The sequence below is a fragment of the Sorex fumeus genome, unplaced genomic scaffold, assembly GCF_029834395.1.
Source record: "Sorex fumeus unplaced genomic scaffold, SorFum_2.1 ptg000007l, whole genome shotgun sequence".
Classification (NCBI taxonomy): Eukaryota; Metazoa; Chordata; class Mammalia; order Eulipotyphla; family Soricidae; genus Sorex; species Sorex fumeus.
Genome location: NW_026606064.1, coordinates 54,278,575 through 55,432,007, shown reverse-complemented (window position 1 = coordinate 55,432,007; position 1,153,433 = coordinate 54,278,575). Strand labels below are relative to the sequence as shown.

The 1,153,433-nt window shown below is 39.2% G+C and overlaps 1 protein-coding gene across 18 annotated transcripts; it reads right to left on the bottom strand.

The window, feature by feature from the left end:
• Positions 1-454,707: 454,707 nt before the first annotated feature.
• Positions 454,708-1,123,340, bottom strand: PARD3 (par-3 family cell polarity regulator). Of its 18 annotated transcripts, none has more exons than XM_056131187.1 (25): positions 1,123,322-1,123,340; positions 1,007,245-1,007,346; positions 865,583-865,763; positions 824,837-825,015; positions 802,207-802,338; positions 759,942-760,033; positions 757,443-757,526; positions 744,290-744,415; positions 742,762-743,147; positions 738,384-738,523; positions 735,312-735,440; positions 733,022-733,060; positions 720,305-720,493; positions 718,814-718,984; positions 709,201-709,360; positions 702,297-702,486; positions 695,581-695,732; positions 694,522-694,566; positions 688,319-688,546; positions 671,771-672,002; positions 628,751-628,861; positions 610,229-610,471; positions 473,624-473,744; positions 462,835-462,962; positions 454,708-456,758 (listed from the first exon to the last, which is right to left on the bottom strand). In XM_056131187.1, exons 4-25 carry the CDS (start codon positions 825,011-825,013, stop codon positions 456,362-456,364), a joined length of 3,672 nt encoding a protein of 1,223 aa, XP_055987162.1. In that variant the 5' UTR covers positions 825,014-825,015; positions 865,583-865,763; positions 1,007,245-1,007,346; positions 1,123,322-1,123,340; the 3' UTR covers positions 454,708-456,361. The 18 variants fall into 18 exon arrangements, with proteins under 18 accessions (XP_055987162.1, XP_055987062.1, XP_055987066.1 ...); XM_056131087.1 differs by lacking the exon at positions 1,123,322-1,123,340 and adding an exon at positions 1,122,174-1,122,386; XM_056131091.1 differs by lacking the exon at positions 1,123,322-1,123,340 and adding an exon at positions 1,122,174-1,122,386 and having other exon boundaries at positions 695,584-695,732.
• Between the last annotated feature and the right edge of the window lie 30,093 nt (positions 1,123,341-1,153,433).

Below are 1,153,433 nucleotides of genomic sequence, written 5' to 3'. Positions count from 1 at the left end.
CCAAAAATCTGATTATATCAACATAACATTTTCTAGTTGTTCTAGAACTTCATATAAGAAAATTTTTTCAATAATTACTATTTAGTATATCATCTTTTAGTTAGCTTATTCTTGAGGCCATTCATGTTGTGATATCTTATTACTTCTTATTGTTGAGCAGTACAAAAGTATTTCATTGTAAAATGATACCTATGATTACTCTTCTATTCTTTTGACTGTCATCTGTTCTCCTCCTAGGTTTTATGTTGATGATATTTTTTGAATATTATTATCATGAATGCTATTGAATAAGACATATTTTAACTTCTGCTATGGAGATAAACATGAAGGAGTAAAATTGTAGAGTCAAAATAGATGCAAAAATTTTTTTAAAAAAACTATTATTTTCCAAAGCAATCTTAACGTTTTATGTACCTACCAGCAATGTCTGAAAGTGCTAGTATCTCCAAATCCACACCAACAATTGGTGTTGTCAGCATTTTTCACTTTAGTCATGCCAATAGGTATGTGTCCTCACCTTGTATTCACCTGACTTTTCCCTTGTGATTCACAATATTTAACACCTTCTTCTGTATTTTCTGGGCTTTGTGCAGAATCTGTAAAATTTCTTTCATGAAACATCCAATCAAACATTTGCCCATGATTTTAAAATAAGAATTTCATCCTTTGGTTATTGATCTGTAAGAATGCTTTCCAGCCTGCCTCAAGTGCTGGGAAAGAAGGCAGTTGGAATAGAGAAGGGATCACTACATCAGTGATGATTGGAGGGATTGCTCAGGATAGGAGATATACACTGAAAGTAGACAAAGGATGAAACATGATGGCCTCTCAGGATCTGCATTGCAAACAATAATACCCCAAAATAGAGAAAGACTAAGAAGGAAAGTGTTTCCATAAAGGCAGGGGTGGGGACATATGGTGGGGTTTGCAAAAGGAATAGTGGCGATGTGGGTGGTGAGAAATGTACATGGGTGGAGGGATGGGTGTTCGATCATTGTATGACTGAAACGCAATCATAAAAGCTTTGTAACTGTATTTCATGGTGATTCAATAATTTTTTTAAATAATGTTTTTCATGGGGTTCAAATATGGTTTTAACCATGGGAACACCTGCAAGGGCAATTAGAGGCCACCCTAAAAGCCTCTATCCCTCTCCGAGAGCCTGGCAAGCTACCGAGAGTTTCCTCGCCCACACGGCAGAGCCTGGCAAGATATCCCTGGCATTTTGATGTGCCAAAAACAGTAAATACAATGGGTCTCATTTCCCTGACCTTAAGAGAGCCACAAATAAAGCAACAATAAGAAAGATGAGGAAAACAAAAGAAAAATGAGAAAAGAGATGCTGATAAAATCTCAAGGCCGAACTAGGCTGCCAAAATGAAGAAAGACAAAAATGACTGTCTGTACTTTCAATGCACCCACGCTGGCATCAGATGTATCCATCGAGGACCTGATGGTGCAAGCCCGAAAGATCAAGTATGACATCATTGGTCTGACTGAGACCAAAAGGGATCAGCCACATCACGCCATTTTCGACACACTAGAAGAACTTTTCCTCTGAACATGCGACAAAAGAGGCATTGGTGGGGTCGGAGTCCTTGTCAACACAAACTTGGCCATGAGCATTGATTCATTCGAATGCCTAACAACCTGAATCAGATGATTACACTAAAATAGATGTGGCTTACTGTCAGCAGTTTCTGTCTTCGTTGTCTATGCATCAACATCCAATTATGATGAAGGAAAAATTGAGAAGTTCTACATGGAGCTGAAAAAGTTCTATAAAGATGACCACACCTTCTACAAGATCATTGTTGATGATTTTAATGCCAAGATAGACCAAAGAGATCAGCTGAAGAACTCCACATCGAGACCCATGGCCTAGAATGGAACGAACAGGGTGAGAGACTATCTGAGTTCATCATGTTGTCCAAGACCATTCATGGAACTCACAATTCCAGAAGGCCGAATCTAAACGTTGGATATGGGAAGTCTCCCAGTTGACAGTTCCACAACAAAATTGTCCACATCATAGTCAATCGATGGTTTGGCCTGATCAATGTCACTGTTGTCTCAAAATTCCAAACTGGATGGGACCACTGTCTCCTTCATACATAATTCCACTTCACAGAGTGAGGAGAAAGGGCTGCAAGGTTTAAGAAGAGAACTCCCAGAATGACCACCAACTGGGAGCTCTGGCACTATTGTGGCAACATGGGAAGATGCCATCATAGACAACATTGACGAAGAATGTGATTGACTGGTTCAGCACCTCCATAATTCTGCGAGGAACACCGAGAGAGAGATAGCCACAAAAAGATGCCTGTCTTTGAAAACTCTTGAGCTCATTCGCCAACTTGGCTTGGCGCAAGTCTCAGGCAACCGCAAGCGAATGTCCAAGCTTGCGAAGCAGTGCACAGAAGCGATAAAGGTAGACCTCAGAGAGAGAAGAGCAGCAGTGCTGGCAGATGCAGCAGAAGCCAGGAAAAGCATTCACAATGCCCGCCTGCCTTCGCCAATTACAAGATCAAGATGACTGCCCTCCAACATCCTGATGGATCTATCACATCTTCCAAAAGGGCAATGGGGAAGACTATCTATGCCTTCTACTCAGATCTCTTCAATAGCCACGTCCACCTGCCCACATCCACAGGATGGATATGTCGTTCCCAATGTTCTCCCTTCCGAAATCCAACACTCCATTTCATCGGTAAAGAATCAAACAACACCCAGCCCAGACAAGATCAGACCCAAACACCTGAGGAACCTGCCATTAGTGCTCATCAATACACTGGCTCAGCTCTTCACACGCTACCTGTCTAAATGTAAGATTCCCTCCCAATGGAAAACCAGCAGGACTGTTCTACTGTACAAAAAGGGAGACATCCATGACATTGGCAACTATCGCCTGATCTGCCTGTTGTCTGTTGTCTACAAGCTGTTCACTCGAGTCATCCTGAATAGGATTGGCAGAACACTAGATAAGGGGCAACTATACGAGCAAGCCGGGTTCCAAAAAGAATTCAGCACGATCGACTATATCCACCCGGTAACCAAGCTCATTGAGGTTTCTCGGGAGTTCAAGATGCTGCTCCGTCTAATGATCGTTGATTTAAAGAAGGCCTTTGATTCTGTTGAGAATGAAGCAGTCATCGAAGCCCTAGCCAAACAGGGCACTCAAACTCAATACATCAGGATCTTCTGTGAGCTGTATTGCAGATTCACTACCAGGATCTCACCATTCTACAAGGAAGTGATCATTGACATAAAGAGAGGGATTTGGCAAGGTGATACCATTTCACCAAAACTCTTCAGTGTCACCCTCAACAACATCATGCAATGACTGGAATGGGAAGCAATGGGAGTGAAGATAGACGATCGGCAGCTACACCACCTCACCTTCGGTAATGACATCATTCTAATAACACCAAACATTAGCCAAGCAGCACATATCCTGGCCGACTTCAACAGTGAGTGTGAAAAGGTCGAACTACAGCTGAATCTCATGAAGACAATGTTTCTGAGAAACAGTCTTGTTCCTGATGTTCCATTTGCTCTCAATGGAACGACCATCTCCAAATGCAACAGTTATGTATACCTAGGTCGAGAAGTCAATATGAAATGATCTGGCACCTGAGTAGAGCAGGAAGAAGAGAGCTGCTTGGAATGCCTTCAAGAGCATCAAGGAAATAGGTAAGAGGACAAAGAACCTCCAGTTCCGGGTACATCTCTTCAATTCCACTGTACTTCCTGCATTAACATATGCCTCAGTGACCTGGGCCCTATGAAAACAGGATGAGAACGCTATTCGGCTCCCCCAAAGAGGAATTGAAAGAGCTATGTTTGGAGTATCATGCTTCACCCAAATGAGAAAAAGAATCTGGAGTTCTGACCTCCATCACTGATCAAGAATCAGGGACGCTGTCTTGTTTTGCCAAGGCATCGAAGATCAGATAGGCTGGATTTGGAGATGACTGCTGGACTAGAGTCATTAGCGACTGGATTCCACAGGACATCAAAAGATTGTGTCAGACTTCTTCAAGAACCTGAACAATCAGTTTGAGGCTCTTTGTGTTCCTGGAGTGAGCAGACACCATTCATTGGGCTACACTAGCACACGACAAGAACAAATGGAGACATTACTGGCTCTGCTCGAGCAAATCGATGAGTAACGGGATGTCAATTGATCAAGTGAATGTTTTTCATATTTGCCATTCTAGTCATTTGTGAGGTGTAAGATAGCAAATCCCAGTTGTATACTTGATTTAGAGTGGAATTAACATCAAGAACAATTTGGAAGCTAGTGATAATTGACCTACTGAGCATTTCCATCTCTACTATAATATTCTGCCTAAATCTGGGCTTCTCTGAGAGAGAGAGGGGGATCAGAGGCAGAGACAGACAGACAGAGACAGAGAGACAAAGAGAAACAAGGAACAGGGTTCACCTGATAATGCTCATCAGGACACTGCGTTTGAAGAGCATTCCAGTGTAAAATCAAGGGGGAGTTTGCTAAGGAACTGACTCCCTGAGAAAGTGCAGGTGTAACTGTCTCAGTTCCCTCCCAAAGCTGTCTCATAATGCTGGCTCTCAAGCCAGCTTTCTTTTTTTTTTTTCTTCTTTTTTTTTTCTCTTTTTTTCCCTTTATTTTATTTTATTGTTTTTTACAGTTGTAGATTTACAATTTTTTGTGCTTTGGTTTCAATTATACAGTGATCAGATACCCATTCCTCCACCAGTGCCCATTTTCCACCACCATGGATAATATCCCTCCCACCCCCATCCCCCCATCCCCCCTGTCTTTGTGGCAGGGCAATCCCCTGTGTTCTCTCTCTCCTTTTGGGTGTTGTGGTCTGCAAAAGAGACAAGCCAGCTTTCTTCTCTTCTCATATTATTCCTTCTAGAGAACTTTCCAGATCATACTAGCTTTGACCACACACCACTTACTTCCTCTAAATTGACATTCAACCTGCGTTTTTCTTTAGAAGAATCCGATCATAGGTTAGAATTTCCAAGGAGAATTTTCAAAATTAAATGTAATAGAAAGTACAAAAAAACTAAAAACAAATGTCCTTGGGGTGAGAGCTTTCCCTAGACTAAGCCCAATGTACTGTCTTTAGGTTTCAGCAGTTTCCTCTGCCTCCTGGACAAGTCCTAGGAATTCAGGTACAGGCACATCCTACTCTAGTTCCTGGTTTATTCTTCCTTCCTCTGTCAGTCCCTGCCCACACATGTGAAATAGTTCCTTCACGCTTGCTTCTGGCACCAGCTCTGCTGCTTCTTACCATGAGTGCTGGGCATCTGTAATTTGGTCAGAAGAGCAAGAAGCTGAATATAAATCTGCCTTCTAAAACCCAGCTGCTTGACCATCTTCTCTCACGTTAACAGATCCACAGGCATCCTCCTTCCACGGAAGGTTTTCAATTGCTGAGACAATTAGGAAGATATTTATTAAAGAGGTCTGCAGTGTCAAGATTCAAGTTATTGTTTTCTAAACAACGGCTACTAAATGAGCAGCTGTGCGTTCTTGCCTGGGTCTGATTGCTCTACACATTTCCTATTCTATTCATTAAAGGGTGAATCATGTGTCTATTAGTTGAAGCACACTCCCCTGAAGGGTGTTCTACTTTTAGTGCCATCCTAAGAGAAAGAAAACTGACAGTTTATTGAAAGAGTTTCAAAACAATGCTTCTGTTTTTTTCACAGTAGCTTTCACATCATTGGATGTTGATGCAGACCCTATCTTCTCAGTGAGTATCTTGCTCTTCCTTTGCTACAAAGAGAAAAGGTTCAGACTGAGTAATTTCCTCACAAGGTCCCATGGAAGGTCAGCTGCAGATTGTGAACCAGTGGACTCCTGCTTCCTGGCTTGGCCTTCTCTCTACCCACACACACTATTAAACGATAGTCAGTGGGATGACAGGAGAGGAACAGTGATTGGACAGAAGACAAGTAGGCACTGACATCAGTGGATGGAGAGCAAGCCAAAGGCAGACACATCCTAACTGCCCAGGAGATGAGAATCTTCCAGGCAGGAGGCACGCCTCTCACTCTGGAAGGATGTCTTTCAGGTCTGGGTAGATCAGGGGTCTCCATTCACTAACCCAGAAGCATCTCTAGACCCTAACATCCTGCCTCCCTGTTTCTTCGTTCTAACTGCTGAGCTCGCCTAGGCATGAAGAACAATACTAGCAAGCCAGACTACATTGGGGAAATGAAATTCCCTCTTACGCTTTTTTACATACTGGGGGTTTCTATAGTGTCATTTGCTGATGAGAAAAAAAGAAAGCTGTTTTTTTTCTTTAATACTTTTTCTAAGCACTTAGCAAAAACTGTTTCTCTAGAGTGGGAAAGGGTAATTATGAGTAAGAAGAAATAGGTAGTAAAGGAGCAAGTCCAAGCCTGTCCTGGTGGAATCTGGCTCAGTGCTTTCCCTTGTTTGCTTCAGTGAAAAGAAAATGCCAAAGGTATTTTCAGGGGGCAGCAACTGACAACTTCTACTCTACTTTGAGTGAGTTTTTTTTTCAGTTCTGCTTGCATTTGCATTAAAACCAAAAAAGAAAATTGACATTTGAAACTGACATGAAAGAAATAACATTTGGAGGCCCTTGTTGATATTTTAGCTTTAGGACTAAAATACAAACATGAAGAGATTCCAATAATGTCATGTTTATAAGGATAATTATTATTAAAGAAGTCACTATAAACTAAATGTTCTACCATAACATTAATGTGAATATTCTCAATAATCCATTAAGTAGGCATGAATATTCTCCTTTTATAAATTAAAACAAAACCTGAAGATAATTGCTTAAACTCAACAAGGCAAAATGGCTTGCCCAAGGCCCAAACATTATAAGTAGAAAAACTGGAATTTGGAATTGGTCCATCTGTCTCCCCAGTTCATAAGCTTTGGTAATTGTTTACATTTTTAGTGCTGTGCTCAAAATCCTAGACTCTGGTGGTACAATATCAAGGAACTGGTATCCTAGATGGCGTCTCATATGGCTATTGAATCTCAACGAGATTTCCATCTATTGCAAACAATGAAGGTTCAGAAACTCAGGTATATTCATTCACTAAAGGGTGATATAGCACAGAAGAACTATTTCTGCAACAGCTAAATCTATAAAAGCTTATTTTTTCATAAAATAATACAGATTGCTTTGTTTTAGTAGATAATTTTTCCTTTCTGAACATTTTTAGATGAATTCATTAAAAAGATTAATCTTGCAGTTGTAGGTAAGTAGGATTGGAACAAATAAGAATGGAAAATGAAGAGAGCAGTCTGGGATTAATGAGTATAATAACTAGGATTTTGAAAGTAGAAATGTAAATAATACATTGATACCAGTCATACTCTACAAATGAACAATCCACAACATTCAGCAGTTATTGACCTTAGGGAAAGAAAGAGGAATAAAAAATTTAATCGGAGCCAGAAAGATTGTACCAGAAAGAGGCATATTAAAATATAGGTCCGGCACATGGCCAGTTCTGGTGTGATCTCCAACACCTCACGGTACCCCAAGCATTGCTAAGTATGGACCTGGAAGCCCCATAAGTACCCCTGGGGTGGCTAGGGTAATCCCCAACTCACAGGATCTGAGCATTACCACAAACCTTGGGCTTCACAGTGAACCCCTGACCTGGTTGGCCAAGAATTCTGTGTCGGGCCACGAAATGATCCTGAGCACTGCTTTTGGAGACCTTGACTCCTAAAAAGCATATTTCTGAGATTCTCAGACAGATCATAACCAAAGACCAGTGATTCTACTTTAAAGAAGTAACAAATTGGAACAGATGTGTACTTAAAGTTGAACATGGAGACTTTAAAGTAGAAGGCCAAAAGAAGATACTCATTTAAAACCTAAAATGACAGACTTATTTAGGATAAAAAAATATTTTTTAGGGTTTTCAGGACTCCCTAGATTTTACAAAGTGTGTGTTGATTCTGTATGTGTGTGTGTGTGTGTGTGTGTGTGTGTGTGAAGAGCAAAGATTATACTAGTAGATATTTTTGTCTTTCTATAAAATATCTCCTATTATTTAGGAATAGTAAACCAGTCTCAATGTCAACCCAATTTCTCAGCTCTCTAATAGTCTGCTATGACTTCATGTGTTGGAACTTCGGCAAACATTGGTGAGTCTATCCTCTTTAAATTCAACTATCAGAAACATCTTGGATTATTTATTTCTTGGAGTGTAAGACATATCTCCTCAACTGTGTAATGATACCTTTCATCCTGAAATCCACATGATTATTAGAATCCTTTTCATCCATGTAAAAATCCAACATTTATGTATTCTCATTAATCATTCCCAGCACACACACAAGCCTATTGATTGTGCTCCCTTCTCAATGTTTCAGAAGAATTGCCTGCTATTTAGGAATTTTGTCATTCTTTTTGGAAATCTTCCCAGTACTCATTTTGCTTGCTGAATGTTACTGTAAGACCCACTTAGAGGTTTCCAATAAAAATCTAGAAAAGGAAGAGTCAGTTGGTAGCTCTATGTGGTTGGTATTCTAGGAACTATATCTATAGGTAGGAGAAACAAGTTTTAACTGCTGTAGAAAGGGGAGGCAGCTTCTTTCCCACAACGAAGCCTCAGAACAACCTGGGAAAGTTCACAGTCAGGCATCTTGCCACACAGATAGAATGAGTCAGGCTCCCAAAGGCTCTCAGATTAGACCTTCAAAAATCCTCTTTGGCCCATTCTCCTCCTTAGCGTATTTGAAATTTATATGAGCTTTGCTTAGGAACGTAGATGCTTCTAGTTAGAGGAGAGCTAAAAAGCCTTTCTCATGACCAGTGTTTTGCAGCGTGAGGATACTCCCAAACAATGCCATGGCCTGAATCAGGGTCAGCAGTGGGATCTATCTAACCCTCAGGATGAGCATAATTTATAAATGCCATTACTTAGTAGTGTTTTCAGGAATGCCAAACCTAGTATTATTTCTCCTTGCAGAAAGATTAGTTTAATGATTTATAATATAATTATTATATACTCTGAATCCCTTTTAATAATAGAAATATTTCACATTACGTGAGTGGTTTTGTGCCAAGAACTTTTAAATCATTATCAGATTTGACCTTCAAAGCATTTTTTAGTAATTATTTTAGTTAGGTTTTTTTAAACCCCCATTTTGTTTAATGTTTTGTAATCCAACTTCTCAGAATGAAGCGCTATTTAGAGACTATTCTGGCCAGAGTTAGTCGTGATCTTGGCTGTCCCTGTCATCTAAGAATAGAGTTGTCTAATGTTTTTTTCTATCCTCCTTAAACTCACCTATCAGAGACATCTTGGATTACTTATTTCTTGGAGTGTAAGAAATATCTCCTCAACTGTGTAATGATACCTTTCATCCTGAAACCCACATGATTATGAGAATCCTTTTCATCCATGAAAGAATCCAACATTTATGTATTCCCATTAATCATATTCAGCACACACTGTTTATTTTTTGGATATTTGTCTTTATTCAAAAAATTACTCTAAGAACCAATGAATTAAATTAGTTTTGAATTAAAACTAATCTAGTATACTCAGATAAGTACATTTTTTGGTAATCTCTTGATAATATATAATTTTTTGAATTATCTGCCACAAAAATAGCAAATGAACTCATTGAAAGTATACTTCATGAAGGAAGTATCTAGATTTAGCACCTCTTCTTTAAAGTAATGTGCTACATAGCATAAGAAAAAACTATTTGAAATTTTATCTCACAAATTTTTGCTTAGCACCTATCTCTGAAATTCTTAATACACGCAGAACTGCTGATTCTAGGTTATGAGTTTAATGTGATTCAGGTGGGTTTTTACCTACAAATGCTTTGCCCATAAGCAGCTGGGTGTTGGCTCCTGTAATATGAATAAATAACCAATATAAAATTACTAATTGGAAGGTGGCACAAGTAACCTCTGACCTCAACAGAGGGTATCTCTGTAGGAATACTCAAGATGGAATACAAAAACTAAATCTACAGGAACATGGGCCAAGTACCTTTCTTTATAAGTCAACACAAAAGAAGCTGTTGTGCCATTCTTAATGTTTTAGCTCTTCACCTACACTGAGATCATTAGAATGTTACAAATCCATTAATTTCCATTTATGAATTAATAAATTCAAAGGATCTGATGGGCATTCCATACACCTTCCAAATTCCCAAACCAGTTTGGTCTATGGAACCAAAGTGCTTTATTTGATATTCAATTCTTTTTGTACTAGCCTGATGAAACTTATGATAAAGGTAATTAGTCGATGATGTGACTTAATTTTATGTTGGTTGTGGTTATTTTAATTGAAGAAATATGGCATTCAATTGCAGATGATATATTGTTTGCTTGGAAATCGCTAGATTACATTATTATGCAAATCATAATGGCTAACTTTGTGTCTTAAAGTACTGAAATCTACAATAGCCAACTATCCAGTTGTAAATTTTTTTTAAATTTGTATTTATTTATTTATTGCTTTTTTTGAGTCACACCCGGCAATGCAAAGGGGTTACTCCTGCCTCTGCACTCAGGAATTACTCCTGGCGGTGCTCAGGAGACCATATAGAAAGGTGGGGATTGAACCCAGATTGACTGCATGCAAGGCAAACGTCCTACCCACTGTACTAATGCTCCAGCCCCACTAGTCCTAATTTTTAAGTAGTGGTAACTTTTTTTCACCATAGAACCTGAGGTCTGGGAATGGTCTTGGGTGACCCGCTTTCTGTAAAACTTTTGTCCCTGTCTGGAAACAAGATTCACTTATGCTTATGTTATTTACATCTGAGTTCTATTTTTCCCCTAAGAATCCCTAATTAAACTACTTTCAAGGACATGATTCAAATATTTTCAATTTATGATAGTTTTGTGTTTTTCATTTCCACTTTGCCCATTTTTTTCCATGGCATAAGAAAGATAGACTAGAAGGGAGACAGATGGGACAAACATGTGGAAGGTGGGGGCTGCTTTTCAGCTTTGGAAAAGACAAAAATGGGCTCTCATGTACATGGAACATTAAATATGAAGAAGTCAAGCTGCTTTAGAACCTAAATACCTATGATAGCCCATGTTATTGAGAGAAAATGTTAACAAGACTAGGTTAGGTAAGAAAAGCGTCCAAGATCAACACATTCAAGGCCAGTGTAAATACTAGCATATACATTCAGTCATGCAATTACACCATCCACGCATGAATATACAAAAAAAAGAAAATTGCAATTTGCATTGCTGTGAGGTTTCTTTTGGTTGCCAGCAATTTTGACAGTATATTGAAATTTTCAAATTAACTGGGGACATTTTACTCAATTTTATCTCTCAATGCTTTTGTGTCACACTTTTTCAAGGTCTGTGCCTTTTACTGATTGAAATGCTCAAACATTTATTCATTTCAAAGGAACAGGTCATCATTATAATATTTTCTGGAAGAATAGTGTCAGACTTACAAAAATTCTTACTTCTCTTTCGATACTTTTCCTTCTCTTTGCCCTTCAGATCCTTTACCTCCATTGTCTTCCCTAAGGCTATTTCCTTCCACTTTCACGGCAACTTATTTTAATACCTGGTTTTAAAAAAGGGACCCTTCTTAATCCTAAAGCATGTTATGCGGGAGAGAGAGAGAGAGAGAGAGAGAGAGAGAGAGAGAGAGAGAGAGAGAGAGAGAGAGAGAATCGGCTTTCTAAAATCAAAAGAAAAAAATTGGTACCTACCTGGGTCTAGAACAGGGTGTAAAAGAAAGAAAAAAATAAAGGAAATAGGAATGCTGGTATTTAATCTTAAAATTCAAATTCTGTTCAGTAGTACCATACCATCTGAGCTCCCTGAAAATGGTAAATAAACCCAGCTTGTAACTTAATGATCCTTGTGTTTGTGTGTCTGTGAATACATTAAGAGCTCTCAAAGAAAAAATTGTGTAATCATAAATAAAAGATAGCAGTGCATCATACGCAGTCACACAGAAACAGGACTCAATTCCCCTGATCTGTCACTGTGGTTTTTTTTTTTTTTATCATGTATTCCTGTTCTTTCTTCACCCTTTCAGTTTGCTGTGGCACCAAGACCGCCACTTTAGATGCAGTTGCACGTGGCGTTGTTTGAGAGTCTTCCTTACCTTGTGACTGCCCTATAAAAGTCATCTGCTATACTTGGAATTGATTTCAAAACCAGATTCATGTGGTGCCTGCTCTATGACAATAAACAAATAAATTAACTGCTGTGATATGGAAATTTACATGATTCAGTGTACTTAAAAACTGTTAACTGTGAACTTATTAATTGAAAACCGCAGGACAATAATCAACATGTCCTTCAGTGGAAAAACGAATCTTTTGTTAAAATGAATTTGTATGGCTCTAAAGATGTATTTTTCCAAATAACCTATGCCTTAGGCCATCTGATACAATATTTCTAACTTTATCTTTCAGTAGCTTATGCTTTGTTTGTGGACTATGTATTGATTTGTTTTCCGAAAATGTGAAGCACAACTCTACATCCCCAAGTGGGTTTTTTATATTTTCCCCCCACTGCTCTGTGCAGGTTATATTCATTTCAGTCCATCTTGTTTTTCAGCCTCCTGTCTAGAGAGAACTTTAATTAAAATGGTCTGCTAAAGCTTGAATCTCTTAAAGGGAGTACTTGGAATCCTAAACTGCTCTTTCATCACAGAACTCCCAAGAAACATACGCCATCCCCCTTAAGCATATGTTCCAAGGGGAATGTTTGTCTAGAAGCTACTAGGTTGTACTGCAGATAGAAATATAAATTCTGAGAGTAAAATGACAATGATTTGTACACTCAGACAATTAAACAAGCATTTGTCTTAGGTTTGACCAGTCAGAGCAACTATGGTCTGTTATTAATTTCTGTTTGATCCCCCAAAACAGGTCAGTATAAGATGATGCTTTCTGTTCACTGTATCATCAGATGAATCTAACAGCTTCTTCCTAGAGCTCATCTAAAACTCATACTGATGTTGCCAGTGCTGCTGTTAGGTGGGGGATGAATCTTCCTTGAGATTAAAGGTATTGAACAGTAATATCATGTGTTGAAAAAAATGTGAAATCTGGATAATTCTGTATACAGAAGAATTTCATTTTAAGATTTAAAAAATATCATTTTATTATTTTACTTACCAATGCTATGGTATCTATAAATTTCATGTGGAACTTTTCCTCCTTAATCCATCATCTTATTTGCCTGTATACTATTTTAATGGTTGGATTATAATGTACTATTGGTGAAGTGTAGCAGTTATCCCTTGCTTTTGATATGCTTCTTCCCTCTGAAAGAATCCAGAGAATTTATGGGTGTTTCCAAAGAAGCTATAGTGCTCTGAGTCCTTAGCACTTTCCTGTGGAGAGCATATATTCCACTTGTACTTCTATTAGGTAGAATGCCTGACTTCAGAAGCCACTCTGCTTGGATGGTGGTGTTCAGGGCTGAGAAGTTAGCCACATATGAAGAAGGCATGACTGAAATATGGATAACATATGCATGAATAATCAGGACTTCATATTTCACGTGCCACTATAAAACTCTCAACTCATTCAATAAAATGCTTTTAATTATTCCACTGCTCATTAAGTATGCCTCCAAAATTGAAGTGCTAGAACCAACAGACCAAAACTCCACTTGGGTTGAGCATAACAATGAAATAATTCTTAGTGCTTATTCTTGCCTTTCCTCACTGAAGACAACTTTAACAAAGGTGCAAACTCATACTAGAGACTCAATATATTTGAAAACTTGTCAGTCAGAACTCAATCTGCAGTGTGTGTGTGTGTGTGTGTGTGTCTGTGTGTGTGTGCAGTGTTTCGCATTCTTTTTCCCACCATAGCCTTCTCCAACCTAGTTCCCCTCCTATGACTCTACACTTGACCCCCTAATCATGTACTGTGACACCCTTATCATGTTGTTCATATTCTAGGGGCCCAATGGAAGCCATAATGTTCCAGTTGAGAAACACTGTTTTAAATGATCCCAATTTCATTCTACTGAAAGACTGGTTACAGGTTATCTTCCCTTGAATTAGAACAGACTTGCAAGTACTTCAACCACAGAATAAAATAAATGGTATATTGTGACTTTTAACACTAGTATGGAAAAGACTATGCAGATCCATGCCCATTTTTCTCTTGGCATGTTCTCTTTTTCTTGGACCCAGCACCAAGTCGAAGCCAAATGACAATGCCAAGTGCCAGTGCTCTGGGCACAGCCCAGCTGAGCCCATGTACCACATGTGAGAGTGAGAAGGCCTCCAGATGATTTCAGCCACCCTGCTTTGTGACTTCTGTCAACCACTGCCAGATGAGACCTCAGACATCAGAGACAAGAAACCCTATGGTGCCCTGTCTAAATTCCTCAGTCATCATTAGTGTACATCAACACAACATTTGCTGCTTGAGATCACCATTTATGGTTAATTAGAGCATAAGAAATTACAAAGGAGCACACCATAAAAATATTTAATACATTCCATGAAATGACTTAAAGTGAAAAAAGTACTTAAAAATCCATTGTCATGTCCTGGACAGTGGACTCATGCATTGACTTCGATGAAAGCATGGAAGGTGGCTTTATTTGGTCTGAAGTTCCCAAAAGGTTTAGAGGGAGAGAAAAGCATAGGATTATAAAGTAAGCCTGATAAGTTTTTGACAGACTACTATGATGAACTGAATTTCACACAATGAAAAAAAAAAAGGATAAAATGCAAAGTCTTTCATCTGTGTTAAAAAGTAATAAAGTGAGCAATTTGGTATAGGGAAGATGTGACTTAATGTCGGTCAAAAACAACAACACCAAAAAGATGTTTGTCAATTTAGAGTGAATTTTATAAGAGCCAACAGGATAGAGATGTTGTCTTTAAAAATAGTAATTGGTGACGAAGAGATAGTACAGCTGGTAGAGTATTTTCCTTTCTTGCATCTGACCATGGTTCAATATCCAGCACCACATATGGTTCTCTGAGCCCTGCCAGGAGTGATCCCTGAGTGTAGATCTAGGAGTAAACCTGAGCAACACCTGTGTGGCCAAAACAATGACAGAAAAAACAACAGCAAAATACTGTGATTAAAGGTGGTTTAAGGAAAGGGAACAAACTGAATAAGAAATTACATGGGGTACCTGATTATCTGCCTTGTATTCTTAAATTCTGGTCTTGATTCTGGCCATTTTTCCTCAAAATAACTCTACCAGTAGTATAATACTTTGTGGTATAATGAGATTACTTTTGAACTCATGTCCCCTAGAGAATCTGGAGTATTTACTTGGAAAAGGGAGGTTACATACATTTCATAATAACTGTTTATTATATAAAGGCAAGGAGAGTCACAGATAATGTATAGCCCGAGGATATAACCATGAACACTATGAGTAGGAACTCCAGGGAACTACCTGGAACCAATATAAAGAATAACTACACATGGTCAAAGTCATTCATAGATGAAATGATAGCAGTGGTACGTATCTAAAAAGAACTGACCAGAGGTGTCATATACGGGTTTTTTTTTTTTCCCTCCCGTTGATCATCAATTTGCTCGAGTGGGTCCAGTAACGTCTCCATTGGAGACTTTGTTGTTACTGTTGTTACTGTGCCTGGCATATCGAATACGTCACGGGGAGCTTGCCAGGCTCTGCCGTGCGGGCGAGATACTCTCGGTAGCTTGCCAGGCTCTCCGAGAGGGGCGGAGGAATCGAACTTGGGTCGGCCATGTTGGCTGCGTGTAAGGCAAACGCCCTACCGCTGTGCTATCGTTCCAGCCCCAAATTACCTCTACGTTCAGTTAACCACCAAGTTTCTCAGATTTTTTTAAAATTGTGTTCAGATTTGTGTGTTAACTAATTTGAATAAAATGTCATCCATGTGATCCAATTTTTTTTTAATTTTATTGAATCACCGTGAGATAGTTACAAGCTTTCATGTTTGGGTTACAATCACATAATAATCAAACACCTATCCCTCCACCAGTGCACATTCCCCACCACCAATATCTCGGTATAGCCCCCCTTATTCACCCTCCCTCTGCCTCCATAGCAGACATGATTCCCCATAATCTCTCTCTACTTTTGGGCATTATGGTTTGCAATACAGACCCTGAGAGATTATCATGTTTGATTCTTTATCCACTTTCTGCACACATCTCCCATCCTGACCTATTCTTCCAGCCATCTTTTTCTTAGCAAACCCTTCTCTATTCAAACTGCCTTCTCCCCTTTGCTCATGAGGTAGGCTTCCAGCTATGGAGCAATCTATATGTCCTGTGCATCTACTGTCCTTAGGTGTCAGCCTCATGTTATGTTGTTTTATACTCCACAAATGAGTGCAGTCATTCTTTGTCTGTCCCTCTCTTTCTGACTCATTTCACTTATCATGATACTCTCCATGTCTAATCCATTTATAAGCAAGGTTTATGACTTCATCTCTCCTGACAGCTGCATAGTATTCCATTGTGCAGATGTACCAAAGTTGTTTAACCAGTCATCCGTTCTAGAGCACTTGGGTTGTTTCCAGATTTTGGCTATTGTGAACAGTGCTGCAATGAACATGTAGGTACATATGGTGACCCACTTTTCAATAATCACTAAGTGCTTATGCTGGGTACTGTAGAGGAATAACTAAAAACATTAACCACAACCTCCAGAATTCCAGAGGATGGTTAAGTAAGTTGCAGGCCAATATTAAAGTCAAACATTGAAAAGGAAAATCTACCAAGGAGAGTTTTTGATCTGCTTTTAATCACATATGTTGTATAACAATATTAAAAGTCTCACTGCTGCATTTTAATGGTATGCTGAGATAGACACTGATACATGATATAAATATGAATCTCACATCATTACCTTATTTGCATCAGCATCAAGCTCAATGTTTGGGTTCTGTTTGAGAAATATATGAAATATGTGTTGACATTTTGTTTTAAAAACACTCATTCAGAATTCTCCAATTCCCATATTTTTTGATTTTGATTCCCATAGAAGGAGACCTTAGCAATAGGACATAGTAATGAATTGAGAAGGTTATTTATTTTCTATGAATAGAAAAGTAGGACAGCCCAGAGGGCATTCAAACCAAACACCAAGACAATATTTACCACTACACTAATAATGTGCCATTAATTGTAACTATCACCTTAATGGTAATTATATTGGTTTGCCCAGGAGAACTCTCATATCATAAAAATGTAGGTAGGAATTTTTTTTAAGGATAGCTTAGTTTCAAACATATCATCTGCTATCAGGGCTCCAATGAAATTTCCTTTCCCTTGATTGCAAATGAGTCTATTGGGGTCTTTGACAGCTGACATCAGGACTCTTCCTAGGCCAGCTGTCAGAGGTGTCTCTCCCCTGGAGGCAGCATGCATTATGGAAGTAGCACGTATGTCTGCTCCTCATAGCACATCAGCCAAAGCAAGAAAATCTGCCAGTTGGAAGCTCTGGCTTTCCAGTGTAACCAGCTGCTGCACACTTAGCACATTAGCTCTTCAGAAAGAAGAACAAAGAGTGACACTGAGGAATCTAGGATTCTGTTGGTTTGGGATTCGAGAGATTTGTTAAAGATTTCTCATTTCATTTCTCATTTGTTCTTGGAACAATCTACTCGATCTTGCTAAAAGGTGGCATTTTAGATCAGAGGGAGGACAGTACTTTGGGGAGACTCCTCATTCTTTTTCTGATGAAGTTCTCTGTGTATAAAAGTAAGACTGGAATCCCTAAAAGTGCTCTTATGTCCATTATACACAGACCTCTGTAGCTCTTCTCAATGGAAAGTAAAATGAATGTCTGTTCTTTCACATCCAGTCTTCTCCATCCTAGTTAAACAGCCCTAATCCCTTTTATTCTACATGACCTAATTCCATCTTCTCATGTTCACCCTTGTCCACTGAGAACTTCCTAGCTTGCTGATGTTCTTTTTCTTGTGACTTTTGGATTTACTTGCAATACTGTATTCCTATTAACATTCTCAGGAAATTGTGTAGATACTGATGCCTTAAATTAAAACTCTTCCTCAGTGCATCCTTCCTCAGTTTACCATATCTATCTTCTGTGACCACTTCAAGTCCATTTCAAGTCAAAATCTAGGTGCATAGGGAACTGAGTCAGAAATGGCTGAGATCTTTCTTCTATATACTACAAATACATTGTGGAAATTGCATACTATAACCTAACTTTATTTGTTATCTAAATGATGCTGTTAATTTTTCCTAAGTAAGCTTATTGATGCATCAATTCAATAAATATTAACTGAGCATCTATTCTCTGTTAATCACTGTGTCTCATAAAACTCTTTGTTGTAACCTACTTTTGTTACCTTGTAGCATAGTTTTCCTTAAAAGGCATGGGAAAATAAGCTAGGTTTTATCTGAATAAAAACTTGAAGCTCTTAACAGTAGTCCACTCAAAAACTTATCCCCAAATCATTTGGGGATTTGGAGAATTGCTGTGAATCTGTGTTAAGCTTATCAAACTACAGTTGCTGTTTCTCTGTTTTCTGAAAATCAGGGTGCTTGTCAAAGTGTTTCCTTAGTTTTATTCTATAAATTCTTTAACTGCTAGGATGTAATTTCACCTAAGACTGAAGGTCTTGGATTCTATTAAAGATTAAATCACCCAAGGCTGGAGAGAGAATAGAGCAGGAACGGTTAGCAATTGCCTTGCACACGGTTCACCAGGGTATGGTCCAGCACCCCATCTGATCCCCCAAGCACTGTCAGACATGATCTCTTTGTATAGAGCCAGGAGTAAACCCTGAGCACCACTGGTTGGGCCCCAAAGCAAACAAACAAAATGATTAAATCAATCCTTTTGCCTACCTAAGTTTCTACCTTCCAAGTACTTGAAGAGAAATATGGAAGCAAATTGAGGCTGGGGAGGTTGTTCCCTCTGACAGCTATTAACTTCACACCATCTGCTCTAATCACAGGACCTGGTTCCTCTTTGCCTCTTCAATGAACAGAAGGAAAGTTACTTCGGCAGCCTTTGTTTCAGCTTTTCCTGACACATGATGCTCTTTGATTTGATAATTTGATTGAGTGTATCCTGGCTTCCATATCTTGTGCATGCCCTTTTATCAGAGAAACTGGAAACAGCAGCAAAAAATTCTTTGGGCACTGACTCCCTCCTTTTCTTCCTCAATACAATTGTGCATGATTTTATTGGCAGAATTTTCTTCCTCTTAGATCTTTTCCTCCATAATGAGCCACTTTCACATTTACAGTTTGTAACCAGGAGGCTATAACATATTTTTTTGAAGTCTTTGAAATCTGTTTTCCTAAAATCTAATGTTTATGCCTACTTTACAGAAAATTTTATTTCCTTGCTCCTAGAACTTCTCAGTGATTTCTTAATTTCTATGTCTCTGTTATGTTTTTATCTTCAATAAGATCAGATGAAATCTAAAATAGATTATTTTCTTTTTATTCTGTTTTTGGTTTTGGAGACCACACCCAGCACTGCTCAGAGTTTATTTCTGGCTCTGTGCTTAGGGATTACTTTTGGAGGCACTCGGTGTACAATTGAGGTGCTGGGAATTGAACCTAGGTTGATTACATGCAAAGCAAACACCCAATTTGCTGTGTGATCTCTCAGGCACCAAATAGATTTTTTTCTTTTTCTTTCTTTCTTCTTCTTTTCTCTTTCTTTCTTTTTAATAGATTATTTTCGGTGGCAGGAAATTACTAGCTAGGAAAATCCAGATTATCAAGTCCACATTAGAGTAATAATACCACATGATTAATTCTAACAGCCTCCTCGTGAAAATAGAAGTATTCCCATTTTACAGATGAGGAAACTGAAGTTAGCAAGATTAACTACTTTCATGAAATCAGGCAGCTAATTTGTTGGAGACCTGTTTATCAGACCAGCTTCCCTTTTTTTTCAAGCCTCCCTTAGAGTTTAAGTCAATGGAATATAGATGGAAAAATGCATGCCATTCTAAGTCTGAGCCATTACAAAATCCCACACAATCCCCATGTTCTTTCTTCTTTCACTGTGTGGTGCAGATGAATACTGATTCTGGAGACCAAATGTTATAGTATGGAAGAAGTGCAGGAATAAAGGAAGTGCAACCCTGCTTCAGAAGGAGCCATCCCTTTATCAGGTCTTTAGGAATATGACATTAGAATGATATCTTTTATTATAGCTATCTGCAATGAAAATCTATGTTAAGTTATTTCTCCGTCCATAAATTAGGGATATTAATAAAATTTACCTAATTGGATTACTATGGACATTATTTGAGATGATGCTGGTAAAGAGTCTAGCCAACTGACATTTAGAATTTACTCAGTAAACATACTGCTATGACTTGTATTGTGTTCATTACTTGTATGTGTTCATTACTGCATTGTGCTTCCACGGGGCCATATCTGCCTCTGTGGTACTTCCTTAGCTAGGTTATGTGATCTGGCTCTATATCCACAATTTTTATATTGGCACTTGCAGTCCCCTACGAAGTCAGGTAACTGAATGCAGGGCCTTCACAAAATTTGTTTTAAAACAAATTTACAGGGTCCAGAGAAAGAGTATAATGGTTAAGTCACCAAGTTTTCATGAGCTCAACCCGGTTCAATCCTCAGGCTTCAGAATTTCCCTAAGTTCCTCTAGGTATGATTGCTGAGCACAGCACCGGGAGTAAACCCCGAGCACATCTCGATGTGTCCCACATTGCCCCCCTTAAATATCTGTCACTGTCACTGTCCTCCCATCGTTTACAGATTTGTTCAAGGGGGCCCAGTAACATTGTGGACTTGTTGTTACTGTGTTTGACATATATCGAATACGTCATGGGGCACTTGCCAGGCTTTGCCGTGCAGGCGAGATACTCTCGATAGCTTGCCGGGCTTTCCAAGAGGGGTAGAGGAATCGAAGGCAGAGGAATCGAACTCTGGTCGGCCTGGTCATCAACGTGCAAGGCAAACGCCCTACCTGCTGTGCCAGCCCGTTTAAATATAAATGTATAATTTACTATCACTAAGTGTTTAGCTTATACACTGTTTTATATACACAGGGTTGCATAAAAATTTCTCTGGTGAAAAGGGACCATGGGTGGAAAAAGTTTAAACCTTGAAAATCTTGACCAATTCTATCAAATTAGCTTTCTTTGCCTATGCCTTTATGTGCCTCTTTGTGAATCTGTCCTTAGATTAAAACAGTCCTATAAAGAAGAGTATAAACCATTTCTATCACTACATGTATAATTCATTTTGGACAAAGTGTGCTATTCCTTCTTTGTCATTATCATAAGACTCACATTACCTAATATAATGATATTATTACCTTGGAGATAAAGTTGGACTGCTTGGCCACAATTTTCAAATAACATTATTTCAACTTTTGAAGCAATCATTCCATTTAAGATGTGAGGTACTCTTTCAGAGCAGAAAAAAATTAAAATTTAATTTGTTGATTCATCACCTGAAGACCTTTTAGAAGGGTGGATTCCCAGTTGATGGAATGAGGAGGAGACAAAAGTTTTGCAGAGCCAGCCACTTCTCAATCATAGAGCTGCTTGCTGCTGAAGCAAAATCACGGTTGATACAAAAACACTTCTTTAGTTACATTTCATCTAATGAATGCCAGTTAATTCTGTGAGAAAGCCAGAAAACAAAAATTCTAAGTTATTCAATATATATGAGAAATGTGTGTGTGCGCACGTGTGTATGTTTTACAGAGCTTTGCCATGAAAAAACATATCAAGGTAAAAGTCCATTTTCAAAAGTTTCAAGGAGATGCACACATAGTATTACATACAGAAATAAGAGAGTGAAGCATAAGTGAATAAAAGATAGTATAGGGGTTAAGGCATTTGCCTTGTGTCCCACCAACCCTAGTTTAAAGCCCTGGCACCACATATGGCCAGGAGTCACTCCTAAGCACAGTACCAGAAATATCACAGGAATGACTCGCACCTCACCCCAAATATGTAAAAGGTGTGTACTAATTGCTCTTAAAAAAAGAATGAGAAGGATGATAGAAACTGTTTTCACATCAGTACTTTTCAAATCCTCAAGTGCCACTATCTGTATATAATTAGGGTCAACTTATTAGAACACAGACTGATACTACTGTGGCCTGGGACTGCCTAATAATTTGCTTTATAACAAGCTCTTTGGTAATGCTTAAGTTTTGTATTTCTCATGTAGAAGAGATAAATGTTCACTAGTGGCACCCCAGTACTTTTTTTCACTCTGTATGCAAAAGAAACCAATAATGAAAGAAAGAAAAAGGGAAGCAAAATAAGAGAAACAGTAAAAATCCATTCCAAGTCCTGACAACTGAACTACAAACACTTAAGAATGTCCAAAGTAATTTCAAGATCACCAACTATCATTTTAATTTTTTTTCCTTTTTGGAAGGGTAAATGATTTGACCAAAGCAAAGATGAAATGACTTAGTTTATTTCTCTAAATGGGAAAAGGAATGACTCTGAAAAAAAGCTGGGTTTCTAAGTTTAACTTTTCTACATGGGAAGTTGGGGGAAAAAGACAGAGGAAATAATCACAACATCTATTGTCAAGCACCTTGAAAAGAACAGGTCATTGAGGAACAACAAGTCTATCTTTCCAAAGAAAACGTTCTTTCATACAGTTTTAGATCTGGAAAGGATCTAGGGTCAGATGACTCAAGAGGCTTATTTTAAAGATATGAATACAGATGGACAAAGAGATTCTTTTTGTGCCCAAGGTCATATAGCTAGTTAACTGTACACATGGTCATACAGGAGAGGACCCAGTCTCCCTCAGCATTCTGAAGCAGCCAGAGTCTGTATAACCTTTAATTGGTAGGCATAACTGCACTTAGTTCAATCTGATGAAGAAAGGTCCATACTAGGAACCATGACATATACCACGACCATGTTCGTTTGAGTTACTGCAAGCTGAGTCCTGATCCTAAGCTTTCTCCTGTGTGCCACATAATGACTCAGACTTTTCTAGTCATGAGACAGATGTGGCAGAGAGCCAAACTGGCTAGTTGTTTCAGAGAAACACTATATTTAACTTCCTCATGATAATAATTCTTAGTTTATCTATAAAATTAACTCATTGTCACTCTGGTCGAGAATCTAAAGTACACATTCAATTATTAATAGTGAGTTTCTACTATGCTCAAGAAGGTATTGCACTGGAACATATAGAGCTTCAAAGGAAAAAAGGTCTTTTTATCCTCAGATGTTTAGTGGTCACACAGTCCCATTATAGAGGTATATCCTTTGCACAATCATGAATGTAGTTCAATCTTGGCAAACAGTGTATAAAGAGAGAGCTCTTCACATCTAACTACCCCTAGGATACAGGTAAGGGAGGAATGACAGTTTAGAGAGGTAAATACTTGCAAATAGTTGCATAATTTATCTTTTTGGTGACAAGATTAGAGTGAACTCTGATACCCTGACTCCTAAATCATATTTCTTTCAATATTATTGCTTTGTGATAAAAAATAGACCATCCTGATAGTCAAAAGACAATGTAGCGTGTCTTTTAACATTTACTGCTATCCATGCAGCCAAGCCAGGTTGATCCCTGGTACCATATTTTGGTTCCCTGAACCTTGCCATGAATAATTCTTGAGCACAGAGCCAGGAGTAATCCCTGAGCACCATCAGGTATGGTATCCCAAATGAAAATTAAAAAAAAAAGATAAATAATTTTACTATAAATCAAAGGCCTCCATACTATTGTTAAACAGAGAGAAGAAAAGGTTATATGATTAGGATACATATTTAGCTCGCTCTGGTGAATTTTCTACAGCAAATACAAACTACCACCTTTGCTACACATTAGAATCAACTAGGAACTATAATATAACACCAATGTGTACCTAAGAACTTTGAATTTATTTAATCTAGGGTGCAGTCTATGCATCAGAAGCATTCAAGGATCCTATATAATTTTAATGTATGATCAAGTAGAAAAAATGCTGCCTTGTAGCCTAGTTTAGCAGACCATGTGTCGCAACCCTGTATAAGGTTGCTTAACTTAGTGTGGGGAATAACAAAATAATTGCCAACAATAAAATATTGCTGACACAACATTCAAAAATTACATAAAAATCAAAAACATAATGATGCCAAGTTCATGTTAGTATATGTCGCATTACATGTTGAGAAAGGACCACTAGTAGAAAAATTCTAGGACACTCTACTCTATAGGAATTCCCCTTATTGTTTTCGCTTTATGAAACCAAAGCGTTTTGGGGATTCTGGCAATATGAATTATTGCAAAGAGAACACATATCTCTGACTCCACTCTTAAAAGGGGATATACTTCCAGAAGGGCATAGACCAAGGGAAGAATCTTCATTTACTTCTAATATGTTTTGATTCTCCTTGGAGGTGGGGGGTCCCTTTTGAGTTTAGGGGTTGTTTCTCTTCTTACTCTCCTTTATCGTCCCCCACTTCTTCCTTTCCACTACAAAGGCTCAGATCCAACTGTGACCCAAAGCTGTTTTTCTTTCTTGGTTGCTCTTTATGTGACTAAGAAAGACTCTAACTTCTTAACATACATTAGTAATATTACAGGAAGTAGAAATGCAGAAGAACCAGAGTGCATGAGATATATATAACTGGCATCCAAAGTTCAATATTCAGAGTCTACCAAGAAAGCTTGCCCTCTGTGGTTTATAGAAGTTTTGCAATTCAAGTCAAATTTCAAGCCGTTTTGAAAGCATAATGCTCTGCCTCTTCTTCTCAATTGAGATTGAGGTCTACAAATTGCTTTCCAGTAGACTTTCTGTGAGAATGAAAATGTCCTGTAGCTGCCTTGTCCAATACAGGTGTTACTCATAAGACGAGTGCAGCAATGAAATAAATTATTTTATTTTACTTTATATTTAAGTAGTTGGCTTAGTAAGTGGCTATAGAAAATCATTCCTCTAACAAACACTCTAAGGTCAGGACGGTCCCCTGGGCAAAACTGTTTAGGCCTTAATTGGGAGTGCAAACATGTACTAGGAAAGGATAGAATAAGACATTTAGATGTAGAGGGCAACATAGGCAAATACTGAATAGAGAGTTGTCACAACTTTAAACTTTAAGAGCGCCTGCTGATTGGCTGTATGAAATATTCCAACCTCTGCTCTTAATATACCCATTGAGTTTGGATGTGCTTACTAACTGTTCTTTTTTTTTTTTTAACCAAACTTATTTATTTATTTATTTATTTATTTTTTAATTTTGAAATGAATCACCATGAGGTACAGTTACGGGCTTACAAGTTTTTGTGCTCACATTTCAGTCATACAATCGAGTACCCATCCCTCCACCAGTTCCCATTCTCCACCACCAAAGATCTCAGTATCCCTCCCACCACCCCCAACTTATCTCCCCACCCCACCCCGCCTCTGTGGCAGGGCATTCCCTTTTGTTCTCTCTCTCTCTCTCTCTCTCTCTCTCTCTCTCTCTCTCTCTCTCTCTCTCTCTCTCTCTCTCCTTTTGGGTGTACTAACTGTTCTTAATGTCTCTGTTAACTTAAGCAATAGCTCATGTGTTGGGTGGGGGAGTGATAGTGTATTGAATTAATGAGCAGCCAGTGGAGATGGCACAGCACAAGAATGTCATTTATGATAGTAATCTATTATATAATATCATAAGGCACTGTCAATAACATAAAAAAAATTCACAGTCTGAAATGAGATAAACCATGCCCTTCTGTTGAGCTGAATCAGAAAATGTGGGCAGCAAAATGCAACTAGTGGTCTCAGCATGAAAAGGGGATGCTACTGTCAGGCAAAGCCACTACCCAGTCAAAGTTAAAATGTGTTGTTAGTTTCATCACTTACCAAAACCCTCTCAAAGTAAATCCACACTTTACTGGACTGGGGAAGTGCTGGGAGGTTGGGAGGGTCAAGCAGAAATGTTGCAACAACTATCATTTTTCAACAGTTTTCATGACTTGGTGATATTTTTTGTATCCAATTACTGGGCCCATCACATTGCTGTTATTTTAGGCATTCCTGATTCCATAAAAAACTTGAATAGACATTCGGAATCCCCAAAAGCAAACAAAGCAGAACACAGAAGATTTGTTTTTAGTAACTTAACCTTTTGAACTTCCTTTAGTATTTATTCATTGTATAACAAGGACTAGACTTAAATTTTCAAATAGACTGAAAAATAAGGTTACAGAGTTAAATCCTAAGAGATGAGTTTAAATGTGGAATTAACACTGGAATTCATTAAGCAATTAATTTAACCATGATAAATATGTGAAGGATAAGCTCCCTAACCCTAACTGACTTGTCTCTACTATTCCATGTTCCTTTATTTGTCTCCCTTCTCTTGGTCTGGGCCCTAAGGCACCAGGCAGAAGTGACTAAAAGTTTGGCTTCTGGACTCAGATTACCTGGAGTTGGAAATTCACTTCACCACTATCTGTGACACTTGGGACAAGTTACTTGCTTCTAGGGCTAACGTTTCTTAGTAAATGGGAAGAATACAATTTGATTTATAGAGTATTTGAGAAATGGAACAATGAAGGTTTATGATTCTTATATAAATGCCTAGAACATATTCTTTCTAAATACATTGAAATGTATTTTGTCAGAAGGCCTGACGTTAAGATCCTTCTCAGCAAATCACTAGTTATATAACCTTAGTTTGTCTACCGGATAAGAATCTAATCATAATTCTTGGAGGGTTGTTCTGAAGGTGGAATGAGAAAATATTTATGAAAGAAACCTAAGACAAAACATAAAATGAAAGCTTACCAAATGATAGAGTTAGTGACGCTCCTAATATCCCCAGGGAGATGGCTGTTCAGTGCCTCAAGAGCTTTTGTGACTTCTAAGCCCTCAGCTTCATAGACTAAATCTAAATGGTTAGCACATGAGAGCAAATTCAGCTTGCTCTGACTACAAACTCTGTCCACAGGACTAGAGAATGCAAGCAGAACACTAATTCACTCATTTGTCACAGAATTATAATCATCCACTCTTTAGACAAAAGAGGGCCCCTAGATCATTGTCATTTTATTCCCACACTATAGATAAAACCAGATCAGAATGAGTGTTACTCAAGATTGCGTGCTCATGGGGGCTGGAATGATAGCACAGCGGGTAGGGGGTTTGCCTTGCACGCGGCTGACCCAGGTTCGATTCCCAGCATCCTATATGGTACCCCAGCACCGCAAGGAGTAATTCCTGAGTGCGTGAGCCAGGAGTAACCCCTGTGCATCATCAGGTGTGAGCCAAAAAAAAAAAAAGAAAAGAAAAAGAAAAAAGAAAAAAAAGAGGGAAAAAAAAAGGATTGTGTGCTCAGGACTAAAGTTTTTTGTGGAAGTATCAGATGATCCCAGGTATGTCCCTGTATACATTAGGAAGCCAAGAAGGAAGTCAAGTTCATTCCTGTTTTCAGGGCTAATAATTCTCTTTCCCATTTTCTGCTGAAACAAGTACAGCCAAAATTTTCCCTCCAAACCCTGCTCTTTGCCCTATGTTTCTAGAATTCAACACTGATTGCTGACTTGCATGCCTCCATCCATATGTAAATGATATTTTGGGGGGTCCTGATGACCAGAAAAACATTTCTTTTGCTCCTATAAGCTTTTTACCTCTCTAAGTCATTAAATGTTAATGTTATTGCTTAACGCTCCTAGGATCATATCTTGGCCCTGATTCTCAGGTGCTGTTTCCCAAATCCACATAACAAAAGGCTAAAAAAGTTCATTATTATTTTGCTGTGACTAGTGATTTAAGGTTATAGTTACATAATGAAATAATTTGAAACTATTTTGTTCCTAAGTTGTGTTTGTTTCTTCTGTGTGTGCGCACAGGACAGCTTCTCTTTGATCCCCCAGATCCTCTCTCCTTCCTATCTCAAAGGCTGATGTATATGGATTTAGTCAGTGGACCTGTCTACTTGGGTTCCAGTTGGGTTTAGCCATGGGAGAGCCTTGGCAGGAGATAAGAGGGAGGGAGGAGAGAGTCGGTTCAGGCTATTTATTCCCCTTGGCTCTCTTTCTGAGATATTGCCTTGACTATTTGTGTTGCTCAAACAAATGTCATTGCTCTTCTCCAGAACATCTCATTTATAAGAGTCCTAAGAATGCCAGGCACTATTCCCTTCCCTTCTCTTCTCAGCCTTTGTCATGGTAGATAATCTGCTGCTATTAACCCCAGGTTACTGAAATATTCCACACATTTTCATAAAGAGTTCCTTTGTAAATAAACCTTCTTTGAAATTTCCTAATTTGTGCGAGCCATCTGTTCCTTGTTGGTATCCTGAATGATACCCTTTGTTTCACTTTTCAGTATTTGTGATTTTTCTTGTAGTTGCATGGAATGTTCACATTTTAAGTGGTAAATGAATGACCTCATGGAAAATGTACTTCAATGGCATGGGAAGTACAGACTCTCCATTCCCAGACTTGAACCTTGGTGATCTACTACCCAGAAGTTCCAGCTAACAGCCCTATTACTTTCTATGTGCCCAGGCATCAAGTGCATGTGCATGAGGTGGAAGTAGAAGAGATATGAGAAAAGGCTCATTAGTGTGTATAACCCTTATATTGTCCAAGGAAAACAATGTCAGGATCATGCTCAACAGCTATTAAAATTTCACATCCAGGTCCCGAGATACAGTACAGGGTATAAGGCACTTGTTTTGTATCTAACTACCCAGGTTTGATATCCAGTACTGCACAGTCTCCTGAGCACTACCGGAATGATCCATTCACACAGGGCAAGGAGTAAATCCTAAGAACTGCCTGGTGTGTTCCCCAAAAGGAAACAAAATAAAATTGCACACCCAGTTCGTTGGGTGTTGGACTACGCTAGGCAATAGTCCAGTGAAACTCCTGACTCTGTGCTCAGGGATTACTTTTGCTGGTGCTTGGGATACTCTGTGGTACTGGATTGAACCTGGACTTCCATCACATAAAGTATGTGCTCCAGCTCACTTATCTATCTTCCTGGCCAGTATTTTTCATACATTGCATATTCATAACTTTTGAGCGATAAAACTCATTAAAACTGTAATAGTACTTTGTTGAATAATTCAACCTTTCATTTTCTTTGTGAGAAAACAAAACCAACTCTATAAAGCCACTGAGCTAACATGTTTTAGAGAATTTTGTCAACTCAACTTCTTCATTTCCAGTCCATTTACTTCCAGGATAAGGCAGCTACTTCCTAAAGTTAAAGGGGCAAGAGTTCCCTCAGGGGGTTTTAAACATTTAAGAGATTTTATTAACTTAATGCAGAAGTTCTATCAACTTGCTTACAGTTTCAGTTCCATTAAAATTTTTCCAAATAAAAACCCATGGAAATAATACTTTATTCATATTATGTAACACGTACATGTGCATGTATATACATATACAGTATATGGATATACAAGCATGTTCGTATATTCCCTTTTTTAGCTGTATACTTGGTCCTCATTAGTTTAAGTTGCTTCCTTTAGCTCCAGGCATGTGTTCTTCTTCATGGCTCGTTTAACATTAACATTTTGGCAATTGCTACAGACTCTTTCAAACTATTAGGAGAGAACTGGGTATTTGATAGACAAATAACCCAATCAAATCACCTGTTTCTCATTTGACTTAACTTACACAAAAGTTTAAAAGTCATTTTTTAAACTTTCTCAGAATAAAAATGAACTAAGTCAATGCCAATGTTTGTTTATTTATTTATTTATGTAATGCCAGAATATTTAAATTCAGGTAAAATAAGGTTTAAGATAACCAAGGCCTTCTCCTATGTACTTTGATTTTTTTATTGTAATTCTGCAAGGAGTGGTTTTTATAAATTTGAAAGTTTCATTTCGTCACTTTGGGAATATCAAAAGCAAACATTTCCCATTTTGATATTATTTTCCTATTTGGACAAAATCAAGTTTAAAAGGCCAGAGTATGTCTACAAAGGAATATTGTGCTTCAAAATCCAGGACTTTAGTTAAACTCAAACTAAGCCACCTGGGTCCCAGCCGTCACATGAGTGTATGAGGTTTCTTTCTGGACTGTCATTGCTATGGTGACAGTAAAGACACAACCCTGCCCCAACAGGGAGAAGTTGACTGACAATAGGAAAAATGCCTCTTAAGGAAAAGGACTGGGAGAGGAACTTCACTGCAAGGATGGTGGTCCTGGAGGGTCTGACAGCATTGCCAGGAGAGATGGGAACTCTGACAGCTCACGTAAACATGAAGCAGGAAGCAAGAGAAGGATGCAATAGCTGAAACAGTCTAAGAAATCATCACTGCTGTTCTTCTTATTGCACAATAGCTGCTACCTACCCTTTTTCTTATGCCACTGGCTTTATATTAAGTCCTCAGGCAAGAAACTTGAACTGACCAGTGCATTGCTACTTGTCTTGAAACCGGCCTTCTCGACTGTTCTCATTTGTGGAATATAAAATAACATAATATAAGACTGACACCCAAGGACAGTAGATACAAGGGCCAGGACTACTGCCCCATAGTTGGAAGCCTGTTTCATGAGCTGAGGGAGAAGGCAGCTGGAATAGAGAGTAGATCACTAGGACGATGATGGTTGGAGGAATTGTTCGGGATGGGAGATGTGTGCTGAAAATAGATAAAGGACCAAACGTGATAACCTCTCAGTATCTCAGTATTGCAAACCATAATGCCCAAAAGTAGAGAAAGAGCATGGGGGAAATTGTGTGCCATGGAGGCAGGGGGAGGGCTGGAAAGGGGACGTATACTGGGGATATTGGTGGTGGAGAATGTGCACTGGTGGAGGGATGGCTGTTTGATCATTGCGTGATTGAAACTCAAACATGAAAACTTTGTAACTGTATCTCACGGTGATTTGATAAAAAAATAGAAAGAAAAAGAAAGAAAGAGAAAGAAAAAAACTGGCCTTCTCTGCTCTCCAGTCACCATATTCTAGTCAAAATGCTCACAAGGGAGGATTTCCTTGAACATATAGACAGAGAGACTGAGTTCTTAGTAACAAAAACCTTCAAAACTGAAACAACCAGTGACTTTACTTCCTAAGGGACAAGCACTAGATTCAGTGTTCTCCACCCAAGACAAAATCAAGAAGACCTCATGATGACATATTCCTTCATCCTTCCATCTGAGTGAGAGTTTTTAGTCTTCTACACAAAACTAGAATTGGAGTCTGAACAGGTTTCTAGCCCCAGTGAGAGACAGGGAGAGAACATAAACTTTGAAGCATAAATAAACAGGCCCCGTTATAAATCAGCTCTATCACCAGAAACAACTCATTTCACTCAGTGGATCCCGGTATCCTTTGTGTACATTGCTGGCAAATACTGCTCACCTGTGAATTGGGTGTGAGTCTGACATGAGATGATGTCCAACTATTCTTAGCTTCATTGTTGCAGTTCTTTGTATCAACCTGAGTCTCCATAGGAGGATATATATGCACTAAGTTCTGAATCCCCTTAAGCAAACTTCTATTACATCACGTGGCCACCTTCCTAGACAAGTCCGTTAAAAATGTTTAGTTGTCCCCACGTGTAAGCCTGCTCCCTGAAATCACCGAATAATATTGGACGCTGAACATCTCTTATTAATTCTCTTCCCTACTATGTTTTCCACATTAGTTTCCAATAGAATCTCTGTGTCTCTTCTTATACAATTACAACAGAATAAATCCCAATGCTCCACTAAATTTCATACATTTTTTGATAACTCACTTGAAGCTTAAATATATAATGACATCAGTTTAAACTATAGTGTTTTTACTCATGAAATCTAAAATGACTTACACTTGAGTTGGTGAGCCTCGATTTGAGGTTTTGGGGAGCACCTTTACAAAATGTTTTGGTTGTCCTCAGCTGTGTTTAGGCATAAGCAGGAGAGTGCAAATGTTGAGCCCAATGACATGCATAACCAGTGTCAACGGTGGGGAAAACAATGAAGAAATCACCCAACAACAGGAATATGCAGCGAGTTAGTGTGTGAAACACAGCAGAGGCTACTAGAAGTCAAAACAGCTTTAAACAATACTTTGGCCTTCCATCAATGATTTCAGAGCAATTTCCAGCAGCTTCTTCCTGTTGATAAATGAGTCTTGGTTTATATAAAGAAAATGAAATCTGAACTTCGTGGCATTTTTCCAGCTACCACCAACTTCTACCTCTAGTTGTTGCTGGGCTAAGATCTTAGGGCCTGGACTCCAGGGGTAGAAAAACATTGGAAGATAGTATTAAGATTGATTCAGAAATAGCATCCAGGTCCAAGCCGCAGCTGAAATTCAGCTGAGATACCCAGAAGAAGCATCAAGCTGACATTACCATTAAAAATGGGTCCAAGTGAAAAACTACAGGACACAAGCCATGTGGAGGAAGGAGGCAGACCTAAGCCACTGAAATACAAGGAAATTTTGTGGAATGCCTAGTGTTGGGGCTGCTGAAAGGCCCACCGGGCTCAGAGACAGAAAATCCTCCCTATTATAAGTCCTGTTTTTTTCTGCTTGACAATTTGCTTCTCTCTGCTTTAACTTGAGAATCTACTTAGAAAGCCAAACCAAAATAAAACAAAAACCCAAATGAAAAATTTTCTCATTAAAGTAGTACCAATGCTTTTATTCCTCTAAAGGCCAGCAGATAAATGCTATCCTCTAAAAATTTAAAAATACCATCTTTTTGTATATGAAAGCATGAATTAGCAGGTTTTGCAAGACTGAAGCTTTCACATGTTATTGTTTTGTGAATGTCCTGTTGGCATGTGAAACAAGAAGATGATGGACATCGTGGCATTGCTCCTAGTGCCATCTCCTGATCAGCTCATTCTTACTGAAATGTACATTATTTTCTCCCATTGAGTTCAGGGCAGGACCAAATGAATTGCAGTGGCCTCAGATAATTATATAGCTAGCATGGTTTGCAACCCTTAAAAATCCAGGCTTTGTCCAGTGACAGGAGGAATATATGCCTTAAGCTTAAAAAATAGACGACCTCTCCTTCACCATTCACCACACTGGAGGACCACCTTGGCAAGGAAGAAAGGATAGGTAAAGTCCCTTTCCTCACTGAAGAAAGTATCCTATATAGGTTATATCCTATATAGTTATATCCTCTATTACACTATCTATTAACATATTAACACTCAGATGCACTGTAGGATAAAGAAAAAGAAAAAAATTTGTCACTTTTCTCAATTCATAGTCTCTGATTTTATTTACCCTAGAATAACTTCTTAAAAATGGAACATTTAAACATGTGCTGACCCTGATATACTGGTAACTACCATGAATATAACATGTACATACTGACACATCTATGATTGAAAACACCTCAGTCTACCATCTTCCATATACCTCTTTCCATCTTTATGTGCATTTATTATGCATCCACTGTGTTGTTGCACTTTCAATAGATAAAGTTCTATCAGCTTGAGATTTTTCATCTTCTCAAATAATATAATTTTAGAGAAGACAGATCAGAAGTTTATTTTAAATTGAGCCCCTCCTGGATAAGAGCTAGAGATGTTAAAATAGTAGTAGGTACCAGCTCCTGGCTCAGCTCACAAAACTTGCCCTGCTGGATTTTTGTTCTAGTCCACTACTGACTAGCCATGAGAATATTCCACTTGTTACAAAAATCTCTGGAAACCTTTGTTTATGTTTCTACACAATGGGTATGTTCCTAATTCTATAAACTGCTAGAGTCTGGAGGTTGTTGGGAAGAATAACAGTGTTTATATCTGTTAAAACCCAGAATAGAGCCTAGCAGAGAGCAAGCTTAAGCTGCTGGGATGAAGACAGTTATTCTACCTCTGTGTTCAGGAACAATGAATTATGAAACCAAATAGCCAATAAATGAAAGAAACATTTTTTCTAACAGTGGGAAGGCCCTCTTGATGCATATATTACTTTCAAGCTTGTCTTACCAGTAGACCAACATATACTAAAGACTTGCAAACAAATACACATGGCAGTTTAGGGCCTATTCAACTAGCCTCTTGGTTTCCTAGGGATTGTGTTGAGAATCAACAATGCCTCCTCACTTACGTGCTGACATTTTTCACTGAGATGTTGAGCCCCCTTACTGAATAGACTGGCATGTAATCACCAAGGATTCTTTCAGGAACCTGTGTTTATTAATGCACCTTCGTCTTTAGTTCAGAATGTTTTTAATCTTGTAAATCAGTAACCAACCAAGGTGATTGCTGCTGATTTTAAATACCTCATGTTGTTTTTAATGGGTTTTACAGAACTAGGATCTGATGAGCATACATGTAATAAAAACACATCCTTCTATCATTCTATCATTTTTTTCCTTATACACATTTTCCTTGTACGATTTGGCAAAAAGACAGATACTTATAGAGTAAGTTCTTTTGCTGTTTATATTTCTTCTGGCACAGCTCCAAAGAGCATTTAGCAGTGTATTAATCAGCCAGAATGTGAGCTCAACAGACCACTGCATTTTCCTACTGCACCTGAGAACTCTAGTGGAATACTCAGCACTCCTGTTGAGCCAGAAAGATATTTTCAATGTATATTGAATTTTTAGATTGTTTATTACCACTTTCTCTTCCAGGGGAAAGCGGAGATTGCTAGCAGGATTTCTTGCCCTGGCAATGTGGGGAAAAGAGAGCCATTTTGTCCCTGACATCAGGGGGAAAATAGTATGTTCTCTCTTACTCATATTTCATCTTAGAAATAATGCCCAATAGAATTGCCAATACATTTGTAATGTGAGTATAACAATGACAGTGGTTAAGTTACCGTGATTAGTTATCTTCTTATTGATGATAAATTTAGACAAAGGTGGTAGGGGCAAGCTAGAATAGAATGAAAACAAACTGCTTAGCTTTAAAAAAAATTAAAAAAAGTAAAACTAAAATAAAAGGATTAAATGGATTTTGGATATTGTTGTGCAAGAATTCCAGAGTCAATATATTTTTCCTTATGAGGCTTGATGCAGATCTGGGAAATATGTATTTTTTAATTTAAAGAAACCTAGTTAATTTTCTTACCATGCAGATGCTGTGTTTTCAGGTCTTCCAAGAAATGGGTTTCTCTCATCTTGCTGGTCTTTTCACAGACTCTTTATGTAATAAACCAAACTTGTGAGATACCAGTTCTCAGTTTCATGAAAGGAAGAGAATGTTGATCTCAGAATTTCTGAGGCTAAAGCAATTGCTTCAAGAAATATGCAGTCAACAGCTTTGCCTTCAGGAGGGCACTTATCTACCATAGTGTCTGGGGAAGCCCTGCTCTGATATGTATAATTCCAACTTTTGACAGCCATAACATATCAGCAAAATTAAAGCTCTTAAATGAGCATTTTAAATTGGCATCATTGCCTCTACTTACAGTGCATGTGTGTGTATGTGTATGTGCATACATATATGTGTATGTGTGCAAAGGGTATTTGCATGCTGACCATGCTATGTAGTGAAAATCTGATTTGGTTAACAAACTGTCTCCAAACTTTTTATTATTTCCTTGAAGGTATGTTTTGCATACAAGAAAGGCTCATAGATTTGTATATTTTATCTGACTTTGTTTTATTCTCAGAAATATGAGGAATTTATTCCCTGGAGCCTATTTATAATGATGCTTCAGGTTCAGCTGTGTGTCCTCTTTGGCTTTCCTCCTGAAGCGAAGAAGCATTTGCACAGAGCACACCAGGTGTTACTTTCATATTCCCAGACACACTAGAATATATTAACACAAACACTAAATCAAAACATAGCAAAATTAATGATCATTGCCAGGGTATCTAGACCAAACTCCTTATTACTGTACGCAATTTGTATTCATGGTGTCTCTGTTCACATTGTCCACATCATTAGACAATTGATACTAATATTAATCAGTGTTTTAACTGGTAGTTTATGTTCACATAAATTATATATACCAAAATTCATCTCATTTAGTCAGTATCATGTCATCCATTTCCTTTGGCTTGTTAGATAATGACAAATCCAAAGACTGTGTTCTTGGGGTTTCATTTTGCTGGCTTGGATCCAAACAAAACTCATTCTTGCTGGCCTGCGCCCCAATTTCATGCTTGGGAGCTAAAACACATGACAACTGTTCGTCATTCTCATTTCTTCACCTTCCTCCCCCTCATACTATCTGGAAACTAATTCACCAAAGGAAACTGGCAAAACTCTTTTGTGAAACATTAAAGAAACTAAAGTATGTAGGTGTAGCTTTCCTAAAGATGTCAAACTGCTGAAAGGCATAGGGTTCCTGGACATTTCTATACACTTTTAATAGTCTCCACAGCAGTCAAGCATACACTCACATACAAACACACACACACATAGGACTCTGTAATACCATCCTATCCTATGCTGCTAAAGGAAAAAAATCATTCCCTTTCACTTTTCTATTCTTTTATTTGGTTTAGCATTCTTTCATTAGGCACAAATGCAGATGCTTCCATATAAAATATTATTTTTCTAATTAAACTTTACAACTTCAACAAGTGGCTCTCTGGCATGGCCATGGTACCAGAGCACATGGACCTAATCCAGAGCCCAGCAGCTTGCAGCAGAAATGCGTTAAACAATACTATGAGTTAAACTCCGGTTCCATGCTCCCCCAGGAAGGAAAGGGTGTCTGTCTCTTCCATCTTTTTCCCCACTAGCAGCATGGTGCTGCCACCTCAGAGCTTATTGGAAAGCCAGGTATGAGCCGGCAGTGACGGAGCAACTGCAGCCTCTTGAGAAGGTGGGCTTGTCCTTCACACCCAACCAAGGCCATGAGTTGCCCCCCACAAGTGGCTCTCTGGCATAGCCATGGCACCAGACTCACAGAAACCAATCTCGTAATTATTCGGCTCTTGGCAGAAATCCCTCCAGACTTAATAAAATATCAGAAATCCAAAGTTGCGTGGCCACAATAGCAGCCGCACAACATCATATGTTTTTCATAACCAGCAATAGAAAACAAATTATTTCATAATGCCTTTTCAGCAGTTCTAATTTTGGGGGGAAATTCCAAACAATAATGGTTCATCTTTTGTTGAAATAATGAATGTATTCAAAGTAGAGAGAGAATTAAGTAGAAATCATCTGCCTCACAGGCATGGGGAAGGGTGAGGGGGTATATTATGGTTCTTATTGGTGAAAAATAATTACTGGTGAGGGGAGAGGTGTCTTGTCATTGTATGATAGAGACTTAAACCTAAATCTCCTTTCTCACGGGGATTCAATAAATAAATTAAAAAAAAAACTTTACAAGTTTAAGCATGGTAACCAAGTGAAAGAGAATGTGCAGTTTTCTAAAACAGTATAGATTAGGAAAATAATAGAGATTTAGATAAGTTGAGTATCTTTATATAAAAATACTCAAATTGTCCTGCTTACAAAAACAGCAAAAAAAATGAATATGGTTACTTGTCTTAAAGAATGGAGTAGAAATAAATGATTCTCATTTAAATTTCTTAGTGAATGAGTGTCTTTACCTTCTTTACAAAGAGATCGCAAGTTTTCCTGTTACAGTGGTAATTGTAACAAGAGTGAGGAGTATTCTATTTATCCATTGGAAAAAATATTGGGAAATTATTTGATTTGCAGAATATTTGGGTAACCAAATCCAAGATGACATTCTTGATAAAGTTCTAAAATAAAAAGAGCATAATATTGAATAATCACTACTCAAAGGAAATAGGGAGTGTTCCCAAAAGAATTCAGAAGCTTTATTAATCAAAAGGGAAGTACATATTGCTATTTTTTTATAGTTAGAATCTTGCCCTTTAGTTCACAAAGGAAGCTAAGGGAGATATCAGAAGCAGATGGTAATATTCCCATATCGGTTTGGGAAAAACTGGGTAAAGAGATAGCAAATGTTGTCATGTAATCTGTCAAGGACTCAGAACTCTGTTGCGATTTTTCATTTTAACTGCCCCATAGGTCCGTCTCTACGTTCAAAATTTAAAAATTGGATGAAATAAAAATGAATTTAAGCTCTAATGAGTAACTACAGATTGAGAAAATATTTTTCTGGTCTAAATAATGTAGAACTGTAGCACTGTCCTACCATTGTTCATCAATTTGCTCGAATGTACGCCAGTGATGTCTCTATTGTGAGACTTGCTGTTACTGTTTTGGGCACATTGAAAACATCACGGGTATCTTACCAGACTTTGCCATACAGGTGAGATATTCTTGGCAGCTTGCCGGGCTCTCTGAGAGGGACGGAGGAATCCAACCTGGGTGACATGTAAGGCAATCACTTTGCCCACTGTGCTATCACTCCAGCCTGGTCTAATACAACTCAGTGGTCTAAATAATAGGACAAGATATTAGATAGCACATAATATTATTTGGGGGTTAGTAAGTAGGGATCACATATGGCTGTTGATTCAATCTCCAAAATAATTTTCCTCTGTTTATTATTTTTCCAAAGATATAACTATATAACTATAACTATATAAAACTATGTAAAACTATAACTATATAAATATATATATAAAACTATATAAAGATATAACTATACAGGAGTGAATGTTGGGTCACTTTTATAAATATCCAGAACGCTAACAATAAAAGGAAGCCTACAACAAACCTAAGTGCATAAGAAATTGCTGCAGAAAATGTTCCTATTCTTTCAGTGACATTTATCCCAACCAAATAGAAACTTGTATGAGTCTCATGGGTGTGAGCCTTTAGCTGGACACAGAATGGGCAGAACCAAGTCCTGACCACAAGATTTCTCAGATTGTAGTGGGCATTGCTGGCTTTTCTACAAGTGGGAGAAAGATCCTTGAGTATGATAAGATCCAGAAGGTGGACCTGCTGCTTTCTCTAATGAAAATATCGCTTTCGATTGAGGGATAGAGACCGAGGGTGAAAGAGAGGTCATAGAATGTTTGTATGTGAACAGCAAATATTTGCATTTACAGAAACTTATGAAGAGAGCACAGGAGAAACAAAACACACAAAATAGGTTTTGTTATAGAAGCTACAGGAGGTTTGATGTGGGTAAATATATGTCCATGAGGAAAGAAGGGCAAGAAGAGACTGTCCAGAAAGGCAGAGCATGTAGCAGGCCAGGATTCACAGCAATGTATAAGGACCTTACATGTTTCTATAGATGATAGAGAACTATTAAAGTATTGTAAACAGATGAACAGCATAGTCAGTTCTGTGTACCAACATGTGAGTCAACTGGAATGACCAACACAGACTCATTCCAAACCAGAAACAAAGCTTTAAACTGATCAATCACCAAAAGTCTTTCTGTTGACGCCTACCAGAATGGAAGGAATCTGTTTTTTTGACTTATGCCATATCCTACTTTCTTCCTTCCTGAAAGTATTCTGGTTCTCCAGACTTACACAGGTTGTGGAGCATCTTGAAATGTGGAAGAGAATAAAAATTATCTCATGTGTCAGCAAATGGGAGAAGAGACAGAAGCTGGAGTGTCATTCTCATTAATGGTCATTTCCATATAGTTCTATTAGTGACCAGGGTCTCAGAACAGGGGCTCAAGCCCAAAACTTGTCACTTTAGCGGGCCAGTGACTCATCCCCACATCCTGCTGGAACATTAGCTTGAGCAATGTTCATCTTTCAGGACCATGAAATACAGAAATTTGAGCGCTGACCAATTTAAATCTATAACTCAACTAAAATGTGACAAAAGTTATCTTCTTTCAATTTTCTTTTAATATGATTTCCCAAGAATCATAATCTTTCAGGCTTTCATTTTTTTTGTATTTTGGAGTGTCCATACCTGGCAGTTCTCAGGGGCTACTTCTACCTCTGTGCATAGGGTTTTCACACTCTTAACAGTGCTCAGGGGAACAGGCTACACCAGGGGATCAAATCCTGACCTTCTGCATAAGAAATGTATTCAATCTATTCACTTATTTCTCTACTCCTCTTTCCCCAAGCTTCTTACCTGTCAACTTCACCACCAAAATTTAGTGTTCTAATAGAAAACATTTAAAAGTTCAGTATTCCTGATTCTTTGATATTGTCCACACAGGAATGTGCTACCACTTCTATTCAAAATTTAGAGCTTGAATTCATCTCAAGATCATTAAAATAAGCAGATTTTATCAGTTAGTAAGTTTGTTAACATTTATGTTGTGGCTCCTGGGTAAGGATGCCCTTCATGAAAAACGAAGACCCAATACAGAGGCTTAAGCAGGGACTAAAAATGTAGCTAAGTAACAGAGTGCATGCTTCACATAAATGAGGCCCCACGTTTGATCCAGAGCACCACAGATAAATAGGGCTGGCTCAAACAAATATTTAAATATCAATACATAACCATACAGTATTTATATATTATATGTAAGTATATAAGAAATCTCTGCCTTCTTATATAATTTACTTATAAATATAAATGACATCTTATTATAAATGACATCTTATTATGACATCTTATTATCTCATTCCTACTTTGGACAAACTAGGAGGCTACCGAATGTAGCGTGCCCACATGGCAGAGTCTGGCAAACTCCCTGTGGCGTACCCAATATGCCAAATACCAGTAACAATGATGGGTCTCATTCTCCTAAAAGAACCTTGAATATAATCTCAGGGCTAGGATGAAGGAGACGTTACTGGGGCCTGCTCGAGGCAATCGACGATTAACAGGATGATTTGTGATTTTTGTGATTTGTGATAAATATAAATATACATTATATATAAGTATATAAGAAGTCTTTGGCTGGTTGTTCCAATGTCAGTTAATCTTAGTAGCTCAATTATGGCCCTAAGTTAAGGCCCTAAGTTTCTGTTGTTCCTGCTATGCCAGCATTAGGGTGTTAGCTTGTCTTGAGCTGCTTGTTTTGAGCTGACTCCCCTCATGATGCCAAGATGACTGCTACAGACCCAGACATCAGATTGCTCACATTAGATGACAATCAATGTACAAGCAGAGAAAAGGCCCATTCTGAAACTAATCCCTAGCAATAATAATAGAACAATTTAGGATTGACTCAGAATGCTTATAATGTAACATTTGGCTCAGTGCCCAACCCTTTCTGAAGCACATTTCTATAAGATATTACACAAGGACCCTGAAGGATGCTATGGTGACTAAAAGTCCTTGCCTTGCAAGTTTGAAACCATGAGTTCAATCCCTGGTGCTGTCTCTGACACTGAGTGTGATCCCCACAGCAATGTTGTGTGGGATCCATGTTTTCCAGTCAGAATATCTAGTTTCTGACACACAGCTAAGTGTGTGAGAACACCCCAGCTGGAAAAAATATATAAGCATGAGCACTACTGACGGAAGTTTGACATCTGGCAAACACTATGTGAGCACTAGTAACCTCCCCCGTGACCGCCCCCCCCCCCCACACACACACTCTTCCAACAAGCACTACAACCAGAATGTGTGATAGCAGCACGGCTAACTGAGCACAACTCCTGTCAAGCAACTTTGTGACCTCTGGTTAGGAAAATAATAGTAATAAAAAGTATTGCTGTATCACTGTCATCCCATTGTTCATCAATGTACTCGAGTGGGTGCCAGTAACATCTCCATTTGTCCCAGCCCTGAGATTTCAGCAGCCTCTCCTTACTCGTCTTTTGCAATGCTGCCATATTGGAAGCTCTTTAAGGGTCAGGGGAATGAGACCTGTTATTGTTTCTGTTTTGACATAAAGAATAAATCACGGGTAGCTTGCCAGGCTCTCCCATGCAGGCGGGATACTTGGTAGCTTGCTGGGCTCTCTGAGAAGCATATATATATATATATATATATATATATATATATATATATATATATATTCCCTCTATAATTTGTTGCATACTATATGAACCCCACCAAATATGGTGCGCTAATTTTGAAAACTGAGTAGAGAGTCTCTTATGATGTGGGCCACATGGTTCAGGAATATGTTCACTCATATGTGAAGCTCGGCCTGAACATGTGAAAAGCAGCCTGAAGTGTGGCAGTATTTGGGTAGTGGAGGTCAGCTGCCTGGGCTGGGTCCCTTCAGGCAGGGAGGGCTCTCACCTGCCCCCCTCTGGGGCACCCGGAGTGAAAACAGCCTGGAATAGAGTTCAGTGGCATGGTTATGGGGGCCTGATTTTATGCTCCCTTCTGGGAGAAGCAGCCGTGAGTTCTGGAGGGTGGCCGATAAGATAATCTGGGAAAAAAGCAAACTTAATAAAAATACAGGACAAAATGAGGATTGTATTATCAAGGAATCAAACATAGTGGCTTATATATAGATAAAAAAACTCTCTACCCCTCCATTGCCAGAGCTATAAAAGAATACAAGCTCCATAAGATTCTGATTTTTAAGAGGCTTGCCCTCTACTTAACAAACAAGAATGCCAGCAGAGGGTTCAGAAGGAGAATAGAATTTAGCTATCCTGGTGCTCAGCCCTGAAAAATAAAGTAATATGTTGCATCTATTTCTCTGTGGGTGAATTTTGATATTACTCAGTGTAGCACTGTAGCACTGTCATTCTGTTGTTCATCAATTTGCTCCAGTGGGCACCAGTAACATCTCCATTATGAGACTTGTTGTCACTGTTTTTGGCATATCAAATACGCCACAAGGAGCTTGCCAGGCTCTGCTGTGCAGGCGGGATACTCTCAGTAGCTTGCTGGGCTCTCTGAGAGGAATCGAACCTTGGTCAGCCATGTGCAAGGCAAACGCTCTATCCACTGTGCTGTCACTCCAGCCCAAATAGTGATGTAATATATGAAAATAGTTAACAGAAAAAAATGGCTTATAGTCCTAGAGAGATAGTACAGCAAGTTGGGTGCTTGCCTTGCATGTAGCCGACCTGTGTATGATCCCTGGCACCCCATAAGGTCCCTCCAGCCCTTCTAGGAGGGATCCTTGAATGCAAGTAGAACTGTATCTGAGCACTGCCAGGTGGTTCCAGGTGTGTATTAAATATATTAAATATCAGTAGAATTGAATAGGCAATAGGGAGAGGTAAGAATTTCAGGCATGGGCTTAAAATGTGCTACTTTTTAGTATGGGAGCAAATCAATCTCTCCTTAATCTTTGTATATTAATTGTATGCAAAGCATTTACAAGACTCTGAAAAGGTCTAAAATAAACCTTGGTCCCATAATGTCAAATAGTAAGCTAATGATGCCTATATGATGAATATGAAGAGGAATAGGAGTTCCAAAGAAGACAAGAGGAGTCTAGGGAGATAGCTGAAGGACTGGCATTTGTGCTTTGCATTTTTGAGGCCCAAGTTCTGAAGCTGTTTCCCTAGAAACTTTTGTGGCCCCTGAGCTATGAAAGCGGCCCTCATGACTCTCAGCACTCCTGGGTCCAAATAGCATCACATAACTGGGCATTGAATAGGGCATTAAACAGCCTGGCCCAGTTTGTTATTACAGACTTTGTGCCTCAGGCCATTTGAACCTTTTTGAGGGATACTTCTCACATACAAAGAGAGAGAAAAATAGGAAACAGAGAGAGAGGGAGAGAGAACAATAGATATCAGGATACATCTTGTCAACTTTGTATTGAAAATAATTCAGAGGGAAACAATTTTAAAAAGTTTTTTTATTTGATTTTGTTTTGGGGCCATACCTAGCGTTGCTCATGGATTAGTCCTGGCACTGTATTCAGATGTCACTTCTGGTGAGGTCTATGCTCAGGTATCACTCCTGGCAGGCTTCGGAGACTATGTGGGATGCCTGGGACTGAAACTGAGTTGGTTACGTACAAGACAAGCTCTGAATCTGCTGTAACATTGCTTCAGCACCCAAAAGGAAGCAATTTTCAGTTATATCAATTGAGTAATTGAAGGAAGAGGACAAAATTAAAATTGAAAGGGCCAAGAGTAAGAAAGTAAGCTTGTAAATAATCCCAGCGCATGTTTTGAGTAGTATATACGTGGGAAAATCAGCAACATAATAAAATGTGCTTCATATATTAACCAAGATTCAGTTCTTCAGTAACTACTGATTCAATAGTACCTGACAATGATAATAACAACAACATAAACATAGCACTTACCAGACACTGTAATAAACAGTTTGCCTATGAAAAGGTACGATTTTTTCCCCTCTGTAACAGATGAGGTGAACACCAGAGATTAGGAATAAAGCAAATTTGCAAGGTGTGATAATCATTTAGTAGCAGGGCCAAATTCAAACCCAGGTCATTGATCTGAGTCTCTCATGTCAACCACTGTATTAAGTAGGATTAAAGCAAACCCTGAAAATAATGTGTATCTGGGCAATTTTCCTCTCAAGATTTAGAAGTCAGAGAATACCTGAAGAACTGTATTTGTGAAATGTGGATACCTAGGACAAATATGTTTTGAACATGAGTTGCTCAAAGAGGAGTGTTAAAGGACTGTCAGAGATGAATCTTGAGGGAGTGTCTTTGTCAGCAAAAGATTTAGTGAGACAATGGAGAAAGCAATAGAGGATCCTAAACAATGAACAGAGAGGGTAAAATACTGAGGGTAGGTGGAGGGGGACATTTTCCCTGGGAGTTTGCAGGTAAGGAAGGAAAGAATACATACTTAAATAAGCCATCAAACAGTAGGGAAAGAGAGATAGTACAGTGGATAGGGTCCTTGCCTTGCTCTCATCCAACCCAGTTTCAATCCCTGGCATCACAGATGGATTCCCAGGCCCTGCCAGGAGTAAGCCCTGAGCAGTGCCTGGTGTATCCCCCAAACAAATAAAAACTCTTTCATTAGACCTTAAAAGTTGTTACTGCTACCACTTACCTCTTACGGAGTGTCAGAGACTAATGTGTTTACTAATACCTGCAGTTCCTCCTGGTTTTTCAGTTCAGCCCACCATTTGGCTGACACAGGAAGACATATTGGAATGATGGTTGACTCTTTTGTGCAGTGGTTATTTTATTTTACCCTCCATATCATAAAATGATTCCATTAAGTGTTTTCATATATCTCTCTAGGAACATGACTGGTGGCAACCTACCATCATGTAAATGCTAAAAGACAAAACACAGAAGTAACTTAAAATGCTGCCAACTCAGCATAGTCCTTTGACTTAATCCCCTTAAAGATACTTTTGCATCAGGAAAAGCATGCTGGAATAGGTTTCAAAAGGCCCAGAGTATAAACACTCAGGGTGATTTCAGATACATTACATAAATTGCACAATCTTTTTTAATACCTCAGTTTCATCAGCTGTAAAATGGCAATAGGAAGATTGCACTCCTACAAAGGGACATACTAGTATGATGAAAACTAAATGAATATTATGCTAGAAAACCATTTGGAAGGGACACATCACTGTTCATGAATAAGAGGCAATTATTACTTTTTCTTCACTTATTAGGGTAGTGGCATGAGAAAAATCTAAATGCCTACAGTAAGGACTAGAACTATTTCTTCCATCAACTCCTTATCTCATACACACACACACACACACACACACACACACACACAGCTAAACAGTTTTAGTCAGCTTAGGATGTCATAACAAACCACCACAGACTGGGTGGTGGGAACAACTAAAATATATTTTCTCATGGTTCTGGAGGCTGGAAGCCTAAAGCCAACGTGTCAGCAGCTTTGGTGTTTGGTGAGATCTTTCTTTCTGCTTCATCTCATGGCTTTACCCCTTTTGTAAGATGGAATAAGATTCACTTGTGGTGCTCCTTTCCCTTATAAGAACATTAGTTCTTGGTGCTTGAATATTAAATGTAATCATCAAATATTGTGGACTACCTTATAAAATAAAAAAAATAAAAAAGAACCTTAGTTCTATCAGATTAGTGCCCACTCTTATTATTCTTTCACTGAATCTCAATGAGCTCTTATATCCCAATAGAGACATATGAGAGGGTCAGATTCATGAACATATGAATTTGGAGGGACAAAATTTACTTCATAGCAAAAACCCAGAGCAATGGGTCAACGCAACCAAGCAATGTTCAGGGGCCTAAAGGACACATCTAGAAATTCTCAGTCAACTGAGCCAGTGATTCCTATGGTGACAGAGACCACCAGGACCATCACTGCAGATCTCGAGGATACCCACAACTATATCCGATGGTTCGCATGGCAGAGCCTGGCAAGCTTCCCATGCCGTACTCGATACGCCCAAAACAGTAACAATAAGTCTCACCATGGAGACATTACTGGTGCCTGCTCAAGCAAATAGGTGCACAATGAGACAACAGTGCTACAGTGATACCTGATGCTTGGGTGATCATATGATGCCATGGATCGACTCAGGGCATGTCCCCCCAACTCATATACTTTATTCTAGGCCTAAGTTCAGTGTTTTTTAAATAATTTGAGGCCCTCTACCCTATGCTAGTGTCTCCTAGCTAACTTCAAGGTTAAGATTCTCAGAACCTTTGCAGGTTTTAATTTACATAGGTCAATATGCAGATGGATGGTGTACTTTTTGATACTATCAATCCTGAGCATCACAAGTGCTTTAGCAAGAGTAGTCATTTCCTAGTATGATTCACCTATTTATGCAATCTCTATCTGAACAAGCCCATAGACTCATTGCAAAGCTAAGCACCAAGAACAAAACAGTGTAGGTGCCGGGTGGGTCCTCAGGAATAGAACTGTGTCATAGGCTCAGCATCTCCCTTGGCATGACGCTGTCACCAAAGGAAAAATCCTGAGTGTTCAATGACTTAATTATCATTGAGTACTCTAGCCAACAGGGCAGGTGGGAGGATGTTTGGAAGTTGACATTGGGAAAAGCTGGAGAGAATAAGCATCCACCTCCAGATTTCTAGATGATCTTAAACAGACAGGCTGGGAAGCTGGACCCTGAGTGATGCTCATAATTTCAAAAGAAACAGATCTCCATTAAGATCTCATCCTCGAAATCTTTGAATGAGTTAAGATTTATTTCAAGAACACATTTTCCCCCAGTCCTGGAATAAGTGTGAAAGGAACTGTGAAAAACAGACCTTGTCCATATTGTTGTCACTACAAATTCACAGCAACAATCTTCAGTTTTCAATTATCACTCTCTTTTCTTTCTCTCTCTTTTTTGCATAGAAGGATTTGTAAATTTAAAAATATTTGAGCCAAGATGACTCAAAAAATTCCAGTTTTGAAATCTTGATCATTCTCCTCACAGTCTACAGATGTGCAGTGCATCAACACCCCCATCTCTGGTGCTCACTGAGATGTGCCTAATGAGAGGATGTCTTCCCCTGGGTTTCTAGAGAGGTCTTTGCAACATAACTGTGCCCTACATAATGAGAGAGAACTACCTAGGGAATTCTAGTCCTTAGCAAACCTCAAGTACAAACCAAGCTTGTTCTTTTCCATCATGTTCTAAGTCAATCTGAATGCATTACAAACCACACAGTTGCAAATTGCATTTGATTATTTATAACCATAAAATAAATGGAATAATGTAGGACTTCTGGATTTTTTTCAATGACGGATAAGGCAAGGAACAGAAAATTCCCTGGTGGGGCTAAATGATTAATGTCTGATGAATTCATAACATTCTTGCATCTGACAATCTTTCTTAAAGGCATGGAAACCAGTTTTCTGGCAAAGATACTTACAGTTTGCCCAACTTTATATAATTCCCAGTCCTGAGTTTTTCCACAAAACCACTGGATTTCAGAGAAATAAATACATTTTTTTAAGAAGATACTTATTTCTTTACTCTGGGCAGCTCATCTTCGTATGGCAGAGGCCACAAAATAGCACCTGCATCTGATTTGGTATAACGGCAAAAAAAATATATGCCTGGATATTTACTTCTAAAATCATACTATAAGCATACTTTGAGATGAAAGAGACTCTTGTGAGTTACTATCTGTCATTGGCTTTTCATGATTAAAGATAGGGTGCCCATACAACCTGGACAAACCACTTCAAAGACTTCATTAGGCCAGCAGGTAGAGTGCCTTGCGGCTGGCAATAGTGGTGCTCTGAAGTTAATATGCTTTCCTTTGATTAAAGTCTGGATTTCTAAGAAAACAGCAATACAGAGAGAGCAATGTTATTTCTCTGTATCCTCCTTTGGACATCTCTCTTCTTTGTGAAGTGCTTGATAACTCAGCAACAAATCTCCCTTTATTGTTGTCCATGTTGCTAATAATGGCTAGCATTTCTTAACTATGTGCTCAGTGGTGCAACAAGTTCTTCAGATACATTGCCTTATTTAATCTTCACATTGAGACTCTGAGATAAATTTATAGGTAAGGAAGGACCAATGTCCCACAAGAAAGAAGGTCACAGCCAGCATCCACAGGTCCCAGACAGCAAGACTCCTATTTCCTTCCTGATTCAATTTCTACTGTCCACTAAGTAAGGAGAAAATTACCAGTCTAAGTGGTCAATGAGTTCATTTCAGATGACCATCTTCAAAACCCCTCATCATCCAGAAGATAGGAAAAAGCTATTTAATTTGACAAAATAGTAACTGCTAAAATTTAGAAAAAAACATCTAAGACAAAATATGAACGACACATTTCTTTACATTTCAAAAACTTCAAATCTTTACAAAACAATTTAAGTGTGTTCAAGACCTGTCCTTTCCATCCCACCCCAAGCACTCATAATCCTCTGCAGTTCTCTTAGAGATTACAACCAATATCTTACAGGAGAATGAGAAGTTTACACCAAAGAGTCTAAGAAACTTGTTTGAGAACACCTGGATTTCCAAGGGCAGACATTAGGAGCTGAAGCAAGTCCCCATAACATGCACATTAAAGCTGTGAGTCCTGTCAACTCTTCCATCTAACATGTGCAAACAAAGTTACACAGAGGATATACGGGAATGTTCCATCAAGCGAAATCTGTTATATCTGTCCTACATGTATGTACAGCCCAGCATATCTCAAACTCTAAGCTTCATTATTGTTAGTAATTACCCTTCTTTTGAAAAGAGGAGTTATAAACTTTGGGTCTCCGCCATCCCCAGAGAATTTTGGAAGTGCTGGTCAACTTTTCATCAGGTCTGCACCAATAGCTTTGTAGTTGGGGCTCAGAGAGTAAATGGACCTGGTGTTGCTACTGAAATAAGTATGGTCACCATAGAGAATGACTGTGCCCACAAGACTCTTTTTTTAAGTCAAAGCAAAACTCCAGTTTTCCACTCAGATATGCACCATTTATTTGATCCCATCTGCACCATCATGTTTCATGGGATTCCCTAACATTGATCTTGAATAAACTAGAACCCACATTTTAATGTTTTATAATCATGCATTTGTTTTTTGAAGTTGGTATCAAGATTGTCATTTTTGTCTAAGATAAAGTGAAATTTACGGATATTTTGGCCTCTCTGTGCTTTCTTTCACACACTTTTTGTGTGAAAGAAAGAGAGAGGTCTGGCCAGGAAAGCAAGGATGCTGATGTCTCTGAAATGTGGACTTTTTCTCTTCCTTTATTGCTAACTTTCAGAAGTAATTAGGGCACTCATTTCTAAGCTAATGCCTTCTAATGGTCACTTAATTCTGGACAAACTGCAGAGTAGAATGCTTTTGAAACTAGAATTAATTGTTTAAAAGACATTATTGGGATTAGTCTGGTAAATGTAGAGAGGAAAAAAGATCTTTTAGTGAGACATTAAAAATAATGAAGTTCCCTCCAGTCCCAGACCTAATACATTTTGTTGGTTTCTTTCTTTTTTCTGAAAGTAATAGGCCAAGACCATGAAAGAATACCAGAGACCTTTACACCTGTTTATCAGCATTCAGCATTTCCCATCATCAGATCAGTCTAAATAGGGAAAACATATAGTCAGAATATGCTATGCTACAGTTCTTTGGCTTTGTCATTAAAAATAATCTAACTTTTTTAAACTGTCCTCAGAATCTTGAGAAAAACAGTATAAACTGCAAAAAATAATACATTTAAATAAGTCTAGGGGCCTGGAATAGGACTCAGTCTGTTACTGAAAGGGCTCGGCCAGAAAGTCTAAAGCTAGGTATCCAAACCCCCATGCCAACCTGACAGCTCTGTTCTTTGGGGTTCCTAGTGAGAAAAGTTCAGAAGATGTCTCAGCAAATTCTCCAAGGCATGCATGAAGTCTTGAGCTCAATCCCTAGTATCACTGTATGTGTCACGTAAATGCTTATAGCCTGGCAAAGGAACAAATAAAAAATAAAGTTACCATCTATTCTGAGTTCCCTAAGAACCCTATGGTCAAGGCTATAATAGAAATAGGAGCCTCTTATAATTATTTCACAGTCTGTGTAAAGCAATCATGCGCAAATATCTACAGTGATAAATGCCTATTATTTCTCAACAAAACTTGAGAAAAGTTCTTCTTTTAAAAAAATAGAGATAAGATTCTGTAAGGTTTAATCAAGATGGATTCAGAAAGGGAGCATGCACGGGAAGTAAGGGGCTTGCCTTGTGTGCAGTCAGCCCCTGTTTGATGCAAGCCACAGCATATGATTTCTCCAGTACCATCCAGGTGATCCTTGAACACAAAGCTAAGAGTAAGCCCTGAATATTGCTGAGTGTGGCCAAAAAATCTAAAATAAAGTAGTTAACTGGAGGACTGGAATGTAGCTTAAGGTGGTGGAGCAAATGCCTTGCATGCAAAGACCCTAGTTTCGGTGCCCAATACACATGGTCCTTATAGCATGTCATGGCCCTGGTGAGCTCTAAACACCACTAGTCCCTGTTACACAAATAAAAAAAGAAGAATTTTAAAAAGTAGAATTATTATCACAAGGGATTGTGAGTATGAAAGAACTGGGAAAATATCAACCCTTTCCTATGTGCATTACCACCCAATGATTAGAGCTGGAAAACAGGGTACTACCAGTCCCAAGAAGCAGTTGCTACAAAGGTACCAGAAGGTGATGTGAGCATGGAGCACAAGCACAGAAGAGGAAAGGCCAGTGGACATAAAACTAGATTTGGGCTCTGTCGAGAAAACCCCTGCATGAATATCAGGAGTCAGAGCACGGATGTATAGACAAGCATAAATAATTCTTAACTTTTCAGTAAGAAACCACCATAATCACAGTGGGTATATGGAATTCTTTTTCTTCCAACAAAAGACGAAACAGTTATAATTGAACCCTATTGAGAAAAAAATAAAGGCCCTTAGGGATGGAAGCGGAGTAGACAGAGAAGCATAATCAGCAGGAACATCGATGACAAGTTCTCCTGTTGAAATCCTACATATCTTTCAAATTCTCACTCAGAAATCTCCCTTTCCACAAAATTGTAATTTCTCACTTGAGGAAAATAAACAGGTATTGCCTCTATAGCACACACACCATTCTTCAAGTGTCTTATTTCTACTATTTATTATTTTCTGCAGGTTTTCTCTGGTACTTGTGAGTCCCTTATACAGATTCATGTTACACTCATCAATATATTTCCTACTGTCTAGTTCAGTGTTCTGCAAGTAGCAGATTCGAAGAGATGCATATTTGATTTCATCTTAAATTTGCTCCCAGGTATTAAAGATTATAGCAATGGAAATTTCCTGGGCAGAAATAAAATAAACTTATCAAAACAGAGAATTGTGGAAACAGCCAGACCAGATTCATTTCCTGGCATTGCATATGATTCCCCAAAACACTCTCAGAATTAATTACCAGGAATAAGCAAACTCTGAGCACTCCTGGGTGGGCCTCCCACCAGATACAATAAAAATAAAATAAAGGGAATTGTCTCCTGAATCGTTTTTGAAGTGATTTGGGTCTGAAGTTTCAACTGACATTGGTCTTAGCAATTGATTCTAGTAATTTATTAATTAGCTAACTGAATTAAACACTTATTTTACTCAAAAGTCTGTTTTAGATGCTAAAACAGCAATGGTGATACATAACAAAGGAATTGTTCAATTTTGTCTAGTTTGTATTTTAATGGGAAATGATTTTTTAAATTAATAAGTCAGAAGCTGGATAAAAATGCATGATAGGGTCAGATAGTACAGGATGTAGGACACTTGCCTTGTATGCTCTCCACCTGGGTTTGATCCCTGACACCCCATATGATCCTCTGGACCCTACCAGGAGTGATTCCTGAGCACAGAACCAGGAGTAATCCCTGAGTACTGGGTGTGACCCACAAAATAAATATGTTCCCCTCCCTCCACACACACAAGTGCATATTTGGATGAAGATAGTCCAATGTAATGGATAGTTACTTAGGCAATTGCTTCCCTAAGGGATGACATTTGAGATGACAGAACCTGTCTCTGTGAGAAAAAGATTCCATAAAGCCAAATTTTTGTTGGTAGTAGGGATATATGGTTGAACTGGGTAATGGAAAACATTGGTCTTTTGAGAGGAGAGGTTTTCTATATATATATATAATTAACTGGATTAGAAGCAATGTCAGATTACAATATATGATGATTCTTCTTCAAAATAAAAGACTTATAACCAGATTATTATTGTCTGCTTACAACCCCGCATCAGATATCTAATACTAACTAACCACATGAGAGTTTCAGGATGCTCACTTACATTAATTTGGATCTAGTTAATGCAGTATTCTTACAACATTTATTGACAAAACTTTTAAGTTTTGGACATATGCGATGCCATCATTCGTACCTCATGGTCTCTTTGGCCATAAGCCTATGGAGAAACCTGAAATAGCTGGGAAATAACATGAACCAATCTTCACAAAGATACACATCTTCACAAATTAACAATTGAAATTTATTTCTGACATAGAATTCTTTTGGTGAGAATTTGTATGAGAAATAAATACCTCCTTCTCTACCTATGCATATAAGTTCATCTATAGGTTGTCCTCAAAACCTCATTGTCACTAAGCCCTTCAATAGTCTCCTTAAAGTAGGCAAAACACGTATCCCACCACTAATGTCCCCTTACCTCCTCCGATATCCCGGGTGCTTTGCCACCCCCTAGTCTGACCCCTTAGCAGGCACATAACAAATTTGTTTTATATTACCTCTTCAACAAAATTTAAAGAAATAGAAAGTGAGAGTATCATAAAATAAATCAACAAAAGTAAATTGGTAGTGATTGATTGTCTATTCTCATTTACATAACTAAGTTTTCAACTCTAGCATCTAAAATAAATTGCATTAAATTTTATTTTGTATTTGGACATTATTGCAGTAATTATCATATCTTCTCTTTCATAAATGAAACTCCACCCCACTACTTGACAGGCTTATAGCAAATTTATTTCATATTATTCAGTACAAAAGAACTTAAAAGAACAGCAAATAGAATTATCAAAAAATAAATCAATAAAAGTCAATTTGTGATGATGAATTGTGATGTATTTCTAACCTTCCTTAATCTAGTAGTAGAGAACAACCATATGCACCATTAGTGAGTGCCATACTCAATACCACATGATGGGAAGCTCCTATTCTTTAAAGGAGATCTTTTAATGCTTCTTGCAAAACTGGTTTCCAGGCTATGAATTCCTTAAGCTGTTGCCCACCCAAGAAGCTCTGTCTAGTTCCTTAAAATCTGCATAATAATCTAACTGGATAGATTATTTTTAGTGATGTATTAATTTTGTTAAGTTTTATACTGTATACATCCACATTGTTCTGGCTTATAGAGTTTCATTTGATAGATCTGCTTATAGGCTTTCCTTTGTATGTACATTCCTTTTTTGACCTTGCTGTCCTCAATATCCTGTCTCTATCTTTAGATTTTGTCATTTTGCATAAAATGTCTCTTGTTTTCCTAATTACATCTATTTTTACTGGGACCCTTTGGATCTCTTGGATCTCTGTTTCTGTTAATCCTTAACTCAATGTTTTAGTTAACTATTGTTTCTTCATCACATTGCTTTCCTGTTCTTCAAAGACTCAAATAAGTCTTACATTGCTCTCATTAAAATGAATCCATAGTTCTCTGGCATGCTGTATATTTCTTCAGACTATTTTCTACTTTCTGCTGTTTCCTAGTGGTTTCCTTCTTGTCTTGGAGTTCTTCAATCTTTTTTGCTAAGTCTCTGTTATCCTGTGGTTCAGAACTTTTATTGACTTTTTAAATATCACTTACTATGTTCTTCATTTCTGTCATTTCTGACTGTAGTTTTTTTTTATTTCAATGACTACATTTCTTTATGCTTTGCTGTGCTATAATTTCTTTGAATTCATTGAACATTCTCATCTTAGTGTCACTACAGCCACTGTGTGAGGATTTACTGGTAATTTAAAGTGTTTGACAATATTATTTTCACTCATTGAACTTGATGAGTTTCAACATGTTTTCTAGTTTTCTTGCTATGCTTTGTTTTCTTTTCTAGTGTTCTTGATATGCTGGTTAGCAAGTCTTTGTAGTTAACAACCCATGGAAGGTGTAAGAGGATGAAGCTAGCAGTTGATCTCTGTCTTCTCTTCCCATCGTCAAAGAATGAGAGGAAGAATAATTCTGAACTCTTTTTATTTAAATTTTTAATTTATTTTTGAATTTTATTGAATCACCGTGAGATAGGTATAAGCTTTCATGTTTGGCTTACAATCACACAATGATCAAACACCCAACCCTCCACCAGTGCACATTTCCCACCACCAATATCCCCAGTATAACCCCCTTTCCCACACTCCCTCTGCCTCCATGGCAGACATGATTCCCCATAATCTCTCTCTACATTTGGGCATTATGGTTTGCAATACAGACCCTGAGAGGTTATCATGCTTGGTCCTTTATCTACTTTCTGTACACATCTCCCATCCCGACCTATTTTTCCAGCCATCTTTTTCTTAGTGATCCCCTCTCTATTCCAGCTACCTTCTCCTCTTTGCTCATGAGGCAGGCTTCCAGCTGTGGAGCAATCTATCTGTCCCTTGTTTCTACTGTCCTTAGATATCAGCCTCATGTTATGTTGTTTTATACTCCGCAAATGAGTGCAGTCATTCTATGTCTGTCCCTCTCTTTCTGACTCATTTCACTTAGCATGATACTCTCCATGTCTATCCATTTATAAGCAAGGTTTATGACTTCATCTCTCCTGACAGCTGCATCGTATTCCATTGTGTAGATGTACCAAAGTTTGTTTAACCAGTCATCTGTTCTAGGGCACTGGGGTTGTTTCCAGATTTTGACTATTGTGAACAGTGCTGCAATGAACATATAGGTACATATGTCATTTCTACTGCGCTTTTTTACATTTTTGCGATATATTCCCAGAAGTGGTATTGCAGGGTCATATGGAAGCTCGATTTCTAGTTTTTGAAATACTGTCCATATTGTTTTCCAGAAAGACTGGACTAGTGGTCATTCCCACCAACAGTGAAAGAGTGTCCCTTTTCCCCCACATCCATGCCAGCACTGGTTGATTTTGTTCTTTTGAATGTGTGCCAGTCTCTGTGGTGTGAGATGATATCTCATTGATTTGCATCTCCATGATGGCTAGCAATGTGGAACATTTTTTATGTGTCTTTTGGACATTTTTATTTCTTTTTTGAAGAAACTTCTGTTCATTTCTTCTCCCCATTTTTTGATGGGGTTGGAGGTTTCTTTCTTGTACAATTCTACTAGTGTCTTGTATATCCTGGATATTAATACCTCATCAGATGAGTATTGGGTAAATATTCTTTCCCATTCTGTAGGCTCTTTCTGTATTTTGGTCACTGTTTCTTTTGAAGTGCAGAAGCTTCTTAGTTTGATGTAGTCCTATTTGTTTATGTTTGCTTTCACTTGCATGGTCAGTGCTGTTTCATACTTAAAGATGTTTCAGCATCAATGTCGCGGAGAGCTCTGCCTACACTTTCCTCTATGTACCTTATGGATTCATGTCTGATATGGAGGTATTAAATTCACTTTGATCTGACTTTTGTGCCTGGCATTAGACAGAGGTCAGAGTTCATTTTTTTTTTTTTGCAGGTAGCTATCCAGTTTTCCCAGCACCACTTGTTGAAGAGGCTTTCCTTGTTCCACTTCACATTTCTTGCTCCTTTGTCAAAGAGTAAGTGGTCATAAATTTGGGGGTCTGGGACAGAATATTCAACTCTGTTCCATTGGCCTGCAGGTCTGTTTCTAGCCCAGTACCATGCTATCTTAATTACTACCGCTTTGTAGTACAGTTTGAAGTTGGGGAGGGTGATGCCACCCATCTTCTTTTTTCCCAAGGATTGTTTTAGCTATTTGTGGGGGTTTATTGTTCCATATGAGTTTCAGGAGTGTTTTGTCTATTTCTTTGAAAAATTTCTTGGATATCCTGATTGGGACTGCATTGAATTTGTATAGTGCTTTGGACAGTATTGCCATTTTGATAATTTTAATCCTCCCTATCCATGAACAGGGGAAGTGTTTTCATTTCGTAGTGTCCTCTTTTATTTCTTAAAGTAGTGTTTTGTAATTTTCCTTGTATAGGTCCTTCACTTCTTTGGTTAAGCTGATTCCGAGGTACTTGATTTTCTGAGGTACTATTGTGAACAGGATTGTTTTTTAATGTCTCTTTGTTCTCTTTCATTATTTGTATATAAGAAAGCCATGGACTTTTGGGTGTTGATTTTGTAGCCTACCACTTTACAAAACTATTGTTTCTAGGAGCTTTTCTTTAGAGTCTTTAGGGTTTTCTAAGTATAGTATCATAACGTCTGTAAATAGTGACAGTTTGACCTCTTCCTTTCCAATCTGTATTCCCTTGATAACTTTCTCTTGCCTAATTGCAATGGCCAGGACTTCCAGTACTATATTGAATAGAAGTGGCGAAAGTGGGCAACCTTGTCTTGTGCCTGATCTTAGAGGGAAGGCTTTTAAGTTTTCCCCATTGAGAATGATACTTGTCGTGGGCTTGTGGTAGATGGCTTTGACTATATTGAGGAAAGTTCCTTCAATGCATATTTTGCTGATAGTTTTCATGATAAACGGGTGCTGGATCTTGTCAAATGCTTTCTCTGCATCTATTGATATGATCAAATTGTTTTTATCATTTCTTGTGTTGATATGATGGATTATGTTGATAGATTTCCGAATGCTAAACCATCCTTGCATCCCTGTGATGAATCCCACTTGGTCATAGTGTATGATCTTTTAGATGAGTCGTTGGATTCTATTTGCTAATAGTTGGTTGGGATCTTTGCGTCTGTGTTCATAAGGGATATCAGCTTGTAATTCTCTTTCTTTGTTGTATCTCTGTCTGCTTTTGGTATCAGGGTGATATTTGCTTCATAGAAACTGTTCGGAAGTGGTTTTGATATTTCAATTTCATGGAAAAGCTTAAAGAGTAAGTCCTCGTTAAAGATTTGGAAAGTAAGTCCTCGTTAAAGATTTGGAAAAATTCACTAGTGAATCCATCTGGGCCAGGACTTTTGTGCTTGGGGAGGCTTTTTATTACCATTTCAATTTCCTTGATGGTGATAGATCTATTTAGGTATTCCAGGTCTTCATGGTTCAGCCTTGGAAGGCTATAGGAATCTAGGAATTTATCCATTTCCTCAAGGTTTTCATGTTCTGCGGCATAAAGCTTCTCAAAGTACTCCCTGAGGATCCTTTGAATTTCTGTAGTTTCTGTTGTAATGACCCCCTGGTCATTTCTGATTTGGTTTATTAGGGTTTTCTCTCTCCCTTTCTTGGGTGAGTTTTTCTAGAGGCTTATCGATCTTATTTATTTTCTCTAAGAACCAGTTCTTGGTTTCATTTATCTTTTGGATTGTTTGGGGCGTTTTCATCTCGTTAATCTCTGCTCTGAGTTTTATTATTTCCTTCCTTCTGTTTAGATTGGACTTCTTTTGTTGGTCATTCTCCAAGCTCTTAAGCTGTGAGGTTAGTTAACTTATGTGGGCTTGTTTCTCCTTCCTAAGGAATGCTTGTAGAGCTATAAACTTTCCTCTTAACACAGCTTTTGCTGTGTCCCATAAGTTTTGGTAAATCGTGTCCTCATTTTAGCTCGTTTCCAGGAATCTTTTGATTTCCTCTAGAAGTCACTCATTGTCCAATAGTGAGCTGTTTACTTTCCAGGTTTTGATTTAGTTTTCTGTTTGTGTGGGATTTACTTCTAATTTCAGTGCATTGTGTTCTGAGAAAATTGTCTATACAATCTCTATGTTCTTAATTTTATGGAGGTATGTTTTGTGGCTCAGCATGTGGTCTATCTTGGAGAATGTTTCATGAACACTTGAGAAGAATGTGTTCTCAGCTTTTTGAGGATGAAGTGTCCTGTATATATCTACTAAGTCCCTTTCTTCTATTTTTTCCTCTCAATGAAGTATGTCCTTGCTAAGCTTGAGTTTGGTTGATCTATCAAGAGGTGATAAAGCAGTGTTGAAGTCTCGAACAAGTATTGTGTTGCTATTGATGTCTTCCTCCAAGTCTATGAGTAGTTGTTTTAAGTACTTTGCTGGTCCCTCTTTAGGTGCATATACATTGAGTATTGTAAGTTCTTCCTGTTGTACAGATCCCTTGATCAATAATAAATGGCCTTCACTGTGTCTTGTGACCTTCTTCAATCTGAAATCAATGTGGTCTGATACTAGGATGGCTACTCCAGCTTTTTTATGGGAGTTGCTTGCCTGTAGGATTGTTTTCCAGCCTTTGATTCTGAGCCTGTTTGCTTTGACTATTGAGATGTGTTTCTTGCAGGCAGCAGAATGTTGGGTTCAATTTTTTAATATATCCTGCTACTCTGTGTCTTTTAATTGGTGCCCATTGATAAAGGTAAAGGTAAAGGCCCTCCCGTTGATCGTCGATTTGCTCGAGCAGGCCCAGTAACGTCTCCATTGGAGACTTTGTTGTTACTGTGTTTTGCATATCGAATACTCTCGGTAGCTTGCCAGGCTCTCCGAGAGGGGCGGAGGAATCAAACTCGGGTTGGCAATGTTGGCCACCTGTAAGGCGAACACCCTACCGCTGTGCTATCGCTCCTGGGGTTCGTCCCATTTTTCTGTTGAAATTTGGTGAATTTAAGTGGCCTGTCTTGTCTTAAAATAGCCCATTTAGTTGTTCTTATAACCATGGTTTTGAGCCTATGAAGTTCCTGAGCTGTTGCTTGTCTGTGAAAATGTGTGTTGTTCCTTCTGTTATGAATGAGAGTCTCGCTGGGTCAAGTATTTTTGGTGAGGTATTTATTTTATTGAGTTTTTTCACTATATCCCACCACTGTTTTCGGGCCATGAGTGTTTCATCAGACAAATCAGCTGTGAATCTTAAGGATGTTCCTTTATAGGAAATTTCTTTCTTTGAACTTGCTGCTTTCAGAATTTTCACTCTATCTAAGGTTTTTGTCATTTTAATCAGGATGTGTCTTGGGGTATTTTTATTTGGATTTCTTCTAGCTGGTACCCTTCGGGCCTCCTGAATGTGGTCGCATGTTTTCTTCAGCTCTAGAAATGTCATAACTATGATGTCTTTGACAGTTTCTTCTTCATCAGGGTTTTCTTGCTGACCCTCTGGGACTCCAATAATTCTTATGTTACACCTCTCGGCATCATCACAATCTTCTCTTGCCATCTGTTCCCAAATTGTGAGTCTCTTTTTCATTTTCTGCTCTTTTCTGGAGAGTCTCTGGACTTCATCTTTGAGCTCACTAATTCAGTCCTCAGCAGCTCTTACTCTGCTGCTTAGGCCTTCCATGGAGTTTTTCAATTCACTTACCATGTTTTTTAGGTCTGACATTTCCATTTGTAAATTTGTTTGCATTTTCCTCCTTTCTACCTTCAAATCCTCTTGTCTTTTATCAGCATTGCTTTCTATTGTTTCCTTTAGCTCCCTGAGCATCCTCAGTAGCTCCCTTCTAAATTCCTTGTCAGAGAGGTTGTCTAGCACTTCATTACTGTTGGTGTCATCTGGGCTAGCCTCTTCCATAAGTAAGCTTGGCGAGCTTCTGCATTGCTTTACCTTTGTGACCTCGATGAGTGAGCAGAGGGTGCCCGGAACGGCTCAGCATTGGGTTTGCACAGTGTGCCTCAATTCCCATCCCCCACAGACCAAGGATGAAAATCAGCCATTTTTAGGGGATATAGTTAGATGTACAGTCCCGGGAAGAGGCCCTGCCACCAGGTGGGTACCTGAATGAGTGAGCAGAGGGTGCCCAGAACAGTTCCTAATTCTGAACTCAACATGACACAGGTGAGATGTAGAGGCTGCTGGGTCCCACCTAGGAGGAAGGAGCTCTGCCTCCTGTTTGAGCGTGGCCTTTAGTTCAGAATAATGAATCAGTGATGTCAGCTGAAGTCAGGTCTCACCTGTGATGGTGGATAAGCAAGCATGAAGCTCAGGCAAATAAGCATTTTTAAACTAATTAAAGAGAGTAGTTGTTTTCTCTCCCTACTTGATAAACACAATCTTTCTAAAGCAAGGTTTCAACCATCAACCTAATTCCTTAGACTACCTAGCTTGATGTTATTTTTTTAAAGTTTTATTCCCATACACACATTTCATATATAAGTAAGCTCTATCTACAAAATATTCCTAAGTCTGTTCCACAATCAATGCTGTTATTAAACTTCTCTTTGTCACAATCGTATTTTCCTTAACCAGTGTAGCAGGTTCTGAAGTTGTTTTCATCATCTCCACTTCTGTGTCCCTAGAATCAAATGTGATTTTTCCAAACATCAATCAAATCATGTCACACTCACGTTTAAAATTCTCAAATGGTTTTACACTTCAAATTCCTCAGTAGCTTTTAAATAAACATGGACTATGCAATCAGATACAAGCTTCTATTCATAGCCTATATGTTTCTTTAGGCTCTGACCTAATCGTCTCCTATCAATTCTTTCCATTCTCATCCATCTATTGCCATTTACATGAATTGCTGGAGTATATTTATTCTTTTCATCTATCCTAATTTTTCCCCTTTGAGAGGGTCTAGAACCCATTCATGAATGATAGCTTAGTAAGCACTATTGCCTTTGAAACATACTAGAACCTTATTATCTATGACTCTTATGGTTATGCCATTATTTCAATGTAGCTAAAAGAATCCTGAGGTGTCAATGAAGTAACAATTAATAACACCCAAAATCTAAGTAGGGAAGGTGACGATGATTGGCTGCAGATCTTTCCTGTAAGAGGATTGTTTGACCAACTGGGATATGAAATAGCAGTTACTTTTTTCCCTAGAGAAAATGACATTCTTGTTCCCTCTTAGGACCTTTGATCAAAATTATCTTTGTGACTTCTTTATAATTTAAGTTATGACTGAAATACTTCTACTCACCTATTGCCCCAAACCACTGTTTAGTATCTATCCTCTTACATACTTTTCAGAGTTTGTATTAATTCCTGAAACTAACATATTTACTTTTTATCTCTTTCCTCTATTATAATACTCTTTAAGATTCATTTAGCTTACCCCTCTATTCCTCCCTTTAGAACAATGTTTATCTCACAGTAAATATTCAATAAATATTTGTTGATTGAATTAGTACCCCTCTTACGATTTATCTTTGCTTTTTCAATTGCTGTGGGTACTTTTTATCACCATAATTAATGTTAGCTCAATTTAAGCTCTGTTGATCATAAGAAATTAGTGTTAGCCCAATGAAACTTCTAATAACCCCTGGAAGGACAATGTATGGTGCTCAGTGCCTCTTAGGGAAAAGTTAGAAGACTTCTATTGTCTCTACTTATTTACTGTGCATTTATTGCACAGTCAAAAAGGCTTTGGGTATTTTCTGAACTTAAGGCCCCCAGCAGTGGCATAGCTCTGAGAATAGTAACAGGGTTTTTCATTCTCTTGTTGTGCCTCATCTTGGAACTTTGTGAGTTATAATGTTTTATTTTCTATTTAATATGAGTAGCAATGTAGCACTGTCCTCCCGTTGTTCATCGATTTGCTTGAGCAGACCCAGTAACATCTCCATTGTGATACTTCTTGTTACTGTGTTTGGCATATCGAATACATCACGGGGAGCTTGCCAGGCTTTGCTGTGCGAGCGAGGTACTTTCCGTAGCTTGCTGGGCTCTCCAAAAGGGGCAGAGGAATCAAACACTGGTCAGCTGAGCCAGTTGCATACAAGGCAAACACCCTACCGCTATTCTATAATACCTTAAATATGAAGTGGGACCTTAAAATACATTTATTTTTCCATCATCAATTAACTGCTATTTCATATCCCAGTTGGTCAAACAATCCTCTTACAGGAAAGATCTGCAGCCAATCATCGTCACTTTCCCTACTTAGATTTTGGGTGTTATTAATTGTTACTTCATTGACACCTCAGGATTCTTTTAGCTACATTGAAATAATGGCATAACCATAAGAGTCATAGATAATAAGGTTCTAGTATGTTTCAAAGGCAATAGTGCTTACTAAGCTATCATTCATGAATGGGTTCTAGACCCTCTCAAAGGGGAAAAATTAGGATAGATGAAAAGAATAAATATACTCCAGCAATTCTAACTTTGATTAGTTTGAGTTATGAAGAAATTCAATTTCTAAGTTTTTATTTTACCACATCTCATTAAACATAGTCAACTGTTGAATGTGGGTTACATCATCTAATAAGAAAGCAACTAAGACATGGTTCTCAAACTTAACAGAGGAGTCAAGGTGTTGTGTCTCTCTAGGTGTCAGAGTGGCAGTCTCACCTATGTACAAAGAGAGATTTAGATTTTCAGCAGCAAAAGTAGACTATAGATCAAACAAGATTGCCACTCAATGTCTCTTTTGCAAACCACAGCACCCAAAAGGAGAGAGAGAACAAAAGGAAATGTCCTGCCACAGAGGCAGGGTGGGATTGGGGGGATGGGGGGTGGGAGGGATACTGGGATCGGTGGTGGTGGAAAATGGGCCCTGGTGGAGGGATAGGTACTCGATCATTGTATAACTAAAACTCAAGCACAAAAGTTCATAAGTCTACAACCGTACCTCATGGTGTTTCACTAATAAAAATTAAAAAATAATAAAAAATAAAAATAGATTCTCAGCAGCTAAAAAGCGTCAACTTTAGGATTTTATGTGAGCTGTAATGAAAAACTCTTGGGGAGTATTGAGAAAAGATTTCACTGTGTGGAAGCTTTATCATTGAAGGAGAAGGTTAAAAGCAGGTACCAGAGGTAATGACAGCTGTTTAGGTAAGATATGATAGTGACTTAGTCTATAGTGACTTAGTCTAGTGACACAGTGTAATAGCAGAAAGCGATCAAATTTGAAGTCATTTAGTCACAGAGCTTACTGGATAAAGACCAAGAATGGTGTGGGGGTTGGAGAGATAGTACATTGAGTAAGCCATTTGCTTTACATACAGCTGACCTTCATTCAAGTCTAGGCACCACCAATGGTCCCACAAGCACTGGGTCAGAAGCCCTGAATACCTAGTATGTCCACAAAACAAAACAAAACAAAATTGATGTGTGTGATGTGTATGGACTTGTGATATGGCTCACATGGTAGAACTTATGTCTTTCATGTCCAAGACCTTGGATTTGATCCCCGGCACTGCATAACTATCTCCCACCCTAGCACCACAGGGTGTGACCTTAGAGTCCCCTGAATATCTTTGACCATACAAGCACCACCAGTTATAGCCCTCAGAATAATAATTTTAAAAGATTTATGTGTAGATTTGTAGATTTTGACTAGGTTCCAGTGACTAATGTAGGTAACATTTGTGTATTATTGGAAATTGAAAAGAACATTCCAGTTTTGCCTTGATGTCTTTTGAACAGTCTATCACTCTCTCCAGATACGGGGGGCAAAAATAAAACACAGTCTATGACATAGGAGTATATGAGATCATCCCAAATGGAAGAAAAGAGTTGTGCTAGGTTTGTTATGAGTGATTTTTATAAGAGTTGAAACTCAAGATTAAGTAGGACTTCAACTGAGAAGGGTAGGAAGAAGGCACCTGACAGGGAGATGACAGCATAAGACTACTGTGTTCAGTAGGCATTACACACCTCCAGGAATGCTAGTCAGCCAGTTGCAAGTGAGAAAATGTCAAGTGCAATGTGGGGATGGTAAGTAAAACAGTGAGACTGAAGCAAAGGGAAGAGCTTTAAGGTAGGTAGTTGGCGTTCAAAAATTTAAATGAATCCACAATTCACTATTACAGAGTTCATTTATAAACATTTTCAAATCATCTTAATTCCACAGCATCTAACAGACATGGGAAATGTTAGTAGGCAATCTAAGTTTCCCAATCCCCTGTTAACTAATTATCAAATATTTGCTTATCCAAGTTCCAGTAGCAGAGGAGCCATAAACATTTTTTTATGACAAGTTTTTCTTTCATCCGTTAAGGTGAGACAGATGAATCTTCTAGTTTCTTGTTCCAAGAAAGCACTCTAACTGCTGATACTAGACTTGATTTCATCAATAAATGAGCTGTTAAAATTGATTTCTTCTCATTGAAAGGCACTTCATTCACAAATATACTCTGCCACATGGAGCCCATTTTAGTCCACAATCTGGGCTGTTCCAAATGGAACTTTTTCATTACTAACATGCCTTTCAGAACCCTTATTGGTGTTGTCACTGTGTAAAATCCTATTTTTCCACATATTCACAGTACCTCCTAGTTGAATGTCAGTCAGGGTTTTAGGCTTTTGCATCCTTTGAAACAATGCTTTTGTATATAGGAAGCATTTTATTCCTGTCACGGACCCCAGTGAACTATTTGGAAGGATAAATATCACTTAAGGAAAGATGACTTGTGATTGCCTCCTCTATAGCTTGTAATAGCATTATTCCTTGTGGCACATGGGCAAGAGAACATTTACTCTATAACTGCCATTTTCAGGGGGAAAATATCTCTGCTACAATAACATTGGTCATATATATTCTTTAGAATCATAGAAGCATAAAAACATTACTTTAAAAATCTATGTGGGCTTTATTGTTTGACAGACATGTGATAACAATAAATTAACCAACTCAGGATGGGGAAGTCTCTGAAGTGGCAAATGTCTTGTGCTTCATGTGTCCATGTCCCAGTTTTCACTGCCTATTTTGTTTCACTCTTGAGATGTAAAGAGGAACCATCCAACAGTACACAAGTTCACTGGCAAGCACATTGAAAGCTCTGATATTTGGCATCAATATATTGTGAAATAAATATAATGATATTGCGTGAAATTGCCAAACAAGAATTTACTTAATCATTGAGTTAAAGTTGTTAGTGCTATTTCACTCAACAAGACATGAGTCTTCACATACTCAATCCTGAAATCCAGACCCACATTGGGGATAGTTTGCTCTCCCCAGTGTATTAAGGTGGACACTCCCAGGGCTCTCCACACATACAAAAACTGTTTTCTGTTTGTTTGTAGTGAGTTCCATATGCTTCTTGTGACATCTGCTAGTATTCCCATTTAAAATTTAAAAAAAGGATTGTTTTAATTTCCAATCATATCTGTTCTCATTTTGGAATGTAAGCCATTTTGCAATGCCTTTTCCTTGAAGATTGTGATTTGTTTGGGTTTCACATACAACATCTTGTTTTTTTTCTTTAAATGCCTTTTTTTTTTGCAGAAATATTTGAAAACAGTCAGGGATGAGGGAACAGCTGCAGTTCAAGCATAGGCGTAGACATTAAACAAAGCAAGGAACTCTTACTCGTCACCTTTTCTTTTTCTCAAAAAGCCTGCAGTAAAGAAGAGTGTATCTTTTTGTTCCTTAGAAAATAGAGGAGGAAAGAAAAATTGATTGTCCTTTACACATAATGGGTGGTCAGAAATTACATAAAAATGGAACAAACATTCAGAAGTTCCAAGCTATTCTATCAGCACAGTTGCACAATGACAACCATATGCTCTGGCCTGAGGGGTGAACTATTACAGTGAAACTGATTAGAGTAGTTTATCTTCACCAAAACCAACTCCATTTGTACTGATCATTACCAGCAATAGGTTAACATCAATAAATTCAGAGTTTACATACTTCAGCACTTTCAGAAAAATATTCCAGCTTAAAAATATATTGTTTAATCAGACCTACCTTTATATGCTGATCTTAAACATGAGTGCTAATAGCCTGAAGTTCTGGGCAACTAAAAAAATTTAGGAAAAATCAGAAGGCAGAGACTATCCACAAAGGTTCCCATTTTTTGAACACCATGTTGAAGAGATAGAACCCTTTTCAATGTAGACTAGTGGTTTTAAGTGAGTGGAGAAAATTAATAGAATTATTTGGATAATTTTTTCAAAATCTATCATAAATATCTCACACTTGCACTCTTCAATTCTGATATCTTTATAAGATGAGGTTAAGCTGTATGAGTGCCACTTCTTCCTCTAGTTTAATTTTTTCTCCACTTAATAATCACTTAATCACTTAACTTCCCGTTAGTCGTCGATTTGCTCGAGCGGGCGCCAGTAACGACTCCATTTGTCCCTGTCGCGTGCTAGTGTAGCCCAATGGCATCTCTTCGCTCCAGAGTTACAAAATAGCTGTGTGGGTAAAAGTGAAACGTTTCCTGCTTTCTCAGGGTTTAATTTATTAATTCATTCATTCATGTATTTGATAATATTTATTGAGACATGATTTTATTTATTGGCCTATTGCAGTATTATTGGACATAGAAAAGAAATAAGTAGAAGAGAAAAATATATATGTAAATGTGTACTGAATCTAATCTAGGACATAAAGAAAAATAACTTCTAAAATAATCTTTATGAAGGTGAAATGGTAATTAATAATAACATCTTATGCTTGTGTAGTAATTTAATGTCTACCAGGTTTCTATTGTTTTGAATTATTATCATGACGTACACCATCTGCTTACATTATGTGCATCGGTTTCAGAATATTGCCTCTTATTTATGCCAATCTTGATAGTTTTCAAATATTTTTTATAGATTATCTCATTTCATTTTTATAATATCTTGTTTATGGATTTTAATGATGAGAAATGAGAGGTACAAAGAGCATACATTATTTATTCACTCAATATAACATCATTAGTTAAGCAAAGTCCTAAATTACTTTGCTATATTTTTTGTCTAATTCTCTTTTCCTCTTACCATGTGACTTCTCATGTGCCCTGTGTATGAGATTTTGCAGGCAGATGATATGTCAGATATATATCAAATATCTATGTATATACTTAAGGAATGAACTCATTCTGGGGAATTAGGAATTTACACAGATTAGATTGTTTGATATACATTTCAGGCTGCTTATCTTTAGGTAACCAAGATAGTTTTAAAGTTATGTGAGGGGAGTCAGAGAAGTGTGAGGAAGGAATATCTCCCCTACTTGTTTTTCTCTTTCTTTCTTTTTTTTTTACTTCTGCAGTCTTTGATCTAGCAATGAAATTGGCACAAAGCATATTAATGAAATGAAAATAAATATAATTATGTATGGTTAAGAGTTTTAAACATATGAAACCCAAGGGGGAGGGGCAAAACCCAAACAGACAGCTTTTATACATTTTAAACAAAAAAGAATTGACAACAAGCAGAGTTTGAGCTTAGGGTAAATTAGTGAAGTTGCAAGGGTCATGTCCACAACCTTCCCAGCTCTTGGTTCCCTATCTCTGGTGATGATAAGGGTGCCTTCCATCTTTCTGTTACCGGAAATTTATCATTCACAAAAGAATTTTATCTCCTGCTTTCCAAGGGTACAAAGAGGGTCAGAGAGTTCTTCATAAACAAGTTGTCTCTTTAGTCACTTTCATTCAAAGTAAGAAGGCAGCCTGTTTTGATGTGACCTCTTTTTCTGTCCTTCCTAATGTCTCTCTTCCAGCTGATATTCAGATGGCCCAATGCAATGATGGCACCCCTAGAATAAGTCATGGAAGAGGAAGTTCTCTCATCCATGAAAGCCTCTAAGGGGGTGGCAGCAAACAAAGTGCCATGGTAAACGATAACAGAACTGAAGTAGAGAGGTTACCCCAGCCTATATCCCCTCCACGCTTTTTAGGCCTTCTTCCTGCTCTTCTAGAAATAAAATGTCAGTGCCATTCTAAGGCTTTCTTCGTTCACATTGAAATCCCCCAAGGCTTGACACAGAATGTCAGTAATTTTACCGAACATGTAGTTTGTGTCTGATTATCAAGCAAGAGATGTAAAAACAGTTAAAGGTACCACCAGCCCTAGAACTCACAATGGGGCCAGCACACAGACTGATTCTGTTTCTGCTGTTTCTGAACACCACACGGTTCCAGCCAGACTCAGCCTTATTTGTTGGCAAAAGCACGTACAGGAAATCACTCAGGGATTCATGTCTTGCTTTTCTACATTTGACAGCAAGCATCAAACAGCAACAATGTCAGCCATGGGACATAACTTTTAAGCCAATTTTAGCTATGCCCTATTGAGATCTTTTTCTCGGATCCATAAGGTCACAAAGACCTTCTCCTTCAATAGCATGGCTCAGATGTATGAATTAAAATTCCATTTCCTATATATCCTTCATTCATAAGAAGCAATTAAAGTTGAGAATCTAATATACTCTAAGATCCTGGCAAGAGCACTAGTTTTCCTCTGCTTCAATCGGCTATGCCAAAATATCTCTTTCATTTATTAAAGCCATTTGCGATTGCCACAAACTTTGAGCTAAATGGCATCCCAAGGCCAAATTCATTCATTCTTCCTGTTGTTTAAAGAAATAAAATCCACTATAAGAGCTATTAATTGATTAACCTGTAGCAGTTCCTTACATTAAGCATCTTTGTCTGTCCATAGATACAAAATATATAGTAAGCCTCTATAGATTATAACAAAGCTGAGTCAGCAGTTGCAGGGACATTATTCTATGGTTTTAGTTTCATGTAACAAGATAGTCAGATTTTTATCTACCTATGGCCATACATCGATTGGTTTCTCTTGATATCATCAAGATGGGCCATTTAGGAGACAACAGGAGTCCAGTGCCTACCTCCTGGGTCTGTTTATCATTGCAGGATACAAGAGAGGTTCTCTATGTTAGAACAGATCCAGGGAGGAATGTGGGTGGTTTTAACATTGTGGGTGGTAACAAATTGTATACCAACTTTCTATTAGTAGTCAAATGTTTCTCATCTATTATCTCATTGTTCCCATAATAACCATGTGTATTAGGTATTATTTCACAGATGAAAGAAAACAAGCTTAGAAAATATTTTTCCCGAAGTCATAGAACTAATAGGTTACAAAGACTGACTTTTAGTATAAGTCTAGTTTGTGCCAGAGTCCCTTTCTATTGTAACAGTTCTTATTTAAACACATAAGATATCTGGGTCATAGGAAAACACTTACACACATAGTGTTGAAGGAGCATAACAACAACTCTAAAATAACAACTATAATTTAAAATGCAAAAATGTGATTAATGCAATGGAGAAATATACTTGTATTATGTTATTTTTAATAGGTAAAGAAAAAATTTTCTGTATCACTCTTAACTCCAAGTGAGAGGTTTGATGGATGATAGTAAAAACTGCTCTTTTAAGGGTAGAAATTGAGAAATACATTCAATCAAAATCCTGTACTTGAAGATGGATGTTGGAAGTAGATCTGCTTGTTGAATCCAAGTAACAAGTGAATAGTTTTGCAGAATCCTCAACCGAATCTAGCAATTGTTGTTTTAAAATATTTTCCTAACAGAAATCCCCTTACATAGGAATCATACAGAAAATCTATTAGATTCTATGTTTTTAAAACAGGGACTGGAGCATTAGTATAGCGGGTAGGGCATTGCCTTGCACATGGCTGACCCAAGTTTGATTCCCGGCAGCCCATATGGTCCCCTGAGCACCGCCAGGAGTAATTCCTGAGTGCAAAGCCAAGAGTAACCCCTGTGAATCCCTGGGTGTGACCCAAAAAGGAAAAAAAAAGTGGGCATATCTATCTTTGACTACTCAATATTGGGTGTGTCTTTTGACTTACAGAAGTTGTTTATATTGAGTTAAGTTTAGGGAAGGAATATTACCCATGTAAAACTTCACTTTCAAGAGTTGGCATTAGTGAACTAATATAGCACAGTGTGTAGGGTGTTTGCCTTGCATGTGACCGACCTCTGATCTGGGTTCGATTTCTCCATCCCTCTCGGAAAGCTCAGCAAGCTACTGAGAGTATCTTGCCTGCACAGCAGATCCTGGCAAGCACCCCATGGTAAATTGATATGCCAAAAACAGTCACAACAAGTCTCATGATGGATACATTACTGGTGCCAGCTCGAGCAAATCGATGAACATTGGTAGGACAGTGCTACAGTGCTACAACATGGATAGTCAATCCTCCATTGTCAATATACTGGTTAAGTTAAATAACAAGAGGAAGGATGCAGAGTCCCATTTAATCATGAAAGAGCTTAACATTATAGCTCAAAAAAAAAAAAAAAGAACAAGCAATAACAAAACAGGACTCGTGTGTGTGTGTGTGTGTGTGTGTGTGTGTGTGTGTGTGTGTGTGTAAAAGACCCATTGGAGTTGAATTATGTTTGTGGTATCTCCTCAGCTTATAATAATTTTTCTTTCTTAGGAAAATGAATCTGACTCCCAGAGCTTTCCCTAGAAAAAAAGAAATAAGCACACATATCTCTTCAATATGCCATGTCCTCTTGACTCTATCATGCAGTATTGGGAAGTTGGGTAACCAAAATTAAAGTGGATCAACTGGGTAATTTTCCATGTAAAAATTAGAATTTTCAACCATTCTGGGATAAGGAATCTTTGCAGTTGATTAATATTAGTGACTATACCCTAGAAAAACTGGTCCTTTTTGGCACCAATAACTCTCCAAAGGGAAACTTCCTCTTTATCGATAAGCAACTTATTGTCGGAATTATCAAAAATAATTGATTACTCTGCCCCTCTCGGAGAGGCTGGCAAGCTACCAAGAGTATCTTGCCCCCATGGCAAAGCCTGGCAAGCTACCTGTGGTGTATTCGATATGCCAAACACAGTAACAGGTGTTAGTTACAATGGAGACATTACTGGGCCCGCTGCAGCAAATCGATGAAGAATGGGAGGACAGTGACAGTGACAGTGAATCTCCACAAAAGCAGAAATAATACGAGGACCAATTCCCTCATGCAACAAAGCCAATCGTTGTTCTGGATGAAGATGAGTAAACTCATCACTGAGAACAAATTTAATTGTGTCAAAAAAGTTACTTTTTCCAGATCCATTTCTGCCACGATCATGTTGTGCTTGGAACTGAAGGGATTCACGATGGTCTGGTCCCAGTTGCTCCAGAAGCCCTGGATGATGACCTGCTTGATTACAAGGTGATGCGCCCCTGGCCACCTCGTGCCCCCCAGGACAAGCACCCACGCTGCCACAAGGTCAGGTTCAGGCGCTCCCGGACCCGTCCCCACTCCATTCTGAATAGGCCCTAGAGTTCTCAGCCTGGTCCAGTCTACTTACTCAGCAGTAACATTTTCTTTTGGAGCAGTTATGTCGTGCCATTTCTCTGCCTGTAAGATGGAAGGTGTGGGTGGGTGTTGCTGGTTTTTCTTGTGTCATGGGGTGTTAGGGGGTGTAGTCACCCCCATTCTGAGAATACTTCAGAGTTTTCAGCCCAAAGACTCGTCCCAACTGGAAAGAGTCAAATGCTCATCATTCTTTTGAAATTAGATGTGAAGGTGAGCTGATTCTAAGTCAGAGGGTGTAAGATATAGCTGGGGGCTGCTGGACCTTCAGGAAGACAGGGAATCAAGTTTCCAGGAATCTTTTGATTTCCTCTCTGACCCATTGGTTGTTCAGTGGTGAGCTATTTAATTTTCAGGTGTTAGAGTTATTTCTACTGCTTGTTATTGTTGATAGTTATTTCTATTAGTGATTAACTTCTATTTTCAATGCATCATGTTCTAAGAAGTTAGTTGATACACTTTATTATCTTGATTTTATGGAGATGTGTTTTGTGACCCAGGACTCCATGCCAGGCTGTTTTCACTCAGAGTGCCCCAGAGGGGGGTGGGTGAGAGACCACCCCGCCCTAAGGGACCCAGCCCCAGCAGCTGACCTCCACTACCCAACTGCCCCCACGCTCCAAGCCACTTTCCGAACACATCATAAGACACTTCCTACCCACTTTTCATAATTTCCACAACATATTTTATGGGGGTTCAGACAGTAGGCAACAAATCATAGAGATAAATATATATATACATATATATATATATATATATATATATCAGAGGGTCCAGCAGCTATTGAGAGTATCTCTCCCACACAGGCAGAGTCTGACAAGCTCCCCAAGGCATAATCAATATGCCGAAAACAGTAACTAAAACAGGTCTCATTCCCCTGACCCTAAAAGGGTCTCCAAACATTGGGAAAGATGAGTAAGGAGAGACTGCTAAAATCTCAGGACTGGGACAAATAGGGACATTACTGGAACCCACTCCAGTAAATCAATGAACAATGGGATGACAGTGATACAGTGACACTCTAGAAAGGAATATTGTATTGTTGCTGAAGTCACATGAGCTCCTGTGCTTTGGAGTTTTCTTTGTTCATTTCTTCCTGGAAGTCTATTATATAGCCCACTAATTTTCCAATTAATTCCCTCTCTTCCTTGAGTTAAGCAAAAGTGGTTTCTGTCAATTGCATCCAAAATGTACTAAACTATTTGTAAGTACAGATGATAACTCTAAGACTTAATGAAGTCCCACCTAAGTGAATTGAAAATGGAAAGAAAACAAATAGGCAAAGTTTGGCTTCAGGAGAAACATTTTTAGTGTACAAGAGAGTACAGAAAGCAACCTAAAATGAAGAAGCTGACCTAGTAAGATATAAAACAGAATCAATCAAAAGTGAAGAACAGTGCCTTTGCCAAACAAACATTCAAAGGAAGGTAATACTGATGAGGAAGGCTTGACATATATTGGGGACAAATATAAGGGAATGGTTTGTGTTTGTTTTGGTTTTGTTTCAGATTTGTAAATGAACAGTACATTTCTATTATGGAGACCACAGTAACTCTGTTATGTGTTGGCATATCAAAACGTTGCTGGTTTTGTTCATTTACTGTGGGATACGTAGTTTTCAAGCAGAGTTTTTTCCTTGCACATGTGAGACCCTGGGTTTGATCCCTGGTACCACAAAAGAAAAAAATGGAAAATTTAAATAGGAAAGCCTTAAAGAGAACTTTAATTCATAGGGATGATGCTGAGGTTATCACTAAGCCTCTAAAGCCCATCTGTAACAGGTATGACCTGCTTTTCAAGCAAATTCTTTCATGCCCAAAACCTCAAGACTCTCTAAATCCATTTTCATGGACAAAGTTAGTATATAACATAAGCAAGAAATCTGAATAGTATGAATTTTTCTGCATCTATTACTATCCATCTTCTATTCAATAAAGTCTTCTATTATGTCTATAAATTCTTCTAGTAAACTCTTTAATGTAATGAATTTGGACAGAGGTGATTTTGAACTTGATGGCTGAATATATTTAACTCGTTATCTCATGCAATTAAAAATTGAAGATGACAGAGAATATTGCTTTCCACATTAAAAGTATTTAAAGAAATAGGAAAGGATAATTCTTAAAATGATGAGCAATTATTTTCCTTTCTGTGGTGTCTATGAACATAATTTTCACCAAAGATTAAACATTTTTGTGTAAATTTAAGAGATGGATAAATCAAATACTCTAAACTTAAATTCAGGCTCTGTTCTAGCCAAATGTATTTTGATAAATAATTTTTTTTAACTCTTTACTCTTTTTTTTTGTCAGAACTAAAAGTAGACTGCAGAAACATCCACAGAAAACCAATTCTACTTGTATTTGCATTGTATTTGCAAACTGTGGAAAGCTCTGAAAAGCTCCTAAGATAAACTTAGATGATTTTCTTGAAATTTCTAGTTTACTGTGATACACACACACACACACACACACACACACACACACATCCCAAACAAAATCATATATGAAAAATGATTCATTTATTCCTAGCCACAAGTTTCACACTGAATTTTCTATTGACCACAGAAATGTAGTGATATTTGTCTAAGTCTCTGAAAAAAATATTAGGCATCTGAAGCAGAATCATGAATAATAATAGCTTTAAAGCATCTAATTTATCTTAATAACATATCTTCCTCCCCATCAGCTTTCCAAAATCATTCCAGGGCATTTGGAGATTGTCTTTTAATATTGTTGCTTTGAGAATCGAAATTTCTCTGAGTTCTTCTTGTAAGATTAATTAAAACGGACATACTTGGAAGCACATAGAAGGCCAGAATTCTTTTAATATAAATGCTCATCATGACACATTTTCTATAATGTCACTGTGACATCTTGCTTTATTTCTTTAAATATTAAAAAATAAATTATGGAACTGGGTTTTAGTAGGGGAAAAAGTTATACCAGCTCTATTACTTCTCACTTAGTGAACAAATAGTGAACTAACACTTTCACACCTCTCTCTGGTAGAATAGCCCCAACTAGAAAAAAAATAGATCAATGGATAAGTAGTATAGGAGGTAAGGCACTTACCCTAGTTCAATTCCCAGCACCACATATGATCCCCTGAGAACCACTGTGAGTGATCTCTAAGGCAGCTAAGTCCCTGAGTACCACTGAGTATGGCCTAAGAAAAGGGGATGGGGATAAAGAAAAAAGTATTTTCTGAAGATTAATATTTATCAAATTGCTGTGAATAATACAGAAAGCTCTTAAAAACTATAGAAATTGCCTTTAAGTGGTACAAATAAGCAATATGAAATAACTTTCTTGGCGAGTAAGAGCTAAGAATATGAGAAGCAATGGCTTTGAAGTAAATAACATGGAAGTACTTTGTGAAAATGGACTTGATTCTCTAAATTAGACTTGTTGGGAAGGGCTTAAGAAAGTTTTAAATATTTATATGCAAAGTCAGAGAGAAATGAGGACATTCAAGAAATGTGCAGGTAGTGAATAAACCATATGAATTTAACTGTTTACTCAATGAATATTTATATAACTGCCATTTTCCTGTCAGTACTGAGCTAAGCATACAGAAAGGAGGACAGTCTTAAGCCTCAAGTAGCTCCCAGTCTAAAAGTGGGAGCACTTATGTACAGAAAAATTATAGAGTAAACTAGAAATTCTATTGTAACTGAGGCATAGCTAGGGCTCTGGGAAGGGAGGTAAAGGAGAATAGTAAACATGGTTATTTTTGACAGAGAAAACCACAGTGCAAATGTGTGACAATGTAGGGTCAATTTACGAACTTAAAGTAATTCCATCATCTGCAGTCTGGGGCAGATTTGGAGAAAAAAAAAACAGTTCTAATCACAAAAGACTTTCTAGGTCATGCTAATAGCATTAGACTTTGTCCTATAGGCTATGATGACACACAAAAAAACGTGTGAGAAACATAGGTGGCCTGGATATGTCTCACCTTACTAAGTCAAGGTTGGGAAGTCTGATCAGTGTACTGCATAGGACCCATGAAATCTTGTAGTCAGGCCCTGGTACATGGCAGATCAGACAAATAGACTTCTTTTTGACTGCTCAAGGCCCATCTGTCTGTTTTGTGTAATCTTGAATGATAGAAACAGTTTAATGGTCCTTGTCAGAAATTTCTACGTTCCTACAACAGAATGAAAGGGCCCAGCTATGGGCAATCTTTCTCAAAACAGTGAACTAACAGGAGACTTTCAGAGTAGTAAGTGTGTTCAGCACTTGTAATGGATAAGAAGTGAGAGTTCAGAGAAATTTATTTAGAAGAGTTGAAAGGCTTTGATCACTTTCCTGATATGTGTGAAAGGTCAGGGAGAGTGAGGACTCTGAGTGCTGCCATGTGTCCAGCTTGAGCAAATAAGCACCCTTGACACCACTTAGAAGACATGGAATAATGTCTGCTTGGTGGGAGAAGATGATGAATCCAAGTTAAGGTGTGTTGGGATGAGTGTGATTGAGACTCAGAAGTGGCAAGGAATTAGTGGAGTTATAAATGTCAAGGGTAATAATGTAGGAGGTAGTGGTTGCTTCTGGGAGGTGATGCAGAGTGCAGAGATCAGTTTAGGATATTAAATGAAGGTGAGAGTACAGTTGAGTTCATCGAGGAGACTGAAAGATGGGATTGCTGACAATATTCAAGGATCGAAAAAGCATATATATATTTATATTATGCATTTTATATGCATAATATAAATATATAATTAAAAGCTACAGCAATATCATAATGGGTAGGCTGTTTGCCTTGCATGCAGCCAACCCGAGATCAATTCTTCCATCCCTCCCGGAGAGCCCAGCAAGCTACGGAGGGTATCTAGCCTGCACTGCAGAGCCTGGCAAGCTCCCCATGGCGTATTTATTCGATATGCCAAAACAGTAACAAGTCTCACAATGGAGATCACTCACAGTGGTGCCTACTCAGGCAAATCAATGAGCCAGGGAGGACAGTGCTACAGTGCTAAAATCTACACTGAAAAGAAACATTAGAGCAATAAAAAGAAAGGTATGAGGAAGAAACAATATTATAAAAGCCAGGAGGGATAAAGATATTCAGAAAGGGTATCAACAGTGTAAAGTGCCATGCAGAAGCCAGGGTCTCAAGTAGGATCTTACAAATCAAGTAACCTTGCTGCTTCAGTGTGTTTTGGAGGAAACAAGGGTAAGAGAACTTAAGGTACTTGCTTACAAAGATAATTACAAAGCTGAGGACTTAGTGTCTAGCTCCTCCCTTTGCTGATCTATCAAGTGCCACTTTTGATTTTGAGTCCAGTTTTCCTCTAAGAAGAGTAGTAAGAGAGAAGGTTTGCGCAGGTGTCAGTACTTTGCTGGAAAGATATTAAAGTAGAGGGTTAAATATTATTCTGAGGATTGGGGATACCTAAAAGGCTTTGGGCTAGGGTAGACTATGGAATCAAAGAAGTATTGGGGGAACTTTGTGTAGCATTTTTCAGGTATATAACAACACTTTGCTCAGAGAAGTGGCACACTAATTATGAAATAATTGCCCCCCAATATATATTAGTTGTTTTAAATAGAATTTCTTAAATAGTAAACAGTCAATAAGTAAACCAAACATTAATAAATAATTGCCAGATATTGCATAGATATATTGTACCACTTAAAAACAATCTGCATATATATAGAAGTGTCCAATAATTTTTGGAAGCATCACAGACTTCAAATTTGCCCTGGTTTTGTCTTATACTATAATCCCCTACAAGATCCCTCCCCTAAATTCTACTTTCATTAACCTTAATAGGACCGATGATTTGGGCATATATAAAGTCTTCAGTCCTTCATTTCCTCTTCGCATACCCATTTGTCAGATGACTAGAGACATGTTTGTGCACTTGGGGGAAAATGCCATAAAAGAATGGCTTCACCTGGGGCAGGCTAAGGGAGTGGCCATTTCACACATCAGATACATTCAGACCAGCGAAAGTCACAGGGCAAGTTCTCAGGATCTGCTGAATAGTAAAGAAACCCAGAAACACAATTTCCAATCTCTTGTGGCTCAGCTTTTGGTCCATAATGGTATGCCTCCTAGGTGACAGTACACTGGTGGGTGGGAATTGACCTGACACAACTGAAACCCCGTGGTCCCATGATCCACGAAGTCTGATTAGTTGGTTCATTGCAAGACTAACATCAAGTGAGAGAACACAGAAAAATGTCACAAATAGTGCTTGAAATTGATTTTAGGGTCACAGCAACCTGCACTCCTGACCCTGACTTTTAACCTCTTCACAGCTTTCTCTCCATCTCTGCTCTTATTATGATTGCACACACTCTGAGCAAAAGAAACGGCTCTGCTTTCCCTGTGCCCAGGCTGAATACTACAGTGGAATTGTTGCTGGGCAACAGCAGCCAGAACAATTCGTTTGGGGAGCATTTTGAGAATGATTACACTTGCAGGGTTGGGGTGGGTTGGTGGTGTGTTGGTTTTTTTTTTTTCTTCCTGTGGTACCTATTCCTGGATGTTGTAAATATTCATCTGAATTTTGCATATATGAGGGGGAAACGTTATTTAAATGAGTTTGGGAAGATAATTTGCTTGGGTGCTTCGCTGCACTCCTTTATGTTTTGTAGGCAGTCTGCTGCAGAAAGAGAAAAAGAGATTTTGTGACCATTATTGACATCAATGACAATGCAATGCTGGCTTCTTTCAATGACTTAGAACAATGGGGGCAGAAAAAGAGGCAGTTTAGCAAAGGCATTTAGTAAATTGTTGGTAAATGATGAGGATCCAAGAGCCCAGCAAAGTCAGGAGGGACATTTCCTCTCTAATGCAGCAGCAGTTACTCTCCTGGCCTCTCCCCTAGCCCCCCACCCCCCACTCAGAAGGGATACTTCCCCTTCCTCTACTTAGTGATATCAACACATTGAAACATAGCACTTGGCTAAACCCAGGAGAGATGACTTTGAAAGGTAGTAGGAAGAACATTTCCTTTCAAAAGGAATCTGGCAGCCTTTAAGTATTTGCAGCATACCAATACCATATGAGTCAGAGTTGGGCAGGAACTGCAAATACTTAAAAAAAAAAAAACAATCAGAGTCAATATTGCCCATGCCCCTGGAATATTATTATGCATATACCCTCATATACTTCACCTCTGGAGATATGTTTACTTCATAATTCACAAATGGCAAAAAGACCTTTTCTGAATTTTTCTGGGGGCTTTGGTGAGCCAGCATTAAAATTGTACTCCTCCAACTGCTTTCCCATATGCCTGAAATATTCCCATGAAAATCAGTTTCCTCAGTCCACACGCATTCTGTGTGTCTCAGTGACCACCTCCCTGCCTCATTAAAGGGAATCTTTTCTTGAAGCTGCTGCGTCTTCTCTTGGCTGTGACTTGGTCAGGAGCCTTTGGTACCATATGGCAGAATTTGAGGCTATGTTGCCAGCCAAACACAACAGTTGTTCATAGGACACAGTCAGTTATGGACTCTATCTCTTTACCCTCAGGGAGATGTCTATGGATATAAAATATGCCTCTGGGCCATCTGACAATATGAGCCCAAAGCTGTTGGGCTTCTAGTCCAAATTGCATTCAAATAGATATCCTATCTAAAAGATTCCCAGCTCTGGTTGATAATCCCAGATCCTCAGGCTAATTTTGTAGACTGTCTTGCACATGAGGCAGCTTTTGGCAAAGAATCTGGTTAAAAGGATCATGGATCTTGGCTTTACACAGAAACAGAGTTAGCTGCAAGGTTTCCTTTTTAAGGGAGCTCACTTAAATATCTTGGTTAACTGGGGATAGAAGGACCAATGGTATAGAGAGCAGAGACATAGAGAAGAATGGATTCAAATATGAACTTATCCTTTACCTTTAAAATGTGGAGTTGGAGGCTAGGTCATTCAACAGATACAGTCAAAACATACCCTTCAGAAAAGTCTAGATTCTTTCCATCAAACCAGTTTATGTTTATTGAGAATCTGCTTTATGCCAGGCACTCTTCACTAGTATTGAATAGGCTGTTCAGAGTATAAAATCTGACTGGTGGGGCCAGAAAAAAATAGTACAGGAACAAAGATACCTGCTTTTGCATGCAGTCACTTCTGTCAACTCTCTTTCAAACCCTGGTACCACACACAGTCCACTAAGCCCTGACAGGTATCACTCCTATACACAAAGCCAGGAATAACCCCTGAGAAAATCTCAAAAGGTGTGACCCTCAAAACAAACAAAATAACAAACAACAACAAAATACTGATTCTTTGCTCAAGATTGTAGCACAGGAATCTTTTCTTGGCTTAGGAAGCAGTTAACCTCAGGCAATTGTACCTCCCCTCAACAGAACACTTCAAGGGCTTGTACTATGTAAAAACTCACTTCAACCTTGGAGAAAATATCTGAATTCACTGAAAACATGCAGCCCCATTTGCTTTTCTTTGAAAAGAGATCTGATAAGTTTGCATCCAGGAACAACCCTTTTCTTTTGCTGCACCTCTAGGCGAAGAACATATGTCACAAATGCCATCACCATATTTAGATGTTGTCTGTTGTTCAGCTTCACTGAGTCTGCCGCCAAGTTACCTTTTACATGGCAATTACTCATGAAATCTGAACACTCCTGCAAATTAGCGTTAAGTTGCTTTCATTTCCCAATTAACTGCCCACCTGCTATTATAAGATTCAAGTTAGTCATAGTCAGCCTTTTCCCCTTTCAGCCTTTAGGAAGAAAAACAAAAGTACCCAATTTCTTTATGCAGAGAATAATTAATGTGTGAAATGGCTTACCAAAAGCAACAATGAAACATGCAACTGTGTGAGTATATTCAAAGAAGAGCCAGACAAGAAAGAAAAAAAATTCCATGATACAAACATTAGACAGACAGGTGGATGGGTTTGGATAGACCATATGGCCTCCTTCTGTCTTCAAATGTACTGTGAGATTATATTTTGCAAAATCCCTCCAAGAACCAAGTTGATTTTTAAACATTAAATTATGGCAAAGAAAATGCTTATGACACCTTAGCTCTGTCCATTATTTCAATGTCAATTTTGTATTTTGGGGAAATATTTTCAAGACTGAACACACTTGACATCCCATAAATGAAGTGGCAGAAGGCAAGGTAGAAACACAGGAAAGAAGACTTGAGTCTTGTTTTCCTTTCTCAGGAGAAATGGAGATGTATTTTTCCAAACTTACGGCAGAGGTAAACATTAGTGCCTCACTATAGAACTTGGAAACATTCTCTGTGATGAGAATGCAACATTTTGAGCAGAACGACAGACATGAAATGCACCAAATAATGAAAAACAGTGTCATTTCTGGAAAACATTACAGAATATTTTTCTCTCCCTCAGGAAGGCAGAGCATATGATTCCCATTCTCACATTATGACAGAACCGCAGCGTGCACTCTATGTGGAGGATTGCTGCCTGAAATTCAAGAGACCATACATGATGGGGAACTAGAAACATGCTTCTTCAAGCCCAGTTTAATTGACACCCTGGTTGACAAGATAACACAGTTTTGGCAGCAACTCAGCACTACAAGTTTCTCATATGATTTTTCAAAGAGTAATACTTCCCAACAGGTTGGGATGTGGTAAATTCACAACTCAGTTTTTGAAACACAGTCCATAGCCCACGACATAATATCAAGCCTGGAACAACAATGATTGTGATGAAATGGCTTTCTCTCTCCTCTCCTCTGCATAACTTAGTCTCATGTCCCCTCACCGTGGAGTTAAAAGATTTTTCGTAGTTGATTTGCCATCTTAAGGTACTATATGAGCCTTGTCTTTGTCATTTGATCTTGCTTTTTGCTGAGATGCCACTGGCTGCTTAAGAGCAGAAATGTTGATAAGGCTACAGTGATGTTAATAGGGCTGCATTTTCATCAGTACCCAAAGGCATCCTACCATCATGACTACTTGAGATGCTACCAAAGTCTACAATAGTTAACGGAAATGCATATGAATGAAGATTCCTGTATCATGCTGTAGGAAATGTGAAGTTAAAGCCCTTTGGTTAGGGGCTGGAGTGATAGCGCAGCAGGTAGGGTGTTTGCCTTGGATTCGGCAGATCTGGGTTCAATTCCCAGCATCCCATCACGATAACGATCATCCTGTTGTTCGTTGATTGCCACAAGCAGGCACCAGTAACGTCTCCTTCTTCCTAGCCCTGAGATTTTAAAAGAGCCATATTCAATGCTCTTTCAGGGTTAAGAGAATGAGACCCATCAGTGTTACTGGTATTTGGCATAATGAGTATGACACGGGAAGTTTGCCAGACTCTGCCATGTGGGTAGGATACTTTCGGTAGCCTGCCGGGTTCTCCAAAGGAAAAATGAGATAATAAGATGTCGTGTGGTCACAAATGTGGCCGCGCACTTCCGGGAGCTGAGTTTTATAGTCTCTGCATCTTGGCCATTGATGGGACCAAACTGGCGCTGGAAGCAGCTGGTGGGTGTGACGCGTACCCACTGGAAGGTGGGGGATCTGGGTGGAGAAGGCCCAGGCTTGGCGATCTCAGCCCTGGACCCGCATGCCTGCATTCCTCTGCCAGTTCCTTCATGCATGAGGCTTCTCCGGACGTGTGGAGAGTGGTCTCAGCATGGCTGTGGGTGGTTCTGGAGGTCTTCGGCTGCTGGGACTCTGCTTGGGGGTGGGGGGCAGGGAAACTCAAGGGGCCCCAGTGAGGACAGCCAGGCACGGGGACAGGAGACTCAGCATCCCATATGGTCCCCCAAGCACCGCCAGGAGTAATTCCTGAGTGAAGAGCCAGGAGTAACCTCTATGCATTGCTGGGTGTGACCCAAAAAGAAAAACAAAAAAAAAAATTGGTTAGGGCTGTGGTGTGACCCAACAAGAAATTTAAAAACAGAAGTGCCCTTCATCCACCCTAGTACTTTGCTATCATGTAGAGATTCCTATCCTATGTTATGATATGGGGTTCTTAGAGAAATATATGGTCCCCTGAGCAATGACAATAGCAATGCCAATACCAAACTGAGCACAGTTAGTTGTGATCAAGAAACAAAAATAAAATTTCTTTCAGGGAACTGCACAATAGTATAGTAGTTGAGGTGCAGACCTGGCATGTGTCTGACCTGGGTATGACTCTAGCACCATACAGTCCCCTGTGTACTTCCAGGTGCAGTCCTGGAGAACCCTCAGATATCTGGGGGTCAGCACTGCATGGCATAAAAAGCACACCCTTCTTGGACCCTTGTGTTAAACCAATCACCCCATTGGATCTGAAGTGGGCCTCTCCAATTTCCTGAACATCACTCAAAAGTCCCCCATTCCACAAAAAGCAAACAAAAAAGCAAACAAACAAAAATGTTCTTCTTTGATCCTGTAAACATACTTTCCTTAAGCAGAGACTTTCTTTAGGAAGTTTCCTGATCCTCAACAGCTAGAAACCCTTGAAATGTCAGTCAAGAGCCCTAGGAATATAGTCATTAATTGGACAAAACTGGGGTCTCTTAGCACTTCTGTGATTATTTTTTTCTGATTTTTTATTTTTTTGCAGGGGCTGGGAGGTAGCGGAATTTCACTTTGAAGTTCTTGGCTTACTCCTGACTGTACTCCAATGAGGATCAGCATATGTGATGCTGGAAGATTGAACCTGGGTCAGATGTATGTAAGGCAAGTGCGCTAAGCACTATACTATCTTTTCACTCCTGCCTCCCACCTGCCCTTAGCACTTCAAGAATGGAAAAGAAGGGAATAAAGAGGTTGTATATCAAATACAGCACCTGCCTTGCATGGGTCTAAACCAGGTCTGATTCCAGGCACTGCGTTGGGTACCCTAGCAAAAAGCCAGAAGCAAGTCCTAAGCACTGCTGGGGTGTGACCCCATAATTTAAAAATGAACAAACAAACAAACAAAAAATTCAAGCAAACAAAAAGGAATGAAACAAAATTGGATTTTTATATTCCATTGAATTTCAGTTTTCTATGACAATACAAAATATTCAACATCAAAATTTAGCAATTTAGTAAAAGCAGAATTCATGGATCTATTATTTTTCTATTTTTTTTCTTTTTTCATCTTGTGAATAAGACATTGGGATGATGTTGGTAGATAATTCATTTGGCCTGTACTTGGAAAATCACACTGTCCTTAAAAGAGAGAAAATCAAATAATACTGCAATAAAAATAGAAAAATGAAGGAGCAAGAATAAGGTGATCCTTTCAATCTCATTTACTTCTTAACCCCCAAACTAATTTGAACTATTGTTATAAGGCACCATGTCATCTTGGCTAGCAAAAATTTCAGTAATTTAGCTAATCATTTTAGCTTTATTAGACCAAGCAATTGGTTTGAGCTAGTTTCCTTCTCAGTAAAATGACTGATTCATACATTTTCTTGGTTGGTTGGCATTTAATAAATATACATTAACAGTAGATTCCAGAAGGAAATCATTAGTAGGCTCAATTTTAAGTATCCCTTTTCCTTTTCTAATGCATCGAATGCAATAAAAATAACTTTATAGACATAGTTACATGTTTTATCAGCTCATTTAATCATTTATTCTATATGCACTGTACTAAAGAGCAATAGTACAATAGGTAGGGTGCTTTCCTTGCATGAGACTCACCTGACTTCAATCCGCATATAGTCTTCTGAGCACTGCCAGGAATGATTCCTGAATGCAGAGCCAGGAGTAACCCCTGAGCACTGCTGGGTATAATCCAAAAACAAACTAAAAAGAAATGGAAGTTATGTTTACAATCCTTCAGTGAATATGATATTATTTTAAACTTATTTTTAAAACTGAAAAATCAATCTTAAAGTTCAAATCTGGATAAAAAATGTTTTTTTAAATATTATTTTCCATTATAAAAATGTCACAGTATAAACCTTTTATTTTGAAATTTAGGTTTGCTGATGCTACCTCACAGGGTTATAAACAATAAGTGCTAAAACACTGACTTAGGAAATTCATCTTTCAGACCCTACAAGCTGAAAAATGGTGCCATGTGCACCCCACCCCCAAGAGAAAGCCAACGTGTTGCACATCTGGGTTCATCCTGAGTTTAGAGACTTGCTAGTTTCAGAGGGAGGTAAATGACGCTTTTCAATTATTTATAAACTTTTCAACATTTTCTTGCATCACCATACAAAACAAATGCAATGCAAAATACAAAAACTAATATACCCCAGAAAGAACATCAGTGTGGATGGAGGATGTGACTCAGTGGTAGAGAACATTGGGTTCGATCCCTGGCAAATGAAAAAAAAAAGAAAAAAAAGAACCAAAAGAATATCAATATTATTGCTTTTCCAGTTTCTTGTGAATTCTGGGCAATTAAAGATATAATTAAAATACTTTCACGAACAGAAACCCATACTGAGGTTTTCTCCTCAGTATTATGCCTCAGCACTTGTCTCCTCAGAACCTATTGCTACTCTGTTTAGCTTTGTGCATTAGATAGCAGTTGCTGTTATTTGGAGATTCCTCTGTTTTGTGTGTACAAAGAAGCACCTGTGTTTAACAATACCCAGTTTGCAGAAAGGCAAAAGAATGGCACCTCAGCACTTTGCCACCTTGACGTAGTCAGTCCCAGGATGGTGGATCCCAGTGACTGTCACACAGATAGATCCACATTTTAAAAATTACCTTGAGACAATAATAATCGCCATTCTCTTGACATTCAAACTCCTGGGTTGAAAATAGAAGCTTTTAGAAGACAGGATGAGTTAGAACAGCCCTGACAATAAAGAGTGGAAATCCTCAAAAGTGACTTCTCAGCTTTTCCATCGTTGTTTAGGATTTGCCTGGAGATACAGCTAGCACTGAAAAAGGAAGTATCTTTCAACTCTCTCTGCCAGGTAGCTAGTGAAGTCCAAAGGTTGTGGGGATAGATTGCACAGAGAGATCCCTTTGTGTGCATCCTGATAAAGCAAAAGTGTTGGAGCAGAAAAGATCTTACTGAAATACAAGCACTTGTATGCATCCAGTCCCCTTACAACATTCAAAGCACCAAGTAAACGCTCTGAACGGAAGCACTGTTATAGACACTTGAGATGAGAAGACTTCAAATGTGCATTACAACCGTGGCTGGCACATATCCATTATTGGTTGAATCTTTCATTTCTCAGCTACTCTCTGATGCCTAAGTGTGAAAGAGTCAGTATGCCTGAATTGAATTTTTAGATTGCTTTACGTCAATACACATTTGTTTGTTTTCAAAATCAACAACAAATGCAACACTAAATACTTTTGGCTGCTCTGTTGTACAGTCTTTCCTACTGCCTTGTGCTGGAAAACGGTTCACTCCCCTGGGCCCAGGCCACTTTGGAATTGAGTCAATGGTGCATACAGAATCATAATTTAAGGAAGTGAATGACATGGTAATATATACCTGCCCTCCAGTTACTTATTTCCTTAAAGAAAATTCAACAGCAATGTTTTCACATGCCTCTGTGTGTATGTGTGTTTGTGTGTGTATATGTAGACAATTGTTTCCACATTGCTCAGAAATAGACAATGAGATCACCAAGAAAAAGGGGTGCTTGCAAAAAAGGTGTGCTTCATTTTAGTCAGGGCTGCCGGATCAAATCAGAGCCCAATGCTTAATTCTGATTTTGCAATGAAGCTTCAGTTAGAACTATCCACAAAACTGGAGAAAGTTCTAACCCCTCTGAAGTCCAGATGTGGGGACAGGCTGATATATTGAGTATCAGAAATTTTGTTTCCGATTAGTTCCACAAATTTCATGGAAATTGCCTAGAGTTAAAAAATAGAAATTTGCAAGTATAAAATAAATCTGTAACTTAATGAAAACAAACCCCATCAAAACTTCTGAAAATAGTGTCCCTCTAACTGAACAATGGAAGGACCAGCTGTTCTTATGGAGTGGAGCAGAGTTGCCTTCCTCAGAGCAGAGGGACCACACCCTCTCCCAGGCAAGCATCACCTGCCAAGCTGCATTCTCTTCTCTCGTGCTGGGGAGGATATCAGAGTGAGAAGCTGCAGCATATTAATTTACAGTCCCAGGCCTCCATTCACTCATTCATTTATAAATTCATCCATTCAACCCTACATTAGTATTTCTTTCTGCAGAGGCCTGCTGCATGCTACTAATAATACACATATGGGAGAGAGGGCAGAAAACTTTAGAAAATACACTGCATACATTGAATTAAGTTCAGAGAAAGTTACTATCCATTGATAGTTGATGGAAGCAGAGGAAAGAAGATAAAGCATGAGTGGGAATGATTCCATTGCCTGTAGTTCTCTTGCAATTAATGAAAGTTAACTTTCAAGTTAGATGTCATTTTGTACCATGGACTTGGTCATGGGTTACAGTGGCAGAACGGAGATCTTGGCATCAGTTCCTTATGGCTTGGATGGAGATGATTCTATATTTATACAAGTGAACTAGAAACAGGATTTCTCTAAGCACACCCTTTGGAGGAAAGTTGCTGTATGCAACCTTAAACCCCCTTCATTTCCTCTGCATTCTGTATTGACCAGGAAGATTTAAATTCCATGGGGAAGATTGTACAAATGTCATGCCAGATAATCTGCACTTGTCTGTTTTAGTATTAGCTTAATTTCTACATAAGTACTTTATCTGACCAACTAAGATTCTCCATCTGAGGAACAGACACCTTATTATCAGGGATACTATGATCTGAATGAATTTGAGTGTCTTTGTGCCCTGGTGCATAGATTCTCTACAGTATCTACAATTGGACTCTAAAGATGCAACAACATGTGGTGAAACCCTGGCAACTAAAGAACACTCCGGTGCTTGCAGGATAATGAAACATCTGCAGTGGTGGGTTCCTGAAGGGAAGCAGGGCGGATGTGTGGCTGGGTGGTATTTAGGTATCATAGGTTGACTGTAACAACTTACCACATACTTGACTGAAATATGTGTCCAGAGATATAATACAGGGCTTAAGGTGCTTACCACGAACACAGCTGAGCCTGGTTCAAATCCCAGCATCCCGAGATATAGTCCAGCTGAGCACTGCCAGGAATAAGCCCTGAGCACTGCCAAGTATAGACCTCCCACCACCCCCTTCCCCACAGACCCAAAAGATGTGGGTCCCATGTTTATGGAAATCAAAAAATCCCCAAAGAAGGTGTGAGATGATTTTGTTTCTTCTGAGTCTCTGAGAAAAAAATATATTTGGTTTGTTGTACCCGAGTTTTAGATCCCCAGTTGCAGAAAGACCAAGTCTACACATGATCATGCAAAAGCAAAGGAACTTTATTACTAGCCCGACCCAGTGCTAGCTCGAGCTAGGGGCCAAGTCTCATCCAACACAGTGGAGTCTTGACAAGAACCCCGATTCCAAATCACAATCAGTTTATTGTTAAGAAGTTAAGAGTTAAGAAGCAATTTATATACTGGTCTATTTTTAGCATCGGCCCTATTACAATGGTGGTCAGCAATTAGGCAATGGTTAGTTTCTAAGGAGGGTGCAGTGACCCTTCATGACTGACCAGACTCAACTGCCCAATTCTTTAGCTCAGAAAATTACTCATCTGGGAATCTACCAGAAACTGCAAGTCCTGCTTGGGGAAACAGAAACTGAGACCTAGTTGAGACTTAATGTTAGCTGCAGCTTGTCATGGCATCAATTTTGTCCTCACAGGTGCTTGTCCTCTTGCTTCTAGGGGTTCCTGGTGGCTTTGAGTTCTTTTCAGGGTTCCTTATCTTTTATCTGTAACACCCCAACATCTTCTCTATAGCAGAAAGCATCCCTTCCTCTGATATGTCTATGTCTCCTCTCACTTTTGATAAAGACTCTAGTGCTGTTGAACCAGGGCTTTTCTAAACCCAAGAGAAGCTCATCTCAACTAATGGCAACTTACAAAGACCCTTTTCACAAAATAAGTCCGATTCATCTGTTTCTGGAATAACATTAAATAAGTTTGGGAGGATACAACTCAGTCCACCATTGATCTTCAAGGGAGATGGCATTGAGGTTCTCTCTGTACTAAAATCAAGTATAATGTTAATATTATTGAGTAGGGAGTCTAAGAGAACTGAGGGAAGGCAGTGAGGCAGTCAAAAGAGAAAGCAGGAGATGTAGGTGCAGTTGCAGAGACGTGAGAGCTTGAGCAGTGGTTGAGTGGGCAGATAGGAGAGGCCATTGTCGCCACAGCCCCTGTTTCTGGCTCTGCTAACAGGTTCTGTGTTACTCTGTTATTGATGTCAGGCAGAACACAGAGACATAAAACATTTGGCCCTAGTTGCCTATTTATCTGGATTCTAAAGTTTCCCTAAATGCCTATCAACAGATGACTGGTTAAGGAAAGTGTGTGCTTGGTATATAAATACACCAGCAATTCTCAAAACATGAAATCATGTTTTTTTGTTCAAAATGGTTGGAACTTGAGGTGATTATGCTAAGTGAAGTAAGTAATGACTGGAGAGCTTCACTTATATATGGAATATGAATGACTGAAGCTATCTGGCAAGAAACAACGAAACTAACTCTCAGATTTTTAAAAACTGGTATTTACCAGAGGGAAAGAGAATTTTGGGAGAGGGATGATCAGGGAAGGAGGGGCAAAATTTGTTGTTGGTAGTGGTATGGTGCTGAAATTTTGGTGATGGAGTGATAACACACACATAGAGATGGTCTGAAGCTAAATTCCTGAAATTCCGTAATATTTCAAACCAGTGATATTTGTAAATAATTAAAAGTAAAAAATACACATCATGGAAATAAGCTACACAAGAGGTAAACAAAATTCTTATAAATTAAAATTTAAAATTTATAAAATAAAAAAATTTAACTTAATAAAATGAAATGCTTTGAATCTTTCAACTTTTTCTTAAATTTACAGCTTTAGTGACTACTGCTAAATGTTGAACCTACAATTGTTCTCTTGTAAGTATTTTTTAGGGCTATAGTCCGGTGTGTAATGTGCTTGCCATGCACACAGCTGACCCGTATTCAAGCCCCAGCATCACATACAGTCCGTGGTCCACTGAACCTGCCATGGTGATCCCTGAATGCAAAAAGAGGAATAAATCCTGAGTACCAAGTGTTGTGTTCCCCAAAACACAAAACAAACAAGCAAACAAATATCTTTTAAGGCATTATCTTAAAAGACACAGGTAAAAGGCCCAGAGGATAACTCAGCAAGCACTAACCTAGTACTGTCTGGTCCCCAGAATAAAACCAGAACAATTTTGGAGTACTGAGCAGGACATAGCCTCAGGCAGTATTGCATGTGCCTCCAAAATCACATATAAAAAAAAGATGTAGACAAAATAAAAATATCCCCAACTCTACAAGGGTGGAAGTTGAGTGTTATTAATTCTAGGGTCCTCAAAAAGTCGTGGGAAAGGAATCCTTCAGTACTCACAGAAACCTGCCATGGAATGAGGTAGGTTGTGTCTTCCCCAGGCTCTCTGGGGATGGAGGAAGATGAGAGAGTAGAAGCAATGCCCACCTGAGAAATCCTCTCTCTAGACTTGAGAGAGTAGTTATAATAGTCAACTCAAAGGGGTCTTGTTCTCAGAGCAGGAAAAAGGTAACAAGCTTTCAGCCAAGGTTGTCTGAGGCTGGAACTTCCACTGTAGGCTTAAGAAACTACAGTTGGTGAAGAAACCAACAATAGAAGCAGATCTTGCAGGCAGGAAGCAGAGGGGCAAGAAGAGTGAATTATTTATTCACAAGAAGTCATGTTTCTTCTCTTATTCTCTGGTATTGCATTCTATTCAGCATATGCTTTTCATCACTTTTGGGGGATGAAAACCACCTATGAAAGATATTTTTTAAATGTTAGAAAATTACCCAAGAAGGGGAAACGCCTAGAACTTGTCAGTACTTGCTATCATTTAAATATCATTATGGGGTTCAATTGGTGGGGACAGGAGCATGATCTGAGCAACCTAACTCAGCCAAATAGTGAAATTAAAAACTGGGCACCTCGCTTCCTCTGAATAGCTTCCTCTGGATTGGTTCTGCTCCCCACTGCCCTCTTGCCACCAGCCAGAGATGGAATCTTCTATTTGTCTCTCATCATAAAACTCATCACTTTTTATTAATTGTGTTAAATTTTACTCAGGTAATAGAATTCTGCAGACTGCTGACTTGTGAGAAAAGTAAGACAGCTGTTCTTATGTGCTAAAAAGAACTTGGATCGACAGTTAACATAATCTACTGCGAACATGTTTCCTCACTGTGGCTAGATAAGCATGTTTGGCTTGGGTTGCTAACATTTGCACATATGTATCGATATGCAATGAGCTGCAGAGAACTAATTGTCCACAGAATAGTCTGACAGCTTATATTCGCTTTGGGCGCTCTTCTCTGAGCCAATTGCTTTCAAAAAGAAAATAAAAACTTTCTATTTTTCTTCTCAGGCCACAGCAAACACAAACACTCGTATGTAGTATTGATAAGATATAGACAGAGACTGTCCATGAGAGTTCATTATAAGACTGAGCAGGAGTACACACACATATTCACCAGTGAGTACAACTGTGATCCAATAAGCAGAAACATCCAGATCAGGAAGCTTCTCTCCTCCCAGGAAGAAAGGGGAACTGGCAGACCAACAAGTCACTGTGTCCTGAGGCAGTGCAGTCCTTTACAAATTTTCAAACTATTCTGCAGGAGGGCAAAATGACCACCAGTTCAAGTTAAAATGGTAAAGATTGCAGCTTGACAAAAGAAAGGCCTGTGATCAACAGCAAATTTGGTATTTGGCAAGACAAGCCCTGATCCATTCAGCAATAGCTGTACCAACATATATTGAGGGCTTGCTTTAATCTTTGCTCTGGACAGTTTATCTTTCAACTTTTAATAATACATAACTAATAAATACCATGATGAAATAATAAAGTCATAGAGTAAATAAAGAGTAATCCATAGAATGTATAAATACTAGATATAACAAATGAAAGTATTGAAAATGAAGCTAAAGTTACCCAAGACTGGAGCTGCAGAGATAGTTCAGAGAATAGGGCATTCTCCTGCCATGCTGCTGACCAATATATCCCCCCTGAGTACTGCCAGGAGTTAATTCCTGAGTACAGAGCAAGAAGTAAGTCCTTGCATCACTGGGTACAGCCCCCAAATATAAGAAAAATCCTAAAACAAAAACAAAAATGTAAACTTACCTTAGGAATTCTCCTGCCCCACTACACTAATTTTTGAAACAAACAAAAAAATAAAACAACAACAAAAACAACAAAACAGAGAAACACTAGGACTGGGAGATAGTACAGCAGGTAAGGCTTTTGCTTCGCAAGCAGCCAACTCACTCATGTACAATCCCCGGTAACCAGATGGTTTCATAAGCCATGCCAGAAGTTATCCGTAAACACAGACCCAGAAATAAGCCCCAAGTGTGGCCCCAAACAAATAAAAAGTGAGAGACACACTAATCACTTGATCACTTGATCACTTGACATCCTGTTACTCATAGATTTGCTCAAGTGGATGCCAGTAACGTTCTCCATGCATGCTTATTGTGTGTTAGTGTAGCCGAATGATGTCTGCTCAATCTAAGAACACGAAGACCTCAAACCGATCATTCAGGGTCTTGAGGAAGAAGTCCGACCATCTCGAATAGGTGGGCGGCCATGTGATCTTTTGACATCCCATGGAATCCAGTCGGTACTAACTCTAGTCCAGCAGTCATCTCCAAATCGCATTACGTGTCCAGCCTATATGATCTTCGATGCCTTGGCAAAAAAGACAGCATCCCTGATTCTTGATCGTCGAAAGAGTTCAGAACTCCATATTCTTTCTTTCATTTGAGTGAAGCGTAATACTCCAAGCATAGCTCCTTCAATTCCTCTTTGGGAGACCCGAATAGCATTCTCATACTGTTTTCATAGGGCCCAGGTTTCTGAGGCGTATGTTAATGTAGGAAGACCAGTGGAAACAAAAAGATGTGCTCGGAGCTGGAGGTTCTTCGTCCTCTTAGTTATTTCTTCGACGCTCTTGAAGGCTTTCCAACCCACTCTATTCCTCCTGCACAACTCAGGTGCCAGGTAAATCAACATGTTGACTTCTCAACCTAGGTACACATAACTGTTGCATTTGGAGATGGTCATTTCATTGAGAGGGAATAGAACAACAGGAATGAGACTGCTTCTCATAAACATTGTCTTTGTGAGATTCAGCTGTAGTCCGACCTTTCAACAATCATGGTCAAAGTTGGCCAGAATTTGTGCCCCTTGGCTAATGTTTGGTGTTATGAGAATTATGTCATCAATGAAGCGGAGGTAATGTAGTTGCCAAGCGTCTATCTTCAATCCCTTTCCTTCTCATTCCAGTCGCCACATGACATTCTCGAGGGGGCACTTAAGAGTTTCGGTGAAATGGAATCACCCTGCTGAACCCCTCTCTTGACATCGATGATCACTTACTTGTAGAATGGTGAGATCCTGGTAGTGAATCCGTAATACAGCTCATGGAGGATCCTGATGTATTGAGTTTGAACGCCCTATTTGGCTAGGGTTTCAATGACCGCTTCTGTCTCAACAGAATCAAAGGCCTTCTTTAAATCAATTAACGTTAGACAGAGTAGCATCTTGAACTCCCTAGAAGCCTCAATGAGCTTGGTTATCATGTGGATATGGTCGATTGTGCTGAATCCTTTGAGGAATCCGGATTGCTCACCTGGTTATCCTTCCTCTAGTGTTCTGCCAATCCTATTCAGGGTGACTCAAGTGAACAGCTTGTAGGCAAAAGACAACAGGCAGATTGAGCAATAGTTGCCAATGTCACGGATGTCTCCCTTCTTGTACAGTAGTACAGTCCTGCTGGTTTTCCACTAGGAGTGAACCTTACATTTAGACAGGTAGTGTGTGAAGAGCAGAGCCAGTGTATTGATGAGCAGGTGTTTGGGTCTCACCTTGTTTGGGATGGGTGCTGTTCGATTCTTTACTGATGAAATGGAGTGTCGGATTTCGGAAGGGAGAACATTGGGAATGACATATCCATCCTGAGGATGTGGGCATGTGGACATGGCTATTGAAGAGATCCAAGTAGTAGAACGCATAGATAATCTTCTCCATTGCCTTTTGGAAGATGTGATAGATCCATCAGGACATTGAAGGGTCGTCATCTTAGTCTTGTAGTTGGCGAAGGACAGGTGGGTGTTGTGAATGCTTCTCCTGGCTTCTGCCGCATCTGCCAGCACTGCTGCTCTTCTATGAGGTCTTCCTTTATTGCTTCTCTGCACTGCTTTGCAATCTCAGATGTTTGCTTGTGGTTGCCTGAGGCTTGCACCAAGCCATGTTGGTGAATGAGCTTGAGAGTTTTCAAAGACAGGCATCTTTTTGTGGTTATCTCTCTCTCGGCATTCCTCACACAATCATGGAGGTGCTGAACCAGTCAATTGTATTCCTCGTCAATGTTGTCAATGACGGCATCTTCCCATGTTGCCACAATAGTGCCAAAGAGCTCCCAGTTGGTGGTTTTTCTGGAAGTTCTCTTCTTAAACTTTGCAGCCCTTTCTCCCCACTCTGTGAAGTAGAATTTTGCACGAAGGAGATGGTGGTCCAATCCCGTTTGAATGTTTGGGATAACAGCGACATTGGTCAGGCAAAACCATCAATTGAATATGATGTGGTCAGTTTCGTTGTGGAACCGTCCACCAGGAAATTCCCATGTCCAACGTTTAGATTTGGCCTTCTGGAATTGTGAATTACTATGGATGGTCTTGGTCAACATGATGAACTCAGACAGTCTCTCATCCTGTTCATTCCATTCTAGGCCACGGGTCATGATGTGGAGCTCTTTGGCTAATCTTCTCAGTCCTATCTTGGCATTAAAATTACTGACAAAGATCTTGTAGAAGGTGTGGTCTTCTTTATAGAAATTCTTCAGCTCCATGTGGAACTTCTCAATTTCTTCTTCATCGTAATTGGATGATGGTGCGTAGACAACAAAGATAGAAACTGATGGCAGTGAACCACATCTATTCGAGTTTAATCGTCCAATTCAGGTTGTTAGGCATTCGAATGAATCAATGCTTATGGCAAAGTTTATGTTGACAAGGACACCAACGCCACTGACATCAACTCCACTACCTCTGTTACTCAGCCGCCACACTCAAGGACATTTTCCGGGCGCTCTGGCCAACACTCACGCACAAGCGAAGACCCACAGAACCAGGTAAACAGAACTCTGTGACCTTGGACTCTAGGCCCAATGGACCTGGGAACAAAGATCTTCTGCCTGCTCCTAATAATCTCATATGACACTTAATACAAGATTACCACACCATATTTGATAGAGTTCAAATATGGTTTGAACCATGGCAACACCTGCAAGGGCAATTAGAGGCCACCCTAAGAGCCTCTATCCCTCTCGGAGAGCTTGGTAAGCTACCTACTGAGAGTTTCCCACCCACTCAGCAGAGCCTGACAAGCTATTCATGGCATATTCGATATGCCAAAACCAGTAAATACATTGGGTATGACCCTGAAAGAGCCACCAATATAGCAGCGTTTAGAAGGTTGAGGAAGGGGAGGCTGATAAAATCAAGGCCGAACTAGGCTGCCAAAATAAAGAAGGACAAAAATGATTGTCTGTACTTTCAATGCACATATGCTAGCATCGGATGCATCCATCAAGGACCTGATGGTACAAGCACGAAAGGTCAGACATCATTGTTCTGACCTAGATGAGAAGGCATCAATCACATCACACCGTTTTTGACACTGGAGAACTGTTCCTTGGAATATGCGACACACTAATCAGTTTGTGCAAATCTTCCAGAACTTTTGCACAGGCATTGCACCATTGCCCCACCCAATCAGAGTACATATTCTGGTTTGTAACATTCTTTCTATACACTGCCAAGAACCTTAACAAAGAAGGCATAATTTTGAAATATGTCCTTAGAAGATTTTGTCAAAGAGTGAGTGTCATAGAGTGAGCTTATGCATAGCTGATGGTGTGAACTTACCACTCACCTAGACTACATGCAGAACCTATTGGAACCATCCTCTTATGTATGGTAAGTCATTGACTAAAATGCTGTGATGTGTAACTGTGATAGATACTATCCTACTACGTTTATTATTCTATATATCACATTTTTCACTGCAAAAGAAATTCTTACTTTTTCTTATCTTGTACTTTTTCTTGAAAAGTATGTCATATTCTAACTAGATTGTCTAACTTTTTCCTTACTGTAGACAATTAGACAGCTTTTAAGTTTTATCTATTATTGACAATGCTAACAATATCAACTTAAACCTGCTGTATATCAGAGAACCTATTACCTCTATTCTTGCCAATATTTGATATTACCATGGTTTTTCTTAAGAACAAAGATCCAGGGTAATTTTTCTTTCCTCATTCCAAAGTCATAACAGAAAAGAAAATCTCTCTAGGTGTATGGCAATGACTTGGTTCAATAACAAAGGGTAAGAGCATATTATGGGTGTTTTGTAGAAAGATTTCCCAGAGCGGGCACATTTTTAGAACGTATGTTTCTGTTCTATATTTCATACATATACTCACAAGAGGGGAAAAAATTTACCAGCGGGATCAGTAAGGGATCTATTTCAAAATAACTCGGCAGAAATATCATTCACCAAAATTGTTTTTCCCGGAGTACAAATATGAGTGCCATCAAAAAATATATATTAAGACTCTTTACCACACAGTTCTAATTACAGTGTGAACTTTGACAATAGATACAAGAGACACTGACTACCCCTTCAGGGAGTGAACAGCCAGAACCCATTACTTCCCAACACAGCTGCAGAGAGACACAGTAGAGTTGGTCTTGCTGAGGCAAAATTATGCTGCTTAAACCAGGTGGGGTCTCTGCTTCCATGCAAATTGAGTAAAATTGTAATTCTTAAAATGCCTGCCTTTTACTCGCCCCTGACTTTGTCAACAGGATCACCACTAACAACTCTTTTTCCTAGTCTTGTTGCCAAGTTTACCCACATTCACATTGGTTGCTACTACAGAGCTGCTGTGTGTAGGCAGCCTGGAGAACCAACCTCTGCTGGACCAGCATCTCCCTCCAGCCCTGAGAACTATGTCATAACTGAGACAGTATGACTACATTCATTTGTTTTCCCTGCAGAAAGCAGATACATGCAAAATGACAAGCAAACCTAGCCTTCCTTTAAACTTTAAAATAGCCTAAAGTAAGATACCTATATTTTAAACTGAAAATTACAAGAAAACCAACCATCCCGTATAGCAAGGATAAATCACAGACAACTTTATAAATGAGCATATTACCTAAATTGGTACTTAGGTATTGACTCAATTAAATTCACAGGTGGTAAAATCTGGATGAGCTGTAGACAGAGCAATTTATCTATAGATGCTCACGTTTTGCTAAAAATAGAATGCAGCATCTTCTACAGACGTTCTTTCCACATTAGTTCTTATTTTTCTAAAGATTAATTGCTTCATCGAGTAGACATTTGTTATCCTTCTCCCCCTCTTCCATTCAGATAAGAAGGACATTTGAGGGGTGAGCAGTTCACTTGGATCTCCAGGGGCAGCTGGTGAACTGCATGAGAGAAAGCCAGCCTGTCTGCATAAAGTTGACATATCCAGCCAGCATCTCAATGGCCACTATTGTTCTCCCTGCCCAGTAGGAGCTCATTGAGGATGGATGGGCCTTTTTCCAGGGTCCATAATGAACTCTGGGCAGGTGGAGGTAAAATAAGCCCTGGATGGAACCCTTTGCTGCCAAACTCACAGAGTTTGTATCTGCCAATTGGGATGATACCCATCATAAATTGGAATTGCCCATTATGATGACCCACCCTCGCCAAAAGAAACTGGCTACAAATCAACAACTTCTGGAACAAATGACTTTGAAAAAACTGACCTGGGTTCCAAACTTGAATTGCAAAATGCTCATAATTTTTAACCTAGTAATTCTTATTAAATATTATTCTAAGGAAATCATCTCCTCTCTAAGAATTATCTGAACTTTTATACAAACTAACACAGAAACACAAATATTATTAAGGGAAATACTATTAAGGGTTATTAAATACTATAATAGAAAAGCTTAAGTGGCATACAAAGAGAGACTGGTAATATTCATTTTTGGATATTCACAACTAGGAATCTGTACATTCTTTCAAAATTGTGTATACAGTCAAATGAATGCATAGTTAATGCGGTGGTAAATTCTTCAGGTTAAGTAGAAAGAGATGGGCATGTAATTGTACATTTAATAAGATGCCAATAGAATTTTTTTTCTTTTCTCACTATCTCATCACTTTTAAATATTTTTAAATACTTTTTTAAAATACTTATTTCAAGCTAGCCTAAGTCTCTAAGTATTTTTACTTAAAAATGGTAGGATTAGAAATAATCCTTCACAAGCACTTTTTATATTCTTCTGATTCTTCTGTCTCTACAATTACAATTAGAAATCACATAAAATAAATATGCATTTAAAACTTTTTCATTTACAGATAAAATCACTAAGCATCTCCTAAAGACATTTACTTGGTTCCTAATTGGATTATTTTAAATGATCCAAATTCCAATTGTTTCAAACTAGTTTAAGTCTTTTGTGACTATCTGAAGATAACTTTGGACTTGTGGAATTTAAAATTTCAGCTTATTGGTCTCTTAATATATCCTGAGGACTGGAGAGGACTGTGCTGAGTGCTGAGCAATGTGCTGAGTGTGTATTTTATAGACAGAAAGCACAGTTCAAGCTCCAGCAACACCCGGTCCCATAAACACTGCTGAAAACAACCCCCAAGAGCACAGAGCGAGGAGTACTCCCCATGTACCACTGGGTATAGACTAAAAACAAACAAAAATTCTACCATTAAGTAACCAGAAATATGGCATAGGCAATAAGGTACTTGCCTTGCATATGGCCCACCCAAATTTGATCCCTTATATGGCACTGCATATGGTACTCCGAGCACCACTAGAAATGACTCCTGAATGTTGAGTCAGGAATAAGCACTGAACAACACTGGGTTATAACTCAAAACCAAAAAGAAAAATGCTACTCTACAACATTCATAAGTTTCAAGTATTCATCTACCTAGAAAGTTAGAAAATCTGAAACAGACTATTCCTTCAAGTTCAGATACTAAAGGTAGTAATCTCAATGGTTACAGTTTTTAAATGTTTTACTGTATTCATTTGTTTGCATTCTTCATGCAAATACCTGCAAATCTATTGTTGGTTTTGTTTGGTTGCTCAATACATACCTTGGTATGATTGTTGGTTTTGTTCCTTGCTCAATACATACCTTGGTTTTGTTCATAATTTTAAAAAATAGTGTCACTTTTGTCTCAATTTAGGATCTTTAATCCTTATAACTTTACAACCTATGCCTGACCCGGCTTCCTTTCTGCTCTGCATGTAGATATTATGGGTTAGATTATTTTTTCAAATCATATTTAATTCTCTTTGAATTCTTTGTACCTTATAGGGGGGTTGTAGCTTGAAGTAAGGACAGGTCTTTCCTCAGTTTATGATAGTAGTACATTCTGGAAAATCCATTGTAAGTTGAAAATGTCCTAAGTGAAATTGCACTTAGTACACTGGACTTAGAACACTTCTATAATTATTTTATTGGGAAAAAACATGTAAAATAAATGTTATTTTATAACAAAGTGTTCAATAGCTCAGACTATTTATTGAGTTATGCACAGGAAACTAGTACAGTGTAGAATATTGATCATTTACCACTGTGATCACATGGATATTTGCAGTTTTCTGCCCATTCCCATAGAAGATTAAAATTAAGAATCTGGGGCTGGAGAGAGAATACAGGAGGTAAGTTTCTTGTCTTGCATGTAGCTGGCTCTGATATTATCCCAGGCACGACAGGTGGTACTCTGACTACACACCACCCTGGGTCACTCCTGAGTATAAAGCCAGGTCACTGGATGTATCCCAAACCTCCCTTTCTCCACCCAATAAAATAAATTTTTAAAATATAAAATACATTTTCTATTGAATGCATGTTAATTTGTTAAGTAAAAAATAAGTAAATAAATTGTAAATGAGAAGGTAATAATGGATAAAGAAAATGATAAAAATTAAAGTGATGAGTGGCTTTTGACAACATTCATTGAGCTTTCTTGTTGTTAAACCCTTAAAAGATGACAGTGTTACGAAATTACTTCCCTAAATTCCATCTACATCAGGTAACACTGGAAGCCTATAATAATTTCATTGCAGTTCCTCTTTTACGCAGACTAGGTGGGAGGAGGTACAATTGGATGTGCCTTTCATCTTTAACTTGTCTTTTACAGTTGCTGAGCCCCCTTAGCACAAACACTGCTTCCCAGAGCCTAGGACAGATGAACTCATGTTCGACAGGCCGTTTACTCTGGGGTTAATATTGCATTTGCTGCAACGCAAGACATTTACAATGAGCTGGAGGCCTTCATAAAGAGCACCTTGTCATTTTTATGGTCTCTCCTTAAAGAAATATTTGCACCACAATTTTTGGTTTATTAATAGATATATTTTTCTTATAGCAAAGAAGGATTATTTGCAGACACTGAAGTAGTTATTTTTCCCATAACCTCCAGAGGATTGGCCTCGGGTTTGGAATTCACTTTCCCTATCAGGAAAGTAGAATAGAGAGAATTCCTCAAACGTGACCCATGAAGATAAACAGGCTGGTTTGGGAGCTTGTTCTAAGCACTCCTGTCTTGCTAACATCTTCGTCTTTCCAGAATAAAAAGGCTTGTTCTGACTTGCTTGATTTTACCCTCTCTTATTATGCTGCCCTTCTAAATATACCAGGATCCCTACATATTCTGATAGTCAGAAAGAATTTGAAAAGCAAAAAAAAAAAAATCTCTAAGTTGATGAAAAAAGATAAGGCAAATCAAAAAGAATCAAAAAGCCAAGCATGCTACTGTTAAATTAGACTTTTAAATGTGTCATTGATAGCACAGGGGCTTTCTTGCAATTGTCTCCTTAAATTTGGCAGGGAAATGATTAATCATTTGATGTTAAATTTATACAGATTGTTGAATAAATGAGAGGGACTAGGCTTGTATAGTCGTGAACCAAAAGGAAAAGAGAGAGAGAGACAGAGACAGAGACAGAGATACAGAGACACAGACACAGAGACAGAGACAGAGACTAGAGGAATAAAAATGAAAAGAGGAAGTTTCCATTTTTCAGGCTACCAAAAAACAAATCCAACAGTCATGCTTTGAAATTTCAAGCCTCAGACTCTGGATTCTTGCCTACCTTAATGGCAAATCGTTTTAAGAGCTTAAAAAAGACTTGCTAGGTCTAAAGATAGAATTTACTCTAGTATCAAGCAGCTTTTCATATATGTAAACTCAGAGCAGTTAGAAGTGTTGCCTAACTTTTCGAGCTTCTGGTATCCACTTGGTTGTCATTTGAAGAGCTACCAGGTTTCCCTTGTCATCACAGGCACAAGTGAGTACAATCCAGATGCAGAATGGCCTTCAGGAGACATGATTGTTCTGCTTTAGTGGAGCTTCATGAGTGTAACTTTACAATTTTCAAGCCGTGTGACTGCTCAGTGAAATGATTTTTCCCTTACCTCATAACACAGCAAAACCAATCCTGGCTCATCGAATGCTACATTCTACTTTTCCATGCTTTTCTCTTTGCAGTACATACATACAGAGAGGTAAGCCATAGAAATTGAAATATAGCACAGGAAAAACAATCCTTGAAATATACTGCTTTTGTTGGGGCTGGAGCGATAGCACAGCAGTTAGGACGTTTGCCTTCCACATGGCCAACCTAGGCCCGATTCCCAGCATTCCAAATAGTCCCCTGAGCACCACCAGGAGTAATTCCTGAGTGCAGAGCCAGGAGTAACTCCTGTGCATCACTGGGTGTGACCCAAAAACCAAAAATATAAATAAAAAAATACTGCTTTTGCATATCATCTATGAACTGTGAAATGAAGCATCTCCGATAACTCAAGTCATAAAAAACAGAACTTTTTCATAATAAAATTCTGTACCCAAACCAACAATAACTAATGATTATGTTTTTCAAGCACTTCCTTGTAAACCATCCACTACTTGTTTTCAGGGGTTGGGTGACAACTCCTAGGTTAAGGGTTCAGAGATAGGATCTGAGGATGCAGTACTGATTGGCCCAGTGTGGAGATAAGGTTCGTGATTTTTCAGGTCTACACCAGACAATGTTTGGACGGTTATGTGGTACCAGGGATCAAATTGGATTGGGGTGCATTCCTTGCACTGTTCTATACTGTCACCACCACTACTCATCTTCCAAATTTTCTGTTGAGCATCTTTAAATTAAGGTCAACTTTATAAAATTATATAAGAAACACAATAATGGATGAAATCAAAGACTATGTTCTTAACAAAGTTATTGTTTATCTCTTAGCAGGAATTGTTAAACCATCACTTCTTCATCCAGTCAAGGACCACTTAAACTATTTCCATAGGCAATTTGAGACTTTTACTTTTATCTCAGTCAGCACGAATATTGAACCTCACTAAATAACTTTATCTATAACACCATTCTCTAGCTCTGCTACCTGTCCAGATTTTATCCATTAACCCAACTCATTCAATCTGTGCTTAAACATTATTAGCTACCTCATGCCTGTCAGACCGCAGGTGCTACCAATACTCAGGCCATAGAAATTCAGTTTGTCTCAGAATGGTTTCACTAATCTTTGGTATATAAAATATTAGATGAGGAAATGTGCTATAGTAAAGGTGGGTTGCCTAGATTACTCTGGACGCCAGTATTTAGAGAGGAGGACAGAGAAGGAAAGAAATCAGGGGTGGGGGAATAAGAGAGCAGGAAGTAATGAATAAATAGACATATCAGAGCTTCAGTTATTTGGGGATGATAATATGGGTGAGTGGGATAGCCATATATCCAAAATACAGTCTCAAAAACACTGAAAAGATGAGATCTAAGCTGTAACCAGTGGAACTTTGTAACGTGCCTGTCAAGTTGACAGGTAGTGATGGGGCCGGGTTTGGGGGTGGGAAATGATAATTGGAACACTGGTGGAGGGAAGTTGACACTGGTTGTGGGATTGATGTTGAAATATTATATACCTAAAACTCAATTTTGTCAATAACTTTGTAAATCACAGTTCTTTGATAAAAAGGGTGGGGGGTGGGAGGAAGAAACTCAGTTTGCAAAGATTCCAAGTCTAGCCTATCACGTGTTCGAAGAACTCATCAAGGCTCTCTGCTTCATAAAAGATCAAATCTAGATTTCTCAATGGGCATTCAGAACAGGACACTAATATAAATTAAGAGATGTGGCATAACTAAAATAATTTAACCAGTTGGAGTTCGCAGCCAGGTCTGAATACGTTAAGTGAGAATCACATTTGAACTGGCCTCACCTGCGGTATTTCAAGCTGCATTAATTTTTGTGAGTGGCAGCCCACCTTTGTGCATATAAATTGGGTAATTACAGTAGTAAATTGGAATTTTTGCATTTAGAATCAGCACCTGTAAATAACAGGAGGCCAGGGAAAGAAGGCCAATTGAAACTTTGGCCCTTAATATCTGAGAGCAGCATTTTCTAGACAGCTTGAGACTGAGAGGTTTCAAGAGATCTCACAGAAAAAGAGTGGAAATTAAAAAAGTGGCTAACCATTTGTTTGTACATTATTTTCTATTTAAGGATAATAATGTGGTGCAGAAAAGTTGAAACATGAAAATTATATATTTGGTCTTCTCATCTCAACTTCCTGCAGAGTAACAATTGCCACAAAATTACCATACTTGTGTCAGACATAATTTGTTAGAAGTTGAAGGCCTGAAAGCTCATATCTGGGCTGTGACCTGAGAAGAAGGTGCCAGAAGGTGAATCATGTCCCCTGTCTTTTTATAAAGAACACAGAAGGTAAATGGACTTGTTGAGTATTACCTCTGCCAATCAGGCATAATTGGTGCAAAATGCTGTTAACTGATACATAGAAATATCTTTGTATTGATCTGGAGTCAATCACTTAACCTCCAAAAGCCGTATTTCTGTCACAGTGCAATCAGCCATGTGGACAACGACACTAATGTTGTAGGAAGAGCTACAAAATACCAGACAATTTACCTCTGTGATGTCTTGATTCTTAATAGCACTGTGAGTTGGATGTTGCATTTCCTGTCTAAAAGAGTAGTTAAATAAGACAAGTAAACTCACTTAAAGCCAGTTGGTCTAGAATAGTTTATCCAGATATGGAGCTGGAAGGAGGCCTGTTATCTCCAAATCATTCCTCTGGGTTAAATGTTGGATCAGGACTGCATAGTCGCTGTTGCTGTTGGAATATATCATAATCTTTAATAAAGTCAGTGCACACAATAAAGATTGGAAACCCTTAAAACATCTGTTATTGGGTATCTTCCGGTCATCCTTAAGGTCTCTTCCAGCAAAAAGCAATTGAAATATCTTAAATGAATGGCTTTTGAAGTTAGATCACTCCAGGACCTTTGAGATTAATATGCACAGGAATTGAGTTCTATTACTATTTTCAAAGCCAGAGTCATATTCAAAGTACTCATAGAAATGTCACATTACTAGAGCACAGAAATTACTTCTTTGCTAAGTCTAACTGCTGATTTTGGTAACACTCCTGTGAACTCTTTCTGAATTAAGACACCTTCAACATTTGCTACAATGTGAATTAAATCAGGGAATTTTTCTCAACCATTAGCATTCTTCAATCTCTGTATTTGAACTCCTTCTATGCACACACAGGCACAGACATACAGGCACACTCATTAAACATAGTTCAACACACCGTACACATTTGCACTCGGAAACATACATACATACATTCACACAGATATATGCGCATTCTACATGGGCAAGAGAAATTATATTTACTTTATCATATTATTTCTATGCAATTGAAGTCTTGAGGGGCAGTCAGAGAGGCAAGTAGATTTTGATGGAAAATGAGATTGGAAGTGACAGACCCTTGGCCACTTAACAGGGACAATTGGGTGGAGGCTGCAGGCTGAACTACCAAGAGAAGGAGAGAGACTGGAGATAGGGTAACCTGAGAAGAGATAGCCAACCCTCTACTTCCCATTCTTTCTTAGGGATAATTCTGATCACCTATGCTATGACTTGACAGATTTGGCTTTCAGAAATTGGACTATTAGAGTCCATTCTCTGCAAAGAGGATCTTTGCCAAGAAAAGAAGAAATGTGGTCACCAAAGTATTGAAAGAGAGAGAAGCAGATGCACTCTTGGTGGCTTCTGACATAATAGCTCTATAGGTTGCTTAGGAGACTATTGCAGCTACTCAGACTATTTTACACATGACAGTGGTGCTGAAAGTGTTTGGGCAAAAGCCAAGTTTAACTTAGCTATGGTTTCTCAATGACATCCTCATTAATGACACTGACAAGCAGAGGGAACTTTAATAAACTACTTATTGGAATAGTTAATGCTACACATGAAATAAATTAGTGGCTATTTGTTGTTTTAGACATTATTTTAAATTTCAATGACAATACTTATGTTTTGCACAACCCATACACCCATGGAAAACTAAGGGAAAAATAATCCACGAAGGTCTTTGATAACAAAAGACCAGAAGACATGTTTTAAGTATAAGCTGGTAATCTTATGAGATACTAATAATTGTTAGAATGATGGCATTGTCAGCAGCAAACTCAGCCACATGTATTCTAGTGACTCAATTGCTGAAATGTCAATTGCTGCATTCTCCAACAACAGTAGAGGAGAGACACTATTATTCATGCTTCATGGATGTGGACCCTCAAGTACAGGAAGGCTAAACTGACTACAGTAACACATTGAGTCTGAGAAAGAATTTAGGCAGCTGACTACAAGTGATACCCATTGATTCTGGACTAAATCATCTTGGGGGAGTCTCTCCACTCTGCTATTCCACAAAAGAGCAACTAATCCAGAGATACGAAGAAGGAAAATACAAATAATTAGCAGATAATGCACATGGACCCATATCTGTATTATCATAAGCTTAATTTAGGAGCTGAAGACTTCCAGAAAATCTAATGTCTCACTTTCCCTCTACTTATTTAAAATTTTGTTTCAAAGAATGCTTAAATCGTGGACTAAAGAATAACAGGAACTCTGTTTGTTACAAATAACCAGTACCCACAACAAAAAGAGATTAGAAATGAAAAAAGCAACATATGGTTTTAAGATTTACCTCTGGACACTTAATTTTGACATATGCAGTTCTCTCCTTACCATAGTTTTGTAAAAATAAGCACGAGGTCTCCTCCCCTCTGAAACGAAGTCTCAAATGAAGACTTGGAAGTTCAAGTTGTTTGGGAAGAGTTTTGTTTTGTCTGTCGACATTGTTTTATGACTTTGTACTAGAATCAATTTTCCTATCAAAATGAGTTCACTGTGGCTTGAAACACCATTTTTATTGTTGAATGTCCAGGAAGGCTTTTGAGATAGATCATATGTATTGCTAATATAGAATTGTAGGTAGGACATGACTTGGGGAAGATGAAAAGAAAAAGTGATTCAAAGAGAGAGGTTTGATTAATATCTGAAAGCTTTTTTTAAAGGGTGTGTGTGTGTGATAGTTTACAAAAGCATAATCCCAGAATTCTCTCCCCAAATAGAATATGCCCACCACATGTCTCCATGCCCAGAACCTCAGATTTGATCCTGGTATCCCGCAGCACCTGCACCTCTAGGCCAAGCACCAAAATATCAGGGTCACACCATGAGGCAGATTACTATTAGAAATAACTACCAAGTCCCCCCAAAATTAACAAAATATATAAAGCTTTCTTTATTATCATATGGTACTCTTTCTAAAGAAATTTGGGAATGATAATCTTTTATTTTATATATATGCATTTATATATTTGATTTCATGCTCAAAAATAACCATAGCATTTGGATACAGTTTTTGCTAAATTGAATCTAAGTTTGACAATACCATTACTGCAACAGTGACTTTTCCATAAGTCACGAAAACTGCCCCAGGTTTTCAAGGCCTACAAGGCATCATTTGTTCTTAGAAGTATGGCACTTTGCCATCTTTTCTCTCTCAAACTTTGCATTCACATGGGTATCTGGTGATGAGCCTTCCTATTTTATCTCATTGTTCCAGAAGACATGACCTCTCTTATGGTAAACATTTTAAAACTGATGCTCAGATGACCTTTTAGGTAGTTCATACAATGAGATCCTGCATCTCTACATGTGACCTCCAATGCTCATAGTTCCACATAAACACTGAGACAGTTTTGGAAGAACAGAGTGTGTGTGTGTGTGTGTGTGTGTGTGTGTGTGTGTGTGTGTGCGCGCGCACGCGCACGCACACTCATGCTTATCCATGTGTGAGAAAGGAGGGTATAGGCAGAGTGCATACTCACAACAGATGCCTCAAGTGACATCCAGAGACCTTGTATTCCCCAGGCCCTGACAAACTCAGGTAATGTTTCCTATTAAGGATTGATTTTCTCCTAAGAAGTGAGATTTTTGGCCCCAGAAGAAGGTTCTATTCCCATTTAATGCCTCCTAGAATTGTCTGAAATCAGATTGAGCAGGTGGTCTCCAAATACAGGTTTCAGTGTACATTATTCATAGAGAAAATAAGATCAGGCCTGAGTAAATCCAGTTTTTGAGAAAGGTGAAAAGGAGTCATATTGTCATTCTTGTTTCACCTTAGGCTATTCATTTAACCTGTTTCTTCACTCTGTAGATAATATAATAAAATTGTTCTTGCATCCTCTTACCTCATTAGAGCATTTTATAGGCAACTATATAAGGTTTTTGAAGTCCTTTTGTGAATTTGCCTGGGAAATGTAAAAAAAATCAACGTTATTGTGATTCAAAACTTACCATGGCCCAGTGTTTTCTGGGCATATTCTGACTAATATTCATAGGAAAATGGATGTAATCAGTTGTTGCTGCACCAAGTCACAATCTCTTGATAGAAAGATTCAACTCACATACAAGCTGTCCTTGGGTAAAACATGGATACCACCCCATTTTTAGTTCATATAGCTGTCCTGAAAATATATCACCAAGTATACACTTCTTACAAGCATTCTCACTCACAGCTTAGTCCTGATAACTTGCAATAGCGAGAGAGTAAGAAGGTCTCCTCAAGTCAGGGAGAGTTATAAAAATATATATATAATAAAATAAATTAAAGGAAGCCCATGTGCTAAGCCATAAATTCAAAGTCAATGTTTCCCTCTGGGTAGTAATTTGTCTAACTGTCTTTCTGTTCTTCTCACCAAGAGGTCTGAGCAGTTGCTGAAAGATAACATGAGGAATACTGAGCTCACCCTTCTTTCTAAGCACACCACTTCCCCCATCCAGGCTCACATGCAGTTTGAAGCAATTACTGGCAATTTCACTTTCTTTAGCAAATTGTCTCAATTTGGTTGTTTCATCCTTCCTGCCACGGCCAGACTCCAGCGTATTGACTCTGATGTGCCTTATACAGATTCTCATTTTCATCTCTGTCACTAGAGTCCAAATGCCAACATGCTGATTATCCGTGCTGTGACAAATACTGTATCTCTTTAGCAATCTCTTCAGGTCTAAGCCTTCCTGAAAAAAAAAAAAAACACATTTTTTTCCCATCCCCACCCCAACCATAGGCTTTTTCTATATATGGCACACTCAAATCACCCCTGTTTTCCCATTTTTTCACAAGCCCATCCTGGATAATTTTCCTATCAGTCCTGAAATGACAGCTTTTGTTAAGGTCTGCTTCACCTGCTTCTTGCCTGTCTGTGTGTCTTTGGACAATCTCTTGGAAAAATCCTTATGCCCTTGTAGGCTATTGCCCAGCTTAATTTTAGCACTCTACAAATGACAGTAAGTCCCACTAATCAGATCAAAGCATTCATCCCTGCATGCAGATCAAATTTGAGATGATTCTTCATGACATAGCAAACAACCTCGAAAATTTCTTATGAGTCAGCTAAGGAGTACTCAGGCATGTGAAATCACAGGACAAGTTCACACACTCAAATGTAATGGCTTGGTCAGGATCGTTTAACATGAAAGTCATACTCATTCTCTGACAGCCACATTGGGCTCAGCTGAAGGACATTTTTTTGTCTGGGATGCCTTTTAGGGCAGAGAGGTGGTGAAGAGGATCACTTTTAGGTCTTCATAAAACATCCTCGCATGGACAAATATGGCCTTTATCATATTAATCATCTGATATCTATTTCATAAAAAAAAACATTGCCCCTCCAAAGCCCAGAATGTCCCCCAAATCACTTCCTTCCATCTGTGTCTACAGAAATTCTTTTGTTTGGGATTAAAAAACAACTAATTATTTTTTTGTAATGTAAGGTAAATATTATACATCTTGCTTCTTTCATTTTACACATGCACATTAAGCCCTATAGGAACAAAATAATTTCTGATTCCTCTCATCTATTTATTGGCTGGGAAGACGTCTCCTTGTCTCTTCCCAATGACACTTGAGAGAGTAACATAAGTACACAGTCAATTCTGTCTTAGATTGTCTCTGATATCCCAAGAGTTTGAACGTTAAAGATGTTGACAAGGCAGGCTGACAGTTCCCTTCTGAAATTTGGAAGGAGATCAGTCCTGAGAAGTGGACAGGCTGATGTTGAAATAGAATTCATTGCAGTATGACTAAGGGACCATTTCAGAGGCCAAGAGTTATCAGGTAACAGAGCTGAAAGCAATGCCCAAAATGTGCACATGAAAGAAAAACAAGGAGCTGGAGAGATAGTACAGAGGTAGGGTGTGTTCTTTGCATGTGACTGGCCTGGATTCGATCCCTGGCACCCCCATATGGTCCTCCTAGTTCTGCCAGAAGTAATTCTGGAGTGCAAAGCCAGGCGTAAGCCCTGATATGGCCCCCAAACAAAGAAAGATCAAGATATGTTTAAGTAAAATATATCTATAATTATTAAAATTATAAGTTGTATATTCCTGACACGTGTGAGATCCCAAATTCAATCTTCTGGCTTCCACAATATAAAATTATACATATAATTTTCTAAAAAAAATAGGCTGTTATAATTAAGTCTAATATATTCCATTTTAAAAAATAATGGGGCCAGTGAGATAGAATAGGACTTACACTCCCTGGCATTACATCCTCAGGCTGAGTATTGGCCTTCCCAGAATTATTGTATAGAATTATGAGGTCCACTGAGCATGACTTAGTGTGACTCTGGAAGTCTCTTAGCCTCCTTTGAAGCATTATGAAGTGGCCCGTGAGGTACAGAGCACCGCATCCTTAGACCTTAACATTGAAGCACAGTCCAGTTGGCCAAAAATTACCTGGATTAGCCTCTGGGTCCCCTGGAATAGCCCTCCACTCTCACCCCCCACGAAAAGAATTATATGAGATGATGGTTCCAGGCAGAGTATGTAATACTTTCTCCTCCCTTTCTTGCTACAAAATGCTAGAAAAATTTCTTCATTCTATATTACTAGTTATTTTTCAAGAACAGCAGGTGAATCATTACTTCACCAGTCCAACAAAAATTATCCAGGTAAGCAAACCAGACCCAAAGTCAATGAAGAGAGTTGGAATTGAGGTGACAAAATTAGGTACAGCTTCATATCACTTTACCATCAAAACTACCCTGAATGGTCTAAGAAAATATCTCCCCAAGAAAAAATATGTTCAAGAAAGGGCTTTTTATGGAATGGTGAGTGCTCAAAGCTAACCCTGCCTCATTTACCCTGCACGTGGCTAAAAACCGAACCCAGTTCAGATTCACTTGCTCAGCAATAAAGCTGATCAAGAAAGGGAGAGAAGATAATTTCAAGTTTTACTAAGTTTTAAATTTTATCTACATGACATCTTCCTTATGCATAAATCTTACCAAAGATAAGGCAGCCAATTTTGAACCTCTTAAGTTTTTTTTATATTCTTAGAAATCTTAAAAAAAAAAAACTTAAAAAAAAATATTCACATGGTGACCTAAAAATATGTTTAAAAGGACTTACTTCATTCTTAAACTGAATCACTTTCTTTTCTGGTGAGGCACAGATTATTATCTGGCCAACAGAAACAGTGGTTGAATTAATTTTTACTCTTCCAAAAATTCTCTGAACAATTTCAATCACTCATAATTTTCTGCAAATAAGATATAAAGACCAACTAACTTTAAAGTAAGTACTTGCAAGTTTATTAAAAAGAAATCATAACAGATGATAATATTTTAATGCAACATTAGAACAACATTTGCACTATATGTTAGCGAAAAGTGAGACTATTAAATATTTATATTTTTATAAAATTTCATTGAGAGATTATTTTTTAATTCACATTCACATATATGTATAAAACCCATTTTATGTACAAGGTTGTGTGATCTTTCTATCATTGAAAACTTTTTTGATTTTTTTCCTGTCACCAAGCGTATTGTGTAAACTAATAATTTGTTATTATTATTTTTTACCATGAGATACACAGTTACAAGTTGTTATGATTGGGTTTCAGTCATACAATGTTCCAAATGGTTATCAATTTTTGGTGTCCTAGAAATTATATATAATTTCCCTCTATAAAAAAGTAAACTATCCTTACTTCAGATACCAATCACAAATATTCCCCTCAGGCAACCTGCACTTTTATTCAATGGCTGCAAACTTCTATGATCTCCGTCAGATTTGATAATTCACTTAAACAACACACAGAATTTTTTAAGTGTGATTACAGTTTTATAACAAAGGATACAGATCAGGATCAGCCAAGCAAAGAATCCCACAGGGCAAGATATCTGAGAGGGTCTCAGCACAAAGCTCTCTCTCTCTCCCTCTTTCTCTCTCTCTGTCTGTCTCTTTCTGTGTCTCTGTGTCTCTCTGTCTCTGTGTCTCTCTCTCTCTCTCTCTCTCTCGATCTCTCCACACCAGTATGTTCACCAACCAGGAACTTCTGTAAACTTCAATTTCCTTAGTTTTATTGATGTTTTACTATATAATTATAATTGATATCAACCACTTGCCCTTGCCCTTCCTAACCATCAGAGTGGCTCTAAGTCCCAAACCCATCCCTGTAGTGACATGGCTCATCTTTCTGTTCACCTCTCCTCTATCTGATGATCTCATCGACATAAATTCAGGTGTGATCTCACAGAGTCATGAGAAATAAAGATGTTTCTATACCTTGAGTAATTAAAATAGTTTTAGCAGTACCAGGTCAGGAGCTCAGGACAAAGATCACACAAATTCCAAAATTACACAGTGCAATAACAACAAAAGTAGTAGGTAAAGGAATTCTATACCCAGCCAGTTAGTTGGGATTTTTGGTGTTTTTATTTTTTTGGTAAAGGCCAATAGATTTTTTTCAGGTCTGGCTTAAAGCAATTATCAATTTTTGGGCTTTAGGTCAATGAAGTAAACTGCCTATCTTCCAAGCTATCCTCTGTTATTGATTTTCTCTGTAGTATCTTTAAAATTTACATTATCTAAATACAAACAAATCCAACAGTATCTCCACAATCCAAGAACCAATTTCATATCACCAATAGTGAACAATGGCTAAATATGAGCCTCCTCATGCTGTAGACACCCTCATTTCTGTATTATTCCTACCCCAAAATTCTGTACTATTCCTACCCCAAAATTCAAAATTCTTTTCCCATATTGAATTTCTGTTTTCTTCACTATTTCTGAACTGGAGAGGATTTTTCTTTGTGTGTGTGTGTGTGTGTGTGTGTGTGTGTGTGTGTGTGTGTGTGTTGTTTGTTTGTTTGTCTGTTTGTTTTTAGTAATCTTATGCTGACACTCTAGGAACCAACAATGAAATAAGTATGTCTTAGACTCGATGATAGGTTTAGAGTATGATGAGTTCATGAAACTTCTCCTGTAAAAATGTTTCCATGTCATAGCGCTGTAGCACTGTCCTCCCGTTGTTCATCAATTTGCTCGAGCGGGCCCAGTAACGTCTCCATTGTGAGACTTGCTGTTACCGTGTTTGGCATATTGAATACGTCACAAGTTGCTTGCCAGGCTTTGCCAGGCAGGCAAAATACTCTCAGTAGCTTGCTGGGCTCTCTGAGAGGGGCGGAGGAATTGAACCCAGATCGACCATGTTGGCCACTTGTAAGGCAAATGCCCTACCTGCTGTGCTATCCCCCCAGCCCATTTCCATGTCATAAGTATTGAAAAACTGAAATGAAAATATGAACTGCTGTAAAAACATAAAAGATCATTGGTCCTTATGAACTTTGAAATGAGAAGACAATACGGAAAAATTCCAAGGTATTTGGTATTCCCCGTCCCAGGGCTGGTGTGTCAAACCCTGCCTGAGCCCTTTCCTAGAAAGGAATGCTTACATGTTTCTTCAACACTTTTAGAACTACCTATTGATTACTTAAAGTTGAAAGTTTATTATCATTTTCCATTTCCCTTTTCTGTTCTTCTTTCCTTGCTGCACCTCCCCCTCCCCATTTCTCCCCAGGGGTAAATTTGTGTCTCATTATTGAATTAACTACCCATAGGCAAAATATCAGAACCTCATTTCTGGAGCGATAGCACAGCGGTAGGGCATTTGCCTTGCATGCAGCCAACATGGCTGACCCGAGTTCGATTCCTCCACCCCTCTCGGAGAGCCCGGCAAGCTACCGAGAGTATCTCGCCCACACGGCAGAGCCTGGCAAGCTCCCCGTGACGTATTCGATATGCCAGACACAGTAACAACAAAGTCTCCAATGGAGACGTTACTGGGCCCGCTCGAGCAAATCGATGATCAAAGGGAGGGCCTTTACTTTTATTTTACTTACATTTCTACCACTGATGTGCCTGGGTATCACAATCCAGGTTTCAATAAGCAACTCCTGGGTCATGTAGAATGGAGTTGGGTGAAAGACCTTTTGATAAAAATCAATAGATGGTGACTCTAGACTTGTTTGGTTGCAGAAATTTTCACACCTTGAAAGTGAATACTATCTATTATCTTTCTTTGTTCCTAGCAGAGGCATTTGGAAAACACTGAGAAGACATTGACGTCAGAGTAATTCTGGGTATAAACTTCAATTATATAAAATATCTGATTTGTAAGAAAATGTTGCATTTGCTGTATCAAGTTTAAATAGAGACTACAAATGGATTCATTTAATTTATAGTTTATTTTGTTCATCATATTCTAAGAGCTTGAGTGTCCAAATACTTTTTGGTAGCAGGTGAAATCATTAGAGATCTTGGTGCCGTTGAATGAGTTTTTCCACACCATTGAGAAAGTTCTGACCAACTGATATAGATAGTTTCTAGGTACACAAAAGAAGTAGATGTAGCACCTCTATCTTGTCAAAATGGATAAAACTCATTCTCCTTCTTGCTTTTGATACTATTATAACACTAAGAAAATAATTTCAACCTCACAATACTGTAGAAAGATATGTCTGAAACACTATTTTCCCTCCCTTGGACAAAAACATTTGGCATTATTGAATAAAATATATATAGTTAAAAATCCAATTATTTCTAGGCAAAAAATTTTTGTAATTCTAAAAGTTTTGTCCAGTTGATTGGAGAAAGCAATTTAGTTTAAATTTATATGTTAATATACATAATATAATTATACATTTAATAGATTATATTTATAAATATATTTAATATGATTATACATTTTTATATATTAGAGAGAAATGTGGGGAGAAAAAAATTGAAAGAGACGAGAATGAGATTTGTTAGATTTGTAATTTAACTAATGTAATTGGGGTTTAAAGCACATTATTTTACATTTTCCAGTATTTTCTTTGAGCAGTTAAAAATAATAATTTCTAATCATAAATCCTTGCAAAGATCCAGTTAGGTTTAGGTCACTCAGAAATGGTGCATTTACAACCATCCAAGAAAAACCTCTAAAGTTGATACCACTGTGTGACTCTGAATTTGTTTGCATTTAAAATGACCAGAAAAATTGAGGTGAGATATTAATCACACCACTTTCATCACAGGGAAAATTTAATTACATATAGATAACATTTAAGAGATTAATTCTACTAGTTATGGGCCTAAATATATTCGTTTTTCATGATGCTCTTCAAAGGATACTCATTATTTTCACTCTTGGAATATCTCCTTTCACTATCCTCACTTTCCCTTCCTTAATTTAAAGCTAAATTTATAAAGCAGATGAAGAAAGTTAAAGCCCTCCAAGCAATGAAAGAAATTATTAAGCAAAAAATAAACTCTTTGAGACTCTCCTGAAGATTCCAGTGAAGTGTAGAAGTTAAAGTAAATAAGAATTTACATTTCTGGACTTAAGTCTTCACCTGAATAATACCCATGTCCACCATAAGCTACCTGCCACCTCTATTGTTTCCTGCCATGTCTATTTTTAAGTGTATGTAAGAAAAATGTTCTCCCTGCTGTACTATCTGTATGTATCCTGCATTTAATCTTGAAATGGCTGTTTTGGGTTGGAGCGAAAGCACAGCGGTAGGGCGTTTGCCTTGCACGCAGCCAACATGGCTGACCCGAGTTCGATTCCTCCGCCCCTCTCGGAGAGCCTGGCAAGCTACTGAGAGTATCTCGCCCGCACAGCAGAGCCTGGCAAGCTCCCTGTGACGTATTCGATATGCCAAACACAGTAACAACAAAAATCTCCAATGGAGACGTTACTGGGCCCGCTCAAGCAAATCGATGATCAACGGGAGGGCCTTTACCTTACCTTACCTTACCTTTTGGATGCCTTGCTCTGTTACTCTACCCACAAAATAATCTTGCTGCTACCTAATAAGTTGAGAAGTATTTCTCGTTCTCCTATGGATTGCATACTGATTGCTTTTGACCCTGTTTCATCTTTGGTTTAAAAGTTTCCTCTATCTCCACTATTTTCGCCCTCACCTCTTAAGACTACATCATTTCAGGACACTGTCAACTCTTACATACAACTCTTATACCTTCTTAGACTATTTGCTTGCAAATCCATTATCTGTCTTGACTTTTCTTAATTGGATTTGACTATACTTATTTACATGTCATTGTGTCCATCTCTGAATCCTATTTCTATTTCTCTCTTTCTTTTAATCTTCTATGACCTATGCCGTTGCTATATTTAAATGCCACAACCAGTCATATGTAGTGTGATACCCAACAGAAAGTTTCTCAGTCTTGTTGAAGAAGCATCTGCTTTCATAATTTTTATTCTCCCATGTTTGCTTTGAAAAAGCAGAGTGTTTCTATCATTTTACCTGATTGATTTAGTTTATTCTCAGGCAAAGCCATAGAGTTAGTTAGACAAACACCTGAAATTTTTTTATTAAAATGAAAAATAAATCTTGTACTTTTAGAGTTGTAAGAAATATAAGTGAGAATATATCAAACCTTTAACTGAAGGCCAGGAAATAAATTATTTCTCTGATTAAGCCAATTGGCACCGCCTATTCTTGGCAAAATCATTCTTTGGGTGCCAACTTTAATAGTATTATATATGACAGCCAAATGAAGAACCCACCCCCCCATTCCCCCCAAGCTGAAAGCAACAAGAATACATTTCGTTAGTAGAACTTATAAGTTACTACCAAAGGGAGAAACTTTTTGGAAGTTTGTCATGGTAAATCAATGTATTTGTCATGGGTTAAAGAATGGCAGAAGATACATGAAAACCTGATGCTGATCACTTGGTTACAAATGACTTACAGATGTTAAAATGTGTTTCCCAATAAAAAATAAGACAAACTGCCAGATTGCCTGGCAAGAAGGGGCCGAACACCTGCTTGAAAACAATGAGGATCAAAATAAGCAGCAACAACCTCGATATTCCTGAAACTTCCTTCCTAAATGCTAACAATAGTCTCTTCAATATTCTTTTTTCACGTGAATTACAGATTCCCAGACTCAACACATAAAAAGGGTCGACTTGTCATTTCTTGCTCAGCACACATGAGATGTACTCGCTTTTGCAACTTTTGTGACAAGTGTGATTTATAAGAGGCCTGGCTCTAATTCTGTCATTTCTGTACCAATTGCAGAAAACTCTTTGAGAGCAGCCACGCAGGGCCTGGCATCAGGCTCCAAATGACTTGCAGCTGCCTGCTTGCTCTTCAAGTTCATCCTAGAGATTCAGGAGAATTTTCATAATGTGTGGAGTGGTGTTGAAATAGACCTCTCTGGTTATCTGACTGGTCTGAGAGAGAGACAAACTCTTCAGTCAATTCATTTCTCAAAACCAGACCATACAGATCCCTATGAAGCTTCTACTTTGAGATTAAGGAGGTACAGGTCACCCTCTTCAAAAAAGCAACTTTATTTCTCAGATTAAGAAGCAAATGCCCAATTACCTTCAAGAATAATCAGACATCACAGAGACCCAAGTTTCATATTTATAGGCAAGTCTGATGAAGAGATTAGTCAAAGGATTTGCAGATTCTGAGAGTTACATGCAGAAGAGAAAAAGTTTATGTAATTCCACAAGGATTAACCAATATTCTGAATTTAATGGGAATGTTGTAAAGACATCACTGGAACACTGTTCAGAGTGCACTATAGTTAGATGAGGAGATTGTAGTTTTAACTCAAAAACCAAAATAAGGAACCTTTTGAAAAATAAATCTGGAAAATTTTAAGCCCTCTTCCAGGAGAGGAAGCTAGCGCTACTTAAAAGAAAAAATAGTGACAACTACCCCCAGTTCTTTTATTCCCTGCAAATAATGGGAAGTGTTGTTTCTTTATTCACAAGTAAACACTTCATTGGTGCCTCGAGGGATTTCAATTTCTAGTAGCAATTGGTGTGGGGACATTTTGGACATTGGGTTTATGTTTATTATTAAAACATTTGTTTTAATTAAATGTGCGCTAGCTGCACTTAAGCCTATTTATGAGGTATAATTAAAATGGGATATTAAGGTCAAACATTTGACAGTTTTACTTTATGCAAAAAATATTTTTTACAACAATGAAAACCACTTAAATGAATACCCATTTAAGAATAGCCATACAGAAAACATTGTATCTGAAATCAACAAACAACAGTTCAAAACCAGGCTACACAAAGATACATAATTACTCTTGGCATGCCTATAATCAAATAATGAATATTTATAAAATATAATGACAAAATCACATGGACATTTTATTCCAGATTCAATCATGTCTTTCATAGTAAAACAATTTTCAGGTAATACTGGGCCCGCTCGAGCAAATCGATGAACAATGAGAGGACAGTGACAGTGATTATCAACAGATATTAAAAGAACATTAAAAGTAAGCATTCATTTAGTTTAACTATGTTCTCATATAAGATACAGGCATAATAAGTGTGCACATATGAAAATAAAATCAACAACTAAAATTATTAGAATTTAGTTTCATTAAAATTATATTATTTCATTAAAATTATTCAGTAATATTATTTTGGGGGCTGAAATGATGGTAAAGTGGGTTGGGCACTTGCCTTGCACACAGCTGACCCAGGTTTGATCCCCATATGATCTGAGGGCCCACCAAGAGTGATTCCTGAGCAAAGAGACAGGAGTAACCCTTGAGAGCTTCCAGGTCTCTTCCCAAACTCCTTAAAAATAAACTTACTCTATCACTATCAATTTAATATTCTACTAAAGGTAAAATATTTTTGTGTAGTATTACTATAGGATTTTATAAATAACATTTACTTCCCTGAATTAAAAAATTCAGAAAAGATAAGGCTTATCTTATATTATTTAGCCATGGTTCTTCAAATCTCATTAATAGCTTTTGAAAATATTTTCTTTCAAAGATTATACTTTATATATTATTTTGCATGGCAGAAGATTATGACATATTAAGGTGCTGTGATAAGATTTCTCTTTAAGTGTGATGACTAAACAAAATTTTAACTAATCAAGATAATATAAAAATTCTTTGGGTAAAGTTTATGCATGAGATTGATATTTATTTCATTACATATTTTTATTCTGATATGAGACATGAAAGCCAAACCATTGTTTCATGGCACTGACTCTATTCTGTTTTCAGTTTTTACTAGAAGATTCCTGAAAAGGTCATCCAAGTTGATGTCTATATCACATGAAACTATGGAAGTATGCTGACAGCATTTTCAGGAATCCTATCCGCCATGATTTGGACACAATCATCTCATTAGTAAACATGCTTTCAGAATTTCTGCATGCTTAGAGCTGCACCACACTGAAACATTTGAAGAGTTCCTATCCCAATCTCACCAAAGAGGAAGTCTTGATAAGATTTTGATATTTGCAAGGAACAAAGAGCAGAACAGGCTTTTCCTGTGATTAGTACAATGAAAACATATGAACTTTTTATTTATTCCTTTGTGTTAACAAAGACTTGAAAACCTTTGTGAAGTCCAATTCTCTTAGACAAACTTTGGAATTGATAGGGAATTTTATTAGGTTTGATAAATACTGAAATTGAAGTGGAATGTTTGGCCCAGAGGCTCCACTTATAGTTAAAGGATTCTCATGAACAAGAGCCCAGGAGACTTTAAGTAACACAGTAGTTACCTTTCCCAGAAACATTAAGCAGAGGAAGAGCAGCATATGAGTCATAGACAGTAGCTTTTCAAGTCATTTGTGCAATTCCTTGGTACTGGACAGAAGCAAATCTTCATAGAGAATAAGGGCTATATCATACAGGGTTGGATAAAATGGCATGAGAGATGCAGAATAAGCAAACAGTATTATCTCTTTGGACACTGATAGTCTCCACTCTTGGTTTGATGGTGCATCCCCTTCCTTGTTACTAGTGATAATTCTTAACCCAAGAAGTTTTCTCTATCAAACCTTCAATAGTGGCTATTGTGTTACTGTATATCAATGAAATTATTTTGTAGAAGTAATAACTATCTGTGTTTAAAAGCTATCAATGGTCAGGGGGCACATATTCTCTTGCATAAACTTTATAATATGATTGCTCTGAACTGCACTGTCTTCCCATTGTTCATTGATTTGCTCAAGCAGTCCAAGTAACGTCTCCATTGTGAGATTTGTTGCTACTGTGTTTGGCATTGCTCTCTGAGAGGGACGGAGGAATTGAACCTGGGTTGACCGGGATGGCTGCGTGCCAGGCAAACGCCCTACCACTGTGCTATTGCTCCAGCCCATGATATGATTGAATAGGAGTTATTCTTAAACATTCCAAATGACAGTTTAGACTACTATGGATGTGTTCAAAGTTATATTGCTGATTAGTGACAAATTTAAGATTTGTAATTAGGCAGATGCCAACTTCAACATTCATTTTGCTTTTCCAGGTAAGTTAGCTATAAACTTTCAGAATACATATTATGTGTTGGTGAGTGCATTTTTATAAGATATCCTTTTATTTATTTCTTTTCCTTTTTAAAAAATTATCCTTTTATGATCTGTAATACACTGCAAATTCTATCACATCTACTCACACAACTGACTCCAAGGTCAAAAATTTTCTAAGCATTGCTTAGCCTGTTTTCATATTCTTTGCCAAATCCTAGTAGAGTCTACTAAACCATATGTGGCCTAGATCATATCGTTGGATAAAAACAACTTTATAAATCACCACTAGATTAGGGTGGGAGTTTATGTTACTCAAGTGGCCCCAGACAGGGGATTTATTTCATGTTTGGGATCAATTTAACAATTCAGAGAATTGCTGCACTACAACAACCTCTAAGTCTTCTGGCCTGGATCAGCTATGACCAGAGAAGCCATTTATGGCTTTTCTCCATGCAGTTTGCTGTATGAGAAACTTCTCCCATGCAAGATAAGCTTTGTCTCACTTTCTAGTTATTGTGTTTAGTGGATTGTCAAAGCTTCCATCCCCTCTGTTTCTAATATATCCCATCTCTCCATCATTACCTTCATCTTCTGATTATCTGTGCTGACTCAGAATGCTCCTTTGTGTTCATTCATTCATTCAGTCAGTTAGTCAATGAGTGTTTTCTGCTAAATTCTCAGCACCAGTGATACAATGATGAAGATCTGATCTTAAGCTGAGGTGTTCTCTTTTCTCATTTCTGATCATCTTGGATGGTCAGATCTGACATCACAGACATTTTACATAATGTCCATGGATTTTTACTTAGAGGTTGCTAAGTTTATGAAAGGTTCATGATCATTTCCCTTAAAGAAAGTTATAGTCTACCTAGAGGAGAAGGGTCATTATCTCCTACAGAGCGTGGTTCCCTCTAAAGAACTGGGTTTAGATGATTAAAAACTTTCCTAACTTTGGTAAATTGCCTAGGTCCTGGATATTCTGTTCTCAGGCTTGGTAACATCGTTTTTATATGACAGCAGTGGATTTTCTGATCCAGAGTGACTTCAATTTACATGGTGGCTGATTTTGTCTGGAAAAGAAGAAAAGTGATCAGCTTGGTTTCCTTTGATCCGTCTGAGAAAGATAGATGACTATCCTGGATCTTGGGTACAGGGACATGCCCTCCTTTGTAGAAAGGAGTTTTCTTTTTTCCAAGGTCTTTCATAAATGATGTTTTATCCTTAAGTTCCATTTTTAATTTGACATCACTTGTTAATGAGGTGAATAAACCTATGACTTTTGATCCTCTTGGCTTCTTCAATATTGAAATGAGTTATTAGGTAACCTTTGTTACCTAATAATTTGCACTAATTACAAAGCATCTGAAATTCTAACCTGGACAATCACCAATCTAATTATTTCCACTTCTTTATCACATTGAACCCAAAGCAGAAGGAAAGATGGCGTGCATACGGGTTTGCATAGCAGGTATTTTAGGCCAAGAAATGATTTTGAGGTGACTTTTTTTATTGCAGTGGAGTCATAGCTTTCAGCAATATTAGATATTAATTTGTATAAAAGTTATAATACTATTTTTATGAAGATATAGAACAGCCTTTAATTGTGTCCCTGCTTATTTTACTCTCTTGTCCTACAGTCTACATTGTCATTCCTGCATTATATGCGACACCTACAAGGGTGTGTGTGATAACAAGAAGAATTTGAAAATGGTAAAATCAGATTATCTGTCTATTCAGTAGATTCTAACTCTAACATGATTTCTATAACAACCAGAGCCTTATTACATTAATATATTTCTAATACTGATATTGCAAAATACTGGAATCTGAATTTGTATGTGCATAATGGTTACCATTCCTTTCATAAAGTCATATTTTCTTTTAGTGATCATATAAAGAATTCTGTTCCCTAACTTGATGTTTCTCAACTTTTTTCTTGACCGTGGCCCTCTTCTGACCTTGTATTCTTCCTGTTTTCCCATCCTACCAGTTGACCCTTAGTCTTGTGTTGTGCCACCCTCACATTTATATAATTTTCACTCCACCCCCCTTTCAAATATACTTTATAGCACTATAGCTCCTGGTTAAGAAATGCTGCCTACTTAACTCTAAAAATATTTCTTTCACAGAACCAAGAAAAGCATTGTATAAAATTATATGAAATATTTTTAAGGTCTTTTCAGGGAAGAAACCATGTATGCCTCACTTTTTTAGACCCAGTGGTATATAGTAAATGCTTAGTTAAATGTTTATTAAATAAAATTAATATACTAAAATGTCAATTTATCATTATTTTTTAATTTATGTTACTTGGTGTTCTAGTATTTCATCTGTAAAACATTAGATAGCATAGTTGGTGCTCAGTGTTTGTTAATATGTGAAGAATTTTGTCTTTTATGCATAGGCTAATTGTTTGGATTTACTGAATACTCCATTTGCTTTATTATCTTAAAAAGGGAAGTGTTTTGACCTGACAGCTAGAATAATGAGGAAATAATAATAAATTTGTCTTTTATATAATTCTAAGTGACAGGGAGGTATCTGTGGGATGACTTTAATTTGTTGGGTATCTTTTCAAAGATTACAAAACATTTTACAGTGAAAATATCCTCTTTATTTAATTCACAAATAAGTTAGAAACAGCTGTAGGCAGTCTTTTTCTTAGGTTCCAAAATGAAAAAAAAATTGGCTTCAAAATAAGCGAGGAAAATTTTGACCCCAAAGAATAATGTTTTGGAAAGTTAAAATGGAGTGAAACTTGGGGTTACAATAGAAATGTCTTACAATCCTAACTACAGCTTATGCTAGAATGAATAACTTAATGTGTAGTGTGGTACCCAACTAAAGTTACTCTATAATTGTACCAGACAGAAAACAGGATGCAAACAAAAAGAATAGTGATTCCTTTCATGGAAATGTGAATAGATGGCAGGAGAATATTGACAAAGAGTATTTGTCAGCAAAAAACAGAAGTGGAACCTATATGTATCTAGGCCCATTCCTCTATTCCTTTACAAGGTATTCATTTAAAAGGAATTCGCTATTCTCTAATGTAGTTTACTTGTCAGATGGTACAATTACAGTTATTTTGCAGAGTCAATTTTCTATTACATAATCACATAGACTTGTGTCTAATGCAACAGAAAATTGCCTGGGTGGAATAACTTTCAGGTGTTGGTTTGACTCCAGGGGTTTTTCTTTTTCTCTTTGGTCACAGGGTTTTATATTTGTTCAAATTTCTCCCAGAAGTCTTAGTCCTAACATCACTCTAAATGTAGCTAAATGCTAAATGTAGCTTTTAAGAGAGTAGGCACTGAGTCTCTTAAAGCTGGTGTAAAATTCCACCTGCACCACTTACCTGCTATTTATCTGTGTAAGTAGCCCCTGTTGCTACGGTGTCTTTTGTATGAGGCAAAACTGAATTTATTGCCTACTGTGATGAGGTATAGAACCAACTCCAAAGAGTTCTGGTTGTGTCTTAAGAGAAAACAGCAAGTTTGGATCTCACTGAGCTCTTTAGGTTAAAGGTGGATTTTTCTAGACCAAAGCAATAGTACAGCAGATAGGGCAATTGCCTTGTATGCTGTAGATCTGGGTTGGATTTCTGGCACCACATATGATCACCCAAGCCCCAGGAGGAGTGATCCCTGAGCACACATCTATGACTAAGGCCTGAATACCCTGGGTGTTGCCCAAAAACACAATAATAATTGTAATGATAATAATAACAAAGGTTTTTTTTAAAAAAAAATAGGGGATTGATTAAAATTGGTCAAGGGTCACTACGTCATAGTCCAAAATTTGTGATAAATATGAAGTAAGGGTTTCTTTTTTTTTTTGCTTTTTCGGTCACACCTGGCGATGCTCAGGGGTTACTCCTGGCTTTGCACTCAGGAATCATTCCTGGTGGTGCATGGAGGACCATATGGGATGCTGGGAATCGAACCCAGGTCAGTCGCGTGCAAGGGAAATGCCCTACCTGCTGTGTTATTGCTCCAGCCCCGAAGTAAGGGTTTTAATAATTTTAGACCACCCTTTGCTTGATACTTCCTAGAGGAAAGCTAATGGACTTGGTTGAGAAATTTTCATGAGGAACAATCCAGGTATTTCCAGGTATTTGCCTGGCAAGAAACTCCCTGGGAAAGAAAGTGCCAATTCACACTGTTATACATATGGAAATAGGCATCAGGCATCCATAATAAACCATGCCAAAGAATCAAATGCATATCATCAATTCAAGGAGGTGCTGATTCAAAAAGACTTCCTTCATCCCCTGGCCAACCATCCTTTTTATTCTCAGAGAGAATAGTTGCAACTTAGAAGATACCGTGTTTCCAATGACACTAGAGAAAAGGTAGAAAGTGTATCTTTTGACATTTAAACAATTTAGTCAATTTCGATCTAAAATTGAATCAGTCCAGATGTCCTTAATTGAGAAGACGGTGCTTTGGCCTTCTAACAATATGGCTTTGGGAAATATGCCTTCAAGACTTTCCTTCTTCCTTCAGTCAACTAAAAGGTATGATTGGTTGAGTACTTGATGGGAGGGGTGGGGGGGGGGCATTACAGTTAACACTGTAATCAGGAGGCTGAGTTTTCTTACTCAGAAACAGATACTTATATAGATCTCAGGTATTTCTGCTGGAGTCCATTGACTGCACATTAGGTTTATTTGCAAAAGATTTTCTGTCATTACCTGTTCTCTCTGAAAGTCACATTCTTGACTGAGCATTCGTGTGAACAGGATAACGTTATTCTCTACCACTATAAAGTCTCAAATATCCTGGAAGCAAAAGGTGTGTTATGTCCAACACACCTTTGTGCTATTTGATCTCTGCTCATTTCTATTAATTTGGTTTTCTATGCTTTCTCGTTCTTTGTTTGAGTCACACGGGAGTTATTTCAGCCCTTAGTAGCTCATTTTCTGATGTTTTCCAAACAAAGCATTCTTTGTGTCAGCTGTCAAATACTTACATTCTACTTTGCTTTTTGGGAAAATATGAAGAGACTGAAAATTTTTAGTTCTCTTCATTACTTTATAACAGCAATTAAGACACCAACCAGAACTCTCTTGTGCTCTATTGGAAACAAACCCATCATACTCAGCCTTCCCTATAATTGAATCACTGAAGCTTGATGTCATTTTGGTTTCCATGCAGTACAACCTCTTAAGAGCAATTTTGTTGTTTCTTAGGCCTGATAACCCATCTGAGTGCCAATTCTCTAAGGTGCCTGAGATCGAATCTTACAAGACCATAATTTCATTTTCCTTATCTGTATTATATCATTTCTTGCCACATAACTACCCTTAACATTGTTAGTATTGTCCTTATTACATCTGTGAATAAAGTTAATAAGCCTCATGCCACTTTAAATACCTGCAAGATTTTAAAATTACTTTTATAAAATTATTTTTGCATATCCAGTGGAGTTGGCTGGACTTGCCCAAAAGATACTATGTAACCACATCATTCAAATGCATAAGATGAATTCTTAATTTTTTCTTATCAATTAGTTTGGTAATCAATTTTGTTAGTTGCTCTATAAATGACTTTGAAATCTGAGATTATTAGTCACTGTTTTATGTGTTTTCTGCACTACTGATTTTTAGATAACCTCAGGATTAAAAATTCAGTCTGTTTTCTTTTAGGTAACCAATTTTTATTATAATGGAAATATAATCATCATTTTAATTGTACTAGTCCTTTGGTGGAAATACCAATCTTTGTTTCTGGAATGAGTCTGACCTTCTTGGCCACATTGAAATAGCATGATTCTTAGGGAAGAAAAGAACCTGGACTATCATTTTAACTCATTTCAAAAGGCGGGAAAATGTTCTACAAATTATTATCACAGAATTGAAGATTGAACTGCTCTATAACTAGTTTCCAGGAAACCAAGATCCACATCTGGTCTTAAAGGTTTGCTCTTCAACTTTTGCAGAGCATTTACAAGCCCCTGAGGTGACAGCAAGGCCAGGACCTACTCATTATTCACAAGCTGCCTCTCTTATCTGACACTGGATTAGCATGCAAGGGAGTAGATGAAGAGGCCCATTGAGATATGGAAAATTATTTAATGAACTCTGCTATAACCAGAGGTGTTTTATGAATTCAATTCAGGCAATATGCTGTGATCTGAGTTTGTGAGAGATGAGCTAGGCCATTCTTCAAACTAATTGTTTAATAGCAGAATTAGTATAATATGGGGCATTTAAATGCCTTGCAAATTAAAGGACAGCACTCTCTCTATTTGGCATCTAATAGAAAATATTCCAATCCTTTCTTCGAAATTCCCTCAACACTTTTCATATAACAAATTAGCCTTCTTTATCTCTGAAACAGTCACTGTCACTGTCCTCTCGTTGTTCATCGATTTGCTCAAGCGGGCCCAGTAACGTCTCCATTGTGACAATTGTTACCTTGTTTTGCATATCAAATACATCACGGGTAGCTTTCCAGGCTTTGCCATGTGGGAGGGCAAGATACTCTCAGTAGCTTGCTGGGCTCTCCGAGAGGGGCGGAGGAATCGAACTTGGGTCGGCCATGTTGGCTGCTTGTAAGGCAAACGCCCTACTGCTGTGCTATCCCTCCAGCCCATCTCTGAAACAATCTATTTCAAATATTTCAAGATTTATCTCCTGTTTGTAATATTTTGGAGGGAAGATATGATTTCAAAAATGCCCTGCCCGGCCCTGCCCTCCCATTGTTCATCGATTTGCTCCAGCGGGCCCAGTAACGTCTCCATTGTGAGACTTCTTGTTACTATGTTTGGCATATTGAATACTCTTGGTAGCTTGCCAGGCTCTCCAAGAGGGGCGGAGGAATCGAACCTGGCTCAGCCGGGCTGGCTGCGCACAAGACAAATACCCTACCGCCAATATTTCAACAGAATGGAAATCTTTAGATTATTTAAAAAGTGGGTTCTCATCAGTTTTTAAAAATGCATTAAGTACTGACTCTCAAAATATCAGCAGTATCAATCTGATAAGTTGAGTATATTGCTTTGGAGAAAGGTCTGCCCTCAACAGAGTTTTGATGGGAAGGACAAGAATAAATTTTTAATAAAAATATAGATTTTATTATTATTATATTATTATTATTATTGAATCATCATGAGATATGCAGTTACAAAGTTGTGCATGGTTGGGTTTCAGTCATACAATGTTCCATTACCCATCCCTTCACCAGTGAACAATTCCCACCACCAATGTCCCAAATCTCCCTCCACCACCCTTCCTGCAACCTAACTCTATGGCAGCACTTTGTTTTTGCCTCTCTCTTTGTCTCTTTCTCTAACTCTCTGTATCTTTCTCTCTCTCCTTTTGATCATTATGATTTGCAATATGGGTACTGAAAGGTTTATCATGTTTGTTGCTTTACCTATTTTCAGCACTCAGTTTTTGTCCAGAGTGATCATTTCTGACTTATCTTAGACCTAGTGATCTCTTCTCTAGCCCTGCTGCCCTCCCAACTAGGGCAAGCTTCCAACCGTGGACCATTCCTCCTAGCTCTGGTTTCCATTGTTCTTGGGTATTAGTCTCATACTGTTGATGTATTTGAGTTTGGTTCACCAGGGAGGAAATACTTTTAACCTTTTAGGCTTATATTTAAAGGTATGCAAGTTACAAAATTAAAAAGAAAGGCATTAGCAAGACAGTTTTCTACACAAGTTTGTGGAAGTTCATAGAAAATTGGGACTCAAATAGGACTTGGTACAGACCAACTTAGTAGCTAAGTAAGAGGGGAGAAATGGTACTTATGGTAAAATAAATAACTTTAAGGAAAGACAAATGGGACTTTATGATTCATAGATGGGAGAATGATATACTATGATTGTTTAAGTAATTTCTTATCCCAGAGATGATTTCTTGTCTCCAGTGATAGGAGTCAAACTTCCTTGCTTGCAAATCTCCCTGGGTTGAGATCTATGACAAATCCATTATTTTGAGAGGCTCTGCTTTTAAATAGACAAGAGTCCAAGAAAACAAAAACAAACTAACAAGCACACATAAAAATTCTTTCCCAATGATATAGCCTATATTTATTTAGGTATAGAATAGGTTTTTCTAAGAGGTGACAAGAGAGAGGGATGCTTGATTGAGTAAATCCTAAAATTCAGTCAAGTTTATGATTCAAATGTGAGTACAAATGGAGTGCATTATGTTATGAAAAGGGAGAAGGACAAAGAGATGGTCTTGCTCATTTGTGGTATATATATAGAGAGAGACCAAACAACGGAATAAAAAATATCAAACAATGTAGTAATGTCAAACACTCGCCCAGGACTACAAAACCAATTACCAAGCAGGAGTGGAAGTAGAGCTGATGAAGGACGACCAAACTAAATGACAGTGGTGAAACATTTTATTGGTGTTGGGGTGCAGTAATGACCTAAATTGTAAACAAAAATAGAAGGTAAAGAAAAGAATGCATTATAATGTAAATTAAAATTACTGGACATATAAGGAAAGGAATTTTAGGTAAAGCTTGCCATAAAAAGTATTGAAAAACTCATAGATCCCATAAATTGCCCTGATAAAGAGCAATTGAGTTATCTGGTAGAGTCTCTTGATAGAGTCTCCTGGGTCAGTAAGAATTTTTCTAGTAACTACAATGGAATGTTAGACTCAAGTTAATGAGAACTATAGGCTGCGTGGAGTAAGCGGAGCCTGTGCTGGGCAATCAATATACTGCATCCTGGCTACTTATATAGTTTGCATACAAAAGTATATACTTTAGCTCTGTCAACTTTTAACGGTATCCTCTCAGTCAATATCAACTTTTATAATAATTTCATCTATACTTCGAAAAAGTTGATTTTTATTCCTTAATTCTGAGTTTGAAATGTTCTAAAACCCAAGTCACTTAAACATTTTTTACAAAAAAAAACTCATATGCAACACAATAACATCTTAACATGTGCAATCATTTCTGTCACATATAACAAACTCATATTCAACTCCCCAAGCCCCATAAATAACACAAAAGATAAAATAAAAGATATGAAAAACCTTCTTCAAGACTTGCCTGCCTCACCTTCTGGGAATCCCAGCATGGGGATATACCCGTGTCTCTTCTCATCTGGGATTCCTTTTCAGTCTGTCAACATTTTTTGTGATCACAATGTACAGTGAACCCCTACCCCCAGATATTCTCTGCTGAGTAGGGACCCCCTCTCCCATATTATTGTGCCATAAAGATGTCTTGGCTTCTTAGTATGGATTACAAAGAAGGTCAAACTCAGGTCAGACTTCAAGGCTTTCTGATGCTAATGATTAACATCAAATTAGCCTGCTCATTGAGTGAGACTATCAAAAACATTTAGTAATCTCTCACTGAAAAATCAGATTCTGATATTTTAAACTATCACTCCTGGACTGTCACATAGTAGGTAGCCCCCCAAAATATTTTAATAACGTTCACTTCCTAACTTTGAAAGTCGCAGAGTTTTTTCTCTTTTCAGTCTATAAAACAAGATCCATATCAACATTCCATCAAAAAGATCTCTAATGAGGTCCAGTCCTTTGGAAAGAGCAAAGAACAAGTTAGACAGGACAGACTCCTCAATCCAAGCCAAATTCTAAAAGAAAGGTCAATTCTAACTGAAATATCTTTTTCTTGCTCCCCTTTGCTCCTCTCTCTTCTAGTGCAATCTATGGGATCCTTTGTCTTAAGGTTTTTCAGCATGAGCCAGATTTGGGTCTGCCCTTCTCTGCTTGATTTTACTTCCTTCAAAAGTAAATTTAACTTATCCCCATATACTATTATTTAGGACATTTTTCTAAAATGACAGTTAACATATTATTCCTCCTAGGTAATACATTCATAGGTTATTGGAAAATAACACCCCTCTCCCTGCCTTTATTTTCCCTTAATATCATGTTCACAGCACAGAAGAACAGAAGATGAGAAGGTGGAGGGAGGATTGAGGATTACTTTACACCAATAATTGAGAGATCCACTGGGTGTCCTACAATTTAACTTAATTCTGACATTATTTGCCTCAAAATGAACTCAATTTGCACAACACACACACGCACACACACGATGCCAGTCACAAGTCCTAGGTTATCCACACCTGGTCTCTGACTGCTACAATTTGGGGTCTCCCAGGTCACAATTCTTAGATTCATTAACTTGCTAAAAAAAACTCCAAGAATTCCTGAAAACTTTTCTATCTGCCAGTTAGAGCATATGTTAAAGGATACACACAAAACGTCAGATACAGAGATATATAGGTCAAGTTCTGCGGGAGTCTCTTGCAGGACCTTTGTTCTCATGAAGTTCTAATGTATCGCCTCCTGATGGTATTCAATAACCTAGAAACACTTTCAAAAACCATGCTACTGGGATTTTATGGATCTTCCATCAGTAGGAATAACTGATAATTAACATCATTTCCAGCCCTGCTTCTCTCTCTGGAGATGGGTTAAAAATTCTGGGGGATGGGTTAAAAATTCTAAGTTTCTGATAATGACTTGGTCTTTCTTGTCATCAGCCCCTATCTGTAGCCATTCAGATGTCCAGTCAGAGGTTTCTTATTAGAATAAAGGACATTCCTATCACTTCATAAATTCCAAGGAGTTTAGAAGGTTGATATCAGGATCTTGGGTCAAAAATCAAATATTAGGATAAAAATGCTCCTAATGCTCTTATAACTTAGGACACGAAAAGATTTTGAGACCTCTGGTCTAGGAAATGGGTCAGAGACCAATTTTCATATTTCATATTATTTTACACACATAAAAATATCATCAATAATTTTATCACAAAGAACAGAAGGTCAGATAGAGACTACCAGAGATCTGAGCTACAACTAAAATTCACACAGTCATGACTACTAAATACAGTTCTATATATTATGTACAACATAAATTGAGTGAGAGTTCCTAGCGTTGTACCAAGCAACTTCTTGGTGGTCCCCCATATTACGTTATACAGATGCCACCATGCATCCTGATATTTTTTCATAAAAAATAGAATAGGATTTGTTGCTTACATAGTGATGCTGAATACATCACTATTTACACTGATCTACACTCCCTTCATCGCTTTGAAATTTAGACATTTGGGACAAATTTAGACTTTTAGGGTTCAGAACAAAAAACAAAATAAATTTTAAATTATATGAATTCTCAAATGGCAGAGCCTGGCAAGCTACACATGGCATATTCAATATGCCAAAAAAAGTAACACTAATGGTCTCTTTCCCCTGACCCTGAAAGAGCCTCCAATACGGCAGTATTGGGAAAGACGAGTAAGGGGAGTTTGCTAAAATCTCAGGGCTGGGATGAATGTAGATGTTACTGGCACCCACTCTAGTAAATCGATGAACAACGGGATGACAGTAATATAGTAACAGTGATGAATACTCAGGTATTGGAGAATATTTTTTAATTTTATATTTCTTTTATAACATACTATCAATAATATGTCAATATAAAAACAATGTCAGGTTAAAAACATTGTGTCTTATACTTATCAGAATTCTCTCTGGGACTGGGAATTATGTGCCATTTCAAAAGTCTATAAAATAATTATATATTCAGAAGGAAAGTGTCTTGGGTAATAAAAACTGACAAAAGTTAAGGTTAACAAAAATCTTGCTGAGGGTAAGAAGTAGTTCTTAGACAGGCAGAATATAGTCCTTCCAATATCCTATTGGAACTTCTTCCAGGGAAAGGGTCATCAGTTTGTTTTTTCCTTTTAAGTATTTTGAGCAAAATGGAGTGTATGTTCCAAAAGAAACTCCCTGAATACTACCACATGTAAATTAACCTTTAGCAGAACTATTTTTCATATTTTCAAACATGTAAATTATACATATTCCATTTAAAAATAGGAAAGAAACTAGACTTGCCTTTAGACATATGTTTGACTCATTGTTTAGCTGTGTGATCTTGAAGAAATTATCCCACCTCTTTGAGTCTCAGGGTTAACATTATAAACATGAATTAATAGTCACAGTCTCATGGCACTTCTTATAATATGAGAGAAAAATTTTGCCCTGTTAAAAGCTAGTTGCAGAAATCACACAATATATAGTAGTATCGTTATACCCATCCCAACCACATCTTAACATTGTTTATTAAATTTCATACATTACCCAAAGAGTGGAGTGATTTGCCAGGCACGTATCCAGCCTGGCAGAGCCAGGTTCGATTCCTCTGCCCCTCTCGAGAACTCGGCAAGCTACTGAGAGTATCTCTCCCGTGCAGCAAAGCCTGGAAAACTACCCTTGAAGTATTTAATATGCCAAACACAGTAACAACAAATCTCAAAATGGAGACGTTACTGGGCCCGCTCGAAAAAAATCGATGAACAATGGGAGGACAGTGACAATGACCCAAACTGTTCCCATTTTAAGAGCAATTAGAGATCTTAAATCAGTTTTTGGATGAAATTTAACTTATGGCTTAGCCTATCACAAAACCAGTCAAGAGAGACAAGAAAGAATCTTTATGGCCGTTGTAGGCAAGAGAGCAAATTTCCTAGAAAGAGAAATCACTGGGAGCCCTGGAGTAAAGAATCACTAATCAGAAAAGCCAGTGACTTACACCTAGATTCACATTCAAGCATGCCATTTGCAGAACACTGATCTGGATCACTTTCTAAATCCAGACAAAAGGGGAAATATATACTAAGCCAGCTTGGGCTTTCTCTATTTGACTCAAAACACCCAACTATATTCACAGACAGCCAAAAGCCTGGGTGTTTGGGAACCACATTGATAAAGTACTCGTTTTTATATTAAATGTGTCACATTTTATTTGAATGTTTAACAGTATGTATTTATTGATGTACGTATGTCCTCCCTTGTTTGTTCCCTAAAAGGTATGAAATGGCACAATCGTAAAGATAGTCTTAGCATATAATGTGCTCTGAAAAATCTAACATAATGCCTTACAAACCTAAGCATGCTTAAAGAGAAGGAGTTATGGGTGGATACAACCTAACACCATTAATTTAAGTAGCAAACTAAAATCATAAGCAATATACTAGGCATAAAATCAAATTAACAATTGGATCTTAAAGTACCAGAATGAAAACAATCATTTTAACCAGATGAGAACACTCTTTGTAATAAAATTAACCCACAAAAGTCCATATGCAGTGTTATGTATGTCTGACTTCAATAAAATTGAGAAGTTAAAACTGAGGTTGTTATACCATTCAGATCAAATTTGATCTGATTGAAAAGTCTGTTCATTGTTTGGTGAGAAAAGAAAGAGTATGGGTTTTTTTTTTTTTGTGGTTTTATGCCACATCAGAACTGAGACTTGACTTTGTCACTTTATCCAGATAAAACAGCCACTAGGGGAAATCAAAGAATTATAAACAGTAACCACAGCAATGACTTATTATTTTTGTAATATATTCCAAGTACCTTAAATATGTAAAATAATTATGTATTAAATAAAGACCTGTCTCTAGCTTGAGTATATAGTGTTATTAAATTTTCTTCATCATCATTATGTGCTGTTAATAATAAACTTTATTATTAGGTTTGTGTGCTAGCGCTATTCTTTACAAATTTTATAAGCATTAAAATTCTAGTCTTTAGCCTAAGTAAAACTGCAAAGTTATCTTCTCAATATAATATATATATACATATATATATATATATATATATATATATATATTCCTCTGAGCATGTATTTGTAAATAATGGCTTCCTCCAGTCAAGATTTTATCAGACCCTATCCAGGCTCACATGTCCAGAGCTGTCTTTATTGAACACTTCTCATTATTTACCAGGCATGAGACTCACAGAACTTCAGGATAATTCAGGGAGGAAGATCTTGGTTAGTATGCTTGTTTTACAGCAGGATAATCAAAGGTTTAGAAGCACAAAGAATAAAATTGGAGTTCTCTGCATGGCCCCAAATATTGTGCTTATATCTTCCACAGTCTCTCTCTACCTTCACAGTCTTATCTAATCTTCAATTCTGTTTATTTCTGGGAACCACCAGCGCCATACATGGAAGGTCATTTGGTGCTGATTGAGTTTGGCACTTTGAGCCTGCAAGAGATGTTTCTCATCCCTCTGAGGTGTCTTTTGGTTCTTACTCCCAATTAAGCTTCTTACTCCCAAAACCAAGAGTATGTCATTGAGTAAAGCTCATGGTCAGGTCTTATTACTTTTATTACATGTCTTATGAATAAAAACACTATAATCATGAGCTGCAGTTTAATTCTCTGGTCTACATTCCTTCCTGGGGAGATGACCATGCCCAAGGAAGCTAAACAAGTGATTGTCCAAATGATTCTGGAGAATAATCTGTTGACTGTCACCACAGCTTCTGGTGACCAGAATGTAAAGACTTTCCTAATGTTCAGAAAATCAGACACATCTGGCTTAAGTGAGAAGTTGTAAATTCATTGAGAATAAAAATAGGGCCTTTTGTTGAATTTCTCCTCACAAATGCAAAACTGCACAGGATATTGCTGTGTTTTGAAAAGAAGTAATAGTCTATTATTATGTAACAATTTCAATAAATACAAACTGAATTAACTCTATATTAATTACATAAAACAATGAGAATCTGTTTACTCTGTCCCCATCCAGTTTAGCTTTTAATGACAACCAATAAAAATCTCAACGTCACTTGAATCTAACCTCTACTATACTTTGAAAGTCCATTGTCATCACTAAGTCATCTTTTTTGAATAAAATACTACTCTCCGTCAGTACTCAGCAACCTCCAGATCTTCCTATTATCTGTCTAAATTCCTTTTTATTAATGTAGTCAATCATTTAGCAAAACTATAAGACTTTGCTAATGCTTTGGTCCAAAGAGAAAATAAAGAGATGACAACTCTGCTGACAATCAGGGATCATACTAATCTAGTGGGGGAAAGACAGGGAAACATCCATTACAAACCAATGAGGAATGAAGCAGGGGCCTTCCTGGAAAAGTCAAAGAAAAACCATCAACAATCTGAGACACCCCAATCATCTGCTTTCTACTCTTTCTGTATTGTGTGCAAAACCAAGGGACTGTATCCTAATCCACCCAACACACACACACACACACACACACACACACACACACACACACACACACTTAGCACATAACCCAGACACTTGATTGACCAGAGATAAGGCAGAAATATAATCTTATATCCTGAAAATATGTTTGTTACTTCATTCATATGTGAATGAAGTCCCACGGAACCTAGATAATGCAGAACTTCGTGACCTTGGACTTTGGACTCAATGGGACCCCAGAATAGAGATCCTCTGCCTGCTTCCCTCTGTCTCCAGTGACTCAGGGATTATGCCCATGAGCCACACCCTGCTGGCACCAGATAATCTCCTCTTCAGTGCTCCTCCCAGACGGGAGTATAAAATGAGGCTCCCAGAATCATGCCACTGGACTCTGCACCAGACTGTGGAGCGGATGAGAGCCCTCCCCATCCCAAGGGACCCAGCCTGGCCGCCGACCTCCACTACCCATCCACTGGCATGGTCCAGGTCACTTTCTGGGCGCTTTCTGGACATATTATAAGACACTTCCTACCCTTTTTTCACTATTACTATACCATATCTGATGGGGTTCAGACAGTAGGTAACAAATCATAGAGAAAAATATATATATATGCCTCTCGGAGAGCCCAGCAAGCTACTGAGAGTATCCCACCCACAAGGGCAGAGCCTGGGAAGCTCCCTGTGGCGTATTCAATATGTCACATACAGTAATGACAACAGGTCTCATTCCCCTGGCCCTGAAAGAACCTCCAATCATTGGGAAAAGACGAATATGAAGAGACTGCTAAAATCTCAGGACTGGGAGGAATAGAGATGTTACTGGTGCTCGCTTGAGTAACTCAACAATCAACGGGATGACAGTGATACAGTGATGTTTGTTACAGTGGATTCTGCTCTCCTCTTAGATATCTATGTGGAAGTTTGGCTAGCACTCTTCCTTCTTTCCTTGGGGCAAGTTTTGCATGATTAATACTCCATTCTGTCACACACCTTCAAGATCCTTTTTTTTTTTAACTGCCCCCCCCCATTGAATCAATTGCATTGTTTAATTAAGTTCACCTTTTGCAAAAAACAATTAAATAAATCAGTACATAAATGAATAAATGAGTCCCTTAAATGCCTTTTAAAATGGTCCTGTATCTCCAAAAGAATAAATGATTCATGGGAATCAGATCAAGTGATTTCCCTCCTTAAAATGTTGCAGGGACTTCCCTTGCTTGGAGATTAATATCCAAGGCTCTGGACCATTTGACCCAGCTTTCTTTCATATCACTTTCTTTTCCAAAAGTTATATATGAAACCCCCAAAGGCCTTATAATTCTTTAGACATGTCATGGTTTTACATTCCAGTGGCTTTGTTAAACTTTTTATCTGGAACTTACGAGGTCCTTTCCTCTCCCTAATCACCAAGTCCTGTTAATTCCATTTCTTAAATTGCCCTTTTCTAGGGTACTTTTGAGTTGAGCTAAGTTCTACTTGCCTGCAAATTTTTTCTGAGGTCACCTGCTCCTCGGAGAACTCTTCCTTGGAAACTCATTAATAATGGCTGCCTTTTATGCTTCTTTCTGTCATGGTTTCTCCCTTTTAAGTTAGGTGGGTAATCTCCTGCAGGATATGCTAACCCTTTTTGTATGCAACTTGAATGCCTTCTTGTGATGTCTAGAACACACCAAATTTTTAAACTGTTGCAGAATTAATAAATGGGGACTATTTCAGGAGAGGGGTTGAAGTTAAGTGGAAAATATTTGACTCTTTTTTTCTGTGTGCTGACCAACTCTTGGACTCTTACTTTCATGTACTGCAAATGGTCAATATTTATCCTGGATCTCATCCAATGTCTCCTATCCTCTATTGTATTTTTCATGTATATATGCCACACTGACCACTGAAATATCACATAAAGGAATAAATTGAGGGAGGAAAACAAACTATATAGTTGAGAAAATTAGCATATTTTTCACATATTCAATATGATAATTTCATGCTTAAAATAACTAAGCTATTTACCTCCTATAGCCAGAATTTTCATGGGCTGGAGCGATAGCACAGCCGGTAGGGTGTTTGCCTTGCATGCAGCCGACTCGGGTTCAATTCCTCTGCCCCTCTCGGAGAACTCAGCAAGCTATCAAGAGTATCCTGCCCACACGGACAGAGCCTGGCAAGCTCCCCGTGACATAGTCAATATGCCAAAAACAGTAACAACAAGTCTCACGATGTTACTGGTGCTCACTCGAGCAAATCGATGAACAAAAGGAGGACAGTGCTACATTGCTACAGTGCTACAGCCAGTGTCTTTATTTCTCCTAAGTCTTGAGGCTAGTCAGGCAGAATACTCAAACCTCTGTTTCCTGCTTCTGCAAGCAAGTTTACTTCAATTTCTCCCATTTATAACATTTTCACCTAAGACTAATCCTTATGATTTCATTTCACAATTCTTTTCATTCCAATGCCTTTCTTCCTGTTATTTATTTTTCCCTTGCAGGTCCTGGATAGAGAGCCATATTCTTATTAATGATCCCTTTTATTTTTTTCTTAACTATTTTTATTGAGGTTACATTGATTTACTAACCTATTAATTATACTTTTCATGCGTACATTGTTCCAACATCCCACCCACCACCAGATGCCTGCTTTCCTCCACCAATGTCCCGATGACCTTCTCCTTCACACCACCCACCCACACGCCCTCCCCAGGGAAGCTCAATTCTGTGGATAAGTCTTTAGTTCTGATGCTCTTGGCCAATCTTTCCTTAATATGTTTCTTTATATTCTATTTATTTGAGAGATAGTTTTTTGATTGTGATTGTAGTGACACCTTAACATACTTAACATATATATACAAATAAAACTAAATTCATGATATTCCACAAAATTGGAAATCAATGATAAGTTGATTTTTTCCAAGAAAATGCATATCTTTTGTTTAGGTATATAAATTAAGATTTAATAGTATGAATAATTTTATACTAATAAATTTTAAAATTTATATAAAATAAATCCAACAAATATACAATTTAGTAAGAGTGAAGAGTAATCTAAATATTCCTATAAAAGTATAAAAGTGTAGTTTATCCTAAAAAAGTTAATACTTCTTTATGTTAGAAAATGGTATATTATAGATCATGCTTATGTGTCTACATTAGTATAGAAAATATATAGATGTAAATAATCACCTGGATAGTAATAGAAAGAACTCTAAAAATAAACAAAACTTTATTTAAAAGTATTAAACTTTTTTCTAGGAATAAACAAATGTTTTTTAATTTAGCAGAATACAACCATATATCTATTAGTGAGTGTCCTAACTTGATGGCAAAGTGTTATAAAGTTCATCTTCTCTCCTCAGGAAACTGAAGTTTTCTCATATCTACTCTTTTTTTGTGCTTTTTTTGACTCTTTATCATTGCTTCTTGGAACTAAAAATCCCCATCACAGTGTCTCTAAAGTTATTATCCGAAAGTTTACAGAGATGGTTGTTACTGGTAGAACATTCTGTGATATTATTTTCACTCATTGAACGGGCTTCTTTCTCATTGTGTTTGCTGTCCTCTGATTGTAAATCTTTGCAGTCTGGCCCTCTGGAAGCCTTTGAGACATTAGGCTATTGTTCTTTTTCTTTCATACCAGTGAAAAGGAAGTATAAAAGTGTGCAGTGCAAGATGCAGTGAATGGAGTGATGGCATGGCCATATAAGTAGCTGAACAATTGAGGGCACAAGCAATGGTAAGTGGAGTTATGTTTCAAGGTTTGGATAGAGGCCGATTGAGAGAGTGAGGTTAGGCATGGAGGCTGCTGATACCCAGGCAGAAGAAAAGGATTGCATTTCTGGTACCAACAAGGCCAAACACATAATAACCAACTAACCAACTCTAGACTAGTAAGATCAACAGTATTTTATGTATTCACATGTATTCATATATTCACATGTATTCATCTTCCAGAGAGCACACAGAACACCTTAAAGGAACATATAAATTTTCACTTGCAAATTGAGTGAACAACTGGGGTGTTCTGGGATAAAGGCCTTTTTAGCATCAGAAAGGTGAAGTGTCACTGACTCAGGAGAAAAGTCGTTATTGGTTTGTTTGAATAGTTTCTTAAACTGTTCAGGAACTTAATTTTGCTACTGAATCTATACATCCTCATGATAAGCCTGAGAAGCAAGGGAGAGGAAATAGCAGCCAAGTCATTAAGAGCCCTCCTGATTTTTCCAGATGGCATGGTACACAAAATATTGGGTCTTAATTTTAGCCCTGATAGTAGGAGAATGAAACTGTCACCTAAGGAGTAGGGGAAGTTTTCCTTTTTAGACTCAATAGGATACAATAATATATTGTGAAAATAGAATTGACCATTGTTCATAAAGAATGGTGGGGGGTCCAGAGGATACCTGTACTTGACAATTGAATGCAAGTGTGCAAGGACAAAGGGCTCATAAAATCTTTTATAGTCGGGTGTTCCCAGGATCTTTCTTCTGGGCACATGTAGGGGTGGTGATTGAGGGTGCCAGGAAAACATGCAACCATTTCACTTTATTTTTCCCCCAGACTTACTAGAAGAGTACGATATAGAGTAAATCTCTATTACTGATTCTGAAATGTCTAGCTATGAAATATTCACTATCCTCATTTTCAAAATATTCCATGTTATTTTTACCCAAATAATCAAAATGACATGGGAAATTTGCAATATTTCACTCCAAATGGAGCAATTTTTTCCTAAAAGTGCTCTAGAAGTTATTTTTCAGATCATTTTGTTGAATGGAAAATACAAGATATTTCAGATTAAGCATGAACTTCCTCTTAGCTTTCTTGCCTTTTCTTATCTTAAATGTGGTAGTTATGCCTTTGCGAACAGTGTGTGAGATGGTACTTAGTGTACAAATACAGATTGGGCAGTGGGTTCCATTCAAAGGAATTGATTTATGTTATGATATGTTTTAACAAATTTGCCAAATAGAGAAGTTTTTTCTTTCAGAACATCTATCTTTTCCCTTGGATTTTTCTTTGAGAATCTTGAAAAGACAATGCGTCCGCTGCTAAACTGTGGGAACATGTAGATAATCCCATATAAGCATTTGCTATTTCCTTCCTGCAAATTTCTTCCTCTTCTAAAGAATAGCAGGGACTTTTATTATTGTTTCTGAACATGGTCTAAAGGATTACCCTGAAGTAACATTTATGGTGGCCTCATAGCCAAAAGCTTATAGTAACCACTATTCTTACAAGCTATATCCTGCCATTGATTTTTACATAGAACTCCCCATTGATTTCAATAGGGACTTTTCCCCTTAGATCGATGGCAGGATATAGCTAGCGACATTAAGCATAGATAAAAGACACTTGAGTTAACTGTCAACATAACTAAAATTTAGATGTAAACTCATTTAACAAAAATTGACTTTCAAAGGTTCATTAAAAAAGAAAGCATTTCAAAATGTCTTTTCCTCCCATAAGGTCAATGTAAATAAGATTTCTTGTTCCCAAATCATTATTTCCGTAGAGTTTTCATTTTTATCAAAATTGCATTCTCATTAGTACTTCTCATAGATTCAGTGACTTATTTTTAAGAAGTTTTTATTTTGCAAACAGTGTAATATCTAATAGGAAGCAAAGATGGTAAGAAATATATCTATAGAATAGTAAAGGAGGAAAAAAAGAACAGAAAAGTAGAGTGTTTCAAATTCTGTGGTGTTTAAAATCTCTATAGTATGTACATGGGTTCTTAAGTAGTGAAATAAAATATTAAAATTTAAACCACTCAAATTTTCTGAAAGCATATGATACCACAAAATTTAATAGCTCTATCGATGTTAGGTACACCTCAAGCCAAAAGCAGGAAATGACCTACAGGAAAAAAAACAGATTAATAGTAAACAAGCTGGACTGCAATATTTTCTGGAAAATTTCAGTCTGTACTTGATGTTCCAGAGTAATTACTGAAGTCTTAAATGTAATCCCATTTAGTTGAATTCCCCAGTCAGACTTTGAAAAGCCGATATCAATATCTATCTCAGATACGGTGATTCAATAAATGAGAAAAAGAAGAAAGGCATCTGGAGCATAGTGATGTATTATTAGTTTGGAATTCAAGTTTTGGAGATCAGGGTTCGAAGTTTAGACAAGCTGATAGGTGGCAGTGTTACTCCCAAAGAGTCCAAAGGCACTAGAGGCTATAGAAATTAGTGGGGGTAAGTGACAGGAAGTCTCTTCAATGCTCTCAGGTCTTGGGTCTTTTTAACTCCTAATGGTTCTTTCATTTTGTTTCTCACTCTCCTTTTCCCATTCTGTTTCCTTTAGTCTCAGAGTCATCACATGCTGGATGCTTTTTTTTTTGTTCTTTTTGGGTCACACCAGCGATGCACAGGGGTTATTCCTGGCTTATGCACTTAGGAATCACTCCTGGTGGTGCTTGGGAGACCATATGGGAAGTTGGAAATCAAACACAGGTCAGCCGCATGCAAGGCAAATTCCCTACCCACTGTACTATTGCTCCAGTCCCAGGGATGCTTATTCTTTATTTAGGTCATCTCCTTTACTAGCCTAACCAAAGCATCTAGAATCTTTTCTTGACCATTGAAAAGTCATTCTTTTCCCTCTGCCAGTCATTCAGCAGATGTTTGTGGAGCTAATCTTTTGTGCTAAAATGCTATTATGTGCAGAGAAAATGGTAAAAAAAATCAATAAGTACTGCGGTCATTTACATATTTAGATTTTCACATGTGTTCACAATTTGGATATGTACTACATAACTGATTTCAAATTTGCTGAAAAAACGTCTTACACACCAATTTGGCATGTAAGAAACAGAAATTTTACCTTCATATGTTTTTTATTATTATTATTATTTTAAATTTTTATTAGTGAACCACCATGAGGTACATTTGTAGACTTACAAATTTTTGTGCTTGGATTTCAGTTATACAATGATTGACTACCCATCCCTCCACCAGTGCCCATTCTCCACCACCACTAATCCCAGTATCCCTCCCACCCCCATTCCCCAATCCCACCCTGCCTCTATAGCGGGGCATTCCCTTTTGTTCTCTCTCTCCTTTTGGGTGCTGTGGATTGCAAAAGAGGCATTGAATGGCAATCATGTTCAGTCTATAGTCTACTTTCAGCATGTGTCTCCCATCCTGGGCGGATCTTCCCAACACCCTTTATTTGATGCTCCCTTCTCTATCTGAGCTGCCTTTACCCCTAGAGTGTGAGGTTGGCCTCCAAGTCATGGAGTAAACCTCCTGGTACTTATCTTGGCTATTTTTGGGTGTTAGTCTCCTATTTTGTTACTTTATGTTCCCCAGATGAATGCAATCTTTCTATGTCTGTCCCTCTCTTTCTAACTCATTTCTCTTAGCATGATCCTTTCCATGTAGTAACACTTGTATGTAAATTTCATGACTTCATCCTTTCTAACAGCTACATAGTACTCCATTGCGTAGATATACCAAAGTTTCTTTAACCAGTCATCTGTTCTTGGGCACTCAGGTTTTTTCCAGATTCTAGCTATTGTAAACAGTACTGCAATGAACAAACAAGCGTAGATGTCACTTTGACTATACTTTTTTGCCTCTCTGGGATGTATTCCCAGGAGTGGTATTGCTGGATCAAATGGGAGCTGAATTTCTAATTTTTGGAGAATCGTCCATACTGTTTTCCAAAAGGGCTGAACCAGTTGGCATTCTCACCAGCAGTCAAGGAGGATCCCTTTCTTGCCACATCTGCACCAACACCAGTTGCTTTTGTTCTTTTGGATGTGGGCCAGTCTCTGTGGTGTGAAATGATATCACAATGTTGTTTTGATCTGCATCTCTCTGATGATTAATGATCTAGAGCAATTTCTCATGTGCCTTTCAGCCATTCGGATTTCTTCTTTGAGAAAGTTTCTGTTCATTTTGTTGCCCCATTTTTTAATGGGGTTGGATGTTTTCTTCTTGTGGAGTTCAACCAGAACTTTGTATATCCTTGATATCAACCCCTTGTTGGATGGGTGTTGGGCGAATATCCTTTCCCATTCTGTAGACCGTCTTTGTATTTTGGTCACTGTTTCTTTTGAGGTGCACAAGCTTCTTAGTTTAATATCTCTCAATGTCAACGGTAGAAATTCACCAATTAAGAGATGACACAGAGTGGCAAAATGGATTCAGACACAGAACCCAACATTCTGCTGCCTACAAGAAACTCATCTCAACAATCAAATCAAACTCAGACTCAAAGTTAAAGGATGGAAAACAATCCTGCAAACAAACAGGTCCCTCAAAAAAGCTGGGGTGACCATAGTAGTATCAGGTAACATTAATTTCAGGTTGAAAAAGATTAGAAGGGACAGTGAAGGCTATTTTCTCTTCATCGAGGGATACATACAACAGGAAGAAATCACACTCTTAAATGTATACGCACCTAATGAGGAAACAGCTAAATATTTCAAACAACTGCTAACATATTTTAAGGAGGACATTGCTAGCAAGGCAATAGTAAATTGAAACTTCAACATCACCTTATTTCCTCTGGATAGATAAACAAGAACAAAACTCAGCAAGGAAACAATGGCTTTAAAAGAAGAAATAGAAGAGAAAGGGTTTATAAACCTATACAGGGATTTACACCCCCAAAAGAAATAATACACATTCTTCTTCAGTGCGCACGGGACATTTTCCAAAATAGACCATGTGCTAGGCCACAAAACATACCTCAATAGAATCAGGAAAATAGAAATAGTATCAACAATCTTTTCAGACCACGATGGACTGAGAATAGAAGTGAATCACACATAGACATGGGGAATCAAATCAAACACCTGGAAATTAAACAACTCAATGGTGAACAATGAGTGGGTCAGGAAGGAAGTCAAAAGATACCTGGAAAAAATGAGAATGAAGACACAAGCTACCAGAACCTATGGGATGCAGCTGAAGCCGTGTTAAGGGGAAAATTTATAGTTCTGCAAGCACATCTCAGGACAGAAGAAAGGGCCCACATAAACAACTTGACTTCAAAGCTCAAAATCTTAGAAAAGGATCAACAGAAGGAGCCCAAATCAGGCAGAAGGAAAGAGATCATAAAACTTAGAGCAGAAATCAACGAAATGTAAACCAAAGAAACAATTCGAAAGATCACTGAAACCAAGAGCTGGTTCTACAAGAAAATAAATAAGATAGATAAACCACTAGCAACACTCACAAAGAAACAGAGAGAGAGAGAGAGAGAGAGAGAACCCTAATAAAACGAATCAGAAATGAGAAGGGGGATATCACAACAGAAACCAAAGAAATCCAAAAGATCATCAGAGACTACTTTGAAAGGCTGTATGTCATGAAACAAGAGAACCTAGAAGAAATGGATAAATTCCTGGATTCCTATAATCTCCCAAGGCAGAATCAAGAAGATCTAGAGTACCTGAATAGACCTATTAACATCAAGGAAATTGAAACTGTAATCAAAAGTCTTCCCAAAAACAAAAGCCCAGGTCCAGATGGATTCACTAGCTAATTTTTCCAAACATTTAAAGAGGACCTATTACAGTTCTTCTCAAGCTATTCCAGGAAATTGAAGAAACAGAAACTCTCCCAAACAGTTTCTATGTAGCCCATATCTCTCTAATACCAAAAGGAAACAAAGATACCACAGGAAAAGAAACCTACAGGCTGATATCCCTGATGAACACAGATGTGAAGATTCTCAACAAAATACTAGCAAATAAAATTCAACAACTCATCAAAAAAATCGCACACCATGGCCAAGTGGGATTCATCCCAGGGATGCAAGGATGGTTTAACATTCGGAAATCAATTACCTTCATCTTAATGAGTAAAAAAATGGACATTCCTAAAATATATTTGGAAATATATATTTCTCCACCTTTAGGAGAAAAAATGTTTGACCACTCTTCCATCATCAAGTTCCTTCTGCTCACTGGGTGAGTCATGAAGAAGAGAACAGACAAAAGCACATTTGTGTTGATTGTGGAGGTCAAGACTAACAGTACCAGATCAAGCAGCCGGTGAGGAAGCTCTATGTTCTGATTTGGCCAAGGTCAACCCCTGATCAGACTTGATGGAATGAAGACATACATTCAACTGGCTTCTAACTATGATGCCTTGGATATGGCTGATAAAATTGAGATCACTTAAACTGTGAACAGCAAGATAACTCCAAATAAGTATTGTTTTTCTCTATAAAAAGCTGAATAAAGTCAATCTTTCCCTGTACATATGAAGGAAATTGAATAGATTAACAGGCAAGTATAGAGAATCTCCATATCCTGGAATAGAAATTGATAAGGAGTAACCTCCAGGAGAACCAGCATTGGGGTTAGGAAAACCTTCACTATGATTCAGTGGATATGAATTAGATACTTAGAGATGTGCATTGAATAAGTCTGAAAGTTAAGAATTCAAAGGAAGCCCAATGATGAGGGATTCCCACACTTTGGTGAGTTTGACCAGGTTTTTACAGTGGTGATCAGTCAATGAAGAGAAATGGGATGATTAAAAAACATGCTAGATATTCCTAATCCTAACAATGCCTACCATCAGGGGAAACTAGTGTCCCAGAATATAACATTCTGACATGCCGGATTTTATCATAGTCTAACTAACCTGGTTGATGTGAAATGTGACCTGAAGTCTACCATCTTATCCCATACAAGGGACAAAAGGGGTTTGAGATGCACTTGTCAAATTCATGGTCCAAAGTCAAAGACTCATGTAGGACTTAGTCTACATGTTTATAGAAAGCTTGTCTTATTCACACCACTTATCTCCATTTTACTAAAGGCTTACTTACAGTAGTTCGTTTGACCCAGTACATCATGTCTTGCTACCACAAAAAGATTACAAATTTATGAATGTAATGATACAGAATTTTCATGATGGTTTAATTAGTCTGAATAACTTAGGTTGTAACCAGTAACTATGAAACATTTTCTAATTAGTGGGTTATCATGCAGGGTTGATTCATGTATATTTGAAACTGACATTAATCTCATTCAAATATGTTTAATGAATAATCATTAAAATTTGATATAAGTAGACTTCAAAGATCTGCTCCATTTTTAACAAATAAATTGTATGAGCAAAATGAAAGAATGGCTTTGTTCTTTGGACATAAAAATATCTGATTGATAGATCACAAAGGTCCTATTAACTTAATTTTAAACATTTTAAAGTTATAGTTTTTTTTTCTTTTTTCCTCATGCTCATACATCCAGATAATCTCAGGTGTTACATGAAGTAGTTGTATGTTTTGACTTTCTTGAAGGTGAAATTAGAGAAAATTACTATAAAAACAGGCAATCTCACGGTTAACATATCTCAGATATTGTCTTCAGAAATGTCAGTTAGCACAGGGAAGTTCATCTAGCCCTTGAAGCTATTTTATAGGAAACTGAATTGTACAGCTCCTCCATCTCATTAAACTCTCCATCCCTGCCCACAAATTCCCTTTTTCACTATGCCTGGCAATTAAAAATTGGTCTGGATGTGGGCTCTCGGATGCAAGTGTGGCATTTGGATTTAGCCTTATTTGTAAACAGCATGATTCACAAAAACCCATGTGAATAACAAAAGGAAGAGGACAGTGTAGTGTGAAGCTTTAATTAATGTGAAGCCTACCCAGGATGTGCAAACTGTCAATTTCTTCCTGGCTGCTTGAGAAGCAGCGACTGATGTGTCAGTCCCAATTCAGGAAGAATCTGCAATCTCAATAAAGCAATAATCACGCAAAAGACTGGTAGATCTCTGATGATGTATCAAAGATAACTCTTTTCTTAAAGATTACCCTCTAGGTAAAAAGTGAATAAAATATACTCATTTTCCCCAATTCCTTCTGTGCCATGTAAAATCATTACAGAAGATTAGAAGCCCAGAGGGTGGGAATTGCTTCTCTACCAGAAAAACCTTTCCATTTCTCTCCTTGTCACCAGGCTTCCTGCTGGTGTGTTGAGTGGACAGCTCGCTGCCTTCTTGCCTCTTTGAATGAGACAGCTCAATTCCTCTCTCCTTTCTGGCTCAGAAAAGATATTTCATCTCTCTAGAAACTCTCCCAGCTTGTTTTCTGTCCAACTGACAGGGTTCTTAGAACATAAATTTTAAACAGTTCTATTGTAGTTAAGCACTTGGATGCATTAGAGGTTTATTGAGAAGATGGGGGTCAGGAAGATATAATTTATTTATCTTTCTCTAGAGTTGTCTATATTCAATGCTAGCTTTATAGTCAACCTTAGTTCTTCTCTTTCAAATGCATTCACACACACAACACATGCATGCACGAGAAATTTTAAAAAGGCTCCCTGGAATTTTGCCATTACCTCATCTGACTGTCCATAGTAAACGCACATACATTATTTATTGCTGTGAAAGTCACCTGTGCTATCTAGCATCATCCTGGATTTCTTCTGAGCATGGCATCATTGCAACTCTTTGCCCTTCCACTTAAATGTGGCCCTATGGTTTGCCTATAAAGGGAATGAGTGACATACTTTCCACTGGACAGAAATTTTAAAAGCCAGAGTGGTGCAAATTGACATTCTGTTCTTCTACCATCTGCCACCATGGTCAGCAATATTTTAACTTGTGACTGTTCCATTAGCCTTAATTCTAGACAGAGGATGGTACAGCAAAGAAAATAGACATAGACAGAAAATACTCCATTTTTTTTTAGATTGCTGAATTTTAGGAGTTGCTTGTCACCCTAGTTAAGTCCATATTCTACAACATAGACATTAGCCTCAAAACTTTCTTAGGTAGGGTCAGAGAGATTGTCTAGTGAATCGGATGCTTGCCTTGCACATAGATGACTGGGTTCAATCCCCAGCACCCCATATGGTCCCCCAAGCACCACCAGGTATGTTCAGTGAACATAAAAGTCCTGTGTAAGCCCTGAGCACATTGATTGTAGCCTAAATACAAAACAAAACAAAAAAAAAAATCTCATGGATTCGTGTTTTAATTTTTTCTTCTTTACTGCCCCCCCCCACATTTTATTTAAACACTGTTGTTTACAAAGTTATTCCTAGTGATTTGTTATAGGCACCCAATATTCTAACACCAATTCCATCACCTTCCTTCCACCATTATCTCCATTTTCCCAACCATTCCTGAAGGCTACCCCTATAGAAGGCCCATGATAATTTATTTTATATTGTTTGTAACCGGTTAATACAGCCATGTGCAGAGATCCCGCGCAGCCCTCCCGCGCACTCACCTGCGCTGGGCTCAGGACGCAGAAGGCAGATTGTGCGACGACCTGCTCAGCTGGACTGGCTGAAGGGGCGTGTCGAGGTTCGGCTCCTGCTGCTGCCATGGGCACCTTCGGAAGAAGGAACCCAACATCCCACCATTTCCTGTTTGCCTGTGTTGGTGGCAATAGCATCTTGAGTGAGACGCGACTTCAGTAACTAGGTGCCATTTGACATCTGGCCAACTAGTCAGGAAAATAAGCCCAGGGCTTGGATTTGGAATGTTTGGATTTACGTGGGTTCCCAGAGGGGTCCCAGATTGTCAGAGTGATCCTGGGTTCAGAGTATATTTTGGTTGTGAGAATATATCCGTTGGTACTCAGAGCTCTTTCTGACTTGGTGCTCCATGCAGTGCTGGGAATCGAACCCAAGGCTCCTGCATACCAAGCATGTCCTCTACACTGTCTCCCTCGGCCTCTGACATTAGGGTTCTGGTGGGGGTGGGGGGATTTCCAGAGGCTCCTCTCCTGTTTTAACACAATCTTTGATTTTCTTGGAGTGTGTGTGTGTGTGTGTGTGTGTGTGTGTGTGTGTGTGTGTGTGTGTGATTTACCTTGTTTCTGCTTTGTTTTGTTTATGGTCATGTCCACCAGTGCTCAGGGCATACTCCTGGCTTTTCACTCAGGAATTATTCCTGGCAAGGCTCAAGAAACCATATGGGGGTTCCCTGGATTGAACCTGTGTTGACTGCACGTAAGGCAAATGCCTTATCTGCTGTACCCTTGCTCCAGCCCCTGTGAGTTACCTTAAATATTTAATAAATAAACATAAACAATAGATAATTTTTTAATTGTTCACCGCCAAGCTAATAAATTTGTTTGGGTGGCTTTCACTTCCTTTTAATTTTTTCGGGGGGGGGGGGCAGTGTGATTAGCTCTATTCAATTAGTTTTATTTTGTACATTTCAGTAAAATAGCTAAAATAAAATACAAATTTAGTAAATAGCTTTTTTATTATCTCCTTTTATTCCTCTTCCCCTCTTGGAGAGCCTGGCAAGCTACCGAGAGTATCTGGCCCACACGGCAAAGCCTGGCAAGTTACCCGTGACGTATTTGATATGCCAAGAACAATAACAAGTCTCAAAATTTGTTGTGAGACGTTACTGGTGCCTGTTTGAGCAAATGAATGAACAATGGGAGGACAGTGCAGACAGTTTGAAACCAATAAATGGCTAATGATCAAAAAATACTTCAGTAAAAGAGAATATGTGAAAATAGTTGTATCTCACCATGAGGACATTAAATCCTTGTCTGAGGGTTTACAAGCTTTTGTTGCTGGTTGAGCCTTCTGTGTTAATGTTCTTGTTTGTTGACCTTACTTGGCTTCTGCATTACGTTCCCTCCCAATCTGTATGCTCCTACTGGCATATTACTATTGTAGATTTTGAAGGTATTGGCATCCCAGAAAATCCAAAATATTTAACTGGGCAATGATCTTACAAGGAGGGGGTGATGGGATGTGGGTGTGGCTGTCAGTACTCTGGAAGTACCAGGAAGTAGGGGGAGATTGATCCCTCCCTTCAACTCCAAGAAGGCCTGGAGTTTTTAGCCAAAAATATCTGGTGTCAGATATTTTTAACCTGAAATTTTCAGCAGTTTAGCATCTTTGTGGAACTCAGTTTTGAGGTAAGTGGAATCTATTCAGAGGCATGGTGGCTGTTGTTGTGGTGTTAGTACAGCTGTGGGAATTTTGGTAGGGCAGAAACTCAGCTAGTCCCTGTTCCAAGACCGTCCTGGAGGTCACAACCAGTCAGGATGAGTATTTCTTCTTCTCATAAGTTCTTGTGTTTACATAGCACATATTTGGGATTTGTTTTGTTTTTGTTTAGGGAACACACACAGGGCTTCTCAGGGCTTCTTCATGCCTCTGCAGTCAGGGATCACTCCTGACAGTGCTCGGGGATCATATGGAAGCCAGGAATTGAACCCGGCCTGCAAGGCAAATGACCCACTCTCTGTATATCACACTGGCTCTTATATCTTAGAACAGAGTCTCAGATATCAATACTTTTGTTCAACAACACCAATGCAAATATTGAGTATGCTTGAACCAGCAAAGTGCTTTGAAAAAGCTGCACAAAGCTCTTGGTATCTGACCTGGTCTCTGTAGCTCTGCAAATACAAAAGACTTCTTGGGACTGGACAGAAAGGAAAGTGTGTAGGGGACTTGCCTTGGATGCAAATGACTTGGGCTCAATCCCCAGAACTGTCTGAGCCCCACCAGGAGTAAGCCCTGAGTACCTCTGGGCTCAAAATCAAAAAAAAAAAGAAAGAAAGAAAGAAAGAAAGAAAGAAAGAAAGAAAGAAAGAAATAAGGTTGTTCTAATATCTCATGCCTTTCAGTTTTTATCCGTTTCCTACCTGACTCAACTTTCATAAATTCAAACAAGATAACCGGCCCATCAGACATTAATAAAGACCTAGGGTAGTTTATCCATTTTGAAAAATATATACTTAGTCATCCATTTCTTCACCTAACTATTCATCTACCCCCACTTCCAGGAAATATTTCTGTTGAGAACAGCATTATTCATACTCCATCCCCCATCGTCTTTGGCTGAGATATCTTTCAACTCATAATAGGGCAATTTGAAATACAAACCAACTCAGGTAAGTGGAGTGTCTCCGAGCACATGTGTTACTGTCTTGGTTTCTTCTCTGTGTCCCTCTGCTGGGGCTGCCCTGTCAGCAGCCTCGGCTGCTGGCTTAAGAATCTTGCCTTCCATCAGCACTCACATAATAAGGATAGAGTCTCCACATGCAGCTTTCTGCAAACTTTAGATTTATTAACCTAAAGTTAAAGAAAAACCAATGGATGATATCAAAATGTACACTCTCCAATAGGCCTGAAAGAAATGAAAAGAGAAAAGCACAGTGACACTGTAATATTTAAATACAGGATTTACATGATAATGGGGGCGAAGATTACATTTTCCACCATTCTACCTGCAAATGATTACAGAGGAGTATAATTGTTTGCACAGCAAAAGCAAATCATATTTAGATTAAACTTAGAAGTTCCAAAGATTGACAGAAATCTTTTGCTCATTTCCCAAACAAAGGCAAGCAAAAGACACCAGCATATATCTCAGATAACTCATTTGGCTTTCCGACCTGAATAACTTAGCTTTGCATCTGAAGTCAAAACTTTCCCTTGCTGAGACAATCTGTAATGTGAATTAGATAATGTGATGTTTGTTGTTCTGACGATACTTCTGTGCTGGAAAATCCATGTCTCCCTTTGAGTTAGGTACCTCATCTTTGTACATCTCCAATACTCACCACAGTCATCTCTTATGTACCAGTTCGAACTGTGTGGGGCCTGTCTGACACCCTCAACAGACTGTACATTCCTGAGGGGAGCGACCATGTCTCGTTTCATTGTGTCCTTGGCAGCAAAACACTATGCCTGGCACAGTCCAGATAAGCAATTAATATTGAATGTTGAGGGTTTTTAATGATCCCACTCTTGAGCTTGCCAGATTTTCCTCCAAGTCATAACTGGAGTCAGGACAGACCTGTAGGTCCTCTCTAAGCAATTCTCACAGAAGAAACACGTTAGGAATTGGGGAAAGCTTCAGTCCCTTCACTCAAGATTCCTATGACTTAGGGGAATTTCTGGAGAATTACCTATCTGCTAATCACCTTAAAGGTCTATAGTAACCATGAAGAAGAGTATTCCTTTATTTTAAAAACTTAATCGCTATTAAAAATATAAACTATAAACATTTGTTTCTGCGTTAAGTAGACAAGAGTCTTAAATGGATTAGCCTTTAATAGACACTTCCAAAACAGACACTCATCAACCAAAGAATTCTGTTAAAAATCCAAATTCCTTCCACAAGTGATAAGGATCTTGGGATCTGAGCCTTAGAGTCAAACTCTCTGAACCCTATCCCAGCTTAATATTTTTTCCTTTTCATTCTAGGAATTTAGTCTTCTTTCTATTTTTGCATCACATCAAATGTATTCCCACTCCAGGGCCTGAATTTTCAGCATATTTCATCTTGCTTCAAACACTCTTCCTCTAGATCTTTCTCTAGAATACCCACTGCATGGTACATACCTTCCCCAGCTTCCTTTTTGCTTTCCTCAGAGGACCTTTCCAAATGAGCCCATCTTCTTTCTTTTCTTTTTGATCACCTCTGTCTTTTGTTTTCACTAACTATACTTGCTGCCGGATGTGTGTTCCTCCCCTCACTCCAACTTATCCTCCAACTCTTCAGCTCCTACTAGACATTGATAATTCAATACAATTCTGACACATTTAACTCAGCATGAATATTGGATTCTGGAAAATTTTAAAGTTCAGGTCCACAGGTCTGTCTCACTTCCAGAATACTCAAGTTACACACACTTCTGTCCAACTTGTCTGCAAAGTTGAAGGGTACTCACGTAATTACCCTCATTCTTTCACATTTGATAACTTACTGGAGTGGCTCATATAACTTGAGAAGGCATTGTCCTTCCTATGATCGATTTCTTAGGAAGGATATAACTAAGAAACAGCTAAATGGAAAAGGCGCATAGGGCAGGGTATGGGATTGACATGTCACACTTCCACACTGACCACTTTTGCATCTCAATGCGTCCTAAATGAAATATTTAGGAAATATTTCATTTCCTAAATGAAAATATAGGCATTTTCCTGGGAGCTTTAATATATAAACATGAAATATTATTAAATAATTGGTTTGTTTGTGATTAACCAAAAAGTTTTCTCTTCCCTGATGAGTATAGATGATGATCAGGGTTGGGGGTAAAATTTACAGCCTGAAATTTACTTGACTTGGTCATTCTGGTCACCCTGGAGCTATTCAGGTATTTTCTGTCACTTCTGTATCAGCACAGAAAATATTTTTACACACTGGAGAGTCCCAGGTTATTAGGAGCTATACCAAGAACCCAGGAGATAGTTTTCTCTCTGACAGTGAACGCCATCTGCAATGACATCACTCTTCTCCACCTGCTTCCCTGTTTATTGTCTGTCTTCCCTTATTAGTATTAGAGTGTAAAATGGGACAATATTTTATCCAAAGAATGTTGGCATAATCAACAGAAACTTTTTAGGAGAGTCCATCAGTGGGTGAGGCTTGCAGGGAAATGCTTTTTGAGTCATCAAGCATGGAAAGTTTGACTCTTTGTTCCATGTTTTTTTTCTAATACCAGGAGGGAGACAACCAGGAATTATTTGTTATTTGGTTAGTCTGAGAATATTAAAAATTTCTTTTAAGCACTGTATTAGGTTGCAGACTATTGTATTCCATCTGCAACGTAATATATCCTAACTTTATAGTTTAAAACAACAAAAAGGGGGCCACAGAGAAAGTTTACAGAGGTTAAGGCACTTGCCTTGCATATGATCCCTCCCTGGATGTGGGCACAACAACAATAACAAAACCAACAAAGACTTAAATCTCTTGTAGTTTTCATGGCTGGAAGTATATAATAGAGGTGTTAATAGAACATCACTTCTTATAGAGAATCTATAGAAGAAGCTCACCTGGACTTCTTAGCTTCTGATATCTGCTAGAGTCTCAGTATTCCTTGGCTTGTAAATACACATTTTAGTCTTCACCTCCAGCATCACAGGTCATCTCCCCTATGTGTCCTATGTATGTCTTTTCTTCTTATAATGACTCCAGTCATTGGATTAGTGTACAACCTAATACAGCATGACTTTGTCTTACTTTTTATGTCTCTATTTTCAAATGAAAGCATATTCACAAATACTGGAGTCAACATTTCACTTTGGGAAAGAAAATTCAACACAAAAGTGTTGACTATGTTTTTCAAATGGAACACATGGGAGTCAATTTAAGAATAAGCCAATTCTTTCAACTTATTAGTGTTTTCAGGCCACACAGTGTCTTCTAAAACATGGGTAGTAGAACTATTGAAAAACATCTTTTTATCAAGAAATTCATCAAGTCTCAAACCAAACATATGGATTTTGTAAGGAACTACAGTAGAGTCTCCGAAATCTTTATTAAGTGCCAGGGAAAGGATAAATAGAATATAAAGGAAATATTTATATGGTAGAAAATTGTAAATATTAACAAAGAGAAGAAACCATGGTAGTGTTTTCAAGAAATTTGAGGTTATAGAAAAGAGATCTAAATTGTTAACAGAAAAGCAAGTTTAGTCTTAGCAATAAAAATACATTTATCAAGTGTACACATTTCTAGAACTGAAAAGTGAAAAATGACCCTAGGAACCCAGACAGCAAGTGCCTATTCTCTCCCATGAGAAAAACTAAAACTGAATTCCTGTACTGCCAAATATTACCAGATGATAGTATAAAAGTTCAGGGAACAGATATTTATTCTGTATAATATCAAATGTCCAAATGCCTTGTTTTGCTCTTGTTGTTTTTTCTATAGAACTAATAGTTTGACCTGGTAACTTGTAGAGTGTATGAGAAATTAGGGTTGTGGCCATGCTTTCTGGGCTGTCATAAGGTGACCAAGATCATCCCTGCCAGCACATCAAGTTTTGAAGTTTTGATCTTCCTCTGGCTTAGAAATACAGAAAGCTTAATGCTTTCTTTCCTGGTCATGATTGCCTTAGCAGTCATGTGAATAACACAAAGGAAACCAGCCAATTACAGAAAGAATCATGAATCTCTAGAAAAATCTAATTCATCAGAGGGCACTGAGTCCAAGATTGCTAAATGTGAATTTATTCCACTCCTAAGCAAACTGACATCTTGATTTGGGGTTCATGAAAAGTTACTATAGGAGGATATGCCATCTATCTCTAAGATTCATATAATTGGAAAACTTGAAGAAGAGAAATGCATTACATTTACTTCAATCAATAATGCACTTTACCCAAATAAAATACACTTTCTCATGATGTAATAGGTGCCTAAGTTTTGAAAATACACAAGCAGAAACTTACTTGTATACTAAAAAACTGTAATTTCTACAAAATTGTGGGGAAATAATCTCTCATCTTCCTTAAAACTCTAAAAATTATATTATTTTAAATAAAATTATTTTACTTTCAGAAAACTACACATTATAGATATTTCACATTTACTGAAAAAGACATCAGAAAATAATATAAATGATATAGAAGAAATAAACAGCTGACACTCCATAGTTAATATCTAAAAAAATAAGTATCAATTATCTTCACTTTCAGAGGCTGATCTATTCAAACAAGATGAGGCTCCTAGGACAAAGTTTCAAAGTGATATAGGACAGGATGTCAGAGAAAATTAAGCAATTATCTATTTAAAGATCCAATAGAAACATATGTACATGTAACATACATATGCATGTATATATACATATATATTTCCAAGATACATATATGCCTAAATATATATTTTTTAATTGAAATGATATTGCCATTGTATAAGTTTCATGTGTGCTTTTTTATGCTTATCTCCAAAATGCTCACCACTGTCTATTGTCATCCCTTCCATCTTTATGTCCCCTATGGTCCTCTCTGCTCTGGTGACCAGAGATCTGCATCCTTATTACAAAGATTCATTTTTAAATTGTTTCTATTCATTAGCTTAATTTATATGCCACATATGTATGAGATCATATCAATATTTTTTCTCAGTTGTATGACTTAGCATAGTATTTCCTGGAGTCCCAAAAGCCTCTGCCCCCCTCGGAGAGCCTGGTGAGCTGCCGAGAGTATTCAGCCCGCACGACAGAGGCCGGCAAGCTACCTGTGGCGTACTCGTATGCCAAAAACAGTAACAAATGATGGTCCTCATTCCCCTAACCCTGAAAAAAACCCCAATGTGCCATCGAACTACACTGGCACAGGACAGGGATGAATGGAGACTTTACTGGCGCCTGCTCTAGCAAATCGATGAACAATGGAATGACAGTGATGCAGTGATACAGTGATCACTTAACATAAAAATCTCCTAACATTTCATCATTTCATCTTTTTAAAAATGTAAATACTATCCCATTGTGTTTGTTTGTAGAGGTATGTGTGTATATGTACATATACATGTTTGTGTATGTGTGTTTGTGTGTATATATATTATATATATTATATATATATTTATATATATTTTATATATATAAATATATATTATATATATATTTATATATATATAGCCTTCCACATCCACTTATCCATCAGTGAGTATTTGGGCTGTTTTCATATCTTAACTATATAAAGAATTCAGGGGGAGATATATGTTTTTTAGAGATAGCATTTTTATATTATTTAGATGGATATTTATATGGATATTTAAAAGTGAAACTGCTAGATCCTTTAGTACATCTATTTTTACTATGTTGAGAAATATTCCTATAGATTTCTATTGGATCTGACTAGCTTAACTTCTATCAATAATGTATGAAGATTCCTTCATCTATAACTTGTGAATATTTGTGAATTTGGTGAAACAAGTTGAAACATCACTCTTAAAGTTGTGACAAGATGTCTCATCATTATTTTGATTTCATTTCTTTAATAATTAGTGGTCATAAGTATTTTTCATGTACCAACTGGCCATTTGTACATCTTTGGAGAAGTGGCTAGTCATTTCTTCTGCCCAGATTTTATGAAGTCATTTGTTGTCTTATTATTTAATTTTTTATAAATTTTATTTTATTCATTGTTATTTGCAATACTGTCAATGATAGGGTTTCATACAGACATTACACACATACCCCTCTACACACACACACACACACACACACACACACACCAGACTGTACATTTCCTTCAACCTTTCTTTTTTTTCCAGTCTTGGTGCCACATCTAGTGGTTCTTGGGGCTTACTTTTGACTCTGTGCTCAAGGATCAATACCGGCAGGGTTGGAAACACCTTCTGGGGTTCTGGGGAGCAAAGCCAGGTCACTTCATTTAAGGCAAGAATCTTACTCACTGTATTATCTCTTGGGTCCAATTTCCTTTCCCTCCACTTTTGTCTCAGGGTTCCCCTCTCAACCTTCACTTTCTGCTCTCTCAGTGCAGTGATAAATTCATTTCCATAGACCAATTCTCAGATTCTGTTGCTTTGATCATTTGTTATTCTCTTACTACGCTTATTAATATCCCACATGACAAAAATCATTGTCCCTATTTCTGACTGGTTTTGTTCATAATTATACCTTCCAACTCCATTCATTTAAGGGTAAATGGCATTATTTGCTCTTTTATTATAGCTTAACTAATATTTTCATTGTATATATATAATATATAATAGATTTTTAATTCAGTCATCTGTTATTGGGCTTTTGAATTGTTTCCTGATTTTGGCTGTTGTGAAGTATAATGTATTTTCTAAAGATTTTAGGCCTTTAAGATGTCCAGAAGTGGAATTTCTGGATCATATGGAAACTTAACTCATGGAACTATAAATAGTCGCTTTAAATGTTTAGATATTATTAGGTGAATAACTATTTAAAAGAGTGAGTTCTTTCTTCCTTGTAGAATGGTGAGATCCTAGTAGTGAATCCGTAATAAGCTCACGGAGGATCCTGATGTATTGAGTTTGAACGCCCTGTTTGGCTAGGGCTTCAATGATTGCTTCAGTCTCAAGAGAATCAAAGGCCTTCTTTAATTCAATGAACGTTAGACAGAGCGGCATCTTGAACTCCCGAGAAACCTCAATGAGCTTGGTTATCATGTGGGCATGATCGATTGTGCTGAATCCTTTTAGGAACCCAGCTTGCTCACATGGTTGTCCTTCATCTAGTGTTCTGCCAATCCAATTCAGAATGACTCCCATGAATAGCTTGTAGATGACAGACAACAGGCAGATCAGGCGGTAGTTACCAACATTGTGGAAATCTCCCTTCTTGTACAGTAGTTTTCCGCTTGGTTTTCCATTCGGACAGAACCTTGCATTCAGACAGGTAGCGTGTGAAGAGCCGAGCCAATGTATTGATGAGTAATGACAGCAGTTTCTTCAGGTGTTTGGCTCTGACCTTGTCTGGGCCAGGTGGTTTTTGCGTCTTTACCAACTAAATGAGTGAAGATGGATGGTCGGCAACTGCACCACCTCCACTTCGCTAATGACATTGTTCTAATAACATCAAACATTAGCTAAGTGGCACAAATGCCGGCCGACTTCTACCATGAGTGTGGAAAGGTCAGACTACAACTGAATCTCACGAAGACAATGTTTATGAGAAACATACTCGTTACTGACGTTCCATTCACTCTCAATGGAATGACCATCTCCAAATGCAACAGTTATGTGTACCTAGGTCGAGAAGTCAACATGACGAATGACCTGGCACCTGAAGAAGGAAGAGAGTGGCTTGGAACATTTTCAAGAGCATCAAAGAAATAGCTAAGAGGATGAAGAACCTCCGGCTCCAAGCACATCTCTGATTCCACTGTTCTTCCTGCTTTAACATATGCCTCAGAGACCTGGGCCCTATGAAAACAGGATGAGAATGCTATTCGGGTCTCTCAAAGAGGAATCAAAAGAGCTATGCTTGGAGTATCATGCTTTACTCAAATGAGAGAAAGGTGTCAAAAATCAGATGGGCTGGACACATAATGAGATTTAAAGATGACAGCTGGACTAGAGCCATTATCAACTGGATTCCACAGGATGTAAAAAGATCGCATGGGTGCCCACATACGAGATGGTCAGACTTCTTCATCAAGACCCTGAATGATCAGTTTGAGGCTATTTGTGTTTCTGGGGTGAGCAGATGCCATTGGGTTATACTAGCATGCGACAGGAACAAATGGAGACGTTACTGGCACCTGCTTGAGCAAATCGATGAGTAACAGGATGTCAAGTGATCAAGTGATCAAGTGAGTTCTTTAGGCCCTTTGGTTTTAAAAATGTATTGAATCAGCAGGAGATACAGTTACAAAGCTTTCATGATTGAGTTTCAGTCATAAGGTAAAGGCCCTCCCGTTGATCGTCGATTTGCTCGAGCGGGCCCAGTAACGTCTCCATTGGAGACTTTGTTGTTACTGTGTCTGGCATATCGAATACTCTCGGTAGCTTGCCGGGCTCTCCGAGAGGGGCGGAGGAATCGAACTCGGGTCGGCCATGTTGGCTGCTTGTAAGGTGAACGCCCTACCCGCTGTGCTATTCAAACACTCATCCCTCCACCAGTGCACATTTTTTACCCACCAATGTTTCCGGTAACCCTCCTGCCATCCCCCACCCCATACCACACCCTGACTCCATGGCAGGCACCTTCCTTCTTACCCTCTCTCTTTTGGGCATTATGGTTTGCAATGCAGATAGTGAGAGGTCATCATGTTTAGTCCTTAGTCTACTTTCAGCACACATCTCCCATGCTGAGTGATCCCTCCAAGCATCATTGACTTAGTGGTCCCTTCTCCACCCCAACTTCCTTTTCTCCCAGCATATGGGGCAGGCTTCCAAACTGCAGAGTGATTCTCCTGGCTCTTGTCTCTACTGTCCTTGGGTATCAGTCACATATTATGTTATTTTATATTCCACAAATGAGTGCAGTCATTCTATGTCTGTCTCTCTATTTCTGACTCATTTCACTTAGCATGATACTCTCCATGTCCATCCACTTATAAGCAAATTTCATGACTTCATCTTTTCTAAAAGCTGCATAATATTCCACTGTGTAGATGTACCAAATTTTTTTTAATCAGTTGTCTGTTCTCAGGAGCTTAAGTGTCTTCAGATTCTGGCTATCGTAAACAGTGCTGCAATAAATAGAAGTACAGATGTCATTTCTACTGTGCTTTTTTGCATCCTCAGAATATTTTCCCAATGATATATATATATATATATATATATATATATTTGCTGGATATATATATATATATCATCTTGTTCCTCGTTGTTCATCGATTTGCTCTAGCAGGCCCCAGTAACGTCTTCACTCGTCCCTGTCACGTGCTAGTGAAGCCCGATGACATATTGGGCGCTCTTTCAGGGTCAGGGGAATGAGGGCCATCATTGTTACTGTTTTTGGCATATTGAGTACACCATGGGTAGCTTGCCAGGCTCTGCCATGCAGGCGGGATACTCTGGGTAGCTTGCCTGGCTCTCTGAGAGGTATGGAGGTTTTGGGGGCAGCCTCTAATCACCTTTACAGGTATTCCCAGTCAGGCATATATGCTGGCATGATACTCTCAGTAGCCTGCCGTGTTCTCTGAGAGCGAAAACTAGACAACAGGAGGTCTTCTGGGAGCTTGTTTTTATAGTGTCTAGATCCTGGTCGTTGACAGGGTTACACGGCAGTTGGTAGGTGTTACGTCTAGCTACTGGAAGAAGGGGGATCTGGGTGGAAGAGGCCCAGTCCTGAACCAAGCAGGCTTGGAGATCTCAGCCCTGGGTCCTGCACACGTGGGTTCCTCTGTCGGTTTCTTCATGCATGAGGCTCGTTCAAGCATGTGGAGAGTGGTCTCAGCATGGCTGTGGCTGGGTCCCGGAGGTCTTCAGCTGTAGGGGCTCTACTCAGGGTGGAGAGGCAAACTCAACCCGCCCTCCTCCAAGGGACCCTGATGAGAAGACCCCTGAGGATACATACATATATATATATATGTAAATGGGTATATATATATATATACACAGAAAGTATATATAATTGCTGGGTCATATGGGAACTCAATTTCTAGTTTTTGAAGAAATGTCTACACTGTTTTCCAAAAAAACTGGACCAGTTGGTATTCCCACCAACATTGAATGAGAGTCCCTTTCTCCCCACATCTGCACCAGCATTGGTTATTGTTGTGCTTTTTGATGTGTGCCAGTTTCTTTGGTATAAGATGATATCTGTTGTTGTTTTTATTTGCATCTCCCTGATAATTAGGAATTTAGAGAATTTTTTCATGTTCCTTTTGGCCATTTGTATTTTTCTTTTTGAGAAATTTTCTGTTCATTTCTTCTCTTCATTTTTTGATGGGCTTGGAGTTTTTTTCTTGTAAAGTCCTACCAGTGTCTTACATATTCTGGATATTAAGCCCCTGTCAGATTCTAAAAAGGGTAATGGGTGAATATCCTTTCCCATTCGGTAGATTATCTTTGTATTTTGGTCACTGTATATTTTGTGGTGCAGAAGCTTCTTAGTTTAAGATAGTCTGATTTGTTTATCTCTTTTTCCACTTGGTTGGTCAGTAGAGTGTTGTCTTTGAAGATACCGTTAGCCTCAATATCGTGGAGGGTTTTGCCGACCTTGTCTCCAATGTACCTTATGAATTCTGGCCTGATGTTGAGATCTTTAATCCATTTTGATCTAACTTTTGTGCATAGTGTTAGGTCAAGGTCTAAGCCCATTTTTTGCATGTGGTTGTCCAGTTATGCCAACACCATTTGTTAAAGAGGTTTTCCTTGCTACACTTCACGTTTCTTGCTCCCTTATCAAAGATAGATGTTCATATATTTGGGGTTGTGTGTAAGGATATTCCACCCTGTCCCATGGTCTGTGGCTCTGGCTCTTTTCCGCTACCATGATGTTTTAAATATTACTGCTTTGTAGTAGAGTTTGAGGTTAGGGAGGGTAATGCTTCCCAACATCTTTTTCCCAAGAATTGCTTTACCTATTCGTAGGCATGAATTTCAGTAGTGCTTGACCATTTCTTTGGAGAATTTCATGGGTATCCTTATAGGAATCTCATTGAATATGAATAATGCTTTGGGGAGTATTGTCATTTTGACAATGTTAATTCCTCCTGGGATGGAGCGATAGCACATTGGTAGGACATTTGCCTAGCATGCAGCCAGCCCAACTGAGCCAGATTCGGTTTCTTCGCCCCTCTCAAAGAGCCCGGCAAGCTAGCCAGAGTATTTCGCCCGCAAGGGGCAAAGGCTGGCAAGCTCACAGTGACGTATTTGATATGCCAAACACAGTAACAAGTCTCACAATGGGGATGTTACTGGGCCCACTCAAGCAACTCGATGAACAACGTGAGGACAGTGCTAAAGTGCTAATTCTTTCTGTCCATGAGCAGGGGTTATGTTTGCATTTCCTCATATCCTCTTTTATTTCATGGAGTACCGTTTTGTAGGTTTTGTTGTAGAGGTTCTTTTCCTCTTTAGTTAGGCTGATTCCAAGGTACTTGATTTTTTTCTGGGCCATTGTTAAATGCTTTCTCTGCATCTTTTGAAATGATCATATGGTTTTTATCTTTACTTTTGTTTATATGATGGGTTACATTGATTGATTTCCAAATGTTAAACCATCCTTGCATCCTCGGGATGAATTCCACTGGTCGTGGTCTATTATCTTTTTGATGAGCTGTTGGATTCTATTTGCTAATATTTTGTTGAGGATCTTCGCATCTGTGTTCATCAGGGATACTAGCCTATAGTTTTCTTTGTTGGTGGTGTCTTTTTTTTCTTTTGGTATGAGGGAGATATGTGCCTCATAGAAACTGTTTGGGAGAGTTCCTGTCTTTTCAATTTCCTGGAAAAGCTTGAGGAGAACTGGCAACAAGTCCTCTTTAAATGGAAGAATTTGCTAGTGACTCCATCTGGGCCTGGTATTTTGGTTTGGGGAAGAATTTTGAATACAGTTTCAATTTCCTTGCTATGAATGGGTCTATTCAGGTATTCCAAGTCTTTTTGGTTCAATCTTGGGAGATTATAGGAATCCAGGAATTTATACATTTCTTCTAGGTTCTCTTGTTTCATGGCATACAGACTCTCAAAGTAGTCTCTGATGATCTTCAGAATTTCATTGGTTTCTGTTGTGATGTCTGCTTTTTCACTTCTGTTTCAGTATATTAGGGTTCTCTCTCTCTTTCTCTCTCTCTCTTTCTCTCTCTCTCTGTCTCTCTCTCTCTTTGTGAGTCCTGCTAGTGCTTTATCAATCCTGTTTATTGTCTCAAAGAACCGGCTCTTGGTTTCATTGACCTTTTGTAAATTTTCTTGGGTTTCCATGTCATTAATTTCTGCTCTACGTTTTATTATTTGTTTCCTTTGGCCGGATTTTGGGTTCCCTTTGTTGTTGTTTTTTTCTAAGATCTTGAAATGTGAAGTCAGGTTATCTATGTAGGACCTTTCTTCCTTCCTTTGGAATGCTTGAAAAGGTATAAATTTTCCTATTAACACTGCTTTAGCTGCATCCCATAGGTTTGGTCGTTTGTGTTCATTTTCATTTCATTTCATCATCCTGTTATTCGTCGATTGCCTCGAGCAGGCTCCAGTAACGTCTCTTTCATCCTTGCCCTGAGATTATATTCAAGGCTCTTTAGGGGAAAGAGACCCATCATTGTTACTGGTATTTGGCATATTTGGTACGCCACGGGGAGTTTGCCAGACTCTGCCCTGTGGGCAGGCTACATTCGATAGCCTGCAAGTTTGTCCAAAGTAGGAATGAGACAATAAGATGTCATTAAAAATAGTTCTAATAAGATGTCGCGCAGCCGCAAATGCGGCCGCGCGGTTCTGGGATCTGGATTTTATAGTCTCTGAGTCTTGGCCGCTGATGGGATTACACGGCGCCAGGGGGCCAGGTGGTGGGTCTGACCCCCGCCTACTGGAATTTGGAGGATCTGGGTGGAAGATGCTCAACTCCAATCCGAGTAGGCTTCGAGGTCTCGGCCCCGGAACCCGCGTGGCTTTGTCCCTCTGCCAGTACCTTCATGTGTGCGGAGAGTGGTCTCAGCATGGTGGTGGCTGGTCCTGGAGGTCTTCGGCTGCTGGAGCCCTGGTCGGGGCGGAGAGGAAAGCTCAACCCGCTCCCCTTCAAGGGGCCCCGGGAAGGAACACCCAGGCGCGGGGGCAGAAGACTGCACTGTTCTCGTCCGGGATCTGGATTTTATAGTCTCTGAGTCTTGGCTGCTGATGGGATTACACGGTGCCAGGGGGCCAGGTGGTGGGTGTGACCCCCGCCTACTGGAATTTGGAGGATCTGGGTGGAAGATGCTCGACTCCAATCCGAGTAGGCTTCGAGGTCTCTGCCCCGGAACCCGCGTGGCTTTGTCCCTCTGCCAGTACCTTCATGTGTGCGGAGAGTGGTCTCAGCATGGTGGTGGCTGGTCCGGGAGGTCTTCGGCTGCTGGAGCCCTGGTCGGGGCAGAGAGAAAACTCAACCCGCTCCCCTCCAAGGGGCCCCGGGAAGGAACACCCAGGCGCGGGGGCAGAAGACTGCCGGTAGTTTGTGTATTCACTCTCATTTGTTTCCAGGTATCTTTTGATTTCGTCCTTGAATTCCTTCCTGACCCACTCATTGTTTAACATTGAGTTGTTTAATTTCCAGGTGTTTGATTTGGTTCTCCGTGTCTGTGTGTGATTTGCTTCTATCTTCAGTGCATTGTGGTCTGAAAATATTGTTGATGCTATTTCTATCTTCCTGATTCTATTGAGGTATGTTTTGTGATGAGCACATGGTCTATTTTGGAAAATGTCCCATGCGCACTGGAGAAGAATGTGTATTCTTTCTTTTTGGGGTATAAAGCCTGTATATTGGGGTCTATTAGTCCTCTCTTTTCTATTTCTTTCTTCAAAATCAGTATTTCCTTGCTGGGTTTTGTTCTTGTTGAACTATCCAGAGGTGATAAGGTAGTGTTGAAGTCTCTGACTATTGTTTTTCTCACAATGTCCTCCTTAAAATCTGTTAGCAGTTGTTTTAAGTATGTAGCTGGTCCCTCATTAGGTGGGTATACATTTAAGAGTGTGATTTCTTCCTGTTGTATATACCCCCTTGATAAATGTATAATGTCTGGATACTAGTATGGCCACCCCAGCTTTTTTGAGGGAGCTGTTTGCTTGCAGGATTCTTTTCCATCCTTTAACTTTGAGTCTGTGTTTACTCTGACTGTTCATATGTGTTTCTTGTAGGCAGCAGAATGTTGGTTTCAGTTTCTGGAATCATTTTGCCACTCTGTGTCTCTTGATTGGTGCATTTAGACCATTGACATTGAGAGAGATTATTGTCATGGGGTTTTGCGCCATCTTTCTGTAGGGGTTGGTTGTGCTTATAGGTGTTTTCCTTCTTGTCTTACAGGAGCCCCTTTAGTCCTTCTTTTAGGTTTGGTTTTGAGTCTATGAAATTCCTGAGCTTGTGTTTATCTATAAAATGGTGTATTGTTCCATCGAGTTTGAATGAGAGTTTAGCTGGATAGAGTATTCTTGGTGAGGCATTCATTTCATTGAGTTTTTTCCCTGAGTTTATCCCACCATTGTCTTCGGGCTTGGAGGGTTTCCTCTGATAGGTCTGCTGTAAACCTAAGGCTGCTCATTTGTATGTGATTTCCTTCTTTGACCTTGCTGCTTGCAGTATTGTGTCTCTATCCATGGCATCCATCATTCTGACTATGATATGCCTTGGAGTGTTTTTATTCGGGTCTCTTTTAGGTGGCACTCTTCTGGCTCCTTTGATATGGATGTCTGCATTCTTTAACTCTGGAAACTTTTCAGCAATGATTTCTTTCACTGTGGCTTTTTCATTGGGAGTGCTCCCTGTCCTTCTGGTACTCTGATGATTCTAATGTTGTTCCTCTTGGCATCATTCCCAAGGTCTCTGATTTGCCTTAGAGCTATATTGAGGTCTTTTCCCATTTTTTGTTGTTGCCTATATGATTTCTGCTGCTCATCTTCAAGATCAATGATCTTGTCTTTGGTTGTAATCATTCTACTGTTGAGCACACCTGCCGAGTTTTTAATTTCATCTACAGAATCCCTATTTGTGACACTTCTTTTTGTAGCTCTTTTTATTTCTGCTCTCATTTCTTTCTGTATTTTCTGACTATCTGATCCACTGCTATTTTCATTTCTTCAATTTTCTGGATGTCTGCTCCATTGATTCTTTGAGTTCCTTGACCATCCTCAGTATTTCATCTCGGAATTTGTTATCAGAGAGATCGTATTTGTGGATAACCCCTGCTGAGGATTCAGAACTCATTTCTTTGTTCTCTCCTTGTAGTGGATATTTACACTGTTTCTTCATGTTGTTGTGGTTGTTAAGAAGTAGAACCTTCAAATTCACTAGCACTGTTCCCTCTTATTGTGGGAAAGTATTCTGAATGAGCTTGGTCGATGGCGGTCACCCTTCTCCCCTTCTAGAATATGTCCTTCCTCGCAAACATTATTCTGACTTATGATAGGCATCTAGTGAAGCACTTGAGGATGTGCTCTTTTATATAGGGCTTGTACAAATTTTTGCATACGTTGTTCTTTTCATGGAGTTAGTGTATGTCAGTGGATTGTTGTTGTATTGCGTTTGAGGCAGCCAGGATGTTTTGCACAGAATTAGGTGATATAGGTTGGGATATGAGTTGATAGTGCTGGAAATGGGGAAAATAACTGCGGCCAGGTAAGCGATCTCTGGCCTTACAAAAGGTCACACCTACCTTTGAGGAGGCCACGCCCCCTAAGTGTAGGCCACACCCCCCGCATGTCTTTATGCTGGTACCGGGATCCAAGCTCTTGTGCAGAAGCAAGGCAGGGACTAGTTGGGCGGGCACATGCAGGACTCCATCAGGTGCTCTCAGTGATTTCTGTGGGTGGCAGGCAATTGGGCGCGTGGAGTTCTTTAAATTTTTAATTCTTTACATATCTTGGTTACTACCCTTGTCAGACTTGAGATATAAAAATATTTTTTTCCATTCAGTCATAGGCTTTTTGTTTTATTTATAGTTTCTTTCACTATGCAGAATATTTTTAGTTTAACATAGTTCCACTTGTTTATCTTTCCTTTTGTTTCACCTTTTTTAAGAGTTAAGTTCTTAATGGCATAGCAAGCCAACATAATGAAATGTTTTATCTATTTTCCTCTGTTAATTTTATGATTTCGCATCTTATACTCAAGTCTTTAATCCATTTTTGAATTAATGTTTATGCATGGTATGAGACATAAGTCTAGTTTCATTCTTTTGCAAGTGGATATTTAGTTTTTCTAGAAGCATTTACTGGAGAGGCTATCTTTTCTCCATTTTATGCTCTTAGTTCTGCTGATATAAATTAAGTGGTTTGGGCTGGAACAATAGCGCAGCAGGTAGTGTGTTTGCTGTGCACGTGGCTGACCCAGATTCGATTCCCCCATCCCTCTTGGAGAGCCCAGCAAGCTACCAAGAGTATCCTGCCTGCACGGAAGAGCCTGTCAAGCTCCCCATGACATATTCAATATGCCAGAAACAGTAACAACAAGTCTCACAATGGAGACGTTACTGGTGCCCGCTCAATCAAATCGATGAACAACAGGAAGACAGTACTACAGTGCTTTATATGGGTTTATTTTATTTTATTTTTTTTTAGTTACAAAGTTGTTCACAATTGGGTTTCAGTCACATAATGTTCCAATATCTGCTCCTTCACCAGTGTGTTTCCCACCACCAATGTCCCCAGTTTCCTTTCTGCTCCCACCTCTATGCCTCTATGATAGGCACTTTCTCTCTCTCTCTCTCTTTCTCTCTCTCTCTCTCTCTCTCTTTCTCTCCCAAACCTCCCCCTTTCCTCTTTTGGGCATTTTGGTTTGCAATTCTGATACTGAAAGATATATCAGATATATCTTGAGTTATCAGATATATCCCTTTCCCTACTTTCAACACACAGTTCCTGTCCAAAGTGATCATTTCCAACTATAATTGTCATACCAGTCTAGTTTATTTCTTATCGCTCAATTCTAGTTTCCTGATCTTTGAAACCATTTCTGTACTTATAACACGCAGTGTTTGATTACAATAGCTTTGCATTATACCTTAAAGTTGGGGAACTTGTTATTTCTCATATTTTTTCTTAGAATTGCTTTATTTATTTAGAGTCTTTTGTCATTTCATACATAGTTATATTCACTCTATTTTCTAAAAAATATCTATTGTAATTTTGAAAGAGATTGCATTGAATCAATAAATTGCCTTGAGCATGGTAGTAATTTTAACATTAATTCTCCTAATCCAGCAGCTCAGTATATTTTCCTGTTTGGTGTGCCATTGTATGTTTCTTTTGACAACATCTTGTCACTGTTGTTACACAGATTTTTTATATATTCCTAAGTTTATTTCTCAGCGTTTGCTTCTCTTTTTTAAACAAATATAAATGAAATATTTATCTTGAATTCTTTCTTCTCTTGAGTTTTTTGTATAGAAATGCAACATTTTTGGCCATAGATTTTGTAGGCTGTCACTTTACTACATTACTTATTACTTCTCTACTAGGTTTTATTGATAGTCTCTAGGGTTTTCTATGCATGTTTTCTATGCATTTACAAGTCATCTGAAAATAGTGGCAACTTTACTTCTTTTTCAAATTGGATTCATTTTATTTATTTTTTTCCTGAATGTTATAGCTAGGACATGAAATATTGTGCATAAATTAATGTTTATTGTTGTCAATTGTTTTCTATATGTCCATTGATATGACCATAGAGTTATAGTGGAGAGTTTCAAGCACTTCAGTGGGGATAAAAATGAAACAATCTTACATAACAAAATCAAAAAAGGTATCACTACTGTAACCATATTATCTAAACTATAACAAAAATTTAGTTATATAGTTTGATATTTCATTTTTCTTACTAAGTTTATTTTTATTTATTAACATCATTTGTGTGCTGGAGCGATAGCACAGCGGTAGAGCATTTGCCTTGCGCACAGCCAGCCTGGCCGAGCCAGGTTCAATTCCGCCACCCCTCTCGGAGAGCCCGGCAGGCTACGGAGAGTATCTCACCCGCACGGCAAAGCCTGGCAAGCTACCCACGACATATTCAATATTCCAAACACAGTAACAACAAGTCTCAAAAAAATGGAGACGTTACTGGGCCCGCTTGAGCAAATCAATGGACAATGGGAGGACAACATCATTTGCATGTTTTATCAAATTATAACAGAACCATCCTTGCACTTCTGATTTAAAGCCCAGACAACTAGTTCAGTGCAAAAATGGTGTATGATTACTTCTATGTATTTCTGAAATTAGTTTGCTAAGTTTCTGTTGAGAAGTTTTGATCTGTACTAATCAGAAAGCTATAGCTTTCTTTTTGTATGATGTCCTTCTTTGCCTTTAGTTTTAAGGTTATATTGGCCTGAAACGTGCTTTGAATCTCAACTTTTCTTCAATTTAAGCACTTATATTTCATATCACTGGTTTACCAATAAAAAAAAGGAGTGCCTGGTTTGAAAAAGAGAGAACACACTGAATTTAACTGAAGAGACTTGTCAAACTATAGTCGCTTATCCTTTAGAAGAAGATAAGGAAAGCAGGAGACTAGGAGGGATAACTAGACCATAACATTTTAAAAGAATCTTAAGGAAACTTTCAGTGTTCCTATTTAGATATATTCTTTTCGATACACTATCAATGACCTTTCCTTTGTCCAGAATTAGGAAGATATTTCATATAGTCTCACTTCTTCACAGCAGGCTGTTACAGAAATCACTATTACAACTTACTTAGCAAAGCTGTCTGAGCCAAGTAAAAAAGATTTCCCCCCTCAGTTTTAAAAACTCTATTTAACTTGTGATAGTCTACATCTGAGAGATTGGAGAAAAATTAAAAATAAACATTTTTCAGAAAATGTGATAAGTTCCCTTTTGTGTTTCTGTATGAGTATGAATTTATCCCAACCAGACCTCCCATGCTTAGGGACTTTTTTCAAACCCCTTGACTTTTTGAGATTATGAAACGTGCTCTGGGTACAACTCCCCTAAGTGTCCACACCCTCCCACTCCATGAAAGAAACAGAACATCTGCTCCTCAGCTCTCTGGGAAAGTATATTTAATTATTGGATGCTTTCCTTTTCAAAATGTTTCTGGCTTTTTTTTTAGCCTTCAGGGCATGAACAAAATAAAATAATCCCTTCAATGTTTAAATCAGATAACAGCATCTGCATCAACAAGAATAACAGTTAATAGCATAACATCATGTCTTCTACCCTTTCTAAGAAGCAACATATTCATAACCAGCAATAGAACACAAATTATCTACTGTTGCCTTTTCAGCAGATCTGAGTGTTGGGGTAAAATCTCAAATAATAATGGTGGGTCTGGTGTCAAAATATTGAATGTGATCAAAGTAGAGAGAGAGTAATGTGGAAATCATCTGCCCCACAGGTAGGGGGAGGGTGTGGAATGGGGGTATACTGGGGTTTTTGGTGGTGGAGAACAGGCACTAGTGAAGGTATGGGTGTTTCGTTGTATGAACAAGACTTAGACCCGAAAGCTTTGTAACTGCTCTCATGGTGATTCAATAAATAAAATTATAAAAAATGGAAAAAGTAAGGTGGAGTTCATGCACAATTCAATCAACTAATCAGTGGCTGAATAAATAGCAGTACTACTACATTAAAAAAAAGATCTAGAGAGATATCCTGCAATATAGATCTTTGAAGACTTCTCTGGAAATGTTGAACAGATGAGTTTGGAAATGATACACAAATATCACTTATCTGGAATTCTCTAACCTGACCACTCCAACTCTGAGTTGGGCCCTCAAAAATGTACTTTAGTATCTTTAATTATATATGTACCCAATAAATGTCCACTACACTAGGCCAAGTAGTGCATTTAACTTAGAGGTAGTTCACAAAATATTCTTTGAGTTAAGTTGAACTGAATTCTTTCATTTTGGCAGCCTAGTTCGGACTTGAGATTTTATCAGTCTCTCCTTCCTCATCCTTCTTAATGCTGCCATACTGGTGCCTCTTTCAGGGTCAGGGGAATGAAACCCATTGTATTTACTGTTTGGGGCATATCGAATACACCATGGATAGATTGCCAGGCTCTGCCGTGCGGGCAGGATACTCTTGGTAGCTTGCTAAGCTCTCCGAGAGGGATAGAGGCTTTTAGGGTGGCCTCTAATCACCCTTGCAGGTGTTCCCATAGTTAAAACCATATTTGAACCCCATCAAATATGATGCGGTAATCTTGGAAGATGGGTATTAAGATTCTTATGATGTGACTGGAAAGCGGCCTGGAGCATGGCGGCGGCTGGGTAGTGGAGGCAGTGGTTTGAGGCTCTTTGTGTTCCTGGAATGAACAGACACCATTGGACTACACTAACATGAGACAGGAATGAATGGAGATGTTACTGGCACCCACTCCAGCAAATCGATGAGTAATGGAGTGTCAAGTTGAACTGAAACTGAAAAATATTGTATAATTAGTCATCTTCTTTTCCTAACAAAAAACTTTTTGTTACATTTTGGTTTCTTTTTAAAAAGAAACAGAACTTAAATAAGACAATTAGCTTGCCCTGAAAATGAATGAATAGGGTTTGGTCCATGGCACCCCATATGGTCCCCAAGACATGTCAGGAGTGATCCCTCAGCATAGAACCAGAGCCAAGAGTTTAAAAAAAAATAAAAAGACAATTGGAAAAAATGAAAATATGCAAAAACATCTTATAAATTATTAATTTTGGTCTGTTACTGGTATTTAAGTATGAATGAGTTTAGGCTCAAACTTACTTAAACTGTTTTGGGGGTAATAATTTGCTTCAGCAGAATATCTGTTTCTCATTTTTTCAGTTTTATACCTTAATTTGGAAGCTATCTTTTTGGTTTGGAAGCCACACTCAGTGGTTCTCAGGGCTTATTCCTGGCTGTGCACTCAGGAATCACTCCTGGTAGTGCTCAGGGAACCATGTATGGTGGCAGAGATTGAAGCTAAATTCTCAGCATCCAAGGCAAGCATCCAAGCATCCTACTCTCTCTCTCTCTCTCTCTCTCTCTCTCTCTCTCTCTCTCTCTCTCTCTCCCCCTCCCTCCCTCCCTGTCTCATGTTAATGTAGTACAATGGTGTCTGTTCACTCCAGGAACACAAAGAGCCTCAAACCACTGCCTCCACTACCCAGCCGCCGCCATGCTCCAGGCCGCTTTCCAGTCACATCATAAGAATCTTAATACCCATCTTCCAAGATTACCGCATCATATTTGATGGGGTTCAAATATGGTTTTTAACTATGGGAACACCTGCAAGGGTGATTAGAGGCCACCCTAAAAGCCTCTATCCCTCTCGGAGAGCTTGGCAAGCTACCGAGAATATCCTGCCCGCACGGCAGAGCCTGGCAATCTATCCATGGTGTATTCGATATGCCCCAAACAGTAAATACAATGGGTTTCATTCCCCTGACCCTGAAAGAGGCACCAGTATGGCAGCGTTAAGAAGGATGAGGAAGGAGAGACTGATAAAATCTCAAGTCCGAACTAGGCTGCCAAAATGAAAGAATTCAGTTCAACTTAACTCAAAGAATATTTTGTGAACTACCTCTAAGTTAAATGCACTACTTGGCCTAGTGTAGTGGACATTTATTGGGTACATATATAATTAAATAGCACAGCAGGTAGGGCGTTCGCCTTACAAGCGGCCAACATGGCCGACCCGAGTTTGATTCCTCCGCCCCTCTCGGAGAGCCCGGCAAGCTACCGAGAGTATTCGATATGCCAGACACAGTTACAACAAAGTCTCCAATGGAGACGTTACTGGGCCCGCTCGAGCAAATCGACGATCAACGGGAGGGCCTTTAATTTAATTTAATTTTAAAAAGTACATTTTTGAGGGCCCAACTCAGAGTTGGAGTGGTCAGGTTAGAGAAACTTCCAGATAAGTGATATTTGTGTATCATTTCCAAACTCATCTGTTCAACATTTCCAGAGAAGTCTTCAAAGATCTATATTGCAGGATATCTCTCTAGATCTTTTTTTTTAATGTAGTAGTACTGCTATTTATTCAGCCACTGATTAGCTGATTGAATTGTGCATGAACTCCACCTTACTTTTTTTTTCCATTTTTTATAATTTTATTTATTGAATCACCATGAGAGCAGTTACAAAGCTTTCGGGTCTAAGTCTTGTTCATACAAAGAAACACCCATACCTTCACTAGTGCCCGTTCTCCACCACCAAAAACCCCAGTATACCCCCATTCCACACCCTCCCCCTACCTGTGGGGCAGATGATTTCCACATTATTCTCTCTCTACTTTGATCACATTCAATATTTTGACACCAGACCCACCATTATTATTTGAGATTTTACCCCAACACTCAGATCTGCTGAAAAGGCAACAGTAGACAATTTGTGTTCTATTGCTGGTCATGAATAACATATGATGTCATGTGGCTGTAGGGCCATGTGATTTTGAAATTCTGAAATGTTAACACTTAAGTCTGGAGGAATTTCTGCCAAAAGCCACTAGGTTTCGAGACTGGCTCCTGAGTGTCTGGGATCATGGTCATTGAGCAGCTTAATCAGGAGCCAAAGAGGCCATTCATGGGCAATGACTTGTGGTGTCGTTGGGTTGGAAAGGACAGGCCTGGCTCCACCCCCATCCCATGAGGCCCAACAAGTTTCATCACTTAGGGCCCAGACCTGACTGTCCAGTGGCCTCTGGAGGATGACGACCACCGAGCCGCCAGGGGGAAGCAGGCAGAGGGACAACACCCTTTCCCCCCTGGGGTGGCCCAGAGACAGTAACCTACTGCGGGGTGCAGAAGCATTTCTGTCAAAAGCCACTGGGTTTCGAGATTTGTTTCTGAGTCTCTTGGATCAAGGCTCTTAAGCAGCTTGATCAGGAGTCAGAGAGGCCGTTCGTGGGGGATGACTTGGGGTCTTATTGGGGTGGGGAGGACAGGCCTGGCTCCCCCCCATCCCATGAGGCCCAACAAGTTTCGTCACTGCGGGCCCAAGCCTGACTGTCCAATAGCCTCTGGAGGATGATGGCCACTGGGCCGCCGGGGGGAACAGGTCAAGGCACGAAACCTGTTCCCACCTGGGTAGTCCAGCACCGCTAACCTACTGCAGGCACAGGATGCATTTCTGCCAAAAGTCGCTGGGTTTCGAGATTTATTTCTAAGTCTCTGGGATCATGGCCATTAAGCAGTTCAATCAGGAACCAGAGAGGCCATGCCTCCAATTATATAGCAGAGCCGGAGGTAGTTTGTGGGTGTGTTTCCCACATACCTAACTTTTGGTCGTTTACTTTCTTGCCGTAAACTTTGCCCCAAGTTTTTGGGGTCTGGCCAAAGGCACAGCAGCAATTTTGGGGTATCTGGAAGTCTGAAGGTACCATCAGGCTGCTGATGCACTCGCCTCACAGGTACAGATTGACCTGCTAGCGGCACCATACCCCCTCTCTAGATCTTTTGAACCAGAGAAGTTTAAATGTTTACAAGTTCCCAGATGAAACATAAAGAGGGGGCTCTGAAAGACTAGTGAAGAAAGCATAGGAAGTTAGAGGTGAGAAAATGTCCCTTAAAAAAATTGGTGAAAAGTAATTGGCATGATTTTTACTGAGAATGTTATGTGAGGCTAACTGCTGACAAATATGGAGATGAAAGTGTCAAATCAATAAACATTGTGCATATGATTAAGGAATTTTTACTTTATCCTAAGTACAACACAACTGGATGAATGGGAGATGGTACTGGAAAGGGGCAAATGTAGCCCTGACATCTGTTGGAATGAATACAAATAAAAGTATCTAGGGAGTCATACATAATCTCCTTCATGGGTTTTAAATAGTAAAGAGCTGTTCCATGTTGTTGTTGCTGCTGTTTTTGTTATTGTTGTTGTTTTATTAAATCATAGTGAGATACAGTTACAAAGCTTTCATGATCAGGTTTCAATCATACAATATCCCAACATCCATCCCTCAACCAGTGTACATTTACCACCAATATCCCCAGTATCCCCCAATATAACCACTATTGTCATACTAGTCCCTTCTCTATCCCAACTGCCCCCTCCCCTATTCCTTGAGGCAGGCTTCCTAGAGTGGACCAGTCCTCCTGGCCCGTGCTTCTACTACCTTGGGTGTTAGTCTTATACTGTTTTTTTTTTAATCCCACAAATGGGTCCCGTCATTCTATATCTGTCCCTCTCCTTCTGAGGGTGTCATGCTGAGTGAAGTTCCACTGTTTTTTCTGCATATTTTTAATCTTCCCTTCTCACTTCACTTTTATCTACATTCATCCCACTTACCACCGAGGAAAGAGAAAAGGAGGAAATACAGATGTTGTTTAGAATTAGCTAGAATAGTTTCACTTTTTCACTTAGATATATATGTAACTCAACAAAGAATAAACTGAGAAAACCGTAGCCCTTTTCAACTTACCTATCTATGACCACTCTGTATGACTTCTTTCTTTATCCAGAACTTCTGTCAATGCTTGTCTTAAGCAATATGACTAGTAAATAAATATTATGGTTTGTCTGAGGTCTCTCCCTTTGACAGTGGTACTAGTCTCATGTTGCTAAAACCTGTCATCTGATGATAATCACACTGTCTGTCCAGGCTTCATTATAGTCATAATGTCAAACGAATCTGAGTGGACTCAGCAATAAAGAATAATTGTATCACTGGAAGGTAATCTTTAGTCTTATTGCTATCATTGGCTCATCTTTCCTCAAAAGCATGTTGAAATTAGCTCAACTAGTGAAACTGGAAATCGGGAACAAATATTAGTGGCAAGATTTTAACAAAAAACATGGAGTGGTAACGGTCCAAGAAAGGAATCTCTGAAAACAGCAAATTTCTCCCCAACCTTTCTTTTTAAGTGAATATACTTTCACTAGAAAGAAGTAAGTTTCCCTTAAATGGAATAAGTAGGTAAGTGAGGAGTCACAGAGATAGTACAGCTGATAGGGCATTGACCTTGCATGTGGTTGATCTGGTTTGATCCTGGCATTCCATATGGTCCCCAAACACCTTAAAGAGTAATCCCTGAACCCAGAGCCAGTAGTAATCACTGAGCATTGCTGGGTGTGGCCCAAAGGACAAATAACAAGAAGGTAGATAAATAAAACAAAACCAATCCTTGGTTAACAAAGGCTGTTTCTGTCGTTGTCTTTACCCATAACCCTGTATAAAGTAAATGATACTATTTTCTTTAATTTAATGAGCTTTTAACAGGACTATTCTGAAAAAAGTCATCCACTGTGGAGAAACTGAACAAATCCATCAATACCACATCCTCTATACAGATTCTTGTCCTGCTTCAGGTCATCTGGTTTTCATGGGCCTTCACAGGTTTTCGTAGAGTTAGTGGGGGAACCAAAATGAGGAAGAGAGTTAATGAATTAGTGATCCCAAACCTAGTTTTCTACTTAGAGTCTAACCAAAATAAACCATTTAAACTTCAAATCAAAACATGGACTATGCATCAACTTCAAAAAATTTTCTCTTATAACTATATCAATATGTTGTAAGAGCTGTTTACAGATTGAAAGCACCTAAAAATTTATTATTAAGAACTAGAAGTCAATTTTGTTGAAAGAAAACTCTTATCATTAATACCACAAATGATCCTGAGCAGTTTGTAGAAGTGTTTTTCTTTTGTTTTGGGGTGAAAATACTTAAATGTGAATTAAATTACTGTTCTAATACTATTGTTTAATTTTCTGAAGGTTCACATTGAAAGTAAAATAATTTAAAATTAAATTCAAATAAATGAGCTCATAACTAAGCTCTTTTAAAGAGAGGAAAAACAATACTACAAAACCATCAGAGCTTTGAGTTATTCTTCCCAGGAGAGGGGAAGAAAAATGGAGCAATAAACAGAAACAGAAATAGGGGAGAGATATGGAAGAATATTCTGTTTTCCATGGGCAGGTAGCTTGTCTATGTCTCACAGTTCAACTGAACTAAAATTCTGAATGTATAAATAAGATAGAATAATAACTCTTTCCTTGGGTGTTTGACATAGTCTAAGGCTTGTGAATATGGATTCAGAAACATCTGTCTTCCACATCATCTGTCTCTGGCTTGCCTTAGACTAAAATCTTGGGTGGAACTAATAGCCCTAGTCATGCAAGCTAATGCCTCCAGGGAAAGGAGGTGAGAACACAGAAATATTAATACAGCCATCAGAGAAACAACGCAAAGCCAGCAGCTGACACTGTTTAGTCTCATTGACTTACAAGGACTGGATAGTTTTAAAAGTGAATTATGAAAGTGGTTAAGGGCTTGCTTGAGGAAAATGTTGGCAGGTATCAAAACCAGACTGCTTGTGGCCACTTCTAAGCTTTCACTTGACATGACTTTGTGGTTGAGAAGTCAAGAGAGTTCCCCAGAGCGAGAGTTCAACCCTTCGTACTCTGGTGCCAAATTCAAGCAGGGCATGAAAACCAATTTTTATAGAGTCAAAGGCACCGACAGTACATAAAGTTTTATAATCTGATATATACAACACAATCTTTGCTGTTTAAATTTCCATCCTTCTGAGAATTGAGAACGGAAGGCAGAGAATGTAGTATGGTGTGAGGGTTGGAGAAAAGGCAAGTCCAGACATGCTCAGGACCCCAAAGGTGAAAAAACTTTATACCAGTAATGACTTAGGTTTTAAGCCTGCAGAACTCAATATCAAATCATGGCTTGTCCTAAAGTAATAACACAGGCACTAGAAAGTCTGGACAGAGAGCAAGGCACGCAGCAATTGCCTGGTCTACAGCATTTAATTGCTATGGACCAAACTAACTTTTCTTTTGAAAATCAAAGGCAAGAAAGATACACAAGCTCTTTCCCTCCATGTTTTCCAAAGAGCAAACTTCCTGCAATATCAAGCAATAATCTTCCCATTTAAAAAAAAAAATCACTAAGAGCAAATTAAGTAAATGTGGCTGTGGCTAACATCAAAAAATTCAGCCTCACTGATGAATCCTAGCCCAAATAATCTTTCAATTTATGTAAATAAATAATGAGATATTATGACTGACTCTTCACTTAGGATACACCTTGCATTAGCACTGTGCTTTATGTCTATTTTGTTCATAATTATTCAAAATCTTCAAAAAAGTCATGGACGAATTTCTTTTTTTTTTAATTAGGTTTCAGTCATACAATGTTCCAACATCTCTCCCTTCACTATTGTACATTTCCCAGCACTGATATTGTTTCCCTCCTGCCACTCCCTCCCTGCCAACATTCCTGTATGGAAGATACTCCAGGCACCTCTCTCTCTCTTTCTCTCTCTCTCTCTCTCTCTCTCTCTCTCTCTCTTTCTCTCTTTTCTCTTAGGAATTATAGTTTGTAAAGGTAAAGGTAAAGGCCCTCCCGTTGATCGTCGATTTGCTCGAGTGGGACCAGTAACGTCTCCATTGGAGACTTTGTTGTTACTGTGTTTGGCATATCGAATACTCTCGGTAGCTTGCCGGGCTCTCCGAGAGGGGCAGAGAAATCGAACTCGGGTCGGCCATGTTGGCCGCTTGTAAGGCGAACGCCCTACCACTGTGCTATCGCTCTAGCCCATAGTTTTTAATACAGGAACTAAAAGGTTATCATGTTTTTCCCTTTACCTACTTTCAGCACTAAGTTCTTGTCCAAAGTTATCATTTCCAGCTATCATTGTCATAGTGGTCCCTTCTTTATCCTAACATCCCATCATCATTTATGCCAAGGTTCCAGCCATGAACCAGTCCTCCTGACCCTTGTTTCTACTGTCCTTAGATATTAGTCTCATACTATTTTTTTATATCCCACAAATGACTAGTTATTCTGTCTGTCCCTCTCCTTCTGACTCATTTCACTCAGCATGATACTCTCCAGAGCCATTCATTTATAAATGAATTTCATGACTTCATTTTACCTGGTGACTGCATAGTATTCCTTGTGTAGATGGAATACCATAATTTCTTTAACATGGAGTAATTTCTAGGCCAGTTTTATGGTACTGACTATTAAAGAAGTCATTTTTCCAGATTTTTTCTGCAGAGAAGTTAACAAAGATCAGAGACTTGTTTATTTCTAATTCAAGTCATGAGCAGTCTTCAGATGATTCTGGAACATAGAATGAGCACCTCATTTTGAAGTGTGAAGCTGATCTGGGGTCCTAATTCTACCACATTGTGCCCTAGTGACATTAGACTACAATGGTCCATAATTTTTATTTTGTTTTTTGTTTGGGGGCCAAACTTAGTGATGCTCAGGACTTACTCTTAGATCTGTGCTCAAGAATCACTTCTAGCCATCATAGGAGACTGTATGGGGTACCAGGTATCTAACCCTGGATTGACCACATGCGAGGCAAACTCCCTATCTTTCAGTATTTGTATTTCAAGTCATAATTCCCAAAAGGAAAGAGAGATCAAGAGAGCGAGAGAGAGAGAGAGAGAGAGAGAGAGAGAGAGAGAGAGAGAATAAAATTGTCTGCCGCAGAGGAGACTGGGGTGAAAAATAGTGGAAGAGAAACTGGGAACACTGGTGGTGGGAAATGTACTCTGGTGAAGGGATGGGTGTTGGATCATTGTGTGACTGAAACCCAATCATGAACAACTTTGTAACAGTGTAACTCATGGTGATTAAAAAAAATATTTTTTATTTTAAATAAGGTGAAGGTTTTTGTCTGCAAGTTGCCAGCTGCACAGATGATGCCCTGAGGAGCACCTCTGAATGTGGGCCCCATCATTATATTTCTATTAGTTCAATTCTCAAGCCCTTTAACTTTTGCCATTAATAGTCTTGCGATATAAATTAGAATCAGTCTTTTATAAAACATTGATATATGAAAGTATGCAATTTCAAACTGTTTGCCTTTGCATGAAAAAGGTGTGAGTAGACTACTGGAGTTGTTAAAAGACTTGAAGCTAGATTTGCTGCCTGAGTTTGTAGGCTGTTTATGAAACTTGTGAGTTATGTGTCCTTCAGAGTTTCTTAGTCTAAAGTCTTTCTATATCTACTTTATCCTGAAATGAAGCAAGTAAAGTACCTACCTCATGCAATACTTATGTGAGAATTAATAGCAATAATTCATGTGATGTTATTAAAGAGTACCTAATGCATAGTACAATAGCAGATGGTCTGTTTTTATAAAATCAATATCTGTACATAATTTAGAAAGTAAAGTGGAACTATAGACTCTATCATCAATGACAGTGATTTTCCTCTCACCTGTTTCTACCCTTTGAGTTCTAGTCCAGAAAAACAATAACTTTCATCATTATAGTTTAGTTCTTTGGAAACTGATTCCATTTTCCTAAATATTATGATGAAATTTAGATATGATATTAATGTCCTGTAAAAGCAAGTGAGAATTTAGCTCTCAACTGTCTCTCTCTATCTCTCCTGTAGTGTGCCTGTGTGTGTGTATTTCCAGCCATATTTCCATAATGTTTAAAAGTCTATAGCAACTACTTAGGGTCATATGCAGTTATTGTTCAAGCAACCACAGATTGAAGGATGAAAATATTTCCTTCCTTGTATATTTCTCAATTTGGTTTGTTTGATTAGCTTTTTACGCTGCATCATTAAATCATTCGTTGACAGAGATAGTGGTGGTGCCTCATCATATGACCACATCAAGACTATTAGAATATTTCTTCGTTTCTCCTGGATTTCTCTGTTTTCACTTTAATGTTTTCTTAATACACGACTTAAACTTTGTGCCTTAATTTTATCAACCTCTCATAACTTCCATAGCAAAAAATACAAGGGTGGGGAGCAGGGGCATGAGGAGGTTGTCACTGTTTCTTAAAAATCTTCTTTTATTACCAATTTTTCAAATTGGAAAACATTTCTTTCAGAATTTTAAACACATTATTTCAATGCTTCCTCGGTTTTAAATACTGTTACTCAGAAATCTTCTTCAACTTTAAAACTGAAAGGGATGTGTTGTGTGTCTGTTTGTGTGTGAGAGATGTTTATTTGTTTATTTATTTATTTATTTATTTATATTAGTGAAACACCATGAGGTACAGTTGTAGACTTATAAACTTTCATGCTTGGGTTTCAGTTATGATGAGCAAGTACCCATCAAACACCAGTGCCCATTCCCCACCACAAATGATTCCAGTAGCCCTCCCACTCCACCCCACCCGTCCCCCCCCCAACCCCACCTCTGTGGCAGGCATTCCCTTTTGCTCACTCTTTCCTGCAGGGTCTTATAGTTTGCAATAGAGGTATTGAGTGGCCATCTTGTTTGGTCTATAGTCTACTTTCAGCATGCTTCTTACATCCCGAGCGAGTTCTCCAAACATCCTTTACTTGGTGTTCCCTTCTCTACTTGAGCTGCCTTTTCCCCCAGCATGTGCTGCCAGCTTCCAAGCCTTGGAGCAGACCAGGGGGTACTTATCTCAACTATTCTTAGGTGTTCAACTCCCATTCTGTTACTTTATATTCCTCACATAAGTGCAGGCTTTCTATGTCTGTTTCTATCTTTCTGGCTCATTTCACTTAGCATGATACTTTCCATGTAGAACCAATTGTATGTAAATTTCATTACTTCATCTTTTCTAACAGCTGTGTAGTATTACATTGTGTAGATGTACCAAAGTTTCTTTAACCAGTCATCTGTTCTCAGGCACTCGGGTTTTGCCAAATTTTGGCTATTGTGAACAGTGAAGCAATGAACATAGAAGTGCAGATGCCATTTTGACTCTACTTTTTTGCCTCTCAGGGATATATTCCCAGGAGTGGTATTGCTGGGTCAAATGGGAGATCAATTTCTAACTTTTTGAAAATCATCCATACTGCTTTCCAAAAGGGCTAAACCAGTTGGCATTCCCACCAGCAGTGAAGGAGGGTCCCTTTCTTGACACATCCACGCCAATGCCAATTGCTTTTGTTCTTTTGGATGTGGGCCAGTCTCTGTAGTGTGATATGATATCTCATTGTTATTTTGATCTGCATCTCCCTGATGATTAGTAATGTAGAGCATTTTCACATGTGCCTTTTTGCCATTTGGATTTCTTCTTTGTGAAAATTTCTGTTCTTTTTGTCGTCCCATTTTTTGATGGGGTTGGATGTTTTCTTGTGGAGTTCAACCAGTGCTTTGTATATCCTTGATATCAACCCCTTGCTGGATGGGTGTTGGGCGAATATCCTTTCCCATTTCGTATACTTTCTTTGTATTTTGGTCACTGTTCCTTTTGAGGTGCAGAAGTTTCTTAGTTTAAGATAGTCCCATTTGTCTATCTCTGTTTTCATTTGCTTGGCCAGTGATATGTCATCTTTGAAGATACTGTTCGCTTCAATGTCGTGGAGGGTTATGCCAGCCTTGTCTTCAATGTACCTTATGGATCCCGGTCTGATGTTGAGGTCTTTAATCCATTTTGATCTTACTTTCGTGCATGGTGTTAGGTAGAGATCTGAGCCCATGTTTTTTCATTTAGCTATCCAGTTTTGTCAGCACAATTTGTTAAAGAGGCTTTCTTTGCTGCATTTCACCTTTCTTGCTCCCTTATCAAAGATTAGATAATCGTATGTTTGGGGGGAACCCTGTTCCATTGATCTGCAGCTCTGCCTTTGTTCCAGTATCATGCTGTTTTAAGTATTACTTCTTTGTAGTAGAGTTTGATAACACAGAATCAAGCTCTACTACAAAGTAGAGCCCCGGCAGCTGAAGACATCCAGTTCCAGCCACAGCCATGCTTAAGACCACTCTCCACACATTTGGACGAACCTCACACATGAAGGAACTGGCAGAAGAACCCAGGTGTGGGGAACCCAGGGCATAGATCTCAAAGCCTGCTCAGATTGGGACTGGGCCTCCTCCACCCAGATCCCCCATCTTCCAGTATGTAGGCATTACACCCACCAACTTCCCCTGGTGCTGTGTAATCCCATCAACAGCCCAGACCCAGAGACTATAAAACCCAGCTCCCAGACATCTTATTATCTAATTCTTACTCTGGAGAACCTGGCAGGCTACCAAAAGTATCCTGCCCAACGGCAGAATCTGGCAAAAACCCCGGGGTGTATTCAATATGCCAAAAACCAGTAACAATGATGGGTCTCATTCTCCTGACCCTGAAAGAGCCTCATATATGGCTCTTCTTAAAATCTTAGGGCTACGACGAAGGAGACGTTACTGGTTCATCGAGGAAATCGATGAACAACAGGATGACAACAGTGATATAGTGATACAGTAGAGTTTGAGGATGGGGAGGTTGATTCCTCCCATTTTCTTTTTCCCAAGAATTGCTTTAGCTATTGTGGGAGCTTATTGTTCCATATGAATTTCAGGAGTGTTTGCTCCATTCCTTTGAAGAATGTCATCACTTATCACTTATCACTTAATCCCTGTTATTCATCGATTTACTCAAGCGGGTGCCAGTAACCTCTCCATTCATCCCGGTTGAGTGCTAGCATAGCCCAATGGTATCTGTTCATTCTAGGAACATGCAGAACCTCAAACCAATCATTCAGGGTCTTGACAAAGAAGTCTGACCATCTTGTAGGTGGGCGTCCATGTGATCTTTTAATGTCATAGAATGTCATAGGTATCGTTATAAGGATCACATTGAATTTGTACAATGCTTTGCGGAGTATTGCCATTTTGACAATGTTAATTATCCTGATCCATGAGCAGGGGATATCTTTCTATTTTATCGTTTCCTCTTTTATTTTCTGAAGTAACATCTTGTAGTTTTCTTTGTACAGGCCTTTTATGTCCTTAGTTAAGCTGATTCTTAGGTTCTTGATTTTCTGGGGCTCAATTGTGAACAGGATAGTTTTTTTCATGTCACTTTCTTCTCTCTTATTATTTGCATAGGAAAGTCATGGACTTTTGGGTATTGATTTTATAGCCAGCCACTTTACCATAACAAGTCTATTGTTTCTAGGAGTTCTTGGTAGAGGATTAAGGGCTCTCTAAGTATAGTATCATATAATCTACAAATAGTGAGAACTTGATTTCTTCCTTTCCTACCTGAATGCCCTTAATATCTTTTTCTTGCCTAACCGCTATTGTACTTCCAATAAAATACTGAACAGGAGTGGAGAGAGTGGGTATCCTTGTCTCATCCCTGATCTTAGAGGAAAGGCTCTTAGTTTTTCCCCGTTGAGGATGATGCGTGCCATAGGCTTGTGGTAGATGGCTTTAACTGTATTGAGGAAAGTCCCTTCTATGTGCATTTTGGCAAGGGTTTTCATCATAAACAGGTGCTGGATCTTTTCAAATGCTTTCTCTCCATCTATTGATATGATCATATGGTTTTTATCTTTTCTTTTGTTGATATAATGGATTATGTTGATTGATTTCTGAATGTTAAACCATCCTTGCATCCCCAGGATGAATCCCACTTAGTCATGGTGTATGATCTTTTTGATGAGTTATTAAATTCTATTTGCTAGTAATTTGTTAGACTGGAGTGATAGCACAGCAGGTAAGGTGTTTGCCTTGCAAGCAGCCAACATGGCCGACCCAACTTCGATTCCTCTGCCCCTCTCAAAGCGCCTGGCAAGCTACCGAGAGTATCTTGCCTTCACAGCAAAGCCTGGCAAGCTACCCGTGACATATTCTATATGCTAAACACAGTAACAATTGTCACAATGGAGACATTACTGGGCCTGCTCAAGCAAATCGATGAAAAACGGGAGGACAGTGACAGTGACAGTGTTTTGTTGAGAATCTTCGGATCCGTATTCATCAGGGTTATTGGCCTGTAGTTTTCTTTTCTTGTGATGTCTTTTTTCCTTTTGATATTAGAGAGATATGAGCTTCATAAAAACTGTTTGGGAGAGTTTCTGTTTCTTCAGTTTCCTGGAAAAGCTTGAGAAGAACTGGCTCTAGGTCCTATTTAAATGTTTGGACAGTGACCAAAAAACAAAGACAATCTACAGAATGGAAAAGGATATTCGCCGAATACACATCCAACAAGGGGTTGATATTAAGGATATACAAAGTACTGGTTGAACTCCACAAGAAGAAAACATCCAACCCCATCCAAAAATGGGGCAAGGAAATGAACAGAAACTTTCTCAAAGAAGAAATCTGAATGGCTAAAAGGCACAAGAGAAAATGTTCTACATCATTAATCATCAGGGAGATGCAGATCAAAACCACAATGATATATCATTTCACACCACAGAGACTGGCCCACATCCAAAAGAACAAAAGCAACCGGTGATGGCGTGAATGTGGTTAGAAAGGGACCCTCCTTGACTGCTGGTGAGAATGCCAACTGGTTCAGCCCTTTTGGAAAAGAGTATGGACGATTCTCCAAAAATTAGAAATTGAGCTCCCATTTGACCCAGCAATACCACTCCTAGGAATATATCTCAGAGAGGCAGAAAAGTATAGTCCAAGTGACATCTGCAACTTGTTTGTTCATTGCAGCACTCTTTACAATAGCCAGAATCTGGAAAAAACCTGAGTGCCCAAGAACAGATGACTGGTTAAAGAAACTTTGGTACATCTACACAATGGAGTACTATGTAGCTGTTAGAAAAGATGAAGTCATGAAATTTACATACAAGTGGTACTACATGGAAAGTATCATGCTAAGGGAAATGAGTCAGAAAGAGAGGGCCAGACATAGAAAGATTGCATTCATCTGGGGAGAACATAAAGTAACAAAATAGGAGAGTAACACCCAAGAGTGGCCAGGATTAGTACCAGGAATTTTGCTCCATGGCTTGGAGGCCAACCACACATGCTAAGGGAAAAGGGAGCCCAGACAGAAAAGGGAGCACAAAATAAAGTGTGTTGGGAGAATCCTCCCAGGAAGGGAGAAGCATGCTGAAAGTAAACTATAGACCAAACATAATTGCTACGCAATGCCTCTTTTGCAAACCACAACACCCAAAAGGAGAGAGAGAACAGAGGGGAATGCCCTGCCACAGAGGCAGGGTGGGATGGGGGGGATGAGGGTGGGAGGGATACTGGGACACGTGGTGCTGTAAAATGGGCACTGGTGGAGGGATGGGTATTTGATCGTTGTATAATTGAAACCCAAGCACAACAATTTGTAAGTCTACAACTGTACCTCATGGTGTTTCACTAATAAAAATTTTTAAAAAATAAATGAATGTTTGGAAAAAAATTTTTTGTTATACCGTCTGGACCTGGGCTTTTGGTTTTGGGAAGACTTTTGATTTCAATTTCAAATTCCTTGATATTAATAGGTCTATTCATGTATTATAGATCTTCTTGATTCAGCCTTGGGAGGTTATAGGAATCCAGGAATTTATTCATTTCTTCTAGGTTCTCTTGTTTTGTGGCATACAGACTATCAATGTAGTCTCTGATGACCTTTTGAATTTCTTTGGTTACTGTTGTGATGTCTGCTTTTTCATTTCTGATTCGGTTTAGTAGGGTTCTCTCTCTCTGTTTCTTTGTAAGTGTTGCTAGTGGTTTATCTATCTTGTTTATTTTCTCAAAGAACCTTCTCTTGGTTTCATTGATCATTCAAATTGTTTTTTGAGTTTCCATTTCGTTGATTTCTGCTCTAATTTTTTTTTAAATTTTTTATTAGTGAAACACCATGAGGTACAGTTGTAGATTTACAATTTTTGTGCTTGGGTTTCGATTATGCAATGATCAGATACCCATCCCTCCACCAGTGCCCATTTTCCACAACCATGGATAATATCCCCCCCACCCCCATCCCCCCTGCCTCTGTGGCAGGGCAATCCCCTGTGTTCTCTCTCTCCTTTTGGGTGTTGTGGTCTGCAAAAGAGGCATTGAGTGGCAAACATGTTCAGTCCATAGTGTACTTTCGACATGCATCTCCCCTCCTGGGAGGGTCCTCCAAACAGCCTTTATTTGGTGCTTCCTTCTCTATCTGAGCTGCCCTTTCCTCTAGAATGCCTGGCTCGCCACTAAGCCATGGAGTAATCCTCCTGGTGCTGATCTCAGCAATTCTTGGGTATTAATCTCATATTTTGTTACTTTATATCCCCCAGATGAATGCAATCTTTCTATGTCTATCCCTCTCTTTCTGACTCATTTCACTTAGCATGATACTTTCCATGTTGTACCACTTGTATGTAAATTACATGACTTCATCTTTTCTAACAGCTACATAGTACTCCATTGTGTAGATGTACCAAAGTTTCTTTAACCAGTCATCTGTTCTTGGGCATTCAGGTTTCTTCCAGTTTCTGGCTATTGTAAAGAGTGCTGCAATGAACAAACAAGTGCAGATGTCACTTCTACTATACATTTTTGCCTCTCTGGGATATATTCCCAGGAGTGGTATTGCTGGGTCAAATGGGAGCTCAATTTCTAATTTTTTGAGAATCGTCCATAATGTTTTCCAGAAGGGCTGAACCAGTCGACATTCCCACCAACAGTGAAGGAGTGTCCCTTTCTCACCACATCCATGCCAGCATCGGTTGCTTATGTTCTTTTGAATGTGGGCCAGTCTCTGAGGTGTGAGATGGTATCTCATTGTGGTTTTGATCTGCATCTCCCTGATGATTAATGATGTAGAGCATTTTCTCATGTGCTTTTTTGCCATTCGGATTTCTTCTTTGAGAAAGTTTCTGTTCATTTCATTGCCCCATTTTTGGATGGGGTTGGATGTTTTCTTCTTGTGGAGTTTAACCAGTATTTTGTATATCCTGGATATCAACCCCTTGTCAGATGTCTATTCGGAGAATATCCTTTCCCATTCTGTAGACTGTCTTTGTATTTTGGTCACTGTTTCTTTGGAGGTGCAGAAGCTTCTTAGTTTAAGATAGTCCCATTTATCTATCTCTGTTTTCACTTGCTCGGCCAGTGGCATGGCATCTTTGAAGATACCATTAGCTTCAATGTCATGGAGAGTTTTGCCAACTTTGTCTTCAATGTACCTTATGGTTTCTGGTCTGATGTTGAGGTCTTTAATCCATTTTGATCTTACTTTTGTACATGGTGTTAGGCAGAGTTCTGAGCCCATTTTTTTGCATGTAGCCGTCCAGTGATGCCAGCACAATTTGTTAAAGAGGCTTTCCTTACTCCACTTCACATTACTTGCACCTTTATCAAAGATTAGATGAGCATATGATTGAGGGGAGATGTCAGTGTATTCAACCCTGTTCCATTGGTCTGCAGTTCTGCCTTTGTTCCAGTACCATGCTGTTTTAATTATTACTCTTTTGTAGTACAGTTTGAAGTTCGGGAGGTTGATTCCTCCCATTTTCTTTTTCCCAAGAATTGCTTTAGCTATTTGTGGGGGCTTATTGTTCCATATAAATTTCAGGAGTGTTTGCTCCATTTCTTTGAAGAATGTCATGGGTATCCTTATAGGGATTGCATTAAATTTATACAATGCTTTCAGTAGTATTGCCATTTTGACAATGTTAAGTCTACCGACCAATGAGCAGGGGATATCTTTCCATTTCCTCATGTCCTCTTTTTTTCCTGAAGTAGCGTTTTGTAGTTTTCTTTGTACAGGTCCTTTACTTCCTTATTTAAGCTGATTCCTAGGTACTTGATTTTTGGGGGCACAATTGTGAACGGGATTGTTTTTTCATGTAGCTTTCTTCTCTCTCACTGTTTGCGTATAGGAAAGCCATGAACTTTTTGGTATTGATTTTATAGCCTGCAACTTTACTGTACGAGTCTATTGTTTCTAGGAGTTTTTTGGTGGAGGTTATTGGGTTCTCTAAGTATAGTATCATATCATCTGCGAATAGTGAGAGCTTGATTTCTTCCTTTCCTACCTGAATGCCCTTAATATCTTTTTCTTGCCTAGTCGCTATTGCAAGTACTTCCAGTACTATATTGAACAGCAGTGGAGAGAGTGGGCATCCTTGTCTCGTCCCTGATCTTAGAGTAAGGCTCTCAGTTTTTCCCCATTGAGGATGATGCTTGCTGTAGGCTTGTGGTAGATGGCTTTAATTTTGTTGAGGGAGGTCCCCTCTATAACCATTTTGGCTAGGGTTTTCATCATAAAGGGGTGCTGGATCTTGTCAAATACTTTCTCTGCATCTATTGATATAATCATATGCTTTTTATCTTTTCTTTTGTTGATATGATGGATTATGTTGATTGATTTCCGAATTTGAAACCATCCTTGCATCCCTGGGATGAATCCTACTTGGTCATGGTGTACGATCTTTTTGATGAGTAGTTGGATTCTATTTGCTAGTAGTTTGTTGAGGATCTTTGCATCTGTGTTCATCAGGGATATCGGCCTGTAATTCTCTTTCTTTGTGGTATCTCTGTCTGCTTTTGGTATCAGTGTGATATTTGCTTCGTATAAACTGTTCGGAAGTGTTTTTGATATTTCAATTTCGTGGAAAAGCTTAAAGAGCATTGGGAGTAAGTCCTCTTTAAAGATTTGGAAGAATTCACTAGTGAATCCATCCGGGCCAGGACTTTTGTGCTTGGGGAGACTTTTTATTACCATTTCAATTTCCTTGATGGTGATAGGTCTGTTCAGGTATTCCAGGTCTTCTTGGTTCAGCCTTGGGAGTCTGTAGGAGTCTAGGAATTTATCCATTTCCTCGAGGTTTTGATGTTCCGTGGCATAAAGCTTCTCAAAGTACTCCCTGAGGATCCTCTGAATTTCTGTGGTTTCTGTTGTAATGACCCCCTTTTCATTTCTGATTCGGTTTATTAGGGTTTTCTCTCTCCCTTTCTTTGTGAGTTTTGCTAGAGGCTTATCGATCTTGTTAATTTTCTCAAAGAACCAGCTTTTGGTTTCATTGATCTTTTGGATTGTTTTTTGGGTTTCCATCTCGTTAATCTCTGCTCTGAGTTTTATTATTTCCTTTCTCCTGTTCGGGTTGTGCTCCTTTTTTTGGTCCTTCTCCAAGCTCTTAAGCTGTGAGGTTAGGTTACTTATGTGTGCTCGCTCCTCCTTCCTGAGGAATGCTTGTAGAGCTATAAACTTTCCTCTTAACACAGCTTTTGCTGTGTCCCGTAAGTTTTGGTAACTCGTGTTCTCATTTATATTCGTTTCTAGGAATCTTTTGATTTCCTCTTTGATTTCCTGTCTAATCCACTCGTTGTTCAATAGTGCACTGTTTAATTTCCAGGTGTTTGATTTAGTTTTCTGTTTTGGTGTGTGATTTACTTCTAATTTCAGCGCATTATGGTCTGAGAAGATTGTTGATACAATCTCTATCTTCTTAATTTTATGGAGGCATGTTTTATGGCTCAGCATGTGGTCTATCTTGGAGAATGTTCCATGTACGCTTGAGAAGAATGTGTATTCAGCTTTTTGTGGATGAAGTGTCCTGTATATATCAACTAAGTCCCTTTCTTCCATTGTTTCCCTCAGATGAAGTATGTCCTTGCTAAGTTTGAGTCTGGTTGATCTATCAAGAGGTGACAAAGCGGTGTTGAAGTCTCCCACTAGTATTGTGTTGCTATTGATGTCTTTTTCCAAATCTATGAGTAGTTGTTTTAAGTACTTTGCTGGTCTCTCATTAGGTGCATATACATTTATTATTATAAGCTCTTCCTGTTGTACAGATACTTTGATCAATAAGAAATGGCCTTCACTGTCTCTTATGACCTTCTTCACTCTGAAATCGATGTGGTCTGATATTAGGATGGCTACCCCAACTTTTTTATGGGAGCTGTTTGCCTGTAGGATTGGTTTCCAGCCTTTGACTCTGAGTCTGTGTTTGCTTTGACTATTGAGATGTGTTTCTTGCAGGCAGCAGAATGTTGGGTTCAATTTTCTAATCCATCCTGCCACTCTATGTCTTTTAATTGGTGCGTTTAGCCCATTGAAATTGAGAGAGATTATTGTTATGGGATTTTGTCCCATTGTTCTGTTGAAATTTGGTGTATTTGAGGGGCCTTTCTTGCCTTAAAGTAGCCCATTTAGTTGTTCTTGTAACCATGGTTTTGAGTCTATGAAGTTCCTGAGCTGTTGTTTGTCTGTGAAACTGTGTGTTGTTACTTCTATTATGAATGAGAGTCTCACTGGGTAAAGTATTTTTGGAGAGGCATTTATTTCACTGAGTTTTTTCACTATGTCCCACCACTGTTTGCTGGCCATGAGGGTTTCATCAGAAAAATCAGCTGTGAATTTTAAGGATGCTTCTTTGTAAGAGATTTCTTTCTTCGATCTTGCTGCTTTCAGAATTTTGTCTCTGTCTAAGATTTTGGTCATTTTGATCAGAATGTGTCTTGGGGTATTTTTATTCGGATTTCGTCTAGCTGGTACCCTTCGGGCCTCCTGAATGTGGTCACAAGTTTTCTTCAGCTCTGGAAACGTTGTAGCAATGATGTCTTTGACAGTTTCTTCTTCATCAAGATTTTCTTACTGTACCTCTGGGACTCCAATGATTCTTATGTTACCCCTCTTGGCTTCATCACGATCTCTTGTGATCTGTTCCTGAATTGTGAGTCTCTTTTCCATTTTCTGCTCTTTTCTTGAGAGTCTCTGAACTTCATCTTCGAGCTCACTGATTCTGTTCTCAGCCGCTCTTACTCTGCTGCTGAGGCCTTCCACTGAGTTTTTCAATTCGCCTACGAGATTTTTCAGGTCTGACATTTCCGATTGCATTTTCCTCATTTCTGCCTTCAAATCCTCTTGTCTTCTATTGGCGTTGCTTTCCGTTGTGTCTTTTAGTTCCCTAAGCATCCTAAGTAGCTCCCTTCTGAATTCCTTGTCAGAGAGGTTGTCTAACACTACAGTACTTTTGGTGTCATCTGGGCTAGACTCTTCAATAAGAAAGTTTGGTGGGCTTTTGCGTTGCTTTACCATTGTGACAAGTGTGGTTTAGTCCTTCACGTTCACTGTTACTATTCTGCTTGATATGCAGTGTGAGTTAAGATAGGCTTATGAGTTATTGGCTACTGTGTTTCTAGTGGCTGAGCTAAACTAGAGAAGTTTCCATCTAAGAAGGTAGCTTATGGTTCTATGGCATATGTAGTGGGAAAATATTTCGCGGCCACATTAGTGGCCACGGCTCCGGAAAGGGTCCCTGGCACTGGGCGAGGAGTTGGGAACGTCTCCTGGTTGGAATGAGGAGACGCTCAGCTTTGTTGCCCAGAGCTGGGCCTCCATGCCTGTCCCGTGCAGATCAGGGGAGAAAACCGGCTTTCTAGGAGATGGGGCTAGCTGCGCATGCCCAGAGAGGGTCCCAGGCCTTTGGGGGCAGGCTGTACCTGGTTGGAATAGGAGCCGTTCAGCTTTGTTGCCCAGAGCTGGGCCTCCGTGCCCATCCTGCGCAGATCAGCTGCTCTAAGTTTTATGATCTCTTTCCTTCTGCCTGGTTTGGGCTCCTTTTGTTAGTCCTTTTATAAGATTTTGAGCTGTTTAGTCAAGTTGTTCATGTGGGCCCTTTCTTCCTTCCTGATAAATACTTGCAGAGCTATAAATTTTTCCCTTAACATGGCTTTAACTCCAACCCATAGGTTCTGGTAGTTCGTGTCTTCATTCTAATTTGTTTCCAGGTATCTTTTGATTTCTTCCTCGATTTTTTTTCTGACACTCTCTTGTTCAACATTGAATTATTTAATTTCCAGACGTTTGATTTGGTTTTCTGCATCTGTATATGTTTAACTTCTATCTTCAGTACATCATTTTCTGAGAAGATAGTTGATACAATGTTTATCTTCCTGATTCTGTTGAGGTATGCTTTGTGGCCCATCACATGGTGTATTCTGGAAAATGTTCTATGTGCACTGGAAAAGAATGTGTATTCTTTTTTTTTTTTGAGGGGGGTATAAAGTCCTACATATATATATATATATCTATTAGCCCTCTGTCTTCTATTTCTTCCTTCAGAGCCATTATTTCATTGCTGAATTTTAATCTTCTTGATCTATCTAGGAGTGATAAGGTGGTGTTGAAATCTCCAACTACTAATGTGTTGCTTGTAATGTCCTTGTTTAGGTCTGTTAGCAGTTGTTGTAGGTATTTGGCTGGTCGCTCATTGGGTGCCTGTATATTTAAAAGTGTGATTTCTTCCTGCTGTACATATCCCTTGTTTAATTAAAAATGGCCTTCACTGTTCCTTCTAATCTTTTTCAACCTGAAATCTATGTTGTCCGATACTAGTAAGGCCACTCTAGCTTTTCTGAGGGGGTTGTTTCTTGTAGGGTTGTTTTCATCCTTTGACTTTGAGTCTGTGTTTGTTCTGATTGTTCAGATGTGTTTCTTGGGTTCTGTCTCTGTGTCTCTTAATTGGTGAATTTAGACCATTGACGTTGAGAGAGATTATTGTCATTGGGTTTTGTGTCATCCTTCTGTAAATGTTTGTTGTGCTTGTAGGCGTTTTTCTTGTTTTACAGTAGTCCCTTTAGTCCTTCTTTTATGTTTGGTTTTGAGTCTATGAAGTTCCTGAGCTATTGTTTATCCAGAAAATAGTGTACCGTTCCTTCAAGTTTGAGTGAGAGTTTAGCTGGATAAAGTATTCTTGGTGAAGCATTCATTTCAGTGAGTTTTTTCACTATATCCCACCATTGCCTTTGGGCTTGGATGGTTTCCTTTGATAGGTCTGCTGTGAATCTAAAGGGTTCTCCTTTACATGTGATTTCCTTCTTTGACATTGTTTCTTACAGTATTGTGTCTCTATCCGTGGTATCTGTCATTCTAACTATATATGTCTTGGAGTATTTTTGTTAGGGTCTCTTTTTAGCTGGCACCCTTCGGGCTCCTTGAATCTGGATGCCTGCATTTCCAGCTCTGGGAACTTTTCAGCAATGATTTGTTTAACCGTGGCTTTTTCATTGGGACTGTTTCCCTGATCTTCTGGTACTCCAATGATTCTAATGTTATTCCTCTTGGAATCATCCCCTAGGACTCTGATTCGCTCTCGAGCTATTTTGAGGTCTCTTGCCATTGTTTGTTGTTGCCTGTAGGTTTTGTGCAGCTCATCTTCCAGCTCACTGATTCTGTCTTCAGCTGTAGCCATTCTACTGTTGAGGGCACACAATGAGTTTTTTATTTCATCTACCAAATCTTTTATTCGTGACATTTCTGTGCATAGCTTTCTGATTTCTGCTCTCATTTCTTCCTGTATTTTCTCAATTGTTTTTTTCATATCCTCCTTTAATTTCCTGGATATCTGACTCACTGTTTCATTAAGTTCATTGAACATCTTCATTACTTCATATCTGAATTCTTTCTCAGAGAGCTCCCTTATGTGTGTAACACCTGAAGAGGCTTCTGGCTCTTTTCATCGTCCTCTCCTCCTGTTGGAGATTTGCATTGTTTCTTCATGTTGGTGTGGTGATATGGAGACTGAGATGTCACACGAGATTGTTGGGTATGAGTAATTTACCTGCTGTGCAAACGCAGGGAAAGCAGAATCCCGGGTTCGAATAATGACTGACCTGGAGGAGCAGAAGACCAGGCACAGCATTGGGGCTGAACAGGAAGAGGCTCAGGGTGTGGTATTTTTAGTATGTAGAAAGTTCTAGATTTTCTCTTTATTTATGTCATTTTGAAAGTTCATACTAATGAGCTCTGTGTGTTGTTTTATTTTGGTTGGTTGTTTTGTGCTTTTAATTTATTATTTAGAATCCTAGCATAGAAACATCAGCTTTAAACCTTTTCTTAAATTATAGCTTTGATAATTTCCCTGCTTTCTCACAGCCACTCTGGAATAACCATTTATTAAATATTTTGTTTACTGGATTAAGTCTTTACTTTTATCTTTTGCTCCTTTTGTAAGGCTAAAAGTCATTTTTATTTTCCTTCTACTTTTTTAATCGTTTCCAACTTTATTTTTTTTCTGTTAAATACTAAATTTTAACTTCTAATTCTTAATTTTAAACAGTTTTTTCTTGTTTATTCACAGCATATTCTTGTTCCATAAGTGTATAATCTCCCTTTATCAAAGTATAGTATTTGCTATCTAAAAATTAGCACTGTAGCACTCTTCTCCCATTGTTCATTGATTTGCTCAAGTGGGCCCAATAACGTCTTCATGAGACTTGTTGTCACTGTATTTGGCATATCCAATATGTCATGGGTAGCTTGCCAGGCTTTGCCCTGCAGGCGAGATACTCTTGGTAGCTTGCCGGGCTCTCTGAGAGGGGCAGAGGAATTGAATCCGGGTCAGCAGGGCCAGCCACATGCAAGGCAAATGCCCTACCACTGTGCTATCGCTCCAGCCCTAAAAATTAATAGGACCCTAAAAATTAATAGAGCTTTAATTTTATTTTCTTCCTTTTTCCATTTTCTTTCTTGCTTTGAGTGTTTCTTTTTTTAAATTTTTATTAGTGAAACAATAAATAAATAATAAATAAATAATAAATAGAGTCTCCTGCCCCCGCTCCTGGCTGTCCTCATCGGGGCCCTTGGAGGGGGGAGGGTTGAGTTTCTCCCCCACCCCACCCCAAGCAGAGCCCCAGCAGCTGAGGACCTCTGGAGCCAGCCACGGCCATGCTGGGACCACTCTCCACACATCCAGATGGGCCTCATGCATGAAAGAACTGGCAGAGGAACCCAGGCATGCGGGTCCCAGGGCGGAGGTCTCCAAACCTACTCGGATTGGGACTGGGCCTTCTCAACCTGGACCCTCCATCTTCCAGTAGGTAGGCGTCACACCCACCAGCTGCCACCAGCACCAGGTTGGTCCCATCAATGGCCAAGACGCAGAGACTATAAAACCCAGCTCCCAGAAGCACGCAGCCGCATTCATGGCCATGCAACATCTTATTATTTTTCCTTTGGAGAACCTGGCAGGCAACCAAAAGGATACTGCCTGCACAGCAGAGTCTGGCAAACTTCCCGTGTCATATTCAGTATACCAAATACCAGTAACAATGATGGGTCTCATTCTCCTAATCCTGAAAGAGCATTGAAATGGATCTTTTAAAATCTCAGGGCTAGGAAGAAGGAGACGTTACTGGTGCCTGCTCGAGGAAATCGACAAACAACAGGATGATCGTGATCGTGATTAGTGAAACACCATGAGGTACAGTTGTACACTTACAGATTTTTGTGCTTGGGTTTCAGTTATACAATGATCCAGTACCCATCCCTCCACCAGTGCCTATTCTCTATTATTTACATTTTTAAAAAAATTTTTGTTAGTGACTTCTTCCCTCTGGAAAGAAAGATGGCAGCCACTTCGGAACTTTATGAAAAGTCATGTATGAGCCGGTTGTGAAGGGGTGACCTCATGGGAAGGGGGGCATTCCTGGCTCATTCTTCACACCCTACCGAGGTCATGAGTTGCCCCCAACTAGCGGCTCTCTGGCACGGCCATGGCTCCAGAAGCACAAGGACTTAATGCAGAGCCCGGCAGCTTGCAGCAGAAAAGTGAAGACTATGCGTTAATCCATGTCACCATGACTGCCCAGAGGGAAAAGGGTGTTGGTCCCTTCCGCCTTCTTCCCTCTGGAAAGAAATATGGCAGCCACTTCTGATCTTTATGGAAAGCCAGGTATGAGCCAGTTGTGATGGGGCAACCAAAACCTCATGGGAAGGGGGGCGTTCCCAGCTCGTCCTTCATGCCCTACCGAGGTCACAAGTTGCCCCCCACAAGTGGCTCTCTGGCACGGCCATGGCTCCAGAGCACAGAAAACAATCTCATAATTATCTGACTCTCAGCAGAAATACTTCCAGGCTTAATCACTTCACTTAACTTCCCGTTAGTCGTCGATTTGCTCGAGCGGGCGCCAGTAACGTCTCCATTTGTCCCTGTCGCATGCTAGTGTAGCCCAATGGCATCTGTTCGCTCTGGGAACATGAAGAGCCTCAAACCGATCGTTCATAATCTTCACGAAGAAGTCTGACCATCTGGTAGGTGGGCAGTCATGCGGTCTTTTGACATCCCGTGGAATCAAGTCAGTAACAGCTCTAGTCCGGCGGTCGTCTTTAAATCTCATTACGTGACCAGCCCATCTGATTTTTGACACCTTGGCGAATGAGACAGCGTCCCTGATTCTTGATCGTCGATGGATGTCGGAACTCCGGATTTTTTATTTCATTTGAGTGAAACGTGATATTCCAAGCATAGCTCTTTCTATTCTTCTTTGGGAGACCTGAATAGCGTTCTCATCCTGTTTGCATAGGGCCCAGGTCTCTGAGGCATATGTTAATGCAGGAAGAACAGTGGAATCAAAGAGATGTGCCCGGAGCCGGAGGTTCTTCGTACTCTTAGCTATTTCTTCGACACTCTTGAAGGCGTTCCAAGCTGCTCTCTTCCTCCTGCGTAGCTCGGGTGCCAGGTCATTTGTCATGTTGACTTCTGGACCTAGGTACACATAGCTGTTGCATTCGGAGATGGTCGTTCCATTGAGAGCGAATGGGGCATCAGGAACGAGGCTATTTTTCATAAACATTGTCTTCATAAGATTCAGCTGTAGTCCTACCTTTCCACACTCACGGTCAAAGTCGGCCAGCATTTGTGCCGCTTGACTGATGTTTGGTGTTATTAAAACAATGTCATCAGCAAAGCGGAGGTGGTGTAATTACCGACCATCTGTCTTCACTCCCATTCCTTCCCATTCCAGTCTTCGCATGATGTTCTCGAGGGTGGCACTGAAGAGTTTCGGTGGGATGGTATCACCCTGCCGAACCCCTCTCTTGACATTAACGATCACTTCTTTGTAGAATGGTGAGATCCTGGTAGTGAATCCGCAATACAGCTCACGGAGGATCCTGATGTATTGGGCTTGAATGCCCTGATTGGCTAGGGCTTCAATGACTGCTTCCGTCTCAACAGAATCAAAGGCCTTCTTTAAATCAATGAACGTTAAACAGAGCGGCATCTTGAACTCCCGAGAAACCTCAATGAGTTTGGTTATTGTGTGGATATGGTCGATGGTGCTGAATCCTTTGCCGAACCTGGCTTGCTCGCATGGTTGTCCTTCATCTAGTGTTCTGCCAATCCTATTTAGGATGACTCGAGTGAACAACTTGTAGATGACAGACAATAGGCAGATCGGGCGATAGTTGCCAATGTCATGGATGTCTCCCTTCTTGAACAGTAGTACGGTCCTGCTGGTTTTCCATTGGGACAGAACCTTGCATTCAGACAGGTAGCGAGTGAAGAGCCGAGCCAGTGTATTGATGAGTACTGACGGCAGGTTCTTCAGGTGTTCAGGTCTGACCTTGTCTGGGCTGGGTGCTGTTTGTTTCTTTACCGACGAAATGGCGTGTCGGATTTCGGAAGGGAGAACTTTGGGAACGACATATCCATCCTGTGGAATTTGGTATGTCGGCAAGTGGACATGGGTATCGAAGAGATTTGAGTAGGAGTCATGGATAATCTTCTCCATTGCCATTCTGGAGGATGTGATAGATCCATTAGGACGTCAGAGGGCGGTCATCTTGGTCTTGTAGTTGGCGAAGGACAGGCGGGCATAACAAATACTTTTCCCAGCTTCTGCCGCATCTACCAGTACTTCTGCTCTTCTCTCTTTGAGGTCTTCCTTGATCGCATCTCTGCACTGCTTTGCGAGCTCAGACATTAGCTTGCAGTTGCCTGAGGCATGCGCCAAACCACGCTGGCAAATTAGCTCAAGAGTTTTCGAAGACAGGCATTTTTTTGTGGCTCTCTCTCTCTTGGCGTTCCTCGCACATTCATGGAGGTGCTAAACCAGTCCATCTTATTCCTCGTCAATGTTGTCAACAATGGCATCTTCCCATGTTGCCACAATAGTGCCAGAGTTCCCAGTTGGTGGTCGTTCTGGGAGAGTTCTCTTTTTAAACTTTGCAGCCCTTTCTCCCTGCTCTGTGAAGTAGAATTTTGCACGAAGGAGACGGTGGTCCAAACCCGTTCGAAATTTTGGGACAACAGCGACATCAGTCATGCAAAACCGTCGATTGAATATGATGTGGTCTATTTCTTTGTGGAATCATCCACCGGGAGACTCCCATGTCCAGGCTTAATAAATAAAATACCAGAAATCCAAAATCATGCGGCCATGACATCAGTTGATTCTTGTGACCAGCTGTAGAAAACAAATTATTTCACAATGCCTATTCAGCATGTCTGATTTGGGGGTGTAAACTCTAAATAATATTGGTGCATCTTTTGTCGGAACAATGAATCTAATCAAAGTAGATCGATTTCATCTGCCTCACAGGTATTGGGAGGATTGGGAGGGGAGGGGTTTATTGGGGTTCTTCGTGGTGAAAAATAAGTATTGGTAAAGGGAAATGTGTTTGATATTTGCATGACCGAGACTTAAACCTGAAAGCTTTGTAACTTTTCCCACAGTGATTCAATAAATAAATAAATAAAATTTTTAAAAAATTAAAAAAAATTTTATTAGTGAGGTACAGTTGTACCTCACAGTTAGTGAGGGCTGGAGCAATAGCACAGCGGTAGGGTGTTTGCCTTGCATGCAGCCTACATGGCCAACCCGAGTTTGATTCCTCCGCCTCAGAGAGCCCAGCAAGCTACTGAGAGTATCTCGCCCGCACGGCAGGGCCTGGCAAGCTCCCCATAACGTATTCAATATGCCAAACACAGTAACAACAAAGTCTCCAATGGAGACGTTACTGGGCCCGCTTGAGCAGTAACAGTTTTAGATTTACAAATTTTTGTGCTTGGGTTTCAATTGTACAATGATCAAACTTATTTGTGTAACACCTAATGAGGCATTTCTTTGAGTGTTTCTTTCTTTTCTTGTTTTCCTTTTGGGTTAGTACTACCTTTCTTATGGGAATGTCTTCCACAAACCTGGATTTCATAGTTATCACTCATAGATCATGGAGATGAAATGTCTTGTGAAGAGTCTAAATTTTACATTAAGGTGCAAAAGCTCTCTAATTTCACTTGATAATCTCAAATACCAATAGCAAATAGTTTGTTTGTTTTTTCCTTTACTGTTGGGTCAGTTCATTTCTTTAGTGAGAAATCTCTATTTCCAGCTATAGAGTGCTGGAAACTTTACCATAGGAGGAAATAGGAACTTATATCTCTCAATGAAACATTTCATGAAATCTCTTGTCATCCCTACCTTTTTGTTGCCTTGGCGTGCCAGAATCCAGTTTCTCCACACCAGCTTCTATAGCTTCTAATATTGTGTTCTGTTCATTCTGAGAGGCAGGTATGGTCACCTAGCTAAGTGGGTAAAAATTAAGATAGCAGTCTAATGCCACAGTAAGCAAAATTTTCACCCCATTAAATTATATCTTCTGCGAATTTTTGATTCTTACTCAGAGTCTATAAAATAATAAAAAAAACCCTCTGAATTTTGATTTTCATTTGACTTTTTTTAAAAAAAAATCCGCATATCATTTCTACTTGAAGCTACAGATAATTGTCTATCCAACCACTTTTCTCCTTTCTATCTTCAAACACTAGGATAATGTTGGAAGGGAACAGTGCCTGCCACAGAGGCAAGTTGGAGGGTGGGAAGAAAACTGGATACATTGGTGGAGTATAGTGGTGAAGGGATTGGTGTTGGAATAATATATGCCTGAAATTCAATCATAAATATCTTTGTAATTCACAGTTATCCAATTAAACAAAAAATTCATTGATACTTATGGTCATCTCTGTGCTTACTCTCAACCTCTTTGTCCTTTGGTACTAAACCTTTTTATTTTTGGTCTTAGGATCACATCTGGCAGTGCTCAAGGGCTACTCAGGGCTGAGTGATCCAGGGTTGTTCCTGTTGCGTGAGGAACCATGCAGAGCTAGAGCGGAACTCAGACCTCCTTGCATGCCTGCACGCAAAGCATGCACTCTAGTTCATTTATCAATCTCTCTAGCCCTGAGTTTAAACCTTCTGAAAGTATTTACTGTCAGTTAGAAGTTCTTAGGAGAGAATAGAGGCTACATGTGTGTTTAGTCCACAGTAATGGTTGATAATATTGTATATGATTATTATTAAACTAATAATAGCATACTAATATAATTATCTGATTTCACTATTACAATAGTCAGCATTGGTGCCCTCTGATCACTATGAATATAATTAAGTTCAAGTATTGATGAAAAGTCAGAAAAAGAACATGTCTTTTGTATCCAAGTGTGGCTCTGAGGAGTTTAGCAGTGGAAAATTCTTTCTCCTCCCTCTCAACTAAATTGAACTGCTTTAGTGGTTTTCCCAAAACTTTCTGGGTTCCTTCCCTCAAGTAACTTTTTAATAGGTCCCCAGACTATATTTTGCCCTCCTGGTGACCCTTTGGCTGCTCATAAGCCCTTCTCTCCCAAACCCATCTTAGTATTTCCACTATGTCTTCCCTTCTTAATGTTTCCAATTGCCCCGGTTGGCCTTTCCTTTGTCAGGTCATCAACAGGTCTCAATAATTTGACTCACAGATCACTGACCCAGCAAGGCATAATTGAACTTCAAATTAAATCCTTTAGTTGTGGCATATGGTCCTGGGCTCCTCAGAGGAAGAGCTCTGTGTGGGGGTGGAAATGAGGAAATAAGAACAAACAATTCCTTCTCAGAACATTTACAACAATCCCACAAATTAAAAAAACAAGGAAAAAATCAGTGAAGGCAAAATGAACAGATCAAAACCAGAGTACCCAAATCAGAATGTCCTGTATACAATCAATGGTAAGACTGAACAGAGATCAGCATAGTCTTCATGTTTGAGCTGGATTGTGCAAACAGAACAGTAAGGATGACTTTTCATTCTCCACTTGGAGTTGTTCAACATGACAAGCCAAAATCTTTTCTTTGTCTGGAATACGAATTACTGGCAATTTCCCCATAGAACTTTGGATACAAGGATTCATTTTGCTGAAGAATGTTTTTTTCCATGCCTGTTTCTTTCCATCTTTCCCCTAAATATGGCATAACCATCATAGAGAGACTTGAATTCTGGTTATAAATGAGATTTCTGCCTCTTGAATGTTTCTCTAGACTCTAGGTTTCCCTAGCTGCTTATTTATTGGATTAGTATTGAAAATATCCTAAAAATAATAGTCAGGCACTGAAATCTCTGGCATCCGGCAGAGATTTTTAGCTTTAGGGTGATAAAGCATGTAAGGAAATAGCAAAGATACAGTACCATAACAAGAGCAAAAATGAAGAGCCTTGAGGTGACATGAACAAAGGGCAAGTGTTTATCAACTTTCTCTCTATCAAGAAATTATATAAAAGGACCAGCCTATAAAAAATTATATCATTAATCGTGTAGAATGTAAGGTTAAATAATGGAATTATTTAGGGAAAAAAGTAATAGTTGGCTAAAAAAATAGTAATTGGGTTTAAAACCCTGAAATAGCAATTGCTCAATACAATAGACATGGGACAGAGCCTATCTGCCACCCACCCAGCCCACTGGGGCTCATACAGCTGTCAGCAGTGCTCCAGAGCAGTCTGACTCCCCAATGCTCCTGCCCTGGCCACCAGAATCCAACAGTGGCCACCAGAAGCCAACTGTGAACTTAGTGCCCCATCTGACCCCTTAAGGTGCCAGTGGGGGAAGGTGCAGCCTAAGCCTTTCAGAGATGCAACAGCTGAAGGAAAAGACTGGAGGATGGGAGCTTATCAGTTGGTGGTGCTCAGTGTGTACAAATGCACTAGATGAATGAATAGACCCCGTCTGTCCAACTGAAGTTTTCCTTCAGGACTTGAAGATTTTCAGAGGTATCCTGTGTTCTTTTTCACCCTAAAGCTAAGAGTCCAAATTTCTAGATGATTAGCAAGACAAGTTTTATGAAGTAAGACTATGAAGGAACTGCATTTTCTGGGTGGAGTGTCCCCTAAATTTGTTCTTTGAAAACTAAGAGCAAACATCCTTGTAATAATCCGAAACACTACATTTTTAGCTAGAGATGTTCAATGAAGTATATAAAAGAGACTTTATTTTTTGTGTGGGATGTTCCAAACCTTTGTTTTTTAAAAAATAAGGACTTACATTCCTGTACTATGTCCCCCATTCAGTACTTAAAGAATATGCAGAAGTATTCCTCTAAAAGTCCAAAATTCTAGATTTTTAGAAAGAAAAATATTATGAAGGAAGACTATAAAGGAGCGTCATTTTCTGAGTGGAGTGTCCCAAAATCTTGATCTTTGAAATATAAGAGTTTACATTTCTGTAACAATCCAAAATACTACATGTTTAGCAAGAGAAGTTCTTTCAAGAATATGAAGAAATTTCATTTTTTCTAGTGGATTTTTTCAAAAGTTTGTTCTTGGAAACATAGATACTCACATTCCTGTAAGAATCCAAAATATTATACTTTTAGCACGAGATGCAAGAGTATGAAAGAGCTTTATTTTCTGAGTGGAGTGTCCTGAAATCTTGTTATTTAACAAATAAAATCTTACATTCCTAAAAAAATCAAATATATGTTTTAAACAAGAGAAGTACTATGAGGTAGGAGTATAAAGAGGACTTTTCATGTCTACTTTTTGTGAGTAGACATAAAACCTTGTTCTTATGAAAATAATAACTCACATTTCTATACTCATTTTTTCATTTAGGACTTGAAGAATATGGCAGAAATCATATCACTGTCCAAATTGTAATTTTAAGTAAGAGACATAATATGAAGTAAATGTATAAAGGAATTTAATTTTATGAGTTTTGTGTCCCAAAACTGTTCTTTAATAAACAAGTGCTCACATTCATGTAATAATCCAAACAATACATTTTTAGCAGGAGACATATTATGAAGTACAAGTATGAAAAGTCCCAACACTTGTTCTTTGAAAAATAAGAGCTCACATTCTTGCAACAGTCCAAAATACTATATTTTAACATGAGAAGTACTATGAAGCAATAACATGAAGGAAAGCTATTTTCTGAGTGAAGTGTCCCAGAGACTTAATTTTTAAAAATTGAGAGCTCATTTTTCTCTAACAATCCAAAGAGCTACATTTTTAGCAAGTGATTTTCTGTGAAGAGTATGAAGGAACTTCATTTTCTGAGTAGAGTGTCTCAAAAAATAATTATTCTTTGAAAAACAAGAGTGGACCCTTCCTATAGTTATCCAAAATGCTAAATTTTTATCAAGAGAAGTACTATGAAGGAAACATATAAAAGAACTTCATTTTCTGAGTGGAGTGTCCCAAAAGTTTTTTGAAAATGAGTTTACTTCTAACAATCCAAAATGCTACTTTTTTAACAAGAGAAATACTCGGAAATTAGAGTATGAAGAGAATTAATTTTCAGGGTGGAGATATTCGAAATCATGTTCTTTGAAAATTAAGAGCTCACTTATGATGAATAAGGCATTTATCTGATATTCAGTTTATAAGCTAATTGTTGAGAAATCAGATTTAAAGAACGGTATTTGTTTGTGGAAAACAGTCACAAGTACTTTTCATGTTATTATAAAGTTATACGTGATTTTAACAATTCAAACCAGGTCATGGTTACACAAGTAGATGATCCTAAGATGCAGGCTCTGATGATTTCAAAGGACTGCAAGTGAAACCACTAAATTCCTTCAGAATGGGCTTAGCAGCCATCACGCCTGACCTCCTGCACCATCTAAATGGGCACCGTTTCACAGCTGAACTACACACTGCCATACTGCACCAGATATATTGATCTCTTGGCTGAAAATTCTAGCCTTTTTGGAATGAAGGCAGGAAGATTCTTCTCCCTTTGGGTTGGGCCCAGCTGCCCCCTCACACAACCTCCTCTTCCTTATAAATGGTGCTAATTTCACAGCTGAACGTCAACAAGCTGCCAAACTTTCAAATCGTTTGAAGGACAGTTCCTCCAAATTTCACTGTACTTATAGATCATTAGGAGCACAGAAAATTTGATGGGAAAGTTGCACAGAAGCTCAATGAATGAAAACTATAGCACAGAATGCTCAACAGGCACCAAACACCTTAGTAAATCCTCAGACAATGACTTTAGGAACACCATTGTGAGATCTAACAATGAAACTCATAAACTGACTTTTAAAATACATTTCATGGGGCTGGAGTGATAGCACAGAGGGTAAGGCGTTTGCCTTGCATGCGGACGACCTGGGTTCTATTCCAAGCATCCCATATGGTCCCCTGTGTACTGCCAGGAGTAATTCCTGAGTGCATGAGCCAGGAGTAAGCCCCGTGCATCGCCCAGTGTGACCCAAAAAGCCAAAAATAAATAAATAAATAAATAAAATACATTTAATGATAATTCTATCTGCCATTTTGTCATAGCTGTCACTGTCACTGTCCTCCCATTGTTCATCGATTTGTTCAAGTGGGCCCAGTAACATCTCCATTTTTTTTAGACTTGTTACTGTGTTTGGTGTATTGCATACATCGCAGGTAGCTTGCCAGGCTTTGCCACGCGGGAGAGATATCATAGCGAATAATATAAAATAAATTTCTCATGTGCCTGCTAAGGAGGCAATCTTGGTGTGTGGGAAAGAAACTGTAGACATTAAGAAAAGGAAGTTCATACCAATGGTTGGATTGGTGTATGTACCACTCTATGCCAGAAAAAAACTATATTATGAATCACTTAATCACTTAATCACTTAACTTGCTGTTAGTCGTCGATTTGCTCGAGCGGGCGCCAGTAACGTCTCCATTTGTCCCTGTCGCGTGCTAGTGTAGCCCAATGGCATCTGTTCGCTCCAGGAACATGAAAGGCCTCAAACCGATCATTCATGATCTTGACGAAGAAGTCTGACCATCTGGTAGGAGGGCGGCCACGCGGTCTTTTGACATCCCGTGGAATCAAGTCAGTAACAGCTCTAGTCCAGTGGTCGTCTTTAAATCTCATTACGTGACCAGCCCATCTGATTTTTTGACACCTTGGCAAATGAGACAGCATCCCTGATTCTCGATCATCGATGGATGTCGGAACTCCGGATTTTTTCTTTCATTTGAGTGAAACGTGATATTCCAAGCATAGCTCTTTCTATTCTTCTTTGGGAGACCTGAATAGCGTTCTCATCCTGTTTGCGTAGGGCCCAGGTCTCTGAGGCATATATTAATGCAGGAAGAACAGTGGAATCAAAGAGATGTGCTCGGAGCCGGAGGTTCTTCGTCCTCTTAGCTATTTCTTCGACACTCTTGAAGGCGTTCCAAGCCGCTCTCTTCCTCCTGCGCAGCTCGGGTGCCAGGTCATTTGTCATGTTGACTTCTGGACCTAGGTACACATAGCTGTTGCATTCGGAGATGGTCGTTCCGTTGAGAGCAAATGGGGCATCAGGAATGAGGCTGTTTTTCATAAACATTGTCTTCATAAGATTCAGCTGTAGTCCTACCTTTCCACACTCACGGTCAAAGTCTGCCAGCATTTGTGCCACTTGGCTGATGTTTGGTGTTATTAAAACAATGTCATCAGCAAAGCGGAGGTGGTGTAGTTGCCGACCATCTATCTTCACTCCCATTCCTTCCCATTCCAGTCTTCGCATGATGTTCTCGAGGGTGGCACTGAAGAGTTTCGGTGGGATGGTATCACCCTGCCGAACCCCTCTCTTGACATTAACGATCACTTCTTTGTAGAATGGTGAGATCCTGGTAGTGAATCCGCAATACAGCTCACGGAGGATCCTGATGTATTGGGCTTGAATGCCCTGATTGGCTAGGGCTTCAAGGACCATTTCCGTCTCAACAGAATCAAAGGCCTTCTTTAAATCAATGAACGTTAAACAGAGCGGCATCTTGAACTCCCGAGAAACCTCAATGAGTTTGGTTATTGTGTGGATATGGTCGATGGTGCTGAATCCTTTGCGGAACCTGGCTTGCTCGCATGGTTGTCCTTCATCTAGTGTTCTGCCAATTCTATTTAGGATGACTCGAGTGAACAACTTGTAGATGACAGACAATAGGCAGATCGGGTGATAGTTGCCAATGTCATGGATGTCTCCCTTCTTGAACAGTAGTACGGTCCTGCTGATTTTCCATTGGGACGGAACCTTGCATTCAGACAGGTAGCGAGTGAAGAGCCAAGCCAGTGTATTGATGAGTACTGACGGCAGGTTCTTCAGGTATTCAGGTCTGACCTTGTCTGGGCCGGCCGGGTGCTGTTTGTTTCTTTACCGACGAAATGGCGTGTCAAATTTCGGAAGGGAGAATGTTGGGAACGACATATCCATCCTGTGGAATTTGGTATATTGGCAAGTGGACATAGCTATCGAAGAGAGTAACTACAACTGGTCTCATATTATGAATGACTTTGTAAATCAGGATGTTATAATAAAATTAAATAAATAAAAATAAATAAAATAAGTAGAATAAAAGCTATGGCAAAATCTCAAGTTAGAAATGCCTGGATGATTTAATTTCCATTCCCACCGTCCCTTAGTAAGCCCTCACATAACCTGAGGAGAATTGCAAGCACCATAAAGTATTTTGGTTTAAAATAAGATTGTTTATCTTGGCTGCTAAAATCCCACAAGTAACCCCCTATAGTCTTTTAAGTTGAAAAAGACTGAATTTACAAACAAGATAAGAGAATTTGTCCCTTGGAAAAGAAGAAAACATGTTAATTTGTCAAATACTTTATGGAATGTGTGAAGACACACATGTTCTTTGAATGTGGCCTACCATCTGCTCCCTTCCCCCACATTGTTTCACTCCAATAAAAAAAAATAAGTAAATAAAAATTTAAATCAGTCTCAAACCATTCAGAATGTGACCTTTACAAAAAACACATCTTAGACTAACACCCAAGAATGGCCAAGATTAGTACCAGGAATTTTACTCCGTGGTTTGGAGGCCAACCACACATGCTAGGGGAAAAGGGAGCTCAGATAGAGAAGGAAGCACCAAACAAAGGGTGTTGGGAGGATCCTCCCAGAATGGGAGAAGCATGCTGAAAGTAGACTATAGACCAAACATGATTGCCACCCATTGCCTCTTTTGCAAGCCACAACACCCAAAAGGAGAGAGAGAACAAAAGGGAATGCCCTGCCACAGAGGCAGGGTGGGATGGGGGGGGATGGAGGGTGGGAGGGATACTGGGATCCGTGGTGGTGGAAAATGGGCACTGGTGAAGGGATGGGTATTTGATCACTGTATAATTGAAACCCAAGCACAGCGGGTAGGGCGTTCGCCTTACAAGTGGCCAACATGGCTGACCCGAGTTCGATTCCTCCGCCCCTCTCGGAGAGCCCGGCAAGCTACCGAGAGTATTCGATATGCCAGACACAGTAACAACAAAGTCTCCAATGGAGACGTTACTGGGCCCGCTCGAGCAAATCGACGATCAACGGGAGGACCTTTTTACAACTGTACCTCATGATGTCAAAAGGGGGCATGGCACACAGAGGCGGTGGCTCTATCTCTCCCGCCACCCGCGTTCGGTAGTCTTACCCTTCTTCCCCCCGGGAGGTCGATGGCGATAGGCAGAGGAAGCAAACGAGGGCCAGGCTGGTTGGTATTAGTAGCAGTTTATTTCATTCCTCTCTCCATCTACACCAGTCTCTCTTGTCTGTCTCTGCTTCTGTCTCTGCTCCCCTCTGCCCAATCTACAGTCTCATTATATCTCTCTCCAAGAGGAAATGGGGAAACAATTACACATAGGTTCGGTCACAATCAATAGGGGTAGAGATCAATAGGGGTAGAAATCTTAGCCTCAGGGAAAGCTCCTCCTAGGACAGATCCTTTCTCAGGAGGACACACCCTAGACCGGAATCCCAAGGGTGTGTCTCTCCTCTCCTTGTCAACAAGCATATAAGAATATATAATATAAATCATTTTGTATGGATACAGTAAGAAATATCTTAAACTTATAGAATTGCTCTCCTAGGGCCATCTCGATCTCAGACTACAGTGCTCAGGCCAGATAGTCTTTCCCACCCCTAGCAGGATCCTAGTCTCGTTGTTACCTTTGGATCATGACAGCATTTGTCTATGATCAAACTCTTAACTTATAGTTAAGAATCGTGGCACTTTGGCCTGGCCCATTTCACTGCCAGGGTAGCTCACTGCTTGCCCTGGGTCCATTCAGTCCCTCGTCGGGACCCTGTTTTTGGGGTGTTAGGAACTAAGGGCAACTGAGGCTTAAGTCGAGAAATCAGATGCCCGGGAGTGAATAATGTTCAAAGCCAATCAAATCCTAAGTTACAAAGCATAATGTTAACGATCTTCCTGTATCTATACAAAAAGGATATTACTTTAAGGTAAACTGTTCATAAGACATAAGGAGAGGAGAAAGGCAATATTTCACTCATACATATAAAATCATAGATTTCTGGGAAACTGATCTTACAAATTAACAAAGTCTGATTAAGGGGAAAGCTGATTAACTGGGTGGGAAGGAGAGCATAGGGAAGACTGCTTACAGATAAACACAATGGAAGTGGAAGTGCTTCAGGAGCACTGTGATGGGTGTAACCAGATAAACATAAGCTCCTTGTACTCCAACAAGTCTACAACTGTACCTCATGATGTCTCACTAATAAAAATTAAAAAAAACACACACACATCTTGTTGAATTACAACTTTGAGCTAATTGTAATCTCTACCCTTCAAAAGTTTATTTGATTAAAATAACAATATTATTTTACCAGAAAAGTGACCCTCAAATAATCCTTTGTTCACTTTTTATTCTAGTAGATAATGGATTTTTTTATTTATTCAGGAAAATTGTATGAATTTATTGATAAGAAATGTTTAGGAATTTTAAAATTGGATGAACCATGGTCAATGGAATTAAGATCTATAAAACTCATTGATAAACATCAATATGTCAAAATGTTTTTATCTTTTTAATTATTTTAAGATAATATTTTAAAATCTGCACCATACTAGCAAAGATGCAGCTGTTATGTTGTTTTTCTTGGCAAGCATCAAGATCCTTGGTGGGCATTGAATAAACTCAAGCCTCAGAGCCAAGCAACTCTAGAACCAGAGTGTTGGATGGTTCTCCTGAGAATTCAAGTATTTGAGTGAAAAGATATGCATAAAACTCACTTCTTGTTTGGATGCTAAGAAATATGGACACTTAACCAGGTGTGAAAACATGACTGAGCTTTTGTAAATGTGGTGTTGGGTATCATGAGTCTCAAGAGAAGACTTAGAAAGACTTAGGAATGAGTTTTCCTAGGCCACAGACTCAACAGAAATACTGTTCCTCAACTTGCACTAAGATGTGTTCATTTCTACTTTGCTAACCCAGTTTCCTTGGGGCTTTCAATTAGGTGCACATTCCTTTTCTCCGCCTTTGCTCTTTTCCAGTTTAGTACAGGTCAATAAGCACCTGAAGCTTTTTGGACAGCAAATAATAAGCTTAATCAGCCTCCTGGTGAGTGAAAATGTTCTCTGGGTCTTACTGAACTTGAATCTTGGGCATTTTTCTATTCCAGATGAGTTTAGATAATATCTGGGATCAAATGTAGTTGATGAGGTTTGGAGTGCCCAGCTGCTTCAGTCTTGCTTCAAAAAAGAGAACACAGACTTATTATACTAATAAAAAAAAAGAGAGAGAAATTTCAATACAAAGTTTCTTCACCAAAAAATTCCATTTTTTAAAAGTTCTTTTAAAAGAGCCAAAATATAAAACTGGCAAGAAATTTCTGCAGCAAAATTATTTGCACATGGAATGCTAAGAGGCCAAAGAAGAGAATGTTTCAACTTGGCAAGCAACTGAAAAACACAATCCTAATATCTGTAGCAATTACTAAAGTCTTTAATTTGAGGAGGGCTGGTAGTTAATTAAAGAATGACTTAATAAAAATAAACAGTCTGTAAACAATGCATGGTGGCCCTTTAAGAAGCCCAATACCCATGACTTTCCTTGGTAAATTAGTTTAATTCAAATTACTATTTATAAACACAGGAATAACTTCACCATTTTATTTGCACCAATTGTTGGCAAAATTAAATCCATATTTCTAGGGTTCCCTGACCCCATATGTCCATGGGTACAAATTAGTAGGGAGGCCACACTGAATAAGTCTGCATGAAGGTCACTTGGAGGAGATAATCACTTTTCCTGATTATTAGGGTATTATGGTATCATTCAGTATCATAGTCATTTCAAGATGTATTTTAATACATTACTCATCAGAAACTAATAGATGAGAACACGCATGAACCAAAGATACTCCTCATTAAATAATAGCACCTCCTTTTCAACAGGCTCTCCAAGCCCCTAAATTGTCTTAATAGGCAGATTTGAGTTAGCACATATATAGGAAATTTATTTGAGTGAACCTGGTAACAAAGCCCATCTGCCCAGCAGAAATATTTCTGATGACACCTGACTCTCATTGTCTTTGACCAACTATCACTTAAAACTTCTGCTTAAAAGTATCCAGGCAACATTTCCTCTGAGTCCCTCTCCTCTGGCTGCCTCTGCTCTACTTAAACATCGCTCATATCCCCCCAACCCCTGCCCCACATCCAAAGTCTGCTCTGCACATGGTTGAAGCTGGTGTGGCAATGTGCCTGAGAATGGTTGTCTCAAAAGTACTTCATAATGATGGCGAAAGCACACTGCGTAATGTGCCATAATGTTCACACAATGAAGTGAACATCATCTCAGTGGCACAGTGGGGGAACCAAGGAAAGACACATCTCCTTGTCAAAATGTACTGGACCTTGGAAGCAAATGGATAATGAGGCTTAGAGAAATGGGGTTAAGGCAAAGAAAGGGAGTGATGACTTCTGAGAAACAGTACCCTGTCATTAATGTTTTAATTCAAAAAAGTTCAGTGTAGTCAATCTTGTATGTTACAGAAACCTAAAGGTAAAAAGGTAAAAAAAGATCACTTCAAAAGCAATCATGAGAAGGAGCTATATGAAAAAGATAGCACCAGAGTAATATTTTAAAGATGAGCCCAACTGTGTTTTCATTACAGAGGGTTAAGGAAGAATTTGTGCAATAGAAGAGATACTAGAAACAACAGAATGTGCACAAGACTTGACGATGAGATGGAACTGAGGATGGAGGAAACTGGAAGGTAAACTATAAGCTTCTGCACTCAATTGACCAGAATGACCATGTCTCTAAAAATGAACATAGAGAACCTGTCTTATATATATTTCATTTATAGTCACAGCCAGGAATTTAAGTTAAGTCCTAAAGACAAGAGTAAAGCAAGATGAAATAAAGTCAAGAGCCAGAAATGATGGCATGAATGGGGCGAGGGAAAACTTGATTTAGTATTTTAAGGCAACAGGCTAGTCATTTACTTTTAATTAATAAATATCCATAAGTTAAGTGAATAAGAGTAGAGAGAGGAAAATAATAACATATATGCATTAGTCCTATTTGCAGCAAAGATTGAACTCAATGAAATTCAGATACAAATAAATGTAAAGTAGAAAAGACCTGGGGAAGGAGTGCTCTAAAAGGTTTAGCTAAATTGAAATCATTCCTGCATCAAAAATTTACCTAATAAAATGGGTAAAGCATGATATAATTATATCTTAGAACAAAACTTGTATTAACAAACTACAGCAACCACTTACAAAATCCGAGAATACTTTTCAAAGAACCAAGAGTACTGCTGTGCTCAATAACTTATGTAATCAAAATGAACCTATGGCATTCTTCTAGAACAGTAGAATATGAATTCAGGAATGCAGGAATCCAAGAATTCCATTGTCAGAAGTGGCTTATTACACAGGATGTCCAAAAGTTTGACTCTTTTGTGAGTGAAGTGCTTCAGTTCACCACCTATGGCTAATAGTTTTTCTTTCTTCCTGAAACTAGCACTGTATTATGTCAGTTAACTTAAAGACAATGGTGATTTCTCAAAAAAGCTGATTTTTTTTTTTGCTTTTCATTTTTTGAAAGGTGCTTGTGGAAGATAAGTGTGTGTACTTGTCCTAGAAATTGTCAATGGCAGAAAAGAAATGGGGAACTTTAAACATATTAACAATTTGTATTTACATAATAGTCTTTCTTGAAAAATTGAAATTATTTTTAACTATTTCATTACACCAGTGAACATAGAAAATACATGGTATTCATGTCATTTACTTTGGTTTGCTCGGTCAATAAAACTTTTTGTGTTTTAAAAATAAATACTATTATTAAGATGCCTATTTTAAGCTGAGGTCCTCTTTTAATAAATGGTCAGTTCTTTCTTATGCAATATCAAATACAATAAGCACTGTCATCCCATTGTTCATCGATTTACTAGAGCAGGCACCAGTAGTGTCTCCATTGTTACTGTTCTTGGCATATCAAATACAATATGGCTAGCTTGCCAGGCTCCGCTATGTGGGCGGGATACTCTTGGTAGCTTGCTGGTCTCGCTGAGAGGGACAAAGGAATCTCACCCAGGTTGGCCACTTGCAAGGCAAACGCCCTACCCACTGTGCTATTGCTCCAGCCATCAAATGCAATACAATATCACAATACAATATTAAAATTATTTTCACTAAAATCCTCAGCTAGAGCTAAGTAGGATGAATAATTTGAAGAACTATGGATTTTCAAAGAAAATAATTTTACGACAGAGTGATAGTTGCTGTATGGAGGTGGAAAGAGGAGGGTAGTTGAACAAGTAGAGAGTGAGTTACATAGAGGAACTGTCATATGCAAAATATAGCCTATAACTAGGATTGAATAAACAAATGCATGAATGCATAAATACACATAATAAAAAGGATTCTCCAAATCCCTTAACTGACTTCAAAATCTGAGTACCTCCTTGCCCTTTTGAATTTCACTGCTAAGAATCAAGTAAAATGGGTCCAACCGATGAAATTTATAATCATTTGTTAAAGTCTCATCATGTTCCAATTTCAACATTCCTTTTTGTGGTTCTCAAGTTAGCATTTAAAATATCTTCATTCTTTTCTCCCAACTACCAAGGAAGATGTGGGGGGGCTTGCCATCCTGCCTTCCAGACCTCCCAACTGATCTCTCCAAAGGCAGATGGGAACAAGAACAGGAACAGCTATCAGAAGGGAATTAGCAAAGATGGAAAAGCACAGTGGGGACGTCCTTCCACTTAGTCCTAGAATATTCATGGAGAGGTTATTGGGACTTGATCTTGGAAGGGTTCAAAAATAAATAAAAATGCAACCCTTGCCCTGAAAAGAATACATTAAGGGAAGAACATAAATTTGTTCCCACTACTGGAAGTGGTCGGGCCAAGGAACATTCGCTCTAGTCCCCTTGGGTTATTCGCAATCCTCTTAATATATCCTCCTCTCAGTCTAGCGGAAGTGACAGGGCAGAAGTATGAATTATTTGGTTTGTCTTGGCCCCACTCTTCCTTATCCTTCATGATGTTGCTTCCTGTCCCCCTTCATTGACCATTTAAGAAGCAAAATCATCTGGCTCACACCTCCTTCCTCTCTCTCAGGACAGGGTCTGAAATCAGTCATTAAACAAAACCTGCTTTGTGTTTGTCTTAGGATCAGAACACAGCAATGTGTCTTTAACAAGGAAGAGTCATTCTTAAGTGAGGTGGTTGACTTTCTTGCATGACTTATGGGAACCTGCGGCTTCCTTCACTTTAGAACAATCAACTCCCACAGTTTAGGAAGAATTTAAGTCCTAGTGTAATTTTCATTTAGTAGCTGTTTGTTTTTTTCATTGTCAACACAGGTAGCTATGAAAATGATTAAAGATGCAGTGACTGCAACAGTCAACATTCATTTCCCATGGTTCTGGATGCTGGCACATTTATGATGAGGATGCTGGCATAGTTAGTTGGGTTCTGATGAAAGTCCACTTCCTATTTTGCAAATGGCCACTTTCTTGCTATATCTTTATATGGCAGAGCTGAGAGGAAATAGCAAGTCTTTCTTGTCGCTTCTGAAAAGAAATTTATCCCAGTCAAAAGAGATGCTTGTGACCTAATCACCTCTCCAAACAACATGTTTGCATACTATCAGATTTGGAGGAGAGGACCCCAACTTATGAAACTGCTGGAGCATGTACATCCAATTCATAAGTTTCTATTTGTTGTTGTTTATCTCAAGAACTACGATTTGGTGGATGAGACAGTATTTGTAGAATGGAGGCGCTTCCTAACATTTCTGAAGTCACTCCATTCACAATTTTTGTCATTGTTCATTTACTTGGCTACCTCTGGCCTTGTACTATCCATTAAGTAACTAGTTGTTATAAGTGGCTGCTTAAATTGTAATAAAAATATGTGAAATTGAGAAGTCAAAAATCTCAATTTATTTACCTTACTTTAGGGCTAAATCATCATATGTGGTTTGTTACCCCTATTGTGAGCAAAGAATATTTCCGTGCTCACATAAATTTCTATTAAACAGCATTGTCCTGAAATTATATTCAAATAAAAGTTGTGGATCACTTTTAGATGTGATATTTCCACAACAGGAATTTAACTGTCTACATAGAAAGTTATTTATGATAAAAAAAAATTATGCAGGTGATTTATTCTCTTATGCATAAAAAGACCAAGGAAAACATTTTTCATTATGCACCAAAGAAAGAACATAACAAAGGCTTTCTAGATGAAGGAGGAAAATAAAGAACAGCGGCTTATCTTTTTAGAGGCTTAGTCTTTGGAGATCTATGTAAAGAGGTACTTCATAATTATAATAATCCTCACACAATACACTAAAATTTACATAAATATTTTTATCTTTATATTGGCCCTTAACTGTCTAACAGAAAGAATTGTAAAGCTGGGAGTGTTAAAATTTGATATAGCATACGTAAAGCACAAGGTAATCAGCTACGAATCAGATATTAAACTTTATAGAAATCAGGAGCAAAGGTGCTCAATATAAAGACAAGGAATATGACAGCTATTCATAAAGTCCTCCTGGTCTTCCAGAATCCTCTTAAAGACCTGGTTGCTACTCTCTTTCTCACTGGCCAGAGTAGTTGCTTTTCCCCACTTGGCCCTTAGCTTTCTGCTGGTCTCCAGTGCAGTTTTCTGGCAACCTTCTCAAGGTGTGCTAGTAAAACTATAAAGGAAAAACAGCCTGATAGAGCTGCAAATTGCAATCCAATGAGATTGTGCATAGTTAAGCTGGTGCCTGAACTTCATGGAAGAAGCATCATCCTGGTCTTCAGATCCTGACCCCCATCCCTTGATCTTTATTCCCAAATCATTATTTAAAAAATACAGAAGGGCAGAAAGGAGAGTCAAGAATGGATTCTATAGGATTTTCTTCGCCTTTGGACTCCTTTACTTACTCTCCTTTCCCAGAATGGCTTGCCCTAAGGGAAACTTACCACTCATAAACACAGAGAATCAACTTCTTCAAGTTGAGTATGAGCTAAAATGCATTCCTTGTTGCACATTAGATCCTTAGTCTTCCCTACCTCTATCCCAGCATTTCACTAACTCTCCTAGTGGTCCATCGTGAGAACCAAAGAGCAATGATTCACCACTGTAGCAACTGATCACACATGCTTACTAGCACCCTCTCTGAATTTAAGCTCTCACCTCAGTTAAAATGAGAAAAAAAAATTGTTACAAAGAATTTTACAAAAAAATAGTTACAAAAAAGTAACAAAGAATCATTGAAATTCTAGTGTCTGAGCATATGAACAAACATGAATGAAAAATGGAACAGGCTAAAGGGCACAGCCACAGTGGAGTGAATTGCCAAAGTGTTAGAGGTTCAAAGGAACCTTCATAGAAGGCTCATGAATGTTAACCTTGACACCATCATAAAGTTTAGCTTTTAAACCACATCCACTTCACCATAAAGGAACTTCTGACTGTTAGTTACCAGCATCTTTTCTTACCTTCGTCTTTTTAGGTTTTGTTGCTGCTATTTTCTCTAATATTCACACCTATTTTTACTGAAATGCTTAGTAAAAATTCTTCAAAATATACAGATTAAGGGCCAATGATTTGACTTAGTGATAGAGTACATACTTTGCATATCAAGGACCTGGTTTTGGTTTTGATTCCTGATACTACTCCCCCATTGCCTATTTGTTAGTATTCAATTGTTAAAAATAGAATATCCCTCCCAAATTCACAGGTTAAAACATGACCTCCATTGTATTAGAGAGATGGAACCTCCCTCAGCTCCAATGAATTATGGGAAATAAAGTAGGTCAGAGGGGTAAAATTCTCATGAATAAAAATTATGCTCTTATTAAAAAAAAAAAAGACCTCAGGTAACCCCTCCGTTATGTGAGGGCACAGAAAAAAAGACGAACTTCTGTGAAACAGGAAGCAGGCCCTCACCAGACATCACATGTCAACACCTTAATCTTGGACTTTAAATCCTCCAGAACTGTGAAAAATATATTTCTGTTGTTTATGAGCCACCTAGCTCATGGTGTTCTGTTATTACAGCCAAACTGACTTAGACTACAACCCTAAAACACTAAACCTTTCTCTTTATAGCATTTAACCATTGAATATAAGTTGCACGTGATCTGTGGGACCAGCTTTATGGGAGCTCTTCTGCTTGCAGGAAGAGGTGACAGAACAAAGTGAATTGGTTAGGAGCAACCAGTAAGCATTTTCTTGTCTTTCAAGCTGTATAGGATATTGTACTGAAAAGACGAACAGGACTAAGCATGTTTAAGAACTTGCAAAAATTGGTAGGGAGGTTCATTTACTCTGAATCCACCAAGATGATAGTTTTAATTGCAATTGGAAGATGAGCTAATTATGGTCAGAGAAAGTTAATGCTGAATTTGCAAATAATGAATGCCACTTTTTTTTTCAGTGCACAGGTGACATCCTTATGCAATTGAAGTATTTCTTCAAGAGTATGGAAAGATATTGAAACCAAAAGAGTTCAAGATAAAGGGGAGGAAAAAAAAGAGAATCTGTGTGTGACTGTGAAGGTTGAGTGGTGAGCAGGAAGTAGAGTTCAAAAGAGGTAGAATAATAGCTCACAAAAGGCAGCAATAAGTGGGAAGGAGCAATTAATTGGATCAGTCTGTTAAGGCTCAAAACAGCCTGATAGAGAGACGACGACGTAATATCCTGATTCCCCAGTTAGGATTCCAAATCTTCCATATGACTAATAATTAAAGCCAGCTCTTGGGAAATAAATTCTTTAATTTGTACATTAAAACGGGGGAATTCAGTAAGCCCTTTGACCTTTCTCCAAACTTTCTTTTGGGGAGATAAATTTTTTTAGATCTTCAAAAAATGTTCGGAAGCATCCTATGTAAGCATGACAAATTTGAGGTCCAAATGAAAGGATTAGAAAGAAGCCTTCACTTCCAAATGCTTGGCCACATCCTAAACAGCCCCTATGTTTGCTTTAGAAGACCTAACTGCTTGCCTTAGCATATGCTTTAGGGAGGATTACTAATTATGTGATTGTTTTTTCTATTTCTTTTTCATTTTGTTAGTTCACTTTTATACTTGCAGGAATATATGCACTAACCTCAGCAGGAAATTTATCAGGAACAAGACAACTGGTTCTACTGCAGTAATCAAGGGTAAAAAAAATTGGTTAGTTGTTAAAGTTTCTGAATCATATTTCACTTTGCCAGTTCTCATCTGAAGAGAACCCTGAATTCCAGAGAGAGAACAACACAAGACTTTCTCAAAGAAGTTGCTAACCCAACCATGTCAAAGATAATTTGAATTTTTTGTTCAAATCATTTTAAAAGTGGAGAACAGATAACTCCACATCTCTCAGTTCAAGGACAGAGAGAGTGAAAGAGGGAGAGGAAAAGAGAAAAAAAGAAGGAGAAGGGGAAGGAGGAGGAGGAAAAGGAGGAGAAGGAGGAGAAGAAGAAGGAGGAGGAGAAGAAGAAGAAGGAGGAGGAGGAGGAGGAGGAGAAGAAGAAGGAGGAGGAGGAGGAGGAGGAGGAGGAGGAGGAGGAGGAGGAGGAGGAGGAGGAGAAGGAGAAGGAGAAGGAGAAGGAGAAGACGAAGACGAAGAAGAAGAAGAAGAAGAAGAAGAAGAAGAAGAAGAAGAAGAAGAAGAAGAAGAAGAAGAAGAAATAGCCAGTTAAGAAATAAAAAGAAAAGGGGATAGTGCCATATTGTCTGCTTTCAGGAGTAGTTGAAGATTCTTCTCTCCCATTATAGAAGGAAGGGAAACATACAGTGACCTGATTTTTTTTAAAGAAATGGTTAAAAGTATGTTGCATTGGTAATGAACTGGAGCAAATATGCCAGCTGGGCGCAAACATCTGTGTTAAGGCATTTTTCTTTTTTGGTGTTTGGATCACACCCATCAGAGCTGAAGTCTTATTTCTGGGTCTTCATTCCAGAATCACTCCTGATGGTGCTCAGATTGAACCTGACAAGGCTGCATACAAGTCAAGTGCCTTACCCACTGTACTTTCAACCCTCATGGCTCTGTTGACTTGCTTTCATTTGAGAATCATCCATTGGTCCAGCGGAAACTCCTCTTTCCAGAAGCAGCGAATATTGGTTTCTGGGAACAGGTTAAATATTGGTTAATTATTGGCTCTTTGTTTCAAAATAATCTCCCTTGTTGGGAAAAACTTGTTTCAGAAACACACAGAGCATTGTTTTTTATTGTTTGTTTTTTTTTTTTGTTTTGGGGGGGGGGTTTGGGTTTGTTTTTTTTGTTTGTTTGGTTTGCTTTTTGAGTCACGCCCAGCGATGCACAGGGGTTACTCCTGGCTCTGCCCTCAGGAGTTACTCCTGGCAGTGCTCAGGGGACCATATGGGATACTGGGAATTGAACCTGGGTTGGCCGCGTGAAGGCAAACGCCCTACCCGCTGTGCTATCACTCCATCCCCCGACACAGAGCATTTTGAAGTCTGCTTTATATTAATGAAAAACTTTGTCATTCTCTTATTTCATTTAGTTATGTTCTCAGTGTTTAAGACATGGCTCTACATTTCCCTACATATTTTACTAGACTTTATTTATCTTTCACAATAAATTGTTTCTATCTAGGCTTATTAAAAGACCTTAGCACTTTTAAACACTTGTCATGAAAACTGAGAATCACATTAGCTTAAGAAAGAGAACTGAGATTGTCCAACACCATTGGCTTTGTTTGGTGTTTAACATGATTTGGTGCCGATGAGACTACAGATTCTCAAAGAGAAATGTCAAGTACTTGCACAATAATTTTAACTCAAAAAGTTAATGACTCCAGGGACAGGTATATTTTGTTTGGAAAACTAAAAATAATTATATTTTCACGTGTTCTGAATGAGGTATAGTCACTTTAGCTATAGGTTAAAAAGTTTCACTTCCACTATAAAACCATTTCAGTGCTCGTTCATTAAATTTAAAACATCAAAGAAGATTTTGCAAATCTGGAAAACATTTATGAAAAATTTAAATGGGGTGTCACTTTGGCAGTGTAAGTGGCATGAACTGTTTGATTTTCAACTATTTACAGATGTATTTGACTCTGGGATGAATGCATACATTTCCTAGGAGAAATCATTTATGCAAAATTTTGATCAAATTTTCCCAAAAAGGGAAAAATTAGTTTAAATATTCAAAGGGTGAAACCATTCTCCGGTACAAAAATGTTTGTGTCTCTCTTTGTATATATGAGAATAGAGAAATCTTTTATTTTCAAAATGGTTTTTTATAGCTATTGTTATCAGAAACACTACATCAGTAAATTAAAGAATTTGTGTTCTATCCTCATTTTTTTTCAATTTCTGAGTTCCAATATTGCCAAACCCTTTTTTTCCCCAGTTCATATTTATGCTTGAGATCCCTCTTTAAATAACTATCTGGAAGCTGGTCACATAAGACCAAGCCAAAAGACATGAATTGGAACATATTTGGCCCTCTACAAGTCTAGAAATTTTCTCAAATGATGTTTTTCTTCTGTAGATTCCAGTAAATGAATGGTACCATGACTCAGAACTTCAACCCTTAGGGAAAAATAGGGAGTTAGTTCAAATTTCATCCTACAATATTGTGAAAGATAAGTGTTTGTTGTAACTCAAATTTTATTACATTTGTCACTCTTTACTCCTAACTGACCTGATGTGATTTACATGAATACATATAATATTTTAACTAGCAAGCCAAAAACTTGGGGAAAAGAAAACATCACCACTGTAAGTACATGTCACAAAAAGACAGGACAGCTGCAAATTGGACCTGCATTTTCAAGAAGCCACGCCAGAAAATACACACTCTTTTAAAAACTACTAGGGAAAAAGAATCAATTGCTCAAGAAAATATAATAAGTTCTTGTACTAATACTGAGACAGTTTGAAGAGAACATAATATTCTCAAAGGCTTTCCTACCTGATGTAACAATGACTTTTAAAAGACTTTGGTTCTAAACACCCCTTAATGTAAGCCAATGGCTCAACCCAGAATAGAGTTCATGTGAAGGATGCTATGAGAGGGCAGAGAGACGTACTATAGAAAGTCAGCTTTCCTATTCAAGAAGAAAATGTGGTATGTCTAGTGAAATGGTTGGATTGAATATCCTTTGGGCAATCCTCTATAGATACTATTACCTTAAACTCAAGCTTTGAAAAATGATGAACAGTGTTCCGCAATCTTTCTCATACATATTACTCAGGGAGATTTTTAAATTACTCTCTTCTTAATAGTATCTCTGAACTCTCAATCCCATATGTCAATTTTCATCGTCTTGGGTCAGCTTATCATTTCACTTCCCCTGGAATTATGAAAACTCTCATTTCTTTCAGTCTAGTCATTCAGAATGTCAATTGGTATAATTTAGATAGAATTAAAGTTTAGATATCTAAAATACACTTCTGACTCTAAAAGAGCCTTTTTGCTCCAGTATTTTACTGGAATAATTTCTGACAGCTTTAGATCTTAACTTGCCTTTCCAAACATTCTTTTCCCATGCAGAATCTGCATTTTGCTAACTCTGCCAATACTCAGTTTTTGTTTGATGGAAGTATGTCTCTTTGCTACCCGGAGTGATGTTCTGACCTTATCACCTCTTGAAGGCCTGTCAACTTCTGTATACCACATATAAGTTAGAATAATGTCTTTCCCAAAGTTAGAGTCCAATTACTACGGAATACATAAATTAATAAATGTTCATCTCAAAATATTTTCTTGAAGCTTTATGCAAGGAAGTAAGCATTTTTAAGATTATTTTTTATTTACTTAACCCAATCCTTCTGGGAGAAAACAAGTCTTCTTGGCCTACTTTGGCACTCCTTAAAATCTGAATAGAAAAGCTTTCATATGTGACCCTGAACAGGAAGCAGAACACTTTCAAGTGAACCACACATGGATATCCTCTTCAGGAGGTCTTGGTTCACACCAAGAATCAGAGCATTTGTGAAGGGCAAGTCTAGGCATGACTCAGGAAAAGCCATAGCATAGAAATTTTCTCTAGATCTTGAGACCAGGCACCTTAGCCACAGAGTTTAGACACGGAGCTCCGTTAGGAAAGAAGCCTGCACATTCCAGAGCATCATTCGCTTTTCACCTGCCTGCTATTACAGGTGCAATGACACCACAGGACACTGTGATTTATCAGAGGAAAATGGCCTGGTAATAAGAGTAGAACTAGACCTCATTAAGATGAAACAGTGTCTGATATCCTTGAGTCAGACAAAAGAGAGTATGAAATTGATGTGGTCAGCATTACTGCCAAGCTGCATTTGAAAAGAATCAGGCACAGTGACAATTGACATTGCTTCAGGAGAAGAATACCCACATATGAAACAGAAGCATGTTGACGGTAAACCTCTGTTCTTAAATACATTAAAATATGACTTTGCATTTGATTTCCTTCCACAGTGAGATCATCCCAAACAAATCTATGATAGGAACAAGATGCATACATTTAATAAGCTCTTGCCAGAGCCTTACAGCAAAGGGTGGTAGTGGGATTAATTCAATTACCAAAATCTCATTCTCCTGAAATAAGTATGGGCATGTTTGTAGTGATGAAAAGACAAAAAGTGCTTCATGAAAGAGGGATGAGGAACAACTGTTGACTGTTGAAATAGAGAACTTAACTGTTACTGGCCACAGCCCTAAAATAGGCCAAGAATCCTAAAACATCAAGTAAAGAAAATGCCAGGGGCTAGAGTGATCATACAGCGGGTAAGGCATTTGCCTTGCACACAGTCGACGGGGGTTCAATTCCCAGCATTCCATATGGTCCTACCAGTACCGCCAGGAGTACCAGGAGTAATTCCTGAGTGCAGAGCCAGGAGTAGCCCCTGAGCATTGCTGGGTGTGACCCAAAAGGAAAAAAAAAGAAAGAAAAGAAAAAAGAAAATGCCAGTTATTTGACATTACTTTGCATTCTGCTACATTCTGAAACTGTAGGTAAGATGGAGACATTTGTTTAGAGTGTTTCTTAGCCAGTGAGCCTTAGAATCTGTAAATATGAAATCAGCATCCATCAGAAGAAAGTTTGCATTCTTGGGTTGCTTCAAAAAAAAGTTTGCCAAGATTTCTTGTCTGTGGAGCAAACTTTTTGTCTGCTGGTGATCTGATATGTCTCCTCAACTTTGCTTACTCTTGTTGAGTACCATGATTAACAGTAGAAAAGTTGGCTAATGAGCATTTCCTCCCCTGAAAAATATTTGTTCTTCCATACAAATCTTTCAGAGACATTATACCACAACTCCTACCCAGGGCAACATCTCCAAACTTTAATCAGTCTTTGATGTTCCTCCAGACCCCCACCTTTCTGAAAAATGCAGCGTACAAAAATGTTAGGGTAAGGAATGCATGTTTAAGATTCTGAGGTTGGGGGGCGGGAGAGATGAAGAGTGATAGTACAGCAGAGAGGGCTTTTGCCTTGCACGCACCCCGCCCAGGCTCAGTCATAGGTAACCCATATGGTCTCCCAAGCATCGCCAGGAGTAATTCCTGAGTGTAGAGCCAGGAGTAACCCCTGAGCATAGCCGATGTGAACCAAAAAGACAAAAAATAAAAGGATCCCTGGAGGGTACAATGGGGAACAGAGGGAAGCATGGAGGCTGTAAAACTCTGGAGCTCTACCTTGAGATACTGCCCTGGGAAAGGGGAAATTCCACTCCAGCCCCAAGGTTACGGTGCTCCTTCTGCCTTCTCCTGCATGCTAATTCCCTTAAAATGAAAATCAATAGATGTAAGTAATAGGTGACCGCAGTGTTTTGAAAGCATGAACACAGTAACTTCATAGTTTTAAAAAATAAGAAATCTTAAACTAAGAAGATTCTGCACCTCAAAAGAAACAGTGACCAAAATACAAAGTCTACAAAATGGGAAAGGATATTCACCCAATACCCATCCAACAAGGGATTGGTATCAAGAATATACAAAGCACTGGTTGAACTCCACAAGAAGAAAACATCCAACCCCATCAAAAATGGTGTGACAAAATGAACAGAAACTTTCACAAAGAAGAAATCCGAATGGCAAAAAGGCACATGAGAAAATGCTCTACATCACTGATCATCAGGGAGATGCAGATCAGAACAACAATGAGATATCATCTCACACCACAGAGAATGGCCCTCATCCAAAAGAACAAAAGCAATTGGTGTTGGCACGGATGCGGTGAGAACGGGACCCTCCTTCACTGCTGGTGGGAATGCTGACTGGTTCAGCCCTTTTGGAAAGTAGTATGGACAATTCTCAAAAGATTAGAAATTGAGCTCCCATTTGACCCAGCAATACCACTCCTGGGAATACATCCCTGAGAAGCAAAAAAGTAAAGTCAAATTGACATCCGCACTTCTATACTTCTATGTTCATTGCTGCACTGTTCACAATAGCCAAAATTTGGAAAAAATCTGAGTGCCTGAGAATAGATGACTGGTTAAAGAAACTTTGGTACATCTACACAATGTAATACTATGCAGCTCTTAGAAAAGATGAAGTCATGAAATTTACATACAAATGGTACTACATGGAAAGTATCATGCTAAGTGAAATGAGTCAGATAGAGAGGGACATGAAAAGATTGCTTTCTTATGGGGAATATAAAGTAACAAAATAGGAGACTAACACCCAAGAATAGCCAAGATAAGTACCAGGAGGTTTATTCCATGGCTTGGAGGCCAGCTGCACATGCTGTGTGTGTGTGTGTGGGGGGGGGGGGGGGAGGAGGCAGCTCAGATAGAGAAGGGAGCACCAAGTAAAGGATGTTGGGAGGATCCTCCCAGGATGGGAGATGCATGCTGAAAGTAGACTATAGACTGAACATGATTGCCACTCAATGCCTCTTTTGCAAACCACGACACCCAAAAGGAGAGAGAGAACAAAAGGGAATTCCCTGCCACAGAGGTGGGGGTTGGATGGGGGGATGGCAGAGTGGGAGTGATACTGGGATCATTGGTGGTGGAGAAAGGGCACTGGTGGAGGGATGGGTACTCAATCATTGTATAACTGAAACCCAAGCACAAAAATCTGTAAGTCTACAACTGTACCTCATGGTGTTTTCACTAATAAAAATTTTTAAAAAGTAAGAATTATAAATAAATAAATAAATAAAAACAAGAAAGAGGTCAAGATAGATTCATGTCTACATTGTAGATTATCATTTCTGTTGCTTTTGAGTCATGCCTGGCAATGTTCCAGGGTGAATCCTGGAACTGTGTTCAGAGGATACTCCTGGTGGCACCCAGGGAATCCTGAGAGGCTGCGGACTAAACCTGGGCTTCCAGCATGCAAAATATGTGCTCATCCTTTGATGCCATCTCTTTGGCTTCAATATCACAATTTTTAAATAACAAATTTCTGTAGACCAAAATGCTTGTTGTATACAAAAACATCTTGGGAGTGCATTGTCTTAATGGCCATCTAGCCCTTCAGCCAACTGTGACAGCAATAATAAAGGGTGCAGTTCTCTGCTGTGGGAAAAGACAAAGTAAATACAAAAGTGCAATGTTCCTAACAGGGGTTTCCTTTGAAACATGACCCATAATAATTGCAAAAGAAGAAACTATTTACCTGCCATTCTTTAGAAACCTACCTCATCTGAACAGTTTATTTAAGACTAAGAAAAAAAAGCTTTTCTACTTTTAAACTTACTTCTTAAAAAATAAAATTCTTCCAATAAGCTAAATGAATGTGATTCAGGAATAGTGAATTGGCATTTCAGTCTCCTGCCTCTGGGTGACCAGGAAGGACTCTGTGAGCTGTCACTGATGTTTTCTAATCCAGCCACCCCTCCTGCAAAGTGAGAATCAACAACTGACTCCTCACAGACTAAGAGAAATTCATAGTAACAATAATGAGAAGAACATTTCTGTTGATGATCCTGTACTTTGTAAATCATTCAAATCACAGCATTTATACTTTTTTTAAGGAAACTTTCTTAATTTTTACTTTTGATGGGCGGTTCACCCAGTGGTGCTCAGGGATCACTGATTTCTCCTGGCTCCTTGCTCAGGAATTAGGATTTAGGGGATCATTGTGGTGTAAGAATGGACCCTGGGTTGTCCATGAGCAAAACAAGCACCCTACCTGCTGTACCATCGCTCTATTTCAAGGAGCTTTTGGAAACTGATTCATCTTTTAACTTTGACACTGCTGGTGAATTTTTCCTAAGGAACTGGAATGAGCAGTACAATTACAAAGAATTTTTTTTTCCCGAATCCAAGAGACAAAATAAACATAGTGTATGTTATGTATGGTAAAATGAGAAGGAAAGAGAGGAACTTCATATTGACCTGTTCCAGTCCCTCTACCAAGATACCCTATAAGATTAATTTTTACTAACAGAAAAAAATGGAATAATTTAGTCCGAAAGAAATGCTGGTCATAAAACAAGCTATATGATCCTTTAATTTAATAATGATGCTTTAATTTTTACTATAAACTTTGAGCATTTCTTAGTTCTATATTTAGCATGCAGCAAGCAAAAAAAATTATTAATGAATTCTATATTTGTTGAAGACTTTGTATGCGATTTAGATATAAAAAAGTAAAAACTCCACAATTAGGAAAGCCATTCTTTCAACATTAATATAATTCTCTTTGTCATCTATTTTTCACAATCATGTACTCTTTGAGATGTTTAATCTTGCACACTGGTTCCCATAGCAACTCCTCTGGATAGTGGCAGGGCTGGAGGCTACTAGAATCGAAATTCAGCCCTGCCCTGGGCAGAATTTTGCTTCTCCTATTCCCCTCTCTCTATTTATTTGCTTACATCAAGCCTTAGCTATCGTTGAAGTGTCCTTTCACTGACCATCAGAATCCTGCCAGAAATGAGAATATGTGATTCTTTGAACAACAGTAGATGTATTATTTTTGTTTGTTCTCATCTTTGGTTTTCAAACATTGATTGATTTCAATGCACTGCCCATCATCACTTACAACTTACAACTTTCTTTACAGCACTTATTAACATGATAAAGTGCAACTAAAGAGGATATTAGTTAAAAATTTGTCTCTGAGGAATTAAAATGTCACCTCTGCTCTGTCCTCAATTCTTGTATAATCAGGAAATCACATATCAAGAATCTCGTTGTAAAAACTCTTGGGGCAACACGGTTAAGGTTTGAGATGGCAGCTTTGGGAGGGTGCAGTGCTTAAGAATTCAAGTGGTAGAACATACTTCTCATTTTCTTCCCTGCAATTTGTTTCTCTGCCCCCCAGATAATACCAGCCCTGAGGAGTGGGCTAAGGGACTAGAAAATCAAATATTATTATTAATCACTGTAATTACTTTTCTTGGCCCAACTGTGGAGCTGGGAAGCAAACCAAATTCTCTTGAGTGCAGTCTTAACTAAAACATGTTTCTGAGCCTCCATTACCTCATTCTTAGTCATTCTAAACTAGAAAGAATATTAGTGCAGTTTTTTTCTAAATTTTAATTGCATGTGTAATTTGCACACATTCAACTCATAAACAAAAGGTTTGATTCTTCTCTTGTTTGGCTCAGGGGTCACTTCTTGAGGTGCTCAGGAGAACCTTGTGTCTCTAAGGATCAAATATGGGACTCCAGCATGCAAAGTATGTGCTCAGACCCCTTGGATGAGCTCAGTGGCCCTAAAAGACCCTTAAATCACTTATTCCTAGAAAATGTACATAAGTCATATATCTAATTCCCAAATGTCCAAAATTTACATAAACAAAATTAGTTCAAAATTTACTTATGTACATATGAGGATGCACTTCTTACCAGTAAGATGAAAGCTTCAGGGTTAATAATACTTAAATGCCTTATTTGAAATTTTAGCATACACATTTGCGATCATTTTTTAATGCACTCTCTTTTCTAAGAAATACATGCAATGGCCTCTACTCTTGCAATACTCTATAGGATGCTATTCACACCGAAAATAAAACTAATAGATGTGGATTTATCAAGAGCCACTCCCAGGCAATAAACTTAAAGTCTTTTGCTCTTAAATGAATAAAAGAAAGGCATACTATGACAATTTTCTGAGAGAGTAAAGTATCTTGAGGAAAGTGTGCACTTTAGAATTTGTTCAAAAGTAAGTGTATTAAAAGTATTCTATTTCAAGCCATAAATATAGTCTGTAGATTATATCAAAATAGTTTAGTTAAGATTGAAATGGAACTCTTGATTGTTTTGTGATATGCTCAATAACCATCAAAAAGATGGCTTGAATTTTTGAATCAGTAGATTTACTATGAGGCAAATCTGAGACCACATGGACTCATGATTTTGATCATTTTTATTAAGTATCTCTGTAGTTTAGCTTCATGAGTACTAGGTAACTGTCACTGTCACTGTCCTCCCGTTGTTCATTGATTTGCTCAGGCAGGCCCAGTAACATTGTGAGACTTGTTACTGTGTTTGGCATATCGAATACATCACGGATAGCTTGCCAGGCTTTGCCATGCAGGCGAGATACTCTCAGTAGCTTGCTGGGCTCTCCAAGAGGGGCGGAGGAATTGTACTCGGGTTGGCCTTGTCAGCCACATGCAAGGCAAACACCTACCACTGTGTTATAGCTCCAGCCCACTAGGTAACTAAAAACTATTATTTTCATGAGCTACTTTAGACATACTGCATTGTTATATAATTTAAGGAATAGCAATTTACCTATCCAATATATTTTTCTCATTTTAATAAATTATTACAGAATATGTCCTTAGGTCTGTATTGTATGAGATTATAAAGTTAATCCATTGGTTCTCTCTGGGATATATCATTGCACTGCAGTCAAGAATGAGAGCTTTTTGGTTTTGTTTTTGTTTGGGGCAATACCCAGAAGAATTTAATGGCTACAGTTCATTCAGGGCTTATGGTTCTAAATTTAAAACTATGCAGCCTACAAAGTTTCCCAATCCATTGAACTGTCTCTCTGGTTTCAGACAGGTTTTTTGTTTTGTTTGGTGGGACACACCTGCCAATGCTGAAGGACTACTCTTCGTCTGTGCTCGGGGATCACTCCTGGCATTCATTGCACAAAGGATTGTGAGGTGCTGGGATTCAAACCGGGTTCCGCTGCATCTAGACAAGTACCTTAGCCCCTGTGCTATACTACTATATTATCTCCTACTCTTCCAAAAGGGAGTTTCAAGAAAGTATCTCATGAATCAAATGACAGCATATAAAACAAATGGGACAACATTTTTTTATTTTTTAGGGGGGGCAGGCTTTCGCTTGTCTTTGGTAATTTTTATTGAGTGGTACTTAGACCTCACTCCTGACTGTTCAGAGGTCACTGCTGGTGGTATTTGAAGAACGCACGAGCTGTGCCATGGGTCAAACCAGAGCTGATGATGTTCAAGGCAAATACCTAAATTGCTGTACTGTTTATGAGGTCCTGTTCTTTGTTTTTAAAAAACTCTTTGAGGAAATCACCAATATATGATAAACAGCACATAAGTGTACAACATTATATGTTTCAATTTGTGTATGTGCCCACTCATCAAAATCAAGACCTTGAACATATTCCTACCTAGAAAAATTGCTCATAGTCAGCAAAAATGGATTTGGAACACAGCCTTCCAGCCATTTCTGTCGATTAGTCCAGACCTCCAAGAGAAGCCAGAATAGTGGGACAATTCACATGCCTTTTTTGCTGGCTATCAGCCAGGTTCCGGAACCAAAGGGAGCCCACATCTCTTCTTAAAATTGAGGGTTTTTCTGCTCGGGATGAAAGTATGCTGTGCTTCATGTACATCTAAGCTTCGTGTAAAGCTAAAAACAACACAGTGACTCCTGGTGGCAAACCTAACAAAACCAAAGTGATCTGGGGAAAGATAACCCATGCCCATGGAAACAGTGGCATAGTTCAAGCTAAATTCCAAAGCAACCTTCCTGCTAAGGCAGTTGATCAAGGGAGTCGTGTGATGCTGCACCCCTCAGAATTTAAACTTACAGGAAAGTAAATAAATAAATAAATAAATAAAGTATATATTTTAAAGAAAGAAAGAAAGAAAGAAAGAAAGAAAGAAAGAAAGAAAGAAAGAAAGAAAGAAAGAAAGAAAGAAAGACACAGCAACGAAGAAACCTGGCTGGCGGGCTCCACAACTCCTAAAGAATTCTTCAGGCCCCATACTGAGCTTATATCACCGGGAGGTCCCAGATGGGGTAGGTGCTGTCTCCCCGTCTTCTCCAGATGGAATCCCGGCGACCATGAGCTTCTACAAGCATTGCTCCGGTATGCGGGCACAAGGACTTTCTTCCAAACTTTTCCTGATATGCAAAGTGAACAATGGAAAGTAAATGATCTAGCATCTGTCCCTGGAAGGCAGGCTTGAATGGTGGTGGGAAATCTGAGCAAAATATATTGCCCAACCGAAATGCATCTGGACTGTGCATTAAACTACGGTGCTATGCCACCCTGGGAAGGGAAGGGAAGGGTGTTTGTCCCTCTGCCTGTCCCCCCCTTGTGGTAGCAGCATGGTGGCCTCCATCTTTTAGAGCCTAGTGGACAGCCAGGTAGGAGACTGCATTGACAAGGAATGCAGGGCCTTGTGGGATGGGTGGTGGAACCAGCCCTGCTCCCCACCCTAACAAAGTCCTGGGTTGCCACCCACAAATGCCTACTCTGGCTCCTGAATGACCATGATTCCAGAGGCATACAAACCAATCTCAGAACCCAGGGGCTTTTGGCAGTAATCCCTCTAGGCTTATTACTAAAATATCAGAAATCCAAAATCGCATGACTGCTATTGTGGCCACAAGACATCATATGCTCTTCATAATCAACAATAGAAAACAAATTATCTAATGATGTATTTTTGGCAGGTCTGAATGGTGGGAAAAATTCCAAATGATAAATGTTGGTTCTTTTGTTGTAATATTGAATGTGATCAACGTAGAGAGAGAGTAAAGTGGAAATTTGCCACATAAGGTGAGGGTGGGAGGGGGGTTTATTGGGGCTTTGGTGGTGGAAAATGTGCACTGGTGAAGGGATGGGTGTTTGATCATTGTATGACCAACTGAGACTTAAACTGAAAGGCTTTGTGACTGTTCTCACAGTGATTCAATAAATAAAACTTGAAAGAAAGAAAGAAAGAAAGAAAGAAAGAAAGAAAGAAAGAAAGAAAGAAAGAACGCTCATTTTTTTAATCTCTCCTTTCTGCCACCCCACCCTTCCTCCTATGTCATTCCAATCTTTAGGAAACTTGTTCTATTTCATTATAGCTTACATAGACTTTTTTAAAATTTTACAGAAATAGAATTATATAGTTTGATTTTGTGGGAGCAAGGGTAAGGGTCTCTCTCATTTCATTTAGCATAATTATTTTAAAAGATTTAACATTCCATATTGCACTGAACGATATTCTATTAAAGGGAAAGACCATTTGATAAGTAATGCAGTTGTCTACCATTTTAAATGGCTAGAGTTGGGTCTGGAGATATCGCATGAAGTTTAGGCATTTACCTGAGTTCTATTCCTCGTACCCCATATGATCCCTGCTGCCTCCTCCGCCTTCACCCACTATCCAGCCTCAATCCTCTCCAGGAATAGTCTTTTAGTGTAGACCCAGGAGTAATTCCTGCGCATTGACAAGTGTAAGGAAGAAAGAAAGAGAGAGGGAAAGAGGGAGGGAGGGACGGTAGGAGGGAGGGAAGGAAAGAAGAAGGAAGGAAGGAAGGAAGGAAGGAAAGAAGGAAGGAAGGAAGGAAGGAAGGAAGGAAGGAAGGAAGGAAGGAAGGAAGGAAGGAAGGAAGGAAGGAAGAGGAAGGAAGGAAATGACTAAAGATAAATATCTGTGGTTAATCTTTAGCTAAATATTTTCATTTCTACTAGTAGAGTGATTGGATCACATAAATATGTATATGATCCTTAACTTCTTAAGAAATTGACAGATTGTTTCCAAAGACAATGTACACCTGTGCATTCTTACCAGTGGAGTAGGATCCTTATCCTTGCTCCATATCCTTGCCAACATTTGTATCATTAGTCTTTTTAATTTTGTACTTCTAGTACATTTGTAATGATATGAAAATGTGGTCTTAATTTTCATTTCTCTTTGAGATCTTTCCATATGGATACCTTCTATTTGTATGTCTTCTGTGGTGAAATGTATATTTCAATGTTTTGCCCATTTTAGTTTTAGCTGTTTATCATCTTATTACTGAATCTTGGAATTCTTTTATATATTCTGAATACAAATTCCTTAGCTGAAATGCAATTTTCAAATATTTTTACCCTTTGAGTGGCTATCATTTCCTTTTTCTTAGAGTACCTTAAAGGAGCAGTTTAATTTTTTTTTCTTTATTTGTTTTGGGGAAACACACCTAGTGGCACTCAGGGCTTACATCTGGTTCTGTGTTCAGGGATCACTCCAAGCCAAGGGCTTGGAGACCTTATGCAGTGCTAGGGGTTGAACCCAAATCAACTGCATGCAATGCAAGTGCCTTACCCACTGTACCATCTCTCTGGCCCATGAAAAAGAGTAGTTTTCTTAAATGAGAAAATCAGATCTCTTTTTTATATTATGATCTTGAATTTGTAACAAGAATACTTTGCTAACCAAACAAATATTTTTCTTTTTGCCTAGAATATATATCATTATATGTTTTATATTTAAGTCTGTGATCTACTTAGAATTAATTTTTAAAGATGCTGTTGGTGTTGCCTTGTGTTAACTTTTATATATATGGCTATTCAATTGCCCAGAGAAATTTTTTTAAAGAATACCTATTCTTTAAATAGAATAGGTATTCTTTAAAGAAAATTTTAAAGAATAAAAATTCTTTATTTTTATACAAATATTTATAAAAATAAATATTCTTTATTTTTATCTATTTCTGTCTACTAAATTGCTTTGTATGTTTGTCAAGAATTCATTAACCATATTCATCTTGGTCTATTATTGATTGTCTTCAATAGTAGTCCATTTATTCATGTAATCTTACTAATTCTTTATTTCTCTTTTTTGAAGTTGCACTAACATGTATGATGAAGATACTCTATGGTAAATAGTTCCCTTTTTCATTATGACATAATATTCTTTTTCACTTTAATAACTTTGTTTTGAAAACTGCTTTATCTGTGATTAATATAACCACTAAAGCTTTCTCATTATTATTAAACTTAGCTGATACATTTTTCCTATACTTTTAACCTAATTGTGTTTTTTAAGCTAAACTTCTTGCAATCCACATATAATAGTACTCGCTTCTCTTTTTATCTTATAATTTCTGCATTTTATTTAAAGTGTGAGGTCATTTTGAATTAATGTAATTAATAAGTGACTGAGTTACACTTTTCATCTTCTATTTAGTTTCATTTATCCCATCAATTTCTTGTTAAGTGATTGAAACATATCTAATGACTATTTCTTTACATTTTCTCCCTCTGCTTCTTGTTCCCTTTTCCTGTATTCTTTGCCTTCTTTTGGACTTTGTACTTTTATATTCATTTGTTTATAAACTAATAATTGACATCTATTGTGTGTCAGACAGTGATCAAGACACTGAAAATACAACACTAACTAGAATAGACTTGCCTTTTGACACTCATCCGGTAATTGGAGCAATATATAGGAGACCAATATTCAGAGCAGAATATGTAAAGAGAATATGGACAGGGCTCAAGGAAGGGATTCCAGATTATAGAAGGCCTTGTAAATCATGGTAAGGTGTTTGGGCTTTATTCTCAATGTAGTGAGAAGTTACCAGTAATTCCTGAACCAAAAAGTAAGATGATCTGGCATACATTTTGAAAGCAGTATTCAGGCTGTTATGTGGCAAAGCTAAGGTCAAAGCAGAAAGTGCAACTAGGATATTGTTTCTAAGAGAGTGAACAGTGGTTTTAGAGCAGAACAAAAATAATTTCTTGATCAGGTCCTGATTGGGGTGGCTCCTCTTTTTATAAGTAGACTCGTTTAGTGGGAAACAAAAGAAGCCTACCCAAATGCGACCTTCTATTTAATTTTAGGGTCAGAAAATGCCACCTTCTCTTTTGCTTGGTGATGCTTTAAGACACAGTGATGCTGTTTCTAGTCCTAATGTCCCTAACTAGTTTGGCTTCTTGCTATTAAATTAGTTCTAGAGTTTAAGTGCTTAGTAGATAAATGAATATATACTTTCTCACCTGGACTAGAAGTCCTTGAATATTTTTAATGATTCTATTTACCTCCCCTGCTTTCTTATTAATTACATGGAATTAAGAATTCATCATTTTTATTAATTATAGCTTTCTGTGGCCTTATTTTAGTAATTGTTTTAGGGTTTATAGTATGCAGCTTAATCTTATCATAGTCTGCCTTCAACTTTTTGCTCACAAATTATGTGAACTCACATATAAGAATCTTTCAGCTGTATACTTCCACATCTCCTTCCAAGTCTCACATTGTTGTCCTTTATTTACTTTCCACATATGAGAGTACTCTGTAATGTGTCCTTACTTTAAACAGTTAATTAGCTAGCTCATCAAGAGAAAAATAATAAGAAAAATGCTTCATGTGATCCACATTGTTACCATTTTCTAACCTCTTCATTCCTTTGTGTAGATACATATTTCCATCTGGAATCATTTTCTCTACTTAAAGAACTTCCTTAATATTTCTTGTAGTGAAGATAGTTGCTAATAGCTTTCTGGCTTTCTTTATCTGAAATAAGTCTTTATACTGCTGTTATATTTCCAAGATATTTTCATTGGTGAAGATTATAAATCGATAGCTTTTGTCTTTAGATACTTTAAAGCTGTTGTTCCACTATCTTCTTATGCTTGTGGTTTCTGGAGGGGGGTGAAATATTTTTCTTTATTCTTTTGCATCTAATGTGTTCTTCTTTTTTCTTGGTATTTATAACATGCTATTCACTACTTATCTTCAATGATTCTGTTATGGTTGGACTTAGTATAGTTTCCAGACACTGATGAGTCTCATTCTCCTAACCCTGAAAGAGTCTTGAATATGACACTTTTTAAAATCTCAGGGCTAGGACGAAGGAGACATTACTGGTGCCTGCTCGAGGCAATCGATGACCAGCAGTTTCCTTCATATTTCTTGTTTTTAAGACATCCTGAATGTGTTGGTTTATAATTCTCACCAAATTTGAAAATGTTTCGATGATTATTTTTTCAAATATTTTTGTCCTAACCTAATTTCTGCATTTTATGCAATATCAGTCTTAATAAAGTTGCCCCAGAATTCACTGATAAATTTTGAAACTATTTTCTTTGTTTTGTTTTGTATAGTTTTTGTTGCTGTGTCTTATACTCACTCGTCTTTTATAAGCAATATCTGATCTGTGTATTTATATCTGAAATCACATTCAATATATTTCTCTTTACAGATTTTGTGACTTCAACTCTTCAAGTTTAATCTTAATCTTTCTGCTTAACGTATTCAATCTTTCCTCTATCTTTGATCATGCTGCATAGAGCTACAAAAATTATTTTAATATACTTGTCCGCTAATTCTGTCATTTTTGTTTATTTTGAATAAGTTTTAATTTTTACTTTTGTGGTGTATTATTCCTTTATATTTTAAGACTTGTTAATATTTTGGGATATTAAGTGGGTGTAAAGTCACACCAAATAGTAACCAGGGACTATTTCTGACCCATACTCACTCATAAGTCATCCCTGGCAGAACTTGGCTGACAGATCATATGTGGTAGCAAGTTCTCAAACAATAATTACCAAGATGCAAAGCAAGTGCTCTGTATCTTTCTAACTCAAATACCTGGTAATATGTATTGGTAACAGAATGTAATTCTTAACTTATCAGTAGTTGAAATTTTTCTATAAATTTTTTCTTGATTTTTCTGGGATATAGTCAAACAGTTTGGAAGAGTTTAATGCTCTTATGTCTTTTATTTAAATATTTAGGGTAGAACCATTGTATTGCTTATAGAGAATTTTCCTCCATACTTAGAATTTTTTTTTCTGAGTCCTGTAATCAATAAAGTATAAACCATGAGGTTTTACACTTTGACAGGTAAGAATGATATAACTGAGCACTGGGTAGTTTTCACTCTAATTTATTTGATTACATTTTCTTCAACCAAGGGTAGTTTCCTCAAAGACATATACTGATTTTCATCCTGCTGAATACATGAAAAGATATGCTGAGATCACTAAAGTCTTCTCTCTATAGCTCTCTCCTTTAGCTCTCTTCTGCGAAAATCTAGCTACCTGATCATCTTGTTCTTCCAGCTGCTACTCCCTAACTAGAAAAACTATTTACTCCATGTGTTTCCCTCCACGTGTTTTCCCTGTATACTGTTCTGGAAACTTCCTCCACATAAAAAGTCAAGAGATTCATTTGATTTGTTTTGTTTTCATTGTTAAACTATTTCTCTCTTACTGTTTTGTAAACTGATATCAAGTATCTTAAAAACTTTTGTTTCTTATATTTTCTCCTAGTTTTTTTTTTCAGTTTTTATATGACAGGACAGATATGACCACATTAACTTATCTTGACCTAAAATAGAAATCTTATTTCTATATAATTTATTTAGAGAAGTCATCTGGAAGCTATAAGACTATGTCTTGGGGTTACCAGTTAGTTGGCTATATCCAGGTAAGCAGAGTTAAGTACAGTAGGGTATATTAATTATAGTAGAGATATTTGAAATTAGAGTAAGTACACTTGAGATATATGAAAGTAGTCCATTTGATACTCTTAGAAGTAGAATTAAGCTCATTTTATGACATGTACTGTGCAAAAAAACTAAAGGTGACATAGTAAGGTGTTAACAAGAGCTAGTAAGATGTTGGTGACACTACAGAGAAATTTGGAGGTACTGGGTTAGAATGAATTTAATCTGAAATACGTCAAACGTGATCTTAATGGTCAGAGCTATTAGGTAATGAGTGTTTTATTAAAAGGTAAGACTAAGACAAGATAGTCACCTGATCACTTGATCCCCCATTATTCATCGATTTACTCGAGGGGGTGCCAGTAACGTCTCCATTCATCCCTGTTGCGTGCTAGCGTAGCCCAATGGCATCTGTTCATTTTAGGAACATGCAGAGCCTCAAACTGATCATTCAGGGTCTTGACGAAGAAGTCTGACCATCTTGTAGGTGGGCGTTCACGGGATCTTTTGACGCCCCGTAGAATCCAGTCAGTAATGGCTCTAGTCCAGCGGTTGTCTGTAACCCTCATTATGTGTCCAGCCCATCTGATTTTTGATGCCTTGGCAAATGAGACAGCGTCCCTGATTCTTGAGCATTAACGGAGATCAGAACTCCACATTCTATCTCTCATTTGAGTGAAGCGTGATACTCCAAGCATAGCTCTTTCAATTCCTCTTTGGGAGACCCAAATAGCATTCTCATCCTGTTTTCTCATCTATTTTTTAGACAAGATAGTAAGAAAGATAAATTGATTGTGAACGATATCACTGTCACTATGATCCTGCTCATAAATTTGCTCAAGTGGGCACCAGTAACGTCTCCATTCATCCCTGTCATGTGCTGATGTAGCTCGATGGCATACTGGGGCCTCTTTCAGGATCAGGGGAATGAGGACCATCATTGTTACTGATTTTTGCATATTGAGTATGCCACAGAGAACTTGACAGGCTCTGCCATGCAAGTGGGATACTCTCAGTAGCTTCCCAGGCTCTCTGAGAGGGATGGAGGCTTTTGGGGCAGCCTCTAATCACCTTTACAGGTGTTCCCAGTCAGGCATATATTTGGACAGGATACTCTCGGTAGCCTGCCGAGTTCTCTGAGAGCAAGAACTAGACAACAAGAGGTCTTCTGGTAGCTTGGTTTTATAGTCTCTAGATCTTGTCCATTGATGGGGTTACACGGCAGTTTCTGGGTGTAACTGTCTAGCTACTGGAAGATGGGGGATCTGGGTGGAGGAGGCCCAGCCCCGAACCAAGCAGGCTTGGAGCTCTCAGGCCTGGGTCCTGTGCACCTGGATTCCTCTGCCGGTTCCTTCATGTGTGAGGCTCCTCTGAGCATGTGGAGAGTGGTTTTAGCATGGTTGTGGCTGGGTCCCGGAGATCCTCAGCTGACAGGACTCTGCTGGGGGTGGAGAGGGAAACTCATTTTTTATGAAAGATATAAATAGAATTGTGAATATAGCCTTCTGTGTGGTCTTTTTAGGATTATTACTACTCAAAATTTTAAGGGGTACCAATTTGATATTTAGAAATAAAATTGTGTGGCCAATACATTTTTATAATTGAATCACTGTGAAGTACAGTTAGAAAGTTTTCATGCTTGGGTTTCAGTCATACAATATTCCAGCACCCATCTTTCCACCAATGTACATTTCCCACCACCATATTCCCAGTACCACCACCACCACCCTGCCCACCCAGCCTGCCTTTATGGCAGGAACTTTTTCTTCTTTGTCTCTTTCTCTCTTTGAGGAATCGTGGTTTGCAATACAGATACTGAGAGTCCATCATGTTTGGTCCTTTACCCACTTTCAGCACGCATCTCCCATCCAGAAAAATTCCTTCCAACCATCATAACGGTCCCTTCTCTGTCCCAACTTCCTCTTTACAGGTCTTGAAGCAGGCTTCCTACTTGGCCTTGGTCCTTGTTTTTACTGTCCTTCGGTATTTGTCTCATAATAGGGCTTTTTGTAACCCACAAATTAGAACAATCTTCTGTATTTGTCCCTCTCCTTCTGATTTATTTCACCCATAATGATATTCTCCAGTTCTATCCATTTATAATCAAATGTCATGATTTGATTTTTTTATCTAACAGATGCATAGTATTCTACTATGTAGATGTACCATCATTTCTTTACCCAATTTTCTGTTCTCAGGAACTTAGGTGTTTCCAGATTCTGGCTATTGTGAACAGTGATGCAATAAACATAAAAGTACAGATATCATTTCTCCTGTGTTTTTTTGCATCCTCAAGATATATTCCCATAAGTGGTACTGCTGGGTAATATGGGAGCTCAAGTTCTAGTTTTTGGAGAAATGTCCATATTGTTTTCCAAAAAACGCTGGATCAGTTGGCATTCGCACCAACAATGAATGAGAATCCCTTTCTCCCTACATCCGCACCAGCGCTGGCTGCTGTTTTTCTTTTTGATGTGTGCCAGTTTCTGTGGTGTGAGATGATATCTATTGTTGTTTTGATTTGCAACTCCCTGATAATTAAAAATGTAGAACATTTTTTCACATGCCTTTTGGCCATTTGTATTTATTTTTTAAGGAAGTTTCTGTTCATTTCTTCTCCCCATTTTTTCTTTCGAAGTTCTACTAGTGCCTTATATATCTTGGATACTAACCCCCTATCTGAAGGGTGTTGGGTAAATAATTTTTCCCATTATGTGGGCTGTCTCTTAGTCACTGTTTCTTTTGAGGTGCAGAAGCTTCTTAGCTTAAAGGTAAAGGTAAAGGCCCTCCCGTTGTTCGTCGATTTGCTCGAGCAGGCCCAGTAATGTCTCCATTGGAGACTTTGTTGTTACTGTGTTTGGCATATCGAATACGTCACGGGGAGCTTGCCAGGCTCTGCAGTGAGCTTAATGTAGACCATTTTTTATTGGACCATCATTTTTGCACTTACCAAGTCAATAGAAAACAAAAATGAATTCAAGTCTTTAATTTATAATTAAGAATATTAGCTATTTCAGGGCTGGAGCGATGGCACAGTGGGAAGGACATTTGCCTTGCACGTGGCCAAGCCAGGTTCGATTCCCAGCACCCCATATGGTTCCCTGAGGCACCATTAGGTGTAATTACTGAGTGCAAGAGCCAGGAGTAACCCCTGTGCATTTCCAGGTGTGCCCCAAAAAGAAAAAAAAACAATGTTAGCTATTTTTATCAATGGATTTAATATTGTATAATGAATGATAGCACAGCGGTAGGGCATTTGCCTTGTGTGCAGCCAGCCCAGCCGAGCCAGGTTCGATTCCTCCGCCCCTCTCAGAGAGCCTGGCAAGCTACTGAGAGTATTCAATATGCCAAACACAGTAACAAAAAGTCTCACAATGGAGACATTACTGGGCCCACTCGAACAAATCGATGAACAACGGGAGGACAGTGGGTGTGTTAATGAATTATCTAGAGTTTTTACTTAAATGAAAATTGTTGATTTGCATTAAGCTCTTGTTTTGTAAGCAGTTCCATCTAATCAAGAGAAGACGTACTCAGCTGTAGATGGAAGTTACATGCAGAGAGGTCAAAGCACTGGGCAAGGAAAATACAGAGCAAAAATACTGAACAAAGAAGATCTAAAATTTCAGAGAAGATGGTGGGAATGGTTATAATATATCAAAAAGTAAAAACAGACTTCATAGTATAATTGTATTTTCCAAATATGTAAAAATAATTACATATAGTAATTCATAATAAAATATAAAAGTCAGTAATAATAATCTTCCTAACTCTAAATTCGGAAGTTGAAACCATTTTTATTGGCATGTTAAAAGTAAAGAGAATTGTTTCAGGCTGAGTCTAAACGATCTGATTATGAGCCAACATCAAAAGTGTAGACAGTTTGAAGCAGCAATAGCAAACACCTGCTGAACTCACCATCATGGTTAATATTGTGCTGAATTTTGAGATATAAGATCACAGTTTAAGTACTTGTCTAGCAAAACAGCATCACACTTAAGACATTGACCTTTATTTGTCTAAAACACACAGAACACCTTCTCTCCTGTCAATGAGCATAGCTGTCAAATGCTCTGTGTGCAGCCACTAAATACTCTCAAGATTGCAAGTTAAGGCATTGATATTAAGTACACATTTAATCAGCTGAGAAAGGTGAGAAGGAGCATTACCCTGACTAATTTCAATAGTAACTGTAATAGGCTCTTAATTATATTTAGTGTCTGGAAGATTCATTTGGCTCCTGATTACAAGATGTATTGAGCAGGTTTACCTCTCTTTATAGATGGTGCACTTTTTTTTTCTTTTTAAAAAGCCCATATTCTCAAATAACATTATTGTGTCTTTGAGAAAACATCTTTAGAGGGTAATTTGGAAATCTTTATAAAAATTGAAATGTATTTTTATTCTCTTTCACCAAACAACTTGAGTCTAGTCCTTTATCCTACAAATTGTTTCACATGTGTACACAAAGACATACGAACAAAGATAGTCATTGCAGAATTGAGAGAAAGATGAAAATATTGGGCACAGGCTAAATGGTTATCAATATAAAATAGGTTAGTGTCTTTCATACAGTAGGGTAAAGTACAGCTATGAAAATAATGATACAGATTAAGAGAGATCGCCCAAGAATTAAGGTACTTCCCTTTCTTCTGGCCAATTCTGGTTAGATCTCTAACATCATAAATGGTTCTCCAAGCACAATCAAGAGCCAGGAGTAGGCCCTGAGCTCAGGTGTGGTCCAAATCCTCCTACCCCCAAAATGATACAATTATTTTGCATATGCTGATTGAAACATTTTCTGAGCTATGTAGCTAAGTAAGGAAAACAAAAGCTAGAACAGTGTGTACTATACTTCTATTTGTGTAAAGCAGGAAAGGTGTGTATAAAGACTATACATATATAATGCATGTTTGTCTGAAAGAATACAAAAGAACTGAGTAAGCATAGTTGTCTCTGGAAAGGAGAACTTGAAATAAGAACCAGGGGACAGGGAATGAGGAAAGGTTTATTTTTCATATATAACTTTTATATGCTTTGAATATTTTATTATATAATATATAAACTATTCAAAAAATTAAAAATTTAAAATTCATCAAATATTTAAAATTCTATCAAATTCCATTACAAATTTTGACGTGGCTTCAGGAAAAAAAATACTTGCTAAAAGATAGAATAGAAATACTTAAGAATGTACTGAATCTTGCTAAAATTGCATATTTAAAGGAAATTAGAAGTTTCTGATTAAACTGATGATCATTCTAAAGAAGTAGGAAGTAATGAAACAAAGGAATTAGATCTCTCCTTGCTGGACACATTCACTTCAAATTCTGAGAGAGAAGTCATGAGAGCTTTTCTGAACAGAGACAAACCTTAGAGCTACTTAGTTAATCCCTCATTCTTCTCTTAGGCAGTTCTTAACCTTCAGCACTTGTTACATTTTCTCAAATAAATGGACATTTCTGGCCAATAGAGAAAGGGGAGTCAAGGGGATAAGAGGAAAAACCCTTAGATATAAAACTGTGCTTACAGAGAAGGAGCATGTTCACTGGGGCAAATTCTTTTACTGGAATAAAAATTAAAATTTAAAAAAAATGTCAAATTTCTATGTGGTAGATGTTATATACCTAGCTATAAAAATTGCCTTAATTTGTTTTACCTGTAAGTTTGTGGGAAAAAGAAGACTATAAACAAGTACATATAATAAAACAGGCTATAGATAGAGTCATGCCCTGTAAAGCCCCCCAAACCTTTGCTTATTTACAAATTTTTTGTGAGTATAACATCCAAACTTACAGTTATTATTTTTCATTTATGAAGCAAAATTCATTAACACATTACTAAAATAAACAGTATTATTTTAAGGACCCTAGTACAAGACAGAAATGTATTAATGGAGTTTTTAATGTTATTTTAAATAAGACACAAAAAATGGGTGTTCTTTGCCTTCTCTTTGCGGTGAATTTTAATAACTATAAACTAGGTTATGATCTAAGAGAGGCAACAGTCATCAGATGACAAAGTATCATGAGGTTCAGGACTAACTCAGTATACATTTGTTCTGGTCGTTAATGAGAAAAGTTGGTTTTGGCATCACACCCAGCATTTTTCTGGACTTACTCTTGACTCAGCACTCAAAGATCACCTGTTTTGTGGTTCAGGGGGCAGTGTGTGGTGCTGGGGATTCGGCCTGGATCATCCACATGCAAGAGAAGGGTGTTAACTGTGGTACTATCTCTCAGGCCCCAGTAAAGTAATTAGCTTAACAATTAGCTTCATCAAAGTTTAACCAATTCTACAAGTTGTTAGATGTTTTCTTCAGCAGATTCTACTTGGGTAGAACTTAAGTGACTCTAAATACAAGTTATGAGAAGATCAAAAGCATATGCTCCCTAGCACTCGCAGGTGGCTGCACTTTAAAGTACTGAACAGATGCCAGAGACAAATAGCAATTTCTATGGAAGAAACACAAGGAAAGCATAAAAGGAAAAGCAAGAGATAATGAAAAGAGGATACATCAGAGGATTTTAAAAATTCATTTCCTCTAGAGGAACAAACTCCTTTCCTTCCTGCCTGAGTCACCTTCTGACTGAGGTACTGAATACCAGTCTCAAATCTATGTCCATTCACCTAATAAAAACCATGTTCTACCACATTTCTCTACACTTGACCACATCTCAGGCAATCTACCCTAATCTTGAATATTTCTTTTACCCCATCTTGTAGCAATTTAATGAACATTTCCGTATACATAGGGTTATAAAACTGAAGATGTGTAAGGCATAATTTATCAACAAACTCACAATTGATTAAATGTTTAATATCTCAACTGTCATTTTAAAACCAACAAGGTGAAACAGAATTATACTTCTCCTACTTTGGTTGTTGTTTATGCTTTTCTGCATCTTCATCACTAGGAATGTGGTATTTGTATTTTCTATACTCCTACTAGGAAATGCCTTATGTGACACACAGTTAAGGATGGTGTTGTACTACAGTTGTACCAGAGGTGGAAGTGGTATTGAACGACAGTTATATTGACTCTGTGTATTGGGTTCCAAAGTTCAGAGTGGTATCTAAGTAAATTAATCATACATTGAGTCTACAACTTATTTTCTAACTGTTTACTACATGTCAGATACTGTTTAAGGCCCTAAGAATAAAAAGGTATTAATAAGATGTAAATCTGTAAAAAATGTAAAGAACTACTCCAAGAAATAAAAGAGGATACAAGAAAATGTAAAGGTACCCTCTGTAAATTAATTCAAAGGATTTTCATTGTCAAGATGACAATCTTCCCCAAAGCATAATACAGATTCAAAGCAGTCCTTACAAACATTACTGGTGATACTTTTTTAAAGACATAGAACAAAAACTATTAAGATTTATATAAAGTAAACACACAAATACACAAACACACACACTGAATAACCAAAGCAATCTGAGGAAATGAGAGGCTTCTCTTTCTAAAACTAAGAACTATACTATAAAGATGTAAAAATCAAAACAGTATGGTGCCGAAATAATGATAGACTCTAAAACCAATAGCATAGAATTGAGAGTTTGAGAGGTAGATCCTAAGATATATAGACAGTAATCTTGAATAAAGAAACAAAAGGTGATGGGAGTTCCGACATGCGCACCCTGCCCAACTAGACCCCGCCTTTCCTCTGCACAGGTGGTACCGTCTGTGCACCCTGTCCCTGCCCGCTCCATGGCCCTGATCCTCTGCCGCCAAGACAGAGGGCACTCACTAGAGTTCCGCCACGTGCAGGCCCACCAAGCCCCCGGCTTTCATCTACACAAGCTCTTGGGCCCAGGTACCAGCATCCAAAAGGTTCAGGGTGTGACTTCCACTGTACAGAGCATGGCCTTCTCAAAGGTGGGCGTGGCCTTTTGTGAGACCAGAGGCCACTCACATGGCCGCAGTAATTTTCCCCATTCCCACACTCTCAACTCATATCCCAACCTATATCACCTAATTCTGTGCCAAACGTCCTGGCTGCCACAAATGCAATACAACAACAATCCACTGACCTACACCAACTCCATGAAAAGAACATGTATGCAAAAAGCTGTAAAAGCCCTATAAAAAGAGCACATCCTCAAGTGCTTCACTAGATATCTACCACAAGTCACAATAATGTTTGAGAGGAAGGACGTATTCTAGAAGGGAGAAGGGTAACTTCCATCAACCAAGCTCATTCAGAATACTTTCTCACAGTAAGAGGGAACAGTGCTAGTGAATTTGAAGGTTCTACATCTATACAACCACAACAACATGAAGAAACAGTGCAAATCTCCACTACAAGGAGAGAACAAAGAAAAGAGTTCTGAATCCTCAACAGGGGTTACTCACAAATACGATCTCTCTGGTAACAAATTCCAAGATGAAATACTGAGGATGGTCAAGGAACTCAAAGAATCAATGGAGCAGACATCCAGAAAATTGAAGAAATGAAAAAAGCAGTGGATCAGATAGTCGAGAAAATACAGAAAGAAATGATAGCAGAAATTAAAAAAAAAACTACAAAAAGAAGTGTCACAAATAGGAATTCTGTAGATGAAATTAAAAACTCGGTGGGTGTGCTCAAGAGTAGACTGATTTCTGCCAAAGACAAGATCATTGATCTTGAAGATGAGCAGCAGAAATCATATAGGCAACAACAAAGAATGGGAAAAGACCTCAATATAGCTCTAAGGCAAATCAGAGACCTAGGGGATGATGCCAAGAGGAACAACATTAGAATCATGAGAGTACCAGAAGGACAGGGAGGCACTCCCAGTGAAAAAGCCACAGTGAAAGTAATCATTGCTGAAAAATTCTCAGAATTAAAGAATGCAGACATCCAGATCCAAGGAGTCAGAGGGTGTCAGCTAAAAGAGACCCGAATAAAAACACTCCAGGTCATATCATATTCAGAATGATGGATCCCGTGGATATAGACACAATACTGCAAGCAGCAAGGTCAAAGAAGGAAAGGAGCAAATAAAGGAGCACCCCTTTTATTTACAGCAGACCTATCAGAGGAAACCCTCCAAGCCTGAAGACAATGGTGGGATATAGTGAAAAAACTCAATGAAATGAATGCCTCACCAAGAATACTCTATCCAGCTAAACTCTCATTCAAACTCGATGGAACAATACACCATTTTATAGATAAACACCAGCTCAGGAACTTCATAGACTCAAAACCAAACCTAAAAGAAGGACTAAAGGGGCTCCTGTAAGACAAGAAGGAAAACACCTATAAGCACAACCAATTCCTACAGAAAGATGGCACAAAATCCCATGACAATAATCTCTCTCAATGTCAATGGTCTAAATGCACCAATCAAGAGACACGGAGTGGCAAAATTATTCCAGAAACTGAAACCAACATTCTGCTGCCTACAAGAAACACATCCGAACAATCAGAGCAAACAGACTCAAAGTTAAAGTATGGGAAACAATCCTGCAAGCAAACAGCTCACTCAAAGAAGCTGGGGTGGCCATACTAGTATCCGGTCATTTTTATTTATCAAGGGATATGTACAACAGGAAGAAATTACACTCTTAAATGTATACCCACCTAATGAAGGACAGGCTACATACTTAAAACAACTGCTAACAGATTTTAAGGAGGAATGCGAGCAAAACAATAGTAGTCACAGGCTTCAACACGGTCTTATCACCTCTCGATAGATCAACAAGAACAAAACCCAGAAAGGAAACACTGGCTTTGAAGGAAGAAATAGAAGAGAGAGGGCTAATATACCCAATATACAGGGCTTTACACCCCAAAAAGAAAGAATACACATTCTTATCCAGTGCACACGAAACATTTTCCAAAATAGACCACGTGCTAGTCACAAAATATACCTCAATAGAATCAGGAAGATAGAAATAGTATCAACAATCCTTTCAGACCACAATGCACTGGAGATAGAAGCTAATCACATACAGACACGGAGAACCAAATCAAACACCTGGAAATTAAGCAACTCAATGTTGAACAATGAGTGGGTCAGGAAGAAAGTCAAGGACGAAATCAAATGATGCCTGAAAACATATGAGAGTGAATACACAAGCTACCAAACCTATGGGATGCAGCTAAAGCAGTGTTAAGAGGGAAATTTAGCTTTGCAAGCATTCCTAAGGAAGGAAGAAAAGGCCTACATAGAGAACCTGACTTCACAGTTCAATATCTTAAAAAAAGACCAACAAAGGAACCCAAAATTCGGCTGAAGGAAAGAAATAATAATACAATGAGTGGGTCATTGTTAACATGTAAAACAATGAGTGGGTTATAGAGCAGAAATTAATGACTAGAAACCCAAAAAAACAACATGAGAGGTCAATGAAACCAAGAGATGGTTCTTTGAGAAAATAAACAAGATTGGTAAACCACTAGCAAGACTCACAAAGAAAGAGAGAGAGAGAACCCTAATAAACCAAATCATAAGTGAAAAAGTGAACATCACAACAGAAACCAATGAAATTCTGGAGATCATCAGAGACTACTTTGAGAGTCAGTATGCCACGAAACAAGAGAATCTAGAAGAAATGAATAAATTCCTGAATTCCTATAATCTCCCAAGACTGAACCAAGAAGACTTGGAATACCTTGAATAGACCCATTCATAGCAAGGAAATTGAAACTGTATTCAAAAGTCTCCCAAAATCAAAATACCAGGCCCAGAGAGAGTCACTAACAAATTCTTACAAATATTTAAAGAGGACCTGTTGGCAGTTCTCCTAAAGCTTTCCCAGGAAATTGAAAAAACAGGAACTCTCCCAAACAGTTTCTATGAGGCACATATCTCCCTAATACCAAAAGAAAACAAGGACACCACCAACAAATAAAACTATAGGCCAGTATCCCAGATGAACACAAATGCGAAGATCTTCAACAAAATATTAGCAAATAGAATCCAATAACTCATCAAAAATCAAGTACTCATCAAAAAGATCATATACCACAACCAGGTGGGATTCATCCCAGGGATGCAAGGATGGTTTAACATTTGAAAATCTATCAACGTAATCCATCATATCAACAAAAGTAAAGATAAAAAACCATATGATCATATCAATAGATGCAGAGAAAGCATTTGACACCTGTTTCTGATGAAAACTCTCACCAAAATGGGTTTAGAAGGAAACTTCCTCAAGATAGTCAAAGCCATTTACAACAAATCTATGGCAAGCAGTATCCTCAATGGGGAAAAATTAAAGGCTTTCGCTCTAAGATCGGGGACAAGACAAGGATGCCCACTCTCTCCACTTCTGATAATATAGTACTGGAAGTACTTGCAACAGCGGTTAGGCAAGAAAAAGATAATAAGGGAATCTGGATAGGAAAGGAAGAAATAAAAATCTCACTGTTTACAGATGATATGATACCTGTATCTAGAGAACCCTAAATCCTCTACCAAGAAACTCCTAGAAACAATAGGCTTGTACAGTAAAATTGCAGGGTATAAAATTAATACCCCAAAATCCGGGGCCTTCCTATATGCAAATAATGAGACAGAGGAACGTGACATGAAAAAAACAATCCCATTCACAATCGTGTCCCAGAAAATCAAGTACCTCGGAATCAGCCTAACTAAAGAGGTAAAGGACCTCTACAATGAAAACTACTAAATGCTCATTTTTTCATTTTCATCTTCCTGTTATTTGTCGAATGCCTCGAGCAGGCCCCAGTAACGTCTCTTTCATCCTAACCCTGAGATTATATTCAAGGCTCTTTAGGAGAATGAGACCCATCATTGTTACTGGTATTTGGCATATTTGGTAGGCCACGGGGAGTTTGCCAGACTCTGCCCTGTGGGCAGGCTACATTCGATAGCCTGCAAGTTTGTCCAAAGTAGGTATGAGATGATAAGATGTCATAAAAGATGTCCTGATAAGATGTCGCGCGGCCGTGAATGCGGCCGTGCGGTTCCGGGAGCTGGATTTTATAGTCTCTGAGTCTTGGCCGTTGATGGGATTACACGGCGCCAGGGGGCCAGGTGGTGGGTGTGACCCCCGCCTACTGGAATTTGGAGGATCTGGGTGGAGGATGCTCGACTCCAATACGAGTAGGCTGGGAGATCTCGGCCCCGGAACCCGCGTGGATTTGTCCCTCTGCCAGTACCTTCAGGTGTGCGGAGAGTGGTCTCAGCATGGTGGTGGCTGGTCCTGGAGGTCTTCGGCTGCCGGAGCCCTGGTCGGGGTGGGGAGGAAAGCTCAACCCGCTCCCCTCCAACGGGTCCCGGCGAGGAACAGCCAGGCGCGGGGGCAGACTGCACTGTTCTCATCCAGGAACTGGATTTTATAGTCTCTGAGTCTTGGCCGTTGATGGGATTACACGCCGAGATCTCCCAGCCTACTCGGATTGGAGTCGAGCATCCTCCACCCAGATCCTCCAAATTCCAGTAGGCGGGGGTCACACCCACCACCTGGCCCCCTGGCGCCGTGTAATCCCATCAACTAAATGCTACTTTATGAAATAAAAGAGGACATGAGGAAATGCAAACATAACCCCTGCTCATGGATAGGAAGAATTAGCACTGTAGCACTGTCCTCCCGTTGTTCACCAAGTTGCTCGACCGGGCCCAGTAACATCACCATTGTGAGACTTTGGCATATCGAATACGTCATGGGGAGCTTGCCAGGCTTTGCTGTGTGGGCAAGATACTCTCGGTACCTTGCTGGGCTCTCTGAGGCAGGCGGAGGTATTGAACCCGGCTCTGCAGGGCCGACCGTGCACAAGGGAAACGCCCTACCGCTGTGCTATTGCTGCAGCCCGGAAAGAATTAACATTGTCAAAATGACAATACTCCCCAAAGCATTATACAGATTCAATGAGATTCCTATAAGAATACCCATGAAATTCTTCAAAGAAATGGAACAAGCACTCCTGAAATTCATGCCTACGAATAGCTAAAGGAATTCTTGGGAATAAGACATTGGGAAGCATTTCCCTCGCCAACCTCAAACTCTACTACAAAGCAGTAATAATTAAAATAGCATGGTACTGGAACAAAGCCAGAGCCACAGACCAATGGAACAGGGTGGAATATCCTTACACACAACCCCAAATGTATGAACATCCAACCTTTAAAGCCTCTAACCTTGAAAGACTCTTCAACAAATGGTGCTGGCACAACTGGACAACCACATGCAAAAAAATGGGCTTAAACCTCGACCTAACACCATCCACAAAAGTCAGATCAAAATGGATTAAAGATCGCAACATCAGGCCAGAATCCATAAGGTACATTGGAGACAGGGTCGAAAAAACCCTCCACGATATTGATGCTAACGGTATCTACAAAGATGACACTCCACGGATCAACCAAGTGGAAACAAAGATAAACAAATGGGTCTATCTTAAACTAAGAAGCTTCTGCACCGCAAAAGAAACAGTGACCAAAATACAAAGAAAGTATACAGAATGGGAAAGGATATTTGCCAAATACACATCCAACAAGGGGTTGATATCAAGGATATACAAAGTACTGGTTGAACTCCACAAGAAGAAAACATTCAACCCCATCAAAAAATGGGGCAAGGAAATGAACAGAAAATTTCACAAGGAAGAAATCCAAATGACAAAAAGGCACATGAGAAAATGCTCTACATCACTGATCATCAGGGAGATGCAGATCAAAACAACAATGAGATATCATCTCACGCCACATAGACTGGCTCACATCCAAAAGAACAAAAGCAATGGGTGTTGGTGAAGATGTGGCGAGAAAGGGACCCTCTTTCACTGCTGCTGGGAATGCCGACTGGTTCCGCCCTGTTGGAAAGCAGTATAGACTATTCTCCAAAAATTAAAAATTGAGTTCCCATTTGACCCAGCAATACCACTCCTGGGAATATATCCCTGAAAGGCAAAAATGTATAGTCGAAGTGACATCTGTACTTGTTTGTTCATTGCAGCATTGTTTACAATAGCCAGAATCTGGAAAAAACCCAAGTGCCCTAGAACAGATGACTGGTTAAAGAAACTTTGGTACATTGATACAATGGAATACAATGCAGCTGTTAGAAAAGATGAAGTCATGACATTTACATACAAGTTGTTCTACATAGAAAGTATCATGCTAAGTGAAATGAGTCAGAAAGAGAGGAACAGGCATAGAAAGATTGCATTCATCTGGGGAACATAAAGTAACAAAATAGGAGACTAACACCCAAGAGTAGTTGAGATAAGTACCAGGAGGTCTACTCCAGGGCTTAGAAGCCAGCAGCATGTGCTGAGGGGAAAGGTAGCTCAGATAGAAAAGGGAACACCAAGTAAAGGATGTTCTGAGGACTTGCTCGGGATGCGAGGTGCGTGCTGAAAGTAAACTAGACCAAACACGATGGCCTCAAAACCTCTATTGCAAACTACAAGACCCTGAAGGAAAGAGTGAGCATAAGAGAATGCCCTGTTACAGAGGCGGGGTGGGATGAGAGGGGATTTGGGGTGGGGGTGGGAAGGCTACTAGGATCATTGGTGGTAGAGCATGAGGAGTGGTAGAGGGATGGGCACTCGATCATTGTATAACTGAAACCCAAGCATGAAAGTTTGTAAATCTAGAACTGTACCTCATGGTGTTTCACGAATAAAATAAATAAATAAATAAAAGAAAAAAGAAAAAGACCATAATAAAGGCACTCCCCTCCATTCCCCTCCATATACTGGAAGAGAACTTGCCCACCACTCATCTGATAAAAAAAAAAGGCTCATATCCAAAATATATAAAACACAGGTAGAACTTTAGAAGAAAAAAAAATCAAAAATGGGGAGGGTGGAAATGAACAGAAATGTTTTATAGTAGATATACAGATAACCAAAAAGTCACTGTCACTCTCCTCCCATTGTTCATCGATTTGCTTGAGCAGGCCCTGTAACGTCTCCATTGGAGAGTTTGTTGTTACTGTGTCTGGCATATCGAATACGTCACGGGGAGCTTGCCAGGCTCTGCCATGAGGGCGAGATACTCTCGGTAGTTTGCTGGGCTCTCGAGAGGGGCGGAGGAATCGAACTCGGGTCGGCCATGTTGGCTGCATGCAAGGCAAATGCCCTACCGCTGTGCTATCGCTCCCTGAATCACATCACCAATTATAATCAAATCAAAACAATGATATTTTATCTCACATAAGTGAAACTGAAACACATCACAAAAGACAAAGCAAACTGTGTTGGTTGTGTATGTTGAGAAAAAGGGTCCGTCTTTCACTGTTCTTGTGATTGTTGACTAATCCAGCTTTTTTGTAAAACAATATGATCATTTGTCAAAAAAAAACTTGAAATTGAGGAGCCAGAAAGGTAATACAGCATATAAGGTATTTCCCTTGCTTGTGACTGACCAGGTTCAATCTTCAGCATCCCATATGGTATTCTGAGTACCACCAGTGATAATTCCTGATTGCTGAGCCAAGAGTTACTCCTGATTATCACCAGGTGCCCCCGCGCCTGGCTGTCCTCGCCGGGGCCCCTTGGAGGGGAGCAGTTTGAGTTTCCCTCCCCGCCCCGACCAGGGCTCCGGCAGTCGAAGACCTCCAGAACCAGCCACCATCGTGCTGAGACAACTCTGCGCACACATGAAGGTACCGGCAAAGGAACAAAGGCATGCGGGTCCCAGGACTGAGATCTCCAAGCCTACTTGGATCAGAGCTGAGCATCCTCCACCAGGATCCTCAAAATTCCAGTAGGCGGGGGTCACACCCACCAACTGGCCCTCTGGTGCCATGTAATCCCATTAACGGCCAAGACTCAGAGACTATAAAACCCAGATCCCGGACATCTTATTATCTCATTCCTACTTTGGACAAACTGGCAGGCTACGGAATGTAACCTGCCCACACGGCAGAGTCTGGCAAACTCCCCGTGGCGTACCTATGCCAAATACCAGTAACAGTGATGGGTCTCATTCTCCTAACTCTGAAAGAGCCTTGAATATGGCACTTTTTAAAATATCTCAGGGCTAGAACTAAGGAGATGTTACTGGGGCCTGCTCGAGGCAATCTACGAATAACAGGATGGTTGTGATCATGATCATGATCACCAGGTGTGACCCAAAAACCAAAAGAAGAACAACTAAACAACTTGAAATTGAGCTTCCATCTGACCCATTAATTTCACTGCTTGATATTTTCCCCAAGTATCTAAGTATTCTATTTAAAAACATTTGCACTCCTATGTTTATTGCAGTATTATTCACAATAGCAAAAATCTAGAATAAAAAACTCAGTTATTTAAGAACGGATAATTTATTTATGAGCAGACACAAAATGATCGCTCTCATAGCTAGAATATAAAGAAATATAATACGGAAATAAAAAGATGCACAACGACTACAGAATGTGAAAACTGGTCTTCAGTAGGAACTTTCCATGGTGATGGGGGTGGGAAGTGGAGGCTGGTGGAGGAAACTGGTCATCAGGATGTGATGCTGAAACGTTTTATGCATGAAATGCTACCATTAAGAGTTTTATAAACCATGGCCCCAAAACATTTTTTTAAAATAATTCCCCAAAACATTAGACATGGTTTCTCTCTCTCCAAGAGCGATAGCACAGTGGCAGGGCATTTGCCTTGTGCACAGCCAGGCTGGCTGAGCCGGGTTCGATTCCTCCGAACCTCTCGGAGAGCCCAGCAAGCTACAGAGAGTATCTCGCCCACGCGGCAAAGCCTGGCAAGCTACCCATTATGTATTCAATATGCCAAACACAGTAACAAGTCTCAAGATGCAGATGTTACTGGGCCCACTCGAGCAAATCGATGAACAACGAGAGGACAGTGCTACAGTGCATTAAACATGAGTTGGGTTTTGGGTGGGTGTATCCAGTACCCTAAGTAAACAATTGAACTACAATAAGGTGTCTATTGCTATGGCAAAGATTTGCTTTTAGTGGAAATGGGCATAAAGGAATAAAAAATACCTTAAGACACAGAGTCAGGGAATATTTCCGAGAGCAGATAGATTCTAAGTGAAATCATGGAGAATATACATGAACTTTCATTAATAAGAGAATAAAAATACATAGCATTCAGAAAGAATCTGTCTTTTCTAGGGAGAAAAAAATAATTTGTGTACTCTATTAACCTTATTATAACATAAAAGTTTCTACATCATATACCAATAGATAATAATAATTGAATGAATCAGTGCGAGTGCATTTGTAATGGAGTAAGGTAAAGAGGATTATCAAGATAGAAGGTTTTAATAATGGGAAGCTCACAAACTTATGCCTCTTTGTAAAGAAATTTTTAGAACATTATATAAGGCAAAAATAATCGATATACATAAATAATCTATATGCAGAAATAATCTATTTGCCTATATCTATCGGCGAAAACAATCTATATCTATATGCAAATATTATTATTTGCCTTTTAGATTCTACAGATTCCAATGCATCAGACCTAAGAACACTGAAGAGCACCTGAGTAAGTTTTGATCATGATTGTGTGGTATGCCCTTCTTTGATGGAATTGTTCCAGCAAGGACTACAAAAGAATGAGGATCAAGTCTTATGGCTTGATATCTAGTATATTTTTATATAACCCTAACATTTTTAGAAAAGAGAAAGCGATTATTCTGGGACTTTTCACCATATTGAGCTAATAAACCATCTTAAAATCATATCATTGATATCGACAGACCGTTTATCTTTCCAGAGTTATAATAGATAATTATTTACAACATAGCAAGAGTCATTGATACCGCATGTTGTCACTGATTCTTCAGCCCCTCTAAGTTCCAAGTGCATGAAGCTCTGTGAACCCTGATAGGTAGCATGGAAAAGTGAAGTTGTTTAACACTAAATCACACTAAATCGCCAACTGTTTTCATAGTTAACCAGACTATACCATCAGTTTTAAGCATACCCTGTGAATTGGCCTGAGTAATTAACTCACATGAAGTGAGATGTGTAAGAACTCAAGAGACCCATGAATGGTGAGTGTTTTGTAACCAAAGGAATATTTCATATCCGGGAGGAGATGAAAACACTTTAATTAATATTTCAGGATCTTACTGTATTTTCTTTCATATGACATTTTTCTATTTCCTCGATTCAATTAATCAAATTTAGCTAAAATAGAATTTCAGAGAAAATCTGAGGAAACTATACATTCTGATATAACATTTTGTGTTTCTTGACACAGGAATGGTTTGGACAAAATACACATTATATTCTAGCTATTGAGCACTGTGCTTTACGTGCATCATTACATTTAATCTTCACAATTTCATTTTGTAGGATCTATTTATTAGTATTCACATTTTTTAGGTTATGCAAGTGGGTTACAGAAAAGTTAAGTATTTGTCTAAGGTTCATTACACAACAAAGCTGAATTACTGATACATATCTAACTTCAGAGCCCATCTAGTGTTAGGAAAAAAGTTCTACAAATAGCAAATTTAGGCCCATGAGCACATGCTTGTTCTCATATTTTAATAAATTGTATACTCTAAACAACTAGTTTCTGTTTTCCACACTAACATTATTACCAGATTGCCATGTTGGAAGATTCTGAGAAGGTAAGTGGGATAGCGATTGTCAGAGTGGAGAAGTGTAAGTCCCCAGAAGATAAGAAACTATAAGGTTTCTCAGTCTGAAAATGAAAGACACTAGAGATGAAATTCAAAGAATTGATTGGAACATCACACAATAAGAAAGGACAAGACTAGACCCATATGTCTTACTCTCCCTGAGAATAGGGCTGGGAATAGGGAGTGTTTAGAGTCTCTGGAATTCCTATGGAGGTTGGTCACTGATAAGAGAATTCTACCTCTGTTAATGGGAGACATTTCTCAAATGACTTCACATTTAATCATTTAGACAAGAAATCAGGTACATGATCAGAAAATGGAATCTATATAAAAAAGAAAAAATAAAGTAGTACTTTTTGTTTATATCTGGAAGGTTTAAGTGAGGCATTACAAGGAGATTTGGGGACCAGATCTATAGTACAGCAGGTAGGGCATTTGCTTTGCATGCAGCTGACCCAGGTTTAATCCTCGGCAACCTGTAGCACCGCCAGGATTGATTTCCTGAGTACAAAGTCAGAAGTAACCCTTGAGCATCTCTCAGTATGTCCCCTCACACCTCCTCCCTTCCCCCTCTCACCCCACCAAAATACAAGGAGATTCAGGATTAGCAACAGAACAAGATAAAATAAAATGTATGTATGTATGTATGTATGTGGGCAGGGGATACTTGTCAGAATCTATGTCCCTATATGTTAGGTATCTATTCAAGAGCAGTCTTCCTTTCTATTTTGTAGGTGGGTAAAATCCAGAAACACAGTTGACAAAATAGGAAAGTCCCAAACAGAAGAACACTCGATGAACAGAAAGTGTGAGGAAATAGACGTAGAGGACAGACTACATGGTAATGTTCTTCATTTCTATACACAGTGAACAGATTTATCTTTTTACAGCCTATTTAATGATGTATAAGTGCATTTGGAAGGAAGTAAAGGGACAACTCATAAATAAATCTCAAAGAAGATCAAGAAGCTTCAGAGATGCCTCCAGACCCCGTACCAGGCTGAATCTCATCTGGGACACCACAAAGGATTGGGGGGAGGTGAGCCCACCACCTACCCAAAAAGAGTCTTGGCAGCCAAAAACATCTAAAATCCAGTCACCATCATGCTCACAGCCAGACTCTACAGGTTCAGGACAAGCCTCATCCAGGAACAAAACTGTTGGAAAAACACAGATATACAGGTTTTGTAACTGAAATCTCTAGACTGTCATGGGGTTAGGGATGGTCCGCCTGTTCTTCCAGAAGCCTAACAGTCATGCTCATTAATTGTCTCTAGTGCCATGTAAGCTCATTAACTGCCCATGATCTAGACACTCATAAATAAATCTTAAAGATCAACAAGCTGCAGAGATGCATCCTGAAACCAAAGTCACCACCCAGTTAAAAAATTAACTTCAGCTGTATCATCCTATCCAAAATTTTAGAATTCCTGGAAAGGGCAACATCTCATACTTTATACCACTGGTACACCAGGAGTAGCACACCACATTGGATGAGATGTGAGGTAGAAGGCAACCAATCTCAATTAAGAAAATATTAACACACAAGACTTAACCTGTAACAATGTGTTAGTAATCTCTTATATGAGGAACTAATTGCTCCAGAGTGAGATACAACAATGTTCACACATTTTCTTCTGAGGAAATCTTATTTAATCATTTTTAGTAAATTATTCATAATAAGCAATACAAAACAAATTATTTAGAGCCTGCTATTGGGGCAAGTTTGGATGGTGTTTGGGGAAATTGTAAATAATGGTGATGGGAAGGTGTGGTGGTGGGATTGATGTTGGAATATTGAATGTAATAAATCATCACGAAAAACTCTATAAAAAATAGAAGAAACAACAGGGATGTGCCGTGGAAGTAGGGATAATGCCCACACACCAATAAATACTTGAAGAAGCAATGCTCAGTGGCAAGGATATAATTCCAACCGAGGAACTGGCTTCTAAGAAAGAGCTGGAGTAAAATCAACTTTATACAAGTATACAGCTATTTAGGCATTGAGACACATGAAGGTGCAAAATGACTTACATCCATTTAGTAACAGCTGTCCAATCATGAAAAATCTCTAGAAGCAGTTTCCTCATCCCTGCTGAGATCATCATGCTATCCTATCACTTCTTTCTCACTCCAATATGACTGTAGAACAGCTTTATTTTATCTGTACTATAACCCTCTTGCTTCTTAGATAAAGGGCATTACCAATATCCAATGCCTTAGAAATAGCACTTCATTATTACCTACAACAAAAGTAGAGTATGAAGTCACATAGATTTGAGGAAAAATTTTTTACTTCTTTCTTTAATATTTTTTTACATTTTCTCACAGGATCAATAATAGGTTCTTAGTTTCTGGTCATAAAACAAAAATATAAGATAAGTACCTTTTCTCATCTTTATTTTGTCTCACTGCCATTTGTGGGTAATACTTGAGGGTCAAGAGTCCATATATTGTATAATTGTCTCCCTAGAAAAGCTTTTGCATGGTTAAGAGGGCTCTCGATATATGGAACACTGTATTTTTTAGAAGTCTGTTCTCACATGCACATGTCAATGAGAAAAGCAATGACTGCATAAAATGCCACGGGGCAGCTCAAGGGCAAATTATAAACAGTAACAGGGGCCCATGGATTTACCACCAAGGCCTGTCACCCTAATGTTAGTCATACATGCTGCTGTCTACTATAGGATCTACTTAAAACACTTAATTCCAAATTCCAAATTATAATTAGCCAATTATTTATTGCCAGTTCAGGGACCCTAGGTAAAACACTATGGATGATTAAATAATGTCTATAACATCTGTCTTAAAATTTTACTTTATTTTTCTAAAAAGAAAAATGCCTTAAATTATGAAGAGGAGAAACCCCAGAAGATGTTAATGACTGTGGCTTCCAAGTCAAATCATTTAATTTGGTGTTATGTGCTATGTTAATTTCCGTTTTTGCTGCAGAAGAGTAAGGCTAATTGAAGGTTTATCTGACATTTCTTCTTTCAGTGCTGTGAGTTCTCTCCCTTGCCATTTCTCCCTGGCAAATTGATGCACACCATTACTTCCTGAGCACACTTGCAGAGAGTTGCTTTAGCAGGAGTTCCTTTGTGCTGGATTCCGCGGGCTTAATCAGTGATCCATTAGAGAAGGCAGTGGGGGCCTGAGATCAGGAAAGAGGCTTCTCGTCTTAGCTCCTCTGCCAGCTTGCTGTGTGTCCCCGAAGAAAAGGCTAACATCTTTGCAACCTGATTCTTATCTAATTTAAAACTACATAGGATGATCTCAAGGGTCTCTACCCAGCCAGCTCTAATATTTTAGTCTGAAATTATAGGAAAATCCCAGTCACAGTGAAAACAGAGGACAAAGATAAGAGACTATGACCTGACCAGAAAGGAAACGAGTTGAAAATAAAAATCCAGCCTAGCAAATTATTCCCTTACACTCTGCCTCTCCCAAATGACAGGTATAGGTGGTCGGATTGAAAAAGCAACTTATCCAATATTTTAGTCCCATTTCCATCTTGGAAAATGAATGTCTTCAGTCTCGGTTCCATGTTGGTGTCTTCTGGCTCCAAATTAGTCCTAAGACCAGTCATTCATTCACTGTGCATTTAACAAGACATAAAAAAAACTTTTTTCAATGGGTCAATGTTCCTACTTGCTCATATCAATACATTGATAGTATGGCTAATAAAGAGACTGATCTAAAATGAAGATAATATGCAGGGACAAAATAATGACAGGGAGACCACACATGTCATAAAAGAAGGCAATGCAAGAAAAGTTGAGTACATGGAGGAAGAACATGACATAGAAGCTGCCTTCATTTACCTGATGGGTAAATATCAGAAAATATCATAAGGAGATAGCATGAGCATGTCATCATCTAAGAGCCAGCTTGGACATTCTCAGAAATGATTGAATAAATCAAGAAATAGTGTTGAAGTTAATAAGAGAATGTATTATCAGCTCCCAAGGGAAGAACTCGAAGCCTTGTTGCTGGCGTTATTCAAATCCAGGCGAGTCAGGGCATCAGAAAGACACACCAGAGGGAATAACCCCCAGGATCAGATGACCAGGCTACGTGACTTAACATGTCCTTTCTCACTTATCTATTTTGGTGCCTGGAAAGTCACAGCAAGGACCCCAGGGCATGGGGAACAAGAACAAGAACAACATCAGGGTAATGATCTGAGTTGATTATGATTTAACCTTGGTTTATGAGGCTAGGGTAGTGATTTTCTAATTTGTGCAAACAGAATTGTGACATACAAGTATGTTATCTCTGCTGACATTTGAATTCATCACTGCCACAGAAACAAAGAGCTTCTTAACAGTAAACATACATTTCATAAGATCAGGTGTGTCCTTCTTTGCAGGTGAGAGTCCTGGGTTCAATCCCCAAGGACTGTGCAGGGAGTAGTCCTTGGGTAAGAAGTTTGTTTTGTGAAAGGGAGGCATTTTCCATTTTTTTCTAGTCAAACATAAAAATATAAGTCTGACCTACATAACAAAGATGTCTGTGCAGTGGGCAGTTTTTAGTTCCCTCCGTTGTGTACAGCTCCTGGGAGTGCTCTGTTAAGAAAAAGGGCACTGGGAGCTTCCTTCCTGGTATCAAAGCACAGAGATGCAGGCTGGAGCTTGTCCAATGTAAATCTTTTGCTCCCAATGGACAGTACCCTGTAACAGGACAGTCTCTACTTTTAGAGACAAGGAACTCCCACAGCGACACAAGAACAGGCTTTGCAAGTGAATTCTGCCCTGAGACTGCCAGCACCAAAGAAAACAGTCACTGAAGCAAGACTAGCAGGAGGTAGCCCGGAGCCTCGGGTCACTGGCTCCTTACTTCCTACAACGGATTTTTCCGCTGCTCTTGTGAAGCAAGGTAGTTCCCACTTAATAAGAACTCAGCATTCATTTTCCCTGCAGGTTCTGACCAGCTCCACCTGATGGAATTCTAAAATTGTCATTTCCCAAACTTTATTGAGAAACATCTGAACAGACACCACTCTATGTGTTTAGGTTGTACAGCATGATGGTTTGATTTAAATAAATTGTCAAATTCTAAGTTAGCCAACACCTATTTTTTTCCCATACATCTAATTTTTTTTTTCTTTTTGGGTCACATCTGGCGATGCACAGGGGTTACTCCTGGCTCATGCACTCAGGAATTACTCCTGGAAGTTCTCAGGGGACCATATGGGGTGCTGGGAATTGAACCCGGGCCGGCTGTGTGCAAGGAAAACGCCCTACCTGCTGTACTATCACTCCAGCCCAATCCACACATATAATTTAAAGAAAAGAAAGCAGAAAGGAAATGAAGGGGAAAATATCCTTGGAATGAGAACTCTTAGGATTTTCCCCTCTTACCAACTTTTTTATATATCATGTACTAATGGGAACTATACCCATGAAATCCCTAATAATTTTAAGTACAAGTTTGTGCCTTTTGACCCCTGCCTCCAATTTCCCCTCCTTCTCCCCTCTGTTAGCCATCAGTCTGATCTCCTTTTTTAAATCAACCATTTGTTTATTTTATGGAGCGATAGCACAGCGGTAGGGCGTTTGCCCTAGAAGTGGCCAACACGGCCAGCCCGAGTTCGATTCCTCCGCCCCTCTCGGAGAGCCCGGCAAGCTACCGAGAGTATCTCGCCCGCACGGCAGAACCTGGCAAGCTACCCATGACGTATTCAATATGCCAAACACAGTAACAACAAGTCTCGTGAAGGAGACATTACTGGGCCCGCTCGAGAAAATCGATGACCAACGGGAGGACCGTGACCGTGACCGTGACCATATTCCACATATAATATTTGCTTTATCTGACGTTGCATTTAGCATAAAGCTATCTTGAACAACCTTTCTACAGATGGGTATCTCAAGGACCTGAAACAGAAAAACCTCCTGAAACAGTTTGGGTTCTAATGAAAGGTTTTAAAACAGAAACTATTAAAAAAATTAAAACGCTCCCTCCCTAAACATTCAAACTTTTTGCCTAGTGCAATACAATCAAAAGAATTTATACCGGCTATTTCAAGTTATCCCTGGGTTTATTAGAGCTTCAATATCATACCTACTGCCGAGCTGATGACAGGTAGGGATTTTACAGAAATCAGTGGATCCAATTAGCACCAGGGGTCCACAAGTCAAGCACTTCCATGCTACAAATTATTGGTGACATTTCTAAACAAAGTTTGGCAGTTGGAGGCAGAACAAACTTTTCTATACATTTGGAGCAGGATCAAAGTGCAAAGTCCCTATCTAACGTCGAATCTACTACACAATGAAAGAGCCTAAGAATTTTGTCACCACACTGACTCACAGGCTTAGAAGACAGATATGTGCTTACTCTAATGAACCCTAAACAAATATGGTGCTGTTATTTACATTTAGCTCTTTCTTGTTACCCTGGCTATATAAAATTTACTATTATGATCATATTGTATACTTGCTTGTTGATAATGTCATCACTTTATTTTTTGTTCATTAATATTTTTTTGGTTTTTGGATTATACCCTGAGGTGTTCAGGGATTACCCCTGACTCTGTGTTCAGAAATCACACCTGTCAGTTCTCAGAGTACCATATGGGGTGTCAGGAATTCCACCTAGGTCCACTGCATGCAAGACAAGGGCCCCACATCACATAAGACTCTATTATCCCTGTAAAGTTTCAGACAATTGTATTGCCATAAAAGAGGCAGAGACTAATTCCTGTGTAAAATGAGTCATTTTCAAAATGTGTCCATAAAGTAATAGCACTACTTAAGCTGGATTAAAATATTGAACTAGTAAAATTCAATAACATCAGGTTCAAACAATTCCTAAAAAAAAGTAGAACATTAGTGATTCTCAATCGGTTCTCTTGACACATATTCTTCTTAAAACCTTGATGTTTGCTCCCCAAGTATCATTAGATTACGTTGGCAGATGACAAAACGGATGAACAAATAGCACATAGTTGGAGAGAGGCTCAGTAACAGCTGATCCTGCTGTTCAACAGCTTGTTTCTTTCCCCATGTTTACGTGTACTCGTTGTTGTGGTTATATATCACAAATATATAACATACTCCTGTTAAGCTTTTCAACTTTCACGAGAGAGGGGATATCTCTACCTACAGCTTAACTGACTTTAAAAAAATGTGTCTGGTGTAATAGAAAGAAAATAGTATACACACATTCTACACACTCAACAGGAACTGTAGCTTTTAACTCCTTGCCTCTCTGTAGTGAGCAAAACTCAGTTGAGAAAAACAAAATTAATGTCTATTTAGCCCATCTTCTCTCAGAAATCTAAAGCAGGGACAATCTTCCTCTGTAAACGATGAGTTAGGAACTATTTAAGATTTTGTGGGCCATATGGTCTCTGTCAAACTGTGTAACTCCTCTATTGTATCACAAAAGCAGGCACAGAAAATATGTAAATAAATAAGAATGATGTATTCCAATAAAAGTTTATTGACGGACCCTGAAATTTAAATTGTAGATAATTTTCACATGTCAAGAAACATTCTTTTCTTTAACTACTTATAAATATAAAAGACACTGACATTTGATCCACAGGCCATAGTTTACCAACCAGGCCCTAAAAGCTGGAATACTTGAAAATGCATTTTAAACAATGACCATTGGAAAATGAAGCACCTGACTTCCTCAATTGAACCTTGGTTAGATTACCTGGACTAAATTGGCTTTGCCACTAACCATTAAACTCCACATAGGGTCATGTAAGAAATATCAATTTAACTTAATAACTTTGTTGTCTATAAAGATGCCACTCAGAGCCCAATAGAATATTACAATGGGACAATTTCTCTGGGTTCCTGATCATAGGCCTGGTTGTGCTCCTTCTGGCTAAGACCCTTATTATAATGAATCATAACACTAACAAATTTTTCTCTTCTTTTAAGTGCTAAAAATTTTGCTTAGTCCTAGTTGCACTATAGCACTTTCCTCCCATTGTTCATTGATTTGCTTGAGTGGGCACCAGTAACGTCTCACAACAAATTTTGAGACTTGTTGTTACTGTTTTTGGCATATTGAATACATCATGGGTAGTTTGCCAGGTTTTGCCATGCAGGAGAGATACTTTCAGTAGCTTACTGGGCTCTCCGGGAGGGGAGGAAGAATCAAACCTGGGTCGGCCATGTTGGCTATGTCGGCCACATGCAAGGCAATGCCTTACTCACTGTGCTATTACTCCAGCCAATAAATTGCATAGCAAATATTTTATGTAAATGCATCCACCTTCATTTGGTTTTTCTAACTATTGTTTACCTTTAAAATTTATTGCCAATATTTTTGTATTGCATAGATTTGGATAATTAGTCCAAGATGGCAGGATACAAACACACCTCTCTCTCTCTCTCATATATATATATATATATATATATATAATACTCATATTTTATACTTCAGTTTGTTGGTAATTTATTAATTAAAAATTATTTTTTATAATGTGCGGCTGTAATGTCCTGTCCTTGAGAGAAATCTAAGCAGAAGTCCAACAGACAATTTGGCATTGCTCTAAATGGTTGTAAGACCAAGTGAGGAGGAAGAAGGTACACAGGACACAAAATGGGCAGCCACTAAGAGTGTTTATTAAAATAACAAACTTCTGTGTTCCACTTAAGACTTCTGTAATTTGCTTTTTCAAGCTCAGAGCATAAGAATCTGCGTTTTAAATGAGTCTTGGGGAACTGTTCCAGGCAATAACACCAACTACAGGAGAATCCAGAGAGGAGAAAGGGATCATTTGGGAAACATAGACTGGTTTTATGTTTGTGTAAAGTCAGAGGATATTTGATGAGGAGAAAAGACTTCAGGACAAGTTTGAGTTCCACTTCTACAGGTTACTAGTTGGGCAACCGTGAGCTAATCATTAAATACATTTTGCAGTACCTTTTAATGTTCTAAAAGTGCCTTTTACAAACCAATATCCTCTATTTTAAAATTAAAATGCTAATAAGCAAAACTTTTGATGGGAAAATATTGAGTATCTTTAAGATTTCAAAAACAATTTCCAAATTATTTCCCTTATTTCAGTTCACCTTATATTTTATATAAGGTTTTTCCTAAAATCTCCTCCAATATTTTTTCTCCTCCTTTCTTTTACATATTTGCTCTCTTTGATGTCACAACTCAAGATCATTGCACAGAGATGGAGAAAGGACAGAGAGTTTTATGTGCCAATGTTAAGATCATGCTGAAGATTGGAAAGAAAACTAGGAGAGACAAAGACTCTATAATATTGAACACATAGTAGAAATCCCATAATACAGTACAATGTGTATTCATTTCTATTATGAACTTAACTAAATTCTGATGATATTGAAAGATGAAGCCTCAGTTTCCCATTGCCAGCTGCTGTGAGAAGTTCCATTTTTTGACTGTTTCTATTCTACATTTTAAACACTCTGTAGAATTCCTGGGCTCTTTCTGATAAAGGAAATTAACAATTCCCCAAGATCATAGATTCTGCCCTAGTCCAGGAGATTAGAAGACAATGGATGCTACCTAAAGCCAATGGCCAAATAGATGGCTGAAAAGCCCACGGCCAAACAGATCATTGAAAAGGCCCAAACCAGGCAGACCACCCACTACAATCCTGCATTTTTATGTAAACATTCTTGTTACTTGTTAAATAATACAAAGACCTAGTTAAAAACACAAACTGCTTGTCTCCCACTGGGGACATTGATAGGGGGAACCTTACACTGGTGAAGGGATGGGTGTTGGAACATTATATGACATTATATGACTGAAACCCAATTATTAACAACTTTGTAACTGTATCTTGCTATGATTGAATTAAAAATAAATAAATTTAAATTTAAAATATGGTTTGGAAGAGCTCCCTAATAAATCCATCTAGGATGGAAAAAAATGAAATAAAAAACACAAACTGAGCCATATTTAACTTAGTTTCTTCCAAACTGGGAAGTTTCTTTCCCTTTAACTTTACATTACACTTTTCTATTTTCTAACTCTGAGTCTGAGCATCTTTTTGACTCAATATTCTGGTTCTTGAAAACATAGACCCTGGGATCCAAAGATAGAACACAGATACTCACAGTCACCATTCCTGTATCAATATTCCTATAGGCTGAGAGCAAGTTTCTGATATCCAACTTGAGTTTAGTCATTTCTCTAAAGCTCAGGAAGAGGTAGACACACAATGTAAATCTTTTCATGTGAATAAACTTTAAGCTTATTTCGATCAGAAGTCAATCATCCCAAAAGGCTTCATTATGTACAGTGTCGGGAATGAAACTGGGCCAAAGTTCAATATTAGACAAAGACAATTGCTTTTACCCCAAAGCCTAAATACTAGGACAATATATTCTCAGGATACCCTTTCCCCAAAGCCTATTTCTTGCCTTTTTTTTTTGGTTTGTTGATTAGAGTGTGCCTTAGAGACCAGCTCTGGAGTGAACATTAGTATTCTCTCTGGCAGGCACTGGTCTGGAATTCATCCTTTATAAAAAAAAAAAGGGGGGGGGGTGCTTCTATATTCTCTTTCTTGACATAAATCTCTTTTAAACAAACTAATAAACAAAATTCAAGATAAAAAAAATACTTTCTTGTGTCTGTGCAGACAAGGTGATTGCTTTGAGGACCAGAGGTTTATGGTTCTAAAGCTCTTTCAGAGGTTGGCAATAAAGCTCTTACTTGACCTGCTACCACCATGTCTCTTTTGACTCACCCTTGACTAAAATAAAATCTTCATGGTGATTCTTTAGTATTAAAATATGGTGGCTGCTATTATTCTAGATCTTAGGGGAAGGATCGACATCGTAAAAAATTAATTTGTTCTTAGAAGAAAAAAATAATTTTGAGATATGACAATAGTCTGTGGTCATGTGAAGGTGTTAAATTTTCCTGAGAAAAAAGGACCATTCAGAAAAATATGGTTAAAAAGACATAAATAGTGTGGCTGGGTAGGGTGCTTGCTTGCACGTGTAGACTGAATTCTATCCCCAGCACCCCACATGGTCCACCAAGCACTGCCAGGAGTAGGGTGCAGAGCCAGGAGTAACCCTTAGCTTCATCAGGTCTGGCCGAAAAACCAAAAAAATAAGAAAATAAAGACAGACATGAAGAAGAGGATATTAATGAGGAAATGTTGAGAAAAACAGTTTTAGTAGATAAATCAAAGCAAAGTTGGTTAAAGGAAAATAAGCACAGGGTGCTCAGATAAAAATGTGACTGGAACAATCCTAAATTTTGGGGGGAAATCTAAGAGGACTTAGAACTTCTGGAAGACATCAGAATCAGCAAAAGTTTTAAAGGCAGAACTGCAGACCAATGGAACAGGGTTGAATACACTGACATCTCTCCTCAATCATATGCTCATCTAATCTTTGATAAAGGTGCAAGTAATGTGAAGTGGAGTAAGGAAAGCCTCTTTAATAAATTGTGTTGGCATCACTGGACGGCTACATGCAAAAAAATAGGCTCAGAACTCTGCCTAACACCATGTACAAAAGTAAGATCAAAATGGATTAAAGACCTCAACATCAGACCAGAAACCATAAGGTACATTGAAGATAAAGTTGGCAAAACCCTCCATGACATTGAAGCTAATGGTAACTTCAAAGATGCCACGCCACTGGCCAAGCAAGTGAAAACAGAGATAGATAAATGGGACTATCTTAAACTAAGAAGCTTCTGCACCTCCAAAGAAACAGTGACCAAAATACAAAGACAGTCTACAGAATGGGAAAGGATATTCACCGAATACACATCTGACAAGGGGTTGATATCCAGGATATACAAAATACTGGTTAAACTCCACAAGAAGAAAACATCCAAACCCATCCAAAAATGGGGCAATGAAATGAACAGAAACTTTCTCAAAGAAGAAATCCGAATGGCAAAAAAGCACATGAGAAAATGCTCTACATCATTAATCATCAGGGAGATGCAGATCAAAACCACAATGAGATACCATCTCACACCTCAGAGACTGGCCCACATTCAAAAGAACAAAAGCAACCGATGCTGGCGTGGATGTGGCGAGAAAGGGACACTCCTTCACTGTTGGTGGGAATGTCCACTGGTTCAGCCCTTCTGGAAAACAGTATGGACGATTCTCAAAAAATTAGAAATTGAGCTCCCATTTGACCCAGCAATACCACTCCTGGGAATATATCCCAGAGAGGCAAAAATGTATAGTCGAAGTGACATCTGCACTTTTTTGTTCATTGCAGCACTCTTTACAATAGCCAGAAACTGGAAGAAACCTGAATGCCCAAGAACAGATGACTGGTTAAAGAAACTTTGGTACATCTACACAATGGAGTACTATGTAGCTCTTAGAAAAGATGAAGTCATGAAATTTACATACAAGTGGTACAATATGGAAAGTATCATGCTAAGCGAAATGAGTCAGAAAGAGAGGGATAGACATAGAAAGATTGCATTCATCTGGGGGATATAAAGTAACAAAGTATAAGATTAATACCCAAGAATAGCTGATATCAGCACCAGGAGGATTACTCCATAACTTAGAGGCCAGCCGGGTATCCTAGAGGAAAGGGCTGTTCAGATAGAGAAGGGAGCACCAAATAAAGGATGTTTGGAGGATCCTCCCAGGAGGGGAGATGCATGTCGAAAGTAGACTATGGACTGAACATGTTTGCCACTCAATGCCTCTTTTGCAGACCACAACACCCAAAAGGAGAGAGAGAACACAGGGGATTGCCCTGCCACAGAGACAGGGGGGATGGGGGGATGGGGGTGGGAGGGATATTATCCATGGTGGTGGAAAATGGGCACTGGTGGAGGGATGGGTATCTGACCATTGTATAATTGAAACCAAAGCACAAAAAATTGTAAATCTACAACTTTAAAAAAAATAAAATAAAATAAAAAAAAATAATAAAAAAAAAAGAATCAGCAAAAGTTTTAAGACTGGCTGCCAGAGAGGGTTAAATTAAATCACCACATAGGAAAGTATATTGCATTGTGTTCTCAGATCATGGCCTGATTCTAAAAAGTTTTATCACTGAAAATAGAGAAATAATATTTGCAAGAGAGAAAAATCCCACTTTGGATTCTTGAATTAAAAATTATGCCCTGTGAGTTCTACACTGACTGTAACAATAATGACAATAAAATGATTGAGACACCCAAATTCAACTAATCACACATTCTGTTTGGCCTATTCAAGCACATACACATACAAAAGAGAGTCACAGCCTGAATTTGCCCTGCTCTCTGTAAATAGGAAAGGAGGTATAAAAGATTGTGATCAAGTTTTGTCATAAATGCTCATATCTTCACAAAATGTAGATTGCATTAGAGAGAAGATCAGTTTTAAATTTAGTCTATTAAAGGAGGGTGAAAAAACCAGAAGTTTAAAAGAACAGTTTTAATATTCTGTTCAAATCGTCTCTTGATTTCTATTTTGAAGGGCACCATGAGACAGCTTGATTTTTATTACAGTGAAGAAAAATAAAACGGCTCCTTTCCATTAATCAAAAAGAACCATAAAAACAGGTTTCACTAAAAGCTAAACCTGACAAGTCCAAATGGAAAGTTTGATTTTGTGAAAAGATAAAGAATAGCTTTAGAAATATTGCAATCAATTCTGAAAAACTTAATTTTTTTTCTTCCCTAGATTTTCAGCCATTGTGATCTCCAATCTCAAATGTCTCTTGAGTGATTTTATTCTAGCCAATGGAAGAAAATGAAGTATTTAGCTCCACACTTAATGGCAAACCCCATTTTAGCTTCCGCATTAAGACCAGACTCCAGCAGGCCCTGATCAATACATTTGGTTATGAACCAGAGGCCGTTGGCACAGTTAGAGGTCTTCACTAGTCATAAAGGACTGAGAGCTGTCACTGATTGATGCTCTCTCAGCGGTACACTGACAAGCAGCGGCCCCGGGAAACAGAGCAGAAAACCATATGAAGGCAACCAACCAGTCCTTGGGGGAAAGGCAGACCAGCACTGCGAAGTCTAAAGAGTCAAGCCCCGCTATTGCTCATGGTGCTTCCTGACTCAGTTTACCTCTTGTGGATAAAGTTTATTGAATTTGAATGTTTTGCTTGGACTCAGGCTGAGTGAGGTGACTAAGGTGCTAGCTAAGTCAACTGGTCGCATTGCCTCTTTTGACTCACTCTGCAGTGTTCTTTGCCTGGAGGCTCTCATTGGAACAGGTCCTGCAGCTACATCCTCTCCAGGATTTCTGCAGAATCAGAAGTACCCTACACATCAAATATACATCAGGACAAGTGACAACAGAGAGAGATTTGGTGGCAGATTCTTTGTCACAAGCAGCCCTCCAATGTGGCCTTTCTGCTGACCAAGACCCAGATCATTTCACTTGACTGGTGTATTAACAATGAAATGATTCCTTTTTCTGAAGGGCAAAATACATCAGGGCTGGCAAACTGAGGGTTTGGTGGAGCAATTTGAAGCTCTGGGAGTTGGGGACGGAGAGATTGTATAGTTGGTAAGATGCTTGCTTGCCCACAGTTGACTCTATTTGATCCCTGGCACCTGATATGATCCCCATAATATGACAGGAAAGATCCCTGAGCACAGAGTCAGGAGTAAATCCTGAGCACTACCAAGTGTAGTCCTAAAGCAAAAAAACAAATTTTTGAGAGTTTTATTATCAGAACAGCCAGACATGTGTGTTGTAGGCTATAGTAAGGAACAAAGAGAAAGCAGTAGTCAGTACTGCTTTAATAGTCATTGATTGGGGCTGGAGTGATAGCACAGCAGGTAGGGCATTTGCCTTGTGTGCAGCCAACTTGGGTTCGATTCCCAGCATCCCATATGATCCCCCAAGCACTGCCAAGAGTATTTCCTGAATGCATGAGCCAGGAGTAACCCCTGTGCAATGCCTGGTGTGACCCAAAAAGAAAAAAAATATATAGTCATTGATAGCCTGCACAGACCTACAGGATAAAGAAACACCTGAACTTTCTACCTTGCTATCTTTTAAATGTTATTGTTTCTTTATCTGTTTATTTTTGTTTGGGGGCCACAACTTCTGTGCTCAGGACTTATTCTTACTCTATACTCAGGGATTCCTCCTAGCAGTCACAAGGGACCTTTTCCAGTGCTACGGACTGACCCCTACTCAAATTTGTGTAAGTCAAGTGCATATCTGCTGTACTATCTCTCTGACCAGGATAGTTTTTGGTTTTGTTTTGTTTTCTTTGACATCTTCACTTGCATGTTTATTGCAGCACTGTTTGTAATGGCCAGTATCTGGAAACAACTGGAGTGTCTGAGAACAGACAACTGGTTAAAGAAACTTTGGTATATCTATACAATGGAATACTATGAAGCTATTAGAGAAGATGAAGTCATGAAATTTGCTTATAAGTGGATGAACATAGAGAGTATAATGCTAAGTGAAATGAGTCAGAAAAAGAGGGACAGACATTGTATGACTGGAATAAAATTGTGGAATTATTTTATTTTGGAATTATTTTATTGTGGAATAAAATAACATAGTATGAGACTAACACTTAAGGACAGTAGAGACAAGGACCAGGAGGATTGTTCTGTTGTTTGGAAGCCTGCCTCATGTGCTGGGGGCAAAAGCAGTTAGGATAGAGAAGGGATCTTTAAGTCAATGGTGGTTGGAGGGATGGCTTCGTATGTGATATATGTGCTTAATTTGCACATATGTGCAACACTTTCCTGAAATGTTTGGAACAGGAAAGTCAAATGTTCAAGTCTTTAAAATTGGGGTTGAAGTGATAGTACAGGGGGTAGAATGTTTGCCTTGCATGCGGCCGACCCGGGTTCAATTCCCAGCATCCCATATCATCCCCCAAGCACTTCCAGGAGTAATTCCTGAGTGCAAAGGCCAGGAGTAATCCCTGTGTATTGCCAGGTGTGACCTAAAAAGCAAAACCAAGAAAAAAAACAAAATTCTTTAAAATTAATACTTTATGGTTAGATTGGGGAAAATAATCAAGTGGCTAGCAAGTTTTAGAAAACACTAACCTGAAAAACTGACATTTGGGGTTGAAAATCTCTCTGTGGACAAACTTGCACTTCTGGCACATGATATTACTAAAATCCAACTATACATTAGTTCTAAATAGAAGCACAAAGAATCAATATTTTCTCTCATCAATCTTATACGGAATAAATTCTCAGGAAAGAAAATATTGTTTCAATCAAGTAACATGTGAAAATGTACTGTCCATAGATTAGAAGGCAATAGATCAAAAACAGTTTTCTTCTAAATATTTGATAGGTCAACCCTCCTTTTTTTAGAGGATACTGACTTAGTGAAGGCACAGGCAGCTTTCTATAGAAAAAGAAAAGGCCAACAACTTCTCCCAGAAGACCTCTAATTATTCCAACAGAGTGGCCAAACATTGCCCCACCAGTTTTAAGGTGAATTCTGATAAGAAACATTATTCATTCACAATGACATATTCAGAGTTTTTCTGCTCCCTTTCTTGTTTTGTCTTGTGTTTTGCTTTTAATAACAGCAGCTGTACCCTGAATCAGCTTCCTTTGGTTCCTTTGAAAGTGGCTGGAATCTGGGGGTTTTGAAAGATGCTGCTTCATACCATTGATCAAAGATTCTTTTCCCTGAGAACTGATTCACTCCCTAGCTGTACATTAATCAAATCCTTCCCCTTTTCTCAAGCGCCAAAAGTGTTTTCCTGCCCTCCCTCAAGCTGTAAGTCTAATTCCACATTAGGAAAGTTGATAAAGTGACTTTGTTGTGAGGGAGACCCAGAGGGGCTTTCATCTCAAAGACCCTAGATTCCATTTCCCTGAGTCAGACCCGTTTACTAACTGTAGGTCTGGGTCTTATCTGACCCTTTGGAACCCTCCCATTGTGGGCTCGGAGTTAACACCTGAGAATTGGCAGCAACCAATCTTGCATGTTTGTTAAACGATGACCTACAAGGGACAGTCTCCTGTGGGATGTGACCCTTGAATGACATCCAGGATCCATTTCCAAAGGACAACTCTTCTCTCTCTTTGCTGTCAACCTCTTAGCCATTTGTCTTTTCTGAGTCATTTTATCTTTTGCCGTAAAGTTTTATTGGTCATATATAATTCTCTTAGAACTGAAGCTCTAATTGGGAATCATCTTGGTCACATAAAACTTTGTGTGTGCCTGAATAGCATTATTTCACTTCATAGCAAATGCCTTATCACAAACCCAACTTTTGACTTCCTAATCCTATTCTAATTGTCTGCATTTGTGCTCTTCCTGGCTTATCCAGCATTACTCTGAGAATAGTCATTCTAATTCTCAATGAATAAGTAAATAAACAGCGAGTATTTACAAAACCAAAACACTGCACCAGTCCTTTAAGAAATGAGAACTCAGATTAGAAATCTGTTGCCTAGCAACCCAGCAGTAACTTTGCTCTCCATTTTCCAAACCAGTTGATAACCTCCTGTTGGTTTGTCAGCATTCCAAAGTAAAAATTCCCCTACCCCACCTTTTGAGATTAGAAATGTGTGTTTGGATTTTTGAGTTTTAGAAAATTCACATGAACCATCCTCACATTTTTTTCCCTCTCCCAAATGTCAACATAATACTGTTTTTCTGGTCCTTAGTAAGTACTAATTTGTTTTCCTCCCATAAGAGTAATTACTTTTATCCTCCAACTAATACTATACCTATGAACATATTTCTCATATAAAGACACAAGCTGCAAATAAAATTTGATTGATTTTAACTAATAATAACACCAATCTAGTGAATGGCATTTTAACTCTGTTAAGTTCTTTCATGTTCACTAATTCATTTAAATTAAAATTTGAGATGCTTACCAAACTTTTTTGGCTTCTGACACCATATTCAACATTTTTTGCACTATGAAAAAGAAGTCTGTGGTGGTGTCTTTTGTCATTTTGTTTTAAATTAGGAGACAGTATCCAGTGACTAGGCTTTCACATGGTAATTTTGGCATTTCAGTCCCCAGTCTGGTCAGAAATCTAGAGGAAAATCAAAATAAAATCTTTCATCTGCTCCTATTTTTTTCCCCTCCCCTTCAACACTGAGCTGCATTTTTTTAGTGATAAGCCTTGCTTGGAGGTGGTTAACCACTGCAGGGCTGATTTCTCTTCATGCAGCCCCGTCCTCTGAGCCTTTGCCTGGCAACAGTCTCAGAGCAACAGCGAAGGCAGCAGAATCAAGAGGTGCCTGTGCTCTCGCTTATCTTGATGCCTTTTTCTGGCTATTCAAGATCTTTGAAATTTTCTCCCGACACAAAGTAAAAAGACTGTGACAAAGCGGCTCCTTATATTTTATAGAATGACTGCTTTCAATGACTCTGGGAACATCGCCATCAGCTGTATTTAATGTTCTTGAATCTTGTCTAAATTCTGATATTTCCTTGAGCAATTTTCACTTCTGTCTTCCATACTGCCTCCCAAACCATGGACTAGGGAGTTAGGGAGGGGGATGGGACATGGTCTAGAGGGTACAGATAGTGGCATCAGAGTGACCTTTGTTCATGGCATCTCTTAAGTCAAAGTAGGGAACAGTTTCCTAGGAAGCTGAATAAAGATTAAGTAATATAGAAAATGAATGACCTGAGATACTAAAATCACCCACAATTCTTCAATAAAAACATTCCATATAACCTGTCCTTTGCTTTCAGAGTGGAAACAAAATGTCAGCATAATCTGTAGTAAGCAAATACCTAGATACTCATCAAAAAAATACAAATGAATTAAATTAGATGAATTTTTACTTTGAGTGACTGTGTTTAGACATCAACAAAATGAAGAGAAATAAGTATATCTTAAAATATCTAAATCCTTTGGCAGCTATATTATTTAGTTTGCATTTAAGAATATGTAAATATGTGTACTTTGAGGTTCTAAATGCATAACCAAAGAAATAGAGAAGAAATATATTTAAATATTCATCCTGATATACCACAATACTTTCACTGACCAAGTGAATCTTAGTAGAAGGTATGTTTCTTTCATTCCTTTTTTTTTAAATGCATTCTCACACCAGAAGGAAAAAAATCCTGAATCTTTTTTTATGTCCCTTTCTCATTTTCCCTTGCGGCAGAAAATTGGCTTTGTTGTCAACTACAGGTGGCTTGAAAAGAGGAGTGGAAGAGGAGAAAATTTCCTAAGACTATTTAGACTATAGGACTGATTCCAGGGGTAGAGACAGAGGGGAGGGTGGATAATCAACTTGGCCCCATTGGTCATTTTAAATTTAGCTTATGTTGGGTACAGCAGTCAAAAAGTGAAAACTGCTAAGTGCTGGAATAAGAAAGATATAAAACATGAGACCCTGGATAGGGTTTTCCCTTTTACTCTCAAACAGGTACTGGAGGGAAAAATGACAAGAAGAAGCCAGCAGGGTAAGTAAGAAGCATCTACAGGCAGGCTGGGGATGGGTCGCTGAGCCCTTGTAGCCTGAGCAGGCCAGAGAACCGACATCAGATCTGACTGCGCTGATACTAGACAGTGTGGAACTGGATGGTGTGGACCTGGATAGTGAAGAAAGAGGCAAGGAGAAAAGATAATCAGTGCTGCCACCCCAAACATGGAAATTTCTATTTCCATGGCTGCTGCAGCCCACAGAAGTATACCTGTTTAAGCTGTTAAATAGAGCTGATAAATAAATAGCACTCATACCAAAGACATCTGGTGATAATCATGCACACATCCACAAGGAACCAAAGCTAGCCAGCATCCCCTGCAACAGGGACTATACCACTGGGCGAATATCCTTAAACTAGGACTTAATTTTTGGAGCTGAAATGCAAAGAAAACAGCAAAACCCTGTTTCAAAAGATGATTAAGAATTCCCAGTGGTTGGTTGGGCTGGAGCGATAGCACAGCAGGTAGGGCATTTGCCTTGCACATGATCCACCCAGGTTCGATTCCCAGTATCCCATATATATGGTCCCCTGAGCATCGCCAAGAATAATTCCTGAGTGCATAAGCCAGAAGTAACTCCTGTGCATTGCTGGGTGTGAACCAAAAAGAAAAAAAAAATCCCAGTGGTGATAGTAACACACAAAAAAGTAGTCCTTGTGTGGCCCAGGGTCTCTGTTTGGATCCCGTGGAAGCCTTCTTTACCTCTGAAAGAGACATCCTTCTCAAATGAGGCTAGAACCTCCAGAAACACACAGATGAAACAATTTTCATGGGAAGAAGAGAGAGAGGAGTAATGGGGCTTTTCCTCCTCTAGGCACTCTCACTGTCCCCTGTGTAAGTAGGAATGGTGATTTGGGTGGAGAGAAAAAATAAGAACACATAATGTGGATTATTATGCAAGATGTTTGTGTTGAATACCTGTATGGCATCTAACTCCTACAACAGCATTCTAAGGAAGGTCTGTCAATTTTATAGATAAAAGAAACTGAAAAATATGGTAAGAACACTCAGATTTTATAACTTAAAAGTGATAGTCATAGCATTTGAATCTGATCTGGCTCTTTCCAAAGCTTACCACTATTTGCCTTTGTTCTGTTTCTGCATCCCCCTACCCTGCATAAGTTTAAGCATATATTCATACTAGCATCCTTCTTAGCATTATGGGTAAACCTTTTTGTCCCATTAAAGGATGAACCTCTAAAGGGAATAGGGGAAATAACTAACTGCATGTGCTGTTTGAAGGAGTATGCACTGTGATCCCCTAACTTTTTGGACCCCCACTAAGATGCTCCCAACTCTGAGCCTCTCTCCAGGGCCCCATGTTCTTACCAGTTCCCCCACAGCAAACCCTTTAGTACTCACAGCTTACACTACCATACAGTATCCCACACCTTAACTCTTTCCTAGACTTCCCATCATAATATCCCTTTCCCAAACTTCCAAGTGAATTAGTTTTATCACTGAAGTAGCTATATATTGGGCTATAATACCTTAACTTGGCCCCAAAATGTAAATAACATGAATTTCAAGGTTTAAAAAAGTGAGTAAGGTGACTTCCTCCACTGACCACTTTAGGTATGCTTTTCTAAATCCCTCAAATGACAGCCTCTGGTCGTATCAGGACTGTCATTCAACAGCATTTTTAAATCAATATAAAACAAGTAAATGATTGAGTTATGATTATCAGATTTAAAGGTAGGTACCAGGTTGTGGAAAATAGCCTCAGGTACACAGAGCTTAGACAGCAGCAATAAAAAAAACTTTACATCTGATCTGTAATATCCTGTACTCTGTTAGTGATAGCCCTGCAGTGAACAAAATAGCTACTTCTGCCAAATTTCATGGTCAGTGATTCTGTGATATAGAGAAATGTCCGGTATAGATTAAAATAAAATCATCAATGGCCTTATACTGACAACCTATAACAGACTTGAACCATCTCTCCCAAAAGTGTATTCATATCTCAAGCCTTTACACTAAGGAATCTACTAAAACAGCTTAATAATATTTGAGGAAGTGCTCATATAAAAACAGTATGCTCAAAAATCACAATATTGTCCTTTTTGTATACAATATACATTCTCATTTTCCCTGATTATAATATTTAAATATTCATCTTGGACAAGAAAGAAGCTATCATGTATTTTGAATGTTATACATGTACAAGATTCAAAAAATGTGGGAATAATAATCCATTTATATTTGGACTTGGAATATGATCTTATCCTTATACATAAGTATGGTTTGTTTCTGATGTTCTAAGAAGTGGCTTCCAACAAAACTGAGTCACTACTATGAAGACTTGATCCCACATTATTTGGTTATTTCAAATCTCTAGTTTCTTGATATTCAAAATACTGTACTACAGTTTTTGAAAAAAAATTAACTTTTTTGATAAACAATTCAGGAGTCTAGCTTTATTCATATATGTGTACAGTTGTAACCACAATGAATAAAGAATTTTATTTTTGAGATAGAAAGAAACATAGTAAAGAAACAACAAATGGCCAAAGACATCAGAACTGGAGATTTTGTCTACATAACTAAGCTTACCTGAGGGTGGGAGGTTAATAAGAGGAGTCCTTGGGAACTTGGTAGAAAAAAAATGAGCACTCTGGTAGTGAGATGTTGGAATGATATAATGCATGAAAGGTAAAGGTAAGGTAAAGGCCCTCCCATTGATTATTGATTTGCTAGAGCGATAGCACAGCGGGTAGGGCGTTCGTCTTACAAGCGGCCAACATGGCCGACCCGAGTTTGATTCCTCCGCCCCTCTCGGAGAGCCCGGCAAGCTACCAAGAGTATCTCGCCCGCACGGCAGAGCCTGGCAAGCTCCCCGTGATGTATTCGATATGCCAGACACAGTAACAACAAAGTCTCCAATGGAGACGTTACTGGGCCCGCTTGAGCAAATGCATGAAAGTACCACTAATAATTTTTTAAATCACAGTACCACAATATAAATGGTAAAAAAAAAATACACTATACTATGTATAACTAATATGTTCCTATCTCATCTCTTTTCCCTTTCCTCTCTCTTATTTTCCCAAATCCAGTCATGACTTCCTGTTCATTCTTTCTCTCTACCCACCAGAGATACTTCTTCTACTCATCATAATATCAGCTCATCTCTTTGGCTTCCAGCCCTTATCTCTCTACTGACTAAAAGTTCCACATTTCCAATAATCTGAGAGACTTTCTTCACCAGAGACTCACAGACCAATGAAACTGTATAGGTATAGAGATAGAACTTTTCCTGTTGTTGATGTTTACCCTACTTTGAACATACCTTTGGCAGGATGACACAAAGAGGTTCTGAACACAGGAGTTAATGATGGACTAAACAAACACAAGTTCCAATCAACAATGAGACTCCAAAATATCTTACTTCTTTTCCAAACTGGTTTTGCCCTGAATTTTTCTATACCCCAGAATAAAAATTATGGGTTCAACATTTTCTTATAATCAAGTAATCATTTTTGATTATCATTCCCTGCAAAATTTAGGACTATTTAATTCAGAAAACTGAAATAGATGATTGTAAAATTTTAACACTTTTAATAATTGAGTTTCTGTGATTTACATGGTGGTTTCCTACACCATCCATCACCTCTGTACCCACTTCTCTCCCCCAAGAAATCCAACATTTCAAACAGCCCCCAACATCACCAACTCAATTATGTTGGTCAGTTCACTCATTGTATTGACTTTGGCCTTGTATTGTTAACTTGTTGTGTATTTTTAAGCCCCACATATGAGGGAAATCATTCTATGTCTATCCCTTTCCTTCTGCTAAGTCTTTCGATTTGGAGTATGTGACAACTTACAAGACTTTGACTTATCTGGAAGAAGTCACCTTACTATATTCTTTTCACTTGTTTTGGCCAAGAAAGAAGCTTATGATAAAACTTTTGCCACAAGGTTCCCAGTTGAACAATAGTGATCAATAAAAATAGTTCTATGGAAGCTTCCTCAATATGTAGTCATTTTTAACCTCACTGTCATACAGAAAATCATATTTCTCATGTTCCACAGCCTCACATACCCATCATTCTGCCTCATAATTGTACATAAGTTTCCTAAAATACTCCAAATATGAATAAATTTCTATGTCACCCTTAAATAACAACCCCTTGACTTTCTTTCTTTAAAACTGGATCTATAGCCTATACTGGTAGACTTCCCTCCTAACTTGACTTGCTTTCTTACCAGTAAAGTCCCTCTTTTCTATTACTATTTCTGTGCTCTTGGGGACCACAATCTCTTATTTTATCTTTCCTTCTATATCAAATTAGTTGCCAACTTGTGTTGATTGCCCTGTGCAATTTTTATTTTTTCTCTCCTACTCTCCTACTCGCCATTCTCAGTAAATGCTCCACTTCCATCCCAGGTTCACAGGGGTCCAAAAGTAAGCTGAGGCAGCTGATGCCTTTGTACTTTTTTGGAATGACCATACTTGAGCAAATTTCTCATCATCTGGTAACATTTTTCAGAGGATAAAACTGAAACAAAATGAACCAAGGAAATGAGGAAAAAGATTGAGGAAGAGAATCTGGGGGAAGAAGTCACAGCCTCTCCATGATTGGTTTTTGGTCATCAAGGCAGGCTGCTGTACACTCCACTCCCTCTGGCTAGATATTCAGAGCCTGCTTTGATAAGTTTGTCCACAAATTCCTCCAAACTTCCTAATAGCCATATTAACTGGACTCAATTTTCTTTCTTACTAAAGAAAGAGACAGACAGAGAGAGAACATCACAGACTCTATCAGGTTAAATTTCACTAATTATCTCCTTAGACTGTTGATTTCATTCTCAGGATACTGAAACTGGCCTCCAGTCTCTTGAATTTCCTATCTATTTAATTCACTTATACAAGATAAATCTTTGTAAAATATTGATTTATTTGTGTTAATTTCCTACTCAGATGCTTAGTGAACAACTGTTCTTTTGCATTTTGGTAGAATTTAAAACCAAATCCATGTAGTTTAAACCAAAGCCTTGTATTTAAAATTCTCCAAGATTTCTTCAACTGATCTTCAATAAACCCACTTCACAGTTAAAATTTTTTCCTATTTTCTGACATTAGTATTTTACTCAATTGAATTTGGCCACCATTCCTCATAACAAATGGGAGACGTCTGCTTATCCTTTAATTATCAGGATTTTGTACGTTCTTAAAAACTCAACAAAATACATCATTATTATTGTTTAAGACTCTTCCCAATTTCATTAATAAATAACCACTTCTTTATCTTCTAATTTTGAATATCCAAAATAATAGTCATGCACAAAATATTATGATAGTCATGCACAAACTATTATACTTATCATATTTGCATTGTAATTTTTGTACATCTTAACTTTTTCTGTGTACTTCCTGGAACTTTGACTAATATTTATTTTGTACATCATTCTACTAAATATAGAAACTCATAAGCAGTAGGCATGTGAAAAGTTTTCATTGGCCAACTAAATGCATGAATGAATAAATCTTCCCTAGCAACAACTCTTACAATAGATTATTCTCTCTTAAGCAACTATAAGTTTTGTTCTTTCAATATCCCTTGAGGGAGACAAGTCTTTTGGTTGCAAAAGATCTCTATAGATTAAAAAATAGAGTTGAAATATGAGACAAACTATATAATTAATGTTTGTTATTATGAATAGTGAGTGCATGGTTTTTTAAGTATAGTGCTTAGGTACAGTGGTTAAAAGTAAGGTTTTCTTTAGCTAAATTAATAATTATATGGAGCTATATGTGTACACTCCTCCCATGTCTAGATGCAATTAGCAAGCTTCTCTTGAAATACATTACTCGTTCAGATCATCTAGATCTAGTCAAAACAAGACACAGAAAAACACAAAATATGTAAATGAGATAAGTCCTCTGTAATAAACTCTAAAAATGTTCATATAAGATTTATTTACACCACACTCAAAAGATTTGCTCTTCGTGGTCTAGGCTACTGATAAATAAAAAGATTTTCTAGCTAAGAAAAGACTAGACTTCCCTCTCAAAAACATAAAAATTTGCCCCATGTGGCAATAACCATTTGAATTGACATTTTATTAAGTATTGCTTGTGCTCTATAAGAATCATCTGGCACTAAAGTAGTCATGTCCAAAATATCACACTATTTCTATACACTTAAGATCTGAAAGTTAAAAATCAATAGTGCTACCTGAAATTTTAGAATAGTGGTATAGGCAATGCTTTGCAATAGCACTCTATGAGAGATCTGCATTTCTACTGTCTATGGTATAATGCCAGTTATTGTCTAAGAATTGTGTTATGTAGTTATTGAATAAGAGGAAAGGAAAAGGTGAACAAAACATGACTTTGGAGAAATTTCCTCCTAGTCTAAGAAACTACTTTGTAAATAAACATTTACCATGAGGTTGAAGCTCAACTGAGCTATGCTCCAGGTATCCTGAAAGAAGCAAAGTCCCAAACTGCTAGAGAAGCAGGAAAAAGGAGGTAAAGGAAGGAGAGAAGGTAGAGATGACTTGATGATTTCTTTGACTTGGGTATTAAAAAAATGAGTAAGAAAAGGGAGGTTGTAATCAAACAGAAATAAACCCCTGGGCTCTAAACCAGAACTGAGATTATTAGAGAAGAAGGAAGGAGAGGAATTAAATGGTGTCCAGCAGACTGTGGTAGAAGGACATTGGTATTTTGGTGGTTGCAGTATAGTAACATATTTTGAAGAGGTGTGAATTTGTAACCAAAAACATATGTTGTCGTATGTAAACCACTATACTGTTAATTTTAAAAATTGTGGGGCAGGGGTATTGTATAAGTGTTAAGGTGCTTGTTTTGCATTTCTCTGATGCTGGTTCAAAAACTCAGCACTACATATGATTCCCCAAGCACCACCAGGGATTATTCATGAGTGAAAATTAAGGAAAAGCCTATAGGGAAAAAGAAATGAAGTGGGGGTGTGGTGCCGGCAGCAGGGCAATCTGTACCTGTGAGGTGAGTGCATCAGCAGCCTGATGGCGCCTTCAGACTTCCAGATACCCCAAAATTGCTGCTGTGCCTTTGGCCAGACCCCAAAAACTTGGGGGAAAGTTTGCCAAGAAAGTAAACGGCCAAAAGTTAGGTATGTGGGAAACACACCCACAAACCACATATGGCTCAGCTATATAATTGGAGGCATGGCCTCTCTGGTTCCTGATTGAACTGCTTAATGGCCATGATCCCAGAGACTCAGAAACAAATCTCGAAACTCAGCGGCTTTTGGCAGAAATGCGTCCGGTCCCTGCAGTAGGTTACCGGTGCTGGGCCAACCCAGGTGGGAATAGGTTTTGTGCCTTGGCCTGTCCCCCTGGTGGCCTGGTGGCCGCCATCCTCCAGAGGCCACTGGACAGTCAGGTTTGGGCCCGCAGTGATGAGACACGCAGGACCTCATGGGATGGAGGTGGAGCCAGTCCAGTCCTCCCCACCCCAACGAGACCCCAAGTCATCATCCATGAACAGCCTCTCTGGCTCCTGATCAAGCTGCTTAACGGCCATGATCTCAGAGACTCAGAAACAAATCTTAAAACCCAGTGGCTTTTGGCAGATATACGTCGAACCCCACAGTAGGTTACTGTTGCTGGGCCAGCCCAGGGGGGTAAGGGTGTTGTCACTCCGCCTGCTCCCCCTTGGCGGCTCAGTGGCCATCATGCTCCAGAGGCCATTGAACAGTCAGGCTTGGGCCCACAGTGACGAAACTTGCTGGGCCTCATAGGATGGGGGTGGAGCCGGTTCTATCCTCCCCATCCAAACGAGACCCCAAGTCATCTTCCAAGAACGGTCTCTCTGGCTCCTGATTAAGCTGCTTAACAGCCATGATCCCAGAGACTCAGAAACAAATCTCAAAACCCAGCGGCTTTTGGCAGAAATGCGTTCGGACCCTGCAGTAGGTTAGTGTCGCCGGGCCACCCAGAGGGGAAGGGGTGTTGTCCCTCTGCCTGCTTCGTCCTGGCAGCTTGGTGGCAGTCATCCTCCAGAGGCCATTGGACAGTCAGGTTTGGACCTGCAGTGACGAGACATTTTGGGCCTTACGGGATGAGGGTGAAGCCAGTCCTGTCCTCCCCACCCCAACGACATCCCAAGTCATAGCCCATGAATGGCCTCTCTGGCTTCTGATAAAGCTACTTAACGGCCATGATCCCAGAGACTCAGAAATAAATCTCGAAACCCAGCGGCTTTTGGCAGAAATGCGTCCGGATCCTGCAGTAGTTTACTGTCACTGGGCCACCCCAGGGGGGAAAGGGTGCTGTCCTTCTGCCTGCTCCCCCTTGGTGGCTCGGTGGCTGTCATCCTCCAGAGACCATTGTACAGTCAGGCTTGGGCCCACAGTGATGAGACATTTTGGGCCTCATGGGATGGGGGTGGAGCCGGTCCTGTCCTCTCCACCCCAACGAGACCCCAAATCATCACCCACGAATGGCTCCTGATTAAGCTGCTTAATGGCCATGATCCCAGAGACTCAGAAACAAATCTCGAAACCCAACGGTCTTTGGCAGAAATGCGTCTGGACCCCGCAGTAGGTTACTGTCACTGGGCCACCCCAGGGGGGAAAGGGTGTTGTCCCTCCGCCTACTTCCCCCTGGTGGCTCTGTGGCGGTCATCCTCCAGAGGCCATTGGACAGTCAGGTTTGGGCCCACAGTGATGAGACATTTTGGGCCTCATGGAATGCGGTGGAGCCGGTCCTGTCTTCCCCACTCCAATGAGACCCCAATCATCACCCACGAACGGCCTCTCTGGCTCCTGAACAAGTTGCTTAATTGCCATGATCCCAGAGACTCAGAAATAAATCTCAAAACCCAGCGGCTTTTGGCAGAAATGCGTCTAGGCCCCGCAGTAGGTTACTGTCGCTGGGCCTTCCCGGGGGGAAAGGGTGTTGTCACTCCACCTGCTCCCCCTTGGTGGCTCCGTGGCCATCATCCTCCAGAGGCCATTGTACAGTCAGGTTTGGGCCCACAGTGACGAGACATTTTGGGTCTCACAGGATTTGGGTAGAGCCGGTCCTGTCCTCTCCACCCCAATGAAACCCCACGTCATCACTTACAAATGGCCTTTCTGGCTCCTGATCAAGCTGCTTAACGACCATGATCCCAGAGATTCAGGAGCAAACCTTGGAACCCAGCAGGTTTTGGCAGAAATCCCTCTAGATTTAAGTGTTAAAATTTTGGAATTTCAAAATCGTGCAGCCACTACTGAATCCATGCAACATCATATGTTATTCATAACCAGCAATAGAAAACAAATTGTCTACTGTCGCCTTTTCAGCAGATCTGAGTGTTGGGGTAAAATATCAAATAATAATGGTGGGTCTGGTGCCAAAATATTGAATGTGATCAAATTAGAGAGAGAGTAATGTGTAAATCATCTGCCCAACAGGTAGGGGGAGGGTTGGGGGCATACTGGGGTTTTGGGAGTGGAGATGGGCACTGGTGAAGGTACGGGTGTTTCATTGTATGACCGAGACTTAGACCCGAAAGCTTTGTAACTGCTCTCATGGTGATTCAATAAATAAAATTATAAAAAATTTAAAAAAAAACTAAGGTGGAGTTCATGCACAATTCAATCAGCTAACCAGTGACGAATAAATAGCAGTACTCCTACATTAAAAAAAAATGAAGTAAGAAAGAAAAGGGACAAGGGACAGGAGAAGTTAAGAGATGGGAAAGGAAAGGGGAAAGGAGGGAAAGGGAGGAAAAGGGAAGGGATGAGAAGGGAAGGGAAGGGAACAGAGGGAAAGCGGGGAAGGGAGAAGAGGGGAAGGCAGGGGAGGGGAGAGGAGGATAATGGAGAACAGAGAAAGAAAAAGCAAAGACAAAAAAAAGGGAAAGAAAAGAAGGCACTCAACTATCTCCACTACCCAGCCGCCGCCACAACCTGGCTGCTTTCTGGATGCTCCGGCTGAGACTCACGTGCGAGTGAAGCCCCACAGAACCAGATAAGCGGAACTCTCTGATCTTGGACTCCAGGCTCAATGGGGCCCGGGAACAGAGATCCAATGCCTGCTCCCACCAATCTCCAGCGACCCAGGGATTACACCCAGAAGCCCCACCCTACCAGTACCAAATAAATACCTCATCCGCAGACCTCTACTACCTCCACTACCTCCACTACCCAGCCACCACCATGTTCCAGGCCACTTTCTGGACCCCACGGCCACTTTGCTGCCGCGCGACACATAAGACACTTAATAGCCATCTTCCAAGATTACCATACCATATTTGATAGGGTTCAAATATGGTTTGAACCATGGAAATGCCTGCAAGGACGATTAGAGGTCACCCCAAAAGCCTCTCCCTCTCAGAGAGTCTGGCAAGCTGCTGAGAGTATCTTGCTCACACAGCAGAGCCTGGAAAGCTATCCGTGGCGTATTCAGAATGCCAAAACCAGCAAATACAATGGGTCTTATTCCCCTAACCCTGAAAGAGCCAGTAAGAAGGCATTATTACATATAGAGTAAATTACATATATAAAGTATGGAATCTAAATGTTGGACATGGGAGTCTCCCAATGGACAGTTCCACAACGAAATTGACCATATCATATTCAATCGATGGTTTTGCCTGACCGATGTCGCTGTTGTCCCAAAATTCCAAACAGGATCCGACCACTGTCTCCTTCATGCAAAATACTACTTCACAGAGTGGAGAGAAAAGGCTGCAAAGTTTAAGAAGAGAACTCCCAGAATGACCACCAACTGGGAGCTCTTTGGCACTATTGCAGCAAGATGGGAAGATGCCATCATTGACAACATTGATGAAGAATACGATCAACTGGTTCAGCCCCTCCATTATTGTGTGAGGAACACTGAGAGAGAGACAGCCACAAAGAGACACCTGTCTTTGAAAACTTTTGCGCTCATTCGCCAATGTGTCTTGGCACAAGCTTCAGGCAACTGCAAGTGAACATCTGAGCTCACAAAGCAGTGCAGAGAAGCTTGATAAAGGAAGACCTTGAAGAGAGAAGAGCAGCAGTGCTGGCAGATGCAGCAGAAGCTGGGAAAAGCATTCGCAATGCCCGCCTGTCCTTTGCCAACTACAAGAACAAGATGACTGCTCTCCGACATCCTGATGGATCTTTCACATCTTTCAGAAGGGCAATGGAAAAGATTATCCATGACTTCTACTCGGATCTCTTCAATAGCCATATCCACCTGCTCACATACCAAAATCTGCAGGATGGATATGTCATTCCCATTGTTCTCCCTTCTGAAATTCAACACACCATTTCGTCAGTAAAGAAGTGAATAGCACCTGGCCCAGACAAGGTCAGAACCAAACACCTGAGGAATCTGTCATCAGTACTCATCAATACACTGGCTCTGCTCTTCACACGCTACCTGTCTGAATGCAAGGTTCCATCATAATGGAAAACAGCAGGACTGTTCTACCGTACAAGAAGGGAGACATCCAAGACATTGGCAACTATCACCAGATCTGCCTGTTGTCTTTCGTTTACAAACTGTTCACTCAAGTCATCCTGAAAGGATTAACAGAACACTAGATAAAGAACAACCATGTGAGCAAGCTGGGTTCTGAAAAGGATTCAGCACCATCGACCTTATCCACATGATAACCAAGCTCATTGAGGTTTCTAGGGAGTTCAAGATGCTGCTCTGTCTGATGTTCATTGATTTAAAGAAGGCCTTTGATTCTGTTGAGACTGACGCTGTAATCAAAGCCCTAGACAAACAGGGTGTTCAAACTCAATACATCAGGACACTCCATGAGCTGTATTATGGATTCACTACCCGGATCTCACCATTCTACAAGGAAGTGATCATCGACATCAAGAGAGGGGTTCAGCAGGGTGATACCATTTTACCAAAACTCTTCAGTGCCACCCTCGAGAACTTCATGCAATGACTAGAATGGGAAGGAAAGGGAGTGAAGATAAATAGTCAGCAACTACACCACCTTCCCTTCGCTGATGACATCGTTCTAATAACACCAAACATTAGCAAAGTGGCACAAATGCTGGCCAACTTTGAGCATGAGTGTGGAAAGGTTAGACTGCAGCTGAATCTCGCGAAGACAATGTTTATGAGAAACGGTCTCGTTCCTGACGTTCCATTTGTTCTCAACGAAACAAACATCTCTGAATGCAACAGTTATGTGTACCTAGGTCAAGAAGTCAACATGATGAATGACCTGGCACCTGAGTTGCACAGGAGGAAGGGAGCGGCTTGGAGCACCTTCAAGAATATCGAAGAAATAGCTAAAAGGTTGAGGAACCTCCAGCTGCTGGCACATCTCTTCGATTCCACTGTTATTCCTGCATTAATATACACCTTAGCAACCTGGGCCCTACAAGAACAGGATGAGAATGCTATTTGTGTCTCCCAAAGAGGAATAGAAAGTGCTACGTGTGGAATATCATACCTCTCTCAAGTGAGAGAAAGAATCCTGAGTTCCAACCTCCATCGACGATCAAGAATCAGGGATGCTGTCTCATTTGCCAAGGCATTGAAAATCAGATGGGCTGGACGTGTAATGCTATTTGGAGACAACTGCTGGACTAGAGCCATTACCAACTGGATTCCACGGGATGTCAAAAGATCATGTGGCCATCCACTTACGAGATGGTCAGACTTCTTGTCAAGATCCTGAATCATAGGTTTGAGACTCTTCGTGTTCCTGGAGCAAGCAGATGCCATTGGGCTAAACTAGCACGCAATAGGGACAAATGGAAATGTTACTGGCGCCCGCTTGAGCAAACTGATGAGTAACAGGATGTCAATTGATCAAGTGAAAGTATGGAAAACAAAAGAACATTTTAATAAGAACCTTGTAAATCACCCAAAATTACATTATGCTTTGTATATTAAACATTAAATGAGATGCATTTTGATTATTTTGAATTTTAAAATATCCTAAGTAGTAGTAATATTTTTATGAAAAATATTTTTATTTATTGTTTTATTTTTGAAACAGAAAGCTTTAGCAGTTGCAAAGACATAGATTCATCACTAAGGCACACTTCCTGACCTGACATGTCACCAGTGTAATCTTATTTATTCAAATATGCAGTAATACAAGATTTCTGGTAAAAAAGTGAACAAATGTCCACATATCCCAAAGAAAAAACACGTGTGAATCAAGTGAAGGCTCTGTCAGTATAGATGCTTGGATGCTATGCCTATAGCAAAGAACTGTAACTGCATTTGCCCTGGGGAAAAAAAATATTGTGGCATTAGTCACTCTGAAAATTGCTTCAAAGAATACATCTATGTATAGCCTCTCAGGACAGACATCTGGCAAGGTATGTCAGAAGCCTTGAAAGGGTGACTCATCTCTTTTGACCCAATAAAGACTTGTAGTCTCAAAATGATTGAAAATGTTGAGTAAAAAGTCAACAAAAAGATTACTAATAACGCATTATTATAACAAAATAATATGAAATAATTCGAAGCAACCCTCTGGTCCAACAACTAGGTTATTAATCTTTAAGTTATAAAATGTCCATAGGATAAAAACAATATATAGCAATGTACAACAAAACTTATGACATGCTTAAGACATGATAAAATATTTGTGATTTCATGCAGAATGATGATCAGAAATAAATCCTTAGTTAGATATATAACATATGCTCAATTGGTGAATAATATCTTCCTCTGACTTTTCAATTTCCCTTTTTTCCTATGCTTGCTGCAATCCAAGCTGCTCAGGTTGTGAAGTCTTGTCTATGTGTCAATAACTAGTAACTGACATAGACTAAGCACTGAATGAGTATCTTTCTTTGAATAAATTAACTTTGTAAGAAATATATATATATATATATATATATATATATATGGGCCTGGAGTGATAGCACAATAGGTAGGGTGTTTGTCTTGCATGCGGCCAACCCGGGTTCGATCCCCAGCCTCCCCTACGTTTCCCTGAGCACCGTCAAGGGTAATTACTGAGTGAAGAGCCAGGAGTAAACCCTGTTCATCGCCAGGTGTGACCTAAAAAGAAAAAAAAATGCATATGGAAGCTTATAGCACCTGCATGAACTATAAGTATTAATAGAATAATGGGATGGCCAGTTTTTTAAACATATATTAAAGCTCAGAGAATAAAGAAAGCCTGCTTTCCAGGAGTCCCTACAAAGGATTCCTAGCAGCAAAAATTGTGTGACTGTGCCCCAGTCCTCTCCCTCCTCACCCCAAACCTCTGACTCCTTGAATGATATTTCTTCCATAGTCCTCTCTTAAACTGGATTTTTCCCATTTACAATGGAAATAAAATGACGTGTTACAATTTGGACCATCTTTTAGCATAACTCCCAAATACTAAAACAATTACTTATTTTTCTCAGTCTTATGAAGATCTCTTTTTATTGTGCAACTGTTAACTTAGAAGGGCTATTTCTATAAAGAATTTGGTATATAAAAAAAGAAAATCCTCCATTTTCATGACTCAAATATTTTGCAAAATGGCTAGCTATAAAGCTATATATATAATATATAAATATTAGGGTTGGAGAGATAGTACAGTGATAGGGCGTTTGCCTTGCACACAGCCGGCTCGGCAGAGCCGGGTTCGATTCCTCACCCTTCTCAGAGAGCCTGGCAAGCTACCGAGAGTATCTCCCCCGCACCGAAAAGCCTGGCAAACTACCCATGATGTATTTAATATGTCAAACGCAGTAACAACAAGTCTCACAATGGAGATGTTACCGGGCCCACTCAAACAAATCGATGAACAACGGGAGGACTGTGATACAAACATTAAAATAATAAAGGTATTTTTCTCCCAGAAGTGACATTGCAAATAATTTTATGTAGTAACTCCACATTCATACTTTATCTAATGGAATATATGAAATTTTAATGAATATTTTAAAGCTAGTTGACTATGTTCACGAATTTTCAATATCTATCCATGTTGATTCTCAAGTATATTAAATAAAACCATAATTTCAAAATGATAGTTAGATGACAAGATGTCATCTACACTACAGAGCAATGTTTTCTTTGACACTGTATTGAATTGGAATAGAATATCACATCACATCTCGATATGTTTTATATTATTCCACCCAATACAATTTGTACATATTGGTTATCAAATTTGCTCTCTAAAGATCCATCTTAATTTCTTTTGATTTCCTACAGTTCAAGGGCTGGAGCGATAGCACAGCGGGTAGGGCGTTTGCCTTGCACGCAGCCAACATGGCCAACCCGAGTTCGATTCCTCCGCCCCTCTTGGAGAGCCCGGCAAGCTACCGAGAGTATTCGATATGCCAGACACAGTAACAACAAAGTCTCCAATGGAGACGTTACTGGGCCCGCTCGAGCAAATCGATGATCAACGGGAGGGCCTTTACTTACTTTTTGCTGGAGCGATAGCACAGCGGGTAGGGCGTTCGCCTTACAAGCGGCCAACATGGCCGACCCGAGTTCGATTCCTCTGCCCCTCTCGGAGAGCCTGGCAAGCTACCTAGAGTATTCGATATGCCAGACACAGTAACAACAAAGTCTCCAATGGAGACGTTACTGGGCCCGCTCGAGCAAATAGACGAACAACGGGAGGGCCTTTACCTTTACCTTTACAGTTCAAGTCTTTGGATCAGTCTAAAAGCATACCTCCTCGTTAAAATTCCAGTTTAGTGTTTATTATAATATTTAGATCTCCACACAAGCAGGAAAATCTGAATCTCAGTCTCAGTAATGGAAATGATTATTTCTATGGAAGCAAGCCTAAATCTCTATGCATTTTGTTGGATTTGCTAGTCACTGAATACACACCATCTCTGGAAAGCAGAATTTGATATGGTATGAACATACTAACTTAATAACTTAACATAATACCTTAGTTGTTAATTATACAAAGTAGAAATCAGTTAAGTGTCAATCATGTTGCTATGAACAAGTAACTTCAAAAGTGAGTGAATATATATTCTGTGAGCATATAGTTCTTTGCATCATTTACAGAGCCATTGTATATTATTTGTCAATTGAAGCCAGCTTCCTTAGTTTCTCCCACATCTCCAGAAACACACTTCACAATTCTCACACTCTCTTATTCCTGAGAACAGACTAATTGAGCGAGTGCTGCTGTATTATCAAGTACTATTTGCCTAAAAAGGAGATTGCCATCTCTCTCATTAATTTTACATTACCATACTGTGCTTCTATTGATGTTATCACAATGCTTTCTACAACTACTTACTGCGATTGCAAAAATACAGATTGTTCTGTCATTAAGAAAAGTAAATGATTTTTTTAGTGATGCAAGGCAAGGAAAAACTTTTATGATATTTCTCTCTAGCTGTAGTAAACTGTTCTACAATTACAGTATGTGTTTATATAAAAGCAATGATGTGCAATATACATTGATGTGATAGAGTTACTTTATTGCTCTTGTACTATTGAACTGTTTAAGATGTCTTACCCTCCCACAGAATGTTGACTTAATGGTACATAAACAAAAGAGGCTGTTGGTATTGTTAAACATGTAACTCCATCAGTTTTCTCCCTTATTTCGAAATCACTGACAAATAAATGATCAATGCCAATCATGTTAGAACTACAACTATTTTATTGACGTTGGACATGTCTGCACATGTGAACATACATACCTGTATATATTTACACAAACACATATGTGCACGCACACACAGGCACACACACACGGGAAATAAACTTCAGAATATGTAGGAATATATACAGAGATATTTAAGCATATATAGGATTTATGTTTAAATACACAAAAAGTATTTTGAAACCAAATGTAGTAATTTTCTCTGGAAAAAAGCATTGTACTGAGAATCAGAAAACAATGTCAGGTCCCAGTCTGCCACTTACTTATGAAATTTTATGAATAAGCATGGCAACTTCTCTGTTAGGAGTCTGGTCTCAATAAGTAATACAGATCTTAGTTTGACCAGAAGCTCCACTACTTAATCTGTGAGACCATAAGAAAATTATTGTCTGAGCTTCAAAATATTGTCTGAGCTAACAAAATAATGTTAACCTCTATTTTAGAAAACTAATGTGAGGTAAAGATTTGATACAAGGGATACTGTGCAGGAATTGATGTCGTGTTTCTCTATACTTAATAGTTTTCTTTATCTATAAAAGTAAGATAATAGTAGTATCCAACTCATGAGTCTGTTGTAAATTAAATTAAATAAACTGTCAAGAAATTGCCAGAGTGCATAATAGATGATAACATCTGTGCATAACAGGAATCATTAATACTATGAATACTTTATTTGGATAAGGTAAATCTTTAGCTGTATAAGAAACTCATATAAGGCAATATAAGAGCATTTATTAAAGAGAGTCTATGCTTGAACTAGAAAATAGTTTTATTTTATAAGAAATTTCTCACAAAGAGTAAAATGGCAAACAATGCCAATCCATTCACAAAATAATGTTAACCTCTACTTTAGAAAAGTTATGTGAGGTAAAGATTTGATACAAGGAATACTGTGTGGGAATTGGTGTCATTGGTGTCATGTTTCTCTATACTTAATAGCTTACCTTCAACAATCGACTACAAAGTCATTAGAGGTTTTATTTATTTTTGCTCAGCATTCAACTTATGAAATGATTTAAAACAAATATATGAATGGATAAATGCATGATGGGACTAATAGCCCCTAATCTCTGCCTATTTGGAGAATGCAGTTAAATGATAAAAAGTATTTTTAAAAAATAAGAGTGAAGAGTGTACAAGAAACCGTGGACTAAAGTTTCTGATTTTAGTTAAGACAAAGAAATCTCAATACGGAAGTGACATATGAGTAATGAAAAGAATGTGAGGCAGTTAGCCACTGTGATATTTGAGGGAAGAAAGGTCCAGATGGATCCTTCCAGGTGCAAAGAGTCTGATCAGAGGTTTGATAAGTGTGTTATGGAGAAGGAAGGAAACAGCAGGAAGAGTGGTAAGAGATGCAGTTTGAGATAAAGAGGAGCGGGAATTGATAGTGTTGAGTCTTATGGATTTTTCAAAGACTTTGGCTTGAGTCAACAGAGATTATTTTAGAGTTTAAGTAGAGAGGTGTCAGGAGCAGAATTGTTTATAACTGTGATTGAGCACAGTTGCAAGTAGAGTAAGAAAGGATATCAATTGTAAATAAAGAAATAATGGTGGTTTGGGCTTTTATAGTAGAATGAATGAAAACTTTCAGATTCAAGATAAGTTATAAGCTAGAGATGTAGGGATGTGTTACAGACAAAATTTGCAATAAGAGAAAAGGGGATTTAAAAAAATATAAGGAGGAAATTCCAATGACTAAGATATTAAGATGGGGATAAACAGGCTTGAGGAAAATTAATAAGATCTCAGCTTTTTTACATTTCCATTTTAATTGTATGGTGGACATCTAAGAAGAGTTTCAAATAGAGTCTAGAATTCAAGGCAGAGGTTATATCCAAAGGTATAAAATGAAAATGATCAATTAATAGTTCCATTCAATTACAGAACTAAATAAGATTATAAAAGCAAATTTAAAAACAAAAAAAAAATAGTTCAATGACTGAGTCTAGGAATATTTGCATATTTAGTGCTTGACCCCTAAAGAAATAGCAGTGAAAGAAGCTAAAGATTGGTTAGGGATGAAGAAGATAAAATAACCTTGCCGCCAGACCTTAAGCCAAGCTGTTTCATTCAGGGTGTCCCAGAGAGAGGCAGGTGAGACCTCTCCTCAACCCAAGGAACCCAGCCTTGGCAGCTGAAACTCTCCAGAACTCAATCACCGCCACTCTCAAGGTTGCTCTCCACACGTTCAGGACGAGCCTCATCCATGAGTGAACCTATTTCTGGACCCCGAGACCACATACATGGTTGCACAGCACTTCATACCATACACCACTCATACTCCAAGAGTACCACACCACAGTTGATGGGGTTCAAAGTAGGAGACAACCAATTTTAGAGGGAAATATTTCTTTTTTACAAAGATAGATAGATAGATGATAGATAGATAGATAGATAGATAGATAGATAGATAGATAGATAGATAGATGTAGGTATAGATGTAGACTAGCACACAAGGCTTAACCTTTAGCACAGCGGTAGGGCGTTTGCCTTGCACACAGCCAACATGTCCCACCCGAGTTCGATTCCTCTGCCCCTCTCGGAGAGCCTGGCAAGCTGCCGAGAGTATCTCGCCCGCATGGCAGAGCCTGGCAAGCCACCCGTGATGTATTCGATATGCCAAACACAGTAACAACAAAATCTCCAATGGAGACATTACTGGGCCCGCTTGAGCAAATCGAGCATTTAATTTTTTATTAGTCAATCACCGTGAGGAACATTTACAGACTTACAAACTTTCATGCTTGCGTATCAGTCATAAAATTATCAAGTACCCATCCCTCCATCAGTGCCCATTCTCCACCACCAATGGTCCCAGCATCCCTCCCACCACCCCCACCCCATCCCCTCCACCCTACCCCACCTCTGTAGCAGGGCATTCTCTTTTGCTCTCTCTCTTTCTTTTTGGGTGTTGTAGTTTGCAATCACGATCACGATCACGACCATCCTGTTATTCGCCGATTGCCTCGAGCAGGCCCCAGTAAAGTCTCCTTTGTCCTAGCCCTGAGATTTTTTAAAAAGTCCCATATTCAAGGCTCTTTTAGGGTTAGAAGAATGAGACTCATCCTTGTTACTGGTATTTGGCATATTGGGTACGCCACGGGGAGTTTGTCAGACTCTGTCACGTGGTCACATTCGAATGTGCAGGTCACATTCGGTAGACTGCCAGTTTGTCCAAAGTAGGAATGAGATAATAAGCTGTTGCACAGCCGCATTTGCGGCTGCACGCTTCCGGGAGCTGGGTTTTATAGTCTCTGAGTCTTGGCCGTTGATGGGATTACACAGCACCAGGGCACCAGTTGGTGGGTGTGACCCCTGCCTACTGGAATTTGGAGGATCTGGGTGAAGGATGCTCAGCCCCAATCTGAGCAGGCTTGGAGGACTCAGCCCCGGGACCCGCATGCCTTTGTTCCTCTGCCGGTACCTTCATGCATATGGAGAGTGGTCTCAGCATGGTGGTGGCTGGTTCTGGAGGTCTTCGGCTGCCAGAGCCCTGGTCAGGGTAGTTTGCAATAGAGGTATTAAGTGGCCATCATTTTCAGTCTATAGTCTACTTTCAGCTGCATCTCCCATCTCTAGCAGGCTCTCCTAGCACCCTTTACTTGGTGGTCCCTTCTCTATCTGTGCTGCCTTTCCCCCCAGCATGTGAGGTCAGCTTCCAAGCCATGGAGCAATCCTCCTGGTACTTATCTCTACTATTCTTGGAAGTTAGTCTCCCATTCTGTTACTTATTCCACAAATGAGTGCAATCTTTCTATGTCTTTCTCTTTCTCACTCATTTCACTTAACATGATACTTTCCATTTTGATCCACCTATATTGAAATTTCATGATTTCATCTTTTAACAGCTGCATAGTATTCCATTGTGTAGATGTACCAAATTTCTTTAGCCAGTCAGTCACCTTTAACAAAAAGTTAGTGATCTCTTATAGAAGGGCTTATGGCCCCTGGGTGAAATACAACAATCTTCAAATTCTTTCCTCTAAGGAAACTTTTTTGTCGTGTTTTTAGCGGTTTTTCTTAACAAATAATACAAAATATATTATTTCATTTCTACTTTGGGGCATCGGTTGGGGTTTGGGGATGGAAACATCAGAAATATGGTAGTGGAAAGGTATGATGGTGGTGGGATTGTTATTTTAATATTAAATGTAATCAAATACTGTGAACTACTTTATAGAATAAAAAATTTTAAAGAAAAAAATGTATCAAGGACGCGTAAACAACTCCAATTGTTATGTACTACTTGTAGATAGTATGAAATGGTAATAAGATTATGAAATCTGCAACATAATTATCTTATTGGTAATACTGAAAGTTTTGGGATAGCTTTATGGAAAAAAAACCTGATGAAGAGGAGAGACAAATGAATGGAAGAAATTTTGAGAAATCACATATGGTTGTATCAGTTTTTAATTTTTGTTTGCGTGGTATAGGGGGGAAACCTAGATGCGCTCGGGGCCCATTCCTGGCTATGTGCTCAGGGATCACTCCAGGTAGTCCTTGGAGGACCATCAGTTATGCAGGAGATCAAACCTGGGTCAACTGGGTGCAAGACAAGTGCCTTCTTACATGCTGTATTATCTCTCCCAACCCTCAGTTTTCATTTTCTTTTATAAAGAAAAGAAATAGTGGTGCAACAGAAGTGCACTCTAGAGAGGTTTTTGTTTTGTTTTTTTCTAAGATGAGAGAAATAACTACATGTTTTTGTACTGATGAAAATAATCCCCTGGAGAAGGAGGGGAGTAAATAATGATGTAGGAGAAAGAAGAAAATTGATTAGACTATTTCCTGCTTTGAGAGAGAATAAGAGCCAGTGGGCAGCTGGAGCAACCGACTTTAACTAAAGATTCGGGACAATTCCTCCACAATCTTCAGCAATAAAGATGAAGGAGAAAAAGAAAAGCTTAATCACGTGGTTCTTTATTCTCATTATTTTCTAATGATGAAAATAGGTAAGTTTCTTTCTTAAATTCACCTGTGATTACTAGAACAGCTCCGAAGTTATTTCTAAACTACAGATGTTATAGAAATAAGTTTAATTAAGCAAGTAACATACTTGACTTTTCAGGAATCTATTTTCAGGTTTCTATTGCCTGAAGTAAATTACTGTTAAACAATATAACCCACTTCTGAAACAAACCATGCAATCAAGTTTTTTAAGAACAAACTTTTAATTATAGATTTTCTCTATAGTTTATACACTTCTAATAATAGAAGTCTGTAGTATCTGAGTAAAATTTCTATATTATAAAGCTTAAAATAGTCTTAAAAGTTTTCTTTTGGCTACTCTTTATGCCTCATAATGCTACTAGTTCTATTAAACATACAATTTGTTTTGTACTTTATCAACTGGACATCTGTACTGTCTCATGTATGTGAGATATATCTAAATGCGTTTACATGAATCAATGAACATATTATTGTAATTATAACTATAGACTATGGGATGCTGGGGATTGACGTGGGTCAGCTGTGTGCAAAGCATGTGCCCTACACATTGTACTATCTCTTCAGTCTCAAATTTAGATAATTTTGTAAACAATATTTTTGTTTTAAAAATTGCAGGGTTTGGGGGGCTGGAGTGATAGCACAGTGGGTAGGGCATTTGCCTTGCACGTGGCCGACCTGGGTTCAATTCCCAACATCCCATATGGTCCCCTTAGCACCGCCAGGAGTATTTCCTGAGTGCAGAGCAGGAGTAACCCCTGTGCGTCACCAGGTGTGACCCAAAAAGAAAAATAATAATAATAATAAAAATAAATTTTTTTAAATTGCGTTTTTTTCTCCTAAGCGTGAGGACTCTTAAAAATAAAATTGCTAGGACAATAGATCTTTAATCATAAAGGTTATGTAGGTTACTCATCCAGGTATGCAGACATTAAAGTTTAAATGTGATTCCCACAGTGGGAGTTAGAATCTTAAAGTCAAACTTTTATCAACTATTATTTCCCTTGTATGGTTTGTCTTCCTTTGTATGGTAGGGCTTACCTTCCTGCTAGAGATTTCTTGAAGTAAAATCTTACAGTATTCTCTATAGTGTTGTCAGGCACATTATGCACTTAATGACATTTATCTGTGCTATAGAGGGAATGGAGTAAAGATAGGGGCTGGAGTAATAAGAACAGCGGGTAGAACATTTGCCTTGCATGTGGCTGACCTGGTTCAATTCCCAGCATCCCATATGGTCCTCTGAGCACCACCAAGGAGTGATTCCTGAGTGCAGAGCCAGGAGTAACCCCTAAGCATTGCCGGGTGTGACACAAAAAGCAAAAAAAAAAAAAGAAGAAAGATAATATCAATTAATAACAAACTCTAGATACTGGAATACAAATTGAGAGCACTGGAGTAGTGGGGGAGCAGAAGTAATGCAGAGGTATGGATGAGCTACTTGGACACTTCATTGGTAGTGAGGTGAGATAATTGTGTACCCCACGACCATAAATATAAGCACCATTGTAAACACAGTGATATGTTGTTTTCATTTTTTAAAAAATTCGGAGTTCCTCTAAAAGTACAAACAAAACACTTAATATAGTATTACCAAACTTAATTTTATCAAAGAAAAACTAGTGATAACAAATACTTATGTAGATTGCAGTACCTAATTACCAGGGAGTTATTTTTTAATTAATTAATTAATTTTGGTTTTGGGGCTATACTCAAAGCTACTCAGAGCTTACTCCTGGCTCTGCACTCAGGGCTCACTCCTGGCAGTGCTCAGAAAACCATATAACCATGCAAGGCAAGCTCCTTTACACGTGTACTATCTCTCTGGTTTTAGAGAGTTCATTTTAACATAAAATAGAGCCAACATGGGGCTGAAGCAATAGCACAATGGGTAGGGCATTTGCCTTGCACGCAGCCGACCTAGGTTCGATTCCCAGCATCTCATATGGTCCCCTGAGCACTGCCAGGAGTATTTCCTGAGTGCAGAGCCAGGAGTAACCCCTGTGCATCGCCAGTTGTGACCCAAAACCAAAAAGCAAATAAAATAAAATAAAGCCAATATTACTTAGTGAAAATTACCATATTAAGCAATCACTTTGTAAACTTTTTCTCAAGGTATAATTTTTAAACATCTATTAGTCTATATTTTGTTGGCAAAGATATTTCCTTAAGAAACTGTTGAGAAATCTCAAAATCATGAATTTTTTGCCATTATCCAAGGTATACATTTCAAATAAATTCATTAACATTTTATCATCTCAATAATTATTTTGGATTTCATTGAAATTTCCTAGAATCAATTTAGCAGTGTATTTTTCTATAATTAGTAACATAGTACTCATAGTCTTTCATATCATTTATTAGCTGCCTAAAGCATTATTCAAAAGACCTGATTCAGTTATATAGATGTGCCATATTTTAATTGTGAAGTTCCCTTTCATTGGATATTGTTATTTCTAAAAATACTTTTTCCCCTGTAATCTGATGTTAGTCTGAGCAAGCTTCCTCCTCCATTATAAAATGAATATTAATTCTTAAAAATCTGACAGCTGAAAAATATCTCATTGTTTATTGTTGCAGTTCTTTGAATGTTGGTGAGTTGCTTTTTTCAAATCCCCTGGCTATTTATACTTCATGTTTTAAATTTATATGAGTTTTGCATTGTATTATTTCTTTCTATTGATATAGACTTACTTTTTGTTTTTATATTTACTTATCTGGAACTTTTGACCAAACCCAGTAGAGCTTAGGAGCTATACATGGCTCTATGCTCAGAAATGACCTCTGGTGATGCTCAGGGGACTTTATGTGGTACAGAAGAATTAGAACTGAGATTGGTGGGATGCAAGGATGCTAGTACCTTAATCCCTATAGGTATCTCTGACCCTCATTTGCATATTGATAAATTTGGGACATCAGTACTTTACTCTCACACACCATAAATCTTTGTAATTGTTATTTTTCAATGTATTTTTTAACTTTCAATGTATTGAAAAAAATTTATTTTATTCATTTACTTTTTTTTAATTTTTTTTAATTAGTGAAACACCATGAGGTACAGTTGTAGATTTACAATTTTTTGTGCTTGGGTTTGATTATACAATGATCAGATACCGATCCCTCCACCAGTGCCCATTTTCCACCACCATGGATAATATCCCCCCACCCCCATCCCCTCATCCCCCCCTGCCTCTGTGGCAAGGCAATCCCCTGTGTTCTCTCTCTCCTTTTGGGTGTTGTGGTCTGCAAAAGAGGCATTGAGTGGCAAACATGTTCAGTCCATAGTCCACTCTCGACATGCATCTCCCCTCCTGGGAGGGTCCTCCAAACATCCTTTATTTGGTGTTCCCTTCTCTGTCTGAGCTGCCCTTTCCTCTAGAATGCCCGACTGGCCACTAAGCTATGGAGTAATCCTCCTGGTGCTGATCTCAGCTATTCTTGGGTCATTTACTTTTTTAATGACGCTCTTCGTGTTCCTGGAGTGAGCAGACACCATTGGGCTACACTAGCATGCAACAGAGACAAATGGAGACATTACTGGTGCCTGCTCCAGGAAATCAATGAGCAATGGATGACAAGCGACAAGTGAATTTTTAGTAGGTTTTTATTTATTTATTTATTTATTTATTTATTTATTTTACTTTTTGGGTCACACCTGGCAATACTCAGGGGTTACTCCTGTCTCTGTTCTCAGGAGTTACTCCCGGCATAACATATGGCTCAGGGGACCATATGGGATGCTGGGAATCAAATCCGGGACGGCTGCATGCAAGGCAAATGCCCTACCCACTGTACTATCGCTCCAGCCCCTATGCATTTAATTTTTAATAGTCAAATATTTTGGTTTAGGAAGTAAATATTTGTATCATGGCTTCCTAGCATCTATATTATATTTTAAATTGAAATAGCATTGCACATAATGCATATATAATTCTAACATTAGGGTTCAGGTGTAATTCATCCTGACCAAATTCTATATTAAGTTCACCACTGGAAGGCCAATTCTATTTTTCAACTTACAATTATTGCCTTTGTCTGATTTACATGCATGCTCTTTCCTTTTTCCATCTGATAACTACTAAGTAGCCTTACAGTATGAGTTTGTTATTACTTTATTTAGTTTATATGTTCATTTTTTCTACCAGATAAGAGTGAGATCATATAGTATTTGTCTTTGGCTTATTTCACTAATAATGAGAACCTCTAGATGTATCTCTATTATAGCAAATGGCAAGATTTCAGCTTTCTTTATAGCCAGATTGTATTCCATTGCTTTATCCAATATCACTTAGTTGAGCACTTAGGTTGATTTCAGTTTTGAGCTAATGTAATTATTGTAGCAATAGACATTCAAGTAGATACATCTCTTTAAATTTGTGACTGTATGTGTTTTAGGTAAATACTCAAAAGTGGGATATGAAATTTCCAGTGGATCATATCGGATTTCTGTTTCTAATACTCTGAGAAAGTTCCATAGGATTTTTCCACAATATTTGTACTGATATACATTCCCACTAACAGTATATAAGGGTTTTTTTCTTTCCAATTACTTCCCCACTAGTTCTTTGACTTTTGGTTAATAGCCATTCTCATAACCATGAGGTAATATTTCACTTTTTTTATATTTCCCTAATTAAAGAGGTGATGAACATCCTTTCATAGGCCCATTGTCCATCCTGCATGCCTTCTTTGAAAATGTCTGTTCAGATCCATTGCCCATTTTTAATTTTTTTTATTATTTTCATTGAGTTTTATGAGTTGTTTACTTTGGAATATTAACTTCTAGTCTGATGTATGAAATGCAAATTTCTTCTCTCTTTGAGCAGAATATCTTTTGGTTTTGAATAAAATTTATTTCATGGTTAAGAAACTTTTTAGTTTGATGTAAACCATTTGTTTATTTTTTGCTTTTTTTCCTCCTTGCCATTCAGTTCAGTTACCAGACCCATTTCAAAGTGTGATGTGAAGTAGTGCCTTTGTTTGTCTACGTATTTTACTATTTTAGATTTTATATCCAAGTCTTTAAATCAATTTTGATTTGTAGTGGTCTAGTGGTCTCAGGGTACCTCACAGGGAATCTTGGCCTCTAGGGTCTGATAAGTTGTGTTTGCTTTTTCATTCATCTAGAGGTATTTTAAAAATTTTACCCAATAATCATTCAGTCACATGTTGTTTATTCTCCACAAATTTGTGGTTTTCTATTATTTATTCTTTTGATTTATTTCTTATTTCATACCTTGGGGATCTGAAAACGATTCCTTTTTTTAAAAAAAAGATTCTTGATAAAAGTAAGTTTATGGAAATTTCTTTTATGTCCCAATATGTGATCTCTATGTTGAGAATATTCCAGGAACACTAGAATAGAATGGTATTCTGGAGTCTTAGTGTGGAATGTTCTATAAATATGTATTAAATCATCTTATCCACTTTGTCATTTAAGGTCTTTGTTTCCTTAGTAACTTTCAGCTGGAATAATATGCCCATTGCTGTTAAGTTGGGGTGTTAGAGACCCCTGTTTTTATTACAGTGCTATAAATATGTCCATTTCAATCACTATTTATATATTTCAGTGTTTTTATATTGCTGTTATATTAAAAATTGTTATGTCTAGTTGTATTGAACACTTTATAATTATGTAACATCATCTTTGACTTTTGCTGTCTTATTTGACTGAAAGTTTATTTTATCTGATTTAAGTATAATGATCAGATATTTTTGTTGTTATTGTTGTTGGCTTGATATATCGGTTTGTATCTGTTCAAGTCAGAGTTTGTCTTTAGAGCTTTAGTGAAACTCTTTTAAACTGTATATAGTTGAGCTTTATGTTTTTATTGGTGAGTTCAATACATTTATATATTAAAGAATATTATTTATATATGAAGATTTGGTTCTACCACTGTGTTTTAGCATTCTGTTTCTGTCTATGCATTTATTTCCTTGTTCATTTTTATGGGATTTCTCTTTTTAGTTTTAGAAGAACTTCTTTCAACATTTTTTTTGGTAGGCAGTATCTAGTACTGGAAACTTCCCTCAGTTTGCCTGTGAAGACCTTAATTTCTTTTATTCAAACAAGGATCTGGCAGTATATTATATTCTTGGCTGGTAGTTTTTTATCTTTGAGTAATTTGAATATGTCATTCTATTATCTCCTGACTTGTAGAGTTTCTGCTGAAAAATTTGATGAAAACCTGATGGGTGTATAGTTTTTAAGTTACCAGTGTGGCTTTTGTTTGTTTGTTTTGCTAGCTGTCAAAAGTATTCTTTTTTTTTTTTGTCTTGAACTCTTGATAATTTCAATTCTACACAAAGACATAGGCCATTTTGCATTTAACTAATATCCCCAGATTTGGAGAGGCATTTATTCTCTATTGCTTCTTTGAGTAAGCTTCTCTTCAAAACATTATTCTGATTTTTTTTCTTAATAAAGTCAAATATCATAGAGTTTAAATTTTTATATCTTATATAACTCTTTTCTTCCACCTGAATCAGTTTTGCATTACTATCTTCAAGCTCACTGACTCAATTCTTCATATGACCTACCCCATTTCCATAACTTCCTCCAGAATTCTTTCTCATAATGAGCTCTGTGTGTCCTGAATCTGTTTTTGCTTTATTTTTTTAAATTAACTTTTCTATCTATCCCTTATGTGTGATTATTTTACTGCTGTCCTCCCGTTGTTCATCGATTTGCTCGAGCAGGCTCAGGGTCGTCTCCATTGTGAGACTTCTGTTATTGTGTTTGGCATATTGAATACGTCATGGGTAGCTTGCCAGGCTTTGCCATGTGGGCGGGATACTCTCAGTAACTTGCCAGGCTCTCCAAGAGGGGCACAGGAATCGAACCTGGCTCGGCTGGGCCGGCCGCATGCAAGGCAAACGCCCTGCTGCTGTGCTATTGCTCCAGCCCATTTTACTGTTAATACAACTAATTTGGTTTTTTGAGGGTTATCTCTTGAATTAGTTTTTCTGAATTTATCAGTTTAATCTGCCTTTCTGTTCTCAGCTACTTCTTAAAGTTTAACAGCTTTTAACTCTGATAAAGATACAGTCTCTCAACTGTGTTCTATGACATAAGATTTTCTTGATGTCCCAAATTGTCATATTTTCTTATTTTCAGTCAGCCTATTTTGCTGCTTTAAGTTTCCGGAGTTTTTTAATTTAAATTTTATTAGAGTTATCATATGTAAATCAGTAATTTAGAGACATAAACTACTTTTCTAGAAAGGAGTACTGTATTTTATTAGATTCAACTTGATTAAATTTGTTTGGTTTTTACTGATTTCCATAGATAGTGGTATATGTATGGATATATATGCATATATATATCAATACACACATATATCACTGTACATATCACATATAGTTGCCGGGTCAGCAGATTGAAGAAGACCCTAGAGGAGTTCAGCCTGTGTTGACAGTGTCCTGAGGTAGTTGAAGTTGGGAAGGGCTGGTTTGTTGTGTCAAGGCATCATTGCTATGTTTTCTCTATGGATTTCCCAGATTTAGAAGTTTGCAGTCCGTCTTTTATTCTGTTCTGGGAGATGAAGAGAGGTAGTAGAGCAGTATGATTGCTTTCTCTGTCGTTCTCTTCATCTGTGTGTAGAAAGCCAGAACTTCTAGATGAGTGTCATTTGTTATGGGTGTCTAATTCAACACAATTTCTGCTCTCCCCTCTGCAGATTCCCTGGCTTATCTGGCTGCCCTGTTTTCTGTATCCATAGCTCTCACTTATCTCTATTTCCTTTCTGTCCAGTGACGTGTGAATACTCTTGGTTTCCTCTTTATTTCAGTATGTGTTTGTGAGATATAAGGGTTGCCTCTATTTTACCTCAAACTGTGGGCAACTATCAATAACCTATCCTCATAGTTGATGTCTAGTTGATTTGGGGGGAAGAATAAAATTTTGTGTAGACTATATATTCCCTTCTTAACAGCAATCCAATTTTCTTTTCTTCTTTCCTATTGGAGAAAATCTAATGAGGCTATAATCAGAAGCCTGATACCCCTATACAGAGAGTGAGTATCACAAATCACAAATCATGTGATAAAATATTTGGTTGTAGGATGTGCTTTCATTTCTACTTAAATTCTTAACTGAGAAACAAATAAATTAGGAATGTTTACAGTTCATCCAATACCTGTTAAAGTGCTCTCACTAGCTTCTTGCTATGGAAGAATTTCTTTAATATATACAGAATGAGTTCTCTCATATTCGGGACTTACTGGTATGCAAAAAGTAACAATAAAGGTGGAAAGGCAACATAGTGGGAGAACTGAGCCACACAATTGAGTTGGTGTATGTGTGGAATGTGGGATGATAGAGAGAGTTAGTAGAGTCTTTGGGGGAGGAACACTGGTGATGGGAGAGCATTGGAATTACTAAATCAGGAAAAAATAGCAACATTAATACAAATCACAATATCTCAATCTATCAATCAATCAAAATAATAACAATAAATAGTCATTCCTGTAATTTTGATTTTTGAGGCTCAGAGGTAACCATTATTTTCTAAGCCTGCTTATTTCTAACCATGAGATCTTAATATGAATTCATTGATTATCTGTTCTTTAATAAATTAGTAAACCAAGGCTATAAGAAAATAACAAAGGTAACCAGCCTCACCAAACTTCATTTCTCACTCAAGTTTTATTCTGACAAGAAAGTTCTCCTAAAAGTTATTAAGGACTTCAGCTGATGAACTGTTGATATTAATAGGCTAAAATCAACATACTTTTGTTATTACATGGATAAGAAAACAGTAAATTAAGTGACTCTGAACTTCTGTCCCTAAAGTCTTACACCATCATTTCTGTTTATTTTCATTGGTCAAAGCTAGTCATGTGACAAAACCACGTGATTTTTTATTGAATTTTTCGACTTTACCACAAAACCAATGTTACAAAACAAAGAATTATACCCCCTGCCCAAGGAAGAGAGCAAATGTTTGAAAACACTTATCAAAATCATTTTTCTCAGTTATCAGAAATAAAAAATATTTTATTGCTTACAATTGAATAATCCTTAATGGCCATATTCCTTCTTGAGTTTCACTTTTGTGTTGTATGTAGAAAGGTTTTCCTAAGTCAAGAATTTTTTCTTGAAATTGTTTCTTTTTGTAATTGTTCTTTAGAGTTCTTTCTACTTAGTCCAAATTTCTGAAATTTGCTTTATTAATAATTGTATGTAATAATGCCAAAAGCTTTAACATTATGCAGCTTTGGAATCCACAATGGAACTTAACCTCATTTTTACATTTCTGAAGTAAAAAACAGAGTTTAATTTAGTTAAATACAATACTTACCAAACTTATGTATCCATACAAGTAATTTTTCAAATTAACCCTATTAAAGCCTCCAAGTTAGAGTTCCTTTGAATACATATTGGAAATTTACTTTTCCTTATTTAGAATTTATGTTGCTAACCCAGAATTAGAGTTCTACATTTGTTGTCCAAAGAGTTAACCAACAGTTTTAGCAAATATACATACTAAATAAATTTTACTTACTCAGTTTTATTATCTTCATCAGATACCAATTTATAGGATAGTTTGTTTTAAAGGTTTATATTCTGTTTTAAAGATCTTTCCATTCTGATACAAGCAGTATATTGCTTTAACCATTGCAGTTTTATTGTGTTTACCTGCTACCGCAGCTCTTCTGCTACTCTTTAATATTTTCCTTATTTTTATTCAATATTCCATTATATTAGAGTACCTGCTTATGCAAGAAATTGTGATAGTTAAAGGAGTTTACAGGTTACGAGTAAGACCAGAGTCTCTCTCTATGTGGCACTTAAATTACTATAAGGTGTGAAGTAATTAACAGTTAATTACAGAAATTATTAATTAGAATTTCTAAGTATTCTATAATGAAGTATGACCATAAAATTAAGAGAGGATATACTAAGCATTCCTTGAAACTCATGATAGTGAACTGGTTCTTAAAGAAATACCCAGTGCTCAGTGCCTACTCCAGCTCTGTACCAGATATGCTATCTCTCTATCCCATACTTGAAATTTTATACAGAATCCAACTTCTTTAGCAAGGAATGTGGCTTGTTTTCACATTTATTTAGTCTTTCCATTATGCCCTCTCAACAATTTTTACTTATATTCTTCATGTACATCACATGTTTCTTAGAAGGCTTTTAGGAGTTGTGCTCTATTGCAGATGCTGTGAATTCAAGTATTTTTATGAATGCTTTTTACCTTATTGTAACTTAGTATTCACAACAGTGCTTAGCTTTGGCAGTTATTTTTGACTCACTCTTATAATCGTATTCAACATAATAATTTTTCTGGTTATTTGGAGGCTTTGGTGGATAATGATTTCTTAATTTCTCCTCTCTTGTGCTATTCTTCTTTCTGCCAAATTCCTCCAATTTATTACATAGCTAAGAAACACTACAGATTACAGCAAATACCCTTATTCATTCCTGTTAAATAAAATGCTAAGTACCATACTTTCCAATGAACATTCCATGGGCTTCTAATAATACAATTGCATAAATAAAAGTTTCTACAATTAAATATTCTATGAAAAATATATCAAGCAAAGCAAAATTAATTTCTCTATTGCCTTACTTTATAAGAACTTTTCATGCATTTTAAATACTGTTACTGTTACTGTTACTGTTTTTGGCATATCGAGTATGCCATGGGTAGCTTGCCAGGCTCTGCCTTGAGGGTAGGATACTCTCTGTAGCTTGCTGGGCTCTCCAAGAGGGATGGAGGCTTTTGGGGCAGCCTCTAATCACCTTTACAGGTTTTCCCAGTCAAGATATTCTCAGTAGTCTGACGGGTTCTCTGAGAGCGAGAATTAGACAATAACAGGTCTAGTTATTTGCGGCTGAATGCTTCTGGGAGCTTGTTTTTATACTTTTATATAGTTTGATAATCTCTAGATCTTGGCCATTGATGGGGTTACATGGCAGTTGGTGGGTGTAATTGTCTAGATACTGGAAGGTGAAGGATCTGGACCTGACCCTGAAAGAGCCCCCAATATGCCATCAGGCTACATTAGCACATGACAGGGATGAATGGAGACATTACTGGTGCCCGCTTGAGCAAATCCATGAACAATGGGGTGATAGTGATAGAATTTTAAATACTGATTTATAGAAAAGAGACATGATATACAATATTTTCAATTTTATTCTAATACCTGTTAACCTACTTATTTTTCTCTCTTCCTTGGTACTTTCAGATGTTATATTTTTATGGAGCTCAGATTTGTAAATTGTTACCCAACTATTTTACCATGATTTTTTCTAGACACTTTGATAATAAGCAAGAATTATTCAAAGAAACCAGTTTTCCCATCCCAGCCCCAATTTTCTGGAATTCAGAAATACATTGAACAAGACAAGGCCAGGAATTCTCCTCATCTTCATGCCTGGAACAAGTCCTACAGAAATGCTCCCTGGGATTCTTCAGATTGATAAAGGCTAATTCTCAGCTTTTCTAATTCTTTGAAGTCATATCACTAGGCAAATCCTTTATATCTTTCCACCCTGGGTTTATGAGAATTACTCAAGAGATAACAATGAAAAACACCAGTGGAGTGTCTGATCTGTCCGTGGATAGTTCAAAACTATCATACACCCTTAAAAAAAAAAACTACTAAGTCTTCAGTAATTTCCGCTCTATTTTACTCAGTTATCTATGCTTCTGGTGTTCTCTGTTTGGTCTATGGCTCAGGCTGTATAAAGAGTGCATACGTGAGAATAAATAATGGTCTTTTTTAGCACTGTAGCACTATCCTCCTGTTGTTCATTGATTTGCTCAAGCAGGCCCAGTAACGTCTCCATTGTGAGACTTCTTGTTACCATGTTTGGCAAATTGAATACGTTGCAGGTAGTTTTCTTTAGTGACGGTACAATTCCAGTAGAGCCTTTGTTTATATATTATGATTTCCAAAAATCTAGCCTACTCTTTTAGCATTGAATAAAAACACATATTTTTCATCTAATATTGTATTGTTTTAAAAATCTCACTGCAAAGCAATCTGTTCACAGTACAAACTATAAGATATGTTGAATAGATGTTTTGTTCATAAAGAACACACCTGCACTACTGCCTGATGAAGAAATCTACAGGTAAGTGTCTGGACTGTCCTCTTGGTGCCTAAAAATTGCAACCTTTATGTACAAAGGGATGTTTAAAAAAAAGAAACATTAGCCATCTGTAGCAATGATACCACAGCAGCACCAGTCTTTTTTTCTTAACAACTTCCCCCATGGTGCATGTTCCTGTAATTACACTCAGAACTTCAATTGTTTCATTTCCAGAAAGCCACAGAATATGAACATATAAATATACATACATATATATGTACATATATGGTATCTGAATTACCAAAGACATTACTTAAAGATATTTTTATTGACACTCATTAAATTTCTATGTTTGAAATGTCTCAAACAAATGCTTTGGAACAGTGTCATGGCAAATGTACCCACACAAACAGAAAGGCAACTCAGCTTAAAAAAACAAAGTGCTAACAGCCACCAAGCTCTGATTGGAGCCACATGGTATTCTGGGATGCCATGTGCTGCCTTTTCCACCCAAATTAACTTGGAATATTTCCTCCTGAGGGCCCGTCTCTCCCATTTCCTTCCCCCTTCTGATTTATAACACATTACAAGAAACGTCAATGCTTTTTTATATTTTCGCCAAGGATAAAGAACAACATAATGTGACCATAAAAATTAAACTAGAGTGGGTATATTTCTAAAATCCTTGAGCTACCAAGACTTTTTGATCAGTTGAGATATAGCTTTTTGACGAGAAAGACTATTTGGTCAGTTGACATATATCCCATGATCGGAGCCTAAAGCCCTGGGCTTGGGATTAGAGCTTCCTGTGTTAATGAACTGGCAACAGAAGGCTGAAGATTAGAGAAGCCCTGGTTTCTTCTCACTGAAAACACAAGTACTGTACAACTCTGGACCAGGACAAATAAATAAATACCTGATGAAAATACATTTAGAGAAGAAGGCATGGCATAAAGTTTACTTAGCTTGTCCAATGTCAACCTGAGAGAATGATCAAACTGTAATATATAAGCAAAAGCAAATTTTTATTGAAGAAGAATAAAAATCCATCCTGCTGCACATAGCAGTTAAGAAACCTGGCTGGCAGGCACCACAACACCTGGAGAATTCTCCAGGCCCCATACTGAGCTGATATCGCTGGAAGGTCCCAGATGGGGCAGGTGCAGTCTCCCCGCCTTCTCCAGATGGAATCCTGGAAACCATGAGCTTCTACAAGATGGCTCCAGTATGTGTGCACCAGGACTATTCTTCTGAACCACATGACCACTTGCGACCTTTCTTGATATGCAAAGTGAGCAATGGAAAGTGAACAATCTAGCATCTGTCCTTGGAAGGCAGGCTTGAATGGTGGTAGGAAAATTCAATCAAAATGTAATGCCCAACAGAAATGCACCTTGACCGTGCATTAAACTATGGTGCCATGCTGCCCAGGGAGGGGAAGGGTGTTTGTTCCTCCTATTTTTACCCCCTGGAGACAGTGGCATGGTGGCCACCATCTTTCAGAGCTTAATGAACAGCCAGGTATGAGAATGGAGTGACGAGCACATGGGGCCTCATGGGATGGGGGGGGGGGGGAGGCGTGGAACCGGCCCTGCTCCTCTCCCTAACAAGGCCCCAAGTTGCTGCCCATGAATGCCTCCTCTGGCTCCTGAATGACCATGATCCTAGAGGCACACAAACTAATCTCAGAACCCAGAGGCTTTTGTCAGTAATCTCTCCAGACTTATTACTAAAATATCAGAAATCCAAAATCGCATGGCCGTGATAGCGGCCATGCAACATCATATGCTCTTCATAATCAGCAATAGAAAACAAATTATCTAATGATGTCTTTTTGTCAGGTCTGATTGTTGGGAAAAATTCCAAATAATAATGGTGGGTCTTTTGTCATAATATTGAATGTGATCAACGTAGAGAGAGAGTAAAGTGGAAATCTGCCACAAAGGCAGGGGGAGGGGAGTGAGGGGGATATACTGGGGTTCTTGGTGGTGGAAAAAGTGCACTGGTGAAGGGATGGGTGTTTGATCATTGTATGGCCAACCAATACTTAAACTGAAAGGCTTTGTGACTGTTCTCATGGTGATTCGACGAAAAAAAAAAAGAATAAAAATCCAAGTTTATGAATAGTCCCAAGATATGTCCCTTGAAAGTTAGAGCATATGGATGTTTTAAAGGATCAGACTGGGTGATGGTATGAAGCTAGGAAGTTCGTGATAAAATTTTATATTGGTTCTAAAGTCCATCAGCATATCTCTGATTAATGGGCAAAAATTTTCGTACAGAAGGGTAGAGTGTATGAGATCTGTTTTCACGACCAGCAGGTGATCTGGTGTATTCCCCTGTCAATAAACAGCTGAAACCAAACATTGGATTCTTACCTAGAAGCTTCAGTGGCAGCTTGGAGACAAGATGAAGTTGATTCAAAACAGATCCAACACCAAGATTGCACAGCTTCTAAGAGATAGAAGAAAGGTAAGATTGCGTACAATAAATGCCACCCAAACTGTGTCTAACAGTGACTGTTCATGTAAGCATAAGAAAGAGCATATTTCAATCATAAGACATGCAGGTTTATTTCATTGAATATGGAATTTTTAATATTTAGTAACACTATAGCACTGTCCTTCCGTTGTTCATCAATTTTTCTAGCAGGTCCAGTAACGTCTCCATTGTGAGACTTGTTGTTACTGTGTTTGGCATAATGAATACATCACAGGTAGCTTGCCAGGCTTTGCCATGCAGGTGAGATACCCTCAGTAGCTTGCCAGGTTCTCCGAGAGGGGCGGAGGAATCGAACCTGGGTCAGCTGGGCCGCTGCATGCAAGGCAAACGCCCTACCGCTGTGCGGTTTCAAATTTTTCTTAACCCATTGCTTTGACTTGACGTTCGGTCAAAGACAGATGTCTCCTAAATCACTATCTGGACTCTCTTAGTTCCCTTCTATAAGACATTTTCCCCATGATATCTGAGAAAACACATCTTTCTGGGGAGAACAGAGTATCCTTTGAAATGCCCTATGGTTTGGCAATACTTGCTGCAAATGAAAATTTCTTAAAGATTGTGTTCTATTTCAGCCACTCATGAATGTAAATCATAATATCCAAAAATGCAATATACAAACATCATGTATGAAGCCCTGACAGGAGCTCTCATTCCATTTGCACTCCATTCTCACATTGCCTCCCTGCCCCCTCACCCCAATAAATGTCTGGACCTTTGCTACATTTCAAGGGCAGTTAGTAGCTGTTCATCTGTTGCAAAAAAAAGAACTCAAGGATAGCTGCTTCAGGCCAAAAAACATGTGGTCCAATTTCCTGAAATAGAGAATGGAAGGAAAGGGTTCAAAGGGTGCTGAATTTATTTTTAGAGGAAAAAGGTATTGAACAGGGCAGTGAGTTGGCTAAATTGTCTTAAAGAATAATCTTAAAAGACCAGGTGCAATTTTCCTGAAACCAGATAACGTTAAAAAATACCTCATAAAGGAAATGCATATCATTGTGTCATTCCCTTGACACTAGAAGTGATAAGGTTAACCATTCACCCTATCACCTCCTTTTCATCACCTGCCTTCATCCACCACTGCTATAGCCAGGCAAGATGTAGAGAATAGATTTTCCAGACCAATATTGTTTCTCCCCATTGCTAGATACTTTTTTACTTTGACCTAGTCAGGTGTTTACTCATTTACTCAGAGAAAAACGTTTTCAAGACCCTCCCATTACAAAATCATAACCAAACCAAAACAAAACAAACAAACAAACAAACAAAAAACATCAAGTCTGGGCTGGAGAGACAGTATAACAAGTAAGGCATTTGTCTTACTTGCAGCAAATCCAGCCAACCATGGCACTACATATGGTCACCTGAGTACCCTAAGAGTTATCCCTGTGCAGAAAGGGGGAATATAACTTGAGCACAAGAAAGGGGAAAGACAAGAAAGAGAGGAAAGAAAAAAGGGAAAGAAAGAAAGAAAGAAAGAAAGAAAGAAAGAAAGGAAGGAAGGAAGGAAGGAAGGAAGGAAGAAAGAAAGAAAGAAAGAAAGAAAGAAAGAAAGAAAGAAAGAAAGAAAGAAAGAAAGAAAGAAAGAAAGAAAGAAAGATGTTAAGAGGGAAGGAATGAGAAAGGGAGGAAGGGAGGGAGGGAGGGAGGGAGGGAGGGAGGGAGGGAGGGTAAGAAAGAACCAAAACTGTGAGGAAATGCTTAGAGAATATTCAGAAAAATAAAGTGGAAAGATAAATCAAATACAGAAAGAAATTTTTCCTGGGCATTTAAGTACTATATGGGGAACCAAGGTTTGACCACTGACAGTACCACATATGGTCCCCTAAGCCTCTCCAGGAGTGATGGCTGAGGGCAGAGCTAGGAGTAAGCCCTGAAAACTGCCAGGTGTGGCTCAAAACAAATAATACATGGGAAAATCAAAATGTCACCCTTAGAATGTTAATGGTCTAGTTTTTAGGGTGAACTTGGAGCAAAGAACAGAGTCAGAAAATGAGGATGTTTCTAGCTAGTTCTAAGGACCCAGTTACAGATGCATGCATGGAAAACCGAAGGCAGAATTGTGAGAGGTTCTCAGAAAAACAAATCAGGTGGTTTCCCCCCAAAAAAGAAGAAACACGGCATGAATCTAACAAAACCTGTTCTATCCAAACTAGCCTCAACTTCTTATCAATTCAAAATAAGAACAAATTAGATTGAGCCTGTGGAGGGGAGGGGGGCTATTTTAATAAATGGTACCAGGATTGGAAAACAGACTAATTCATTTGTTGCATGGCAACATTTTATCAGAAAATGCATAAAATCCTCATTCCATTAGTGGGATCGGCCATTTGTTAATTGTGGTGGTGGTGATGGTTGTCATGGTCATCAGCATCGTCTTCATCATCATAGTTTTTGACTGGCATCAAGATGGCTCATTACTTGGAACAGTTGATGGCCTGGCCCCAGGAAGGAAAGCAGGTAGAGAACTGCTGGTGAAGACCTCACGCTGACTTCAGCCTGCCTCTGTGACTCCTGGCATCCAGACAGATGGGAAGCTTAAATCACATTTGAATTACATTTGACACAACCTTAGTTCATGTCCTTTCTGTCTTCCCACAAGAGCCTGAAACCCATTTCTGTGACCATAACCTCCCAAGCATTGTCCTGAGAGAGAAAAACCTCTCTGGGGATAAGAACCATGGCTTATTCATTTTTGTACCTCGTTCCCTCCCACCTCATCCTGCCCGAGTCTCCGCTCCACCCCAATTCTCAGAACAGAGGCTTATATACAACCCACACTCAATAAATATTTATTGAAGTCAATCTGCTGTAACCTTTTTCATGCTAGCATTTTGACAGTGCTAAACATCTAAGCCAGTCATTTTGAGAATAATAAAACTGTTTTCCTGAAAAGGAAGCATATTTTCAAATGACACTTGTGAGTTTTTCTCTGATTACAAAAAGTAATACATATTCATTATAAAAATTTGGAAAATATAGAAAAGCATAAAGAGTAAAATAATTAATAATCCCCTCATCTACAAAAGAACTACTTTAATCTTTTGATGGTTATTTTTTCATGTTTCTTTTCATGCCTTTTTGCACACATATTACAAAACTGGCATTATATGATTACTACTCTTAATCTTTTTAACGTAATGAGAAATTTACCATATATATCCTTTAATATTCTTGAGAAATATAATTTCTAATAGTTACACTGTATTCTAGCACGTGGGTGTTTCAGTATTCTATGATTTAACCAACTTCCTTTGTTGAGTACTTTGGTTTTTTAATTGTCCACTATCATAAGTGAAGTTTCGGCAAAAATCCTAGAACGTACACTTTTTACCCACTTAAATAATTTTCATGTATGAAATTTCTAGAAGAAGAATAGCTCAAAGAAATTTTGAAAATGAATACTGTTATGTGGGAAGAATCTAACTTTATTCATTTGAGGATATGATAACCATGTTCTCAACATCGTTTGTTCATTTGGAGAGATAACTTCTTTGACATCAAGACAATATCTTGAACCCTGACATTTTATAGTTCATACTGTCCTACATTCTATAAGGAAACTACTATTTGTTGAGAATTATACCACCTTCACAAAAGACTTGACTGTGAAACCAGAAAAACCTGGGTTCTGATTTTTATTTTTATGAGCTAAACTAATTCACTAAGCCCTACTTCCTAAAATGCAAGACAGTGAAGTGTCAATTAATAGCCAACATGTTTGTTCCCTTTGTTCTTATAACGAGAATTCTATTTTTCAATTGGGGAGGCATTATACATAGTGAATTTACCACAATGGCACTTTTACCCTACTAGCTTATGTATTCAAATTTAATCATAAAATGGAGGAATAATTTTCTCTGACCCAGCCCAAATCGGAGATAAAATTAACACGTAACCCGGTGTAAATTTACTATAAAATGTGATAATTTGATATACTTGTATAATACAAAGTAGTTATGTCAAAATAAGATTATATTACCTAACACATTTGTCATTTTACAAAAGCACCATTTTGGCATCATGGCAAGAATGTTTAAGATTTGCTCTCAGAGGCAGGGGAAAAAGTCCAAAAGAGTATAGCAGGAACTTTATATGCATGAGGCCCAAAACTCAGTCCCTGATACCACCTGACCCCGGGAGCAGCACCAGAGAGGCCCTGGCTCTCTCTGCCCCAGAAACTCTAGGAAGGCCCCAAATTGAAACATAGATCACTTTAAAGTAAGTTTTATGAAGGTATAAAAATAGATTTACTCTCAGCCACAATAGAATATTGTTAGCTATAGTTACCAAGTTAAATATTCTATCCTCTTTTGACCAAGATCCAATCCCTTACAATGACCAAGATCCATGACCCTGTCAATCACCAATATTTTTTATGATTATGGGAGTTGATTTTTCAAAGATTTCACATTGTCTTTCTCTGTCCAATTAACTATGCTTAGTATAATGCTCTTAAGTCCCATACATGTTGCAAATAAGATTTTCTTCTGAGCAATAGTACAGCGACTAGGGTGTTTGCCTTGCATGCAGCTGACCCGGGTTCAATTCCTCCATCCCTCTCAGAGAGCCCGGCAAGCTACCGAGAGTATCCCACCCGCGTGGCAGAGCCTGGCAAGCTCCCTGTGGCGTATTTGATATGCCAAAAACAGTAACAACAAGGCTCACAATGGAGATGTTACTGGTTCCCACTCAAACAAATCGATGAACAACAGGAGGACAGTGCTACAGGACAGTGCTACAGCACTAATGTGAAGTGGAACAAGAAAAGCCTGTTCAACAAGTGGTGCTGGGAAAACTGGAAGCAATGAACTCAGACCTCTTTCTAATACCAGGCACAAAAGTCAGATCAAAATGGATTGAAGACCTCAATATCAGACCTGAATCCACAAGGTACATGAAGAAAAACATAGACAAAACCCTCCATGACACTGAAGCTAAAGGCATCTTCAAAGATGTAATACCAATGACCAAGCAAACAGAAGCAAAGATAAGCAAATAGGACCACAATAAGCTAAGAAGTCTCCGCACATCAAAAGAAACAGTGATCAAGATACAGAGACAGTCCAGCCACTTGATCACTTGATCATTTGACTTCCCATTAATCATCGATTTGCTAGAATGGGCACCAGTAATGTCTCCATTTGTCCCAGTCCTGTGCTAGTGTTGCCCAATGGCAACTGTTCATTCTAGGAACACGAAGAGCCTCAAACCGATCATTCAGGATATTGACAAAGAAGTCTGACAATCTGATAGGTGGCTGCCACATGGTCTTTTGGCATCCCGTGGAATCCAGTCAGTAACAGCTCTAGTCCAACGGTGGTCTCCAAATTGCATTACGTGTCTAGCCCATCTGATTTTCGATGGCTTTGCAAACGAGACAGCATCCCTGATTCTTTTTTTATTATTATTTTTGTTAATGAGACACCATGAGGTACAACTGTAGACTTACAAATTTTTGTGCTTGGGTTTCAATTATACAATGATCAAATACACATCGGAACTCGGATTCTTTCTCTCATTTGAGTGAAACGTGATACTCCAAGCATAGCTCTTTCAATTCCTCTTTGGGAGACCCAAATAGTGTTCTCATCCTCTTTTTGTAGGGCCTGAGTCTCTGAGGCGTTAATGCAGTGGAATCGAAGAGATATGCTCAGAGCTGGAGGTTCTTCATCCTCTTAATTATTTCTTCGACACTCTTGAAGGTGTTCCAAGCCGCTCTCTTCCTCCTGCTCAACTCAGGTGCCAGGTCATTCATCATGTTGACTTCTCGACCTGGGTACACATAACTGTTGCATTCAGAGATGGTCATTCCGTTGAGACCAAATGGAGCGTCTGGAATGAGGCTGTTTCTCATAAACATTGTCTTTATGAGATTCAGCTATAGTCCGACCTTTCCACACTCACAGTCGAAGTCGGCCAGCATTTGTGCTGCTTGGCTAGCACTTGGTGTTATTAGAATGATGTCATCAGCAAAGCGAAGGTGGTGTAGTTGCCGACCATCTATCTTCACTCCCATTCCTTTCCATTTCAGTCATCGCATGATGTTCTCGAGGGTGGCACTGAAGAGTTTCGGTGAAATGGTATCACCTTGCCGAATCCCTCTCTTGACATTGATGATCACTTCTTTGTAGAATGGTGAGATCCTGGTAGTGAATCCGTAATACAGCTCAAGAGGATCCTGATGTATTGAGTTTGAATGCCCTGATTGGCTAGGGCTTCAATGACCGCTTCCATCTCAACAGAATCAAAGGCCTTCTTTAAGTCAATGAACGTTAGACAGAGTGGCATCTTGAACTCTTGAGAAACCCCAATAAGTTTGGTTATCATGTGGATATGGTCGATGGTGCTGAATCCTTTTCGGAACCCAGCTTGCTTGCATGGTTGTCCTTCATCACTAATAAGCAGGGAGATGTAAATGAAAACAACAATGAGATATCACCTTACACCACAGAGACTGGCACACATCATAAAAGAATAAGAACAACCAATGCTGGCATGGACGAGGGGAGAAAGGGACTCTCATTCATTGTTGGTGGGAATGCTGACTAGTCCAGTCTTTTTGGAAAACAATCTGGTCATTCCTCAAAAAACTAGAAATTGAGCTTCCATATGACCTAGCAATACATTTTTCTAGATGTATGCCCCCAGGCTTCAAAAATACATAGCAGAAATGACACCTGCACTTGTATTTTCATTGAGCACTGTTCACAATAGCCAGAATCTGGAAACAACCTGAGTGCTTAAGAACATGCAACTGGTTAAAGAAACTATGTTGCATGCAAACAATGGAATACTACACAGCCATTAGGAAAATGAAGTCATGAAATTCACTTATAAATGTATGGACATGGAAAATATCATGCTAAGTGAAATAAATCAGAAGGAGGACAGACATAGAATAACTGCACTCATTTGTGGGATATAAATAAACAAACAAAATATAGTAAGAGACTAACACTGAATGACAGTAGAAACAAGGGTCAGGACAAATGGTCCATGGTTGGAAGCCTGCCTCAAGGACTGCGGGGAGAGGGCAGTTGAGACAAAGACGGAACCATTATGACAATAATGGTTAGAAGGAATTGTTCTGGATGGGAGATGTGCGCTGAAAGTGGGCAAATGACCAAATATGATGGCCTCTCAATATCAGTATTTCAAAGGATAATGCCCAAAAGGAAGAGAGAAAGGGAGAGAGAGAAGAAAAGTGCCTATTACAGCTACAGAGACAGAGAGACAGACTGGGGGCAGGCAGAAAGGATACGGGGGATATTGGTGGTGTAAAATGGACACTGGTGGAGGAATGGGTGTTGGAACATTGTATGACTGAAACTTAATCGTGAAAGCTTTGTGACTGTATCTCACAGTGATACAGTGAATTGATGAAAGAAAGAAAGAAAGAAAGAAAGAAAGAAAGAAAGAAAGAAAGAAAGGAAGGAAGGAAGGAAGGAAGGAAGGAAGGAAAGAAAGAAAGAAAGAAAGAAAGAAAGAAAGAAAGAAAGAAAGAAAGAAAGAAAGGATAAAAATTTAAAAATAAAAATCCTTATACAAAGCACTGGTTGAACTCTACAAGAAGAAAACATCTAACCCCATAAAAAAATGGGGTGATGAAATGAACAGAAACTTTCACAAAGAAGAAATCCGAATGGCTAAAAAGCACATGATAAAATGCTCTACATCACTAATCATCATGGAAATGCAGATCAAAACAACAATGAGATATCATCTCACACCACAGAGACTGGCCCACATCCAAAAGAACAAAAGCAATTGGTGTTGGCATGGATGTGGAGAGAAAGGGACTCTCCTTCACTACTGGTGGGAATGCCAACTGATTCAGCCCTTTTGGAAAACAGTATGGAAGATTCTCCAAAAATTAGAAATTGAGCTCCCATTTGACCCAGCAATACCACTCCTGAGAATATATTCCGGAAAGGCAAAAAGTACAGTCGAAATGACATCTGCACTTCTATGTGCATTGCTGCACTATTCACAATAGCCAAAATTGGAAAAAACCCGAGTGCCCAAGAACAGATAACTGGTTAAAGAAACTTTCGTACATCTACACAATGGAGTACTATGCGGCTGTTAGAAAAGATGAAGTCATGAAATTTACATACATGTGGTACTACATGGAAAGTATCATGCTAAATGAAATGAGTCAGAAAGAGAGGAACAGACATAGAAAGATTGCATTCATATGGGGATTATAAAGTAACAAAATAGGAGACTAACACCCAAGAATAGCCAAGATAAGTACCAGGAGAATCACTCCATGGCTTGGAGGCCAGCTGCTCATGCTAGGGGGAAAGGCATCTCAGATAGAGAAGGGAGTACCAAATAAAGGGTGTTGGGAGGATCTTTCCAAGATGGGAGATGCATGCTGAAAGTAGACTATAGACTACACATGATTGCCACTCAATGCCTTTTGCAAACCACAGCACCCAAAAGGAGAGAGAACAAAAGGGAATGCCCTGCCACAGGGGTGGGGTGAAATGGGTGGGGGGAGTTAGGGGGGATTCCGGGAACATTGGAAGTGGGGAATGGGAACTGGTGGAGGATGGGTACTCAACCATTGTATAACTGAAACCCAAGCACAAAAGTCTGTAAGTCTACAACTGTACCTCATGGTGTTTCACTAATAAAAAAAAATAATAAAATAATAATAAAAAATAAAAATCCTTACATATACTTAAAAACTTAAGCTATGAAGAAAAGCACCAATTTTTTTAATGTAGGAGTACTGCTATTTATTCAGCCACTTATTAGCTGGTTGAATTGTGCATAAACTCCACCTTACTTTTTTTTACATTTTTTATAATTTTATTTATTGAATCACCATGAGAGCAGTTACAAAGCTTTCGGATCTAAGTCTCGCTCATACAGTGAAATACCCGTACCTTCATCAGTGCCCATTCTCCACCTCCAACAACCCCAGTATACCCCCATTCCACACCCTCCCCCTACCTGTGGGGCTGATGATTTCCACATTACTCTCTCTCTATTTTGATCGCATTCAATATTTTGACACCAATCCCACCATTATTATTTGAGATTTTACCCCAACACTCAGATCTGCTGAAAAGGCAACAGTAGACAATTGTTTTCTATTGCTGGTTATGAATAACATATGATGTTGCATGGCTGCAATAGTGGCCATGTGATTTTGAAATTTCGAAATTTTACCACTTAAATCTGGAGGGATTTCTGCCAAAACCTGCTGGGTTTTGCTCCTGAGTCTCTTGGATCATGGCCGTTAAGCAGCTTGATCAGGAGCCAGAGAGGCCATTCATGGGCAATGACTTGGGGTCTCATTGGGGTGGGGAGGACAGAACCAGCTCCACCCCCATCCCATGAGGCCCAACAAGTTTCATCACTGTGGGCCCAACCCTGACTGTCCAGTGGCCTCTGGAGGATGGCGGCCACTGAGCCACCAAGGGGGAGCAGGCCCCTGGGGTGGCCCAGCGACAGTAAACTACTGCAGGATCCGGACGCATTTCTGCCAAAAGCCGCTGGGCTTCAATATTTGTTTCTGAGTCTCTGGGATCATGGCCATTAAGCAGCTTGATCAGAAGCCAGAGAGGCCGCTTGTGGGCGATGATTTGGGGTCTCGTTGGGGTGGAGAGGACAGGACCGGCTTCACCCCCATCCATGAGGCCCAACAAGTTTTGTCCCTGTGGGCCCAAGCCTGACTGTACAATGGCCTCTGGAGGATGATGGCCACCAAGCCACCAAGGGGGAGCAGTTGGAGTGACAACACCCTTTCCCCCCTGGGGAGGCCCAGCGACAGTAACCTACTGCAGGGCCTAGACGCATTTCTGCCAAAAGCCACTGGGTTTCGAGATTTATTTCTGAGTCTCTGGGATCATGGCCGTTAAGCAGCTTTATCAGAAGCCAGAGAGACCATTCATGGGCTATGACTTGGGGTGTCGTCGGGGTGGGGAGGACAGGACCGGCTCCACCCTCATCCCGTAAGGCCCAAAATGTCTCGTCACTACAGGTCCAAACCTGACTTTCCAATGCCACCAAGCCCCCAGGGGGAAGCAGGAGGAGGTACAACACCCTTTCCCCCTGGGGTGGCCCAGCGACACTAACCTACTGCGGGGTCTGGATGCATTTCTGCCAAAAGCCACTGGGTTTCGAGATTTGTTTCTGAGTCTCTGGGATCACAGCCATTAAGCAGTTCAATCAGGATCCAGAGAGGCCATGCCTCCAATTATATAGCTGAGCTGGAGGTGGTTTATGGGTGTTTTTCCCACATACCTAACTTTTGGCCGTTTACTTTCTTGGCAAACTTTTCCCGAAGTTTTTGGGGTCTGACCAAATGCACAACAGCAATTTGGGGGTATCTGGAAGTGTGAAGGCGCCATCAGGCTGTTGATGCACTCACCTCACAGGTACAGATTGACCTGCTGGCGGCACCATACCCCCGAAAAGCACCAATTTTTAAATACCTTAAATTTGCTTGAAATTTAGTGTCCTTGGGTTGTTCCTTTTAGTTCCACATGAATAGATAGTATACATGTCAGAATTTTTTCTTTTCTACATATTGTGACATTTCTTCATCTTAACTGTCAATTGTGAAATTGCTACCACATGCAAAAGTCTATTCTATATGTTACTGTCTAATTTCTCTCTATTAAAACATATATTCTCTAAAAAAAGATTTCTTTCATTTATGGATGATTAATATTTTATTATGTTATCACAAATGTGAGATTCATATAATGTGGTATATGCATCATATATATGCATACAGAGCAAGTTTCTTTATATGTGTGTCAATAGATGATGGGCCCAATTTGCTGTTTATTCATTTGTTTTTGGTTTGGGAGCCACACCCAGCCGTGTTCAGGGGTTACTACTGGCTCTCCACTCAGGAATTACTCCTGGAGGTACTCAAGGGTCCATATGGTATGCCAGGGATTGACCCTGGGTCATCTGTAGGCAAGGCAAGAGCCCTACCCACTATCACTCTGGCCCGTATAGGCTGTTTAAGTCTAAGCTATTGTAAATAATTCTGCAATAAACATGAAGGTACAGATATAACTTTTAGGGAATTATTTCTCATGTATTAGATATATGTTCAAAAGTAGAATTACTACATCATATTTAATTCTCCTTTTAATTTTCTGAGGAATGGCCATAATATTTTGGACAGTAATTGTATCAATTTGCATCCTGAGAAGACATTTGTAAGAAACAGGATGAGTTGAATAAAAACACTTGTGTTGTCCTTCCTTTCTGATGCTTGGAACTCGAACGCGATGGCTAGTGTTCTAGCAGTCATTCTGAAATCTTAAAAATGAAGCCACACTCTAAAAATATTAGAAAGGAAAACTTAGTCTCTCTCCCTAGTGACTTTATGGAGTTGCCCTTTCTTCTCTAAACTGATACATTTAGAATGCTTTAGCCAGGAGAATAAACCCTATTTGGGAAGTTAGCATTGTTACAAATTTTCTCTTATAGGGAGTCAAACCTAATTCTAGTAGACAAGATTACTTTTCCTGCCCAGTCATTAGGGGGAAATATAAACATTTTATTAAAATGCCCCATGTATATCAGGCTTTCAGAAAAAGGTTAGATTCTTCCCTATATAGTTATATCCAGTTTTTAGTCTGCAAACAGGCTAACCTTCTCCTGACCCTCTTCTTTCCCTCAATTTCCCCTAACGTAAAACCACAAAAATACTTCTTCCTTTGACTTTGGTAAAGGATTTCTTCTTGGTAGTCTTCCAGAGTATATATCTTCTAATATAAATTTTTTCCTTCTCTCATGACTCTTTGCTTCCCCTCTTGAAACTTCAGTTTCCATCAATTTATTGAGATTTCTGGACTCTTTTAGGGCTGCAGAACCAATTCTGATTTTCTAATAGTTAACTCAGAAATTTAGTTATAGTATTTCTCATCAAGACATAAACATTAATCATGCCTTGCTCCAAATAGCTATCACCTATTTATTTGTGCCTGAAGTTCAGATTTATAGTTTGGATTGCCTCACAGATTAGATCAAGGAGATTCCATGGACTCCAGTCAGAAAACTTTCTTCTCTATTTGGAAACTAGAAAAACACTTTAGTGCCCGGCTTTACTGCTGAGAGCATGGTCACCTATCTGTCTATAGACACATTCTCAGTAAATGGAGAACTTGAAATTCAACCAGCATTGAGTCAACTTCTTTAAAAACTTGGAATTAAATTAATTTATCCAGTCAACATAGAAATGTGGCCCAGTTTAACCAATGTTAAGTGAAAGGAAAACCAACTGCTTGAATCTAAAAACTTTCTCCAATTAGAAAAAACACTAAATTCTATTCACCATAGCATTAGCTTTAATTATGAAAAATTGAAACTAATTTCTATGCTGCCAGAGATACAGATATCATGTTGTAACCAAATATATAAGCATGAGGTATAAAAGTTATGTCGTGAAGTAGATAATTTCAAGGAAAATGTTTGTGATTCAAGGAGGGAATGAATGACACAGATGGCACAAACAACTTGACTGTCCTGTCATTTCTAATCACTGTTAGCTGCTGAAACTTCCGTTTCTGCCGCATACTCATGGAATGTTTTGGCACTTTCTTCATCATTTCTTTTTGCTCTAATTCTGTCCAGTCTCTTAGGATTGCAAGAATTCCTCATGTAACACATCTACACACCTGCTTTATGGTTCCTTGTTTTCTGAAATGCCAACATCACTCCTTGATCACTCTGGATCTCAATAAACCAGGGGTGGTGGGCATGTGTCTTCTAAGTCTTAAAATGCAATACCTCAGTTACCAACTAAAATCTTCCAGTATTACAGTTCCCTTATGTTCATATTAACACCTGTTTTTTCATTTTTATTGAATCACCATGAGATAGAGCATTACAAAATTGTTCATGATTGTGTTTCAGTCATACAATATTTCAACACACATCCCTCCACCAGTGTATTCCCAGCATGTGTCCCAAATTTCCCTCCCACCTCTTCAAACCAACCCCCTACCCCAACCTGCCTCTATGGTAGACACGACCTCTCTCTCTCTCTCTCTCTCTCTCTCTCCCTCTCTCTGTTTCTCTCTCTCTCCTTCTCTGTCTCTGTCTCTCTCTGTCTCTGTCTCTGTCTCTCTCTCTCCATCTTAGTCATTATGGTTTGAGATACAGATGCTGAAAGCACACCTATTCTTAAACTCATTTTTATACCAGTCCATTACCATTCCATTCTACCCTCATCAATTGCTCCTCGAATCTCCCTTTTCCTTTACCCTCCATTCTCTGGTGGTCTTCAATTTTGAGCCCCCTGTGCTCTGTTCCTCCTGCCCTGTAAAACTCCAACTGTGGACTAACCTAAATATTAGAGCTCATGGATTCTGCTCCAGGACTGTGAAACTCAACTAGGAAGATCTGCCAAATCTCATAGAGTTGAAATGACTCTTTGGTCTCAAGGACCTCATTCTAGTCTTTCTAGTCTATCTTGTCCCATCTTTATCTTGTCTCTTTGTAGTTACCATCAACCTTTTTAGCTTCAACCTTTGTTGCAGGCAGTAAAGTATCACATTCTTCCTTCTCCAGACTGATGTTTACTATCTTATGTCCATGCCAGCTGCTATTCCTTCCTTTTAGAACCAAGCTATCCATAGTAATTGTTTTAAATGAGTCAGAAATTCCTTCTACAATTTTTTTCTTAATCAGTATGTCAAATCTATTTTTTTCTCTTCCCAAACTTGCTCTTCTCAAAATTCTAAGTGACTGCCTTTTGATAAACTCAATGGGAAAATATTAATCTTTGTTTCTGACTACCATGTAGACACTAATGATCTAGTTTGGTTGGTTTTGTTTTCTTTTTTATAGCATTTTCCAGATAAGTTTGCATACTTTACAATTCAACTATTTCAAGTAAACAGTGTCATGGTATATGTAGAATTGTATAACCAACACCTCAATGGATTTTAGTATATTTTTATCACCCCCAAAAGGAAGTACATCTCCTTTAGCATTTAATCCCATTCCTTTTATGCTTCTTCTTGGTTCATGGTAAGCATTAATCACTGTTCGTCTCTATAGATTTACCTTTTTGTCAGACACTTCACATATTTAGAATTATGAATCGTACAGTGTGTGTTTTCTTGTGACTAACTACTTTCACTTGTCACAATATTTTCTACATTCATTTGGGTTGTACTGTGGATCAATACTTTTTTCTTTTTATGGAAAATGACATTTTATTATGTGACTATATGAATAGACTATATTTACTTATCCATTCACCAATTGATGACCATTTAAATTATTTCAACTTTGGGGCTGATGTTCTATGAACACTTTTGTACAAATTTTTTCTCTTATCATGGGCACATATGTGGGAGCTACTTGCTAGATCACATGATTACCACACATGCAGCTTTTGAAAAACTATTTCCCGCAGCTATTGTAATGTTTTCTATTCCAGCATTGTGTGGAAGATACCAATTTCTCCACATCCTCATCATGTTATTATCCATCTTATTTATTACTGCCATCCTAGAGAGTATGAAGTGGGATCTCATTGTGGCTGTGATTTGCATTTCCCCAGTGTGTAATAATGCTGAACACCTTTTTTGCATATTTATTATTATTACATTGCAGGATGTTTTCTGTGTTCTAGATACAAATCTTGCATCAAATATATCCTGTTTGTTATATTCTGTGAGTTCTATTTTCACTTCCTTCATGTCCTTTCAGAAACAAAAGCATTTAGGATTGATAACATCTACTGTACCTTTATTTTTTCTTCTATTGTTTATGCTTTGGTAAAATATCAAAGGAACAATGACATAATCCCAGATGATAAAGAATTATCCCTTAACTTGAGAGGTGGGGAGGTGAGGAGCTACTCCTGGCAGTGCTCAGGGACTGCTCCTGAATCTGGGCTGAGAATTCAGTTCTGGCAGTGGTCGGTCAGGTGCTGAGAATTGAACCTGGATCTCCCACATGCCAATCATGTACTCAGAGCATTGTACTCTCTTAGTCCCTGAGAGTATAGTTTTAGGTTTTATATTTAAATATTTGGTTCCATTTGAGTTCATTTTTGTCCATGTTATGTGATGGGATTGACCTAGATCGTCCCAGTAAGCTTCATCTTCATGTCAAGTTTTTCCCTAGTTCTTATCTGTCTCCACAGTTACTTTGTTTCTAAAAAAAAAAAAATTATTGTTTATTTCTCTCGGGCTTCTATTAGAATTATTGGCTCAATTTCAACTCCCTTGTGTGACTGTAAGTTTGAAAACAAATTTTCTTATTTTACTTTATATTTACAAAAAACCTCTGATTAAACCTGGAATTCTATAAGAATTAATGCATGTTTAAGTTAAAAACAAAGCCAGCATTAAGACAAAGACCTATATAATGTGTTACGTGTGTTGCATGCATGTACATATATATATGCACACACACAAATCTATAAATACCAATATTTCTGTTTTTATATTCCTGTTTTCTGTAATAAATACAAGGAAAGCAAGTAAATTGAAACAAAAAAAGAAAAGGACTCGAATGTTTGGTAAACCTGAAGAGTAAGTCCCTGCATTGAAGACCTACTTAGATTAATCACACTTAATCACTTAACTTCCCGTTAGTCGTCGATTTGCTCGAGCGGGCGCCAGTAACGTCTCCATTTGTCCCTGTCGCGTGCTAGTGTAGCCCAATGGCATCTCTTCGCTCCGGGAACATGGAGGGCCTCAAACCGATCGTTCATGATCTTGACAAAGAAGTCTGACCATCTGGTAGGTGGGCGGCCACGTGGTCTCTTGACATCCCGTGGAATCCAATCAGTAACAGCTCTAGTCCAACGGTCGTCTTTAAATCTCATTACGTGACCAGCCCATCTGATTTTTGACACCTTGGCATATGAGACAGCGTCCCTGATCCTTGATCGTCGACGGATGTCAGAACTCCGGATTCGTTCTCTCATTTGAGTGAAACGTGTTATTCCAAGCATAGCTCTTTCTATTCTTCTTTGGGAGACCTGAATGGCGTTCTCATCTTGTTTGCGTAGGGCCCAGGTCTCTGAGGCATATGTTAATGCAGGAAGAACAGTGGAATCAAAGATGTGCCCGGAGCCGGAGGTTCTTCGTCCTCTTAGCTATTTCTTCGACATTCTTGAAGGCATTCCAAGCCGCTCTCTTCCTCCTGCGCAGCTCGGGTGCCAGGTCATTTCTCATGTTGACCTCTCGACCTAGGTACACATAGCTGTTGCATTCGGAGATGGTCGTTCCATTGAGAGCGAATGGGGCGTCAGGAACAAGGCTGTTTCTCATAAACATTGTCTTCGTAAGATTCAGCTGTAGTCCTACCTTTCCACACTCACGGTCAAAGTCGGCCAGCATTTGTGCCGCTTGGCTGATGTTTGGTGTTATTAAAACAATGTCATCAGCAAAGCGGAGGTGGTGTAGTTGCCGACCATCTATCTTCACTCCCATTCCTTCCCATTCCAGTCGTTGCATGATGTTCTCGAGGGTGGCACTGAAGAGTTTCGGTGAAATGGTATCACCCTGCCGCACCCCTCTCTTGACATCAACGATCACTTCTTTGTAGAATGGTGAGATCCTGGTAGTGAATCCGCAATACAGCTCACGGAGGATCCTGATGTATTGGGCTTGAATGCCCTGATTGGCTAGGGCTTCAATGACCGCTTCCGTCTCAACAGAATCAAAGGCCTTCTTTAAATCAATGAACGTTAAGCAGAGCGGCATCTTGAACTCCCGAGAAACCTCAATGAGCTTGGTTACCGTGTGGATATGGTCGATGGTGCTGAATCCTTTGCGGAACCTGGCTTGCTCGCATGGTTGTCCTTCATCTAGTGTTCTGCCAATCCTATTCAGGATGACTCGAGTGAACAGCTTGTAGATGACAGACAATAGGCAGATCGGGCGATAGTTGCCAATGTCATGGATGTCTCCCTTCTTGAACAGTAGTACGGTCCTGCTGGTTTTCCATTGGGACGGAACCTTGCATTCAGACAGGTAGCGAGTGAAGAGCCAAGCCAGTGTATTGATGAGTACTGACGGCAGGTTCTTCAGGTGTTCAGGTCTGACCTTGTCTGGGCCTGGTGCTGTTTGCTTCTTTACCAACGAAATGGCGTGTCGGATTTCGGAAGGGAGAACGTTAGGAACGACATACCCATCCTGTGGAATTTGGTATGTCGGCAAGTGGACATGGCTATCGAAGAGATTTGAGTAGAAGTCATGGATAATCTTCTCCATTGCCGTTCTGGAGGATGTGATGGATCCATCAGGACGTCGGAGGGCAGTCATCTTGGTCTTATAGTTGGCGAAGGACAGGCGGGCGTTACGAATACTTTTCCCGGCTTCTGCCGCATCTATCAGTACTTCTGCTCTTCTCTCTTTGAGGTCTTCCTTGATCGCATCTCTGCACTGCTTTGCAAGCTCGGACGTTAGCTTGCGGTTGCCTGAGGCATGCACCAAACCACGCTGGCGAATTAGCTCAAGAGTTTTCGAAGATAGGCGACTTTTTGTGGCTATCTCTCTCTTGGCGTTCCTCGCACATTCATGAAAGGAGAGGCCGACAAAATCTCAAGGCCGACCTAGGCTGCCACAACGAAGGAAGACAAAAATGATCGTCTGTACTTTCAATGCACGTACGCTAGCATCAGATGCATCCATCGAGGACCTGATGGTACAAGCGCGAATGATCAAGTACGACATCATTGGTCTGACCGAGACAAGAAGGCACGAATCTCACCATGCTGTTTTCGACACCGGAGAAGAATTGTTCCTCGGAACATGCGATAAAAGAGGTGTTGGAGGCGTCGGTGTCCTTGTCAACACAAATTTGGCCAAGAGCATTGATTCATTCGAATGCCTAACAACCCGAATCGGACGTTTACATTTGAATAGATGTGGCTCACTGCCTGCAGTTTCTATCTTCGTTGTCTACGCACCAACATCTCATTATAATGAAAGAGAAATCGAGAAGTTCTACATGGAGCTAGAGAAGTTCTATAAAGAAGACCACACCTTCTACAAGATCATTGTGGGTCATTTTAATGCCAAGATAGGACCGAGAAGATCAGCTGAAGAACTTCACATCGGGACCCATGGCCTAGAATGGAATGAACAGGGTGAGAGACTGTCTGAGTTCATCATGTCGACCAAGACCATTCATGGTAACTCACAGTTCCAGAAGGCAGAATCTAAACGATGGACATGGGAGTCTCCCGGTGGATGATTCCACAACGAAATAGACCACATCATATTCAATCGACGGTTTTGCCTGACTGATGTCGCTGTTGTCCCAAAATTTCGAACGGGATCGGACCACCGTCTCCTTCGTGCAAAATTCTACTTCACAGAGCGGGGAGAAAGGGCTGCAAAGTTCAAAAAGAGAACTCCCAGAATGACCACCAACTGGGAACTCTTTGGTACTATTGCGGCAACATGGGAAGATGCCATTGTTGACAACATTGACGAGGAATACGATCGACTGGTTCAGCACTTAGATTACAAGATTAAATTAAACAGGTAACTGAAAGCAATTGCTTCTAAAGTATGATACAAAGATAAGGTAAAGTGCTAAAGAAAACTGAGATTTGGATGCTCTTATTATCATCAACTAGTAAACACTGATTTCTTTTAGGACAAGACCCATTATATATGAGTATATATAAAAATATAAAAATATAGGCAATGTGTTTCTATACCCTAACACAATCCTGATATATCATCTCAAATTTTCTTTATCTATTCAACTAATATATCTTTAGTAGCAATTATATGGGAGAAACTGCAATGAACTGGAGAATATAAAGAAAAAAAAGCATAATCTCTACTGCCAGGTCCTACTGTGTGGTTGAACAGATACATGCTGAGCAAAATTCAATCTGCCTGTCCTCTTGACGTACTGTCTTTTCTATAACTTCAATTACAATGATAATACTATACATTTCAAATCATCTTTTGAAGGAAGACTAGGAAATATTAGCAAAACTAAAACCTATTAGCTATTTACAGAGTATCTACTCTAGGGGAACTTTCCTAGAATCTCTAAAGAATAAAGAGACATTGAGCCTTTCCTCCTTTCCTATGCAAAGGTTGATAGAGACAGAGGGAGGCGAGGCGAGGGAAAGAGGGTTGAGAGACGGTTGGGAAAAAGGGGAGAAGGAGGAAGAGGGGGAAACTTCAAGCTACACAGGCTAGGAAAAATGCAGAAAGGAGGTTCGAACAAAACACTGGGGAGTTCTGGTCAAAACAGCATGAGAAATCCACCATGCCACTTTAGCAAAGTTTCTGCTCAGGACTGCCTCTCTGGTGACTCAGGCTGGCACAGCATTACAAATAGACATGACTATTCCCCCTCCCCTGGTCCCCTCCCCCTTCTCAGTGTTTCATCCTTTCTGCACACACTTAGGGGAAAAATGGTCACGCTAGGAGTGATCAGTGAATGCTGGGCTTCCAAGACAGTGCAGAGTGAGCCCTGAACATGGATAGGGGTTTTATTTGCTTATTCTGGGTCATTGTTGGTCCGCACAACAGGATGGAAGAGGCCATAGGAATTCTCTTCCATTCTATCCTCCTTGGAATATCATTATGTGTTGGTTTATTCTTTTCAATCCTGAACCTGTTACTTGCTCAATGGCAAGTAACATCTTGACTCCATCTCCTAAAGGACCAACGGATTTTTTTGAAGATGCCCACATGTAAAAGAAAACCAGAAGAAATGAGTGTTCAATTAAATATAGCTAAAACAATCTGCAAGTTGATCATAAATCAGAAGAGTAGGTTCGGTCTAAATTACATAAACGAGACAGGAACTTGGCAATGGCCTCGTCTTGGCAAGCTGTCGTCCCAGATCCCCACAAGGTCAAAATGGCAATTTATTTACTGAAATTACTTAATTCTGCTGCCTGTAACCAAACAGTTATTTATTTTCAAGCATAGAAGCATGTCATTTCAGGTAAAATTGATATTTGGAAATCCAAGTTCCCACATGATTAAATTGTTACTATACCATTGGACTGAACTTCTTCACAGAGAAACATTTCCTAAACACTGAAATTGTATTCCATTTGTAAAATGCAAATATAGAAAGTCTTGCACAGCTTAAGGAGATGACTCAAGTGATACAGTGCAGGCGTGACACAATCAATCCACTGCACCACGGGCTCTATTGAGCACTGCTGGATACAGAGATGTAGCTCCCAGGAGCATCATTAGCCTGAGTACTACTGACCTGGGGTCTGCTAAGAGTGAACTCTAGTCCCCAGCACTGTTGGGTATGATCCCAATTTTAAAAATGTTTTTATACCACGTTTTCAGGAACCTGGTCATTGCAAAGAACTGGTCATATCTCTACCAAAAACTTCTCAATAATGTTCAGCAAACATTATACAAAATAAGTTCCAAAATTTGAGTGTTAAGTTTTTGTGTTGCCAGGATAGATTGCTGATTGCTGGGGATGAGTCTTAACCTCCTTTCAAATTATAGTAATTAATAACAGGATGTTTCTCCCCCTGTTATTGACCCAGACATAAATGCAGTCTTGAAAAATATCCAAAACAGATCTACATGATGTCCTAAAAGAAATTTTTTTCTTCTACAGAACAAATATAAACTTTATTCCAGATTTCTGGCAAAGCTTGTCTCAGTTGCCTTTCTCCAGCAAAGTGGGCCTACGCACACTGTAAAATAAACTCAGAGAATGTTCAGCAATCTGCTGGTGGAGGTGCTTGCTAAGTGAGCATCTCTCCCCTCCATCAGCTGAAATGTGATCATTTGCAGGATCTTTAAAAAAGTATACAAATTTGGACTATTCTAAGCCATACATTATTAGAGCTTTACAATAAGAAGACAGCCATCTTCACTGCACACATGTTAAATGAAACTACAGCATTGAACAAGTGAGAACATGATTTACCTCTTTGTAAAGCACATGCATTTATTCAGTAAACATTTAACAAACACTCAGAAATTAAGAACTTCACAATTTGGTAGAAAGAGATCAATTTGATGTAGAATAGAGTTGGACATACTCTAAGAGAAATGGATGGTTCCTGGGGAAAAGGTTGATTCTATCATGGGTCAGAGAATAGACTGTCGGTGTATTTACTGTATAAAAGAGGTTGGACAAAGAATTTAACTGGGGCGGGGGGAGGGTTCTATGAACACTATGGCTGTTCCATTTAAACATAAAAGCTTTCAAATGATGGTGTGATTAACAAAGGTACAAATCTGGTTGGTGGGTTGGCTTCTAAAATTTAAAGGAGGTTTGGAAAAACCAAGCAATAAGTTACACTGAGAACATTTTTCTCTGAAAAGAAAAGGAAATTTTGTTTTATGCAGATGTGATTACATCAGACAAAATTCTTTTGCTCTGTGAATGCTCACCTTTTGTCATGTAAGTTATATGCAGCAGGTGAGCTCATGGTACATTTTCACCCTCTCTTTGGAGGATGAAAATGACAGCTGTACCTAGCACAAGGCATAGCCATCTGTATGCATTAGACTAAGCCAATTTAATTTTTAGAATAATAGGCCTTTCTACATCTTCAAAGCTAACAGCAAAAGAGGGAGAAAGAAGATCTTTGTTTGATTCTGAAGTGATTTTTCTCTCAAGCTATTAAAATAATGGAAACTATAAACATCACTCTATTTACTCTAAAAGATCTTGTTTTCTCCTGAAATCTGAATGTACATGATAACAAAGAAATGATGAAAGGTCAGGTGAATGATGTGCCAGTGTTAGAATTAAAGAGAACATTTCATTGCAAACTAGGCTTCTTTGTGGAGGGTTGTGAATATCAGAACATATCCTGGGATTCCGAAGGAGTCAGCAAATCCAACATGTTATGAATCTGGGAAGTTGTTCTATAGCTCCTATGGAAAAGCACATCAGAACCAATCAAATTGGGCTTTAATTAGGACACGAGTCAATCAGAAGATGAAATTCCAAGGCTAATTCTAGCACTGTCCCAAACAAAAACAAAAAGAAAGCTCAATTAGGTATTGTCTTCTGGTCCTTAGCTAAAATGGAAGCATCTGTCTAATTAGAAAAAGACATCATTCATCCAACACAAATTAGAGGACTCGTCCATGGAGGTTGCATACAAAATTACGTGAGGATGGGTAAGAATTTCTATAACTCCCAAGAACATGTTTACAGAATTACATAGCCTTTGATGAAATTCTCCTAGCATCCTGCTCAGCAGGCTGGTAGGAAGTTATCCTTATCTATAAATGAACAAATGCCAAGAATATCCCTCCCCAATAGCCTCTCTCAGCAGAGCAAGAAAATGTGTCATATTTTTTGACTGAGTGCACATTCAGCTTTCTTTTCCTCTGTTGATTATATTTCCTAGATTCATTTTTATTGAATTGGTCCAGTTTAAAATTTAATTGGCTTCATAGATGACAAAAATAGGTCTTATAACAGTTGTCCTGAATTTTAAAAATGCAAAATAGAAAAATAAAATAATGCAAGAATATTTATTCAAGGCTGTCAATTAATGCCACATCCCCATATATGTATCTCAACCTCGATTGAGCTCCTATCATTTTACATTACATAGAAAAATATTTCACCTGTGTCAGTATAAAACAACTTATTGGTTGGTTTAGAGAGAATAAGATCACCTACATTATAACACAGCATTTTAATGTAAGAAAATCCAGTGCATGCAATCACATTTTTGGCAGAAGTTTCTCATCTAAGAATATCTATTGAGAACCCACCTGCTCATATGACTATATAGAGTACTGAACAGAGCTCACCTGTGTCTGATGAAGCTGAAATGTCATTGTCTGCAAATAGTATATCGTGTAAAGATCATGTTTTGTTCTCATGGAATTCAGTTTTTGTGTGCATTCTAAATTTTTAATGAAATATTTTCTTTTCTGCACCAAAATACCATTCCCTGAATATCCTAAAGAGGCAAAAAACATAGTAGAATATTCAGAATTATCTCTTATATTTTTCAGTTCAAGTTATAGTCATTAATATCTTAGGGCTTTCTGGCAACAAAACAACAATGTGCAGTAACATCTCTTGCTACCTTGTATTTCTTCACTATGAAAAAAATTCCTTATTTGAGAGCAAGTCATGGTAACTTGTTCAGCCCCAAAAAAGAAAAGAATGCAATAATAGTCCTTGACCCCAAAAGCTGCTGCCCCACCTCCCACACCATCCCTATGAAAATCTCCCACACCCATTTCCCAGTTGGCCTTACAGAATACAGTTCTGGGCTTTTAAGATACTTGGAGAAGAAAATATATTCTCTCTCCAATATTTCTGTGGAAAACCACTGTAGTACAAAAAGAAATCCCCTGCCCCTGTAAGAATTCATGGCAGAGAATTCATGTGTTCCCTGAAAAGGAGACAGAGCAAATGCATCCTCCTTGGCTTATGCTCTGCTCACCTCTCACTTGGGGCCTCTCTTGCTTTGAATTCCAAGACATACTTTTAATTATCCTAACGATGGATACTCCCTTTCTCCTAATCTAGAAGGTGATTCAACCATTTCCCCCAACTACCATTTCCCCTTCCAAAGTGCAATTTAACAAAGTGCCTAAGTCTCCATGTATGCTCCTTTGACAAATAATTTTTTAAAAGCACTCAACCTTGTAATCTTTACATAATTACTAAATTCTTCATTATATTTAATATATTGGATATCAGCACTAAATTGAACAACATTGGGATATTGATAGAGACCACCACAGCTTTATTCCACCTGCAGCTGAATATCCTGCCCAGCAACACAGTTCTCAGGCTATTCTATTTGCAGAGGGCCAGTGATAATACAAATGGAAATATTCCACACACAGTTAAACTAGAATGCAGCTTTGTGTCGTGGATAGCCCTGACCTACTTGGTCACTGATAAATAGCTAACTAGACAGGTTTTCTGGAATTTACATTGTATACACAAAGAATGGTCATTTGGTATTGGTAGCAGACCAAATTAAAGACAAGCAGACACATCATGACAAAGAAATTGTACAGATCTTTTAAAAAAAGGATTGTAATCAGACCCCAATCCACCTCTATTTCATGTCTTCAATACTGGGTCTGTTGCTTAAAATAGAAAATGCCTAATTGAATATGTACAACTCATTCGTTTTCTTCCCATACTTTACCTCTTTGCCCTTCCTCCACATCTAAGAATCCCAACTCTGTTGCCAATAATTCTATATTCTTCTCACCCTTCCTCTACACCTGTTTCGTTAGCACAACATTTCCTTCTCCACAAACCATGGAGGTTGTCAGAAACAACGTAAGGCAACAGTACTCTGCCATCTGTTGAACTCATGACAAATGTTCTTAAGACATAGTGGTTACAAAAGCATTGGCTGGCTGAATGTTTGTGACATAGTTTGGGAAAGAAATGTATAAATATAGAGAAATAGCTGTCTCTGGAGATGGGACCTAGACATGAAACGCAGACCAGAAAAAGTGATTGTGTATTAATCTAATCAGTTTCAACAGGTAGATTAAGCAAAAGAATAAGATTGGGAATGAAAAAAAAAATTAAAGTATGAGTCAAAGAATTCCTTGTAGGTCTCTGAGAGATTAAACTGAAAACCCAAGTATCACTGTATCATTGTCATCCTATTGTTCATCGACTTCCTTGAGCAGGCACCAGTAACGTCTCCATTCATCCTAGCCCTGAGATTTTAGTGAGTGCCACATTGGAGGCTCCTTCAGCATCAAGGGAATGAGACACATCATTGTTGCTGGGTTTTGGCATATCGAATATGCCAGGGAAGCTTGCCAGACTCTGCCGTGTGGGTAGGATACACTCTGTAGCCTGTCGGGTTCTCCAAGAGTGAGAACTAGACAATATGAGACATTCGCAGTGGCCGTGTGCTTCCAGGAGCTGGGTTTTATAGTCCCTGGGTTTTGGCCGTTGATGGGATAACATGGCATGGGGGCAGTTGGTGGATATAACACCTAGCTACTGGAAAATGAGGGATCTGGGGGAAGAAGGCTCAGTCTGAATCCGAGCAGGCTTGGAGATCTTAGCCCTTGGTCCTACACACCTGGATTCCTCTGCCGGTTCCTTCATGTGTGAGGCTCGTCAGAACATGTGGAGAGTGGTCTTAACTAGCTCCCGGAAGAGAATCCAACTCCCAGAAGAGAACAGTGCAGAGTCTTCTTCCCCCATGCCTGGCTGTCCCCACTGGGCCCCTTAGAGGGGGGCGGGTTGATTTTCCCTCCCCACCCAGAGCAGAGCCCCCGCAGCTGAAGACCTCTGGAACCAGCCACCGCCATGCTTAATACCACTCTCCACACATTCGGACCAGCCTCACACATGAAGGATCCGGCAGAGGAACCCGCGTGTGTGGGACATAGGGCAGAGATCTCCAAGCCTGCTGGGATCGGAACTGGGCCTCCTCCACCCAGATTACCCATCTTCCAGAAAACCCAAGTACCACTTGAAAAATAGGATGTGTAAGAGAAAATGGCTGTACTTTAGGTGGGAACCATTTTCATCTTGCTGAGTAGTTTTTTCTTTTGACAGATTCATTTTTTTTCTTAAGACATTTTTTACATTGTTCTTGGGTTTTGATGTCTTACTGAAAGTAGTACATAGTGCTTAGCACTAAACTAGCCTATGAATTATTATCTGGTTCAGCTTTACCACACCAGTGACAGAAATGTAACCTGCTTTGTGTTACATTGCTGTTTGGTTCATTTTGATAATGGTAGAGTTTATAAAGGTCTCAAAAAACTTAATTTTCTTCAATAGTAAAATTAATGCTTTTTTTTAAGAGACAGTTTTTCACAAAAACCATTTCATGTGATTCAACTGTGAAAATTTATCTCCATCTTCCAGTAGGCAGGGGTCACACCCACCAACTGGCCCCCTGGTGCCGTGTAATCCCATCAACGGCCAAGACCCAGAGACTATAACTCAGCTCTCGGAAGAGAACAGCACAGAGTCTCCTGCCCCCACGCCTGGCTGTCCTCGCCAGGGCCCCTTGGAAGGAGGCGGGTTGAGTTTCCCTCCCCACCCTGAGCAGAGCTCCGGCAGCCAAAGACCTCCAGAACCAGCCACAACCATGCTGAGACCACTCTCCACATTCATGAACGTACCGGCAGAGGAACAAAGGCATGCGGGTCCTGGGGCTGAGATCTCCAAGCCTGCTCGGATCGGGGCTGAGCATCCTCCACTCAGATCCTCCATCTTCCAGTAGGCAGGGGTCACACCCACCAACTGGCTCCCTGGTGCCGTGTAATCCCATCAATGGCCAAGACCTAGAGACTATAAAACCCGTCTCCCGAAAGTGCTGGGTTATTATTATCGCACATCTTATTATCTCATTCTTACTTTGGACAACCTGGCAGGCTACTGAATGTAACCTGCCCACATGACAGAGTCTCACAAACTCCCCGTGGCATACCCAATATGCCAAATACCAGTAACAATGATGGGTCTCATTCTCCTAACCCTGAAAGAGCCTTGAATATGGCACTTTTTAAAATCTCAGGGCTAGGACAAAGGAGACGTTACTGGGGTCTGCTCGAGGCAATCTACAAACAACAGGACGATCGTGATCATGATCGTGATAGACATTTTAATGTTTCAACTCTAGTTTTTATTTTCTGTGTACTAGCAAGTCCCCTCCCAAAAGCATGAGACATCTCTTTATTTTTTTCCAGTTGTAATATAGTGTATTGCCAACTGCTTTCAAGCAATTCATTGTCAGCAAATTCACAAATACCAAAGGGAGCATATAAATTAAGATCTCATTCTCCATAGAACGCAAATATTTTAATTCAAGGAAGAAAGTAGATTATGCATTAAAATTCCCATAAAGGAGAAACTATCTACTTTTATTTATTTTGAAATAGAAAACACCCCGTTAAGGGACTGGAAAGATAGTACAGTAAGGCACATGTCTTGCATGCATCCAACCCAGGTTCAATCCCTGGCACCATATAAAGTATCCTAAAGCACTACCAAAAGTTGTTTCTGAATAGAGAGAAGGAGTAAGCCTTGAACACAGTTATGTGTGGCCCAAATAGAAGGCAGGAGAAGGGAAAGAAATGGGAGGAGGAGGAGGAGGAGGAGGAGGAGTAAGGAGAAGCAGGAGGAGGATCAGTAAGAAGGGACGGAGGAGGTGAAGGAGGAGAAGGAAGAGAAGAAGAAGAAGAAGAAGAAGAAGAAGAAGAAGAAGGAGGAGGAGGAGGAGGAGGAGGAGGAGGAGGAGGAGGAGGAGGAGGAGGAGGAGGAGGAATAAAAATTTTTTAAAAACTTCTTAAAATTTTATCAACCACAATCAAGATATCAAGATATTCTTGACAAAGAATGAACTGAATAAAAAAAAACCCTTGGGTCTGTTTTACTCTTGTAACTATCTCAAATTTTACAGGAAAAAGTTAATTTTGATTTGTTGGTGGTGCGCGCGCGCACATGTGTGTGTGTGTGTGTGTGTGTGTGTGAGTATACATATATAGGTTTCACAAAATTTCAGAAGAAAATAGAGTGACCTAAAAAAGCACCTTGAAACAAAATATGAGAAAATTAAAATACTGCAGATGGCTGGACTCAACAATGCACAAATCTTTGTCCTTATTTTAAGTGGGTTTTTTTTTAAGTAGCACTTTTTTTAAGTGCTACTCTATGCATCTAACACCCAGTTCTTGTCTTTCTCAGTGTGAGGACTGTGTGTGCTTAACACGGTACACTCAATATGAAATAGAGCAAAACAAGATGCAGATCACTCTGCCTCTCAAGATTGCTGCTAGCACAGGCCTTTAGGGTCAATGGCTGGCCAAGAGGGAGGGGTCTTGTCAGGCTCAGACATCAGGCCACAGCAGGTAGCCCGGCTGCCTCCCTGGCCATCCTACAATCCCTCTGAAATAGAGTTATCCTGTAGAGTGACAGATTACTAGCCCTGGAGGCTACAGCCTGATGCTGCCTCCAAGAGACAGCTGGGTCCGATGCCACATTCACCTAATCTGTGACCCAGAAGAGTTACTCTGAGGGGAAGGAGCAACCAAATTTCAATTGGGTCAATATTTGGTCTTTGTTTTCAAAGGTGCCCTCAGGCTGCAACGTTTTTTACTCATCTTTGCTTTTGTGTGGGCTTTGTGGAATAACAAGCATGCCCATTTCCTACAAACCGGCTTAAAAATGACAGGCAGTTTCAAACCATCTCAGGCAACCTGAGCTGAATTAAGTATTTCTCTCATAAAAAACGTTTGCCTTCCCATTCCACACAATGAGTTGTGTTCACTCTTGTGTAATCTCTTGTAAGGAATACATTATCTGTTCTTGGCACCATTTACCCTGACAGAATAGGAGAATGCTAATAAGATCTATGATTAATAATAGAGTATATTATCCTTCTCCACTCCATTCATGTTTTGAGGTCTCTTAGGTATGATGTGTTCTGATATCTGATACATTATAATGATGATTTATAAGATGAATTGAATCTAGCCCCTAGATACAGGTAGCATATGTAAAATTAGTTGCCTTTATCAGCTATTTATATCTAGAATCAACAGCTGTCCCAGTTGCCTTTCCCTAATCTAACTAACTATATGACCTGTTAAGTGACAAACACACTCGTCATTAACATCTCTGTGCATCTTGTCTTCAACATGCAAGATGAAACAAAGTGGTCTCATCTAATTCTCACTTATCTAAGGTGATCCATGAACTTGTGCCTTTGCTAAGACTATCTTCCAAACACTCATTTAAAGAATCTCCTTCTCCCTTCGGCCCTATTATGTTAAAAATATAAAATCAAAATCTCATATCAAATATTTTCCTGAATTTAGCTATGAGAACCAGTGATGCATAACATTATGCATTATTCATCTATTTCTTGCAACTTGGGAGAGGTCTAAATGACACAAAAATTGTCAGTATTATTTAAAATTTAAAAATGATATGCTATCTAAATATTTAGGACCAAAGTAATTACTTTATGCAATGTTCCTTTATATTCCAATTTCTCCTCTAATTTAATCCGTTAAAACTGATGTACTGAGCAAAAAACAAAGTAACTCACTGTCTTCCTTTTCTACAACGGATATACACAAGTCTCAGAAAATTACCTTATGGTTTTCAAGTTTTGTACATTTTGGAAAATTGATCTCAGCAAGACTTTATGATATTTTAAAGATATTTAATAGGTATTCTGTATCCAATACACATTGCTTTGTTTCATAAACATGAATTGAATAATAGAAAAAGCACTACATTTTTTCTTTTGATTTTAGTACTTTTTTCTGAGCTAGAAAATTCACTGCAGAATTTTAGGGAAATTCATTATCATATTAATCATTCATTTTGCTGATATTGAGAACCTACTCTCTCCTAGGCACCAAGAAGGAAAGAAGCAAAAACTATGGTCTTTGCTTTTACCATACTACATACTACATACAGCTAAACATGTCTCCTTTCTTTTCCTATATCCAGATTACTAATGATGGGGTTTTTGTAGGAAAGAAAACATTGAGACAGAAGTCATGAAAATGGGGGCCGGAGTAATAGTACAGTGGTTAGGGCATTTGCCTTGCATGCCGCCAACCTGAGTTCAATCTCTGGTATCCCATATGGTCCCCCAAACACCCGTAGGAGTAATTCCTGAGTGCAGAGGTAGGAGTAACCCCTAAGCATCACTGGACGTGACCCAAAAAGCAAAAAAGAAGAAGAAGAAGTCATGACAGGGAGAATATTTGGCCATCTGCCTGTTGAATTGCATTACACCTGACTAAAAAGAAAAGGGGGAAAAAGACTGCAATAAGGAGAGACAGAAAAGAAAAGAAAGAGAAGCACCTTTGAATGAAATAATCCACTTCCAATATATCAAACAAACATAATGCATTTTGTTCACACCTTTTATTATAACAGGTTTCTTTCAAAGGTAGGGTATATTTTTATACTAGCAATCTTTTTAAGATCAGTAAATGCAACATTTTTTTTTAAAAATTCTGCAAAGTTCTCAGTTCACATATGGACATTTAAGGAGAGAAGTCAGTTATACTCTGAAGACATTCAGCATTTTCTCAATGCATGCCAGTTCATCACTTTCCTAGGGAGAAAAGGCAAAAGCTGGCTTGCATCTTCCCTTGCTGTAAACATTGGTATATTCATTTTTTAAAAATAAAATATAATGATTTATAATAGCATCATCTTCTGGTGTAAAATCTGTTGGCTAGAATCATGTTACTAATGGAATTAAAGCTATTTTCACTTATTATTCATAGTTATGCCCAGGTTCAGCTCTATGCAAAACTTATCTTAGATGCCTTCTCCTTTGTAAAATTTCCCTTGGTGGGGAAAGTTAGGCCCATACTTACAAAGGTGTTTGTAGCTAATGCAGCAAAAATATTCAGTACTACCTCTTCCAAGGATATTTGCACAATAATAAGGTGTTTTTAACATTCCAGGGGGGAAGTGCTTCCAAATTTGTGATTTCAGCCAGAGAAGGAGTGTTTGGTTCAGAAGAGCTCTATATAACACTCTTTATTGTTTATCTTGCTTTTCTGGTAGTAGAGAGGCTGGAAACTGGCTCTTAAAATAATAGAAAAGCACTCAACTTGAAACATAAATCTAGCTATTTCTTATAAGTTTATATTAGGTTAAGTATTTCAAGTTAATGTTGTAGAATAGCACTCTAAAAAAATTACATAATTCTAGTATGAATGTAGAATGCCTGTTTTCTATGCTTTTCAGAATATATGAATGTACTTGACACATTTTGTTCTTTGTTTATACCAAAGGAAATTCTTTGCACCAAGGAAGAGAGGAAAGTGTTGATAAATGGCAAGCAAGCATGCAAATACACTTATCTTACTGAAGAGAAAGAATAATGAAAACTCTTGGATTCTATTGCCAAGTCAATTCTCCATTTTCAGAAACATTTTTGGAGAAAGGGGAGAATAGAACTGAATAACATTTGGACTAAGAACCAAAGCTCCAAGCTCCAGTAACTGCTTCTGTGGGACCTTCAGTGAGTATCATCTTCTAGGATTTGATTCCCATGTAGCTAGAGAACCAGATTTCAAAAACCCTTGCCAGTACTAACAGCATCATGAATTTATGAACACATTAATAGACAAACTGAATAATAGTCTGATTGAAGCCCCAATTTGCTGTGATAAAGTGTGGTTTTAAATATTTGAATTACTTGAAATAATGAATGGCATTCTTATTTCCTCTTTCCCATATTCACACTTGCATCTATTATAGCCTTCCAATTATGATTCATTAAGAAGGAAAAAAATCTTTCTTCCTGATTTAGTCAAAGGTTCATTTTAAATGTAATTCAGGTCAAAGTTTCCTTTTCTGTGGCCAATGAAATTATATAACTAGCTCCAGAAATAGGATTACAAAATGAGTAAGATAATAGCATTTCCAATAATTAATGAGTCTGGTTGTCTTGGTCTACACAGTGAAAGCTTTATACAAATCTGTATTAATTCTGTAAGTCAAATATAGGCCAAAATGAGACAGATAGCTGAACAACAATTTTGGTTAGCAGATCATAGTCAGGGGAAAAATCTTGCCAATAGCACTGCTTAGCCTTCTTGCCATGAATTGCTTAATAACAGTTAAGTGGTTTTTGAGAAATTGGATTTCCCCACTTCTCCTCAGGCAGGAAGCAGAAACAGGAAATGCTCTAAACATGGTTAACAGAACCCTTTACTCTTAACTATTTCCTGAAGCTGAAGATCATGGGCCAGATCAGTTCCTTTCTTTTTATTTCACATCATCTTCAGATGAACACTTTTTAATAATGGACTACTCTTTGAGTCTCTGATTTAAGTAGTGACTATTGATTGACTAGTTAGAACTTCCATGCTTTATGAATTGTTCTCCAGAGGTGATAAAATGAAGAAATCAATGCTCTTATTTGTTTTCAGAGTCAGTCTACAGAGTGGGTTGGATTTTTCAAACACCAGAAACAAAAGGATATCTTAGAATGCCATTAGTTAAAGGAACAAAAATTTTAAAGGGCTAATCTTATGGCAAATGTTACTCAAAATATTTCAAAATGTTCTGAGAGATGAGTGAGAAATGAAAAGAATATGAAAAGAGTCAATCCTCAGCAACTAGATAGGGCTTTCTAAAACAGAAATTATTGCGTTCATCATGGTTCCCTTGCCACCTAACCTGTGCAAAGCAAAGTCATATGAGATAAAAGTATGTCTTGGGCTAATTTTAAAAAATGGAAAAAAATAGCTTAATACTGACTGAGTGGACTTCAGCAGGTGGCTTCATTTATTCAAACTTGGCCTCGTTTCCATAAAATAAAAAGTGCATAGTTTTTCCTCTAAGATGGTAAGGAGACCCAAATAAGGTTTTGTATATTAACATGATGCCTGGCTTATGGAAAGCAACATAAGAATAAATAAAGGTAGCTAAGGGGCGAAAGAGATAGTACAGCAGGCAAAGTGCTTGCATTGCATATGGTCCCCTGAGAGTGACCTGAGGGTCACCATGAGTGATCCCTGAGCTCAGAGCCAGGACTAGAGCACTACCAGATGTGGCTCCCAGAAAAAAAAAAAAACTGATAGCCACTCTCCATGCACTTCTATTATTATTAATACTGCATACTAGCAATAAAAACAAGTTGGAATTTGATAAACTGATACTGAGTGTTAAGAAATAAAATTTGTGAACAATTTTTCTAAGATCTGCCATCCCCTGACCTGCTACTGCTACTTATCTTCCCCGGTACTCATCTTCACCTCTTCTATTTTCAGAACTTAGAACTTGCAGTTCAGACTACAGCCCCCATTTCTTTCACTTGGACCTTTGTTGTTAACTACATACACATTCATCTATCTATAGATGAATAGATTTCAACTACCTAGCCCTTCTCCATACTTTCCCAGATAGCTAACACTTCCCAGCTGACATCATTTCTGGCCTCCTAACCAAGTCCCTAGTATTAAATTCTACTTTGATGTGAACTTTTTTGTGCTTAAACCTGAACACTTTCAGCTTTAATCCTCCAGGCTTACTCTGTCCATATTGGCTAAGCCTCGGACTCTTGGCTAAACCCTGGAACCTGACCTTTGGTTTCACAATCTCCTCTGTCTCTTCAACATACACTGACATCTTCATACAGTTCTTAACTATTCTAATCTCCTAGTATTTGTTTGCACCCCCACTATCTAGATTAGGACCACATCAACACTTTAAACTACTCATTTCTACATGTCTCAAATTATGAAATCCATGGCTTATCTATCTCTCCTTATTCCTTTACTTACACTAAATCTACACTTTGCTGGGGATCTAGTTTCTTTCCTTTTCTTCCAGACCATTCACCCCTCCTAATCTCTCTTATCTCTCTTTTCTCATCACTAGCATTTCAGAATTCCCTTACAAATTCTTCAACTCCCTTATTCATTTGTCCTTTCTTCTCATACTAAAATTCTTAACTGCCTGTATACTCAATTATTCTGCCCCTTTTTCTTAATTGCTGTAATTTCACATCAGAGGATTGTGTTGTGAGGTTGTTGAAAAAATGCACATGATTACCCTTTATCTGGTGCTCTGCTGCACTCTGAATTGTGTGTGTGTGTGTGTGTGTGTGTGTGTGTGTGTGTGTGTGTGGCTGGTGGAGGGGAGTTGGTTGAGGCTACACTCTGTTGGAGCTCAGGGCATATTCCTGGCTCTACACTCAGTGGTCAATCCTGGGTGGAATTGGGAGACCATTGGAGTACCAAGGATTGAACCTGCATTGGTCATGTGCAAGGCAAGTGCCCTACCACTGTACCACTTCTCTGTCCCAGCTTGGCACTGTAAAATTATTTCTCTTAAATTTATCTTTTTATTACCTTTCCCAAAGTTGAAATTTTCTACCAGTCCTGATTTCTTTAGCAATAACCAGGCCTCTGCTCAACACTCGTGTGCCAACACACACACCCACACACACACACACACACACACACGTATATCTTTTTTTCACCCTTTTATCATCTTCTCATACATTCTTCAGTGCTCTCATTTGAAAATAAATATCACACCCAAATTCTACTCGATTAATGAGTGAAGATGTTTTTCCCAATTTAATGAGACAAAAATATATCCCAAACTGACAAAAGAAGTAGTAGTTCCATCTTTTAGAAAGATTTGATGCAGAGGCTCATACAATATCATCAGATATCATTTACTGGGCCCCCAACTCTATTTTGTAACAACATTCTTTGAACCTATGTCTTTTATAATACCAAAGCTGGAGAGAAAGTTGGAGATTCTTTTCCCAAAACCTAAAAAACTAATATATTTACTTTAATTAGATCATAATATCTACTAGGTCAAATTGGAGCAAATCCTATCTAAGAAAATGTAGAACTGAAAAACCAAGACTTCCTTTACATGATCCTTCTGTAAAGCAGGAGGTAGAGAGTATGCCTCAATGATCAAAAGTTGAAAAAAGACTAGATATCCCAAGTAAACAGGTATTAAAGAGAAAGAAAAAAATAGACAATGGACAATAGTACAATAAATATTCTCCATGTTATCTATCAAGATTAAGCCTAAATTTCACTTCCTTAATATATAATTAAATCATTCTTCATTGAAAATAATTTCTCTTCTAAATGCCTGCTATTATTTTGTGTGTACCTTTTTGATAACACTTATCACATCATACCTTGTAATAGGGTCATTCCTATAAACTCCCCATTACATTATCTTTGCTTTTGTCACTAGTGCCACAGTTAAAATAGTGTTTATAGGGATTTATTGAAGAAATAAATTAATAAACTACAAAAACAATATTAAAATCAATAATCATTTTATTATAATAACTAGCTATTCTATTTTCATTCCTATCACTTTTACTACATATTCAACTTTTCTATTATCTCTCTCTTTCTCTCTGGGGAAAGAATAGCTTTAAGTAATCATCTGCAAAATCTTTAATGGCTAAATTAAAATGCAGGTAAGATTTATAATACTTCCCCCTGAGGGTATACATTAAATTAGAGTTTGTTTTCTTTCTCTGTTCCTACTGCATTCTCCAAAGTAAAATGGAGTAATTTCAATATATCTATTACTAAGTTAAGGAGTACTGCTGCTGCTGCCTTACAATGAAATAAAAAGGAGTTCAATATATATATATTTTTAAATTCTCTGGCTCACTGAAGTTAGTAATTCAGGAGCAGTGACAGTGGGTCTCGGTGTTGTCCATGTTTCTTCAATGTTTTCAAGAAAAAAAAATGAATAATAAATGTGCTCAGACTCAAAGTTTGAAATAGAAAGATTTATTGGAAAGTAAAAGGGAAAGATAAACTTTCAAGTCTGGAAGGAACTTAGTGTAGGACTAAGTTGATTCTTGCTTTTTTTGTGGGCTTTACATATGAGAACTGTGTTTTTTTTTTTTTATCTTTCTTATAGAATAGTAAAATGTTTCCAGAAAATGCAAGGATTACACAGGGTGGTCTGGCTAGTTTGAGACCTTTTAGATGACCTATTTGTTTGACCTGGGCCTTTTATATTATCTACTGGTTTTGACCTTAGGTATTACACACTGTCTCTCAGTTTAACTGAGCCTAAGGTCTCAGGCAGAAGTTATGATCTTTTATGGAAAACGTTAACTTCCTGTTTATCAGAAAGAGTCCCCAAATTCACAGGAATATTTAAAATGTAGTATGGGGATAGCAAACTGGAGCCGCTAGGCAGTAACTGGCAAAGGGAAACTGAGGGTTTCCTCTTTTATTAGTGAAATTGATAGTTAAAGACAAATCATCAATGGAATAGTTGTCATAGACAAAAATCTCTCCTACACTTCAGTGTCCTCTGATTGTGGGGCCAACATGTGAGAGCCCTTACCAAATATGGATGGAGAGACTCCAAGGCCACCAAGAAACTGAGGCTCTAGGCACTACCTCCCAAATTTGTTGCTCTTCTTTCTTGCCTTAGGAACAGATAAAATGTCCCAAAGGACAAGGACAATGAGAATTACAACCAAGAGAAGATTAGATAGATTAAGGAGAAAACAAAAGAAGTGAATTTTCCTAAAAGAAAGGCTAGCTGCATTAATTACCATTAGAATTACAGATCTAAAATACGCTAAATTGGAGCTCAAATGGTGCCCTCGCTCAGCACCACCAGGTAACCCCCTAGCACACTGGCCCCAAATACCTAACCTTCCAGAGAGACATTGCCAAGCCAAGTATCGCAGGGAGTGGCCCCTGAGCTCCCAAACATGCTGGAGATATAACACATCCTTGAGTAAACAATGTTAAATGCCCAGCTGTATATTGTTTGCAGAACTAAGGTTACCTGAAGCAAAAAGTAGGGAGAGGGAGATAAACTGGAAGTTAGATTTTCTAACTCAGGTAATTTTTTTTAACTCATTACAAAAACGACGAGAGCAGTGCAGTCTCTGCCCCCGCGCCTCGGTGTTCCTTCCCGGAGTCCCTTGGAGGGGAGCGGGTTGAGCTTTCCTCCCCACCCCGGCCAGGGCTACGGCAGCCGGAGACCTCCAGGACCAGCCACCACCATGCTGAGACCACTCTCCGCACACCTGAAGGTACTGGCAGAGGGACAAAGCCACGCGGGTTCCGGGGCCGAGACCTCCGAGCCTACTCGAATTGGAGTCGAGCATCTTCCACCCAGATCCTCCAAATTCCAGTAGGCGGGGGTCACACCCACCACCTGGCCCCCTGGCGCCGTGTAATCCCATCAGCGGCCAAGACTCAGAGACTATAAAATCCAGATCCCGGACGAGAGCAGTGCAGTCTCTGCCCCCGCGCCTCGGTGTTCCTTCCCGGAGTCCCTTGGAGGGGAGCGGGTTGAGCTTTCCTCCCCACCCCGGCCAGGGCTACGGCAGCCGGAGACCTCCAGGACCAGCCACCACCATGCTGAGACCACTCTCCGCACACCTGAAGGTACTGGCAGAGGGACAAAGCCACGCGGGTTCCGGGGCCGAGACCTCCGAGCCTACTCGAATTGGAGTCGAGCATCTTCCACCCAGATCCTCCAAATTCCAGTAGGCGGGGGTCACACCCACCACCTGGCCCCCTGGCGCCGTGTAATCCCATCAGCGGCCAAGACTCAGAGACTATAAAATCCAGATCCTGGAACCGCGCGGCCGCATTCGCGGCCGCGCGACATCTTATTATCTCATTCCTACTTTGGACAAACTCGCAGGCTGTCGAATGTAGCCTGCCCACAGGGCAGAGTCTGGCAAACTCCCCGTGGCCTACCAAATATGCCAAATACCAGTAACAATGATGGGTCTCATTCTCCTAAAGAGCCCTGAATATAATCTCAGGGCTAGGATGAAAGAGACGTTACTGGGGCCTGCTCGAGGCAATCGACGATTAACAGGATGATGAAATGAAATGAAAATGAAAATTACAAAAAAAGCTTCCCATTGCTTTTGTTTTTTGTTTTGTTTTGTTTTGTTTTGTTTTGTTTTACTATGCTTTAGGAGAAAAGGCAGTCTTGGTGATGTAGGCAGGCAGATAGGGAAAGGCCCTTTGCAATGAAACAAAGTTTCATGGAAGAATTCTAGGACTGACCCACCTTATGGATACAGAAAACAAAGATCTGATAAGACCATCTGTAGACGCTGAGGATATAGGCCTCCTCCCCTTGAAGTTCCTCTTTTTTGACCTCCCTTTTAATCCAATTAACTTTAGTGATTCAGCCCAAACAAGACTGTCACTGCTCCCAACCTCCCTGGTAAAGTCCTTAGCAACGGACTTTTACCTGGGAAGAAGCTACCTGGGGGCAGGCTGGAGAAACCCTATAAAGGCCACCTTGAACAAAGTGTAGGTGCACATATGCTGCCTCAGCGCATGTGTGCTTATGCCCATGAGACCGAGCACATGTGGTGCCCGAGAATATGTGTCGCCCGCATCTCCCCTCTTGAGATGTGTACTTTCATGCTTTCATGTCTAATGCTAGGATGTGTGTAGGGGCTCTCTCTCCGTCCTTGGAGAAGCCTGTGTTCTCTCTTGAGTTCTCTCTCTGTCTCTCTCTCTTTCTCTCTCTCTCTCTCTCTCTCTCTCTCTCTCTCTCTCTCTCTCTCTCCCCCCCCCCCCGACCCCACCCCTCTACACCTTAAAAATCCTACAAATAAAATCTATTTGTTTCACTGCTTGTCTACTCCTAAAATTCCTTTCTGCGAGGCAAGACAAGAACCCAGTAACCCTGGGTCCCGGGTGGCAGAGGTGGTTGGGGGGAAAGTGACCTGTCTTTCTCCCCGCTTCACATAAGTCCACCTGTGGGGTGCACCGACATCACTGGGAGTAACGGATGCTACCTATCACCCCTGTGATCTTGGAAGGCGATTTTCTTTCTTGCCTGCCCTTGCCCTATGATTCTTCTTAAAGAATCCTCGATGGATCTGGAGAATATCATGGTAAGTTAGTCAGAAGAAGAGGGACTTGTACAGAATGACCTCCCTCGCATGTATAAAATAGCAGAGGGCTGGAACGATAGCACAGCGGTAGGGCGTTTGCCTTACAAGCGGCCAACATGGCTGACCCAAGTTCGATTCCTCCGCCCCTGTCAGAGAGCCCAGCAAGCTACGGAGAGTATCTCACCCGCACGCAGAGCCTGGCAAGCTACCCGTCACATATTCATATGCCAAACACAGTAACAACAAGTCTCAAAATGGAGACATTACTGGGCCCGCTTGAGCAAAATCGATGAACAACAGGAGGACCGTAAAAGAACCAACAAATATAATAGAAACTGAGAACTGGTCATCACTAGGCAGCTCATCACTGGAGGGGTGAAAGGGGTGATAGAGTGTGGGGGCAGGACGCACTGGGACATGGTGGTGGGAAACTGACACTCTGGTAAAGGGTGTGGAGTTTGAATGCTTTTTGCCTGAACCCCTGCCAGTATCGATTTTCTAAATCATGGTGCCTAAAAATACAATTTTATTTTATTTTGAGAGACAAAATTTTTTTGTCCCAAACCTCACCAAGTCAGGTCTCCAGCTAGCTCCACTTACATGGCAGAAATTGTGTAAATCATGCAATCCAACTTCACCCTGTGACTTGCTGGGAAATGAGTAAATATAGTCTTGCAGCCAATATAAAAAGCATTGGACTGGCACTGTTCATGGGGTGCAGGAGCTCCAGGTGAGAGTTGACTAGAGAGGCAATGGGAAGCCTTGGGTGTAATTGTGAGTAAAGAGAAATATAGCACTATAAAATTGTTCTCCCATTGTTCATCTATTTGCTTGAGCAGGCACCAGTAACGTCTCCATTGTGAGACTCATTGTTACTGGTTTTTGGCATATTGAACAAGCCACAGGGAGCTTGCCAGGTTTTGCTGTGCACGCAAGATACTCTTGGTAGCTTGCCGGGCTCTCCGAGAGGGGTGAAGGAATCAAACTCGGGTCAGCCATGTGCAAAGCAAACACCCTACCCGCTGTGCTATCGCTCCAGCCCAAAGAGAAATATAAAAATATAATATCTCTAACCAAATTATAAAATATCAGAAAGAAATAAGAACTCAATTTCCTCCACCCAATACTGAAATAATCACAATATCTTTATTGTTTGGGCTGGAGTGATAGCACAGCGGTAGGGCATTTGCCTTGTGCGCAGCCAGCCCGGCCAAGCTGGATTTGATTCCTCCGCCCTTCTCCGAGAGCCGGGCAAGCTACCGAGAGTATCTCGCCCGCACAGCAAAGCCTGGTAAGCTATCCATGTGGTATTCATATGCCAAACACAGTAACAATAAGTCTCAAGATGGAGACATTACTGGGCCCGCTTGAGCAAATCGATGAACAACAGGAGGACAGTGTTTGTTTGTTTGTTATCTTTATTGTTTAAAATAAATGTCATGTCCATCTTTTAAATGAGACCGTTAGGGTTTATTTTTTTCCTTAATTTTTTTCGGGGGAGGGTGCTTTTTTCTTTCTTTTTTTTTCTTTTTGGGTCACACTTACAAGTCTCAAAATGGAGACTTTACTGGGCCCGCTCAAGCAAATCGATGAACAATGGGAGGAGAGTGGACAGTGGGTCACACTCGGCTATGCTCATGATTCGGCACTCAGAAATTACTCCTGGAAGTGCTCAGGGGACGATATGGGATGCTGGGAATTGAACCTGGAGTGGCAGCGCGTGGTCAGCCACGTGCAAGGCAAAGCCCTACCCACTAAACTATGGCTCCGGGCAACCTTCAGCTTTTGAGATAAACAAGCACAGAGGAGTGTTTTCCATTCTAACTTACCTTCAATATCTGGAGCAGAGTAGCACCATCGAGAAATATGCTTGAATGAATTCTTGACCATTAACACCCTTGAACACATTTCCAAAGTTTCATCATGATATCATAAGAAAGAGTTTGAAGGACATAGTGTTACAATCTTAAAATATACTCAGTATTTTTTTTTTTTGCTTTTTTTTGGGGGGGTTCCACCCAGCAATGCTCAAGGGTTGCTCCTGGCTCTGCACTCAGGAATTACTCCTGATGGTGCTCAGGGGATCATATGGGATGCCAGGGATTGAACCCAGGTTGGCTGCGTGCAAGATAAACGCCCTCCCTGCTGTGCTATCCTTCAGGCCCCTATACCCAGTATTTTTACAGGAACTTCCCACATATCTGCTAGCCTTGGAATTCACCATACACAGTGAGCAAGAACCTGGAATCTAGAAAAATTCAGTAATCCCTTTTAACGTAGGTTATCAGCACACAGGGGCTGGAGCGATAACACAGCGGGTAGGGCGTTCGCCTTACAAGCGGCCAACATGGCCGACCCGAGTTCGATTCCTCCGCCCCTCTCGGAGAGCCCGGCAAGCTACCGAGAGTATTCGATATGCCAGACACAGTAACAACAAAGTCTCCAATGGAGACGTTACTGGGCCCGCTCGAGCAAATCGACGATCAACGGGAGGGCCTTTGCCTTTCTTACCTTTTATCAGCACACAATGTTCTAGGTTCTTAGAATGCGTTTTTCCATCATATATTATTAGAAATAAAAGATAGAATCCTATTAATATTCTTTGTTAACTATTTCAGTATCCCAAATGTTTGTCAGCTTAAGTTACTGAGTAAATTCCAGCAAAAAGAAAAGAATTCTATGGACAGTTTGGGGCATTACTTTTTTTAATTATTTATAAGCCTAGTAAAATACATGCTCAATGTTTTGATTTTCATCAGAAACAGTTTCTCTCATCATGGCTTGTCAGTATTTCTTAGCATAGTCAGATTTTCAGGATTTTGTTTCATTTAAAATTATGTTAGAAGTAAAAGTGACAGCTCTGAGTAAAATAAAGACTTTCTTGAGTAGAAGCAGTAATTATTTCTATTTTTCATTAAAGCAACTCATTCAGTAGTAATGAGCAGAGAAAATTTAAATTATGAAATAAAATTGCTATTAAAGCAGAAATAAGCTAATGGAATAAAATTCATAAACAAGATGAATATGAATGTTTTTGAAAATTATAAAACAAGTAATGATAAACATTAGTAACAAATACTTTGCATTTCTAAACCCTTATATCTAGACACACTAAGAATCAAAGGCAAATGAGCAAATAATTACAATGTGCAGGAAGAAAGGTAGAAGAAAACATTCTCTTTAATGTTCAGCAAAGGGAAATAGAATCCAAAAGAAAAACAAAAGTTAAGGACTTTTTTTAAATGTCCCATTCTTCACCCTTTAACATTCTTCTAAGAAATGAATTTTCTTTGAAGATAGTTTTCTCTCAGTTGGTTTCCTTTACTCAGTGAGCTCCATTGTATCATACTAAGATAGACTTGGCATTTTAAGGGCAAGATGGTAATGTGTGCATATTTTGGAAGCAGTACACTCCTTTCTGCTAAGCTTCACTTCTCTTACACTATTAGAGCCTTTAAGCAGAAGATCTAGACAAATGGAAAAGTATAAACAAAGATCCCTCCAATTTATTTCTGCGTCCTTAGCAAGTCTCCTTTGAGTGACCAGGCTGAGTACAAATAAAAGATTTGGAATCTCCAGTACTTATTGGCTGTTTGAGGCAGCAGCTCTATTATCATTCAATCTCATGTGGTATTTTATACATATATATACATATATATATACACACACATATGTATGTGTACGTCACATACATATGTGTCACATACATATATGTATATATACATATATATACACACACACATATGTGTGTGTACGTCAAGACATATCTGCATTACTACAATAAATTGTTAGTGTTCTTATCCCGCCCAAATTATAAATTATTGAAAAATCTTAATCCAAATTTAATTTAAAAAAGGACTCTCGTGGCTAGAAAGATAGAATAGCAGGTAGGATGCTTGCCTTGCACACAGCTGACCCGGGTTCAATCTCTGACACCCCATATGTCGCTCAGGCAGACCAGAAATGATTTTTGAGTGCAAAACAAAGTAAGTCCTGAGCATCACTACCATGTGTGTTCTCACCTGACCCCCCCCCCAAAATCCTGGAAACAAATTTGGATTTAAAGACAGGAATCATCATTTTAATCTCAAATTCTTAGTGTCAAGATTATAAAAAAAGAAAAAAAACTAAAGAAAACAGTTTTTCACACAAAGGTCAATACTGATGTTGAACATTTCAACTACAAATTACACACACACATACACACACACACACACACACACACACACACCCCATTATCATCATAAAGTACATGCATAGTATTTGTACTTCCTTATGACTAGGAGAACACTAGAGTTACAAGGCCCTATGTCAGAGACTGTACCAGTTAAATGTTTTATATGCAGGCATAGGAAAGTCACAACTCCTCGAGGCTTCAATTTCCTCATCTTAAATATAAGAATTCAATTATATAATAGAACTTGCCACATAGGGCTGAATAGCTACTCTATATTAATTATTAATTATAACCAGTGATCATTAAGAAAAATGGAGTAGAAAGAGGCACATTAGTTTTAAGAGACAAGTCTGCTTCAGAAGTAATTTTTAGTCTACAACAAGCTTTCATGTCGAAATAAATAGTTGATATTCTTCAGTTCAAAGGGAAACTAAATATAATCATTCTATTGAAGGATCATGTAGAAGGGCACATGAGAACCAGAATATGATAGACCATGTCTTGACTTCAAGAATTTACCCCAGATTCTCAGAAACATATAAGTCTTCTATAGCAAAAGAAATAATCATCAAAATAAAAGGGAAGTCTATGAAAAAGGAGGAATTCTTATAAGTCATATATCAGATAAGGTTTTTGTCATCTCAAATATATAAAGAACTCAAAAATCAATTACAAAATTAATAGAATAATTGAATAAACGTTGTTCCTGAAAAAAAAACAGTCAACAGGTACATGAAAAAACAGAATTGCTATCATCAGGGAAGTGCCAATCAAAGCTTCAATGTGAATCAATCCATAACTGTTGAATGGCTACCATCAAGAATACAAGAGACCACACATGTTGGAAGAAATCTGGAAAAGAGGAATCCTTTTAGCACTCTTGCTAGGAACATACATTGGCACAGTCGATTTGAAAAACAATGCAAAGATTCCTCAAAAAAATTCTAAGTAGAACTACCACATGATATAGCAATTCTGCTTTGAAGATATATCCAAAGGAGAAAAAAACAGATAACACAAAAATCAAAGCTATAACTGGTCTTTAATATTCACTGTGGCATTATTCATAACACTCAAGATATGAAACAAGCTGCATGCTTGTTGATGAATGGATGGATAAAGAAACTGTGATGCACATGCGGGCAATAGAATATTATTCAGCCATGAGTAAAAGGGGAAGTTCTATCATTTTTAACCATCTGGACAAATCCTAAGTGAAATGTAATTGTAATTGAAAACAGCTAACCTCAAAGAAATAAACTGTACAGGGGAGTTTGCAGTGGCTAGAAGAGAGGAAGGAAAAATAAGATGTTGGTCAAAGGGTATAAACTCCCAGTACCTAGATAAGTTATAAGAATTTCTTACATAGCATGGTGTTTTTAGTTAATAATAGTGAGCTATATACTTGGAAGTTGTTCTTAAATGCTAAATTTTCAGAACACAAAGAAGAAATGGTAATTATGTGCAATAATGAAGGCGTTAACTAAACCTATGGTGGTAATGATTTTACAATAATATATCAAATCAACATGTTGTGTGCTATATATAAAACACCTTAAGCTCACACAGCTTTATATGTCAATTATATCTTAATAAAGCTGAAAAAATCCATATGAGTCAATCTTTTAGATTTCTTCAAGCATCCTCACCCCCCACCCCACACCAAGGAAATCTGTGCCTAAAAGCAATATCATCTGTTCTGAATGAGAAAAAGAGACACAAGAGAAATTTTACTGAGAAAAACATCAGACTTACATGCATCCAACTTATCTTCTCAAACATTTAAGCAACTTTGAGGATGTCACTTAATCTTTCAAAGTAAGCCCCATTTGTAAAACGGTGACCTGAGCAAGATATATTTTATTGGTTGTTAACAAAAATATAAATAAAAATTCGCCATTATTTATCAATAGCAGTGTTGTTTCTTTAAAAAATTAAGTTAATCATACTTTGAAATGACTTCCTAAGTGAGGTCAGTTCAAAGATCTAACTCTTCACCCCGTGCCTACCCATTTTTATGCCTTCTACAGAATAATCTCTAGAGTGACTACATTTAGTAAAACTCTACATTCTTTTTTTTTTTAGTGAATAACTGTGAGGTGCAGTTACATACTTATAAACTTTCGTGTTTGTGTTTGAGTCATAAAATGATCGAGTATCCATCCCTCCACCAGTGCCCATTCTCCAATGATCCCAGTATCCCTCCCACCTCTCCCACCCCCATCCCCACCCCCACCCCGCCTCTGTGGCAGGGCATTCCCTTTTGTTCTCTCTCTCCTTTTTGGGTGTTGTGGTTTGCAATAGAGGTATTGAGTGGCCATCATGTTCTACTTTCTATGGTCTACTTTCTGCACACCTCTCCCAACCCGAGCGGGTCCTTCTAACACCCTTTACTTGGTGACAAAACTCTACTTTCAATTGCTTTCTCTGAAATCTGAACAAGCAGTGAACTCTAGGTTTCTAGTTATAAAAACAGTATGCACCCTTTTTTTTCTTTAAATCCTAATCTGACTGTCCCCCTCCCCAATCACATCTTCTAGCTAGCCCAGTGACTAGGAAGTCCCACTGAATGGTTATGTGTAGAATCTCCATGACTTCAAAGTGATGAGGGAAGTGTTATGACCAGAAGCTGTGTTCTCTTCTAGATGATGACTGAAGTCCAGAGGCCATAAACATTTTAAGTTAGCCAAAACAGGGAGAAGGAGAGAATTATAATAATGTTAGTCAGGTAGTGCTTCTACCTTATCAGCCTCAGCAGATGCAAACATGCACTGACAAATACTACACCAGAGGGTAGGATAAAAGTGGAATTATAAAATAACTACCTTCAGGAGATACTAGGCTTCCAAATTCGATATGCAATTGTAATATAGATAACATAGGAAAACAGATAATAAATACAGCCTTTAATTCAAACATGACCTTCACAGGGCTTTTTTTCCCTTTAGAAACACAAATGAAAAGCCCTAACCCTTTGAAAGAGAAGATTCAAACAATAAGAATCCTCCTGTGTTCCTCCACCTCTGAGTTCAGGGCACATCACAGACTGCTCTTCTCAATAATGGCCTTGTAGCATGCTTTTATCACATTTTATCAGATATTCCAGAGTTCTTTATCACATTAGAAAGATATGCTTCCTTTACCACATTTTATCTTATTCCAAAGGTATCTTATCAATATTCACAGGGTGAGCCTATGGCTATTTCTAAATGACAGTGCAAAACAGTATATGATAAACGGGAACATTGCTGTCACTCTGATCAACAGGCGAGATAAAGAGAATGTGGCCAGCCAGAAAAAAATTAGCTGGGCTTGGCTAAAATGTCAGGATCATCTGTAATGTGGCAGGGAATGATGCATCACTCAGCCCAGGTACCCTTCAAAGATGAAGGGGACCAAGCCATTGCAAGGTCAGATTGACCAAAGTTCCTTGCAGAATTGGCCTCCAATCACAGCCAAGTATAGTGCACCCATTGTCCTTGAAGGGTAGTGGAGGCTTTGTGTTAAACTATTCTCTTCTAACACAAAATTTTATGGATCCCAGAGCCAGAGCACTTTAATGCAGTTAAATACATTCCTGGATCTTTTTCAAATCACACAAGCTCTTCCCACCATGACACTGAAACAGATACTGTTTCTGGTGCTTCACAGTTCGTTGATCATAAAGAAAAGCCTGAAAGGATAGTGTCCTTTCTAATGGCCTTGATGCCTGCTTAGCTCCCTTTTTGATGCCTGCCTTATCTCTGATTTCCATTCTTAAGTGGATCATTTGTGTCTCGTGTAGAAAGCTTTCCATGGAATAGGGGAGAAAAATACTCAGTTTACTTTCCCCAAACAAGTCTTCAAACATCTACTTCTTTATCTACACCCAGCAGTACAGAGAAATGTATTTTTATTATACAGATGGTCTGATTAAGAAAAACGGTTACAAAAGGAATTAAATTTCACCAAATATAATAAGACAGAGACATTCTTATCGCTGATGTAATGCCTGAAAAGCATTTTTCAGATTAATGGAATCAAGAAGCATAAATTTGTGAGCAAAAAGTAATAGAAATTTGATTCTAATAGTGAATCTATAAACTGATTCAAAATAATGCTCAAAATATTTTCTAATCTCCATCAAGAGACTGTGTACCAGGTGCAAAATCAGTTGAAAAGTTGTAATGTTACAGATGACCTGTTTGGAAGGTCAGTGACCCCAACAGACACCATGATTCCTTTCTTTGGACAGTGGAATTGCAATTCACAAGCAATTGAGCGGAAATTATTTCCTCTCAGGGGCAGTTGAACTAGCATAACAAAATCTGAATGCTCTGATTGGGTTAACTTAGTTGCTTCAAAAACAATGCTAATGATGTGAAGGTTTCAGGGTCAAACCCCATATGGGCTCATTGTCTATGCAGAAGGAAGAATGGTGTGCCATGGCCAAAGTGCCTCAGGATGAATAGAGATCCAACACCAAGTCTTCACCCAAAATTCACTGGTCTCCTGGAAAAAGCACTTCAAAGGGCAACTTCTTGCTGCCTAATTAATGATAGTATGATCCTTGAAAGAAAGACTACATATCAGGATAGAATCTCTTCAGTGACAAATTCAAATGAACAAAGATCTGATTTTACCACAAGATGTCAAAGAGATCAGAGAAAAGAAAGTTAAAAAAATCTGAGCCAGAAACATGGATTGATTTTGGAAGAAGAGATATTCTCTTGAAACGAGAAATCAAGGGGCTGGAGCTATAGCACAGAGGGTAGGGTGTTAGCCTTGCACTCGGCCGACCCAGGCTCGATTCCGAGAATCCCATATGGACCCCGAGCACTGCCAGGAGAAATTCTTGAGTGCATGAGCCAGGAGTAACCCCTGTGCATTGCCAGGTGTTACCCAAAATGAAAAAAGAAAAGAAAAGAAAGAAAAGAGAAACAATCTGAACAGTCACAGATAATCTTAACACTGCACTGTAGTACTGTCCTCCCATCGTTCATCAATTTGCTCGAGTGGGCACCAGTAACGTCTCCATTGTGAGACTTGTTGTTACTGTTTTTGGCATATTGAGTACGCCAAAGAAGCTTGCCAGGCTCTGCAGTGCAGGCAGGATACTCTTGGTAGCTTGTCGGGCTCTCCGAGAGAGACAGAGGAATCAAACCCTGGTTTTTAAAGGGAAGAAAAAAAAGAACAATGTAAAAATGGCCAGTGATGCACAGGATCTCCAAAGAGTCTCTCAGATCTGCTTTCAACACTCAGTAAAATGCTTATTCTATGGAACACTTCTCCCTCACCTTAAAGCTAGAACAATGTCGCCAATCATTATTAAATTGTTCACATGGTGTTTTCCCAATTAAAACAGTTTTAAAACATATGATTTTACCCCCCTTTTTCACATGATTCATTCTAAATTAGTATTCAAAACACAATTAGTATTCAGCATACAACTTAACATGCTGAGTTTTAAAGTAACATATTTTTCAAATTTTTGCTTTTGAATCACTAATAACGAAAAACTAGCTAAATTTCTATATATGAGTTTGATGAACCAGCTCCTAGAAAACAATTTATTTCTATAGCAGCAACATCAAAGATCTGACAGATAAGAAATACTACCATTTCAGACTTCAATTCATTTCTATAAATATGTTCAGTTTCTACCTTTTTTTTTTTCAGGTGGCTGAGTATGCCAAAAAAGCAACCCTCAATTCCACTGAATAAATAAGAATAGGGAAAGGAGCGAGTTAGCTGGTCAATCATCAAGAAGTTAGGCTGCAACCTGAATGCAAACTAACATGGCTCTAATACATTATGAGCAGAATACCATTATTAAAATTATATGCTACAACCCACATAGATGTAAGCAACTACAACTAATAGAGATGCAAACAAGCAGTGCACAAAGATGTAGAATTTATAAAGAATTGATATTTAGTCTCTGTACATAAGAAATGGGCCGGAGCTATAGCACAGGGCTGGAGTGATAGCACAGCGGTAGGGTGTTTGCCTTGAGCTCAGCCAGCCCGGCCAAGCTGGATTCGATTCCTCAACGCCTCTCAGAGAGCCTGGCAAGCTACTGAGAGTATCTCGTCCTCATGGCAAAGCCTGGCAAGCTACCCGTGATGTATTTTATATGCCAAACACAGTAACAAGTCTCACAATGGTGACATTACTAGGCCAGCTCGAGCAAATCGATGAACAATGGGAGGACAGTAACAGTGACCGTGACATAAGAAATCGGTGAATCCTATTGATGAACAAGTCAATAATTCAAACCTCAGTTTCTCCTGAAGGAGTGTGCCTATCTTCACACCTGCTAATACAGGACCCAACTCATATTTTCCATGGATTGTACAATCAATGTAAAGGACTATGGAAAGCAATACAATCATTTATTTTCTAATCCTAGGCCATCTGATGGTCTCGAACTCAGAGACAATATGAGAAACTCTATTTTTAAATGATTTATCCATTTATTTTTTATTTATTTATTTTTTTTGCTTTTTTTGGGTCTCACCTGGCGATGCACAGGGGTTACTCCTGGCTATGCACTCAGGAGTTACTCCTGGCGGTGCTCAGGGGACCTTATGGGATGCTGAAAATCGAACCCGGGTCGGCCGCGTGCAAGGCAAACGCCCTACCCGCTGTGCTATTGCTCCAGCCCCTGATTTATCCATTTAGAGCATCATTCCAGAAAGCAAAATTAATAGAAGAACCCAGACAAGTACTGCTATAAATTGAAACCATAATGTGGAATACTCTCTAATTTTTTTTCTTAAAAATATTTTTTTACTTCTAAATGGAGAAAAGAAAGTAGGAGAAAAAGTCACCAGTCCAAAAATATCCAGCACTGGTATGTCAAAAAATAAAAATAAAGAACTTTTTTTTAGAAAAAAAAAAGACCTTCATTTAATAAGAAAAATGAGAAAAATAACTAAATATTTTTCTGTTCTGTTATAAACAGGAGAATTTGCTCTCTCAGCATCTTAGTGGCTGCCTGCTATGAAATTGACAGAGTGAAGCTTTGTACAAAGTACTCAACCTAGTAGAAATCTGGTAGAAATATCACCTGTGCACATTAAATTATCTTGCCCATCAGGCCTATCTTCTTCTGACTCACTGTGTCACAGCTGAATTCTATGTCAGCATTATTCCAGTCCTTCCTGAAAACTAGTGATTGTTTACTTGATGTTCAGGGGAAGCAGATAAGGAGCAGGGGATTGGATTCTGAAGCCGGCATTCTATATAGTGAATTCTCCTAAGAATGCCCATGTCTGTTCCTGACCAGGCTAACAAGGAGTCACAGCTCTCTTCCTTCCTTCCCAGGAGCTCTTATCTCTAACACTTTGACACTTTCCCTAACTGGTAGAGGTAGTTTATGGTAGTTTATGGTCTGTTTATGGAAACTTACCTGTGCTTTCAAAGTAGATGGTAAGCTAATTAACACAGAAGTCATTAAATGGAGATACCATATGTGATTACTGTCATGTATTCCTGGTTTTCCTCCATCTTTACCTAGACAATTATTTGTATGGTAAGTAATCAATTTATATTTGTTGGTTAAATACTGGTATTAAGATATTACATAGATACAATTCTACTACTCAGTCATTTAGATAAAGGATTTAAATGATAATCTTTAAATTATTTTAAATCTTTAGTATTCTATGTTTCTTGTTCATTAACTTGCAAATGTTATATTGAGATTTATCTTTGCCTATAAGAAAAAAAGTTTCTGCTGACATAATAGAGACTGAGAAACCCCACTCAAAGTAAATAATGAATGCTTTATTTTTTACTTCAGGCGCATTTATTTGATGCAAATTGATAAGTTAATTGTAATAAGAATTATACAAGACAATAAGCTTGCATAACTCCTTCTTAGGCATTTTGCTTTAAAACAAAATTATATTTCTTTAAAATTTTGCTTCACCAAATTAATAAGTAAGGCAGGCCTTAGATAAATCTATTTTCTCACAATCTATAACTTGTTAAAAAGAAAAAAATTACAAGTATGTAGTATACAATTCATCCAGTTGAACTGAATATTTAAATCACCACCTATTATCTACCAAATCAAATAACTCACGTACAACCAATTCAACAAATACCCAGAGATTATTATATATAAGGTGATATACTACATACCATATTCAAGAAAAATGACAAACTATATCTATTTCAGGAGAGTCAAGGAGAATTATACAAGCCATCAGGACTCACTGGTCACATGAAAGAGAGGAGAGCGTGCTTCCCTGATCTTAGGATATTTTAAAAAGAACTTTCTTGACTGACATCCAAATGAGGACAAGCAACAGCAAGGAGTAATAATTTTGTAGTTTGTTTGTTTGTTTGCTCTGTGGGTTGCCCTCAGTGGTACTCAGCAGTTACTCCTGGTTCTGCACTCAGGAATCATTCCTCACAGTTCTCAAGGGACCATATGGGGTGCCGGGGATTGAGCCCCAGTTGGCCATGTATAAGGTAAGTGCCCTATAGGCTGTTCTGTCACTGAGGCCCCAGCAAGCCTGTTAAGGGGTACTTTCAGGCAGAAGGCTTATTCACATAAAAGTGGTTTGTGACTCAAGTGGTAGAACATATGGACTGTCTGGGCAAGGCTGTCCAAAGCCCATGAGAATCCCTTCTGAGGTATCAGGGTTTGATGTTGATACCACAAGATCTGAGCACCTCTAGGTACAGCCCTGGTAACTTCTCAGCACTGCAGAGAGTGATCCTACAATAAGAGCTATACATCAGAAAGTAATGAGACTGTTGTTAGAGGAACAATTAAAAGTTGAACTGAAATACAAAGACTGCAGAGGAGACAAGGGGGGTTGTCTCCTCCCAAACCCAACCCCCCATACTTCCAGAAGCCCTGGCAGCCACACCTACTTCCCACTGTCACCACCATGCCAAGTCATTGGCCCAGAACTCTCTGGAAACAAGGAGTCTTGACACCTTCTAAAGCAACAAAAAAATTGATAAATTCCTAGACAATGACTAGCAAGACAATAAACTTGCAATCAGATATTATTCACAAAATCGATAAATTGATTTTTATATCTATTGAATTTGGGCTGGAGCGATAGCACAGCTGTAGGGCGTTTGCCTTGCACTCAGCCAACATGGTCGACCCGAGTTCGATTCCTCCGCCCCTCGGAGAGCCCAGCAAGCTACCGAGAGTATCTCACCCGCACGGCAGAGCCTGGCAAGCTCCCCATGACGTGTTCGATATGCCAAACACAGTAACAACAAAGTCTCCTGATGGAGACGTTACTGGGCCCGCTCGAGCAAATCGACGAACAATGGGAGGGCCTTTACCTTTACCTTTACCTTTATCTATTGAATTTAATATTGGAGCTTTGTTATCTAATTAATTTTAATTCTATAATTGCATCAACAGTTTTTCACATTAAAATAAATTTAAACTATGTTAAAAATACAGAGACTAGAAAAGAAGGAATTTGTGAAAAAAAAAAGTAGGAAAAAATAGGGGAAGAAAGAAAGGGTGGAGAAAAAGAGAAAAAAACAAGAGAGAAGAGAGGAAGTAAAACATAGTAAAATAGGTAGGGGACTTGACTTGCAATTTGCTGACCCAAGTTCAATTCCATGAGCTACATGTGGTCCCCTGATCCCTTCCAGGAATTATTCCTTAATGCAGAACCAGTAGAAAGCCCTGAATACAGCTGGGTATGGCCCAAAAAGCAAAAGAGAAAGAAAGGAAGAAAAAGGAATGGGATGGGATAGAAGAAAAAGATAAGAGAAAAGGAGAAAGAAGAAAGGGAAAAAAGGTGAGAGGATAGGAGAAATGAAAAGAGAGAAAGAGGAAGGGGAAGGAGAAACCAGAGAAATTACAGTGACATTATTTAAGATCATAAGAAGAAACTTTTAAGTGGTGGATAAAAACATTGAAGTATCCTATAATACAGTGCTAAAATATGAATGATGGAGGCCAGATTGATAGTATAGGCTTGTCTGCATGCAGAGGGCAAGGGTTTGACCCCTAGCATCCATAATGATACCCTGAGCCTACTAGGAGTAATTCCTGAGCACAGAGCCAGGAGTAACTCCTGAGCACCACAAGGGGTGGCCCCCTAAAACAATGAATGATATAAAGCTATAGTATATAAAAGAAATGAAAATAGTCAAGATGTGTTAGAAGGAGAATATTTAGGAGTCTGAGGCCGACATTGCTAAGGGAAAAGGCAGCTCAGATGGAGAATGTGCCTCGTATGCACCAAGTAAAGGGTGTTTAGAGGGCCCACTCGGGATGGGAGATGTGTGCCGAAAGTAGACTATAGACTGAACTTGATGGCCACTTAATACCTGCATTGCAAACCACAACACCCTAAAGGAGAGAGAGAGAGTAAAAGGGAATATGCCTATCACAGAGGCTGAGGGGGGTGGGGGGAGGGCAGGGGGATGGGGGGAAGGGAGAGATACTGGGAACATTGGTGGTGGAGAACAGGCACTGTTGGAGGGATGGGCATTCAGTCATTGTATGACTGAAATGTAAGCATGAAAATTTGTAAGTCTGTAACTGTACCCCATAGTGATCATTAACTGTCACTGTCACTGTCCTGTTGTTCATCGATTTGCTCTAGCAGGCCCAGTAATGTCTCCATTAGAGACTTTGTTGTTACTGTGTTTAGCATATCAAATACATCACGGGGGTAGTTTGCCGGGCTCTCAGAGAGGGGCGGAGGAATCGAACTCGGGTCGGCCATGTTGGCTGCATGCAAGGCAAACGCCCTACTACTGTGCTTGAGGCCATGATGATCTAGGTTCAGTAGTTGCTGTGGAGTTAGAGAAAAGTGATAAGTTTCTCTAAACATTAGTAAAAATTCAATGGAAATCAATATTTTGTAGAATATGGGAGTAAACCGTATCCGGAAGTTTAGGATATGCCCATGGTTCTGTATAGGATAGTTGTGTAATGATATTCATTGCAATTGAGAACAAAAAGAGGTATCAGTTTTGTGGGGTAAAGAAGACCAATAATGGAGAAATAAAGGAGATGATAAGTTTTTATGGTGTTGAGTTTAATATACTTGTGAAACAGCCAATTGGAGATGTCCAGTTGGCAGCTGGTTTCCTGAGGCTTGCAGATGAGACTGGAGCTCTCACTCCAAGATAGAATCTGGAAGTCATTAACATACAAATGGTGAGTGAAATCTTTGGAGGGCAAAGACAGGAAATAAAGTGAACTAATTCAAAAACCTAATTAACAGTAATATTTAACAATGGTTACAGGAAAGGGAAACCAGAGAGAGAACTGAATTGGAGAACTCTGAAGTAGAAGAAAAGTTGGGTGTAGTCTGAGAACAGCAAATCCGGAGAATATTTCAAGAAATAAGAGGTTGATAGTGCTGAGTGCTACTGCTAGAAGATGGTTAAAATGCTGTTATTGAGGACAAAAATTTATTAGATGCCTAATTGAGGTTAATTTGGTGATAGTTAAAAGGATTGTAGAGTTTACCTTCCAGATTACTTCCATGCTACCAGAAACTGCCAACCACCGTATCTCTCACAAGTTTCCATTTGCATCTGGTTTCTGGCATTCTGCTGGTTTTCTTCTTGCATTTTAAGAGTGATCATGCCCTCAGTTCTTTTTGCTCATGCTCACATCCTGGGTATGAGCACTATGCAGAATCTAGCCCACTTATTCTTTTGCTTTTCTCCCACACATGCTACCCCCTTTTCTTCAACCTCCCTGAAGGACTCCATCCTCACACCTTCAACACATTCACAGCTAAACTTTCTGTATGTAGTTGTGTCCTTCAAGAACCTGGCTATCCCTAGATCCCTTACTTTCTTTATCTCTACCTCAACCTCTATCTCTAACACCATCTTTATATCTCTATGTCTCTATCAGTCATCCTTCCTTCCCTTTCTCTTCCCTAAAGGTAATATCTATACCTCCTGCCAGACAAGACTTTTACTTCTGCTTCTGTAATTTCAACATATCAAAGTTTAGATTGAGGTTAACTCTTCTTTAACTCTTCACTGACATTCTCCTTTCCCATGTTTAACTTTTTCTATTTCTCCATTTAAACATTTTAAATGAGGGGAATCATTTTTCATTTCCCTTTTGCATCCAATTTGTTAAAAAAAAATCTGCATCTACCTTATCTCCCCAGTATTCCTCATATCTTTTCCCACCTTCCATTATACATCTGTTATTCTGCTTTAGACCATTCTTTCCCCCACACTAGTGCAGATGTCCAATGACTCTTTCTACATCTGCCTCTCAAACATGTTGTACATTTAGGCTCGAGGTCCTGCTCCAATTATGTTTTTCTTGCATAGAAATCTCCCCATCGCCTGCTGAATTTAATACAATAGATTTAGTACAATCTCCAATAGATTTTCAGAGACCTCCAAAACTTGATGTTTTATATCTTACCTACCTATTTGGTAAGTAGAAAGCAAACTAGATGGCTCACTTTATAAATTAAACCCATATTTCTCATCTGGTTTCTATCCATCATGGTTCCTCTTTGGAAATCCTCCAATTCCGTACGACAAATCTCCAATGCTATCACCACCCACTAGCCACTCCTCTTTACTCACCCCCTCTCAACAAATAAAATTTTCTTATAGCATTTTTATCCTACTTCTCTATGGATTACACTATTTCTAGCTGATTTATAAGCATTTGTATCATGAAATTATAACCTTTTCAGCAATCCAAGATTCCTATAGATTGCATTCAAATCTTCCAACCTGGGACTTTCGTGGGAAGTAATTGTCTGCTGACTCAAATTAATGAGATTCCTCTGTACATATGTAAGCATTAGTTAAAAAGAGTTAATTTTTCCTTTCTTAATAGCATCTAGAAGAGAAATTCCAATTTGGCAGCTGGAGGCTGAATCTGGACCACAGATGTGTTTTGTTGAATCCACATTTTTTAATTGGGTCAACACTTTAAAATGGAATCTTTTACATATAATGTCAGATTTCTAACTTTTCTAAAAGTAGAGTATTCTGGCAGCCATGTGCCCATATTCACTTCTGATAGCAAGTGATTAAAGTAGGGACCTGGATCCTCCCACTATATGGATCATATGCTCTTTAGTTCATCCCTCTCCTCAGTCTTCCATGCCACCTCCCTTGTCTAGATCCTCATGATTAATATTAAAAATGCATCCCAGTAGCCATTAGTGTTTGCAATCTTTAGACTGAAGTCCTGACAGGGCCATCTGTGAACCTATGGTTATGTATGTTTTTAGTCTAGGACTGTTTTCCAGAATCAAAATGAGAGGCACCTGTGGTCAGAAAGATAGTACAATAGGTAGGGCACTTGCCTTGCATGCAGCCAACCCAGGTTTGATCCCCAGCATTTCATATGGTCCCCTGAGCACCACCAGGAGTGACTTCTGAGCACAGAGACATAAGTAAGCCCTAAGCACTGTCAGGTATGCCCTTCCCACCCACCCCCACCTCCTGCAAAAAAAAAAAAAATTGAAAGGCACCTGAATTAAATCATGTAATTTCTTTTACTCTTTTAAGCAATGACTGTCACCATCACCTCTACCCCTACAAATATGCTCAGGACTCCAGCTAGAAAACGCTTCCATATAATTATACTACACTCCTTTCTTATGTACCTTTCCTAATGTACCTCCCCTCTAATTTAAGTCGGATGATTAATGTGATATCCATACTTACATGATATGCCAGACAATATATCTGACATATCATGTAAGTATGGATATTGTGTAAGTATGACCATCTTCATCAAGAGCAAAGTCATGTGTGTGCATGTACACACTCTCAGATATCTCTAATAAATTAGTAAATCATTGTTGTCTTACCATCTAGATCCTCAAGAGTGATCTTGATACTTTTGAATCAAAAGCACTTTGGAAAGTCACCCCAATTACTTGGCACCATCAATAAAGCTGGCAGTCTGTGTAAGCTCTTTCCTCAGCAGCGGGATGAATGGTGAGCAGAAAAAAGAATCATCATTATGGAGAGGAAAAAACAAATTCCAAAACTTTTGATTACCTTCTTTTATTATGGGAGATAAAGGTATTGGATGTAAATTTTAAATCCTGCCCTCAGGGTCAAAACCCATTCCCCTAAATAAAAGAGAGAAATAGCTCATCCCAGAAGAAACTAGTTAGGGCATCTGGCTGATTGGCACTTAAAAGGGATCAAAATATGATTTGGTTCCCCAAAAGTTCAAGCAAACTTGGACTCTCATATATCAAGGGAGGCAGTGCTCCTGCCCTGTTTCTGGGGAACAGTGAGCAGCCTGGTTGTTTTCATTCAACAGGAACAACATGTGGGGATAAAAGCAGAGCTTGAGAAGAAACATTAAAGGGAATGCAGATGTCCCAGTCAGAAAAAAGAGGTGGCAGCCATATAAAAAAGTATCCCCCAAACTGACTTAGGTTCAAGAAAGGAAGACATAAATGAATACTGTTTGCTCCTTTTGTGTTCAATCATGAGAAACATTCAAGGAGGTTTGAAGGGAATTTCATTCATATGCTGAGTAGGGAGAATCACTACGTACATTACATCTAAAATTCCTTTCATGGAAAATATTCGTGCTTCTATATAAACGCCACTTAGCTAGGAAAAACTGGTCAGATTTGATGATACGTGGTCGGGCATAGTTTAAAGTCCATACTTTAAACTCTCATAGATAATCTACTTGTATTTTAATCGAGAATACCAGAGCCTTCGAGCGAAAGGTTGTATAAAGGGTGAGTTTGAACAACATGAAGAGGTGCATCAGTTTTGCCTGCTTATTATATTTGCTACCATTAGTCCTAATCCTCATGCTCCATAGCATTGTCTTTTTTTCCTGTAAATAAATTCAATACTACCAAGAAAACTATAAAATGTCAAGGGATACTTGCTTTCTGAAAGAACTATGAAGAATAGGAGAAATTCCAGTTAACAATTTGTAGGAACTGCAAACATTGTCAGGGGTTCAGGGAGAATTAGGTTGCAGATACTAATTAGAGAGAGTGATTCCAAGTCATGGCGTGAGATAAGGTCTCTCAGTAGCCAGATAGGCATAGACCTGAGAAGAGTTGTGTCCCAGGGGACTCAGAAAAGCAGGTCACCAAATACAGATAAAAATGTAAAGTTGTGAAGGCTTGAGATAGTACAGTGGGCAGAGCACTCGCCTTCTACGGGGCCAGCCTGGGTTCAATCCCTAGCATCTCATGTAGTAGTCTGTGTACTAACAGGAGTTAATTCCTGAGTGCAGAACCAAAAGTAACCCCTGAGCTTCAACAAGAGTGGCAACAAAACAATCACTTAATCACTTAATCACTTAACTTCCCGTTAGTCGTCGGTTTGCTCGAGCGGGCGCCAGTAACATCTCCATTTGTCCCTGTCGCGTGCTAGTGTAGCCCAATGGCATCTGTTCTCTCCAGGAACATGAAGGGCCTCAAACTGATCGTTCATGATCTTGACGAAGAAGTCTGACCATCTGGTAGGTGGGCGGCCACGCGGTCTTTTGACATCCCATGGAATCCAGTCAGTAACAGCTCTAGTCCAATGATCGTCTTTAAATCTCATTACGTGACCAGCCCATCTGATTTTCGACACCTTGGCAGCACTAGATGCAACACTGGAGGCTGCCAGGCACCATTTCAAGAACGTCGAAGAAATAGCTAAGAGGATGAAGAACCTCCGGCTCCGGCTCCGGGCACATCTCTTTGATTCCACTGTTCTTCCTGCATTAACAAAACAATAACAAAGTAGAATTGGAAGGTCAGGGACTGGTCCTCCCACTGAGGCCTCATGCTCAACCCCCACTACATGCACCACCCAGCAGCTCTGGCCTCTGGGGTGTCTGGTGTCAGGTCCTGAGCATCACCGAAACTGAGCACCAAGCCAACAAACCCACATTACTAGGCACAGAGTAGACCCCAGGCCCTGAAAATTACTGGGAGAAAAAATACAGAATTATTTGTTAATTATGTCTTCCTGTTTTATTGAGATATGATGCACATATAACATTATGTCTGTTTAGCTGCACACCAGAACAGTTTGATATGTGTATGTTACAAAATGATTACCCAATAAGTTTGACTAATATCATCACCTCCCATAATTATTCATTTCTATCTATGATGAGTCCTTTGAAGTCACTCTTATGGATGGAGAAATAGTAAAGAGGCCAAAGTGCATGCATTGCATGCTGCCAACCCCAGTTCAACCCCCAGCAAAAAAAAAGTTCCCCAAACAGCACTAGATGCAACACTGGAGGCTGCCAGGTGCCACCCGGGTAATCCCTGGCACCACAGGGCCTGAGCAGCATGGCATCCTTGGACTCTTGCTTTGAGTCGCTGGTCAAGTTGGGCATCCTTGGACTCTTGCATTGAGCCATTGGTCAAGTTGGCAGAAGAATACAGGGGAGGAGGACCTCAGATCTCCTGAGCATTGTGTGGAAGGGCCCCCCAAATTAAATCGCATATATTTTCAGAGGGATGTGGTAGTCTACAATAGAGGTATTGAGTGGCCATCATGTTTGGTCTATAGTCTGCTTTCAGCACATATCTCCCATCCTGAATGGGTCCTCAGAACACCCTTTACCTGGTGTTCCCTTCTCTATCTAAGCTGCCCTCTCCCCCAGCATGTGAGGCCTGTTTCCAAACCGTGGAGCTAACCTCCTGGTACTTATCTCTACTATTCTTGGGTGTTAGTCTCCCATTCTGTTACTTTATATTCCACAAATGAATGCAATCTTTCTATGTCTGTTCCTCACTTTCTGACTCATTTCACTGAGTATGATACTTTCCATATTGATCCACTTATATGCGAATTTCATTACTTCATCTTTTCTAACAGCTGCATAGTATTCCATTGTGTAGATGTACCAAAGTTTCTTTAACCAGTCATCTGTTCTTGGGCACTCGGGTTTTTTCCAGATTCTGGCTATTGTGAACAGTGCTGCAATGAACATATGAGTGCAGATGTCATTTCTACTATACTTTATTGCCACTCTGGGATATATTCTCAGAAGTGGTATTGCCAGGTCAAATGGGAGCTCAATTTCTAATTTTTTCAGAAGCGTCCATACTGTTTTCCAAAAGCGTTTATAATTTTAGAAAATATTTTTACATTGGCTGGAACAACAGAAAAGTGGGTAGAGTGTTTACCTTGCACGCGGCCAACCCAGGTTCTATTCCTCAGTCCCTCTCAGAGAGTCTGGCAAGCTCCCTGTGGCAGATTTTGATATGCCAAAAACAGTAACAACAAGTCTCACAATGGAGACGTTACTGGTGCCCATTCGAGCAAATCGATGAACAATGAAAGGACAGTGACAGTTGCAGTGCTACATTTTCAGAAAGTTTCAAACTTTCAAATTTTCAAATAACTTATTTGCTACAGATCTTATGTCATACAGAATATCCCTAGAACTTATTTTCTTGTATCTGAAAAGTTTTTAATGTTTTTTTTTTGTTTTGTTTTGCAAGGGCCACATCTGACTTGCTTAGGGCTTACTCTTGGCTCTGTACCTAGAGATCACTCTTGGTGGGGCTCAGGGGCTACATGGGGTGCTGGGAATTGAACCTGGGTCAGGCACGTGCAAAGCAAGCACCTTAACCCCTGTACTATCTTCTGGCACCACATTTTTAACTTTAATCACCTTTGTCTGTCTTGATTTCTTTAGGAAAAAAGTGTATATTTCATTCTCATGCCCATTTTTAAGTAAGATTTCTTTTGGTTTGTTTTGGAGTTCTTTGTATGTTTTGGATCATAACTCCTCTTCAGGTATAGAATTTTAAATGTTTTCATGAATTCTATGTATTATGTCTTTATTTGCTGATTTTTTGTTCTTGTGGCTTTTTGATGAATTCGTTTCACTCATTTGTTTTTGCTTTTGTTGCCTTTGGTTTTGGTGTCAAATCTAAAACATTATTGTTAAAGTCAGTGTCAAAAACCTTAATTCTATATTTTATTCAAGCATTTTGGCACTTTTTTAAATATATTTTTTATTTATTTGTTGAATCATAGTGAGAACAGTAACAAAACCTTTCAATTCAAGTCTCGGTCAGTCATACAATGATCAAACACCTGTCACTACACTAGTGCACATTTTCCACCACCAAGAACCCCAGTATAACCCCCCTCCAACCCACCCCCAACCTGTGTGACAGATTTCCATCTCTCTCTCTCTCTCTCTCTCGATTACATTCAACATAATGACAAAAGATCCACCATTGTTATTTGGAATTTTCCCCAACATTCAGATCTGCCACAAAGACATCATTAAAAAATTTGTTTTCTAATGTTAATTATGAAGAGCATATGATGTTGTGTGGCCTCAATAGCGGCCACTCGAATTTGGATTTCTAATATTTTAGTAATAAACCTAGAGGAATTACTGCCAGAAGCCCCTGGGTTCTGAGATTGGTATGTGTGCCTCCAGAGGCACACGGTCGGTCAGAAGCCGGAGGAGGCGTTTGAGGGTGGCAACCTGGAACATTGTCATGGCGGGAGCAGGGCTGATTCCACCCCCCATCCCATGAAGCCCCACGTGCCTTGCCAATGCAGTCACATACTTGGCTGTTCATTAGACTCTAAAAAATCACCATGTCGCCACCGCAGAGGAGAACAGGTGGAGGGACAGACACCCTTCTCCTCCCAGGGAGGCATAGCACCATAGTTATATACACAGTCTGGATGTATTACGGTTGGGCATTATCTTTTGCTCAGATTTTCCAAAAACCATCGAGCCTGATTTTCAGGGAGAAATGCTGGATAATATATTTTCCATTGATCACTTTGCATATCAGAAAATGTTGTGCGGCCACATAAGCAGCTGCATGGTTCAGAAAAATTGTCCTGGTACCTGCATGCCAGAGCCATGCTTGTAGAAGCTCATGGTCACCAGGATTCCATATGGAGAATGTGGGGAATCAGCACCTACCCCATCTGGGACCTCCCAGTTATATCAGCTCTGTTTTGAGGCCCGGAACATTCTCCGGGAGCTGTGGGGCCCTCCAGCTGGTTTTCTTCTTTGCTGCTGTGTGCTGTAAGATGGTGCTGGGGGGCGAGTTGTGGGCATGACTTCTGGAATCAGAGGTTGCCTGGGAGCCAGGGCGGCCCCATTGCAGTTTGAAAAAATTGTCCTGGTACCCGCATGCCAGAGCCATGCTTATAGAAGCTCATGGTCACCAGTATTCCATCTGGAGAAGGCAGGGAGATAGCACCTACCCCATCTGGGACCTCCCGGTGATATTGGCTCTGTTTGGGGCCCGGAGCATTCTCTGGGAGTTGTGGGACCCTCCAGCCAGTTTCCATCTTTGCTGCTGTGTCCATTTTGGCACTTTTAGGCTGACATTTAATTCTTTAATACATGTGGATTTGATAATTTGGTGTGACGTAGAAAGCCGTAAATTTCATTGTTTTGCTTGTGGTTGTCCTGTTTCCCCATCATTATTTAAATGCTGTTTTCCTATGTATAGTCCTGGTTCATTCAACATAAATTCACTAGCCATATACTTGTGAAGATTTATTTATGACCTCCCTATTCTGTTCCATTGATCTATGTCTCTGCTTATCACCAATGCTGCACTATTTTGATCTTCATAGCTTTATAACATAGTTTGAAATAGGTGTGACATTTCCTACTTTGCTCTTCTTTCTCAAGATTGCTTTGTCTATTCAGTCTTTTGATTTTTCTGTACAATGTTTATATTCATTTCCCTTTAAACTTGAAGAAAGGTTTTTTGCTTTTTGATTATCATGAGTCATAAAAGATATCACAGGCTAGAGCTACAACACAAAGATTAGGGCAATTGCCTCACATACCTGGGTTTGATTTCTGACATTTCTTATGGTCCCTCAATCCCACCAGTAGTGATCTCTGAGCACAGAGCCAGAAATAAGCCTTGGGCACTAAAAGGTGTGGCCCCCAAACCAAAAAACAAAACTCAACATCATAAAATATCACAGCAGGTAGGGTGTTTGCCTTGCACGCAGCCAACATGGCCGACCCGAGTTTGCTTCCTCTGCCTCTCTCGGAGAGCCCGGCAAGCTACTGAGAGTATCTCGCCCTCACAGCAAAGACTGTTAAGCTGCCCATGATGTATTAGATATGCCAAACACAGTAACAACAAAGTCTCACAATGGAAATGTTGCTGGGCCCGCTCGAGAAAATCAATGAACAACGGGAGGACAGTGACAGTGACATAAAATATCATACATTTTAATAATCTCTTTTACGTTAATGACAACTTCAATTTGAATGCATACTGAAACCTTATATATATTTTCTTTTATTATGTTTTGACGTCATAATTTGTACTTTCATTTTGTGTATCTGTTAAAGATTACTATAGGCATTGTTAATTTATTACTTACATTTTAATCCTTATTCTAAGTTTATAAATGATTTCCCTATCACGACTACATCAGGGTATTATAAATTTAATTAGGCATCTACCCTTACTAGCTAAACTGTATATAGCTCAAAAGAGTCTTGTCACCACATTTACATCTTCAGCTTGGGATGATACTTTAACATAAAATACTATGACTGAGTGTCACTTAGTAAGACCCCCACAGAAAAAGATATTTTGAAAAAAGCAAGATAACTACTATACATTAAGAGTAAAAGCATTAGATTAAAGAAATAAAGCCTTTGAGAAGCAAGGCTGAACACAGAGAAGGAAACATAAACTCTATATTTTGGTCTTTCTATCATCATCAGGGGTAGGATTGAGGGGATGGTCAAAGTAGAGTTTCCTGAGGTTAAGATATGGCAGGGAGGGGTCAGTTAGATAACACAGGAGTTAGGGGGTGCATACCTTTCATAGATCTGACTCCAGATAAGTCACCAGTGACGTGACCCCCAAACATGACCATTTATTGCAAAAGTGGCCCCTGGGACCACAGAACCCAGAAAAAACATATCCTCATGTCCTCACATTGAACCACCAGCCTGTTGAGTCAAGAATCACTTGGATTGAATTCAGGGTCCTAGTACTACTCAAGATTCCTAGTCATACTGTGTGTCGTCTAACGTAATCCAGAATTTAGGAGTAAGGCAATTACATTACATCTTTATAGAACTAATAAGTATTAGGCACATTATATTAATGCATTATTTTAGTTTTACACTAAGCACATTATATTAGTGCATAGTGTATACATGCTTTTGTGAGTTCACATATGCATACACATACACATACACACACGCACATGCACATGCACACATTTTTACTTCTCAGGATATGAGCCAAATTATGGCTCAACTACGTAGTTCCACAAGAACACAGATGGAGGAAAACAGAAACAGAATATCCCTGCAGAACATGGTCTGGCAATACTAATCTTACTCCAGTCTACCTCCCCAGTGAAGTATAAACCTCACCTTCTGCTGATTTTCAAAAGTGGTAAAACAAAGTATACATTCCAGAGAGCAAATTCCTCTCTGCCCCCTATGTAGCCATGTCATCTGAAACACTTTAGATAGGTGGTTGCTTATTAAAAACATTTTAAGGATTCTGGTGAGATACAAAGAATCACACAATCAATGCAGGGATAATTGTTTTCTAGCCTGTGTGTTGATGTGCTGAATTCTTTTTGTGGAGTAGAGGTGGGAGGTTGGAGCCAGACTCAGTCAGGGGAAACTCCTGATTCTGTACTTAGTGGTCTCTTCTGATGGAACTCGGAACCATATGCAGTACCCAAGATCAAATTGGAGTTGGCCACATAAACACTTTACCTCATGTATTATCTCTTGGGCCTGATAGACTAAGCTCTTTTTATCACAGTCCAGGTCCACAGTACAGAAAGGGTTAATGGCATTTACTTTCACTTAAATAGTTAACCAAATAGTTTTGCTCCAAGGCAAAATATAACGAGAGAGAGAGAGAGAGAGAGAGAGAGAGAGAGAGAGAGAGAGAATGTTGCTTGTGGAAAAAAATCTAAAAATAGTGATTAATGGATATACTTAGCAGGGTATTGCTTACATTCATCTCTGTCATAAGTTGCCTTGATAGCTTTTGGAGACCTTTATCTGTGTTAATTTTGAAAGAGATTATCACGAGAAGTTTATTTCAAGACTGTCGCCTTTCATTTCTTAGGACTGGGAGGTAGGGTCTTTAGGAATGTAGCTTAGAGCTTAATGAGTGCGTTGGGAGGGAGTGGGGGTAAGGCAGGAGCACATTTGTGCCACTGAGTTACACAGAACGAGAGTGCCTGTTATTCTCTCAACAGAAAACTACTGTTTCTTCCAGTGCCACGTTCAGAAATAGGATCAATGTCTATTTCTAAAAGCCAGGCTTGGGTAATAACTCAATATTAAATGCTTGACTGAATGGGGTTCTTTCTAATCAGCTGTAGTATATAATCAAAATCCTTTTCTAGGAATACAGACAGAAAAAAAGAACAAGACTCCAAGCATTCAGATACCAGACAAGAAAGGAAAGTGAGGTAGTCCTTCTTTGAATATAGTTGGATTATCTTGGCATGACACTACAGAATCTAGCCCTAATGAACCTCTGTTATAACTGGGGAAATAACTATTGGATGACACAGAAAGTTTCAAACCTGTAAACCTTGATTTTTTTTTCTTTTCACGTGTCTTCTGAAATAATAGAGGTTTGGGTATGTCACAATTTGACTCTCTGATAGGACTGATCTTATTGAATAATCTTATTGAATAAGTGCTCAAGCGAGATTAATTGACCCACTTACAATCTATGAGGAATTTACAAGGACCAAAAAAACAGTTTTTAAAGAAAGAACTGAAAAGAAATGCCAACTATATCCGATACCATCCTGAAATTAGCCTCATCGTGCTCTACAGCTTATGGACCAACAGCCAATAGTGCACTGTTTTTATTGTTGTTGTTGTTCCGTAAAAGAGAATTTATTTATTTACTATTTTTTATTGAATCACCATGAGATACAGTTACAAAGTTTTCATGTTTGAGCTTCAGTCATACAATGATCAAACACCATCCCTCCACCAGTGCACATTTTCCACCACCAATGTGCCCAGTACCCCTCCCATCCCAATCCTCCCCCTGCCTCTATGGCAGACAATTTCCCCAATACTCTATCTCTTCTTTTCAATGGTGCACTGTTGATCACTGCATTCCTGGATCAGAGTTTAAGGTTGGCCTTGTAGAAACAAATATACTCCCTCTAAATAGAACACTCAAGAATTGGTAGGAAACTGGCATGTTGTTTCATGCAAATAGCAAAGAATGATTAGGAAATTCTTACTTAGTTTGGATGGTATCACAACTACCTTTTCACTATTGGCTCATAGGTTCAACCTTGCTATGGTATTTAATCAATTATTGATCCAATCCCCTGACATTGAAGCATGGTTCTTATGCTGCTGACCACAAGCCAGAGGCACTATAAAAACTATGAGAGAACTAAGTTCGGGGTGACTTTACCTGTGATAGAAATGTTTCTCAAAGGGGCTAAGTCAGCCGAATAGTGCACCTGGGCAGGTAGTTGACAGAGCAGTAGTTCAAAGCTAAGCCTACAAAGCTCACTCTTCACACACAATACTTGTCATGTTTCAACTGATTCACTCCCACCTACACTTTCTAAATGAAAAAGGTTTGGGAAAAGAGATTAGGAAAGGGGGAGGAGAATCTGGCTCAGGTGTAGTATTAGTGAAAATTCAAAATGACTATTAGAAATTCAAGTCAAGGCTGAAAATCCAGGGAGTAAATAAACACTGCCTGGGGCTTGAGTGATAGCACAGTGGATAGGGTGTTTGCCTTGCACACGCCCAACCAGGGTTCAATTCCTAGAATCCCATATTATCCTCTGAGCACCACCAGGAGTAATTCCTGAGTGCAGAGCCAGGAGAAAACCCTGAGCATCGCCAGGTGTGAAGCAAAAAAAAAAAAAAAAGGAAGAAAGGAAGAAAGAAACACTGCCAGGAATTGCACCAGTACCTCAGGACAGAGCACAAGTAAATAATGTGCCAGCAGTCCCCCATCTCAATAAGGGAGAGTGAGGGCAGAATTAGTTGGACACAAAACACAAGGGCATGAGACATAATCCTGATGCCTAGACAACCAGCTGCACCCAAGACCAGATGTTTTATTATCTTCTCACCTTTGTTGCACCAGTCCTTAGTCAGTCTGGCCTAAAGCCTCATAGGTGAGGAAAATGGGAAGCAACTGGCAGTCTAGTGCATGGGGGAGCAGAGAGCAGATCCTGTTCTCTGGCAAAGGCATTCCCCTGACAGGTGGCAAGAGAAGAGTCTGTTCCCAATCAAACCGAGTTGGATGGGAAAAGCTAAGATGAAAAACAAACTCGATGCCATCTCTTCAACATCTCTGTGTGCAATGGGAAGCGGCAGCTGAGTCGGACCTTGCCTGGGGAGAAGGAAACCTTCTCAACCAAGAACTGACACGTAAATGTCTACGGGCAACAAACTTGGACATCCAAATGAGGTTCTAACTCAAAAGAACAGACGTGATGATAATAGTAACAGCAATGCTTGCTGAAAACTCACGGACAGACACTTGACTTTCATTTCTTGGTCTTATCATCCCAACAGTTCTGGGACTTCCTGTTCTACAGCTCAGAATCTGGGGGGCTCACAATGAGCACACACTTCTGTAGAAGAATGTCCGAAAGCCTGAATGAAATACAAGATCCCCAAACCTGTGCCTTTTTATTGAAACCTATGAAGGGCAGGAGAGAGGGATGGATTAGGTATTATCTGTCTATTCACTGGGAAAGAACATGCAGAAGCATGTGTGTGGCATGCACACACACACACACACACACACACACACACACACACACAACTTCCTACATTAAACAGTGCAGTTTTCAAAGACATTCCTGTCTTTCTTTTATCTTTAAAATGACCATACACACCCGTTACTGTGCACAAATATATCTTAAAACACATTTGAAGGAAAACAAAAATTTTAAGCAGAAATAAAATCATTTTTCATATCCCTCTTTAAAGCAGCTTGCTTAATAATATTCCCTAGAGCTTGACTTTATTCAAAACGTAGCACTGTAGCACTGTCCTCCCATTGTTCATCAATTTGCTCAAGAGGGCCCAGGAACGTCTCCATTGTGAGACTTGTTGTTACTGTGTTTGGCATAGTGAATATGTCACAGGTAGCTTGCCAGGCTTTGCCCTGCGTACGAGATACTCTCGGTAGCTTGCCAGGCTCTCCAAGAGGGGCGGAGGAATCAAACCCAGGTCAGCCACACCGGCCACATGCAATGCAAAGGCCGTATGGCTGTTTTTCCTCAAAATGATTTTACTTTTTACATTGTTGACATTTCCCAAGTGCTGTTTCTGTGATCCAATTATGGAATCTACCAGTCAAAATTAGCTATCTCTAAACATAAAAGAAAATCTAAAAGACATTTTCTTACCATTAACTAAAATGTAGACTATTTAGCACTTCTGACCTATTAATGGAACAAGTAGAGAGCTTCACATTAAAAAAAAAACAACAACAAAAAAACCCCACCATTTTTCTTGTCTATCTGAAAGCATTATTTTTAATTTTAAACACACTGCATCTTTAGTAAACCCTTTTAGTGGAAGTTTACTTAAGGCTACATACACATTTTTATTGGGTTGTTCTTACGTGTTATTATACTACCAATACCAGCAAGACTCTTCAAAGAAACTTCCAGGGACTGCTATGCCTAAAAGAGTTTATTTAGCTCCATTCTGCTGTCCTTGTTCACAAATGGGCTCTTCCTAAGAAGAATTGGGACAGAAACGGAAACTAACACCAGAAATGTATCCTGGAAAATGGTTCACAACATTCTAATGGGATACAGATGGGTTGGGAGCCTTCCTGCCATTTTTATTGTTTGCAAGCTTCCTTTCTTCTGTTTGGGGTTTTATTGCTTACTTTCCTTGTCAGCTCCCTGGATGCTTGAATTAATCCACATAGAATCTTTCTATGTGCGTGGTCAAGTTCAACTGTCCCTTGACATGAAAGGGCTCAGTTTCATAGTCAGGTGATGAGAGGGGTATTTCCACTGAGTCTGTTAACAGAGGATGATCATATTAGTCAGGTTCAGCAAAGAAGTTGGAAAGTATAGCTCTGTAAAGATATTAAACTTATTTCAACACAAAATTTTTTTTAATCCCCACAGTTAGAATGACATCCTTGGAGACCATAGAAGCTGATCCAGATCAGCTTTATTAGGTCGAATATCAATCAGTCCAGCTCAAGCAGCCAGAAGATTATTATGTTAGGAAAGTAAGTCAGCATATTAATGGTTCTGCCCGTTAGCAGTGTTAACTGGTTCACAAGACTGAGAAGGATTACTACCTGACACTTGTGTATCCTTGCTGAACTCAAAATGCGACAGCTTAAATCCAACCAAAATTAACTACATCAGATGTCACTGCCTGCAAATAAAAATTGACTAAGCCAAATCACAGGGAAAAAAAATTGATTCTGAAGCATACTGGATCCGGCATCAGAAGTTATCACTGATCTTCAAGGATGCAGGAGGCAATATGCTGTGTTTGCTTCTCCAGGGAAATGCTTTTCCTTCCGATGTACTACCTTCAAGCTCTTCTCATTGGTTATCACTTGAAGTCCTCACTGCACAAGATCCAAGCTAGCTCACCACAACCCTACTCTAAGAATTACTCATCTAAGAGAAAATGACCTCTATGCTCCGTTGTACAATATGGGAACTTCCAGAGAATCTGTTTCTCACTACATAGAACGAATAGATCTATAGTGGTTAAATGGGATATTGTCACATGGTGAGCAGGAGAAAGAAAGGAAAGAAGAGTCAATGATGGTTCAACTCCTTTACTCCAAGATCTTCCCTTTCCAGAGTGTCAATCCCATGAATCACTATTTCCCCCTCACACGTCAGCATATTTGATCGCCCTTTTACTCAAAACTTTAAAAAGTCTTCATAAATGAGGATGCTTGAGAACACTTTGCTCTGGTTATCAGTGCCTTTGAAAACAATTTTATTCCAAAAAAACCCTTAAATACACTATAGTTCCTAGGAGGTAGGTTTTTCTGCTGTCAAAGAGAACTGAAAAAAAAAATGTATCTTATTCATGGGTAAAATTTCAAAGCTGGTTTCCTGCTTTGTTCTCTGGATTTGTCAGGGACTATAGTTCCTTATCCCAGAGGACTATCAGTAATGCTACATAGAAAATTACTGTGTAGCCAAGATGGGGTTAGTCATAATTATTTCCATCTGATGGGATTTGGTCATTGTTGTGGACTAATGCGTGTTTCCCATTCTTAACTTTCTCCATTGGGAGCTTTATTTTTGTCTTTGTGTGTATCATTAAATATATAAATATAATATCTATATATTATAGGTAATGATATATCTGTATATTGAGTGAAGATAAAGCAGTTTACTTGTTTCTGCAATGCCCAGAATGCTCATCTGGATGTGGTTATACATCTCCAAGAGATCCTAGACTCTGAGTTGGATGTAGTGGCTTGATAGGACTTTAGAATTATCTCTCTTGGGGTGAGGTCTGTGATTTAGAAGGGAAGAAAAATATGAATTAATGACTGAATGTATGTGTGATTGGCTAAAATAGTATTTTAGTTGCTAGGTGTCCCAAAATATCTCCTTTAATTAATAGAATACAGTCTTTAGCTGGATTGACCATTGAGAATACACATATCCCAACCACCTTGCGGCCATATGACTAACTGTTGGGTTCTGTGAAGTAATGTGTTAATCCGTGCATTATGCCCTAAAATGGAGAAGAAGACCCTCTTCTCCCTCAATACCCACTCCACAATAGCTGATGTGCAGATTGGGAATAAACCCTTCTAGAGAATGTAGATGAGGGAAGTCCTTTCAGGGTAGCAGAGCAACTCAGTAGGAGGATCCTGGTACTAAAATAATGAAGTAGGTGTAGCAGTGCTGAACTGTTAGAGAGATGGGCAGAAATGTCAGAACTTTAGTATAAGCCACATTGTATTTATCTCTGTGAGCTGAGGACACCTAGACATTATTTATGTGGACATCTAGACATTATTTGCTATCCCAAGCACTATGTCAATCACTTAATCACTTAATCACTTAACTTCCCGTTAGTCGTCGATTTGCTCGAGCGGGCGCCAGTAACGTCTCCATTTGTCCCTGTCGCGTGCTAGTGTAGCCCAATGGCATCTGTTCGCTCCGGGAACATGAAGGGCCTCAAACCAATCGTTCATGATCTTCAGGAAGAAGTCTGACCATCTGGTAGGTGGGCGGCCACGCGGTCTCTTGACATCCCGTGGAATCCAATCAGTAACAGCTCTAGTCCAACGGTCGTCTTTAAATCTCATTACGTGACCAGCCCATCTGATTTTCAACACCTTGGCAAATGAGACAGCGTCCCTGATCCTTGATCGTCGACGGATGTCAGAACTCCGGATTCTTTCTCTCATTTGAGTGAAACGTGATATTCCAAGCATAGCTCTTTCTATTCTTCTTTGGGAGACCTGAATGGCGTTCTCATCTTGTTTGCGTAGGGCCCAGGTCTCTGAGGCATATGTTAATGCAGGAAGAACAGTGGAATCAAAGAGATGTGCCCGGAGCCGGAGGTTCTTCGTCCTCTTAGCTATTTCTTCGACGTTCTTGAAGGCGTTCCAAGCCGCTCTCTTCCTCCTGCGCAGCTCGGGTGCCAGGTCATTTCTCATGTTGACCTCTCGACCTAGGTACACATAGCTGTTGCATTCAGAGATGGTCGTTCCATTGAGAGCGAATGGGGCGTCAGGAACAAGGCTGTTTCTCATAAACATTATCTTCGTAAGATTCAGCTGTAGTCCTACCTTTCCACACTCACGGTCAAAGTCGGCCAGCATTTGTGCCGCTTGGCTGATGTTTGGTGTTATTAAAACAATATCATCAGCAAAGCGGAGGTGGTGTAATTGCCGACCATCTATCTTCACTCCCATTCCTTCCCATTCCAGTCGTCGCATGATGTTCTCGAGGGTGGCACTGAAGAGTTTCGGTGAAATGGTATCACCCTGCCGCACCCCTCTCTTGACATCAACGATCACTTCTTTGTAGAATGGTGAGATCCTGGTAGTGAATCCGCAATACAGCTCACGGAGGATCCTGATGTATTGGGCTTGAATGCCCTGATTGGCTAGGGCTTCAGTGACCGCTTCCGTCTCAACAGAATCAAAGGCCTTCTTTAAATCAATGAACGTTAAGCAGAGCGGCATCTTGAACTCCCGAGAAACCTCAATGAGCTTGGTTATTGTGTGGATATGGTCGATGGTGCTGAATCCTTTGCGGAACCCTGCTTGCTCGCATGGTTGTCCTTCATCTAATGTTCTGCCAATCCTATTCAGGATGACTCGAGTGAACAACTTGTAGATGACAGACAATAGGCAGATCGGGCGATAGTTGCCAATGTCATGGATGTCTCCCTTCTTGAACAGTAGTACGGTCCTGCTGGTTTTCCATTGGGACGGAACCTTGCATTCAGACAGGTAGCGAGTGAAGAGCCGAGCCAGTGTATTGATGAGTACTGACGGCAGGTTCTTCAGGTGTTCAGTCAATGAAGATCAAAATATGTGCCCATTTTGGAGTTGAAATCTCTAGAAGTCACAATTTCCCATGTGAATGTCAAACTGTACTATATTCTAGAGGTAAATATGTCAAGTGATTAAGCGAGCAACAATGCTCACTTGTCCAACCCTCATGTCCTGGTGTGTTTGACTTTCTTTTGGAAGCACACTCCAACCAAGCCTTTTCCTCAGTTTTGCCAGAGAATGAAAGGTACTGATTGCCATTGTCTAAAATAAGGTGGGAAGAGTTTTAAATGTTGTTTCCTTATGGGACTGGTATTATTTAGAACAATGGCATAACTGCTGAAACCTGAAAGATAGAGTCTCTGGGCCACTATAGGAGGGTGCTCTTGAAACAGGTCCTGAGCAAGATTGATTTTGATGCCTCAACATCCCATAATTAGTGCATTCCATCAAGGACAGAGTTATCGTCTCATTTGTCTGGTTAGCAAGGCTCATCATCAACTTTGCTCAAGGCTGAATCTAATGTCCACTTTGATTTATTGGGCCCCCAAGTATGTGAGTAATAAAATATTTTTAATCAACTTTGCTCACAAGTAACACAGACTATATTTTTTCTATCCAACTACATAACCATAGAAGTTAAATGAGTACCCTCTACTGTGTGTCTTTATTCCCACACCTGCTATTCAGGATCGATCTTTGGAACTAGAGTCCTAGCTTCATATTCTTACAAGTAGTCTTTCATATTCTTATAAATTCTCTTCCTCTTGGGGACTGGTTGGGTTCTCCTAGGAATAAAAGAGGTCTTTAATGCCATTTCCTTACCAACCACCTTAACTCCTATGCCGTGGATAGCCTATCACTTGAGAAATTCTTCATAATACCTACCTAAACATATACCTACCTCCAAGAGATACTATGTAGATTGCCTTTTAAAATTTTAAAATATTAAAAACACCTAGGCAGAAATCATAGTTCTTTCATTTAAGGTAATTAGTAAAGGCTGGAGTGATAGCACAATGGGTAAGGCGTTTGCTTTGCACACGGCCAACCTGGGTTCTATTCATCCAACCCTCTTGGTGAGCCTGGCAAGCTACCAAGAGTATCCTACTCACATAGCAGAGCCTAGCAAGCTACCCATGGCATATTCGTATGTTAAAAACAGTAACAACAAGTCTCACAATGGAGACATTACTGCTTGAGCAAATTGATGAAAAACAGGACAACAGTACAACAGAAAAGATTTTATAAATTCTAATAGTTTCCTTGTCAAAAAGAAGATAATAACGTTTACCTATTGGCTGAGAGATAAACATTATTTGGCTGAGAACTGAATGGCTCATAGTAACTATTCAGAAAATAATAGCTGACCTCCGCCATGATAGCTGAGCTCACCATCCAGCTGGCCATTGCCCTTTAGTTTCCAAACTAACTCTCAGCTGCTAGTCTCCATCACCAGAATTGTCTTCTAGATCAATAATAAAGTCTTAACATTTGTCCCTACTCTACCTGATAGTTCTACTAATACCAGGTGAGGATGTTCAGTTTCACCCAAAGCATGATGATCTTGTGCATAGTAGGACCTCAGTACATATCTATGGAATAAAGAAATAAATTAATACAAGCTAATCAAGGAGTTGGTGGGAGTTGGAGAGAGCACACAGAATTTTTGGTGCTTTTCTTGCATGTAGCCAACTCTGTTTGAATCCCTAGAACCTCATGTGGTCCCCTGACCCCCACCAGGAGTTATTTCTAACTATAGGCCCAGGTTTAATCTTTAAATACTGTTCAAAAGCAAAAATTTAAAAAGAAATAGAACAAGGCAACAGAAACTGAAAACTGGTCTTCGGAAGGAAACTTTTGGGGGTGGGAGGAGAAGGGAATTGTGGTAAGTTGATGCCTCCATCACTGTTGACACTCTGTGGAGGGTGCGGTGAAATGCTTTATGCGTGAAACCTTACTGATAACAGTTTTGTAAACCACAGTGCCTAAATTTTTCAAATATGTATATATATATAGATTTTAAATATGAAGCTGATATCCATCACTGTATCACTGTCACTATCATCCGGTTGTTGATTGATTTACTCGAGCGGCATCAGTAATGTTTCCATTTGTTCCAGCCCAGTGATTTTAGCAGCCTCTCTTTACTCATTTTTCCCAACGATACTGCCATATTAGAAGCTCTTTCAGGGTCAGGCGAATGAGACCCCTTATTGTTACTGTTTTTGGCATATCGAATATGCCACGGGTAGCTTGCCAGGCTGTGCTGTGCAGCTGATATCCATAGTTTTCTAAAAAGTCACTAAACATCTACCTTAAGCAAGACCTATCCCAATTGTTATAGAATGTATGCAAAGTTGAGAAGCATGGAAGCTTTTACCAAAGGTCCCACCACCATCCTCTGTCCTACAATGTTATCACCAGAAAGAACAATGGAAAGTAAGTATGAGACAGTTCATACATCATTCTTCTTTCTGCACATGACCAATAACATCTAGAGTTTATAGAAAGAAAATTGCCTTCTGCTCCCAAGTTCTTGTGATTGACCCAAATTAAACACTTTGGTGGTCTCTATGGTAGGCATGAGTCAGTGGAAAAAATTTGTGTTCTTTCTCCCTCACAGGTATACCTGTGGAGACCTGTCCCACTGAGGGGCCAAACAGAAGGAGACAAAGGAGGTATCATGGATGTGAGTGCCATCATGAATCCCCACAAGGAAAGACTTTCCAGGCTCTGGCATAGAACTCGGGAGCAGCTGCTTCTTCCCTAGGAATGGCTCAGGCATCTGATAGCAGTTAAAACTGAAAGAAAAATTGCCGTAAAATGGAAAACTTGTTTGTCTATTAGCCTTACAAGTATGCCTTCTATTACATTAACTAGGACAGACACTCTCTGTCCTAGGACAGGTACCTGCTCAATCTCTTTAGATCTTCACCCTTTAGCACTGTATTGGGGTTTAACCCAAAGAAAAATGTCTATTTGACTTACAGCCAATGAAGAAACCAAATCTGACTTATGGAGGTATCTGTATATGTAGGTTGATGCTATTTCTTCTCCCCTCATTCTTTATTTTCAAGTGCAAGTATCAAACACATCAAATTTCCATGCTCTAAAAGGTGGTGGAAGTGAAGCAATTTGGGGACAAACTGGAACAATAAGGGATAACTAACCAATTTGAGGAAAGAAGATTAAAGACTAGGAAGAAAGAAATAAGGGAATAATTAATCCTGAAAAAGGCAGTCGGTAGTTTTGTATGAGGAATACAAGGATGACAGCCTTAATACAAGGATGAGGAATACAAGGATGACAGCTTAGAGTTAAAGAACACAGCCACCGGGCAAGAGACACAAATGATTGAGTTTGTAATGTGAGTACATCATGGCAAAGTCAGAAATTTTATCAAAATCTTCCACAGTGATTTTCCTCTTATAGTGCATTATTCTGCTGAGCTAGTGGCTACACACACAAGCAATGTCCATGGAGGGGTTCCAACCGTCATGTCTGTGACTACCAGGTTGAATACATTCCCTATGGACACATTTTCCCTTCTGCCCTCTCACACAGCCTCTATTCACCGGGCTTTGCTCTAGGCAGAGCAGATGTTTCCATAGCAAAATGTCCAGCAATATGACCCTGGCAATATGGCCCAGAGGAAAGTCATGGCTAGTTGATAGGCAAATGGATTCATTGTGGAAAAAAAAGGCTTTTCTTGGAGTTCTGTTCACTTTGGGCTCAGACTTATATTTCAGTATATTCCACAATTCACAAGCCAAGCTGTTGATAGGATAGAGGAAGGGGCGATTGTTTATTTTGGCACTTAGTTTTCTTCTTTGTAGTAGTTGATTAATTACTCGTGCATTTCAGCCCTTTTCTCTACATCAATTATGCAGACTCTTGAAGGCTAAGGACCATGTCCCAGTCATGGTGATATTCTGCATAGTGCTAAGCAGAATGTCAGCTAAGTATTGGAATAGAGAGAATTTGGAGGACACACACTTCAAGACTTTTTCAACCTTGTTCACCACCCAAATAGTCTTTATCCTCTAACTATGGAAATATGACTTTCATTTGTGGCAAAAGAGCATGAAATTTTGCCAACATTTTTCTTGATGCAGAGCTTCTCTCTGGCCAAAAATGACTCAATCTGGTCTTAAGCAAAAGACCTGGAACGCTTGTCCCTTCTAGAGGCTTCATGCCAAGCACAGGATGTAGAAGCTCACTCTCCTTCACTCTGCCTGCCCACTTCTTATTCTGTGCAATATAAATCTCTTCCCCCCCCCCACTCTCAGTTGACCTTCCCCTCAAAATCACAAAGACACAATCAACTTTGCCAATAGACAGATTTCTGCACCCATGGTGGCTTCTCTCTCTTTCCCGGGAGCATCCCAGACTTCCCTTCACCTTGAAATACTGTGGGGCTCTGGGAAGAGAGCAGGATGGTTTAATAAAGGACTCAAAGTAGCTGAGATTCAGACATCTATTTCTTGTACATTCTTGCTACCACCTAGCCTTTCCTTGGTGCAATGAACAAAGGTTCATGATGGGTAGCACTGGGCACATGGAAAATGTTCTATAAGAGATTGTTGAAATATTTGGAACAAAAACATAAATTGTGATGGATTTTAAGGGATCACTGAAAGACTGTTAGGGAACTACCTTCTCCATAGGATACCATCTGGAGTCTCATTAATTAAATTATTCATGTACCTTGTGAGATAATACAAGAAATATCCGTATACAAACATAAAAGTGAGTTATCATCAAAGTTTTTTTTATTGAATCACTGTGAGATAGATCATTACAATGCTGTTCATGATTGGGTTTCAATCATATAGTATTCCAACACCCATCCCTCCACCAGTGTAAATTTCCCAGCACCAGTATCTCCAGATTCCCTCCAATCACTCCCCACTCCCTATGTCGGGTGCTTTTCTTCTCTCTCTCTCTCTCTCTCTCTCTCTCTCTCTCTCTCTCTCTCTCCCTTTCTCTTTCTGTCTCTCTCTGTCTCTCTCTCCTTTTGGACTTTGTTGTTTGTTATATTGATAATGAAAGGTTATCAAGAATATCCCTTACCAACTTTTAACCCTCAGATCTTGTCCAGTGTGATCATTCCTAGCTATTATTGTCATAGTGGTCTCTTCTTTATCTTACCTACCCTCAACCCCACATGCACTTGCGGTTAGTTCCAAGCACTAATAAGTCCTCCTAATCCCTTTTTTCCCTGATCATAGATATTCTTTATATATATATATATATATATATATATATATATATAGTATCACTTGATCACTTGACTTCCCGTTAATCATCGATTTGTGGGGGCTGGAGAGATAGCACAGCGGGTAGGGTGTTTGCCTTGCATGTGGCCAACCCGGGTTCGATTCCCAGCATTCCATATGGTCCCCTGAGAACCGGCAGGAGTAACTCCTGAGTGCAGAACCAGAGTAACCCCTATGCACCGTCAGGTGTGACCCAAAAAAGCAAAAAAAAAAAAAGAAATCATCGATTTGCTCGAGTGGGCGCCAGTAACATCTCCATTTGTCCCTGTTGCATGCTAGTGTAGCCCATTGGCGTCTATTCATTCTAGGAACACAAAGAGCCTCAAACTGATCATTCAGGGTCTTGATGAAGAAGTGTGACCAACTGGTAGGTGGGCGGCCACGCGGTCTTTTGTTGTCCCATGGAATCCAGTCGATAACAGCTCTAGTCCAGTGATCGTCTCCAAATCTCATTACGTGTCCAGCCCATCTGATTTTTGACACCTCGGCAAAAGAGACAGCGTCCCTCATTCTTAATCATCGACAGAGGACGGAACTCCGGAATCTTTCTCTCATTTGAGTGAAACGTGATACTCCAAGCATAGCTCTTTTGATTCCTCTTTGGGAGACCCGAATAGCGTTCTCATCCTGTTTGCGAAGGGCCCAGGTCTCTGAGGCATATGTAAATGCAGGAAGAACAGTGGAATCGAAGAGATGTGCTCGGAACTGCAGGTTCTTCATCCTCTTAGCTATTTCTTCGATGCTCTTGAAGGCATTCCAAGCCACTCTCTTCCTCCTGCACAACTCAGATGCCAGGTCATTTGTCATGTTGACTTCTCGACCTAGGTACACATAACTATTGCATTCGGAGATAGTCGTTCCATTGAGAGTGAATGGAGCGTCAGGAACATGGCTGTTTCTCATAAACATTGTGTTCATAAGATTCAGCTGTAGTCCGACTTTTCCACACTCATGGTCGAAGTTGGCCAGCATTTGTGCTGCTTGGCTAATGTTTGGTGTTATTAGAATGATGTCATTAGCAAAGCAGAGGTGGTGTAGTTGCCAACCATCTATCTTCACTCCCATTCCTTCCCATTCCAGTCATTGCATGATGTTCTCGAGGGTGGCACTGAAGAGCTTTGGTGAAGTGGTATCACCCTGCCAAACCCCTCTCTTGACATCGATGATCACTTCTGTGTAGAATGGTGAGATCCTGGTAGTGAATGTGAATCCATAATAGAGCTCACGGAGGATCCTGATATATTGAGTTTGAATGCCCTGATTTGCTAGGGCTTCAATGACTGCTTCCGTCTTAAAAGAATCAAAGGACTTCTTTAAATCAATGAACGTTAGACAGACTGGCATCTTGAACTCCCAAGAAAACTCAATGAGCTTGGTTATCGTGTGGATATGGTTGATGGTGTTGAATCCTTTGCGGAACCCGACTTGCTCGCATGGTTGTCCTTCATCTAGTGCTCTGCCAATCCTATTCAGGATGACTCGAGTGAACAGCTTGTAGATGACAGACAATAGGCAGATTGGGCGATAGTTGCCAATGTCATGGATGTCTCCCATCTTGTACAATAGTACAGGCCTGCTGGTTTTCCATTGGGATGGAACCTTGCATTCAGACAGGTAGCGCATGAAGAGCCAAGCCAGCATATTGATGAGTACTGATGTCAGGTTCTTCAGGTGTTCAGGTCTAACCTTGTCTGGGCCGGGTGCTGTTCATTTCTTAACTGACGAAATGGCGTGTTGGATTTCGGAAGGGAGAACACTGGGAACAACATATCCATCCTGTGGAATTTGGTATGTGGGCAGGTGGACGTGGCTATTGAAGAGATCTGAGTAGAAGTCATGGATAATCTTCTCCATTGCCCTTCTGGAAGATGTGATAGATCATCAATCAGGATGTCGGAGGGCAGTCATCTTGGTCTTTTAGTTAGCGAATGACAGGTGGGCATTACGAATGCTTTTCCCGGCATCTGCCGCATCTACCAGCACTTCTGCTCTTCTCTCTTTGAGATCTTCCTTTATCGAATCTCTGAACTGCTTTGTGAGCTCGGACGTTCGCTTGTGGTTGCCTGAGGCATGCGCCAAACCACGTTGGCAAATAAGCTCAAGAGTTTTCAAAGACAGGCGTTTTTTTTGTGGCTATCTCTTTCTTGGCATTCCTCACACAATCATAGAGGTGCTGAACCAGTCGATCGCATTCCTGTCAATGTTGTCAACAATGGCATCTTCCCATGTTGCAGCAATAGTGCCAAAGAGCTCCCAGTTGGTGGTCGTTCTGGGAGTTTTCTTCTTAAACTTTACAGTCCTTACTCCCCGCTCTGTGAAGTAGAATTTTGTGCAAAGGAGATGGTGGTCTGATACCGTTTGGAATTTTGGGACAACAGTGACATTGGTCAGGCAAAACTGTTGATTGAATATGACGTGGTCTGTTTCGCTGTGGAACCGTCCACCGGGAGACTCCCATGTTCAACGTTTTGATTCGGCCTTCTGGAACTGTGAGTTACCATGGATGGTCTTGGTCAACATGATAAATTCAGACAGTCTGTCACCCAGTTCGTTCTATTCTAGGCCATGGGTCCCAATGTGGAGTTCTTCAGGTGATCTTCTCAGTCCTATCTTGGCATTAAAATCACCAACAATGATCTTGTAGAAGGTGTGGTCTTCTTTATAGAACTTCTCCAGCTCCATGTAGAACTTCTCAATTTCTCCTTCATCATAATTGGATGTTGGTACGTAGACAATGAAGATAGAAACTGTTGGCAGTGAGCCACATCTATTCAAGTGTAATTGTCCAATTTGGGTTGTTAGGCATTCGAATGAATCAATGCTCATGGCTAAGTTCGTGTTGACAAGGACACCAATGCCTCCAATGCCTCTTTTATCACATGTTCCAAGGAACAGTTCTTCTCCAGCGTTGAAAATGGGGTGATGTGATTGATGCCTTCTTGTCTCAGTCAGACCAATGATGTCATACTTGATCTCTCATGCTTCTACCATCAGGTCCTTGATGGATGCATCTGATGCTAGCGTATGTGCATTTAAAATACAGACAATCATTTTTGTCTTTCTTCGTTTTGACAGCCTAGTTCGGTCTTGAGATTGTATCAGCCTCTCCTTCCTCATCCTTCTCAACGCTGCCATATTAGTGACGCCTTCAGGGTCAGGGGAATGAGACCCATTGTAATTACTGGTTTTGGCATATTGAATACACAATGGATAGCTTGCCAGCCTCTGCCATGTGGGCGGAATACTCTCGGTGGCTTGCGAGGCTCTCCAAGAGGGATAGACACTTTTGGGGTGGCCTCTAATCGCCCTTGTAGGTATTCCCATGGTTCAAACCATATTTGAACCCTATCAAATATGGTGCAGCAATTCTGGAAGATGGGTATTAAGTGTCTTATAATGTGTTGTGTGGCCGCTTTGCAGCCACGTGGTCTGAAAGCGTCCTGGGGCGTGGCAGTTTTGTTGAGGTATTTATATTTGTCCTTCTCAGAGAGCCTGGCAAGCTACCAAGAGTATTCTGCCTGCACGCCAGAGCCTGGCAAGCTATCCGTGGCATATTCAATATGCCAAAAACAGTAACAACAAGTCTCACAATGGAGATATTACTGGTGCCCACTTAAGCAAATTGATGATCAATGGAACGACAGTGTTACAGTGCTATATTTTACATACCACAAATGAATGCAGTCTTTCTATATCTGTCCCTTTCCTTCTATCTCATTTCATTCAGCATGATACTCTCCATGTCCATTCATCTATAGGCAAATTTCATGACTTCATTTTTCCTGACAGCTGCATAGTATTCCACTGTGTGTATGTGTTAAGGTTTCTTTATCCATTTGTCTATTCTTGGCCACTCAGGTTTTTCTCAGATTCTGGCTATGGTGCATAGTGCTGCAATGAACATAGGAGTGCAGATGGTGTTTCTGCTATGTATTTTTGGGCCCCCAGGGTATATTCCCAGAAGTGGTTTCTGGGTTAAATGGAAGTCAATTTCTAGTTTTTCATAAAAGATTTTTAGATTTACATTAAACTTATCAAATATCAATTTAATGACTACTCTGTGCTAAGCACAAAACCAGAATGAGAGGAAAACAAGGGCTTTTCTCCAGGAGCACAACTCTACTATTGTAATAAAAGATTTATAGTCTTATAAAGCTGTGTTAAGAACTAACACCCACTAGCATGGTTTGCTCAAAAGATGAGGTTTGTATGTGGAAGTAAATCTAGGTTGATTTTGAAAGTGAAGTTTAACAGGGCTTTGTTTGAGGGCTAATATTTTCTAATCAGGGGGATGTGTGTCTGGTTTGGTTTTCAGCAAGGGGATTGTGTTGGGTAAGGACTGACTAGGATAAGGAAGAATCAGTATTTCTGTCAGAGAAAGAACATGAGCAAAGGCATGATGGGATGGAGATTCAGAGGCTTCTTGGCAGCAGTGGCTAACTTAATATGCCTCTGCAGAGGGTGTGGAGATAGTGAGAAAGAAAGAAAGAAAGAAAGAAAGAAAGAAAGAAAGAAAGAAAGAAAGAAAGAAAGAAAGGAAGGAAGGAAGGAAGGAAGAAAGAAAGAAAGAAAGAGAGAAGGGAAGAGAATAGGAAAGGGAAGAGAGTAGGAAAGGGAAGAGAATAGGGAAGAGAAGGTAAGAAGAGGGGATGGTAAGGAAGAGGAAGGGGGGAAGGGAGGGGGAAGGGAAGGGAAGGGAAGGGAAGGGAAGGGAAGGGAAGGGAAGGGAAGGGAAGGGAAGGGAAGGCAGGGAAGGGCAGGGCAGGGCAGGGCAGGGCAGGGCAGGGCAGGGCAGGGCCAAAAGGTCTACAATGATACAGTGGATTCAATTTTCATGCTCCACACTTTGGAGAGATCCCAGAGGCCTCTAAACAGTTTTATGTTGAAATTACATGATCACATCTGTGTTTTAGAAGTTATCTAAGAAAGGAATTAATCTTACCTATACATGAAATGGAGGACCATAAGCATTCTCTCTCACCTGTGAAACCAACATACAGATAAAAAAAATCGCACCATGAAAAAGGAAATTGAAGGGGTGATCCTCATGTCTTGGTAAAGCACTAAGTTTTTATTGATGAACTCAGCTTGATTCTAAGCAGTCAATTACAAGAGCACTGAGGGCCTTCTCCCCTTTAGGATGCCAAAGCCTCTTCACTTTTTCTTAGATAACTTCTGGAACAGTTCAAGGGAAGCTTTCCATCTGGGGTACTTAAGAATTGAAGAGATGAGTTTGGAGATTGTTCCCCGGATGAGAAGCTGCAGGAAAGGTGCTAGCTGTGACCTCGCCCAGAGGAGACCAGGTGGCTCATGCACTGCTTCTCTGCTGTCCTCTTGGTCACTTGTTCCCAAGGGTTCCCAGTCTCATTCCATTTACCCTCACTCTAAATTAGCAGAGAGGATGAAGAGAGGAAACTTGATCTTACTCATGAAGTTCACTCACAAATTTTGCCAATGTTGAGTAATTGTCTTTTCCATAAAAAGGAAGATTAATTCAGAAAAAAAGTTTCTTTTTCCATTTTTCCACCTTCTTTCATCTTCAAGAGCTGATGGTTTCAGAACAGCGCAACAGCTTGAATGGAAGAAATCATGAAATGGAAAAAGGAGAGATGGGGCAAGTTTTTTTCCTATCTCAAAAAAAAACTCTCTTCTGCCAAAGAGAATCTTTTAGTTTGGCTGATACTTATTAAATAAATCATCTAGCTATTTTATACATGAAATGTAAAATTCTTCATCAACTACTTTCTTAGAGGTGTTTAAAAGGACATGCCAAAGCCATGCCTCCAGACCCAGCCAGACTGTTTGACTTGAGGTGCCCTGGGGGGTGGCAGGTGAAGCCCCTCCCTGCCCCAAGGGACCCAGCCCTGGCAGTCAAAAGCCTTTAGAACTCAACCACTGCTATGCTCACAGCTGTTCTCCACATGTTCGGGCCAAGACTTACCCATAAGTGAACCTATTCCTGGATCATGCGGCAGCAACATCTCATACCTCACACCACTCATGCTCCAAGAGTAGTGCACTACATTTGATGGGGTTTAAAGTAGAAAGCACTGAATCTTAGAGGGAATAGATAGATAGATAGATAGATAGATAGATGATAGATAGATGATAGATAGATAGATAGATAGATAGATAGATAGATAGATATGGGCTGGAGTGATAGCACAGCAGGTAGGGTGTTTGTCTTGCACACAGCCAACAGGGCTGATCCGAGTACAATTCTTCCGCCCCTCTCGGAGAGCTGGGCAAGCTACCAAGAGTATCCCACCCACACGGCAAAGCCTGGCAAGCTACCCGTGACATATTCGATATGCCAAACACAGTAACAACAATTCTCACAATGTTACTGGGACCGCTTGAATAAATCAATGAACAATGGGAGGACAGTGACAGTGACAAATATATATATATATATGTATATATATATACATATATATATATATGCACACAAGACTCAACCCTTAACAACACATTAGTGATCTCTTATAAAAGGGCTTAATGGCCCCTGGGTGAAATACAACAATCTTCACACACTCTGTAAGGAAAGTTTTCTAATGTATTTTCAGCAGTTTATTCATAACAAACAATGCAAAATAAATTATTTCAGTTCTGCTTTGGGGCAAGGGTTGGGGTTCGGGATGGAGGCATCCAAAATTTGGTGGTGGAAAGACATCCCAAAAATGGTGGTTGGGATTGGTGCTCGAATATTAAATGTAATCAAATGTTGTGAACTACTTTATAAAAGTAAAATAAAATTTAAAATAAATAAATAAATAAAATGACCAGCCAGAATCACCAGAACACAGGTATTTTTAGAGCAGTATAAACTATTAAATTTATTTGAATCATAACAGCTATATTTCTAATAGACACAATTTCAGGGTGCTTATTACAATCATTAACAATAGTAGGTTGGTTCATTCCTCTGATAGCATCACTGTTCACATAGCTATACATAAAAGCTATTTTTAAAAATATTTTAAAGGAACCCAATACAAATAAAATTCACTTTATCCTTTAATCCTAATCTACAAGTGTATTTATATTTCTTTTAAATAGTCTCTCTAGACCTCTTCAGCTATGCCTTATCATTTAAAACATTGCTCAGTTCTGCAACATGACCCTCTTGGATTCATACTCCTGTAAATTCTGTCCTGACACCTACAAATTCTGAAGATCCTACCTCCAAAAGTCATGTCCCTAAAGTGCCAAACCTGTGGGTAAAATCTCTGGGATTCCTTAATATTGTTCTCATATCATATTTTTACCCCTTCTGTAGCATGCATCACAATTTTATTTTTGTTCTTCTTATGAGAGAGTCAAAAGTTTTTGAGTAGGAGTACCTTAAGTGTGTTCCACTTAGGAACCCCTCAGTCACACAAAAATGGTACTATTTCAAATTACCCTCAAAACATGGTAAGAACAGTTGTCTTTATCTTTTGATAGATCATTTTTACAGAAACATTGATTCCCTCATTACTGCCAGAAGGAGCCAGTTAAGAAGCTCATTAAAGATTCTTACACTGGATTTATTTTTCTGGACCTAATCTATTCTTTAAAATAATATTTAGACAACCTTCTGCCTGGTTATCTAATGCAGAGCTGGTTTTTTTTTTTCTGATGATAAGAAGAGAAAGGTCTGGAACAGATGTCCTAAACGTGGGTTTCTTCATTTTCCTTACATTAACTAAAACTAAATAATATCTAATTATAGCCATTACTGAAAATTAGGATGCCTAATTTTCAGCTGACTGTGATATTTTCAAAATTCTATGTAAGGAAAGAATTCGCCTGAATAGTGATAGGTAGGAGAGCCTCAATTACTCCAAAACGCCACCTCTGTGGATGGAGGGAGGAAGTACATGCACATGTGTGTATAAAAGAGGGTGAAGGAGATTATTTGAGGAGGAGAGAAGGAAACAAACCAAGCCCACATCTGTTATTGTCAGGAAGAGGAACATGTCCTCATACTTTAATGAGGCCACCCTAAAAGGTAAAGGCCCTCCCGTTGATCGTTGATTTGCTCGAGCGGGCCCAGTAACGTCTCCATTGGAGACTTTGTTGTTACTGTGTCTGGCATATCGAATACTCTCGGTAGCTTGCCGGGCTCTCCGAGAGGGGCGGAGGAATCGAACTCGGGTCGGCCATGTTGGCCGCTTGTAAGGCGAACGCCCTACCCGCTGTGCTATCGCTCCAGCCCCAGGGGGGAGCACAGCGGGTAGGGCGTTCGCCTTACAAGCGGCCAACATGGGCCGACCCGAGTTCGATTCCTCCGCCCCTCTCGGAGAGCCCGGCAAGCTACCGAGAGTATTCGATATGCCAGACACAGTAACAACAAAGTCTCCAATGGAGACGTTACTGGGCCCGCTCGAGCAAATCGAGGCCACCCTAGTTTACCAAATATGACACCAATCTCTGGATTTCTAGGCTCCTTGGACTCCCCTGGAATCCTGCACATGTCAATTTCTGTCAGTTTTTCTGGTCTTCCATCTCTACTGTCTTGATAGTTGATTTGATGCATTGATGTTTGCAGGATACCAGCTTCCTGAAGTATGGGGGATGATTCATGTTGGGCAGGAGAAAAAGGCACTTTGCTCAACCCAAACCCACCTTTTTCTTGAGAAAAGTATGTCTGAGTTGACAAGACAAGAGCTGAAACGATATTTATGGTACGAAGTAAGTAAGTAGGCTATCATAACCAGTTCACAGACAAATGAAAGACATCAGTCTAGCTCCCCAAAGAGGGCCATTGTGATTTATGTGGGCCCTAGAGATGAGCATGGCTATGACAGATGGTAAAGGGACAAGGGAGGGACAGAGACATCTGGGACCTTATTAGATGAGGAAATTATAGGTGGAACTGAATGTTACAATCACCGTGCTTATGCCCTCTTCCCTCTAAATTCAAACCATAACACTCTCAAGAGAGTTCTTATTCCTTATGACCAGAACAGGACATTGACAAGGGCAGAGCATTTTAACCAATGTTTCAATCTCCCTTTTCTTTCCCAAGATATAGCCACAAAATTTTGGAGTTGGTCTTTTATTTTGTTAGTTTGGGGACCACACCCAGCAATGCTCTCAAGTTACCCCTGACTCTGCAATTACTCCTCTCAGTTCTCAGAGAACCATATGGGATTCTGGGAATTGACTGAATCTGTATTAGTCTTGTGAAAGGCGTGCACCTTACCTGAGGTACTATTGCTCTGGCACCCTGATTTTTTCATTTCTGAGAGGAATCATTTGAGCCACATCTCTTACTTGAACTATTATAAATCCTGTAGGTGCCTACTAGCACAAGAAAAATCCAGGAAACACATCTGTGGCTGGAGGCAACCTCTTCGGGAATCCCAGAAGTACTTTTCTGCAAAGCAGGTTTCAGGGAAAACCTAGTCTCTTCTTTCTCAATTCTATGGCCTAATGGTCAATGATTGTCATCTATGTGTAGGGAATAAACAGAAAGAAATAGAAAATTCCCAAGTAGAAATGGGGTGGTGTTTTCTCTGTGTGCCCCAAATCCAACCAATAGTCAGTGTTCATAATACAGGACTGGCTCTAGCAAAGCAAGAACCTGATGCCAAGGCAACAGCAGACCCACTAGACTAATCCAGTGCAGCACTTGGGAACAAATGCCTGGAAATATAAGTGTGAGGTCTAAGGGCAGGAATCTTGGAGCCCATTAGATATTGGATATACTGGTGAAGCATAATCTGAGGATCCCATTGGAGAAGACACTCCTCCATTAGGGCGGGAGCAATAGCACAGCGGGTAGGGCGTTTGCCTTGCATGTGGACAACTCGGCTGACCCAAGTTCGATTCCTCCACCCCTCTCAGAGAGCCCGGCAAGCTACCAAGAGTATCTCACCTGCACAGCAAAGCCTGGCAAGCTACCCATGACGTATTCAATATGCCAAACACAGTAACATCAAAGTCTCACAATGGAGATGTTACTGGGCCCGCTTGAGCAAATCGATGAACAATGGGAGAACAGTACTACAGAGTTACCCCTCCATTAAAGGAGATGTGTCCATCGGACACTTCAGGTCCAATCTTGAGGATGGCAACTACACCATTCTAAGAATAGAAGCAGCTGTGCCAGTCAACATGGAGAGAAAGACAGGTGTGTAAGACATTAGTTCCAGCTGGCCAAAAGGGGTCCTACCTTCCCCCAAGGTATTGTTCCTTTACACATTCCAGTATGCCGCTATTTATGTGCATATCTGTATCAATGTCATCACTTTCACGGTGAATTCCTAGCAGGGTCTCTGGCCATTAAGCTTGCACATTTCACCGAGAAGGCTGGCAGTCACCCTGTCTCTGGAATGCTTTTTGATGAGGACACTGATGAGAAGGTACTTGTTAAACATCTTTAAAATCTTCCGTATAACAGGCTCTTTGTAGATTATATTAAATTCATAAGTAAAACCCTTGTCAATGTGTCTCATTTATATTCAATCCTAGATAAAGATCCCTTTTCTCTACAGCTTCCTGTCACGTATTATTTTTTAATCAGATAATTTAACATCAAACTACACTGGTGTGGAAGAAAGCAGATGAATGTAAGGGAGATGGGCTAATTTCAGCAGGTCTTCTGAAGTTCGGATCAGGTGCTGTTCGGAGCATCTGAGTACATTCTCCAGAGTCTCGACTTCACTGAGATCAATAACCCCACTCTCTCACTAACCCACTGTATCTCCAATCTGCCTCTCCAACTGCCCCATTCAGGGGGATCAAAGAGTGAAAGACAGCTTCACAGACCCAGTAAGTCAGAATAAAGTCTATAAAGAGTCAGACCTCATGGGACTTTTACCTTGAATATTGCCGACAGAAGGCAGGGGAGCAATGACAATGGCCTGGGGCTGGTGACCTTGAGTCCTGGTCTTCCATTTTGCCATGGATTCATAAGGGCACACAGCTGCTCTTGGTATGTTTGTGTATATGTAAATATCCATCTCCTCACTCAGAACTCAGAGCAGCCTGACCATCTGCCACAAATTGAGTGTGCACCTCTACCAACAATCAGCATTTCGGATAGACATGTGGAAGCACCAAGCATCTCTACCGAGTTTTAGATTCAAGCATGCAGAAAATCCTAGGCAAGAATGTCTGTACCATGGATATTTTTCCATCACACTATTGGAACAAATAGGGATTAAAATTTGAATAAAATTGCTCATTGTTCCATTGTTCTAAGTGGAGTAGAGGTATACTAAAGCATTATTAAGAAGACAAGGTTGAAAATGCCATTAGGATATACGGATATCTTTTCTTCCCTCCTGTGTTAGGTGTTCTTTGAATACAACCACTAATTTTCCCTCTTAGATCCAAATCAACAGTCCATTGAAAAAGGTCCTACTTTATATCCCAGAAATAAAAGTGAAGAGTCAAATAGAGTTCCCAATAAATCCTGTTATGCATCCTCCTGGTCTCCCTCCCTTCCCCCAACCTCAGAGTTTTTGCAATCTTAGCTAGTCTGTAGTTCAGTGGATTCTCAGCAACTGCTACCTTGTTTCCATAGAATCACAGAAGTTAAAGCTAGAAGACTTTGCAAGATATTTTCCCTTCACACAAACCCCCAAGGGGAAAATGTTACCAAACTCCCACTCTTAGATGCACAACACACTTTTCTTCTGGGAATTGGACCTGATTGCAGAGTCACACCTGATTACTGAGTCCAGTGATACACCAAGTCGAAGCAAGGCACAGGGCTTGGCAAGTGTAAGATGGCTGCAGAAATATCTTCTCCTTCCAAAAGAGCTTTCATCCCTCTGCTCTGCTCTCATTTCCTGTTCAGGATTAGAAACCCCCAAGCTCACATCTAGTGTTAAGCACTTTCGTAATATACTCTATCTATCCCTGAGTGCACTGCACATTTTGTGCCAAGGTGCACTCAGACAGATGGATGGGCAGAAGACAAGAAAGCAGACAAATGCTATGAAACTTGGTCCTGCTTGCCCCATGGTGTGGTTTTTGGAACAGGTCTCTTGCGCAGGTCAATGAATTAGGAGATGACCATACTTCAGTTTCTGTCTTGGAGGCTTGACCTCCTGTGACACACTCATATGTTCCTTTCCTTTTCTCAGACCAAAAAGTATCTTTCCCTGTGTCATTCTTTCAGTGTTAGCCCTTGACTGGCAAAAGTGATATATTAACTATAAAGCAGTATTTGCAAAATACCGAGATTTTGTAATATGACCCAGGTTGCATTGTAACAGCTTAACACTCAAAGTGCTGTCTAATAATAAAAATAAAGTATTTTTAGAGAGAGCCAGTTACAAAAAAAATACTTAATAACCCAAAAGAGTGGTTCCAGATGGCCATAACCTTGGTTCTTGTTGTGTCCTTGTGTTTATTCATTAGCAATAGAGTTGGCAATATTAAACTGATTTTCTATATTACTTCGCAGTACATTAAAGGTAAAGGTAAAGGCCCTCCCGTTGATCATCGATTTTCTCGAGCGGGCCCAGTAACGTCTCCACTGGAGACTTTGTTGTTACTGTGTCTGGCATATCGAATACTCTCGGTAGCTTGCCGGGCTCTCCAAGAGGGGCGGAGGAATCGAACTCGGGTCGGCCATGTTGGCCGCTTGTAAGGCAAACGCCCGACCCGCTGTGCTATCGCTCCAGCCCATTATTTTCTCAAAAAAATATTTTCTCAAATGAGAGAAAGAATCCGGAGTTCCGACATCCGTCGACGATCAAGAATCAGGGACGCTGTCTCATTTGCCAAGGTGTCAAAAATCAGATGGGCTGGTCATGTAATGAGATTTAAAGACGACCGCTGGACTAGAGCTGTTACCGACTGGATTCCACGGGATGTCAAAAGACCACGTGGCCGCCCACCTACCAGATGGTTAGACTTCTTCATCAAGATCATGAACGATTGGTTTGAGGCTCTTCATGTTCCTAGAGCGAACAGACGCCATTGGGCTGCACTAGCACGCGACAGGGATAAATGGAGACATTACTGGCGCCCGCTCGAGCAAATCGACGATTAATGGGAAGTCAAGTGATCAAGTGATTTTCTCATCAGAGATGGAATGGTAAAGCTCTAGAAAGTGTATCAAATAAGTAGAGAAGTAGTGAAAGAAAACGCCCTCAGTCTTTTCAGCTTTTCTATCTGGTAATGTAGGCATATTATATGGCCAATACCAGGTCACTAGGTCATCTTGACCTATTGCCTCTGTCCACAACAGAGGGCAGGTTTCCACACAGAAACTGCACACTTCACCATGAATTTTTCATCTTCAATAGCCAGGAGGTCGTCCTCCACATTCATCTGAAAAAAGAGCCCTGCCTGCTAAAGAATCAGATCAGATTATAGTGATCCCTTCTTGAAGCATCTCTTCTACTGAATCTCTTGACAGAGCTGGTTTTAATTTAAGCTCTTTGCTATCTGTAAATTCTATCAGTTTAGCTGGATGAAAAATCATGCCATCAAGGACCCCTTTTCCCTAAGGATCCCAGGTATTCATGTTGTCCTGCATTTCCCCAGCTTGAGGGGGAATTTAAATAACTTTGCCTGGTGTCTTGCATGCAGCGTACCCAGGTTTGATTCCTCTGCCCGTCTCCGAGAGCCTGGCAAGCTACTGAGAGTATCTCATCCGCATAACAAAGACTGGCAAGCTACCCGTGATGTATTTGATATGCACAAAACAGTAACAACAAGTCTCACAATTTGTTGTGACACGTTACTGGTGCCTGCTCGAACAAATCAATGAACAATGGGAGGACAGTGCTACACAGTGCTCCTTCCCAGTGAATCCTTGATTACCATCACCTTCCTTGCACTACTGCTTATTCTGTCTTGCAACCCAGATTTCACTTCCTGGTTAACAGTTTACAGAGTGACTATGAATACCTCATATCTGACACTAAAACATCTGTATGACTCTAAAAAGCAACTTTACACAGTCCACAGTGGGAGAATGAAGCAGCTTAAAGGAGCCACATGCCTTTCCTACTATGTTTTTTTTTTTAATCATCTTTGACACCTCCAGAGAAGGTCATTCCAGCTAACATCTGCTGGCTTGATTCTTTGATTCGCTGACATTGGGGCAGAGTGGGAATTACGGATGTGCAGAGGAGATAGATTCTCAACTCTTTTATTTTCTTGAAACCATCTCCTTGCATAGTGTGAATGGAATTTTTAAAATGATATCTAAAGCACAGCAGGAAAATAATGTAAATCTAGTGCTGGGAAATTCTTCCCTCCAGGCACCATTCGAAAGCCAAACTCATTTGAGAGAAGTTGCAGGGGTTCGGAACAGTTGAGAGGGCACTTGCTTTGCCTTGTCCGATTAGAGCCAGGAAAGAGAAAAAATTGTGAGAGGAATAAGCACCCACCGAGGCCATGAGCTCAGAGCAAGGAGCCGTGAGTCAGCTCAGGAGGCACCCACTGAAAACACCACTCAGACTTGAGATGCTGTATGGAGGCGTGTGTAGGTGGAGCTCGTGTTTCAGATGCTTTCAGAGTATTTTGTCATGTCATTTGTTCCATTAAGATTTGTTTAAAAGGAAAAAAAAAAAAGCAGGAAGCGGACGTCAACAACTAAGAGGATTTTGTAAATACCATTCCTCCCACTTCAAGCGGCGTTGCCTACATCAACACTTACTCATACATCAGTAATGCTTTTGAAAGAAATTATGCAAAAATGACAGTCAAAAGTTCCTATTATTTCAGGAAGCTTTTACCAAACATCTACTTTGATTTCACACTTCCAATCACAAGTAGCCATGACCATACTTTTAAGTGCATGCCCTGTTCTGGAATGAATGAGTAATGATTGTTACCAAAAAGTAAGATGCTGGTGAGCAACAAAACAGAAATATAACCCGGGAGTGGGACTTCTGTTAGAGAAGCAATCTTCACCTGCTGATTGGCAACTGTCCTACATACTGGTCTAACCAGCAGTTGTTACCAAGGAGATAGGCAGTGGTTTTCAACTTTTCTACACCTGTACATCGGCACCAATCCATGCTCTGGCAATTGAAGACTTCCATGGTAGAAGCTAACTTCACATTCTAAGTATGTATTAAGGGACAAGCCAATGCAGTGAATAATTTACTTTTGAAAAATAGCAGGAGGTCCAATTTCCCTTTGGGATGGAATTGTTGAAACAGAAAACAACTGAAGATGTGAATGAGAATCAGTGTAATCGTTTTGTGAATTATAGATTGAAAATATTTTTGGTTTTCTTTTTTCAACTAAAATCAAAGTTATTACCTTCAATTTTATAGCTATAGTTCTAATCTTTCCCTACATTAGCAAAAGGTAGGGAAAGAGTGTGAAAGCTTTGTTGGATTTGGGAAGCTTGTGAAAAGAGAGCTGTAACAAAATAAATCACTTGATCACTTGATCACTTGATACACCATTACTCATCGATTTAATCGAGCGGGTGCTAGTAACGTCTCCATTCATCCCTGTTGTGTGCTAGCATAGCCCAATGGCATCTGCTCATTCTAGGAATATGCAGAGCCTCAAACCGATCATTCAGGGTCTTGACAAAGAAGTCTGACCATCTCGTAGGTGGGCATCCACGCAATCTTTTGACATCCAGCGGAATCCAGTCAGTAATGGCTCTAGTCCAGCGGTCATCTCTAAACCTCATTACGTGTCCAGCCCATCTGATTTTTGATGCGTTGGCAAATGACACAGCATCCCCGATTCTTGAGAGGTGATGGAGATCAGAACTCCGGATTCTATCTCTCATTTGAGTGAAGCATGATACTCCAAGCATAGCTCTTTCGATTCCTCTTTGAGAGACCCAAATAGTGTTCTCATCCTGTGTTCGTAGGGCCCATGTCTCTGAAGCATAGTTAATGCAGGAAGAACAGTGGAATCAAAGAGATGTGCTCAGAGCTGGAGGTTCTTTGTCTTCTTAGTTATTTCTTCAACACTCTTGAAGGCATTCCAAGCCACTCTTTTCCTCCTGCGTAACTCAGGTGCCAGATCATTCATCATGTTGATTTCTCGACCTAGGTATATATAACTGTTGCATTCGAAGATGGTGGTTCCATTGAAAGTGAATGGAACATCAGAAACAAGACTGTTTCTCATTAACATTGTCTTTGTGAGATTCAGTTGTAATCCGACCTTTCCACACTCACAGTTGAAGCTGGTCAGCATTTGTGCCGCTTGGCTGATTAGAACGATGTCATCAGCAAAGCAGAGGTGGTGTAGTTGCCAACCATCTATCTTCACTCCCATTCCTTCCCATTCCAGTCATCGCATGATGTTCTCGAGGGTGGCACTGAAGAGTTTTGGTGAAATGGTATCACCCTGAAGAACCCCTCTCTTGACATCAATGACTATTTCTTTGTAGAATGGTGAGATCCTGGTAGTGAATCCGTAATAGAGCTCACGGAGGATCCTGATGTATTGAGTTTGTATGGCCTGATTGGCTAGGGCTTCGATGACCACTTCCATCTCAACAGAATCAAAGGCCTTCTTTAAATCAATGAACGTTAGACAGAGTGACATCTTGAACTCCTGAGAAACCTCAATGAGCTTGGTTATCGTGTGGATATGGTTGATGGTGCTGAATCCTTTTCGGAACCCAGCTTGTTCACATGGTTGTCCTTCATCTAGTGTTCTGCCAATCCTATTCAGGATGACTCGAGTGAACAGTTTGTAGATGACAGACAATAGGCAGATTGGGCAATAGTTGCCAATGTCGTGGATGTCTCCCTTTTTGTATAGTAGTACAGTCCTGCTGGTTTTCCATTGGGATGGAATCTTGCATTCAGACAGGTAGTGTGTGAAGAGCCGAGCCAATGTATTGATGAGTACTGACAGTAAGTTCTTCAGGTGTTCAGGTCTGACCTTGTCTGGGCCAGGTGCTCTTTGTTTCTTTACCAACGAGATGGCGTGTTGGATTTTGGAAGGGAGAACATTGGGAACGACATATCCATCCTGCGAAATTTGGTATGTGGGCAAGTGGACGTGACTATTAAAGAGATCTGAGTAGAAGTCATGAATAATCTTCTCCATTGCCCTTCTGGAAGATGTGATAGATCCATCAGGGCATCGGAGGGCAGCCATCTTGGTCTTGTAGTTGGTGAAGGATAGGCGGGCATTACGAATGCTTTTCCCAGCTTCGGCTGCATCTACCAGCATTGCTGCTCTCCTGTCTTTAAGGTCATCCTTGATCGCTTCTCTGCACTGTTTTGCCAGCTCGGATGTTTGCTTGCGGTTGCCTGAGGCATGTGCCAAGCCACGTTGGCGAATAAGTTCAAGAGTGTTCAAAGAAAGGCGTTTTTTTGTGGTTATCTCTCTCTTGGCATTCCTCGCACAATCATGGAGGTGCTGAATCATTCGATCGTATTCCTCATCAATGTTGTCAGTGATGGCATCTTCCCATGTTGCCGCAACAGAGCCAAAGAGCTCCCAGTTGGTGGTCATTCTGGGAGTTCTCTTCTTAAACTTTGCATTCTTTACTCCTCGTTCTGTGAGGTAGAATTTTGTACAAAGGAGATGGTGGTCCGATACCATTTGGAATTTTGGGACAACAGCAACATCAGTTAGGCAAAACCGCCAATTGAATATGATATGGTCTATTTCATTGTGGAACTGTCCACTGGGAGACTCCCATGTCCAACGTTTTGATTCGGCCTTTTATAACTGTGAGTTTCCATGGATGGTCTTGGTTGATATGATGAACTCAGACAGTCTGTCACCCTGTTCGTTCCATTCTAGGCCATGGGTCCCAATTTGGAGTTCATCGGCTGATCTTTTTGGTCCTATCATGACATTAAAATCACCGACAATGATCTTGGAGAAGGTGTGGTCTTCTTTATAGAACTTCTCCAGCTCCATGTAGAACTTCTCAATTTCTCCTTCAACATAATTGGATGTTGGTGCATAGACAACAAAGATAGAAACTGCCGGCAGTGAGCCACATCTATTTAAGTGTAAGTGTCCAATTTGGGTTGTTAGGCATTCGAATGAATCAATGCTCATGGCTAAGTTCGTGTTGACAAGGATACCGACACCTCCGATTCCTCTTTTGTCACATGCTCCAAGGAACAGTTCTTCTCCAGTGTCGAAAACGGCATGATGTGATTGATGTCTTATTGTTTCGGTCAGACCAATGATGTTGTACTTGATCTTTCGCGCTTGTACCATCAGATCCTCGATGGATGCATCAGATGCCAGCGTCCGTGCATTGAAAGTACAGACAATCATTTTTGTCTTTCTTCGTTTGGGCAGCCTAGTTCGACCTTGAGATTTTATCAGCCTCTCCTTCCACATCCTTCTCGACTCTCCCGTATTCAGGGTCAGGGGAATGAGATCCTTTTTTTTTTTTTACTGGATTTGGCATATCGTATATACCACGGATAGCTTGCCAGGCTCTGCCGTGTGCGTGGGATACTCAAAGTAGCCTGAAAAAATAAATAAATATAAATAAAAAGTCCTGGGAGCTTGGTGTGATAATCTCTGGATCCTGGCCGTTGTTGGGGTTACACGGCAGTTGGTGGGTGTAACTGACTATTTACTGGAAGGTGCAGTCCCAAGCCGTGCAGGCTTGGAGATCTCAGCCCCGGGTCCCGCACACCTGGGTTCCTCTGCCAGTTCCTTTATGCGTGACGCTCATCCAAGCATGTGGAGAGTGGTCTCAGCATGACATTGGCTGGGTCCCAGAGGTCTTCAGCTGTCGGGCCCTGATGAGGACAGTCAGGCACGGGGTAGGGGACTCTGTCTTGTTCTCTCCTGGGAGCTTGGTGTGATCATCTCTGGATCCTGGCCATTGTTGGGAGTACACGGCAGTTAGTGGGTGTAACTGTCTAGCTACTGGAAGGTCCAGTCCCAAACCGTGCAGGCTTGGAGATCTCAGCCCTGGGTCCCGCACACCTGGGTTCCTCTGCCAGTTCCTTTACGCGTGACACTCATCCAAGCATGTGGAGAGTGGTCTCAGCATGACTTTTGCTACTTACAAAATAAATAGCATGCAATTAATGAGCAAAACAGTGCTGGGGGTGAAAAACCTTCGCTCCTGGTGGTCAACTCAGAGAACATGCAGAGGGTCTATTAGTATCAAAGCAAGAGAGAGTGTACTAATATAGTGTCTTTTCCAGGACATGTGGATTAATCCAGCTCAATCTGGGGGTAATTCAAACTAGTTGGGACATTCATTCTAAATAATAAAGGCTTACAATTCAAATCACAAAACCTGGTATGTTTTTTCCTCTTCCCTTCCCTTTCTGAACTGATATTTCTAGGACTTATAAGTCTTAAAGCTACTAAGCAAGGCAGGGGTAGGGATAGGTGGACAAATGGGGGAAATATGCATAGAAAATCACCAGCAACACAACAATACAATCTCAACCAGAGTAGAGATTGCTGTCAAAGGGGGAAAGAGAAATTGGAGCCAGTGTGGGATCAGAGAGAAACTATCTCTATATGAGAATGGATTCAATAGAGCCTGGTATATACAAGAAAATTGATCAAAAATGCAATGTGCTAAGGACAACAAAATTCTCATTTATTCATTTTTTTCACAGTCACAGAAGGTAATTACACGTAGGGAAAGAAAGGAAGCTAGAATAAAACCAATAGTATTAGATTTAAATTGGAAGCACAGTAGGTCCTTGAAAATGTTATTTTGTTCAATATTACTTAACTGTAACATTGATGAGAAAAAATTATCCCAGACAATCTTGATCAAGGATCTGCTTCTATTACAGTCCTCTGCTTAAAGTCACATTTATAAGAAGCTACAAACGATACCTATCTGTGCACATGTACAAATATACCTATAAATATCTATATGTAAAATTTAAATACACATGTATGTGTGTGCTTTTTTCTATATATAGTCCCTACAGGTAGTTATATCTATCTCTATCTCTGCTGAGAAGGCAACATTCCACTAATAAGGTTACTTCTAGAAACCAGAAATAAATCTTAAATACCCTTCTCCATTGAAAGAAATAAAGAATCCTTGGAGAAAGGAGTTATTTCATAACTATAACATGAAAGATAGTAATAAGTCAGGAACATTCAGTTATGCAAGAAAATGTAGAAGTGTTCAAATACTGATAGGGACACGTCAAAGTGTCAAAGAAATTTATTGCTGGACAAATCTATGGTAATTAGAGGATCAAAATAAATAAGGTTAGTAACTGATGGAATTGATTATAACTCATTAAATAAAAAAGAAAAATATGAGTCCTTATTTATACAAATATGCATAACTGGGAATGGAGTAATTGGATATTCATACCATTTCTCAATGCTTATTTGAAAAAAAGGATAAAGAAATAAATGTAGTGTACAGAAGGTTGGCAGACACCATAATCAAATACTATGTGGTTCTTACTAATAATAAGATAAATTACTATTGTGTACCATCTGGTAAAAAGAATAGAGAAGAAGCATTCTAACATTTGTGTAAAATACATGACCAAAATCTAGCCACGAGGATACACCAGACAACCTCAAATTGAGGGACATTCTTCATTCTATTGGGTTTCAGTTTTCAAATAGTCAGGGTACTGAAATTTGAGCACAGTTTGAGAAACTGTTTCAGGCTGAGAGACTAATGCTATGTGACCACTAAATGCACAGAGTGTTTGCAGATTGGATCTTTTCACTGCATAGCCATTACTGGACAATTGGTGCAACTAGAATGAGATTAGAGTATTGGACTATAAAAATATATGATTGTTAATATCCTCATTTAATGATTGCATTGTGGTCATATAAGAGATCATCCTTGTTTGTAGAAAACACACTAAAGTATTCAGACTATATCTGGTCGCAACTTAATCTCAAATAGCTCCTTAAAAAAACTGTATTTGCGACTTTTCTCTGAGCTAAGTTTCTTGTATATATTTTTAAAAGAATTTTGTAGAGAAGGTCTATGAGGACTTTGCATAAATTAATATAGCAGTGTGACTTTCTGAATAGCAATTCTCAGCCAAGCATAACAGAATTATCAAGGGAAATTTTCAAACACAAATGTATGCATATACACACATATGTGAACACTAAGAGGCATCCCAATTTAGCCATTGTTCCTAGCTGCGTTAGTCTTAGTAAGGAGGCACTGATGCTGAACCACAGGACTGGCATGTTATAATGTGTGCCTATTGTTATAGCGCAAATGAAAGATTCCTTCCAATTCTGTTCATTCAAAGTAGCATTTGTTGTCTCTCCCTGTAATGATACAGCAGGCACTTTAAAATATAAGCTAGTAAGCACCTTTGTAATCTTTATGGTTATTTCTCAAAGTTTAGATTAGAATCAGAATGTAGATGTTCAGGAAAAGGCAGTAAGAAGTTGTTGCTGGAGCCAGAGCAGGAATAAATCAGGTGGGGTGATTGCCTTGCATGTGGTTGGCTTGGGTTTGATCCCCATATGCAATCCTGAGCCCACCAGTGTGATCCTGGGCACAGAGCCAAGGGTAAGCCCTGAGAACCACTGAATATGGTTCCAAAACAAAAAACAAAAGAAATTGTTGCACCCCCCAGTTTTCAGAACATAAGCCATATAATTACCCTTGAAGTAATAATATTTACCCTTCACCTGAGGCCCAAAGAGCCTGAGGTTCTTGATTAATATGGCACAGATAGAGTGGCCAGAGAGAGCTAGGACAAGGCGTCAGGCACTTAACTTACATACAATCGGCCTTGGTTTGGTGCCCAGCACCACAAATGGTGTGTTGAGTCCTGCCAGTAGTGATCCTTGACAACAGAGCCAGGAGTAATCTCTGAGCATAACTAGAAGTGCCCTATCACCCCACCCCGAAAAAGAATGATGACACAGATACAAATAGTGTTAGTACTTCCTCTTCCAGACCATCCATAGATTCCAGATCACCCTTGTCAGGCACAATTCCACCCAGACAAGACTTATTCCCTGGATATAAAAGATCTTCAGGAAAGATATGGCCAGCTGGTCTGTTTCCAACAAGTCAAAAAATCTTTTTCCCAATAGAGCACATTTGAATTGAGCAGTCTCTTCTGTATCATGAGAGATCATTGATGGGTAGAAAACTGCTGTTACTCCTTTCCGTAAAAATAGATCACAGCAAGCACTGGGTAGAAACTGAGACCTCTCTGCTTTTCAACCTATGTACAGTGGGAAGGGACACATTTGTCCCTGTTGTCTAATCTGGACATTCTAACTCTTGCCATTGGTCCCTGTCACTATCTCATTTTCACAGTAAATGTTATTGGGCAGAATTTAAGGACCTAACTCTCATATGACTTATTTCAGCAATTCTAAGCCCTCAACTCATTATGTCTTTATACAGCACCTGAATGGTGATGAATAGCTAAACTAAAGTGTTTGTGATTTTGTGAGATTTACTTATACTTATATTAGCTCTCAGTAAATTTCCAAAAGAAAATTACTGAGTGTTGGTTTTTTTTTTTTTTTGAGTGTTGGTTTTAAGAAGTCTGTAAACCTGATACAATTGGATTTCAATCCCTCTCCTCATGTTCAGACTTGGCAAATAAGCAATTATCTTTAACAAAACAATAATTCTAGTATCCACTTAGATACTGGAAGATCTTATTTAGTAAAAGGGGAAAGTATAGGTAGCTTGTAAGCAATGTACATTGAGAAAGAGAGAGAGATTTTTTTTTAAAAAAAAAGCTAAAATTGAAACAAAGCAAAAATGACGCTTTAACATTTCTCATAGAGATGAATGGTCCAACCCATTTATACGATCAATATTTATCAACAATCTACTATATATCAGGCATTGCATGGACAGAGATAAATAAGATAAAATTCTGTCCTTTTGGAAATTGGTCACTTATTTATTCACTCAACAAATCACTACTTACAGATGATCCAAAGCACCAGGCTGATATAATTCCCTTTGGCTTGAATTTCAGATTTTGTTTCAACTAGTTATTTAGCTTTCAAGCTCTGGAAGCCATGATCAGCTCCTCCAGTGTACTAAAACACAAAAGTATAAAACTGCCTTCTTTTTTTTCAATAATACATCACAATAAATTTCTTTATCTCGGATAGAAGCCCAGTGATACCAGATTCTAGCTTCCAAGCCTGGTTAAGCTTTGTAGAAAGTTTCTCATGAAGAGCAACTACAGAGTAGTTCTCAGGATCATTAATTAAAATCAGACAATCTAGTTTACTGTAGATGAACACTGGCATGATCTAAATGTAAAGCTTTAAATGCTCTGGAAAACAATGCCAGGATCAGTTTCCCCTTTAGTTTGAATAGTGAAACCCATCACCAGCTGGTTCCCATGGCCAATTGACTAGGCTGCCCGTATATCCTGTCTGGGTACAGTGAGAGAGCTCTCAATGAATTCACTGTTTTTATGTAAAGACAAACTTTGAGAGTTGTCTGGGATTTATTTCAGGCCCTTCTTATGATGGAAAAGCAAAGCCTCCTTATTTGTACAAGCCACTACATGTTTACAAAGAGATTCTAAACATACTGCCAACTGGATAGCATGGGGCTGGCCTAGTTTTGAAGAGACTTTTAATTAGTAACACCAGCAAAAATCCCATTTGGATCAAAAATTTGTGTTCCAAAGTTTCTATCTCCACTCCCCTAAGGCTTATGGATGACTATTTCTGGAACAGTCTACTGTAGTGCAAAGGGAGTAAGAGAATCTAAACACCGTATATTTTTTTCATTCTATCAAAGTAAAAAAAACCCTTGGGAAACTCCAAATGTATCCATTGGAACAGCAAAATGAGTCCATATACTCATCTTTATTTAGAGCCTTAGATTTTCTTGAAAGGTCCTTCTATCTTAGCAAAGAGTTTACCAAAATTATTCTGTGTTTCTGGGCCAAGGTCACAAGGTCAGTTCTCCAGATTTGTCCAAAACACAGCATCTTCACAGTCCCTGTTTCCTAAGTCAATATTTCTCAAACATTAATGGACTGATGAAGCAATAGAGGGTCCTGTTCAATTTTTTAATTTTGGTTCAGAAATTCTAGAGTGAGACCTGAACACCAACATTTCAAACTAAGCCCTAGATTTCAAAGATCAGGTTCATGTTGTTGGTCTGTAGACACTTACAACAGCCACTTCCTTTCCAGATGATGACAGTGAATGTGCACAGTTATCACCAGTTCACTCTGATGTAGTCCCCAACTCAGTTGGGAGGGTGTTGGAGAACAGAATGATTAAACTGAGCAGCTTAAAGGAAGTATTCTAGTTCTAAGTAACAAGGGTACTTAGCTGAGTTATGGCCTCTTCCAGCTCCTCATGAGCAATTTGCCTCAAGAAAATGCTTTCTAAACCTCAGCAGCACCACTTCCAGTGACTTTACCCCATGACCATCTAGCATGGCTCAGACTTTATGCAACTAGAGAATGGAGAATCCCATGCATAACTTAGCTTTACTGTTAGCTTATTTATTTTAGGCATCCTGACTTACAATACTGGTAACGATAGGATTTCATGCATACAATGTGCCAGCACCACACTCTCTTCCAGAGTTTCCCCACATTCCTCAACGTCCCCACCTGTCCCATTTTCTTAGCTTCAATATTTAGAGTCTGACTTTTTATTAGGGCGGGAGTGATGGCACAGCAGGTAGGCGTTTGCCTTGCATGCAGCCAACATGGCCGACCCGGGTTGGATTCCTCCGCCCTTCTTGGAGAGCCCGGCAAGCTACCTAGAGTATCTCGCATGCATGGCAAAGCCTGGCAAGCTCCCCATGACGTATTCAATATGCCAAAAACAGTAACAACAAAGTCTCACAATGGAGATGTTACTGGGCCTGCTCGAGAAAATCGATGAACAACGGGAGGACAGTGACAGTGACCCTGGAGACTCTTAACTAATACAAATGGACTGAGTTGACTGACTGCCCATCTGAGCTGAACTTTGAGGAGGAAACCCCCTCGATCTTTAGTGTAGATGATCCAATTATGAATCCGCAGCTAGGACTTGGTACCACTGGTATCTGTGGTTCTAAAATGTCTAGTCTACTTCCCATTCCTCGTGCCAATGACCTGCAGGTTTCTGCTTGATGGGTATTGTGAAAGGTACATCTAACTTTGAACAGAAACATTCTTTAGCTCCATCCTTCATTCCCCGGCCTACATATTTGCCTGACTAAAAAGACAAAGCTATTCAAATAAAGTATTTTTTGATACTTTATTTGATAGGAAGCCAGAATTTAAATGGAGAGAACCAATTAAAATAAAGCAAAATTAACTGGGGTTTAAAACCAACTATCTTTTAATAAAAGTAAAGTGTGGAACTGCTGACTGATTTTGGTTCAGGGGTCTCCTTCTAGAGAAGTTTATGATGCATATCTACTTAGCCCACATTTTGAAGCCCCAGTTGTAGGACTTGAAACAGTCCCAGTTGTGAAGAGAATTGTTCTAGCTAAAACCATGTGTTTGCATTGCTAATTGCGTTATTTCCTTTCTCTTTTTACTTTCAACAGCTCTCTGAGATCCTTGATCCCAGAGCTGGAAGTAAGCCCTGAGCACAACCAGGTTTGGCTCATTAAGGAAAAGAGAGAGAAAAGGAGAGGGAGGAAGGGAAGGAAGGAAGGAAGGAAGGAAGGAAGGAAGGAAGGAAGGAAGGAAGGAAGGAAGGAAGGAAGGAAGGAAGGAAGGAGTTCCAAAGTAAACTTCACTAATTCTCTGGAGGGCATTGTTTAGCTATTGGTTCATTTTCAATATGTCTTGGATTGAACTTTTGACTTTTCAACCAAACACTGTTCATGCCCTTGAATATTGCAGCAATGTCAAATTGCCATGTACACTTTAGTCTACCTTCCTACATTTATTGTATGGAAAACTAGTAATCAATGATTTGCTGACAGGAGAGCATTCTATGAACCACCATTTAGTAGCACAGTTTTAGACAAAGCACTTTAGAAAAAAAGAACGGCCATGTGAGATACAGGAAGAAACAGATTCAAGAGAATGATTGATGGTGTTGAGGACACACAACTAAGCAACCTGAGTGTCAGGTTTTATATGGGAAACATTTCACCCCTCCTTCACATTAAGAGAAGCTGAGTTATCTGGGGAGACTCATTAAAAGAATTTTACAACTCATCTTTTTGATATTTCAAGAAAAAATAAATCTAAGAGTTTTTCCCCTTTTTAAAAAATGAAATGCATTGTGTAATGATATACAGTCTCTTACAGATTACAACCTTTTCATGTGATGATATAGATAATTATGGAAAACCACTTGAGAAAATTTCCCCAGATAATTCTACTAAAATAAATTTTTAAATCAATTATAATTTCTCACAGTACCACAAATAGCAAGCTAAAACAAAATGTGGCTAAAATAATGGATGTAAGTTATGGAATCCTCAGGTAGAGATCCAGTAGGAAAACGGCAGTATCAGATTTACATCCCAAGTCAAGTATTCTTAATAATAATGATAGCTTAAAATTTTTTTTACTTATGACTACTAAAAAGTGTTTTCTACCAACTAAATTAAAGACTGACATTCCATTATTTTTATGAGTACCAAAAATATATTTGTTGCTCATCTTTTTCTATTCCTTATTTCAACTAGCTAACTTATTTATTTTCTTTCATCCTCACATACCAATCTCCAATTTCCCACCTCTAATTGACGATATAACTCTGTATACATTTTTAAAGACACTTACGCTAATAAAATACATTGTTTGCATCATGCAGGTATTTTTGTTATATGCTAAGAGTGCTATGTTATAATAGGAGACTAATACCCAAAGACAGTGGAAACAAGGACCAGGAGGATTATTCCACTGTTGAAAGATTGCCTCAAGTACTGGGGAAGAAAGCAGTTAGAAGTTAGAAGGGAGAGAGAAGGAACCACTACAGTAAAGATAGTTAGAAATGATGACTCTGGAAAAGGATTGTGTGCTGAAAATAGGTAAAGGGAAAAAAATGCGGTAACTTCTCAGTGTCTATATTGCAAACCCAAAAGGAGAGAGAGAGGGAGAGAGAGAGAAAGTGTCTGCCGTAGAGATAGGCAAGAGTGGGGGAGGAAAGGTGTGGACACTGGTGCTGAGAAATGGGCACTGGTGGAGGAATGGGTGTTGGAACACTGTATGACTGAAACTTGACTATGAATAGCTTTGAAACTGTGTATCTCACTCAATTAAAAAAATTTTTTTTAAAAAAAAGAGTGCTATATTGAATACTTTAAATATCTTGGTGACTCAGGGAATGATAGTACAGAGGGCAGGGCACTTTCCTGAACCCTAAATTCAATCCCTGGCACCCCACTTGGTCCCCTAAACCTTGGCCAGAATTGATCCCTGAGTGCCACCAGGGAGGCCAAAAAAACAAAATAAATAAATAAATGCCTGGGAAGTTCTTTATGATTTACAGAATTCAAATTGCTCCCATAGATTAATAGAAGTTAAATTGACCTTTGCAGTCAAATCCATCCTTCCTTTCATTTGACCTTACATCATCTAGATGACAGGCCAGCTGTCAGGTTGGTTTAAACAGTCTGAGTAAAGGAAATCTCAGCACCCAGTTCCATGGTGGCAGAAAAAATTACATAGGAATTTTCTTTCTTCTCCTGGACTCACTATCACCCTAAATGCCAGCCATCGCTAAAGCATTGTGGCACAGTACCTGTGTTGTCCAAATGACATCCTGTCAACTAGTTTCCCTTCCTGGTATTTGGAAATTAAATTATTAAAGACTTAACTGATTCTTATTAGTTTTATTTCCCTCAGGTTACTTTCCTATTCAGAAGCTCTCAGTTTCTGCCACCTTGATACTGTCATTTCTCTCCAGGACATACCCCCTTCACCCCATCTGTCTCCCAAATTCATACCTGATGCTAGAATAGTGCACTGTCTTCACTGTCTCACATGCACAATTTGCTTATTCCTTCCATCAGAATTTTTCCTCACTACCTTTTGTCTCCTTGCACCTTTACCTCTCTCTCCTCCAAGACCAAGGAAACTTTCACTTTCTAAGTAAAGTATTTAAGACATATAAAAGAAGAAAAATATTCATGGTGGAAAATAGTTAAAGAAAAAGTCCCAAAATAAGAAGTATATCATGTGTGGTTATGGTCATTCTTGCTATGAGTTACTCTTAATAACCTCACTTAATCTCAGACTTAATCTCAGTAAAGTAAGTAAGTAAAGTAAAGTAAAGGCCCTCCCGTTGATCATCGATTTGCTCGAGCTGGTCCAGTAACGTCTCCATTGGAGACTTTGTTGTTACTGTGTCTGGCATATCGAATACCTCACAGGGAGCTTGCCAGGCTCTGCTGTGCGGGCGAGATACTCTCGGTAGCTTGCTGGGCTCTCCAAGAGGGGCAGAGGAATCGAACTCGGGTCGGCCATGTTGGCTGCGTGCAAGGCAAATGCACTACCGCTGTGCTATTGCTCCAGCCCCTCCTCTTAACTCTATTTCTGCCTTTGCCTGTAATAGGTAAAGGTAAAGGTAAAGGCCCTCCCGTTGATCGTCGATTTGCTCGAGCGGGCCCAGTAACGTCTCCATTGGAGACTTTGTTGTTACTGTGTCTGGCATATCCAATACTCTCGGTAGCTTGCCGGGCTCTCCGAGAGGGGCGGAGGAATCGAACTCGGGTCGGCCATGTTGGCTGCGTGCAAGGCAAATGCACTACCGCTGTGCTATCGCTCCAGCCCAAATCTCAGCAGTATACAAAATTAATATCCTTATCAAACTGCTCAGAGGATATGTGATCAAAACTGGAGAACAAGATTTGGCAAATGAACTAGAAATGGGGTTGGTAAAAACAGAGCTGAAACATACCACAGAATTAGTCAGTTGGAATGTTCCCATCACCACCACCTGTTTGTTGGCTGGTCCAATGATTGCTGGCTTCAAATGAGGCCAGAGTCCTGAGCACTGACCAACAGATATACAAGTACCCCTGCTTTTCAAAAGTTTATTTAATGCCCCCTTTCACTTTTATGAAAGACCCATATTACTAAATCTTTTCTCTATCCCAAAATAAATTCCACAATAAATTTTAATTGTAAATATAAATTTTAATAAGTATCTTTCCACCAAAAGGTGAAAAGCAGGCATAGTATTCAGTGTTGATTTAGAAGCAGTTGTTGTAGAGAAAGTGGTACCTCAAGTATTAAAATTGGGTCCACAAAATTTCCCTGGAAACTACTTTATACAGACTATAATTTATCATGGAATTCTTGCTTTTACTGAATAGTCATGTAATCTTAGATTTTATGTATTTAGCATTTAATTTGTAGGATTTGGGTGGGATTTTTTGAATGCACAAAACTGTTTTTATATAAATTAATGATAATCATTTACTTCCATTACAGTTTCATCTTACAAAAGGTTTTATAGGAATGACATACTTTCATACATAAAGGTTCAGCTATACCTTTTCAACTGTCTTCCTTGTCATTAAAAATTTGGGGTTCAGGTAAGAGTATCTGGTTCCCAGGTTCAGGTCCTTCACATTTATTCCACTTGTCAGAAAGAGGGAAGAGAGAACAAATGCCCCCAAGAATTGTTTTTCAGTGGAAAGTGAGACCCAACTTCTCACCTAACCTAATATAACTGGATGTTTGATACTCTGCACAAAAATTAAATCTTCGGTTCATGTAAATGTAAAATGAACTCATTCTTTGACCAGTGGGAGGTTGAAGGGGTTACACATATCATTGCTCAGGGATTACTCCTGATTCTGCTCAAGGATCACTCCATCACTCCTGGTGGGTTGGGGGGACCATATGTGGGGCCAGAGATTGAATCTGAGTCAACCGTGTAAAAGGTAAGCACCCTTCCAACAGTACTATCACTTTCACCCAACTCATTCTTTTTTGAAGTCCACATTTCTAGCCACTCAGTGAAATATGCTTTTTGGAAAATAAGTAAATAATATTTCTTAGTAATAGAAGAACAGTCTAGCTGCTTGAAAACATTTTCGTTCAAAAATGACCTGACAATATTATTAAGATTTGGCAATAAATAACAAAAAGTATCAGTAGCTGTGTAAGAATAATGAATGGTGGTTGTTGTACTTCTCTTGTGTGTTAATGTCAGATTAGAGTGGAAAACAGGAAGAGTTAATAAATGGAGCAACTTTGAAAATCTGAATTCCTTCATCAGTTTACTTTCCAGTTTAACCACATAAAAATCAGTTACTTTAGACCTTTTTCCTGATCTTCCCAGGAAAGCTTGGTAGTTAAGATCATTTTTCCATGTCCAACAAGTTCAAGATTCAAGGTCATCCTCTCATGAGTTAAATACTATTATCATGAGCACACCCAGACATACCTGCAGCTGATGGTTACACATTTGATGCTCATAGGATCACGGATGCTCAGAGTGTTGTCCCAATAGCCAGGTGCCACCTAATGAGCATAATAGAAGATAGAATTCAGAAGAGTGAATCCTGGAATTAGAATGCTGTGAAACAGACTCAGGGGGACAGATAATAATCAGGAAGGATGAAGGAGGAAAAAAACATACAAGCTTGCACCCAAGAAAACACAAATAACTTCCCAACTAAGGGTTGACATCACTATCAACAGATAAGAAAAGGGAGATACTGTGAAACATGGATGTTTAAACTTTACTCCTCCCCCCTTCCTTGGTTGGAATATGGATGTAATGACTGGAGTTCCTGAAACAATTTTTATAAAACTGTAGAGTTCTAACATCCTTTAAAAAGCCAGAAAAGACTCTAGGTTCTCATTGCTTTGGCAGCTCCAGATTGCTCTCATCATGTTTTTGTTTTGCTTAGTTTTTGTGGGAGTGAATGAACTCCTCATGTATTAGCAGGGGAGAGGATTTAAAACAATTAGAAAATTATCACTCAAATTCTGGACAAAAATGAGTACAGGGTAAAATAAAGCTCTCAGAAGAGAGCAACACAGAACGACATGCCTCAGAAATGCCTCCAGATCCCGCACCAGGCTGTCTCATCCTGGCAACCTGAAGGGGGTGGGTGAGCTCCCTTCCCCATCCCAACAGAGCCCCTGCAGCTAAAAAGCTCCAAAACTCAATCACCATCATGCTCACAGCCACTATCCACAGGCTTGGACAATCCTCTTCACCCATGAGTGAATCTGCTGTATAACTGTATTTTAAAGTTTAGAATTCCTGAAAAAACATCTCATACTTCTCATACTTTACAGCACTGACGTACTAAGAGTAGCTTACTACATTTGATGGGGGTTAAAGTAGAAGACAACCAATCTCAGGGGTGAAAAAAAATACACACACACACACACACACACACACACACACACACACACACACTGCTGAACCTTTAACAACATGTTAGTAATGTCTTATAGAAAGGCTTAATGGCTCCAGGGTAAAATGCAACAATCTTCACACACTTTTCTCTAAGGAAACTTTTTTGGATCATTTTTAGCAGATTATTCATAACAAGCAAAACAAATTATTTCGGTTCTGCTTTGGGGAAAGGGTTTGGGATTTGGGGGTGGAAACATTCTAAATACAATGGTGGGAAGTTGAAATTGTGATGGGATTGGTGTTCAAATATTAAATGTAATAAATTATTGCAAAGAACTTTATAAGAACTAAAAATAAAAATAAATAAATAAATAAATAAAATAGAGAGACAAGAGAAGTTCAGAAATCCATGCAGTGGGTTGGTTACAGTTGTCAGAGGAAAAGGGCAATAAGGGGCAGGGTTTTAATCACAACCCTATATACAAGGCAGGGATTTGGCTCCAGACTCCCAGGGATATGAGCTATGGATCATGTTGCCCAAATGGAACTTAGCATAGGGGACTAGAAAGCATCTAGTTTCCAAAATGAGTATACACAACTAGAATTGAGTTCCAGGAACAAATAAAAACATCATTATCAAGACCAGATGTGGCCCAAGGTCAAAGCTGAGTGAGTAGCAGCAAAGATTTGATGCCAAGTTCTTAAACCTCTCCTGTCTAGAGTGAGAACTGGTCCAGAGATCAGGGTAAGAATCAGCATGAGACAGATGATTCATGGTCTCTGTCCCAGTGAGAGGTAAGACAAGACGCTGAGGCTAAATATCAAGCAAGACAAAACAGCAGCCATCCCCTCACCCCTCAGAGTCAGTGAAGAGCACAGCACAGGACCCACCCAGATTGTCTCCTCTCATTGAAAAGTTCTCCCAATCTCCATTGCTGGCTGACTCCTCACAGCAGAAAGGAGGGAGGCAATGAAGAGCTGTCCCTGGCTCAGGGAGAGAGTCAGAGAAAGGATGTTGGGGACAGGGAGACTTCTGAGTATTCCTGTACCTTCTCTTAGGAATCTATGGAAGGTCTTTCATGTGTATGTCTGTGTGGTCCTTCACCTATAAGAGTCTCGAGTCCTTGATTTCTCTGAGGACCAGTCCCCAAGAGAAGAGCTGAGTATCTTCTCATTATGTGAGTTAGGATGCTCCTGTATGTGAGTCAGGATGCTCCAATATGTGAATTGGGATAGACATAACACTCTGTCCTGCTGAAAAGGCTTAAATGTTAAGGGCACTTATTATTTTACTGAGCAAGATCCCTAGAAATAGTTTATTATAGGTCTAGTTAATTCCTTGGGGCTGGAGCGATAGCACAGCGGTAGGGCGTTTGCCTTGCACGCAGCCAACATGGCCAACCCGAGTTTGATTCCTCCGCCCCTCTCAGAGAGCCCGGCAAGCTACTGAGAGTATCTCGCCTGCACGGCAGAGCCTGGCAAGCTCCCTGTGACGTATTCAATATGCCAAACACAGTAACAACAAAGTCTCCAATGGAGACGTTACTGGGCCCGCTCGAGCAAATCGATGAACAACGGGAGGGCCTTTTATTATAATTCCTTGGAACAATTAATCCCAAGGACTTAAATTAAAGCTTGTCATGCTCAGCTCACTAACTCGCCACCCTGGCCTTGTCACCAGGGTCTCCAGTAGACTGCCACACTTTCCAATATCTTATTCATATGGAAGTTAAGAATTTCTCAGCATATCTTTTGCATCTAAGTGGTCATATCTAGGATGTACAGACAAGAAAGTCAAAATAAATATTTGATACTTCTGGAATCTTTTGTGAGAAATGGCTTTGTCAGCAAAGAGAGAGGTTAGAGAATAATATGGAGTAGCAAACTATGGCATTTCTATAGAAGCAACAGTTACTGCTCTAGAAAGAAGAAACTTCTATAATCTGAGGCCCTAGAAACTGTGTAGAGACAAAAATGACAAGAATTTATCAACACATTATTTTAAATATGTGTAATTTAGGGTTGGAGAGATAGTACAGGGGTAAGGCACTTGCTTTGCACATGGTTGACCCTGGTTCCATCCCTGGCACCATGTATTGTCACCTGAGCACCACCAGGAGTGATTCTCTGATCACAGAGTCAGGAGTAAGTCCTGAGCACCACTGGGTGTGGCCCAGAAGAAACCTCCCAAAACGTATAATTAAAAAATTTCTTAAATGTGGGATACGATCTGTTTTCCTTTAGTCAGTCCTGAAAGAATAACCTGTCAAGAACATCATGCTAACATTAAACATTTTTGGTGTAGTCTTGGCACTAAAAAGTAAATTCAGGTGTTATAAGTCATTCAAAAAAGTTTCCATTAACCCCATTGAACTTCACTCCACAAAATGAACATAAGCAACATGTTTGCCACAGGACATTCTGAACAAGTCAATCCACAAGACTCTCCTGCACAGAAATTCTAGAGCTTTCACTTGAGGACAATTGAACAAATTACTCTCTCTTGATATTCGAATCCCAAAGTAATTAAATATAGGAGCCAGATGAAGTAACTATACTCTTACTGGGGCATTCTTTAGGCACCCTAGGACAGTTTCTTCTGGATCTTTGGTTGTTCAAATGTTATATAGATATATGAGTCTCTCTATATCATTTTAACCAACTCTAGCCCTCAGCTAAAGGTCCACTGAGTTGCTATTGCTTATTGCAGGGCAGAGAGAGGTTCTAATCCCCATTTTAAAATCAATTCTAATTCTATCTACTAAAATAATTTAAAAGACCAATTTTTGAACAGTTTTCATGTTTCTCGGGCCACATTTTAACACCAAAGTGAGTCTGTCAAGGTGAGAAACAAAATGTCTACTTAAGGGTTTGTCCTAATCGACATCCTGAGCTTCACCTATGCTTATGTCTGATTTCCTAGCCAGGAGATATGAACCCAGTCTTGCAGTCCTCTATATCTGTGCACTAGAAAACCGCCTGGCAAACAATGCATGAACCTCCTTCTGTCTCTAAAGTGAAAGAACACATTAATTTTATCAGTGCGTTCGGAGCTGGGATTATTTGCCTTCTTCTCTCACCTCCCCCTAGAGACTTCTCCAAATGACTCTCAGTTGTGAAAAACAAAATGGAAAGCAATTCCTATTAGGAATATTAAACTTTAATCTTAGCTTTTTAAATGACACTGAAGTCCTTTCTTCAAAGAGATCTTCAATCAGCAACTCATTCTTTACTACAAAAGAAACCAAGGATGCCTCTGTTAAGCAGGGATTATGAGATAAGGTCCATATGAGACAGCCTGCCTTATTGAGGTAACAATATTTCATTACCTTGCATCAAACTAATGCGCCATTATAATGATCTGATCATTAGAATAGTGTTTCATTCAGACTAATAGCCCACAAAATATCAGCCTCTAAAGCAAAGTTGGGTGTGCTGCCAAGCACAGAAAGCATGATGCTGGGCCATGTCACAGGTCCAGGGAGGGAGTCTTGCATTTACAATCACAAATCAACACCACAGTACCCGTGAAGAAAATCTGGAAAGGCACTTGTGTATTATGACATGCCCATTGTGAGAAATGGCCTCATTGTCACTTGAGCACTGTGCTATTCTCCTGACATCTGCATGGTATATTGTTGTACTATCGCCACTCAACCCAGTGTTCAATTAAAAGAGGGTTTCTTAGCAACCAAAACAATATTATTGTGCAGTCAGAGGAAAAGCATCAGATGAACAGAAAATGCAGTGTCCAAGTTCTGAATGAGAATGTCCCACCAAAGACATGACCTGCCCTTCACATGAGAGAGGTCTTTAAAGCCAAGACTCCACAGGGAGCTTTCCTCACTGACTATAGCACAACTGGCACTCCAGGGTAGATGATGCCAGGTGAAGTACCAGCACTGATACTGCATAAGAGTCAAGGTCAGTAAGAGGCTCGGGCCAGGAGAGAGGAGTGGCCCAGGAGACATTGTCTTAAAAAGACCTACTATACCTTCACTGCCACCAAGCAACTTCGTGGGTCCAAATTGCCCTGATTTACTTCCAGGCTGCCTGTACTCTTTTCTTTTCTGAAGCCACTTCCCTTTTGTGCTTTTTGACCCAGTTTTAGTGTTTGTAACATGATGTCCTCAGAGCTCTGCTCTTTCCACAGCTTGAATCCCTCCCCCAGAGATCTGTCAGCTGCCCGTGTTCTGAGGGAATCTTGCCGGGACTGAATTTGAGAATGTCTCTATCTGGGCGGAAGAACAGAGCAGACTGGCATTCTTCTGCACCAGGATCTGTGGAGGCTCAGGGTGGGCTCTGGGTGTACACAAAAGATGGGGATGAGTCTTTGTTTCCTCCCTTCCGTCTGTTCCTTAAGACTCTGGAGACCAGAACAAACCCAAGGCATTTGTCCCAAGATCTTTTCCTCAACCCCAACTTGGGTAAGATATTGTTCCCATATGTTTTCAGACCTACCTCTGCTTATTTTTTATTGTTTATTACCTTGGCAAAGATGGGTGACATCTCTGTGTATGAGAAGTGCCCAAAACCTCTACTTTATAGAGAACTTACCTTAGTCACTGATTATATCTTCATGCAAAACAATGTTAGGGTTTGGAGAGATAGTGCAGTGGGCAATGCACTTAGCTTGCATGCTTCTGACCTAGTGAGATCCCTGGCACACAGTTCCTCAGTGCACTGTGGGGAGAGATCCCTGAGCACAGTCAGGAGGAAGCCCTGAGCACAGTTAGGTGTGACCAAAAAAGTTATATATGTCTGGAAAGGAAAAAAGGTAAAATTCAAGCTAATTCTCCCATGCTCTCTCTCTCTTGCTGTCTCTCTTTTTCTCTCTCTCTCTCAAACACACACACACACACACACACACACACACACACACACACACACACACCACCACCACCACCACCACCACCACCACCACCACCAAAACTGAATTACAAGGACAACAATGAGATTATCTCTCTCCCATAGCTAGCAATCTAGGAGAAAGTGCATCTTGCCTGAGGGGGATTTGGGGCTCAGGCACTCACAGTGGGGTGCCAAGATACTGCAATGGGGAAAGGTTTGCCAGAGATGTAGTAGATATTTGCATGTGAGAGACATGCAGAAAAAACCTCCAACCTCCAACAGAGAAGCAAAGCATTCTTCTCTTCCCTTCAGAGGAACTGCATTAACTCTAAGGCTTAAATGTTCACATTTGACACTTGTGAATGTGTGGTGGTGGATTGGAGAAGGGTTACTGAGGCCACACCTGGCAGTGCTCAGGGCCTCTTCCTAGCTAAGTACTCAGAAGTGACCCATGGCAGGGATCAGGGGACCTTATGTGGTGTTAGGGATCAAAGTGGCCACATGCAATGCCAGTGCCTTTCTCCTGTGCTAAGTCTCTGGTGCGCTTCTGACATTTTAAGTGTCTCTCCTTTGGAAGGTTTTGAAAGGTTCCACTCAAATGAAGTTAACAAGTGAAGATAGTTATCAACTACTTGGTGGCAGGAAGAACCATGAAGGGACCTCCTCGAGTCTCCAGGTATTTGGGTCAGTTCCTCCGCTGCTCAGCCCAACTCCTAGCTTTATTAGATTCATCTTTGCACTGCACCAGTCAGCTGTGTCATGCCAGACAACAGGCCTCAAAAACTCACAGGTTAGGGGTCTAACTGCCAGCCTCGCAGAGTGGCTGCTTTTGGAGTTGGAGTCTTTAAAGAAGTAGCTTAGGGAAAACAATGCCATTGACAAATCAGATTTGTGTCCTATAAAAAGACAAAATTGGGATACAAATACAAAGAAAAATGATGACACAGATAAAGCAGCCAGCTGGAAGCCTAAGAAAAAGGCCTCTAAATGAAGCATTCAAGACAAATCTTTGATCTTGGACTTCTAACCTTCAGAGTTGTGCAGCAATATCTGTCTGTTGTTTAAGTCACTTAGTCTAGAGCTTTTTTAGGACAACCTGAACAGACTAATATACAAGGCTACATTCTGAGACACAAAGGTCACACGTTCTCTTCCTTGGAGTGGTTTCTACTCTCCACAGGCATTTCTTTATGTTTCAATGATCAGGATAATACCCCACAGTACTTCTTGGTCAACCTGGCAAGCCTAACAAAACTGTCAAACTCTTCATGTTACATGGATGGATGTGGGGGTGAAAATCCTGTGGTCACCACATAACCTCAGGAAAAACAATCCTCTGTTTTTCCTTTCTTTACCGCTCAGACTAAAGACACAGGATAAGAAAACACCAAATATGGAAAATGGAGAATAATATTTATGATAACTGATTGTATCTTAATTTGTATTCTTAAAGTATGTTTATTTGATCTGTATCCCTTGTATCACTTGTCATCCCATTGGTCTTTGATTTGCTCGAGCAGGTGCCAGTAACATCTACCTTCGTCCCTGTCATGTGCTAGTGTAGCCCAATGGCATCTGCTCACTCCAGGAACACAAAGAGCCTCAAACCATCTGTTCAGGGTTTTGACGAAGAAGCCTGACCATCTCGTAGGTGGGCGGCCACGCATCCTTTTGATGTCCCATGGAATCCAGTCTATAATAGCTCTAGTCCAGCGGTCATCTTTAAATCGCATTACATGTCCATATGATTTTCGAGACCTTGGCAAATGAGACAGCGGCCCTGATTCTTGATCATCGATGGAGGTCAGAACTCCAGATTCCTACTCTCATTTGAGTGAAATGTGATATTCCAAGCATAGCTCTTTCGACTCCTCTTGGGATACTCGAATAGCATTCTCATCCTGTTTTCATAGGGCCCAGGTCTCTGAGGCATATGTTAGTGCAGTAAGAATGGTGAAGTCGAAAAGATGTGCCTGGAGCCAGAGGTTCTTTGTCATTTTAACAATTTCTTCCATGCTCTTGTAGGCATTCTATGCCGCTCTCTTCCTTCTGCGCAGTTCTGGCGCCAAGTTGTTCCTCATGTTGAGTTCTTGACCCAGGTACACATAGCTGCTGCATTTGGAGATATTTGTTTCATTGAGAGCAAATGGAACACCAGGGACTAGTTTATTTTTCATGAACATTGTCTTTGTGAGATTTAGCTGCAGTCTGACCTTTCCATACTCATGCTCGAAGTCAGCCAGCACTTGTGCCGCTTGGCTAATGTTTGGTTGTTATTAGAACAATGTCATCAGAGAAGTGGAGGTGGTGTAATTGCTGACCGTCTATCTTCACTCCCATTTCTTCCCATTCCAGTTTCATATGATGTTCTCAAATCAAAATTCATTTACCTTTAGAAATCAAATGATCTGGGGACAGAGAGGTAGTTCAATGGACCGGGCATAGGCTTTGTATGCAGGAGACAATGATTTGATTCCTAATATCTCATGGTCCCCTGAGTACTTCTGGGAGTTATCCCCATGCACAGAAATGGGAGCAGTCTTTGAGCACAGCTGAGTGTTGCCCCAAGACCACAAATATCAATCAATCAAATGTTATTTGTAAAGTGAGAATTAGATTTTGAAAAAAAATAACTCAATATTTAATATTTGCCCTTCAAGGTCACAAAGAAAAATGTTCTTTGCCATTTATTAAGGACCATCTTAGTGCCACACACATCTGTTAATCAATATAGTTGAATAAGGATTTATAATCACTTTTTAAGAACATGTATTTTAAGAGAAAAAGAAGAAAACAATATGGAAATCTGGACAATGTTTGGGAACTATATAGAAAGACAAAAACTAGCCAACAGATTAAAACATTATCAGTTTTCCTTCAACAATAGCTATATTTGTGCTTTGATTGGACTATACCAAGAAGTGACTAGACAGCTTCTTTCAAGACAGGTGGGAATTTTATACATCCAGGGAAAGACTTGGCTATATAGCCCTACCCTCCGCACTTAATATTCCCTGTCGGTCCCAGTAACTCCCATCCATGATATCCACGAAAGAAAACTCTTTACACACACACACACACACACACACACACACACACACGTTTTAAAAAACACAATCCTTCTCCCCAGCCTTGTCATATTGGATTGCCAGTGGATAATCAGTCCACGGGCAAGACACTATCTCTGTTTGTCATTAACATCTGTGGGTTTTTTTTAAAAAATAGTATGTGCTCCTTGTTTGTTCATTGCAGCACTCTTTACAATAGCCAGAAACTGGAAGAAACTTGAATGCCCAAGAACAGATGACTGGTTAAAGAAACTTTGGTACATCTACACAATGGAGTACTATGTAGCTGTTAGAAAAGATGAAGTCATGAAATTTACATACAAGTGGTACAATATGGAAAGTATCATGCTAAGCGAAATGAGTCAGAAAGAGAGGGATAGACATAGAAAGATTGCATTCATCTGGGGGATATAAAGTAACAAAGTATGAGATTAATACCCAAGAATAGCTGAGATCAGCACCAGGAGGATTACTCCATAACTTAGAGGCCAGCGGGTATCCTAGAGGAAAGGGCAGTTCAGATAGAGAAGGGAGCACCAAATAAAGGGTGTTTGGAGGATCCTCCCAGGAGGGGAGATGCATGTCGAAAGTAGACTATGGACTGAACATGTTTGCCACTCAATGCCTCTTTTGCAGACCACAACACCCAAAAGGAGAGAGAGAACACAGGGGATTGCCCTGCCACAGAGGCAGGAGGGTATGGGGGGATGGGGGTGGGGGGATATTATCCATGGTGGTGGAAAATGGGCACTGGTGGAGGGATGGGTATCTGATCATTGTATAATCGAAACCCAAGCACAAAAAATTGTAAATCTACAACTGTAAAAAAAAAAAAAGAAAGAAACAAAAAAAAATTTTTTTAAAAATAGTATGTGCTCATCAAATTCTTTAAGAACTCTGACCTGCGAGTTAGCAACAAGAACAATATCTCAACGAATGCAAAGATTTTCCCCTGAACTACCGGAGCTCTACATATTAATGGAACTGATGAACAAAGCCGGGAAGTAAAGATGATATTTTGACAGTGAGGATAAAGAAGTGAGGATTAAAGGGACAGAGCAAGTGGACAACATGGCAGCTCTATTCCAAAGTCAACCTACAATACTGCATTCTTATTTCAGATGTTGCTGCTGCTACTCTATTGACAGGGTTTTTCTTTAGGAGAGTTCTCTGCTGGGTGTCCCCAAATATGACAAGCTTTTCTGTGATGGTGGGTTTCAGCGTTATTTATGATTAAGTCTGACGAATGCTGTTTGTGAATCAACCACCTATAGACAATGAATCAGCCTGTCACTGCGTTCCCATTTATAGATCAGGGGTATGGACAAGAATTTTGGACAAGGATCTTAGTGGTCTCTTCAAATGCAAGCAGTCTGTCACCCCAATATCTACCAGTGCCTTCTCTTTAATGTAGCATCTAGACAGAGTTACAGGAAAACGTACCAGGATGATGAGGGCATCTTAAATGTAAAACTTATACATAGCTGGCAATGGACAAAGAGACACATCATTGGTGGGTAGCTTTTATATCAGCCAGAGGGAAAGCATACGTTCCAGCCCTCTGTTCAGCTTAGTTTGATGCCTGTTTTTGTGGTCAGGGCTCTTTCATGCTTGTGGGACATTAAGTCCTAACATTGAATTATTTTTTTTTTCTTTTCTTGGTCTTGAAGAAGAAAGGATCGGCTGGAACAATAGCACAGCAGGTAGGAAGTTTGCCTTGCATAGGCCAATCCGGGTTCAGTTCCCAGCATCCCATATGGTCCCCTGAGGGATAGTACCACCAGGGATAGTTCCTGAGTACAGAGCCAGGAATAACCCCTGTGTATCGCTGGGTGTGACCGAAAAAGAAAAAAAAAAGAAGAAAGGATCAAACATAGGTCTCCTAAGTAGATTATGCTATTCATGAGCCTCCAGGGATATAATTTTAAATGTTGTATAGAGACGTGACAATTCTGTGCTAATTTCTAAGAGTGGGTATGGCTACCTAGCATAGGTTCTATGGCAGGAATGTAACAGAACTAGGGTATATGTCATCTTTAGATAAAGCTGGTTGTTGTTATGTCAAATAAATGGGGCAGGATTTGTTTTGTTTTGTTTCAAAAGAAGTGAAGCATGGGAAAACATGACCAAAACCCCCATAAATTTGAAAATCATTGCTATCACTCTTGATGATTTCATTCATTTTCTGTTTTGTCCATTGCCTTCTCTGACCCACCTCCAAAATTCTGGCCTTGTTCCTGGAATTGCAGCTCACCCTTCCTCTCATATATCTAACTTTTTTTTTGGGCAAGGGGTGACAAGAGTCACTTTCCCCAACATCTCCAACATGGGGTGTGGAACCAACATACCAAAGTTGAAAATGATACTTCACCGTGGGAATGTGTGATTACAAACATCAACTTTCAATTTTCTGATTTTCAGTGTTAGCATATTTCCCAAAAGCTTAATCCCTGGGGGCCCACGAGTCCAAATACAAAAACACAGTTGAACCAAAATTCCCCCAAAGAAGGAAGCCAGGGAACTGTGGAGAGAAAGCCAAAGAAAGTGATTCCAGTTCATCTGGGTAGTTGGGAAAAGAGAAAGTAGAACGTGGCTCTGGGTTCAAGGCTTGGCCAACAACATGTGCCCAGTTCATTGACAAATCAGACCACTGCATTTTCTGGAACAGCCGCGACCAGCTTTCCTTTGTTTTCTTCTTCCTTTTCTTTAGTGTTTGCTGCTTCCACATTCAGGTCTGAGGCAGAGGGTGGAGATTTGATGTAATAATCTCCCCTGTTTGGAAGGCATGTTGTGAAGCACCAATCACCACATTTTCAAATGCCCATAGAAAATGTCAGAAAAAATTAGGTTAAAAAGGTTTCTGAAGTAAAGGCCAGTCAAAGGGAAATAGCAGGAGTCTTTTGTTTGCCTGTCTGCTCTGACGGGCCTCTGGAGTGTGATTATGCAGGCGGAATCAGGACAAAGCAAGGTGGGTGGCTGGCCAGCTTTTAAAAAGGGAAATGTATGCAAGGCAGGCTTTGGGACACTTGTGAGCTGGTTTCCCTAATCCTCCTCACTGACAGAGGCAGACATTTGGGATGGATTTGGATCCTATGAGGAAGACAGAATTGAAACCTCTTGGGGAGGGGAGTGGGGGGGGCTGGGAAATGATAAAGGAGTCCTGTTTAGAACAGTTGGACTTTTCTAGGAGGAACTGTTGGAACAAAAGCCTCAGCCTGGGCTGTGCAGTGTGTGACTACATCATCCTCTGTGAGCTCAAAGGGGCTTCCCAGCATAGGGCACCTAAGCAGAGCACTGGCAGGCTGAGGGCAAGACAGTGGCCTGGTATACCAGCAGTAAAGGATGGTCAGGGGCTTTGGCCTATGTCACTCCGCCCTGAAATCATGATTTCCTTCCTGTTCGGTGGCAGACAAAGAAATATCTGCTTTTCATGATGATATAGAAATGAAATTCCTCTCCACTGCTGCCAGGGGCATGAAAAGATACAATCACTTTGGAAACATCTTGGCAGTTACTTAAATGTTAAACATACACTTACTATAAAACCCAGCCATCTCATGTCTCGATATTTACCCGGGAGAAAAGAAAGCAAGCTACTCCCATACAAAGACTTATACACAAAGACTCACAGTAGTTTTATTTTTATAGGCCAGACATGGAAACCTCTAAAGTGACCACCAACAGGTGAGTAAACAAATGTTGGACCAGCCATTCAATGGCACAGTTCTCTGCTACAAAAGGAGTCAGCCATTGGTACATGGAGTCTCAAAATAAGCATGCTGAGTGAAAGAAGGCAGAAAAAGTATATATATACTAAATCATTGCTTTCGCTTACATGAAATTCTATATAACATAGTAGTTATATGAGAGAAAATATTTAGTCTTTGTTTGTTTGGGGGCCAAACCTGGCTGTATTCAAGGCTTACTCCTGACTCTGTGCTCAAGAATCACTCCTTGCAGGCTATGGGGACCATATGATGTATGGAATTGAATCAGGTCAGCTGCCTGCAAGGCAAATGCCCCACCAGTTATGCCATCACTCTGGCCTAAGACTTAGTCTTCACTGATATAAAGTACAGCAGTGGTTACCTGAAGATGGACTGAATGACAAGAGGAAACTTTTTAAGGGCAAGAGGAAACTTTTTGGGTGATGGGGATAGCCAATACCTTAAGGGGAAGATTTCACACATAACAAAAGTTACTAGATACATTCTTTAACCGACTTTATATCAGTTATGCCTCAATAAAACTGTTTTAAAACATGCATGACTGCCACTCATCCTGGAACAGTATCCTGTTTCTCCTTGAAGACATAGCTGAAGAATCTAGTACTTTCTCTACAAGGATTGTTTGACCATGCCCTTCTCTCTACCTCACAGAGACTCATTATAGGCCTAATCTGTGCACAACAACATAACAACAACACTTAACAGGACGCTTTGTCCTGCATAACAACACTTAACAGGACGCTTTGTAGTACTTTACTCGGTTGTAAGAAAGTCAGAATTCTATCTCTAAAATTTGTATTATTAGTCCTATAACAATACTAGGCATATCATTCACTCACTGAATATCTGTTGTTGAGTGATTGAATGGATAAAATAAAACATTTAGTTTTTAATTTTGTAAATCAGTAGATAGTAGTGTGGAGACATAATATAAACGTAACATCCAATAAAGAATGGGTGTGTGGGTGGGTGGGTGGAGTTTATTGACTTGACCAAAACTGAGCTTATTACAACTGAAGCTACGTTTCCTGATGATCTTATGAAATCTCCCTTGAACTCTTCTAAAAGCCACCAATGCCCATTAGCCCATACTCCTTACTTCCCTCCATAACAGGCATCACTAGTTCAATCTACTTCCAAAGCACTGGTTTCATCTCTTTTGTGAGAGCAGGACTTTTTTCCAGGTCTTTCCAAATCAAAACTTTACCTGGAGAATATTTTACTTTGTCATGGTGTTGAGTGGGAAAAAATGGAATAAATTATTCCAGTCTGATGCTTTCTTTTCTTTCTAATAAACCTCAATCTCCTGAATTATAATTAAAAAGGAAAATATTAGAGTACAAATAACATTATAACTTTGAATTGCTATATTTGGTGAAGTTTCCTCACTAAATCCACATCAATAAGCAATTTCACAATAGGAGAAATCTCAATGGGAGTTCAACGGATGAAATTAACACAGCACACAGTTCTGGACGAAAATATTTCTTTGCCCATGTAATTGCTTGCAACCACCCTTGTGTAAAAGCCCCCATCAGATTACAGGATTTGTTGTATGTAAATTGAAGACTAAATGGTTGGTAGCACCTTTCAGCTCTGCAATGCTGGAAATGAGTTTTTTAATAGGAAATTAGATTAGTAATATTTTAGTCAACAAAAATGTGGAAAAATTCTTCGTGAAGATGAGAAAACTCATTCATGCAAAGAGACTTTCAGAATCAAGAGTGAACAATTGTTGAAATTTGTGAATGGTTATTCTCAAAAGAACTTCTTCATTTCTTCTGGTCAATGTCCAGTTCAGAAAAAAAATATTTCCTTTATACTTTATCACAAATGTTCTAGATAATGACAACACTCTTTATGGCAATTCTTCCACATACTTCTACTGTTGGTGTAAGTTTAAGTCGGTGCAGGGCAATTAATGTGCCTTCTGCAACTAACACCTGGGATGTTGACAGGGACTCATCCTCAAAATGTTAACATGTAGTGCTGAAAGGACGGTGGTGGGGATCCAGGGTGGGGGAAAGTAACTGGAAGAGGGAGGAAGCAATTTGGGTTTGAATGTCCAGCAAATAGGCCCGGCTTGCTTCCATACAGACTTTACATGGTGTTCTGAGACATACATAAAGGCAATTTGTTATCCATGTTGCTAGACTCACCCAAGGAAAAGTCTGCTCAGGAATACAGGATAGAGCACACAGTCCCAGAGAGAAGAGAATCAAAGGAAATAGGCTAAGGAAGATACTTCCTGGGGCCCTAAGTGTCAGAAGGAGGAAGACTAGAGCTTCTATTTTTAGAGACAGCTTAGATGGATCCCCTTCACGGGGGCAAATATGGGTTTGTGGAATGCAAAATTCACACAATTTAATGGTGATTATTTTTATGCAAAAAACAGAAAATTATATTGACTGCCCCATTCAGATCTTGAAAAGGAACCTGAGAAGACAAGGACAAGAGAAGGACTCCGGAACTTAAGCTTCAAGTACTGCCCATGAATTTGCCTTCCTGCAAAAGAAAAGCATAAGTGCAAAAGACGGGGGAATTGTTTGTGAGCCTTTGACCCATGTTGAGGAAAACTACAGATTAAGAGACCAATTGTTGGGGCTGGAGTGATAGCGCAGCGGGTAGGGACTTTGCCTTGCACACAGCTGACCCAGGTTCGATTCCCAGCATCCTATATGTATCCCCGAGCACCACCAGCAGTAATTCCTGAAAGCCAGGAGTAACCCATGTGCAATGCTGGGTGTGACCCAAAAAGATAAAAAAAGAGAGACCAGTTGTTCTGGCCCACATCCCAACACCAATGCCATGTAAGCTCTTCTACTGGTCTGTTCCAGAGACTTACAAATAAGTCTCGAAAGAGATCAACTAGCCACAAAAATTTCTTAGACACCCTATTTCCAGCTGGCACTCTGAGAGGGATGGGCTAATTCCCACCCAAAGGCCCAGCTCCCACCAAGCCTCCAATTGAACTGTCCAGTTAAATATTCTGGGTTCTTTGAACTACAACACCAACATCCTAGTAGTAGCACACCAGATTGGATTGGATGCAATGCAGATACCAACCATTCTCGACTAACAAAAATATTAACACAGAAGGCTTAATTTTGCAACAATCACTTGTATCACTTGTCATCCCATTGCTCATTGATTTGCTCGAGCAGGCACCAGTAACATCTACATTCGTCCCTGTCACATGCTAGTGTAGCCCAATGGTGTCTGCTCGCTCCAGGAACACGAAAAACCTCAAACTGTTCATTCAGGATCTTGACGAAGCAGTCTGACCATCTCATAGCTGGGCAGTCACGCATCCTTTTGACGTCCCCTGGAATCCGTCTGTAACAGCTCTAGTCCAGCGATCATCTCTAAATCGCATTACGTGTCCAGGCCATAAGATTTTTGAGACCTTGGCAAATGAGACAGCGTCCCTGATTCTTTTTTTTTTTTAATTTTTATTAGTGAGACAACATGAGGTACAGTTGTAGACTTACAAATTTTGTGCTTGGGTTTCAATTATACAATGATCAAATACCCATCCCTCCAGCAGTGCTCATTTCCCACCACCACGGATCCCAGTATCCCTCCCACCCCCCTTCCCCTCATCCCACCCTGCCTCTGTGGCAGAGCATTCCCCTTTGTTCTCTCTCTCCTTTGGGGTGTTGTGGTTTGCAAAAGAGTCAAGCCTGATTTTCAGGGAGAAATGTTGGATGATTTATTTTCCATTGATCACTTTGCATATAAGGAAATGTCGTGCGGCCGCATGAGCAGCCATGCAGTTGGGAAAATAGTCCTGGTACCCGCATGCCAGAGCCATGCTTGTAGAAGCTCATGGTCACCAGGATTCCATCTGGAGAAGGCGGAGAGACAGCACCTACCCCATCTGGGACCTCCCAGTGATATCTGCTCTGTTTGGGGCCCGGAGCATTTTCCAGGAGCTGTGGGGCCCTGCAGCTGGTTTTCTTCTTTGTTGCTGTGTGCTGTAAGATGGCGCTGGGGGGCAGGTTGTGGGCATGACTTCCGTAATCAGAGGTTGCCTGGGAGCCAGGGCGGCCCCATTGAAGTTCGGAAAAAAATCTCCTGGTACCTGCATGCCAGAGCTATGCTTGTAGAAGCTCATGGTCACTGGGATTCCATCTGGAGAAGGCGGTGTCCCTGATTCTTGATGGTTGATGGAGGTCAGAACTCCAGATTCCTTCTCTCACTTGAGTGAAATGTGATATTCCAAGCATAGCTCTTTCGATTCTTCTTTGGGATACTCGAATAGCATTCTTGTCTTGTTTCCATAGGGCCCAGGTCTCTGAGGCATATGTTAGTGCAGTAAGAATGATGAAGTCGAAAAGATGTGCTTGGAGCCGGAGTTTCTTCGTCATCTTAACAATTTCTTCCATGCTCTTGTAGGCATTCCATGCCGCTCTCTTCCTCCTGCGCAGTTCTGGCGCCAAGTCATTCCTCATGTTGAGTTCTTGACCTAGGTACACATAGCTGCTGCATTTGGAGATGTTTGTTTCGTTGTGAGCAAATGGAACGTCAGGGACTAGTTTATTTTTCATGAACATTGTCTTTGTGAGATTCAGCTGCAGTCTGACTTTTCCACACTCACGGTCGAAGTTTTGTGATAGATCATTTGATAGCTCTGCTATAAATCTAATGGGCCTCCCTTTGTTTATAGTTCTTTTTTTAAAAAAAAAATTTGCTGCATTAAACATTCTGTCTCTAATTTTTAATTTTGTTATTTTGAGTATATGTGTTTTGGAGTTTTCCTAATTTGTTCTGTTTTCACTGGGACGCTTTGGGCCTCTTGGATCTCGGTGTTGAGAATTATGAAATTCTCGACTCTGAGAGAGTTTTTTGATGATAAGATGATAAGAGCTTTAGGAGCTTTGGTGTGGGTTCTTATATTGGCACAGATTAGGTATGGAGACTGCTGGGATCCACACAGTAGAAAGGGATTCTGCCTCCCATTCTGGAATAGGTCTAGGGATTTCAAGTCTTACTTGTGATGGTGGAGCAGCAAGCAGAAGGTCAGGCAGGGGCTGTATAATATAATATGGGTGTGGAGGCTGCTGGGACCCACCTCGTGTGTGTGTGGGATGGGGGAGTTCTGCCTCCTATTTGGGAATAGGCCCAGACATATCAGCCAGAGGCAAGCCTCACCTGGGATGGTGGAGCAGCAAGCAGAAGGGCTATTGATAGTGGTTTTTTTTAAAAAAAATTTTTTATTTTATAAAGTAGTTCAAAATATTTGATTACATTTAATATTCAAACACCAATTCCACCACCATTGTACCTTCCCACGACCATATTTCAGGAGTTTCCATCCTGAAGCCCAATCTCTGCCCCAAAGCAGAACCGAAATAATGTAATATTTCTGTCTAAGATTGTTTTGCTTCTCCTTTGAATCCCATCAAATGTGGTTCAGCACTCTTGGAGTATGGGTAGGGTGTGTTCTATGAAGTGTAGACGTTACTGGGCCCGCTCGAGCAAATTGATGAACAGCATCTGTGCTGCTTCTAAATTGGTTCCCATCCTGATATTCACTCCTTGAGTTACCCCCTCTTTTTGTCTTTGGGCTGCTACCAGTAGCCCACTGCTAGTGAATAAATTAAATCAAAAGTAGTGGATATCTCTTCTATAATCGGATCCTAAGGTGACCCATGTCTCAATTTCCACCTTAAGAAACTGAAAATAAAATGAACATTAAACCTGTAATAAATAAATCCAGAGCAAAATGAATATGATAATAATAATAATTAATTAATTATTAAATTATAAATGAATAAAAATGGGCTGGAGTGATAGCACAGCAGGTAGGGCATTCGCCTTACAAGCGGCCAACATGGCCGACCCGAGTTCGATTCCTCCGCCCCTCTCGGAGAGCCTGGCAAGCTACCGAGAGTATTCGATATGCCAAACACAGTAACAACAAAGTCTCCAATGGAGACGTTACTGGGCCCGCTCGAGCAAATCGACAATCAACGGGAGGGCCTTTACCTTTACCTTTACCTAATAACATACTATTTCTATTCATCCTTCATTCCCCATTCTCTTTTTACTACCCCTAATTATGTCCATGTTGTTAGGCCTGCTGTTCCATTGATTTTCCAAGTTGGAAGCAAATTTTCTATTTCTCCTGTACCTATAAAAATACTTGCTTTATCCATTCACTTTGTTATTCTAATTAAAATTTTCTGTCTGAGAATTTTAAAAAAAAGTAGCACAGAACAGGCCTCTTTCCTCAATTAATTTACCCCATTTGAACAGCAATTTTTTTTTCTTTTTAGGTTACACCCAGCGTTGCTCAGGGGTTACTCCTGACTCTGCACTCAGGAATTACTCCAAGAGGTGCTTGGGGGACCATATGGGATGCTGAGGATTGAACCCAGGTCAGCCACATGCAAGGCAAACACCCTACTCGCTATACTATTGCTCTAGCCCTGTACAGGGATCTTAAGAGAAAAGAAAAAGAGCCAATACATCATGGATGTTCTGATGTGTCTGTTTCTCACACATTCAGTACAACAGCGGGCCTGGTGAGAATGGAGCCCAGGCTAGACTTGGAACCTGGACTACCAGGGTATTACCTGTGTGTTGGGGAATTTAGTGAATATTAGTGACTGCTCCTGGTGGAGAAAAATAAGGAAGCCTTCATAGGGACTTTGAGAACTAAATGACTTGGTATCCATTTAGCTCTTATTCAATAACTCCTATCCAATAATTTTATTTCCTTATCTCATATTTTGAAGTATTTGCTGTCCCGCTGACAGGAAGTACTTCCCACCTGATCATCATCCCTAAAACTTCTCCAGGAGCCTGAGACTTTTCTGTCTCCCCCTCTTATCATGATGCCCTCCCCAAATGCTACTGGGAACCTAAATGCTAGTTAAGAGCTATTCTATACACCTGGACTTAGGGGTTCAATGATTACTTCAATGGATAGGACCAAAATTGCTTGCAGTTTCTTTCATGTCCTCTTAAACAATTGGCATTTTTAGAAATCTGATATTGCGTGTGAGTGTGTGTGTGTGTGTGTGTGTGTGTGTGTGTGTGTGTGTGTGTCGGAGGGGGAGTGGTGTCTTGTGGATCAAACTCAGGGCTCAATTATTCACATGTGCAAGGCAAATGCTCTTCTGTTGAGCCTCATCCCTGGCAAGGGTTGCCATTTTGAGGGTAAGAGCTGTGCCAGACACCTTTATTTTTCACATGTGACAGTGTTCAGTCCAGAGGACCTGTTCAATACTTGCCGAATTGATTTGAACTAGTTCTTATCCCTCAATCAGGATGAAATTGATTCGATCATGTTGCCTTTCTGCACTGCTGTTAGGCAGGGAATTTACAGGATTGACAAGCTGACAGGTTCCCAAAGAGCCAGGACTTGCTTTAAATTAATCAATGAATCAAGCCTGTTTCAGGGTAGCCTCTGAAAGAAAAGCACCATGGGGATACAAAGAAACACAAATATAGTCTTTGTCCCCAGGAAGCTGACAGACCAGTGAGACCAATATGATGTGAGCACACATATATTACCGAATAATAAAAACCGAACCTAAGAAGTGATCAATGAGTAAAAGAGGTTTCTGTGGGCGGAGGGAGGTGGTGGTGGAATAAATCATTAGGTTAGCACAGCCAGGGAAAGTTTAATAGTCAGGAGTTAAGAGTTTTGTTGCATTTCAAAGAGTAAGTAGAATTCAGACGAACAGAATGGTTGTTGGTGAGGCAACAGGGATATGAGACCTTTGAGTTCAGACTAATGTCATGGATCCAGAAATGCAGGATGTGATTTAATGGGGGAAAGGTTTAAAGATGAGCTACATTAGAAAAAAAGGAAGTTAAGTCTGAGTTTTGAGAGCCTCAAAGATAAACTAAAGGAGTTTGCCATTTTGGTAGCAGATGGTTGTACTATAGAATGACTTGATAATGCTGGCACTGAGGAAGTTTGGTCTGACTTAAGGGTACAATCCAAAGTGGAAACTTTATTTATTTGTTTATGTATTAGATCACTGTGAGAACAGTCACAAAGTCTTTCAGTTCAAGTCTCAGTCGGTCATATAATGATAATGAAACACCCGTCCTTTCACCAGTGCACACTTTCCACCACCAAGAACCCCAGTATACCCCTCCCCCCCGCCTGTGTGGCAGATTTCCACTTTACTCTCTCTCTCCAAACTGGAAATTTTAAACAGCATTTCTCAACCAGGAGCCTAGGGTATGCTAAGGAGGTCTCAAGTAAAAATTTTTAAAAATTCACAAAAATCAGGAACATGAGATTAGGGAGCCGACCACTAGGATAAAAGTCCAGAGGAAGGAAACAAGTTTGGAAGGGCAAGCATGGTCTGAAAAGGATTGAGAAATACTGATCTGGACTATCATCAGTGGTCTAGAAAGTCACCTTGGTCATAGGGTACCACCTGTGCTACCACCCCAAAACATCTGGGGTCAGAATGACTGTGTCCTCTGATGCCTGTGTTGAACACTTCTTCCTCACCATTGGATATAGCTGCCTGTCTGCTTTCATGGATGGGGCACTTCTTATTGCAAAAAGAAAGAAAACAAAAGCAAAAGTAGGAAGGAGTCATTTGAGAATTCTTACAACATCTGTGCAAGCTGGGTAATGGACAAATATTCTCTTACCTGGGACTGTCTCCTCACTGAGCTGCAGAATCAGGAAAATTAAAGAATGCATAGACTTAATAGGTTTTTTTAGTGTGTCTCCCCAGACAGTTCCCAATTGTTCCCCACAGTATAGAATTAAATTACTCTAAAACACAACTGCTTCCCAGGAAACCAGCTTATCTTAATAATTTAAGGAACTTAAGGAGAATAATAAGCTTCCCAAACAAATTATGATTTTGAAGTTATTTATGTTATGGCTATAGAAACATATTGAGAAATTCCCTCAGATGCATAACAAACCTATAAAAGGAGTCAAAGTAAATATCCTGAATGCATTCACCTGGTGCTCAAGAAGCAACAGAGCCCTCCATCATCACAGGCCTGCCAAAGAGAGCAGACTCTTTAGGGAACAGGAGCAATGGTCTGCATATGGAGTAAGAGTCGATCCATGACACTGGAAAGATTGGTGAGTCTAAGGTCCCAGTCTGGGTTCAGGAGCTCTGAGCATATGATAAATTAGAGACTAAAACACCTAACATTTAGTGTACATAAAAGCCGCTGTTGGAGAACAGGAGGGGAAGAAGAGAGAATGGTGGAAAATGAAGGAAGAATAGCTGTTCAGGCATAGTTTTCTGAACAACCCTACAAATGCTTCTCTAGCCTCTGGTATAGGGTGAGGGGCTGTTAGGAATAATTGAAGGAGATACTTTCAGAGAGACATCTGTGAATAATACAACATTTAGTGGGGTGTACCTATGATTCTCAGCATGGAACAAAGTAGTTACATTATCATCTAATCTTTTGTAGCAGTCCTATCCCTAGTTCTATTTTTGTTATTGCACAGATCAGCCTATTGAGGCTTGGCGGAGTTAAAATCCAAGAACCAAGTAATAAGCAAAGCTGGCATTCAAACCCAAGTTAGATAGTTTGTATCCATGTTCCTCAACACTAAAATAAATGGTGTCACAGTCCAGTACAACCCAGGGCAAGGGAAGAGGCACAGCGAGTCCCAAGCAAGAACAAGACTCTCAGGCAGATACACTGGTGATTTCACAGAGGGCACCACCAGTAGGAGTATTGTCTCCTTGGACTTCAGACAGGAACAAAGCAGATCAGAATAAAAGCCAAGAGAGACCTGAGGGTTTCAGAGACACACTTTTTTATCTGTAACTCACAGACAGTGGTGATTAGAGAGACTATGCGGGAAGGTGACTGAGTTAGAGAAGAGAGCCAGGACAGATCCTGAAGGAAATCCTACCTGCAGGGGTGCATCAGGAATCTCAAAGTCAAAACAGAGGAGAAGGAGGTCAATATTTCATCAGTCAAATTTTATTAAACAAAATTAAAAATTTATTATTTCATTGATAACTCCCCAAATCTGTCCCTCAGGAGGCTAGGAGATTTTGTCTTTTTGAATTCCCCTACTTCCGACTTACATAAATCTTTTTCTTTTTCTTTTCATTTTTTTTCTTTTTTGGTCACACCCAGTGGTACACAGGTGTTACTCCTGGCTTTGCACTCAGGAATTACTCCTGGTGGTGCTCAGAGGACCATATGGGATGCTGGGTATCGAACCCGGGTCGGCCACGTGCAAGGCAAACACCCTACCCGCTGTACTATCTCTTCAGCCCGAAATCTTTTTTTCTTTGGGGAAACATTTACTTCTTAAAATTGGGGCCAACTCATACCATGTTAAATCCAGTGTTGTGGGTCTGACAGTGCAGTAATCACACTAGTAATGCAACGTTGCTCAGCTCCAGTGTGTCTCAGCGGACCCCAGGTTTCCCCCTGGTAGTGCTGGGGAAATGGCATGTAGTACTTGATCAAACTCAGGACCTTGTGCATGTTAGGCATGTGCTCTACCACTTGAGCTTTTTCCATATCCTAATATCTATTTTCTTTTAACTTTCTTTTCCTCTCTATTACTACTCCAGAAATATTGCAGATAGCTTTAATTGCAAAAGAAGAAAATTCAAAAGATGTGTAGTATATAATATAGTAATTCCTTTAAATAAAGTTGTATGCAAAGCATTCACTCAACAAACATTAATTGAATGCTTACTATGAGAAAAAAATCCGGAAGAGCCAGTTTAATTTCATGGTCAATTAATTTCACAAAGTTCATCTATCATAAGTGATGGATGTAGAGTCCCTAGGTGCCATCTGGGAACAGTAGAATGAGATCCAAGAAAAGAGTACCAGCAGCACGACTGGTTTTGTGATGCCATCAGAAGTGGAGCTAGGGTCACCAAAGGGTTTACATGGGCTAAAAATAAAAAGGAAGCAGGAAAAAGTCCTAATAACAGTGCTGGAGTTACACAAACCCGGAGGTCAAGTGGTTACAAAAATCAATATGGAGATTTAAGCATCAAAATCATGCCTCAGAGCTAGCTAAAGATCAAGGATTTGGAATAAACTAATGGGATAGCAAAGGACTCCAATAATTTCCTGTAGATGAAATATTTTATAATGTCTTATAGTCTCTCTTTGGGAATATTATCTTCAGATTCACCAAAACAGTATTAGTATGTATATCTCTAAGAATCCATCCCAGCATTCCCTGATTCCCTGTCCCCCCGCCCCCCCGCCAGCTGATGGTCACATTTTCACAGGAAAAAAGCATATATCTTAGCAAAGGAATATTCATAAAGAAAATAGGAAAAGAAAAGATGCAATATGGTTGAGTCAGACAAAATGAAGCAGCATATGGGAGGAAGTAAAAAAAAATGGATTCATTAAAGGTACACTGTGGCAGCATTCAGAATGTACATCCTGGCAACATATACTCCTTAATGTAGAGATATCTTTAATGTAGGCTATTAACCATGCCTACCACCTTAGGCCTTTGTTCTCTCCTTTGTAAGAAACTTTTAATCAGAGAGGGAGTAGCAATTCCTAGCCTTCAAGGGTGATCAATAATGCCACCCGTGCCAACAGACCATCTGCCAAAGCCAGCGTTTTGCCATCCCCTCCAAGACTCAAAAGGAAGTTGGCACTCTTGAGGAAAGCATGAATCTTTGACAGTCTCCTAATGGCCAATGTTATTAAATTGTAATCATATAACTATAGACTTCTCAGCTTCTTGTCATCTCAGGATTCAAAGGGCTGCAGGAGTGCCAAGCACCCATCCCTTGTCCTATCTTACTACCTTTCCAAGTATGAACTGAAAACCTGTACTCTAATTTTCTAGCATATCACACAAGTTCTCTATGTCTTTGACTCACTTTCATTTGAGCTCTTGTGAAAAATAGTCATACTATGGATGCATTCTAGTAAAAGTTGTGATTTGGGCTATGAGTGGGAAAAGAGTGACCCTGTGGTGTTTTATTCCATGGAGAACACTCATACCACAGAAGCCCTGGTGCATTTCCCTCTGGTACGTTTCTCACTCTCCCCTTTGGAGATCAATCAGCAGCTATGAAAGAACTCTGATTTCTAGGATTTGTAAAAGTTGAGCTTTAGGCAATTCTTCTTCTGGTTGAACTTGAAAATCTTTTGACAAAGGTCAGTCAGAAAAGATCAGGCTAAGACTTCATCACTGTAAGAGAACTTTCCCTTTCAGTAGTTACTGAACTGATGATTAAGAAAAGGGGCAGAGAAGGTAGAAGGCTTTGTTTCTGAACCAACCTGAGGTTAGGAAACTTCTGGGGCTCCTCTACATTGTACTGAACTATTCTTGTCTTTATAAAAAAATGAATGTCTTACAACATCAAAGAATTTCAGAAATATAGCTTGCCACCTCTATAGGTATAGAGGATTCATCCCACCCACCACCAAAGTCTCAGTATTATCGAGAGAGAGAGAAAGAGAGAGAGAGAGGAGAGCAGGAGGAGGAGGAAGAGGAGGAGGAGGAAATAAGAAGGAGAAGGAGAAGGAGGAGAAGGAAGAGGGGGAGAAGAAGAAGGAGGAGAAGAAGGAGAAGGAGGATGATGAGGATGATGATGATGATGATAAGGAGGAGGAGGAGAGTAAAATTTAAAAAAAAAAAGCTACCAAATTTAAAAAGAGATATACACAGAGAGGTAGCAACAAAGGCCGAAAGCAACACAATGGGAGAACTAAACTGTAAAATTGAGTTGGTATGGGGAAAAGGGTTCTAAAGGGAAGGGCTTTGGGTTGTTATAGGAAAGATGTGAGTATACTGGTGATGGGTATGGTATTGAAATTATTTATATGAGAAATTATCATTAACAGTATCATAAATCACAGAACTTCCTTAATCAATAAAAAAATAAAAACAACAACAAAATTCCAGAGTCAGCGTATTGTTAAAAAAATTAAAAATCCTCTACCAGTTATTCTCATGTCTTTCCTCCAGTAACCACCACAAGTGTTATTGAATTTAGAAGTTTATTATATGGAAAAATTTAACTACAAAAACTTTTCTCACATATGCTGAGTTTCTATATTATTTTCTCCAGTTTGAGTCATTGTCGATATAACCAATTACCACTGAGCAAGAAGATTTTTGATAGCCATCAAAATAATTTTGTTTTACTCATATAACATTGAATGGTTAATACATAGAAAAGTCATTCCTAGATAGGAACCAATCTAAACATTCAAGGACCTAAAATTGGCAACAGTGTTGAGGTGGGGAGAGCAATGAAGAATCTGTTTCAGGGTGAAGGACAGAGTATATAACATTATAGACTACTCCCAATTTATAAGTAATAAATTTCAAATTTTTGTCAAAATTCCTTTAATTAAAAACAATATTAAAAGAAAACACTATTGGTGGACAAGGTTTTAATTATGTGTATGTGTGTACATATATGTATATATATACACACAGATGTATATATTTTTTGTCAAAATTCCTTGAATTAAATATACACAGGTGTGTGTGTGTGTGTGTGTGTGTGTGTGTGTGTGTGTGTGTGTGTATCCCTGGTTTTCATGCTTAGTACTACTTGACTCCCTGAGTACCAGTCTGGTGGCCCTGAGTGCTATCAGACATTGCTACCATAACAATTCTGTGAAAAAAACTAGCAAGCCCATTCAACTGGAGAAACTATTAAGGATTCATCTTTTTATCTCTGAGACTCCATGTACCATGGCACAATCACAGCAAAGTAATCCCAATGAAAAGAGACTAAAATCTGGGGATTTTTATCCTTCTGCATCAACTTTGGCTATTCCAACATTGGCTATAATTCTCACTATTAAATGACAAACTTTACCATGTTCTAAGATGTCTAAGCTGGGTATGAAGACATCCCAGTCAAGAAGGAGGGCCTAGATCAACACAAAGACTACTAAGTGAAAGTTAGGATACAGATGGTTCAGGAGATTAAACTGTACGAAGAATAAGCCCAACACCAACTAACAAGGAAGATGAGTCGCTAGGAATGTCTACTAGAGTGAGTAGTTAATGGTCATAGTTGCTGCCCTCTGAAATCTCTCCCTTTGTGTCAAGGTCAAGTTTTCTGTGACTTCCTAACAGCTAGCAATATGGCAGGGATACTAAGGCAAATTGTTCCATAATTCCTCTGAGAGGTGATTTTAGTTCAAACACTCTCCATCCTTTCTTAGACCTTTGCCATAGTTTATGATCTCGCTTCCATTCTTCTCCTTTTCACAGCAGTTGGGATTACATCATGGTTGATAGTTCTCCCAGGCTCCTCTGGGCCCTTCCTTATTAACTAGCACTCCCTGTTATTAACCTATCTGATCCAACCTCATCTTGATGTCTACGTCTACTTCCCAGTTACTTTTTTCACTGAGAATGGGATATTTGATGCATATTTCCAAGATGAATTACACAGATATCATCACCATCCTGAAGCAGCTTGAGTGTGCAATTAATTAAAGATAAAATCATTAGTTGTCCTTAAGAAATCAAGTTGCATTTCTCTAGGCTGCTACCTTTACTGATATCGCATTGCTTCCATCTTTTATCCACTCTGTTTGTTATACAGTAAAATTTTCTGAAATGTTCCTTTCATCCTATTTCTCCCTTATTTGCACCTCAGGGTGGCTTGACTAGATGTCCTCATATAAAGTGGTGGGAGTGATGTGGAGCTGTGAACACCCCTTATAAGAGCCAAAAGGGTATCCAGGGGCCAAAGAGATGGTGCAGGAGATAAGACACTGGCCTTGCAAACTACCAACCCCAGTTCAATTCTCCAGCACTACATATGGTCCTCTGAGCACAGAAACAGGAGTAGCCCCTGAGCATTTCTGGGTAGAGTTCAACATTCTTACCCTCCAGCATTTTGTTTTGGTTTTTATTTGATTGAGCTGTTTGCTCACTACCTGTCTGTCTCCTACAGGTCCACACCACAAATCCAATATAAGCTGGTACTGGGCATTTCCTAGACCCTCCATCTCTGTGCTGCACATAGGCCTCACCCAAACTCTCAAGTCCCATTTCTGTACCTTTCATGCTCTGGGATAGCTTCATAGTGAGGACTTCTCCCTTCATCACTCCCTTCTCCCCCACAAGGTGGTCCTAAATCATCAACACTGGGGTGATCTTCCTCTTTCTGACCCAAGATGCTCTCCCAAAGGTCCTGCAGTGTGGTGCCTTGGGAGTTTAGAAACAACTGTTGATTGAATCCTGTCATCGCTAGTGACAGCTCAAATGGCAAACTGTGACTGAAAGCATTTAAGGGAACTAAGAAGTTTTTGTCCTGTGCAGAATTTAAAACTGCATTTACTACTTTTATTTTAGTGGAGACATGGATGAAAAAGGAAAAACATATCCTAGTCTAAACATTCATCTATAATTCTTATTAATTTGGGGGGTAGGTCTTCCTTTTATTCTTATGTATATATGTACACATATCAATCATGTGAGTCAATCATGGCAATCAATCATGATGTCAGTCAAGCATGATGTGGGCATGATTTGGTATCTGATTTCTGCTTTCTAAAAATTATACCTTGAATTGTATTTCTAAGCTGGTAAAATATATTCATAAACACTTAAGTTATTTATTATTTACCATGTACTAAATTATATAATTAACTTATGAAATTAATAACCATTAATACATTTGATAGCACTCTACTATATTTAAACCATTTGTAACTTACTTTGCTATTCCATTTTTTGCTTGCTAAAGTAGGCTTTTTTTCTTTCATGACATTTGAAGTACATCTAGGTGTGTCACTAGATTCTGGAAAGAGCTTTTACTCTAGTGTCAAGTTCTAGGTTTTCAAGCACCATTGAAATATCAGCATACAAGGAGATCCTCCACAGGCAGCCTACGCAGCCCTCATCTTAATTATGCCCTATCTTGCTATTCTCTCCTGTTATTTGTCTTGCAGACTCTTCTCATAGTGAAACAGTATCTACTAGAGTGGTTTGCTTTGCATTTTAATTTTTGTTTCTTTCTCTTCGCCTTTTTATTTTGGGAGAGACAGTGCAGTGGGGGTGATTTCCAAGCTGTACTCAGGAGTCCTACTAGCACCTCACACCCATTCTAAGTTGACTTGGCCAAAGACATCTTTCAGGCTGCCAATGGGGCCCCATGGAGGTGCTAGGGGCCATACCTCACAGTGTTTAGTAGACAATGTGGTGCCAGGAATCAAACAGGGCTCAGCTGCATTCAAGGCAGTGCCATTATCCCTGTGCTAACCCTCTGGTTCTGGCCTATAAATTTTATGAAAACATCAATGCCTCTTATTTTGAGTGGCCGCTCCTGACCATGCTCTGGGTGGTTGAACCCAGTGCAGGGATTGAACCCGGGACTCCATATACAGAGCATGTGCTCTAGTCCTTTGAATTATCTCCTCAGTTCCATCATCTTTTTATTATTGTTTTTGGGGGGTCACACCCAGCGATACATGGTTACTCCTGGCTATGCACTCAAGAATTATTCCTGGTGGTGCTCAGGGTACCATAAGGGATGCTGGGAATGGAACCAGGGTCAGCAGCATGCAAGGCAAATTTACTATCGCTCCAGCCCCATCAATGTCTCTTTAGCTCACCATTGAATGCAGGGTGACAGAACATTGTCCATTGTCTGCTGTTATTAGCCTCTAAATAAATGACTGAGTGAACAAATGAATGATTGAGACACATGTTAACATCAGGACATCTGCACGTGGCACAAAGTATATTAGGAAACTTTGCTGTAATGCAGAAAGCATAGCAGCCACCCCTAGACAAACAGGCCTCAAATGCTAAGACTTCTGCCTCTCTGCAGGTGAGAAGCAAACAGGCCACAGTGAGAACCAGCTTTCAACTGGCCCCTCAGAGACCACAGAGGGGTCTCACTCCACATCCTTTTCCATGGGGTCTCAGAAACTAGCCCAAGTCTCTCATTTGATGATGTGAGTCCCCTAAGGGATATGTTTACTCCTCACCCACTTTTTGCTCTAATTGACACCAGCAATCTTCCCAGGGGCTCTGTGTGTGTGTGTGTGTGTGTGTGTGTGTGTGTGTGTGTGTTGTTTTCTGCTCATACAGAGCATATTTCGAGCATGGAAATGGAATTAGGTGTCTCCTTATTAACTCTTTCAGGTCATTTTTTCTGCTTCTCCCTAACTCCTTTCTCACCCCTCTCCTTTGTAGCTCTGAATTAGCTCTGTGTCATTTCATTTTGTTGCAATCTAATGCATGTTTGCATCTTGGACTTGAAACTATATTTAATTGTTGATCTTTGTACCCACATCAAAATCGTGGTATCACAGGATTCTCTGTTCTCAACTGTCTCAACTCTGTTGATCTTGTATTTTGCCTTAATGCCCGTCCCCTTCTCCGGGGGTTATATCCATCCACCTCCTCTCCTTAACTTTTCCTTAAAGCACCCCTCTCACTGACAACTCAAATTACCCAACTCCAACTATTTTAGGCCCTGCTACTGATCAACATTGTTTTGTGTCATTAGCTCCTTCTTGTCTTCACTTTTATCCTTATCCGGCTCTGATATTATAAAAAAAAAAAACTTCCTAGTATCTCCTTCTCAACCATACTCACCAGACAAAGGGCTCAACCTGACTCCTCCCTATTATTTGAGTGCACCAGGCCAAAGAGCCCTCAGACTCTTGCACCTGTTTCTTTTCTTCTTGGATAGCTATACGCCTCCCTTGCCTACTTCAGATCTTTGTTCAACAGTGATCTCTAGCTACTCTTCCTGACATTACAGCTTCCTTGCTCTTTCTTATTTTCTATCCCTTATCCTATTTTCTTTATGTTAAGTATCATCATCTGAATGCTACAGAGCAGTGTATGACTCATTAGAATAAGACTCTATTATTCACTGATGTGTTTCCAGGGTCTAGAGCACATGGCATACTGTGAATCGATGGACATTTTTTTTCCTAAACAGACTCCACATTCCACATTCCACATTTCAGATCATGTAAAGTGGCATCTTCTTTAAAAAATCAATATTGCTCTCTTCATGACTTGACAATTACCTTGAGCAAATCACACAAACAGGATATCCACGATTTTCAATTAATCCAGAGGGAACACCTAAAAGGACTTAAGACAGGCAGCAGAAGATACTAGCACAGTATATGAAGCAACCAATCAGAGATTAGAAGTCCCTGATGACCCATCCCCTAATGAACGGAGAGAACATTTCCTGGCTTACGGGAAGAAGCTCTGGAGCCAAGGGAAGTGTCTTGTTCAGCTGGATTCGTTATTGGAAACTTGTTTCCTGAGGCCAGTCAGTTTTTTTAGACGCTGGGTCTGTGGCTGTCTGCATTTCTTCTCTAGGGGCACAGAATCAGAGGAGAGGGGCTTGAAGCATCAGTTACTGGCTCCTGCCTCAAACTCCACAGTCCTTCGAAAGGAGCGTGTGTCTTTGCTAGCAAAGGATGGAGATAACCTTTACCAAAAAGCAACAGCGTGTGAATGCAGAGAGTTTTCTGACTTACTGCGTTCCTGAATAAACTCTGAAACTCAGTAATTGCTGGGTTTCTCTCTGAGACTCGGTAACAGTGTTTGATTAGGATCTTGAGTGAAATAAGTCACTCATTTATTTCAATGGGAATGTCTCGGAGCTAAAAGTTTCTTTGCATAATTAATATTCTAACACTTTGAAGATAAATTTTATCTCTCCAACTCTGTAAATGGATCATTTCCCCTTGGCTATTAATATGCCATCTCCTTACCAAAAATAAAATACAATGCAAGGGAAAAATGATAGGAAAAGAAAAAATCCTCACTAAATATGATTTACAGTTTAATTCCCAATGTGAGAAGCTTAAGAATGGTTTAAAAGTATGTCCAGCTTGAAATCCATTGCAAATGTCTTACAACATTTTGTAACAGCCTTTCCCATCTGTGCTGAAAACAGCTGATGATTTAATGCAAATTGTTATTGTTTCACAATCTCCCAGTGATCTTTTCTATTTTGTATTAACATTTAGGGTCTTTTCTGCATCTGCTTAGGGAATTCGATTGCTAGGATTGGCTTATAGTTGTGACCACACGTACCAGTACATCCTACTTTTGTCTCCTTTAAGTTCTTATTCAATGTTTTTCTTTTTCCAGTCTCACCATCTTCAGTCTCATCTTCAGTCTCAGATACTTGTTTTCTTCCTCAACATTTAAAATAAAAACAAACACCTTCTTGTCTATAAGATTTATTTCTGTTGATTAGGGGAGATGAATGGGCCACATCCAGCAGTGCTTGGGGATTATTCCTAACTCTCTACTCAGAAAGAGACTCTGGAAGTGCTTGGGGGTATCATATGTGAAGCTGGAGATTGAACTGGGCTCAGCTGCATGACCATGAACTTAAAATGGTGAAGCAAAAGAGTTAAAACATGGGATGACAGTTTCTTATAAGCAATGACCCGTTGGGTCTGAAGTCTGCATGGAAAACTGGCACTATTTCAATCAACATTTTATAATATGTAGCACACTGGGCCAAAAATGTAAACAAGCAATGGTATTTGTATAATATAATGTGTCTATAATATGTAATATACATAATATGCATCAGTCCCCCTTCTCCATGTGGGATATGATCCAAGACACTCCCCACTAGTGCATGCCTATAATAATCAAACATATAATTTTTTCCATGTACATACCCATGATAAAGTTTAATTTACAAATTAGGTACAGTAAAATATTAGCAACAGTAATAAAGAAAAGCAAATAGTTCAGTATAGCATAAAAAATCACCATGGAGTTTTTAATGAGATTGCGGTCTCTCAAATATGTTATACCTAACATTTTTGGAATGTGACTGACTTCATTCATTTCAGGTAACTGAAATCTTGGGAAATGAAAGAGCAGATAGGAGAGACTATACAAATGCAATTTTTTAATATATGCAAATACTATTGTGGTCAATGAAATTTATTTTCAAGGCATTACCAATTTTGTAACTATATAGATTATACTTTACAATAGGTTGGAGTGATAGCACAGCGGGTAGGGCATTTGCTTTGCAGGCAGCCAACATGGCCGACCCGAGTTCAATTTCTCCACACCTCTCGGAGAGCCTGACAAGCTACCAAGAGTATCTCGCCTGCACGACGAAGCCTGGCAAGCAACCCGTGATGTATTCGATATGCCAAACACAGTAACAATTGTCACAATGGAGACGTTACTGGGCCCAATCGAGCAAATTGATGAACAACAGGAGGACAGTGACAGTGACAGTGATAGATTATACTGTTTCTTTGCCTGATCAATGCATAACCATCAAGTAGCACTGTCCCCCTGTTGTTCATCGATTTGCTCGAGCAGGCACCAGTAACGTCTCCATTGTGAGACTTGTTATTACTGTTTTTGGCATAACAAATATGCCACAGGGAGCTTGCCAGGTTCTACCTTACGGGAGGGATACTCTCAATAGTTTGCTGGGATCTCTGAGAGGGTCGGAGGAATCAAACCCGGGTCGGCCACATGCAAGGCAAACGCCCTACCCACTGTGCTATGGCTCCAGCCCAACCATCAGGTAGGCCCCTCGAGTGGACCCAGTAACGTCTCCATTGGAGACTTTGTTGTTACTGTGTCTGGCATATCTAATACTCTCGGTAGCTTGCCGGGCTCTCTGAGAGGGGCGGAGGAATCGAACTCGGGTCGGCCATGTTGGCTGCGTGCAAGGCAAACGCCCTACCACTGTGCTATCGCTTCAGGGCTGGAGCGATAGCACAGCGGGTAGGGCATTTGCCTTGCACGCGTCCGACCCGGGTTTGATTCCCAGCATCCCATATGGTCCCCTGAGCACCGCCAGGGGTAATTCCTGAGCACAGAGCCAGGAGTGACCCCTGTGCATTGCCGGGTGTGACTCAAAAAGAAAAAAAAAGAAAAGAAAAACCATCAGGTAAGAATTTAAAAACTTGAAACAAAAAAAAGGTTGGTGCTGGAACAAAAATACAGTGGGTAGGGCACTTGCCTTGCACAGGACCAACTTGGGTTTGATCCCTGGCATCCGAATATGGACCCTCAGTACCCCCAGGAGTGATCTCTGAGTGCAGAGCCAGAAGGACTCTTGAGCATCACTGGGTGTGACCACTAAACAAACAAGAAAACAATAAAAAGAAAAACAACTCCCAAAACTTTTCTTTTGATCAAAACTTTGCACCATCAAGAGAAGCTGCTGCTGGAACGCAGGTTTGGTGTTTCCTGGGAGCTGCTCGGAATCTTGGCTTCCTCCTGTGTAAAATTAGGCTATCATTTCTTTAACCTGCTTCACAGCAGATGGGGACTGCAAAAGGAAGATGAGAACATTGTGTAAATAGCAAAGTGTTACATGCCTACATCAACCATATGAAGGGAGTCAGGGCTGATTGCAGGTATAGATTCTGGGACAAAGCTTTGGCTTTGGAACATGAAGGCCGGGGACCCGTGGGTGATCTGGGAGTCAAGTGAAGCAGATGAAATGAAGAAAAGTTTGGATGCAGAGCTGCCCACTAGGGTATGTGTCAGACCAATCCATGCTTAGGCTTTCCAAAAGGAGTTCAGAGGTTTGCATCATATACCAAACAGTCCAGTGTATTATTGGCGAGCCTCCACACCGCCTGTCTCTGGGTTGTCAGGCTCATGTACGCAACCATTTCATCCCAACAAAAACAATTGGGAGAAGTATGTTGCTGCTGACAGCCGGAGCTGCATGAAAGCAAGTCAGATAGGAGCTGAACCCTGCAACCAGATCATCGGCCAAGGTCAGGACTGGTTTAGAAAGTTGTGTTGTTTTTCCTTCCTGCCACTTTCCAGCAATACAAGGCACTTCCCCCTGTAGTCTGTTGTCAGCTGGGCCCTGAGCCATGTGAAACTATTTTTAATGGCAAAATCTTCAAAGTTGTACTGAAAATATTTGCATCAGAAAAATCCCTACTCAAAGCCAAACTTCCGTGCCACAAGAGCCCTGGAGCAAGCAGCAAACCTGCCTTCAGAGACAGGAGCAAGCCCCCTGCCACCAGTCCTATCCTTCAGCAATTGGTTCATGGTGGCTGGGGACCCCCGAGGAGGGGTCTGGGATCCTCAGGAGACTTCCTGCGTGTCTAGGAACAATCTCTCTATGGCTTTGCTGAACCAACAACAGTGTGAGGTGACTCAGCAGTTAATTGAGCAATTCAGAGAAGTGCGGTTTTTTTTTTTCACACATTTAATTGATCCTGTGAGCAAAAAAGTGCTAAGGATGAAACAAGAAAAATGGTTCCTCTCACAGTGGGAGGACTTAGTTCTAAAGTTTCTTGTACTTTTCTCCTGTGTTCTAGAGATATACTTCATTAAAAAAAATGATAAAATAGGGGCTGAAGAGCTAGTACAGGGGTTAATGCACTCTTGCCTTACATACAGCTGACCCGGATACCATCTCTGGCACCAGCATATGGTCTTCCAAGCACCACCAGAATGATTCCAAAGGAAAAATAAACTGAAGAGGAAACATAATTCTCAGTCAGTAGGAAGCGTAATGGGATGATCCATCAATTATAAAAGCCTCAGGCCAGAAGCTTTGAGCCAGTTAAATAGTACAATCCCCTGACCACATGGTCCCCCCAAAGCATGACCAGGGATCACTCCTTAGCACAGAGTCAGGAAAAGCCCTTGAGCATTGGTGGATGAGATCCAAGAGTCAGACACACCACTAAATAAATTTTTAACCTGTGGATGTGAAATTTGGTTTGGGGGGGGGGGCACCCAGGCAATGCTTAGATGGCCAATTATTGCAACTCCCAGCAGTACTTGGCCAACCAAGCAGGGCACACCACGCCATCCTGGCAATGACTGGGGCATCTAGGGTTATACCTGGGTGTGTTCAGGGATTCATGGAGTACTTGGCATCAAACCAGATTCCCTAACACTTATGCTATCCTCTCTGCCCTTGGAAACTAAATTAATGGAGCAACACAAACTTTTATTTTGCTGAATGGGCTATGGAAGATGAGGAAAGAAGATGAGGAGGAGAGAACAATGGTGGTTGGGATGATGGACTTTGAAAGAAACCATCTGAGAGGGAAAGAAGTTCCTTCTATGTTGAATGCAGGGACAGTGCTGCCCTTTCCTCATGAGGTCTAAAGTATAATATCAGCTTTTTGTTTTAAACAAAGCTGATATTCAGAATTCCAACCCTCATCTGCCACACATTTTTTTAAAAAAGTCAATTTAATTCAACCAGCTCTGTGATCTAATCATTAATCAGAGATGAAGGTAGTTTTCCATTAAAGCATCCCGTCACTCTTACTCTCTGACCTGTGAACGTTCTTATTAGCTGCCTTATTAAAATGATATCCTGTCTCTGATGTAAGGAAAGATTATCTCCTTACCTGACATGTTATCAGCGGAGTAATCTTTGTTTAAAAAAAAGAAGAACTGTTAAATAGACATTTAAATGTATGTCACTGTACACTATCCAAAGGAAGACACATCCTTAATGGAATTTCCTTAGAGGTAGTTAGTTGAGTCTTAGTGACTTATTTTCGCATGATGAGATGACAATGCTGGAAATGGTTCCACCTTCATCTGAAGGTGCTTTTGACTGGGGGCAAGACCTGGGTATTGACTCATAGAATGAAACCAGGAACACATTACAGAAGACAAATAGAGAATTGCATACTTATTTTGCAAGTGCTATAGATGCCTGTTTTGTGTATATGAAAACGTGTCCTTTCTAATGAAAACTACTATGGGAATAGAGCAGTCTGGAAGGTTAGCGTCACATCTGGGTAAATCACCAGCACAGATGAGGACAGAGAAACCAAGTTACTCAGCAATGATTTCGTTTCTTACACTCACACTGGTGGAGGATCACAAAGTAAAATGGTGACAAAGTGCAGCTCTGTTTGCTTATTTTCTGCCCCTTTTAAAAACATTTAATTTTTTAATTAAATCATCATGAGATAAACAGTTTACCATTCAGTTATACAATGTTCCAACATCCAATCCCTTCACCAGTGTGCATTTTCCACTACCAATGTCTCTAATTTCCCTTCTTTCACCCCCAACCCCACCACCAATCTGCCTCTACAGAAAACCTTTCCTCTCTTCTCTCTCCCTCTCTTCCTTTCTCTCTTCAAAAGGGGCTTGTGATCAAATCAATTGACTGACTCAAACAAAAATGTCATTTGGATCATTGTCGCTGATTTGAAATATCTCACCTTGGCAGAAAACCCGAGTAATCCAACTTCCACTCATCCTTCTAGAGTAGGCCAGGCTTGTCAAACACAGTAGGATTTAACCTGTGAACTGTCAATGGTTTCAAACTAATGTCAAGAGAGGTAGGAGGTGGAGCTTAAATCACAAATGGTATGTATCACTGCATTATTACTTACATTTATAAAACTATGCACTCAGAGTGGTGATAGATTATAAGACTATTTTTTCTGCGGGACAGCTAACTCACTTCACTTCCATTCTGAGTTGGGGTGTCCCCAGTGCCCTTTTGTGAGACAGAACATCTCCCTGAGGGTGCTGGACCAAGCACAGGGCTCATGCTGACCTGTCTGACCTGACTCTTTGTGCAAACCTGTCCTTCCAGTGACTCCCACGTAAGCTTATGAAAAGTTCTGGAACCAGAGGTCAGATGATTGAGACAAGGCTGCGCCATGGTGCACATTCTCACTTTTCTGCTGACCCCTGTTGATCCCTACTTCTCAGTGTGGCTTGAGTCATCAATTTTAATCCATGAATCCTTGTGTGATATGGGTCTCCAGAACATTCAATATTACCTCTCCTGTTCTACTTCTCACTGTCAGCTGAGATAAATAACCTGTGAGTTTGGGCATTTGCCATGGGCCTCCTGGCCAGTGAGAAAATTAACACATCTGTCTATCTTCTCCTCCCTACTTTCCCACACCTTGCGCGCATGCAAGAGAAGGATGTGTTATTTCCTTGGCTTGTTATAGCCCTTTCATTACTGATCCTGAGGTGACAGAATTTGGATTTAGTGAAAGGATGAAGGCTGCCATGACAACCAAGTCGAGCTAGGCACTCCAGACAGAGGGCATTTGCAGAGGCCTTTGCAAAGCTTGCTCTTTGGGTAGGAACTACATCTAGATCTGTGCATAAGACATACAGGGGGATGTAATGCTCTCAAAACACCGTGTGAATATTAATGAGTGTTCTCTAAAAGGAACAGTGAAGTCTAATTTTGTAATTTAGAAATGGACTAGAATTTAGATCTTTCTCTGAGATCATGGCACCCCAGACTGGCACCTAATCAAGACATTTAGAGAGCTGCAATGATCCAAAAGTGGCAAAAGATAATACGGAAAATGGTGCACAGATTTCTGTGTGATTTTGTATTATTTAGATCTAGCATATTGATACCTCCAATTCAGAATTCCCAAGCTTCTTCAGGTAAGATAGTAGTCCTCAGACATTCTTCCTTTCTTTCCTTTTCCTCTATCATCGGGAGTTATATCAACCATTTTCATGCTTGCACACACACAGGTATAAGGACCTTTCAACTGTCTTAAAATATAAAAAAAATACTTAAAAAAGCAAAACAAAACCAGCTAAGAGAGTTTCCAGAAGAATACTATAGACACCATCAAGAACAGAAAGAAATATGCCTTTTATTAGAAGTCTCCATATGTACAGGGAAAGCTGTTTCTTACAGCCCAGGAAAAGACGTGAGAAAGCGCCATGATCAACCACGGTCACAACACTTGCACTGTGAACACCATTTAAACACCACTGCACTATAGGAACAAGTAGAACCATTACACAGAAATGCCAAGACACAGGGATGTGTATGGACACATCACATATTTTTAAAAAACAAGGACACAAAAATACGATGTGCCAGTACAAAAAAAAAAGGCATTATTATTACAGATCAATTTTTTTTCCTGTTTTGTCAATACACGGTATGCTTGCATCTCAAGCTTCTTCACATCAGGATTTGCAGGCACTTTAGCAATCCGCCATGGTTTAGAATACATGACATTCAGAGTCACAGATGGAAACATGGGCACAACCTAGAGGGCACAAACAATCAAGTAGCAATGCAGGGGGCTTCTTTTGTCCCCATGTTTGGGGAGATAAGAATGGTCTCTGTATGATGTATCACGGCTTTTCCCTTCTTCGGCATTTTGTGGCAGAATTATTTAGTAGCCTGGAGAGCATCACCCGGCAAAAGACTGAGCACGTGGAGGTACTAAGAAAAATGTCAGCCTGGAAAACTGTAGAAAGCAGATGAGTTTTAGACTCCAAATGTTCAGGTCTGATTTTTCTCTGTCCCATGCAACAACACCCCTCCTGCTAACCTGCCAAATAAAAACTAATGAAGATAATTCCTGGGATGCACAGCGCCTGAAGCTTATCCAGGGAGAATTCTTCTCTTAGCTGCCATCTCCCACATGACCACACACACATAGGGCTTATGGACAGGCTGGGTCCTTTCCCCACCAGGGGTCACCTGCATCTACCATGCTCTCCAAGCAGAGCAGGGCAATTCCATGTGAGTTGGGAATACAACCAGACAAGTGTATTTATAAATATAGGTGAAAATGATCACTTCCTTGGTAATGTTGATCTATAAGGCAGTTACACAAAGGACCCCCATGATAACCAGACCAGTGGAGTATGGCTTCACTTCTTTAATAGGATGCAGGAAATTTCCTTTTACAAGGAGCTCAGTAAGAAGAGGAAAAACCATATTGAATATAAAGCATTATAAAGGGCTATGAGTGTAATTTCCATAAAACCCCAATTTCTGGTCAATGCCACACTTCCATCCACCAGAGATTGAGATGTTATCAGAACATCTAAAAAAACTTGCAAGAAAAAAAAATATCAGGAGGGATTGGAGGATCGCATCATGGTCAACTTCAAGGAATTCATCACGATTTGTATGTGGGGTTGTATCACAAAATCAGGGGTAACTCATGAATGGGGCCGAGATTCCTGGTTCCCCGGAGAAAGAGAGTCTAAGAAAGCCTCGAACAGATGATTGTCGGAGGGTGAAAAATCCTTCTATGAAATAGACACTTGCGACATAGTGGCAAAGACGTTAAGGCCTTCCATTTCTTTGCCTATACTGCTTAAAGGCACTGATACCAACAACAGAAATATTCCATAGTACCATCGAGGGTTTTTGTTGTTGTTGCTGTTTAAAAAAAAAACAAACAAACAAACTCCCAAAGTACAAGTCTTCATAAGAAAATGTCCTTTATTGCATGGCAAGAAGTGTCCGTTCTTCTCTGACTCAGGAGTAGAAGTGTCTCCCTTTCTCAGGGGTCTGGAGTCTGTTTAGCCTGGCAACCTGAGAAGGCGATGGGGGTACATCCTGCCGGAAGGGTCCTTTGGGAGGGGTGTAACTGGGGTCCTGGCCTTTCTTATAGGAGTCATAGTTGCTGAGGCCCTCTGGAGGAGGAGGTTGCTTCTTCATCTGTTGCTCTTTCCGCCTCTGTTCCTGGCGAAGAAGTTCTTGGGTCTCCAGCATCACCCTGGCGTTGAAGCCGTGCCCACCCAGGTAGCCATTTCTGGAGCCTTGGTAGCTGGAGTATCTGGGGTTCTCCTTGGCACTCTGAAAACCTTCTCCTGGGGAGTAGTTCTGCTCCCATGAATCCTGGGAGATGGAACTGGCATTTTTCCTACTTTGCCTGGAAAGCAAAACCCAAAGGTCAGTGTGATGGTTAAGAGAAGGAGGAGGAAGAAGAGGAGAGAAAGATGGGGTTAGAGGGAGAGGAGAAGGGAAAGAAAAGGGGGAAAAGGAAACAATTATCTCAACAATTCAATCAATACCACTGAAGTCCAAGCTTATGCTGAGCACTGGGACAAGGGCCTAAGAACTAAAACACAACTGTTCCCAGCAACTGTTCTCAGCAAACTTCCAGACGAGTACAATGATGAGGGAACATGTAAAACTGGAGAGAACAAATGGATTCAGCTGCAACTCTGAAGGAGGGGCCTCCTTCTGTGGCTGGGTAGGTACTGTGTGTTCTGCTGAGGGTAACAATATCCTCTGCAATTTAGATGCATTGGCGAGATGCTATAGAGGAGTATTAGAGATTTGGCAGCTTCCACCCGGGCAATAAGTGCTTGCTTTAGAACGTTACAATTCAATTCTAAACAAGCACAACAAATATTTTACACAGCTGCCACCATAAAGCCAGAGACGCTAGCTAATATGAAGTACATGTAATGGATGATAATATGAGTTCAGTTATGAAAGATTTAAGTCTAGACTCCTTTATGATTAAAAATGCAGCAGGCAGTCCCATGAAACCCCAGCTTTTGAGTTGTGGATGAGCAGCTGATGCTCTTGAGAAGACGTACCCGGCACGGTGGAAGAAAGTGGACGGCTGCGCAGAAAGCACTAGTTCCCTGCACACTATACTCTCACCAAAGGCCAGGATTATCTCACTATCATTACAGAATAGGAAAATAAATCAGAGTCATCGAGAAATTTCAAATTCGTATCACTTCTGCAATAAAGTTGCACATCATTTTCAGGAAACATTATTGTTTTGAAACATCTTTAATTTACTATCAAGTCTCTAGATGCTTTTATGAATTTACAATAAGATTGGCTATGATAAAGTAAAACAATTTTGTGCCAGAAAGGAAGCCATGGCCTAATTTTTTTTTTTTTTGGCCTGGAAAATGGAAGAGAGGGAAAGAGAATTGAGTAATAAAACAAAATATATTGCACCATTTATCAATAAGAAAATCATTTGGCGACAGTATGTATTGCTCAGCCTTTCACATCAACACACACAACATGACTGACTGTCAGAAAGATTCTTGAGGAGGGAAAATAAGCTCTATGCAGCCATTGGGTCTCCCTGAGGAATTATGTAATTTACATTTTTGAACATTCAAAAGAGTCATCAATATGGCTTGAATGAAATCTGCCCATTTTCCATATGGCCTAAATGTAGCCAGAGATATCTTCAAGAAGGAAAACAAATTAATGTCCAGTGTAATCTCTGACTATGACTATGATTAATTGAAGACTCGATAGTATATCTCTCCGCTTCTTTTTTAATGGGAATCAGACCATTTGTACAATCAGCCCAGGCAAAAATCCTTAGATTTGATGGAATAGTTTATTTGCCTAAAGCACTGATTATCTTCACTTAAAAAGTCATAAATTAATCTGCCCAGAGACATGAATGATGGAAATTGCCAGCACGAAACCAGGGATTTGACATTAATCATGAAACTTTAATTAAAACAACGAACTTGTTACTGATGTTACAGCAACAAAAGTGGGATTTTTCCTTCATGGGTTGGCTATCAATTTAAAGATAAGCAGAAATAAGCTGCAGAAATGTCACCTTTTTTTATCCTTGGCCTATAGAGATCTACTACCACTCCCCCTCCTTCCCACTCCCCAATTCTATAAAGCCTGGGGCTTCTCTTTACCACAGCCATGCTCCATAAGTTGAATTTTGAATCATTCCAGGAAGACAGAGTCTATATTTAAACATATTGGGAATTCACTAAAGGTTTGTTAGGGATGAAAATTATGATTATGTGGGAGGAAGAATTTCTGGGAGCTAACTTTTTCTTCAAATTAAGCAGTATAGAGAGAAAGAAGCAGAACTCCCTGAGATTTGAAATAATATACATGTTTTCATGTACACACACACACACACACACACACACACACACACACACACACACACACTCACACGCACTGTATATGTCTCCCTGGTAAAAACTTTTAGTGGCATCAATAAGATCCTTAACCTGATGAAGGCCCAAAGTCAGCAGATAGATTAGAGAAGAGATAACTAAGAAAATGATTATTGGAAAAATCGGTCAGGATGGGAGATATGTACTGAAAGTAGATAAAGGACCAAAAGTGATGGCTTCTTGGTATCTGTGTTGCAAACCACAATGCCCCAAAGTAGAGAGAGAGTATGAGGGAAATTGTCTGCTAGGGAGGCAGGGGGAGGGTGGGAAAGGGGAGATATGCTGGGGAGACTGGTATTGGGGGACGTGTACTGGTGGAGGGGTGGGTGTTTGAACATTGTATGAAAGAAAGAAACAGCAGAAAGCAGCAAAGAAAGACTACAAGGCTAGTCACCAGGTATGACACACACTGGGAGAATGGCTCAAGATCCATTCACACACTAACCAACTGTGTGAAGGTAAGAAGCTTAGAGACCCTTGATTAAAGCTGTCTCATCTATGAAATAGGCATAAAATCTAACTTCCTAGCCTCATGGAGGGTGGGGGAGAGAAGGGGAGAATAAGACTAGTAAAATGCCTAGAAAGTGTGGCACAGAGTAAATGGTTGGCTACTGGGTATTAGAGGAGTAGTTTTAAGACCAAGGCACAAAGTTAGGTTCTGGATTTGAGGCAGTGTCTTTCTGAGCAATGAAGCTGACTCAACAAAAAGAAGTTGCTTTCCGTTCTTAGTCAGAGGAATTGGGTAGAAATCAAGGAGAAGAGAAAGACAGCAAAGAAGTCAAGAGCTCTCACTAAGTGAGGGCAACTCACAAGTGTTTTCTCAAGGACTAGAAGGAAGCCCAGGTTTTGAAACCAAATTTGTTTAAAAAATCTACTGATTGCTCCAAAGTCACAAGGAACAGCAATAGCAGCAGCAAAGGGCCCATTTCTCTTCATTGAATATCTCCAGAGCCAACAGCATAACTGGTTGGGGCCAGGAACAAGTCCACTTGATTTCTTGCCCCACTCATAGCATGTATGCTAGTGGGCAGCACCTTAATCACCACAACAATCTTCAGTATGGCTTGAAGACTATGTGGAGGGTATATACCAGAGATCCACAGCCTAAGGAAAGTCAGTTGATCCTGCAGAGGGTGGAAAGTGGACGAATAAAGACAGATACCAAGACCAAAGCTGTCAAGTCAACAGACTTAGAGACTAACTGAATAAACGTTCCTGGAGGGGAGACTCTATCAAGGTGGGGAAAGAGAAGGGGCTAACAGATGGGCAGTCAAAAGCAGGAGGGTGATGAAAAACAGAGAGAAAGCAGGAAAGAATAAAAAACAGGTCATCTTAAATGGTCCTGTCAATGACTGGGGAGCTGGAGAGTTGTCTTTTAGAATACCAAGTGAAGGAACTAATTTATGATTATTTTTCAAAAGTCACTAAGAAAAGAGAAAACTTTGGAATAAAATTTATTTTAAAAGAAACCCTAATCTGAGAATTTTCTCTGTGTGTGTGTATGTGTGTGTGTGTGTGTGTGTGTGTGTGTGCGTGCGCGCACATGTACGTGTGTGTATGTGTGTGGTGGGGGTGCAGTCCCTCCCTTCCCCGTCTAGTGCTACCACCTGGCTAGTGTTTCTCACTGACATTTGAAAATGTAACTTGAATTGTGCCTACAGGGTTCCTTAATTACAGTTAGAATTTACAAACCACTCTGGCTCCCATACATCTCTCTAATTCAAACCACCTTATCTAACATGACTGATACGAAGTCCTGACATTTGTTTTATTTTATGCTTCACTTTGCAAGTGAACTCTGTGTGTGTGTGTGTGTGTGTGTGTGTGTGTGTGTGTGTGTGTGTGTGTGAAACCTGTTGGTATCAAATGCCATGCCAATTGGGTATGTTTAGACAAAACTCTAATTGTCAACATCCGAAAATCAGAGGTCAAGTGTCTTTTGAAGACTATTACATGGAGACTTAGATTTGTCTCTAGCACCTGAAGGTTGCTTCGGGCCTCCTCTGAACCCCCATGGGTTTTGTTTTTTTTTAAAAACTTCCTTCTGGTTTTTGCATCTAGCTTGTGGCAGAGTGGGCTGAGCTGCTAGGAATCAAGCTGGGTGCAAGTTCCCACATCCCTCATCTCCCTCACACATACAGAGATGCACATTGAGGATTTGATTCTGAAAAAGAGAATGTGATATAGAGGCCGCCCAGCTCTACTTGCTTAAACTCCAACAGTGCTTTAACCTTAGAATGTCTGCTTTACTCACATCGGCACAGGATAAAATGGTTAATAATAAGGGATACGCAATCAGCCCACAGTAAATATTGAACTTGCTTAGGGAAATACTAAACGATAACTGTAGGACCAGTGACAGTAGTCTTATTCTCCATGTGAATATAGATACTTGTATCAGATGCTTCAGAGGAGGAGAGGAAAGAAGCTTGGAGGAAGTGGTGAAAAGAAGGGGTTCAGAGTGAAGATGGGAGGGAGGTCAGAATAAAAGACTTTTAGCTAGCGGGTGGAATACTGAACTACTTTGGAAAGTGATGAAAGTAGAGAGGAGGAGAAATTCATGCATCTATCTTTGTTCTCTGCCCAAGGAGAGAAGTCTTAGCAGCTCTTCTCCAATCAGGCTGTCTGTCCTTCCATGTCACACATGACTGTCTCTCCTCTTTCTCTTTCTAGCCTTTTGCTTTTTCTACCTCACTCCTCTTCTTATGCATACTCCATGTATTTCCTGTGGCTCCCAGGCCTTTGGTGGCTGGACTCCAGGTTGACCAGATGTCTCCCCCATTCTCCTATTCTCAAAAATTCACTTGCCTCACCCAGTCGAAGTTGTTCTGCTATCATCAAAAAACTGTACCTCATGGTGTTTCACTAACAAAAATTTTTTTAAAAATGCATATAAATGGAGAATGGGCACTGGTGGAGGGATGGGTACTGGATCACTGTATAACTGAAACCCAAGCACACAAATTTGTAAGTCTACAACTGTATCTCATTGTGCTTCACTAATAAAAATTAAAAAAAAAACAGTTTATTTGATATTAAAATAGTAAGGAGATTTTTCCTTCCATTTTACATGTTTTGGTACCTGGCTTTGAAATAGAATAACAAACACACATGAGAATCATGACTATAAGGGGCCAGAGAGTTAGTATAGGTTGTATAGTTAGTAGTATAATTAGTATAGGTACAGGTTGCCTTGCACACAGCTGACACAGGTTCAATCCCCAGCACTGTATTTGCTTTCCTGAACACCTCAAGGGGTCTTTCCTAAGCACAGAGCTAAGAAAAGCCCTTTAAGCATCTACTGGTATGACCTCCAAACCCCTCCAATAAAAACAGTGACTTATGAGAATAACTAGTATGGAAAACTGAATTTTAAAAAAATACTTCCAAGAGAAAATAACCATATTTCAATGTACATGAGGTCACTGAGACATAATGTATGTCCTGACAGAAAACCTCGGAACAGAGGAACCTCCATGTGGGGAACCCAGCAGACAAACCCTTCAGATCAGGTCTGCCAGCTTATAAGTTGGGCACCCTCCAAGGATTTGTGGTTCAACATATCACAGCAGATGAGGCAATGGGGCAGCAAAAGAGGGAGGTCTGGGGCTCCAAAGCTCACTTTAACCCAGTACCTAGAACATTCACTCCTATCCTTTCAGGCAGAGGATTTATGAAGTCTCACTTGTACTAGTGGTCCTAGGAGCTAAGCAAAACAAGAGTTTATCTTTCTCACTGTCTGATGCAGAAACGGTTCTCTTCTCCCTCCACCTGGAAGGGAACAGAAGCAACGCCCAGCTGTGATCACTGAGTGCAGGACTCAGGTGTCGGGTCATTTTTCTGTGGGGTGGGGAGCTCTGGGTACGTATGGTGAACATCTCTTGACGTCCCCATGAGAGAACCCTCTGAACTGAGCAAAAATCCTCATTACCCATCCTCTATGTCACTGGGTATAAGTTGGAGACGCCATTGCAACTGGAAAAGAGGGTTTCCCCAAGGGCAGGGAGGACGTGAACACTGAGGAGAGTGGGGTACCTGGGCAAGGAGCTGTACTGGCGCTGGGCCTGCTGGAAGCTCTCGCGCTCCTCCTGTCGCTGCCGTTGCATCTGCATCTCCACTGACACCGAGTGCCTGCCACTGGGTGCTGCTGCTCTCGAGTTGGGCTGTTGGGAGGAAAAAAAGGAATGAGAAAAAGGTTACGTCTCTCACACAGGGGATTGCCCTGCCACAGAGGCAGGGGGGGATGGGAGGATGGGAGTGGGGGTGGGGATATTATCCATGGTGGTGGAAAATGGGCACTGGTGGAGGGATGGGTATCTGATCATTGTATAATCAAACCCAAGCACAAAAAATTGTAAATCTACAACTGTAAAAAAAAAAAAAAGGTTACGTCTCTCACATCACCGCTGGGCTTAATTCTGAGTCTTACAGACTGACTTAGAAATGTTTTGCAAATTCTGCAATTTGAAAAAAAAAATCAAGTGCAATTTTCTCAAGTGTCTTAGCAAAAAGAAAGCTCTAATTGCTCTGAGGCACCCCCAATGCACAATCTTCTTACATTTTGATTATGGTTTTCAAATGGTTTGAAATGAAGAGGTCAACCTTTCCAGTCTTTCTAAAGTGGTTTGGTAAATACTGACATGACATACCGGTTTACTCTCTTACATACATGGCAAATACAGGGGAGAAAAACTGTTGAGGAAATGAGAAAGTCAAAGGTTAAAAAAAAAAAATTTTTTTTTTTACAAATAAGTATTTGCTGTAATAATTCAGAGAAGTGGGGTAGTCCATGAAATACCCTTCCAAGTTGGCAAAGCTGGCAACGTTTTTCAGGAGCTATATATTTTAGCCTTGTAGTAAGATATAATATAGCTGAATCCCCTTTAATAAGAGATGACAGTTCAATTCTGAACCAAGATTAGTTGAAACAAAGCCCCACTAACCATGTACAGGTCTCCTGCCGTCTATGGATGGCAGCCAAATGGGGAATAGACATGCTTATCAAAAGAGTAAACCCAAAAGCTAATAGCTACTTGAATTGGTTATTAGGTAATACATTTTGCATTAGTTATTAGGAAATGGCATTTTTACCTAGGTTAATTATATCCCACGAAGAAATTTTCAATTCTTCTAGCTAAATAGTTTGGTCAGCAGGTCATCTGCTTACTGTTGCCTGCTCACTGAAATCAGATACTGCATTTGTATCCTGTGCCACACACGTCAAGCAGGACACATCTGCTTCTCGGTGACAGTTTGCAGCTTACTTGCTGTATCTGGCCTTTTGAAACTACCCCAACAGACAACAATGCCTCTAACTTTATAAAACACAACAACGGCGTAGCATAGTAGTATGTGCTCATCAGCAATCCTATTTGGTACTTGCTAACATCTATTCCCTCTGTGTTATACAACACTATGTAAGAGGTACATTGTGATTCTAAGAGAAGATGGCCTGTTAACCACAATTTATTGATTTTCTTTAGAGTTGAAAGTCAATGGCAGATTTTGACTCCATCACAATTTTCAAAAATAACAGCCTTAACATTCATTTGGAGAGTTGAATGATAACAACTGGGCATGTTACTTAGGAAGGACTCCTATGGCAGGCTTTTGTCTGCACAGAAAGAAGGCACCATCTATTGTTCTCATTCTGCCTGGCCAGCATTATCGTATTTGTTGGTAAGCATAATGAAGCAATATACAGGATAAAATTTTCAAAGCATATGGGCATAGGCAGTGAGCATATTAAAAATATCCCGATACAAAAATAATATGGGAAGAGATTAGGCTTTACAATACCCTTGTCTCTACTAGTGGATGTTTATAACCACACTCATTGGAACAAATGTGTGTTTAGAGACCCACTCCACAACTCCACTCAAATAACATATCAGTGGTGCCTTCAGCAAAGAAAACACTTCACTGAGTGGGTTCTGCTTATGTAAACAAAGCATCAACCAAATTGTTCCTCAATTCCATTAAAAAGATAGACATATTCTTCAATCACCCTTGATGAACCCAGTCACAGGGAAAACTGAGTTGTTCTATGGTCCATCATGAAACACAGAAGCTCGAGAAAAGCCACTGGACAAAGAAGAACAAAGCAAGAAAAAATACCACACAATTTCCTTTGCACCTTAGAAGAACCATATTTTTCTCTCCTTTACACAGTATAAGCTATATACATGTGTCAAGCAGTCTTGAAAGATCTGGCATTCTGAAGCAGGATTTAGTAACCAGCTTTTTAAGCTCATGCTGTTCCGTGACACACTGCTTGTGGAGATGTGAAAAGAAAATGCAAGGTCTTGTAGAAATTTCAGGTGTATTTTTAAGCTTTTTCTCCCAGAGACCTGAACATTTTATTCTGACAGAGAAAAATATAAGTCAAAGGGCTTTTGTTTCCTCAACTCTGTGTTTTCTGACACTGTACATCTCAAAACTTATCAGTGGCAAGCTTCTGGTTGGATTTTGATGAACTCAAATAATGAAATGATCAAGATGGGATCTGAAAACTTAAAATGAATGAGTCTGGTATGAGCACATTGACATATTTCATACTATTATGTTCATGTGGTAAAATATAATTTGACTTTCCAGTAACATTTTATTCCAATTCTTTTTGCGGGACGTGCAAAAGTGGGGTGTTATTAAAAAGAATCACCCTTATTTTACCTTTTTTTTAAAAAAAAATGGAATGTTACTGGATCATGGATTTCAAAGATGTCAGATGAGACCACTGGGTTCACTGTGGATATTTTTATACTTGGCCTTAGTAAAAAATAATCTGATACCTCATTTCAACGAAGATCTCATAAAAATGCAAATGGTGGGAGAAGTATTACAACAGACAATTTTGACTTGTAAATACCTTGGTTTCCCAACAACAGAAAAGTGGACAAAGAAAATGTGATAGATATACACAATGAAACATTACTCAGCTATAAGGGGAAAAAATTGTGCTTCTTTGCTACATCGTGGATGTATCTGGAGGGGGTCATGTTAAACAAAATAAGTCACAGGGAGTAGGACAAATGCCAAATGATTTCAACTGTGGAATATGAAGAAACCAAGCAAGGGAATGGACAATATTGCTGACGCTGACCATAGAACTGGGGGTGACACTTGGTGAGGGGTGGAAGGGTAGAGGAAAAGGGATGAGGGCAAAGGGGGGCAGAGGAGAATGAGCAGAGGAGTGTGACATGAGCAGAAGTGGAGGGCTTGGGACACTTTGGTGGTCATTGAGGAGCAATAATTTTGTACACCAAAACATCAATGTTATTGGAAATCATATTCCCTCAACAATACCAAGAATATGTAATAAAACAAATGAACCTAAAAGCAAAAAAGGAAAAAAATACCTTGGTTTCTTTCTGTACAGCAGAAACACAAAAATATGTAGAACCCAAATCACAAAAATAAATTAAGAGATCATTTGTAACCCAGGGAGAAGTATTTGTTTTCAAGTAAAACACCATCAAAAATGTCAAAAATAAAAGCAACATCTGGACATGGAAACACACAAATAAGCATAGTTGCAATAATTCCGGAGAGTCACCAGATAACAAGGCAATAGTTCTACTTTTAGCATGCAAATTACTATAAACTCAGGTTTATTTCTCACAAAATTGGTGACAAACAATGACCTTTTAAGCACAAAAATAGCCAAGGTTTCCAGGGCCATAATTATGATAGAGGTTGTTAGACAGAAAAGAATATATGATTATCTATCATACTGTAAAACAGGGTGGTGCATAATACGTGAAGCCCTTTCTGGCTTATGTTTAAAGCCACAAGAAAACAATTTGCATTAATTTCATAGTGGAGCTGCAATGTATTTATCTGTATCATGACTTAAAAAGGATTTTTAAAAGCCAATTTCGGGCTGGAGAGATAGTACAAGGATTAAGGGGCATACCTTGAGCACTGCCGAATGTGTTTCCTCCAGACACTACTCATAATTGACAAAAATTATATGTAAAATTTGCTAGAATAAAAACCATAAATACAAAATTTTACACTAAACAATATACAATATATTAAATTATATAAAGCTTGGAAAAGATATACAATTTGGGCTATCACTCGTATAAAACGAAATATTTTAAATAACTTTGAAGGGGCTAGAGTGATAGAACAGCAGGTGGGGTGTTTCCCTTGCACGCGGCAGACCTGGGTTTGGTTCCCAGCATCCCATATGGTCCTCTGAGCACCACCAGGAGTAATTCCTGGGTGCAGAGCCAGGAGTAGCTCCTGTGCATTGCCAGGTGTGACCCAAGAAGCAAAAATAAGTAAATAAATTTAAAAATAAATAAATAACTTTGAAGTGTTTCACTAAATTATCTTTAAGCATTTCAATGAAATGTTACTCTTCTCAAAATAAAAGATATGATCTAATATGTATTCATGTGCACATATGCAATTTTTAAAAACATTTTGTTAGGTGGGTTTTCTATATAACTGATGAAGAGTAAGAGTTTCTAATTCAATCTTTCACTACTTCTGTTTGAGGGTATGCAGAAAAAACAAAAGTAAGAAGTGAGAAGTTGGTGCGCTGTCAATGAAAGTGATGATGAGGATGATGATGATGAGAGGGAGGGTGAGGGAGGGACAGAGAGGGAGGGAGAAAGGGGGGAGAGATAATATGATGATAATGCGATTTGTAACAAAGGGACCAAGATATCTCTTTGAGGCTCAGAATTTGTATTTTTAGTAATTCATATGGGTTGGCCTTACTATGAAGTCTGTCCATATCTTGATAAAAATGACAATTTAAAGATTTGGAAGAGAGCAGAAATAATTTTATGCTATTAAATCATGTAGAGAATATACTCTGTTTACTTGCTTTAAAGTGGGTGTTGCTAACTTTGGCAATTATTTACAATAGACTTATTTACAACTTTTAATACAAAAATTTTAAACTAGAGTAATACTGCTTGCAAAGCATTCAATCAAGAAAGCATTTCTTTTCTTTTCTTTTTTTGAGTCAAGGCAGAAGAGCCCACTATGAGGAAGTGACAGCAGACACCACTTAAATCTTCAGAAAAAGGAAAACGAAAAGAAAATCATTATTTTCTCCAATTCCCCAGGTGCACGTTAGGCAGCCAGGAAATCTCTGGGTGCAGGGCAGCTGTGTACTAGAGTCAGGCTTGCCAGTGAAGGCAGGTAAAATCCTAAAAGAGTTAGCGGAGCCATAAAAAAGTCCAACTTGTGAAAATGGAGAGACGGACAGATTCTTTTTTTTTCTTTTCCCATTTGTTTAAAGACAGCTAAGAAGAAAGCTTGGGGGAGAAAGGGATATTCACATTTCAGAGGATCAATTTTCTATCTGAAGGACTAAACTACTTTCAGTCACTACCAACCTGGTATAGAAAGAACTTAGCAATACAGCTATTAAAGGCTCCATTATCCCATCTATCAATCGTCTCAGCCAGCAAGTCTCCTTGTGGGCAACACTCAGGTAGCTGCAAAGTTTTAACAGCGTACTGTACTTATGTCTGCAGCCTGCAATTTAATTCTTTTAAAAGCAACACTAAAGTCCTGTCCACATCAGAGCTCTGTGATAATAACCCCAACCTCAGCTATTGTTCCATTATCTTACGGAAGATTTAAAGCAACTTGCTGCTTTATTTATGTTGCACCTGGCAGTGTGTGGGGGAAGAAGTAGCTTTCTTCTTCTTCTTCTTCCTCTTCTCTTTCTCAACTTGGGAAAGAATTCACTTCAATTACAGAACTAAGGAAATTTTCTGAGCCTCTGCTCATCTAAAGACCTTTTGTACCTCAAATCAGCTCCCTCAGGCCTAAAACAATATTTTGAACAAAAGCCCAGAAACAGGTGCATTTCAAACTGCTAGAGTTTAGAGAGAACATTCTGAAAATGGATAAACTGAAAGGGGCTGCTTGGCTGAATTTTCTGCAGCATCCCCGTTTGTATGTAAGGTAATTGACTTGGATATCTGGTTGCATTCTGTATGTGGGCATCACTAACAAGCACTGCAGTTTCAACTAATATGGTTTATATTGTATACATAGCCTGAAGATGAGGTTATGGTTCCTTACAATTAAAACAACTACCAATCATTCCAATGAGTGATATGAGGGTCTCATCTTTCTCAAACATAGTGACCTTTTAAGTTCAGAAACCACAGAGATAAAGAAAAAGACATTTCAAGATGCTCCTTTAAAAATGATAATAATCTAAAAAATAAAAAAAAATCTGGATGATAAAAGCTATAGCTAAATTTAAACAATTGAGCAGCTCTTATGCAGACAAAAATGAGAGTCGGTAAGAAAATTAACATGCTATGTAGAATTATAGTCACTTTCAGACCATTTACATGATCAGTAGAATGGACAATACTCAGCAAGATTCCAATCATTTGGAAGTGAAGAAATAAATAAATAGAAAGAATAGATAAGGTCAACTTGTGACCCACAATTTAGGAAATTATTCCATTCCTAAGCTAATTAGCCTGTCATCCAAATAATTCTCTTCTCACTCATAGGAAATAATACACAAACCAAGTTGCGGGCCTGAAAGTAGAATGACATTTTGAAACACAATAATTTGGTCTATAACCTTCAGTGGTTGAGTTTTTAAATACACAAGATTTGCTCAAATGTTTTTCCTAACATGATTGTGCAGAATAAGTGGACAACACAGAAACATTAGCCAATATATTCACAATCCTCACATGTATTTTAATGCTATCAGATCAAATCTTCTATATATCTTGTAAAAAAAATATCAAATCATTTCTACATCTCCCGGTGAAAAACCTCTAGAGTTAAGAAGTAGAAAAAACTCTTCTGGCCTCAAACACACTTGGATATTTTTGCATGTAGTAAGACTGGTCACCAACCAGAAATAAATGGAATCAAAGTTCTCCACCATAGGGTTCTCTTTTTTCAAAGTTAGATATTTAAAATATATTCTGGGTTGATGGTGAGAGCTCAAAAGACTGGGGCTGGCATGCATGTTTGGCATGCAGAGGTTCCAATGCAATACCAGTTCAGTCCTTGGGCACTACCAGGTGGAGTCCCAGTGACCCATAAGCGCCAATTCTTCTAGATCTAAGGTTCCCCCAAGAGCACTCTGAACCTGCAGAGCAGGGCACTGCCAGTCCCGAGTACTGAATCGTCACGCCCTTTCACCTGCACCCAGGATCAATGAGAATGACCCAAGGGCCCTGAACACTGCTTGGGAGGAAAGTCCCCTTCACAAAATAGAATCCAAAAATCACTGTCACTGTCATCCTGTTGTTCATCGATTTGCTCGAGTGGGCGCCAGTAACATCTCCATCCACCTCTGTCACATGCTAGTGTAGCTCGATGGCATACTGGGGACTCTTTCAGGGTCAGGGGAATGAGGACCACCATTGTTACTGTTTTTGGCATATCGAGTACTCCACAGGGAGCTTGCCAGGCTCTGCCATGTGGGCGGGATACTCTCAGTAGATTGCCAGACTCTCCGAGAGGGATGGAGGCTTTTGGGGCAGTCTCTAATCACCTTTATAGGTGTTCCAGTCAGGCATAGATGCGGGCAGGATGCTTTTGGTAACCTGCCAGGTTCTCTGAGAGGGAAGACTGGACAATAAGAGGTCCTCTGGGAGCTTGGTTTTATATTCTCTGGATCTTGGCCATTGGTGGGATTACACAGCAGTTGGTGGGTGTAACACCTAGCTACTGGAAGATGGGGGATCTGGGTGGAGGAGGTTCAGTCCCAATCTGAGCAGGCTTGGAGATCTCAGATCCAGGCCCCGCATATCTGGAATCCAAAAATAAACTCCAAAAAAGTGGATTTTTTGTGGGGAGGGACTGGGGAAAGTAGTGAGGGGTGGCTGGGTCATGATCAGTGGTGCCCAGGAATCACTCCTAACTCTGCTCAGGAATCACTCCTGGGGGTGCTCTGGATACCATATATGGTACTGGGGATTGAACCCGGGTTGCTCGTGCATAAGGCAAGTGCCTTACTGTGTTCTCTCTCTGGCCTCCAAAAATGTATTCTTTCAAGTCTCTCCTCACCACCAACAACTAGTTTGGGTCCTCTGTGCTATAACATTCCCTGTCTATCCCATCATAACTTATACAAAGTATTTTCCCCCCATGTATGTTCTTCTGAACCACACAATAACTGGGACATGGTATGAACTTAATACATTTCATGACTTAATAACTTAAAAGAATAAATATTGTAAACACACAAGTTTCAAAGTCACATTCCCTGGCAAAGTTAAACAATATAACACTGCCCTTAAATCTGTAAAGCTGTATCTTGTGGGGAATGAGAAAGTATTGGAGGGTTTTTCTGGGTCATAACTCTGCATGTGAGAACTACTTCTGTATGTAGCTGATATTTCTAATTCATTATACTCATTACTCTTTCAAGGCCCTTGTTCAAATATACACACATATGTAGTTAAGGATGTTTACCACACATGACAAAAGAATTCTGCCTTTAGAATCCAAGTAGGAATAACTCGTGTTAATTATGCCAAATAATACGAGTAAATTAACATAATTCTGTCATGTTGCTACATAGAATGATTCAATTAACTTGATGGTCTTAGGAAAAAACCTAAATACTTTAAAATATCATTAATAGTAATATTTTTGCAGACAACAATTAGAGATTTTTTTTCTTAGATATTAAATCTGCTGAGCTTGTTTAAAAGGCTCTTAAAGTCAAGTTAGGATGGATTTCAGGGAGAGCTTTCATTGTTGGATGCTGGTTTCTTGTCATTTGTCCATCTCAAACACCTGAATTAAGGTGAAGCCCTTCTGGTTCATACTGCTTATCTCATTTTCCCTTCTTCACCTTTCATTCACAAAATTCATCTTCCACAAATTCCAATTTTATTACTAAGATCCAGGATCAAAAACCTTTCTAGGCTTCTGTTTTTGTGGAGCGTATATTGAGGCTATTTGGATTTTAAGGCTAGGAAGGCAGTCAGCATTGATCCAAAAATCGAGAGCAGAGCTTCTCAGTGTTAGCATGTTGTGGAATGACCTGGAGGAGGGTTGCTACACACAACTTTCTGGGTCCCACCCACAGAGGACACTGCATGTGAGGCAGAGACCAGGAAGAAGTGTGTAACTGGTTCCAGGTAATGCTGAAGGTGATGCCTGGGGTTGACAGTGAAAGGAAGCACCAATCTACAAATATCTGTATCTATTCCACTGGAGGAGTTGTTATGCCTTCATTTGTTTCACTTTGTACCCAACTTTCTCTTACATTTGACTTTCCTAGAAGAGCTTACTAATTGATATGCAAACAACCATTCTAAAATCCTTACCTCTGGAGTTTTCACAGAAAACCAAGCCAAGTCACCTATTATTCAAGCCACAGAGATTCCAAGAGGCCAGTCCTGGTAACATCCTTCTTCAGGCTTTCACGCTAAAACTTAAGTTACTACAAACAGCGCTTTCTCTCTCTCTCTCTCTCTCTCTCTCTCTCTCTCTCTCTCTCTCTCTCTCTCTTCCTCTCCCTCTCCCTCTCCCTCTCTCCTTCCATGCAACATAACCCATAACCCAATCCTATGCCAACTGCATAATTTACCCACATAAAGCAGGACCATTTTGCTACTTCCAACCTTTTCTAATGCCATTATTCCTTCTGTTTCTATTCTCAAATAACCACTACCTTTAGATTCTTAAGCTCTTGAACAAGTTTTGGAGCCTAATGTCTCCCCTACTTCAGTCACATGCATGAATGACATACCTTAGACTGCTATCTTAGCTATTTTCTCCAAGAGACTGGACTAAAAAAATATATTGTTGTGATCAAAAACTTCTAGTCAGTAAAATCTGCATACAGTTGGGAAAAGCTGAGAAATACTGCTCTAGATTACTGCGTTCTCTTGCTCCCTCTCAGGCAACCAGGGTAATGCTGTCTTGGGTTACACTTCTAGAAGCTACAGACCCACGGTATCTACCACCTTACCAATACTGGACAACACATTACCAGGAGTCTGGAGTGTTTCCCTTCACTTTCTTCTTTATTCATCCAATCCCCAATACAGAATCAGTTCCCCCTTCCCCTCCCCTCCTCCACTTCTAAGGGACAATCCTTGTCCTCTAAGTACATTGGCTACAGTCACACTTCCAGTTGATTTTTCTATCTCCAACAGCCTATTTATCTGTTCCTAATTGATGTCTCTGAAGGTTCCAAAAATATTCTTTCAATTTCTCATCATCTTGCACCCCTGCATTTACTCTATTATCTCCTATTCCCAGAGGCCCATCAGAGCACAAATCCAGGGTGGTTGGAGGATTCGCATACCACAGTGTGAAATTTAGACTTTATCATGTGGAGACTGAGAAGCTATTCAAAATTCTGTAGAAGTTCCCTTGGGTGACTGTGCAGTGGGTGGGTGTAAGTAGAGATATATGCAGATAAATGAGAGGGATTCAACAAATATTAAGTCACTGAAGAAGAATCCTGACTCAGGAATTACTAAATACTGTACTTTGTATATAGCAGATACATAACAATTAGTTAAACTAATTCTGGTTCTGACTCTGAGAAAACTGTATACAGAAAAATACTGTACTTAAATGCATATTTGAGAGGAAGAATACTTTGGCTATGTCTTTTCATCAGGCAAAATGAAATCTATTATGCAACGGACAGATGGTGCTATAAGATATAAAATGAAATTAGCAATGATGAAATCCAGATGGAAATAAGGGAAAGGTCAATATGTTAAAGGTCAAAGGAATTTGGCTCCATCTTGTCTCATTTTATAAAAAACTGAGGTCATAGCTTAGTGGGTTTTACTGCAGGGAAGGCCTTTCTATTCACTGTGCCAAAGAACCAAATACTTACCCAGGGTTGTTCAAAGCTATAAGTACGCCGCCTGTCTTCTACATCTTCATCCTGCTTTGCTTGCTGAAATTCTTGCCGTAGACGCTGTATCCGATCATGGTTGCTAGGAGTTGATCTGTTGCTAAAAGAGAAAAGGGGCAACAATGAACACCCTTCAGAAATACAATCTGTGAATTGCAGTTGCTAGGAGGAAAATGGCAGCTTGCTGTGAAATGACGCTATTTAAAAGGAAGTGAATTTTAACAACAATATCTGAGTATTTAAAATGCATTTTCATTTTTGTTCTTATGATTAAGCCGTATTTAAGTTACTTCAGACAGATATTCAGGAGGGTGAGTAGTATTTTTAGACATTCCTTTTTATGCAGTTCTTTAAAAGTCTCATTTCCTTTCTTTAAGTTGGCAAGGTGTTGGCAGCAAAAAAAAAATTTTTTTTTGAAAGGACACTGCATTAAAAGTGAGAAAGAACATGGTCCCATCTGAACTCCTCCACCTTCTCACTTAGGCCACTGAACTTCAATTTCTTAGTATTTATGCAAGGGCATAATAATTATTACTCTACATAGCATGGTAGTAACAATCAAGTGAGATATCAGTATATATTAGTCTCACAAATGAGTTATTTTATAATGTCATTACATAAAGTTTTTGAGTTTTCAGTTATATAACACACAAAATACAACTCTCACAGCATCAATAAAATTATTTAAAAAATAATTTCAGTTGACAGCATGATATAACAAGTTAGTTAATAATAATGCTGTTTTTTTGGTTTGTTTGTTTTGGAGTGGAGCCACACCCAGTAGTACTCAAACCACAGGTTCAAGTTTCAAGTCTAGCGGTGGTGGTGTGCTCATTTTGGAGTGAAAATGGGAGAAGAGTTCTGATTTTTCTTCTTTCTAGTTTAGTCATTTCACTATCACATGTTGTATTTTTTTTAGTAAAATTCTTGTCAGATTCCAAAGCCCTCCCATCTGTGAAATCATATAAAAACAAAACAAAACAAAACATAGTACTTTGCCAAATGACAGAGGTGACCATGATCAAGCCAATCTTCAATGTCATGGCATTTTGGACTACTATATCCCCTGAGTACTGATTTACAGCCTATGAGAAAACCATTCAAGCATTTTAGACATATAGTTTCTCCTGCAAAGGCAAAACCAAAACTTCAGATATCTTTAGGACAAGGGTCTAGTCTTACAGTTGTCATATACACATTCCAAGCTGCCAGTAGAAGGGGAAGCTGTAAACTAAAGGAGATCTGCTCTTTATTGACTAAGCAATACCTTGCTTACTCCATGTGTATCTAAGTTTTTTTGGTGCACACCCTCCGGGTCATCTGATTTGTGAAAGATGTCTTGGAAAGAGAATGTCTATCACAGTAGAACACACACAGTTCTCAAACAGGTATGGCTTTGAATAATTCCACACATGTTGAAGTACTCCAAAGGTGAAAAATCTCAAATAGGATATGTTTGGGTATAAAATCATCATTAACATCTTTCAAGAAAATCGAATGGTCTTTCATCACTTAATGTACTTCGTGGGTCACTATCACCTTGGCTTTCCTATTTATTTCATCAGAGCTTCTATAATATCCTGTCAGTCCTTTCAATTTCATTATCTTCCTAGACACTAAGAGCTTGTCTCTCCTTTTTTCTTCTTCTGACAAATCTTTTGAACACTTCCACCTGGGAACATTACAGGTTAATGGATCTCAAATATGCTACTTGACAATATGTACTTTAGTCCATATTTGGGTATACTTCAAGGCTTCCCCTCCATATTCTTGAGCCAGGCAGGCTGTTATCCCCACTGGCTTAAAGACAGATCCATAGCATCTTCTACTTTCAAACACATAAATGTTTAATTATGACTTCCAACTAATATCTCCTTGCTGTCTACTTGAAACTGTGACGGTGAGGATATGAGGGTAGATTTATAAGGCAGAGACAGGAAAGCGAACATTCTGAATCTCACTGACATCTTTCCAGCAGTGCCTCTTTTGTTTCTATCAAATTTCATAGTTTTTCATAGGAAAACCATAGAAGGCTTGAGTGACAAAGTATTTTACAAGTTTAACTGGAAATATTTTTCTATAATTTTCCTGTAGCATAGGTAGCTTAAGGCTCATAATTATTAGGTTCATGATATCCAAACCATCGATGAAAATTGTGATTTCATCGATATGATTGGAAGTGAAATCTCCCAATGAAGAAAATTGGCCCAGTGTCCCTAATTTTAAATTCTGGGGGACTTGAAGATTTCTGTAGCATGGGACCAGTTCTGGAAGTTACTTTAGTTCTGATTTTTAAATCTGAGCAGATGGTAAGATGACTATTTCACTTTCCCCAACTTGCTTGCTTTCTTCTTCACTCTAGAAAACACTGACCAACTTGCTTAAAACTAACAAAGCCACTCTATGGTTGATATTGGAAAACAGGCTGCAACAGTTTTCATGATTGATGATGACTTCCGAAGACTGGAAGACTGTCAAGCATCCTTGGGGAACAACAGTTGGCAGTGTGAAGGTGAAATCCTGGCTTCAGGAGATGAAACCATCATAACTACACATTTCTGTTTCTCAGGCCAGTCTACAATGGGCTAATAATTTACATTTGGATTTCTGAAGTTCTCAGTTTGCTCTTCTGCCAAGAAAGCAAAAAGAAATTTTAAATATTCATTAGCATTAGTGGCTAATCCCTATGCACCCTAATCAACTTATATTTATGTGCAATGCCAAGTTAAGTTGCTCATTATTTGGGAGAATATCATACAGATACCACCTAAGTTGATCATATAGGTGCGTGAGACAATAAGACTGTTAACCAGGACTTAATGAATCATAGTTTACCAACAGACCACAAAAAGGAGGAATGAGAAGGAGAATTATAGATGGTTTTTATATTTAAAAAATCCGCAGAGACAAAAGGTAGTTTAACTGCAACACTATCACTCAGGCTTTCATTTATAGATTGGCATTTTTGGCCTACCTAAAACTTAATTTTATACAACATACACACACACACACACACACACACACTGTGCTTGCGCATGTATGAGCACGTGAATGTACATTTTTTAAAAACTAAAGGGAGGGGGTTGGTTTTTAGATCAGTAATGACTGTAAGTGGATTCGGGGTGGGGGTTGTTTTTTAAGTATGGGGCCGCACCTGGTGGTGCTCAAGAATTACTTCTGACTCTGTGCTCAAGTCACTCCTGGCAGTGCTGGGGGATGCCCATATGGGGTCTAGGGATCAAATCACAGACTATTGCATGTAAGGCAAGCAGCGTACTCCCTGTACTATTTCTCTTTAGCCGATAAGTTTTTATTTTTCTTGCAGGGTTAAGGAGAGGTATATTGATTTACACACTATGGAGGTTCCTAGCCCTACATATACAACAGGAGTCTGAGTTTTCTGGAATTCTAATTTTTTCTAACTAAAATACCACTGGGGATTGTGCTCTTTCAGGTCAGAGGTGAACTAGACTTCAGAGACCATTCAGATTGGACCATGGTATCTTGTTTTGCAAAGCAGTTGCAGACAACAATTCATGTAGACTGTAGTAATGATCCTGTCTGTGGGGCAAGCAGGGAAGTCTGTTCTGCAGCTGTGTGCCTCAGGCATGCCAATTCAACCCCCTCCTTAGGTACAGGGGCTGAAAAAGAAACTTTACAACAACATTCATTCTCACAAATGCATATTGTATTATAAGGGCACCATCCAAGAGGTTTTTTAAAAATAGGAATTGACTGAAACTCCCCTTGAGATTTTCTGATTCATTTTGTCTTGTGCAGGGCCAGGGAATCTGCATGTATCAAAAGTAATAGGAATGCTAGATAAATATTGAAAATAATGCCTGTAGCCTCATATTTGGGACAAATTTCAATGCCTTTGGGACAATTAACTAAAGAGTGTTCTAAAAGGTGGGGGAGTTAGATGGTTCCCCCTGAACAGGCTAATTTCTCTTCCCCTCCCCTCCTCTCTCCTCACATCTCCCTTTCCCTTTCCTGTCATCTCATTTCCCCTCCCCTCCCCTCTACTCTCTATTCTTCTCTCTTTCCCTTCTCTCCTTCTCTTTCCCAAAGTTTTCCCTTTACTTCCCTCCCTGCTCTTCCCTTCCTTTCCTCTCCCTTACATCAGAAGTACAGATCCCTTCCATTCCAAATTTAAAAGTTCGCTTATTTTATTTTTTGATCTTAGGTGGTCCCTCCCCTACCCCTCCCCCCCCAAGTCTATAACCTGCTAATTTGCAACCCTCTTCTATATTCTGAAAATGCTGCCAATTTTGCACATTGTTTTGCTAGGCTATTTATTTTTCCTATGAAAGATAAAGCAAGTGATTCTCTAGTAACAGTCTCAAGAAACAAACATTTAAAAACCTGATGACTTAGCATTGTCAATATAGCCTTGTCTTCTAAATTATCTATTTCTTATTATCTTTCTAACCCTGGGAATACTGGCCTACAGGTTTGAGCTGAGAATTATCTTTTTTGCACAAACAGAGGTTTATAGAAGTTTGTTATGTAACTGATGAATACTTTTGCAGTTTTTACTCAGGTAAAGAAAGTCTAGAATACTGAAGCAGAGAGTACAACTTGAAGACCGAGAATTCAATAGACGGAAGAGCAGCCATCTTTTTTTCATAAGGAGGCATCACTCTGGTCTGGTAGCCTTCCTCTGGAAAAAAAAAATTATGAAAGGGAAGGGAAGAGGTAGACACAACGAAGGGTGAATCATGGCATACTTCCCAAAATTCTCAGAATGGGACAATGATTATGATCTCTAGTACAAGATAAGGGAGACTTCCAGGAGAGGAAGAAATATTTACCCCTATCTTTCTGGAACACCACCTTTCTTTCTTTCTTTCTTTCTTTCTTTCTTTCTTTCTTTGTTTCCTTTGTTCCAGTTCTACCATTAAGTCAAGAAATCAAACTCTACTTCCTTGAATTCTTTTCCAACTAATCCATTCATTTCCTATAATAACTATTATTTCATCCAAATATTGTTTTACAATAGCCACCACAACTTTCATTTAAGTGTTTTCCTTTTTTGAGTTAGGGCCTATATATAACTATGGACAAACTTCGTATATCACATCCGGTGGCATGACCCACTACTCAGCAAATATTTTTAAGACAGATTCTAAGGTGCTCCCAATGACCAGCAGCTTTCATGCTGTGTATAATTCCTCAAGTCTTGAGTTTGGTAAGGGCCTGGGACATGTTTCTAACCAAAAATATGGCATAAAAATCACGAATGTAGATAATAAGAATGCCATATTGATCCTGACAGTCTGTCTCCTTTCTGGGTTTGAAGAATACCATACATCTTAGAGCTGCAAAGAGCAAAATGCTGCCTAACAATTCCAGGAGCAAGGAAGTAAGGGATTTCCTAGTAGACTCTCCAAGTGAGAAAACCCAAACTGGCTGGTACCTTGATGACACACCTGGACAAGACCCAAAAGAGAGGATTCAGCTAAGTTGTTTGCAGACTTTAGATACTCTTCATGATATACTAAAGGTATGCTGCTATAAACTGCTCAACCTGCATTACTTTCTTTATGTAGCACTGAAAAGAAATAACCATCAATGCTGGCCCTGGTCATGTGACTTGGTTTCGTGAAATGATAGTGATAGGTATGATAAAAGTAGGAGTTTGAAATGTGGATTGCATGATGGGTCTGCTGTCCGTGTCTCATTAACTGTAGATGCCACATCAACTACCTGAACCTTCTAATAAACACCCACCCACCACCACTATCACAGCTCCATAAATAATGTTTGGCAAGCTGGATAGTACTTCCCTCCCACCCCCTTATCAAGATCAAGAGTTTTGCTTTTGTTTCTTTGTAAATGCCCTAGGAATGCACAGAACATGTCCAGAGTTGGAAACTAATAATGCCTTTCGCAAATTGTTTAGAAGAGCAGAATAAAAAAGAACCAGGTTATGAACAAGTTTTATCAATCATCATTTATATGGTTTATTACATCAAAAGTTTACACTCTAAGAAAAACTACACAAAGTAAATACAACTGCAATAGACATGACTGAAAAATGGTGACTACCAGGTCTTATCACAAAGAACCATCAGATTGTGCTTTCTTCTGAGTGCCAAGATATAGTCAAAATTGTCCATAAATCTGTTCAATTGTTCTGGGACTTTCCTTTTGTCAACCTTCCAATCAATTCACCCAACATACCTCATTCTGTCTCTACGATCCCTAAAAATCAACACTTGTGAGAGCAAAGGAACAACTGGGTATTACTAGAGAGGATGGCAAAATACACTTGTCTACCCAATCCTTCAGTGAAATGGGACTCACAGGCTCATTCTTTAGTTTCTCTCTCTGGCAGATTGGTGATATGTCAGGATTTGGGTTAACAAGCAACTCACAGCAGATACTCTGGTAATACTGGTTTAGCTTGGTTTGCCAAGAGTCCAGGAATTAAAGATTTTTCTTAAAACCTCCATTTCATTTGAAAAAAAAAAGAGTTATAGAGTAAAGATTCTGGTTACCTTATTGGCTTCTATCACTAGTGTTTTCACGTCTGCTATTTATTTCTCGGGCTAAGCAATGTGCAGAATTCTAATCCCAAACACAAAATTCTATCCCAAGTGCTAGTGAATTTCACATCTGCACTTGGGCATCCAATCACTGGGAATGCAAAAGGACATGATTCTCTTCCCAATTAAAAAATACAAAAAGTTCTTTTCTAAATCTTACCTGATATTCTGGAAATAAGCCAACACGACACTAGAAGCTTCTTTTTTTTTTCTATAGATGTATTTTTGTCACGCCCAGATGTTTCAAACCCATACCAGAGGGGAAACATTCTAGATTTCTACTGATGGCCAACTCTCTATTTATGTAACTCCTTTGCTACTCTTTTCTGAATTCTGGAATCCTATAGTCAAGACTTGTGAACTGTCATTAAGCTCTGTATGTCAACACACTTACAAAGGAAAAGATATAGTATAATAAAGCTTCCAGGACCCATTCATTCACAGTCAAAGGTGCCATTGGGGGAGAATTAGTCTGTAATTGAAGAGAATTATTCATGGCCCAAAGTCCATCTCCCCAAATTCTAGGAAATGGAAAACATGAAGGAGTTGCTTTATTTGCACCAAGTCTAAATTTCAACCCTTTCTTGAAGTCACTTAAAATAGTCACCAAGATTGGAATAGGGAAAAAAAATGACACTGGATAAAACATGTGTAGGGCAGACCTGTCAAAGAGTATAGAAGCAAGCAGGCAGCAATGACCACAAGCGTCTCAGATCATTAAGCAATGTCTTACTGTGATGTCATGCAAGGATGTACAGAACTGTAATCCTTTCAAAACAGACAGATTGTCAGCATGATAAAGTGGATACAAACAAGTTCTTGAGCAGGCATGACTAAAGCGTTGGGAGGAGGAATGGCACAGAACAAAATGGGAAGGCTAGCATAGCGTTCAGGTGCTGTTGCCCCTCTGAGTCTACACGTAAACATTTTTTTCACCTCCATCTTCTTTTCTACACTGATTAGCAACTCCATAAAATATTCTGTTGCATGTAATCGCCAGACAAATAGTTCTAATCTACAGATGTCAGAACTGAGTTCTTAATTGCTGTAAATTAGTGAGCAAACACAGGTTTCTCATTAAACCCATTACACCCCGTATGTTAAAATGGAGCACTTGTCATGTGTTCTCTCTCCTGGCACTCAAATCAGGAGAATTCTTTGTAGAATCTGAGGTACAGGCAGAAGCATAGAGGAATTGTTAGTATGTGTGTGTATGTTTGTATGTATGTGTGTGTGTGTGTTTTCTATTGTTGATCTATTTTTATTATTGGATAGCAAACCATATAATGGCAGGCAGTGTCTGGTTGCTTTAATGTTGAGGAAGGTCCTCCTAAGCAGTGCTCAGGAGATCTGGGAGTCCCAGTGGAGATTCTTGACTAATGGGCTAGGGGTACAACGCAAGGACCCAAGTAAGCAATCAATGTTATACTACTCAGGTGCTGTGGTGCTGGACTTACCTGCACCACAACTGGCAGTAATTGGGGGTCAGGGCACATCTGGTGATACTTAGGGAACCATGTAATGCGAGGAATTAAACCTGGGTTGGACAACTTCTAGGCATGTGACCTAAGTGTGGTACTATCTCTTGGCCCCTAATTTTAATGAAGAAGAAAACTGGAAGAGTTCCAATGTACCTCCATCTCTACTTTTCCTCAGTTACAATGGTATCACCTCTTATGTCACCTTTTGCTGATCCTAGAGGGACATCAAGCGCTTCATCCACTGGCACTAAGGTTTGTCTCATCACCTCTATAAGTGAAGAAGCATAAAATGCTAAATTAATGAGGAAGAAAAGGAAAAATGAAAGTGTCCCTGAAAACTGAACTCTAGCTTCTGACCTATCTAAGAAATAGGGGCTTTCTCTTCTAACTCAATCTTTGGGGCTGGGAGATTTATGAAGGATGGGGGGAAAGGGTAGCAGGGTTAAACCAAAAAATGTATCAATTACCAATCTATAAATAAAAATAGCTCCTATGCACAAGCTTCATTAAGTTTTATCAGCAAGCATCTTGGGGTTTTACACTCAAACCACAGGTCATAAATTCACAGTGAATCCCCCATATGTTCACCAAACACCTGAATTCAATTTCTCTTCTGGTTGTGAAGCAGGAATATGATGCTTAAATTAATTATGCATGCAAAGTTAGTCTCTAACAAGGGCAGTTTTTTTTGCTATGCTAAAGGGTATTTATAACATCCAAAAATTGGGAATAGATCTTTCTTCTATCTTGGCATTTTTGTATTGCCATGATGGTGTAAATTCTCTCCTCCAAATCTGAACAATGACAAAACTAAGTTGGTAAATGCCTTGCAATAAAATTTGTGTTTTTTCTATAGATAATTCCAGATATCTTAGATATGTAACAAAGAGTTTTTAATATTTATTTACAGGTATTTAGACAAATATTTCTATAGATATGAACAAATCATCTTGCCTGATAAATGTCCCAAATGAGGCTAACCAGCTATATTTATGTGTCTATGTGTTCGTGCAAAATTAGCGACTTAGGAAATGTCATTTTCAGTTTATTTTTACAATTTTGCTCATCATCTGTAATACGAAAAGAATTATGAGAAACTTATGCAAATCCCAAAGGCACTCACTTTCTTTAGCTGATAAAATTCATTTTCAGATTCTGACACCCATGATTTGTTGTCCATTTCACACCAATTTCAGTGTAATAAATCATAACAAATTAAAAACATACAGCTATGTTCTTTGGGTTAAAAAGGTGGTCACCAAAGCTGTTAATACTGTGTTTGTTTCTCATGTGATGGGTGAGAGGGACACTTCCTTGTCTCCATCAGGAGCACTCTGGGCTAGATCTCACACTGAGTCCCTCTGTGGTCATTGTGTAATAGGGCTATCATTTTATAAGCAGCAAAAGCTCAGGAATGTACCCTTCGTCTCATTTTATTACTATCATCACTCTTTCTTATTAGCCTGTCACTGGGCCCAGGCCACAGTGAGAAAAATTTAGTTTTACTTTTTTGAGGGGAATTCCTCCAGCTACGAGGAACATACACATGTACAAACATACATAATCAGGGACCAACAATACATATGCTATATGCAATACAACTCAGGGACCAACAATACATATGCTATATGCAATACAACTCAGGGACTAACAATACATATGCTAAAAAGATATTCTGTTGAGAGCCCGAGGTAGCTTTTCCTGAGGGGGGTGGGGTACGCATTTCACAGAGACAATCCAAGTTGATGCTACCCCAAAAGATTACTCCAGCGTAGCAGCCATGCTGTCAATAAAGTGGCCACTTAAACCCCAGCCTCAAAGTAGTATTAATAAGCACTGACAAACAAACACTGTCCTCCTGTTGTTCATCCATTCGCTCGAGTGGGCCCAGTAATGACAATTGTTACTGTGTTTGGCATATGGAATATGTCACGGGTAGCTTGCCAGGCTTTGCCCTGCGGGTGAGATACTCTCAGCAGCTTGCTGGGCTCTCCAAGAGAGGCAGAGGAATTGAACCCAGCTCAGCGGGCTGGCTGCTCGCAAGGCAAATGCGCTATCGCTGTGCTATCACTCCAGCCCTTACTAATAAACACGCTTTGAAAAATCCCATCACTATAAAAGTAATCAAAGTTTTGTTTAGACAACATACATCCTGTAATAAGTGAATTTTAAACAAATGACCTCTGAATATTGTTTCAGTGAACCACACAGCCCAAAGTCTCAAGACAGTGGAAAAATTCAGATTGAACTGGGCAAAGGACAATGGACAGAGAAGCTTCTTCATTGCTCTTGAGTTCCCAAGTAGGTAACTTTGTGCTGCTTCAAACAACAGGAGAAAAAAACTGTTTCCCAGGTATTTCTGTGAATTTAAATGTACCCTTGAACATAAAAACTTACTGCATGGGGACCAGAGTGACTGTACATCAGGTAGGGTGCTTGCCTTGCAAGGGTTCAATCTCCAGCACCTCATATGATTACCCAAGCCCCACAGGGAGTGATCCCTGAGTACAGAGCAAGGAGTGAGCCCTGAGCACAGCCAGGTGTGGCCCCAAAGGAAACAAATGAAAAGTTACTGTCAGGAAGAAAGCACATATGCCATTCTGCTTTGCACAATTTAAGATGCTATTGTAAATGTAGGGTTCATGTTCAAAGTGCACTTTTTTATAGGTTGTATGATTTCCAAGGACTCTGTAATCAGTGGTAAGGACATGTAATGTATTCCACTAGGTTAGAGAATTGAAGAAAGTTTATGTTTTAGACTCTTCATTTGAGGAACCATTAGGGATTCAAAGGTTAGACAGAGTGACCCTCAGTTCAAGTCTGAGCTTCAAATTAAACTATGCATTTGGGTGTCTGAATAAAAAGTAAATGGAATTCAATATTATAGATTAATATCTTAAAGAACTAAAAAAAAATCAGAACTACACTATGAAATTCTGGAAGCAAAAAGGGCAGTGAGTGGAAATTTTATGATAAGACCTGATGAATGATGATGACAAAATAAAACTACTATCAGTTTTAGGTTTTTCACATTAGAGAGGTTTTGTCATACACATATAGAAACTAATTACAGAACCATAATTTTAATTAATCATGAAATGATTGCATAGAATCCATGGCTAATATTTTGGGTTTTTAATTTTGTCTCTCATGAGAACTAATTGCAAGCACTGTAGCACTGTCCTCCCGTTGTTCATCGATTTGTTCGAGCGGGCCCAGTAACATCTCCATTGTGAGACTTGCTGTTACTGTGTTTGGCATATGGAATATGTCACGGGTAGCTTGCCAGGCTTTGCCATGCAGGCGAGATACTCTCGGTAGCTTTCTGGGCTCTTCAAGAGGGGTGGAGGACTTGAACTCGGGTTGGCCGGGTTGGCCCCGTGCAAGGCAAATGCCCTACCCGCTGTGCTATTGCTTCCACCTGGTTTCTCTTCTGATCTATATTAAATTTTACATATTCTATAAAATTATGCTGTGTTTTTAAGAGAAAAAATACATTGCAGTATAGTACTTGATATTACTATTATAATTCTAAATTATGGCAATATTCTACTTAGATTTTCTGATGTGAGTTCAAATGGAGAATAATGTAACAGGAAATAGTGACTTCATTTAGTGATTAACTCTGAAATGTTTTTTGAGACCTACATTAAAAATAGAAATATACCTTTATTAGCTGTTGTTGCTGTTGGTGTTACTTTGTTTATGGGACACACCCAGCAGTGCTCAGGGCTTATTTGTGGTTCAATGCTCAGGGACCACTCCTGATAGTGTTCATGGGAACTATACCTGGTATCATGGAATGAACTGGGCTTGGATGCATGGAAGGCAAATGCCTTAACCTAAACTATTTCCTATACTATTTCCTGGTCTAGTTGTTGTTGTTTTAAGAAAACCTTAAATATGCCCAAATAAAGTTAGCACATAGTCTTGATTTAAATATCTGAGAATCATTAGAATAGATTTCTTAAATTAATAGCATTTTAGCTTCTATTTTTGCTCTTAATTTCATAATTATTAGTCAATGATTTTTTTTAGGTTTTTCTTCTATACACAACTTAAGTCATTTTCCAAATTAAAATTATTTACTAGACAGAATGAATAGATGAGACAGAAATACAAATTTAACTTCACATTTCATATTTTGTTGAATTATGATGAAAGAACATTAGAGTGTGGCCATATTGGCTTAGAGTCACTGATTTGTCTTTAAAATGACTGACACATTTTTTTTTATAAATCACAAATTTTCAAATACCTGTAAGTCTAATTTCAAATGCTAATTAAATGCAAAGAAATTACATTTCCTGTTTCCCATTTCTTCTCTGACTATCCAGTCCCAAAAATGCACTTAAAAGACTTTTTGATCTTTTCTATTTTTTTAACTGAACCAGAGATATATAGAATGGATAAATTATAATTGCTGCTATGTGACATACTTCTGTTCATGCTTCTCATATGGCTCACTCTCTTTCATTATGTTTTGACTGTCCTAACATTAAACACTATTCTGAACTATTATTCCTGGAATTTGTTTTTTATTTAAATTGAAGTACAAATAACATTTAATATGTAATTACTTGTAGTTGTGCAACATAATGATATGCTATCAGTAAATATTGTGAAATGACCACAATAAAACCACAATAAGTCAAGATAACACCTTCCTCAGTTTATGCTTCTTGTGTGTAATGAGAACTTTTAAGATCTACTCTTATGAAATTTCAAATATTCCAGGCAATATTTTGAATCATAGTCATCCTGGTGTACCTTACATTGCCCAGGATTTAACTATTTAATAATTAGAAACTAGTACTTTCAGATCCACTTCACCCATTCGGCACTCTCCCTACCTTTGGCCCCAACAAATCTTTTGTCATATAAAGTAGCTTATTTTTCAGATTTTTTAATTTCACATTTAAATGAGATTATATTGTATTTGTCTTTTGCTGTCTTATTTCCTTAGCATCATTCTCTCAGGGATTATTAATATTGTAGCAAATAGGAGATTTCATCTTTTTATGACTGAATGATATATCACTGTCACTGTCCTCCCATTGTTCTCTGATTTGCTAAAGTGGGCCCAATAACACTGTGAGACTTGTTACTGTCTTTGGCATATTGATACGTCATGGGGAGCTTGCCAGGCTTTACCGTGCAGGCATGATACTCTCAATAGCTTGCCGGGTTCCCCAAGAGGGGCGGAGGAATGGAACTCTGGTCGGCTGGGTCAGCCGCGTGCAAGGCAAATGCCCTACCTGCTGTGCTATTGCTCCAAATACATATAATTATTGTATAAAAATAAACTTTAACAAAGGATATATATCACATTTAAAAATCCATATACACATATCTATCTATCTATCTATCTATCTATCTATCTATCTATCTATCATCTCAGTGAACACTTAGGTTATCTCAATACCTTGTCATAAGATCACAAGGTAGGTAGTTCTACTTTAAATATGGGGGGAATCACCACTTTTTTTCATAGTGGTTATACTAATTTACAGTAATACTATACTTAACTACTGTTAAAGATGTGTTATCAATATGATCCATCATAAATAGATATTTACCAATACTTTATAACTAAATACTTGCAGCATTTCACTGCACATTCCTGAGTAATTCACTGAGAGTGCTGACTCCTGATTCATTCTTGTCAAACTTTGTCAACTTCTGATATGGGTAAATAAAGCATTGCCTCCTCACACCCTATAATGCGAATTCCCAGTCCCAGTTTCAACTCCCATGTTCCCTATCAAGTGAAAGCACAAATTTTAAGAATTTTTTTGTGATTTCATTATTTATTTAAAATACGGTGCGTTGCTAACTCAGAGCGCTCTGACTACTGTTTTGTTTTGTTTTTGGAATTCTTGGTTTTCATGTGCTTAACTTTTCTTGCCTTCACCCTCAACAAACTTTTAAAAGTTAACTTTACTTTTTATTTACTCATTTCATTCAAGAGTTTTTGAGGGAAAGCCTTATATATTACTTTGGTGTTTATCCATAATTCACAATTTTCATAGCTACATTACCTAGATTTTATTTTTTGCCAGTAATTCTCAGTCCAGCTGTGAGGTCCGAGGGCCTGACAGGTGCTCAGTCTGTCTTGATTTTCTTACTTTATTTATAGAAGTTTATGTTCACAGCAAAATTGTAAGACTGTACAGATTTCCCATATGCTCCTCCCAACTTTCCTAACAAAATTCAGAGCGTTTCCTCACAATCAACGTCTCCTACTAGAATGGTATATTTGTTACAACTCATGGACCTTCACCGGTAAATCATTATTAGTCAAAGTTCACAGTTTACATGGAGACTTACTCCTGGCAGTACCATTCAATGATTCTGTACAAATGTATAATGACATGAATTTTTCATTATCAGTAATTTCACTGTCCTAAAATTCTTCTTTGCTGCATTTATCTCTCTCCTTTACAACTGATCATTTGTCTCTACAGTTTTGTTTTCTTAAGTATGTCATATAGTTGAAATCATACAATATTTTTTTACTTAGAAATATGCATTGTTTCTTCCATGTCTTTTTGTGACTTCATAGCTCATTTCTTTTGTGCTATGAATAATATTTCATTGTCTAGGTGTGTAGGATACTACAGTATATTTTTACATTTATCTGAAGGAATATCTTGGTTGCTTGGAATATCCTGGAAAGAAATCTTGGTTGCTTCCAAATTTTGGCCCATTATGAAAACTTGCAATACTCATTCAAGTTTTTGTGTGGATTTAGAAACATAATACCTGAGTCATATGGTAAAAGTATGTTGTGTTTCATAAGAAACGGGCAAACTTTCTTCCAAAGTATCTGTACCATTTTGCACTGCCATGAGCAATGAATAAAACTAACCACTGCTCAAGATCTTCTCCAGCATTGGGTACTGTCAAAGTTCTCATTTTCTGACTATTATAGCAGGTACATACTGGTGTCTCATTGTTTTAATTGTAGTTCTCTGATGGCAAATGATGTGGGGCATAAATTCAACTATTTATTTGCCATCTGTAGAGCATTTTCAGGAAGTGCCTATTAAGGTCTTTAAGTTTAAGGCCTTATTAAGTTTCTTATTGCTGAATTTTCTGGGTTTGTTGTTTGTTTTATTGCTGAGTTCTTTTTGTTCTTTTTATTGAATCACTGTAAGATACAGTTTCAAAGTTGTTTATGATGGCATCTCAGTCATACAATGTTCAAGCACTCGTCACTTCACCAGTGCACATTTCCCATCAATGTCCCCAGTTTCCCTCCTGCCTGCCTTCCATCATGCCCTCCCCCACAGCCGGCCTCTATGGCAGATACTACTCTCTCTGTAACACTCTCTGTCTCTGTCTGTCTGTCTGTCTGTCTGTCTCATTTTCCTTTTAGGAAAAATAGTGGTTTGCAATATATTACTGAAAGGATATCTCATGCATATCACTTTACCTCCTTTCAGAAGTCAGTTTGTGTCCAGGTTAACCCTAAGAGTTTTCTATATATACTGGATAGAAATTATTTATCAGACTACTTTTGAAAATATTTTTCCTTTTTTTAGATACAGTTCTACACAATCAAACCTATCATAGCTGTTCAACTCCAATATTTCTTCTCAGAGCTTCCTAGTCCCAAGCACAATTTGACAGGCTGCAGTCCGCACGGATTCTTTAGCAACTCCTGAAGCCTACCTTCATCATTGTCCTGAGATATATTACAGTATATATTCTGTAACTTCCTAAAAGGAGATGTGTTAAAAGTTTTTTTTTTTTGCTTTTTTTAAAAAAAGTGCTTAAAAATAGTAACTTTCCCTCCACCTGACCCCTAGGAATCCTGACGGCTGCCATCTTCCAGAACTCAAATAAAGCCCAGGTGTGTAGGAGCAGTAACAGCAAATGCTAGGCCTCACGGGATGGGGATGATCCGGTTCCTCTCATCCTCCCTTTCTGATGGAACCCTAAGATGATGCCCACCAACTGCTTCTGGTTACTATTTAAGCTCCTTAACAGCGTGATCCAGAGACACACAAAAAAATCTTGGAACCAAGCAGCTGGCTGCAGAGATCTCTCCAGACCCTAATTATTAAAATTTTAGAATTTCAGGAGTGCGGCCGCATGGTATCATATGCTATTCATAACAAGCAATATAAAATGAATTGTCTAGCATTGCCATTTCAGCAGGTTTGAGTGGTGATGGGAAAATTCCAAATGTTAATGGCGGAACTGGTGTCAAAATATTGAATGTAATCAAAGTAGAGAGAGAGTGTATTGTGGAAATTGTCTGCCACACAGACAGGGGAAGGTCTGGGATGGGGGTGGGGGGATACTGGGGACTTTGGTGGTGGAAAATGTGCACTGGTGAAGGGATGGGTATTTAATCATTGTATGACTGAAACTCAAACATGAAAGCTTGTAACTGTATCTCACAGTGATTCAATTGGAAAAAAAAATGGACTTTTTTCTACTCCTACCATTCATTGAAAACTTGGATAGGTTAAAAAAAATGCAGGTTAGAAAACAGTATGCTTCAATATTTACATGTATAGCTCCATTGTCTTTTTTTTTTTTTTTTTTTTTTTGCTTTTTGGGTCACACCTGGCGATGCACAGGGGTTACTCCTGGCTCATGTACTCAGGAATTACTCCTGGCACTACTTGGGGGACCCTATGGGATGCTGGGAATTGAACCTGAGTTTGGTCATGTGCAAGGCAAACATCCTACCCGCTGTGCTATCACTCCAGCCCCCTCCATTGTCTTTTAGCTTCCAAAGTTGCTATTGAGAAATCGGGTTCCCAGCTGTTTACTATATACATTTTTTGTAAGATCACTCTATTATTTCTGGCATCCTGAAACTTCACTATGCTGTTATCTTTTAAAACTGGATTTTTTTCAGGGCTGGAGCGATAGCACAGTGGGTAGGACGTTTGCCTTGCAAGCGGCCGACCGGGGTTCAATTCCCAGCATTCTATATGGTTCCCTGAGCACCGCCAGGAGTGAGTCCTGAGTGCAGAGCCAGGAGTGACCCCTGTGCATTGCCGGGTGTGATCCAAAAAAAAAAGAAAAACTGGATTTTTTTTCTGGGCAGTAGATATGTCTAGAAACTTAAGCTTTTACTTCTGTTTAAATTTCTAACTGTTTTTCTGCAATAATTTCTCCATTATTATCTTGATTCTTTCTTTCTAGAAGGCGTATTAGCATGTGCTGAATGTCCTTTAATAAACTTCTAATTTCTGTTTTGTTTTAAACTTTATTTCCCTTTGCCTGTATGAAGTTATACTGATATATATTTTCAGACACACTATATATAAAATTTAATAATTTTAAAAACACTGAACTTACAACGTACAAAGATTCAAATACATATAAAGCCAAATTTCATGATTTAGTCAAGTCCTGCAAATTTCCCTTCCAAAAACACATCCTGTCATTATACAAAAAATATCTTTTGTCTTTGAGATGCCAGGAAACTCATTTTGGTTTTAGATATATGCTTATTTTCCTTGATCATGAAGCGATTTTCATTAATAATGTTTAATCTTCTGTTATGATCGTTCCCAATCACCAATTCTAATTCTTCTGACAAATAGCAACCCGTTTGACCCATGTTTTACAATGATTGGATTGGTGGCTACAGTAAGGAATGCTGGTGAATTGTGCTGTTCTACATAGCTTTGTGAACATGATTTGGGAATTTGATTCTAATCTTTGACACATTTCTACTACCAACAATGCTGATGTCATTTCCCAGGAAATATAGTTTGAGCCTAGTCTAAGAGAACTGAATTAAGCAAATTGAACCATGTTTGATACACTGAATAATCATAGCCATAGGAGAACCAGTTGATACTTGGTCTAACTGACATTTTACCAAAAGCCCCTTTTTGTTTCAATCCTTGTATTTTGAAAATATTCTTAGAAAGCACTAAGTATCTCTTCCCCCTTGGGAAGAAAGAATAATAAATATCAGTAAACTATTTTTAAAAGGTTTAAGAGATCCTTGACCTTTAGTATACACTATTAGGAACTTCAATTAGAAAAATGGAAGGATTCTAGCTGAATATTAATTAATTGACTACAGGATTTTTCCCTCCCCAGTCCTTCTTGTTATTATTGTATTAATAATAAAAATTAAAAAATATTTTTATTTAAAATATTTTATTAGACATTAACTACTCTTACTTCCCTAAAAGTTATCCTTATTTCTCATTATTATTATGACTATTAGTATCACAAATTTCCAATAGCTATACTTTTGTAGGCATTTACCTCTTTCTTCTAAAAGTTTAATTTGAAAACAGATTGACTGGCTTCTGGTTAATCAAGACTTTATTGTATCACAGTGCTTAAATATGGATTTCAAAATTATACTCTAGCTGAATAAAATGTGGAGGAAAAAACCTACCGAGGACACATTATTCATAGAAGAGATTCTCTTTCCTAGTTTGACTTGTTCTTGCTCAATTTTAGGGATTTTTCAAATTACTTTTAAAAATCACCACTATTGAATTCCAGACACAGATTGTTTAAGATGAACATTAAGTAAAACATATGACCTTATAAGTTGATTAATATAATCAAGTATCTATTTCTCTGTTTAAAATGCTATTCTAAGACTTTAATTTGGCAAGTTACTAATGTATCATAATTCTTTTTGGAAAAAAAAAATTCCAAATTAACATGATTAGAGATTTTAATGATAATGTTTTTCTACAATAAATTTTAATGTTTTATCTTTCAATTACTAGCAAAGACCTAGAAAAGAATTAGAGAAACAACAGAGTGAAGATGCTACTAAATCATGAGTGGAAGGGGCAAAGGTTGCAGGGATTCAGGTGCATTTCTTTCAAAATTAGCCTACACGCCTGAAGGCTTACTAAGGCAGGAGCAGTGCCAGCATATACCTGAGGACAGACTACAAAGGAATGGAGCAAAGCATCTGTTAAAACTCAGCGTGATTCTTTACAAGCAGATTGTAACACTGCTTTTTCTGTATTTTTACCTTCAACTGATGTCCAAGCACTACTGCGTAGAGGAGCTAAGCCAAGATTAAGTAGAACTAATTACGTGTGCAATAGCAATAACAGCCGAGAATGAAAATAAACAGATACAAAGACAAACATAAATTTGTATATAAATATCAGCAATTTCCTAACAAAGGCACATATATTCCAAGAAGCATTTTCAGGTATTTTTGGAGTTTCAAAAGAAAGCTTTAGAAAATGTATGCTAAAATATGACCCCTTTTTTCATAAGCCAATTATCTGACATGAAGCTATGTTGAAATTCAGAAGTTACAGACCTCTACAGATAGCATTTTGTTTTCTTTCTCATATTGCAAAGTCTCTATAGACTGGCACTGATATTGTTTCATTTTGATATCATAATGGTGTCTCCATGGATTTTGGCTGACATTTTGTTTTGACATTATGCTACAATAGACCTCCACTGACATTTCATTTTGTCACTGCAACATTGTTTCTATAGGTTCTGCACGTTATTTTGTTTTGACATCAAAATGTCATCTCCATGTTCCTGGCATGACATTATCTACAGAACTTTATGAAGAGGTCTAGAGTCCATAACACTGATGGGTAACATGTGAAACACTTAATATACTGGAACTTGCTTTGTCAAACTCACATTTATATGATACTTAATGCAAAATTTGCAAAATTGCTTTCATCAAGTCACTAGGGTTTATTGCAAAATAGATTCCATTAAGAGGTTGATTTCCATCTTTCTAATAATATAAAACCCTGTCAACCCTCTACATATGAATTTTGTTGTAAAGATTAAGTTGTTGATTTTTCAAAAAAAAATTGAGTCTTTTTGGTACTTCTTACTACATTAAAATACAAAGAGTAAAAATAAGGTATTTGATTATTTTATTAAATTAAAAAACATTGATCATAACACATTTTTATATATCCTTAAATGAAAAGAAAAGCTGCCAATTAAACTGACATTGATGGCAAGAAATAGTTTACCATCAGAAGTCTTAAACTGGGACAAATTATAAATCTTATAATTGAAAGTGACAGTATGAGATTCAATAAAGTCATCACGACCAATGAAATATAGCAATAAAAATAAAAGATGATAGTTTGAGCGTTTTTCTTTAAAATGATGGGACAAAAACATAAATCTCAAGCTGATTTTTCACTTTTTCCATGTCAGAAAGACATTGTTGGTGGATTTTCTGAGAAGGCATCTGAAATAGTTCCCCACAGATTTTCTAGCTTTTGAATTTATGAAATTCTCTATGAACATTCGCTCTTAATAATAAAATCAAATGTACTGATGCCCAAACCAAATATTTACCTGTTACATTAATTTAATCCCCAGGAAATTATCTTTGTAATATGAATGTTTTTAATATCAAAAATCAACATGACATATGGTACTAAAGTGAATGCTTCTATGTTTCTGCAATCCTATTTTGATGAACATTATGAAGTTTGTTACAAATTTTTTTTAGAAAGTATGTATGTGTCTATATATTATGTGTGTATACATATATATGAATTTTACCCCTAGCAAACAATGTTAGAAAAGTCATTTCTATAGATGGTGTCATACGTTTCATATATCACAAACAAAAATTATAATATTAACATTTATGGATATTAAATGTATACTAATATATACTAACCATTTTGTTATGCAATTTTTCTTCTTTAACTTGAAGAAATTACCATCCCTGAAGTAGCCCTAAGGTATGAAGAACACATCCCTTTGAGTTGCAAATCCCGAGCTCTTTTGGACTTAAAGAAAACTGGGCACCACTCAGAGAAAGTAGACCACCTCAGAAAAGGAAAAGTTTTAGGAGAATCAAGGGTCCGTGGATTCCCCTATGAAAACTCCCAGACTAATTTTTATGCATGCAGAGAGTTCCAGTCAAGTCAGTCTGAAAAAATTATATTTAACCTCCTAAAAGTCATTCTCTGCTTTTTTCCTCTCTGGAGAAGCCAGTGTTCTCTTTTGAGCATCTCTCTCTCTCTCTCTTATTCACACACACACACATGCACTTACTTCTCTCAATTTCTTTCAGTAAGTGTTTTGCTTCAAAATCTTTCTTTTTCTTTAAGTACAAATGTTAAATATAATCCCATGGGATTGGTGCTAATAAAAGCATTTCTTTAGATTAACTCATTTTATCTGTCACAGAGTAAGAATTATGTTGTCCTTTTTGCCTCAGCTATTAGAAAACTCTGAGATGATTGTAAATATCCAATTATAATTATTCATACCTGTCCTCTATATGCCTTTTATTTTTTGTGTGTCTATTTAAAATTTTTTAAAAAATGCTAATTTGATAGAATGTTTTAAATAATTCTGGAAATTAGGTGATCAGACTCTTACAGAATCAATTTTGTATGACTGAAAAGAGTTCTTATAAGATTACAATGACCACTTTATTGGGCATATTTATATATGTATATATATATATATCACTTAATCGTGGATTTGCTCGAGCGGGCGCCAGTAACGTCTCCATTTGTCCCTGTTGCGTGCTAGTGTAGCCCAATGGCATCTGTTCGCTCTGGGAACATGAAGAGCCTCAAACCGATTGTTCATGATCTTGATGAAGAAGTCTGACCATCTGGTAGGTGGGCGGCCACACGGTCTTTTGACATCCCGTGGAATCCAGTCGGTAACAACTCTAGTCCAGCGGTAATCTTTAAATCTCATTACGTGACCAGCCCATCTGATTTTTTGACACCTTGGCAAATGAGACAGCGTCCCTGATTCTTGATCGTCGACGGATGTCGGAACTCTGGATTCTTTCTCTCATTTGAGTGAAACATGATATTCCAAGCATAGCTCTTTCAGTTCTTCTTTGGGAGACCTGAATAGCGTTCTCATCCTGTTTGCGTAGGGCCCAGGTCTCTGAGGCATATGTTAATGCAGGAAGAACAGTGGAATCAAAGAGATGTGCCCGGAGCCGGAGGTTCTTCGTCCTCTTAGCTATTTCTTCGACGTTCTTGAAGGCGTTTCAAGCCGCTCTCTTCCTCCTGCGCAGCTCGGGTGCCAAGTCATTTGTCATGTTGACTTCTCGACCTAGGTACACATAACTGTTGCATTCGGAGATGGTCGTTCCGTTGAGAGCGAATGGGGCATCAGGAACAAGGCTGTTTCTCTTAAACATTGTCTTCGTAAGATTCAGCTGTAGTCCTACCTTTCCACACTCCCGGTCAAAGTCGGCCAGCATTTGTGCCGCTTGGCTGATGTTTGGTGTTATTAAAACAATGTCATCAGCAAAGCGGAGGTGGTGTAGTTGCCGAGCATCTATCTTCACTCCCATTCCTTCCCATTCCAGTCATCGCATGATGTTCTCGAGGGTGGCACTGAAGAGTTTCGGTGAAATGGCATATATACGCTCTAGAATTTTAATCCCTATTTTGATTAGCTATTTCTTCTGATTCTCTTAATAGAAATAACAATGTTTGACTTATGTGTGTGAATAATTGAAGATGAAGTATAAAGAAGCATCTAGCCTACATTGTCTGTGGAAAAGATACTTCATAAACTCCAAATACAAAGAAGAAAAATCGATATGCAAACAGACACAGAATAAGTCATAACTGATAAACCCAGGCACCAGCAGTTGTGGACAGAAGTGATAATGAAGTACGGCTTTGGTGGTCGTCAACATATACTGGCATTTAAGCCATGGGAGTGGACTGGATTCCAAAGAGAGGATATACAGAAAGAGAAGAGAAATGAATATATATAGGATAAATTAAACCAAAACTCTTAGGACTGTGTTTCTATTCACAATGTTTGTGGACACCACCACCATCACCAACAGCAACAACAACAAAACCAGAAAAGTACACTGGGCTGTTTATAAAGTGGGGATCCCAGGAGACAGAAAAATGTGCTCTGTCTGAGAACATTTTTGAGCATGAATCTCTGCTCCCTCCAGGCTGGACCTCGGGTTTAAAATACGTGGGGTCCTGGCAGGTGACATCTGCTTTGCTGGTGACAAAGACGAGGCTCCTCAGAGGCCGTTGATCTAATCCCTTTCATAACTGCCAAGGTTTCACTAATTGCAATAAGCTTTAAGGAAAATTAAAAATTTACTTAATTTAAGCAACACTGACAGCTATGATGTATTGCTGTCATGATTATCCTTTCTAAATCCAAGGCTCTGAGATTAACCTTCCTATTTCCTTGATGTTAGATCAATGTCTGTGATCAAATATGCATCTTCCCCATCTACAGTTTGGCTAACTCCTCTCATGAAAACAATTTAAAACAATAGGACACTCCACTCTCTTAGTTCACAGGTAAGCTATTTATTGTATGAGGTTCCTAACTCTCAAAGACTCTCAATGAAAGAGAAACCTTAAAAACTACTGGACGTTTTCAATTTACTTAAAAACTTTGCCTGCAAGATAAATTATAGGATAAACTTTGGGGGGGGGGGCAGGGAGAGGAGGTTGGGACCACACCTGACTATGCTCAGGGCTTACAACTGGCTCTGAGCTCAAGGATTACTCCTGGATCTGTGTTCAGGAACCACTCCTGGCTCCACTTGAGGGACTACATGCAATACTGCGGACTGAACTGGGGTTGATTGTATGCCTTATCCATTATACTATTTCTCTACCCTAGGATAAACCTTCTTTATTTTTCACCCTAGTAAGTTATAGACATGATTCTCCTCTGGATCTTCAAAGTAATAATAAAAATTACAGATTTTTCCAAAATCGTAAGACTGATTCATGACAAAAATATAAAAGCCAGAATGGATCAATGGCTAATATTGTAGTCTATCTTTAGAAAGTCAAGATATTTGGTATTGTAATTATTTCAAAAGAGATCTTTTATCTTAATGGAACTTAAAATAACCCCATTCCAAAACAATGCATGTATATTTGTAGATAATACTTTCTAATTAAATTTTATGTGTTTAAAATCCATTTATATGTACACACATATATATGTACATACATATATATAGTTTCTAATATATATGTGTATATACATATACATATACATATGATATCGCTTTTCTATAGACTTAAAAAAGGGGCTCTAAGATAACATTCACATATAATCCAAGAATGACCTTCAATCTAAGATATCTTACTCACATATTCCCAAATCATGCTCGAGCGGGCCCAGTAACGTCTCCATCATGAGACTTGTTGTTACTGTGTTTGGCATATCGAATACGTCACAGGGAGCTTGCCAGGCTCTGCTGTGCGGGCAAGATACTCTCGGTAGCTTGCCCGGCTCTCTGAGAGGGGCGGAGGAATCAAACTCGGGTTGGCCATGTTGGCTGTGTGCAAGGCAAACGCCCTACCACTGTGCTATAGCTCCAGCCCCTATCATTACTAATGACATAAATGGTTAAAAGCTTTATTTTTAAAAAAATGCAGGCATTCTCTACATTTTTTATCACAATGTGTTTCTAAAAATCATATCATAAAGTACATCTAATTTTTCCTACAAGAACAATACTAGAACCAAAGATTAAGTTTCTAACCAAGAAGTTGTCTCCAGATAAATACACGTTATAGTAACAATGGATCACATAAGAAAGATGTAATAGTTAAATTTATATAGTAATTCTAATAGCAGAAGTTGACTACAAATACCATAAAACTTGTTATTATGATAGTCTATGTATTACTTGTAAAAATGCAATTTTAATAAATATATAATTTACATTTAGGACTAAGAAATTTACAGAAATTTGGTGTGAAATGAATATGCTAACTAAGTATCACTAAACTTTTTTTCTTTAAAAAATCTTATATGGCATTGCAAAGGAAAAAAATATTTAAAGAGGAAAGATTAGCATCTCATAATCAAACCCCTTAATTTCACCCTGAAAACCCAATAAAATATTTTCTTGATTTTTCTCAGGATCATTCTCATACTTTGTAAAATTTTCTTGAAAACTGGCAGAAATTTTTCCCAAAGATACCCAACTGGCTTCATAACTATTCCAAACTGTGAGAGCCATGACATCACAAAATGTTCAATTAGGTATTTAAGTGTATGTTTAGCTCTCTTAGGATGTTTAATATTTTATTCAATTATCAACATTTTTTGGCTTAAAGTGAAAAATTCAATAATTTCCCAGAACTTGTACTATTTGCTTCCCTGACCTAGTTCACAGACCACTGTGAAAAATAGAGTGGAAGATTAAAGGCAAAGAAAAGGGAAGGGTTAATTACGCTCTACGGAATAAATGACCACATAAAATTATTTCTTGGAGACTATATTCCATGATCATAGGATCACTTTGTTTAGAATTAAGGAACATTCATATTGTAAAGTAGCTCTGATATTAGATCCACTCCATCTTTCACTTTGTTGGTGATAGAGAGGCACAGAGAAGCAAGATGATATGTCAATGGTAACAAACTAGATTATGGTAGGATTAGAGTAATGCGGTGATGTGGGTACTTAGCCCAGGGCACTTCCACGATGGATCATGGTTCAACATCATATTGCTAAAGTCTTCCTGATGCATAGAAATTGGAGGAAAAGATTTCAAATATGTGCTATGGCTGAATTAGATCTTTCTCTCTCTTTTGTCCCAACACACTCACATACATTAAAATAAACCTTTAAACTTTAATATAAGTTTAAATTAAGCATGTTCTTTTAAAAAAATTTATTCCGCATGGGTTCAATCAATTTAAGTCTTTAACATATAATGTTCCTGAAAGAGGACTATATCTGACAAAAAATAAACAAAAAAGAAGAAAATCAGCCTCGGGTTACATTAAGGTCCTCAAAGAATAAGTCAAATGTATTTAATTTCTTTTTTTATTAATAGTTTAATTCAAACTCCTGTCAAAATGATGAATTAAATATTAATGAAAAGTACTGAGCATTTTAAGTTTATTCCATTATCTTAAATGCAACTGCAGACAAAGTATCAAAGCAACGCCTTTTTCCCCCTTACTCCTCAACATAAATAAGTCTTTTAGACTTTTCCCTTATGCTGTAATTCAAATCAAATGATGACGCTCTTTACAGTATCTCCTTTAAAAGGGCAAAACTTCCATTTCTATTTCAATTAAAGCCACTGTGCAATTATGTTTTCAAGAAACAATTAACAGAGGAAAGCACCATTTCCCTTGCTCCAGCCTTTTTAGAATGGGTAGTAAGTACCCTTTCTTACCACTAGTGGTATCAAAGTAATTATTTAATGTTAAGGTTCACTTCCTTGGGTGTAAATTTTGGCTTTAGTTGACACTAAAAAGAAACATCAATTTATTAGGATATAAAACTTGTTCTCCAGTAATGGAGCAGCTGCGTACATAAATTTATTGCAGTTTAATGTTCTCACACATAAAGCAATTAGGGTTTTCTGACATACAGTCACTGCAAAGACAGTATTGTCATGATAGAGGAGGTGTCAGAGATAGGAAACGGTCATGCGGGGGGCTTTAGTGAAATGTTTTAAATTCCCAGGGGAATGTAAAATCGTAAGATATGCAGGGGGAAAGCAAGGGAAAGACTCTGCTCAGTGACTCTGAGTGTAAGGAAATGAGGGAGATTTTCTAGTGAAGCTCCTTAGCACCCCTTCTAGCCCTTACTGGCACTGGAATTGAGCTGCCAGGAGCTGAGCTGGGATGGGAGAGATCATCCCAGATGGGCTGTGCCAGCCTTCCCTCATCCATAAGGAACAGTAGACAGGTGAGTGGTTTCAGTGTTGCTCAAGTGCCACATACCTGAGTTTCAGTAACCTTGATTAAAAGGACTTTTGCTCAGCAGTGTGCTTCTATCCACCCCGAGCCCCTAATTTTTCTGGGACACCCCTTATTTGTACAGTGAGACAGAGAGTAACAGAGACAGAGGATCAATATAATTGATTGCTTTGTGCACTCCCTCAGTTCCCAATACCTCCACCCCTGCCACGGACACATATACTTCCTGCTGGTATAAAGGTACCTGCAGTACCACTACAAGTATTGTTACTCAATGGTTTGGGGTGGGAATAAGTTTCCCAGGTAATCTGGGAATATTAGTTGAGATGAAAAATGGTTATAATTTCAGTAATTCATAGCAACAATTTTGTCACTATGTAAAAGGTGATATGCCACCTTTGCTACATCCCTCTCCTTTACCTTTGCTATTTTTCAAGAATCCTATCAAATGCCAAGTAATATACATGTTGGGAATATAAAGATATACAAAAAAATGAATCTTGTACTCACAAGACAGGTAACATAATGAGGTCTTCAGTGAGAAAGAAAATATAGAAAGTGTTTTTGTGAAAATAAAATGATGGAATGTGTTTCTGGGGGCAGGTACAGCCTGGGCCAGTTGCATTTTCAGCTTCTCTGATTTTTGGATCAGGGTGGAGTAAAGAACAGATATGAGCCAGGCCAGAGGATGGAACCACACGAGGAGAAAGAAGGCTTGAGAAACAGCAAGACTGCTTGACATCAAAGGTGACAATTTGAACATATAAGTGAGCTCAGTACTCTTCCAAAAGCCCACTCTGTGGCAACAAAGAAATTGTTTAATGTCCAAATACCACCAGGAAAAAGAGAATGACAGCAGAGGAGACCACAACAAATAAAAGAAGATTCTAGAGCCAGAGGGCTAAGGAGACAGACTTAGCATCTTGAAACTGCCAGGAGGAGCCTAAGTGTGCATGAGGAAATGATACGAGGAGACAGTGCTGATTCTGCAGGACCCCCAAAAAACTTGGGAACTGAGGAAGCAGGAACCAAGGGAGATAGCAGCAGGCTGAGCAGACTGTCCTTAGGCATTTTTGCTTTCCATCTTCCCCCCTTCTCCACCCTCAGATACCACAACCCCTGAAAGAACAAAAAGGTGTGTGGTACTCTATATGTGGTTCCCTTCTCAGCACTATGTCATCTGCCAAACACAGCTAAGAATGAGACCTGAGCTCTGAGCCAAGAGTCCCCAGCTATCACCTAGTGAGCCCCCTCCAAGGGGGTATGTGTTTGTAGTAATATTTTTGGCTCCAATGGAGCAGCACCTGGATTAAAGAGAAGGTCTGAATGAAGAAGTACCGGGCACTGGTGGACATGCCCTCCTCTGGAAACTGCTGACGATGCAGCAATCTATACTGACCATCCTACTCAGAAGTAGGAGGGTAGGAGGCACATGAAAGTATGCTCATTCACAGTGCAGAGTCAAGAGCCTAAGCAGCTTTACTAAGTCAGTGTGACAAACACCTGTTTGATAAAGTCCAGCTGGATCCTGGCTCACACGTCTGAGCTGGAAGCTTCTTCCAGGCTGGATGACAGAGCAGGAAGAGGGCAAGGGCATAAAAGGCACATGACCCAGAGGGATAAAGGAGGTGTCAAACCAAATCATTGGATTTCCTGTCTTTAAAGAGTAGCCAGCTGCCTGGGAACATTCTGCTGAACACCTATGGTTTCAAAAATCTTTGCCTATAGAGATGGCTCATGAACCCTGATTTTTTTTTAAGGTTGAACAAGACCATCGGGACGGAGTAGATAGTTAAATGGGAAGGGTCTCCATTACAGTGCTCCCTTCAGAATACTCAAAATGCCTGATGATAGTTGCTGGTCAAGGTCCTTTCTGAGAAGGTCCTATTTCTAGTTCCCACAAAAGTTCTTGGCAGAGGTGCAGTTGCTGGATTAGCCATTTCTACTGCTTTGAGTTTCAATCCCTGGAGCTGTGACTGCCCAGTTCTCCTAGGCTCCAGCTCACCTGGATGCCAGTTCAGTTCTCTTCTCATTGGAACAAACCACCACCAGATCCTTATTTAATCCCTAATATCTTTCATTTTATATGAATGGGAAGAATAGCTCCTGTACATTTAATCTTCTTACTATAAATACCAATGTGAAGGAAAAGGTGACAATGAACACTCCACTCATCCCACTCAATTTATTCCTGTTAACATTATTTCAGTAGAAAGGGAGAGAAAGAAAAAAAAATCCCTGGAGTATGAATACAACATGAACAAATAGATCTGTGCTGAATCATGAACACAACTATTATATAAAAAGATTCAAACTGCATTTGAGGATCTCATTTTATAGCTACTTATAAATCCTATGAATGGCTGTGCATTGATCTCAGTGAACTTAAAACAAGAAGATGCATTGTCAAAGGTAAAAATTTTCAGTGTGGTGGGAAAACGGGTTCTGGTTTGGACAGAGAAGCCCCCAGGGATAAAAATACCCTCCTGCTGGCTGGGTAAGACTCTACACCCACTAGCCTATCTAATAGTCAACTTGAACTGTAGTCATGGGGGCTTGTTTACAGGGCAGGATCGGAAAGTAGGCAGCAAGGGTGTTACAGACCGTGTCACTTTCATCTTTGCCTCCTTAGCCATAATCCCAGTGCCAGCCTCCCAAATCACTGCTGAACAATGAGAAACTCAGATTTATGCTTTCAGAGATATTCTTTATCTTTCCTAATAATCTTTTAAAAAGTATTTAGATACTGTCAGTACCTCCCAGAATAAGTGCATGCACAAACGTACATACGCGCGTGTGTATGCGTGCACACGCACGCGCGCGCACGCACACACACACACACACACACACACACACAAAGTATCCCCCCCACCATAAAACCAAGCAGAAAGGATTCCAGTCCCTCTCTTCAAATCTGCAATGTTTTATAATGTAACTCTATTATATATTGCAAGATTTCCAAGCTTGTGACTCATAATTAAAGACCATCATCTGCTTTCCATGCAGGGTTGCCCACTCCTAACCACGAATACCCCAAATGAAGCATTTATTTTTCATGGTTCTGATACCCATAAAAGGACAACATAAACCAGATGATAAAGCAAATGTAATGGAAAAAGACATGGAAAAATTAGAAAAAAAAATCTATTGATTGTGTTAACTACACTCTAATGCAGCATTATTCAGACTGTGACCACATTCCACAAAGCATGTTTTACATAGTAACATGTATAAATGCACATAAATATATAACTTAAAATATATAATAGAGGGGGCTGGAGTGATAGCACAGCGGGTAGGGGTTTGCCTTGCACGTGCCCAACACAGGTTCGATTCCCAGCATAGCATATGGTCCACCGAGCACTGCCAGGAGTAACCCCTGTGCATCACCGGGTGTGACCCAAAAAGCAAAAAAATAAAAAATGATAGATGATAGAGTAAGACTATTTCTATTTCTAATATATTAATATGTTCTATTCTACTTCATCTTCTTTAAAAATTAATGATGTCTGTCACCTACTATGATGATTTCATATCCTGACAATGGTAGTCGACTCATGGTTGGATATGTAAACATGTTCCTCTCTCATTTCAAGACAGAAGCTACAATAAGACTAAAAGGTAAAAATAGAGTCAATAAGCCCCATATGAGAAGAAAATACCTCGTGGAAGAAGTTTCACAAACTAAAATCTTCCTGAAAAATATCTTTCATTTGCAGTAAAATGCAAGGCACAAAAAAAGTTTGTGTGAAGTAGAAAGATGGTTTGGCCAATGTGGAATATATGGAAACAAAACAAATGAGCAGACAAAAAGGAAAGGTAAAATAGTGAATCTGAAGGCAGAATTCTGGTGTCATAGGGGAAAGGAGATGGGAGAAGGATGAAGAGGGCCCAATGGATGATGGTGGTTTGGTTAAAATAGAAAATCAGATTGTTGTTAGGATTAAAGGAACTAATATTTGGCAATTACTTAGCCAATTAGTGTTTAAAGTATAGACGGCTGCCAATGAATTGGAGCTCTTCTTCTCTGGTATGTATTTATCTATTAGTTATATATAATTTCTAAAATACATCAGAAGATACAATTATTTTACCAGTATGGACTTTTTGAAATCTCAAGTAGCAGATAAATGTGAAATTGCGGAGATATAAGAAATTTCAAAATGTTTGTTGGTCTTGGTTATGTTTAAGAAATAGAACTTCTCTGGGGCTGGAGTGATAGCACAGCGGGTAGGGCATTTGCCTTGCACGCAGCTAAACTGGGTTCAATTCCCAGCATTTCATATGGTCCCCTGAGCACTGCCAGGAGTAATTCTTGAGTACAGAGCCAGGAGTAACCCCTGAGCATTGCTGGGTGTGACCCAAAAGGAAAAAAAAAAGAAATAGAATTTCTCTACCAATACCTTTCCCCAAATAAAAGATATACAAATTGCAGGAGATAGGCTATTTTATTATTAAATACCAAGCCTAGAATATGGTGAGCTAAAATCAGAAGGTTTCTGTTATCTTATCCATAAGTATCCATTATCCATAACAACAAAAGTTAATACAGCCATTTAGTTCTTCCCATATATTAGGCACTGTCCTATCCTCGGTACCTAATCCTCACAATTTTAGAAAGTGAGTACTACTAGGGCTATTTAGTAGATGATGTACCATTAGGAGAGAAATGAAACTATTAAGTCATTTGCCTGAAATCATCAGTTACCTGGTAGCTGAGATAAGATTAAAGTGGAGTATACATTTTAATCACTAAATAACACTGCCTTTACTTAAGGTGTGGATCTGATATGGAGTACTGTCACCTTAACATGACATGTCCACCCTAGAACTTGTCTTTAAAATGATACAGCATTTTTATGATAGACAGAAATATCATAAAACTTATTGAATAACTTACTGAAATTACTGAATAAATTCAGTGTTACTGAATAACACTGAAGCTATTCAATAAATGTAGAATTCTTTTTATATATATATTAATAATCAATGAAACAGAAAACCACCAAATTTGGTTTAATTATCATTTGGATGCACTGCTAAAATTGCACTGCTAAAATTGTCAAGGATTTGATCAATTTCAAATACTTAAAAAGAATTTTCATTGAAAATACTAAAAATTTGGGCCAGAGCAATGGCACGGCATGAAATTGACCTGGGTTCGATCCTGATTGCAGAGCCAGGAGTAACCCCTGAGCATTGCCAGGTGTGACTCAAAAGGCAATAAAGGAAGGAAGGAAGGAAGGAAGGAAGGAAGGAAGGAAGGAAGGAAGGAAGGAAAGAAGGAAGGAAGGGAGAGAGGGAGAGGGGGAGAGAGGGTAAAGAAAATATTGAAAGTAATAAAGAGAATTTTTTCCCTCAAAAGTATGTTCTGGTTACTTGGAAAAGTCACTATATTAACCTCATGACAAAATTATGCCAAATCCACAAGTCTTTAATAAAGAAACAAATAAACAAAATCAGTTGAGCTGAGTGTCCTCTACATGTTTATACTCACACAAAAAAGTACATAACTCAATGTAATCACTAGGCACCAACACCACAACTTCAAGACAACTGCAGTCTCAACATTGTTGTTAGGTGCATTTTTTAAAATGTGCTAAAATAATGGGCAATTGAGACATTCTGAAATTAGATCTAACAAGGTGAATAACTGCTGCGCAAGTCACACCACATTTTACAGACTGTGTTTCACACTGAACAAGATGCAGAGATTGCCTTTAAAAGGTATAATCTTCTGTAATGGTTTTCTGGTGTTCAAAGAAATTGCTTTCCAACAGAAAAAGAAAGCAAGAGAACAATGCTGCACATCCCCAGACTTTTGGCCAAGGTGTAAACTTTGACCATTCACAGTGTGCAGTTATTGACCAACTGGACAAAGGACAGTGTAGTCATTTACTTACTGTAACACATCTGGGGTAAAAAGCAAAGCACCTTTGAGGCCTGTTTCTAATACATGGGTTCAGATGAGGAAGTATGGGGACAAAGACTTACTCAGTTCATGTGAGAGGTTCATTTTTAGGCCAGTGTAAACAAGGACAAAGCATCAGAGAAGAGAGAGTCAGTTAACATAAATGGGAAATGGGGGTGGAGGGACAACTGAAATTTAAAGCAAATGAGTAAGGAATGGACTCATTCAAATACTGGACAGTGCTTAGCAAACAAAAGGCACTAAGTCTTACCTCTAGGGAATAAGCTAAGATATAATCACTGGCATATGAAAGATAAGACTCACATATGCAAAAGTAAATAAATGTGTGTAATGCAATTGTTGTTACATGGTTTTTTGGTAGTACCTATTATGCTATGTACTGGGCAAAAAGCAATAACTAATGGGTATATGGTTATATCTCCTATCATGGAACCAGTAATCCATTTGAACTAGACTTATGCTATATGTTGGGAAGGAAAGAATGAGGTATACCTAGTTTGAGCTCTGCTTGTAACACTCATCCAAATTCTGACTTCATGGGGGCTGGAGAGATAGTATAGCGGGTAAGGTGCTTGCCTCCCATGTGGCTGAGCTGAATTGATTTTCTGCACACCATGGTTCCCTGATTACCACCAGGAATGATTCCCAAGCACAGAGCAATAGGTAGCCCTGAGCAGAATCATAAAAAATTTAAAGTAAATTGAAAATTAAAAACAAACCATGAACTGATACCCTTGTAGGCTAGGGATCCTCTAGGCAATGACAGTGTTTTCTGATAGGGCACATGAGATGAAAAAGTCTTTCCACATATTTTTGACATGCCTGTGAGGATTCAGACCCATTTCCTTGAATCTGGGGTGAGCGATTCAAATTGAGGCTACCACCCATGAAATTCGAAAATGCCATTATTCTAAAGCTGGAAACAACATTCCTAAATAGGCAAGTCTAGTTCTGTAGGAATGTATGGCTTATGGATACTATCTTTAAATAAATTGCTAGAAATCATTAAACCATCAGTGTAGAATGAGCTGCTTCTGTTACTAATGCACAAGAAGGGTCCTTTAAACATCAGTGTAGATTAATTGATTGATTTTTAGGGAGATGGGGGTATTAACAGCCATACCTGGTGCTGCTCATGGGCTACTTCTGGCTTGATGCCCAGGGGTCACTTTTGGCAGTGCTGGGGAGGCAGTGGGGGTGGGGGGGTATATAAAATGTGCATTGAACCCAGGTCTTCTACATACTTCAGCCTAATAAGCTATCTTTCCATTCTTATAGGTGAATTTAGATACTCTTGTAATTACCAGAGAATTTATTTGTTTTAATGCCAATAACAAGTGTGATCTCCCATCCTCTAGATTGATGACTATAAGAATTTAACCCAACAATCATGCCAGAAATCAAAACACCCTCTCCATGCCCCGGCTAAAGAGCTGAGCCCCTACCAGGAAATTAAATGTGGAGAGGAGGGCTGTGGTTCTGAACACTTTATGGACAGAGATAGGAAACATCTGAAAAATATCAGCTAGAAAAGCAGACTGAAAGTAGAATAATTCATGTTGACTGAATCGAAGAAGACTCCCTGAGTGATATTATCAGTGATATTGTCAATGATATTGTCAGTGATATTGTCAAAAGTAAAGTGAGGGAGTGAAGTGGAGAACTCAAAGGGCTACAGAACATACCTTGAATGCCTGTGGTCTCAAGTTTGATTCCTGACCAGGGCACCTGATCACAGCCTGGGTGGTCCCAGGTTCAGGCCTCCAGCACTAATGAGTCCAGACATTGGACCCATCAGAGTAGTTAGTTCAAGATCACGTGGAGAGCTAGTTGGGAGGCCCTGTCCCTAACCCCACCGCCAAACTAAAGCAGAATTAGAAAAGGTGAGGAAAAGTCATAAATGAAAAGATAACACAGGCTGGGACTGGAGAGATGTTACAGTGGCTTATATGTGGCTGACCTGGGTTTGATCCCTGGCAGTCCATATGGGCACCGAAGGCCTGCCAGGATATCACGCTCAGAATCAGTAGTAACCCCTGAGTAGCACCAGGTGGTCCAAACTCCTTTATCACAACCCAAAATAAAAAGAAAACATAGACAAGAGGTTGTTGATAGCAGGAAGTGTGCTTGCCTTGCATGTGGAAGACCAGACATTGATCCCTGGCACCACTTATGGTGTCCCGAGTCTGCCAGGAGTGACCCCTGAGCACAAAGCCAGGAGCAAACCCTGAGCACCACCAGGTGTAGCCCAAACATCAAAAACCAACCAAGCAAAAAAACCCATAGAAACATATAGCACTATAGCACTGTCTTCTAGTTGTTCATGGATTTGCTCAAGCAGGCACCAGTAACGTCTCCATTGTGAGACTTGTTACTGTTTTTGGCATATTGAATACACCATGGGGAGCTTGCCAGGCAGTACCGTGTGGGCGGAATACTCTTAGTAGCTTTCTGGGCTCTCCAAGAGGGATGGAGGAATCGAACCCGGGTCGGCTGTGTGCAACACAAACCTGCTGTGTTATTGCTCCAGCCCCTAAAAACATATAAGGACCAAATAATTTAAACCAGAATTGAAAACCACTAGCAAACTTTCTCTATAAAAGAGCAAAGAGCAAAAATGTTCAGCTTCATGCACTGTCTGCTTGGACTATTCTGCCTTTGTAGTTCAAAAACAGTCACAGAGAGAACTTGTGGGAGATTTGGTATGTGGGTCATGGTTGCAAAGACCTGATTTAGATGGTTTCAGGAAGACAGGATGTTTGTAAGCACTGCTGCGGGAGGGCTACTGAGATGCCTGAATCAAACTCAGGGAAATACAGAAGCAAGAGCTGGAGAGGACCCATGAGTAGTATCTGCAGTAAAGCAATGGACTTTTGAAACTCATGCCAAAGCTGTGAAGCCAGTGGAGACTGGAGAAAGAAGCAACAAGGAGCAAAGCAACTAAACTGAATAATTAGTGCTGTTGTTACACTCTGCAAAATCATTATTTTCTCAAGACATAGAGTAACAAATGAATATGGTCATTTCAAATACCACATACCTTGGTCAACTTGTAAAAAAAATGAATAACAAATCATTAAGATAATTTCTGCCTAAAGCAGAACAGCAAAAACTTCATAGACGGTTAGAAATTCAAAACAAAGAGTTGACAGATAATGAAGAAAAAGAAGGAATGGCTAGGAAGGGAAAAATTAAAGAAAAAAAAACCTTAAAAAACAAAAAGCACTTTTTCTGACCTTGATTAATGTATAAAAGACTAGCAAAAATTTCCAGTTTATTTCAAATACAAACTTTTCTATGAACCGTTAACATTGTTAAATATGTGGAAATTGATCAGTTTACTGTTGTAGTAAGCAGGTACTTATGCCTTCTGTCATGATTCCTATAATTTCAGAGAAGTAACCCAAAGTGAAAAATTTAGGTCCTGAAACTCCATAAAAATACATGTATGACCAATATATTCTATAACATAGCTGCATATTTTAGAAAGAAAACTCTGAAGTTTTCAAAGAAGAATAAAACTTGTTGCCTTACTCTCACTAGATTATAAGATATCTGAATCATCGTCAAAAGCAAATGAATATACTAGAGACCCTATTATTTCTTTTTTTTCTCAGCAGAAACATTTAAGCCAATTTCTATATCTTTTTCAAATCTGTTTTATAATCACTGCAAAACTGATAATGTTCTACTGCATGTAAATAATCTCAAACCAATTTTTGTGTACAGATGTTATTTTCTCCCCATAAATTTAGAGAGTACTAGTTTTTAGTTTATTTGGTTCTACACTGCACTGCACTGCACTGTCCTCCTGTTGTTTATCGATTTGCTCAAGCGGGCCCAGTAACATTGTGAGACCTGTTGTTACTGTTCTTGGCATATCGAATATATCACGGGTAACAAAAATCAAGTGATAGTATTTCTAAAGCAGGTAGATAGAATTCATCCATAGGTATCACTAACTTTACAAGAAATCACCTTGAATTATCAAGAAATCGTCTTGATCCTTGACTTCAGACACGTGAATGAAAATAATTTAAAACAAAAAGTCCTCTTTTCAATTCTAATTCTTTGTAGCCCTTATTAGAATCCAACTCTACTCTCTCATCATGTTCTTTTGAAGATATGGATGCTCCCTCAAAAAAAATTGTCCTTTAATTTAAAATTGCTTCCCTTTTTGACTCTAGAAGAGTAAGGAAAACTGAATACACTCATAAAACTATTCATGCTCTCATGACAATAAGAAACTGATCTCTTCTTGATAAAAAATATATACATATGTATATGTGTATATACATACATAATATATATATATGCACACAAGGTTCAACCTGTAACAACATGTTAGTGATCTCTCATACAGGGGCTTAATGACTCCAAGGTGTGATAATTTTCACACACTTGCCTTCTAAGGAAATTTTTGGATCATTTTTAGTCGATTATTCATAACAAGCATACAAAATATTTAGATCTGCCTTTAGGGCAGGCTTGGGTGATGGAGGGAAAATTTGAAATAATAGTGGAGGGAAGGTGTAATGGTGGTAGGATTGTTTTTGAGATATTGAATGTTATAAATTATTGTGAACAACTTTATAAAAATAAAATTAAAAAGAAAAGAAACCGATCTCTGTCCCAGTTCTCTGAATAAACTAAATAAATCTTCATTTATACATGGAACCTCTCTTCCATCCTTCAGAATTGCATGTTTTGTTTGCCAGTTTCTTTAAAGACAAAATTTTATTTAGGCCTTCATCATATCTCTCTTAATATTCTCTTAGTAACATTCTCTTCTTAATATCTAGGCAACCAGAAATTTAAAATCTATACTGATTTTCACCAGAAACGTACTGAATAGGTGGCATTTTGCAAAGCACTGAGGACAAAACTTCATCATGACTCAAGAAGAAAGATAGCCTTTGTTCTTTCACAGAGATAACTCTTATCTTAAGTGTCTCTCATTTTATGACCTCCTCTTCCTACCTGCCTTGCAACTCCTGCTCACTCTGGATGAGTAATTAGAACTTCATTGCCTATGTTATCTTCCTCTTAGATCATCATTGCCTCCTTCCTAGCTGGTTGATTTATCTCAGTACAAGAACCTTTCCTTGACCTTCCTATTCCACTGAGTTGTAAATACCAAGTTCTATCTCTACTGTTCTCTGACCAGCATTCATGTGACTCATTGGCAGCCCACTCCCATACATCACACTGTCTTCTTAATATCCAACAATTTGGATTCATTTGCTCTCAGTATACCCTCTAGTGGGTGATTTCTTTTTTTTAAGTAGCTTAAAGCAGTAAATAACCATTAGGTGAACTTTCTACTTCTTGTACTTCTTGTAAAAGTTGACCCTGCTGACTCCATCCCTTGGCTAAAATGTGAATTCTCTATATTTGTTGATGAGTTCTCCAATTATCACTCATCTTTTATCTCTGGTTGTTGCATTCATAAACAGGTCCAAACAATGGCATCGATAATCACTTTCACGTGGCAGACTCCATCACTTCAGTCTGATGGCCTTCTAAAAACCACATTGGTTATTTTTACTACCTGCTGAACATTCATCTAGTAGGCTAAGAACATGCTGAACCTGATAAATACAAGTATTTTCTCTTCAAACCTTCCTCTGCTTCTATAACCCCTACGTATATTCCATCCTTCAAATCAGCTCTTATATTCCATGCTTCAAATTAGCTAGTTAAAAATTTTCATTTCCTACCCCCTTCCTCAAATAAACTAGATAAAATATATATATACATATATATCTCAATGTATCACTGTCATCCCGTTTTTCATCATATATATGATATATCTATATAGATAGATAGATAGATAGATAGATAGATAGATAGATAGATAGGCTGGAGCAATAGCACAGCGGTAGGGCGTTTCCCTTATAAGTGGCCAACATGGCCGACCCAAGTTCAATTCCTCCGCCCCTCTCGGAGAGCCCGGCAAGTTACCGAGAGTATCTTGCCCGCAGGGCCGAGCCTGGCAAGCTACCCGTGACGTATTCAACATGCCAAACACAGTAACAAGAAGTCTCATGATGGAGACGATACTGGGCCCACTCGAGCAAATCGATGAACAATGGGAGGACCATGACCATGATATATATATATATATACATATATATTTATATTTATATATATATATACTTAAAAAAGAGTAGGAGGCTTTACTTTATTGTTGGAAAAAATTAAGTTCTAAAAAATATTTTATTGGACAAAATTAATTCAAAAAACAAAATTATGTTTAGGAATAAAGCTAGGTACCTTCCAAAACATGAACTTAGCTCTGTTTTTAAGACAAATTTATGATTGGTAATTCTCTGTGAGTCTCAGAGTAAAATGTCATGTTGACTCTGACACATAGTCACTTGCATTAAAAATTGCTCAGATATCAGAAAATTTCAGGGACTTCTAAGTCTGAAAATGGGGCAGTTTGAGGCCCCTTATTCTTCTGAAAGAGGGACCCTTATGATACACTATAATTGTAAAACAACAAAACAACTCAAAAACCAAACAAATAAACAATACACATTACAATATCCTCTCCCCTGCCTCACCCCCAGGCTGTGGAGATAACCTCAAAGTGGTAGAAAAGACACGTCATGTAAAGGGCTCCCCAGAACAGCTGGGGATAGCTCTGGCGGCCCCTGGGCCATGAGCATCACAGGGATGTTGTTTATAATAAAATAGTCCTCGTATGAATATTCAAAACCCAAACTATAATTATTCTTAAAATCTTTTTAGAAACACATACATGCACACACAAACTGGAAACAAATCTTTAAAAAATCTTCGAAATGGATGGGATCTCTCGCCCACTTTTCTGGTTAAGGAAGAGTAGTTGGTATTATAATTCAGTATCAACATTTCCAATAGTCTACCTAAAACTCGACACTCTGTCAGAGTCACCATTTGATGATTTGCAAAACCAAACTATCAAGTTAATTAAGAGAGTGATTTGTGAGAACACACACACACACACACACACACACACACACACACACACACACACACGCACACAAGAAGCATGACCAATTTGTCTGGGCAGTAATAATGTAAACCTGGTGTGCCACTATAAATTATGCTCGAAGTCAGCTCTGTTTTCCTGCTTTCTTTATATGTGCTGTGAGCAGGCCAATGACCATGCGTGTTTTGAGGTGATAAAATTAGGCCAGAGAACAGCTGAGCTGGGCTATAGAATATCCCATTTATCTATGATGACCAGTTAAATATTGTTCATGAATGATTATTTATGTACATCTTATGTACAACTTCAAAGCCCAACTGTAATTAAGTGCATATCCTCAACGCCAAAATATACTGGACACCTCGGGATCACTGTGAACACCAACCCTCACTGTTAGATTCTGTCAGCACATGAACTTTGGTGTGTGATAGGCCAGTGCGCCAGACTGCATGCTGGGTCATGCACAATTAGGCTCCCAGGAATGCCTTTTCATTATAACAGGCTACAGTAGGAACAGTATTGAGTGGTTTCATAAAAGGTCCTTTATAAGTGACAAGACTAGTTCACTCTAAAAAATATAAGAAATATTGCAATGCTAAGAAATTATTCTTTAGGCTAGTAATAGAAAATGGAAAAAAGTAATATCCAGGTGAATGAAAAGAAGACAATATTTGTTAAAAAATAATAATAATAGAAAGCACATATAAAGCAGAACTAACATAGAAAAATAAGACTCACAATGGAGATGGTACTGGGCCCGTTCGAGCAAATCGATGAAAAATGGGAGGACAGTGCAACATAGAAAAATGTCTTTCTTCAGGATATTTCCTCCTTAATATATTCTAAACTCTACCAACTTCAAACCAAGGACAATGTTTATGCTTGCAGGTGTCTTCAGCCTAGCCAGAGAAGGTAGCTTCATAAAGCTAATTTCTAATTTGTTTTCAAATTTAGTTTATTGGATAGCAACTTATTTGTGTCTTTTGGCACAATGATAGACTCTTGGACTAAATGAAATACCCACTGACCCTGCGTCCTAAAGTCATGTACCACCATTAAGAGAAAACGCTGCCCTTTGACCTGGTGGCTCTCTGGGGTGCAGCAGTGTTATGTTGAAACATGGATCTTTCAGAGCAAAGGTCTTGCCACTAGTGATGACTTGATGCAGGGTTCTCCTTTCCTTCTTTTTTCCTTAATGAAAAGGCTGAATATTTGACACAGCTATAACATATGAGACATCTTCATTCTAGAGCTTGGGTATCCATTGCTAAAAAAGACTTCTGAGATGTGTAGCTTAAGTACTTCATGAAAAATCCCTATCTTAAGAGAAAAGTTAATAATTTAACATGATTATATACCACTATATCATATCACATATAAGGCTACCACGTATATTACCAGGTAATATTTTTGTTTTAGCATGGAAGCTCCTTTCTGCATACTTTGATGTCAAAATGGTGCTTTTCTATAGTGTTAGCATAAAACATATTGATATAAACATAAGTTGTAAAATAATTGTTTGACTATTGATGATTCTTTTTCTCCAATCTGGAAAACCAAAAACAGGTTTGGGGGTTTGCCTGAGTTTGGTTTTGATGTTAGGTAGTCAAGTCCACACATTGCTCTATGATTCTATTTAGACATATGCTTCTTAAAACATCAGGGGAAATCTCCAAGACAAACACAAGTTTTGGTAAGTTACTGCCAGGCTAATGTACTTCTCTTGGATTGTTCTGATAGGCTCTCCCTACACGGGTTCATTGGCTCTGAGGTAGTTGCTGAAAAGAGTATCTAAAATCAACAGCTGTGTCCTGATGTTTTGCCAATATGTGCTCATAAAATATGATGTTTGGTAACATATTTCAAACAGAGTTTGCTTTTGTCTTTTCAACACCAAAACTCCCACTTCTGAATCTTCTTTCATCCAAGAATGTTGAAATAGTTTAAGGGCATTAATTATGCCATACAAAATCCTCTCACAGTAATTATTGATGTTACTATTATCCTAATTATCTGTAACATTAACAAATCTACTTTCTTCACTGGATTGCACCATGGAAATGTGCTTAATGGAACATGCTTTAATGCTACCTAAGAACATTTGCTGTCTTGCTGATGAATAAAGAACTTTGAAATCTACCCTGTTTCACACTGTGCCTTTCACGTAAAATTCAGGAAACTTCTTTTCCCAAAATGCTTCTTCCAAATACAGATTTCCTCTTGTGAATACATACTAAGTTTACCAGCGACATTTCTTGATCAAACTGGGACTATGTCCAACAAAGGGGTGCTGCTGGAAATTCATTTCTATGTCCAATATATGGAGAAAAATGCAAATTAGAGTCATACAATATTTGCTTTCAAGAAGTTTACAACTGCAGAGCAATAAGAAATTTCAGAAGAGCAGAAAAGAGAATGTTCCATTTCCTACAACAGTGACAAAAGCAAAACAGACACCAGCCCAGGAGAAGATGCAGCAGTAAGGGGCAGGTGTCAGAGAAAGTGGAATATAAGCTGATGATAAACTTGGAGTTGAAAGTTCAACCTTTACTTTTACTTACATATATAACAAAAAACTTTTGATAACTCTAAGGAGATGATACATGATCCAAAGGATGAATAGAGAAGAACACTTTGAGGTGGCCAGCTGTTTCTCCTCTTGACTGGACCAAAGGGAGGAAAATGGGCATTTGGGGAATTAGATTTGAGAAAAAGAACACATTTCTGACAGAGAGACTTATTAAACAAATAATGGAATAGGTTACAGAAGGAAACTGTGAAAATGTCATCTGTGAAAGTCTTTAAAACTGGGATATATTTTCAACATCCTCAAGAATGGAGCTAGTGAGGGATGGAGCCTAGGAGTCTAATAGAAACCACCCCCACATCCACTTCCCATGACTGTGAGAGGTCTCCTTGGATATGCCTGCTTGGGGTTCTTTTTCTAGCCATGATGTTTCTAGTGCATCATCATAGTCCTTTACACATCATGCTCCCTGCCCCCATCAGTACTGAGTGCATATTTGTAAGGTGACCTTTGCAGATAAGTCCAGACTATATGAAAAGAAGCAAGGTCCAAATTCCCTGTGACATGTAACAACCACACTGATTCATTTGTAGAATTCTCAGCAAACTCAGAAACTCAGTCTGCAAGGTCAAGTGTTAAGCATGGCATCATGAGATGTTGACCAGCTCTGAAGAGTCCGTTTAGACTATTACTGCAATCCCCAGTTTATTCACACAAGGACTTTGCTTCTTGAGCAATTTCTGTGCATTAGGTGCTAGGCAGAGCGCTCACACCCTGGGGCAGAGAGGCACATAAACAGTTAATTATGCAGCAGAGCACAAATGTTGGGACAGAGGTGAGGCCAGAATATGTGGAAAGCACAGATGGTGGTCACTGACCCTAGACAGAGGGCACTGGGGAGGTGCACACACTGACATCGACCATCCTGGAAGGAAAGAGCCAGGCAGCTGATGAAGTGTGTGTGTGTGGGGGGAGCTTTCTCTGTAGATAGCGTAGGGCATGTTTAAAGGCATTACATGCCACAACAAAGGATGATCAGTTCTCGCTAGGGGAGAACTGGCAAACACACAGTTTCAGCGAGTGTTCCATTTGCCTCTAGCGACAAGGTTGCTTTTTAAAATATTTAAGCAAGACCTTCAGCCTTGATTAGAGCATCTGTCATATGAATATGTATTTGCTGGCTCCCTCATAGAATGTGTAAGACATAGAATTCAAATGCCCTTTCGTTCATCAATGGCTACTAAGAACCGTAATCAAGCCAAGTCCTCTTACCTAAACAAACTTACTAAGTGTAGCAATAGAAGTCTAAATAGAAAACATGATTAATTTGATCATTGTTTTCTTCCACCACAAACATTCACTTTTTATTTGTGACATAGATTCTCATACGTATGCACATGTGTTTATTCAGACTATCCATGAGTCAAATATAAGAAGGGCACTACATTGAATGTGTGATTCATTACACTAGCTTGAACTCATGCTAGAACTATGAGGCAAAAAGAAGCCTAGTGAATTTTCGTGATTCTGTTTCTTTTAGATATATATTTATACATATAGACATACATGTACCAGCTCAAATTATAACAGTCAGAGTAAGGTAATCAAGGTGCTTTTTTTTTTTAAAGCTCATCACTCAATTGAGACTTTGCCAGCAGCCACATAAAGCACTTTATCTCTGCATCTTCTGTCAGCATTGCTAAGACATTGTCTAATACTAAGTTTGAATAAGCTCTCCAGGGGGCTCAAAACACAGCTCAAAATCTTATAAATTAATAGGAATGCAGTTCAAAAAAAATGAGAGAAATGCTCTTGCGTGATTAATTGAAAATACGGATTTTACATGACCAACAAATGTCTTTAATTCCTTTGAGTATGAGACCTTGCAGTTATCCCACCCACCCCTGACAAAGATGTTCAAAGAGAAGCCTTCTATATACGGAGGCCCCACAGGTCTCCAGGTTCAGAGTCCTGAATCTAAAACCCCAACTTGTGAGGGGTCTTTCCAAAGACATCGCCCTTCCACCCTCTCACTCTTTACCCTAAAAGACATTTGTTGGTTTTGCCAGACAGGCAACTGCTGTTGTAACACAACCTTCTCAAGGGTTAAGTGTAAATGAATCAGAAACATGTGGCTTAAATTTCCCACAAAATTGAATTCATATGGACTTACGATATAAAAGGGAAAATACTGTTTTCCAAAACATGGTTTGAGTTTTGAATAACTCCAAGTGCTGGGAAAATAGTTTAGGTATTCACTTCACTTTTAACTATAGCCAGAATCATTCATCCATAATGCTACAAAACTTCATTCTATTACATAATGTGTCATGCTCAGAGAAAATTACTTCTATAGTGATTAAGCACCTATCCTCACAATTTTGTAAAGAACTCCAACAGGACCAGATGAGAAAGCAACATTAAATACTTTTCTGTGTCTAACTGTGAACCCTCTCACTGAACGTGCCTGTATATTATTTGGGGATTTTGTGAAAATGCAGGTTCTCATTCAGAATGTCTCAGTAGAACCTGATTCTGTGTTTATAACAAGGTCCCAGGTGATGCTTCTGTTGCTGCTGCTCGTTCACAGACTCCACTGGAGAAGCAAGGATTCAGATCACCCATGCTACATGTCACCACTCACCACACAAGCCATCTTATACTCTAATACCTCTCAGAGCTCTCTGAGATTCTGTCTTGTGGCACTCCCCCTCCCCACTGACCCCCATATCCAAATGAAATTACATAAATGGGAATGAAAATACCCTGCTAAAATGGTATAGATAATTGCTATAAAATTTACATAACTATACCCACTGATTAGAAGTAATGAGTAATGTATTCATTATTACACATGAACAATGATAAAACAAATAAGAAACAGTAAATACGCATCATTACCAGCTCTGCTACTACTGTATATCTACTCCAACTGGGAATCTTCTAATAAAATCCTCCAAATCACTTCAAACATCAGATATGGCCTGTTTTAAATTCACCCACATTTTTGTACACCACATGACTAATTAGTCAGGAAGCATTTGGCCCTAGTGCATGTACTAGTTTTACACACATGGCTGCCTTTCACAAACTAACTTTTTATCTCCATAGGGTGTGGATTATGTCTATTCCCTAACGATCCCAGCATCCTCAATTTTCTTAGTTGACCATGAAATAAGAAGAAAATAAGAAATAAGAAGCACATTCTGCATGAGCATATAAAAGTTTGGCAAGACCTAGCTTACATTCTTGGGGGGCCAGAGAGATAGTAAAGCAATAGGGTGCTTACCTTGCATGAGGCAGACTCAGGTTCAAGTGAAGAGCCAGGTGTAACCCCTGACCACTGCCAGGTGTGGCCCCAAAACAAAACAAAAAATAACTAGCTTACAAGTTTTCAAGGACCATGCATATTTCCAGAACGTTAGAATTCACACTGTCTGGGATGTAATAAATACAGCTCTGTTTGTCAACTGGAGGTAAGGGTTAAGAGCAAGGAAAGGAGATTGAAGTTGGATAAGGAAATTTGGATGTTCTGAGAAAATATTCAGTACTTAGCCACTTAACCATTTAATATTCATGCAGTCTGGATGAAAACTTTGTAACTTCTTTTCTCCCTCAGGCACTAAAGGGGCCTGTTTTTCATATATGCAACTTTATAGGAAACTCATTAAGATGAAGAATGCTCTCATTTTCCTCTTGGGTAAAGTAAACAGGGAAGCAAGTTACTTTTACTTACTTTTACATATACCACACACACACACACACACACACACACACACACACACACACCCCTACACATACACACACACACACACACACACACACAGAGTCACCATGGCAAAGCTAGGAAAAGTGTTTCTCAAATTTGATTGCCTCTGGGAGAGCCAGATCATTCCCGGTTTCTGGAAAACTCACCATCTACCTCACCACCAGGGGTGCTCCTAACCCTACCCTTCTTTTTCCACACTGGAACTTCTGGCCAAGCAGCTACAGAAAGTGGTCTCCTCCAGCAAACAAAGGTCAACAAGTGTATGTAGCCCCAAGGATCCAATCAACTGCTACCCCTGTTCTTACTTTTTTTGATAGCTACGCTCCATACCCCTGAGCCACATCATGGTGGAACTCTGCAGAGATTCTGCTGTACTCATCAGGGAAGGACAGGAAGTGTCACACCCCCACCCACATATATAAGGTTGCCTGTGAGAACAAGGGCCCATGGACAATTTGGCTGGGCTGACTTCTAGATCTGTGCATCAGGTATATCACTGAGTGTAATAATAATCTCTAGGAAAACATATTCTGAATTACTGAGGATCAAATGCAAATGGATAGTAGCTTAGTAGGAGTGTTTTTTTCTTTGGTTTTTGAGCCACACTTGGTGGTGCTCAAGGTTACTCCTGGATCTGTGTTCAGGAACTAATCCTGACAGTGTTTGGGGGACCATATGGGATGCTGGGGATCGAACACATGCAAGGCAGGTGCCCTATCCACTGTACTATTGCTCTGCACCCTGCCACCCCCTCACCCCAATTTTTTTTTTAAAGATAAAATGGTCAAAATGTATCTTGAAAGTATTACTTGAGCAGCTATGTCCTGAAAACCAGGGGGTGGCAGGGATGTATTAAAGACAGGCGAAGGGAGCAGCATTCCAGATGGGAGATATTTTGTCATGATACTCAGGGCAACAAGACTCAGCCTTCTAGGTGGTGAAAAAGGGGAAACAGCAGTAGAAACTTAATTTGGGATAAGTAAGAAGTCATAATATTAAGGACGCTGGATGGATACTTTCAAACAGCTTTTCATGGGGGGAGGGAGGGGAATCTTAAAACTCTACACAGGTTCCTTAGAATTCTCAATGATAAATATTAAGAATAAATATAATGATAGCAAAATAAAATTGTTTCCATTAGCTTTCTATTCTCTGGCATTGTGTGCCATTTTATTATCAAGAGAAAAATGGCACTGATAGTGGAGATCTTATCTTTTTAGGGGGGAAGCACTAGATATAGTATTTAAGTTATAGTACAAATTTACTTCGAAGTTCAATTTTAAATTCATTGTATTTTTAAACACAGTATTTTTATTTTGACACTTGGAGTTTCTAGTGTTTATGGCATTGTTAATAGGATCTTTAGCACTGAACTATCCTCCCGTTGTTCATCGATTTGCTTGAGCGGGCACCAGTAATGTCTCCATTGTGAGACTTGTTGTTACTGTTTTTGGCATATCGAATACACCACGGGGAGCTTGCCAGGCTTTAACGTGTTTAATAGGAACACAATCATTATTTATATCATCTGACTGCATCATTCTATATGCTGAAAAAATATAGGATCTTGTACCAGAATGGGATTTAACAACACATAGTTAAAAAGAAGTACCTGCTTCCCTTGATGATGTGTCCTTATATCTAAAAAATTCACATTAGCTTCATGTAGAGGCAAGCATCAAGGAGACCTGGTAGCTGATGGGGTTTTGTCCTTGATGATTCCAAAGATTCATTTCAGTTTTGAAGCTCATTCAGAAAATTGCCTTGATAACATGGAAAGACTGTATTTATGCTTTCTGCTAGTGTGTTGTGTTTATACATGTGAGTGAGTGTGCAAGTGACTGAACCGAAAGAAACCATGCCAACCATCAAGGAAACTAAAAATAAACTCCAATATGCTTCCATATGCCAGATCAGGGACCCCAGTGACTAGATCATAAACTTGCACATTTAAATTGTCTACATGGATTTTTAATTCAAAAAGTGTTCTAAGCAGTTTCATCATCACAATCACATAAAATAAAATGTATTTTCAGTTGGGGAAAAGTATTTCTCTGGCAAGCAATGGAATATTTTATTTAGACATTCAAGTATCAGGCAATTTATAAGGAAATGTTCCGCATTTTAAGAAGTCTAATACAGCCACTATTTTCCCTTGTATTGGAAGGTAATATGGAGTGAATAATACAGAATATGTTTAAGAAAGGGAACTTAAAACAATCAATTTTATGGGATGATTGAGAATCTTAAAGTAAAATCATATTAACATTATAAGTATTAAATCCCCGTGTGCAACTAATTTAAATCCCTTAATATTGCTAAATAGAAAACAGATGTTTAAGTTCTTATACAATATTTTTTATACAGAGTATATTATATTGAGAAAATTTTCAAATAATGAGTGCAGTTACTGAGTAGCCTTCCTACATTCATTGAAAACAATCTACAAGTTAATAATAGCTAATTCAAATAAGAAATGGAGCTGGAGCGATAGTATAGTTGGCAAGGTGCTTGCCTTGCATGTGACCAAACCAGGTTCGATCACTGGCACCACACGTGATCCACTGAGCCTTGCCAGAAGTGTTCCCTGAGACAGAACCAGGAATAATCCCTGAACATCTCTGGGTGTGCCCCCCACAAACAAATAAACCAAAAACAACTGAGCAAGCAAACAAAAGAAATATTTCCCTAAAACTTTAATTCCTATTTTTAAACAAAAGCAACAGTTCTAAGTTGCCATGGGCGTTAAAATAAGTATTATTTCTTTTTTTAAAAAGAGACTGTTTACATGTCCCTAAAATGACTAGGTTTTGGATGCATATGGCCTGCTATGGCTGCAACTTTCCTTTTTAGGTTTTCCTTGAATTTCAAGAAAGTAAAAAAGTTGAATGAATCTCACTTGAATTCCATTAAAAAACATATCAGGAACCAGCAGTCAAATCATAGCTGAAAACTTCTAAGCCAAAGCAGCGCAAAAATGTAGACATTAAGTATTACTGACAAGTAATGTTACCGAGAAAAAAACGTTAGGGGGAAGGGTAGAAAGAAAGCAGTGGAGATTAAACTCATAAAAGTGCTTGTTAGCAGAGAAGCCACTTGTTTATTGAGAGACAGCCTTAATTAGCTGATTGTGGAAGTGGATAATTTGTTTATTGTTTCCACTTTGAGGAAAGGTTTCCTTACGTATTTCCAACATAATAATGGGCCCATGGGTGTTGTGTTTTGTCTCTTGGGTGACTCCTGACACCTGTACCAGTCACTGCAATCCCCACCCCCACCCCAGACTTGCCAATCACTCTTTCTACCACCAGCAGAGGAAGAGGTCTAGAATTCAGGAAAAGGTATTCAGGCACTGCAAAGTCTGGCACAATCACATCTGAAATGACTACAATTAAAACAAAACAAAACAAAAAACCACCAGGCTTGCAAAGGCAGAAGCCCTTCAATACCGTGCAAGTCAGCCAATCATAAAGCCTTAAGTGACAAAGCAGCAGAATTCACAGGCCTTTCCTTGGTTGTCAGTGGGGAGTGGTTTGCAATTGGGCACAATCAAGGTTTGTTCTCTTTAAAAACACTTCTGGGAGGAGGAGGAATAAGAGTAGGAGGAGGAATAGGAGGAGTGTGTGTGTGTGTGTGTGTGTGTGTGTGTGTGTGTGTGTGCGTGTGTGTGTGTGTGTGTGTTGGCAATTTACCCTCTCATTGAAGGAAACTACACCATTTGCTTTGATTATAAATATCTTCATTTTCAATCTAAGACTCTTGTCCATAGGCACACTGTTTTTTTTTTTAATTTTTATTAGTGAAACACCATGAGGTACAGTTGTAGATTTACAATTTTTTGTGCTTGGGTTTCGATTATACAATGATCAAATACCCATCCCTCCATCAGTGCCCACGTTCCACCACCATGGATAATATCCCTCCCCCCCCCCCCCTCGTCCCACCCTGCCTCTGTGGCAGAGCATTCCCTTTTGTTCTCTCTCTCCTTTTGGGTGTTGTGGTCTGCAAAAGAGGCACTGAGTGGCAAACATATTCAGTCCATAGTCTACTTTCAACATGCATCTCCCCTCCTGGGAGGATCCTCCAAACACCCTTTATTTGGTGCTCCCTTCTCTATCTGAGCTGCCCTGTTCCCTAGAAAGGCACACTGTTTTCTAAAAGCAAGAATGTAGCAAAAGGATAGTATTTTTTTCAAGTCAAATATTTTAATTGGCAACCTATCCAGTAGATATTAAAGGTAATAGCAGGAAATAATGCAAGGAGGTGAAGTTCACATCTTCACTCCTATCTCCTTTCGTGGAGCCCCTGTGTGATTATCCCTTTTGTGGTAGCACATTTGGTCTAAACTGCTTTCAGAGCTGTATACGATCGAATGAAATAAGATTGCATTCATGATCGAATAAAACAAGATGAAAGTTAAGACAAAAACCCTCTTTGACAAGTACTCATCAACCAGATATCAAAATCTCTCCCCGTCACAAGATGGGGAGCAAGGAAAGTAAACCTCTCTGAGAGGCACAACTGTTTTGAAAGCCCAGCCATCCTTCATTCATGCTGACTTGGTCAGCACCTGGGGTGGTCAGCTATACTGCCTGACCCTTCCTTGATACCTAGTTATTGTCCCCAAGCCTCAACCCACTGGGCAATTAGAACACAGAGACTGCTTCCCAAAGCCAGGTTTGAGTTGAATGTTTGATCAAGGAGTTCCCTTGAAAGGGCAGGAAGCTGCAGTCTAGGTACTTCCCAGCTGCTTTCAAGACCATGTAACATCCGCCCTCAGAGTTAACAGCAGCACCAGAAAGAGGGAGTCCTCACTTCATTTGCCCTGAGTCTGTTGCACGGAGCATATTTCTTTTCCTTCCTGAGGATTCTAGCCCTTTGCCTCCCTAATGTCTTCAAGTGCTTCTGACCTTGTAAACTTATTTACACAAATCACTATCAATGGTCCTGGACTACGCAATTCTAATAAAATCTAAAGTTTACATATCAATGCCTGTATCATATTTTCCACTGATTTTGCTATAAAAATGACATTTGTTTTTTACACTTGAAAAAAATTATCTCGTTAGAACAATACATTTTTGCCTGGGAATCCATGAATTGTGCCTTTATAAAGCCAAGGGAATAAAAGCTGCTTCGTGAGTAAACTGAGCCTTGGCTAATAAAATGAACAGCGACACCACTAAACTTTCTTCTAACCTAATTACTTATATTCAGGTTAGTTTCTTTGATTCAAAAATTCCAGTTCTGCAACTGGAAATTTGAAGATTTCCACAGCCACAGAAGACAATTAATGCAGGTGCAGGCATTTCAGGAAACACATATACACAGCCTGGTCCATATACACAGCCCACTAAGAGGTGGGTGCCAATTTTTTTTTTTCAAGAGAAGATGCTGAATTTTAATGTAGCTGTGAGAAAAAGAAGCAGCAGCAGTCCCCAAGAGATGGCATGCTTCACCAACACTGACCTTTATGGTGAGAATTTCTAAGGAAAAAACAGGGAGAGTGGGGAAAAAATGAAAGCTCATGAGTCCGTACTAAAGGACTTCATCTGAACTGCCTAGAGAAACAATTCCATGACAGCACTCAGGGCCTTGAGGGGTGGGTGCTCTGCGGAACTGAACACTTGCCAATTCAAAAAAAAAATCCCCAACATTTTGTGGTTGAATGAGAGAAAGAAATGAATTGGTGATTGTGGATATAACTCTAAATTCCCATAATCTGTGGAAGGGTCAGCTTTAGTAATTTTAACAAGGTCTTCATGTATTCCTGTGACTCTTTCACTGATAATGGCATTGAGGTTCGGAGACGATATATGATGATTTATTTGATAGGTAGCAGTGGGGACTCCAGGCTAGGTTCCCTCCCACAGCCAGGCAGCAATGCCTGACTGGGTTTCCCAGCCAGACAGGCAAACACAGGGATGCTGCTTGAAATACCTTGCCTCCCACAGGCACTGGGCTAGGAACCAGGCGACTAAAGCCAGGCAAAGCAGCACGAGGGGAAGAAACACTGTTGATAATTCTCTCTGCCCTTCTAACACAGAAAAAACTCAGAGGAAATTCATTCGCAGCTCGTGTGCACATGTGGGCATGGGCATGCACACTCATACACACACATGCACACATGCACCACACATGCACGCACACACACATTTACAAACACACATATAAAGTTTAGAGACTGTAGTTTTAGATTTATTGTGGGTCAAGGAGGCCCTAAGTAGAGGTTTCTATAAATAGGATGGGATCTGGAAGGATAGCCCTCTGGTGGAACATTTGGGCTATGTGGCTGCTGTTGTTTCATGAAATACATGAGGCTACTCCTGGCATTTTTCAACTTATGAAAGCTTTTGAGTGCAAAAGGCATGGAGCGGAGAGAATGGTTTCTCTCACAGCGGTAACATGAGAAACCTGAGTGTTTTGGTGGAGGAGAGGCGCGGTTTCAACTCAAAATGTAAACATACCACTTAAATATTAATCAAGGCAATTATATTAAAATCGTCCAGAAAATTTCTGTAACAATCAAACATAAATAAATGTCCCTAGACTGAGTAGAAATTCTGAACTCATTCTGTTCATAATATAACTTGATGCTCTTCACATCACTTAGACCAAATATGATAAACTTACCCTTCTCTATCTTAACTGAAATTATCATCTAATTGTTACCAAATTCTAATGCAGCAAACCTACCAAAACACATATTCAGACATTTGAAAAGGGGAGAGTAATTACAAAGTGAAAACAATGGAGAGAATATTCATTCACAATACAGAATCGCACTAGATTGTTTAACAGCCCAACATTTTTTGGGGGGAAGGACAGAGTGGGGAGACAATCAGCAGTGCTCAGGAGCTATTCCTGGCTCTGTGCTTAGGATGCAGCTCAGGGGAACATATGTGCAGTCAGGATATAAACTAAGATAGAGGGAAACAGGGCAAGCACCTTCATCCTGAATGATCTCTCTGGCCTTCTCAACTGTTTCCTTGAGGACCATGGTTGAGAGGAGAAGAGTACATGTCCCCAGGCCTGACAGTGATTACAGTTTCCTAATAACTAGACACAAATAACTTAGAGAAATAAGAGAAGCAGCTACAGGGACAGGGAGGGCAGTGTTTCTTGAATTGTCTGAAGTACAATTTGATTGAGGCACTTTGGGTTTTCCCAAGACTTGGAGTTGAATTTTAAATGGAAACACACACACACACACACACACACACACACACACACACACACACACACACAAAACCCCAAACAACAACACATCCCAGATCTATGGCCTATGGTGATCTGTAGCATCTGAGTTGCAGACCAAAGAAAGAGCAAGCGCAAACAAACAAATAAACAAAAACAAAAAGAAAACACTGTATCAACAAAGGAGCAGGTAGAGACACAGAGGAAAAGGTTTCAGTGTCAGTCAGAAGTGTTGTGAAAAATAGGGTGGAGCTCAGAGTTTGGCCAATATGTTAAGATTCAAAGAATATTCGTTTCCTTTCACTCTTCTGAATTCTTTAAAATAGTGGAAGGGCTAGATCATAGAGATAGTAAGGTGGGTAGGGATCCCCAGCACCCCATGTGGCTTCCCAGGCCTCTTTAGGAGTGATCCCTGAGCTTGGAGCCAGGAGTAAGCCCTGAGAAAGCTGTGTGTGGCCCCCAAATTAAAATAAAAATTAATAATAATAATAATAATAATAATAATGGGCTGTAGTGATAGCACAGTGGTAGGGTGTTTGCCTTGCACACAGACAGCCCGGCAGAGCCGGGTTTGATTCCTCCACCCTCTCGAAGAGCCTGGCCAGCTACCGAGAGTATCTCGCCCACACAGCAAAGCCTGGCAAGCTACCTGTGATGTATTCAAAATGCCAAACACAGTAACAAGTCTCAAAATGGAGATGTTACTGGGCCTGCTCGAGCAAATCGATGAACAACCGGAGGACAGTGTTTGTTTGTTTTTGTTGAATAATAATGATAAAATAGTGGAAGTGCTAGGCTAAGTATCTCAAGATTATCATATGGTCTCATAATTTTGATCACCAGAACAGTAATCAATATGAGGGCTTACTAGCAGTGTGACCTGAGGCCAGCTACTTAACTTCTCTGGGTATCATATGAAGCAGCATCAGTAATAGCGTTGGAATTGTATTGTCAGGTTGATAAATAACTCGCCTGTTATAGATGTACAACACTGCCGCTCACATTATATAAATATTTCTGGCTTCCACTTGGTCTTCCAAGAATAGTCTCCAGTGGATTTTGCCTTCACTTCTTGAGAAACTTGAAACTAAAATGTGAAGACCAATGTCAACAGATAGCCAATTATAAGCACTGATCAGGCAGCTCTGATTAGTGGGAAGCTATATTCTAATGAAGTTAGTGGGAAGCTATATTCTAATGAATCAATATCTGGTTTGTATAGTCCTGTTGAAAGATATTCATCTGTATAATGTTCATTTTGTAAAAAATGTTAAAAAAAAACATATATGTGGGGCTGAAGCATAGCGGGTAGGGTGTTTGCTTTGCACATGGCCAACCAGGGTTCTATTCCCAACATCCCATATGGTCCCCTGAAGTACCACCAGGAGTGATTCCTGAGTGCAGAGCCAGGAGTAATTCCTGAGCGTTGCTGAGTGTGATCCAAAAAACAAAACAAACAAAAATATGTGCTAAATAAGTTCTGAGAGAAAACTAGATCAAACCTTAATTTCAAAAGTGGGGACTCAGGGCTGGAGAGATAATACAGGGGTAAGGGCCTTGCCTCACATGTGGTCAACTCTTGTTAGATTCCCAATATTGGTTATGGTCCTCTGAGCATCACCAGGGGTTACTTCTGAGCAAAGAGTCAGGAGCATTCTCTGAGTACAGCTAGGTATGACCCCAACCTCTTCTCTCCCTAAAAATATCCCCCACAACACACTCTGTAAAGTGCTACAGATATAAGCCACAAAATCACAAAGGATTTCCAAAAGACACATATCCCCAACATTTCCATCTCTAGAATTGACATTTGTTTCTCCATGGGTGTCTAGAGATGAACAGAAATATTTACACTAATTACAATTTTCTTTCATTTCCTCAGAATCAATCAACACCAGAACTTCACTGCCTTTAATAGCAACAGGTACCAGGTCATCGTTTGGGAACCTGCTGACATCTGGTCACATGGGATTACTCTGAAACTTCATAATTGGGCAAGTTCCCTGCAGGAAACACCGAGTTGGACCTTTATGCAAATGCTTCTTGGCACTTTCCAAAAACACCAGTGATGTTGCATTTGGTGATCCCAAATAAACATGCAGGCCCACAATTCAAAATTCTCCCCCTAAAGCAGGGTGATGATAGAAGAGTTCCATTGTTGGAAACGGAATTTATCCTCAAAATTGCCTCAACTTATCACATTAGGGCTAGCTAAATGTGTCAGATAAGAATTTGGTGTATTTACTTGGGCTAACACTGCTCTCCTTCTGAGTATACACGACTGATGAAAAGCCAGATGTTTTCAATCTGTAAAGCTTAGCACTACTGCACAGCAAAACCAGCTGGCAAAAGCACCGAAGAAAGTGTGTCTTGCTGCGAGGAGTCCCAGGCGTGGGTGTTTGATTTTTCACACACCCTGAGCAGGACTCTCCTTTCCGGAGTCCATGCCTGAACAGTCCTGATTGCTCACCTGAGCACAAGCTTCGGCAGGAATAGCAAAAGGCCCTTCTTTTCCTACCAAGTTCAAACTATTTGAAAGGAACAATATATTTTATCACAGATATCTCTTTGCATATTAGTGAACTTGCAAGTCACATAAAAATTATTTAAAACTGCTCCCCAAGGATTTAAGCAGTTCTCCTGGCTAAACTCCTGGTAGAGGCACAATACGGAATACATCTCAAGGACTGCGATGTATATCACTAATTACTACACTTGGAGAAAACACTAGGTAGAAGTAAGTTTTTGTGCAAATTAAAAAAAAAATCTAGGGGCTGGAGCTATACCACAGCCGGTAGGGCATTTGCCTTGCATACAGCCTACCCAGGTTTGACCCCCAGCATGCCATATGGTTCCTGAGCACTGCCAGGAGTAATTCTGAGTGCAGAACCAGGAGTAACCCCTGTGCATTGCCGGCTGTGACCCAAAAAGAAAAAAAAATAGCATAATTGCCATATTCTAGAAAACCATTGCTATGGCCAATGTTGTGCCACTCCAAAAAGTCCCCCCCACCCCCACCTACTCCACTTTGTATTAGTAAGAAAGCCATGAATACAGGGGCTGGAGAGATAGTATAGTGGGTAGAGTCTTGCCTAACTCCAGTACCCCATATGGACCCCGGGCCCACACCAGGAATGATCCCCGAGTCTGGTGTAAGCCCTAAGTACTGCTGGGTGTGGTCACAACATACAAAAAACACAAACAAAAAAGAAAACCACAAATACACCTTATCAATTCAGTACTAGCAAATTTACCAAATAACATCAATAAACAAGACTTAGTTGGTCCAGTTTCAAACTACACTTTTTACAAGAAGAAATATAGTGTCTGGGTATTTTAAAGGTTAAAATGTGAGTTTTCACAAATTCCAATAAGCCATTTAGCAGGCCATAATGGGAAGGTTTAACTCTATACAAAAAGTTTTTTTTTTAAATGCACATCATTTCTATCTTCTATGCAGAGTGTGTCTTTCTCATAAGAAATTCAAGTACATAATGTTTATTGGTAAATTACATCCTAATTACAAAAACATTCCAATGATCCTAACGTCTATAACAGAGAAGCAAACTGGCTAAATGAAAATATTCATATGCCACGGAAAGAATAAAGAGAATAGCACCCAGCCTTAGACCATGAATAGAGGTTTGCTTTTCTCACATGCAAGTCCTTGGGGGGATTATGCTGATGTCAAACAGGGAACAAAAACTCATGTTTGTGTGACTGAATGATTGAGGGAATAGATCAATGAATGAGTAAATCTTTGACCTTATTAAACAACTACAGACAGACTGATTTCCAGTGTGGTCTGGGGTCTGGTGCTTCATGTCCTCTTATACCAGACAGAGGTTACAGAGCCCAGATCTTTACACTTGGGTTCCAAATAAGCACAACCAGAACTTTGGAAATGAAGAGCGAGTGGCAAGAGGTAAAATATCATAATATCATAGTGTGTTCCACAACAAAAGTCTGGAATCAAAAAAGAAAAAAAAGAAAAACCAAACACCTAAACAGTGAGCTGATAGACCTTCATCCATGATCATAATATCCAGCTTTATTTCTCACACAGGCTGATCAATATTCTACCTTTGTTGTTCTTTCTCATAAAAATTCCACTCAACCTCCTCAGCTCCCAAGCCTGCAGTGTTCTCTAACTTGCATATCCACTCTGGCAAGAATCACTGGCCCTCCTTCATGATTAGTTACCAATGGTACCCCCTGGCTCACAGGGGGGTTAGAGAATTAATTAATGTTTGCAAAGTGCTTGTAGATCCACAAGCCAAGGGGCATTATATAAATGCAAATTATTAGCATTATTCTGCTTTCCAATGGGGCAGACTGCCCAGAGCACTTATTCATGCCTTATAAGACCAGTCTCCTTAACTAGGTCTTCCTCTGTTAGAGGATTGTCGATTTACAACCCAAGATCACCAACGCCTGCATCAGCCTTTAGTCCAGGCACTAGGATTTTTTTTCCCCCTCAAGGAGCTATTTTTGAAGCCTTGGTTCTTATATTCCAAGTCTGCAAAAAAGATCACAAACGATCATTGAAAACAAATCCCAACTCCAGAAAGGAGTTTCACATCTCACTTTCTCATCTTGGACAGGAGATAAGACACAGGTCCTGACTTTTTAGAAAGTTCACCATGTCCCTTGATGGGACTCGGGAGACCCTTGGCCAAATTCCTCTCTGAATGATTACATTCTGCTCACCTCAAGGTCTCCTGCTGTTTCAACTGTGTGTATATTTATTGCCACTTCCTGTCTTGAATGCTTTGCAGTTTTCCTCTGTTCTGTTTAAACAAATGCTGTGTTTTACCTGTCATAACTCCCTCCTTTGGAATAAAGGGGAAGAGGACATTTGACACCATGGTTATCACTTTTAGGACCTAGATCCCTGGTTTATTTTGCTATGTAGATGGGAGAAGCTATTCATATATCATGTTTATACATGTTGTCTCTGCCTTTATCTCTGCTCTTTTCACTGCAGACCCAGGAAAACAGTGGGGAGGTTATGTAAGCATCATCTTGGGTCCTGATCTGCAAATACCTTTGGCAACTTTTATTAGTCTTTGGGAATTCCATTCTGCTGTGCTAATGGACATTGTCCTTCACATGGTGTCATTCATGTCATGACATGTTAGGAGCAAAGATGGTGCATGGAAACAAAGAAAGGAGAAGAAAACATGTAAGAAATTTATTCACTGGATGGTTAATGAACTTTTCCAAGCAACACAGACAGAGCATTTATTTCTCAAATATTTTTACTTTGCCATGGCAGCTCCTGGACATGAAACATCTTCTGGATGAAGAGAACAGAGCTACAGTGCCTTCTTGGGTTTTAGGTTTTATTACTAAACTACCACAGATACATGGAAGAACACCGGCAGATCCCAGAGCAGACAGCAGATAAGAAAGAATCATAAAGTAGAAATGTAAAACAAGACCTTCCCTATTATACTGTACATATCAATATATGTATATATAGTCTATGTTCCATTGTGTAGTCTTGCAGTTTAGAAAGTCTTTCACATTTGCCTCACTTTGTTCTCACTGTACCCAAACAGAGCAAAGCATCATATTTATTTTACAATAGGACAACTTGGCCTAAGAGGAACAGAGCCATGTGACCAAGATCACACAGTTAATCCAGGTGCCTAACTTGAGCTCAAGGTCCTGTCTAGATCTGGAGAAGAGCTGGCACTCAAATAATGAGGAAGGAGAGCAACGTCTTGTGAGTGAAGAACTTTAAAACAAGTGGAAGGGGAAGAATGTTAAAATCAAGAAGACATAACTGAGGAGCTTCTGAAAGGTCCCCCAGTTGAAAACAGTTCCAAACACCACCATTCATATAGACAAGTTGGAATGTGAGTGGTCAACTCACTGTGCTCATGGTCAGTAATGCCTGGACTCCACCATCAATTCTGAGTCTTTCTAGAAGTCATCACAAGGACCATGGTTGGTCCTGGATTTCAGGTCTCACTTTCATTCTGATCCATTTAGAAAGAGTTACTGCTCTCTGAAAGATTGCATAGAGCAGTTGGGGAGGGGACAAGAAGGCGTGGGAACTCCTATAATCCATCATACACTGATACAATCCATGGTATCAGTGACCCACCAGCCTCTCCTTCCTGGATACCAAAGACAGACTTGTTCTGTCTTTGCATTACCATGTCCACTTCCCTATGCTCTCCAGCCCTTTTCTCCTGTATTCTTAATATCTGATGTCCCAACTCTTCATTCCAGTAATGCCCAACAGGACTCTGACCTCTAACTTCCTGTGGTTGGAAAAAGATTTCATTTTTTTTTGGTCCCACTGTAGTATTAGTTCCAAGGAAGGCACCCCAAAACTGTCTACTGAATTGACTCCTGAAACAATCCCCTACCCCCAAGTCCCTTTAGAATCAACCTTCCTGCTGCTCTCTGTTTAACTGACAGTGGGAATTCTACTCATGCTTAAGACTATTTCCTGCTGGAGACATGACTCCTGGCCAGCTGTGGCTACTGATCTGCAGTGTGAGTTCAGAGGTATGTGAGGTGCATTCAGAGTCCTTGGCGTGCATGCAGGAGGTGGGGGCAGGTAACAGTAATCGGAGGGCTTTGAGTGTTGCAGAGCACCTAAGTATTTACCTTTTAGATATGCTGCCACAGCAGCCAGTGGTGTTGGGCAAGAAGCAAAATAGAACATCTCAATGCTACTTGAAGGGCTTCAACTGACAATTTGGGAACTGCCGTTTCCAATTCCCATCTGTTATAATCATGTCTAAAGTCCCAGGCCAAAGCCCACACATTCCTGTACCCTCCACAAGTACAACAAAAACAGATGCTTGGAAACTCCACTCTGAAACAAAGGCAGACTCGCTCCTGGGGCTGATTATTTTCTTCTGCATCTCTTCTCATGGTGGGGGTGGTGGTGGGGAAGCAAACCACAACATTCATCAGATCATTGCCCGAAAGGGCAAAACAACAAAATGGAAAGCCTGAGCATTAGAAGACCATGAAGCATTATCAACAACAGTGACAATTTGGGGAATAATATAAGCCTAGTTATCAAAATGCTTCACACCTTCAGCTCCTTTCTCTGATTCTAATCTTCCCCTATTTTCAGGGTAAACTGACTTTTTCAGGGTAAATTGACACTCACTATCCACAAATAGTAAACCATTCTCCAACTGAATGTAAATTCATGATCTGCTCTTTCTTTTTTCAGGGGCAATGCTAAAAATATTCTCCAAAGCAGAGCCACACTGCTTTATTTTTAAGACATCTAACTAAAATCACTTTACATACACTGAGTCAATCAAAGAGGCACCATATGATATCTTTCTACTATGGCAATGAAATACTTCCTATCACCGTTGCCAAAACAGGACAGACAGCAAGTTACCCGGGTAAATATGACTGAGAAAGGAACATGAAGCTGAAGATAATTAAAGTGCTTTAGACCACTCGCCAATTGATTTTCCTCTTGTAAAGGTAGCTCAATTGAAATGTCCAGAATAAATCATGTGTTAGAATTATCTTCAGAAGTAAGAGCTGAGAGCATATTGATTAATAATTATTTGCACTAACAGACTCAACTAAAGGCAATATCATCAATTATCTTAAAAATTGGCTCCGATCAATCACAATGGAATCAGCTGAGTTTGAAGATTCATTGTCTTTTGCTTAGTATTTTAAAAAGATCAACAGAGAAACAGAGCTCTGAGTGGAGTTCTAAGCAAGCAGTGTTAGCCTGGTTAGAATGGTTTGTGATTTCTTCTGAATATCAGATTGGCCTAGACCTTTTAACTGAGTAACACTTCTACTAAGGGGGTAGTCTCCATGGCAAACAAATATTTTCCACGTATGATTCAGGATGATGTGTACAGTCCAAGAAATATATTGCTGGTTAGAAAACAAACACAAAGACTGTCAGGAGGCAACAATATCCTCACTTTTCAGTTATATTAGCCCAATTCACCCAATGAATCACACCCACAAAGTAGAAATAACAGACCTCAGAAATACATTCTACTTCATATATTCATGCAGTTCTACATGATTTGCATACAGCCAATGCTCCAAAAAGTGTTTTTATTTGTTTCATTTTTGGACCATACCCAGAGGTTCTCAGGGCTTACTTCCAGCTCTGTGCTTAGGGATCACTCTTGGTGATGCTCAGACGATTTACTCAGGTTGGCAACATGTAAGGCAAACGTCCTTCCTGCTGTACTAGCTCTTGCCCCATGACCCAGAAGTGTTAAGAATTTGGTACTTAATTACATATATTCATCTGGCAACTTCAAAAATCATGGCTAGTTTTGGACAAAGACATTCACTTCTAATTTCCCAACTATTACTCAGGACTCAAAAAGCATTTTCGTGAAAATGAACAAGGAGGTCATTCCTTTGAGAAAACCACTGATAGTATTTCTGCCATGATGGAATCTGAGCTTTCAAATAAGAATAAGAACTTTGGGGACTTGTAGCTACAGCCATGAATTCAAAATTTTCTTAGCACTAAAGATTTGTGTTTTGTTAATGTGGAAAAAAAATAATAACTCAACGGAGCCATATATATGCAAGTGACTGAGGCATGGTAACTAAATTATGGTCTGCTGAAGAGCTTTTCAAGGTTCTTGAAAGGAAGAGAGAACAGTAGTTATAAGGGAAAAATAGAGGAAGTTTATCCCTGTGGTTTTAGGTTTCGTATTACAATAGCATGCAAGAAACTACCACTTAAGTTTTGGTATAGAAATGTATCCACAATTAAAGTGAATTTACTTAATAAGTAAACATCATTTACTTAAAAAAATCCACGGAATCAGTTTGTATGTAGACTCAGCATTAAGAGTTATATTTTGTTAATAAGCCAGACTGAAAGAGATTTCAAAAAAAAAAGTCATGCTTAACTCTTATTTCATCTGAATAAGCTATTTTATATAAAAGATATCACTTATAGATCCATGCAATTAGTTTACTATTGCCAAATTTAAAGGACTGTCTACAACAGCCAAGATCTGGAAATAACCCTCTGTAGCACTGTAGCACTGTCCTCCCATTGTTCATCCACTTACTCGAGCGGGCCCAGTAATGTCTCACAACAAATTGTTGTTACTGTGTTTGGCATATGGAATACGTCACGGGTAGCTTGCCAGGCTTTGCTGTGTGGGCGAGATATTCTCAGTAGCTTGCCGGGCTCTCCGAGAAGATTTAATACTTAAGTTTATTACAATACAAAAGTAATTAAAGGGTGCCATGCTAAATAGATAAGTCAGAAGAAGAAAGACAAATACCAGATGATTTCAATCATATATGGTATGTAAAGAAACAAAGCAAGTTAACAGACAGTGATCAAAGAAAGCAAGTCCTTGGATTCTAGGGGCAAAAATAGGTGACGGGGAGTCACTATGAAGGGTCCTGTGGATTGTAGTAAATAAATAATGGCACTTTAGGAATGAGTGTGGTACAATAGGTAATACTATACCCCTAAAACATATAAGTACCTACATTCTTATAAACTGATGCCTTCTTAATTAAAAGACTATGGCAAATATCCTAATATATTCCATATATATGTACCTATATTCCCTTGCTTTTTGCTTTGGTAAAATGATGGCTTCTAACTGGGGATTAAGTTCTTTCCTATTCTGTCCACAGCAGAGTTGGTCCTGAGAGAGTAATGTTGTCCACTTGGATGTAATAGAGTGGAATGTAAATGGGCCAGGCCTGTCAGGGGTGTAGGCTGATGTCCTTCATCTCTTGCACAGAAAACCTTCTTAGAATCCCAGCAAAGTTGTCAGTGGTCTGTGTGCCTCAAAGCTGTACATACACATTACATGCAGAACACCAGTTTTCTCTAATATGATCACTCTGAGTCAGAGGGACAGTGCAAGGTAGTTTGAGGCACATGTCTTGCATGCAGCCAAACTTTGTTGGGTCCTTCGTGCCACAAATGGTCCCGCAGCACTGCATATGGTACCCCAAGCATCACCAGGGAGAACTGCTGAGCATAAAGCAAGGAAGGAGTAGACCCAGAGAACTGCTGAAGTGCTAAAAATCTGCCTCTCCCCATTCTAGAAATAAATGATCACTTTGTCTCTCTAGTCTGCATTCAAGGTAAAGGCATTCAAACTAGATTGTTTTCATGGCATTTGAATTTTTAGGTTACACCCAAATTCAAAGTTTAACTGAGTCAGCACTAGGTCCTAAAACTGACTTGTGAAGGAAAAGGGAACATATTAAGGACAAGTCATCCCTGAATTATACAAAACACCTTTTGAATTAAATAAGTAATTCTTTCCACTGAAGTATCTAATTTGAATTTAAACATTTCTTTACATGCTACCTTAATTAGATGCACGTTCCTCTCAGCATCTTAATTTTATGCATTTTACACTTCTAAGCAGCTTGCTAGTGAGGATTGCTTATTTGCATTCATTTACATACAATTTGCAAGAAATGTTGAAAAACCTAGAAAGGGAGAGATTGTAAATTCATGGATTTTCCCCCCCCTAAATAAAAATGTCAATTCTATGAGGAAACAAACAGTGCATTTGTTCCTTGCTTACCTATAGTACTAGCAGGACAACTTTTAATATTTGCACACACAAAGAGATCATTTAATGAATACTGGAACAGGATGATTTCCCCCTGCATGTTAATAACGACCAAAAAAAAAGGCTTCAAACTTCTAATAGCCTTCTTAACAAGAACATGAAACATCCTCAAGCAGATGATGCCTCCTAAAAAAAATGATTTGCAAAGTGCATCTTCTCACACAATAAGGACATATTTTATCAATTCGACTCTAAAGATTCATCCAATTTAAAAAAATATCATTTTTAGCGAGGGGTAGTTTATTCTGTATGATTTCCACTCTAGTTAATTGGATTTTCTCCACATCTCTCTCTTCTCTGGAGCTTGAATTGTAGATTCACAATAATTCTACCCTCCTTAGCATAGCACCAGGGAAAGCTGGAGGACCAGTCTTGGTCCCTCTTTATGTGAGTAAATTCAGTTGATTATTTTGCAGATGGAAGCTGTTGATACCCCCACCCCGGTTTTCAATGTTGCATCCTTCCACTGGCAACACAAAATACAGTGCTCTTCTCTTTCTGACCTTTTTCTCCAGCAGTCATTTCTTCAAGGACTGCAGAGGGAGCAAAATGGGAGAAAACACTTAAAATACAAGTGCCTTCCACATGAAAATTTTATCTCTCTGATTTCATTGGAACCCAAGCTTCATAAATAACCGCTGCATTTGCAGAAGGCACTTGCCCCTCTTGATTTAAAGTAATTTTAGGTTCCAGCTTGGAGCTTTGGAGGAGAAAAGCTGCCTTCCCAGGAATCAGACACACCTAAGCAAAATAAGAGTTTTGACATTCTTCCATTTGTGAAATAATGCTATCTGGCAGACGGCACTTTTCCTTAAAGAGCTGGGTGTGTAGACAGCCTCGGTGGCACAGTTAGAAGGCAGGGAAGGGGTGGGCTGTGTGGAGAAGTTTCTGACACAGCAGGCTCCTGGAGCTTCCTGTGTGGGCTCTGGCAGGTCACGTGACTTCCCTGGGCCTCAGCCCTCCTGATGTAAAACCAAGATCTCACAGAAAAAAGCAAAAACAGATGCTGCACTTGGGATGGTCTCTCTAAAATAAACAAATTAGGGAATTTATGCATCAACTCGGGTCTCTGGAAATCAGTGAGAACCGAGTTTCCTAAAATAATTCAAGAAATCACTCTGAATATCCTGTGACATGCCAAAGCTATGCTGCTTTTTTTCCTTTCATCTTTTCCTATACTTTCTTTTCTTTTTTCTTTTCTTTATAATAAAAAACAAAAGGAAACAAAAACAAAACCAAGAAAACCAAGCACTCCTGTCCTTCCACTGTCAAGATATTGTTAGGTAGATGGTAGGAAACAAATTGTGGCTTAAAGATAAACACCTCAAAATTAGCACATTGTTGGTCCCTGAAGACTATCAGTGGAATTGTAGCAAAAGGAAAAAGAAACACTATTTTATCTCAGTCCCTTAGAGAAAACTATCTTTGTAGATTTCTATTTTGTATTAGGTTGGATTTTATATATTAAAGACGTGTGGTCTGATAAGCTTATTTATTAAACTAAGATATCAATGTATGCTCATTTATAAAACAAACAAATAAACAAAAGACCAGAGAGAGAGTGCAGGAGTAAAGAGCTTGACTTACACATGCTGACCCCGGTTACATCCCTGGCACAACATATAATTCCCTGAGCTCTGCCAACACTGATTCCTGAGCACAGAACCAGGATTAAGCCCTGAGGACAGCCAGTATGAATCACCCCAACAGAAATTTTCTACTTTTAGTCTAGCAGAATCAACATCAACCCTAATTTCTTAATTCCCTAACTTGCCTTCAAATATCCCAACATAAGCCAAAGCAATTTCTTTGTGCTGAGTAAATGAACTGATTCAGATCGCTTTATTTTACAACTAAATATGATAAAGAGTGTCTCTGAAAGAAAAACATACCCATCACTCACTCACTGAAGAATTTGAAAAAAAAAGTTTAACACCACTGATCTAAGGTTTGGTTCTCTTCTTTATATGTTCAACCTCTCTAAGATCAACCTTAAAATAGTTAATTTTTAATGGTCAGTGACAGACTGAAAAAAGTAGTAAGATTCTCAGTGTTAACAATGAACTTTCTTTACCAGCCTAAGGTAAATGTTTTGCTTTTTGTTGTTTGAGCAGTAACTGGCACTTAGAACAGGCATTGTGACTATGAGATGTCATTTATATATATGACTGCTCATTAAATGAAAAGAACCACACACAAAACTAGAGTTCTAAAATGAACATCAACTTGCCGTACAGAGCAACAATGCTGAGAGTGTGTGAGAGGAGAACTTTAAAACAGACAAATTATAAATATACATGTCAAAACCAAACATTTACAGAGTATTTATATATTGGAACAGGAATCACGTTTACCATCCTAAAGAAATTATTCCCATTTAGGAGACAAGCTATATTTATATAACCAAGAATATAAGGCATCAATGTTACATAAAAAATAAGAAGGGACAGAAGGTGCTATACAAAGCAGAATAAAAAATAATTGCACTTAGGAATCATGTAGATATGTACAAAGACTTCAAAAAAACATTTAGGAAGAGTTGTATGAAGTTGCTAGTAGAATAGGAGGGTGTAGCATAAACCTGCAAACATATTTCATCCACAAACAAGAAAGCTTTCTCACTAGCCTAGATTTTGAGACAAATGCATTATCAAGAAATATTAGCTATAGCAGAACCAAGATGTAACTGAAATTTACTTCGCCCCTTCTTAGGCCAATTATTCATTCTTATTCCACTTAATCTGTATTCATAATGAGTCTTTCCATCCTCTTAATCAGTCTGTTTGCTGGTCTGGGATGCCCCTTGTCTATACTTTCTAGAAATAAAGTGACCCATGTGCTGAACCCAGTTAGTTCAGTGCCACAGTGCTCTGTGGGGTCAGGTGGCTAACAATGACCACCTCCAGTTCTGTGACTCAGTGTTTGAGTATAGAACATTGTACTGGCTCTATCTGTCACAGTTAATCAAAGAGCACCACAGTTTGAATGTCACTTACTAACTTTTTATTTTACTGTTTTGCTTTTGGTTCAAGAATTGAAGCTGATGCCTCTGAGTTACTTTCCTGGAAAGAGTTCCTTTTGTCCTCACCTTCACTTCTAATAACTGAATCTCTTTGTATCACGGAATGAGTTCCTGTGTTTATGACAATTTTTGATACAATGCAGGAGTGTTTTTTACATCCTATCTTTGAACAATGTATGAAATAAACAGTTTCTCCAGGGAAGCCTAGAAATCGTAGCTGTCACATAAGTTTTCATTTCTTGCTACATTCTGTTCATCTGTAGTGTCTTTTAAATTACAAGTACTTTCTTTTCTGATTATTAATGACATTTAGAGACAGGTCAGCAGGAAGGCCAATCTGTATATGCCATCTTATGTGTTGCCTCTTCCAGCTAATTCTTTTTATTTTGCATGTGCTGGTGCGGGAGTTAGAGTGGAATCCCAGAACTTACAAGTGAGAAACACACATTTTACCACTGACCCTATTCTTTCATTGTTACCTAAGTAACACATGCTATACACATCATCTTATGAAATGGGTGGCTGTGTTTGGAAGCAGGTAGGCATTATACTTTATCACCTTGTGCTACCCCATCTGTACTAAGAAGAGCAGAAAAATACTCAGTTCCAAACTAATTTGAATTAATTTGAATAGTGCAATGTCTTAAAAACAATGCATTCTAGTTTGAATTTAAACCATGTGTGTGTGGCATGCACACATACATATAAACACATCTAGATCATAATCTTGAACAATTTATTGCGATAACCAAATATGATGAGTGTATTCTTGGGAAAAACACTTGTTTTTAAGATTCAGTTGGCTTCTGAGTATTCACAGATGGTTATAATGCTTTAATTACTCAGTCTGTGGGACTGATTGGACCAAACTGGAATTAAACCTTCAACCTCCTGGTTTTTGTCCCATCAACACTCAATTCAGACTGAAGAGGACAATATACTGTTTTCCTCTAAGAAAAAATACAGAACACTTGCCCATCACAAGCAACAAAAAAATACTCTACCAACCTGCAAGTGCCGAGCATGTGTTTTTTGCCAAACCTTCAACAATGTAAACATCATTAAGTTTGCATTTAATTAGTTTAGGACATAAAAATCACCATAGCCCTTCTCATTCTCTTGGGTCAGGTGTATGCTGAGTTAGCAAAACCACATCTCCAGGTTAACATGTCAAACTAGTAACTAATTATTATGTGGAATTCTCCACTGTAGTTTACTGTGTAACCTTAGCTCTGACTACAGAAGAATCTCAACCTGCTATTCAATGAGTGAGAAATGCTCTTGGACACAGACATTCATAATGCATTTCTTACCATTAATAACGACAGCAGCAAGTTTCAGAAGATGACACAGTAAATTCAAGCATATGTGTAATTTCTAGCCAACTTAATTTTTAGGCATGTTAATTTTGATTATTCAAGAACCCTAAGGCTGGAACAATGCACAGCAGTAGGATGTTTGCCTTAACACAAGGCCGGCCCAACGGAGCCGGGTTTGATTCTTCCGCCCCTCTCGGAGAGCCCAGCAAACTACCGAGAGTATCTCGCCCGCAAGGCAAAGCCTGGCAAGCTACCTGTGATGTATTCGATATGCCAAACACAGTAACAACAAGTCTCATAATGTAGACGTTACTGGACCCACTCAAGCAAATCGATGAACGGGAGAGTGCTACAGTGCTAAGAACTCTAATAAGTTTAAAACATACAGTATTTAGATATAAGTAAATGAAAAATTACTAAAACTTCTCAAGTTTTTATTTGAAAATTTCCTCCTAAGAGTCAAAAGTCAGTTAGTGACTCAGTGAAATGCTTATCATATTTTAATCCCAACTGGATATCAATTTTTAACTACAGTCCATTTAAAAATGATTGTTTTAAAGTGAGAAAAAAATGCTCATTTTATTGCCAACCATGACTGCATGTATAGGTAGATGTATATTAAGAAGGTATCCTGACAGGAAGCCCAGGATCGTTTTTTTTTTTTTTTCCTTTTTGGGTCATACCTGGCGATGCACAGGGGTTAGTCCTGGCTTGGCACTCAGGAATTACTCCTGGTAGTGCTCAGGGGACCATATGGGATGCTGGGAATCGAACCCGGGTCGGCCTTTTGCAAGGCAAATGCCCTACCCGCTATACTATCACTCCAGCCCCCAGGGTTGATGTTTTGAAGGGTGTGAATCAACTTTATATTTTATTGATATTTTCTAAATTTTAATTTTTTTAAAAAAATTTTTATTAGTGAAACACCATGAGGTACAGTTGTAGACTTACAAATTTTGTGCTTGGATTTCAGTTATACAATGAGTGAGTACTCATCCCTCCACCAGTGCCCATTCCCCACCTCCAATGCTCCCACTATCCCTCCCATCCCCCACACCGAACCATCTCACCCCAACCCTGTGGCAGGGCATTCCCTTTTGTTCTCTCTCTCCTTTTGGGTGCTGTGGTTTGCAAAAGAGGCATTGAGTGGCAATCATGTTCGGTCTATAGTCTATTTTCAGTTTGTATCGCTCATCCTGGGAGGATCCTTCAATACCCTTTACTTGGTGCTCCCCTCTCTATCTGAGCTGCCTTCTCCCCCGCACGTGCGGCTGGCCTCCAAGCCATGGAGTAAACCTCCTGGTACTTATCTCGGCTATTCTTGGGTGCTAGTCTCCCAATTTGTTTATTTATATACCCCAGATGAATGTAATCTTTCTATGTCTGTCCCTGTCTTTCTGACTCATTTCATTTCAAACTTAATATTTTATTGATATTTTCTGAATTTTAATTTTTAAAAAAATATGTGGGGGCACACCCAGCTCTGCTACTGACTTACATCCTGCTCTGTGCTCAGGCATCGGTCCTGACAGTGCTCAAGGGAATCTTTGTGGTGCTGGGGATCAAACTCAGATTGGCCACATGCAGGGCAAGTGCCTTACCGCTATGCTATTTCTTTGGCCCACTTTAAAAATTTTTGATAAAGGGTATCGTTCCTATTATTTTCTAAGAATTGAAATGATTCCATTTGGGTGGGAAATTTTCACTGGCTGCCATTTTATTTTTGCAACAGTCAATTGAAGCACAAATGTAAACCCCTGACACCCTTTTACAGACTACAAATTTGTCAAAAGCAATTAATTCCTTCAAAGGGTGGCACTAAAATAGGCAAATTCAAAGGGACAGCTGAGGTGTCAAATTGAATTCCAGACCCCTAATTTATTTGGGCAGTAACTTGATAGCTCAGTGCTCATGCCAATGTGTACTATGTGAAATTGGGGTGTGTGGGGGATGGCGTTAAAGAAAGCAGCAGCTTTCCATCTAAAAAAGACCCCAGAGCTGAGAGAGCACCTCCCCAGAAGCAGTGGCGTGAGGACCACAAAGCAATAATGAATGCTCTAAAATTGACACTCCCCTGTGGCCCGTTAGCAAAGGCATAGCCTAGAATTAACTCAAGCTAAAGCCAAAGCTTCTGCTTTCTTACTCTGCTTTCCAAACACTAAGGGCACCCCAAACTCCAATGCCCTATCATCAAAGCCTGGCCTGTTTAGGAAAAGAAACCTGGGAAAGGACATAAAGAGAAGAAAGAATATTAAAAATTGACACCCACTAGGTACATTAGCACCTTCCTCCTACTGCTGAATATAGAGATTTTCTTGTCTGAGTAGCTAATCAGAGCAGGTGAATGAGTTACTATGCTGAGAGAAAGGTGTGCGTTCCTAGTTTCAGTCCCTGTTTCACCTGAAAATCTTCTAGTCCTTTCAGCGATAGGCAATTCTTCAAATGTGAGTAGTAGCGTTCAATAAAAAAGCAGAATATTATGTCCATGAAAAATGGGTTTTCAAGGACATTATGTGTACATCCTGGAAGTATTTTGACTCAAGAAAATGATCAAGACCGCTATGAAACAGGATCAGTAAGTAAAGTCCTGCTCCAAAAAAGTAGACTTTGAGGCTAGGATTACACAAATCTTTGTTACAGAGAGTGACTATAACAATAATGAATTGTTATAGATTGATCTTATCTCTAGCTAGAACTACCTAACATTCATTATCTCACTGACTTTACAAAACAAGCTCAGGATATACGGTGCTTTTTTGATGTGCCCTTCCTTAGAAACTGAATTTAAGTAAGAAGTCAAATGTCTCTTTTTGAGTTATAAGCAGGAAGGGCTAGATTTAGGGTGTTGACTTTAACACCTCTTAACCAAAAACAGGAAAAGCCCTTCCCAGATTCCCACAGTTAACTGCTCCAAGGAAGGACTTCATTTGCTCTTAGGAAGAGTTTGGAAGATCACAACTAAGCCCTGGGCCATTCTTCCCCCAAACAGCTTTTTGGGGAAAAAATCCTCACAAAAAGAAATGCACCAGAAGAGATTTGTCACAGGGTGGAATCTCCCTACTTACTCATCTCCCTTCTAGAGTCTTGATCTGCATTAGAAAAAAAGGGAAGCTGCTAACAGTCTCTGTGCATTCACAAGGCTTAGTGCTCACTGAACCCAGATAAGGTCATGAGTAGTTCCTGTGTGCTAGCTGAAGACCTGAGACAATGAGCAAAGAGCTGGAGTGATAATAAAGCAGGAAGGGCACTTGCCTTGTGTTTGACAGATCCTGGTTTGATCCCCAGCACCCCAAGCACCAACAGGAATAATCCCTGAGCACAGAGCCAGGAGTAAGTCCTGAGCACCTTTAAAGGATGGCTCAGATACAAAACAGAGAGGTACAGCAATGACAGCAGGAAAGTAGGGGGCACCAGTTACTGGGCTGCTGATTCCTTCCCATCAATACAGTGACTGTTGCATCATGAAACAAATGTGCTCATGCAGAAACCAGCGCTGCAAGAGCAGCTGGCTTTGCCTCTGCCTGGCAGGTTCAGCATCCAGAACACAGGCAGCTGGAGCAGTGGTTTCAAGTTCTTAAACCCCTGCAGACCGGCTGAATCTGGACTGTGGACCTGCAGTTCAAAACCATCAAGAGGACGCCAGGCAGCCAGAGGCTGGCCTGGCAATGGTCTCTGCTATTTCAGAAACAGAGATGGCAACAAGCTCTGGCAGCTTCTCGGCGATCCTGCCTCCCATGGCTGTGAGTGTCTGTGTGTGCGTGCAGACATTTGTCTGCCAATTCTCTTCACACACGGTATCTATTCCCAGGAAGGCAAGCTGGGAAGGGACTGGCGCGTTTGGAAAGAGCTGGGTTTCGATCCTGTCTGTACTCTCACATACTAAGTGGCTGCTTGGAGTCCCCTTTCTTATCCGCTGAAGAGACACGGTCAGCTGCTCCGAGGTAGCTCTGAAGATGAAGTACAGGAACCTCAGATACATGGCAGCAGCTCAGAGTTTGGTCTGCTGTACATTCAGTGGCTGATACTAACACTATTGTTCACAGCTGCTTCTCAGGAAATGCTGATAATTGTATTTCAATTCCATTGTCAGATGCTACCAGGCATTCTCTCCTTATTTTAAACAGTCTTTTACAACAAAGGCAGATCCTTATCTCATATAAATAAAAGTATGTTTAAAAAACTCTTGGAAAGCCAAAGAGAAATATTAAAGTGAGAAAGCAGTGGAAAATCCACTTGTGTATTCTAGGGAGGGACATTCAGCTGTGGCTTCATGTCGACACTGTGGACAGTGACTCTTTCCAAAGGTGACACTCTTTAACATTTTCATTTTAAACCAACAGAGTCAAACCGACTTTTTATGTTTCTATCTGTTAAAACAATAAAAAACCATATAACCCAAAAGTCAACTCTTCAATTTAAAAGACTGAAAATTTATTTTAGTATGTCAAGAGATAAAATTAAAATAAGACTAAACATAAAAACAGAAGAGCACTCTAGCACTGTCCCCCCATTGGTCATCGATTTGTTCAATTGGGCACCAGTAACGTCTCACAACAAATTGTGAGACTTGTTATTGTTTTTGGCATATGGGATACGTCCCAGGTAGCTTGCCAGGCTTTGCCGTGCGGGCGAGATATTCTCAGTAGCTTTTTGGGCTCTCCGTGAAGGAAAAACAGAATGAATTTTAAAAATGAATTAAAAAAATAGAATTAAAAAATTTGAAACAATGAATTAAAATTGTTAAATAAAGTGAATTAAATGAAAATACCTCTGTGTTCACTGACATCATATTTATAAAAGCCACAGTAAGGAAACAAACTCCTTGATAGATGACAGGATAAAGAGAGTGGATATGTACACAACAAAATATTACTCAGCTATTAAAAAAGATGAACTGAGGCTGGAGTGATAGCACAGAGGGTAGGGCATTTGCCTTGCAACCAGCCAACATGGCCGACACAGGTTCGATTCCCAGCACCCCATAAGGTCCCCTGAGCACCGCCAGGAGCAATTCCTGAGTGCATGTAAAGTAAGTAAAGTAAAGGCCCTCCCGTTGATCGTCGATTTGCTCGAGCGGGCCCAGTAACGTCTCCATTGGAGACTTTATTGTTACTGTGTCTGGCATATCGAATACTCTCGGTAGCTTGCCGGGCTCTCCGAGAGGGGCAGAGGGTAGGCCATGTTGGCCGCTTGTAAGGCAAACACCCTACCACTGTGCTATCGCTCCAGCCCCCTGAGTGCATGAGCCAGGAGTAACCCCTGAGCATCGCTGGGTGTGACCCAAAAAGCAAAAAAAAAAAAAAGATGAACTACTAAGATTTGTGACAAGAGTAGACCTTAAGACTTTTTTTTTCTTTTTTGGTTCACACCTGGTGATACACAGGGGTTACTCCTGGCTCTGCACTCAGGAATTACTCCTGGCGGTGCTCAGGGGACCATATGGGATGCTGGGAATCAAACCTGGGTTGAACGCGTGCAAGGCAAACGCCCTACCCGCTGTGCTATTGCTCCAGCCCCATAGACCTTAAGACTTTAGACATTTTCAACAAATTCATTATATACCCCATCCTTCCCCATAGCATTTTACAGATGAGAAATCTGAGTGAGCCACTGAGACTGAAATCTGTTCTCTGGAAGATGAATCATTGCCTGTCCAAATACTGCAATGTATAACTGAAGAATGAAAGAGGTACAGAGCAATGAAGTGACTCCCCTGCACCATTCAACGAATCCCAAACCAAAGGACCCCAAATTATTTACCAGTCTCTTTGGAAACTTACTAAGACAAACTTTTGCTTCCATTCATTCCAAGTGATATTTGTCCATATGGTGGTATTCCTCTCTATGCGTTGGTACAATTAACTTACACTGCAGAATTCCTCCTTTTAATGAGTTTATCTCTAATTTAACAACAAACAGCAGGGAAAAAAGGAAGGTAGATCTAAATATGTGTTCAATATGTTACTCTCCCAGAGATATTTAAGGCACAAAGCAAGGATTCATTTCTCTTCTTGTGAGGCGCACACCGCATACAAGTAAATGCATTTGAGAACAACGGTCTTCCTGAGCTTGCTACAACTGAGAAAGTCTGGCATCCTAAAGGAGTAAGAACTTGGATCCTCTGAGATCTGATCTTGAACACAACTAAGGGGAACAACTCCCTTTTCCTGCCATCCCCTTCCTCGCTACCCAGGTCTTGCTGCCAGCTACAAGCCTGGTGTACATAGTTTCTCCCCCTGTCTGCAGCCAAATCATGACTAGCAAATTCTGAAGGTCATTTTTCTGAAATTTTTGGGTGAAGAAGTAGTGTAAAAAAACTATTTCTCTCTGTCTCTATGATGGGATACAACAGCAAAGCTTTTTAATGCAAAAGCCGAGCAAAGAGTAGAGGTAGGATGGATCAGTGATCAATAGCTCCTACAGAGAAACTTGGCGTTCCAGACACAGAGCAAATGAAAGGTGATTCTGAAGCTAGCAATGCTTCCGCTGCCTTCCGGTCTGTATTGTTTACAAAATGGACACAAACATTCCCAAAGATAGAAAAATCATTGTCTGAAATCCACACACTGGAATTTTACTGATAAAGTAATAACTGGTTTTGTTACATTAGGAACTACCCTTGTTATAAACAGCGATGGTGGGTTAGTATATTGTTCAAATGCAAAAGAAGGGAGGGATATGTTTGCTCTCTTGAAGAAAGCTCTGAATGAGTCGATGATGCCTCTCATGTTAGGGCTAACAATCAACAGAGCTATTCAACAGAATATTGAAGTTAGAATATTCATGAATCAGAGTTCTATTCTAACCCTTGATTGAAGTTTCTGAATAATAAATGCATTGACTAAGCCTTGATCTCACTTAGAAAACGGAAGGCACATGGCAAGTAGGATGTATCAAATATTTATTGACAGCACTTATTTCAATGATGCGATGTTATCTTTTCAATGACATAAGAGGATCTTATTAAGCTTCCAAATTACCCTCCTCAATATGGGCATTAGCCAGCATAAAATTTTTCAACTCATACTATCTATGTTTTATGTTTAGACAAAGGCTTTATGTTTAGAATGGTGTAACTTTGTGAGACATTTGTTTGACAAACTTTGGATTAGATTTTCTTATATCTAATTACAAGCCCATTAATTTTTATAATCATATTAAAGAAGTCCAATAAAACTTGCAATGACTCAAGGGAAAGGTAGTTTTAGATAGTCAACCATAATTAAGCAAAACGATTGTACCAGCATCATTACAGCAATTGGAAGGTATAATTTGAGTCTGGGGACAATCATCCTCAAAAAAAATTGGAAAACAACACACTGTAAACCTTTGCATCATAAGCACATTTCGTCAACAGCTGCCTCAGGGCTCCAGTGAAATCAATTAAGTGTGTTACATACTTAACAATGGGGAAAAAGATCTTTGATTTTGTATTTCTCAACTAAAAAACATCTGATGCTGAAGTCATTGGAACTTTCAGGTGAGAATCCGCAGGAGATGAGATCTTTAACACCTGCATGTTGAACTCGCCTAATCTGACTATATTTAGCTTGCTATATTGATATCTGAACTCAGTTTTAAAATATTGCTGTACTGGCCTAAATTCTCTTAAAATGCTCCAGAGATAAGGTGGAATGAGGAAAACTTTTCCATGTATAAGGAAACAGACCAATACAGTATTCAAATCCCTTTGCAATGCTTTTAAAAATAAACTTAATAAAATAAAGCATTCTTCTTTCAACTCTGTTCTCTTGATTACACTGCAGAAGTAAACCTGAGTCACCACAAACCTTAGTGGCATATGATCCTGTCCACACATTGACACAAAGGCAAGCAGAGGACTTGGGGTTTGGGAGATAGATGCTAGCCCCAAGGGCAGGAGGAAAGAGGGCATTGTGTTGGGGATGGAAAGTGCTGGAGACATGAAGGAACCAAAAATGCATCTTGAAAAAAATGCTAGGACTCACCTCCTCAGGCTGCACCTTCACTTTTGGAAGTTCTTGGGGGTCCAGTACAGGTTACAGATGCCAAGGACTCTGGGTGTGTTTCTGCAGTGGTGATCTGGGCTGGGAATAGGTGGTACCCTCTGTGTGTGTGTGTGTGTGTGTGTGTGTGTGTGTGTGTGTGTGCTGTGAATAGAATACCCCACCCCTGGGACTGGGCATCTGAGGACCAACCCTCAGGGGGTCTTGGAACTGGAGGTGGGAGGAGGGGTGGCCTCTTCCTGGTGAACAGGGTAGTGGGGGACAAGCGTATGAGTTAGAAGCCCTCAAACAGGTGGAGATCCTGATGGCCACTTGCATGTTCATTTCACTGAGATAACTTCATTTAATGGAAAAGAGAAAGAAAGTGGAAAGACCCTGGGGTGTTACAACAAAGGTGGCTGCAGGCCTGAGAAGGATCAAGCACTTATGGAACAGCAGAGCTGCTGGCCAGCCCCTCTAAGGCCCTCTGATCATTAATTCCTTATTATTCACATACTGGGATAAAAAACTAGATTAATAGTCTCAGGCTGTCAGGACAGGACAGAGGTGCAGAAAATTCAGCACCATTAAGAAACATTGGCATTTGCCCTAAGTGAGCCCAAACCACTTTTAAAGTTAATTTACATATTTAAAATATTTTATTTTCTATTTTTCAATCATTTAAAATCTTTTTATTGTGATTTATAATATCCCTTTCCTTCTGACTCACTTTCTTTTTAAGGCCCTCCTTTCGCAGCTTAAACTTGTTAGACTCTTGGCGGATTCAGACCTTGTTCTGTCTGTATGTTTCTGGAAGAAGTTCTTTTAGACAGCATGAAAGAAAAACAATGGTACAGTTCTATAACGCAAATGGATCAATACTGTACATGATCCATTTGCACTATTGTGGCTGCATCATCAACCAATCACTTAGTGTTACCTTAAGCCACCATCTGCCATGGTGTGTACATTCTCACAGGTAAGCTCATTTGTGTGTCTGATGAGTTGGGGGGAGGGTGTCTCTGTTTACAGTGTAACTAGCAGAACAAGACTTGTTAAGTGTACATGAGCAATTTACTCCTGAAATTTAGCTACCTTTATTTTCAGTATATCTTATCTATTGATTTGAGTTGGTTAGACATAAGTACATGCTTGTGGACTGCCAGGTGTGGCCCTCAAACCAAAAAAAAAAAAGCAAACAAAAATACAATATCCTGTGTAGTTCCCATTCAAATGGTCATTTTGCAACTCCTGGGTTAAAAGTAATAAAATAAATAAGAAGTGAACTTCCTTATGACTCATCAATTCCACTTCATGGCACTTCCCCTAGGAGCCTGCAAACAATATTTAAAAAAAAAATTGGATTCATGTTCTTTGCAGCATTATTTACAATAGCCAAGATCTAGAAACAACACAAGTGCCCAAGAACAGATGCTTGGATAAATAAATGGTGGTATAGACACACAATGGAATACTGCTCAGTCAAGAAAATATGGAAATCCTACAATTTGCCATTATGTGTATGGAACTAGAGGGTACTGTGCTGACGAAAGACAGTCAGGAGAGGGGCAAATGCAGAATGATTTCTCTCATATATGGAATATAGAGAAACATAGTAAGGGAATAAATAGCAAATGGCCAATAATAATGAGCCCTGATAATCTGCCTAAAAAACAAAACTGGAGGGCTGGAGTCATAGCACAGAGGATAGGGCATTTGTCTTGCATGCTGCTGACCTGGGTTCGATTCCCAGCATCCCATAAGGTCTCTCTAGCACCGCGAGGAGTGATTCCTGAGTGCATGAGGCAGGAGTAACCCCTGTGAATCACTGGGTATCACCAAAAAGCAAAAAAAACCCCACAAAAACAAAAACACAATTGGGTTTGCAGGGGTGGGGGTTGGGAAGAAGGGGGCAGGACGGGCAGGGTGGAGTGGAGTGGGAGGGGTGGGGTAGGGGGCAAGCATGTCCTGGTGACTTCGAAGGAGAGATGCTCACAATCCACTGGTGGGTTTTATGAATTCCTGAAACTTTCTCATTAACATTATTATAGATCATGGTGTCTAAATAAAAATGGATAAACACATAAATAAAAATCAGCACAGCAGCAAGATTTCAGTGCGCAATCCTTAGACTAGCTGCAGGAAAATATAGCTGAACTGCAAGCTAGTGTATATATAGGTGAACTCCCAGCCTCCCAGGGTTCTGGAAAAGGCATCTCCAAAGTGGGTGGTGAGCACTGTGCCCTGGTCATCAGATGGTGTGTCAGAGGTCACTGCAGACAGGGACACAAAGGATTGAATTTCACTAGCTCAAGTCAAAACACATTTGATAAATAAGGTGAAGATCCCAGAGATACTTAAGAGTTAAATGCATTCTATCACTTTTTCTGTTATCATCAAACAAGGATTTCCCCTACTTTTACAAGTCCCCCAAACGCAATACACTAAAAAAAGATGTACAGTAAACCTTATGGGAATTTCCAATTGATATTTTTCAAAAGGCTTTCTTGCAATTACCACTTGCAACAAAAATAAGCAATATGATTCTAGTTTTTAAGCTTATAAATTCCCTCCAGAATGGACAAAGGAGCTGTATTAAGTTGGAAGAACTGATAAAGAAAAAAAAGGGTACTTCCTGTCCTTCAGAAAATAAAAATTTATGTCAAAAGAGAGTGCTCTTTGTGTAAGAAAGAAAAAAGTAATAAGTTCTCCCTGGACAAAATATGTCCAGGATTCTCATGCAACGAACGTATTTTTCCAATTTTCAAAGCTTGAATATTCTCTATCATGTAAAAAACAATTGTAAGGACTCTTGCTAATTAATGAATCACTTTTAGCCATAAATCAGTAGAATTACATATTTCAGAGACACATAACCATGAGCATAACATTTACTTTTTTTTCTAATGTGCATCCTTTTTAAAAAATATTCCATCTCTGTCACAGACACAAGTCAAATCAGGAATAATGAGCCATTCTCCAACGTACAAATAATAGCACTCATTAGACAAGTATTTTAGTAAAGAAAAGTAACTGACAATAAAGATGACACATAAGTGAAGATTGCCTGCAGGTGGCCCGAATGTAGGACACTGAACCAAATTACAGAGGTTTTCCATGACTATTTATTCAGTGGTTGGAGAGGAAAACAGCAGTATTAGTGAGCTCTTGTCTACCATTACTAATGACATCGCTTCTATCTTCCATCTTCAAAATCCTGGTCAACACCACCAGGGGACACAGGGCTTTCGCGACATTTTTAACAAGGCTGTTGACTAATATATCACACCTCATGGCAGAGGCAAATCTTCAATGGGGTTCTTGTGAGTGTGTCTCATTTCACTCAGGGTTAAAAAAAGCAGAAAGACAGCAGAGGTGTGTTATCTATCGATGATGTGGCAGTTTCCTGGGACTCCTCACTCAGGCCAGTAATTCAGGGAGCTGGGTCTGGCTGGATAGCAATTAGCCCCAACAATACTCACTCTAAACAGACAACTGACAGCTCCACAGACAGCTCACAGAGTGGGATCAGCATCCCACATTGCACTGGGGCCAGTAAGAGGCTCAGAACCCCTTTTGGGGGTCTTTTCAGACACCTCAACTCACAGGTCTGAGTATCTTAAAAACAATCACAAAGGCATGCTCAATTCTTTGGTGAATATTGAATGTTTGAAACCTCTACAAAAAACAGACATGAGGACCTACCTAAGAGTTTAAGCATCTCAAGCACTTTCAATGCTCATTAATATGTCAGTTATATGTGACTATTTTGACTAAACTGGACATGAAATATATTTGGCTTTCTAATTTAATATTCCGATGAAATATTCACATATACTTTGATCAGAGAAAAGTAAAGCAAACTTTAATCCTGTCATTTAAAAATAACAAGCAGAAAAATACACGACTTCAGGTTTTCTTTCTTCTCCAGTAACCTGAGAATCCCTGATTCCTTTAAATCCCATTTCTTAGGTCAAGGAACAACATATGAATGCACTGGTTATTTTAATGAGAAGCAAACTTCATTTCACAGGAAACATCTTCTCATCAAAGGTCTAGCAGAATATTTAGTCAGAGGATTATTTGGTTATCAGGAACCCAGAGGATATAAGATTACTTAAGTTATTTTAATATGCAATTAAATATTGTTGAAATAAAAAGGGGTAGGAATAACATGGAAACATCAACATCATCAGTATTAAGAGTTTGGGCAAGGCAGAAAAGTGTTCTGAGAACCGAAACAAGCATTGCTCATTCTATTTGTGAGATAAATAATCTTAAAATTAATATCAGTACTAGTGTGCTTTGAAAAAACTACTATGGGAGTCAAAATTTAACATTTTCTATAATGAGAAACTACTTCTCAATTCAGTTGTCTTGAGCAAGAGCAAAGAAACTGGAGCCAGAAAGATGTGATTGACAAATTAGTTCTACCACTTGCCAGCTAAAGGATATTGGCTGACTGGCATCCCTAAGACTCTGTAAACCCTGACCTGGATAAACTGGCTTATAAGAAAGTATCCACATCACAGGGATGCTGTGAAACCCCAATGAGAAAATGTACACAAATTCTTGCAGAAAAAAAAGCTTCATAAATGTTAGCTGTTATCAGTTATCACTATTGTTATTTTATAGCTAAGTTAAAATGACAAAACTTCATCAGGTATTTATGAACGGAAACCCAAAACAGGCAACCATCTTAGATATCATCCATGTACAAAACAACATTCTGTTTTCAAAAGTCTTACCTAATGGAAATGAGATCCAATGAATTTCTGACAGGTATTTTTTTTTTTTTCCCCCTAAAATGACCTGCCTACTGCAAGGGCAGGAAGATGTTCTAGAATTTACATCTAGATGTGAACATATGCACAACGTGATCTATGGGTAATGGGTGGTCAAGGCCAGGACTTTCCCTGCATTTAAAGAAAATCCCTTGCACACCTCCTCTCTGTAAGGCTAAAACACAAACTGTGTGTATGTGCCCAAGTGTTTTATGTGAATGGAGCAAGTAGGAGTGTGCCCAAGGTGGCAGAAAGAGGAAGGGGAGAGAAAGGAGGAGCATTTGCACTTTCCTCTTTTCCATAAGGTTGTGGTTTAATTCCTCAGTGACGTGTCAACATAAATCAGAACTGCTCCTTCATGGCGGATTGCCCCACATATATTGTGTGTAAATGCTGGGTGAGGCATTTGATGAGCCCAGTGGAAATGTGTTTCTGGTAGAAAACTACCTCTAAAGCCTGTAGCTGCCGTGGCATCTGGAATAGCTCAAGGTGTTCTGGCTCTTCATTCTTCAACAGGGAAGACAGGCCCCATGGTACAAAGTGGAAAGAATTTATCATTCTCTCCTGACTGGCCTAATAGATATTAATTACCTCCAACTTGCTACCTGTGAAGATGCCACAACTATGAAGTGGGAGCGACCCCACCTCTGCGCCCCATCTCGTTGCCTTCACAGCCACAGCTTGAACTAATTTCTCAGGACATGTGGCAGCCCGGCAAGATCTCAATCAGCTGATTTCTAAGAAAACTAGAATGAAGTTCGCCATTGGCTATTCACAAACAATTTCTTCTTGCTTTATTTTTTTCATATAGCGTAGAAAGTGGGGAGTTGGGTGTAGGCACAGTTTTGGTCATTCTGACCCCAAAGTCTATACAGCCCTTATTTATTTATTTATTCATTGAATCATTGTAGGAGAAGTTACAAAGCTTTCACGTTTAAATCTCAGTCATGCAATGATCAAACACATTTCCCTTCACCAGTACTTATTTTTTACTACCAAGAGCCCCAATATACCCCCATTCCACCCCTCCCAATGCCTGTGAGGCAGATGTATTCTAATTAGCACTCTATCTACTTTGATTAGATTGATTGTTTCGACAAAATATGCACCATTATTGTTTAGAGTTTACACCCCAAAATCAGACCTGCTGAAAAGGCATTGTGAAGTAATTTGTTTTCTACAGCTGGTTACAAGAACCAAATGATGCCGTGTGGCCGCGATATCGACCGCACGATTTTGGATTTCTGGTATTTTACTAATTAAGCTTGGAAGTATTTCTGCCAAGAGCAAGATAATTATGAGATTGGTTTCTGTGGCTCTGGAGGTATGTTGTTGTGGATTAACGCATAGTCCATTCACTTTTCTGCCATAAGCTGCCAGGCTCTGCATTAAGTCCTTGGGCTTCTGGAGCCATGGCTGTGCAAGAGAGCCGTTTATGGGGGGCAACCCATGACCTCGGTAGGGTGTGAAGGATGAGCCGGGAACGCCCCCCTTCCCATGGGGTTTCAACTGCAAGTCTTTTGTTTTGTTTTGTTTTGTTTTTATTGGCTGGAGTGATAGCACAGCAGGTAGGGTGTTTGCCTGGCACACAGCTGGCCAGGTCGAGCTGGTTTCGATTCCTCTGCCACTCTCACAGAGCCCAGCAAGCTACCCAGAGTATCTTGCCCGCATGGCAAAGCCTGGCAAGCCATCCATGACATATTCAATATGCTAAACACAGTAACAACAAGTCTCACGATGGAGACATTACTGGGCCCGCTTGAGCAAACTGATGAACAATGGGAGGACAGTGCTACAGACAGTGCTTTGTTTTTATTATGGAATCACTGTGAGATACAATTACAAAACTTTCATGATTGAGTTTCAGTCATACAATGATCAAACACTTATCCTTCCACCAGTGTACATTTTCTACCATCAATGTCCCCAGTATCCCTCCTGCCACCCTCACTTGACCCCACCTCTGCCTCTATGGCAGACAATTTCCTTCTCATTCTCTCTTTACTTTTGGGCATTCTGGTTTGCAATACAGGTACTCAGAGGTAATTATATTTGGTCCTATGTCTATTTTCAGCACACATCTGCCATCGTGAGTGATCCCTCCAACCATCATTACCTTAGTGATCCTTTCTCTATCCCTACTGCCCTCTCCTCCAGCTCATGAGGCAGGCTTCCAACCATGGAACAATTTTCCTGGCCCTTGTATCTACTGTCCTTGGGTGTTAGTCTCATATTATACACAGTCCCTTTTTTCTCTTGCCATATCATCAATTGCAGTGTGTCCCCCAACTCCCACCCCATAATAACTGAATCATGGGGATCCAGGAGATAGCCTAGTGGTTAGGGGACATATCTAGAACATGCCTGACCTGGGTTTGATGATTCCTGGTACCACAGAATCCTTTGAACCTTACTGGGTGTACTTCTAGAGGCCCCCAGTACCACAGGGAAAACTGGGGTGATCAAGGCACTGCAGCATTGTATCCTTGGGCCCTGGCATCGAATCTCTGAGAATCACAGGTGCCAACCAGGGCTTGTGCGCATTGCGGGGGAGCCAGCCCCACTCCCCATCCCAACAAAAAATATTAGTCATATCAGGAAATGACAGTATGCCTAAAATACTCCGAATGACCAGGGCATGAACATGGGAAGCGGCGGGACACAGGCAAAGTAGGAAGAGAAGAAAAATCAGGCCAGGAAGTGAAGTTCCAAGAAAACAGGAGAGATGTGTCCCCTTCAGCCAGCATTCTTTCAGCTCGTTAGCATCTCCACTCCCCTTACCCCCCCCCCCCCCCCACTCTTCCTTTGCTTCTGCAGCTGGATACTAGGTTTTGCTCTATTTCCTCCTTTTGATCAACAGAAAAAGCCACTTTATAATATACCATGTATTATTTACTTAGAATCTGACAGAGCCCCCTGGACTATGTTTAATTACTGCTCCCATATATTTCTTTTTGCTCGCTGCTTTGCTACCTTGTATAGTTCTATTCTTTCTATCCTTGAGTCTGCTGATCTTTTCTAAAGGTGTTTATTTGATTCCCCCCCCCCCCACACACACACACCTCTTCCCACCCCACAGTTTTGTTGTTGCATTGATCCAGGGATGATGCAAAGAGCTGGTTCTGGTGCAGCAAGGATTTCACATTTAATTGTGGCACTGGCAGGAACTGCTCAGGGTGGGGATTAGTCTTCAGACCTCATAAAAGGCTATTCATGACTCAAAGGTGTGAGCTGGTTAGAAAACCCTCACACTGAGGATGGATTGGCGGAAGGAGATCCCCATGACTAAAAGCTCATTAGTAAATTCTTGTCTGATTTTTATCAGCACTTCTATCAGCCCTCACAGAAGTAAAAATCCTAAGGAAATCCTTATGACTTTTGTTTCTGTTTGTTTGCTTTCAGTTTTGGTGCCACAACTGGTGGGACTCAGGGGAAATCATATGCAGTGCCATGGATCAAACTTGGGTCAGATGTAAGCAAGTGCTTAACTCCTATACTATCCCCCTGACCTTTAGGAAATTCTTCTGGAAAGACTCCTAACTTGTTTCTTTCCTTTTTAAGTTCATTTATTTCTTTTTAAGGGTCATGCTCGATGATATTCAGGGATTACTCCTGGATCTGCACTCAGGAATTACTCCTGGAGGTACTCAAGGCACCATATAGAACTCTGGTCTGGTGCATGCAAGACAAGTGCCTTAAGGCTACTATACTCTCTCTCTCCAGCAACCTCTTATTTCACTCTTTCAAATCTAAAATCAGGGTTGGGGAAATGGCTCAAAAGAACAGATCACATACTATGCATGCAGAAACCTTGGGTTCAATTCCTGTTATCACAGGTTACCTCTGAGCACTACCAGGAGTGGCTCCTCCTACTCCCCTGCTGCCCCCCTCCCAAAAAAAGAATTTATAAAACAGAAAAGAAACTTCTGAATTCAACATAAAATTCGACTGGCTTTTTCTGTTCTTCAAATTATCAAATTTAACTATCCCCAGGTGAGTCAGATAAAGTCAACCTTTGTTTCATCCTCAGCACCTACATTCCATTCAGACCTTGAAAACCTATTGACCAAATTCAGTGCAGGCAAGCGAGCAAATCAGCATTTGCTAAAAACGTCAGTGGTCAAACCGCCTGTTTGACTGGGCTCTGTGGGGGTGTAAAGAGTAGATCTTCAAAGAGTTCACTATCCTGTAGTAGAGCTATGCTTAACTGACAAGGGTAATCCCGATGTAGAAGGAATCCCCAGGCCACTCAGAAGGAAGTGATGAAGCCCTTGCCGATACTGCATACTATGGCATTTCATTTGATGAGGACAAATCACTGACTTTCTGGTTACACCTTTTACAACTCATGTTGCTTCTTCACATGGCAACTTTTCAGACTCATTTTGATGGGGAGATGCCTTTGATTAAATAGAGTGCCCTAATTTATAGCTCTTGGGATCCGCAAATTGGGAGCTGGTAGGTACTGGTGACTCCAGAGAGCTATAATGAAGGCACTGACATTATTAATCGGGCTATACATGCAACTCTTATGAAAGAAATAGTAATTCTTCCTTCCGCATCGCCATTGACAGGTTAAATTGACCACAAAGGGTTTTTATGGTTTTAAGCGCTGTGTGTGCACTGGTGGTGGTGGTGTGTGTGTGTGGCGGGGGGGGGGCAGTGTAGGGTGGGGAGCAGAGGAGGCTTCTATTCTCTGCCCAGTGCACATAGGAGATGGCAGCACGAGCCTCTCCTTTGCCCTTCCTGCCAGCTGCCACCACCATTATATAAACATGTGTGTAGTGGCGGGGTGGGAGAGGGGAATGTGTTTATTTGTGTTAAGCATGCCATTCAGTGAATGCCTGAGATTATTATCAGGAGAGGACTTCAACCATTCAATCTCAAGAGAAAAGTGGTATTTTGAAGCTACAGTATTTTTGGGCGCGTTCAGGGTGGTATGTCCGGACGATAGCACAGCAGGTAGGGCGTTTGCCTTGCACGCAGCCAACATGGCCGTCGCAAGTTCAATTCCTCTGTCCCTCTCAGAGAGCCCGGCAAGCTACCGAGAGAATCTTGCCCCAACGGCAGAGCCAGGCAAGCTACCCGTGATGTATTCGATATGCCAAACACAGTAACAACAAGTCTCATGATAGATACGTTACTGGGCCCACTCGAGCAAATCGATAAACAATGGGAGGACTGTGACTGTGACTGTGACAGTATTTTTCAGAACTATGAGATGAGTTTTCAATACTTGAAAGAGTCTAGGTGACTTGAATAACCAAAAATGATCAAGTCTTGTTTCCTCTGAGGATCCGTTCCACTCAGGAAGTCAACGAAACCAGCTTTGCTACGCTGTTCCTCATATTAGCATTAATTGCAGTGGCCAAATTTACTTATTAGGTCCCTCTCCCCTATTGGCATTCCAGGCACCTTGTATAAATCCTGCAATAAAACCAATTAAAATCTCATTAAAAGATAAAACCTAAAACTATGCCAATAAATGCTAACTACATTTTAAATACATTCCTTTTGTATCATGCATGGAAGGTATAAAATGGAAAAGAATGGCATGAATGTTGCAAAGCCTCAATTGAGGACAGTACCAATCTCAGGAGATCAACCTGGAAAATACAATTAAATTAGTAAAATGTGCTGAGACTTGTCAGCTTGCCTGGTCTGGTTTCCATCAGCACTGTATTTCAGGGATTTCCTAAGTTTTATATGAAACTCTTCTATCTGTAATAAAGTAAGGGAGATGTTTCAAAGATAAATGTATATTGAAAAATACATAAAATGTCATGATAGGCAGGCTGAAATGTCACTTTCAAAAATCTCTCCTTTTATCCAATTCATAACACATGTGTCTCACCAGAAAGTGTGGAATTTTCTCTGTGAACCTCTCTCACAGGAACATGGAGTTAAGATTTTGAAGCAAAAAACTTAACAACTTGTGCACAGACATAAAGTGCTGACCCATCAAGTATTCCTGAAGAGGCCTAACACCATGGATTATAAAAAAGCCTTGCCTTGCCTTTCCATCAAAGTATATAAACAGAAGTTCAAGTTCTGTCTTTTCTTTAACGTTTGAAGCAGAGTGAGAGCTCAGGATCTTCAAAGCAAAGTGATATTTCCTTTCATCCCAAAGAATAAAATGAAAAGAAATGATATCCACAAATGAGTGTTCAGCAAAGCAATTCGTGCATGTATACGTACATGCGGATGTGGGAGGGGGTTTGTGGAGGTTGGGAGGAGGGACATTTATCCAAAAGACACAAAACAATGATCATTAGGGAGGGATATTTGCATTTTCATTGTTCTTTCCTGTAGTCTCCATGTACTTTGCATTAACTATATTATAATTAGTATTTAGGAAAATAAGGACTCTCTAATAACATATGACTGGTTATTAGAAGTACAAAGAAGGTAGTTGACAGAATTTATGCAATTGGGCCCAGCAAAAAAGAAAACGAAATATCCAAGTCAACTGGCTGACTAGCTTTAACTACTTGTTTCCTTCCATTCGGGCACAGTTGATGGTCTGAGATGGCACCACAGCCCTCTTGATGTCCTGCCACCCAATTCAGTATCTTTATATTTCCATATTGAGGATACATGCATGAAATTGAGCAAGTGTGTCCCACTGCTTCAACAATAGGCATTCATTATAAAGCATTCATAATGCTATTTGTACTACTACCTGCAGAGAATAACGCTGGATGATCTCTTTGGAATTTTACAAATGGAACACTGTCAAATTTATAAACAACATTTTGGACAGCAAATATGTTGCCTGGATTTGAACGCTCTTAAACACTGCAAGCAGCTTAACCTTATCTCCCAGTGCCACTGCCTTCCTGGAGTAATTGATGCTCGGAGTCCCCAATTTCACATAAACCAGGCCACTGTGTTATTGTATACAGCAATCTGACTGCTGGCAGAGACAGGAAACTACACTGAACCCAGATCAATAGACATGTCAACAGTAAGCTGCTTAATCTAATTCGGCCTATCTCATCTCAGGGCACAGAGTTTGCAATTTTGCTGTTGGGTCCCTCTGGCAGGAAATGGTTTGGAAAGTTTAGTCTTAAGAAGTTTAAGTGATATGCTTATCCTTCAGGCTCTTGAATGTTTATTCAGCAGAATAGCTGTTTTAAATGTTTCATAAATGCCAGTAATGTAAACAAGGCACGTCTGACTTCCCTCACATGTGAAAACTATAACGGTGATTTCCTGGACCATGGACATGGAGATTAACACTACAGCCAATTACACTTTAAGGAAATTGCTGTGGCTCACAGGTTCTAAGCTAATGTCATCTTAAAACTTTATCTTCAGCCCATCCAATGGCATTCTTGTAAGGAAAAGGAACTCTGGTATTAAATAAATAGACTTCTTCTCTCGCTCTACTTTGGTTTTTGGGCCACACACAGCAGTGCTCAGGGCTTACTACTGGTGGTGCTCAGGGGACCATATGAATTGCAGGGGATTGAAGCCAGGTCAGTTGCATCCAAGGCAAGCACACTACTATTGGCTCTACTATTGCTCCAGCTTCTTTACCTCTAGTTTGGGCAAATGGCTTTAATTAAAAAACAAAACAAAACAAAAAACCCTTTTGAAGTCTGCCCCATTATTCTTTTTTCCCTCAGAATAGCATAGATGATAAGAATTGTTGGGTTGAGGGGCTGGAGAGATTAGTACAGTGGGTAGGGCGTTTGCCTTGCACACAGTCAACCTGGCATCCCATATAGTCCCCCATGCATTGTCAGGAGTGATTCCTGAGCACAGAATCAGGAGTAACCCCTTAGCATCATCAGGGATGGCCCAAACAACACCAACAACAAACAACAACAAAGAGAATTGGTGGGTTGAAGAAAGGACACTATTTCTGACAAGAAAAATCGGTGTCTGTGATTCATGAATTCTAGCCCTGCCTGAGATTTCACTCTCTAAGCAGGGCTGAGCCCCCAGCCTGCCACCATCCTGTCCTAGAGTCACTCACTGTCCTCTATTCAACAGAACCAGATAATCCTATCATCACTTGGCAGGGGGTGAGTGCCAAGTACCTGGTACTGCCCACTGTGTCAGAATAAATTCTTATTTAATTATGAAAGAAAGAAAGAGAAAGAAAGAAAGAAAGAAAGAAAGAAAGAAAGAAAGAAAGAAAGAAAGAGAGAGAAACAGAAAGAAAAAAAGAAAAGGAAATGAACAAATTGTTTCCTACACATATAACTCACACTCTTTTGGTACAAAGGACAATTCATTCATTTCATCCTATAAGCAGTCTTTAAGATAGTGATAAATAGTGTTGAGATCCAGCTTTCCAAGTGGAGAGATGGGTTGAGTTGAGGTGGAGTGACGCAGGTAGGAAGAGGTTAGAGAAGATGGGGATAAAGGAGGATGGGTGAGTGGAAGAGGTCTTGAAAGGCTTAGGGAAGGGGAGAGCATAGAGAATTGAGGACACAGAATTAAATCAGGAACAAGAATGCAAAGACAAGAAGCAGAAAATGAATTCATTCTATAATCAGTGCTGGCTTCAGAGAATGACAAGCCATAGGGTATTTTAAAATCAGGTCTGCCTCTGAAAATTAATTGAGGGCTCCTCTGTAATTTAAGTTAGCTTGGTAGTTTTTTACACAAGACATTGAGAAACTGCCAACTATGGCTGCAAGGGAAGATCACGAATCGTTGAACTCCCCAGTCGAAAGAGTTCCGAGTCCAGCTGGAAGAAACCAAGTTAATGCAGATGTCCCGGACCAAATACAGTGAAGAGGAATGATTAGAAGCAATAAGATTTAATAACAATACACGAAGGGTTGAAAGTGTGGAAAGCAGGATTGCCAGGGGAAGACAGGGAAGGAGAAGCAGATTTGTGAAGGATTTATTTCACAAATTCTCATTTTCAGGGGCCTTCTTCCAGAGCTTATGCAAACTCACAAGATTATGCCTCAGGCTACCTCAGACTTGTCCACTGGTGAATAAATAACTTGTCAAATAATGGACACTAATGATAGAGAATTCTGCCTAATCCAGGGTGCCTGGATTTCAGTTTTTCAAGATGATTTTTTTTTTCAAAACTTCACACATTTAGCCTCCCTTGTTTTCATCTCAAAGAAGGCAGTAGTAAGTGAGAGTGGGAATTCCGCAGTGAGTATTCAGAACATCCTGGATAACCAGATGTTAGTGATACCAACAATCGAACTCTGAAAAAGAAATGGTCATTTTCAACGGAGCCCACCAGAACCTCAGGAGAATCTTCATCCACACCTAAGCATGTTAGCAGGAAAATTCACGAGGCAAGTGCTGAAAACAAGACAGTGGCCCAGCAACTGGAAGGACAGAGATGCTAAGGTCAGTGTGTGGATCAGGGTGTGGCCTCTGTACTGACAGGGGAAAGAGGAGGGGTTGGCATTCACATTTAGAACATAGAAGGAAACTGTCTCCGAAGTGCAAATCCTTGGCTCAAATCATTTGACAAATGAGTTGCACCCAGTTTCTGACTTTCTCACAGTCTGTCCATGCAGATTTTCCTCATACAGTTGCCCTGTATGACTACATACAGGGCATATCATAATTACATGTGCTTTGCGGGGAGGGGAGATTGTTTTGGGGCAACATCCAACTGTATGTGCTTACTCTGGGTTCTGAGCTCAGAGATCACTCCTGGAAGGGCTCTTGGGACTATATGGGATGCTGAGGATCAAATCTGGATTGGTTGTATGCAAGGTAAGTGCTCTACCCTCTGTATGTCACTCCAGTCCTAAGTGTGCACTCACATCACTGACCATGTCCATCTGGAACGGGGATGCAATTTCATGTTAGGTGACAATAAGGGTTCCATTCTAATGTCACACTGTCCTCCCATTGTTCATTGATTTGCTCGAGCACGCCCAGTAACATCTCCATTTTGAGACTTGTTAGTGTGTTTGGCATATTGAATACATCACGGGGAGCTTGCCAGGCTTTGCTGTGCAGGCGAGATACTCTCGGTAGTTTGCCGGGCTCTCTGAGAGGAGAGGAGGAATCAAACCCGGGTCAGCCGGGCTGGCTGCGTGCAAGGCAAACACCCTACCGCTGTGCTATCGCTCCAGCCCTCCATTCTAATAAAAGGCACATAATGATAAAAGGAAATGATGGTGCAAGAGAAAGGGCTGCCTATCCTTTCTACCTGACACAAAAGTGCTAGGTGGCCCCAGCGTCTCCCCCCCCCCCCACCTCCAAATCCAGGTGTGCTCAGCTCAGAAGATCAGAAGATCAAAGACAGGACTGGACCTGGGAACACAGTGCGAGGGAGTTTGGGCTGCCTGTCCCAGCATTGTGAAGCCCACCAACTCATGCTGAAGGGATAGGTGAAATACTGGAGGAAACCAGGGGTGGGACCAATGTAGCTACAGTAGTTAAGGGCCTGTGGAAGGAGGAGGGCCTACTTCAAAGGTTCATTTGAAAAGGGCCAGAGAGATAGTACAGCAGGTAAGGTGCTTGCCCTGTGTGCAACTGACCCAGGTTCGTACGTCAGCATCCCATGTGGTCTCCCGAGCACTACCAAGAATAAATCCTGAGCATAGTCAGGTGTGCTCTCAAACAAACAAACAAACAAAAAGTTCATCTTCAAATAAAAAATCCGGGCTGTAGAGAGAGCTATGTGCTCTGCAAGCAGCAGGCCAGGGTTTTCTTGCCAGCTCTATGATCCCCTGAGCACCACCTAGAGCAATCCCAAAGCACAGAGCCAGGAAACGGTCTTTGAGTGTGTGACCCCAACCCAGAGAAAACTCTATTAAAGGTTTGGGTCAGGCTAGGTCCTGATTCAGTTGGGTCTGTCTATTTAAAACATTAAACATCAAAATGAAAGGATCTCCACCTTTCTGGTAGATTTTCAGATCATCTGAGCCTTCCTTGTTCATTAGGATTCAACAGATCAAGATTGTCAATCTTTGGGGATTTCTTTCTATCTGTGTGGAGGGCGAAGTAGGAGAAGAGGTCACTAATTTCTGAAAAACTGAGTAATAACAAACTCCATTATCTGGGGAGAAAGATTCTTAAAAAAAAAAAGATTCCATTTATTATGGCACATATTCTTAATTAAAGAAGAGGAAGAACCCCAAAGAAATATGCCATTACCCCCCTTGCCTTAGCTGGTCTATGCGCTCCCCTCCCCCCAATTATGAAACGGCGTGCTTTTATGCACCTGGTGATTTCCTATGCAGTGGCAAAGTAGAATGTTCAACAGGGATTGTTTTAATAGGGTTGGTAATGAGATCTGGGTGGAAAATCTCTGCGTTAATTTAGCAGTCCTCCTGAGATGCTAAAACTTGAGTTTGCAGGTGTTTTAAAATTCCTCTCCAATTCTGACCCCAGCCTGCCCCCTAGTTTTGACATTAGGTTTTAAATATCACCTATAATTCTCTCAGTCAATTTACCCCTCTCAAAAATGCACTTTGACTCTCGTCTCACCTCTACGCTGGTATGAGTCTTTTTTTTTCTTTGATTAGCCCAGTACTAACTAGAAAGTTGTTAAATTAACAATTTGACATTATAATAATCCATATTTTTAAAAAGCAAGTCTCTACCAAGTTTCTACTTAAGCTCTTTCCAGGCTACATAGGCTAGAGCAGTGCAGGTTGTTGCCTGTCCTTTTTAAAGTGACATCAGCTTACTCCAGTGAATGACTTGCAAATTAAAAGAAGCATTTTTTTTTTATGATTCACTGCAGCAGCTTGCTTTGGGGGATACAAGGTTAAAAGTGAACAGTAAACCTTTTAAGGTTATTGAAACTAAATTATTAACACTCTGCTTCACCTTCCTTTTGTCCTCTTTATGACATTCTCCCTGATTACTCACTGCAACTCCACTCCTACAAGTTGTAAATCAAATGAAAAATCTTTAAAGCACAAAAACAGCTGATTAAAATGTTCAACCACAGGGGAACTGCAGAGATGATGGAAGCGACACACTGCATTTAAGAAAAAAAATTTTTTTTTAAAAAGAAAGCTCCTGATAGAATTTGAAAAAATAGGCTGTGAAAATCATGCATTTTCATTTCCAGAAATAAGCAAAGGGACAAGTCCATTTAAAAATTTTTTTAAATTTTTTTATAAAGTTGTTTATAATGATTTATTACATTCAATATCCAACACCAATCCCACCAGGGACAGGTCCACTTTTGAAATTCATTTTCAACCTTTGGACTAAGTGCTTGTGCCTCCACTTGGTTGGTACCTGGCACCTCACAACTAATGGGTATTTCACCTGCACAGGTTTAGACTGACACATTAACTTCCAAGAGGGTGGATAAGTTCTTATTTTCAGCCTCTCGTAGTATTATGGACAAAAGTCTGACATCTCAATGCCAGGGCTGGCATGTAATTGAGAAACACCAAATTCTACCGATTCCCGGGCCTCAGTACTCAACTGCAAAATAGGTTGATAAGATGTTCTTTTCAGGTGAGAGTGATGAGGACTATCTACTCATCCTCACCTCCACCAGCACATATTCAATGACCTGCTCATTGAGTAGCTAGTGCTTTGCCTATCTTCTACAACAAGGTGCTGCTGTTTCATACAGTGATTAGAAGGTGTTACATTTACTCTGATTAATAAAGCAAATCCATGCTCTCCTCTGGGTATGACCACATGGTACCTTGGGCAACCAGGAAGGAGCAAATGAGGGAGATCAAAAAGAGAAGGGATAGGAACAGACCAGACTTGAGGAAACAAGACTGTAAGACAGACTGTAAAGGGTGTGAAGGAAGTTTCCAAAGGCAATACAGTTCCCATAGTCTGCTCTTTCTGCAATGAGGTGAGAGCTTGCTGTCACTGTGTGAACTTCTCAGTAATTTATCTTTGAACCTGAATAAGTGAAGTCCAAAGGGGACTACGATCATCTTAGCAACATGCTTGAAATGCCATCCCCTCTCTCCCCCGCAAAAAGGGCAAAAGTATGCCAGAAAATTGGAATGACCAAGGAGCTCTAGCATAGCCTTTTGGATTCGCGTTAATTTCCATGCTTAGGCAAAGACTGTAAAAGCAGAGAAGCAGAAGGGAAATCAGGGGAACAGGTGGTTCCTTTCCCTTAGTCATCACTAAACCAAGTGGGTCTCGAGCACGCTCTTCTCGGGAAGAGAGATACAAATAGCTGAATTCCTTCTGTGCCATGTTTCACTTCTCTATGATAATCCAATAGTTGTGCATGAAGGAGCGACAACATACAAACGATGTGTTTTCACTGCTTTCACAGAGCACCTAAATGTTCTTACATTTGTATTTAAAACTGGCATTGATCATAACAACACGAATGTACTCAGCACAACAGAGCGGTAAAGACACTTGAAAAATAGTGAATTCGGCAACTTAAGTGATGTGTCTTTGACCACATTAGAAAGACACAAATAGCACCAGATCCACGACGAGCTTCACACTAATAATTTAAAAGTTGTAGGTATCAATCTTCAGAACAACATTCCAAGAGCAAGTCTCTGGTTGGGTAAGATAGAGCAACAAGGGTTTTGTCTGTGTAGCTTTAAGATCACATTTTTCTTGTACTGTGGACAAAGGGCATGTGTTTTCATTTTTGCCCTGGGCCTCACCAAGGAGACAGCTGGCACCAGTCATTGACCAGTTTACCAGTGTCTGGGTCTTTGTTCTTGGTAGGACCTAAGAAAAAGTGGGCTTAACTAACGAGAACTAGGAGCTGCCCTTACAGAAGGAAAAAGCAGAATTGCACAGCTCCCCGCCCTGTGGATGACAGTTTTAGGCTGCAAATGAAGAGACACCTTTAAAGACTAAGGAAACTTCCATGTACCCTACTGTTCTGGCTACCATGTGCTAAGACAGCAGCAGGAAGAGCAGGAGTTTCTGGCACCACCAGGCTACTAACACACCGAGAGACGAAGATATCCATCTGTCGTGTGCACTTCTTACCTACCTGGAGGCTTTTCCAGGTCCTCAAGCATCCATGAGGGCTGGCAAGGCTTGCAGAGGCCCAGGACCAGCCAGTATTCTGGCTCTAGGAACAGAAGCCACCAGCCATGGCTTATTCTCAGTTCTCTCGATAAAGGGGGCTTTTCTGATCTGGCAACCTTTTGGAATTTGCTGTCTCCATCTATTCTGAAATGCCTCCACTGTAAATCACTGCATGACAGATCCCAAAACAGAAACCCCACCACTCATCAGCATTTGTTACTCTTGACAGCCCTGATGACGATGCTCTCTAATCCTGTCCTCTCCAGGGCCTCCGGCTTCTCCTCTTGCCTCTGGAACCAACACCTTTCTCTTGGGTGAAAATCATCCTGGGGGTGTTCCTGCCAGCAGGGAATTACTAGAACCTTCACTTAAATAGCAGGTTCCCAAACTAATTTGACCAACTGCTCCCTTTTAAAAAGCAAAATTACTCAGTGACCCCTGCAAATCTGTCTTCCCTAGTAGAACAAACAGGAAGCACCTCCACTCATCACTTCAGTGTCCCCCTCCTAACAGATGGTATTGCCCACTTTAGGAAACACTGACCTAAATCATCTCAACAGGGTCCCCTATTTAAGATGACCTGCAGGCTCTGAGGGATGGGGCGGTATGTGTGACATCACTGAGGAAGCAAGGGGCAGAGTAGGAAATGGATTTGTGTTCGGGGATCCACTTTCTCATCATCTCATTGCACTCAAGGGGGAACCGCCAGGCATATCTGCAACCTGGCACATTTTATGAAACTGACCCAGTCTCTGTATAAATGACACCGCCAGGAAAGTCAGAAATAGGGGATAGCTGGGTGAGAGAATGAATCAGAAGAAACTGAAAAAAAAAAAATACATGGCCACCAAATGTAATACATAAAATTATTGGATTCTAGATTGGATTCTGGATTGTTGACAAACCATGACTGTGGAGACACTTGAACATGGACTATAAATTAGATACTATTGAACCAATATTACTTTATTGGTGGTGAGTTTTTAAAAATGGACTAGAGCAGTGAGCAGTGGCTTCCAACCCTTCTATACTTGCCGATGAATGAAAACAGAAGAAATATTTCATGGATCACTAAGACCAAAAATACACACATTATTATAATCTGAATATTTATATGCCTGTACTTATAACATGAGATTATATCTATAATCCAGACATAATCTAAAATATAGATATAATCATTATAGATTAGTGGCAGAGCATCAGTGTCAGAGCATCTGCCTTGTGGGCATGAGGCTGCAAGTTTCATCCCCAACTCTCCCAAGCAGTGCTCAGGAGGTCCAGAACCTGATATTTGTTCTTGCTTCTTGATCAACTGGGTCAGTGGTTCAATGCAAGGGTCTGATGTTGTGGTGTTACTCGAGCCTTGAGTTGATAATCTGGGTGGGGGAACCTTCAGGGCTGCATCTGATGATGCTCAGGGGTGATGTGGTGATGGACACTGAACCCAGGTCAGGGACACCACAGGCATGACCTTTACCTGCTGCACTATCTCCTGGCCTGACCAGTTTTGATTCCCAGGAGCACGACCAAGCATGTGACCTCTGGTGCAGCACAAACAGATGTGTGCAAGCGCCACAACTGCAGGGTGTGACCCCTATCAATGAGTCCAAGTGTGCATAAGCACCACGCCTGACTGGACAGTGTGACCCCAGGCAGCCCAGGAAAGCATGCAAGCATCACATCCAAGTGGGTCATGCTCAGTCCTCCTTCCAGCAATGCAATGATAATGGCAGCAAAGGGAAGGAAGAAGGACGAAAGGGAGCCAAAGCAGAAAAAAAGTAAAGTAAGGGACACCAAGTCTGCAGCGTAGAATGCTATGAAAAGTTCACGTGAGCCTAATATATCAGGTCTGTGTCATAATAGAAAAGAGTGAAAAATAAAAAAGAAACACTGATAATGACAGTCATTTATAAAAAAACTTACTTTCTGCTAGAGGCGTGGCTCTCCTTATCTGTTTCGAGGTTAACTCTGCAGTCTGTCTAAAGTGTTGTGAGCACCGCATGCAAAGAGCAGGAAAGGGGGCTCCGAGAAGTCATGCCCTGGACCTCAGAACATACAGCTGGTTCTGTGGCTCTCGGAGGCAAGGAAGAGAGATGAGAGTCTAAACTGCAGGCTTCATGTGACACGGAAAGCAAGGAAGTCAAGGTGGACACTGAAAAGCTTTTTCTTAAATCTTGAGAACACATCTTATCTCTGTGATTTGATTAGATTTGGGCTCCCCATCAGGCCGGCCTCTGGGGTGAGAAGTCTGGCCCGGGACCCACTGTGAAATCCCAGAATCATGGCTGCCCCCTCGCTGTCTCAAAACAGCAAACTGTGAGAGACTGACTTAAAAGCTTTTCATAAGACATATTTAAGACGACCAATATCCAAATACATTGCTCACAGAAACTTACTTAAATTGACAATATGGAAAGATTATTCTTCAGCCGGATTTGGGAAAATCTCACAAGATTTTACAGAGATACATTGGGGAATTAAGGCAATATTTTTTTCTGCTTTCATCAATGTTTTAAGCATACTGAAAAGTTCCCTCTGGGGGAATTTTCAGATCTCATTTATGTGCACGTGCATATGTGTGTGTGTGTGAGTGCGTGGACGTGCCCGTGCTCATGTATCTTCCACAAGGCATAGGGCACAAAGCTTAATACATACTAAATCCTCAATAAATATCTGTGGAGAAAGTAAACTAGGTCCCCTCTTGCCTGATTGTAAAGAAATATAAACAAATCTTTATTGCAGCAAATGTGAAATCAATCCCTAAGGCACTGGCTGTTGTCTCACCTTGTGGAGAAGGAAAGCTGCATCTCAGGTGTCTGCAACTACAGGAAGTGTGCAGGACAGGGGGTGGGAGAGGGCACACACGTCTCTGAGATCAATAGGGACAAGGAGAGCCCTCTGCAGAACAGAGCCCAGAACGGCTGTGAGTAAATAATAGAGACGGGCCGAGCTGCTCATCCGTTGTCATCTGGGTTTCCAGGTTTCTTAGATGTGCGATTTCATTAGGACTGTAGCAGTTATCCATCACCCTGCTCGTGTCCCATCAAATCACTGTCCCTTTTTATATGTCCGTCTCAGAAAGCTACAAAGCAGCTATGCAGAAATCTGGGCACTGTCAGCTAGAATGATTTATTCTTTTTCCTGAACAAGCTGATTCCCTGGACTATTGTTGCTGTTTCAAAAGCAAGCATGTTTTTAAATTTTGAGAGGCAGAAGGAAGGGAGGGGTGGGGGTGGCGGTGAAGAGAAGGGGGGGAAAGGGAGGAGGCTTTTTAAGGTTCAAGGAAGCTGGCATTAAATCAAATTACACCAAACATATTTTAGGCCCTACTATGTTTCCAGCACTGAGAGATAAGGAAGCTCATATTCTAGTAGGGTATGAGGTTCTGTGACAACACAAAAAAATGTATAAGGAGAACGGAAAGGGAAAGGGAAAGAAAGGGAAAATGTATAAGGAGAAAAGGGAGAAATGTGTTCTATCAGAGGCGAAAAGAGACCACAGAAATAGCACAGAGAAACAGCCAACATAGGTCCAAACCTGATGCAAAAACACTTCAAATGGAGAACGGATCTGAACTTAAAAGCTGAAATCATAAAATTTGAAGAAGAACCCTCCTCCCCAAACAAACAAACAAACAAACAAAAAACCTTCCTGGTGTTAGGTTAGGAAAAGTTTTCTTAGATAAGATAACAAAAGCATAATCATAAAAGAAAAATCAATAAATTAGGCTATCAAAATGAAAATTTTTTAGCTCAAAAGACATCAATGAAAAAAAATCAACAAGCCAAAGATTGGGAGGAATACTGGTAAATCATGTATCTATTAAGGTATTTATACTTAGAGTATATTAAAGACTCAATAATATAATAGACAATATATCAAAACAGAAGCAAAGAAAATTATTTTTCAATAAAGATATACATGTGGTCATTAAACAATGACCAACATCATTGGTCATTAGGAAAGTGTGAATTAAAAAATTATAGTAAGATAAGACTTCATGACCACAGGATGGTTACAATAACAACCAAAAAGACAATTAACAAGTATTGCTAAAGATACTAATAAGTTAGAATCTAGAACTATAATATCATGCTGGTGGAAACATAAAATAGTAAAGTTACTTTGAAAAAAATTGTGGTAGATTATAAAAGTTAAATATAAACCTAGAGGTCAGAGAAATAAGGTACTTTTACATGCTCCCTTGCATGCAGCTAACCTGAGTTTAATCCACAATACCACATATAGCCTATCAAGCCAAATGATTCCTAAGTGCAGAAAATAGGAGTAAGTCCTGAATCTAGCTGAATATGACCCCAAAGTCAAAACAAAACAAACAAAAGACCCATAAACCTAAAAAACATCAAAAAGTTAAACAGGACACATGCAGTAATTCCATTCCTATCTATCCAAGAGAAATGAAAACTATTGCTTCACATAAATTATATGCACAGATTCATAACAACAATTTATAATATCTCCAGATAGGAAAAATTGAATTATTTACTTACTGGTGAATAAACAAGCAATATGTAGTATACCCACAAAATCAAATATTAAAAGACAATAAAAGAAACTATGCATACAGGTATAATGCAACATAGATGAACCTAAAAACATCCTAAGTTAAAGAAATCAAATATAAAAATCAGTTGCAAAGTTCCACTTACATGAATTATAAAATGTTTAGTAAAGGTAAATCCATAAAAACAGGAAGCAGATAAGAAGTGAAAGAGGGAAAGAATAGGGAATAACTCCTAACAGGCATAAGAGGATCTTTTCAAGATAAATTTTCTAAAGCTGGGCTAAAGTGGTGGCCACATGAGTTCAAATATTCATCTGAAAATATTGAATGTAATAATTATACTCAGACCAGGAACATTGATGATCTATAAATTATACTCAATAAAATTGCTAAAGTTATTGGTTAGGATGAAATGGGAGGAAAGGAAGACTTTTAGGCAACACAAGTTTAATAATCTGGTGCCTGATTAAAGGAAAAATAAAATAACCCAGCTTTAGACAATTTATCATGAAAAGACCTTCTTATGTCTGTTGAGAGTTATTCCCTATTCTTTCCCTCTTTCACCTCTTATAGTCCCCTGAGATCACTCGTAGTGATCTCAGGGGACTATATGGGGTACTGGGGATAAAACCTGGGTTGGCTACATATAAGGCAAGCACCTTACTGATCATCATTTAAAAATCTGAGGGCTGGAATCATAGTACAATGATGAATAAAAATGGAAGAATGAATACCACATACCCAAGCATATGCTGATAAATATCTTCCATCATACTATGTAAGACTTGGTTACTCACATGGCTTCTCGTGTCAGAGACCAAGCCTGGAATATTTTGAATCATCTGTCCCTTATTCTTTCTCTTTCTATAGCCATTTTCAATGCAGAGTCAGTTTTTTCTTTCATGACTGTTTTCTTCTTTTCCATATCCAGATTAACCAAGTCCCCTGACCTCTGACTCCCATTAACCACATGAGATGAAGAGATCTACCAGCCGGGTCTCCTCTGTCTCAGGATCTCCAACACCTAGTTCTGTTCCTTTTGGTCTAATGCCTCTCCCAGGAAATAGCTGCCTCCTTTCACCAGCACAGTTCTGGGAAGATGGTTCCTGGTCATCAGATTCAGGACTAGATATACAGCATCTGCATTTCCCTTCCAGAGCAGTTCTGTCAGCAAGTCCAAAAGAAGTTTAAACACATTGGTACCAGCACTGCAATATGTTAATTAAACCACATCTAAGTGTGAGCCTCCAGTGCTATGCACTGCCATCAAAGTTTTAATACTCTTTAACAGGGTGGGAATACAGCTGGTTGCAGGGGAGGTTCTCTGCCACCAGCTTTATCCCAGCTGTATCCCCTGTGAGACCCTGGATTCAATAGCCAGTACTACCATCACAACAATAAACACATACCACTACCATTAGGCCTGAATATGCCTCTTCAATATTATTCTTTTGCCCTACTCCATAGATCTCTTTCTTATACTTCTGACTTGTATGGTGTGAATGTGTGTATACAACTGACCAGATTAAAAACGCAAGGCCACACAATTGTCCCACATTTCTCATGTTTTAAATGCACCTAATTCATTAAAAAAATACTTTTGTTTAGGGGCAATAAATAGACAAATAACAGATACAGATGTATAATATGTTAATTCAACAAAGAAATATTTATTTCACTATAATGATCCATCTATTATTAAAATTTGTTCACTTGAATAACTTGGGAACATAAGGAAAGTCTTAGGGTACAAGTTGTTCATCAGTAAACCCTTATCATGTGGTTTTCGTATGGATTCTTTGTATTTTACATTTTGGCAGTTTGAGAACACTGCATCTCTAGTTCCTATTTGTGTATTTGGTCAACTATGAGGTATGAGAAAAACCTCAAATACATTCACGTCAACTATGAATAACCTTTTTGTGGCCCAGATCTTGGTGGGCTCTGAACTGAGGAAACAATTTGGTCTTTTGGCTCTATTTAACATATTGAGCAACCACAAGTCAAAGGCTGCAGCCAATAAAGAAATACATACAATAGACCATAAACCAATGTGGCCACAGAAACCAAGAAAAGCCTCAGCATGTCGATTTCTTGAACAGAGATAAATACTTAGGGCACAGTACCAGCTGGTACCAGACAAGTTGCTAACTTGTCTTTAGCTGCAATATGAAGAGAAAGCACTCTCCAATTCACATTGACATAACAAAACGTTTTGTTTACATTTGTCAAAAGCAATAGTTTAAACAAAAATAAAACATTTTAATATAGCAAACATCTAGATGTCTGCTGAGGGAGGAAATGGATTGAAAGTTTTTTTCCATGTCAAGCAACTTGACCTGAAATGACCCTATCTCTTCCAAGTTTAGTTTCTTCGAGGAAATATCTTACCTTACTCTAGCTTTTACTTCTCAGCGCAAACCAGCCACCTGGAAAACAGAAATCCCTTTTTCTATTCTCCCCAAAATGGCAACCAGTTTAGATAGGAAAAGGAAAAGTGTATAAGTACTAACTTAAAACCACCAATGCCCTCAGAGATTGCTTTTCAATTTTAGGATGCTTCAATTGATCCATAATAAGAGGCTTATCCCTGCCACAAAACTCTGCCAAAGTGTCAAATTAGATGAGACAATTCATACATATACACACGTTTGACATTCCTTGAAAAAAAATGAAATGATAAACTACACTCACTTTTATGTGTATTACGGATAATACATGGTTTCTCCTTTTGATAGATATGGAATGTAATCATCTTAAAAGCTCCCAAACATTTATGAACTCTTTGCTATGAATAATCAACTTTTGGTTGCTGAACTTTATTTTCCCAGAAATCATACTAGCTGGAAATTTATTAGGTAGCTTTGAAGGTCATAAAACTTCAATCAATTTTAAAATGGCAGGGCTGTCTGTGGCATATTCCAAAACTCAGATTCTAAGTGGCAGTGCGACTTTAAGATGATCATCTTTTGAATCCATCACTGACTCCCACAATTTTCACAGTAGAGATGCACAGAAAACTTGTTGGAGGCCAATGTCTCCTTGGAAAATTCTCTACCACTCTCCTGAACAGCTGCCCATTGTTCTCTGACATGGACAGACTTTGCTTTAAATCTTCATGTTTTTTTTCAAAGTGCTCTTGCTTGTTAATGCCCTGACCTTGGCATCTGTGCTCAAATGACAGCTAATGTGATCTGCTTCAACAATGCTGACTATTGGCAGGGAATATAAGCATGCCTGATGATGTCACTGAACTCATTAGGGATATATTTGACATTTTGGCCCAAGAGAACATACTGATTAAACACAAGCTTAGAGGACAGCAGTGTGGCCTGTTGATAAGTAAAGTAAAACAATGCCTGGTTTGTCCTGCTATAAAAATAGCACTTTCACCGAGAAATAGGATTTCTGCTCTTATTCCTCTAATTATGGTAGCAAAGCAAACTGAGTGATAACTTACGTAAGAGATAATTGTTTGCAACTCTCAGATCTAAGCGAGGCATTTAATGGAAATTAGGTAAAGATCTAAATTTTAATTGATTAGTGAGCAAAATAACCCCCTTTTCCAATTCTAGTCCGTGAACAGAGGCAGATCTTACTGCTGCTAAGACAGTATTACAGGAGAAAATGTTATTTATATGTAGACATATAAATGTCATACCTATGTAATAGCAACATCTAAATTATGTACCTAGTCCAGATAGAAAATTTTGGGACTGATAATACTGACAAAATGTTGACTTTCAAAGACTCTATTCAATAAATGTGACTTGACCTGGATATGACAGAGAGGAAGGAAAGCTTGAAAAGGTCACAGTGACACTTCTGATCTTTGGCATCACAGAGACGACTTACAAAGTTTAGGAAACTAGCAAGTACTGCAATGCGGGCTTTTCTCTAGAGCTTGGAAAAAGAAAACCTTTTGATGGAGTTTAAACTTAAGAAATTTAGTCCCACCAATGGAGTTTCTGAGATTTTCCAAACAAGACGACTTAGACATGTGAACTGAATGTTTACTCATCTATGGAGCAAAATCACCTTAAAAGCTGGTCATAAAATATCATTAAGTCATGTATGCCAGAAATGTAAACAAACACTTGATCTCCAAATTAAAATGCAGAGAAAGCAACTTGGAAGAGTAGATAGGGTCTTTTTTTTTTCCATGACAGGTAGAGTCCATGATAAGAAGAGAAATACATTAGTGTCAAATATAAATAAGTTCTTTTGCCCCAGCTCTATGTATTGCCTTAAGGAAATGCTTTTTTTGTTTGTTTTATTTATTATTATTTTTTTTACAAGGAATTATTGTGTCAGAATACCTTCTAGAAACTTTTACCTTTTACCCGCCCCTTCCCAAATCAGGAATGTCTTTAAGTGACTAAACTCAGGCTTCTCATTCTGTCCTCTCCACCGTCTTTCAGTTTACACTTCCAGAATCACTAAAAACAACTAGCAATTGACTCCATTCTCTCCTGTCTTTCCTTTTCCCATTCTTTGTCCATCACCTTCTTCTTCTCCCTGCCATTCCTGTACTGATCAGTCAGCACTGGAGATCCTCAAGATTTAAAGCTTGGCTTTCTCTCTCTTAAGCCTCTCTGTGGGTGATAGCATTCATTTCCAGAGTTTTCAGTAGTACTATCAGCAAGTTAATGATTCCTGCATTTGTATCTCAGCCATGACATCTCTTTTGACATTCATACCGAATACATTCAACAGGTTACATCTCACACTTAACCAGTTTGGCCTGGTTTCCCAACCCAATAAGCTGTGCTCCAACACAGTAAGTTGTTCAGTCAGAAACTTTAGAGCCCGTCTTGATTCAATAAAACCAATCTACTGCAGATCCTCATGATGCTATCGCACAGATCTCACCAAACTGTGTTCCATCCTCCATCTCATCTAGTCAAGCTGCCACTGCTATATACCTAGATGACCACAGTAGCTTTCCATTGCTCGGTAGGTGCTTATTCACTGTGCCTCACTTACCCCAGAGTCATGTTTATACACTGTCCTCTGTGATTCCTGCAGTCATTATCCCATAGGAAACATCTATGTTGTCTTTCTCCCCCTCTTCCTACATGTGAGTAATCAAGCCAGTATATTAAATAAATCCCATTTGAAATACTAACTTCTGCTTTTCTGGCTGACATATCCACCTTATAATCAGTGCTTCACGCAGTCACTGGAATATCTTAAATTTATAAAACTAGACCACACTCATAATCTAACAAACACTGCAATGTTTCAGTCTCCCCCACTGTACCCTGAATAAAATTCAGCTTGTAAGTTTGCCTGCGTAAGTTCAATTTCCACATCTCTCTCCAATTCCACCCTATAACATTCAGTATATATTAGCTACACAGCCTTCCTTCTAGTTTCTGAAACATGTTAACTTTTCCTTGCCTTTCATTTAGATTATGTAGCTGCTTCTGCATGAACTGCTTTTTCTGCCGTTATCTGAATGTCTGCTTTTTTGTGTGTCCTGTAGGATACAACCTAAACAGTATCTTCTTAAAAAAGTCTCTCTCCTCCTAAATTATTTTGGCACCCTGCTTGCATTCTTATCATAATTTGTAATTATTTACTCATTAGAAAATTTAGTTAAAATTAATTAACTCTAATCCCCAGGACAAATATATACATATATATGTCATTTTGTTAAATTTATCAATGGATATTCAGCAAAATTACCTCATTACATTTTTTTCTTTAAATGAATGAAAGAGTAAATGAATGACCACCATTTCTACAATATGTCTGCAAACAATTTCCAGCATCACAATAATTTTAAATTAGATTTATCTCTCTTTCTTACAAAGAAAGATTTGCAAGGCAAATTAATAACAAGCATATACTTCAGGGAGAAAACCACTTAAAAATACCAGTCCATGGTGGGTTCTTTAAAGACATTGCTTTATTTACCCACTGATGTGCTATCTGTAAATATTTCTTATCTATTTACCAAGGCAATTTCTCTAAGGAACTCCAGGAATCCAAAAGTAATTAAATCACTATTTTTTATGAAGATTCCATAATTCAGACCACTAATTTAGCTAGTTCTCTTAATGTGAGTTTAATTTTTGCTGTATTTTCTGCAGTTTTCCAGAAGGAAGATGACTGTGCAATAGAACTGTGCTTTTTATCCTGTAGATCAAATACTTTTTATACCACAGACAGAAAGTTCTCCTGAAAATATAATCTACTATTTAGTAAAGCAGGAAGGAAGCAAGGAAGAGAAACTAAAGGAGAAAATCTGATTAATGCTGCTGTTAAGCACTGACAACTTGCATCAAACAGAATCTGTTTAGGCACTAGTAAAGGTCTAGGCTCTTTCCCAAGAGCCTATTCTTTCATTTTGTTTTTTTGTATAAATTCACTTGCACTGTTTGCCTTTGTCATTTTCTGATGCATATATTTCTATTCTGATGGCTATGGCATTATTAACAACTAGTCACTCTTTGTGGCCAATTTGCTTTTTTTCAAATTCATCTACTGTTCATAAAATGCCACATTAACTACCACTGCTGTTTAGTTACTGAGTTCTAATGGGTGACATAAACAAACAAATGTGTGTGTGTGAGAATGTGAGAGGCATGAAATCAGATTGTGCTGAGTTCTGACTAATGAAATTCACTTGTGGACTTACTGGTCTAAATATGAGTCAGTGATGCATATTTTCAAGAGTGAAGGTTACAATAATTGCTTTTGTATTTGCATGTCTTTTTATTTTACAAACTATTAAATGATTTTGATTTGTTCCCAGAAAATGTCTCAGAATATCCACTTCAATGCATTTTCCAGCTGAAATGCTTCCAAACACAATATTTCCTTCTAAAAGTATCAAACCATGTAAAAAACATTCATGCCATTTAAAAGGTATTCATACAAATTGAGAAAGAACAAGAAAATCCTGAACAACTAAAGAGTAGCATTAGGTCAGTGTCATCTGTTTCATGGGTGCCTAATTTGTGCTATAATCTTTTATTTTTCTTTTTGGGTCACACCCAGTGATGCTCAGGGATTATTCTCATCTTTGCACTCAGGAATTACTCCTGGCAGTGCTTGGGGGACCATATGCGATGCCGGGGATCGAACCTGGGTCGGCCGCATGCAAGGAAAGCACCCTACCCACTGTACTATCGCTCCAGCCCCTTGTGCCATAATCTTAAATTAAGATTATGTCCAGTGCAGCCACCTACAGAAATATTAAGCCAGTGATGACTTTTATATGACCAAGTTGTGGCTTATGAATCAAGGAATTAGGTAGGGAGGATACCCACTGGAATTTAATAGATTAGACTAGATTTGTAGACTAGATCCTACAATTTACATAAACTATAGTACAATGACACAATGTTGATCAAGAAAAAGTATACTAATAGAAGCTATATTCATTTCAGAACTCAACTGAAACTTTTATTTCCAACTGCTTTGATCTCCAGGTTTCTTGACTAGTTCTGTTATAATTTTTTTTTTTTGAGTGGGAGGTGTGGGAGGAAAGTGGTGGTGGTGGTGGTGGTGGTGGTGGTGGTGGTGGTGGTGAGGGGGAGTGAGGACAAACCTAGCGGTGCTCAGAAACTAACTCTTGGTTCTGTGCTTGGGGCTATTATATGTGGTGCCAAGGAACAAACAGGATTTGGCTATGTACAAGGCAAGCACCTTAACTGCTGTACTCTCTGTCTTTTAATATCTTTCTTACTATAATTATCCCACAATTATAATAAAGAAGTCATGTGTTCAACTGCATCAAATAAAAGGACGAGAAAGCAACATTTCCTAAAACAAGTACATAATACAAACTAAGAGCTTTAGTTATTTAAGTATTAGTTCATGGGAAAAACCAGATCAAGATACACATCTATGCTCAAAGACTGAAATGAACCAGGGTCAAATTTTCAAATGTCAGTGAGATTCAAGTTGGAATCATGTGGAATAAAGAAGTTCAGAATTCTTTTGGCACTAATCAAGTCTATTCTTCAAGAAATCTGAATGAGTTTTATTATGTGAACAGGTTATTGGTGCATATCTGTGGCTTCTTTCATCAAGGGGATAAAGAGATGGGCTGAGAATTAGGATTCTCTAAGCCTTTCGAAACTTTTAGGGTAATTTACTCCTGGAAAATATAATTATCAATATTTATGGTGTTACTAAAATAGGGACGAATTAGATGTTCTGCAAGAAGAATTTTTAAAATCTAAGAACACAGAAGTTTTAACTGACAGATGCTGAGGTCAAGCTATGTAGCCTTTTCCAGCTAATACAAAACCTATTACAGCCCTGGGTACACAGTGTTGGGTTGTCAGAATGAGCATGTGTCTTTAAACTCTTAACCACAGATTAGAGGCTTGCTTCCTGAGGGGTTTTAGTTTCTTTTAAACAGATGGTCCAAAGTGAGGATGAAGGAAGCTGTTTTGATCCATTGTGTAGGTACAGAATGTTATCTCTGTTTTGTTTAAGCATTATGTTGCCTAGAGTTAAATAATTGGGTGAAAATTCTCAGCTTTACTTTGAAGCTAGAGCACATGGAGACAAACTGTTTGATAATTTTTCTTGTGTATTTGCATAAATGTTTACTCGCCTGCAAATATGAATATAAATACAACTACTCTTAGTGCTTATATAATTAGTTTAAGGGATAGACATTGTATACATTGTTTATTCATATTTTTATTAAGCAACTGAGATCATCTTTTGTAGAAATAGGAGAAATTCTGCTTACCAGAGTTCAGTAAATGAAAGAATGACACAGCCTTATATAAGTTTCTGTACAAGATTCCAAACAGCTTTTTCAAAGGTGGGAAGCAAATCATTTTGATACATTCTTAATTTGAAAAATTGTAAACTTGTACGTGTAAATGCAACCCAGGAATTTTGATTTATTTAGAAGTATTCAAATAAAATTTCATTTTGATATATATTATAATCTGAAATTACATCAGTAAAATAACAAAGTTCAAAGTAGTACTTCTCCATACACATAGGATGGGAATGAGGAGCACTTCTTAAGCTAAGCATTTGAATGCATTATTTTATGTCTCTCCTGGCTTGGTTTCACACTGGTAAATGGTGTTTCATCAGCCCAAATGATTAGGAAAATGGTTCATGAATTTAGTTTATGAATACTGACACATTTCAACCCACATAAAAGGAAAAAAACACTGCATCAAAATGAAGCTCAAAGAGGAAAAAAAGACTACAACCACCAATAGGAAAACCTAGAGGAAATGAACAAAGGCACTTAATTTAATAATGAAAACCACTCTAACCTACAATACAGTGTACTACACCTCTAGCCATTGAATTATTAAAATAAATGCATATTCAGATGTTTCCCAAAGATGCTTTCTTTCTCTTTCAGATTCAAAAGAATGCTTTTCTAAGCCAATACAATTCTTTTCATTCTACGTTTTAGCAGCTGTCTTCCCTGATTTCTAATCAAAGCTGATGATAACTGGCATTGGCAACAGACTGGAGTATCCCAAATGAGTAATTAAAGCTATAAATGTGTTCACTTCTTCAAAACTCAGGGTGCATTTCATAGACACAACAGACTCAGGCTCAATGAGGCTCTCTTGGTTTTTTAAATTCGGTCAAGACCTTTAATACATCAATGAGGGAATAGCTGAAGTTTTGTGTTAGCACGTTTCAACAGCTAGTTTTATTTATTACAAACATTTAGAGGTCCAACAAACTCCTTCACTACCAAATAACTCCTACACTATGGGTCCACTAAAAAGAGGCTCATGGCCAACAACCACTTTGGGCTTCTAAGGGTGGGGGATGGATGTGTATATCACTTTAAAAGAAAACAAAAGAAAATATTTTCAGAATCAGAGACATATATTTATCTAAACCAGGAAGTATAGAACACTTGAAAACTTTAGAAAGAAATATCATCAGTCTTGAAAAAATATGTTTGCTGGAATCTGATATTAGTTTGAAGGAATATATTCTCTTCTGACTACTCCATTGTCTCTATAAGAATGATTTTGAATAACTTATGAAATGGAGAAAAAGTAATATATACTGTGTCAACTTAATTAAAATTGAACAAGCATAGCTTTTGCAGTTCTAATAATGCATCATACAACCTAAATGAGTACAAATTCTTAAACGTATATGATAGCAGAACAGAAGTTTAACTGACATGTTTTAAAAGAAACAGAGACTTACCTTAGATATAGAGATGGTACTTCTTAAAAAGACAAAATACAAACAGCTCTACGGCTATCAATGTGTTTACTTACATACTGCTCTGAGTGGCAGGGAAGACTTAAAGAAGCTCATTTTAAGTTAAATTGATCAACTTGTTACTTCAGGTCACAAGCACTATTGGTGAATGACTCACTTGATTGGCTAATTTCTTTAGTCTAATACCAGCCCCCTGCTGCCAGCCCCAGTTCCCTCCCTGCTGTGGCAGATGCTCTCCAGCCTCTCTGGGAAATAGCTCAAGCAAACCCATACCAAAAAAGAGCTGATCTTTAGCAGAAGGTCAGGTGGAAAGGATGAGAAGGTGGTACATCCAAGGATGAGAGGGGCTAAACTTTTACTCTCACAGGAAGCGGAAGCCCCTGAGACACTCTTATCCTAAAACATTCCTGAATTGCCGCTTAGTTTGGGGTTTGTCTTAGAGAGAAATGCTCTTCCAAACTCTGATAAATTTATTTGAAAAGCAAGCAAACAACAGCACACGGGGAGCGAGGGGGGTAGGTGTTTTATTGCAAAAATAAAGTTATATATTCAGCTTTGCATTAAATCGTAGGACACCATGGTTGGTGCATTTTACATGGCTAAAACTGAGGAAAAGACTGGTCAATATAAACAGCAGGTAATAACCATGGAACAGATGCCGGGCACCATCCTCCCTCATGGCTTTCTTTGCAGTATTTCATTCCATTCTTTTCGACTAATTAAGACAGTGTTCATTATTAGTATTCCCTTTTATAGGCAGAAAAGTAGAGCTTGGGCAATTAAACAATTTAAGCAAGATAAAATGAAATATTGCACTGTCATTTAAAAGCCACTTTTGCAGGAGAATGCTTACTGGCATGGAAAGATATGCATGAAATATTAACTTAAAAGGCAGTTTACTAAAGTACCTGCCTTTACTTTTGAATAAGTAACATATGCATGGACAGATCTCTGTGTGTGCCTAAGAAGATATTCTAATATATGAAGAACGATTGTTTTGGGGTGGAATAATCTTTTCATTTTCTGTATTTTTGAAGTTTTAGACTAAAAACCCTTACTGTAGTAGTAAGATTATTTCAAGGCTTAGTGTAAGGTGTCAAACTATTACTGTAAGTTGATTCACCTCCGGATACTTTCCAGAATTATAATTATGGAAGAGCAAACTACTGGAAACCATGCAAGAAAGTATTAAAAGAAAAATCTTTGATAGGAATTTAAATATAGGTGAGTTCATCAGAGGCAATGAGAACATTTAATGAGGAAGTATTTTAGGAGCCAAAGAGATATACAGTGGGCAGCACTTGAACATGGCCAACTTGGGTTTGATTCTCGGTACCCCATAGTACTAGGAAGCCCTGACTACCGCCTGGAGTGATTCCTGAGTAAACAGCCATGAGTAAGCCCTGACTGAGCAGAGCCAGTATGGCTCCCAAAATAAACAAAAAGGAAGTGCTTTAAAAATCAAATAGCACCACCCAAAGAGAGGGTTGATTTTGCTCCTGACTGGGCATGTATTCTTGGTGCCACACCCTGGAACCAATCACCACCAACAGAGTTGGATTTTGTGAGAGTGACAGTCTCTGGCATTAGATGGGGTGTGAAACTATAGTCAGAAGAAAGAGGGCTTGAGAGTATCTCAGAGTACTTTGGAAGCAAATGGAATAAGAGGCGAAAAGCCCGACCCCACACCGTTAAACAAAGAAACAATGAAAGGATCTAAAAGGGAGCTCTCACCCACTGTCCCTCTCCTAGGAGAACACAGAGCCAAACAGGAAGATGCTTCTTTGCACACCTCACTCCTTAAGGAGGAAGGAAACAGAGTCTCTTGCCATCAACAGCCCTGCCTCGTAGAAATGCTACAGCTCAATCCGAGAGCAGCACTCACCATCCTGAACATATAATGGAACAATGCAATATTACTTTAATTAAAAAACTATTTTAAGCTACACCACCGAGAAAAATGGAAAGGGGAAAAAATACTGCCATTTTTTTTCCCTGTGTGAAAGAATACCACCCCACCCCTTCCTCCCGTTTACTCTCCACTTATGGCCTCTGATCACTGAACCATGCATATGTCTCAAACTGCAATTCCTCTGCTAATCCTGAATAAACTTTCACCAACACTGGCTTCTTTACTTTCAAGGCTGACAATGCAAAGATAAAACACCCATATGTACATGCATACTGACAACAAAAGACAACAGAATCTCAACCAACACCTAGTGCTTACAGGGCCATCCTTTAGCCGCGTACAGATACAATAGTGCACAGAACAGATGAACAGATGGATTTCTGCTCTTGTAGAATTCTATCCAAAGAGCAGAATTAGAAACGGCAAAACACATGAATGAATTAGGCAACTGAAGATAGTGATGCACGGGTGCCAAAAATTAAGGAAGGGTGAGTACAGAGGGAGCAGAGGCCTGCTATTTAGAATGGCCATCAGTAAAGCACACTCTCAAGAGGAAACTTGGAATGGAGCCTGGAGGACAAGAGAGGAAGAAAGCAGACACAGCCCGGCCCAAAGGGGCTTCAAGCACATAAAGGGGCCAGAGCTAGCATAGAAGCTTTCCTCTGAATTCAGAGAGAAGCTAGCAGGAAGAGGACAGTGTGGACAGAATAGCACACACTGGGGGATAGGGACCAGGCCACGGCAACAAACACAGGGAATGCTAATTCTCTTTCATTTCACCGGTGTTAATCCAGAAGGGGGTACAGGGAGACGGGAAAGGCCCGGGAAAAGAGGATGAGTAGAGCCCAGAAGCAAAAAGGCGAAGCTGCATCAACAGCAAGAGAAAGGAAAGGACAAAGAAAGATGACTTGAAAGCCACAGAGAAATAGATACAGGGAGACGGGAAACAGGGAAACAAAGTGGGTGCTTTCCAAGGCAGAGCAAGATAAAGGCATCTCAGTCACAATCACCACAGAGGCAAAGAGCAAGAGGGTAAACAAAAAAACTTAGCAAACTGGAAAACGGGCAGCAGATCCCGCCCAGGCAGGGTGGCTAACTGGGGTTGGGAGTAATAAGGTTGGCATGGGATTCAGAGGAAATGGACCTTGACCTCCCAGATCCAAAAATCCTCACCAAGTTCAACATCAGAAAGGATGGAAAACATTTAAGTCACGCTGACATGGTTTCCTCACTGGCAAGGAGGCTGTATCTGCTTAATTTATCTCTGAAGGAAATCTGATTATAACTATCTACATTGTGCATATTGAGTTCTTTTTGAAAAATCTCTTTTCATTCGAAGTCCAACTAAGATCCTTATAACCAGGCATTGATGATGAAAGTGACCTCTAACTCCAGAGTATCCCAAGGCTAGTGGTGCAGTAAGAGCCGTGCTGGGGCAGGCACATGGGGCCAGGACCAAACTCAGAGAACTGTGTGTATGAGGATGTGCTCCAGAACCTCTGAGTGATTGCCAAAGCCCTCTGTTTTCTTGTCACTAGCTAGGTATGAAGATCCCTGTTTCATAAATTTGCAACAAGACAACTGACAATTAGGTGGCCAGTCTACAGCAGCATTCCTATGTGAGAGCAGCAATCCCACTAGCCAACAAGTGTTTCAACTCCATGAAACTGCTTCTTGTCAGGGATCACCAAGAATTCTTTAAAAGAAAGATGTCAAGCTACAACTGCATCCGTCTGTACTCAACACCCTGCCTCTATTCCCTGCCTCTAAAATCAGAGACTGTGAAATCACCTTCCTCCCAGCTCTATGGTAGTAGCAATCTGGTTTTAAAGTTGTTTTTTAACATAAAATTTAATGAAAGCCAGTATTTTATCACCAACAAAAGCAACATTACAGCTGTCAAACCATCACTACCCCTCGATGTTGGAAACCAAGAAATGATTACCACTTTAAGGACCTTGTTAAAAAGTATGCACATTAAAAATAATTTACAGAACCAATTCTCCATTTGCAGCCATAGTTAAGAAACAGGAAAATGTATTTGCATTTTTCTATCTTGTTAATTCTCCTGTTATGCTGGTGTTACTAATAACATAAAATATTTAAAATTTGTGTTATACACAGAGCAAATTATAATTATCTAGTGAGAAAACAATTTTATATGGGAATCTAAAAATAATCTATTTTACCGCTGTTACAGATCACAAACATTAAGAAATAAATTCTATCACCGATTAATATTGCAGTGGTTCATCTACTGACAGTTTGAAATGCTTTCCTCCCAGCTGATGCCCACATCATCACATAATAACAGAAAACACTAGTGAGATACAGACCATTATTTGTATATGCAACATATAGTAAGAAACTTGCTCAATAGGTTGCATTCAGCTATTATTCCACTTTGTTCTACAGTTTGGTCTTCAGTTTTATAAGATTAAATTTTATTTAAAAATGAAGACCAAAATTTCACAAAATATGATACTGTGTTAACAATGCCTCTTCGTTAACTGTGTTACCCACTAAATTTTTTAAAAATATAGTGCACTGGGGTTGGAATGATACTACAGCAGGTAGGGCATCTGGCTTGCATATGGCCAACTTGGGTTTGATCCCCGTCACATTATATGATCCCTCGAGTCCACTAGGAGTAATTTCTAAGTGCAGAGCCAGAAGTAACCCCTGAGCACTGCCAGTTGGGGCTGAAAACCAAAACCAACCAACCAAATAAACAAAAAACACCCAACCCCTCTCCCATAAAGGCAACCAAACAAACAAAACACCTGAGTGACATTCATATAATTATAAAGGTAAAGGTAAAGGCCCTCCCGTTGATCATCGATTTGCTTGAGCGGGCCCAGTAACGTCTCCATCGTGAGACTTGTTGTTACTGTGTTTGGCATATCGAGTACGTCAAGGGTAGCTTGCCAGGCTCTGCCGTGCGAGCTCTCGGTAGCTTGTCGGGCTCTCCGAGAGGGCCGGAGGAATCGAACTCGGGTCGGCCATGTTGGCTGCGTGCAAGGCAAATGCCCTACCGCTGTATATATGTTTATATTCATAGGTCTGCTCAATTATATGTCATTAATGATAATTAGTTGTTTGTAGGTTCTTATAGATTTGTCCCCTTAAAAAATTTATTGTTTCTGTAATTAAGGTAATGCATTTTCAATAGTGTAACATTTAGATTCTTGATATACTTGCTTTTTATTTGCTTGGGCCACACTCAGCACCCTGTCATACCTTCTGGCTATGCTCAGGGTACCATTGAAGTGTTAGTAATCAAACACAGGGTCCAGCATATAAAGCCTGTGCTCAGCCAAAACTGCTCATTTCCCCAAAATCATAATATATTCTGTCATGAGATTTGACCTGCACCACAAATAATTATATCATAATACTATAAGCAGGATCCATGCCAAATGTCTTCTTACCTTATTTCCTAATACAACCCATATACTGCTCTATAGTTACTATCACTTATTTGTATATAGACATCTCATTTTTCATTATGAGGGAATGGTGGTCCCAAATTCACAGTGTTTACACTGAGAGAGAGCACTGTAGCACTGTCTTCCCGTTGTTCATCGATTTGCTCAAGCAGGCACCAGTAACGTCTCCCTCATGAGACTTGTTACTGTTTTTGGCATATCAAATATGTTACGGATAGCTTGCCAGGCTTCAGGCAGAATACTCTCAGAAGCTTGCCAGGCTCTCCGAGACGGTTGGAGGAATTGAACCCCGGTCAGCCGTGTGCAAGGCAAACGCCCTACCCGCTATGCTATGGCTCCGACCCACACTGAGAGAGAGAGAAAAACAAACTTTCTATCAGTGCATTAGTCTTTTTATGCAGTTGATCAATTAAATTGATAAACGTGCTAATAAGCTTAATATTGTTTCACCTCAACTTCAATATTGCAGTACTGTACAGGATGCTCCTTCAGACAATGTTTAATTACCAGAGCTTTTGCTCAGAATTTAAAACTAATTGGAATAGGACTTTGTTTAGTGTAAACAGGCATTTCAAAAGAAGCTGATTAAAGGATAATATGCTTCTTACTCAGGAACATTTAAAGAAAATCAGCAAAATGTTGCATCTAGTTAAACACAGTGCCCAGTAGTGCCTGAATATCTGCACAGGAAGAAAACATAGACAACAGTAAAGATACTGATAGTTCTCAAAATAACTGACAAGCTCTTTGCTTCCTCTTGACACATGATCTTGAAACTAGAAAAATGAATAGAAGAGTGTATCATGATCATTGAATAAGAAATTTACCCGGGGGGAGGGGAGAATGTACACATATAATTGCCAATTCTGAACTATAGTTATTTATTGGTGGTGGTAGTGCTGTATGTGTGGGGGCTGAGGAGTAGTTCTAGTAAAAACTTATAGTGCAATAATGGTTCATATAGTGATACTTTATATTGTATCACCGACACATTACTTAAAAGTTTTATATGAATAATTTTCACAAATGGAATCATTTTCACCTGCTGCAGTCACCTACTTTGCAAAGGATTTTTCTCAAGTAAATAAGTCAACTCATTAAACAACTTTAAGTAGAATTATTTTGTTTATTCATTTTACGTACACACCTTTCAATTTTCCCCTAAATGTACAAAAAGATTTGGAGGAGTTACGTGTGGGTAAGACAAGGTAATCTTTATTAATAATTTCTGATTTTCTTAGAGAAGTCACTACACTATGTATGAAATGAACTGCAATGCCTCTATACATGATACTGATTTTCAGCAGCAACGTATGTCTTAAAACTCTCTCTCCGGGTTCCCTTAATAATCTCCAACCACCACTAAAGATGGTCAGAAGAGCCCAGGAAATAATATTACTCATGAAAAAAAAGGAGTAGTTTTAGACTTTTCCAATTATCTTATAAAGACACTTAAGGAAATATCTACAATTGGTATAAACTAATCTCAGCCCAAGGAAGAGAATTAGATTATTCCAATTACATAGATGAATTTACAGAGAAGATAAAATTTTGAGAATTGGAACTTTTAACAATAGAGATAAGGAGGGCCTAGATAAAATTTAAGAAGATAGAATTTTGAGAATCAGGATTTTAACAATAGAGATGAAGAGGGTCATACAAATTGTTTCTAGATTGATTGTAAAAGACATACATAATGGGAACAGGATTAGGAAAACACATAACATATTCTGAGATAAAATACCCTAGAATGACTAAAAGCATTGGCAAGGAGGAGAAATACAAAGACTCAACTAGGACAAAAATTCCACATGAAAATGATTGGGCTTGTTTCTGCAATTGGGTTTCCTGACTGTTGCTCCACAAACTAGTGTTTAGAGAAGTAATGTTAAGAGGACTGTGTAAGGAATGCACAGATTAGAGGTTAATGAATGGATATAAAAATGTCAGGACTGTTATTTTATCATACTAGCCAAAGAAGAATAAATTTCTAGATCTAGAAAATGAGATAAGTGAGAAAGAATTGACTAGGAAAACAAACAGCATAAAAAAAGAGAATTGGTAAACCTCAAGAGTAAGATAAGGAGGTGAAGAAAGGAGGTACAGGAAGTGTAAGGGTGGTGGTGAAAACAGCAGAAAGAAAACAATATGTAGCATAGTTTTGATCCAGTCAGCAGGTATGCTCCTGTTGAATCTCTGATAACCTCAGAGATACTTAGAAGTAGGTCCAGTACTAAGAAATAGATCAGTTCTTAGAACTTGGGAATCAATTCCATATCATTGTCGGTTAAGGTATGAGATGGGGAGACTAGAGTAGAGAGTACTGCAACATGTTGGGGGAAAAAAGGACCATCCATAAAGTAATGGTCAACAAAGACAGCACAGTCAGTACATAAGAGACAGAAAGACAACAGTGTCCTATAAATCAAATGAGCAAAACCTTTCAAGATAAGAAGGAAAAGTCAATAAAATAGACTTTTCAGAAAGGACAAGTTGAAGAAAGAATGTGTTATGATCTCCAGATGGCAATTTGGTCACTTGAAAAGACTATCTAGTTCTTCACAGGAAGAGGTTGAAGCCAACTGTGAGTACTTTTGGAGCAACAAAGAGGTGACCAGATGGAAAATTAGTAATATATATATATATATATATATATATATATAGAGAGAGAGAGAGAGAGAGAGAGAGAGAGAGAGAGATATGAGAGATTTATACTTTTAGGAATGAGAGGAGTTGGTCTCAAATCACCACAACTACAACTATAAGCAACTAGAAAGATCACTGTCACTGTCACTGTCCTGTTGTTCATCGATTTGATCAAGTGGGCCCAGTAATGTCTCCATTGTGACAACTGTTACTGTGTTTGGCATATCGAATACTTCACAGGGAGCTTGCCAGGCCTTGCCGTGTGGGCAAGATACTCTCGGTAGCCTGCTGGGCTCTCCAAGAGGGGCGGAGGAATCAAACTCGGGTTGGCCATGTTGGCCCCTTGCAAGGCAAACGCCCTACCTGCTGTGCTATTGTTCCAGCCCTACTAGGAAGATAGGGGGAAAAAAAAAAACCTATTTTCAGAAATTGGAAGACAAAGAATACAAACTCCAGGAAGAGGATCATTTGTGCTAATTCTCAATCTGCCATTCAGGGGAGCCAAGCAGGGATATAGGATCCCACTTAGGTGAGGAGACAGACCTATGGACGAGGGATAGAGAATAAAATCAGAATCTGTCAGACAGATAATCTGAAAGAACGGATCATAACAGAAGAAATCAGAAATTCAAACAAGTTTTCTTTACTCTTGAATACTAAACAAGACAATTTAAGAGACCCACACCCCCTTCCCCCAAGTTCAGACAGGAGCAACGTTTATGGAAAAAAACATTCCTAGGAACTGATAAAATCAACAAACTGGGGCACTCTTTGAGTGACATCACTGGTGCAAGTTTGCTCCAAAAATAGAAGGAAGATATCTCATGGCTATATTAGTTGAACACACAATTCAGTTAGAAGGGACCAAATTAAAATAAAATCCTAATCTTGGAAATGGGGCTAAATTAGCCCTTAATCTAATGACTACTCTGAATTTGCCCTAAGAGCAACTTAAAAAGCAACTGGAGAAAAAATAATCACTAAGAAACTGTCTGCCAGAAAATATCCAATACTATTCAAAAATATAAAATAAGGCTAGAGAGACAGCACAGGGTTTAGTGATAGTACAGTGTGTAGAGTACTCATTTTGCATACAGTCGACCTGGGTTCTATCTTTTGTACCCCATATAGTCCCCTGAGCCTTTCAAGAGTGATCCCTGAGGTCAGAGACAGAAGTAAGAGCCCTGAGCATCACCAGGTTGCGCCCTCCATGCTCGCCCCTGAAAAAGAAGACCTAAAGGACACACCAGAAAACAAACCTGAAGCGAAATGAAAGAAACAAATTATGCTTTCATTTGATTAAATCAAGGGGAGGGGCTAATAGTGTTAGAGTACTTCACTGTTGCACATGGGAATTAGTGGTATTCTGATTCTGAATGATTTGTATATTAAGCCCTTTGTAAATATAAGAAAAGCACATTTCTTATACTCAAAACCTTGCTATTAAAAAAAGTGTTAACTCCTGCGTGTTTTACATTCTTCAAGTATTACATCATTCAGAGAAAGTAATCTATACTGTGTACTCATAATCAGTTGAAGTAGGGTAATTTTATAACATTGTTAGATCTTTCTAACCACACTGTGTATATTCCTTTCTAGATCATTGACCATATTAGCTGCCTTTAGTTCTTGGGGGTAGTAAATTTCCAGTGACTAATGAATGATAAACTGCACTTTATCTCTAAAGTTGCATATTTATAACACCAAGAGCTCAGAAAAATAGATCAATTCAAAATTAAACATTTTGCTAACAACTTTCATGGTTCGCTGGCAGAGGAAAGAAGGCTTATTAGCTTGGCACTCTAGATATGGCCTTGTCCATATGGCAAAAAACATACCAGATTTTTAAAAAGTCAATCAAACCATTCTGGTATAGCTATTAAAATAAACAGCATGGTCAATAAAACTGGTTGTGTTATTTAAGTCCGTCTGTTATTCTCCCCAAAGACTGGAAGAGCATTACTATCAGAAACTGGTTCTGTATTTCTCTTTCAGCCCCAATAGTTTCCAACAGATCAGGATGCATGGTTATATAGAACATATTTTCTAAATATAAAAATCAGGACACAGCTGACATATGGTCCAACAATGGAACCCAAAAAATTAAAATACAGATGAATTTAGCGAGGCTCACCGAGGTTAAATGATTTGCCAAATATCCAAGAAAGCTGCAGAGCCAAGAACATATAAAGTCAATGGGTCTGTTCTGTTACACTTGCTGCTAGCTGCATTCCCATGCAGAACAGTGGCTGCAAAGCAGGGCAAACAGGCTGAGATCACAGTAGCAAAGGGAAAATACAATAAAGACTCCTGGTAAACTACATAAACTTCTTCCCAGAATTCTGGAGTAGCATCAGTAAGCAAAAAACAGAAGAACTGAAACTTACATCTGCACACAGACAAGTCATGTTAATTTAAATTGATAAGAAAAAAAATTGTTCTATGGGATAGTTTATCAATAAGCATTTCAAAGTTAAGCAGAATGTGAATAATAGCTCTGGGTATAAACGAATTTATAATTTTAAATGGTGATGACTATCTCCAAGTACACGAGCATACTTTTAATTCTCCATAAGGAGATATTTGTGTATAAATTGGTGATTTATTAATTTTTAAAACGTGTTTCTAGAAGAGAGCCAAGGTATGATAAAAGTCAGCACTAAGTTTTCTTGAAAATATATTCAAAAGGCCCTCCCGTTGATCGTCGATTTGCTCGAGCGGGCCCAGTAACGTCTCCATTGGAGACTTTGTTGTTACTGTGTCTGGCATATTCAAAAGGCAGCAGAGTTCAGTAACAATATTTGTAATTCTCATCGCATATACATTTACACGAATTTTTAAGTGCTCACATTTCCATTTCTTAATACTTAGCAATGTTAACAAATTATTAAAACTAGTTCAATCATTGAGAGTTAATATGTTCCTTAACATGACTGCAGAAGATGGACATAAAACACTTTCTAATGAACCTGGAAAAATCATTTAAAAGGTCTTCACCTATTTATTTTTCATTGTCAGCATTAGACATCAGGACCTCAGTCTGTGCTGGGTATGTTTCCATGTTGAAGATGATGTTTCAGGTCCAAGAAAATGTAGGCCCATTCACTGGTGGAGGAATGGGTATTTCATCATTGTATAATTGAAATCCAAGCACAAAAATTTGTAAGTTTTCAACTGTACCTCGTGATGTCTCACTAATAAAAATTTAAAAAAAAGAAAAAACGTAGGCCCATTCTTTAGGAAAAGAGTCTGGAATTGGAGCTCAAAAAAGAATTCAGTCACATTCCCCCACCCAGTAGGGGCTGTCTCTGTTCATTCACATACAATTTAATGGACAATTTCAGAAGCAGAATGGCTCTTTTCTGCACATGCATCATTTTAACATCTGAAACTGAGGGCCTGCCTTTCAGCTTCTCTGTGTCGGAACAGCGCTCCCAGGTGGCAATACGGAAGCCTGGGACAGTGGCACTACCTGAAGTGACACCATCAAGAGGCACCTCTGAGGCCAAGCAGAAGCCTGCACCTAAAGTCACCAAAGAAGTGTTTTGAAAATAAGGTATTTGCATAGATAGTGATCTCATCTCTGAGCCTCCACACACAAGGCGCTTTGTTCCTTCAAATTGAGGGCATAGTCTGAGAATGTGTCCAAACTATTTATTTCCTGACTATTGCTGATGATAAATCAGTCCTTACTTGCAGAACATGAGGCAGAAAATTTGCACATTATTATCAGATGTTTAAATGATGAAAGGGCCTAAAATATGCATGTGTGTGTGCACGCACACACAGAGTTTTACCCAGCCTAGAACTCTTAGCTTTAAGTACAGTTAAAAAAAAAAAAGTTGGATCAATTAGCAGCCCTGTGGATGTTGGAAACATCTTAACAGTGTCTCAGAGATGAAAGAGTATAACACAGAATGAGAAAAAGAGGGAAAGTTAAATTATGTCTGCAGTCATAATGAATCAAAGCCCAGAAGGAGGTCTGCAAATCAGCGGGTTCTAATGAAATATTAAGGTAAGTGATTATTGATGAAAAATGAATAAGCCTTTTTGATTTCAGCAACCTTTAAATCACAACTAGCTAATTAAACAACTCAAATGCATTCATTTATTTCTTGATGGGCATTTAGCTATCCTTGGGTATAATGAGACTTCATTTTGTGATATATATATATATATATATATATATATATATATATTTGATCTCAGGTAACTTATGTCAGAAAAAGACATCATCAAATGAAAGTCCTCCCCACCAAAAAAATCCAGCCTTCTTCCATATTTATCATTTTTCATCTGGGAACTAAAGAAAAAACAACCAATTGGGATATTTTCTGTTTACTAGAAGTAAACATCAATAATATCTTCTTCTACAAATTTATTAACGTTGAACCTTATTTTAATTATCATCTAATGAATATAAGGCATTTGTAATACTAATATTATGCAATTACATGGTAGTTTTCATTTAAAACTCTCATAAAGCTACTTAAAATGGTTTTATTATTCCACTCCATGTACTTCAAACTTCCAGGGAAGCGGTAAATGACATCTTTAGATGCAGGAATTATCACTGACCACACTATTTAGAGATGATTCAAAAGTGATCCCACCACCCACGGCAGCACCACCTTCATTCATGAACTCGTAATAGCATAACTATTGCCCCCCGCACTCCCCATTCTGGAAATAACTGTGGCTGTTCAAAATTATTCAAAACTAAACAGGATACCAAACTACTGCATATTAAATTGCTTCCAAATTACAGAAATTAACCAAATGCTGCAGCAATGCATATTTCCATACCAGTCTATAATGCACAAAATTACTGACACCAATTTTAGCTTTGAAATGAAAATGTTGAGAAACCTCCAATAAGTTTTTACATACAAAGGGTACTAGAAGAATACAAAATCACCATAAATCACACTCAGATGAACAGATGAAAAAACTTGACACAGCAAACATTTTAGCTTTTTTTTTTAAAAAAAAAATTTAGCTTTTAGCTTTTATACGGCCCTTTGAACTCAAGAATAGCAGGACCATCATCAACATCATCATCATCATAGCAGCTGAAACTAGATCGTAAGGACCAGCCAAAAGTACTAATAAGTGCTTAAGTATAGCTACTCATTTTGCTCATTTATTCCTACAAAAGGGCCCCATGAACAAAGTACTGCATTCATCCCCATTTTAAAGACACTGATGAGGCCAGAAGGTTAACTGGCAATACCAGGATATGAATTCATGCCCCTAAGCTTGTGCTCTTAATAGCATTTATACCTTATCTTCTTGTAACATATCACTCACATCATCCTGTAAGGGCTTTTACTCTCTCTCTTACACACACACACACAAACACACACACACACACACGCACACACACACACACACACACCTTCCAGGAAATCTGTAAGAATAACCAATTTAACAGAACAAGTAAAAAAGATTTTAACAAATAAAATGTTAATAATTACATTGAGCTGATAAAAATTCTACATCCCCCACCCCCCACCCCCCATTTGGTCTTCCAATTGATGGAAGCTGGGAGATGTATTGGGTCTTGCTAATTTCTATGTCCCAAATAATTTCTGGTACCAGATGCCAGATTACTGCTGGAAAGTGAATGGACAGAGAAGGTAGAAGATGAATAGCTATAATAGCTTTGGTTTGATCAAAGTTAAGTCGCATAACTTAAACATAAAAACTAAAGAAAAAACCTATTAGAAACATTTATCATTAGTTTTTCTCACAAATCAAGTGTTTTTTTAGACTATATAAAAGTAGTTTGCAAAACAAAACAAGTTTTTAACATCAAAAATTTCAGAATAAAAGTATATAGAATTTAAGACATTTTTATGTCTCTTCCATAGGCTACTGGGTGGCTACAATTTTTAAAGAAACTTCTCATTCCTCAGGTACTGTTATTTGTCAGAAAAATAACAATTGCCCAAATTCATAGTAACATTTAAATCTGACCTATTCTCTTTCCCAAGTTTATATATCTTAAGGGCCATTGAAGTTTAAAATGAACACGGAATTAAATATTTTCTTTACTATGTCTCAAACTACTGAAAACTATTGTCTTTCAAAGTTTGTGCTTAGCATTGAAGTATCTGTTAAGGATGAAAGTAATAATCAGAGAAGAACATTACCATTCACAGAATTACTTGGAGGAACTCTCCAAGTAAGGAATATTCTAGATATTAAGTTCTAGAAAGACAAACCCTTCTTTTATTTATTTATTTTTTTGGTTTGGGGCAAAACCCAGCAGTATTCAGGGGCAACTCCTGGCTCAGTGTTTTGGATTCAGTCTTGGTATAGCTAGAGGGCCCATGGAGTGCCAGAGACCCAGGCTCTGGCAACAGTACTCACCCTTTAAGCCATTTCCCCAGTCCAAAATCTGTTTTTTCAATCAAATTGTCATTAAGATTTTATTAATATTTAAATTAGAATTAACACAATCTGTGGTAATCTTTTTCTTGCCTTTTTTTTTCATTTTTTAAGAAATAAAGTTTTCCAATGAAGCACGGTTGCCTGTCAACTGAATTACAGGACACACTTTAAAGTTCAAGTTTTGATCTCTGAACATACTCTTCAATTCCATTTTTTTCTAATTTTTTTCTCTCCACACTGACATACAAATCAATACTAGGCTACAAAGCTATGATCTGAATTCAGACACACCAAGGAAACCCTTCAGATTCCTAAAGGTGGTCTTCATTTACTGGTAAAGTCCAACCATTTGATAGCAGCAGAGCTCAGTGGTGCTCTGTTCTCCACTTCACACCAAGGTCAGCTAAAAACCACCATAGAACTTTGACACTAACTGAGTCGAGGCCTGGAGGTCTCCCGGAGAGAGTGAGCAGGGACTTCAGTTAAAAAAGGCCAATACAGGAATAGCTCAGAGCACTGCGACAGGAGGAGCCCTGAGCTCTGCTGGATATGTCCCTCCCGCAAAAGAAAGAGTATCAATAAAGAAATATAAATTTTTAAATGCTTTTTATTTCTTTTAATTCGATATGCCAAACACAGTAACAAGTCTCACAATGAAGACATTACTGGGCCCGCTCGAGCAAATCGATGAACAGTAGGAGGACAGTGCTACAGCGCAGTGCCTTATTTTATTGGGCAGTTTTTCTGCCCAGGAACATGCTCAGCTTTTAAATTTACATTACATGGGGTGGGGGTGGGGGATGGGCCAAAGAGATGCTAAGTCAGTTCAGCTTTTAAATTTACAGTATATGGGGTGGGAGTGGGGGGGCAGGCAGGAGAGATGCTAAAAGAGTCATCCAACTATGCACATAAGTGGGTCACATTGGTGACAATTAGTTGACCCCAACTTTGTTTTGAGGATATTTTAAAAAAATCTCTACTTTGAGTATTCAATAAAATAGTACACGTAGAGTCTATTCATTAAAACTAGCTTTTAGGCAGGAACTGACAACCCCCCCCCCCCATAGTTTTAAAAACATTTTCTTTCAGAAATGTGTACACAATAATTCTACATTTATTGAATTACTTTTATACATTTTTCCCTTTTCTTTCTTTTTTAATTTTGCTTGTTTCTTTTTTAAGTCACACACATCTGGTGGCACTCAGAGCTTACTCCTAGCTCTGCATTCAGGGATCACTCCTGGCAGTGCTTGGTGGTCATACATGGTACAGGGGATAGAACCTGGGTCAGCCACTTGCAAGGCAAGGACCTTATCCACTGTACTATAGCTCTGGCCCCCTTTTATGCAATTTCAAATATGTATTCAAATGATTGCCACTTATCTAAAGAAATATGATTTATCTTGTCATTTTCTATTACAACACTGAAAGTTTAGAATTTTTTTTGTACACACAACCTATTTTAGCAAAAGTAAGAAAGCAAGCTAAAGACTTTTCAAATACTTTAAGTAAAAAAAAATAAAATTTATATCAACTGTTTTATAAGTTACATAAAATCTATGTAACTATGGAGAATTAATAAAAGGAGAAGGAATGAAGCAATAAATAGAAAATAATCAAATTGTTATCCACAGTGAAGGCTTGGGGTACCCACAAAAAAAGCTATGGACCATCTGGAAGTTAATTTGAAAATGGATTTTGAATTCAGGTCTTGATGAAATCTCCCCAGAAGTTGAAAATGCATCTCACAACAGGGCTCCACATAAATCCTCATGAATTTATATTAATAGCTGATTGATATTCCATTCTTATGCAAGGGAAAGAAAGAAAATAACACCAACCTACAACCACTAAATACCAATAAAACTGGTACATTAATCCATGAGTTTGGGCAGTCTAAAGGACTGAACAACTGAGGGGTTGGGTCAAAATTAAAAAAAGATGATTTATCAGGTAAGCTGCATGAAAAATAGGATCTTGAAGCTTTGGCTAGATGACTGAAATCAAATAAAATACCCCATAATCTCAAGGAGATTTAGACCATCTTGTGGCTAACTCAATCTCAAAGACCCCCTTCCCCCCAAATTTAGTGCCCTATGAAAAGAAAGGCATTAAAGCAAAAACCAATATTCTCTGCTGGAGGATGGTGTGCCTGATAACTACCAGACCTAAATGGTTTTTGTTTATCCTCATATTTCTATCGAATATTTAAACTTTCTCTGAGGCTAAAATAAATATATAAACAGCCCCCATTACACACTGCTTCTTCAAACAAATTGTGGTTTCAGGCAATGTTAATCAACAAAAAGAATTAAACAAGAAGTCTTTAAAATTAGCCATGACCTTATTTATGGCTTCATTACTTTCAAGATTTCCTTTGTTGGGTTGTTTATGTCACCTCAGCCTTTAATTTAATTGCTGTTATCTCTAACTATATTAGAATAGCTTAATGAATGGTGATTGCTTATTTCTACTCACCAAAATTTAACATCTGAAGAACATATAACACCAAAGAGTCATTTAATTCACCCATATATTAGATGAAGTTGGTTTTATACTTTAAGATGAATCCGGTTTTAGCAGAGTATGATTGTTAATCAATATGGCATAGCCTGAATCTGCTAAGGACAAGTCTAAATAAGAGAACTTAGAAGCTTACAAACACCACATTTAGGCCTTCTACTCACCTTGGAGACAATAAACAGTCAAAGAATAATTTATGACAAGAGAATGGAATAGTCCTATAAGTCTAAGATAGGAAACTTGGGTACTGGGTGAAGTAGGATTAGAGAACAAGACTGGAATAAGAGAGAGACATTAACTGTGATGCAGTGCTGCAGAAGATTTAAAAAGATCTGAGATTATTTAAGATGTGCAGCTGGGAAGTCTGTGTCACTGCCTTATGTTGCAAGAGGGAGGCTGGTTGCCAAAGAAAAGCTTATGGTCTGAGTAGATGCCTGGGTGGTGAGAGCCTTCTCGGAGATAAAGTTGAAGAAACTACAAGTCTGGAATGAAAACCGATTAATTTGATTTTGGATAGGTTGGGTGCAAGTGTCTGAGAGATAGAGGAATGCGCATTCCCAGTGGAAAGTGGGTGCCAAGAATACGGGCTGAAAGGACAGAGCTGGGTGAGCATAGATTATACATTACGACTGTTAAAGTGGGGTTAAAATTTTAACCTCCAAGAACACCTACTGAATAGCAATGTGAAACTATAGAAATGTGAAGCTATTTCTCTAGGGAATCTAACATTAGGGAACAAGGGGAGGAGATAAAGACAGCTAATGAAGACTCAGAAAGATGGAAGGGGCACAAGATAACTGCAATACAAAACCAAAGAGTGTCAGGAATGCCAAAGGGATGCAGAAGGCATAGGACCAAGTGCTTATTGGATTGGAAATCTAGGGAGCCTTTAGGAAATGAAAATATTAAAGCCACTGTAACCAACACCCAGCTGGGCTCCCCCAGCTTTGGGGGCATCAGGACTATATCCAATGTTGCCCAGGAGACTAAATAGTACTAGATTAAACCTGGATCAAGTGCCTCTTGGGTACAAACCCTAATTCTCTATATCCCCAGACTGTCTTTTCCAGTTCCTACAACTGTATTCCTTGACTTCTGACTTCTTCTTGTCTTCAAAGCCAGATGCAGAGCATCTTCCAAATTTGCCGATGCTTTTGCTTCTTTCATTTAATTTGGAAGACTTAATTTAAACTTTTCTTTTGATTTGGAAGGCTTAATTTAAACTGTAGGCCTAATTGGATAATCCAAGAAAAGCTCCAGGTTTTAAGATCTGTAATTCAACCACCTCTGCAATGACTTTTTTTGCAAAACGTAGTGATATACTGACTGGTTTCAGGGATCTGGTTCTAGACAATGAGGAATGGGGGAAGAAGATAGTGACATCAAATCTAGATTAGCCTTTTAAGAAACCTGGACTGGAAGCAAAAAGAAAAATAGGTCAGAAAACAGCTAGAAGGCAAAATATCTTTTATAGTGTAGGATGAACACTTTTGCATGTTTACTGTTACACGGAGGTTCTAACAGAAAGGCACAAGCTTCAGGAGGGGCTGAGAGACTAACAAGGTGAGGTCCTTGCCTGCTGGGGCTGGGATCAAGAAGACTTTCCTAAATTGACCAGGAAGAAGGAAGGCTGATCTGCATCTCCCTAAGGAACTTCACTGCTGATGGGAATGCCGACTGGTCCAGCCTTTTGGGAAAACAACAGGGATGTTTCTCAAAAAACTAGAAATTGTGCTCCGATTTAACCCAGCAATACCACTTCTGGGAATATATCCCGCAGATGAAAAAAATTACAGTAGAAATGACATCTGCACTTACATGTTTATTGCAGCACTATTTACAATTGCCAGAATCTGGAAAAAAACAACCAAGTGCCCGAGAACAGATGATTGGTTAAAAAAACTTTGGGATAGCTACACAATAAAATACTATGCAGCTGTTAGAAAAGATGAAATCATGAAATTTGCATATAAGTGGATGGACATGGAGAGTATCATGCTAAATTGACATGAATCAGAATGAAAGGGACAGACAAAGAGTGACCGCACCCATTTGTGGAATATCACTAAATCACTTAATTTAAGTGGAATATAAAATAACATAATGGGAGACTACTATCTGAGGATAGTAGAGACAAGGGCCAGGAGGATAGCTCCACAGCTTAGAAGTTGGTCTCATGTGCTGGGGCAAAAGGCAGCTGGGATAGAGAAGGGACCACTAAGTAACTGATGGTTGGGGGGCTCACTCAGGATGGAAGATACATGCTGAAAGTAGACTATGAACCAAATATGATGGCCGCTTAGTACCTGTATTGCAAACCATAATACCCGAGACAGAGAGTAAGAGAGAATGTGCCTGTCACAGAGGCAGGGGGTGGGAAGGGGTGGAAGTGGTAGGAGGGATACTAGGAACGTTGCTGGTAGAGAATGGGCACTGATGAAGGGATGGGTATTTGAAAATTGTATGACTGAAATGTAATCATGAAAGTTTATATGTTTATAACTGTATCTCATGGTGATTCATTAAAATAAAATTTAAAAAAAAAGAAGGAAGGCTTATCATTAGGAAGTGAATGGAGTGAGTCCAGTAGCTTGGGCACAGAGATAGGTGAGCAGTAGGTATGGATATGAGAAGTATGTTGAAAAGTATGTCAAGGTCAGAAATTACAGCTAAGGACACTGAGATGAACCAGAGTGGAGACCATTGATTAGCAAGAGTACCAACCTACAAAACTCACCTTAAGATGAGATTCGCTGTATTTGAGAATTATGTGCTCACATTTCAAGCAAAACAGAGATAAATAACGCTAAGTAAATGTAAATAAATCAAGTGGTATTTGACTTTTGGAAAGGCAAGTAAACTTTGCAAAGGACCCAACATTTTTAAAAGAGCATACATATACTTAATAACTGCCTGTATCTAAGAAAATTAATTTTGTTCTGTTTGTCAGGCTTCCTTCTGACACAACTGGATTTCAGTTTTAATGGGGGAAAAACAAGTTCATAAAGGTCTTTTCTTTTAGAATCGACATTTTTCTCTTCAGTGGTAAAATGCATGCAAAAAGCATATGATTATGGTATTTATGTTTCCATTAAGGTGTCCTCAGCAAGCTGGGGGAGTCTAGCCTACTATTTTCCTGCTATTTAGATTTATAGCAGCACAGTACCTATTTTATTTCAATTATATTTGAGGACAATGCACTCTTGGTGGCAAATGATAGCGTGGTGACAGTCAGCAAATGTCCATTACAGCAGTCGTGCTATGAAGTTTTTAACTACAGATATATATATATGTATATATATATATATATTCCTCATGTAAATAAAACAAAACATTACTGATCAGCATTCCTTTGTTTGAATTTAAGCAAAATAAACGTTTTAAAAAACAGACTTGTATAACAAGAGACTTACTAGTAAGTATCAAGAAACATTGACTAAAGCCCATTATTATTATACCTGCAGACTGACCTTTTAAATTAAATTATTATTCAATCACTGGTGAACAATGCACACTCACGAATGCTAAGATAGAGTTGTGTCCAATATGGAAACTATGAGTGATCTCACTTGCTTTACTGTTAAGAGAACTTAGCTGGAAGGTCCAATTTTTTTTTTCCCCAAAGCAGTGCTTTTCAAGAGCCACTTGCACTAAAAGTAACTTAGGTGCTTATAAACAACGTGGGTTCTTAGTCTCCAACCAGATCTAGTGAACTGCAGACTCAGTGAGAACAGGTCAGCACACTGCACATGTGAGAAGCAGCCATATATATGGTAAAATGGGGGAAAAAAATCACTGTTCTAAAACACAGCCCATGACAGTTCTTAAGATCATGATGCTTCCCTGACCTTCCGGATGATAACTTGATATAAATAGAAATGTTAAAATTCTAGACAGTTTTTGAGACGTTCAAGCCATTAGCTCTCTATGAAGCACTGCAAGCTTGGTATCAGTAGGATTTTCATAGAAGTAAAACATAAACTTCAAAGAAATCCCTGAGAATATAAAACAAAGGCGTTCAAATTGCCAAGAAGTGATCTAAAATTGATTGAGAGATCAAGTTCCTACTCTATCCCTTTACTCACTCTCAAATAAGTGACTTTATAATATCCAGTCCTGACTTCTATTTCAAACAGTTACTCTATTGATGCAACCAGGAAAATATCCTTACTGAACTCAGGAAATCCTAATTTAGAGAGAATTGTCCATGATATGATGTGATTTATGAAGAAACTTTGAATTCAAGCTATTTCAGGACTGATGTGGTATCAACAGAATTTCGTTCTGCACTTTCGTATCTAGGTTAAGTAGAAGGAATAAAACCTATCTATATCCATTTAAATTTCATTCCTTGCTTCTTTATGAGTCCACAGTGGGCATGTTATACTTTCTTAGAGTCAATGCCCCCTTTCTAAAATAGCAAAAGCACATAAGTAGTACTTGTTGCAGCACAGGCACACTTCTAAGTGCTATATATATATATATATATATATATATATATATTCATAGATTTATTCCTCCCTGGATCTGATGAAGTAGCATTATTATCCCCATTTGACAGATAAGGAAAATAAAGCATAGAATTTATACCAAAGTTCAGGCTCTTCTTCACTACACTCAATTGCTCCTACTTTATAACAGGATTGTTGGTGGTGGAAGGAGCTGCCATGAGACAGTGGTTTATCGAATTAAGAAAAGATATATACCAGCAGATATCTGACAACATATCTTTAAGTAAAGACTGAACAAAAGGAAGGGAGAAGAGCTAATTGAGTCACACTGGCTCATGACTTAAATTTCACAGAATACTGTGCAAATGATATGGCCTGGAGATAACTCTCTAATATATAGACAGTTGATCTACAGACATAATTTCTCCTGGGCGCGCTTAAGCACCAACTCACTATACTCAGAATGGTTTTTGGTTCTATCAAGTGAAAATTAATGGAAACAAATAAACAAGAAAGGGGCTTCCTTTTATAGGTCACAGCGGGACAATGGGCATCTTCTAAGGCTGCAGCAGCTGCTCAAAGGACCAGCATACTCCTGATCTGCATCCTCAGAAGAGCTTGACCTTTTTTTAAAAAATTATTTATTTATTTTTTAAATTTACTGAATTACCATGAGATAGTTACAAGCTTTCATGTTTGGGTTACAATCACACAACGATCAAGCACCCATCCCTCCTAGTGCACATTCCCCACCACCAATATCCCCGGTAAGCCCCCCCCTTCCCATCCTCCCCCTGCCTCCATGGCAGACAGTATTCCCCATAAGCTCTCTCTACTTTTGAGCATTAAGGTTTGCAATACAGACACTGAGAGGTTAGATGAACTTGACCTTGAAGCAACTGTTCCCTTTTCTGGGAGGGATAGGGCAAACGGCAAAGGGAGAACCTAAGGCAGCTCCAGTGTGGTAAGAAAAATTTTTTTCAGGAAGTTTTGTTCTAGACTTTTACCTGGTTACTCAAAACAATGTCACATGATCACCCATGACTGCATAGGCACCTGGGAACTTGAACATTTTAAATGGACACATAATAAACTGAAATAAGAATTTGATTCTATTGATTAAGGGCTAGGAAGACTAGTAGACTAGTCTAAGCACTGAGTAGGCAACAAGTGGTATCTTCTACAGTGAAAGAACACAGAGACAAAGAGCATTATATCATGAGCTAAAGTTTTCCAGCCAGCTCAAGAGATAAGTAGGAAATCAATTCTTGCCAAAGTTATGTAAAACTAGGAATCATTTACAATGATTAGATCCCACAGGGTCAGGTTATAAACAGAATAAAAAATATATATGCTACATTCTGAGGGATCAGTTTAAGCCTTGCTACCCAGATGAAACAAAAAGGGAAGGTCAGCTTCCCTTTAGTATTAGTCCAACATGAAAAACTGCAATGTCATCAAGGATATTAATAAATCACCACACAGTCAGATAAGTTTTGGTGTGAACCAAGTTAAATAGGCAGAGAATTATTACTAGATATAGCAGGTAGGAGCCTATCTTATTTTTTTCTATTTTTTTGACTTTTATTCATAATATGTAGAAATTTTGAAATAGTCCTATTTTGACATAAAATTCACAGTGCCTAGTAAATTATCACTGGTTATTTCAATATAGGGCCCCAGATTCATTTTTCTGAATATACTGTAAATTTAAATGATTAAGCAATGATATTCAGAATACTCTTCTCTTTCTGAACAATAAAAATCCCAGAACAGATGCAGGCTACACTTCAGACTATCAATGCACTTCCAAATTCCCATGAAATCCAAATTGCACAGAAAGAGTATCAAACACTCATTGAAATTTGGGGTAAAATTTAGTTAGTTGATGGGGGTTTCTTTTTGGAGTATATTCTTCATACAAAAAAATACTGTTTCAAAGCTTTATGTTTTTGAATTACATTTTTTTTCCAAAGTGAAGCAGATGTATGAGCATATTCTAGATAATCTTACATGTATTATTTTAATCTAAAAGCACCAAGAAATACTACTTCCCACAAATATAAGTGCTGGGCCTCCTTCATAAATGAAGTACTAGGTGCCGTTTGACTAAAGGTCACTGGAAATGGACACAAAAAGAATCATCGAAATTTAGTTGGGAGAATGAGGGATAAATTGAGACAATACTAATCTTGTAGGCATAAGCAAACCAGCAGTGAAGAAGTCACAACTATATTTATGATCTGTGCAAGAGTATAGACTTAAAAAAATTATTTGCCACATTAAATTAATGTTGTTCACTTAAATGTAATGGCTTCATTGTTTTGTATGCATTTAATTTGTAAAGATGTTCAGTTTTATAGTTGCATAATGTCTATAAACAGAAGGAATTCAGTCTTATTTTATTTTTATACATATTTGAGTAACATTATAATCAAACCAATTTAGTTCAATACTGCAGTATCAAGAGACCATCTTTCCTTTAACAAGAGTGTATATTGGTCAAGTCTAAGAAATATTTTTTCTCCAGTTCTTTCTAACAGGAAAAGATGATGGAGTTGACCCCATTATTTATAAGTCAAATTCATATTCATTTACAGATGGGTTTAGTACCTTATAGCTACAATAATATCCAACTTTGGGGATTCACAACATCATGTTCAATGGGCATATTGTTCTCTAAAAAATAATAATCACCAAAAAATTAACTTATGTTTCTATGGTTCCCTATCTAAACTAAATTCTATCCCAAGGTGTGTCTTGAAATCCTCTAGTCCAAACCACTTTCGAGGACACCAATGCATACAACTGAAAAACCTCTCAAAACATAAATGTCTAGGCTGTGCTTTCTGGAGACTGAGGGAGTTTTTGAAAATAGTGATGCTTTGGTGTGATTTTGAGCGACTTACTGTTTGGCTGTGACTCTCCGTGATAAAATTTTCCCTTAGAATGTTCTGCTGAATGAGGTTAGGTTGTTTGTTATTTTAGGCCACACTTGTCTGTACTCAGGGCTTCTTCCAGGCTCTGTGCTCAGGTGACTATATGTAGTGTTGGGGACTGAACCTGAGTCAGCTGCGTGCAAGGCAATACTTTCAGCTGCTATACTTTCTCTCTAGCCCCGAAGAGGGTTTTTGACAGAAATTCATTAGGAGGTGAATTTCGATATAAGATCTGCATGGCCCAGGGGACACTGCAGCAGGAAGCTGAATCACAGAAGCAGGTAGTTAAAACATGAAAGCTCTGCTGGTAACTTGCAGAAATCTTTTAGGGTCTAGAAGGATAGTACCAGGGCATTTGCCTCACAGGCAGCAGACCCATGTTTGATCCCATACAGTGGCATGTCCCTCCCTCCATTGCCCTCCCCCCTCACCCCCCCCCCCCCCCGTCGCTCCCCCTCACAAATAGAAGAAATCTTTTAAAGAGATGTAGACTTCTAAAGGACACTGAGGCTTTAATCCAGGCATTAAAGCAATTGTTTCTAGAACTCAAGAGAGGGTTAGCTTCCTTCTGACTCCTGTCACTCAGGCCAGCTGCATTTCAGTGTTATTTGAAAACAAGAACAACAGATTCACTAGCTTTTAGGTTTGTAAATTAAATATAGAAGGTGATAGAAATGACTCATATTTTCAGTCAATAGTAATAATTTTACCACCAATGTTGACTAAGTACATTTTTCAGTGGGGTCTTTCCAAAATAAAGTGTTTCTATCAGTGCTTCTACTGTCTCAGCAAAATTCACTGGGATACTCATGGTCTTTAAATGCTCTGTGATCTCTACAAACAGATGCTCCAACTACAGCACAAACTAAGACCTCTCTCTCTCTCTCTCTCTCTCTCTCTCTCTCTCTCTCTTTCTAAAGCAAATGTCATTCTCAATCATTGCACTGTAGCAGTGTCCTCCTGTTGTTCATTGATTTGCTGGAGCGGACACCAGTAACATCTCCATTCTGAGACTTGTTGTTACCATTTTTGGCATATCGAATACGCCATGGGGAATTTGCCAGGCTCTGCTGTTCAGGCGGATACTTTCAGTAGCTTGCCGGGCTCTCCGAGAGGGACAGAGGAATTAAACCCGGGTCTGCCGCATGCAAGGCAAACGCCCTACACGCTGTGCTATCACTCCAATAATTTTATTCTTTGAATGCTTTGTGTTAGTTAATAAGCATTGTAAATTTTTCAGGTTATCACATTTAAAACGGCTTAAATACACTTAAGTCAGCCAGATTAGCATCTTCACCCAGTCAATACCAAATAGATTTTCATTAAGTAGTAAAGAATACCTGAAAAAAGATGAGATGCAACAGATGCTAAGGGTCAAGGTACATTTTAGTGGTGCTGAGAAATGATAGAGCTAAATATCTAAACCAGATCAAAAACACTGAAATCATGAGACCTACTTCAATAACCAAACTAAAAAAGATGCCTGCGAAGAGAGCAGGCTGGGGGTGGAGAGTACGAGGTAGAAAAGGAAACGTGGGAACACTGATGGAGGGAAGTTGATGCTGGGATAGGTGATGGAATACTGTATAATTCAAAGCCAACCAAGAATAACTGTAAATCACTGTGCTTTCATAAAATAAAATTTAGGAAAAGAAAACAGAATGAAGAAAACCAAGCAAAACTCTAAACAATGAAAAGGAAACAACAGAACAAAAAAAAACCTGGAGTTTTCCGCCTAATGGTACTGTTTTTCTTTTTCCTATTGTTTAAAAATGCTTCTTTGAGGTTTGCCTGAGGGCTACCTGCTGCACTGGCAAATCCTTATTAAAAAGCAGCCAGAAATATCCAATGAAAAGATAAACTGCATACAATGTGCAGCAGTCAAATAAAACATGGGTGCTGCAGATGAAGTCATTCCAGAACATCTTTCTCATCCTGTGGTGGTTCTAAAGTCAAGTTTAATGTTCTTCGAGAAGCCTTCCAGGTGCTTCTGATGCATGCCAAAGTTTGAAAGTCGCTTGCTTGCTTTAAGGAAAGCAGCTACTTTAAAAAAAAATAAAGTTCAGCTATACTATAGAGCAGCAATACTAAGAAAGTAGATTAAGACACAATAGAATTAATACATTTATGACACTCATGTTTATGACAATAATCTGAATATGCTTGAAATTAAAGGGACTGAGTTTTACTTTCTTCATGAGCTTCAAATGGTGCCTGAATATAGGGGTGGGGAGATCAGTTTTTTAATTGTTTTATAGCTATTATCACTGAGTCAACATCTTACCCCTTGAGGCAACACTAACATGCACCATCAGACATGATAGGCTGCTCCCAACAAGCGATTTGAATGCTGGCCATGTTATACATGTAATCTACTAATTTTTTCATAATAAAAAACCATGGCACCCAAAACAAGTGCCCACCAAGATCAATCATAATTGGAACAAAGCATGTCTTTCCTCATCTATTTTAACTACGACAACTGGAGATACTTCAAACAATAAAAAAAAATATGGTTCAAGCAAAAGAACCATAATTTCAAGTTTGCTTTTCATCTGAATTATAAACTAAAGGTTAGTTCTCCACTCTAACATCATTTTAAGAACAAAACAAAATGTTAGAATCCATAGAAAAGTTATTAAAACCTCTGCTGCTTCTTCCATTAGGTCTGGAATTTTATAAACTCAGTATTTTAAAACAACAACATTCTCAAGACCATTAATAGAAGGTCATTTCAGTTGAGAATTGATGAACAAGCCATGCCCATTAAAAACTATAAAAGCAGATTTGGAAGCAATATCTGTTGCTCCTGGAGCTTACCTGTCCACAGCTGAAGGTTTAGAATTCCGTGGCTTCTTCACTTGGGCATACAAAGCATCCATCATGTGCTCTTCTCTTGGGCTCTGAGGTCTGGCATTGAGAGCCAAGGAACCTTCGTAGGAAGAAATGCCTCTGTACCGCAGCTCATCATCACAGGGAAATGTCCGATGAAAATCCTGAATCTCAGCATAGTCACGCTCACGAGCTTGTCGCTCTCTAAATTCTCGAGTTTTGGCTTGAATCCTGTAAAATTAAAACAGAGTTGAAACATAAGTATGTAAAAACTGCATAGAGAAACACTCACTAAGCTATGTTCCAAGAGGGTCAAAGATAGTTAAATGAGCTGAGTACATCGTGGAAGGCTGGATTTTGTCCCCAACACTGCCTGGTCCCTCTCTCCTCCAGCACTGGCCGGAAAAAACAATCCTGGGCAGAGAGCCTGGTTAGTCCCTGAGCACTTGTGTGGCTCAAAATCTGTAACAGAAAAACTACACACACACACACACACACACACACACGTGTGTGTGTAAATATATCAAGATATGTTTTATCACATGTAGCTACTGGAAAGGTTGCTCATACAAATAATGTTGTATTTATTTTACATTGCCCAGGTAATGTAATACAGCAAAAACAACAATAATTTCGATTACATTTGTTCATATTACTAAGTTCCGTCAGAGCTTCACTTAACTTGTGTGGCAATGCACCAGAAATTTATACTATTACTTGGGTTCTATTCCTTTTAATGTGTTTGGTGTTTTTGTTTGCTTAATTGGTTGTTGGTTTTTAGGACCACATTCAGCTGTACTCAGAGAATACTTCTGGCTGTGTTTACAGTATTGCACATGGGTCAGCTTCATGTAAGGCAAGCACCTTACCTCCTGTACTATCTCCCCAGTGCCAAAGCTTTTAAAAAAAACTCATTGTACATTATAAAGCATCTATTTACTTATGAAACAAATCATTAAAAATCATCATACTATGATGCTTAAGCATACACACATAATTCCTTGTGAATGATAAAACTACCTGCATTATAATTATGGATAGGACCTTAATAAGTTTTACTAAAGACAAGTTTAAATATTTTCCAATATTTTAAGACCACGTAGTACAATATCTTTTTTAACCTGCATATTGATATAATTTATGTTCTAAGTTATATTAAGGAGCTAAAAATAACCCTCAATACAATTTTGATGATTTGAATGGAAAAAATATTTTTGTTACCTACTTAGAAAATTCTATTGCTGGAGCGATAGCATAATGGGTAGGGCGTCTGCCTTGCACGCGGCCGACCCAGCTGACCTGGGTTTGATTCCTCTGCCCCTCTAGGAGAGCCCAGCAAGCTACTGAGAGTATATCACCCACAGGGCAAAGCCTGGCAAGCTACCTGTGACATATTCGATATGCCAAACACAGTAACAAGTCTCACAGTGGAGACATTACTGGGCCCCCTTGAGCAAATAGATGAACAACAGGAAGACAGTGCTACAGTGTTACTTAGAAAATTCAAAGCTTACTTGCAAACTTGCAATATTATTAAAGAATAAAGCTGTATTTAAGACTTTTATTTGTATTGCAGTCATTTGATTTTTCATATTTGAAGCAGAGCACATGATAATAATGAACACATAAAGATGTATTGAAAACAATACAGATGCCAAAAGCAGACGAGGGTAGTACAAAAAAAATCCAAATGACAATGCAGTGTCCCTTATGGATAAAAAGTACTGTTTAACAAGATATATAAAAAGAATAAGACAACCATAACCAAGTGACGGTTTACTATAAGAATGTAAGTTTGGTTTAGGATTTAAAAGATCAACTAATGTATGGCAAGAGAGCACTGGGATTATGTTGCCAACCCTGGCTCAAGCCTAGCACCACATGGACCTGAGCACCACTTGGTGTGCTTCCCCAGAGGGTCCCAAGTAATGCCAGAGGGTCTCTGTACCACAGGGCCCAGAGGCTGCATTAAACTACTCACCGGATTTGCCAAGAACCACCAGGAGGGTGCCTGAACCTCCAGGCACCATTTGGGAGACATGCTCCCTCCACACTAGGGCAAAAATAATCAAATAAGATAACCTACTACATATAACAATGCTAAAGGAGAAAAATCACTGTCATAGAAAAAGAATCTGAGAAAATCCAATGCTCATCATGACATAAATTATATGAAAAGTAGGAATGGAGCAGAATTTCCTATTGCCACAAGAGCACATAAACAAAGAAACCTATATGTAGCATGATATATAATAAGAAAAACTGAATGCTTTCCCATAAGATCAGAATTAAGGTAAAGATATCTGATCCCACTACTCTAACTCAACCTAATTCTGGGAATTCTATATGATATAATGTGCCTAAAAAAGAAAGTAACCAGCATAGAGGCTCTAAGGAAGAAATAAAATGGCGTTTATCTGTGGACAACTTGTACTCCACAGAAATTCATAAGCAAAAACAAAAATCTCTGACAACTAAAAATCTAGCAAGGCCACAGAATACAAGATCAGCATACAAAATTCCAATGTATTTCTATATGCTGCATTGAACATGGATGGTGAAGATCTCTTTAAAATTCTATTATTTAGGAGATACATCACTGTCATCATACATCATGATTCTCCCGTTGTTCGATTTGTTCGAGCGGGTCCAGTAACGTCTCCATCATGAGACTTGTTGTTACTGTGTTTGGCATATCGAATATGTCATGGGTAGCTCGCCAGGCTCTGCTGTGCAGGCGAAATACTCTCGGTAGCTTGCCGGGCTCTCCAAGAGGAGCGGAGGAATCGAAATCGAGTCAGCCATGTAAACTGCATGCAAGGCAAACGCCCTATGAATAAAGGTTGACAGGCATACATGAAGTACACAGGTGGAAGGAGCTAAGCATGTACTAGAGTACTTGGTTTGCATGTGCGTACTTAGTCAGCAATAGAGTACTTCATTTACATGTGTGGATTTGATTCCTAACACAGGAAAAACATATACTTAAATATGCAATATAACAAAATTTCTTATACAATACTGATTAAAGAATTCAAAGACCTTAAACAGAGGTTCCCAAACATATTTGGCTTACAATTTCTTTTCAGAAAAAAAAACACTAAGAAACCATGTTAAGAAACACTAATCTTGAGCTGAAGTACACTGTATTCTTGGATTTTAGATTCTATATGTAAATATGTGAATGCTCCAAATTGGTAAGTAGCTTTGGTGTAATTTTTAGTTGGTTTATGTGCTTTGTTGTTTTGTTTGGGGCCACACCTGTTTATGCTCTGGGCTTACTCTTGGTTCAGGATTACTCCTAAAAGTGCTCCGGGGAACATTTGCCATCCTAGGGATCAAATGTAGGTAAGACACTTGCAAGACAATCTCCTTAAACCCTGTACTAACTTTCTGGCCTCTTTAACATAATTCTTATAACCTCTAAGCAAGTCTCCTGTAGACATAAACAAGATTGTTTTTAAAAAAATTGGAAAAATAAAGGGAAGAATGGGATAAACAGTTGTGGAAAAGAATAATAAAGTAGGACTCATACTTTCTAATTGTTGAGACTTGTGACATGCTATAGTACTCAAGACTGTTTGATATCAATGGAGGCATAGACACATAGAACAAGAGAACAGAATAAAAACTCCAAAAGTCAATAAGTATGCCCAACTAATGCCAATTTTAGTACCAGTGCAAGATTTTCACATTTGTACAAAAGCAATTCAATATACTAAAAGTCTTTTCAACAAACAGTGCTGGAACAACTAGGTATTATGCATAGGCAAAAACAAAGTCAAATCCCTGAAACTTTAAAACCCTGAAATCAAAATGTTTTTGTGTTGTAGCACAAAACAAAACACACATAAAACCCAAAATCTCAAAATAAGTCACAGACTCATATGCAAATAAAAAAATGTATAAATCTTGGGAGAAAATATTTTGGTCCTACTGCATGGTGAAGACTTTTTAGAAATGACAGTAAGACCATCATTAGTAAATGAAAATAAGAATACTTTGGACATCATCAAATTAAAAACATTCCCCCTTGTAGGATAACACTGTTTTGTCCTTCCTCAGGTAGCTTAGGTTTATCGGGTCACACTCATCTAAGGACACTGAACTTGTATTGTTAGCAATGTCCTTTCTGTATGGACACAGGTCACAGTCACAGTCCTCCCGTTGTTCATCTATTTTGCTCGAGCGTGCCCAGTAACATCTCCATTGTGACACTTGTTACTATGTTTGGCATATCGAATACATCACGGGGAGTTTGCCAGGCTTTGCCGGGCGGGCGAGATACTCTCGGTAGCCTGCCGGGCTCTCCAAGAGGGGTGGAGGAATCGAACTCATGTCGGCCATATTGGCTGCGTGCAAGGCAAACACCCTACAGCTGTGCTATCACTCCAGCCCAAGGACACAGGAAGGCAGTTAATATTATGCTTTGTAACTTGGGAGTTGATTGACTCTGAATAATATTTACTCCTGGGCATCTGCTTTCTTGACTCAGTTGCCCTTAGTTTCTAGCACCCCAAAAGCAGGGTCCTGATGAAGGACTGAATGGACCCAGGGCAAGCTGTGAGCTACCTTGGCATTGAAATGGGCCAGGCCAAAGCACCACGATACTCAACTATAAGTTGAGGGCATGATCATGGACAAATGCTGTCATGATCCAAAGTAACGACGAGTCTAGGACCCTGCTGGGGCTAGGAAGACTAACCTGGTCTGAGAACTAAGGAATGTATAATGAGATGTTTATGTCTCTTACTGTGCTCACACAGAATGACATTGCTAGAAATATTAGAAGTAGATTTACTACAACTATTTAAGTAGATAGCTAAGGAAAGAACACACCCTTGTTAGGATCCCACCCTTGAGCAGATTTCCTAGTAATCTAGAGTAATCTCTTTAAATGAGATTTTATCCTTGAGTTAATCTACTGGAGGAGTGGTCTTACCTCTCATTGTTGATTTGTCAATATTCAACCCACCTTTGTGTCACCGCCTTACGTGATTGCTATATAAACTAAGACTGTAAACTCGGGGGGCAGAGTCAGAAGTGAGAGAGCTGGGGCTCCAGAGATTCAGAGTCAGAGCCAGAAGGAGAAGGGGTTCCAGATTGGGGCCCAGGAGAGGAGGAGGCAGAGGAGAGACAGGAGTGAAGAGGATTGGAATAAACTATAATTGATATCGACCAGCCTAGCCCTTGTTTCTTCCTTCATCTCCCCTTGGCCAACAGTCATCCCAATCCAGGCCACACACAGCGGCTCAAGAGCACTGAACACGGGCTGTGAGATAGAGCCGTCTAGAGAACCTGCAAACACACAACCTTCGGTGTGCTAAGATTTTACACCCCCTAAAAGACTCTATTAGAAGAAAAAAAAATAAGTACTGGAGAAAAGCACTTATAAAAATCATTCAAGCTCAAGAATGATAAGAAAACAACCTATTTTTAAAGGCAAAAGATATGATGGAGTATTTCTCTGAAAATAATTTGCAGATGAAAAATAAGCACATGAAAAGATGCTTAGCATCACCATCCACTAGAGCAATAAAAATTAAGACCATAATGAGCTATTACTATAAACAGATTACTTAAAATAAATTAGGGACAATTTCAAATGCTAGTAAGGATAAAAACTAGATCCCTCCTACTGGGAGGAAAAAAAAACAACAAAACTCTGAAATAGTAAAATATCCTAAAACAGGAAAATAGTTAAACAACTGAGAGATGCCTATATCACAGTATTTGTCTCAGCAATATAAATAAACAATATGTACACACAATCATACTGGTCAGGGAGCAGTACATGAAAAAAATTAGTCTCAAAGGTGACATATTATTAGGTTTATAAGGTTTCCTGAAAATAGTATTTTCAAAATGACCAAACTATAGACACTGAGGGTTAGTCATTTTGTTTACAGAGAAGTAGGGTTTGACTATAAAGAGAAACATGAGGACGATTTCTGGGTGGAATCACTGGTGTTTACATAAATATCAATTTTGCTCAAGCGGGCACCAGTAACGTCTCCATTGTGAGACTTGTTGTTACTGTTTTTGGCATATCGAATATGTCACGGGAAGCTTGCCAGGCTTTGCTGCAGGCAGAATACTCTCTGCAGCTTGCTGGGCTCTCCGAGGGGTGGAGGAATCGAACCCCGGTCAGCCACGTGCAAGGCAAACGCCCTACCCACCATGCTATCACTCTGGCCCTTCTCAGTCAAACCTAAGAGAAATGCGGCCACACTGCCTTTATGTGGGGCCCCTGCTCGTCTTCCCAAAAGGAGCCCAGCCGAGAAGCAGCCCCTGGCCTCCTGGCTCATACTGTGGGCCTCCTGGGACTCTTACCTCACCTGCCTCCTCTGCCACGACTAGCCTAATACTTGCAACAAGTGGAGACCGACTGTCCTCGGACTCACACCCTGATGGAAGACAATCTTACAAGTCCAGCAGCAGGAACACACTGAGCATGGAGACTCCCATGAATGTGAGCTGTCACCACCGCTGCTCATTACAGAAAGTGGATGCAAAACCCTGCAACACTTGTATGCCGGTGTCTGAGGACAGAAGAAAGGCCATGTGAAGTGGAAGCTTCAGATTCCCAAGTTTTTTCTGTTTTTTTCTTTCGTTATCTCTTTTTTTTTTTCCAAAGCAACATACTCTAGATCATGTAGATGGCAACTTGATAATCAAGCACCATCACATGTTCATGGCTATGTTTGTGACTGGTGCCAACCCAGATTCGACCCTCAGCACCACATATGATCCCCTGTGCCTGCCAGGAGTCATCCATGAGTCCAGAGTCCATGAGTATGCCCTGAGCACCGCCAGTCGTGGCCCAAGAAACAAAGAAAGTAGTGGCTATATTTCATTACCGATGCCCTTCCTTCTGAGGCCTGTGCCCGGAGGATGCTGTGCACATATGTATATAAATATATACAAATAATAAGTTGACACAGAATTATGTCCTATGAGCACACGCAGTACCAGTGCCAATTTCTGATCTCATACTATAGCAGTGTGTGCTGTAACTGAATGGAAAAGCTGGATGACACCGTTTCTGTTATATCTTTGCAATATCAGTCTGAAATGTCTGAAAAATAAAACGCTTTTTAAGACTGAACACTCTCCCACAGTGTGGCAAGGAAAACTTGCATTTTTTCCTTTTTCTCCCCTTATTATCATTCCATGCTTGTTTCCAGAACTTTAAATAAAGGGGTGCTCAGGGATGGCTCCCAGCTTGGTACCCCAGGTACTATGCAGAAGGCCAGGGCTCAACAAACATATGCTCCAGGCCACTGAGTTACTTCTTCCACTCTACACCTGCCAAATTTTAGACTCACCAGATCAAACTTCCTTAATATTCTAGCAATGACATTAAAGAAGTCACACATACTTTTACAGCATTTCTCAGCAAGGGCACATTTGGGAGGTTGTGTAGCAACCTCTGTAGTGTAGCAGAACTTCTTATAAACTGGTTCCAGCTACATACCACATATTGTCCCCCAGTCTTAGGAGCAACCAAGAGTATTGTGTGTATTCCCAAACACTTCCTCAGTGGACATCACTTCCACAGTTGAAAGGCAATACCTTAGTTCATAAGAGAATATGGAAAAGTTGTAAATGCCTATTGGGTCCTATACTTAAACAAACATAAAAAAATGCATTAGATAAATAGAAACTACAACCTTGATGCCAAACTTAACAGAATTTATACTTGATTATTCTGTCAATGTAGTCACTCAAAAGCAATTATGACAGTCAAGGATGTCGAATATAAAATCTAATTAGCAATAAATACTGAACAGTCCTGGTGAAAATTCATATTAGTTCATTTTTTTTTTTTTTGGTTTTTGTTTTTTTATTAGTGAAACATCATGAGGCACAGTTGTAGACTTACAAACTTTTATGCTTGGGTTTCAGTTATACAATGATTGAATACCCATCCCTCCATTAGTGCCCATTCTCCACCACCAATGATCCCTGTAGCCCTTCCCCCCCATTACCCCCCACCCCCACCACCACCACACCTGTATGGCAGGGCACTTCCTTTTGCTCTCTCTTTTCTTTAGGGTGTTGTGGTTTGCAATAGAAGTATTGAGTGGCCATCATGTTCAAAGACAACTTAACTTTGTAATTTTAATTTTTTATTATATACTCTCATTTTGACCCTGTGTTCAGTCAGGAAAACTTAGGAGATGAAAATGACTTCTTTCTTCAACTCAATGGGATATTCATTTGAAGCTCAACTGTAATCACTTATCCGACAATTCACTTGCTATAAGACCACCTGATAACAACCTAATCATGGATAATACTCAGGGTGTCTTCAAGAGTTACATAAATCTCAAAGTTTAGGAAGTTGAAGAATTTCAGCAGAAACAAAGTCAAAGTTCTGTGGTAGGGATACTGAAGAAATAGTACAGAAGATACTATCCTTTCCTTGCACGCAGTTGACTTGCCTACTACACAGTTGACCTAGGTTCAATCTCTGGAAACCCATCGGTCCCCTGAGTCATCCCTCAGCACAGAGCCAGGAATAAGTCCTGAGTATAGCTAAGTGTGCCCCCCCACACACACCAAACAAAAACAGTTCTGAACTTGGAAAACCTCCTCGATTCAATAGGAGTGGCTTACATTGGTTCATAAACGACTTAACCTTATAGCATTTAAAGGTAAACTCAAGAAAAGTGAAGCAAAATTGAAATGGAGATCTTCAGAAGAGGATAGTACACTTGTTCTCTTACTAGGGAAAGTAAAAACCTAAATTATCTCAAATCTCTTGCACATTAGTTTCATTATATTATTAATGGGTCCTAGGTTTGAATGTGCTTTTGTTCCAAATTACACAAAAACTAATATTCATTTGAGATCAATTTATAACAAGTCAATTGCTCAGAAAAAATACTTAACAGCATAAGGTTCTTTTCACATAGCCCAATCCTCATTGCTTTCTTTTATCCAAATCTGTATATTATTACTAATTACTAATAATTGGATCCAATAAATATTATAGTCACATCTAGAGAATCCTCTAAACAAAATGATTTTTCCCTAAGCTCCAATAACATAGGAAATTATGTTTCTTGTTTATCTTGTTTATCACCAATGAATTTATCTCTAAAGTTATAAAAGCTATTTGCATTTTTTCTAGCTATTCTGGGAGCTTACATTTATGATGGAAATTTAGAATAAAATGGCAAGCTTGTGGCCAATAAAGATGAGATCAGTGCTGCAAAAGGCTAACAAATTTAGTTACTAGTCTGAACTAATATGTACTTTATTTTTTAAATCAATTTTTAGTAGTTTTTTGAGGGGAGGGAGGGGGTCACACTCAACAGAGCTCAGGGCTTACTCTTTGCTCTGTGCTGAGGGATCACTCCTGTGGGTTCAGGGAACATATGAGATGCCGGGAATTGAACCCAAGTCATCTGAATACATGGTAAGTGACCTATGTACTGTCCTGTACCGTGAGGGCTCACTAACGTGAATTTTAAAGTTCATTTTAGAAATTATTGTTGATGAAGGCTACTGTCTAAGTGGCATTCAAAGAACTAGAAATCACTGTGGGTTTTGTGAATCTTAGTTCACAGTCAAATTGATAAAAGACACAAATGGTTTTATTATATGCATTAATACTTGAACATCTTGTTTATTATAAAGTGAAAAAGAGATTTAGCAATACATGTGAAAGGTTATATTAATATGATACACTCTCATTCTTTATGGAGTAACTTATTATAAAAAGGCTCAGAAAAGAAATTATGCTGATGCTTTAATAAAAATAGTTTCCTAAAGAAATATTCAAGAGAAGAGGGTACTTTCAGGTTAGTCCTTAATTGTTTCAAATAATCTATATGCTATGAAAGGACACAAATTCTATAACTTTAAAATATTTGTAAAAAAACCTTAAAATTAAAGAATAAAATATCTGTGACCTCAATATTACAAATAATCTATAAGTATTCATTTTTCCTGAAATCATATAGTTGTTTAGTATAATCTATTCTATTTTCCTTGAGTCAAATCCTAACAGTGACAGAAGCAACTGCTTAGTCAAATAAGTAAACATCTATTGCTTTAATCATCTCAGAAAGTCCTTATTAGCTATAAACCAAAGAACAACTCTGAGGTTTAATTAACAGACAGCTGCTCCAACTGACAATGACGGTCAGGGCATCACGTATTATTTATTTTTCTATTCTTGAAATGTAAAAGAGAAAGAAAGGAAGATAGAAATTGAGACACCATCAAAACTTTCTATTAGGACAAAAAAGTTAGTAAAGAATTTATCATTTTAATTTGCTATTTTCAAACATAAATATTCACACCATTCCTTTTTGTTTGCTTTTAAAAAAAGCACTTTTTCCATTATGATAATGAAATTGCCTTGAACCTGCATAGAAAATAATACACAAAATAATGCAACATACTAAATAAAGTAATAAGGTTAATTTCTTTCCTGCTGTCAGTAAATTCATGCTAACAGTCTCTCTACAGCTTGACATCAATTAATGATTTTAATTCCAGACTCTTGTCACAGTGTTCACTACCCTTTTCTCTAATTAAAATGGATGATGCATGATGAAGATAAACCACACAAGACTTCTGTTCTTGCAACATTTCTATTCATTAGAAATTTTGCTTTCACAATAAATGGCTTTTAGCACTAATTGCTGTACAGTAAGAAGCAAATAACTTTTTTATGACTATGAAGTATAGTTTTTATATATCCAGGAAAGGTACAAGGTATGAGAATCACCAATGAGTTTCCAACTCCTCAAGATAGAAAATCAATGCCTTCCTTATTAAATTACTCGATATTATATATATATATATATATATATATATGAAATACTTCTGCCTTTAAAGCTATGAAGCTTCATCTATGGAGCTTTTTTAAAAGACTCCAAGAAACAGAAGTTGACCTTTACTGATTTAAATTTTTTTCAAAATGCAATTAACATCTAGAGAAGATTAATAAACTACCATTAATTTAAAAGAAGAGTAAAATTCAGATCACTAGATAGTAGACATTGCTAACAAATCTTCAAAACAATGTTTAAGATCTTTTGATCAACTCTTTGGGTTACTATATGTATTATCCAGCTAATTGCACCATTATCACAAGTCCCACCCTGAGAACAAAGTTCTTGGATCTTTTCCCCAACACTATTCCTTTTCCTTAAAATTCAGTATTAAAGAAATCTATCATATAAAATCTAAATTATTAGCAGAATGAAATTTAAACTATAAGACAATTGAATAAACTATTCAATTTAATTGCAATCTCCAGACAATTGGTTTTATTTCTCCCTCAAAATACTTAAGCAAATAACAGAGTTCAAAAATAACAATGGCTCAACTCTTTAATTCTTCAGTTTATCCAACTAGACAAATCTAACTGCCACCTACAAAATATGTCAGACGCCAGTTTTGTATCAGCAGAAAATTCTCAAATAAGCAACAATATGCCACTAAGTTTCTACTTTTAAAACAGTCATAATTTAAAGTCTTTCATATTGATGTATTAAAGAAACTACTACTACAAAAGCATTAATATTAAAGATAGTAAGCTGCAATATTGGTACAAAAATTTTTAAGAAAAAATAGCTTTCCAGATGGGTCCTGAAAAAAAAATTTCTCAAACAAGTTCAGCTGTTTTTAAGTTATATTACATTTCTAGGGAAATATGCAGATTGCTGAAATGGAGAGCAATACTTTTTTATTTTTGCTCTTGCAAAGCCAGGGGCAGAACCCAAGTCTTCACACTCATGAGGCATGTGCTCTATCACTGAGCCACCTTGTAGAGTAGGGCAGGTTATTAGGTGAAGGTAAAAATAAAGTTCCATCTCTCATTGATAAAATGAGATATTAGTTTAAAATCTTGAATGGTTAAAAGTAGACAAAATGAAAAGCATTCATAGAGATACTACTGCTAAAACAAGTACTATATTTGTTTGTTTCTTTGTTTGTTTGTTTGTGGGAACACCTGGGTATGCTCAGGGATCACTCCTAACAGAGTTCAGGGGACCCATATACAGTGATGATGACAGAATCCAGTTTGACTGTGTGCCGTGTAATCCCATCAACGACCAAGACCCAGAGACTATAAAACCCAGCTCCTGGAAGTGCATCTTATTATCTCATCATCTTATTATCTCATTCTTGCTTAGGACAACCTGGCAGGCTACAGAACATAACACAACATGTGAAACACAAACACGAAAGCTTTGTAACTGTATCTGATGGTGATTCAATTAAAAAAAAAGTTAATTTATACCAAAGGGGGGGGGATTAAAGTACTCGGTGCAGATATTGGGAATCCTTGATGAATCCCTGATGAAACCAAAAGAAAAACTTGCCAAACAAATTTTGAGCTGTTTGTTTTGTATATGTGTTTGTATAGATTTCAAGAACTGAAATCTTTGTTTTATATACATTTTAAAATATTACATTTATATATGCATATATAAATTTATTGTTTTATATGTAAATATATAATATATATATAGTTCAATGGACTAGCATTGAAAACACAAAAGTAAATGTGATAGTCTCTTTGAAGAGTGAAATGTTCAAATCATACATTTCACTCAATTTATAAATACTCTTCTTATACTGGGAACATTTCATAAGAAATCATTAAATTTTTTATTTCCCTGCTAGAATTATACAGTCCCCTTGAAAATATTTCCGAAGTGCAATTTACTAGGTAAATAATCTCATAATAGACATCCCTTGCTGAGTAACTATAAAATGAAAGCCAGCAACACTACAGATTGCATTTAATAAGAATGAACAACATCTATTATTTGAGAGTTGGGAATTTGGCCAGACATCACAACAAATATTTTATTTTTTAGAATTTTTTTCTTTTTGTCTTCCTTTTCCAATTATCAAGTTGGATAGGAAATGTAACCTTGTTTTAGAAAATATTTAACATGATTTTTAGGAATGTATAAAATGCAAAATGAAAATAGATGTTAATTTTAAGAGTATATATGTGTAAATATATATTTCATAGGAAAAAATTAGAATGAAAATAATACAGATAAAACCTTGCCTTTCTTTTAGGACTGGAGAGATAGTAGAGTGGGCAGAGCACTGATGTGGCATGTGGCTGATCAAGGTTTGATCCGCAGGACCCCACTTGGTTCCTTTAGCCTACTAAGAATGATCAGAGAGCACAGAGAAAAGAAAGCACAGAGCCAAGAGCAATGCTGGTTGTGGCCAAATACGCACATTAAAAAAAAAATCTTATATTTTAACTGTATGGGTCTTAATTTTTAATTTTATTGTGAATTTTGGGTCATATCCAGTGGTGCTTGGGGCTTCCTGCTGAATCCTGGTTCTGTGCTCTGGGATCATTCCTGGTGGGGCTCAAGAGAACATATGTGGTGTACACACACACACACACACACACACTCTAGTATACAATGTAGTGGTAAAATAAGATAAATCTTTGGATCCCAGAGGTAAAATGTTTCCCTTGCATGTGGCCCACCCAGTTTGATCCCCAGTACTGTATATGGATCCCAAATACCACCAGGGCTCACTTCTGGGCACAATGACAAGAATAATTACTAAACATTGTGAATGCGGCCCACACAACTCCTTCTTTCCCAAAAAGATTAGATAAAAAATTTTGCAGTCCACTAAAAATTGGATGAAACTAGAGGGTGTCATGTTAAATGGAATACATTAGAAGGAGTAAAAATGATCTCACTTACCAGTGGCATTCAAAGAAACATAATAAATAACAAAATAACAAACTGTTGGCCCTGGATTGTAAAACTGAGATTATCAAGTGTGAGTGTACGGGTGTGATGGAATGAAGAGGTGGGCTAGAAGTGACATAAAGACACTGTGTGTAGTGGGGGCTCAGGGGTACTAATAAGGCGTTCTGGTGGTAGTGAGATGCAACAACTATATATCAAAACCATAAACTTTAACACTATTGTACTTAACTACATTAGAAAAAAAATCCTCACGTGTTTATTTAAGTGAGACACATGGAAAAAGAAAATTGGTGGGGCTGGAGTGATAGCACAGCAGGTAGGGCATTTGCCTTGCATGCGGTCGATCCGAGTTCAATTTCCAGCATCCCATATGGTCCCCTGAGCACTGCCAGGAGTAACCCCAATGCAATGCTGGATGTGACCCAAAAAGGAAAAAAAAATAATTAAAAAAATAATTAAAAAAAAAAAAGAAAATTGGAAAAGGGTAGTATAGCCAGTAAGGTGCTTGCCTTGCTTACGGCTAAGCTGGAATCAATTCATCAACCCTATACGGTCCATGAGTTCTGCCAGGATTGGCAATCCCTGAGCACACAGCTAGGAGTAAGCTCTGAGCACAATCAGGTGTGGCACCGAAAACAAAAGAAAATTTTGAAAGATAGAACAGATGTAAGATTAGTAAGAACACAGAAGAGCAAACACCAACACTGGGCAAAAAAGTTTGCAATTCTAGGAAATAATCAACTCTGACTTATATTGTCCATTAGAGGAAGGAGCTGGACATTGCTGATCCAGGAGCCAATGGTCTTTATTTACCATCATGCTCCCAAAGAACTTTCTGAATGGTGTGAAATGTATTTTATAAAAAACAAAAAGAGAAGAGAGATGGTTTGTGAATAAATAAGTTAGGAAATGATTATTTCTGTGTTGGTGACTCACAATATACATTAATAGGACTAAGGCTTTGAGAAGTAACAAAGAAAGATGCATAAATTGGTTGTTCCAACCACGTTTCTCAGTATATCTGAACACGGAACCATTTTCCAGCTACTAATCAACATTCGACAAATCCTACACTACAATGCTCATTTGCCTACAAAAGAACATAAGCAAATATGGATTGGAGGAAAAAATCAACAGAAAGTGAAATTTTTGCTTCTGACACCTGATAAACAGATATACCCATCACTTGACCTCATGATGGAAGCAAAGTGGATTGGAAATTACATAGATCATTTTAGTTAAGCCAGTTCTACTATTGGCTTGCGCCTAATCCTTTCATCTGGTGGAAATGAACCAACAGGGACTCTGGCACTAGGCATGCCTTAAAGAAAAGTCAATGACTGGCAATAAGCACTGGATTCATACTTTACCACCAAATATTTATGGTGGTTAGATCTCCCCACCTAGCTCAAATATGGCCAATCACAAATCTAAAGGCTTAGGAAACCTCAATTTAGAGCTCAGAGCTGGAAAGTCAAATAGCACATCATGGCACCACTAACTAGAGCCTTGGCATCACCCCCAGACACCCCATTTTTCATGAAGAGACCTTATGTTCACAGCTCAGCACTGGTGACCGCAACAGTGAAGCCAGAGGACAAATCCGACCATGAGGATTCCTCATATAGTTCTCTTATTTGGACAGCAGGAATTTAAGAATTTATTTCCCAGTAAGAGCAAACATATGACAAAGTTAGAATGATGTCAGATTTAAACTCAGACCTATACTCTGAAGACTCTCATTTACTTTCACCGTGCAAACAAAACTTAACCTGGTCAGAAACACATTTTAAATTATATTCATTGTCCATTCATTTTTAAAATATTTCTATCTTGAGCAACAGGCTTCACAGGTATGTACAGACAAAAATATTTCGGTTGTGGACATGCCATAACTAATAGCTACGAAATGTCAAGTTTCCCATTTTTATGTGAGATTGGCTGAGATAATTTCTGGAACCCAAGGAAATTCAGTGGCAAATCATATTAGAGGATACCCTCGCTTCTACTCAGCTGGGAAGTGAAGGCTGTGATGAGAATAAAAGCAGTGGTTTATTTATTTTTATCTATTCCTCCAACTTCTTCACAAAGAAGTTACAGTTTCAGTTTGCAAAAGCAGCACTGTCAAAGAATGCCAGCAGATGGACTAGAAAGAGGATATAAAAATGACTTGCTTTGGGGCTGGAGTGATAGCAGAGCGGGTAGAGTGTTTGTCTTGCACACAGCCGACCCAGGTTCGATTCCCAGCATCCCAGATGGTCCCCCGAGCACCACCAGGAGTAACTCCTGAGTGCAGAGCCATTAGTAACCTCTGAGCATTGCTGGGTATCACCCAAAAAGAAAAAAAAGTCATTATTTGCAATGGAATAAAGTACATTAAAAAATTTTTTTTAAAATGACTTGCTTTACCCAAATAACAAATAGGAAATACCCTCAACTTAGAAAATTCAATAACTCTTACGCATTCTTTTGCTCTAAGATCCATGAGTATAAATAAAACATAGTTGTAAAAACTGCTATTAAAATACGAAGTCAAAGGATAGTTTCCTAAAATTATGAAGCTAATTGATTTTTTTAATGGACCATTCACTTGTTCCTTGACCCTAAAAGATTTTTATCCTAGGCCTCCTGTACAATGCAAATTCATTATGACCAACCTAGTTCCCAGATGTATTGCATCATTAGAGGTACAGAGATGGAGATTAAAAGTAAAACTGTGAAGTGAACTGTGCCTTAGGCAAATTAATAATACAAGTGAAACCATTATGTAAAAATCATAGTTTGGCTAGAAATATTTGACTACGCATTATAAAAGTATTGTGGAAAATGTTGATAGAATTTTGCATTGAAACACAGCAGGCATCTTAAACTGCAAAGAAAGAATTTTCAGAATATGAAAAATGGTACAAGATTAATGAAGCTATCCCCTTTGGCTGACATCAAGATAAAGGAGAAGTATAATGTTTCTTTCTATGGCTCAGATTGCTTTCTAACTAAATCACATATTTGAAATCACATATTTGCCTGTGGATAAATCTAAGTTCATATATTTACCTGGAATATACTCTTAGGGACAAGAAAGTCCTTTTACATAGAAGTTTTTACTACCTGGCAGTTAAAGGTCATATTATACATACTGAGAAACTGTGCCCCACATAAAAATAGTTTATTCATCAGTTTCAGGCTCCTCAAATTAGTGAACTCTAGAGGAAGAACTAAAAGCAAGAATAGTGAAATGAATTATAAAACACAAAATTTAGGGAAGAATAAACCCAGGTGACATCATAAATTAAAATGCTTTCTCTTTTTCTTCCACAATGTATATACTTTATGTTCTTAAGAGCTAAAGAGAATCAGACAGAGTAACTATTCAAAGAAAATATTCTTCAAAATATCAGAAAGACAGAAAAAGTATCTAATATATTTTGAAGATTATAAAGCTCATTTTGCTTATGTTAGCCCTTTCATTGTTTACTGTTAAGACTTAAAGTTTTTTGGACTCTAGAGTTATGATAAGGTTATTTAATTTGTTGTTAATTCTACCTAATGAACAATACTCAATTTCACAACCTTGGTCAAGACATCAGAAACTTCCTTACAAATGAGTGTTTAAAGGAAATAGACAACAGATACAATGTACATTGTCATGGTCCTTCTGATAATAAAATGGGCTGATAAGATCACAGTGCTATTAACTTGAATAACCCAAGTGTGAGGAGTTTTTCTCAGACTCTGGAAATTTCAATGGGAAAATTTATGATAGCACAGTGGTAGGGCATTTGCCTTGTGCGCAACTGGCCCAGCCGAGCTGGGTTTGATTCCTCCACCCCTCTCAGAGAGCCTGGAAAGCTACACAGAGTATCTCGCCCACCCGGCAAAGCCTGGCAAGCTACCCGTGACATATTCAATATGCCAAACACAGTAACAAGAAGTTTCATGATGGAGGCATTACTGGGCTCGCTCGACCAAATCGATGAACAAGAGAACAGTGACAGTGACTTATAAAATACTTTCAAGAGTTTATTCAAAGCATTTCCTCTTGGGTAGGAGAGATAGGACAGTGGGCAGGGTGTTTGTTTAGCATGTGACCAAATCAGGTTTCATTCATGATATTCCATATGGTCCCCTGAATGTGCCAGGAGTGATCTAGTGCAGAGCCAGGAATAAGCCCCAAACAAAGCCAGGGGCGCCCACAAATAAATAAATACAAATAAAGTATTTCCTTTTACTCATCTCATAGATATTTGTGATCTCAACATGAAATGGTTCAACCGTAGGTAGCTACCTTTATATAAGCAGAGATAGAATAAAATCTAAGTAGAAAGTTTAAAAAAATATGATATAGTGAGGTATAGAAAAAAATAATTTCTTATGAAAATATAGTAAAAACTGAATAGCTTCCTCAATTGTTACTATACATATAAATATTGTAAGTGAGACATAAAAATTCTTTAATTTCTTAAAATTTATCCCAATATACAACAGATTTTAAACCTAATTCAAAGATGATCATAAATTCAGTGTTACTGTTTATTTATTTTTCTCATATGCCCTACTATTTCTCTTAAACACAAATCTTAGCCAAACCATTCAGATTCAGTTAATATCTCAAATATAAGTTTTTTAAAATTTTAATCTTTCTTTACATCATATTAATCTTGGAACCATTAGCATTTGGACTGACATAAAATATGAAAGTTGATCAAATTCAAAATATTAAAAAAGAGTGGAAAGAATAAAAACCCTCTATCTACTGAGATTGAATTGAATAACTGAAATCTACCTCTCCTGTTCCTGCTTCATACGTATTCTCTCCTCTTCTGATGTAAGGGATTCCTGTGTTTTTATTTTACCCGTTTTCTCAATCTTGTCATCTTTTCGATGTTTGCCAAACCTGTTGATAACAAAAAATTCTAACTTGTCAATATATACAAAATGAGTTTTCCCTCTTTTGTGATAAAAACATATATACTCAGCAAATCATGAGCTTCCTCTGAGGGAGGTCAAATGTCTCCTGCAGTTTGCTAATCTTTCCCACATTAATATTATAAATTAGAATACCTTCACTCATTTTTAATTAAAACTTTCCAGAGAAAATTCTGTAGATTAACGCTCTAACCCCCTTTTTTCCTGGCAAAACAAAAATAAACAACAACAGATAACTTACAATTCATTCTTACCCAACAAACAATAAATTTACAGAACTGAGTGTTGAATGCTTCAGATATTAGTGGAAACAGATCTGTATTGAAATGGGTTTCTTGTAGGATCTGAGAATGCTAATCAACAATAACCTATTCAATAGCCTCTCAGTAAGCAATTACTTTCTCCTTATTTTTCAGTCAGGTTTATTGGGAAAATTCATCATTGTTAAAAACTGATTTAAAAAAAGCCATGTTTGCAAGGTTTGAAGAATAAAGGCTAGTCTACATTGCTATACAGTACTTTGTGTTTAGTCAGTGGAGCAATAAAAGATACTATTGCTAAATACCATAAAACGTAACTGCTGGCTATGGTACCTTTGACTTGAAAATCAAACAAAAGGATCAAACATGTCATTCAAAACAGTCCACATGAAGTTTCCCAGATGGGCACTAAACTTAAGAAAATGCCAGCCTGCATCTCATTCATTCTAAGAACCTCCAGAGATAGTATCGGTTCTTTCTCCTGCTATTACTTTTCTATAAAACACTATTCTGCTTAGAATCCTTTTGGGGGGAGGGTGGTTTGGGAGCTGCTTGGGGCTCACTCCTGACCCTGTGCTCAGGGATCACTTCTGGCAGTGATGGAGACGAACCATGAACAGCTGTGTGGAAGGCAAGGGCCATAGCCCCTCTACTATCTCTCCAGAGCTGCTAGATGCCCTCGATTAATATTAATCTGCAGTGATTTGGTCACCAGATGTTTCAAAAGTGGAATCTTCTGTAGTTATTCAACTTGTACATATACAAGTAAACTTTATACAATGTGAAGTATCTCCTTAGAGGACAAAGTAGGAATATGGATTATGGTGATAATAAACTCCCAGCATTCCATATTAGACAAGAGAAGGGCAGGCCTCTTGTTGGTAGAAAAGTGGGAATGCCACATGGTCCCCAAAGTCCTCCAGGAGTGGTCCCTGAGTACAGGGCAACGAGAACCCCCTGAACACTGCTGGGTATGGCCACAAGATCAAAATTAAAAAAAAAGAAAAAATATATTTCACTAATGATGTAGTTGTCAACATAAACCTTTATTTTATTAAGGTAAGTCTAATTTCAAATACTGGCCCATATCAATGTTTGAGAACTTGTCGTGAAAACAGCTCATATGTTAGCAAATATAATGCTATGTTTGTAAAGGAGTTTATACATTAGGAAGCAAACACATTTCTAAAATGTTAAAGTAGATAAAGACTTATGTCATTACCACTGTTCTTTTAAGACTTAGGTAAACTATTAAGTGGTATTCTAACTATAAAATTAATTCCTATGAAACAAATCTATCGTAAAGTTTAAACTAATATAGAATTGAAAAGATTGTCATAGAAAGAAAAGAAAGTATCCCTATGAACTTAAGTGTAAAACCTGACTTTTCATGAGAAATATGTACTTAGCTTTTAAAACTAATAATGATTTGACTTAGAAAATAAATAAATAAAAGAGCAAACATAAATACTGACACCTCAGTAAGAACCAACTTCTCAAATAATATTTATTCATTCAACAAAAAATTTACTAAGCATTTACAAAAAGTTCAGGGAAGAGAAAAAGGCTGGGCAGGCTAACTTGAGTCTTATCAGCATATAGACAATATTAAAAGCTGATCTGAATTCCCATCCTAAAATTCATGCAAAATTGCAATATCCTCTTGACATATAAAATGTATTATATGAAAATGGAAATAGTGTTAATCAGTCATATTTATTTAAAATAATTACTCCTGGGGCTGGAGAGAAATCACAGTGGGTAGGGCATTTGCTTTGCACGCGGCTGACCCCGGTTCAACTCCCAGCATCCCATATGGTCCCCTGAGCACTGCCAGGAGTAACTCCTGAGTGCAGAGCCAGGAGAAACCCCAGTGCATCGAAAAGAAAAGAATTATTTCTGAAGGTAAATTATCTTGACAATACTTTATTTCAAAAATGAATCAACTAATAGAAATGGGGTTAAAAACCCAAACACTTGGAACTTAAGCAAAAACAAGTAAATACATAGTTTTTAAATCCAAAAGATTCCCCCAAATATTATGTCTATAGCATTTTAAAATAGAAAGAAATATAGAAAGGGAGCAACGAAAGTCCAAAGGTAACATAACTGGAGAGTTGGTCTATAGTGTAGCAAGGTGGGGAGGGATGGAACCAAAAATGCAGGAAAGGTTCATCAACAGTATTACAAAAAAATGGCTGCAAGAGCCATGGATGTGTAGCATGTTCAGACTCTGCATGCCAGGAATACCCTGAGCCACCACAATAGTGATTGGAAGTCTTCAGGGCTGCATCCAGGAATGTTCAGGGGACCATGAGGTGCTGGGGCGCCGCCCAGGTTGGCCACAGGCAATGCTCATGCCTTAATCCCTCTGCTGTGCCCGTGTCCCCTTTGTTGTATTTCTGTATCAAAAACTGACCTCTTCCTGGGCCCCTTAATCACCAGAATATACAATTTTCTTGTCTTAAAATGTGTTATCAAACTGTTATAGTACATTTTCCTCTACAAATTATGGATTAAAGATTAATATAGAAAAATAATTTATAAATGAAATGGTTATAGGGTAACATGTGGACAATTTTCCTTAATTCCTGCTATAGTAAATAAATTATGCAACTTTAACACATACTATGAAATCACAGCATATTACCTTTTAATTGGGGAAAAATGGATCCCTCAGCTGTAATTTTTTGACAGTATTTCATATACAGAGTACGTGAAAATATGTACCAGCTATTCTAGAGTGAAAAAAAAAATAAAAAAGGTAACTACAGTCCTTATTCACTCTAATTGCCAATATACTTAGTGTTCTTAATTTATAGTTACTTAATTTTCCCTGAAAGGGCAGGAGTGGGGTGGTTGGCTGGGTCAGCACACTGAAAAAATTCACCTGTACATGTAGCCACATAGTTAGGTTCACGGTTGAAATCAATAACCAATTGATAAAGACAATCATTTAATAGTACGATGCTTAAAATTTTGAAATGCAACAATTAATTTCATTATACTATCATTTCTTTTGAAGGGACAACTCCTAATGGTGCTGGAGGCGGGGAGGTGACGCAATGCCAGCTAAAACTCAGCCTTACCCACGCATGAACTGGGCTCTACCACTTGGGGAACACTTTAACTAGCTTATTAGAAGCTTGAGAAGATTTTCACATGGGCTACTTTCCAAGGAATAGGATTGTTGGGGGAAAAAATATACAGTGTTAATCATATGTCCAGGGAGCAAACCGATTCTCAGCAGAGAAACAGTTTGTCTTAAGAACTGATGAACACATGTGTATGTGCAAAGAGAAAAAACCCAACCACCTCCAACCATTTCTGTGTCACTGGGGAGAGAGAGAAAAGAGAGACAGAGAGATGGGTAGAGAGAGAGGAAAGAGGAGAGATAGACAGAGAGAGAGGGACAGAGAGGAGAGAGAGATAGAGGGAGAGAGAAAAGAGAGAAAGGGAGAGAGAGAAGAGACAGAAAGACAGAGGGGTGGGGAGAGAGAGAGAGAGAGAGAGAGAGAGAGAGAGAGAGAGAGAGAGAGAGAGAGAGAGAGAGAGAGAGGTCACATCATGGACCAGCTCAGGGAGAATAAGACAGATCGACATGGCTGAGTGACCTTTTGAACAAAAAGTAAGAAGTGAAGAAAATGTTGCTAGGGAAGAGAAAAAAAATGACAGCAGAGGTTCCACAGCACAAGGAGAAATGGTGCGGGGGCGGGGGGCGGCGGGAAATGGCAACGTGGCTGCCGATTCTTCAGGGAAGGAAGAGAAGACGAGCACTGTCTTATCAGAGGAGAATTGATTGTGACATTTCTTAAACATATGGCTTTCTTTATAAAGGACAAAGCACCGTTTTCATTCAGCTAAAGTAATCTCAAAGTAATCTGCTAAATGGGTTTTACTATGACGCGTTACAAATGAGATCAGTGCCAGCTGCCAGATCAGCCATATATATTATTACAAGAAAGAATGAGGGCGAAGCATGCACTTGTTGATGAATGGGAAAGCAAACAAACAAAAATCACCAAAGGATTGCAGCAAAATTTGGTTGTTGTTCTACAGATAAAAAACTATCATTAAAAATTAAGGTTCTTTTGCTATTAAACCCATCCTTTTTTTTTTTTTTTGTAAATTAACCTAATTATCTCAGCAGTATAAACAGCATTGAAATATTTTACTATTTTTATACTTCTACTAAAATTAGAGAGCTTTATAAAAATCAGGCTGAATAACATACAATATCCTGCTATAAGTGAAATAAAAATGTAATTGGCTTTGTAATGAATGGACTTTTCCTACTATATTTAAAAACATGACACAGTAAAACTGAGTGTTTTAAAAATATGTTGCTATATTTGAAAAAAAAGATAAAAAGAATATCCAAAGCCAATTAGTTTGTGAGCTTTGAGGAATAAATTTGAAAATAATATATATTTTTAAAAATCACCTCACTGAAATGCCACCTAGAAAATTGGTATTTCTCACAGCTAATTATAAAGGTCTTTTTGTCTGAGAGGGTTTTGCTGTCATAATTGTCTTATTATTTATTCTCAAGGAAGTGCAGGTTAAGTGATACTATAGAGAATGAATATGGGTCAAATCTGAACTTAATATCCACTCCAATATTGACTCCAACAAGTCAATCTTCCATCCTCAATGCCTGATTCTTGAACTGAAGCAGTCAATGCCTCTAACTCAATGCCCTATCCTGTACCTGGTTCCTCATTTCCACAGCATATCATCATATTCATTTGCTTCATTTCTTCATAAATTTATTACCTCTTTTTGGAACATTCTGGTTATTTCCAGTTATAATGCCTGCATCTGGACAACCCTCATACTAATCTGGCTTTGACTACTGCCTGTTATGATAATGTTATCATTTGCTTTAAAGCTCCTAAAGAGATACTACCTATCCCAAAAGCTGGGTTCAAGATCTTCCACAGAGCACATCTTACTCAGTACCATCTCTTTCTATGTCCTAATCTAGGCCTCACCAAGGCTCAGGCCTATAATTTACTAGCCTTGGTGAGGCCTAGATTAGGACATAAAAAAAATACAGTACAAACCAACCAAAAACACCTGAGCATACTTTAATGACATTCCTTTACACTCCCTTGACTCATCCTTTTATGAAACTTCACTTGATCACTTGATATCCTGTTACTCATCAATTTGCTCGAGTGGGTGCCAGTAACGTCTCCATTCATCCCTGTTGCGAGCTATCATAGTCCAATGGCATCTGCTTGTTCTAGGAACATGAAGAGCCTCAAACTAATCATTCAGGGTCTTGACGAAGAAGTCTGACCATCTCATAGGTGGGTGTCCATGTGATCTTTTGACATCCTGTGGAATCCACTCAGTAATGGCTCTAGTCCAGTGGTTGTCTCTAAATCTCATTAGGTGTCCAGCCCATTTAATTTTCGAAGCCTTGGCAAATGAGACAGTGTCCCTGATTCTTGAGTGTTGACGGAGGTCGGAACTCCGGATTCTTTCTCTCATTTGAGTGAAGCATGATACTCCAAGCACAGCTCTTTCAATTCATCTTTGAGACCTGAATAGCATTCTCATCCTGTTTAAATAGGGCCCAGATCTCTGAGGCGTATGTTAATGCAGGAAGAACAGTGGAATTGAAGAGATGTGCTCAGAGCTGGAGGTTCTTCGTCCTCTTAGTTATTTCTTTGACGCTCTTGAAGGCATTCTAAGTCGCTCTCTTTCTCCTGTGCAACTCAGGTGCCAGGTCATTTGTCATGTTGACTCCTCAACCTAGGTACACATAACTGTTGCATTCGAAGATGGTGGTTCCATTGAGAGCGAATGGAACATCAGGAACAAGACTGTTTCTCATGAACATTGTCTTTGTGAGATTCAGCTGTAATCCGACCTTTCAACACTCACATTGAAGTCCGTCAGCATTTGTGCTGCTTGACTGATGTTTGGTGTTATTAGAATGATGTCATCAGCAAAGTGGAGGTGGTATCGTTGCCGACCATCTATCTTCACTCCCATTCCTTCCCATTCCAGTTGTTGCATGATGTTCTCCAGGGTGGCACTGACGAGTTTCGGTGAAATGGTATCATCCTACCGAACCCCTCTCTTGACATCAATGATCACTTCTTTGTAGAATGGTGAGATCCTGGTAGTGAATCTGTAATACAGCTCACGGAGGATCCTGATGTATTGAGTTTGAACGCCCTGATTGGCTAGGGTTTCAATGACCGCTTCCATCTCAACAAAATCAAAGGCCTTCTTTAAATCAATGAACATAAGACAGAGCGGCATCTTGAACTCTCATGAAACCTCAATGAGCTTGGTTATCGTGTGGATATGGTCGATGGTGCTGAATCCTTTGGGGAATCCGGCTTGCTAGCATGGTTGTCCTTCATCTAGTGTTCTGCCAATCCTATTCAGGATGACTGGAGTGAACAGCTTGTAGATGACAGACAATAGGCAGATTGGGCAATAGTTACCAATGTTGTGGATGTCTCCCTTCTTGTATAGTAGTACAGTCCTGCTGGTTTTCCATTGGGATGGAACCTTGCATTCAGACAGGTAGTGTGTGAAGAGCTGAGCCCGTGTATTGATGAGTACTGACGGTAGGTTCTTCAGGTGTTCAGGTCTGACCTTGTCTGGGCCAGGTGGTCTTTGTTTCTTTATCGATGAGATAGCCTGTTGGATTTCGGAAGGGAGAACATTGGGAACGATATATCTATCCTGCGGAATTTGGTATGTGGGCAGGTGGACATAGCTATTAAAGAGATCTGAGTAGAAGTCATGAATAATCTTCTCCATTGCCCTTCTGGAAGATGTGATAGATCCATCAGGGCATCGGAGGGCAGCCATCTTGGTCTTGTAGTTGGTGAAGGACTGCTGCTATTCTCTCTTTGAGGTCTTCCTTGATGGCTTCTCTGCACTGCTTTGTGAGCTCGGAAGTTCGCTTGTGGTTGACTGAGGCATACACCAAGCCACGTTGATGAATAAGCTCAAGAGTTTTCGAAGACAGCTTTTTTTGTGGTTATCTTTCTCTTGGCGTTCCTCGCACAATCACGGAGGTGCTGAACCAGTTGATCGTATTCCTCGTTAATGTTGTCAATGAACGCATCATCCCATGTTGCTGCAACAGAGCCAAGGAGCTCCCAGTTGGTGGTCGTTCTGGGAGTTCTCTTCTTAAGCTTTGCATTTCTTCCCGCTCTGTTAAGTGGAATTTTGCATGAAGGAGACAGTGGTTCAATCCCATTTGGAATTTTGGGATAACAGCGACATAAGTCAGGCAAAACCATCAATTGAATATGATGTGATCAATTTTGTTGTGGAACCATCCACCAGGAGACTTCCATGTCCAACGTTTAGATTCGGCCTTCTGGAACTGTGAGTTACCACAGATGGTTTTGGTTGACATGATGAACTCAGACAGTCTGTCACTCTATTTGTTCCACTCTAGACCATGGGTCCCAATGTGGAGTTCTTTGGCTGATCTTCTTGGTCCTATCTTTTATTAAACAGATTTTGATATAAGCTTCTCTAGAAAATAATTCTGGTATAGTCTTTTCCCAAATCCTCAATGGGTACATTGGCTTTTTTCAACATTATCACCTTAGTCTCTAATGCACAGTATGAACTTCTTGATCTCAAATCCTAAATTTTATCTACTGCATTTTTTTAAAAAAAATCTATCTTTGTAGACTTTTCTAATACATGCTTGTCCACACACATTGAATGTATATGTGTATCTGTGTGTGAAAATCAGTCTCTGTACAGATTAATGTAACATCTTTATTAGACCAGAGAGGTATGCAGTGCTGCCCATAGTCACACTGAAATCTAAGAAAAGAGTACAGGGAACTTTGGGATGCTTCATGGCCAATTGAAGACATTTCAGTGGTTCTGAACTAGACAGAGGGAAATAAAATGCTCAGACCAATGAATTATTGTACAAACCTCATGCTAGACATATAATTAGGCATTTGATAAGTCCCCTTTTGCTTATTTTAACTGATTTAACTAGCATTCACTAGTATGTACTTTATCTCACTGAGTTCCATAGGCAGCATGTCAGGTAGGAATTAGCATCCTCCTGTTTAGTGGAAAACTGTATAAATATGGGGACTAAATGATTTCATGAATCATACAAGAAGTCTTCACATGCAGCTTTAGAAGAATCATTCTACTAGAGGGCAGCATATTAAAACATTTTTGTTGAAATAAATGAGATAAATCTTGTATTGCCTGCAGCAATGAGGTCCAGGGGGCATCATACCCAAACAAAACTTGTCTCTGAAGGTCAAGGAGTGAATGCAATGTCAAGGACTGCTCCTAACCATTAGAATGGATCATTAAATACTGTCCACACATCCATTTATTGGAGATCACCAATATTGCCAAATACAATGACATTCCAAGTGTCATAAGTGTCTGTTCTGACATATGCAAATCCTGTCAGGCAATGGCACAGCATGTCAAACTGCCCAAATGCAATCAAAGGGTACAACAGTAAGAATTTACTGAAAGTGCTCATCTTTCACAACAATGTGCTCCTGATTTCTGGTCCATTTTTGTGTGTGTGCCTCAATGCTACTTTACAAATGAGAACAAGGGGAAAAAATCAGTCACTTTGAATATGTCCTTCTAGTCTAGGGTCTTACAGATTTTAGTGACATTTTAAGAAATCATTGCCATGATAGTGTACTGATTGGCTCGGCAGTAGTTTGTGAAATGCTGGATGAATCAGGGAAGAGGAGGCTGATTAGGAGAAGCAGAAAGCTCCTATTTAGGCAAAAAAAAAAATTCTTGGTAATCAACAATGATGAGAAGGGAAACTAAAGGAAGGGTACATGACAACTCAATAGTGCTTTTATAAAATGGGATGCAGTTTTAAGTTGGCGTTTAGCAGGGGTTCTCTTTAAAAGGAAATTCAAAAACTGGAGAATCATTATTTGATTGTATAACAGTTTTCATCAGTGCTAGTCTGATTAGATTTAATAAACTAAATTTGTGTTTCTTGGAATCCAGAGAAAAACTGACTTCTTAAAGAATAAAATAGAGGGTCTGGTGCAAAAGGACAGTGGGCAGGACATTTGCCTTGCACGCAGTCGACCCAGGTTTGATTCCCAGCATTTCATGTGGTAGCCCTGAGCACCGCTAGGAGTAATTTCTGAGTGCATGAACCAGGAGTCAGCCCTGTGCATCACAGGGTGTGACCCAAAAAGAAAAAAAAAAAGAATAAAATAGCTTCTACTTAACCAAGCTAAAACAGCCTCTATGTGCAACATACTATTAATTGCAATAAATCCTTCTGAGGACTCCCATTAACTATCCTTGTAAGTGCAGTTTCCCCATGAACACCTCGCCTGTGTTATCTACCAAAGTTGTCCCAGCAAGACTAGTTTCCCAACACTCCAGGGGCTCTAGAAAGATATAAAGCAAAGGAATATAAAAGCAACAATTAAAAACTAAAACCCAATACACTATCAATTTGACTTATAAAAGCCACTATAGACTCCAAAGATATCAAAAATAAAAGGAAATAAAGAAAAATTTAAAGCTGGGATCCAGAGAAAATGACCTAGGATCATTTTAACACAAGCAGACATTAATCCTTCAAGATACAGGATAACACCATTTAAAAAACACTGGCATAATATTTATAATCTATATTTAGAGCAATTCTTGTAAAGTGACAGATGAATGGAAGTATATCTTAATTATGATGTTAAAGTTTTTCAGGCATCAGCTACATCATAGACCACATGACATAATTTCTATAGCAAATAAGTTCCTTCTTCGTAAAAAGGGCCATTTATAATTGTTGTTACCTACAGGATTTTTATAAGACTTGATAGGCCACATATTTTGCAAAACACAGTCACACAGGTAATCAGACCACAATAACCTCTTAATACTAAAAATGCAAATAATATGTCAAGTATACTTTTTGTTTCCCCTCTACACTGAATTTATAATAAATATGACATGTATACTATTATATATAAAGTTAAAAAATGCACATAATGGAGCAGTAAAAACAACACATAATTCTAAATTTTCTAAATGCTTAATTTGGCATTGAAATCAGCCATGTCCACTGAAAATGATGTTGAGAGTCTTTCACACAACTCCTTCTCTGAGTCCTTTCTTCATGACTATACTCCTAATTTTTGCACTGCTCATTTTAATGCATTATTGTTTCATAATACAATACTACAAATTGCAGATTACATTTGGCTCAAGGAGTGATTATGAAAAATACTATCACTGTTGCCTTTGCTCGAATAACTCTGATAATAATGAGAGATTGATTGAGCTCGAAGCAGCCCAAGAGATGAGAAGGGTCAATTTGAACATTTCTATTAAGCTTCTTTTGTTAAATCCAACACTTTGCCAGGTCAGAGGCAAATAATCATACCCTACATCTGGTTACCATGGTTTTCCTTTTCCAAAAGCATCAGAACAATTTAGTGAGTGGTACTGCTCCAAAGGAAGTTCCCATAAGAAATGCTAATGAGTCCCAAGTCAAAAAAAACCCCCAAAACCGCAAACCCCCCAAACACATCCATTACAAAGGGCTCTATATAGAAGAGAAAGAACACAATTTTACTATTTTCTATTATGACAAGAGATCAAATGTATAACAAAAATAATCTTAATAATTTTGTTTGTCATCTGCCTACCTGATTCTCAAATTGGCATCCAGCTTGTAAATGCTTGTAAGCTAGTGCAAATGCATATGCACCTTAAGAATTTCCTTTTGGAGTTCCAAAGAGAAATATTTTCTTTCTCTTCAATATGCAATGAGATTCAAACTCAAAAGAAATTTGGTGAGACAGAGCTAGTTACCACAGCTTCAATACCCTCAAATAATTTTCTGATCCTCAACTTTTTACAAAAAAAACTGTAAAACCAAGCTCCTGGAAAACAACATAGAGTCTTCGGCCCTCGCGCCTGGCTGTCCTCACCAGGGTCCCTTGGAGGGGGGTGGGTTGAGTTTCCCTCTCCGCCCTAAGCGGGGCCCTGGCAGCTGAAGACCTCCGGAAACCAGCCACAGCCATGCTGAGACCACTCTCCACACGCTAGAACAGCCTCACGAAAGAAGGAACCGGCAGAGGAACCCAGGTGTGCGGGACCCGAGGCTGAGATCTCCAAACCTGCTCGGTTCAGGACTGGGCCTTCTCCACTCGGATCCCCATCTTCCAGTAGCAAGACAATTACACCCACCAGCTGCTGTATAACCCCATCAATGGCCAGGATCCAGAGACTATAAAACCAAGCTCCCAGAAGCCTGCTGCCGCAAATGTGGCTGCACAACCTCTTACTGTGTAGTTCTCACTCTCAGAGAACCCGAGAGCTACCGAGAGTATCCTGCCCGCATATATGCCTGACTGGGAACACCTATGAAGGTGATTAGAGGCTGCCCCAAAAGCCTCCATCCCTCTTGGAGAGGCTGGCAAGCTACCAAGAGTATCCCACCCGCATGGCAGAGCCTAGAAGGCTACCTGTGGTGTACTCTGTATGCCAAAAACAGTAACAATGATGGTCCTCATTCCCCTGACCCTGAAAGAGTCCCCAATATGCCATTGGGCTATACTAGCATGTGACAGGGATGAATGGAGACGTTACTGGCACCCGCTCGAGCAAATTGATGAACAACGAGGTGATAGTGATAGTGACAGAAGTTTTTTACAGAATAAAGGAAACTGACAAAGAATGACAGAAAATCGAGTCTCAGAAGCTGGGGGGCAGGATGAGAGTACAGAGGTGCAGGAGAGGAACTTTTTGCCTAGCTCCTGGAAACTTTGGAAGATTAAAACTTCCCCAAAGAGCTCATTATCTGTAAAGTAAAGGTGTCCGTCAGCACTTTTTTCTGTCGATGATAGGAAACAATTTCTGTTGATTCACTTTTCTCGGAGAATGCTCTCTAGAGTAAATTAAGAGGTGTAGATTTTCATTTTTTATCTTTAAGTTGATTTGCATATTTAGTTTTAACATTAAGGAGCTGACACATTTTTAAGATCCAAAGAGGACTCTGAGGGCAAAGTGCCAGTTGCTAGAGGTCACACCTGACTCTGAGAAGAGCCAAGAATGGGTGGCTTGCTGGACCTCCTGTCAGGTACACAGAGTCTCTACGTGAATCACAGAAGCTTTGAAAAACCAGGATCAAGGGCCCAGGGGCACAGCAAATAGGCCCAGAGAACAAACTGTGCATGTGCGAGGCCCCAATTTTTATCCCTGGCTCTACATGGCCCTGATTATAGGATTGGGTCTGTAGCCCTGGAGCATCTCTGATCAAACTGCATGCCCAAGCATTTAAGTGCCTACAGTAGACCACCTGCCTGTTACTTGCCTTTCCATCCCTTCCCACCTCCTAAATAAAAACTGAACCAGAACAAGGCAATACGGGTCACACCTTTGGTTCCAATCAGTGTCTTGTAGCACAGCCAGGGCCAGGTGACTTGAACACATACAGGAGATGATAATGGTGTGATACCAAAAAAATGGTAATGACTCTTTCCTGTAAAGGCTTCTTCCACCTTCTGGACTGCAGCTACATTCTACAAGGCTTCGTGGCACAGCATCTTAATTATGGGTCAACTGTGGTTAAAGATCTAGCTAGAAAGCTGAAGGAATGCCACAGTGGCATAGAGCACACGCCGTGGCCAGGTGCATAGGGCACGTGGTCACAAGTTTAAATTACTAGTGGACTGCGTGTCATCTTGGTAGTTCTGTTTAACTCACAGTTTCACTGCCTCAAGGCCTGGCACCAGTGATTTCATACAACACAGGTGTGGGACTCCGGAGAGCACAGCAACTATGAAGACATACAGCAGCACAGCCAGGAAGTGATGCACCTGATGAGCACTGCATGACACCCCACAACATGCCTCAACTCACGTGTTCAAACACCACCACAAAAAGTGTACATTGGCTGATCACCAAAACCCCCTGTGCCAGTACCATAGCCAAACATACATGTGTTCCAGAGTCAAGTGCATGTTTAATCCCCAGTCATTTCTACTGCACCAACAACAGGAATGGAGAGAGGAAAAGGAATTAGAGCCAAATTGTTTTTCAGAAAAAAGTTAAGTTTCAATACTTCACACTAGCAAAAACATAAATACAAAAAGTAGGAACAAGCAGAGTTGACATGGATGTGGAGGAGTGGGGGTGGGGTTGGCAAGGAACTCTCACTCGCTATTGGTAAGAATATTGTATGGCTTAGTTTTTATGGTCAACAGTATGGAGACAACTTCAAAAATTGAGAATTGAGCTTCCTTGTGCCCAGAGAGTTGAGAGTCCATTTTTTTTTTTGGCATCTTCCCCAAGAGCCGAAAACATTGTTTGAAAATGATCTTTGCATACTTTTGCTTACTGCAGTGCTACCCTCAGTAGTCAGCATCTGAAACAACCCAAGAGCCCTCCAAAATAGATGAATGATTAAAGTAACTGTGGCATCTGTATACACACACACAGACACACACCACACCGGAATACTACATAGGAATAAGATGAGATCACGTGATTTAGCACTATGCAGATAGAACTAGAGGGTTTCATGATGCATGATGTCAGACAAAGGGAGATGGCCAAGTCCAGAATGATCCTTCTCATACATGGGGTATACCAAAACGTTAAGACAATAACAGTCACTGGTAACAGACCTGAGAGTCTACAGAAATGAGTTCCTTAGGAGTTGGACTGGGTGAGTGGGAGGGGATGAGACATTAGTGGGGGGGATACTGATACTCTAATGATGTTGGAACATCATATGCCTTAAGTACTATTATTAGAATAACTATAAACCATGATACCTAAATAAAAATAGGAAAAAAACTTATTAACACTACTATAAATTGTGCTAACTATACATCATGCTCCCTAAATAAAAACAGAAAAAAAATCCTGTTATTAACTTTACTATACATTGTGATAACTAAATCATAATAGAAGTAGAGAGAGAAATTTTAAGAAAAAAAAGAGCACAGCTGATAAGCAGGATGCAGTGCTGTCAGGGATGGAGCAAGAAGGACACAGGAGGAGACAGGCTCCATGTCTCGTCTCCAATCAGCATCGGCCTCATGTAAAAAGAAGCATGAAGTGTGACAAAGGGCAAGCCACCACTGTTTTCCTTATTTGACTAAAGAGTTCAATGAGCGTTCAGATAGAGAACTTGTTGATTTGTGCAGGGTTCTGGAACTCCTCTCATCCCAGTGCATTTCCAGCCCCGAGAATTGTCACGTCTGCACTGCCTGCTGTGTGGTCCCAGGCGTCATGGGCTGGCTGGCAGCAGAGCCAAGTGGAGCTCTGAAATACAGTGCCCTTTCTGTCCAAAACTGTCCTGCAGCTGAAGCCAACACACTAGTCGTCTGCTGAACGTCTCATTTCCCCCAGTTACAGTTGCTTTTGCAGCATATCATTAGGTTGCTTTTCCCTAGCTAAAGCTGGAAACTGTTCTAAACTAGAGTGCATAAGCGTGGTATATTAGCCAAGCTCACTACAATGAGAAAGGCAAATCTGTGTATCTCCATCAGTCTGTCTTTTATCCCCAAGGATAGAAATAACCCTTAGATCCATTTCAACACAGGCACTCAAAATACCTACGCAGGAACTGATTCGGGAAGAATTCAGCTAAGGGGAGAAAAGCATTGAACAAATAACCCAAGCTGGCAGATGAGATGTGCAGCACTTCAAAATTTCACAAAGCTTTTAACGCACATTCTTTCATCTTGCATTTAAAATAAAATGTTCCAAAAAAAAAAAAAAAGAAACTAAAAAGGAAATAGGCCTGGGGAATGACTGAGCAGGAGCACATATGCCTGGCATGTGTTAGGCCCTGGGTTTTTCCCCTCAGTACAGGGAAAAACCAAGAAGATGAAAGAAAACTTCAAGTGGAACTAAAGACAGTGAAGCTGAGCAGTGACACATCAGGGGACTAGAGCCAGTCTGGGAAAAAGAGATCTTCAAACTCCAGTTCTTCTGGGGTTAAAGCAATAAGCACAGTGGGTAGGCCATTTGCCTAGCACGTGGCCAGCCTGGGTTCAATTCCCAGTATCCCATATGGTCCCCCGAGCACTGCCAGGAGTAATTCCTGAGTGTATGAGCCAGGAATAATCCCTGTGCATCGCCGGGTGTGACCCATAAAGAAAAAAACAAAAATGAAAACCTCCAGTCCTTTCTACCTCAAAATCCTCTCAGGTTGACCTCAACTTCTTTGAATGACTTCGAGGATCCTAATGTGGATCTCGCTACGAATTCATGAAGCAAAATGTTGACACTTAAAGACAAACTTCAAGAATATTATTATGTGAACAGTTCATATTATTATGTGTGACATCAACAGGACTGCTTCAAAGTTGGCAGGGGCCACTGCAGCTATAACATGCACCCAAAACCCGGGGCAAGGACTCCACAGGGACCAGGACTGAGACCAGTCAATAATTGAATGAGTCAATCATTGGAAGAGCCAATCTCTGGGACTTGGGATGGGCAGGAGCCAATCACTCACCTAGCAAAGACTCTGGAAGAGCAACAACTCCATTCCCTGTCACCCAACCCGTGAGATATACCAAGGGCATAAGCTCTCAACCTTGGAACTACTGAGGTTCCAGGCCAGATCCGTTTTTGGAGAGAGGGGCTTCCACGACAGGGCAAGTTTTGTGGCATCTGTGACCTCTCACCATGTGACAGTAGCTATCTGCCCCTCACACCCCCAGCACACACACACACACACAGACACACACACACACACACATCCCTCAGCTCCCCAGAGGTGACCATTATAATATCACCAGATGCTGCCAAAACACTTGTAGGGCAAATTTGGGCTTGAACACCAACAACCTGAAACTTAGCAAACAAGTTCAGTGCAATACCTGCATTACAGCGATTAAGAATATGTGTGTGTGTGTGTGTGTGTGTGTGTGTGTGTCTGTGTGTGTCTGTGTCTGTGTGTGTGTGCTGGGGGTGTGAGGGGCAGATAGCTACTGTCACATGGTGAGAGGTCACAGATGCCACAAGAGGACTCAAAAGAGGTCAGTGTTTTGGCCTGCTGCCTCAAATGCTCTATTTCAGGACATTTTCTATTGAGAGTCTGGGTTGAGTACAGATGACCACAAAAATCTCAACAGACAAGCCCTACCATGGGGAAATCCAAGAAAACATGCAAGGAATGTATACACAAATACAGTAGAATAAGGCCAGAGATAGTTCAAGGGAATGCCAGTGAGTACACACTTTGATGGCTCAATTCTTGGCACCATGTAGCGCCAAAGCACTGCAGTAAGTGATGGCCAAGCACAAAGCTAGGAGTAGTCCCCATATACCATTAAGTGAGGTTCCCAAAACAAAAATATGAGTAGAATGAAGGGCACAAATCTCAGTAAATCAATATTAGAACAATTAGGAACTAGTGCAGGTAAGGAAATCACCATGCATGCAGCTCACCCTGATTCCATTCCTGGCACCAGATTCGGTTCTCAAAACACCTGCAGGAGTAATCCCTGAAGTGCAGAACCAGGAGTAAGCCCTGAACACTGCTAGGTATGGCCAAAAACAGATAGAAAGAACTTGCCAAAATCAGAAAAACATGACTTAAGGTGTGAAAGTTTGCACTATGAACGAATAATAAAAATGTTATTTAAAAATAATATCACCCATAGAAATAAAACATTTTTGTGATTTTAAGCATTTTAAGCATGTGATTTTAAGCATGTAGTAAGTACACTGCTGGCCAAAGTAAGCCCTTAGTATACAAAAACTAATTTTCTAACAAAAATATCTGTGTATCCATCCCCTCTTCCATGTCCAGGGTTCCAAAAGTTTCAAAGATCATGAGCATTTAAGTGGTCATGATAAAATAGGATTTGTGGTCTGCATTTTGGGCGAAGCCAAAAGGATGTGGCCAGGGGTGATTAGTCTTGGCCAGCACAGAAGAGTGAGGGTGGACGGCAGCCCAGAGCTACCAAGCCACTTGAATTTCAGAAGCCCAAGGTCTCTAGCTTTCTAAACCACGCATTACACTGGCCATTCCCAGAGCAGGCAAAACACAGCAAGGGCAGCTGGAATGACACCTGCTCTTCTCTGCCTCCTCAGAAGCAGCGCCCATATGGTGGAGGGTGAGGAATCAGATCTCCTTGAGCTCAAATTACATTCTCTTTCCTCCTAGGAAAACAGGAGCAGAAGACAGTAGTTAATAGTAGACACCTGGGAGGATTCCAGGTAAAAAACACAGCTTCTGCTCTTACTAGTTATGTGATATACAGCCAAGTAAGCCACTCTTCATTGAAAATCCAACCTCTTTGAGCTTCAATTTGTTCTATGGTAAAATACAATACTCCTAGGTTTACTTGGAGAAGGAAATATTTTACACATGTAACACTCGATAAATATTAACTAAACCATAGGCTTTTTGTAATTTCTGGCAAATAGACATTGGTAATGGGACTTTGGGGAGGATAATTCAAAAAAAGCTGGCTCTGTTAGAAGGTGTCTTCCCCATACTTTTTCCTGATTATAAATTTGATAAGATGGCTAAAGTTTGTCACCATGAAGTGACAGTAATGACACAAATACATGTAAAAACTCTCTGACTTATAAAAGCATTATTCATAACAGCGAAAAAGGAAAAGCAAACTCAGTATCCAATGATGCATCAGTGGATAAACCAAATGTGGCATATCCAAATGATGAAATATTATTCAACCTTAAAAAAGAAAAAAACCTTTTGACAAATTACATTATAGGTCAAGAGACCTTGAAGATTTTATCTACATGAAATAATCCAATGACATAAAAACATAATATCTGATGCCACTTACATGAAACATGGACAGTCAACTAGAGAGACAGAAAGCAGAATGGTAATGACTTGGGGGTCAGGGAAGGAGAAACAGGGTTAAGGTTTAAAGGTGGTAATTTCAATTTCATAAGATGAAGAATTCTAGAAATGGGCGATAATGGCACAACAACATGATTTAAAATGATCTTTAAAATGATCACAATGACTAAGTTCTCACTATTTGCAGATGATACGATACTATACTTAGAGAACCCTAGAACCTCTACCAAAAAATTCCTAGAAACAACAGACTTGTAAAGTTGCAGGCTATAAAATCAATACCCAAAAGTCCATGGCTTTCCTATATGCAAATAACGAGAGAGAAGAAAGTGACGAAAAAAAGCAATCCCGTTCACAATTGTGCCTCAGAAAATCAAGTATGTAGGAATTAGCCTAACTCAGGACGTAAAAGACTTGTACAAAGAAAACTACAAAATGCTACTTCAGGAAATAAGAGGACATGAGGAAACTGAAAGATATCTCCTGCTCATTGATTGGGAGAATTAACATTGTTAAAATGGCAATACTCCCCAAAGCATTGTACAAATTCAATGCGATCTTTATAAGGATACCCATGACATTCTTCAAAGAAATGGAGCAAACACTCCTGAAATTCATATGGAACAATAAGCCCCCACAAATACCTAAAGCAATTCTTGGGAAAAGGAAAATGGGAGGAATCGACCTTCCCAACCTCAAAATCTACGACAAAGCAGTAATAATTAAAATAGCATCATACTGGAACAAAGGCAGCGCTGCAGACCAATGGAACAGGGTTGAATATACTGACCCAAACCCAAAAATATATGATCATCTAATCTTTGAAAAGGGAGCAATATGTGAAGTGGAGCAAGGAAAGCCTCTTTAACAAATTGTGCTGGCAAAACTAGACAGCTACATGCAAAAAAATGGGCTCAGATCTCTACCTAACACCATGTACAAAAGTAAGATAAAAAATGGATTAAAGACCTCAACATCAGACCAGAATCCATAAAGTACATGGAAGACAAGTTTGGCAAAACCCTCCACAACATTGACACTAATGGTATCTTCAAAGATGACATGCCACTGGCCAAGCAAGTGAAAATAAACAGAGATAAACAAATGGGACTATCTTAAACTAAGAAGCTTTTGCACCTCAAAATAAACAGTGGCCAAAATACAAGGACAGTCTATAGAATGGGAAAGGATATTCACCCAATACCCATCCAATAAGGGGTTGATATCAAGGATATACAAAGCACTGGTTGAACTAAGAAGAAAACATCTAACCCCATCAAAAAATGGGGTAATGAAATGAACAGAAACTTTCTCAAAGAAGAAATCCAAATGGCTAAAAGGCACATGAAAATGTGAAAATGAGAAATGAGAAAATGTTCCACATCACTAATCATCAGGGAGATGTAAATCAAAACAACAATAAGATATCATCTCACTCCAAAAAGACTGGCCCACATCCAAAAGAAAAAAAAGCAACCAGCTTTGGTGCGGATGTGGGGAAAAAGGAACTCTCCTTCACTGCTGGTGGGAATGCCGACTGGTTTGGCCCTTTTGGGAAACAATATGGGCGATTCTGAAAAAATTAGAAATTGAGCTCCCATTTGACCCAGCAATACCATTTCAAGGAATATATCCCGGACAGGCAAAACAAGTACTGTCAAAATGACATCTGCACTTGTATGTTCATTGCTGCACTGTTCACAATAGCTAAAGTCTGGAAAAAAACCAAATGCCTGAGAACAGATGACTGGCTAAAGAAACTATGGTATATCTACACAATGGAATTCTATGCAGCTGTTAGAAAAGATGAAGTCATGAAATTTGCATACATGGAAAGTATCATACTAAGTGAAATGAGCCAGAAAGAGAGGGACAGACATAGAAAGATTGCATTCATCTGTGGAATATAAAGTACAGAATAGGAGACTAACACCTAAGGATAGTAGAGATAAGGACCAGGAGGGCAGCTCCAGGACTTGGAAACTGGTCTCATGTGCTGGGGAAAAAGGCAGCTGGGATAGAGAAGGGAACACCAAGTAAAGGGTGTTTGGAGGATTCGCTCGGGATGCGAGATGCGTGCTGAAAGTAGACTATAAACAGAACACAATGGCCATTCAATACCTCTATTGCAAACCACAACACCCTAAAGGAAAGAGACAGCAAAAGGGAATGCCCTGCCACACAGGAGAGGCAGGGTGGGATGGATGGGGTGTAGGGGTGGGAGGGTTACTGGGATCATTGGTGGTGGAGAATGGGCACTGGTGGAGGGATGGGTACTCGATCACTGTATAACTGAAACCCAAGCATGAAATGTTTTAAGTCTACAACTGTACCTCATAGTGTTCCACTAATAAAAAAGTAAAAAAAAAAAGATTATAATAGTTATAGTTGGGATTAAAAATGTTATTTTTATCAGCAAAATTTTTTAAAATAACAAAATTCATATTAAGAGTGGAAAAATGAAAAGAAGCGATACCACCCTTTAACATTCTGCTTTTATCACCCAAACCTTGGATGGAGGACAATCTTCAACCATATTTTACAAATTTACTTTTTTGGATTTGGATCAAATTAGTAATATTTTTGTGTGTGTGTGTGTGTGGGGGGTGGATTTCTGAGACGCAGCCAGCAATACCCAGGGATTATTCCTGGCTCTGCAGTCAGAAATTACTCCTGGAGTACTCAGGGGACCATATGGGATGTCAGTGATTGAACCTGTGTCAATCTCATACAAGGCAAGTGGCTTACCCACTGTACTATCACTCCGGCCTCAGTAATTTTTTTTAAACACAGGTAACAATGTGTAACAAGAGAGTAGAACCACACTACACTCACCACCAAGTGCCAATATTCAACATCACTACCACTTTCCATATGACCGTTTCCATCCACTGCCACCTCTTATGTACTAAATTCAGTTCTGTGGGCGGAGTTGAAGGATTAGTTTTTATTGGACATGGTTTATGACTTTGTTTTGTTTCTTTACATATCACACAAGACTCAGGTCATCCAACTCCTTCTGACTTATTTTGCTCTACATGACACCTTTTACTTCACCTACATTATGGCAAAATGCAAGAAATTAGAGAAAGAAAAACTCCATCTTCTTTAAACCCTCATTATTTGACTGGGTGCTATAAGCAAAACAAGTTTTGAGTGATATAGTCTTGGGGATAAAGAGAAAGAAGTGTTTTTTTACAAACAGAGTAAAAAGGAATAAATTCATTGTAACATCTCAGTAAATGATCTCACCCTCACCATCAATACCTCACTGTTCAGTACTATAGTTCTCAGCAACTAATTTTCTGCTCAAGATGTTACCTTCCAAGCCAAACCATGGTGGCCAACAGAAGACAGAATGGAGCCAAGCGCCTTCCAAGAGTGAGAGAGCAGAACTAATTGAGATGACTAAAAATAGCCACCAAATGAAGTCCTGTCTATTCAGGCCAACCCTGCCAGTCCAACTGACAAAGACTTTCAGTATGAAAACAAGAAGAAAACAACATTCCATGAGTCAGAACTGATTTTCATTTTCTCTTCATTGTTTCTGACACTCTTTGGGACCCCTCCAGTTGTTGAGTGGAGCTGGCTTCACACACTTTCTATTATTTGGGCTGTTGAGAATGCTTCTCTCTAATTAGATGGCTGCCTCACGGCTGTGTGTGTATGAAACAGCAGAAGACGCTCTGAAAGGAAGGCCCTTTTCATTGCTGCTCACAGGATTTGGCAAAAGTGTGAAAATTATTACAGACAACTCATTCTCCCAAGAAGACAAATTTTTAATGGACTTCTACCAGACTACATAGGCAAGGGTCTGTTCTCAGAGTAAAAAGAGAATTTTGACAATAACTATTATAAGACCCCTAGGAATAAAAGCATATATAAATTTGGGAAGCTCTTCCAGGGTCACGGAGATGAGACCCATTATTGTTACTGTTTTTGCATACTGAATATGCCATGACTAGCTTGACAGGCTCTGCCGAGTGGGTGGGATACTCTCGGTAGCTTGCTGGGCTCTCCGATAGACAGATAGATAGATAGATAGATAGATAGATAGATAGATAGATAGATAGATATCACTGCCACTGTCCTCCTGTTGTTCATCGATTTTGCTCAAGCGGGCATCCTCACCATCAATACCTCACTGTTCAGAAATGGGCACCAGTAACGTCTACATGGTGAGACTTATTGTGTTTGGCATATTGAATACGCCATGGGGAGCTTTCCAGGCTCTGCCGTGTGGGCGGGATACTCTCGGTAGCTTGCTGGGCTCTCTGAGGGGGTGGAGGAATCGAACTCGGGTTGGCCAGATTAGCCACGTGCAAGGCAAACGCCCTACTCACTGTGCTGTCACTCCAGTCCGTATATATATGTACACATATATGTATATTTTTTTTCCCTCTATGATTTGGGAAAGATGAGTAAAGAGAGGCTGTTAAAATCACAATAAATGAGAAGACAGACATGGGGTGATAGGTAAAAGGTGAAGTCCATTTGAGTGTGATGACCCGGATTCTTGGCACCACAGCACTGCTGGGTGTGGTCTTGTGGACCCCAGAACCATGAGGCCTGAGCATGAAAAAAATAATGGTTTGCATCACCAGCACAGCTAAGCAATGGCCACTGGCAACCCCCAACACTACTAAGAGGTCCATACTTTTTGTTGGTGGTTGTTCTCCTTTGGGGGCCATATCCAAAGGTGCTTAGGGCTTACTCCTGACTCTGTGCTCAGGGATCAGATCAGCCCTGATAGGGCTTGAAGGATTATATGAGGTGCTGTGGACAGAACTGGGGTAGGCCAGGCATAAGGCAGTGCCTTACCTTTTGAACTAGCTCTCTGGCCCCCACATTTTCTACTAAAAATACTTAGTTGATAATATTTCACCATAAAATAAGAGAAATCAAAATTTTGTCACAGTAGGAAACACATGTAAGTCTATACTTTGTTGGAAAAATATATTTCCAGAAAGAAAACTAATTCAAAAGTTTCTGAAGGCCACCCAAACCATACATAACAGAATACATGAAATGGTTCATTGCAAGACCCCTGGTTCAATCCAGAGCTCCACATGGCCTTCCAAACAGCACTGGGTGGAGCCCTGGTGGTCCCCAGTACAGCTATGGAAGCCCCACAGAAATAAGGATTCAGGGAGATAGTTGAAAGGCTATACACACATGTAGGAGCTCTTTGTTTAGCCCCAGCACTTCATCTCATGGTCCCCATGTACTGCCAGAAGCAAACCCTGAGTAGTAGTAAGCTTGGGGTACCCTCTAAACATTAGCAGGTATGATCTAAGAACAAAAATAACAAAAGCAAAACAACCAAACAAAACTATAATCATTTTTTACGCAACACAGGTAATAGATAAAGCATATTCTAAAAAGTAGTCAGTACCATTTCAGGAGGCAGAGAGATAGGCCAAGTGGTAAAGCACATACCAAACATGTGCAAGGCCCTGAGTTTGATCCCCTGAACCATATGTTTTACATCTCCCCCTCCAGTACTGCGGGTATGCTCCTGGAAAATTTTTTTGAATGCCAACTTCAATAGTATATATAAAGCCATAAAAAATTTGGCCACACCCCAAACTTTATGTCTTTTTAGATAGAATATAAAAGATGAGTAGCATTATCTTGAAGTAACAAAGGGATACACAAATTAGAGTTGCCCTTCTTTTTTATTTTTCTTGGTGCAGTGAAGGTTGAACCACACTTGGAAGAGGTTATTCTCAGCTAAGTGCTCAGAGGACCACAGGCAATGCTGAGGATCAAGCTAGGGTCAATTGTATATAATCCCTACACTATTTCTCTAAGCTTAATAGATATTTTTGAATTTATAGGAATGGAAATACTCATGAATCTTAAAAAAAATACAAGGTAAAGGTAAGGTAAAGGCCCTCCCGTTGATCGTCGATTTGCTCGAGCGGGCCCAGTAACGTCTCCATTGGAGATTTTTGTTGTTACTGTGTCTGGCATATCGCACAGCGGTAGGGCGTTCGCCTTACAAGCAGCCAACATGGCCGACCCGAGTTCGATTCCTCCACCCCTCTCGGAGAGCCCGGCAAGCTACCAAGAGTATTCGATATGTTGATAAAAAAAATACAAATTTCAAAAAAATGTATGAAAGTTTTCCTGATCACACATTACCAGGGTTAAAGGCCATAATATCAAGAGAAAAAAAAAAAAACTGAAGGGCCAGAGTCATAGTACAGCAAGTAGGGCACTTAACTAAACGTGGTTAAGAGGCATTGCTCAACATGGTTGAACCAGGTTCAATTGCCGGTATCTACATGGTCCGAAGGCCCACTAGGAGTGATTCTTGAGGATAAGCCCTGAGCACTGTTGGGCGTGACTCAAAAGCAAACAAAACAAAAAAAAAAAAAGGAAGAAGGAAAACACCTTTCAAAAAAGGTAATTTGAAAGCTGACACTTGGATGAAGAAAGCAATTTTCTGACCTAAATACTTTTCTTTTTTTGTTTTTTGGGTCATACCCAGCCGATGCCCAGGGGTTACTCCTGGCTCTGCACTCAGGAATCACTCCTGGTGGTGCTTGGGGGACCATATGGGATGCTGGTAATCGAACCCGGGTCAGCCGTGTGCAAGGCAAACGCCCTACCCGCTGTGCTACTGCTCCAGCCCCAAGTACTTTTCTTATTCTATAAACATGAGAGAAAATTGGAGCTAGGCACTATTACAGTTTGGAGGTATGTTGATGCCTTCAGGAGCCTAAGCCCCTCAGTCATGCATGTGGCAGCTACACAATCACCCACACACAGAAGAAGAGCTGCAGTCAGGGATGATTTCTCTCCCCATAGAGTTAAGAAGTGACAGGTACGATAGTGGGTAGGGCACTTGCTTTGCATATGGCCAACCCAGGTTCAATCCCTGGCATCCATATGTTCCCCGGAATCCACAGGAAGTAACCTCTGAGTACAGAGCAAAGAGTAAGCCCTGAGCACTCCTACCAATCAACAGCTTATTTTTTCCCTCCAAGTTACATCTGGTAATAGCTTGCCTAAAAAAAGAATTTCTCATAACTTAATTTCAATACACTGTTCTGAAAATCTGCACCACCTGGGATTTATAGGCCACATATCATATCACTGGTACTAAAAATAAGAATGTCTAGGTCAAGTTTCTGTCTTTGTGTAGAGAGTACTGGGAGGCAAAGGGAGTATTTATATGGTAAAACCTTAATTACTAGCTGATACCCTTTACTTGGAACAAGCACGAGCATCAAAGAAATTCTGTCTGTGCTAGCATCAGTCAGGAATAGCAAAGCGTGCCATATAGCGAAGGGCAACTGTTTAAAATCAGTTCAGTAATATATTCTGACATCAATGATGTCCAACAGCAAGTCTGAGTATTCAGCTACCAAAGAATAGACACTCTTGCCCTAGATTCGGTGACCAAACTCTGGTTTTCCTGTCCTCTTGGCAGCAGCCACTCTTTGATACCACACACCAACCTGAACTGCCTCCATATTTGAAACTCAGATCTTCACCTATTTCATGTTCTTCCACTCACCCTTCCCAGACATCCCCTCCACTAGAAATATCACAGCTGGAACAGTCACCTTTGAACTTCCAAACCTTCACCTTTGAACTTCCAGCCATTCTCCCTCACCTGATGAGTGAAACCAAGATGAGTGAAAACTCAGACATAACAAGCCACACATTGGCCAATAAAACTCTTCTGTGTTTTTTAGTTAGTATATGGAATCTATCTAGCTGATTAAGTCAAAACTCTGGGAATTATTTCTTCCTGTTCTCTCTCTCATTTTTAAATTAAAACAAAGAATCGAATATCCCAGATTGACTCTACCTGAGAACAGATATCATATCTCTGCCCACAAGCCAATCATCATCTTTGGCTATGAATTTCTTTTTATTATTATTACAGCCAATGATTAGAGTCCATGGTATTTATTCTGACCCAGTCATTAAGCTCATTGTGGTTACAGTAATCTTTTAATTCTTAAAGAATGTAAAATATATCAAGATAGTCTCTGGCATGGTCTACCTATGTAGTTTAGGATAAGGTCCAAATTATCAAACTCTATCAGGCACACTGAATCAGAGGGATCTCTGCCTCCACAATCCCACAGCTCTTCCAACATCAAAATAGTAGTTTTCAAATTTTGAACCCTTTAAATATGTAAAGTCTATTGGTTGGTGGCACACACCCAGCATTTAAAAAAGCACTAATAATAATGGTAATAGTAACCACAGCAGCAGCTAACATTCGCGCAAAGCGCTCTTTATACACACCTGCATTTCTAAAGTGCTTTCGTCTGTAAGAACTTATTTTAGCTCCAAAACAACTCTGTCAGGGGTTTTTCCATATTCATTATTCCCCACACTTTACAAATGAGAAAAGCAAAGCACACAAAGGTGAATTCACTTTCCCAAGCATAAGGGTGGGGAGTGGTAGTTTGGATCTGGGCATGGAAACCTCACTTCATGGTCAGACCCTGTGCCCTGGCTCTGCGGGCACACAGCAGAGGGCACCCTAGCAGGTAGGGCGAGGCAAATTCCATGAAAGCTGACTTTGGTTATTCATAGACATCTCCACATGGACTTACTCGGACTTTGTTTCTTTTATTCAAAAGGGTCTGAATCCTGCTGATGCAAAAATATATGGTTTTCCCCCAAACACTCTTTTAGAACTCAAAGCCCCCGGGGACCTCAGTTTTATCATTTTTTTAGGGGAACTATGAGTGACTCCTGGTCTAGGTTCCGTCCATATGCTCTAAGCTTGTGCAACAATTCCCTTGCCCTTTGGTACGGCCCAGTTTTGCAGTGCTACACGCTGAGTGCCTGCGTTCCGCAGGGGCATCCACCGGCAAACCCTTCCTGCTGAGCACGAAGGTCTGCAGTATTTGTTGACTGTATGATTCGTGATTTTATGTTGCAATTACTAAAGAAAAAAATCAGAAACAACTCTCCACCAGCCTGAAAACAAATTAACCAGGTGAGTAGCAAAACGCACAGAAGTTATTTCACTGCCCACATGGTTCTTTGTGTAAGGGTTGTGGATGCACAATCTTCCCATGCTCCCTTCAGAGTCACAAAAACAGTGGTGCAGGTTAGGACAGAAGCAAGGAATGGATACGGAAAGAGAACCAAGCTGTTCCCTTGGGAAGGGACAGGGCCACAACCCTCACTTGCCCTGCATCCTGGGACTGGCCCATTCATCAGTGGGTGTGCCAGAAGCACCCATTCAAGGTACACCCTACATCAGGTTCCAAGAGCACCAAACTCCGAGGCTCCAAACATATAGCTCTCTCACACCAAAATGCAAAGGAGCAGTGAAAGCTAATTTTTCATAAGGTACTTATAATTAAGTACTAAAATGTGATTGCCCACCAGGAGGTTTACTGCTCATTTGCAAATATTCTGATCTGAATGTTGAAGTACATCGAACCATTTATTTTAGGGCAATCAACTCTCCCCCAGTGTGGCTAAGACAACTCAGCCTTCTACCTCGCTGACTCAATGCTCCATTACGGCTTTTTAAGTAATATCACTCAGCTAACTGGCTAATACTTGTGATGCTCTAAAAAGACCGAAGGAAACTTTCGTTTCTGTCTGAGAATCTATCAACTGTGGGTCTCAGGTTTACTTACTCAAAGCAGTTCAGAAGCAACATGTACTGAGTCATTTAATAGTTGCCATCATTTCCTCAATTACAAGTTTTTAGCACTACATCCTAAAAGGTATTAATGCTATTTGGGTCTCCTAAAGAGGAACTGAAAGAGCTATGCTTGGAATATCACGTTTCACTCAAATAAGAGAAAGAATCCGGAGTTCTAATATCCGTCAACGATCAAGAATCAGGGACACTGTCTCCTTTGCCAAGGTGTCAAAAATCAGATGGGCTGGTCACGTGATGAGATTTAAAGATGACCTCTGGACTAGAGCTGTTACCGACTGGATCCCACGGGATGTCAAAAGACCGCGTGGCCGCCCACCTACCAGATAGTAAGACTTCTTCATCAAGATCATGAACGATCGGTTTGAGGCTCTTCATGTTCCCAGAGCGAACAGATGCCATTGGGCTACACTAGCACGCTACAGGGACAAATGGAGACATTACTGGCGCCCGCTCGAGCAAATCGACGACTAATGGGAAGTTAAGTGCTTAAGTGATTAAGTGATCCTAAAAGGAGATGAGAAAAAGAAAAAGGGCCAAAATTTTTGGAATCCAAAAGTTGAATGAATCCAAAATTCAGTTGTAAAATAATGGAATTAGGCGAAAGGATGGCATAAAACATGCTGGAGAAACTGGTGAGAAAGCAGAAATTATAAACAGTCTGAGAGAAAGATTAACCTCAGAGCTGCCTTAATGGGCAAAAGAAAGAAAGCACTGGTAGGGTAAGACATGAGGTACACAGAAACATTCCATAAGGTTAGGGGGACATGAAGTGTCCAGGAGTCGGATTAACTATAAAAGGTAGTTGGAAGAAGGAGAAAATATAACTTTGTCCTTTAATCATTATTACTAAAGTTCCAATACAAAACATTATCAGGAGACAGGCGTGTGGCTCAGGTGGTAGAACACACATGCCTAGATGTGTGAGGCCCTGGGTTGAATTCCAATACCACATCTCTCAACTAGCATCACCTGGTGGTCCCTGAGCACCACCTGGCTGAAGCCAGTGGGAGTTACTATTATTAAGAAAAACAAAGACATGGATCAATGGAACAGAATAGAGAGCCCAGAAACAAACCCACACATTCATGGCCAATTAATTTACAGAAAGACAATCTTTCCAAGAAATGGTGCTGCAAAAACTGAACAGCCATGAACAAAAGAACACACCAAAACAGAGATCTTTCACTGACATAAAAAGTACCTCAGAATGGATTCAAGACTTGAGAGAAACTCTAAAATCATCAAGCAACTAGGTAAAAATGTAGGTGGTAGACTTGTTATTAGTTTCCCTGATTATTTTTCAATTTTTATACTAAGGGCAAGCAACAAAACAGCAATTACCAAGTGGGACTACATCAAACTAAAAAGCTTCTGAACAACAAAGAAAAGCATCAGCAAAATGAAAGGGCAACCTATGAAATGAGAGTAAATTTTTTGTTAACAATGTATCTCATAGGCATATATATGCCTATATTCTTTATATATATAAATATAAAGAATATATATATAAAGAATTCTTACAACTTAATAGCAAAAACAATCCCCCCCATGCAATTCAATTAAAAACTGGGCAGAGGATCTGAAGAGAACATTTTTTCATATAGTCAGCAGGTATGTAAAAGCACACATAGCATCTCGTCAGGGAAATATAAGATCAAACCACAGTATTACCTCACACCTATTAGAATGAGAATCATCAAAAGGATAAGCAATAATAAGTACTGGTGAGATAATAGAGACAGGGAAACTATAGCACACTGTTGATGGCGATGTAAACTGGTATAATCACAGTGGAAAATATGAAAGTTCCATTAAAAATAGAACAATCAGGGGACAGAAATAGTACAACAGGTAGGGTGCTTGCATGTGGCTCAACAAGGTTCGATCCCTGGCATCCCACATGGTCCTCTCAGCACCACCGAGAGTAATTCCTGAGTACATAGCCAGGAGTAACTCCTGAGCAGTTCTGGGTATAGCCCCCAAAACAAACCAAAGAACCACTAACTCAAAAAGATGAGTGTGATCCTATGTTCATTATAATATTATTAAAAATACACAAGCTATAGAAACCTCCTAAGTGACTCCTTAAAATGTGATAATATACTCACACAATGGAATATTTTCAACAATATAAAATAGTTAAATCTTGCCGTATGTGGGGCCAAAACACAGTATGGGAGGTAGGGCACTTGTCTTACACATGATTGACCCAGGTATCACATACAGTTAGTTCCCTAACCATCACAAGAACAGAGCCAAAAATAAGCCCTGAGGAAAGCCAGATGGGGGCCCCCAAACAAAAATAAAATCTTGTCATTTGTGTCAAGGTAAATTGACCTTGAAGACATGATCAGAGAAAGACAAACACCTATGACCTCACTTGTACACATGGAATCTACAAAAATCAACAACTAGCCTCATAGATACAGAGAACAAGTGGTGGTTGCTTAATGTTGGAGATTGAAGAAATGAGCTAAGTGCATGAATGTGTGTATGTAAGCATGTGTGTGCGCACACGTGTGCATGCATACACACACTGTCACTGTCACTGTCCTCCCATTGTTCATCGATTTGCTCGAGTGGGCCCAGTAACGTCTCCATTGGAGACTTTGTTGTTACTGTGTTTGGCATATCGAATACATCACGGGGAGCTTACCAGGCTCTGCCGCTCGGGCAACATATTCTCGGTAGCTTGCCAGGCTCTCTGAGAGGGGCGAAGGAATCGAACTCGGGTCGGCCATGTTGGCTGCATGCAAGACAAACGCCCTACCGCTGTGCTATCGCTCCAGCCCACACACACACTGTATATTGAATATGTTCAAATTATGTGGATAGTAACTATTCATTATTTCCCTATGTTTGGAATTACTAACTTTTCTGTTTTTATACTGAAGAATCTATGGAAAAGTCAAAAAGACAAAAATAAATTAAAAATATCATCACAATAATAGCACCACTATTTCAGCTTGCAAGGATTTTACGTTCCACAAAGCCAGCAGAGATGCATGCCTTCTTAGTATACACTGGAAATTCCACTTTATTATGATGGATGTAATAGCTATCTTGGCTCTCACACATCTACCATTCAGCCACATTGGAACTCTGATGAATTTGCTTCTAGGATCGTTGTCTTTAGTTTCTTTATCCATAAAATGGCACTTAAGGGGCTCGAGCGATAGTACAGCTAATGGGGAGGGCACTTGCCTTGCATGTGGCTGACTGGGGTTTGATTCCTAGCATCCCATATGGTTCCCTGAGCCCTGTCAGCAATAATTCCAGAGCACAGAGCCATGAGTAATCCCTGAGCTGTGCGAGGTGTGGCCCAAAACAAACTAAAAAGGGACTTAAAAGGCATCAAACTTGTAGGGCTATGATGAAAATTATATTAATGCAAATGTCCCATAGAAATATCCATAGTATGAAATGCTAACTGTTAACAGGGTAGTGGTGCAATTATGTTACCTTAGGAATGCTTTTTTCCCCCTCTGAAGGACAGTCACAATGAGCAGCACACACAGAACAATACCAGAAATGTGGAACAAAAAGTGAGAACAGGAAATACTCCAAATGAGAGAATGAAAATGGAGAGACCTTAATACACAAAGTAGAGAATATTGTGCAGGAAGTATAAATTCAGTTCAGTTCCAAGGTTCTATCCCTTTGAATGTTAAGAAATGTAAAAGCTCTTCCTTTTTCTTCTTTGTTTATAACTGAACTTATATCCCAAACAGGGACTAATACTATTAACCAAACAGGGCTGGGAATATAGTACAGCAGGCAGGGCACTTGCTTTTCATGTGGTCAACCCAGGTTTATTTCTCAATGCCCCATATGGTTCCCCAAGTCCCACCAGGAGTGCTCCCTGAGTGCAGGGCCAGGAGTAAGCCCTGAGAACTGCCAGGTGTGGTCCCCAAACAAAACACAAAACAAACCAAAACACTTTCAATACAGAAAAACGTATGTTACAAATATAATGTTATGGAAAGAGAGACTAAGGAGTTGAGGTTGTCACCAATTCTAATCTAGTCACTAACAAAGCTTCTTGAAGATTCAGGAGGAAGTGGGCCCCAAGTGTATCTACACCAGGCAGGTAGACAGAAGCTTTACAGCACCATCTACGGGTGAGACCGTTGTCAGCAGCCTCTGGGTATGACCCTCTACAGGGGTCATAGAGAAGACTACAACACATCCTGCTCTGTAGCACGCATGCACGAAGCTTGTAGCCTGAGATGTAGAAATAGTTCAACAGGCTAGAGCATGCATGCCTTGTAGGCAGGGGGCCAGGGTTCAATCCCCAGGACAAGTTTCCACAGCAGTAATCCCTAAGCACCATGCTGGAATGGATGACCCCTGAGCACTGATGATTGGATCACAGGCAGGTCTGGGAAGTGACCTGCACAGCCCAGAGGATCACTCATCACAGTGGAAATGACTCCAGGCAGAAATTCCTTACCAATGCTGCCTGCTCTTACTGCAGAAAGCTGATGTATTTATAGATAATGCCTCCCCCTCTCCCCTGTTACTAGGTTAGTGTGGATTCTGCCAGAGGTGGATCCAGAGACAAGTCATCAGGGCAGCAATAACTGCATCACTGTCATCCCACTGTTCATCGATTTACTTGAGCAGGTGCCAGTAACATCTCCATTCATCCCAGCCGAGAGATTTTAGCAACCTGTCCTTACTTGTCTTTCCCAACGCTGCCATATTGGAGGCTCTTTCAGAGTCAAGGGAATGAGACCCATTATTGTTACTGTTTTTGGCATATTGAATATGCCAGGGCAGCAATAGAAGATGCAAAAATGATGGGGAAGCTGGGAAATTACACTTGTGTTGGGATGGGTGTTGGAACACTGTAGGATTGAGACGCAGAAGACCTGGCGTGCAGTGGGTAAGATGTTTGCCTTGCACACTGCCTATCTGGGTTCGATTCCCTCCCCCTCCCCCGCCCCCGATCCCATATGGTCCCCTGAGCCCCATCAGGAGTAATTTCTGAGTACAGAGTCAAGAGTAATCTTTGAGTACTGCTGGGTGTGGCGCAAACCCAAAGCAAACAAACAACTGCTGGGGAAGTGATGAGGGAAGAAAAGGTATGGTCTGTGAATGTTGTGGACAGAGCTTCATCCCGAAGCCTTGGGGAGGACAGAGGGCAGGGAGTGCCAGGCGAGGTGATGAAACTGGTGGCAGAAGATACTAAGGCCACTCGCTCAACCTCCTTTGTCTGCCCAGAAGTGGGAAATAAATGCCCAAAAGAAAGTTAAACTTTAAGTACCCAGAGGTGGATGCCCTTTAATCAGAGAGAGGGATTTAGAACTGAGAAGTTCTTTATGAATTTACTACCCCAACATCAGTGTCTTCATCGGTCATTTCTTCAGTGTCAACCTGTCTGCACTGGAGACTTCTTCAGGTCCAGCAGCGGTGGGGTTCCCATATGTAGGAAATTACAATCTCTCTTATGAATCTGTTTTAGGCTGGTTTAATTATTTTATCAAAGAGTCAAGTGGGGGGAAGGAAGAGAAAGGGTTTTTTTTTACCCTCCCACACCTATAACCTCCAAGTGATGCTCATGAGCCTTCGGGTTCTACTCATGATCCTCTGGGGGTAAAACTACTCCAGGTTCTGATGCGGTTGGTTGGGGCTGGGCCTGTGAGGCAGCATTTTTGCCCAGCTTTCGGGCTCTGTAGGGTTCCTGGACCGAGGTCCATACTTTCAGGGCTGTGTGCAGGCCCAGGCCTCAGCGCTGAAACCCGAGGAGGGCAGGAGCTGGAGCAGCCACACACCACTGTCCTGGGTCACTGGAGAAACGCTCTGGAGAGGGCCGGCTCCCGCGTGTTCAGGCAGTTCCTGCTGAGAAGGAAAGCTGCTCTTCAAGGCTTCAGAAGCCCAGGCTGCTTCTGAAGTGGTGCGGTCACTAAAGCAGGATAAGTACCCTGCTGGCTTCTGGGACAGTGTCTGGACACCAACTGTGTGCCAGGTAGTCAGCTATGGATGGATGGGCTAACAACCCCTGCCAGTGCCAAATCAGTTTTACTTCAAGGAAGTGGGATATATCAGGTAGCAGGTCGGAATTCGGGAGGAGAGGGAGCAGTTTGCAAGGTTGGAGAGATTCGTGGAAAAGTCGAGTAAAGTAGGGAAGGTGTAAGAACTAACCCATGGGTGGATGATGGACGATTAAACAAGCTGAGGAAGGAGCAAAGGACGAGGGGCTGGTTAAGAACGGGACATCTGTATAGCTGGAGTCCAGTTAAGAAGGAAGGCCAGGGGGGTAGAAGGAGGGACGTTAACCTTGTGGAGCCTCAGAGGGAACTTTTTAAGTCTTTGGCTGCTATACAGAGTGACCTGGAAAAACACTGGAGGCTAAACAGAAGAGAAGGACAGGACTTGGGTTGCCAAGAACAAACGTAGGGAAGCTAGCACAGAAACAGCAACACTAGCTTGAGGGCTACCAATCAGGGAAGAGAGTTCAAGGGTCCTGACACTGAAATCTGACTAAATGGGCCTTAGCATATGAAAAACTTCAAGGTGGGGAGGAGCAGAAAAGCAGGAGTCAAGGATCACCCCAGGGTTTGGCACGTGAAGAAGCACCTAAAATCGCTAAAGTGCCATTTTCTCAGCAAGGAAAATCGTGCAGAGCAGTTTCAGGACAAACACAGAACTGAGTGAGGGGAGTGGCATTCAGGGCTGGGAAACTTGTGAAGATAACAGAGCTACAAATCTAGAGTTGGAAGACGATGCCCAGGTAGGAGAAAGAAATTTAGGAATCATCTACCCGAGACTGCATTTAGAGACCCATGGTTCTGAAACAGAACAAAGACTAGCTGGAGTGATATCCGAGAAGAGAGTGAATTGGAATGGTTTTAGGGGGACTGGCCGAAGGTGAAGCATGGTGAATCATCCTTCCTAAGAAATAAATACAAGATGAAAGGTTATCTGGAGACATGGCTACTTCACTATGATATGAAATTTAATACAATTTTATTCCTTTGTTTCTAAATTGGCTATTATTAAATATAGGTCAGAAGAAAACCAACTAACATTCAATTATGTAAGAGGTCACTTCCCCCAGTGAATTCTTTAAAAGACTGTTTGAAATGATCAAACAATTACCTTTATATAATAATTTGTGGCTAGATAAAAATACATTCAGAACTAACATATCCTTGGTCCATTATATTAATGTATAAGATATGGAGCCTCTGATGGGAACAAATAAACACATTCAGAAGGAATATTTCCCCTATATGATATGGTAAACGTCATTAGCTGCGTCTGTCTTCTAGTATGTTTTTCAATGGTGTGATAGTATTTATTTATCCTGTGTTATTAGAGAGTGAGTAGTCACTAGCCTTCAATTTTCACATCAATTGCAGAAAAAAAAATCCCATTTTCTACACAGTCTGGAATTGAAATTGACTTAGTATCTCAGAGCTGTCAAAAATTTCTTTTACGAAAGGGTTTGCTTTACAGAGACTATAAAGTAGGTGTCATTCTTGACACTTGCATTCTATATTCATGTCACAGGTTTATGGAAAAGAAACATTAAGGAGCGTCAGAAAGGTCTTGGAAAGGCCCAGCGTCATGCATTGTGCCTTTACTGGCTTCCTTGGCAGTCAGCTTCAGGGCTATAGATGTCAGATGTTCTCTAACGAAGAGTACTAAGTAGAAGAAGATACTTGGGGAAAATGATATCTGCTACCCCAAAACTTGTCTTTGCTAACAGGTCTGTCTCACTGTCACTGTCCTCCCATTGTTCATCGATTTGCTCGAGCGGACCCAGTAATATCTCCATTGGAGACTTTGTTGTTACTGTGTTTGGCATATCGAATACATCACGGGTGGCTTGCCAGGCTCTGCCGTGCGGGCGAGATACTCTTGGTAGCTTGCCGGGCTCTCTGAGAGGGGCGGAGCAATTGAACTCGGGTCGGCCATGTTGGCTGTGTGCAAGGCAAACGCCCTACCGCTGTGCTATGACACTTATATTCCTGTCTTTGAAAATGGAGCCCCTGTTTCCATTCAAATGATAAGCAGCGTGCACTAAGTCCTTGGGATCTACAAATTTGGAATCTACTCCAAAGAAACCTCCCCACATGTGTCCCTATGAAACAGCTGCTGTCTATCCAAATGACAAGAAAACAAACGGAATGATTCTAAATTGCTCTTTTTCAAGTTCTTTCTTCTCAGTGACCAAGTATTGCTCCTGCATTTCATTTAGATGGGCATAGTTTTCTAGATATTTATTTTAACTAAATTTCCTAAATCACAAACAGGTTCCCCAGGATGTCACTTAATTTTGCCAATGTGAAGCTGGTCACATTATTCCACAGGGCAATTAGGGCCGAGCCAGGCGAAACTATAAGCCCTGATACTTCTGACATGAACAAATAAACCCTCTCGGTGGGCCTCCTTCCTAGACCCAGGTGAGGGGTTCTGTTGAGTGGGGACGGGGAGGGGTTGGGGAGAGGGCGTACAAATAGCCTTGCACTCACAGCGGAGAGCAATCCTCACACACACATGGCACAGACCAACTCCATGACACCCTGCAGGAAATGACTGCCTTTTCATGATTTTATTTGTTTTTATAATGGCTTTTCATTGCAAGTCTAACATTCTCAGAAAATAGAGCAAAACAAAGGTCTCTACAGAATGAAGAGATTGGGAATGGAAGCTTCAACCAACAGAAGGCTTGCTAGGGAAGTAAGGACAGACAGAACCCATCATGTATTGCCAAGCCAGTAATTGTAACACCTGGCTAGGCACACTCTTTTCAGACACATTTTTATGAAAGAATGTGGGGTTTCAGCAAAATGGGAGCTTATTATTTGTCCAAAGCATATCTGTTTCTCTCCAAAAAGATGTGCTGGTACAGCCAAACTTGTAACATTTACTTTCCTCGTAACCCTCTCCATGGATTGTTGTTGGTGGAGGTATTTTTGTTTTTTTGTCTATATTCTAACTCATAAGGGAACCATCCCTTTGCCAAAAAGTTCCTTTCAGTGAGGCCCATCTGGCCCTCAGCTGGTGCGCGGGCCTCCACTCACTTGCATCACTTCCCTGAAAGTGGTCAGCTCTGCCTGCCTGGGCACAGCCACTGGGTTACATGGTCAAACCAGGAGGGCACCTAAAGCTTGACAGCACAAATTGGTGTGTGCTGATGATTTCTGAATATATCAGCAGCTGGACTATGGTTTTGCACCATGGAAAGGGGCAAAATGAAAAAAAGAAAAAGACTGGGGGAAGAAAACATTTCTCTGTCTTTTTAAAGTAGTTATTTAAACCCCCAAGCTTGAAATCAAGATCAAAAAGTTCCAAATTGATTCATATGGAAATAACTAAACCATCAAAACAGCTGATGTCGGAAACAAAATTCGTCAACAGCCACTAATAATTCATTAAAAGTAAATTTATTGTTTTTTCTTTTAAAAAAACAACTGTGCAATATGTGCTTCTCAAAACATTTTTGAATGTGGTTTGTTGTTCATCTCTTCTCAGGCTTCAGTTTGGCAAGGCTAAATGAGAAACACGGTATAGACACACGGTTAGTAAGTACAAGAAGGGAAGCAACAAGAATTTGTGTTTGTTATTCTCGCAAAAGCCTCTATGCTCTAATCCAAACTACAACATTAAGTTCTCAAATCTGATCATGTTCATTGTGTTCTGCAAACTATTATATTCTAAAAAGGGAAAGTTAGCAGTATATCTGATTTCAACCAAACAAGGTTTCAAACTAAATTATCTATTTCCTCTTACAGAACTGAATAAAAGCAATGCTGCAGGGACCCAGGTAATCATTTAATGTAATGTAATTGAAGGATTCAATTTTAATGGTAATACGGCAACATTGCTTTTGCTTGAGCTTTCTATAGTGATAGGCTCTCTGCTAAACACAGATAGCAGCACAAAATAAATCTGAAGCATGCACAGTAAGGTCACATCTAAGAATCTTCTAGGGGGGGGGGAGAACCTTTATCAAGTGTAAAAAATTCTTTGACTCAAAACACTAATAGTTCATTTTTTTGGCAAAGGAAAAAACAAACTACATTTATTGCAGGAGTGAAAAGGGGGAATACACATTATCTTATTTGAATTTGGAGAAAGAAACAAGGCAAAAACATGTTGCTTAATAATACTGTTGCTTTTCTTTAAATCGGAACACATTTAAACCCTTTAAAGGACATATTTTTTTCTTTTTAAAATACAGGTAAATTTCTTTTTCGTAATGATTTTCTCAAGAACATTTTATAGTATTGTTTTATTCCATGTCAGGGATCAAACCCAGGGCCTCAAATATGAACCGGCCTGAATTCCACGGAGGAGTAACCTCAGGCCTGTTGAATTAAATTTGAGTAACCAGGCACCCACGAATCAAGAACAAAGACCCTGAATTACAGAAACCCCTCTCCTCTGCACACAGAATGATTATGTGAACAATTTATGTAAACTGTTTGATAAACACACTCAGATTTCTTAGCTAAAAAAACCTTTGGAGTAGACAATAAGAATTCCTTATGTGCTCAAAAAAAAAAAAAGATGTACAGACAAGGAGAAAGTCATACAAACATAAAACGCATTTGTTATGTGATTTCTTATAGATAGAAATTTGTGATTTAAAACTTGCTTTAAGGCAGCTTTTGTACTTTACATACTCCATAATTTATAAATAGAAGAGTGATTCATATGACTCTCAACATTCTTTCATAGAACTGTTTATCAATAATTAAATCACTTATATAACTATCATTCAATATGTGAAAAAGAAAATCATGTTGTCTGTATATACCAATGGATAAAACAAATACAGTCTATTTGGCTGTCAGATATAGAGGTAGAAATGTGTCTGTGTCTATGTGTGTGTTGTCTATTGCATGGGACTGTTACATGTGTTATATGATAGAGCAAATGCACCTGTATTTTAAAGAAAAACACATTATTTGCAACCTCAAGTGACTGAAGAGAGATTATATAACTACAAAACTAGATTCTCAGTATCTAATAGCTTTTATAGAGTTTTTTTGTCTAGTAAAATTATTTATTTTTAGGTTGTGCAACCATTTATGTATTTATCTTTGGCCACACATTGTTGCTCAGGAACCACACCTGACAGTGCTTGGGGGGACTGTATGAAGTAACAGGGTCTGAACCATTATTGTGGCCAGAGCCACATTTAAAGCAAGTGCCTTAATCGCAACAATATAAATCCAGCATGCCCATTCATTTTCTTTTGTAAAAGGAACTAATAAAAGGAATCAAAATATACCCCCTTCCAAACACACAAACATGTTTGTTTTGTACAACTCACCTACAGTCTTGCAGTCTTGCTTAAAATGTCTTAAAGTATTTTCTAAGAAATATGTATGTTCATACGTCATTAGCTCTTGTTTTGCGTGTATTTGGAAACGTGCAGTTGTGCTCAGGAGACCATATATAATGGTGGGCTCATGCAAGACAAGCCCCTTAACCCTGTACTATCTCTCCTGCCTCATACAGTGCTTTGTATATAAGCTTATAAAATCCAAAACTACTTAAAAAATACGCATTCTAATAGTCCCTTAGAACAAAACAGAGAAAGAGATTATTTTAAAAATCTAACTATATTTCTCTGTTATTCATAAAAACAAAGGAAAACATAAAATACATAAACATAAGAATCTATTAGTCTCGATTAATTAGATCCAGTAAGTATAGAAAGTAAGTTAAAAGGGTTCTGAAAAAAAATCTTAGTATTTAAGAATCTACTCAAATACTAAGGACAAATATTAATGATGTGATGGAAGGATTAAGAATACTCCATAAAACAAAAAGCCTGCTTTACATTTAATAAATTCTTTTCTCTTTATTTTTTTTAAATTTTTTTGCTTTTTGGGTCACACCCAGCAATGCTCAGGGGTTACTCCTGGCTCTGCACTCAGGAATTACTCCTGTCTGTGCTTGGGGAACATACGGGATGCTGGGAATCCAACCCGGGTCAGCTGCATGCAAGGCAAATGTCCTACCTGCTGTACTATCGCTCCAGTCCCTAATAAATTATTTTCAACTCACTGTCAAGATGCAGAATTTGACCAGGTTCAACCATTTCCCAAATAGTTGAAGCAGTGCTCACAGCCAGGTTTGAGTAAACTAGACTGGCCTACAACTTGGTTTTCAAAGTTTGCATTCTCCTGGTGGTGCACGGCTCTCCCAGGTGACAAGGCTCTGCTTTATGGATTCAGATGCTTTGCTGTCAGAAATGCACCAGGATATACCAAAGAATGGAGCTCGGAAGGGCAGCAGCACATTATTAGTGCCAAGCCAACACAACAGATATAAATCACCTCCAATATAGAGATAGAATTAGGTGCATGCCTAGGCAAGGGACAGACTCTGGTTCAATCTTCAGCACTGTGTGATCCCTTGAGCACTATGTTCAGCTCTGAAGCTCCAAGCACCACCTGGGCACCCCCAAAACCAGAGTTCTTTCATTCTTCGTATGCAGGAGGTCCAAGTTTAATCCCTGGCCCTGCATGGTCCCTGTGAACGATTCAGAGGAAATAGTAGCCCCAGTTATTATTATCTATTACTATTAATATTATCTGTTACTACTAATACTATTATCTGTTATTATTACTATTATTAATTCGAGTATTGCCAGGTATGTCCCTAAATCCAAACAAAAACATAAAACCAGATCACAGTAAAATAAGTTAGTTAGAAACTCATATATTTTAATATCATTTACCTTCAGCTCATGTAACTTATTTTAATTTTTAATAATTAGATAGTTGGCAAAAATTCTATGCATTGAACAGAGAGTTGACAAAATTTCTAAAACTTGAAAACTGATTCTCACAAGTCTATGTGAGCTGATTCTGGCAAAGTGTTGATGTCCTATACGCAGATAAGTATGAATGCTTGCAGTGTGACTGTGGTTTGTGTGTCTGTGTATGTGGTGTGTCTTGATCATATCTGGGGTCACTCCCAGCAGTGCACGGGCAACCCTGGGATGCTTGCTGCAAAGCCATCCAGGGACGCCTGCTTGCAAAGTATGTGTTCCAGCTCTTTGACCTGATCTCTGAATTCCTTTCTTCTCTCTCTCTCAAACCATCACCGTCTCAATGTCCCAGGGACCAGGTTAGAACCCAGTGCCTCATACATGCAAGGCCCATGCTCTTCACCCAGCCACATCCCAAGCCCTGTGATATTCATAGTAGTCATTCTCAAACACTGGGAGAATCTGAGCTCAATATCTAGAAAAATTTTCAGTCCCTGCACCTCAAGATAGAAGATGCCTTTAAGATTACATGGGCCTTGAATTACAAATACATCAACTTCTTTATTAGAAAATTGGCTTTCAGTATTGGTATATCCTATAGAATTTAATGTAGAGAGGGAAAATTAATGTACTTTACAGAAATTTTGGCAAACACATGGTTGCATTATTATCTCAGTGCTCCCGTGAAACAATATAAATTTCACCAATTTCCCCACACTCCTCTGGTCTCCAAAAGACAAATCTACCACAAGGAGCTCTCTAGTACTAGAGTGGCAAGCTTCAAGAAAATATGTATAATTCAGACAATTCATTATTTTCAAAATAATAAAAAATAATCTATAAATAAATTAATTTACTCATTTTCTATGATAAGAATAGAGCACTAGATGATCTATTTAAATCAATGTTGACCGATGAATGGAAACAGCAAGTAATTAGCTTTCAATAGGTATTTGTGAGAGCCTCTGGAAATAAGACTGTGCTCCCAGCTGTAAGTGGCAGTCTCAGGGGAGGTTCCTCTCATTGTATATTCCCTAATTTAAAGAAATATGAATTCCTTCCATTTTAATCAATGGTAAATAGTCTTACTTCTGTGCATTATGCAGGTGCCAGCTTATGAAGTGTGAGTTTGCATATGGGGAATTAAAGCCCCCTGGCTCACACAGAAACTGAAATAAAGTGGCAGTTAGAGCAATTTCATCCTGTAAGTATTCTGGACAAGGAATATAATGAGGAAAGATGACCTATTAAAAATGCATCCAGAAGGCACAGTATATAAACAGGAATAACACTAATGCAAAACTGCAAAAATCCTTGTGTTTGGAAGCACTAAAAATGGAAATCCAAGTGAGCCTGCTAATAGGGGTGGGTGTGTGTTCTCTCATGACTCACGTCACCCATGGACTTGGCTGCATCGGACACCTACAGAACACATCTGTGTATCTGCAGGCTGGACCGGGACTCCTCCACTTTCAGGTCTGACCTATTTGTTGCTCCCTGAGTTATTGGGGGCAACCTCAGGATCATAAATCAACAAATTCTATGAAAATAAAAACTGTATACATTTTGGAAAAGAAAAAAGTTAAAAGGAAGAGATTCATAATGCAAGATAACTAGTTTTTAAAGTTAAATGGTTATGCTGCATGTTTTCAATTTTGAGCCATCATCTTGATATGTTTAGGGGTTTAATTTATGGAACAATCAAGCAATCTTTATATTTAACATTAAATACCTGAATATTATAAATCACCTCAGACGAACATTTATGGGAGAGTTTCAGTGCAACTTCAGAACAACTTGTCACTTTTATTGTGTAGCAATGATTTGTAAAAAATGATATGCTAAGTAATCCTAGAGTATAATTTAGGGACACAAAAACAACTGTCAGGAAACAGGCAGAGACTGCGTCTAATGAAATCTTTACAGCTGAAGTAATAAGTATTAAATTAATCAACACAGTCTAATTGAAGCTCTATTTGTAACATTTTTATTAGACTTGTTATTAATGAACCTTTAAATGCTACCACTAACTTGAGCTCTATGTTAAATTTAAATAATGAACCATTGTTCACACACACAAAAGAACAAACAGGGCTTTAATAGCGCTTTGTCTCCACAGGGCTTTTACTTTTCTGTAGTGCTAAGACACATATTGGGCTCTCTTTCTCTCAGCAGTTATTTACATGGTGGGCAAGATAACATCTTTAAGGCTGCTAAAATGATCTGAAATATCTGAAGGAAAATCCTTAAGAAAGTAAAAAGGCAGTAGTCAGGTCTGGGAATTCGAGAAGTTTGGCTGACTAAAAAGATGATGTTTCAAATCTAAGGCTGTATGATCTAATAACCTCACCCTCACTTATGTCCCTGGTTTGATTTGGATGGAAGTGACTTACCTGAACATGTCTCCCAAGCCCTTCAGCATCCCCTTCTTGGCTTTCATCTTGTCCTTTTCCTTATCTCTTTCTTTTTTCTTCTCTTTTCCTATTTTATCCTTTCTCCTATCAGTCTTGTCACCTCTCTCTTGGTTGCCATTCATTTGTCTCTCCAGAGAATGTGAAGGCTGGTCACTGGCTGTAGATACAGATTCTCTCCCTGATCTTGAACTTTCTTCTGTGTCTTCTTCCACTTGGAAGATAAAAGGGAAAAAAAATCAATACAGCATATAGTAGTAACCAAGGAATAAAAATAAAGGGGCTAAAATATATGTGGGACTTCTACTTTCACACATTTTCTATGATAGTAAGGTCCTGACACCCAAATGAATTTCACTGTAGTGACCTCTGAGTAGTATTAGAACAGAAAATATGATGGGTATATGATGGGTATGTTACAATGCATATTTTTACATGAAGATAATGTGAAAATAGTAAAAAAAAGAAGAAAGTACATGGCCAGACACTGCTCCATTCAGACTAATGTTATCCTTGACCATGTATTAACAGAGTGGGAGGTGGGGGAAACTCAAGGCCCTTATCAGACAGCTTAGACCCCAGACTCTTAGTTACTATTGAAAAAGAAATGGCAGGTGAAAAATGGAGTCACTTTTGCCAAACCCCAGCTCAACAAACTAGGAATTCACTTCTAATTTAATAACCACTTCAGTCAGAATTTTAATCTGACAACTGGGAATGACCCATTCAGTACCAAATTTTTTGTTTGCTGAACCACTGCCACCCACCAAAAGAAGGTGACTTTGCCCAAAACAGTTCTTTGCTAGCAACTTCATTTCATCTCTTCTGCTTATGAAAATCTTTTATTTTGTACAGCTCCTTCAGAGCTCCTTTTATCTACTAGATAAAAGCTTGTTAATTTTTGAATTATTGAATAAGGCTAATAAGATCTTAAAAATTTGTTCAGGGAGGCTGGAGCGACAGTACAGTGGATAGGGCACTCGCCTTGCACAAAGCTACAATGTTCAATCCCTGGCACTCTACATGGTCCCCTGAGCCTACCAGGAATGATCCCTGAGCAGAGAGCCAGGAGTAACCTAGGAGCACCACTAGGTGTGGCCCAAAATCAAAACACAACAAGATTTGCTCAGTTAAGGAGGAATCGCAATAACGAAGCTGACCTCATAGGATTAGCACCTGGGCTAGTTTCAAACTAGGTTGAATAAAAGTAAAATTAAATATTTTTTAATTTGTTCAAGTGGAGGGGAGAGTCTTTCAGTTGAACTTAAAAAAAAGTCTTCTTTTTCCAAAATGAAAACAATCAGTGCCTCTCCAGATGTGCCCTTCACCCCCACCAGCAAAAAAGATGTACCTACTGATAATAATATTCCATTCTTGAAAATAGTACTTAGTAGGCATATGGTTAAAGAGCCCTTCAATATTCCAAATTCCTTGCAGGTGGATGAATGAGAAGTGACTAGAATAGATTTCTAAACACCAAAAGAACTTCAAGAACATTTTTCTAAAATTTGTTTTTCTTTAGGGAGGAGGTGTCTGAGCCACACCATTGCACAGTGCTCAGGACATACTCCTGGCTCTGTGCACATCTGGCCTGGTGGGGGGCCATATATAGAGTCAGGGACTGAAGAAGCGTCAGCCACATGAAAAGTAAGCACCTTAACCCCTGTATCTCTCTGGTTTCAATAATTTCTTTTTTTTAGGCAATTTTTTTATTCAACATTGCGACAAAACATATAATTTTCAGGCACACATCATTAAAAATTAACATGTGCGTAAGCTACATTGAGTTCAATACTGAGTAAGAAGTATAGATGCCATTAATAACACCCACTTTCATAAACTTCTTCTGAGATGGGTTGTAAGAACATCCGCCAAATGTAAGAATTATTGTTGAGGGGCAAAGAGCCAATATAGAAGGTAAGCTGCATATAACGAAATCTGTTTTAATCCCTGCCACTGAATATGGTTTCCTGAGCACTGTCAGGGTCACTCCTGAGGATAGAGCCAGGAATCGCCTCTGAAAGGTACAGCAAACCCCCCTTGCCCAAAAGAAATTATTGGGGCTTTGGGTTACTCCTTGAATTCTTTAACTCAACCAAAAAAGTTTCATAAATCACTGTTTTTGAGCTTCTGACAGAACCAAATAGAAGAGCCAGGTCTGTTCCCAATATTTCACAAAGATCTGACCTCTAAATCAAGGTAATATATCTTCAAATAGAATTCAGTCTTGACTCAACCAGCAAGGGAGACTTGAATTGGCAATACACAGTACCAAGAGAACAAGATCAGTTACAAGATTCTCGGACTCTAATGTTATGCTACTAAAACCTTACAAATACGAGAAGAGACAATCAAATGGTGATATGCCCAAAGCTAAGTAAATTGGTTTATTTTTTTTAATGTCATAAAGCATAACAGCAAAAAAAAAAGTGTCGAGTCTTTGTTTGTTTTTCTGTGTTAGCTTAAAAAAAAGTGAGCCAACATAGCAGCATGTTACGAGCTAGGCAGAATCAACAAGTGAAAAGATCACCAGGTGTAAAACCTGGAAGGAATTTTGGAGGTCGCTGAGACCAATTTCTACCATTTCTAGTTGTGGAAAAAGAAATATTGAGTGTGTGTGTGTGTGTGTGTGTGTGTGTGTGTGTGTTTGTTTGGGTGGGGGGTGGGCAAGGGGCGCAAACTCTCAGTCTAGGACACTTTCTGCTATAATATCCTTATAGTTCAGCAAAACATTCATGCCTTTCTCTGATCAACTCTGTGACTGCTCAATTCCGTGCTTCATACAGCATGTATCTGAATAATCTATCATCCAGTCATTACACAGTCAGCCCAGAAGATAATTCCAGCAGTCAGCATTGCTTTTCAGAAACCTATTGTCAATTCTGTGTGGTAGTTTAACATTGTTGCTTGTGCCTCCTATTGATGAAATCATTCAAGAAGTTAGAGCAAATGTGCACAAAGATGCTAGGAATGTTTTGCAACCATGTTAATGATTTTAGGGAGGTTGGCCTCCCTTTGTACTAGTTATCTAATTGTGAGTCATTCTCCTCTGACACTGGACCAAGGTCAATACATAAATAAGAATTGTGCAGGTTTGTTACAGGAAGCTAATTACAAACTTCAAATGTGTATTCTGCTAGGAAAATCCATAATCTTACAAATAAATGCTGAGTTAAGGCTGCATTTTTTTGTGTGTGTGTGTGTATGATTTCACAGAAAGAATATGCTGACCTACTGACCCAAGGGCCTGCTACTTATGCATAGCCTTTCAAATGAGAGCTTCCCAATAAAATCAAACTACAACTGACCCAGTATTGGGGTCTAAACATGGCTGTGCTCTATCCAATTTCTTCATTAAACCTTTTGGAAATGGGTGTGGCCTCAACTTTGGAAAATTTACCAAATCCCTATCAAATGATTCCCAAAAGGAGGTCTGTTGGTAGACTAAAACTAGATAAATGGATGCTAGTGAAATCCTCCACGTACTAAATTTCTTTTGCTTACACTCCTAGAGCTCTTTGTACAAATTGTTGTTCTTGTAATTCTTGTGCCTGATAACTGCAAGTCTCATCTGTAAGATTGCAAACTTATCTCCTGTTCTCCAAACTTCTAAAATGAGAACTGATGGCACAACACAACTGGTCATAAGTGATTGTTTAAATGAAAGTCTGCTGCTAAACCTGATTCATGATTTTATCCCAATAACCGCCCCACCCATATTTAAGTATAACTACTCATATACTTGAAAATAATGCCTAGTTTCCTCCAACAAATCCTCCAATAAGCTAGCCACACCCCAACAATAATACCATTGGAAAGGCCCATTTAATTTGGTTTAGCTATAATTGGTTTGAGGCATATTTTACGCTACTATTGTTAGTGTTATATGTAACATCTAATGGATTTCACAACGTTCTACAATGTCTGAACTATAAACAAAAAAACGAGCTCAATAAATGTAAATGACTTAGACTTCCACAGCAACCATTATCATAAATCATGAATGGAAGTATCAGTAGCAATTCTGCTAGTTTTCTGCCTAATAGTTTTGGCAGAGGTACAGGGGGCATATGTCTGTTCTTGGCTTGAGAACAGAATAAAGGCAGTGCCTTCATGACTAACTATATGCTGATGTCATTTTTTTTGCCAATTCTTTTCATTTTCACAATAATTTTTTTTTGGTGTATGTAGTACAGCTTCCTTTCTAAATGGAATGAAACAGAAAATTAGTATTAAATCATTAACTAACTTTGAGTTTAACTTCATTTCATAAATTTAAAAATCCTAGTTCAATACCCTGCTCCAAGCAAGCGGACTGTTTAAAGTGAGAATTTGAGGATTCTTTATGTTATTCTGAACATAGTAATTTTGATAATATATTATCAACTGAAACTCTTCTAAGGGTATACTGATTTAACTAATCCCTTTGAATGCCAACTAATTAAAAATATTTAGCAATATGAGCTTCATATGTATAAACATAAGATGTTCTTTTAGATAATTACATTCTATATGCTTTAAACTGAAAATATGACAGAGAAAGATAAGAATCCTTCACTTATCCTATTCGTGCGCAGAAAGATTATAAATTTTAAAAGATTTTATCTCATTTACATTAAGGAAATACAAAAATATTAATATAAACAATTTTTCATGAAAGAAAAGTATTGGCAATATATTGATAGTAAACAGCTTGATCTATCTTTACTATTACATATAGTAATTACAGTGCAAGAAACTTAACTCACATTTATGTGATTTATGACTTTACATACTATATAAGCTTACATGTATTTCTTTTTAATTTTGCCAATCTTTCAGATTATCTACTTTCCTTCTGCATATAGCCTACACACAAAAAGATGATCTTCTTGCAGACATATTTTTCTATTTCTGATGTACATTTCTGTTTTAACCTGCTCTATGTATTGAATTATCAGCAGCATTACTAAGTGATTACCTTTAAAGACAGATTCTTTCAAGTTTCTGTTTTTAATGGCGATATAACATGAAGCTGCTTATTTCCCTTTAATGCAGCATAGTCATTCTGCAATTAAGACATACCTAATTACCATGTTTTCAACAGATGCAAATGCAGCTCAATTAAAATTCTAGCCCACGTTACAAATTAAGCTACTAAATTCTGCAAGGTTATCATGTTAGGATTGGGTCACCAAGAAGTTTGGAAAAGATTAGGCAGTTATGTGTCAATGATTATGGAGAAAATGACTTTCGGCTTTAATTGAAACAAAGTTCTGCAGCTCCTGCCAAAAACACATATTTCATCCAACTATTGCAAACATTCTATTGTCAAAGATGAATCAAAGTCACAGGGTCAGAGTATTCTCCCACCCTCCACTGAGAAGCCTGTTACTGTTGTTAATGTAATGATCTCTTCTGGTTACTTATACAAGTCCCATTTCTTTCTTCTTTTTAATGGAAAGATGACCGTGTTTTAAAAATGCAGTCTAGTTTCAAGTGGTAAATTCATTAAGTTTACACCACCGTATGGATGACAAGGCTTCTGTTTTGTTAGCCCAGGACTAAAAATCCAAGAATGACCCCTATCAGACTGAATGGAAATGCTTAGGGAGATGACTTACTCCCTTCTGCTAGACAGGAATGAGAAAATTCTGAATGCCCAAGTCTGGCAATCATCCTCAGAATAAGCTAGATTGTGGCTAGTGGGGCAGAGGGGGCACAAAGGTGTTGGGTCTCTGATAATACCGCTAGGCTATAAATCAGTGATCCTGAAAATTGTTCAGATCTAAGTTCAGCTATGTAAGACAACTTATTTCCATAATTTTCAGTTGGTCTGAGTTGGATTTTCTGTTAAATGCAGCTGAAAGCATCCTAAGAGTACACTGTATAATCAAACTTTACAGCAGCTGTGAAGTATCTACAGTGTTACACAAGGGTAAGATTTAGTAGCTAATAGTATTTTAGACAGCTTCGACAATTTTACTAGATGTAAATGATTTGTTCGGACTTATTACTAGAGTTAAATGAATTGTTTGCTAGGAATAAATAGAAACACATAAAACGGTAGTCTTATACTAAGTCCCTCCCCAGCTGGATGAAAGGAAGGAAGACTAAACAGTAGTCCCATCTGAAGGCACAATCCAAAGCATGGTTTAACATCTGTAGAGTGAATGACAGAATGATTAAAGAGGCATCCACTCATTTTAAAAGCTATCCCTATTGCTCACCATTTTTATAAGTGATACTAGGTATTAGGTATACCCAGTGACAGCAACGCATATTCAGTTTGGGAAGGGAGGGTAGAAGGGGGGTGGTGTCCACCACTGGGTCAGGTGCTAGAATGATAGTAGCTGGGGAGCAGGGCTACTCAGACTGCTTTGCTGTGCACCAAAGTCACTTTGGTGGTGCTTGGGGGGCCATCAGGGGCACACCCAGTGGTATTCATAAGCCTCCAGGGCTACCGTCAGTGATGTTCAGGGGTCATTTCATTCCATGCATGCAAGGCATGCATCCCAACTTTTGTACTATCACCTTGTCCCATATTCTTGAGTCTAAGGATTAAACATTAATATTATACAGTAACAACAAGTCTCATGATGGAGACGTTACTGGGCCCGCTCGAGCAAATTTATGAACAACGGGAGGACCGTGACCGTGATTATACATGCAATATTATACATATTACACATTCTCTAGCACTATATCCTTACAATCAAATTTGCTAAAATAGGAGTAAGCTAGAATGGAAAATAATAATGGAAAATTTTACTAAACTCAGTAAATCCACTTACAACTACCAATTTATATGGATTCATATTAGGTTTAAAAAAACAATGTCACAAAAATAAGAGAGGACTTGCCTGCCAGACAACAGAGTCCTGTGCAGGAATCAAGAACTTTGGGAAAGTAAATATTATTTTTGTTTCTTATTTTAGTTGACTATTTTGACTTTGGATAAAGAAAAAAGAAGTAGAAAATGAACAGCTAGTGATACAGATGGTGTCGAATAACAGGATTTGCTTTTCTGGTCTCTGACTTTTAACATTAGAATGATGAATGCTTGGCAATAGAAAAACAGCTTTTGCTGAACACACACACTCACACACACAAAGCAACAAAAAAGCCCCCCACACAAAGCTGGCATGAAACATAAAAAATTAGAAAGCTTTTATACTAAAATGTGTGATGGGAATTATAACTGATGATGAAGAACCAAATATATGATCCAAGTGGGAGAAAAAGACACTAAGGAATCAGATGTATTTATCAGAGTCATTCTACAAGGGGCTTCAGTAACTGAAGACAGTTCATTAAGTTGATCCCTGAGACACTCAACTCTAAAAGTACACTGATTTCATTAAAAAATAAAATCTCTTCTCAGTTTATGTTGGGATATGGAGAAGGTGGAGAAACAAAAACAGCAAGATCACTCTCACTGTTTAAGATTTATTTAAGAAAAAAAAAAGCCTTACATCTACTTGATATTCTAAACTCTTTAATGCATTCTCTTTACCTCCAAATGAAGCAGGTAAAATGTTCCTGAAAGGAATGACAGGGTATCACCTCTATTATCCCTCTCTTTCGAAAGAATGCCACCGAGAAATTACAATGAGGGTTACACCCTTAATTTCCTGAATGCTTGCAAATATGGTTTGGTATCCAATTGACTTTTATACTCAACTGATGGATCACATGGAAGTCTTTTCTGTCCAGTGGGGAATAATATAGTGAAGCTGGTATTTCCTTTCCTTTCCTTTCAACATTCTTCCCAAATGGACTGGTTACACAAAGTGGCAACTACTGCTAGACTTACCACTAAAACATTCATTTTAGTCAAGGAGAATGCTTGTTGTCAAATGCGGTTTTGCCAACATACAAAACAGAATTTATACTGTTAAGAAATCCCAGGTCACTACTCTGACTCTTTGAAGTGTAAAAACAAAAACTAAAGCAAAGAACAAAATCCAATTCTGCAAATGTGACATAATAACAAATTGGCAAGCAATGCTCTATTTTCTTCTATTTTTGAGAAATCATATATCTTGCCTTCCATATTTGGGATATACAAAAACGAACTGAATTTCAAAAGATTGCACTAAAAAATTTCAAATGCATTCACTACAGTTAATGAAGGGCTTCAAAAATCAAAGGAAAGTTAGATTGCATAGGAAGAAGGAGGAAGGAATCTAATGCCTTCCTGGTGGAGGGGAGTATTTGAAGGGGAGGTAACAAGATATACCACATATAGAGTGTGTGGTCTGAAGAGGAATGTCCAGGTTTGCTCAAGAGATTGGAAGTGTATTTTGTGAAGCTTATTCAGCAAATCCGGACTCAATGCGGTCTCTCAGGAGATCCTAACATTAACTGAAAATTTTAAATATTGAGGATTTGGTCTAGATTGGACAGAAGGAGTGAAATTAGGAGATTCCATGGGAGAAAATTAAGAAAGCTTGGTAATGGACTGATTCCACAGCAAGATGATGATTTGAGGTTTCAGAGCCTGGAAATGCTAATGAGAGAAATCACATCAACATCATCCATCTTTATATGTGAGATGCTAAGCATGTAAACGCAGTTTATTCCTTCTCCCTGCCATTGCCAAGCATCATTACTCACCTGGATTATTACATTTCTTCTATATAACTGATCTTCTTACCACCAGCTTTGTTGCTTTCCATCCCATGCCTGATAGTCCATCCTCATTCCATTGACCTCAATAATCAAATTCTTTTACTTTAAATTCGTCAAATGCTTTTCTGAGTTCCTCAGCATAAAAAGTAAATACTTTACACAAGGCTGTCTGTGATCCATTCTCTGCCCAGCTATTAAATCTCATCCCTCACTTTTCTCGCCCTCCGCAAGCATCATCTCTAGCCAAGTAAAGCAGTAGAGGGATGGCCCCAGTCCATCCGCTCTCCGAGCAACAGCTTTACAGGCCATAAAGCACAATCACCAAATGGATGTACTGGCCCTCAGAAAGCCTGCTCTCAAAGGCCTCTCTTCAGCATACATGAGCATAAAGCTGCCCTGAGCCCACGGCTGTGGATATGCCATGTGCTAGTGAGATTTTCTGGTTACTAAGTGACTCAATTCAACTAAAGTCTTTGTAGGAGACTGGGATTTGGTGGAGGCTGGGGAGAAACCTTCCAGATCTTGTGGCCATCGAAGACAATGCCTCCCATGTAAGCTTCTTTACTGAGAGTGCTGGCACCAATCTGGTCTCGCCTAACTCTTGGTACTCCCTGAACCCTGCCTCTAGGGTTGATGTCACATTACAGTCTGTAAGCTCCTGGGTTGTGCCCTAACAAGAATTCCTATCAACCAAGAATTCCTCTGAGCAGACTTAATCTATCTCCCCTTTCATTCCAATACCACATGATCTGAGTGACTAACCTATTCTTTGGTGCTGAGGTAACCTGGGCACCACAATACCTTGGTCTCCACACTGCTTCTCAAGTGGCATTTTGTCCACTGGGTTGAAGCATGTCTGACTCTTCAGCAACTGACAGCCTCTATGTTAGATCTAATGTACACAGTGCATCCAAGCACATTTACAGAGTTTAAGGCACTGTAAGTATAGTAATAGGTGTTCCAATTGGAAAGTTTGTTTAATACTCTTAAAAAATTTTAATCAGAACCAAAAGGTAGACATTCTTTAATTAGTTCATATGTTCATATAAATGATCCTGGTCAACAAATAAAATAATTTTTTTCCTAAACAGAAAGGTGTTAAATAAGTGTCCAGTAATTTAATGCTGGAGTTGTGACTTTTTATTGTTATTTTGGTTAATGCCACTTGACATCTAGAAAAAGAAATTCAAGAAGTTGTTTCCACCACTTTGTATACTTACATTTATACTACATCCTGAAACTTTCAAAAGATTAATCAAAATGCCTTGTCATAAACTGAAGGTAATAACAGCACTGTAGCATTGTAGCATTGTCCTCCCATTGTTCATCAATTTGCTCAAGGGGGCACCAGTAATGTCTCCATTAAAACATCTCCACTGTGAGACTTATCGTTACTATTTTTGGCTTATCACATATGCCATATGGAGCTTTCCAGGCTCTGTTGTGCAGGCAGGATACTCTCGGTAGCTTGCCGGGCTCTCCAAAAGGGACAGAGGAATCGAACCCGGGTTGGCAGCATGCAAGGCAAACATCCTATCCACTGTGCTATCACTCCATTAATAAAGTATATAAATTAGCATAAAAGGATAGGGTAAACTGTTTCTATTCCCAGCACTTTAGAGAACATTAATTTTTTTTTAATTGAAGTACTGTGAGATACAGTTACAAAGCTTTCATGATTGAGTTTCAGTCATACAATGACTGAATACCCACTCCTCCACCAGTGTACTTTTTCTACCACCAATGTGTCTCCAATATCCCCCCTTCTACCTCCAACCCACCCCAACCCCTGCCTCTATGGCAAATAATTTCCTTCTTACTCTCTTTCTACTTTTGGGCATTATGGTTTACAATAAAGATGCTGAGAGGCCATCATGTTTGGTCCTTAGTCTACATTCAGCACATATCTACCAACTTGTGATCCCTCCAACCATCACTGACTTTGTGATCCCTTCTCTATCCCAGCTGCCGTCTCTCCCAGCTCATGAGGCAGGCTTTCGACCATGGAGCAATATTCCTGGACCTTGTCTCTATTGTCCTTGGGTGTTAGTCTCATACTATGTTATTTTATATTCCACGAATGAGTGCAGTCATTCTCTGTCAGAGCACATTTTTTGAGGAGGCATATCCACTGATGCTCAGACTTTCTCCTGGCTTCGTGCTCTGGGGTCACTTCTAGTGGGGCTGGAGGTTCAACATATGGTGTCAGAGATTGAACCCAGCTCAGCCACATGCAAGGCAAGCACCCCATTCACTGGACAATCTTTCCAGTTCCAGAGAATTTTTTTAAAAAGGATTAACACCAAACTGATTAAAATAGGTAAATCAAAAAGTAAATCTTCTGCAAAGTACTCTGCCCTATCATTCATATCAAATTCTTATTCTATATTATTCATATATTATTTCATAGATTTTGCTAAAACTAAAATCAGATTTAGACCATTTTATCTCATATATGACTTGATAAAAAGTAACTAGAGTGTGAAGAATGCTGAGAGCTGACAGAGACATGAAATATAATTTGCTATTCTTTAATTAGTTAAAAAAAATTCCCAAGAAAGCTAGACTAGCTGATTTACTAACATAAACCTGGTCTCATCACATACAGACTGTTTATCTAAGTTATGGATATTTCAGAGCAATGCTTTGCCTTATCTCCTAATAAGAGTATATAAGAAAGTAGGCAAGCTGATCAAAAGCAAATTGTCCTTATGTTTTCAAGGCATACAGCTTTTTCACATTTAAAATCCTAAAGAGGCTATAACTTAAATCAATAGGTACAACTAATAGGTTTGTATTTAGTTTTGTTATGTTCCACCTCCTCTAATCCAACAAAAAAAGCTGTTAGTGAACTGATAGTGAGGTAATTTGGCAACTTTTAATTGAGGAAAACTGGGGCTCTGTATTTTTCAAAAAGAAAACAAAGCAATCTTACTCATGAATTTTCTTGGTAGCAACAGCAACTGATTTATTAAGGGAGGGGGGTGGGCAGGGAGGACTACTGAAGCTGTGTGCTGAGAGCCAGGCAGGGGTACATAATTTGCATAGAAGAAGGAGCAGATTGTAGATGCCCTGACATGTCAAACACAGGTATGGCCTCAGAGATAATGGGCCCCAGAATACAAAGCTCCATCTTGATCCAGACAGACACGCACAACATGGAGAGGCCAGATGGATTAAATGAGAGACAAAAATGCTGGCTTCTGCCATCTCTGCAGGAAGAACGTAAGTGTTACAGAAGATGACAGATACCAGATACCACATGGATCCCGCCCCAGTCTCTTGGCCCCCACTGTTGTGCCCGTGCCATGATTGTGACACTGTGGAGAAGAGGGGGCCTGTGCGAAGCCATGGAGCACAGGCTCTGGGGCGGCGCTGGGCCAGCTGACAAGAGCAATCAACGGGGCCTCTGCCTAGAAAAGAGCCACAAGAGAGAAAGCCAGGGAGTGGGGCCGGGGCGGGGGGGGGGGGGGGGGGCAGTGACTGAACAACACTGAAGCCCCCTTGTCCCCAACATTCCAACGCCACAGCGCTGCAGTAGGAGGTATCCTGCATAACCAAAGGACCCTCTGCTCTGACCAACACGCATATTTCAGAACAAAGTTCAAAAGCAGTCCAGCATTTTCATTTCACGGGGTGCTGCATCCCAACAACACATCCCCCACTACTAGCTGGCCTCATAGCCAGAAGCCCACAGGCATTATTCAAGGTGGGTAGTGATGCCGAGGCAGGGGCACCACCAGATATTAGAATGGGATCCCAGGAAGCCACAGTGACAGGGAATGATGGGTGGTCCCTGTTCTGAGGACACGAGTCAGGCTTTGAAAAGGCCATTGGGAAAACGAAAGGAAGAAAGAGCTCATCATAAACACCATTCTGTCTCCAGTCACATGGCAAAGTGACTATCTAATGACCAACACTCTGAGCAGATTTGTATCTATTTTGAGGAAAAAAAAGAAAAAACAATCTGATGAGGTGCTGAAAGTCTAGTTCACAGAAGCCCGGTGTTGGCCACCAACAGGAAGGATAGGCCTCAGGCATCCTGCTGAGGACCTGTCTGTCCAACCCACACTCCCTTTCTTTCTTCTTTCTTTCTTTCTTTCTTTCTTTCTTTCTTTCTTTCTTTCTTTCTTTCTTTCTTTCTTTTTTCCCCCTTTTTGGATCACACCCGACATTGCACAGGGGTTACTCCTGTCTCATGCACTCATGAATTACTCCTGGCAGTGCTCGGGGGACCATATCAGATGCTGGGAATTGAACCCGGGTCGGCCGCATGCAAGGCAAACACCCTAACTGCTGTGCTATCACTCCAGCCCCCCACAATCCCTTTCTTAATTTAAAAAGTGGTATTGTTGAGGCAGGGGCTCACTTCCTGATGCAACAAATGCTCAATGAGTACTGAGTGGACAGCTCTGTGGTTACTTGGTCATATGGTCCTACAGCAGTCCTGAGGAGTATTTTCCTGTGCGCACCTTATCTAAGGAGGCATGAGCAGGATTGTAAGTTGGCAAATAAGTGGAAACCAGAATCATGGAATATTAATCCTAGAAGAACCCCCAAAACCATCTCAACCAGAGCTTTTCAAACCGCCGAGAATTTTTCAAACTGCAAGCTACCCTTCCATGACATTAACATTTGGGAAGGTCCTGATATACTAAGAAACTTTAAGCCCCCATAATTGGAGCACCAAAGGGGTGGGAACAGCAGAAGGGGCTGGAGAGGGAGCCTTGGATAAATCTCACCTGCCCCTTCTCTTACCCGCAGCCACCACCAAGGAAGGCATGTGGGGTGCTCACACTACACACAGCGAACATCAGGGACCTCACTGTCCAAATCACAAACAAATCAAGTTTCCAGGCCTTTATGCAATTGTATCAAAATCCCAAACGGAATCAAGAAAGAAGAAAACAGACTAGATTCAGTGCTGGTCTGGTTCAGTGCTCAACACACCGCACTAATACAATCTCAACAACTCAAATGTCAGGAATTACAATGCACACTAGTTGCTTTCATCATCTCCAAAATTCAATAGGTTGTCTGCATGAAAAAAAGATTTTTCAATTTTGGAAAAACACAGCATTTTGTGATGATAGATAGACATGAAACAAGTATCTTGCCCCACTGCTAAAACTTCACCTTTGGTTCACAAATTATGATTCATGTATTTATCTTTTTACTGATGACAAAAAATAAATGAATAGGTTTTAACATATTTAAATTTTATTTTCAATTAGAAAAGGTATCTGTATTCATATAGGGGCAATTCTACAAGAAACCTTGGTGGCAAATTCTGAAGTTTGTCCCTAAAGAGTTAAAAACATGTCTTGAATTTGATAAGCATCCCATCCCATTGCATTTGAAATGAGTGACATATGTGAGAAAAATCACATTTTATAAGGTAATTTAAATAACATTTTAACCAGAACAAGAAAAAAAGCTCAGAAAACCAAACACTGTAGCTACTTAAAAAAAAATTTTTTTTGAGGCATCAAGGTCAGTCAAAGTACTATATGTTTTATTAACTATATAACCAGGAGAGACAGCAATAGCAATCTGTGATAAAGATCCTACCCCAAAAAGGGCTATGCAACAAATACTGGCTAGGATGGCAAAGAACTAGGGATACTATGAGGGGGAAAAAAATCAAGAAGGTTGAAAGCACATATGACTCAGGATCTTGGATACAAGACTTGGCAGCAAAAATAGGAAATATGTTCTTTATCTGGCAAGAATAGGCTGCATATATTTGAAATTGCTAACTGGCTGGAGTGAAAAAACCATCCAGATTTAGAGAAGGATTGGGGGGATGAAGGGGGGTTAGGGTTGAGGTATTGCAATCTCCTCAAGTGTTGCTTTTCATGTTACATTATGGCAGAAATATGCATCTTCCTATGAATATTTCTGTGTGAAACATACTCCATGGGACAGAAAAAAAACCCATATAATTTTACCTATATATCCTCAAAATGTGATTTGGTTAAAATGCTTCTTTCCAACCACAGTCACTCTTAGGTATGCGTGATAAAAATGATCCAAACTAAAAGATAAATTGTGAATAATTTACAGTTTCTTAAATTATCTCTGCCCTTTGCCTGATTTCAGGCAGTGGCATCTTCAACTTTACTTAGGGGTGAGATGGATACATTAGAAGTTAAAGAACTAAAATGTAAATGTCACTGTCCTCCCATTGTTCATAGATTTGCTCAGCGGACCCAGTAACGTCTCCACTTTGAGACTTGTTGTAACTGTGTTTGGCATATTGAATCCAGGCTTTGCCATGGGGGTGAGATACTCTCGGTAGCTTGCCGGGCTCTCCAAGAGGGGCAGAGGAATCGAACCCAGCTCAGCCTGGCTGGCTGCACACAAGGCAAATGCCCTACCTCTGTGCTATCGCTCCTGCATGTAAATAGTAGTTCTAGATAATATAAGACAATCAACTATTTTTTTCAACAATTTTTTTAACCCATTAAAGCTCCCAAAACCTTTCTAAGAAAAAAAAACCAATAGAGTGTTCTTTTTTTTTTTTATTTCACTGGAGGTTATTTATATACCATGGTTAAATATAAGATAACGCTCTGATGCAGACATTTAACATATATATAAATATTAGAATCTTACCCTTAATATTCTACTACAGAAAACATATAAGTCACTCATATTAACCTTGGACTTCTAATAATCTTGACTTTAAATATTTTACAACCTAGAAATAAATGTATCTTGGGGCCAGAAAGCTAGTTCAGTGGGTAGGGTAATTTGCGGTTGCATGTTGATGAACCCTACATAGTCCCCTGAGCCTTACAGGAGTGATCCCTGAGCACAGAGCCAGGAGCACTGCCAGGTGGAGCCCAAAATCAAAAGAAAGAAAGAAACACAACTCGGTAGCTCACAGCAAAGAAAGCAAGAATAATTAATGAAAGTAAAGGGCCAGAGAGATAGTACAGTGGGTAGGGTACTTGACTTGTATGCAGCAGGTCTGGGTTTGATCCCTGGCACCACACAGAGTCTCCCACAATATGCTAGGCATGATCCCTGAGTAAAGAGCCAAGAGTAAACCCTGCGCAAAGCTGGGTATGGTCCCAAAACCAGAATAAACATCCCAAAAAATAAATTCTCGAGATTAGATTATTTTATATATTCATTGGTAAAATCACATTATAAGAGTCACTAAAGAGCAGTGAGCAGTGCTTTACAAACCTGGAGCGATAGCACAGTGGTAGGGCGTTCCCCCTGCATGCAGCCAGCCCAGTCGAGCCGCCGGGTTCGATTCCTCTGCCCCTCTCGGAGAGCCCGCCAAGCTACCGAGAGTATCTCGCCCACGCGGCAAAGCCTGGCAAGCTACCCATGACATATTCAATATGCCAAACATAGTAACAACAAGTCTCAAAAGGGAGACGTTACTGGGCCCGCTCAAGCAAATCGATGAACAACGGGAGGACAGTGACAGTGACAGTGGATTTTTATGATAAATTAAGTACTATAACATTGTTTAAAGTGGATTATATCTATCAGCAATGTTTACGGAATTGAAATTGAACAGGCTATAAAATATTATTACTATATTAAAATTTTTAATTTTCAGATCATAACTGCATTTTCCAAAAACAACCGGGGAGAATAATAGCACCACTTTACATTTTAGTGTATCTCTTGTATCTTGCCATGAAACTCTTCCAACTACTCTGTATTTAATCTACTATGGTACCACATGACTTACTGACTCTGAAAAAATCCCACTGTAAAACTGTTAGAGAAGGAAAGTAAAAAGGTAAGTAAAACTGTTTGGTAATTGTGAAAATATCAGACCTCAGAGACATCTGTGGAGGGTTCTGCAATGACCTGGGTTCCCTGGCGTACAGTTTGAGAACCGCCACTTTATCGAGCTCTTTGTATGTTCTGTTAGAATTAGAAACTTACATGTCTCCATGCCCTCATCATCATCGTCTACAGCAGGTTTGTCGTAAGACTTGTCAATGGCAGCTCTGAAACTCTCGTTGCATCCTCTTCCTCGGATAATTCGTGGCCGTGGACGATGGAAAGGAATATCCCCATTTAAAGTCACCTCAGCTACTGCTGTCTGCAGACTCTCTAAGGAGCTGGACTTCTTCAGACCTAGGGAAGGTCCCACATCTCTACTGGGGGAACCTTGGAAATTTATAGAAACAAAATAATAGAATTAGTGAGGTAAGACTACATACCAGGCTCTCTATCTATAAATTGTGGAAATAATTAGGGACATATTATCCATTCAATGACGTATATAAATAAAAAAGGTAAAGTAATATTACTAATTTCAGTTCATATTCAATTTGTCTATTTTCACTTGAGTGTTGGGATTGGTGGCAATCTACCTATGTAGAGACATGAAGATAACCCATTGAAATCATGTACTGTACACCAATAATAAATTAATGAAAATATACATTAAAGTTCTTTGCATTAGGAAAAACTAATGTATCAGTTTCCAGTTTTATCTCAGAAGATGAAATTTTTGTCAAATTGTTTACTCCAAGTCATGTAAATAATTTAAAATAACCAGAATAAACCAGAAGCACACTTAAAGAACAGAAATGAGAACTAAGTGAAAAAAAAAAAGTTGAGGTGTTTGTGATTTTTCATCTTGTTTTAAGATCTGCTTGGGTAGCTTAAAATCACTTACCAAACATCAACACCTTTGGGATGGTGGAGTGTAATAACTGTGTTCATCAAAACTGCAAACTCTAACACTATAGCAACCATGTCATCTAAACTATAAAAAAATTGAGGAAATTTATGTTTTAAAAACTTAAAATAATTTAAAATAATTTACTGCACCAGAGCGATGGTAAAGTGAGAAGGGCGCTTTTCTTGCATGAAGCCAAACTGGATTCAATTCCCGATACCCCATGTGGTTCTAAACCTGTCAAGAGTGATCTCTGAGTAGCAGAATCATGAGTAAGCTCTGAGCACTGACAGGTACGGTACAAAACCCAACAAATAAATAAAAAATATGTCTCCCAATAGAATGTAAACTCTAAACAATGACCCTCAGAAATTTCTTCATTATAGTGCAGGTTCATTCAACACACAAGTGAAAAAAGCACATGTGAATTCATGTCATTAATAAACTTAGGAATGCCTGGAACCAGGCAGAATTCTAATTTGGGGAATTTTTTTGTTTTGTTTTGTGGAAGAGCAATACATAGAAACACTCTACATCATGGCTCTCTTTGATGAAAAACAGAGGAAAGAAGAGAGCTATGAAAACATATCCAGACCAGGGGATAATACTACCTTCTTAAGAAATTAACTATAAACAAAAGGAACATGGTGAACAATTATCTAAAAAATTCAGTGGAACCACATGCAAGAATACATAGATTAAAAGTTTGGTTCTATTTCTTAAGATCCATGGTAAGAAAACCTGAGATAATATCCATAGTACCATTAGCTTTAGAAGGCAATCAGAATGGAATTCTTTAACCAATTTAGACAACCTCATCTATCATTGCCTTGTCTGACTCTCAGAGGTAGACAAATTTAGAATATACCAGCTTTGCAACACCACCTGGGCAACCTACATTATAGAACTAGCTATTTTCTTACGCAGTTAAAAAGGCAGGTATGAAAAATGGGAGTGTAGGGGAGATAGATAGTTAATCTCTACATGGGGTCATCTGCCCATATGTTGACCAATAATTAAGGAGAAGACTTGTTATCATAGAAGACAAATAGTTTTGTCATATGCTTTCCATGACTCGGTATAAAACAGAATACAAATTAAATTGCAAGTCAAAAAGAATTCATTTACATTATGTCTTCCACCTAATTTTCACAATGGGTTAGTATTTTTAAGTCAGAACAGATATGGTAAAAATGTAACAAAGTCAGAATAGTGAAAAGATGATTCTAATGAAGATATAATATTCCATAAATTATTTTACTTGGGAGAAAACATAGTTGCTTAACTTCAATGCAGAATTACAGACATTCGATTATTTTATGAGAAAAATTCATGTAAAATACTTATTTTTAGGAAAATCAATAGTACTTTTTCTCTTGATAGCACTGCAATGTTTGGTCTTATGGTTTATATACTCATAGAAACAATATTGCTAGAAGAAAATAGAATTTTGCCCCATGGAACAAAATAAAAAACAGGAAACTAAGGAATCAAAAATAATGGAAAAGGATCATTTGGGGACAAAATTATATACTTCCTATGATTATCATTGGGAATTTCATTTCCAAATATTATGCTCATTTATTGTCATAAATGAGTTCTTTTCCTTTGGGTTTCATTAACATCATAAGGCAGGGGCTGGAGCAATATTATATGGGGTCAGTTAATTGTCTTGCACATAGCAGACCTGGATTTTATCCCTGGCATTCCATATGGGCCCCTATTAATTCCTGAACACAGAGTCAGGAGTTAAGTCCTGAGTACTGTTGAGTGTGACTCAAAAAAAAAAAAATAACAAGGCAAATATTTTGTGCTTTTGTGGGTTTATAAAGAATATATATTTGTGTATATTATCTATATCCTCAATAAGGATTTTATGTTTAAACACTTGACTTTGTAGTCACTAAGATTTTCCTAAGTGACAAACATCGCATGTGTAGGGGGCTGGAGAAAGTTAGTGGGTAGGACACTTTCTCTGCATGTAGATAACAAATTCAATCCCTAGCACCCCATAGGGGTTCCTCAAGCCCACCAGGAGTGATCCCTCAGTACAGAGCAGGGATAAGCCCTGAACACTACCAGATATGACCCCAAAACAAAAACAAAATGGTACATGTACATATATATTTATATATGGTATATAAAATGTATATTTATTAAAATACACAAATATAGACATCTAGATAAAAGGATAAAATGCCAACTAAATATGCAAAGTATTTGGAAAGTGCAGCTCAGAGACTGCTCATTCTTTTCAATAGATAACACTCTAGAGTATAGCATTTTATTTAATGATTGTTAATGGTAGATACTGAGTAAACGGGAGGGCAACAAAGTACTGTAATAGATATGGTTGAAAATTTATTACAACATTATCCAAAAAAAAGCAATGTCTATTTTTGATTCTGTACTAGAAATTAGCAAACCATGGTGAAATCTGAAAACTTTTATTTGAAAATACCCATGTCCATCATTTGTACATATTCTATGGCTGCTCACTGCTACTTGAGAAACTAATTCATAATTAAGAGACTGAATGTACAAGATCTACAACAACAATGTCTGGTTGTTGTCCAAAAAAATGGTCTGGTAACTTACTCTGAACATGCCAATCATTCATTTAAGCCCTATATTAGCCCTATATTAGCGCTTTTCCAAGGTGTGGCATGGGAGGCAACCCTTGCAGTGCTTGAGAGATACTCCTGGCTGTGTGTTTAGGAGAAAATCATCAAGGTGTTCAGGAGAAACCCCTCGAGGTGTTCAGGAAATGATATGTAGTGCAGGGGATCAATCCAGCATTACCAGATTTCAAGGTGGGTGCCTAACCCCCTACGCTACCTCTCCAACCTGCTAAGCAATACATAAAGTCTGTTGAAAGAGGGTTACTGAGATCCAGAGCACTTTAAGTACAGGATTCAGATTCCCTAGTAAAAAAATATAAAAATGTCTTCATCTAAAGGGTGGGAGAAAATATCTGCCTTTATTCAAACACATAAAAGAATTTTTTTTAGGGACTGAAGCAATAGCACTGGAGGTAGGGTGTTTGCCTTGCATGCGACCGACCTGGGTTTGATTCTCAGCATCCCATACGGCCCCCATGAGCACCACCAGGAGTAATTCCTGAGTGCAGAGCCAAGAGTAACCCCTGTGCATTGCAGGGTGTGACCAAAAAAGAAAAAAAAAAGATTTAAAAAAATTTGAATGATTTTATCTAAATCTTAGTTATGCTAGTTTGCTTATGTCACATATTCAATTATTAAATGATTAGAAACCCACTTCTCCTCTTGTATTGGTCTCTCTTCTTTCAAAAAGTAAGTTTATACCTGAAATATGATGCAAGATTGGCAAACAGAGAAGTAAAAGGGAAAATTAAATGATTTTTCTATTTTTCTACTCCTATCTATTAATACTGCTTTGACTGAAAAGAAGAGGACATCTTTTGCAAGGGGGTGAAGGAAACAGAATTCAGTTTTTAATATGAAAGTCCTGTGGTTGGACTGGTGATCTAAAAAAATATACCATTATAAGCCTGGTATAATCTTTGGACTAACTGGAAAATTGTAATAACTAATAATTCAAGTTAATAGAAGAAAGAAAAATAACTAAAAATCTATTTCATGGCTAATAGTAAAAAGTGGAGAGAGGACTTAGTTTAGATTTTTTATTCCTGTAGATTTAAAAAAATAGGCCAAAGAATACTTTGGTATAAGTATACCATTTTTCTTGTCCCAAGTTTCTCCAATTTAAATTGGAAAGGACAGCTTTCACATAGGGGTAAAAAAAAAAAAAACACTTTAATGAAGATCCAGCATTTAAAAAAATTAAAAATTTATGATTGAGTTAGAACATAAAATCTGCCTTTCCACTGCCTTCCCACTAAGGAAATGATTTAATGTTATCAGTATTAATTTGAATATTATTATTCTTCTTAAAATCATGATAAATTGATCTTTTACTCTTAATGGTAGTGAATTGGTTAATTAAATTTTCTTATTTTATCTAATTGGCATAGTATATAAAGTGATGCTACATAACCTGAACAGAACAATTTAGTTTCCATGAACAATAAAATTACTTCTTAGAAGGACTGAATAATCTTAACTACAAAATCTAATTACTAATTTACATATGTGAGCTATCAAACAATGTTTTTCTTTAGCCCTGTTTTAGAATTTCAATGAATTTTGTTTGATAAGATAAATAACTACTTCTTAAGGCTGTGACTATAGTTAATTGCCTTGTATTTCAGTTAATTCTATGATTTATTAGATGCACTTTTTACAATCTATCTTTTACTCTACAGGATGTGAAAACTTTGACCATATCCACAATAATCTTTACATACGTATAAAACATAAACACTTCCAACCAGGCTAAAACTAATGACTAGTACAGGTTAAAAAGGTGAATTAAAACTAATTAGTGCTAAGTGGTGTAACTCCATCATGCTAGAGCTAGAATAATTAAAAAACTATTGCAAACATATAGTAATAAATCATAAATGCTCAATTATACACATCACATTACTTTTAATTACAGAAACTTTCCACAGAAAATAACAGAAAAAGTAAAATCTTCAGTGTAAAATCCAGCCCAATATAATTTATTGTTTCTATGGAATGATAGAAATGATAGGCAGTCTTTCAGAAATGAGCCCTAAATACTTATAGGGGAAGAGAGAGACAAACCTATTAGAATACGTTCACAAGGTTAAGATAAGCGTGCAGCCGGTCCGGCCTAGCTGGGTTCGATTCCCCCACCCCTCTCGGAGAGCCCGGCAAGCTACCAAGAGTATCTCGCCCACAGGGCAAAGCCTGGCAAGCTACCCATGATGTATTCAATATGCCAAACACAGTAACAACAAGTCTCACGATGGAGACGTTACTGGACCAGCTCGAGCAAATCAATGAACAACAGGAGGACAGTGCTACAGTGCTACATAGTCTAACATAATGTCAGGTAACTATGAGTTAATTCTTGATCTGAAAAAGGATTTCAGAGTGACTAGTGATAGCAATACTTAACAATGTCATTCAGCAAAAAATATCTATATTTGTTCTATTATCCTCCAAATCAACCTTAGAGACTAATTTCTGGAAGTTAACTAGACATCAAACAAATAAATTAAAAAGTTAGGAGTCTATCTCTAGAGATTATGCTTTCCAAAATTATTTTATGTGTGTGTGTGAGAAACATTCTAACGCCAATGTAACTGAGAAAATCTAGGTTGTTCTCACATTCTTGAAGCCCTAAATTATATTTCCACTTAACACACTATACCGATAGATTTCTTCTAACAAAATTATTTTCTTTCTTGTACAGCTTGATTTCCTACAATAAAAACATCCCTGCAAGACTGGAATATTTATGTTTACATGTGCTATGATTGGCAGCTCTATAATTATGATAAGCTCCTTGGATCAGTTTCTATGGCAACAGTCTAACTGTCCATTCTTACCTGCTTTCTGGTCATCCACTGTATTGAGTTTAGTCTCGTCAGCTACTGTTAAAAGGTAAATGTATAACGGTTAGCCCAGTTAGTCCCCACAGCCCAACATGCTTCAACGTTTCCCAGATTTTTTCAGTTAGGTGACAATTCTTAGATAATATTTCATGCAAATGATATGAAACATCAAGCAAACATCCAAATCAATGAAAGGGGGAAAAGCAGTGTCTCCATGCAATATGCCAGTCATTTCATTTCACAGACATGTGTGTTATTTATATGTTAGCATATCATAATTAGCCAAGACAATACACCGCCAAATTTTTCTTTTATGCATGTGATAAATTAATGCTTTTAGTCTTAAAGTATATACAGCCACCAGAGAACAGCATAAGTTACAGTTGATTAACAAAGGCTATTTTTTAATCATTCAGTTTATAGACATAATTATTTTACTTTTTGTAGTTGTTTTTGGTGGATTTGAATTTAAAAAGAGACACTACCTGATTGGTGTTTGAACAATTATGGTTATTTTCATCCTCTCATTTGCTTTGAAATACAAATCATTGCTTTGATTAAACACCTTAATTATCAACATATAAGCATTTCAATTAAGTGAGTCTTTAAAAATTGCAATGAAAGATATGAAGTAACCAAATACTAGACATGGATTGAGATAATGGTTTCTCTCCAAACTTTTTCTTCTGTTTTAAAAATCTCACAATGAACCAAATACTATTTTAATGAAATTGGTTTTAAACAGCCGAAGTGTTAAAACATTTCATTTATTCAAATAAAGAGCATGAATATAGCATGATAAGCACATGTGTTTGTTTCTTTTCTCATCAGAAAACATATATATTAACATATTGCGCATTATGTAAACATGCCACTTATGGGTAATATAGTTATCTCAAACTCCGAGAAAAAACTAATTTTTGCCAAATCGTCACATTTCACATTTGTTTTCTCTATTGCTCAAAGTAAACAGACATGTGTTTGAGACCATCAATTTCAATCTGAAAGCATCTAAACCTTATTTAGATAAAGATTCATGGAGATTGTACTCACTACCTAAATCCATGCTTTTTGATTTTCTCGTTTTAACGAAATCCAATTGACTGGCATCTGAAAATTGCTTTGTGCGTTTTTCTGACATACTCTGACGTCCAAATCCTTCTCGTTGAAAAGCAAGAACTGGATCAACATCTGGACTCAAAGAGCTGGTATGAAGAGAAAGATAGACATAAAAGCAATTACCAAAAAGAGACATTCAATTTAGATATATTCATACATATCTGTGATATGAATATATGCAGATAGATTGTGCACATTTGTAAATATGCAAATATTACATATATTACTAAGCACGGTCCTCCTGTTGTTCATCAATTTGCTCGAGCGGGCCCAGTAATGTCTCCATCATGAGACTTGTTGTTACTGTGTTTGGCATATCCAATATGTCACGGATAGCTTGCCAGGCTCTGCGGTGCGGGCGAGATACTCTCGGTAGCTTGCCCGGCTCTCCGAGAGGGGCGGAGGAATCGAACTCGGGTCGGCCATGTTGGCCGCTTGTAAGGCAGATGCCCTACCGCTGTGCTATAGCTCCAGCCCATTACATATATACATATATAATAATATATACTCCCAAAATATTGAAAATTAAATAAGAAAAATTTATATATTTATAATATATTCATATATTATATATTGTATACAATAAATATATATTTATATATTATATATAAATATACTTATTTATCATTAATGAACTGATTGCACAGGAGGCAATGGTAAGATACACCATTAACTTATATTAAGTTAATTTATTCTAATTCTTCATGTGATTTCTATTTCCTCAATAGTTGTGTCACTCTATGTGACAATACACCATTATTTCCAAGTGATTATAAAAAAATTAGTCTCATTATTTTTGACATTGGAAGAAATGAATGTTTGAAGAAACCTACTATAATAGTGGGAACAACTCAATGAACATATTAATTACATTGGAATAAAACATATTTCAGGGATGTGTTCTAAGTTTTTTGTGCATATGTTTATCTGACGTTTTAGAAGATTTAAAAAGCATCTTTGTGACATGCAGTTTTAATGAGGAATAGTTTTTCTATAATATTTAAATGAGAAGAAACTATGTTAACAAGCATGTGCTACAACCAAGTTAAGACACGATGTTGGGTATCCAGGTCAAAATCAATAGTGATCATTTGTTCTTCACAGGCTCCTAAGAAAATCAGAAATCCAGAAGTAGTAAGTAGATATTAAGAAAGCACAACTGAGAGAAACAGACAGAATTTAAGGGAATTAGGAAAAGTATGTCTAAGACTAGCTGTGCTAGAGAACCTCAACACAGGGTGAGATAATCCCAGTACAGTACATGTAGAACTGATGAATCATAATAGTAAATAACTGGTAGCAGGATATACAGACAGGGCTTTCTCAGAGGAAGTATTTGGGTATAGCATAGGATTTTATTTATAAAACTGTGTAAACACTTTTAAAAGTATACCACTTTATAAAGCATAATTCTTATCTGTTAGGCCAATTAGGAGAATGGCTATTTACAAATAACTAAACACATTAGAATGAAGGGGGCTTTCTCCACAGTAATGGCTAAATGATGACAGAACTCTTACACTTTTCTGACAGAAGCAAGTTTCTTAAACCACTTATGGCTTTATACAAACTGCCATACATTTTGATAAAATGATAGTGATTTGTTTGGAATAATCATCAAAAAGTCTGTTGCAATTTACTACGCATTACATAATGTGAACGCAGAGAAAAGCTAAACCAAAAATTGTGAAAAGAAAGATATCAAGAAAGACATTTTGTTATAGAGTTAAGTGACCTGAAATGTTTTGAGTGCATGTCTGAATATACTCAATAAGGAGTAAGTAGAGTATCAACAATCTTACAGACTAATAAGAGGATACAAAAGCTTAGATGGTAAAAAGCCCTTTGTAAGTTGCAAATTGCTGTACTAAGTAAGTTATAATAACCTCAATAAGATGTCCTATATCAAACTGTCAAAATCAAACAGGTTCTTGAAGACCCAGACAGGAAGAGAGCAATCCTTCTCACACTTTTCCACCAAGTACAGAAAAGGACCCTAGGATCAGGCAACACAGCTGTCAAGTGCTCAGACTATGAAGGAGAGCTTGTGAAAGTCCAAGGTTACGAGTTTACAGGGAGCAGTTCCTTACATTCTGCATCCTGCAACCTTGCCTCACCAGAGGCCTGCCCCAAGTGCTGCAGATAGAGATGCAATGCACAGATGTTGGGAGCTTAGCCTAAGGTAAGAACAGAATGTGTGTGTGTGTGTGTGTGTGTGTGTGTGTGTGTGTGTATGTGTCAAACTCCATATTATATCTGAATATATATTTCTGTTTGAATTCCACATACATCTTTTTATTTTTTAAAAAGGTGGAAAAAATTGCTGTCCACATTTGAAGAAACAAGGTCATATAGACCTTAAAACTTGAGGTGCCTTCTTACATATATAATTATACATATTTGCTTAACATATTTTAGACATTATGCGCATTATGCATATGTGCCTCATACACCATGCTTACATAGCAATGATCATGCACTACTAAACTTTTTATACTATGATTATAATATCAAGAGCATATACATCTCAACTCAAAAACAGCCCTAGAATAAAATTAAAAATTATATTATAAAACTATTATCTAATTGGAGTCTGAAGTGACAATTCAGGGGTAAGTCATATGTCTTGCATGTGAACAGCCCAGGTTCAATCCCAGGTATCCATTATGGTCCCTGAGCACTGCCAGAAGTAACTCCTCAGTTGAGAGCCAACTGAGCATCAACAGGTGTGGGCCCCCCCCAAAAATGAAACAAAACAGAAAAAACAAACCTAATTTTGTAGTAACAGACTCTATATAGTTCCATTATGAATATTTTTTATACTGAAAACTGATCTCAGGGTCAGAGAAATTATATAGTGGGTATGGTGCTGGCCTTGCATGTAGCTGACCTGAGTTTGATCCCTGGAACCATCTACAGTCAGCTCCATATATGCAACTGCCAGGAGTGAGCCCTGAGCCCTGAATCAGAAGTTAGCCTTGACACTAATAGGTGTGGCTCCACCCCCTGCCCCCCAAAAGATATCTGATCTGTTCAACCTTGCTTTCAACCAATTTTTTCTATTATCATGAAATACTTTGAAACCTGAACTGTAATAAAGTATTAATTCTATAAACAGAATGAATTGCTCAGGGACTCCACCTATTCCTGGGAATCAAACCAGAATCCTCAGAGTGCAAGGTAAATATCACAGCGCCTATACTCTCTCCCTAGTCCAGATAGCACAGCGGGTAGGGCGTTCGCCTTGCACGCAGCCAACATGGCCGACCTGAGTTCGATTCCTCGCCCCTTTCGGAGAGCCCAGCAAGCTACCGAGAGTATTTGATATGCCAGACACAGTAACAACAAAGTCTCCAATAGAGACGTTACTGGGCCTGCTCGAGCAAATCAACGATCAACGGGAGGGCCTTTACCTTTACCTTTACCTTACCTAGTTAATTTAGTAAACTAATGCTGATACTGAGCTGGAGCAATAGCACAGAGGTAGGGCGTTTGCCTTGCACGCAGCCAACAAGGCCGACCCGAGTTTAATTCCTCCGCCCCTCTCAGAGAGCCCAGCAAGCTACGAGAGTATCCCGCCCGCACGGCAGAGCCTGGCAAGCTACCTGTGATGTATTCGATATGCCAAACACAGTAACAACAAAAGTCTCCAATGGAGACTTACTGGGCCTGCTCGAGCAAATCGATGAACAACGGGAGGACAAATCTTGGTTATCACAAAAATCTAAAAAATGCTGATACTACTAAATGACATATATATATATATATATATATATATATATATATTTATTAGTGAGACACCATGAGGTACAGTTGTAGACTTACAAATTTTTGTGCTTGGGTTTCAATTATACAATAATCAAATACCCATTCCTCCACCAGTGCCTATTTCCCACCACGACGGATTCCAGTATTCCTCCCATCCCCCATACCCCCTTCCCACCCTGCCTCTGTGGCAGGGCATTCCCTTTTGTTCTCTCTCTCCTATTGGGTGTTGTGGTTTGCAAAAGAGGCAATGGGTGGTATATTTTAAACTAACTTTTTATACCCCTTCTGGAAATTATATTGTCACTAAACTTAGAATATGGCACTTTTGTCTTTTTCCTCTGGAAAAAAACTGCATTCTTTACATCAGTTAATGGGTTGAATAAGGTACATTCAAGTAGACAACAAATTAAAAATTTAACAACTTGAGTTACTTAGCCTTTCACAGCTATCGGTAAACTATAAAAACACACAATTTCAAATGTCAAATTACTTTGTTAGTTAATAGGTTTAAAATAACTATATAATGCTTAAGTCATGACATAATTAATTCTTCCTACCTATATACCCATTAAACTACTTTCAGTCACAATAAACAATATACTAAAATATTTAACAAGTTAGATGGACAGACAGCTGATTTCTTAAAAAAAAAAGTAACCATATCCTGACCCCTAATGTTATTAAAATTCCAGTTATTAATCCTGTCTTATTGCCCTTTTGTTTTCATAACATTTTCATCAAGGATTAGGGAGATATTGTCAGGCTGGAAAAGCTTACATTTTCTGCTGTGATTCAGAACAGCTGCCATTCTTGTTTGGATAACCCTTCATTCATATTCTTCTACTTGTCCCACATTCCCCACAGCAAAATCACACAAGTTCTTACCATTTTGTGAATCCCCGTAGGGAAATTAATGCCACAATCTATCTCTACTAGTTATTTATTTATTTTCACCAACAGTGCTCTATAAGGCGCCAAACAGATCCAGTGCTACGACCACCTTCACATTTTCTCATCATGGTGGAGAGTCAAAGGCTTTTGTCACAGGGATGAATACAGCAAATACTGAATCTTTACTCTCTCTTTGTTGTTGCTTCCACTTTCAGAAACGGATATAAATGGCAGCAGTAAATGTTAACAGTATCTGCACATTTCAAATGGGTTTTTACTTTACATAGCACTTTCCCCCTCTATGTTAAACCAGAAATCTCATTCAAAGCTACATTATCATGCAGGCTTGAGTATAACTCTATTTTTAAATGCTGTGTTTTCTGTAAGAGAGCTAAGAAAAAAGCAAAGCTAGAGATGGAATTTTCAAGAATGCAAATAACAGGTGAGATTCACTCCAAGACAACATCCACATAATTAGACAAACACATTCTATCTTTGAGTGACCATGTGAGAAATGGAATGGGGGAGAGGATTGGAAAGTGGTGTACTTTGTTAAAATCATTCCTATGATGTTAACACAAATAAATGCCAGGCCCCTAGTCTCTCTCAATCTAACATTTAACATTGACACAAGCCAGAGAAAAAAAGTAGAAATAGAAATGGCTAACTGGTAAAGGAATGGTGCCAAATCAGTTAAATATAATTTTGCTGATATATTCGAAAAAGACCCCAGAGAAAAGGTGATAAGAAACTCCTGGTATGATGCTTCACATGGTTTGTGTTAATTATCAACAACCCAACAAGGTCACTGTATGAGGGACTTTCCTTTGGCTTAACTATGTATATAATTACTAAACATGCAAATTACTGCACACGACCACATCTATGTGCCACAGATTGGTTCAGAATTATAGAACGCTTTCCTCTACTTTTAATGATGCAGAAGGAAAACAGCGAAGGCCCCCCCCCCCAAGTTTTATCCTTAGAAAAAAACCAAATCATTCAAAATAGTATTGTTATGGCACAAAAAGAAAGCTGAGGAAAGTCAGGCACTTGCTTGTAACCAGCTGAGCCCTGTTCTACAATACCACCAGGGGGATGCTCCTGAGTACAGAGCCAGAGACAGCCTCTGAGCAGTTGTGAGTGTGGCCCACCCACTCCTCTAACTAAACACACACTCACAAAAGTTCAACAGAGTTTTCTATCAATATTAATCTGGCCCAAATAAAATCATGGTTATAAACTCTCAGTATTCTTCAGAGTTTGCTTAGAATTTAACAGTAAAGAGTTCCTCAAATTAATACTAACCTAATAGATGATAAAACATAAATAAGAGGAGGTAGAGAGATCGCAAGATAGTACAGGGATTAAGTTACTTGATGAGCCAAGTTTAGTTTGATTCCTGATACCACATATGACTCTCTGGGCACAGAACTAGGAGTGACTGCTGAGCACTGCCTGGTATGGCCCAAAAATAAAAGGAAGAGAAAAAAAGGGGGTAAATGGAAAAAAGGAAGAAAAAGGATTTTGTTAGTACTAGTTTTTGTAGGTTTTATTGTTTTCCTTTTGTTTTTAATTGGGAGAAGGATAATTTATTAACTACAGACTGGAAAGGGTAAACTAATTTGACAAATATGTGGGATAAGGTTTAATCCTTTATAAAAGAGTAATAATTAGGCTGGAGAAACAGTTGTGTTTGCCTTGCAAGCTGTCAACCCAGGTTCATCCCCAGCATCCCATATGGTCCATCAAGTACCACGAGGAGTAATTCCTACGTCTAAAGCCAGGAGTAAGTCCTGAGCATCACCAGATGTGACCCCAAAACCAAACAAACAACAAAAGAGTAATAATTTATAGTATAAAAATCATGAAAACAGAAAGAACACTTCTATTCAAAAAAAAACTATTGTGTTCCGTAATAACCATTTAAATATAAAGTAAAGTGGGAATTCCATGAGTTAAGATATTCTAAGCATGGAAGACGATCTTACCAGTCTGCTGAATCAGTGATTGTGGCCTTAGCCCAGGTTCCAGCATCTGTTGTCACGAACCCCACATCATCATGGGAACTGGAAGAGGACTGGTCAGAGAGATGAGGAGGAAGAACTGCTAACCTGTCATCTTCAATAATGACAGTGTCATCCTGAGGCATGTTCACTGTGGGGGACAGCTGGTATTTACCTGTCCAGTGAAAAAAGAAAAAGAAATTCTAGACATCGATCTTTGTGCTTAATTTATCAATGTTAATATTTTGTTACATTAGGAAATGTCTCAATTGCCACACATCTGCTCCTCCTGGTAGGACAAAATAGAATTGTGTGTGTGTGTGTGTGTGTATTTGTGTGTACACATATATATATATATATATACACACACACACACACACACAATATATGTATGTATATTCAAATAACTGTTAAATGAGACCTCTTGTCTATTCCTTACTCTAATGTATCAGCAATATAACCCCAGGCATATATGCAACTTCAAGGAACTAAATTTCCCAAGACAGGGTTAAAGAGCCATAACATGGATTAAAGTGCTTGCCCCATGCAGCCAGTTCTGATCTGATTCACAGCACCATACATGGTCCCCAAACATGACCCTGAATCAGGAGTATCCCCTGAGCACAGCCGGGTATAAGCCCCACCCCCAAAACAATGAAATAATAAATAGGCAAATTTTCTAGACCTAAAAAAAAAAATTCTCAAAAATGTGAAAATGCTAGATGAATTTTAAATTGCAGACATTCTATGAGAAATTTCAACAGGAAACAAGGAGGTACATATTAATCATCCATTCATTCATTTGCTAGGTGTTTAGCACATGAGGTTAGAAGACCTCATCTTAGTGAGGGAGACAAATGTGCGGAAAGTGATCACTCATTGGTACTGGGACTGGCAAAGGCAGTGGAGCATGTACAGACTGCAATGGCTGCGAAGGCTGAAGGTAGCAGATGTTGGGGGATCTCAACAGACTTAACACCTGACTCATGCATCCAATGTCTTCTCCATTGGGAGAAATGATGAACCTGATTTCAAACCGGGACAATAACATCATTATGTGTGAGACAGTCAAAAGTCCACCACTGTACGCAGGGACACATCAAACAGAGGCATGCCAGAATCAAATTTCCAGTGGGAAATGGCAGGAAAAATTGATCACAATTTGCCTGCTCAGACGGTTTTAGACCATGCGAAGGGAGCTTTCTTTCATATTCTGGTTTGTCCAAATACAAAAGAATGTAAGATAAGAAAAGATCATTGTATTACTATAATGCAAACACTAAAGTTCGTAAGTTTGTAAATGTACCTCATGGAGAGTTCACTAATGGAAAAAAATAAAACCAAACTCAGAATTGTCTTTACTAATTTGTTTCTTTTAGGAAAAACCGCTTGCTCAGGTTTATGCATCAGCATGGAACTTGTTTGTTTCTTTTTCAAAAAACTGGGTAACTTTATGACTCGAGGTCCTAAATCCTTAAAGATAAAATTGGGTCCAAACGTTGTCATCTTCTTCCTCAAAACAGTTAGTTCCTCTGGTTTCCTTCCCAAAATCTTCTGCCACACTTATGAGTAAAAAATAATTTATCAAAAAGAACCGTTGATAGGGAATTTTATACAGAAATGTATATTATGATATGAGTATGTCACAGACCTGTCTCACAATAAGTTAGAAGACAGGACAATATCTTAATAACCTTACAGAAGGATAGAAAATCTCAGATTTTAAGTCCAATGTACAAATCTGCTTAGTCAACTATACTGATTCCTACCCAAAACAAAGAAGTTCTGTACCTGTCCAACATTTTACACCTGGTTACTCTTCATTTATTAGAGTTTATTTTAATAATAGCACAACAGTTATGAATAGTTTAAGATTTTAAAAATTGGTCCTTTTTTGGAAAAGATATTTCAAGCATAAGCCTTTGAGACAGGAGATGTAAAAAACCCAGTGTAGAGCACGTTTTCCATGTTTAAAGTCCATGGTTTGATCGACAACACCAATCAATCGATAGGCCAATCAATATAAAAAAAAAGTTCTGAAGGATGTATAAATTATGACTTATTCTAGCACAACTTTGAGAATTTGGAGACTACATGGATATATTAAAATTTTTAACGTATAATGTTCAAAATATTTCAGTACAGGAAAAAAACTACGTGTCTTTTCAAAACACTACAAAATTCAACTTGCAAGAAATTTCAAATTCATTATTTAGAACTCCCCAATTATAGAAACATTAACTTCATTGAAATCTGTACTTAAATTTCCCAAGGAAAACCATTTTGATTTGAAATGCATGTATTTTAGCAAATGGTGGGAACTAGCAGTCTTTTATGAGTGCTCATGACAAAAAATATGGCAAACAAGATTTATTGTATTCCTTTACTAAATTAAAATCACATGTGCATTCCAATTTATGTCTAATTTAGCATAGACGTACCAAAAAAATAAAACCTATTCAATAAGCTATCATCTATAAAAGGAAAATTTTCTAACACACATATAGACAAAATTTCCTTCTCAAGATACTTCCTTTTCTCAAAAAGGCTTTACAAAAAAAGAAAAAACAGGGTGATCCAGGCTCATCCCAACTGATGGATAACTACTGATAAGAACAACTATCACAGTGTTCAAATCAAGTTCCCAGAAAAACAAAAACAAAATTTATTAGAAATAAAATTTATACTGTAATCACAAAGCACTCATCATTTACAGCAAAATTTAAAATTATTAGGCTTAGAGAATATAGACAAAAGACAACCAATAAGTAATACAGAAATCAAATTATTCTTTCATAATGATCTTTTTTTATACTGTGTAGTTTAGGGTAGAAATATTTTATCTTAAGTCCTATACATTTTATGAATTTATTGTAAGACATACTGGTATTAGTAGAATTTATTGTAAGACACAGTATTTTTCTCTCACTGTGATTTGGTAGGGCAATATTCAAAAGAGCTAAGAGTCATTTTTTTATCAATTTTCCACTTCTTAACAAGCAAGTCAGGGATATAGTTTTGGTACTTAACTCAAGAAATATATTGTGGGTAATGAATGATTAAACTCTCTTGCTCTATATTCTACTAACTTCCACCCAGACCATACCATAATCTCTCAATCAAGCTTACAAGTATGGTACATCAGAAAATTGAAATCTTGAAAGCAACCTTGAAAAAATTTTGACTGTTTTTTTTCTGAAAAAAAAATTTTTTTTTCTTTTCTCACTTAGTTAACCAACAGCTACAAACTAAGGTTTAAATCAGTTATTACCTTGCAGAGAAGTGAAACAATGAGATACAGAATGTTTGTTTACTAAACATTTATTCATTGGTACATTTACAGAGAAGGTGATACCATGCATGACATGAGGAACAGATGAAATGAGGAAAATTTTTGCCAGTGATTATTCTTGCAATTAAAAAAAAAATCCTTAATGTTCCATTTCTTTATATTGAATTCCTAACAAGATGGAATAATTTTGAACATAAATTTTCTAAAACTAATCACAAATTTATGAATATAAAAAGTACTATAAATTCTAAAATAAATACAGTAGATTTTGGTTTTGCTTAAAACAGAAAAATTCTCTAGATAACAAAGAGTTGGAGGGAAGATGAAGGTCCAAGAGTCAATTTGTGGTGCATTTGTATATAGTTTACATAATGGCAAAAAATTAACTATTGGTATTATTGCTATTATTATTTTATTAAAATAGTCCAGCTAACTATAAAATATTTTTGAGGCTTTTAAAAAATGAATTTTAATGTAGGCTCATTACAGATTGTGTTCTAATGAACGACCAGGATGAATCCTTTCAAACCGAGAACAGTAGAAAGTCACTCCATTACAGATAACATTTTGAGAAATCTTTGGTCATATCTCTGGTCCTTCTCACCCAAAGCTAAAGAAATCTATTGGACAGAGTACTCTGGGAAACTTAGAACTCAAAAAAATAACTACAATTTTGGTTCAGAAACACAGAAACTTTGCACCTTCAGATTCATCAGACATATGTTTGGTCTATAACTCCCCAAATGAATGATAAGCAGGCTGGGTACTTCAGTGATTATCTTCCCAAATTTCTGGATCAAGAATAAGTTCTGGAAACTGTCTGATGTCTGTTGCTTAGAAATGTGTATACAAACTGAAGCTAATGAAGAAAAAAATCCATAGATATCACTAACACTGTCTAATCACAGTATTCCCGCACAGTGGGCTATTTTAAGAAATAGGAAATAGCCAAAAACAAACAAAACAAAAATCTTCATGCGATTTTGGATCTTAGATCTTTTATTTGTGAAGTGGGAAAGTGTGGCTAAAAATAAGTCCCATGTTTCCAACTCCAACATCTTTTCCATTTTGGGGGGTATTTTGTAGAACTGTCATTTCTGAGATTTATTCCCACAGAAAAGAACCAGAAAGTTTAATATGACCTATGTCCTAAAGTCCTACAGATTCTATAAAAAACAGTTTATGTGAACACTTACACTGTTTGTATAAGAATAATTATTTCTTAATCTGATCAGCTGAAATTTTGAAATAAAAGTGATTTTTAAATCACAGCAGAAAATACCACCATCTATACCAGTGTCTAACCAAGAATCATTCAAAACATACAGAAACCAATCATTAACCAAAAGAAGACCTGAGAAATCCATGCACCTAGATACTATATAAAACAATAGAAATTAATTAAAGTAATAGAAATTCAAGTTCCAATACCTTATGTTTGTTACCCTCTTTTGATATTTTATTTGCAACAAACATAACTTTAACTGGGAAATGACTTTGTATTAGTTTGTTATGATTCAACAGTACCAAAAAAGGCACTGAAATGCTAATTTTTCCAAATAGTATATTACAGATACACAAATTCACAAAACTCAAGATAAATCAAATGAAGCATATATATTTATCTGGACGAGCCAAAACTATATAGGTCAGTAGTTCCTAATACATGTATAAAATTTGTCTAGAGAAAATATTTACCTCATTCACAATCAATTTGGCCTAGCACCAAAGGGGAAAGAGTCTCTCAGGACACCCTACTGGGCCCCAAGGGGCATGCAAAGTACATCTCAAAGCACAAAGCATGGAAGGAAGTTACTGTCCTGGAAGAAGCATCTGGAGCTTTAAAAGTCCATTACATCTTTACAGAGGGAAGGGAAAACAAAGTCAACTCTAATGCAATTTTAGGAAGACCAATGAAGTCAGAGCTAATAAAATCAAGGAAATAGACCATGAAGAAACTGAAGGAATCCTCAACCTGTATACAATATTGCAAAAGGTCACTAGGCAAATTTGGGTTTTTTTATTTAAGTTTAGTTTTTCGCCTTCCTCTGAAGCATCAGGGATTGGAAGCAGGATGCAGGTTACAGGAACTGGTGAACCAATGGTCTGATTCAGTATGGCAAGTCCTATGTTCCTATAATAAAGGGGAAATTACAGCAAATCACTTTGTATGCACACAGATCCGGAGACATATGCACTCTTTCTCTCTCAAGGGATCTGAATTTTCACCAATAAGAAGTTATTTTAACAAAGGCGAAGTTTACACCAAAGCCAAAAGAATGCGGAAGCCCACAACAGTGAAGAAAGTTACCATTAACAAGCAAATATTAATGTGATCTAACTGCACCACCAAGACTGCCACGTAAAAGGCGTATATCACTTTTAGCTTCATCTTCAACTTTCACTTAGGCCTCACAGACAAAAAGAAAAACATTTCCAAGGTAAAATTAGAGAGTTGGAACATCTAAGTTGTATGTGAAACAAAGTAAGTTAAAAATTTAGTAATTTTCCAAACTAGAAGCCTAGAAGGATTAGAGGGAAAACAACAACAAATTCTACTTGCTTATGCATTCTTTCCTATCATGCACAGTAGAAATTTGTTTGAAAGCAGAGATTGTTTCTTAGTATCTGTAGTAAAACTATGTATATCTTGCCAGTAGCAGACTTTCCATAAAGACCTACTGATAAGTATAAGTAGTTTTTGTTCCTATGTAGTTTCATAAAGAAACTTGAACTGTACTGAATCTGCATTAAGTATATGAAGAAAAGAGTTAAATTGAGGGTCTGTTTTTATAGTAGAGCCTTACAAAAAATACCAGCAATAAAAGTGTTTTATGTCAGGTGGTATTTTAATCAAAACAGCTTCTGATATTTTAAATTTGAAAACTCTCGCAAGCTAATCCCAAGATGAGCAACTCAGTAAATCCAACCACTCCTGTGGCAAAGCAAGTCTTTATTAACTGGATCTGTTAGTAGAAAGCAGAAATGCTGCAGAGCAAGTGCTAATAACCTCATTACCCACTGGGGGCCATGCAGACAGTATGGTGTTGAATCCAAACAAAGGATGCAGAAAACAAGATTCAGGATTTTAAAATGAAAGCTTTGCGAAAGTAGAAATGCAATTATAATATGGTAACCTGCTCCTAAGTAAAAATCAAGTAAATGTGAATACTTCATAGACATGTATTATACACACTATATATTATTAGCATGTGAATATGTTTTCTCTTTCCAAATAGTATGCTAGCCTGAGAAATATGTAAATCATTGAGCCTTCTTTATAGAAACCACTAAATCTTTCTCTTTTTTCAAACACAGGTTTAGTAAATATCTCACACAAGGTAAGAACAACCTGATCCCTGGAAAACATTTTGGACGATCATTGTTTTTTTTTTTCCCCTTCCATGTTACAGGAGCTAAAACTCACTTAGCAAATCAATGTATTGATTGATTTCTTCGCATTAAAACTCCCTATATGATTATAATAAATCTGGGTTTTTCCCTCCAAAAAGAGTCCTCTTTGCATTAATATCGCATTAATAACCTTTCCACGAACCATTGAAAGCATAAAATAATTTATGATAAACAGAGTTTTACCTGACTCACCCATTATCCTACTGAGTGCAGCATTTCTTGTGGGTGATTCATCAAGTCCCTCGATTCCACTGTAGAGGGAATGGGAAATTCTTCGTTCTCTATCATCCAACATGGTTTCAATGGGCAGCTCTGGTCCAGAGGGGCTTCCAGGTGACTTCGGCTATAGAAAAAAGTAGGGAGGGCATATAGGGGAAATCAGTACTGTAGGCCCATTAGCAGCATGGGGGAATTATAACAACTTGCCCAAGGCCTGCATCCAACTGGGTACCAAATGAACTAGAACTTTTCACCCTGTACCAAAATAATTTGTGATGACAGCTCTGCCTAATGACCAACTTTCTGTGCCACTTTACACTGTGCCTCCCATGAAGTTCTGTCAGATTTCAACCATTGGGGGGAAAATATGTATATTAAAACTTAAAAAAAAGTTTCTATCTTTTTGCTTATCTTTTTCCAATTTGACTGTTGTATCTGTTGAAGTCAATTTAAATTATAGTTTACTTCAGAATTCTCTGTGATCCATTGCTCAATACAAGGCATGTTTTGCAGAATGAAATTTGGATTTTAACTATTCCTTCTGTACCCAGAAAATGTAAATACACCTAATGATTAGCAAATATTTGTGTGTATATTGGTAGAAACTGCTACCTGCTTTGCAAGATCCAAAGACCATTTACCAGTTCAGATGTCCTGAACAATACATCAGACCTAAACTATGTTAGAAATCAGGAATAGTCTTAACTTACATATCAGATATGTTCTCTACTGAAAAAGCAAGAAAGGTTAATTTCTATTGCCAAACATTAAAACTGAATGTGTCATTCTCTAAAATGACTGCTGAGCTGAAGAGACAGTACAAGGGTTGAGGCACTTGCCTTGCCTGCAGCTCACTTGGTGAAATTCTGGCACCACATATGGACCCCTGAGCAATGCTTGGAGTGATCCCTGAGTACAGAGCCAGGAGCACTGTGGGGTTTTGTTATACCCCCCCCCAAAATAAATACACAATAAAATAAAATGACTGCTCCTTCTACCATCAAATTCTTATTCATAAAATAAAATGAACAAGGACTCTATGCAAGTAAGGCCTTGAAGCAAATCTGCTTTAAGTAAGATTAGAACACACTAGACTAAAGCTCTCCCAATATGGGCTCTGGCACAGCTTTCTGAGTTGAAGCCCATGGACCTTTGGAGGTTTCATTGTTGGTCTGTAGCCAAAGGCAGAGAGGACTGGGGTTGGGGGTGGGAACACAACCTAACAAAGTAGGAGAAGTCTGCACATTCCAAACAGATGAAAACACAAATGTCTCAGTTCCTCAGACTGAACAAATTATTATTGCTGTTAGAAGCTATCATCTGTTTAATATAAATGAGATATTTAATGAAGTTTTGAATTGTGGACTTATCTCTCCCAGTTTGATAAGCACTGGGGAGATGTACTGCATTGAAGGGTCAACACAATTACAATTGGAGGCACGTCAAACTGCAGGAGAATAATAAACTTGCAGCACTAGTGAATTAGACTCAATAAGGTTTAAATTGTGAAATGAGGATTTATTTTATTAGTGTTTTTTAAATTGCAGATTATAACTGACAGCTTTACTGAAAAGTAAATTAAATATTCAGGGTCTCTGGTGTGAAAAATAGAATATTTTCCAAAAGAATACTATGCCTAAATTCCAAAGTACTTTGGGGAGGTAAAAATAAAAATAAACAAAAGGAATCGCCTTTATTCCCTAGGAACAAGATACACATGATTTTTTTAATGAGCATGTACAGTAAAGAAAATTTGCTAGTCAAGACTCTATTTACAAAACCTCCCTGCCGTACAATAATTAATTTTATTATAAGACAGACACATACCCTGTTTGCTTAACAAATACATTTAACTATATAAATCTACGAGTTCTTAGATGATAAAATTCTCTATAAAGCTCCTTCATGAGACACCCCTAAAGATCTCAAGAGGCTACTTTACAATTTTATAAAGTCTAATAAAAATTTCATTAAAAATAGCACATGCAGCAGACTTCCCAGGGAAAAACAAAATGCCTGTTCAGAAAGAATCAGACACTTGAACATTTTCATGGCAAAGTGTCTATACCTCTCTCACCTCCCTAACCACATCCAATTTGCATCTCAAAAAAGATTTAAATGAAGGCATCAACAGTCTATGACATAAATATTTAACAGAAAATACAATGCCTTTTAATTTCTTTTTTAAAAAACTGATTGGGATACACAGTGTTGTTTTAAATCTTTTTTTATGATTTTTTGTTGTGGTAGCAAGAACATGAGTTTCAGAAGGAGACTGCGTCAAGAGGTGTGAGGCAATGCCTAGGAGAACCGTGCCTACAAGAAAGGCAGCTCTGCGCGGTCTGCTAGGCTCACTGCTCCCTGACCCTGGCCTTCTCCTTATATAAACATTCTGTCAAAATTAATTTTAAATTGAGGTAGAAACAAAACTTAAAAACTGTAACTTTCACTTTGCTGTTTGTTGTTCAAAGTGCAAATTTCATAGACATTTTTTGGTTCATTATATATCTGGTGGAACTCATCAGTGAAAAAAATATTCTTTAGTCCCAATTCATGATGTTTGGATACCCTTATCATCAGCCTTGTGAAAATAAGAATGCTGGGCCCAGATCGATAGTACAGGGGGTAGGGTGTTTGCCTTGTAGGTGCTGGCCTAGGTTCAATCCGGAATCCAATATTGTTCCCAGAGCAGTACCAGGAGTAATTCCTGAGTGCAGAGCCAGGATTAACCCCTTAGCACCCCCAAGTGTGACAAGGAAGGAAGGAAGGAAGGAAGGGAGGGAGGGAGGGAGGGAGGGAGGGAGGGAGATAAGAATGCCTTTCACACACTAAAGAAAACTGAGCTAGAGAGGGAAATAAGATAATTCATCTTAATAGGAGTGTAGAGTAAATCTTATTTCTAGCATAGAAATGTGTATCACAAGTCAAAGACTATCTTCTCATTTTGAATCAGGCTTTTAAAATCACAATGCGGCCAATTTTGAAAGAAATTAATAAGGTAGGTGAATAATATTTAGGTAAACTAATATTTATTATAATTTTATCTACAAAGATACAAATACCAGGACTAACCTGAATATCTAAAAACATTGTAAATATAGTCTGCTCTTAAAAATGAATTCAAATGAGCACAAATTTCTTTTTTATTCAAAAAATCAAAAGAAAACAATTGAAAATAATCCAGTGGGCTTGCCTTTCATTATATAATTAGCCCATCATTGGTTTCTTTTAAAACATGAATACAATTCCTGTGGAGTTGAGCTAAATCTAATGTTGTTGTTAGTATGCATTAGTGGGTCAAATGCTATCTTTCATATAAAGAAAATGGACCCAACCATCTTTATAATAAACACTGCAAAGTTGGCATGGGTATGGCACTAATCCTCCTCAGAAAATGAAAATCTGGAGCCTCATTAGCAATTACCATGGACTTGTTATTTGATATTTAAGTCTTTAAAGACTTTAGTCTGTTCTGTTCCTAATATCTGGTACAGAGCAGCAACTGGGTAAACAATTATATGAATAAATTTATTAGTGAATGACTGATATTTTTCAAAATAGCTAAGATATCTTAAGCACACAAAGACTCATGGAAGTAGTTCTATAAAGCCAATGGCAGGGTATAATGTTAAAATGAGAAGAAATATGAGCCATATTATAATTACATATTGGAGAAAGCACTAACATCCAGGATGGGAAACACAAAACAGTAAGAAAGGCAGGGATTTCCCAGGATGGGAAACATAAAACAGCAAGAAAGGCTTTGGAGAAGAGAGATAGAAGTGCAAAGGCCCCATTCAAGACTAAGTAAGAGGCTATGGTACATAAGCACAATGGAATACTACTTGACCTTAAGAAATGATGAAGTCATGCATCTGCTGATACATGGATGGATATGGAAAGTATCATGGGGAACTAAATGAGGGAGAGAGACACAGAATGATCTCACTCATATGCAGATTATAGTAGTGAAAGGACTAATACCCAAAGGTAATAGAAACAAGAGCAAGAGAAATGGTATTTAGTAGGAAGCTTGGCAAGGTGTGGGGAGAAAGGGAACATTTCAGGGAAGGCACCACTATGAGAGAGATAGAGGGAAGCATTTACTCAGGACAAGAACTGGGTATTGAATGGAAGTCTGGTGATAGGCGTGATGCTCTATTAATAACGTATTGTAAACCACCTTGCCCAAAAGGGAAAAATTAGAGAAAAAGAAAAAAGTCCCAGGCATAGAGACAGGCTGGGGGGGTGGGAGGAAGAGTGGAGACATAGATGGCGAAGTGGACACCAGTGAAGGGAATGGTGTTGGACTATTGTGTGCCTGAAACTCAGTAACAAAAAGCTTTGTAACTCATGATGATTTAAAGTTACAAAGTTGTTTTAAATATCTGTAACTTCCATGTACGTCCACACTGAACTTCCTTCACATTCTCATGTAGGCAACGGTAAGGATCAGAGGGTAGAAGGAAAGCTAAGATGTCATTCTACAGACATGTGGCTGACCCAATGATGAAACTGCCTCTGATGTAAAGACCTCTGCAGTCATTGTAGATTATCTTCCAGCACGAATAATATAAATTGCCCAAACAACACAATCAAAGTCAATTAGGCCCACACAGACCCACAAAAGGAATAGACACCTTGCTTCTAAATTACTCTGGATCTACTTAACCTTGTCTCCATTAAGCAAATAACTTGACCTTTCTGCATTAATTTCTTAATACATAAAATGAATAACATAAAAAATGATACCTGAAGTTCCTTCCAATTTCAGTATAACTTTCTAATTCTAAGAGGATTAAACCGGAAGAGAGACTACATTTTCAAGTAGTCCTTATGACTAAATCCTTCAGCATGGGGTCTAAGTCAAAAGCACAGCTGGGCATATTCTCTACTGGCTTTCCATGAAATCACTTCTAACGTGACTTACCATAAAAGTGAATGACATCTAATAATGAAAGGACCTGTAACAATGTTGAACTGCAGTCATTTCCCCAAGCCTTAATTTTCTTAGAACATTTTTCTATAATTCTCCTGAACAGGTTCTATTCAATAGTCAAGTTCTGAGTCCCCTTCCCAACTTCTTCATGGTCTTCCCTAAATTCATTGTTGACAGGAAGTGATGACTAACTTTTTTGTTTCTTGCTTTAGATATTCTGTACAATTAAAAAAAGAAACATACATGGACAAAAGAAACTTTGTCCTGTGGCTGAGGAGATAGTTCAAAGGATTTGCTTTACATGCAGGAAGCCCCCTGAGCACTGCTGGAGAGACTAATGAGGACCACTCTGGCATGCCCCTGAAAACTACAAGCTGTGGGCCCAAAACAGAATGTGGGGGAGGGGAAAGGAACTATTTTCCCCCCAAAATATAATGCATTCTCCAGGGACATTAAAGCAAAGTGAAATGTGCTTCTTTATCACTTCAAAGAAAAAATCAATGTCCATGAAATGTTTTCAAATCTACTTAAATAATAGCAACAGGTCTAAGAAAGCAAAGGAAATGTAGGATCACTAACCAAAAAAATTATTGTTACATGTTGGATAATTTTCTTAGAACTTTAGTCTCTAACAGAAAGAAGTTCTTCTAAAAGAGCAGGAACAGCTCTCTAGAACTATTTCTCTTGTTATTCAATATGTAGTTAGGTATCAGGTTCTGGGAGAGATCCTTGTGATGGAAGGATATGGCAGAGCTAAGGTCCCAGTATGCAGAATTGACTGCTATCGAGAAAGAAAACCAAAGAGGAAACAAAAACAGTGAAAGAGGCTACATGCATGATAAATAAACAGAACTATAAGAATACTTTGGAGGAGAAGACTTACATCTACATTTCTAGGATAAGGCAAGGACTGTGGAAAGAGCTGAATTCAGACAGTTACTTGGGGCATGGAGAAGAGAGCTGGAAAGACTGAGAAAAAAAAAAACAACTAAAGATAGCACTGTCCTCCCGTTGTTCATCAATCTGCTCAAGCAGGCCCAGTAATGTCTCCATTGTGAGACTTGTTATTACTGTGTTTGGCATATCGAATACATGACAGGTAGCTTGTCAGGCTTTGCCATGTGGGCGAGATACTCTCCATAGCTTGCCGGACTCTCCGAGAGGCGGAGGAATCGAAACCGGAGCGGCTGGACTGGCTGTGCAAAAGGAAAGCCCCCTACCGCTGTGCTATCGCTCCAGTTAAAGATAGAAGCTACAAAAATAGGAAAGGCATTTGAGGGTAAATAGTTATGCAGGATCTATTGCTTCAACTTCTGAAGAAAGGTGATACCAGTTATAAGGCGGAGGTGTAGGGCATGGGGGTGGGGAGTGAGGATGTGGAAGACACACCTTACAGGGAAACTGGCTTTGGACAAAAAAAAGCACAAATTTGGGGGCAATCTGCTAACTAGGGAGAGAGACAACAATGAAGACCTCCATGAACAGTTGGACAGAAATGTGGGGAACTAGAATAGAGAGAAGAGAACTGAGGGCTGGAATCAGAATGATGGGATTTTTCCAAACATTGCTGGTACTTGAAGAACAGGAAGTGACTATCACCCAGGAAACATGTGAACTTATGAAGAAACAGACTGTAAAGAGCTTTGTAAAACACAAACAATAAAAAGAACTGTCGCAAAGGTGTTGTATGGGGATAAAAGCTGGTGAAATATGGGAAGAGGTGAAACCAAGCGTGAAGATTTGGAAATGAGTTTTCTAAAAAACAAAAACAAAAACAAAAAAAAACCCTTTTAATATATAGTAATACCACTTTTATTTTAAAAGGGGGGTGGGGAGTGAGGGATGTGACAAATGCAAATTCTCCTTTTCTTTGGCTTGAAGTTTAGTATGTAGATCCCTGATTTAACTATGAGTGACTAAAGTGAGATTTTGTGATATTGTCAAAGACTGGACCACAAAGTTGAGTAATAGGCCCAGGAGGAGAGAAGCCAAGCACATTATTCTGGCTTAAGGTTTACTCAAAACAAAACACCCTATGCTTATATCAATATTTACTGTAACATAATTTACACATATTCTCCCAGTAATTCAGGGAGATGTTTTTCCAGAAGTAATATATAACTTCAACGGTAGCAAAATCATGTCTTATGCCTTATGGGAAGCTGAACTGAGCTCTCTGTCTTCATATAATTCTTCAGTTAAACCCTATCAGTACAAAAGACTTCTTGCTAGTATTACAAAGAAAGCACAGTGCTCGTCATACTTTTTTTTTGATATAATTGTTTTATAAGCTTTCGGGATCCAAAGAAATAGTAATAACTAGCAATGTATGAAAATGATACCATAAGGAATATTGAATATTAAAGTCTATTACTGTCTATTGCAGCTGTTCCCTTACTTAAATCATTTTCATTCAGAGAAATTCATATGCAAAAGTGAATGAGACACAAAGATACTTCAGCGGGATTCCAATTTTATGTCTTTTACAGGGCATCGGGGAATAAAGTCAGTGCTTTACCAAAACACAATCAGACTAGTACAGGTTTCCTTTCAAGTGTTTGGGGAACAATACTGAATACTCAGAATCAGAGAAAAGTCATTTTGTGATATTCAGTATTTTCTTTCAAAGATGAAATTTAGAAGGTGTTATGCATTTCAGTTTGTGGTTAAAAAGACTAAGAATATAGTATGTTCAATAGAACAAAAGTTCCATGAGAGAAGGAACCCAATATGTATCATTTACCACAGTGTCCCCACAAACTAACACATTTTCTAAAAATAGTGCATGCTCAAAAATTATGTCCGATAAATATGAGGCTATGAAATGTGAAGTTATTCCATTTCAGAAAATGATCTAATACAGGGAAGTGTATCTTGCAAATTAAATATTGAGCTTTCTTTTTATACAACAATTTAGAGAAGTTAATAATATGGCAACCAATAAAAAATTATTATTAAAAAAAAATATCACCAGACCATCAGTCTACTGTGAAGGAGTAGCATTTATAGCATCTAATGAAAGTGAAAGTTTTCATGCTCCACAATTTGAGAGTTTCAGTTAAGGTTACACCTTCATTGATTCTTCATTACTTCCCTCCTGACTTTTACATACATAGAGGTGCTCCAGGTATCTATGCCAAAATCTGTGTTTGAGGGGTCACTCTTGGTGGTATTCAGGGGGCACCGGGGTGGTGCCAAGTTTTGAGCCCTGGATCCCTTCATGCAAAGCATGCATCCAGCCTTTTTATCCATCCCTCCACACAGACATTGGTTTTTGTTGTTGTTGCAGGAAATAATTTGTAACTATTAATTCATTCTCCTTGTATAACTATGAACAGTAAAAATTTAATAAAACAGTTGATAGTACTGCAAAAGGCAATCGCTTCTGTAATAGTTACACAGGTGTACATTTTGTTGCAAACTATGAGAATAGATGAAATATCACAACAACCTAAAATATGTTTCATATCACAGAATATGTATTTTTAAATAAAATCATTTTAATATTAATATAAAATCTTCATATTGCATGATATCTTTGTCTTCTCTAAGCGCATTTAAATGTGAGAATTTTCTCAAAAGTGATATATGTAAGAGATTTCAGGAATAATAGAAACAAAAACAATGATCTTTATATTTTCATACCCCAACCATTTAACTACCTACAAAATTTACTTTTTGTTAAGATTTTTATATTAATTATCCTTTTAACTTTCAATATCCCACTCTAGCAGAACATATGATTCTAGTTAATATGTCTTCACTTATTTGGGAAAGCAGATAATGCTCTTCAGGAGAGGAGATACCCTTTCTAGTCAATCCTAATTATACTCCACAGCCTAGGTTTAGAATCCACTATGGCAGTATGAAATAGCTACTACTGAAAATAACAAGCACTCAGGATAAAATACTCAACCATACACAGTAATATTCCATTATCTGTGGTTTTACTTTCCTAGGTTTCAGTTATATACTATAAACTGTGGTATGAAATAATTATACACAATTGGTTATTTGAGCAAGGTAGAGGGATAATGTTCATTACTTTTATTACAGTTGAGCGTTATTTTATAATTGTTATATATCTGAGGCAATACTTAATTTGTGTGTATGCATATATATAATAGGAATGTTGGACACTGCTGAAGGGATGAGTGTACTGGAGGAGGAAGAGGAACTGAGGAACAGGAAGGGAAAATTTACTTCAACAATGTTACTCAAGAGAGATTCCGTATTATGAATTCTGTAGCAGACATTTCATTTCAGATAAATGAACAAGCAATTAGTCTTTCAGTTTCTCTCTCCTAGGGAAAAGAACAGAAATTTTTGGCCCTGAAAAGAATACTATGACCTTGTATCCAAGAAGAGAACCCAGACAGACAAACCTCTGAAGTTCCAATTTGATCTATTCAGTGGGCAATAAAACATCAAGGTACATGTAATTTGGACTATTTTGATCAAGCAAATGAAGAAAACAAATTATAACCTACTAATAATACAGTATCACTACAGTAAACAAAATGATAGTCTTTTGAGGTAAAGTCCCTGCCAATTCTGCCCAATGTTAGGATAGAAACTTAGTCTGATTATAATTTCAAATGCTAGTGCCTTTTGTCTTTTTAGTTTTTCATTTTTTACCTCATTGCACTTGGTTATTCGCCTCGCAACAATAAGCTGGATCATTCCTCGTTTGTTCCCTTCAGTAGACATAGACCTTCTGAGGGTTTCCATGGCATCTTGGTTTGTCTTACCCAACAGGGATTCTCCATTTACTGCTATCAGTTGATCATTCACCCGAAGCCTTCCGTCCTGGGAAGAAAACAGGTAAAAAATAAGTGCTATTAAATAGTCTGTTATAAAAGAAGTTGCTTTGCCTTTAGTTAAAAAAAAAAAAAAAAAAAAAAAAAGCAAAAAAAAAGTGCTTTAATCCTAATGGATTATGCCCAATTGAACACAAGCATAATAATGTCTAAGCAGCCATTGCAGCCTGTGTCTATTTCAATCATTTATACATTTGTAAATCAAGTCATTATCATAATCTGTTTACCAAAATAGCATACTAATTCAAAGGATACAAAGTGATTACTTTCTAGCTTTCAGAGACACCCATAGAGGTTATTTACAATCCAAGACATGCAAAAGCTCAAGGCTATTAGACAATTGAAGAGAAGTGCCCCTTCACAGACAGCCAGGAAATTTTCTCTAGACTGAAAAATAGGGCAAGTGACCCATAGGCAGGGGAGTGGAAGGGAAAGATTAACCTTGACTTTATGGCAGATCTATGCCAAAACCAAAGCTAAGTCTACATAGGTGATCTTCATTTAAAAGGAATGACTATGGGGAGAAATCCATCAGACCAAAAATAGAAGTATGTGAAGGGGAGAGGAGGCAGTAGATGGGGATGGGGGGGAGGGGAAGAGGGGAGTAAAAGCAATGGACTCCATCCCCAACTTCATTGATTTTTCTGCAAGTTGTGTGATCATGGTGGGATATTGTAAGGAAGCCAGAAAACATTTGCTAAGGGCATCAGTATATGCACCTTAAATATGTCACTCTAGATCATTTTGACAGAAAGCAACTGAGAAAGGCAGGCAAAGTAAGATCTCTTTCCTTCCCCCATTCTGCTATACATAAGCATGAATTTTCCTTTGAGAGTGTGTCTAGTCTTCTGTCCCTAGACAGGAAGGAGAGAACTTCTATGATTAGAGACAAAGACAGCATCAGGATGAGTTTACAGAAACAAGCCTCATCTTAAGGAACCTTACAAACCATCAGTTTTTTTTCCAGACGTCAAACTCAAGCACCCCTAAGAGTCTAAGTCCCTCTAGCTTTGCCTTGTCATAACTCTACAAAGTACTACCCTTTGTTAAAAGATGTAAAAATATTGGAGTTTAACCACTTTTTTGAATTTTCACTTCATTTCTGTGGAGTCCACATTGCATATAAAGCCAGTAACGTTATTATTAAAACTAAAAGAATTCCCTCCTAATTAGTTAAACCACAACAGAATTTTCAAAAAGCAGAGTTAAGATTGTCTTCCCTAGAATCTCTTTCTAAAATAATCATGAGTTTGGTGTTACACTTTTCCATTAATGGGCATGTGGTTTAATGAAGCTGGCACTTGCTTACTTTAGATGCTGCTCCTCCATTAATAATGGACTTGACAAAGATTCCCAAATCTGCATGGTTCTCTTTGGAGCGATTCCCTTTGACACTGACACCAAGACCTGCTGATCCTGAGTCATTAAGTGGAACTTCAAATGTCAGAAATTCCCTGGTGCCATCAGGTGTGAGAACAATATCTTCATCTTCTGCTTTCTAATAGGGAACAAAATTACAGAGCACATTACATTCCAATGCTTCTTTCTCACAGTTATTTTTAAAGACTGTTAATGAGCAATTATTTAATCACAACAGGCAGAGTATTTCGACCAAGTTCCATGACAAGATCCATGATAACTGTGCAGCCGTTACCCCTCCAGATGATTCCTGAAGCCAGCTGTTAATATTTTCATGCAGCATTTGTTTCAATATTGAAACAAACCCAAATCCAATTGTGAGAAATATAAGGGGGGGGGGGAAATGTAGTGGAAAAAAAGTATAGACATGCAGATTCTCAAAGTTTGGTTTTGGTTTCCCTGTTTATATATTCGAAACCACAGGAGAAAAGCAGTAAAAGCAGGAATTAAAATAAATAAATGAAACTAAATTGTCCTCTTTTTGCAGTAAGAATTTTTAATGTTATTAATAGCTTAAGGTTCAGTGACAGTGTATTATCATTTTATTCACAAAGAATAACAAATATTGATGATATAAAGTCAGCAGAAAAGGCACTTATTTTCAGAGAACCATTAAGGAGCATTAACCTTCAACATCTGTGAGACAAAGTGTTGCTAAACCTCAAAGAAAAACTTTACACAACTCCATTCCATACATAATAACAGCTGACAAATATAATTCAAGCAATACTGTTTAATTAATTGATTGTATATGCAAACTTTGATTTCAATTATAATTGCAGCTATCCAGGAACATAAGTAATCTGTCTCAGAACATAACACATTTAAGACATGCAAGCTCTTATCAATCTCTTTCAGACAGTGAGGAAGAAATAAAAGCAAATGGAAAGCCAGATGAAACATAGAGAGCTAATCTATTCTGTTAAAATTTATTTTTGCACGAGAGAAAAGAAAGCACTCTCATATCTAAGCTCCTCTTTGGAAATTTTCATCTTTGGCTAAGACTTTCATGATCATTCTTCAATGATCAACACACCCATGGATACTGCCATACTGCAAAAATCTTGAATTTTCCAACTCAGCATTTTTAACCATAAAATGGACATGTGGCACAAGTTCTTCAAATTATAAAAAAGTCTCATTGAGAACTATAAGTTATTCAGCCCATTCTGTGTTTTCCAATTTTGAAATATTTCTGCTATATTTGCCTAATCATTCAAGTCAGAATTATTAAATTATAACTGAAAGAATCATAACCATATATTAGCACATTAGAATAAAATGTATCCTTCACATGCATGCAAGAAGATTATTACCAAGTGATGGAAATATGGATAGACTTCAATTTTCTTCTTTGTTTTAGCAAAAAAAATTTAAATATCTCATCAAAACAAAATAATTTTAACAAAGAATCCTGAGATTTAACATTGAATATGAGTATTTCATTAAGTAAAATTAATGTTGAAAGTGAAACATTTATCAGTAAGAGATTTTGAAAATTATCATAATATGGCTCGAGTTTTTTTACTATCATAATATGGCATGGCCTTTTAAAATCTTACATCAATAAACTTTGATTTGTGAAGTTTCTAATTTAAATTTTATATACAAGATACTGTCTATGCCACCTCAAAGGACATGCTGTCAATACTTTATCAGCATAAATTGCCATTCAAAATATAAACTGAAACTTCCAATATTGTAAAAATAGGAAAATCAATGTAATAAAGAATACAAAATCAGAAATTGAAGGGATATACAGGACGATAGCTCTGTTAACTATACAAAGTAAACTTCAAAATCAAGTCAAAATATACCACATATTAAAAGGTCTCCTGCACTCCTAATCTATCTTTACCTTACAAGTATTATATTTCAAAGAAAACCAATGTCTGAAATAAACAAATAGAAGTACAAATTAGCAACATATCACCATGATTCAAATTATCTTTACACGTTTTCTGCCCTGTACCTCTTTTTTGGTATAGGAAGGTGGAACCCCAAGCAGTGCTCAGGGGGGCCAGGGCTAGTCTTGGTGAAATGATAACTGGTCAGCATTCATTGCTTAGGCCCAGCGGCACTGGAATACCAGAACTACAATCAGTATTCAGGAGTGCTTAGGAGAAGACAGGGTATTGAGGATCAAACGTGGGGTCATCTGACTCTTGATCAACCTATCTTTCTGTTTCTTACAAGCATTTTATTTGGGGGCTAAAGACAGCAGTTTAAGGGACTTGTCTTATACACAGCCAATGAGGGTTCAATCCAAAGAGCTGCATATGGCCACTTTAAACAATACCAGGAGTGGTCCCTGAGCACAGAGACAGGAGTAACTGCTAAACACAGAAGCATTCAATCTCCTCTGATCCCCCAGACTCAATAAGAGTGATCAATAAGATCTGAGCCAGGGGTAATCCCACATATCGCCCCCCCCCCCCAAATACACAGTACATTTGACTTCTACTTTACATTCAGAAATGACTGAATGATAAAACTAATTTTCTGAATAGGTATTTTTTTGTAGGTATTTATACTGCTGAAAAAGTTGCATTTGAATAGATATGGAAACCAAAAATAGTCCCTAGCTGGGCACATTAACACATGTTCCTTTAATAGGCTTATTGGCCCCCAACCTGGAAGGGTTTTAATTATCATATACTGACTTTTATCTTCAGCTTTTTTATGTTTACTTATTTTGACATTTCCATAACATTTTTCTAAGGCTTAAACTTCTCATTTTATTTCTACTTCAATAATGAGGACAAGGAGCTGACTGAATACACAAAGAAAAGATTTAATCAAGTTGGAATCATTTCCTGACATGCCCTACCACTGTGAACCTGTCTCAAAAACTCTATTCTCCCTGGGAAAGTTTCATTTATTATGAAAACTTCAGGAAAGGAATAATATTCTATTTCAGCATTTTTTATCATCTTAAGTCATTATTATCATTAAAACATTTATGTGAGGAACTGTACTTTGTCTGTGATATTTCAATATCAATCCATTTGGCTCTTGACATAAAACTGAAATTAACGCCAGCTTTTAGAACTTAATTCTCTGGCAGCCAAAGGTTACAAAAATTGCTCATTGAAAACCATTTCAAATGCTACCTTATAGAGAACTTTCTTGAAGTTTTACTAGTTTGGAGATATTTTCATTCTCATACAAATAATTTAATTGTCTGGCACCTTGATTATGATTTCATCCAAATTTTGTACTTTATTAACCACTTCTTGAGACTATCTTCCTTCAGAAACCCAGAATACCATAAACTCCTTATACGGTTAAAAAAAAAAAAAAGGAAAGGGGAGGACATAAACCCAAACTGAAAAACATAAAGCTATTTGCTCTTCAAAAATTGAAAACAAAGATGAATGAAATATTCCAGGTTGTTGGAAAACTAAAAAATAATGACTAAAGACGAAAAATGACCCTGAATTAGAAAATGGATCAAATTTTGTTTAGACTTATTCTTTTTTTTTCTTGCTATTATCAACAGTGAGAAAAGTCAGTAAAAAAAACAGTTATGAAACTGGAACCATCATAGCACAGCGGGTTTGCCTTGCATGCAGTCGTCCGGGTTTGATTCCCAGCATCCCATATGATCCCCCGAGTACTGCCAGGAGCAATTGCTGAGTGCATGAGCCAGGAATAACCCTGTGTGGTCCTCCCTTCCCCCCAAAAAAACACTGTTAGTAGGACCCTGGGACAAAAGCAGCTGTGAGCCTCTTCCTCTTCATCCCCAAAGTGGCACCAATCTTCTCCCCCTCCCAGGTTACTCTAAGGAATGTCTCTTTGTTTCTTACAAAAGATAAAATGTAATAGATAATGAATAAATAGCAAATGATTTTACACACAAAAAAAAACACTGTTATATCAATGTTAGTTTTATGATCTTGATATTTAAATCTTGTTATTTAAAAAAATCTGTGTTCTCAGAATATACACATTTGCATCTGGAAATTACACCAGCAATTAATAAAATAAGTACTAGGAAAGTGAGAGAATGGAGGGAGAAGAGGGTAGAAAAAAATAAAATTAGGCAAAATTTGGGGTTACAAGTTGAGAATGTGGGTAATATATATACTACAATTCAATACTGAGCTATAAAGTATACTTGAAACTCTTCTAAAATGTCTTATATTTAAAAACTAGAATTTCATAAAATATAGAATAATTTTGTTATATCTAAAATGTGTATCTTAAGATATTGATGTTAAATATTCTTAGTTAACATTATTTAATAACATATTACTTTAACAAGTTAAATAGAAAATATATTTTTAAGTATTTTTATGTTATCTGAAAAGGTAGACAATAAAAATTAAAATATATTTCACAATAAGTAACTTACAAATCATAAAAATCTTAACTGACTATAGTCCCAGAGATCAATTTTAATTTCAATAGCATTTAACTGAATTCAGGGATGCTGAACCTACAGATATATAAAGGGCTCACTATATATGGGGGTTCAATTTTGCATTGTCAAGTTGGTGCTCTCAACAGGTATAGCCTTTTGTTTGCTCACACCATGCTGTTGTAATTGCTATTACTTTGTAAAATAATTAGAAAACAGGAACCTCAATGCTTCCAGATCTGTTGTCTCAGATGATTGCTTTGCTTCTCTGTGTGTGTCTGGAGTGGGGACACTCCCAGTGGTGCTTGAATTCAACCTGGGTTTCCCCATGCAAAGCATAGAATCCAATCCTCTCAAGTACTGCCCCAGTTCAAATATTACTCTAACTACTATTTTTGTAGTTTTATGCAATTTTGATTTTCATTTCTTTGAAAAATGCTGTTGAGATTGTCATAAAGAATGTATGGAAGGGGGGTGGTTTGGGTAACACCGAGCAGTGCTCAAAGGTTACTCCTGGCTTTGCACTCAGGAATCAATACTGGGAAACTATTTTGGATACCAGGGATCAAACCCCAAGAGGCCACGTGCAAGGCAAGTGCCGTACCCACTGTACTATCTCAGCAGTCTCAAGCACAGAGTATTATTATGGAGAACATGAGGGGGAATTGCATCACACTTGGAGGTGCTCAAGGGCAACTTCTGGCTCTGTCACTCCTGGGAGTATGCAGGGGACTAATTTTGGTGTTGGGGACAGAGCTTAAATTGGCCACATACAAGAAACATCTTATCCAATATTTTTTCTTCATCCCCAGGACAGAATATCTTCAAACTCTTTTTTTTTAATCATATTTTATGTTTCTTCACTACAAATCTTTCACTTCCTTCTTAAAATCTGTCCCTAAGTACTGTGATTTTTTTTTTAAAATTCTGTACTGGAGTGGTGCAGGGCACACCTAGGTGCTCAGGGCTTATTTCAGCTTGTTCTAGAGATCTCTCTTGAGGGCTACACGAAGTACTAGGGATTGGAGCCAGAAGCAGCTGCTTTCAAGTAAGCATCTTAAACTTGGTACTATGTCTCTGTATCTGAGGCCATATGTTTTAAATTAATTCTTTATTAATGCTCTATAATTTAAAAGTCATTCAGAGTTGAGTTTCAGGAATACAAAGTACCACATCAACCCACCAGCTAGTGTCAGCTTCTCTCTTGATACCCCAACCCTTCCCCCAAGCCTGCCTCTCTGACAGGCACATTTTTAAGATTGTGATACCATACTTTTTAAAGGCACCATATTTTGTGATGTCTAGGAGCGATAGAACAGCAGGTAGAGCATTTGCCTTGCATGTGGCCGACCTGGTGGACCCAAGTTTGACTCCTCTAACTTCAATTCCTCCTCCCCTCTTTGAGAGACCAGCAAGTTACTGAGAGTATCTCACCCTCACGGCAATGACTGGCAAGCTACTCGTGACATATTCAATATGCCAAACACAGTAACAAGAAGTCTCACGATGGAGACATTACTGGGCCCGCTCGAGCAAATCAATGAACAACAGGAGGACTGTGACAGTGGAGATATGGTACAATATGGTAGTATTTACTTGGTCTATAGGAGACAGTTGATAAATAAACCTATTAATGATCATTTCATTACATTTCTAGTTCAAAATTGTAACCTTTCTGAATTAGCATACACAATGCCTCCTGATCATCAGGGGGTTTGCAAAGACTCCCAAATACAGCCCCAGATTATCTGAACTCCTGACATGTAAGCCTCTAATTATCTTCTCTGTAGAGTTCAATATGATCTCAAAACCTTCACTTTTGTCCAAGAGCTCTGAAATTGCTTAACAAACAATCATATTCTTTTTGTTTTGAGGGTCATATCCAGCTATGCTCAGATCTATGCACTGAGGGATCATTCCTGATGGGTTTGGGGTCCATACGGGGTGACTGGGATCGAACCCAGGTCAGGCATATGCAAGGCAAATATGCTCCCCACTGTACTATCTCCGGCCCTTATAATCATATTCTTACACACGTTGCTGAGAAGATTCTTAAAGTGGGTTGTACTAGTATTTTTTTAATTGAATTACAGTGAGGTATAGCACAGCGGAAGGGCGTTTGCCTTGCACACAGCCAACATGGCCGACCTGAGTTCGATTCCTCCGCCCCTCTTGGAGAGCCTGGCAAGCTACTGAGAGTATCTCGCCCGCCCGGCAGAGCCTGGCAAGCTCCCCGTGACATATTTGATATGCCAAATACAGTAACAACAAAGTCTCCAATGGAGACGTTACTGGGCCCGCTCGAGCAAATTGATGATCAACGGGAGGGCCTTTCCCTTTCCCTTTACAGTGAGGTACACAGTTACGAAGTTGTTCATGATTTGATTTCAGTCAAATAATGTTCCAACACCTGTCCTGCATTAGTCTTATTTGAAAGAAGAATTAGTACCTGGGTAAGTAAAACCCTGATCACATGGGTCATGGTCACTGTCCTCCCGTTGTTCATCGATTTTGCTTGAGCGGGCCCAGTAACATCTCCATCATGAGACTTGTTGTTACTGTGTTTGGCATTTCGAGTACGTCACGGGTAGCTTGCCGGGCTCTCCGAGAGGGGTGGAGGAATCGAACTCGAGTCGGCCATGTTGGCTGCGTGCAAGGCAAACGCCCTACCGCTGTGCTATATTTTTATTAATAATTTCATGTATAAACTTGGAGATTTCAGAACTTTGAAGAAAATAATAAGTGTAGGCCTAAATAATCAGTTAAAACCATGAATAAAACAGGAAAACAAACCTCCCTACAAAAGGGATAAATCATGAGCCCACTGATTTCAAACTTTATCTGTACTCTGGAGTTTCATGAAACCAGGCTGGCCTTTGGACTAGTACTAGATCATTTTCTGTACAAATCCACCCTGCAGGGCAGAACTTGTCAGTCTACACAATCACATGAGTCAGCTCCTGCCAAACCTCTTTCTATATCCATGCTATCGGTTGTATTTCTTGGGTAGACTTTGACTAGTACCTCCATGTACTATCTAACCCGGCCTGGAAAACTCTATAATAGTGCCCAATATCAAGTGAATTAATTGTCCTAATCAGAAAGTACTGGACCAGAGAGATAGTATAGATGTTTAGTGACTTTGAATCCCCAGAGTTTTCCCCTAAGCATTACCAGGAGTGATTCCTGGCATAGCTGAATATGGCCCAAAAACCAGAAAGGGAAAATAAAGTTTATTGTGAATGGAGTAACTAAACTTGATGCACTGATTACTAATTCAACATTTTGTATAAATTTTGGTGTTTTGTTTTGTTTTGAGGTCACACTTAGGGATGCACAGGGGTTACTTCTAGTGCTGCAATCAGGAATAACTCCTGGGAGGTGCTTGTAAGACTGAATGGGATGCTGAGTACATAACCCAGATTGGCTGCATGCAAGGCAAGTAATGGTGGTACTATCTCTCTGGCCCCCAATATTTTTATATGAATTTAGTGAACATTTTCGACTTGCAGAAACATAATATTTAAAATATGTACATGAAAATTACATCTCAGAAAATCAAGTCTTCAAGTCACTGAATCAACTCACATACCTACATAACTTTTTCTATCTTAGAATAAATCTGAGTTGTGAGAGACTATGATAATCAAACACAAATTAAAAGTGTTTTAGGACTCATGTTATTTATATAAAAAAAAGCTAAAGAAGATCAGAAAAAATTACTCATGATCACGATCACGACCATCCTGTTATTCGTCGATTGCCTCGAGCAGGCCCCAGTAATATCTCCTTCGTCCTAGCTCTGAGATTTTTTTAAAAAGCGCCATATTCAAGGCTCTTTCAGAGTTAGGAGAATGAGACCCTTCATTGTTTCTGGTATTTGGCATATTGGGTACGCCATGGGGAGTTTGCCAGACTCTGCCGTGTGGGCAGGTTACATTCGGTAGCTTGTGGGTTTGTCCAAATAGCTTGCTAGTAAAAGGTACAAAAGGGAGACTGAAACTCCAAAAGCAATATTTTTCCTTTTAGCCTCCAATCCTTTCATTTTCCTTAGTATCTCCCTCTCCCTGCCTTTCATATCCAGCAATCTAGTCTTTACATCCAAGCACACATGAACTGGGTTTTACGGTTGTTTTAAGTAAATTCCACATGTTAAAGAAATCATGTGGTATTTTTCTTTTCTTTTTCTTCTTCTTTTTAGCATGGTATACTTGAGGGCAACCATGTCACAAATAGCAAGATCACAAATTTTTATCATTAAGTAGCATTCCATCTATGCATGTATATATATTTATAAGTAGATTTTATCCTGTATATATATGGATATATACACCCATATAAGTATAGATACACACATACACACACACAAAAACATATGTTATGAAGATCTCACAAGCATGCCTAAAGTTCTGAAAGAACTTTACTGTCTAAATCAAGTTCCACATAAGACTATATGAGATATTAACAAGCACAATTTCTCATGAGACTGTTGTTTTCCAAACATTTCATGTTGATAAGATTCCCAACAACAAAGGAATGGTTCCTCATCCAAAAGTCACACAGTTAAATACTTCTTCCTAATCTGTAGGATAACATTGGTTTGTCCTTCCTCACTTGCCTCAAGGAGCTTAGGTTTATCAGGTTTACAACCATCACAGTGCTTGCTAGTCACTCCCATTCCTTCATTTATCTGTATCCACTTCTCTCTACTCTCTTCTCCAACCAGTTAACAAGCTTTTTACCCTAATCAGAATCTGTTAGTTTGTAAGGCCAGATCCTCGTAGGACACTGAAATTGTATTGTAAGTTAATATTGCCTTTCTCCTTTCCTATGTCTTTTGAATAGCTTACATTAAATCAATGTCCTTTTTGTATATATACAGGACTGCAGTTAATATTATGCTTTGTAACTTAGGATTTCATTGGCTTTGAATATTATTCACTCCCGGCATCTGCTTTCTCAACAAGCCTCAGTTGCCCTTAGTTCCAAACACCTGAAAAGCAGGGTCCCAACGAGGGACTGAATGGACCTAGGGCAAGCTGTGAACTACCCTGGCATCGAAATGGGCCAGGCCAAAGTGCCACGATTCTTACTATAAGTTAAGAGTTTGATCATGGATAGATGCTGTCATGATCCAAAAGTAAGGACGAGACTAGAACTCTGCTAGGGATAGGAAAGACTATCTGGCCTGAGCACTTTAGTCTGAGATCGAGATGGCCCTAGAAGAGCAATTATATAAGATTTAGGTACTTCTAACTGTATCCATACAAAATGATTTATATTTTGTATGCTTATATATTTGTTGGAGAAAGAGAGGGGAAACACATCCAGGGGATTCCGTTGTAGGGTGGGTCATCCTGCTGAGAGAGTATCTGTCCTAGAAGCGGCTTTTCCCGAGGGAAAGAACTTTACCCCTATTGACTGTGATCACACCTATGTGTAATTGTTACCCCAACCCCTCATGGTTTTGGGATTTAACTAGACTGGAAGAGTGGGATATGCTGGGGGATCAGGATCCAGACTCCAGAAGGAGAAGGAGAAAGGGAATATAGATCCAGATTCCAGAGTGCGAAAGAGGACATGGGGGAGACAGAGGAGAGACAGGAGTGAATGGAGAGAGGATTGGAATAAACTGCAACTAAGACCAACCAGCTTGGCCCTTGTTTCCTTCCTTCGCCTGCCCATTCCCATCGACCTCTCTGGGGTGGGGGAACCGGCATGAGACTACAGAACACGGGCGGCGGGAGAGATAGAGCTGCTGCTGTCTTTTTTGAGTTTACATACTATCTAGTGTTTATCTCGCAACTCTTACATGGTACAATTACTGGTATGCAATGGCATTATATATACATAAGAAAATCTATAAATGTATTAACTTAAACTCTGACTTTGTGATGCCTGTAGAAGCATTCATTATCAAAAGTTAATGAAAATTTTCCCATATTTGCTTTTATTGGTATTTTTTTTTAGGTTTAATTTCAAAATCAACTGGGAATTATTTTGATGTGTGGTGAGAAAAAGGCACAGAAAATTGTTATAAATGTTAAATAAGCCGTCCTTAATATTTTGCTTTTTGAACCCACCAGCAGTGCTCTGGGATCACTCCTGGCAGGGCTTGGCAACAATATGTAGTCCCAGAAACTGAAGCCACATTGGTCACAAGCAAGGGAAACACCCTACCCCCTGTATTATCACTTGCCCTCATTTAAAAATACCCCTACTAATATTCAAGTTCTATATACCATATCTATTTTTAATGGGACCAATGCATTTAAATGATCGCTCTATTTCTATAGAAATATTATGCTCGTTTTGGATTTTGGTTATGTTTATAGGTGGCACTTGACAATACTCAGGTGCTTACAGATAGCTGTGATTAGCAATCATTCTTGGCAGCACTTCATGGAACACATATGGTGCAGGGAATGGAACCAGGGTTGTCAACGTACAAAGCAAGCACCTGAATTTCTATGCTATCTCTCTGGCTCAATGCTGGTTATTTAACATTGTAGTATATTTGGTACTTTAATATTATAGTATAGATTGTACCATTATTTAATTTATTATAAAAAAACTCTTGTACCCCAACTTTATAATCTACTATTTAGGATTGGAGAGACAGATTGTATGTGTCAGGCATGTGGTCCAGCCCTGTTCAATTCCCAGAACAAGATGGCCACTAGAGCATCACCATGTGCAACCCTGTTAGCACTTAAGGTGAGCCTATTGGTCCCTGGCACTGAAGAGTTCAATAGCACGGCATCCTTGAGTCCTGCTGTTCAGCTGTCTGTGAACATGCCTGGGATTCGTTCTATTCCCTCCAGGGAATTCACTGTTCAATTCTCTCTTCTTTTTCAACCTACCACACCCTCATGCTTTCAAGGGTATTTCACAAGTAGAATTGTCATTTTGATCAGTGATCACAATCCAGCTGACATTATAGTTAATTGATGGCTGTGAATTTTATAAAACCCATTATTCAAAAATATGTAATATTTGTAAGATTAATTTCCTCTGACCCTCTCAGAGAGCCTAGCAAGCTACCGAGAGTATCTCACCTGCATGGCAAAACCTGGTAAGCTACCCATCACATATTTCATATGCCAAACACAGTAACAACGAGTCTCACGGTGGAGACGTTACTGGGCCCGCTCGAGCAAATTGATGAACAACGGGAGTACCGTACACTGTGCACTTAAGATTAATATTTTTATCTCACTTGTAATCTACTTTTATAAATACAAAATACTGGAAAAGAATATTGCATTTCCTTCTTGGGTATAAAGTTGTATATGTATGCAAGTGTAAAACACAAAACTCTCAATAACAATATAATTCTTAGGTTTCCATACCTAATACCTAATTATAAAACCTTTAGAAAAATACTATTGCCCTCTAGATATGGTTTTGCTAAATTTTCTAGTACTTATAAGAATATGGAAATAGCAACTAATCAATGTACGCTGTCTAACACATCAAAAATTTCTACTTGATATTATTTATTAATATAGATACTATGTTTCCCTCCCATTAAAGTTTTGAAATCATACTTTGAAAGACTGAAAAGGCAAACATTACTTACATTAGCTAGTATTATCTGCTAGAACTCAGTTTTTATCTAAGTTCTATACATATTGGGATTTGTCTTCTAAACAAAACACTTTTTTTAGTTTTACATAAGTAGTAAACACTTTTATTAAGAAAAATTAGCTACTAATGTTATACTATAATAACTTATAATGAACAAAATATTTTTATAACCATAAGTTATTAGGATAACTAATATGTTTATTTTAATTACTAACATATCATTTTATTTTCCCTGTCTTATATATTTTATTGAACCCTTTTATCTTTATTTTTTCTGTGCCTGAATCAAGTTTTCTTTATATTTCAACTTACAGTCATAATATAATATTGCATTTTATAACTAATGAGGTTATTTATATATATGTCAAATTGTTAAGCTCCCTAATTTTTGGTACTTCACATTAAATTGGTGAACAGACAATTAATGCCTCTTTCTAAGCTACCACTGTTTGACCAAAAATTACTATATTCTCCATTTTGGGGGTAGTAGCAATATGTCACCTGAAAATGAGATCACTTTGGAATTTAATAAACCTATGTAGTATCTTATGAGGCCGGAAAGAAAGGGCGAGTAACTTCATATTTAATTAAGGAGAAGTTAGTTCTGTTAATTTTTCCAACATGTCTGTATCCTACAAAAGACAAAGCTCTTACCGTTTCTTTTGGAATCTGCATCTGGCTTGGCTCTGCACTCTAGAAGAATTGGAGAAAAGCATAAATCCAGACTGACCAAAGCCTTAATACACAGGGACACAAAGGTTTAAGGGAAATTCTTAGAACTTAAAAATCTATAAAATATATAGAGGGTAATCATATTGTCAAAGATGTATTATTCTGCCTTCCAAACTTCTACTGATTTTTTGTGTGTGTTGTATATTTTTTATGATTTTTATAAACATGAATGTTTACTTGTTTATTCATAGCATATCATGAATTTGCTAATTTGAGGAAAGCTAATATCATCAATTCTTTTCTAGGCATGTATAGTTCCTAATACTGCTTTTAAATTACCTAGGAAAATCTAAGTTATAAGGTATATTATAATAAGTAGGTAAGATAATAACATTCTGAACAAGTATACATTAAAATATTACAGACTATAAACTGATTTTTTAAAATCTCGAGTTGCTTAATTGTATAGCTAAAATGATCTATTTTAAAAGCAAATATTGATAAATGTGTTTTAGACACAGAATTTAAACACAGATACCTTAAATTGAGGAAAGCGTTGTTAGTTGGATTCAAAGATCACCATAAATGTTCCCTTAAGTTTTCAGAATTTTATTCTTTTAAATCTTGAAAAGCAGCTGCAACATGAATAATAGACTGACGGCCTACTGGCTCACTCCTTAATGAAAAGCTCACAAGCAATAAATTAAATAAGGAAGGGGGGAAAATGTAGGCAGCAGAAGGGGAAAACAGAAGCTTGGAAGATCAAAATTGGACTGAAGAACCTGAATAACCTTAAGCTGGCTATATGTTGGCACTAGCTCTGGGAAGGCTGCTTAAGAGTAGTGTTTAAGCTTTGGCAATCTAATAATGCTAGCTACTACCCAGGCCCAGATATACTGAGTAAGAATTAAAGCTTCATCAAATCACATCTAAAGCTGAGATTTTTTTTTAAGTGCTCATTTACAATTTAATGGAAACATATCCAGATTTAGGATCAGGTGGCATTTTAAGTACAAAATTGGATAACAGTGGGAAGAGAATGCAAAACTAAATTTAAATCAAGAAATAATGTATTAAACATTTGAAAATAAAAATAAAGGATTTCAAAATTATTTTTTCAAAATCTACTTAAACATACATGTTCACTTCACAGTCCTATCAAAGTCTGGAATTTCCACAAAAATCACAGTAAATTTTTTATCTATGTATAACACTGATAGAGCATTTCTGTGACTGAAATTGTACTGCTTTTATAATAAAAGACAAACTTTATTAATCCTGGTACACGATAGCTGAAATACATATAGAATTAAGGTTATGTGAGAAATTTAGGAAGTGTGTCTTAAAAAATCTTGCAACTCCACTGTACATGAATGACTTGTTTAGATCAAACCAAAACTAACTGAAAGAGTTGTGAAATGTTCGAAAATGATCCAGATAGAATCTATTTTGAAAGCACTCTTATTTGCAGTAAAACAATTTTCTTACAACATAAAAAGATACAGGCGATCTCTTCAATGTCATTATTAATGTGTGTATATATATATATACAATCATATATATACTTGTATGTGTATATATATGAAACCATGAATGTACTTTGCACAGAAAAAGAGCAGTATGTAAATATTATAAATCTATTTGTCACACCAATATTAAGCAAGTATCTGATAAAAAATATACTAACAAGTGTAAAAAAGTAAAGTACATAATTTGGATAATAAAAGCATTTCCATATAATTTAATATCAAAACAATAAATGGTAAATAATGGCCACAAAACTTAATGAAGGCCACCTGGTCTCTTAGGTCTCTTATTTTCAATGATAATAATTAATGAAGATACTTCTTTCCATTTAACAGTAAGCAAGCATCTTTATTTGGCTGATATGAAAATTTGAAATATGAAAATTTGTCATATGCAGCAGAGAAGATGCCAAGCTTTCAACAACAGCCGTTGAAATGACAGTTATGATATAATCAATGTCCCTATTCAATCAGTCCATCTGAAAATGTTCAGTAATAAACACTGAACCTCCTAGAAAACATCATTGCAATTTGACTTTTAAATACCCTTACAATCTCAACATAGTGGACATTTGCTTCTAAAATTAAGGAAATATGAGAAAAGAATCTGCATTCAGTAACGGCTAAAAGATAAAATATAGGAAATGCTTAGGAAATATTTCTGTCAAAACTGGTCATCAAGTAGCTAACCCAGATCCTTGGCTCATGTGCATCAGAAATTTTTCATCTGCTCTAAATTTACACACCAGTTCCCTTGGGTGAAAGGCATCTTCTTGGCGAAAGACCAGAAGGCTCACAGTTCCTTCCATCTTGGTGCTTCTCAACAGGGAAACAACTTCCTCTTGGGATTTGCCTGCTAAATCTACTCCATTTACCTAAGACAAATAAAAAGTTTTCAGCTACAATCCTCTGCAAACATATAACACTAACAAAACATACATTCTAGTACTCATCTTGTCTGCAGTGGAATATAATAATTCATTTCATTGTAAAATCTGCCACAATGTGAAAACCATTAGGATGCTTATGGCTAATAAAGAGACACAGATCAGGCATCTAGAAGTGATATAGGAAGCAGTAAATCTTTTAATGCTCATCAATAAACTAAATGCTACAGCCACCAGAACATTACTAAGTAATGAGTAATAAATAAATATATCTAAAATGTCAAGGTAATACAAAATGTACCATCTATTTACTGAGATACCCGGATAGTTTTCTATATCACAAGTTTGCTTGAGTCAAAGTAAAAAAACTATGGCTTTCATAGTTAAAAATTTTTAAAAAGACCAAAATGATAGCACTATAAATATTCCAATTTTCAATATAATTTTGTTGAAAATAAAAAAATTTTCTATCACTAAAGGGCAAGCATTAAAGAAGAATTTCTATGAAATAATGTATTTGGAGAGATGATATTTCATCACAGTTTTTTTTAGCCTTATAAAAGAATTCTGGCAAAAAAGTATAATATTTAAAACAACAAATTCCTAGGGAAATCCAAAAAATTTTATCTTCTTGAAAGTTTAATACTGCCATATAAAAATACTATAAATTTATCAGAAATTAGACTGAATATTTTAATCAGCATTCTACTCTGCTCTTTGGACGATATATAAAATTAACCTGAGATAGTTAAGTAAAATACTTAAATTGTAATGTAGTATTTTTCATGCAATTAAAATGTTTTGAGACATCCTATCCTTTTGTAAAAAAAGATTTATGTTATTCAATGTAATATTATCAGCAATCACAGGCAGGTTCAAAACTGAACAAAAATGATACTTTTTATGTATAATTCCAAATATTTCAGACAAAAATGATACTGAACAAAAATGATACTTTTTATGTATAATTCCAAATATTTCAGACACTCAGAAAATATTCCAACAGAATTTTGGGCACTATATTTAAAACATGTGAAAATATAATTTTAGTCTTAAAAGAAAGCAAATAGTAATAGAAAATAAAGATGATAGACAGCAGGCCATTTCCAACACTCAAATAAAATGTCATTTGCTTTTGTTTCAAATGTCCTTAAAGAATTATGTTATGGGGGCGGGAGTGATAGTACAGCGGGCAGGGCATTTGCCTTGCATGAGGATTACCCGCTTTAGATTCCTAGCATCCCATATGGTTCTAGGGTTCCATAGAACCATGAGTAATTCCTGAGAGCATGAGCCATGAGTAACATCTGTTCATTGCCAGGTGTGACCCAAAAAAGTAAAAAAATAAAAAGAAAGAATTATGTTATGGGAGAGACTCAACAATTAAACGGTTTCTTTTACATTTAAAGAAAAGAAAAGGGAATAGGGCTTTCTTTTTAGTGAAATGAAAGATAGTGAGAAGGTAAGGTCAACACTATGTGCGCATGCCTGAGTGCGTGTGTGTGTGTGTGTATGCGCCTGTGTGAGTGAGTGAGAGAGAGAGAGAGAGACAGACAGACAGACAAACAGGGCTAGGTTCAAAGGTTACTGACAAGTACACCTAATGAAACAAAGTATACTTGCAAAATTGGCCTCTTACTACTCTATTTTAAACCAATGACAACTGGCCACTTCAGAAGCAACAATCTAAATACAATTTGTACTTAGACAGTAATGCTCAATACACCGAAGCAAAAAAAAAGATATTAAAAAAAATCAAAACCTAAAATGTAGGTACAAAAGTTGGGCATCACCTCCATTAATTTTTCAGAAAGCTCTATGAGAATTGTGTATATAAAATTGAAAATTGCATACAAAACTATCAGAAAAAAATGGACAATGTTGTAACAATTTACTATTACTTTTCTAAATCTTTTCCCACTATATTTTTATAAACATATGCATTAACACAAAGAGAAAATCTAATTTTATATGTCAAAAAGAGCCTCAAACAAACAGAAATCCACAAGATACAAAAAAAAAATCTGAAAACTATTTCTCCCTTTTTTTGACATGACTTTTGTCTCAATTTATTCTTCACACTTTTTTAAAATTGCATTCTTCCTCACTTCAAGACACAGTATTTTCATTTGTCTTTATCTGTATCTGTTCTGATTAAAAAGTAGAGAGAAATTCTATATTGACTGATACACAAGTAAAGTCATATAGAAATATAACCAACTAGATGCTGTACTTATTTCATAATAAAATGTTATCTCATAAACCAAATGTTTAAGAAACTAAAAATCTACAGTGAACAAATAAAGATATTTCTCTTTAAGATATGAAAGAAATGTAAGAGCAAAATAAAATGTTGTAAAGTTCATGTGGGCTGGAGCGATAACACAGCAGGTAGGACATTTGCCTTTTGCGCAGCCGGCCCGGCCGAGCCAGGTTTGATTCCTCCGCCCCTCTCAGAGAGGCCGGCAAGCTACTGAGAGTCTCTCGCCCACATGGCAGAGCCTGGCAAGCTACCCGTGATGTATTGGATATGCCAAACACAGTACCAACAAGCCTCACAATTGAGACGTTACTGGGCCCGCTCAAGAAAATCGATGAACAATGGGAGGACAGTGCATAATCCATGCTTAAAAATATTCCACTTCTTTTGGAAATAGCAGGTAGGGCATTTGCCTTGCATGTGGTCGACGCTGGTTCAATTCCTTCATCCCTCTCAGAGAGCCCAGCAAGCTACTGAGAGTATCCTGACCACACGGCAAAGACTGGCAAGCTACTTGTGACGTATTTGATATGCCAAAAACAGTAACAAGTATCACAATGGAGATGTTACTGATGCCCACTCGAGTAAATTGATGAACAACTGGAGGACAGTGCTACAGTGCTACATATTCAAAAGATCTATGGAATTTATTGCATAGAAAAAACACTCACCTCTATAAGTCTATCCCCTGCCTTAAGTCTGCCATCTTGAATAGCAGCACCTCTAGGAAGAATGTTTTTCACATAAATTGGAGCTGAGCCACCTATTGTTACATCACGAGAAGTGATACTGAAGCCCAAACCTTCTGTCCCTGAAGAGATTAAAGAAAAGAGCAAATTAAAACAATAAAATCACTGGAATTTCACAGGAATATATAAATAACTATAATTCATTATTACTTTCTACCTTAACTTTACATTATGTAATTTTCACAGTGGCCTACATTACTATTACTTTAAAATCTAAAAATCACTTTTAAAAGTAAGTCAAATTATAGGTTTAATGATTTATATGTAAAAATTCATCAATCTAAGAAGAAATAACAATACTCTCAAAGACAGGTGACATTATTCTATAAATGTGTCCATAAAAGTTTTATTTCTAAACATTTGGTTATGAAAATAAAAATAAACACAATTTCTCTTAGTGAAAAAACAAACCATAAAAATTTTCTGCCAAATCTGAGTCATGGTTACCGAGTCTGCGATCATATGTTTAAAGGTAAAAAAACTGATGAACTCTTTATAAATTATTCCACTGATGTGTACAATTTAAATTCTAGACTCCAAGTCAACTCAGAGGTTGAACACTTGTCCTGTATATGTGAGGTTCTGTAGTCAATCCCCAGTAAATTAAAAAAATTGTTTTAAAAATTTCTAGGTTGCTAAAAAGCATTCATGACATACTTTAATTTATGACATGATGCTTATAAAAAATGTCTTCTGCTACAACATAAATTAAGAAAATATAACTAGAAAAAGATAACACACTTTTAGTATACAAAATTGAGAAATCCACAGATGATACACTATTTTAAGAAAGCACTGAGTATAAAACTATAATCATGAGTATCAATCTGGAAGAATACAAACATGGACAAATTAATGTGAATGAAAAGTTAAAGACACAATGAAGAAATGAGGAAAAATAGTTAAAAACTATACTTGTCACAAAACCTACTGAATTATCAAGCTGAAACAAAACATCAAATCTAAAGTGACTTTAATATTCCTGGACTATTAATTCCCTAAGTCTTCTGTGTTGAAAATTTGAATGGCATATTGTCTATATGAAATTTTCCTAATTATCCTACTGGGACTTTTCCATATGTCTCTGTGCTTTCATGAAACTCTAATGACTTGCAATAACATTTATTAAGAAAGAATTCTAAATTATTCTCCTTCTGCAATATTAATTTGTATGAACTACAAAGACTGACTGTTATATGATCCTCAATACTATTAAAATATCAGCAATAACCCTTAAATCTGTAAGCTAAAAGTTCAGGCAATGACCTTTAAAAGAAAGATAAATAGATATCAATTTTCATTTAGTAAAGCCAACAAAACATTTTGCACTGACTGAAACAGATTACTGACCTTCTCCTCTGACTTTATTAAAAAGCTAATTTCTACAAAAGAGCAGGGTATTTGAGAATGCCAAAATGGCAATAAATATTAAGATATCATAATTATGTAAGCAAGAATATTGGGCTATTCTGTTTCATCACATTATGTACTTTTCCAAACTTATGCCAAAATAACATATTGAAGACTTCTTTTTGGTACTTAGAACTGATTTTAGTTTATGGAGCACTTCTGCCATTCAAAATATGTAGGTTAAGTTTGAAGTGAATTTAACATTTAACACTGATATCTGCATGGGCTTTATGTACTTCATAAAAATATTAAAGGCACCAATAATAGTAAAAAAATATATGTCAACTGCAATAAAATATTTTCAATTCTCAATCATCATTATTAAATGAATAAGATCCGATGATAATCACCATTCTGTATTTGTATTAATAGTAAATGATATTTTGTAAATTAATTTTAAATGCTGGGGAAAGCATAGGCAATGAATGCATTCTGTCATACATTCTCATCCCCTGCTGTGTTCAGGGCTTACTCCTGCCTTGGCATTCAGGGATTATTCCTGATGGACTCAGGTGAATTTATGGATTGTTGGGGATTGAACCTGGGCTGGCCTCGGCAAGTTAAATGCCCTACCTGGTGTACTATCACTCCAGCCACAGGGGTTAGTTTTTAATAAAACATATATCAAAAACCACAAAATTGTGCAAAAATCTGATAGGAATCCTTTAATATGGGTAAAGTATTCTACTTATTCCTTGTCATTTCAACATTAGTCCACATATCTTAATCTTTTTCACACTTATACAGGCAAATTTATTTTGTTAGTCTTACACATAATATTTGCACCATTTTTGACACACTAATATGAAATAAAATTTTTTTCCAGTCCAAATCATTCTTATAGAAATTAATGTTTTATCATGAAAGAATTAAAGAGGCAACATGATCTTTCACCTAATGTAATTTACAAAGACTGCTTAATCAATATGAACAAAAACATACACTGGTTTTCATTCAAAATTTTAGACTTTGGGCAATTTAAATTTTATCAAACAATATAGGTCTCTCCTAACTATATGCTCAATGTGGCCCCCAAAACAAAACAAACAAAAAACCCAAACCTAAGCCCTATCATTCAAGTACAGAAAAAAAAAAAGAGAATCTGATATTGCCTCTATTTAAAAATTAACAGTTAAAAATTTATGCTGCCAGATCTCTGTATTTCAAAGGGATTTCAAAAGAAAAGACAAGCTGTCAATTTCTGATCACGTCACCCAAGAATTAAAGCTAGTAACCTGAAATAAGGAATTAGTGGTTCATATAAAGTTCAGTGAATGAATATGATTTAGAAAGGAAAGAGGAGTCTTAGAGTTTACAATCTTCTAAACCCTATCCAGGTGGAAAGAAGAATGGTCTCAAGGTCAGGATACAAAAAATGTTCTACTTAGAATCTGCTACCAATGACCATGAGACCTGAAGAACTCATTCAACCTCTCCGATTCATTTTCATCTAATCAAAGGAAATGATTGCAATCTTTTTTGTTGGTTGATTTGTTTTGTTTTGGGGCCACATCCAGTGGTATTTAGAGATTATTCCTGGTTCTATGCTAGGGATCACTCCTGACATACAGATTAGGGGTTGGAGGACCTGGGGCATGAACTCGGGTTGGCAGCATGCAAGGCTTTACCTGATGTACCATGGCTACAGCATATGGTTAAGTTCTTACCAAGAGAAATATTCTTTACCATGATGCCATTTGACTTCTCATCTTTTTTTAGCACTTGGACTTAAATGTATATTGGGAATAAATGGACAGAATAAATGGACAATAGGAAAAAAATGTATCTCAATGCTTAGAAGAAAGTTGTGCTTAGAAATCTGGAACTCAATCTAACAGTCTGCATCAAGGGGAAATGAAGTGGTACTTAAGATATTCATAGTAAAAGGGAAGAAGATACTTAAATAGATTAATTCAAAATTGGCAAATAAAGAACTGGCAAACCTTATGACATTTTCCCTGTCACCTTAAGAATGGAACATAATGTAATACACTTGAAAAACAGAATATAAGGAATACAAATGTCATAGTATCTTGGCATTCTACCACAGGTTTTGGCCGGTGTCAAAAGAATCATTTAGCAATAACAAAATTAGAAGGCTGAAACACAAGGTCCCCTGTGACAGTTAATATATGAACATCAAGTGGGCCAATAAAAACAATCAAATTCTTATTGTTTCAGGGTTGACAGTAATGGTCTAAAACCATATTCCTCATCAACATTTTAAAAAATTGGGGTGGGGGAGGCGGTACCGGGAAGACAGCTCAGGGGTAAGATTGCAAGATTTGCATGAGCAATGCCCTGAGTTCGATATATTGCCACATGATCCCTCTGAGCATCTCTGGAGTGACGCCAGTGACCCCAACACTGCTAGGTTTGAGCAGTGTCACATCACCCAGCCAGAGCATTGCTATCTTGCTAAACGGAACAAGTATGACTGGGGCTGGCAGCTGGGCCCCCTGAACACTGTCTCAGCACCCAAAATATTGTGTATCCATCCAAATAACTTTTTACTTGAGTAAGCCAGTACTTTCTTCTTACATAAACACGTTGAAAGCATATTATTCTCAGAACATTTACTTCTTTTTTTAAAATTGTTTTTGGTTTGATGGCCACACACAGTGGTGCTCAGAGGACCATATGGGATGTTGGGGATTGAAGCTGGGCCATGCGCAAGGCCCTCCTCCCCAGTGCCCCCCACCGTACTATCACTCCGGACCCTACATTTTGGTTTTAAATAGTAAAATGAGCCTGGAAAGTATGAAAAACACAATTTTAACATCTTTGGGGGAAGCTGTCTTCAAACAGATCCTCTCATATAAGGTGCTTTGAGTTCACTGGTTAACTTTTGGAAAGTAAATTCCATCTGACAGAAACAAGCAAGTCATACCTTTCTTAAGCTGGATATGAAGCTTCTTGCCTATTCTCTTTGTGTTATAACCACTGCTAATATTTGTACTAAACACGTTCTGTGGAGGTGGAGCTGGAGCCGTGGGCGGTTTCCCAAAGGGGTGCGTGCTCTGAGGTAGTAGTCGGGAATTCAGGTCTGTCTGCTCTGGTGGGTGGTTCAGTCTTGCTGCTCTCTGCAGAGCCTGGAGCCCTGAGCTATTCACACCCCTGTTATCAATATATTGGCTGTCAGGGCTGAAGCGGCTTGAATAGTAATTGTTCTTCTCACTTTGGGATAGTTGTTCATACTGCTCTTTATTTGCTGCAGGAACCACATGAAACCAAATGATGGGTGTACGCATGGCTTGGCGAAACATATGTTGTGCTCTGGGTTTGAGAAAGAATGGAAAATTAGCAAATTAAGACTGGCAGAAGAGAAGATATTATGAGCTTAATTAAGTATACTAATTAAGCAACAAGAACTGACAGACTTTGTTGAAATTGAAAAACAAAATTCTAGTTGCCCATTTATCAATCAAGTTTGCAAGCAGGATATAAGCAAGGTGCTTTTCAACAGACAAATTTCTTATTCTTTAAATGAATATGAAAAAATTACCTGGGAAAACATATAAAATACTACAATCTACTGTGAATTCTTTAAAGGGTCATGGTTTTAAACACAAAGGTACTATAGTATTATAGTTCCAGAAGAAATAGTAAAATATGATGCAAGATTGATAATACCTGAAGTAAATTTTTAAAAGTATCCAAGTTTATTACATGGGATCTATTTGAATCTAGGAACAAATAAATATATTTCAAAAGGTACTTAGAAAACTATGAACAGCAACTATCCAGTATGATCCAGTAAAAAATGATTTCAATGAGGATCCCAAATCTCAAGATACCCATGGGCCTCAATGACTCACATGTGCAGTGTTTGGCCATGGTGCTAACCTGGAAGCAGAAGCATCTCATGCTAATTTTCTAGCTGAGAGTACCAGAGAGTCCTGAGCACTTCTGTTTTAAAGGAAGTGAACCAATTTTTATCTACTTAATTGAACAGGAACTTGTATCAGGATAAAGGAAAAATGAATATGCAGCGGTTCTTCTGCCTAGTTATACTGAGAAGAGTTCTGTGTGACAACTTGAAATATGAGTTAAGGTATAATAAAAAATAGCACACTGGTCAATTTTCCAAAAGGTGAACGAGAAAGTAGCAAAACTGTAAAGCCTAAATTAGGTCCGTAATATTTTCAGAAGCACTACATCAGTCACAGGGCATTCTGAAATATAGTCTAATGGCAGCAATTACCTGGAGTTTGATTAAAATTTTAAAAGCTAGATAATGGCAGAAAATACTCTTCTTTAGTCCACAGAGAGAGAGAGAGAGAGAGAGAGAGAGAGAGAGAGAGAGAGAGAGAGAGAGAGAGGGAGATCACAGGCATGTTGTTTAAAGCATTTCAACCGACTGCACTCTGTCATGCCTAAAGCAAGAAAGGACAGCCGAGCAGCCACTACACACTTACTGTTCAAATCTTCTATTTCGAAGGTCGCCATCATTAATTCTGACAATGCAATCATTCTCATGAAAAAGGTTTTCTTGTTCAGCTTTACCACCTTTCTCCAATCGTTTTACTAATAACCCCAGGGTTCTGGAACATTAAGAATGCAAATCATTAAACGTGTAATATTTCTACCATGGAAAAGCCCTACTGCTTTAATGCCAGTATTCTATTTACAAAGACTTCCTTAGGAAAGGGACATATGAAATCATTATTAATACATTATAAAATAACACCATCACAAAACTCACAATCATATAAATGATGTGTGAAAATGGATACTTTCAATAAATACAGAAATTGTTTCTGGCTTGTCAATATGTTTCTGAAGTAAACCACCTACTTCAACTCTATGCTCAAAATGTTTCAAACAGCACTCGTCCGATGGTTCAGTGGATTTCACAGTGCGGAACATGGATAAGCATGTATTTGCAAACAGCTTTGCCAGTGTTCTGTGGTGGACCCCTGTCTTTGCATGTGACTAAAGGTAACCTCAGTATACTTGAGAAAGAAAATTGAGAGGATTTCAAAAAGAATTTCCCTACTTAGCATCTAAATTTGATGTTAAATAATGACCTAAATGCTACAAGTTAGGTTCTGCAAAAGCAAGGGATTTGATGTCATTATTCATTCCCATTTGAAGAAAAACAGAAGCCAATGGCAAATTTAATGATAGTAACCATTCATCTCTTCATTGTGAATTAAAACTATGGGCAGTAAAGCCAGGAAGAACTTTATAGAAAAACAGCAAAAATTACTGACATCCTTGGTCAGACAACACTAGCTTTTTGAAAGAATAATGTTTTATATTTCACAGGAAAAATCGTGAATGCTCTAAATAATCACCATATATGAAGATAAATTTTCATTTAGTTCTGATATTATTTATTGACGGTTAACACAAATTCTACAAGATGTTAGAGATTTTATGAATTTATTTTTGGCTTACCCTCACTTGCATCTTCCTTTAGAATCCTACTATTTAGAGACAAGCAATGCTGCATAAATTAGGATAGGGTAGCTTCTAATCTCTGTTTTCTAACACAATTCTCAGTATTCTAAATACACTGTCTAGTAAAATTATATTTCAAGAGATAGCTATGGTTAACGAATGTTATGTGTGCTATGATCATTTGTTTCCTTTTGATTGTTACTTGTGTAACATACCCAATTCTATGACTGCACTATAAGATCCTGGGGAAAAAAGAAGCTTAGATTCAGCAATAGTACTCAAGCACTTAAATGGTGCGAAGGACTTGATAACTAAAGGAGGAAAATGAGCTTTTTATTTTATATAATCTTTGTACAAAGAAGAACATAAGTAAGACAAAATTTAGAGTCAGATTTTAGTTCTCTTGGTTTGCAACCGCCAGTTGGCCCATAGACCTGTGCTGCTTCACAGGCGTGAAATGGTTGAAAGCCACTTCCTAACAAAGTGGATATGGGCAGTTTATGGGGGGGCTTGGACAGATGCTGATCTGCAAAGCTAAAAGGCTTGAAAACTAGGGCTAAAGAGATAGTGACAGTGCAGTGGGTAAGCTGCTTGCCTTGCACCCAAACTGGGTTGAAACCCCAGCATGCCATATGAGACTCTGAGCACTGCTAGGAGTAATTCCGTAGTCTAGAGCCAGGAGCAGTAACCCCTTCACATTGTTGGGTGTGACCCAAAGCCTTAACATACACAAACGGCTGAAAACCACTGATGACTTTCAAATTTCAACTGAGATGAATTGAAACAAAATTGAAGAAACACTGTTTTTCTACTTTTTATTTTAGATTTCAACCTTGCCTCCTGAAGATTTATAGTTTCTGCCTTGATTTCATTCAAACTTTGATTATGAAATGTAGTAAAAAGTCATGGTGTTTGACAAGGGTCAAGTTGACCACTTTAAACAGTAAGATCAAATAATGCTTAAATTCCATTTTGTGTTTTAGCACCTGAAGATTATTAGTACCTACAAGTGTAATACTCATTAGTTACAAGTCACTGATGAACACAGTTACACTTAGGTGATTTTTTTCAGTTTCTTAATATCACATAGTGGAACTAAAACAAATAGGAAATACCTTTTAGTTCAAAACCAGGAGAACAAAGACACATTCACATAGCAGCATAAAAAACTGAGTCCTTTGGAACAAAAAGAGCCTATAATATGCCATACCAAGAATTTTTTGCTTAGGTGTAATTGTGCCCACAATCTATTTTGATATACTTCCCAGTTGTGCTTGTTTTTATCTTCAATTGAAAAAAAAATTCTACCAGGAAAATCTATTAATAAATTGATATATTCATGATTTGGTTGAATGAGAAAAATTACTAGAGAAATGAATTAAAACAAAGTCATAATACTAGCTCAATATCATCAATTTTGATTATCAACACTCAGTTTTATTTTTCAAAAATAATCATATGATAATCATGAATGTAAGGGTATACCTCTTGCTAAAAACCGCTTCTATAAATCAACCTTTTTTAAGTGCAAGTATTTGGTGTCTGCAATAAAAATAAGGCCTACCAAGTGTCACTCCAGCTAATTAATTAGTTCTTAATGGGTGAACTCATGAGCAATTTCTCATATGTTTGCAACATTTCTGCAATCTAAAGAGACTAACAATTATTATGTTTTTGTTTTTCTGCATTCAAAATGTTGCTATTCTAAAATAGCATGCAGAATATCTTTATAGAAAAAGAGATCTATTTACTTGATCTACAGATATAAACTAAGTTTAATTAAAATTATTTGCCAATTAACTTGTGCTGATGATTTGTTTAAATTCACAAAATTATCACTGACAGAGTATTTTGACAGAGTTCTTTATTTGACAGTCTAATATAGCTTGAAAATATATTATTTAATCATACTATAAGTACTGGGGCTGGAGCGATAGCACAGCAGTAGCGCGTTTGCCTTGTAGGTAGCTGGCCCGGCCCGGCTGAACCGGGTTCGATTACTGATGTATATACACCTAGATAATCACTTTTCCTTTTGAAAACGTACTTCCTCCCTGATGGACAACACTAAAAAAATAATTCAAGTTTGAAAATAATGAAGTTTTGTCTCATTCAACAGACTCAGAGGCACTGAATGTCTCATTTTTCATGTAAATCCTTAAAAGAGCATAAAAATCAGTAGTTATAACCTGCAATAAATGTTTATATTACAAATCATAGATATCCTTTCATTAATATGAAAGAACATAAGTTTACTGAATAAGAATTTTAAAAGCAACTATGTTAAAAGAATGGCAAAAATCTCAGAATTCATTTTATTCATTTTAGAAACCACAATTTATGTGGATTAGGGAAAGACGGGTAGAGGAGAACAAGAAGAATTTTACCCTGAGTGACACAGCAAGTGATCAGGGAATCAACAGAACAAACTGAATTAAGAAGTTAGTAGCCTGCTGATTTCTAAGTACTTGACCACACTTTTAGAATCATTCTCACAAAAAGAATGGATTAATTTAAAAGTAAAGTGGTACAATCTGCAAAATTATCTCATTTGCTTCACTAGGTATAAATGATTACAAAAGGAATGGGAATGAACTATCAAAAAACCTCACAAGAAAATTGAATTGATAACATAACAGCTAGACTGAGAATGAAAAGTACCCTCTAAAGGGAAATCAACATCAAGTAATACAGGTACTTTTAGCTTCCTGAAAAATGTGTGGGCAAGCACACATTTCCACGTTTTTTTTCCCTTCAATTTAAAAGCAACTCAAAGTGCATGATTCAAAAACAAAATTTAGGTATGTATTTTGAAATTCACCCAGTATATGGAATTTGTACTAATATAATAGAGTTAAATACCTGTGCTGTGTTCCCTGTTTTATTAAAAAAAAAAAATTGAAGATAATGAAGATGAGAACATTTTAGCATGTCAATGCACTGGAAAAGCAATAGTTTTTATTTTTGGAAGTCTACCATAATTCCTTATTAGCACAACTATGTTCTATCAGAAGAAGCCAATTAGCCAAAAAACCAAAAGAAAAGAGAAGTAAAAAGAAATTGGGGCGAGACCTTGTTTGGGAAGAGTCAAAGTACAACCACTCCACCCTGCTCATTCAGGATGGGCAAGGAAAATCTTGGTGCACTCAGAAGGGTCTCAGACAAATTCACTGGTATAAATAACTATAGAGCTTAGGGGAATGTGCAAAAGAACCTTCTTTTCATCCCATATGAATCTATCATCAACTCTACTTAGAAAATACTTTAAGAAAGTATCTTCAAGCAAAAGATATTCTATTCTTCCTTGGTAAATGGATCAATCTCAAAAATGCCTACATGATTTTTGTTTCCTGTACTTTTCGAAATTAGATGAATGTTGGGCAGAATGAGGAATCAATATCAACTCTATATAATTATCACTTCTGAATATTTTCCTAATATGCACAGACATTTCCTTCAAGCATTTCCTCTCAGCTTTTGAACAAGGTTTCTTACCCTCTACCTCTACCCCCCCCAAAAAAAAAGGAAAAAAGAAAAAAGGATAGGGTACCAGAATATAGTCACAGAAAGTAAGCCATTGAAATGCTGTATCTTTGTACATGATTTTGGATGCATAATTAGAAATTTAACTGCTTAGATTATATTAAGGATTGCACCACTACATTTTTACAAGGTTCATTAGCCTAATTATACACTTAATTAAAACAAACTCAGTCACACATGCTAACATTTTCAATTCTAAGTATAAATTACAACCAATGATAAAACTGAAAATAAGTAACAAATGTTTTATTGACATCTAAATTGGTTGAGCAAATCTGAGTTTCGCTTTGATAATGTAAACTCCCACTACTGCACCCAGCTGTATGGAAATGATCATAATTCATCTTAATAAAAGCTGACACAGAATAAACACCAGAACTGGAGAGAAGGCAGAGTATAAACGGGGAGAATGGGTTCCCATGAATAAGAATTGCTCGACTCTCAGAGTAGGAACACGAGGGGCTGGTAGATACCTACATTCACTCCTGAGAACAGTCACCACTATGGCAGAAAGAAACTGGAGGAAGTCTGAAGAATTTTTACTAAAACCCTAAAACTTAAAAATTGTTTTAATTAAAAAACTTGAATGATAAAAAGTAAACTAAGTGGTGCAAAAATAATAGAGGAAATTTTCACATTAGAGCAAAAATAAGTATCTTACAACTACATTTAAAAAAGCAGGACTTTAAATTTGAAGTATACATTTTAGAAATGTATAAATTAAAGTATGTATTATGATCTTTATCTCAAATAAATGTCTGCAGCTGAGGATGTACAATAAAATTTTTTCATACAAAAGTCAACAGATGCAGTAAACAGTTACACTGTGTTCTTTACAAAGCAGTGAAATTAAAATTGAGTGTCATTCACAAGCACATTTATTGAAGGTGATATTCAATTTAAAAGGTCTTCAATGAACTGAAATGTATAGTTAACAAATAAAGCTTTACTGAACTGACTGGTGACATGAAATTCAAATTGTTTGTAATTCATCAATATTTGCATCAAAATCACTAAATATGTATTTATCAAGATTCTCCTACAGCAGTAAATTCTAGCATAGAAAATTCATCAATTACCCCTACAATATGGACCAAGCAGTGCCCACCTAGATCAACAAAACTTCAAGTAATACAGAATGAAAGTGTGAGACACATACCAGAAAGACAAAAGATAAAATCTAGTTGCCAGCTGCCATACCAACTCCTTCACTGAAGGTGTATTACAACATTTCCTTAGTTAAACCACACAAATCAATGGCATGTTCCAACACTCAAAAACTGAGAGTATATGTATTAAATTGCCCAAGAAAACAATTCACTGTAACAGAGCTAGGTTCCATCCCACATAGCTCTTGACTCAAAACTTAGATTGCTCCTAACAAAATTTCTCTGTGAAAAACACAAAGACTTACTATATTGTCAAGTTAGTTGCTGTGTGAGTTGCAGCTATACAGAAAAGCAACGTATACCAAATAAAAATGTTTCCTTAAAGAAAATAAACTTTTAAATTATCTGTTTATTATAGAGCAAAGAAGTGTAAAAATATAGGTTTGATGTACTAAAGATGTAAAATACTTATGATTATATAAATCTGAGCAAAAGAAGGCAAGCTCAGATTTTGACTGAAAAATTATGTAGCTGGTTATGATACTACTTAAATTTTCAGAGATGTTTGCTAACAACTCATAGATGCATATTAAAAGCATACAAGCCCCAGTTTTTGATAAACAATTCAATATGTACATGAAGAAAAGAGAAAAATATTAAACTTTAGTCACTTTCCATTAAAATATATCAGGGTAAAAGAAAAAAGTATATATATACATATTTTATAATAAAAATTACATATATATATTTTCCAGTAAGATCATTTATTTCAACTCTTAAACATAAATATGAGATATTCTTTTACATGCGATTTTTTTCTGCTATCAGTCAAGATACCAGAATTTATGTCCAGTAATATCAGTAAGGAAATAAGCCTATATGTTAAAAAAAGATCAAGACAAGAATTCATGAAAGTAGCAGTTGAAGAGTTTTGTGGTTGCTCTTCAACATGTATGCTAAACATTAAATGCAAGACGTTAAAGATAGAGAAAAAAAAAGGCTCAGTACATATTTTTCATGCAAGAGGCATAGACAGATTCATCTCCAGGACCTCCTGGTTTCCCAAGCACTGCTAGAGTGGTCCCTGAGCACAGAGCTGGAAGAAGACCCCAACCACCATCAACTGTGGCCTGTAAACTAAAATTTCAATTAACAAAATGAATCAGACAAATCAAATGATGATAAGTCTATAAAAATCAATAGGCAGAGCATTCCAACAGGAGATAGCAACAGAAACACACACATAGGCATGCACTTCTTCCTAGAGACTGTTTTACTAATTGTTTAAGACATTTCATGTTTTCTTTAGTCTCATGATTGACAATCAGATTTAGAAAGAGTTCTGGGAGTATATATCACTAAATGGAGGGTGTTCAATTATTATTTTTTATTTCACAACCTCCTGGCAATTTCTCTGAGAGAGGGGTGTGTATTGGTGGGGAATGGATACAACCAGTAAGAAGAAATTTTAGACTCTTTTTATTCCCTAATAATATAAACTGAAACATAAAAGAAGTCTGAGATATGAAAAGTACTAGAATGTAAACTCTGTAACAAAAAGGCATTTGTTTAGCAGAGCTGGCACATTAAAGTGCCCAGAAAAAAAAATCCTCCCTCTATGATACTAAATAAAACTTTATTGGTACATAAACACCTCCTTCTTTTTGTATCATGAATAGCTGCCTTTATACCACCATGACAGAACTGGGATATTTCTAAACAAATCTTCTGGCTCAACAATGTCAAAAGACTGAATATTTGAAGCTATGTACAAAGTTTTTGCCCATCCCTTATGTAAAGTATACAAACTAAGAACAGCATATGGCAAACAAACAACAAAAACAACAAACCCAACTACTACTTAAATAAATTACAAAACACAAAACTACTATATGCACAAGAAAACATAATAAAAAGGAAACTTCTTGAAGGTAAAAAGAAAAAATAAAAAAGTATACATGGAATGGGAAACGTCCATTATAGACAGAACAGATTAACATTGTGATTTATTAAGAATAACACACGATAGCCATATTTATTTCTGCAAGGGAAATATTTAGAATATCTACTATTTATTAGTCTGTGATATCTAAGTAGAAATATAAAAATTTTATTATTTTTAATAGTGTTGTCGTTGTTGTTCTCACACCCTAAAGTACTGAGGTGTTATTCTTTTTATTTTTTAATTTTTATTAGTGAAACACCATGATGTACAGTTGTAGACTTACAAATTTTTATGCTTGGGTTTCAATTATACAATGATCAAATGGCCATTCCTCCACCAGTACCCATTCTCCACCACCACGGGTCCCAGTATCCCTCCCACCCCCCTAACCCCCCCCCCCCCCCCAGCCAACCCTGCCTCTGTGGCAGGGCATTCCCTTTTGTTCTCTCTCTCCTTTTGGGTGTGGTGGTTTGCAAAAGAGGCATTGAGTGGCAATCATGTTGGGTCTATAGTCTACTTTCAGCATGCTTCTCCCATCCTGGGAGGATCCTCCCAACACCCTTTATTTGGTGCTCCCTCCTCCCTTTTCCTGAGCTGCCTTTTCCTGAGCTCCCTTTTCCCCTAGCATGTGTGTTCTTGGTGATCCCTGGGAATGAATGCATGGGTGACTATAAGCAAAGCCAAGGATAAAAGCTGGACGGACTCATGACAATCACTTTAACCCCTATGCTAACTCTCTACACTCCTCCACATTTTTAAATCATATTTTGACAAACTTACACAATACACCCATTATTTATTGAATGCTTATGTGCCTTCTGATAAGGTTATGTGCCTTCCAACACATTCTGATTCATTTGTCTCATTTCTCAAAAAATCTTATCCATTTGTATGTAACACACTCCTTTTATTTTTTTTCCTTTAATTCCTCTATATTTGTTGCGACCTTTAAGCAGGGCACTGCATTTCCATGGACAAACTCAGCTGAGCTCTAACAGCTTAAGAACACGCCGAGGGAGCTGGGAACTGAGCACTACTCTGAACGGTGCTCTTCTTTGGATGTTACACACTCCTTTTAAATTTTCTTTTCTTAGGGTTTGTCATAGTATACAGAAGCAGTCAATAATCTGACTGCAAAGACCATATGGGCATGTGAATACCTTTGTTCTGGTACACAGGATAGGTCTTTTAATATATATTTCTCACTTAGAATTTATTTTCATAAAAATTTTATAATTTTAGAGGCTGAAGAGGTGTCATTCAATAGAAGAGCACATGTCCCGCCTGTACCAAGCCCTTTGTTCTATACAAAGGACCAGTGAAACCACGTGTTATGATCCCTGAGTAACTGATGCGGCCCCAGGTAGCACTAGGTGAGATTCCCTGGCAGTACCACCACAATTATGTTATTATTTTAATGTTCAAATCCTACGTCATTATCTTGTTTCTCAAATATCAAATGTTATAGCATAACTGCACTCCTATGCAATCAGAGATTTTCAGAAGAATTTAACAACTTTTTCAAGTCAGTGTATTCTATTTCTCCTACAGCAATGCCATAGCTAAAATGGGATAGATACAGAATCATTTGTTCCCCTGCTGTGTGAACTTTACAAAGCAATACCTGTTGATGAGGTCCAGAAAAACAAAAAAATGTATAAAATATTAAATGGTTTTTCTGTCAAAAGGAAATGACAATTTTCATGGCATAACCTTTTCTGAAAATAGTGAGTTTTTTTATTTAAATAAAAAGGTTATATTTGACATTTAAATCAGGAGGAAAAGAAATGATATGTGTGAAGTCAAAACTGATTTCAAGGTAATGATGAATAAATAGTTCTGTAGAGAACTTAGTTCACTTTTAGAATAAACTGCAAGGTGAAGAGGAAGAAAAAAGTTGTCAGGAAGGCAACACTGGCTTCTGAATGCATCGATGTGGATCCTTCTCCACATACTTGATAGAATAAAAGCCACAAGCCAATTATCACAATGCACCAAAAGAAAAAAATCCATCCCATTAGAAAAATTACCCTCTGTACAAAGGCCTGGCAAAATTTTATTTTAATAGAGTGGTATTCATATGTTTTTAAATCCAGTTACATACACGTTCATAATAAAGTGGCTTAAATTTTTCTATAATGTTAGCCACATTTTCCCTATTTTCCTAGATTATATTGCATAAGTGATAAAGTCTTCATTTTGCTTCTTCTCTTTACAAGATATAATTCTTGTTCTCCATTGTTCTTAGGTTCTTTGCCTTTGGAAATTGGAGTCAGAAAGCCATACTGACATGTATGTGCCACTTTATAAAAATAAGTATTCAGTAAGTGTTATTCAATTAGTTATACCTCCAAAATTGAGACAGCCCAAGTATGATTGGAATTTTGTACAAGGGAAGTTATTCTTGGAAAATTTCAACTTACATCCTATGAATATGTATTCTTATATTCCCACTAGAAATATGTATAATTTCTTCACGAGTTCCACTTAATTTCTTCCTTTCTGCTGTACTGAACTGCTTAATTTACCCTTGCAGCCACTACAGAGTTGATGCAGTTTCCTTTAAAAGCTGTCATCACATTTAAAGTTATCAAACGTGACAAGGCAGCTCAGTTACCTGCATCAGGCAATCCTTCCCCTAGCAGTTCATAGAACACCTATTGTATATAAATATACCAACATCTACCACATAATTGTAATTATGTGACTTCTTGTCTTTCCACCATGTTGAATAAAAATTCCCAAAGAAAGAGGATGCCCTGTTCATCTTTGTTTCCTAGCACTAAAACAGGAAATTTTATGTGATAAATGCTTAGAAACATTTTGTATGAATAAGATATCTCTTAAAATAATTAAGAAAACAAGGGATTTCTTGGGATCCTGACTACAGATATCTATATTTCTGAACAGTCCACCTGCTTTTTCTCTCCCAAGGTCAATTGAATTGTGAAGAACCTTAATATCAAGTTCAAAAGAAACTTAAAAATGCAACAGAGGTGCTTGTGGGGAGAGCAAAATATTTCCCTTCTATTTCCAACATGAAAACTGATGTTTTCAGTTTTCAGAAGGGTTTCAGAAGTATTGGATTTTCCTATTCTCTTTGTCCCTTGCATAGGGAAACTGCACAAGTCTTCTTCACCAAGTGCCAAATCAACAGGGATTAAAAATGACACAGCTATAAAACTATTTCTCCTAAAAAGAATACTTGTAAAGTAGAATGTGCTCAGTATGTTGAAACTAAATGCCATGGTAACCAGTAACTGTGTTGGATTTTATGAAATGCCTTGCATTGAATTAATCATAAACAGTAGGTTTATTATTCTATCTTATTCATCTTTTGCTTCAGGCTTTTTATCTATTTATTTTATCCTAATATTCCTTCACACTGAGGTAGGAAATGTACAATAAATGACAGAAAATAACATGTTTGTAATTGAAATGCTGTTTCAAAGCTGGCATATACACAATTAAATTTCATTTGTAATGAGTTACATTCCACAGGCCATTAAAACAATATTAATGTTGGGAAGCTATAATCCATGCAGTTTTGTTCTTAGGCATGAAAAAAATTTAATTCTTTGAGAAAGAACAAATCTTAAAGGGAATCTTAAAGGAAAAAAAAATCTTAAAGAAAAAAAGACAATGACCAGTTTGAAATGGGCAATTGTATTTAATTAAAAATTCTTTGAGGAAATTCTGATAATTATCCACAGCCAAAAAAATTTTTTTAAAAAAGATGAAATGAAGGCACATGCCTTGAGTGTGGCTAACCAAAGTACAATCTCTGTACCAAGTGGTCTTCTCAATACTATGGTGAACATTCCTGTAAGCCCTCCCAAGCCCTTCTTGGGTAGCCACGTCATCCTTCTCCCTACTACCACCAAAAAAGGACGGGAATGGAAGGTAGCAATGAGAGCAGTCCTAGCTCTGTAAATTTAACATACTCCAAAATTCAAGGTGACTATAACATCCTGTGATAGAGCACTAATGTTAAAGCCTCATTCTCTACAGAATTCTAGATCTCAACTCCTAGACATTCCAGGAAGTACATGCACTTCAACTGGCTACACCAAACTATATGAAGAGTGAAGGTAACTGTTCAAATGCTAATTTAAAAATCACTGTCACTGTCCTCCCATTGTTCATCTATTTGCCCAAGCTGGCCCAGTAATGTCTCCATCCTGAGACTTGTTACTGTGTTTGGCATATCGAATAAATCACGGGTAGCTTGCCAGGCTTTGCCTTGCGGGTAAGATACTCTCGGTAGCTTGCCGGGCTCTCCGAGAGGAGCAGAGGAATCGAAAGTGGGTCAACCAGGTCGGCTGCATGCAAGGCAAACACCCTACCTGCTGTGCTATCACTCCAACCCAATTTAAAAATATTCTATTAGAAATATTTAAGTAGAACATTTAATTATATTTATAATTGATATTCTGTCCTTTCCAACATAGTAGATGTTTGCAACAGTTTGGTAATGGATCCATAAATTATATTTTTGGTTTTTAGTAGATATTCCAACTCTGCCAATTTCCCAAATCTAATCAAAATTAAAAAACAACAATAATAAAATGAATAACATAACTTTTAAAAAGAAGCTAAATAATTTCTAAATATATTTGTTAGGTAATTTTTTTTTTGCTTTTTTGGGTCACACCCAGCTATACTCAGGGGTTACACCTGGCTCTGCACTCAGGAATCACTCCTGGCGGTGTGATGGGACCATATGGGATGCTGGAAATCAAACCCGAGTCGGCTGCGTGCAGGGCAAACGCCCTACCCACTGTGCTATTTATTGCTCCAGCCCCACTGTTAGGTAATCTTAAATGGGTAAATATATAAATTTCTTTTTTAACAGACTTAACTTCAAGGTAAGGACAGCACAGCTCATCTTAATAAGGTACTCCATCAAGCATTAGTTTTAAAATTGATTTATGATATCTGAAAATACTTAAACCAAAAGTATAATAACTGGGTTTAACAGAAAAAAGACAGAATTAAAGAAATTTATATATATTAGAAGTTTTTAATGATCTATGTTCTAGAAAGTAATAAAGTCAGAATTATTTTTTAAGAGTACAAATTTTTGGTATCTGAGCATGCAAAGACTGAAAGCCAAACCTCTATACTGTGTCTAATAAAATTTCAAACACAATCACATAGAAATCATGAAATTAAGAATCTAACATAAAAAGGAACCAAAATGAATTATTTCACTATCTCAATTTTTATGGGCTAAATTTTTTTCATAAAATTGTTTTAAGCACTCCCTTTGCAAATTCAGCCAGAGATCTAAATCTAAAAGTCTACCACCAATTTGCAGTAAAGTAAAATGCTTGCACAGATGTGATTAACAATAAAATTATTAGGATAATTTAAATGCACAATCTCTTCATCAGCCTAAGTGCTTTCTGTGATTATGGTATATAAGTATGAATGAAGTAGCAGTTGCCCCTAAACCAAAATATTTTCAATTAGGCATATGTAAATCAACACACTTTATATTTGAGCAAAAATGAAGATAAAACACTCCACATTATGATTCAATTAAAAACCTGCAGGATACATTACCTGCCGCCTCGAGCACTGAAAGGCACTACATGGATTCCCAGAGGCCCTCCATCGTTGGAGACTTGTACGAGCTTTACCATATCACTGTGAGACAATGATGAATGAGGGAGCATGAACATGTACTGTAAACAAACCAAAACCAAACCAAAACAGAAAAGCACAACAGCACTGATTCATAACAAATGAAACAAAACGAAACAGAAATCCCACCAAGCACACACGAGCACACACACGCGCGCACACTCATACACATATATATACAAGGTATTCTGGAATATAAGCATGGTGATGAATGCAACATTAAACACTACATACCTGAACACTAGTCTGATGGCATGGAAGGAGAGCAATCATCAGAGATAACTACATTAAAAACAATAGAATAATTTCTCTTGGACCAGTCTAAGGTCTAGACTTTCACTGAAAAATTTCCATCCTAGTATCTCTTTCAGGAATCTGAAGAATAACTGAATAAAGTGGCATATTTGCATTGAACTTTGGAATGTTCTTACACACAACTGAGCCTTTAATAAGTTTTAATAAGTCTAAGTTTTGTCTTTATCACAGTCTAGGAGTGATCCAGCTATCCTTACTTTCTTCTATTCTTCAACAATTCTGTCACTTATCTCTAAATTGCTTTCCACTCAATAACAAGTTCAGGTTATAAGACTTGTTTCTCAAAAAAAAAAAAAAAAAAAAGACAATCACTAAAAAATTAAAAATAAATTTATTAAATTGTTTGTTATTGAAATGCAGATCTGAAGCTATTTATAAGATGTAACATGAAGATACATCCCTAAAAATATTTTGTACAAGAAGCACAATTTTATTTTAAAAGTCAATTTAATAAAACTTTACTATTAATATAAGCATGAGTAAATAAAAATCAATGTAATTTAAAAGATGAAAATTATCTAAATCATTTGATTTTTGTTGACTTTTCAAAGTGCCTATGTGTACATGACATACATTCATATTATTTTCCCATGTATAAATAAATTCATGTATATTTTAAAAATTTAAGGACATACATCTAGCAATATTTCAAAATAATATCCCACTTAAAAATGAAATAAATATAAATGATTATCAGTGGATATGGCAGTATCTCAGAACAGTCTTAGTGACTGTTACTAAATACTAAAAATATTCATTTCTTGTAATGAATTTCTTTTTTCATTAATTTATTAATTTTGCAGTGGCAAGGACTAAAGCCCAAGGCCGCAGACATGCAAATCTCTCACTCTATGTTTGAGCTATGAACAAAGTTCTTCTAATGTAATTCTTGAATAAAACCCTAAGGATATACCATAAAATACAAATGTCCAAAGTACAAAATCAAAGAAAAAACTGAATACAAGGATTTCAAATTAATAAAAATACCAAAAATAAGTTCACAGATACTCAAATTGGGAAAAAGTTAAAATTTTGTCAGACTACTAAAATATTTACCAAGGTAATCTTGGTAATCTAATTGGGTAGAATTTTGTTTTACATAAAGCCTGTGAATATATATTTAATGGCTGATTTGTAAATGATTGGCATTAAGTAATTTTACTAAATTTAATTCCTTTCTCATACTTTCTCTTAGAAGAACAAGAGAAAATAGTTTAAACTTTATTATCCAGATCTCTTGAAAATTATACTTCAATTTAAAGAAAATAACACTGATAATCCTGTGCTTACTATCCTAAATTATCAAGGGAAAAAAACTATAAAGTATGCCAAAATTGAAAATAATCTCAAAGTCTTGATAACATGGCAAACTTTCCCTTCATCCTTATATATTAGAAACTTTATTCAAGACCTCTACCCTCTGATTTTTAACTTTATATAAAATATCTAGAGATTCAATTTCATGTAATCAATATAATTATGAAAAATATGAATACTCACATGATATAATTTTTTCAAGTGAAGTAATGTCTAACTTTGTTAGTGATGCGCCCCCACCCAAACCCCTCAGTGTGTGGCTCTGTTGTTCTTTCAGGGGGGCAGGGGGGCACACCTAAACATGCTCTGGGAGTATTCTTGGCTCTGTTTTCAGGATTGACTCTCATAGTGGTCAGAGAACCACGTGGTGCCAGGGATCAAACTGGCCTCTGCTGTATGTCTTACTTCCTACACTGGTCCATGTCTGGATTTTCTTAATTTAGCACAAACAAATGACAAATTACTGACATATAAAGCATTCTGAAAACAAAGGGTTGTCCACGCGATGAACATTTTCAGTTGAATACTATTTATTTTTGCTTTAATAGTATTTCCAAGGCATGAAACTAAGGACAGGTACATGTGATTTTCCAGGCTACACAATTTTCATTGCAAAATTACCTCAATAGGCAAATGATGTTTCAGGAGAAAACAAGCCAAGCCAATGTAAAGCAGCTTTTTAATTAAGCACAAACATTCCACATGCCATAAGCTTTTCAGATACTTGCTGCTATCAGTGATGCGACAAATACACTACAAATTCAATTAAAACTATTAGTAACTTACTCCAGAGAAAAGTTGGGTATGCTCTCCAAACCAGTGTCAGCATGTCCAACGGGTTCAACCCGGCTGTTGTCTTCTTCCGTTCCATCCTCATCCTAGAGATAAAACATCACAAGGAGAAGGGTATTGTTAGGGTATATCTATGATGTACAAGATAAGCACTAGTCTAAAATCCTTCACTGGCATGTTAAATAGTTCTTTCCTCTAGGGAAGATAATCTTTTATGATAAAATAAGTGAGAGTATATGAAAAGATACTTTAAATAAAGCATATGAGTTATATCAGAGATATATGAGAGACATGAGAAAGAGAGAAAAAGAGAGAGAGAGAAAAGTGCCTATCATAGAGGCTGAGGGAGGGGAAGGGAGAAACTGGGGACATTGGTGGTAGGAAATGTACACTGGTGAAGGAACGGGTGTTGGAATGCTGTTTGACTGAAATCCAACTATGAACAACTTTATAACTTTGTATTTCACTGTGATTCAATTAAAAATGTATTTAAATTTAAGAGATTTAAAAATAAAACTTGTAATATCCTAAAAAAATTATATGTGTTAATTTGGGGAGGTAAATAAGATACCACTGGAATAAGAAGAGAAAATATAACTTCAGTGTTCTTATTCTATGTTCTGGTTTATGTTTCAAGAAACTATATCACTACAGTTTCGATATGCCTGCTTAATCGCTACTTATGCAAACAGTTGAGAACACTATAACTTATCTGAAAGAAAAAACTTCTAAGTCTGTTCTACTATTAACTACCACTAACTAATCTACTACCTACTACCCATTCCAAAATATTCAAATCCAGTTTGTCAGAACCCACAAGGCTTGGGGTGACTACCAGTTCTGCAATCAAGAGTCACTTATGACAATGCTTGGGGAAACACCTGGGATGCCAGGCAACGAACCAGGGTGGGCTACATGCAAGGTAAGTGCTGTACCTGCTGTACAATTGTATTAGCCCTACAAATGCATTATTTTCTAAAATATAAAAAATAATTTGTTCTGCTATATTATAGAATTTGGTAGTTATGCTTGTAATATAAAAGGTGAATATCCAATAAACTAGATTGTTCATGAAAACAAAGGAAATGCCATAGACTATACCTCATTCTATCATCTAGGTCATTGTCTTGTCAGTAAAGAATTTCATAGTTATGTAAGTTTTTTTTAAGAACATTTGAATTATAACATTTGAATTATGTCTGGTAGATATCAATGGGTTTATTAACAGAATCATCGTAAGAGGCTTAGATGCTTTTTACTTTGGTATACATGACACCTAGCAAATATTATGAAAATTAAAAAGCTAATTGTAGGAATCTCTTGTATAAGAAGTTTCCAAATACAACAAAATAAAAACTCAAATTATTGTAATCATGTTTTGTGTTTATGTACATTATGTAATTTGTTAGGTTTATATCCTTTTATATGTAAATTTGATGTAGAGTGATACTGTATACTAAACTTTTTAGCCAACAATATTTATGGACACCATCAGACAAGATATTTTATATCTTAATTTCATATTTAATGCACTCAGATAAAACTGTCAGTAATAGAAATATCAGTCAACAAAATAGTAAGCAAAGGGTATAGGTTCAAGACACTGTGACAAATAATATTTTAAATTATTCAGCAATATTAAGGCAAGGCATAGCAGTTGGTAATGCCCAATTGACATTTACTCTGAGAATCAACCAAAATAAGAAGCTGAATGCACAGAGGTTTTCTAAGAGATGCATAAATGTCCTGGATAGCTCTGCTCTGCATGAAGCCAGGCTACTTGAAGATTGATGATCCTGTGTTTTGAGAGGCTCTAATATGCACTTCTTACTCATCTATCTCTTTTAAGCACCAGCACATAATACATTTCAAAGGTTAACCAGCAGCTTGAACCTGCATAAGAAACACTTTACACTTTGAATGTAAACAAGAACTCCCCCAAAATCTGCTTTTGCACTGAGAGTTGAGAGATGGAGGAAAAAATGGTATCTATCAGATATCTGCCAGATAGAAAACATAAAAATGATCTTACAAATTGAGAAATTTTGTTTAGAAATCAGTAATTTAAGCACCACAGAAATGACAACACAATGCATAACCAGCAGACATCAATGGTGTGTGACAAAGCAGTCAGAGCAATGAAATGCCCCAAACTGCAGTGATAAAAAAGTAACTGATAATTTACACATTCATTGTTCCCACACTAGACATTATCAAGCCCCCAGGAGGACATCGAATATTGTTTCATGTAGCACATATGGGTTCGATTCAGATTGCAATTTTCTGCTTCAAGACCCACCTACAATGGCTACAGAAACCACAACTTAGAAGTTCCCAACCTCTATATGTTTAAATATCAGTAACTATCATTTATTTTTTTGATGGAAGTTTACCAACATTTATATACTAAATTCCATCATAACTATTCAAAGTGAATCTTAGTTATGACATAAGTCTGATCAATATTGAACTCCTATAGTATTAAAATAAACTAGTGTTAAAAAGTTTTCTATGTGAGCGAATCTATGTTTTATTCTTTTTCTTCAGCTATCATTCTGGAATTAAGCAAACTCAGGCATGAATGTTTCTAACTCTATCATTTGCTAATTTCATACTCTATGGTTTCTGTCACTTCTTTTGTAAAACAGGATCAGTTCTTTACAAAATAGGAACATTTCAAAAAAAAACTGGGGTTGACTGAGAAGAACAAAGAAAATAATCCATATCACAAGCATAACAACAAAAGCATTAGGTAGAATTATTGTGCTTGCTTTTATGCACTAGATCCTCTAACATTGTTATGGGTTAATATGAAGAAGACCAGAGGAGTTTGGCACACAAAAGAAATTTAATGCAGAGCACCTGCATTGTTACTACACACAATACGCATACCTACTCACTCCTCTGGAGGATGTCACTATGGGTATCTTCTAAGGCAGTTTGCTGCATGCACATCTTTGTAAGGATCTCCATTCGCAAGATGTACAGATGAGCAAGATAATCATGGGGAATTATTCCCCAGTAACAAAGATATAAGCATTGCCACCTTGTAGCTGAATGATGACTAACAAACTAATTCTAGTAAGAACCATTAATAAGTACTCTGTGGTAACAATGGCTCCTTAAAAGTCCCAATAAATAATATTTTAAAGAGCCTTAACTTCCATAACAAAGGAAAATTATTTCTCAGTGCAGAATTCTGTTTTTAACTAATCAAACACACATACAAAACAAAACAAAAAAAAAACATCCAATCTGAAAACTGAAACAAAACTGAATATGCAAAACCATTACGTCTCTTGGTATCTTTTATACAAAATTATCTTAGGGATATATTGAAATATACTCAGCAAAAATGAAGAAACCATAATAAAGGAAAAGAAAGAAGCAAGAAAAGTTTACATATGCAGTAAAAAGAATCCAGGAAAGCAAAACAACAGGATGAAGGATGGAGAATTCTGGAAGTCGGTCTCCATGTAAAAAATTAAGGAATCCATCACTAATCTAATAATTTTAACATCTGGAGAGTAATCAAAGGCTATGAGAGAAAAAGAAATACAAATAAAGAAAATAAAGTAAAAAAAAATTCTGAAGTCAAATCAATTAACAACAAAAGAAAATGTGTAAGTAAGGAAGGATATTTCATCAGATTACCTATGTGGTTACTCTGTGAGCAATTTTTACATTGCTAGTTAATGTGAGGATGGATAGTAATTTAACTTAGGGTTCTGATATAGCAATACGAAGAAGAGAGAAACATGGAAAATGAAAGTGACAAAAAGGAAAAAATCATTTTTCCATAATGTCAGGTCAACAGATGTCAGTACCTGGCAACCAGAAAACAGTGTCATAAATATGTTATTTATTTAGAAAGACTGTAGTAAATTAACAGAGATCGACATAAGGTCAAAATCGTTGCCTCTGGAAAGAGGAACTCAAGGAGGAACAATACAGAGAGAATACAAGTTTATCTTATAAAGGGTCTCCCAAACCATTTCTTTATTTTCATTCTCTCTGTATATTTGGAAGGTCCACTGGTAGGCACAAGGTGATTTTTCAGGTCCCAATGAATAGCCAGATTTTCAAAACCAACAAATGGTGTCAAATGAACCTTAAAGGATCTACAGCACAGGCATGATAGCCAACAGGCCAAGAAAGCAACACTTCTCAAATATTCCTCTTGCACTGACAGTTGACAGCTCAAGTGCAGGGAAAGTGAGTTGTTCTAGCTGATTGCAAGGGCACACCCTGCTTAAAAACTGGGAGAGCCAGTATCTCCTTCAACAGCATTACAGGTGGAGCTGCTTGTTAGCTACATACAATTCAGGAGTCCAGAGGAAATTTACTGATATGGGGTCCCTTTTAACATTCAATGACTGTGAATGGAGAACTTCACTGGGGTTCCAGAAAAAAGAAAACCCAAACATACAAAGTTTAAATTCTCCAGAGGAAGAAATGTGATTTTGTTAAGTATGTATTCATCATGCACTGATCTAAGCAAATTGTGTTTCAAAGATAGAATTAAAATTGTTAAAATATGCCATATACAGTAACGACAACAGGTCTCATTCCCCTGACCCTGAAAGAGCCTCCAATCATTGGGAAAAGACGAGTTTAGAAGAGGCTGCTAAAATCTCACGGCTGAGAGGAATAGAGACATTACTGGCGCCCATTCGAGTAATTCGACAATCAACGAGAAAATAGTGATACAGTGAAAAGATGATCCTAAATGAGTATTTGATAAGATAGGAGGAAAGATCAGGGGAGAAATGCAGACTAGTCAAGGGGAGAGGAAAATCATCATAAAAGCTGTAATAATCTGTTCAGACTCAAAATTAAAACCATAATACCAATGAGGGCTAACTCTGCTTCTATTTTTATTATTTTACTTTTTCTTGAGGGGGGTAGTGTTTTTGGTTGGGGAGGGGGGCTACATCCTGTGTTGGCCAGGTCATATTTCTGGCTCTGCATTCGGGAATTCTCCTGGCAGTGGTTGGGAGACCATATGGCATGCTGGGGAACAAACCCAGATTGGCCACATGCAAGGCAAGGGCCCTACCCTCTATATTACCTTTCCATCTATTAACTCAAATTTTAAAATATCCTAATAGGAGTAATAAATGGTACATTCTAAAATCAGAAGCACTCATTTGAGTTGTATGTTTAAGAAAACTAAATATGGCTATGCATCTAATTCTATTTTTATTTTCTAAAATTATATAATTTTATATATAAAACTATTCAACATATTCAACTATTTTTATATCTTCTCTACACTTTCAAATTTAAAACCAAAAGAGATGTGAAAAAATACAAGTTAAAAGCAAGGCAAAAAATCCAGAATTTGTAATTTTAACTCAAAAGCTGAATTCTGCCTCCATCACTCATTATTCCATTATTCAACATAAAAAGAAAAGGAGAAACTATGTAAAAAAGAGGAAACCTTGTTTACAGAACAAGGAAAATAAAAGCATAGTCTGCTTCACAGAAACATATTAAAGCATCTAAAAGCCAACTACTTCCTATACAGCTGCTGAGTTCCAAGAAACACAAATTTTGAGCAAATAATACTTAAAAGTCTAAACTTTAATAACTTATCACTTAACTACATTAAATTTAAAAACCTAAGGCCATACTTGAATGATAATTTCTGTGCACCTATCTTTGATTTTTATATTTAGAAAGTTCAAAAGGATACAAAATTCTGTTGATACCTTCTTAAGCGAATTTACAATGTTTTTCTTCAATTTTTTATATTTTTATCCTCAGTACCAGATAACTTTGCTGCCTCATTTATACTGTTACAAAAATGTTCAATTAAGTGGTATTTCTCACATCATTAGAGTGTTCCCAGGTTTTCTGAACTGACTGTGAGACATGTTATCCATTTTAGGCTATTTAGTAATCCTAGAGACAATATTTTGGATGAACAGAGCATGAATTAAGCCACTTTTCTTTTTATCACATTTGGTGGAAATAATTCCAAAGGGAATCTGTTTTCAAGTCCCCTAGGTATCACATATAGGATTCCAGAAGGCTTTTTTCTAATGTTGTGACTACTTGATTAAGTGGCAAAATCACCAGGGGAAAGTAATTTCCCATAAAACTTGGAAAACATCTGCATGTGAGAACTTCTCAACCGAAAATGGTAAATCTACAGCAATCTACAAGGAAATAAAAAGAATTTAATTTGTTATACGATTTTACTTCATATCATTATCATTCAATAGGATAAAAAAATTGGGGAAGGAGGCATTCCATATGTGATCAGGTTAAATAACAGATGATAAATAAATTTTTCAAAATAAAATTATCTTCATGAGTCATTGAGGGAAATTACTGATTGTTATATATTTAGATACAGTGTAGTTCATTACTAATATAAACTTTGCTGAACAGATCCCAATAAATCAACATCAAATATAAGATTATATAAAGAATTTAAGTCGCTGGCACCAAGACCCAGCATGACACAGCCCTATTGGGCCGAGCCTCATGCAAAAGTGAAGTTCCACAGAACCCAGGTAATGAGGAATTTTGTGACCTTGGACCCTGGACTCAATGGGACCTTGGAGCAGAGATCCTCTGCCTGCTTTCCCCAGTCTCCAGTGACCCAGGGTTCACAACCATAAGCCACACCCTGCTGAAACCAGATATTCTCCTCATCCATCTACCACTCTTCAGAACCCACAGCTGCTCATCCCAGATGGGAGTATAAAAGGAGACCCCCAGAACCATGCCACCAGACTTCATGCCAGGCTGTTTTCACTCAGGGCACCCCAAAGAGGGGCAGGGAAGAGCCCACCTCTCCCCAAGGGACCCAGCCCCAGCAGCCGACCTCCGCTGCCCAACCACCGCCATACTCCAGTTCACTTTCCACAAAGCAGCCACGCGAAATATCATAAGACACTTCCCACCCATCTTCCATAATTACCACGTCATGTTTGATGGAGTTCAGATAGTAGGCAACAAATCATAGAGAAACACACACACACACACACACACACACACACACACACACACACACAAGTATTCCATTCCACTCGGAAACCCCAGCAAGCTACCGAGAGTATCCCGCCCGCACGGGCAGAGCCAGGCAAGCTCCCTGTAGTGTATTCGATATGACAAAAACAGTAATGATAACAGACCTCATTCCCCTGACCCTGAAAGAACCTCCAATCATTGGAAAGACGAGTAAGGAGAGGCTGCTAAAAATCTCGGGGCTGAGACAAATTACTGGCACCTACTCGAGTAAATCGACAAGCAACAGGATGACAGTGACAGTGATAAAGAATTAATCAGTACCTTTAATAATAAATACTATATGTGAACTTCACCCTCTCAAGTGGATTCCTAACCTTATCATCTCAGGCTACTCAGGCTAGTAGTGATCAAACAGAACACAGTCCATGAAGTTTCCACATCCCAGAGAAATGAAACATGCACGGCACGACTCCACACAACCCAAGGCAAGACAAGAGTCTTTAAAAGAACGGATGGTGCTGATTTATGAAAGACATCAAAATACAGAGAACAGGAAAGGAACTTTGCACCTTTTCACATGCAGAACTGAATCTCAAAGCTCCAAAACCTAAGTTTTCATCTACTAGAATATTAAAATTTCAAGACACAGAAAGATATCACTGGAAGACATAGTAACAATAGTATGCTGCAATCCTTTCCTTCAATATCTCCTCCTACTTTTCCCATGCTACCTGAAACACAAAGGTAAAATACATGTGAGTGGTTATTTCAGAAACAGATCCAGCATTCTCACCTGGATCATCAGCTCACTCCTATCCATAATGACGCCCCCAAAATGATCAATTATCTATTTCTACTGCAACAATGACCGTTGATGGGATTACATGGCGCCGGGGAGGGGGGCTGTGGGAGTTGGTGGGTGTGATCCCTGCCTACTGGTAGATGGAGGATCTGGGTGGAGGATGCTCAGCCCCAACCCGAGCAGGCTTGGAGATCAGAGCCAGAGCTCTGCTTGGGGCAGGGAGGGAAACTGCCCCCACGTCTGGCTGTCCTCACCAGGGCAACCTTGGGGGGGGGGGGGGGGTTGAGTTTCCCTCTCTGTCCCGAGCACACCTCCGGCAGCCAAAGACCTCCAGAACCAGTCACAACCATGCTGAGACCACTCTCCACATGCATGAAGGTACCGGCAGAGGAACAAAGGCATGCGGGTCCTGGGGCTGAGATCTCCAAGCCTGCTCAGATCGGGGCTGAACATCCTCCACCCAGATTCCCCATCTTCCAGTGTAGGCGTTACACCCACCAACTGCCCCTTGCACCGTGTTATCCCATTAACAATCAAGACCCAGAGACTATAAAACCCAGCTCCTGACATCTTATTATCTCATTCTTACTTTGGACAACCTGGCAGGCTACCGAATGTAACCTGCCCACACGGCAGAGTCTGGCAAACTCCCCGTGGTGTACCCAATATGCCAAATACCAGTAACAATGATGGGTCTCATCCTCCTAACCCTGAAAGAGTCTTGAATATGGCACTTTTTAAAATCTCAGGGCTAGGGCGAAGGAGACATTACTGGTGCCTGCTCGAGGCAATCAACGAACAACAGGATGATCGTGAACATGATCGTGACTGCAACAATATGGAAACACTTGTGTTATATGAAGTACATTTGCATAAATATGGATTCCCATCAATCACTAACGGCCACGGTGTCATCCAATATACATGCCTATATATCAGTTGCCATCAACCACTGGTTTGTGGACCAGTGCTAATTCACAGGTGGAGAAAAGCTGAAAACTGCTGGTCTACTGTTTGAGCTATAATAGATGGTTCACAGACCAGTATATAGTATAAGTGTTTTATCTCTGGGTCTCCAGGTATAAAAATGGTTGAAAAACACAATTTTTAATAGTTTAATGGGAACAGTTTCAGATGAGACTTGCTGGCTAAAATAATACTAGCAAATTTTCTTTTGAACATATCTGGAAAAAATTATAATTTGGTCCACAATATAACCTGTATTAAAACACTAGTAACACTGGAATGAACTTCAATAAATAAAACATAGGATTTTTCTGACATTAAGCATTTGTCCTATCTTTTCCGCAAATCTAACTGAGCTACATAAACCACAAGGCAAGTTCCTAATAATTCAAGTACAGTGTAGTTTCAATTAAAAAAATTTAGCTACATTGACTATAAGCAAAATATATGTTAACAAGGTTTAACTGAACATTCAGTCCATGTGAACTTGTCTAGATGCATTTTAATCCACTGAACTTGTATAAAAGTTCAAATCAAAAGAGACCTGGGCGTGAGACCTGCCATTCTCCCCCATCCACCAAGTCTTGGTTACTTAACCTAAAAGGAAATAAATTTATGTCATACACTTGCAGGAGTAATTGAAGTAAAGGATATCACCACAGGCAAAGCATATTACATATAAAATATTGTTTAGAGAGTTCAAAAAAGAATAAATGTTATTAAGTACGTAAAATATATTACAAGTTGCACTACACTATTTAATTCTCACGGCATGGTAGAAATTCTTATTATAAGAAAATTAGGTCTAGAAAGAGTTTTGCATTTCTCTGAAGTGGCAGAGCAAGGACTCTGAAAACTATATTCAAGCACAGGGTTTTTCAGAGTCATCTCTTTTTCTTTTTTTAAACTCTTGTATTACTTAAGGAAGAGTAACCCAGAACACATTAATGAATGTGAACCAGTAAGCTAACAAACCTAACAAACAGTATTAGAGTCAGTCTCTATGGGAAAAAATATATATATACAACTATTTTGATATAGAACAAGAATTACTGTTAAAATACCCTTCCCTCCTCTAAATGTTCATTTTGCGGGAAGAAACATAAATGAAGAACATTAGATCTTACCAATGGTCACATCCAGGTGGCAGGAGAGTGAGTGATTTCAACTGTGCTTTTACGGCATTGTTTTTACAATGAACATAAACAATTTCAGAAATGAAGCATTTGTTTTCTGGTTGGTGGAGGCCACACCTGATTGTTCTCCTAGCTCAGCACTTAGGGATCTTTTCTAACAGGTTTGGGGGACTACATGGGGTGCTAAGTATTGAACCTGGGGTCCTGGGGTCAGCCTCCTGCAAGGCAAACTCCTTACCCACTGTATTATCTCTCTGAATATTTGTCTATGTTGAGAAAAAGGATCATATCTCCTGAACCAGGATGACAGCATCGTGGTTTGCCTTATATATTGTCATTCTAGGAGTCCACGTGGTCCCTGGAGCACCGCTGCAGCACAGGCTACTGTAGCTACTGCCAACTGTAGCTCCCACTGCCCTCCAACTTTACACTCCAGAGTTATGAATATTATGGGGGTCATATACGTATTACTCATTTATTTCTCTTTTTCATTTTATGGAAATGAAAAGAAGTGATACAACAAAGCATCACTTAAGAAAGCAGTTCTCTCTTTTCATTGTTTCCCTTGTGACTTCAGTAAGGACCCAATTCTCATTTTCGGACATCTCTGCTTTGTTCATGTCCCATTTGGCATCAACCACCTGCTTTTAAGAGGAACCTTCCTAAGTATTTTCACTCCCTAAACAAAAGAACTCTTCAGGAAAGTTATTTGCCTGGAATGTCCATTTCAACACACTTACTTATGACTAAAAGTTCTTAAATCAGAGATATGAATTAAATACTGGGGAATCATTTTATTAGATTTAATAACCATATCATTTGTTTTTGATTACACAATTTGATCCAATTATGCCTGTACTTTTGGTTTCCTCAGATTTTCCCCCTTGGGATATAATTAAATCCAGAATTCATGATTTGCAAATGTACTGAAAAATTGCAGCTCATTTTATGTGAAAGATTGGCTTATCAATATTTACCAGAAAGAGATGCCTTCAGAGAAAGAGAATCATAATGTTTTTTGGTATAAAAGTGAATAAATGATATACAGTATAAGTATGAAATGTAAAAGCTATATGTTAATTGAAGTTACTGAAATAAAAAGGGTTGAATATTTAGGTCCTATATAGGTATCAAAACCATTTAATATTGAAATGTTTACAATATTTAGAAAAAAGGAATAAAATTAGCTGCTTCTTTGTATTCCAAATAATAGACCCAGTTGCAATAGACTGTGAATAGTAAGAATCTTCCCTTTTGAAATAAAGATTTCCAGAGAGTAATTCTATGTGGTAGAAAACAGATCTTATAATAAACTGAAAGAAATTTAAAAATCTTAGACAGTAAACATATACTTATTTTTCCTATAAAAAAGCCACAGTACTTATCCATATCTTATTATATTGTGTACTTATCCACAGTACTTATGATATCAGGAAACCAAAAGCTGGACATGTTTAATGAGCATGAACACTGTGCAGAACCTTCAGATACAGACAGAGAAATGGAAAGTACATTCAGAAACCTTTTGCATTTTCCCTGTAAAGTCAGCTCAGTCTTTGTAATTCAGATTATCTATTCAAGGGCTAGTTACCATCCTCCTCCCCTATTTGAAAAATTTTTTGAATACCAAAAACTACTTCCAATTCAAAACCCCGTGTGTATCTGTCATAAGGTAATAAAATAAGTCCCACATTTCTTTCATCTTGATTCCTCTTTCTCCCTGTGATCCCTAGTTGCTTGATTCGCTTGATCTGAGTCAGGAAAGCTGTGCTCCTCAGGTTCAGGCTTTCCCAGGGCCAGAGGCCCAAAAATCCTCTCTTCAGTCGGCTATCAAGCTTTGTTTCTAGTCTGTCATTTAAAAAATTACCACCTTCTTTGTAAAAACTGGAAGTTGGAGAACTGGGAGATTTTTGTGCCTATAAGTATTCCTTAGGGGAGCATGCCTGATAATAAAGTTAAAAGAGCCATTAATCTATGTGAAAATTTGTAACATTATAAGTAATATTGCAAAGGTCAAAGCAGTTAAGTAAAAGCTATTTGACAAGGTCAAAGAGGCATGCACTTATAGACAACACTTCTAACAGTTTAAAGAAATAACCAAGATACAAATCTTATTAAAGGGCCAAAGAGTGCAGTGCATAAGGTGCTTGCCTTGCACACAGCTGACCTGGTTTGCAGGTCTGCATATGAACACATATGTTCCTGAACACCAAGCCAGAGCAGCAATGGCTATGCCCCATTCCCACAAAATACAAAAAAAAAAAAAAAAAAGAAGAACAGATAATAAAACACACTCTTTTTTTTTTTATTTTATTTTTTTTTATTAGTGAAACACCATGAGGTACAGTTGTAGATTTACAAATTTTTGTGCTTGGATCTCGGTCATACCACGATCAAATACCCATCCCTCCACCAGTGTCCATTTTCCACCACCAGGATAATATCCCTCCCCCCCATTCCCCCATCTCCCCATCCCCCCCTGCCACTGTGGCAGGGCATTCCCTTTTGTTCTCTCTCTCCTTTTGGGTGTAAAACACACTCTTAATGCTTAAGGAAAGGCCTACTATGGCATGTGTAACTACACAACACTTTGACATGTTAACAAGAAAACACTGAAGAGCCAGAGAGATAGTACAGGGGCAAAGGCATTTGCTTTTATGCAGCTAACCCCAGTTCAATCCCCAGCACCACCTGACCCCTGGAGCATCAATATACACCGCACGGAGGTTTCTGAACACAGTCAAGGTGGACCAGGTAACTGTCACCACAGCACGACCTGAACAACGCCTCCTTGACACATTAAAACCCATACATGGTTGGCCAAGAATGGCCCTGGGCATGCTGAGCACCACTTGTTTGGTCTGCCTTCCTCCACAAACAGGATACCCCATAAAATACTCAGCACTCCTTTTCTGCCAAGATTGGAAAGTTTTTAAGTGCTGAAGGCTTACTCCTGTGCTATCCTCAGGGATCACTGAAGGTGATACTTAGGGAACCATGTGATGCCAGGGACAAAACCGGGACTGGAAACATACAGGGCAAGCACCATAACCCCTGGACAAACTCTCCAGCCTTGAATCGGCTCTTTTAAAGTCACACAGTCATATCAAAATACTAGGTTTCTATCAAAACCAGGTCACTAAAAACTGCTGGAAAAACATTACTTGAAAATAAAACCTTCAAATTCTTGTTGTAACTACTAGGGAGTTATGGAGAGAAAGTTGGACATAAATAAACATAACAGGTAAACAAAAGTAAAGTAAAGTAAAGTAAAGTAAAGGCCCTCCCGTTGATCATCGATTTTGCTCGAGCGGGCCCAGTAATGTCTCCATTGGAGACTTTGTTGTTACTGTGTCTGGCATATCGAATACTCTCGGTAGCTTGCCGGGCTCTCCGAGAGGGGCGGAGGAATCGAACTCGGGTCGGCCATGTTGGCCGCTTGTAAGGCAAACGCCCTACCCGCTGTGCTATCGCTCCAGCCCAACAGGTAAACAAAGACAAAAGAATTCATTTGGTTTAACCAGGTATTTGGGGCTGAATATAAAAATTAATGTGATTACCAACTACTTCTAGAAACTGATATGAAGATGTGACACAATCAGGACACTGCTTATAAATGTTTAGCAAGTGAGTTAAAAAAATGGATTACCAACAACTTCTAGAAACTGATATGAAGATGTGACACAATCAGGACTGTGCTTATAAATGTTTAGCAAGTGACTTAAAAAAAAAAAGGAAGCAGAAGAAGAAAATGAATTGTGGGCAATGTCAAGCTACCAAAATGATGCCACTGAAACAGAAACAGGATGAAATAAGCACCCTTAGGTAGGAATGAACTTTTTGAATGACTAGTTAAACTGATTCTAAGCACTATTCAAAATAGTTACTAGAATATCAATCACTTGATCACTTGACATCCCATTACTCATTGATTTGCTCGAGAGGACGCCAATAACGTCTCCATTCATCCCTGCCATGTGCTACTATAGTCCAATGTTGTCTGCTAGTTCTAGGAACAAAAAGAGCATGAAGCCGATCGTTCAGGGTCTGGACAAAGAAGTCTGACCATCTGGTAGGTGGGCGGCCATGCGGTCTTTTGACATCCCGTGGAATCCAGTCGGTAATGGCTCTAGTCCAGTGGTCGTCTCCAAATCTCATTATGTGCCCAGCCCATCTGATTTTCAATGCCTTGGCAAAAGAGACAGCGTCCCTAATTCTTGACCACTGATGGAGGTTGGAACTCCGGATTCTATCTCTCATTTAAGTGAAGTGTGATACTCCAGGCATAGCTCTCTTGATTCCTCTTTGGGAGACGCGAAAAGCATTCTCATACTATTTTCCTAGGGCCCAGGTCTCTGAGGCATGTGTTAACGCAGGAAGAACAATGGTATCAAAGAGATGTGCCCAGAGGCGGAGGTTCTTAGTCCTCTTAGCTATTTTTTCGATGCTCTTGAAGGCATTCCACACCATTCTCTTACTCCTGCGCAACCCAGATGCCAGGTCATTCGTCATGTTGACTTCTTGACTTAGGTACACATAACTGTTGTATTCGGAGATGTTCGTTCCGTTGAAAGTGAAAGGAAAATCAGGAACGAGGCTGTTTCTCATAAACATTGTCTTCATGACATTCAGCTGGAGTCTGACCTTTACACACTCACAGTCGAAGTTGGCCAGCATTTGTGCCACTTGGCTATTGTTTGATGTTATTAGAACGAGGTCATCAGTGAAGCAGAGGTGGTGTAGCTGTTGACCGTCTATTTTCACTCACAATCCTTCCCATTCCAGTCATCGTATGATGTTCTCGTGGGTAGCACTGAAGAGTTTCGGCGAAATGGTATCACCCTGCTGAAGCTCTCTCTTGATGTCAATAATCACTTTTGTGTAGAATGGTGAGATCCTGGTAGTGAATCCGTAATACAGCTCATGGAGGATCCTGATGTAATGAGTTTGAACGCCCTGATTCGCTAGGGCTTTGATGACAGCTTCAGTCTCAACAGATTCAAAGGCCTTCTTTAAATCAATGAATGTTAGACAGAGCGGCCTCTTGAACTCTGAGAAACCTCAATCAGCTTGTTATGGATATGCTCGATCGTGCTGAATCCTTTGCAGAACCCAGCTTTCACACATGGTTGTCCTTCATCTAGTGCTCTGCCAATTCTATTCAGGAGGACTCAAGTGAACAGCTTGTAAGATGACAGACAATAGGCAGATCGGGCAATAGTTGTAAATGTCGTGGATGTCTCCCTTCTTGTACAGTAGTACAGTCCTGCTGGTTTTCCATTGGAACAGAACCTTGCATTCAGACAGGTAGCATGTGAAATGCTGAGACAGTGTATTGATGAGTACCGACAAAAGATTCTTCAGGTGTTCAAGTCTGACCTTGTCTGGGGCAGGTGCTGTTTGCTTCTTTACCAACAAAATTGCGTATCGGATTTCAGAAGGGAGAACTTGGGGAATGACATATCCATCCTGTGGAATTTGGTATGTGGGCAGGTGGATGTGGCTATCGAAGAGATCCAAGTAGAAGTCATGGATAATCGTCTCCATTACCCTTCTGGAAGATGTGATAGATCCATCAGGACATCAGGGGGCAGTCATCTTGATCTTGTAGTTGGTGAATGACAGGCGGGTTTTGCAATGCTTATCCCAGCTTTTGCCACATCTGCCAGCACTGCAGCTCTTCTCTCTTTGAGGTCTTCCTTTATTGCTTCTCTACACTGCTTTGCGAGCTCGGACGTTGGCTTGTTGTTGCCTGAGGCATGCGCCAAGCCATGTTGGCAAATAAGCTCAAAAGTTATTTTGTCTGTCTGTTTTCGAAGACAGGCGTTTTTCTGTGGCTATCTCTCTCTTACACACCCACCAACACGCACCAACTGGCCCCCTGGCGCCGGGTAATCCCATCAGCGGCCAAGACTCAGAGACTATAAAAACCAGTTCCCGGAGGGAGAACAGTGCAGTCTCCTGCCCCCACGACTGACTATTCCTCGCCGGGGCCCCTTGGAGGGGAGCGGGTTGAGGTTTCCTCCCCGTCCTGATAAGGGCCCCAGCAGCCGAAGACCTCCAGGACCAGCCACCACCATGCTGAGACCACTCTCCGCACACCTGAAGGTACCGGCAGAGGGACAAAGCCACGTGGGTTCCGGGGCCGAGATCTCCAAGCCTACTCAGATTGGAATCGAGCATCCTCCACCCAGATCCTCCAAATTCCAGTAGGCGGGGGTCACACCCACCAACTGGCCCCCTGGCGCCATGTAATCCCATCAGCGGCCAAGACTCAGAGACTATAAAAACCAGCTCCCGGAGGGAGAACAGTGCAGTCTCCTGCCCCCGCGCCTGGCTATTCCTCACCGGGGCCCCTTGGAGGGGAGCGGGTTGAGCTTTCCTCCCCACCCTGACCAGGGCCCCGGCAGCTGAAGACCTCCAGGACCAGCCACCACCATGTTGAGACCACTCTCCGCACACCTGAAGGTACCGGCAGAGGGACAAAGCCACGTGGGTTCCGGGGCCGAGATCTCCAAGCCTACTCGGATTGGAGTCGAGCATCCTATTATGACATCTTATTATGACATCTCATTCCTACTTTGACAAACTGGCAGGCTACCGAATGTAGCCTGCCCACACGGCAGAGTCTGGCAAACTCCCCGTGGCATACCCAATATGCCAAATACCAGTAACAATGATGGGTCTCATTCTCCTAAAGAGCGTTGAATATAATCTCAGGGCTAGGATGAAGGAGACGTTACTGGGGCCTGCTCGAGGCAATCGACGAATAACAGGATGATCTGTGATCTGATCTGTGATCTCTCTCTTGGCATTCCTCACACAATCATGGAGGTGCTGAATCAGTCGATCGTATTCCTCATCAATGTTGTCAATGACGGAATCTTCCCATGTTGCCAGAATAGTACCAAAGAGCTCCTAGTTGGTGGTTGTTCTGTGAGTTCTCCTCTTAAACTGTGCAGCCCTTTCTCCCCACTCTGTGAAGTAGAATTTTGCACAAAGGAGACAGTGGTTTGATCCTGTTTAGAATTTTGGGACAACAGCAACATCGGTCAGGCAAAAACGCCAATTGACTATGATGTGGTCAATTTCGTTGTGAAACCATTCCCAGAAAACTCCCAAGTCCAACATTTATATTCAGCCTTCTGGAACTGTGAGTTACCCTGGTCTTGGCTAACATGATGAACTCACACAGTCTCTCACCCTGTTTGTTCCATTGTAGGCCATGGGTCCCGATGTGGAGTTCTTCGGCTGATCTTCTAGGTCCTATCTTGGCATTAAAATCATTGACAATAATCTTGTAGAAGGTGTGGTCTTCTAAAGAACTTCTCTAGCTCCATGTAGAACTTCTCAATTTCTCCTTCATCATAATTGGATGTTGGTGTGTAGACAACAAAGATAGAAACTGCCGGCAGTGAGCAACATCAATTCAAGTGTAATCATTCGATTCAGGTTGTTAGGCATTCGAATGAATCAATGCTCATGGCCAAGTTTGTGTTGACAAGGATACGGAAACCACCAACACCTCTTTTGTCGCATGTTCTGAGGAACAGTTCTTCTCCAGTGTCAAAAACAGCATGATGTGATTAATGCCTTCTTTTCTCGGTTAGACCAATGATGTCATACTTGATCTTTCTTGTTTGTACCATCAGGTTCTCGTTGGATGCATCCAATGCCAACGTATGTGCGTTTAAAGTACAGTCATTTTAGTCCTTCTTCATTTTGGCAGCCTAGTTCGGCCTTGAGATTTTATCAGCCTCTCGTTGCTCATCCTTCTTAACACTGTCGTATTGGGAATACTTTCAGGGACAAGGGAATGAGACCCATTGTATTTACTGGTTTTGGCATATAGAATATGCCACGGATAGCTTAGCAGGCTCTCCCGTGCAGGCGGGATCTCTCAGTAGCTTGCCAGGCTCTCCGAGAGGGATAGTGGCTTTTAAGTAGGCCTCTAATTGCCTCTGCAGGTGTTCCCATAGTTCAAACCATATTTGAACCCTATCAAATATGGTGCAGCAATCCTGAAAGATGGGTATTAAGTGTCTTATGAAGTGGCCGTGTGGTCTCGAAAGCGTCCTGGAGTGTGGTGGCTCCTGGAAAGTGGAGGTAATGGAGGTAGTGGAGGTCTGCTGGTGAGGTATTTATCTGGTACCAGTAGGGTAGTTCTTCTCTGTGTAATCCCTGAGTCACAGGCAATTGGTAGAAGCAGACAGGACAGGGTAGGATGGGGTCCTGGTTTTAATCCCTTGGTCTCCTGTGGTTGGTGAAAGCAGGCAGAGGATCTCTGTTCCTGGGTCCGTTGAGCCTGGAGTCCAAGGTCTCAGAGTTCCCCTTACCTCTACTAACTCCACTACCCAGAACCAGGTAAGAACATCAATAAAGTCAATAATATCAGGATTCTTTTGATATTTAATGACTTTAGTGAGATTTCTAGTTTGTTTTATATTGTCACTGTCACTGTCCTCCCCTTGTATATCGATTTGCACGAGCGGGCCCAATAACATTGTGAGACTTGTTGTTACTGTGTTTGGCATATCGAATATATCATGGTAGTTTGCCAGGGTTTGCCATGCAGGCGAGATACTCTTGTAGTTTGCTGGGCTCTCCAAGAGGGGCGGAGGAATCGAACTCAGGTTGGCCAGATCAGCCGAGTGCAAGGCAAACACCCTATCCACTGTGCTATCACTCCAGACCCCTCTAGCAAGGAACAAGAGCTTTCAACATACAGTGCTTTTTCACTGTCACTGTCCTCCTGTTGTTCATCAATTTTGCTCGAGTGGGGCCAATAATGTCTCCATCGTGAGACTTGTTGTTACTGTGTTTGGCATATTGAACACATCACGGGTAGCTTGCCAGGCTTTGCTGTGCGGTCGAGATACTCTCGGTAGCTTGCTGGGCTCTCCGAGAGGGGCCGAGGAATCGAACCCAGCTCAGCCAGGCCAGCTGCACGTAAAGCAAATGCCCTACCACTCTGCTATCGCTCCAGCCCAAACTGCTTTATAGTATCTAATAACAACAGCTGAGTGTATATATTTTTAACAAAGCATTCCATTTATTTTACGTAGTTCAATTAACTACTGAAAAGAACTTTAATCAGGGCAACTGCATTATGGAGTAAAGATGAGCAGGAAATAAGACGATGTTTAGTAAAAGGATGTTAACATTAAATATCTTTATGAATGGTTGATTTATTCACGTATCTTTCTATCCATCTATGTACTAATCCATCAAGCTACCCATCCTTTTTAGTGTATCTATATTATTCCTGATCTTCAAACTGAGGATTGTAGCTAAGTGATTTAGTAACCCATCATTTGTCATACTGCTATCAATTCACTGATCCAAATGTATATTAAAAAAAATGCTAATATATTCCAAAGAGAGTTCTTTGAGAGTAGGGCATGTGTCTTGTGAACGTGCACATAGATACATGACCAGTACCACAAGGAGTAAAGGTAAAGGTAAAGGTAAAGGCCCTCCCGTTGATCCTCGATTTGCTCGAGCGGGCCCAGTAACGTCTCCATTGGAGACTTTGTTGTTACTGTGTCTGGCATATCGAATACTCTCAGTAGCTTGCCGGGCTCTCCGAGAGTAAATGGAAAATAAATTTTGCTGGTCAGGATCTCACGTGAGAGAAAGGACCTGCTCATCAACCTTTATGCTGCCATGTTCATCTGTGCTCCAGACAAAACTAGACAAGACACACTGAAAGGTGTCCAAGAAAGAAGATTCTTCCCAGAATACTTGACACATTTACAAAGGAGGGGAGGGAGGAGTTGGAGAATTAGACCTTTCTGACTAAAATCATTAGAAAGAATACAGATATGATTTGCTTCTTCCAATGAGCAAACTCAGCAATTAATAAGAATGTTTTCTCAGGCATCTATATACTTATCAGATCTATGTTCATGATTTTAGTGCTTTAAACTCAAAGATCGAATTACTAAGGCAACATGAAGAGACCCTGACACACATAACAGTATCCATTTGTTGGAGATAGAATATGGAAGTTCAGGTTAAGCAAATAAAAATAGCAGCAGATGAAATAGCATCTGTTTTGAGATCTTATGCTCCTTAAATAAAGATCATAAATTTGAACTATAGAATAACGTTTTACTTCATGACTTGCTAAGGTCATATTCAGATGAGAATGAACTCATTCTACAGTTATAAATAAAGTGAATAAAATTTGGATAACAAAGTCCTTTCACATGAAATTGAAGATAAACTACATGAATATGAATAAATGTATTTAACACAATAAACACTTCACCAAAATGCACACACTTCTAACATTTATGTTCTCTCATCTATGTTATTTTTGGACCTTTGATTAAGTTAATAAAAATATTACAACTTTATAACAGTGATATAGCTAAAAAATATGTTTTAAAACCAGAATACAACTGTTTGGTTTATCTGAATTTGAAGAGATTTTCCTATGAAAATAATAGAATTCAATAACCAAACATATTTATTTCTCTTCAAGTTTTCTGGTTTTTATTAAAAGAGGAATAAAAAGTCTACATTGCAAAAGATTAGAAATTTAAAAAGGAGGATGCCACCAATTTTTTAAAAAAATAAAATCAATAAAAATATTGCTTTAACTAATTGTAGTATGATTGGATAAGTGATTCCACAAAGGTAAATAACCAGTGATCAACTAGAAAGAATAAAGTTTGATATTCAGAGTTTTCAGAATATGTGGGGAAAAGCAAGGCAAGCCTAGATTCAAGTTGTAAAAAACTATGTATTACTAATAATATAATCACTGTCACTGTCCTCCCGTTGTTCATAGATTTGCTTAAGTGGGCCCAGTAATGTCTCCATTGTGACAACTGTTACTGTGTTTGGCATATTGAATACGTCATCTGCAATTGTCTGTTTATTGCAGCACTCTTTACAATAGCCAGAATCTGGAAAAAACCTGAGTGCCCAAGAACAGATGACTGGTTAAAGAAACTTTGGTACATTTACACAATGGAGTACTATGTAGCTGTTAGAAAAGATGAAGTCACGAAATTTACATACAAGTGGTACTACATGGAAAATATCATGTTAAGTGAAATGACTCAGAAAGAAAGGGATAGACATAGAAAGATTGCATTCATCTGGGGAACATAAAGTAACAAAATAGGAGACTAACACCCAAGAATGGCCGAGATTAGTACCAGGAATTTTACTCCATGGCTTGGAGGCCAACCACACATACTAGGGGAAAAGGGAGCTCAGATAAAGAAGGGAACATCCAATAAAGGTGTTGGGAGGATCCTCCCAGGATGGGAGAAGCATGCAGAAAGTAGACTATAGACTAAACATGATTGTCACCCATTGTCTCTTTTGTAACCCACAACACCCAATAAGAGAGAGAGAACAAGGGGGAATGCCCTGCCACAGAGGCAGGGTGGGATGTGGGGGATGGGGGGTGGGAGGGATACTGGGATCTGTGGTGGTGAGAAATGGGCACTGGTGGAGGGATGGTTATTTGATCATTGTATAATTGAAACCCAAGCACAAAAATGTGTAAGTCTGCAACTGTACCTCATGATGTCTCACTATTAAAAAATTTTTTAATAAAAAAAATAAGTAAAGTAAAAGTAAAGGCCCTCCCGTTGATCATCGATTTGCTCGAGCGGGCCCAGTAGCGTCTCCATTGGAGACTTTGTTGTTACTGTGTCTGGCATATCGAATACGTCACGGGCAGCTTGCCAGTGCAGGCGAGATACTCTCGGTATAAAATAAAATACATAATGATTTATAATAAAATTTTTATTCTCAGAATACAAGCTTGGATCTACCTGACCTCTGAAAATGGAATATGTATATGTGTCTAGTGCATTGATTGTATAATAGTCATCAGATACAGACAATTAAAACTAAAGATTTCTAATCTAGATTAAAATAATTTACCGAAGAACTGTAGTCATGAAGATTTATTTGTTCCCATTTAGGAGATATAAGAAAGTATAAGAATTATTCCATTTATACGATCTTAATGTATTTATAAAACTGAATGTGCAAAAATTAAATACCAAAATATTTAAAATAATAAATTTAAAATCAGAGCAAATTTTTAAGATACTGGTGTATGGGTAACAGGTTAGCCACATTGCCTTGCATGTGGCTAGCTCCTGTTTAACCCTTGCATTGCACAGGGTTCCCTAAGCCACAGGAGGCATGATCCCTGGGGAAAGGAGGAATAGAAAGACACAAGGGGAGGGATAAGATGACATGGGAGCAGAGGGGATGGATAGAAGGGAGCTTGGACATTAATTAAGGGACTGTACCACATCTGAAGGTGTGAGCAGTAATACTTTATGTTCATAGCAAATATCAACATTACTGTAAGTTATGTTAACTCAATAAAAATAAGATGCATTTACAACATTTATGTGCAAGAACTTCAAAGGTCTGAGCATTCAGATACATGTTAATATGTTTAACATGAATTATGTTACTCTGAAGTATATCATTTCAAAATGCAAATCACAGTTTATTAACATTTAAACTGAACTATGATATAACAGTTCTTGATGTTATCAATTTTAATGTATCATATGCCAATGAAAATCAGGAATCTACTTTTTTCAAAACTCAATTTACAAGGATATTAATCACTAACCCTTGTGTGTACATATGAAACTGGATGAAAGCCATAAGTTCTTTCCCTAGGAGCAAGTTAATTAAACAAGAAATCCTTGGAAAGATCTCCTGGAGTTCTTGGCTAAGGGCTTTACAGCTTACGACTTCTTTACTGAATCAACTATCAAATAGATAAGATATGTCAGATACTGTCCTTGGAATTTGAGACATGAGTGAACAAAATAACATATTATTAAAAATAGAATAAGTTTCAGTGTAGCATGGTCATATGCGCACGAATAATGATCCTACTCAGAACAGAGTAAGGAAATGGGAGGTAGAATGTCAAAACCAGGGAAAGTAGGGATGTTATAAGAGATCACAAGATAGGGAGTAAACAGAGGGTAGAAATTCTCTCAAGTGAAAAGACTGAATTTGAATAAAAATTTAAAGGGCTGAGAAAGTTAAACAAGATGCCTGGGAAAGCTAAACTCAGACTCAGAACCAAAACAAAGACCATACCAAAGACTACATAAAGGAACACACTGCTGAGGCTTCCCAAAACACATCCAGGAACACAAAACCCACTTCTAGAAGACTCAGTTTGTAGAAAATAAATCGTTAGTTTAAACCATGAATTAGAAAATGGACAAAGAGATTTAAAAAAAATCAGATTTAAATGTAATGAGTAGGATTTAGTGTTTTACCTTTAACAAGTTAAATTACTTATAAGACTTGTTTCTCTCATTCAGAAAACTAAGATAATAATATATAAGGCATTTAAAGGTAATGCATACAACATGCTTAGCAGTGGGAATGTCATATACAGAATGGTAATTTTATCCACCTATTTTGTAATAATTCAATATTTCCAAGAGAATAGATCTTCATTGTGCTCATTGCAGAAATAGAAATAATTATGTTAGTGGTGACAGATAACCTTATAATGTAATTAAACTGTAAAACATAAATGTATTGAATCAATATTTCATATAATTTAATCTTGCACAATGTCATGTCAATTATATACCAATAAAATGAATAAAATTAAAATGCAACATTTATAATTGTTTAGCAGGGGCTAAGGCACTTGCCTTGAATATGGCTGACCCAGATTGAAACCTGGCACCCAGATATACCCCCCCAATAACCCTGAGCACAGTAGGAGTGACCCAAAATCCCCCACAAAAAATGTTTAGCAGTAAAATTCAAGAAATGGTAAATCTTGCTAATGTTGCTAGTCAAAACTTACCCAAAATATATCATAGATACAGATATATGGGTCTGGAGCGATAGCACAGTAGATATGGCATTTGCCTTGCACACAGCCGACCCTGGTTCGATTCCTCCGCCCCTCTCGGAGAGCCCGGCAAGCTACTGAGAGTATCTTGCCCACACAGCAGAGCCTGGCAAGCTACCCGTGACATATTTATTATGCCAAAAACAGTAACAACAAGTCTCACAATTTGTTGTGAGACACTACTGGTTCCTGTTCAAGTAAATCGATGAACAACGGGAGGACAGTGCTACAGTGCTACAGACACATGCAAAAGACACTTTAAGTCTATAAAAGTCACTCCATGATTTATTATCAAAACTATTTTAATGAAAACTGAGTATCCAGTAGGAAACTTAAGTTGTATAAAACAATCACCCAGGTTTTCCAAACCTTCTTAAAAATTACAATAGTGTTTTCTTAATTCACAAAAACTTTCACCACAGTTAAAATATTAACAAACTGGCAATTTTAAACACATTGGAACTTGCAAAGAAACCATAAAACTCTGGTCCAATTTCAACCTTATTTGCATGGAATCCTAAGCAGTATTATTCAAGCAAATAAGAAAACTGATGATTAATCCTACAAATTCCCTTAAAATTGCCTTAAAGGAAAATGTCTTATAGGCTGTCCTCGTTCCAGCGCATTCCTAAGTCCTTTTGGTCACCTTACCCCTCCTCTGAAGTTCTAACCCCAGCTTCTCAATAACCTCATTTCTGTTATCAGAGACCAAGAATTTCTTTTCATAGGAATTGCTTTGTTTCCCTCTATTCTCCTGCTTTGTTTCTTTACATACAACATAGGCATATTATCATCTAGACTTAATACATACTTTTATCTATGGTCTATTAAATTTCCTTAATTTTGAAACTCACAGATACTTCTACATTTGAAAGTGTTATATACCATATGCCATAGTAATCGATACCATACCCAACTGTGGGGGGGAGAGAAGATGCTAAAAGTTGGTGATAAGCAGCTACATTGACTCATTAACCAGAGCAATTCACATAGAAGAAAAAAATATAAAATCACTAGCCATATCATATTTTCCAACAAAACACATATAAAATTTCTTAACATGAAGAGATATTTTAATAGTCAGAACCGGCTGGGTTAAGAATCAGTCCAACCTATTTAATATATCCCAAGTGATCTGTTGAAAGAAATCGAAAATAGATATATTCCAGTAATTCAAAACCATTTAGATCAGATGAAACCAGAAGGACCACAAAAAAAGGAAGGAACTCATCAAATATGAAGCATGATAAGCATAATTTGGTTATTAATGCAAGGTACTCAAGGAAGGTTCTCTTTAGCTTTAAATTTTGAGTGAAGAGTTCTTGATAAAGTGCTGTACACCATGTTAATTTGGTAACAGGGGAAGAACAATGACTTCTTCCCATCAGTAGGCAACTAGGGAATAATTCCTGATGTCAGAAATTGTTGGGAAGCTGGATTTGGGGGAGGGGGGGAGAGTAGTTCTTATCAGTAAATCAGTTCTCTGCAGTCCATGTTTATAGTTTTCATTTGTTCTGAAATCCCCTGCCCCCTAGAAGTCTGGCACATGCCCCTCCATTCTAATAAAAATGGCTTTAAGTTTGTTTCTTGTCTTTTTGTTTTTTCTTGGGGGGTGGGGGGAACACCTAGTGGTTTCAAGGGTTACTCCTGGTGGTGCTAGGGGACCATATGGGAAGCCAGGGGTCAAAGCCTAGGTCAGCCATGTGCAAAGCAAATGCCCTACCCACTGTACTATAGTTCTGGCCCTTTAAGCCATTTTTAAAACTCTTAATCATAGAAAAAACACACCTTGATTATTTCCAAAACCATTTGATTCTACTTCCTTATTTATTTATTCCAATGCGAAACCAGGATCTAGGACATGCAATTCTTATTTTCGAAACAGGCCTTCTATTCTCAGTTCATCTGCAGTATATTTGGGAGGGGTGAAAAAAAATAAAAGAAAGCATCTCGAATCAATGTGATAATCTGTTGTTGGGTGAGCTGAGGGGAAGGGGGCCTTATGGGGAGAGCAGACCCAGTAATGCTCAGCAGTGTCTTCTACTTACACTCAGGGGATCATATGCAGTGCCAGAACCAAACTGGGGTGGGCTGCATGTCAGCAAATGCTTTAGCGCCTCTGCTATCACAATACCTCTAATATGATGATCTTAATCCATCAAATCCATTTAAGCTGGGCCATCTGCACAGTGCATGAACACTAATCTCTCACTCCACTGACTTTACCAGGAGAAAGTCTTTTCTATTTTCATGTTCATATAACCACTGCAGGGCCTCAATACTAAGTGAATACCATTTATCCAGAGTGGTCCTACTGTTTGGATAGAATACTGAGCAGCACTGGGGCAGTCACCACCACTCAAAAAAAATCCTGTCACTTACTTCTGTTACTACATCAAGGTACTGCAATGGTTTGGGTTTTGTTAATACACTAGAAAGAGATGTTTCTGAGAGTTGAAGTCGAATGATTTTGGCCAATACTGAGCACTAAATCTCAACAGTACTATAGAAATAACAAAATCAAAAGGACAAATTTAGAACACTAGTGTAGAATAAGCTGGCTTGGGGACAAACAAAATCATTTTAAGTCTTATCTCCATTACTAGACAGGTAAAGTTACAAAGGCAAGCAATTTAGTGAAAAGTTTTTTTCCATTACAACTTTACAAGGTAATGGAATGCAAATCTTAATCATGGGATCATGAATGATAAGTGCTTATAGAATAAGCCTGAATTGTGAAAATTACTCAACAAATGTAAATTCATTATTTGTGGCTTCTTAGATCAAAATCCAAATTTTTCCCTTGCTTTAAAGCTAACTATATACTGAAATGACAAGAGGACTAAAAACATAACACTACTAAATCCACATGTATAAAAAAAAAAGTAGTCAAATGCCAAACTCAGTAATATGAGATTAGTTTAAAATGTTTCTTCAATATTCCTTAATGACAATACCATATTCTAATAAATATTTATAATGTTCAAGTAGGAGCTTTGAACTTTTATTTCAAAATAGCCAAATACCATAACACCTTTTATCCTAGGATACTTTTATGATACTAATTTTATTAAGTGTAGCGATAGCACAGCTTACGGTTGCATGAGGCCAACCAGGCTGACCCGAGTTCGATTGCTGCGCCCCTCTCAGAGAGCCCAGCAAGCTACTGAGAGTATCTCACAAGCACAGCAAAGCCTTGCAAGCTACCCGTGACGTATTCGATATGCCAAACACAGTAACAACAAAGTCTCACAAAGGAGACGTTACTGGGCCCACTCGAGCAAGTCGATGAACAATGGGAGGACTGTGCTACAGTTGTTTCAACCCAAATTCTGCTCCTCCAGGAACCTAGAGATTAAGGAGAATGTACAAATACTAGCACTTTATGATATCCACAGAGAAGGGACCCCCAGGATCACTGGAAAAGCCTCCCCGTAGCTGCATTCCTCCAAAACACACAGGTAAACAGAAAAAGATTACACTCAGGAAGCGTGGACGAGAATTCAGTGTGGGCCTATGGTACTAATATTCCTGGTCCAAACTAGAGTGTAAGATGTGCATGCAATTGTGGGAGGAGAGAAGGCCTAGAAGAAAATTCAACTGAAATTTGCAAGACAGAGTACATAAAATACCATATTAATAAGTTTAATTTTAGATCAGAGTACAGAAATACAGATCATTGTAAAAGCATATTTCTTATATTTTAATCTGGGGGTGATACAGTACAAATAGGATCTATTCTTATAAAGAAGGAATAGATGAAAGAGCAAGAAAAATCACAGTGGTAGGGAGTTTGCCTTACACGCGGCCAACATGGCCGACCCGAGTTTGATTCCTCCGCCCCTCTGGGAGAGCCTGGCAAGCTACCGAGAGTATTCGATATGCCAGACACAGTAACAACAAAGTCTCCAATGGAGACGTTACTGGGCCCGCTCGAGCTCAACCAACCCATTCAAATGAATATGGCTGAAGTGAGAATAGGTGTAGAAACACACATCTTTATGCAAGACTAAAGATATATGTAGAAACTGACAGCTGATAAAACATGAAGGAGTAGATAGGAGAAAAATTAAGCTTTTTAAATTAGGCTTTAACATTAGGAGAGGGAGGTGATTACACTGGTGATGGGTATGGTATTGGATTCATGTACACAAACACTATCATTAATAGTATTGTAAATAATACCCTCAATAAATATTTTAAAAGGTAAAAAATGAAAAAGAAACTGTAAATTGAGTTTAAAGATACCTAGATAGAAATAACCAGTTAGTATTTATTGGCAAGCAAAGACCACAGAAATAAAAAGAAAAAATTAAAAAGTGATACACCAAAGAACATATGAAATACTATCTACAGAAATGACCTTCGCTCACACAAGTCTCTAGCAGAAGACAAACGTATCTGTAAATAACACAATGAGGAACGATAAAGAGCAAAAAGCATGAAGTGGGATGAGGAAAGCCTTTTCAACAAATAGTGCTGTGAAAACTGGTCAGAATCATGTAAAAAAAAAAATAAGCTCAGATCACACTCTAACACTGTACAAAAAAGTCAAATCAAAATGGATCAAAGATCTTGATATCAAACCCGAATTCATGAACACACTGAGGGCAACATAAGTAGAACACTCCATGATACTGAAGCCAATTTGAAACCACTGGCCAGGAAAACTGAAATAAAGATAAACAAATATGACCATATCAAACTAAGAAGCTTCTGTACCTCAAAGGAAATGATAGCTAGATAGAACAGAAGCATCCCAGATTGGGAGAGAACATTTGCCCACCATCCTTTGGATAAAAGGTTGATACTCCATATATATATATATATATATATATATATGAAGCACTACTAGAACCCTACTAAAAAAACAAACAAACAAATACACCATAAACAAGCCTAACTCCATTAAAAAATAGGGGGTGGGTAGAGATGAATAGAAAAACCCTCAAATAAGACAAAAAGATGACATACTGATGGCCAAAAGGCAAATGAAAAAGTGTTTTCAATCATTTATCTTCAGAAAAATACAAATCAAACAATGAAAAATCACCTCACACTAGCAAATATCACAAAGGAGTTGCAATAGGACCCATCAATTCCACCTCCAGGCATCTATCTACCCTAAGGGCCTTAATTTAGAAAGGACATCTGCACTTCTATGTTCATTTCAACACTATTTACAATAGTCAAAATCTGTAAACAATCCAAATATTCAAGATCAGATTACTAGATAAAGAAACTGCTGCACTATACATAATGGAGTACTACTCCCCTGTAAAAAGAAAAAGAAAAAGAAATAAAATTTGCTGACACAAGGAGGGAGTTGGAGGATATCATGCTGAGTAGAGCAAGTCAGGTAGAGATGAGAAGACAGAGAATGATTCCTCTTCAATGTGGAAGGAGATAGCAGATATGAAATAGACCTGGTCTTCACTTAACTGGATGGTCCAGGGTAGGGGTGGGGGTAGAGGGCAGGGGGCAAGATGAGCATTGGTACAAAGGCAGAGGGAGGCAGACACTTGGGTGGAGGATGCAGTGCTAGAATATTTCATGTATGAAATCCTACTAATGATTGTAAACCACAGTGTGAATATTAATAATAATCACTGCCACTATCCTCCCGTTGTTCATATAACAATAATAATAAGATAGCTTAGAGACATTACAGAAATCAAGGAAAAGTTTTCTAGGAATGAGAAAGAGACAAAGTGCAACTACATCTGCTTACTAAGAGCAGGAAGGGGGGAAAATGCATGCACCTTGAAGAAAACAATTGCACCATCAATAATTTTTGCACAATCTACAGTTTCTAATATATAATTTTAAAAATTAGGCACAAATGTGTCCATTTCATAAAATTCTCCAATACCAAATAATTAAGCAATGAAGTATACTAATACAACATGTTCCCTAGTTAAAGACATAGTCTAAAAATTCAAATAATGATTATGTTGGACCACAGCAAACATGTCAAATCACTGCTATGTCACGTCCAATATTAGAAAAACTAAATTAGCAAAATACTTAAGACAAAGTTCAGTGGGAAAAAAACACTTTAAAATAGCAAACACATTATTTTTATTTGAGTTGAGATGTATTTTTCTTGGCCAATCTACAAAAATGTTTCCCTTTCCAAGAGTCCAGTACATTAATGCCAAAGTCTCAGCCAGAGGTTTATGAAAGTATTAGTGAATTGGGTCTGTTTATGATTAAAATACAAAGTTCTCAGGAAAATTAGTCCCCCACAGGGACTGAAAATATTAGTAAGTCCAAAAGCCTAGAGTTCTCCTGATATCATCTGGCTTTAGCTTCCCTTCCCCAAGACTTTCTCCAGTTTTATCCAGAAGAGATTCTTTAAAAGTTTTCAATGTAAAGGAAGATAAATTATCTTTGCAATAAGATACCTTTTATAAATATGCTTGCTATAAAAAATGTTTTAGGAACATTTTTAGATACACAAATTATAAGCAGAAAGTCTCTTACAAGCCTATTCACACAAATATGATGTGTTTAGATGCAAATGCCATGAAAGAAATTTAATGATAGAAGAAGTTGCATCATGCCTCTCTCAAAAATAGATGAAGAAACAAAAAAGCTTGGAAGTACATGTAAAACAGGTACATCAAAAGAGAAAGACAAGTAACTAAAATAAAATGCTGTGATTGCTACGAAGGGAAGAAAAGACAAAACCTCTCTGCACAGCACACTTGGGTCAGGGCACAGGCAAGAAGCTTAGGGAAGAGCGAGGAGTCAGGCCTCAGCAACTGAGGTTGGGATCCCAGGCTGATACACACAGTACTGGAGATTAGAAAGACAGGAAAGGAGGCAAGGCACTTGCTTCCCACACAGCTAACCTGGGTTAGATCCCTATTACCATATGTGGTCTACCAAGAAATGCCTGGGGTATTCCCTGTGCAGAGAGCCAGGAGAAAACCCTAATACTTCCTTCTCTGGCACAAAAGTCAAAAAAGATAAACAAATGGCACATTGGCCATATGTCCCTCATAAATATGTACTTTTTTACTCATTGGTAAAAAAAATACACATCTATCTGGAATATGTAGTTTCTTACTATAACACACTTTCCCTCTGGGGAAATTGCCCCCAAGAGGCCTAAGACATTTACTTTACACTTTCACTTTTGGAAAAGCCTGTGTTCTCAAGTTAAAGGGAAGAGAGGGGAGGAGAAAGGAGTGCAGGAGAGGGGAGTGAAGAAGACAGAGAAGGAGGGAGGGAGGGAGGGAGGGAGGGAGGGAGGAAGGAAGGAAGGAAGGAAGGAAGGAAGGAAGGAAGGAAGGAAGGAAGGAAGGAATTGGCTGGTGATGGAACATAAGGAAGACCCAGCAAACATACCAGCATCAAAAGAAACTCAGACTGTGTGCTGGATGGATGTGTGCTAGGTACTGTTGTTAACATTTTATACAAATTGTCATATACAATCATCACCATCCTTTGAAAATACATCTAAGAATGCTATGAAACCTGATTTAAGGTTCAGTAAATCAGTTTGCTCAACATAATACATGCTAAGAAATTCCAACAACACAGCAATTTCAAGAAGCTGTTAAGTGTTTCACCCCTTACCACTCCAGTAGGCCTGTCAAAGTAGAAAATGGTGTGACACAACTATTAACACACATCACTCTGATCTCACAAAAAGTCAGGTGACTTTGAGGCTGGCTGTCATGGCGCTGCAGTATCCAGCTGAGAGCTAATGGCAACTGTTGGTAATTTTTCTTCTATAACACTGTCAATGGTGGTAACTAACCAATAGAAAGTTTGGAAACAGATAGTGGTGGTGGTGTTTGGAGGTGGGGGCTGGGGAGGTGTAGAGAGTGCAGAAGAATGAAAAGGAACTGAAGCTATATTTAGAAAGAGAGTCTTTAAGACTGCAGGAACAGAATAAAGCAATAGAAAGAGTAAAATAATCAAAAATACACAAACTATCACCATCAATGAAAGACACAAGCAACAGGATCCTGAGATACGTTTTCTTTAGTGAAAATACCCTGACGGAAATGCAGAAACAAGCACAATTCTATGCTAACACAGTCATATTTACACACAGCTTTTTCCAGATCAATTTTTATCAACCATGGCACTAAGTAAGTGAGAACGTTATCTATGTGCATCAGAGTTATGAACTTACCCCACCCCGCAATTTCCATAACCCACAGTCCAGGGGAATAAATGGTAAAGAACTCTTGAATGGGGACTATAACATTTGATATTTCTGGGTACATGAACACAATATTGGAAATTTCACATTTGGTAAGAATAACTGGTGTTAAAATTATCTGTCTGTATAATCATTTCTGAGCTACATGTTGGTAATAAGAATAACAAAAATATTTAAGGAGGAAATCACTGAATGTGTGGCTTTCTCTGATACCATTTTCTGCAACTACAGATGCTAGTAACTCACCATGTTAAATTTATAAACATTAGGAAGATTACATTTGGCAACATCAAAAATAAGCTAAATGTTAGAAAAGATGAAGTCATGAAATTTACATACAAGTGGTACTACATGGAAAGTATCATGCTAAGTGAAATGAGACAGAAAAACAGGGACAGACATAGAAAGATTGCATTCATTTGGGGAATATAAAGTAACAAAATAGAAGACTAAAATCCAACAATAGTCGAGATAAGTACCAGGAGGTTCACTGCATGGATTAAAGACCAGCCGCACATGCTAGGGTAAAAGGCAGCTCAGACAGAGAAGGGAACACCAAGTAAAAGGTGTTGTGAGGACCCTTTCAGGATGGGAGATACATGCTGAAAGTAGACTATAGACTGAACATGATTGCCACTCAATTAAAGCTCAGCAACCAAAAGGAGAGAGAGAAAAAAAGGGAATGCCCTGTCACAGAGGTGGCATGGGTTGGGGGGCGGTTGGAGGGATACTGGGATCATTGCGGGTGGAGAAAGGGCACTGGTGGAGGGATGGGTATAACTGAAACCCAAGCACAAAAACTTGTAATGTCCACAACTGTACCTCATGGTGTTTCACTAATAAAAAAAATAAAATAAAAAAAAAAAAAAATAAGCTAAAGCTGAAATACAAGAATTTTGGTTATCCTTCCCATGATTTCTACTTTGTTGTCTTATTTATGTATATATTAATCTATTAATTTTAATAAAGTAAATAATAAACTTTAATTCCATAGATAGAAGATGTATTTTAAGGAATTAGTTTTCCAGGAGATAAAGAACAGATACCTAAGAAACAAAAAGATTTCTGAGTGGGTCTCTAGAGATATTACAGGTAGAGCATTTGCCTTGCATATGGCTAATCAGGGTTAGATACCCAGCAGTTCACATGGTTCCCTGAGCCCCACCAAGAATGATTCCCTAGTACAGAGCCAGAAGTAAGCACTACTGTGTATATCCCTACCACCAAAAAAAAAAAAAAAAAAAAATTCAAAATATCATAAGAGGTTACTACCAAGATTCTCCCAAAATTGGAGAAAATAGAAAACCTGAGTAGAGCAATCTCAAGTAAAGAAATGAAAACAGTAAATTATTCTCGATGAATAAAAACCCAGATCTAGATGGATTAACTAGTGAGTTCTAACAACATTTCTAAGACTCAATAGCCAAACTACTCAAGCTCTTCTGAAACATTCAGGAAGCAGAAAATAATTTCTATTCCTTATGTCACATGAAGATGCTAAGTGACAAGCAATAACACAGTCAAACATCACAAACTCAATGGAATGACTGTGTTCATAAGGTTTACATATCTGCAACTTTTGATGTTCAATAACTTTTCTTTTGTTTACATATAACCTGCAATGCTGGCTCCAAATAATTAAAGAAAAACATTATGCCCTATCATAAGGAATTCTGAAATAGCGAATCCAGTCCTTCCAACCAAAAATTGACTCAGGATACACACAAAGGAGGACATTACTGACTTCTTACCTTCAATGTATTAAAGTATCCAGTAAGTGAAAGTTTTATTTCAGTGCATGTGTTGAGACACAAACAAAGGTAAATTCAAATCCATAAAAGTTAAAAGGGTAAAACTAAGAGAAGGAATAATATGGAAATATAATAAAGCTGTCCTTCTCCTTCAAAGAAGGGATTAGACACATTCTTCTGAGAGGGGAATTATATCTGACTTGATATATGAATAATCAATACACAGTGAAAGACAGCATACCAGGTAGTGGCAGTGGTAACAAAGAAGCACATGGGAGAAGAGAAACATGTTAATGAAATACATATTTCCTGATTGCACATTTCAGTGGAAATACATATGCACACACATTCATTGTTGGAGAGAGAGGACCAGGAGTCAAAACCAAGTCCTGATACAGAGAAGAGATGTCCGAGAGAAAACAGGAAAAGGTAATTTGCTTCTGCATGGACAGAGAAGTCTCTTCCCCATACAAGTGAAAATTATCAAAGCATAAACATGGGTAGGTTTATAAAAATTTATTGGTGATAACACAGGTAAACTGGTATGGGACTTCAACTTCCTCAAGGGAGGATGAAGTTAAGTCAGAAGAAGACCAGCTCATGAATACCTCAGATAATTTAAGGGATTACATAGACTGGAAAACAAAACACTGCATCTCTCAAAAGGATTCACTTGATTCCAACAAAGACTGTATGACTATGTTATCTTGGATTTTGAGAATTACAGCATTGAGAGAAAAAGAAAAAAAAACTGCTTAGTCCTCAAATACAGTAAAGATTGATTTCCTAAAAATATATATATATATATTCAAAACGAATATGTAAAGGGAGAGGTTGCATTGCTCAGGAGGTCCGAGATTCTGGGTCCATGTGGCCAGGGGTTCACTGCAAGGGGCAAAAGATCAGACACTGCTTTGACCCTGTGGTTTGCTCCCAGCAATGCTCGGGAATCATGTGCTACTGGGTGACTAATTGGATTCAGGTGCAATCCCAGTGCACCCTTAACTGCAGTACTTAGCTCTGGCCCCTAATATGTCCTTATAAGAAAGAATATAAATAATACAAATGCTATAAAGTTATGCATAAGGCCTACCTAAAACCCCCACAACATAAAGGAAACTTCATATTCATTTCATTCATTTTAATTTATTAATTTCTTGGAAATTTCTTCAACTACTCTAAAGCATTAATTTATAATATCACTTCACTTGTAGGATATGAAGTGATAGTAAAAAAAAAAAAAAAAGGCTTACTGATATATAGGGCCAAGGGAAAACTCTAGGGCACATATACCCAGGCATTAGTGGCAGGATGGGGGGCAGAAAGAACATAAGTCCATTTGGGAAAAAAATAGCTACTTTTCCAGGACATGTCAAAATAATGCTCAAGATAGTGGAAAAAGCCTGTGTAGAACTTATTTTTGTTTTGTTTGTGTGTGTGGGGGGTGGGTGGGTGGAGGGGATGGGGGCACGCCCAGCTGTACTCAATTATTACACCTGGCTTTGCACTCAGTAATTAATACTGGTGGTGCTTGGGGGACCATATGAGATCCAGGAAAACTGTGTGGAAGACAAATGTCCTACCACTGTACTATTGCTCAGGCACGGGACTGAGTTTTAAGTGTACAGACCTCCAACATTAAAAATGGTACAGATGGAGCTGGAGTAATAGCACAGCAGGTAGGGCGTTTGCCTTGCTCGCGGCCAACCCAGGTTCAATTCCCAGCATCCCATGTGGTCCCCTGAGCACCTCCAGGGTGATTCCTGAGTGCAGAGCTGCAGAGCCAGGAGTAACCCCTGTGCACTGCCAGGTGTGACCCAAAAAGAAAAAAAGGTGCAGATGTTTTAGTGCTGCGGGCAGTCTTTAAGGAAAGGCATTATAAAAACTGCAGGTTGAAAATGTTAATGCAATTTCTTAACTATTATTTTTTTTCAAAGAATACTACTGAACATAGAAATAAGGAATGAGTTTTCTAAAGCAAAGTACATGCAGATGGGTGGGAATAGAGAGAGTTAAGAATACAAAGAATGCATTTTTCACCCTCATATTTAATCCCACTGCTCACAACAAAAATCTTGAAGACTGCCTACAATGAAAATATGAAAAAGCAACCTAGGGTCATAACTAAAAATGAAAATGAATCTTTATCCACAGTGCAAGCTCCAACATGGAGTTCTAAATATTTATTGGCAAGGCAATCATCAGCTACTAACAGGTCCTCATGAAGGCAACCTACACACCATCAATGATTTTCCACTCAAAGGAATTTAAGACACAATTTCCTACTGCTTGCAGGTCTTTAGCTCCATAGGCCAAAGAAACCATGAATATGGTGAATCAAAACGGTACAGAAGAATTGACAAAGACCCTTCAAACCGCATGCCCTGTCAATGAGTAATACTGTGCTTTCCTAACTCCATTCATATCACAAAAGGACCCAGATGCTTAGCAGGCAGAGGCCCTTGGATGACACTTGGCATTCTTAAATGGTACCCTTAAATTTAATAGTATTAAAAACATGCATGCTTGCCAAAAACAAAAGGGGATGTAAAAAATGGACACAGACACAGAGATAAACAGTAATGCTATTTTTTGTGTCAGATTATGTTCTTCAGAAAAGAAACAGAGATGATTTAAAAAGATTAAGTTTTATTCTAATTCTGATAAGATGCCATAGAAGCAAGAATCCAATTCTGAGAGGATGATGAGAGCATTAGAAATACACCAGGGACGAAAATGAACCAGCCCAGCATACCAAATGGTACTTTCAACATGCAACAAGAACATATTGAAGGGAAAATTTTTTAGTTACTCTAAACTAGCCGGATCATTGAGATGTAGTCACTCCGTCCACTCTTACTTAAAATATAGAAATGAAACTAACAACAAATGCCTCCAGTATTCCAGAAACCAAACCTGACCTTTGACAAGTGTTACAGTCTAAATTTTCAAACACAAGAACATTTCGAGATTATCATTTCCCCCATTTTGTATGCAGGTAAAAGGAAGCTTGCAGAGTTTACACAACCATGAAAGGGCTACACAACAAATGGACAGATGACCAGACAAGAAGATGATCCTGAAAAATGCTCCCCATAATTATGCTCCCTTCTTTTACTAACTTTTAAGGGTAAAGGATTACTTGTAACTCTCATTAAATATATATATACACATATGTATGTGTGTATACACACACACACACACACACACACATAAAAAGTGTTCCTGCATGCAGCTGAAAAGAATCCTCAGGAAGTCTATGGGTTCTCAGAACAATATCAACCAACACCACATCCTGTTATGATGCTACTTAATTTTTCAATCCCAACTTTTTGGATAACATAAGTAGAAAAGATGTAGTACACAGAAGGTAGTATGTCCCATACAGGAGAAGCAAGAATTAGATTTTAAGATTCAAATAATTTTGAATTACAAGTACCAGTTATCCTGCTTTTAAATTTTAAAAAATTGCTTGTTGGCATCACTGCATGCAAGTAACACAACAATGCTTAAAAGCTCGCTTTGGTTTTATTTTGAAGAGTGTTACTGTGAACCAGATTGATTTTTATAATAAAAAGATAATCCCTGGCATTTGATAACAAAAACTAAAAAATAATTTTGAAATAATCTTGAAATTTTCAGCTTTTCACATCTGCTGATCCCAGATATAAATACAATGATATTTACTTCCACAAAGTTCTGCGGAGATTTGTCAGTCAGGGAAAAATATTTAAAAATCTCCTTCATTTTAATTTTAAAAACAGTGGAATTTTAGAATGTGGAGGCAAAAGCCTTTATTTTTAACCAGTCGTTTAGTTAGAGTAAACTAGGTAAAGACTGAAAAGCAAAACAAAACAAAACAAAAAACAAAAAGGAAAAGAAAGAAAGAGGGCCAGAAAAATAATACAATGGGTAAGGCACTTTCCTTGCACCTAGCCAACCAGGATTTGATCCTCAGCACTGCAGATGGTCCTCCGCGTATCACCAGGAGTGATCTCTGAGTGCAGATGCATGGGTAAACCCTGAACATCACTGGATGTGGCCCAAAATCCAATATCAAACCAAACCAAATCAAACAAAGAAATCCCATTCCAAATACTATTACAGCACAGGAAACAAGCCTGTAGCCCAATAAGATACCAAGTAACATGAAGGTCTATGTGCTCAGGTGAGATTTTCTAAAGCTCTTCTGTGCTTTCACAGGATGGCCCTGAACTCATTTTACCCATTAGTTTTCAATTGTTGTAATCATATTTCCATAAAAGCCATTTCCATAGAAGCTCATTTTATAAATGAACTGTATTTTATATTCTAAAATCCAAGCTATTTTTGTCATCTGGAAAGTTCTAGGTATCAATAAAATGAACTGCCGGGGTTTTGTGGTTTTTTTTTTTTCTACCGATAAAAGGATATTTGAAAGAGAATTTTTCCAGTGCACAAAAATAAGGAAGAAAACAACTGTGAAAAGACATATGAAGGGGATCCTACAGCCTGCTCATCCCAAAGAACTACTATTCAAAGTAAAACAGCAAAACCACAATTATTCATACACTGAAATCAACTGTAAGAATGTATTAGGTTAAATAAATTTAAAATGTTGTTCACTATTATAAGTTAGTGCCCCCAAATAGGCCCAAATTTATAAAATTTACCTATGCATTACAGCATCAAAATTTTGGGCCTGATCAAACTTCCATGGAATTCAAAACTGAAAAACCTTCAGGAACCAAGTAACAGTACATCAGGTGAGGTGGTTGCCTCGCATGTGGCTGACCCAAATTTGCATCCCATATGATATCCTGAGTCTGGCAGGAGTGATCCCTGAACACAGAGTCAGGAGTAATCCCTGAGCACCAGCTGGTGTGATTCATAAAAACAAAAACAAACAAAAAATCTTTCATAAAAACTTAATTAATTCCACAACGATAGAGATATCTCCAAAAGCTTAAAAGTATCAAAATAAGCAGCATTACTCTTTGCTGTGAATAAAACAATTGATTTAGCTCCTAACTTAATTTTATTTTGATGTAATTTAACATTTACCTGTTTTCAATTCCAATATAGTGCTTAGCAAATAAAGGTTAATGTGAAAACAGACACCATCCCTGTATTAGACTTCATTATTTCAGAAATAAAGAGCCATAATTTATGAATTCTCTGTTTTACAAGGAAAGGTATGAAACAAAAGTATCATAGCTGGACTCTTAATTAAAAAAATGATTTTTAAAAGCTATTACGACTGATCCTAAAACTCGTGGTTTTAGAGACTTGAAGATGTGGCACTGGTGAAGGGTACAAAGGAGAGGGTACAACACACTAATTGTGACACTTGAACTGAGTCAACACTAACCAGTTAAGGTAGTTTGTCTTCTAATCAGTTTGTCTCTTTCAGAAAATTCTACCAATTAGATAAAGCTTTGGTCTGATGGAAAGAACCCTAAAACATGGGTTTTTCTCTAAAGGTCAAGGCAGTCATTCCCCCATAACAGAATTTAAGTGGTGGCTTGAATGTGCCTTGCACCTCCTTGCTATTTCTGCTAATTGGCTTCAGGCCTGTTCTCCAAGACAAGGTAGTGAAAATGGCAGGATCCCAATTAACTTAAATTTCCCTTAAGATCCGTCTACTTTCTGGTCCTAAATTCTTCCAATCATGTATTGTAAAGTTCCTGCCTCCTCTTTTGTGGAATTTATTAGCTGCAATAAAGTGTGGGGACATAAGAACAAAGTCAGCCTATGACCTATTATCTGCCAACATTAAATTATAGTTTACACAGAGTCAGGGAAATGGTAAAAGTTAAAAGGAATAGCGATTTTTAAAAAAAAGTTGCCAAACATCCAAAACTACGGGTTTTGTTACTTTTTATTTCTTGGATGACAGAGTTAGAATTTGAGATGCATATAAAATTTTCAAGGGACTATAACAACCACCCATTAAATTTCTGAAACTTTTTTCCTTCCTCTAAGATCACTTAGAAAAGGAAGTCACAAGATTGACATTATTTTTGTTAAATGCTCTTGATAGATACACAAGATGAATGTGATGCAGGATTCTGCACAGGTTATTCTGAGCAAGGTAAAATCAGACACTGGGTGGAAAAAAAAAGACTGTTTTCTCTAGAAATCATGTTGGGCTTGACTCCAGGAATTTTCTGGGACCCACTTCAAATAAATATCTCACCTACCTTTGGTGAGTAACTTACCAAAATTCTAACAGAGGGGAAGAAGATTGAATATCTTGTTCTATAGGTTTAATCCCACAAAAAGGTAGGACACCATCAACTGCCAGAGATACTTACTAGCTCAGCACTTTACCACTCTTTTGTTCCTTTCATCCCAACTGTTTATTCCCACTGGCAAAGCTGATGTGGTCATAATTGCATTTAAAAAAAAAATAGAGATAATGAGAGACAAGCACTCTAGTAAAAAACAGAGCAAAAATAAAACCACTAGAGGCATATAAAATCTAGAACTCTATTGACCTCTTCAGTCCAGATGGCATAACTGAAAAGGACAGTCATCAGTTCTATGCTGGTGATCCCAGATTGTAAAGGTTTTTTTTTGTGTTTTTTTTAATGCATGTAATAATGTCACTTTATCTGTATGAAACCATTCTCTTTACTCTATTTTTAGTGACATAAACTTAATATAAAAAAAAGCCACATCAGGTCAGAGAAGGCAGGTGACCCATGGGGAACAGTTAAGAAAAAAAATCCACAATTAAATGAGAAAAAAAAGACTAGATTTTCAGTGTATCCCACACAACCTATTAATCTTTTACTGCCCAAACAATTGTGCTTACTTTCCAAGTTTTGATAGGAGTTTTTGCTGCTCTTGTACAGTTAAATAGAATTTCCACCTAGTTAATTATCCTGTTGATGTGAAGTCATCAAATTTAGTGAATGGATCATTATTTTTTAAACTTAAGTCAAGGAAGAATGTTTTCAGGTTGAGGAATCAATTAGCTAATGTTAGCTATATCAAACTATCAAACACTAAGGAAGTTTTGTTTCTTTTTTAAAACCTGCTTATAATGGAGTAAAACCATCAAATAAATTCAAGCAGGACTAGTCACTGGGAGGGTGTTAAAACTTTTCCATACAGTCTCTTTGATAAATCACAAAGAAAATAGACTTTCTTTTTCTATTCTTTGTTTTGGGGAAGAAGAGGATATTCCCACTCAAGAAAGCTCCGGGGTCCCCAGTTGACTGCCAGCATATACAGCCATCCTGGTTCAATACTTGATTCTGCCAATAGTGCTGTTTATAAACAAAAAAGAGAGTAAGATAGCCCATAAGATCTCTTCGGTGCAAGGAGCCCCCACTTTCCTTTCCTCAAGATTTCCTGGTACACACATTTCCTTATGTAACCAAGGGTTTTTTTTATTACTAGCAACCATTTTTTTTTCTAGCAACTATATTAGATACACTGAGATTTTTGAGCCCAAAATGTTATTTACTTTTCTTGGTACATTATTTTTTTAAAATTTTTATTAGTGAGAGACCATGAGGTACAGTTGTGGACTTATAAATGTTCATGCTTGGGTTTCAGTTATACAATGAACAAATACCCATCTCTCCACATTTTGAGCTGTGCTCAGGGCTTACTAATGGCACTACACTTCAGAGATCACTCCTGATTGGGTAAGGGGGAACATACATGGTGCCGAGGATAAAATCCAGATCAGCATCAAGTAAGGCAAGAACCTTAACTATTATATCATTCCCACTATGCATTATTTTAAATCCTCAACATCAGGTTTATCAGCACCTGATTATGCAGTCACCTGAGGGAGATTCTATGATCATCCCCATCTGATAAATGAGTTAATCTGAGTTTTGCCACTACCCTAATCTCACATATGGTGAACACAGAGAAGTCAGATAATCTGACTCCAGATCTACACTGTCATTTAATTCTTAAAAGCATTACTTACTATCTGTATTGAAATAATAACATCAGTCTAATACCTGTATTATTTTGAGAGAATTAAGTCTTTCTTAAGGTAACTTATTATTTATTGCAAAATATCTTGGCAACAATAAATTGCATTATTTTTTGCCAAATTAAAGAAGTTCTAAAGGTATTTCAGAATTTATCACAAGTTCTGAACTTATAAGAAATGTCTGATCAGGGACCATCACAAATATATTCTTGGGGACCAGAGTGGTAGCACAAAGGGCAGGACACTTGCCTTTCATGCAGCTGACCTGGGTTCGATTTACAGTGCCCCATATAATCCTCCAATCCTTTGAGGAAGAGATACTGAATGCAGAGCCAGGAGTAACCCTGAGCCCCAGTGGTGTGGCCCAAAAAGTAGAAAAAAAGAATCTCATTTTAGATAAACTCTAACAGCGTCTCTCCTAACAAAAAGTCATTAGAATAATTTACCTTTCCACACACCGATGCCAGCAATTAGCGTTCATCAAATCACATTCAGTGTGAGCTACCCATGGTATATGACAGTGCCAACATGGTAATTGGGACAGAGGAATATATCTCCAGGTATGCGGGCCAAGAAGTTTTAGCAACAGCAGATGAAGGAGTCAGATCTGTTACCTGTTCTTGTTTTTCCAGCCACTTGTCCACCATTGGGTGACTGGCACTCAGAGATGAGCGAGCATTATCTCTCTGAAATTGGTTCGACCAGTTACTGGCATCCCGTGGAAGGCTTCTGTAGTTTTCATCTTTCTATTAAAAAAAAACAAAAAACAAAGAGTTGTCTTGTAAACACCAGATCTTGAAAATGAATGCTGCACCTGGTTTCTTAAAACTAGCAGAATACAGTTTACCATGCAATTAATATATTACCAAGTTTATACAAAATAGCTGATGGAGGACATTTCCCTACACACCCTGTGTCGAATGGCTGGATGTGCCCAGTTTAATGGCGGGATCAGGGGAAGTTGGAGCACACATGTAAGAGCACCAAAGACAAAATAATGTCTGCATTCCCTCAGGCCAACTACATGGACCAAAAAGTATAAGATATTTCTCTCCCGGACATTTACTATCTCTCAGTCATGACATTTTCTCTTCCTCCCAATTTAATCATCATATTGTGAGATATTTAAAATAATTCACACAAACACACACACACAAAAAAGGTTTCAAACCCTTTTGAAAGGAAACTGCTCTTTATTCAGATTTTTATGGCATTATGATTTGGGGCATAAGTCTGGAGATGCTGGGCTACCCCTATACCTGTTTCACAAGCTAATTCTAAGTGTTGATTTATATATACAGGAATGAAATTATGAAATTTCATCCAAATATGATAAGTGTCATATACATAACTATCCACCAAGCAAGTGATATCCTTACATAAAAAGCTAGCTATTAGCAAGCCAGAGAATAAGTTCAATGTGCCAGAATGAATGACATAAAGGCTAGAGGCTAGAGTTTGGGCCTCAGCACTAAATGTTTCCTGGGTAATGCCAAGGGTGACCCCTATTAAACAGAGACAGAAATGCCTGCTAATGATCATGCTGGACAAGAACTAAGTGATAAAAGTTGTTAAAGGGGTAACAGAATATATCGGATAACCTTTCAGTATCCATACTGCAAATCACAATGCCCAAAAGGAGGAAGAGAGAGGAGGAGGGAGGGAGGAAAGAAGGGAGGGAGAGAGAGAGAGAGAGAGAGAGAGAGAGAGAGAGGAGAGGGAAAGAGAGGGAGAGAGAGAGAGAGAGGAGGAGGAGGAGGAGGAAAAGAAAGAGAGAGAAAAGAAAACTACCTTATAAGAACAAATGATAGTTATTATCCCTTTTCTCCACTCACATCAGTGCTGCACTTTAAGAAGTAGCTAAAGAAATGTGTTAAGAGTAGTTTTTCAACAAATATTACATACATGCAACTGTTTTCTGTTCCTTCATGAGTTTCATCAAAGAAAATGGAAAAACAAATGTATTGTTTCAAACCCGTGTTAATATCTTCATTTATAAAAATTATTCTTAAATCAATGTGTAACAATATGATTTTAAAATGAAAAGCATAAATGTTTTTAAAACTTAATCTATTAAAAAGCATACAAACTCAGCATGGAATATAATACCAGCAAGTACATTTCACAGAAACACTACATTTTTGGTGATTGCAGCTTGTGAAAGCTTTAATGAGGCATAAGCACAATGCAAGGAAACTGCTCAAAAGGTTAGATGGTGCTCTACGCCCAGGGACCAGGAGATGGCATTGCCTACAGAAATAAGAAACTAGTGAAATAAGCAGAAGGCACAGACAATTTCTACAAAATGAAACTCAAGTTTACTATTTTAAAATACTAAGTGCCCTTAAAACATGAGAATGATAACTTCAAAAGCAAAGGACACAGTGCTTTAGAAGATAATCCATAAACTTACAGACAGAACATTGAAATGAGTTGTACAGAGTAGATAACTGATTAAAGACAGGTTTTTAGTTTTGTTTTGTTTGTTTGCTTTGGTGTGATACCAGTGATGCTCAAAGTTTATTCCTGGCTCTGAGCTCAGGGATCACATCTGGGGGATCTCAGGGACTTTATGGATATCAGACATCAAACCCTGGCTGACCAAATGCAAGGCTATATGATCTTTCCATCTCTAAAGACAGACTCTCAAATGTAGAATCTCAGGGGATCAAACCTGGCTGACCACCTTGTAGAACACAAGTGCCCTACCCATGGTACTATCGTCCAACCCCAAAAGTATCAAATTTCAAAGTCTGACAGTTGTACAAATATTTCACCAACATGAACATTTCCCAAATATGGAATAGGGTACCTAAATGGAACAGAGTACCTCCAAGATAACCTCAAAACCAACAGATCCAAAATGAAACTCAACATCCTGTATCAATTATAGTGTAGCTCAATGGCGTCTGTTCATTCTAGGAACACGAAGAGCCTCAAACCAATCGTTCAGGGTCTTGATGAAGAAGTATGACCATCTGATAGGTGAGCGGCCACGCGGTCTTTTGACGTCCTGTGGAATCCAGTAGGTAACAGCTCTAGTCCAGCGGTTGTCTCCAAATCTCATTACGTGTCCAGCCCATCTGATTTTTGACGACTTGGCAAACGAGACAGCATCCCTGATTCTTGACCATCAATGGAGGTTTGAACTCCGGATTCTTTCTCTCATTTGAGTGAAACGTGATACTCCAAGCATAGCTCTTTCAATTCCTCTTTGGGAGACCCGAATAGCGTTCTCATCCTGTTTTCATAGGGCCCAGGTCTCTGAGGCGTATGTTAATATATTTAATAAATTCTATTTTTAACTTAAAAATAAGTGTTTCAGTGTAAATTAGTTTAAATAAAGTATGTTTAACTATGTCTATGGAAGATTTTCTTAAATTTTGTATGAATCAAACTAGAGCCAACTACCAAAATAACTCAAAAAAAAATTCAGCACTATGTCTTTAAAATCCAAGGTTTTCATAATCTAAATTTTCAAAAGCTAAAATCACTATTTAGTGACATGCATAATTACTCAATAAATGACGAATTTATAATACATTTCTTTCTATAATAAAATTTATGCCTTTATTCTTTATCCTGATAAACTTTCACAAAAACAAATCTTTCTCTTTGAACACAGAAAGATCTATCACAGAACTCAAAGGCAAAATCTTAATGATTATTAATTTGCTAGTGACAAGAAATATAGCAAAACCGCTGCTTTAAAGAATTATATAAGGAAAATATGACAAGAAACTATTTATTCTCCTTTTCTTTTTGCTTTGATGGGCCACACCCAGGGCTTAGTCCTGTGGGGCTCAGGAATCATAAAGGGTGATGAGTTTTGAGGAGTGAGTGGCATGCAAGACAAGCACCCTGCCTGCTGTACTCTCTCTCAAACCCTATAATGATTCTTTTAAATAATTTTTATATTTTGTTCCTGAGGCTGCTCAAAGAGACATGAGGTTCTTGTCAGACAAACAAACAAACGAACAAACAAGCAAACAAAAAACCCTACAGTTGTTGCTGCTGTGGTGGAGGATTTTCCTTAGCATCCAAATACACCACAACATCATCAGGTACCAAAAAGTCACCCAGAATGAAAACTGCATATTAACATCTCCCAAGTAAAAGAACTCTTGTTATAAAATAAATGAAATAAATTTCTTCCAGAGTAGGCAAAGTGACTATGTCTCATACCTCCTCAAACCAATTACAATTCAATAAAAAGTGATCGCATCAAATTGGCCCAATCAATGTTTTGGGGTAGAAGCTGCAACTCACAGCTTTATCTGTTATAAACAGTGATTCACCTGATGTTCAGTCAGATTTCTTGTCAAGTTTACATTCTTATGTTGCAGAAATACAGGAATATTTGATGTGCATATGAAAGCTATTTTCCAATGTTAACATAGGAAATCCCAGAAAATTTTCAGTTTTGTGAGAAAATTCCAAGTATATTTCTATGTGGTTTTAAATTTTAATTGGCAATGCTTTAACTCCACAGTTGCAGTTAAAATGGATTCAGTTGTCTCTCTTATCATTTACCCAAAAAGTAATATGCAAACACTAGCACATGTGCATATACACGCATGTCTGCGAAACTATTTCCAGGATGTCTAACTTAAAATTATGAAACTTAAGTGCAATTAGCAATTAGAGTTTAGGATTTTTTTTAAATTACATGAAGCTTGCTAAAATCATCAGTAATCATATTTTTGATTCAATGTGGCCAACCCATTCCTGGAGTTTACCTTTCTTGCCTCCTGATGATTACATTAGAGTATAACCTTGGAAGCAATGGCAAAACTAAAGGTCAGAAGAACCAGAAGAACACAGCGGCTAAAAAAGGTCCCATAATGAAGGCTGTTGCCAATGTGCTTTTCTAAACTTTGCATTATCCTCATGTCATCTTTTAACATGAATAAAAATGGGGACAAATAAATCATCTCTTTTTCCTTCTCTATTTTACAGACATCTTAAATAATCTCTTGCAAACAAAGCAGAAAAATCGGCAGTTCCTATCAGAATGATCAATACCATGTATAATAAGACTTTTTTTAAATAAGGAAAACAGAATTTTATTGCAAACAGTTCTTAGTCATTCCAGAGCCCTGGCACATGGCTTTTTTGAGTGGATACGGCTATTTTGTTTAATGAACTATATCATATTATGTGAACATCCTTAGTGCATAACACTGCTCATTGCGGATCAAGAAATTCTCATTGTCACATCAACTGCAATTCATAACCTATATACTATCTGTAATCCGTGTACATAAATGAGCATAGATATATGCATATACATTGTTTGAATGATTGTAACCTTCACATTTCCATCACTATTAACAAGAGGGTGAGAGAGCACCAAAGATAAATATGTGTTTATACATTGATTCTACTTCTACACAGAAGCATTGACTAGACAAAGAAAAAATTCATATATATGGTTGTCAAAACAATTAAAGTGAGGTCATTAGGAACAGATACAAAGTTTACTAAAATGTTAGCATTTGATACAAGAGACAACTGATTAATATAGTGACTTTGAAAATATTTTTAAAATATTGAGCTGCTGTAGTTTATAATACTGTAAATAATGGTGTCTTATGCACATAATTCATAGTTGTGGTATATATGCTATGGAAAACTGCAGCTCTAAAAAACGAACAATACAATTTGATGCAACATATATGCAACTAGAGGATATCATGTTGAGCAAAGTCAATAAAAAATAAAGAGATATTGGGGGCTGGAGCAATGTAGGGCATTTGCCTTCTAAGCGGTTGACCCGGGTACGATTCCCAGCACCCCATATGGTTCCCTGAGCACCACCAGGAGTAATTCATGAGTGCAGAGTCAGGAATAACCCCTGAGCATGGCCGGGTATCACCCAAAAAGCAAAAGAAAGAGAGATTGTGAATTTTTAAAACCTAAAATATGAAAGCCTAATCTCAGAAACTTTCTATGACAAAGCATTTATTACTATAACATCTCTATACCTCAAATTTTATATTAATTTTTTTCTAAGATCCAGAAAGATAGTGCAGGGGTTAACATGCTAACCTTGCATACTGGATCCATCCCTGGTGCCACATATAATAACGTGCAAGGAGTAACTATTGAGTACCACAAGCAGTGGCACAACCAACAGTCCCCCAATTTTCTATTTTAAACTTCAATTTAGGGGCTGGATAGTGCAGTGGGTTGGACACTTGCAATGCATGCCGCTGCAGCATCCCATATGGCCCCCAACTGCTATAGGTGTGATCCCTGAGCTCTGAGCACCAATAGGTGTGGCATTCGCTATTCAATTTAAATTTTACTTTTATAGATAGTAAAGATATGGGCAGAAATTAGGAAGAAAAGCTATAAATAATTTATTTAGGCAAAATTTTTTGTATCAAAGATCAAAGCAAAGCTTCCACCATGTGCATCAAATTTATTAGATATTTTCCCTTTGAAATGCAAAAAAAATATATAGTTCTTAAAACTGATTCTGGCCTATAAATCATATCCTTTCCAGTTACTATGACACATATTCAATACCTTCTACATCATAAAATGACATTAAGTAAGTCAAGAATGTTGAATTTGCTCGGGGAATTTCAGGTTAAAATTCTACTACAGCAATATACATTGCAGAATTATGACAAATTTTGCAAATACATTTCCTGTCACACAGAAAATCTATCAGGTTGATATGTTGACAAAACCATTTTAGTTTTATATCACAACTTACAACTTGCCAGTAACTTAACACTATTGATATCAGATTTTAAAAAATGAGACCAGAACATGCATCTTCACTAGGTTAAGAGCATAACAGCACCTGATGTGAACCAGAGTTGATAGGTCATATCTTCACAGAGATGCAGGCTAACCTATAAGATTTTAGTGTTTCCAGGGCTTAACATGAAGCACAGAGTTACTAGAAGCTATCAATCCTGTATGTACTGCAAACGAGCAAGTCTAAAAAAAACAAAGCAAACCCAGGCTGAGTTCTCATTGTTAATCTTTTACTAAGTGTAATTTATAGACTATATCATAGAAAAACATACAACATACTAGATACAATACTCTCCACATTTTCAGAATCACATGAATATAGATAGGGAAGGGCTATTAAAATGAAGTTTGGAGAAAGTAAGAGTGAGAGAGAGATTGAGAAGAAAAGTGATTGCCATAGAGGCAGGGGGGTGCCTCTGGGGGATTGTGGGGGTAATAGGAGGGAAACCGGGAACACTAGTGCTGGGAAATGTGCACTGGTGTAAGGATGGGCGCTGGAACACTGTATGTCTGAAACCTAATCATGAACAGCTTTGTAAGGTTCCATCTTAAGTGATTCAATTAAATAAATAAATAGTAAATAAAATGAGATTTGCAATCTCTAACTCTTTATCTATAAAGAAACTATAATTTACCTATGTAATTACCATACTTTATGATATAAAATGATTTCTATATAAGGATGTCCTGGGCCTTATGGGATGGGGGTGGAGCCATCCCTTTCTTCCCTATCCCAACAAGACCCCGCCCGAGTAACTGCCCATGGACGGCCTTTCTGGCTCCTGATCAAGCTGCTTAATGGCCATGATCCCAGAGACTCAGGAACAAATCTCAGAAACCAAGTAGGTTTTGGCAGAAATCCCTCCAGATTTAAGTATTAAAATTTCAAAATTTCAAAATCGTGCGACACTACTGCAGCCATGCGACATCATATGTTATTCTTAACCAGCGATAGACAACAAATTGTCTATTCTTGCCTTTTCAGCAGATCTGAGTGTTGGGGTAAAATCCCAAATAGTATGGTGTCAAAATATTGCATGTGATCAAAGTAGAGAGACAGTAATGTGGAAATAATCTGCCCCACAGGTAGGGGGAGGGTGTGAGATGGGGGTATACTGGGGTTTTTGGTGATGGAGGATGGGCACTGGTGAAGTTACAGGGGTTTTCATTGTATGACAGAGACTTAAACCCGAAAGTTTTGTAACTGCTCTCACAGTGATTCAATAAATAAAATTATAAAAAATGAAAAAACATAGAAATAAGTCATAGTCGAGTCACAAATTATATTTACATAAGAAAATTTTGATATTATGATATTGTCTTAAGATAATCAAAATGTTTCTTTAATATTTGTTTGCAACATATTAGGTGAATACTTCAGAGAGAAAACAAATATCAGATGATGTCACTCATATATTGTATACAGAGAAACAAAAGAACAAATAATATTAAATGAGAACAAACCCTTGGCTTTTGATTTCAGAACTAGGATAACCAGCTGGGGGGCCAGGGAAGGTAAAGATGAACTGTGAGTGACATAAAGACAGCAGTAAGGATGACGGGCACTTTGGGAAGGTAAAGATATAGTAACTTAGGCCATGGAAACCATAAAAGTTAATACAACTGTACCATGTTCCTTAAACTTTGATTCTTTAAACAAAAATTTGTAAATTTTATAGTAAAATTGTATTAAATAACAGTGATATCTTGAAAGTACCAGTAAGACCACCTTACTTATTCCTACGTAAAGAGGTAAAGTAGGGAGAAAAATTTTCTATTTATTCAAACTAAAGACACATTATCTTCATATGGATTTGGAAAAAATAAGGAACATAGCTGAAATCAAAGTAGCAATGAAACCATTCTCATTTATCTCCTGCACAGTACTTCATAAAAACCAACATGATTACAAAAATGTTCTAAAGTCATAAGCATTTCATATTGATCAAATGTCAAGAATGGGGATGAGTGGGAAAACCAACATTTTAAAACTTGTTCCTTCAACCCAGGGCAAATGTAAAAAAAAATATATGTCAGACAAGATTTCATTTTGAACATCACAGTAAAGACAAAGAGCAACACTGGACTATTGATGCTGTACTCAAAAATATAAATTTAAATCTGAAATAAAGTTTAAAAAGGATAAAAGTGCAATGCATTTCTTGTTTTGAAGACATAAAACACCTCGCCACATATCATTTCCTTTCAAAATGTAAACAATTATATCCCAATGTTTATTCTGAATGCTAAAATTGTAAATAACATATTTTACATCAAGAGCAATTTACATAATACCAAGAGATGAAGGGAACAAATTGAAAAGGATAAAAAAAAGAACGTAAAATATTAAAGCAATTTTTAAATTCCAAAACACTACCTTTCTTATCTAAATGCACAACATTCATGATCATGATCATGATCATCCTATTGTTCATCGATTGCCTCGAGCAGGCACCAGTAACGTCTCCTTTATCCTAGCCCTGAGATTCTGAAAAGTGCCACATTCAAGGCTCTTTCAGGGTTACGAAAGTGAGACCCATCATTTTTACTGGTATTTGGCATACTGGGTACACCATGGGGAATTTGCCAGACTCTGCCGTGTGGGCAGGTTACATTCGGTAGCCTGCCAGGTTGTCCAAAGCAAGAATGAGATAAATAAGATGCCTTGCAGCAGCGAATGCAGCCACACATTTCCGGGAGCTGGGTTTTATATTTATAGTCTCTGGGTGTTGGCTGGTGATGGTATTACACGGGCACCAGGGGGCAGTTGGTGGGTGTGACCCCCGCCTACTGGAAGATGGAGGATCTGAGTGGAGGATGCTCAGCCCCAATCAGAGCAGGCTTGGAGATCTCAGCCCCGGGACCCGCATGCCTTTGTTCCTCTGCCAGTACCTTCATGCATGTGGAGAGTGGTCTCAGCATGGTTGTGGCTGGTTCCAGAGGTCTTCAACTGCCGGGGCTCTGCTCAGGGTGGGGAGGGAAACTCAACCCGCCCCCCTCCAAGGAGCCCTGGCAAGGACAGCCAGGCGCGGGGGCAGGAGACTGCACAACATAGCACAGCGGGTAGGGCGTTCGCCTTACAAGCGGCCAACATGGCCGACCCGAGTTCGATTCCTCCGCCCCTCTTGGAGAGCCCGGCAAGCTACCAAGAGTATTCGATATGCCAAACACAGTAACAACAAAGTCTCCAATGGAGACGTTACTGGGCCCGCTCGAGCAAAATCAACATATTTACTAAACTTTTTGAAAAACGTTAGAAAATTTGATAAGAAATTATAATACTTGCACCATATTCAATCATTTTTTTTTTCTTTTCGGGTCACACCTGGCAATGCTCAGGGGTTACTCCTGGCACTTGCAATCAGAAATCACTCCTGGCAGTGCTCAGGGGACCATATGGGATGCTGGGAATCGAAACCAGGTCAGCCGCGTGCAAGGCAAACACCCTACCTGCTGTGCTATCAGTCCAGCCCTCTGCAATCATTCTTGACAGATAAATATAAGAATCACTCACTTTACTCATTTATTTATTTAATTTTCAGGGGGACTGTTGGGGCAATACTCAGTTGTCCTCAGAAATCTCTCCTGACAGAGCTTGCAGGACTCTATGGTGCCAGGGGATAAAAACAGTACCAGTGACATGCAAGGGAAGTGCTGTAACCACTGCACTAACAGTCCTGTACCTACCACACACTTCTTATATTTTTCAGACCAAATGCTAACTTTTTGGGACTTGGCAAAACTGAGTAATTTCTGTAAATATCCCTACATTCAGACTACCAGTTAATTTTCTTACAGTTTGACCTAAATTGATAAATGACCTCTGCAAGTAATCCACTGCCATGAATGGATTTTTGAAAATTGTAAAAAAAAATGCTTCTTTTCAGTTACTATAATCCTATCTTACCCATTACTTCTCTTGCAATAAGGAATTTTATGGAAAATTTGTTCTCCTTATGGGAAACACTTAGCATAAAGAAATTAATGACAGCTTTTGGGTGCTTGACTTGCATACAACAAACCAGGGTTTCATCCTTGGTACCCCATATGATCTCCAGAACACCACAAGGACTATTCCCAGAGTGCAGTGCCAAGAGCAAGCCCTGAGCAGCACTAGGTGTGTCCCAACAAACATAAAAAGAAAAAACTAAATTGATGAGAAACTTCTAAGAATTCAAACCTTCGCCCTAACCTCATGTGTAGAATAACTGTGTTCTCTGAGTATGCTATCAATTTTCAAGAAAGCATTATTTATTATTTGTCCCTCAAGATAAAAATGAACCTTTTAATTTTAGAGAATATGATTTTGTGTAAGTTTTTTATAATTCCTTTCTCAATAGAAACTTAACCAATAAATATAGTGGAAACAAAGGAGTGTTCACCAGGTAGCTTAATGAAACCTTGGGAGTGATTCAATTTGTCAAAACCAAAAATTAAGCTTTGGTAAAATACATTTACAAAACTATAGACACATTTGCAATTCACCAGTTGTTTTCACTAATGTTCTTTTCTTATGCCAAGATACCAAAATTTGTTTAGTGATACTCTGTCCCCACTCCCTGGCTCTGGGTAAGCACCAATCTGTTCTCTCTAAATTCTGACAGCTTCTTTGTTCCTTTAGTATCCGCATGGAAATTACATCAAAGAGTATTTGTGTTTCTGACTTATTTTACTTATAATAATTCCCTCAAAATATACCTATGCTATCACAAATATCAGAATTTTCTTTTTTATACACATACACCTTAAGTATATATGTGTATGTGTGTATATATCCACAGAGAGGCATACCAAAACATCACCCACTCATGTTAATGAAGACTTAGTTTGTTTCCATATAAGATATTTACATAAATCTAAGGAGATGGTTGAGTTGATCTCTTGATTCAGCTCAAAGTGGATGACAGGTAAATTTGTCCTATGTATCTTAATCTCTATTGTGATTAAGGTAACAAAAAAAAAGAGAAAGAAGAGACACCATGTAGAAATTAGAATAAGCAAACATAAATTGGAAAATGTTTTCTAATTGCCTCCCCCAAAAGACTTAAAGGGCCAAAAAAAAAATTCTCTGACAGAATAACAACAATAATTACCCACAAAGAAAAAACTTTCTATAAAGCGGAAGGAAACAAAGGACCATTTGCATAAAGAGTATTAATTGTGATACTAATGAAACTAGAAAAATTGTACTTAAGATTATACTATGGATTTACTGTATGGCAGTTATGCCAATAATACAGATGTTGATTATTCTTAGACATATTTAATCACTTAATAGAAAGCTTAAGAGAATATACAATGATATAATGATCATGATTTTATATATTTCAGTTTAGCACGTTAAACCAAATGAATGATACAAGTTTGTAGATAAGTGGGTGATGTACTTCTTAAGAGACAGATGTGTGAGTTCAGGAGATAGGTCACGGGATGCAGGACAAGCTTTGCATGTGAGAACCACAGGTTCAGTTCTTGACAAGGCCTGGTCCCCTGATAATCACCAAGAGTGACCTCCAAGTATTGAGTCAGGAGTGTTCCTAAGCATCACTAGGAGTGCACGCTACACTAAAAAGCACAGAATTTGGAACTGGACTGGTATTTCAATTATTAAAATATTATTCTAGCAGTTTAGCTATTATGTAAATCATTTAAATTCTCTGAGGTACTAACTCATCAGTAAGATGTAAATAGTGAAAATACACATCATGCAATAATTAAATGAGATAAAAATACGTATAGATCTTGTACTCAATCTTGCTATCATTATATGAAAAGATAGCAACCTCAAAAATCAGAACATAATTTATTAGTACAATAAATGGAAATCTAAATAGATGGAAATATCTGTATATTGTGCAAAAAAAAAAAAATCCCCAAAAAACCCAAAACCTTGCCTAGGACACACTTCTACAATGCAGCAAAATAACAGTAAAATAACACGCATACTTATGTGTATGTGTGTGTGTCTGTGTATCTGTGTCTGTGTCTGTGTGTGAAACAGAGAGAAAAAGCATGTTTGTCTGCTTTTATTTGTTTTGAAGTTCCAGAAGTCAAACTCAGGGCCTTACAAATGCAAAGCATGTGCTATGCCACTGAACCACATTTCTGGAAAAGACTCAAAATATATTTAAGTAGACCAAGATATGTTTGATATAATTTAACAGAAATTTTGTTCTATGGGCTGGAGCGATAGCACAGTGGTTAGGGCTGGAGCGATAGCACAGTGGTTAGGGCGTTTGCCTTACAAGCGGCCAACATGGCCGACTGGGGTTAGATTCCTCTGTCCCTCTCAGAGAGCCTAGCAAGCTACCGAGAGTATCTCACCCACACGGCAAAGCCTGGCAAGCTCCCCGTGACGTATTCGATATGGCAAACACAGTAACAATTGTCACAATGGAGACGTTACTGGGCCCGCTCAAGCAAATCGATGAACAACGGGAGGACAGTGACCGTGACAGTGACAGTGATTTTGTTCTATATAATTTAATCAAAACTATTTTCTCCTCCTAACACAAAGATACAAAAAACATGGGTGCAACATATTTTTCTATTATAAATAATTCTGAGAAAGGTCAGTAAAAATTCTGACATTACTTTGGTTTTATAGTCCTGGACTAGCTTGTGAATTCTAAAATTATCACAATCAGGTATAATTTTTTTCTCAGTAGTACCATGGTATTCTGTAGATTTGATAAAAGTTATAATTTTTTCAGTACACAAAGGCAGATAACAACCCTAAATGTGAACATAAATGAGACAAGATTATTAACAACGCAGATTAGGTGATGTTGGCACTTAACGTTGCCCTATTATAGAAATAATTATGAACACCACATACTAGAAATAACAAAAATGAACTGCATTTAAATTAGATTTTTAAAACGCAAAACAGTAGACTAAAACTTATAGCTTTAGAAACTTTTAGCAGGAAGTAACAAATTTTATAAAATACTTATTGGTCTAGGTCTCCTCTGAATCACTTTTGAAGCTACTGCTGCAGAAAATTAAGTACAGACATTAGTCTCTCACTGAGGAAGCAGGTGGCACTAAAGAATTACTTTTAATCTGAGATTTCTAAACAATATAACTAGATGGTAGCTAGAATTGTCCTTCACGCCCTACCGAGGTCATCAGTTGCCCCCCACGAGCGGCTCTCCGGCATGGCCACGACTCCAGAACACAGAAACCAATCTCTTAATTATCTGACTTTCAGTAGAAATACTTCCAGGGTTAATAAGTAAAATAGCGGAAATCCAAAACCAACATTTAATTCTTGAACCCAGCTGTAGAAAGCAAATCACTTCACAATGCTTTTTCAGCATGTCTGATTTGGGGGGGGGGGGGGGGGGGAGGTAAACTCTAAATAATAGTGGTGCATCTTTTATTGAAACAATGAATCTAATCAAAGCAGATAGAGTGTTAACTAGAATTCATCTGCCTCGCAGGCACTGGGAGGGGTGGGGGGTGGGGTTTTATTGGGGTTCTTCAGGGTAAAAAATAAGTATTGGTTAAAGGGAAATGTGTTTGATATTTGCATGACTGAGACCTAAACCTGAAAGCTTTGTAACTTTTCCCACAGTGATCCAATAAATAAATTATTCAAAAAAAATACCAAAACGATGCACATCTCTGATTTCTTTTTTTTTTTTCTTTTTGGGTCACACTTGGCGATGCACAGGGGTTACTCCTGGCTCTGCATTCAGGAGTTACTCCTGGCAGTGCTCAGGAGACCATATGGGATGCTGGGAATCGAACCCGGGTCGGTCGCATGCAAGGCAAATGCCCTACCCGCTGTGTTATCTCTCCAGCCCCTGATTTCTTTTTTTAAATAGCCAACTAGTCAACTGTGCTAGTTTAAAAAATAAAACAGTAATTTTCAATCTGACCAAGACTGACCTTATACACAGAAGTAGCAAACTAAACAAACCAGGGAAAGCGAGAATGAGTGAGGTGTAGGTGAAGGGCATTATGCTAGACTGCATTGTGTTGGAACACTGTATGCAGGAAGCCCAATTGGTAAGACTATAGTAAGGCAGCATGCCTAAAATTTAAAAATGAATAAGAAACAGCAGAGACTAAAGCATCAAATTTTGGAAAAGGGGGTGAGGAAGCAAAGAAACAGGTTAAAGTAGCTTATACTTAGTTTACTTTGTGGAGACCCAACACTCAGCACTCAAGGACTAATCCTGAGTTAGTGAACAGGGGTAAGTCCTCAAAACCTTCTGTGAGTTAAGTATAAAAGTGTTTTCTCGACTAATAAAACAAGAGGAATGCTTTTTCTGACAAATTTTACTTTCCAACAATATTTTTTTGAATCACTGTGAGATACACAGTTACAAAGTTGTTCATAATTAGGTTTCAGTTGTACAATGTTCCAACACCCATCCCTTCACCAGTGTATATTTCCCACCACCAAAGTCACTAGTTTCCCTACCACCACCATCCCTATCCTTCTGCTATAGAGGCAGGCACTTTTCTTCCTCTGCCTCTGTCTCTGCTTCTGCCTCTGCTTCTCCCTCTCCCTCCTCTTCCCTCTCTCCCTCTTACTCTCCTTCTTCCTCTCCCCCAACCATTCCTCCTCTCCTTCTCCCCTCCCACTTCTTCTGGGCATTATAGTTTGCAATACAGGGTGCTGACAACAGGTTATAATTTACCTTCCTTTATCTTCTCTCAGCATTCAACTCTCGTTCAGAGTGGTCATTTCCATCCATCATTGTCATAGTGTTTCCATCTCTATCCTAACTACCCCCCTCTTCTTCTTGGAAGTCCTCCTGGCCCTTGTTTCTACTGTCCTTGGATATTTGTCGCATACTGTGTTTTTTCTTCTTTTTTTAATATCCAAAAAATGAGTCCTGTCATTCTATGTCTGTCCCTCTTCTTCTGACTTATTTCACTCAACATGATACTCTCCATGTACGTCCATTTATGAGCTTTCATTTTTCCTAATAGCTGCATTGTACTCCACTGTGTAAATGTACCATATTTTCTTTATCCAGTCATCTATTCTAGGGCACTTGAGAATTGTTTCCAGATTCTGGCTATTGTAAATAATGCTACAGTGAACAGGGGCAGATGGTATTTCTGCTGTGTGTTTTGGGGCTCCCAGGGTATATTCCCAGAAGTGGTAGTAATGGATCATTTAAAAGCTCGATTTCTAGTTTTTTTTGAGAAATGACCATATTGTTTCAAAAAAGGCTGGACCAGTCAGCATTCCCACGAACAACAAAGGACAGTCCCTTTCTCCCTGCATCCACACCAGCATTGGTTATTCTTCGTTTTTTGGATGTGTTCCAGTCTCTGTGGAGTGAGATGACATCTCACTGTTGTTTGCATTTGCATCTTCCTGATAATTAGTGATGTGGAGCATTTTTTTCATGTGCCTTTTGGCCATTTGTATTTCTTCATTGAGGACACTTCTGTTCATTCCTTTTCCCCATTTTTTGATGGGGTTAAATGTTTTTTTCTTGTAAAGTTCTTTCGGGGCTTTATATATTTTTGATATGAACCCTTTGTCAGATGGATATCTCCAAGCCATTTTTTAAAGAAATAGATCAAACACCATTAAAATTCATATGGAATGTTAAAGCGCCATGAATAACTAAAGTAATCCTTGGAAAAAAAGATGGGAGGCATAACTTTCCCCAACTTTCCCCGAACTGTATTTCAAAGTGGTAGTTATTAAAACAGCATGGTATTGCAATAAAGACAGACCTGCAAACCAATGGAATAGAGTTGAATAGCCTGACACAAACCCTCAAATGTATTACTTAAATTTTTATAAGGGAGCAAGAAATATGAAATGGAGCAAGGAAAGCCTCTACAACAAGTGGTGTAGGGAAAACTGAGCAGCTAGATGCAAAGATATGAACGCAGACCTCTTCTTAATGCCAGGCACAAAAGTCATATCAAAATGGACTGAAGTCCTCATGAGAAGAATTGAATCCATAATGTACATGGAGAAAAATGTAGGCAGAAACGTCTGTGACACTGAAGCTAAAGACATCTTCAAAGTTGAAATACCACTGAACGAACAAACAAGTGTAAGGAAAGATAAACAAATAGGATTACATTAAACTTAAAAGTTTCTGAAAGTCAAAAGAAATGGTGACCTAGATACAAAATAGCCCATAGAATGGGAAAATTTTTTACTTTTGAATTAGCATGGTGACCCCATGCAAAATCAAGACAGTTTGGCATTCTTACCCTGTATATAAAAAGAACTTTATATTAAGGTAGGGATGGCAATGAAAGGGAAAATGCACAAAAGAACAAAAAACACAAACATTGCCTATATAACAGCTTTGATTTTCCTGTTATAAATTTTGGCATTGATAGACTAAGATACAAAAGATGCAATGAGTTCTGCAAAAATCTTCTTTAGTTTTAAAATTTAAACTAATTTTTGGGGAACTAGAGAGATAGCGCAGAAGATAGGGTGCTTGCCTTGTATGCAGCCAACCAAATCTGAATCGCAACTGAGCACTACCAGGAGTGAACGTGAGGAATAACCCCTGAATATCACTGGATATGACCCAAAACCAAAAAAATTAACTTATTTTCATTTGAACATGATAAGTTTGATCATTATAAAGTAAAAAGTCATAAAATAAAATTCAGTAAATGACTCCAGATTTTTCTTTTAAAACTTTCAATTATGACAGAATAATTAACCGCTTTAAAATACACAATTCAAAATAACTAGTATACACTTACTCAAAAATAGATCTAGATCCAACAAAGCTATATTAAACAAACATAAACAAATTTTCTAAAAAGAATAAAGTAATCTGTGTGTTACATTTTTTACATATTCACAAGTAATTTCTGGTAAATAGATGAAAAGAACCATTAAAACAAAATAGCAAGACAGGAAATTCTGGAATTTAAAATCAGTGCCAGTTATTTCTTTGTTTTACCACTACTCACATCTCTTAGCTCACTCCACCTAAGACTTCTTATCATGTTTTACAATTCCTATATATGGTATGTGCTATTTTTCATGAATTTATGGGAAACAAGTATATATAACTTTAAAGTAAATCATTTGCTTGATCAGATAAGTCTACTTCTGAAATCTATCCTAAAGTAATCAGATGTCAACATAAACTATAAAATTTAAGGATATTCTCTGAAAGAAACTACCAATGGTTACTTACAAGAATGAACAGAAACTTGTAAAATATAAATGTCAATCAACAGGAAAATCAACAAAAAGTTAACAAACACCAGCTAAATACAAGTCAGGTCTTTAAACTTTTTGAGTACCTACTTCCTATCCTTCTCAGGCTATCCCACTAAAGCCAAAGAAAAAGCAATTATTATGGAAAATTTCTACAATGCCAGTATTATAATGATGCCAAAATTAGATGCACAACTAAAATATAAAATCAAAGTGCAACATACGTGAATGAACACAGGCAGATGAAAAGGTCCTCAACAAAATCTTAGTCATTCAAATTAAAAAATACACTTGAAAAAATTGTACACCAAGATCAGGTGAATTTATTCAAGAATACAAAGATGTACAATATAAGTCAATAAGTCAATTAATATTATGTGCCACGTTAATAAAAGAAAAGATAAAATATAATTAAGCCAATGGAGTAGAGAAAGCATTAGACAAGATCCAACACCCATCTATGATTGTAAAAGAAAAAAACCTAGAAAGAAAATGGGAATAGAAGGAAATGACTTTAATAGAATAAAAACTAGCACAAATCGTGATGATACCATAGATAGAAAACCCTAAAGATTCTACCATCAAATTTCAGAAGCAATAAAACTACATAGAAAATTGGCAAATACAAAATCAATACACAGAAATGTTTTATTTTTACATGTGAACAATGAACTTGAAGAAAAAAATTTTATTTAATCCCATTAAAATTTTGACATGCTCTTTCCAAAAAAAATCAAGTATTTGATTTATTTAGCATAAAAGGTGATCATGGGGCCTGAGCAAGAGGGTAAGGTTCTTGTCTTGCCCTGCATGCAGCCAATCTGGGATGGAACTCTAGAACCACGCTTGGCCCTTCAAGCTCCACAAGCATGTTTCCTAAGCAGAGCCAGTGGAAAGCCCTGAGCACTGCTGAGTGGCTCCAGAAACACACATGGTCCTCAAAAGGGGGGGGGGGGGGAGGAAATGAGGTGACTTTACATATACAAAGAAAACTGTGAATCATTATTAAGTAAGTGAAGGTACAGGAAAATCAAACCACATTCCATGTTCATCGAGGAAAGAAACAACAACATGAAAACTGGTTGTCCTGGATGGGCCAGGGAGACAGCTGAAAAAGGCTGGACTTTATAGAGTCATTGTACCACCCGTGGATTACATATTTCCGAGCTTGTTTTTTTAAGAAGGGAAAATGATTTTTATCTTAGTGGTATGGTGTGGTATGTGCCAAGAATGGAACCTGGGATCTCACACACATACAAGGCAAATACTTTACCAGCAAGTCACATCCAAATAATGTCTTATCTAACCCATTTTAAATATCTATCACTGCATAATAAAACATTATGCAAGACATTAATATTTATAAGATATATAAGAAAATGTTCTCACAGAATATAAACTAGTGAAAAAGAGCATATAATTAATCTACTTGTCAAATGATTTCTTTTTTAGTAATAGAGACAGTTGTTATTTCTATAGAAGTCCTGAAATTAATACATAAAAATGTCAATACTAATCTTCAAGATTTCAAATCACTTACCATTTCTTTATACTGTTATACTTCATTACTTTATAAATGTTAAGAGGAGTTACATAAAAAAAAGTGAATCTTAAAATATACTACAAGAAATACTTATAAAAATAGTTTTCTAAAGTTAGAAGAAAGATCTTACAACTCTTCTAAGGAAAAGAGAGATGACTAAGTTATAATTAAGACTGCATTTCTTCCAAATGCTTGCATGTATAAGGGGCATTGGGAAGATACCAAACATGCCAAGGAACTAAATCAAACAAATAAGAATCCTAGGGGTCAGAAGCATTTTAAGGTTTCTCTTTAAAATCCAAAGAGAAATGATTTTAAAAGCTCATAATGCCAACACAAGTACTCTTGTGACTTCCCTCCCTGTTCTCTAACCAGATTTGAAAAAATCTCTCTTGGAGCCTAGTCAAGATAAATTTTTGTAACTAAATCTACAAGATGTTATTGGGAGGGGTGAAGAGGGGTAATATAGATTAGGAAAGCAACTCTCCAGTTATTTAGGGGATAGAGACAATAGCTTCTAACAACTGCATGGTAAAATCATACATAGACTTTATCCTTGAAACTTCACGGTAGGCTGATTCTGATAAGTGCCTCATTACACCTTTCTTGATGGAATGAATCAGAGGCTGCCCACGTACTAGCTGAATTCTTTAATCTCAGAGACACTGACTGAATAAGAATGACCAAAGAGGTAGCAAAATGATTTAAGTATTCACACTGATTGAAATACTCATTCCCAAGATGAGCTATTAAGCAGATATAAATTCTCACATGAAAAACATCTTTAATAAGAGATTTCCATACAAGTTGTGAGTGAAAATATTCTCTAAGAGTTGAAAAAGTCACTGAGGTACAAAATGTGGGGAAACAGGAAAGAAAGAAGTTCAGAAAACATGAATAAAATCGAGACTCTTCCCTTGACAAGAACCATATAGATTAATCTCCTACCATGTAGAAGGACTATAGAAGAATGCCAAAGTATTTAAACCACAGAGTAATAAAGCACAAGACTATAGACCCAAACTATTTTCTTTTTTCTAGAAGAAAAACTAAATCATTACACACTGAAGTGAACTTGTGAATCTTGAAATTTTTCAGCATAGACAAGCTCTCGTGAATTCAACACACAAAGAAACGAATTTAACTGTGAGCAGCATGTATGCTTTTTTCCAAGCTTTTCTTGTGAACACTGAAATACAGGAATACAGGAAGCATTTTTACAACAGGCAACAATGAATTGATTCAGGCAATAATGAATCTGATACAGACACAGAAAACAAACTTGGAGACAAAAACACAAGCAAGTTAAAATTTAGAGCATAGTCTTTTCCTGTTCTGGGGAAGCCAATATTCTCTCATAAACTGGTACTTATACTGAACCTTAGCTATCCTGGTGCCCGTATTGTCAGGAGGTCTCCCTGCAAACTGATTTTGGGGGTGGGGGTAGGAACAGAAGAGGCTGTGGCTGCCAGTCATCATCTAGAACTATTTATTCATAGTAATTCATAATTCAAACTGAAAAAAAAAAGACTTCACTAAGATGTTGATGCTCAGATTTGGGATTATAATTTAACTTGTTCTATTAGTTTCCCAAACATTTAGCAACATCATATATATATGGACTGGAGCGATAGCACAGCAGGTAGGGCGTTTGCCTTGCATGCGACCAACCCGGCCTAACCAAGTTTGATTCCTCCGCCCCTCTCAGAGAGTCCGGCAAGTTACCAAGAATATCTCACCCACACGGCAAAGCCTCGCAAGCTACCTGTGACGTATTTGATATGCCAAACACAGTAACAACAAGTTACAATGGAGATGTCTCACAATGGAGGCGTTACTGGGCTCACTCAAGCAAATCGATGAACAAGGGGAGGACAGTGACAGTGACAGTGACAACTGTACCTCATGGTGTTTCACTAATAAAAATGGGGAAGAAAAAGAAAACAGGTCCCGGAAGAGAACAGAGCAAAGTCCCCTGTCTCCGCACCTGGCTGTCCTCACGGGGGCCCACTGGAGGAGGGTGGGTTGAGTTTCTCTCCCCACCCCGAGCAGAGTCCCGGCAGCTGAAGACCTCTGGAACCAGCCACAGCCATGCTTAAGACCACTCTCCACATGTTCGGACGAGCCTCACGCATGAAGGAACCAGCAGAGAAACACAGGTGTGCGGGACCCAGAATGTAGATCTCCAAGCCTGCTCAGATTGGGACTCGGCCTCCGCCACCCAGGTCCCCCATCGTCCAGTATGTTGGCCTTACACCCACCAACTGCCCCCAGCACCATGTAATCCCATCAACGGCCAAGACCTAGAGATTATAAAATCCAGCTCCTGGAAGTGCATGGCCGCATTTGCATCCACGTTACATCTTATTATCTAGTCCTTACTCTGGAGAACCTGGCAGGCTACCAAAGGTATCCTGCCCACACAGCAGACTCTGGCAAACTCCCCGTGGCATTTTCAATATGCCAAAAACCAGCAACAATGATGGGTCTCATTCTCCTGACCCTGAAAGAGCCTTGAATGTGGCACTTTCTAAAATCTCAGAGCTAGGACAAAGGAGACGTTACTGGTGCCTGCTCGAGGAAATCAATGAACAACAGGATGACAGTGATACAATAATGGACCTATGTTTAAAATAGCTACAGTGTAGTGAGGTGCAGAAACTGTATACAGCAATAAGCAAATTGTAACTATGTTTCCTAAAAATCATGATAAAATATTTTAATTCAAAAAACAAAATCAACACTCTACAGTGGTTCTTTCAGTTGGAACTAGACCTGACTCCCACATGCAAGATTTTAAATATTTTTTTAAAAAGCACTGATTACCTAGATGACTTAAGCTATAAGAGGAAAACCTTCATAAAGTCAAAATTTCCTAGCTGCCATTTGAATTATTTTTATATTTGTGAATATCTATGCAAATTAGGTCTATTTTCAAAACATATATCATGAATGTATTCACTAACTAAAGTCTCCTTTGGATAGTCTTGTAACAAATTCTAAACTTGCAAGTTAATTTCAATAAGACACTGGTAAAATTTCTTAGCAGATATGTATTTTACAAGAATGAGTCCAACAGTTAAGCCTAATCTAAATGCTAGAAACTACAGAGCAGTTTATATTTCCTGACCCAATAGACTGTTCTCAGTTTAAATCTTTTTTCACTCTGGGTAGGAAAAAAAAGATAGTGCAAAGAACAGTTTGTTGAAATGCAAAACCAAGTGAAAATATTTAAAGTAGATATTTTTACACAAATGTAGAGGATAAATCAAGCAAATACCAAACTATTTATATTAATATTAATTTGTGAGTAGCATGTTTCCACATTTTTCAATACCTATTATGCTAAATTACTCTCTGCATTAAAAAATGTTTATTAATTCATTCAAAAGAGGTTTATAGATTCAGGAGCGAAAATAGCAAGCACAGCTTAAAGATCACTGGCTTAAACTGAAGTGTAGCAGAACAGAATGATACAAGTCTGCAGCAATATATGGCAAAAAGTATTAACAAGTGAATTGGGGGAAATATACTAAGGTACTGTTTATTCCTTTATACTAAAGTAGGTCAAGGACTAAAATAAATTAGGTGAATGATGAAAATTTCCCTAAGATTACATAGCAAGCTTCTCTTTCGGAGGAAGAAAAGAACTACCACCTGGAAATATAGGATAAATGACCATAGTGTTCACTTTCATCAGATGCCGCTCATCAATGACACTAAGAAGTCACCAGTCAGAAGTGCTTACCTTCCTGTCACAAGTTTTAGGGCTACCAGCAGTGTTTTGCTTGAGGAAGCCAGCTGTTGTCGACCAGCGTGTGGGGTTTTTCCGTGAAGGCTCTTCCGAGGAAAAATTATTATCACTGACAGAAGTGGAAAGGCCAATTAAAGCTGGATCACTGCTTCGTCGGACATGAAGAGGCATATCTACAAGCACACACACACACACAAAAAAAAAAAAGCATTATGAGTTTGCTGAAAACGGGCAACCATGTCTATGAAGTACTATGAAAATAAATGTAGCAAATCCCCAAAACAAATCAAAAAACAGATGAACACGTTCAGTGACGGAGCACTGCAAATGAACAAAAATTCCACTTGTTCTTTAAAAGAATACTCTCTGGTAAAAGAAATGTGGTGAAGATGGGAAAACCTATTCTGCAGTCAGGTGGGCTGAGGTTGTACTTGCAATTTGCTGCTTGTTATTTGTGAGGCTGTGGGCAGGCTGGCTAACTGTCCACAGATTCTACTCTCATCCCACTTCTACAGGCATAAAATAGCAGTTTCCCAGGGAATTGTGGGATTAATAGAAATATAGGGCTCAAAACAGTGCCAAAGAGAGTGTGCCATCCCCAGAGAGTAATAATGATAACCACTATTTCCAGCATTTTCTCAAGATTAAGGGCTGGAGCAATAGAACAGTGGTAGGGCATTTGCCTTGCACGCAGTCAGCCCGGCCAAGCCGGGTTCAATTCCTCTGCCCCTCTTGGATAGCCCGGCAAGCTTCTGAGACTATCTAGTCAGCACGGCAAAGCCTGGCAAGCTACCTGTGACGCATTCGTTATGCCAAACACTTAACAATAAGTCTCACAATGGAAGATGTTACTGGGTCCACTCGAGCAAATCGATGAACAACGAGAGGATAGTGCTAGTGCTAAGAGCAACAAATCTAAGCTGGAGAACAAATTTTATAACTTTTGAGTTGAAAAATACATACAGTGATAGCTATTAGAGAATTCTGCTAAATAAAAAACTGTGTTTTCCTGTTAGGGGCCACACTGGCAGTGCTCAGGGGTTACTCCTAGCTCTATACTCAGGAATCATTCCTGGCAGTGAACAGGTCACAACAGAAATATCTGGGATGTGAAACCAGGATGGACATATGCCAAACAAGTGCCCTAACCACTGCAGTATCACTTCAGCCCTAAAGAAAATATTCCTTTTGTTCAATAACATATTATACAATATTATAGAGATCAAACATATTAATTTTCCTTGAGATAAAAGAAAATTTTAAAGCAATATGTAAATATGCAGGTAGTATCTGCCATGTAAATACACAAATACTAAAAAATGTTTTAACAACTGTAATCACATAACAGAGGAGTTTGCAATTATTATAACAAAAATCAGTAACAAACTGAGGCTCACACTTGTATCAGTAGCACTGAGAACCATGTTAGCAGATATGATCAACGTTAAAGCGAGAGAGAAGCAGAACCACAAAAATAAGAATAAAAGCACAATCAATAACACTGAATGCTGGAGTCAAATGCCCCGCACGGAACTGAGTGAAAGCACTCCAAATACATGGCAATAAATTTGGATTAAATTAGGCGCAATGTTTCTTAAAATGACATAGGAGAAAAATGGTTTTTCAAATCATCAAAGAATGATGATTTAAATTTGAAGGTCTGAACTCATCATTTATGAGAAATACTGTGGGCACATTGATAAACTGGACTACTGTGTGGGTACAGAGGTCCTGGCAGATATTAAAGACAGACTCTTTACATCCAATGTTACATTTACACTACTGCCCAGTCCAAGAGTCCCACAGAAGCTAAAGCAAATTAGAAACAATTTGAAAACAGATGCATATGAATCATAACAATACTGAATTTAACATTTGCTTCTACATCATATGGATATGGAAAATAGAGCCTGAAAACACAATCATAGAAAAGTTTGTTAACATGGAGAAAAACACATAATTTTTTTTAAATTTTTATTAGTGAAACACCATGAGGTACATTTGTAGATTTACAAATTTTTGTGCTTGGGTTTCAATTATACAATGATCAAATAACCATCCCTCCACCAGTGCCCATTTTCCACCACCATGGATCCCAGTATCCCTCCCATACCCACCCCCCCATCCCACCCTGCCTTTTGTTCTCTCTCTCTCCTTTTGCGTGTTGAGGTCTGCAAAATAGGCACTGACTGGCATTCATGTTCAGTCCATAGTCTACTTTTAGCATGCATCTCCCATCCTGGGAGGATTCTCCAAACACCCTTTATTTGGTGCTCCCTTCTCTATCTGAGCTGCCCTTTCCCCTAGAATGCCCGGCTGGCCTCTAAGCCATGGAGTAATTCTCCTGGTACCGATCTCGGCTATTCTTGGGTATTAATCTCCTATTTTGTTACTTTATGTCCCCCAGATGAATGCAATCGTTTTATGTCTATCCCTCTCTTTCTGACTCATTTCGCTTAGCATGATACTTTCCATGTAGTACCACTTGTATGTAAATTTCATGACTTCATTTTTTCTAACAGCTATATAGTACTCCATTGTGTGGATGTACCAACGTTTCTTTAACCAGTCATTTGTTCTTGGGCACTCAGGTTTTTTCCAGATTCTGGCTATTGTAAAGAGTACTGCAGTGAACAAACAAGTGCAGATGTCACTTCGACTATGCACTTTTGCCTCTCTGGGATATATTCCCAGGAGTGGTATTGCTGGGTCAAATGGGAGCTCAGTTTCTAATTTTTGGAGAATCGTCCATACTGTTTTCCAAAAGGGCTGAACCAGTCGGCATTCCCACCAACAGTGAAGGAGTGTCCCTTTCTCGCCACATCCACGCCAGCATTGGTTGCTTTTGTTCTTTTGGATGTGGGCCAGTCTCTGAGGTGTGAGATGGTATCTCATTGTGGTTTTGATCTGCATCTCCCTGATGATTAATGATGTAGAGCATTTTCTCATGTGTTTTTTTTTTGCCATTCGGATTTCTTCTTTGAGAAAGTTTCTGTTCATTTCATTGCCCCATTTTTTGATGGGGTTGGATGTTTTGTTCTTGTGGAGTTCAACCAGTACTTTATATATCCTTGATATCAACCCCTTGTCAGATGTGTATTCAGCGAATATCCTTTCCCATTCTGTAGACTGTCTTTGTATTTTGGTCACTGTTTCTTTTGAGGTGCAGAAGCTTCTTAGTTGAAGATAGTCCCATTTATCTATCTCTGTTTTCACTTGCTCGGCCACTGGTGTGACATCTTTGAAGATACCATTAGCTTCAATGTCATGGAGGTTTTTGCCAACTTTGTCTTCAATGTACCTTATGGTTTCCGGTCTGATGTTGAGGTCTTTAATCCATTTTGATCTTACTTTTGTACATGGGAACACACATAAAATTTTTAAAGAATGTTTTTCAGTTTGTACAAAAGTGTGTGATAGCCCTTGGGAGGGAGGGAAAGAGAGAGAGAGAGGGAGGGAGGAGGAAAGGAGGGAGGGAGGGAGGGAGGGAGGGAGATAAATTCTGTCAAAGTATGATAAACTCTCAAAATGAACTCAGAAAGATATAATAAACCCAAAAATCTGTGTTAGAACTACAATGCCCTGACTATATGTAAAAAAGGTAAGTTCTATCCAAGTTAACAAAATTATTCCGAGATCCATTAAATAAAAATTACAAAGAAATAATATCATAGGATGAGAGAAAAAATACTTTGGGGCAAAAATAACGCTGCTACTTAGACATAGATTTTATTTCTTTTCAATTATAGGGTCCTTAATTAATTTAATTCGAAGGAAACTCTAACTCAAATTCTATGTGTAAATCACAAGGAAGCACAAAAAGTTCACAGAGGTCTAAAAAAAACGGGGGGGGGGGGTCATGACCAAGAGCATCACCCACAATACTAACAAATAAAGATATACTTCAACCCAAAATAAGTTCAGGGACTATCTGATTTCAAAAACAAATTTCTCAGGCACACTAAAAGTAAAGTAAAGGCCCTCCCGTTAATCATCGATTTGTTCAAGAGGGCCCAGTAACGTCTCCATTGGAGACTTTGTTGTTACTGTGTTTGGCATATGGAATACAGCACGGGGAGCTTGCCAGGCTCTGCAGTGTGGGCGAGATACTCCCGGTAGCTTGCCGGGCTCTCCAAGAGGGGCGGAGGAATCGAACTTGGGTCGGCCATGTTGGCTGGGTGCAAGGCAAACGCCCTACCACTGTGCTATCGCTCAGGGACACTAGAACAGTTTATTCTACTTACTCTGAAACTTTCTCCAAGAGAAAAATACTGAATACATGATTCAGGTTAGATACATGATTGATCATTATCACTATTTTAATCTGTCAGCCTCAAACAGAAAAGACTCATTAGTATTATTATAATACAAATAGTTGTGTATTATTTATAATCCTCAAAATTGTACACACAGAAAAGGAAGGTGCCAGAGACTAGATAGTTTCCAGCAAGGACTGAGACCTCTTGGCTTCCTGGGCAGGATGCTGGACAGCCCCTCAACTCCAGTGCCACAGATGTTTCCATCTGTAGTTCTTCACACACAGCATTTATTAGAGAAAGTTTCTGGATCATTCTCATTTCTGCTACCTCAATGTAATTCCATTTAGATCTACTGTCAAGTGACAAGAAGGTGTCCTAGATTTAATGACCAGATGAATAAAAAAGGAAGAGAACTCAATTCAGAAAGCAAGCAGTATGTTTTTACCAAAAGAATGTCAAATGGCTCTATGCCACAGACATGATGGGGTAGAGTGGGGGTAAACTGATAGGAGGGAAACTGGGTACACTGGTGGTAGGAAATGTACACTGGTGGAGAGACGGGTGCTGGAACTCTGTATGACTGAAATTCAACCATACACAGAACAGCTTTGTAACCGTGTATCTCAGAGATTCAATGAAAATAATAATGATAATATTTTAAAGAATGTCAAATGGCACCATGACAGTCTAGTAATCAAATATTTCTTACAAACAATTGAGTCAACACAGAACACTGTAAAAGCAGAATGAGTTAAAAACAAAAAAAGCACACCAACAGTGTGCCCATGTTGATACTGCAAGGGGGTGAGAGTAGGTGCCAGGACAAGTCTCTGACACTGCTAATGGTGCATTTTCATGGATCTTTATCTTTGTGGTTTTAGAACTACATGAAAAATCATTAGAATTTTTTAAATGGCACATACATACAGGAATTTCAGCAAGACTATTAGAACCAATGACTAAAGTAAGATCTGAATTCCCCCAACCCTTGGTTTGTTTGCTATTATTTTGGGTTTTTTTTCTTTTTTTTTTTTCATTTTGAAGTTTCAACATTGGCTAGAATGACTCTCCTAAAGGAGATTAGGCAGAAAAATGAAACCAAGGGCAACCCTGCTAGAATTTTATACTCCCATATTGCTATATTTCATATAGCAATTTTCATAATTGCTATATGAAATTTTACTGGAGATGTTAAACTGGTGGGGGAAACTGGGGTTGCTGCACAAGCAGTACATAGCTTTATTATCACCAAAATTCTTACCTAACAATTCTATTAAGGGCAATAAACTGCACAAACTTATAAGGTACAAGAGAACTCCCCAAGATGGAAGTGGAAGGAGGAATTGAGATTGCAACTCTGTGAAGCATATAGAGTAAGAGTCAAGTGCTAAAACTTTCTCAGGAAATTAATTTTTTTCTACTCTGTACCCTTTGCCTTTCGGGTATACTCATGCTTGCAATAAATACCAACATAACAACACTTAAAAAAAAAAAAAAACACTGGCAAACAAACTATTCCTAGCTACTAGTATACATAAATATGTTCATCTCCATTTTATAAAGGGGAGGGATTTCATTTTTAAATGACTATATACAAAAAAGAATTATTTAGCTAAAACTAATAGCAACATCTAATTGAGTGAGAATTCTCTACATAAAGAGATTGAACCAACAGTCCAGATTTCAGAAATAGTGAAATGGAAGAAGAAAGCTAAAAGTCTACAGGTTTGTAAAGAAAAAAAAAAAAAGATAATCAGATAATAAAAGCTACCCTTAAGAAAACTCTGCTCTCAGGACCTTTGTGCAGTGACAATGAGTATTCCAAAGAGCCCCTGCTTATATGGGTGATGGCTATGCTATTTACCATATCAAATGGAAAAAATGGAAAAAATTATTTCATGTAAGAATAACAAATTGATTACATGTCAACAAGCACAATAGAATTTTATGAAAAGTCTAAAGCCAAAGCTGATTTAAGTGGGAAGAACGGTATATTTTTAAATTTGCAAAACAGAAGACATCTGGGTTTTCATTGTGTATTCACCACTGTGTCAATATGCTACAATATGTCTGAATAAAAAAAAATTATTTTTGTAAAACTCCACAAGTCTTTACTTGGAAAAAAGAAGAGCACTTTAACAATCTTTTCCAATAATTAAGGATTTCTTCCCTAATATTACACCAAAATAAATGAGAGTTTCCAAAGATTAATATAATATGAAATGTAAAGTATTATTCTTTGATATAATAAAATCTATTTGTTTGTCTTACATTTTAAATAGATTTTTTAAGCCTATTTTGAACACGTTTGTTAATGAATGATTCTGTATGCTGACATTGTTCTTCAGAGCAGAAAATCATACACGTAAGTATCATTGCCAACCTCATCAGAAAAGGTATTAAGTACTGGGAAGTTACTATGCTCACAATGGCAAATAAATTTCCCCAAATTTCATTTTCACTTGAAAGAATGAATGTTATTTTTGGGCACAAATACTGCCATGCATTTGCCATGTTGTGACAAGATGACGACATTCAGTTTCAAGAAAGTCTGCCAGACTCCAAGGCCTGAATAACCATGGCTTTTGTGTTAGTCTTCAAATAAAAATGTCTTCCCACTAAAAAATGGCCATCTTTCTTACTACTCAAAGTGTAGCATGAAAGTTTTTTCCCCCAAGACAGTCATTTATCTTATCTATGTATTAGTACTTGGTGTCTACCTTCCAGTTGGCACATTAAATATGTGACTTGTAAGAATTAATAAAATGTAATAATTATGTATCTCATCAAGGAGATCAGATAAAAATGGTTGCAAAAAAAACCCTGTCAGTATAGGGTAGTAAAGATAGTATACTGGGTAGGGAGTTTTGTCTTGCATGTGGTTGAGCTGGGTTCAATCCCCAGCATCCCCTATGGTTCCCTGAGCACCCCCAGGAGTGACTCCTAAGTACAGAGACAGGAATGACACCATCCAAAAGAAAACACACACGCAAAAACGTGCACACACACACACACACACACACACACACACACACAGTGTAATGGGTAGAGCATACATTTGGTATCATTGTCCTGATTTATGCCACAGGGCCTGTATTTTATCCTTCTGTGCCTGTTGTCAATGGTAGAGACTTTTTCTTTAGTGAAAGACAACTTTGTTTTACCCTTAAAGTTTCCCTAAGTTGGAGTAGTGACACCCAAGGATGAACATATCAAATAGTAAAAGCCACTGGCCTTATTTTACCTAAAGCAATCCCTAGTAAAATAACAAGGTCAGGGGCTAGAGAGAATACAACGGGCAGTCAGCACTTGCCTTGAATGTGGTTGACCTTGTTTTATTTCCCATTACCCTATTTGTTCTACTAACCCCAGCAAAGAGTTATGCCTAAGCTAAGAACCAGGAGTAAGCCCTAAGCACTACAGAATTTTTTTAAAATACAAATATTTTTAAATAATGTCATTTTTCAAGAAAATTGAACTAATAATTGCTGAAACCTGTAAGGAATCACAAAAGACCTGTATAATCAAAATAAATTTTTAAATTTTATTTATTTTTAATGAAATACTTTTAAGAGAAAGAAATAGAGGCTTCTCACTTCCAAATCTCAACTGTTATTTGAAACAAAAGTAATGTTAATAATATAACTTTGAAATAAAACCAACAGAGAGACTAATAGAATAGAAGAAAAGAACCCAGAGATAAACCTATGCATGCATGAAAATATAACCAATAACAAAAGAAGTCAAGCTTATGTATAATGGAGAAAGAAAAAAAAAGGTGGAGGAACAAAGAAAAACAAGATAAAGGAGAAGGAAGGAAAGAGAGGAGAGAAATGCAAGCATGGCAAGACTTAAGGAAGGCTAGGGAAAGAAGGCAGGTCTGAGAAGGTCAGAAACAGGGAAGGGAGAAGAGGGGAGGGAGAGAGAAAGAAAAAACATGCAGAAAGAACAGAAAGAAAATGAGACAAACATCCAGACCAAGTCTAAAACTAAGAGTGCAGGAATGGGGGACAGGGCAGGGTCAGAGAGAGAGATATAACAGGCAAGAAAGCAATTGCTCTGTATTGCGTTGACTCGGGTTCGATTTCCTACATTATTTATGGACTCCTGAGCATCCCCAGGAGTCACACCTGTGGAAAAAGACAGGAAACAGGAATAACCCCTGAGTATGGCTAAGTTAATGCATTTTTTTAAAAAAAAATTTTTTTTTGGGTCACACCCAGCGATGCACAGGGGTTACTCCTGGCTTTGCACTCAGGAATTATCCCTGGCAGTGCTCAGGGAACCACATGGGATGCTGGGAATCGAATCTGGGTTGCTTGAGTGCAAGGCAAATGACCTACCCACAGTGCTATTGCTCCAGCCCTAAAAAAAAAAAAAAAATTTTAAAGGCATTTTTAGGGAATAAAAACCATTGCCTAGTTTGTTTGTTTTTTTTTTAAATCTAGCACCAATTAAATACTAAAAACATAAAAATTAAAGTATATGTAATCACAGTCACAGTCCTCCCGTTGTTCATCGATTTGCTCCAGCAGGCCCAGTAACATCTCCATTGTGAGACTTCTTGTTACTGTGTTTGGCATATTGAATACATTGCGGGTAGCTTGGCAGGCTTTGCCGTGCAGGAGAGATACTCTCAGGAGCTTGACGAGCCCTCTGAGAGGGGCGGAGGAATCGAACCCGGTTCCTCTGGGCTGGCTGCGTGCAAGACAATGCCCTACCACTGTGCTATTGCCCCAGCCCCCTATATTTTATATAATCTGGCATTAATAAAGTTGAACATTGTTTAATTGTTGTTACTGTGTTTGGCATATCGAATACGTCACGGGGAGCGATAGCACGGGCTGGAGCGATAGCACAGCGGTAGGGTGTTTGCCTTGCATGCAGCCAACATGGGCGACCCGAGTTCGATTCCTCCGCCCCTCTTGGAGAGCCCGGCAAGCTACCGAGAGTATCTCGCCCACACGGCAGAGCCTGGCAAGCTCCCCGTGACGTATTCGATATGCCAAACACAGTAACCACAAAATGGAGACGTTACTGGGCCCGCTCGAGCAAATCGATGATCAACGGGAGGGCCTTTACTTACTTACTTACTTATTGTTTAATTAAAAAGTTTAACAACCATGGGCCTAGTAGTATAATAATCCGACATGTTGGTTCGCCTCACCAATCCTGTCTTCTCGTCTAGAAAAACCAAACCCAAACTATTGCCTCGCTTCGCAGACTGAAGGCAACAACTCAATATGAGGTCATGTAAAAGAGTTGTGGTGGGGGGTAGGGAGTTGCAACCTATTTGTTTTAAAATAAATCTATGCTCTATTATCAGCAAATGCTTGAAATGCATACCTATTTTATATACCCAAAGTAACACAAAAATTGCGCAGGTAAAAAGGGGCTGTGCGTGGAAAATGTTTAAGAAAACTTGCAGTGATCAGTCTGAAGATACTATTAAAAAGTATAGGGCCTATGCCAGCAATCGCCCTAGAAAAACTTAGAATGTAATGAATTAGGGGAAACGGAAAAGCATTTCAAAGAAGCAACAGCAGCCATTAGCAGATTCCTGCAAACAGGTTAAAGTAGGAGAGGCAACAAAAAGAAAATGAAAACAAGCAAGAGTTTTACTTTGGCAAAGGTGCCTAACTAACAACAAATGGCATTGACGTCTTTGACAAGCTGAACCTGATTTTAATGAAAGAGATTACTAAAAACATCTGGACTTATCAGAATGAATCATGCAACACAACTGCCTGATTCATCTGACAGGTTTCCCACCTTGAACTGCTGCAATAAAACATAGTAACTGCACAAAGAATGCAATTTTGTGGTGGCTTCTGAGAAATAAATATGAATGTAGCCTTCTTCCCTATGATTTGCTACATTTTTGCAGAGCTTTCTGGGCTATTTCAGTGTGACTGATGTAATTTGTGTTTTTTTTTACAGTAATTAGATATAATAGAAACTTCTCGTTTAAGATTACTTGGGGATTATTATTACCATTTTTCATCCCCATTTTAAGGAAAATTGATGCATCAAGAGCATAATAAAACTTTCCCTGAATCTTCAGGTTTATTGAGTACACAGATTTTCAAAGTACGTCCTTCTAAATATGAAAAAGAAATTCAAAGACAAGGATCTTCAATAATTAAGCTACTGGATGAAGCACATAGGGACTGGTAGGATGTCACTGGGTCCAGGATGGCGGTCCAGACTGTTTGATGTGTGCATTCCTTTGAAGAGTGGATAAAACAGCAATAAACCCTCATCACAAGATTTCACATTCTCGGTGGCACTAATGCACTGTAAATATTGATTTGCTTCTCTAGGCAAGGTGCTTTTTAAATAAGTGAAAAATGGCAAATCTAATAATAAATTAAAGCAAATACAAAAAGCACAGATTTATACGTTTTTAACTGTTAAGTATACCATCATTACTTTTAATCAGTTTTTCCCAATGTGTCTCTTTTTTAACTCTTACAGTAATTTCTAAATTATTTCACCACTCAAGACCATAAATCTTTTCCAAGAAGACAGGCATATGCCATCAGGGTATTTAATTAAATCCAAAAATAATATGCAGTTACATGTATTCGATTAGAATCTATGATGCAAACAACAGAAATAGTCTTCTAGCAAAATGAAAATAATACCTTCCTTATCCAGAACAATTATTTATTTCTTAAGACACAACATCACAGTGAGAAAAACCAAGTTATTAATACATGTCATGGGATAAAGACCTGTCAACAGGATTGCAAAATTGACCTTCCACTGTACACAGCCCCTTTTTATAAAGGTTCTTATCAGCATTTCATTTACTGAAGTAGCCCTTGAAAGGCAGCGTACACAATAAACTCTAGAAAATAGCAAATAACTCAAAAGAGAAGGATATAAAATGAATTGCATCAGTTATTAATTATTTTTATATCCAAGCAATAAAGTGTATTATCTAGGAGAAAGGCGCCTTGGAGAAAACCATCTTGGCACACTTACAGATGAGCACTCTAAGGCCCCCTAGAAGATTTAAGGGCTGAGGCAGAAGACACTGTTTCTGGGACTCCACTGACCCAGGCATGCTTGTTTTTGTTTTACTTTGTGGCCACACCCAGCAATGCTCAGAAGTTACTCCTAGCTCTGAACTCAGGAATTACTCCTGAGTGCTCAGGGGACCATATGTGATGCTGAGGAACAAACCGTGAGGCAAGAGTTCTACCTACTGTACAATCACCCAGCAGTGCTGTTATCCAACTCTTTGTCCTGTTTACTATGAAAAAAAAAAAAAAAAAACTCACTGCTATGTGGACCAAGAATCTGAATGCTTCAAGCACTTACACTTCACATGAGATAACTGGAGATTTCTTGGGAAAACTGAGTTTAAACCAGTCCTCTAAGAACAGGATGGTTTCAACAGTTTCATTGCATCTGAGACACATGCCGAGAAAAGTCAAGATGACTTCTACATACAACTGTTTGTACTTTTACAGTAATTTGACACATAAAATGTTCTAAAACTACGAATGCTTCTATGTAAAAGACAGATTTTTCTGAAATAAAACTTAACATTAACATTTCACTCTTAATCATATAAAAAGTCTGCTCAAAAATTCTTCAAACACTAACATGTGAAAGTGAAGAAATACAAATGATTAGTGACTTGCATCAATATCATATCTGTGATGCAAAACTAGTCTTTCAAAACATGATATACCCTTTGAGAGAAATATGAAATTATTGTAAATATTTTCTTTCTTAAGCCTGTATGTGATTCTATAACAATCTCAATAATACATTTTATAGACTTTCAAAGAGTTAAATAGGAAATTCTGGGTGCCAGGCTCTGCAGCAATTAAGACTTAAGAAAACGTTCTAACATTATATCCAACAATAAAGAATTTTCATGATTACTAGCTACATAGTTGTACTAAGTAGCTACACATTGATGTCATGTAGACCATGCATGTTGATAGTTCCCCCAACATTCTCTAGAGTGAGACACCACCACACCATACCAACACCCAGGATAACGGAGACTACCCAGCATCTACCCTTCATCCCACCCCACATGCTTCTACCTCAGCAACCTATTCAGCATTGGTCTTCCTCCAAAGGCCTTCTCAAGTTCTCTGTCATTTCTTGGAAAGCCTGGAGGGACTTCTGCCTGCTTAAGGCATGCCTTTTCAAAAGTGCTTATTTCAAACCATCTTTGTATTTGCCACACTCTCATTGGTTTGAAGAGTGCTTCTCAATCAGCAGATGTATCTGGAGAACAATATTGCACCTGACCCTGCCATACCCCTATCAAAAACCTTTATTACAAAATCTGCTGTGTCTAGGTTGCCTCTTCAAGCCTGGGCTCTCCCATGAGCTATGTATCTCATGTACCTGTCTCTATGTATCGCTGTTTGCCTTTTCCACTCTGGAGAAGTGCATATTCTTTCTTGAACATGTATTTCCTTTTTCTCTTCTCTCACAAGCAAATTTCCTCTCCTCTGAGCAAGTTTCATTCAGTAAACTTATCCTGCTTGGGACAAGAGCAACTGTAGTAGATAGAGCATTTGCCTTGCACACTAGCAACCGGATTTGATTTCCAGCATCCCATATGGTCCCATAAGTACTGCCAGGAGTAATTCCTGAATGTAGATCCAGGAGTAATCCCTAAGCATCACTGGTATGGCCCAAACCACACTACACCCTGCAAAAATTAGCATGGCTTCATTAAAAAAAAATTAAGTTTCTGAATCTAGGAGTTAATGAATAAGAAAATGGGGATGAAGGTTTGAGTTTTCTTTTGGGATGATGATGGTTGCATTTGGCCAGAGGGACACAAAAAAGCAAACAGAAGATGAAAGCAGATAAAAATTATAAGGTAAAGTCCAGATATTTAAACTCTGAGAATTAAAGGGACTATAGGGAATTCAGTATAAAGACAGGACTGGAGAAAAATAAAACCAGGAAGTTGATCCCAGATAAGCTCAAAGGCAGAAATTCTTGAACTTTGGCATACATAAGGTGTCTGTGTATATGTTGTTTTAAAATTTCCATAGGGAATGACAGAACCAAATAACCAAACTCAATTATGAACAATTTTGTAAATCATACTGCTTTAATTAAAAAAAAAGATGTGGACAAAGAAATAAATTTCAATGAAATAAAATTTTCACGGGGATTTGGATAGAGAGTACAGTGATTTTTTACAAGCAGCCAACCTGGATTCACCCTCGATAGCACATACAGTCCCCAGAGCATTGTCAGGAGTGACCCCCCAATCCACCCAAAAAATAAAAGGGTTCATTCATATAAGACTAGAAATTCTTCATTTCTAAGAACCAAGTGAACAATGCTATGTCTCTGACCCTGAAACTTTGAAACTGAGTAGAAGGGCTATCTGTCCAAAAACAAAACCCTTGCAGAAGTGCTAAAATAAATGGACTTTAAAATCCTTGGGCTCACATCACTTTTCTGGTCCATGTATTCCTTCCTGCCAGTCTAGGCCCTTTCCAATTCATCTTCTAAAAAACACTCCACACACCTTCACTAAATTCCCAGATGGCACGACTCAGAGTTCTAAGTCTACCTGGGTTACTGCACCATGGAATTTGGTCCTAGCAACTCCTGTCTGCGTCTGAGCAGCAGCTCTAAAATCTGCCCAGACACAGCTGGAATGCTCAAAAGCAACCAGGGGCTTCCTCCATTACACCTTTTATCATCACTTCAAGATCAATCTGAAGGGTTCTATCCTCTCTATGGCGTTTAAGAGGTTCCCCTAGCACAAGTGAAACCAATCCTATGTTGATTTTCCTGAGTAGAATCAGTGCTTTTTTTTGGGGGGGGGGGGGGAGGGGGGGCTTTTTGGGTCTTAATCAAAATGGAACTTCTCAATCTAATCTCTTGCCTCAAAGAATTTGCCGTGTAATCCCATCAACAGCCAAGACCCAAAGACTATAAAACCCAGCTCCCGGAAGAGAACAGTGCAGAGTCTCCTGCCCCCGCGCCTGGCTGTCCTCGCCGGGGCCCCTTGAAGGGGAGCGAGTTGAGCTTCCCTCCCCACCACGACCAAGGCCCCAGCAGCCGAAGACCTCCAGAACCAGCCACCACCATGCTGAGACCACTCTCCACACGCACGAAGGTACAGGCAGAGGAACAAAAGCATGCGGGTCCCGGGGCTGAGATCTCCAAGCCTGCTTGGATCGGGGCTGAGCATCCTCCATCCAGATCCTCCAAATTCCAGTAGGCAGGGGTCACTCCCACCAACTGGCCCCCTGGCGTCACGTAATCCCATCAATGGCCAAGACCCAGAGACTATAAAACCCAGCTCCTGGAAGTGCGTGGCCACATTTGCGGCCGTGCAACATCTTATTATCTCATTCCTACTTTGGTCAGACTGGCAGGCTACTGACTGTAACCTGCCCACGCGGCAGAGTCTGGCAAACTCCACGTGGCGCACCCAATATGCCGAATACCAGTAACAATGATGGGTCTTATTCTCCTAACTCTGAAAGAGCCTTGAATATGGCACTTTTAAAAAAAATATTAGGGCTAGGACGAAGGAAACGTTACTGGGGCCTGCTCGAGGCAATCGACGAATAATAGGATAGTCCTGATCGTGACTTTTTGGGTCACACCTGGTGATGCACAGGGGACACTCCTGGTTCTGTACTCAGGAATTACTCCTGGAGGTAGCCCAGGGGACAATACGGGAGGCTGGGAATCAAACCCAAGTCAGCCATGTGCAAGGCAAACGCCCTACCCGCTGTGCTATCACTCCAGCCCCGAATCAGTGAATTTTGACTGTTTCCCTCTTTTATACCAGAGTTGCTACCCTAGATCCATTATGGTCAATCATTTTAGCAAAGAAGAAACAACAATAAATACTAGATAGACACAAATGAAAGTTCAAAGAATTGCTGCTTCACATATTGGTGTTAAACTCTGGTCAAAAAATCCAATAATATTTACTATTAACTTTGCACTACTGTTCTTCATGCTGCCTTTAATCTCCTGGGAGAAACTGGAATATGAGCAAATCTAAATTAATTTTTCACATGTACTTTTATATGTACATTTGTATCAAATCCCTCATATCACTTTCACTTTGCCAATTAAATACAGCAATCATATAATTAAAATTTTAAATTATCAACTTCATTTGATAAACAATTTGTTTTTCAAAACCTGATGATTATTGGTTGCATTGAAGAGTCCTTAAATGCTCAATGCCTTCTCCTCTGACATTTATCTTCCACTATTTTATTAAGGATTCAAGTACCTTAGTGACCAGCAAGTTAACTTTTGATGAGTGTTATTCTCTCAGTTCCTTATTTTTACAACTATTACTCCATAATACTATATAAAAGTAAAATCTTCTACATTGCAAGGAACTGGTAATTGCTAATTTCATCTGCCTGTTTTCTGTTATTTAAGAATATATCTGAAGTTCCATTGCTTAACTAGAATTTATTTCATTAGTAGGTTAAACACCATCAGCTACTTCACAATTGCAAATCTTGGTACTCAGGGGTCACTCTTGGTGCTTGAAGGACCATATGGTGCTAAAAGTCAAACTGGGCCTCCTGCATTCAAAGCTCAGTCCACTGAGCCAGCTCTGGTCCCACAACTGCAAGTCTTTACTGAACTCTCAGACATAAAAATTCTCCCGGAGATTCCTCAGATAGATTTTTTTTCACCCTCAAGACATTTACGAACATAATAAATCTATCAAAAGTCAACCCTTGAAGATAAATATTTACTGCCAACCTATGAAGTGCTAGACATACTCTAATTGCTAACAGTATTTAATAATCTGTCTAGGATTTTATATTCTCTGAGAGAAAAACAAGAAGTAGTGAAACGTTTTTACCATGAGGTCATCAATGCTAAGGGGGGGAAAAAAAGGAGGGGGCCATTGGGGGCTATCAGAAGTTTAAAAAATGATCTCTCACACTTGCAGGGGGAGTATCAGGGCAAAAGGATTAAGATACTATTGACTTTTTAAGTTTATTGAGTTATCACACCATGAGATAACTGCTTCATATAAGCAGTGTTGCTATTAAAGTCCCTCCATCAAGTCCTGCTGTTTCATTTCCTAGGATATCACACCCATTACCTTCCATCCTTCTGAGGAGCACTACCTCCTCAGTTCATCATTTATTGATCATATCAGGATTTGGTTTTCATTAGGGACTGACTCGTCCCTTTCTGTTTCTCTCTACTCCACATAGAAGTGAGATGTGCTTGTGTTCATCTTTCTTTTCTTTCTAAATCACTGTACTTAGCATGATACCGAAAAGAGTTCTATCTTTTCTCATAGCTGAGTGGTATGCCATGGTGTTTCAAATCAGACATTCTGTTGTTGGGCATGTGGGTTGTTTTCAGGTCTCCTCTATTGTAAATAATGCTGTGATGAATATAGTTGTGCATATGTCTAACGATCCACTCTTCTGTCTTGAGTGTTCCACTTTTATCTTAATTCCTTACACAAAACCTTATATATACTGTTATTTGGCAGCAAATGGTTACTCCAAAGAGGCAATAAGACTTCATAGTTCTAAGGCATATGGCTGCATGTCTGTTTATATTACCTTCAAATTGTAGAAATCTTTCATAGCTTATCTAACAAATATCATTCTTCTTCTTAAAGAAAAAGTAATGCAAAAGCAAACATACCCTCATCATTTGTGATAAATCACTAACATTTAATGAGCATTTACTATGGATCATGTGTGGACTATGAACTTTTAAAGCATTAACTGAAAATATTCTAATAGCAAGGCTGTAAAACATGTTATATTACTAATTCCATTTAATAAACAAGAATACACCATTATTGAGTTAAATACCCTGGGTAAAATTAACCTGTTAATAATGGTGGATATAAAACTTAAGCTCCGAGAGTCAAGCCACAGAGAGCAAGTGAGTATGGAATCAAAAGACACAAAGAAACTGAAGATAGAGACTCTATTTTATCTTTGTACCTTTCTTGGCAACATCTACTACCAAGGTTACCTAACTCTGTGAGAGTAGTAAATTAGTAAATCTCCTCACATTAGTAAATCTCCTCACACTGAACCTTAGAGTGGGAAAGAAAGTCATTATCATGTAGAAAATGATCTATCTTATGTTTGAGGTCTTTGTGATTATTTTCTACAAATAAAACAAAAGACCATGAGGAAAACATTTATATGAGAAAAACTTGTTTTTTTAATGATGGCAAATAAATGGAATTTTCAATTACATCCCAATTTATTAATGTATATGTGATATATTAAAGAAGGATAGTCCTTATAGAAAGAGAGATAAAAGAGAATAAAATTAATTCTTCATGTTCATAACTATATAGAAAACATCAATCTTAATAAACAGAAATGAACTGGATTTTCAAATAATACATCATTACAAACTTATCAAATAGATTTTATTGTCACCAAGACTTTTCATCAAATAATAGGCAGGTGTCAGATTAAAGTATCTAAAATATACTTAATCATCAATAAGGGGAAGAATTATTTCTCTTAACATATTCTTCCTACAACTGACATTACAAAAAGGTTGAGATCTAAGTAGTTAAGATCTCCCATTACAACACCATGCTAATGGATATATTCTAACTAAGAAGAGAAAATGGAAATATTTAATGAAATGCTGGCTTCCAGAGAACCACCAAGAAATGTAAATGCAGAACGAAGCAAAGACTGAACATAGAATAAAGCCCAGGAATTATTTTTACAAGTTCTTCCGATGATGCTAATGTGTAGACATGGCAGGAAACTACTGCTCTAAATGGGAAGTACTACTTATCTATACAAACAGATCTTTGTAAAAAATAGACTGAGTCAGTAGGTTCAGGGTGTGATGTGAAGAAATCCTAAATTTCTAAAATCGTTTTACACCTTGGAAATCCATTCTTTGCTGCTCAACCCGAAGCCATTAGCCACGATGCCTGTCTCTCTCAAGGACTCAACAGTTCCAGGGGTTTGTAACTATCACTGTGGGCAAAAACATTTATCTCTGAAAAGTGGTAAATATTAAAAATTCCTCAAAGACACTAAGTTACCAAAACAAACAAACAAAACCTATATAACCACTGATTTTACATACTCAAAAAAATAAAAGTTTTTCTTTGGGGGGCAAAACTGAATGTGCTCACTGTTTCCTTCGAGTTCTATGATAAAGCAACACTCCTGGAGATATTGAGGGGACCACATGCAGTGTCGGGAATAGAACTGGGGCCCACCTTATGCAGGCAAATATTTTAACTGCTCTACTATCTAACTACATTAATTTTATTTTAACACTAATTAAAGAATAGTTTCTAAGGTCATTTCATTGCTTTATTTAGAGGGGGGAGTAGGGGGAGATTGGAGCCACACTTGACAATGCTCAGTGTTCCAGGCGCTGTGCTCAAGGACAACCCTTGGCCAATCTCAGGCAACTGTAACAGGGTCAGCTTCATGCAAAGCAAGCTTCTTGCTTCCTGTATTTTCCAGCTTTCAACAGCTTCTTTTAAACTTTCATTCTGACTTATCAAACATAGCACAAAATAATCAACATTTTTCGCAACTAATGAGATAGTACAGTGAGTAGGGTGCTTGCCTTGCACATGGGTGATCCACATTGAATCCCCAGAATCCCATATGGTTCTTGTACATAGTCAGGAGTAATCCCTGAGTGCTAAGTCAGGAGTAATTCCGGGGGCATCACCAGAGTGGTCTAAAGATAAAAATAATTTTTCTAAATCTTACTGGATTTTTTTTTTTGAAACTTTTGGTTTAGGAGTTAGACCCAGTGGTGTTCACACCCTACTCCTGGCTCTGTTCTCATGAATTGCTCCTGGTGGGCACAGGAAGCATATGTGGTGCCAGGGATCAACCTGGATCAGATGGATGCAAGGCAAGCATCCGACTGGCTGTACTATTGTTTTGGCCCCTGTTATTGGATATTTTAATGTGATATTTTCCTGTTTATTTTACACATTTTAGAAAACATACTAAATATCTTGATTCCCAAGAGTAAACAAATATTTACATAGAAATTTTTTATTCAAGTGTTATATTTGGAACTAACCCAGTACGATAATTCAAACACTTCTGCAAATTTGTATACTAAATGAAATGTTCTAAAAATAATGTAAGGCGGGAAATAGTATTATTTTAAGAAAGCCAAGGAACTGCTTTGCTGCTTTTTAATTGAGAAAATAAAACATTTTTAAGTAGATAAAATATGTCCAATATTTAAGGAGCACTTTTACAACTTTATAAAGCCAAGAACTTTAAACATAACTCTGACAGCCTGACAACTAAGCAAATAGAATTCAACCCAACAGTAGTTTCCAAGGCAACAAGCACCGATAGAGCCTGTGGGAAAAGAATGAAAACAAGAAAAAGCATAGCAGCATTTCCAGTAGGCTGAGAAATACACTTTAATTGTCAAAACGTCACAAAGACAACAATATTGAAAATCATTTCATTGAAAATGATTCAAAGCAGAATGCCATTCTCATTATGGCAAATGAGGTGCAGAAAAATAGAAAAATTAGATTCCCTTCCTTTGCTCTGAATTAAGTAGAGAAGGTAATCAATCTTGCTTGATTTTACAAAATTTATCTACATTAGTACATATTTCTAATATACCTCCTTTTGTTTTCTCTGCAGATATGACAATACATTGATTCAACATATAAAGAAGAGTTACCCAGAATCAGAGACAACTGATGCTAAAGTGTATGCCTGGGTGTCCTTTGTGACAGAGATATGCTTGTATGTGCTTAGATCTTAATTCCAATGGTAGACCATATGTTTCAAAACACAGACTAAAAAAAAAGCACAGTCCATTGTCTCACGACATTCCACTTTCCTCATCTATAACAAAAAAGCTGGGGTTAAATCTTATAAACCATGTCACTCTAACAGTTTTTTGATTTCTAGAATTTAAATAGAAAAGAATATCAAGAAATACTGCTTTTGAAATAAATTAAATAATCAAAATCATTTAGAATTTTTTTCTTCATATGACCTAAATTCTAACAGTTAACCTTTAGAAAATAACACTGAAAATGCCCTACTGTGTTAAATGTCTAAATTTGACATAAGCCTTTGTAATCCTAATGCCATTTGCACTTACATCTAGGTTGTGAACATTTACTTCAATTAACAGAAATGCGCTGGATACCCTTAATCTATTCTTTCACATTTGTCACTGCAATCTTATGAAATAGTCTATGTTTTCAACAAAAGAATCATTTCAGTCAAAAGCTTGGTCAATTTATGAATTTAAATGAAATTGATTAAGTAATTCAGATAAAAATCTCCAACTAAGTAGATGGATTCAAACATCACTAAAGTGTTTTCCTTATAATTCACTTCTCAATGACTGCTAAATTAAGGAAGGTATAGCAAAATGAGGATTTCAAGAATAAGCAAGTTTACAGTTTTTCCTTTTATCTTGTCTCTCCAGCAATGCAATATATTGTATGTCATTCTCCACCTTGCATAAACTACGAATGAAGTGACCCACCATCATCAAACAACTGTTCCCATGAAGTAGTCTTTGGGACTACTGATAATTATAAATTATTGTTTATATATTATTATATATAATATAAATTATATATTATATCTAATATAAAATATATATTATAAAAATCAGTATATAATTACTGATAATCTACTGATAATCTGGTATTACTATATGATTCCCCTTTTATAATAAGTATTTCTCATATAGAAGCTGTTGAGGGCATAATATACAACGTACAAAGACAAACTGAATAAAGAAAGTTCAAGGAAAATAGTGAATGTTTTGGTGAACACAATCTTATAAATTGTTTTCACTTTATTTCAATAGTTACACTTGCTTTCCCTTTTCTCTTCAACCTTAGAGTCTTACAGTTTACTCTTCATATCACTGAATGCTGATTTACATACTTAGAAATAAATTCTTTCAACATAAGGTAAACTGAAGAAATATTTAAAACAATGCAGCCATTAGTGAAAAAGAGTAAATTCAGAAAAAAAGGAAAAAGCAATGTCTATGTGTATACACACTAAAATTACATCTACCAAATGGATGAATCTGGCAAATGGATGCCTTCAGAAGACTGATAAGGAATGAAATATATATATATATATATATATATATATATATATATAACTGGTACTTCTCTTTAGTGACCAAAAAGCAAACTTGAAGCTTTGTGATACATAAATTTTATTCTGTTTCAGTTTTCAACTCAGAATTTTTGCTCAAGTTCTACACAATACAATCACTTAGCATCCTAATTCTGAAACTGTCAGTGATGTGACCCTTGGAAACTGAAATTTAAGACACAAAGTCAAAAGGAAGGGGAGTAAGGGAGTAAGGGAGTAAAGGCTGGGAGCTGGAGGACCCAGAGTTCATGCCAAGACACACCCACATGAAAACACTTCTCCAAATTCCAGCAGTCCGAACTACTGAAACTGCAAACAATGCATTCTGCTTGTTTCTGAGAGTCAAACAGTGATAGGTCTGTGTTCAGATATCCTATCAAAGTCTTACCAATTAATAAAGACTAAGTAATATGAACTGGAAAGAAAGGTTTGTGAAAGACCTATCAAATTTTGAATTAAGCCACCATCAAATGCAATCATAGTGCCCACAGAAATATTATGAAATCACCTTAAACGTTATACCAAAAGTTATCTTAATTACAAAATCACCTTGCATTATCCCAAAAGTTATCAGTGTCCAAATAAAAGAAATTGAAATTGGCATGAAGAGCCTACAATGACCACTGTCCTTTGAGTCCAAGGCTCTTAATTTTATGCTAATTTAGGCGAAGCAAAATAAAACGAAGATATTTCAACACCAATCTTTGAATACTCTTGCCCATTAACAGACCAAAGCTGTCAAGAGAAAAGATTATTCCAGACGTGAGGCAGAAAACATAAATATAGGAGTTGGGAATACATACTCAATATAGAAAGCATGGATGATTGTATCAAAAGCCAATGAGGAGTAGATTTAGAGAGGTTTCAATAGTACAAAGATGGACAATTTGAATATCAAGAATATCAACAGAGTCTGGAGAATACAGAACAGGTGTTAATGTGCTGTGCATGCCTTCCATGCAGATAACTACTGGCTCCACACAGTCTCCTGAGCAACTCTGGCTTAAGACCTTGGGGCATCCCAAGCACCAAAGGAGTGAAGGCTCTGGCACCTCCATAGATTCAATTTGTGTAGAATGACTAGAAATGGCTCCAAACTTCCTTTGGAAGTTTTGGGGAGAAAGGGGAAGAAACTAAAACAAAAGAAACATAATGATGCAACTGATCAAAACAATATATTGATTTAATGACAAATTTTATTATAAAAAATGAGAAATTTTATCCAAGAAAACTTATTACTCTAAAAGCTATAAAGATACAGAATAAAGTATTCAGTTTGTCTTTCCTGTACATAGAGTTCTCAGAGCAACAAAGTAGTTGATAAGGAAAAAATTCTCTTCACAGAGATTGTCTAATTTATGAATAGAGCAAAACATGGAACAATATAAAACTAAAAGGCCCTCCCGTTGTTCATTGATTTGCTCGAGCGGGCCCAGTAACATCTCCATTGGAGATTTTTGTTGTTACTGTGTTTGGCATATCGAATACATCACAGGTGGCTTGCGAGGCTCTGCCATGTGGGCGAGATACTCTCGGTAGCTTGCCGGGCTCTCTGAGAGGGGCGGAGGAATCGAACTTGGGTCGGCCATATTGGCTGCGTGCAAGGCAAACGCCCTACTGCTGTGCTATCACTCCAGCCTTAACCAAATATATAAATCAAAAATCCACATAAGAATCAGTTCAAGTTACATTAAAATGTTATAGGTAATAGAGGGACAAAAGGAACTTAGTAGGGGGGCAGGAAGATAGATCAAAGAGCTAGAGCTCATGTCCGGCACACTAAGATCCCAAAACATTCCTGGCACTGCATGATCCCCATCACCAGTCTATGGCCCGAAAGGCCCACGTACCCGCTGGGACCAAGTGGCATCATCGTGCCAGGTCTAAGCAATGAATCCTCCTACACTGCTAAAAACTGCCAGGCACAGCCACCAAGATCTCCACAACACTGCATGAAAGGGGAACACAGGAAAGACTACATGGAGAACTACAGAATAAACCATCCAGTTTCAGTGAATAAACTACACTGTGCACATACATACATTTGAGTGCTATGCCACTCACACACACATACTCCTAAGAAACAAAGATACATATGTACCAAACACAATATATGAATTCTCTTTCAGTTCTGATTTTTAAAAGCCAAATACAAAATCACATTTACAAAGTAGAGTTATTTTAATAATAATAATAATATTACAAAATATTTTAAATGTACTATTTTTCTTTAACAGTATTAGAATGAATTTTAAAACTTTGAGCGTTTAGAAATACATACTGAGGGTCCAAGAATGTGACTCAATGGCAAAGTACATAACTAAAATGCATGAAACTTGGCTTTGCAGGGCAGCTAAAAAAAAACTGGGGGCAGGAAGGGGTGAAGAAAAGGTAAAAGAAAGAACAATATATATGGAAATGTATAATATATATTTTAACTTCGGGGGGCTTTGGGAGGAATACAGATGAAACAAGATTGGGGCTAAATAGATCAATCTAGAATTAAAGAGTACGAAATTTCATCACATTCTACAATACACTATATTCACTGCACAATAGAGAAATTTCAGCACTCTATATTCTTATATATACTTAGAGAAGTAGGGAGGGAGGGAAGGAGAAAGGGAGGGAGGGAGGGAGGGAGGGAGGACGAGAGAATGAGAAAGAGAGAGAAAAGAGAAGGGAAGAAATAAAGAATATATTATTTGGGTCATAATCGGCGTTTTTCACAAAGGACCAGCCTTGCTTAGAGGAGGAGATTTAATACCCAGGGATCAAATTCAGATTAACCACATGCAAGAAAAGCAGCTTAGACCACTGTACTATAAGTCTAGCCTCTACAGTTGAAATTCTGGAAAATGAATGACTAAACAGGACAAAGGGTATAGCTCAATGATAAAGGGCAGGATTAGATTCCTGGCAGAAATAAAGTAATTTTTTAAAAATGCTTTTGCACAAATGTGTAAGATACAACTTGAAAACTAAAAGATAAATAAAAATAAATCAGTATACAGTCTGAAAAGATAGCAGAGGGTAAGTGACAGCATTTGCTTGCACACAGATGACCTGGGTTCTCTAGTAGACACCACATCACTGGTCCAGAGCTCACAGCTAGGAGGAGGAAGTCCTGAGCACCCCGAGGAGTAACCCCCAAAATCAAAACAAGCCAAAAACCTCAATGGAATGGAGCTTAATTAAGTACTTCCCCCCTCCCCACCAGTGAGAGTTCTCTTTTTAAAAGAAAAAGCTGACTGAAATAAAATATCATGATTTCCATGATTTTGTGTGTGTGCTACAGTTGAATGAATCTTTTTGGAATAGGCTGTGCTGACTTTATACAACATTCATTCAGAAAAGCTTCAGTTCTACTGAAAAAGATTTGCTAAGTCAAGCCTGCTAAAATGCTGTTTCTCACAAGTGAAATAATGTTAAGATGCAACATGAAATTTAACAATATGATTATTAGTAGGTGTAGACGTGGCATAAAAGCCATTTATTTGATGTGCCCTGACTCTGAAGAGGTAACAAAACTGGAGTCTGATTTCTTCCATTTTTCAGAAGGATGACATACATTTGCTCATAATCAAGTTATGGGTATCATTAATAGCACCCTACCCTTACATTCAAAATTGTTTCAAAAATCAATGGATTGGAATACAATAAGTGATTCATCCTTCCACTCTTAAGTTTGTATTTATCCTGAGTTTAGGTTTGTTTCCTGTAGGCCGCAAATGAATTTGCTTTCTTGATCCAGCCAGCTACTCTGTCATTTTAGTCTACTGATATTCAGAGAGATTTTTTGACAAAAAGGTATGTGTTGCCTTTATGTGTGGGTGGGGGAGGAAGGGGAGGTAAAAGGGGTAGAGGAAAGGAGATGTGTGTGGGAGGACAGAGAGAGAGAGAGAGAGAGAGAGAGAGAGAGAGAGAGAGAGAGAGAGATTCAGTTGCTTTTGCAAAAGTCTATTTTTTTAAAGTAGCACTTAAGAAAGTCTCCCAAGTTTACTTGTTGTAGATGGAGTGATAGCACAGCAGGTAGGGCGTTTGCCTGCACATGGTCGACCAGGGTTCGAGTCCTCTGTCCCTCTTGGAGAGCCTGGCAAGCCACCAAGAGTCTGGCAAACTACCGAGAGTATCCCGCCCACAGGGCAGAGCCTGGCAAGCTCCCTGTGGTGCATCCGATATGCCAAAAACAGTAACAAGTCTCACAATGGAGATGTTACTGGTGCCCGGTGGAGTAAATTGATGAACAAAGGGACAACAGTGCTACAATGTAACAGTGCTTATTTGTTTCAAATGCTACCAGCTCTTGCTTGTCTGAAAAAGTTCTTATTTCACCCTGAAGTCTAAATGATACCTTTGCAGGGTAGTGAGCTCTAGGCTAGAAGTTTTTTATTCAGTCAGTACTTTAAGGCATTACATTCTTTCCTGGTTTGTAAGATGTCATATAGGAGGTCTGTTGTGATTCTTATGTTGTTTTCCTTCTATTTGAGGATTTTCTTCTCTCTTGCTGATCTAAGCAATCTTTGTCTTTTGATTTTACCATTTTGATTACTATGTTATATTCTCTTCCATTTATTTACTTATCTTTCTCACTTAATCAGAATCACTGACACAGTCAGTCCACTGCATATTGAATTCTGTTGCTATGACTTGCTATTCTATTTTTTAACTCCTTACATTCCATCTGTATGAACTCTTTTATACCCTAGATTATCTCACTTTTAAGTTGATTGAATTTTTCTTGTAAGTTAATTGAATTTTTCTTCTACTGATTTCTTTATTTCTATGGACATTGTATGGAGGATGATTTGAGTTCCTCATTCATGAGGCTTGAGGGTTTATTTCAGCTTAATGATTTGTCAAGACTTCTGTCCAACTGGGAGAACAGGATAAATACTTTGTTTCACCATTGTTCCTAAACATTTGTGGGTGTTATGATTTGACTTTCAGGTTCTCAGATCTAATTTGTTATTTTTCAGCTTGCAGTAGTCTTCATAATCTATTAATCTAAGATTGTAAGATTGTCTGTGCCCTAAGGATGATACTTCACTGGTCATGCAGTTCAATGTCTAATATATCCATTTTGTATAGAAGGGTTACAATAGACATACTTGAGGAAATATATAAGACCCAATAACCCTTGAAATTGGTGGGTATGAAGTGGTACTAATGCATTCATGCAGTTTGGGGTTCTATCTAGAGGGAGAGTGGTGAGTCATAGGGTTGGATGGGTGCTGGAGCCCTTGACACACCTAAAAGACAAAAGAGGCCAGTGGGAAATTTCTGGGTTCTCAGTGGTGTTCTCTGGGTTTGAGAGGGGTTGGGGCAGGAGTGCTACCTCAGTCCAAGGGACCCAAGAAGAAGTATAAGACTATTTTTATTTTCTTAAAGGATATTTCTAGAGAACGAAAAGACCATTTTTATTTAAGATTAGTAGATGAGTAAACAGAAGACAAAATTTTCAGTATAAAAACTAGAAGTTTAAAACCCATAGAAATTGAAAACATGCATCGAAAAGCAATCCCAGATGCAAAAAGATGGATGGTATTATGTATTAGCTTCATCTGATTAGTCACTTCCCTAAGTTTACTCCTGATATTGTGCTCAGGGATATACCCGTTACCTGGTGGGACTCTGAGGACCATATCAGTTGCTGCAAATTGGACCTGGGTCAGAGGCATGTAAATGCCTTCCCCATTGTACTATCTTTCCCACCCCTATACAAGAGATCTTGAAGATATACTAACAACTATAACTTAGCAGCACCGTAGCATCATCCTCCCATTGTTCATCGATTTGCTCGAGCTGGCACCAGTAACGTCTCCATTGTAAGACTTGTTACTGTTTTGGGCATATCGAATATGTCACAGATAGCTAGCCAGGCTTTGTTGTGCGGGCAGGATACTCTTGGTAACTTGCCGGACTCTCCGAGAGGGGTGAAGGAATCGGACCTGGGTCAGCCGCATGCAAGGCAAACGCCCTACCCAGTATGCTATCGCTCCAGCCAACTATAATTTAAAAAAAAAAATCTAGAACTCAACTAACAACTACAATTAAAAAAATAATCTAGAACTTAATTGAACTTTTCTGTTAAAACAACCAAATCTTAAAGATCTTTAACAAAAATGGAACAACTTAGTGTGGCTAGAAAATACAGGAAGTAAATGAAGATAGATGATGTAATCAAAAGCAAAACATGATCAGTTTAGATGTACTTTCAGAAGATATGTTTTCTAATTAAGGATCTCAATTTTCTATGCTAATAGAATACTGCACTGGCTACTAATCAAGCAGATCCAAAGGAGGATGTAGCTGTAGGTGATTTGTGAGGTTTCCACATTAATTTAGAGTCTTGGAGAATGTACAAAAATTGAATATCTAGGAAACCATGTTTACAATAGAAAGAGAATTGTTTTGTTTTGTTTTGTTTTGTTGCATTTTGAAGACACTTCACTGACAGAAATGATAGCATGTCAGTAAATTAAAAAGTAACATGGATCCATACTGAATTTTATTCATGGCTATAAACAGATTTTTATGTGTGTGTGAAATATTATCTAGGACCCAAATGAATAAGTCAACTGTCTAGCTGTCTAAACCAACACTGTAACCATCCTCATGACACCTCTGCCAGTCTGCTGGGTCTGAGAGACAAGAAATGAACTCTCCTAATACAAAGTATTGTGTCAGCGACTACAAGGACACAGGGATTGTTCCTGATTCTTGCTTCATAAAAATTTGCTTTGCTGTGGGTGAGAGAAACAGTATAGGAGTCAAGACCTAAATGCCTTCCATGTAGCAAATGGGGTTTGAACCCCTGGAACCAGAAATGGTCCCTAGAGCATGGCCAGGTTTACCCCATCACTCCACCTCAGTACACTCTACAGTTTAAGTGACTAAAGGACATACAAAAGTAGCTGCAAAAGGCTGGAGAGATAGCACAGCAGGTAGGGCGTTTGCCTTGCATATGACCGACCCGAGTTCAATTCTCAGCATCCCATATGGTACCCTGAGCACCACCAGGAGTAATTCCTGATTTTATGAGCCAGCAGTAACCCCTGTACATCGCCAGGTGTGACCCAAAAAGAAAAAAAAGAAAAAAAAAAGAACAATTAGCTATTTACATAAAATCTTTTGGTAAATGTGCTCAAAAAGACTAATCCTTAGAGTTACTCTTCGGTCACCTTAAAGTCTTTGTTCAAAACTAAATCCCTGGCAGGAAGATGGCTCTGAGGGCTGGAAAGCAAGGATTGCCCATAGAACTGAACCACCTGGTTCAACTCTCAGCAACAAAAGACCACCTGAGTATATGACTGGGAGCAATCCCAAAGTAAGGAGCTGGGATGGATGTCCAGCACCACCAAAATAATGTGGTGCCCCAAATAAACAAAGAAACTGAAGCCAAAACAGGATCATACCCATCTGACTCTCCAGTACCATCCTCAGAATGAACAGATGATCATTTCAAGCCTTAAATGTGATCCCCCATTCCCCATGAAAGCAGTTGTCTCTGATTTTGATTTGCCAGGAGCTTTGTTCTCAGACTCTCATTCAAAATCCTCCTACACTAGTTATAAAAGAAAGGCTATGTAAAATATTAGCAGACACTCATATGCAAACAGATCACCTAATGGCTTTTATTGTTCCAACTCATAAATCTTTAGATTGTTACATCTATGGCAAACAATAGAATATTCTTTTCCCCCTCATTAACACAAATTCTATATTTAAAACAAATACTTCTCAAACTGGTAAAAATAACAAATTAACCAATAGATCAGTCACAGCACAAACTGACATTTTAATTAAATGTGATGATAGGTTAAGTAACCTAGCTGGTATTCTAAAATGCCCTTTGATTACTGCTTTCCCAGTGTAATGGTTGGTCTCAGGCTTCCTAAGCTAATCTTGTTGCAATTATCCATCTTTAAACAGGGAATCATTGTTACAAAATGATTTGTTTTCCTGAAATTACATGCAAGCCCTCTATTCCTTCCATATATAATCTTAGAAATATAAGAATGAATACGCATATGTGTGTGAACATGAAATTATTAGGGTATTTCTGAAAAGAGAAGGAAACATATAGTAGAACAGGAAACAGGCTATTCCAATTGTTGGAAAATAACAAAGTGGCTGCTTAATTCCTGGAACAGATAATAGTAAAGATATCTACAACTTTATAGAGCATATCAATATAAAGAAATTTCATGTTGGAAATGGGAGACAGTGCTGAGAAATAAACAAGGTCAACAGTTTTGAATTCATGAGAACGGGAGCGAAAATAATAGGTGAAGCATTTGTCCCTTTTTAGGAAACTATGAAAACCATAAATTTATTTGAGCTATGTACTGTCAGTGCCAATGTAAAAAAATTTCGAAAGGAGCATCAACTCTAAGTCACAGAAGCTGCTTCACAGGAAGATCCTGAGGGGCTGTGAAGATAGCCTAAGAGTTGGGGTGCCCGGCTAGAATGCACCCGCACTAAGTTTGATCCAAGGCAGTACTCGGCCTCCCAAACACTGCAGGGTACAGGCCTGGAGGCCTTCAAGGCATCACTGAGTATAGTTTTACTATATATGACTGATAAAGTGATACAGCCTAGAGGCTCCGAGCACCACCTCAGTAGCCTAAGAGTCTAGAACCCTGTACCACTTGGCTAAGTATGCCTAGGAGGGATGCCTAGGTCCCCTAAGAACCGACTGAATCCCACTCCCCACTCAAAGGAAGGAAGGAAGGAAGGAAGGAAGGAAGGAAGGAAGGAAGGAAGGAAGGAAGGATTTTTAAAAAACCACCCTTGCAATGAAGACATTATTTCTCCTTTCTAGGAATATATTCCTCAAATATACATATGCTTATGTGCACTAAAGCATTAGCAACCGTGACTAAGTACATACACTGCCAGCTCCCAGACTCCTGATTAAGAAGAAAAGCCACAACTGCTTATGTTATCTACATTAAGGGGCTCAAGAGACAGTCCAGCTGTAAGCTATTTACCTTATCTGCAGCCAACCCAGGTTCAATTCCTGGCACTGCTTTTGGTCCCAGAAGCTTCCCCAAGTGTGATCCCAGAGCACAAAGCCAAGAGTCAGCCCTAAGTACGGCCTAGTGTGGCCCAAAAGCCAAAACAACAACAAAAGGAAACATTATACAACATTAAAGTCGTAGCAAAAAATAATCCATACATTTTAATGTATATGTTGGTAAAAACTAATTTAGTAAATGCAAATAACAGATGAATGACTTAGACATATTTTCCAGGGAAGTCAGAAGGGGTTAAAATTTCTGTGGCACATTTACCAGGCACCTCTTGCCTTTTTATGTCGCTTCCTCACAGTCATTCCCACTTGGGACTGACACAATGATTCTGAGATGTGAAGCTCACCTCCAACCCGGTGCAGAAGTCAGACAGGAGCAAACAGAACTGAGAAAGCAAAGCCATTTTCTGACATTAAAAGCAGTGAAAAATAAATAAATAAGCAAGCATAGTCTCGAGAAGTAAACAAGAGGATCTATATATACCAAGTACAGAGAGAAGAGAAGAAAATATTTTATCTGCCAGGCTTTCATGCTGACAGAATAATCCACACAATATGGGTCTCTCTATGACATGCACTAATAGAAAAAAGAAGTTAGATATTTGTATAGACTTGAAGATTTTTCTTACAATCTAATATTGTCTATGAAAATATCTCCATACAATTATTTTCTTTATGAACACAACTTATTGGCATTTGAAAATGGCCTTTCTTACTTGGGTTTAAAATATACTCCTCCTCCGCCCCCCCCCCCCCCCCAACTCCCTTACTCAATAGTGCTCTACAGCTGCCTGCTGGTGTGGGGATGGAGAGTAGGGTAGCAAATCCTGGTGATTCTCAGGGAACCTGAGGTGCCAGATACCAAACCCTGACTCAAGCCCCCTGAGCTACCGGCCCCAGTCCTATAATACTTTCTCAGTACATCCACAGCTATCACCATCACAATTTTTCAAGTGCCAATAGTCATTTATGTGTTTGAAAGATAGATAATATGTTTGGACAAATATGGTATATTCCCATACAAAGGTAAGAGAGCGAGGCAAAACCACAGTCAAGGAAAATGGACTAGTCAAGGACAAAAAGAAGTAAGAGAGGATAGAATTTTTAGAAGAAAAAAACTGCACAACTGTGTTCCCCCTAAGATTTCAGTAGATTATAACGTGTTCAATTCACTTGGCTTAGGTCTGATTTCAAAGGCAACTTATTTAACAGACTTTGTTTCCCCATACCAGAGAGCCACAGGTCAAAGGTAAGGAGATGCCCCACAGTTAGCACCGTGAATAGGCAAGTCTATTCAAATGAATCTCCAGCCAAAAAGTCCATATGATTTGGAGGATTTGAGAATATCAATCACTATTAGTAAGCATAAAATACTGAATTACACATGTATGCACAAGGTAAAATGCTGGTTAGGCTAAAAGGTAAGTTAGACTTCTGTGAGATATAAATAATAAAGATGTTTTAATGGCAAGCAAAAATGTTTTGGGGGAAAAACGTGAGGGGGGTAAAATCAAGAAAATTTTTGTTTTTTTCTTGAGGACATGCATTTCCCACAATTAACATCTCTTATCCTGAATATGAAGAAAGGAATGTTGTTTATACCTTAAGCAGGCTCCTATATGAACATCAGTTTCCTAAAGTTAAAAATAGGGAGAGTCCAGAAATTTCCAATAGGGCAATTATATTCTACCAAAAGAAGAAAATTTTTAAAACATCCTTTATGCAAATCAAAATACTGATAGCCTTAATATGGAGAAGTCGTGTGGGCGTCTGTATTTCTTTTTTAATTGAATCACCATCAGATACAAGGTGTCTATATTTTTATATGTTTTTATATGTTCACTGGTAGAAAATAAATCTTAGAGAAAGAGGCAAATATAAATGACATGGTATATCTGAAATACTTACATTACTGTATTATATTATATTTCATGTATTATTGCAGTGTTCCCCTCCACCTCCCCAAAATAATCGCAGAAGAAATGTTGCAGTTCAAAAAGTAAGTGATAACTCACATTTTGTCAGGTATATCTTAAAACCTGATCAAAAAAACCACCTGGGTGGGTGAAAACTATGGCATTGCCTGGAGAGAAAATGGGTTGCATGGGAAGGATGGGTAGAGAGGTAGTTTGGATGGTGGAAAGGGCTGCAGTCTTTAGCAGTGGGAATAATGAATCCTACAGTTTGTTAATCTATACACCTGAGGAATCAAAGTCATGTACACTACTGAAATTCAACTTTAAAACGTAGACTATAGACCGAACAAGATTGCCACTCAATTCCTCTTTTGCAAGCCACGGTACCCAAAAGAAGAGAGAGAACAGGGGGGAGTGCCCCGCCACAGAGGCAGGGTGGGATGGGGGGATGGGGGGTGGGAGGGATACTGGGATTAGTGGTGGTGGAGAATGGGCACTACTGGAGGGATGTATAACTGATCATTGTATAACTGAAACCCAAGCACAAAAATTTGTAAGTCTACAACTGTACCTGATGGTGTTTTACTAATGAAAATTTAAAAAATAAATAAAATAAAAAAAGCAGGGCGGGGTAAGTGGAAGATAAAAATCTAAAGTTGTCACTGCGATGTGGAGAAAATATTTTTCTCATTTCATAACAGGTGCAGCTTAAAAATTATGTCACAACCCAACTCCCCAAAAGACTAAGCTGGTTATTTCAACAGGAAAAAGTAAAGGACAAAACACAGGGCTTTGTGAAACCAAATACCAATGGGGGAGACTGTCTTTATGGTGTTTAAATGGAGTCCTCTGGAACAAATAACGTGGTTCACAGACTGTGCTGCCACTGAACTGCTGTCGCCTGACAGGCCGTCTGATCTGCCAAATTGCTCATTAGGTTTGGCAATTTTCACCTGCGTCTCCAGTTTATATTTCAGCAGGGAATAAACATCAGCCGGCTCTAACCATCTTTGCAGTGAGCTCCCAGAATCCTCTGAGCTCAGGAGCCACCCATCTGCAATTCTCCAAACACTCTCACCTTGTGTACATCCCATTATTTTAAAAATGTCAATTTGGCTTCCACATTGGTAAGCAGCCTTAGCTTAAATAAAGCGAAAACACAAGAGAGAAAGCATGCAAAATAAGCCCTTGTTACAATCCTGAGTGGGCTGGCGGACCTACTTTTTAACATGAAAACCCAACACAATCCGAATTTCATATTTTTAAAAATGCTCATTTTGGGAAATATATCTAAGAGGGGCTCAGGTGACAAAGGAAGAGAAGTGGATTTCTCTTTCAACTGGATCTGACCCCTCCAACCTATATTATAGGACTGTAAGGAGAGTACTCCAATTTATAAATAAACAATAGCGGGACCGTGGCAACCAGAACAAAGAGAGAGCTGAGAGTACTACTGGGCGCTCTGCCTTTGCCTGCTTCCGCTGATCTCTGCCAATGAGCACTCTGACATTCATAGGAGGATCAATACACAATGAAATACAAAAAAAAAGGGATATTTTGTGGGCAAAAAGCACCAAAGATATAAAACAATATGTCTGAAAGCCCATAAAACAACTTCTGATGGAATACTGTTTTTCATTTTGCAGAAGTAAAATATTCACCACCAACCCTGCAATTAGCTAGAAAATTACAATAATTACAGCAATTTTGTATCCCATCTCCAATCCAATTAATAGATATATGACCTTGTCAACATGTAATAATCAGATTGCATCTACAACAAAACTGGATGGGTTTTATATGCTGAAAAGAACTTGCACAGTAAGAAGGTAATTATTTGAAATACTGAGAATACCATTTGTATGCCATGCTCCACTTCACAAGTTAAAAGGAAATACAATGGGAATATTATTTCTATTTTCAATACATATTTAAATTAAATCCAAAAAATAGTGTTCTAATACCAGTTAATGCTTAGAAGAGAGACCTTGAGACTAAAGATTCTGGAGCTTCTAACAAGACAAGATTGAGCTGTATATTCTTGAATAAGAAAATTTTAAAAACTTAAGAAAGGCAGGAGAGTACTAATTTTATGACACCGTCCTTCTATAGCTATTACTGATATTTCTTTAAATTTAAAAGTCAGTGAACTGGTAAAATTTTAACAGTTGGTTCAACATCACCATTTCAGTTTGTTTTATTTTGTTTTTTTTTTTTTAGTAATGTACATAACTATGAAAGATAGCTTGGAAAGTTAAACCAAAAAATAGTTTTAAAAAATAAAAAACCTAGTAATTCAGATACTTTGTTGCTCAATATTTTTATGGCAAGACAATTTCCAGAATCTTTACCGTCACTAGAACACATGTCACTTTCAAAGAAATACTGAAACTTCAATCTGAATCTTCCAGAGGAAATACTTGAAAAATCAGATTTGGGGGACATGAAGAGAGATAGTAAGCAGGACGAGTATGTGCCTTGCATACAACTGATTCAGGTTCAGTAACAGGCACTGCATATAACCCCTTAAGCACTGCCAGAGGACAAACCCTGAATTCAGAGGCAGGAGTAAGGCCTGAGCACAGCCAGATGTTGCAGAAAAACTGCAAAAATATTTTAAAAATCAAACGTTAGACATGCTTTTCACTTCAATTAAAAAGTTATTGGGAATTTAAAGAAAAAAATAAAAATAAATTATAATGGAAAAACCATCCCAGGAAACGTACTCTGATAGGCAAGGATCTGTGTCCCCAAAGCATATCAGATCATTCAAAATGGAGATTTGTGAACACTGAGAATAAAGATGTTTAAGCAACTTTCACAATGAGGTTAAGAAAAACTGGTTCTAGCTGGACTCTTCTCTCCATGAAAAGACTGCCTCCATCTAAGAGTGGCATAGTGTTTTCTTCAAAACATACGCGCTACTTACTTGGGATCTACAACTTCTCTATCCTTTGAAACTTCCATAAGACGTTAACATGCAGAGTTGGAGCAATAGTACAGTGGGAAGGCATTTGCCTTGTATGTGGCTGACCCAGATTGAATCCCCAGCATCTCATATGGTTCCCTGAGCACCACCAGCAGTGATACCTGAGTAAAGGGCCAGGAGAATCCCTTGGCATATTTTTCAAGTTGAGAGACCAACTGCCAGCAGACCCTACTTCTAAGGGCTAAAATATTTTGATTTTTCTCTTAAACCACAAGAGAAATTTACATTGAAAATTAACACGTTGATGCTGGTACTATAATTAAACCAGATACAAACATGAACCACCAAACCACCAGTGGTGTATACTGGGAATGTGTTTAAGAAAATGCTTCATCTTTTCACATTACATGAGATATTTGGTTTCCATGGAAAGCCATTTGATTTTTCATTAAATAAATAAAATAATTAAAACATTATTTAGCTAATTGTTTTTATTCATAGAGGGGCCATGAAAACAAAAAATGTCTGGAGTATAGGATCATTCTAGTGATAGCCAAATATTCTACTATACAAAATAGAAGGTATGTATTTAAAATTTTAAAAATATGGGCCAGAATTATAGAACAGTGGGTAGGGCACTTGCCTCACAAGTTCAGCATGTAGCTTGGACAGAGTTAGAATAATCAAGGGATCCTTTTGTAATAAGTATCCCACTTACCTCTATAAATATGGTTTCTCAAAAACAATGTTTTATTCTGGAAATATTTAATAATTTTCAGTGGAAACACTAATTGTTTTGAAAGCCCTACTTAAAAAGATACCATCATAATAAGTTTTTAAATAGTTAATGAGACAAAAAGACACTGAGCAGACTATTTATAAAAATAGAAATCTACTTCACAGTCTACAGGAACCATCTGATGACACTAACCTGCTACCTGCAATAATCAGTTCATGAAGAATACTATCTGTAACAATCAGTTCAGGAAGTCACAAAGGAATATTTGTAACTATTAGCGAAATAGAAAGCACAATTAATTACTCACAACTTCCCTAATTTTGGATCCTGTTTCCAATGTAGGAACTATCGAAAGAAAACCAAATAACCTAACCAGTCACAGAAAAAAACCTAACCAGTCACAGAAAACCCTATTTCTAGGTACTCACCTGCAGCATGCCAACAGTTTTGATTAAGGGAGGGAGGGAGGGTGGGAAGGAGGGAAGGTGGGAAGGTAGGAAGGCATACATTACAGGAAACTTAAATATATTTTCTTTGCACCAGAGAAATATAAAAATATGATTAATAAAAGATTTTCAAGCCCCAAAATAACATACATATTTTATATCTGCCATACAAAATACAGAAATTGGAAGAAAAAGAATGAAAAAACCATTCAAGATATTCAAGTTTCTTATGCATGTATATGTTTGCTCGAGCAGGCAACAGTAACGTCTCCATTGTGAGACTTGTTGTTACTGTTTTTGGCAAATTGAATACACCATGGGGAGCTTGCCAGGCTCTGCCGTGCGGGTGGGAATACTCTTGGTAGCTTGCCGGGCTTTCCGAGAGGGACAAAGCAATCAAACCAGGGTGGGCCGTGCGCAAGGGAAATGCCCTACCCACTGTGCTATCATCGCTCCAGTCAAGTATATGTTTACTATTGAAAAATATCTTTATTAAGAATAATTTTAAACACAGTAAAATTAAATAGTATAGTGAATCCCAAGAAACTAATAAACTTATCTGTTTCACCACTTCCCAATCTCTTTTATTTTGGAGCATATTTCAACACCATAATTTTAACCATATATATTTTAGTATATATGAAAGCTCTTCTACAAAAGAATTTGATTATATTTCCATATCCAAAGAAATAATTATTTAATAGCAAATATCCAAATACTGCCCATCTTGGGATATGAATGTCATTCTTTATGTTGCTCATTTGAAGTTGGGATTTAAACAAACCCACACTCAACCAATCTGTAAATTTCCTCTTCATCTCTTCTTACCCATTGCCACTCGAATATCAAACAAGTTTGGTCATTTGTCTAGTACAATTTCCCAATCTTAACTTAGCCGCCAGCATTCCCACGCTGACACTACACTTCCCAGTCCCCTGTATTTCCTATAAATTGGCAGTTAACTCTAGATGTTTGATCAAGTTTATGCTTCATTTTCTTTGGTCAAAACTTGATAGAAGTTGTTTTAATCTGCTTCAGGATGTACACAATACTTGTACTTCTTAATTTGTTTTATATTACCAATGACTAATATTTAATGCCGAGATCCATAATTTCTTCAGGGGTTGCAAATAGTGCAAATATTCTAATCCTATCCTAATTTTTAATACACTGGAATATTTTTATTTTAAGAACTTGTATCTATTATTTGATACTCTGGTGATGCAATTCAGACTGCATATGTGAACCTTTTGTCAGTTTTACAAATAACAAGATGGTTGGCCAGCATCTTTTACTCTGCTTACCTGTCATTAAGAGCTTCCTCACTGTTGTAACTGTCCTTACTGACGTTCTAATCAGTCCTCCTGAGCTCTTGGACACTCTCTAACATCTGTCCTAGCTTCTTTTCAGTCCTGGCATATTTTCAGTCATGCCAGGATGATACAGGCTCATCATCTATTCCTGTTCCAACCTGGATCCAACCATTTCTCCAAGGAGCTCAGTATACTCACATTTTATAGAAGTGCTAGTTCCAAAACACACTCAGTACAACAAGAATGTAAAATAAGTAATTTTTGACATTTAGAAAAACATTTTTCTTCTAATTATTATATTTACTCATATATTCTGCTTAATATTATGTATAGTTGCTGTCTGTTTACTGATATAAGCGACTGAACACCTAGTGTGGATAGTATCATTGGCTAGAGTATATTTCTTTAGTATTCACTGTGAAAATAATATGAGGAAAGCTTGTTTAACTTACAAAATTTTCTTAAGCTTTGCTTTAGGCATCTTCCCATATCTGCTAATTGCCTATGAGCACAATGAGCCATTAATTCAGGGTTTCTTCCACCTCATTTGATGATGGATAGTTCTGAGATACCTTGTGGCTTCCTGACTGTTTAGCAGCATCCTTGGTTTCAGTCCGTTGCCAACAGACACCGTCACCTTCACCAGATGTGAAACCAAAGACATCACCAGTGGTGAATATCATTCAGTTGAGAACCACTGTGCTAATCAAGTATTCTCCTTTTCTACAAGAAAACTTAACATTAAAATACATTTAACTTATTAAAAGCATAAATTGATTTTTTTTGTTTGTTTCTTTTGACTGGGGGCCAAATCCAGTTGTACAAAAGACTTACTCCTGGTATGTTTGGGGAACCATATGCCAGAGACCAAAACTGGGTCAACTACATGAAAGGTAAGCACCCTAGGTGTTATAATATCACTTTAACCTCCTAAAGAAACTGATCTTAAATCAAGAGTTTCATATATTAAATCCATATAAGCTTTATCTTTATACTCAAACTTAAATCTATTGTTGGATTTGGAAGGAAAATTGTTCCCAACAAACTTTTCTCAGCTTTTGTCAACACTTTAGGGAAAATGGGAGAGAACTGAATATATTCCTTAGAAAACTTAAAATAGGAAAGCAATCATTTTCTTTCTTCAAGAAAAAAAAATCAGTTTATCTGAAATTCCTTATTAACCATAGCCTTTATATATATATATATATATATATATATATATACATAAAAAGTACTTTGTCTGCCCGGAGGGGAAAGGGTGTTGCTCCCTTCCACCCTCCTCCCTCTGGAAAGAAAGATGGCGGCCACATGGGAGCCTTGTGGACAGCAGGTATGAGCCTGAGGTGTGGGGGCGACTAAAACCTCATGGGAAGGGGGGGCGTTCCGGTCCGTCCTTCACGCCCTACCGAGGTCACCAGCTGCCCCCCGCGAGCGGCTCTCCAGCACAGCCACAGCCCGAGAAGCACAAGGACTTAATGCAGAACCCGGCAGCTTGGAGCAGAAAAGTGAACGGACTATGCGTTAATCCAGGCCATCATGTCTGTCCGGAGGGGAAAGGGTGTTGCCCCATTCGCCCTTTCCTCTCTGGAAAGAAAGATGGCGGCCTCATGGGAGCCTTGTGGACAGCAGGTATGAGCCGGGGGTGTGGGGGCGACTAAAACCTCATGGGAACGGGGGCGTTTCGGTCCACCCTTCACGCCCTACCGAGGCCAACAGTTGCCACCCACGAGCGGCTCTCCAGCACGGCCACGACTCCAAAGCACAGAAACCAATTTCTTAACTATCTGACTTTCAGTAGAAATACTTCCAGGGTCAATAAGTAAAATAGCAGAAATCCAAAACCAACATTTAATTCTTGAACCCAGCTGTAGAAAGCAAATCACTTCACAATGCTTTTTCAGCATGTCTGATTGGGGGGGGTGGCGGGGGGAGGCCCTCCCGTTGATCGTCAATTTGCTCGAGCGGGCCCAGTAACGTCTCCATTGGAGACTTTGTTGTTACTGTGTCTGGCATATCGAATACTCTCGGTAGCTTGCCGGGCTCTCCGAGAGGGGCGGAGGAATCGAACTCGGGTTGGCCATGTTGGCCACTTGTAAGGCAAACACCCTACCCGCTGTGCTATCGCTCTAAATAATAGTGGTGAATCTTTTACTGAAACAATGAATCTAATCAAAGCAGATAGAGTGTTAACTAGAATTCATCTGCCTCACAGGGACTGGGAGGGGTGGGGGATGGGGTTTTATTGGGGTTCTTCATGGTAAAAAAATAAGTATTGGTAAAGGGAAATGTGTCTGATATTTGCATGACTGAGACCTAAACCTGAAAGCTTTGTAACCTTTCCCACAGCGATTCAATAAATAAATAAATAAATAAATAAATAAGTACTTTAGTTTTCTAAGTAAATAGCAAACAGAATTCTTCCATCCAACTACCTAGAATTTGCATACTCTGGGTACTAAGGTGCCAAACATAAATGCAAGATGTCCTTTCAATATACTTCCTTCCCCAGGGATGGTACCTAGTGGCATCTCTTTCAGATGACTGAAGAAAACAGAAACTGAGGTTCTCTTCTTCCTCTGCTCCTCAGATAAAGTTCAAATAATATTTGTAATCAAGCTGACTGTCAAAAGAACTATGTAATATTTTAATGTGAAGGTCTTTGACTAGTTGTTTTAGTCCTTGCTTTCAAAGGAAAATATATAAAAAGAAAAATTCCAGCAATATAACTTTTACATTGAGTGAGGAATGAAATGTATGTTGATCTAAAGTAAGCCCAATCTGCTAAAATGTAACAAATCTTTCCTATCTCTCTAGCAAAAGACATTTGCCCAGGTTCTAAACTTAATCAGTTTTTTGATAAAAACAGATAATGAGTTCCATTTACAGGAGCACAGCTGAATAACAAATGCTGGCATCCTTGTAAATTAAGATGAAATGTGCAAAAAAGAAAGAAGTTCACTTACTTGCTCGAAGGACTGAAGGTGTGACCTCGATTTCACTTGTTGCTTGATAAGGCTGAAAGGCTGAAACATTGTTGGCACCAAGCTCACTGCCAAATATCTCTGGACTTTGAGTGCCTGTGGAGCTGGCACTGGTGCCATCCCCTCCATGATGTGGATCTTGTTCATCAAACACTGCTACCAGCTGTAAATAAAAGGTAAATTTTTGTTATAAAAAAGACATTCATATTTATACCAAAACATACAACTATTTGACATACATTCAAGAACAACAACAACAACAAAAAAACTATTAATATTTATGTACCCAGAAATTTTATTTAGGAAGCAAATTTCCAATAAATAATACCTTACTGACATTTGATGTTACTTTTCAAAGTCTTAAACTTCCAACCTAAAAAACTGTATGGGCAAAAAATGATAAAATGGTTTTGTATCATAGAATGCTAAGGGAGAGGGAATTGACTGAATTTGTTTTATAAAGGATGCAGTAAGTGAGAAAAAAGATGTGTTTATATTCACATATGAAACAAACTATATACAGAACAAAGCACATGTCGCCAGCCTTCACAGAAAAAGAGGATATTAGGGGCCAAAGTAAAAGTACAGTGTGTAAGGAAACTTGTCTTGCATGTAACAGACCTAGGTTTGATCCCTGACATGCACCAGAAGTGATCACTGAGCATAGAGCCAGGAGTACAGCCAGGTGTAGCCCAATACCCCACCCAAAAGGATATTCAAAATTATGCTACTATCTGCTCATTTATGCATAAAAAATAGAGGAAAATAAAATAACATATTCACACTGGTCGCCTATACTGAATTTATAGAAACTGATTTGAAAGAGTGAATGGGAATAAACAGCACATAATTGCATGATACTTTTCTCAATATAGTTCTCAAGTACATTGACTCTTGAACCATAGTTATGATTCAGATACCTAAAACAAACAAAATCAAGGGGGTATGGTGCCAGCAGCAGGTCAATCTGTACCTGTGAGGTGAGTGCATCAGCAGCCTCATGGTGCCTTTAGACTTCCAGATACTCCCAAATTGCTGCTGTGCCTTTGGCCAGACCCCAAAAACTTAGGGCAAAGTTTACCAAGAAAGTAAATGGCCAAAAGTTAGGTATGTGGGAGACACCCAAAAACCACCTCCGGCACAGCTATATAATTGGAGGCAAGGCTTCTCTGGTTCCTGATTGAACTGCTTAAGGGCCATGATCCCTGAGATGCAGAAACAAATCTCAAAACCCAGCAGCTTTTGGCAGAAATGTGTCTGAACCACTCAGTAGGTTACTGTTGCCAGGCCACCCCAGGGGGAAAGGGTGCTGTCCCTCTGCCTGCTCCCTCTTGGCGGCCTAGTGGCCGCCATCCTCCAGAGGCCACTAGACAGTCAGGTTTGAGCCTGCAATGAGGAGACAAGTGGAGCCTCACGGGATGGGGGTGGAGCCGGCCCTTTCCTCCCCACCCCAAGACCACAAGTCACCGCCCACAAATGGCCTCTCTGGCTCCTGATCAAGCTGCTTAATGGCCGTGATCCCAGAGACTCAGGAACAAATCTCAGAACCCAGTAGGTTATGGCAAGAAATCCCTCCAGATTTAATTGTTAAATTTTGGAATTTCAAAATCACACGGCCACTACTGCAGCCGTGTGGCATCATATGTTATTCATAACCAGTAATAGAAAACAAATTGTCTACTGTTGCCTTTTCGGCAGATCTGAGTGTTGGGGTAAAATCCCAAATAATAATGGTGGGTGTGGTGTCGAAATGTTGAGTGTAGTCAAAGTACTGAGAGAGTAATTTGGAAATCATCTGCCGTACAGGTAGGGGGAGTGTGTGAGGTTAGGGTATACTGGGGATTTTGGTGGTGGACAGTGGGCACTGGTGAAGGTATGGGTGTTTCATTGCATGACAGAGACTTAAACCCGAAAGCTTTGTAACTGCTCTCACAGTGATTCAATAAATAAAATTATAAAAAATCAAAAAAAAAAAGGTGGGATTCATGCACAATTCAATCAGCCTAATCAGTGGCTGAGTAAATAGCAGTACTCCTACATTAAAAAAAAATCATAATCACAATGATAGTAAGGATTACAAAGTGAGGGGGTGGTTTGTTAGGCAAATCTGAAACAAAGGACAAAAAAATAAGTCAATGGTATAAATGAACATGTGAACACACTGAAGGCATTTGGGAAGGAAAGAACAGAGTAAATTTGGGAAACCATGTTAGCTGTTTATTTAACAATAAGTAGTAGAGCTGGGGGAGGAGACAGACACTAACACCAAGTGGACAGAGATGCATTGCATGTAGCTGACCCAGCTTCAATCCCCAGCACCACATGGTACCAGGTGTAGCCCTGCTGGCCCTGTTAGCTAAGAATAATTGTGGGGCCATGGGTCTCTGAAGCACTATGTGTAGCCCACTCATACCCCTAAAATTGCCACTGAAATTCTGGATTCTGATGAGTATTTTGTTTCTCCTAAGAGTACAGTTCAGAATTCTCATACTACTACTACTCCCACCGCCAGCACCTTAGGACAAGTCCATGTTTTTTAAATTCTCACACTACCCACCACGAACACACACATATACACAGAATCAATCTCACAGTTCAAAAATAGAAGGCAAAGCTAGACTGTAATCCTTTGATTGAAATTAATTTCAGGCATTAATAAGAATTCATGGGTCTTATAATAAGGCAAGTAGGCAGGCATGGAGAGAAGTGTGAAGAGGTGTTATTGCACTGTGGCACACAAATATATTTCTCAGCTTTGACCTCTAACAGGGTCAAGTGAAACTGCAATGTCAATGAATACACGTGCCCAGATCTTGGTGTGGATACATGTATTTATTCTACCATTTTCCAATGAATAGACTTAACTCCTTGAAAAAATGTTAATTACAGGATGTGAGCAGAAACATAAGTCCACAACAATTTATGTTGTTGCTATAAAGTAGGAAAATAAGGTGCAACCAGATGGAGATCAATGGCCTAAGTTAGGACAACTTGTAAAAAAATACGATAGCACTGTACTGTGATTCAAAAAATAATCTAATCTTTGAATACATTTGATTTACATAAGCAAATAAATAGCAGAGAATGGACATCTCTTCCACACAACAGCATGCCAATTCATAGAGAATGAAGGAAACATAAATGTTCATTTGCCAACCTCCACAGCAATCGCGATTTCAGACAAGATCTACCAATGGATACTATGATTACTGAATGCATATCTCAGAATACAAGATACATTTCAGTTTAAAAAGAGTAAAGTAGAATCTATCATCGCTGGGGAGAAATTTGGCCCTTTTCCAATGTGAACATTAGCAGTTCATTTCCAAACTCTGTGAACTGCTTTGATAATTTAAGTAAAAAGTCGTAATAATTTTTAAAATAATATTTTAAAATACAAGAATTCAAAACCCCAACTACAGTTATAGCAGGATCCCTTTCAAATCAAAGAGCAAAATACTTCTAACCAAAAAAAAAACAAAACCTGGTTTCATTCATTTAGAATCCTTTATCTAGAAAATCAAGCTTAGCTTTCCAAGGGAAGAGAACCAGAATCTATCCAAAACAAATCACTTGTTTTATCTGCAATTATAGATTTTTCAATATCAATGCTTTTTCAATATCAGTCCAAAAAGGAAATTAAATATGCAGAATATTTGTTACTATAATTCTCATTTCATAGAGAATTCCATCATTACCAATCAATTCATATAGAGGGAGGGAGACAAACAGGAAGCTCAGAACCCTGATGTACTACCATATAATTCGCTCATTAAGTAATGTGGAAAAATTATAACTGGTTAGAAAATGAAAGTACTAAGTGGTAAGCAGATAAAGTCTTATGAGAAATTCTAACAGGGTCAGGAAACTTTTTTCTCAAAAGATCAGATATTAAATATTTTTGACGCTGTACAATCTTTTTTTTTTCTTTTTTATTAGTGAAACGACATGAGGTACAGTTGTAGATTTACAAATTTTTGTGCTTGGATCTCGGTCATACCCCGATCAAATACCCATCCCTCCACCAGTGCCCATTTTCCACCACCAGGATAATATCCCTCCCACCCCATCCTCCCATCCCCCCATCCCCCCCTGCTACTGTGGCAGGGCATTCCCCCCTGTTCTCTCTCTCCTCCTGGGCGCTGTGATCAGCCAGAGAGGCATTGAGTGGCGAACATGTTCAGTCCAGTCTACTTTCAACCTGCATCTCCCCTCCTGGGAGGATCCTCCAAACACCCTACACTTGGTGTTCCCCTTTCTATCTGAATTGTCCTTTCCCCTACAATACCCAGCTGGCCTCTAAGTTATGGAGTAATTCTCCTGGTGTTGCTCTCAGCTATTCTTGGGTATTAATCTCATATTTTATTATTTTATATCCCCCAGATGAATGCTATCTTTCTATGTCTATCCCTCTCTTTCTGACTCATTTCGCTTAGCATGATACTTTCCATATTGTACCACTTGTATGTAAAGTTCATGACTTCATCTTTTCTAAGAGCCACATAGTACTCTATTGTGTAGATGTACCAAAGTTTCTTTAACCAGTCATCTGTTCTTGGGCACTCAGGTCTCTTCCAGTTTCTGGCTACTGTAAAGAGTGCTGCAATGAACAAACAAGTGCAGATGTCACTTCGGCTACACGTTTTTGCCTCTCTGGGATATATTCCCAGGAGTGGTATCGCTGGGTCAAATGGGAGCTCAATTTCTAATTTTTTGAGGAACGTCCATACTGTTTTCCAGAAGGGCTGAACCAGTGGACATTCCCACCAACAGTGAAGGAGTGTCCCTTTCTCGCCACATCCGCGCCAGCAACGGTTGCTTTTGTTCTTTTGAATGTGGGCCAGTCTCTGAGGTGTGAGATGGTATCTCATTGTGGTTTTGATCTGCATCTCCCTGATGATTAATGATGTAGAGCATTTTCTCATGTGCTTTTTTGCCATTCGGATTTCTTCTTTGAGAAAGTTTCTGTTCATTTCATTGCCCCATTTTTTGATGGGGTTGGATGTTTTCTTCTTGTGGAGTTCAACCAGTATTTTGTATATCCTTGATATCAATCCCTTGTCAGATGTGTATTCGGCGAATATTCTTTCCCATTCTGCAGGCTGTCTTTGTATTTTGGTCACTGTTTCTTTGGAGGTACAGAAGCTTCTTAGTTTAAGATAGTCCCATTTATCTATCTCTGTTTTCACTTGCTCAGCCAGTGGCGTGTCATCTTTGAACATACCATTAGCCTCAATGTCATGGAGGGTTTTGCCAACTTTGTCTTCAATGTATCTTATGGTTTCTGGTCTGATGTTGAGGTCTTTAATCCATTTTGATCTTACCTTTGTACATGGTGTTAGGCAGAGTTCTGAGCCCATTTTTTTGCATGTAGCCGTCCAGTGATGCCAGCACAATTTGTTAAAGAGGCTTTCCTTACTCCACTTCACATTTCTTGCACCTTTATCAAAGATTATATGATCATATGATTGGGGGGTGATGTCAGTGTATTCAACTCTGTTCCATTGGTCTGCAGTTCTGCCTTTGTTCCAGTACCATGCTGTTTTGATTATTACCGCTTTGTAGTAAAGTTTGAAGTTCGGGAGGTTGATTCCTCCCATTTTCTTTTTCCCCAGAATTGCTTTAGCTATTCGTGGGGGTTTATTGTTCCATATAAATTTCAGGAGTGTTTTCTCCATTTCTTTGAAGAACGTCATGGGTATCCTTATAGGGATTGCATTGAATTTGTACAGTGCTTTCGGTAGTATTGCCATTTTGACAATGTTCAGTCTTCCGACCCATGAGCAGGGGATGTCTTTCCATTTCCTCATGTCCCCTTTTATTTCCTGAAGTAGCGTTTTGTAGTTTTCTTTGTACAGGTCCTTTACTTCCTTAGTTAGGCTGATTCCTAGGTACTTGATTTTCTGGGGCACAATTGTGAACGGGATTGATTTTTTCATGTAGCTTTCCTCTCTCTCACTGTTTGCATATAGGAAAGCCATGGACTTTTGGGTATTGATTTTATAACCTGCAACTTTACTATACAAGTCTATTGTTTCTAGGAGTTTTTTGGTGGAGGTTATTGGGTTCTCTAAGTATAGTATCATATCATCTGCGAATAGTGAGAGCTTTATTTCTTCCTTTCCTACCTGAATGCCCTTAATGTCTTTTTCTTGCCTAATTGCTATTGCAAGTACTTCCAGTACTATATTGAACAGCAGTGGAGAGAGTGGGCATCCTTGTCTCATCCCTGATCTTAGAGGGAAGGCTCTCAGTTTTTCCCCATTGAGGATGATGCTTGCTATAGGCTTGTGGTAGATGGGGTTGAGGAAAGTCCCCTCTATGCCCATTTTGGCTAGGGTTTTCATCATAAAGGGGTGCTGGATCTTGTCAAATGCTTTCTCTGCATCTATTGATATGATCATATGCTTTTTATCTTTTCTTTTGTTGATATGATGGATTATGTTGATTGATTTCCGAATGTTAAACCATCCTTGCATCCCTGGGATGAATCCTACTTGGTCATGGTGTATGATCTTTTAGATGAGTAGTTGGATTCTATTTGCTAGTAGTTTGTTGAGGATCTTTGCATCTGTGTTCATCAGGGATATCGGCCTGTAGTTCTCTTTCTTTGTGTTATCTCTGTCTGCTTTTGGTATCAGTGTGATATTTGCTTCATAGAAACTGTTCGGAAGTGTGTTTGATATTTCAATTTCATGGAAAAGCTTAAAGAGGATTGGGAGTAAGTCTTCTTTAAAGATTTGGAAGAATTCACTGGTGAATCCATCCGGGCCAGGACTTTTGTGCTTGGGGAGACTTTTTATTACCATTTCAATTTCCTTGATGGTGATAGGTCTGTTCAGGTATTCCAGGTCTTCTTGGTTCAGCCTTGGGAGTCTGTAGGAGTCTAGGAATTTATCCATTTCCTCGAGGTTTTGATGTTCTGTGGCATAAAGCTTTTCAAAGTACTCCCTGAGGATCCTTTGAATTTCTGTAGTTTCTGTTGTAATGACCCCCTTTTCATTTCTGATTCGGTTTATTAGGGTTTTCTCTCTCCCTTTCTTTGTGAGTTTTGCTAGGGGCTTATCGATTTTGTTAATTTTCTCAAAGAACCAGCTCTTGGTTTCATTGATCTTTCAGATTGTTTTCTGGGTTTCCATCTCGTTAATCTCTGCTCTGAGTTTTATTATTTCCTTCCTCCTGTTAGGGTTGTGCTCCTTTTGTTGGTCCTTCTCCAAGTTCTTAAGCTGTGAGGTTAGTTTATTTATGTGGGCTCGCTCCTCCTTCCTGAGGAATGCTTGTAGAGCTATAAACTTTCCTCTTAAGACTGCTTTTGCTGTGTCCCATAGGTTTTGGTAACTCGTGTCCTCATTTTCATTCGTTTCTAGGAATCTTTTGATTTCCTCTTTAATTTCCTGTCTAAGCCACTCGTTGTTTAATAGCGCACTGTTTAATTTCCATGTGTTTAATTTGACACTGTACAATCTTAATTATTTTTACCAACTAGTCATAGTAGTGGGCTAGAGCGATAGCACAGCGGGTAAGATGTTTGCCTTGCAAGCGGCCAACATGGCCGACCCGAGTTCGATTCCTCCGCCCCTCCGTCAGAGAGCCCAGCAAGCTACGGAGAGTATCTCTTCAGCATGGCAAAGCCTGGCAAGCTACCCATGACAAATTTGATATGCCAAACACAGTAACAACAAGTCTCACAATGGAGACGTTACTGGATCTGCTCAAGCAAATAGGTGAACAACGGGAGGACACTGACAGTGACAGTCACAGTCACAGTAGTATGAAAGCAGTCACATATAATGCATAAACAAATCTGCATGACTATATTTAAATAAAACTTTATTCACAAAGTGACTGATGATAGTTTTATGCAACAGTGGACTGTACATCCCTTTAGAAACAAACAATTTAAAATATTCATGTAGTAACCATGATAAACTAATAATACTTATTTCAAATTTCTTTAGTGAAATTTTAAATTTCTATACTTGATTTTAGTATCATATGAGTTTTCACAAGGTATGCAGCTTACTATGCATTTTAAAGACATTAAATTTTGACATTTTGATGCTTAACTGGAAGTAAATGTAATTCAAGTTTTGTCATTAACTTTTCACAATGTGTTCTCTCAAGAATCAAGTAACGCAAACTGTGAATGGAGATTGAAAATTATAAAAACTGAGTCTTTAAATGCCACACACGATGGAAGAACTTATACATGTATATTAATTTCAATAATTATCTCCAGCACTTTTATAAAACATAAGTATTATGAAATCTGGACTGCATCATGAACAAATGCTGTTTGAATTTCAGTGGCAGAATCACAGTTGGTGATTTGTAATATGCCAATAACACAATTCTACAGTCTACAGCTTTCCTTTAAACCAAAATTTAAATGCCAGGTGCAGATATAAAGTAATTTTGTGTAGAATTTGGGAGGATATATAATTTTAGAAAATCTACAAGAATATGCACAGTAACACAGCAAAAGAAAAGGAGACCCTCACCATAACATCACATATTAAAAATCTCTATCATGCCCTTCAAAAAAATAAGAAGGGGAATGTCTGCTTTTAAATTTGTGAAACGTGACTCAAGTTCTTATTAACAGATGGAATCTTCACTGCTGCCCATGAGTAAATCATTTTTGAAAGTTCATTTTTATTTTTAATAGTTATTACTTAATCTCTTCCTGACCCATTTACTCGTTGTCTTCATGAGAAAAGACAAGCTAAATTTAGGATCAAACGCATGATAAATTAAACTTGACCATGCAATTCCCACTTCTGTATCTATCTTTCAAACACCAGAGGATGCAAACGAAAATCTAAAATATTAAAATCACATACAAACACTTATAAGCCATTTAGATCAAAAGTGGCCCCTCTTTAATGGGTAAATTCTACGTTGAAAGCTCACAACTGCATGAAGAAAAGTTACTAAGAGCAAAGAAATCAGTATTAGAGAAACTTACATTAAAAACAGCTCAAATCATATTCTTGGATAACAATTTCTAAATAAATCCACTGCCCTCTATGCCACTTCCTAGCCTTACTTTCCATATCTCCCGGGCTGGTATGTGTGTGTGTGTGTTTGGGGGGTTGGGGGGGAGGCACGGCAGGGGAGCTCTTGCAGATGCTCAAAGCCCCCCCTCTAACTCTATATATATAAAAAAAGAGAAAAACTTTTATATTACACTTAAAGAGAATTGAGACTCAGATTAATTTGATCAGGATTTAACTATAAATAAGTATAAAGAAATCTGAGATTGAACATCACATCTATCTTAATTTGACCAGAATTTAAGTATGAATAAGTACAGAATGAATGTGAGATTGAACATCAAATCTACCTCTCTTCAAATATCCTATTTCTCCCAATTCTCACACTCCTAGAACACTAACAGCATAACCCACTGGAAAAACTGCACTCTTTATTATCTACAAATCTTTGAGTAGGATTCTGTTCATCCTTGATTAAACAAAGGTAATAACACACTTTACCATATTTATATAATTATAATACCACAACCTATTCTTTTCTGAACATAGTCGAAGGTAAACAAAATGATTACAAACAATTCCATACAGTGGTATCACTAAGTATTAATCAGAAGGAAATTTTAAAGGAACGAAAATGCACTGCATTTTTTTTCAATCAAATGGACATCACTGACTGAAATCAGTTATTTGTCTAAGTGTAGACTCAAAGAGAACACATACTTTGCCCACCCTCAGAAGTCACATGCTTCCAGTCTTTGAGCAATCTTTCTGGTTTTGCTGATTTCCTGTCTTTGTATACAAACTAGACATAACCAGAGTAAGTTGATTATGACTCAAATTAAAGTTCTTTACACTTTTATATGTGGAAACATTAGACTTTAATATAAAGATTTAAAAATTTTTACAATTTTTTAGAAAGGCATCCTATCCTTTTGGGGGGAATGAAGAAAGTACACAGCATATGGGGGGGGGGGGGGAATTAAAATCCCAATGAAGTTAAGATGCCTTTTAGACCACCTTCTTTATTTACAAAAGGAACTTGAGTAGCCTCAGTGGGTAAGCCAGATTCTGCCACTCAATGCCTCTCTTGCAAAACACAGGACCCAAAAGAAGAGAGAGAGAACGAGGGGGAATGCCCTGCCACAGAGGCAGGGTGGGATGGGGGGGGGGGGGGGGAAGAATGCTGGGACCCATGGTGGTGGAGGATGGGTGCTGGTGGAGGGATGGGTACTTGATCATTGTATAACTGAAACCCAAGCACAAAAATTTGTAAGTCTATAACTGTACCTTATGGTGTTTCACTAATAAAAAAAGAATAAAAAAAAAAGAAAGAAAATTTTAGATAAAAAGAAAAGAAAAGAAAGAAAGAAAATCAGCAACAAAAACAAAGGAATAAGTACAGTGTACTAAATTGTCCTAGCAAGAAATTTGGTTTAAAAAAATTTTCCACATTCTTCAAAATAGTATTTTGATGGTGTATTTCATGACTGGACTTAGGATTTTGTCACAAGATATAAAGTTCTGAGCAATGAATGGAAGATTTCATGGACAAGATAAAGAAAGTACAGTCAAAATGTGAGAGAAACTGCAAAGTGCAGTAGAGTTCTAAAAGCTAACAATAGAATTTAAGTAGTTGGAGAAAGATGTTTTACTATTGAAGTGAGACTGCTCCATTAACAAATAATTCTAAATTCTCATTAGTCCAAAAATGAGTTTCTTCACATAGATCCATGGGGGGTAAAGTTGGAGGGAAGAGAGCTGTTTTCCTCAGGGATATACTTTAAAAAAAAAAAAACAGTAGATTTTATTTAGGTTCCAGAATTGCTTTTTAATTTTCTCTTCCTTCATTTATTTATTTTTTTTTCTTGTTTTGATGGTCATACTTGGTGGTGATCAGGGACTACTCCTAGTTTTGTGCTCAGAAGATCAAATACTACTACGGATTGCCCCCAGTCTTCTCGTTCAAATCACAGACTCCAGTTTTTTGAAGTTACTGTCCTAGGCCCTATAGCATCCTTTTAAATTTTTCAGTTATATTTATCTCCCATAAAGTACATTTTAAAAATATTTGGCATATCAAAGGTAACCAGACACTAGCCTAGTTTTCTATATTGCCAAAGGGTATTAATAATCCTAAGAAATCAATTTTCAATAGGTCCATTTCAAACCATGTATCATATAGTTGAAAACAAGACATTCAGCTCCCTGTAAAGAAGACAATATCATCATACATTCCTACCCGTGGATAGATAAAAGCCACCTTTCCCACAGAGGTAATAGTTCCCTTTAAGAAGGCAATATTATTTTGGCCTTAGATGCCTAATAAAGACATTATGCTTCACCAGGAAATCACAGTGAAATATATTCACCTATGACACTCCCCAGTCCTGATGCTTGCATTTCAGAGTTCAAATTTAATTCTACTGGCCCTTAGGGTGACACACTCCATCACACACTGAGCCTTCAGACTAATTAGGTTCCAATTTAAGAGTTATGTTCAACTAATAGCCTTGAGTATGTCAACCACAAACCACAATGAAAATATGCAAATACTATAGCCATAAGCTAGCTGGCCAACTTATCAGAGAGTCTGCAAGTCATCTTCCCACCTCGTGCCACGCTTTCATTTGCACCTATCCCAGAGGTTGCAAGTACTTCACAGCACTGTGCATGCATTAATAAAAATTAAAAAATCACGACTGCAGAGTGAGATGGTGGCCTTCATTGTAATTTCATCTTGAACACATGCAACTTTTGCTTTAAGAAAGGATGCTAAACTGGGATCAAAGCACATGTAATGATGTAATGAGTAATAATTATGTGGATAGGGAAGAAAACTATAAAATCAATTTGTAAGCTTTCAATGACTGAACTTACATTAATGACATAGATACAACACTAAATCCTTAGTCATTCTCTAAGCCTTACTTGCTCTCATGGTTCATTAAAAACTAATTTAAAGAGAGCTACTGTTTTACTGGACGAGTAAGCAAAACTACACTAAAAGAATATCTTTGGGCCAACGATCTTTTGTCATCGCAATAATACAAGCTATAAAAAATAAAAGTAAAACTACAAAAAGAGAATCTCAAGACTTCCATCAAATAAAAACTTCAAATGCTTTATGTGCAAGACTAATTCTGTGATTCATTAACATTTAATAATTCTATTGCTTGATTTAAAAAGGCAAAAATCCTTAAGAAAGGAACTCTAAAATATCATAAGAATACTAATGGTTCAATTTCCATACAGAATAAAAATGGCTAAGAGCTGTCTATTTCCTGCACTGCACTCGGGTCTGGTCCATATCTGCCTTGATTAGGTCCAAACCCTGACCCACAGGTCTAAGAGATAAGAAGCTAGCCTAGAAACAGAGCACCACAGATGCCAATGGGCAGGACCTGCCCTCTAGCTTATCTGGAATCTTAGGAGTCCATCAAAGCAAAGTTGCTTGATTGAGTTCCTTGAATAAAAAGTGTCTTTAGCCCCTTAAATAGCCAAACCAAGTAATTCAGGACCTATTCCAAAGACCTGATAAAAGGATTCCATAACCTCATACCACCCCCAAATCCTTCTTTCATCAGATAACTAACCAGCAACACTACAAATGCTTCTATGAAAGGAAAGTAATTCAATTTAAGCCTTAAGTCAGAATCACATTTTTCTTAGTTATAGAATTTATATCAGGTGCCTGAAAGTACAGGAGAGAAATCAACCTAAGTTTCAATCATATCAAAAATCTTAGATATTCATATATTCTCCAGAATTAACCAAAAGCTGGTACTGTTAATGAACACATGACAAATGAATCATTACTAAAACTTTGTTACAGTCAAACCTGGAAAAACTATAATACTTTATTTTTTGTTAATCAGTAGTGGAAACTTTCCCATCCTAAGATAGGAATTTGAAACATCACTTATTTAGTTATGATTTTTTGCAAATTATATATAAATTAAAACCACTAGAATTTCTAAGAAAACTTAGCTATGCTTTCAATCAATACAAGATAGTAGTAACCAGAAACATCTCAAAACATATTAGACCTAAAGATGACAAAATAGAAAGAAGCAGACCATCAGCTCAGGTATTTAAAAACAAAATAATATTTCCAACTCAAAGAATTATCTTTGTTTCCAAGGCAACTAGCCATGTGTATAGTGGATCCACTTGGGAGATTACTGGGGACCCCAGAGATTACTTCCTCTACTGGCTTAACAATTTAAACCAAAAGTCTACTGATAAGTGAACTTTCATATAAGTGTATAAGTATATAAACTTATAAGTGTATATATAAGATATAAGTGTATGTGTCTGGGGGGGAGGAAGAACAATATGTCTTAAAAGAAGGAGGAAATTCAGATGATTCTATTAAGATGCTAAGAAGTCAGATGAGAAGAGGAAAAAACTAATGAAAATTAGACAGAAGGAATGGGAATTGCTGTTAAACAAGGATTTATTTTTTAAGATAAGACAGCAAACTGACTACTTCTATTCACTCAAAGCCCAGAATGAAAGTTCAATTTACAGTGAAACATAATAAGTCAGCATTTATCCTGACAAACAAGCCAATATTAGCAAAAGATCAAAGTTCAATAAATTTGTTTTGTAAAATATAACTTATGTTACATTTCAAAATGCCTTTAGTTTAATTTGCATGCAAAAAAGAAAAAGAGCATGATTTTAAAATTTCCACCCCAGAGGCAGAGATGAAAAACTTCAAACATTTTTCAGTCCTTTTTTTCTGCACTCATTATTTCAATACCTTTTACAAAGGAGAGATAACGGTGTCCTTGACACTAGCCTAAATTATCTTCAGTATGCAATACAATGCTGATTAAATTAGGCTTATTTTAATCAGCTGGCAGGTTTATTCAAAAACTAAATAATAATTCTTTATAGCAACTCTTCATTAGTATAACCTGTTTAGCAATTTTTTAAGAAAACACAGAACAAATCCTAATTGGTCTGTCAATCCTTTCCCCACAATATTTGACAGATAGAAGAAATAACGTGCAAGTTAAACATTCCCCTGTCCAGAAATTTCCTTAATAAAGAAATTTAATGCAAATTTTTTGAAATCCAGTGTCACCTAATGGATTTATCCAAGCACAGAGTTTAGAGCTTTGAATTTTTAGGTAAATTTATTCTAAAGCAGAAAGAATCACAAACTTATTTGGGCAGGGAGTGGGGGTGGGACTGGAAGGAACATTCAGCACCCTTTTGAAAGTCTACTTCCTTAGATAAAACAAACAGAAAGCACCTCCACACTGTACCCAGGATACTACTCATGCCCCCCTACTCACCCCCACCATCGTCCCAACAATTCACACTGCTCGAAAGTATGCTTTCATTTCTTTCTCACAGAAGCTTCCCCAAAAGGACCCGGAACCATGACAGCCAACCACTTCTCATTGGCCAGTCCACTGCGTTTCACTCATCACATCACAGTGAGGCCTCCTTCCCCAGGGGTCCTCTACCTGCAGGTCCCCAGATGCCAGTCCCTGAGCAGACATCAGCACTCTGTTTCTCACTGCTGTGTAAGACAACACATTATTTAATTATGACAAACTGCTCAAGTGGTTACTGCATATATGAAAGACTCATAAATTTAGTTATTAAGCTTTTTTTGAGACCATCTCAAGCAAACGAGACATTAACAGAGGAAGATGGAGGACAACTGAATAAAACTCCATCCTAAGAACTGTGGGGCATCCTTGATTGTCCAGGATTCAACCTGCATTCTTTCTGCAGAAGGTTTTAAGGAGGACAGAGAAAAACTGGATGGATAAACACTCAAAGCTCGTTAGTCCAATAATGAAGAAGTCATGAGGGTCTACACTAATGGAAAGGCACTGAAGTGAAAAAGACAATTAAAATGTGTAACTATTAAAATGCAGAAGTGAGACTTATTTAAAAGGACTCGAAGTGTCATGGGTAGGTGGCACTGTGAAGGAGGGGTATGTTGACATCTTTGGCCTGACTAGTTGGGTGAAGTTTAAAGATAAGGACAAACAAGTTTGAGACTAAAAAAAAAAAAGAAAAAAAATGACTCATTCCATTGACGGTAAAAGTACAACATATCCAATATCCCATTCCCATCAGACAACTGGAGATGGGAGACTATGATGTGGATAAAGGTTCAAGGTTAATAGATAAAACTAGATGATGTCATCATGCTGGCAGGAGCTGCAGCTCTGGGACTGTTGTCCCCAGAAGGGTGAGGCAGGCATTTCTCAGATGAGGCCTTTTTCCAGGATGTGTCATGTTGCTTTAGTGTCAAGACTGAGAGCCCAGAGAAGAATCTGCTCCTCCACTTACAAATGCAGACCATAGAGAAGACAGGACGAGGAGGAAGTTGCCTCCCTGGCACTACAGATGCCACCCTCCTCAGCAGAGCCAGGAGTGATCCCTGAGCACCTAGACAAAAGTAATTCTTGAGCACAGCTGGGTATGGTCCAATCATCTCCCCCACCCAATTGAATACAGATTATTTGGAGATGAGAAGGAAAAACTAAGAGCTAGAGAGGATCTCTTTTCCTCACAATCCCCCACCCTAATAGAAAAAGAAATCATTAATCCATGACCTTCTGATACTTCCTACCTGAGGAAACAATCATAGTGTCCCAGTTAATGATCTAGAGGAATGTGTTCTAGGGTTGCATAAAGGTGCAAGTTCATCAGGAAATGTGCTTTTATCTTTTATGTTAGAGTGAACAGAAAGAACAGTTCCCTCCTTGATGTTGTGAAAGCCCAGTGATAGGGAAATGGCATTAAATGAACTTAATTTTTAGACTACTCATATATAAAGTAACTCAAATATTTTCTTCAAATATATGTAATCAGATAAATTCAACTTAAACAATAAGCTTATCTTTAACAGTTAAATTTTGTAAAAAGTTCCTGATTTTTTATCAAAGGAATCATGTCATCAATCTTCATGTCCTGCCCTGCTCTTTCCCAAAAGGTTACCCAATAAATATGTGATGAATTAATATCACTTATCTATTTTGCAATTTTTTGAAAAGTGTAGGCTAGTTATTATAAGTGTCTAATGCACTGCAAGTCCTCCAGGCATCATTTCCAACCTCACCCCTTCACTTACAACTCAAAAATTAAGTTCCGTTTACAGCCTGTAGATGAGAGGAAAAGGTTAATTGTGGCGTGTACCTTTAGCTCAAGGATAGAGACTAATTAGCCATGTCAGAGTCTTTCTACTTTTCAACATTCTGAGATGCAGATCTTATTATTCGCTAAGACAAACAGTACATTTGAATCGGGCTGAGCCCAGAATACCAGGAAACAACAGATACACAAAAAAGCATGTGTTCCTGAAACCCAAGTTCTCTAACCAGTGGAGTCTCCCTTTCATAGAATATCACAATTCTGGTGTCTGATCAGACTGATAATTTGGCACCAGCTTAAAAACCAGTTTCATCACATATATATATATACATATATATATATATATATATATACATATACACACACACACATTTTTTTTTACTCATTCTAAGTTTAGTTTATAGTTTGCTGCAGATTGATTTTAGGTTGACCTTGTGACCACTCACTACTTTCAGACTAGCCTACTTTCGAGTTGGAGTGATAGCACAGGGGTAGGACATTTACCTTGCATGCAGCCAGCCCGGCTGAGCCGGGTTCGATTCCTCCGCCCCTCTCAGAGAACCCGGCAAGCTACTGAGAGTATCTCGCCCGCACAGTAAAGCCTGGCAAGCTACCTGTGATGTATTCAATATGCCAAACACAGTAACAACAAGTCTCAAAATGGAGACATTACTGGGTCCACCCGAGAAAATGGATGAACAACAGGAGTACAGTCACAGTGACTCAAGCTAAGTGCCCACTAGGTGCAAAGGCAAGTGAAAAGCATTGGCTATAGATGATTAAATAATTTGATAAACTACAAACACATTTCTCCACAGAAAAATGCACAGAAGCAATGACTTTTTTTTTCTTTTCCTTTTTCTTCTTTTTTTCTTTTTTTTGTTTTGTTTTGGGGCCACACCCATCAGCCTCAGAGCATATTCTTGGCTCTGCTCTCGGGGATGACTCCAGGTGGCACACAGCGCACCAAATGTGGTGTGGGGATGTGTGTGTGTGTGTGTGTGTGTGTGTGTGTGTGTGTGTGTGTGTTAAATCCAGGTTGACCATGTTCAAGGCAAGCACTCCACCCTCTGAACTATGTCTCTGCCCAGCAATGAATTCCTGACACAAATTTTGAACAAATCCACAGATTCACGGGCTGGAGCGATAGCACAGCAGGTAGAGCGTTTGCCTTACAAGTGGCCAACATGGCCGACCTGAGTTCGATTCCTCCGCCCCTCTCGGAGAGCCCGGCAAGCTACCAAGAGTATCTCGCCCACACGGCAGAGCCTGGCAAGCTACCCATGATGCATTCAATATGCCAAACACAGTAACAACAAGTCTCATGATGGAGATGTTACTGGGCCCACTCGAGCAAATCGATGAACAACGGGAGGACCATGGACTACAGATTCACATTGTGAGAGCAAGGATTAAAAACTTAATTTCAAAGGGATCAGAGTAAAGGAGGTAAAGATGTATTTTTTACCATCCAGCATGTACTAAGTCTGGTTTGATCCCTTAGTACCACCAGACACCCTAGGAACTACCACAGGTAGTGTACCAGGAGCACAGAACCAGGACCAACCCACCTCTCAAAATCCCACTTTCTAATATACACACGCAAACTGACAAGTTCTTCTAAAATTCTGTTACAGAATATGTTTTGAACTATTGTTCAATATATAGTTCAAAAATACTATAGTAGTTCAAAAATATACATTGGCAGAGGGAAAACCTTTTTAAATACCTTCTCATTTTTACCCTGAGGTACCCATTCTAGTTTTCCTTCTCATCTTCCCTCTTTACTATATAAATGCTTAATGTTATAAGCAAGAGGCCAGAGTGATAGTACAGTTGGTAGGGCATTTGCTTTGTACATATCCCATATGGTCCCCCAAGTACTGCCAGGAGTGATTCCTGTATACAGAGCCAGATGTAACCCCTGAGCATCACCAGGTATGACCCAAAAAAGCAAGCAAACAAGCAAAAAAAAAAAGGAAGAGAAGAAAGAAAGAAAGAAAGAAAGAAAGAAAGAAAGAAAGTAATTTATAAGCTAGAAATAAGAAACCACTCTATATCACAGCATTGACTGATCGATAGCTCAGACAGGACTGAATGTAATTCAAACATAATAAATTTGAGAGGCACAATGCAGAAGAAAGTAAGCCCAGTACCAGGAGAATAACAACCAGAGAACTATCTGTCAGAGCTGAGTAAGAGACACTTGGGTATTTAAGGATTCAAAGGAAGATCACCAAGACCGTGATCACAGGGAGGCCCACAATCCTCACCAAGGGTTTTATCTGGAATCCAGAAGGAGTGGTGGAAACCATTCAGACAATGAAATCACTCACATGTAAGAAAACCCCCATAGATAGGGCGATTAAACCTGCAAGACAGAAAAAGCAGAAACAAACCACTATAGGAATACCTAAGGATGCTTCTTACATCTTTACAAATAAGCAGGAATGAAAAAAGAAACAGAACTTCAAAATCTGGCCAAATTAGTGTTTATGGTAAAACACTAATTTGATCAGACAATTAACATCAAAATGTTCAGAAATAAAAACAAATTTGATGTAAACAAACCATTAATAGTCTGCTGTTTTTTCTTGGGGAAAATAACATTATTTATAACTTGTAGTCACCTAAAATGTGACCCAATGCAGTACTGTCAGACAGTGAAATACACTGAGACAAGTGGTAAATTACCAGGAGAAATAAAAGCACTTCAAAAACTATGACTATTCCAAGTGCAATAAATGAACAAAACAAAATATTGTATAAGATTTTATTTTTATCTGAGAAGGCTGAATCAGGAGCCAAAGACATAGCTTAGTCTAGAGCCTCATTCAGTATGTCCAGCTCCAGAGAAGGGAGGTATGGAAAATAAAACATCTACAAGCAGCATTAAAATGCAAGTTCACTCAGTAGCTTCTCATTAAAATATATTATTACTGGAAATCCCTTGAAATAGTGAATAATGTCATATATTTTCATTATGTTTCTGGTTGTTTACACACCCAACTATACTCAGGGCTTACTCAGGGCAGGGCTCAAAGTACTCGAACACAGTTCTATTTCATGCAAGGCAAGCCCTGTTATCTGCTGTAATAGCGCTGCAATCAACCCAACAGATTTTTAAATATTCTAAGAAATTGGAGCACGGACCATATATGCACACTTGAGGAGGACTATTTCACTATTTCACTATTTCAGATTTACTAATGAGATTTAATAATCTCTCAGCCATATGCTCATTGAGGCACAGGACACCAAAAAAAAAACTGCCCAAGTAAAAGGACTTCAAAGATGTTTTTCACAAAAACACAGGCATCAATATTACCAAAACTATTGGAAACTCATTTTCTAGCTGGAGTTCAAGGATCAAATGTAATCAGAAATTGCATCCCACTTCCTGTGGTAGATGGCTGGGCTTACATGGCCTCTAGATCACAGCACTGACCAAAAAGACCAAACATGGCATGAAAAGAACCACCACAGAGAACTGTGTACTGGGAGAATCAGAGTCACTGAGGAAAAGCAATGGGAAGGGTTAAAAGTAATTTAAAAATTTTAAATAATAATGATAATGATAATAAATATTCCAAAGACATATTCAAAATGACAATATAGAAAATCCTTTTCTCGAGGGTGGGGTTAATGGGGGCGGTACCTGGCACTCTTCAGGCTTATTCTTGGTTTCATTTTTAATCTAAATACATTATTTATAGCCATTTGAAAGATTCCTTATTTACTATCTAAAAGAAATCTTTATTTTGTACATAATTGCATTACAATTAGTATTTTTTTAAAAATGGTATCTGCATAAGAAACGCAGACCAAAAAAAAAAGAAGAAAATGGTTTCAAATATGTGCACACCTAATGTTATGGTTGTTCTTATAAGAGAAAAGAAAATTCCAATCTTTGTAGTATGAGGCCCCAAAATTTCACTACCCCCAAATCCAGTCCAAATTCTGGAAGGAACAACAGAATTCTGACTCTGTCAATCTTCTACAAAAGAATTCTTGATTTCCATTTGAGTCTTCTACAAATCCCCCAAAGTAACCATTTCATGCTAACTTCATAACCTCTACTGTAAAACAAAGGCAACAACAAGTTCAGTCCACAACAATGACAATCTGTCTCAGGCTTTATATCTGAGGTCACCAGGAAGTCCAGCCACTCAACAGCATTATTCTGGAGACACCATCTCCACAATGTCCAGAATATTGTTCTAAAATCAACCATGTATTTCTTTAAGAGATCTCATATCAATGAAAATATCTTTATCCCATATCTATTTATCAATGGATACCAAGTGCCACATTGACCCTCTCTATCAAGAAACACGCCCTAGCAATAATTTTTAAGTAGAATAGTATACAAAATAGAAAATATCAATGTATGCACTGGGGCTATTCAATATGTGCTAACACACAACACACGCATGCACATGTACCCACACATGCAAGCACGCACGTGCAAACACACACAGACACATACACACACACATACACACATTCACTTGGCTACAAATCTAATCTACTTCTTGCTACAGTACTTCAATTTTTGATAAGGAGCTGAATTTTTTCAATTTTGCTGCGATAGGACAAGACAGTATCAGGAGACAGTATCACAGCTGGAGGTGGGGAGGATGACTCTACTGACATGTAATTGGCACAGTCGGGGAAACTACTAAATATCCCACAATGTCCAAAACAACAAAGAAAAGTTCTATACAAAATATCATTAATATCATTAGTGTCATAACTGAGAAGCACTGTTATAGAAGATCACCAAAGACCTAAAGGTAAGTAAATGAGCTATAATTTATTCCATCTGATACATTCTTTCACACAAAACAATAGAAAATAATTGTCAGAAAAAGTCAAAGTATTAGAAAAATAGAGCTGAATTTAAAAAAAAAAATTCCCCAGAAATCTAAGCAATAGTATAGTAGGTAGTGCACTTTATTTGCTCCCAGCCAACTGGGTTTGATCCCTGGTATCCAAAATGGTTCACAAAAGCTCCTGTCAGGTGTGAGCTGCAAGTCCTGAATGCAGAGCCAAGAGTAAGCATTTGCTGGGTGTGGCCCAAAGTAAATAAAGAAAAATTCCCAAAACATAAGAAAATAAGAAAGGTAAAACTGAAAGACAGAAAGGTGGGGGGGGGGGGGGGACTGAAAGACAACAAAACCAGAAAACTACCAACAGAATTCTTACATGGTTTTAAAGTCATATTGTAAGGAAATCCAGCTGTAATGGTTTTCTATTTGAAACAATAAAATCTGCCACCTGCAACCTATTCATGGAAAATCCAAACAGGTGAAGGACTGGGCATAAAAATCATTGTTTGCAAACTACTAAGAAAGAAATTATTGCAAAGAAAAAAATGTAACGTAGGGAGCTTATTTAAGATATTCTTGTAGTCAGTTAATTTTAGCCATTGCAATACCCTCTCCTCAACAAGTTTCTCACTTGTTACCCAGAGTCAGTAGCAAATCCAAATGCACTACAAACAATAAGGTACTGACCACCAGATTCACATAACAGTTCTCAGAAGATACTATTACAATGGTTCTACTTATTAGTTATTATTAATTTTCTATTGCACCTTACTTAGAGCACAGTACAAGCAGAATTGAGTACTGTCCACGTTGTTGGGCATCCACTGGGATTGCTTAGGACATTCCTACGGTTAAGAGGGATGACCACATATTTAAAAGAAACCTAATTACATTAGAAAGAAAAATGTCTGTGCTTTCTGTCACTAATGAGATCTCAGGGAATTCAAATTATATTAGAAACAATAGTACAATAAGATTCCTTTGCTCACCATTTGCATTAAGCAGAAATTTTATCTCAAAGTTCAGTTAATAGTCAATTTAGCAGCTTTGTGAAAGAAGCACTAAATTAACTGTGTGAATATCAGGTATTTATTTAGTGCCTCTGTTCTGACCTCATCAAGAAAGTTACATAAGTAAAACTTTGTCATAGAGGATGGCAGATCATCTGAAGACATGACTTGCTTCATAGTCTATATTTCTTTAAATAACTGGCCAAAATTTTAAAAGTGATATTATTTACAGAAAGACCGTTCAAAAGGCTGGAACACAAAGGTTGCATACAAAAGACCCAAAGTTAAATCCCCAGTATCACAACTCCACCTCTCCATATAACTCCACCTCTCCATCCTCTATTACAGAAACCCAGTAATGCTGGAACCCAGGAACATTGCATCTCCATGCCCTAACGTTGAACACTCAGGCATTAGCTGAGTTCATCCAGGAATGGCATTTGGGACCCCAATTATCAATAGGGAAGTAATCACCCCAACACAAAAGATTTATAAGCTTTGTCCTTGTGAATCTTTTACGAAATGGCTAAAAAATAGGAGGCGGAGAGAAAGTACAGTTAGTAGGGCACTTGCCTTGCATGCAACAGACCAAGGATTGATCCTCAATGGTACAAATGATCCCTGAAGACATAGGCACAACATTATTCATTGCTGCACCCAGTACAATAGCAAAGGTATGGAATAAACTTAGGTGTTCAACAACAGATGAATGGATTATAAAGATGCGATATATACAATGGAATACTATGCAGCAGCAAGGAACAATAAAATCATGCAATTTGCTATAAATTGGTTGAAACTAAAAGATGTCATATTGAGTGAAAGTAGCACTGTCCACTGTCCTCCCGTTGTTCATCGATCTGCTCGAGCAGGCACCAGTAACATCTCCATTGTGAGATTTGTTGTTACTGTTTTTGGCATATTGAATACACCACAAAGAGCTTGCCAGGCTCTGCTGTGCAGGCGGGATACTCTAGGTAGCTTGCCGGGCTCTCTGAGAGGGGTGAAGGAATCCAAGCCGGGTCAGTCGCGTGCAAGGCTGTGCTATCACTTCTAGAATATAATACACAGGGGCTGAAGTGATAGCACAGGAGGCAAAGCACCTGAAAAGTAATAAGAAGAAAAACAAATAGGATTGTCTCACTTATCTGTGGTATACAGAATACTGGAGGAGGAAATGTAGTAAAGGGGGAATGTCTAGATCACCCTTGACCCCAGTGTTCAGAGAGAAGGACAGAGAAAGAAAGAAATCAAGGGGGAAAAAAAGAACAGGAAGTAATGGGTGAAAAGGAATCAGGCTTGAGTTATACTGATATGGGTGAGGGGTACAGCCATATACTCAAAACACAGACACAATACTGAAAACATGAGATCTAAGCTGCAACCACTAAATTCTGTAATGTGCCTGTTTACAAAATGCAGGAAGTGGGGGGCTGGGGCTGGGGCTGGGGCTGGGGCTGGGGCTGGGGCTGGAGAGAGAATATGGAGACACTTGGGGAGGGAAGTTGATACTGGCGGTGGGATTGGTGTTGAAATATTATATGCCTAAAACACAAACATCAACAACTTTGTAAATCATAGTTCTTTAATTAACTTTTTTTTTAAGAGTCCTGAGTCAGAAACACTGCCAAGTGTGGCCCAAACACCAAAAAAGAAATGTTTTTAAATTAAAGAAAAAAAATAACGAGGAAAGTAACTAAGCCTATTTCAGATTATTCACAATTCTGCTGCTATTTTAAAAATCCTATAAACTAATTTGAAGCTAGATATAGTTCCAAAAATCTAGATCTATCAAAAAAACATAATTATAAAGTCATACTGAAGGGAAAACTTTATTAAGCAACTTTCATTAAAACCAGGCCAATATTATGTGTATATACTTAAATGATATTAAAATGTTCATGTACCTAAGTGATTCTAAAATATTCTATTCTAAAATAATTATTCTATTCTAAAATAATCAGGTGATTCTCACTTTGAATTTCTATGACAATTTAAATTTGGCTCTTTGAAGAAAACTGGTATACATAACAGGTTTGACCAAGAAATTATTTAAATGTTATTCACAAAACACGGCAGAGTCTGGCAAACTCCCCGTGGCGTACCCAATATGCCAAATACCAGTAACAATGATGGGTCTCTTTCTCCTAACCCTGAAAGAGCCTAGAATATGGCACTTAAAAAAAAAATCTCAGGGCTAGGACAAAGGAGACGTTACTGGGGCCTGCTCGAGGCAATCGACGAATAACAGGATGGTCGTGATCGTGATTCACAAAAATGATTATAAAGTAAGGAGTAGCCAGAGATATGACTCAGTGGCTAACCGTATGCCTTGCCTGTAGAAAACTGGGTTTCACTCTTTAGCAAAACACACACACACACACACACACACACACACACACACACTTAAATAAGAACTATATAACTTAGTGTTTCAAATAGCACCTGAGCTTACCTGAGCATTAGCATCAACAATATCTGAGAACTTTTTTCTTGCTGTTGTTGTTTTGGGGCCATACCCAGCATTGCTTGGGGATTGTTCCTAAATTTGCACTCAGAAATCAGTCCTGGCAGTGCTCAGGGGACATATGGAATGCAGAGAGTCAAACCCAGGTTGCAACAAACAGGCAAATGTCCTACCTGCTACACTATTTGTTCCAGCACCACTATCTGAGAACTCGTACAAACACAAATACTTATGCTTCAGGCTAGATCTACTGAATCTACAACTCATGGAATGGGGTCTAGAAATCCATGATACCACAAATCTTCCAGGAGATTCTAATTCAAATGCAAATTTAATAGGAAGAAAGAAAGAAAGAAAGAAAGAAAGAAAGAAAGAAAGAAAGAAAGAAAGAGAGAGGACAGACAGACTACCCAAAACTTACAGCTATGACAAATTGAAGTTAAACGACAAGAACAAAGACTAACTTGATTGTTTCTTAGTTCTTATTAAACAAGCAGCACCCATAATTTACCTAATTTAAACTATACAATAATTTATGAAGTAAACACTAGTACTCTCAGAATGCACAACCAAGGAATTCTAGCTTAGTGATATTATATTAAGTAGTTGAGCTAGACTGCAAGGTAATGTGAAGTCAAATTTCACAATTACTCACCAAGCCCATAAGGAAGGAGCATTTCTCTCAAATGCTGCTCTCATAGTACTGAATTCAACAATACATTATGTAAGATTTTAGAAAAGAACTAGGTTCGTTCTCGTGAGAAGACTTAAGTCTTCTATTGCATATTCTTGAAAACCACAAGTAGACTACTGTCATTCCTCTCTTCAAAAATGGTCAGGTTGTTTCTCTTAGATGGTTATTTGATTCCTGTTTTCTTGATTTAAATTTAATTTCTTGGTATTGCTAAGGAGTAGAGTACAAGCTTAATGCATACAGGGTGTCAGGTAACCATAAACATGGAAAGACCAACGTATATCTCAAAGTACTAAAATAATATTAAGTATTTACTATTATAGGGACTTCAAACTAACTTTATGATATAAAATGTAGTTATGAAACTAGAAAGAGAAGTCAAATGTGCTGAGCCCACACCACCATTCAAATGGCCTAGGCTCCATCCCTGCCACCACATGGTTCCTCTTGCAGTCAGGAGTGATCCCGAAGCACTAAACAAGGAAATGTGATAGCCTGTGTACCACCAGCTATGACCCCAAAAATTATATTAAGAAATATTATAAACCATAATTATACACATGTCTAATATATGACAAGGACAAATAGAGTAATAGGTGATAAATAATACTAATAAAGTTAAATATAAGCAAAATAAACAATGATCAAAAGTTATTCTAAATTGACGTTAATATTTTACATCAAAAGTTAAAATGTGGTACTTATGAATGAAACCCAACACTACAAAAACACTACCATATGAATGCATTTTTGTGCAAAGGAAAACAAGCACTCTTCAATCACAGTAATCACCAAGGTTCATGATTCCACTACAAATATGAATACGCACAACACGTGCATGTACACATGAACACATCCACACAGCCTTTATGCGATCTGCAACTAACTAGATTTCCTTTCCTTTCACATTATTTTTGAAACCAATTTTTTGGGGGGAGGAGTTCAATGCAAAGAATGAGTAAACTAGAATTTAAGATAATCCTAAAAGTCCTTAATAGTCAGATTAAACAGTTATTTGCTGAAAGAATACAAATTAAATAACCATAAAAGGTAAGGAATAATTAGATCACTGTATTATTTTCAAAGCACAAAAGTTATTTTTTCAACTCACTGAAACAAGTCGTTTTTAAAGAAATCTAACTATTCAATATTTGATAATAATACAGAAATTTTCCTGTCCTACGATAGCTTTAAGTAAATTCTGAAAATTTAAAGAATACAGGACATTATTAAATAGTTTATTATTGAAAAGTTAGGGGGAACACATACTAGAGATGCCTCCAGAACCTACGCCAGTCTGTCTTATCTGGGGCAATCTGGAGTGGAGGCAGTGAGTCCCCCCAACCTGCCCCAAGACAGCCCCAGCAATGGAAAACATCCAGAACTCAAATGTAGCCATGCTTAGGGCTGATCTCCACAGGCTCAGATAAGCCTCATTCATGAGTGAATGCTGAAAAACCCAAGTATGCGTGACTTGGGACAGAAATCTCCTGGCTTACAGAGAGTCTGGGATGGGCAACCTCACCCCCAACCCCCATCGCCCTATGCTTCTGGTCGCCTGGCAGTCACACCCACAGACTGTTTCTGGCACCATATGAGCTCATGTTCAGCCATGATCCAGAGACTTACAAATAAATCTCAGAAGACAGCAACATGGGAGAAATATGCCACAGAGATGCCTCTAGACCCCATAGTCACCATCCAGTTAAAAAAAAAATTTAATTAACCTCAGCTTTATCAACATATTTCAAATTTTAGACTTCCTGGAGCAACAACTCATACTCTACACCACTGATGTACCAAGAGAAGCACACCACATTTGATAGGGTGTAAAGTAGAAGGCAACTAATCTTGGGGGGAAAAACATATACATACATAAATACATATATATATGTGTGTATACACACATACATATGCACACAAATCTCAATCATACAAGGGCTTAATGGCTCCAGGGTAAAATACAACAATCTTCACACACTTCCCTCTAAGAAACTTTGGATCATTTTTAGCAGATTGTTCACAACAAGCAACACAAGATAAATTATTTAGGTCCTGCTTTGGGAGCAGATTTTGGGGGTCAGCGTGGAAACATTCAAAATATGGTAGTGGGAAGGTGTAATGGTGGGATTGATGCTGGAATATTAAGTGCAATAAATTGTTGTGAACAACTTTATAAAATAAAATTTTAAAAAATGAAAACAGAAAAGTTAGGGGTAATGATACCATTGCCAGCAGATTCACAGTAGCAATGATTTTTAGAGTTTCCCAGTAATTCACAGGAGGAAATATGTAAAAGGAAGATGACTTACTTGGTTTGCAACTTATTTTTACATAGCCATTTGAAAACAGAACAGCAGGGGTTCCAAAGTCATATACACAGCATTTTTATCATATATTTCAAACATAAGCAATATAAATAATATGCCAGAATTATGCCACATTATTTCCCCCATGGGAAGATTATAAATGTCACAAATACTATGTATATAAAATAATTATGATGAGATAATCAGAGCACACATAAAACATATGCATCAATGCCAAGAATTCGTCTAGAGATTTATTACTTTGAGACATACAGCTTTTAAGCTCTGTAAGGAAATCACATACTTAGTTCTCAATATTAGCAGAAATGATCATCAAGATTGAAGAGGAGATAGTAAGCACTTGAGTGAGTTTCCAGTCAAATGGTTTGTTAGGAAAGCCTTTTTCTTCTTACAGTGTAATTAGGTGGAAATCTAGAATTCGCACAGCAATTCAAATTAAAACACTATTAAATGATTAGAGAACAAATATAATGAGCAGAAAGGACAAACATATTTCAGACAATAGCGTTTTAAAAACGTCTAATAAGGAAACATGGACCATCAGTTCTATTCGCCACTGAAAAATTCACCTACATTAAACATAAAAAATTCCCTATGACTTCATAAACATCATTCAAAAGCCCATGAAATCATGTGATCAGGCCCAGGAAATGATGCAACAGAGGATGTGTATGTTTTGTGTTGACCTCTTCCAGGTCATCTGCCTGAACTGTATGGCCCACAAATAATGTTCCCAAAGTAATTAAGAGCATAATTCAGTATTAGAAGCAGAATGTTATAAATATCCAAAAACTTCCCACATGCAATTTATAATATAAAGAATGGTACGTTATAGAGGATAAGAGGTTTGATGCTAACTTTGTTTTCAGCAGTTTGTCGAAAACTAGCATTCCACTGATAAGAATTTGCTTTTTTCATTACAGATTATCGTTCTAACAACTAAGCATGTAAAGTATCCCCAAAAAGACATTGAATTTACACACTAGTTAGAGATGTACCTTAGAAGAGGGTTCTATGCTGTTGTGCTTTTCAAACGTATACCCAATTATCTTTAAACAAGAACAACACTGAAATGCTATAATCAGAAATTTCATTTCAGAAAGTGAGGTCAAGACTGAGATCAAGTGGCAGCATAAACTGTTTGCATGCGCAAGGCCCTGGGTTCGAGACCCTAGCACTACAAGATCCCCCAGCATTGTTATAAGTGGCACTGCCCTCCCTCACCAAGAACCACTGGATGTGGCATCCACAAATCACAACAAAAATGTGAAATTATTGTGTCCATGTTTTAATAATAAGATGTCCATGTTTTAATAATAAGATAAGATGTTGCGCTAAGATAAGATAAGATGGCAGGCTACCAAATCTAACCTGCCCACACGGCAGAGTCTGGCAAACTCCCTGTGGTGTACCCAATATGCCAAATACCTGTAACAATGATGGGTCTCATTCTCCTAACCCTGAAAGAGCCTTTAATAAGGCACTTTTTAAAAAATCTCAGGGCTACAACGAAGGAGACGTTACTGGGGCCTGCTCAAGGCAATCAACAAACAACAGGATGGTCGTGATGTCGTGATGTTTTAATAAGCAAATTCTGTGGGTGAAGCTGACAATACCATCCTAAGAAGTTTCCAGTGAATCTACACACACACCTCTGCTTCTCTGGATGAACATGCTCAGAGAATTCCATGACCTGTTACCACCCATGAAACAAAAATACTAACTAATAATCACTGCACCATCTTCAATCAGTATGGCCAGTGATCGCATAAAAAGGTGAGAACTCTGCAGGATGCTCTCCCGTCACTGCCCATTCTGCTCAAAGGAAATCTCTCAGGGTCTGTGTAAGAAATGGCTGGTTTCTTCCAAGCGGAAGTGCCTACATGTGCAATGACTGGACACAGAAATGTGCAAAGAGGAACAGATCTTTATGTCTCCACATAACAAGCAGATCACTCCCTAACCTGTTCGATATTTAATGTATTTGAGCCCAGACCACAAAGAGGAACTGAATTCTTCCCTTAAAAAAAATTATAGAGCTATGTAAAAAATTTCAAAGAAATTATGTACACAGAGGCTTAAGTAAAACAAATGTGTCTCCTTGGGACTTATGGATTTTACAGTCACTCTATATTTGGAGATAATTAAGATTTTCCTCTAGCCTGGAAAAAAAAGAAATCTTTGTTGTGTTCTTTTAACTATAAGTTTAAAAATAAAGCAGCAGGAATATGACATTTAGAGATCTCACTTCAAAAACATAAGTGTTCAAAAACATTTTCAAACATAAAATGTGTTCATTATTTATATAGATATACCAATTTCTCACCTATTCACCTTTTATAAAGACATGTCTATGCAACCACCTGTAAACTCGAACATGATAGGGACAGCACACTGTAACAGACACTTCTCTTCAGAATGTGAATAAGAATTCTGTTAATGCAAGTCCATTTAATGTACAAAGTAGTACTAGAGAAATTACTTGTTTCTCCGGCTATCCTTTACTCCAGCTATTGGAATACATTAAATCGAGTACACTCTTCAAAATACCTGCCCAAAAAACCCCAAGTGTTTTGGAATCATTTCAAAGTATCAGAGAAAATCCCATTTAAATTACATTAACACATGGGACTGAAAGATACTGTAGAAGTTAAGGCACTTGCCTGGTAGGCCACTGATCCAGGTTCTATCTCTGACCACCACAGGGTGTGACCTAAGACAGACAGAAGACAGACAGACAGACAGACAGACAGACACACACACACACACACACACACACACACACACACACACACACCAGCCATTACACAGTATTCATAGCATTCACTGCTTGACCATGAATTTAGAATGTCAAATTAATAAAAACTTGCGTGCATACACACGCGCACGCGCACACACACACACAAAATACCTCAAAGGGAAAGGAAAAGAACATTCATGTTCTGAGGTATGTGCTGATTAGGTGTGTTTTTACAATAAGCCTGGTGGAATGACAGAAGCATGGCACCCTGCATCAACAATGCACCCAGGAACTCCATTCTTCATGACTAATTAGTCATGAAGAATGGAGTTCTTAGAATGGAACTGCCTTAGAAAGTATACACAAAATAGTCATCTTTATATCTGGTAAGCACATTCACTCAACTACAAATGCACACAACAGAATCTAGGAGGTCATTTCAAAGGCAGAAACCTAGGAGTTTTTTGAGGGCTGAAGAACTAGGACACTGCGTCCATCCCAGCCAAAACTGAAAGTCAGGTCCAAGAAAATTATTTTAGGCAGGGGAAATCATAATTGGGGTGGGGGTGAGGGGTGGCCCTTAGGGGCACACTTAGGAAAAGGAGCAGAGAATTCTGTGTGTGGAAGCAACTGCACAAGTTTTAGTTCTGTTCAGGCAAGAAAAAGGGTATCTAAGACTTCAACAGTGAGAATAGAGGAAGATCAAATCAATTTGTTCCAAACAAGCTCTCCCAATCCCCCTGGCCCCTCCAGGAAGGGCACCCACAGGCAGCAGAAACCATGACAACTCTGGACTAAATCACCAGGATTATCCAAAGCACTGGAAGACACAAATCTCTTAAGACAATTCGCTGAAGGCAATACAACTTTGCTGTTATCTCAAAACAATTTTGTGGGGTTTTTTTCTCTTTTTTCTTTTTTTGCTCTGAGTCTAAACAACAAACTATTGAGATGGAGGTGGGGGTATTGGGGGGGGGGGGTGAAGGGACACAATTCAGGTCATTGGTTGAGGCAATGCTTATTATATGTGAGATCCTTTAAAAAAAAGTTTTAAGTTTGTAAGAAAAGAAAAAGGAAGGGTCAAATAGATAATACAGTGGATAAGGAGTTTGCCTTACAGGATTGACCCAAATTTGATCCCCACATATGGTCCCTTCAGCACATCCAGAAGTGATCCCTGAGCACAGAATCAAGAGTAAGCCCTGAACACTGCCAGGTATGGTGAGAAGAGAGGAGTAGTGAGGGGACAAGATGGGAGGGCCATATCTAAAACATCTATAATCACATCTGAAACTATTTTCAAAAAGGTAAATCAAATTTTTAAAAATATTTAAGCAAATTATCACAGACATCTAAACTTTGTTTTCTAGATCAAATATTTTAATACTGCATACAACCTTATACGATAAATGGACTGAAAAGACACATAAAATGTCTAGATAATGTCATCAAAATACAACAGTAAAACCTACTGAAACTTTATGTCAGTGAAACTTAAAGTAACTTCTGCTCTCAAAAGCCACACTTCAAATGTTCCAATACTCCATAAAACAATGCTGCAGAACATAACTCAACAACTATGTGACTTTGCTTTAAAACAGATTTTAACACATGCTGGTCAGCAACTAGAGAAGGCTGAGAGGAATGGTGGCAAATCGCCGCTAAGAGGGTTTCAATCTGTCCTAGTAGCCAGGTCCAGGGTAAGAGGTGAGGGCACGGTGGCAGTGACTACCGCACACGGTTTTGAAAGGCTGTGGGAACCAGTCCACTAAAACAGAATCATCCGAGCAAGACTCCAGTGAGCCATGTAAGAGAAAGAAAGGTTTGTGGCTCCCTGTCTGAGTTCATATTCAGAGAAAAAAGGACCCTTGAATGTCTTTGAACAATAATAGAATAATTGCAAAAGGGAGTGTTGAATAAACTACAAATGCTCAGAGAAACAGAGAGAAAACAGGATGAACTGATGTATGCCAGAATGCTTTACTCAGCAGAAAGCTCAGGACACTGGCATGGATGTTCTTTTCATGGAAAATACTAATGAAAGCAACTTACAAGAAAAGAAAACTTGAGAATAAATAAAAGCATAAGTCAAAGAGCAAAAGTAAGGTGCAAAAGTCTGTATTAATCAGGTTTTTGGGTTTTAGAATAAAAGTTTTGTTAATTCTAACCCCATTGTACCAAATGAGCTATATATAGAAACAGGCAGGCAGTATCTACTCAAAAGAAGAATAAGGCCCTCTCATCAAAACATGGAACTCCAAGACCCAGATATTATAAAATAAAACACCTGGAAGAGAGCTACACATGGCCACTCTAACCCACCGATGTATCAAAAGTAACACACATTTGTTTGGGTTTAACATACATGCATGTAATCTCTTATACAAGGGCTTAAATGGTTGCAGGATGAAATACAGCAATCTCTGCACACTTTCCTCTTAAGTAGTGGGAAGGTGCACGGTGTTGGGATTGGTGTTTGAATATTAACTGTAACAAACTATTGTGAACAACTTTTTAAAATAAAATTTAAAAATAAGTAAATTTTTAAAAAATGGAACTACAAAACACTACCAAATTCTGCTAAGGCCAACTCAAAGGCTGGCATTCTGAGGACCTGGTAAAGTAAACGCTAAAGCTGCCTGCTGCTGCTTTATGCGTTTTATTGCTAGACTAGCAACGCATTTAATGCACAAATGCCAGCAATTCCAGGCCAGGATACAAAAATTTACTGTGGATGTGCTTTAAGTTAATGTTGATTCCAACGGTTTACCATCCATCAGCTATTCTAGTGCCAATTAGCACCTTTGAAAATCATGTGCAAATATTTGAAAAACATGTTAGCAATTAAAGGGAGGAAATATTCCACATTAAAATCAGGAAGAGACTCTAGGTTAAATGCTAAAAGGTAACTGTATTTTCAGAACATCAAGTTTTGCAGCATTAACCCAAAATGGTATGTATGCACTCTAAACAAAAAATACACGTCGATCCTATTTAAAATTCAGTAAATGCCAATTATTATTTACTGCTTTCAAAGTTAATAGGTCCTCTAATTGAATATAAAAGGCTTTAAACCGTGTGCTTCGTTAACTTAATACTCCATGTTCATAATGAAGTGTTGACAAATGCTTTCAAGTAAACTAAGAATGTGAAAAATTCTAAATAAAAGTTATTTATTTGCACTAGCATTTAAATGTTTGGCCTTTTCTAACTATATGAAAATTTGTATGTCACATACCTTAAAAACAAGTTTTTTGTATATTGTAAAGGCAAGTTTGTTCAAACTCAGATCTTAACCTCCACAGTTGAGAAATTCCTCCACTAACCAACACACCTATATGTACCTACTTACCACCCATCCAGAGGAAGAGGTCACAGGCAAGCACTTACCTACGCAGCTACTGATGCCACTCTGTCAGGCTATATCCCCTTTCAGCTACTCATGCAATCAGGGGTGGCCCACTGATCTAAACTGGCCTAATTAATTCTCTTCCCAGAGATCTTCCCATTGGAACTAAGAGACAGAGAGGGGAAATACATGATGTGAGAAACAAAAAGTTACAGAATGAAATCAGAGGCAAAGAAAGCTGTGCTGAGGAGGGAAGAATAAAGAATTACAGGAGGAAACAAGGAATCAGGAACAGAACAGAGTTCCTTTCATAGTTCCTAATACCATTTGAGTGTTTGTTCCATTAACTTTCTATACTAGTTGAAGTTACAAAACTCAATACTGCCATAGTGATGTTAAGCCGTCCTATTTCAGACAACTTGATATGACTTTTGTCATGTTGTGGGGTATCAATAACACGACTGAACACACTACAACATGCTATGTGTGACAAGGGTTGAATAAATATGTACAGCTATGCTATCACTCTTCAATCCTTTGACTGACATCAAGTTAGATGAAAAATGTCACGGTGTCTGAATCTTTTTCTTTCTCAATATAGGTTTCAATCATGAACTATAAATGTACATTCCCCATATATTCTTTTGCTCCCACTAGTTTGCTGTCCTGTATTTACTGAGATAAGTTCAACAATCTATCCACAAAAGGTAGAGTCCACAAATCATCTACATTCCATAGAAAAATGTTTGCTTCCCATACTGTCACTGTACTGTCGTCCTATTGTTCATCTATTTGCTCGAGCAGGCCCAGTAATATCTGCATTGTGAGACTTTGTTGTTACTGTGTTTGGCATATCGAATAAGCTTGCCAGGCTTTGCCATGCGGGTGAGATACTCTTGGTAGCTTGCCGGGCTTTCCAAGAGGGGCGGAGGAATCGAACCCGGTTCGGCAAGCCAGCCACACGCAAAGCAAATGCCCTACTGCTGTGCTATCACTGCTTCCCAACCAAAAAAAAAAAAAAAAAAACTTAAAATACAATTGACCCAGGCAATTCAAAACATGAGCAGTAACAAAAGTCTTTTTTTTTTAATTTTTATTAGTGAAACACCATGAGGAACAGTTGTAGACTTATAAATTTTTGTGTCTTTGACTGTCAGCTGTTAGTTCAGCAACACTTGGTGGCTTCAGAAATACCCTGTGAACAACTGAAAAAGATGACTATAGATCACTTAGACTTGGACTTTAGCCAAACATAACACACTCTGTTCTCCTTTCTTCCCTACCTTTCCCACAGCTGCTGTACTATTAGTATGTATTGTTATCTGAGTGGTTTGAAAGAGAAATCCATCAGAATTTACTAAGATACTCAGGGAAGATGGACTGCTTTATTCAACTTTGAATCCTTACCTTGACGCAAATATAATGATCATGGAAAGAAAAGAATTATCACATAGAATAACTCAAATACACATTCACAAATGAATACAAATATTACTTTTTGGCCAGGCTTGCTTAATATTCAATTATGAAGATAATGGTGTTATCGCTGTATATAAAGATAAAAAGTAAAACCTTTCAAACACACATCCCTGTAGAAGATGTCAGTCATTTATCAACTACTACAAACTTTGGCATGTGAACTGATCAACACCGGAGCTCAAAAATGTTGACTGCATAATAAACTTCATTGCTTCACATCAAGTGACTATGGCATTCTACTTCGGAGGCACACTTAGGACTTGCTTCTTCAAACCCGATTAGACAATTACAATGTTTTGGTAATATCAGTTCTTTATAGAAACCATATACAATGAGAAGAAAGAATCACAAAGTGGACTATCATAATTGCCTTTCGGACAGCTAATAAAATACATAGCTTTCCTATTAATTCATTCCTCAAAGATCTAATATGGAAATGAGTTCTATTCTCTTTCCCTCAGTCCCTCAACACCAAATACTAAACAAGCAAAATGACTGTTCTACCATTGCAAAAAAAAAAAGTGCCTCAACTTTCATTACATGATGCCCCCTCTATTAAAAAATGTGCATATTTACTTTCAATTCCAGTGATACCAAACTAATTATTATATATGGCACATTTCTAAACCCTGCTGTTCCTGTTCCCTCAGCATGAGATAAACTCCCCCAGAATTAAAAGATTTTGGCTTTATTTTCTTTTCAAATTGAGTTTTCTTATGCTCCTTTGCCAATGCATTCCATCTTTAACTCCTCTGTCCTTCCAAGTCTTTTTAATATTAGTAACAGGCCCAGTCTAAAATTTCAGTTAACTATGTACATCTTACTAGGGCTTAATTTTACAGAATTGATGTTATTGGCAAAATAGTACTTTCCATTGATCTGAGATAAAAAGGCTTGTAGGTAGGTCAATTAATACAAAATTGTTATGTTTTTCTATAATTCATGCCTTAGGAAGAATGTCTTGGCCTCTCATTTGTAACTGCTAAGTACTAGAATTACCCACACATTTTCAGGCAAGGATCACAAACTCTAGAGAATTAGCTGAAAAAATGTTAAGCCCCACTTTACTTAAAACTGTGAACCTCAAGAGCTTTTGTAAGAAAGCACTGTACAGAACAAAAACAAAACATTTATATATGGATTCAATAGAATTGCATTTGTTGCCAATCAGGAAAACAGAAATACACTAACAAAAGAGAATGTAAGGTTGTTAGTCTTTAACATCTCTCCAAATGAAGATTCCTTAAGTGAAGGCCCACTTTCAAAGCCACTATCTCCTCCTTTGTAAATCATTATTTCAGTTTAATAAATATGCATCCAAGAGAAAGACACAGTAAGTGATAAAAAGGATTACTCCCAGGACAGCAATATAATTTGACCTTACTTTCTCAATGAAAATAGAAGTGACTATAACAACAAAAAAGCACTTCAGAGGCTTTTGCTGCTACCACTTGTCAAAGTGAAAAGAATACAATAGATGCTTTTTAAAATGATCCTGGGAGCTGAACTGAGATTGTTCGTATGATAAAGAAACAAGTACTTAAAATACTTCAGCGATAGAAGTTTCCTTACTTAACAAAGTACTTCTATAAAATAAACAATCGGTGGAGGGGGTGTAGAATTAGCACCATGGGTAGGACCCTTGCCTTGGACAAGGACAAGCCTGGTTTGATCCCTGGCATTACATATGGTCCCCCAAGCATAGCAAGGAGTGATCCCTAAGGGTAGAGCCAGGAGTAGTTAGTCTTGAGCACCACTGGTAGTGGTTCAAACCTCTGACATATGCCCAACAACACAAAAGTTATTAAAAAAAAAAATTCTAAATGTGTGAATAAAAAGAGAACATGTTCTCACATTATCTGTATCAAAAAACCAGAATATTCCATTGCACATATAATTCCATAGTAATAAAAAATATGAATAGATTTTTTACCTTTCTGTAAAAAGGTGAAATATTTAACTTTTAATACTTAAATATCAAGAACCATAGATAACCATAACTGTAAAAAAGAAAACAGAGCTCATAAAAAGCATTTTAGATTTTTTCTGGTCTTAGAATGGTAAAATTATTACATACACTGAACTTTAGTAGATTTTATACTGGAATATTGGTGCATTATCAATAATATTTACTAAATTCTTATCACTTAAGAGTAGGCCACGAAAAAAGGTATTGAAACTAAAGATATCTATTAAACTAATAAGCTTTCAACTGATAGATTTATAATATTATAGTATTTTAAGCATTAATCCTTACATATGTGTACATGTACAATACTCAACACTATTAGCACCAAGCCTTTAACAATAAGTCTTGCTAACAAATCAAAAAGAATCCTCTAATCATTCTTTTCCATTTCTTCCATTTCACTCCTAATCCACCATAGTTTTTACATAGTCTAAGGCTGAGTTTTATTCTTTTTTTTTAACCAGTTTCTTTGCTTTAGATATTCATATTCCATAAATAAGTGAAATGACTTGGTGACTTCTTAACTGCCTTATTCATTTCATTAGCATAATCACCTTTAAGACCTAAGCAGTTGGCTCCAAAGCCCATGATTTCATCCTTTTATCAAAAGAGTAGTATTTCACAGTTATAAATACAACTTTTTTATACAGTCACTTGTTGGTGAGCATTTAGAATAATCCCATATTTTGTCCATTGTGGGTAGATAAAGCTAAAGTAGGTATTCTATGTACGTTAATGCTCATTTTAATGCTTTGTGAGTTGTTATTATATTTATGACCTGATAATGGAAAGAGTATATGAGCCTAATACAGTCACAGAAAACCAAAACTACCTCCTAAAGGACAGTATATTCACTGTTGGTTTTACCCATGTTGTACATTATAAATTTCTTTTTAATCTTGCTTTGGTGAGAACACCACTTTGCAACCCTATCTTAAATACATAAGAGTCCTCATTAAGTCTGAAATGGTCTGAGATACAGAGAATTTACTAGAGAGCACAACAAAGTAGGATCAAATAAAGATCTATTTTCAAGAGAAGATTATTTGGAATAAAATAAAGTTAATGAGCAATGTCAAAAGAAAATTCATCTTGTTTTATTTTTGAAATATTTATTTTTGGTTTCATTTTTTGTGTGTATGCCACACCTGGTGATGTTCAGAAGCTACTCCTGACTCCATGCATGGGGTAAACCCTGGCCATGGGGGACCATATGTGGAGCTGAGGATCATACTGGGGTTGGTCATATGCAAGATCTGTGCTTTAACCCCTTAACAACCCCTCCAGTTCCACTTAAAATGTCACGTGTGCCTTTTGCCTGATTATAGTAATGGAGCAGCTAACAAAGCATACCCATCAAGTTCATTTTAAGTAGTCTTCTCTTGAAATGGTGAGGTTACATAAGGTATGATCCTGTTTTCATGAATTGTAAAGGATGGCTATGGAAAATAAAATGCCAGCATTAATCTGATGAAGTATTTGAAATTACCTTTACATTTCCATGCAAGAATAGAAGAACTTTGGGTCAAATTTGTTCCAGACTTACCCTCTTGATAGGCCCACAAATGAAGATTTCCTCAAACTACAAAAAGATTTTTAAACAAACAAAAAGAATCCAAGCAGCAAAACAGGTGGCTCTGCTACTCAGTATTAAAGATGCAACTGGGTAAGCCACAACTTGGAGACGGAGGAGGAAATCAGAAAATACTATTTCTATCATGCCCAATTTCTGATGCAACTTACACCCTACCTTGTACTCTTGGAGACACCAAGGTGGGAGAAGGAAAGACAACCCCCCGCCAAAAATCTCCCTTACCACCTGCCCCCAAATTATAATCTCTATTATAGCAACAAAATTACTCCAGTCCTGTTCCTTATCACAGCAATTATAAAGCTGAAATGATGAGAATACTGATCAAATGAAGGGGAAGTTTATAAATTATTTTGTACTTTTACTGCAATCTCAAACTAGTATTTCATGTGTCAGTTCCAATTGCTACTTATATTTAATCCAAAATGATATTCATTAAAATCAGGTATAGTGCAGAAGCCTACAAAACCATCATTCTCCACATTAAGCAACCTAATAATCCATGAAACACACCTATGGCCATAAATGCAGTCTGCTGGTTTATTCTCTTCATACAGGCATTTCAGAAGGCCTTGTATGCGTCAAGCTTGCACATTTACTCACCAATCATGGTCCATTCTACCTTTCAGTCTTCCGTATCTCTTGGTGAAATTTTATGGCAGGATTTTTTTATTTTTTACTGAATCACTGACACAACTGCAGAACTGTTCATGGTTGGATTTTATTTGTACAATATTACACTCATCCCTCCATCAATGTACATATCCCACCACCAATGTCCCCAGTTTCCCTCCTGCCACCCAGCCACAACCCCCATCCCAGCCTGCCCCCCCCCCACTCCTCTCCTTTTTGGGCATTACGATTTGCACTACAGATATTGAGAGGTTATCATATTTGTTCCTTTACCCATTTTCAGCACAGTTCCTTTCCAGAATGATCATTTCCAAATACCTTTTTATAGTGGACCCTTCTCTATCCCAAATGCACTCCCCCACCCGCATTCGTGGCAAACATCCACCATGGACCATCCTCCTGGCCCTGGTTTCTACTGTCCTAACATAGTATTAGTTTCATACTATGTTTTTTTTTAATATTCCACAAATGAGTGCAGTCATTCTATGTCTGTTCCTCTCCTCCTGACTAATTTTACTCAGCATGATACTCTTCATGTCTATCACTATCACTTCTATATATTTTAAAGCCAAATTTAAAAACTAGCAGATAATGAACAGTTCCTGGAAATGATCCATCATCTTCTGAATGGAAGAGAAGAAGGGCACTGGAAAATACTCTTTACAACCTATTATAGCACTATAGCACTGTCCTCCCATTGTTCATCGATTTGCTCGAGCAGGCACCAGTAACATCTCCATTGTGAGACTTGTTACTGTTTTTGGCATATTGGATATGCCACAGGAAACTTGCCAGGCTCTGCTGTGCACAACCTATCATAAACAATGGTATTTATTTAGATTTTTTTTTAATTCACCTTAGGTCAGGGTATGGCTTGGTAGAGAACCTGCCTTGAATGTGCAGTGCCTTGGGTTCAAGTCCTACAACCACTGTGAACAGTTACCTCTGAGCAGTGACCCTGGAGTAGCCCTCACACACAATTAGGTAAAGCTACAATTCCCCACCACCAAATCCTTTTTTCTAGTTCCAAGAAACCAAGTAACTCTTGTCTTTGTTAACCATAACACTAGAAGCATTCTCTCTTTTAAATACAACCAGAGTTTTATGTACACAGGTTATAAACTTAATATTAAGTATAAAAAAGTGATGTTTTTATTATTTTAACATCTTGAAGATAGAAAAAACATGATTTAAAATTAGACAAAGGACTAAGTAAGGGCTGAACAGAAGCATCAATTAATGCATAAAGTTGCATTTGTTTGTTGTGAAGCATTTCACAAATTCTGTAACTAATATTTAATGAAAGTTTATGCATAATGAAAATGTTTATAACAGTAGACTATGGATTACGAAGTCTTGCATATGCAATCTGTACATACGTAAAATTCATAACTCTTTAAAAACAACTAAGGTAAATCAGTATTCTGATAATGATTAATAATGTCATTTTAAATACTGATGTCTAATGAAAATAAGAGACTGTATGCTATAATGCAAATTGATTCAACTGAGAGAATTATGTACCTCTCAGCTTTCACTGGTAGCATCACCTTGAACTGCTAAGTCATTTTATCCAGGAAATCAAGTTAATAATTTCTACCATAAAAGGTTTTGGGGAGAAATTACATAACAATCAGCTCATCTGCTAACAAGCAGGTCATATATATGCAAATATATATCTTATGTATTATTGATAAATTTCCCTTTGCATTCATGTTATATAACTAATAAATATATATATAAATCTCATAGGAAATTATTCATCTATAGTATAAATACACACAAATCAAGTATCACACAAATATAACAATAGACAATCTACTCCCTTCCTCACTAACTGGACACCAATTTTGTTGAGATATCTTTTTTTTTCCCCTTTCATTGACTAACACACTGCAATTTCTTGTCATTTTCAGGATTTACTTAGGAAAATGCCAGAAACGCAATTCTAATCTGTATTTTATCAGACAACTCTGTGGGCTCCAAGTGATGAAGCTGAAATGTGTGAGATGGAGCTGCAGAAATGGTTTTGATTTGGGGGCAGCTTTTCTGTTGGTGGGGCCACACCTGGCTATGTCCAGAGAATGCTTTTGGCTCTGTGGTCAGGGACCACTCCTTCCAGTGCTCACAAGACCATTTATGGGAAGCCTGGAGTCAAACTCAGGCCAGACACAAGCCTTATCCCTTATACTATACCTTTCCAATCCCTATAGAATTTTGACTCTGTGAAGAATTAGCCTACATCCTGAGAGTAAGAAAGAAAAGGAGAGGGTGCATACTTAATAACAATCACTGATTTTAATAAATAACAAATCTCACACTTCTTTTGGGATATGGGATTACATGCAAAAATAATCCCCAGATTTTCTATTATTTGAAATAAAAATTCTATAACACACATGTAGGTTTATTGAATAGTCAGTTTGATATTCCTATTTTGTGACAATGTAAACATTTTTTACTGTCTCATCTGCAACTGTGAACCTTTTATGTAATTTTCATAAGTTTGTGGAAAAAAATAACCAACACATCTAAAATCCTTATTATATAATCAACTTGTTTTCACAAAAAAAAACCATGATTTAGGCACATATCTTATCTCAAATTGAAAGATATGTCAATCAATGATGCATATAAAATTTATACAATTTGTTTTAAAAACAGAACAATTAAGTTGGGGAACCAAGAGTAAGACAAACTGTCTCCAATTTCTATTCCAAAACATTAATAGCATCAAAATTAATTTAGGTGATCTATAATATTAATTGCTAACCATAAATCTAAGAAAATTTGTGATCCAACTATATTTAATTATGAGACCTAGTTTAATTACATTAAGACAGTTCTTCATCTGGTTACTATTGAAAACCATATGGTCAGGTAAGAGGAATACTATTAAAATATTTAATCAATGTTTCTTAACTTCGTAAGCAACCTGCTCTTTAATATTTTAGGCCACTTGTTTCAGTTTCTTTAAAAATCTGAGATTTCTAACTGGGGCTGGGTATGTGGCCCCTGTCAGGGCACTTGCCCTGAGTGTGTGAGGTCCTGGGTTTGATTCCCGGCCCTGCAAAAATAAAAATCTGAGATTTCTAAAAGTGATTTAGATGCATAATGTACCTTGGAACCTCAGTTACATACATGCTATTAACAACTTCACAGCATTTACATGGTAAATCTGAAAAGACATGGCTCTTTCCTTTAAAATCATTAACAAACATAGAAAACAAAAATTTATCATGAGATTATTTCATACAGAGATGGGAAAGAGGAAGGGGAAGCAAGGACAACTCTTTTTGGAATGTACAATTCAAATTATCCTAATTGGTTTTTCAGAATTTGTTCTGTATTCTAAATATAAAAAAGTTTTTAAAAAATCTTAACTACAAGGAATCCTTCAGTCTTCACTGTTCAATGATAAAACACATCGCAATAAACAAACCACTGACAACCCAACTCAACATATTCCTTAACCTGGGGGAGTGGGGGTATCTCCAAGGATAAAGGAGAAAGGGAGCGCATCTTATACCAAAAGTGCAGGCTCAGTCAATAACTGTAATAGAATGAGGAATAATGCCCAGACCTTTCAACAAAACAGAGTGAATTTTCTATTTTACAAAAAGTTTTCAGCTACTTCTTAGACATTAGCAAAGAGAGCTTTGTGCACTCTCCAGAATGATATGAAAAATGTGAAGCTCCTCTGTGGACATTTCATCACAGGTTCTTAGGAGCATTTTCAAAGAAGGAAAACAGAGGGATCCTTTTACAGGCTTGATCTTGCAAGAAAAAGACTTCAAAGAATTCCCAAAACAGATAAATTTCCATAAAAATTGGGTCAGCGTCATGACTTGGTCTTTTAACAAATGTGTGTTGGGGGTTGGGCTGGGGTTAAAGCATGTAGGGATGTCTGTACTTATCTTCAGGTAACACTGATCTCTATCATCATCTGAGTCTTAGAAAGCTTTTGCATACCACTTGGAGAGTAAGTTGTCACAATACACTACTATCACAGTACTGAAATTCCTCCACCACTATTGTTTGGACCCACTCCAAGTTTTGCATCAAAAAGTATTTTTGCATTCTTTGGCTAGATTATCTGGGGTTTGAATGGCTGTGTTATATGGCAGATCTACATTTAATACTTTGGGAAATCCCCACATTCTTCTCTGGGGTTCAGGCAAATCTGCATTCATATTTGGATGCTTTTTTCTTCCCACACTTGTCCTCAATTGCTGCTCCCATCTTTCAGAAAAAGGCTATTCCAATAGGTGCCAAGTCACATCCCACTGTGGTTTCCATATGCAATTTTCCACTGTGGTTTCCATATGCAATTTTCCTGACAAGAAACAATTTTTTATGTGCCTATTTAGCAAGATAAAGTATTCCTTGAAGATGTATCACTTGATTTTTTTTTTTGAGAGGCAAATACAAAGATGTTCTGGAGCAGGGAAAGACAATATGGTGACTCAGAGGTATAGAGAGTAAAATGTTTGGTAAAGACATATTACTGAGGAGATGCCTTAAGAATATCTGACCCAAAAAAAAAAGCATTGGGATATGCAATTTTATTTGTTCAAAAATAATAAAAATGAAAAATTTACCTGTGTACTGTTCCCTGAACCCCCCACCCAAAGACAAAATAAGCATTAAATATAGGTTGTGGGTTTCTCATTTCTAAGTACACATGGGGTTCTACAACGGAAAATATCAGCTATTATTTCCACAGTAGTTCATTTATAGGATTCTTTCTAGATATTAAACAAATTAATCAAAGTTGCTTTGCAATTGGCACCATTTATTGCTGCAGCAAGCCAAATAAAGCACAGATGCTAATCGAATTGCTGTCAATGCCAATATTGCTTTAAGATTTGCTTTAAGATAATAACACTACCAAATGTTATTATTAAAAATAATTTTCAAATGTACTATACTAAGGAACAGAAATAAAAATTACTTCTAACTATTCAGGTTTTTTTAAATCCAGGATTACTTTTATTATGCATTTTAGGATAAGATATAACTTCTCTGACTATTTATATTACTTCCTCAATAAAGACTGGGAAATAAAATAGTAGCATTGACTGGTTAAGAAAGACTGCTACATAGTAAATTAATAACGGGAAATACAATCTATAGCTGTTAGTATAGGCACCACTCAAAGAAATCTGGTTTTAATAAGAGCTTGTTGGACCAATCTTCCTTAAAAGAAGGACTGCCAGCTAATGTGCAGTTAGCTAGCAGTTAACAAAGACAAACAGAGAGTCGGCAAAGTATGCATACCAACATATATGACACAATCCTACAGGACTACATACTCATTATCTATGTTGTCTGAAAATGAATAATTTAGTAACTTTTCAGAATAATATCAATATACTTGCTCAAAATAATAAAAATTTGAAATTATTTTAAATTGTTACCTACATATGCACAGTATACATATATTCACATATTTAAATGGGTACAAATTATATAACACTTGTGAGTGTGCTGTCAGTATTTTAAGAATTTAAAGCCACCAACTCATTTCTAAAATAGCTGTAAAAATTGCTTTAAAAGGTGGAGGGATGGGCACTTGATCATTGTATAACTGAAACCCAAGCACAAAATTTGTAAGCCTATAACTGTACCTCAAGGTGTTTCACTAATAAAAAAAGAAAAAAAAAAGGCTACCCTTTAGCAGTATTTTCTATTTACATTTACTCTACTGATTATTAACACTGATATAGCTAGAATTCAAAGATTTAACAGCAAAATTCATCTACAGAACACAGAAACTCTTCCATGAACACCATCTATAGAATACATCTTACAAGTCATTAGCTAACAGAGATACAAAAAGATGCAAACACATCAGTTATGTACATTGACAATTTAACTTAGCATTTTTCAGTGGCTTTTAAAGCACTAATAGCATTATTCATTTAAACAATAAGATTTGAAAAATGGGAAAAGCAGAGACCAGCAGTTACAGCTGCACTCTAAGCTATCAATATTTTACCAAGAAGCCTTGTACAATAGACATGGAATTAACATTTCCAGATTTATGTTCCAGCCATCTGTCCTAAGAATCACATGATATGTGTTAATTGTTGGAGGATCTAGATAGTAAGAATGATTAGCTTACTATAAGGCACATGTTGCAGATAAAATAGAATCTAGCTCTGCCCACCAAAACTACTTATAGGCAAATTAAGTGGGAGTGAAACCAACTGTCTTCCATTCACTATGCATTTTCTCTTCATCTTCCTGTGGTACAATCAAATACATAGCTCTCTCATCGCTCCTTCCAGAGCCCATCTGGAACCACCATGGACCACATTCAAGACTATTATCTATGGTTCCTAGTGAATAAAGGAGTTGTAACTGGCTTCAAAAAATGACACTTTATCCTGCTGGGAACTAACCCTGGACATAAAGCTTAGATAAAAATTCACCCAAGTAAAATGTGAATACTGATTCAACTATGAAGATCAAACTTTCACATTAAACTAGACATAAAGATATTTCATTATTAGCAAAATGCACTTGCTGAGAAAATACACTTTAAAGAGGTGTCACTTAACTCATGATTTAAAATTTTTTGTCAAAATTGAAAACCGCATTCATTTTCAAACTGTTCAATCAAAAACTACACTCTAATAAATATATTAAAGTATCATATTCAAAAGATTTTAAAGAAATTAGACTTTTTAAAAATCTGAGATATTCCTTTTTAAACCAAAGATACTATATAGGTATGCAAATATATTAAAAAACACAAGATTGTACTGTCTAGGAATAACAGAACAATAAAACAGCCACACAGCAAGGAGGTGGTAGTCTACTCTGGTTTCCTCAAACCCAGCAATTTGTATGAAAAGAAGAGAGACAGAGAGAGAGACAGAGAGAGAGAGAGAGAAGAAAGGGAGACAAGGAGGGAGGGAGGGGGAGAGAGAGAGAGAGAAAAAGAGAAAAAGAGAGAGAGAGAGAGAGAGAGAGAGAGCGAGAGAACGGGAAGGGGGGGAATGTGGGACTAAAGTCAGAGGAGCAAAAACCCTGCTTCAGAACTTGCCCACTCTGTGACTTCAAGCAAATTAACCTCTCTGAACTTCAATTCCCACAACTACAAAAGAATGGTCTAAAATGTCAAGTGCATAATTCCCTTCCCTAACATTTCTTTTCTAGTGCTATTGAATATGAACAACTTCAAGTGACACAGACATAATTACATTTACAGTATGTACTATTTTCAAATAAAAACATTAAATAGTCATCCAAAAACTAAAAATCAAATCTTATTGTGATTAATAAGAGGTTTTAATATTCAAGTCTAAACTTTATCACACTATTCCAAGTCATCTTTATATTACCTAAATATATTTGGAAAACTTTGTAAATGCCAGATAAGTAGCATTCTATAAGTAATAATCTAAGAAATAACTACATTTTCTCTTGCACAATTCTATTTTTGAAACTCTTCCATAAGCAAAGACTGCAATATACCAGCCAGTGAAAAGCAAGAAAAACCTTACTTTAATTAAGACTTAAATTTTAGAACCTGGAAAATGTGGGAAAATAAAATTTTTACAACATTTGAACATTTTGATTTTGACTTTTAAATATTTTTAAATCATGAAGGATAAAATAAATCACAAAATAAATTTGTAATGATTAAATACTGTTATAAGGAACTTTTAAAAAGATCAACACAAGGCAACTTGACCAAATGCAAATAAAACATTCTGGAAAAATACTATATACTCCAAAAAAAAAAAAGAATGAAACTAAAATAATTCATAGCTCTTTAAGATAAATAATTAAACATAGCTATGCAAGCATTTCCTCACTACTTAGACACCTAGTAACGGCATGTGAGATTTTACATTGCATATTGTTATTGAAGATTTTATATCTTGAAAAAAAAATAGGTGGCAGGGAGAGCTAGTACAGGGATTCAGTTTTGCCTTGCACACAGCCAACACCAGTTTAATCCTTAGTAAGGGCCAATTTGATCCCAATTCACCAGATGTGATGCCTGGGCTTTATGCTGGGTGTGACTCCCTAAACCAATAAACAATAAGTAAAAACAAAGCCAAAATTGAGTTATTCCAAAGCCATGGGACTTTTTAACTTTCCTTAAACAGATAATAGAGGCAAAATAGATTGTGCAGTAAGTAGGCGGTTTGCCTTGCACCCAAACCTTTAAATCCTTAAACCCTTAAACTGAGGTTTAAAACCTAGCAACCCACATTGTCCCCAGAACCTGCCAGGAGTGATCCCTGAGCACAGGGCAAGGGGTATGCCCTGAGCATTCTAGGGTCTGGTCCCCAAAACAAGCTAACAAACAACAACAAAAAAAGAGGTTATAGGCTCAAATGAAATTTTCCAAAATCGGCAAATACAACACTTGTATCTAGTGCCTAGGAATCTTCAGTTTTGAATTCCTGAAGTTGCTTACTCTTAAGTTAGAGTGAAAATACTCAGGCTTATTCAAATTTCTACTTGTTGTCTGAGTTATTTTATAAGCAAAATACAGTAAATTGCATTGGTTTACAACAAAGCTTAGTAATGGCCTACTTATCAGAAGAGAAGGTGGCGCATAAAAGACTACTGAAAAATTAGAATGCAAATTGGTCCCTTAAATCCACTCAAAACTTCAAAAGTCCATGAAATTGCAAACTTTGGGAGGGTGGAACATAGCAATTTATTGTTACCAGAACATAAATGTGCTTTAAAATATATTTTTTTCCTTCAGATAGTGAAATATTAAATTCTGGAATTTTATTAAGGGTAAAAACCAAGAGTAAAAGAGGGAGTAGAGGTGGGGTAAGGCATTTGCCTTGCAGTCAACCTAGGTTTGATCCCCAGAACCACACAAGGTCCCCCAAGCACCTCCGGGAGTGATCCCTGAACACAGAGCCCAAGGTAAGCCCTGAGCACTGCTGGGTGTGGTCCAAAAAACTAAAAAGTATAAATATTTACAGGGTTTTATTTACACCACCTCAGAAGTAAAACTTAGGACTCTGTGAGAAAGCAGGTAAGGCATGTGGGCCCAAGAAAAGGAGGAAGAAGAGAAGGAGGAGTAAGAGGAAAAACCTTAGAAAATTTCAAAATATAAAAATACACAAGCATTCATGTTCCCAAGGACACTGGGTAAACTGCCTCAACACACGGAACAGTTTCTTTATTTTAATTTGAGGGGTGTGGAGTTGGCTTAATAGTTTTATTAAGAGCAAGGTTTTTTCTTTCCCCAAGTATTTTAAGAAAACAGAGGTGGGAGGAAATGTAAAAACGTATTTTGAGTTAGAATAAATTTTTTCTTCCACAGAGGCTAGTGGATACTGATTAATACAGATGCAATAATCACAAATTGATGATGATGACTACGATGACAGAAACAGCCAACACTTACACTTCACTAAGAATAGGCCAAGCATTGTTCTAAGCCTTTTACATATGTAACTCATCTAGTCTTTATATCCTGTTAGGAAACATGGCAAATGAGTACCTAGGAAACATAGTCACAATGGTTCATCTTCAGTAGAAGGAAGCAAAACAAAGAGTGATATTATATGACAAAAGAAAATAAGCTTACATATTTGGGAAATAAAGCAAATTATATACCAAAAAATATTAAAATAAAAAAACAGATGGAATTGAAACCTTTGTTGTAGGTAGCAATGAGTGATTGAATTCAGAATGCAAATGTATCCTAGTCTAATTGTTTTATCAATTCAACTTTTATTCTGCTACTGTAATATTGCATTTAGACCAATTCAATGTTCAAGACATACAAAGAAAGCTAGTGAGGTAGCCAGTGAGATTTCTAAAGGAAGCTAACCAAGAAAAAATAAGTGGGACTCTAGTATTTAGTGAGAGAATGCCAAATTTACCATAATGCTTATCTGATAAGAAATGCAAAAACTCCTATCTCTGGGCTTCAGACCTTGGAACTTAGAGGCACTGGGCTGGCAAGCATGGGCGAGCATCCTAGCACGGTTCAGTTCAGAGATTTGAGTCCTTCCATAGGTTCTGTATGACTAGATCTGGGATGGGCTAAGGGCCGATTCTTTCCCACTAACTCAGTATCTGGGCGAAAAAAGAGCAAGATGGGGAGTCAATATATTTTGGTCCCCCCATGCCACCCAGATCCACATTCTGGAAACACTTCCAGAATGAAACAAAAAGCTCCTGAATAAAAAGTTGTGAATGAAAACCAGTCTTTAAACCCATGTCCATCAATGAGTTCCAATGAGTCCTTGATAAGTAGATTATGACAAATGCCACTATGCCTTACATATAAAAGCACCAAATCAAAATCAAACACCAAAGTAATTCTCTAGCCAGCCTCTGTACTCCAATTCTACCCCATCCCTAATTCGACCCCATCCCTACCCTCAGAGTTGTTTTGCTTGCTTACTTCTCATCAGCAGTATTCACCTTTATTTCCGCTTTTTAGAGCTTGTAATGGCCAGATTAGAGAATCAAATTCAAGTCAAATGAAGTCATCCATAGAAACACATTACATTCATTATTTTCATTTTAGGGCGAGAAATTTGTGAAGACTATTTAATGACGGATAGTGGGCCAGGGAGGCATGGACAGACAAAAGCATTTTTTAAACCATATAAAATTAGAGGTAACCAGATGGTGGCTGGTTTCTATTTCACCCCTCTACCACCCCCAATTTCATGTGTCCCTCCCTGAAAGCACTAATCAGAACTCTATTGAAAGAGACGGCTGTGTGAATTTATTGGAAAGCAAAGAAATCACTACAGAAACAGTCTCCAAAATCCAAAGATAATCCTGCAAGCTGACCAGTGTCAAGATCTGAATACTAAAACATACGGTTCCAAATTTGGATACCTCTTAAGATAATTTTAGTTACAGTGGAATGTGTCGTTGAATCGTTTCTCTGCACTGAATGTATAAAAAGGAAAGGAAATCCAGCTTTCAACATCATCCTTCCACTAAAACAACTTGCAATCAATTAACGTTGTCAGAAGCAAAACTCAATTTTCTCCCCTGCATGTGGAGGTGAACGTACAGAACAGATTGATAATTCCCGTTGAGAGTGTGGCTAAGTGTTTCTAAGCAACCTTGCTCCATCATCTTCTCTGACAAAAACAAGGGAAAGAGTTTGAACTGCAGGCTGATGGAGCTCTGAATACTAATGATGAGGCAAGGAGAAACGCTTCATTACTGACTTTGGGGAGAAAAACACAGGAGCTGATTCTAGCTGTAAATAAATTCTAATTAAAACTTAGTGTTCAGCTCATATAGCTAAAGCAAAGCCTGCAAATGAAGTTCTTTTAGTGACTGTCCGTCCATTCATGTGATCTGAGCTCATTAATATACCTGTATTTTTTTTAGTGTAGGAAATGATTCTTGTGTGTCTTCCAAAATTGGGGGGCACTGTCAGACCTTCCAAACATCACCACTTATTTGCTGTGCAGTCTGTTTAATCCTCTTAAGAACATTGATACAGACAACATTATTAAATTAGCATTTCTGCCCAAGAGACCTTTCCAGTCACATGCATTGAACTATATGACAACCCAAAATCAAAATTAAAAATGTTTCAAATGGCTGCCCATGCTGCTGACACTACACTTTACAGCAGAATAAATCCAATTCGAATGCAAATGAAGGATGTTTTTCTCCTTGTGCCTTTTTCCTACCTAGCCCCAATCTATTACTCTTGTACAGTAAGTATTGTGTGACTCATCTTCCATGCTTATAAAATGGGAATAAGTAATATTTTCACAAAGACTCCATTGAATATATTTCATGCATACACAAGTTTTATATTTTTAAAATATTTGAATCAAAGCTTTATGCCATTTAGAGATAGGAATTATTTTATCTCTAATTATTAGTGAAAATGAAAACTAATATGACCTGTTTTTAAAATGTTATATAACTTCAGAATACTTCACTCATTGTTTCAAAATTGAAGAAAAAATTTCTCTTTCTAAACCAAATCATATTCCAATACATGGGTAAACTTTTATTTTGAGGAATTCTGAAGAAAATTTTATAATCTAAAACTAAATACCTATAATATATATGTACCCCAGTATTAACTAAGTTAAAACTCCATTTCTCATTTTGAAAAACTTGTGTCAAACAACATCATTTTGTTGGACTCAAATGAGAAGGAACCTCAGGGGTTGAACAACAGGATTATCAAATACACTGAAAACAAGTCATGAGACTCATTACAGAAAAATATTATCTCACTTAAGTTTGACAAGTCTGAGTTGAGTTCCACTAGTCTATCTAACTTACTAAGAAGCTAAGAGCTCAGGAGGCAAACAAACCAAATAGTTTAGCTATTCAAAAGCCAGTTCTCTGTCTATAAAGCCTATATGCCTTTATCAACTTATTCAGTGTTTTTCATTTTTCTAATGTTCTAAGATAACACAGTTCTTAGATTTCTAAAAGTGGTGCTACTAGCATGCTCTAAATTACATATGTGCCTAGTACTTTTTCTATAGGTGAACCTTTAAGTCTGATTTTTCTGAATTGGTTTGAGCTAAATTTGTACTATTTATGGCAGATGTAACGAGAAAGGGAAAAGAAAAGATAATGTAGAATTTCAAGAGACCTATAGACTGGGGAAAGAGAGAGAAGACTAAAAGAGCTGGGAGGCAATGATCTGGGTTTTTGATTCACAACAAGACAAAACAATGCCTCCAGCATTGTTTCAGGAAACTCTCCCAGACCTTTTCCCCAAACAATGCTGTCAATAAACAATGGAATCTCTCTACAGATGTTGACTTGAGATGATGAAGTGAGCCCACCCGTCTTCCCTGGATGAACTGGCTTCCTCCTCTGTGAAATGGGTGTTCTACCGGGAAATTTCTGAAAAAAGTAAACAAAATACATGGAGGTGTGCTAATGGCCAGAAAACAGGAACTAAATAATAGCTACCAATACAGGTACTGAAAGGTTATCATGTTTCTCCCTTTACTTATTTGCAGCACACTCAGTTTCTTCAAGGAAGAAAATAATTTTTAACCTCCCAGTTAATCATTTGCAACGAAACTGCTAAAGTCTTTCACTGCATTAGATGCAAAATTAGAATTCCTGGACAGAGAGGCAGTACACAGGACCAAGGTACTTGCATTCCTGCGCCTGAGCTGGGCTCTTCGCCAGCACCACAAACAGTTCCCAGAGCACAGAACCAAGGTAGTCCTCAGTACCGCTGGGTATAGCTCAACTCACCCACAGCCCCAATAGAAATTCTTTTTTTAAATTGATTTTAATTTTTTTTTTATTGAATCACAGTTACAAAGTTGCTGGTGACTAGGTTTCAGTCATACTATGTTCCATCACCCGTCCGTTCACTGTGTACATTTTCCACCGCCAGTGTCCCGTTTCACCCCACCCCTCCTCCCACCTCTATGCTAGGTACTTTTTTCTCCCCTCCCTGCTCCCCTCTCTCCCCATTCTCCCTGCTTGCACTATTTTGGGCATGGTTTGTAATATAGGTACTGAAAGGTTATCATGTCTCTACCTTTACTTACTTTCAGCAGTTTTTGTCCAGAGTGATCACTTCCAACTATCTTTGTCATAGTGGTCCCTTCTCTTTTCTAGCTGCTCACCCCCTCCCCCCTAACCCCCAGCCACCACCAATAAAAGTGGTGGCAAACCTTCAACTGTGGGCCATTCTTCCTGGCTCTTGTTTCTACTGTTTTTGAGTATTAGTCTCATACTACATTTTCTATATCCCATAAATGAGGCCAATCATTCTATGTCTGTTCCTCTCCCTCTAACTCATTTGACTCAGCATGACACTCTCCATGTCCATCCATTTATATGTGAAGTTCATGACCATTTCAGAATTTCTTTTTTAAAAGGAGATTGTAGGTAGGCCATGGATAGAGCTCAGGAGTAGAGTCCATGGTTTGCACATATGAAGCCTTGGATTTGATCCCCAAATCAAAAATAAAAGATTTTATTATTCTTGATATGTCACAATCATCCTATCTGCTATCTTTTTAAACTATTCTAAAAACCTGGACACCCTGCAGCCTGAGATACATGGGGTGAAGTTGCTTGCCTTACAATGTAGCCAACTTCAATTTGATCCCTAACCAAATCTTCTTTGGTTTTTAAGTAACCAAAAAAATTTTACTAAGGTGTCATGATTTGTAGTAAGTAGCTTTAAAATTCATGTTCTAGGCTTATAATCTACTGCACCACACCAACCATGAGAGTGTCACTTACCCACTGCTGCTGCCCTAAAGGTCCCTTCTCATGCTTCCTGCGGCCACTCCCCGCCCTCTCCCCACACGACCACCCACAACTCGCCTGACTAGATATATTGCACTGGAACAGAAAATTTAGATCTGCTATTCAGGACTTTGTTTGTGTGGGTTTTGTTGTTTCTTTTTTTAAAAAAAATTTTTAATTATTTATTTAGATTCTGTGATTTTACAATACTGTAAATGGTTTCTCATGCACATAGTTCCAAAACCACACTCACCACCAGCTTACCCACCTCCCCTGGGTTTTAAAGATATTCAGGTCTTTTAGAATTAGGACATGTTCTATTTGTGTAAGTGGACCTGGACCTGATGAAGAGAAACTATATACAGGAACCAGGCAAGAGAGGTCTGCAAAGTGGAAAAGAGAGTGTCGTGGTTATGGGTGAAACATAGAATCTCAGAATAAACTTTAAGGCCAATCCCTCAAGTGCCTAAAATCTAGCATTCAGCATTCTTGACAAGTGAAGCATGCATAAGTTGATTCATTGGCTAACTAGAAAGCATTCTTTGTAACACAGCATGATGCTTTTATATTACTTCTACAAGTAAAGGAATATAAAGACTGGAAAGCTGATATTAACTATTTAAAATTTTACACCAAGAAACAAGGAATTCCCCAGTAGAAATATAAAAACTTGCTAGAAGTTTCATTATGTGAATTTATTGCCAATTCTGTTGTTTAAAACTTGTGCTATAAAACATATTGTCCTTTGCTGTTCCAAATTACCTCTGAAAGAAATAATAACTTTCTTAAGACTTTCTGGAATTTTTTTCTATTCTCTTTCTAATAGGGAAAAAAAAAACATTTTTAAAACCAATCCTTGGGAAAAAATAATAAGTGAAATGGCATTTTTCCCTTTGCTCTCTGGGAAATCTTTAGTAACATTCAATAATGGGGGTGGGTGAGAGTAACATGGAACACTATTCTAGTGTCAAGCTGCCTTCATTTCCTTCTGACAAGTTAGAAATTAATATGAAAATGAGAAACATAGAAATTTACTGTTACAGTTGTGTGAAAAAATAACTTGAGAATAATGATGCTCCTTAATATCCCCTTGAATCAAAATGTTTAAATTAATAGCTGTTAATCTGCTATATTAATGTTACATACTAAGTATAAAAGAAACTGGGGGGTGCTTATATCAACATCCTTCCTCCTCCTCCCTAGTAAAGAAACCTCACTAAGAAGTCCTATGCTTATCTTTTATCAAGCTTTCACAAGTAATAACACAATCTGCTGTTTCACAAAACCATCCTATAGGCAACCAGGATTCCTTTCTATTGAGTTTTCTACAATGTAAAGTTGATGGCTGGTGATTGGCAGCCACATTTGATCATCCTTAGGCAATGCATTAACGATGACACCTCAGTGAAATAGGTATCTGGGTGCATGATATACACCAATCCTGGGCTGCTAAATGCTTAACTTATCTTACAGGAGAGAAAACTAATGGATTATTTAGCATGTTTAAGATGTGTTACTATAACCTTAAGAGACTGCAGGTTAGATTTGTTAAATCACTAAGAAAGATTTTTTTCTTAATTCTGAGAATATTAAGTCAAGTTTAATTTGCTTTTTTGTTTTCTGTTTTTTCTGAAGTAGACAGTCAAGAAAGCTGGTACTCTAAGTAACAGGATGAAGGAGACACTCATGTTCCCTGCTCTGTTGTTAAGTCTCTAGACTTAGGATTTTATTTGTTTGGATTTCAGTCTTTGGAGAAAAGTGACTGAGAAACTTCTGATTCAAGAAATGCCAAGAGTAGTTTTTAAAATTTAGATTTCTTGTCTCAACTTTTCTTCTGCTTTTCAGTGTTCCAACAAACAGTTAATCAGTGCAGTCTTCTAAATTGAGGAAATGGAGCTCAATCAATCTGCTTTTAGACAAAGTTAAGAAATAGACATTAACAAAGATAATTAGGAAATCTTATCTTCCAGAGGTCACTGCATAAAAGAAACATGAGAATATATGTGAATTCACTTTGTAAACACTAAACTACAATACAAATAATATTAGCATTGATTGTGTTAAAATCATGAAGGAAAAATTTCCCTGCCAAAAGAATAATGTGCTTTGCAACTTTCGATCACTTCAATTCTCCAAAAGTTTCTATAAAATTGGTTTCCAAAAAAAGTACAAATCAGTACGAATTTTAATTATGTCACCTCTATTTAATTCATGTCAATAATGCTTCCATGCTAAATATTTTATTTGTTAGAGCTTTTTGTATGCATAAATTATGCATGACAAGTAAGACAAATTTATTCAGGTTATAAAAAGTCTGATAATTAGAAAAATGCCTGATATAGACATGGATATGTATGGATATAGAGATATAGAAATAGAATAATGCACATATTTGAAAATATGAAACTCAACTGATTTTTTCCACTACTCCTACTTCTTGATGTAAAGAAGACAAGGACTGGTTGATGTGAGACTCTCAAATTCACAAGAGCAAACCTTCATTATTGCTTTTAGAAAATAAAATCTTATCCTCTTTTGTGTCCATTTGGAAATATCCACCTTACTGCTTCCCAAAATGAGGAATTAATTAATAGATGTTGCAAAATACTCCTTTGCAAAGGCTTTTTCCATGTAGTAAGGAGAAAAGAGTTTTATGCTTAAAAACTCACAGTTTTCAACCCGTTTGGCCATTATGTAACACATTTGGTACATAAAAACTTCTCCAAGCTTATGTCTTGCAACTTTTCCAAGCAAATGTCTTAACATTTGTAAAATCAAGGTAACATATGTGGCAAAGATAGCTCACAGGCTAGTTCCTGGGCTCTGCTCTACTTCATCTCTTCTCAAGTAAATATGCTAAGTGTCTAGAGGACCAGAATTACATAGTGCTTGTAATCGGAGAGTTTAGTAACCTAACAATTCATCAGAAAATAAATGACTGGCCAGAGAGACAGTACGGCATGCGGGGGGCTTGCCTTGCATGAGGCTGGCATGAGTTAAATCCCTGGCACCCCATATAGTCCCAAGTACTGCCAGGAGTGATCAGCGAGTGCAGACCAAGGAACAAGTCCTGGACACTGCCAGGTGTGGCCAGAAAACCCAAAGAAAAAACAAAAAGAGAAAACAAATAACAGCTGATTCAATAAATTACCATGTGTATCTTGAAAAGTATGTCTTTTTTCTGTAGTAAGTTGAGATATACTTAGTTTAAAAATTTCTCTTATTGCAAAGGTTCTTGGGTTTCCCAAACACAAAGTCATCTAATCACAGGCAAATAACTGTATTAACAAAATACATAATAGTGCAAGAAGGAAGGAAGGAAGGAAGGAAGGAAGGAAGGAAGGAAGGAAGGAAGGAAGGAAGGAAGGAAGGAAGGGAGAGAGAGAGAAAGAAAGAAAGAAAGAAAGAAAGAAAGAAAGAAAGAAAGAAAGAAAGACTCCCTGCTTATCATTATCTATAGATTTCATTAATATTCTGCTTAGCTAATTTTTCCAGATCATTAAAAATATATCCACATTACTCAGGGTTCTCTTCAATCTGGGTATGTTCTCAATAATCATTACCTCTCTGGACAGTTTATTATACCATTTATTTATCCAATTCATTTAATTTGGTATGTAAGATTTCTAAAAAAATTGCCTTCTCAAAATCATGATATTTAACATCTATAGTCTTTTTTTTAATCAAGTAATTCTATAAAGCCATCAAGGAAAGCAATCAGGTTTTTGTATGATGATTACTACTTTAAAGTCTTTGGTCCTACTTCCATTATCTTACAAACATTCTTGTTAATGTTATTTCATCAGTCTATTAGGAACTGAAATTAAACTAACTGGCTCCTAATTTTTCTTTTTAAAAACAATCTACTAAATTTTCCCAACTAATTTACTCTTATTTCTAGGACTAAGGACTTCCTGATATCATTCTTTTGGGCAAAACTCTGAAATCTTACTAAAAGCACAGACTTGATAGGAAGAAAGGAGGAGATGCCATAGCATGCAAGAAGTGTATATGATAAGTGCATTACTCAGCAAATACACTTCTTATCAAACTGTTCTCCTTTCAATAAAGTCCTGAAAGCTTTTTCCCTTTGTAAAACTTCAAAATATTATAGGTTGTGTAATTTTTTTAAAGATGTGAAATAATACAAGAAGTGCTTTGTAAAAAACAATGCGTGCATTTGCTCATAGAAATAAATTCTAGAAGTAAATACAGACACACACATATACACAACCACTGTCACTCACACCTTAATTTTGAATCATGTAAATGCAACTGTTTTTCAAAAGTAATTTCTTACTCCAAACACAGAATCAAAATCTTTCAAATGCTGCTTATCAACACTTTATATCTCTATCTATATATATCCATACAGATATTTCTTAAAATGCCATATTTCAATATTCATGGTTAAATGGATTCGTTCTATCATATAGCAACATTTGATACAATGTACATTAGTTTTTAGTCTCCTCCTGAAAGATAAAGAACTCTTGGATGTAAAGGTAAGGAAAATAAAGGAGAATAAATAATTTTTTTTAATAATGACTCTGGAAACCTGAGCATTTTCTGTAAAATAATTACTTGATTAAAGGAATTCAGTATCAAAGACTTGGAAAAGCACCAAGAGGCAATCTAGTAGGATGAGCAGGAACAGACCTCAAACCATTTCATCATACCTGAAGTTTCTCCTTGGGTTTATAGTAAATGAAAAACATGTCCTGGGCTTCCAGAAATATATACCTATACAATTTCCTTTATGAAAGGGAGAGGAGCAGGGGAGAAAGCAAGGAATTGGGACACATGCCTGAAGATATAAGACATCAGTGCATAGATTTTTTTTTAAGAAGAGAAAAACTGACAAATCCAGGTTAATGTATATCTAAGCATTTTAATATTAAGTTTTCTACTATCACTATAATGATCTTAAACTCAGGAAAAATAGTAATGAATTCTACTGTGATAGTTAAATACCACCATGAAAAGGCAGACATAGCTATTACCTCAAGGACAAAGAAAAATAATAACCATTGACAGACAGATTCATGTGGCATGACCTCCAGTCCTTTGAGACTTTCCAAAGGAAAGACAAGTCATGTATTATAATCAATATGGAGTTGGTCAGCATTGTCTGTTTTCAGAAACCGAGATATTTAGAGTATTTGGAGCAATGAGATGTATTTTTATTTACTGCATGTGAATGCTTCCCACTGTACTAAGAGATGTGTGCTAATGCTATGTGAAACTACAATGAGCTAGAAGTATAAGAATTTTATAATTTGCCAATGAAAATAATTATCTTACAAATCAGTGTAACTGAGTCACTGAGTGCCCCAAGATAATGTCCATCAGCACACTGATGCCTGCTTAGGGCTTTGTAACCATACATCACTGGTATATACCAACAGGGGTCATGCACTTAGTTTAACATCTTCTTAATTATTCTTGAATAAGAGACCCCCCCGATTTCATTCTGTACTGGTACCTGTAGAACTGTGCAACTAGTCCTGGACCTGCTTCTCACACTGCGGACTAGGAGCCAGAAGGATGGGAGTACTGCATGGTGTTCCCACCAAGCAGAAACCTGCATCGGATCAAGATGGCTACAAAGCTAATGTGTACAGTAAGGTCGTGAGACCGCTACTTCCAAAACCTCCAAAATACCAAGTCAGAGAGAATACATGATAAATGGTCAGACCTGTAAGATCAAACAGTAACAATTTTGTTTTCTAGAAATCAGGAGAGATATGGTTAAACAGAGCTGGATTTTCTTTAACAGGAGATACAAATCTCTGCCCCCAACACCCTACACCCAAAAAAAGTCTAACACTTTTTTTACCTGGCTCTATCTCCTATAAATTCGTGTGACTGGGTCCTAACATCCACTATTTCAGAATGAGACTGCCTTGGAGTCAGGGTCTTTATACAGATAATTACATTGACAAGTTACTGAGGTGAATTCTAATCTTATCTGACTAGAGTCCTTTAAAAAAATAGATTATCAAAACATATATACACATTAGTCCCCTGAGCCTGTCAGAAGTGATCCTTGAGTGCAGAGCCAAAAGTAAGCCCTGTGCACAGCAGAACATGGCCAAAAACATAAATAATTTTTTTAGAGGGCTAGAAAGATAGTACAGTGAGTAGACTGCTTGCCTTGTACACAGCTAACCAGGGTTTGATCCCTGGCACACCATATGGTCCCTCAAGCTTACCAAAAACAAAGAACAACAACAACAAAAACCCAGGGATTTAAAAATTTAAAATGAAACATATCACAGAAGGAAGATGATGTGCAGAGACAGACGGAAAAGAGGTACGTATATAAGTCAAAAAAAAGAGGACTCAGAAGAAATCAGACCTGCTTGATCTCAAGCTTTGAGGAAAATCAGTTTCTGTATGTGTGAGGTGTAAGGTGTGTGAGTGTGTGTGTCCGTGCACGCGCGCACATGCATGCGTGTGTTTAGGGGTGCATGCACATGGAGCAGGGGGAGGGGAGTGGTTGTTTTGGGGGACACACCCATCAGTGCTTAGGGAAACCATGTGATGCCAGCTATTAAACCTGGAGTTCTGGTACGCAAAGCATGAGCTCCAGTAATCTGAGTCATCTCCCGGGCCTGAGACAGCTTCGCTTTATTGGTTTTAGGAGCCACACCAGGCAGTGCTCAGAGCTACTTCAGTCACTGCTGATACCAGGGATAACATATGAAGTCATGACACATGATGCCAGAGATCAAACCTTGTACACTTGGATGCGTACACTGCTTCAGTCCTTTAAGACATCTAGGTAATTTGTGTTAAGCCTTGTCGCTGACGCACAATTACTTTAAAGAGTACTTGTACCAACTGTTGTGTTTTTAAATTCACCCATTGGCTGAACATCAGAATATCCAAGTGACTCGCTACATAGGCGTAACACACATAAGTAATATGCAGTATTCCCTCCTCATTCCTATGGCTAACCACACTAGAATTTGCATGCTAGAAAGGAGAATGGCATAGTAGTCATCTTAGGGTGGGTCCAGAACTCTCCTCAATTTTCATGATTCATACTAAGACTGTGAGCCTACCATTACCATCTAATATTCACAAAATATCTAGATATACTCATGAAATCTCACTTTTCCATGCAAAACCAACTGCCAGTCTCAATGAGTTTTACTAACATTAATGTAATTACACCTTATATGAAAAATGATCTCACCAGAGTACCATTCTGTCTTCCCTGAGTCTCTTGTATTCCACTACAAATGGGCAGTGGGTAACATTAGCCAGAAGGGTTCATCCGCACATGGCAACTGAGACTATTCATCAACCACTCTTCAAATCTAATTTCAAATTAGTGCTAAAGAAGAAGCATGGCTCAGAACGTTCCCTCCAAGGGTCCTACAAAATTGTGACTAATACGATGTGACTCTGCATCTATTTTCTTTTCTGAATACATGTGGCACCTGGGAGACTTCTCCCTTTGTTTTTTCCAAGTTCCCAATTTCCCCCTTGCAGGCAGGAATAAAATATAGACATAAAATGCACATATTTATTTGAATGCTGTAATAGTGAATAATTCATAAATGACTGCATTTTTTATTGATTTGTTGTATCACTATGATGTTATCATTTTAAATCTGGGAAGCAGAGGGTGGGCAACAGTTGGAAACTCAGCAAAAGCAAAGCAAGGGAAAGTAGCAGCTTTACAGAATCTGTAAAGGCAAAGGTGAAACTGTTGCAAGAGTCCAGCTTTTGGGGTTGGAGCCATGTTACAGCAAGCAGGTAGGGCTCTTGCCTTGCACAGATGACCCATGTTCAATCCCATATACCCCGTATAGTCTCCTGAACCCTACCAGTAGTGATCCCTGAGCACAGAGTCAGGAGTCAGTCTTGAGCAATGCCAGGTGTGACACACACCAAAAAAGCACAGGTCTCTTCTGCTAGGCAGCTGAGATTCCCAGTCCAATAAGGCCTGAGGTTCTGTACAGGTGTCTTGGTTTGCAAAGAGAATCATTCCTAGATGGCTCCTAAGAGCAGAAACTTTAACTGGTGTCCACCGAGTCTAGATGTAGCCTACAGAGCTTCCTGCCTCAGGAGATTAAATCTTATAAATCTTAAGTCAAGGAATAGCTGAGGAAAAAAAGGATAATTCAAAGTACCCAGAAACAAGGGGCCAGAGAGACAGCACAGCGGAAAGGCACTTGCTCTGCATGTGGTCAACCTGTCTTCGATCCCTGGCACCACATATGGTCCCTGGTCTAAAAGTGATCCGTATTTTAATCTAGGAAGCAGAAGGTGGGAAACAGGAGTAAGCCCCAGTAATAAAAATTTTTAAGTACCCAGAAGTGTGTGTGTGTGTGTGTGTGTGTGTGTGTGTGTGTGTGTGTGTGTGGAGAAAGTGGGGAGGGAGGCACAGTGGCATAGGAGGCACTCCTCCATTATTACTGTGGTCATGTGGGCATTTATTAAATCTCCTGTCTCCTTCCAATCCTCTACTAGGACAGACCTAACTGAAACCAAAACTGAATGCCTCTGGCCTACAGACTAGTCAGCATTGAGACAGCTATGAAACAGAGGCAGTAAACAAGCTCCACACTCACTTCTGCTGGAAGTGAGGACAAAAACAAACAAACAACAACAACAAAGCAGAGTAACAAACAAACAAAAAAAAGTAAGGAAATTCCAAGGAAATAGCTCCATTCATTGTGTCCAGACCCCAGACCCACTGTTTCCCTGCCACACACTACATCTTTCATCCACTTCTAATAATGAATCACTCGCTTGAAACCCACATTTTCTTATGAAGAATAAATCTTACACCAATGAGTGTCCAACAGTTCTCTATTTGTCTAGCATTCAGCAAGTGTCACTAATTCACAAATGTGGTCTTTCTGATTCCATTTTAAATACAAATGGGATGGCGAAAGAGGAGACATAAGAAATGGGGCCTTGATATCTTCAGTCAGTCACTCATGCTCTCACTAGACAAGCACTTGAGTGCCCACTGTAAGTCAAAGGACAGTCAGCAAACACAAGGGATACAGCAGTGAGTTAATGGCACTCTTCTCATGAGTTCATGTGGCACTAATAAGGTAATATCACAAAAACAAAATAAGAATTGAAAGAGAAGGGTGGTGTGGAAAATGATTTTATAGAAAAGACGCCTCTTAAGTGTCAGATCTGAAGACAACCTCAAAACAAGGACAAGCACACATTTCTCAAACTGAGGAAATAGAACTCCAGCAAGGAGGTGAATATAAATTCAGGAAAGATCATTGTGAGCTCAAGGAACAAAAAGACATCCCAAATAACTAAAATGCAGGTGGACAATGAATGGTAACTTTCTGCAAGATAAGCAGGAAGAAGCTGGGCTATGGAAGAGTTTTCCGAACTCAGTGTTCCAAAGCTTAGAGCCTAAACATGCCAGCTTCTGGGACGAGCTTTGCTGTACTCACAAAGTAACACGCCCCATGAAGCATTCCAGCTTTGATACTTGTTCAAAATCTCAGACACTGCCTATAACATAAAGCCGGTTTGATAGAACAAATTCCATGACAATAGGAGGAGACACCTCTCTAAGTGGCAACCAACCCATAGATGTAAATAACACATATCCCTTTTACTAAATTGTAACATTACCACGCATTACTCCACCAACATGACAGAATGCCCTCACATAGCACCTAGCTCCCAACACTGTCTTTACATAGCGGGAACCAATGAGGAACCCACTCATATGATTTCATTAACTCTGAACTCAATGTCTAAAGTACCAAGCATATTTGCAAATAAGGAGCAATATATCAAGAAAAAAATCAACTAGATCTAAGAGAGCCAAAAAGAGAGGGTGTCAACAAATTGAGAACCTCTTATGATTTGAAGGCCCTGCTTCATCTTCTTCCCATTCTATAGTCACTCAGCAAGGGGCTGCTAAATATTTAGCCTAATCCTGAAGATGCCCATATCAAATAAATGTAAAATACAATATAATTAAAGATAAATAGAAGTTTAATCCCAGCACAACTTTTTAAAGAAACGGGTAGTAACAAGTCATATGCAGGGTATTAATGTGAGTTTTGGACAAAAATACTATAAGGCATAGTGCAGAAGTAGAAGGAAAATAAAAGTGCTATTAAAAAGAAAAGAAAAATTAATGTTTAGGTAATATGCATTTATAGTTATAACAGATTCTGAATCTTCTTGAAAATAAAACATTAGAATATGTGCATGATGATGTATACTTGTATGCATATGCACATTCATAGTATATTTTTAATTCAATGAATAGTTCTTAATTGAATTTCACATTGTACTGGGTATATTAAAATAAACAGAATTATGATAACAGGCACATATGTCATATTATACTCATATTCACCAATCATACACATTTTTATGATACAGAATGCATTATTTGTAATCACCTATTTAGAGTAAGTAGTGTCTCCCTGTGTGAGCAAGCACACACTGACACACACAACACACACCCTTACCTTCTAGCATGGAACCTATAAATCACCAAATATCTCAGACCTATTAGAAAACATTAATTCAATTCCTCAAGTTAAATTACATTTCACAATTTCCATCAATGGGCTTGAATAGAACCTTAAGATGATTAATGTTTTATCAGCGATTACCCAGACAGGGAAACAGAGAGCCTGCCATTTCAAATTTAGAATGTTGGTTCAGAGCCACTGATGAAGTGAAGACCCGAGCTATCATTTGTATGGGAATTACTATTCAAATTTAGTAGAAACCTGAAAAAGTTTAACTTATTTAGGAACCCATTTCTGTCTTCTAAGAATGGACATTGTTTTCATTGTGGAAGCTGAGACAAGAGATTTCCAGATGCCTTAGAATTTTCACTGCTCTAAAAGATGGATAATTCTTCAATGACCTAGGTTCCAAGAGGAATACTGTGACCTGATTTAACAAGCTCCTGCGACTCAGCAGTTTTATGGTAAACCGTTTTTTCATAGATTTACATTTCTTACACCCACCATTATGACTTATATATCTGCCCACAGCTTCCGTTTTTTCCTCAGAGAAAGTAAAGCAAAGGTTTATTACCTTAACAGTCAATTGTATGCCCTCCAGACAACAAAGCACAAGAAACAGGTAGGTCCTGCAAGTCAAAACTTCAGTTCAATCACAGCGTGTATTTGAAGGATCTAGTACATGTGCAATCAAGTTGTAAAAACAGTGTCTTTGTAATGATCCACAATTTACACTTCATTTAATGGCTATTACACTAAAACTTATATTTCCAAACTTCTTAAAACCTTAATAAAATCATGTGGTCATTTCTGTTATAAAAGACAGAATGAAAATGGTTTCTCCTAGAATATCTTAGGTCTGTGACTCATTCATACAAATATACATATTACTAAAGCCTTAATAAGATCTCAACCCTACATTTCTTCAATTCAAAAATATGAAGAAATTGTCCAAGTTTAAAAGACAGAATTATTCATTTTCATGATCCTTCTAAAACCAAATGAGAAAAAGGAGAAAGAGGAACTTTAGAAAAAATTAGGTTTTTTTTTTTTTTTTTTTTTTACCCAGAAGTGGGGTGTGAGATGGAGAACATTTGCTGAAACAACACTTGGGACTTTAGTTCCTTCATAATAAGCATTGTGGGCTGTCTACATTCTGGGTAAGAGAACAATGTCTCAAACACCTAGGGTAGGTATTCTAAACGCAGGACCAAACAATAACAGTCTTGCAGAGAGGAGCTATTACTATTAGCATTGTCATCATTATCATTCATTTGCTTATGCTAGAAGTTGTAGCTCATGGTTCAAAAATATATGAGGGGCCAGAGCAATAGTACAGAAGGTAGGTTGTTTACCTTGCACACAGCCAACCTGGGCTAGATCCCCAAGCACTGCCAGGAGTAATTCCTGAATGCAGAGCCAGGGGTAACCCCTAAGCATTGCCAAGTATGACTCAAAACAAAACAAAGCAAATAAATTAAATGAGAACTTCTGAAGGCTTAAAAATAAAATACTCCCAGGACAGAGCAATAGTACAGCGGGTTGATATTTGCCTTGCAAATGACCAATGGAGATTCAATCCCCAGCATCCCATGTGATTCCCCAAGCCCACCAGGAGTGATCCCTGCGCACAGAGTAAGCCCTGAGTATAGAGGAGTATGCCTTCACAACAACCACTGCCCCCCTTCTTGGCACCAAAAACAACCTCCAAGGGTCAAGAATGTGACTCAATGATAAAGTTACTGCCTTGTCCTCATATTCATGAGACTCTTGGTCTGGGAAGGAAAAAAAAAACAAATTATTTCAAAGTAATTTTCAATTTCTGTTTTGGGGCCACATCTGTCAGTGTGGGAACAAAAGGGTGGGTTACTTCTGGCTTGGGGCTATGTGATCTCCCCCAAGTTGCTCCCAGGGACCATGGCCATGGCATGTATCAAACCTGAGGTGCCTGCATGCAAATCATCCATGGACTTAAAAACACTACAACAGGATACAATAGAATTTCTTTTTAAAGAAAGACATTCTACCACAAGATAATGCATAAGTAATTAGTGTATATTTTTAGAATTTTAATGAAATCCTTAGGATGACTTAAAAAAAGGTATTTCTAATTTGAAATTAGAACTTTGAAAATCTATCGCAAAATATATCTAAACTCCATACACCAACACACAAAGTCTAATGTCTCCAGTTTTCAGTCTTGACAGATTTTATAGAACCAAGTTATCACACAGTTATTATACTATACTTTTACTCTCTTTTTTTTTTTTTGGCTTTTGGGGTCACACCTGGCGATGCACAGGGGTTACTCTGGCTCTGTACTTAGGAATTCTCCTGGTGGGTGCTTGGGAGACCATATGGGATGCTGGGAATCGAACCCAAGTTGGCCGCGTGCAAGGTAAACACCCTACCTTCTGTGCTATCGCTCCAGTCCCAAGCTTATATACTTTTAATGCCAAATTTTGTTTGGTCCATAGTGACTTCATAGTAAGTGTTTACCTTGTAAAACTTAGGGACAAAAATTATAATTGGAATAAAATTTTGCTTGGGGCCACACTTGACAGTCCTCAGGCTTTCTTCTGGCTCTGTTCTCTGGGATCCTTCTTGATAGTGCTCAGTAATCGTCTGTGGTTCTTCATATAATACCAGGGTTACTTATGTGCAAGGGACCATATGGTCCCCCGAGAACTGCCAGGAGTAATTCCTGAGTGCAGAGCAAGAAGTAACCCCTGAGCATTGCCGGGTGTGACCCAAAAAGAAAAAAAAAACATACAAGCTTACAAGAAATATTCATCCAGCCCTAATTTTCACTTCTCTTTTGGAACACGCTTATTAACTTGAACATGACTGAACATGGACTGCCCTTCTAGTACCTACATATAAATGCCAATATGCTACGCAGGTGCCTGACACAATGCTAAAACTGGGAAGATGAGGAGGACTGGGGATGGTGAGAGTCTCGTGTCTGGCTTAATGCAGCAATCTCCAAGAGAAGTAGAGGCTTACTTTAACTCTATCATTTCAATCTTAAATAAATCTGAAGAGAGACTGCTAAAGTGAGTAGGGGTTTAACTAGCTTTAGGCACAAAAATAAGAAATTGCTCCCAGCCCCAGTTAAATACAGAGAGAATGGATTTCTATAGCCTCAGAGCCGAAGAAATTCCAAGGATCCGAAACTCTGAAAATCCCAGCTGTCACTAGGTTCCTAACAGGATAGCCAAGGAAAAAGTCCTGGGGTGTTAAGATAGAGCAAGGAATAAATTAGCAGCTGTTAGACATTCAAGATTATACCAGAATATAAGCAGCTGGGAAGGATTAGGTGTTCTCGGCAGCACTGGATTTTCAGTGATAACAGTATAAGAGCAGCAATGTCTGCTCTGAGAAACCAATATCCCCAGGGCCACAGCTGTACCCCTCTCCTGTGTTGATCATTTGTTCATAATTTCTTGGTTTTTCTTATATGTAACACATAATGGATTGCATATTATGTAGCATAGCTGTACTATGTATTTGTTCATATTAAATTTCCGACAATGTATACAGTGAGACCTTGTTTAGCAAAATTAGCAATTATCACTTGGAAAACAACCATTTCACTGTACTCTAATTTTGTTTTTAAAAAATGTTCTAAGGAAAAATCATTCTCATTCAATCATGCAGAATGGAATAATTCCAATCTGTCTGAGAGAACAAGAAATTGGGGTGGATTAGAGACATAGGAAGAGCAAAAGGAGAAAAAGCAGCCTTTCTGTGCCTACAGAATCCTGACCCACTGCCGATTCTGTGGGCAGTCCAGCCCAGGGCTGCATTCCTACCATGCACTGGAGAGCCGACTCCACTGGAAAGTCAGTTATGAGGTTTAAATAAATATTTGCTCAGTAGAGAAACTCTGATTCCAATTTTTGCCTCTAGTGTTAATCAGGATTGATTGATAGTTCTGATCGCGAGTAGGGCTTCCTTGCAGACCTGTACCGACCTCTATAAGAATCTATCAAACTCAGAGGCCAAAGAAATATCTTGAGAGGCTGAGCACATGTGTAGCATATAGGAGGCCTGGGTTCAATTCTTGGGAGTGACAAAGCCAGGGAGTAGCCCCCAAGCACCACCACCACCTGTGGCTCAAATTCCTACTTGCTCCTCCCTCAAAAAAAAAAAAAAACCTTACAAGTAATAATTATTATCTTTAAGTATCTCTCTGTAAGAACTGAAAAGAAATCCTTAGCCAAGAACTGAAGTGTATTTAATTATGCAGGTATTAATATCATCTCAAGACAGTGAAATAGAGAAGAAATGCTAATTGTGTTCTGGAGAGCAAGAAAGAATTTCTGAAGTTCTTCCAGCTTGAAAGAGCTTAATAAATAATACTTATGGAAAAGAAGGGCACTAAGATACAATTATGAAGAATAGATATTACCACTATAGAAAGATTTTAAATATAAATAAAACAGTGAAACATAAAATTGGCGCAAGTTTTCAGTTAGAAATTAGGCTTCCATTTTTATTACAAGGAATTGTCTACCCTGGAATAATATGCAAAGGGGGAAATAAGTAGAACTTTCATTTATATAACATTATAAATATGAGAGTAACTTGATAATACAAAAATAGATATTTAAGAGAAGGAAGAGAGTATGTCCATTAAAGAGTCTCCCCCCCCACCAAGGCAAACGATTAAATTGAACTACTCTATGTTTCAGTTTGTACCACCAAATATATTTAAAAACTGGAAAAGTTAGGGCAGAGGTCAAGAGCCACCAATAAGCCTTAGAGGTATCAGAAGCAATGAGTTATGAACAGCTTCTAACAGACAGAGATATGCCACTGTCTCAAGAATCTAGCACTGCACATTTGGACATGCCCCAGCATGCTGGACATGGAAAGCCCAAATTCTTCAGCACAGCTTAGATGAGTGTTTCTCCACAGATCTTTTTCCTAACAGTGTGAAATCATTTGAAGTCAGTCAAGGCGCAGTTTGTTTCCACAATCCTTATGGTAATACAGATTCTTAGAGCGATGGATGGACAGAAGGAGGGAAGAAAGGAACGATCAAAGGATGGTGGTTGCAATAATGAAGAAACAAAACCAGTAATTTCAGTCCTGTGGGCCTTGGATTTTTCTCTTTGTGCTTAAAAATCTTCAACTGCAGAAACAAATTGAAATTCATAGAAATTGACAGATAAATTATGACAAAGTAATCAGACTGAAAAAGACTCAAAAACAGAAAGATGTTTTCATTGAAGGCATAGGGAAATGCCCATTGTTCACCTGAAGCAGGATTAAATATGAGCAACCTGCCTTTTCCTTTATTGTTTTGGAAATATGACATTTATTTTACTTTTTAATTGACAAATACTGGAGATCCACTAAATGGAAACTCACTGTGTTGCTTTTCTGGCAGTATTGTGTTTTGTGCCATAATTATTAAAGTAATTTTGTTATATAGTAGGGGGTGTAAAAATGATCCATCCAATATATTAGGTGTGTTAGTGATCTGAAATAACCTCTAACTGGAAGCAATCCAAATGTCCATCAGCACTAGAGGAAAAAATGACATAATCATACAATAGACTACAACACAAAATGAACAACTGTTACACCAAGGACATGTAACATGTAACAATCAAAATAAGTAGACCAAAAACCAGACCCTTGTAAAATGTATGTGTCCCTTTTAATGACATTCAACAAGAGGGAAAACTAAGCACCAGTGATGAATCAGAACAAAGGCAGGGACATAAAATGTGCCAAAAGTAATCTTCTGGGGCATGAGGAATTTCCTAAATCTTAATGTGGGTGGCAATTACATGGGTTTAAAGACACACAAAAATCTTCACTCCTTATCTCGTTCATTTTAGTAAGGGGAAAGATGGCTGGGGGACTTGGGCCATATCAGGAGGTGATCAGGGGCTACTCTTAGCTCAGAGGCCATGCCTGGCAGTGCTCACAGGATCTTAAACTGTCTGGACTCAAACCAAGGTAGTGGGATGCAAGGTCGGGACCCCTATACTGTCTCTCAGCCCCTGGATTCCTTTAGAGGTATTCTCCGTGTATGCCACAATTAACAACATAAAAAACTGAGATTACACAACTGTAAATGACACAGCCAAAAGTCACTGGCACTTTTTTAAAAAGTCAAATGTAGTTAAGTGCATTTAATACATAACTACTACTGTAGTTTTCAAATTTTAAAACAGTACCTCCTTAATATGGTAAGTAGTTTGATAGCGATTAATGCAAAGAAGAAAATGCAGTCAAATGTGAGCAACTAATGGCAATCAAAATTAGGCAGAGTATATAGGACCTGAGGGAGCATATACGAAAAATTAATGCTGCAGTTTTGAAAATTACTCTTTTCCTGGCAGATTGTCAAAGTACCTCAGACTGAAGCAATGACGCCTTGGTGGGCTGCATGTTAAATTAAAAAGGACCACCTGCCTGGTCTCTGCAGCTCTGGTGTTAATAAAGTTGCATCCTGGTTTCCCTTAAGAGCTCATCTTTGCCCTTTATGGCATTCTGCCCTTGGTAGAGAAGACATGGCACATTCCAAGAGCCCAAGGGACTGATACTTTTTTGCCCAACAACAATATTAGCTTGCCTGGGTTCAATCTGCAGATTGTTGCTTCTGCCTTGTTCTCTCCATAAAACAGCAAAAAGGCAAATAAGCCAGGAACGCCCTGAGACCAAAATCCACTCTGGGTGAGGAATTTCAACTGATTTTGGGGAAAGGCTCTCCCAAATCAATGAGTCCAAAGTTCAGAACAGAGCTCAAGTATTTAAGCAGGGCACAAAGAAGGGGGACTTGTACAATGCATTTCTTTGCCCAAAGCTTCAGAACCAGAAACATGAGACACTGTGGTCAAATTATTTGTCACAGCGTGTCCAATAAGAAGTAGAAGGGACAGAAGGGGGTAAAAACTGAACATACTTGAGAAAAAACCAAAACTATATCCATGGGAGTCAAGGAGAATAAAGAAAGATAAGTAGATGCCAAGCAGATTTAAGCCATTGCTCTGAGTTCAGTGAAACATAACCATCAAATTGCTCATTGCACAGAGAAAACTGTCTGACAAGCAACCATTCCCTCTAAACAAAATCCCAGAAGAGAGTGGTTCAGCAAGAAATTCAAACTGTACCTAGGGCCAGGCAGGGTTCAAGTAACAGAGCACCTGAAATGGAAGCAGGATGCTGTGCCTTCCGTCCCCGGGACAGTCCCACAAGCCAAGAGCAATACCGGGATCCACAACCAATACTGCCACCTCCGACATCCCATAGCCCCATGTGAGCAAGCTCCAAAATTCAAACTATGCAACTCTGGCTAGCATCACAGTTAAGTGTGGGAGCCCTGCAGCTCGGAAGTATATTGCCCCTATCACTGCAGTGGTAGGGGCAGGAGCAGAAGCAGTGAGAACAAAGGGAAGGAACTGGGTAGGGGGGACAGCATCAAGTTGACCCCAAAATCTGTTAATCTGTTACCCTGACTTGCCAACAAGATCAATTCCCTCATTTCACAACCCCCTGGAGCAGGAGAGATAGGACTGGGGTTAAAGTGCATGCCTTAAAAACAGGGGGCAGGAGGAGGGGGTAGGGGTGTTGGGGGGTTTCAAACGGCAGTTAGGATAGAGACGGGACCAGTATGATAATTGTCAAAAATAATCACTCTGGACACAAACTGAGTGTTGAGAGTAGGTAAAGGGATATACATGATAACCTTTCAGTACCTGTAATGCAAACCATAATGCCCAAAAGGAAAAAGTGGGCCGGGGGGGGGGGGGGGGGAGTGCCTTCCATAGAGGTGGATGGCGGTGACAGAGCATGAGGGAAACTGGGGACATTGGTGGTGGGAAACGTACACTGGTGAGGGACAGATGATGGATCATTATCTGACTGAACCCCAAATCATGAACAACCTTGTAACTGTGTATCTCACTGTGATTCAATTTTAATTTTTTAAATAAGTAAAATGCATGCCTGGGCATATGGTCAAACCCAGTTTCATCCTGAGCACCAGCTGGTTCCCCCAACACTGCTGGGTGCCACTGTGAAGGCCGTTGACTACTGCTGGGATAGAGTAATTTCCAACAGCTTCATGTCCCCGAAACTCTGTTTAGAAGCAGGGGTCCTGAGTGCCACTTGGAAGGCCCCCCAACTCCTAAAATATAGCCCCCCAAAGTGTAAATAACCAAATAAAATGTATCTCTGTGAAATTACAGAACTACAACCAATAACCAACAAATATTAATCTTTCCGGCTCTTCATGGAGAAATTATGTGATGGGGATCTAAAGGTATGTACTTGAGAAAGAGCAAGATGGGCTGGCAGAGAAGAGCAAGCAGGGTCTAATCTCCTTGCGATCAGCATGCTGCAGAGTATGATTTTCCAAGATTTCTCTCAATTGATAGGTTCTTCATGAGTCTTTGTGAGTCTTAAGCTACATTTCTGCCAGTATTAATGAGACAGCTCTACAACAGCTGAAACATGTAAGGAGCTGTCCAGATTTGTAGATTTGATCCATTGTTTTTGAAATGAAAGACAAACTTGAGAAAAGTACTTTGGCTCATATTGTAATCACTGAGGACCAATCTAAATTCCTTGAAAGGAAGTACCACGTTTTCTGTATTTTACAGATTTCAGAATTGACAAGAGTTTTACCCCATTTCCCTCTCAAAGACATTACTCCAGACACGTTAAAACCCTAAAAATATTTCATCAATTTTCATCAATATTCTAGATAAAATTTGCAACATATGTAATCCATATTTTCAAGCAACCCTCCTGAGTACACATAAATGTGTTAAAACCAACAAAATTTTGTAGTCATATCAGGAATAAAGTTGAGAACATTTCCAAGATGAGGCTAAGTGATAGGTTTATGAGCCAACAATCGGAATTCTTAATGTGCACTAGCTAGAAGAGCAGCTAAATAATTAAGGAACTTCCTGGGATATTAGAGGAGGAAAGAGCATGAATGAGAAATGAACAGATTTAAAGAAAAGAGTATCCTGTTTTACATAAATTCTAATAATTATACAAATTCTAAATGACAGTTATTTGAGGGGGAAATCTGCTTTTCTTTTTCCTGCTCTAAATGAGGTTGCAGAAAGGAGAAGGTTGGTTAGGTCAGTCTTTTGGCACTTAGTAGGCATTTGTGTTTGTGTCACCGCCACTCCTCGGAGTTCTTCCTGCAGACCCTAGAAGGGCCAGGGGTGAAGTAGCCAGGAAATCTCAGGTTCAGAGACTTTTAAAGCAATAGAGTTTAGTCGATTCTGCTCCACTCTGCTCTCTACACTAGAACCAAGAAAGCTTTGTGAGAAACATAAAGGTGCTTCACTTTCATCTGAGAGGAAAAGCAAGGCAGGCTTCAGGTGGAGAGCACACCATGCATTAGCAGAAAGCCCACCGGCTTAAGCTCTGTTATCAATGTCCAGAAATTCTTAATTTTTCAACGAAGTGCCCAGCACATTCATGACATACCGTGCCCAGCATATTCATGCCCAAATTATGCACTGGTTTGGACCTGGAGCAATTTGCCAAACCCAATCCAAGGTTCTCACTTGTCTCACTGCAGCTATTCCATATGCTACAATACACGCGGGTTGGGAGAGCTTTTTTGTTATTGGTGGCTCTGGCTTTTTGACAGTGTTAAGTGGTTATTTTTATTCACTTCAATTCATAATCTTTATTGATTCTGAACAAAATTAAAGTTGCTAAACATGCTATATGATTAACACACATTTTTATAAATTGCTGCATAAAACAGAACAATATACAACATTTGCTAACTGAAAATACACAAGGCTCATTTATACTTGCAAATTCCATTGACTAGGCTGAATGTGTGTTTGTGTGTATGTGTGTGAGAGAGAGAGAGAGATAGACAGAGAGAGAGAGAGAGGAGAGAGGGTATGATAAAGAAACTTGAAAATCTTCAACATAATTCTGTGACTTTAGGAAGCAAAACCCAAGGAAATATAAAATTATGCAAAGGAAAAAACTAAGTGATTTTTTTTAAATCCTTGCTAAAAACATCCGAGTCCTTGAACAATAATTTAGAAGAGCTGAAATTGGTAGATTTTCATAATGCCTGCCAAACCCAGTTCTAAAACATGGAAGAAAATTGTCATTTTCTAATTAGATTGAATATGGAGAGGATTATTCCTATATTCATTAATGCTTCAATGCTTGCATAAAGTGAAAAATCTGTAGTGGCACAAAAAATTAATTATAGCTTTCAGAGTTATTCTATGTTTTCTAGTTATTTATAAAACAAAAGGTAAAAAACTGTGTGTTTTCAATCATGGTTTTGTACCTTAAAGTAGACCTTTTTCAAACATAACCTCATCTAATAGCAAAGTACCTTATTGCTAAACAACTATAGTACTAAACCCCTAAAATGAGAAGATGATGAGTCAAAATAGAAATTTTTTATGGAAATATTAAACATTTTCAGAAGAAACACTCCACAAATAGCATCTGAACAAAAGTAGAGGCAGAACAAATTAAAAACCAAGCCACCTAAAACGCACATGAGCACTCATGAGCTAGAAGCTAGAAGGCTAGGACAAGAAACATAAAGGAAGAATTTCAGGTCTTCCTAATTTCAGGCCATTTTAAATTTAATTTTTACCATGACTAGAAAAAAAAATGGCAAATAACATTTTCAGAATTCTTTCCTTGTGACCTTCTGATACAGCAAATCAGTACAGAATTGTTAGAGTACCAGAGAAAAATCCCACTACTCCTGAGCTTCCACACTCAATTTTTCATTATAAAACAGTGCATGTGTGTGTGTGGGGGGGGGGGGGGAGGAGGAGGGGAGCAGAAGGGGGAAGCGAGGGAAAAGCTAAAAGCTGACTATATATTTTATGCATGTGTTATGGAAAACAGTATGCATATAAACAGCGTTTAACATGCATCCAAATATAGACATAAGATAGAAATGTATAGCTACCTACTCATATACACCACAGTTTTTCAAAGATATCAATTATTCCTTAGGAGGCAGACAACCATGATTTCCTTTCTAATCCTAAAACAATATAATTTAAAAAAAAAAAACTTACTACAACTGTGACAGACTGGATCTCTATAAACACAGGGCCACACACTCTGTATCACCCTAACAACTTCTCAGGATCTATGAATAGCCCTGGACAAAACTGGGGGATCTTTGATGATTAATTTCCTTAAACTGAAGAAAGCCAAAAAGCAGTAGCGAGCACTAAAGGATGTGTCTTAATTCTGGGGGCACAGTACTGGCCAAAATGAATTAAATCTCTTGTTACTAATCATTATTGCAATGCAATAAGATGAGTGCCACAGTATTTTCAGTTAAGTGGTGAACTGGGAGGAGAGAATCACATTCTGAGTTACCCGTCTCTGAAAGAACTGGGCAACGATGGGCTAGAAGAACAGCTGAAAGAGAGATGAGAAAGCACTTGACCATCAATCAAGCGAGCAATGCTGATTAATCTTAAATAACTAATGCAATTAATCTTTATTTATGTTAATGTGCATAAACCTCCAGGAGTTCTATAAAATCTAACCCATGGGTCAAAGAGATAGCTCAAAGGGCTGAGCACATGCCTTACATACAGGACACCCTTGAATTGAACTCAATACCCCATGGTCCTCCAAGCAGCCCTGACCACAGGCACAACCAAGAGCATCCTCTGAGCACCACCATGCATGGACCAGAAACCAAAATAAATAATATAAAACAGAGGTGGAAGATAATATAGGGCTAGGTGCATGCATGCAACCAGCCCCAGTTAAGACACTCCAGCACCATATGGTCCCCTGAGCAAAGCCAGCTATATCCATGGAGGTCGGGAGCTCTACCATAGGTATTCCACAGCACCACAGGGCCCAAGGAGGACTGCATCCTTGCACCCTAGCACTGACTCACAGGCAGAGATCACCCAAGAATTACAACTGATCCTAGTACTACTCCCCAACACCCCAGCACTAAGTAAAATGAGAGAGGTTCCAAAACTTAGGTCTACTGCCTCCTTCTGGGAGGAGGCGGAGATGGAGTCAGGGTGGTAAAAGAAAGTTACTCAGCAGCACCCCGGAAATCTACCTCATTTAAGTGAACAAACAGAAAATGCCCCAGAATAGCTTTCAAGGCTACTACTGACACACCCTGGGATCATTCCAGAAATCCCCAAAGGGTAGAATCTTCCATTTTGGCAAAGACTGCTCTAAACCCATACATTCTGATTTAAAAGTGTGTGCATGAATTCTAGTTTTATTTCAAAATCAGGATGTTCTCTTTTTGACTAGATTTTACATTTGTCATCTTTCTTAGGTCTTTTCTGTGAAATACTAAAACACAGAAAAACCTTATTTTCATCAGAAAGCTGTCCCAAAACATTTTTATGGCTTGAAATTTGAGCGCAACAAACATCTGTGCAATTGCAAAGTATATCTTAGAGAAATAATAGAGCTATGTATCATAAATACATACCGGTAACACAATGTTAAAATCATTAAGTTTTATTTCATTACAATCCACTCTCTGAAATCCACATGGTCCAGCTTACAATTAATCATGATTATTCAACCCCACAGCATAGCACCATTCAGCATCAGAAGATTAGCAACTGTGTGGCCTTCTTATTCTTTCTGCCTATTATAGGAACAGAAAGAAAATTCAGACAATATGGCACCACAGGAAAAGGGCAAACAAATCCATTTCCTGTAGAATAAAAAAAGGTTTAAAAAAATAGTTTTCTGCCCAATAGTCTCTAGGGATCAACTTCCAAGTTTCTGAGTTTATGAAGGAAACCATTAAGGATCAATGTGCAAAAAGCAATTTGCCTCTCTTTCTAAAAGCTTTGTTAATTTTTGTTTTAAATGTGCTTGTTTAATTACTAATTCTATTGTTAAAAGAAAAATAAATCATTAAAAAGTAGATTATTTTTCAAGTTTAAAAAAAGTGCTTGTTTAACATCCTTCTGTGTCACAAGCGGCAGATTTAAATCAAATCCTATTGGTGTGCAGACCCTTCTGTGAACCAGTTTTTGCTACCCAAACAATGTACCACTAGAAAATCCTGTTGGAAAAAGTGACCAACATAGAAATGTTACAACATGTGCACTCACACGCATATATTCATAACTGTGTTGAATTTTGGGTCACCACTCAAAGTTGAATTTAGAGAAAAGAAAAATTAGTTTGTTCTTCTTTTTAAAGGGGGTTTCTTGGGACTGGAAGCATAGTACAGCAGGCAGGGTGCTTGCCTGGCATGAAGCTGTCCCAGGTGGGCACCCCATATGGATCCCTGTGTACCATCAGGTGTGATCCATAAGCACAGAACTAGGAACTAGCCCTGAGCACTGCTGAGTCTGACCCCTTCACCAAAAAAAAAAGAGTGTTACTTAAAGCTAGCGAGATAGTGGGAGGTTAAGGTGGATGCTAACCCAGTTTGCTCTCTGGAACTGCATTGCCTCCCAGCGTCTCCAGGTATAAGCCTGGCATTCCCTAAGCACCATCAGATGGTCCTAGTGGACCCTGAGCACTGCAGCACCTGATCAGCAGAACATCCTCCGGTCCCACACTGAACTGCGAGCCCAGATGACAGAGAATCACTGGGCACCCTTAGCACCACCTAGGAGTCCCCCCACTCCCCCACCAGCTCCTTGCCAAAGTATTTCTTCTTGGAAACTCTCTTGTGTGATATTTTAAGTAACGTAATGTAAGTCATTTGCCTCTGTGGCCTCTCTTTTTGTCCCACTGTCTGGCACTGAAGGACAGTAAGCGAGCAACCATTTCTAACTTCATCCTGTCTCTCACGAATATGTTTCTTACCGTCTCTCTCCTTTTAGTTCTTGTCCTGATTCAGTCTTAAAAGATATTTGCGAACATGGTGTGTTCATTCGATGCTGAACCAAGTCCGGTTATAAACTGGGGGTTGGGGGTAGGGTGAGGAACCGATGGGTGACGTGACATCAAGCCTTTCCGTGATACTTCTTGGGCTTATCCTGCCCATGGGCTTCTCTCAGCCTCCAAGAGTCAAGGCCCTCTAACACGGCTGAAGCTCAACTAACTCCTTCCTCCCACTGACTCACTTTCCACAAATTCCTGCTGACTTTCCTAACCAATCCTCTAGAAACCACTAATCCCAGCCTGAGAGCAAATAGTCTGAAGGAAAAATGTGTCTGCCATCTTCTAAGAATGCTCAATGTTCTTCTCCCACAAACTCTTGCCTCTTGAGTATTGACTTTCAAACAATGGGCACCCAAACTTTAACATGACTAATTCTCTCAGAGACAGGAAAAATGGAGTAAAAAGCTCGGGGAAACTATTTCAGAGCTGGCTTTGGGGGAGATATATTAAGAGCCAAAGTTCTTCAGGTTATTTGACAACAGAGGATTCAATCCCAGTATCTGAAAGTAGAAAATTACTGTTTGGTTTTGAGATCAGGAAATGCTTAAAAAAAAAATCCTCATAAATGGCATAACCCAACCCCCTAAAATAATCTACATAACTATAACGACAGGGAATAGTCTTTCAGATTTCAGGAAAAGCTGTATTAAAGTTGCAGTTTTTATTTTAAACATTTTAAATGCTGATGGAGATCTGGATTGATTTTTTAATTAAAAAAAGATGTAAGTGGATTTCTATTTTTCTGCACGCAACCTAGGAACCTGACCCACAAAACCATAAGTTGCTAATTGTTTCACAAGCCGAAAGCAGACACATATGGTAAGTGGGAGGGGCAGTTTCCAGGCATGGTTTTGTCCATTTGAACTCAAAAAAGGGAAAGCCACCATGAAAAAACGAATCGCTCTCTCTTCTCTAAGGATCTGGAGGACCTGGAATCATCCAAATTCTATTTTTAAACGTTTGGTTTTTTTAACTATTACACTTGGTAGTCAAATACAACACTGAGAGAATACTGAAAAGATAAATAATTTTGTTTAAGCTATTTTTAAAAGGAGCATATTTTTACAGTATTAGTTATGGCCTTTTTATAAATATTGATAATTAGAGTTTCTGGTGGAAAAAAGTGCATATAATGGAAGACCTTCACAACAAAGACCTTTCAGAAAAAAAATCCCTGGGATTAGAAGGAAAAATAATGAATATCCACTTCCAAATCTTTAAAATATTTTAAAATGAACACACACGGTCCTATTTGTTTACTTAGTGTTCAATGATGTAGCCTAAAAGATGATCTGAAAACAAAGAACTAGAATAAAATCCAGGGACTTTTCACCTAAGACCTCCCAATATTACAGAATGTACCACATTAAAAAGCCTGGGCTTGGCCAATGACTCCTTTAAAAACATATTCCTTTTCCTCTTTAAAAAAAAAAGTTTTTTCAAGTCTTGGAGACTTCAAATAGCATTATGTACTAGAGGTGACAGCATGGAAAAATGGTGCCCCAATAGTGACAACTCAGTTCTGTTTCTGTACTCGGTAACAATGAGCACAGACACGACGGGGCCATCTCAGAAAAGGAAGGACCACAATCTGGCCAACACCCATTAACCCACTTAAAGAAGAACCTTAAGAAAAACAACCAACCCCAAAGGAACCGCATGCATTTTAAAATCAGAGATGAGCTACTTTCAAAACGCCTAACGTCTTTCCAACGGTATGATCTTCCTGACTTACTCTTTCCAATTTCCCTCAAAATACTGAACTTCACATGACATTGTTTCTCACTGCCTCAACTTGCCTGTCAGGCCCAGATGGACTGACTTTCCAATCCACTCGGGCCACGCCCACCCCTTCCTCCAGACTCCATCAGCGGTCCCTTCTCAGTGGGTGGATAATATTTCCAGTCAATAACAATAACTGGCCTGCCCTCCTTCCTGGTGTCACCAACTCCACCTTCACAAGGTTTCCTCATTTTCCCTGGGGCACCCTGCAGCAGTCCTGTAAGTTTCACCCACCCCACATTCCCACAGAATGCTGCAGTCGGCCAGTGAATACCTATAAATCCTTTATTTTCTCACTCAACTCCACTCCTTCTCTGGTTCTGCTGTTCTCTCCAATTACAAAGAAAATCCTGGCACCTATAATGTTTATTCACATGCAAATATTTACTGAAATAAAGGAATGGTGAAAATACCCTGAATTTCACGATATGCATTTGCAATTTGTTACCTGCTAAATTTTACTGTTCAACTGTCATTCTGTGAGACTGGGAATACCCCAGCACAGGTAGGCATCTAATTCCACACACTACTGAATCTCTCCCTGGTGACTCACATATTACAGAAACAGTAGATGCTGAAATAAGTCTCCGAATATTAGTAATATTTTAGGATCAGCTGGTTTAGCTACCCATTAAAAATCTCTGAGTGTTCTCTCCAACATTTCCAATGCTCAGCCTCTGCCTGAACTCACTCCCTGGCAGAAAACTTACAGCAATGTTCAGTGCTCTGACATTCGGAAGCTTTTCCTGAAACAAGATCCGCATCTCCCTGGCACTTTTTCTGCTTCTGCCTGATAGCATGAACCTCTAGGCATATCCCTGCCTATGCTCACTCAACAGTTATTTACATGTGCCTACTATGAGTAGTTACACCACGCATCTAATGAACGTGAACACCAGAAGCCCTTCTGCCCATGGCACATAACATTGGCATGATAATACCTTGCTTTCCCTTCATCGTCTTGGTGTCTCACTTTCAAATTTATTATACCACCAACTTTCCACAACATTTTTTTCAAGAACATGGTCTGAATCCCTAACAACCAAGATAGAACTCTTACTGCACTGACAACCCAAAGCTGTCAGCACCTGAACTCTTGCCCAACAGTGATCTCATATGCTGTTCATATTTTCATACTTCTTGTCCAGGAAGACAAAATTCACTGCCACTAGAAAGCAAGACGTTTTGGTAATTTGTTCCTCTAGTCTGAACCAAAAAGAAAAAAAAAATTCCAAACCAAGCTTTCATAGACCCTGCATACAGAAAAAAAGCTAAAATAAATATTAGCATCGATTTGTCTTTTAACTTGGAATATATATCACTTCTTATTTTAAGAAAGAAGCAGTTGTAGGCAACAACAAAGCTGTTTAATGAATAAAACAGTGAATCAAAACTGGGACTGAGCTTTCTATCAACCTCAGAATCCAATTTGTTTTCATTTCTGTTCTGCTTACACATTATCAGCTTAAAACCCTCACAAACAGATAAAAAGCTCAACTTGCAATTTCAGGACACACTTTAATTAAACAAATCCAAAAGCTTGAAAGAGAACTGGGAAATTTCTAATTCAAAGTTGAATCACTAATAGTGAAACCGAAGTACATAAAATGAGAAGCACTCAAATCTGAGAACTGGAAAACAAAACTGTATCACCCTATTGCCACACACGCCCCCTTTTATGCACATCACTGAATCACAGTGCAGGCATTTAACTGCATAGTAAACTCATGCAGTCACAAAGGAGGGAGTGACAGGTGTCCAGCAGAAGGTGGCCAGGGCAGCTTCCTGTCAGGAACACATTAGAGAGAAGCCTTCAAGGAGAGACGGCAGGAGAATCCTGCTCCATTCCAAGTTAGTGCAGAAAAGATTTAGTAAGGCAAAGTAAAAGATTTATTCCCATTAAAGAACTGGGACTCTCCAACATTTCACAAAGAAACATGATGTAGTTATCCATGTCTAGCAGAACACCCTTCAAAACAAAACAAAGATAAAAACTCCAAAATTTGAATCCATGCACCCCTGTTTACTATTCTAGAACTATTCAAAATTATTCCAGGTTTTTTTTTTTTTTGCTTTATAGGACATACCCAGGCTGGAGCGATAGCACAGCAGGTAGGGCGTTTGCCTTGCACGCAGCCAACATGGCTAACCTGAGTTCGACTTCTCCACCCCTCTCGGAGAGCCTGGCAAGCTACCGAGAGTATCTTGCCTGCACGGCAAAACCTGGCAAAGTACCCATGACATATTTAATATGCCAAACACAGTAACAATGTGTATTTGGCATAATTCTCACAATGTTACTGGGTCCACTCGAGCAAATCAATGAACAATGGGAGGACAGATTGTTTGCTTCAGGTCACACCGAGTGGTGGTCAAGGAACCATATGGGATGTTGGGGGATCGAACTCTGGTTGGCCACCTGCAAGGCAAACATCCTTCCCGCTGCACTATCACTCAGGCCCCCAATTATTCCAGTCTTGCATATACTAGATAAATGGTTAGACTCCCTATACCACAGACCAACAGGCCAGGCAAAGAGATAGTACAACAGATAAGGCATATGCTTTGCATACAGCTGACCCCCTCCGCCCTCATGCCACATATGGTCTCCCAAGCACAGCTAAGAGTGATCTCTGAGATTAGTACCAGGAATTTTGCTCCATGGCTTAGAGGCCAGCCACACATTCTAGGGGAAAAGGCAGCTCAGATAGAGAAGGGAGCATCAAATAAAGGGTGTTGAAAAGATCCTCCCAGCATGGGAGAAGCATGCTGAAAGTAGACTATAGACCAAATATGATTGCCACTCACTGCCTCTTTTGCAAATCACAACACCCAAAAGGAGAGAGAGAACAAAAGGGAATGCCCTGCCACAGAGGCAGGGTGGGATGGGGGGGGATGGCGGGGGGGGGGGGGGGGGGGGGGGGGGGGAGGGAGGGATACTGGGATTCGTGATGGTGGGAAATGGGCACTGGTGGAGAGATGAGTATTTGATCATTGTATAATTGAAACCCAAGCACAAAAATTTGTAAGTCTACAACTGTACCTCATGGTATCTCACTAATAAAAATAAATTAATTAAAATATTATGTTAAAAAAAAAGAGTGATCTCTGAGCAGAGAGTCAAGAGTAAGTCCTAAGCACTGCTGGATATGACACAAAAACTAAAAGTAAAATAAAGTTTTAGAAGAAATTTTACATTTAAATATTATCTAAATACTATACTTTCTAAAGAAATGTATCATGTTTCTATTCTGTGGAAGTTTTCAATAAAGTGTATCCAAAAAAAAAATAAATAAAAGAATCACATTATGTACAGATTTAATTTTTTAAATAACTTTTTTTCTCATATTAAATCTATTTCAACTTACCAAAAATAAAATTGGGGGGATGGGAGTGGAGGTGGTCGAGGGGGCCACACCCACCGTGCTCAGGCTATGTGCTCCAAGGTTGCTAAAACAACAAAAATCTACACACATACACATACAATAAAATGTTTTCTTCTTTTACAAATTTTGCATAATTCTCCATAATAACTCTCACCTAAATATATAGTGATTTAAACTGGTACAAAAACTTATTATGATGACATTTGTCATCATAGTAAGTTTTTTCTGTCTCTATAAGGAAAAGAAGGAGGGCAGTCACTTCCAAAATATGAGTTTGCATCCGTAACAAAAGTATTAGTCCCACAGTGCTGTCTTAAAAACACTGAATAGGGAACCAGAGAGATGCTATAGTAGGGCGGGCACTTCCCTTGCACACAGCTGACTCAGGATTGATCCCCAGCATCCCATCCATATGTTCCCCCAAGCACTGCCAGGAGTGATTCCTGGGTGCAGAACCAGGAGTGACCCCTGAACATCACCAGATATGACCCAGAAAGGGAAAAAAAAAAAAAAAAAAAAACACTGACTAGGCCAGAGCAACAGTACAGAGGCTATAGGGTGTTTGCTAGGTTGTATTCCCTGACACCCTATATGGTTCTTCCAGGAGTGAAGCCTGGGGGCAGAGTCAGGAGTAAACCCTGAGCACTGCTTGGTGTAAGGCAAAAAAAAAAAAGGAAAAGGAAAAAAAATTAGATGCATAAGAAATTATGGTTGGGTGAATTTATTGGATAAACTTCAGCCAGTTGTTCCAATCTCCTTTTTCAAACCCACACAGCATGCAGCAAAGAGCAGTGAGCTGATGAGCTCAGCCCCACCCCGAAGAGCAGGTCCTCAAGCTGTGGCTCCTGCCCTGCATCGCGCAGATGACACTGCTGGTGTCCCTCGCGGAACCATCGCTGATGGCGAGAGTGGACGGGGCTCTTCCACACTTCCTTGCTTTTCGCTTTTCCCGTCAGCTGTGTCTTAGAGGCTTGCAAGTGTGCAAGTCACATGTGAAACTGCAGTGGTTCTGGCTCCCCTGAAGCGGAGTGAGAAAAGTGATGAAACGGCAAAAGTGGCCCCCAAGAGTGTTCTACCGAGACAGAGGAAAGCATATGGGAGTAAGTCAGGTTTCAACAGCCTGAAGTGAAAATTGATACTTTCACGAGGCTGTGTCATTAGCACGTAGGCTAGAAGCCACAGAACACCACCGAGGGCTGTTCCCACGCGTGAAGGAACTGCATTTCACCACGTCTGACAATATCTATATATAGCAGACCTGATGTCTCCAGACACCATTATTTATGCACATTAGCTATGCATTATTTAACGGTGTTGCAAAAACCAAAGGGGGAACTGTCTGTGCATCTTCTAAGAGGCTATAAAACCCTTTGCCCCATCCATGTTCAGTTTTAAATAACTTAAGTCTACAACCTTACTCAAAACAAATCGTTTGAATGTAAAACCTGAGGGCCAGAAGGTTTTGCCATCCAATAAAACAGGTGGTTAGGAGAGAAACTGAGAGATTACCTTCCCACCACTCATCGAAAGGAACTAGAAAACAATCTATAAGGGTGCATTTTAAAAGTAATTATCCAATCCATTCTCTCAGTCCCCCAAGACCGGGCGTGACCTCTCTGGGCTGGCCTGCACAGCAATCTCAATAGCACCCCCAGACCACTGCCCTTGACCCCATAGAACTGGGTCCCTGCTGTGATTTGTCACCTCCCCAGAGAAGCTGTGTTTCATGACTGTCACCCCGCTCCGTCATACCTGTGCTTCTCTGGTTCAAGGTGGAAAACCGTGTGTGAATGAAACTCTGATGGGCTTGCTGTGGGGAGGGCAGCTGGAGAGTCCCACAGAACCATGCAGTGCAGACCCTGCTCCACAGCTGTGAGGTGGGAACAACAACACTCAGGAAGGCAGCAGGACAGATAGAACACCACAAAGAAGTTCTGTCTGGGGCAGAGAGATAGCACGGCAGTAAGAAACTTGCCTCGCACATGGCCAACCCAGGTTGAATCTCCAGAACCCCACAGGATCCCCTGAGTATTTCCAGGAGCGATTCCTGAGCAGAGAGCCAGGAGTAAGCCGTGAGCACTATCGGGTGTGGCCCAAAGAGAAAGAAAAGTTCTGTGAAGGTCTTAGGGAGGACACAGGTGGACACACAGGCCACACAGCCCGCAAAACCCTCAGTGACGTGGGCACTGTGCCAGAGCGGAGCCTGCAGGACAAGGCTCCAGGATACTCACAAGGCTCCTCTGTGTCATCAGCAGGGAGGAGGCCAGCATACAAGAGTACAGGATACTGCCACCCAACCCTATCCCCTGCACAGGAAGTTATGGGAAGCAGGGTATCTCAGGAGGAACTGCTCACCCCAGTCTGATGTCACAGCAGGCCAGAGCCACCAATGCACCATGTACGACATCAAGGTGGCAAGGCTCCCCTGGTTATCTGGGGACCCGGGCCACTGCCCAGCAGCTATCAGCTTCTCAGGCCAGGCCAAGAGTCTTCAAGCTTAAACATGTGTGAGGGCCACAGAGATAGCTCAATGGGCTAAGCACATGCTTGGCAAGCCAGAGAGACCAGGTTCTATGCCGGGCACCTGCATATGGTCCCCCAAGCACCACTAGTGGCCTTGCTAACCCTTTACCTAGCACCAAAACAAAAAAGAAATGGGCATCACCAGGTAGGCAGCTGCGGGCAGAGCACTGGCCTTATATGTATAAGGGCCTGGGTTTGATCCCCAGACAAAAACACACAGCAAACTCTTTGGGGTTGGTAGCTGGAGAGCACAGAGACCAGGAGCTGCACATGCAGCCACAGCCCGGGCATTCCCACACCACAGGGCAGGAACAACAACACAGTGCCAGGCCCAAGGATTCAACCATCTGGCTGGTTGAGTGTCACCAGGAGTGGTCCCCAAGCATCTGAGCACTGCTTGGGAGACACCCTACCAATACCGCACACAAAAAATGTCAAAAGATCCCCATGAGCAGCTCTGTCCTAGATTGTGGAGACATGTGACAGCTATGGAGGACGGTCTTCCCAGCACCCACAACCTGAGTTGTGCCCAGGAGACCTCCCTGGGTGCTTCTGCGTTGGGGATATAAGAACAGTGTAGCTTGTTCCTGAAGTGATGAAGAGTCTGGAAGAGAAAGGCAAAATTCTCAGTGTGCCTTGTAGATTCTGAAGCCATGGCCACATCTCATTTTATGATGACAGGAGGAGGAAGAACTCAAAAGAGTACTCCTCCTGGTTTAGTTTTCATGGAGACACCCAGTTACTCTGCGAGGGGGAGGGGTTTTACTCTTCTCATAGGACAAGCGTTGGCAAGCCGTGAGCACACATTCACACACAGCCATGCCCCCAGCCCAGTTCTTGGTGGCAGCCTGCGTTCCTAGAGAAACCGAACAGGCAAGAGCACTCTCCCAGTCACCGCATAGACACACACACACACACACACACACACACACACACACACCAGCAGCTCCAGTACAAATCCCAGCTCCAGAGGGAGCTCGGGAAATCCAGGCATTCCCCATTAGACCTTAGTGGCAGGCTTAACTTTACATTTTGAAAACAATATAACCGAAGGGTTTCAATGTAAAATTGAATGTCAAGTCTCCACTAGAACCTTAAGGGTTTTGTTTTGTTTTGTTTTGTTTTTTGCTTTTTGGGTCACACCCGGCGATGCACAGGGGATACTCTTGGCTCTGCACTCAGGAATTACTCCTGGAGGTGCTCGGAGGACCATATAGGATGCTAGGAATCGAAACCAGGTGGGCCGTGTGCAAGGCAAACACCCTATCGCTCCAGCCTGAACCCTAAGTATCCTAAGCTTCCATCAGGGCAGATGTTTAAGGCCTTGTCTATTCAGTACCCTTTTAGACTATCTTCAACTTCCAGCAGTGGGGCAGATGGCCTTTGGGTTTGGTTGCCAAAACATGAAGCAGTGAGTCAGGTGAAGGGTCCTAAGTGACCACCCCTCCAGTTGCTGGAGCAGAGAGAACAGAGAATGGAAGCACCAGGGCTGCATCTGGTGCAAAGTGCCCCTGCACCAGGAAGCCCCATGTGAGCAAGGACTAAGGGGGAAGGACGAACAGCGCCCTCGAGCCTGGTTGATACCCATTCCCAGGGGTGCCTAGTAAGTACCGTGCTTTGGCAATCACATTCCTGAGAAGTTTCCCTTCCCGCTCCTCCTCTCCAGCTCCCTGCCTCTGACCTGCATTGTCTCTGTGAGAACAAGGCTTGGCCTTTACCATTTCTCCTCTTCAGGAGAAGGAAACAAGAAGTTAACCATATAGTTGGACATGATTCTGCCTTTGGCAGTACCTAGTAACTGAAACCATACGCAGAGTATGCATTATATGTGTTATGACTGAAGCACAAAACCCAGAAGACAAGTCTGACTGGTTTGAGGACCTGAACTCATATTTGGATGCAAACATGCAAAAATTAGCCAAAGAAATGACAAAACACACAAGAGCAAGGTTGTGTTCCTCACAGACAGCATACATGCGTGTACTCTAACGGTAAGGCACGTATTCAAAAACCGTTCCTTCTCTCTGACCACATCCAAAATTATATCTGACTGTAAGTACACACCCAAAAGGATGTCACAACCAATGCAATCAATACTTCAGTCCAGTTAGGTGCCTAAGCCCAGGCCTTCCTAGCCCAGAGAAAGGTTTCTTGTGGGCCACACTTTTTATAAGATTCCAGCTTTGGAGTGGAAATTCTTTTGAATTCTATTGATCAGAGATACCCATCTTTTATGCTATGAATTGTGTCCCACCCAACCAAGATATGTGGAAGTCCCAACCTACAGTGTCTCTCAGAGTGACCTTGTTTGGAGATAGCATCTTTACAGAAATAATTAAGTTAAAATGAAGTCATATGGCTGGTCCTAATCCAATGTAGCTGAGGTTCTTACACAAAGGAGAAACAGGAGCCCAGAACAGAGGAAGGCAATGTGAAGATGCAGGAAAAAACTTGGGATGGGGGGGTGGAGGTGCTGGCAGGAGATTTAAACAGCCCACAAGCACAAGACAGACCAAAGGCTGGGAAGAAACATGGAATATTCCATCTCAGAACCTTCAGATGCAGCACAGCCAAGCTGGTCCCTTCATTTCATGCTTCCTAGAACTGTGAGACAACCAATTTCTGTTTTTGCAGCCAGCTAGTCCTGAGGTCCTTTCTTTGCCATCCTCATGTACAACTTTGAGACAGTTTTTGAAGTTTTTTTTTTTATTAATTTTTGTTAGTGAAACACCATGAGGTACAGTTGTAGACTTACAAATTTTTGTGCTTGGGTTTCAAGTTTTTGAAATTTTATGTGAGGGGATAAGATCTTCGATTTCAGGGGCTGGAGCAACAGCACAGCAGGTAGGGCATTTACCTGAGTGCAGAGCCAAGAGTAACCCTTGTGCATCACCAGGTGTGACCCAAAAAAAGAAGACAAAAAAAAAAAAAAACAGATTTTTCAATTTCAGGATTGAATGAGAAGGATGGGAAGGACAAGAAGTACCTCAGAGAAGTCTTGAAGCACCAGAAGTTGTGTGCTTGTGCTCTGTCTTCCCTGCTGAAACCCAGGCAGAATGGGGCACATGAGTTCACAGACTCCATCCTCACCTTCCCAACTCAAAAGGAAAACGAGATGCTCATTCTTGTACTTGGAACTATTCCCCAAAGCCCACAACTTAGCTCCCCAATTACTCTTTTTCTTTTCCTACTGAGAAATGTTTTATGGAAATTTGTCACTGTCACTGTCCTCCTGTTTTTCATCGATTTGCTCGAGCGGGCCCAGTAACGTCTCCATTGTGAGACTTGTTACTGTGTTTGGCATATGGAATACGTCACGGGTAGCTTGCCAGGCTTTGCCATGGGGGCGAGATACTCTCGGTAGCTTGCCGGGCTCTCCGAGAGGGGCCAAGGAATCAAACTCGGGTCAGCCATGTTGGCTGTGTGCAAGGCAAACGCCCTACCCGCTGTGCTATTGCTCCAGCCCATGGAAATTTGTATAGAATTTATATTTAGTGATACTATGATGGAACGGGCTGGAGTTATAGCACAGCGGTAGGGCGTTTGCCTTGCACGCAGCCAACATGGCCAACCTGAGTTCGATTCCTCCGCCCCTCTCGGAGAGCCCAGCAAGCTACCAAGAGTATCTCGCCCGCGCGGCAGAGCCTGGCAAGCTCCCCATGATGTATTCGATATGCCAAACACAGTAACAACAAAATCTCCAATGGAGACGTTACTGGGCCCGCTCGAGCAAATTGATGATCAACGGGAGGGCCTTTACCTTTACCTTTACCTTTATGATGGAATGATGCATCTGCTTGAACTAAACTTAAGTATACCTTTACAACAAGGCAAGGTACACAAACAGCCCAGGCACCAGTTACTGTCTCCACATGAAGTAAAATCTAATTGAGAAACTTAGATACTCTGAATTTATGCAGCATTTACTCAGTATCTACTAAGAGGTTAGGATTGGGTAAGCTTAGCCAGCAAAGCACCGGATAACAGTCACAGAGGCTCTGTGGGCTATGAAGCCATAGTCTCAGTTACTTGGTGATGCCCTTGGCTGTGGTTAGTGAGAAGTAGGACTGGATCTGACACAAAGGTTCTAGCTTGCCAACCCAATTGAGATGGTGAAAGTACAAGCCAACCCTGTCCACAAAAAGTTCCAATGAGCCTATGAGACGGGAACCAGCAAACCAAACACTATACCTGGTGCAGGTAGGCATTGCCAAAAATGATAATGAGAGACCTGGCCACAGCTCTTTCCCAAACAAAAACAACTTTAGCAAGTGAGATGGGGACACTATGGAGAACCAAAGGAAAAGTGACAGAAAGGGGAGAAAGAACAAAGGAGGAATGCATTTCATATGGAAAAGTCAGCAATGCTGCAATATTAACTAACAGTAAAACAATATTATTATAAAGATTAATATATTGCCTGAATACTCTAAGAATTGTTTAACTTTGATAGCAGATGAAGTAAGGAATATAAATACACTGAAGCATACTCTCAAAGCATAGTATTGCAAACAGTAAAAAATTAAGATTGCATATAAGGATGAGGGATAATTTAAAGAGCTGGAGTGCATATTTTGCATACAGGAAAACTCATGCTCTATACCTGATATCACATGGTCTCCAGTGACTGACCAGAAGGGATTCCTAAGCACCAAACTAGAAACAGTCCCTGAGCATCTCTGGGTATGATCCTAACCTTTCCCTGAATTTTTTTTATTAAAAAAAAAAGTTTCAAATTCCTGTGAAAATCTGAATGTCCTACTATTGGATAAAAAAATATAGGTCTTTAAACCCTCCCCGCAAAGGGAAAGGCTGCAGTGCTAACCCCCTCCTTCACCATGGGCTCTACCTGCCATCTAATATTGCAGAGTTATGAGGTGAGAGTAAGGCGCCTGATTGGTGCAGTAATAAAGGTCCCTGGGCAGAAACACATGCTCTGCATGCCCGTACTCTGTAGACATCTATTTTAACAAGCCTGCACGTGATTTACTGCCCCTGACTCTCGAATTAAACATTTGCAATATCTTTTAGTAGTTTGATAAAACCTGCTAAAATTAAATTCCAACCACTACACACTCATCCACACCTTAGGAGGCAAAGGTTACACTAATGTGATCTCTCTTTAGAGCCCTTGCCAAAAAAAGAAAAAAAAGAAGGAAAAAAATTCTTTCAGTCTGTATATATGTATGAAGGTAGTAATCCAAAAGCACAAAGGGGATTTCCTCCTTAAAATACACACACACACACACACACACACACACACACACACAGAGCACTAAGACCAATGAGCAGAGATTTAGGACCATGCTCTGCTGTAGAGTGTCTACTTACTACACCCTAAAAAGCAAACCACCTCCACCTCCACTCTGTTTAAGGAAACCTCACAGACAGCCACCACCATACGCATCTCAGACAGAAGCCTCCAGGACACTGGTGGAGGGAAGTGAGCTCTCTGGTCTAGTGTCAGAATGATGGACGTAGAAAAATTGTGATTAAGAATATTGTAAATCCTTGAATGGGAGGGAAGATGAAAAATTCCAGAGATGAATCAAAGTTGATATTATCTTCCATTCTGGGGGGCCCATCAATGAGTCTATCCAGTCACTCCGATAATTGAGCTAAAACACATCATCTGGTAGTCATACTGTTCACACTTTCTTTAAACAACTGTAGCACTGTAGCACTGTCCTCCCATAGTTCATCGATTTGCTCAAGCAGGCACCAGTAATGTCTCACAACAAATTGTGAGACTTGTTGTTACTGTTTTTGGCATATTGAATACATCACGGGGAGCTTGCCAGGCTTTGCTGTGTGGGCGAGATACTCTCAGTAGCTTGCCGGGCTGAGAGGGGCGGAGGAATCGAACCCGGGTCGGCCAGGTTGGCTGCGTGCAAAGCAAATACCTTACCCACTGTGCTATCAAGCAACAAAATATGCAAGAATCATCACTTTTTTAAGACTTTTGTTTTGTTTTGTTTTGGGACCACACCCAAAACAGCTGGGCCCAGGCATATACTGGCTCTGCACTCAGGGATCACTCTCACCCCAAGGGAGACTGGGGGGAACCACATGGGTGCCAGGGATGGAACCCAGATCAGCCACAAGCGAGGTGAGCTGATGAAACTTTCCCTGAGAGAAGCAAAGCTGAGAGCACTAGGAGTCGTCTGGGGAGGACCGTGGGAATGCATCCAAAGCATCTTGATTGGGAAGCAAAGAAGGGGGGTGGGGGGAGGAGTTGTAAGAAATTATCCACTAATTACTAAGGATCTGCTAACAGATGAAGTCAATCTATATTTGCTGATGCGGAAACATCGCCAAGATATACTGGCAGAACAATATGTATAAGCAGGAAACCATTTGCGTGTGTGGGTGTGTTTAAAATGCTCATATATGTGTGGAAAATTTCTGGAAGGTTACAGGAAAAAAAAGAAAAGAAAGAAAATGGAAGAAAAAAGAAGGAAAGGAAGAAAATATTCTGTTTTCCCTCCAGGGGAAGAAAGGGGGTGTGGCATTCAAGAAATTTTTATTTATTTTTCCACTTTACATACTTCTTGCTTTCTTTTTCCATGAGCCTGTACCACTTTTATAATTAAAAAGAGGAAAAAAAAATACCCTCCGGCTTTAAGGAAACAAAGATCAGGGCCCCGGGCAGGTGCTTGGCTTTCAGAGTCGCTCAGCTCCAAACCTCCAAACCAAGAGGAACGAAACCACCTCAGCTAAAACACGGAGAACGCTTCATTTTCCTTTTCTCCAGAAGACCCCAAAGTTTCAAATATATTCCAGGCTGAATGCAAACTGCAAAATACCATTTCCAGAATTGGGAGCCTTTTCAATTTGTGGGATGATTTCTAGTTAAGATTGAAGCTGTAGTACTGGGAACAAAAGGCATCAAAAAAAAAAAAAAAGCAAAGATGTGACATCCTGAATATGAATGAGGTGAGGGCACAGTAAAGATGGCATTACGAAGACAGGACGTGGCCAGAACACAAAGGTGCTGAAGTGTCTCACGCCCAGCACGGGCAGCGGGTTCCTTCGCTGGGTCCCCAGAGAGTAACTCCTAATTGCAGTTCCAGGGCACGCGCAGACACTCACAAAGTCCCCATTTAAAACTCTGCTCAAAGTACAAGGCGAAGAACTACAGCCGCAGAAGTGAAGTGAATTGCTTGATCTTGACTATCAAAGGTTCTGCCCATACCCAGACAGGCCGGGCACTGCGTGAGGAGCAGGGGCCTAACTCTGCTTTCCCTGACATGGGGCCATTTCTTAACCTCTGCATCCACTGGCCCTAGGCGAGGGTGACAATGGAAAGGAACGCTAACTGGACGAGACGCTAGGAAGACTGGGCAACATTAGAGAGCACTGAAAGTCCAGATGGGGCAGAGATGAGCCCCCACACTGTGTTAGCAGTTACTCTGAACACCGCAATCCAGTGGGCTGAACTGGGCCTTCCTGGATGTCTGTCAGCTGACATCAAAATGTAATACCCAACATATTTTGCTGCAGTTCCGATTCTTACCACTTAACGCAATTTTAAATGGAAGGAACCAAGAGGGAAGCCAACATGTGGGCACCTGCTGGTCTCTGGGGAGCATCCTGACAGGGACCCTATCATCTAGTGCTGTACAGGACGCAGTTACAGTACCATGGGTAAGGAGCCTACGTTGCCTGCGGCAAACCCAAACCACATATGGTTCCAGAAGTGACTGCTGAGTGTAGAGCCAGAAGCAACCCCTGAGCACTGCTGGGTGTGGCAAAAAAGGGGAGGGGTGGAAAGAGGGATGACAGAGGGAGGGAGGGAGGGAGGGAGGGAGGGAGGAAGGAAGGAAGGAAGGAAGGAAGGAAGGAAGGAAGGAAGGAAGGAAGGAAGGGAGTGAGTGAGTTCAGGGAAATGCTTAAAGGATTGGGACATGCCATGCATGCAACTAGCTCCCAATTGGGTCCCCAGCACAGCAATCCCCCCACCCACCCAGGAGACTCTGGCGACCCCCAGTACTGCCAGAGCTGAGAAGTACAGCATTGCCAGAGGCCTTCGGAGCCTCCTGACCCCCCAGGACACCTCCTATGTTTCCCTTCTTCTGGCAGAGAAGCTGAAGCCCTGCCTGCATGTGAGTGCTGAAGCTCCTATCAACTGCCAGCTCCAGGAGACGGCTCCTCCACCCGCCCCTCCAACCAGGGCTGATGCTGCAGAGGCGCTTTTCCTTTCAACCCCACTTCTGCCCGCATCCCTGCCCTGGCCTGGTCCTCCACGCCAGCCCCATGGCTCCCTCGGGGCTGCAGCCAACTCCTCCTTTCTTGTTGACCCCCAGTGGCAGGACCACCCCTCCGACACTCACTGCTGGCGCCCTGCCCCATCTCGCCGGCCAGTCTGGGAAGGCACTGAGGGAGCGGCTTTGAAAGCCCGAGACAAATAACCACAGAGCGGCTCACTGCTCAAGTGCTTCTGCCAGGCAGGGGAACGGAAATAAACATGCAACTGCACCTCAAGTCATCTCACCAAGAGTCAAAGGAACAGTGAGACTGAAGATAATGTGCCAGTCCCCATCAAGCCTGATGTTGTCAACCAATTAGCAGAATAAATTGATTTACTCATAATGGGCTGTGTCTCTGCATTAATTTGCCTGCGTGCTAGAGTGAAGGATTAGTACTTAGAGCCAACGTGGGCCGGGTGGTGTGGCTGAGAGACTGTGGCCGCTGTGGTGCTCAGGTCCTGAGGCAGGGACTTCGGGGTTTAGTCCAGGAAAACATGTGAAACATGAAAACCAAGATGGGGAATTATGCATCCGTTCATACCACAAAAAAACTATGAGACAAACGTTGGCCACACCTTGTCAATTCGAAACTCTACTCTGGGAAACATGAAAGTTGAAATTAAGGCACGCAGTCTTAACAAAACCTAAACTCTAGACGATAATCCAGGGCATAAGTGACATAAAAACAAATCTATTACCATAATTGCTTCCTTTTGTTGAGGCTTTAGTAGTTAGAGGGTCCAGTTTTTTGTGTGCCTTATTTTCCATAATCAATGAATGAAATAAACCTGTTAGCAAGAACTCAATCAGGTGCTATGAGTTTCTTGCAAGATGGATAAAGCAATCCATATGCTTTTATTTGCAAGTATTTTCCATTCTTTTCGAAAACAAAGATGAAGCCAGAGAGCACGCTTTCTCCCAACTAACTGTTCTTATGTTTATGCCTAATAAAAATTCAAAGATTTTTAAAAGGGGTAGGGGGGAATGGTGGGCTTTCATCTCAAAGACCTGCCACGATTTGGAAAGCCCTACAATGGGACTTCCATTACTATTACAGCTCGCCCCATCCACAAGTGTTAGTTTTAATTACAAGTGATTGTGCGTATCGGGCCTTGCCTTGGAGACCAGTCACCGGGACTCTGAGCATTTCCCGGACCGTGTATTTGAATTCACTACAATGCTTTGTCACTGGGGGTTTCTGTGTTCAGTAATAATGTGCTTTGTTCTCACAAGTGCCCCTCGCACCTGCCAACTAAAAAGAAAGCCAGAGACCCCTTTGCTGGACAGCGTGGGGCTGTGCTGCCCTCTAGTGGATGCTTCCCGCCAAGGATTTCTGGAGAAAATTGGAACAAGAGAAGACTGGGGGGCAGGTGTGGGGGGTGGGGGGAGGGGAACATGTGAAATAAGCGAGAAAGGCATGAATTGATTGTAAGAGAGGTGGGGGAAGGATGGTAATCTAGCTCAGAAAATATAAAGTGATGTCTCCTAAGACTTCGGCAGCACTTGATATGCACTAAATAATCAAAATTAAAACATGAAATGCACTCAAATCTCAGAAATACAAAAATGTCTTGATAGGAAAAAATATTTTATACTGAAAAAACTCTGGCAAACAGGCATGTGTATCAATCTGTGCAAATATACACACAATGCACAAAAATGGACACAGACATTTATTCTCCCGTTCTCCCCATCCCTAACCCTGAAGAAAATGGTAGCAATTTGGAGTCCACAGAATATAATAACTTGTCTTAGTCTGGTACAGAAAGATCATTTGGAATTGGTGAGGAAGAGGGGAGGTGCACAGAGAGATTAAACTGAGTCATTTGGGTCTCCACTTGGAATACAACCACTTGTCAGGATTCGAAGCAGGTAAAGATATACTTAAATGAAAGTTAAAAATCATTAATTAGGAAGCCTCAGAATAACCAAAAAGGAAGTGGTATTCTTGAGTTATCAAATTCACACAAAATTTAAATCACACAAAAATTTTCGTTTGCCCCCTGAATTCAAATCTAGTAATACTTCTTTTAAAACTCAAACCAAATTTAAGAGAAAGAAGTATCCAGCCATCCTCTACTGTTACCCAAACCCTACTAAAAAGCTAAGTGCATGTGATGTAAGAAGCAACTTCTACATACCTCGCCTTTAAAATGCTATTATGACACCTGTAATAATTTTCATGACAACACTATAAAGTACAATCTAAGTATTTTCACATCACATGCAGACATATTCCCCCCTGGAAAGCAGTGCACACACACAAGTTCATTCAGCTGCCAACCACAAAGCTACATAGCAAACTTACAGCGACCTCTGCTGGAAACATCTGTGAATCACACTCTAAAAGCAAAATTTAAGCAATGACTTTGATTTCTGGCTGATCTGAAATAAAGATACAACAACCCCAAAAGCTTTGACTTTTAATTGGTTAAATCTGAACTGGAGATCAGTCTAAATTGAGTTCAATTATCAACAAATACTTTTGTCTTTGTTAATATTTATGTGAATTACAGCTCTCCCTCCAGGGAAAATAAAATTAAATTCTTCACTCTTCTTAGAATATGAATATATAAAATATGAATACACAAGACTATTTCAAGGGGTATTTTTTTATGGGGCCTAAAATCCTCACATCATTAGCAGAATACTAAAATCTCAATCCATGCAGCAAGATATGGTGAGGGCTGGGGGTGACTATGCAGAAAATCTATCTCGAAAAAGAACAAGCAGCATGCATAAGAAAATACATGATAATAAGAAAATACATGAAACCCTCAATAACGCGCATCAGAACCATCAAGAAGACGTGAAAGGCAGACTCCCCATCCAACAGGAAAGTTCCCTGTAAGCCAAGTACGCCCCACACTCAGACATACCTTAGCAGACACCTGCCCAAATCTCAATTTGATTTCACACAGGGAGAGACGCCACAGCCATCCTCTTCACAAAGTCTGCCTAGGCTCTCTTCAAGGGGTGGAAAGTACATCCCAAGCCTTAAGACTAGCACTGTGCTCCGGCAGACCAGCCAGAACGAGGAGCGTCGGGCTTGCGCTGTGCCTTTGCATGTGGAAGTCCCTGAGCAGGAGCCCCCAACTCTGTGACCCAGAGTGACCTCTGAACACCAGCGGCTGTGACCCAAGAGTGAATTACGGGAGAACAAGGAGAGGGCTTGCAAATGGGGCCCTTGCTGCACACACAACCCCCCCTCCAAGCCCACCAGCACCTCATCTGCTCTCATGTCAGGCCCTCGGTGACCCTGAGAGATCTGAACGTTCTCAAAGTCCCTTTGAAAAATCTGAACATTCTGGAAGCTCGACCTGCATATCACCGGTACCTGTGAGTGACAATCTGACGATGTCTATCCGAATTTCAAATGCACACTCTCTTTGACGAACACTCCCACAGCCAGTTACAGTCTATGGCACAGACTCGGCACCACATGAGATCTTTAAGGTAAAAAGGAAAAAGAAATGGGGGTGGCGAGAAGCTGTGATATATATCAATAAACCAGGGACACTTCTATCATTAAATTGGCTGCAAAGGGTGAAATATGTGCACCTCACAGCACCTGCCTGGCAAAGAGGGAACTACAAAAGAATATCATGTAACTATCAGTATCGTGTAACTGCAAAAGTCTCTATTATGTTGTTGGCACATTTTAAATTTCCAGAACACACACACACACACACACACACACACCTCAACATTGTTATTCATGGTGAACTCTGGAGAGCAAAAAAGGAGTGAAGATGTGAAGATTGTAAGGTATTCCTCACATTTTTCTGTGAGAAATGACTTCCTTACTACAAGCAGGCTGCAGTTAATAATGGGGGATGGGGGGGCACAACACACAACAACTCCAATATAAACTCTTCCTTGTGTCAAACACATGTGGGAGACCATGGAGGGCCGCAGAGGCGGCAGTGGCCGGTGCTTCAAGAGGGCAGGCAGAGAGAGCCGGCCACCTGCAGGGGCGGGGCAGGACAGGCCAGCAAGGGGCCTCCAGATCTATAACCTGCCAAGGAGGAATCAACAGGTATGCAAGGGGCTGCCGAGATAGTATAGCAGGGATGGCACTTGTCTTACACACAGCCGACTCGGGTTCAATCCCCAGCATCCCCTTTTGGTAGGAGAAGAACAGCATGTGAGCTCTGCTTTCTGGTTTAACGTCTCATTTAACCACCACTTACCCTTGATAGTGTGATTCTGCGTACTAGACTCAGGCCTCTGTCCTGCTCCCTTGCTCCCCGGCAGGCATGAGGAAGGCCACAGGTAGTTGCAAAGTTAGCTTCATCTGGGTCTGCCCTCAGGGGCAAAGTGGGGCAATCGCCATGGTCCAGGTAGGGTGTGTCAGAGAGGAAGAAAGGGAGATGAGCAGAGGGCGCATCAAGGGACACAGGCTAGGTGCTGAGGCCTCCCCTCCATCTGCACACACTGCAGGCACCAGGCCTCCTTCTCCCACCATTAAGAGTGACCGATGAGGTATGTGGCAAGTCATGCAGACAGCCTGCCAACTCACCCCCTAAAATACTGTCTCCTGTAGTTCTATTCGTGTGTGTGCGCGCGTGCGCGCTCAACTACCTCCACAAAGGAGGGAGGGAGGGAGGGAGGACAAGAGAGAGAGTGAAAAAAGAGAGAGAGAGAGAGAGAGAAAGAGAGAGAGAGGGATCCCCTATAGTAAGGGTACATACAACAAATGGTCATCAAAGTCATCAGAACTGAAGAATTTGTCTACAGAAATGAGTTTTCTGTAGAAAAAGGGGGTGGGTACAGGACGTTCAGGGTGGTCCTTGGAAACTGCTAGAGCGAAGGGGATGGATGACGTGTTAGATGATTTGTGCATAAAAGCGTGATTAACAGTATTGAAAATATTGCTACTTCAATAAAAGTTTTTGTAAAATAAAATACCATCTCTTGAACACCGGTCCCCTCTTCCCCCTTCCAGAAACTCCTGCCCCCAACAGAGCCAGACTCACCCTGGGCAGCACAGCCCTGGCTGTCCAAGGAAAACCTGCAGTGACGTTCCACATGCTCAGTGGTTGCCCATGAGGAAACAGAGCACCTCGGCCTATCTGGAACCTTCTCTGGCCTCTGACCCTGCCCTATGCTTGGCAATGACCCCTTCAGGGCTCTGTGTCTCTCATGGGCGGACACTGGCCAGAATGGAGAGAGCAGGAGTGTGCAGACACAGGATGCCAGCTGCAATGATGGCCTGCCTCACGACCACCCCAGGGAACAGTCTTGTCTAGCGACAGCTTTGCTGCCCTTGGCCCCCTGGTGGGAGATCAGGCCCCCAGCCCTACACCTGCCCCTCATGACGGCTCCTTTCTACTCCTGGGGTTTAAAACATGCAGCCCCAAGGAGAACTTTCTGGCAAGCCTACCAGAATCATAAGGAGAAATAAACAGTAGCGACAGACCTTCTGGCTGTACATAAAGATACTACTACAGAGATGCCATTTAAAAGAAAAAATTGTTAGAACTATTAAAATACATTTCCCTCATAAATATGTATAAATCACCGAAAAAGGGACTAGACTATCCGTAAGCTATTAGATCCCCCCTTTCTCCGGACATAAAACCAGGTCCCTCACCCTGTGCTGCTGTTTTGTAACCCATGCTGGTGGACATCCTTGCTGACTGTAGCTGTTCCATCTAATTCACCCCTCTCTCAGATGCATTTATGCCTATGTTTTCTCTGGGATACAAACCTGAGGGCATTATTATTAAGAAGAACAAGAATAAAGGCAGTGGGGGGGGGGGGGGGCAGACAAATACTACATGATCTCATTTATATGTGGAAGCTGAATGCACAGAAAGGAAGCATGTTGGCTGCTGGCAGGACCTGGGAAGATGCTGGAGCAAGGATCCACTTAAAGGAATGCTGGTACCTTCATTAATACTGCATCAGAAACTTGGAACTTGCTAAGAAAGTAAATTTTGAACACTCATGCCACACACACACACACACACACACACACACACACACACACACAAGCATAAGCGCGGAAACTATGAGTGAGGTGATGGATGTTCTAACTGACCTTGATGTGAGAATCATTTCACAATATACATATCAAATCATCATGCTGCGCAACCAAACCTACCCAGTGTCAGATGTCAATGATATTTCTATAAACATGTCACAAGAAAAGCTCAAGCAACATGTCCAGAGAGGGAACAGAACAACCTGCATACATTCGAGTCCTGGGGAGTTAAATACCTGAGAAGAGCACATTACTTACAGAAATAGAAGCATATGGGCACAAAAGCTTCTCTAAGTCTGCTAGCTTATGTTTTCATATTTATAAATGTAATACCCCTGAAGTTTTCCCTTAATTTGGGGCACCACTTTTAAACAGCATCGTTTCTTGCATAAATCTAAAAGAACTGCAAAACATACAGAAGTAAAGGACTAAATTGAGAAAGACAGATAAGGGGCCCTGGAGGCAGGGGTGGGGGTGGATTTACATTTCATTGCACAACTTTTTCTAGGCTGCCACACATAGCAAAGCTGTCCTCAGTGACTGGATATTGAAGTCAGAGACAAACAAACAAAATTCAAAACCATTTCTTGGTGCCTGCTGGGGTTTCCAGTGTCAAATTTGCCAGCGACGCATCTCTAATGCCAAGGGCTTCAGCCCAGGGACGACATCTGCCCTGCAGCCGGGAACTGATAAAACAAGGAGAGGGACCCAAAGGACACAGTCTTTACCCGGCTCGGTGGGAGTTTTCCAAGCTTAATATTTTAAAACTGCTTCATACAAGCTGCAGCTGAGTCCCGAGGGCCCAGCTCTGCGCTTCGGCAGTCTTCTGACTGCTGTGACATGCTCGGGGGTTTATTTTCCCCTGCCACCTTACAGCTGTGCAGGCAGACATGGCCAAGGGCAGGGTGGGGGAGGAAGGGGAAGGGGGGGCCAGGGGCGGTGCTGGCATCACATTCCAGACCCCCCCCCCCCCCACGAGCTTCACACTTCACGGTGCACCCGGAATCCTGGAGTCTGTACCAGCAGCTCGTTACAAAAGAAATCCCTGAGTGAGGCTACAGATGCCTTCAACCCCGGGCCCTTCTCCCACTCTGAATCCAGCTTTTCCAGGATGTCACTTGCGGGGGTCCAAGAACCCCCAAGCTTTCCTGCATGGGACCGCATCAACGGTCATCAGCTGGTGGATTAGATGCCCACTGGACAGAGAGCTCTGTGGGTGCAGGCGTGCTCCCGTGACCAGGAAACTGGGAACATCTTTCCTACGCAGTGCACAGGTTTCAGAAAACACACTTGCTCGACCCTCAGAGGAACAGACACGCATACCAGGAAGGAGAAAACAGAGCCCGACCTGCTGGGCCAAGTGTGGAGCTGCACCACCCCTGCTCTGAGAGGGGCATGAACAGCACACAATGGTTTATAGAAGCTGCTATTTCTCTGTGGAAATACAGTCATGAATGAAGCAGTTCATGGGATTTGAGGCTCAATGTTGCCACTAATAATGCAACCAAGAATTCTCTGAAAGCCTGTGTTCCCACAAAGACAATGAGAATCAAAGATTTAGTGATAAACCAGCACTGGGGGCCCATCTGGTCCTCGGGGACTCACGGAGGCTCCACTTCCCCAAGAGCCGCCTCTTCCTGTGGACAAAGCAGGCTGTGCCCCTAAGGGGTCTCGGCCATCCCAGCTTCTTCAGGCTCTGCTAGGCACTGCAGGCTCCTGTTCCCAGAACCAAAAAGTACACAATGCGGTCCCTGGGGCTGGATCCCATCCACAGCCCGCTGCAGTGCCAGATGCCCCCAAAGGGGATTCACACAGCCCTTTTCTCTCTCCAGTGATGGGGAGAGGACAGCAGTGGCATCACCTCTCACGAACTACCCAGCCCCTGTAAATACTGGGGCAATGAATGGCTGATAATTCTCCTGAGAAGTGAGGGGAAACAGGACTTGAGGGAGAGGTTTCCAGGAAGGCTGGCATGCTCTCCTTCCTCCCTGCTGACCAGGAAGACGGTGGCTGCCGTGTGACAGGGGTAAAGCCAGCTCTGTGTCTCATGAGGAACTGGGGACCCACCAGGACACCTGGTCCCTGGAGAGAAGCACAATGCGGTGTAACCAGGACACACGATACACATGGGTGCAAAAAACATCCTTTTCCAAGGAAACAACTTTGAAACATTGAGAGCAAGAATAAGATTGTAATAGCTAATGTTTTAAGAGAAAGAAAAAGGTTTCCCTAAATATCTATCACTAACTTTTTGATCAGTATGGATGAGTGACTACAATTAGTCAAACAACCCTCTTTTTTCTTTTTTGTAACCATAATTAAGTTCAGGTCCATAAAAAAAACAAACTCTCCTCCCTCATGAATAGTTTATAAATTAACGCACTTCTTATTGAAATTTTGCCCTAAAGCTTTCTCTGCTGTCCAAATAATTTTCCAGCAGCATTTCAAATTAAACTCCTAAGTTTTCATCTCTCTTCCCTAGGGTATTCTTCTGCATTACAACATATTTGAATCTGTTCAAATAATACCAAGACTATAAAGTGTTATTCCTCATTGGAAATGGTCATTAATATCTCTTCATACCTCAGAGAGCATAAGAGTAATTTGGCAATAATAAAAATGTGTGATCGTCATCCACTAATCACCTGAGAGAGACCCTTCGAGGATTTCCTATGCCCATCACGAATGCTCTTCATGAACGCTCGCTCACTCATTACTGAGACGTGAACATCCCCCATGCCGCATCTCTAATTCAATAACATGTGTCCTTCCTATACCATCACTGCCTCCCTCTCCGAGTTCCCATGCACTTCTCATGGCCCTCTTTATGCCTCCCACTCAGGTATTTAGTGTTTGGAACTGTAAAAGCATTTGTTTTTAGTTAGGCAGAGAGTCATTAATTACTCTTCCACCTCAACTGCTATGAGATACTTTAGGAGAATGGAGGGGTGGGAGGCTCGGAGCTTGAAAGACCCCCTTTACATGTGGAAATTTAGTTGATCTATAACAAACTGATCCACAGTTGAACAAGCCATTATTCAATCTTTACTATGAAGCTCTTCCTCCATGTTCCATTCCTCGTAAGCCCGGGAGGCAGGAGGCAGGGATTCTGTCTTCACCCAATACATACACAGAAACAGGAAGCAAAGGAAAATTAAATAAATAAAGGCAACTTCAAAGCATCAGATGGGCAAAGTTTTCACAGAGTCAGTAGTCCCGCAGATATTACTCAAATTTTAACTTGTTTTGAGTTGGGCAGGGGGGCTGGGGCAAAGGGTGATTAGATGCCACATACTCAGGGGCTCCTCCTGGTCATGCTCAGGGCACCACAGATGGTACCAGGAAGCAAGGCAGGGTTGGCTGCATGCAAGATAAGCATATTAACTCTGTGCTATCTCTCTGACCATTTTCTAAGATTAAAAAAAAAAGTACTAGGAAAATGAAGATTTTTAACATTTTCAATTTCAAATCTATAGGAATGGGTTTACTCCCCCTCCCCCCAAAAAAATCAAAAATCAAAGGTGCTTGAGAGGTCCTCTTTTTTTTTTAAGATAGATACTTTGAGATGTGAGCTGAATTGCAGTCTTAATTTTCTTGTACTTTTCAGCTAAAAGGCAAGCAAGAATAACATAGTTTCAAATTAGTCTTCTAATCAATACTGTGTATAACACCTAGTTGAGGAAATTCTTAAGAGAAGTCAGCATTTGAAAACATCCAATCAAGAAATAATAAGCTCATGTGGAAAATGAGCACTGTACATGGGCTGTTTGAGACCGGCAGTTGGGAGTGGGTGGGAATACTGAAGCACAGATTTGGGGGCCTAAATTTAAACCTCACAAAACAAGGCGTTATGAGACCCCTGAGGTTTCATTATTTTTCTACGAGCATATTTAAAGTTGGGCCATTCCTAGATTGAAAGTTAATATATGAATCACATCCAAAATACTCACAAATGTACTTGTTTATAAATAGAAACACTTTCTTTCTCCTAAAGTTGCCATGTGGTCTGCACATGGTCTGCAGACGGCAGCTGACTTATATAAACAGACCTGAAACTTCATGGGATGCACTATCATCTTAAAGCACACATGTGAACCAAGATTAAAAAACCGATAAAGCCAAGTTGAACTGGGGAGTGACTGTAATAAATGCAACAATGTTAAGTCAGCATCAAAGAACTTCTTAAAAGGAACCCTAAAAACTTTCATGAATGTTTTATAGTTTATTTTTTAATACAAGACATTTCATCTTGAAACAAACGCCAAGAGCTGTTGCATGAACTCTTCTTTTTCATGTTGGCGATGCTGGAGGGGGCCTTGAAAAGTCCAAGGATCACCTTCTGGCGCCATGAGATGAAAGGGCCCATCGCAATGGGGATGGCCATCCTGCAAGCGACGCCTCGCTGGGGCTCAGACCCCTCAGACACCAACTGGAACTTCCAGGATGGGCCGAGATTCCTGCCATCCCTCTGGGAGTCTTCAGGATAAACCTACCACTGTGACTTAGAAGGAATCCTCCAAAACTCCTCCAGAAACCCAGCTGTGGAGCTAAATATTCTTAAACAGTCCACATTCAGAAGATTCCTGAACTTCAGTAATGCCCACAGAGCTCCTCTGTTCACTCTGCACAGCATTCTACCACATGTGGCAAGCTGAAGGAGCACTACGGGCATCACTGCTTCTGGGACAAAAGCCTCAGAGACCAGGTGTTGTCTTGTGGGTTGGTGAACTCAAGTGCAATGCAGCAGCATGGCTGAGCAGGGAAGGAGCTCTAAAAATGAAGTGGAGCTGGGGAGCTGGGGCCGGGCCACACACAAGTGGTGCCTGGCTCAGGGAGAAAAGAACCTGTACACACAGCAAAGAAAGCTGACATGAGGAGCCAGCAGCGTGCCCGCTCTTCCCAGGAAGCAGACAGCAGAATCAAGAGCACCTGACTGAGAGCCTCACACTCTCCTCAGCCAAGAGCCAGCCGGCAGTGGTCTCCACAGTGCTTTAGAGCACTGTTTCTTAACTGGAGCCCAAGGATATCTCAAGAGGGGCACAGAGAAGAAAAAAATTACATAAATGGGGTGAGGAGGGGGGAACATGGCATGAGACTAGGAGGTTGATCAGCAAGACAGTGAAGAGCAGGAAGGAAAGCAGGTCAGTAGCGGGTCACAGCTGGGAAAAGCTAAGAAATGATGTCTTTTCTTTTTTGTCACACCCAGCAATGTTCAGGGGCAGCTCTTGGTTCTCCACTCAGGAATCACTCCTGGCGGTGCTCGGGGACCATATGGGGTGTCACGGACTGGACTCAGGTTGGCTACTGCAAGCCAAATGCCTTACCTGCTACTATCTCTCCAACCCCAAGAAATGCTGCTTGAGGGGACCCCTCTGGTACACAGCTTACTCACTACGTCCTTTCCTTTACACAGGATACTGGCAGGAAAGCCCCCAGATGCTGAGAGACACAACCCTGACATTGCCCCTCCTGGAATTCGTGTGAAGGGACAAACGCATCATCTGCAGCTTCTGGATCATGTGACCTGCCACAATAACAATTACCAACACTGCTTTGGGGGTCAATCAGCCCAAGCCCTGGAGGGTCAACTTTCACGAGCAAGTTTGACACTAGGTACAAGTAGAAATGTGGCATACTAACTGCATTCGGCCCACTTCACCCTGGGGTCTACGCATTTGTGTGAGTGTTTAGGCAGCACCCAGTGGACTGACCACACACAATCACTCGCCTTGCAAGCTTTGCACTTCAGCGTGCAATCGTCTGATTGAATTGCTGCCTCCTAAACTGAGTTCCATGAAGCAGACACAGTATTTATTTTGCTTAACAAAATAGTCCCTGAGGTGCATGGCAAGGGCCCAGACCACACATGATCATTTGTTTCCTCCTGGCTCACATTAAGTTACCAGGCAACTGGTCACAATTTAGACAGACGCATGCCTATTGCTGTGCCCGATCTCAGGACATGGAAGTAACACTGCCAGTGCTCAAGTTACCGCGAAGAACATGTCAATGTGTGAGTGGTCTGGGCTCACAGCTTAGAAGCAAGATAACAGACAGCATAAGAAACTCTATGGTCAAATGAAGGTGGGAAGTGAGGGGGAATGGGGGAGAGGATTTGAGGTTTTGAACCATAACTAGCAGTGTTCAAGGACTAGTTCTTACTCTGATGAAGAGTGGAGCTCTGAGGACCATATATGATGAAGAGTAATGAACCACGTCAGCTACAAGTACATACTATTTATTTCTCTGTCACTTTTGCCTCTTTTTTTATTTTTTAAGTGATTTGAGCAAGAGATCTCTTCTCACTCTCTTCCAGAGTCAAATACTAGATCCCAGAAAGCAGGAAATGTGCCTAGTTGGGACCTTCTGATAAAGCAAGTCCAAAAAAAAAGAGAGAACAGAAAATACTAAGATCTAAAATGATCAACACCTTCAAGTAACAGACAAAAACATACAAATGGAGATGTAATGCAGTATCCAGTATGACATGTAAGTGGATATATGTATTGGATAATCTGACAGGAAAACAGTGCATGTTAAGTCTCCCAGCATAAGACTAGCTCTTGGTTGGCCTGAACTCTGTGGAAAAGGCAAAAATGTAAATTCTAGAGAATAAAACATGTTAAATGTCTAAGGCTTATGCCACCAGTTACATAGAGCAAAAATTCAAATTCCCTAGCTGCAACAGAAACTTATACAGAGAGGAACAAATTGCCTATATGGATTAAATTTTAGTTTGTTATAGAGATATTTGCGTTTCAAATAAAAAGTTCCTAGCTAAAGCAAACGAAAGGAAACATAGCATAATAGGAAAGCATTAAAATAATTTCACCTCTTAAATCGCAAATGTTCTTTGAAGACAATAAGGGGCATAATTTTCACATAGGAGGGAGGGAAAGAGCAAATATTCAAGATTTAAAAAAAAAAAAATTTAGCCTGGATTACTCTTTAGGAAGAGAAAGGTCTGTAGGTTTTATATAAGAACTTACTAATCAGACTCACTGATCAGAATAATAGTATCTCCAGCTAAATTACCAGGACTGCATGTTTGGGGGGGAGAGGGGGGAATTATGTTGAAACACATAAAAAGAAACCAATATTTGGGAGTAGAATGTGCATACAAAGCCCTTGTTGGTGCCACCTTCTGGGCTTTTTTGTCAGTTGTCAGCACCAGCCATCCCCTCAGAGCTCTCTAATACAATGACCTCAGTTCCCACTCCCTCACCCCGAGGGTTGTATCCAAAAATCAACAAGTCCTCTTTTCATCTTTTTTCCTAGGATAAACTTTCCTTGGATAAACTTTTCCTCGGATAAACTTTCCCTCCTATGAAGAGAAACTGCTCCACAAAATGACCTAAAAATCATAACTGTAGTGTAAGACCATTAACAAAAGTTGGAAAGGAAGGAGGAAAGGCCTCAGAACAGCAACAATTCCCTGCGGAACGCATGCAGAGAGGGATTTCCGACCTTGGCCCTCCCCCAGAATCCAAGCCCCCAAAGCAGCTGGTCTGGGAGAGCAAAGGCAGCTTTAGCCAGATTATGGGAAACCCTCCAACCTGGCCTCACTGGCCACAGACAGTGACTTGCTGTGGACCCCTCTTAACAGTCCAATATAGAGAAAGAGAGCAGCTTCACATGATTGAATACAGTAGATCATCATGATTGTGCTAGTTCATTACGCTGTTGTCAATCTCTCACCACACCTAATCCATAAACTCTGGGATTCATTTATGGATTTGGTACGAGCTACAGTTTTGGATATCCACTGAACTGTTCTCACCATGGATAAGGGGTGACCTCTGTACTCGAACATGCAATTATAGGGCAGAAAGAAAGGAAACAGTGTGCCCATGTGCACAGACATGCACACCCCCCCTCCCAATTAGGGTAGAATCCTTATGTACCGCTTCACATTAACACCGAGACATGAGTTAACAGGAAAATTCACACCTTGTCTTTACTAACAGCTCGAATATAAAACTGACAACCTTTATAGAAATATGAATGTGATCACATGGCTCTAATGGGACTATGTGAAGATAAACATGCTTGGTGTTAGTAAAATTGTGAAAAACAGTTTAAAGAACTATCATAAAGATAACTACACTACCGGCTTGTGGGAAAGGATGTGCAGACTTTGAATGACTATGATAATAATAATATTAGCTAACATGTATAAGGTGCGATCATATATATAGCAAACAATTATTTTCCTTTATGTGTCACACTCCGCAGTGCTCAGGGCTTACACCTGGCTCTGTGCCCTAGCGGGACTGAGGGGCCATATGTTATGAAACCCAAGTTAGCTGCATGTGAGGCAAGCACCCTACCATACCCACTGCACTATCTCTCCAGTCTTCTCTCCAGTCCCACAATGTCTTGAACCTGGAAACAACCCCCAGGGCAATAGGCACCATCATCACCCTATTATAGGCTGCAATACTCTGCTAAGGACCTCGCCTAAGGTCACAGAGCCCTTGTGTGAATCTAAGAATGGCTGTCACCTTCCTGTAGAGATATAGGATAGCCCTCAGTGGGAGCACAGATGCCTCACAGATGAGAAACAAAAGCAGCTCCACAGCTCTGTGAGACCTTTGAGACTGGAGACACTCTCAATCCAATCACAGACTCTGTTCCTTTTTGTCTTCCTTTCCCTTCCCCTGGGCCTCAGGACTCCACACCCAGCTGCCAGCAGCCTTGCTCTGCTCCATGCGTCTCCACAGCTCCCCTCCGCAGACTAGGGGCCCTTCCAGCTGGGAGCTCTCCCTAATGCTAGAGTCCACGGCCAGCCCCTGAGCCTCACCGCTTTTCTCTCAAAGCACCATCACTGCATTTCTCCCTCTACATGTCAAGGGCCTTAAAATAAGAACCACACAACTGCTAACATTTACCAGGAAATCTTCCCTATTGTGCAAATGAATGAGCAGCCTGCAAGTGCCTTTTCGGGTCCAGCACTTGTTGAGCACAACTTTGAACAACATTTACCATTTAAATCTGTTAATAGCCGTTACCCTTTACAATCAACTAATTTTTATGTGTTTAACAATAATTGACAAATTGTAATCTTCCCTGTACTAAACTATTTAGAAAAGAAAAGTTACCTTCTTAACCAGGCATGGCAAATCCCTCAAAATGAGGGAGTTTGTATTGAAAATGTGAAAGTCGTATATATCTTCTAGGTATAGCTAATTCCTCTTCACTAACAAACAAACAAACACTGTCCTCCCATTGTTCATTGATTTGCTTGAGCAGGCCCAGTAACGTCTCCATTTTGAAACTTGTTGTTACTGTGTCTGGCATATTGAATACGTCACGGGGAGCTTGCCAGGCTTTGCCGTGCGGGCAAGATAACACCTGAGCATCACTGGGTATGACCCAAAAAGAAAAAAAAAAAAAAAACTCTTGGTAGCTTGCCGGGTTCTCCGAGAGGGGCAGAGGAATCGAACCCGGCTCAGCCGGGCTGGCTGCACGCAAGGCAAATGCCCTGCCGCTGTGCTATCGCTCCAGCCCTCCTCTTCACAATGCACGTTATTTTCTTTAAATCTTTTAAACTTATTAGCTCATACAGGTTTCTTTCTGGGGTGGGAGGGAAGGAAGGTGGAGGGTTAACAGGCCATATCCAGCAGTGCTCAGGGACTACTCCTGGTTCTGTGTTCAGGGGTCATTCCTGGCAGGACAGGGTGGCAATATATAGTGTCAGGAGCTGAAACACGATCTATCACATGCAAGCATGTGCATTAAGCCTTGGACTGTCTCTCCAGGCACACACTGGGTGTGTGTGTGTGTGTGTGTGTGTGTGTGTGTGTGTGTGTGTGTGTGTTGGCTTTTCAGCCACACATGGTAGGGCTTGAGCTACCCCCAGCCCGGTATCAGGAGTGCTCTAGGTGGTTTAGGGGAAGGAGGGAAGGGACAGGGGGAGCCGGGCTGAATCTTGGGGCCCCACGTGCAAAGCGTGCACTCTAGCCCATCAAGCACTGGCTTCTGCTTTATCTGCAAAAGAAAACAAGCATTGCCCCAACCTATGTTTCTGCTGCTCACACGGGAAACATGGGAGTTCATGTGCAGGTATCATAAAACCTCAAAATATGACATGTGCGGGACACAGGATTGAAGGTACTGAGAAACACAGCCATTCTCCCATTCTCGCAGTGATGAAATTTGTGAAAGTGGTTACACTGGGAAGGGTAATACAGAGAGTTCACACAAGGGGGAGCTGTTGGGTCCAGTTTAACATTAACTGGAGACCAGGTAATCTGGTCAAACTGTGAGACTAAATTCCATGAATGCAAGCCACAAGACTGGGAATGAACAAAGGTGAAAGCTGACAAGAGCTGCACTGTGGGGGCAGAAGCAAAATCCCCTCTGCTCCTCATAACTGAATTTCAAAAATAGATTTGGGGGGCTGGGAGAGGCATGGGGAATCTTCAAGGCAAGTTCATAAACATTTGAGGCTCTTTCTGAGGCTCTCTCAGTACGCAGCGTTGGTTTGCAGTTCAGTTTGGCCCAAGCAACCCTACAAATCAGGCAAATGTATAGATTCTTTGTGTTCTTTCCAAGAGCTCTCAGGAAACTACACCAAGAGCACACAAGAAAGAGAAGCCACATGGTATCTGCATAGGACCCACCCAGGGTGCTCCCAGCATCATAGCAGGGCTGACACCAGGGCCAGCAGCCTAAACAGAAAGCCCATCCTTTCAGAAATGCTGGGAGCATTGCTGAACATCAGGGTCCAGAGGCTGATTTACTGGCCATTCGTTGACATTATCCAAGTGAACAAAAGCCCCTACAATGTGGTGCAGAAGTACCAGAGCTCATGGCCAGATTAATCCTGATAGGAGGATTGAGCTCAAGGTCAGAGACTCCTTCCTGTCTTACTGAGATAAGGACTGTTTATTCCTAAACCAGAAGGGAAGGATGTACAAAACTATATCCCAGAAGAAACCGAAGTAAGAAGTCCTTGTGGCGGGTAGTAAATGCAGCATAAAATTAATGCAATTACAAGTCTCAGGTTCTTTGAAGTATGGGTGCCCAGACTGACAGTATGGAGGGTAGGGCACTTTCCTGGCATGCAGGTTTGATTCCCAACACCCCAGATAGTCCCAGAGCCTCACCTAGAGTGACCCAAGAGCAGAGCCAGAAGTGAGTCTTGAGCGCCACTGGCTATGTTCAAAAACAAAAAAAAGGGTTTTTTCCTTTCTTCCCTTTGAGGTTAACTTGAAAGTCATTCCTCTCATGCAGTAATAGCAAAAATTAAAAAAATACATATTTAAAGGAGCACTTTCTTTAAAATGCCCCTCCTGCTAAGACAGAGAAGCGACCAGTATGACAATAAGAGCAGGAAATGATCACGTTGGACAAGATCTGAGAGTTAAAAGTAGATGAAGGAATATTTCTGATAACCTTTCAGTATCAATATTATAAGCCACAATGCCCAAAAGGAGGGAAAGGGAGAGAGGGAGAGGGGGAGGGAGGCGGGGGGCGGGGAGAGTGATGGGAGGGAACCTGGGGACACTGGTGCTGGGAAATGTACACTGGTGGAGAGATGGGTGTTGGAATACTCATGACTAAAATCTAATCATGAACAGCTCTGTAAAACAGCGATTCAATAAAATGTAAAAAAAAATAAATAAAATGTCTCTCCATCAAATTCATTAACAACATTCCCCCATAAACCAAAAACCATAATGTTAACGAATGGTTTTAAACCCACTCTCCCCTCTCTAACATAAGGTCTGTCTCCAGCCCTAGACTAGATTATTTTAACCTTCAAAATTACAAACTAGGAGAGAAAAGAAACATCTGGAACATATTTCATTCCAATATTTTCTTGAGGTTCCAGATAACTGATCTTAATTCCAGGAAATGTTATATGATAAATACATTGTCGGCAAAGACTTCAATATTGCTGCTAAAGGTATAATTATAAATGCTCAAGTTTTCATACTATTGATGTACATTAATTAAAACTTGGCTCAGTTGAGGGAAATCGGGGAACAAATGAAAAGGAAGATGACGTGTATTTCATATTGAGTGTTGCATAATTATTACCTCTTTCTGATAAAGATGTTCAGAAGAAGGCATAAGCACAGTGCCTGTAATCACTTTAATCATCGCTCAATACAAAAGAACCAATCCGTCAAATCCAAAGGGATTTGCTTATTGTTATGCTTTTAGGAAGCTCACCAGGTATTTCCAAAGGCTTCCTAATGACAATAATTAAACATCTGGTAATGATGACCTACTTGTGGCTGCTGAACTTCCTTGGATAGTCTTTTCCATTAATTATGGACATGCTGGGAACTGAGAGAATTTATGTTATGAATAATAACTCGAGACCGCAGGAGAAGCCAGACCCCAACAGGGCAGCTCCCTGCTGTCCCTACTGCTATCTGTATTAAGGCCTTGTTAGAGCTCTCGAATGTGGGAACAGATGCTACATAAAAATTGCAAAAGCATCAAGCTAAGGCATGCATGCAAGCTCCATGTAAACATGTTGTGAGGAAACAGCCTTTTATTAAACATTCAAAACTGTGCCTGAGGGGAGAGAACAGCCAAGCTGTCACATTTCTGCACTTTCCGCTGGAAGGATATGTCCTGAAACAAACTTTGACCCTAAACTTTTGCAAACACTGACTGGCTGACTGACCCTTGCAGATCCTTGGCAGCAGCACAGATGAGAAAAATCCATACAAGGGCCTGGGCAGCCCATGTCACTGCATGGGCTAAAGATGCAGGAAAAAGGAGACAGGAGAAAAGGCCGAGAAGTTTGCGGTGCTTTAACATTTATTTGGCAATGAAAGAATTCCCGCCCCCCCCCCCCCCGGCAAAAAAAAAAAGGTACTTGAATTTCATTAAAATCAAGATATCCGTTATTCTAATTGGATCAACATCTTCCCCCAGCCTACAAGATCTCATTAATCATCCCTGCTACATGTCATTTTATTTATCTATTTTTTTTAAATTAGTGAAACACCATGAGGTACAGTTGTAGACTTACAAACTTTCGTGTTTGGGTTTCAGTTATACAATGATCAAGTACCAATCCCTCCACCAGTGCCCATTCTCTACCACCAAGAACCCAGTAGCCCCCCAACCCCCATCCCCCCACGCTGCCCCACCTCTGTGGCAGGGCATTCCCTTTTGCTCTCTCTTTCCTTTAGGGTGTTGTGGTTTGCAATAGAGGTAATGAGTGGCCAATCGTGTTTGGCCTATAGTCTACTTTCAGCATGCATCTTGACTCCCAAGCGAGTCCTCCAAATACCCTTTACTTGGTGTTCCCTTCTCTATCTGAGCTGCCTTTTCCCCCAGCATGTGCTGCTGGCTTCCAAGCTGTGGAGCAGACCTCCTGGTACTTATCTCAACTCTTCTTGGGTGTTCATCTCCCATTCTGTTGCTTTACATGTCATTTTATTAGAGTGCTACTTTAACTAGCTTTGAGGGGAAGGGGGAGAATGAGCAAAAATAATAAAATGACATCATTTCATTTTGTTTTAAAGATGGCTTGAATTTTATACACCTGTTAAGGAATAAGCCCTGAGCACCACCGGATATGGCCCCAAAATTTAAAAGTAGTTTAAATAACAGAACTGCTTAAAATAAATTGCCAGATTATGTTATTATCTAATTTGCCTGCTACTGAACACTGCCTCTACATGATAGAGCACCTGTGTACGTGGAGTCCTGCGCCCACTCCCCAGCTCTATCACAGGAATGCAAACATATGTCTGCATGCTGAGTGGAGTACCAGGAGCACAGCCCTGAGGAGAACGTCCAGGGCTGGATCCAAGCCAAGCACTCCGTCAGGCCGTGCGGATCACCCACAGCTCACACAGGGACAGCTAAGCAGGAGGGTAGTGAAACCAGCTTGTGGACCAACAGCAAAAGTAAAACAAAACTGAAAACAAGAATCAACTGCCACTCAATGGCCTGGGCGGTGCCCACAGAAACAGCCAACACGAGACAAGGGAGAACTCTGCCTGCCTCCTGTTGCCTTCCAGGGTCCTTCAGTGTCCACTAATGGGAAGGAACCAAGTCAGAATGCATAGCAGAGATGGGGCTCGGAGGCAAGAAACCCTACCCGGCCTTGGCACCTCATCTCAAGACCTCCAGCTCCTGTACGTACAATAAAGAACAGGTCAGAAACCATCCAGAGCGGCCACCAGCAAGACCAAGTATGTTAAAATAAATAAACCATGCTCGGTAAAACTCGAATTCAAACTTCCAGTGCAGAACTTGATGCTGCATATGCAAATGTCATAATGATGCTCCATTGTGCCTTACAGAAAATGTTATAATGTAATTACTCTAAATTTTTCAAATTTATTTTTTAAAAAAATAACAAATGAGAGCCAGGATGACAGCTCAAAAGACTGGAGCACATGCTTTGCATGGAAGGTCCAGGTTAGATTCTAGCCATTGAATAGTCCCCGAGCACTGTACTGGGAGTAGTCCCTGAACATACCAAGTATGCCATCCCACCCAAAAAAATAATAATAATTCCAATAAAACAATACACAAAAGACGTGCTCATTATTATGCCTGGGGCAGAATAAATGCTAACGTTACATATTTTATGAAATATGCATTAACTTCTATAATTTTATTAATTAGAATTGACACACAGAATCCATTTTAGTAAAACAGAAATATAATACCCCAGCACCTACGAGAACTGAGTGGGTTGAAACTCTAAGGAAGCTGACCCTTCAAAGCAGAGAGTTATCAACGAAGAAACAAGGGCTAGAGTGATAGTACAGGGTTAGGGTACATGGCTAATTGCAGTTCAGACCCCAGCACTACATATAGTCTGCCAAGCCCCAAGGAATGATTCCTGAGCAAAGAGACAGCCTGAGCACCACCAGATGTGACCCAAAAAAACAAAAACAAAAATGTCAGGAACAACAGACTTGTGACCTATATAAAGTATGCCTCCAGAAAGGAGATCAACGTAGTCATCCTTTGGGCTTCTTATATCTGTGACCAGATGAAGCAAGTCAAATAAATAGTACGTCTTGGGGCTGGAGCGATAGCACAGCAGGCAGGGCGTTTGCCTTGCACACAGCCAACATGGCCGATACAGGTTCGATTCCCAGCATCCCATATGGTCCCCTGAGCATCACCAGGGGTAATTTCACCAGGGGTAATTCCTGAGTGCAGAGCCAGGAGTAACCCCTGTGCATCGCCAGGTGTGACCCCCCCAAAATAAATAAATAAATAGTACGTCTGACTTTAAAATACAGATATTTATATAAATTTTTTCCATTTAATTTCAAATCTGAAACTAATTCCTAAAAGCATCTGACTGTAAGTCTTACTATTAGTCAAGAATTTGACCGAACCACACACATGTGGGGAGAGCATCGCTGGGGTTTGCAAGTGTAGGTTCAGCAACCTCTGCACACAGTTTAACTGCAACTGCCAAAATCAGACCCAATTCACACCAAGTATGAGAGCGAGTCTTGTCCAACTAGAGCACAGGGCAGTAAGTCGCCAAATAGAAGCTGTGCTTAGTTGTTTCCATATTAGAAAAAGTTATTTTTAAAATGTCACAAGAAATGCTGTGCTCTACTACAATACTGAGAGCCATTTTCATGTGGATTCTGATTTGCCCCCAGAGTTGGTGTTGGCACTTAAGGATTGATGTAGTTTAAATAATACTAAATTCTGGCCAATGAGACAGTGTAGTAGTTAAAATGCTTGCTTGCCTTGCATGTAGCCAATCCTGGCTTGCATCCTGAGCCTGATATATGATCCCCCAGTCAGAGTCAGGAATAGCCCCTGAATACTGCTGGGTGTGGGCCAAACCTTTTGGGTCCCCCCCAAAAAAACATAAAATATTTAAAAATTAAGTTAATAACTGACATTCTGTCACACATTATTTGACAGAAGATGTTTCTTACATGTGTCAGAGGTTTGGCGTTGAATAATAGGAGTATTTTGTGTAACAAAGATATTTTTACCTTGTTTTATATGGCACAGCCCTTGCAAACATACCGAGGGACTCTCAAAAAAATCCATCTATAACTATAGTTACTCCACCAAAGAAACAAATGAGGAAAAGACACACTTCATGCACCCAACATGCTGACCAAGCAAACCCATCTAAGAAAAATAAAGGACCACTTTACTCTTTAGTTAAACCTACTTTTGGGACCTAGAGAGATAGTACAGCCATAGGGCACTTGCCCTGCACATGTCTGAACTGGGTTCAAGCCCCATATAGTCCCAAAGTTGAGAAGTGATTCCTGAGTAGTATTCAGAGAGTAAGCAGGGGATACTACTATAGTCCAAATACCCCCCGAAAAAATTATTCTTTTTAAAAACCAACTTTCATATATTCTAAAATAAATACAAAAACAAAAATGGTAACTTGGGGGCCAAAGATATAGTACAGTGTGAAGGGCACAATCCCCAGCAACCCACATGGTCCTCCCTAGCACTGCCAGGAGTAATTAATGAGCATCGCCAAGTGTGCCCAAGCCCCACTCCTTCACAATAAGTAGCTTGGCATGCAGTGCAGATGTAAGTCTTTTGAATCAAGGGTAACACGGCCACCTCAATAGCCTTAAAGAGTTAAAATCACAACTGAGAAAGAACAAAGCTGTTATCTGTGGAGGTTATCAACAGGAAGTAGTAACTATTAAACCTAAGCTTGGCGCAAGGTCAAGGAGAAAGAAAAGGCCATGGACAAGGCCTGTTCATTCATCTCCTGCCAAAACTGAACCTTTTCAGATCCATACCTCACACACAGTCAGTGACACTGGAGGAAAGAATCGCCAACTGAGAACAGTTACCAGGCTTTGGACAAACAGCTCAAGCTCTCCTCCACCAAAGGTGGCCTTTCCAGATAGTGCACTTGGACCATCTGGAGGAGAGGCGCTGGCCTTCAGATTCACCCTTCCTCTCAGTAGGCAGGACACTATTCACTATCAAGCACCACTTCAGTCAAAGAAACAAACACATTAAAACTGCACCGCCACACCCTGCACCCCACTGCCTGCTCATCAAAATGGGCATAGCAGTGAAATAGAGAACATCCTACTGAGAGATGAATTCTCATTAGTCACCTCATTCTTTGTTTCTAAATGAAAATCAATCCTTGTAATTTTAAGGCGAAAAGTGACACTTTAAGTATAGAGGGTACATAACTAAGGTATTAGAGTTAAAAAAAACTGTCACTGTTACTGTCCTCCTGTTGTTCATCGATTTTCTTAATCGGGCCCAGTAACATTGTGAGACTTGTTACAGTGTTTGGGATATCGAATATGTCACAGGTAGCTTGCCAGGCTTTGCCGTGCAGGCGAGATACTCTCAGTAGCTTGCCGGGCTCTCCGAGAGGGGCAGGAGGAATCGAACTCGGGTCAGCCTTGTCGGCCGCATGCAAGGCAAACGCCCTACCTGCTGTGCTATCGCTCCAGCCCAGAGTTAGAGTTTAAAAAAATTAAAAAAAAAAAAAATATATATATATAAAAAGGTTTTTAAGCACAGCTATTGCAGTCCTGCAATATTTACTAATTATAAAGTTAACTGAATAACAAGAAACTGCTTCTGACTTGGTCGCTATTTATTTCTAATAAATTACTAAGTATTTAAGAGGCTCAATTCATTTATTTTTTGCTATGGCTCAAAAGCTGAGTCAATCTGCTTGTTGGACTCTAGATGGCACTGTAAGACTCAAGATTCGTCTTACCTTGGCAGACCTTGTCTGGGACTGATTTAAAAACTAACTGATTTGCATTCCACCGGCTTCATCTCCAAAAATAAAAAAAAAAATATTTTTCAGATCGTTCAGAAACATTCTAACTTAATTATAAGTATCTATATCTAGTCTTTAGCATGATAATCCAAACATCAAAATGAACAAAACTTATCAATATTAAAATGGTTGGCAGAAGCAATCTTTTTGTTAATATGAACAGCTCAGAAATAAGAATTTAATTTTCTAAAGTATAACTGGATTGACTTCAAATACATCCCCATAGTACTTCACAGAACACATTTATTAGTATCTAGAACAATCCAGAAGCTATTGAGTGAAGACCTTTGACATCTACAATGGCATCCCCCTAAGGCTACAGTGATCTCACCAGACTGTGTGTGTGGTGAGAGACAGAGAAAAAGAAGAGAGAAAGTGGGGGGAGAGAGTAGGAGGGAGAGGAGGGGAGGGGGAGAGAAGAGAAGAGAAGAGAAGAGAAGAGAAGAGAAGAGAAGAGAAGAGAAGAGAAGAGAAGAGAAGAGAAGAGAAGAGAAGAGAAGAGAAGAGAAGAGAAGAGATAGATTATGGACAGCCTTTGGCACTGAAAAAAATATATAAATATTTAAGATGATTTTATAACCAGATATGGTGGATTTGGCATTGAGGAGAATATAAATATCAGCTACAATGGATAATACCTACTCTCCGAGCAATTATAAAAATATCAAATGCATTTTGAAGATTTTGTTTCAAGCAATGATTTGGGCAGCCAAGAGTAAAAATTATTCTTGTCTAAATGTCCCATGATCCCATAAATTGGGTTTTCTGGAGGAACAGGAGACAGAGCGCACGCAGCACTAACACTGCCCCAACTCTCCTCACACTTTCATTTCCGGCTGCCCTGGCAGTGGAGATAAATTTTCCTCCAGGGTGCCTAGACTATTTAGGGTGGAGAGATGAATGAAAAAGCAATCATACCTTGTTCGTAGAATTTAAAAAATTGCACCTTGTTCATGAATTTAAAAAAGCTTAACAACAAATAAGTATTTAAGTCCCCAAAAACAAAAATCACTACAACCAGGACAGTACCTAGACAAATTCCATCTTTCGTAAATCCCTTGGCTGGAACACAAGTCCTGTTCTTCACAAGGTGAAAGTACTTTCCTAATGGGCCAGACAAATAGTCCAATGGATTAAGGAACTTGTCTTGCATACAGTTGACCCAGTTCAATTCCTGGACTGCATATGGTCCCCCAGGCATCACAAGTGTTCACTCCTGAGCACAGGGCCATGGGTAGCCCATGAGTAATGCCAGGTGTGGCTCAAAATTCTCAAGAGAATATAAGTTTTTTTCCTATATAGAACCCCTTCCTTTCCAAAGCAGCATGATGGACTGGGAGAGACTGGTACTCTGTCCCCAATATTCTCTGCTTCACAGTCACCATACTCTAACCCATGTCATGAAATAGCATCTTTCACAGCCATTTGAGTAAGTTCAAGAGAATTCAACATTCATGAAGAGCTGAGAGAAAAGACAATTCCCTTAATAATGGAATGATAGACTTTTGTGATTATGGCTCCCAGAATATAAATGTTAAATTATAAGTAGAATAAAATATTAAATCTTCTTAGTAAAGTTAAACTTCAGTTCAAAGGTAAATATTTAATTTTCAAGGATAAGAAAAAAATTTATTTCACCAGCAGGTCCTTCGCAAAGCAAAGATACTTTGGGTATGAACTCATTTGCATTCATTCAACAAATACTTGAGTGCCTTCTATGTGCCAGATATTGTTCTAGGCACTGGGGATAGAGTAATGAAAACAGAGGAGGAGACAGAAAAAAAGAAGCAGAAAAAATATCTGCAACTATTTACAAAATTGCGCGTTTTGAGAAAACTTGGAACTAATTCAAAGGAATACATCCTTGACAAAATACTTGCTCCCCAATATTTTGGTGATACTATTATCTGTATCAAAACTATAATTTTTAAAAACCTAATTTACCCAAGGCAGCTGGCCTTCTCAAATGTTCTTCAACATGGCTATTAAAATATTCCAAAATAACTTATTTAAAAACCAGCGGTAGGGCATTTGCCTTGCACGCAACCAACATGGCCGACCCGAGTTCGATTCCTCCGCCCCTCTCAGAGAGCCCGGCAAGCTACTGAGAGTATTCGATATGCTAGACACAGTAACAACAAAGTCTCCAATGGAGATGTTACTGGGCCCGCTCGAGCAAATCGATGATCAACGGGAGGGCCTTTACTTACTTACTTACTTACTTCCAGTGCTATAATGAAAGTAAAATTCCACTGTAAAGCATAAACATACTAAATGATAAAGCTACTTTGTACCTTTCTCAAAGATCCAATAACAAAATATTGACAGTTATTAATGAGGTGAGGCTTTGTATTAAAGAGGGTAAGAGGTTCCTAAGCCATAATCAGAAGGTTTGATTATGTCTGTTAGTACCCATCTGATCAACATGGACGTGAGCCCATCCACTCCAGCAGCTGCCATGCCCCCTCACCTGTCCCAGGTCACAATGGACATCTTCACAAAAACAAATACGGAAACCAACAGGTGCCAGCATGTGGCATCGGCTCATCACATCACCAGTCACTCACAGGCTTCTCTCTTTGACTGGAGAGACACCCCGTCCTAGCTGCACTGCCAGGAAACTCTGCTCTCCTAGCTGCCAACACTTAGCAATCTCCAGCAAACTTCCTGACTTCTTCAGAGCTCAGCATCTCACCTGGCAATGTTCGTTAAGTGGTTTAAGCCAGACTCACTTGGAGACCTGTAAGGAATGGAGTGGGGCCCAAGGAACCATTTTTGTTATCAAGAAATAATCTTGGGACCAAGAAGTAGCTTAAAGGACATCACATAAGTAGTATATATCTGGTACTCCACAGACTCCAAACACTGCCAGCAGCAACTCTGGGCACAATAGAAACAGCCTCACCCCCCTGTACTCCACTGAGCACTTTAAAAAAAAAAGCAGGGGGGGGAAGAAGGAAGGAAAGGAGGAAGACAGGTTGGGAAGGAGAAAATAGAGAAAGAAGGAGGGAGTCAGGGAAATCAAATGCATAAATAGGCAATCCTCAAAAACAACTCTATTTTTTAATGATAAATATAAGCAATTGCATATATATATATATATATATAAAAATATAAGCAATTGGGCTGGAGCGATAGCAGGGCTGGAGCGATAGCACAGCAGGTAGGGTGTTCGCCTTACAAGCGGCCAACATGGCCAACCCGAGTTCGATTTCTCTGCCCCTCTTGGAGAGCCCGGCAAGCTACCAAGAGCATTCGATATGCCAGACACAGTAACAACAAAGTCTCCAATGAAGACGTTACTGGGCCCGCTCGAGCAAATCGACGATCAACGGGAGGGCCTTTACCTTTACCTTTTATAAGCAATTAATACCTTTGTCTCTTTCACAGTGTCAAATATATATATTTTTAAAATTTAGAATTGGTAATTTGACATGTAAACTACAGTGGTAAAAAATAGTAACATGCACTTCAAACCCTTTTTTTTTTCATTTTTTATAGTTTTATTTATTGAATCACCGTGAGAGCAGTTACAAAGCTTTCAGGTTTAAGTCTTGGTCACACAATGAAACACCCGTACCTTCACCAGTGCCCATTCTCCACCACCAAAAACCCCAGTATACCCCCATTCCACACCCTCCCCCTACCTGTGGGGCAGATGATTTCCACATTACTCTCTCTCTCTACTTTGATTACATTCAATATTTTGACACCAGACCCACCATTATTATTTGGGATTTTACCCCAACACTCAGATCTGCCAAAAAGGCAACAGTAAACAATTTGTTTTCTATTGCTGGTTATGAATAACATATGATGTTGCGTGGCTGCAGCAGTGGCTGCGCAATTTTGAATTTCCAAAATTTTAACTCTTAAATCTGTAGGGATTTCTGCCCAAACCTACAGGGTTCCAAGATTTGTTCCTGATCTCTGGGATCATGGCCATTAAGCAGCTTGATCAGGAGCCATAAGGCTGCTCGTGGGCAGCGACTTGGGGGTCTTGTTGGGGTAGGGAGGGAAGGGCCGGCTCCACCCACATCCTGTGAGGCCCCATATATCTCGTCACTGTGGGCCCAAATCTGACTGTCCAGTGTACTCTAAGGAATGGCAGCCACTGGGCCGCCAGCAGGAACAGACCAAGGCACGAAACCTATTCCCACCTGGGTTGGCCCAGCACCGGTAACCTACTGCAGGGACCGGACACATTTCTGCCAAAAGCCATTGGGTTTTGAGATTTGTTTCTGAGTCTCTGGGATCATGGCCATTAAGCAGTTTGATCAGAAACCAGAGAGGCCATGCCTCCAATTATATAGCTGAGCCTGAGGTGGTTTGTGGGTGTGTCTCCCACATACCTAACTTTTGGCCGTTTACTTTCTTGGTAAGCTTTGCCCCAAGTTTTTGGGGTCTGGCCAAAGGCACAGCAGCAATTTTGGGTTATCTGAAAGTCTGAGGGCACCATCAGGCTGCTGATACACTCACCTCACAGGTACAGACTGACCTGCTGGTGGCACCATTGCCCCTCAAACCCTTAAGAGAATTAAAAAAATCAAAGTAGTAAAAATATTAAGATGTTGATATCACCATGTTAAAGGGCTCAAAGATAAATTTAAACAATGGGATTTACAGAAGCTGAAAAAACATTGGTAAAATCCTTGCTAAAATATGACTATACATATATATTTTTAAATCAAAGAGTACTGACTCTTCTCAGAGTTAATGTCAATCACATCAACCAGACCGCTAAAGTGCACAAGCTTTAAAAACTCAAAAAAGGGCTGGAACAATAGCACAGTGAGGAGGGTGCTTGGCTTGCATGTGGCCAACCTGGGTTCCATCCCAGCACTCCATAAGGTCCTGAGAACAATCCCTGAGTACAGAGTCAGGAATAAGCTTTGACCACCACTCGGTGTGACCCTGAAACCAAAAAAAAAAAAAAAAAAGAGCGTGAGAGAAGAAAAGACAGGAAAAGAAAAAGGAAAGAAGAACTCAGAAGAAACATTCCTAAAGAGAAAAACCAGTCAATTTTAAAAAAAGTGTTTTACAGTTTTAAAAGACACAATGGGCTTAGTGGCATATCTTTTAATCAAAAACCAAACCTCTCTCCCTTCCACTGCTAGCATTATTATGTATGCCTATTTATTTTGAATCTTTCTCACCCACCCTTATGAATAAACAAAAAACTGAAGGCTTTCAAAGCACAAATTAACAAATTACAGTGTTGTTAGTTAATAGCCAAAAGGTAAACAAAAAATCTGCCACCAGCTGAGCCCCACTCTAACCAAGAAACTGCATGATTACAGGTAATATGCACAGTTCAACCTTAAAGCCAGGTCCTCGGGCTGGAGTGATAGCACAGCGGGTAGTGTGTTTGCCTTGCACATGGCCAACCCGAGTTTGATTCCCAGCATCCCATAAGGTCCCCCAAGCACCGAAGGAGTAATTCCTGAGTGCAGAGCCAGGAGTAACCCCTGTGCATCACTGGATGTGACCAAAAAATGACAGATTTCCTTAGAAATGTGTTTTTGTGGTATCCTCCAAATGAAACTAAGGTATTTTATTCAAAATGAGCAATTTTCAGGGTGTGTGTGTGAGAGAGAGAGGGGGGGAGATAGAAAAAGAGAGACAGAGACAGAGACAGAGAGAGAAAGAGAGGGGAGGGAGAGGGAGGGTAGAGGGGTGAAGACACTTGCCTTGCATGTGGACAACCCCTACTGAATCCCAGGCAACATATATGGTCCCCTGAACACTGCCTGGAGTCATCCCTGAGCAGAGAAGCAAGAGCTGTCCCTGAACAATGTAGGGGTGGCCCTAAAACCAAAGTAAGCAACTGTCATGGCTCTCGTCTGAATGTGGGTAGCCAATGTAGCCAATGTGTGTTAGCATTAATGTTATGATTTGGTAAGGCTGATACTTAATGAAGGCTACAAAAAGAATATAGTTAAAAATCTTGGTCTTACATGATTATTTCAAAAGGAAAAAAAAGGTATGTGCTCAACTGTGATGTTTTATGTTATTGTCATTCATTCTGTTTGGGGGCCACACCTACCTGTGCTCAGGGCTTACTCATATCAGGGGGCAGAGGACCACATGTGATGCCAGGAAATGACCTTGGGCTGGTTATTTGTATAAGGCAAGAGCCCTACCTACAGTACTATCTCTCCAGCCCTTCAACTGTGTAGTTTTTATTAAAGCAACTGGGACGACAATATAAACCTCCCTCACCTACAATCACTTATTTTCTTCTATATTTAGGTATTACTTGCTTCAGATTAATACATTTTTTAATGCAAAATTGCCTGTCTCCATTCAAAGTTGGCTACCACTTCAGAACAAACTGCTTTAAAGAAATGCCAAAGGAGAACAGAGAAGTAGCCTGCACATTTCCCAAAAAAGAACTCAAGCAAGCCTCAACCACACCAGAAACTCTCAATCTGGGCACTGCATGTTAGAAGAAGAGATTTAATTTGCTGTAAGGTAAAGCAGGGGCTGGAGCAATAGCACAGTGGGTAGGGTGTTTGCCTTGCACGCGGCCCACCCAGCCGACCCAGGTCGGATTCCTCTGCCCCTCTTGGCGAGCCTGGCAAGGTACTGAGAGTATCTCGCCTGCACGACAAAGCCTGGCAAGCTACCCATGACATATTTGATATGCCAAACACAGTAACAAGTGTCACAATGGAAACGTTACTAGGCCTGCTGGAACAAATAGATGAACAATGGGAGGACAGTGACAGTGACAGTGAAGGTAATGCAGAGGTAGCAGACACTTAATTTTTAAATAAAGCTTTTGCAACACAAGAGTACCAAGAAATCAAATTCTAGACATTTTTTTATATCCACACAGCCAAACAAAAATTATTAGGGCTGAAAAATCGTATGGTGGGTTGGGGGTTTGCCCTGGATGTGGCCAATCCCTAGCACCACATAAGGTCCCCCAAACCCCGTCAAGGGGGATCCCTGAGCAAAGAGCCAGGAGTAAGCCTTGAGCACACTGTGTGTGGTTCCAAAACAAAAAAATCTCAAAATCTTAAGAAGAACCGTTTCTTCTTTATGTTTAGGTGATAATAACACCCATCACTCTCTTTTCTACAATTATAAAACTATGTGGTAATGAATGGATGGAGGGAGATACACTTGTGGGGATTGGACGGACAGGTATTGGATCTTGCATACCACCTGCCTCCCCAGCAAGCACCATAGTAAGTAACCCTCGAGGTGCTAATGGTACAGAGCACCCTGAGAATGGAATAGGAGTGTACTTGAAGACCCTGAGAATTAACTGGGAGACCCCCCACCCCCCAAAATAAACCCACTTTTTCAACTCATCACACATACTCTATCCTGTGTTTACAAATATCATTTTAAAGAAGCCTGGACTATAACCACTTTTAAAACATAATCAGTACTATACCAATACTATACATACTTAATTTGTTACAGTCTCAATTTGTTAACTTGTTGTACATTCCAACACACCACCTAATAAAAAAGAACAAGCTTCAGTATACTGTGGTTGCAGGGAGCCACACCGAACGTTTGGCTGCTTCCAGTTGGGGGCTTAAGGATGGTTCCCCATTTTAGAGCTTTAAATTAAGTCCATTACCCTGTGAGGCCAACAAATTAACCATTACTATAATATCTCAGCATCCCTCTCTCCCTCTTTCTCTCCTTCAACTCTTCTCTTGATCTGCTGGAAATCAAATCCTGCCACATACAAGAGCAAGGCATGTGTTCTACACCAAACAATATCCCTTGCCTCATGGAGGGGGGACGGACGGACACATGCAGATACACTCAGGAACTGCCCCTGACTCTGTGCTCAGGAGTGATCCCTGGTGGCACTGGGGGACTGCTTACAGTACCAGGGAACCAGGATCAGCCATGTGCAAGGTAAGCACTTACTCCTGTACTATCACCATATTTCTAGCCCCATCTTTTTATATGTACATTTAATACATTATGTCAATTCTGTTAGCAACAGTTATTACATATTCCTATTGTAACTATTAGGAGGGCCCGCTGGAGCAAATCGATGAACAGGAGGGCCTTTACCTTTAGGGCTGGAGCGATAGCACAGTGGGTAGGGCGTCTGCCTTGCATGCAGTCAACATGGCTGACCCGAGTTCGATTCCTCCGCCCCTCTCAGAGAGCCCGGCAAGCTACCGAGAGTATTCGATATGCCAGACACAGTAACAACAAAGTCTCCAATGGAGACGTTACTGGGCCCGCTCGAGCAAATCGATGATCAACGGGAGGGCCTTTACTTACTTACTATTGTAACTATTACTTTTCTAGTCTCAAACATAGATATAGATAGATAGATAGATAGATAGACAGACAAACAAAACAATGTACTTATATTTTCTGTGGAAACCTTTTCTCAAGCAAGCTGTTATGTAAATTTGAAGTCTGTGGTTGCTTCAGTGGCATGTGCTGGGAGAGAAACAAATCTTTTAAAAGGGGATGAGCTACATAAACAAATGAACAAACAAACAAAGGCTGTCTCTGACATGAGGGTAGAATGTTTTCCTTTCTCATCAGTGTCATATACTGTCACATGAAATAACCCAGAAACTGTGCACAGAAGGTATAGTGAAGTCTTTACCTACAGCACCAATATCCCATACATCCTCCTTTCAAAAAAAAAAAAAGTATTTTTTTTTCCCTAGAGCACAGGCTTAATCATTTAAAAGCATGTTTACAAAAGCAGAACACCATCATAATTACTACAGTCACTGGAACCATAAGCAATTAAGACGCAGTTTAGGGCAGGAAGTTAGAAATGCTTCGCAGAATTTAATTAAACCAATTGGATTTTGGCAGAGAATTCTAGGTTAACACCCTGCTTCTCTAAACAATGCCATGGAATGCTTAATGACAATCCAAGGCACTCACATTTAAACTTTCAAGTATCAAATGCCAGCACACACAGTCCCCACCCTCAAGTTCAAGAATAGTTTTTAACTCACTGTACTTCAAGAGGAAAAAGAAAAGATTTTGCCAACTTAATCACTAACAATGCTTTAAAGCAGTTGACTTAATTTCCTCATTCACTTCTGGTATTACTTCCTGAACACTCTACAAAAGATTAACTTCTTAAAAACATGTTTTTCTGTGTGTCCTTAGCTCAAGTCACATTTTGATCTGAACATAACTTAGGATTGGTGAGCATTCTTAAATAATGAGCACTAATATATCTATTATATCTCATGTATAAAATACATCAGAATCTGGAAATGTATCAGACTTTTTTTCTGATATGTCAACATCCTCCATGAAACTAAGGAAAATAAGCGCAAGATGATAAAACCAAAACAATTCAAGATTAGACAAACACAGGAGGGGAGGGAGAAGATGGCTCAAAGAGCTGTAAATCAAGCTTCTGGTGGAGCCCCAGGTTTTATCTCTGACACCGCAAGGGTCCCTGAATGCTGTGCCCAGACCAGCCCCTGTAACTGCAGAATGTGGCCCCCAAGCAAAAGAACATATTTTTAATAAGTTAAAAAATAATAAAGCATGTGAGGCCCCAAAATGAATACTAAAAAAAATTTTTAGTATTCATACCCTTAAACAGGTAAAAGATGTTCCAAGTCACCTATCATTCCTAAATAACCAGATTAAGATCACATATCTGAACTAAATTTAAATTATCAAAAAGAAGTAGTTAGGAGCATTTACACATAATGTTACTGGTACAGTTCTCTGAGTATTTGGATTAGCAGAACTCATTTTTGATAGAGCTCAAAAATAACTACCATTTTCCCAGAGCCATGGGGAGGGGGGGAAGCGGGGGGGGGGGGCATCTAGCTTATAATGGCACCCACCCAAACATAAAGGGCAACACATCTTTCGTGGGTGGTGTTAGCTTTACCTCTTTCCCTCTTGGTTTTGTGTGCTATTTGAAAAAACACTTTTTAAAAAGAAAAATTATTTATTTCATTTTTAACAGGTAATACTGTAAAAGATATGTACCATGTATTATTTGAGCAACTCAATGGTATATGTTCCACACAACAGTAACTAGGATAAACATCAAGAAAGTCCATAATCAGAAATCTCTTCCTGTGGATATATTTCCATTTGGTAACCTCTCAAGGTTTTTATAGGAGAAAAATACTTAATTCCATAACATCTTAATAAACAGTATTCTGATGAAATTATTTAAATGCTAATCTGTTTTTAATCTAATGTTGTATTTCACCAACTAAACCTTTCAGTGAACTGTTAAGAGTAATATGGAAGTTTTCATGAAAACATTATTTCAGTAGAGCTTTTCATACTAGTTACCATCTGATAGCAGTCATTTGTGTTGTGACACATTGTAATTTCAGACCACGTAATGAATGAATAAATATACAACCAAAGAGAGTAATGCCATAGATAATATCAATACATTTTCAAGGTTATAAAGCAATATATATACACTGATCAGAAAACCTGGTGCTACCCAGGGGAAATTCAAAAGGGCCAAAAATTTCTGTACTGACCTGCCTCTGGCTGATTTCTGAACGGGGTTTTTTGCGGTTCAGAGACCTAGAGAACCGCAATGCCTTCACGGAATCCTTCCGAGAGGTGCCCGAAAAGGTGTAGTACCTCTTTGCAGGGTTCCTCTTCAATCTGTCTGCCATTTCAATCCATATGGAAGATAAAATTCACTGTGACTCGGATTCCAATACTAACTTGAGAATAAAGTGATGCCCTAATAAATGATCCCCAAACTCCAGACTTGTGCTCTGCTAAGCCCTCTAGAAAGGGCTGAAACAGACTAAAAATAGGAAGAAAGAGCTCCCAGCCCATGTAACCCCTGACTCTGCATAGGCAGCTCTGGTTGCAGGCGCACAGGGAGACCAGGGCCGGCTCCACCACACTCAATGAAAACAACCTTCACCAGTCAAACAGGCCTGGAGTAGTTGTCAGGAGCAAAGGAGGGTGTAGTAACACACCTAGGAGTCATTGAGGTCTGAGTAAACACATGGCAGGTTCAGAGTCTCCTTAACTCATTCTCTGCCAAAACAGAAAGCTACAGGATAGGATCCCATCATAACTCCTAGTTTAAAGCATAAGTCCCCTAGAAAAAAAATCTTCTTAAAGCTCAAGAACATCCTCCTTTTTGAGTGACTGAAAAATGGAGTGATCCAATTTGCAAGTGCTTACCATTTCCATGGCAAACTACTGGACAAAACATTCACCAGCAGATTAAACTGGGAGTCTAAAATACTCTTCCCTGTCCAGAAATAAGAAGGCTGTGTTGTTGTGTCCCCCTAAAAGGTACCACAAGCATCTGTCCTTCACTGTATCTCAGTCTTCTGGAACTGAGTTGAGTGTGAGGTGAGATCAGAATTGCGAGAGAGAGGAGGATGGAGACCTACATTTCTAGTGAGTATTGAACACAAGGAATATCCACAAGAGTCATAATGCTCTTACGTGTTCCCCACAACACTCAAAGTTGTGGGGTGCATGCAAGCCTACTCTGAGGATTGGAAAGCAGTACATTCAAGTACTAATTTATTCTTCTCTTTGTTCTTGTGGTACTCAGGGCACCATATTTGGTGTGGGGATCAAACATATGCAGGACAAGGGTTTAATCCCCTTGCTCCTCGAAAACAAGTTTTTTATTTAAATAATAATCATAGTATTTTAGAAAATAGTCTTATAAGCTGTCCTCTAATAATAATTTATATAATAATTTTAAGCAGTTACTGGAGTGGGAGGGGATGTCTTACATGACCAGATGATGCCAGGGATGAGCTCTGGGTCTCCTACGTGCAAAGCATGTGCTCAGTCCATCGAGCTCTCTCCAGCCCAACAGTTTATTGATTTATTTTCATAAGACGCCTATAACTATTTTTTTCAAATGCACATAGACCAGTAATTAAAGAAAATACATAACCAAACATTAGCCTATACAATAATTCCCAGCCAATAAATAATAAATACAGGCAATTTCCAATTTGCTACTATGTGGATAGATCTGGAGCACATCATGTTGAGTGAAGTTAGTTTAAGGGAGAGGGACGGCCACAGAATGATCTCTCATATGTGTGATATAAAGAAACTCCCTAGCAAATATCAAATAGCCCAAAGCAATGAGCAAAGGGGAGAAGGCAGGTGGAATAGAGAAGGGATCACTAAGCAAAACATCGCTGGAGGAATCGGTCAGGATGGGAGATGTGTGCAGAAAGTAGATAAAGGACCAAGTATGATAACCTCTCAGGGTCTGTACTGCAAACCATAATGCCCAAAAGTAGAGAAATTATGGGGAATCATGTCTGCCATGGAGGCAGAGGGAGACTGGGAAAGGGGGAGTTTACCGGGGATATTGGTGGTGGGGAATGTGCACTGGTGAAGGGATGGGTATTTGATCATTGTGTGATTGTAACCCAAACATGAAAGCTTGTAACTATCTCACGGTGATGCAATAAAATTTTTTTTAAAATAGCCCAAAGCAATAGAAACAGACATCCCAGGTTCTAACTCCAGAACCCCGTTCCACATAGGCACCAGCACTACCAAAAGTGATTCTTGAGCACAGAACCAGGACTAATCACTAAATGCTGCTAGTATGCTCCACTTGCCTTGCAACAGCCAATTCAGGTTCAATGCCTGGCACCACTCCTGAGCCCTGCCAAGAGTGATCTGTGAGTGCAGAGCCAGGAGTAAGCCTTGAGCACCGTGGAGCCCCAAATAACAACAACAACAACAACAACAACAACAACAACAAAACCCTGCAAGTAAATAACCATCATTTGACTATCCCATTGAAAGCAAGCATCACTTACCAATCTTCAGGAAGAAAGTAAGTCAAATGATAATCTAGATATTCTCCTGCAAAAACCATCAAATTCTAAAATACAAGGGAAAGTTTTTATATTTTCTCTCATCCTAGGTGAATTTCTCACTGTAAGTATAAAGTCATATTTATATTATGTCATATATTTGTCATATTATGTTAGATATGCTTTTTCCTGAGTGCAGTCAAGTACTTGTCCAATTACATCAATGTCCTATAACATCAACATCCTATAACACATAAATGCCTCCCAGCTTTCTCAACATGATTTCCTGTACATATTTAGAAATACTCAGCATTACCTTGCTGCCTTGTCTCTTTATACACTTCCAAATTCCACTGCTTCACTCAAAATCTAAACCTTGTATTAGTCTCAAATGTTTTCATGAAAAAAAAAGGAATCTCCTTTTCAATATTTTATACCTATTTTAATTTACCAGTATTTTCCATCTCAGTCTAAGCAACCACTAAGTCAAGGGTGTGTACCATCAGAGGAACCAATGAAGATTAGGTGAGAATGACTGCAAGTGTTTTTCCACATGGAAATGCTATTGCATGCCTTTAAATACCATCTATAGTATAGTGATGATTGCCAAATTGTTATCACTAACTCAGATCTTTCCCTTGAGCTTCAGATTTATATGTCCAATGACCTACTTGACATCATGTTTGGATATCTCAAAAGCATTGCAAAAACATTTAAATACCAAAATCAGAAGTGTACTCTCCCCAAAATCAAGACCAAAAAAGGTGAGGGAGGGGGATGGGAGACAGAAGAGACAGTGCAGCAGGTATGGTACTTGACTTGCTCAAGGGTAACCTGGTTTGATCCCTGGAACCACACAGGATCCCTAAGCCCCACCAGAATTGATTCCTGAGTGCAGAGACAGGAATAAAGCACTGCTGGGTGTGGAATAAAAAGAAAAAGAAAAAAAATTGCCATTTGGAGCCAGGTAGCAAACAACTGAAAAAAAGTATTGTAAAACAAAAACATATCAGGGAGCTGGAGAAATAGCACAGAGGGTAGGGTGTTTGCCTTGCACGCAGCTGACCCGGGTTTGATTCCCAGCATCCCATATGGTCCCATGAGCACCACCAGGAGTAATTCCTGAGTGAAGAGCCAGGAGTAACCCCTGTGCCCTGTGCATTGCCAGGTATGATCCAAAAAGCATAAAAAAAAACCCCATATCAGGTCAATTCACTTTTTTAAAAGGGGGGCAAAGGGAGAGGTACTAGAGTGGTAGTACAGATAAGGCACATGCCTTTCATGGGTCAATCCCATTCCATCCTGGGCAACCCGTATCTATTCCACAAGCCCTGCAAGGAGTAATCCCTGAGTGCAGAGTCAGGAGAAAGCCCTGAGCACCACTGGTTGTGGCTGAAAAACCAAAAAAGGTTGGGGGATGGGGAGGGGAAAGAAACACTATGTTTACCTTGTAGGGTTGAAACATAATTCAGAAATTATATTAGTTTATTTTTTCCCTAGAATTACAGGGAGATAAAAAGGTACGGTATCTATGTTCTTTTTCTTTCCCTATAAAATTTGAGGAAAAGTAAATGCTCTTTCTACATGAGTACTACCTCTATGAATGTGTGACTTCATTAGACATGAATGGCACCCTCTTATTTAAAATTACCCTCCCAAAGCACAGAACCTCAGCCAATAAAAAAAAAAAAAGTTTTAAAAGAAATAAAATTACCTGGCTGGAGCGATAGCACAGCGGGTAGGGCGTTCGCCTTACAAGCAGCCAACATGGCCGACCCGAGTTCGATTCCTCCGCCCCTCTCGGAGAGCCCGGCAAGCTACCGAGAGTATTCGATATGCCAGACACAGTAACAACAAAGTCTCCAATGGAGACGTTACTGGGCCCGCTCGAGCAAATCGACGATCAACGGGAGGGCCTTCACCTTTCTAAGGTTACCCAATAAAATTTGTGGAAAAAAAAAAACTTCTCTAATTCTTCTTTTTTAATTTTTTGTAATGGTAATGGTTCACTATGTTCCTGAAAAGCGGACTTTTACACATTTTACTCAAGACCTAAAAGAAAAGGAAAACAAAGTATTTTTATATTATAAGGATATTATAAAACAGTTTGAAGTAGCATTTTTCCTGGAGCACTTTTTTGAACTATGCTATTTTTCTGGGAATTATAATTGCTGACTGGGTGATATTTTAAAACTGTAAACAAGGTCTACACTCGACTACCACCCCCAGCTGATTGAGACATAATTGACATATAATGTTGTGTAAGTGTAAAGAGTACAACATGTTGATATGAAACACACATTGCAAAATGATTATTACCTTAGCATTAGCTAACACCTGCATTACATCACATAATTACCATTTCTTTTTTGTGGTGAGAACATTTAAGATCCACTCTCTTAAGAACTTCCAAACATATAATATACCTGTAGGAACTGTAATCACCACACAGCATGTTCAATCTCCAAATCTTATTAATCTTAAATGTGTACCCTCTGACCAACACGTGCCCATTTCTCCGACTCACCAGCCCCTGGATAATTACTATTCTAGTCTCTTTCTGATGTTGATCTTCCTCTTTCTGACTTCTGTCACTTAGCATTTTGCCGTTTTTGAGCTCATAGAGCTGAATGTTTCTATGTTTATGTGGACATGTGTACAATGGTCACATCTTTAGCCAGTCACCTCTAATAGACACATTTCTGTCTCGTCTGTTGTGAATAATGCTGTAATGGAGTTGCAGAAATCAAGACAGTGAGTTCATTTCCTCTGGACATATGCCCGGAAGTGAGATTTCTGGATCACTCAGTGGTTCATTTTGGTTTCAAATGGAGGAGCCGCCTGTGTTCCATAATGACTGCACCAATTTCCATTGCTACTAACAACTCACAAGGTTTTCTTTCCTGCACATTCTTGCCAATACTTATAATACAATACTTTAATTTGTAACAGCCATTCTAACAGTTTTGGGGTGATATCTCATTGTGCTTTGATTTTCATTTCCCTGATGTTTAATGATGCTGAACAATGAACCTGTCAGCTTATCTGCAAAACTTCTTTTTAATGATTCAGTCCCTATTGGTTCCCATTTATTAAACAACAAAATTAAGAAATCTGCTTCTCTTCAGGTGCAAAGGAACATATATATTGATTGCATATGAGGAATCCTTAAAGTCAAAAATGTATTACTTTCTGAGGCTGGAGTGATAGTATAGCAGGTAGGGCATTTGCCTTACCCGCGGCTGACCCAGATTCAATCTCCAGCATCCTCTATGGTCCTCAGAACACCTCCAGGAGTGATTCCTGAGCACAAGATCAGAAGTAACCTCTAAGCACCACCAGGTATGACCCCAAAACCAAAGATAAATCAATAAAAATATAAAATGCATTATTTCCAGTAATATTACTGAGCATGATTATATAATATAATAAGCTCTCTTCAAATTGATCCCACCATTCAAGACGCTGGCCACTACTGATGAAACAACCTATAACCAAAGCACAGCAACTGAAGGAACTATTATGCTAGTGGAAAGACTCCCTGATTTCTCCTTACTTATCACTGAATGGCCCAAGACAAGCAAACTCTCACCTCTCTTCCCTAGGAAGACTGGTGATCTGTTGCTACCATACTGTCCCCAATTTCAAAGCTCCCACTGCTCATTAAGGGCCCACCCTTCCTACTCAGCAAGCTCATGCAGAGGACCAAACCCAACTCAATTCTCTCTACAACAGCCCTTGTCACCATTGCTGATGATACACCAGGCCCAGCACCCCCACAACCAACTGGCCCACCAACTGATAAGTTACAGTCCAATTAGTTCCCATAAAAGATGAAAATGTTGGGAAATAATCCCTTTGAATGAATTAATAGCTACTTAGTGCTCTATTTAGCATTTAATTTAAATATTTTCTTCTTTAGAGTCTAAACTAAATCCACTTAGGAGAAAATTAATCAAACCATCTAATGAGGTCTATTTATACAAATCATTTTGATTCCATTTTTTAAATCCATTTATTCTTCCCATATGCCAAGTCATAATAAGGTTTTAAAGAGATATTTCTATTATAAGCTATATTTAGAACAGCCTAATGCTTTCTTTATATCAGAATTAGGCAGCAGCAGAATTATGAGAAATTTTAAATTGCTAAGTGAAAAAAAGCCCCCATTCCTTACATATTCCACCCTCAAAAATAACAGGATGACCCTTTCAAATCTAATGCTTCAAATTTTCTCCAGTGCACTTAATTATTTTAATATAATTAAGCACCATATTTTGTACACACTTCTTCAAAGCTGATTTTGAACAAGTTGGTACTAATTCATGAATGTATCTGTACTTTAGTTCCAGATATGAGTCTATCTGCCTGACATCCATTTTCCTGAAGTCCAGACTGAATCCCTGATCTCCCACCTGTTCTCAGGGCTGATCGCATGCAGACTTTTCTTCCTAAATCACTCTTAACTTTGGTTCAGCCTCCACTAGTCCCACTCCTTCTAGCACTTAATCTGCCAACTGGTCTTCCTGTGTCCATTCATGCTTCACACTGCAGCAGGCCCAGAAGGTATTTTTCAGTGACAAGATTTAGTGTAGATCTGATCACTTGGCAAACCCTGCTCTTCAATGCTCACACAGCTGTCTACCAGATTTCATCTGGATGCCGTATCTATTCAGATTAAGTCTTGCTTCACCCTGAGTTTGGTTAGGGTGCTTTCTTGCACCTTTCTTAGGACCCTGCCTTTCCTTCAGAACCATTAACTGCTAATGATTCTACATTTAACTTTTGCAGTTGTTCTGACTTTTACTATTGACCATTCAAACCTAAGAAAGCAGGAATTGTATCTACTTACATTTGCCCCAGCATCACTGAGCACAATGATGGGCACACACCAGGGTACACGGTAAATTGATAGATTCACTGAGAAGCAAGCAAGCCAAAGAAAATTACTGCACATGTGGTTTTGTTAAGGTCACATATGAGACACATATTAGATGTTTTTTTAAAAATTCTCTTTTTTCAATAGGGAAAGTAGCATTTAGCTTTTGTTCAACACTGAGGCTTTGAAGTCATCTACTATATTCCATCTCAATCTCAGATATTTATCAAAAGCTAATTAGGGGAGAGAGGGAAAGATAATTCAGGAGATAAGGCACATGCCTTGCATATAGCATCAGTGGCCATGACTCTTACTTCAAGTCCCAGGCAACCACATACGGTCCCCTGAGCCCTGAGCATGGCCAGGAGCTACTCCTGAGCAGAAAGTCAGGAAAAGGCCTGGAACACAACACACACACATACAATCCAAGTTAACAGGATTCATACTTAGTGCATAAATATATTTGCACTAATAGCTTATTCCTTTTGATTAAGAAACCAGAAAATATTTTCGCAATTGCTTTATTAAATATTTTTGGATAGTCTTTATGCTGAGAGAGTTTGTGTGTGTGTGTGTGTGTGTGTGTGTGTGTGTGTGTGTGTGTGCAGTTAGTGGGGGAGTATGGCCGGACAATAGGTTTTTCCAAGCAGTGCCAAGGGTGCCCAGGACCCAATCAGCAATTCTCAACCAACTGTGCTGGCAGTTCAAGGCCAAGGCTTCAAGCAAGTGGTGCTGCTCAGAGCAGTGCCAAGAATTAATTGCAAGTGGTACTGGGCTCCTCCAGTGCTATACCCAACAACAAGGTCCGGAGGACTGCTTGATTATAGGGGTCAAACCAGGGTCGGCTGCATGCAAGACACGTACTTTAACTCCTGTAATATCTCTACAACCACCCTACCACCACCACCACCACCACACACACACACACACACACACACACACACACACACACAGAGTCATCTTCTTTATATGGAGCATGTCTTTAAGAAGAAATTAGCTAAAATAAATGATGTGAAAGAAAACCTAGAATCTCCTTGCCCACTTCCTTTCACATATTTTCTAAAACTGATCCATGCTGCAACTAAATGTATTAGTCTTAACAAGGCAGGCACTTAAATCTTAAATATTCTATCACACATAAGCCTTCCTGCATAAAATAAGAGCCTTTGAAGCAATTAAAATTAGGTCTGTGTCGATTATAAACTGTCAATTATAACTTAACAAAGTGTAACTTAAACAGAGCAGGATTTATTAATACTGTAAGAACTCCTTACAATATCACCAAATAAATTTATTTCAACAACCCTATTCTACACATAAACTATGTTTTGCATTCTCATCTACAAATACTACAGACTGGGATTGTCTCCAGCTAGAAATAGGAGACAATTTCCACATTATCAATAGTGATACACAAAACTTACCATACTCATCTGAGAGTATATTTTTTTCACAAATATGTCATATACCATTATATATTACTTTCTTAGACACTAATTTCTTTATGATTTGATAAAAAATATATTTCCACAACTGTAGAAAAATAACATCTGAAAAATAGAAAATCATAAAATTTTCAAATTAGAAATTGTTCCTTGCAACAAAGTTTTTACATGTGTGAATCAAATGCAAGATGTACTACAACACATTTCAAAAATACTATAACAAAGACCCTAATAGAGCAGTAATATTATTTTTCAAAAGAGGCGTAAGGTGGATCTATGTATGTTAGATGGTATCATTTAGTTTGTGAAAGATGAACCTGTGATAAACTCTTCTATGCTATTTTTCATTCCACATATAGAAACTGTTGCCTGTTGCGATTCCAATAAAAAAATTTAAGTACCCTTTTCTTAATATAATTCTAAAATACTGATCAGACTCTTCCTGAAGAACTCAAAACCCTAAATTCTTTCTTACAAGAATCAGCATACTGTCTCCACAGCAACCCTATGTCTTCCTGTATCCCATCTAACAGGACAAATTTTTCAGAGTTTAAATTGTGGTTCAAAAAAACTCATCCTCCATAAAGGACATGAGCAAATAGTAAAAGATACTTTTCTAAGTTCTTCACCAAAAAAAAAAAGAATGCACAAGACATTACTCTTGCTCATAATAAAATTACATCCAATTATGACAAAGGAAATGCTTGATATCAGATCTCAAACCACCTGCAGCAACCAAAGGATACTTTAAAAACAAGTGCCAGAGTAGGAAAAAGCCTTTCTTCTCCCTGAGTTCTAGTCAATTAGGCCTGAAATCTTTGGCCTTGCCCTTACAATCAATCTCATGTGACTGGCATGCACAGAGGGAAGTGAACGCCAAATATTTTATTCTGTGTAACTGGAAAATGTCTAACCTTGAATGAGAAGACCCAAATCTACTAAGCAGCATGACATACATAGTAAATAATAAAGATCAAAACAGAATGAAATTCAAACCAAAAAAATGCTTAGCACTTATAAAAGTTCACAGAGTTGATCCATTACAGTGTTTCTAAGTAATGCTAGACATAACATGAAAGCTTTCATTTGAAGAGTAAATAGCATGAGAACACATGCACTCAAACTTCACTCTCCTTTACAAAAAAGCAGCAGTATGGGGAAGGGACCAAAAACATGGCTACATTTTAATGTCCAGAGAAGATCTCACAGTAGACAATAACTACTCTAAGAACCCAAGCAACTCATGCTCATACCATCTAGGACAAATTTGGCTAACTCCTGATCAGTGGAACTGTACAAAGAAAATTCTATTAGTGCTTACATGAAGTTCTGATAGTACAGCAATTGGGCACTTCAATTTTCTTTTGCTATCATTTCAATTACTGCCTCTTAATTCTAATTTCCCTATATAAAAATGTTTTTGTGATTTTAAATACTCAGAATGACCAGGATAAAATTTACACCTTGGAGAGGATTTTCCACATGTCCCAAACCATTATCAGGCACATTAAAAGGGTTTCATGAACCTAAAAACTACCTGGATGGTATGCTGAAAGGCATATGGATGCCAGGCCTTGTCCGGGATGCACTGGAACAAGCTCACTCTTGCCCAGGTCAAACCTGCACTGCCAGCACATGTGCCGGGGACTTTATAGAACAGAGCTTTTTCCACCCCCTTTCTTTTTTGTTTTAAAGAGGGATTTTATGGTTTAGAAGAACGTAATGATTTTTTTGTTAACATAAAAGCAAAACAGGTGTCAAAATCCTTACTCAAAGCAGTTGCCAAAAAATAGTTGAAAACAATCCAGGATGATTAAGTTAGAATAAAATTTCACACCAATGGAAATTAGCCACACGAGTGACTATATGCAAGTCTTCAATTTAAACAATGTATCAAACTATACCTGTGCAATTTTATGTTGAGATTACAGATTACTAATTACAATTTTCACAGATACAGCTTTAAAACTATTTATAGAGATAGCTAAAAACTAAATAAAATTGAAAATAATTACTTTATTCATACTTAAGCTTTTCTAAAAAATAAAATAATCTAAACTCTAAGTAGATTAAATGATTTAAAATATCTGAAAAACTGAAGTTAGAGCTATACATATATACTCTAATATTTAATGATAAGTCAATGGTACATATATACTCTAACATTTAAATAATTTAAAATAAAACTGAATCTAATTTTAATTTAGAGGTAAAATTTACTGTGATCATTTTCATCTAACATATTAAGTAAAACTAATTTATTTTTAAGCATTTCTCAAAAAATAATTTATAATCATTTTGAAACCTTAAAATGCAAACAGATTAAATCTGTCTTAATATATAGTAACTCTGAATAATTTAAAAACTGATTTTACAGTTATTTCAGTATAGAGGACATTTACACTCCAGCATTTTCTAAGTTTAATTTAATCTGAATTTAAATATAAAATCATTTAAAAAGTTACTTCACCTGTGAAAAACCTACATAGCTTTCCTTTATTCTTTATTTTGTGTATGATCTAACAGAAAATTAAATAGTGTTGAAGGAAGAGTATTTATGTTCAGATGCTAAAAAACAATTACAACAAAAATAAAAATATAAACATGAGGGGCCAGAGCAATGGTACAGCCAGTAGGGCTTGAATGCGGTCCATCTGGGTTCAATCCCCAGCAACACGCTTGGTTCCCCAGACCTACCAGGAGTGATTTCTAAGCAGCTTAGAAACCTTAGCCTGGATTCGATCAAAACACATACAATCACCTTTGCTCTCTTGACAATAATCTCAGCACCAAAATAAATACAATCACTGTCCATCAGTTCATCGAAAGGACTATTAGAGGGCCATGGCACTTAGTAAGTCCCATATTCTGGCTGCTGTGAACAGTGCTGCAACAGATGGCTTTTCTGCGTTGTGTTTTTGTGCCACTATGGTGTATTCCCAGGAGAGGTATTGCTGGATCATAGGGAAGCTCAATTTCTAGTTGTTTAGGGAATGTCCATACTGCTTTCCAGAAAGATTGGACCAATTGGCATTCCCACCAGTGAATGAGCATTTCTTTCTCTCCACATCCACGCCAGCACTGGTTGCTCTTTGTGATGTGTGCCAGTCTCTTTGGCGTGAGAAGCAATCTCATTGTTGTTTTGATTTGCATCACCCTGATAATTAGTGATGTAGAGCACTTTTTTTAATATTCCTTTTGGCCATCTTTAAGGAAGAAATGGTATTATTTTTATATAAGAAAAAACAACAAAAGAGGAAAGATGATAAAAAGAAAATTTTTAAAAAAACACAAAAAAGGGAAGAAAAACATTGAAAAATCAATTTATTAGTTTATTGATGTCTAGCATTATGCCTGGGAAAGGGTACCTGTGTAAATCCTTCATAAATCTCTGCAATCACTTCAAGCTTTTGAAGCTGAACTACACAATAAACTGTCTGTAATTTAAGTCTCTAGATGGTGCTTTTCATGTGGATTGCAGGAAGTACATTTGAAAGCCACCCGTATTTCTGGCTCGGTGAAAAGCACATGAAGGGGAAATGGCACCGAGAGAAATAAGATCCAATCACGCATGGGCAGAAATGGTCTGCACTTCTGACACCACACATTTCTGACTCACAGTAGCGACCCAAGGGATAAACTGCAAGGCAGGTGCTAGTGAACCAATTATCTCTGAATTTACACAACATTTGGTGCTTCAAAATTTCATTTCCCTTAAGATTTTGAGAAAACATACAAGAGATCAGCCTTCAGAGCCAGGCACGATACTAATTGGCTGGAACACAGACCTGACGAGAGGTAACAGCTGTGCTCACCCACCCCACCGCTCTGCCCAGGGGAGAAGGCACAGGGCCAGCCATCAGAGGATCAAGCATCTGGATGTTGCCACCTCCCAAGCCTAGTATGGAACTGTCCTGACAGCGAGGCCGCGCTATTACAGGGCTATGATGATATCATTGTGCATGCAGGAGCCCTACTGCAGTCTCCTTACAAGTCCAGTCGAAAGGAGGGTGTGGCCACAGCTTACTCAAGCCCCATCACCTCATTACAACAAAGAATTTGCTGACCTCTGTATGCAGCAGCAGCTTGCCACTAATTCTTACAACCTGGAAAGAACACGGTCCTCCTGCCTTCAAAGAGTCATATGGGTGGCCATGGTCACTCTGTCATACTCACAGACTATACTGAAGGTGGTGTTACAGTGTGAGAGTAAAGAGGAGGAAAGGACAGCAGTCCTTCTGGCCAAGAACCTGCCAGGGAGGATGCCAGGAGGAGCTCAGGCTTGCAGTCAGGCGAGGCATCACCCAGGTAATGTGGAGGTCAGAACTCAGAGACTTTTGCAGTTCACACTGAAGCCCAGCGCGCTAAAGGTGGGCCGAGGATCTGAAGGTCTCTGACTAGAAAACCAGGCAGAGAGCCCAGTGGTCTAAGCAAACCCACAGCCTGGGCTTGATGCCCAGCACAGGAGAAAAATGTCGTTGTTTTTAAAAAGAGGGTAAAATAAGGTGGGAAATGATTTTTAAAATTGATAACAATATTTCCATTTTAAAAGCTATAATAATGGTGGAGTTATAATGGTGGTGGGATTGGTGTTTTTAAAAATGCAAGAAAAAAGAAAATAAAGAAAAATTTAAGGAAAAGCTGCAAAACATTGAAACTTGTTGAGTGTAATAAGTTTTACTGAATGAAATTTACTTTGACCAACATGAGAAGAGAGAAAAAGAATATGGTGCAAGAAAGAACACGGACTTCTCCAGGGTGGTAAAAGCAGAGAGAAAGAGACCAGTGTTCACAGAAGAACATGGGCTTGAAGCACAAGTCAAAACCTCTAAAATTAGTGTGAAGTCCCAGGTACTAAGTAAATCATACTAACCAGAAGTTCAAAGCAATGAAAATTCACATCAATTATCATAAAAACAAAACATGCCAGAGCAGCCCAAATGCTCTGCAAAAGCAAGTACGTCTGAAACAGAAGATCTCCTCCCTACTCCCCCTCCCTGTCCGGCCACACTGCACATATTCACAGCAGCTTCCCCAGGACTTAGACTCACTCTGTCTTTATCATCTGCCACATCACACAGGATGTCATCAAGGTCCAGGATTCCCCCATCGCCGTGTTCCAGCCGGTGCACCTGTATCCAATAGTTTGGATCCTATATTAAAGACAAAAAAGACAAAAAAGTTAGCACCACTGAGAGAACAATTTAAATGAGATAATAATCAGTCTATAAGAGGAACTGTCTGAAAATTCAGGTAGCTCTAGTTTTGCACAAGTCAATTTCCCTTTTCTTTTTGATGGAGTCACTCATGTGCATGCATTTCTTTGGTTCAGATACTGATGATACACTGTTCTAAGAAGAACTGCAAAAAAAAAAAAAAAGGAAAACCGGTCGCATAAGAAATACTGGTTTCAGGGCTGGAGCTATAGCACAGGGGGTAGGGCATTTGCCTTGCACGCGGCTGACCCAGGTTCGATACCCAGCATCTCATATGGTCACCCAAGTACTGCAAGGAGTAAGTAATTCCTGAATGCAGAGCCAGGAGTAACCCCTGGGCACTGCCAGGTGTGACCCAAAAAGCAAAAAAACAAAAAGAAAGAAAAGAAAAGAAATACTGGTTTCTTTAAAGTATGCTGAATTTCCTTCTGTCCTATCAAAAAATACACATAAGTCATCTCAATTCAACCAACCCACAGAGATATTCTAATAAACAAAAAACATAGGTCATGTCACAGACATGCCACAGATCATGAAAGCAGTTTAAATGCCTCACTCTGGTGGTTAAAGTAGTGCTTGCAAACAAATCTGAATATACAAACACAGAAGAATGGTGACAAAGACCATAAGAGAACAAAAGCCAGTTTAGGACATCATGTGTGGTTTGAGTTTAATTTTGTGAAGAAGAAATCGTGTATATGCTTGCGTATGTGTGTATTAAAATGTCTCACCAAAATGTACAGCAAAATGTATGCAGTGTTGGGGCTAGAGGGATAGCACAGCGGGTAGGGCGTTTGCCTTGCACATGGCCAACCCGGGTTTGATCCCCAGCATCCCATATGGTCCCCTGAGCACTGCCAGGAGTAATTCCTGAGTGCAAAGCAAGGAGTAACCCCTGAGCATTGCTGGGTATGACCCAAAAAGGGGGAAAAAAATGTATGCAGTGTTATTTTTCAAGGGAGTAGAATTTGGGAGAAAAGAACACCAAGAACTTTATTTTCAATTTTATACATTTCTGTACTGTTGGGTTTTTCTGTATACATAAACAAACATTTGTAGGGACATATACAGATACACAGTAAAATAAAACAATGTCATTAAATTATTTGAAGGGAGAATACAGTTGCTTTTAAAATTTCATTTGAAATTTTCACAATCATTCTAACTTGTATATTCAAACAAAAACCTGAAACTCAAAAATATGTTCGGCCAATAAACTAATTTATCCACAACATTCCATTTTTCCCATATGAAGTGTTATCTGGCACAGATTTTTTTTTCCCTCCGGGAGGAAGAGAAGATTAATGATAAAACTACAGATTCCTGGACCCTACCCCAGATCCACTCAGAACTTTCAGGGCAGAGTTAAGAAATCCACACTCCTAAGAAGCCCTCTTTAAGCTGACTCTAACAACGTCAGTGAAAAGCACTGCAGACTGCTAAAATAAAACAAGTGTGAAATGCAGGATACCCAATCCTTCTCACTTTTTAACCAGCATAGAAAGTAGCATGCTAATGCTCGTAGTTAATAAACATTAACGTAAAAATTGCTACGCTCATAACTTATAGTTGCCCTGCACCCTTATCCATCTACACCTCTTTAAAACAAGTTCAGAGGTCCAGAGAAAGAGTGCTCAGTGGGCTGGGGCACATGCTTTGCAAGTATAAGTCTGTGCTCAACACCCTACACCACATGGTCCCTCAAGCACCACTTGGAGAATCAAGCCAGGCGCAGCCACTGAGCACATCTGGGTGTGGCCCAAAAAACAAAAATCAGTCCTCAGATCAATGTTCACTCAAAGCATTGAGACTGTTGTGCTTTGGATTGGAACACATTCCACACTCCACAAACACATACACATACCCTTTTCCTCCTCTTCCCTAACTGACTATGTGATTCCCAGATTTCAGTGCCATTCCGGGACTTGTAAGAAAATCTAATGCTGGAATCCAACAGGGTTCCAGAATTTTCCTTTCTACATTGGTTGTGTGGTCAAAGAACAAGGCCCCCATACCAACCATACTCCCAGTCTTCACAGACTAAATGGAATTTTCTCTCCAAGGGAAGTTGGGAGTAACTAATATCCAGGATCATAATTTAAAATGGATGGTTCCCACTCATCATTCCTTTACCTTGTCTTCCTGTCCTTCCCTTGTCCCCAGCAAGCTGTGCAGAGACCTACTCAACTTAAATATCAAATTTCATTTCTAAAACTTTCTATATATAGCCGATGGCCTCTATAATGTATCTCATTTTTTTTAAAAAAAATATCATTTATGTACTCATCAGGGATGTGGTTCAAGTGGAAAAGCAGAGGCTTCACAAGAGTTCAGTCCTTGGTACCAGATGCCCCAGCCCAACCCCGCATGACCAGGTGTGGCCCATTAAGTAAAATGTTCTTTAAGCTTCCTAATCCCCTTCACTTTCTCCTTCAGATCATAATCTACAAACTTCACTTAACATTTGGATCTGCTCTTTTGAAATAAACTCCCACCTGAGATTTTTTTTTCAGCCCCTAACTAGATATTTCAGAACCTGCTGTGTCCCAGGCTTCTTCTACCATCTCCCCTTCCACAGCAGTAAGAGCTTTGCCCCCTTCACTGCATCATCCCTTCTGACGCATGGAGTCCGTCCTTATCCTCCAGGCTAATTCTTTCCATCCATCAAGACTTCTAGGTCAACCTATTATCCAACACCTGTTTCTGATCAGAACTAACTGCAGGAAAAGTTAAGGTCTATCTGCAGTCTGTTACTGTTCCCTATAACCATCTTAGCGTGTAAGTACAGAGGTGTTAGTTTACAGTCTTTAAAAGTGTTCTCAAAAATCTCTTTCAAAGACTACCAACAGATTCCACACTGCTTAATCCAATGGGCTGTTGTCAAGACTTATCTCTCTGTTCTACCAATAGAATCCCAGTGATTCTCCTTGAAACACTTGGTAAAAATAGCTGAAAACCTTGAACTATTTGATCAAGGCTTGACAAAGAGATTTATTCGACTGACTGGTGTGTGTGTGTGTGTGTGTGTGTGTGTGTCTGTGTGTCTGCCTGGGTGTGTGACCATCACCCCTGATTTAGCAATCACCTGCACCATCATCATGCCAAAACATACACCAGATTGTCACTCATTAAGTGCTACTCCATAAATATGTGCTGAATGGAAATGACTACTTGCACAAAAGAACCAAGAGGGAAATCATCAGTAATCCCAAAGGACTATACTGCAGTGAAAATAAAAATCTGAGCAGGGCACACTAAAATGACCTCCCACAAAAGCAGAAAGCTTAGGAAGGATATTTTTGCCACTGAGAAATATAACTCCTTGGAGCAAAAGTCTCTTGGGAGATTTTACTGGCAGATTTCATCAACACAATTCCCTTCCAATAAACAGCAAACTTACTGTATTTTCAAGGGAATCATCAAGTACCCATGAGGGAAAACTTTTTTCCAAAAAAGTTGGAACATACTTGCTGGATTCACTTTGTGGCCATTTGCATTTAAAAGATTGAAATAATAATTTTTGCTGTCCTGGCTATGCAAAGTTAGAAGCGGAAATGAACCAAAAAAGCCATAATAAGCCACTTTAAAAAAATGTCAACAAACATGCTGGAGAGATGGGTCAAAGGGCTGAGCCCATGCTTTGCACACTAGAGGCCCAAGTTCAGTCATTGATATTGCATGGTCCCCCAAGCACTGCCAAGCCCTGAGCTGGACATGACTCCAAAACCAAATAATACATGACATAAGATATGTACATAAACACTTATCAACTAACACTAATTCTACTTGTGTCTCTATCATTAGATTAAAAGAACAAGCATGATATAACACTTTTTTTTTCATTGTTCCTCAGGATAAGGGAGACACCTCAAAGGGTAAGAGCACAATCTCAGAAGGCCCTGAGTTTTCTTCCCAGCACATATGGCTCCCTGGGCACCCCTGGGCGCAAGCAGCAGCTTATGGCAAGGATGGAGCATGGATCATCAGGACATTACAACCAGGTCAAGTATCATGGGGATGGCCGCCCGGTCCCCTGAAAACTACTGCAGATACCACACACATACTCACGTACACACACATGCGCAGTGTTTTTCATTTAGGACATATACTTGTACAATAAGCAAAGAGATAGCAACCACCAAATATCCATCAGATCTGAGCAGTAAAGTCCAGCCACAGTAAAAGGGAAGAGTGCTGCTGGGAGACCATGTAAGAGGGTTGGAGAAGGCTCCTCGAGTGAGGGTGGGTCCAGATCCAAGACCTGCCTGCTGCTGATAAAAGGGGGTGGAGAAATATTGATCAAGCTAGCTGATTTAGTCGGTTGCAGAAAGGGTGATGCCTTCTGATTGCTGCATACAGAAAATAAAAGCAGTACACAAAAAAAGTTCAAATGAGCAGGTTAGAGGTAGGACTCCTGCCTTGCACACGGCTCGCACAGGCTCTGTTTCAGCATCCCACCGCAAGGAGTGATCCCTAAGTGCAGAGCCAGGAGTAAGCCCCAGGCACTGCCATGTATATCCCCAAAACAAATAAAAATTTCTAATGAGAGACTGACTTCCAGCCCACCTTCAGGAAATCTCTGGTGCCTATAAGAGCATCATCATGGGATGCAAAAAAAAGATACTTGTGACCTACGTATTTGTTCACTACTCAGCCTTGGCTATTTCACACCCATACTAACTTCAAGAACAGTATCTGTAACTAGAAACTGTCCTGCTCAAGTCAACCATGCAAACAGCATGTAAACAATCTGTAGCCTGTTAAATTTTCAAGTGAGAGTACACATATAAAAATGTAAGACTAGAAACAAGATAACTGGAGCCCCTGTGAATCAAAATAATTGGCTACTTACTACATGCAAATCACTGACTGGGGAAACAACAAGGAAAAATTAATCAGTTAAAAAGCTGAGCTCACAGTTAAAAGGAGGTAGACCATCATGAGGAAAATAATGAAAGTGAGCCAGAGTGATGGTATTGCATGTAAGGCGCTTATTTAGCACTGGACAGAACTGGGTTCAATCCCGGGCATCCTATATTAGTCCTCTTAGGTACCAGCAGAAGCAATTCCCGAGCGCAGAACCAGGAATAAGCCCTGAGCACTGCTAGGTGTGGCCGAAAAACAAACAAAGAAAAAAATAAAAAAAAGAAATGTAAAAATACTTGGAGTTCAGAGGAGGCTAGCTGACTTGGAGACATTCGGGAAAGGTACATGCTGAGAACGTTGCCTGGCAGGAGGAAGGAAGAAGATGGAGAGGGTGCTGAGCAGAGGGAGGGGGCAAACAGACACAAAAAAGAGTGGCAGAGTTTATTCTGAAAACACCAAATTTCTAGTATGAAAGGGTAACAATATATCAGACACATTCTATTTTGCCTTTTTACTGAAACGATACTAAATGCCCTCCCCCACCTCCTATGAAATGGGACAAAGAGGGCAGAGAGAAAGGGCATGGAAGCAGAAGCACCATGGGAACACAGTCGGCAGAACCGAGGACTTGAACCCCATTCTGACAGTGGGAAAAACCGAACAAAAGACTCCATCTGCGGAGACCCACACACTAGTGGACCCTCCCTCACAGGTACCCCCCAAGCTATTTCCACTTGTTCCAGAGCAGAGGTTCCCAAACTTATTTGGCCCACTGTCTCCTCTGCGAAGGGAGGGATGGGAGGGGGGAACTAGAGCCAAAGAGATAGCACGGGAGTTGAAGCACATGCCTTGTGCAGCCAACCCCAATTCAATCCCTGGGACCACACGGTTCCCTGAGCATTGCTAGTGCAGCCCTGTACCCAGAGCATCAGTCGGGTGCCCAGGTAATCCCCAAAGGATCCAAAGGGTCCAAGCACCACTGCATCCTTGTACCTTCACACTGAACCAGGGTCAAGCTGACCAAGTATTCCTAGGAGGGGGTCTGGGGGCCTCCTGAGTACCAGTAGTGAGACTTACACAAAAAACTCATCACTCAGCACCCTTCTGGAAATCTACCCTCTTTCAGTTTCACTGTAGTGATATTGTCAAACATGAAACATTCTCAATAAATGCAGAAAACAGAGGCAGTCGGACAGAGCTCCTGCTCAACTATAATGAGCTGTGTCACCAGAAGGTTGGCTAACATTTAATATTAAGTGCACTTCTCTGCCCCGAGTTTCCCACCCCAAACTCCATCAACACTAATGCCACCACAGCACAAAGCAAATCAGAAATTTGCTGCCCCCCGTGAGAGGTGATTGGCTTCATTTAATACATCAAAATGGAAAAAAAAGCAACATGAAAGCAAAGTTGAAATCCACTCACCAGAGCAATTCTAGCATTTTTTTCTTAATAGATTTAGCACAGTTATCTCTCATAGGCCTAATTAGCCCCTAATGTGGAACAATCAGCCAGCATTGACCTTGACCACTAACTCTGATACCTCTTCCAAAAGAAGACAGAAATTATCCTTTAGAATTTCTCCACCACTCCATATAAAAAGAGGAAATAGCCCCAGATACCACAGCTGACCTGGGACAGATTCCAGTCAACTGTACTGACCATCACTAACATCTGCACAGTTGTACACCTTTTTTTTAATGCATTTATTAATCAATTCTCCAATGTTGTGGGGAAAGTTATTTTTAGATAAGAAGACTGAAACTCAGAGAACCTAAGTTGCTGAAAAGAGGGCATACTTAGCAAATACTGTCCCCCAATATTGTAAGCCACATCTGCTCTGCTTGTTTGTCTTGTGGTCCTTTTCTGTACCCACACAGATGTTCTGTTTAGTTTTGGCAGTCCTGGGGGTGGGGGGTGGGGGTGCATGAGGTGGAGGCTGCAGTTGTTTTTTGAGCCACATCCAGCGGTACTCAGAGCTTATTCCCAACTCAGTGCTCAGGGGAGCATTTAATTGCCAGAGGCTGGACCTGCACCTCCTGAAAAGCATTAACTCCAGCCTACTGAGCTCTCTCTGACCCCACATAGAGATGGTTTTTAACCAAATACATCTAAGATCCTAGTTTTCTTCTATAGTTCCTTCTCCCCATGTCTTTCCAACAATTCACTTTTTAATATAATGGAGAGTCAACAAACACACATTTTTTAATGAAAGTATTTTGGTTCTTAAAAACAAAAAAATCAAGTTTGAGAAATGGTCACCTAAAAATTAACAGTGTATGTTCAAGCCTAACCCGTAATTCAGAAGCAATGGATGCTTCTTAAAGAGTGATTACATTCCAGCTTCCACACCAGCTAACAGCTCTGCTTAGCTCCAGCCTGGCCTTCCAAACCATGCTTCCCCAGGGGAAGCCAGCCCAGCAATCTGGGCTTCAACAACTTCTACAAGTGATCCTGTTTCACTTCAAAGTTCAAAACTTCCAAGTTGGCACTGTAGAATGGAGGAAGGTTTGAAATGCTGTTTCCTCTATGTATTTCAAATGTAGGCTTATAATTCATGGGTTTAATTATTCAAGGTACACTCTTTAATTCAAACAGAAGTTAATCAATACATCTTTGAATTGTTACTAGGGACAGAGACATAGGTTGTGCTATTGTCTCCTTTAATAACCATTGTGTGTGTGTGTGTGTATATATATATATATATATACACAAAAACACATATATGCAGTGTCTACCATTCATTATAGTCCCCTTTCTCAAGTTGTTTCAAATCTAAAGTCTGTGCAGAGAGGATTGCAAAACCACATTCTAGAAGAATTCCCAACCCTCCCATCTCAAACATCCACCTCCCTACATGTTGCCTGAGAGATGCTGAATCCCCAAGAGAACTTGTTTGAAAACAGCTTGCCAGGAAATGTTAATGTAGTGAGTAAATGCATGTTCACTTGGGAATAAATGATAGCTGGACCAGGTTTTTATCAAGTGTATTTTGATACAAATTCACCAAGCTTGCAAAACCAACTTCCTGTCTTCCATGCAACAAAAAACTATATCCTACTGACTCAACTTACTCAAACCAAAAAAATAATTTCTTATTTATAGAAAACTCAGAGCATATACAACTAGGTTAAAGGACACAAAAGGGAATTATCAAGCAACTTCAGAATGGAGACTTTTAACCACACAATTGCACTAATCTCTTCTAAATGTCCATACCACATCACACCTACACATTAAGCCTGAAACTACAGTATATCCCACATTGGGGTGGGAAAGTTGAGAAAGAAGACAGTACTGTGACAATTAAAATCCATCCATTATAGTGTGAAAGAATTCTATAATTAGAAAATCTCCCGCATATGATGATTAAACAGTGGTTAAAAAAGACTATTCTTATACTTTATGGGATGCATGCTTAAGCATTTAGGGATGAGAATAGCTATATCTGCAGAAGTCTCAAATTCTTTAGCACAAAAAAAAATAGTAGTGCTAATGTATTCACATTTTGAATGTGCATATAAACAAACTGAAAGCAAATATATACTAAAAGTTAATAATTCAAAGTAAAAAGATTCCATTCTGTAGTTTAAAATTTTTTCGAAAGTGTATGTTAAAAATGAGTAGGATTTAAAAAATAACTCGGGAAAGGAGAGGCAGTACAGGAGATAAGGTACTTGCCTGGCAGGAGGCCACCACAGTGGACCCTGATTCAGTCCTAAGTAATGCATATGGTCTCCTGAACATGGCCAGGGGTCACACCTGTGCACAGGACTAGCCTCTGATATGCCCCTTACATACTAATTGTCCAGGGACTGTTCTCGATCAAATCAACTAAGTAACTACAACCAAACCTTGACTGAATGGGAGGAAGAAAGGTACAAAATTATCAAAAAATAGCTTGGAGACAGGAGACGGAGAAATTTTCACATAGACTTGATGTTAAATGAGACCTGGAGAATATTTCTAATTTTTCTAAGTGATCATATTTTTGTAGGAAAATATCCATCTTGTGATATGTTGGAGTATTAAAGAGTCCTAATGACTGCTACCCACATATTTATATGCATACATGTGAATTAATGACTGTCATTAGAGACTAATTAGAAAAACACCATTCACTCCAATTACTTTAAATAAATGGAAATAAATATAGAGAAGTGGCTACAAGAATAAGTTGAGGCTCCACACCAAGCTGGGGCCAGGATCCATGTTGTACCAGTAGCAGATGCTCTACTCACTCCTAGGCTAAAGAGGGTGGCTCCAGAGCCCCTAGTTGAGGTTCCAGAGCAGAAGCTGCACCCATAGATGCCAGGGTCAGGAGCAGCACTTCATGAGATTCTGAGCCCCACAGAAACAAAGTCCAGGGCAGAAAGGAAGCAGAGCTTTCCAGATCTCTCCCATCATGGGAAACCCACCTCCCATGCTGCACCCTGTACAATGCTCTTAGCTACACTTTGAGCTTTGGGTAACAAATTTTAAGCAAGCTTAGTGACCCAGTGTTTTTGGGAGTACAGGAAACTGGCCACAGACATTCCAATGGGCAACTGTGGGGCGGGAGGACACAGAGATGTAGAATTTGGTGGCATTCATGCAAAAGTTTAAGATCAAACATACCCACTGAACTCGGAGTTAAATTCGGTCATTTTTATGATTCAGGTGTACACGTTAAAGAAGATGTTCTAATATACAATAATGCAGACTAGATGGACCCAAAAGATAGTACAGGAATTATGGCACTGATTTGTATGTGGCCAACCCTGGTTCAAGTCTTGCCACCACATAAAGTTCCTCAAGCACTGCCAGGAGTAGCCTCTGCACATCAACCAATATGCTCCACCTCCCCCCCAAAAAATCGTACAACTGAAAACCAACTATACATACAGCAACAGAAAATCGATTAAGTATGTCTACAACACACAATAAAAATACTTATAATACTATAGAAAGTGTCAGCTCATCTTTACTTTCAACAACATGCTACCAATATGCAAAGACAGAGGCAAGAACTGATCGATGTGATTGGTAGTACTGGTCTCTATCATCTGACTATCCAAAATACATATACATATAACTTTAGAATTTTTCCATTTTTAAATAACTAGAGAGCATACATCTTCCATTCCCTTTCCTTCGCCTCTTCCCAGCAATGTAATTGCCTCCAGACTCATTCTCTACATCAAGACTATCTTTTCAATTCAGTTTTTCATCCTTTTCAATAAATCAACCTTCACAGAATACCCATTTCACCATGTGACCAGCCTGTGACATGAGTCATTTTCAGTGACTCACTAAATTCTAAAGGTCAAAATTCAATATCCTTGGCCAGGCACCCAACAAACTTCCCAAGCCTGCTTTTCCTGGCTTTCCAACCCTCCCACCACCAAGCCTTCACCCTCCCAGACAAGCATCCACATTGCCTTTCTTTATCTGGGCCTTCAACTATTCTGCTAAACCCCACGTTCCCAGACCCAGGCACCTGGGTGCTCATCAGTACCAGCTTCATGGGTGAATTAATCCTCATGTTTTGGCTCATTCTTTTCCTCACATCTGGAATACTACCATCCCCATTGTTCTAAAAACCCAAACTGCATATAACTTTCTAGTCTATCTTCAAAGCTAACTCCCAATTAAGATTTACTCCAAACCCAAATATTGATCTAAACTATATCTTTCACTTATGGATTATCTCCTTGTACACATATCATGTTTTATAAGTTCTTCAAAGGCAGGGGCTTTTGTTTGCATTTTAATTAGCATGAAATAAAAAAAGCACCCTATATGTCAAAAGCTAGTTACAAATAAGGCAAAAGGTAAAGGCCCTCCCGTTGATCGTCGATTTGCTCGAGCAGGCCCAGTAACGTCTCCATTGGAGACTTTGTTGTTACTGTGTCTGGCATATCGAATACTCTCGGTAGCTTGCTGGGCTCTCCGAGAGGGATGGAGGAATCGAACTCGGGTCGGCCATGTTGGCCGCTTGTAAGGCGAACGCCCTACCCGCTGTGCTATCGCTCCAGCCCACTTAGTTACAAATAAAAGCAACTTATTGGAAAAAGGAAAAACATTAAAGAAATTTTTCAAACAAAATAATCTCCAGTCATGCTGTTCTAACTACCCCAAGAAAGGTCATGGAAACATGGTGTACCATGTCAGGCTCCATGCCCACCAATTCTTCCCCAACTCCCAGATATTTCAAACCATACCTCAGATGTGAATAAAGGAGACATCCATATAATCTTTCCTTGCAAAACAAAAATACCCAGGGTCAGAGGAATAATGCAGGGATAAGGCACTTGCATTGCACATGGCCAACCCCGCACCATAGATGGTCACCCATGCACCACCAGATCCCTAAGCACAGAGCAAGAGGCAAGCCCTGAGCACTGCTGAGTGTGGGCCAAGCCCCTCCACACAAAAGTATCACATTTTAGTATGAGTACCCTCCTTCTTACAGTGATGTTTTCAGCACCTACCTAGACTACCAGGCCAATGTGAATTTAAACGTAGATAAACTTAAACCCCCAGGAAAAGGAGGGCAAGATGAAAGCTCACATGTATGCAACCAAGTGTCCCCACTCTTGTCTTGGTGAACGTTCCTGCTCCCCGGGGAGCAGGAAGAGATAGCAGACAGGAAGGGAAAGCTGTGGTTGCATAAGCAGTCTCTCAAAGCCTAATCCCTAAAAACAACAGCAACCGGGAGGATATAGTGTTCTATATTCAAAATTAGTGTTCTATATTCAAAATTTCTCTCTGCAAGCTTTGTAACAACTCTTCCACTATGAAAGTGGACATCATACCATGCCCCTAAACTACCCCATTCCTTCACCCTGATTCGACAAAGTTCGGGGTGATGGGTTACTGTCCTGAGAACTTGTGTGTGCCATTCCTAGATACACCTGTTCTCAGGACACCCTTGCAAGCTGTGTGCCAGTTCCATCCGCAGATTAGAGGGTATGGCACAGGAAACTTATCTGAGATGATCCCACATGATTCTGCCTTGTGGAAGAGAAAGGGAGTTTACATCCCCATACCTGCTAATCCTACTTCTAAATAATGCTGTGCCCTTTTGGAGACAATGCACGAGGATCCAACAGGTTTGCCAGGAAGACAAATATCACCAGTTAATATAGGTCACGAACTCAAATATAAGAAATACTTTATACCATGTTGCCTATATCAAAGAGATAAGGTAAAAGGCCCTCCCGTTGTTCGTCGATTTGCTCGAGCGGGCCCAGTAACGTCTCCATTGGAGACTTTGTTGTTACTGTGTATATCAAAGAGAAAGATTTTTAAAACAATTAACCTGTCAATACCAGGTAGAACTAGATTCAAAGCTATAGGGAAAAATACATAAATGTTAAATTAAGGTTACAGGTGAAAACAGGACACCAATGGGGCCAAGGAGGGAGTTCAATGGCAGAGCACTCGCCTTGCATGTGTAGGGCCCTGGGCCAGACCCTTGGCACCCCTACCTCACCATCTCAGGGACCTACAGGTCCCCTCAGTGACCAAGTGCCACAAGGAATCACTATGATAGAGATCTTTTAATGAAGCAAAAGTTGAGTTAAAATTAAAATGTTGTATTTCTCTAACACTTACAAAAGAAATTGACCACACTAAGAGATCCTGAAGGTTTTTCCTTCAGCCTAACAAAAGAAAGATTTACTCTCATGTACTACTCTCCAAGTGGCAAACAGGAGAGGCTGACTCAAACCCAAAGGAATTTCTCTAACCTGGAAAGAAAACCTTCCTGACACATAATATATCCTAAATACCCCTGAATTCTACCACGAATCAAAAAAACTTGATCCTAGAGCAGCACTCCATTCCCCCTCATAATACCTAATCCAAAGCCACCTCCCAATTTTTCTTAAATACCTCAAATTACTTTTTTAAAAATGCACTTAATTCCGTCCACCTGGCAATAATAAACATGACTAATCAGCAGAAATACTCTCCAAACTAGTGAAGAGACATGGATCAAAGGAATCTGTACCTACCTCCGAGCTCCTCTTTGGAAACCTGGGGAAACAGTTTTCCAGATGAATTTTGTGGCCCCTATACTCAAATTCAGCACATCCCATACCACAGGAGGGCCGGGGGAGCGCTCCACAGCACCACAACATCACAGCACAGGCCAAGGCACAGCACACCAAACGGCTGTGCTGAGAACGTGGCTCAAACCGCAGCCAGCTGGGAGCCCCTTACTAACTGGCCTCAGGTGTGCTGATGCCACAGGTGGAGCTCTCTCCCCTCCCAGGATCCTCCTACAGTGCATCAGGGAGGGATCTGTGATGGTATCTTCAAAGGGTTTGCAAAGAGCAAAGTATCCCCAAGAAACACGTGTCCACTTTCAGGAAAGCTTTTCAGCAAGGAGGGAAGTGGCAGAGGACATACAGGGGCACCCCTCCATATCTTTGAGGGATACTTCCCAAGACTCCCAGGAGATGCCTGTAACCATGGATTATAACAAACCCTAGATATATTTTTCCTATACATATAAACCTATGATAAAGTTTAATTTGTATATTAGACACAGGAAGCAATTAGTACTAACAAAAATAAAACAGAACAATGTAAACAATATACTGTGATGAAAGTTACATGACTGTCATCAATTTCCTCGTTCCCCAAAAAACAATCCTACTGTGCTCAATATTCTTGGATTAGAGTTAACTAAGAAAGTTAAGTGTGGATCAAGAAGAATACTGTGTGTGTGTGTGTGTGTGTGTGTGTGTGTGTGTGTACACACACACATATATATTCGCATGTACCAAAATAGGACCAAGTCAATCCACAGGATCTCCTTATTCTTCAAACTCATTGCTGTACCTGTATGTTAAGCCATCCCCATCTCTGCAACAGTGGAAACCTAACCCAAATGTATAGACTTTAAAAGAATTTATTTTAGGCACCATATTTTATAAAACTGTTACTGATAAGTTTTCACAGATAAAATATGTCAACACCACACCCTTCACCAGAAAAATTCACTTCCCTCCACCACTGTCCCAGAGTCCCTGACACCCCCTCCCTCATAAGCTTCTACCTCCACTTTATAGCCTCAGTTTTCAGTCCCACTTTATCCTTTGCCTCTTGCTACACAACATCTGTAGTAATGTCTTGAAGGTGTGAACGTTTCATTGTTTCCTCATAAGTCTGAGGACATGGTTTACTTGGGGAGCATACTCTATGGCAGGCAGGCACTGAATGGGACACCAGCAGGGAATGGCCACTTCCCTTGCAGAATCTCTTGACTAGTGAATGAAACAGAGTCCTTGGAATTTTTTTGTGGGGGAGGAGTTTGGGGACACACCCAACGGTACTCAGGAGTGGCTCCTGGCTCTGTGCTCTTTTAAATGCAGGTCGACAGCTGGCATTTATTGTTATATGTATATATATAACTGGTTCTCTCAAGCGAATGATCAATTTGCATTCTTTTACTAACCTATTTATTTCTAATCTGGTGGTACTTAGATTGTTTACCCTGTAAGTCTTGACTCAAACCTTCTCTGGGACCTATCTGGCTAATTGAAATTTGCAATGGGGGAATTGTTTAATATCACTCCAAGATACCTCTACAATATATGTAAGGAGGGAGCAGAGAGTAAAGGAGGGAAAAGGAAGACACTGGTGGTGGGAAATGTACACTGGTGAAGGGATGGGTGTTGGAACATTATATGACTGAAACCAAATTATGAACAACTTTGTAACTGTGTATCTCACTGTGATTTAATTTTTTAAAATCAAGAATAAATAAAATAATGAAGTAAAATATGTGTAAAGGATAATCCCCTGAGCCTGCCACAGTTATTCCTGGGTGTAGTGCCAGGAGTGATCCAAGGAAAGGAAAGGAAAGGAAAGGAAAGGAAGGAAGGAAGGAAGGAAGGAAGGAAGGAAGGAAGGAAGGAAGGAAGGAAGGAAGGAGAAAGAGAGAGGGAGGGAAAGCCCTGACCCAAGAACCATAAATAAATTTCAAAAATAAATTATATGTAAACGATATTATAGACATGTTTGTGCATGTCAATGTGAATTTATGGGTAATTCTGTCCTTAAATTTTTTTTTCTCCATGCCCTGCCACAGAGGCAGGGTGGGATGGGGGGGATGGGGGGGTGGGAGGGATACTGGGATCCGTGGTGGTGGGAAATGGGCTCTGGTGGAGGGATGGGTATTTGATCATTGTATAATTGAGACCCAAGCACAAAATTTGTAAGTCTACAACTGTACCTCATGGTGTCTCACTAATAAAAATTTAAAAAAGAAATTTTTTTCTTCTAAGGTAGCTCAAATTTAGGTATTTCTGCCTTCAACTTATTCCTTCTAAGAAATTACAATACAAATAAATGAGCTCTACAATCGAAGCAGGAAACAGAACATCGAGCAAACACAAGCAGGTTGCCCTGTTGTTCTCATAAAGTTTCTGATAAAAATCCTGCACGGAAGCAAAGAAACAAATCAGGCCTACATAATTACACAACTAGTAATTAAGGTGTGAAACTAACTACCTCAAATGACAATAAACCTTTTAAAACTTATCATGGGAGTAAGTGGAGGAGAGAGGACGAACAACAACCAGATTAGCTGGTGAAGCTTTAGAGACAAAAGAGTGAAGACCCCCACCATGCTGGACCGGCAAAAACTTCTCATGGCACGTCTCCTATTCTCAGTGGCCAATAGAGGGGCGATGACATGAGTGGCAAGGGCTGACTGGTCATTCCTGCTGTGGACACTAGAAGCTTAGGGTGGCGAGAAGGAAGGGGTGGATTATCTGAGGGGCAAGCACTGTTCAACCCATCTCTCATGCTAGGTCCCGAAAATTTAAGTACTTTTAGCAGTTTTCCTTCACTAAGAGGAAATAACAACATTCCTACAACGACTATAATTTGATCTTGAGAATGGCTCATAATATGAAACTGAAACCACCTAACCTTCCCAACAACAGTCTCTATTTAGTATATTCTTACAAAAAGCTTTCCTTGGTGCATCCCAGTTCTGAGCCCTGCAAACACCATCTACCCAGAATAGTTCTCCCAGCCAGAGGTGGCATTGTGAGAACTACACACTTCCCACCCAAAACTAGAAAGAAAGACACACTGCAGAAGGCAAAGGCCCACTGCTGCTTTGATAGCTGGGAAGACCAGTGCCAGCAGGAATAGCAGGTCTAAGGAAGAGCACCCTCATAGAGGCTCCTCGTGGCGGGGAATACTGGATGCTCATCATCACCCACTTTAACAACTCCAGACAACTGAGTGTCTTTTGCCTTCTGGTGGCCAATGCAAGACCGCACGCTCAGCTCAGTGTGAAGTGACTGTGTTCTGGAATGAGAGCAAGTTAGAGCCAAGTGGGGAGAACTGGCCCTGTTCTCCAAGACTTTGAAGTCCATTTTGGGAGGAAGGCCATAAATATGTGGGAAGTTCACCGACAATACCAGATTATCATAATTAAATGCCAACCAAGTGGAGCAAGAATTACAAAAATTCGAAAAACACCAAAGACAAAGAATGCTTCACTTTATTTCCATTAGGGGAAATCTTAGGACAAAGGTGAGGAGGCCAAAACACACATGGCATGTTTGAACAGGGGTAATAAATACCAAACACAACACACCGTGGCACTTGTAATTTCACTAGATTCCATCTCCAGGCCCTGGGATGCCCACATGCAGAGCTGTGCTGGCCTCAGCCTGGCCTCTGCAAACTTTGCAGACCTCTGTGGAAATCGCCGGTGCTCAAGCCCTAATCTAAATAACATCATGTCAAGTGTCAAGTTTGTTCTAAACAACCATCACAGCAAGGTAATGTGTCATCAACAGAAACTGCAAGGGAAACCCACTACTTGATATCTGAAGAGAAATAAGAGCACTCCAAAAGATGCCCAAGTCAAAACTTTTTTTACAAAAAATTCTAAGAGTTTAAGGTTTATATTGGGACTGCATTCTCCCCCACCCCTCTATTTTATTTCTTTAAAGTTAAATCCTTTCAAGGCCAGGAAAATAATAGTACACAAAGTAGGGCGCTTGCATAAAGTGGATGATCTGGGTTCGATCCCCGACATCCCTCATGGTCCCCTGAGCCCTGCCAGAAGTGATCCCTGAGCACAGGGCCTGGAGTTAGCCCTGATCGCCACCAAGTATGGCCTCCAAACCTAAGAAAATAAAGTTAACTCCTTTCTAGATAAAACTCTCATTCCTCATATTTAACATTCCTTCAGATATTCCCTTGGAGATTATAACAGCTCTCTTCCTGTTTCTCAATGACAAAAATAAACGGCAGGTCAACAAGACTAGACAAGGGAAAACATAAAACTCGCTTGACAGCCGAGGCTACAGAGGTGTTCATGTGAGCACCAGAGAAACCAGCACCCCTTTCGGTTTGGCCAGTTCAAACACCACACAGCTACCAGGTGTTTTCAGTAGGACCCTTTTACGCTCTCCTCACCAGCAAGACATTACGAGCCAAAGTGAGATTCGGGAAAGGAATTTAACTTCAAGATTTCCAATGTTTGCATCAGAGCCAAGTCATAGGTATTACAAACTGGAGTGTTAATTAGCATAAAACGAGCACATGCATATATGTGAACTATAATACCAGGGCCACAGTCACCAAAAATCTGAGGCCACATTTGTTTGGGTGCAAAGCCTTTTTAGTTTGCTTTCCATGCCAGCCCATTACACACTCATCTGACAAGCTTGTCAAAGCCTGTCTCTATTTTGGACACACAATAGAAGAGGACTGGCACCAAAAGTTCAGTTCATATGTTAGAAAACTAATGCTCCCTCAAGTAAGTAAATAAGAGGAGGATTACTGATACTCACTTTTTCTTACTCAATAAGTCTTGGGAAATAGTGCTATTTTGTACCGTATAAAGAATTTCAACTCACCTAAGATAAAACATGAAGCATATATACCACTATAATCACATATAAAAAGTACTGAATTATTTACTAAGGTGAAATCCTTTATAATTTAAAGTTGTGTGCCTTCAAGAACTACTACCCACATTTAACTACATATAAGAAAATAACACACTTTGGGAGCTAATTAGTGGGTATTTGGTGAACATTTGTTCATCCCACTATGTCCCACCAGAAAAAGTACAAGAATGTTGAGATCATGCTTCCTTTATTCTGGATTGGCACCAACTGTTCAAAGTACCCTGAAAAATTTTTCCCAAAGGTATATGGTAGCGGCACAAACTTGACTAGGTATATATAAATTATAAGTAATGCCACATTCTTTAAAAAGACCAATAGCAACCAAAAGATCCCAGACTCAAGATTGCATTCCAAAAAAGAACAGAATTCTAATCTTCAAATGATTTCTTTCCCCTAATTCTATGCCATCTTTGAAAAGCACCAAACAATTGTGGAAAGAATAACGTGTAAAGTAAACCATGTGAAAGGAAGAAAAACAAGAAAGGCTAATGCCACAGGAATGTTACGTGCATTCTGATCTGCTGGGTCAGGTAGAGAGCACACCAGATCTGCTCCAATCCCTTGGGAAGCAGATGGGCACCAGGGAAGAATCTGGGCTCAACTGAAAGGGAAATACTGGGTGAGGGAGTGAGAGCTCATCCAGGGAGTGTTCAAAACCCAGGAAGGACATGCCAAATGACCAGAGACCACCTCCGAAATGCACATGCTCCACATCTCAAATCACACACGCACAGTAGAGCTAGATGGGAACCCTGGAGTGTGAGACTCCATTCTTGGCAGGACCAAGCTGAAGATGAAGCGGAGCATCTACATTGTTTCATTGTTTGTACATTGTTTCAGCATCTGACAGAAGACAGAAACATGGCAGTATTTCACATGGGAGTCATATCAAATTCTTCAATTAATCACCAATATTTAACCTTGAACACTTTCTAGAAAGACTCTGGCTTCAAATGTCCTAACTAGCAATAAGCAAGATGGCAGCAACTACCGTGTCATTCACCTTTGCATTTTCCACTGGGCATCACCCATACCAAATAAAGAAAATAAAGAATACAGTACACCAAACTTTTAAGCTTTGGGATTATTGTTGTTCCTTTGGAACCTTACTCGGTGGTACTCTGGTGATAACCTACACACTAGCCGTCCAGAGATTATATACTCTGGGACCAAGAGGAGTCAAACACAGGACCATGAATGTGCAAGGCTTGTGCTCAACCACTTGAACTTTTCTCAGCCCAGAAAAGTAATTTTAAAACTCCATTCCAAAACACAGAAGGTTTTTTTTGGGAGGGGAGGGGGGGTCACACCCGGTGATGCACAGGGGTTACTCCTAGCTCATGCACTCAGGAACTACTCCCGGCAATGCTCAGGGGACCATATGGGATGCTGGGAACTGACCCCAGGTCATCCACATGCAAGGCAAAGACCCTACCCGCTGTTCTATCACCCCAGTCTCCAACACAGAATAGCGTTTACAAAGAAAAGAAGCAGAGCATTGATTTGATATTCCTCCTGGTCAAATACATATAATGATTTGAAAGGTGCCTCTGATGCATGTGTGGACAATAAATTCATGAAACGGGGGAAAAAACCATTGATGACAGCTAACACACAACACACACACACACACACACACACACACACACCAGAACACCCCAGTTTTGTTCTCTGTTCTCCTTCTTAAAAGGAAACATGTCTTTTCTTTTGCTACTGACTCCCCAAATTTTAAGGTAATCCCCATCACTGATTCTGATTTAAAACAAAAAATAAATTCAGCTCAGATTACTTCATATTTCAAACAACTTTTTAAGAAGGAAAAATATATTAAATATCAACTAAGGCAGTGATTAGCGATTAATTTGGGATTTGACATTCCCATATTCCACAGCTACTTTCCAGCTTGGGAGAAGAAACCCAACCAACTCATAAATATTGCATTATCCTGGTACTGTGCTCATTCCAAATATGCTTGAGTATTGATCCCAGTGACACAGCACCTGCACTGTGGGCACTCAGGCTTGGAACTGGGGACAGGGGCAGGGGCAGGGCCAGGGCGGGGGCTGACGTCTTCCTGAAAGGCCCTCCTCCATCCTGAGCCATTCACCAGAGAGGTGCTTCACCTGGCAGCCAGGCCTCAGGATACCTCTGACTCAGGTCCCTGCAGCTCTTAATGCCCTTGATGGTGATGAGCCTGCCAAGGCCTTGAAATACTAGGGCTACCACTAGAGAGCGCTACTTGAGCACAGAGCTTCAGATTCCCTCCAGAAGGTAAAGGCGGTTCTTCATCTCAACCAGACAAAATTATTCTTAATTGAAACTTCACATATAGCTAAGGGACAGCTGAATCAGAAATTAGAAGAAACTTTGGAGCTTATGAGTCAGTAAACACTGTGAATATACTACAAAATTGATACTATTTTGCTTAGAAAAGTTTTATATAAAAATATAGATAAAAGATTTAAAATACTTAAAGGGGCAAATAAATGAGTTCAGCTAGAAGCTGAATCACAATCTATAATTTTTTCCAAGCAATTAAAATAATTTTTCAAATTATGTCTAGTGCTAAAAGCTTGTGTGAGCATCTATTTTTGTGAGGGTAAGAACACTGCTATTATTTTCCTTATTATGACTAATGTCTGTTTTAAAGCATCATTCTTAAATTTGCTAGTAAAGGATTTAAATTATATATAATAAGTTTTCCTATTCCTCATCTCACTGTTTTAAATAACTTATTATCATCACAGTGCATGGAAACACAGGAAGAATAACAATGAATCCATGTGTGTGCTAAATTGACCAGTTTCATTAAATTCAGGAATTAGGAAATAGATCAAACATGAGATATTTTTATTTTTCTCACCATTAAACTACGTAATTTTATTTTTCTCACCATTAAGCTATGTAATTGATCTTAAGATAAAGTATCAAAGTGTAGAGCTAGGGGTGGGGGTGAGCTCAGGGGCTGTCAGCCTGCAAGTGCTTCTGGTGACCCACATCCCTGCTTCCTCCATGACTCCTGCATTCACATGCTGAATGCTAAAATCCAGTGAGTGCACTTAGCTGTGGGCTGTTGTTTTTTTTTTTTAATGCCTTGCTCTGAAACCTGCAGCTGCTAAATGCTGTATCCAAGCATAATTTCTCCTAGGACAAAGAGATGCTATGGAGTAATTGACCAAGCAGGAGATAGATGTCAATGCCTTTCAAGTGGCTTATTAATCACTTATATGGAGGAAATATTAGCTCGTAGCCTTGGAGCTACGAGTCCAAGCAATGCAGCCTTGGAGCTCAGAGAGAAGGTGCAGGTCCTGGCTGGAGCGAATTACTTAACCTCTCCCTGCCTTAGTTTCCTCATCTGAGAAATTAAGTAAGAGAGTGCCTCAGTCAGAGAAGTTAAAAGGATTAAGTGAGTCAAAAATCTTTTAAACTTTTCAAGTAGCTCTAGGCATTTAGTCACTGCTCACCAAATATTAGTTGCTGTAATTATTAGGCAAGATTTTGACAAAAGTTCCTTCTCCTCTGTGCACACTAATATGGCCATTACAAAATCAAATCTTTTATAGGCACAAATGTCTAAAAGGTCAACCTGTCTCAGCAAGGAATGAGGATGTCACCGATGGACTTCAATTCTGACTTCACCAGAAACCTCTTGTTTCTAATAATAAAGCAGTTCCCTAATAATGAGGGAACATTATTAACTATATATCCACCAACAAACTACCCCAGACCAAATGAATTAGGAGCCCAAGTGAGACTGATGTGTTGCAGCCTGAGAACCTCACAGTGGGATGGTAGGTGAAAACAAGTTAAATTAAAATCAGGTAAATCTTCATTACACCTAAAATCTTACTTGTTTCATGTGAACTGATTCTACTGTCTTGGGTGAGTTCATTAGTAGGTTGTTGTTTGTTTTAATGTCATCTTCTAAAATGTAGAGCAGTAAAATACAATAACTAAGCATAATCTCTCACACCTACATTTGATCAATGTTTTACGTGGGTCATTACAGGTGAACAATTAGCACCCATGAATTTCTACCAGAAAGTGCAGCCAGATGCATTCCAACTTTTCAAACCTTCCTAAAGTCATCAGAGGTACTATTTTCCTCAAAGCTCTCCCCTCCACCTTTTTATTGGGGAGGGAGGGGCTGGGGGGATGCTTCCAAGTGGTGCTCAGGAGGCCGCAAGACACTCACGCATGGTTCAATGCATGGATCAAAAGATGTGAACCTGCTTGGAAGCCAGCCTCACATGCTGGGGGGAAAGGTAGCTGAAACAAAGAAGGAACCACCAAGTAAATGGAGCTCAGAGGGTTCACTCGGGATGAGAGATGTGTGCTGAAAGTAGAGTATGGACTGAACATGATGGCCACGTAGCACCCATATTACAAACTACAACACCCACAAGGAGAGAATAAAAGAGAATGTGCCTGTCAGAGGTGGGAGAGAAGGGGTGCATAGGAGGGATACTGGGACCATTGGTGGTGGAGAATGGGCATGGTGGAGAGATGGGTACTCGATCATTGTATGACTGAAATGTAATCACTAAAGTTTATAAGTCTGTAACTGTATCTCATGATGATTCATTAAAAAAAAAAAGAAAAAATCAAAAAATGAAGTAGCCATACACCTGCATTCCAAGAATGAGAAGATATAAAATAATTTTAATTAGGCTAAAAAAAAAAAAAAAGATGTGAACCTTACCTGGCCTTCCCATGAAGCTTGAGGCCTTCATGATGCAAGACCGTGTGGTGCAGGGAGATGAACTCATGCCTAGTATGCACCCTAACTGACAAACCGTCTCTGGCCTCTTATACATGTACGAAAAGATGAGCATGATCCATAAGGCACAGCCATAAGAGGCTTCCCCTCCAACCACAGAGGACACATTGTTTCAGCCTCCCCCATGGTTGGCACCTTTCCTCATGGTTCTGCAGATCAAGAATCAATTCTAGGGACCAGAGAAAGAGTACTGCAGATAAGGTGCTAGGTTTGATTCCTGGTGCCCAATATGGTACCCCAAGTACCACCAGGAGTGATCCCTGAGCACAGAGACAGGATTAAGTCCTGAGAACAGCCAGGTGTAAATCAAAAAAAAAAAAAAAAAAAAACAATTCTCGCCCCTGCGTTGCCAAAAACTAATGAATCTGAACAACGGAAAACACCACGTGTTTCCCTAAATGCAAAGATGAAGGTGCAATATGGCTAACCTTACCACCATGCCATCCTTTAAATCCACAAATCCCACAAACCATTCATTCCCACAGCCCATAGTGAGGTGGGCTGGGTCACCATTCTAGATTAATCCTGAGGACTGGCACAGGAATCCCAAGTGCCCACGGCAAATAGAAGGGATGGGATGGGTGAGTTCCTGTAAACTGCAGAGAGACACCATCTCTGAGGAGCAGCTGCTCCCGGGGAAAGAATGCCTGCATGCCCAGTGCCCTGGGCCCTGCCCATAGCTGCAGGGTGTGCTCGGCATTGGCCCTGCTGGGCAGATCACCTCTCCACACACCACACAAGCCTCCCAACCAGGCTCAGATGCACGACAGCACAGCACAGCACAGGACAGCACCCTCATACTTCACTAAGGGGTCAAAATTCATTTCACAGATGATGGTCTGAACCTGGCAACAGGGGAGACTGCTGTTGTTTTGTCTTTTAAATCAGAAAAGTAGTCAAGTTTTTACACGGGACAATTCATAGGCACTCGTAGCCTTGTTGATTTTCTTTCCCTGATCTCTCCACCCCGTTCCTGATCAATGACCCTGGAGCCTGCATGAGAGAGTGTGTAATACTCTCTTCCTTGGGAATTACAAGTGGGCTTCCTTATTGTGCCAAACAAAATTATTCAACCCCACCCACTCAGCCACGTGCCATTCCACCCAAACTCTCCAGCCTCACTCACAGCCATTGCTTGGGGAAGGCCGTGGGCGTCTAACATCAGCCAAGTGACGTTCAACAAAGTCAATCCTGAACAATGCAAGACTCTGGCAGAACATGCTGGATCCAAGTTTGCTCCATCTATGTTAAAACTCTCTAGGCATTGGGGGAATTAGTAATATGTACAACAGAGCTATGGTGAGAGATGGGCAGGGGAAAATAACCTCCATTCTGCTTCTCTCCATCCGCTTTAGACTGCACTGTAATTAATAAAACACATTTTTTAGAAAAATTTTGACTTTCAAATACTGGGCAAAATTATACACTGCTTCAACTACATACAAACACCCTTCTGGAAGCCTGCATATTAAAAACAGAAAATTAAATGTCTAGAAACTTTCATTCAGAGACTTAAGTATCATTTCTGTACAGTTTCATAAACTCAAGAAATAGTCATGGTTGTCAGCTAGTCTCTCATCTTAAACATTTCCACAGATGATAATGATATAGGCTATTTCCAGAAGGGAAGGGGAAGACATCAAATTCTCTTCAATCCTGAAACATTCCCTAAAGGATGAGTCAGACTGACAACTATGTGGGCAAAGGTGTCTTTGCACTTCAAAATTATTTGCTCCTATCTGTTCTAATGCTGATGCCAATTAACAGTGAGTATGTCTGTCTCATGTTGCCTACTTTTAAGTGCTCCCGGCTGGTGACGTCACTGGATGCCATAATGAAAGATTGTATTGTATAGCAGAATTCGACCATTTCTATACTTTTCTTTCTAATTGCCTAGAAGATGCAATGAAAGTTTCCAAATTTTTGAGAGATACAATAATGTTTAAATAGTCTAGCCTATTTGGAACAACATTCTGTGTTTTTCCACTATACAATATTCTCAAATCATACTCAAAATGCTGAACACCACTTAGTTTTTTATGAGACAAAGCTAGGGGAGGCTGGAAGAGGAAGAAGTCTTTTTTGTTCATTTGTTTGTTTGTTTTTTTCAGCTCCACCAGGCTGTGCTTAGGGCCAACTCCTGGCTTGATTCTCAGACATCACTCCTAGCAGGGCTCAGAGGATGGAACTCTGAACCAGGGTTAGCATGCAAGACAAATGCCATGCCTATTCTACATCACTCTGGTCTAAGGAAGAGCTCTTTAAGAAATTGAACCAGTCCACTTAGAGTGGAGTCAAATGTCTTCAAATAGCCTAACTTAATTTAATGTAGAAGGGCCAATGACAGTAACCCAATTTTGACAAGTATGCACACACACCAAAAAAATTCCACTTAATTAAATACGCACTAAGGAAGTTACACACAACAAATTCATTTCATTATGCAATGAAGAGTCTCCTGGAAGAGCAGAAAAATCACCTGACAGCAGCCCAAGGATCTGACTGGGCTCTGCTCCTGCCCACTGTGACTCATCTCGGATCCATCCCCAGGGAGACACAATGTAAAAAGACAAGGGAAAGAAGTTACTTTTGGGGCAGGGAGAATCCCACCACATTTAGCATTCCCATGCCTCCATCCTGTCCAAATCAGGGGCTTTTCAAATTATAATCTTTAAATAGGTCTGATAGTCTGAGTCAGAACTAACTGGGAATTCACAAAAAACGTTTGCATGTTTCTTAAAACGCTTAATAAAATAATTTCTCAAGGCTACCAGACCTAAGTGTTACAACCTGTGAAGCATCTTTTACAGAAACAAAGGTTTATCCTATGAGATGTAAGATCCTTCTGAGATATGTGCCAGCTTTAATTCCTAAATCTGCCTCTTATAAAGCATGCCCCTCGGAACCAACAAATGAACAGATGTAGGAATATGGCAGGCTGTTGAAAAGTGATAACTACCAAGCCTGAGGGGAAAACACTAACTTACACCAAAACACAAGGAAAATTTCAAGTTAGCAAGGTCTCCAAAAATTACAGTAAATATTTCAAAGCGTAATGTCACATTTTCACAAAAGTGCCTCTTTTGTCATTTATTTGCTTTAATGTATGCCAAACAGTATGTTACCAGAGTACTGAGGAAACCGTTAATTTGAATGCCATCAAAATTTATCATGACTACACATCTATTACATTCCAGGGCAAGGAATGTGGTTCATGATTAGTGGAATTTGGTGAATAATCCTAGAAAACAGAGTTTATATTGCTAAATGGCTGTATTTGACAGAGACTGTGCTGGTCCTACCATTCTCATAAGAGAATGTGAGATGAGGTTTGTTGTCGCTACGTATCATGACAAAATTTTTTATCAAGACAGAATTTAAAGCATCAAAACATAGTATTTAGTAGGAAATGTTATTTGAGATAGTGTCATTTTTACAACCGAGCAGTCTACTTCACTTATGAAATTAGCATTCCCTAGAAGATATTTACAAATTAAAAATAAAAGAGCTGTAGGAAATGGAATTTCAGTCAATGAAATCACATCTCCATCATTTGTGAGGAATTTTGCAATTTGAGGAAGGAACTTTCTTCCTCAAAAAGAAAAGTAATTTTCTTTCTGTGGACTACAACAGCCTCCCTGCTTCATTATTTATAACTCTGCAATCAGTTGTACCTAGGAGGGCCTTCCCATCCCCCAAGTAAAACAGATCAGCAAAACACTATGAGCACAGCAGTCAACCCAGGCCCACAACTCAGTCTGGGAAGACAGGCCAGTTTGGCCTTAGTACAATGGTCTTTTCTTGTTTGGTTAGAATCTGAAGCAAAAGGGTTTTAAAGTACACGTTGGAGAAGTCACCAAGATCCCCAAGACTTAGAATATGATTCAGTCAATTTCCAAAAATTAAAAATAACAGTTGTGTTTAATTCCACAAAATAGAATTAAAAATCAATAATATAATCACTTTAGGGGCTGGAGTGATAGCACAGCAGGTAGGGCATTTGCCTTGCACATGGCCCAACCCAGGTTTGATTCCCAGAATCCCATATGGTCCCCCGAGCATGGCCAGGAGTAATTCCTGAGTGCATGAACCAGGAGTAATCCCTGAGCATCACTGGGCGTGACCCAAAAAACAAAAAATAAATAAAAATAAAATAATAATCACTTTGGAATATCTTCATTTGGAATATATAATCATTTGGAATATTTTGACAGTTGAAAATTGAGGAAAATAATTTTGGGGCTTTTTGGATATTAAACTGATATAAAAAAATGAACTCTATTTTTAAATATAGATTCATGTTTTAGCTCATTCCCAGAAAGAAAACTCCAATTAAAGCTGATGTCACTGTTCAATTCTCTGATAAACATTTAAAGAAGAAATAAAACCAACTTTACATAAACTCTCCTAAGAATTAGGGACACGTCTCAACTCGTTTTGAAACATCAGCATAAACCTGACCCAAATCAGACAACGCGATTAAAATAAACCTATCACGTCCCTTATGAACAGGCACCAGAACCTCAAACAAAATATTGCAAATTTTATCCAGCAAAAATACCAAAACACAATTGGGACTACAAAGACACCCTGCCAGGACCACAACTCCCACGCCTCTCCTTCTCACACCCTCAAATCCAAATCTTTAGTTTTGTAAAGGCTAAATTAAATCCACCTGGAAATTAAATGAGTTAGTGAGTTTGCAGATTGAAAACTACTTTTCACCAGCAAGCTACAAAGAGTATCTTATCTTTCCCACTGTGAGGTATTTGATATGCCAAACACAGTAACAAGTCTCACGATGGAGACGTTACTGGGCCCACTAGAGCAAATCGATGAACAACGGGAGGACAGTGCTACAGTGCTACCCTTTTCACCTACTGTAAAGCTAGAAATGTACCTAATGCAGATTTTAATAATAATCCTGAAATCAAGAGTAAAGAAATTTAGAAAAATCAAATAGAGTGGAAAGCAGCATTCATTAAAATGAGGTCTCCTGACTCTCTGTGGGGACCCCAGCGAGAGAGGCAAGCAGGGAATCCCTTTCATTGATCACAAACACTTAAGGACTCAGCCTGTACTTAATACCAGGAAGCAATTTCCCTTAGAAGTTCTCAAAAGAGAATGCTGTGTGCAACACAGTAAACTACAGTCTCAAACCCATTCTTTAACAAACACAGCATTGAGTCTCATCGGTTTGCTTATTTTAACATCCCCCATAAAAGGGAAATGACTTAATACCAAAGGAAAGGGGGAGAGGAGACAGCCCATAATTGGATCTGATTGATCGAGTACACTGATCTTTAGGGTCAAATACACAGCTTTGCTCAAAAACCTTAAAACTACACATTTCCTCATCTGATAAAGATATTTGTATCTCAATGAATATACAATCAGTCCCTTATTCACCATGGCTCAACTTTCGACTTTCCTAGTTCAGATGGCACAGAAAAAACTATATGCATTCAGTAAAAATTTGAACTTTGAATCATGTCCCAGACGAGTGATGTGTGGTGCATCACTGGGCAGGAGTACAGCTCCAGGTCAACCGCATCATGAGAATCAAGAACTGAGGAGATACACATCTACTACGTTGAAGCTTTTAAAAAAAATAAAAAACAACTATACTAAATACATTTCAATTTGGCCAGAGATGAAGCTCAAGCAGGAGCACATGCTTTGCACTGAGGAAGCTCTGGCTGGATCCCTGGAACAGCATCCAGGAGTGATCGCCAAGTGCAAAGCTGGAAGTAGCCCCTGAGCACTGTAAGGTGTGGCTACAACACAATTACACAAACCAAAAAATGGCTTAAGCAGGTTACAATCCCTTTGTAAGTCAAGAAAGGTCTTATAAACATGATAAAACCATCATTCAAAGCACTAAAGAATATATTTTGGGGCTGGAGAGATAGCACAGTGGGTAGGCATTTGCCTTGCACTCGGCGGACCCGGGTTTGATTCCCAACATCCCATGTGGCTCCCTGAGCACCGCCAAGAGTGACTCCTGAGTGCAGAGCCAGGCGTAACCCCTGTGCATCGCTGAGTGTGACCCAAAAAGCAAAAAAAAAAAAAAAAAAAAAGAATATATTTTAAGTTATTTACATTTCCTTCTTCCAGGGACAGGAGAGAGCAGACATGGGCAGAGAAAACATGAATGCATTAAAATGAAGGATTCTATGCTGGAAGGATTCAAATGACCTGCAAAAGCTTCTCCCTCCTTCCCCAGTACAAAATGACTGAAAATCTCTTTTGGAGTATCTTGATTTTTATCTTCTTTGAAAGTGCATATAAATTCTGTGTCTTACTGCACATCAGTGCTCTTTGTCATACAAAAGCTGAGTCTTTAGATTAAAAATCCCAGTTAAATCCACACCTCCTCTTCCCAGGAAGACACAATGAGACAGAACCAGCCTACGTTTCAAAAGGATACCTCTTAGGAAGGTCCTGTCTAGTCTCAACCACAAACTTTCTGGATCTACCTCTCTCCTGCCCAATGCAGAAAATGAGACAATTCTGTTTTAAAAAGGAGTCAGTTCTAAGATCAAAGTTGTTAATAAAAACATGGGTCCAGAGCCATGGCACAAAGGAGGACTTCGCACGCATTTTGCATGTGAGGAGAGATCCCTGGGATTCATTCCCAGGGACACAGGTACATGGTTACTGGGAGTGTCATAGAAAGCATTCTCCATCATCACAGAGTGTGACCCCAAAATAAGGAGGTGCTAGGAAATCCATCTCTATCAGCATAACAGTCTCACTATTACAAGGTGACATTGTAGACTTGATACCAAAGTTCAAAGATAACACCAATAATAGTGTATTCAAGCATGCCAACCAATTCATAACTAATGAGTCATTTCCTGATTGCATATGGAAGTTAAACTGCCCCTGGTATCTTTGCCAGCAACTATTAGACTGAAAAAAAAATCACACTAAGAAGAAAAAGCATCCAAGGGAGGATGCAATTGGCCAACACCTCTTCAGTCCACAGCATCGCATACAATGCCCCATGCCACAACCAGGATTGGTCCCTAAACCCAGAACTAGAAGTAAGTCCTATGCACCACTGCGTGTGTCCCAAACATGCTCCTTTCAAAAAGAAAAGTACCCAGTGGGGAAAGAAAACAAGTGACAAGCATGATCAAGAGTTTTTCATCAGGTAAGCAATATAAACTTAATATATATCATCTTTCTCAAAATCCCTAGCTCCAAGTCAACTATAATCTACAAAAACCAAGAGTATAAAGATGTTCAGAAGGAAGGGAACAGATATAGAATCACTGTGTTCATTTGTGGGATATATACATGGTATGATACTAATATCCAAGGTCAGGGACAATGAGAGCCAGGAGGTTTGGTCATGGTTGGATACTTGCCACAAGAGTGTCTGGGGAGCAAAGGGCAGTTAGTATGACAATAATAGATGGAAATGATCACTTTGGACAGGAACTGAGTGTTCCTGTAAATTAGGAATTAGGGATGTACCTGATAACCTTTCGGTATCCGTATTACAAACCCTAAAGCCCAAATTGGGGGTCAGGGGAGGGGAAAGAGGGAGGAGAGAAAGTGAGAGAGAGAGAGGGGGGAAGAGAGAAGTGCTTGCCAGGAAGATTGGGAGAGATGAGTATTGAAACGTTATATGACTGAAACCCAATCATGAACAACTTTGTAACTATGTATCTCACTGTGATTTAATTAAAAATTAAACTTAGAATAAAAAACAAAAGAGTATAAAGATGCTCCCTTGAAAAGTAAAACAAAACTATTTCTACTTTATTTCCTATTGACAAAATGAAGCATTAATAGCGAAATCATACCTTCCTTATCCAGAAAAAAATTTAAAAATTGTGTAAGCAATTATGTTTACTTAAAAATCATAAAGAAGAGGGACCAGAGAGATAATTCACTGGTTAAGGTGCTTGCCCAACACGTGGCCAACTGGGGTTCGATCCCTGAGCAGAGTCAGGAGTAAACCCTGAGCACCACCAGGTATGGCCCAAAAACCAAATAACTAAATAAAAGTCATAAAAAAGAAACTGCAAAATATAAAAATGCACCAGGGCTATTTTATGGGGGAATGCAGGGAGGGGGGAAGTATTATTGGGAATGGAACCCAGGGCTCTCCATGTACCACTAAACCATGTCCCTCGCACACAAGGGCACTTTGTTTATCAACTCAACAATCACATATCACTGATCAGTGACTTTCTCTGGCTGAACACTATGAAATATATAAGCACTTTATATTTTTGTTTGTTTGGGGATTGGGCGCCACACCCAGAGGTGCTCGGGATTTACACCTGGCTCTGAGTTCAAGGAATCGCTCCTGGCAGGCTCCAGGGACCATATGGGGTGTCAGGGATCAAACCTGAGTTGGGCCACATGCAAGGCAAGCCGCCCACTTGCTGGGGATCACTCTAGTGATGCTCAGAGGATCATATGAGGTGCCAGGGATCAAAACTGGATTGACTGGCTGCAAAGCAAGCATCCTACCCACTACACTGTCATTCTGGCATGCACATTCACAAAGGCGTGTGTACGCGCACACACACACGCGCGCACGCACACCCACAATCCCCCCCCCCACACACACACACTTTTAAGCACTTTGAAACACAAATAATGCCCAAATGAAATTATCACATATTGTGATAAAACATGCAGAGTCTCCTGTCGCTGCACCAGGCTATCTTCACTGGGGCCCCTCGAAGGGTGGCAGGTTGAGTTTCCCTCCCCACCCCGAGGAAATCCCTGGCAATCAAAGAACTCCAGAACCCAGCCAAAGCCATGCTCAAGGCCACTCTCCACACCCTCAGACGAGCCTCACACATGAAGGAACCAGCAGAAGAACCCAGGTGTGGGGGATCCGGGGTTGAGATCTCCAAGCCTGCTCGGATGGGAACTGGGCCTCCACCACCCAGATCCCAAATTTTCCACTAGCTTGGCAGTCACACCCACAAACTGCCCCCAGCTCCATGAAATCTCATCAACGGCCAAGATCCAGAGACTATAATACAAAGCTCCCACATTTGCAGCTGTGAGACCTCTTATAGTCTAGTTCTCCCTCTCGGAGAATCCAGCAAGCTACCGAGAGTTTCCTGCCCACACTGCAGAGCCTGGCAAGCGCCCCGTGGCATATTCAAAATGCCAAAAACTAACGATAATGGGTCTAATTCCTCTGACCCTGAAAGAGCTTCCATGCGGAACCGTTGGGAAGTACAAGTAAGGAGAGGCTGCTAAAATGTCAGGGCTAGGATGAATGGAGACGTTACTGGCACCCACTCGAGCAAATCAATGAACAATGGGATGACAGTGATAAAGTGATAAAACAACAACCTCTTAACTTGGTTTTAACTTGGAGAGCAGGAGAGATGTCACTGTCACTGTCCCTGTCCTCCCATTGTTCATCGATTTGCTCGAGCGGACCCAGTAACGTCTCCATTTTGAGACTTGTTGTTACTGTGTTTGGCATACTGAATACATCACTGGTAGCTTGCCAGCTTTGCTGTGCAGACGAGATACTCTTGGTAGCTTGCTGGGCTCTCCGAGAGGGGTGGAGAAAATGAACCCCGGCTTGGCCGGGCTACTGCGCACAAGGCAAACACCCTACCGCTATGCTATCACTCCAGCCCCAGGAGAAATGTAAAGAATAATCATTCTACTTTAGAAAGCACACATCAAGTTAAGATTGAGACTAATCTCATTTAGTCCAAAACCAGATTTCAAACGTTTTCTTTTATTATTTTTTCAAATTAGCAGATCTGAAAGTATAGAATGGTTTTGTAAACAAAAATTATGTTCTTAAACTCTAGAGTCTAATAAGTTTAAGCCAGAAAGATAAAATTTTTTTATAAAGAATAATATATGCAGAAAATTTAAGTTAAATGGAGAAAAGTACAAAGTATTTTCTTAGGGACTGGAGTGATTATACAACAAGTAGGGGGCTTCCCCTGTATGCTGCCAACCCAGGTTTGAGCCCTGGTATCCCATTTGGTCCTCTGAGCCCTCAAGGAATGATCCTTGAGTGCTGACCCAGGAATAAATCAAGAGCACAATCAGTATGGCTCAAAAACAATAAAACAATAAATAAATAAAGTAATAAAATAAAGAACTCAAGAAAAAAGAATATATATGAATTCCTGAGAAAAAGATTTAAGCACATAAGAAAAACCAGTAATGATAAACCAATTCTTTGATTGCCAAATTGATAAAAAATAAATAGGCTAATTTATGTAGTATTCAAAAGTGGTGAAAGTATAACCTTTTTAATGTTGTTTGCCAATATCTAATAAAAACTAGATACATATTTCCTTTGCTCCAAGCAATTCACCCATACTTAGTAGGAAGAACTCCCATATACAACACTAGCTGTAAAAATAACTGTAACAAAATATTGAGGACATATTAATTTATTATTAGAGGAATAATTTCATTTTATGACACCTCTGTAGTATTGATATTATGTATCTTAATACAGAGTGTTGATTATAAGACTACTCACTAGATTCTAATTGAAAACCAGGCTCAACCTAGCATTCAATCACAATAAATTAACTACAATCTGAATCCTCTGCCTTTCCTCTCACGCTTTCTTCTCAAAAGATTTGTTCCAACTCAAGCTACCTGTTTGTCAGGCCCCTAATATTGCTTATACTTCAAGCATCACAGATCTCAGAATTCATTAGCAATGATTATCAATATGCCCCCAGCCTTACCAAACAGATCTCAAAGATTCTGCCTAAAAAGTAAAGTAATAATATTATTGCATTTACACTCCTTTTTAATTTTATTTACTGGCAAGCTATCCATGGCGTATTCAATATACCAAAACCAGTAAATAAAATTTAAAAGGAGCGTAAATGCAATAATTTATACAGAAAGATTCTTATTCCATCCCTCATAATAGAAAATGCTATAATAGTCAACCAACCTTATATTTTAATTCAGTTCAAAATAACAGGTAAAAATCTGCATTACCTGTCATCATTACATCAGGCAAAATCCCAAGTTTTTAATGAAACATTTTTATATATGCTATATACCCCATTTATGCAAGTGACTTTTCCTTAGAATAAAATTATAGATTCTTTTGTTTCAGCTTGCTTTTCCAAATATTTTACACAAGCTTTTGAGGTTTAAAATCCTGCCTCAAATAAACTCATTTTAAGAGGGAAAACAAATATTGAAAATAACCCAAGAGTAAATTAAATCTTTCTCTTTCCTTTAAAATATTTTTCAAAGGAAATGAAACATTAGGTTAGAACTAATATACAAAATGAAGCAATTAGTTAGAACTAATATACATATTCACTTTGATAGGAGCCACACCCATGTTGCTCAAGACTGGTGGCCAACAGCAGGCAGTCCTGGGACTAGGGTATGAAGTCTCTGATCCCAATTCTGGGACTGAGTATGAAGTCTCTGACTTCGGGGTATGCCAAGCACACGCTTGACCACGTGAGCTATCTCCCCAGTCCTACACTCATTGGCTGACCATCAAAATATGGTGTCCCTTTATCTTGATTAAAACTGCAAATAAAATATCTAGTGTTGATAGTATGACCTAATTCTTATATTGTTATACAATGGCAGTAAACCCTTGAACAACAAACAACAACCAAAAAAAAATTCTGCTAATTTCATTAAGCTTTTTTGCATTAACAGGATTATTTAGGGCTTGGGGGTTTGGGTGGGAGATCCACATCTGATGGTGCTCAAGACCACCTGGGGTGACTTCTGGGGGTGCTCAGACGACCATGAAATATCAGGGCTTGAACACAGGGCTCCTGCAGGCAAAGCATGTGTTCCAACCCTTTGATCCATTTCCCTGGCCCTGCCATTAGACACGTTGAATCTCATTTACTGGCTTTCAAGCTAGACCGCTTGGAGTTGAAGAACACGGCACATTACCTGGCTTCATACCACCACTACATTCTTTATTACATAGGAAATATCTGGGACTTGTGTTTTCAAGTTGTAAATTTTTCTTTGTTCAGCAGAATTCTCAATCAAACACAACAGGGAAAATATTCTATGAAACAGTCTTACCAGATGTGAATTCAAATATTACCCTCTCTCATTTGCTTGTTTTGGTACACTCCCAGCTTGCACAGGGACTACTCCCAGCTCTGGTCTCCAGAGTCTCTCCTGTCAGAGCTTGTGCTCAGGGAAAGATGTGGTCCTAGGAATCCAACCCACACACAGAGAACACGACACAGTCACCTGAGCTATCTCTCCAAGCCCTGACTCTCATTCTTAATCCTCATCTGATTCTCTAATGAAACACAACCAATTGACTTTGAAGCACTTTGAGAAATGTATGAAACTAATCAAATAGAGAAAATTTAACTTTAGCATGAATATCAAGTATCCACAGCTTCACTTCTACTCCAGCTTGCACATCTGCTTTATTACAAGTTCCTGCATCTCTCTAACCAACATCCCATCTCATTTTGTCGTGCTTTTCAAAATAAGATGCAGGCATCAGCACAGCACCCCAATCACCTTTGCGTGCATGCTATTACTACAAATCAATATTTTGGACTTTTTTTTTTTTGGTTTTTAGACCTGTTTTTCTCCTTTAAGTAAGGACCAAACAGGAGTTGAAATTTTATGCAGAGAGCAGACCCCCGCCAAGAAAGAGAAGGACATAGCTTCCATGGGGAAAAGCAAAAGCAGACAACAATCCTTGCAGACTAGAGTTCGCCGTGCACACGAAGCAGCTGCTCCCCACAGGCCACAGCAGCCAGGGCTCGCATCCGGCCCCTGAGCTTTGCTGGCAAATGATCACTGTCCTCTGGACAGGGACCAAGGTTTCACATATCAATAATACATGGACCATGTATTGCTTGTTGCTAGTTTACATCATTCCTGGAATAAGTGCCAAAAGTTACTGCAATTATCTACATATTTATCCTCTCAAATAGCCTACTCCCAAATGTAAGAACCATTCTCTAAGTTGATAAATATAAAGCAAGCATTGTTTTAATTGCACTATGTAGTTATGAGGACTAAACTCAAGGCTCAGTATTCTGTGCTGACTTGATATCAAGAAAACCAGGTCTAATTTCAAGTTCGCTTCTCCACTATGACCTGGAGGACATAGCCCACTGCCCGGGGAGCCCTGGTTATCCCAGGCTTGGCACGGCTCCTGCCAGCCCCTTAAGTAGCCAGTTTTATTTCCATGCTACCATGTAGAATTATTCAAAACAGCCGATCATATCTTAAACAGAACAAGGGGTTGCTCTATCCGCTTGACACTGGAAAGCCTGCCTCCAAATGTCCCTGAGACTTTACTGTTCCCAGCTGGATCCCAGTATGGTCTTCACTGGCATGTGGTGTTTCCCTGAGGCTGCACTGTATGTGAGTCATAATCTGCTACTGACTTCATCTACCCAGAGTCAGGTGCCCTGTGTTCAGTAATCCCCGTCATCTCTCTAGCCAACAAGGTAACTCTCTCTACCCAAGAGTCAAAACAACATTCATTTACAATTAATACTTTCATGATGCCTGGAGAAAACCACAGAACCTTTATAATTGCAACCAAATAACAAAATGGTTAAGTTTATCAAACTGAAAATTAAGAGGTTGTCTCAGGTACAGATGCCACCAATCATGTAACTGCACAAGACAAGAGGCAAGTGTGCCCTGTTCACTGCCATAGCTGCAGCACCTAAAAGGGAGGGGAGGGGGTTAACAGAGCATGGGCTTTACAAATATTAGTGCAATAAAGGTAAAGGTAAAGGTAAAGGCCCTCCCGTTGATCATCGATTTGCTCGAGCAGGCCCAGTAACGTCTCCATCGGAGATTTTGTTGTTACTGTGTTTGGCATATCGAATAAATCACAGGGAGCTTGCCAGGCTCTGCTGTGCAGGCGAAAGACTCTCAGTAGCTTGCCGGGCTCTCCGAGAGGGGCAGAGAAATCGAACTCGGGTTGGCCATGTTGGCTGCGTGCAAGGCAAACACCCTACCGCTGTGCTATCAATGAACATGCAAAACAGAAGTCCACTTTTCAAGTCTTGCAATGCATTTACAATATGTATTTGGTTAAACTAAATTTAGAGTTGGCTTTTTTCAATAAGTTATAAAATACTTAAGATAGAAACAAATTACATATCATTTCTGTATATTTATGAAAGTGACAATTACAGAGAATGAAGTTATTTATGTATCAATTAGTATCCCTCATAAACAGTATGTGACAAACACACATGAGAAAATGGAACACTGAAGAGGAAAGACAGGTCAAAAGGGTCCAAGGGAAGATAGTGGGAAAGTACTGGCACAATGTAGGCATGGTATTGTAACACTATACCCTGAAAACACAATTATTTACACTCTTCTAAACAAATGTTACCACAACATAATAAAAAGATGAAAAAAATTGGAAAGAGGTTACTTTAGACATTCAGAAGTTTTGGAAGATGTTTGGAAGTGGCAATTCTCATAATTCCCTCTGCACTCATGTTGAGATGGGCCAAAATCCCAACTGAAGTCAAGATCTAGTCTCAGAAACATGAATGGCAGGGTTGGGGGGACAGAGTATTGACTAGTCCCAAGAATTCATTAAACTGTGTTTACTTAGGTGGTTGAGCTAACAGTGCAGGTCAAAGGTATCTCACTCATACAATGTGCCTTTCACTTTTAACAGAAGTCAAAGTTTATTCTGTGATTATGTGGCCAGGCAAGAAGGATTTCCTATTTCTGTGCTAAGAGCCATCAAAAGTCAGAAGAGGAAAAGCTCTTCTCAAGGCCCTTGGCTACGGTTTGCTCTCAAGAGCAGAAAAATCAGGCACTCCCTATCAAGGGCTGAAAAAGACATCTGCCACCAGCATCACAAAGTCAGAGCAGAAACTCCCCTTCTCCACAGGATTGTACATGAGGAGGCAATACCGCATCCAGACAGTCTGACAAACATGGAGGAAAAGAGGAAGAGCAGAACTCAGGGAGCCACCTCCAGGAAGCAGAACAGCCAGCCAGCAGAACAGCAAGAGCACCTGGACTCCAGGACCCCCACCTAGTTAAGGCCCAGGAAACCTGACACGGTTATGCTGACTCTCCTTTGAACCTAATGCCTATGCTTGTGCTACATGCAGGCTACTAGAATATTATGTTTTGTTTGGGTGCCACATCCAGAGGTAGTTGGTCAAATCTACCTTCGTCAAAGGTGTTGGGCATTACTCCTGGCTTGGTGCTCAAAGGTCATGCCCAGCCATGCTCTGGGATCAAACACAGGTCTCCTGCATGCAAAGCTGACCCTTTGAGTTTTCTCTCTGACCAAATGGTTTCTTCCATAGTGCCTTCTTTTTTCTTCTTTGATCTTTGGGGAGCTACACCCAGCACTGTTCACGGTTTACTCCTAGCTCTGCAGTCAGGGATCACTCCTGGCAAAGCTCAGGGACCATATGGGGTGCTGGGGATCAAGACTGAGGTGGTCACATATAAGGCAAGTTTCCTACCAGCTATATTATGGTTCTGAAATAAATTCATGTTTTTGATTTTTTGTTTGTCTTGGGGGGGGGGGGGGGGAGTACTGTGCTTACTCCTGGCTCTGAGCTCAGGGATATCGCTGGTAAGGCTTGGAAAGCCACATTGGGCAATAAGGATTGAACCCAGGTCAGCCTCATTCAAGGCAAGCAATTTACATGCTGTATTATCTTCCTTTTAGATATATATTGATTTTAAAATTTTTCAACTTTTTTTAAAACACCAAGAATTTTTTTCCCCTGCATCCCCTATGCATATGCTACACATATTGATAATTTTAAGGAACATATTTTTATCTGATTGCTCAAAAAGTGATCAGGCTTTGCAACTACTACTGGTCCTTGGGGAGATAGTACTAATACCATATAACCATTTTTGTTTTTGTTTTTAATTTGGGGCCATACTAGATGGTGCTCAGGCAGGAATCATGCCTGGCAGTGAGTGTTTTGGGTACTATATGTGGGCAGAAGACTGAACCCAGGGCCTTCATGGCATACACTCTAGCCAATGAGTTCTCTTGCCAACCCAGTAATTCTATTTTTATTAAGCTCCATGGCACATCAAGAATTCAACATATTTAAAATCTCACTGAATTGGAAGAAAGCCAATCACCATTTCATTAAGAATACAGATAATTTCAATTGTAAATACAAAAGTATTTCAAATATACTGCTCTATAAAACACAAACCAGAACAAGAATAAATGGGGCATAATCAGTGATCTATTATGAGTAATGTATATGAAGTATTTGCCAGTGGAAAAAAAACATACCAGGTAAGAGAATGTAACTCAATCTCCCTTCTACCCTTTTAAACAAAACCACCAATCCTTGACATATATACTATTATTAAAATACAGTAGAAAACTAAATGTAATGTGCTATCCTATATTGAATGCTGAACTAGAAAGAAAACACTAACAGAAAAGCAAATAAAAACCAAGTTAAGCCAAAAGTTTAGTTAAAGTAGCATATCATGACTTATGCCTTTCACAAACATGCCAATAGATGTTAGCAAGGGAAATTGGATGAGACGGGATAGAGGAACTCTTTTGCCATCTTTCCTCTGCTTTTATAAAGATAAAAATAAACAGGTTAGTCTATTCTTTTTTTTTTTTTGAAGACATATAGAGAAAGCCTGTGGGTAGGTAGACTCCAGAAACAATAGCAGAAAGTTTGTTTTCAATATGCAATTGGTGGAGCAAGAGAAATAACTCATGGGCACGAGGGTGGGAAGGCTTTGCACCTGGGAGACCTGGGTTTGAACCCTGGCACTACATGGTCTGCCAAACACCGAGCAGAGAGTAGCCTCAAAGCACCGTCTACTATAGCCCCAAACCAAAAGAAAAGAGAATAAAATTGCAGTTGGACTAAGGGCTGTTCAAGGAAAGAAGTGACGAACTACCTCAAGCAGTGCTGAAGTCAGTGTCCAAGGGCATGATTTTTACAATAAAAAAGAAAAATCCCGGTGGTGCTGGGAAAGGGGAGAGGGAGAAAGAAATGACAGAACTGGTTGGGCACTGTGAAAGGCTCGAGGTTCTCTCAGAAGACCCTTGACAATCCTCTTCAAACATGGCTCCACACACTTCACCTTCTACCATTACCACCAACACAGTTAATCTCAGTTCTCCAGAAGAGTCTGGAGTGAATCAGAAGATTCTGAAAATTTTTGCTGAAATCAGGGAGCTCCTAGGTCACTGAATACTACAGTACTCTGCTATTCAGCAGAGCTATTTAATAGAAGGGAATAGAATGTAGAATGTCTGTCATGTGGGCACAGAAGATGGCTCAGTGCTTGAAGCACCAGCCCAGCAAGTGTACGTATGCATGGTCAAACCTGGGCGGCAATGCCCACTAGTGCTTTGGTGATCCTGACAGCTCTGCTCTTAGGAGTCCCCAGAAAGAAGGGTCCACAAGATGGTTCAGGAGCTGAAAAAGGTTGGAAGTCATGAGCTTAATCCCCTGAGCATATGTCCACAAATACCAATATTCTCACAGTCCTATTCTCACAGTCCCTACTCAGAGGGAGACATGTGTACTACATGACACACACTAAGTGCAAACCTGAGACTTAGGCAGTCTCTGGACATGTAACTTGGACTATTTCCTAACCCTTTTTGGGAAATATTCATCATTTCTCAGAAAAATTAGAAAACAGTAAGTCATAAGGTGCATGGCCCATGACTGCAGTTAGGGGAAATGGTAAACTGGGTGGGGGTTGAGAGGGTGCCACTAAAAAAGTACTCGGTGTCACCTCCCACATGCAACAAGCAAGCAATCTCATAAGGAATCCAAAGGGAGAGAGAGAGGGAAAGATGAACAGTAACTAGGGCGAAACAGAAAACAAAACTGGCAGTAGGTCCCAGTCTAAGAACGAGAATACAAAACCACTGCATGGGGTCAAAAGGAAGTTCCCTCTGTCTCTGCTCTCTCCCAGATGCCTACTGATGCAAGTCAGTGCTGGGAGGCAACCGGACCATGTTGGAAAAGCTCTAGGCAGAGCAGCAGGAGAGGACTCAAGAGCTTGCCAAGATTCTGACACACCGGTAACTGTAGGAAATACAGACACTCTCCATGCAAGATGATAAAACATGGATGGGTGGATCTGGTCTCCCTGAGAACATACACGCCATTAGGCTTCACATTTCTCTTGACCTGAGCATCTCAACTTCAGCCATCTTTGGAATCAGCAGCAGCACCACTCACAAACTTCCTCTGTCAGTCAGCGTTGCCAGGTAGAACAAAGCGAGAGATGCCACCCATTACTGACAGGGTTGCAAAGGCATGTTCAGAGCTGAAACGTTCTTTCATCTCCCGCCCCCATCTTACTTCTTCCACCTGTCACCTCCCCAGGTCCCTTCACTTTCCCATCAATCAGTTTGGAAGTTTCAAATGTCTCCCCAGCAGCCTCTTTTATATCAGAAGAGATTAAGGTGCCCCCACTTCCTCCTAGAGATTCAAAAATTGAATCTTTATTCTGAACTGAGGTGGGGGGGTGGAGGGTGAAGGAGAGAGAGAGAGAGAAAGAAAGAGAAAGAGAGAGAGATCATCTATTCTTAGAGCCAGACTCCAGAGAGAAAGAAAATCTATTTAAAACTCTAGTTTAAAACATTGAAAATAAGTCTTTATAAGTCTACTTATGTAGAAACATCACTACATTGGAAACCTCATCAGCACAGAAATTTGCTAGATGCCTCAGATCACTAATTCTTGAGTCCAAGTTTTAACAATGCTTGCAGAAATGCAAGCAATTTACTTACACAAAACATTTTAGCCCCAAAATGAATATGAACTCTACTGTCTGTAAGTGAAGTAAAACAGTTTAACTGAAAGAAAAAGATATGTGTCCAAGAGCAGAAATGGGCTTCTCTGTGAATATCAATATTCCTTGAATAGTATGTCTTAATGGAACGGGGATGGTGGCGCCCAGGAAACAATCTGGGGTGTCGGGTATCTATATACTGAGAGCACTTTTGCAAAGAACCAGATGCATATGGTTTCTCAATGACTCTGTCCTCTTCCCTGCTCCAGACCAGTAACCCAATACAGATGGCCCAAGCTTTGTCATCTTGGATATGAGGACAGTGACACAACTTCAGACCCACTTCTCAGACAGCCCTGATGAACAGAGCATTAGCAAGAAGATGAATCTATTCGAATAAGGAAGACCCCAACCACCCAGAACGGCCGCTGCCATACAGCCAGTCACACCTCTCACCTGCCTTTCAAAAAGGGATTGAAATCTACACTAAATTTCAGAATCTGGAGTTTGCTGCCAAGGAATGCAGAGCCAAAACTCTCGCATACCTAAAATCTCTGCTTTCTGACCTATAGCCACCCTAACTAGCCTTGACAGATCTTACATACGCTCCCAGCCTGGCATTCGAATACCTGAAGCTGACATGACTCGTTCCATTTAGAGTGAGAATTCAACCTATCAGCCACCTGAAAATGAATGCCAAGGTCAGAAGAGGCAAACAGAGCAGGGCTGAGTGCCTGCAGAACCCCCGCTGCCACCCTGCCCTCCTCACGGAGCAGCACAGACACAGCACAGACGCCCTTATATTCAGGGCTGCAGTCGCCTGGAACAGGGCTCAAAGTAAACACGTGTCTCTGCCTGTCAAAGACACCACAAGACACTCAGGGCCTGGAGACAAAACAGCAAATAGCCAGGCGGGGACCCAATCTGAAGGACAGTCAGCATGGCCCAGAGCAGCTCCTTAGACCTGGCAGGACCAGCCTGGAATCTCTTATTTAAGCCTCTTTATTAAAATATTTGGCTTGATAACAACTTTTACTGACAAATGACAACAGAGGGTGACCTTTGCAGGTTAAAAAGAGCTCAGCAAGACAGGGATGAGCAGCACATGTCTATGAACTCAAAACTCAGCAGGGTGGAAGAGTCTCGGCAAGGTCATAACAGAGATTCTGATACAAAATGCTTTTGAAAATCAAATTATTGGAAAAAATGCCTGAGAGAAGAAAAATGTCTAATTTTATACTAAAACAGAAACACTTGGGCATTCTTTCTAATAAGAAGAGAGTTTAAAAGGCCTGTCATTGGGACTGGAGAGATAGTCCAGCAAGTAAGGAGCTGGCCTCACATGTGGCCAACAGGCCATAATTCCCCCCAGCACCCTATATGGTCCTCCAAGTACCGCCAGGAGTGATCACTGAGCACAGAGTTAAGAGTAAGCTCTGAGCATTGCTGGGTGTGGCCCCAAATCCTAAATAAATCAAAGGCCTGTCATACAGAGAAACCTAAGTTCAAACCCAAGCACACATGGCCCCGTGGACACTGTACCAGGGAAGGCCCTGCCAGGCCTCAGCCAGCCCTGAATACAAGACTATCCAAAACAGGGCAAGGAGTGATCTTCAACCGCCACTCCTAGGGAGTCTCCCCTCCAAACCCAAATAGTCTCTCAAAATGTATATGATAATGGGCCAGAGAGATAGGACAGTGGGTAGGGCATTTGCCTTGCACATGTCTCTAGAGCAACGCCAAGAGTGATTCCTGATTGCAGAGCTAGGAGTAGCCCTTGAGCATTGCCAGGTATGGCCCCCCCAAACCAAAAAACAAAGCCACCCCCCCAAAAAAGATAAAAATCTCAAGTGTACATGATACTCACAAGCGTCCCTGGGTCCCTCAAGGAGCAAAAGAGGGTCAAGTGAGTGGGTGAGAAAACCAACATATGCAGGGCTCACCTACACCTATCTGTCAACGGTACTTAGGGGCTTGCTCACCACCTCATTGCAAACATCACTCCAGGCCACCTCCGCTCAGCCTCCACCTCCAGAGGAGCATCCTCCAGAGCAAGGGGGAACAGAAACCTCAGGGTGCTTGCAGGCACCCCAGTCCACACTGTCCTGACCCGGAAAATTAACATCAGGCACCAAGAAATCAACCTTGTCAGTAAACAAACACAAGGAGAAAGCTAAAGACTGCAGGTAAATTTTGGAAACAAATGCACAGGGACTTGAGCTGATTGGTAGCGAAGCGCTGGGAGAAACCAGGGCCACCAACTGCCTCAGGCAGCAAGTGCCCTTGGAACCCCAGGGACTAGAAAACTCTGGGCACATTTCTGCAGTTCCACCTCCGGAAAAGTTTAATGGCTAATAAATTTTAAATTTTTCTACATAAAATGCTTTTTATTGGTCTTCTCAGGATTATTCCTCTTCAAAATTTAAAGCTGGTCCAGTAACAAAAACAGTATTTCTTATCATGACAGAATTTCTAGCAAAACTGTTTGCCTTAAATAGCTTTTGGGAATTTATGAACATTTTTTTTTGGTGTTGGAAATCAAGCACAACCTCATACGTACATACTTTCAAACAAGAAGAAATTCAGTCTTGAAAAATGTTAGCAAACATGGCTCACAATTTATAAATGTCAGATATTTATTATATATCACCAAAATTTTCTTCAAGTATCAAAGTTTCTCCCTTTCTGTTTCTCATTATAATAAATAACTAGGGCCGAAGAGAGAGTACAGCAGTGGACAAGGCACTTGCCTTACAAGCAGCAGAGTTGGGTTCAACCCCAGAACCACATATGGCCCCAAGTGTAACAGAAGTGAAACTTAAGTGCAGACCTGGGAGAGAGCCCTGAGCACCACAAGGTGCTTCCCACAACCAGAAATAAGAAAAAAGAAAAAAAAAAAAACTATAGTCAGAAGCAAAAATCAACAAATAAGACTATGTAAAACTGCACAGCAAAGGAACCATAAATAAAATAGACAACCTACAGAAAGGGTTCAGATAACTGTAAATCATGTACTGAATATGGGGTTAATATCTAAAATATGTAAGGAAGCCATACAACTCAATAGAAAAAAAAACCTTATAGATTTGAATATTTTTACCATGGTTAGCAGGTACATGAAAGGTGCTCAGAATCATCAGACTTCCAGGAAACAGACAATAAGCTAACAGCTTGCACACCCGTTAGGATAACTGTCATCTAAAGCACTGTAGCACTGTCCTCCCATTGTTCATTGATTTGCTCGAGCGAGCACCAGCAACACCTCCATTGTGAGACTTGTTACTGTTTTTGGCACATTGAATACACCACAGGGAGCTTGCCAGGCTCTGCTGTGCAGGCAGGATGCTCTCGGTAGCTTGCTGGGCTCTACAAGATGGACAGAAGAATTGAACCCAGGTTGGCCGTGTGCAAGGCAAATGCCCGACCCACTGTGCTATAGCTCCAGACCATGAAAGGAGAGAAATTATAATAAATATTCCAGAAATACTAAAGTCCATAGGGGCTACCATGAGCAATTTTATGCCACTAGGTTCTTCTAAGAAGCTAGAAGAAATGACACATTTAAAAAAATATTACAACCTTCTGACCAACAATCAAATCAGGAGGAAGCAGAAATCATGAGTAAGAAAACTGAAAGAGTAATTAAGAATATTTCCGAGAACAAAAAACCCAAATCCCAATGGGTTCACAAGTATTACCAAAATTTTAAAAGTGGCATATTACCTACCCCATTCTAGTTCTTCCAGAATATCAAAGAAACAGGAATTCTTCCTTCCTATGAAATCAATACTTCTACTAATACTGAAAGCGGAGAAATACTAGTGAAAAAGAACATTTCAGGTTGCTACCCAAGATGAACACTGGTGCAAAGAACCTCAACAAAATCTTAGTACAGCAATTCAACAACATATCAAAAATATCATACATTCTAGGATCAAATGGGATTACAGAAATGCAAAAGGGATTCAATATATGCAAATCAATTAACATAATATACTGCATTATCAAAAGGAAAATAAAAATTATTACTACATCAAATGATTCAGAGAAAGCTTTTGACAAGATTCAACATCCATTTATAAAAAAATACCAAAGAAAATAGGGGTATGACTTGCCCTGCTGTAACTTAAAACATTTTTAAATGTCTGAGCAAAACAATGTAGTAGATACATAGATAGATAGAAAGAGAGAGAGAGAAAGAATGTACTTCACACAGTAATAGTCATCTATAATAAACTAACAGCAACATTATACTGAATATAGCAAAAAAATGAAGGCATTCCATCTGATATGTGGCAAAAGAAAGGATATACCTTTCCTCCATTATTGAATATAATCCTGAAAGCCCTCACCCCCGCAATCAGGCAAAAGAGCTATTTTATTTTCAGTAAGTTATTACTAAATAAATAAGGTGGTAGGTACTTTAGGGTAGCAGTTTAACTACTGCTAACTGCACTGCAGACATTAACAAATTTTGCAAGGTGTGCTAGAAAATTTTAAATCTGTATTCTGGAAATTGTGAAAGCTATAAAGAGTAATGTTAAGATCTTTTTCTTAAATTCAAGCCGGGTTTGATTCCTCCGCCCCTCTCGGAGAGCCCTGCAAGCTACTGAGAGTATCTCACCCATACAGCAAAGCCTGGCAAGCTACCCGTGATGTATTCGATATGCCAAACACAGTAACAAGAAGTCTCACAATGGAGACATTACTGGGCCCTCATCGAGCAAATCGATGAACAATGGGAAGACAGTGCTACAGTGTTTTTAAAAACAACAATCTTTATGGGAAAATAACTCACATAGTATTAATAATGGTAAGCAAGAACAAACAGAGTAATCTACAATCACTGCCACACAAATTCAGAGGCAGAATTGTTTTTACGTGAAAAAACAAAAATAGGGGCCAGAGCGATACTACAGTGGATAGGTCACTTGCCTTGCAAGAGGCCAACCCAGGCTCGATCCCTGGCATCTCATATGGTCCCCCAAGCACCGCTAGGAGTAATTTCTGAGTGCAGAGCCAGGAGTAACCCCTGAGCAATGCTACGTATGAGCCAAAAAGAAAAGAAAAAAAGAGAGAAAAAAACCACAAAAACTGTATAGTCAGGTATACACAATTTTCCATTCTAATTATAAAAAATCTAATTTTTACTATGTTTACAGTCTTTACTTTTTTAGGATATATTAAAACGTTTCTCGAACATACTGCAAAATTTGTTAATATTTACTGTGTAACTGCTATGCCAAAGTACACAGCAACCTATTTAGTTAATAAATTATGGAAATAAATAGTATATTCACATGACATACTATTGTAGACAACTCATGATACAATTGCATGGGTTATCATGAATATAACAAGGATTAGCAGTAAAGCTTTTGATCGTGAACAATAGCCTATTAAGCACACTCCTAATAGCTCCATTCTTTCTTCCTTTTGTCATCTAAAGCAGGACTTCCTAAATTTTTCCACTGACAACCGCTTTCTGTGCAAGAAATTTTCACATGACCCCGGGTATATAAGCATATACAAACAGTATATAAATAAAACTGTTCCTGGGAGGTGGAGAGATATTGCAGTAGGTAAGCTTGTCCTTCATGTAACGGGCTGAGGTTTGATCCCTGGTCCCCATATAGTCCCAGGAGCCCCGCCAGGACGGACCCCTGAGCACAGAGCCAGGAGTAAGCTCTGAGCAAAGCCAGGTGTGACCCCCAAATCAAATTAAAACATTTCCTGATAATAAATCATAAAGAAATATATTTTAGAGCAAAAATTTTAAAGTTATTTTACCCCAGATGGGAGTCACAACCAGGTTTAAGAAGTTAGGCTTCGACAAGGTGTTAACATCAAGGATATACAAAGTACTGGTTGAACTCCACAAAAAGAAAACATTCAACTCCATCAAAAAATGGGGCAATGAAATAAACAGAAACTTTCTCAAAGAAATTCGAATGGCAAAAAGGCACATGAGAAAATGCTCTACATCATTAATCATCAGGGAGATGAAGATCAAAACATCAATGAGATATCTCACACCACAGAGACTGGCTCACATCCAAAAGAACAAAAGCAACCGGTGCTGGCGCAGATGTGGCGAGAAAGGAACCCTCCTTCACTGCTGGTGGGAATGCCGACTGGTTCAGCCCTTTTGGAAAACAGTATGGACGATTCTCCAAAAATTAGAAATTGAGCTCCCATTTGACCAAGCAATACCACTCTTGGGAATATATCCCAGAGAGGCAAAAAAAGTATAGTCGAAGTGACATCTGTGCTTGTTTGTTCATTGCAGCACTCTTTACAATAGCCAGAATCTGGAAAAAACCTGAGTGCCCGAGAACAGATGACTGGTTAAAGAAACTTTGGTACATCTACACAATGGAGTACTATGTAGCTGTTAGAAAAGATGGTAAGGTAAGGTAAGGTAAAGGCCCTCCCATTGATCGTCGATTTGCTTGAGCGGGCCCAGTAACGTCTCCATTGGAGACTTTGTTGTTACTGTGTTTGGCATATCGAATACTCTTGGTAGCTTGCCGGGCTCTCCGAGAGGGGTAGAGGAATCGAACTCGGGTCAGCCATGTTGGCCGCTTGTAAGGCGAACGCCCTAGAAAAGATGAAGTCATGAAATACATATACAAATGGTACTACATGGAAAGTATCATGCTAAGCGAAATGAGTCAGAAAGAAAGGGACAGACATAGAAAGATTGCATTCATCTGGGGAACATAAAGTAACAAAATAGGAGACTAACACCCAAGAATAGCCGAGATAAGTACCAGGAGGTTTACTCTATGGTTTGGAGGCCAGCCACACATGCTAGGGGGAAAGGCAGCTCAGACAGAGAAGGGAGCACCAAATAAAGGGTGTTGGGAGGATCCTCCCAGGATGGGAGAAGCATGCTGAAAGTAGACTATAGACCGAACATGATTGCCACTCAATGCCTCTTTTGCAAACCACAGCATCCAAATGGAGAGAAAGATCAAAAGGGAATGCCCTGCCACAGAGGCAGGGTGGGACAGGGGACTGGGGGTGAGAGGGATACTGGGATCCGTGGTGGTGGAAAATGGGCACTGGTGGAGGGATGGGTACTTGATCATTGTACAATTGAAACCCAAGCACAAAGTCTACAACCGTACCTCATGGTGTTTCACTAATAAAAATTTTAAAAAAAAAGAAGTTAGGTTCCCCCCCACACCCCTCCTCCAATCTACCTGGCAATGCTCAGGGGTTACTCCTGGCTCTGTATTTAGGAATTACTTTTGGCAGTGCTCCGGAGACCATATGGGATGCCGGAAATCAAGCTTGGGTCCAAAGTGTGCAAAGCAAGTGCCTTACCCACTATATTTTCTCTCCAGCTCTTCCTTTCCCTTTCAACACTGAAGTAAGTTCTCACTACAAAATGTACTGTCCATTAGGTGGCCACATTCACAGCTCAGAGACTTACCTTAATCCCGACCCACCCAGGAAATCCCAGAGTCAGACACCCTTAGGTTCACAGCCTGCTCTCTCCCAGGCTGAGATATTATGGTACACATGTATTAACCTCATCAAGCTTCAGTTCAGTCTTGTCTCAAAATGGGGGAAAGGGTCTATCTCAGATAATCACGGTGAGACCTAACAAAGCAATGTATTCAGATTCCTAGATTGTGGTGTAAACTCTAATATACCTTGACTGTGGTATATAATAATGTGGTATAAGCATTTGCTGGACCCTTAACTATTAAAAGATGCTCTAAAGGTACTTCTCTAAGCAGCTCTGCATTAAAAATTCCTTATGGGAATTTAATAACACATGGGCACATTGAACATTTTATGGGCACCAAAGTTTAAGGATTCTGAAGACATCCAATTAATGTGGGTTTCTATATACACATTAATAAGCTTCTGGGTGAAACATAATCTTCCTTTAATAGTTCCTTCGTGAACATGTGGCCTTGTGTCATACAAAAAAAATAGCACAGGAGTCTCAAAGAACAACTCTACTATCAAAGATAATTTCTTAATACTCTTTCCAAAATATCAACAACAGAATTTTTAAAACCATGGATGTCAAGAATCTCAAATTTAAGTTCTGAAGTGTCTTTGCAAATATGTCTATTAACTTAAGTACTCCCAGATTTTAGCCAACTTGATTAAAAACTAGACGAAAAACAATTATAAACAGATGGGATAGTTAAAACTGCAAACTTCATTAACTATTAAAAAGATGGAAAACTCTGAAGGAAATTCAGCAGCTATCTACACACTCAATTTCCTTTGTAGCTGTTTCTAGGTTCCCAGGAATCTCCCCTGAGAAACTGGAATTTGTTTACTTCTACTGAGTCACTGGAAATTAACTTATGAAACATTAATAAGTTCTTGTGACTATTTTTTGTAAAAAGGAGTCATCTCTGCTTCTAGAGGGAAAATTAAACTCTAAGCCACAGACCGTCACGCTTCTGCTTCAGAGCACTAGAGTTCTGGAGTTAGGTCACTGCCGTGATCTCTCAGCCCTTGGCTGCAGGAATTAGAAGGCAGCCTGGCTCTGCTCCTGCTCCTGTGTTTAGTTGGAACTTTGTTTATTGTGGAAACCCAAACAGAATTTGGTTCTCCCTCTTGCTTTCACTCTTAATAGCTACAGAAAAAAAAAAAAACACATGTATTAGACATCAGTGTTTCTTTTGTTTACTTTACCTGAATAGTTGCTGGGGTGGGAGCAGGGGTAGTGATTCCTTTAAAATTGTGAAAAGGGCAGAGCCAGGGATGGGATACCTACCCCATCCTCCTGTACTTCTGAAACCCCAGCTGTCATGAACACGCCCCAAAGCTGCCACCTAATTAAAAAATTTAACTCTAGCTGTATTACCCTGTTAAAATTTTTGGACTTGCTGGAGCGACATCTCTAACTCACAACACTGATAAACCAGGAGTAACACACCAGACTGAATGGGATGTAAATATAGACGGCAACCAATCTTGATTAACAAAATATAAACATAGAAGGCTTGACCTGTAACAACTTCTAAGTAATCTCATACAAGGGTTTAATGGTTAAATGCTGGGATACAACAATCTTCACTAACTTTCTTCTAAGGAATCACTTTTTGATTATTCTTTTAGCAAATGATTTATAATGAGTAATACAAAATAAATTATTGAGGGCAGGCTTAAGGGGTGGTTGGTGAAAAAATTGGAAATAATGGTGGTGGGAAAGTGCAAGGTGGTAGAACTAGTGTTGGAATATTGACGTCTGTAACAAGTCTACATGAACAACTTTATAAACCACAGTATTTATATAAAGTATAGAAGGAAATAAAATTTCTAAAAATAAATAAAATAAAATTGTTAAAAAGGGGGCTACAGTAATAGTACAGCAGGTAGGCTCCTGCCTTTCATGCCGCCAACCTGGGTTATATCTCCTACACCCCACCAGGCATGATCCCTGAACAGAGATCCAGTAGTATGTCCTGAGCACCACTGCTGTGACCCCAAACTCCCCTCAAAAATAATTTTAAAAATGAATTTGTGCACAAATCCAGGTGTAGCTCCTCAGCACTGCGAGGTGCCCTGCCCACAAGGGAAAAAAATCTTAAAAATGGGACTAAGAATATATCGCCAACATGAGTCCTGAACAAGTGAATGTGACCGTAGCTACAAAAAGCAAAGTGGACAGACTCAAGAAAAAAGCCACTTCTAGGGAAAATTTCACTTCTAAGGAAAATTCTAGGTGCCAATTCCTTTCCCACTAACATACACTTCTTGAGGTTCTCCCAGTAATCTGAACCTTGTAGGATTTTGTGTTTAACAAGGGAAGCCATTTCTAAATGCTCAAAGATATATCATTACCTCCTCTGAAAACAAAATACTGGGAACTATGATTGTAAAGTGAAATCTTTCTAGCTGTGATGTCTATGCTGACACCTTTTACTTCTCTCAACTCAAAGTGATATATTTCTGCTAAGATGCTCACTGAGCATGGGAGGCTACCACAACACCTCACTTGACTCCTTCAAAATGAGTCCCAGAGAGGTGCTATAAAGACCTTGGAGCATGAGCTCAAGTGTCTTGGTTCTTTCCCTCTGCAAAACCCTCTTCTCAAACCCAAAGCCATTATTTCTAGCATATGTTCATTATATTGGACTCCCTTAGAAGAATTCATTTAATCAAATTTTTCATGATTAAAAAACCACTTCAGAAAGATGTTGAAGAGTGTTCACAATTCAGTGGATGAAAAGAACACAAGTTACACAGTTTTTATAGGAGGGTTCTGTGGTAAACCCCACAATTGAGTTTACCTCCATGTCTTCTCTTATGGTAGCTGGAATGGCTCAGATCTCACTTACTGTTCAGGTTCTCGTATACCTGGTGGGACTGGATGACTCACTGATGAGAACTGAAATGAGTTAAGACTGTAAAGCAGGATGGCATGCAGGAAGCAGGGAGGCCACCTCTACAATCATTTTTCTGTCTTGCACATTATGAAGAACATACAATAAGGGATGGGGGGTAGGAGGGAGGTGTCCAAATCCAGCAGTCACTCAAAAGCCTAAATGCCCAAACCACCACACTGCATCTATTACAATTCTCTATGATCTACCACATATGTGCATTCCCCTCCCACACCGAAGTTGTGGGCAAACCCTCCCCACCCCAAATGGAACAGGCTTGCCTGAACCCTGTTTGTGGTGATTCATTTCTATCAAACTCTTCCATCTGTAAATAGAAGCCTTCCACTGTTGTTCAACCTCTACCTGTCAAAGTCCTATCCCACCTCTCTCCCAAGACACTCGTGGAAAAGCTTTCAGTGAGCAGCAATTTCTTTCATCCACTCATCACAGAGCACCTACACTGTAAAAAGAGCCAGGCAGGGAAAGGGCAGAGCAACAAAGGTGGATGAAGTCTGTTTTTGTTTTTGTTTGTTTGGGGAAGGGGGATTGGGGCACACCAGTGATACTCAGAGGTTACTCCTGGTTGGGTACTCAGGAATTCCTCCTGGCAGTGCCTAGGAGACAATATGGGATGCCAGGGATCAAACCTGGATTGTCCACATGTAAGGCAAATGGCATTCTTGCTGTACTATCTGTGGCTCTGATCTTAGTTGGGTGAAATGTTAATCTCCTAAAACGCTGACAATTTGTGCCTCTAGGGCAAATGTTGTAATATTCAGACTTCTACTGCACTCATCGCTAAGAATTGTCCTTTCAAAAGCACTTAGAGAGAGACCAGAGACAATACAGCAAGTAGGGTGCTTGCCTTGCACACAGGTTTGATCCCAGCACCCTAAATGGTCCTCCATATGCCAGGAGTGATCCCTGAGCACAGAAGCTGAGCACCTCTATGTATTCCCCTCTCCTCACCTCCCTAAAAAGACATTTACAGAGCACCTCCTGTGTCACAGTGAGCAATAGCACAGTGGTTAGGGCGTTTGCCTGACATGTGACCGACCTGGGTTCGATTCCTCCGTCCCTCTCGGAGAGCCCGACAAGCTACCATGAGCATCCCGCCCACACGGAAGAGCCTGGCAAGCTCCCTGTGGTATATTCGATATGCCAAAAACAGTAACAAGTCTCATGATGGAGACGTTACTGGTGTCTGCTCAAACAAAATGATGAACAACGGAAAGACAGTGCTACAGTGCAGTGTTCCTGTGTCACAGGCACTTTGTAGAAAAAAAGGTGTCTTTCCTCATAGTATCTGCCCAGTGTACAATGATTATTAACCATTAGATGAATCAGGATTTGCATCCATGGCAGAATGCAGCCCCTCAACCTGGACGGACCTTACTTTTATCCATGGACTCTATTCTTTCACCTGCTCCCTCCTCCATGGACTTTTAATATAGTGTCCATGGTTAGTTTCATTTATTATAGTTACCAAAATACAGCTTTACCAGTTGCATTCTAGATGGTCACGGTCATGGTCACAGTCCTCCTGTTATTCATCGATTTGCTCGAGTGGGCCCAGTAACGTCTCCATCGTGAGACTTGTTGTTACTGTGTTTGGCATATTGAATAGGTCACGGGTAGCTTGCCAGGCTTTGCTGTGCCGTGCCGTAGCTTGCCAGGCTCTCCGAGAGGGGCAGAGGAATCGAACCTGGCTCGGCCAGGCCGGTTGCGCACAAGGCAAACGCCCTACTGCTGTGCTAGTATACTGGATAATCCATATACCAAAAAGATTACATGTCCAACATATAGTGAGCTGGACAGGAAGGCCATCAACATCATTATTTTATTTGAAAACACAGGATTTCAGTGCATGGGATCATTTGAAACAGCTCATAAGAAAGTAGATCAATGTTTAGACTCCATGGGATGATGGGTCATAGCCAGCAGTACCCAGTTTGGTGCCCAAGAGTCACTACTGGGAGTGCTCAGAGGACAATGAAAGATCGAACCCACCGAAGGTATCCAACAAAACAGTGAATCAATATAAAATTGATTCATTTGTGAAGGATCTAAGTATTAATATAATAATTATCTTCTACATATATACTACAGCCACTAAAAATATAATTGAGAAAAAAGTTGATGACAGCAATAAAGATTGAGGAAACAACAGGAATGTAGAACTACAGTATACTTAGAACTTAAAACTTTTTTCAAAAAAACACTTAAAAGGCAGATTTTATTATATATAAGTGTGTATGTGAATATACATATATACATTTGGATAGATATTTTTCTTGGCTAGGTAGAATTGTTTTTAAAACATCAATTTTCCCTTAAATAAGTCATAATGATGATGCAGTTTCAAGTTAAAAATTAACTGGATTTATAAGGAATATAGTGCTTTGGCAAAAAATGGCCTAACACTAAAATATTGAAAAATACATAGAGCATACACAAAAATCATGAAAATGAATAGTATAGCAATGTAGAGATACTTTATCAGATTTTTTAAAATGCAGCTGGGAATTGAAGAGAGTAAAAAGAGAAAAGACAAGGAGAATACAGAATTCAGAAAGAAACATCTGCATTTATGAAAGATAAGATATGTAAGCAAAACCAGAAGGCAGTGATGAATAAAAGTGGCAAACTTTTGACTTCTAGAAAGTTATCTGTAGACCATTAAAATTGGGATTACATCCTCCTTCTCTTACGCGTTTCCCTTCTGTTCCTCCCCAAATCCTAAAATGTTGAGGAAACTGGAAAGCTATGCAGGAGACACCATTAATATACTGAAATTTAGACAAGAACTAGGAGTTAGGGCCTTTATTTCTTGTCTGTATAGAGCATGGAGTCTAAATATTGATCTACTTTCTATGAGCCAATTTGAATGATACCACACACTGAAAGCTTGTGTTTTCAAACAAAATCTGGCTCCACTCCCATCATTGCAAACTTACACTGCCAACATGATTTGGGGAAAGTTGCTTATCTCCCATAAGCCTACCCCTTCATCTACAAAACGAGGAAGATACCGTCACTAACTTGTTTTGAGTATTAAATGCAATAAAAAATGCTGAGCCTAATCCCTGGCACATAATTACCTAATAAATGGAAGTGGGTGCCATGCTGCTGAGGGCTGTGATTAAAACAGCAATACCACCTCAAAGAAAGGAAGGCAGAGTTAATTATACATCTGAGATACGGAGTTCTCCTCATTTGTTAATCTAATGCTTTTCCCAATAAAGGCAATCTTGTGATATTTTCTCAGAGAATAACAATTAATTTTTGTGACATTTTTTCTCTGAGATAAGAAAAACTCAATTTCTAAGGTGCCTGTAAACTACAACATACCTAGTGGAGGCAGCTTACCAAGTGAACGCACCTGATCTTACAATTACAATTCCAGGTGTGACTAAAAAAAAAAAAAAAAAAAAAAGACCTCTTCAAATATGAATAAAGCAACTTGAAAATGACTTATTCAGATAACTTATCCAGCATGTTTTGGACACAGCATTCGCAATTTGGGAGTGATTAATATAAACATAAACTGACCCTTTCCATCATTTACTATAAGCATTTAAGAAGTCACTTAAGCATCCCTTAAAGCCTATCAAGGGCTAATAAAATCTGTTAGTAGGCAGATCACAGTATTGAGTCAGAGTTGCTTGACAAAAAGACTAGTCATGACATTTAAAAGTGTGTCATGTGCTCAAGTGCAATCTCTGATACCAAAAACTTGCTATCTCTCAATTCAATGTAATCTCTTTACAAAGTTATTCTCAAAAGTCCAGGTGCCAGATCATGCCTACTGCAATTGCCAGCAAAGACCTGCCCTCAAGCAGAAGGGGAGGGTGCTGTTTTCTAAACAACCAAACCTTTAGGTATCTTCAGGAATAAATTCCCTCCATGTATTCCCTCCATTTACAGAGCAGGGGGCTGCCTCGAGAATACCTGAGCCCAAAGGAAGAAAGCCTATGGTTCCTTTATTAAAATATTAACAGGGACTGGTCTCAACATCACAGTGAGGATTCGTCTACCACTCTCTTTTTTCAAATGTTTCATCCTCAGATGATCTGCAGAGAACAGCCAGAGCAGCAGGTAAACCCTCTCTCTGCCCACTCAGTGCCCAAGACCATTGCTACCCCACCCCCAAGCACTGTCCTCAGCACTAGTTCCCAGAGTCAGCTCCAGCAGGACCCAGATCTTTGTGAGCACACATCATCTATCCACTAGTCCAAGTGAGGAGAGGACGCAGAAGGCGCATGATCCCACACCTAAGGGCACTTGAATTGCAGATGGAAAAACAAACCATGTGCCCAGGACACTCTCGGAGAAGCTGGCAGCCAAGCTCCAGGCAAACCTCGAAGAATAGGAGGCGAGGTGCCAGCCATGCACCCACGGGGTGCCACAGCTGACTAAACACACAAGCTCTTCTACCTTTCAAATCCTCCTTTGTGACAGCAGACCACCACAAAGGAAGGCTGGAATGTACTCACGGAAAAGGTTAAAGGTACAGGCAGGCCTTTCTAAGACCTTATTACAAGAAATGGTAGTTACTTTTAATAGAAAGCAACTCATGCACTGGTTAAGTAATATAATTTTACATTTTCCTGCTGCCTGTCAAAATACCAAGTGAATAAAAGTAAACACCTAAGATATTAACAAGCGTAGTAAGACGCCAGTCAGGGTGTGAGGAATTTTTTGCAAAGAACTGGAAGCAAAATTTTAGACCCAAACTGAAAGTTTAAAAAGAAATATTTTTTTAGTTCTCTTAACTTGATAGTAAGTCTTCTTCTCCCCTCATCCCTGAAAAGGAATAAAGTAATTAACTCGGTTTCTCACACCACAAAATGCAACCTTTATTGGAAATGGTTAAAGTGCTCTTTTAAAGTAGGTGGATTGCTTCCCTCAATGAGCAATTTTAGCACAAGCTCCTCAAAGTAATCAACATGATGCAGGCTGAAGTACTTGCTGGGCTGCTTTGTCCACAGATGAAAGTCCGAGGAGATAGCTCAGCAGACTCGAGGGCATGACCTGCATTTGGGAAGCCTAAGTTCAATTCCCAGTACCACGTGGTCCCTCGAACACTGCCAGGAGCAACTCCTGAGCACTGAACTAGAATTATCCCCTAAGTATCACCAACTTTGGCCTCCAAAATCAAATTATAAATTCAATACTAAAGACCAGACCATACTGCCCCTCCTTCCACCGCGACCCCCTTGCATCCACAGCAAGTATTGATTTTCCTGAGATGCTGCGGAATCAGAGAGCAGAATTTTCCAGCAGCCCTTCGGCACAACAGTGTGAATTCCTGGAAAATGTTTGATGAATGAAAACCAACAAGCCACTTGCTTTAGGCACTATGACTTACGATAATGTTGTGACAGGGTTTCATGCATACACTCCAACACCACACTCTCCACCAGTGTCTGCTTCTCTCCACCATTGTCTCAGACTGTTCCCGTAACCTGAGTTCAATCCCTGGCATCCCATATGTTCCCCCAAGCACCACCAGGAGTATTTTCTGAGTGCAGAGCCAGGAGTAACACTTGAGCATTGCTGGGTATAATGCAAAATTCACACCCCCCGCCAAAAAAAAAAAAAAAACTTTCCCCTTTTTAATAAATAATATTTGTGAGTAACAGATAGCAAGAATTAGCCAACAAATACTCGAAGGTGTTTATAGTAATAAGAAGAGAGGCTGGACTAAGCAAAGACCTTGGATTGTAGATATGCAGGATCATATATAATAAATCCCACTAGCCTGAGACCAGATGAAAGTTTCAGTCAAGATAATACTGATGTTCTCCCAGGGTCCCTAAAATCTAAGTACTGGGTGGAAGGAGGCAGCAGAATGGGAATGAGTGGAAACCGAGGACCCAGTGGGCACTGACGCTGTGGCAAAGACACACCTGACACAAGGAATTCTCCCTTCCTGGGGTCAAGCAGCAACTCACAAGGTCAAAGTCAAGGTCAAGGAGCTGAGCTCCTGGAATCAGGATCGTATCTTACCTGCAACAGTTAACGTCTGAGGTCAGCATCTCAGACAAAGTCTTAGAAGCTTTCTAATTAAAGGAATAGCCATCCATCAAGGAAGTAGATAATCCAAGAAGTGACACTGAAATGAGAACTGAGAAAAAGAAAAATATCCCACCCAATCCTTGCACATGTTTCCCTCAATCCTTCCCTCTGGCCTGATGAACTAATCACAGACCTGAAATAAACAAGATAAACCAATTGCCCTTCCTCTTTAGAGAAGCTAAACTCGAAGCCCTCAAAATGTATGTGATCCTTATGCTCTAGTCCTGGGGACCAAGAACTTCCACATGAACAAAGAAATGATCACGCGCATGCATCATGTATGCAAAGGGAAACAAAACCTGCAAAGCCATCGTTCTAATTGAGTCTAATAGCCTTGCACAGGTAAACACTTTAGTGTTCTTATCCACTCCAAAATTTCAACCTTCTGCAGGGAGTTTCTTTTTCTTTTACCAAAGACCCAACTCCAGCTGTCCTCAGTCCTGTTGGTGCTCAGGGAGCATGTGCTATTCTGGTAGAGCTGTCTGCCTCCTGCAAGGTGAGTGTTTTAACACCTGTACTAACTCTCTAGCTCCCAATCTCTAACCTTTCAAACTTGCAGTGGTGTGGAACCTTTTTTCTGCCAAGGGCCATTTGGATATTTATAACATCAATTATTGGCCAACCAATACTGGCAGGCGCGTTACAGACAGCCAACAAGAAACATATGCTTCTATGCCATCATGTACCAGAGCCAGATCATGTGATTGCACAGCGTTATCAGCCCCCCTCCTCCCCCCACTGGCCAGATGTTCCCTGCCCCAGTTTTGGTTTTAAAGAGTTAAGATGTTTAGTGTCACGTCAGCAGTTTGTGGTGAGCTGTCAGACAGGAAAGATAGATGGAAACACTTCTAACAGATTCTCATCCACTGTTTCTAAACATTTTGTTCTCTACTTGCCTTTCTGCAGGAATTGGAGCATTTCAGGTTTCAGATTCAACTCACCAAAAAGAGTAACCTTTATACCAAAGGAGTCTTCCAAATGAGAAAAATCACATAGTTTCTTAAAGAGTTACAGAAAAAAAGTTCTCGTAATTCATTAAGAGTATACAAAGCCAAAGTGGATAGTAATATCATTTGAATGTTTATAGGGCCGGAGAGATAGTACAGTAGGTAGGGCATTTGCCTTGCATGCAGCCGACCTGGGTTCTATCCCTGGCATCCCTTCTGGTTCCCCAGCACTGACAGGAGTGATTTCTGAGTGCAGAGCCAGGAGTAAGCCCTGAGTATCACTGGCTGTGACCAAAGAAAGAAAAAAAAAAAACCATTTGAATGTTTAAAAGTTTTACCTCTTATTACCCATTTTCAGGATATTTTCAGGATAGATTCAAAGTGATCAACACAGAACTTTACTAACAGCTATTATTAAAAACTAATTTTAAAAAATTGAGTTTGGATTCACATTCAACAAGCCACCTGATTAACATAACTCACAGAAGCCATGAGCTCAGATATGGTACAACCTGCATCTACCTGCCTCTTTATCACTCAATTGAGACTCTGAAATGATTTTTTTTCTGCTTTATTTTTAAGCCATGCCCAGCACTGGCTCTACACTGAGGAATTACTCCTGGTAGTGTTCAGGGGACCACAGGGATCAAACTAGGGCCAGCTGCATGCAAAACAAATGCCTACCTGTTGCACTATCTCTCCAGGCCCTGAAATGATATGTAAGAAGACACTATGAGGCTTGGAGAGCCAGGAAGGAGGTTAAGGACCAGTGTTACACATGGCAGACTGGGGTTCAATCCCTGTCACTGTATATAGCATCCAGTCAAGAGTAAGTACTGTTGGGTGTGCCCACACCTCTAAAATAGGGCAAAATACTGCTCTAAAACCATAGCAAAACCATTCATACTAGGACCACACCCAAAATCCTAGCCCCTGGATAGCTTTGTAAGGGACATATTTTTCTGGAAACTATTGTAATACTGAATAAATAATGCCCCATTTTGCATTGAAAGTGCCTCATAGTTAGTGTCTTCCTAGGCTGTTTTCAAGTTCTGTTCCAAGACAAAGCTGCCCTTTAATGAACCTTAAGTTTGGGGTAAAATTTTTAATTTTCCTAAATCTCTTTATTGGCAACTCAGTGATAAGCCCACCTTTGGTCTTTACTCTTCAACTGCATCTAATCCTGACAAACCCCCATCAGCACGCAATGTCTTAATAAGACACTACCTTTCTGTCTCATATCTGCCAAGCCATGAAATGTTAGAAATTGCTACCAGCATTTACATGAGCCATGTAACAAAATCATACAAAAACAAATCTAGCTTTGGCATGAAAAAAATGCAAAGTTTGGAAATCTCGGTTGCATAAAGAAAAGAGTTTAAAATCCCACCAACTGTTTTTAGAATACCCATCAATTACACATACTTTGCTAGATGGTATCTCATACAGCCTGTTACTCTTTAACAGATCTTTTCAAGAAAAATGCTATTCTCCCTATTTCACAAGTCAGGAAATCTTGGTTCAGTGAGGTTAAGTAAAAGTGGTAGAGTACCCTTCCAAAGTCTCTCTCTCCACCACACTGCACTGCATTTCACCATGGACCACACAAGAGCACTGTGTGTCCAGCACTGTCCTCCCGTTGTCCTCCCATGGATTTGCTCGAGAACGCCCACTAACATTGTGAGACCTGTAACTGTGTTTGGCATATCATACGCCACGGGGAGCTTGCCAGGCTCTGCCGTGCGGGCGAGATATGCTGGGCTCTCCGAGAGGGGCGGAGGAATCAAACTTGGGTTGGCCAGGTGCAAGGCAAACACCCTACCCGCTGTGCTATCGCTCCCCCCACCCACACACGAGAGCAGCCTTGAAATAAAAGACACAAGAGCAAGAAAGGGAATGAGAAATGAGAAAGACATAGCCACAGTTTTTCTTGCCACCTCCTGTTTCCTCTATCAAGTTAAGCTCTCTAAAGAACTACACCTAATGATGAATCATTTTCTACTTGGGGCATCAAGTAATATGGACTTCCAACTAGTCGAGTAAAAGCCTTTTTAATCCTGGAAATACTGTTGGGATTATTTTTCCTGTTACTCATACACAAAAGAAAAGAAAATCCCTAAGAACAGCTCTACCTAAAATATAAGTAGTAGATTCCAAACCCTGCCTCCTGCAAAGCCACACCTTGAACTTATACTAAGTTTGAGTTGAGAATGGGTGACGAGGTATATTTAACAATGCTGAAAATCCCCCATTGTATAAGCTGATACAGGTGTGACCGAATCAAGTAAATTAAGTCATGATAGAAAGCTGTGTCACACAGAAGAGGTTATGCAAACAAAGGAGAGATGAGGATGTGCTGAGAAAGGTGGGATTTTTGTTTGTTTGTTTGTTTGTTTGTTTAGTTTTGTTTGATTTTGGTTTGGGGGGGTACTGCCAGCAGTGGGGCTTGCTCCAGGTTCTGTGCTCAGGAATCACTCCTGGCAGTGCTTAGGGAACCATATGCAGTGGCAGGAATCAGGCCAAGGATGCTGTGTTTAAGGCCCGCACCTTCATCCATGTACTAGCCCTCCAGCCCCAAGAATAATTTTTGTTCCTTTCAGCTACCCAAGAAAAGAAAGGGGGGTGGGGGTGAATAACTACATAATCACAAGCACCAAAGATAAAGATAAATGAACAACTTATAAGTGTCCATATGATGCTACATATCTTGGGGGAATCAGGGAAAGAGGCACACAACACTGATGAGGCTCGGGACTATTTTTTGTCTCTGTGCTGAGGAGTAATCCCTGGATAACCCCTGGTGGTCCTCAAGAGACCATATGTAGTGCTGGGGATCTGAATCAGGATTACAACCAACAGAGCCACATGCAAGGTATGTACTATCTATTTGGTCCTCACCTTTTTTTTTTTTTTTGAGGCTTTATAGCTTGATTTGACCACACCTGGTTGTGCTCAGGACTCCAAGTCCTGTGCTCTCTGCATTGTTGAGGTGACTGTGGGGTGTTGGGGAGCAAACCAGAGTCAACCATATGCAAGTCAAGCACTTAATCCTTATATTGACTCAACAAAAAAGTATGTTTTTATCTTCTGTTACACAAAATAGCTTTGTTAGAGACTGGGGGAAGGAAAAAGTGCTTTTCTTCTTAATAAAGAAACCAAAGTCATCTCCCTAAGAAACCAAAGAAACTCACCAAGTAGATAGGCAAGCCCTAAAGGAATTTCTAAGCTCTCTCAAGCAGCAAACCTGCCTGCTACCACTCAAAGCAGGCAATTTGTCACTTTTCAAAAACAATATACCTAGAGTGTTATTTTATCTTTAATAAAAAAGAACACCATACATCAGAACAACAATATTACCATCTCACCAGTTTAAACCAACACAAAATACACCAAGACTTTTCTCTCCAACGTGTGCACTAAGGACCAAGGGACAGAATTCCAACACAAAAAGCCATGTTTGTTTCCGTATCTTAGCTGTTCTCAGAAGTACTGCCCCACTCCCGCGAGGCACTGTGAAACGTCTGTAAGCACCAGAAATTAAGAAATGTCAGCTCTGTCTGTGATGTCTGAACTTTTCCCTACAAGGAAGGCATTTTCTGCAATTTCTGACGGTCCACACACTCAGGTAACAAACTGTTTATGAACTGCTCAGCCTTGGACTTGTCTCTGCATAATACAAAATATTCTTCACTAGTTTAAAAAACACTCAGGCATGCCATTATCATATGTATCAACAGGAGATGGCCTGGAACTTCCTATGAGCCAATCACTGTTTAAAACGTGCCTAGGACTCAATACTGCTGTTCATGATACCAAGAGGCCAACAAGTCACTTCTCCAGCAGTCAAACATCATGTTCCTGTGAGCATGGGAAAGGGTGGCTGAAACAGGACGGGGGGGGGGGGGGGGGGGGGGCGAGGGGGGGGGGGGGTGCCTGCGATAGATAGGCTGTGGGGGTGGGTGGGGGGTGGCAGGAGGGAAAGTGGGAACCCACCCATGAACACTTTGTAACTATATCTCAAAATGATTCGATTTTTAAAAAATAAAAAAATAGAAGAATACTCTGTACTATCAGAGCAACCGTCCCCGTGAATCTATTTCAAAATTAAAAGAAAAAGGAAAGTCATTGATAGGGCCAAAGCAACAAATCTACAGGGAGTAGGGCTTTGCCTTGCATGCGACCTAGCTGGGTTCAAGCCTTAGTACCAGATCTGGTTTTCAAGTCCTAATAGAATTCCTAAGCACAGAGTCAGGAGAAAATCATAAGCACCACTGGGTGTAAACACCAAAACCCTCCCCAACCAAAAAAAAAAAAAAAAAAAAAGTCACTGAGTCCTATGGGACTGAAAACTGTAATGAACACTGAAATCAGCACTAAGTACTAAGTACTAAGTACATGTAACCCCACACAGCCACACTGCCAAAGCCAGAGTGATCTGCAACTCTTTTATGGCCTATGCTAATACAGCTCAAACACAAAATGAAAAGCTCAAACTGTGTCTAGCCAAACTGTGAGTAACTGGGAGATGAGACCAGTGTAGGACCTTTAGGACTCAATACCTGTGCTAGAATCCAAATCGCGGGCTTCTCTGTCACCATACTTTATGCAGAACTACCACTTAGAAACTTTGGTTTGCAAATTTCAATCACTTCCACTGACTGCAACCACTTCTATTTATATATGAGCAAAAATGTCAGTAGGGGACCAGAGAGATGATACAAGAGTCAGAAATGCTTGCCTCGCATGTAGCAGACAGCCCCCGTTTTGACCCCCAGTACTGCATCTGATCCTCCAAGTACCACCAGGAGTGGTCCCTTGAGCACCACTGATGTGAACCAGAAACCGGAAGAAGAAAAAAAAGTCAGTAACTTCTCCAGAATTTTTACTTTCAGTTCAAACTTTTTATTTCAATGCAGATATTACAATGTGGAACTTGTAGTGACTGTGACTGGTTATATTTGCTCTGAGGACAGAGCTCCAACACCTCCTCCTTACACAGCCATTTAGTAAGCTCTGGACTAGCCCAGGCATTGGCCACACATCACTACAAGGTTAGAATTCTCAACAAGCTCAACAGAAATGTCTTTATTAATGGGGGTCTGTCAGCAAGATCTTCAGGAGAATGAGCAGCCTAAGACTCCTTTGAAACTTTAATATCATCTCATTAGACACATTAAATATCATCGCATTAAATCAAGTCTCCCAGTAACCCAAATGCTAGCCACATTACAGTGAGAAGATCTGCTCCTGCTAATGAATCCCATCATAGTGGGAGGTGGCTAGAAAAGCCAAATTAAAATTAACTTAGAACTTTGTAAGAATTCTTATCTTTGAATGACATAGAAGAGTTTACGGAAATATGTTTTACTGGATTTTCTTTGAAATAACCCAACACAGAGAAGTAGGAAGGGGAGCACAGAAAAAAGACTGATCCTGTGCTGACAGCTGTTGAAGTCAGGCTCATTAGTCTATTCTCTATGTGCAAATGTTTGGAATTCTCCATAATAAAAAGTTACCACCAAAATAAAAAGTTACCGCCCCGACCAGGGCTCCGGCAGCCGAAGACCTCCAGGACCAGCCACCACCATGCTGAGACCACTCTCCACACACATGAAGGTACTGGCAGAGGGACAAAGTCACGCGGGTTCTGGGGCCAAGATCTCCCAGCCTACTCGGATTGGAGTCGAGCATCCTCCACCCAGATCCTCCAAATTCCAGTAGGCGGGGGTCACACCCACCACATGGCCCCCTGGCGCAATGTAATCCCATCAACGGCCAAGACTCAGAGACTATAAAATCCAGCTCCCGGAACCGCACAGCCGCATTCGCGGCCGCATGACATCTTATCAGGACATCTTTTTATGACATCTTATTATCTCATTCCTACTTTGGACAAACTTGCAGGCTATCAAATGTAGCCTGCCCACAGGGCAGAGTTTGGCAAACTCCCCATGGCGTACCAAATATGCCAAATACCAGTAACAATGATGGGTCTCATACTCCTAAAGAGCCTTGAATATAATCTCAGGGCTAGGATGAAAGAGACATTACTGGGGCCTGCTCGAGGCAATCAATGAATAACAGGATGATGTAAGGTAAGGTAAAGGTAAAAGCCCTCCCGTTGATCGTCGATTTGCTCGAGCGGGCCCAGTAACGTCTCCATTGGAGACTTTGTTGTTACTGTGTCTGGCATATCGAATACTCTCGGTAGCTTGCCGGGCTCTCCGAGAGGGGCGGAGGAATCGAACTCGGGTCCGCCATGTTGGCCGCTTGTAAGGCGAACGCCCTACCCGCTGTGCTATCAAATATTACGGGGTGTATTCATGGATGCAGGTGATGGGGTAACTGAGGGAAGGGGGAACAGATGCTGGAGAGAGGGGGCGTTCCTTCCCAGGCCTGGTTCTGTTCCACGTTCTCCTGAGAGCACCTCGCTGTATTGTGTTTCATTAGTCCAGAACACAGCACTTCATCAGAACACCACCACACAAATGCACATTTATCTTTATAAATAGCCTGCCTAATCAATAATGCACTTCATCTTCTATTCAAGTCAAAAAAGATGGCTTGGGGGTGGGGGTTGGTGGAGGGGCAGATCAGGGTTAGTCTCTACTTAGCTTAGTACCACCCGCAGAATGAAAACCATCTTATTTGCTGGTGATTAGACCAGCCACCTCGGCTATGTCTGGTACTACATGGGACACATGGCACAGAGGAGACAATGCACATACCTGCACACAGAGGAGACACACATACCTGCTCCCCCATTCCCTAAGTACATTCCAAGTTTAAACCACTGGTGCTCTGATACATTTGCTCTAACATCACTGTCCTGTACACATTAATGGGAAGAGCGCTGATTTCTCCCATGATGAGGATAACAGAGATACCACTTCTACAACATCATATTTTTTTCTATTACATCATATAATTCTCAGTCAACCCTAAAGAAAATTATTACACTCCTCCCCTTGCCTCTATTTTACAAATGAGAGTCCTGGAGCAAGACAATGTTAAGTCAACTGACTAATGTTAAGTCAACTACACATGTTGGGGTAGAGGGGATTTCAAACCAGGCAGTCCACCCACAGTCTCTGAGGTGAACTACTCATACCACTATTCAACAGATGATGCAAAGAACCAAACAGCATCTAGTTGAAATTCTTTTCATGCAGTGGTGTGAATCGTTGGCATCAACTGTATCAGCAAATCACTGCTTAGCTAGTGCAACTCTGTATATGCCTTGGAATAAGCATGTGAGTTGACAATCTTGAGTGTTCATCTCTTACTAGTCAGATTTTACCAGATTTTTTTTAAGGTTCAATGTTGCCCCTTAGTAAGAGAGAATCACCCAAAACTGAAAACCAAGCATGTCCAAAGTGTGTTTTTGCCAAGGGAAACACTTGAAGGTACAAGAGCCGATTGAAATGCTCTGATTCAACACAGACATCTGCTCTACCATAAGTGGCCATCTGTTTCATATCCCAGACAGCAAAACATTTAAATAGGAAGTGTCAAATCTGACTCCTAATCAGGAAACAATTATCTACATTTGCTACTAGCCCCAAAGCTGATTTGAAACTCCTGGGGCAAAAGTTAATGGAAAAATCACAGTCCAGGTACATATAGTAATTAGACTAGATAGTGGCCAAGATTCCTACCATCTGTAGTATTTTAAGTATTTAATTGATAAAAAGAAAATTGAGATATCATATGAAAGATGTTGAGAAAATCTTTTTATTTAGGTGGGTGGGGGAAGGGTTTGGGCCACGATCCCAGCAATGCTCAGGGGTTGCTCCTAGCTCTGCACTCAGGAACCATTCCTGGTGGCGCTGAGGGACCATATGGGATGCAGAGGATTGAACCCAGGTTGGCCATTTGCAAGGCAAGTGACCCACTGTAGTATCTCTCCGGCTACAGACATTGAGAAAAATCTTCAGAAGAGGTGGGAAAGGAGCTTAGGGAACAAGAGCCTGTTTTTTCAAAGCACATGCAAAATGTGTCTTCTCTGCAATTCTTTATCAACTTAGTCCCAGGTCTGAAATTGGCCCTGGCCCACTTTTTCTCTCTGAACACTGGCTGGTGGAGTCAGGTTCCTGGCTGCAGCCCTACACACATGCCGCCACTTGCAAAGCATGGTGTGGGTGTGGCTTCACCCCAGGCTCTGTGACAGCGCTCTGATGGGCACAGTTACCTTAGGTAGAAATAGGTAAACATCCTATTCACAGCAATGGACTCTACTTCCCTGTCAATCTCAGTACCCACTCTTGACTGCTCAAAACACCAAAGCCAACTCACGCTCATCACCACCCCTTTCAAAGCTTCCATGAACAAATTCCTTGGAGTTCTGCCCCCAAAGCGAAATGAAGCCATGACCACACCCACATCGACCTCAGGTTGAGGTCACTGTCAACAAGTCTCCATCCTGTGTAACCATTCTAAGTCTCACAACTGCTCTATACCCACCCAATGCTATTTGACTTCCAATGGCACCCATCCCTATAGCCAAATTCTCCCTGAAGATATTGCCTTTTGCTACCTTCACTGAAAGCTTCTGAAAATCAACACCAAATTCAGCATAACTAAAATGCAGCAGTCCCTGCTTCTATTCTGCTGCCTCTCCCACCACCCTCCATCTGCAGAAGCTGACCTTCTCTACACAAGTAATAACAAGATCCACCTATGTCCACCCTTTAAATTTGTCGACTACATTTCCCACGGTGTTGGAAAAAATAAAGGGCCCACAAGTGTATCTTCAGGTTCCATTTCAACGAAATTCCCCCCGTGGTTCATCAAGCACATGACTGAGCCTTATTGCCAAGTGCATCCTACATACCACTTTCTCTGTGTCTGTGCTATTCATCTGTGGGCTCTGTCCAAGCATTAAGGTCTGACATCAGTGGTTATCAGGTGACAACGTCTCAGAACCCTCTGCCATTTGGGAGAAGATGAAGACTGGCTTCTCATCTTAGTCACAGTTCTAATAAAAAAATCGGAGGAGGAGGTGCAACCACAGCCTCGACCTCCCTCACAGGATGTTGACCAGTATGTATTATGGATAATACAATAGTGTTTCTTTTCAGTCCTAGTTTACCAGTAAATATGTGTTAGCTCATTCATTATTGAGCACATGCACACTGGATGGAGGATGAACAGGAGTGAGGCCGGAGAGAGAACACGGGGTAAGGTGCCTGCTTGCTTGCAGCCCACCCAGTTCAAACCCTGGTGCCCCAAATGATCCCTGGAGCACAGTGCCCAGGGTAGGCACCAAGCACTGCTGGGTGTGGCTAAATAAACAAGAGTTTTGTTCCCAAGAAATTCATGACAGGGACACACCTGGGTGAAAGGGCAACATATTATTACAGAAGCCAGGGTTTTCAACATTCTTAATCTGCACACAGAGGAAAACATGAGAAACATTTTGACAACCTTTAAGGCCAAAATTGTTTAAATACTATTTATAATATTTTGTGTATTAAGCTTAAATCTAATACTATAAAGTGATCACTGTCTACAGGTATTTCACCTGCTATGTAGCCATAAAATATTTACAGGCTGATAGTAAATCTCTGCGCCAGCACTAACGACTGGTGCTATGGGACCAAGAAAGGAAAGGAGTGGTGTAGGCTGGATAAGGAGAAGTGAGAGCCAAAGAGAGAGAGTGTGTGCGTCTAGAGAGTGAAGAAGGAGAGGCACTTGGAAGGGTGCTTAGACTTCTTCCACACTGGGGAAAACAGCAACAGAGATGAACGCCAGTCAATTGTTTCAGTTCTGAGAGAACTAGACAAATGAATTGACTTTGATTTTTTTCAGTTGACATTTTAAAAACGACAGTCTCAGGCCTCTATGAACTATGAAAAAATGAACCAAAATACACCTAATGATTCTAAAAGCTAAGGTTTTAAAGTACAATCATTAGCACTGACAGATAACCAGGAATTTTAAGGAATTCCACTAGACAAAAATCTGTAGATTTTTCTTTATCTAAAACCACATCCAGAGATCTGCAATTATAGACTACCGTCTCTCTCTTTCTCACACGCCCAGCCTTTAATGTGACTGCCAATTAACTCGGGAGCTGCCTGGTTAGCAGTCCCCACTGCCACATTTGTTTCCAAGGAGCACTGGGTCTTGCTCCACTGACTAAATTGACAATATCTACTTGTGCCTGTGATTAGTTGTGAGCCCTAACTGCTTCTTTTCCTAAATATCTAATGGATAAGATTCAGAGGCTCTTTTCCTAAGTGACATGAAATTAGAACTGGGAAGAGGGGAGGTTTCTGATTACCCATCCTTACCAACAAAACCAGCTGTACGTTATTACATGTGATACAATCACTTTATTTCCTGGCTCAAAAACTTTCAGTGATTCCCCAGTTACTTCCTAAATTATCAGTCCATGGTCCCAAATTCAAGACCACCTTTTACATGATGCTAGTCATTTTGCAGTCTTATTGGCCACCTGCAGCTACAATATCAGGCCAAATTATTTCCCGTCCCTCAAACACAACCTATGTAGATTCCCATGTGAACAGGCCCATTTAACAGTTTCTTTTAAGGCCTATAATGTATTCAATGCCATGTCCCTTCAATTTCTCTCTATGATCAACCAATGATCACCTCTCATGCCTTTGTACTGCAAAAGCACTTTCTGCCTGTTACCAAATGTGTCTATCTCTTTCTGTCTAGCATTCTAAATATTCCTGGGCTAGTGCTAAACTTCTCCATCCTTATTGCAGAAAGCGCTTTAAAATCTGACCAATCCTATCACCCTGACTCATACAGGGTTAGCTGGGTTTGACAGTGACTCTCACACCAGTGGCTCATGATGGTGGGACTCTGTCAGGAGGAGCCCACATTCTCCAGGGGAGCCATGGATCTCTCTGAGCAAATCCTGAGATCTCAAATCAGTGCAGAGGAAGGCCTGAGTCCACACTCACCTTCTGACTTGCTTGGCAGTAAAACTTTGGAGAAGTAATTCACCTCCTCTCCCTTGAACCACAGAAACTTACTTGAGATCGTATGTTCCAGCTCCAACCTCCCTGTGGTGACTGCAGCAATGACAGAGGCCACACAGCAATTCCCAGCAAAGAAGAGAGGATGTTATCTAGGTACCCAGCCTGGCCTGGGAAGCTGAGCAGCAACATGAGGCAATGGATTTGTCATCCCCAAAGTCTTAAATTCTTTTTCTGTTTTTGTATTGCTTTTGGCACCACACCCAGCCAGGCTCAGGGCTTGGTCCTCGCTCTGCACTCAGGCATCACTCCTGCCTGAAGCAGGAAGACCTCTGCGGGGCCGGAGCTTGAACCCAGGCTGACTGTGTGCAAGGCAAGTGCCCAGTCCACTGTACTCTCTCCAGCCAGACTCTTAAATCCTTAAAATCTGTCACCTGAGAAAGCACCAAACAATGAAACAGAAGAGAAGGAGAGCATTTAGAGGCGAGAAAACAAGTCAGGAAGAATGACCACCAGCAGCGGCTGGAGAACAGCTTCAAAGCGAGGGAGCAGGGCTCTGGCTTTCCGCCCAGTGCCAAGAGTGATGTAAAGATTTGAGTCTTTTTTCTTTCCTTTTTTCTACAGAAATGCATGCATATGAGGGAGAAAAACGAGCACGCACAACGGAGGAACATATAGTGCACATACATACCCTGGGACATGGCAGAGAAGCGTTATAGGGGTGGTTTTTCAGTACGGTAAAGAGCAAGGGGAGGGAAAATCAAGAACTCTGCAGCCCAGTCTCCACTAACATGACCAGTCCTGACTGGCCAGGAGTCTGGGGTCTCACCAGTGCAAAAGTTTTGGCAAAGTTCTGCTTTGGCACACGAGAATGCACAAGCCAAGAGAATGCAAGTGAGCAGCTTCCCCCAGGAGAGGTGCTGCACCCTCTAGGCTACAGACCTCCAGCCAATCTGGTTTAGCTTTCCTATCCCCAAATTCCTCCGAATCGTCCATGGCAGGAGGAGAAAGAGATGAGAAAGGGCGGCAAAGTTGCAACAAGCCAGATCTAGCAGCACCACTGAATTCAGGAAGGTTTTGAGGTGCTTGTCTAGGAACTTAAAGCCCTAGAGGAGCTAAAGCCTAAGACTGTCCTGAAGCCAAGTAGGGAAGGAAGAAGCATGAGAGAGAGAGGGAGGTTGGACAAGCTGAAGGGGGAGGAAACTAGACAAAAATTAAAACCAATTTTTATTTTAATTGATGCTCCGCTGATTAAAACGTGCTTGGCTTTGAAAGCAGAGGTGAAGGAAGAATTTCACATGGTGAAAGCAGGCCTGAGGCAGAGCCAGAAGGAAGCCCGCCAGGCACATGAAGCTCCGCATTTAGCTTCCTGAAGACAATGGCAATGAGTAGGGCCACCATCGAGGTGAGACTAATGGTCCAGTTCGTGGCATGGTGCCTGGCACAGAGGGTGTCCACAATTAATGGTTGCTGCTACCGTTATCACCATTATCCAGAGCCCCACCATGCAATTAGCAAGGCGATTCTGTCAGCATATCTCAAGACTTATCTTTTAAGACAAAGACTACTTACACCAAGCTGAGAAAGAAAAATAAGAGGAGTTAGTAGTAACTGGGGAAAGCCTTATAAGCACTTCTGTTTTTTCTGTGGGACCTGGCTTTGGTGCCAGCCAAGGCATGGTTTTCACTAACCCTTTTCAATTTGTGGCGTATCCCAGAGAGAATAGGTACTTAAGCAAAGACACACACACACATGTCCAGGCTGGTACATTTGAAAGAACCAATCTGATAGAAATTAATATCCTGTCCCTTTAGGGAGAAACAAAGGAGTTTTTCAACAGCATGAACCCTGAGCTTAAACTTTGTTGAACAGAGCTTCACAATAATATAGCAAGTTAAAATAACAGTTTCCTAACAGTTCACCTGGTAAGCAAATAGGTAGGTCACACCAGGAAATAAGTTCAAGTGAACTCTTGGAAGCATAGGAAGTCATGGATTCCTTTCACAGAAGGAAAAACCAGGAACTGACTGGGTCGAAGGCTACCTACGTTCACTCCAACTGACGAGGAAAGAATAAAGATGCACATATGGGTTCCTGCTTTTTCGAGTGATTCTGTTAAGTCTTTAAGCTCTACAGTAGAAATATAATGAAGCCCAAACTCAACTCACACAGGATTATAGTCCCAGCACAAAACAGACACCAAGTTCCACCTGAATGAAATTAATATATGGAGGGAATATGAGTGAAGATAAAAATGAACAGGAGAAATAAACAGATCTTGCACAGTGCACGTTATCAGATGTTAGCTCATTCTCACACATCAGATTATCTGTCTGAAACCACCATTACCCAAATCCATGTTGGGCAAAATTTCCCACATTCGCTATGGAAGCCACTTCTAAAGCAGATGGTGTCCACTCTTATCAGTATCTGTGGGAGCTTAAGAGAACACAGTTACAAGGAATATCTTCACTACATCGAACAACTGACATTCATGTGTACACACTGAGTTCTATGGCTGTCCCTAAAGGCAAAAACAGGGTCGGAACAAAACGAGGGTTCTGGTAGGGCATTTGCCTTGCACTCTGCTCACCCAAATTCAATCCCTAGCATCCCATATGATCCCCTAAGCCTGTCAGAGTGAGCTCTGAGTGCAGAGCCAGGAGTAAGCCCTGAGCACTGCCCCACCCACCAAAAAAAGTGAAAACACAATCTGAGCTAATAACTTCTTAAAATAGCAAGAATAAATGTAACTGCATAACATGATTGAACAAAGGAAATTATACTCAAATTAGCAAGAATCAAGTTGTTGCCTCGGAAACAATATTTTTTTTTCCTTTTTGGGTCACACCGGGCAGTGCTCAAGGGTTACTCTTGGCTCTGCACTCAGGAATTACTTCTGGCAGTGCTTGGGAGACCATATGGGATGCTGGGAATCGAACCCGGGTCGGCCGCATGCTAGGCAAACGCCCTACCCACTGTGCTATCACTCCAGCCCTGGGAAACTTAATTTTATTTACAATGTGAATCAGGAACCAGAGAGATGGAGATAGTACAAGGGGTAAGGCACTTGCCTTGCATGGACCAACTCTATATTTTTTATTAATTACTGTGGGCCAGGTGGTGGGTGTGACCCCCGCCTACTTCAGGTGTGCGAAGAGTGGTCTCAGCATGGTGGTGGCTGGTCCTGGAGGTCTTCGGCTGCCGGAGCCCTGGTCGGGGCGGGGAGGAAAGCTCAACCCGCTCCCCTCCAACGGGCCCCGGCGAGGAACAGCCAGGCGCAGGGGCAGACTGCACTGTTCTCGTCCGGGAGCTTCAGGTGTGCGGAGAGTGGTCTCAGCATGGTGGTGGCCGCACACCTGAAGTAGGGGGGTCACACCCACCACCTGGCCCCCTGGCACCGTGTAATCCCATCAACGGCCAAGACTCAGAGACTATAAAATCCAGCTCCCGGACGAGAACAGTGCAGTCTGCCCCTGCGCCTGGCTGTTCCTCGCCGGGGCCCGTTGGAGGGGAGCGGGTTGAGCTTTCCTCCCCGCCCCGACCAGGGCTCCGGCAGCCGAAGACCTCCAGGACCAGCCACCACCATGCTGAGACCACTCTCCGCACACCTGAAGGTACTGGCAGAGGGACAAAGCCACGCGGGTTCCGGGGCCGAGATCTCCCAGCCTACTCGGATTGGAGTCGAGCATCCTCCACCCAATCCTCCAAATTCCAGTAGGCGGGGGTCACACCCACCACCTGGCCCCCTGGCGCCGTGTAATCCCATCAACGGCCAAGACTCAGAGACTATAAAATCCAGATCCCGGAACCGCGCAGCCGCATTGGCGGCTGCGCCACATCTTATCAGGACATCTTTTATGACATATTATCATCTCATTCCTACTTTGGACAAACTTGCAGGCTATCGAATGTAGCCTGCCCACAGGGCAGAGTCTGGCAAACTCCCCGTGGCGTACCAAATATGCCAAATACCAGTAACAATGATGGTTCTCATTCTCCTAAAGAGCCTTGAATATAATCTCAGGGTTAGGATGAAAGAGACGTTACTGGGGCCTGCTCGAGGCAATCGACAAATAACAGGATGATGAAATGAAAATGAAATGAAAATTACTGTGGGATATACATTAAAAAGTTATTCTTGATATTTAGTCATACAATGTTCCAACACCCATCCCTTCACCAATGTACATTTCCCACCACCAGTGTTCCCAGTTCTCCTACCTACCTCTCAGAGGTGTAGTTTGCAAACAGGTATTGAAAGGTTATTATGTATATCCATTTCAGCACTCATTTCTTATCCAGAGTGATCCTTTCCAACTGCACTGCCACAGTGGTCCCATCTCTATCCTAACTGCTCTTCCCACCCCCAATTTGTGGCAAGCTTCCAACCAGGGACCAGTCCTTCTAACCCTCATTTCTACCAACCAACTCTATTTCTACCTCTAGCACCACAGATGGTTCCTCTAGTCCCACCAGGAGTGATCCCTGAGCACAGAGTCAGGAGTAAGTACTAAGCATCACTGGGTGTGGCCACAAAAAAAACAAAATAAGAACGAAGTTGTGAATCAGGCCAAGAGATAGTACAGGTGACAGCGCATTTGCCTGGCATGAAGCTGACTTTTGTTCAATCCCAGCACGGTATATATATAGTCCTGGCGAACTACCGGCTATGCTCCCAAAACTCCCCAAAACTTTCAATTAAAAAATTAAATTGTGAATGGATGAGGTCAAGGGATAGATAGCTCAGTGACAAACTGTCTACCCTGCAAGGTAGCGCTGAGAGTTTAATTCCCAGCATCAACCCATATACGAAGCAGGAGGCAAGCAGATACCATTTGGGAGCCTCAGCTCCATAACAAAGTGTGTGATCTCTGACATACCATGACCAAATATGCAAGCACTGCAACCCACAGTCAACACAAATACATACAAACACAGAGAGAGAGAGAGAGAGAGAGAGAGAGAGAGAGAGAGAGAGAGGCGCGCCCCCAAGAGGAGAAAGGGGAAAATGTTTTTTAAAAGTAATGGGGGTAGGGAGAGATAGTAGAGCTAGGTAGGACATTTGCCTACCACACAGCTAATCCAGATTCAATCTCACACAACACATATGGTTCCCTGAGCACCACAACCACGAATGATCCCTGAGTGTAGAATAAGGAGTAAGCCCTGAGCACTTCTGGGTACAGCCCCAAAACCAAAAGAAGTGAACACAAAATATTTCAAGTGTTTATCAGAACTTCAAAAGTCTGAGTTAGGAACTAGAGAGTCAGGTGTCTGATTTAAATGAAGCAGGTATGGGTTCAATCCCCGGCATTCCATATGGTCCACACAGTCCACCAGGAGTGTCCTCTAAGCACTGAGCCAGGAGTAAGCCCTGAGCACCACTGAATATGGCTCAAAAAAAAAATAAGAATAGTGGGTTAAAATTCAGAAATGAACCTACAACTTTATCAAGGATATAGTTCAAATTTCAACCTGTACATTTTAAAGAATATTTAATATAAGAAAAAGCAGAAATTAATAAAGGTCAGCATTTCTGAAAAGAGCCCCTTCAAAGCACATAAAACTTTTTATGTGGCTAGGTAGACCAGAGATGTGGACCAGAGATGTGGCTGGTGGCAGAAAACCTGTCTTGCATACAAGAGACCATGTGTTCAGTCCCAGTCCCCACTCTACATCACTATCACCACTAATGTTTGTGAGCATCACAACAAGTCTGTGACCAAGGCCATACCATAATACAACAAAACAAAAGAGAAGAAATGGAAATTTCACATGCATATATATCTAGAAAAAATAGAGTTTTAAGGTCAACATTAAAGCAATATGCTGAGTAATTCTTTTCATAAAGTAGCACTGTAGCACTGTCCTCCTGTTGTCCATTGACTGCTCAAGTGGGCACCAGTAACATCTCCATTGTGAGAGTTGTTGTTACTGTTTTTGACATATCGAATAAGTCACTGGTAGCTTGCCAGATTTTGCCATGCGAGCGGGATACTATCGGTAGCTTGCCAGGCTCTCTGAGGGGGCGGAGGAATCAACCTGGTCGGCCGCATGCAAGGCAAACGCCCTACCCACTGTGCTATTGCTCCAGCCCTTCATAAAGTAAAAGCAGTAAAAATGAATACTTGAAAATAGAGCTAATTTAATGCTACTTGACCAATTTTTAAATTTTATTTTTGTTTTTCTTTTCCTTTATTAAAAGTGACAATCCACAGATATCTCTAAGAGAGATATAATTCAGAAGCCAACCTCCCAAAGAAAACTTCTATTCTCTACATAATGACCTTCCAAAGCAGCTATAATCACTTTTGCTCCAAATCATTTGGCACCTCAAAATGATAGGTTACAAGCTGTTTAAAATTTTAATAATTCGAACACTTTTCCGAGGATATTTTATTTCATTGTTCTATCTTAACTCAAAATAAAAATTAAAAAAAAACATTTGAAATTACTAAACTATGCTATTTTTCCCCTTGGGTTTACATTATGAAATGCAGCTTGCCAAAAGTCTTACTAGTATTTTACAGCTATTTTTAAGCAGAATAGGTTTCTTAAACATTGCAAAATATCACTATTCAATTGTAAAGTTCACTTACTAGGTAAACTCTGAATGTTACTTTTCCAATGCACCTGAAGGGGATAGGGAGAGAGGATTTTTTTTTTTGATGTTTCAGCAATATGAAAAACACAGAACAAACAAAATCTGCCTTCACAGCAATATTAAAATAACACTAAAATCCTGGAACAATGAAGTTCCTTCCTATCGTCAAAAAATAATTTCCAAAGTTTTGTAATTTAAGTAGAAGTGTACTTCCTGCAGAGCTGGGTGAGGCTTAGCCACCAAAGCCCAGCACCATCTGCATGGCAAGAAAATTTATTTGAAATGAAAACCTGTGGGGCTGGAGAAATAGAAATCTACAGTTCCACAAGATCCCAAATAGGCCTGTTAGTGTTTGAGAAGCATTACTCTACGAAAGAAAGGAAGCACTACTCTAAGAAAAAAAAGAAAGGAAAGGAAAGGAAAGGAAAGGGGAAGGGAAAGGGAAAGGGAAAGGGAAAGGGAAAGGGAAAGGGAAAGGGAAAGGGAAGGGAAGGGAAGGGAAGGGAAGGGAAGGGAAGGGAAGGGAAGGGAAGGGAAGGGAAGAGGGAAAAGGGAAAAAGGAAAAAGGAAAAGGGAAAGGAAAAGGAAAAGGAAAAGGAAAAGGAAAAGGAAAAGGAAAAGGAAAGAGGGAGATCAATAGGAAAATAGCAATTCATGAAACCAGAATTCCCACATGAGACAGCAATGAAACCCTGACCTCCCTTCGCCAGCACACAGCTGACAAAATGTGCACAACAATACAGGCTTACAGGGAAGTCCAGAATTTTCCTTAGTCTTCAAATATGTGGAGAGGTGTCCTTGGAAAGGAAGTTATATAATTTGTGTATGTAAACATAAACACTTTTATGTTTAAGGCAACTTACAGTTCTGCGGACTAATTCTGTAGCCCACAGAACTCGATGTATAAGGTCACAAGTTAGACTGGTAACTTGAAACAAAGATATTATAGAATAATTTTTTATCCCTATCATTCAGCCTAAAACTTCATTTTTAAAAAAAGATCTGCAGTCACCTTTCTCTTGTGATATATAATATATATACATATACATATATATGTGTGTGTGTGTGTGTATATATATATATATATATATAGGCATCCAGGGGCAAGGAGCATTAGGGCATATGAGCACATGCCCTTCATGTGGGATACCTAGAGTTCAATCTCCGGCACTGATTTAAAAAAAAAAATGCAGTAGCAGCAGTAACATCCATGTTTTTGCTCAGTTCTTTCTGTTCTGATCAGCATCTTCACTGAACTACTCATCATTCCACTACCTAATGGAGTTATATACAGTAAGTCTTCTGATTACCACCTCCCCAAATGAAATCCATCCCAGAAGGAAGTCCCTGCCCTCAAGTCTTCCCAAATTATCAAGAACTTCACCTATGGGAAATTTCACTGGATTCTCCATTTCTCAGAAAATAATACTTAGGTATTTCCAAGTCTCCGTGTGAGATCTGCCACGTTCTTCCCTACCATGCTCACCCTGGGTTTCCAACAAGTACCCTCCCCCAGTTCCACCATCTCTATGATAGAATTCCCTACACCTTTGTACTTCTTGTCTCCTGATCTGGGATTTACTACTCAAATACTGCCTCAATGCCAATGCCAAGTCCTTCCTCCATGGAGTCATGGCTATATTTTCCTCTGTGAACTCAAAATCCTGAAAGAACTTGGGTTTAGTGGGCGAGAGACTCACTTCATTTCCTCTTGCATTGTGAGGGAGCAACCATGAGATCCATCAGGTAATGAATATATTTTTAATCCTTTTGAAATGGCAAGCCTAGTACTCCCTGTGAAGTAAACAATGACTAGTGGAGCCTTAAAAAAAAGGACATTCTTCTGCAGCAGTACCAAAACATGTCAATTCAAAGATCGGTAAACTCTCTCCTTTCGGGGAATAGTAAAGGAAAATAATCCCTCATTGACTTGCTTTCTAATCAAATTTTATAGTTACAAATTATATGCACCTACTTTTCACTAATTAGTAAACCTTTGGCCTAAATGCCAGGTACTATGGGCACTTGATCATTGTATGACTGAAACCCAAGCACAAAAATTTGTAAGTCTACAAATGTACCTCATGGCATTTCACTAATTAAAAAAAAAAAAATTAAATAAATAAATAAACAATAAATGCCAGGTATTAGCACAGCAGGTAGGGCGTCTGCCTTGCATGCAGCCAACATGGCCGACCCGAGTTCGATTCCTCCGCCCCTCTCGGAGAGCCCAGCAAGCTACCGAGAGTATTCGATATGCCAGACACAGTAACAACAAAGTCTCCAATGGAGACGTTACTGGGCCCACTCGAGCAAATCGATGATCAACGGGAGGGCCTTTACTTTACTTACTTTACTTATTATAATCTGAAATCAAAGCTTAATCTTGTGTTTAATGTCTAAAATACATAAATGCATTTTATAAGTACCTCACAAAAGAATCTGTGAAGTTCTCAACAAATATATGTTGATTATACTTGTCAATAAACAGGATCTCATTATTTTTAGTTAACATACAGACTCCAGTAAGGAAACAAAGAGTTGAAGAAACTCAGGAAAGAATCTCCTCTAAGTAAAATGTAGATCATCTTCTATTTCTTTAACTCATCTCACAAAAAACAAATTTAATTAGATGATAAAATTTAGTAGATGTATTTTTAAATTTAACAACTCACTAATCTGTGAATAACCACAATCTAATGACTCCAGGTAGCCTGGTCCTAAATAAAGATACCAAACAGAAATCAAGCAGAAAATGTACTACTCATACATGGTTCATACACTAGTTCCTCACCAAACACAACAAATATACAGCTATCAAAAATCACCATGTTTTTGTCAAAATATTATTTTCTCTATAAAAAAAATCTGAGTTTCTTCTAGAACAATAAGAAAAATATATACAAATAAATAAAAAATAACCAAGAGATCATAAGTCTGAAGTAGACATGCTCTTTATTGGTTAGGATTCACCTATACCATATGAACAAGAATTTATGCGAATTTCAACCTTCATCCAAAAATGACTGATCATAGATATTTATATTATAAATCTTAAAGAGATAATAAGCACTACTAGAAAGGATCGCGAACCTCTTTCCAAAAACATGCATCATTAATATATTGATTAGAAATATGTTTTATATAAAGATATCACCTGAAAATTTCAGAAGTCAGGACAGTCAAAACAATTCACAACCTTATATTCAGGAGCATCTGTCAAAGCTTTTGATGATTCAAATATTTTCTCAAAGATATTTAAGAAAAATACCTACTTCTACCAGGTTCCCTGGCTTTCTTTCTCAGCACACAAAGCTACAACAAAAACTTTTGCAAATACAGATACTCAGAAGATGGGTTCTGAACTTTAAAAATATGGCCCAAACATGTTAATTTAATGACCAAAATTACTTCTCATTAATACCAAGGCATTTAAGACTATCCATTTACACAGCAAATGAACCACTAGCAGAACTAGGCAACACACCAAAGGAAGTGACACAATCCCCTGGATTAAAAATGAAGTCATACCAACATCTCATTTTCATTTTACCAAGGCCTTATCTAATTCCTTAATGCTCTCTTTGCCTTGATGAAGATTTCATTTTAAAAACAATAGAAAATACATCTACAAGCTTGCCACACCTCGATGAAAAATATTCAGGTAATACTTTGGTTGAAGCCTGATTTAACAATGGTAGTTTAACACTGTCCTAATTACAGTGTACATTTAACTTTGTGCCCTTTTTTTTCACTCTGACTGATAAAATTTTACACATTGCTCTTGTCTTTATATATCCACTTAATGACTATATATTATTTCTTCTAAAGAAAAGTTGCGACTTAGAGAATGATTTTCCTATTTGAACTTGAGTTATTTTGATTTCAGAGCTCATGAGGCTGAATATTTTCTCGTCCATAACCTCCATTTCCTAGTGATACACAATACGCTTCAGAAGAATATTCTAAGAACAGAATGAAAGGGTAGGAATAATTCTGCAGGTCATGGTAATCTTGCCATATTGTTTTCCAAGGAGACACTGTGCAGCCAGGTATCTGCTAATGCACCAGACTGCTGTGACGCTGCAGCATTAGGTGTGTTCATGCATTTTTCATTTTGCCAACAGAAGAAAAGGTAGTATTTTTGTTCCTAAATTTTTGAATACTGGATATATTCAACATTTTTCCATGGCTTTTTACAAATTAATTTACTCCCTGTGAATTGCCCATTTGGGTCCTTGGCCAAGCATCTACTAGGCTCTTAATGTTCTTCTCATTAATTTGATGGAGTCAAAGTGCCCCATAAGTGCCTTGCATTTTCAATTAGAAGCTTTCATATTAGAAGAAGAATAGAGACTTAATTCTATCACCAATCAGCTGGACAAATGATCAGAAGTAAACAACATCACTATTCCCATGAACTCCCACCTCTGGGAAATAAAATATGCTTTTACTTTAAGCAAGTGGCTCTCCAATTTATTTGACACAGCCCACATTTCTCAACCACTACAGCTTTCCATAGAGAACAAACTCAATGATAAAAATGGACTGTTGCTATACAAATAAATGAAGGGTAAAAATAACATCCGTTTAGAAATGGGTTAATAGCTGGTTTGTATTTGAACAGTAAAGCATATCTGGCTTAAAGTCCTGTTTTATTAAAAATATTTTAAAAAAAAACTTTTAACACTACTACTGAAAATAAAGTGCTTCATTCCTGTACATTCTGCCAAATAATTCACAACTAAACACTACAGAATCACCTTTTATGTAAGACTTGGATCCTAAAATCAAAGCTAAGGCTAGGATATAATTATCCTTGAAAATTACTTAGACCACACAGCACAGCACATGTGGTTTTCCCGAGTACTGCACTGTCTCTCTTAAAGTCCAATGCTGTCTGTTTTTCCTGCAGTGCTAGAGAGATTGCTATTTCTTTAGTTGAATAAAAATGGTTAAAATATTTAACAGAATGTTGCATGAGAAAATATAGATTGGGGGTGGTTGTGTTTCTAATGTGCTGGGGACTAAATTCAAGTCTTCATATGTGCAAAACATTCCCTCCTCTAATACTGAACCACATCTCCAGCCCAACTACTATTATTTTTAAGCAAACGTTTAAGGTCAACTTAACATAAGTTAGATGTCTATGATAGGAGGACATTGTAAACTGATAATGATGAGGCCAAGTGAACTAATTTATAATTTAAGAGTAAAACAAAGGCAGCAATTGAAAGCCAGATCAACTGTAGACCACACTGATCTGAAGCTGATAAGGAACATGGCCTTCTCAAAATTTGCCTGAATTTACACTACCTGCATATACATACATACCTGCCACCATTTTGCAACCTTGCTAAGCAGATGTACAGCTTTTCGAGATTTAGGAACACTGAACTTGAGGGCCCAGAGATAATACAATGAGTAAGGCACAGGAATCATCGAGAAGGTGGCTATAGCCTTATAGCTAAGGGGCACTTTTGTTAAAGAAGGTAGATTTTCAGGGGAAAGTTCAGAGACTTTTTGTTGTTTTCTTTCTGAAAAGGGGATGGCAAGCCCAATGACCTTGGGAGGTTCTGCATGAACTGACCACCACAAAAAAAAAAAAATTCTTCCAGGACCAAGACTGGACTTGAAAGAAATGGAATGCAAGGTAGCCAATTAAAAGCACACTTTGTAAACTTTTTACAAGGGGAAATATTGTATATGCATGTGGCAGCATGAAGAAATATGGGTGCAAGTAGGAGAGAAGCAAAACAGATAAATTGCTCTGAATTTTCCAATTACTGTCCAGAGAAACAAAAGAATAATGTATCAGTTTTCTTAGTTCTGAACCATAAATGTCCACAGTATCAGCATGTAGGAAGAAACTCTGAGGTATTATTACTCTATAATCTTAAAACATGTCAAAATTCTTGTCATAATTCAGAAGAAGCAATAAAGGAAAGCTATTCTCAACTTCTTTCAGTTTAATTAACAATTAATGATAAAGACTAAATTAACAATTATATTCTTTAACAATTAACATAGGTTTATTGTAGGACTTTCGGAAAAATGTAAAGAAAATCTAATTTATTTGTAATTCTGGGGGGGGGAAGAAAAACAACTTAGGTAGTCCAGGAGGAGTGAGAAGAAATGAGAATGCAATTTTGAAATTAATAATAACAAAACAAGGAAATAATAAACACAACCAACATTATCTGCACATTCATAAGAACTGATTTTTGAGAAGTCTGGGGGGGGGGGGAATGTTATACACCTTAAACAGATGACTGATTTTGTAGCATGGAAAACACTAAAATATGACATTCTAGAAAGCTAAAACAGCATCATCCAAATCAATTAATCTAACTGGGCAGTTCCTATTTTAAAACAACATAGAAAAATAGGCTCATGATGAAGGAGGAAACCAAATGTGGTATGAACCACAAAGAACTTTGTCAGGAAGGTGAGCCCAGAATTAGGAGAAGCACAAGGACAACTGCTTTTTCTCTTAGTAAGTTCAGGAAAGTAATGTTATGAGCTCATATTTGCAGCAAGAAAGATATACGCTGCAGCACAGAGAGATGGTAGGCTACCATAAACCAATGAATGATATTTTCCTTGGCCTTTTATAATAGACTGAACTTCAAGTCTAAAAAGAAATTCCTCTTTCCCCCTCCAAAATAATTTATCAGGTGGGGAAAAGATGAGAAACATTACATTTTCAGTAATCTTGGGCCATTTCCCCATTTCAGCACTTTCAAAGACAACACACACACACACACACTGCACAAACACAAGTTCCTCAGCATGACAATAAGCCTTTTACCCGAGAAGGGGACCTCCAATATAGGTCCCCTTCTCTGGTAAAAGTCATCCACATCCATTCCAATAGACCCCAACTTCCATCAGCCAGGAAGAAGTGAAGCAGGCCTTCCTGGGGCCAAGGATGAATGAACTGGTAAAGTGCCTCTGCATTTTATGTGTATGCATGAGACCTAGGTTTACTCCCTGGCAATGCATCCTCCTAGCACACCATGCATAATGTCCCGTACCCTGTTTTCCATCTTTGCTGTCTCGTCAGAGGGCTTTGTGTGAAGGAGGGACATTTTCACAGGTGAGCACCAGGAAGACCATAGGAGATGCCATTACCAAATATAAAATCAAATAACTGATTCCTTGAGGAATGGTCACGAATACAGGAAAGATCAGAGAAGAAAAATGAGCAATGCATGTCTTCCCGTAGGGCATGAGAGCCCTCTGCCAGGCTAACATTTGGCATATGACTGAGCTAGAGCTCTACTGGCCAACATGTGCCACGATCTTTCATTCAAAAAAAAAAAAACCTCACTAACAAAGAAGGGAAAAGGGGAGCAACTGTAACTCAATGGTTAAGTAACTTGACCTGCTACTCAACAGAAAAGTAATGGTTCTGAACTCCATATCCAGTAACTTCCAAAGTCACTCCTTTTCCATCTTACCAAGCTGAGAAGTGGGGTTGCATACATAAATGATTATCAAATTATCAAATGTCAGGGAAGAAATTGGAGGGGTGTGGGGAGAGAAGGCCAGACCCAGGTCTGCTCAGGGATCACTCTGGCGATGCTATTAAGACCATCACGGTTCATACCCAGGTAAACCACATGTAAGACAAGCACCTTACCTGCTGTACCATCTTTCCAGCCCTAATGTTTACAGCTTTTCAAATTATCATTACAATTGTAGGTGGTGAAACTGAATCCCTCTTTAAATATTGCTGGGAATATTACTTGATCAAATGCACCCCAAAGCACAAACTATACCTTTCTAACTTGGAGTTCAAAGTACCTTTTCATTACTAACGCTAGGTTTGAAACAAAACTTGCTATTTCTCAAGTGTGTAACCGTTGGCAATACATTTAAGCTGTGGAGATTCCAGGTGTTCACTGTAAATGCACAGGAGTCAAAATCAGGTGATCTCAGGTCTGATTTCCAGTCTATTTAATTCTATACTCCCCTTGGGCAAAGAACAGACCTAAGACAAAACAGCTGTTTTAAATCCACTTATCTGGCAAGTACTCAGCCAAGTATGCTGAGAATCCCAATTGGATTCGTAGCTTCAGGGACTTTCAGGACCTGAGAGACAGTAAAAGCATTAAGGCACACGCCTTGCTGGAGCAATAGCACAGCGGGTAGGGCGTTTGCCTTGCAAGCGGCCAACATGGCCGACCCGAGTTCAATTCCTCTGCCCCTCTCGGAGAGTCTGGCAAGCTACCGAGAGTATCTCGCCCGCATGGCAGAGCCTGGCAAGCTCCCCATGACGTATTCGATATGACAGACACAGTAACAACAAAGTCTCCAATGGAGACGTTACTGGGCCCGCTCGAGCAAATCGATGATCAACGGGAGGGCCTTTACCTTTACCTTTACCTTGCATTGTGGTCAGTCCAGGTTCAATCCCTAACACCCCGTGTCCCCCAAGCACAGCAGGGAACAATCCCTGGACACAGAACTGAAAGTAGTCCCAAACCACCATTGGGTATAGCCCAATCCACCACCACCCAACCCTCACCAAAAGAAAAAAGGAACAATTATGAAAAATAAGGGAGAAGAGATTTGTCTTTGTTGTTAAATGACAAGCATAAATTGGCAAAGGTGAAAACGCAGCAGATATTAACTCTTAGTACTGGCTGCTTTGTTCATCGATTTGCTCAAGCGGGCCCGCGATAGCACAGTGGGTAGGGCGCTTGCCTTACAAGCGGCCAACATGACTGACCCGAGTTCAATTCCTCCGCCCCTCTCGGAGAGCCCGGCAAGCTACCAAGAGTATCTTGCCCTAGTAAAGCCTGGCAAGCTCCCCGTGTTGTATTCGATATGCCAAACACAGTAACAATTGTCACAATGGAGAGGTTACTGGGCCCGCTCGAGCAAATTGATGAACAACGGGAGGACAGTGACAGTGACTGGCTGTTTTGAGTGATGCCATAGATATTACCCAGCAGAGGTATGGTGGAGAAAATGTGTCCACACTGCTCAGAAGTCCAACATATTTATAGACAATCTCTTTGGTTACTTACTACTCTAAATTCTATTAATGTATGATGAGCTAATATAAAAACAAATCATACTTCATTAAAGAACTTATATAAAAGGTCCAGCATGGGTGCAAGGAATGTGCTCAGTGCATGGCAGAGTGCATGGCTTATATATGAGATTCTGCCCTTTTAGGCAAAAAAAGAAAAAAAAAGTGGTGCTAGAGAAATAGTATAGTGGGTAAGGCACTTTGCCTTGCCCGTATCCAACCAGTATTATATCCCAGGACCCCCTAGGATCCCCTGAGCCTGCAGAGAGCCAAGAATAAGCCTTGAGCACATTGGGTATAACCAAAAACAAAAACATATTTTTAATAATAAAAAAGTAAAATAATTTTTTTTAAGAACTCTAGTGCAATTTTCTTCTCAGCGCCTCTTTTGGAAAAATGCATCTCCATTCTTTTTATCAATTTTTTTTTAAGTAAAGAAGACCAGCATTTTTGTCCACAAAGCATGGTTAAATAACAGTCACAAATGGGATTCCGAAAACAGCCATACACCCCACAGTACGCACAACAAGTAATTAATCTGCAGTTAAAGATCCAGAATCAACCACATAAAATAAGGCAACTATGCAGATATCACCAGCAGCTTCTAAACATTATATCAGGAAGCACTTGATTCACTACCTCAATGAAGTGAGGTGCAGTGAGTACAAGCAGGACACACATATATGCTGTAATATTTCATCTAGAATAAATAACTTGATAGATCTATACTATGCACTATAAATACTCCCCAGATGAGATACATGCATGAAAAAAATCCAGGATGGTTCTCACTTTGCAGTTTGGGGAAGATGTACCCATTGCAAAGCAATTGCTACTCAACGGAAAATTTCTTCAGGATCTTACTGGGAACCTCTCTTCTTTGGACCTCTTCCAAGTAAGAATTTTGAAGCTTAGAAATAATATTTAATGTCACTGAGTGACACATGAAATCAACAATCTTCATTATACCCTCCAGTTTCCATCACTTTTTTCCCCATAGAAGATGCCTTATACCTAATGGTAATTCCCATGGGAACACAGGTTTAATTCTACATCTTTTGTATAAAAAGTTTTAAAGTCACTGAGAGTATTTTATAAATTATATATTCTACCGTTGACCCAACCTAACCTGAAAAACCAATTACCAAAACCTCTTCTACTTTTACATTTCTATCCTTAGGCCTAGATGCCTTTCAATGCAAGGGGGGAGGGAGGACAAATTATCAGTCTCTATGAAAAATATTCTCTGTAAGTACAAATACTAGCTTATGGTAGAAATCTGTATCATTTTATGTAAATAACAATTTACACAAGAAAGTACACAAGTATGAGGCCCGGATTCAATCCACAACACTGCCAAATAAATGAAAGTACATGTGCACTTTTCCTGCACTATTAATAAATTTTATATGACATTTTTTCTGGGCATAAACATCTAATTATTTCAAACATATAATCAAAAAATGTCATATGAGTACTATCCAAAAGAATTCTTTCTTGGAGGTCACGGTGAATCACAAAAGGAGGAAATCCTGCACTGTTAAAACTCTACTGGGATTCATTAATAAAATCATTGCTAAGTAGAAATTCAGTCTCCTTTGGTTCCTTGCCTATTTTATCCCTGGGGACAACAGTACGCCCCTTCTATTTTCCTGCCACAGTTTTTACAGAAGCAGTGTTTTTTAAAAAATAAAAGGGGGAGAGCTGCAATTCAAAACTGCTGTTATCTTTCTGTTCGTTTCTTTGGATAAAACAAGCCTTCAAGCTAACAAAGGACAATAATCAGTGCAGATGCAAGCTATAATACACTGTAATAAGGAAATACTAAAAACTAACATTCAGAAGGCCACACATCAGAAAAGAGCTAAAACTCAATGGCAAGGTTAAATTGCAAAGATGTTATTTTGCACAGCTGCAAGGGAAAACATAAAAGCAACTTGGGATTTCCTATATTTGAAGGGATGCGTTTCCATTTACTTTGTACTTTTCTTGAACTTGAGACAGATTACTCTCCCATCCCACACTACTCAGTTCCAGTTAAATATCCAAACAAAACTGTACCTTTGGGGGTGTAGGTGCCCCTCCCCCTAAAAGCCTAGGGCACCCATCCCAGTGTCCAAAGATTCATATGAGCATAAATCAAGGAATCTGGATGACATCAAACATTTCTGAGTGCCTGCAGAGCTGCAGATGTTCCTCGCCATGGGAAAGAGACACCCTTTGCAGAAAACAGATGCAGTATTTTGTTGCCCCTCTGACCAGCACTTCAAGGTCCTTGGATAATCTGTGACGCTTCCGAGGGGAACTGGTATTTCCCATCTACTAGCTGGTCATTTCCTATTCTTTTTTTATTAGTTCCTGGTGGTTTCCACATTGAGAATAAAGAGCAAGATAAATAGACCCAGCAGATTTCAGCTGTCTTTCTCATTTCTAAAGGAAAATTAACAGGTAAAAGTTTACAAAACCAAGAGTCTGTCAGTGTTTTCTGGAAGAGGTTAGTATGATTCTTCAACAAACTGGTAATAGAAAGTTGAAGCAGCTTCTCTAAACATATGTCTTTGTCTTTCCCTGTAGCACTTCAAATTATTTCATTTTAATTATTTGTTCCTGAGTAAACAAGGACTTCTGGAAGAAAGACTGGGGTAAGGGAGAACATAAATGAACAAATTTCCACCATGCTCAAACAATACAACAGCAGGGGGAGGGCCGCAGGAAGTACAAGGGCTAAGGCACTTGCCTTGCATGTGGATGACACACTGTATCACCCCTGAGCACAGCTAGGAATGATCCCTGAGCACAGAACCAGGAACATATCCTGAGCACTGCGGGGTGTGGCCCCAAAACCAACTTGAGGGCCTGAAGAGGTAGTACAATGGGCAGGGCATTTGCCTTGCATGTACCCAATCTGGGTTCAATCCCCAGCATCTTATATGGTCTCCTAACACCTGACAGGAATATCCCTAAGCATGGAGCCAGTTGTAAGACCTACTAGATCCAAAACAACAAATAAAATGGGGCGGGATTAATATTGGAATACTGTATATCTGCAACTCATCTATGAATAACTTTGTAAACCACAGTGACTTAATAAAAAAATTAATAAAAATCTTAACTAAAAATTCCTCAGAGCAAAAGTGTATCCTTTTATAATGCTTCGGAGATCTTAGAATAAATTAAAAAAAGAAAAAAAAGTACCTAGCCAGAATTCACAATTCTTTGAGGGCAAGAAAAGCCTGAACCAAAGAGAGAACAGTGAACTACAAACATCATCTAGGACTTACCTAAAGGGATGCACCTTGACTCAAGCTGTAGAGGGCCCAGTAAAGATGCTAAAATGTTCCAGGACAGGGAAACAGGCAGCCTCCTTACTAATTGAAAAGCCAAGTTCAGAAAGGTTATCTGTGGAATTGTGAAAGAGGACCATGACCCCACGCCTCCAGAAGATGCTCACCATCCCAAGGGCATGGAGGAAAGGCTTCACAGAGTCTTTCTACTATCTTCAGCCTCAAAATATTAAGCTCAGTTCTAAATCTCTTCTTTTTAAATAATCGTTAATTCTCTCTGTTTATTCCCATCAATTTCCTTCCACTCTGGATTTACTTATGGGTGCCCATTCTGGTTTAAATTGCAATTGTTTAAACTGCTTTATATCCAAGACCATTCCAATTAAAGTTAGATCTTGTTCGAATAAGATCTTATAATAAAAAGTATAGCACTGTACCTATGAAAAATAAACAATCGTAATTCTCAAAAATAGCATCAGAACATTTAAAAACCTCACCACTTCTAACCAATCAAACTGAAGAATGGCTGCCTGACTAGGAATTACTACCTTGTATACATAAGAAACCTGTAACTTTAAAGGGTTAAATAAGGACTGAGGATCTGACCCAAGAGGCAGAGCACATATCATGCCATGGCCCCCAGAGCAAACATTTTAAAACCTTAATTAGCTTAAAACATTTTTAAGAATACTACTTTTGCAGAGCACTTTTCATAGCATTCATTTCTCACCATTTTAATCTTAATTTTTTGAAAATTTTGTGCCCCAATTCAATCCCCAAATAAGTTTCATCCTTGTCTGAGAATTGCTGAAAATGATTAAAGTGGATATTGAAATTTGTTTTATTGATAGAAAACAATATTAAACTGCTTACCTAACCTAGGAGCTGCAGAAAAATTTCATAAATTGAATTCTGGAGAGAGAGTTCTAATGTCTCTTATAGGGGGATGGTGCAAGTGCTACTTAAGAATGCTATTAATCTTGCCATCCACTTGGCAAATTTTCTGGGATCATGGGTTACATGTTTACTTAAATCCATGGAAGAAGAGTAATTGTATCCCTTTGAAAATGACTGTGTTTTTTTCCCATCTTAAATGGCATGGGTCTCCAAAATCTTGCATAAGTAACAGATAGAACTTCAAAGGTGCAGAACTTTAAACCCATGATTCTAATAGATTTTTTTTCTTATTTTCTAATTTTGTGCCTTGAAATTCAGTCAGAGACATAAAGGATAAACCAAATGAAAACTTTTTATGCATCACACATTAAAAGGAAATAAAGCATCTTTCCTGTAATTTGCCCCATACTGAACATCCAACTCCTCCTGCTAACCAGAATGTGAAGAATGCTGCTAATCACTAAAATTGCTTGGAGTAACTGACACATACGTGAGATGACATAGGAAATACAGAACGCTAACAACGTACCTTTTCCCATTCAAAGGTCTTATCAATGAAAGCCTAGTCAGCCAATTGCTCTCTCAAGCATTTCTGGGCTCTGAGAGGTCTATATGGCAACTGTTTTCTGCTGATGAGCCCACATACTAGTATCCCAAAATACTGAGCAGCAGCGTGAGAGTTGTGCTAAAGAATTTCTGTCAGTCATTTTGTATTCTGGTCTAAGTTTTGATTCACAATCACTGACCAAAAAATAGCCCAGTGATTGACACAACATTCAATTATTTAAAAAGAAAAATTAAAAAGAAAAATCATTTAGAAAGAAAAATCCCATTGGATGTTAAAATGTTAGCCTTGTGGCAACTATGGTATCATAATAGAACTGATCAAGAAGGCTGTTAGTGAATGGCAGAAGTCCTGTGACATTCTGAAAGGCACTGCAAACATGACCTAAGAGGTCTGATCAACAATTTTATGAATGGCAACTGCAAGGAACTATAGTCAGAAGTCTCTCATTACCTTGAGAATTAGAATGGAATGAAGAATGCCTGCCAGGCTCTGATCGAGAACAGTATATGAGATCCACACACTGATCCAATTAAATGCTTCCATTTAAATGACACACTCTGAAGGGTCATTTAATTTATCCATTTCTGACACTCACTACTTACTATAGACATTTTAAAAACTTCAAGGTGAGTTTGACGATCTTACATATATTTCTTTTCCAATACATACAGACTGACTTACCCTTAGAAGTCTAAAACTGCCATGCAGACTTTAAAGAAACATTATTTTTGGTAAATCAAACACCAATACTGACATGCCTATTTTTAAAAGTTCTCTAAATTTAGCACAACATTGAACACGGATTTAAGTAACTGAAGAGCTACTAGGTCTCTGACAACTTTTCTCAACCCCTGGAAACTTGACAAAAAAACTTTACAAATCTATTACATACTTCAAGAGCACACACATAAAAATCAGTTCATATGTACAGTACTAAATGAGTACTACTAATCCAAATAAAGAGGTAACAAGAACACATTCTTCATGTATAATGGGAAGTTCAATACACTCTTAAGAAATGAATGATCAAATAAAACTGAATCTTGACCAATACAAAATGTTCATCAGTTGGCCCAGATGAAGATATGTACTTCAATGACAAAGCCAGTAGAAAAATAAGAATTGTCAGGGAAATTCCCAGTTGTAAGAGGTAGCTTACAACTGATCAAAATACAGACTGGGGGCTTTGAAGAACTGACTCAACAATGTTATAGATATTTATCATTCTGGCATATCATTCACTGTCACTGTCCTCCCGTTGTTCATCAATTTGCTCGAGCGGGCCCAGTAACCTCTCCATTGTGACAATTGTTACTGTGTTTGGCATATCGAATACAACACGGGGAGCTTGCCAGGCTTTACTGTGCGGGCAAGATACTCTCGGTAGCTTGCCGGGCTCTCCGAGAGGGGCGGAGGAATTGAACTCGGGTCAGTCATGTTGGCCACTTGTAAGGCAAGCGTCCTACCCACTGTGCTATCGCTCCAGTCAGCATATCATTAAAGATCTTCCTAAGGAGAGAAGAGAGGGGAACAGGAATAGTGTTTAATTTCAGAATAAGCTTCATAATCCAGTCAGAATAGCAGAAAAGTTGCAAAAATGTAATTCTACATGCAAAGCACAGAGCAAAGGGCACCAGATACGCGCCAACACCACCAACACGCTAGTCACAGCCAAGAATCTTGGAAGACATGGGGAGCTTTAGAAAATTCCTAGATACAACAATATCTTTGAAATCCATTCCCTGTAACATTTTTGGGAATAGGAAGATGTTTTTGAATCTTCAACAATTTTCAATCTATCTTGTTTAGAATCTCAATTCAATGAAGCACTTTGTGTCTCCCTGAAAGTAGTGGAAAAGTTGATCTAGCAACCCTTTATCTCCCAGCCATCACTCTGCTCCATTAGCATAAAAGAATCCAAACACTGCACATAAGATCACTGACCACATCCACCACTATCCAGCTGAGAACCTGCTCTGGGACAGACCCGTTAGTATATACATTTATGAGATGATCATCAAAAACAAAAAGTAGATATTACAGTTTGGCTAAAAGATGATCAGTGTGAGATAAGAGACTTGATTCTGGGCTCAAGAGTTAAGCAGCAGAATACTGTTGTCAACACCATTGACCCAGGTCCCTTGGGCTGAGACAGGTAGCAATCTCCCTTCCAGTCAAGTATACATGGTTGTAGCTTTGCTAGAAAGCAGATTGGCAAAATTGTACAAACTGAGATCCTTCACTTTCCAAACAATAAACATGCTCCTGATTTAAAGAAATAATTTAGGATATCAGAAGAGACACCAAGCAGAAATTCCCAGGTACACAGACCTTGGGGCTGACAACTCTGGAGTCCTCTCTGGGGGGGTGGGGGGGGGATGAGGGGGATGGTCCCTGGCCTGCCAAAGTCCCCGCAGTCACAGTCACACCCACACTCTGACACCTCTGGCATAGAAACATAACACCATTATGAGATATAACAATTTTCACAAATTTTCTTTCACAAAACTATTCCTTGATAATTCCGTTTACCATTTTGTTACAGCAAAGCAACATAAAATAAATTATTTTGTGCCTAAGGGGATAGGTTTGGGGTGGGGGGTGTGTGAAACTGGGGGCAGTGGTGGAGGGAAAGTCACTCTAGTAGTGGGAATGGTGTTGGAATATTGTATGCCCAAAACAACCATATTATGAACAACTTTGTAAACCACGGTGTTTAAATAAAGACTCCAAACAGTACACCATTTTATGCACTAAGAATACAATAATAATTGGAAATGGTCAAAATGAAACAAATTAAAATTTTAATCATAGGTAGTCACATATTTATATGTCTACACAATGAAGCACTGTACCCTCTTTAAATCCTATCATAATTTTCTAAAAGACATGGGAAAATGATGCTCAAAAAGCAAAATAAGTAGAAACACTTGTGCTATCATCTTTTAAAAATAATTGGAATCCAATTGCTGATCCAATTATTGATCCCAATCCAATTGATTCCAATCATTTTTAAAATATCTGCATTCACATAAACATACAGAAGAACTAAAAAGAAAATATTCAAATTGTATATTCTTCAGAGCGGTGCAATTATGGGACCTTGTTATCCTCTGTAAAATCCATCTGCACATTCTAAATTTCCCCTAGTATGTATTTTATTGTAAACAATAAACAACATTTTTCAAGAAATATGGGTTATGCTTTGCTCAAATGGGTGTCTCTGTGGAAGAATCCTGTGCGCTAAAATGCTGAATCAGGAACTACAAAGAGATTTCCTCTGCAGCAGCAGATTGCCTGAGACTCTGCACAGCTATGGATTGGGACAAAACTTGTCACATTCCAGCTTAATTATTGATGAAATCTGGGAACTGACTCATTTATTAGAGCCAGGCTTTCAAAGGTAACAGCAACATCATTCTGAGGCGTGTAATCCGGCAGGAGCAAGCTGTTTCTAGTCTATAATAGGATTATTTGTAGTATTCTCATTTAAAGGACAAAATCCAATAAAATTGTAAAGTGTATTTGTTTCAAGAAAACCCCACAGTACATTGTCTTCCACTTCTTCTGCCAGCCCTAATTCACTCATCAGTCAGCTCCCGGAGGTGGCATGTAGAGTAATGACACCAATGTATAAACAAGGGAGAAGGATGCTAAAATTCTTTCACTGGTGATAGCACAAAGCACCCCAGATAGATGAGCTGCACATGACAGGGACAGAAGCTTAGCAGCTTTGCCCTCCACCAGGAAACATACAAAAGCCTGCTTCTGCGGTTCTGATTTAAACACCTCACTGGCACACTTCACTCTGTCCCCTGCTGATGGACCAGCACTTAGGCAAGCAGGGGTTATATATAAATATGAAGCCAGTAAGCCAGAAAAGTAGGGAAAATGAATCATTTCATGTGACTTATTTCATGCTTTAATGAAGCAGCGAAAATTAAGGGGCAGTTGAAGTCATCTCCAACCTTCCCCAAAATAAAAAATATGAAATATCCTAAGCATTCCAGTAATGCATCCTCATATTAAAAAGGTGCTTAAATACTGAATCCATCCTTTGACCACTGAAATTATGTGAAAAATCATGTATTATGTAAAAGACACCAAAAGCTTATGTCTGTAAAATAAATCCCAGTTCTGTCATTGGAAAACTCAAACGCTTAAGTTCAAACCATTCCTTCCACCCCAGCCTCGCACAGGTACCACATCTACAAGGTCCAAGACACACAGCCACTCGATCACACACCACTGCAATGGCCCCTGCAGACACATGGACTTTGAGAATACCATAAAGGAGGAAATAATTCCACAGAGGCAGCAAAAAGATAATAAGCCAACCACTAAAAATGCCTCTTCATTCAACAACACAAAACACTATTTTTTGGCCCCTCTCAAAGCACCCCTAAACCCAGGAGGTGTGATTCTTATAACAGTCTGGGCCACTGACGAGGGAGGCAAAGAAAGCCCCGCACAGTGCAGAGTAACCAGAGCAGCAGCCAGCCAGAAACCTAGATGACCCTGCGAGCACAGGCAGGAGCAGCTGGCCCGGGTCTTCACCACCTGCATCTCCCTCAAGGCTTCGCTGCGCTGCTGGCCCCGAGCAGCTGCCAGCACCAGCAGGAAACGCTCAGAGCAGTGTCGAAGCCAGGGTGGCCCAGCTGGGCCGGCAGCAGGCACAGAGCACACAGCCGACGCCCGGACCGGCACTTTTCCTCCGGAAGTTGTGGTCTAGGGCGGTGCCCTGCTCAGATTGAAAGGACATGTTCTTCAAATGAATTGTTTCCTCTTTCTTAGAAAGGGACAAGAAGGAGGAAGGCATGATTAGGTGGGAAAGTGAGCTGGGTCGGGGAGCCCCTGCCAATCTGAAGCCCCTGACTCAGGCTGTCTACGGACATCCTCTGGTGCTCCCTGTTGGAATGGCCCATCTTCCTGTCCCTGGACTGGGGAAGGAGCTCAGATCCCATGGGAGGAGCAGAGCAGAGGACCACCTGCTGGTCCAACACTCCGAGTGAGAGAGGTGCAGAGACATGAGTCCAGGGTCCTGCCGGTCCTAGTCGGAAGGTAGACAATATGATTTTCCCCAACCAGGGAGACAGTACAAGGTTATGGCATCTGCCTGACATGCAGCTGGTCCCAGTTGGATCCTTGATAGTGTATTGGTCCTCAGAGCACTGCCAGAGGCAATCCCCAGGTTCAGAGCTGAAACAAAGCCCCCCAGCTTCCCCAATAAACAACCCCGCCCCCAAAAATGATTATTTCTAATACCTTGCTTATTCAAGGTGCCAGTTGTCTATTAAAAAGAAAAAGTTCTCTTTAATATAGCCACACCTGTTCTCTGATGAATTCAGATTCAACTCCTACGTTCAGTTCATGCAAAAAAAAAAAAAAGAAACACACACACACACACACACACACACACACACACACACACCATTTCACTATTCATTCAGGTCTAATTATAAAAGATTAAAAAATAAAAGGCAAGCTGGCTCCACTCCTTCAGGAGCATTCCTAATTAACTCCAGCATTACTCAGAGCTGCCCTACAGTTTTCCAGGACCCAGTTCTCCACCAGGGACACATTTCACCCTCTTTTATCTTCTTTGTGGACCAGCTACCCACAACCTGCAACTCACCTCTCTCACTCTCTTCATGGTACCCGGAGAGTAGGAAAGTCAGTGCCACACCCAGCTGTTAGCAGAATGAGGCGGGAGACAGGCTCTGTAGGGGCAAGGCTGTGCGACACTAACACAGACAGGTTTCAAAAGTCCTTAATGGTAGCAACTCGTTGTGCCTTCAAAGTTCACCCATTTGGGGCTCAGAGATAATGCAGCAGGGAGGATTCACTGGCCATACATACATTTGACCTGAGTTTGATCCTCAGCACCACATAGGGTCCCCCAATCCCCACCAAAAGTGATCCCGGAGCACAGAGCCAGAGATAAGCCACAAGCACTGCCAGGTGTGGTGCAAAAGCAAAACAAAAAGAAATCAAAAAGTTCACCCATTTGGGGCCAGAAAGATAGCTCTGGGTCAGCAGCTCATGCCAGGCATGCACACAAGCAAGTTTGACCCCTGGCACTGCACTGCCAGCTCCTCCCCCAGCACTGCTGCCTGTAGCTCTAGAAGCTCCCAAGAACCCTCATGGTAGCCTTGGTGGCCCCCAGCACCATTGGGCAAGAGCAATGCCACATGACCAGATACCAGCATTCCAAGGTATTACCACAACTGGTGCCCTGGCTCCATGCCCACCAAAATAAGTTGATCCATTTTAAATAACGCATATGCAACAAAACATGTTAACAATTGTCAAAACAACTGGAGAAATTTTTCCAAAAAAAAAAAAAATCGACGCTTATACAGTGATTCTCTTTATCCCTCTGACTCACTGAAAACTATTTTTGAAGCTGTGGACTGGGACCAAAAATTGGGAAAGGCACCATTTGGGGCTACTTCTGGGCTGTGGCAGAGATGGTCCAGCAAGCACTAGGGCAGCAAGTGGTCTGTGGTGCACAGGGAGAGAGCAGTCAGGCCAGAGAAGGAGAATAGGCTTAGGGGAAAGCAAAGCAAACACCGCCATCCTGGGGCTGGAGCAACAGTACAGCAGATAGGGTGCTTGCCTTGCGTGCCACCAACCTGGGTTCAATCCCCAACAACACATATGGTCCCTTGAGCCCCACCAGGAGTGATCCCTGAGCACAGAACCAGGAATAAATGCTGAGCACAGGTGGATGTGGCCCAAAAATAAATAGATAAACATGACATTTATCTTAAAAATGGTACATAATTTTAAATACTACCAGATACACAAAAAACAACTTCCACCTTTTTCCATAATTGTATCTAGGAAAAGTAAATGCATACTCTAGTCCTCATCAGCACACAGATCACTACAAGAATTGTGTTCTGAACACCATTCATTAATAGACTGATGAAAACAACTCGTTTCCTCATCTGCATAGGAACTTGGGGATACTGTGCCTTATTTACCTCTCAAGACATTCCAATAAAAATCATGAGTGGCACAACTACTTTGAACCTAAAGAACCTCTTAGAAGATGCCACATAAACCTAAGGTGTTATTACCATTATGTCTTTCTACCAATGAGCCTGGGAAAGCTGTCAGATCTTCGGACTCATGAATTATAAATGCAAACGACTTCTTAGGTTTGTTGGCTTCGAATGTCCAGGATATATATTACCCATGCCTAGATCAAGAAAAAGGACATTTTAAAACATGACACTAAATAATAAAAAGACTCAATGTTTGATGTTACATGTAACACACACACACACACTCAAGGAGAATAAAGAGGACAAGTTCTTTGACACTTCTAGTATGGAGAAGTGGAGTCCATAAGCCTTTCCCCAGAACTACTGTTGCTTAGTGACTAGTTTGGCGTATGGAAGGCAGAGCTAGTAAAGCTGTGCTAGCTTCCAAGGTCAGTCTTAAGAAAGTGACAATTTTTTCTTCCTGACTCTTTATACTAGTTCTCTACTACAGCATTAGACAACATATCTCCTCAGACCTTCTGCAGGTACAGGTACCTATAGGTACTCCAGTCAGTATCCTAGCAGTACCAAAGATCCTCTCATCCTTATCAAAAACCAGACATGTGGATGGTACCAGCCAGGACTCTCCATACCAGACTAGTCGCCAGTTGAATATTCCGTAAGTAAAAACAATCAATAGCAAAAGAATCACCACTGAGTCTTGCCTGATTTTCTGACCCACAAATATCATAAGAATTATATAGCTGTTGATTTCAACCATTAAGTTTTGGGTGGTTTGTTATACAGAAATACCAACATATACATTCACTTTCAAAAAAATACTGTTGCTTTTTTTTTTTAATTTTAGATTTGGGGGCCACACTTGGCAGTGTTTAGGACTTACTCCTGGCTCTGTGTTCAGAGATCATTCCTGGCAGCAGTTGGGGGGATTATATGTGGTAGTAGGGATTGAACCAGGGTCAGCCACATATCCAAGGCAAGTGCCTCAACCATGATTTTTACTAATTAACAAATGATAAAGTGCTACTTGAAACTGCTAAATAAAATTTCTTACACAGGCTTAGCACGATATGCCTTTAGGTAATTTCTAACAACAGATCTATTAAATTCAGCATTACTAAGTCCTTGGAACTACAGTACATCTGAAGATGGTGTTTTTTAAAATGTTACCAACAACTGCACTTGACTGCTCTGAAAGCACCCTTGGCTGAAAGCACCCTTGAGGAAATGATTTTCAGCTTTAGTCACCCTGCGAATTCCATGATGGTATGTTGGGCTCCGGCTCACTAAGCGCCAAGAGCTGGGGAAGTGGACCAGCCTGAGCCGCGCTCCTGTTCACTCAGACTCTGCAAGCACCCAAAAGAGGGCTGGCTAATTCTGGGTGAAGACTGGCAACCTGGTCATGTGTCCACTTGTCCCCTACTTAGAGTAAAAAATAAAACATTAAACACACACACACACTGAACATAGCAGCCACTTGACAGAAAAATACCAAAAATAACTATGCCGTGGTGAAGGTTCCAAACCTAACCCACTGGCGGGCAATTGCTCTGACCCTTGTTCAGGTTCAAGAGGCCTCCAGCCAAATTGCCAATATCAGCAAAGGCCCTTCGCATTGTAGCATGCTGATGGAAACTGTTCAATGGTAAGATTCTTTTTTGAGGGGCGGGGTGTTGGACATACCTGACCGTGCTGGGGGAAGCTACTTCCAGCAATGCTGGAGGCAGGGCATGAGGTGCTAAGGAACAAATCAGGGTCAATCACAAGCACCTAAACCCCTGTAAGATCTCTCTGGCCCCAAAGGAAATGTTCAAAGGACGAGAGTGTAAGTCCATAAAAGAAGTTCTATGCTGGCCGAGTGAAAATATGCCTAATGTCTTCTCTCACACTGTCTTCCCCAAATATATGAATGCATATCCACAAACAAACTAGAAAAAAAAATACTAGCAAAAGGAGGACTGTCCATGCTCACAGACGTTTTCCCTACTTGGCCCAAAACCAAACTTCTTAAGGCTGGAGAGAAAGTACAGCAGGTAAAGTATTTGCTTGCATGCGATTGACTGGGGGTTCAAGTCCAAACACCATATATGGTTTCCCTGAGCCACAACAAGGATGGTCCCTGAGCACAGAGACAGGTATATTAGCTCTGAGCACCACCTGGTGGGACACCCCTATCACCCCCCCAACACACACTACCACCATCCAAAAGAAAGTTGGTGGGAGAAGCCAAATTGATTTGAGTCTGCATCTGTGTCTTCTTATTCTTATTTAAGACCTTTTGGAGGGGAGAATAGATTTGCGGTCACACTCTGTGCTTCTCAGGGACTATTCCTGACTCTGTGCTTAGGAGTTTCCCCTGGCAGTTGTTCAGCAGACCAGCTGTGGTGCCAGGAAGCAAACCAGAGTCACAACCAAAAAAATCATACGCAAGGCAAATGCCTAGCCTCCTGACTATGTCTCCAGTCCTTTCTTCCTTTATTTATGTACTAGTTTTTAAGCCACAGCCAGCAGGATTCAGGGGCTACTCCCAGGTAGAGAACCTGGGGAGCATGGCAGATCACGCAGTGTGGGGGAGTCACACCAGGACGCCCATATACAAAACATGCACACCAGCCACCTCAACCCTGAGCGTCAGTTTCTGAAATTTTCAGGCATTCTCACTTGCAGCTAATAATGAGAACAACTGCTGTGTATGATTGAGGATCTGGTGAAAATCAGATACTGCCACTGTGTGGCATGGGATCCAAGAATCTCTATTTCTAGCAAGCTTCTGAGAAATGTCAATGACACTGATCCAAGGACCATCCTAAACTCACAAACATCTTTTGGGGCAAGGGCGACCACATCCAGCAGTGCTCAGTGCTTACTCCTGGCTCAGTGCTCAGGAGTCACTTCTGGCTGGCTTGGGGACCATATGGGATGCCAGGGATTGAGCTCTAGTCTGCCATGTGCAAAGGAAGTACCCTACCAGCTGTATTATCTCTCCGGCCCCAACTGTAAAAATCTTTAACAGCCAGTCAAGCTTTCTTGAGCCTCACTAACTGGGTCATCCCAAAGATACACTACTTCTCAAAATCCACAGACCACTGAAGCAGAATGAAGGCAGGAAAGAACCTATCTTCTCCTGGGGGCATTATATACTTTTTTCCTTTTTTTTTTTTTTTTTTTTAGAACTGTAAGATTCTATGATGCATAGGCCACTGTTTGTCATGATGCAGTGACAGGTTTCATAGTCCAACTCGGCAATGATAAGGGTTTACCTCAGAAGGCCAAAGCATGCATCCGATGTGCAATCTTTCCCAACTTTTTCTTCCTCTGGCCCATGTGCCCTCAACTGTAAACTGGAGGGTGCATTAATCCCACCACTCCCTGGAATTCCCATACAGAGAAGTCACTTAGTTCAGCACTTAAGGCCAAGTATACAGAATGTCCATAAACGCCAACCATTACTTATGCTGTTCCTGCTGTGGCAGGGTGCTGAGGATCCAGACTTGCACACGCCCTACCCATTACTCTCGGCAGCAGTGGTTATTGAGATCAGACAGTTTCCTGGTTCTCCTGATCAGACTGTTTCCTGGTTCTCCTACCTCTCTGAAAGTCCTCAGCAACTGACACTGGGAAAGCATGATAAATTTCACTGTAAAAGGTATTTCTTTCTCAGTAACTCCACTGTGATAGGGAGATAAATAATGCCCTACATACATCACCCCTTTTGCAAGAGCTTTCAGTTAATCTAAAAAGCTTTTGGAACCAAAAGCAAAGAACGAGCTCCAAACAACACTGTTGAATCTATAAAGGAAGCAGCCTCCCTCCTAATGGGTGGAAAAGTAATAAAGTCTGCTTCCGACTAAAATCCCACCTACCATCTATCAAAACAGACAAAAAAAAAAAAACTCCCCAGAAGAAGAAAAATTAAATGTTCTCTGTCTCTCTCTGTCTCTCCGCCCCCCCCCCCATGAGCAAATATGTGGTGATGGATGTGCTAATTAACTAAAGGGGGGAAATTCTAAACATATACATTAAATGTGCGATAATTTTATTCATAAATTATGCCTTAATAAAGTTAGAGTGGGGGCAGGAAAACTCCCCATATTAAGTTTTCTCAAGTTATTTTGTTATAAAACACTGGGGCATCCTGGAAAGTTTTTGAAAGCACCATTTATCACTTTCACTAGCAAAGCACAAAAACACAGGAAGTTGTGATAGGACTATGTGTGTGTGTATGTTTGTGTGTATTTTTTTTCCAACCTCTCCTGCTAATATATCACTTTTTTATGGTCTGGATGAAACAAAAGTTTCAGGTTTCTAATGCACTCACTTCAACAGCGATAGAAAAGTGGAAAACAGCTTAAAAAGTGCATTCACATAAAATACTATCTACAAATACTAAAAGGGATCAAAGTCAAAACATGAACACTGCAAAACTAGATAAGCTTTATTGTCTTAATCACTACCTAGCAACCTTCCTAAACACATGTGGGGAGAGAGAGAGGGATCATACTTTAAATTAATAAGATGGGGGCTGGAGAGATAGTACAGTAGGTAGGACATTTGCCTTGCACAAGACTGGCCCACCTTCGATCTTGTCACCACATTTGGGCAACACCAGGAGGATATTCCTGAACCCAGAACCACAAGTAAGACCTGAAACCCTGAGGACTGCCGGGTGTGGAAGTTGGGGGTGGGGGCATGGTGGAGGGGTGGTGAGGTGAGAGAAGAGAGAGGAGAAAGAGAGAGAAATTCCCTATTTAGAAGATAAATGAGTCAACTCTTGGATGAAATCTTCTGATGACTGGCACTGGGTTCCTTTTGGTGAACTAAGGTAGTAAAAACTGCATCAATCTGTCAACCTTACCTACCTAAGCAAAAGATATCCTATGTTCATTTATTGCTGATTTAACTGCCTGAAATCACCATCTTAATACCTAGAAGAATAAAGAAATATTATGGACATATGAATTATCTAGGCCTATATAAAAAAGGATTAGAGAGGTCAAAAAAATGTCAATTTTCTCATTTTATTTTATAACAGATTATCTCTGAGCTCCAAGGCATTCTCAGTACTACTGGTTTGTAAATGCCAAAGGTCTTTAAAACACTCATTTTATAAAATATGAAAAGTAATTACAGATTCAAATTATATTCTCTTCAAGTTTTAAAGGTTTTTGAAAATTATAACCAATGACTTCTAAAATACAACTAAGAAATTTTACATAATTCCCTTGATCCAGTGATAACGGCAGCTGCACTGATTTTAGAAAGTCACAAGCACTAATATTAGAAAGTCACACAGCTAAGATAGATGATTAAATACAATTCTTATTGAACTGTGAAAGAGTCAGCTATTGACTACTAAGTGATTAGAATATTTGTGGACCTAGAATTTCCACCTCTATTTCCAACTGATTTAATAGTAAATTCTAATACTGAATTTTCTATAGTACTTTTTACAGGAGAAAAAGAGCCGGAGAGGTAGTTCAGTGGTACATTTATTCTCCATGTGCAGAGACTTGGGTTATAATTCTCAACGTACACACACACACTCACAAGACAGTAGGTATGGCACTTGCCTTACCCACAGCTAACCCAGGTCGATCCCCAGCACTGCCAGAAGTGATCCCTGAACACAGCACCAGGAATAAGCCCTAAGCACAGATGAGTGTCGCCCAAAAATAAAAAATTAATAAAAACAACCCTTTAACAAATAATTTTTTAAATGGCATGTCATGTTAATATTATAAATTGTTTGGCTTTACCAATTATATAATAGTAATCGTAATTAATAGGAGCATACACAGCTACGGCTATGAAAAATTCTCCACAATGAAATACAGAATTTACAAACTTACAAAAATTCCATGTATATATTCAAAAGAATATCTGAAGATATTAAAATATACAACTCAGTGAAAAGCTTGAACAAAGATGAAGCAGAAACAATGTGTGCCCCATGCAGTAAGAATATCACTTCCTCTGGGATTCTACCAAGACATCATTTTTTGGAAGTTAGTGCTGATGTCAAATTATTTCATTTTTCCCCCAAATTGCCCCAATGACTCTGACTTACCACATTTACCAACCATGTACTCTACCTTATTATGAAAATTTCCCTTTCTTCTTGAATAAATTTTAAAAAAAGTTAAACTCTTCCCTAAAAAAGCTCATGAGTGGAAAGAAGTGATGGGACAATGGTGAGGGTTAAGGACTCTGGGTACAGGGTGGTGAAGTAGTACTGCAAGCATAAAGCGATAATATGGAAATCACTGTAAGCCATGCTATAACAATACAAACAGGGGAGTGGTGGGAGGAATTCCACCGTTCCCATTTATATTCTAAAGCTAACAGAATAAACTTAACCCCTTTCAGTTAGCACATTCAGATATATTTATAATGCTGACTAAATGAAACACAAAAATAATGGCGCTTCAAAACATAAATCATATCAATAATTAAGTTGACTCTTCATTAACTCTATGCCTAATTTATGCTTAAAACTTAAGAGGTTAAAGAAAAAGATCCACTATTGGATAAAAGGTCTTATGTAAGACAGAAGCATTATCTGGATGTGTGTGACTCTGGTCTAGAGCCTGAGTGTACTACAAAGGGTGAAAGTGGCATAAATGAGGGCAGCGCCACCACATGGGTTTCTGGGGCCAACCTGGAGGACAGGAGGTCCACAGGAAGGAAATCAGGTCAGAAGGGGACCATGGTCTGAAAGAGAAACACTGAATCCTAAATCACTTCATCTTTGTTACTGCCCACAAAAGAAAGCATTTCCAAATAAAAAGTGGGAACACTAAGGCTCACTGGCCTGATGCTCAGAAACCAGAAACTGGAAAAGCACACTTCCACTACAGACTCTGGAGCACCCAAAGCCAAATGATGGGGATTTCACTTCTTCAATTACATTTGACTGTTCTGTGATGTTTTAAAGAGAGAACAATTTTACCACACACTCAATTTCCCACATCTGGTACAGTTCGAATGGGAATGAGAAGAACAACATAGAAGAATTTATTCAAGTGAGTCTTAATTACTGGCGACCATTCTTAGCAAACAAACAACAGAAAAACAATTGAGCCAGCATCTACTAGGTTTTCTTTCCTATTAAGCCTTTTAGCAGTCTCTCTTGGAACCCTAACAACAATCCCGTGAGGCAGGTGGTATTAGTAGTCAACATTCTGGCTACTCGAGGTTAGTGTTCTTGCTCTCTACACTGAAATGATGAATCTGCTCTTCTGAATCCCGGTCTCAAGTGTGTCTGACACGCCTGCCTCCTACAAGAAAAGATATTTGCCATCTTTTTTTGCAAACATCTGCGTTTTAAAGTGGGTCATAAAATAAAAAAGATAAAACTGACCCCCTCACACAAAGGTCAGGGTTTTATGAGCTTTCCCAAACTCCTTGGAGGCAAAAAAATCCTATTCATTTGTGCCTTCCTAATTTAAAGATATTCATTTCCTACTACTCAGTGCAAATGCTGGAATAGAATCATCTTGCAGATGTACTGGTTAAAGTATCTATCAATCATATGATGACTTTCACTCACAGACCCTCTCAGTTAATCTGAGAAATGCTTTTCCAGATCTCTAACAAAGTGGTAAAGGTACCATATCCTACACTCATCCTTAATGGATTGTGTGATTAGTCATATCCTGTGTGGTGGTACATCAGGAACCAATATCCTGAACATCTTCCCTCCCTCTTCTGCAGGTGCTGCTGGCTGTAATCAGAAAAATCTTGGGTTTAAACAGAACTCTGCTGGGCAGGAATCTGGAGAACCATTACTTACATTATGATTTCTGCACACTTGAATCTCAGAATTATGAATTATACATATATATTAAATGCCTTTGTCTACAGAAAATGTGTTCCTTACCAAAAGGTTGGCTTTTTTTTCCTCAATTTTGGATTTAACAGTGAATTTAAAAAAGTAATGCAGGGGGAAATGTTTCCAGTCTGTACTGTACAATAAAAAGAAACAGGAGAAAAAAATTCTCATTCCCATATCAACCACCTACATAAAAAATGACACTTTCTTCTTTGTATTTTAGTCTGTTAATACAACATGCTATTAGTAACTATTTTAGATTTTGAACTATATAGAGAATTTTCAAGTGTTATGTAAATAAAACATTTTCAATGTAAAACATCTCAAAGAGTCCTTTTCAGAAATACAAACCCTATAATACAGATTCATGCTTTAATCTAAGGGGATGCAATAGAAGAAAAAACATACTTCAGGAAAAACAAATCTTTCAAAAAATAAAGTCTGTTTCTAAAAATTTGATTTCTAAAAGAACATCACACATGGGGAAATAATATTTACCTGATTGTCATCTTAAAAAACATTTACATATACCACCGCAAGCTATCAACTTTATAGGCATATATAATGTGCCTGTTTATATGTATCACTATATATTCAGCATCCTATAAAACAAACATGCATTTATAATTCACAAAGGAAATAGTCTTAAGAAGTCACATGTCAGGGCATGTAATCGATCTTGAAAGATACTTATCTGGTGACTCTAAGAAATACTGAAGGTCACAGTAGGTAAAATATACCCTAACTCTCAAGAGCATGTGTCACACCTGCAGGACAAGCACCATGGTTTCAAAGAAGCAAAAAATTCACAGGAGGGTAGGTGAAGGAAGAGCTCCAGTTCCTCTGAAAAGCCATGCATGGCTCATCATCCCTGCCTCAGACTCAGGAGCATCATAGCCAACCACACAGATTAAGGCGACTAGAACTCTTGGGACTAATGACAGAAGTTCAGGCCAGAACCTGTCAATATGGCAAGATAAAGGGAACAGGACTTGTGAGGTTTACCAAAGCACAAACTTCTGCAGGCCACAACTGTACACTGGAACACCTCCTGCACCATGGTGATCTCTAGGACACCCTAGGAAACCTTCATTCAGCAAAAACCAGAGCCAAAAAGCTGGCCAAAGTGGACCAGATGAGCATCTGGTGAAAGCGTTCAGGGAAGCCAGGAGGTTCATCAATTAAAAGCTCACTGGACAGCAACAGGACAGAGCAAGCTGATCCGGAAGAGCTGGGTTCACATGCTGCATGGAAAACTCCTAAAAATAGTCAGTTTTCATGTGAGGCGTTTCAGCATCTGTAACACACCAATACATGCTGTTGTACGGGACTATCAGATCTATGAAATATGTTAAATGATCTTTGTTCAGAGTAACTTATGCAGCCAAGCACTGTCAATCATCTGAATCTAGATTTAGAACACATTTGTAGTCACACCCCAAAAAACAAGCCTATTAGCACTCAATCACCATTACCCCAAGCCGTAACCCTCTACTTCCTGTGTCCTCTCTCGGTCAGTTATTTCCATGGGAGCATACACTGTGTGAGTTTCTGTGGCTGGCATCCTTCACTTAGCAATATTTTATTGCACAGTCCATATTTTTCATAAAAAATTATTGTTTCATATTTTTCAGATGTTTCAAAACTCTGGCACATGTCTTGGAGGCTACCTTTATAGCCTCCATAGGGAACTTTATTCCTTTTTCTGTGGCTAAATTATGCCAAGTTTTTTGCTCAGCTAAGCACATCTGGTCTGTTTCCATTGGGGGGCCATTAAAAACAGTGCTGCCATGAACATTCACGTGAACATTTTTTGTGTAGACACATGCTTTCATGACTCTGAAATGCATGTATGTCGTATAACTTTCACAGAAAATGTCAAATAAAAACAAAATTTCAAACTCCACATTTAAATGATTTGACATTTAATTGAAATGTCAATTAAGTTCCAATATCAATTGAGCGGGAGGTGGGGGGGGAATAAGATACAGTGGAACTTTTGATTGTTGGGCAGGTGCACACCCAAGCCATGTTCGGTGGTTGCTCCACAATCTGCTTGGGGACCATGTGGCGTCAGGGCTTACACCCAAACTTCCTGCATCTGCTGAGCTCACTCTCCAGCCCCAAAGGTAATATTCAAAGGCATAAACCTGACCAGGCACAGGAGACACAGAGCTGTGAAGGGAAGCATTTTTACATAAGTCTTCTACATTAAAAATAAATAGAAAAAAATAAAAACTTAAAATATATATATCTTTCTAACATGTACACAGACTGTATTTCTGTTGAGAAAATTTACTTTTTATTTTCCGTGCAAGAGAGGAAAAAACCCAGAAGAGATGAGTTGTGCAAATGTACTGATCTCATGCCCTGCTGCTCTCCCCCTGGTCCCAACTGGGACATGGCTGAGCACAGGGGAAGCATCATTTCCACCTCAGAGGAATGAACCATGAAAGTGCCTTCTTGGACCAATTCTACATCTTCTTTTCCATCCTTAGCAGGGAAAAAATACAGAGATCTCAGTGTCCATCCTTCTTCAACAATCTGTAGCTAACTCTGCAAGAAGCCAAAAAAATTTCCCAGGACAGATGGTCTATCTGTGGACTCATGATCACAGGGGACTTTAAATGTTATCTCTATGTCAAATTCATCCAGATTCACCGTAAACCGAGACTGACATCAGCCAGACTCTCACTGTGACTCTAAGATCCCAAATATTTCTCTTTACTTTTGGCTTTCACTCAGGGATTCCAACCGAAGCACAGGCCCAAGACCAAGCACAGGTGTGTTTGCAGGCCAGCTTCTCCCCCAACCCTGGCTAGCTGCCCAAATCATACTGCCTGCAAAGTCCAGGAGTATCCCCTCTGCTTGATCCAAAAGACAAGACTGAACTCCTTCAAAATAGCTGACACAATAGAATAACTACCAGTTACTCCACATCACATCAATCTCAGTTTCAATGACAGTCTGTTTGTGCCAATATGCCAAAATAAAATCCTTACAATTAGCAAGGTCCAGTTAGTCTTCCAGGTAAAAGTGTGCTCTCAATGTGAGAGATTGGCTCTGCAGGGAGGACTAGAACAAGTGTTCTCCCTGGAGGGAGAAGGAGCATGGTTCTACAGACACACACACACTCAGCCCCAAGGACTGAAGCATGCTCACCCAGGGGACTGATTCCTGGAGATGCACAAAGGAAGCTGGGGTGAAGACCCAGCCTCCCAGAGATGGCTAGTCCATCTGAGCCCTGGCTGGCTCTCTAGAGCTGCAGACACAGAAGAAAGAGAAGACGCCAGAACCAAGGCAGGATGGTACAAGGAAGTTGAAAGGGGTGGAATGTGTACAGCGAGTGGGGAGTCTGGTGAGGAAGAAGCTGAAGACAAGGGTCTCACATGGGAGAGATTTTGCAAAAGGGCAGGACTTGGCCCCTGGAGGAGATGGATGTCAGAAGCCCTTCAGTAAAAGAATGCAATAAAACTGGCATTTTAGAAAGATCACCTTTCAAACAAGAGAAAGCAAAAAGATGTCCTTAATAGCTTGTCTCAGTTAGCAACAATATTGCAACCTTCCAAAAGTTCGAATAAGCGCTGTAGTAACAACATGCATTCATCTACACACAAGAAAATCTCTTACCAATCACAAGATTTTTCATAAAAACTGTGACTTACATAATTTTAGTAATCACAGTTCTCCCCTCACAAAAGCAAACAGCAGTTTCAAAAGCTAATGGACATAAACTCAAGCTGTTTTTTTTTTAAGATAACAAACTGCTATTAAATAACTCCAAGATGTCCATGCTTGAGAGACAAAAATAATGACCCACAAACCCAGGAGTGTAGATAAGCAACCACCGAGCCCTCTACACACACACATGAACACACAATTTGCTCCTCGGATTCTGATATATTGAGGCAAATAACAATAATAAACTAGATCACATGCCACCTCTTTATGCAAGAGGAAAAATCAAAACAGAAATTGTTATGACACTTGAGAAAGTGTCCCCATGAATAAAACTGTTCAGTGGATAAAAATGTATTATTAGTGAGTCAACTAGTGTTTACCCAGCAGCTACTGTGGGGCAGTTCTAACATGCAAAAGTTTCAAAAGTTTCACAGGCATCATCGCTGATCAGCACTCACCCTGAACCAGGACTATACCATGTTACAAATCAGAAAATGAAGCTCCCCATGGTGGAAGAGGACAAAACCTCAGTCTCCAAACCCAACTCAGAGCTTTCAATCTGGGCCAGAACAATAGTACAGCAGGTAGGGCACTTGCCTTGCCAACAAAAGTGGTATTCAACGGAGACACAGAGATAGTACACAGGCAGGGCTCTTGCCTTGCAACGTGGCTGACACAAACTCAATCACCGACATCCCATATGGTCCCCTGAGCCCTACCAAGAGCTATCCCTGAGTGCAGAGCCAGGAGTAAGCCCTGAGAATGATGGGTGTGATCAAAAAATAAGACAAACATAAAGCTCCCAACCTATATTTCTCTCTCCCTATCTCTAAGATGAGGGAAATCTGGGAGAAAACTGTGAGCTAAGACTTGTAGAAACTCTCCCCCCGCCCCCTTTGTCACCAGTCCCCTCTTATCTCTTTCCATTACTCAGCAACCAGCAGCATTTTTCACTCTGAAGGGGATGCCCCACAGCTGCTCCAGCCATCCAGCCATCTTCCAAGAGGACCACAGGTCCATACTGCTGCCTGGCCCAACTTCCCAGCCCCACCTGAACATAAAAAAGTGCATAAAGTGGGGCCCAAGAAATAATACAATGGATAGTGCACTTGCCTTGTGAGGAGCCAAGCTGGGTTCTATACCTGGCATGCCTTATGGTCCCCTGAGCCCACCAGGATCCCTGAACAAAGAGCCAGGAGTAAGCCCTAAGCATTGTTGTGTGTGGCGCCAAAACACACAAAGATAGAGCCTAAAGTCTCAATGCCCTGCCACGCATTCCCAAGTCTCCTCTGCACCATCTGACATGAAGCTCCCCGGGAGCCAAACAAGCCCCAAAAGCCTGAATCACCGTTGTTCACAGTTTCCCTCCCTGCCACACCCTCCCGCCCACTGCTCAGAACCATAGCAGCCGCTCTTCCACCGCTCCACTACAGACTGACACAACCAGAACTGCTGGGCCAGGCAGGTTCTCTTCAGGGTCATCCCACTACCCAAGCTGGGATGCAAGACTCTAAATCAAGGTCAGCCTTCCCACTCAGGTCGATGCAAAAACAAACCCTACTGGCTAAATGGGATCAACCACTCCCCCCCCACCACCATCATGCCAACTCCCAGCTCTGAAATTCAGCCGCAATTACCATTTGTATCACCCTATTGCCAATAAATGTTAGTGCCTTCTGTTACAGTCTCAGATACCAAGCCTGCCTCCTGAATTACACTCAACTTGACCAGTGCAAGAATTTCACCACAGGCTGGGTGAGCCCTGAGACCACAAGTCCCATGTGTTGCATGTTTGGTCCTTGCTGCTGCATCATAGTTCACCAAGCAACACTGGGAGTGAACCTTTAGCAACACACCATAAGTGGCCCCTAAAAACTTGCTGGGGGTGGCACCAAGATGCAACAGAAAGAAGAATTTGACCATAATTTTTAATGAAGCATGGCATTTTGTATACAGCTGTCCTCAGGGGAAAACAAAAACAAAAAACATTTTTCAAACAAACATTTGAGCTACAACATGTGCTGTTGGGACATTCATTACCCCTGGTATGATGCTCAGGGCTTGCTCCCGACAGTGGTGAGGGGACTATGCAGTGTCAGGGAGCTAACCAAGGTCTCCTGCAAGCCATGCACTCCAGCCCCGGGCGCTCTCTTTCTCATTAGAGTCTGGACACACCGCAGGTAAAACAAGACCAAACTCCAGTCACATGGGATTGAAGACTGGCCAGCAAAGCACTCACAAGACCAGAGCCCCGCACAGAAGGGGCACTGCAGGGGTGCTCTGCCCTGCCTGTGTAGGCTCATGCAGTCAGAACACAGGCTGAGGACAGGCAGACAGTCCTCTCATCTATAAGCCCATGAGAAAGGCCCATGTCTAGCAGAAGATGCAGCTCCCTCTTCTACCTGGTGGGGCTTAGGAAACCGTGCAGTGCCAGGTATCAAATGAGGGCCTCTAGCATATAAAACACACACTCCACCTTCCTGCTATCTCACAGAACTGGCCCCACTTCTGAAAGAGGCTCCAGATGAGGATGAATGAATAGGGATGAACAGCTAAAATATTTTTGCCATCAATAACAACAGCAGAAAAATGCCCCCTCTCCCCCTACTTGGGGCCAGAGAGACAGTACAGCAAGGAAGGTGCGTGCCTAGCATGGAACCAACCTGTGTTCCATTCCAGCACCCCATATGGTCCCCTGAGCAATGAGAGGAGGAATTCTTGAGTATAGAGCCAGGAGTAAGCCCTAAGTATCATTGCACGTGGTCAAAAAAAAGAAAAAAGAAAAACATCTGCTGCAAGAAATAAAATGCTCCATCTATCAGTATAAATCTTTAAATACTTGCTTGTTGAGGATATTTCTGTGACTTAATAGTCAAACTTCTTCACCACCTAGCAATATGTAATTAACCCCTAAACAGCCAAAAAAATAAAGCAAAAAAAGATGTTAAGTTTGTCACACCACACTACAAAATGCTTAGTTAAGCAGAAAAGGCTATATTGCCATGGGATCTTTCTCCCCACTCCCCCCTTTTATTCCTGATTTGGCTTAGCTGGTTCTTATACAAGGCCATAAATATGATCTTCCCACATTTTCCAGCACCAGATGGGAGTTCATCATGCCTTAATGTCACCTAGCAACCTAAACACCACTTAACAGCTGCCCAGGTATCCAGGTCCTCATACAGAATTTATCTTGTTCTATTCAACAATAAGAGCTGCAAAAGAGATAAGAGAATGAAAATGAAAACAAGCATTAATGTGCCTTTGCTACATAATCATTTTAAATGATCAATGGGGGAGAAATAGGAAGACTAATGTTTAATCACAGCCATTCCCTAGTAATTCAGAAGTAGTAAAGTAAACCTGGACCAGGAGACACTCAGGGTCTTGCAATATTTGTGAATCAGTCTTGTGAGTCCATGACTAAACTTTGGATACTGCAGTCTGTCTTAAAATTCACGTTAGAAATTGTACTCAGAAGATCATTTTTGAAAGTCCTAAATCATCCCATTCCTCCCACTAATTATTCCCAAGTAATACTACGTTCACCCTCTGAGAATCACTTCCTGGCTCACTTGCTAAATCTCTTCAAAACTCTTGTAACCTGAAACTAATGTAGATAGTCTATTTCACACATGAATGTAAAAGGAAGAGAGAGAGAGAGAGAGAGGTGTAAATAACAAAATCAGATTCTACTCTATGTCCCTCTTCTTTGGAATGTCTTCCCACGCTCCCTTAAGAAAATTAAACTTTTCTGAGACCAAAGAAATAATACAGAAGTTAAGACTTCCCTTGCATACAACCACTTCCAATTTGATTCCAGGCACAACACATGGTCTTCTGAGACCACCAGGAATGATCCCTGGGCACCAATGGGTATGGTCCAAAAACAATACACTTTTCTGTGCTTCCAGCTCATGAAGAAACCACTGCCACTACTGTTCAAAATTTAGGTCCAGATTATCACCAAGGCCTCTCCGACCCATCTACTCAACACCCTACCTTCCCTGCCACCACAAGCCTTCAGTGCACCCCACTGGTCTACTGATCCTACAGTCCACTTTCATAAAGTGGCCAATGGGTCCATTTGATGATCAGTACCTGGAATAATGTCTTAGACATAACTTCAGCCAATGCTGAAGATTTCTGTGCAATGAGTGAGTGGCTCAAAGAACTACATCTAGATCTGAACAGGCTAGTCAATCGATATCCATTGTGCACACAGTGAAAAATGACAACTTTTAGACTTGCAAATTAGTAAAACAAAAATCATCTCTCCCTATTCCATGACCCAGACACACTGCAAAATCATCATTTCATTTCTCTTTCCCTTTGTGGCATAGTTTTTTCCAAAGTATATGTGTAAACTGATTTCATATATTGAGAACATGAACGGTCAACCTTTAAAATACTAAGTGTAGTTTAGATGCAGAGAGCTTTCACACACATTGCAAGACAAACAGGTGCCCAATTTCCACTAACTTTATTCAATAAAAGAAATCAGCCAACAGTAAGAATTTATTTGGGGAGAGGTCAAAACCTGGCAGTGCTCAGGGATCACTCCTCGTGGTGCTTGGGGGACCATGTGAAGAGCCAGGGATCAAACATGGATAGGCTGCATGCAAGGCTAGTGCCTTAGACGCTGTACCATCACTCCAGTCCATGTAGGGATTATTGTAGAACTATAAAATAATGTCAAAATGTTCCATCACTGTATCCAGCTCCTTCTAAACATCCCCTTTCCCCCAAGATTCTCCTCACATCAATGGTATTTTCCCATGCAGAAGTTTTGTTCTTCATTTCAGGTGCCACCCAAACACCTTGTAGACTTACAAGAGGCCACCCAAACAGCCGGTAGATTATAAATTAAGCTGACATCCCACCCCATCCCCACCTCGCTGGCTGCCTCAAAGCTCTCAAGGAGCCAGGTATTTATGCAGAGAATGGGTAAGTTTATAAGTGAAAATGCTTTTCACCAAGCTGCTCCAAGAGGAAAGGAAAGAAAAAGGGAAAAGGAAAAGAAAAGGAAAGAAAATCCTCAGGTGCTGGAGAGAAACTTCTGCCAGCGTGGGCCGTTGTCAAATAGACACAACCCAGCCGATAAAACAATTTAACAAAATGCCTTTTCACTTCTGACACATTGTAGAGGAATGCAGTTAAATAGAGACAATGTTATCATCGCTGCACCAAGAAAAAGGGAAATCCACTCGACTCCGAAATCCGCGCGGGCTCTGCGGCCCCACACCATATGGAACTCGTTCCTGAGAGGTAAACGCCGGGATCCTTGTAGGAAAACTTTGAATTCGGCTACAGGCTTTAGGGCGGCGCTTTTTTTTTTTTTTCAAGGCGCCCAGCACGAGAGCCACTCCACCTCGGACCTGGCGCCGCGCATCGCCGCGTTCCCGACCCCGGAGCCTGCACCCCTTCCCCTCGGGGCAGCCCCCCGGGGAGGCGCGGGGAGCCCCGGCGCGGGGAGTGGGGGCGCCGCGGGGTAAAGGGGGGAGGAAGACTCGTTTCTGGGGTTCCTTCCCCCGCCCGGAGCAAGGGCGTGAAGGCGCAGACACGCGGCCACTCCCCGTCGGCGGAGCGCGTTGGAATTAAAACTCGGCTCCCACCCGAAAAGTTCCCGTCCCCCACGGCGGCCGGCGGGGCCTGGGGCGGGCGGAGGCCTGAGGCTGGATTTGCAGCGCCGGCAGCGGGCAGCCGGGGGCCAGGCGTCCGGCCAGGCTCGGCCCGCGCCGGGGCTCGCGCCGGGCGCCGCGGGCAGACTCCGGGGACGGGCGGGGGGCGCCACGGCGGGTGCCCACCCGGCGATCCCGGCCCCGGGGGCCGCGCGGGCGGCGTCCGGCCAGGTGGGGGCAGCGGGGCGCCCCCGGGGGCTGCTCCCGCGCCCGCCCCGGCCGCCCGCTGGCAGCCGCGAACTTTGCGGCCCGGGGCTGGGGGGCCGGGGGCGCCCGCGAGGCCCGGCGGGGCCGCCGCACTTTCCCTTTCCCCGCCTCCCCTCGGTCTCCTCCTCCCCTTTCCAGGAAGCGCCATATTGATCCCGGCGCCTTCTCCCTCCTCCTCCTCCTCCTCCTCCTCCTCCTCCCCCTCCTCCCCCTCCTCCCCCTCCTCCCGCTCCCCGCGCGCGCCCCCCGGCCCGCGGCCCGCGCGCCCCCGGCCCCTCACCTTGGCGATGGCCTTCCGGTAGCGGGTCACCGCCTGCTGGATGAGGCTGAAAACTTTCATGTGGCCATCCCCGCACGGCACGACCACCCGGGTCCTCCCGAAGCACACGGTCACTTTCATGCCGCCGCCGCCGCCGCCGCGGGCCGGCCCGCGCCCACCCCGCTGGCTCGCTGCGGCCCGGGGCGGGGGGTGGCGGGGGAGGACGGCGGGACGCTGTGGGCGCGCGGGCGGCTAGGGGCGCGGGCGGGCGGCGGCGCGGCGGGGGCGCTCGCCTCGCATGCCCGGGGCCCGGCCCGCCTCGCCGGGGGCTCGCTCGCGTCTCCCGGCCGCGGCGCCCCGCAGCCTCCGGCCACCTGTTCGGCGTCTGGCGCGCGCGGCGCGGCGGCCCGGGGCTGTGTGGCGCTCGCCCGCGCGCACTCCCGGCCGCGGGGGGAGGGGAGCGCAGGGGAGGGCGGAGGAGGGGCCGGGCGCACAACACCGCGCACATGCGGCAGGGGGAGGCGCGGCCGCTCCCCGCCTCCCCGGCCGCGCACTCGGGCCCGGGGACCCTGCGCCGCGCGCGCGGGCGGCCCGGGGGCTCGGCTCGGCCCCTTCCCCCGGAGCCGCGGCGCGAGGGGTGGTGGCCGTCGGGGCTCCCCGGACTCCCCGGAGCGCGGGCTCCGAGGCGCCCTCCCCAGCCTCTTCGGGGCCGCCCGCTGCACTCCGCCCTCCCTCCCAGGTCTTTCCCAGCCCGCCCTCCCTTTCTTTGTCACTTTTAATCCCCTCCCCGGGACTGCAGGGCTCGCCGCTGGAGAAAGCTGTGTGCTCCCCGGCACGACAGCTCCAGACTCGGGGACCGGGAGAGAGGAGTCATTCCCACCCCCAGGCGCCCCGAACCCGACCCCCCCACCACCACCACCACCGTTCCCCGCAGGAGGATGGGGGACCCGCCGAGCCGGGGAGTTCGGGCCGAGCTTTTTCTCCACCCCGCCGGCGCCCCCTCCTCGGTCCGCAGCTTGGCAGGGGTTCTGCACTAGCTCGCTGGCTCGGCTGCAAGGCCCGGCCCAAGTGGTTTTAAGCGTTAAGGGCAATAATTAATCTTCGTCTCTGGGAAGAAGCTTGCAAAAGCATTGACTCCAGCGAGTCTTTCTTCCGAAGCCACTATTTACCTTGCAGTTTCCTGTGACCCGTTGGTAACCCACCCGCCTCCAGGGCCGCAATTGGGATCGTTTCTATTTCTTTTCAGTTCTGCAACATAAGCAATCCTGACGGGTATCTGTCTATAGCACTATACGGAGAATGCCTTGGGGTGGAAGCAGCGCTTGGAGATGCCCGCGACGCACGGGCGCTGAGCGCAGGCAGTGAACCCCCCAGGGAAACGAAGCAACTCCTCCATGGGGTGCGTGCATGTGGGACGTGAGGTTTGTTGTTGTTTTATACGTGCACAAAGTCAAGAAAAGTAACCGAAGCTTGCCTCTGAGCGTTGAGCCATGGTTTCCTAATGACTGTGTAATCTGTAATCGTGCGTTTAAAAGAATAGTCCTGAGCCCACGTCTGTCCCAAGCGTTAAGACCTTCATCTTTGTTACTCGTTTTTTAGGATACGTGAAATTAATAACCGGCTCCCATGAGCTCAAGCAGAAGGTCAGCGTTTCGTTTCCAGCAGGAAGTACTGGCTCCACGTCCGATATTAAAATAAAGGAACAAAACAAAGATTCTGCTCCTTTTCTTCAGAATTTCTGCATGTGCGTGTGCGCGCATGCCCGCACGCGCGCGCGCGTACACACACACACACACACACACACACACACACACACACACACACGGTGTCCCAGGGAGAGTGCAATTTTGTGCTAAGCACAGTCCTGGACAAATGTACCTAATCACCTGTGCTAGCAAGTCTGTACCTTAAGTAGATGTTCTGTATTTCCTTTTCTGTTCTTCTCCAGGGTATTCACCAAGCGTGGAAGCCACTTTTCCATGGGAATGGGAAACTTGAGACAGACCACAAGGGAAAATCCAGGCTTCCTTCCACTCATGGATGAGCCTGGTTCTCCTATTTGGCTGATACCATCCAAAAAAATTTTTTTTCTTTAAAAATATTTTTTAAGTTTTTTTTTTAATGTTTTAAACATTTGGGGATTGGGGCACACCTGGCGGTGCTCAGGGCTTGCTCCTGGCTCTATGATCAGAGAATGCCTTGGGGTGGAAGCAGCGCTTGGAGATGCCCGAGCTGGGATCACTTCTAGTTGGTCTCAAGGGACCCTATGTGGTGCCCATGATCTAACCAGGGTTGGCCATAAGCAAAGCAAGTACCATATACCTTACCCCATACCATCTCTTTTAATATATTTTTTACCTAATAATTTAGTTGGTGATAGTGGTGACAACAAGATTTACTGAGGTCTTCTTGTTCCTTGTGTTAATACTTGAATCCACAATAATTAATGATAATTACAGCTGTCGTTTGTTTTACTGCATGGTGTGGGACAGATGCATGCTCGGTCAGAGAAAGGCTTTCTCAAAATAATTCCTATTCAAAGGTGAGTTTGGGAATTATTAGAGTACACCTGAGCTGGCAGGGATCTAAGTTCCAAGACTCATGTATCATTTACAGTGCCTTGGACATGCACTCTCTCAATCTCTCTCCAGCCTGAGTTTTATCAATAAGAAGTGTGGCTGATGATCTCCACCAAGTAACTCATGGGGATTAAATGAAATGATGTGCAAAGACTTTTAGTTCAGGCTGCCACATGCGAGTGTATGATATAGCAGAGTGCATTTACAATAATTCCAATGCAGGAAAACAGGCACAGTTCAAGACAGCAAATGATGGGTAAGGAGAAGGGAGAAGAACACAGGGGAGCTCAAAACTCAGAAAAATGACTGTTACTGGTGCTACAGGCTAGAGCGATAGCATAGCGGTAGGACGTTTGCCTTACTCACAGCCAGCCTAGCCGAGCTGGGTTTAATTCCTCCACTCCTCTCGGAGAGCCCGGCACAGGAAAGCCTGGCAAGCTACCTGTGAAGTATTCAATATGCCAAACACAGTAACAAGTCTCACAATGGAGACATTACTGGGCCCGCTCGAGCAAATCGATGAACAACGGGAGGACAGTGACAGTGATGGTGACTGGTGCTACAACTAACAGCTAAGTAAGGATTGCCCCAAAACTCATGATTGTTAGGCCTAAAGACAACTCTCTGCCATTCAGTTCCACGAGAATGTAGAAAATCCCATACTTGTGGAAAGCACTGACTAGATGAGCAGGATTATAAAGGTGAATTAAGAAAAGGACAAACAGGTTAAAATAATAGCAATGGGTTGAATAAGAAAAGGACAGTTGGAGGTGAGAACAAGAGAGCAATGGGGTGGAGAAATAGCTCAATAGGAAGAGTGCATGCCTTGCATGCGAGAGAGCCAAGTTCCGGTCTTGGCACTGCGAGGTCCCCATGCTCCCAAGCACTACCAAGTATGGCCCAAAATGTTAACTAGTAAGTGCCAGAATAATGTTTATGGCAAGACTAGGGAGGGAGACCTGCCTTCAGGAGTAGGACAGCAGCATGTATGTGTGCAGTTTTCTTTGTACCAGTTTTCTTTCCATTGTCAATACTTAGTCAGGGCATAAAATGTTTTTAAAACTATGACCCAGGACTAGGCAGAGAGTTCAGTGGGCTGGAAATCATGTTGCATGCAAGATCCCCTGGTTTGATTCCCTGTACTTCATGGTCCCCTAGGCACTGTCAAAAGAATCAGGAGTCACCCCTAAGTGCCAAAGGATATGGCCAAAAAATAAGAACAAAAACAAATATGAGCCATAGGATTAATAATTATAGCATCTATTCAACTCACCAAAGCTTTTTTTGGGGGGGTCACACCCAGTGATGCACAGGGGTTACTCCTGGCTTTGTACTCAGGAATTACTCCTGATGGTGCTCAGGGGAAATATATGGGATGATGGGAATCGAACCCAGGTCAGCCGCGTGCAAAACAAAGGCCCTACCTGATGTGCTATCGCTCCAGCCCAAAGCTTTTATTTTTAACTGAAGCTTTTCAGCTACATTTAAATCTCCGTACTTTATCTAAATACAGGAATTACCTTTATTTTCAAAGTTGATTGAAAAACAGTGTCTTGAGACCAACATATACAATCCCCTAATAAATAATGGTCTATTTTCACTCATATACTCACCTAACATAGAGCCAGAAAGTTGTAGTATTAGAGCCACGTTACACTGGTAAATTGTTCTATTGATCAAGTTGCTTCTGTTCTGAGGTCACCAAAATGCACATTCAAACCCTGCTCCAAAGAGAAGCATATCATCCAAGTCAAGAATCAAATATTGCTTAAATATATTCTAGTACGTTTTCTCTCATGTTCAGCATATTTCAAAATTTTAAAAGGATTTTTTTCAAACTTTAAAAGGGATTCTTTCTCATTTATTTTCACAACTGATTGATCCAACTGGTTTTAGATATCCCAGGGTTTCTAAAAATTAATGAGGATGTGTATCTCATTAATGAGGCTTTGTATCTGACTACTACTGTGCAGAAGTGACCACATGGGGTATAATTTCCACAAAATTTGGTAGAATTCCAAAGCCCTATGACATAAATGCACATCTCTCTACATATGTAGAAATGGTATTATGTTACCAGAATATTCTTTGTAACAGTAATTAGGCATAAAGACATAACTTCTGCAGGAATCATCAAATTCTCTCAAACTTTGAAAATTGAAGTAATTCTGATATTTTATAAACATACTGTGTGCTTACTTTCAAGTGTTATCCTTAAATTCATAATGACATACTTAACATGTTGCATACGTACCCTCAATTAAGCACCTTCCAATAGGAGAACTAAATTAATATTCACAAATAATGGTCTATTTATATTATGCCAAGTCTAATAGCACAAGCTGGTATGTAAATTCCTCCTTCAATAGGTGTCCTATCAGGGCTAGAGCAATAGTACAACTGGTACGATATTTACCTTGCACTGGACAAACCTGGGTTTGATACCCAGCAGTCCAAATGGCCCCCCAACTTGCCAGGAGTGATACCTGAGTACAAAGCAAGGAGTAAGCCCTGAGTACCTCCAAGTGTGGCCCCAAAACAGACAAACAAAAAAAAGAGGCATCCTGCCTGATAAAGATGTGAGAAGGTGGCCTTTAAGAGTATTATACAAAAGAAAAGGGGGAAGGTGGAGTGATAGCACAGCAGGTAGGGCGTTTGCCTTGCATGTAATGGACCCAATTCGATTTCCAGCATCCCATATGGTCCCTGAGCACCACCAGGAGTAATTCCTGAGTGCAGAGCCAAGAGTAACCCCTGTGCATCACCAAAAAGCAAAAAAAAAAAAAAAGTATTATAGGTGCCATCTGTGGAGAAAGGCAAAAACAGACCAGCTAGAGTAAATTCATCAAGGAGGAATAAAAAACAAACCATATTTATAATTTCAAATCTTCTAGTCAACATGAATGACAATAATTTTAATGTATTTTATTTAACCCAACATAATATCACAGCACCATAGAAACCACTTTTAGCAAATGCTAATGCATGTTTTTCAGTCATTATTCCTAATTCTTAAGAGCCTGCATACTTTCCACTTCCAGTTCATCTCACTTTGAACCAGCTATGTTCTAAGAGCTCAGTGGTTGCATGGGGCCAGCGGCTGGTGGATTCATTAGTATAGCTCTAGCAGATGGTATTGCTAGTAGTTGGAATCACATGCACGGGCCAGGAATTTACTAACTCACAAATGGATTGGGCTCTTGGAAGGTAGAAACTCAGCATCACTCCCAGCACTTCCCCAGAAGGTCTCTCAGAGTCCTACACGTGCTTATTTCTCTGTGTGGGGAATGAGTGGTTGAATGAGGGGAGGCGGGAAGAAAGATGACCTGCCATAGAGAGGAACGATGTAATGATAGAGCTGTGTTCAGGAGAGAATTCAAAGATCAAGGGAATTGGGAAGCGCATTTAAGCTCAGGAGAGCTTCCCTATTATTGTGCAACACGAAACACAAGTGTAAAACCAGCAGTCTGTCAAAGGAAACGTGAGCTCATATAAATTGTCTGGCCGAGAATAATGAACAACAAAGGGATAGAGAAAACACAAGAAAAGAAAGAGGAGGAGAGAGAGCCAGAGCCTTAATGAGCCCCCAACCTGCCAAAAGCAGCCATCACACATGCAAAGAACAGGAGCTGCTTGGTTCAAACAAGTAAATTTCCCCCGGACAAAGTAGGTCCCTGCCAAACTTCCTCAGGCCACCTCCTTTTCCTCTTGCATCTACTGCTTCGTCTTCACCCTGGAGGCTAATGTAATCCAAGTGGCACCTGACTCACCATGTGTGATTATAGGTTAGGGTAGTATTTACTTTTATGCCCCCATCATACAAACCCCAAGTCCTCACTTCAAATAGTCCAGAGTTACTCTCCATGATGTCAGTCACCACAGTGTCTGCCACGTTCTTGGTTTCCAGTGCCTGGTGCTCAAAAAGCTAGAGGCAGAGTGATCTCTTCAAGGGAGCCCGCCATGGCAGCCAAGCTGCAGTACTGGAAAAAGCCTGGGTTCCTAGCAGAAAACCATCTGCTCTCATCTTTTTTACCCTCTTGTGATCCACCACTCAGAGATCAAATACATCCATCTTTTCCATGAAGACCAGGGAGAACATGGCACCTTGTGAACACAGTTCCTGAAGGTCAACCCACAAGGGCAAAGAACGTGGTTGAGGTGAGTACTGCTGGTGAGACAAGAATTAACCCAACTGAAGACAATTCTGCAAGAGAGTACAGCAAAGCGGTCTAAGCCACTTAACCTCCTGGTGGTTCCGTCTCACTTAAAGCTGTGGCATTTGGAGTACGCAGTGGAGTGGAGAGGTAGTCAGTCGCACTGAATGCTTTCTAAAGCCAGGGCTTTCAACTGAGTTTCTGAGGCAGCGTCTGAGGTTAAGATGTCTAGTGAGGTCAGAGCGTCTGCCTTCTACCATGCTGGGAAAACCTGAGGCTTTGGAATTGAGACTATGCTGCGGCTTGTGGGATTTCAGAGGCTGAAGCAGGATTCTCTGCTGAGTAGAAGACTATTGTTCTGTCTTTTCTTTTCTCCTTTTGGTGAAGGAGTGGGCACACTATCAGTATTCAAGAGCTACTCCTGGCTCAGTGCTCAGGTCACTTCTCTGAGTGCTCAGGGAACCACAGGGATCAACAGCCTTACCCCTATACTATCTCTCAAGGCTGTTCTGCCTTTTCTTCAAGGTGGGCACTGTTCTGTATGTTCTGGACTCAGAAATATAAAATACTGAAATGTGGTCTTTGGGGTCTTTTTTATTCTAAAATGTTTTTAAGAAAATGAGGTCAAAGTGGGAGCAGATCAAGGAAACTATTTTTATCATTGCTTAAAAATAAGATTCTATTCATGCAAACAAAGGACCCTTAACATTTGATGATGAAAAGAAACAGGATGAAATAAATTCACGTAAAGCTTCACACCAGTGTTTAAATAAATCTCAGCTCTAAAGGACTTCTGGTAAGAGGATATGAATCAGCTTTCTAAGATATTTAACAAGTATGGTTAAGCAGTTTCATTCAGTAAAGAGGGAAGAGTTTGAAGACTAGAACAACATGCTTTTTCTCAACCTTGTCAAGGTTTAGTGACTGAAATGCTCAAATCCTGAAACAATGAAGATGAGTCAAGGAAAAGTTTCAGCTGCAGTCACAGGGGTGGAATTAATTAAGACACAAAGTTTAAGTAATCTTCTCAGAACACCTAAAGATTTTCCTGGTGCCCCCCCTACCCACAATTCCATCCATCTGAAGGACAGAGGTCCAGCATCTATAGTCAAACATATTCATGTTGGAAGGAGGTAGATGATAACAAAACTAATGTCTGATAGACCCGAGTGCCCAGGACCCTGACTTTCTCTGCCATAAATCAGAGGTTCTGGCCCAGTACACACATCTAGCCCACTTCTCTCTTCCTGATGCCTCATGGCTGACTCATCCTTCCATCCTCTGTCATGTTACTTTGTTAAATTCCCAAAGCTCACTCTAGGGCCTTAATATGTTATCTCTTCAATGTCTAAGTGGACGCTCCACACTTGTTTTATTTATTTTTAAAAATTTTTTATTTTATAAGGTAATTCACAATATTTGATTGTGAATTGTGATTTGTCCAAAGCACAAACAAAATAATATATTTTGTATTGTCTGTTCTGAAAAAACGCTGAAAATGCTACAAAAAAGTATCCATAGAGGAAATAGTGTGAAGATTGTTCTATTTTGGCAGGGGCCATTAAGACATACTTTACGATATCACTAACATGTTGCTAAAGATTGAGTGATGTAAGCTTTCACATATATATATCTCAAAATATGTATATATGCATATATATATTTACCTCTATGATTTGTTGCCTATTATTTGAACCCCATCAAATGTGGTGTGATGCTTATGGAAAATGGGTAGGTAGTGTTTGATGATGTCCACACTTGCTTTAGCTGGGTATTTTTTAGTTAGGTCAGCAAATGCAATGGACCCCCGTTCCAGACCCAGAATCCCCAGAAGTAACAGAAGCTTTGTGGTGACAAAGCAGCAGTGAATCGCTCTCTACCCCATCTAGCCCTTCTCTCAATTCCCTATTTTGTGAACAGCACTGTGTCACTTTTCCGTGAAGAGCCATCAATGGTACTCACAGCTTTCAGAGACAAAAGCAAAATCCTTGCCATGATATACAACGGTCTGTGTGACCCACTCTTTGATTTGGAGGGAAGAGGGGGCTACACCCAGCAGTTCCCAAGGGAAACACCTGGCTCTAAGCTCAGGGATCACTTCTAGGGTGCTCTTGGGGACCACATGTGGTGCTGGAAATTGAATTGTGGTCAGCCACTTATAGGGTAAGTTCTTTACATCCTGTACTATCTCTGGGGCCCATATGAGTCCCAAATAATAAACAGGTCACCCAGAGAGGAATCTGTTACCCCCAAAGCCTTTCCACTGTTCTCCCAGCTCACTCAGTTCCATCAACCTTGGTCCCTGACTGGCCTTAAACAGACTGGACAGGTTCCCTCTGTGGGGCCTCTCTGCATGCCCTTCCCTTGCTCTGCATCCTAACAACAGATTGCTGCCTCCCCGTACTTCCTAAGGTCTCTGCCCACGGTCACCATTGTATTTCTGTACCCCCTAGCATGTGAATATACCTTTCCCTGGTGCACTCTGTCCTCCATCCTTAACTTTTCTCCACTGGGCTTATCACCATCTGATTCCTCTCTGGGTGACCTGTTTATTAATTAGTTACCTGTGTTAGTACTTAGTTCAAAGAAGAAGCTGTTAGTGATTTGCTAAAGAAATCTCAAGCACTAAGGGACCCATAAGACACAAGTTGCTTGGGGGGGGGGGGGGGGAGTTTCACTTGGCAAATCTGTGATGTCATGTTCCCTTCAGCATGCAGCCTTATGAGACCAGTGTCATTATGATTCCTAAATATTAATGAGGAGTAATTATATATTATTAAAATCGCAAATACCAACTCTCTTCCTGGCACCAAGATGGGCACTGTTCAGATATGTATCTAGGATGTACCATGCTGCTCCCTCCTTGTAACCCATAGGTTCTTGAACCCACATGCCAAATCTGTTGGGGTATTTTTCAAGTGGTTAAGGAAAAAAATTAAGGAGCCAGAGAAATAGTATAGGGGTTAAGGTGCTTGTATGCGACTAACCTTGTTTTGATCCCCAGGACTGCATCTGGTCCCCTGAGCACTGTCAGAGTGATCCCTGAGTACAGAGCCAGAAGTTGCCCTTGAGAACTACCAGATATGGCCCCCAATCAAATAAGAAATGAATTTAATAGGAAGAGAAAAAAGGAAAACAAGAATAATGCTATGTAACATGTAATAACTATATGAATTCAATTCATGCGTCAGCAAAGTAAAATTTATTAGACCATGTTGTGAGGCATGCTCTTTCATTATCTGTTATCTATGTCTTATTTAGTGCTATGTAGCCAGAATTAGCAGCTAAATATCTAAAAATATTTGCCACCTGGCTATTTACAAAAAAAAAAATGCTGACCACAGTTTCAAGCATTAATTTTCAACTGCCGGAACTACTGCTGGTCTGATTCCTGCATTGGTCTAAAGAAATTTTCTGCCAGTCCACAGAATTTTCTGCCACTTGATTGACAATGGGCCCTTCTTTCCTTCCTTCCTTCCTTCTTTCCTTCCTTCCTTCCTTCCTTCCTTCCTTCCTTCCTTCCTTCTTTCCTTCCTTTCTTCTTTCCTTCTCTCCCTCCCTCCCTCTCCCCTTTCTTTCTTTCTTTCTTTCTTTCTTTCTTTCTTTCTCTCTCTCTCTCTTTCTTTCTTTCTTTCTTTCTTTCTTTCTTTCTTTCTTTCTTCTCTTGTGTGGTGGTACTCAGGGCTCACTCCTGTCTCTGTGCACAGGGCTTATTTCCAGTGGCTTGGGGTCAGGGGTCATATATGGTGTCATGAGCAGAATCAGGGTGAGATGTTTGCAAGGCAAGAGCCTTACCCACTATACTCTCTTATCAGCCTTGACTGAGGGTTTTAACCATAGGTGTCAAACCATAGGCATGAAAGATTGAAAAACACTGGCAACTTACAGGGTTTAGACTATGAGAAGCCATGTAGAAAGCTAGAAATCTGATTTCCCTTTCACATTTGCCTCTGATTCTTCTAGAACTTTGACTAGCTTATCTGGGAACTTCCTTTCCCCAAACTATTGTGGCAGATACACCCTAAAGCCACTCCTGGTGGATTACAAGCTCTGTAATCTCCTATGGGTTACAAGCTCTGTAATAACCACCCCTGGTGAATGACACCCTTCCTCTTGCACTGCAGGCAGAACCGGGTGACTGACTGTTTCTAATCAATAGAACACGGCAAGCATGGTGGGACACCACTGCTGTGATTATGTTTGGTCATTACAACTTCATCCTAGCATCCTGGAGAGGAATCTCCCAGGAGAGAAAGCCCTGTAGTAAGCCATCTATGCAGGGTACTGTCTGAGAGGATGACTTAGCACAGCCCTAGCTCTCAGTGAATAAGAAGCCAAGGGCCCTCATCATTTGGCCCACCAGGAAGTAACTCTTGTCAGTGGTGAAAAAGCACAGGAACAGTTTCTTCCCCAATTGTATGACAAGAACCGTTTCTTCCCTAATCGTTTCTTCCCTCCATATGACAACAGCCCTGCTAACAACACCCTCTGAGCAGTCTGTTCCCTTATCAAACCAGCCCTGCTAACACCGCGAGCAGTCTGTGTGTGGTTCGGAACCCAGCAGAGGACCTAATTCAGCTCCACATCTGAACTCCAAGCCCACAGAAACTGTCAGAGAATAAATGCATCTGTTTTAAGCTCCGTTGGTGATAATTTATAACATCACTAAGGGAAACTAGTAACACCTACACCCACCACCCATGAGTTTGCTTTCTACAGTTTCAGTTAACCAAAGTCAACCTCTATCCAAAAAACGTTATGTGCAATTAAGTATTTTGAGAGAGAGAGAATACATTAACATCATTTCATCACAGCATATTGTTGTCAGTTATTGTTGTTAATCACTTATGGTGTTTATTTATTTCTGGTTTTGAGGCCACACCTGGCAATGCTCAGGGCTTACTCCTGGATCTATGCTCAGGGGTCACTCTGGTAGGATTTAGGGAACCACTTGTGGTGATGAGGATCAAACTCAGGTCAACCACATGCAGGGAAATGTCTTACCCAATTTATTATCTCACTATGTGGAGCCTTAAATTTATACATTAAACTTTATTATTTGGGAGTGGGGGATATTTGGGTCACATCTTAGTAGGGTTTCTCCTGGTTCTTTGCTCAGAGGATATTCCTGGGAGTGCTTGAGAAAACCTGCAGTGCCAAGTATCAAACTAGTGTTGGCAGCATGTAAGTACTTTAACCCCTGGCCACTATTTCTCTGGCCATATGCATTAAACTTTATCACAGGTCTATATATTTGTAGGGTTCAATACAACCCATACTATGAGGCATTTAATGGGCATCTTAGAAATATATCTGAGCAATAAGGGGAAACAACTCTATATCCAAACATTAAAGCCTTTGAACTCTATGTTGAAATATTATGAAATTGTAAGTTTCCTTTTAAAGTAGTATGGGCTAATACTAAGAATCATGCAGGATGCTTATTAATATATAAATTCTCGTGCCTTTTCCTTTGAGATATGGATACAGTAAGTGTATAGTTGGGTCCTAGACTCTGTATTGGTAATCAGCATCCTGAGTATTGTATCTGTACTATACCACCATGAACTATACATAGGATCTAGTGATGAACAAAATTAATTCCCCTTATTCAGCTTTCAGACTATACTTAAAACAAATGTTAATTCATAGCAGTTCTCAGAATGTGGTGGGTTCCTATGTCATCGCATCACCTGGGTACTTATTATAAATGCTGACTTTCAGGTCCATTCCAGTTGACCAAATCACATATAATCTCCCTCTAGTTTCATGTAATTTGAAATCAAATTAATATTAAGGTCAAGAGACTCCTTCAGATGTCCCCAAAATTTCATCCCAAATATATTGAATGCAATCTGAAAAGAGATGGGGCAAGTGAGGAGTAAAGGTCTCTTCGTGCTGAGAAGCGGAGACTATTAGAGTCTGTGAGTATATGCAGCTATACTTTTGGGTGCACAAATGCTTCAGGGCCGATTATTTGTGTGGTGCTCAGTGTATATATGTGTGTGCATGACAGTCCCCTTGCTGCCCTGGGTATCTGTTTGGCACAGAAGGATTAGGGAGCTTTTGTCCTTGTGCCCTCAATGTGGTTCAGAGGGAAGGGAGGATAAAGAAGAGTAAGGACCCGTAGTTAAGCAGGAGTGACCAGCTAGACCTTGGAGAAATGCAGGGAACTTGACAGTAAGGGGCCAAATGGAAAGGCGGGGAGGTATGCTGAGGGACCCACTATGGTCAGTGCTGTTTTGCTTAGATTCAAAGCAACGCAATTCAATGTGTCATTAAACTAAGTGACAAATCTTGGAAGGATATGGAGGTCAAAAAGGATATTGTGCCATGTCTGTTGAGGCTTAAAGAAACTCAAATAGCTGGGATTGCCTCCCTTATTTACCAGCCCAACAATATTTCACAAGTAGTGATGTTTTTTTCTGGGTTTTGAGACATACCCAGTGATGCTCAGGGCTGACACTCATCTCTGCACTCTGGAATTACTCCTGGTAGTGCTCAGGGGACCATAGGAGATGCCGGGAATCAAATCCAGGTCAACCATACACAAAACAAGCACTCTAGCTACTGAACTATTGCTTGGCCACACAGGTAGTAATTCAGAGAGGTCTCCTCCCCTCAGCTAAGACCTAGGTAACATTCCCCCACATCTGGCTACATCACCATTGCTGCCCTCCCACATGGGACCATGGGGGTCACTGCCCACACCATGCGTCCACAGTGTCCCCACTGCACAACTATACCTCTCTCTTCCTTGAGCATGCAGCATTCCAAGCACTGACTCTGTGTGTGGGGGTGGGAAGAGGGCGAGTGATGGTGGTAAGTTGTGCCTTTCCCCAAGTCCCATAGAAAGTTCCCTATGGACGGCTCAGATGCCAAAGTCCGAGCCCAATGGACAAGCCAGAGGCTGGAGCTCTTGAAGTCTGCTCAGTTTTCATCGTTAGTATCTCCCCAGTCCAGAAAGAACCCTCCTTATCCCTGTCCACTTCCCTACTTTGTGGGCATAATGGGATTGCAGGAAACTGCCAGAGCCTGGACCATTTCCCTCCCTCTGCTCACAGTCACCAGCCCTTTTTCAATTCTGCAGACTTGAGTTTTGTATCCTCCAAAGGTGTCCTTTCAGCTATTTATAAAAATTTTATTTGCTCACTCATTCATAGTTTACTGGGAAATTTGTATTTTGCCCAGCACTGTGAGAAATAATGGTGTAAGATGTAATCTGTGCCTTCAAGGATGTCCTTGCTCAGAAGGGAGGAGGCTGGGGAGGGTGGCCATTGTAACCTTCCTAATCAGAGGTGGTCAGACAAAGGCAGTTTTTCTTCCAGAAAAGAGTAATTTTTTAAATGGATGACTGGCAGGACGCCACTTAGAAAATTACAACCCTGAGTGGGAGGAGCCAATGCATGAAAATGGATTATGAGCACATCTGTGACAAAAAGACTTAAATCTGACAAAAAGTTGGGACTGGGGAGATAGGTCAAGCATCGGCAGCGCAGGTTTTGTATGGTGGAATGCCAGGTGTGTCATGGTCCCCCCAGAGAATCACCTGAAGTTATCTATGAGCACTGACCCAGGAGTAATCCCTATGCACCATCAGATGTGCTGGAGCAATAGCACAGCAGTAGGGCGTTTGCCTTGCACGCAGCCAACATGGCCGACCCGAGTTCGATTCCTCCGCCCCTCTCGGAGAGCCCGGCAAGCTACCGAGAGTATCTCGCCCGCACGGCAGAGCCTGGCAAGCTCCCCGTGACGTATTCGATATGCCAAACACAGTAACAACAAAGTCTCCAATGGAGACATTACTGGGCCCACTCGAGCAAATCGATGATCAACGGGAGGGCCTTTACCTTACCTTTACCACCAGATGTGCTCCAGAAACCAAACCAACAATGAACAAGCATGACATGAAATGAGGAGAAATCAAAGCAAACTAAAGCTCTAGACTATGCTACTAGAAGAATGGTAGAATCATGGACAGATTTGGAACTCTAGCAGAAATGTCAGTCTGAAGGTATAGGGTAAGCCTAAGTGAAGTGTTAAACAGGTAGAGATTCCCATGTTGAGAGCAGAAAGTGGAACCAAGTTCCTAAAAGCCCTGTCAGCACAGACTGTGTTGATGTGGCTTTATGATGTCATGTGCATTAGGGCCTGTGCAATCCACTGGGACTGGGCCGGGAAAATATTTCCTAACAGCCTGAGGTCACTGTAGTACAGTGCTTGGGGTCTGTGATGGAAACTTGGGATCTGTAGCCAGATTACTTGAACGTGAGCCTTCTCTTCCTCAGTAGAGTTGGCCAAGTGAAGTAACAAATGATTAGGACACTCAGTTTCTACTACTGTGCGATGTGAATAATTCAAATGCATAACTCTAAAGTTCCTGTAACAATCAAAAGAGATCATTAAAATGAAAATGCTTTGTAAAAGGCAATGCATTCAACAAATGCTAACTATGAATTGCTGTTTCATCTTTCAGCTTGCTCTCAATGAGAATATTTTGCTCATGTCTTTGAAACATTATGGTGGTGACTCCCCCTCCCCTAATACTGTAGATAAGCATATTTATCATCACAGCTCTTCTGATGGCAAGAGTCAATATGGTCTGCTTACACAATTCAAACAGAATGGAAAGAGATAAGAGAAAAAGCGAACAACTCCCATGCCTCTCAGAGATAAACAAAGTTGGGGCATCCTTTTTCCAGATTTTTTTAACCTTATTTATGAAACAAGTCTTTCCATGAAGCACAACAAAGGAATGTAAGAGAAAGCCAAGTGTGTTTTTCTTACCCTCTATTCTTTAAAAATTAATTCCATAGGGAAGTTTCCCTTTGTCATAGGCTGGAAACAGGGCAGGTTTCTCAATTTTCTTTTTCAATTTTCCTATTCAGTGTTTAGGGATTAGAATCATGCAATCACAGAAATAAAGCAGCATCTCAGAATCGAGGTCCACACAGATGATATTCCTCCATTCAGCCTTCTTCCAATGGAAATCCTTTCCTGTCCTGAGCATTTGGGGATTCTTCTCCCTTTGATTCTTCCTCATTTGACAAACTCAAGTGTTTAGGGCAGAAGGAATGGGGAGATGGGCCCTTCTTCCTTGGCTGTTCACTGGCATTCTCTGAGCATGTGATATCTGTTCAGACACCACACCTCCATCCCACTGTGGTAACACCTAACATGGCAGGGCATGACATTAAACCACCTGCCCAGCTGGCTAAGAATCTCTGACAGGGACCCCACAGCCTCCTGATCACAGCTTGAGAGGTCTAACTTCCAAAATAAGATAAAAAAAAAAAAAACCAAAGGCATTAAATTACATCCAAATAACTCATTGTGAGGTGAAAATATTGTAAATAAAAAATGTATCGAATGCTTCATAACCTCATTAACATAATTTTAAAAAAGCTTGGAACCCAATATGATGGTTGGGCAAAGTCATCTAACACAAGGTTCATTTTTTGCCCTCTTTCCTTTGCCTTTGGTGTTTGTTTGGAGACCACTCCCAGTTATGCTCTCACTAATCGCAACTCTGTGCTTGGGTATTGAACCCAGGCTTTTGCATGCACGCTGCCTCTCTGCCCCTCCCCCTTCCCTCTGTTGATGTTGCTGTGAGAACTTGGGCTTGCATACATACTAAGTTGTGGAGCTCATTTGTTAGTTCAAAGTACTTGTCAGGGATTGCCCATCAGGTTAAATTGTGACTCTCCCGCATATAGTGCTAGTGCTGATTGGGATTAGATTCCTTTCATAGCCACGATGGTGCACAGCTCACTGCGGGTTACACCCTTTCATTATGGTACTCACACTTCTCTTGCAGCAATCTCAGGGGTTGAGATGTTTGCTGAGAGGTCCACAGACATGCTGGCTGGGGGTTGCCCTCTGGCATCAGACTTCAAAAATCTTTTTAGTTGCTGGGGTTAGCTTGCCTGGGGTAGCTCCCATTCAATGGGCTTAGACACATCTGTGGCCAGAAATCACTAGGTGCTGCCAGATATCTCAGACAGCACAGCTATGGGACACAAAGAGCAGAGCTGCAGTATATTTTTATTTGCTTGGGTGGGGAAGGCATATTAGATGACCTTTAGGAGCTCCTACTGACTCTATATCAGGGGTCACTGCCTTTGGTGCTGGGAGGACCACCTGGAACCAAGGATTAAACTCAGGACTCCTGTAAGCATAACCTGCTCTCAGCTTGTTGAGTTCCCTCTCCAGACCCAAAAATATACTTTGTGGGGGGAGGGGCACACCCAGAGATGCTCAGGGATTACTCCTGGCTCTGCATTCAGAAATTACTCCTGGCAGTGCAGGAGGACCCTATGGGATGCCAGGGATCAAATCTGGGTTGCCTGCATGCAGGGCAAGCGCCCTACCCACTGTACCTATCTCTCCAGACAAAAAGTATGCTATAAAAATAACATCAGAAGAGAGCATTTCACCGATATTACTATCCCCTGAAACAACAAAAATTCAAGATACAGTTTGCATTCATAATACTGACTGCTTATAACTATCACACTAGGTTGTTTGGGTTGTGGTTTGGTTTGGGGCGTGCACTGGCTGTGTCCAGGCTTGATCCTGGTTGTGTGCTCAGGGGTGACTCCTGTAGTGCCAAAAGACCATATGTGGTGCAGGGATTGAGTCCAGGTCAGCAGCTTGCAAGGCAAGCACCTTAACACCTGTACTATCTCTCAGGCTGCTGAGTTAAAGAAAAAATCACTTAAAAACCCTACTCAGTTTATGACTTGAAGCACTGCAAATCAGGTATGGTCTGTATATGTAGCACTGTCCTCCCATTGTTCATTGATTTGCTCGAGCAGGCACCTCTAACATCTCCATTGTGAGACTTGTTGTTACTGTTTTTGACATATTGAATATGGCTGTGTGCAAGGCAAACGCACTACCCACTGTGGCTATCACTCCAGCCCAGCAGCTTTGGTGACTCTGTATATGTAAATATCATATTTTAGTAAAATATCGACATCTTAGGGAGACAGAATTGCTGTGTCTTTTTTTTAATTTGATATCCCTTGCACATCTCTATGTGTCAGTGCAAATAGATCCACCTCATTAATATAGTCCATGGCCTGTAGCCATGTTATTGTCTAGAGAGCATATGATTGATGAATTGAAGGGATTCCACTGTGACTTGGGACAATACTGGAACAGAACAGTTCTCGAATCTAGTTTTTGGCCTTGGCAGAGCGGTGGACATAGTGCCCATAGGCCTAGGCTGGGCTCTCTGGGGACGGGTGGGCGGTAGGTTGGGAAGGAGAAATTGGCAGGAGCACAACCACATTCCCTGAAGGGCTGTAATTAGAATAGTGTAGTAGGTGTAGCACACGGCTACACCCTGGTCCCTGGGACATACCGAGAATTTAAATTACGGGATCAGGGATTCCAAAGATGCAATCCTCCTACCTTTTCTCAGGACCTAAATCCATCTCATCATTGCATAAGAGTCCAAATGCATATAGGAAAAGCACTCACGTGCTTTTCTATTCTTTCCCCCCTCCCTTCCCGGGTTCAGGAGAAAGAGGAGTTGGGCAGGAAATCTTAGGCACTGGTATTTGTAGTTTATGTCACCATAGGAGGAAGGATTTTACTCAGGAGAAATAGGGAACATCAAGAGACCTACGTGGGGTGGAGTGAGAAGGGAAGCAAGAGCAAATACTTCACATCATTCTAATTCTTTCCTCCCTCCTTTCCCTCCACCCAACTACTTCAAACAGATATGGGCTAGTGTGTCCATCAGTTCCAAAGTTACATCAGCTGAAGAAACGACAACAAGAAAACTCGGCCACTTGCAAGGCTCCTGAAAACGAGTATTACCCTCCCTGTCTTGTGTTCCCACTGCTGTCACTACCAGCTCACCAAGGACACCAGTGAGTACCGACTGTCATGGGTTGTCCGTGCATGCAGATGTGCACAGTGAGATGGCAGGTCCGTGCATAAAGGGTTTTCATGGAAATGGCATTGGAGAGCTGCTCTTGTCACAGGCGGAGCTGGAGACAAGGGAGAATCTGCCAGTGTCCCGCTGCTAAACACAGTGCAGGGAACGAGCCAGCACAACGTGAACTAGAAGCCTGCAAAGGGAATGGCTGCAACAAATGATGAAGGAAGGCTCACAGGAGAGCTGATAACACCAGGGAACACTTCTGTAAAACATCCCTTGTGATGTTTTACAGAAACACGTTTTACAGTCTTTTATGATTAGACTGTAAAAATCAGCCTCGAAGCAAAGCATTCTCTATTATATAGCCATTGTGTGAGAGACTAATCTTCACCCCCAAAAGAATCCAGATAAATTTGTTATTCTGTTAATCCTGAGACAGATTTGTTATTTCCTATAGTATTACGTTATCTAGCCCTTTCAAGACAATAATTTTTTAATGTAAGGGACAGGGAGGTAGGAGTTTAGGTGCTTGCCTTGGAGGTGTCCGACCCTGATTTGATCCCTGGTACTACATATGGTTGCCTGAGCACAGAGACAGGAGTAGCCCCTGAACATTGCTGGGTGTGGCCCAATCCCCTTTCCCCTGCACTGCACTGCACGGCACTGCACTGTCCTCCCGTTGTTCATCGATTTGCTTGAGTGGGCCCAGTAATGGCTCCATTGTGAGACTCTTGTTGTTACCTGTGTTTGGCATATTGAATACGCCATGGGGAGCTTGCCAGGCTTTGCCATGAGGGCGAGAGATACTCTTGGTAGCTTGCCAGGCTCTCCGAGAGGGACGGAGGAATCGAACCCAGGTTGGCTGGGTTGGCTGCATGCAAGGCAAACACCCTACCTGCTGTGCTATCACTCCGCCCCCCTCCTTTTCCCAAATAAAATAAAATGTTAAGTTTTCTACATGATCTAGTTTCTATTTTTGAAACAAATGTCAAGAAAATAGTTTAAAATTTGGATGCTGGCCTTGCATGTGGTTGACTTGAATTTGATCCTGAGTACTGCATATGGTCTCCCAAGCATCACCAGAGTAAGCCCCAAGCACAGGGCTTAGAGCAGCTCCTGAGATTTGCTGGTTGTGATCCAATCTCCTCCCTCCTCAATAAGATGTCAAATGCCCAGCACTCATTTTATTTTTTGAGGTAAATCTCAATAAAACATTAAAATAAACCCATATGGAACATTCTTCCCCATTGGAAGTGGATTCATTTTAAGCAGTGCTTACAACGCAGGTAATGAGGCTCTTCTTTGGCCCTCATGTACAATGACTAGCACAGTTTCAAAGTCATTGATCATTTTCCAGCTTGATGTTAAAAATGGAAAGAAGACTTTTACAATCAAGGGTTCAAGCCAATAGCATCCTCATTCTCTGGAGCTTTCCATGACCTAGATACTGGCGAACTCAGTGAATCTTCATGTTCCAACAGCCAACCTCTTTTCTATAAAACAGGCTCTTCGATGGTTATAAAGAAAACACAAAGTAGTAAAAAGCACTATTCTTGTTCTCAAACAGACTGCAATACAAACACACATATGCATGAGTTTCAAATAAAGAGCCTTTAGAAAGTATAAATAACCTTAAATACAGCTTGCTAGAACTTGTTCTGAACAGATCGTATTTATTCCCACAAGACTTGTTTTCAAGTGATGGTTGATACATGAAAATAACAGTTGCCTTAGCAGTGGTAACCATGTTAGTCAGGGGAGAGAAAATGGAATAATGTCAAATGGGAAATATACAAGGCCACTTGGAAACAGAACAGTAGAACAGGTTTCCAATATCCCCACAATGATCACACATAACCAAGTACCTGCATTCTGCTAAGAGCTTGTGGCATTTGAAGAAACACAGGCTGGAGAAGCTTGGGAGGGTTTCCCCAAACTTCAGTCTGAGTCCCACTGTGCCTTTGACCTTGTCTCTGTTGTGGGGTGTTTTTGTTTTGGGGGCGGAGGATATTTTTTAATTGGTTTGTTTTGTATAGTAATTCTTTGTCAATGACATGTATTGCAAATGCCTACTCCCACACTGTGATTTGTTGGATTTCTTTTCCTTTGTTTTCATTCTTTTTCAATGCTTTTAGTTGTTTTATGGGGATTGAGTGGCAGGAATCCCTGGGTCAATCCCTGGCATCCCACATGGTCTCCCAAGCCCCACCAGGAGTGATCCTGAGTACAGAGCTAAGAGTAAGCCCTGAGCACTGCCTGGTGTGACCCCCAAACAAACAACATTTAAAAATTTTTAAAAAAGAGAAAAAATTGTTTAATGAGGATTAGAGAGAAAATACAAGAGATAAGGTGTTAGCCTGCCTTATATACAGCTACCCCTGATAAATTGCTAGTCTCATATATGGTCCCAAAAGCACTCCAGGTGTCACTTCTGAGCACAGAGCCAGGAAGAGTCTCTTAGCACTACCATCACCACTCCCCACCCCAGCCCCCCAAAATACAAACTAGTGGGTTAATAAGCAAACATTTAGATTTTTTTTTAGGAATCACTTCCTGGTAGCACTTGACTCAAATATCTGGCAGTACTGGACCACTGGTGGTGGCTAAGACCATCCAATGTTGATAGAACACTCCAGGGCTGGTGGAGATGCGGGTGGTCATGCAATGCCAGGAGTTGAACATGAGTTCGACCTTGCTCCCAGTCCCCAGCATTTTAAATTTTAAAGTAGTTGAATTTGTCATTATTTTCCTTCAGTGTTTGTTCTTTTTGCATCTTGTTTTAAAAATCAAGAGGTACATGTAACTCGGTTCAAGTACAGCTGCCTGGAGATTCAGTCCTTGGTTGCATTGTATAGAAGTACTGTGTGCAATCTGGTACTTCTTGTCAGGCTAATCCTAGGTGTGGGACCTCTACCACCTTCCTCCCCACCACCACAATAGTGGAAGGGCAGGGAAGTGGGGGGGAATCTATGGTAACCCTAAGTTTATAAATATGTTCTCTTAACTGTCTTTCATGTTTTACATATATTTGCCTTTTGGTTTTAAGTCTTTACTTCATCCAGAGTAGTTTCTTAATGGGCAAGGGAGCAGTATAAGTTGATTTTTTTTTCTGTATGGATTTCTGCAGGCTCAATAGCTCTTACTAAATGTCCACTCTTTCTTCACTGATGTACAGTGCCACCCACAGCAGTTTCCTTTATTGCAACTAGTCTCTTCCTGGGTTTCTATTCTCTTCCACAGTGCTGTCTAACTTTATGCCATTACAAATGGTCTTTATTACCATGATTCTATAATGGGCCTTAATACCTCAAACCAAGACTCTTCTTCAGGTGGTTCTGGACCATTTTTTGCCCTTTACTCTTCTTCATACATTTTAGGATCAATTGTGAAGTTTCAGGTGTGTGTGTGTGGGTGGGGGGTGGTGTTCAACCCTTGGGATCTTTATTTAAATGAATTGATCAATTGATAGAAAACATTTCTATGAATACATCTTTCCATTTATTTAGCCTCTCCTTGGTGTCAGTGCAACAAGTTTTAAAATATTTTCATAGGGGCGGAGCGATAGTATAGTGGGTAGGGCGTTCGCTTCGCACATGGCTGACCCAGGTTCTATTCCCAGCATCCCATATGGTCTCCCGAGCACTGCCAGGAGTAATTCCTGAGTGCAAAAGCTAGGAGTGACCCCTGTGTATCGCCAAGTGTGACCCAAAAAAACGCAAACAAATTTTTTTTATAGAGAATTTTATTATGGACAATTTCTCTTTAGCACCTTTATATTCTTTTTTTTTTAGCACCTTTATATTCTTGCAGCTACTAAAAATGGTATCTTTTCAAAAAAATTTATAATTTCCAATTATTTTTGCTGGAAATACAATTGGTACATTGATTTTGTAGTCAGAAGTCAAGCCAATCTGCATTCAGGAATCACTTCTCACAGCGGTTGGGGGAACCATATAGGATGGTAGGGATCGAACCCAGGTCAGCCCCATACAAGACAAGCACCCTACCTGCTGTACTATCTCTCCGGCCCAGCATGCTAAGGTTTTCTTTAAGGATAAGATGGCACATGATGTCTAATAATTGGGTCTAGCAATATTCATTAGATACATACATACATAGAGCATAGATAGGAAAGGGTTAATGGTTGTTCTGCCGACTTGCTGTTTATTGTATTCTTCCTAGTTTTTAAAAACATGTTCAATTTTGTTTTCTAATAAAAAAAATATGCCCAAGTGAAAAAAAAAGAAGTCAAGCCAAATTCTGATTGTCTTTCATAACTTTTTCATAGATTCTTTTTTGTTTTCTCTGTAGACAGTCATATCATCAATAAATAAGAAGACTTTACTTTTTTCTTTCTAATCTTCCATCCCTCTTGGAGAGTCTGACAAGCTACCGAGAGTATCCTGCCCACACGGCAGAGCCTGACAAGCTCCCGGTGGCGTATTCTATATGTCAAAAACAGTAACAACAAGTCTCACAATGGAGACATTACTGCTCGAGCAAATCGATGAACAATGGGAGGACAGTGCTACAGTGCAGTGCTAATATTCATGTGATAGATGCAAAAAAAAAATGAAAAAGGGGGTAGTGTTACATCTGAAGATGCTCTGAAGGTACTTTCATTTCTATGCTAAGGTGTCACCCTTTTAAGAAAATTATTAAGACACCTTGATTTACAAAGTTGCTCATAACAGAGTTGTTTCAGGCATACAATGTTCCGACACCAATCCCATCACCAGTGTCCCCCTCCCTCCACAAATACCCCCAGGTTCCCTCCCACTCCCATGCCTGCTCTCTTGGCAGATATATAACAAATTTATTTCATATTGTTTGCTCCAACAAAACTGAAAGGAATGGCAAATGGAATTGTCAGAAAATAAATCAATAAATGTCAATTTGTGATGATTGATTACTAAATTATTTTAAGTAATATAAATAAGATGTTAATTCATTACTAGATATGTCTAAAACCCTTAGCAAGTTAGGAGTAAACATACTTTTCTTAATCTAGTAGAGGGTAACCCTATGTACTGTTGATGAGTGCAATACTCAAGGCCACATATCGGGAAGTTTGTCTTGTCTTTTAGAGAAGCTCTTTTAACGTTTCTTGCAAAGCTGGTTTCAAAACGATGAATTCCCTAAGCTGTTCAGTGAGGTGTCACTCTTGGTGGTATTTGGGGAAGGCTATGTGGTGTTGGGGAGGGAAGTAGGGTTGGCTGCATAGAAGGCAAGTGTCTTACCCCCGTACCATCTCTCTAGTCTCCAGCTAAAAAATATTTTGGAATTATAAACAAACAAAACACTGTCCTCCCATTGTTCATCGATTTGCTCGAGTGGGCACAGTGACGTCTCCATTTTGAGACTTGTTGTTACTGTGTTTGGCATGTTGAATACGTCATGGGTAGCTTGCCAGGCTTTGCTGTGCGGGCGAGATACTCTTGGTAGCTTGCCGGGCTATCCAAGATGGGCTCACAGCCGGCTGACTGTGAGCAAGGCAAACGCTCTACCGCTGTGCTATCGCTCCAGCTCTTGGAATTATAAGCCATCATTTTTAAAAATAAAAATGTATTTATTTTTAATGGTTTTTATGTAAATAGTATAAAAGCTCATTTTGGGGTTTTGTTTATTTTGTTCACACCTAGCTGTGCTCAGGGCTTACTCTTGACTCTGTACTCAAGGATCACTCCTGGGTGCTGGGTATCAAATCCAGGTCTGCCACATGCAAGACAGAACTCCTTATCCATTGTACTATCACTCTTGCCCCCGAAACTCATTTTTGATAATTAAATTATGAGGTACAGTTACCTGGCCATAACATTATAAATCTATTTTATCCTTAATTTTTAGATAGCCTTAGTGAATCTTCAGGACAATTTTATCTCAGACAGTCAAATTTTTTAAAAAGGAATTGCTCAAAATCCAAAAAAGTCAATTAAAGAATAAAACAAATATATGTGCATGTTGCTATTTTTAGAAAAGAATAGGTTTAACAGTAAAAATATAGATAAAAACATTATTTAACTACAAATTGCAGCCTGTGGTGAGGTGTTTTTTTTCTGAAGATATTCCTTATGACTTAAATGTCTTAGATTTTCTTCTTCATGGAAAGAAAGATAAAAACAATTTTTTTGTCTTTCACTGTATTCTATTATTTGTTGAATTTTTAGTGCAATTTTGAATAAGCCATTAATTTATAGTATTAAGGCTTTTTATATGATGATGCTCCAACCTCCTTCTCCCCCCCCCCCCATAGTTTCCTGATCTACTGCTGGTGCTCTCTCAGTTAATAAAAATCTTGCTGCTGCCTTCTCCTCTTCCTCCTCCTCCCTCCTCCTCCTCCTCTTCTTCTTCCCCAAGAAGCACTTGGAAGTAAGAGAGGAATTAGCATTAAACCAGTTATTTTATTAGTGGTAGTTTCTGTAAATTATACCAGTGCTTTCAAGTAAACCTCACAATTCACAATAGATTCTTTAAAAGAGACCTCAATAATTATCATGTATAACCGCTTAGATAATTAAAATATATATATTTACTAATTCTTTACTGAATTATATTAGCAGAAAACCAAAGATGGATTATTATCTGAAGTTCTTTAAAAAGTATTATTGTTCTATTGGAAAATTTTTTATAATTAATATGGAAAATATCCCATCTAATTTGTGTCTTTCTCCAATTTAGCTGAGTTAGTGGAAACAAGCCTTGTGGAATTAGATTAAGCTTCTTTTCTTTTGGACAACCTCAACCTCTCTATTTGAATAGACTTCTAAGACAACGTGAAATTTGAATCTTATGTGAGTGTGTATAAAAATACACAGTGAAATTGTCAATTCTAAAAGCCCACAATCCTACATACTAATATAGAAAAATATCTTCCAAGAGAAAGCTGCTGGCCTCTTTAATTTCTCTTTTTTTAAATTTAAAATTTATCTAGGGTAATCTTTCATTTCAGTTTTCAATTATTTAAATTTTTATGTAATTATCATGGTCATAATTGAGTATTTACATTCAACTTTAAGAAGAGACTCTTCAGAGATTTTTTTTTTGCAAATGTAGAAGGTTTTTCTTTTAAAATGTAGATACTTTGGGGAAGAAAACAGAAATAAGCAAATCTTCTTGCCAGACAATTTTCACAAGTTTTGATTCTGTCATGCTTTCTTGTTAAAACATTTTATTTTTTAAATCTAGTCTATGAGAGAGGGGGTTGACAGGGGGAGGGGAAGAGATAGAGAAGAGAGAGGGAGGGACAGAAGGGAGGGAGGGAAAGAGAGAAGAGAGAAAGAGAAGTGGAGAGGAGAGGAGGGGAGTGGAGGGGAGGGGAGGGGAGGGGAGGGGAGGGGAGGGGAGGGGGGGAGGAAAAGAGAGGAGCAATAGGCTTTGATAGTATAGCTATTACAAGATTTGCATGTAGGAGACCCAAGTTTGATCCCTCACATCACATATGATCCCCTGAGCACTGTCAGGATCACTCCTGGTCAAAATACCTGGAGTACCTGATCACCACTGACTATAGCCCCAGAACAAATTAAACATATAAATATAAAGATACCCTACTGAATGTGAGAAAATAATCCCACAACTTGCATTTCAAAAAGGAATAATATCTTAAATATCTAAAGAAGTCATAAAACTCAATTGTGATCCTATGAAAAATTGAGAGGAGATACTTCCCCAAAGGGTGCCAACAAGTGTGTGAGAAAGTGTTCATTGATTGTGGGGAAATATAACTAAGATGATTAATGAGATATCACCTCACACCACATCAATCAGAATGGCCTCTATAAGAAAGCCTCTATAAGAAAGAAATGGCCTCTATAAGAAAGCAGTGCTGGTGTGGATATGGTGAAAAAGGATCCCTCATTCACTAATCGTGGGGTTTTCATCTGTTCGGTGTCTACAGAGAACAATATGGAAATGTCTCAAAAAATTAAAAATAGATCTATGATGTGATTAAGTGATGGCATTCCTTGGCTCCTATCCCAAGAAAACAAAGACATTAATTCAAAAAAATCTATATGCATACCTATGTTAATTGCCATGCTATTTGCAACAGCTAAGATCTGGAAATAACCCAAATGCCCAATGATACGTGAATGCATAAGGAAATTGTGGTATATAGAAACATAAGAAAAGATGGAAAACTTTTCTTTTGCTATAACTTTGGTAGAACTAGAAGCGAAATGTTAGAGGAAGTAGGACAAATGTCAAAAATCTTATTCATGTGTGGTATATGAAAAAAACAAAACAAGGGAATGGACAATGTCCAATGAAAACAAAACCTTGTACTCTGACAACAGAGCTGAGTTTACCAAGTTGGGGTGGAAATAGGAGGAATGGAGTGGACTAGAAAGGATCTATAAAACAGTGGTGTAAGGCACTTTTATCATAGTAGTGGCCGAGCAACTTTGTTCTCCAAAAGTATAATTATTAACAGTAATGTAAACCAGGTTTTGATCACTAGTACCACAGGAGGGAGGGAGGGAGGAAGGAAAGAAGGAAGGGAAGGGAAGGGAAGGGAAGGGAAGGGAAGGGAAGGGAAGGGAAGGGAAGGGAAGGGAAGGGAAGGGAAGGGAAGGGAAGGGAAGGGAAGAAGGAAGAAAGGGAGGGAGGGAGGGAGGGAAGGAAGGAAGGAAGGAAGGAAGGAAGGAAGGAAGGAAGGAAGGAAGGAAGGAAATGTCTTAATGATGGTGGGAAGGTACAATGGTGGTGGGATTGGTGTTGGCATATTGAATGTAATAAGTCATGACCAACTTTATAAAAATAAATAAATAAATAAGCAGGTAAGCGGGTTTGGGAACAAAAAAAAGAGAAATGACTTTCTTATAAACCATATTACCTCAGTAATCATTTTTTCAAAAAAAACCCAAAACATTAGTTTGATGGTGAGAGTGATAGTACAGGAATTAAAGTTCTTCCATTGCATGTGGCCAAGCCTGGTTCTATTCCTGGCACTACATGGTACTCCCTTCCCTAGCACTGCCAGGAGTGGTCCCTGTGCATGAGCCAGGAGTAAGCTCTGAGCATGAATGAGGAGTAAGTTCTGAGCACTGCTGAGTGTGGTCCCCAAACCAGAAAAACAAACACATTAGATTTTTTTATTTGATTTATTATATGTTTCTTTGATAGTGTTTAACTGCATGGTTTTTTTTTTATTAGTGAGACACCATGAGGTACAGTTGTAGACTTACAAATTTTGTGCTTGGGTTTCAATTATACAATGATCAAATACCCATCCCTCCACCAGTGCCCATTTCCCACCACCACGAATCCCAGTATCCCTCCCACTCTCCATCCCCCCCATCCCACTATGTCTCTGTGGCAGGGCATTCCCCTCTGTTCTCTCTCTCCTTTTGGGTGTTGTGGTTTGCAAAAGAGGCATTGAGTGGCAATCATGTTAGGTCTATAGTCTGCTTTCAGTTAACTGCATGTTGACCTCAAGTTTTCTATCTAAACCTTTACATCTTCCTTTTCTTGTGGGGAAGTACCATGTTCCTTGTTAGAATTTCTCAAATTAATTCAATTAATCATGAGCGATAGCACAATGGGTAGGGCATTTGCTTTGCACGCGGCTGACTCAGCTGACCCGGGTTCAATTCCTCCGCCCCTTTCGGAGAGCCCTGCAAGCTACCAAGAGTATCTCGCCCGCATGGCAAAGCCTGACAAGCTACCCGTGACACATTCGATATGCCAAACACAGTAACAACAAGTCTCACAATGGAGACGTTACTGGGCCCGCTAGAGCAAATCAATGAACAACGGGAGGACAGTGCTAATCATGACCTACTCTAGCAAACATTTCCAACTATCTCCTACACATTCTCAGGATTGCCCCAGGTGTTCCTTTCCCTTCTCCCAAAACATATATTTTACTTTTGTTTATTTATTTTTTTTTTTGGTTTTGGGGCCACACCTGGAAGTGCTCAAGATTTACCCCTGGCTTTGTACTCAGGGATCACTCCTGGCAGTGTTCAAAAGACTTTATGTGGTGCCAGGAACCAAACCGGATTGGTAGCTTTACCCACTGTATCCAACAAAGTGGATCTTCACCCTAACTAAAATTGATATATAACCTCGAGAGTAAATACATGGCAAAATATTCACAGTTTCTTGGTTTTGTCTACAAACTCCACTAGGAGTGACCCCTTAATACAAAGCCAAGCAGAAGGCCTGTACACAGCCTGATGTGGTTCCAAAACAAACAAACAAAAATTCATTTTTTGTTTTGTTTTAGGGCCTCACCCAATGGTGTTCAGTAGTTACTCCAGACTTTGTTCACGGAAGTTGTTTCTAGACATAATTGGGAACCATATGTAGTGCTGGGGATCAAACCTGGGTCTTCTGCCTGCAAAACAGTGCAAAACAGAGATAACATTGAGATCTCTCTCTGGCATACAATAATCACAATTTTAAGCTGACTGAAGTTATTCAGGGTATTCTTAAAAGAGATTTATGGGTAATGTTTTGATGAAAATATATTTTCTAAAATTCCTAAGAAATGAATCTACATGGTTATACTATTACATTATATTACATTATTATATAATACATATTACATATGTAACAATAAATATTACATTATTTAATATTTAAGGTTATCCTTAAATTAATATTTTTGCTCTTCAGCCTCAATTTTTTATTTATCTACATTAGTTCAAGGGGCCTTGCCAGAGCAATAAGAACACTGAGTACTATGTTTTTATTTTTCTTTTTGGGTCACACCCGGCAATGCACAGGGGTTACTCCTGGCTCTATACTCAGGAATTACTCCTGGCAGTGCTCAGGGGATCATATGGGATGAACCAGGATCGAACCCAGGTTGGTCGCATGCAAGGCAAACACACTACCCGCTGTGCTATCGCTCCAGCCCTGAACAGTATGTTTTTAAAAGATAATAAAAGTTTTTAATTGCATAAGAAAGGTTTTGGAATAAAAGAGTTAATCTGTTAAAGAGAGCTCTATAGGGGTGAGAGAAAAAGTGTAGGAGCCCTTGCATGCATCTGACTCAGTTAAATCCCTGGACCCATATAGGGTCCCCAAATCACTGTTATGTGTGATCACTGGCCACAGAACCAGGATAAGCCCTGAGCTCCACCAAAACAGAAACAAACAAAACAAAAATGGCCATTTAGGAAGTTCAATGTAGAGAGTAAGGAAAAACAAAAAGTAAAAATGAGATACTTGGAGATCACTCATATCATATCACAGTAAGGAAGGCGGGTCTGGAGAGGTGGATCCCAGAGTTAGACTGCTGAGTGTGACTCTGCTCTGGCACTTACAAACATGTGACCTTCTCTAAGGAACTTTTGTGGGACTCAATTGGCTCATCTGTAAAACTTATAACAAGTTTCCACATCATAGGACTGGCGATGAAGATGAAATGACTGAATAAAGCACTGAGAATATTTAACTGAGCAAGTGTACAGTCATCCACTCTTTCATTTAATGAGCATCTACTGTGTGTTGGGCACTATTCTAGGAACAAAAGACATTGGAAAATAAAAAGCAAACTCCCAAACCCTGTCCTCATTGTAGTTTCTTCAGGAGAGAAATAGGCTTTGATACATTGGGAACAGGGGGCACCCCCAGTGGTGATTCAGGGTTATCCCTTATAGTATATATAGTATCTGGGCATGGAGTGAGGTGCTAAACCAGGGTTGGCTACATGCAAGGCATGTCCCTTACCCACCACACTGTCTGCCCAGGATCTGACATATTGATGTGGTTCGGGGAGGGGGAGGGGAGTTTAGAACCACAACCAGTGGTGCTCAGAGCTTATTCTTGGCTCTGTGCTCATGTTCAAACCCTGGACCCATATAGGGTCCCCAAATCACTATTATATGTGATCACTCCTGGTGCTCAGAGTCCTATATGCAGTGCTGGAGATCAAAGCCGGGTCAGCCATGTGCAAGGCAAGTGATTTAACCCTTTATCCTACTTTTTTGGCCTACTCTGATATTTTTGCAGTAGTACTGTAGCACTGTCCTCCTGTTGTTCATCGATTTGCTCCAATGGGCACCAGTAACGTCTCAACAAATTGTGAGACTTGTTGTTACTGTTTTTGGCATAAATGAATACGTCACGGGGAGCTTGCCAGGCTTTGCCAGGCTTTGCTATGCGGGTGAGATATTCTCGGTAGCTTGCCGGGCTCTCTGAGAGGGGCAGAGGAATCGAACCCAGGTCAACCGCATGCAAGACAAATGCCTTTACCTACTGTGCTATTGCAAAAGGGACCAGAAAATACATGAAGTTGTCCTACAAAGAGATGTTTCCCTGAATGAATATGAAAGTAATCAAGCATGAGTCTAACAGCAGAGAGCATCAGTGCCCTGTCCCCATGGCAAACTGCACAAACACAGCCCGGTGGGTTCCCTGATGCTCTCCAGGCTCGGAGCAGTCCTGCTCATTCAGTGTTGCAAAACAAAACCCTCCTCTTGGAACTTGCTTTCCCTTATGTTATCCGGGAGCCCCTTTATCCGCATTACTTCAGCTCACACCCAGGCACTTGACTGCCTTTCTGTGTTTGGTTGTTTTTCTGCTGCTTCCTGGATTTCTGTCAGCAATCCAGTCTTACAAATTGCTTGGCTGAGATTTGTATTTGTCGTCTCCCTTTGAAACTGTGATTCACAGTGTACACCCTTTACTTAGAATCTTCTCAGCC

Excerpts from the sequence above, each read along its gene's own strand:
- PARD3 (XM_056131087.1), bottom strand. The coding sequence starts at position 1,122,293 with ATGAAAGTGACCGTGTGCTTCGGGAGGACCCGGGTGGTCGTGCCGTGC. Across the intron at positions 743,148-744,289 it reads CGAAATAGAAGATTTGAACA|AGCACAACATATGTTTCGCC; the intron begins GTAAGTGTGTAG and ends TCTCAAACCCAG. Across the intron at positions 709,361-718,813 it reads GAATAACCAAGTGCAATGAG|CCGAAGTCACCTGGAAGCCC; the intron begins GTAAAAAATGAA and ends TTTTTTCTATAG.